The following is a 1153433-nucleotide window of genomic DNA, read 5'->3' on the forward strand; positions in this document are numbered from 1 at the left end:
GAAACACACCTAACTCAAAAAGAAATACATAGACTGAAAGTAAAACGATGGAAAACAGTTCTCCACACCACAGAAACCCAGAAAAAAGCAAGGGTAGCAATTTTATTTGCAGACAAAGTAGATTTCAAACCAAACCTTAAGAGAGACAAAGATAGTCACTACATTCTTGTGAAGGGAACAGTCCAAGAGGAAGAGATAACAATCATAAATATATATGCACCAAATACAAATGCCCCCAACTATACAAAACAAATAATAATGGATATGAAAAACCAAATAAGCTCTAATACAATTGTAGTGGGGGATCTCAATACTCCATTATCACAATTAGACAGATCATCTAGACAAAAAATTAATGAAATTCTAGAACTGAACCAAGCTATTGAACAAATGGACTTAATGTTTACAGAGTGTTCCACCCCACAAAATCAGAATACACATTCTTTTCAGGTGCACATGGGTCATTCTTGAAAATAGACTGCATGCTACCTAGCTCATAGGACATGTCTAAGTAAATGTAAAAGAATTGAAGTTACCCCCTATATATTATTAGACCATAGTGCAATAAAATTGGAGATCAATAACATAAGAAACTCCAAAACTCCTACAAATACATGGAAATTAAATAACACCCTCCTGAACAACCAATGGGTCACATAGGAAATTAAAGAAGAAATTAGACCGTTTCTACAAGTAAATGATAATGCCAGTACAACATACAGGAATCTATGGGACACAATGAAAACAGTTCTACGTGGGAAATCCATAGCAGCCAATGCCCATATTAGGAAAACAGTGAGAACTCAAATAAATAACCTAATGCAGAGCCTTAAGCTCCTAGAAAAAGAAGAGCATAGCAAACCCAAAGCTCGTACAGAGTGGAAATTATAAAGATCAGAGCAGAAATCAATGCAATGGGGACTAAGAGAACGATACAAAAAAATGAATGAATCAAAGAGTTGGGGTTTTTTTTGTATTAAATTCTTTTATTGGTACATTGTAGGTATACAACACAATTACATTTCTCAGTGGGAATTGTACCTTTACATAATGCATCTTGGTTCTTATTTTTTCCCCATTCCTAGCCCTCCCTTCATGCCCTCCACCCTTCCCTATTTACAAAGACTTTATTTCCAGTTTTTCCATTTCTCATCATTTTTCCTTTCCCTTCTTTCCTTTCCCCTGCCCCTCCCACTACCCCTACCCCTTTGGACCTTTTCTTCCTATTTTACATTATCGATTATTCATTCTAATCATTGGTACATTTTAGGTATACAATATAATGACATTCATCATTGGAAATTTGCACCTTTACATCTTCTCTCTTGGTTCTTATTTTTCACCCTTGCCCAGCCCTCCCTTCAACCCCTCCAGTCCTCCCTATTTACAAAGATTTTGTTCCTTTCCATTTTCTCATATTAATCCCATTCCCTTCTGTACTTTCCCCTAGCCCTCCCACTTCCTTCCCCTTTGCCCCTTTTCTTCCTATTTCACATGACCTATTATACATTTAGTCCTTATTTACACTTTCAGTTTCTCACACCAGAGAAACTATTCGGTATTTACACATGTGTGTCCTATTTATTTCAAAAGAGTTGGGTTTTTGAAAGAATAAATAAAATTGATAAATCTTTAGCCAACCTTATCAAAAAAAGGAAAGAAAAGGCTCAAATCCATACAATCAAGAATGAAAAAGGTGAAGTCACAACAGATCCAGCAGAAATCCAAAGCATCATCAATACCTACTTCAAGAAGCTGTACTCTAATAAAATGGAAAACACAGAAAAAATGGACAGGTTCCTAGATACATATGAATTACCAAAGTTAGATGAAGAAGATATAGAAATTCTAAACACCCCAATTACAATAAGTGAAAATGAAAATAATAAAAAATTTACCAACAAGGAAAAGCCCAGGTCCTGATGGCTTCACTGCTGAATTCTGCAAGACATTTAAAGAAGAACTATTGCCATTACTCTTTAAACTCATCAAGGAAATTGAAAGGGAAGCAAAGCTTCCAAACTCATTCCTGGAAGCAATTATTACTTTGATTCCAAAACCAGGGAAAGACACAACCCAAAAGGAGAACTACAGGCCAATCTCCCTAATGAATACTGATGCAAAATTTTCAACAAGATACTGGCAAACAGAACACAAAGGGTCATCAAGAAGATCAAACACCCTGACCAAGTCAGATTTATCCTAGGGATGCAAGGATGGTTCAACATTCGTAAATCAATAAATGTAATACACTATATTAACAGAGTCAAGGACAAAAACCATATGATCATCTCAATAGATGCAGAAAAGACATTCGACAAAATCCATTTATGATAAAAACCCTACAGAAAATTGGAATAGAAGGTCTTTATCTTAACTTGATTAAGGCTATCTATGAAAAACCAACAGCCAACATCACATTAAATGGTCAAAAACTGGAAACTTTCATGCTAAAATCAGGAACAAGACAAGGATGCCCACTATCACCACTCTTGTTTAATATTGTTCTCAAAACATTAGCCACAGCAGTTAGAAAAGAGAAAGAAATAAAAGGAATAAAAATAGGAAAGGAAGAAGAACTGTCATTATTTGCTGATGATATGATACTTTACATAGAAGACCCAAAATACCCTGCCAAAAGACTTCTAGACTTAATTGACAGATTGAGTAGAGTAGCGGGATATAAGGTCAACACTCAAAAAAAATAGCCTTTTTATATACAAATAATAGACTCACTGAGAGAGAAATTAGAGAAACAATTCCTTTTACAATAGCATGCAAAAAAATGAAATATCTAGGAGTCAATCTAACAAAGGAAGCAAAAGACCTCTACACTGAAAACTATAGCACTTTGAAAAAGGAGTAGAAGGATATAAGAAAATGGAAAGACATCCCTTGTTCCGGGATAGGAAGAACCAATATAGTGAAAATGGCCATACTTCCAAACTATTATATAGGTTTAATGCAATGCCAATTGAAATTCCAACAATGTATTTCACAGAACTAGAGAAAACAATCCAAAAATTCATTTGGAACCAGAAGAGACCTAGAATTGCAAAAGAAAATTTAGGCAACAGAGATATGGCAGGGTATTACAGTCCCCAAGTTGAAACTATACTACAAAGCTACTGAGATAAAAACAGCATGGTACTGGCAAAGAAACAGACCCAAGAATCAGTGGAATAGATTAGAAGATGCAGAAACAACTACACATATGCTCAGCCACCTCATCTTTGACAAAGGAGTCAACCATCCTCATTGGAGGAAAGATAGCCTATTTAATAAATAGTGTTGGAAAAACGATTTCAACCTGCCAAGGATTAAAACTACACCCATACCTATCACCATGCACTAAACTAAGATCTAAGTGGATTCACGATTTAAATATTAAGACAGAAACACTAAATTTGCTGGAAGATATGTTAGGTAGATCTCTTGAAGACATTGGTATAGGTAAAGACTTTATAAACAAAACCTCAGTGGCACAGGAACTTGCACAAAGAATCAACAACTGGGATCTTATTGAAAAGCTTCTGCACCACAAGAGAAACCACCAACAGAGCTAAGAGACAACCTACAATGTGGGAAAAAATTTTCAGCACCTGTACCTTAGACAAAGGACTACTATCTAGAATATATAAAGAACTGAAAAAAATCAGACCCCCCAAATTCAAAAACCCAATTTAAAAATGGGCGTCTGAAATGAACAGACATTTCTCAGACAAAGAAGTAAAAGCAGCAAATAAATATGTGAAAAAAATGTTCATCATCACTGGTCATTTGGGAGATGCAGATGAAAACAACACTGAGATTCCACCTCACCCCAGAAAAAATGGCTGCTATCAAGAAATCATCCAATAACAAATGCTGGTGGGGGTGTGGGGAGAAAGGAACCCTGCTCCACTGCTGGTGGGAGTGCAAACTGGTGCGACCACTGTGGAAATCAGTATGGAGATACCTCAAAGAACTAGGACTAGAGGTCCCAATTGACCCTGCTATTCCACTGCTGGGGATCTTCCCCAAAGAATTAAAAGAATCATACCACAGCGATATATGTGCACCCATGTTTATAGCAGCACAGTTTGTAATAGCTAAAGCTTGGGAACAGCCCAAGTGCCCATCAATTGGAAACTGGATAAAGAAGATGTGGTTTTGTTTATAAAATGGAGTACTACTCAGTCATAAAGAGACATTTATAGCTAAATGGATGCATATTGAGGCCATCCTCTTAAGTGAAATAAATAGGACACACGTGTAAATACCGAATAGTTTCTCTAGTGTGAGAAACTGAGAGTGTAATTAAGGATACACACGGATGAAATGGCCTAATAACATATTTCTCGGATTGTGTTTCCATCGCGTGTCTTATGACTGAGTGTATCAAAATTTAAATTAGGGAGAAGGGCCAGGGATTTAGCTCAGTGGTTTCGCTGCCTGCTGCACAAATGGAAGGACCTGAGTCCCTGGTAACCCCCCAAAAAAATTAAATTAGAGAGAAGCTTGGCTTATGTGGAGTCACTAACTAACTGGAGTTTTTTTCCAGACCACTATTTGTTCAGTGCTGGTTTGGGGGATCTTTCTGAAACAAATCACATCCTCTGGTGTCTTGTTGGTGCTTGAGATGGTTTTTTAAGTTATATGGAAAAAATTTTAAGTGCTTTTCAGTTTTGTTTTGGTTGAGTTCTACTATATTTGAATATTATTGTAGTTTTTTTCCCCTTGCATTGTTCTTTGAATGGTTTTAATTTTTGTGTGTGTTTGATAATAAAGTTATTTTAAAAAGTTATCTCTTAAAATGTTAAATACCCTTTTATATGATTATGCATGTTACAAGGTGCAGATCCAAAACAGTTATGGTGCCTGTGAATATGCGTAGTTAAAAATACGTCATGTCCAGAGATGTAGGGTGATTATGAAAGGGAACAGTTCTCCTAGAGTGTGACCAGGTTATGTTCATTGGAACTCTGGCACTGCCCTGCAGTCACTAAGATCATCTTAATACATTAGGAGCAGCAGTGCAGGGAGTGTAAGTGCTGGACACATCAGTACTAAGTCAGAGCACTTCCTCCTGCTGAGCCTGAACTTGACCGCATAGCTCTTTCAGCAGAACTTTCCAGGTGGCTAGAAATAAGCTAGTGTTACAGCTCACCAACCAACACTGCCTTCAGACAGCAGTGTGGAGCTGGCGCCAACAGCTGCAATAGCAACACTGCTGTGGTCAGAATGTTTTGTATCCCCCAGCCCCCACTTATATGTTGAAACCGAATCACCAGTGTGATTATGTGGCCACTAGGAGGTGCTGCATGGGATGAGTGTCTACAAAAGGAGCTCGCAGTGCTGCCTGGCCCCTGCCACCATACCATGTGAGGACACAGGGAGAGGGCACCATCCATGAGCGAGGAGCCCCTCACTGACCCCAACCTTGGGCTTCCTCGTCCCCAGAACTGCGATAGGGAAATCTGTTGTATGATCCATCTGCCTGTGGAATTCTGTTAGGACAACTGAAACGGATGATTCCCCCCATGTGCGGACTCGGGAGCCCAAAAGTTTCTCTTGTGAGAGCTCAGAGCTGATGGCTTTGGTTCATACTCCTAGGCTGGCCTCCTGGCTGGTGTCAAATCGGAGATGTACACAAACTGAACACAGCAGCTATGCAGGATGAGTCACTACCTGGAAATGTGCAAGTGAAGCCAGGTTTCAGGGGCAGAGCACAAGACAGTTTGATTATAGCTCTATCACACCATTCAGGAACAAATTTGGAAGACAATTTGGAAATAGCTGAAACTTTTTCTAAAGCTCTTACAATTTGTGGATACATAAAAACGTACTTATAAATAAATTGGTACATAAAAAATTTAAATATTATTCTATTCTTAGCTACACAGAAACATCAAATACTGTGGACCCTTCCACATGAACTTGATCAATTCCCAAGGGCTTGCTGTAACGCAAGTTGATTGTAAGTCAATACAGCTGAGATCTGGATGTCTCCCTGGGTACATGCTATAGATAACAAGAGGCAGATGAATCTTCCATTAACCTAATTAACCCAAGTTGTCTGTATGCCAGGCCAGTTGTAACTTGAGGGTCCACTGTATCTAGAATGAGATGTTCATGAGAGCCCTCTCTGAAGTATGGTTTAGTATCTTCAGTGTAAAGGTTACTTAGTAAACAACAGAACTGAATAACTAAACGTGGAAGTCTCAAAGAAATACAGTGTTGAGAGCTGGGTGTGTGGTAGTGAATGTCTATAATCCCAGCACTCAAGAGGCTGAGGCAGGAAGATTGTATAAGTTTGAGGCCAGATCTTGTTAGAAAGAAAGAGGGAGAGAGGGAGGGAAGGAAGGAAGGAAAATACAGGAGCACTACTCTGCCACAGGGAAGGATAAACTTGAGTCATTTGTAGGAAATGGATGCACCTTGAGACCGTAATATTAAGTGAAATAAATCAGACACACAAGTGCAAGTATCACATGATTTCTCCTAATTGAGAAACCCGAAATATAAACAAAGAGCAAAATAAAGATAGACAATAGAAAACAGGTAGATATTTTGCAAACGGAGCGAGGTGAGGGAGGGGATGGAAAGAGCATTGAGAGGTGTTGTGCGGGGCAGCTCCTCGTGATGGATGTGCGCATTGAGTACTGCAAACGCCTACTAATACAAATGGAAGAAATACAGTGTTGAATAAAACTGCAAGTCGTAGAAAGATATATATATGTATTTATCATATACATTTAAAAACTTACCAAGGTAGGCAATGTATTATTTAGACACATACATATATAATAAAACTATACTGAAAGTCAAAGGAAGTTTTTAAAACTTCAGATGTATGATTCTCCTGGGCGACAGTAGTATATCCACAGACACGTGCAACCTACCATGTCCATCTTGGAGCATTTTCACCGTCCCCAAAAGAAGACGCGCTGTACTGTTGAGCTACCCCCTCCCTAAACTCCCAAGAATCTACTTTCTTTTCCCTTCTTTGAGGTACTGGGGGTGGGAACCCCTCACAGGCTAAGCAAGAGCTCTAACACCTTTCTGGAGATTCCATATCAAAGTGGGGTAGGGGACGAGACCTCGGCCACGTGGCTGGGCAGTTGGCCACCCCCTGCCCGCTGCAGGGACTTGCTAACCACGGGCACCGAGCGGCCGCCCTCGAGCCTGCCACCTGATGGCAATCTCTGACTCGAGAACAAGCCGAGCCCTGGCCTGAGCCAGTCTTCCCACACCTGAGCCCAATCCAGCAGGCGCTAAGGAGGAAGGCCTGGAGCCAACATCAGGAAGAACCTATAAATACGCCCCAGCCCGCCTGCAGGCCCCTGCTGCCGTCTTGTTTCTGGAGAGAGTCAGTCTGCTCTTTTTCCTTCAAAGCACCCTTTCTCCTTGAGCGCTTTTGTGCTTTTTCCTTTGATCTTCCTTTTTTTGCTCTAAGTATCTTTCATATTCGCCACTGCAAGTCGTAGAAAGATTCACATTTTCTTTAAATCCCTATGTTGTGTGCTGGTGCTTGAGGAAACAAACAGAAGGCAGGGAGGGAGACAAAGTCCTCCGGAGGCCCTGCAGCACCTTCCCGTGTCCCAGGCTCTCTGGGTGTGATGCCCGCTGACTCTAGGCTCAGTGTGGCTGACTTTCTCAAGCTAGGCCGCTGAGCCGTGGGGTGGGTTTTTGGTTCCCCGGGAATGGGAGTGGGGCGGGGAGTGGGAGAAGTGGGATGAAGAGGGAAAGAAAGGGAGGGGTTGGAGCAGCGAAAGTACGCACGCTGGGGGAGGAGGAGGAAACGGAGCAGCCGGTCACACCTTCCAGAGCTCCCGGGTCCTGGCCCGGGCTCCCCTGGTAGCCAGAGCTGGGGCTCAGGCAAGGAGTCGGGCACAGGTGGTATCGGTATGTTCCGAGAAGTCCACAGCACAAAAGACGGAGCTTTAGGGGGAAGCTGCGTTTCTCTTTCCTGCTTTTGGGAAAGGTTCGGTTAATCAACAGCCGTGGCGTCGAGTGCCTGCCACGTGCAGACGCCGCGAGGCACGAAGCTGCGGTGCCACCCTGTCCCGGCCTCTGGGGCACTCAGCACCCCCCGGGGACGGCGTTGGTTATTTTCCATCTCCTATGCTTCCTAGAAGTGTATTCTGCACTGAACGGGCAGACCAGCTATCGCTGATGAACATTTGAAGAAATGAAGCTACTTACATTGAGATTTTTTTAAACAAAAATGCAGATTTGAATAGTTAACATTTTAGTTTCGCAAATGAGAAAGTTTTGGAGATTAGGGTCAAAAAATGCGAATGTCCTTAAACTCCTGAACTGTACACTTAAAAAGTGGCTAAGGTGGTGGGTGAGTTTTAGGTTACAGTATATGCATCTTACTAGAGTGAAAAAATTTAAGTGGAATACTAGAAATATAGGACGACTGTGGCTTTTGAAACGTTAAAACAAGGTGGAAAACTAATTTTCCAATATTAGTGTTCTTATTGATGTCGGTAAGAGGTGTTTTTTGTTTTTATATCTTGTAGCAAAGTAGAGGCGTTCTATTTTACCCATTAACGTGAGTGCTGGGGACTTAGCTCAGTGGTTCCACCGCCTGCCTCGCAAGCACAAAGTCCCGAGTTCGATCCCTGGTACCAAAAAAGTATTAAAATGACCCACAGGCTGGGGGTGCAGCTCAGTGACAGCGCAGGCCTAGCAAGCACAGGGGCCTGGGGTCCATCTCCAGTACCATAAAAACGAGTTACTACAAACCTAGGGACTATAGAGAGCATAGGGGAAGGCGTGAAATACACGTAAGTGGCAAATGTCTTACGATGGCCTTGCATTTTAAACTACTTGATTGATACGTGAAAAATTTTTGACTGCTACACTTGTTAAAATATGGATTTCATAAGGACTGATATGTACAGTGGATGTTGGGAAGTGAGAAGGGAGTAAGGGATGAGAAAAATGAAAATGGAAAAAATAGAAACTTGTACATAGGGAGAGGAGGGGGCTGGGGGATGGGGTAAGATAAAATTTATTTTTAAAAATTTCAAAAATTTCAGTTCTTTTCTCAAATTTAGCCATGTTCCAGAGTAACTGTCAAAGCAATTTCATATCCAAGCTGGGCCCCTCTCCTTCAGGGTGCTTTTAACCAGAAAAGAAAAAGCAGGCAGTTGCCGGAGTGAGCTGACCTTGGCCCTCAAGGCTGCTCTCGCTGCTCTTACTCATTTGCTGTGCCTGGGAAGCTTTGCTCCCTTCAGAACATCTTAGCGCCTGTCAGCTCTGAATGCAGCAAATGCAGTTCATTGCAACCCGAGCGACACCCAGTATTGTCCGTGTGACAGTGGTCGACCTGCCGTAGACTAAGTGTACCAGGAAATAACTGAACTGTTGAGATTATGCCGCTCTTAATAATGAGCAAACCCACATGGGTATAAGGTACAATCTGACTCCAGGCTCAGCTCATCGCATGCTTGCTCTCAGCTGTGTCCTGTAATTGGTGTTTCTGATGTTAGGAACTAAAAATACTGATACCCCAGGGAAAGAAAATCCTGTGGTCCAAGAGCTTCACACTTAACTTAGCTTTTCCCCTGATTACAGGGAAGAGCATCTTGAAACTGCAGACCTGCAGCCAATCCTTGAGAAGCTCGCTAAATCGTACATGTCTTTGATGGCGCTGGGCTTGGTGCTTGTTGGCTATTAGGTGTTTGTAGAGTAATTTTAATAGGACATCCTCATAGCTATTTTAAAAGTTACCCTATCTGCTCATTGATTTCTCAAATTAATGTACATATTCTACAGTGTTTTTAAAAGATATTCTGTTTATAGATGGAATTTTTCATATTAAATGATCAAGTTTTTAAAAGTAAGTCTTACGGAAAAGGACAGTGTCTTTTCATTGATTCTGCCACCCTGGTGCAAAATGTCAAGTCCTGGCATGATATAAAAATGAACGTATGGTATTTCATGTTGAACTTTAAACTTAGCGGTGTTTGTCCCCCAAAGGCTCATATGCTTAAAGGCCTGGTTGCCAGCCAGTGGTGCTGTTGAGAGGTGGTGGAAACTAGGAGGGGCGAGGTGGGAGAAAGTGATGTCACTGGGGAGGACACATGCCCCCTCCCCTCTACTTCCCAGCAGCCTTCCAGTACACACTCCCACTTCACCCCAGGCCCCAGACAGCAGGTATTACCCAGTACACTTAGTCTATATCAGCTGGACTGTTGTAACGCTGTGGCAAACATCACATGTCACTGGGGTTGGAACGGAACTGCTGAAACCATGGACTGAAACCTCTGAAGGTGTGAGCCAAAATAAGCCTTTCTTCCTTTCAGGTTGCTTATTTCTGGTATTAGAGAAGGCAAGTTGGTTAACAGTTGTTATATCAGGCTTAAACTCTTCACTACCAGTTATTCACGAACAGAAACAATACAATGGCAGGGTTTTTTACTACATGATTGCAGTGCATAATTATATGCATCACGGAGTTCATACCTGTATGTAACACATCTTAATTTTTACTTCCCCTTCCCCTTTCTGTCCTCCCTCTTCCCTAAAATAACAGGTTGTAAATTTCAGATTTTCAAAACTCCTCGCCTCTTTTTGAGGAGGCAGCCTGAGCTTTGAAAAAGGTGGGAGTCCACCCCAGCAAAGTGTAAATGAAGTCATGAGCTACACCTGTAACTTCGAATTTTTCTAGTAGCCATGCTGAAAACAGCTGAAATTGATTTGGGTTAAACTTATTACAAAGTATTTTAAGGCATAATCAGTGAAATATTAACATCTTTCAGGGGTGCTAAATCTTTGAAACTGACTGTATTTGTTTCCAGTACATCTCAGCCACTGTGTTGTATGTGCCCAGTAGCCACATCAGCCAAGGGGCTGCCACGCTGAAAGAGTTCTGAGCTGCAACTCCCTTGGCTCGAAGTGAGGGGCCTGACCACCCTGCCCCAGCCCCCGTCCCTGCCAGAGGCAAGGGAACATTGCTTGCTACCAGCATCTCTGCTCCGCCCATAAGAGAAGATGCAAGCCTCCCTGAGAAACTGAGCAGGAGGCTGTGAGGGGGGGAAGTCTCCAAGGGTGGACCACGGCCTTCCACCTGCTATGCTTGTGTGGTGGCTCTGGTTTGGGTCTGGACGTCCCCCCAAAACCTCATGCAGTCACAGGTGGCTTTTTCACAGGTGGCTGAATCTAGGGGGTGTGATTATTAAATCGGAACAGTGACTGGCTGGGCACCACTCTAATCCCAGTAGTCTGGGTAAGATGAAAGGGGTAGAAGCTGTTAAGGTTCTTTTGTTGCTTTTGTGACCATGTGAGTGCCATGAACTGTTCTCCCCTGCAACGTCCCTCTGAATGTGCCACTCTGCCTTGGAGCCAGCTGATTATGGACCGAAGCTTTCCACTTTGACTTTGGGTGTCAGTTTTTTGTCTCAGCAATGAGAAGACAGAGGTCCATTCCCAAAGATGAGGCAGGGAGTACAGGACAGTAGGACCCTACCAGGCAGGAACGTCGCTTTGGATCAGCCTTAACATCCAGTTTTTAGGTTTGGAGAGAATAAATTAAAAGCTACTTTTTATTTTGCTATTTGGCTTTGGGCCCTTCATGGTCAGGGTGTGTTTCTGTTCCTCCCATGGTGTTGGGATATGGTTTGAGCACCACTCACAAGCATGCTTGTATATGTGCATTACTTAACCGATAAACTTTAAATGATTAGAAAAGAAAACCAGTACCTGTAGGGTATGTTTGCCAGGTAACTCGTAATCAGTATGTCATCAGATCCCAGGGTCCTTTCTGCAATGGGTGTTAGGAGCATTATGTAGTAGCTACTACAGTATAACAAATCATCCCCAAATTTACTTCATATTTTGGTTGGGCTCAGCTGGGGCCATTCATGTCTTATCTCTGGGCTCCTTTGCATGTGTGTGTGTCTCTGGCCAGCGTTGGTTGCCTAGGTGGCTCTGCTTCTGAAGGTGAGCTGGCTGTCAAATGGGATGCCTTGATTCTCCTCACTGGGATTTCTCATGCTCTAGGAGCCTAGGATGGGTTTGTTGTCGCAAATGGCAAGGTTCTGGGAGACACAAGCTTTCAAGACCATTTGACACACTCATCTCCACTGCATTCTCTTGGCCAAAGCAAAATAAGTCCTGCCCAGATTCCGTTTGGGGGAAAACAGATTCTACTTGTTGATAGGAGCAGCTGTCAAATCCATTCCAAAGAGCATGGATCAGAAAGGATGAGGAATTGCTATTCCGGCAGTCAATATCGTCATGCCTTTTCCTGTAGATGAGGCTTCTGTTACTGTTCCCAGTCACATCTGAAGCCCCACAGCTACTTAAGTGTGTGGGGGCTCAGTAGTGTCACCTCTCCCTGACCCCAGTGCTCTCCACCCCCATTAGAGCACACTACACATGCCCAGTCCTTTTAGCTTTTGGAGCATGACACATCTGGAGTTGAGCAGGATTTTTATAAGGTTCATGTCCATCTAGTACATATCCCTGTGAGAAAATAGTCTTGGAAGAACTTGGAATAATTTAGGGAAATGGCTGAGTTTAGGAATCAAGGCCCTAGCAATATATTTTCCATTTCTAATCATAGGGAAAATTTGAAAACATGTATAATGCACTCCATATGTTTGTAAATTCTTTTCATCCTTTCTTGGTATTTGTAGGCTATTTGTGTTTTTTCAACACAAACTAAATCACACTGCCTGAAACAACCTCTTACTCTGAAAGCAAGTGACATGAAAATAGAACTGCTGAGAAGACATTTCCTCCTGCTGCAATTTCGCCAAACAGCTGAGTACGACTGGGAAGAATCCTTAGATTTTAACCAGGCACAGCTATTTCCTAGGATCCCAAATTGAAATGCTGCGGTGGGGCAATTCCCCATAGCACACAGGGAAGCCACGTACTGCTGATACATCTGAGCCCTGACTGCGTGTTAGAATCACCTGAATGCCTTTAAAATTCCCCAGACCTCGAGCTGCAACAGACCAATTAGAATCCCTGGAATGGGACCTGGGCATCAGTATTTTTTAAAGCTTTCCAAATGATTACAGTGTGCAGCCAGTGCCAAAAGCCACAGCTTTAAACCAACATTTCTTGGTGGACTAGTTGCAAATGATTTTGCAAACATGAATGTTTGCTGTTGAGTTTTGTAGCCTTTTGGTCTCTGCAGCACCTGTGACTCTCCGCGCACACCACCTCTGCTGCTCACTTTTGTTCCTGATTTCCAGTGTCACAAGCACTGTGAAGGCTGAGTGCTGAGCAGTGTGCTCAGCTCCCTGGACTTGTGGACCCTCATTGTCAGGGGGGAGCTTTGCTGGGGGAAACTACATCACATCACAAAACCCCAAATCGAGGCCACTTTCCAAAATCCAGCAAGAAAGTTTAAAACCAAAGTTAGAACCAAAACATGATGTGAGGGCCGGGGATTTTAAGCTCAGTGGTTTGGCACCTTCGTTGGATGGGCAAGGTCCCGAGTTCGATCCCCGCTACAAAAAAAACCCCAAAATAGATACTGTGGAATATTAAAACAGATCTGATGATTCCATGAATGAATGTTTCCCATTATAAAATAGTGCTATTCTGAGATAAGATTTTTGTGCAACCATGTAGTAATTAACTTTTTTGATATATAACATGCTATATGGTTTAGATCTAAAATTCTCTGCCAGATTCTCAGTGTTCAGAGGTGGGTCTTATAGAATGTCTGAGTTCATCCATTCCTGAATGAATAGCTGAGTGCAGGTAGGAGATCTTGAAGGGTGATGTTCTTGTGCTTGCTCCTCTCTTCTCTCCTGCTTGCTGACTGCCATGGGATTGAGCAACTGTCCTCTTTTAGTATATGTGCCGCCGACATCAGCACTGAGCAACTGTCCTTTGCCATGCTCTTCCCACCATGGCACTTCTGCCTTGGAGCCAGCCCAACCATGGACTGAACCCACTGAAAACCAATCCATGTCAATGCAATTAGAAATGAAAAAGACAAAATCACAATGGGACAGTACTAAAAATCCAGGAGATTACTAGTAATTTAAAAACATGTTCTCTAATAAATTGGAGAATCTAGAAATGGGACAGATTCCTACATACATGAATTACCAAAACTAAAATGTAAAAAGCCTGAAGAGTTAAAAACAGGCAAAAACTGCTGCTGTAATAACCTAAGAAAGGCCAGGACCCAGTGGATTTACCAGTGAGTTTTATAAGAACTTTGGGGAAGATCTAATGCTAAGTCCTCAAACCCTTTAATGAAATTGAAAGAGTACTGCCAAACTCATTCCTGGAAGTCAGCATTTCTAAAGCCAGACAAGGACCACGGGGGAAAAACGTACAGGCCAATCTCTTCAATGAACACATAGACACAAAGTCTCCAAGATACTAACAGATTGCAAAAAACACATTAAAATGATCATATATCATGACCAAGTGACTTCATCTCAGGGATGCAGGGATGGTCCAACATACACAAATCAACTACCATAACATCGCAAACAGAAGCAAGGAAAAAATCACATACTCAGATCAGTGCAGCAGAGGTGTTTGACAAAATTCAATATTTATATTAACCCTAAAGATATAGAAGGACCCTATCTAAACCTGATAGAAATCATTTCACAAACCTACTGCCAACATATTAAATGGGAAAAAGCTAAAAGCTTTCCCTCTAAAATCAGAAACAAGACAAGGATGTCCACTATCGCCGCTCCTGATCCAATATAGTGCTCAAAACAATTAGAGCAATTAGGCAAGAGGAAAAAAAGGAGAGGAAGTCAATTACCGTTACTTGCAGATGACATGATTCTTTACATAGACCCAAAAATTCCACCAAAAGGCTCCTAGAATTAATAATGAAATTCAGTGTATATCAGGATACAAAATCACACAAAAATCAATACCAAGAATACATTCTTTTCAGCTACACATGGTTTGTACTCCAAAATGGACCACATACTTGCTCATAGAACATATTTAATTGCAAAGGAATTGAAGTTATCCCCTGTATATTAGATCATAGTGTGATGAAATTGGTCAATAGCAAAAGAAACTGCAAGAATTTCATAAACACATGGAAATTGAACACACTTCTGAATAACCAATGGGTCAGAGGAAATTAAAGAAACAAGACAGTCTCTACAATTAAATGACAATGGCAGTACAACATATCGGAATCTATGGGACACAATAAAAGCAGTCTTACGAGGGAAATTCATAGCAGTGAATACTCACATTAGGAAAACAGAGCAAGCTCAAATAACCTAATGCTGTGAACCTCAATCTTCTAGGAAAAAAGCAGGAAAAACCCAAAGCGTCATACAAGGGAGGAAATTATAAAGATCAGAGCAGAAATCAGTGCAATGGAGACTAAGAGAATCATAGAACAAAAAATCAGTGAAGCCAAGAGTTGGTTCTTCAAAAAGAATAAAATTGAAAAACCCTTAGCCAACCTTATCAAAAAAGGAAAGAAATGACCCAAATCCATGCAATTAGGACTGAAAAGTGTGAAATTACAATGGACCCAGTGGAAAGCCAGAGGATCATCAATACCTACTTTGAGAAGCTGTACACCGATGAGATGGAAAACACAGAAGAAATGGACAGATTCCTAGATACGTATGAATTACCAAAGTTGGACGAAGATCTAAAAATTCTAAACAACCCAATATCAATGAAATTGAAAATGTAATTAAAAACTTACCAACGAAGAGCCCAGGTCCTGATGGCTTCACTGCTGAATTCTACAAGACATTTACAGAAAAGCTATTGCCACTACTGTTTAAATTCTTCAATGAAATTGAAAGGGAAGCAATACTCCTGAATTCATTTCTGGAAGCAAGTATCACTTTGTTCCCAAAAGCAAAGACCCAACCAAAAGAGAGAACTATAGGCCAATCTTACCAATGCACATACATGTAAAAATCCTCAATACGGTACTGGCAAATAGAATGCAGAAGATCATCAAGAAGATCATGTACCCTGACCAAGTGGAATTCATTTTAGGAATGCCAGGGATGCACGTCAATCAAGGGTAATACACTAATATCAATAGAGCCAAGGACAAAAACCATATGATCATCTCAATAGATGCAGAAAAAGCATTTGACAAAATCCAACACCCGTTCATGATAAAAACCCTACAGAAAACTGGAATAGAATGTCTTTATCTTAACCTGATAAAGCCATCTGAGAAACCAACATCATACTAAATGGTCAAAAACTGAAATCCTTCACACTAGAATCGGGAACAAGACAAGGATGTCCACTTATCACCACTCCTGTTCAATATAGTTTGGGAAACAGCCACAGCAATTAGACAAGAGAAATAAAAGTACTAGATAAGGAAACAAGTTAAATTTTCATTATTTGCAGATGACGTGATACTCTATATGGAAGACCCCAAGAACTCCACCAAAAGTCTTCTAGATTTAAATTCAGTAGAGTATCTGGATACAAGTTCACACAAAAATCAGTAGCTTCCCTGTACATGAACAGAGGAACTGGATAAATAACTCCTTTCACAATAGCATCCAAAATATGAAATACCTAGGAATCAGCCTAATGAAAGAAATCAAAGACCTCTACTCTGAAAACTATAGCACTCTGAAAAAAGAGATTGAAGATATCAGAAAATGGAAAGACATCCCTTGCTCCTGGGTAGGAAGAATCAACATAGTGAAAAATGGCCATACTTCCAAAACTGCTATATATAGATTCAATGCAATCCCAATTGAAATTCCAGAAGCATACTTCACAGATCTTGAGAAAACAATCCAAAAATTCAAAAACAATCCAAAAATTCATTTGGAACAAGAAACCTAGAATAGCAAAAGCAATTCTAGGCAACAAAGACAAGGTACTACAAAGCCACTGTGATTAAAAACAGCGTGGTTACTGGCAAAGAAACAGACCTGACGACCAGTGGAACAGATTAGAAGATGCAGAAACAACTCCAGACACACTCAGCCACCCCTTTGTCAAAGGAGCCAAACACCCTCACTGGAGGAAAGATAGCCTCTTTAATAAACGGTGCTGGAAAAATTGGGCTTCAACTTGCCAAAGATTCAGCCTATACCTTTATTTCTCGCCATGCACTAAACTAAAATCAAAATGGATTAAAGATCTAAATATGAAAACAAACACTAAACTTGCTGTAAGCAAGGTTAGGGTAGAACTCTTGACATTGGTGTAGGAAAAAATGTCATGAACAAAACCTCAGCACGGAATCAAGAGAGGGATTTCTTATTAAAAAGCTGCACAGCAAAAGAAACCCGAATGAACAGACAATCCAAAATGTGGGAAAAATTTAGCTGTTCCTCAAAGGTCTATTTAGAACTTTAAAAAAATCAAACCTCCCAAATTTAAAGACCCAGTCCATAAATGGGCATCTGAAATGAACAAACATTTCTCAAAGAAGTAGAAATAGCAAATATATGGAAAAAAAAATGTTCAACATCCCTGGTCATTTGAGAGATGCAAATGAAAACACCTGAGATTCTGCCTCACCCCAGAAAGAATGGCTGCTATCAAATCAACCAGTAACAAATGCTGGCAGGGCTGTTGGGAAAGATAAACCCTTTTCCATTGTTGGTGGGAGTGTAAACTGGTGCAGCCACTGTGGAAATCAGTACAGAGATACCTCAAAAAACTAGGATTGACCCATTTGACCCAGCTATTCCTTGCTGGGTATCTTCCCCAAAGAATTAAAAGAATCATACCACAGCAATATTTGTCCACCCATGTTTATAGTGGCAGAGTTTGTAATACCTAAAACTTGGAAACAGCACAATTGCTCATCAACTGGAAACTGAATAAATTTTTTTATAGAATCGAGTACTAAGCCATAAAGGACACTAGAGACATAACTAAATGAATGCACATTGAAGCGATACTCAAGTGAAATAGGACACACGTGTAAACACTGAATAGTTTCTGTGAGAAACTGAAAGTGTAAATAAGGATCAAACTGTATGATGTGAAATAGGAAGAAAAGGGGCGAAGGAGAAGTATAAGGGGTGGGGGAAAGGAAAGAAGTCTTTGTAAATAGGGAAAGGTGGAGGGATTTTGAAGGGAGGCCAGGGGAATGGGGAAAAAATAACCAAGGTATATTATGTAAAGGTACAAATTCCCTATAATGAATGTGCCAGCAAATTGTTATACCTAAACTGTACCAATAAAATTAATGAAAAAAATCAACATTCTTCAGTAAACTAATTGTGACAGAAACTGGGAAAATACCATTTACAACAGCATCAAGCAAAACTGAACACTTGGGAATTAACCTAACCAAAGAAGTGAAAGACCTCTGAAATAGTACAGTATTCTGAAAAAGGATCAAAGTACCACATCAGAAAATGGAAAGAGATCCCCTGTTCCCGTACAGGCAAAACCAATGTTGAAGTGGCCATAGTACCAAAACTGATATACAGATTTAACACAATCTTAAAATACCAACACTTTTTTCACAGAACTAGAAAAAAGCAGTCCTGATATCCCATATGCAACAAGAGAAGACCTAGACTAACAGAAGGAATCCCGGGGAATAAGAGCGAAGTGGGAGCATCACAATCCCGGATTTCAAGTTAGAGGATGCAGGTGTACAACCCAAGGCAAGTTTAGCCATCTGCTCTTTCACGAAGAGCCCAAAAACATTCACTGGAGGAAAAGAGCCTCTTTAATGTTGCTGGGGAAACTGCCAACCACATGCAGAAGATTGAATCTAGACCCACATCTCTCACCATATACTAATCTAAAATCAGAAATAGAAATGTTAAAAACAAGTCTGCTGAAAGATAAAATAGGTAAACCTCTCGGACAGGCATATAGGCAAGAACTTTCTGAACAGAACCCTAATTGCACAAAAAATAAAGTCAACAATCAACAAACGAGATCATATCAAATTTTAAAAAGCTTCTGCACAGCAAAGGAAACAGAGTGAAGAGACAGCCTCTACAGCATGGGAAAAATATTTCACCAGCTGCACCTGAGACAGGATTAATATGCAGACCAGTGATGGGGGGAACCTTTTCCAGCTTTCAATGATACAGCCTGCTATGGCACGTGCTATAGGTTCACCACTGATCTTGAATAGATCTCAGAATGAGAAGTACAAATGGCCAACAAAATACATGAAATACTTCACATCACTGCCCTTCAGAGAAATGGAAAGTGAAACAACCCTGAGATTCCATCTTTCTCCAGAAAGAATGGCTACACGGCTGGCGGGAGTGTAAGCCAGTTGTAACTACTATGGAAACTATGGAAGTTCCTTTAAAAACTAAAACTAGAAATTCCATTAAACAGAAACAAAATTTAAAGGATACATTCAGTTATCAGAATTTTAAGATGACCTTCAAAGAGTAGCATGCATTTCAAGCGCTTTTCTATCATTTCCCGAAGGCTGCTGCCAGTCAGCTGTACACAGGGCGCTCAGCATTTCCCTTCAGTGATCCCAATGGACCCTGTAAAAGGATCGGCGCAAGGCAAATGGCAGTGAGGTCTCGCTGCCTCTTCCCCATATTTTCTCATAAGTGAGGCGGAGTGAGCTCTGTTCACTCCAGAATAAAAGCAAGAAAGACAATCCTCAGAGCTGTGTGGTTACAGGGGTCATGCACTGCAAACCCTAAAGGCAACCCTACAACATGCCCTTCCCTCTCTGACCTCTTTATTAGCCAGCAACTGTGTATATTTATCACTAAACTGAATGGGGAATAGTGTGCTAACATTAGCACAGTGTCTATACAATGGAAGGTAGTAAATGCTACTTTGTTTTCCTTTTTTGTGGGGCGTGAGGGTGAGAGTTAACTCAGCTGTTACAAAGCCACAGTTCTCGAAGTGGCTGGGTATCGCTCTAGCATAAGGATTTAGGGGTAAAGAGCAGTTATTTCCAGCTGCCTGGTCCAAGCTGATCTACAATAACATGACTATTACTTTATTAATCTGTTCACTATTTCACGAGTGTAATGCCCATAACGCCAGGTTGGGTTACCAGTGTAGTTAGCTGCACTAATTAGTTGAACCTCATAGACGAGTACTTGGAGTTTTCACAAGGTGACATGTAAGTTAATGTGCAGTGTCTACAAATTCCAAATGCTGCCTCTTGCAAATCTACAACATAACTTTGTGCTTTCCAAATGACCATCTGGAGACACTTGCACGAGGAGACACCGCGAGTCCGACAGCACCAGCCCTGGTGTTCGCTGGGCACTCGAGGCCCCAGGTGGACCCCGGGCTGCAGGCCCAAGCTCTAGAGGGAAGGAGGGCCGAGGCTGGCCTTCCTGGGACCCGGAAGCTTCCGTGAATGCGGTGGGAGGCAAACGAAGGAGTCCCGGGCCTGCCTGGTCCCTGTGCCTGCTGGTGCTAGGCGGGGTGACAGAGCCCACCCTGAGGGCCGCCCGGGGTCACACAGCGCACCCCTGGGGGGCTGCGTCCGGAGTGGCCGCGGGGGCCGTGGCTAGACGGGAACGATTCGCTGGAGGATGAGACGCGTCCTCCGCCCCCGACCCGTGTGGTCACCGGACCCCGAGCGGAAGTGGCGTCCTTGCAGTCACTCGCGGACCGACAGAGAACTGAACGATGCGGCCCGGAACAGCCCGGCCGCTCTCCTGCGCGGTTTGTCCCGCTGTTAGGATGAGTCAGCGGGCGGGCAGCGTCCCAAGCTGTGGGGGCCCACGGCCAGCAGCCCGGCGGGGCACCGCCCTGGGCGCCCCGGCCAACGGCCTGCGGGAGGCGCTGTCCCAGAGCCTCTCCCGTGCGGGGAATTTTGAGTTTTCTTGTCCCAAGCTGATGCTGAAAAAAGTATGCTTTCATATTTCTTCTACTATCAAGTGGTGTTTAAAGTTTTTTCATGTTTTCATTAGATGTCTGTTTTTTTAAACTACTCATCTTTTGACATTTTACTAAGATGTTTTCTTACCAATCTGTTCATAATATATATCTGCAAATGTTTGGCCATTTGTATTTCATCTTTCCTTATGGTGTTTAATAATTAAGAGCAATCATTAGAATTTATCAAAAAGCACAAAGCATGACTTCCTTAACAAGTGAACCATGTTTTCCCAGGGCGAACTCGGTAAGCACACTGCACAGTGCTCGCTGATACCTGTGAGGAGCCTGCTGCCGAGCTTAGGAAGAGCCTGTGCCCACAGGAAGCACCGGAGACGCTGGGCTCCCGCTCTGCAGGGGCTGAGGGGTCACTGGATCGCGCAGCACGGAGGCTGCCCGCGGCTGAAGGGTCCCGCACGGGGGCGCCCAGGCAGGCTCAGCAGCGGAGGCCAGGCCTTCCCTTTGCACCGCGGCCCGAAGGGACAGGGCGGGGCGGCACCGTGCTGGGTGCGCTCAGCGTGGAGAAGATGAACCCTGCGGCGCCCCCAGTTCCTCGTCTGCGCCCGCACGCGGGGAACAGATCTGCCCCAAGGCCTCGGGCCGCGGTGTGCAGCACGCCCTCCCCGCCCGATGGAGGAGGAGGAAAGAGACTTGAGAAGCTTCCACCAGGGCTGGCGTTTACACTGGGGTGAGAACCGAAAGGGGGCTGCCGTGCTGTGGATCTGTGCAGGAGCCCAGCAAGGCTAAACACTGCTTTTCTACCAAAAGGACTGGACTGAAACAAGGAACATTTCAAAGTGAAAGTCTTTTTTGATAAATGCTCACATTTCTTAGATCTGCCAACTGCGAGGGCCGCAGGAAGTACAAGGAAGCAGCTGTGTGCCGGCGCTTGCGAACAAACTCCTTCCTGCAGCCAGGGTAGTGTGTGCCCGGGTGATGGTCTCTGCAGGGCAGTCCCTCTGTGTGACGGTCTCGGGAGGCAGGGAGGTGACAAAGGCGGTGGGCGACAGGAACCTCAGGGCGCGCCTTCGGAAGGAGGCTGCGGCTCAAGGCTGTTGGTCAGGTGGGAGAAGCCAGGAAAAGGCCCAAGTCCGTGGTTCATGGGTTCATGGGTTCATGTTATCAAATTGAGGCTAAACCGGACTTCCCCGACGCTGCTGTACGCAAGCCGTGTCTGGAGTTCCAGGACGCGCACTTTTCACATATTGGTAAATGGAAATTGATTTCATCAAAACGGCTTAACTGAGCCTCCCCTGCCACGTTCAGAAAGCGTGCAGGGAGTTTGAATAAAAACTGAGAAACCGGAAGGGCCATGGCTGAGAGGCGAGGGGATTCATGTTTCACACTGTAGCGGGAATCCGTGAGAGCCGAGGACCGCAACCCCCAGATAGCCAGGAAGCCCAAAACGGAGGCTGCTGAGTCACAACCCTCCAGGGGTCTTACAGCAAACCTGCCAAGTCTCCCCGGCTGCCCGGGAGCTCTGAGAGCATGACTGCAGGCCATGGGCTCCTGCAGGGGCCCCACATGGGCGCTAGGTGAGCACTGCACAGGCTGGACCTTAAAAGAGTAGTCGACTCCTCTAGGGTAGAGGTTGTATTGCCTACACAGTGGCCCAAGCTCCCTTCTAAGCCCCTCAAAAACCCCTAGCTAAAGAACCCTTGTGGCTACCCTACTCTGCACCCCCAGTAAAGCTAGCCAGGAGCTTTAGTTTCTTCCCTTTATATCTTTTAAGTAAATTTGTACCCTTACCCCTTCTGTCTGCACTTCCATTTTTCGTCACCGTTGGACACAATCCCTGCGTTCTGCATACCTCATAGTAGAGGAGAACTGTAACAAATGCTTTGGTACAAAGTCGGTCTCTTCCCTGCAGTTACCTCTAAGGAAGGAGAAAAAAATTCCCAGGCCATTTCAGCAGGTAAAATGCATCTTCTGAGGAATGTCACACCGTGCCGAGGGGCTGTCCCCGGGAACCAGCCAGGGCTCTGAGAAGTCCGGGAGACCCAGCCTCCTGCTCCTCTTCCCCCGGCCCAGCAGTGACGAGTCCTCCCCAGAGCACCGGTCATCTGCTCCGTCCTCTCGGGTGGCCGGCAGGAGACCCTGGGTGGCGGCCGCTTTCTGCCCTGGAAATCTGTATCTAACAAACCCAGGATGAACGTCTCCGAGACTCAAGCGCAGCCTGGACTGTGTGGTGGGGAGAGACGCTCGTGCAAGGCGAGCAGCAGGAGGTCTCCAGGCTTCTCTAAATCTCGCGAGGAAACAGCCCATCTGCCTGAGGCCCGTGGCGCGCTCTGCTGTGTCGTGGGGGGGGGGGGGGCATGAAACGGGGTGCACGCAGCACTGGCCTCGGGCTCTAGAGCTGTCTTCACTTTGAATGGCCCCGTGGGCTTTAAATTTATAAAACACGATAAACTCTCGAGAGGGGAAATTTCACATAAAACCTAGACTTTTCATATTACAAACTATATGCCCCATTCTATTCTTACTTTTTATGCAGTCACTAATGATATACCAGTATTTTGAAATTTTAGCTGGAATATAGCTCTCTGCTTCAAAATGAAACAAACCTGGAACCAGAATTTAAGCTGATGAAAGTAATGGTCCATCAGCTGGAAGCACTGGAATCTGCCTGTAGTCCGGTTTGTCGGGAGGCTGAGACAGGAGCAGCCCTTGAGCCTTAGGAGTTCAAGGCCAGCCTGGGCAACATGGAATTGGGGGAGGGTTGTCAATCAGCCCAGGGCTTTTTGCTCAGTTCGGATGGAAATCGTGAATTGAGAAAAGTAGCTTGGCTAGCAGCCCTGATGTCACCAGATGACACCAGGTAGTGCTAAGTGACAACAGTGGATAATAGTTGGCAACTGTATTTCATGAGATTTTTTTCAAGTTTTTTTTTTCCCCCCCTATGCCTAATAATGCTACCTCCGTTCAGGTACATGTCTTTTGATGTACCTGTGCTCTCCTAGAATATGCTCATCTTTAGAGCTGGAGTACAATGAAAGCACAATATTCTCCCAGCTGGAAGTAAAGAGTTCTCACTGCTCCATATCCTTGCCAACACTTGAAATTGTCAGTCTTTAACTCTGGCGATTCAGGAGGGTAGTATCTTATTGTGAGCTGAATCTGGATTTACATGCTTAAGATGCCATTTGGGTACCTTTTGCAAATCAAGAGTTCAGGTTCTAGACTCACTTTTTATTAGATTTTCAGTCTCTTACTGATCTATAGGACTACTTTACATATTTTGGATGAGACTCTTGTGCCAGTTATGTGTGTTATATATATCTACTCTGACTGGCCTCTTCACTTTAATGGTTTCTTTTGATAAATTGAACTAATTTAAATTAAGAATTTATTAGTATCTTCCTTTGTAGTTGCTGCTTTTTGCCATCTGCTTAAATCTTTCCCTACTCAAGGTCATAAATATCACTTATAAAAGTATTTAACATTCCTATTTAAAGCTACATTCTTAAATTGTTTTTGTGGCTAGTATAAGGTATGCTTCAATGTATCGAAATATGACACAATCCTATTAATATTTACTTAAAAGCACTGAAAATGTCTTCAAATAAAAAATTGCCAATTTAAAATTTCTTTCACATGGCTACCACAATGACCTAGTGCCATTTACTTTTAAATGTTGTTTGCTCCTTTTTCTGTGCTGGGCGTTGAATCCAGGGCTTTCATACTGAGCTACACCTCCAGTCCTTATTATTATTATTTTTTTTTTACTTTGAGACAGATCTGAAGTCATTAATTTTCCCAGGCTAGGCTTGAACTTGCAGTCCTTTGGGAAGGTGAGGTGTAAGAGTGCTGAGATTCCAGGGTTGTGCCACCGTGCCTGGCTCTACCCGTATACTTAACATTACGTTCTTTGCCAGAGAGCACACGCCCACACAGGAGGCTCCAGACTGGGACTCTGATCTTTTCCACTGGTCTGTCTGCTGTTCCGGGCTCAGTAGTACTGCCTTAATTCCGTCACTTTAGGGTGAGCCTCTATATTCAAAGTATAGCTTCTCTTATTATTTTGTTCTTTAACAACGTCTTGGCTTTTCTTGGCCTTTCCTATCTCTCATAAATTTAGAATCATATATTGTCAATTTCTTTTTGAAACCCTGAGGGGACTTTTACTCAGTTGGATGTATTTTAGTATTAGTTTTCAATTGGCTTTTATTTATCTTCCCAGCCTGTTTGATTTCTATTTTGATAAGGCATTATAATAGTTTTATTATGGATGACAATAGCAGGATTGCTAACTATCAGAAAGCAGGGACAGTATTTTATATACTTTTAAAATGTTAAACATGTCCTGCAAAATGGATCTTTCAGATAAGGTTTGTAACTAGTAATTGCAACAGATATGTTAGCATGACCATGCCATCAAGATTTGGGGGATCAATCTGGTGTTTTATGGGAACATCCATGTCCCGGGAGAAACAGATGGAACTTTGTCTCTGCAGAAACAATACTGGCAGCCTTTTCAAATTGCAATGAGCCCAGATTTCTTAAAAATATTTTTGAATGTTTTAGATGACAATCTCTAAAACTGAGACAAGCGATAAGCATTTTTTGTTGTTGGTACAGGGGGTTGAACTCGGAACCTTGCACTTTTGCAAGGCAGGCGCTGGAACCACTGAGCTAAATCCACGGCCCATATTCTACATTTTAAATGTTGTATTTTGGATGACAGTCTTTAAAACTGAGATAAGCATATCCTAAATCTCCTAGATGACCTTTTAAAAAATAACCAAGCCATGTAATTTCTATGCCCAGAATTGCAATAAGCCAGTGATGCATAAATGTCTCTGTTTCCAAAGCAGATGCCACTGATTCCTCAGGTCCCTGTGGGCCTTGCATCACCTGGCAAACGTGAAACAGCTGGCTGAGGGCTTTCCATGGTCTCGTGTGATAGGTCGGAAAGTACGGAGTCGCCCACTCACGTCTGATAATTAACGTTATTATTACTTGAAACCCGTGGATTACCACACTAAAGTAAAGATGCCTTCATAAAAATCTATACTAATATCGCAAATTTATTAGTATAAAAAAATTCAATTTCATCTTATGAGTGTGCTACCTTAGTTCAACAACCAGTCTCCAACGTGAGAGGCAGCTGCCTGGCACCGCCTTTCTGTGTGTCTAGACCACTGGCCACGGAGGTGGCGTCTCGTGGAACCTGACTGCTGGCTCATCATCCGGAGCGACAGAGGCGCCGAAGCCTGTTCCTCCGGCGAAGCCGCCCCGCACCCAACATGAAGGGCCTGTGCTCGGCCTGTGCTCGGCCTGTGCTCGGCCTGTGCTCGGCCTGTGCTCGGCCTGTGCTCGGCCTGTGCTCGGCCTGTGCTCAGCCGCTCTGGGAGCGGAGGGGAATCTGCTGCAGCAGGGGGCGCCTTTCCTTGTCCAGAGGCTGACGGGCCGGATGGACACGGCCAAGGCTGCCGCCAGCCTTCTGCGATGGAAACCCATGGCCCTGGATTTGTGAGAACTGTAAGGCCACCTGATGGTTATGATGTCAACTGCTAGTTCTTCGTCAGATTTGTCCTTTTTAGTCGGGGAAAGTGAAGAGGAGGAAAAGGAAGCAATCCTCATCGGTATCAAGAGCATTATTAAAAATAGCATCAGGGCGCTGTCCGGGTGCACAGCTGGCTGTAAATTGGAGTTCAGTTACCATCCTCAGCGTTCAAACTGCTAGTTGGCTGTGTAAGCTCTCTCTCAGACTTAAGTAGCAAAATCGGTGTAGGACCTTCAGGCTTGCTTTTGACTGTCTACTCCTACAAGTACAAATGGTCAATAAACACATGAAAAGTTTTAACAGTGCGGGCTATTAGAGAAATGCAAATTAAAACGACACTGAGATTCCATCTTATCCCAGAAAGAATGGCCATCATAACAAATTAGCAGAGCCAGGGATTTAACTCGGTGCTTCCATCACCTGCCTCGAAAGGGTAAGGTCCTGTGTTCGATTCCTGGTACCAAAAAAACCCCCAAAATAACAAATGTCGAGAGACTGTGGAGAAAAAAAAACTTTATTTTGATGGGAATGTAAACTAGTACAACCACTATGTAAATCAGTATGGAGATTCTTCAAATTCAAAAAGCTAAAAATAGAAATTCATTCAAGCCAGCTATTCACCTGGTGGGTTATCTTCTAGAAAGAGTTAAGATATATTACAGTGATAATGTACACCCATGTTTTCATGGCAGTACAACTAATAGCTAAATTTTGGAAACATCCTATGTTCATCAACATTTGGATAAAAAAATGGTATTTACACAAAATTGAGCCCTATTGAGCCATAAATATAAACTTAAGTTATTTGTAGGAAATAGAGGCACCTAGAGACCATAATAAATCAGATACACAAGTTTAAATATTGCAAGATTTCTCTTACATGAGAAACATATAAACAAATTATAAAGAGCAAAATGAAAGATAATAGGAAGTAGAAGATAGATTTTTCTCAATTAGGAAAGGGCTCAAATGGGAAGAGATGGAGGGAGAGGGAAAGATGCAAAGGGAATTAAGATGTGATTACCTGTACCAGTGCCACACAATATCATCGTGTACTGCAAACATGCTCTAATACAAATTTTAAAATTTTTTAATAGGGAAAAAAAGAGTATATGCTATTTAAGTTCCACAAGAGCAAGGGGTACATCTGCCATAGTCTGGATCTAGAATGTTTTCTGTAGACCCCTTTGTAAAAGGCTGAGTCCCCTGATTGGTGCTGCTAGGGCCTTTGAGGGGAGGCTTTGGAAGTTTCCCTCATTGCCCTGGACCCAGGGACATCAGGTCCCCAGCTCCTCCAGCCACCATGAGGTGAGCAGCTTCCTCCACCGTATGCTGCTGGCACGCTGCACTGAGCTGCCACAGCCCACAGCAACAGGCCGCGTGGCCGTGGACCAACACCTCTGAAACCAGGACGCTGATGAACACACGATCTCTTCACTGCTAGGGTTCTAGGGCTTAAGCACACCTGGTTCTCAATATCAATTAGCAAACACTATACTTGCTTTACACCTCTAAGATAAAAATAACAGCTTCTAATGAATATTAACTCCTTGTAGGCTCTGACAGTTTCCTTTTCAGTGTTCGTTTATGCCAGAGAACACCGAGCTATATCCACAGCCCTTTTGATTTTATTTTGAAACATTCTCACTAAGTTGCCCAGGATTGCCCTTGTACTTTGAATCCTCCTGCCTCAGCCTCCTTTGTAGCTGAAATTACAGACATGAGCCACTGTACCCAGCCACACAGTATTTTACATTAAAGAAAACAAACTTTAAAAAATAGTTATATAGATCCACTTATTCAGTGTTACCCTCTTCCAAGAGCCTCATGTGCTCATAGGTGGGGTTCTGGAAGAGGAATAGAGCATGGAGGTGCTGTTAGCTGGCTTGCTGTTAGAGGGTGGGGTCTGGTCAGCAGAGGCAGTCGCTGGGTGTGTGGCCTAGAAGGGTTTATGCCCCTCCCCAGCTCCTCCCTTCCCTCTCTGCTTCCTGGTAACCTGAGATGACCAGCTGTCCCCCACCAGACCCTTCTACCGTGCCCTTCCTGCCTTGGAACCAGCCAACCATGGACCGAATCCTCTAAAACCTGTGAGCCAAACTAAACCTTTCCTCCTTTAAATTGTGGGTGTTGGATATTGTGGCTAAGACAGAGTTCTAGCAATATCAGACAATCTTAAATTTTGACCATGAGTGTAAATAAGCACTTTTAGGAAGAATACTTGCCTAGCATGTGTGACTTCCTGACTTGATCTCCGGCACTGAAAAACAAAACACAGGCAAAATGCAGTGTCTGTGTGCTGTTTGTCTTTTGTCCCACAGACCAGGTGGGTCTGCTAATCCAAGCTTAGCAGGCTTAGCCCAAATGTGTGGAACAGATAAAAGAAGCAAAGTAGTGAGACAAATCTTCCTGATCCTGGGAGACACTACACTTAAAGACAGAGCATCGTGGTCTTTGGCACCTCCTAGGCAAGATCCACCTGACTTCTCAGGCACTAGTTTTTGCTCGTTGCTTTAGAGGAGCTTCCAACGATGTGGTTTGACCCTATCACAAGGTTCTTTAGGGTGGACAATGTCCTCTCAGCATCCTGGCCCAGGGATGAGGTGTTGCCCCAGGGAAGCTCATTTATAGGCGGGCAGGAGACTGTGTGTCATGGCTTGTCTGGATGTCACCCCAAAGCCTCATGCAGTCATAGGTGGGGAGTTTGGAAGGTGGCTGAATTAAAGGGTGTGTGATACTGGAATTAAGGGTGTCCCACCCTGGTTGTGGCTGGCATCAATCAATAGGCTTATAGCCTGGATGGAATATAAAGGAAGAGAGGGGAAAGCTATTACTGCTGCTGGTGTTGCTTGCTGCCTGCTGCCTTCTGCCTACCCTGCCATGGACTGTTTCTCTACTCTGTGATACCCCTCAGCTATGCTACCCTGCCTTGGAGACAACTATGAACTAGAACCTCTCCAAAGGGAACTAAATAAACCTTTCCTCCCTTGTTGGCTATTTGTCTTAGCAACAAGAAGTGTAAGGCACAGTGTGAAATTCTCTGCTCAGTGGGAAGGAGAGTAACAATCTGGAGAAAGGGGACCATTTCCTTGTGGGGATCTGAATCTGTGGTCTACCTTGGTCATTTTCTTCATCACTGGGACACAGTACCCAGCTTCCACAACTTAAAGGAGCAGAGGTTTTATTTGGCTCGAGTTTTAGAGGATACGTTCCATGGTCTTCTGGCTCCAAGTCAGGAAGGGATCTGATCAGGAAGCTGGGAGGGAGATACAGTAAACCTTTCCAGTGACCTGCCACCTCTTAGCAGACTCCACCTGCTAACAGTGCATTCAGCTCTTCTGTGAATGGATCCACTGCTGAATATGGCCCCCCATGATCCAGTCACCTTCCACATCCCAGCCTCCAGACACATGAGCCTGATGGGGGACATTGTAGAACTAAAGGATAACCCCTGTAGAGACCAACAGCACTTAGTGTAGTCCACACAGAAGCCTGAGACAGAGTAGTGGTAGAGGTAATGAGTGAGGACAGCCACATCCCAGCGGAGACAGGCGAGGCTGGGTCTCTCCAGCAGGCCCAGCTCTGTGAGCAGCATGTGGTGGTTCAGAGGAGGCAGAGGTTGCTGAATCCCAGAGTTGCTGTTAGAGAGCAGACCCTGTGCTGTCTGAGTGACAGCCTGTTGAGCCTCCTGTTCTTTCCCTCCCACCACCTTAGCTGACCCAGAAGAGCCCCATTAACATGTGTGTAAATTAAGTCGTCTCTGGCTCTAACATCTCATAATTATGAGCCCAGAAAACTGATTAATTCAGACCACTTCCTCAAAATTTCTAATTATTTCATTTAGACTCCACTGACGTTTTACTCAGCAAAATTTTATTACGGGTGGCTCACATTAAAAAGGGGAATCAGAAGTATCTCAAATATTTAACAAAATGTTAATTTAATAACTATTTTATCTATTAAGTTTATGAACCAGGGGGCCGGGGATTTAACTCAGTGGTGCTGCACCTGCCTCACAAGCACGAGGATCTGAGTTTGATCCCTGGTACCACAAAAAAAAAGTTTATGGACCAAGGAAATTCAATGAGATAAAATGAATAAATAGTGTTAAACGTTCTGATTTTTTTTCAACAAATGTTTACTGATCTTTTCTATGGACCAGGCTTTGTGCTAAGTACCAGAACATAGCCCCGCAAGCATAGTTCTGTATGATAGTTCTTATGTTGTACTTTATTTTTTCCTGAATTATCTTAGTGATAGCTTGTCTTTTTTTTTTTTTGCCACCCCATCAAATACGTCTACGCGTGGGCTGGCCATTTAGCTCACCAAAAAAGTCTTACATGTACACATCTATACAAACACAAATATGTACATCTGTTTGAAGGTAAATATAAAGAAATAGAATAGGTGTAGGGAACAAGGAAAGGGGGGGACGTTACTAGAACCTCTGCAGTAAGTCCTAGTCTTCTGCGAGCCATGATGGCACAAGACAAATTAACTTATTATACAGGAAAGATAGAAAAAATGACTAAGAAGAAGCTAAGCTTTGGGCCTGATCAGTGCTGCTCTGGGTGGCAAAGAGGAAAGCCCTTGAATCTGCCACACCTTTTCTCAGTACATTGTCCTGAGTCCTGTGTTCCATTTGTTTCTGGCAGAGTTCAGAACATCAGGAGAAACAAATGTAACAGGTGACTGGGGGCAGGGGCAGCAGGAAATCCCGGATCAAGGAGGATCTATGCAGATGAAGATTTTGTTCCTCCCAGGATGTCTTTGACTGGTGTAATCTTGTCCTGGAGCATCACAGCATCACCAGATCATTGAGGTCGTAGCTGTGACCAGAGGCCAGAATGGAGTTATGTCTGAACATGCCATAGCTGGCCCCGTAGGCAGGAGAACTAGGGCCTAATCAAATGATTTTTTCCCCAAAATTATGTAGAATTATTCCCGACAAATAGGTACACAGGTAAGTGGGAGGAAGGGGAGGGGTCTTTCCCTGTAGCAGCTCTGAGACTGAGGGAGGCAGACAAACATCTGAATGGCAGGGCCCGGGGATTTAGCTCAGTGGCACTGTGCCTGCCTCAAGCACAAGGTCCTGAGTTCGATCCCCGGTACTGCAAAAAACAAACTCCAAATAGCTGAATGACTACACTGCCATGATAAACACTGAGCCAGAGGTTGTGCACAGCATGTTAGCAAGCAGAGGAGACTCTCAGCCAACCCAGGGTGGGGTCCAGAGAAACTTCCCAGGTGTGACTGGCTGGGGTCTGAAGGATGACCTAGTGCGTCGATGGAACAGAGAGGGCTGCCCAGGGAAAGTGTCTCTGGGCAACTACAGTGTCCTGTGGGACCAGAACCCACCCACTGGGAACAGCAGGAAGCACTGTTGATGCTTAGCATGCACCACAGGTGTGTGTTCTATCACCTTGCCTCAACTCTTGTACCAGTGAACATGGAACTATTTCTCCTAGGAAAAATATAGGATTATGTTCCTATTTGTAGTACATAGGTTTATTTGCAAAACTTGCTAGTCTCAAAGTGTAAAAGCAACTCTTTCACATAACCCGTTACATGTAGAACACATGGCAGGTGTTTCTAAAGTCTTCTACAGCCGCCTGCTCTGCAGAGCTTGCCTTGCTTGTAGGTTTAATATTTTTCATATTGTATCACTTTGGCCACCCAAGCCAGCCAGTACAAAGAGAAAGGGGTCCTGACCATAAATCTATAGCTTTCAGCCTCACAATACTGCCCCTGCACTTCCTGTTAGACATCATCTCATGGATCCCCAAGTTTAGTCAGCTTTCCATCTTTTCCATAGTTTCGTGGACAGTAGATGTTACTTCAGCACTTTCTGTACACAGGTGAATTTCCTCTTTTTCCAGATACTGATTTGTTAACATCAAACTCACCAGCCTTGAGTCTTGTGCCTGGAAGAAGCTGGTCTAAACACACGTCTTCTGTAGACACAGGGATGCGAGACAGAACTTCAGCACTACATATGGGGACCATTTTCAACATCAGAGTCAGCAGAAAAAAGAAAGATACTGAAAACACGGCAGTAAGTAGGTCAGGAAAAAGGATACTTGTTTAAAGAATGAGACTTGGAATAAGAAGGCAAACTGCTATACAACCTCATCTGGGAATGCATGTGTGGGTGCCTCAAAATTCTTCCCCTTTGTTCTGGTTCCCGTCATGCTCACAGGCAGGGTTTCATGGGGCCAGGTTAGAGGATGGTCACACGGGGGCATGGCCTGGTCAGGCGCCTCTCTCCTGGGTTCCTTCCTTCCCTCCGGTCTTCCCCTGCTGGTTCCTAGCTGCCATGACGTGAGCAGCCGCCCTCCACCAGCCCCTTCTCCCACCATGCCTAAATACACAAAAACAGACCTCTCCTCCCTTAAGCTATGGGTACCAGGTGTGGTGTCCCTCTGATAAAGTGACTGCGACACTCCTGCCTGGCGCCTGCCTGTGACTGAAAGTACTGAGCACTGACTCGTGGGCACCCTCGTGTGTTAGTGGGACCTCAGACAAGGCAGGCGCATGTTCGCTGCTGTAAGGGCAGCTCTGTGCTGCGCTGCATGGAGGAAGTGCGGCTTGCAGAGGTGGGGGAGGAGCGAGCTGGGGTCCTGGCAGCAGGGTGGGCTTGAGCAGTGAGAGGGCACAGAGGACAGCTGAGGCCCAGGCACCACAGTGGGTCCAAGTGCCAGGCCGGGGGCTGGGGACCGGGGACCTGGGCCCTGTGTCCGACTCCTCCACTGAGTGGCCTTAGACGCGTTCCTCACCTCCTCTTTAAAGGCTGGTCTCTAACACCCCAATCCCACATAATGGGAATGGCGCGCAGTTGTGTTGGAGGAGTGGGGGGTGTCTTTCACCTAAGTTGGGGAAGGAGGCAGAGACGCCACGGGTGGGAAGGGAGGGTGCAGCCCTGGGTCTGGCTGTGCAGCGGGCACTGAGGCCTGTGGTCTGGGCCTGGGCATCAGGAGCCAGGGGGGTGGCCGCCCAGGCCCTGGACAAGGTAGTCCTGGGATTTAGCGGCCTGGGGATCAGAAGAAGGCAGCAGGAGGAAGGCGGCGGGGGGGGCGGGCCTGCAACCCAGGGGGACCCGGGAGACTTCCCCCTGGACAGGAGCTGTGCCACTGCCAAGCAGGGTCCTCTAATTCCTGCTGAGTAACAGAATTCAAAGTTGTTCCACTCTGACGGGTTCCTCCCAAGCTGACGAGATTGTGCTGCTGTATCCCAGCCCTCCTTCCCCTTCCCCAGCACGAAGTCCCAAGTCGGCAGGCTGTGGCACTCACGTCCGGGCCCCAAGTGCCAACCTCGACTCCTCCTCCTGGCACCCCTGTTTCTGTCCCCCTTCTCTAGAAGTTCTAGAACCTGCTGCAGCCCAGACCACCTCATCCTGGTTCCCACCATCTCTTCGTTTTGGGTTGTTTAATGGAGATACAATCCTCACTGTTGGAAGGGTGCAGTCAGTGGTTTGTCTTGTCACAAGCTTGTGCAGTGATATTGCTACCCTGTTCCAGAACATTCCATCCCAAAAGGAAGCCCCGCATTCACCAACGAGACCCCCCACTTCTGCCCGTCCCCCGAAACCACTGACTTTCTGCCGCAACTGAGTTCTCTGTTCTGAGTGTTTGCTATAAACAGAATCGTACAATGTGTGCTCTCATACTTAGCTTCTTTCGTTCAGCATATTTGAGTTTCACTGGTGTTACTGTCTGTCAGCTCTTTTATGGCTGAATAATAGTCTATTATGAGTTTGCCACTTTATGCATTTGTCTCCTAATGGACATTTAGACCATTTTCACTTTGGGGCTATTACAAACAGTACAACACTGAATAGTCTTGTCTTAATCTCTTTGGGCTTTTATAACAAAATTCCACAAACAGCAATTTATTTCTCACAGTTCTGGAGGAATTTATTTCTCTCTTGGAATCTGGAAATCCAAGATCAAGGCGGTAGCAGATCTGGCGGCTGGTGAGGCCCATTTCCTGTTCACAGTGGCACCTCCTTGCCGGGCTGTCCTGGTGACGCACACAGATCCCGTGCATGAGGGACCCGCCCTTCTGCGTAATCACCTCGCAAGTTTCCCACTGTGGAATACTGTGCATCACCCTGAGGTTTCAATGCATGAATTTAGGTGGCGCCTCCAACATCCAGTCTGTAGCAATTCCTGTCCAGATGCTGTGTTGGACCTATGGCTTCAGATTGCTGAATAAACACCTCCATTTCCCCTGCTTCCAGGCCAACTCTAACCTGATTCTACACTTGCACGTTTGAAACACATGTAAATTTTTTTTTTTGTAGTGCTGTGTTCAAACCTGGGCCCCATGCATGCTAGTTAAATGCTCTCCCACTGAGCTACACACCCAGCCCTTAAACACGAGCACCTTTTAACTGTGTAAATCACACCGTGCTGAGCCTAAATTTAAAAGCTTTCAATAACTTCCACTGCATTGAGGGGGAGTGCAAAAGCCTAGGTGACCAACGGGCCCTGCCTTGCTCTTCAGCCACGTCTTCGGGGGGCTCCCCAGGTTTGCTTGGAGGCAAGGTGCTGCTGGCCGGCACTGCAGTGTGACACGGGCCATTGGAGGGGACCCCTGCTGTGCTGTCCCCAGCCACCCACCCCAGCCACTTAACACAGAGGAACAGGGTGGCAGGGTCTCCATTCTCTCCCTGCAAACCGAGTCACAGGATCCTAGGCTGTTAGGACTGACGGGGCCTTGGGGGACCCCTACCCCGGCCCGGTGACTTTGTGGTGTGCTCTGTGGCACCAGCAGACCTGGAGAGGGGGAGGACAGAGCAGTGGGCAGAGGCTGGGTGTGTCTCCCTTGCTCCATTTGAATGGACTTTATCAGCAGAAGGAAAAGAGCCACAGGAGCTAGGCGCTGAGTTCATTGGGCCGTGTCCATTTATAGAAGGAAAACCGAGGCTGAAGCCAGCACACCTCCCCGTTTTAGCCCTGAGTTGGGCTTGCTCTCCCTGTGGCGCCGGGCAGGGTGGGATCTGCTGGCTGAGAGGCATCAAGGGGACAGGCGGGCAAATGTTAGGGAAAAGCTCAAACCCTCAACCGCAGGTGAAAAGCCAGAGGGGTCGGGCGTGGTTTGGTGCAAACCTGTAATCCAGCTCTGTCCCGGCCCGCGGGTAAGTCAACGGAGACCCTAGAGGGGGAGCGAGGATGAGAGGGGACAGGGGACACGAGAGATGGAGACAAGACAGGTTTCTGATCAAGTCTCGTTTATTGCAGAAGCTGTTACAACATATATACCGTAGGGCTAGAGGGGAGGAGCAAGAGGAGGGTACTGGGGCTACTTCCTTGTTGCCGGGTAGATTTGCAGCAGGCCCGGATATGTCCGTAAAAGGCACTCAAGAGTTCTAGCGGGGGGGCAAGGCCCCCCACAGGTCCTCCCTTTAAAATTATAATTTTAGAAAGGCGTCAGGAGAGCCAAGCCTGCGGGGGCTGAGCCTGTCTTGGGTCAGAGCAACATACGTGTCTGCACCGTGCACCTTACCCGTCATCGGTTAACCAGAGAATCAAGGCTCTGGCACCTGTCTTAGGCGGCACACGAGGGCTCTCTCATTGCATGGCACGCTTGCTCAGTTGCCCGTCATTGGCTTGCCAGCCCACTCACCAGGTGGGGCGAGAACACTTCGCCACGGCAAGGACCTAATCGATGGTCCGACATTCGTCCTGGTCAGCCATTGCCAATCTATTATAGTAGACCTGTATGGGCGCTGTTTTTATTGCCTCTATCTGGGCTCTAAGAAAGGCCATGATTTTGTTATAAAGTACGGGCCCTAAAGAAATGAGCAAGAGTAGACCCAATAAGGGTCCCAGCAAAGGGAGGAGATAAGGGAGGAAACCATTGAGGCCAGTCCAGAGGGGATTTTGAGTGAATTTTTGTCGTCATCTATTGAAATCTTCCTGAAGTTCGTGAATTTTTCCCCTGACGATCCCAGATTTGTTGGCATAAAAACAGCAATGTTCATTTAAGGCTAGACTGTGAATAAGAGAGTTAAGCTACCCTGATTAAGCTTTTGAAGATAACCAATGTGGACATGCTACAATAACATATTCAGAACTTAACCAATATGAACGTTTTGTAACAACATATTTAGTGCTTAAATATCAAGGACAACCAATACAATCAATTTATAACATATTTAGATAATATTCATTGTGATATGTCTCCCATAAGATTATATAATATAAAATTTACTAGGGGGTCCCTTTAATGAATTAAGACCAGAATAATCATTTTCTGGGTGGCCACTTCTATATTCATCAAAGGGAGTTCCCATCTATAATCGTTTTGACAAACAATTAAGAATATATATCTTTTTATTTTATAACTGTTAATTGTAATTTGATTGTTGCGTGTGGGTAACAATGCACGTCACTTTCATAAAATAAATTTCAGTGGTACTTTGATCAATTAACAACCTGGGAAGAAAAGCATGTCTTTAGTTTAATAATATTATCTATAAGTCAATTTAACAATAGGCGAATATCCTTTGAAGAGGAAGGAACATATTGAGCTCAACTGTACAAACACAAACAACAGACAATAGACAAACATATAAGACAGTGTGTAAAATTAGGGTGCACCCAAATATAACTAGCCAAATTGAATTATACTATACTCTTGATGATTATTAGATTGTAATTGTAGGTGCCATTGTTAACTGGTTAAGATTGGACAACGTCAGGTCATCGGCATCATCAGCACACCTATCAACTTGTTTTACTAGGCGTTCTGGGAGCCACCTGGCTGACTTCATTTCCTTGGAGTAAATACACACCGATCCTCAGCCCCAGATAAGTACAGGATCCGGCCCGTGCCATGAGTGGTCCAGGGGGTCTTTCCACATCACCGAGGCAAATTGTCGTTGCGTCTCTGGTTGCCAGAAACGATTGGCTGCAGATAAACCTTTGGCATCCAAATTTAAGAAGTTAAGAATAAATAGTGCATGTGATATCAGATTTCTAGGAGACCCCTTAGTAGGATACCATTCCCCCTTTTTTATTTTGTCTAAAGTAATTTTAAGTGTGAGATTAGCCCTTTCTATAATGCCTTGTCCCTGTGGATTATATGGGATTCCCGTTATATGTGTTATTGTAAATTGTTTGTAAAATTTGGAGAAGCCAGAGCTGATATAGCCAGGACCATTATCTGTTTTAATTTGTTGTGGGCAGCCAAGCACTGAGAAGGCAGTGAGGAGATGAGCAATGACGTGTTTAGTAGCTTCCCCAGATTGCAGGGTGGCAAATATGAATCCACTATATGTATTAATGTTGACATGTATATATTTAAGATTTCCAAATTTAGGGTAATGTGTGATGTCCATTTGCCATAGGGCATTTGGAATCAAGCCACGAGGATTAACTCCCAGATGAGGTGTAGGAAGGTGCAGAGTGCACGTAGGGCAGGCCTTAACAATTTGTCTAGCTTGTTCTCTAGTAAGCTTATACATAAGGCGAAGCGTGTGAGCATTAAGATGATGGAATTGGTGTGCCTTCTGTGCTTGGTCAATCGGACTGGGGGCATCAGTATTTATTGAATAGGCAAAAGCCTGAGGTCTTGTGGCTAGGTCTGCTAAGCGGTTGCCCTCTGCAAGTGGGCCGGGTAGGTTAGAGTGGGCGCGAAGGTGCCCAATGAAAAAGGATTTGGATCGTTTTCTGATTAGATCTTGTAATTGGAGGAAAAGACCACCAGTCTGAGAGGCAAGTTTGATCAGTCCACATGTTTCTAATAAGGGAACAGATTGGGCAATGTAAGCACTGTCAGTAAAGAGATTAAAAGCTCGGGCAGGAAATGCGGTAAAGACCGCTATGACTGCCTGGAGCTCGGTTAACTGGGCCGAAGAGTGGGCGGTTTGGAACTGGACAATGTTATCATCCCACACATAGGCAGCCATTCCAGTGGAAGAACCGTCTGTAAAAACGGGTAGAGCCTCTGGCAGAGGAAAGCAAGAAGTGATCTTCGGGAAAATGAAGTCATGTCTGTTGGCAAAGTCAATAAGTTTGCTGGGAGGATAGTGGTTGTCCAATAACCCTGAATAAGAAGCAAGAGCAATTGGGCAGGAATCGGTGGTTTGTATAAGCCAATCGACCTGGTCCTTAGGGTAGGGTTGGATAATGACATCAGGTTCTTTTCCAAAGTACATCTTTCCATGGTCTCTGCCCAAGATAACTAGGTCTGCAACTGCAACATAATAGGGGTAAAAGACCCGCTTAGGGGAAACTGGGAGATGAACCCACAAAAGGGGAGCGGTTTGCCAAAAGACAGCAGTGGGAGAGAGGGAGGTTTTGCAGATGATATACTGTAAAGGAGAGTTATAATCCATAAAAGTAATTGTTTGATTTTGAATGGCTTGTTCCACTGTACTGATGGCTTTGCGCCCCTCGGCAGTGAGCTGTCGAGGTGAAGTAGGGTGGTTATCACCTTGTAGGGTATCATAGAGAGGCTTCAGGTCATGTTTAGTGAGCTTTAAATAGGGCATAAGCCAATTAATGTCTCCTAGCAATTTTTGGAAGTCATTTAAAGTCTTAAGACCGTCCAGCCGCAAGGTAAGCTTTTGGGAGGAAATGTGACGTCCCTTCATCTGAAATCCAAGGTAGTTATAAGGGTCTTTTAGTTGAACCTTATGAGGGGCAATCTGGAGGCCATGAGATTCAAGTGCCCGTCGAAGGTCAGCATAACAAGCTAAAACCTCACTTCCTAATTGCCCCGCTACAAGGATATCATCCATGTAATGGATAATATACATTTGAGGCCAATTGTCTCGGGTGGATTGGAGTGCCGCGGCTACAAATGACTGGCACAGGGTGGGACTATTGGCCATGCCTTGGGGCAGAACCAGCCACTGAAAGCGCTGCATTGGGGTACAGAAATTGGTCGCTGGAAGGCTAAATGCGAAGCGTTTTTGATCAGCAGGATGTAAGGGGATGGTGAAAAAGCAATCCTTTAAATCAATAATAATCTTGTAATACCCAAGGGGAATGGCTACCGGCGAAGGGAGACCAGGTTGTAAAGCTCCCATGAGTACCATGGTTTTATTAACTGCTCTAAGATCTTGTAAGAGTCTCCATTTTTCCGACTGTTTTTTAATGACAAAAATGGGAGTATTCCAAGGGGAGTGGCTAGGAATAATATGGCCAGCATGAAGCTGTTCCTGCACCAACTGTTGAGCTGCTGACAATTTCTCCTTAGAGAGGGGCCACTGATCGACCCACACTGGATCATCTGAGAGCCAGGTAATCTTTTCAGCATGGGCCGCAGGAGTGTCAATGGCCCCTATGGAAAATGGCCTAGCCCTGCCCGAGGGGGCCGAGGGACAGGCTCAATGGGGTGAGTAAGGTTTGTAGGGTGTTTCCCCAGTCCCGTTCCTGGAATGTACCCATTTTTAAACATCTGCATAGTGACAATTTCATTGGGGCTGGAAATAATTATCCCCATTTGTGATAGTAAGTCTCTTCCCCATAGATTAATAGGTAACCCTGAAATGATATAAGGTTGAATGGTGCCCTGATTACCATCTTGGTCTCTCCAGGTCAGATCTTTGGCACTTTGTTTAGGATTTTCACTCTGACCTATACCCCCGAGATGGGTGAGGGTGTCTTTTAATGGCCATGCCTGAGGCCAATCCTCTCCCTTTATGATAGTTACATCGGCACCAGTGTCAACCAGCCCAGAAAATTGTCTCCCATCTAACCACAAGGTCACGAGAGGCTTTTGTGCTGAAAGTATCTCTGACCAGTAAACATCAGATGAGCCGAATCCCTGGCTGCCTCGGGCGTTGTTTAGAGCCTTATTAGAGGTAGAGAGAAGGGGAAGGAGTAGCAATTGAGCAAATCTTTGGCCTGATTGAATGGTATTAATAACTTTGGGAGAAGAAACCATAACTTTAATTTCCCCAGAGTAGTCATTATCTATCACTCCTGGGTAAACCAACAGCCCATTTATGGTACTACTGCTTCGGCCTATTACGAGGCCAAAAGTCTCTCTAGGTAAGGGTCCAAAGACTCCTGTGGCGAGGGCCTGGACTCCCATTTCTGGGGTCAATACTGTGTGGGTGGTGGCACTGAGGTCCAATCCGGCACTTCCTTTTGTGGCTCTGATGAGGTCTGAAATGGATTGCTGTTTATTGGAGCAAAATTGAGCGCCCCGTAAATTTGTTTGGAGTTGGGGGCCTGGGGCTGGCCCCCTTTCCCGTTTCCCGAATTCGAATCCTTAAGAGGGGGAAGGGGTCGGCCCTGGGCATCAGTTTTGGATCGGCACTCACTCGCCCAATGCCTCCCCCGATTACATCGGGGGCAGGGCCCGGGGGGCGGAGCATTGGGGCCCTGCATTTTAGTGGTCGGGCATTCTCTAGCAAAATGGCCGGTGGCCCCACACCGGAAACACTTATTGCCGACGTGGCGTTGCAAAAATTGTTTGACTGTGAAGCCTTGCATGGCGGCCGCCATGGCAAGGCCCTGTTGGTAGGCGGCCCCAATCTCAGAACAAAGGCGAATGTAGCCAGAAAGGTCAGTTTTCTTTTTATAGGGGCGGATAGCGGCCTGACAGGCGGCATTGGCGTTCTCAAAAGCAAGCTGTTTAACAAAATCTGTCCCTGTCTCCGCGCTCCCAAAAATCCGGCCTGCCGCCGTGAGAAGGCGGTGGACAAAGTCCGCAAATGGCTCGTCTGGGCCCTGCCGAATGTTAGTGAGGGAGGCACTCACGTCTCCTTTGGAGGGGAGCTTTTTCCAGGCCCTAGTGGCGGCGGTCTGAATCTGGGCATATAACCCCGCATCAAATTGTATTTGTTGGTCGTTGGCGGCGTAGGCCCCCTCCCCAAGGAGCATGTCAAGCACCCATCCATTCCCCGCCTGAGCATTGCGCCTAGCAGTTTCTCGGCAATTTTTAACATATTTAGATTTCCATAATAAATAATCACCTCCTGTAAGGGTGGCGCGGGCCAGAGTCTGCCAATCAATTGGGGTGAGCCAATTTTCTGCCACCGATTCTAAAATAGCCATGGTGTAAGGTGCAGTGGCCCCATATTGAGCTGCAGCCGTTTTAAATTTTTTAATGACCTTAAAATCAAAACCACTGTGGTGTCTTCACGCCTGTCTCTGTGCGTCAGTAGTTTTAGTTACGGGAAAGGCTTCCGCATTTTTAAGTTTCAGGGATACTCCCGACCCGGATGGCACCCTAGGGGCCGCCCCTCTAACGGGGGGTCGTGGCTTAAGTTTGTCTTCTCTACGGACATTTTTATGGGCTTTGCCTGTTCTTAAGCCTTCAAGCTGGGTAATAAGTTCTTGGTGTTCCTTTTCTAACCTTATCTGTTCTTTTAGAAATTCTATTTTGTCCCGGAGTTCCTTTTGGGGATCAACAACAGGACATGCCAGAGTGGGAGTGTCGGGGCCTGAAGAGATATAAGGAGGGGGATATCCGGAGTCGCCCCACAATGCTCCCCCCGCGGGCTCCTCCGACCCGGAGCCCTCTTGGGGCGGATCTGGGGGCGGAGGCGGGCCACGATAGGCTTGAAGGGAGGGATATAGGGGCGGAACCTTCCGCGAGGGTGGGGCTGTCCTAGAGGCGGTGGCGGAAAGCAAGGAAGCAGGGGTTCGGCGAGGCCCTGCCCTACAGGGCTTGGCAGGGTTCGTGGCCGTTTGGGGTTGGTCCGAAGGGACGTCATGTCCGTCGGGGGCGGGATCGTCGTCACTGTCAAAGGACATCAAGTCCTCTTCTTTGTCTGACAAAGAAGTCGTGGTCTCAACGGGCCTGGGCCCCGGCGCCATATTGGCCCGGGAGACTGCGTCAGAATCACTGGCGGGTGTCAGCCCCTTACCATCTCGGAGAGCTACCTCCCCAGCCTGTATAGCCTGCGCCACCAGTGGATCCCTCGCTTTATGAGAAATAATATCATTAATCAAATTCCAATATGAGAACGCCGCAATAGGGACCTTCCCGGGTCCGCAAGTGGCATAATAATCCTGGAGAGCTTCCCCCACCTTTTTCCATCTCTGTTCGTCAATGGTTCCCTCAGCAGGGAACCAGGGACAGAGATCTTTAATATAATCAAAAAATCTTAACAACTGTTTGACTGTAACCTTTACCCCTCGTGCCTGTAATGTCTTCTTGAGACCTTGCACAAACAATTCGTGCTGACTAATGCCCTGTCCCATAATCGCTGCTCAACTTACCGAGGTGCAAAAAGACGGCAGGTCCACGTCAATTGCAAGCCTCTCCCGTGTCGAGTGTGCTCTTTGTTCCTCAATCTTAATCTTAGGGCCCCTGAGCAGCGTCCTTCACTGGATCCCCCGTTCTCTGGCCGCACGTTGGGCGCCACTTGTCCCGGCCCGCGGGTAAGTCAACGGAGACCCTAGAGGGGGAGCGAGGATGAGAGGGGACAGGGGACACGAGAGATGGAGACAAGACAGGTTTCTGATCAAGTCTCGTTTATTGCAGAAGCTGTTACAACATATATACCGTAGGGCTAGAGGGGAGGAGCAAGAGGAGGGTACTGGGGCTACTTCCTTGTTGCCGGGTAGATTTGCAGCAGGCCCGGATATGTCCGTAAAAGGCACTCAAGAGTTCTAGCGGGGGGGGGCAAGGCCCCCCACACAGCTCCATGAGAGGCGGAGGCAGGATCCTAAATTCAAGCCCAGCCTGGGCAACTTAGCAAGACCCAGTCTCAAAAAATGAAAAGGCCGGGGAGGAGCTCCTTGGCCGAGCAGTCGCCTGACCAGTGAGGCCCTGGGCGCCGTCCCCAGGGCACAGCATGGCCTGGAGTTAGAGGGCCAGGGGATGGAGCTCTGGTGACGGCCAGGCCCGGCAGGACGGTGCTGCTCCTTCAAGGGTCCCAAGGGGGGAGCAGGGCAGAGCCTCAGAAAAGGCCATGATGGGAAGGGGTCCCAGGAACAAGGGAAGGGGGCAGAAAAGCGAGGTGAGTGGAAGCAGGACAGGTTTGGAAGGCCAGCGCCCGAGAGCAGCTCTGGGATCAGCTGCAGTTTTTCAACCCTACTAAAGAGCTGTGTTGTGGTCGAAGGGGGAGGGTGCTGACCACGTGCTGCCCACCCGAGTCCCCGGGGCTGCACCAGGTCCTTGGGGACCCCGTCCTCGGCTTCTTTGACTTGATCTGCTGAAGGGGCTGTGAAAGCCCAACCTCCTCCAAGCTGGAGACCTGAACTGCAAGGCCTGGCTTCCGGCTAGGGAGGGCGTGGGGTGGATTCGCAGGCAGAGCTGCTGTCCCAGCAGCCACGCCCAGCTTCTTCCCAAACAGCAATCGGGGCACTTTTCCTGCTCTTCTGTAAAGGTCGGGCGGCAGTGAAAGTGTTCCTAGCTAACACCTGTAGAAGCGTGAACTTGAGATGGCGTCGGGCATATAAACAGACCCAAGGTGGCCCAGCCTTGTCATGGAGGCGCCTTGCCAGGAAATCATAGCCCGACACAGGGTAGGACTGGAGGCCGTCCAAGGGGCACATGATCTTTTTTTTTAATGTACTGGGGATCAAACTCGGGACATTGTGCTTGCAAGGCGGGCGCCGGAACCACTGAGCTAAATCCCCAGCCCCCTGGGGCACATGTTCTTAACACATTGCAGAAAGTCTGTTTTAAAAACTTTTGTTTTTGAGAACAAGGTCTTACTAAGCTGCCCAAGCTGGGCTTGAACTTGCAAACCTCCTGACCCAGGAACTGAGCTGGAGACAAAGTGAGAGAGAGGGGAGGAGGGAAGCGGTGATGGTCGCAGGACCATCTGAATGTGGTCAGTGCCACTGAGCTACACCCTGGAGATGGTCGGGAGAGTTAACTTTGTTACATATCTTTGACAATTTTCAAAAGTGTTTCTTATAAAATTTTAATGTAAAAGCCAACATCTGAATTTAATGTATGGAGTAGATCTTTAAAGACAGCTTCTAAGGCGGCACTGCATGCTCTCTGAGGAGTCTCCCACCCGCCTGTCTCCTGCGCCTCCAGACGCCTCCCGGCTGCTTCCCCTTACTAAGAGGGAGTGCACCTCCCCGCTCTGTCTCTCGCCCCCTGAAGACGGGCACAGTCTCCCTGCGATTCTGCATCGTGCAGACCGGCAGGCCAGTTCTCCTTACTCGCGCTTCCGAAATGGTGAAGCTCCCCCGCCGGGTTTTCTGCCCGAGGCGGGACAGGAGGAGACGAAAGGCCTTAAACCGGAAATGACGTCACCCTCTGGCTCCAACAGACTGGGTTCCCAGGGTCGGCTCCGAACTCAGGAAGTGGCTTTTCACTAGGGAGTGAGCTAGAAAAGCCCTCCTTCCCTTCCGGCACAGGCCCTGACCGTCCGCAGAGCCCAGCGCCCGGAGGATTCGAGTGGGGGTGGCCGGGCCTTGAATGCAGGGGCAAGGGGTGGGGAGGGCTAAGGGAGAAGAGAGCTGCGGAGTGAAAGGCATGTGGAAGTGGACTGGCGTTTGGAGGCGTGGCTTAGGTGATCCTGTGAAGGCGGACGCCTCCGGAAGAGGACTGATGTCCGCCGCACAAAGGGCCCGAGAGCTGCCAGGAAAGCGCCGTCTGGGAACCAGCGACTGCGACCTTTGCTGGCACCGGACTGTGGACGTGCAGAGCCGGAACTGAGCCTTCTGCCCTTTATAAGCCACTCGGTCTTCGGTGCTTTGCTACAGTAGCCCAGCCAGACCCACACTGAGCCCAAGAGAACCATTCCCTGCGAAATGGGTAGCAGCAGGCCTTTGGCAGAGACGGGAGAAGCAGGTTTCTCCAGAACGCTGCAGGTGAGGGTGCGGTTTAAATTTGAGAAGACCTTCAAGAAGAAAGCTGCTTGCAATAAGTGCTCGATTAAACAGTATTCATGAAGACCTTCCTCTCTGTATAACCTAGTCTTAGATCTTCTGCTACAGCAACAGAAAATGAAGTTGCAACCCTCCTGCCTCAGCCTCCCAGAGTGCTGGGATTACAGGCATGCGCCATGCACGGCTAACATTTTTCTTTAATATGACATCGAAACAGTTTTATTTTTTTTTCTTTTTTTGGTACCGGGGATCAAACTCGGGACCTTGGCGCTTGCGAGGTAGGCGGCAGAACCACTGAGCTAAATCCTTGGCACCAAAACAGTTTCTTTGAGAGTTCCACAGTGGACTCTGAAGCCTTATCAATGAACGGCCCATCCTCTGGTACAGCTGGTTTTTCTCACGTTTTGCATGGATTCTTCTCCCATGCATGATTTTGTCACGTCTTGATAGCCTGGAAAATGTGGTTCGCTGAGAAATGTAGATCTTCCAACCATTATCACATTTGGGTTGCTGGGGATTTAGCTCAGTGGTGCTGCTGCCTGCCTCGCAAGCAGAAGGTCCTGAGTTCGATCCCTGGTACCAAAAAAACCCCCACATTGCCTTCACCATTGTCAACAACAGGAAAGTCTTTAAATACTGGTGTGGTGCCTACAAGTTCAGATTTTAACTTCAGCACATTTTTTCACTTGTTTTCATAGAAGTCAGAGGCTCCTTTGGATTATTTTCAAGAAAGTGTCGACCAAATGGCCAATTTGGAATAATCATAGTTTATCTGCAGCTCCTTTAAGTGAAATTGGGGTTTCATGAAAAAAGCCAGTAAACCCACGACTCCCTATTTTGTCACACATACAAAAAAGTATTAAAAATGTAGGCTCGGGTTGAGATTTAATAAAATCAGTAATTGGTTTAGCCTAGGATAAGCGACGCTGGCATAGTTTTATCTTGCCCCCCCCCCCACTGCTTTCGCAGCACCGGTGTACATGCCCACAAGTGAGAGCGGCAGGAATGAATTGGCACTGTTAGGAGAATACTTCCCGCCTCAGGGGCTGCCCCTCCCTCGCCAAAGGGTCCCCAGGATCCCTCGGGGGGTCGGTGGATCCCACGCTAAGAACCACCACGTTCTAACTGCTAGCGCTGTACACACTTCGGCCTGAAGGGGGCACTCGGGGCCGCCTCCCCTCCCTTACTCCAACCTGAAGCCTAAGAGGCCAGTATGGAAAATGAAAGGGGGGACCCTGGCTTTGGGGTCAAACTCCCCTGCACCTGAAGATACACTCACTCCTGCTTGTTTCGTTATTTATACGACCCGTTCCTCACATCCGGTGTTAGTCCAGCCACCTCTCCCCCACTCCCCGTGGTTAGGGTTGCTTCTGCCTGGGCGGAGGTGACGGGGCCCCAGGGACCGGGCCAGCCGCCACTGCTCCCCTCGGCCACACGGGGGCGCCAGTGCGCAGAGGCCCGCACGGTGCTGCGGTCCAGGGCTGAGCCCACCGTCACGCCCGCAGCCGCGGGACTCACCGGGGTCACCGCTTTAACGCCGTCCCGCTCAGCCGGGGGTCTGCAGGCTACAGCCCGAGGGCGTCGGCCGCGCGGGTCCCCGGCAGCCCCGGCCGGGCCTCCCAGGGCTAGGCCCACGCGCCGCCCTCTTCCCCTGATTTTATTTCCCTTGATTTATCAGCGCTTTTCACAGCCCTGTGTCTCCATCCCGTTCAACCATATCAAATCGCTCGAATGCCTGCTTATTTTCCATTTTTTCTTTTCTCTCTACTTCTTGTCCTTTAGATAAAAACTTCTTGCTTCCCAGGTTTTCCCTGCCTTTAAAAACTGCTCATTGAAAAGTAGTAAAAGCAAGTAGTGGTCCAGAGTGAAAATGACGGAAAGCACGCAGTGGCTGGCAAGACCCGGTCCCCTGAGCTCCGTCTCCAGAGCCGGCGGGACCCTGGCTTTTGCGTTTCCTTTCAGAAGCTCACTGCGCCTCCTGTTGCCCGGCAGGAGCTGCCGTTCGCACAATCTGGACCTTTGATTTTCGTCTTGGCCGAGTCCTGGGGTTGTCTCAGCAGCGCAGGAGGCGCCCCCAGGCGGCCGCACCCGGACCCCCGTGAGCGAGCGTCCGGCCTCCCATCCTCAGTCTGCGCTCGGCTTTCGGGGCGTTTTCACCATACGTGCTGCAAGGGACCCGGGTTTTAAATATTCCTTATCCCAACGTCAGGGGTTTTGAACTTCTATCCTGAATTTCAGCTGGGGAAAAACCTGGCAGAAATCTGACAAATGAATCCATTTCCCCACTTTGCTCAGGGAAATTGTTCCACCCGGCCCTGCTTTGCCTCCCTGGAAAATTAGTGAAATCTGTTTGTATATGAGTCTTGATTCATCTTTTAAGATTTAAAAAGAAATGGACTATTTTTAGTGGGTTAGTGGAGTTGGGGTTTACAGAAAGTCGAGTGGAAAGGACAGAGGCCCACTTGGCTTCACCTCTACCCTCCCACACTCGTTTCTTCTGTTAGCAGCTTGTGTTAAGTGGTGCATTTGTTACAGCCGCTGGGGGAGCGGATACACCATTACCACTCGGGCAGCGTTTACACTGGGATGCACTCTCGGTACTGCACATTCTACGGCTCTGAACAAGTGTATGACGACAGGCATCCACCGTCATGGCGGCCACACAATAATCTCTCTGCCCAGAGTAACCTATTTCTCCCTCCCTCCAACTCCTTAGAGAGCCCTCCGTCGGTTGCCTTTCCCGGAGGGTCATGGAGTTGGAACCATAGTATGCAAGCTTTTCAGATTCGCTTCTTCACTTAGTAATATGCATCTCGGTGGTTTCTTCGTGTTTTTTCATGGCTCAATGGCTCATTTCTTTGCTAAGTTCAGGCTTTATTTTTTAGTTTCATCTTTGAAGCATACTGTCTGTCACTTTCTTGTCACTAGGATAATAAGATACCTGATAACCATATTAAAGGAGGAAAGGTTTATTTGGGTCTCAGTTTTAGAAATTCAAGTCCACGGTTGGCTGGCTCAAGTGCAGAGGCGGCAGGGAGAAAGGGCCGTTGTGGGGCAGACAGGTCAAGGCAGGGCGGCCCGGAAGCAGAGAGGGAGGAGCCAAGGGTGATGGGCCCTTCCGGGCCACGCCCTAGTGACTCCTCTTCCTGAGTGCGTTCAGCTTCCTTCCTAATAGCGCCCTGGTCATCCAGTTGCCTTCCAAACACGTGAGGCTTTGGGGCCCGTTAGATCTAAGCCATAGCACATACCTGTCTATATCTGGAAGAAAAAGCAATACGCATAAAATTAACTCCCTTGCTACTACTCCGCCTCCTGCAAGGTCACATCCCCCACCTACGTTTTTCTTCCCATTTCCTAAGAATTTATAGACTAAAGACCCGAGGGCATAAACTATCTCTTGTTGCATAACAATTATCTCCAACTTAATGGCATAAAGCAGTAATAACTATAGTTGCCGAAGGGTGGGAAGGTTGAATGGGCTTCCGATCGCTCCTGGGCGGATGGATGGGTGCTGGTGCTGAGTACTCTCACGGCGGCAGCTGGGACCCACAAAGCAGGACACAGTTGGCGAATCCTTGGTGTCTTTTATGACGTAGCCTTGGAGGAACACACAGTCACTTCTGTAGTCTCCAGGTTTCGCGGGACACGGGAGCAGTGTGAACATCAGGCACTGAGGATCACGGGGCAGTACTGGACACTGACAGGGAAATTCGTAGGTTTAGTTATTTCTTTGTGGAAAACTTTACATTGGAAATTGTTCTGGGCACGGGGATTGAACCCAGGGCCTTATGTGTGCTGGACAAGGAACTCTGAGCTACTTGGCAGCCACAATCATTCTAAGCTTTACTTACACATACAAAGCAAGCAGTGCTTAGACATCCCAGTTTGTAGCAAATCATGTTGAAGAATTGTAGCCATCATAATAGTGAAATTAGTAAATACCGAGATGGTATGAGTTTTTAAACTTTATGCGAACTACTTGTTAACACTTGGATATGGGAAGACTGCAGGAATCAATTCACTTTCATATATTTAAAATTTTCACAGGAACATAAATGTAGGCATTTATCACAGTGCCGGATGTGTGACAGAACACATCTGCTTGTGGAAAAATGGCTCCGTTTTATTTTTCCCTCTAGCAGGTCGATACCCGACTTGCCCACATTCTGACTCAACTGAGGCTCACACAGGAGCCCTGGGCTTCTGCTTATTTACAAACACACAGATGTCTGCCTCTTCACCCACACACCGGGAGCTCAAAGGTGAGGCTGCAGTCTGTTTTGAAATGTGAGGAACACATTAAAACACTGTCCCCAGAGCGTAGAGAGGTAAACACCGCGAAATGTTCCCATAGGTAGACTTGCCAGACAGACCTGGGCCCGGAGACTCTCCCGGATGGGATCGTAAACACCCACACCCACTCCTTACGCGCACTGTTGACTGTCCTGGCTTCACAGGGCCGCCGCTATAGACTATCGATCTGGCCGAGAACTGCAGAGAACAGCGGGATCACCCGGAGAAGACGCACGTCAGAACACCAGCCGTGTCTCCCAGGTCGCGCCGCGGGAGTCCTGTGGCTGCTGGGCTTGACCCTCTGCCTCTGGTGTCTCACACCCGGGATGATGGCAGGACATTATTTAATCACATTGGAAAGGGGATCTGGGGAAGAAGACATGAGCAGGGAAAGCTGCTCGGGCAACACTGGCCTCTTGTGTACCTACTATGCACAGGGCTTTCTGTCATCCACAACATACACCGGATCAGCTGTGTGCTCTGTGTACTTCCACTTTGTGACGTGAGCTCCCTAAGGCAGGGATCTGCGCGTATTTTACTGACGGCGCTGTTTGCAGCACCTTGAAGAGTGTCTGACAGTAGTAAGCATGCAGTAAATCGGAGCTGAATTAATGAGCATAGGTATTGTGTTAGCAGCAAGTAATTACTGTGCAGTACACGTGCTGAGCTCTGAAAAGCCGTCTCCACAGATTTGTCTGTTGTAATGTTCCCAGCAATCCCATAAAGCAGGCACTGACATTGCCCCAATTTCCAGGTGAGGAAAATGTGGCTTGGAGCTCACATGACCTGCAGAAATGGCAGTGTGGGGCGTAAGCTCAGGTATTTGGTCTGCCACGCTCTGGGAGGTGAATCAGACACAGCCCCTGCTCTGCCAGCGAATACATGCGGATTGGAGATGAGACTGGGAGACATCCCACAGCTCACAGCGCCATGGCTGCAAACCACCTGTGTTCCCCATGCCTCCCGCTGCACCTCACCTGGATACCAAAAATGCCACTGGCCACTCCAGCTCGCATGAATGGTCTTAATTGATTGCCGTGAAAATACTCTTGCAAATTTTACAAAAGCATTACTGTGTAAATACATAGGAAGGGACGAAATAATGCCTGACCTTCAGTGGTTTTACCATAAACCTGCTTCTAAGCAGAGGCGCCCATCACTGATTAGGTTGACCCAGGGAGATGCGCAAAGGAAGTAAAATTAGTAAATTGCCCTGATAACTGGGACAGAATGAGAACTGGAGGTGGGTGGAGGACATTCTAGGCAGGGAAGAAGAGCAAAAGAACCTTCAAGGCCTGTGACTTTAAACCTTTTCTCCAGGGCACTGGTTTTCGCTATGATGCTGGTGAGGGACTGGTGCTACTGATGTGTGACCACGGCGATCCGTTGTGAAGTCTTTGCTCAAAGAACTCCACAGTAAAATAGTTTAAAAAGTGCAGTTTCTTGGACTTGGGTCAGAGTTCTTAAAGCTCTTGTTGTCTCAGCTCCCATCAGCCCAGAGCCTTCTAGGAGAGATCTGTAGAAGGTGACTTCTAAGGCAGAGAGGATGGAAATGTGGTTGGGATCAGATCACACGGAAGTAAGTTTGTAAGTTTGGACCGTGTCTGGTAAGTATATGAGGTTGGCACTGAAGCAGGGGCTGGGCAAGAGCCCTCTGTCAGGCTGTCCCAGAGGACTGGCAGTCACACCAGCTGGGCTCCCACCAGCACAAGCAAGATGGAGACAGCTGGGGTCTATTGTGAATAGCTGGCTGCTTGTGATTGGCTGAGACACAGCTAATATCAAGTGAGGTTGCAGTTCACTGTGTACACACTTAAAATATGTATGGAGGCAGTTTTAGGCCAAGCCTAATTCACTTTCAGTTCCTAGTCGAGGACACAAAGTATCATCTAGTGAGAACGGGAGGCAGGAGGGTTCCCTGTCTTTCTTCAAAGAGACAACAGACCTGGTCATTTTCCTACCGTTCGTTTCTTACTGTCTCACACAGAAGAGGCCTGGGTCTGTGGATGTGGAGACTGGGGAGGCCAACGGGATCCCTCTCCCAGAAGCTGGAGGAGGCTGGGAAAGCAGCTGCCCCCTGTGGCCATGCAGAAGCAGTCAGTTGTTATGAGGCCTGGACTCCTGAGGTTTCCTACCAGTCACGGATTAAGATCATGTCACACTTGTCAAGAACTCACATTTCTACATATTTCTGATCATGATATAAGATGTCCAAAGTTGAATCAGAAAAATTAAAATATAAGTGGGATTATATTTAAAAGGGGCATAAAACCTGTATGAGAATAAAAACATCGCCGTTTGAAGCATTAACAGGAAAGTCAATTAGATTTTAGTTGTCCCTTCTAGATTTAAAGTTCAGACAACTATTTTTTTTGGTAGGTACTGGGGGTTTGAACTTGAGACCTTGTGGTTTCGAGGTAGGCACTGGAACCACTGAACTAAATCCCCGGCCCAGTTCAGATGACTGCTTAATTTCAGAAAAAGTTTGATCCTTAGGCCAGTCTGGGGAAACTCCTACATTACTCTGAGCAGCGACTGGGAAACATGGTAAATCCTTGATTAGAACGATGAATAAAGCATATTGAAAAGGAGATGCCAAAGGTAAAGGATAAAAAATATTTAAAAAACCCCAAATCTTCTCTCCTTGTACTTTTGGTTGTAGGGAGGTGATGAGGCGGCTCCTCCTAACACCACTTATGCCATCCTAGGGGCTCTGCATCGTGACCTCATTTAGCTCTAAGTGCCTCCCCAAAGCTCCACCTCCAACCACTGTTAACCTATGAAATTGGGGACTAAGTTTCCAACGTAAAGCTTTTGGGGTACACATTCAGACCATAGCAGTGAGTAATTCATTTCCCCACTGTAAGCCTCTGTCTTACTTTTTCTCTCATTGCTGAGACAAAATACCCAACACAAGTTAGGGAGGAAAGGTTTAATCTAGCTTACGGTGTGTAGAGGTTTCAGTCCATAGGCTGCTGGTTCCAAGGAGGGGTGGCATGGCAGGCATCACAGGAGAAACAGTCCATGGTGGGCAGCAGGTAGCCCACAGATCTTTTTGTCCGTTATGTCTTATCCAGGCTACTTAGGGTGGGCAGCACTCACACCCTTAATCCTAATGCCCTTCATTCTAGCATTGCACCATGAATCAATCCCAGAATCAATCCCAGAATCAATCCCAGCATGACGTACTCTAGATCCAGCCACCTCTGATAAAGCCCACCTATGACCTCTTGAGGCTTTGTGGGACATCTGGACTCGGCCTCCAAGACCCATTATTGGGTATGGAAAATAACAATCAGCCACAGGGCTCCGAGAGGATGGTGGGAAATGCCACAGTCCTGTGCTGGGTTTCTGTCCAGTCCCGGCCCTTCTGGGTTGGCTGGATGCCTTGGCTAGAGAAATCATCTGAATCTCTTCTAGCATTGCGCTCTGAGCTCTTCAAAGTCCCTCTATTCTGTTAAGATGCATTTATGTGAGAGAAAAATGATGCAGGCAAGCAGGGTCATGTTTTTTTCAAATTCATTGCAAGTTTATTCTTCGGCCCAGCTTCAGTTGTGTTGATAAAATGGGGCCTATGGAGCTACAGAACTCGATCCCCTCAAGTTATGAGGCATTTTTCTCAAATTACCATTGCCGCATTTTTAAGCCCCTGAAAAATTAATTTGACCTTAATTTAAGGTAATCTGTTTCCAAAAGCTAAAGAGATAGAGGAACTGTTTCTAAAATGATTCTGATTAAATATTTAAAATTTTTATGTGGTATAGACAAAGATTTTTCCTTTGGATTCTATGAATTATATTTATAAAAATGCCAATTAATGAGAAAAGCATAAATTTTATTTCATGTGAATATTTTTGTGTATACTCAAAGGCTTTATTATGTAAGAAATGACCCAGAGAAATAGGCTTGAGAGGTCATGTTCCATCTAAACAACAAATGCCTATTATAATGAGTAACGAAGTTGGGTGTGGTGATGCACACCTATAATCCGAGCTCTCAAGAGGCTGAGGCAGGAGGATTGCCATGAGTTGAAGGCCAGTCTGGGCTACATAGTTCAAGTCCAGCCACAAATAGTGAGATCTTGTTTTAAAAAATCAATGACAAAAACAACGAATATATACACACAAAATAAGTATTATAGCTAATTTGGGGGTTGGTCAGCCTAATCAGAGGAGCCACTAAAGTATTCCAGGTTGCACAAGCATGGCCTGTGGCCCATCTGGAACGTGGTCCCTTGGCAAGTGTCTCTGCTAGACCTGCTTATGACTTCCAAGGGAATCTGAGGTCATCACCTCTGTAATCAGACCATCGAATTGGACTGCATGGTCACCTTGCTGTGTTCTAGGAAGGGCCCAGTGCCTTCCGTTCTTAATGCAAAGCAGAAAGCTCCTTTCCAAAGACTTTACCTGCACTGTTCAAGACGTCCCAGCCCAGGTCTCTGGCCTGGCAACCAGATGATCCCAGCACTGGCCTTTGAGCCACTGCAGATAGGAAAGAGCTGCTGTCCTGGAGGGATTCCCGCTTACCTTGGGAATCGTGAAGAAAAATGCTGTGATTTCAGTTAGTAGACATGCTGAGGATAGTTCCTGTGTAGCTGGAACAAATGGTAAACTAAGAACGTACAGATGGCTGGAATAAATACTTCAGCAGAGGCACACGATGTTTGAGAGAGGACTAAACACATTTCTAGGAGCTGGAATTCATAGTTTCAGCTTCAAAGTTATTTGCGTGTTGCATCTTTTAACTGCAATGTGCTTTGACTTACAGTGGGGTTGAAGTCCCAGTGAAGCCACTGTGGGTGAAAAACATCCACAGTGGGAAATGCACTTAGTCCACCCACCCTGCACAGCCTCGTGTAGCAGCACAGTGCCGTAGGCAGGGCATGGATTGCTTCTCACACTCTTCGGAAAGATCCAAATTCAAGAAGGTGAAGCGTGGTTTCTACCAAGTGCATATCGCTTTCACACACTGTGAAGCCTAGAACTCAAACTTGGAACCATCCCTAGGTCAAGGGATCAAGCACCTGGATTCACTTTAGGGATCCTGTCTCTGGGTTTCCACCTGGGACAGAAGTTATGTGTCCCCCAGGTGTGCCAGAGCAGGTCTCTGCAACGGGTCAGAGACCAGCTGTGTCCCAGAGGCCAAGGGAGGGCATCCCGAGAGCTGTAGGGCCCAAGTGGGCTTCTTGCCATGCCTGCCTTTGAAGTCTTCCCTCAGCTTCTGAGGAACGACACTTCCTAGTCTCCTCTGACCCTTGGGGCTGCTCATTCCCCATCTCCCTTTGCCAGGTCATCTTCCTCCTGGCCTTGAAATATCAGAGTTGCCCTAAGGTCAGTCCCAAGCCCTCTCCTCTTAACCCTGAAACTACTGTAGTGAAGAAAAAGGAACCCGTCCTCTCTCTGCACTTCTGCTTATGTGATTTTAGTGACTTCCTAAGCACTGATCTTGGAGGTCAGGCAGTTGAGCTGTGTCACTGGTCTTCCACTAGCTTGCTGTGGACGACACCTCCCACTCCTGGGTGGTGATAGTAAGGGTTGCCCGGGGGACTTCTGAGGGATCTGAAGGCCTCTTTGGTTGATACCATTGACTCTTCCCTAGGGCCTGGGCGGGTGTCCAGGGGTTGAATTGTGACACCAGAGGGCCAAACACTCCATTCTTCCTTCATGCCAATGGCACCAGTGACTGAATGTGTGTCCCCCAAAGAAACATGATGTTTGCTCACACATGCGTAGGCCACTGATTGTTTCAACTCCAGTCAGCTTTCCCCATGCTCTGAGTCCTCCTGCTTCTGCATCCCATAAATAAACCTAAACCCCATCCTTGAGGCAGATTCGACACCCGGTGTCCCCCTCCCTGCTCAGCTATCTCGGGAATAAGCTCCTACTCTTCTGCAAACTGGTCATTTCAGTGACGGGCACAGTGGACACAATGTGCTTCATTCAGTAAGATACCTATTTGGCCTTTGTTGTGGTTTAAACATCAAATGTCACCTAAAGACTCACGCATTTCGGGGCTTGATCTCCAACACAGCAACGTTCAGAGGTTGGGCCTAGGGAGATGACCTTATCACGAGGGTGCTGACTCCATGAATGGATTCATCCACTGGTGAGGTCACAGATGAATGGGCTTTCAGGAGCTGGGGCCCTGTCAGAGGAAGTAGGTCACCAGCAGTGAGCCTTTGAAGGGTGTATCTTACCCCGGACCCTTCCCCTCTGGTTCTTCCCCTCTGGTTCTTCCCCTCCCCCTCTGCTTTCTGGCTCTCCTGAGGTGAGAGGCTTCCCTCCACCAGGCCCTTCCGCCATGATGTTCTCCCTCACCTCGGGCCGACAGCAATGGAACAGCCAACCCTGGACTGAAACCTCTGAAACTATGATCCCAAATAAACCTTTCTTCCTTTACATTGAATGTATCGGGTATTTTGTGACAGTGCCAGAAAACTGACTAATATAGTCTGTCCCTAGTTCTGATATAGAACTTCTAAGACTCTGGGAATCTCTGATGGGAAGTTGGTCATTTGTGCATTGCTATTTTTGTAATCAAATCTTGTTAAATAACAAAGAGCCCCCTTTGATAATACCCAAGTTTATGATAATGTGATTTTGACCAAGACCCCCAGATAGCCCCAGGATGGGCTGGTTACCAGGAAGAACCACTGAGAGAACTTTCAACCCATCTCCTGACCTCCAGGAAGAAGGGAGAGCATGCCCACGACCTCAGGGGTGGTGCTCCTTAGATTCTGTTAGGGGGTTAGGGGTGTGTCTTTGCCTGCAAGGAGAGTTGTGGCCCAAAGGGTTCCCCCAACACCAAGCCTCTTTGACATCCAATTTTACCTTTCAGCTAGTTTGTGAATTTTGTATTTAACCTCATAATCTGTCAATGCTTATTGAAATATAAAAGCAATGGTTTCTTTCCCAAATTTCGAAGAGCTCCATGCGGGGCACATAATAACCACCAAGATCTCAGCAGCAGGACCAGCCGAGAGCATTTGCAGTGGGAGAGATCTTCCGGAAAGTGGCCTGGGTGCCAGTTGCACCACAGCCTAGTTTAGGGGTCCAGGCAGGCCGATGAGAAGTCGTTCTAGGCCTTTATATTCCCTGTGTAGAGCAGGGTAATGTAATTCCTACTTTGTAGAGTTGTTCTATAAGTAAGACCGCGCGGGAAGAAGTGGATGCAGTATCCAGTAGGTGCTCAATTGGTATTAGCTATTAATAGGAACCTTACCCTCATCTTCCTTTACGCGATTCTTTTTGGGAAGTGCTTTCAAGCCCCGCCGGGGTGGGGGGCGGCGGTTTGTTGCCACTCCCCTACCCTGTGCTGACAGGCGCTCAAATTTCATCAGTGAAGTGGGTTTTGAATCAAAAAATAAAAACTTCTGGAAGTCTTGCAGTCCCCAAATACGGTGAAGTTCCCGGCGTCCGCGATCTCCTTCGGCGCAGCCCCGGGTTGGCCTCGGCCCCTTGCACGGCCCGAGCTTGCCGCGTGCCGGGCCGAGGAGGGTTCAGTGGGCCTGCAGGGCCGTCCTCCCCGCCCCGCCCCGCCCCGCCCCGCCCCGCCCCGCTCAGCCCGGCCCAGCCCAGCCCAGTGGAGCCGAGCCCAGCCGAGACGAGGGCGGGACGTGCACGCGGGCCGGGCGCGAATGGCTCCGCAGCTCTGGGCTGCGTTGGTGTCGGTCCGTACTGCAGGGTCCGCGACCTAAGCCTACCTGCGCCTCCAGGGCAGGTAGGTGGGGACCTCGGGGCTGCCAGCCGGAGCTCGGGGAGGGAAGCCCGCGGATCGGAGCCCAAGTTCGGGGAAGGCGGGTGCCGGAGGAGAGGGTGCTCCCCGCGCCTTCGGCCTCGCAGGACCCACCGCACGCCCGCACCCGGGACTCCCAGGTCTGTGACAGGCGGGGACGGGGGCGGGGGGAGCTGGCTTCGGGAGACCCCCTGCTCCGGAAGGGAGAGCCCTTGGGCCACCCTTGGGGCGGGACGATCAGGAGGGGCACAGCCGTGAGCCTCGGGAGGGCTAGGGGCAGGGAGCCCGCGACCTTCAGAGTCTCCTCGCTCGGGGACTGGTTTCCAGGTGTCCGCCCCGCGCCTCCCCGCGCCTCCCCGCGCCTCCCCGCCCCCGACCCTGACCCTGACCCTGACCCTGACCCTGACCCTGACCCTGACCCTGACCCTGACCCTGACCCTGACCCTGACCCTCCCCCGCCGGGCAGGCCCACAGGGCCCAGCCCGCGTTCTCCTCCCACTCAGTCCGAGCAGCGCAGCTAAAAGCTGACGGCTCCACGGGAACCTTGCACGTCCTGGCCGGCGGCCTCCGTCTCCCCTAGGACATGAGTTCCCCGGGGAGTGTGGAGGCGGCGCCCGCAGCCGGACAAGGCCGGGGGGAGGACGGTGCCGCGGAGTCCCGCGGGGCGCAGCTGCTGGGCTCCGGCTATGAGGAGCTTCCCGCTGCAGAGGCCCCGGGTGTGGAGGGCGGGTCCCTAGCCTCAGAGGAGGTCAGCCCCTCGGGCGCGGAGGATCTGCCGGGACCTCGCCGCCCGCGCGTCCGCTCCTTCTCGCTGCCCGCCGACCCCATTCTGCAGGCGGCACAGCTCCTGCGGCCGGGCGCGGAGGGCGGGGAGCGAGCCGGGAACTGCTGTGCCAAGTGCAAGAAGCGGGTGCAGTTCGCCGACTCTCTGGGGCTGAGCCTGGCCAGCGTGAAGCACTTCAGCGAGGCTGAGGAGCCGCGGGTGCCGCCCGCCGTGCTCTCCCGCCTGCACAGCTTCCCCATGCGAGCCGAGGACCTGGAGCAGCTCGGGGGGCTGTGGGCCTCGGGCGCGGTGCGGGCCCCCCGCCCCGCGCCGCCACCTGGGCCCCGGCTCCCGCTCCGGCCGCTCTTCCAGCTCCCGGGGCCGAGCGCCGCGGCCGAGCGCCTGCGGCGACAGCGCGTGTGCCTGGAGCAGGTGCAGTGCCCCGCGCCGACGGGCGCTGAGGTGACCGGCTCCGGGCGGGTGCTGCGCTGCCCAGGGCCCAGCGCCGTGCTGGTGCGCTACACCTTCACCGAGTGGCGCACCTTCCTGGACGTGCCCGCCGAGCTGCAGCCCGAGCCACCGCCGTCGGGGGACGCGGAGGGGGACCCGGCGGCCGAGCGCTTCCGCTTCTCGCTGTGCCTGCCCCCTGGCCTGCAGCCCCGGGAAGGCGAGGCCGGGCGTGTGCAGGACGCCGCCGCCGTCCACTTTGCTGTCTGCTACCGCTGTGCGCAGGGCGAGTTCTGGGACAACAACGCGGGCGCCAACTACACGCTGCGCTACGTGAGTTCCACGGACCCGCTCTGAGCCCGGCCGCCGCCGGGTACCATGGGAACGCTTTGCGGAGGCAGCGGAGGACACCGCCGAGGCCCCCAGCCCAGGCAGATCCTTGAGCGACGCGCGTGGGCCTGGTCCCAAGTCTTCTCCACCCTCCCAGATGGGCTCTGGACGCCCAGCCTTCCTCAGAAGGGAAGAAACCCCCAAGGCCCCGAGGAAAAAGCCTCCCAGATCCTGGGCTCTATGACCATGGATTTTGTTTTTAACTCAGACTCAGTATTTTCGCCTTTGCAACTTGACCGAGCCCGGTAGGGGAGGACAAAGCGCTCTGCCACCGCGCATGTCGGCGACGGCGTAGGAACTGGCACACCCTTTCTCCCAGAAAACTGGCCGGGGGCTGGGTCGCGCTGTCCTTTTAACTGGGACCTGGAGAATGTTTGCTCAGATGCTATTTACTCGTGCAAATTGTGGTCAACTATCCCTTTAAAAAGTAAAGGTCACTCGCACACCTGTTTGCACTGCGTCTTCGCTCTGGAGCGTTTTGGGAGGCCAGGCCGTCTGCTGATGACACAGTGCACTTTAATCGTCAACAGCAGCATTTACAAGTTTCCCTTCTTCGGTCTCCTGCGTGGTGTGGAGGGGTCCAGGTTTCCCCACTGTTGGAGAAAGTGTGCCATCCCGGCTGGGATGAGACGTTTGGTGAAGTGGGATGGCAGAGTAACACAGCACAGCTGGCCTTGGTGGTGAGCCGCAAGCAGCCTCACACATGCCCCAGCCCCCGCGCAGACCAAGCAGAGAATATCTGTGCTGGGCCTTCAACAGGTCTGGATGCCAAGCACAAGGGACTGGCTGGAAGCGTGGCTTTTTATCCCTCAAAGCCACAGCAAGGCCTGGTGACTTCGTGGCTCATGAAGGCACAGAATCAGGGCCTGAGTCTTTCTTGCCCACTGCTGGGGCCTTCGAGTGCCAGCGTGAGGTGGCCCTGCCGAGCCAGCAGCTAGGGGTCCTAGCAAGGACCTGGTTCCATCACACCTCGGTCATCCCTTCCTTGGGTAATTTACATTTTTGAAAGACATGTCCTGTTTTCTAGCACAGGGCTAGTATCATTTATTGGTTTGGAGCTGGGGGCCTTGAAGGAGGGAGGTATTCATGGTTGCCCTGATGAACAGGGTGGTCAGCGGACTAAAGACCATGAGCCACATCGGCCAGAGCCTCTCTTGGTAGGTGGGCCTAAGAATGGCTTGTAAATAGTGGAAAACACCCCAAAGAAGAATACTGCTTTGCAATGTGAGAACATTACGTGAAATTTAGATTTGGTATCCATAAATAAAATTTTACTGGAACACAGCCATGTGTATTTGTGTATTTCCTATGGTGGCTGTTGTGCTACCATGGCAGAGTTGGGTAGATGCAACAGAGACCATATGGAAAGTGAAATATTTACTGTCTGGCCCTTTATAGCACACAGGCCAACCCCTGCTTTGTATTTTTAACACTGCTGAGAATTGTAGTTAACAAGGCAGTTAACCTTTTAGTGAATTTACCACTTGAAATAAACCTCTGAGAAAAGGCAAAACTGTTTACACTACTCTCAGCAATCTTGGTTAGAATAAACACTGAGGCAAAAAGAGCAGTTATTACTGAGTAGGGAGGGAAAATCCACCTGCTGCTTTTTCACTTAGAAGATAATACCAGACACTGAAATATGGGCACAGTCTCTGCCTTTATTTGGTGTGTGTGTGCACGTGTGCGCACACATGCACGCCTGCTGGGGAGTGAGCCCAGGCCCTCCGACATGCTAAGCATGCACTCTGCTCTCAGCTACATCTCTGGCTGCCTTTGCCTTTAAGTGGAGTATCTTTAGCTCTGCAAATATTTAGTTTGAACTTTGAAGTGGAGACTTCTCTTTGAATATGGCAGTGTTACCAAAGGTTAACCATGGGGAAATTTTAAAATAATTGTCGATGGAGACCATCACAAGGTAGCCAGCTGTCATTTATAGTTGGAATAAGCACTATATAATTTATATAAACGTTAAAAAACGTATAACATGGGCCGGGGATTTAGCTCAGTGGTTTTGCCACCTGCTATGCAAGTGCAGGGACCCAAGTTCGATCCCCGGTACCAAAAAAAAAAAAAAAATAGAAAAAATGTATAACAATAAAAATAATCACTATTGCAGTATGTGTTACAAATTTAAACTTTTATAACAATAAAATAACCAGTTATTAAAGTGATGTCTTTTTTTCTCAATTATAAAAGCAATCAGAGCCGGGGATTTAGCTCAGGGGTGCTGCTGCCTGCCTCACAAGTGCAAGGTCCTGAGTTCAATCCCCGGTACCAAAACAGAACACCAATCAGTGCCTTTCATGCAATGTGCAGGTACTTTTGCATCTGGTAATAACATTCTTAAAAGTGCATTCTTGCAGCTAGATGTGCACGCCTGTAATCCCAGCTACTCGGGAGGCTGACAAGCTCAAGGCCAGGCTCGGGCAGCTAAACCCTGCCTCAAAAATTGGGAGAAAGGGCTGGGCATAGAGCAGAGGTACAGTGCTCACACAGCAAGCTCAGAGCCCTGGGTTCAATCCCCAGCACCACAGAAAAAAAAATACATTATTGCACAGTAATGCCTAGCACCTCTGTAAATATATTTTATATTTTTCTTACGTATTTGTAAGTAGTACATTTTAGCTAAAAAATAGCTATAGTCAGCATATATATAGGCTATATATGCTGATTTATATCATAATGCATTATTTTTGTTTTTTATTTAAAATTGTATTAGGGGCTAGAACTGCACCTCAGTGGTTAAGCATGTGTGTGGTGTGTGCAAAGCCCTGGGTTTGCTCTCCATTATCAGACTGAAAATTTAAATTAGGAGGCCAATATAATGTAAAAATCGAGAGTGTGTTATCTAGTACCCTTTAAAATAGACTGTTACATCTACAGTACAATAGATAAGACAGATTTTTAAAAAGTACAGTACACACAACAGATTTTCTAAATTGATTTCTAAAAATATAATTTTGAATTCAATTATTTTGCAAAGACTTGTTTCATAAGCTAATGAACATCCAACATGGTTCTAAGGCAGGAGATGCAGCTTTGCCATTGTCTAAATCTTGGAGGCTAGCTTTTCAGATTTGTTAAAATATTTTGAGCAGCCCAGTGTTTCTGCAAACACTTTATTAGCATGGTGGTAATCTCTCTCTAGGGCCTTCACACTGAGGCACTTCCCTAGCCCCTTCATATTGTTTTATTCATTCATTCTGAGACAGCATCTCACTAAGACATGAAGTTGTCCAGGCTGGACTCGGACTTGTGATTCTCCTTAGCTTCCCAGAGTGCTGGGATTAGAGGCGTGCACCACCACACCCACCTGGCAGTCTTTTAAATGATGATTTTATGACGTGCTAACTTCTCTTCATAGATTAATAACAAACTTTTCCTGTTGTTGCTGGTGATTGAACCCAGAATCCTGGGCAAATGCTCTACTGCTGAGCTATATTCACAGGCCGTAGCAAAAATTTTGAAATAATTATGAAGTAAAAATGCTTTTTGTTTTTTTAAAGTTTAAAGTTATTTCAAAGGAAAGGGAACTATCTTTTTTTTTTCCAGCAATGTTTACCTCACCTTGAGTAAGTTTAGGGTCATTCTGCTTATGTAATAAAATCTTACCTAGCTCTAGTAAATACTGAGTAGTAAATAGTAAATAAAAAGTTTTTTCCAGAGATCTAATGGTGCTGTTCTTCACTAAGGAGATTCTAGTTGCTTCCCTATGGCCGAGTGTTTCTGTGGATCGCTGCATCAGGGGTACTGGATGAGATGTGGGTTCTTCTCTCTAGGGCTTCAGAAGCAGCACCTGGCAATGTGGCAGCAGGTACAGAACAAAGCCCTGGTCTGTGAGGGAAGGTGGATGACCTATTCTTAGACCTAAGTAGGGAGCCCTTGGAGCTCGAGGGGGGCACCAGCATCTCTGGCCACCAGCAGCAAGAGCTGTGGCTGTCGGGCTTGATCTGGTCATGAAATAGTTAATGAATATGCTGCTTAATTCCCAGCTAGTTTAACAGATACAAAGAACTGAAGCCCTCGGCGGCGAGACGTGCCACTGTCCCAGACCAGATGCAGGCTGTGCTGTCTCCAAGCAGACAGAACACAGAACGAGATGTTATAGAAGAGATCACAGAAGTACAGCACTGCATCTTCCCTTCCCTTCCCTTCCGCTGCATAGGCCCCAGCCACACACATTTATGTGCCAGACCCCTCTCCCAATCTCCTATAAAAACTCCCGCCTTTTGTCTTTGGGCACATCATGATGGGCCTCTCATTGCCCTCAGTCCACCTCCACCCAGGTGGATAAAGCCTGACCAGTCTGCTCCGCCGCCTTCCCCAATTCCCAAAGCAGCTGGGAGGGAGACAGCTGTTAACCATGGACACCCCTGGAGGGCTGAGTATTTTCTCCCACTGTAGATGTGGAGGGCCTTCTATCATGGCTGTCCCTCCACTTGCTGTCCTCTTCTGGGGCCCTGACCCAGGGATGAGGGCCTCCTTGGAGCACAGTGGCTCTTGAGATGTCCACACGGTGAATTGGGGCCATCTTATTTCATCTTTGGAAGGTTTCTGCTGGGCTCTCTGGAAGCCATTTCTCAGGTTTGCGGTATTTCAGTAAGGGTTTGGTGTATTTTAGTGAGCTAAGAGTTTTCATTCCCTGATGCAGTTATGTATGGACATGCGATGTTTTGCTTTTGTGGCATCATGGAGCTGAAGGCAGTGTATTTCCTGCTCATACCTTCAGAGCTGGGTTTGTAGGTTAAAAGAGAGCACTGTGGTCCTAGTAACTTAACAAACAACAGGGACAATTTCTAAGCTGTCTGCAGTCTGGCCTCTGCCCAGCCAAGTCCCCGTGAGCCCAGGGCTATGGCTCCCAGGATAGGATGGAGAATGCGCTGCTTGAAGTCATTAGGGCCAAGGGGCTGGGAGCAGGGAGCTGGCTACCTGGGCTAACCCCAGTGACCTGGCTTTCTGCTCCTGGCCATCTTGTAGGTAAGCGGCTTGTGCCCGGAAGCTGACCCTGGTTTCTCTTCTGGACATGACAGACTCTTTACCTATGTGGCCCAGGGTGTCTTCCTGTTCTTTTCTGGACTTCCTGTAGCTGAAAGAGTGGAGGGAGGCAGCCTGAATTGACCTGCACACCCTCAAAGCGCTGGTTGTTGCAGCACTAAATACTATTACTTTAGGCTCATTCAGATTTAAACTCCTTTGTGTCTTTCCAGTAGACCTTGGATTTGCATTTCCTGGAGTTTAGTTCTTTGACCTTGACTTTATTTGAGCAGGAAAATTTTGGAAAGGAAACAGCCTCACTTCAGCCTGAATATAGATTCTGACATGGCAAAGATCAATCAGGAGGATCCTTTTTAAAGGTGACGTGAGATTTTCCCAGTGCATCTCATAGAGGAAGAGAAGCCTGTTTGTCACAAGTTGAGAGCCAGTTCCACCAGAAAGTCTACATTTATACAAACTACTCACCTGTACGTATGTCTTTCTGGTAGAGCAAAGCTATTTGAGGGGGAGGACCTGGATTTTGTATACTCCCTGACTGTGGTCATTCAGTCCAGTCACACCGGCACTGCTCTGGTCCTGTCCAGCAGACTTGTTACCTGACGTTAACAGTATCCTAATGATATAAGGCATATGATATATGGACCTCCAAATAATATAAGGGAAATACTATAACTCCGAACCTGCTAGATGTCCAATATGCCAAATTTATGTTCTCTAAAATTGAAGAATGAACTCTAGGAAGAATTTGAGAAAGAGATGGCTTCTGAGAGAGGGGCCTGGGAAGTGGTTGCCCTTCAACCCTGCTTCTCAGAGGTGTTTTATGGAGCAAAGTCACGAGGTGAGGTGGGTTCAAGTTGGGATAAAACTACAGTCAATAAGATTACAAGTATAGTTGCTTTGGCAATATTGATCCAATGGGAAATCACGAGGTGGGTATTGAGGGTGGGGCAAATAGAGTATAGATTATAACAAGTGTAGTTGCTTAGGTAATATTGATTAAATGGGGGAACTAACAGGGAAGCAGGTCACATAGCAAGCATACAGGGTCCAAAGAAGGATTTCCAGGAAGAAATGGGCTAAAGATGTTTTGACTTCCACCCAGGTGATTGATGCCTTTTAGACCGTCAATCACTGCTGTTCATCTCCAGGGGAAGTGTGAGTGCAGTTCCTCTTTTTCTTGAAGCCTGGCTTTCTGTGAATGTGCTTCCGGCCACTATTGTCTTGCGTTTTGAGGTCCCAGCCCTACCTAACTGCCTGTAATACTTGTAAGTAACTTAGCTGTCTGCAGTACTAACACAGGCTGAATGGGAAATTCACTGTGAAAATCTGAACTGAATAAGGAGAAAGGGGGGGGATTTCATAAACTCAGAATGAAACATTTAATATCCATGTTGAGAGCTTCCCGAGCACATCCTGCAGATGACTTCTGTAAGTAGCTACAGGAGTGTGCTATGGAAGCATCCACTAACGGGAAGAGGATGGTATCTAAAAAGTCTCTCAGGGAACGCTTTGCTGTGCTCTCTGAGGATATGTGGGTTTTAAAAAAAATCTCCTTCCTTATCCATGACTGTCACAAATTCCTAAGATAGTCAGCTTATAAAGAGGAAAGGTTTGCTTTGGCTCATAGTTCTGGAGGTTTCAGCCATAGCCCTGTGACAACATAGCTTATGATGGCAAGGAGTACACGGCTGAGCATGGTCTGGATGCAGGAGAGACAGAAAGAGACCAGGATCTCACAATCTCCTTCCGGGTCATGCTCCCAGTGACCTAGGGCCTCCCACTAGGGCCCACCTCTTAAAGGTTCCATCACTTCCCAGTAGTACTAAGCCAAGGACCAAGCCTTTAATGCACAGCCTTTTGGGGACATTTCTGATCCAAACTCTAGCAATGGCTTCTTGTTACAGGAAGCTGTTGAGCAGTTGAATTGGCATATTTGTGTCTTGGTAGGTGAGAAGGGCCAGTATTTCCTAGAGAGCGCTGGGCTCGTCCCTAGGTCTTACACTATTTAAAAATAAATGCTTAGAGTCCTTTAAATAGTCCAGCACATTCCTTTGTGGCCTTTCAGTCACCTTAGAAGCAGTTGTGTACAGGAGCACAGACTTCAGGCTTGTTGTTTCTGATAATGCATTTCCTGGCCAGCAAATCCAAAATCCCCCCCAGGTCACTGTTAGAGGCAGAATTGGGTTTGGTGTGTCAGCATTGTAAGTCGGCAGGTCCAGCTGAGTTTGAAGGTCCCTGGGCTATCTACATATATTTACATATTAAATGGCAGACCATGCTTAGTAAGGAAATATACAATATTTTAGGGAAAATAACCTACTACACATTTAGACAGGTCTGCGGGTCTTGCACCCCAGCGGGAGCAGCAATAAGAAGTCTGAGCTTCTGTTTGCAGGATCCTGAGTTCTCTTGGATTTTGCTGTTGGCAGAGCCCTTAAAGATGGATTTATGTGTTGCTGCAACATGCCCTGAGTGCCGGGTTTTTCTGGTGGAGGGAACAATGTCTTCAGGATGGATTGTGAAGACTTTGAGTTCTGAGCCACACATCCCTGCCCTGCCTCACACAAGCCGCCGCTCTTCAGAGTCCTGAGCAGGTGGGCTGGGACGCATGGCCTGGGCTCCCTGTCCCGCAGGCACTGGCCTGGGCATACATACTGTGCTGATGGACACCCTGAGCCCTAAGGCATAGGGTTTGCTTTTGGACAAATTTTAATTTTGAAAAAATTTAACTTGAAATTAGTTTTACAAAATAAACATTTTTGGTACTACATTATAAAAATGTATATAATTTCACAGACCTATCACCCATTAAAGGGTTCACCGGTGAAATACAGCGTCAAAAGAGAACACACCAGTGCACTGGTATGCAAAGCTGCCTTAACTCTTTTGTTGATTTACTTTTAATTGGCACGTAATTGTACATATTTATGAAGCACGTTGTTATAATTTAATTCATGTGTACAATGCATAATGATCAAGTGAGGATAAGCAGCATCTCCATCTCCTCAGACGTGGCTCATTTCTTTGGTCCATGAGCGCCTGTCTTCTAGCTCTTCATAAAGTATGTAAGAAGCTGCTGCAGATTGTTCTTCCCAGTGTGCTGTAGAACAGTCTGAGCTTTTTGACCCTCGGCTTTGACAATGTCACTTGGCTCAGAAGAGCTTAGGCAGGGAGTCTGTAATACACAGCTTTGATTTGTCAATTTATAGTGAAGTGTTTAAAAAAGGAGCCTGTGCTATCTGTGTAAACTTGCTGGAGTCACGGTTTCTATAGCAACACATCTGTTGCCTTGTAGCACAGGCGTGACCATGGCCATGCCTGGGTCACTTAAGTCTCCACTATTTGATAGAAGAGGTTGGGGACCATAAGGCGAGGGATGCCCAGTGTAACGTACAGTGTCCTCCACTGCAGTGGTCGAGGTGATGTCACTGAAGTCACCACAGCAGTGTCTCTGAAATATCCACATGACTCCTTCAGGTCTGACAGGCAGCTTAGCCTGCCCAGGTGCATGTCCGGAAGCCCTGATTTCTAGGGTGCTGCCTAGAACTGGGGACTCTGATCTGCTGGATTTGCCATCCATCGGCAAGCAACCAAGTTTCTAAGTTGCCCAGGCTGGACTTGAACTCGAAGCCCTCCTGCCTCAGCCTCTTGAAGTGCATGATTCCAGGGAGCCACTGCCACATCCTTCTTACCAGTTTATTCTTTTGGAATCACATGGAATTTTATACAGTGCCTTCTAATGTGGGAGAAAAGACCCTCATGAACCTCTGTTTCAAGATTTGTTTGAGAAATGTGCCCAGTGGAACATTAGGCTTGAGTAACAGATTTCTGTGAGTATGGGTTTTGACAGCGTTTATTTAAACTGAGAACTACTGTAGTCAAAACCCAGCCCTCATGTTTCTCCTTGATTTTTAACAGTAGTTTTGGCCTTGTTGGAAAATGTCTTTCCAATTCTGAAGATTTGCATGTTATTTTTGTACTTGCTGTTTGTGGCACGGTTATATGGCTACTTCTGTGTCGCACCTACAAATCGCTCTGATTTGATAAAGAATATGAAGCAACTTGGTACTATAGAAGCAATCACTGAGTCTGGAAACATTTTGGAGCTCACACCTGCGGAGAGGGTGTGAGATACGGTCGGCTACCCCTAGTCTGAAAGTCTGAAATGCTCTGAAGGTGGAGACATTTGAGCAGTTAGTGGGCAGAGCCCATGGGTGCTGCTAGACCTTGTGCCGTGCACAAGGCAGCTCCTCAAAATGAACAGTTACTGGGCTTAAGACCTCAGCGCTGAGGGCGAACACCATGAGCTTCATAGTGTTGTCCTTGTGCTGATTTCCTGGTTTTGACAGAGTCCTGTGCTTATGGAAGACGTTACAGAAGGGGGAGAATTGTGGGAGGGCTGCATGGGAACTCTCGACGCCCTTTCTGCAGTGTCTTGTGATTTAAAAACCATTTCAAAATAGGTCATAACAATAACTGAAATTAATCCTTACAAATTACCGTGCAGCTGAGGAGTCCGAAGCTTGCTGGTCACTGCTGGGGAGGGGTGGCCCCGTGGAGGACCAGGCCCGCAGGTGACACTAGCACAGCCCCTTACCCCAGTGAGCACGCGTTTGCACCCTGGCAAATCGGGAGCAGTGATTCCCACCCGACTGAGATTGCTGGGGGCGGGGGAGGCCATGGGGGAGGGGAGCCAGGTGCAGTTGGTCTCCGGGTCTTTCCCTTGCCCTCCGGTGGTGCTGCGTGTTGCTTTTTACTGCTTCCGTTCCAAGAGTAAACACAGCCTGACTTCTTCGGGGTGTAAGAAGCATTCACGCATTTTCCAATTTGGGGGACAGATGACAGTGGCCCCCACGTGCTGACCAAAGTTCTTGTTACCTGGGTGGAAAATGAGCCCTTTGCTTCTTGTTGGAATGATGGATTGTGTCACGCACACGCGTTTCTATGACAGCGTGCATTCGTCTGTATTGTTAGCGCCCCGCCCCGCAAGCCCATGCTGACCTGCCTGAGAGCCTTTGTGTTCCTTTACAGAAGCCTCTCAAGGATTTTCTGCCCTGTCTTGGGCAGCCATCCTGGCGCCTCCTGTTCAGCATCTGTTCTTGGCGACGCTGCCTTGGGTTCTGAAGCTGCCCTCCCCCGATCCCTCCTCCCTCCCTCCCTCCAAGCTGCTCCTTGTTGCGCTCCACTGGGGCTGATTTTCTGTCTGCCATCCTGTCCTCTGAAAACCCTTTAACTTTTGGCTCTTCTAAAGAAGGCTGCCAAGTCTGTGCACATTCTTCCGTGGCTTCCCGCAGAGGCCAGTTTGTCAGCTCGCTCCACTCCTCAGGAATCTGTTCGTTCTTGCTGCGAAGCATAGGACAGGTGCAGTGTGGCCCTGGGAAGGCGTCTCCAGTCGGGCAGGGGTGTCGTTCGGGATGCTGCCCTGTGTCTGCAGCCGCTTTCTCTGCGTGCCCCGCCCCCGCTGGCTCCCCGTGCGCAGGGATCGCCAGTTTCCTCCTAAAACTCACCCTCAGGGTCCCCAGGGTTGGCACCGTGAGGGTCTCTGGTGGGCCACGTGGTTCTGCCTGTTTCCCTTCAGTGGGCTTTGCTTGTGGAGGGCAGGTGTTTCTCTGGACGCGGGCTTCCCGCAGCCCACCTCTCCTCTCCACGTCATGGGACTATCGCGGGAAACCGTTACCTGTTGGCACAGCAGGGTAGGTGTGTGCACCGCGGCACACGTACAGCGTACAGCAGTGTTTCCTGTGGTAGTTAAAAACCAGAAATGACGCCTCCTGCAGTCACAGGCAGCATGCAGAGATGTTCACATCCCAAGGTGGGGTGGACAGGACAGAGTGAGGAGGCACAGATTTCTGACACACAGGCTTGTCAGAGCCGGGGTGGGAGAGCACTGTGTCCTAGTGCACAGGTGCGTCTCCTTCCAGGGGAGTGGCTGATGACCCCCCCAGGATGGGATGCCTCTCACCTGGACAGTTCCCTCCACCTTTACTGCTGGCTGTTGGGTGGGCAGGGAAATGCCTGTCCACTGCTCTTGGCTGTCTCTTGCCCACTCCTTCCTGCTGCCCAGTGACCTGCCGGGAGGGCGCACACCATGTCCAGGTGGGTGGTGTGACCCATCTGTCACAGGTTGTGAGTGGGTCGTGCCTTTCTTCCCTCTGCTCTTGGACCCATGGGAGCCGCAGCCTGGCACTGCATGGGCTTGGTGGGCTTGTGCTTCTCCTCGGATGCTGCTCCAACTCGACGGTGGTTTGTCCCTCTGAAATTTCACCCCATCCGGAGATACTAAGAGGTGGGGCCAGGTCCTTAACAATTTAGGCTCTGCCCTCCTGACTGAGTTCATGCAACTAATGGTTTAATGGAACTGTAAGTTACCTTGAAAATAGGTCTACTATGAAAGGTTGGCCAGGTCCCTGTGTGCCCATTTTCTCACCATGCAATGCCCTGTGCAGGCCCCAGGACTCTGCCAGCAAGAAGCCATAACCATCATTACGTGGGCCCTCAGCCTTGGGCCAGAACCATGAGCCCAAATAAGCCTCTGTTCCTTATAACTTGGTCACTGGGGGTACTGTTATTAGCCAAAAAAAGTGGACCAAGACAGATGTGACAGGTTGGCAGTATTGAAATATTTACCCCCCTCTTGAGTCTCACACTCAGCAATCAACATGAAGTAGTAAAGAGTTGTCACTTACTTGCTCTGTATCAAAGCTGCTGGAAGGACCGGGCCCTATATTTAAAAATCCTTACAGCAACCTTGGATTATGGACAAAGGAGCAGAAGTTTAGAGATGTGACTCACCTGGGATGTTGCTGCCAAGCAGAGGCAGGGGTGGAAGGTGAAGTGGGGAACTTGTAGGCCATGCGTGGCTGGGGGTGGCTCGTCCACCTGCCCGGATTTCCTCAGCAGGAGCCGCTGAGAACCAGGACGTGGGACACACACTGTTCCAGCCACTTGCCCGCGTACCTGCTCGCATTGGTGTGACCTCCCTGCGCGAATGCTTAACTTCCCCCGAGGTTTATTCAAACACAAAGATCCCCGAGTTCTCTGGAACCCAGGCCTTTCCCTTGCTCTTGTAGCCATCTAGCACTTGGTCATTTTCCTGCTGTCCCCCTGGTCTCCTGGACTGCGAGGTACGACTCAGGCAGAGACCCCTGGCTCACGCCGGCCCTCTCCAAAACACATTCGGATGTTTTTCTTTTAAGCCATATTCTTGTTGGTAGAAGTGCTAGTGAGGTTCCTCCTGGGTAAGCGTGACATATAGGTGTCCCCGCCCCCCCTTCTAGCTGGGTCAAAATCTGCATTAGTAAAGGCAGAGGCTAGAGGGAGATGGAGACAAATTTTCAGCTCAGAATAAACTGGAAACTTGCCGGCTCAGGGCACAGGCCCCAAGTCTTCTGTCGTTTAGCCCCAGGTGCAGATGCTAAGGGAGCACAGGTGCACTGAAAGCCTGCATCTGCTGAACAGAATCAAATTCCAGAAGACAAGACTACCAGGGCTGGTCCTGAGGATTTCCTGCTCTTTCTTCAGCCATGCCTTCCTTGCTTTGGATTTAGTTGGGAGTCACAGACTCTGGGAGCTAGAAAGGTTATGGTTCTTGAGATGTGTCCATCCCAGCTTCCCATAGAAGAGCAGAGGCCCAAGTTAAGGGAAGTACCAGCGCAGCCTGCCCTGTCCTGGTGAGCTTCTCCATCCTTTTCATACCTCCCAGCCTATGTGGCCAGTGTGCCCGACACTGATTTTAAAAAAAGAAATGTTTTATTTTTAGTAGTCTGAGCTACTGAGATAGATATCCTTTCTATGCTTTGGATGAGCTTCTATTTATAGAATGCCACAAGGAAGTCTAGCCTCTGCTTTTAAATATTTTAATGGCTGCTAAAACTTGACACATTAATATTGAATATATTACACGCCTGAATAAGTGGGAGTGTATTTATTTGGCCACCCTTGGCCAGACTCTTAGCTGCAGCATTATAATCCTTAATCACATATCCCACATGCGCTGTGTATGTCACAGAGGAACACAAATGAAACCCTCCTTTAAAGAATAAAGACCCATCAGAGCCTACCTATAATCCCAGCACTTGGGAGGCTGAGGCAGGAGGATCATGTGAGACCAGCCAGGGTAACATATTGAGACCCTGTCTCCAAAAATAATTATATCATCTTTGAACTGTCTTGAAGACAGGTGAAGTTACATGAAGTCACTAGGTAGCCTTAAGGGAGTTCTAGTGAAATGCTTTAACAATATGTAAATGAGACATTTGAGAAACACCCACAAAGCAAGAACTTTCTTGCCGATGTGAGACCAGATTTCTCTTTAGTCCCATTGACATTTCTAAGCTTATTACTCTGCAGAAAAATAACATAGATGGTTTCTAAGGAGCTGGGTTCCAGGGAGGCAGCTTCTCAGACACTCTGCTCCAGGGAGGTGTGTAGACACCTGGCCCTTCACATGGACCATAGACCGTGTTGTGGTCAGGACAGACGGGGCCAGCCTGTGACCAGTGGGGCACAGATGCCAGCAATGCAATTCCGGTCCTTTGGAGTCCATAATTCTTGTCACCTAATTTCAAGAAGCAAGACATCAACTGTGTTTGGTGTCGCTGCTATGGTGGTGATGGTCCCCAGGTAAAGGACAGTCAGATTCACTGCGGAGAGTTCTCCTTCTGCTCTCTTCAGTGTCTTTGGACTTGAAACTGCCCCGGGGCAAAAACAACATCCTTCCTGCTCCCTACAAGGATGTCAACACGAAAAGCAATTTTCATGAATGGCTCCCTGACGTATTAATAAGGCTGCAGAAAAATGGAAAAGTAGAGTTCTTGCTTTTGAAGAGGTGAGGCACTGTCCATACAGATTCTGGATAAACTGAGGAAAAAAAGGCTACTACATTCCTCATTGCTTTTACCAAGTTCCAGTTTTGCTCCAAATCCTTTGCTAAAAGTCAACAAATGTTAGATTAATGGCAAGGTACTCATTGTCTCAGAGTGTGTGGAAGTTATTTCTGGCTGTTATTTCTGTTCTGTTTGTTTGTAATCAGGAAAATCCTCATCAGCTTGGCCAACTTCTTCATTGATGTGGTCACATCAAATATGGTTATTCCTGTGACCAGGACATTGTGGGCACTCTGTGGCTTCCGAATCACACCCTGGGCCAGTGGCATGTTTCTAAATGCTCCTCAAACACACAACGTGGTGGTCCTGTGCAGATGGTGTCATCGGGGCTCAGGCTGGGCTCAAGGGACTTCCCGTCTTCTGCCTCTTGAGCCCTGTCTTGGCCTTCAGCAGCTGCTGTATTTATAGCATGGCCTCAGCATCTCGAATGTCCTTTAGTCTAGAAAGCAAGTAGTGATTTGCATAAAATATAGGTATCCATGGAGGATTGGATTCAGGATCCTTGTGGCCACCAAAATCTGAGGACGCTTAAGTCCCTCAGAAAATAGAATACTTGAACAAATCCAACACACATCTTCCTGTCTACTTTAACCTGCCAGTTGATTACTTATACCAACCGCTGCAGTGTAAGTGCCATGGAGGAAACTGCGATTATGCTGCTGTTCAGGGAATAATGACAAGAAAAAGTCTGTTCAGAAAAGATGTCTTTTTTTTCTGCATATTTTAAATCTGTGGTTGGTTGAATCTACTAATGTGGAACTTGCGGAGATGGAGGGCAGGCTATTTAACAACAACAACAAAGGGGTTCATTTGATGCAGAATTTATTTTTGTATTTTATATAAATGTGACTTTTATTGTATATTTTATTTTCATTCTTAGACCCATCAGGCCAACATGTAGATCAAGTAGATCAACCTTCCTTTGCCTCTAAAAAAGATTCCATGGCCCCTGTTGAATATAGAATAATTTTTCTCCACCCCCAGTCCAAGTCAATGTTACATGTAAGTTTTACCTATAGGAGGATATTTGCTACTACTGAGAGCTACAGGTAAAAATCTCTAAGGGTATTTCAGTCACAGTGATCCATGCATACTCATGTTTTTAGCAGCACAATTCATAGTAGCTAAATCTTGGAAGTAGCCTATATGCCCATCCACAGATAAATGGATAAAGAAAATGTGGAATTTACACACAATGGAGCACCACTCTGCCATAGAGAAGAATACACTCTAGTCATTTGTGGGAAAATGTGGATGTACCTGGAGACAGTAATGTTAAGTGAAATAAATCGGACACAAGCATAAATATTACATGGTTTTCCCTTATATGAGAAACCTAAATTATAAAGAACAAAATAAAAGATAGAAAACAGGCAGTAGGGAGATAGATCTTTCTCAAATGGGAATGGGATCAAGAGATAGAGGGGGAGAGGGAGAGGAGGGAAGGGAGGAAAAGAGAATGAAGATGTGCTGTGCACAGAACCAACTCCATGAGCATAATCATTATGTACTGCAAGCATATACCAATAGAGTATCTCACACTGCTTTATCCCAGTGGATATTTCACAGTATAAAATGTGAGGCTGTAACTCGGTGGCAGAGCAGTAACCTGGCAAATGTGAGGCCTTGGGTTCCACCCCTAGCACCAAAACAAATTTCCAAAAAGAATTATAAGATGGATGAACAGAACTACTTCCGGCCTCTGGAAATGTAAGATAAACTTCAGGGCCAGAGCTGTGTGGGGCTCTGGATGGAAGAGGAGCAAGGTGGAGTGTACATAAAGCAGTCTGTCCACGATGATCCTCTCAGCCCCAGAACCGAGAACAGGGGCCATCAGAGCATCACACCCATGCACCCTGGCCAGTGTCCTGAGTACTGCTGGGTGTGGGTACGTGCCTGTGATCCTAGGATTTGGAGAGGCTGAAGCAGGAGGATTTCAAGTTCAAGCCTAGCTTGAGGAACTTAATGACTTGCTGAGACCCCATCTCAAAATAAGGTAAGATTAAAAAAAAATTAAAATAAAATAGGGCTGGGGATGTTGTTTCAGTGTGAAGGCCCAGGGTTCACTCCCCAGTATTGGAGGAGAAAAACAACGGTTTCCCAGTGCTAAAGCATTATGGCTCAGTTACTGTCCACTCTGAAGGTCTAGAAAGCAGCTGTGCTTGGCTTAGGGTTTTTGCCTCAGAAGAGGCAAGCTGCTTCTGGCATCTGTCATGTGCTAGCTGCTGACACCCCTCGTGACCTCTGGGTCCATGCATGCCACAGTCCCACCTGGCCTCGTCCAGGCCTTGCAGCAGGCTGGCCGGGCAGGTGCCGTTCACTGTGTAGACATGCTGGGCACACCCCTGTCCAGAGCTCTAGAACCCTGCTGGGCCAGAGTATGGGGACCACCTAACGCTCTGCCTGGCAGACCTGCCCGAGCCAGGTGAGGACTAAGGCTCTTGGTTTTCTGCCCCAGAATTCTCCATCTCTTTCTGCAGATCCCAAGTGCATAGTTAATTTTATCTGAGTGATGAAAATTAGCTGTGCCTCAGCCAGGCTTTGGGCATGTTCAAACCCATTCATGTAGTTTAATCCACATGCAAACAGCCCACTGTCTCAGGGCTGCCGAACAAGTTCAGTTTGCTCTGCCGGGGCCTCTGGGGGGAACTTGGAGGTGCCTCCCCCAGAGCTCTTATCCTGCTCGGCTGGATACTTTGAGGGAGAGCTTCGAATGCTGGGTTTCCAAGTAGCAGCTCAAGCTGTCTAGCCCATGCACAACACAGGAGCACTGTTCTATGTGGCTGTCAACGACCACTTACGTGACACATGACCCGTGTGTAACAGTGTGCCAGGCCCATCCCCCCAGGGCTGGGTGACTCTGCCACGCGACGGGCAGCTGAAGGGAAGATCATGCCCTTCATCCTGCGTCCACCCCAGCTATCCTAACACTGCAGCTGCCGGGGTGGACTGTAAAGAGTTACAGGTCTGGGACCCACTAGGAGCTCGATCCTGATGTCAGAAGATGCACTGCCAACTAGGATGGCCACACAGTCCATCTGTTCTGAATGCACCAACAGGACACTGCAGTCTACAGGTGCCATGGGACCTGCAGGTGAGCGGGGAAGGTGTGAACTCACATGACTGGGAACTACAGTGAGGGCCACACTGTCACTGCCACTGTAGGACCTGCAATACTGACGAGCCTGTTCAAACCCTAACATGGGAATCCTGCGTCCAGTTAGCACTGCACAGCAAGGGAAACAACTCGTGACACCGTGATGGTCCAGGTCCCTTGTACATCCCCAGAAATCAAGCAAGTTCCTTCCTGTGCCTTCTCCATGTTTGGAGGGAACGTGCCTTCCAGGCAAGGGTGGGCAGATATCCTGCTACCCTGCAGCAATCAGGCACCGCCCACTCTTCCGCCCTCAGCCCCACCACCCCCTTCCCTAGAGCCCCTCTATTGCCTGTAACTCCAGGAGGCAGCTCCCAGAACTGGCTGAACGCTGAAACGCCGAGAACCTCTGGGACACGCAGCCTATCTCATCAGCTCTCCTCCTTCACGGAGCCAGGATCCACAGGCCCGGAAGCACTCAGAGGGCTGTTTGCAAACACTCCGTTCTCCAGGGGACTCTGACCAGCAGCCAGGTGGGGGTCCCAGGGCAGCTCGGAGGGCTCAGGAGTCTGGGGCTTCAGATCCTTGCAGCTCGCCCAGCGGCCCCGCTGCTCACACTGCCAGCCTGGCTGTGCAGCCACATGCCTGGCACCTTTCTTGTGGCCCCGGCCCAGGTTACATAGCACACTCTGTACCCCTTCTGGCCTGACCTTCCCGCTGCCCCCCCCAAATCTCACCTGCGGCTTGCCCTTGCCTTACCCAAGGGGTCCTCAGCTCCAGATGGGACCCTTCTCACGAGCTGCCTCCTCTGCAGGAAGTGAACACGCACTACCGCAATGGGTTTATTGGTGTGGAAAGAGGGAGACAACTGTTTATTGCCAAGGATGGAGAACCAGTCTGCATGTGCAGTGAACACATGTGGAGCAGCAACAGGGTGCGCTGGGGCCGAGAGGGGACACAGCAACACACAGTGTCCCCAAGCTGTCTCTGGCTCCGCCCTGACACCTGAACTGAAGGAGGGCAGCCGTCCTTCCACCCCAAGGCTGAAACAAGATGCAAACATGACTCAGTTTATCAGCTCCTGCAGCGCAAGCGGGCTGAGAGCCCCTGGCCCGCACAGGAAGCTGCTGCAGGAGGCCTTCATCCTTCACTGGTGCCTGGACCCAGCTCCTAAGTCCTGGGCTTCTCTTGGTTCTCAATGACCAGCTTGTCCGTTGAGTAGAGGTGGCTAATATGGACCTGAGGGAGAAGAGGAGGCAGTTAGGACCTGTGGACTCCATCAGCTGTAGGAGCAGGAGTGGTGGTAGCACTTAAATGCAAATCCTGTCCGGGGCAGGGCAGCCCCCTCGACCCTTGCACGACCCACAGCCATCCCTGCTCTGACACAGCGCAGGATGCCTGGCTGCTGGCTGGAGGCAGAGAACTCTGCACTGTATGCTACCTCCTTTCTTTAGAACTGCTTCTCCCGTCAGGGATGGCTTTCAGCAGAAAGCAAAGATGTTTTGAAAATGAGGCAGGAAAGGCATTGCATTGAGGGCAACAGAGACAATGCTCAGGGGCTGTCCCCTGAGCGGGGAGGGCAGCAGGCTCCGCACCTCCTGCTTTAGCGTCCTTCTCAGCTAAGCATCTCTGCTTCACTGTCTCAGATGGATGCTGAACCCCTAACCTGAGGCCATGGCCCCCCTGCTTTGGAACAAAGTCTTTGTCACAACTTCTCTTTAAAGGGACTTCCTGAGTAAAACTTTTAAAGGAACAAATAGAATAGTAGAGAAACGGGTGAGCTTTAGGAAATCTGTCTGGATTTCAGAGATGTTGGCTGCTCTCTTTGAACAATCTGGGGCAAGTAATTGCTCTTGAAAAGGGGAAATGTGAGAAAATTCCCAGAGGCCAGTACTGCTACCCAGAGTGGCTTAGGGACAGCCAGGCGCCCTGATGGCTGACTAGTAACTAGCAAGTTGTGGTGTCGGGTGAGAGAGCTACATTGCCTAAAAAGACAGAAGCAGTAGGGAATGACTTTGTGGGGAAATGAGTGATCATGCAGGTGTTTCTAATTGAGTGAATTCGCTATTAAGAAAAAAGTGCCGTGTTGCCAGTGGGAATAAGCACTCCAGCACAACTGCCAGCAGAAACCACAGCGAGGGCCAGCTCTGGTGTCCTGTCAAGGCTGATGCCCGTGCGGCTGGAGCGGGATGTCCAGAGGGCTGGGCTTCAGGGGACAGGGTTTTTGTTGTTTTCTATTCATTCATCTGGGTTTATAAGGGATGTAGGACAATCCTGATGAGGGACTGCTTAGGTTTCCTTTCTTGAACCTAAATTAGCCACTGGGTGAGCTGAAACCAGGCGTCCCTACAGGAGGAGAGGGGACCACAGTGGGTTATATGGCTTCCCCTCCACACAGTGTGGATTACGTACCTTTATTTTCACTTGCAAACTTCAACAGACCTATGGGCCTGCTCGCCAATGATTTTGAGAGAGGAAAGGATAAAACAGCAATGATTCTTTAAGCAGAAACCTGAGAATTCAGTTTTGGAGAGAGGTCCCCACTTAAAGGAGGTTGAGTACCAGTCACTCTGAGATGTGTGAGGAAGAACTCGGCAGTCGTTCATCTGGGATGCAGTAAATTCTCTGTCCTGGTGAGGAGCAGGAAGTGAGAATGGAGAAGGAACTGACGTGCTGGATGGGGCTGCTTCTGTGCTAAGGGTGCCTGGCCCTCTCCAGGGTCACCTCGGCAGTGGGAGCCACGTGGCCTCTGAGCGGCCCTGTCAGCCGCATGTTCTGCTTCTCATACTGGAAGGACGGAGCCCCAGGGAGCCCCAGGGAGCCCCGGCTGTGGGTTAGGACCCCTGGGCTGCTGCCCCGGCTCTGTCACTCGCCAGCACCACACTCCATGTCCTCCCCTGGGCTCGGCACCCTCGTCTGCAGAATGCGAGGCTGGAACTCCTAGTTCTCCACTGCCCTTGGGGCTCCAGCAGTCACAGGACTCTGGAGTTGGCAGCTGGCAGGAGGCGAATGGCGTTAACTTCACTGAAAGGCTCTTTCCTAATAGTATTGTGATAGTATCTCATTGTGAACATGTAAAGAATTCAATCCTTCCTACCTGGTGAACATTTACATCGCTTCCACTTACGGCTAGGATTACCACTCATATAGAATTCTTAGCACATCTGATGTTTGCCTGATGTTCTGAAAGAATTGTTGAAGTGGAATTACTAGGGAAACAGGTGTGAATATTGGTTCCTAGTAGATGTTGCAAATTCCTTTCTGGCATGGTTTGCTCTTTTGTCCTCCGGATGCTCCCTCTGGTGGCCGACTGGAGGGCTTCCGAGGCACAGGGTCCCCGCACAGCACACGGTGGCCCTGGGGATGCTGAGGCCCCTGTGTGTGGTGGGAACAGGAATGCAGGACTGGCTTGCTGCGTCACCTGGCATGTTCCTAACAAAAGCCTTCAGCTGACAGTGGACCCGAGTTCTCTTCTCCAGGCTGAGGGACGAGACCTCTGGGGGAAGTGCTGTCCTGCAGGGCACGGCCATGGGAATGGTGCAGGGGAATCTGCAGAACGCAGGATGGAGTGGGGAGCAGCCCAGAGCCGCGCTCTAGGTGACCTGGCATCAAACAACTTACAGTGCACTCTCACTGAAGTATGAACCCGGTTAAACATTTTTTGGTATCGGGGATTGAACTTGGGGTTATCACGTTAGGTAAGTTTCTACCACAGAGTTACACCTCTTGCTCTTAAAATACTTCTCTCAGGTACTGTAATTTTACAGGTTTGGGGGAAAAAGGAAACGACACTGGCTGTTGATAACGCTATTGGTGCAAGAGGGTTTAGGGAAATGCCTTTCCGTCCAGGGCCCTTGGCCTGCGATTCCATCTTCCCCGTGGGAGGCTGCCTGCCCTCCTCCACACCCCTCAGCCTCTGCTCCACCGCCAACTTCTGTCTTTGCCTAGGCTGCTCTGCCAAGAAGCAGCTTCCTGTGCTCGCCAGGAAGGGCTCCCTGCCCTGGGAACGGTTATAGCACACAGGGGCCCTGTACTGTGACCAGCAGTGAGAGCCTGCTCAGCTCCCTGCATGACAGCCAGTGACCAAGGGAGCAGGGGAGGGAGGGGACTGTGTGCCTGGCTGTGTTCAGGGCCAGCATGGAGCAGGGGCTCAGGAAGCAGTCATGGCTGCACGATGACGCTCTGGTCAGAGTGACTGCATGTTTATGACTATCACCCAGTGACATTATAGCTGTTCTAGTGTGTGTAAGTATTTTTATCAGGCTCCTGTTGGAACTGGCCAATGACATTTCTCAGGGCAGACTTGTCCCCATGATTCAGTGATGCACAACTGTGCCTGTCAACTAAAGATACCAGTCCCTTGTACTCTGGCTCCAAGGCTCCATGCCCACTATCACCAGGACCTAGACCTGTCAGTGACTGCAGAATGCTTCAGTGGAAACACAGGAGTGAGGAGGGCGAGTTGATGAAACAATACTGCTGCAAGAATGTTCACTGACTACTAAACAAAGTTGGCTGCGCACAAGGTTTACGGCATAATCCAGGGCTATAGCGGATTGATGCAGAACAATTACAGAAGAGCGAGGGGAAGCTCAGGGAAGAAACAAGACAAAGTCCCCTCGATGAGGACTGTGGAGTAAAGCTATGAATGTTTGTGTAGCAGCTCTGGCCCACTTATTGGGCTGCAAATGCGGGCCACGCATCAGGAGGCTGTGGGGATCGAGGCTGCCGGGGAGAAGCCTGCTCAATGGAAGGGAGCTGGGCCATGAACAGCACTGACTCCCAGACCCCCGGATCCCAGATGGACCCACGTGGCCACGGCAGACCTGATCATGCTTTCAATCTTCACCTCACAGTGCGTCTGTGTGGATCAGATGACATCAGGAAGCAAATCCACCAACCGCACCAGTTAGGTCCCAGGACCCCGGTACGAAGTCTTCATGCTGGTGGGAAGATGAGGCAAGTGCCAGGCACATGGCCAGGACAGGATAAGCGTCACTGCTGTGCATGGCCTGTCAGGGTGCGTATCATGAAGCCAGGTGTGGTGGCACACACCTGTGATCCCAGCACTCTGGGAGGCTGAGTGGGAGGATCACAGTTCAAGTCCTGCCTGGGCAACTTAGTAAAACCCTGTCTCAAAGAAATAATAATGATAATAATAATAGAAAATGGCTGTGGATATAGCATGGTGCACAAGTAATGGGTTTAATCCTCAATTATACCCCCCATGCAATCCTGGGGCCTCAGACCCCGACCACAGGTTCACTCAGGCCCCTCACCCAGTAGGTGTCGACCCGTGGGTATGTCATCATTAACCCCCACTGTGATGCCAGAGACTGCTGCTGGGCTTTGAGGCCGGGCTTTCTGGGCTGGGCTTGAGCACTGACTGCAGTCGGCTCTGTCCTCGTCTCTGCCCGGGGCCCTGATCATCTACCCAGGGAGGGCCAGGCGCCTCCAGCTGGCAGAGCAGCCTGGCGAGAGGAGGTTCGCTGGCACTGAGGGTGCAGGAGAGAGGAGGGCCCCTGGCTCTGCTGGAAAAGGTGGGACGTGGACTGTTGCTGTATTCTTCCCCCGGGGGCTGGTAAAGACACCCGGGTGGGGACCGTCCTTAGCCAACCGGGGCAGCCCCAGATGCTGCTGCTGGCCTTGTGGTGGTGATACTTTCATCGTCATTCATAACAGTGACATTTAATGAGCATTTAGTATGTAGCTACTATGTACTGTTCTAAGTGCTTAAGCATTTCTTCTAGACTCAATAACTATGAAGTACTACTATCAATTTATGGGCTTGCACAGGCAAATTCTATTTTGCTTTAATGTCCATTTTTGGTCCAGCATTTGAGCGAACTGACTGGAAACAGTGAAAAAAGATAGCAGCGGCAGTCACAGCAGTAAAACGTGCACCTGGAGGGAACCCTACAAGAAATACAAGTGATCCCACAGACATCAGTAGAGATGAAAGGAAACGAGAGAGAAGCCATGTTCACGGAGAGGCCGAATCACATAAAATGTCAGCATTTGCAGGTGTTTTGCCACAAGTTACACCCCCAGCCCTCACTTTACTTTTAATAAAAGCCCAACAGAACTTTTTAAAGTACTTGACAAAATGACTTTAAAGCTTGTTTGAATGAAAAGCCAAGAATACGGGGATCGAACTCAGGACCTTGTGCTTGTGGAGCAGGTGGTGGAACCACTGAGCTAAATCCGCGGACCCCTTAAAAAGCATTTTTGAGATAAAATTACAACAGAATGCCTGTTTTGTTCCAAAGAGAGGGAAGTCGGCAGAACAGAGGAAGAGGTTTAAACACACCTTCTCACACAGGAAACACAGCGCTGTGCTCCTGGTCTAAATGGGCTGCAATAGTTAAGTCCTCTCTGGATCTTCAATATAGTGTGTTCTGCTCCCATGATATATTTGTGTTTATTTAGGAGAAAAATATTCTCCCCTAGTTAATAAGTAAACCCTGATTCTCTAAGAAGATGGCCTGTATTGATCCCGTGCCTCCGTGTGCCTTGTTTTCAGAAGCTTTTTTAAAGATCTCTCACTTTCCCATATAGCGACACTTGAATAGGGGCTTGGAGGAAAAAAGAGTGGGATGAACTCCACCCACGAGTCTTCTGGATCCCAGCTGTGGCCTCTTGTCAGTGCGCATGCTCACCGCCTGCTGACGAGGGAGGTGAGCAGTCTGCCTTCCACGGCCGGGACGGTGTTGGGGCTGGTTTTCAGCTGGCCAAAGTTCACAGCCATTCTCGCTGTTGAGGCCCCAGCACTGACAGCCACCATCAAGGGCCTGTCACTGGCAACTAAAGCTTGTTTTCCAAACAGATTAGTTGTTTTTTTTCTTTTTTTTTTTGGTACCGGGGATTGAACTCAGGACCTTGTGCTCGAAAGGCAGGCGCTGGAACCACTGAGTTAAATCCCCGGCCCTAGTTCTTAAAAATCACATTTTAAACTTCCTACTCATTTCCTAGTGAAGCAAAACGAACTAGGCATGCATGAAATGATACATATTTTTCCAATCTGTTCTGCACAGCAAGAGGTATGAAAGAAACATGGCTATAGATCACATGGTGTTCCTTTAAAAACAGCTCTTGGGCCATGTGACCTTTTCTTTGTAGAATCCAGGAGCCTTGTTTATCAAGATACTTACATATATAGGACTACTGTTTTTAATTTTGCCACCATCATTGCATGACTATTTGAAGGGAACAAGCTGGACCCTTGAAAATCCATTCACCAGTTACAAGCACCAGGTGTGAAGCTTTTGTGCCCTCCCTGAATGCACTCCAGCTCCGTTCTGCAAGTCCCTGTGGATGGGGTGGTGGAAGACCCACCATTTATCTCCTGAAGAGTGCTATTGTAAGGGGGCTGGGCTGAGCGCTTAGTATTTGCAGCTGTTATCCTCATCGTTATTTTTCTCCCAATGAGTGAATATGGTGGAGAAACCAGGGCAGTTAGGCACAGTCCTCACAGAAGGTAGCTCGGGCAACTGAGGCAGATGGAGACTGGACCTGTGTTTGCTCCTCACAGTGCTGCTGTCAGATGCTTGTGCCAAGCTCTCTTGTCAGCAGAAGCGGGGGGTGCGCTTCAGTCATCCACACAGCCTGGTCTTTACCGGCTGCTCGGCGTGGGAGACAGTTCCCAAGCAAGACTGAGGCCCTGCTCTCCCAGCATCCTCTGCACTTGACTGGGGCAGGGCAGAGCTGGTCACGTTGGGAGAATGGACACAACAGTGCCAGCCGCTGGCCAGAAGTCCCCGGAGCTGTGTGGCAATGTTGCATAACCAGGGCTCCTGAGACGACAGCACCCGAACACCAGGCGCGGTGATGCGTGTCAGCTGCTGTCATTCAGTCACCTGGCCCTCTTGGAAGCATCCAGAACCCGGGGCCCACACGTCATGTTCAGAGTAAACCTGGCGCTTCCCCGATGGTGACCACAGAGCCCAGGCAAACTGCCTGAGACAACGCCCACCAGAGGTCACGCTCCTGCCACAGGCAAAGGCCCAAGCCCGGCTGTACGCCAGCCCCTGGGCTCGGTGCTTCAGGTCACCAACGCCACCCGCTATAATTAGTGACAGGTGATGCAAACGTCAGCCCATCTTTCCTGGGAAGTGTGTCTGAGTCAGCGGGTCCGGGGTGCGTGCTTGTCCCTTGCTCCAGGAGCATCTTTTTCAAGTTCATTACTTGAGACATCACTGCTGTAAGAATCATACTTTCCAGAGCAGCAAACACAGCAGAACCCCATCAAGGCCACAGCCCAAAGAACTGACATTCAGTGCTGAAAGGTGTTGGCAGAGAAGGAAGCACAGGTCACCCTTGGATTTTGTTGTTGTATTTTAAGTTCAGGCTGGTGAAATGTGCTTACTCACCAGCCTCTGATAAATTATGTGAATGAGTTTGGTCTTCAGGAGAGAACCAGCTCCCCACGAGACAAGTGCCCTCTTCCTGTGGAGCCAGTGTTTTCCAGAAGCTTCTCTCAGTCCACACCCAGGTATTTTCCGACTGGACGGCACAGCTGGTGGAGGCTGCCCCACCTCTGCCCTCAGGGTCCGATAGTCCACTACGTGGAAGAGTCGGTGGAAAACCCCACCCCACACGTAAGAATTCACTGCACTTTCTACCACTTGCTCTCCTGCTCAGCATCTTGAGCTTCCCGCATCACAGGCACAGGCATTGCCCCGCCCCTGCCCACGAGGCACAAGGCCCTCAGGACTTTAGAACAGGCGTCAGCAGCACCCTCTCCTCTCCCAGGGCTTGGGACCCTGCAAGACAGCACCACATAGGAAATACTGGGGTCACACATGCACCAACACAGCTGATTACCTGGCCCCTCCTGCCTCTCCCTCCAGCAGCCAGGCTGAAGAGAGCCCCAAGATGGTCACCGAGAGAAAAATAACATTGTGAGACACATCGCCAGGCAGGGCCTTGGAGGGAGCCCCCGGCCTGGCACACACCTCACCCCAGCCACGAGGACACAGAGCCTTGCTCCTGGAAGCCCAAGGAAACAGCTGTCACACAAAGTGCAGAGCAGGGACACGGACACCAGCAGTGACGGAGAAGAGGAGGGCCAGAGCTTCTAGTTACACGACTCCTGCCTCCAGTGTCCTTTCTCAGATGCCCAAATCCTAGGGCACAGTGAGGCTCCTCAGAAACATCCCCTGCCCAGGGCAGGGCAAGGTTCTAATGCAGATCTACTTCCTACCCGGGGTGAACACGTGGCCTCAAAATCTCCTGGTTTCAAACACTGATCCCACTGTTCTCACCGCTTTCTGAAGCAGTTCTGGAAGTCCCCTTTCATGAGTGTCTTTAGTTGCACTGTCATGGCTGCCTATAACTGACTGAAAATGGGGAAGAGCCAGATGTCGCACGGTGTCAGATCTGGTGATCACAGTGGAGGAGGTCACACTTTTCCTTTGGACAGCAGCAGTACTCACTGTATTTTTTTTTTTTTGGTACCGGAGATCGAACTCAGGTCTTTGTGCTTTTGAGGCAGGCAGCGGAACCACTGAGCTAAATCCCCGGCCCTGTATTTTTGATCACACCTCAAAAAGACCCAGGAAGTGCAAGGACCCGAGTTTGAACTCCGGTGCCAAAAAAAGACACCCAGGAAGAAGGACTTCTAGAAGGTAGAAAGAATAAGTGCATTTGAAGCATGGGGGAGTATCTGGAGAGGAATTAATGGCAATGTCTTTTACTGTAATACATGTACAAAGTTTAAACATTGGCTATTTTGACCACATTTTGTAGAACGTGAATGAACTTTGATGACACTGCTACATGAAAGACATCAGACATACAAGGTCATGCTGTGAGTCCGCTTATATGAAGCGTCCACAGCAGGCAAATCCACAGAAATAGGATGCAGACGAGTTCGTGATAGGTGGGCGAGAATGAGGAGCTGCCCTAAGTGGGTACGGGGTTCCTTCTGGGGTGCTAAAAATGCTTTAAAATTAATCCTGGTGATGTCTCACAACTCTTGTATACTAAAACCACTGGCTGTATTTTATGGTTTGTGAATTTCAACAGAGATGCAGTACAGCATGTGCTTAGCATGCACGAGGCCCCCAGCACTTATCCAATCTGAGATGTTGTGTATGTATAAAGTATGTAGAGGAGGGCCGGGGATTTAGCTCGGTGGTCCTGCCGCCTGCCTCGCAAGCGCAAGGTCCTGAGTTTGATCCTTGGTACCAAAAAAAAAAAAAAAAAAAAGTATACACAGGGTTTCAAAGACAGGAAAAAAGAATGTAAAATACCTTAAGTTTTGGTACTGATTATGTGTTGAGGATATCAATATTTAGATATAATGGGTTAAAGATAACGTTATTAGAATTAAATTTGCCTATTTCATGTTAATTAAAAAATCTGACTACCAGGCAATTTAAAATTTGCCATCAAGTACTTTAAAATTTGCTGTCTTACACTTATAGCTCGTATTATATTTCTTTTCTTTTTTGGGGGTATAATAACTTTATCCTCTGTCAGAACACAATCCAACATGCTGTGGGAGGGAAAGGGAGGCAGCAGTCCAGTCTGGGGCTCACATACAAGGAAGGAGGGTGGGATTCAAGGGCCTCACCCTGCTGCTTGCCCCACTGGGATAGAGTCACAACCCTAACACCACATATAAATATCTTGTTATATTAAAAAAAAAAATCTCCAGGGCCTACCTGGCTCTGCTCCTGCTGTGACATCACAGATCACAAAGAGGGGGTGGTAGGAAGAGGCAGATATTGGGGGGCAGGAAATGGGACAAGTCAATGTGTAATTAGGGCCCCCAAAATATCCAGCAGAGTGGGGGGACCTGGGTGTTGTTCACTCCTGTCCCCATCCCTGATGTGCTGCCGGCCTCCCTTCTTGCTAGGGGACAGTCCCTGTCCTCAGGTCTCTGAGGTTAGCCCCTTCCACCACAGCCTCTGCCCCAGATGAGAAACTCGGGGAGCTGCAGGGTCCTCCTGTGCGGAGGACGTTCCGGGGACAGGCCAGTTGTTGGGTCGCCCTTCAGTCCCTGACCAGGCGGTAAACATGGTGCTGGGCCCCACGCTCACTGGTGGAGGCCTCGAAGATGTAGGCGGTGCACAGCAGCAGTTCCTGGCTGTCTCTGTTCGTCACCACCTGCAGGATGGTGAAGTTCTCCAGGACGCTGTTCATCATGTAGTGCTCGGGCAGCTACCGAAGCTTGTGCAGGAAATTCACCAGGCACTCGCACATGGGCGAATGCAGCAGGTGGTACTTGAACCGTCCGTCCTCTAGCTGGGCCTGCTCCATCTCCACCTTCTCCACCACCTGCTTGCCGAAGGAGCAGACTTTGGAGGAGCAGGTGAGGGTCATGTGCTCCAGACTCTCATACTGGCTGCTCACTCATAGAAGCCACCATTGCCACTGCCAGCACCTGCCTCCTCACAGCTTGGGCCCCAGGTCAGGCCAGCCCAGAACTTGACCAGGAAAAAGGGGTGGGGGGCCCTCGACCTAAAGCTCCCACAGACTGCCCTTTTTCTCGGGGGATTTGTCGTAGATCTGCCGGACGTCCTTGCTCTCCAGGCGGGGTGCGCCAGGGCTGGGACAGTGCTGGCTGATGTGGATGAACAGGTGCCTCTGCTAAGAGTCAACTGCATCTGCCGGCTCCACAAAGGCTGAGAATTCCACCTGCTGCAAACGGGCAGTGCCCAGGGCCCGACTCTGCCACGCTGGCCGTGAAGGGGCAGGGGAGAGAGGGCTCGTACCCTGGGAGGTCAGTAGATGGGGGTGTCAGTGACAAGGAGAACTGTGTCTGTGAGAACGGCTTCACATCTGGCACATTCCAGGGGGGTCCAGAGCCCCCTGACCAAAACTGGAACGGCTCAGTGGCCTGAGGACCGGCAGGACCCAGTTTGGCCTGCAAGGAAGGTGCGGAGATGAGCTGGGTGGAGGACACAGTAGCCATCGTCTGGAAAGCCTTGTCCTTGGAAACCTGGTCCACATTCAGGGCCTTCAGCTTGGACTGGATTTCTCTTGATTTCCTCTGAGCCAAAACCTGGATGTGACTAGAGACCTGTTTCCGAGTCTGGGTCTTCCCAGTTCTGAGCTTGATGTAGCGGGCAATCAGTTCATTCCGACCATACATCTTGCCTTCATCAGACAGGATGATTTTTCGGCGGCCGCAGGGCGGGTAAGATGGCCAGTGCCTCCTGGAAGCTCTGCTCCATGTCAGGGCTCCAGACGCCCTTTGCATCTGGGCCGCCATCGCCCCCGGCCCCCTTGCTGCCACCCATGCCCTCCTCACTGCCTTCCTTGCTGCCAGTCCAGCCTCTGCCATCCTCCAGGGGGACCCCAGCCTGGGGTTCCCCCATCTGGGCCTCCTGGCCTGGGCCTGGGGAGCCCTTGTATTATATTTCTAATGAATAGTGCTGACCTAACACCATCCTTTAATCTAAATTTTGATTTTTTAGAGGGTTTAAAAATGTGATGAAATATAAGTATCTTTAAACCTTTGATTTTCATTTTTGTTTTTTTGGTACCGGAGATCGAACTCACAACCTTGCGCTTGTGAGGCAGGCAGCGGAACCACTGAGCTACATCCCTGGCCCTTGATTTTCCTTTTAAAGTAAATGCACATTCACAGAAGCTGGAAAAAGCAGTACGGATTGGTCCTGTGTACCCTTCACACTGTTTCCCCAAAGGCACCGTCCTGCAGAACTATGGAAGAGGATTAACACAATCCTTTTAAACTTTTCTGTGGAACACTACTCAACCCTGGTGAGGAAGAATCTGAGGCTGTAACGGGAAATGGTGTCTCAAAACTGTTTCTCTTAAATATTGCTCCTCTTGGAACGATAACAAGTGGAAATCCAACTGTAGGTTTCTCCACAGAACCTGTCCGTGTGCGGAGCTGCAGTGACTACACCCATCCTGGGTGCGGCACCTACCGCGGCCCGCACCCCACTGCCAGTTGACGGGTGTGGGGGGCTACAGAATAAGCGCCCTGGGCCCCCGCAGATCCCACTCAGCTCCAGTGCACCGATCGCCAGGGCCGACAGGCTGAGCAGTGTCCTTGGGGGAAGTCACAGCCTCGGCAGACGGCAGGAGCCACCTTCCACTGTTCTTTGCAGGGAGAGCAACTGCACCTGAAGCTTCAGGGGCCGCTTTTAACACGCTTGCCAATCCCGAGCGAGTGGGTTTGGAGGTTACGCCTCCCTCTTCTTTTCTCTCAGGCAACCATTTTGGGACTGTGTCTGTTCTCTGCCCACAACTCCGAAGTTCTCGGATGACCTTGGCATGGAGCATGCAGGAAACGATCATGTCCACGGATCCTCCACCCTCCCGGCTGTGAGGAGAGGGAGGCCGATCTCACCTGGGGGACGGCGCCATGCTGCCCCCGAGATGGGGTGGTGGGCGTCTCTGGCACAGTTAGAGCCTCGGACGGGCTGCTCACGTAGGAACTGCTACACTGTCCCCTCCCCTCAGCCGTCACTTGGAGACGACCTCCACGTGAGTGCCTTCTCTGGGGCGGGCGTTAGGGGCAGCAGGCGACCACACCCTTGCCCACCCCCGGGACGACCCAGGGCAATCTGCCCACCTCAGGGTCCTTAACCTGGCCCGTTTGCAAAGTCCCCCCGAAAGGCCAAGTCAGAGATGAGGCACTGTGGAGAACGTGGGGCAGGGACAGGGTGGAGGGCAGTGATGCCGAAGGTCTTTCTTCTAATCTGGGTAAGTCTTGGATTATGCTTTTCTTATAGATTAGGGTTATACATGAGGATTAGGCCCCCAGCTCTAACCATACAAACGAATTAAATATTGAGAAATACTGGAGTGAAGGATTCTGGGAATATGCTCCTCTCCCACCCACCTCTGCCTCCCTGAAGCAGGGAGGGGCTTGGGCCTGGGATGAGTGTGGCTGGCAGGGACCTGGCTGGCACTGGCCTCTCTTCAGTGAGCACTGCTAGCCAGAGGGGCCGCAGAATGGGACCACTGCTTCCCACTGCTGTCCACTGCGCTCAGAGCGGGGCACCCTCCACCCTGATCACCTTTGGAACTGCAGCTCCAAGAGCCAGACCCGAGCCCAGGATGGTGGAGGGAAAACAGCGGTGTGCCTGAGGGGAATCGGGGAGCCAGGGGAAAGAACTGATCCAGCCCAGCTGCTCATAGACTCCTGCTTCTGGGGGTGGCTGACACCGCAAGAGCACTCGAAAGGAACGACCAGGAAATGCTGCAGAAGATGGCCCCGAAGGCACGGGAGAGCAGAACGGGATTTCCAAGCCGCTGAAAGAGACCAAAAGGAAGGAGCAGGTGCTGAACAAAGGCAACAAAAACAGGGAAGGAAGATAAAACAACTAAACGAGTATGCTGGAAAGAGTAAAATCAGCTCTCTCTGCTACTGAGCTGACTAATTGGGGTGGGTAACAAAACAAAAACACCTGAAACAAGTGATGCAGATTGAAAGTAGAGACGAGGTAAGGCTCACCAGGTACAGCTGGGGGAGAACAAGTCAGTTCATATCAGATGAGGCAGATCTGAAAAGCACCAACATGATGAGCACCATTTATAAAAATGATGCAGCATTCACAAACTTACCTAAATTTACACTATATAGGACTGCAGCTCAGTACAGTTTCTGTCAGTGAGCGCGCACACACTGGTGTGTGCCACCTAGCCCCGTGTGCACCGACTCTACCATCCAGGTGTGTGAGTGCACTCCAGTGTCCCGACAACAGCACAACCAACTCAGCACGGAGTTCTCTGGACACAGGACTGTAAATAAAGCCTACTGGAAGTGAAAGGTTACACCTGCATCTTCTCCAAAGCTTCTCTATAAAATATTTGCAACCAGTAACCATTACAAAAACCAATCAAGGACTTGGCCAGAAGAAAGTATTAAAAAATTAACCGGAAGAGTACAGCTCCAGAGCCTGAGTTCCATCCTCCGCATGGGGTGGGGGAGGCTCGAACCAGGAGATCATCTAGTCTCTCGTACGATGACCGATCTAGTGCTTTCCACTTCTTAGGTTATTTTTAAGATTTTTCAAATTAGCTGCCAGAGCTGTGTGTTGCTTTCTCTCTTATAGTACACCCTTACTATGTACCCATTAAAAATGACATTCTAGAGCAATATATTTTTGTGAAAAGAGCAGGAAACAAGTATAATTGAGGGCAACCGTTGTATTCCTTAGCTTCATAGCTGTATCTCTGGTTTATACCTTTATCTCATGCTACTAACCAGCCCCAGTTGATTGATTGAGATCTATCAGTGTAACCTAAAACGAGCTCCCCTGGTCACACCCGCTCCTTGAGGCTTTCAGGACATACCTACAGGAAAGGAGGACAGTGTGTCTGTACCTACCCTTAACCTCCCTGCCTCCTAGGGATTAAGTTTTCAGTCTACCTGCTTTACCTACACAGCAATACGTACTTGCGGAACTAACGTTTATGAGGCATGTGCTATGCTTAGATGTTTTACTTAGTTTCTCACAATTTTTACACCTGCCCAGTTCAATGTATATATACTTTATAAACAAATAAATGGATTCAGAGGGATTTAGTGACTTGTCTACATTTGCACCACTGGTAAATGAATTACGGAGCTGAGATATACCTTCCAGGTCTCCAGACTTAGAAATCCGTGACTCGTTTTGACTAAACACACTTCCTCTGAAAGAGTATCTGCTTGTTGTTGCTGGTCAGAATTTGCAATGGAGACCTTACCTTATTCAGAAGGCTGTTTGACCTGGGGGAGAACATCTCAGCCACTGGTGCCTTCAGAAGTGGGGGTCTGGGATAATAATCAAGTGAACCTGTGCAAGGAAATCACATGCCATCCGCTCCATGGGGAGGAGCAAGGCACTTGCCTAGTCTTTTTCAAGTTGACTCAGATTTGGCCCAAAAAGAAAGTTGGCGGAAGCAAAGGAGAACTAGAAGTCCTGTTCACATTGAACCTCTCTGCAAGTCTGCCAAAGCCACAAAGCCGGCTGCCACTGTGCCCTCACCCGTGCTCCCAGGAAGCAAGCCTCGCTACGGAAATGGCGTTTGCTTTCTAGGGCAGGCAAACCTGCCTGCTGTGATTCACTGCCGTCCTGGACAGAAGCGGTGACAAGGTGACGAGAATGTGCAGCTGTCTCCCTGAGGAATTGGCAGCAGTTCCTTTGCCTCCTAGTTTTCGTGAGAAGTGGCCAGGATAGAACTGGGGTCTGCATGTGGCAGGATGTGTGCACACACGTGTGCAGGAAGCCTGAGGGCCACTTGTCTCAGAGCCCTTTCTCGGGCTATGTTACATGGGGCACTAGTATACATTTACATGGCAGCAAGAAAGGGGGACCCTCTCACATTAAAGAAAAAATCAGGGCAGTATAAGATGATCAATCTTTTCAGGTTTTCTAACATTTCATTTTCAAAAAAGAGCACATTTTGCCTGACTCTGGAGAGCAGATTTCTGATAGAGCCTGTTGTCTGCTAGGAGCTGAAACATGGGGCTGCCTTCTACATTCAGTAAGCACGCAGACCTGCACAGAGCTGTCTCCTAGGAAGAGGCCTTGAGGGAGGTGACCCTGACCAGTCTGGCCTCTGTCAGTGACTCCAAACTTCAGCATCCCTGGGAGGGCTTTGGAACATTCTGATGCATGGGCCACACTTGGTTAAGTTATGGCTGATTTTGTCTGGGTTGTCTGGGGTGTTGCTTATAGACCAAAATTTTTAGCAACTGTGGTGTACACACATAACCACTAATCCACTTTCTATGTCTACAGTTTCCCTACTCTGGAAATTTCACAGGAATGGATCATCTAGTAAGTGGCACAAGGTTTTATGGCGTGAACATACCACTAGGGGATCTGGGCCGCTTCCCCTTCTTTGGCCACTGTAAATAATAATGCTGCTATGAGTATCTGCCTAGAAGTTTGGTTTTTGGAGACAGGGTCTCCCTATGTGGTTCAGGCTGCCCTTGAACTCATGGTGATCCTCCTGCTTCAGCCTCTTCAGTGCTGGGATTACAGGCATGCACCACCATGCCTGGCCATGAGGATTTGTTTGAACATGTTTCAATTCTTTTGGGGTGGGACTGCTGGTCATACAGTAATTGCATGTTTAACTTACTTACAAAGCAACAAGTGGTATGAGTGGGAAACAAAGATTTGAAATGCTCAGGTGAGTGCAGTGTCCGGGCAGGGCTGAGAACCAGGTTGGTTAAGATTCAGCTTTGTATAGATCATGATGAAAAAACACACATGAAATCAGCAAAATCCAAACATGAGACTGACTGCTTCAGCAAAGAAATTACAAGGAAAGAGTAGGGGTGGGGGACGGGTGGAGTCTGGATGCCTCTTGAAGGTGTTTAGGATTTAGGAGAGCCATCAGCCAGAGCCTTCCCTGACTCCACTCCAACACTCACACAGGGCTTGTGTGGAGCCAAGCCGCAGACGCCTGCTCAGCAGTGAGGCCCTCCCTGGGTGCCACCAAGAAATAAAGTGTAGAATAGCCGGGGGTGTAGCTAGGGGCACCGCGCCTGCCTGGCAAGTGCAAAGTCCTGAGTTCGATCCCTGGCATCAAAAACCCCCAAAGAAATGCTGTCCAATAAAAATAAATGTGAGCCTTAAATGCAATTTAGAAAAAATTAAAAAACAACAGAGCCATGCATACTTGGAAAAACTGCATCTGTGAGACAAACCTAAATGCTTTGATAATATTAAGGAATTATGTTATAATGGGGTGCAGTTATGGTTTAAAAAGTCAATCTTTGCAGATACAAACATAGTTTTATACGAAATTATATAAATTTCCTCAGAATAATACGAGAAGGTGCGAGAGTGCACACAGATGAAAAAAACTAACAATCATGGCCGTGAGCACTTACTTGTTAAAAGTGGGGGTGAGTGCGGTGGCCATTATACTGTTCTGTTTTTGTATTGTTCCAATCTTTTTGTAATCAAGAAAGACAAAGTCTCGGCTGCTGCCAACAAACGGGGAGACAGCGGTGCCAGTTGTGCATTTAAGAAGATGCGGCCTCCTTGTCCCTTCCTCTGAAACCAACTGCATCCCCTGGACAGGGAGCCCTGAGGGTGGCTTCCCGGGGCCCAGGTGTGGCTCTCAAAGACAAGAATTCTCTTTTAAATTTTCCTGTTGAATCTACTCAAACATTTCTAGTTCTAGAAGCTGCAGTGAACTCCATTACGCGCGCGCGCGTGTGTGTGTGTGTGTGTGTGTGTATGCGTATGCACAATGTTAAATCCACCATCTCAACCATCTTCTGGGCAGACACTTTGGTGTCATTAAGTGCAATCACGCTGTTTGCAGCCACTATCACCACCACCGTCCCCACAGCTTTGTCGTCGTCCTCCACTGAAATGCTGCCCCATTAGGCAACTGCCCACTCCCTGCTCAGCCCCGGCATCCACTGTTCAACTCTGTCTCCCTATGACTCTGGCCTAGATGTGACACTAGGTCCCCACTGTGAATTCTGAGGGGCCTAGACCTGGAAACGGAATTGGTGGATCATATGATAATTCTACCCCATACTTTTCAACCAAGCCAGGGGTCTTCTAAATGATAAATTTGCCCACAGTTTCCTGCTGCCTTCTTGAATGGGGCTAGGCTCGGGGTTGAGAAGGGAAGGTAGGATAACCCAGTAGTTAACAGCCTGGGCTTTGAAAGCTGACTCTAATGCTGTCTAGAACACTGGCTCTGAAACTGGTTTACCACTTAGCCCTGAAGGCTTAGTTTCCTCGCCTGAGGGCTAATACCAATCTTACACAAATTAGATGGTGGGTGTTTGTATAACGTACAGTATATGGCACACAGCACTCACTGAGTGGCTTCTAGCTCACAGGTTACTTCTATTGCAACAGCCCTGGGCATTGGCGGGAAAGGTGGCCCTTCCTTCCAGGTGGGCGCACAGGCTCCCACCAGCCTCTCCTAGCAGTGAGCTGACCTGCTCCAAGGAACATGCCTGGGGGCAGACCAGGCTGCTGACCCTTGCTGGCCTCAGTGTTCTGCAGGAAAAAACTGTTCTCGTTCTCGTGTCTCTTCTATCAATTTAAAATGTACAGCTCAGTGGTTTTGGTACATTCACCATTGTGCATATATCACTATCACCGATTTTAAGGCATCTTCATTACCTCAGAAGAATCACCACACTCAGTGGTTGTCACTCACTATGGTTTGAATAGGGTTTGCCTTCCCAAATGCATGCAGGAGTTTAATCTTCAGTCTTCTGCTAATGGTGATAAAAGGGCAGAAACAATCTGATGGTGATGTTTAAGGGAGGGTCATTTGAAAAGTGATTAGACTGGGTCATTAGGGTGGCAGCCCATGACCAAATCCTGGCAGCTTTATATGGAGAGGGAGAAAACCCAACAGATAAGATACAGATACACATTAGGGAGGCAGCATGGTGGGCACAGGGCTGGGTGGGAAGAGCTTCCCCAGAGCCCATGCCATGCTTCTGGACCCTGCATCTCCAGAACCCTGAGCCAAAACAGACCTTTTTTCTTTGCTTTTTAAAAAATAAAGTAGCCTGTCTCGGGTACTTAGTTACAGTAACGAAAAGCTGACTAATACAACATCCCTCAGATCTTTCCTTTTCCCTAGCCACTGCCAATCAGTAACCATTAATCTACTGACTCTGGATTTGCCTATTCTGTCCATAAAATAAAATCATACAGTACGTGGTCTGTTATGTTCTTTCAAACATTAGCATCATGTTCCCAAGGGTCATCTACCCTGTAGCATATAGTAGTACTTTCTTTTTACTGCCAAATAATGTTTCATTGTATGTATTTGTATAAAGAATACATATGAAAGTAAATAATTTTCCTCACTTAAAAATCAGCAGCCAGTTAGAATAAAGTATTAAAATTCATGATTTCCAAACTGTGACCAAAACCCTTATACAGCGCATGGCGAGAGCTGTGTATTGCATAAGGGACCCTAACATGTTCCCCTCTGAAAACCAAGGAAAGCACAGGATGTCACAGGAACCAACCCTGGTGCCAGATGTGATAAGGGGCTGACGGGTGCAAAGAGAAGAAGTAAATAAAAGCTAGGAGTTAACAGGGAGGAAGAGTTCTTTGGGATTTCAAGTACAAGTGGGTTCTAGAGATATTGAATAATAGTTAAAAGTTAGAAATGAGATTGATCATTTAGACACAGAAATTTTTTTTTTTTTTTTTGTGGTACCGGGGATCAAACTCAGGTCCTTGCGCTTGGGCAGCAGGCAGCGAAACCACTGAACTAAATCCCCGGCCTAGACACAGAAATTTTGCTCTCCAAAATCACACTAGTACTAAAGTCTTAAAGAATAGTTATTGCAGTATTCACAAAAAGATTTCAAAGTAGTTGCTATAGATAATGAGTTTAATCTTGAAAGGAGAACAATATTAATGCTCATTGAGTACTTATTATGTTTCAGGCACTTATTCTAGGTTCTTCATATATATAGTTGAATGGTTACCCTTATCAACAGTCCCAGGAAGTAAGGAGTAAAATCTCTGGTGTATGTATACCACATTTTCTTCATCTATTCATCTGCTGACAGACACCTACCTGGGTTTGTTCCAAGCCTTGGTTACTGTGATCAGTGCTGCAGTAAACATGGGGACATACGGATCTTTTTGAAATACTGACTTCATTTCTCTTAGTATGAGTGCTGAATCCTAGGTTTTTTTCTTCAGCACTGGGGATTGAAGAGGGGCACTTAACACTGAGCTACATCTGCAGCCCTTTGTAGTTATTTATTTGGTAGTTTTGAGATAGGACAGGGTCTTGCTCAGTTGCCAAAGCAGGACTCAAATTTGTGATTTCTACTTTTTTTTTTTTTCGGTACTGGAGATTGAACTCAGGACCTTGTGCTTGCGAAGCAGGCGGAGGCACCACTGAGCCAAATCCCCAGGCCTTTATTTCTACTTTTTGAGGGACCTTCGTACTGTTTCCTGTAATAGCTATCTTACTTTACATTCTTCCCATTCTCTGCAACCTTGCTAGGGTTTGTTATTTTTTCTTTTTGATACTGACCATCCTCACTGTGGTTTTGCTCTTCATATTTCCTGATGTTATTGTTGCTGAATATTTTTCATATATGTGCTGGACCTGTGTAAGTACGCAATGGAATATTAAGTGAAATAAGCCAGACACAGACAAACACTGCATGTTCCACTTCTATGTAGTGGCCAGAAAGAGCTGACCTCAGAGAGACGCTGCTGAGTGGGTGTCAAAGTACAGTTAGATAGGGATAAGCTCTAGTGCTGTAAATAGTTTGCAACTTATTAGAATCTGCGAATACAGAGAAGTTGGGGTCTGAAGGCTCTCAACACAAAGAAATGTTAACTGCTCTGATTTGATCCTTACACAAACTACAGTGGTATCCACAGCTCACGAATACTTCTGTTTGTCAACAATTTGGTTTGCCAACAGAAGCACTTGGCAAAGTTTTGTTTTTGTTCGCAAGTTCTGCATTAGGTGACAAACACGATGGTGGCCATCTTTCCAGCTCGAACATGAGTGTGGCTATTTTCCTCAGAATTATGGAAGTTTGAAACAAGGCACTGCTGTACACATGTATGAAAGTATGACACTGAACCCCATAAATATGTACAATTGTGTGCTGATCAAACATAAAAACAAAGAATCAACTCCGAAACCAGAGTTTCCATGGAGAGCAAAATCAAAGATAACAAGAAGTAGAGGAGATAGTTCTCAAAGGGAAAGGGACCAAGAGGTGGAGAGAAGAGGATGAAAGAAGGAACGCAGATGTCTTCTGTCCAGGGACCAACTCCACACGAGGAATGCAAACATTATGTACCGCAAACAGTGATACAAAATAAACTGAAAGAAAGCAACCACTCCATTGTAGCGTCAAGGAGATCAAGGCCTCGGAGGGTAAACAGCCTGTTCCAACTGACAGCAGCCAGGGACCCATGCAGCGGGCTCGGCCCCTCCTGCCAACCCAGTGTTCAGGACCTTTCAAACACCACGCTGCACTTTCACCTCATTTAATGGAGAAACAGTCAAAGTTCAAACGATCCTGTCACTGGCGATTCCAGAAACACGGCCATGTTTCCCATCTGAAACGCTGACCAACAGTGGAACACACTCCAAAGTTAGACAACAGAATACCGAGGTCTGTTCATGGCACAGGTCACACTGCATTCCTACACAATACACACTGAAGCAGGAAGCTGGGGAGTATTAGGTAAACGTAAATATTGGGCTGGTGTAAAACGTGGAGCTTTGACGCTTTTGCTATAATTGTGTCTAATATTACAGTTTTTTAAAAAATAAAGCTTAACTAAATTTTGTAAGATTTACAAAATACATTTGGAGGAAGAGGAATTTAAGCATACGCAATGCACAGATCCAAACTACTTAGGCCTTAGCATCAGAGCAACATGCAGGTTTAGACAAACTAGACAATCTAAGCACCTGACAACTCAGAAGTCTCAGTGTTGTGCCAGTGTTCAGTGTGGCTGAGGGCGGACCCCACGTTGGGAGCATGGAGTTGGGCCCTGAAAAGCCACCGTGTGCTTCGTGTTGATTTGCCCTTGTGTGTATGTGAGGCCTAACATTTCACGGTAACACTGTAACACACACACTCAAAGCCGGCCAGTGCAGCAGTTTTACATCACCTGTATTTTACCACGATTACAAAGAAAAGGTAACACAAATTGAAACCACAGTGTAGACCCGTTTCTTTTCCTTGTGCCACCGTTCACCTCCTGCACAACTCGCCTGATGGATTACCAAGCCTGTCCATGTCTTTTAAATATGCAGTCCTGCAGGGATTCACATTGCCGCTCTCCAGGGACTGGGCTGGGAGCCTCCCCGTGTGGTCACAAGTACCCCTGGATACTTGCAGTTTTTAAATGTAGATTTGAAAGATCTACATGTCCATTAGAAAGAGCATTTATGACATTGTGGAATTACAGTGCAGACAGAGGCAGCGTGGTGGTGTGACTCCCATGTTTACGTATCCTCTTATTTTTTTTTGGTACCATGGATCAAATTTGGGTCCTTGCGCTTGTGCAGCAGGTGGCAAAACCACTGAGCTAAATCCCTGGCCCTACGTATCCTCTATTAAAAGGACTGGGCCGCGGATTTAGCTCAGTGGTTCCATTGCCTGCCTTACAGGTGCAAGGTCCCAAGTTCGATCCCTGGTACCAAGGAAAAAAAAAAAAAGGACAACGTCACGCAAACAGGGAAGGACACTGCCCAGGGCAATGGACTTCAGCCTGATTTGCTTTGAACATCTGTGCCTCAGTTTTCTCATCTGTAGAACAGAGTGTGGTGATTCCCAAGGCCCTTTCTGACTACAAAAGTTTCCGCCGTTCTACAGAAAGAACATCTCCGACAGCCTTGGTAGGTGCTTATCAACACAGGGCTGCTTCTGCAGTCTCACGGGTCCACTGTAGCAAAACAATATTAGTGTGGAGAAAGGAACCTCATTATGTCAAAATATACGCTAACATTCAACATATGAGGGCTGGGGAAAGGTTTACTGGCAATTTAGAAAGTCCTTCATTTTACAGGGCAAGTAACTGAAGCTCAAAAAGGCCCAGGATTATCAAGGGAGGGATTTTAAGAGATCATCTAATTTGGGGTCCTCACGGTGGGGAGGGGAATTAGAATTCAAGGGAGGCTTTTCTCAATTTTCCAAACTTTCACCACCCCAGCCCCCACCCCCCACCCCCTTCACTACACTGGGGCACACGCATCAGTGTGTAACAAAAGGCTAATCATAGATTCCTGATGGGTTCTGTTGATGGGTGTTGGGGATGGAACCCAGGTCCTCGTGCATGCCGGGCACAAGCACTGCTCTAAGCCATACCCTCAGCCTGAGCTCAGTCTTTTTGTTTCTGGGAAGAAGAAACAGACCCCGAGAGGCTAAGACTAAAGTACAGACTGGAGGTCAGCTTCTGCACAGCTGCCACACTGGCCTAAACTGCCACCTTCGCCAACCCGTCTGGTGGCCACTGAGGGTTCATGACACGAATGAGCTGAGCATGGTAAATGGCATTTTCTGCATTCATTGTTGTGTTGTGGTGTGACTTGATCCCCCTCTGCTGAGAGAAGGGGTTCATGCTTGCCCTTGGGCCCAGGCAGGCCCTGTGACCTTTACCAACATACTGCGAGGCTATGTTCTGAAGGCAGTGTGGCTCTGCCTGGCTTTCTCTGGGGACTCTTGCTCTGGGAGCCTGGCCACCGTGTTGTGAGGAAGCCTGGGCTCTGTGGAGAGGGTGCTGGGTGCATGTTCTGGCTGAACCCTGGCCAGGTCCCTGCGGCCAGCTAGCACCAATCACCAGACAAGTAATGAATGAGATGACTACAGCCACCAACTCAAAAGGTTGAGACCTGGTCACTGTGGACAAAGCAGAGCACCCTCACCGTGCCTTGTCTGATTCTGCTCTCAGATGCAGCATGTGGCAATTAATGAAAACCATTGCTTTAATATACTAAGTTTTGGGAAGTGACTTACTGTGCAGGAGGAATGATACTGTGGTCTTTGAGTTGTCAGATTCTTGATTTTCATTTCTGCTATTCTGATTCCACAACCCTTCCATATCTGTTTTACTTTGTTCCTTTAAATCTGAAACACAATTGTCCTCTTCCCCTGACTTAGCCTTTGTATCAGGAGACCATGTTAATGTCTCCTTGGGGCTCGCAGCCATGCCCAGATTTGAGGAGCCCACTGTGCTTTTGTAACTCCGCCACCTAACTTCAGTGTTTGGATGCTTTTACCCAGAAAGAGCTCAGTCATCTCCAGTTGTGACTTCTTGTCCATGTGTCTCACTGAAGGGCACAGTGCAGGTATGGGCAGTGTCTCACATTTCTTCAGCACTGCGGAGTCCCTGACTACCCTGACTCACCCCGTGGCTGCACTGTGGATATGCTCCGTCCAGCTTCTCATGAACCTTCAAGGTGCCACGATGCTGTGTGTCCTGGTTCAGAGCTGGTGGGACCTCGAGGCAGGCTCCTCCTGTTCAGCACGGCTCCAGCGTGATGCTGATAATTCACGTGAGTGTTCCCCAGCCTGTGGCCGTATCAAAGAGGCCAAGGATGCAAAGCGAGTGGATCTTCAATTAGAGCTGAGGCTGACGCCTTGTTGGCAGGGCACTCTCACCGGGATATGATGGCTGTTTTCATGCAGGGGACCAAATGTGCCTGCTGGTTCTATGGATTAACGGAAACCTCTGGGCAAGGTTTTGGGCTCCGTGCCCATCACTGCCTGAACCCATGCCTCTTCACAGGCAGGGATACTGGTCATGTTACTTCAGAATGCCTATGTCTTCGACAGATAGGTTGAAAACAAAGACACTGAAAGGTTGAGAGTTACAGGGACAGAATCCATTATAAGACAAACCGAGTACTTGGCTCTGAGGTGCAGGCTGACAAGAAGGCCACATTCAGAGGTCCACAAAGTGCACAGAGCTAGTATAAAACCAAGGGGAAAACTGGCTTGCCATCTTTTTCTATCCTGTTTTGTCTCTTCTGCCAGAAACTGAAAGAGTGCTAAAGGTCTCCTCTCTGACCCTCAAATCACAAGGCAATTCAGCTTCAGTTGGGGCAAATTTTGTCCTATAAAAACCTGACAACCAAGGAACTACAATGAAGTCAGGGGTTATGGGGAACAAAAAACATGAATTTACCAGCGTAAAATACACATGGCCAGCAGATGGCAATAGAGGACTTTGCAAGCAATTCTGGCAGCAGAGTCTGAAAATGCTGGAGGGTAGCTCTTAACAGCTATTGTATAAGTGATTTATGTATTTGGATTCTGCTCAATGTTATATATGCATTGCTGAATAAAACATTCACAGTGTATTTTCCACCAGCAGCTGAGCTCCAATTCCAAGCTTCTGAGGCCTAATTCCCAAGGCTCAAAGGAGCCCCTGACATCAAATTGCTTTCTTCCCCAAAGAGCTGCTTCATACCCCAGAAAAGAAGTGCTTAGAGAAGGGGAGAGCTGATGTGACCCATCATCAGAATGCCATTCCGAGTGTGCGTGAGGAAAAGCAAATGGGTGGCAGCTGGTCTCAGGGCTGAGCCACTGGGAGGCTCCCCATGGTCTGACTGATGGCCCTGGTTTCCTCCTGTAGCACGGCATGCAGGCTGGGCTTGGGGACAGAGGCCTCACCCCAGCTCAGATGAGGAGAGGAATGGCTCATGTGTGAGAAATCTGTCCAGCGAAATCCTCACAAGGGATACGAAGCCACAGGGTTTTCTTCCCCCCTTTTCACAGCATCCCAGTGAGCTGTTGTCCTGGAAGCTGGTAAATCTCCTTAGCATTCCGAATCCCTGTCTGGAAGTGGGGCCGGTGTGTCTGGGAGCTGGCCTCCCCACCAGGTCCTGCAATCCCCCAGCTGAGTCTCAGCAAGGCGGAGCAGGACTCTGCTCAGGCTCTTGGTTCTCATGGTGGGATGTTTGAAGTTCCACAGGAAGAGAGTGCAGGCCACAGTTCCTAGCATAAGCTGAACGTGTGACGTGGCCAGATGGGGGGGCTCCCAGGGAAGAAGCGCTCCTCATAGAGAACACGCTGGTGAGGCAGAAAGGTGCCCCATCGTCCAGCCGGAAATGGAAGTTGGCTTCTAAAGAGCGCTGTAAGACCTGTGATAAATATCCACACCCCATTAAACGTACAACCAGAGTGTTACTGTTTGGTTGTATGAGATGAAGCATGAGGCAAGCCTTCCTGCTTTCTTGGAGTTTGTTTCTGTCTGAACAGAGAAGAAAATGGTGTCAGAAGCTGACATCTACTGGCCGTTTCCTCTGGGGCAGGTAAAGTGCATCGTATCCTGCACACTGTACCTAGTTTTCTTAGGTAAGAGCCATTATTCTTATTTTGCAGAAGAACAGGTTTATAAAGATTTGAGAGATGCTTCACCGCACATAACTAATATGCGGCAGGGCCAGGACTGAAATAGAGTGAGAACCAAGATGAAGCAGTGCCTTATTCCTAAGTCAACTTCCTTCACCGCTGAACGGTGAGGGCGATGGCTGTGGCAATTCTGACAGCCACAGACCTTCTGTTCACAATGTAGAAAAGCTTAATCTAAAGGCAGAGCAACAGGATCCTAGCCATTATAAGGAAGAAAAGAAAAATCACAGGACAGATGGTTGCCAAAGAGCAGAAACATAATTTCTTCATTCCTTATGGATGTTGATATGAAATGATATAAAACTTCAGAAGGCCACCGATGCATCTTTTTTTTGTTTTTTGGTACCAGGGATCAAACTCGGGTCCTTGCACTTGCGCAGCAGGCAATGAAACCACTGAGCTAAATCCCTGGCAACTGATGCATCTTTAATAAATACCTACTGCCTGGGGTCTCACTTAGACCCTTGGCCTTATCACCAGTGCTACAGTAACACAGGCTGTTACATCTGTAGTTCTAGACCAGGCCCATGTCCTGAGCCCCAAGCCCGCATACTCAGCCTGTGCATTATCTCCGGAGTTCACACATCCTTCCTGTTCCCATTGTTAGCACTCATGACCCCTTCCGTGAGCTGTGACGTCTACCTGGACGCTGTGCCCCAAGACGAGCTCTGTACGATTGCTTTTTCTCATTCCTGCAATTCCTCTGGCACATGCATTCTACATCCTCACTTCACTGCTTTGAATATTCTAATCTTCTGTCGCCACACATGGTGGTTACAACACCGCATCCAGCCCTGCCTGCCTCACTGGACGGCAGGCTGCTGGAGCACAGGGCATCACACCCACCACACATCACTAGCCTGAGAGCTTAGTGGAGCCGCACCATTGCCCTCCTCAGTCCTGCACAGGGGAGGCCTGTGGGTGGCAGGAACTGCATGCAACGCGGAGGGTTCCTCGTGGCTGGAGAGGCCTGTGGCAGGCACTTGTCTCCATCTTTCTCTCAGGCCATCTTCTGAGGGAGATGTTATCTTCAGTTTTCAGCAGTGAGAACTGAAGTGCCCAGAAGGTAAATACAGAAGCTTATCCAGGGTCCCAGGGCTGGGGGAGCCAGGATTCAAACTCCAGTGTGTGCTTCCCCAGTACCATGGTGACAGCTGCATACCTGCAGGGCCAGGCCCTTCACAGTGGACCCACCATGCCTGACACTGTCAGTGACCCATTCCTCAGCTGTCCCTCTTTAACCCCGGCCTCCCCAACAAAGCTCCACGTTGTTCTGCCCCCACTCTGCCCAGGGGAGGCCAGTTTCTCTGTAGCCCCTGGGCAGCCAGCTTGATGGCTCTAAGGCAACCGGGGAGGCCTTGGTCTGCCTGCCCAGTGCATGGCCTGGACGTGATCACACAAGCAACTCTGCCAGTGTGACTGTGGGGACAACAGCTGCAGCCTTTGGGGAAAGGTTTCTTGCTCTTAACAGAAGACACAAGCCTGATCTGGTCATTATACATAGTACACAGGTGCAGAAATGTCACAGTGTACCCATAAATTAGAACTATTATGTCAATTAAAAATAAATTACAAAAAAGGAAAAAAAAAAGACCTGAGTCAGGGACTCTCCTTTTTGGACAGATGGACAATGGGAAGTTAAAGCCAGGAGATTTCTGGGCCACTGAATTAACCAATGTGGGACTTGGTACAGAAAGTAATTCTGATATTCCCACACTGGGCTCTGAGAGCAGGGAGGGGACCCGGGACACCAAAGATGGTTCTTTTGGACCCAATCACAGCAAAGCAGAGGAGCACGTGAGGACACAGCACTGAGATGACAGCATCTCCCCCATCTGTCCTACGGGAGGCAGGGACTTTCCCTTGTCGGGATACTGACCCCAGTGGAAGCAGGAAGTCATGGCCACTAGGATCATCTGAGTAGATCTGTAATTTTACACTTTCAGGATGTGCCTATTAGGTGACAGGTAAGCTAAGCTTTGCTGTGATATTTGTGTCTGAGCTAAAAAAAAAAAAGTTTCCTAGCAATTTAGAAGCATATTTATGTTCTATGTAAACTCATTACCTTACCAAAACAAGGGAGCGCTGCAGATATTTTTTCTCTAACCAGGTTAATGACTGCAAACACAGCAAATGTGTGGGCATCGATGTCATAACATTTTAACCTGGATTTAGAGACAGATTGAAATACCTAATTAGGTTACCAAGAAACAGTCACTTCAGGGCTTCATCTAAAATGCTGTGGCCAGAATGCCTCCTTTGGCTGAAAATCACCATGAGGCTGATGGTGTGGGTTACTCGTGACTAGAAAACATATTGCCCCAGGTTAAGCAAAACACGCCTGGGAATTACTTAACCAAATTTTACACAGGCTCACATTGTTTTCCGCACGGATTGCTTTCAGTCTGTTTGAAGGAAGGCAGGAAGCAGGTAGAAAAGCTCTCGGTCATGTGTATTTGGGTGCTGAGAAGCCTGTCCTGTTCCCCTCGCTCCCTGTGCCCAACTCCCCTGTGCTGCTGGCCCAGGCAGGCGCTGGGAGATGAGGATCAAGGCTCGCCCTCCTGCCTCACCTCCTCTGCTCTTATCTGCCCAGAGAAGTACCAGCGTGGCATTTTGTTAAACCTAATTTTCCTGGAAGCTCCAGGTCTCATTAGTGGCTGCACTGATGAAAGATTAGTGTTCACTTTGCTTCTGTGAATTAGTTGGCAGCAGAGGCTGAGCTGAGACTCCCTGCCATGTGCAGCAGGAAAAGGACCCCTGTTGCCTGAAGCTCTGCAGCACTCAAGGTCCCCCATGGCCGTTCGGTTTCTCCCCGGGGTACCTGACCTTCCCACTCTCTCCTTTACCCACCTCTGCTCTCACCAGGCCCCAGACGCAGGTCCCCTGCTCAGAGAGGACACCCTTGTCAGGCAGCCCTACCGGCCTCCGGGAGAGCCCTCCTCACCAGCACTTGGGACGACGGCTGCTGGTGGCGTGGCCGCCTGTGTGCCTGGGGGTCCGACGTCTGCAGTGGTTGCCATCCCGCGCCCCAACATCTACTGTCCCAGCAAGAAACCCGTGGAGAAGCACAGGCCTCGGGGAGCCCCAGCTGTCAGATCCCTGCAGCTTCAGTGTGTGGGTCCGGGGAGGGGTGCCGGAGGGAGGGCGGGGCTCTGGGCTCCAGTTCTGACCTGGCTGGGCAGGCCCAAGCCTGAAATCATGCTTGAATGAGGCTTGCGTCTTCTAAAAACAAAATTCAGATGAAAAAATAAGAAAAGTCATGCAAGTTTTTTAGTGAAAGAAAAATTTTCAGATGAGTGACAGGTAATAGCCTCTGTTCAGTAAGGACACACACATTATAGCAGCAAAGAACCAACTCTCCCCAAAGAACACCAATGTTTACTCTAGAACAGAATGGCCTCTTACCTGAAGTCATTTGTCATCTATATTTACAAAAAATATATAATGAAACACATGGTAAACACACAGGGGCGCCTTGGCTCACGAACTTAGTTCGTTCTACGATCTGGAAAAGAAGGCCATGTTTGTTTTTGTGTGGGAAAGATGGCCGCTGTCGTGTTTGTCACCCAGTATACAGTTTGCAGACAAAAGCGTTCATGAACTGAGGTATATGTGTATGTGTATGCATATATACAGTCTGCAAAAAATGTACACACCAGGAAAAGAAAAACAGTATGATTTTTTTCAACAGATGGTGTTACTCTCTTATGGGGGGCCATAAAAGATGTCGTACATTGCAGAAAAACCACTACACTGCCGGGCCTTAGGGAAGAAATGGAACATGCATGTGCAGAAATCTCAGTGACCAAGGTCACCCAAGCAGCAGTTCGCTGTGCTAAAAATAAATGTCTGGAAGCCAGTGGTCACCACTTTGAGCAGCTCTTATAATTGTAGAGGCCAAAGGTAACTTGTATTGATCTCATGATGTCTCAGTATATTTAGTATTAAAATATTTATGTTTTTCTTTTCCTGATGTATAGACTTTTTTGGCGGACCCTGTATATCTAGATATCTATATATACTGTATTTGCTGTTTTGTTTTTTTGAGACAGGGTCTTGCTATGTGGCTCGGGCTGGCCTTGAACTCATTATGTAGCCTAGGCTGGGCTCAAATGTGAAATGATCCTATTTCAGCCTCCTCAGTGCTGGGATTACAGGTGTGTGCCACTACATCTAGCTTATTTTGTCATTTATAATGCACTTCCAAGCATCAAATTATATGTGGGTTTTGGATTTTTTTCAGAATCAAAGTTTTCATTTCTTAACTGCTTAGAATAGCTCCTTTAACAAAATTTCATTTTTTGGAAATGATGTTTGATATTTCTAAACTGTACTTTAACTGAAATTTCCCATTAATTGCATTTTTAGGGTGGAGAATAACACCATAGTGCAATAACTGGGTAATATTTAACCAATTTAGCTTTCTGTTGAAGGTACAGTTCTGAGTGTTCATTAATTCAAGAAACTTCTACTAATATGTGTAGTATTTTCAGGTTTTCCAAAGCAGAGGTGAAATAGGTAGCAATGTAGTGATGATCATAAAGTAAGGACCCACAGGAAGCCATGCTGCATGGGAAAAGCACACCAAGGGAAGCCCTGCAACAGCAAGGCTTCCAGGAGAGGCTCTTCCACCCAAGACTCGCGAGTATTCCGTGGCCTTGGCTCTTAATTCTTACAGGTCCTAAGGACTCAGGTATCAAGGGTGGTGCCTGGCTCGTTACCTTGGACACTAGACTGAGGCAAGGGCGACTTCAGGGTTAGCCAAGGTCAGACAGCAGGCTGTAAGGCTAGAGTCCAAATCCTCCTCAGGTGTCTACTTTTAGTCACAGCATAAACTTCTGGTCCTTACGGCAAACCTCCAGATTTGCTTCTCCAAATTACACTAAAATGCGAGGGGATCGAAATACCTTGGAATGTCTTCAGAAGGAAAAATGTAGGCTTAAAATCCTGATGGTTGTGGAGATCCAGATATCACAGGGGCTTTGTAGATCTTAAAACAATTTGGGGTGAGTGAGTGGTCAGGGCTTCAAATAAACCTGCCCCTGAGCTATGATTAGAATAAAACGAGATAGTGGAAAACCCAGAGCAATTTATATATGGCATATATAAATTTTATATATGTAAAAATCAGGTATGCAATCCCATTCAAAATCATACACACACACCCCACTCATGGACGGGCGCGCTCAAAATAGGCAAGCAGAAGCCAGTCCAAGGATATGTGAGCTCACTAGCTCATCACAGCAGTAAGTTTGTCACCATGCGAATGTCCTGTATGATCTCCTGCAAGTACATTTGTCTCTGAAAAATAATGTCAAGAAAGTCTAGGATAAATGTGGAAAAGGTATCACTGAGCATTCAGTCTTTATGTAGAGGCAGAGAAGCGGCGTCGCAGGCCTCCAGCATCCCCAGTCCACGCTGACATTCCGGATGTCACCCTAGTTCGGGCTAAGCAACTGGGGCATTAAGAGGCCGCCTGTCCCACAAACGCTCGCTGTGTGAGGCTTGTGGAAGGCAGGTGACTACTGACAGAGGACAAGGCACGCATCATTCAGAGGAACACCATCATCAATCTTCACTCAAGAGTTTTGAATGGCAAACTAATAAATGGACGGATCAGCCCTTGCTCTCTGCAATGCTTTCTTCTTCCAAAGCGACTGTCTCCTATTGTGAGACCCCATTTCCTTCTCCGTGTAACCAGGCCTGGGGACCCAAAGGCCTTGGGACCTGAAGGCCTTAAAACCTGGGTTCACAGTTGGAACAGAGGTTAGGTAAAACCCTTGAAGACATCGGTGTAGGAAAAGATTTTATGAACAAAACCTCAGCTGCCCGTGAACTAGCACAAACAATCAACAAATGGGATCTCTTCTTATTAAAAGGCTTCTGCACAGCAAGAGAAACCACCAGCAGTGTGAAGAGACAACCCACAATGTGGGAAAAAATCTTCACCTGCTCTTCCTCAGACAAAGGTTTACTATCTCAAATCTATAAAGAACTTAAAAAGATCAGACCTCCCAAATTTAAAGACCCAATCCAAAAGTGGGCATCTGAAATGAACAGACATTTCTCAGATAAAGAAGTAGAAATAGCAAATAAATACATGAAAAAATGTTCAACATCACTGGTCATTTGAGAGATGCAAATGAAAACAACGCTGAGATTCCACTTCACTCCAGAAAGAATGGCTGCTATCATGAAATCAACCAATAACAAATGCTGGCGGGGCTGTGGGGAAAGAGGAACCCTGCTCCACTGCTGGTGGGAGTGTAGACTGGTGCAACCACTGTGGAAATCAGTATGGAGATACCTCAAAGAACTAGGACTGGAAGTCCCATTTGACCCCACTATTCCACTGCTGGGGATCTTCCCTAAAGAATTAAAAGAATCATACCACAGTGATATATGTGCACCCATGTTCATAGCAACGCAGTTTGTAATAGCTAAAACTTGGAAACAGCCCAAATGCCCATCAACTGGAGACTGGATCAAGAAAATGTGGTTTTTTTAATAAAATGGAGTACTACTCAGCCATAAAAAATGAGAAATTAGAGACATTCATAGCTAAGTGGATGCACATTGAGGCAATACTCTTAAGTGAAATGAATAGGACACACGTGTAAATACTGAAGTTTCTCTGGTGTGAGAAACTGAAAGTGTAAATAAGGACTAAATGTATAATAGGTCATGTGAAATAGGAAGAAAAGAGGCAAAGGGGAAGGAAGTGGGAGGGCTAGGGGAAAGGATAGAAGGGAATGGGATTAATATGAGAAAATGGAAAAATAGGAACAAAATCTTTGTAAATAGGAATGGAGGGGTTGAAGGGAGGGCTGGGCAAGGGTGAAAAATAAGAACCAAGACAGAATATGTAAAGGTGCAAATTTCCAATGATGAATGTCATTATATTGTATATCTAAAATGTACCAATGATTAGAATGAATAATCGATAATGTAAAATAGGAAGAAAAGGTGCAAAGGGGTAGGGGTAGTGGGAGGGGCAGGGGAAAGGAAAGAAGGGAAAGGAAAAATGATGAGAAATGGAAAAAATGGAAATAAAGTCTTTGTAAATAGGGAAGGGTGGAGGGCGTGAAGGGAGGGGCTAGGAATGGGGAAAAAATAAGAACCAAGATGCATTATGTAAAGGTACAATTCCCAATGAGAAATGTAACTGTGCTGTATACCTACAACGTACCAATGAGAGAATTTAAAACAAAAAAACAAACAAAAAAAAAGACCTGGGTTCAAAGGCAGCTTTGGCATTTCCTACTTGTGTGACCTTGGTTAAGTTATTTAACATTGTGTCAGCGCCTTCATTGGTAAAATGGAGGAAACTGGGTCTGTGGCACGTCAGACCTGGAGCCCAGGAGGCCCTCGCTGTCAGCTGTTAGCATAACTGTCCTTTCTTGTGGGCTCTGTACAGAGCCACCAACCGTGCATGTGCTCTGGGAACAGCCGCCGCCAGACACGGATGAAGTCACCTCAGCTCCCAGCCTCAGGGCTCCCTCCAAGCCATGACCCCTGCATGCTCAGGCCCGGCACTTTCGAGAGTTACAGAATTACAGCTAAAGCCACATCTTCCACCCCAGATTCACTAAGGGTGGAGTCTTCACTGCCTGTCTCTCAGCTCTGTTCCTGGGCATGGGTTTGGCTTTTTTTAGGACAGACATTTATGGGCACTGTATGTCTTTATTCTCCATGTCACTTCCTCATGACTCTCCCTTTTAAACACAAGCCCCGATCGGGCCCCCAGTCAATCCCTGCTGTGCTAGGACTTTCAAGGCATGGCTAGCTGTGACTGCTACTTAGTCAGCCTTCTACCCTAATGCTCAGGGGCTTTGACCTCTGCTCGCAGCCCACCCTTTTCCGCCTGGCTCCTGCTGCCCTCTGTGTCCTCTGCCCAAGGCCCCACTGGGAATGTTCTCTCCCCAGCCCATGAATCTTCCACTCGGTTTTAGGTCCTTGCACAAATGGCTGATCCATCAAAAGGCTGTTTCTTGCCCCAAATGACACGTAATTACCGCTTGTTATAAAATTTCTGCACATTTTATCAGGAGGCAGAATAGAAAAAGCAAAGGCTTTAAAATTGGAAAGGCTTGTTTCCAAATCCTGGTGCAACTCACAGCTTCATGACTAGGGCAGATTATTTATTCTCTCAATGTTTGACTCTTTGCCTATAAAATGGGACAATAACACTCATCTTCCAGGGTTACAGTGATAATTAAATTATATGTACACAAAGTTGTCGGGTAGAGTTCCTCAGGCACACAGAGAGACTTAACAGGTTTATTTTTCCATGTCCTTCTCAACTGGTATTTTTCACTTCCCACTTTCTGGGAGAATGACTTGTGCCTTCTTCATCTCCCTGGCTGGATGGCTGGCTCCAGGAGGGCAGGATTTTTGTGGGATTTTAATGAGTGAATGAAAGGACAGTTACTATATTAATACAAACACAAACCTCTGGATCCACTAAGTATGAAAGCTTGAAAGGCTCTCAGAGAGAAATCACACAGATGGTGTGTTAGTCAGCTTTCCATCACTGTGACAAATACCCCAGAAAATCACCTGAGAGCAGGAGAGGTTTATTTTGGCTCACAGTAAGTTTTGGTGCATGGTCACTGGGCCCTGTCCCCTTGGGCCTGCGGCAGCAAAGGAAGGGGCTGAGGTTCCAGTGTCCCCTCCAAGGACACAGCCCTGTGACCTTCCTCCCAGCAGGCCACCTCCTAAGGGTCCCATCACCTCCCAACAGGGCCAGAGGCTGGGGACCAAGCGTGGAACACATGGCAAGCAAGGAGTGGCAGACAGTGACCGGGCTGCACTTCTGTTCTCCCGTAGCGCTTCCCTCAGCAGTGGGAAGTGCTGGCAGGCCCGTGGGACCAGAAGCATGCCTCGGTGAAGGTTAGCTCCATGGGACACAGGCCCCTCAGCGAGCCTCCACAGGCAGCACCGGACCTGCAATCTGACAACGCACCTGCAGGACCTCCCAGGCTCGACACACACACAGATGAGGTAAGGAAAGAGCTGGCTTTTCATAATCTGCCTTCCTTCTAGCAGGAACAAAGTCCATCCTGTTGTTGTTCTTGGTAAAAAGATGCAGTGAGACGGCATCACACACAGGGGTCCATGAAGACGTGGCGACTGCACACAGCTGCCCCTGCACTGGCTCCACCTCCCGGGGGCCTCATCCCTTGACCTCCCATGACACAGGTCCTGCCTCCTTGCTGTCCGAGAGGATGACTAGCTAATCTCATGACTGGCTCAGGTGAACAGCGAGTGGGAGCGGTTCCCAGGGGTGAGACTGTCTTTCTGCAGAAAGCTCTCCTCAGCGCCGACCCTGAGGAGGGCTGGGAGACTTCTGGCGGGTCAGAAGGGCCACACAGGCATGTGGCAGAGGGCTGTCATGATGACTGTGATGGCAGGCAGAGGAAGGCATCAAGAGCTGATAATGTCAACATCTAGTATTTTATTTATCAACAGGCCATGCGAGTGACAACTAGTGGTGTGTCCTTCACAGGCTGTGTAAGGCCTCTCCAGTTCCTTACAGGGAGTACTCACTTAACTCCGCCTCTTGGTGGTCCCACGATCGGACCTGTCCTATAAGTGAGAATTATGTTTTCAGTTCTGTTTTTCTTGATGATCCTAAATATAACAGAGACCCTAGGGCACAAGGCGGTGTGAGCCTTGTGCCTGCCCATCCTGGTGGAGGAGCTGGAGATCTTGAAGTATGGCCATGCAGTGTGACCTTTGTTGACCCGTCCAACCTCCCAAAGACTGCTTCCTTTCCTGTGAAAGAGGGATGAAGCAGCAACATGCACAGTACTTTCATCATGATGGTGACCCAAATGGGACGCTCTTATTGGAACCTCTGGTTTTCAGCGGGGTTGGGGGGTTTCATCAAAATCATTTAAGTCACAAATATATTCTGCTGTGTAGCCAGAACTAGGGGCCACAGTTGAATCATACTCAACAAGTGTAGGGAATTATTTCTAGAGCTATTCTCGAACACATGAATGAACTGAACATATATTCAGAAAGATACAAAGGCAGGTTCAAAGAAATCCAAAACAGAAAGCTTGTCCCTTTGCACCAGAACATTCCCGATAAAAGTGCTAAATAGCAGCAATAGAAGCTGAGGACACTCTCACCAGGGATAGCCAGAATCCTTTGATTTCAAATTACTGGTTCCTCCCTGTATCTAGTAAAAGTATCTGCTGAATGTTATCATAAATGCTGGGGCAACAATTTTAATCTAAGCTATAGAATAAACCAAGAGGAAAAAAAAACCCTTGCAAATTAGATATTCTCAATCTTCAAGTCACTAATTTTAATCAATATCAGTCTGGAAGTTTTAAATGACTTTCTAGCAAACCTCCCCACCCCCATCAAGTAATTATCAGAAATATTGATTTCATTCCTTATATTCAATCTTACAAGTTCATAAAATATTAGCCTATTACGTTAACATAAAAATGTAATTTAGTGGATTAAACAGCAGTGGGAATTCCATATGAGACCTGCAAATTGGGTCTATATAAGGTTGATTTTTAATACATCACTGACACTCCCTTCTCCAGCCCCCCAGCCTCAGGGTGGGTGAGGAAGGTGGTGACCGAGGAGGCTAACAGGCTAGCAAGAGAATGACACGTAGGAACTTCGATCACGAAGGACAAAGATGAAGCAGCACAAAGCAGAACTCATCTCATTTTATGGATTAAAAAAAGGGCAAATTCACAAAGGTACAGTAGCTTAGCCCAAACTATATTGTGTTGGCGGCGGCGGCGGCGACAGGGGGCACTTGTAAGAATTCAGGTTTCCTCAGGCCAGGTCTGTGACATTCTATAAATGATGCCATCCACACAGAACAGTGGGTAGAATGTGTGGATAGAGGGGAGAAGGATGAAACCTGGCTTTGTTTCCGCACAGGATTCCTTACCCTGGCTTTCCCTGGACTGATTACTGAGAAATACTGCTCAGAAACATAGGACAGGTGTTCAGGCTCCATATTTACTAGGGTAATAATTACTCGGCCACCATGATCACACGCACAGAATAGAACTTATTAATACTGGGAAATTCTGTCATTTTAAAAAATAACTCGGGTGTGTGTGTGTGTGTGTGTGTGGGCGCGCGGGCACAAGAATGCAGCAGGTAGGCAGGCAAATGCTCACAAATCTTGTAAAGAGCATACAGTTTTGTATCAGGATGCCAGGGAACCTATCAGGAAATGGCTTCAGGGGTTCTGGCATTGCTTTGTTGTACAATGCTGACCCGTTTTCTCAGCAGCAAAAGGTAATAACCACCTCTCTCAGCGACTCTGAAGGCTGAAATGATAATGAATGGGAGCACACTTGGGAAGGCACAGGCTACGAAGCAACACAAATGCTTAATTGGTATTTTATAGCTCTCAGAATTGCCCGTGTGTGATCTAAGGTGTCATACACGATCCAATTGCTGTAAACACATCAGCTGATTTCTACGGCAAAGAAAAAAGGCAGAGAGAAGCCTTGAGAAGTGTCTGGAGGCAGGCGGGACACACTCTCCGTTCTCATTTACACACAGTTCTCCACAAATCATCGTGTAGTTTATATGCTTGGTGATTTGATGGTGAACTTTTCAATGGGAGGGATCATCCATCTTCTGCAGCATCTGCCACAGCAGGAGGCAAAGGTAAAGAAAGAGGCCCTCATCATGAGACAACAGGACTCTGCTGTGAGCTCTGGAGAAGGTGACTTGCCCCAAGCACACAGGCTGAGCTCCAGACAGAAGGCAGCTTTTGAGGGCAGAGGCTCTGGTTCCTCTCTGCAGATGGAGGGGAGGTGGCCACTCCCATACGAGGCCTGAGCTTCAGGGAGAGGGCGCCTCGTCCCTGCAAGGGGTGCTGGGACCACAGGCACCTGCTAACAGTCCAGGTCTCGGCAGCGGGTGCAGGTGCTCTATCCGTGTGTACGTGTTGCCCATACAGAATGCACTGGAGCTGTCATTTGAAACCGAATGGAAGCCAGTGCACTGGTTGCAGGAAGAATAAGCTAGGGACAGAAAGCAAGATGGAGGAGCAACGGATGGAAAGGTGTGCATGGGGATGGCAGGAGCAGCTATGTCTTGAGGGACTTCAGTCTGGGTGGGTGACCTTTTGAGCCTCTCTGCTAAGCTGCTTTATGCTCTAGGTACCTACAACACAGCCCTAACCCATAAATATGCAAATTACGTCAGTCAAAAAGATTTTAATACCTAGTAAAAGAGAAAAAATCCTAACCCACACCTGTTTCATGCAACCTGAACCTGAACCTCCTATTCCCTGTCTTGAGCTAACATAAGGGATATCTGGGTCCCTTTGGGTGGGTGGGGGTCCTGAATTTCCAGAGAAAGCCTCAAACTGTCCCTAGACCTACAGGGTCTACACTACACCCCAACACAGGCCTCCTCCTAACCTCCTGCTTCAGCCCAATTCCTTTTGAAAGAAAATAAACACATACCTCCTTCAGCATTCTGAATCTTGGCTGGGGAACAAGGGTAAAGCAAGGCCAAGCCCACCTCCATGAATTTCCCCCTTAAACTCAGAAACAGGAATGAGCAACATGGTCAGAGAATTTGTGAACCTTCCAAAAGACAAAACAAAAAAACAACTAGAACAGAAAAAGACAAAAAAAAAGGAGCATTGTTCTATTTTTTTAAAATCACAGGGATTTTTGCTCATTTATAAACAGATATTGAGTGAAAGCTCTCAACAAAGAACAGTCCCCAGATCATCAAGAATGACCTAGTGCGGCAAAGATCACCATTTAATGCCTGAATTTTATCTTACTACTGATAACTTCACTTGAAATACACACATGAATAAGCACTTAGGTATCTGTACTCTGATAATTGGTTCGTTATTGCCAGGTTCAGACTGTGGTTTCTTCAATCTGTGAAGGTAGATCCACAAAAGTTAGATATTCCCAGCCAGTTAACATTATTAAATAGTCTTTGTATGAGCTTTGCAAAAAGCAACGAAATGGTGCCTGAAGCTAAAAAGAAAACTGAAATTTTGTATTTTCTACAGTATGCCTTAACTATAGACGAATCCGTGCAGGTAACTTTAAAATAGAAACAACACAGTGAAATTCCCAGAGGTGGCATTTAGAGGTGAGATTTGGTTTTCATTTCACCTGGCTTAATAATGAAAACATGAAAGACAGCTCCCAATTTCTCCAAGATCAACATATTAGTCCATTTAAAGAAATGCCACAGGAGGCTGTTCCTGCTTTTCTTCAGAAGACAGATTTCGTTTGTTCTTGCTTAAAATTAAATGTACCTCTCAGTTTCAGCAGTGCCTGAGCCACATCAGGGTAACATGAGTTGGATTTAAATGAATGCTGGAGGCAGACTGCAGTGGGAGCAGCCCAGCCTGCCAGCTGCAGCCAGCATTCGGCACCGTGGGCTCTGTGGCTGCCGCCCTGGGTGGATCGGGAAGACACTGGCCTTTGAGGGATGGCACCAAATGTCACAGCATGGCCCGCTCTGCTGCTGGGACAGAACCAGACAGGGAAACTGAACCCAACAGTAAGCAAAAGAATAGCCCCACCCCCAAAAGTGATAATGTATTTCTATGCCTGCCTATGTGTGCACACACAGGTGTATTTACGTATGCATATACTTAGGTACATGTGTGCACGGCTGTAAGAGTAATCTGTGTTTTTGTCAAGAAGCCTTAGCCAATATGAACAAAAATCCTTGGCAATGGATTCCACAGTGATGAAAGTTGCACTGAACCCACAGTGCCGGGGGCCAGCCTTAAGAACCGTATCCTTTTTCAAAGCACTTGCTGAACAGTAAGATAAGCAGGCTGCTTGGCAGGTTTGCTCCTCTGGCCTGCAGGTCTTAGGGTCATGCCTTCAAGAGGAAGTCTGCAGGGTGATTGCCAAAGTGCGTGCTATGGTGGGAGAGGGACAAATCCAGAAGGAACAAAGACTTCTAAAGACAACATGCTCATCAGAATTTAAAAAAACTAATTTTGCAAGAAGCCCTTGGCCCCTCCATCATGCAGGCAGGCTCAGAACGTGGACCTCAGGTGGGCCACATTGGGAAACTTGGAGCAGAGATCCCAAGGCATGGGGAAGTCACAGAAGGGCTCAGCTCGACAGGGCGTGACTGGCCATGTCTGGGCCAGAACTGGGCTAGCGTGGGCCAGATGGACAGTAGATGCTGGCTGTCAGGTTGTTCAGCACGCGGTCTGGGCCCATGGCACACATTCCCACTACTTGAGTGGCCTCTGAAGAAGATGCAGGTGAGTGGGAGGGGACAGGCCAGATGGATGGTGGACATCAGGAACAAAGGGGCCCGCAGAGGAGACGGTGATGGTGCGGGGACCAGGATCGGCGTGTTTCACAAACCAGGCAGGAGGGTTTCCAAGAGACACTGGTCAACACAGCGTCAAAAGCCCAGAGACCGTGTAAGATAAAGGATAGACTGGAGTTATGAGTTTTGAGTCTTCCCGACTCCATTCTCAGTTCAAGCGTTTTCTTTACAGTTCATATCTTCAGCATCTATTTCAAATCACACTTCTGCGGGGAAGCTTTACAGGACTTCCCAAGTGCAGAGTTCTCAGCACTTCCTCCGATTTCAAAAGGCAGTGATGGAAATACCTGGCATGGCCCACATCCAGCAACCGCGCCTGTCCACACATGTGCGCTGACTTGGACTCTGCTTTATTTCTGCAGATCCTCATTCCTCCTGCTCTGTGTTTGTCTCATTTGAAGCAATCATCTTCTCCCCTGAATGTCTCCCTGTCTTGTCTTCCTGACCCCTCCTCAATCATTTAAACCTCAGCTTGTGGTGGATCTTTTCAACACAGAAGCAGTTTCACAGACACCCATCCTAGCTTCCTGAGAGCTGTTTCGCAACTCATAACAGTAAACGGGCCCTTTTCAGATGTGTCTTTTTGTGTATCTGCTTTCTCCCACTGCATGCTCTGCTCCTGGAGAAGTACCAAAGGGAAGGAATGTCACAGTCCGGGGGACCTGCTGCCCAGTCCCTGGCTACAGCTTGTCTGAGCCCCGTGGGATCAGCTGAGATCGGAGGGCAGAATGCTAATGGCACAGGGGTGTGGCATTCCTGGTCCAGGGCACCCCAATGACCACTTCCCTTCCCTCTGCCTCCTCCACCCTCACCTCTGCATCAGTGGGCCCACGTACAGCTGGCCTTCTGTATCTGTGGATTCCATAGCTCTAGATTCAACCAAGTGAAAATGTTCTATAAAAAAAATCATGTCTGCACTGAACATACATAGACTTTCCCTTGGCATTATTCCCTAAATAATATAGCAAGTGTAACAACGATTCACATAGCGTTTCGACTGCATCAGGTTAGGCGTGATCTAGAGATGAGAAGTACACATCTCTATAGTATACGAGTATAAGTATACAAGGATGTGTGTAGACAGCTTCTGTGCACACACTAAGCCTCTTCACGCCTGGGACTTGAGCAGATTTTGAACAGCTTTTTTTATCTGTGGGGAGGGGAAGTCCGGGAATGATTGTATGTATGACTGTATGAAGATGCTCCAAAATGCTGTAGGGCAAATGATTTAGGTTAGAAAGATGGAATTCCAGAACAGCTGTGTTAACAATACTGAATGTTATTGTCTAACCTGTTGCAACTCTGATTTTCCTTTTCCCACCAGACAGAAGAATGATACTGATTTTGTCCCAAAATTGAGACCTTACTTTGATGATATGTAATGTCTAAAACTAGAAGCTGATAAATTATTGAACTCTCAAGATATTCCAAATTATGGTTTAATGGTATATTAATTTATATAATTCTTGTATTAAATAATGACATCCTCTGGTCGTGAGTGAAAAACTATGTTAAGAATAAACAGCAGAAAAAAGCTAGATGACGGGCAGGCAACAGGAGAGAAAGGGATCCTGGGGGTGGAGGGGAAGCAGAAAGGACTAAGGTGTGGCTTGTGTCGGTATCAACTCCCCATGATGAATATACTCACTGAGTATTGCAAACAGGTACTATATATTAAACAAAAGAATTGGAACCAGGTTAGAGGTCGTAGCTTAAAATCTTATTTCCTGTTTGCTCTTTGGCTGACAGAAATGATAGGTAAAGGAGCAGAAACATGTTAGATATGAAAAAAACCCCTAAGAGCCAAATGATAAATGAGGAGGTTTTACCTTTAGGAGTTTTCCTTTATTTGCTTTTATCTACTTTTCTATTGCATTGTCTTCTAATGGTCCTATATCACCTATCATAACCTTAGATCCTTAGATGAATATAAAACTGCCTTAGTGGTTAGCATTCAGAATAACTTATGACATCTGTTGAAGCAGTGTAGTAAAAAAAAATATACTATTTTTGTTAATAAAGAGGAAAGTAACACTTTAACCACTGAAGAAAGCAGTTACATGAAGCTGTATGAAATATATAAATATTTTAGTGATGTATTTTCATTACAATCTGTATTCAAACAGCATTTAAAATGTAAAAATCAAGACAGTGACTGCCGCCATGTTCTCACTGGAAGGGGTGTCATAGCATTGTGTTCTCCTGGTATTGACACACCTGAATTACAGTCACGGATTTTTTTCTTTTTTCCCTGTGCTGGGGACTGAACAGAGCACCTCATGCATGCTAGGCAAGTACTCTACTTCCGAGCTACATCCCTAGCCCTTTTATTTTGCTTTGTTGAGATAGGATATCACTACATTGTCCAGGCTAGCCTTGAACTTACATTCCTCCCTTCTCAGAGTCACTGAGCTTACAGCCTGTGCCACCACACCTGGCTACAGTCTTTAGTTCCTTACCAGCCTGGGAGCCGGAGGAGCAGGCAAGAAGGGAGGGAACACCCCAGGCCCTTCTGAAGAGCTCCCTGGGGAGAGAGCAGTGGGTGTCTGCTCCTTCAGTGAGGTGCTCACAGGGTTAAATTAGGGAGGCAAAACTTTCTCTTCATTGAATCCGTGAGTGTATGCCTGAAAAGACAGTTTTATCACTTCCTGTTAGTCACTCCCAGGATTTAGCATCTCTGGAGAGGAACCCTTCAGAGAACAAGGACCCCTGCTCTCCAACCATGCCAAACACTAATCAGGTGGCTGCACATGGTCCCTCTGCAGGGCAGTCCTGGTACCTGCCACACACCACAGTTCCCTGGCTTCCGTGGGCCCAGGCATCCCAAAGGAGTTTCTAAAACTCCCGGCAGTTCCTGCTGATCAGCAGGTATCACATGAGAGGCTGCCACATGAATGTCCTTCATTATGCCCTGGTGACCTGCACCAGCGAGTTTGCTGAGCTGTGGGCCACGATGAGATATCCACAGCTCAGAGGGGAGAGCGGGGTGGGAGGAGAACGCAGGAGGAAGGAGGGAGTGCAGGTGGTAGGGAGATCTGTTTGCTCACATTTCACAGTAATGGAACAGCTAAAATTTTTTTAGGGTTATAAGTATCTGTGGAACCATCTGGTGTGTCCTGCTGTTGCATCCCTTAGATTCTGTATGTTTATTTGTCTATGGCATCAAAACATCATGAGCCTAAAACAGCAATATGTAAAGGACATTGTATTTTAATGGAAACATACATAATACTGATGCTTCACAGACATACTATTTTAGGGCCTCAGTAGTTGAAAATTTCAATTATATACATACTCTTCCTACAAGTAAAAACAACAAAAAAGGAATCTTTATACATCTTTTGGATATCACCTTTGATAAAATGGTGAATCTTTTACCCATTCTTATTTTTTAAAAAATGACCTATTTTTAAAAGTTGGCTTTCAATCTTTAAAAAAATATGTTGTGAATATGAATCATTTTTCATATATTTTCTTCTATTTATCCTTCTCTCGAAAAGTGGATTTGACACCAAAATTTTAATTTTTTCCTTTTATGGTGCATAGTTTCTGTGTTCTGTTTGAGAAACCCTTGCCTATTGCAAGGTAATGACAACATTCTTTGTTTTTCTTCAAGAGTTATTTTCTTTCCCATTTAATGTATAAATGATTTCATGTACAGTATGAGGAAGGAGTCAAGAAACTTCTGCTCCAAACTGTTATCCAACTGGCTGAACTGCTGCGCCGAGTGATCATGCCTTTCTCCCTGCACGGCCTGCTGCTGTTAGGGGATTTGCAAGCAAGTACTTTTCCTTCTGCTCCTTTCTGTCCCCCTGAGCAGTGTGCCTAGCCTGGTGCCAATGGCACACTAGCTTAATCACCAGAGCTTTAGAGCAGTTTTGACATCTGGTAGTGGAATGATTCCAGCTTGCTTCTTTTTCTTTAAGAATGGCTTGGCTACATGGACCTCTGCTTTTTCATGGGAATTTTTGAATGGGGATCTCAGATTCTACGAGAGAGGATTTGCTAGTAATTTGACAGGGGTTGGTTAGATCTCTACAGTAACATGGGGAACATTAACAACTTTATATTATTGAGTATGCCAATCTGCCAAGAAGGTACATCCCTCCATCCTCAAACACATGAAAGGGGAGGTGCTCATCTCCATGGCAGAAAATCCCACATATTGGAAAGGATGTGGAAACCTCTACTACACCTTGCTGACAGGAATGCAAACTGGGCATACACTTTGTAAACCTGCTTGGCAGTATCTTCCAGAGCTGAATGTATACAAATCCTGTGACCCAGCAATCCTATTCCTACCATCACAGCTCTCTACAAGACCGGTACACGATGATCTACAGTAGGACCGATGAAAACAGCCCCCAGCTGGGAATGACCCAAATGATGGTCACGACTAGGAAGGGTAAGCAAAGCCTGGTTCATCCTCACAGTGAACAAGGGCGTGGCTCTGAGGCTGAACCTTCCCCAGCTGCATGTCCATATGGAGGAATCTCTAACTCTGGAGCGCTAGGAGCCAGGCCCCACTTACACAATGTGCAAAAGAGCTCGTACTATGAGGCTCCATTTACAGGAACAAAAGCAGGAAAGCCAGTGTGTGAGGTCATGGTCTGTGGTTGTTCTTGGGGCACAGTGGCGGCAAGGAAATGTGAGGGTTTCCTTGGGTGCTGAGGTCGCCAGCATACAGGAACACACGGAGCTGCGCTCTGATGATGGCGCACAGTTCCGTTTGTGTGTATATTTTAACAAGAGTCTCCAAAGGAGACATAATTTGGTTTTTCATTTAAAAATGGATTTACTTTTAAACAATTCCCCCTCCTTGGCTCCTCCCTTCTCCAGAGCATTTGTATAACCAATTATCTAAAGAGAATTTTTAAAGAAAGGATACTTGTAACTAAAAAAGGTCAGCAGGAGTTTTGGACACTGGAAATCAGTTTTAAAGATTTTAATGCAGTAACTTCTGAGTATTACATTTTTTATTCTAGCATGCCGCACTCTTCAGAGGCACTTAATTAGAAACATTTTCTTTTCCTACTTGGATGAGAATGGAGAAAAGTTATAAGCATTCAATGAATTTGTCTTAATTTCTCATTTAAATTATCACATATTCCTAGTACAGTGATTTATCAATAACTCTAAAATGGACACGAGTGTGCATCTGTGTTCATTTCTCAAAGAAATGTCCTTTTATGAAAAAGACAACATCTGTAAGAGTCTTCTCAGTACTGCCTTTGCAGTTCAGTTACAGCAGAATCCTTTGTTTTTCTCTAGTTTTGAGTCTATGTAAAAGTAATCAATGAATGCAATTACAGCATTCTAGGAGATTAGTTCTAGATACAATACAACCTAGTTTCCCAATGAACTTGTAACAAATGATAGCTGATTTCCTTTCAGTCTCTTTCTAGGAAATATGCTATTGTGGTTGAGCTTCATGTTTCTATAATCTACTGAATAAAAATTGGAAACAAAGGATTATGGAAAAGGCTAAAATTGTGAAGCAAAAGCAGTCTGCTGTGTTTTTTTAATAATACAATTATACAATTACGACTCAACTTTCAATAAAAATAACAAAAATCCTAACACTGGAAAATAGATTTTCATTCAAAAAATAGGAAGTGCTATGAAAGTGTTATCTGAGGAATACTTTGTGGTTATTAAGCCTGGATAATGAACTAAAAGAACTTGTCACAGTAGCCATCACTACAGAGACCCGCAGTTCTGAGTCAGTCATGAAAGAACTTTTTAAAGCCACATTAAATAGAGGTTTAAGACACAAGTTACCTAATAAGATCACATTATGATCTAAATAGTACAGAGCTCAGAGAATCCTGATAGTTGTTTTAAAAAGTCTTATATGATATTCTTGCTTGCTTATCTTTAACATTTGAGCTACAATTTTATTAATTTTTTTGGGGTACTGGGGATCGAACTCGGGCCCTTGCACTTCCAAAGCAGGCGGCATAACCACTGAGCTAAATCCCCAGCCCTAATTTTATTAATTTTTACTAGTGTTCAGATCGAGACAAAGCCAGCAGTATAGATGATCAACAGGTGGATCCTTTACTGGATCCTAGTGGGTTGTAGAGAGAAACCTGGATTGGATTTGATTTTATAGCAAGGCATAGTATCACAGCACTGATGTTCTGGTCTGGATACTGCTACTGTGATTGGGTGAACATACTTGGTTTTAGGAGATATGCATTGAAGAATTCATGGGTGTCATTTGTTTGTGTTTTTTTGTTTTTGGTACCGGGGATTGAACTTGGGTCCTTGCGCTTGCACAGCAGGCGGTGAAACCACTGAGCTAAATCCCCGACCCTAAAGTGTCATTTGTATGCATCGTATTTTCAGATGGTTCAGGAAAAACTATGCAAAGGGGGTGACAGTGAGAGAGAAGGAGGGAGGAGAGCTAACCAAGCGTGGGCAGATGTGGGAAACCAGGTATCAACCAGTGAATCATGGAAGTGCATGAGGCTTTTTATTACTTTTTTTTTTTTCCCGGTACTGGGGATTGAACTAGGGACCTTGTGCTTGCCAAGCAGGTGCAGTGCCACTGACCTACGTCCCCGGTCCTTTTTACTATATTATTTTTTCCCTTTTTTTGTATTCTTGAAATTTTTGAAGGTAAAAATTTAGAGGGGGGAAAAAACATCCCAACATGGTTTGGCTCTCTTGCTTGAACTTTAATGTTTCCCTTATAGGACAGTGCACATGCATGCACACACACACACTTTTCCTTTTTGGTGCTAAGGGTGGAATCAGGCCCTCATGAATGCTAAGCATACACTGAACTATACCCCTAGGTCCTCACTAGAGATTTCAAGCCTAGAGTAGTACAGGCCTTTTAACTCTTTACAGAATGATATCATTCTCAGTATTTTTATAACAGTCTAATGTAGACTATAAAAAAGGGAGTAAAAAATATGTGGGAACAGAAACAATGAATAACTTTATCCTTAACTAGTATGAAGGTAATGGTAACTGAAAATAAAACACTCGTTAGGAAGACCCTGTAGCTAAAGACTTCACTGGAGTCCAAGGATTAGGTTCAGCAGTTAGTGATCTATTGCTTAGTCACATTTACAAAAGGTCTGTGATTAAAATATAATTAGGTATAAAGTGCCTTTTCTTGCTCTTTCTTTTTAAACATGGCCATGTGAATACAGGATTTCATCCAGTTTCATACCACAGGATCAAAGCAGAAGGCAAAAATAAAATATATTCTTTTCTTTCAAATTAGGCATGCATAGCTGGGTATAAATCTTGAACCATCAATTCTATTTCCAGCAATCTAACCTAAACAGCCAGCTAAGTGACAGTAGTATATTCCTCACAAAGATGTTCATCAAGACATTGTTTATGGTAGGAAGTGACCTAATGAAGGTCCACAGCAGGAGACTGGCTACATAAATACTGGTTAGTGCACTTAGTAGTACCCTATATGTTCACTTTAAAATGATAATCCAGGCATATTTTTTACTGACTTGGAAGATGCTAATTTTAAATTAGGAGCTCATAAGTTATGAAAAATTAGTAGAGCTCCATCTGATGAAAAAATATACATTCATTTGCATCTGTTTGCAGAAGTAGCATGCTGGAAGGGAAGAGAGGAAAATCATGGAAAATATTATCCATGATAGGTTAGGAATAATTTTTTCTTATCCTCAAATATTACAAAGGTTATGGATTATCTGTGTAATAAAAATGGCAACATTCCCTTAAACAGGCCTTCTTGATGCCCAGAAAATCCCTCACTATCCATCAATATTATATCTCTTTCTAGTGTCTACCCTAACTCTTATAGTGAACAGGATTTGGCAAGAGAATACATTTACTCTAGAACACATAGTTTATATAATTATTTTATTTTATGATAACTACCCAAAAAGTCAAATGCAGAGGAGCGCAAGAGATTAACCACACTCTAGGGGCCGACAGAATCTAGCTGAGGGTCTGGATCCCAGCAATGCCCCACACAAGTCCAGCTAAAGGCTCTAAGTCCAAAGGAATGTCCTCCACGAGTCTAGCCAGTGGCGCAGAGCTCATGACAAGGTCTCATGCTTGTCCGTATTGAGGATCTGCACCTGGAAGGCCCAAAGGCTGGTGGTGGAAGCCAGAAAACCTACGCCGGTGGGATGAAGGATTTGTGCCACCAGGCTGAGGAATCCTCACTGGAGCCAGGAAGTGATGCTTAGGGTGAAGATCAGAGCTTCCCTGAGAAAAGAGTAGCCATTCCCAGCGATAGTGAGGCCCTGAGCTCCTCCTCTGGATGAGAACAGCCAAGTTTGCATCAGGAAAACCATCTGCAGGGAGCTTCTCCTAGAAAATCAACAGGCCACGATCTTCCTCTCCAGTTCTCTCTTTATGGTGATTGGCAACAATCCTCATGTGGATCCTCCAGCCCACACCATGCTGATTCAGTTCAGCTGGGTGTTACAAACTGAACAATAGTTACTCCACTACAACTCTCCTTTCCTGTCAAGCAAAACCCTAAAACACTGTTTCTTGAGTGTCCTCCATCCCTTCAATTTCTACACTAATGAGCATGAATCACTAAAGCTACTCTGTATCTAGTTACTTTGAAGATCTATTCCAGTTCACAGTTTATCCCTCTTGCCTGAGAAAGACACACCAGTGTCAAATAAAACGTCAATGATTGGTGGTGGGGGAGGGAGGAAGAGTGAAGGCTAAACAGAGCCAGGAGATATTTTTATAATAAGAAATCAACAAGTTTAAACTTTCCACAATCTTGATACAAGAATCAATAAGCATTTGTTATTGTTTTTGAGGTGCCTGTTAACCAACCATATAAACATTTCAAGAGTCCAGAGTGATGACAAAGCATCGCTCTCTGTGGCAACTCATGGAGCAAAATGTGTGAACGAGGCTTTTAGGCCACTGTTGTTGGGTGCTGAGCTCAAACACGGCAGATTTACACAGCATTTTAAAATTGATTTTTATTATTATTTTTAGGTGGAAAGGATAAAGGAAGAATTATGAACGGGCAGAAACCTACTCAGAGCTCATCAGTTTCCAGTACAGACCTCTGTAAATCACTACCTCCAGGGAACACAGACCATAAACCGAACAATGACACCCACACCGGCCACACAGGGACACGGACAGGCCTGCTGACTCCATGTGTTACTCTGGACACATCCCCTAGGGAAAGCACTTCTGGCTGCAAAAATGTACAGTCCAAATACCATAAGGATCCTAGGCTGTGTGCATGAGCCTTATTCATAGCCAAGAGGCCCTCTGGAGACTCAGGGGTGACAGGCCTATCTGGAAGCCATAGGTTGGCAGCTGATCTGAAAGGTTGCAAGTGGAAATATGCTGCACACCCCTGTGCTCCAAGACGCTGGGAAAGCATGCAGTGACATGGCTGCTAATGTGTGGAGGAACATCACCTCCACAGCAACAATTCCTGCAAAGCCCAGAAAAAGAAAGAGCACAGCAAAGAGGATTTGTTGGTGCGTTGGGAATACTTCTGAGGCATAGGAAGCCCTGGTTTGTCCAAGAAAGACGAGCACAGTTCCATGAACACCTCCCTCCCTTCTGCTTAGATGCTAGAGTCACTAAACTGCCCCGCTCCTACCCTGTTTTGCAATGTGAGACATCCCAAGGAAAGCCATTCTTCCCAAGGACTCAGCAGCTCCGGATTCTGACCTCTGGGACCTGCAAGGTTGAAAGCTCCCTCTGTGCGGTCAGACTGCTGTGTTGGCCCAAAGGGCTCTCCAACATTCCACAGACACTGCGCTGCAGAGGCACCAAACATGACGTTGCGGGGCAGCCTAACAAGTCTGTTGGATTCACTTGCTTCATTGCTGATTTCAGAAGGTGCTTGGCTACGTCATAAAGTAACAGAGCCCACTAGCTTTGCTACACATGACACCTCTGACGAGTGGGCTCTGTGGTTTTCAGGAATTTAGAAGGAGTCTTGAGTAGCTCAAAATGGTTGAGGCCAGTGGTCCTTCCCTTGGATCCACGAGGCTGTCATCTGGGTGACCTTTTGATGTCAGAGGGACAAAAACTCCACCCTCAGATCACGCTAATGACCCAAACATGTCTCCCGTGGACAGCCACGAAGGTGGGCTACACAGGTGCAGACTGCATTGCTGCACTTCCCCTTACTGCCAGTCTCCTTCCTCATATCTCAGAGCCATACACACCTGAGCCCTCTCCTCAGGAAGGTGGCTTTGCGGCGGGGGCTCCCACCTTGTTTGGCTTCTGTGAGAATAAACTTTCTCTTTTGTAAAATGCACTGCTTTAATGATAGGCAGGGCCTTGCTCAATGAGATGCAGAGAAAGTCATTCTCAGGCTCACAGTTAAAATCCTGTTATTTGCGTTAATTCTAAAAAGACAAGTTGACGCACTTGGGGGATTAAAATTATGCCTGTATAGTTCATAGCTGATTATTCATGGCTATATAAAAATGGACTTTTAATGATTTTATAATTCTATCCCTCTCCCATATCCCCCAAATCTACCAATATTATAAGGCAATACTGCCTCATTTCAGTGCACTCACACCATTATGTTTTACTTTTTGGTGGCACATGATAAAAACAGTAAGTTCCAAAAATGATCTGGAATCAAGCTGGACAGCAGTTTCTTCACTGTCAATAAATCCATTTTTTAATTATGGAGAAAGACATGTTTGTCTTTGGCCCTGATTACATTACAAATACCAGAAGTATTATTGCTCTAATGGGCATTATAGAAACATGACTCCCCCAGCAAATCTGATCCATTAATAACATCTCTGTAACTGCTGTCTAATGATTTCTGCAGACATGTAATAGAATATTTTATGGCTGTTTTCAGCCATCTGTCCTTCTTTCTTTTAATGCAAATTTGCCAGAGATTTAATGAAATTTCCTGTGCTTTGTGCCATTACACGTTTGTTAACACTGACATGTCAATTAGACATCTCAACACTGTCGCACATACTGTCTATGATCTATTCTCTGGGCCAAGGAAATAGAACCTTCTATTTCCAAGCTTTTCTCTTGAGCAAGCCATAGGTTCTAACCTGGGATAGCACATTCAGGGATGTTCCCAAGATGTGTAGGGCTAATAAGCTGTGCGGACTGAATCAGTTGCTAAGAACAATGAGCTCTGTTAAAGATACCATGATCTGAAGAATTAAACATAATGTGTAAAGTCACAGTGCTGGTCTTTACAATGAATCACCTACATTAATGCACTTGAAACTCAACTGAAGAGAACGGTTAATGTGCAGAGACTGATCAAAAATACATGATTTCCTATATTCAGCTTTTTTCCATTTAGAAATTTACTACTTAATACTATGTACTAATCACTTTTATAGTCAATTTTGCTCACGTTTAAATATATATGCAAGAAGTGAATGTTTGATCAGGAGGTGTATCTTAAAGTGATGCACTAGCTTTCAAAATACAACTGTGGGGCCGGTGATTTAGCTCAGTGGTTTCGCCACCTGCTGAGCAAGTGCAAGGACCAGAGTTCGATCCCCGGTACCTAAAACAAAAAACATCCCAAAAAAACAACTGTGACCAGCTTTCAGGCAGGTAAGACAGAGACTTGCTTCAGTAGGAAGCTGTCTGACAGGAAAATGCAGGTTCCTGCAGTACTGACTGCTGGGAAAGAAGCAGAGATGGGAAGTGAAACTGGAAGCTACAAACAGGGCACCTGTGACAGTCAGCATCCCTTCTGGTCCTGAGCTCAAGGGTTCCATGAGAAGAGAAGTGTGGCCCAGTACACAAACTTCAGAGATACTAGTTTGCCACTGTTGTTGGGCCTGACATGTTCCCTAGCAGGTTCTCTGGAAACACTTCCACTTCCTTTTTCTTTTCTTTGCTTCCCTCCCCTTCCTTCCTTCCTTCCTTCCTTCCTTCCTTCCTTCCTTCCTTCCTTCGGGCAAAAGAGGAATAAAGAGGTTTCAACAAGCAGCTCCCTAGGGTTAGATACTACAGTGCATTTTGTAGTTAGCACCTACATAATATTGAAAAATCATTAATTTTACCTCCACAGAGAAGAATAACTAATTTTAACCCTACAGGACATCAGACACGTTACTAAGGATAGTGTGACCTTTAAAATCAATTATCGTAGTTAAAATGGGGACTATATTCATCTCTCTTCACTCCTGGCTTCACCCAGAAGTGAGAATGAACGAAACGGGAGGGATGTACATTGACAGGCACATTTTCACAAAAGACTCAAGTTTCCAAAATGAAAATGAAGACCATTCAGTGTGTTTTGCCCTGTCTGGTGTCACTAGGACATTTCTTCTTAGAGGGATGGGACTATTTGTACACTTAATGATTTAAGGAGGACAGAAAGTAAATCTTAAATACTTAAAAAAATCTTGTCTTGCCCACTATTCACAATGTCTATTTTTTCTATAATTTTAATTTTGCCCTTACAGTTATAATTGGTAATAGGAAGGTCCCAAATTAAGGGATAAATATAAATTTATTATCTTCTTCCTCTTTTAAACAGAAGCTGTCATTCTTAAGTGTGAATTGTAACACATACTGAAGTGCTGAGACTATAAAATGTAAGCCAGCCTTTGCTTCAGAAGGAAAGCTCTCCTTCAGTTTCATGCAGCTAATCATTAAAAATCTGCTCCTTCGCCAACTGAGCTTAGAGACATCACACACATAACTGTGCACGAAAGTGCAGCCATTCAAGTGCAGATGAGGAAAGGGTGCCTTCCACTTACTCAGAACTCACGTTCTCAGAGAGGTTCTTTGCAAATATTAAAGTAAGCCACAACTAGAGGAGAAGGGGCATTCCAGATAACAGCGCACAGGTTTCTGTGGACACATCTGAGATCTGCAGACACTGCATTCCCGGTGCTCAGCATGGTGGTGCACTCCTGAAATCCCGGTTCCTTGGGGAGGAAGCAGGAGGATTAGAAATCCCAAGCCAGCCTGGACAGTTTATGGAGACCCTGTCTCAAACAATAAAAAGGGCTGGGGTATAGTTCTGTGGAACAGCACCCCAGGGTTGAATCCCCAGTCCTGGGGTGAAAAGACTGCCTTTTGCTTTGAGTTCTGGGCCTACAAGATGGGCTCAGAGTCAGTGCAGGGAAAACAGCACAAACTTAGACCTCAGGAGGGTCCAAATGTCTATGGCTGCCTCACAGTGTGCCAACATTTAGAAATCCAGTTTCACAGTAGGACATGGTGATGCATGTTGGTAATTCAGGCACTCTGCGAGGATGAGGCAGGAAGACCGAAAGTTCCAGTCCATTCTGGGCAGTTTCGCCTTAGGAAGACCTTGGGTCCGATCTCTAGTAACATAGAAAGAATCAAGTTTCCCACTAAACAGGGAGAGCCTGTTAACACAGAGCCCAGCCTCCTGTCTCCAGCTGGAACTACCAGCTGGCCCTGCCCAGTGTGCCACCGTCTGGTCTGCTTGCGTCCTTCATGTGTGCCACTTCAATCCTTCCCTTCCTGCCTACTCCATGGATCCAAGAGGTACTGGGATGCAGGTGCAGCCCCTAGGCTCCTATCCCTGATCTGGTGGGTGGGAAAGGAAAAGATTTATGAAAAACCATCTTGTGAGGATCCCAGGGCACAGGCTGTTGCAACACTTGTAAGAAGGGACTTGTGATGGCTGGTTTGGAAACCTGGCCACAGATTGTGTGCCACTGCTCCCACTGAAGACCGAGAGTGCGCGCCTGCATGCTACTTCTGCTTCTCAGCCTGCGGCCACCTAGACCAGCAGGGCTCAGCAGAAATGCTACGTGAATTCCATGGCGAAATTATAAAAGGCATCCAGCTCTGTCTTGTCCGCAGGACATTTCCCTCGGAGCTCTGACCACCACAGCTTCTCTGAGGATGCCATGACGTGGGCAAGTCGAAGCCACATGGAGAGACCACATGCAGAGGTCTGTCCAACAGTCGCGGTCAACCCTCCCCAGGCACTGGGCTCCTGTGGAGTCTCTCGGCGAGACCCAAACTCAGTCACCTGAGGCTGAGCCAGAGTGCTTATGCTGTGAGGTGACAGACTTGCCTCTGAAAACAGTTCCTGTCCTCATCATGGAAAAAAGGATACAGACGACCGATTACCGATGTCTTTCACAGTAGTTAAAAGTTCTGGGGAAGGTGAACCTCAAAATTTCCAAAGTGGGAGATGATTTTATCTCCACAGCATGGAAGCAGAGATGTTGACTGCAAAAGCTCCTGGATATTTCACCAGCTGCCTAATGGACAATTACACAGGAGCAGAGCTGCACAGAGGAACATGTTTCTCAATACCAAATAGCTTACTTTGGTAGCACTTATTCTGTTTTGGGTCGTTGGCCCTTGGAAAACATCTCAGTGGGGCCTCTAATGTGTAAATGTCATAGATGTGCATGAAACATAAAAATGGCCATATGAAGGGAAAACATGGAAAGGTGTCAGTACAGTTGTTCTACTAAGAACAGGAGAATGTCACAGGCCTCCCGGCTCTTTCTTTTGTTTGGAAGAGAATGCAGCTCTTCGCAGGTTTAACCACCACCGAAGTCACAGATGAGTTTGCAAATTTCTCAACCTTACATTTCCGTGCTCTGTAGTATCTTTTTTTTTTTTCTTCATTGCTGGGGATTAACCAGGGCCTCCTGCTAGCCAAGAGTACTATTACCAAGTGACACCCCTAACCCTTAAAATCTTAGGTCTTTCTTCAAGTGACATACTTGATGTGCTCTTAAGGATCAAAGACAGATGTTTTCCTATATGCAGTGCCAGACAGGAATAATCATGACCTCAAAGAAGGAATCCTGCATCCAAACCTTTCAGTTGCTTAGAACTAAGTCACAGGACCAGAAATCCCACCCTGGCCCTACAGGATGATCCCTTTCCAAGCGCTGACCACCCATAAGAGCATGGCTCAGCGCCACACAAGCTTTGAGGCCTACACAATGCTCCTTCGAGAGAAGGCCACCTGTTTAACTGAGTTCTAGACCCACTCTCCCCAGATGCTTGTCCAGGTTTTGCTGTTTCTGTCCTGCTGCTCTAGCCCTTTCTTGAATCATTTTAGCTACAGCTGTCACACATGTTCTATGGCACTAGGTGACTTCAGTGACAAATATACAATCCACCAAGAATCACATGCTAGCCTGGTTATTTTCTCTGAACAGTCTAAGGGGCTAACGGACAGGCAATTGCAAACAAGTCAGGCTGAATGCATTTATAGAGATGAAAAGTGGTCATGGGGGGAAGGTAGAATTTTCTCGGTACTAGGCCCCACGCATTCTTTCTCCAAGCTCTCAAGATAATACCTTTCAGGGTTGGTGTCTTTGTTTAAAACACTCAAGCCAGTCCTGGCTTGGGGCTCCCACTGCACCTACCCACCATACCCCTGCTTTGTACTATGCAGTTCACTGCTTGTGAATATGTCCGTCTTCCCCCAAGACTGCCAGCAGCTTAAGAGCAAGGACTGAAACTGTCTTTTCATCTCATCTCCCTGGGGTCTAGCAGAACACTTGGCAACTTGGCAATATTTATTGAATGAATAACTCACACATTCTTTTGCATACTGCTGATAGTTTCATCCTTTGAGGGTAGATTTTTTTTTGGAAACAGTCAAAACTTATTTCGAGTCAAGTATGAAGAAAGAGACCTTAACACTACTCAATTTTCTCTGTCTTAAACTACACCTGAAGGCCATTCTGAAAAGCAAGTTTACTGTAGTAAAGAGGCAGGTTCTCCAGGCAAACAGCCTGAAGGGTAATGCAAGGATGCAATGTGAAGGGTAAAGCATGATTTCTCATTTGGTTTTTAAAAATAACTGTTCAGGGGTTCCTAATCATAACTTTTTCAAAGCTACAGCTTCTAAGAGTAAAATGTTTTCTGCATTACTGTTTGTGGGGGAATAAAAACAGAAATAATTTATATAGGCTGTTTCTTGAATGGACATTTAAGTATACGTGGACTTCACATCCTGGCAGTTGTGACAGTGTAAAATGACTGAAAAACATTCAACCCTTCTGTCTTGGCGACCTGTTCTGCATGCTTCCCACTTCTCTACCTCTCAGCATGAAGCAGAGTCTAGAAGAGTTGGAAACACCGGGCCTTGTTCCTCCTCTGGCTCACGTTTGCCTGCGGCAGGGGTTATGGTACTGACATGACCTTTCCCCATGTGCGTGGAAGACAGGTCTATGAAGAAATGGAGTAAGAACAGTGACAAGGGACAGTGTGGACTCACTAAGAGAAGAGTAACACCAGCACCAGGTCAGAGGCAGGACATGCTGAGGACAAGCACTGCTGTCAATCAAGTGGAGCCGAGTCCAAGACCCAGGGTAATGGGCAACCCCATTCAGGGCGGAAGCTCTGCCTCCCTCTATGTCCAGCATCCTCTACTGAGTGTGCTGTCTTTAATGTACATAAATGCCAACTTTCAGATCAAAAGGACACATATGAAAAGCCGATCTATCTCAGCTTTCTCCCCTTTTATTTTGGTGGTGCTGGAATAGAGCTCAGGGCCTTGCACATGCTAAGAAGCACTCTACCACCAAGCTACAATGCCAAGCCCCCTTCTATAAAACACGGAGGTACAGTTAATACACAGTGAAGCACAGATATCATCAGCAAACCTAACGATCTTTCTATGCCTCAGAGTAATTCCCTCCTCTTATAACTCTCAAAAGGAAAACAATTAATGTACTTTGAGTAGAGAACATGTTACCACCATTCGAGTGCCTTTTGTTTACAGAATTTCAGTTTTGAAAGACTTTGTACGTAATTACTTTTTCTGACCCAGATAGAAATAGAAGAAATGATTCAAATGGGTGGTTTAAAGCATTTCTTCTGGTTGTATTTCTGTTACAAAAGGGTAAAATGAAGTGAGTTCTTTCTTTATTGATAGTTTAAACTTGCTGTTGCCGTTTCAAAGCTATATAAAACACACATTTGTACCCACACACATGTGTGCATGACCTTGTAAGAAATGAAAATGACACACCACTCATGCCCTGAGATTCTTTTCACTGTGATATAAACATACACTTGGAAGGAGAGCAAACGCCTCTCAAAAATATAGTCAGGGCTCATTATTTTTGGGGCACTGGGAATTGAACCCTGGCTCCTGCATCAATCGATCTCCAACCCGTTTTTTGTTTTCTATTTTGAGACAGGGTCTTGTTAAGTTGCTCACGCTCGGCTTGGACTTGCAATCCTCCCGCCTCAGCCTCCCACAGTGATGGAATCACAGGTGTGCACCGCCATGCCCAGCTGTGCTTTTCATTATTACAATATCCATACAGAATTTACCACTGAAGAACTTTTAAAGAACTTCATGTAATTTTCTTAAAATGTAGTCAATTATATATAACAAAATTTACCATTTAAATTGTTTTTAGGTTTACAGTTCAGTGGCACTGAGTACACTCACATTTTCCTGCTGCAATCACCGCCTCCATTTCCAGAACTTTTTCAGCATGGAAAACTGAAAGTCTCCACCTATTAAAGACCAACTCTTTGCCCCCTTCTCCCTGCATCCCCTGGCGACCATCATTCTACTGCCTGTCCCTCTGGATACGAGGAACCCTACCGTGACGGTGAACCTCTTAGAGCTTCAACAATACAAGGAGCCCACTGTGGCATGTGTGCCATGGATTCACCACCACTGACCTTGGAGCCTCATAGTAGTGGAACAGTACAGTGTTTGTCCTTTGTGCCTGGCTTTTGCCAATAGGCATAATGTTATCAAGGTTCATTCATGTTGCAGCCTATGCCAGAATTTTCTTCCTTTTTAAGGCTGAATAATATTTCATTGTACTCATCGTCACATTCTGTTTATTCATTCACTGATGGAATTTTGTAGTGCTTCTATCTTCTGGTGAATGCAAAACGTGCTGCTATGCATGTAGCTGTAAAAATCTCTATTCCCAATCCTGCTTTCAGTTCCTACGGGTACAGACCCAGAAGTGGGCCTGCCGGATCTTGGGGAGTTCTAAGCTTAATGCTGTGAGAAAAGCCTGAGTTGAGTTTTCTAATAACCTGTACTACGCTTTAGGCGCGGCTCTGCTTACCAATAATTTCCTACAGATTTTAGTCACAGGAGACGAGACGAGACGAGACGAGACGAGACTCTGGCAGAAAGAGTCCTGTCATGCCAGCCACACCCGTAGTTCCTTAGGCGGAATAAAAAAGGCCAAGTCTCAACACAGACCACCAAGTATGATTCAGCTAGATGAGCATATGTGCTCATGGGGCTAACCAAGGGCATCCGAGGACCTGGCCACCTGTGCTCCTCCGTGTACAGCAGCATCTCCCTGGGGCTGCGTGTTGAGCAGTGAAGGTGTGCACTGTGAAGGTCCCAACTCTTCCCAAACACGGGGCTGCTAGCCACTCATTTTCTTCCTGTCCTGACTCAGCACCTGGCTCTGTTTTCTGTGCACTCTGCTCTTCAGCATCTAGGCTGATCTGCTCAATACCTGGGTCTCACATGCTTGAACCCAACACGCCGCCTGCCTCTGTAACATCATCTGCCCTTAGGCAGGCTGCAGCACGGAGCTCACTACCACTCACAACTTGTCCAAACCCAAGCTCTCTATTCAACCTCCTCTCCTGCTCTGACCAGTCCGTCACCCTTGCGCATGCTCTTCCTTCGAAGGGCGACTTCTGGGTCACTGCTCCTTTCTACTGTCCTAGCCGACCAGTCCCTGCTGGGCTTCTGGCCAGCTGCTCTGCCAGCGTGGGGCTGGTGACCTGCCCTGTATTGATGGATGCTCTCGAGGAGACCCCTGCTTCAGCTGACTCTGCTGCATCACCTGACTCCTGGTGTGGGGCAGATGACACTGGAATGATGCTGAAGTCATCACTCAGCGTGAGTGTTACATCCGTGCTGCACAGCCAGCATTTCACACCCTCTGGATTGAATCCAGGGGCTCACACATGCTAGGCACACTCTCACTTAGCTGCACGCCCAGCCTTCGTACCCATTCTTATGAGAGCTTCTCACAAACTTCTTTCTCATATTTTAAGCAACATAACTCAATCTTACAACCCAGAATTTATGCAGAGCTTTGTTCTCTGGACTCTTTGATCAATTTTCATGAGAAGGAACAAAAAGCATAAAAGAGAGACTAATCTATTTGATGACATAATTACAAGTTTTTTCCCCTTCCTTTGTGGTTCTGGGGATTGAAGACAGGGACTTCACACCGAGCTATACCTGCAGGCCTATTTAAAAATTTTAAATTTTGAGGTAGGGTCTGGATAAGTTGCCCAGGCTGGGCTGAGACTTGTGATCCTCCTGCCTCAGCCTCCCAGATGCTGGGATTATGAGTATGTACCACCAAGCCTGGCTCACAATTACAAGTTAAAAAATTTATTTTCTAGCCGAAAATCCAAAGGTTAAAAGATGAAATGAGAAGAGAGGAGAAAGGAACTGTTAGTGTTTCTGACTTCTCAGATTTGTCTTCTGTATCTTTTTACCTATCCTCTCCCCTTTCCCTTCTCTGACATTCTTTAACACTGGTTTAGAAATCATGCTTTCCTTTGGGAGCTCTAGGACCACATGCTGTTAATTATTTTCCATTCTTTACTGTGCCTTCAGTGCTTTCTTCTGCATGGGCTCCTTCTTACTCCTTATACATCATAAAATCTTCACACCCTTAAAAAATGGAGAAAAAAAGAAACCCTTCCAGTTGGACCCATCTACCCATTTCCTAGATTCTCTAACACTTGCTCTTCCTTCCTGCTCCAGTTCGTCCCTGCCAAGCTGCTCTTCCCACTGCTACCTCTGGGCGCTGAGCAGAGTGTGTGCCCTGTGCCAGGGGACTGCACTACAGCTGGCCTCCCAGGGCCTTTCCCCGCTGACTTCTCTTCAGCAGCAGACACCGCGGCTTGCTGCTCTTCTTGGCCTCTTCCCTTTGCTCACTCCCTCGGGCCTCAGAGCCAATTTGCCTCTTATCAGATGGCCCAGCAGCCTCTGTGCTCCAGGCGGGCGTATTCAACGGTCTGCTGGGTGCACCTAGGAGCCGCAGCACTGGCATCTTGGCCTGTGTCCTCACGAGCCTTTTCCCTTCCTTCCTGCAGGACTTCTCTGTGCTTTATTCTGCACTGCTGCACCAGCTTCCCCTGAACTGAGCGTTAAGAACAGGCAAAGTTGCACTGAGGGAACAGGTGAGTTCTGCCTCCAGGTCCCGTTTTTGAGGACGACTGAGCCCCACAGATATGAATCACTGACACATTTCTGAAGCCCACCACATTGAGCAGGTACAATCAACAGCATTAATACTGCAGAGTAAGATTAAGCACACAGGGAGTAATTGGTTTTGTAGTGACTACTTCTGTATTCTTTTAGCTATTTCTTATGGTGTCAGACGAGTTTAAAAGAACAAGGTGTCTTAGATTGATAACTGATTTTAAACTGGTTAAGGAAATATAAATTAGCATTTAATCAATGTTTAAATGCTTACCAAAGATCCACTTCAAAAGTTTCATTTATTGGATATGTAAAATGAATAAATTGATCACTAAATTGAGAATAAACTTATCGACTGTCATAAACTCTCTGGATAATAATATATGTTAGATGTATGTCATGCATGTGTCTTTTTGTCTGAATAACAGTTTACAGACATGGCTTTAAAGAAGTGAGTCTAGGCTTAGAAAATGAGATTGAATGTGAGTTTTATAAAAGGCAGCTGTGATATACAAACCACTGCTTAGGTTCATCTTCTAATCAGTACAGAGAGTATAACAACCAGTGTCTGTGTATAATAATTAAATTACTAGTTGAATATCTCATTCTACCTGGTATTGACAGACCTTCTGTGTTTTTACTTGAAATGGATCAATTTTCAAGGAGGCTCGAGCTTCTGAGAATGAGGAATATTTTATGTTGCAGAGAGATTTTTATTGTGAAAAGATTAAATATGCACACATGCTTTATTTTTATAATCTATCATTTACTAGAAATAGTGGTAAAAAGTATAATGAAAGACTTAGACTTTAAGTGAAAGTACTTGGGATTCTTATATTACTTCATTACAAAACACTTTTCTTCCCTTTTGCCACCTTACCCCCGCCAAGGGCTTTAGCCTCTGTTTGGAGAAACAAGCAGAGATTAACCTACAGCCCATGTGCATTTACTTAGAAAGGCTTTCAGGGATTGAGTCTCTAGATGGCTAATCCAGCGCTTATGGGCAAATGGCTGCAGGAAAGAAAGAGAAAATAAAAAGTGCTATGTTGGAATTTGTGTTTTCCTATGCTGTAGAAAAGAAAAGCTCCCTGTGCCATCTACCCTGCACAGCTTTCTCCATCTGGGGCAGGGAAATAACCTTAGATCCTTAAATGTGCAGTTCTGCAGCTTGGAGAGGCATGGGTTGCTCTTTTTCACCTCAGTAAAACCAGGCTATGGGGTGGGTGTCTGGTAACACAATAAATGATAGTTATTATATTCATTCTGCTATATACTGGAGCAAGAGATGTTCTTCCAAAAAGCACTGACATGCATGCAACCCTGAAATAATTCTTTTTTTTTTTGTACCAGGGATCGAACTCAGGTCCTTGCGCTTGGAGGGCAGGTGGCAGAACCACTGAGCTAAATCCCTGGCCCTACCCCTGAAATAATTCTGAGACCCCAGTCAGTAGTGGATTTCCCGAGAGTGAGCTGCTGGCTGCATTACTCTGCGGGGCCCGTATGCGCACCTCTCCCTTGGGGCCCTCATGAGCAGCAGACCTGGTTTCTCTCTATCCCATACCCCCCTCTCCTCCTTCACACTCGTGAAATCAAGCACATGCCACATTTCTCATTTTTGGCTAAGTAGAAATAAATAAAATGGTGGGGGGGGGAGTGCAACAGTTACATGAGAAACCTTGGACTTTAAAGCTCTGCTGGAGTTGTGAAGAATAAGAACTGTTGGAGATCCACTGTACGACATGGTGACTTTTGTTACTAATAATGTACTAGGTACTTGGAAACTGTCAGAAGAGATCTCACACGTCCTTACCACAAGAGCTCGACTAAGTCATTTCACAATGTATACACATATCAAAGCGTCACATTGTACACTGTGGTGTATACAACTTATATTTGTCAATTAAAAATGAAGAAACAGCCCCAGCACTTGGGAGGCTGAGGCAGGAGGGTCAACAGTTCGAGATCAGCCTGTTGCAAACACACACACGCACAAAGAAACAAAAGCTGTATTTTTCTTATCCCTGAAAGCTTTCATGTAAGTAACTAGGGCAATGTGTACCATGTCCTTACCTTCAGATTAGCCTTCACTGAAGATGAATGATCTTTCTAGTACACATTCTCTTTCTGTTTTGTGGTGGTGAGGATTGAAGCCAGGGCCTTGTGCATGCTAGCAACGTGCTCTACCCTTGAAGATAACAGTGCGAAAAGCCCACAGTGTAGGCATTAAATGTTACAAGAAACCACAGAAACCCAAAACAGTACATGAAAGGGGAGTGGCAGTGGCAGATGTGATGGTAGGGAAAGGGACTGGCCAGTGATGAAAGCTAGGGGCACGCCTAGGCGTCACAGGACAGGGAAGAGGGCCAGTAAAGGTGGCCAGGCTGGGAGTGGCAGGAGGGGAGGCAGCAGAGAGGCACAGCTAGGAGTGCCCGGTCAGAACGTGAGACCTGGGGACAGAACAAATGGCATGAGTGCAGGCACTCATCCTCGGCAGCCACTACGCCAACTTCCTGTGCAGGAGCTGCTTCAGTGCAGCAGATGGGGTACAGTCGGGTGACAGCAGGCTGGGGCTGGGGCTTCTGCCAAGAAGTGGAGTTGTGGTGCAGATGGAGGCAAGGGACAAAGAGCTGGGTGGGGATGCACACGGAAACAAAGGAGCTAAAGTGCTGTTTCTGGATTTGGGACAAAGAAGGCAAATTTAGGAGCGGGAAGAACCAAAGAAGTGGTGTGAACAGCGTTACTGAGGAGGGAAGTGTGGTACCTGACAGGTGGAACTGGTAACCCTGGTAACAGATGGATGCTTCTTCAAGTAAAATGCAGGGGACTGGGGATTTGATGGTCTTGGCATATCTGACTAAGGTGAAGATGTCTATTCATTCAATGAGTAGTAGCTAGAAAAGAGATTGATTTTGGAGGAGGCTAAGCGAAAGAAATTCTAAATGAATCAAAACTTAAAACATTGAAAATGCTACAAAAGCACTGTAAGAGGCCCTGTGTGGTGGTGCATACCTGTACACCCAGCACACGGGAGGCAGAGGCAGGAGGACTGGGGTGAGTTCGAGGCCAGCCTCAGATACATATCACTATGTATCTATGTTCAAGGCCAGGCTGAACTATATGGCAAGATCGGGTCTCCAAAAAAAAAAAAGCACTATAATAACATTTCTAAAACATGGTGTGACCTTAGAGTGAGGATTTAGCATGAGCATGACACAAAATTCAAAGGTAAACTATAATTACATAAAACTTAGTCTATAAAAATAAATGACAAGTAAAAAAGACAAAGGAGAAAAATATATTTGCAGGAAGTATCATGAAAATAAAACTAATGAATTATATAGAAAAGAAACACATATGGTTTATACATATACACAATATCCTTATCATGACCCAAACCTACAGAGATATTGTCTTAAACACAATGGATTAATAAAGATGAAAATGTGTGTTCTTTTCAGGGCTGAAGACAGAGGTGGCCAGAATGGTAAACTGTTCAGCCTACAACCATTTATCCATTCATCATTCATTAATTTTACTGGGGACTGAACTCAGTGCTTTGCACTGAACTATATATGTCCAGCACTTTTCTTTTCTTTGTTTTTTTTTCTTGTGACAGAGTCTTGGAAAGTTGCCCTGGTGGGACTCGAACTCCAACTTGCAAGCCCCTCACCCCAGCCTCTTCTCTCAGTGCTGGAATTATAGGTTTGTGCATCTTGCATGGCTACTGGTCTATATTTTTTTAATTTTAATTTTTATTTAGTTCATGTTTGCAGTACATAATGATTACATTCATCATGGGGCATGGGTTCATGTGCCTAACACATCTTCGGTCTACATCTTTAAAACCTAGTACAGTTTGGACCTAGAATGTTCCTGATTTAATGGAGTGGCTGCCAGCCTATGGTGCTACTGGGAGGTGGAACTTCTGGGAGGTGGGGTTTAGAGGAAGGAAGATAGGTCATTAGAGAGGTGCTCTTGAAGGGATACTGGGACGTGGCTCCTCTTTGCTTCTGGTTGCCATGAAGTGAGCAGTGTCCTCTGCCACTGCTCCCATGATGATAAACTGTATATAGACCCAAAGAACAGGGCCAACCAACCACAGACTGCAACTTCTCAAACCCTGAGCCAAATGAAACCTTTCTTCCTTGTTAACTGACAATCGATTGTATTTTGTCACAGTGACAGAAAGCTCGTAAACACAATGCCCATAGCATATGGCATAGTTTTCCTACCTGCAGGCCTCTATCCTTCACAAAGACACAGGTCCAGGTTGTTCACTACAGTCATAGTGACTACTGGTGACCCCAGAGTCCTCCACAGGGAACCACACAACTGGAACAGAGCAGTGGATGCATCGGAGTGCAGTGGCTGGTGAGTTATCTTGGTTCAGACCTCCCTCACCCAGGAGAGGGTGATTGGCTGGTAGCCATCTTGCAGAGGGGCCAACTGAGCTTGGAACTGAGAACAGCTGCAGGTGGACTCGATCTAGTGGCTCCTGGTGGCTTGGTGTGGGTGCCGAGTTCAAGTTGGCAGGAGACACATAGACTGTTGCAGGCTCAAGGAATCTGGTTTCAACCTCATAGCTAAAAACCAGCTTGAACTTCAGGGGAACTAAAGGGGCAGGCTGGCTGGGATTATCCACTACCCTACCCTGATGCTGCAGCTAGCTTGCTGTGATTAATCAGTTCAGCTCTGGACTCTTGTTTTCCACGCTATCAGTGACAGCAGAGACACACCTTGAATTAGATATTTTTGAGTTTTTTTTCCTGTTTTCTTCCTTTCTAGTTTTTTTGTTCTTTCTTGATTGTTTAAACACGGTTTATAGATTTTTGTTATTCTGTTCTTGTTTTTATTTTTTCCTTTTCTCTTTCCCACCTGTCTTCACCAGTTTCCTAAAGTTTGTCCTCTATCCTTGCTGCTGATCTCTTCCTCTTCTTCTATTTCTTTTTTCTTTTCAGTTTTTTTTTTTTTTTTTTTTAACCTCCTAACCCCTTTTAAATCTTTTCCCTTAAGGGTAAAATTGCCATACTAACGCCTTTTTTACTGCATACAATATTTCAAATTTGTTCTAGATTTCATTATATAACCACAAATCTAATTCATATGCTTATAGGTAGCAAATTAATAGTTACCATAGTCTGTCATTTTTTAGGCTGTATTTGATGCTATTGTTATTACTGACTGTTCTACTTTAACCATGGTAACATAATTGTGCCAATCAGTTGTTCCTTCTGGTATACCAAGGCTGAGATTGCCTAAGGGTCTTAAAAAAAAGCCTATAGGCCAGTGCCAAGGAACTGGAAGCTGGATTAAGTGTGTTTCTTGTATGCAGTGTATTGTTGGATCTTGCTTCTTGACCCATTCTGCCAGTCTATTTCTTTTTTTTTTTTTTTTGGTAGCAGGGATCGAACTCGGTTCCTTGCACTTCCAAGGCAGGCCACAGAACCACTGAGCTAAATCCCCGGCTGACAGTCTATTTCTTTTGATTGGTGAGTTGAGACCATTAAAATTGATGGTTATAACTGATACGTATTGACTTATCATTGTCATGACTTTTTCTTTTTGGTTGATCCTCCTCCTTTGCTTTTAATTTCTTGTCATGCCCAGTGGATTCATTCTGCTGGGCTTCCTCGTGTTCTGATCCTTGTTGTCTTTTCCTAGGATTTTGTCTAAAATTTTTTGGAGTGCTGGATTGGTATTCATGAAATTCCTAAGGTGCTCTTTGTCATGAAATATCTTATTTCTCCATCAATTTTGAAAGATAGTTTTGCAGGGTACATCAATCTGGGTTGGAGGTTGTTTTCCTTTAGAGTTTGAAACACATCACTCCAAGCTCTTCTTGCCTTAAAGGGTTTGCACTGAGAAGTCCGCTGTGATTCTTATGGGCTTTCCTTTGTATATGATTTGTTTCTTTTCTCTCACTGATTGTAGAATTTTGTTCTTCTGTTGGGTTTCTGGAATCCTAACTATTACATGCCTATGTGCAGGTGTTTTTTGATCAAGGCTAGTCGGAGTCCCACATGCCTCGCTTATCTGTATGTCAAATTCTTTTCACCTGCTCGAGAAGTTTTCTGCCATCATTTCTGAGAAGTTTTTTTATGTCATCTGCACTCTCTCCTGTTTCTTCATTGACTCCGATCAGTCTTATGTTATTTTTCTTTGCATCATCTAGCAGCTGCTGGATTGATTTCTTGTGGTCACTTACAATTTTAAAGCAATTTTTCTTTTCCTGGTCACTAATTGCAATCTTATCTTCTATATCTGAAATTCTGTCTTCACATTGGCTCATTCTGCTGCATAGACTTTCAATGGAGTTTTTAATCTCCTGGAAATCTGTTTGCATCTGTTTTATGGATTCAATTTGTTTCCTATGTTGGGATTCCATCATGTTCCTCAGCTCCTCTATTTTTTTTTTATCTGTATCCTCTCTAGATTAATCATGAAGAAACGCAAAGACTGAAAGTTAAAGGGTGGAAAACAATATTCTATGTGACAGGAACCCGAAAAAAAGCAGGAGTAGCTATCCTCTTTGCAGACCAAGTGGATTTCAAACCCACACTGATTAAGAGAGACAAAGAAGGACACTATATCCTTATAAAGGAACAATCCAAGAGGAAGAGATGACAATCATAAATATCTATGCACCAAACACTAGTGCACCCAACTATATAAAACAAATAGTAATGGACATGAAAAACCATATAAGCACTAATACAATAGTACTAGGGGACCTCAATACCCCATTGTCACAAATAGATAGATCAACTAGACAAAAAACAACCAATGAAATACTGGAACTCAATGAAACCCTTGAACATAAGAACTTAACAGATGTTTACAGAGTGGTTCACCCCACAAAATCAGAATACACATTCTTTTCAGCTGCACACGGGTCATTCTCCAAAATAGACCACATACTAGCTCATAGAACATATTTAGGTAAGTTCAAAGAAACTGAAGTTATCCTCTGTATATTAGCAGAACACAGTGCGAAGAAATTGGAGATGAACAGCAAAAGAAACTGCAAAAACTTTATAAACACATGGAAATGAACAACACACTTCTGAATAACCAATGGGTCACAGAGGAAATTAAGAAATCAAGACAGTGTCTTCAATTAAATGACAATGACAATACAACATATCAGAATCTATGGGACAAAACGAAAGCAGTCTTACGAGGGAAACTCATAGCAGTGAACAGTCCTATTAGGAAAATAGAGCGAGCCCAATTAAACAACCTGATGCTGAACTTCAAGCTCCTAGAAAGAGAAGAGCAGGACAAACCCAAAGCTCATACAAGGGAGGAAATTGTACAGATCAGAGCAGAAATCAATGCAATGGAACTAAGGAAACAATACAAAAAATTAATGAAGCCAAGAGTTGGTTCTTTGAAAGAATAAACAAAATTGAGAAGCCCTTAGCCTACCTTATCAGAAAAAGGAAAGAAAAGGCCTAAATCCATGCAATTAGGAATGAAAAGGGTGAAATTACAACAGACCCAGCAGAAATCCAGAGAATCATCAATACCTACTTCCAGAACCTATATGCCAATAAGATGGACAACACAGAAGAAATGGACAGATTCCTAGACACGTATGAATTACCAAAGTTGAACGAAGAAGACCTAAAAATTCTAAAGAACCTGATATCAATCAATGAAATAGAAAACATAATTAAAAACTTACCAACTAAGAAAAGCCCAGGTCCTGATGGCTTCACCACTGAATTCTATAAGACATTTAGAGAGGAACTGCTGCCACTACTGTTTAAATTCTGCAATGAAATTGAAAGGGAAGCAGTACCCCCGAAATCATTCCTGGAAGCAAGTATCACCTTGATCCCTAAAGCAGAGAAAGACCCAACCAAAGAAGAGAACTATAGGCCAATCTCACTAATGAACATAGATACAAAAATCCTTAATAAGATACTGGCAAGGAGAATGCAGAAGATCATCAAGAAGATCATATAACCAGACCAAGTGGGATTCATCCCAGGGATGCAGGGATGGTTCAACATATGCAAATCAATCAATGTAATACACTAGATCAATAGAGCCAAGGACAAGAACCATATGATCATCTCAATAATTGCAGAAAAAGCATTTGACAAAGTCTAACACGCATTTATGATAAAAACCCTACAAAAAACTGGAATAGATGGTCTCTACCTCAATCTGGTAAAAGCCATCTATGAAAAACCAACAGCCAATATCATACTAAATGGTCAAAAACTGAAATCCTTCACACTAAAATCAGGAACAAGACAAGGATGTCCACTATCACCACTCCTGTTCAATATAGTTTTGGAAACATTAGCCATGGCAATTAGACAAGAGAAAGAAATAAAAGAAATAAAGATAGGAAATGAAGAAGTCCAATTGTCATTATTTGCAGATGACATGATACTCTACATAGAAGACACCAAGAACTCCACCAAAGGTCTTCTAGACTTAATAACCAAATTCAGTAAAGTAGCTGGATTCAAGGTCACACAAAAATCAACAGCTTTTCTGTACATGAACAACAGACTCACTGAGAGAGAAATAGGGCAAACAATTCTTATCCCAATAGCACCCAAAAAACTGAAATACCTAGGAATCAACCTAACAAAAGAAATCAAAGACCTCTTCTCTGAAAACTATAGCACTTTGAAAAAAGATATTGAAGATGATATCAGAAAATGGAAAGACATCCCTTGCTCCTAGATAGGAAGAATCAACATAGTGAAAATGGCTATACTTCCAAAATTGCTATATAGATTCAATGCAATCCCAATTGAAATCCCAGCAGCATACTTCATCGACCTTGAGAAAACAATCCAAAAATTCATTTGGAACAAGAAGAGATGCAGAATAGCAAAAGCAATTCTACGTAACAGAGACATGGCAGGGGGTATCACAATCCCCAACTTGAAACTGTACTATAAAGCTACTGTTATAAAAACAGCATGGTACTCTCAAAGAAACAGATCTGAAGACCAGTGGAACAGATTAGAAGATGCAGAAACAATGCCAGACACACTCAGCCACCTCATTTTTGACAAAGGAGCCAAAAACCCTCGCTGGAGGAAAGATAGTCTCTTTAATAAATGGTGCTAGAGAAATTGGGTTTCAACTTGCCAAAGACTAAAACTAGACCTATATATCTCACCATGCACTAAACTAAAATCAAAATGGATTAAAGATCTAAATATAAAAACAGAAACGCTGAACCGGCTGGAACAGAGGTTAGGTAGAACTCTTGAAGACACTGGGGTAGGGAAAGACTTTATGAACAAAACCTCAGTTGCCTGTGAACTGGCACAAACAATCAACAAGTGGGATCTCTTTTTACAAAAAAGCTTCCGCACAGCAAGACAAAACCACCAACAGTGTGAAGAGAACCCACAATGTGGGAAAAAATCTTCACCTGCTATTCCTCAGACAAAGGTCTATTATCTCAAATCTGTAATAAACTTAAAAAAATTAGACCTCCCAAATTTAAAGACCCAATCCAAAAATGGGCATCTGAAATGAACAGCCATTTCTCACACAAAGTAGAAATAGCAAATAAACATATGAATAAATGTTCAACATCACTGGTCATTCGAGAGATGCAAATGAAAACAAGGCTGAGATTCCACCTCACTCCAGAAAGAATGGCTGCTATCATGAAATCAACCAATAACAAATGCTGGTGGGGCTGTGAGGAAAGAGGAACACTGCTCCAGTGCTGGTGGAAGTGTAGACTAGTGCAACCACTACGGAAATCAGTATGGAGATACCTCAAGGAACTAGGACTAGAAGTCCCATTTGACCCAGTTATTCCACTGCTGGGTATCTTCCCCAAAGAATTAAAAGAATCATACCACAGTGATGTATGTGCACCCATGTTCATAGCAGCACAATTTGTAATAGCTACAACTTGGAAGCACCCCAAATGCCCATCAACTGGAGACTGGATAAAGAAAATGTGTGGTTTTTAAAAAAATAAAATGGAGTACTACTCAGCCATAAAAAATGAGAAATTAGAGACATTTATAGCTAAAGGGATGCACGTTGAGGCAATACTCTTAAGTGAAATAAACAGGACACACGTGTAAATACTGAATAGTTTCTCTAGTGTGAGAAACTGAAAGTGTAAATAAGGACTAAAAGGTATAACAGATAATGTGAAATAGGAAGAAAAGGGCCAAAGGGGAAGAGGAAGTGGCAGGGGTAGGGAAAAGGAAAGAAGGGAATGGAATTAATATGAGAAAATGTAAAAATGGAAACAAAGTCTTTGTAAATAGGGAGGGATGGAGGGGTTCAAGGGAGAGCAGGGGAAAGGGGAAAAATAAGAACAAAGCGAGATTATGTAAAGATGCAAATTTCCAATGATGGATGTCATTATATTGTATACCTAAAATGTACCAATGATTAAAATGAATAATTGATAATGCAAAATAGGATGAAAAGGTCCAAAAGGGTAGGGGAAGTGGGAGGGGTCGGGGAGAGGAAAGAAGGGAAAGGAAAAATTATGAGAAATGGAAAAATGGAAACAAAGTCTTTGAAAATAGGGAAGGGTATAGGGGGTGGAGGGAGGGCAGGGAATAGGGAAAAAATAAGAACCAAGATGCATCATGTGAAGGTACAAGTTCCCAATGATAAACGTAAATGTACTGTATAACTAAAATGTACCAATAGAAGAATTTAAAAAAAAAAGGCATTCCAGGAAAACCTTGTCTTATAACACACACACACAGACACACAGACACACACCCAGTCATTTTAATGATATGAATGTCCTTTTTTTTCTTGATATGAATGTCATTAAGCCCTACCGAGGCATACATAAAAAGATCTATGGAACACTGCAATAGAAATGAAAAAAAGAGAAACCCAGTACATACTCAATATTTGGGGGGGTTGAATAAAGAAATCATGGTGAGTTATAAAACGTAATGCTGGAAGCCATTAAAAATACAGGTGAAAAGGAAATTAAATCATATGAGAAATGTTCATTATACAAAGGTAAAAAGCAGTTATAAACCCAGGGTGCAAGTTATGATTCCAAAGGGACTAGAGGCAGAAGAGAACCTGGGTCTCTTTATTCACATGATTTGTGTAAGCAGGTTGAATGGCTGTCCCAGGCAGCTTAGGGAAGTGACCTGAACACCTTCGGATGCCAGAGCGACCCAAGCATCTGAGGGCAAATAATGGAGCACCACAGCATCTGGAAAACTGTCACTCCAGGATGAGACCGAAGAATGGGTGACAGAGGAATATTTATCTCAGTCTTGGCTAATGTCATGAATGTGTTCAACTAGGAATGAGAAACAAGATAGTGAGAGATTGTACCTGACTATAATTTAGGATTTACTCTATTCGAAGGGGGCCCCATGGCGTTACACAGAAGTTAGCTAGGGAGAAGACAATGACAAAATCACCATTTCCAACCACTAATGTGAGTATTGATTCAGGTAATGTACACTAATGGGTCTGAAAGCCACCGGGTGAAAGGCTGTTGGGGACAGATTAGTACAAAGAGAAATAGGATGTTTATAATGGAAACATCTGTCAGTTCTACTCTAACAAGCAACCAAAGGTAGCATGAACAAGTAACGATACAACTTGAAATTCTGGGCCTCTTCGTGTTAACTAGGTACCACCTAAGCAATTTTTCTGCCAAGTGTTCACTCTGTGTGCAACAACAGAGGGACAATCTGATAAATTTGGACTGGGGAACATTATGGACTAAATGTCAATGCTGTGAAAGTTAAAAAAGCTGAAGGGGAACTCTTCTGTGTGAAAGAAGACTACAGAGAGATGGCTATAATGCTGCGGTTGATCCATACATGGATTAGGAAAAGAAGGAAGCAGAACAAGTCAAATACGCTAGGACCTTCATCTGCTTGACAGACTGCTTTTCTGTCACCTAGGTGTCTTTCTCCTTTGGCTTTGGTTTCGTTTGTCCCTAAGAGGTCCTGAGTTGGAGACCCAGGCCTGCAGGGTCACAGTTTGACTCCGGGGAAGTCACTTCAGCTTACAAAGTTTCCTCTTCTGAAAAACAAGAGTCCCTCCTCCTGAGACTGCCCACTGTGCTCCTGTCCAAATTTCCTTCCTCAGGTGCCTTGGCTCAGTGCACTGCTCTCAAGGGAAACATATTTGCGTTAATCTGGATGGTGACACTGAACTTTATGGGAACGTACTGTACTGCCTTCGGAAATAGCTTTCTTCTATTTCATTTCCCTTAGCCCTCACACTTCCTTCCCCTTTGCCCCTTTTCTTCCTATTTCACATGACCTATTATACATTTAGTCCTTATTTACACTTTCAGTTTCTCACACCAGAGAAACTATTCGGTATTTACACATCTGTGTGCTATTTATTTCACTTAAGAGTATTGCCTCAATGTGCATCCACTTAGCTATAAATGTCTCTAATTTCTCATTTTTTATGGCTGAGTAGTACTCCATTTTATAAAAAAACCACATTTTCTATTTCCATTAAGATGATCTAGCTCTTTAACTTAATTTTATAGGGCGACACTGACTACTTTCTTGGTTTCTTCCTGAACAGTTTCTTTCTCATAGGAAAAAAATTCCTCATAAAAGCAATTTACAACATATCAAAATATTGACAGGAATCTTAAACCCTAATGCCTGAAGTTATCTGTGGGTATGATTTATTTCAGAAGTTCCACTGTTATAACTTGGCAATTAGGAAATATTGATAAATGCCAACATATTATTGATGTCAATTAAAAAAGCACAAGATTGATGAGCTTTCCAAAATGCTCTGACACAAGCAGTTAGAAAGTAATGCCCATCAATACACATCTAGCCATTATGATGGAGAGAGAAATTAGGCTGCCAGGAAACAAAGGGTGCTTTCACATTTAAGTGAGATCATTTAAACAGAGGAGCAGGGCGTCAACAGGGCTATCTAACAGAACCCCAAGTGAAATCCTACAGAGGGACCAGAATGATCATTGGTGATTCATCGTTAAGGTAGGCAAGGAAAGTGTCTAAGAACTTAACACTGACTTAACTAATGGGTGCGTTAAGGGCTTGAGCAAGTGGTACCTGATTAAGTGAAAAGCACATGCCAACCAGAACCCAAAGAAAATGGCAGGTTTTGGGGTAACATCTTAGAATACTCTTTAATATTCACAAGCACCTTGCATTCTGTAGAAACCAAACAGATTCTTGGATCTATTTGACCTACCTAACACAACTAGAGTTCCATTCCCTATGTACAGGGCAGGGGGAGGACGTGAGTCTCGGCTCTTGAGAAAATGGAGGTATTACCATGTTCAAGATGGGGCCGTAATTCATGTGTCTTGGTGCCAGGTGGCTCTGATTTGAATGTGTTATGTTCTCGCTGGTTTGAACCGCTGGTGGTACGTGCATGACTGTCCCACCAGGTGACTTGTACCACCGAATGGGACTGTCCCAGGCTGCCTGATGTGACAGTCATGCCACGTACCATCAGTGGTTCAAGCTGCTAGGAACCTGTTAAGAATTTGGAAGAAAAATGTGTTGAAAAAGAAAGGAAGATAACAATTTGGTTTTGGTTATGGTAGGTTTCAAATGCTAGTAAAACACTCATGTACAAATACTTCCTAGACAGAGAGGCCAACATTTTCCAAAAAGATCAAAGATGATGTTTCAAAGAGGAAGCATTATAAATGACATCAGAGTTGTAAATAAGAATCAGGATCCAAAAACTCTGACTGGCTTAGGGATAAAAAGGTCTATACTTTAATATCCACTGCTGCATTTGGGTAGGGGAGAGGCTTCCTCTATGAGGCAGTAGGGAAAGCTAGGCACATGACCCTTGTCCTTGGGAAGGGCTACACACAACAGTGACAAAGTGGATTCTCACGGAGAGCTCCAGATGGAATCAATCCCTGACTAGCCCAACATTCATCTTTTATAAACACTGTCAAGTCATCAGGGGGTTAAACTGGTTCTCAATCTACAGAGTAGAGTTTAGATCACTAACAAAGAATGAGTGGCCTAAGGTTCATGTGCTTCCCACCTGCTCCCAAATTTTAATCTTCCTCACAATCCCTCAAGGGTAATTAAGTCAAAGTCTGTCCGCCTTTTAATCTTAATCTGCTTGTTTTTATATAACAGAAGCACACATTATGCCATACATTATACTACTACAATCTAGCAGGATTATTCTCAAAACTATAGATATTAGCAAGTGTTTATGAGAATGTGGCAAAATTGGAATCTTTAATGCTGCTGGTGGTGATATGAAATGGTGCAGCCATTTTGACCAAGTCTAGCAGCCCCTCAAAAATAAGTCATCACATGACTGAGCAATTGCATTCCTAAATTTATACTCAAGAAGAACGAGAACATAAGCCCAAAAACTTGTTTACAGCAGCATCATTCATGAAAGCAAAAGAGTGGGAGCTACTCAGTTGTTCATCAACTGATGAATGGCTAAATAAAATGTAGTACATCCATACAGTGCAACGTGATTTGACATTAAACAGAAATAAATGTACATGCCTGTAATTCCAGCACCCTGGGAGGCTGGGGTAAGAGGACTGCAAGTTTGAGCCCAGTTTGGGCGACTTAGTGAGACCCTATCTCAAAAATGGCAGTGAGGGAGAATGAGGATGTAGCTCCATGTGAAAAGCCCTGGGTTCAATCCTCCATATCATTAAAAAAAAAAAAAAAAGGAATGCAGTACTGACACATGCTACATGGATGAACCTTGAAAACACTTTGGTAAGTAAAAGAAAACAGGCACAAACAAATTCCATTTACATACAATGTCCAAAACAGGTAAATCCATAGATAGAGAGAAAGCTGGTTAAGACTAGCAGGGAGTGGATTTATGGACTTATGGATGGCAGGGGGAGAAATGGTAAGTCACTACTATGAATATGGAACTTCCTTTTTTTTTTTTTTTGGTACCGGGGATCGAACTCGGATCCTTGCGCTTGCGAGGCAGGTGTCGGAACCACTGAGCTAAATCCCCGGCCCTGGAATTTCCTTTTTTAAAGATAGTACTGGGGATTGAACCCAGAACCTTCACACTGAGCTTCATACTCAGCCCTTTTCTATATATATATATTTTGTTGTTGTGGTTGCTGTGAAACAGAGTTTTGCTAAGTTGTTAAACTTTCCAGGCCAGGCTGGAACTAGCTATCTTCCTGCCTCGGTCTCCCAGAATGCTGGGATTACCATGCCTGGCTTGGTTTCCTTTTAGGGTAGTGAAAACAGTCTGAAACTGATTGTGGTAGTAGACTCTACGTCTATACTGACTATACACTTTAAATGTGTCAGTTTTTTGGTATGTGAATTTTATTCCAATAGAGCTGTTATTAAGAAATGTTCTAGTTAGTTGTGAAACACATATTCTTCTGGAATAAAATGCAGTATTGTTCTCCCATCCCCGGACCGACGCTGTCACAGAGATTTCATCAATGCACTAGACGCTGAGTGGTCCTGGGGTCGCAGAGAATCAGGTGAGAGACTTGTCAGGCTGTTTCACACTGGGCTGGCCCACCTCAAGCTAAGCCCTGACCTTAGTTTCTTTGAGTGCCAGGACGTTTGCCCTGTGCTTTCGTGTTTGTCCAAGGGTTGGCACCCATGAGCAAATGCCCTTTTCTGCTTCTACAGGTCTCCTTGCTGCAACCAATGTGATCTGAGCTTTGGTGTTGAGCTCAAGAACTGCAGCTGCAGATAGTTCCAAGACAGACCTGAGTACTGAGCATATGCATAATGATAAACTTTTAAAAAAATCTACAAGTATCTTTCCTAGTATGCAGCTAATATCAATCTTTTCTTCCCACATTACCCCAGACAGGGTAGAATGCACAGGACTTTAATACCTGCAAAAGAATCCTTTTTGGCAGTACTGGGGACCAGAACCTAGGGCCTCCACACTGAGCTACATTCCTAGCCCTCTTTTTCTTCTGAGACAGGATCTCCCTAAGTCACTCAGCTGACCAGGCTGGGCTCAACTTTGTGATCCTACTGCCTCGGGTTCCCCGAGTGCTGGGATTACGGAAGTGTGCCACCACACCCGGAAAGTCTCTATTCTTAAGGACATGTCTCTGCTACTCTTTGAGAATAAATCTTGTTACCCTACTTGCTTGCACGACCATTTTTCAGTATCAGCTGAAACCCCTGAAGAGCATCATCAGGAGTATGTGCTCTGTCCTACTGAGTGGAAGTACATGGAATTTTTAGTTCCAAACAGAGTTTGTTGAATTTATAAGAGAACTCTGAGTCTGAATCTCTAAGTAAGTACAACAGAATTAAAAATAATCACTGGCGTGACGTGCAGCTGGAGTCATCTACGTGGGAGACTGAGGCAGGAGGACTGTAAGTTGCAGGGCTGGCTTGGCAACTTTGCAAGACTCTGCTATGAACGGGGTGGGGTGGGGGATGGGAATGTAAGTCAGTGGCAGAGCACTCAGTGAGGCCCTGGGTTCAAAACTCAATACTGGGAAATAACAAGGGTTACCTTGGAAAGGTACAGAGGTCAGGAAGGCCAACACAACCACCCAAGATATCTGCCCAGACTGGCCTGGACAGCATGTCCTGGCGTGGGGCTGTCAGGCTGAGTGGCCAGGGCAGGGTCCCTTCCCAGCTCAGTAAGCTACTGGGTCTCAGCTCTGGCCGCTTTCTGTCAGAAACTGAGGTCTGAATCCCATGCCCAGAGATTCAGATCCAACTGGTCTGCTGTGGCCGGGTCACCGGGGCTTGTAAAAGCATTCCCAGTGGTTCTAGGGTACTTTTGAAGCTGAGAACTGTGAAGATGAGGTGAGAAGTGTGGTCTTTGAAGAGCTCATTAAAGGCCTGATAGCCTTCGGTCTTCATTCTAAGTATAAATAGAAAGTGGAACTAAATGTCAACTATACTGTAACAAACAGACATAAAACATTTTAGAGTTCAGATGGGTTCTTTCCCCTTTTTTTGGGGGAAATGCATCATGGTTGTTTGCAGATTGGTTATGGTTTTTCTTTCCTTATGTTATAAACTGTTTAGATCTGGAAACTCCATTGTGGGGATCTATGTGACAGGGGTGAAGGAGCTGAACACAGGTTTCCGACACGGAATGCACCAGTCTTCCCTTAGTTTCCTCTTCCCATTGAGGAGGAGGAGCAACCGGGCAGCCCTGTGGGTCCTGGTGAGTACAAATGTGGGTGGCACACGTGTTCTTTCCTGTCCAGACCGATTCAGATCCCTGACAATGGGCAGCGAACACACTGGCGCCTCAGCTGACATCAGCTGGGCTCTCTGCTGTTGCTACAAACCCTCTTTGTCGCTCTGAGCGGGTCGTTTTGCCGTCAGACATCATCTCTTTGCAGCCTTCTGCTCGACACCAGGGCTGGTGCTCTGGCCCAGCTCCAGTATCTGCCTGCTGCTCCATAGTGAAATCTCTTCCTGATCCCACTGGCAGTAACCCTGAGGTTCTGCGGGCTGGGCAGCGGGGGTGGACCTTGTCTCTTCCGGTGCTCCTGCGGACCCAGGACACAGGGAAGGGCCGGCGGGAGTCAGGGCAGTGGGAACCTTCTTCTTCCTCAGAGACCCACTCTAGCACTGGTTCTCAGTGGACACAAAGTACACCTAATTCCAGTTTTAATACAACTCTTTCTATGAAAGGCAATAAAGGATCCTATTGTGAGGCAATATGGTAGTGCAAGGAAGATCAGCTCAAGGCCTTGGCTTTGACCTTTACCAGCAGGCAATTTCCAGCTTAGTCTCTGCAAGCTGATTCTGAGCTTCCCTCCGCCTCAGTTGGTCCCCTCTAAAATGGGGAGGTCCTGCAGGGTCACTGTACACGGTTATGTCCCATAACAGTGGCAGCTGGCACACAGAGGCGATCAATAAAAAGCAAATCCCCTCTGCCACCACAGTAGCCTCAAGCAGAACCCATTTTTATAGGCTTTCAATAAACCTCTAATGATATCTGCACGGTAAAGCTGAATTGCTGTAATGAGTCTGTGGTATGCAAAGCATTCTGCCAAACATTACTGCATCAGATCTTCCTGTACTGCCAGGCATGTCTGAATTCAGAGAGTTCCCCCCAGGCGAAGGTGGGGAAGTTACACTGTGCTGAGGATCCGTGTTCATGGCACCTGTGTCCCATGAAGCCCCAAAGACAAGAACTGACAGGCGAGGGAAGCCTGGCTCAGCTGCAGCATGTGGCCTTGGACTTGCCCCTGCAGCTCCACCTACTGTGGGAAGGCTGGTTGTACGATTTCCAACCTCTTCCTGTACAAACAGGAGGAACACAGACTTTAGAAGGTGTCCCATGAGGATGCTGGAGGATGAGGCGGGCACTAGTGGACCACGCAGTTTGACTCAGCAAACTGTCTTTTCATAGCGTTTTGGGTGAGAATGACGCATCTCACCAGGCCATTCCAAACGGTCTAGGACACCCTACCTTCCTAATTTCTCTTCAGTTCTCCCAAGAAAATATGAATAAATTATGTTAGTAAGCTTTCTGTTACTGTGATAATACCTGAGATAATCAGCTTATAAAGAGTAAAGGTTTGTTTTGGTTCACAATTTTGGAGGTTTCAGTCCCTGATTGGTTGGTCCGCTGCTTCCAGTCCTGTGAGTAGGATCACTTCAGGGAAGAGTGTGTGGTGGAACAAAACCACTCACTTCATGGGGGCCAGGAAGAGACACAGAGAGAAGGGGTCACAATGTTCCTGGAAGGCATGCACCCAGTGGCCATACCTCCTCCCATGAGGCTTCACTCTTAAAGGTGCCACTGTCTCCCAACACAGCCAAGTGAGGCCTAACCGTTCCACATATAGGGTGGGGACTGGATCCAAAGTACTGTAGATTGCTGTACATTTGTATGCAGTCCCTGGCTGCAAACTGCCTCCACATTTAGTTGTGGGTCTCATTAGTGCTCCAGGGTATGGAGAAATGTTATTGGCTTAACATTTTTTGCTCTGCTGAGAAAAGGTTTTTGCAAAAGTTCAAGTATGTATAATTCAGTCCTTTGAAATTACAGCATGCAATTAATTCACTTGCCAATATTTTCTAAGCACCATCAATGTATAAGGACCCTGTGATGAGTGTGAAGACAGGAAGGACAGTGCCCTTCCCCAAGGGGTTAAAGGCACCCAACCCTAATAAACCAAGAGGTCACATGAGCACTATGATTTGTTTACCTCTACGGACTCATGTGTTCAACAAGAATACATGAAACTTGTCCTACTTGTGCCTTTAGAAAACAGGTTCCTTGCCAGGTACAGTGGTAATACCAGCTACCAGGGAAGCTGAGGCAGGAGAATTTCAAGTTTGAGGATAGCATGGGTAATTATGTCTCAGATAGTTAAAAAAAAAATAGGTAGGGATGTGGCTCAGCAGTAGGAAGCTTGCCTAGCACACACGAGGCCCTGGGTTTGATCTCCAGCACCAGAAACAAACAAATAGGTTTCTCAAATACATACATCTTTAGCTGCCTCCCTTCGGTCCCTGTGCAGTCTACCCTAGGATCCACAGGCTCTCCACATGTGGGTTCAAGTGACCAAACCATCAGCCACACACAGCAGTGCACAACTGTAGTCCCCAGGACTTAGCAGGATGAGGAAGGAGGATCACTTGAGTCCAGGAGTCTGAAGCTAGCCTGGGTAACAGGCCGAGACCCTGTCTCAAAATCAAAAACAGCCCAAACAAAACTGCATCTGCACTGAATATGAAGGACTTTTTCTCCTGTTACTACTCCCTAACCAACACAGTAGGACTACTAACATAGCATTTACACTGAATTAGGTTCTGGAAGTCAACTAGAGATGATTTAAAGTATACAGGAGGACGACTATAGGTTCTGTGTGAATACTGCACAATTTACACAAGGGACTCTAGCACTTGCAGGTTTGGTATCCCCGGGTGGAGGGTATCTGGAAACCAGTCCACTGCGGAAGCCGAGAGATGACTATACCCTGGTAATCACTGCCAGGGGACAGAGTGTGATGCTTAGGAACAGACTCTGAGACAAGTATCACAGATATCTAGAGACACTGTGGAATCAAGCCTTCCACCTACACAGCCTCCATCTGGAAGAGCTGCCTGATAGGACCGTTCATGGCTGCTTGTTCTGGCTCCGTCTTCTGAATGCGGGACACCTTTGTTGAAATAAAGGCATGCCCAGGTCTTACTTCCAAATGCCAACTTGCCCTATCTGCTACTGTAATTTTCCTGTGGCCTGTCTTTCACTCCATTGCCTAGTGGTCTGCAGTGTGATGGGAACATTGCAAATAATAAAGATTGCGTAGTCTGGACTTCTGTTCAACCTTCCTGATTCTATTCAGTGGAAACACTTATCAGCAGGCAATAAATATTTCAGAGTGAAACTGCCACTTGGAATTTAGTCTTCAAAGCTCCCCCTAAAGCACTGTGAAGCATTTGGGGGAGTCTGACCTATATTATAACACGTGCCCTGTGCAGAGAGCCTGCAGATTAGCAGGGCCTCCAGTGGGGTCAGCTCAGGTGCAGCCACAGGGCAGAATGGCCTGAAAGACAAGCAGGCAGCTGCTCCCTGCCTGCAGCTTAGAGGTCTCACAGGTGGCGGGAACATCTTCACTGAAATGGATTTTAGCACTCGGGCTTGTAAAAGTACAGAAATAACAAATCCGAGGCACTGACGATGCTACAACTGTCTCCCACTTATGGAACTTTTACCTCGGGCCATGCACTGTGCTGTGTGCTTCACAAACACACAAAGCGTGGACAATCATAGCCATTTTACAGAACAGGAAACTGAGGCCCATATAAAGTCAACTGCTTGAGCTCATAAAGCCATGGAGTGACAACCAGCACTGAAGCCACTCCTGTTCAACCCTGTCCTGCCTTCCAGCGGTGTCCAAGACAAAAACCTCAAGGGTTTGGCAGGTTGCTCTCTTCCCACTGGAGTTCACTGCACCTCAGCTCTGCTTCTCAGCCCATATGGGTGTGTGCGGGGCATACTCTATCCTCTAGAGGAGGGGCCCGCTTCCCTCCTGTATTCACAGGAGAGGGCCGTTTCCTCAGCCAAAGGAGGTTTTTTTTTTTTTGGGTACAGGAGATTGAACTCGGGACCCTGAGCCTTCGAGGCAGGCTGCGGCACCACTGAGCTAAATCCCTGGCCTTGAAAGGAGGGTTTTTAATGGAGGTGTCGGTTAGAGGGTACCGGTACATATTATCTCATTTTGTTTCCACAAAAACATACCACATGGCGCGCAGGGCGGGCACAATTAGAAGAGCAGTGTCAGCCAGGCTGAGTACTCTGTTTACCCACTGAGCCAGGGCCTGGACTAGGCCGGCCAGGAGTTCTGGGGGAGCACTCTTCCTTCCTTCCGGGCCTCCCCACCCAGCCAGCTCGCCTGCAGGGACCGTACTGAAGTGCTTACCACACCTATGATGGGTAATCAGGAAACAGTCCTGCCTTCCCAGAGCTAACAGGCTACAGGTAAGGATCACTTAGCAAAACGCCACTGAAAACAACGTGGTAAGTGTCACATGGTGCTGTCACACCGGAGTGTGGTGGTGGTCCAGAGGATGATGAGATTTCATGGGGCAAGAGGGGGAGGCAGGGCACATAGGGCTTCTGCAGGGGAGCTGCCGAATGCAGACGGGGGCCACTGGGTGTGCACCTCTGGTGCTGTGTCTGATGAATACGAAGGCCCGGCCTGCAGGCCTCCTGCATCCGCCAGAGACAGACTCATGCCACGAGGCAGCTGTCAAAGGCCAGAGCACGGCTGTAATGTGATAAAGAACAGATAGGAGCAAGCGTTTTCTGAATGCTTCCCTAACCTGCACCCAAGAGAGAAAGTGCTGGAAAAAATCAAATGGGCCAAGTTCCAAAAATTACTTCCAGTAAGAAAAATAATATTATGAAAACCACGGACAGCTACACAGATAGCTGTAAACTTTAAATAGTGAAGAATTATTTAAAAACGAAGCACCTAGTGTGGCTCTGCTAATAGGGCCCCAGTTCAGAGAAAGAGGAAACTGTTTTTTCCCTTTCTTCCCCACCCAGAGGTTCTAGAAGCCCTGCCGAGTCCCAGGAAGGAAAGCTCATAGTAAACAGGGGATCCACACCCTGTCACCCCTGGGAGAGGGGAGCTTCTGCTTCACAGCTCAGGCCCCCTGAAGTCCCCACCATCCATGTAACACTCCTGCCAGCACTGGGTGTTAAAAGCTTTCAGGAAGTGTAGCCAAAGGCTTTTCTCATCTCGGTGCTACTGCCAGGCAGTGAAGAACCTCATTACATAACTCAGCGTTACATAACCCAGCGACTCCCCCTCACCGCCCAGCAGTGCCTGCCCACACCGGGTGGCCAGTGACAGGGCTGCACCCAGATCCAGCATCCCCAGGATGCTTCTGGAGCTTGAGGAGCATCATCATTCATCCTCAGAATCAGAAAATGCCAGGCATGATGGGACCTTCGAGGTCCAGGGCCAGCCCTCTTCCATAACTACAGGAGGGAGCTGGCATGAGGGCCAGGGCGAGGGGCAGCAGGACTCGGTGCCCTGGCTCCCATGTCCCCAGGTGGTGAGCCACTGTTTACCGAGCTATATGGTACCTCTGAATCTGAGCAGGGGACTCAGGACTGCACTCACTTATTAGGGAAATGGAGCAACCTGTGGGGAGAAATCCATCTCATCTCAACTGGGCAGTTCCACTGAAGGTGTCCCATACAGCCAATTTGTGAAAAAGCCTCGTGGTATCAGGAGTCTTAGAAACCAGCGTGCCCCATTCCTTAGTTTTTACTGGTGAGGCTCAGAGGGTCACAGACTTCCTGCTGATTACTTTGTGCTAGGCTGTGAAGGGGAATCTTTGTGATCTTTGGGTTGCTGCTATTTTCACTCCATTGAGCTGAGATGGGGAGAGAAGTATTTCTGAGGCTGTACAAAGTGAAAATGCTTGGAGAAGAGGAAGATACTTAAATTACCGATTTAATTATTTACTAGCATTATTTGATAAAACTACGATCATCATGGTACATGTTAAGACAATTCTTTAGAACTCTTATTATTTGTAACTGACCAAGTCATGAAACGATTGGCCTTATTACCAGATATTTTAGCAAAAAAGCTGGATGTTGACAATGTTTTCAGAGAGATTAAATATCATAATCAAGGACAGGAAGCTATTGAATAAGTGCTTAAATTGAGGTTTATCTTTTGAAAAACCTCTTCTCTTACCACTCCTTTTACGTCTGGGTGAGGGATCTCAAAATGGTTTTCTGGACTGAGAAATATATAATTTGGATAAATCCCTCCCACAGCATCAAGCAAACTATCTTCACATATACTCAGGTAAAATCCATTCAAACTGCAGAGAAAATTCAACTGCTGATATCCAGTGCTTTAGAAGTGAGCACACCTCCCCAGATGCACTCTGGACAGGGAGGTCACCTCTGGGGATGTGGTACAAAGACACAATTAACATGCGCAAGGGGAGCCCCTTTTGTTGCCCTTCCTAGAAGATGTGACACCCTTCCTTCGTCATCTTGCAGGAAGATCTGCATAAGCGTGACTGCAGTCAGGGCAAGCCACGCAGCCAGGCCCCAAAAGGTGTCCGCAAAGGGCACTTTGGTCAGAGCTCATCAGGGAAAGCGCAACTGGAGCCAAAACCTTCAGATCTGTGGCAGATTCTAAGCAAAGACTAAAATAAGCCGGCTGAACTTTCACATTTCAGAGTGTGGTTTTTGCCTTCTTTCTATGGCAGAGAGGTTTTTTGAGAAAGGATAAAGGAGCTTGGCTTCTAGAAATCAAACTATTCATGTGCCTACTGAGGGTAAGCTGCTACCTTACACTAAGAGTGTTAAGTGAATGCTCAGAGAAAGGAAACACAAGTCTCCCGCCATCTGCCTTCTCTCGTCTGCACTGGAAATCACTCGTGCCTCCCACACCGGAAATCCCCTTCTGAGAGTGGCTCACGGGAGAATAGATGCGGCTTGCCATGCTCACAACTGTGTGTCCTTGGAGAATTACTCAAACACGCTAAATCTGAAGTTCCTCACTTGAAAAATGAGTGTCATAGTGTCTTCCCCACAAGGCTGCTGTTAGGAGAAACTGAGACAATGGGCTCCAAGCATATGGTGCACACAGAACGACGAGGAAGCAGCGGTGATACACATCACCACCGCCGCCATGCCTTTCTCCTCCTCTCCAAGACACCGTCTGCATCCACAAGGTGTGGTGAGTCAGGTGCATCGGCAGCTACCCAGATCAGGAGGTAAGCAACTGTCTGCACTGAGGTGAGTGCTGCTACAGCTCGCCTCTCTGCATCACATAGGTAATAATCCCTGCCTGCAGGTGCCTGAGCAAGGTGGTTCCTCAGGACATCCTGGGGTGAAGGACTGTGGCCACTAAGTGGGAGACGGCTGGACCCCATGTGAAAATTCCCCAGAGAAACTCCTGCCAACATTTTCTATAAAACAGCATTCTTTGTGGCTCTTCTACAGTTTGGAATATATGAAACAACCTCTTTTGTATACAAATGATGCAGAAGACAGGAGCCTTCTAGAAAGGAGATGGATTTTTGCTTTACACAAGTCAACCCGGGGCATGCAAATTTAATGGGCAACTCCAACCAGAGAAGCGGCCCTTGTATAGTAAGGCCAGCGGCGGGAACACTACTGCCTCAGGCTTGAACACTTACTGGAATTTCTACAAAAATCAGAAAGGGAAAAATTTAGTGGGCATTCTTGTATGAACAGTCTGACTGAAAAAATGAATGCCACATACAGGTACAGCTATAAAACTAAACAGCTCCTCTTACTGTTCCACTTTCTTAAACTTTGATGGGGGTAGTGGTGAATTTTCATTCATAATGAAAACCTCCATTTTTGTAAAAGACACAAGGTTCATTTGGGGGCAATTCTGGTCACTATATAAATTCAGACTGCTTTCCTTAGGATTTTATGGAAGTCCAAGACAAAGTACTTAACATCTCCCCTGCTTCTGACTGCTTGATACAAATATGTAGATTGTCCCTTTGATCTAATCTTAGTTGACCTACACAGGCACAGAAGAAGGTGCTGTTGAGATACACTTTTAAACTCTATTTCTCTATTAAATGAGACAACAGATGTGATCTAGAACTGTTGAACAAAGCGATAATGAGAAAGAACTTGCGAGAGGCAACCTGACTCCATCTTGAGCCTCACCACCATTTTGTGCCGGACAAAGCACCCAAAACCCACACCCTGTTTGGCAGAGAACTTGCTGCAGCTGCAAGATAATGTTTTCACAGCTCGCCCAGTCTGTGAAACTTTCTCTTGCCCCCCGCACTAACCTGGCATGGTTCTGCTTCTGTAAAGTTTCGCTTGCTTTCTTTTTGAGCCCTCCCCAACTGAAAGCATGGTTTAAGAAGAGAAACCAAACTACTTCTTGGGGCCAGAATTCTTTCTGGGCGCTAGCCCCCTCTCGGCCACTGGCTTTAAATAAACAGACTCAAATCTGACTCAGAGTGTGGCGCATCTCTATAGTTTCAACTCACTTGGTTACAACAAACTGAAATTTTCTGATGGACCTCATAATTTCTTCCTAGTTCTGCCTCCAAAAAGCCTGTCAAATCAATTCATCATTACATGGCATAGAATAAGCACTCACTAAATATGTAGGGAAAGAAACTATGAGCTTGGAATTGCAAAATATATATTGCCTTTGGCTGATGCAGGGAGGCAGTGTTTAAGGTAGCTGAGAAGCCAGCCAGGGGACAGCGGTCCAACCAAGAAGAAACGAGTACTGTAGTGACATTTGGGTGGGACTGGCGGAGGCATCTGCAACATCCTCTGGCCTGTAAGTTATCACATTATTGCTCTTCAACTACTACTTCATTTTCCTGGAAGAAAACGGTCTTATCAGAGGACTGCTGGAGTACTGATAACATCCACCAGGGGAGAAGGTTCCTGGCAGAGGTGCCAATGAAATGAACGGGAGTAAGTCAACCTCTGGCAGCAGAAGCATCACACTAAGGAAGTTTCAGGGATTTATGATGGTATAAATACTTGCATGTAACTGGACTCATCCACAGCCGAAGCTCTATAGAGTTCAAATTTTGGTGAAATACGGGCAAGGAAAACTGGGCTTAGAGTAATCTACTCAACAATGTCTTGGTAGTTTCTGCAAACAGAGAAAGGGATAGATATTTATTTATGAGAGTGTTGAGCCACAGGACTTTAGAACTGGAAGTAGCTTTAGCAATCAGAGTATAATCCTTCGATTTTATAGATAAGAAAACCAAAGACTCACAGATGCAAAGTAAAGGCTTACAGATATAAATTTCCTACATCAAGCTTCAAATGACTTAAGGCTCCTACCCTTTATAAGTAGTTAGTAGTATATGAAACATTTCATTTTATTCCTCTCAAAAAGAATCCACGATTAGCTGTAATTCATTGGGGAATTTTTTTTTAATTGTGGAAAAACCCCAAAATTTACCACCTTAACTATGTTTAAGTATATAATTCAACAGTGTTAAGTATATTCACATTTTGGTGAAACAGATCTTTAGAAGTTTTTCATTTTCCTAAAGTGAAACTCTATAGCCAATGAACAATTTGCCTTTCTCTCTGGCCCTTGGTAGCCATCATTTTATTTTCTGGTTCTGAATCTGACTTTAGATATCTCATGTAAGTGGAATCACATGGTATTTGTCCCTTAGTGTCTGGCTTATCTCACTGACCATAACCAAAGTTTGTCCATGTTTAGCATATAACAGGATTTCCTTACTTTTTAAGGCTGAGTAATATTCCATTGTAAATACAGACCACATTTTAACTACTCATCTGTCAAAAGCCATTTGGGTTACTTTGGTGATTAGTGTATAATTTTTGTGTTTAAAAGCCCCTAACACAGAGACTGATTTTCCCCTATTCCATCAAAATAACAGCCAAGTACATTTTAGAAATTCCCCTGAACCAGTGGTGGCGAACTTATGGCACGTGTGCCACGGTGGGCTATTCATCATCATTGAAAGCTCTAAAAGGTTTGCCACCACTGTCCTAAACTATCTAAACGACATGTAATTTAAATACATGCCTGTGGACAGATAACACGTAAAGACAAGCCCACTTCTTAACAAGCTGTGTTGAGAGGCGGAGAACTGTGGAGAAAACATCACCTTTACTCGGGTTCTGCCGCAGTCTGGGCACAGGAGGGGATGTGCAGTGCCTGGCAGGAGACAAAGTGGCGCCTCCGCAGCTTCTCCTTCCACAGCTGCACATGCAGAGTTCAGTTGTTTTGGATGGTCATTTAAGCACTGATTATAAAACAGTAAATGCAGGTAAAAATAAATACGGTTTCAGAGACTCTCACTATCTAGGACAAAGGTCAGTAAGTTGGGCAAATTATTTTGTTTTCAGAAATCTACAAAAGTAAAGTGTAGGTTAAGAAACATAAAAATGTTTCATGTCACACGTACGGTCACATTAACAAGAAGCCATGCTACATGTAACAGTATCAACCTTTTCCTCTTAGTTTTTTTTTTTTTTTTTTTGAAGAAGGGTCTTGCTATGTAACCCAGGATAGCTGCCTCGGACTCCACGTGCAGCCGCACCTGGCTCTGAACCCTCAATTCCCTTGTTTGTCTCCCAGGTGCTGGGATTGCAGGTGTGTGCGACACACCTGGCTTCCCCCTTCTCTTTAATACCTGTACATGCTGCCTGTTCTTTTTTGTGGTACTGGGGATGGAACCTAAGGGGACTCGACCACTGAACTACATCCCTGGTCCTTTTTTTAAAAAATTATCTTTTATTTTGAGACAGGGTCTCTCTAAGTAACCCAAGTGGGATTTGAATTTGTGATACTCTTGCTTCAGCCTCCTAAGTGCTGGGATTGCAGGTATGCAGCACCATGGCCAGCCTCTGCATGTCCTTATGGTTCTTATTGCTTAGAACTACAGGTTCATGGAATCTGAGCCACCGAGGGAGAAAACAGTGATCGCTGAAAAGCTGATGGCCACATCTATACTCCTGAACCCTGATATTACTGAGATTAGGCTATGTCCAGTGCATTTTCTTCCTGTACAATTATATATTATACAAACACTTGTGTAAAAGAAAAACTTTGTGTTGTTAGATGTAATCTTAGTTCTATTAATGCATATTTTAGTAGCTTCTTGTCCTTGGTAATCAAAGATGACCTGAATGCAAACTTAGGGTTAAATCCACTAGCTTACTTAATCAGTAGCTGGGAGCCTCTTAATACAAAACAGCAGTTCCCCATCCTAGAGCTCACAGATTCACCTGGTGACCCACACTATGAAAGAGGTCTATGAAATACACCTCTCACGTTCTCTAGACAACTTCTGTTCCCCAGGTTTGCTGTGACATGAGAACCTAGATGAATGGAGAGATGACCCTTCATAGACCATGTGGCTGTAAATGCACCAGCGCTTTGCACAGATGTTTGTTTTCACAGGTTTCAAGACAAGAGTTGCTATGCATTTAGGATTTAGGATTTATCTAAATATTCCTGAAATGATCTTAATTCATGCGTTCCAGGGACTCATGAAACAGACATCACAGGCAGGTGCTTGTGCCACTGCTGCGTTTCCAATTCCAACAGGTCTTCGACTCTTTTCCCTCCCACAGACATGTGACGACTAAGCCAGACAGGGGACTAAGATTACAGCCCCTTTTCAGAAGGTTTTGGAAGTATTTTTCTTTGCTAAACACAAAATCTCTGTGAACTGCACAGGGAGGGAAGGCTCCCAAGGGCTGCTGAGGCTGCAGATGTGTAGAAGACACTTGGAGGAGCAAGGTGCTAGTGTGTAAGAAGCAGTGACACAAAACAAGGTACACTGTGGCTGTTGAAGAATCCAAAGTGTAGGCTGGAGAGGCAGCCGAGGGGCAGAGCACTTGCCTAGCATGCCATGGCCCTGTGTTCCATCATCAGCTCTGGGGGAAAAAAATCAAAGGGCCACAGCAATCTGCCATGCTCTACTAAACCGGGCTGATTAACTGATAGTGATTCTAACTAATGCCTTATAAACAGGAATATTAAGAATATCCTTGAGGGGAAAAAAGAAAGAAAAGAAAAACAAAGCAAATCTTGCTTTCTTGCTCATCTTTCTGATGTAAAAGACCTAAGAAGCCGGTTTCTGGTCAGAGGCGCTGTCCAGACTGTTAGAGAGCTATTCACCCAACGCTACACACGGCCCAGCTATGCCCACCAGTCTGGCTCCATGTGGCCCCCCCACAGAAGTCTTCTACAACCTTTGTGATGCCTCCTGCAGAGCAGACAGAGAAGAGGTTCAGTGGGGGTCAGTCCAGAACCTGCTCGTAGCAGAGAGGATCTCCTGAGAGCTCAAGGCTCAGCTTGTCTTTCCAGAACTGTCTTTATGGAAATAATGGCAGCTTATGAGAAGGCAGAAGAATGTCTCCACTAGTTCTGGGATCTGATAAGGTGAATGTACAATAGTTGGGGAGATTTGAGATTAGTGGACCAGACTGTAATTTCAGGGACAGAGCTGGTGTAAGAATGTCAAAGACAGAGCAGGTACATGTTTGGCCATAATCATAGAGAATGAAGAAAAGGAGGTGGACTTGTTCACCATGATAGAAAAACAACGTGCCACTCCTAGAAATGAGATTAATCCGTAGGAGCTCTGTAAAGGCTAACAGGAAATCCTGATGCTATCTCAAAGCCCTCAGGGTGGTCAGTGCAGACTAAACAGTGTGCACATCAGGCCATGAAGGAAGAATGAAAGAACTGAGTGGAGAGGCCGAGCCAGCTCATTGAGGTCTTTAAACACCTCGGGAATAAAATGGCAGGGTGGCCTGAGAAGATTGTTTTCTTCTAGTTTCTGTTAAAGCAGGAGCTCACATCCTTAAACTTCAGTTTACTCTCTGGACTTGGTCAAGGCATCCATTTTCCTTTACAGTTTCTCCAGGCAGGGATGCAGAGGAACATTCTGTTCAGAAACTTTTAAAAACTGCAAAATCTTACCAGGCTTGTGATGCCTGGTAGCATCAGCAAGGAGCTGCACTCTGGAGAGAGCCAGAAAGCTGGGACACAGGTTACTGTGTTGCGGGTGGAGATGAGCATGTCTGGCAGCTGGGACGTGGCTATGGGCTTCCTGTCTTGGGGACATGAAGCTGTGCTCCGAAGGACAGCACAGCTCATGAAGGTGACAGGTCAAGATCCTCAAGATCTGTTTTCCTTTCACAGTTCACTCCTTCAGGAAAAGTGTTCTGGGTGGCCAATAAGACACCGGGATTTGGGCAGCACAGGCCCCTTCAGCGAGGTGTACATTTGGGACAAAGCCTGCATGCCTTCACTTAGTCAACAGACACTTACTGAGCATCCAGCTCACACAGCACTGTTCCAGAGACTGTGGGTGATAACAGAAAGCGCTGTGGGGGGCCGACTATGTGCCACCACTCCAGGGGCTTCTTGTATGTTAGCTGGGTCCTATTACAAGGCCGCTATCCTCATGTGCATCTTCCACTGGCACTGAGGTTAAATATCCTGCTCAAGGTCCCAAAGGTGGTTGGTCAAGTCAGGCCTGGAACACAGGCAGGCTAATCCCAGAACCCTGCTTTTGCCCACCAGATAGCGGTGACCATGACAAGTCAGGTCCCTGTCTGAACAGTCCTGTGGCCTTGAAGGGATGGCGGGAAATAAGGCAGGCAAGGGGTGATACCACAGTAGGTACTGACGAGAGCTGGACAGAGACTGCTCACATTTATCAGGCTCCTGGAGGAGGGGATGACAGCCTGGCCTGCGAAGGAGGCAGCCGGCAGCCCCACCAGGAGGTGCAGTTGTGCAGCCGTCCTGGTGGGGGCACCCTCGGCCCACTCGCTGTCCTCCTCTAGGGACACTTGCCTCTGTGTTCAGCGTGGATTCCCTGTGGACAGCGATGAGGTCCTGTGTGCGTGGTGCTGGGGATGGGACCCAGGCCAGTGCTCTACCACCGAGCTGGCCCTCAGCAGTGGTCTTCATTTCAAACCAAGAACGGACACAGACAATTGGCAGTTGATATTCTGAACACTTTAAGTGAAAGATAAAACCAGCCTGTTTTGGAAATGCTTGCCAATTTCTACACACAGAGAAAACTCCATGGAATTGAATCTATCTGAGTTTATATACAAGATGAATTCAGGTTTCTTGTTTCTCTAACGTTCTGAAGATCCCATGAACTCCAACTGCGGGTGAATGGAAAATGTTAATCTAATTTCTGCCACCTCATAGTACATGCAAATGTGTAGAGCAGTCCTTCCCTGAACTCCCCTATTATCTTTCACTAATAACCATTCCCCAGACCTGTTTGAATGTGATAGTTATTCTATTGTTAGATAACTGCAGACCTCAAGTAGGATTATGAGAATTTGAAATAGTATTGTGGAAGGGATTGTTCTATTAAGTTCACAATAGAACCAGACATATTCTTCACATAAAATACACATTACAGTTTTTAATATTGCTTTTTGTTTAAATTCTGTTTAGAGTCAAGCATGAAGAAGGGTCAGGCAAAGATGAGCCTAAGGGAATGATAGCCAAGCAGGGATCCTCCTGAGGCTGTCAAAGAAATATACTAGCAGAACTTATGAAATGGTAAGGGGTTTCCCCGCTGCACTTTATAAACAAATCACTGCCAAGTAAAATAAAGAAATAAATGAAAGTAGAAACAGAGCTTATGGTGTACCTGAGAAAAACAGTGAAAGGGGCAATTTTCTTATAGGGTGAGAAAACTGATCGATGCAGGGCTCCTTTAGCCTTTGACATTCTCATTAGTCCTGCAGGAGTCAGACAGATCACACTTCCCAGGAGACCAGGCTGTCAGATGCTCCACCTACCTTATAAGTGACAAAGGCCAGCCCAGGTCAAGGTGACCCCTGGCACTTATATAGAATGGGAAAAAACACCCTGTACGGTCCTTTATGGGGTCAGTACCCAAGCAGCTGTGCTTGGTGCCGCCTGCGCTGCAGACACCTTGCATGTGAAACCTAACAGGTTCATCCCCCACTCTACTCATCTTGCATTAGGATGGAAAATACTAGGAAGAGGAAGGTATATTTATTCCGTGACATATTTCTACATATACATGTGTAGGACACTTTACAAAGATGTGGATTTTATTTATTTATTTTGTACCGGGGATCAAACTCGGGACCTTTCGCTTTCAAGGTAGGCGGCAGAACCACCGAGCTAAATCCCAGGTCAATGTGGATTTTAAAAAGTTATTGTACTGAAGTTTTTCACACTTAACACATCAACATTTAGCAAGCTATGAAAGCTCAGATTCCCAGAAGGATGCAGTCCCTGGAAATTCTGGGAAGCTGATACTTTTTCCTTCATGTTGTCCTTGAATTCGATAATATAATTCATTTTTCTATGTTTATATTAGAAAAGAAGACAGAGTTTCATGGTCCTGTGGTATAAATCAGAAACAGCAAAAGCAGTGATGTCCAATCAAGGGGGAAATGTCAGTGCTGAAGGCTCCTAATGAAAAACAGTGTATCACTGAACCGTCTTACCTGTCGGCGGATTATCCCAAGGTCTCTTCTGGCTTTATTCACTAGGGTTTGAATTTCTACCGGATCCTTTACATTTTTATTTTCTCTGAAGGCGTCTCTTATCCTCCTGATAGCATACGTTCTAAATGAATTCAGAGAAAAAAGAAAACGGTGTCAGAATGTCTGAGGCTATGCTTTTCAATGAATTTAAAAGCTTTTCCTCTAAAATTAACTGTGGAGTATTCTCCAGTGTATAATCCACTTTGATCTTTGCTTGTGGGACAGGCCAATCCACTGCTATTTTTGGATGACTAAGCAAACAGATTTAGGAAAATAAACCTATTCCAAACAAGTCAATACAAACAGCAAACAGCTCCTGAAATACTCCTTAGATTACTGGCTCTTTAGAGTTATTCACATCTGGCCTCCCTCCATTAGCATGGGTAATTGAACTGTTATTGTATGAGCCAAGAATTCAGAGGTTTAATAATGATGCCTCGCAAATGCACATACTGAGTGAGATAGTGACCAGCTTTCCAATCTCTGTCCCATCTTTTGGATCTCACTTCTCTTTCCTTATCATAAAACGTAAGGCTCTTGGCTTTGTAAGGAAGTGTGGGATTATTCCAAAATGCTTTCTTCATCTTGAAAGTGCCTACATCTGTACATGAGTGCATGCATGTGCACACGCGCGTGTGTGCAAGCACACACACACCCCAGCCAGACAAAGGGCACTTGTAGTCCAGGCGAGCATTCAAGTGAAGGCTTTCAGATCAGACAGGCTCAGTCGGCTTCTTAACATAAGGCCATGTTTCCTCGTCTGTCACAGATGCGCAATACTGCTCAGAGCAGCTGGGAGGGTGAGGCTTCATTATGTGAGTCTGGATGTTGGCATGAAGCCTGGTACTTGGACAGACTCAATAAATACAGGTTATTCTTACTATCCTTGCTATCTCTTAATGCAATTATTCCCCTCTCTTTGTGTCACGGCCTCACCTTTACCCCACATCCTCGGGGGCACACCAGTGTGTACGCAGCGCAGCGGATGGAGCAGTCTGGGTAATTATCCACACAGAAGCGACAAGGGCTCTTAAATGGACATGCTCCCACACTCAGAGTCATGGCCTTCAACCCGAGCCTCCCCATCTACTCTGTATTCAGAGACGAGAGACTGAGGAAAAGCAGCCTGAGTCGGATGGTTAAACCCCATTTTCTCTAATCTTTATAGTGATCTCAGATCACTGCTTTTCACTTTAAATACCAGCTAAGTAATCCATGCAATACTCATAGTAACATTTACCAGCAGCAGAATAGAAATAGAGGCAAAGAAAGGAGAAAAAGGGGAGGTCAGTGTTCTCAGGGATAAGGGTGGGGTGCTGTTAGAGGCCCAGAGACTGGGAAATCTGGAGTGCAAATTTCGTTCTAGATAAATTTTTCTAAAGCAAAAAGAAATTTTACATTAAAAATGTGAATGGCAGGTCTTTTTGCATTTAAAAGCAGGAGTAAAACTCAATCTAGTAATCATAAAGGAGAAAGAATTGAGGAATTCAGGAATGCAAGACACTGTTGAGATTCGGATCTTAACCCTAAGATAACCAGCTGGGGAATTTGCAGAGGAAACTGAGTGCTCAGTATCAACCCTAAATGCTACAGCTACTGGAAAGGCAGTAGCCCGCGTACTTGCAGCTGCAAGACAACTTACGTGGGGCTCATTCAGTTATAAAGGGATATGGGAAAATTTTACTAATAGAATCTATCAGATACAGATTTTACTCACGGGGACCTGCTAACTACCAACACTTTAGATCAGTAGGTAAGTAGCTAACAACAATTTCTGGAGCACTTTCCTGTACAGCATAATGGTTATTTATAACACAGTATCTTTGTTCTTCCTCACACCCACGTACGTCTCCAAAGCAGTTTTCTTTTTTCATGGCGTTTGGAACAGTGAAATGACAAAATAATTTAATTGTAATATTTTGATCCATATGCAAAATCATTTTTATAACATAAATTTACCACTCTATCACTGGGCTACAGCCCAGACCCCTCATCTATTGTTTTAATTTTTCACCCAGGATGCTGCATGGGCTTTTGGAAAAACAACATGGGTAGTAGTGGTTATCACCATACTCTGTTTTTAGAAGCTAGTGACCACTTCAGAATAGTTATAAGAAAAGAACTATTGCATGAAATGGAAAAAAACCTAAGTTCTTCCAAAGTTTAAGAATCAGAAAATTGCTTTAGACTCTCAATAATTTATATTGAATAAGCTCAAGGCTCAGAGTACAAAATATTCTGCTGTATATTATCTGTCTTCCAATTCTCCAAAGTCCTCACCTGAAGGAATGCAGTTCTAGATCTTGCAACCAAATGTGCCCAAGCAATCAAGAGTCATGGTTCAAATTCTGGATGCACTTCTGAAAGGATGAAATGGTTTCTTCCTCCATCCCTCAGGTGTCCCCTCCTCTCCATTTTGTTTCTCTTCCTGCAGCATTTAATGCTTAGGGTGCTATTCTTTCCCCTAAGCAAACACATTTCAGTGGCTCAGAACCACAAAGGTGCTGTTGCACGAACAATTCATTCCTCAGTTACATGAATTTATTTTAAATGACCAAAATTTTGTGAAGATAGACACACAGATTTGGGTGAGCCCTTACATTTTGTGGGAGAGGGGCAACCAGTGGTTATTTCAACCCTGCCTCTACTCTGGTTTTTATCATTTGCATTCTTTTTTGCCCACTGTGAAGCAAAAATCATCTGTCCTTGAACACATTCTGGCTACCAGCATCTCCACTAGCACTGAGCAAGAACCTTTCAAAGAAAATGTGCAGATGCTGTAACAATAGAAAGTGCAGCTGCTACACAATGCCTTACATTACATCAAGATGATCCTTTTAGAAGTCAGAAGCTGTTTGCAATAAAGGATCAAACATGGCACAGTGAATACATGCACAGAGTCCCCTGAGGGGTGGTGTACCTTATAATCCCAGGACTCGGGAGGCAGAGACAGGAGGATTCAGAATTCCAGGCCTGCCTTGGCTATGTGGCAAAACCCTATCTCAAAAAAAAAATACAAAATTCCACGCACACAGTGGAGTCCCGCTGCGTGTTAAAGGTCATCCATTATAAGGTGCATAAGGCTGGTTGAAATACCCAGCACAGCAAAAAAGAAAGGAAAAAAAGGAATAAGGAAGGCGTGGAAAATGAGCACAGAAAAAGGAAGGAGACTGCATCCACAGACTCGGTAAAGCGTCCGCTCAGGCCGGCACTGCCCTCCCTCTGCCTCCTGAAGCTCGCCATCTTCTTAGTGCTTCTCTTAGCCGGAGATCCCATTGGGCTTTCCTTGTCCACCCCAGCCTTTGCCCTTTGGTCTACCGGCGGATCTCGGGTGTCCACAGGCTCTTCTAACTGGCTGTCTTTTTGCCTCTGCAAGGACCAAACTGCTTTCTGAGGTCCCCGCTCACTCCACTTTCCCAGCAGCACAGCAGAAGTAAGGAAAGCTCTTTGGTGCCTGAGGTCATGCTTCACTTTCTCTCCTGCGGAACCACTGTGGGCCAAAAGCACTTGGCTGCTCACATCTGCTTTGGAATCGTAGTGAGGCCGATCAGTTAGTGCAAGACCTCTCTCTGTCATTCATCATCATCCTAGATGCTGGTGTCTCTGCTTATGCAGCCCATGAACTCATCTGTGCCTCTTCTTGTTTTTCTCCAGCCCCTAGGCAAATGCCCCAGTAATAAGGCAGTTCCACCCTTTTTATTCTTCACAGCAAACTTCCATTCATCCTTGCCTGCTTGGAAGGACAGGTCTGCCTACCTTCTTTCACTAAAATGTGCTTTGCTCCTGAGGACAGTGCTTCCTTTACTGTCATTAAGAGGAAGCTGCTGAATTCTAGCATATTTCCATACTCCAGGGGGCAGAGGAGATGCTAGTGAGATCCCAGTCTTGCTGTCACTTCCCAGTGGGGTCACCCTTAAACATCTTTGAGGCCAGGACACCTGGCTACTTCTCCATCATGTGCCTCTGTGACTGTGATCTGTTTGCAAGTGTCAAGATCCATCAAACCTTTATAGCCAAAGGGCACTCACTGTATACACAGATCACCAAATTTAGGTAATTAAAAAATCAGCACAAGGTTTAATAAAAGTAAGAGCTTTTAAAATCACAATTTTCACGAGACAAGTGACAAGCAATCTTTTACTGGGTATCATTTGCAATTTTTTTTTTTCTTCTTCCTTTTTTTGGTGCTGGAGATTGGATCTCGGGCCTTCTGTGTGCTACGCCTGTCCTCCACCACTGAGCTACACTCCCTGGCCTATCACGTGCAGTCTTCTCCACTGCTGTATCGCTACTTGCTGGACAGAGGATTCCATTTTCAGTTGTTTCTTTTCCTGGTCTTTTGATCTACTAGTTACCCCTTCCCAGTCTTCTCTGCAGGCTTGCTGTATTCTGCTGCCTTACATGTTGCGTTCTTGAGCACTGGTATGTGAACCTCTTTTTAATAAAGTCTCTGTCTAAGATCTCAACTATGACATATATGCCACTGGCTTCAATTATTTCTCTCACCCAGACCTCCCTTCTGGTTTAAATCCATATTACTCAATTGCTTTATGGATTTTGAACAAAAATACAGATTATTCCAGTTAACACACTATGAATTGAGGCCATCCACCTTTCTTTCCTTTTGGCACCAATGACCAGGATTTCCTTCCAAAGGCAGGAGGGTTTTTATGCAGTCAACAGCCTCAGTCAGACAACTTAAGAGATGCATCCTCAATTCCTTTTTTTCCTAAAACTCCCTATATTTAATTACAAAAATCTTACTATTTCAATCTTTGACACCTCTTCTACTTCTAAGCTCTCAGCCCTGATCTGGGTTCAGGTTCTTCAATGCCATGCTAATGCAAAAGCCTTGGTATTATGCGAGCTGTGTGTGTGTGCGTGTGTAGTGTAAGCAGCACTCTGGGTAGGTAACAGAGTGAAGAGCAGAGCAGAAAACTTCTTTCTTATAAGTGTGAGTTCCTACTAGACAATAACCCTCACACACTGGGGCCTCAGATCTTTCTTGCTCACTACTGTGTCTCACAGGTCTAGATCAGGGAAGGTGCTTGAGAACCATTTACTGAATACATGAACTCAAAAATACTATGGACAGGGCCGGGGAGTTAGCTCAGTGGTTCTGCCGCCTGCCTCGCAAGCACAACGACCTGAGTTTGATCCCAGGTACCAAAACCCCCCCTCAAAAAACAAAACACTATGGACAGTATCCAAAAGACCTTCAAGAAAAATACCAATGATGGAAAAGGAAAATACAGCAAACAAGCCACAACGAAAGAAACACAATGAAAAAAAGGGTTTGGAGCACACAGTTTGGGTAAGTTATGAAAGACAACGATTACAGAATCCACAGTTAGAATTAATCCAAGAAACACATACTAAATGCTGATGCTGCCACGCCCTATCAGATGCTGGGGGACACAGAGCTCAAGAACAAGAGTCTCAGGCTGGAGGGGAGCACTGAGATCTGATAGGAAGAGATCAAAGTAGCAAACCAGAGCCATTCAAAGAGCACAGAGGGAAATGGAGTGGTTCTTCCTTGATGGGGTAGCATTTCTGCAGGCCTGTGTGTCAAAACAATGAACGTGCACTTCAAATGGATACATTTTATTGTATATAAACTATTCTTTGAGAAGTCGACTTGACTTTTAAGGTAAACTAAAAGTTAACAACAAATTACATCACATTTACCCATTTTTAAGTACAGGAAAAGAAAGCACAAAAGATGGCAATGCTAGAGAATATGTATATAGCTGAAAAAGGAAAAATTAGCACTGAATTATGGAAAGCAAAATAGAAATAGTGAAAATTCAAATCTAAAACAAAAAATAAAATCGGTTGGTGAGATATATGTAAGAAAAAAATTAACCTTCATAGCAAGGTAAAGGTATATAACCTCTAAATAATAAGTGTGAACAAACTGAATTATATGAGTAAAGTTATCATGGAAGAAAATGTCATAGAAATGATTATAAAAAATTAAGATGACTTATTGAGATTTAACAACCAGAGGACAATGCCAAAATATTTACTTACAGAACCCTGAATTCCAAGCCATGAAAAAAATACTTTTACCCTAGAAGGGAAAATAAAGAATTTTAAACTGGGCATGGTAGTTTACACCTGTAACCTCAGCATTTGGGAGGCTGAGGCAGGAGGACTACTGCAAGTTCCAGGCCAGCCTGTGTTACACAGTGAGTTCAATGTCAGTCTGAACTACACAAAACAAACAAACAAACTCTCTAAGTAGATAATATGAATGGAATATACATAAGTATATCCTCGGATTTGTATTTTCCTCAACGAAAAGGGCTGCTTTCAGCCCTTGGGGTGCTGAGGCAGGAAGACTACACATTTCAGCACTGCTTGGGCTGTAGAGTGAGACTCTGTCTCAAACACCAACCAACCAACCAACCAACCAACCAACCAACTAACCAAACACAGGGCTGCTTTCACGGTCATTTGAAATACTGTTTTGAGGGTCCAACAGGATAATGAAATAATAGCAATACTTTTTGGTGCAGATACTACGTATGGAGTATTCTAAGTATCTGATATATATTATTGCTCTTAATCCCACACTCTGAATCAGACTACAAAATGTAGGCCAAGGTCACGTTTCCTAATCACAGAGCTAGGTTCCCAACCCAAGTGACTTGGGCCTGTGCTTCCCAACCCGAGCTACTCCTCCCCCAGGCATCTGCAAAACTATCCAGTCTTTGATAAGCACTCCACTGAGCCAAGCTGTTACCACAAAGCCTAAAAAGGTCTCTCTCTCTCACCACTGCTTCAAGTGTTTCTACAAATACTTTAAGTGCCAAGCCTGTCTTAAGAAGAGTAGCTGACAGCCAAACATGGGAAAGAGCTATTGATACAAGCACCAAGAACACACGAAATAATTGGGCTAAACTGTTCACAAAAGAAAGACAGTGACCAATGAAGGGTTGTGGATTCAGGAGGTGAAATTACCTTGAGAAAATCCATTTTGGGGGTGAAAGCTTTGGCTTTGTGAGGAGCTGTAAATAATACCCACTGTGCACTTAAGTTCCCTATGGTTTTCCCCTGACTTAAGATACAGTACACACATTAGTGGTGTTGGAATACAGGACGTCCATTCACCTCTCCCACTCCAGGGAGGCCGGGCCACATCAGCCCAGGGGAGGCCTGCAGCCCCTCCATCTTCTCTGTGAGATTTGCTGCCTTCTTGTCACAAATGGAGCATCCTCCTCCAACTGCATTTCTGAAGTCCCCCTAGCTCTTAAAGACCTAACCCAGTTAGAAACAAATACGACAAAAGATTAATATGCTCAGCATATAAATAGACCATATAAATCAAACAGAAAGACATTAAGACCACAATAAATAAATGAGCAAGAGGCATTAAACAATAATTCACATGACAGCACAAAGAATGAGTAAATTTAGAAAGACAGACATAGATATATGAATGTTCAGCTTCAGCCACAATGAAAGAAGTACAAATAAATTTAAACAAGGTAATATTCTCTGTCCAACCCATTAACAGAGTATTCTGGTGGACACATGAACTGGGGCGCCCTGTGGGAAAATCAGTACGATGGGTAACAATATTCGTAATAGTTTTTTGGGAGGGGGTTGAGACAGGGTCTCGCTATGTAGTTCAGCCTGGCTCTGAACTCATACACAGCCCAGGCTGACCTCCAGCTCATGGCAATCCTCCTGCCTCAGTCCCCCAAGTGCTGAGATTATAGGCATTCGCTACCATGCCTGACCAATGTTCACAATCTTATTGACTAACTTCACTTTTAGTGACTGATCCTGCAGAAATAATTTGAAATATGTTCAAAGATGCATGCAGGATAATGTTCATTACACAGAATACTTATAAGATTAAAAACAAACATCCTAAATGTTCAATTCTGGACAAGTAGCTATATAAACTATGATATCATGTAGTTTTAAGATTAATGTTTGCAAAAATATTTAGAAGTTACAGGTTCAAAAGTCCACAAAAAGCTGTAAGGTGAAAAAAATGTGTCCCCTTGCTTGTCCATTAGCCCAGCAGTTTCCAATCTTTTTGGCACCAGGGAATGGCTTCATGGAAGACAACTTTTCCATGTGGGCAGGTAGTTTCTGGGTGACTCAAAGGAGCTCACAAACCCAGACCCCTTGCATCCAGTTGTTCACAGTACCCCACGCGCAGCTATGAGAGTCTATGCGCCTGGATTCCTCAGGCCACAATCGCTGCAGACATGGACGCAGCCTCGCTTCCCGCCCCAGGTGCTCACCTCCTGCTTGCGCCTGGCTCCTAACAGGCACAGTCAATATATCCAGGATTTAGACAAGCAGTTCTCTAACGCAAGCACAGTCAACGGTTTCCCAGAGTTATGAAAACTTCTGGGGCTGGGTGTGATGCAGCAGGCCTGGAATGCCAGCACTCTTGGAGGCTCAGGCAGGAGGATCTCAAGTTCAAGGCAGCTTGGGCAATTTAGCAACTCGGCAAGACCTGGGCTCAAAATTACAAAATTAAGAGGGCTGGGGATGTGGCTCGGTGAGGAGGCTCTATCTGTGGAAGAGGAGACTGGGGAAGGGTACACGTTAGACAATACATACAGCCAGGTGAGAACATGACAGGGAATTAAGTAAGACTGAAGCAAGGCCATGGGGACAGGAAAGAGTGGATTAACAAGTATTCAGCAGACACAGCAACAGGGCACCAGGTGCACATAGACAGCAGGCTACCAGAAATACGGGTGTGGAGCTTGGATGAGTGGATTCAGGCAGGCAACAACTGTGAACAGCACCCAGGGAGTGGGAAGCATCGCTGGCAAGGGTGTGGTACTGGTGGCAGGAGTTCGTTCCCATGAAAGCAGCAGGTGGGGAGGGAGCCAGCCTTGGACAGAGCCCTGGAGGAACCCTGGGAATATTTAAAAGCAGGCAGGGGTGGCAGGGAAGGGAAAAGATGGGTCAAAGTGGAGCAGAACAACCAGATGTAATCACTGGGGACAAAAAAGGCAAACTTCACAGAGTGGACACAACTGTCAGGATGCCTCAAGGGACTTCAAAAAGGAAAACATCGGCGTGTACCTACTGACCACAACGTAGTAAATGTGGTAGGAAAAAGACCCAAGTTCTTGGAAATAACCCCATTAATAATAATTGGACCTAAGTGGAAATTCATAACCTAGTAAGAAAAGTTCTTTAAAATGAAGAAGCCATGCTTAAAATCTTTGGAATCTAGTCAAACCCAGAGTTAGCTGAAAATTAATGGCTTAAATATCTTTCTTAGGAATAAACAAGAGCTAAACTTAATTGTGTTTTCCTTCCTGTCCAGAAAAGTATACCATAGTCTTCATGAAAAATCAGAAACAAAGTAGTTAGAATATTTGATAAATTAAAAATGAGAAAAGATCAGTGGAACTGGCCATGGCAGTGAAGTTCTTCTCAACAGTACAGCATGTGGCTTATAAATTAGAAATAAAATCACAAGGAAGAGTGGTTAGGAAGTTTGAAAAGGGGGTGGGGTGAAAACAATCATTTCAGAAACAGCCTGAACAGACCCCTGAACTTGCCTGGGGCGAGAGGGGGCCAGATGAATTGGTAACACCCAGCACAGTGCAGCCAATCTGCCAGATGGTGGTTTTTTCCATGTTCAGCTGCCAGGGGTAGTTATGGAAAAGGCAGGTGTGTGTGTGGATCCACAGCTGCAGCTTTGACAGATAGGTGTAAGAGAATTGCAATGAGGGTGAGAACTCTTTGCAGGGCTCAAAGGGGCAATGGTACAGGTTTTTCACACCAGAGCCACAAATGTTCATGGGACCTATGGTTTCCTCCAACTCAAGATTCAAGTCCTAATCTAAATGTCAGTGCAAGTGAATGAATTAGGGCTGGAGATGTAGCTCAGCAGTAGACACATTGTCTTAGCATGCACAAGGCCCTGGGTTTGATCCTCAGTATCAAACAGAGACCACAAAACAAACAAAAACCCCCCCAACAAACTCCAGAAATTATGGTGAATTAATGAAATACATGTTAAAACAATAAATATGAAAATTATGTACAAATAAAAAAGTATATTCAGAAAAATATGACATAAAATCAACTTCAAATACTTACAGGTTTTAGGTTTGGTTCCACATGAGGATTGTTTAAAGTAACATTTTTTTTTTTTTGGTACCGGGGATCGAACTTGGGACCTTGAGCTTGCGAGGCAGGTGCCGGAACCACTGAGCTAAATCCCTGGCCCTAAGGTAACATTTTCTTAAAAAATAAAAGTGGGAGAAAAAGCACAGTATCCTGAAGCAGACACTGCTGTCTACTCCTAGGGGAATGGCTTAGGAGCATTTCTGCATAGGTGTCCTCTGTGGTGCTTAAAGGCATTTAAGATCTTTAACCTACAATTCATCACAATTAAAGTCATTATCACTTGAATCTATCTTCATAGCCACTGACATTCTGTTGCCAACAAGATTTTTCAAAATGTAAACCAAGTGATCAAAGCAAAGGGCACCAATAAAACATCTTAGTGAGGGATACATATCAGGCAGTGCTGAGGTGGGTGCTCCTTCTCACTTGGTTTTACGTTTTTTTTGGTACTGGTGATCAAACTCAAGACCTTTCACTTGTGAGGCAGGTGCAGCCCCACTGAGCTAAATACTCAGCCAGCACTTGGTTTTAGATAGTGGCCACTGAGACAGAACAAGGTCCTGGAAGATGGAATTCCAGAGCTGTGGCTAAAATCCATGTTCCCTCCTGGTAACTGTTAATCTTGAGATGTCAACTTGGTTAGCTTTAGAAACACTCAGGGTATTAAAGGACATTTCTAGGTGTGTCTGGGAGGGTCATGGAGATGCAATTTTGGGTACCTATGTGGCTCCTGGTATCCCCCTCTCCGGGGCTGCTCTCCTGCTTTGCCTCCCGAAGTAAGCAACTAGGCAGCTTTGTTCCACCATACTCTTCTGCCATGGTATTCCTTCCTTGGAGCCTGTAGACGATGGACTGAATCCCTTGAGACTGTGAGCCAAATTAAACCTCTCCTTTATATTGTGGATGTTGGGCATTATGTTCCAGCAATAGGAGCTAATTAATACACTCTTCAAGTTTTTTCAGGGTAAAAGATGAACACATATCTCATTTGTAGAATCCCACTAAGGTAGGACAGAAAAAATAAAGATAGCATGAAAGAGACAAGAAAGATCATAATCTTAACATTGTGCTTAGAAGAAAAAAAAAACCCCAGAAGCTTTAGACACAAGGTCACTGTTATGTTTTGGGTCTAGATGTCCCCTCAAAGCCTCATGTGGTTATAGGCTGGATCTAGACTGTGTGACGCTGGGATTGATTCATGGTGCAGTGCTAAACTCAAGGGCACTAGGATTAAGGGTGTCAGCGCTGCCCACCCTAAGTAGTCTGAATGAGATAAAAGGGGCAGGGAGATGCTGTTAAACTCCCTTGTTACCCTTGCTGCCTTGTGCATGCCATGTTGTTCCTGCTCTGCCATGCCTGTCTGTCATCCTTGCCTTGCAGTCGGCCGATTATAAACTGAAACTTCTACGAAATGTAAGCCAATTAAACCCCGTCCCCTTTAACTTTTGGTGCTGGGTATTTTATCTCAGCAAAGAGAGAAAAGTAACTAACACAGTTACTGAAGGCTACAGTTTTTTTTTTCCTTCTAGACTACTCACCCCCAAATTCCTGTGTCTTAAAAATACAGCATACAATAAATCTGGCCTATTCCTTGTCATGTCAAATGGGCCTTTCACCTGTAAATGGGTTCTCGCCTTTCCCTGGTAACTGAGCCTGTGCTTTTCTCTCTTGACTACAGATTCACAGATCTCCCCACACAGATGTCCCCAGCCCCAGACCGTAATGTGTCTGTCTCTCTTTGGACTACATTTATTATTTTATTTTCTCAAAGTGCGTACTTCTTTAACTCCGCCTAATAAAGTATGTCTATGTCTTTGCCTCTCACTGAAATACTTTTCCATGACAAATCAAGAACCTCCACTGTTTGCGGGTTGAGCTGAGGTCCCTGTCCACCTCTTTGGATGTTGTCTGGTGACAGCAAATTACCCTTGTGAAGGGAGGAACAAAGATAATATTCAAGTATTAACTCTTCTCACATCTACATATTAACTTTTCTCACATCCTTTTTCTATGGAATTGGCCATATTTCTTTTAAAAGTACTGTGACACAGAACTAGAGAAACAATCCAAAAATTCATCTGGAACCAGAAGAGACCTAGAATAGCAAAAACAATTCTAAGCAACAGAGACATGGCTGGGGGTATCACAATTCCCACCTTGAAACTATACTACAAAGCTACTGTGATAAAAACAGTATGGTACTGGCAAAAGAACAGACCTGAGGATCAATGGAATAGATCAGAAAATGCAGAAGCAACTCCAGACATACTCAGCCACTTCATCTTTGACAAAGGAGCCAACTGCCATCATTGGAGGAAAGATAGCCTATTTAATAAATGGTGTTGGAAAAACTGGATTTCAATCTGCCAAACATTAAAACTAAACCCATAACTGTCATCATGCACGAAACTAAGATCGAAGTGGATTAAGGATCTAAATATTAAAACAGAACCACTAAACTTGCTGGAAGATAAGTTAAGTAGAACTCTTGAAGACATTGACATAGGGAAAGACTTCATGAACAAAACCTCAGTAGCACGGGAGCTAGCACAAAGAATCAACAACTGGGATCTCATCTTATTAAAATGCTTCTGCACTGCAAAAAAAGCCACCAACAGAGCTGCCAATCTACAATATGGGAAAAAATTTTTAGCAGCTGTACTTCAAAGGACTATCTAGAATTTATAAAGAATTGAAAAAAAACAGACCCCCCCAAATTCAAAGACCCAATTCAAAAATGGGCATCTGAAATGAACAGACATTTCTCAGACAAAGAAGTAAAAGCAGCAAACAAATATGTGAAAAAATGTTCAACATCACTGGTCATTCGAGAGATGCAGATGAAAACAACACTGAGATTCCACCTCACCCCAGAAAGAATGGCTGCTATCAAGAAATCAACAAATAACAAATGCTGGCGGGGGTGTGGGGAGAAAGGTATTCACGAAGTTCCTAAGGTGCTCTTTGTCATGAAAGTATCTTATTTCTCCATCAATTTTGAAAGATAGCTTTGCAGGGTACATCAATCTGGGTTGGAGGCTGTTTTCTTTTAGGGCTTGGAATATATCACTCCAAGCTCTTCTTGCCTTGATGGTTTGTGTGGAGAAGTCTGCTGTGATTCTGGTGGGCTTTCCCTTGTATGTGATTTGTTTCTTTTCTCTAACTGCTTGTAGAACTTTGTTCTTCTGTTGAGTTTCTGGAATCTTAATTATATGCCTATGTGTAGATTGTTTTTGATCAAGGCTATGTGGAGTCCTATATGCCTCACTTATCTGTACGTCAAGTTCTTTTCCCCTGCTTGGGAAGTTTGCTGCATTCATTTCTGTGAAGAGATCTTTTACATCATCTGCACTCTCTCCTGTTTCTTCATTGACTCCAATTAGTCTTATGTTATTCTTCTTTGCATCATCTAGAAGCTGCTGGATTGATTTCTCATGTTCCCTTATAATTTTGAAGCAATTTTTCTTTTCCTGGTCACTAATTGCAGTCTTACCTTCTACATCTGAAATTCTGTCCTCACATTGGCTCATTCTGCTGTGTAGACTTTCAATGGAGTTTTTCATGTCCTGGAAACCTATTTACATCTGTTTTATGGATTCCATTTGTTTCCTATGTTGGGATTCCATCATGCTCCTGAGCTCCTCTCTAGATTAATCATATCTTGTACTAGGAGCACAATTTCTGCTGTTATCTGAGAAGTTATTTCTGATTTCATTTTTTCCAGATCCCCTTTTGTTGCCAGTTCAGTGGGTCCAGGTGGTTGAGTATTAGAGTGTTCCATCTCATTTCCCTTTGGGGTTGCTGTAGGTGATCTGGGAGTCTGGTTTTGAGACTTATTTACGTGTTTTCTCATTTCAACTGGGGAGGGGGGCTGTTGGTGCCTGCACGGATTTACGTCCTCTGAGCTGGGAGAGGTGGGACAGGGGCTGGGAGCAGTGGGAGGGATGGTGGCGAGGAAGCCCCTTCCTCTGGGCCAGTAGCAGTGGGATGGTGGCTCAGAAGCCCCTACCGCTGGGCCGGGAGCGGTGGGAGGGATGATGGCCCGGAAGCCCTTTCCTCTGGGCCAGGAGCGGCGATGCAGAAGGTGGCCCAAAAGCCCTTTCCTCTGGGCTGGGAGCAGCGGGAGGGATGGTGGCCGGGAAGCCCCTTCCTCTGGACCAGGAGCAGTGGGACAGCGGCTCAGGAGCCCCTACCTCTGGGCTGGGAGCAGTGGGACTCAGTACCGTGGTCTAGTGGTCTGGTGTTCTCTGTGTCTTTGTAGTGTGGAACCAGGTGGCTGTACAGAGGAGTTGGGGGTAGGGGGTCCAGTGGATTGTTGCCAGGGTGTGGGCTGATTTGGCGTCTTCCCTGGGACTTGGAACCTCGGTAGGGCATGCACAGACCTAACTGTCTGCAGCGGGCTGATTCGGTGTCTTCCCTGTGACTCGGAACCTCGGTAGGGCATGCACAGACCTGCCTGTCTGCAGTGGGCTGATTCGGCGTCTTCCCTGCAACTCAGAACCTCGGTAGGCATGCACAGACCTGCCTGTCTGCAGCGGGCTGATTTGGCGTCTTCCCTGCGACTCGGAACCTGGGTAGGGCATGCACAGACCTGCCTGTCTGCAGCAGGCTGATTTGGTGTCTTCCGCGTGACTTGAGACCTGGGCAGGGCATGCACAGACCTGCCTGTCTGCAGCGGGCTGATTCGGTGTCTTCCGCGTCAGGAGAAAGGAACCCTTCTCCATTGCTGGTGGGAGTATAGACTGGTGCAACCACTGTGGAAATCAGTATGGAGATACCTCAAAAAACCAGGACTAGAGGTCCCATTTGACCCAGCTATTCCCCTGCTGGTTATCTTCCCAAAAGAATTAAAAGAATCATACCACAGTGATATATGTGCACTCATGTTCATAGCGGCACAGTTTGTAATAGCTAAAGCTTGGAAGCAGCCCAAGTGCCCATCAATTGGAAACTGGATAAAGAAGATGTGGCTTTTTTATAAAATGGAGTACTACTCAGCCATAAAGAATGAGAAACTAGTCATTTATAGCTAAATGGATGCACATTGAAGCCATACTCTTAAGCGAAATAAATAGGACACACATGTGTAAATACTGAATAGTTTCTCTAGTGTGAGAAACTGATAGTGTAAACAAGGGTTAAAATGATTAAAATGAATAACTGACAATATGAAATAGGAAAAAAGGTCCAAAGACGAAGGGGTGAAGGGAGCGGAAGGGGAAAGGAAAGGAGGGAAAGGAAAAACTATGAGAAAAGAAAAAAAAGGGAAATGAAGTCTATGTAAATAGGGAAGGGTGGAGGGAGTGAAGGGCACACAGGTAATGGGGAAAAAATAAGAACCAAGATATATCATGTACAGGTACAAGCACCCAATGATAAATGCAAATGAACTGTATACCTAAAATGTACCAATAAAAGAACTTAATAATAATAATAATAAAAAACGTACTGTAACATAAAGGATCCATATGCAGGGATGAGATTCTTACCCCTGTCCTCTATCAGAAGAGCCTGACCTAGTATGAGAAAGGAAAGCTCAAGTGCTCATTATATAATGGGATTACACAGAATAGTTTTCTCAATTTCACTTTAAAATTTTAGTGTGAAGTAGCCCATCTATGCCATGATCTTTAAATTACTTGAAATTTATAAAAAATATGTATCTATAGTAGAATATTCAATGAGTTCTGGATTTTCCACTTTATTGGGGAAAATAAAGCATGAACAATGAAAATTCCTTCTGGTCAATGAACTCTAACCTACTCATTAAAGTTTTCTATCAATACTTCAAAAAAGGAGCCAAATAAAATGTCTTTTTTAAAATTCTTTCCTACTGCCATTAGTCACTAGTGACAATTACTGAGCAAGGAAGAAAGGGACATAGTCTTGACATAGAGATCACCATGGAGACAAAGGATAAACAAACTCCTGGGACCTGAAACTTGTTACTCATCAAAAGCATGTTTTATGTTTTCTTCTGAGGCAGTCAGGGACTTACAGGTATTTTTTTCCTAAAACACTGTGACTCTTCACTTGGGCCTACAGACACTCAATAGGTAACTAAAAGTAGAAGAAAGCTTGACTTCCGTTTTGAAAAACTCTGGATCACATCCTTCTCAGCTCTGCATGTAGACATGTTTGGCATTTAGGGAGAATGTGTCTAAAAGCTGGCAGAACAAAGTTGATTAGTTTACCTAGCCTAGCTCATCTTCCTTCAAGACAGGGGGCATCAGATTAAGGTATTCATAGGGACAATCAACTATCAATCTCCACTGCTCTAAACCTGTGGTCACCATGAATTCCAGCACAGCCTCACATGACTGACATTGTCCTTTAAGCCATGAGGATTCTTCCCATGGGAACTAACTGTCCCTCAAGTTACAAGGATTCACTGAAATCAAGATTGAGATAATAATCAACTGAACCCTGGGGCACCTCAGCGAATCCATAAAAAACTGGACTCCTGCTTTCTTGTGTGCGCCAGTCAGGTCTTCTTCAGAGAAAGCCCCTCCAGCTACTACTCAAGCTGAAGTCTTTTCCTTATCTTCTCTTACCTTTGAATTAAAGTTTTTGCCCATAAGTTCATACAGTCACTTAATTTTCATTCCCATTTTCACCAACAGAAGGACCCATGTTAGCTTGCTTAAGCTCAACATATCATCAAGGATAACTGGGAAATAAAAACAGAACAATTCTCCTCTTTCTTCCCAGAATATGTAAGTAGCAGGATATTTATTGGGCTATTCAGAAAGAGGGAGAAGGCCTGTAGAAATGGAATTTATGGAGGCTAGACTATAGTCAAAATCTAGGTGTGCTTCCCCTGAGTGTCCTGGCTTTGAAAGGGCAGCTGGGGACAAGCTACATGGTCATTCCCTCTGCCCTTGAATACTGCTGGCTGGGGGCAAAGCCCAGTGGTAGATCAAGGCCCCAGGTTCAATCCCTAGCACAAATTTTCCTACTTGGAGTCAAGGGGCTCTGAATTCTATAGGTAGATTTATGCATATACGCACATTAATCATATCACTAGATTTACTTTTCTTCCTTTAGAGAGCTGTAATTTTACCTCTCGTAGAGATGAGAGATCTCTAGAGTACTGTCCAGTCTAAAATCTCATGAATTAAAAAATATAATTGGTCTTTCCAGCTCTTGGGGTGCCACTAGCAGTATAGGATGTGGAATTCAATATGGTGCACTATTAACATAGGGCTGGTTATTTTGAACTGGGTGCTGTATTACCTTGAAACTGCTTGGTTGCTTGGCTATTTATAATACAAACAACTTGTTACTATGTTCTCCTCACAAGTAGATTAAAATATTTCATGCACTATATAATTTATTTCCACAGCATCCCTGTGAATCATCTAGTTGGGTGTTTTTGTGTTAGGATTTAACTTTATTTTAAATAACTTGAACATCTGGAAAAAACTGAGCAAACATTTGCATTTTAACAATTCTTTTACTGTTTAGCATATCACTTTTTTCTCATAGTAATAATGACTAAAGAATACTGAATGGCATCTGGCATTTATCTGCCAAAACACACACACACACAGCGTGTAAGGCAGTTCCAACAAAAAAATGCAACCTTAGACTCTGATGATTGGTACAGACCTAAACACCTCATCCTGCCACAGGATCAGCAAAAGGATTCTTTACCAGTGGAATATGGCATTTTCCTTCAGAGCGCATCCAGCCTGAAGGCACCTGGCTGCAGGCGGTCCCTGCAACTTTCCTTAGTCTTCCGTAGTCACTGCACATAACTCCAAGCGCAAACTGTCTGCCTAGCTGGGCAGCCCAGTTCTTGGCAATTCCCTTGGGCTATGGATGACTCCCAAAGGTGATGCCACTTTCTGAGCACTTAGGAGGATGCCTTATTTAGAAGAGATGGACTTGAGAGATAACTGACTGTCAGTCATCACATGGGAGGGAACCAGTGTACGCTACAGAAGTGTGAGCAAGTATAAGGAGGAATTCACTGCATTGTAAATAAAGCCCTTTACATTTTTTGCTAGATTGCTTTTTTCTTTTAAAAATTTGTATTCTTCCTCTAAGTGCTTAGGTCCAGAGATCCAGCAGCTGATGTATCTGGATGCTGACTTCACTGTGCAGATACCAAGTTAAATATGGTAAAATATGAAGGGGTTTACTCCTCACTTCCCACTTATATTTTAGCATTAAAAACCTCAGGGATCAGAGATCTGAAATACGCTTTCATTTTGAGTTGCATGCAACTTTTATTACTTGGCCTAAATCCAAGGCTGGCTTTTCAATATACATAAATGCTCAGAGCAAGAAGGTATTTGGCCTCAACATTGCTTGTAATTCCATGAACCAATAAGCCCTGTCCAGAATCAACAAACAGCAGGTTTGCAGTGGGTGTTCAGCAATCATTTTAATGTAGGGCAGACTAACTTTTTTAGGCTCACTCTTAACTAACTACCAAAAATTTAAAATTACCTTGCATTACAAGACCCACAAATGCAATAACCTATCAAAATACCAAAGCAGATCTGACATATCAGCCGGCATTTCCCAGAATGTTACGTGAAAATACTGGTCCTGAAGGAAGAGGAAGAAACAGCATCCTGCCCTCCTGGGAAGAGTCTCAAAGAAGTTACATATCCGAGCAGTGGAGAAGCTTGGGAGCAGAAGACAAAGTAGGGTACCCGGATTCATTCCCAGAACCTCTCCCCACCTGCTGTCACACCCATTTTGGGAAATGCTGATCGGGACACAACTTCCGCACAGGTGGCAACCTTCAAGGGTCAGAGGCTCGAGGCTGACCTTGTGGGCCCAAAGGCTCGTAGCGATGGCTCGTATAGGCAAGTCCTGCTTGTTCACGAAAGGCTATAGTGCATGGTGACTAGCCTCAAACCTTCTCTCTACACAGCAGCCAAGGGATCCAGCAGGCTGACTGAGCGCCAGCCGTACCTTCATCCACTTCCCCTGTGTGTCCTCATGGATCCTTTGGCCCAAGATGTGCATCAGATGATCTTAGATATATGTGCCAGTTCCATTAGGAACAGCAGAGGTCTTTGAAATATTATTTCCTACCTTTTTCCACAAGAGGTGCCTACCAGACCCCAAAGCTGGGCTGCTCAGAAATAAGGGCAGCCCTGGCGTTGAGAAGATACTGATTCTGAAGTGTAAAGCCTGGTCTTGCCCAGGTACACTTATCCCAGGGCTGTTTTGAGTCTTGCCCGCTCACTCGTCACTGGAACCTATCATTTCACTTTGCTCAACAATGACCAAAAACAACTAATTCCAAGCCATAGTTCTTAAAGCACTCAATACCAAATATTCACTATCATACTGTTAAAACAAAGAACAAGATTAAAGTCTCAGTTATTTAAATTTATCATTCCTTTAGATTTGAAATATTCTTTTTGGGGGAATTATTGTCATCATTACTTGATAACATTTACTCTGTTCTAGCTAAAATCCTTGAGAAATAGAGAAAACAAGGTTTTGCAAAAGGGACCAAGGGACCCCTGACATGCTCATCACTGAGGTCCCAGGTGCTGATAGGTACTGATAGGTACTACAGAGAGGTTGGATGAAAACTGGACAAGGCATTGCAAATCTCCTGTACTGGGCCATATTATAAATTGCTCTGTTTTATAACAGGAATATATATATTACATATATATGTATTTTAAAGTCTACACTCTACTCTCTATGAGAATAGAGAGAAAGGAGGGAGTAACTCATCCTGGGAGTCTAGGTCTCTCCTGTGAGGCTGATACCTCTGAAAGAAGACAACAATTCATTGGAGAGAAGCCATTCTGCAAAGGGAGGTCAATGACACATTTAGAATTCAAAATGCCAATTTCTTCACAAATGAGAAAATGCACAGACAAGGAAAATGAATATGGGAAAGGAACAGGAAGTTTTGAGGAAAGGACAGAGGGACTGTTTAGGAAAAGTGAAAAATTATTTGTTTTTTAATGTGTGGCTCTGAACATGGAATAGATTTCTGCAGTAAAATTTCTAGACTGAGGGAGGACAATGCCAGTCCAGCTGTAGTTTAGTATCATAGTTCCTACAGCAATGAGAATGGTCCACTCCTGGGGCACAGCCTGGCTCTGCACTTAGTGGAAGGTTGTTCCTGGAGTCACTACCCTGCCGTGGTAAGCTCCTGAAGGTAAGGGAAAAGGGAGGCTTTTGACTCAGTCTAGATGTTGTCTGGGAATTTAATTTCACACTGACTGTTATTTATTGCATATCAAAACTTGGACTGAAATAAATACTATTTATGGGTACCTAAAAGGCACGTCCTCTGTTCATCCCTCCACCTACTGAATGTATCTTGGTTCCTTTTGGATTGGCCTAATGCCATTACAGAATGCCAGAAGATGCCCCATGAAACTACTATGGAGTCTTGTGCCAAGTAACACTTTAGTCAATGAGGCACTGCGAATGACCGTAGTCCCATTAGATTATATCACCTTGTGATGTTGCAGCATCTGAGTTTGTGAAAGCATGGCATGTTCATAAAGCAATAAAAGTGTCTAATGACCCATTTCTTAGAAAATATCTCTAAACAATGCTTGAAAATGTTGATGCTAAGGGGCCTGACCTTCACAGAAAGAGCCAAAAGAGACATTTCTCGGGTTCTAGTGCCAGAGAGGGTTGCAGCTCTCCTACGCAGCTCGCTGCTGCCATGTCACACCACTCACTTTCCCATAAGTAACCTTGGTTACTGCCCAGGCTGCGGAAGGCTCAGAGCCCAGTCAGGCTGTGACCTCAGCTGCCAAGCACCTGCCTGCCACACATCCAGCTTGGTTGCAAAACTCATCCCAGGCCTTATTTTGGTTTTCCCATTCTTTTTTCCCTGATTTTCTTGCTTAAAGCACCCACAATCGTGGTTGGTTAAAAGAAGGCACATTAAAGTACATTAAAAGCCAATAAAATACTGCTTGCTTTATACAAGACAAGACAGGATTTCAAAATTCCCTCTTTCCTTCCTTTCTAACCTGCCTCCTCTCATCTTTCTTGTGCTGGTGACTGAGCCCAGGGCTTCACCAATGCTAGGCAAGTGCGCTCTCACTGACTTGTACTCCCAGCCCCAAATTTTCAGTATTAAGAATTTGGAACAACACTAAGGTAGTAAGGTTACCAGACCAGTGCAAGGAAATTACTTTCACCACAATATTGCAAAATGAGAGGCGGGGAAGAGGAAGTGAGAAGCATTAGGGTGTGTTATGTGCACGTACCAACTCCCCACGAGGAATGTAATCATTATGAGCTGTGAACGCGTACCAATTAAAAAATTTCAAAAAGCACAAAATGACAGTGTTAGGAGAAGCCAATGTCATTTAAGGTATGTTCTTCAGGGGATTCTAGATTCACAGTAAAAAAAGAAATCTTTCTTATTAGAGAATCTATGTTTAAAAAGAAATCAATGATTATCCAAACTCATACACACAAAATACATAAGTTAAATCAACTAACGCATTCATAAGTATTTAAATAAGAGAAAGTTCCGGGGCCTTGCAAATAATCCATATTCTATTCAGTCAGTTGACTTGCTCTCTTTTCCTTATATAAACAAGTAAATTAAGTAATTTAATTCAGTGAGAGCAGTAAAGTGAATACTGATGTTTGAAGAACAATAAAATGTTAATTTTATGATGTTATTTATTTTGCTATAGCTTCTACGTGATAGGAAAGAAATTCAAATTTTGACCTGGGGTCAATCCTTAATATTTCCAGCAGTAGGAAACTAATCTATGAGAATACCTGAATTTTACAAGGAAATTCAACATAGCTCCTATACAGAGAAATGTAATAATGCCCTGGATGCCATTATTCATAGTCTTTGGTTATTTACTGGCTTGCCTTCAGCATTTATTTATCTGAATCCCACCTAGCTCAATTTTCCTGACAAATGTTAGCTTCCAAAGGAAGAACCGTGCTTCTGTTAAGCATGTGAGTTTAGCAAGTGGCCCGGTTAGACTGGGTGGACGGGACATTGGTGACAGCAGGAAGGGGCCTGGCACCGGGAGAGCTGGGGGCAGAGACCAGCAGCAGGGGCTCCTCAAATCCAGGTAATGAGGGAGCCAACAAAGGCCATCCCTGTGGGGACACGTGCCAGACAACCCTCGGGCCATAACGCCAGATGGACCATGGGGAACCTAAAGGCACAAAGTGAGGACACTGCTGGCTGAACTAACCAAGCACATGCAGGACGAGAGGCTATGTGGGAGGCTATATTCCTGGAAAGGCAGGCATGGGTTAGGGATGGACACGGAGGTGGAGTTCAGACGTAGTTGAAGAGTTGGTAGCACACCCAGAAAGTGTCCAGGATGCCCTTGGAAAGAGGGGACCGTGGACCAGGGGACAGGGATAAACAGAGGGCGAGTCATCAGAATACATGAGACTGAAGCCACAATTAGTGAAAGCGTGGGGAGGGTCGGACATATTCTTGATAAGACACAAGGGGCCTCCAGTGTCACAGAAGAGACTGGGGAGAGGGGCCAGCAAACCAGGAAGACTAGGAGATGGGGGCTGCTGCACATGAGGCAAGGAAGGAGGTAGCCAAAGTTGCAGACAGACCAAACTGGCCGATGAGCAAAGGTAACAGGCCCAGTGGGCATGGTGGAGCATGCCTGTAATCCCAGCACTCTAGAAGGATGAGGGAGGAGGATTGCAAATCTGAGCCCAGCCTGGGTGAGAGTGACTTAGAGAGACCTTGTCTCAAAAGAAAAGAGAGAAAGGGCCAGGGATAATAGCTAGTGCCAAGGCCCGGGGGCCAATCCCCAGTATCCACTGGCGCCCATCCCTGCAACAGGAGGAGGACAGAGCGCAGGGGGCCGTGCTGTGAGGAGGAAGTGTGTGTGGGCTGTGCACCATCCCGCTGCAGTCTGTCAGGGCCGCTCGCTGACAGCCCGGACAACACAGCCCGAAGAGCCTTCTTCACAGGCTCTTTCAGGGTAACAACAGAGCCGGTCTTCCACTCACTTCTGTTCCTCGACCCCTCTGGAACTCTCAGCATCCCAAGGGCAGCACCCAGGCACGGGACATGGGCCTACACAGTGGCGGCAGACAGAAGCGCTGGAGGGGGAACGACTGCCCTTCTGTGGAAAAGAGGGCGACAGCCGCTTAAAGCACCCCAGGCCCAGGCACGGTAACTCAGTACTCCAGCAGCCCTGCCAAGGCAGCCCCCGGCACGCCACCGCTGAACTCCCCTCAGGCGGCGCGAACCTTTCAGTCTGCAGGTCACTAGTTTTTCTCCTCTTTTCAGGAGGAGAGGTTTATTTTGGCTCACAGAGGTAGACAGTTTCTTGAGCACACATATGCTCTTGAACTGTTTCTCAGATAAAATTTTGCCTATCCCCCTCTCTCCATGTTTTTTGGTCTCCCACTTCTATTACTTTGCGAAAACATTATTTTTCATTAACACTGCTCCTCCCCTCTGCTGGTATTTTGGAAAATGGCATATACTCAAGTTAATTTATTTCCAATTTATAGACGTGCACCCTTTGCGATAATATCGCCTTAGGGATACACATGCAATACAAAACATTTACTTAGGAACTTTAAAACAGCATAGCAGCTGGGAGCAATATCTATTAAAATATCAACTATGAAATGACAGGCTTTAATTATCTGTTTTACCCTCTGTCTTAAAAAGGTGAATGCAGGAAGGACTATGCCAATCCAGGGGAGAAGAAGGGCTCAAAAGGGATGTGTGTGGGCGCAGTGCTCAGTCTGACCCCGCAGGCTGGACTGAGAACCCGCAGCAGTAGGACTGTAGTCAATGTGGGTTTTGGTTTTGTGAGCAAGGCCAGTGAAAGAAAGAATTTTTGGCAAAAAAACCAAACAAACAACAAATTCAGGACTAATAACTCAGAGTCTAAATTTGGACCTGCACTTTGAAGCTGAGGAGTGGTAAGGATATCTGAAGTATATCTTCCATATGTGAAGATCTACAGATTCAATCGTTGACTGAAAATACTTGAAAAATAAAATTGCATCTGTACTAAATGTGCAGACGTTTTTCGTCATTCTCTAAACAACACAGTAGAACAACTGTTAATGTAGCACTTGCATCGTGCTAGGTACTGTAAGTGACCTAGAGAGGGCCTGAAGTACAAGGGAGGAGGCGGGTAGGTCCTATCGGATACCCTGCCACATTGGGGACTTGAGCTTCTGTGGGGTTTGGTGTCCAAGGCAGGTCCTGGAACCAAGCACCCAGGGACAACTGTGCAACAAGACTCACTGTGATGCTAGCAGCTCAACAGCAGGGATTTTCACAAATGTCCGTCATGGACCCATTTGGCAGGATGCAGGATACACCAATCTATCTCCTGTGCAGGGAAGCAAACCAAAATGCAAGGGGGGGGGAGGGGGAGGGGGAGGGGGGGAGGGGGAGAGGGAGAGCAGGCCGCGTGCTACATCCAGGGGAACTTGGGCTCCACATCAGTGGTGCCATTTCAGGTTGGCTACTTCCATTCCAGGAGGGACAGCTTCCTCACTGGCAAAGTGGGGAGAATTAAAGAATTAAAGGTGCCCACTTCATCAAGTTTTCATGATGATCAAGTGAGATAATGCAAGGAGGGCCAGGGAGGTAAAATGCCACGCGTGAGAAATACCTAAGTTAAAAAAAGAGAGCTGTTATTACAAGTTCTGTACTTGTAAACTGGACTAACCCCTATTTTGTAACGATGCAGTGCTGGACACAGAGCAGGTGTGCAGTGTTAATGCAGTCTGCTGCCCTCTGCCCTCTCCCTCCAGCAAACACCGAGGGGTCTATACGAGTATGGAAACGAAATCCCCAAAGTGGAAGACTGCATCTCTGGCAGGTACTGAATAGCTAACTGTAATAGTCTTGATCAGAGTTTGAGTGAAACCAGTTCTCTTCTTATGTTCCTGATCTCTGGAATCAAGCTGTACTACAGCCTCAGCAGGGGACAGAATTCCATATAGCAAAGGCGTTTATGAGACTACTACCTCCAGGGGGTCTAATATTCAAGAGAACTGGAAGCCTCTGTTACAACACAATCTTATTAGAATGCAAGCTTCATGCAAGCAGGAAATGGGTAAATTTTATTCCCTGCTGTATTTCAGTGGAAGCTCAGTAAGTATTTGTTAATGAAAGAATGTGACTCACGGGTATGTGTTGTATATTAATGTCTTGATATGTAACAGTTGCTGCCCACAAGAATTAGAAGGAAATAATAAGATCACCGGAAGCCACTGTGTCGGTTACAGACAGGTGACACGCCAGAAAACTAATGGTGCAAGGCACTGGTCTGACTTTGGAGTGTTGTGGATTCTAACAGGGGGCTTCATCTTCCTTAGCAAAGCCATGAGATAAAATCACTTCAACCTACATAAGCACTTCCCAAACACGCCCACCCTTATCACTAACTTCATGTGTAAGTGCTTCACAGAGTACAAAGCTTCACAGACAAATTTGCCAGCTTGCTGACGTGTTTTTTACAAGGATTCCTACTATATGCAAAGCCAGTGAAAAGTTAAAAAAACAAAGAATATGACAGGATTTCTGCTCTGCCGGAAATGAAAGTATGGCAGGGCCCAGTGACTCCTAGAGCAAATTCTGAGCCCTTGGACATGACCCGGAGTGCACTCTTTTCCTGCGCTGACTCCCACGGACCCCACTCCGGCTGGTCCCCAAGCCAGTCACGTCTGCAGGGCAGCAGTGATGAGGGGCACAGCACGGTGCTGTCCGAGCTCTCCCCTGTGGCAGCCACCGCCTTGCACACGTTAAAGACTAAGCACAGGAGGGCCAGGGATTTAGCTCAGTGGTTCTGGTGCCTGCCTCGAAAGCGTAAGGTCCCGAGTTCAATCCCTGGTATCAAAAAAAAAAAGACTAAGCACAGGAAATAAGTCAGATTCCACTGTTATGGACACAGTTTTCTCTAGGCTGGTAAATGAAAATATACAGGAACTGCAAAATGAAAACAGGCTGTACTGAGTGGCAGTAACTCTTTCCTCCATTCTTAAAGAAGGAAAAATTGGAGAGAATGGCAAAAATAAACACTACATTCTCTCTTGTTCCCCAGGGTTGGGAGGATGCAGGCAAACAATTCCCCATGGTAGTCATCACATGCCTAAGTACAGGAAGCTGTTCAATAGACTGTGGGTTAAAGTTAATTACTATGGAAATATTATTGCCAGATGACTGTATGTGGTAGTAGGACAGGTTACAAGTCCTCTTTGCATTTCCATTATTTTTAATGAAACACAACAAAGAGGCTTATTTTTCATGCATTATCTTACATAGTGGTGCTGCTGACCTTTGCGAGTGGACAGTGAAACAGACGGTGGTACCTTGGTACAGCACACCCACCATCTTGACAGGAACAGGCAAGTCCAAGGACACGGGCCTCTCTAGAACAGATTTTGCTCGGCATCTGTGATGTCTCCATATTTGGGTGTTTCTTTGTGCATGTTTTTGTTTTAAAAGGGAAAGAAAGTTTAATTTATTTTCTTGGTGCTGGGGATTGACTCTAGGGTTTCATACATGCTAAGCATGTGCTCCACCGCTGAGCAATATTCTCCACCCAAGCACATGACTTTTAGGAAACTATTTCCACCACATCTTGCTTCCTAAATTTAGTCTATTTCTTTAAAAAAATGTGGGTTCTCCATCTCTGTAGAAATGCTCCTCTCCCGCATCCCTGCCCTCTTTTTAGGGGACGGGCTGGGAAGGGTGCAGAGACACCCATACGGGGTGTTGGGTGAATTCAGACAGGAAGACACAGCCCCAGACCCGAGATGGCCGCTCTAGGGTGAGAAGCGGTTACCCCAGCTCGGGACAAAGGGGTGGGACCTGCAGTCTCTTCATCCACTCAGCACGAGGCACCCAGAGAGTCACAGTGAGTGTGGCACCATGCAGGGGAAGGTCAGCAGTGGCCGTCTGTGCACATGGACAGACAGAACACGGGACAGCCTCAGGGCACTCAGCATAGCCACCTGAGAATGTGGCCTCAGAGTACTGGCTGAGGGGCAGCAGGATGGGAACGGCGAGAGCACTGTTCTCCTGGATCCTGGTGCTGATGCCCGTGGCAGGCTCGTGTCCTCCCCAGGGGAGTGGCTTGGGAAACTGTCCTATTACTACTGTGTGGTTACGCATTAGCTCGTTGCCTGCCCACACACACATTATTCAAATCCCGATGACAAAGAAATCATGCTGATGTCATTTGCAGGAAGATCTTTCTTAAAAATAATATATGGCTCACTGGGGATTTAGCTCAGTGGTGCCACGCCTGCCTTGGAAACCCAAGGTCCTGAGTTCAGTCCCCGGTACCAAAAAAACAAAAACAACATGGATATCTGGGAAAGAAAAATGATGGATATAAATTTGACATGAGGAAACTAAATAACATCTTAAAATTCTGTGAAATCCCCCTGAACTCAGATGTGTGATGAGGAAGGAAGAAAAGCAGAGTGATGTGATGAGCTCTAGCCATGGCCACCTGGTAGTTCATCCAAATCTCTCCCCTCCCATCTGATGGTGAGCTGTCACCCCACACACTGTGTCCACTCACCCAGGGCTCCCTATGCATCTAATGTGCTACCGCCACAGACACGCAGTTGACTCCAACACTGTCCCTACAGTCTGAAAGAATACGTGTCTGTGAAAGGAAAGATGGCAAGTGTGACAGGGAAATGTTACAGTAGGGTTTTTGAAGATGGAAGGAATGCCCTAAATGTGACCCACAAGATTGCCACCTCCTTGTGCCTGTTCCCCAACTTCTCACCTGACACTGACGCTGATGCTGAGTGTGGACAAAAGCGCACACGGTCCTCAACCTGCTGGAGCCTGCACACTAGCAAAACGTCAGACTACAAATGGTGTGTCATTAGGAAGCTGTACACAGGGCCAGGGCCACCTTGGCTGGGGTCCCGGCAGGAGGCCAGTGAGAGGAATGGCCGGGGGGGGGGGTAAGAGCACCCGAGATGGAGGCGTGTGTGGGGGGGGGCAGGAGGTCAGAGGGGTGGACTTCATGGAGGTTAGGGTGTGGGATTGTAACATGAGAAGGAACTATGGTTTCTGCTTTTTTCTTCTTCCTTCTTTTAAACAATTTTAAATAGCAAAGCAGAGGGGGTTGAATTTACAGAAAGCCTACCCAGAGATGGCGTTTGAACTGAATTCTGAAGGACAAGCAGAAATTTACTGTAGGAAGAAACAAGCTCGTGCCAGACACAGAGATCAAACTGTGATCACACGAACACACGAAGTCAAAAAGAAAAGCCACAAGCCACCATTAGGAAAATGCAAGGAGTTTGTTTTGGTAGAACTGATAGGCCGAAAGAGGGCACAACAAAGTTATAATGTGAAGCTATAATTTTATTCCAAAAGCCACGCAGAAACAGTGGGACAGCTGAACAAGGATTACAGGGGCTGTGAGAGAGAGGAGCTTCTGGAGTCAAAGTCTCAGGTTTGAGTTTGAATCTCTGTTCTGCTCCTTACGAGGCCTCTGCTTTGGAGAAATGATTGAATTTCCTACCACAGAAATCGCCTGGGTGGTAGGGTATGGATGCAGCCATCTAGGGAGAAGCTGCCATGGCTTGGGCTGAGGTAGGGAGGATGAGGAGGATGGGAAGGGGTTGGGGAGAAGGGATGGTCAGTGCCCAGTCCCCAGCTTAGCCGTGGAGGCCTGGACAGGTGTGGGTGCCTCTGCATCTCTGGGGCCTCCTGGGCGGAACTGGTGCTATGGATGAGGGATGGGGCTGGAACAGGCCTGGGTGTCCACACTGGAGTGGCAACTGAAGTCATGCAGTGACTAAAGTTACAGGGAGAGTAGGAAGAGAGAAAGGAGCGATGGACAGGAACAGAAACCTGGGGAGTGTGGTTACAGCTTCTGGGATGTCACAGCCTCAGAGAAAAGAAAGGCTTCAGGCACAGGAAAGCACAAGGGTCTAAGACAAGTGCTCCACTGACTGTAGCAGGTGGAACTCTGCACCCAGCGCCCATGAGCAGCACCCCCACAGAAGGCTGTCTGATCCGGGTACGCTGGAGTCTGGATATGCACCCACAGGGGGCTTTTCTTCATTTAGGGTTGTAAGTTCGGGGCTATAGCCTCACGCTGCCAGTGAAAATGCACTTACTATTTCAGCATTTGTGCAAGTCCAGAGGCCAGCAGGGCTCTTGTACAAGATGGATCCCTCCTCCTAAGACACCTGATGTTGCATTTGGAATGACTTTTCTTCCTCCGATTCTATCTCTTCAGCCAGTTCAAGTACTTCGGACTACTAATAAACATCCGCTACCAACTGTGGTTCAACAGAAAGTTAAAGGGCTGCTAGCTATGATGAACTTGAAAGACTTGGGAGTCAGACTATCACTGTAAGGGATGACTGGTAACTAATCTGCTTCTACAGTCAGTCTTTGTGTCTTCAGGGGTTTGATTCAGGACATGCCCCAGGACACCAGAGTGCACGCACACTTAAGTCCCTTACAGAGAACACCCTAGAACTGATATACACCGGTGATGAGCTTCCCATATACTTTGATCTCTACATTATTTATGATACCTAACGGTGTAACTCTATGTAGTTACTAGTTAGAATGTATTATTTAGGAAAAAATGACAAGAAAATGTCTACACTGTTCAATACACATGTGACCACTGGAGGTCTAATTAAACAGTACTCAGCAGCAGCAATGTAGCTTTTCCTCAAAGAATTCCATTCCTAGTTGGCTGAATCTTCCGATGCGGAATCTATAGAAGTGATTTTGGGGCACCAACTAGAATAGCACGTATTCTGCTAAAAAGTTTTACAATTCTAGTATTCTCAGTTTATAGATGACATGCACAGAGAGTAAATGATTTATACCACAGTCACAAAACAAAAAGTAGTTGGCCTAAAATCTGAACCAGCATTAAACACTTTCCAGGATGTCCCTCGGAACTGGGTCACAGTAGGCTGGCTGCAACTCTTCAAGGTTCAGCTCCTCAACCCTGCCTCACTGGGACCAGGCATCCAGCAATTAACCTTCAAGGGACACAATCAATCTATGTGGAAACCACATCACAGGAAAAAGAGGGGGAAAGGAACATAAGGGGGAATTCTGGAATCAAGTCATCGTAGCTTTCATTTCTCTCGTCATAAAAGACCATTTCTGTGAGCTGTTTTTGCTTCACCTCAAAATATGAGTTAGAAGAATAATTACATTGTCAGAGTTCTAGTAATGAGTACCTATAAAGCCATACAGATGATTAAGATGTCACTGCCATACATTACTATGGCATAACCTTGGCAACTTTTGATCTCCCTCCTAAAAGGAGAACTGGGTTAGCTGAGAGGAGCCTATTCCAGGCATGCCTGTCACTGATCCAAGTGAAGCCAGGAGGACTCGTCTTAACTAGCTAAACCTTGCTACATCTAGAAACTATGTCTTGATTCAAGCAACTTACCTTGTTTTGTTCATTTGGTGTTTTTTTTTGGTACTGGGGATCAAACTCGGGACCTTGCACTTACAAGGCAGGTGCTGCAACCACTGAGCTAAATCCCCGGCCCACCTTGTTTTGTTAATTTGGCTTCTAAAGGTTAGAATTTTATTAAACTAACAAGGTAGCATTTAAATGAGGAAATAAATGCTAAGACAAATGTAAAAAAAACTATTACCTGATGAAATGCAATTCAGTGTCAGGAAAGAGGTCACAGAGAAGAAATATGTCACAAAACACCTTTTATCCACAGAAAAGTCTGCATATGCTTCAGGTGCAAATCATTAAGACGCAGTTGATTTTTTTATTATGCTCACTGCAGCCATTTTCAAAAAGAATGTTGTATAATTACACTTTGCATAAAAAATAGTGTTATCCTACTGCAATGCAGAATAATTTAAAGATACTTCAGGTTAAGAACATTCTATTTACTTATAATTCAATTTTTTTTGCCTAACTTTACTTTTTATTCTTTCTTATATCCTTTACCTTAATTTTCTGTTTTGATTTCCTTATTTATTATTTTTAATCACAAAAATTATTGTATTTTATTATATATATGTTTATAAGTTTTAAAGCTGTTTTAAGGGTCAAGGTAAAGAATAAGTACAATTTGGAAACTCTTGTAAGCTAAAGTAAAAAAAAAAAAAAATCAGCAATGACACACAGACCTAATAATCTTTAAATACTTCCCTCTATCACGTAGAGTAAAAATAAATGTTATTTTCACCCCCAAACTTAGGCTGCTGAATATAATTTTCCTAATTTGAATATCTTAACATGTTTTCTTCTCTAAGTTAACTGCACATTTTTTTGTATTTTTCAGAATCATTATTATTTAACATGGCAGAACTTAGCAACCGTAAAAGTTTTTAGAAATTCCAGTTGCACACACACACACACACACACACACACACACACGCACATATTTTGGGGTGGGTACTACTGGGGATTGAACCCACAGACTCTTGGGTGCTAGGTAAGTGCTTTACCACTACGCTGCATGCCTCGTCCTTTTATTTTTTTACACTTTGACACAGTCTCAGTAATTTGCCCAAGTTTTCCTTGAGTTTGATATCCCCAGGCCTCAGCCTCCTGGGATTACAGATGTGGGCCACAAGCCCAGCCAGGAACTTCAAGCATATTTAATGATAACGAATAATCAACGTTTCAACAGTTTAAGGAACTATCTTAGGCACAGATGAATTGCCTCTAGTTGCCTGCAGGGCATGGTAAAAGGGGTCAGGTACAATGGCTCTTTCTAACACAGTGCCATGGGCTACATGTGAGCCCACAGCGTAAATTCAGAAAAAAATGTTAGGACTTAATTTAGAAAGAACTTAGGAAATTACACAAAGCGGTCGTTTTCGCTTTTTTCTCTTTCTTTACTGTGTTCTTAGATATCTTGCAATAGGGGTTAATGCAGCTTTCAAGATGTGACTTCTTCACTATTCTATAATGAGCAAAACTATTTGGCTGCTTTAAATAGAATTGTTTTTTCCAGCAATATACTTTCGTATTTTTGTAGTATGTACATGCATTAAAAGCATTATTTCTTTACCTTTTTTTACAGTATGGAGAGAAACCAGGACTTCTGCTTAAACTGCATCCAGAGCCCTTTCGATTTTTAAAATATAAATTTTATTTTATTTTATCCCATTCCCCCATGTACAAAGCTTTGTTTCCATTTTTTCCCTCTATTTCACTTTTTTCTTGTCCCCTCCTTCCTCTCTCCCTCCCTCCTCCCTGTTCCTCTTCCCATTTGAACACTTTCTTCCCATTTCCCAACTCCATTACACATCTCAGTCCTTATTTCCACTTTTGGTTTCTCACACCAGAGAAACGATGCAGTTTTTAAACATGTGTGTCTGATTTATTTCACTTAAGAGTATGGTCTCAAGGTCCATCCATTTAGCTATAAATGTCTGAAGCTCATCTTCGTTTATGGCAGAGTAGTACTCCATTGTATAAAAATACATCTTTATCCACTCATCAGTTGATGAGCCCTTTCAATTTTTTAAAAAAAATATTGTGAGCTATGTCCTTGCTAAGGCTAGGCTGGAAAACTCAAGATCTTCCTGCTTCAGCCTATCAAAAGCATGCAAAATGCACCAGGTGATGCTCTCTAACTCACCAATGGCTGTCGCACGGGTATCTGGGCAGGTCTAACTCAAGTCAAGGGCTAAAACGAGAAACAGGACGGGAGGATGGAGTTGCCCACACCTCGGCAACTAATGAAGTTAACAGGTTTTACACTGAGAACAGATCAGAGTTTCCAGGGAAAAGGATGAAATTACAATTATTGAAATGAAGGATATGTGTAAGGATTTCAAGTTTCTAAATGAGACGCTATATGTGGAATTAAAACTGGTGGGGGCCGGGGATTTAGCTCAGGGGTTCCGGCGCCTGCCTCACAAGTGCAAGGTGCCCAGTTTGATCCCCGGTACCAAAAAAAAAAAAAAAAAAAAAAAAATTGAAATGGAAGGTAGGCCTAGAAGACTGACATAATCGCTCCAATGTTATTTAGAAACATTTTTCGAAAAGGTAACCAAAATCTCATTAAGAAGAATGTCTCTTGAAATCCCCTCGGTCCTGAAATCTCCAGGGTTCGGGCACTGTTTCAATCTGTCTGTTTTCTGTGGAGTTTCTTGTGCTATCCTTATGCCCAGTCTTAGAATAGCAGGACCATCTTGTGTTTGTACTGTGTTTCCTCTCAGGCCCTGGTGTAGTTATATACACACATACAAATACGTACACATGCATACACACGCACACTGGCTTTTCAGGAAATACGGGGAACAAACTCATCTGTCCATTTGTTTCACGGGGGAAGAACACGTGGCCTTAAGGCCTTTGCTGTAGCTGCCTTGCTTGAGAAAGTGAAGAGGTGGTGTTAACGCTACACGAGCGGTGACGCCGTCCACGTTAGCGTTCTTGACAACCAGAGGTCCACAGGGCGGAAGAGGCCGTGAATTACCATTCCCCTTTCACAGGTGAGAAACTGCAGGGCAGAGCGTGGAGCGGACCTGCGTGGGGTCAGCCGGCCACAGGGTGCTCAGTACTCCAGCACTGCAGCTCCTCTGCGCCTCCTGGCCTGGACCAGCCACTTCTGCTGCGTGTCCCAGTGCCATTCATTCCCACCACGCCCTAAACGCGAGCAAGAACCTTCACTCCACGAGACCACTAGCTGTTTTTTCTATGCCAGTTAACGACGCAGCTTCCGTATTTATCTACTGCCTCTGTGCCTTGGCTCAACCTGGGTAGCCTTCTAGACTCTGCTTTCCTGTACTGCATCCTATCCCGAGAGTTCCAAAAATTCTTCCCTGTACTAGCTTACCAAACATGTCTGTTTTCCACAACTGCTGTCTGTTAGGGTCCTAGTTTCTCCTCAGCACGGCTATCCTTGACTCCCTTTGGCGACCTTCCTTGTGCTCCTTCAGAAATCTTCGAGTAACCTCTTCCAAAACACACATCTGACCACCCACCTCACAGCTTAAAGCTCATTTGTGGCTGCCTGTTACCTGAGAATAGAGCCTCAGCTCCTCAGCGTGGCCTTTTCCAACCCGAGTCTCATCTGTCACCCCCAGAACCACAGCCAACTCTCCAGCAGCCACTGTCACTGGCACCTGTGCACATGAGGCAGCCCACATCTTGGAGCCAATGGAGCCTTCGGAGAGGACGTCTTGACTACATGCCGGGCCTGCTCTGGTCACACCACTTCCACGCCATGCAGAATTCTGTCCACCTGTGTCCCACAGGGCTCTGTGAAGCCATGGATGGCGGTGCCTTGCTGGGCCCAATGCCATCACGCTTCTGCCTCTAGGGTGGGGCACAGCCATGGATAAAGGAGGCTGCAGAAGTCTGCTGGAAGTACTGAGTTATGAGAACCCTATGAACTGGGCCTGTCTGGGTGGGAAATGGACAGGGTTGAGGGCAGCGGAAGGAAGAGAATGAGAACAACTTTGTTGAGAGGCCAGAGTTGAGCTGAATCTTAACGAGGAGGAGATGTGGACGAGGGTGGTAAAGGGCAAGCCAGACTGAACAGTACTTGTAAAGGCCTGGAGGCCCATTTGCCTTCAGTGCCTACTCTTCCATTTCTGGAATGTCCACAACAGAAGAGCTTTAATTTTTTTTCCTTCAAATTCTTGTTCCTTGAATTTTCTAGGTAACATAAATGAATTTCATGCAAAAATTCAAAAAAACTGCAACCTTTGGTATAAATGAGTTAAGAAACTGTAAATGGCCGAGTCCCGTGGCACATGCCTGTCATTCCAGCTACTCAGGAGGTGAGGCACAAGTGGAAGGTTGAGGCCAGCTTGGGAAACTTAGTAAGACTCTGTCTCAAAACAAAAAAAAACATGCAAAAGAGCTGAGGATATAGCTCAGTGCAAGGCCCTGGGTTCAATCCCCAGGACTAAAGACAAAACTGCCACCCCACCCCCAAGCTGTAACTAAGGACAGGCAGGGTGCACATGAGGCGCACTGGAGAATGGAGCAGGGCAGAGAGGCTCTGTGCTAGTAAGTGTAGCACAGATGTTTAAGGCTGAGAGGAGAACTGCAAATTATGTCATTGCTGTGATTACTTTAGGCCTCACAATTTTCACAGTTTCAGTTTGCTTTTGTCTGCTTTTTATGGCTTATCCAACACTAGCTGAGTGTGATGGCTTCAGTAATCTGTATGCCTTGGGTTCCTTACTAGGTTTTAAGAGTAGAACCTACCTCAGAGGGTTGTTGTCAAGACTAAATGTTAATCAATGAAATGAACATCAAAGAATAGTGGGACACAGAAGTCATCGATGGATGTGGCTATTATTGATTTGCCATCAGTTCAAATAACTGCTGTGACTGGAGAGCAGGGAAGGGTCTATTCTTGAAATCCAAAGGACACAGCCTTTTGACACAGTAAAAGGCCATAGAAGGAGCAGGTTATCTGGATAACAGATTTAGCTTGAAGGTACATACTCAGTTACCCAACCAGTTACTTTTTTGTGATACTGGGGATCCAACCCAGGGCACTCTACCACTGAGGTACAGCCCTCTGTCCTTCACAGTTTTTATTTTGAGACAAAGTATTGCTAAGGTGCCCAGGTGGGCCTTGAACTTGCAATCCTCCTGTCTCAGTCTCCCTCAGTGCTAGGATTACAGGGGTGTGCCACTATACCTGGCCTGACCAATTATTTTCTAAATCTAAGTTACCTTATTGTTACTTACCCTGAAACTACTAAGTACAACCTTGAAAAATATTTTATGCAGTTTACTCCTGTTGATTTATTTACTTGAAAAAACTCTGCCTTACTGGCTTATGAATTACTTCTCAAAGAAACTTTACAAATGAAAGGGGCCCTGGAGATTGTCTAAGTGCAATGGTCCCATTTTGCAGACAGGAAAACTCTCAGAGGCTTTCAGAGGTCAAGTGACTTATCCAAGGTTACACTCTGAGGGCAGTGACTGGTCCTTCCCACACTGCTCTCACCTGTACCCTCTCTTTGTCACTGTGTCTACAGTGTGCGAATTGCCTGCTGATCTGTGGCCTGTTTATTCTGACTGAATTAAAAGTGACAAAATATCCTCCAGACTGGTGAATACATTGGCTTCCTTTTCTTTTTTACTTGAACATTTTGTGTGCTTCCTCAATAATTTGAACTTGTTATTAGGTGTTAGTTATTGCTAAAATTTTACGGATATGCCTAGTGTTTATACCCTTATTCTTCCAAAGCCAGTCATTAAGTAAAATCTTGCTTTCCCATGAAATGCTTCTTTTAACCATCTGCCTATATGTTGTCACTGGTATGCCCTAGGTGCTGTTGTAAAATTTGTAGGGTGGGTACATTTTCTGGGAGGGTCTCTAAAAATTTTTGGCTGTCACTGTATTTTCTCAGCACAGACCGTCTGCTCTGCTCCATTCTGCAGCACGCCTCACACGTGCACCCTGCCTGTCATTTTTTACAGCTGGGTTGTTTTGGGGGTTGGGGGGGCGTTTTGTCTTTAGAATTGGAGATTGAACCCAGGATGGACAGGCTTCATGTTCCAGTCCCCTGAGGTCATACTGGGTCAGCACAGGGCCTGCCAGATCACACAGCTAGGGGAGAGCAGCGTGTCTAACCAGCTGTGTTTCCAGGGGTAGGCGCTGGGTCTGGGATAACCATCCATGGCCTCAACAGTCACCTAGGGTGAAGCCTGGTGTTAAGAGATGAGCTGCTCCACCAAGTTCTTCCTTTTGGGATTACGGCTCAAACTCAAAGCATTCAGGTAGTTAGTATAGACACCAAATCTGAAAAATGCATATATAAAATCCATAAGATACATGTAGAAATGATGGGTCAGAAGTTATATGGAAGCAGAAAGTATGAGAAAGCAGAGGCTGCCTAGAGACAAGGCATATACAAAGCAGGAATAAACGCAACGGGGTGCCCAAGGAAAAAGTGGGCTGTATTTAAAGTGCAAGTTTACTTCACGAAGGAGTTACACCAGTACATGTGTCAAAACCTCATGTAGTTCTTCATTACAAAAATTTTTTTACTTTGTTGTCAGTTAAAAAGGTTATTAAAAAAACCCGCTTAGACTCATTCTCCTGTTTAGGTCCTATGGCAGGCTCCCTGTCTTGTGCCTCAGGATAAGTGAAATTCAGCTCCAGGAAACTTGTGAAACCCTTTCTCCTTCACCACTACTTGTGTATGCACCTGGGACCCCGTCCCCAAAGTGGAATGGAGTTTTGCAATCAAAATGGTTAATTAAAATACCTGGGGAAGAAAGGGCGCGGTAGAGCATGCGCAGCTTTGTGGTCTGGGCTACCGACTGGCCACTACCACTCCAAACTCTTGCAATTGTCAAGGAAGTTGTCTATGAAACACACCGGGGGTCCTATCTTAAACATCTGCAGCTTTCACTCCCCCCCCCCCCCCCGCCGCAGCAACGACGCTGATCAATGCTCCCACAGCATGACCCAAGTATCCACGTGGGTGGAACGCGGCCCAAGAGTCCAACCGCTTCCTCAGTAATCCGAAGGGCAGGACTCCGGCTCCTACCCCTCAGGAGTCAGAGGGCCACAACGGTGTGCACGGCACGCTTTGGGGCCCGGAGTCACTGTCCCCAGCCCACCGGCGCGGGCCAGCGGCTCCCCGCCTCGGGGACATCCCGGGCCGTCCGCGGCCCCGCCCTCCCAGCCGGCCCCCCGCCGCCCGCCCGGTCACCTGTAGTTGTAGGAGCTGAAACGCTTGCTCTCTCTCAGCATCGCCCGGTACAGATCTAGCACTTGTGCGCGGCTGGAGGCTGCCATTTTGGGAAACAAAATAAAACAAGCCAGAAAAACAACCCAAAAAGGTCCTCTTCGCGGAGATTCCGAGTCTGACGCAACCCAAATTTCAGCCTCTGCAAAAATCACGAATGAAATAACACGCGGCGGCTCAGCCTCGCTGGCGGGCAGCCCTCGCGCTGGTGCGCGCCGCCTCGGAAGGCGCTCGGCCTCCCGCTCCTGGGGAGGCGGCGCCGGGGACCGCGGGCCACTGAGGGGCGGCGCGCGGGAAGGTGCCCCGCTCCCCACAGGGACGGCCGGCTGGGTTGCGCCGAGGGGCTCGAGGCCTGGGGCCGCCTCCGCCCCGGAGCCACGCTCCTGGAGAGTGGGTAGGGGTGAAGGAGGCGGGAGCTCCGAAGGTGAGCAGCAGGGTCACCCGGCGGCCAGGAGGACCGCCCAGGGGCGTGGCGGAGACCCTAAGGTCAGAGGTGAGGCTCCAGGTTGCACTGGTCGGGGCCCGCGTTGCCCGGGTTACCGAGCGCGCTGCTCCCGGCGCCCCGCCCCCGACTCCCCGCCCCCGACGGCTTTGGCTGCCCTTGGCATTGCCTGAGAGAGAGGCTGCGCGCAATGTGGAGGACAATTACTTTGGCAGAGCCGCGTAAGCGGGTTTTGGTTTTGAGAACATTCTCTATGCTAGGGAATACGGCGCCCCGGGCAGTGAGGTGACAGACAGTGGCCTCCTGGCGCTCAGGCTTTGCTCAGGGCGACCGGCGGAGGGATCTCCGCGGCGGGTCCTGCTGGCTGTCAAAATGGCAGCGCCCAGCAGGTACGGGTCCTGCTGAAGTGGGAGATTGAGTTCCTTTCCTTTAAGTGAGCAAGCTTGTTGCACTTTTGATTTTGAAAATCCTGAGTCTAGGTTTCTCGGGAGACTGGCGGGTGAGTGGTGGCCTTGCTGCAATGTGAGGGTGTGACGTACATTATTGGTGTGGTAGCAAGTTTGCACTTGGCTGTGAATTTTTCCCATTTCCGCGTTATTTCTTGAGGCTTTTGAGATTTTACCTCTGAGTCAAGAGTCTCCAGAGTTTTGTAGTCTAGTAAGTGCGCAAAAAAGGCAGAAGCCTGGGCTGGGCTGTAGACGTCGTGATTAACTGAGGGGATGTTTAGGGCTTTAGGGACCTTGGGATCCTTTCAAACCGAAGAGAAGCTCTCCTATGCCTTTTCTCGGAAGACTTTAACTTTTCTGAATCGGCGTATGAAAGTAGTGGAAAAGTTCCCCATTCTGGACTTTGAGGGTGGGAGTGGGCTCAGGGAAGCCTCAGCAGGTTCTGGTTACTGTGTTTTAAAAGCATGTCTTGTTACTTTTGGAATCTATATAAGCGACGTTGGGAAGAGCCACAGCTTTCTGCCCCAAAACACAGCGAGGAGTAACTTTATGCGTCAAAACCAAGTTTGCCTTAACATGTATTCTCATCTCTCAGTATATTGGTTTTGAAACCGCATTTCCTCTATGTTGAAGCAACTGGCTATCATGAGAACTTTAAGGTTGGGAAACACTTCTCTGACCTCACCATGCTTTAGTGTACTTATAACCCCATATCTTTGCATCCAAATGTACTTACTAGTCAACATGCAATGGCATTAAGACAAAGGTATCGAAGAGAAAATGCTTTCATAAAAATCCTTTTAGGCCTTTTCCCTGTTGCCTATCTTTAAGATCTCCTACATCTGTGACTCTCAAAAAAAAAATATATATATATATATATTTAAAAACAGGGTATCAGGACGTCTGACATTGTTGCTGGTTGTACAGGTCATTGCTTCAGGTTTCTTGGAAGGGCTTTTTTTTTTTTTTTTTTTTTGGTACCGGGGATTGAACTCGGGTCCTTGCGCTTTCGAGGCAGGCGGCGGAACCACTGAGCTAAATCCCTGGCCCTCTTGGAAGGGCTTTTAATATTTTGAGTTTTCCTTTTGGATTTTTTAAAAGATCCATGATTAAGGGAATTGAATTGCACATTGCTATGGAGTAAGTTCCAGAGCTCTTTTTTTCTTAATATGATACACTATAAAATCACATGTGACGTGGGAAAACTACAATGTTAGTGCAAGTTAAGGGAGAGAAAACTATCAAAGTGAGAAACAAAAAAAAATGAAAATGATTTTGCCTTGTTTAAAAACAGTTGGAGCTGGGTGTGGTGCTGCATGGCATGATCTCAGGGAGTTCGAGGCCATTTTGGGCTACATAGTGAATTCAAGGCCAGCCTGAACTTAATATAGTGAGATCCTGGCTCAAAAACCAAAACAAAAACAGTAGGGGTAACTTTTCTTTCTTTTCTTGGCTTTAGTTTACATTTTGAAAGTAAAATTGGTGTAATTACTATATGCAATTGTTTATGCCTAATTAAGATATTTAATCATTAGTCTATGTTGTGTATCTTAATAACTTTATTGTAATCAAATAAAACTTTCTAAATAAACATGCAAAGTTTAAATTATTTGCTATTATGTTTTTTAGTATGCATTCTATGCCGCATCAAGGTTTTTCTTAAGTAATAGTGATAAATTAAGTGTCTCTAGCTACTGGGATTTAGGTCTTAAAATGTAAAAGTTTTCTTACTCACTTACCTGTAGCTCAACTGTCTATAGTTCTTTACCTATTTAAAAGCATGTATTACTTTGTTTTGTTTTGTTTTTTTTGGTACTGGAGATCGAACTCGGGTCCTTGCGCTTGCGAGGCAGGCGGAACCACTGAGCTAAATCCCCGGCCCAGCATGTATTACTTTGTATTAAAAGTAGGGATGTGAATAAGCACTTAATACTTTTTAAAAGAAATTTCTCTTACCGTAATAAGCAGTGTAACAATGTACTCTCCTTAAGCTTAAATATCAAAGTAATATGTCAGGGAAATCTTTTGTAGCAGAAGGAATTCATTATGTAGAATGTGAATCTAAATCCTTTTTTTCTTCAATACTGGGATTTGAACTCAGGGGTTCACACTGAGCTACATACCCCTTCCTTTTGGTTTTATTTTGCTTTGAGACAGAGTTCCGCTAAGTTGCTAAGTTGCCTATGCTAGGCTTGAACTTTCTATTCTGTTGCCTCAGCCTCCTGGAGGGCTGGGATTAAAGGCATGTACTACCAAGGCTGGGTGGATCTAAACCTTGATTATACATTTCATTTGTTTTTATTGACCCTTTATTCAAATAGAAAATGAAGATGGAAGAGACCATAGCATCAACTAAATGATTTCTATGATGAACAAATTGAATCTCTTTTCTTCATTCATTCCTTTTCCTATGTGCCACACAGTATATAAAATGATACTGGCTACAGTGATGAGTCCCCTCCCTCTCAAAAAACCTATAGGGGAGTACATAAAGCCATACTTTATTTTTTTAAATTTTTTAATTTTTTGGTACTGGAGGTTGAACTCGGGTCCTTGCACTTGTGCAGCAGACGGCGAAACCACTGAGCTAAATCCCTGGCTCCATACTTTATTTTTGATAGGTGCTGTGATTAACAGTTTTATCAAATGCTAGGTATTGGATACCCCTGCAGAGGATCTCAATCTTCTGCTCAATGCTATGATGCAAAGCTAGAAGGAAGACTCAGAGACAGAATGAGAGAGAGAGAGAGAGACAGAGATAGAGAGAGAACTGGGATGGTCAATGCTTGGGCAAACAAAAACCCTGAACAGCCAGAACTGCTGATATTTATTGGTTACACAATCATTCATTAAGTTGGGGTGAGGGGACCACGTGTGGTTGCTAGGGATAAGTTGCTGATGCAGGCAAGGCTTGTAAAAGAAGAGGCAAAGCATTCTTGTGTTGGGAGCAATTAACCTTGTCTTTTCAGTTAAGAAGCTTTCATATCTGGGAATGGAATTTGGGTAAGAGTTACTCTGACCTCGGCTGTTGTGTTACCTCATATCCTTGTTCCACCACAGTGCTCCTATGAGTCACATGGGCTTCTGTTGGACTCACTTTTTAAAACAAGCCAATTGTGGGATTAACTCTTTTCAGCCTGCACTGCTTACAGCCTGCTTTGGGCATAATCAACAGGGTGGTCTCCCGCAGCTAGAGGAGCACAGAGAGGGATATTCACCTAAGACTTTGACCTCAGGGAAGACTTTCCATCATAGAAGATAATTCCAGAATGAGTAGTAAGATCCAGATGAGTGGGGTAAGGTAGAGATTGCAGTGTGTATTTAAGGAATAGAAGCATGTATAGCAGTCTGTGTAGACAGCTCGGAGTGGTTTAGAGTGGTGGGAGGTAGGGAGGGAGGGACCATCTATCAGACTATGAAGTGGTAAGTAAGTACCAGCTTCTTTTAGCGATGCTTCCTTTCTGTTTGGAATAAGTTATCTCCTCCCCTGTGTATGGCTGAGTTCTAAGTCAAGTAGACCTTACAGATGAGCTGTTGAAATGGAGGTTAGTTTACCAGGTGTCGATAGGCTTTTGTTTTAGACCATGATTTCAAATTTTGTACTCCAGAACACTAAAATTTTATTTCTTTATCTGTGCATTCAACATGTGGCTGAGAGGCCTGGTACTTCAAGTCACAATTCTTGGGGTAACTTAGGGCTCTAAAGCAAGCACAGATCCTGTTTTCCAGGACTTTGTAGTTCACATGCATTTGTTCATAATTACAGTATGGGATGGGAAGTACAGAGTGCTACAGAGAAGGGCTGGTCCAGGGACGCAGGGCTCAGTGCAGGGAGAGCTCGTGTCCATCCCTGATGCCCAGGTCACACTTCAGACCAAGTCAGCAAGTATGCTTTAAACTCCCTGGTGAGTGTGTATGCTAGGGTTGAGAAATGTTGATCTCAGTGTCTTAAGGGCTTTAGGAGGACATAGTGTTGGTGTGTGAACAGTTACAGGGTTTGGCTATGTGGGGTGACGGTGAAAGGGCTGCTTCAGGAGGAAGGTTTATCCTTTCCCTTGGATAGGGAAGAAGAGTGGCCCTGAGTGAGGGTTAGGGAGCAAATAGTCATGGCTTGGAGAACAGCCAGGCAGGGCTCTGTCTAGGGCTGGAAAGTAGAAGAGCATGTGAAGGTGACCTGGGGAGAGGTACGAGTTTAGCCGTCCAGGCGCACAGAGCACAGCACTCGTGCCATCTCACTTCATCCTTCTATGACCTGATAGGTGAGCTGGTCCTTCTGCTTAAGCAAAGGGGCTGTGAGAGGTTAGGTCATTTTGCCCCCGTCAGAGAGCTAGGCGACGCCAGGGGTGGCTATGGCCCGAGATGCAATGTGCTTCACTGTGTCGCCACACTATTTTGCAGATGGTCTTTAGTGCCAGCTTCAGGATTTGAGATACATTAACTTTTCTTGGATAACGTGGGTAAATTTTAGTCACATTTGAATTTTAATTTAGTTGGCTTCTCACTTATTTGTAAAACTCACTGGTGTGTATAAATATGCAGACACTCTCATGTTGATTTTTATACTTGCTTTTTAGTCTTTTAAGATGAATTTAAATTTTCTTCTATTAACCTCTCTTTGAAAAGCCTTTTTTAGGTGGTCTATTTATGTGTGTGAGAAACATTTCCTCTTGGGATTTCTGAGACTCATATTTCTGTAGAAACTGTTCAAATAGATTCAAGAAAATCTATTCTGTTTTCAGTAATTGAGAAAGCCATGATGTGTCACAGCTAGGTGTTCTAGCTCCATTGATTGAGCTCCCTTACTTGTGGGAAACAAAAGTGAAATTGACCATTGATTTGGGGAAATTACGCCATGTCACTTCCGGAGGAATCTTTTTTTTGAAGAGTAATTTTTTTCCTTTTAAGGAAAGAAACCATCATTTCCTACCACAAACCTCCACCAACATGAGGACTCTTTGCACTGTGTTTATTCTGTTACAGTTCACTCTCATCCTTTTCTTACTCCTATGGGTGATAACTATTGGATTACTTTCTATATAATCCAGTATTTTAGAATGATTTGTGAATGAAACTAACTGTGATAATATGAAATTCTTTGTATGTAGAGTTTATTTTTCGGGAGCTCTGCTGTGCACTTCGCTACCACTTTATTGTTTGTAAAGATCAGTTTGGAGTTGGTCACTTCTTTGGTGTTCCCTAAAGACTCCTGTGTTGAGGGCTTGGTCCCCAGTGCAGGGATGTTCAGAGAGGGGGCCTAATTGGGTGAGGCAGGGCCAGGGGCAGGGCTTTGAATGGTTAGGGATCCTGTCTCCTGCCCCTTCCTGTCTGGCTCTTTCCCTTTTGCTTGGGTTCCTGGATGTCACGAGGTGAGCCACTTTCCTCTGCCATGTCTTTCCACCATAACACTCTGCCTTGGAGCCAGCGACCGACCATGAACTGAAACATCTGAAAACAGACAAAATAGACCTTTTCTCTTTTAAGTAGTGATATCAGGGATTTGTCCCAGCAATGAAAAGGTGACTAATACAAATGGGGAGGAGGGTGCCATCTCTTGTTCCTTCAGATAAGTTGGCTGTTTATAGAAAACACTCAGGGTTTACAGTATTGACTCTTTGTTTAGATTTTACTAATCACTGTAGAAATACCAGGTCAGTATTTTAAGATATGCAATACTTAGCTCTCTGACATTAATTGATTTCTTGGAAGTAGATACATCTTTGAAACTATACTTAGGAGACTAGCCAGGCATAGTGGTGCAGGTTTGTAATACCAGCACTCTGGAGGCTGAGGCAGGATTGCTGTGAGTTTGAGGCCAGCCTGAACTACATAGTTCAAGGCCAGCCTGGACTACATAGTGAGACCCTGTGTTCAGGAACAAAGAAAGTAAGAAAGAAAGAAAGAAAAGATGGATACTGGAGACTATTAACAGTAGAAGCTGTCCATAGAACTTATGATGTCTTTGCCATTACAGTGAGTACTTTTATATGATTTAATATTTTATAACTTTTTAATCTAAAAATTTATTTGCTGAGCACAGTGGAAGCAATTCAGTTTGGCAGACTTGGAATCTTTAAGTATAATTGTGAGCTTGCATTAACTAATAACATTCAAGGGTAATAAGAGCCTGGTTGTGTGAAATGATTACAGTAATATTGGCAGACAGTGAAACAGAATTAGCTTCACTTAATGCTGATAAGAGTATTGGGAGGATTATCTTCATAAAAATTCCTGGAATTCTGGAGTCCAGAGGAGAGTGAAATGGTGAAGTCATGAAATAGAGGAAAGCATAGCAGGCAGATTGACATTTTTGATATAAGGACATTGTATTAGTCAGTTTTCTGTTACTGTAACAAAAGATCTACAATGATATAGTTGCAAAGAGGAAAGGTTTATTTTGGCTCATAACTCTGGAGTTTCACTTCCTGTCTGGCCCCGATCCATTGCTTTGGGCTTGTGGAGCACACCAGGGAAGGTGTGTGTGGTAGAGCATAGTCATTCACTTCATGACTGGAACTTGAAAAGATGGGAGTCTCTCCAATGACTAACGCCACCTACCAGGCCCTGCCTTTCAAGAGGGTTCCACTCTCAGTAGCTCTAAGTAAGTGAGGGGCCCAGGGCCCTTTGAGGCACACTCCAGTTCCAAACTGTCACAGACATGCTGGTGCATTTCAGGTCTCTGAGAACTTCGAAAGCATGTTCTTGCATCTGAGCATTTTGACTCTAACCATTATGGTCCCATTTGCACCTTTGGCTTCTGGGTGCTGTGAGAAATGGCAATGATGATGTTCACAGAATAGTTCTTGGCTAAGCCCCAGTCTTCAAAGAATCTCCTTAAGTCCCTCCCTACTTTTTAAAGCCTCCAAGTAAACTATCCCAGATTGATTCATTTCGGGACTTGAATGGGGTTCATAAGAACTAGCAAAATGGAATCTTTTTTTTGAGACAGGGTCCCACTATGCAACTTAGGAAGGCCTTGAACTCACTATATAGTCCAAGCTTGCCTTCACGTTTCGGCGATCCTCCTGCCTCATCCTCCTAAGTGCCAGGATTACAGGCATGTGGCACCACATGTGGGCTCCAAGCTGAATCTTGATGACCCTATGCTAAGAATTTTACAGAGGAGATTCCATGGGTGTCCAATTGCAGTGTTTCCTAAATGTTCTTTTCTGTGCTTTTGAAAGAGATTTGAAAATAAATGTTCATGAGATCACTGGTCCATGATTTATTCTTTAGACATACGTTAATTATTGTCATCACATGTTAGAGCATGACTCCTGTGTTGTACTTCCTCCTCAAAACTTGTAGCACTTTTAGGACAGAGTTTAAACTTCCTAGCACAGCTGTGAGACCCTGAGCGTGGGCTCTGTCTGTTCTGCAGCCCCATCGGGTACCTTCTTCTTTTTCACTTGGAGTTTTTCAGTTCAGTAGTTCATCTTTCTCCTCTACCCTGGGAACCTGTGCAAATGCTAATCCAGCTGCCTGGAGTGCTCTTTCCTCCCCTCCTAATTATTCTTGATGTCTCAGTTTAAGAGATACTTACTGGAAGATAACTTATTTTTAACTTGACCAGTCTTCCTCTTTTGCACTCATTAGTTTTGTGAGCAGCTCTTAAATGGAGATTGAAGTTGTAAGTTACAGGAGTCGCAGGCGAAATGGAATTAAGCCATCAGAATGGCTTCTTTACAGCCGCTCTCGTGTCAGGTGAGTGTAGAAACTAGATGGGCTTCAGTGTTGGTTGCGTTGAGTGATAGCAGCGAAGACCTGGTTTTCTTCTTTTCTCTACCTTGTTTTCTCCAATGTCAGCTTCCTCCTTAGGCTGGTGTCCTCTCTCGATGTGGAAGGTCGTCAACAATTCTGGGATGCTTGTTTCCAGAGCCGCAGAAGAATGAGAGTACTTCTGCACCCAGCGTGCCCCCAGTTCTTTCGTTTATCTCACTGGCCCTCACTGAGTTGCATGTTCCTCCATCTCTGAGCCAGTGTCTGTGGCCACGGGGACAGCGTGGTGATTGTGGCTTGAGTCATGTGCCTACCTCCTAGAGGAAGAGCGTAGACTGGGAAAGCTGGGGGTGAGCATGGAGACCTGGGGTACACAAGTCAGCCAGAGGGGGAATTGGTTCTTGGGAGAGGCACTAGGACACTCTTGCCAGTTACACATTTCCTTGTGAGATTATTTGATTAATATTTTTCTCTGATATCAGGCTGTATATGAGAACAAGGATTGACTCTGTTTGATTAGTGTTTCTCTAGCACTTGGCACATAGCGGAGAATCAGTGAATGCAATTGTTGAGTGAATCAGGTAATCACATATATTCTGTGTAACTCACTTGTAAAGATTAGTGGATGATTTTGGCAGATAGTGTTAATTGGCTACTCATCAACCCTTGTTTTGTTTGAGTGGCCCTGTCTGGTTCCTGAAAATGAATTTTTATGGTCTTGGGCAAATTTGGTGATTCAATTCCTTCTTTATCAGATACTTGTTCTAATAACTAGGGGTAGCCACAAGGCACAAATCTGCCAAATGAGACAAAGAGGAGTTGGCTGGGAGGTTGCTGGGAAAGATTTTTCTTTCTTTTAAAACATGCAGCCAGGCATGGTCCTGCATGCCTATAATCTCAGTACTTTGGGAGGCCAGGGAAGGAAGATCATATGTTCAAGTCCTGCCAGGACAACTTAGTGAGACCCTTTCTCAAAATAAAAAAAATTAAAAAGGAATAGGGATGTAGCTTAGCGGTAGAAACCTCCTGCGTTTGATCCCCAGTTTGATCCCCAAATGTTGGATACTGATAGAAGAGTTTGTTTATGCCACCTCTTCTCCTGCTTGGGGTACTGGTGTGGCCACTGCTTGGTGTTCAGCTGCCTGTCGCAGTCATGTGGGGAAAAGCTTGAGGGAAAGGACAAGGCCATGCAGAAGATTCCAACCTAGCCTGGCTTCCCTGAGCCTTGAGCGAACCCTGGGGCTGAGTACTGAACCTCTGAATTTCTCATGTGGACAAGACATGTCATTCTGATTTCAGCTACAATTAGTGGGTCTTTTCTGCTGCTTGCAGCTCAACAAAAAAATAAAATAGAACCTCTCCACTTTAGACTTAACAGTTTTTATTTGACATCATCTCCTGCATAATTTAAGATTGTTGCCAGGTGTGGTAGTGCATGCCTGTAATCCCAGCACTCTGGGAGACTGAGGCAGGAGGATAGAAAGAAGGCGGCCAGCCTGGGCAATTTAGGGACTTCATTAGACCTTGTCTCAAAATTCAAATAAATAAAAAAGGCCTAGGAATGTAGCTCAGTGTGAAGAGTTTGTGTTCAATTCCTGGTACCATGGGGAAAAGAACCCATTTTCTTCGCTAATTATGATGCTTTGGGATATTTTCATGTATTTATTTACAGAAATTTGTTCTGTGCCCACATGGATCAAGCTGACTTTTATTTCAAGATGTTTGCACTCAAAGACCCCACTCTTGAATAATCAGTCCACCTCATTCAATGCATGATCACTCAGCCTAAATGTCACTTTTCAGAGAAATGTTCCCTGACAGCAGCTTAAATTACAGCCTCCTGATTTTATTATTTCTTATAACATTTTATTCTTTACTTTCACCTTTTATAATTTAAAATTGTATATCTGCATAATGATGGGCTATTGGTAGCAACCTTTAAATAATGAAGAGTAATGGTATTTATTTGGGAATAAGCAGCCAGCATTTCAGTGCAGAACATGTGTGCCATAGAAAGCAGGAATATATTTGCAGGAGAGGAGAGTGAGAAAGTTAAAGGCAAAATGAAAATTGCAGAAGTTATTTTGAAACAGGAATCCTTGGCTCCAGCAGTTTATGACAAGGGTGGGACCAGGGCAAGGTCGGACAGAACAGGCAGTATCTGGACGGACGTCCTTATGGAGTCGTCTTTGTACAAGTGTATGGATCTGGCAGGGTCTTGTGATAATTCTTGGACGTGTGCGTATGAAACCCTCTCCTTTATAACTTCTGGCTCTCTGAATTTTATTTTATTTTGTTTGAGCTTGATACAAGCAATTCTATTTTGATTCTGTTGAGCTTCACATTGGTTTAACGTTCATTTCTCCCACCAGAGTGCCGCAAGAGGGCAGGACTGGACCTGTTTTATTCATCATTGTAGGCATAAAGCCTAGTAAGTGCTCAGGAAACATTTGCTGACTGAGTGAGTGAAAGAAAACAGTGTAAGCCTGAAATCTTTAGATTTCTGCATCTTTCATCCTCTTTCCCCATCACCATTAGTAATTTTAGGTAACACAAGATACTTTGCCACAGTATAGATTTTGTTGCATTTGTTCGGATTACACTGCTCCCTGTTGGTCAGGGTTTAAGTTTAGATTTTATACTCCTAGACCTTAATTTTCTTTGCCTCAGGGGAAAATCTAATGGAACAGCAGAGTCACTTAGAATATTAATTTAGCAAGCATCATTTCAGTTTCTTTAGAAGAGTGATACATATTTTAAACACTCTTATGATTTATTCTCCTAGAATTTTGCCTTAAAACTTGCTTTATTGACACTATTTTTATAATTGGAAGTGAAAGAGCCTCTAGTAGTGAATAAAGTTATGTTATGCTTTTGGGTAATGCTCGAAGCATGAAAATGATTATTATAGCAGATTATTGTGTTTGGTTACTAGGCACATTATTTAGAATTGCATTTGGAATCTGTATTTTCTCTGTAAAAAAGTAATCTCCGGAGGGTTAGTATGAATTATTGACAGAAGTTACTGACTTATAGTGGAGATACTTTTAAACACATTTTTTAGTTTCAATAGCTAAGCTATACTTCTAGATTGTTGATATTAGTTTTACTGTGTCTAGGGAGATTTATTTATGCATTTTTGAAATAATTGTTAACATTGGATGAATGTGATAGTAAGGGAGAAAACTGGACTAGGATTTTGTTGATTTGGTTGCATTCTCAGATGTATCATAGATTTTTCCATATCATTTTAGGTAAGTCACTTAACATTCACATGATCATAAATTCATTTCCTATGTTAGGACACTATTGAGATGATTGAAATTGAGCACTATTTAATAATTATGTTGGGACAAGAGGCATAAAACTGAACTGTCTCAGGGGTACTGAAACGTCTGGTCACCTTATTTGATACCCTGATCTGTAATGACTGTTAGTGTGCATACCCTTGTGCCTTACAAAATGAGGAAGACTTTTGCTTTCATGACAAGACCATGGCCAGGGATTTAGCTCAGTGGCACTGTGCTGGCCTCTGGAATGGCTGCATCCTTGCCATCCTCTGCCCATAGGTGTGATTCTCCAGAGTTCCAGATTGCTTTGGATCCCCAGACTGCTGTGGCTCCATGGGCAGCCAGAGCATGGGGGGAGTGGTGACCAAAAGGGTATTCATTGGGGTGAATCCCTAAGTGTTCTACCTCATTTATCACAGCACCAAATACAGAAATGTGGCTGCATGTTTCTGTTTGATTATAGTCTTATTTTATATTGTTTAGGAGTCTAAAAAGAAAGCTTCTGAATATTAATAGGAACATAGAGACTTTCAGTACTGGTGCGCTTCAGGTGGGAAATTGCAGACTTTTCAGGTCTTCTTTCCCTGTGGCTCTGCAGCCTGTGTTTTGGAAGAGGCATCTGGTTTTACCTTCCTTAGGTTAAGACAGCTATTGTCTGTTAACTCCTTCTGCCTCCCACGGAAAGGAAACATGCTCAGTGTTAGCATGATATGGCTTTGAGCCTCATGTAGGAATTTTCTTGATGATCAAAGATAATACATGTTCAGTTCCCTGTCTTCCCAAACAATTTTTAATTGATTGCCAGGCAAGGGCACCAGACAAACATTTGTACTTGAATGTCATACTAATTGAATAAAGTAGACATTGTCCATATTTTATCAAAAAAAAAAAATCCAATGAAAACAGAATCTCTCTCCACCCCTTCACTTAGAGAATTTAAATAGGAGCCACAGTTCACATGGCAGATTTGAAATTTGAACCAAAGACTTTTTGATTCTAAAATCTTTGCTTGCTGTATGAAGCCTAAAAAGAGCCTTAATAATAATATTAGTGGATATCCATAATATCTATTTAGTTCTAATTTTCTATAATTTGCATCCTTCTAGAGTGGCTAAGCATTTTTACCTCTGTGTATACATTCATTTTATACATTCATTTTCAAGCACTTGGTTGTCCAAGAGTTGGGTTGTTCTGCATTTTCTTTGGGTCTGTGCTTGAAAAAATACAATTTGTACACAGGTGCTTAATATGATTGTAGCAAAATGCATTCACAGAATATTGACTACTTGATCAATAATTGGATAAAACTTCAGCTTTAGTTTTTATTTTTGTTAAATCCCCTCCCCTAACCGTTTTCAACTTCTGATTTATTGTGGGTTTTTTTGTTTTGCTTTGGTTTTTTTGCTGTCCTATAGGTTTTGCAATTTTAGATGGAGGAGTCTGAATTTTAAAAGGATGTTCATTGTCCTGGCAACTCAATCGGTTACAGCTGTGGTTTTCAAGCTGCATGCTACACAGCTATAGACGTCACAGAAAGAAGGGCTTGTGAATCCCTCTGTGTCTCCAATGTCATCTGTAGATTAAACACTGTTTCCAGAATGTGTATGTCCTCCCACTTGTCAAACACATTCAGGTGTCATAGTGATGGTAAAATATGCAGTGATTAAATGCTTCTGTGATTCATTAATGCTTTCAGGTAACTTTGAATTACACAGTGGATATTGAAAGTACATATTTGATTTTGGTGGAAGGGTTGGATAATTTTTCAAAGTTAAAACTTATTCTCACAGTAAAATAGCTTGGGAACTCCTGGTGAGGTCATAATCAGTCCAGGATATTTCTCCCTTGGTCCCCATATACTTCCTGTCTCTCCCACGACAACAGAGCTTATGCTAACCCCTGTCTTTCCCCACATGGTAAAAGCATGTCCTTGTCAATCTATGCAAGATCTCCTGGTCAAGTCCTCTTTGGCTCCCACCCCTCTTTGTAAGTACACGCAATCAAAGTTTATTTCACCTCTGATGTAGCTCCAGTGTCGTTCATATGCTGAGTAACATTATTAGTAGCTAGGTGCTGAAATACAGTGTTAAAGTGACTACACTTTGCATTGGGCTCAATAAATACTTGCTAATTGGCCAGTAGTCAATGGAATATTCCACTAAGGGCCATGATTTCATGATTTACTCATGTGCTTTGGTTTTCTTATTTCTTTTCCCTTCACAATTGGATTGGTTTCATGCTGCAGGATTCTCATCTTTGAAGCTGAGTAATGAGGTATTTGAAATGCTTCTGCTCTGATAGCTCAGCCATGTTCCTGCTTCACCCCCCTCTGAATTCTTGGTTCCAGCACTCGTCAGTGCCATCTGCATGAATAGGACCACTCTGCTTGTTATATGCTAGATGTTGGGTAGCTTTCTGCATCCCCTTATTTAATACTCAACAGTCTGCTAGAGTGAGGAAACAGTTGCCTGTCTGGAATTTACAGTCAAACCTTTTATTGACTAACTTCCTCCAAAGTCTTAATTTTGAGGATTTTTTCATTTTTTCAGCTGACTTCCTCTGTTCCTACCACTCTGCAGTTCTTTGAACATTTTAATAACTGTTTCTTCATTCTTCAGCAAGCTTCACACATGCATCCTGACCTCTGTCATAGTTAGTTACAGTTTCTTCTTTTTTAATTTTTGATGCTGGGTATTTAACTCAGGGCCTCGCGCATGCCAGGCAGGTGGTGTCCCACTGAGGTTCTTCTACAGATAGTTATTGTTATCCTCTCACCTGCCCAGGTGCTGCCTTGGGAAGACATCCAGTGGCTCAGGGCAGGTGCTGTCCCAAACAGCCCTCCCCTGCTCCTTGAGACAGTGGCAATGTCTGCTGGTCATGGGCACAGGGACTTTCCCAGAAGCCCTCTGCCCATCCCGTCAGCCCTGCCTCGTGTTTGCAGTGGTTTCCGGTGCCAACTGGGTGTGTATTCGTGGTCTACCTCACTACAGGAGCATGCGTCAGCCCTCTACCTAGGAGTCAGTGAAGTTGCCCCTCCTGAGGCACCTCCTGCCCTGGAAGGAGGGAAGTAAGAGGCTCCCACACACATCTCCTGCAGGATCTGTGTAAAGTCACTCTCCTCTTCCCACTCTGATCCTCATTTGTACCTCTGGACTGGCCATTGTCTTCCAGAAATGATTTTTACCCATTTCCCTTGAAAGTTGTGTATTTTGCTATGGGGTATTTATTTATTCATTTTTGCTTCATTCAGAACTTCAGTTTAATGATCTGTTATACAGGCTTTCTGAAAATGATATATGTTCTATACATCATATAAATACCATATATTTATCATATATTACATATATATCATATTGTATTTCAGATATATATCTATAAAATGATATATATATTCTAATATGTTGGGATTATTTAAAAATCCCAACATCCTAGAAAAGGAGAAAGAGACAAATAAGCTACTTCTATAATCTAGAGGTAATAGTGGTTAATATTTGATAAACATCATTCTGATCCCTTCTGTAAATTTTTATATCAGTAGTTGGATGGATGGCTAAAAAGATCACACCACAAGTGGTATTTTAAAAATTTAAAAACATTTAATTTTATTTAGCTGTAATAGAAGAAAGAGAAATGAAACTGAAGAGGTTGTTCATAACTTCAGGCCAGGTGTGGAATAATGATGCTTCGGTCATGAATTTCTGACATTTTCAGTTTTTCTGGTCATATGGTTGCTTTGAAAGATGGGTGAAAAGGGGCACATCTGTGTTTCCCCTAGTGTCCCTCCCTCTTCTGCCCTTTGATTCGTTGTGTTTTATTTTTTATGTTGTTAAGATGTTTAACTTGAACATTTTATTAGCAGTAACTAGTGGTTGATTAGCCGTACTGTTTTAGATGGTTTCAGTACTTAACACTTTTTTGTTTCTTGGATTTTTTTGGGGGGGTGGTGGTACCGAGAATTGAACCTGGGGCCTTACGCATGCTAGGCAAGCACTGTGTCACTGACCTATACCCTCACTCTTGGCCATGTATTTTACCAACCTTCTTGTTTGTTTTTTGAAGCAGAGTTTATAAGTATTTTGTCCTTGAGTTCTTGCATGTTTATGCAAGAATGTGTTATGTTTGGATTGAAAGAAACCTTGGCCTTCCTTAAAACTGATCTTTCTCTCTCCTTGGTGCTTGGCTCTTTCTGCTTAACAATATGGAATCTATTTCTGTACTTTGAACAGTTCTACTGCCTTTCAGAGCTTGTGTGATGATTGCTTTTCTCTGTAGCTCAGTGACTTCACCCCAGAACCAATGTTGATCATTACGTATTAATTTTTCCTAAGGGATGGTCTGTTCTTTTGATTTGCAGATGCAAGTAGAACTTAAATTTAAGAGAGGTCTCTTTTCTGTGATGTCTCTGAATATTTTTGTTTGATTTTTATTCTTGAAGAGCATCGATGATATGAAGGTAGATTTTTGAGATATGTATTTAGCGTCTAATACGTTTAAAAGCACCTGCTTTTTGGTTACTTTTGCCTGGTTTGTACTTTTTCATCTCTTGTACCTTTTCTCAGGCCTGTCCTCCATGCTCCTGCCTGGGATTTTCTATTAGTTTTATTTTTCTCTTTTATTTCTTGAGTTATACAAAGTCATGCTTTGGGAAAAATCTTTTTTTCCATTATAATCTTTTTGTGTTGCTTAGAATGGAACCCAGAGCCTTGCCCACTCTCCCTCTGAGCTATACTTCTGCCCATCCTATAATTTATTTTTCATCTCATATATTGTCTTTGTCTTGCTTTTCCCCAATACTGCTGTTCCTTTGCCTATTCCTCCCCCCCGTAGGTGTGTGATACTGGGGGTTGAACCCTGTAACACTCTACCACTGAGCTACATTCCCAGCCTCTATTTTTCTTTTTCTTTTTTGGTACTGGGGATTGAACTCAGGACCTTGCCCTTGCGAAGGCAGGCGCTGGAACCACTGAGCTCAGTCCCTGGCCCCCCAGCCTCTATTTTTGATCCGAGGTCTTTATAAGTTGCCCAGGCTGACCTGGAACTTGTGATCTTCCTGCCTCAGCCTTCCCATTAGCGGGATTACAGGCTTGTGTAACCAATGCCCAGCTTGCGAGTTGTTTGATTCATGAAGAGGAGACTGGAAATCAAAATGTAGGTAGAGCCAGGGAAATAAAGTGAGACTTCCTTAACATGCATCTTGTGGTGCATACTTTACTACATTCCTACTGTTAGTTTTTAATGGGAAATCTGAAAAAGATGGCATTATCCCTGCCTAACAGATGAATGAGTTTTAGCTTACAGGGTGTGTGAATCACTGAGGTGTTCAAACTGGACTTTGAAACCAAGGCTCCAGGACCCTAAAACGATAGGTCTATTGTTATTGTTAAGATCTAAAATGTCCCTCAGAAGTCCCCTGTGTTCACAGGTGGAGCTTTTGGAAGGTGATTGGATCATGAAGGCACCATACTTGTCGGTGGATTAATCTATTGATGAGTTCTTAGCTGAATGTGCTGTTAGGAGGCAAAGCCTGGTAGATCCAGGTGAGTCACTGGGGATGTGACCTGGAAGAGTACATTCTTGTCCCTGGCTCTTCCTCTTTTTCACTCTCCTTCCTGGATACCATGAGTTGAGCAGCTGTCCTCTGCCATGCCTTTCCACCATGCTGTTTCTTCCTTGGAGCCAGCTAATTATGGACTGAACCCACTGAAAACGAGCCAAAATAAACCCTTTCCACCATTAAGTTGTGAGTGTCAGGTGATTTGTCTCAGTGATGGAAAAACTGATTAATATAGGTATGTTTGTTCTAGGATTCAGATTCCTTCCTTGCCTCTCAGCTAAGTATTCCTTTCTTCTCTAGAAATAGGATGACTGGCGCGCATAAGCTTTTCTCCTTGTTCTGAGGTTCAGATTCATCTCAAATCTTTAGAAAGAATCACTGGGATGGAGCCATGCAATAATGTCTTCTAAAAGCTTCAGGGGCTTCTGTGTACCTGCAGGATGCAGGATCACTTTCAGCAGGCTCAAGGGAGACCGCTGGGTGAGAAAACACAAGGCTCCCATCTGTGTTCCTTGTCCCCATTGAGCTAGCTATGTCCTTACCATTCTCATCAGCACTGTAGATGGGGACTAATCCACGAATTCAGCACCATGAGGAATAAGAATTGTCACCTCCATCTCCTCATCAGAGTGCTCCAGGAACAACTCAGATGGTGCGGCTTGCTGTGCTCAAAGGTTCCTTGGTAAGGCCCTTTGGTCTGAGAGAAGCTACTCCTAAGGTGAAGAAGTCCTTCACTTGAACTTTCCCTTTCTGAAGCAATTCTTAGAATCGATCCTGTCTATAATCTTCAAATATGTGACAGTTAACATCATACCAAGTTTTTTTTACTCCATTTAACTAGTCTTCTCATAATGGATGTGCCTTATTCTTTCAGATTCTAACAGCAGATCTATAAAGCAAATCTAATGTTGCATATGCAACAGCCAGAACTTACGTCTTCACTTGATTCCGAACTAGTTGTCAGCAAATCTTTCTCCAGAAGATATGAAGATGATTTCAGGAACTTTTTGAAAATGTGCAGTACTTCTTGCCTTTCACTTTTCTGCACAGTATTTTTATTTGTATCCAGTAATATTTGGACTTGTTTTAGTAATTTATTCAAAATGAAATTTTCATATGAACAATATTTGTGATATTGGGAAATCTAAAAAATTTAACAAATGATTAATGGTGCATATAACCTCCTAAGTTATGATTACATACTATCTGCAGTTCATATTGCAGAAATAGATTTTTTGGGGGAACATAAAGCAGAAAAAGAGAAACTGGGTATTTCATGAAATTCAAGACTGAAGTGACGAACCCTGGAGAGTTTGAGAACCAGTTTGAGCTCTCCTGGGCCTTAACGGTGTTGGGCATTTGTGCATTGCCAGTCTGCGGCAGTGGTTCTCAGTTCTGGCTGCGCAGAAGAATCTTTGCTAGCTTATGAAATTACTCACGTTATTTTGCTGTCCCTTCCCCCATCCAACAGCAGTCTCTGGAGCTGGTGCCTTGGCGAAGATGTTTGTGAATATCTTCCCAGGTAATTCTGTTCAGCCAGAATTGAGAACTGCTGGTCCTGCTGCTGCCTCACTGATATGTGACTGGTAAAAATCACAGTAATTGCCCATAACTAGTTTTGCAATCTTGCAAGGCTGGCCTTATTCAGCCTTTGGGGGCAAACGGTTTTCCTAAGTTTTTTTTGTTTTTTTGTTTGTTTGTTTGTTTGTTTTACCAATAGATGATAGCTGAGCACCTTTTTAAGTGCACAGTAAATATTTTTGCAAATCACTTTCTTTTGAAGTGCAAAAGATTCTGGAATTAACGGTGGTTTGATTTATGATTTTTTGGCTTTATGATGGTACAGATGTAGTAGTCATTGAGAGGAAATTGAGCCTTGAGCTTTGAGTTGCGATTTCTTCCCAGGCTAGGGGTATGTTCCCATCCTCTCTGGAGGTGCTGGGCAGCGACACTTCGTAATCATGAGGGCAACGAGTGACACTGTCTGGTGATGGCCATTGCTAAGCCACGATGTTTGTGAGATTAGATAGAGTCTCAGGTTTCCATGTTTTGATGGCTTCATTAGACTGTAACCCCATTGTGAGACAAGAATACTCCAGAGTTTTTCTAGTTCAATAAAAAATAAGATGAAAATCCAAAGCAGGCTGATTTCCTTTTTCAGTTAAGTGTATTGGTACATTTTAGGTATACATAGTGATCACATTCATCATAGGGAATTTGTACCGTACATGATATATGAAGTAGGCTGATTTTAGATGGTACATAGCAGGCCAAGGAGGCCTGTGCAGGGGTAGGGGATCCAGAGGGAGGGGGTGCTGGCAGTCTTGACATGCTGCAGGTTGCAGAGGACCCGGATGGCTTCTCCAGGCCACTGTTTCCTCATTTCTGTAAATCAGGCAGCGCAGGGACCTCTACACATGACTCATTCTTTGAAATAAAGTCACCTGTGCCTCCTCAAGCAGGCGCAGTGTCCTACTGAGCCAACCTCAGAACATTGCCTGTAAGGAGAAGTAATTTTTTCTCTTGTAGTGTTTAAGCCTCATTCAAGTAGATGCTGCCCTATAACCAGCTTTCCCTTTCTGTCATTCCTGGATCAGATACGATTGAAGAGCAGGATAAAGTCACTAGTACGAAGTGCAGTTTAGTGTTACTCAGAGCTTTTGCCTTTTAGACAGGCAGCCACAGCATTTTCTTCAGATTAATTGGTGCTTGTTATGTGTAGGTATTTAGTTTGTGAAAAACTAAAAACACTAAAACATAAAATAGAGTGGCAACTCAGAGAATTGCAAAAATAGTTTGCTTTTAAAACAAACTAAATTGATCCAAGAAGTTTTTGAATGACTGTATTTTTTAGTTACCTTTTTTGAGGAAAGAAAGTAGATATCAATTCCAAATGGGTAGTTGTAGAGTTTTTTTTAAAAGTTACAATAATATAAATTTATTTACATGAGAGGTACATGTTCAGAAACAAAAAAAGTCAAACCTGTCAAAGTTAAGGAACACCAGCTTCCAAATGCTTTATACATTTGTTCTTAAAAAAAGAGATTATTTCCTCAATCTCTGCAGGGTATAAGATACTGAAAATATTGAACCTAAAATCTATTCTTATGTAATAGCATATTATCATATATACCAGATTTAGAGTGAATATAGTTAATATTTGAAAGATATTTGTGGAATTTGGTTTTTTATTGAATCTTTATTGTAATTCATTTATAACATGGAATAACATTGACTTTTTTACTTGCTCAACATTCTTCAGGTTTTTTTCAATAAAAGCCTACCGCCATAGTCTCAATTTCCATGCCCCTCATTTTAAAGACTTGTTATTCTACCCAAGTTATTTTGGATATCCCAACTTAATAAATGAGGAAAGTATTGAACAGGAGTTCTTACGAGTTGGTATCTTATATCTTGCTGTTTGCTGTAGAGCTCTAATCTTTAAAATTTTTTTCCCTTAAAATTGTGCTTTATCTGTAGTTAATCTGAATCCTAACCTCAAAGAGGTCCACTGTTTTTCAGTTGAAGTTTTAGCTTTACAATGTGATCCTGAGGTGTGGAAGGACTGCACACATTCCTGAAAGATGAGCGATTAGCCTGGGCCCTACTTCAGCTTGTCTCATCTGCAACCAGATAATCTCTTCCTGCTTTACCTTCTTCAGTCTAACATGGAACTGAAATAATGAGTTCCACCTTTATCTCTAGGGACATTGTAAAGGTCAAGAACTTATTCTCCTTACTCTGATTTTCTGAAATAAATTTAAGGTGTGGGGAGGAAGGGGTTGATATTATTGCTGTAGTGCTGTAGTCTGATATTTTACTCAGAATGTTTATGTTAATGACTTTTTTTTTTTTTGGTACTGGGGATCGAACTCGGGTCCTTGTGCTTGTGAGGCAGGCGGCAGAACTACTGAGCTAAATCCCTGGCCCTGTTAATGACATTTTATTTGTAAGAAGCTTAATTTTACTTACTGAAATATGTTTGGGCAGAATGTCTTTACCCAGTGGATGAGCCAATGTGTGGATTTAAAGTATATCACATAGCATTAGCTTCTGTAATTGTTTAACTTCAGTGGGTTTTTCTGTTTTAGCTATCATTGGTCTTTTTTTCATTAAGGCTAAAAAAACAAAATCTGCCTGATATAAATAGCATAATTTTCACATTTAACTCTTGTTTCTACTAGGCCCTCTGTGAGTTAGGCGAGGAACACCACATCAGGAAGGGCAATCTGCTTTATTCAATACACTGTACTGATTTGAATGCTGATCAGGAGCACCTTCATAATCACACTCAAGTAATGTTTGGCCAAATGTCTGGGTACCCCTGGTGCAGTTCCTGACAGGTAAACTTAGCCATGATACTGGACAGGTGTGTGAAATGCCTGGGTTGCAGAGGCACTGGGAGGGTTCACTGCTTGGTGTCTCTTCTCTGGCTCCCTTTGAAAGCTGGAAGTGTTGTTGGTCCCCCACCTGGGAGCTGTCTGTAGGCTGTGACAATGTGTGGGGTTGTCCACGTGGCAGTCAACCACGTTTCCTGGGAAGGGATCATCCACCCAGTTTGGTGCCAGTCCCAGAGCTGGATTTTGTGCTTGAAGTCTGTGTAGGTTGTTTGCCCTTGGCATAAATGAAGACAGTGCCCTCAAATGGAAACTGCTCAACCTGTGATGAAAATATCTCACTTACCAACCTTGTTAACAGCAGCATGGAAGAATACAGCTGGTTAAAATGCACAGTAATTCAGAAACTCATTTAAACATATCTTTTCTCTGCTAAGAAGTGACAAAATTAATAGCTCTTGCTGTACTTACATTCTCTGAAGTTGGTGCTTCAAGAAATGAAATGATAAAAAAGGCAGGTGATTTAGAGAAAGAAGGGAACTGGATTGGGTAATATATGGACAATTGTCCATCTTCCCCATCGGAATAGATTTGGGCGTCAGTTAAATACTTCACTTGGTGTTTCGTTTAATGAGACAGCTATAATAGGTACTAAAATCAGTTTCCAGTACATGCTTAGCCTCTCCCATCTGAGTAAATTGGTACTTCTTCTTTAGCTGGAGACTCTGTTTCTGTCTTTGAATGACTTATCCTTTTAATCTTGGCTTAAACATTACTTCCCCAGACAGGCATCCCTGGTCATATTTCTTTATCTAAAACTAAGGTCCCAGTACCTATTTTTAAGGTTTCTAATGATCTCATATTGATTTATTAGTTTCCTTTGTTCTCCTATGTCTGCAACTAGCATAACCCATCACATAATAGCTCAGCAGATACTTGAGTGACAGTGCTGTGAATACTTCCAAAAGACAGTATGGAAAGCATCTCTGAATAGTGGATAGTCTGGTGATGGAAGCATTTTAGATCTGCACCATCCAGTATGGCAGCCCACATTCGGCTCTTGGGCACTTGAAATGTGGCTAGTGCAGCTGAGGAACTGAGTTTTACATTTAGTTTAAATTTAAGGAGCCACATGTGGCCAGTGGCCTACCATTTAGAACAGAGCTTGAGAATGTGATTTTATTAATTTGTGATGAATAAATTATCTTCTGTGCCCTGAAGCATAGGTAACTTCTGAAGCTGAAAAAGGTCATCAGAATGTAGTACTACATGTATAATTTCATTTTGCAATACATAGTAGGTGTGCTTTATGGTTTATCTGAGAATTATGTAGGGCTAGAAAATCTTATGTTTTAAGTGATATCTGTGATTTAGTGTGGTCATTGCATTTTCCTTCCATTCTTTATTATTTTAAAATTGCAATATGTCAATTTGGCTAGAGTCATCCTGGGCTTAAGTTTTAGGGATGGCTCATTAGGCAGTAAGAGTTGGGTTAACTTTACATTGAAGCCTTCCACAGGTTCCTTTGCATGGCTCATTGTTGTCAGCAGGTATTTACATAGTGCAAGCTACCTTGTGACTACCTAGCATGGCTTGGTCCTGGAGCATAGGATTTTAAAAAAGAACTGTCAGTTTAAACTTGGATAATGTATTAGCACTTCCCGAGTGCAGGTTAAGATTTTATAAAGAATTTACAGAGTAAACTTAAAAATTAATATGTGAGAATCATCAAAATTAAACTGCTGATGTTTTATGTTATATTACTGAAGACTTGAAATTAGAAATAAAAAGAGCCTGCAGTTGTGCCTTTTACTGTATTAAATATAAAATGCTTCAAAGGCATGCTTTATAGTGCATTTTTTTATTGTGGTGAAATATATAACATTAAGTTAACTACTTTTATATGTAGAGTTCAGTAACATTATGTATATTCATGTGGTTGTACTATTACTGCTATTCATTCTCCAGAATTTTATCATGTCCATCTGAAACTCTTTACCTATGGCATTAAACAGTTTCCATCTTCCCTCCTGGATAACCGCTGTTCCTTTTCCAGTCTGAATTTGATGATGGATTGATAAATTCCTGTCCATAGTCACTGTCCAAGACAATATATAGTACTGTATATATAGTACTAGTATATTAGTACTATAGTACTAGTACTAGTATATTAGTACTATAGTACTAATATATAGTACCTGTGTGTCCACAGGGATCACCTCTTTTAAAATGTCTGTAAATAGCTAATGCGTAATTGCCTTATACTGGGAAATGGTCACTGCTCATAGCCATCACTAACCTTCCATACTCACCCCGAGTCTCATTTCTCTCATTAAAAAAACAATAATTCTAGAAAATTGCCTGTAAGTGACAGGTGCTAAGATTGACTTTCTTGTATATGTGCTTAGTATGCTGAAAAGCAAAAAGAATCAGTAATTGTTTTTAATATGCCCTAACTAATCAGTATAATGTCCCTGTGGATACTGGGCAACCATGCAAAGTAAGTATATTTAAACTAATAAATTCAAGGTGGCTTTTTAAACATTTGAAGCACAATAGGAATTTTGGGAATTTGAAAGGAAATGTTCCTGTCACTGGATGACTTGTTCTGGATTGCTGTCCTGTGCTCAGCTGCTGAGGGAGCAGAGCAGGAGATGCAGGACCCAGGTGAGAGGCTTACTAAGCCCTTGGCATGGGTGGGCAGGTAAGGCAGCCGTGCTAAGGACTACAGGAGCACGCAGTCCATGATACGGAGGAGGGCGCAGTCAGTGCTGGCTGCGTATTAGGGGAAAGTTCCTGAGGAAGGTGGATTTGCAGTGGGTGCTGAAGGCTTCTGACCATTTTAGCTAGTTCACATGTGAAGGGAGGGGTGCCCGGTGCCTGAAACAGCACAGTCTTGATGGAGGAGACCACTGGAATTTGGGCTTAGGGCTGGGGAAGAAGTTCCGGCTTGTTCCCTGCAGGTGGAGTTGAGATGCTGTCCAGGGAGAAAAGGGGGCTGGGGCCTGTGTGGAGCACTTTGTGAGGCCACATGGAACTATGGCCTTTGGAAATGTAATGGCCTTGTGCTTTCTGAATGTTGGTCTAGGCACACCCATGCGAATCAGAGGAAGTCATTATTTTAAAGGAAAGTGGTTAATCACTCTTTATTTAGGAGCAAGATGTTGAATGTCTCCACATTGTATCAATTGCAGTGAATGGAACAGAGGGCCAAAATGACTGGGGAATCATAAAGATGGCGGCCTTACCAAGTGACCCACATAGGGGATGAGAAAGGATGCTCATGAAGCATGCAGCATCCCACCCAAAGTACACATGTGCATAAGCTGCGTGCCAAGTACAGTGCTGGTCTGCAGTGTCCTCCAAGCGTGGCTGTCCATCAGGCTCCTGTCATGCTTTCTATTCCTTTTCGTCTTCTTTCTTCCCTCACCCTCCTTTGTTTCCAGAGCTGTCCTTACAGTTATCAGGGAACGTCCCTGTGTCCGAGATACTCCTTCCCATGGCTCCTTGGCAATGCCACAGTTAGGACTGGAGATGAAGATTGTTTCCTCTGGGGCTTGCTTCCCATCTGTGCTGATCCCGTTGCTTGTCTGTCGTATCTTGTCAACCATCTGTCCTGAGTGTTTGCTTTTGTCTTCTTGTGATATTCTTAGTCATTCGGAGCAGCTTCTTCTGCTGCCATACCATAAGTTCAGGGTTGCCTTCCTCTTATGCTCCATATCCTTGACACTACGGAATTTCCTGATTATGGAATTTGAGGACAGTTCATCGAGGACACTGTGGTGGCCTGTGATTTTGAATACATACAGCTGGGTTCTCCCATTTGTTTAATAAATGCACAGGCAGTGCCAGGCAGTGTTCTAGGCCCTGGTCATGTTGGGGGGCCAGAGAGCCACCAGTCTCAGATCTCAAGCAGCTTGCATTCTCCTTCAGGGAGGTTAAGATCATACGTGTAAAACATGTATGGTAGGTGGGAGAAAGCAGTTACGGTCTCTGCCGTTACCTCACTGACTCTGAATTTAACTAATGGTTATCAAGTCTTTTTTTCCATCATCAAAATGGTGCTGATTTCAGGCCTTTTGCAAGACATATAGAAACACACACACACACGCACACACACACACACACACACACACACGTATGTATGTTGGTAATTCTTTGAGCTGTTTACAGGAATAGTTCCAGATGAATTCAAGGTATTTCTTTTACAGATTTAAATATTGTATTTGCTCTCTTCCACTGTAATTTAAATTATTCAGTATTTTAAAGTTGTCCACTTTCATTTATCTGTATGGTTCCCATATATAATAATACTGCATTCCCCTATATTATAGTAAGTAACTTTTCTGAATGACAATAAGTACTCCATTTACAAGAACAAAATTTGACAGCTGTGTTATGTATAGACCCTGAAAAGATGTAACTGATACATGAAAATCAGTCTTAAGCTCTGTGAAGGTAGAAAAAGCACAAGTCATTTATTTAAAGTTGAACATCTGAGGTGTTCAACTCTGCACATTAATTTTGTAAAGAGTGTGTTTCCCTCATTTGCTAGATTTTCTCCAAAATTGCCATGCTCTTATAGTAGGAGGATTTTAATGGTTGCTTTGATTTAGTAAAAATAACTGAAGTAGTTTTAAAAATGCAACAAAAAGTTATGATGACACTTTTAACATATACATGAATCCGATTCCAGATTTAAGCTGGATGTTGTGGTACACACTGTGATATCTATCAGCTGCTCAGGAGGCTGAGGCAGGAGGATTACAAATTTGAGGACAGCCTAGGCAGCTTAGTGAGATTTTGTCTCAGTAGAGTGCTTGCCTTTCATGCATGAGGCCCTGGGTCCAATGCCCACTACTTGGGGGAGGGGGGATGTTTCTAGATTTAAACCAAAACTAAAGAAATTCTGTTACTTTGAAATTTGCATATTCTGTCATTTCTAGCATTGCCTTAAAGACCAGAATCAGTAGAACTGCTTAGATATTTAACAAGTCAAATACTTGTTTGAATTCTTGCATCAAAGAAAATTCAAAATAGAAGTACTGCCACTCTTTTGTTGGCAGGGTCTTTTTAGAAAATAGTCAGAAAGTATAACATTTTCAAGATTGCTATTAAATATTAGTAGTTTTATGTGTGAAATTGTTTTTTGTTTGAAATTGTTTTGAAAAGAATAAGAAATAGATTGTTGCTTATTACATTTCCTGAAACTCCTATAAAGTTGGCCTTGGGTAAATTTTTTATTATACTTTGGAATCTGGAACGGTCCATAGAAATCGTAGAGTCAGCTTTTCTTCTTTTAACCTCCATTTATCTACTTGATTTACTGACTGTTATGGTATGTTTGGGGGTGAGCATTAATACTTGAGCTTATGTTTTCTCATTCAGAGATTTCTCTGGTTAAGTAGAGCACACTCTGTACAATGCTGTGGACGTAAACTGCCGATTCCCTGCTGATTCCCTTTACCTGACCACTGGGATTGCAAATTCTCTGAGACAAAAGGTCATCAAGTAATTTGAATGTTTATATTGATAATTTAAAATGTATAATATGTTTACTTGTGAATTTTTAAGATTTAAAACCAAGGCAGCCTAGGTGAAAGACTACAGGAGCTTTTCAACTACCAAGTGCCTATGTGGAATGTAGCTCAGTTTTTCTACTTGAACTACTGAAATTCTAGATTAACCCTCCTGTTTTGATGACTTATGATTGGTTGATGTCAATGAGATCTATCTTAGTTGATAATATCCTCCTTTTAATTCACTAGATGTAGCTTTACACGATTGCAGGATAGAGGTTCTACTCATTTTACATTTCTCGGATGCCCCCTTTAAATATTTACAGCATGTAAGAATCTACTTTCTTCCTTTTGACTTTCATATGTTTCAGAAGTAGGTATATAATTTCAGATAGTATGATGTGTGCTCACTATTAGGAAAAAGTCTTTGCCTGCCAAGTGCCTAGTTAGTTTGATTAGTTCACTCTTGCTGATGTGACCTAATACAAGAAACTTGGTTTGATTGGGCCAGGAGTCTGCTGTCTCTCCTGAGTCTTTCATTTATTAGGGTTTTAGTAAGATGCTGCTTTTGAATAAGTGGAACAACTTCTAATGTTTGTTCCCAAATCCAGAGACATGCCAAAGGGCTGGGCATGAGGCAAATGCCGAGACCTAAGACACTGGGTGATTCCAACTCCCTAAGCTGTTTAATTTGAGAGGAAAAGAAAATCTCCGTCTTTTATAATTTCCAGGAAAATGAAGTTGGAGGTGTGTCTTATAAAAAAACCCATTTATTCTTTCTGGTACTACTAATGAGGCACAGATTTATCATTTTTACTTTTAGAATTAAATGTTTGTTGTGTGTGAAAATGAGTTTTCATATGAATATTCATTTATTTTACAAATATATAGTTGTTATATATACAACGTCTAAAAAAAAGATACATGTCTTTTCTCCATAGAATAAACAGTCTAGTTGGAGACATTTGTAAGCAACAATTACAAAAAACCTGTAGTGTGGATGATCAGTACTAGAGAGCCAACTCCCAGGAACTGTGAGAGCAGACGGGTAAGTCAAAAACGGGGCCGTCGCGATGGCAGCAGCTAACCAGAAGAAAAGGTTGAGAGGGCTTTTCTTGGCTGAGGAAGCTGCAGTGTATTAGCACAGGCAAGTGCTTCTGCATGGCTGATGTTTGGGGAGAGGTGTTTCTGGCAAGGTAGAGATTTGTCAGATATTCAGGAAATAAGTTATGAAAGCAAAACACTTCAGAATTTTCTGGTGAGTTTTTAGCAGAAAAGTGACTTATAAAACATCATTTTGACAGCCTGCATTGCTGTTTAAAGGTACATATGTTGAATGGCAGCAGAGAACTGGATTTGTGGTGTGTACTGGTAATGCAGGTAAGAAATGATGTAGGCTTGAATTAGTGGCAGTGGAGGAGATGAAAAGATGGACAGATCCCAGAGAGCTGTGGAGTAAGAAGCAGTAAGGCCTAGTGACTGCTGATGTGAGGGATAAAAGAGAGGGAAGACTAAAGATGCCGCCTAGCTTTCTGGGTGGGGTAATCGGGTGGTGGTTGGTAACCTTGGCTCAGACAGTAAATGCACATGGTGGTAGTAGATTTTTGATGTTAGGATGCCTGAGGGACACTCATGTGGAGAAGTCTTGCAAACACAGATGTGTGTGTAGCCTGGAGCACCTGAGGGACACTAGAATAGGAAGGACAGAGAAGTCACGCTGACATATAATTACAGCTGAAGCCAATTGTGTTTGTCGATGGGCCCAGAAAGGGTATGAGAAGAGGGAGAAGAGAGAACAGGCAAAGATGGAACTCTGAGGTTATTGACTGATAGGCTGGTCATGGATTTGAGTCCTGGAAGGAGACAGTTGGAATGTCAGAGAGGTGGGAGGAATACAGGAAGAGAGACCATTAAAAACTGAGGGAAGGCACAGTTTCCAAGGGGTGTGACCAATAGCGCCAAATGCTGCAGTGTGTTCAGGTAAGTGGCTGTGGGACTGAGACCACAGAGGGCGCCTCTAGTGATTTTACTGGAAAGAGCTCCAGTGGCTAAGCGGCCCAGAACCTAGCGTTCATTGGGCTGAGAGGTAGATGGCTCAGAAGTCAAAGGCAAGAAATGTCTAAGGTTTAAATCTCTGCCCTCTTGGAACGAGTGCTAAGGCCATGAAAGAGCCACTGTGGCTGGATGGGGTGGTGAAGGAAGGGGTGTTTTGGTGAGAGAAAGTTGGGTGTGTTCCTGTGCACATTCACTGAACGTTGAGGCTTTGGCCTAGGCAAGAAGGAATCTTCTACTTCATTGACATAGGAGAGAGCAGGAAAGGTGATGGCATTGTGGTTAAGATTGGAGAGGAAGAGGCAGGGATGGGAAAAGTCACTTGGCTGTTCTTTATCTTTGTGTAAAGAAAGGTACGTTATTTAAACCCCAAACTGGGCCATGTGGTAGAGAAACTAGATTCACTGTATGGAAGCTTGGATTGTTTATGTCTTCAGAACCCAGGAGAGGGAAAGCTTTTACTTAATGATATCATGGGTATTCACTTTTATTTAAAGAATCTTGGTAGAAGATGAATTAGAAACTCCGTGTACTATGTTTTTATCCATCAGAGGATTTCCTCAAATTATATTCCTATCACTGGTGTTTTGGAGCTTGAGGACAACAGAGCTGTTGCAACATGAATATTTAGTGCCAATTTTGACCATAGTGAAGTGGCTGTTAGGGCTGAAGGTCAAGTTTGATTGATTGGGTGATTAAAATTCCTTTTAAAACAAATTAGAGGTGGCAGGTTTGTCACAGGTGAGAAGTACTACAAGGAAATGAATCTCATTAGCATATAAAACTTGCCGGACCATCAGAAAAGTTTAATGCGCACACACATACACACACACGCACACACACACACACACGCACACAGAGCAATGACCTGCATAGGAATTCTGGTTTCATATCTTAGCATCTGGCATCCAGCATGATATTTCTGTACATTTACAAATAGTGCACAGGCACTAGATTAAGCATGGTTTTAATTTTCAGTTTAGGGACTGGTACTCTTGAGAGCGTCAGTTTATTATGTTTGCCTGGGTTCTTGAGGGGTCTTCTAGGTGATTAGATTTGAGAATAGGCATCTGAACTTGGGAGCCCTGACTTAGCTGCTGGAAGGGGCAGGAAGGGGCCGGTCCAGTGCTTAGGAGGGAAAGGAGGAGCAAGGACAAGAATGGAGGACAGGTGCTTGTGTCTCAGTTTTGTTGGGTTGAGCCAGGCAGTGGTGCGTAAAGAAGAAATATTTCTCAGGAACTTAATGCTGCCTGCAGACCCCAATCTGGGTACTCAATGTATATCACATCCTTACAATGACCTTGGCAAGGCAGACAGGGGAACTATTTGTAGTTTCAAAACAAGAGATGAAAGGAGGTAAGAAGATATCTGAAAAGGACCTATAAAAGTAAAGAAAAATTGTGATGATGCTCGTGATGACTATTATATATGAAAATTGCTTCAATCTAACTTATGTTTTCTAATTTTTAAATTTTATTTTTAGGGTTCATAGTCTTCAATAACTTAAATTTGTTGTGAAGTTGTTACATAGGGGCTAGTTGAACCCTACTTTTATGTATGCTTGGAAATTGTATAACAAAATGTTTTAAGAAAGTATCAAAGAGGGCTGGGGATTTAGCTCAGTGGTTCCGGGACCCGAATTCGATCCCTGGTACCAAAAAAAAAAAAAAAAGAAAGTATCAAAGAGAAGTAAAATAGTCTTGCTTGTGATAAAAAGTGGAGAAATATTCACGAATGGCAGAGTGACTTTCTTTTCTTCTCTCTACTATCAATTCTATACAATACGCTTAACTTATGAACCTAATTTGGAGTCACAATTATGAATAAACCATTTGGGAGGTAGAGACAATCGAGGCAGTTGTTTTCTATGTGGTCACCTCAGCTTTATGTAATGTGTGAAAGTTCACTTCAAAAATTAGATGACATCTTCTTATGATTTCAATGGATAGTTTTTTAAAATGAGGGAGAATTTGTGCTACAAAAAGATTCAAGTCTGGAAATTTTTCCTTGCAAAAAAGCATACATCTCCAAGGGTGGAGGACGCCTTTTCCCTGAGGGTCCGTGGTCTCTGCATTACAGGGCGCCACAGAGGCAGGGAAATAAGGCAGAGCTGACATTTACCTTCTGTGTGCCAGGCATGCCCTACACACTTCCCATGTGGCTCAACCCTTACCACTCTAGGGGTTAAGTGCTGTTCTTTTCTACTTTTAAATCAAATTATATTAAATGCTCTTATTGTGGTAAAATGTACATGATGTAAAAATTACCGTATTAATGACTTGTGAATGTGTAGTTTAAGGGCATGAAGCCATCACCACCCTCCTCTTTAGAATGTCCTCATCTTTCCAAGCTGAGACTCTGCCCCTATTAAACACCAGCTCTCCATTCTTTCCACCCTCCACCCCTAGCAGGCCCCATTCTTCTTTCTTTTTTTTTTTTTATAAAAAAGTATCAAATTTATTTCATACCTAGTTTCATTTTTAAATTAGAGCTGTTGGACAATCATAGTAACTTAAAATTCACATTAATAAGCTATTAAATACTGCAGTAAATAAAATTACTGGACCATGCATTTAGAAAAGCCATGTTTAATAGTGCAAAGTTCTGGTTATACAACTTAATTGAAACATCTTTTAGCTCTGGACCTAACTGTAGCACATCCTTATTTTGAACTAATTTATCCTGTTGTGCAATTACTACTATGCTCAACCAAATTTTTCAAAATTTTGGGCCTTTACCACTTATGAAGTATGACCTAAATGTTAACTCTTTAAGAGCTCCTTAAAAAAAAAAACTGAAGTTTTAATTTTCACCTCAAATTGTTTGAACAAAAAGTACAGGACATCATTACCATGTAAGTTAAAACAAATGGAATAAAAACAGTGTTGCCTATATAATGAGCAAATTACATGATAAGATATTTTTAACTATTTCACAGTTTTAGCACAAGAAAAACTGCTTCCAAGGTACTGCAAAGTTTTAAATCAGAGTGTTACTCAACAACTCATCGCTAAGAAAGTAGCAGTGTTTCTAGGTACAAAAATCATTATATCTAGTAGGTGGTACTGTACATAGTCAAAATAAGATAATCTTTTAAAAATTAGGTTTTTAAAAATGCAGACTGGCTTGATGCATTACCAGTTGTCTCAAAGGCTAAAATCAGAAAAATACAGAATAGATGCACTTGTTAATATTATTTCTCTTTGAAAAAGCCAGAAATGATTCCGAGAAATAAGCAATAATGATAAAAGGTGTGATTAATATATCTTTTTTAAGCCCAAGCAAACTTTCACCTCAAAGAGGACAAGCTTGACTTTTAACATTCTTTTTTTTTGGTACCAGGGATCAAACTCGGGACCCTGCGCTTGTGAGGCAGGTGGTGGAATCACTGAGCTAAATTCCTGGCCCGACTTTAACATTCTTAATATCCTTTGTTGAGAATAGGACCCTGTTTCAGATCACTGTTTGAACAGAGTTCATAATGTAAAGTCATTTTTTTCCACAGGATGTTTTTATTTCAGAACATAGCTACAAAATGGCCAATGACTAAGTCAGTGATAAAGAATTTGTACTATAGGTTGAATGTTCCTTCTTTGAAATGCCTGGAACCAGACATGTTTTAGATGTTTTCAGATTTTGGAATACTTGCATATACATAATGAGACATCTTCAGGAAATTCATTTGTTTCATACAGACTAGAAGAAATTTTATACATTTTTTTAGTGCATCTGTATTTTGACTGAGACCCACGAGAGGTCAGCTGGGAAATTTTGTACTTGTGGCATCACATCTGTGCATATAAAGTTTTGGATTTTGGAGTATTCTGGGTTAGGCATCAGTGATACTCAACCAATATAATCAAATACTAATTTATAGTAACTGCCAGTGGTCACCAACAAACATCTGTGCCCAGGCCTCAAAGTTAGTACAGTATTGAGGTCACATTCCAGAATGATTCTTCTATATGGACAATAATAACTTCCATGAAATGCAAAGAAACCTCATGGGGTCCTTCCAAGCTGCCTAATTTTCCAAATGACTTTTTTATGTTTGTAGAGTCTGTTCATCCCTTCAATCTTTTTTCAGTTGTTTAGCTTTTTTTTTTTGGTACCGGCGATCAAACTCGAGACCTTGTGCTTGCAAGGCAGGCGCCAGAACCATTGGGCTAAATCCCCAGCCCATCAGTCGTTTAGCTTTTGCAATATTTTCTTGACGTTTTTGTTTCTTCTTTTCCTCCGTCTCCCGGGCTTCAATCATCTTGGCCAATTTCCAGGACAGGATGGCGCTTGCTAGGAACAGTGGAGTAAGAGCCAAAATAACTGTCGTAAGCAAACCATATGGCCCTTTGCAGCCCACTCCACAACATTCAGCCCAAGCCTTTACATCAGACATCTCTGATGCAGTCTTAGGAAAACTTATGCTTGAGCAGTGATCTCCAACTTTGTCCTGGGGGCCAGTAAACTTCAGATGACCCCTATTTGTTGTCTTCTTTAGTTCTAAAACACTCTTGAGAAGTTCAAATTCACACACCAGAAGCAAGAAAGTGGAAGTCCACCACTCTTCTTTCTATCTCTATGAATTTAACTACTGTGAATACCTTATATAAATGGCATCATGCAGTATTTGTCTTTTGTGGACTGGCATATTTCACTTGACATCATATCCTCAAGATTCATCCATGTTGTAGCATGTGTTGAAGTTTCCTTTATTTTTAAGGCTAAAGAGCATTCCATTGTGTACATTTACCACGTGTTGTTTATTCATGACTCAGGGGACTTGGGTTATTTCTACCTTTTCACTGTTCTAGGTAATGCTGCAGTGAGCATGGGTATATGGATATCTGTTCATTCCTTGTAGTCGTAAACCCATTTGTGGAACTGCTGGATCATACGATAATTCTGTGTTTACATTTTTAGGAACCTCCACACTGTTTCCACAGCAGCTGCATCATTTTTCATTCCCACCAGCAGTGCTTCGGGTTCCAATTTCACCACCTAAGAGGTAGGTACTCTTCATCTTTCAGTGTTAGAGAGGAGAGTAGGCACAGAGGGAGGTTAAGTGTACTTCACATAGGTTCAGCAAGCTCACATGTGTAGGTCCAAATTGGAATTTACCACCCCGACTCCAGTACTTACCTCTAATGACATATGAGGCACACAGAGCAGAGTCTGCCTTTAGAATTCATGTTGGAAAGGGCTATTAAAGTTAGCCTGCTTTTTAAATTAAATATGCACTCTTTAAAAATATTACTCTTTAAATATCTCTATACAGCTTTTTCCTGCCTTTCCAAATTCACACTTCAAATATTCCCATTATTTAAAACAGAATTTTGAAAACATGTCTGCAGTATTTTTTTTTTTTTTTTTTTTGGTACTGGGGATCGAACTCGGGTCCTTGTGCTTGCGAGGCAGGTGGCAGAACCACTGAGCTAAATCCCCGGCCCCTGCAGTATGTTTGATTTTCTTTTTAACTTTCTTGGGTAAAATTTTGCTTTTAAACTTTTTGTTTCAACTTTAAACAACTGTGCATTGATTCTAGTGGAGTTTTTAAATGCAGTTCTGCTCTAACCATCACCGTCAGAAATCTGCTTTCAAAGAAAATCAAGCAAAAGTATCTAAAGCCAGATTTAAGTTAGGGAAACCTGGAGCATAGCAGTGGTAAACATTAAAGGCTTCTTTTTATTCAGATAAAGTGAATTTCCCAGCTTTTATCAACAGGGGAGGAATAGCCAGGAAGCTTACTCATTCATTTCTTTGCATCTATTTTGTTGAGAGAGAACTCTCCTGGACTCTGTGTCATCAGAGCTATATTTTAAGTGGGAGAGCCTTGGTGTGCGTGCTCCTCAGCCTCTCTACAAGGTCTGAAGAAGACAAAAACTTCTTTCCCTGGCGTCTCAAGGGCCCTCAGCATGCTAAAATGAACTCTCTGCTGTGGAAGAAAGCTCGAAAATAATCTGTAGCTCAGTGGTGGACAATTATGACTGTACACTGTAGTCTACTTATAGCTTAAAAAAATGATGCCAGGGTCCTATTTTTGGAGAGTCCGAAGTGACTGATTTGATGTGTACTGGACCTCTGAGATTTTACAAAGCTTCTGAGATGTTTGGTTAAGGTGTGGAATCACTGCTCTAGTTTCTCTCTAATAGGTTATTTGGGCCATAATTAAGATTTTTACTATGGTAAAGATGTAAACAATGTCTTTGCTTTGGTATCCTTATTAGCTGAGACTGCTGGAATGTATTCCTTACAAACAAAGGAACTCTCTTCTATTTTCTTTATTTGTGTTGGGAAATTATTTTCCTATCATGCAGTATGTCTTTATAGTCATGATTTAGTGCTGGTTGTTGTGGAAGACAGATGTAGTTTACTCTGCATATAGGAATATAGAAGAAGATAGCAATTTGCTCGCCTAGATTTCAGTGCAAGCTGCAGGTCACCTTTGGATTTTTTGGGGATTTTTTAGTACTGGGGATCAAACTTGGGTCCTTGCGCTTGCGCAGCAGGAGGTGAAACCACTGAGCTAAATCCCTGGGCCACCTTTGGGGTTTTGATGGCTGTTTCATTTTATAAACTGAAGACCGATGACATTTGTGCTGATATTTCTGATAGTTCCTGAAGGTTTCTTGTATTAGTTAGGGTTCACTAGAGAAACAAAATCAATATAAAATGTAATTATAGGAGGGATTTATTAGGTAGGCTTACAGGATCAGAAGGAGAGGAGTCCCAGTGGCTGTCTGCGGAATCACAGGCGGTGGAATCTGAAATGCCTGTCTACATGCTGGAGAGCCAGAGGATCCTGGAGCAGCCAAAGGCCTGGAGCTGCCAAAGGCTTGGAGCTCAGTGCAGAGTCTGCCACCTGCCTGTGGTGGAAACTGGGAGGGTCTACATTGGAAGCCTGGAGAGCCTGCCCTAGAAGACTGAAGGAACTGGAGATGGTGTCCCAAGGCAGTGGTGAAGACCAGAGCTCTTTGAAGAAAAAGGGCAGCCTTCCTTCTGCTTTCCCGTTTTATTCCATCCAGGGTACAAGCCTGTGGGTTGGTGCCACCCACAGCTGGGGTGGGGGTTCCCTCCTCAGTTTGCAGCCTGCATGTCAATCAGGCACACCTAGAGCGGTACTGATCTGCTAGGCCTCAAGTCAGGCTCACAATCACAATTAATGATCACACTTCTCATTAAAACCTTTACCTCCTGTGTGAACAGTTACAGTGCTTTTTACCCTCTTGTGAATGTAAACACCTGGCCATATAATTAAGCCAGAAAATCTAGGTGCATGTTTGCGTGATCACATAGTCAATTTGTAGCTTCTTTGGATTGGAGGAGTGCTTTGTCTAAGTCCAACCTGGTCCCCGGAGTTGGTTTAAAAAGACTGATCTTGAGGTGGATCTTGTAGCTCAGTGGCAGAGCATATTATTAACATGCACAAGGCCTCGGGTTTCATCCCCAGCACCAAAATGAAACAAAACAAAAAGACAGTGATGTATGTGGTACTGTCTTCTTTCTCTAAGGGCAGTGGCTATGCTGGACTTTGACTTAAGGTTATTTGGTAGAAAGTACAAGGTTTGGAGATGTAACGTTCTTCTTGCTTTGATTTCTTTAAAAAAATGATTGGTTAGATGTAACATTTCAAAAATTGTCATTATTTTGTTTTTCGAGAGCCCTCTGTGTAGTTGGAGCAGAAAAGATGTGTGATCCATGGTGGCCTTCCTCCTGTGTGTTAGGGAGACCTTACTTGATGGTAGAAGTAATGGGGTTACTTCGCTGGCCAAGGATGAGGACTTACCTGCCTAACCCCAAACCAGTTTTGTTATAGCTAGAGCAGAGATACATTCCCCCAAATACCAGAATCGGTGGATGCTTAACTCCCTTGTATGAGAATGACATAGTATTTGTCTAGAATCTACACACATCCTCACATATGCTTTAAATTATCTCTAGATGATTTAAAATCCTTAATACAATGTAGTGTGTTGCAAGTCATTGCTATACTGTATTGATTAAAGAATGAAGATAAAAGATCTGTACATGTGTAGTGCAGATGCAATTTTTCCCTCCTGAATACTTTGGATATTTGATATTTGACCCAGGTGGTTCAATCTGTGAATGTAGAACCCACAGATATGGAGGGCCAATTGCATGTGTGTACATATCAGTATGTATACTATAAGCAAATGTAAATATATTCCTTCATAGCTGCTAATTCAGAGTAGCATAGTGGAAATTCTCACCTTTGACTTACAAGAAAGACTTAGAAGGGACATCTGCTGCTGATCCTCCTTGACCTGTTCAAAGACAGGCTCACTGGGTTTGACGTGACACTCCCATTTAGATAATTTCTTCACAGCTGTGGGCACCTGGAGGCTATCTCTCTGCTCACCTTTGTGCACACTGCTTCCCTTAATCACTGATGTGACAGGTGTGTGGAGGTGGGAGGCACTGTTGGCTGAGAGAGACAGATTACTTACTTAACAGGCAGGGCACCTGGTCACTTCTGAAGTCCCCGGAAATGAGACTATGCGCCTCAGGTGGGTGCTTGTAGGGGCCCTTGGCTCAGCTGGCCTGCTTTTCTAGTTTACTCATTCGTTTTCCTCACCTCCTTCTCTGCAGCTGTTCCCAGGTTGGTGACCTCCTGGGGCTAATTAGTTACCTATGTCACCAAGAAAAAGGCAAAGGTGATAGAAACAAGGCACCTCATTTTCTGGTGTCTTCACTTAGTTTTTAGCATCCTAGGAGTTTGAAATCAAAATGGCAGCAAGGTAACAAGTCCTCCTTCAAAAAAAGAAGAAAACTTACCCAGTTGATTTCTGATGTTCTGCCAGCCTCTGCTGTCCCCAGCCACCCTACCTCCTGACTCTTCAAAGCCAGTGTCAGCCACTTTCATTTTAGAAGTCATCACTGTCTCTCATGGATCGTTTGCTTCATCTTCCTGTAGGAAGCATGGAGTCAAATGTTACACAAGCTGAGTATCACTTAGTGGAAATGCCTGGTACCAGACTAGTTTGGTTGCAGACTTTTTCAGGTTTTGGAAAGATTCACACATCCATAATGAGACATTTTGGGGATGGGACTCAAATATAAATACGAAATCCATTTATGTTTCATATACGTCTTACATGTAGCCTGGAGGTAATTGTATACACAGTTTCTAGTGTACCTTTGTATTGAGTGTCACCTGTTCCACGAAGTCACATGTACAATTTTCCACTTGTGTCATGGTCACATTCAAAAAGTTTCAGATTTTGGAGCATTTTGGATTTTCAGATTTAGGAATGCTCAACCTGTAATAGGATGGAATAGGGAGAGCCAACGGAATAGGGAGGGCCAACAAGTATGAAACAAATTTCTCTGTAAAGCTAAGGAACATGATTTCGGCGTTTTGAAATTAGGGATAAATTGATGGACCCTACCAAAGGAAAAGGCAGTGTCAGGTGCTTTCGGTGAACCCTGTCCTCTGCGTCAGCCATTCAGCTGAGGAAACAAAGCTGCAGTGTGAGGCGGGTCTCCCTCTGGGATTTCACCAAGCAGCCTCTGCGCCTCTGCTGCCTGCTGTTTATCTTCTCAGCCAGGCATTTCCACAGCACCAGCCAGGCGCCATCCTCTCCGTGTCCCCTGCAGACCCCAGGCCACGGTCTTCCACCTCTTGGCCCACATCCTTGGAGCTTTCCAGCTGGGTGCCTCCAGCGGTGGTCTGGGAACAGCAGTATCTTAGCACCCGACCTGTGCTGCTTAGTGAGAGCCCTAGGCAACTGAGCCTTCAGACTGCATCAAGATGCAGCTCCTGTGGTAGGGCCGGTGGGGCCTGGGACTCTGCACTTCTCCGCGCCGACAATGGTCGGATCTGAGGCAGTGCCTAGAGTGAGTGCCTGCGCTACACTGATGCCGGGGTCAGCAAAGCGTCTGGGTTTTCTCACCGCATGGCACGACACTGGCTCTCCAGGCCTCTGGGCTCAGTATTCATGTGGGGAGTCCACGTGAAAGTACAAACGTGCTGTGCCCGGAAGGCCTTGGTGTTAAGGGTGGGGCTGGTGCAGGGGAAGACAGGCTGTGCACAGCTGAGCATTTCCGTCACTTTACATTTATTTTATTCACACCTCACAACGATCCTGTGGCACAGATACTGATTTGACAGAGGAGGAAACAGGTTCAGGGAGGCTGCGTAGAGGAGAGTGAAGCGGCCTGAGTGTGAAGTCAGACCTATCTGATGTCAGAACCTGTGTCTGCATGCCGTTTCTTTGCCTGCTCCCGGCGCTTGGTCAGAGAGGAAGTTAGGGAAAGAGGAGACATAAGGCCTTGGTCACACATGCTGGCGAATAGAGGTTCTTGGGCACAGGGATGAGGGTGAGAATGCACAAGTGGCTCCCGGCTCTCATACAGCAGGCCCAGAGCTCCCTAGCTCCCTGGGAGGATCTGGCCCCCGGCTGTGCACAGGGCTGAGCCTGCGGGAGGGGTACAGCGCTCGGAGTTGAAGTCCATTTCCACGGCCAGTTGTTCAGATTGGTGACGCCCCTGACCTGCCGACCTGGGAGAGGCCCATCCTGCCTCCCTCGACTCGTGCATCTGGGACCCGTGTGTGGCAACACCCTGTGCCGAGCCCTCTGCCTCACTGGAGGGGTGCGTGGCTGGTTCCTCTCTCTCTCTCTCTGCAGCTATTGCCTTTGTTGCCACACATACTCCTCGTTGCTCCACACGTGAAAATTTGAGCTTGGTACTTTCACCGAATGATTGTACAGCCCTGCGTGACCCCGTATAAATTTTTAAAATGGATTACTAAACTGCCATTGCTGAGGTGCGCCTGGGGAAATCTCTGCCTCAGGATGCTCATAATGAAAGGAATCGACCAGGCTGAGCAGATGGACACTGCTCATCTTTTGGCAATCATTTGACAAGGACGCAGCGCCTCCAGGTGCCCTGCATGAAGCTGCTCTGTGCGGCAGAGCCCTACACCCTGCGGCTCCGTGGAATGCAGCCCCCACTCTTTAGGCAAGAGAGCAGGCTGCACGGTAGCCCTTGGCTCTTTATCCTTGAGACCAGAGGTGTGCATTGCATTTAATTACAAGTGATTATTTTAATTATAGGCGCACCATAACAATATTACAAAAAGCTTAGGATCCGGAAGAAACAGCCACATTTGCTACCTCAAAACAATCATTATCGGTTTTTAAAGTTTTTTCAATGATTGTTCACAGGCATCTCTTGTTTTGTATCTCTGTTTTCCTTCATTGCTGCAGAATCTCCATAGGTACTATCTTAATGATTGCGTAGTATTCTGTTGAGATGCTACACTCTTAATTATTTAACCCTATTGTTGACATGCACATCTCTTTTGTCTTTTCACAAGTATTAATAATGCTGTGAGGTATACCATTGTGCATGTAGCTGTTTCCATATTTTGAATTAGTTTCCTATGATAGAGCCCTAGATGTGGCATTCTTGGGTCAAAGAATTGGAAGATTTTTATGGCTTCTCAAACATAATTGCCAGATTGCTTTCCTGCAGAGTGGAGACAATTTACGATGCCTTCAACAGGGCATTTGTTTCCCAAATGGCTGCCAAGGGTTAGGGGTGAAGCCTCCCGTGGTGGGAGAGGGATGTGTGTGTGTGTGTGTGTGTGTGTGTGTGTGAAGCTTCTTAGTTCATGCCTATGTTGATTAAGCCCTTGTAAGAGCGCTCATTGTCCTTGTTAGTAGGAATATTCTAGGTGTCACTGTCAATATAACAATTATCCAGTTCAGGGTTTAGTTGAACAGTGTGTTGGCCATGGGATAAAGCAAGCTGCATGTGACTTGTTTGAATTTGTACAATGGACAAGACCATTCAGAGATTGTGACTAAGTTCCTCATGGTACCCTGGTTTTTGGGAAAGCCTAAAGATGGAGTGAAGGTGGCCACGCAGGAGGCTGGTACTGTAGAACCCACAGTGGAGGGCACTGGAAGTACTGGTAATGTGCCCAGGGGCCACGTGTGCCTAATGTGCCTACTCTGGGCTGGGCAGAGCACCTTGCCTCACCTTACCAGGTCAGTGTTTTCTTTATTCGTTAAGTTTATTGGTGCATTTTAGATATGCATAATGATCACGTTCATTGTAGGGTATTTGTGCATGTACACAATAGATCTTAATTCCTCTTTTTTTCCCAATCCTCTACCTGCCCTTCAACCTCTCTTCCCCCCTTGTTTATAAAAGCATTGTTTCCATTTTTCCTTTTTTCTCATTTTTTTGTTTTCCTTCTTTCCTTTCCCCTCCTCCCTCCCTAGTTCCCCTTTCCATTTGAGCATTTTTTTTTCCTGTTTCATAATATCTAGAATACATTTTGGTCCTTATTTACACTTTTGGTTTCTCACACCAGAGAAACAAGGTGATATTTACACATGTGTGTTTGATTTATTTCACTTAAGAGTATGTGGTCTCAAGGTGCATCCATTTACCTAGAAATGGCTCAAGTTTTTCCTTCTTTATGGCTGAGTAGTACTCCATTGTTTATAAAAATCTCACTTCTTCTTTATCCATTCTTCAATTGGTGGACATTTGGGCTGTTTCCAAGATTTAGCTATTGCAAATTGTGCTGCTACAAACATGGGTGTGCATATATCGCTGTGGTATGATCTTTTATGTTAGAATCTGTTTTTTGTGGTATGATGTTTTTAATTCTTTCAGGGGTAGATACCAAGAAAGGGAATAGCTGGGTCAAATAGAATCTCTAGTTTTAGTGTTTTGAGGAATCTGCTCACTGATTTCCACAGTGGTTGCACCAGTCTACTGCATTCCCACCAGCAGTGGAGCAGGGTTCCTTTTCCCCCACAGCCTCACCAGCATTTGTTAATGGTTGATTTCTTGATCATAGCCATTCTTTCTAGAGTGAGATGGAATGTCAGCGTTGTTTTATTTTTATTATTATTACTTTTTTGGTACTGGGGATTGAACTCAGGACCTTGTGCTTGCAAGTCAGGTGCAACGCCACTGAGCTAAATCCCCAGCCCTCAGCGTTGTTTTAATTTACATTTCTCGAATGATCAGTGATGTTGAACATTTTTTCATATATTTATTTGCCTTTTGTACTTAATCTGAGAAGTGTGTATTCATTTCAGATGCCTATTTTTGGAGTGGGTCTTTTATATTTGTGTGGTCTGTTTTTTTTGAGTTCTTTATATATTCTAAATAATAGTCCTTTGTCTGAGGAAAAGCTGGCAAAAAGTTTTTCCAACTCTGTTGGTAATTTCTTTTGCTGTACAAAAGCATTTGACCAAGTCCAACACCTGTTCATAATAAAAACCCTACAGAAAATTGGAATAGATGGTCTTTATCTCAATCTGATAAAAGCTACCTGTAAGAAACCAATAGCCAACATCATACTAAATGGTCAAAAACTGAAAGCTTTTACTGTGAAATCAGGAAGAAGACAAGGTTGTCCACTATTACCACTCCTATTCAGTATAGTTCTGGAAACATTAGCCAGAGCAATTAGACAAGAGAAAGAAATAAAAGGAATAAAGATATGAAAGGAAGAAGTTAAATTATCATTATTTGCAGATGTCATGATACTCTACATAGAAGACCCCAAAAACTCCACCAAAAGACTTCTAGATTTAGTAACCAAATTCAGTAGCATCTCTGGATACAAAGTCAACACTCAAAAATCAATAGCATTGTTGTACACAAACAACAAACTCAGAGAGAAATTAAGGAAACCACACCTTTCATAATAGCATTGAAAAAATGAAATACTTAGGAATCAATGTAACAAAGGAAGTAAAAGATCTTTAGATTGAAAGCTACTCTGAAAAAGGAGATCAAAGAGGATATCAAGAAATGGAAAGATTTACCTTGCTCTTGGGTAGAAAGAACCAACATAGTGAAAATGGTCATACTCCTAAAATTGTTATACAGATTTAATGCAATCCTGATCAAAATACCAATAGCGTACCTCACAGAATTAGAGAAAACAATTCTAAAATTTATCTGGAACCAAAAGAGACACAATAGCAAAAGCAATTCTGGCCAACAAAGATAAGGCAGGAAGCATCACAGTCCCTGATTTTATACTACAAAGCTACTGTGATAAAAGTAGCAGGGTACTGGCAAAAAAACAGACCCCAGAATCAGTGGAACAGATTGGAAGATTCAGAAACAACACTAAACACACTCAATCACCTTATCTTCTACAAAAGAGCTAAATACCACTGGAAGAAAGATAGCCTCTTTGTAGTGGATTAACTAATGGTCAACTTGTAATGCCCGGCTGAACTGAATCAGTGTGGTTGGGTGTGGAAGAATTGGTTTTTTTTTTTTTGGTACCAGGAATAGAACTCGGGATCTTGTGCTTGCGAGGCAGGCGCCGGAACCACTGAGCTAAATCCCCGGCCCTGGATGGTTGCCAATCGCCATAAAGAGAGAACTGGAGAGGACGATCGTGGCCTATTGATTTTCTAGGAGAAGCTTGCTGCAGATGGTTTTCCTGATGTGAACTAGGCTGTTCTCATCTGAGGAGCTTGGGGCCTCGCTGTCGCTGGGAATGGCTGCTGTTCTCGTCAGGGAAGCTCTGATCTTCACCGTGAGCATCACTTCCTGGCTCCAATGTGGATCCCTCAGCCTGTGGCACAAATCCTTCATCCCACCGGCCTAGGTTTTCTGGCTCCCACCACTGGCCTTTGGGCCTTCCAGGTGCAGATCCTCAATACAGACAAGCATGAGACATTGCCTTGGGTTCTAGGCCTCTGGCTGGATTCATGGAGGACTTTGCCTTGGACTCGAAGCCTTCAGCTGGACTTGTGTGGGACATTTCAGGACCTGGGCTTGATTCTTTGGGCCCGTAGTGTGTGGTTAATCTCTTACACTTCTTTGCATTTGACTTTTTGAGTAATTATCATAAAACAATCCTATAAATTATATGTCCTGTGTTTAATTGTTTTGCCAAAACCTGACTACAATGCTCTTTAACAAATGGTGCTGGAAAAACTGGCTTTCCATATGCTGGAGACTAAAACTAGACCTATATTTCTCACCATGCACTAAACTAAAATCAAAATGGATCAAAGATCTAAATATTAAAACAGAAACACTAAACTACTGAAAGAGAATAGGTAGAATTTTTGGAGACATAGGTGTAGGCAGATTTTATGAATAAAATCCCGATTGCAAGCGGAATATTACAAAGAATCAACAACTGGGATCTCATCTTCTTAAAAAGCTTTTGCAGAGCAAGGGGTCAGTGTTTTGAGTGCTGAATGGGGGTGCTGAGGTTTACAAGGATTTTGGGTGTACTATGATGAGCAGTTTGTTTTGATTTTCATCACTGCAATCTTTTTCAATTTGTTAACTTTTCAATTGCATCATAAATAATAAATACCTGAAAGTAGGGATGGTATTAAAATTTACAGTAAGTGTTCTCTAAAATGTCCAGTGCACCGTTTCATAGTTGTGGTTGTTTTGTATCTCTCAAATGAATGAGGGAAATTAGTACCTTATCCTCATGGTCCCAAATATTTTGGCGACATTAAGTAATAGGATCCCATAATTCTTGTGCTCACATGCAAAACATCCAGCTGACTCCTCAGGGGTAAAGGAAGAGGAAATTTCAGTGGAGGAATTTTTCAGTGTCGATGTCTAAGCAGAACTCTGATTCTTGTATATAACCTACCACACCAACCTTTGGGATCTCTTCGTTTTACAGTTGAGGAAATTGAACCCATTTAGGATAAAGTGTCTTCCCTGAGATCACACAGATGGGGTGACACTGGCAACCTCCTGCAGGGTGTCCCGGGACCCTTTCCTCTGTGCTCTGCTAGAGGAGGAGCCTGGGCTGCTTGTTGCACACCCCTCCCCCTGCCCTCCACAGAGATGTGTTGGAAATTTTTTTGTTCTGAGGCTATACTTATTTGTCTTCTCTTGCAGCCGAATAGGGATGTGTTTTGAGATTGTGGCTCCAGTACATTAAGTCAGGTCAAGTGCAGAGCCTTACAGGTCTGGAAATTTTTATGGAATGCCAAGGGACTGTGTGGAATCAAATTTCATTGATATACAAAATTACAGCTTTGCATTATTTCTGGGTCTCAATAGCAATTTTATAAAAATTTTAAAGGTATAATGTGTTAGATGTGGTACATAATTTGAGTGTGTATTTGCCACAATTGTGATTTTAGTAAAACTGTCAGTATGATCCATATGCCCAGAGTAGAGATTTAAGATTGTCCAAGGAGCATTAACTTTGAGCTTGATTTCTCTCGTGTGACTGAAATCTAAACTCCGTCTTTGCATCCACTGTGTGATTGTTTTTCCTCCTTCCTCACCATAACCTCTTGCCCACCCCCAATATGATGTGCACATTTGGTTGTGCATTTGAGATTCTGAAGCTAAACGCATTAGTGGTGAGGGCAGTATTCGTGGTGAATGGCAAATGAAATGAGCATGGAGACAAAGCGAGAAGGGGAATTAACAGTCTGCTGGTTTCTGAACAGCCCCTGTGATAACTGTCCTGGGATTCGAATGATTTGTAGGTAACTGGAACCTGCTTGTTCCATGGTGGCTCAAGGCCCCCTGAAATTGATGGTAAGCGGTCAGTGGTTACAGCCACTGGGTAATCAGGACCTGAATTTATGGGTATTTACATTTCAGGGGGCTTTGACTGTGTGTCTGAAATTTATAGGGTTAGAGGGGTTCGGCCTTGGTTGGACTGGATGGCTCACTTGATGCATGGTGCTGGAGCGTCAGCCCTGCTTCATTCGTGTGTCCCAGTGCAGGGGCGCTTTCTTCCTGGTGAGGACAAAGATGGCCTGGATAATCCACAGAGGGCACGCAATGGTCTGCTCTGCTTCCCTCACAGTCTCGCTGCACGCTGTCTCCTGTGCAGGACCAGGCTATGCACACCCGCAGTAGAAGGAGGACAGAGGCCCTCCTGGCCTCCCGCCAACGGTGCCTGTGTGGGGAGGCACCTTGCGACCTTGTCGGTCTTGAAGGGATTGTGTTGCCTTTCATGATAAAATATCTTGCTCTCAAAATAGGGAAAAATTAGAAGAACAAAACTTACCCAAGTGCCCTCTACCTGAATGGAAATCACTTATTTATTTTCCTTCATTTTTCTGCAGATAATTTTTATGGAGTTGCAGTCAAAATTTTAGGAAATTTTTACATTTTAGGAAAATGCTACGTTTTCAAAATGAATACCTGCACTGTTCTTTCTTATGTAATTCCCTTTATAGGGACTTCCTATTCACTGAGGGGCGTTTATGGAAATATTTCTCTTTAAACACTTGGATGAGTGGACCCGTCCTTTTTCCCTCAGTGAGCTGTCCATAGGCTGTGGGCCTCCCACCTTCAATCCTCCCTGCCCATGGCAGGCTAGCGGGCCAAGCACCCCCTTTCATTTGAGAGGCATTGATTGGAAAGCTCCTCTATCAGGGATGGCAAACCTTTCAGAGCTTTCAGTGATAACAGACAGCCCACTGCAGCATACCTGCCATAGGTTCACCACCGCTGTTTATCTTCCTGATTGTGAACAATTGCATAGAGAGCCTTTTTTCCCCTCAAGTATAGGAGATTGAACCCAGGGCCTGCCACCGAGCCACCCCCCACCTCCCTTTTTAAATTTTGAGACAGTCTCACTGAGTCGCTAAGTTGCCCAACCAGGCTGGCCTTGAACGTGTGACCCTCCTGCCTCAGCCTCCCAAGATGCTGCGATTACAAGCATGTGCCACCGTGCCTGTCTAGTGGCCTTTCCTGCATAAAGATTTGTGTGTTTAGGATTAGTTCTTTTGGGTATTTTCCTAGACTGGAATTGGTGGCCAAACAAAGGATAAAGGTTTAAATTCTACAAATGCCCACACACATTTATGTTGTATTATATTGATACATTGTTTTCTGTAACTTGAAACGAGTGATGTCAAATGTATGAGTGAACCATTTACAACACATAGTGTTTGGTATTATTGCTGTTTAGCTTTGTTAACTTCCTAGACAAAAAAATGGCATTAAGCTTTGAATTTCTTAAGTAGTAAGTTAGAACATTATAGGGCACATTTATTAGCTAATTGATTTCCTTTTTTTTTTGGATTAAAAGCATTAAGAACTTTTTAATTGGTTTGCATATGTAGTGATTCCATTCTACATTGGGAGTTGGTATCCGTATGGCACATTTTAATTCCTGATTTCTTGACTCAGGGTCACCTCCTCTTGGTCTCCAGATTGTAGTGGGTAGGAGGGGTGAGGTGTCCCAGTGAGGGTGCAAAACCACCCAGCAGTCCTGATCCTGACGGGAGCTGACGGGGGTGCCCACGCTGCTCCGCCTGGCTTCCGGAGGTGAGCATCTTCTAAGACGGCAGCACACGTTTGCTTCTGTTTGTTTCTGACCTTAACTGTTGCTTCAGTTTGGGTTTGTAGGTATTTGCCATTTATGTGGGAGTTTCTAGTGAGAGTAGGGAGCACGTTTGATTTTTGTTTATCCCAAACCAAACCTACACCAAAACCAAAAACCATGGGTGAGGATAATTCTGTCCTCAGTGTGCAGCGCGTCGGCTCCGGCCCGGACAGTGCCCCGGGCAGAGGTTGGCAGAAGGCGTGGTGCGTCCTGGGAAGAGAGGGGCAGTGAGGGCGGCTGGCTGCTGCTGAGGAAGATCGGGCGGAAGTCCAGAGGCAGGAAGGAGCCGGCACCGGAAGAGTCGCAGGTCGCGGCAACGGCTGTGGCAAAGCACCAAGGGCTCCGTGCCGCACGAGTGCGGTTCCGTGTGGCTGTGTGGAGAAAGCACTCGGCACGGCTTGGCAGGCCAGGAGAGGAAGCAGCTGTGTCCGGTGGATGCCTTCTAGAGCTGGGGGACCGCGTTTGCGTTCTACTCTAGTAGACCGATAGTTCATAGAGTGTAAGAAACACGGGTGACCGGAAGGACGATCTCGCACGCGCTAGTAATGTCACCTCGCTGCAAAGGCTTCCATGTACTTACTCTTTCTGTCTGTCCTTATCTTACCACGGGCTGGCATCAGACAGACCACGCTTTGATTAGCCCTGAGACTGTAGTTCTCGCGTCTGATAAAGTCTTGAGTACTTTCTGGGCACCGTGCAGTGGTGCGTTATTAACAGTTGTCTTAGGCCATTTGGGTTGCTGTCACAAAGCACCATAAACTGGATAGTTTATATACAACAGACATTTATTTCTCACGGTTCCAGATGCTGAGAAGTCTATGATGAAGGTGCTGGCAGGCTTGGTAGCTGATTGAGGGCTCCCTGGATTGTAGGTGACTACACAGCCTTCCTGCTGTGCCCTCACACAGGAAGGGACACAGGTTCTCAAGCCTCTTTTCTAAGGGCAGTGAGCCCATTCGTGAGGGGTCCACACCTGTGACCTGGTCACCTCCCAGAGGTCCCACTCCAGATAGCACCTGAATGGGAAGAATCCAACCCATGAAACCTGGGAGGACACATTCGGTCTGTACCAGACACTGCGTAATATGTGGAGTAAATAGTGGGGTGTGGAATAAGCGTGGTTTCTGGTGCTCAGATTCTCTCCCTGGGAGAGCAATGGAGGCCGTGGAGGCCCGCACCACAGGGAGGGCTCTGAGGACTTACAGCAAGTTGCCTGTGGGAGAGCAAAGGACAAGCCGGGCTCACGGCTGCCAGGCAAGGGAGCGGTTGCTGTTCACCGAGGGGAGAAAGCCTCGACCTTTACACTTGGCTGCCTGTGTTTTAGCCTTGAACGTTATGTTTTAGAGATGAAACACTGATTTCTTAAACGCAGAAGTATTGATGTTTTGATGCCAATTCAAAGTCAATTTCCTTGGTAGAGATCCCAACTCTGGGGAAGAAATCTGGAGCCTAAGGATGAGAGTGGAACAGAATTTATGTTTTGTGCTGGGCTCATGTTTTACCCAGCCAGCAAAATATCTTTTGAGTAAGTTTCTTACAATAGTCAAAATGGCAAAATAGCTATGAACAAACTTGCCATAAGAAATGTGGAAGGCATATATGATGAAGACTTTAAAACCCTAATAGAAGAGTCAAGAAATGGAGAGAGAAAGGTTTAAGAGTATTGAAAGGCATTCATTCTTTATACATTAATCTGTGGGATCTGTGCAGTTCCAAGTCAAAGAGCAGCAGGATTCCCCCTGCTGCTGTTACGGAGAGACTGGCGAAAGGAATCAGGACCCAGCTCCCCGCTACACTTGTCAGAGCACCGGGAACTTTAAGAGATGGGTCACGAGGGGCAGCTCGACGTGCCATGTGTTAGGTGTCTTATGAGGCTATGCCGGCTTGAATGTTGGCTCTGGACAGTGTAAACTTCTTGCTACAGAAGGATAAATAGGCAACAGATAAATGGAACTGTTCAGAAATCAACTGGATGGTTCTCAAATCTCTGCTGGAAGAATCCATTTCCCCCAAATTAAATGTTTAGGGAAATGAGTAATAATCCAAATGCATTATGTCCATTTCATATTTTATGCGCAAGAAAATTTCATATAGATAAAAGATTTAAGCATGGAATAATGTCAGGTAAAATGTCTTTAAGAAAACATGGGTGTATTTATTCATGATGTTGAAGTGAAGATCTTTCTCTAAGTAGGACGTTAGTCTCAAAGATCGTAATGTAATGATTGATAAATTTTATGATATGAACTTTAGGTTTGATTAAGAAAAGAAAAAACAAAACCCTGCAAAGGTAGTCAAACTGCCCCATAAAGTTGTTACAAGTTGCCAATTATTTGTAACATACATGACCAAGAACTGCTGATAACAATTTTTTAAAAATCCATAGAAATAATGAGAAAGCTAACAATCCAATATATTTGTGTGTGTGTGTGTGCATGTATGAATTAGTAGTTTATGAAAAACACATGTAAATGTGCACCCTCCCTGATAATCAGTGGAAGGCAAGTCAGTGAGACAGCGTTTTTGATCAGCTTGGTGAAAAAAAATCTCAGAGTGCTCATGAATGTTTGGGCAAACAAACTCCTTGCTGGAATGCAGATTCCACAGACAGAGGCTTTAAAAAACAAAACAACATAGCCTAATTTACTGCTGTCTTGAAAGTACCATACAAAAATGTCAGGGCTCGGTAAATGTGTTGAGTGAGGGAATGAAGATGTTGTCCTTGGTACAGTAACTTGAGAAATCTCTCTTGAGTGGAGTTTGACAATCTCCAAACAAAATGTGTGTGCCCATTCCCAGCAATCCTACCATTACACAGTTGCCCTTTGTCTGCACGTGAAAAGGTCTGCTAAGACACATGGGCAAGGATATTTATTTCATCACCATTGTTATAGCAAAACCGTGGAAATGGTCAGTGTATCAGTGAGGGGCACTGGTTAAATGAGTCATGACACATCTGCTTGATGGTGTCATCTACAGATGTTCAGAGTGAGGAAGGAGGACTTAAAATGTGCTGTCAGAGAAGGAGTTCCAAGGCATGTTGTAAAGAAAATCCATCTGTGGTTCCTGACTCTGTGTGTCTATGATCTGAAGGAGTTAGGTATGGTAGCTCACACTTGTAGGCTCATCTGTTCAGGAGGTTGAAGCAGGAGGATACCAACTTTTAGGCTAGCCTTGGCAACCTAGCTCTCAAAATAAAAGCACAAAAGAGCTTGGATAAAGCTCAGTGTTATCTGGGTATTTCAATCTCCATTATGGGTTTGGGGAAGATCAGATTTAATATGTTTCATTGATAGATTTAACAGATATTGCAGGAGTTCCCTCCTCCCAGTTAAGAAGGATCACAGGAAACTGTTTTAGGAAAAGTGACAAAAGTGACTCTCGAGGTGTAGATCAAGGAAGGGATCCTGTTGAAGTGTATGTGTGTGTGTGTGTGCGTGTGTACAGTCTGTTTTAATCTTAATTTTTTATTTTATGGTGCTAGGGATCAAACCCAGGGTGCATGCTTTTGTGCATGCTGGGTATGTGCTCTACTCCTGAGCACCACCCTCAGCCTTTTACTGTTTTTTAGCTCAACAGGGATGAACTGAGCATGAGCTTACAGGACCTTTTCTTGCTTTTTATTTCGCAACCCTAAGAAATATTAACTGGCAAAGTATTCCTCCAAAATTTTCGTTGCCAATTGTGATATTGGACTGAGATGAGCTTTATTTGTCTTGTCCTGTTTAGATATATGAAAATGTTCTAAGATAATAGACTTTCTCTGTTTTTTACCTCAGTGGTTTAGTTATCTAAGAAGGCTATGCACCTCTTTTAACATTTAATTTAATTTTATGCTTTTTTTCCCCCAGTACTGGGGATTAAACCCAGGGCTCCATATTTGCTAGGCAAGTGCTCTACCACTGAGCTCCATCCCTTCACCTTTTCATTTTATTTTTAGCTCAGTTGCCCAGGATGGTCTCAGCCTTGCGAGCCCCAGGCTCCTGGGTGTCTGAGATGATAGGTATGCACCACTGTGCTGGATTTATGCGCTCTGGGCTTTAACACGGGTGAGATCATAATGGTATGTAAGAGGTGGAAATAAGGAACTTGGGTTTGGATTTAGCTGTCAAAAACGGAGACAAAAAATCCACCCACGGGTTACTTTGTTTCACAATGGTTATGTATTTCTGATTCCTATTGATATATTTATTGTGGTTCCATATGAATTGATCCACATATGGGTATAATATGTGCATAAGTTAATTTAAATTACTTTCCATGCAAGGGGGTCACAGAATCTTTTGAATGTTTATGGGTGGTTTTACAACCATACTCATCCACAATCCAAATTAGGTACATGAAGCTCCTTGACTTCTCATGAATTTTTTAGCTGTGTACAATGTCTGAAACTTGTAGATAATTTAGAGAAAGCAAATAACTTGGGGCTGTCTTCTGGAAGCAATTCAGATCATGAATGAAGCTGGCGTCTTTTTGAATGCACTTTTAATTCAAAAGGGTACCAGTTTCATTCATAGTATTTATCCCAAAAAATTAAAGTAGAAAAATTTCAATGAGAATTTCTTCTAGGCTTTGCTATTAATCTGTCATAGGCTTCATAACTTACATTTATGTAGGGTTTTTTTTTTTCCTTTTGGTGTGTGTATTTGAGAAGGCTTTTTTCATATACTTCTCACTTAAGTTTCATGACAACACTGAGAAGTAGACTGGGATTTATCTTTGTTATCTGAGGACTTATTGTTTGATATTTGAAGACAATATTGCCAACCTAAAAAAGATGTTAACAATGCTGCAGAATATTAGAGCAGAGAAAAACAAGGGGCTATCAAAGCTTCCAAGATTCAGCTTGTCTTGTAGCCTCTGGGAATGTGCTCATTTGAGGAGGTTTTTGAAAAATTGGGCCATTCTCAGGGTGTGCTAGCAAATGTGGGACTCCATTCTTGCTTTCTGTTCTTTGCTTATGCTCCTTAAAGACTCATCTCTTAGAATTTCAAAATCACAGATACAGATATCAATGTCAAGGGGTCCAGTTTGTGCTCAAGTAAAAATGAGAGCACCTGCTCTATGTAGAAGATTCTGGAGTGCTGGAGACTGGCTCCTGAACAGCAGAGGCATGGTCCCTTTCCTTAGGGACTTGCATCTGGTGCTTTCTCCTGGGGATTCCTGGTACTGAGGTGGGCATGTCCCCATTCCCAGCAAACCTAGTGTTTCAGGAGACTATCATCAGGTCAGTAGAGTCCTGACACTTGTGTTAGTGGTATAACAGGGCAAGTGCACTTTCCCAGAAAGAACACAGTTTGTTAGCGTTCTCTTCATTGAGACACAGTAAACACAATCCACAGCTTAAAGGAGGGGAGGATTTTTGGTTCATTTTCCAGTGGGTTCAGTCCCTGGTCAGCTGGCTCCAAGACAGAAGCAGCATGCTGGAAGGGCTTGGTGGAAGACAACCACTCAGCCCGTGGCAGCCAGGGAGCAGAGAGAAGGGAGGAGCCAGGGACAGGAATGTACCCTTCTAGGTCGTGTTTCCAGTGACCACCTCCACCTAGGCCCCACCTCCTAAGAGCTACGAATTCATCCATGATGAATCCACTGATGAGTATAGTGCCCTATGATCCAGTGACCTTCTAAACACGAGACTTCTGGGGACATTTTCCACCTACACCACAACTCGTTGTGTGGCAAATAACCCAGATTAGAGGATTCCGGGATGGATGGGTGTGTGCATTTGACCAACAGAATACAAATAACAAACCTCATAAAGTGAACTTCAGTGGTATTAAACATCACGGTTTATTAATATATTGTGTCAGTCTCACTTGTCCCTTGTCACCAGGCTGGGATGTGCCACAAAATCCTTCATGTGGATCCAGATTGCCTGTCTGCTGGGAGCTACACACACCCCGAGAGGCTATGACCGGCTAGATCTCATTTCTTGGACATTTCCAAACTTACTGCAGTTTTATACTTTGTTCTTTAATTCATCCATGGACACTTACTGGATAAAAGGCCAATTGGTGTAGGACTATACTTAATCATTTTATCTGATTCTCAGCTGTATTCACAAATTATACACCATAGCTTTTACAACACAAATCTGCAAGTATTGCCATTTCATATGGTTTTTCCTTGTTGGTAACTTGTTGAGTTTCCCCCAGCTGGCACTTTCCATTAGGAAATTTTTTCAGGACTCTGCTGTAGATTGAATTGAACTCTTCTGGGAGTTAGATTTTCACAAGGCTTAATGGAGTGGAGGGTTCCAGAGGGAGGGAACAGCTACACAAAGTCTTGCACACAAGAAACCATTTTAAAAAAGGAAACTAATTCTGATGAAGTGGATTATGTGCTAGGGGAGTGGTGATAGGAGAACCCAGAAAGGTAACCAGTGTTTGGTTCAGTGATTTCCAAATTTTGATGCATATTGAAGTCATCTGGGATTTAAAAGGGTTTTAAAATACTGCTGTCTCATTTCCCCCAGACACCTTGATTTAACTGGTGAGGAGTGTGTCTGAGGCATTGTGAATTGTAGAAGCTTCACAGATTTCAGTGCATAGAAAACTGGGAACCTCTGAGCTAGTTTATGAAGGCCTGATAAATTATGCAGAGGCATTTGGACTTTGTCCATGTAGAAATACATAGCAGTGAAGAATGCTGAAAGATTTTAGCCAGTGAATCTATAAAGTAGAAATTGTTTTGATTGCTTTGGGAAAAATGGACCGGGGAGGTGAAGATTAGAGGCAGTGAAACCAGTTAAGGGTTCCTGCAGGAAAAGGCGGCCAGGTGCAGGGATGGCCATGGAGGTGGAAGGAGAGAACTGGAGCCCTGAAGTGCTGAACAGAGGGAGTCAGCAGAACTTGTGATGAATGAGATTAGTGTGGGGGTGAAGGAGAGGGAGGGGCTGAGTCTGGAGAAGTGGGGCAGGAGGGGGACGATTTGGGGATCCTTTCCTTGCTTTGGCAAGGGTGACCCTGCCTGCCCCGCTGGGCCACAAGGACCGCTGAGCTGGTTTTTCCTTCTGTGAGCTGGCTGAGCACTAGCTCTGAGCTCGCTGCCTGGAGTCCCGTTCTCCTCTGCAGGGTGGCGCCTCCTCCCCCTCAGCGTTCTGTGTGGTATTTCTCCAGTGTCCAACTGCGGTCCTATATTTATTTAAAGGAAGTTCTTCTCATTCTTGTGGTCCACAGTGATCCCGGAGGCCATGAGATGACCCTGGCCTAGCACCACCTAAGGAGCTCCAGTTGCTTTGCAAAAGCGGAGGGTGGTGAAGGAGATAACAGATTTCCTCACTCTTGCATAGACTGGAATTGAAAATTTAGATCCTTTCATTGGAAAAGTGTGTGGAGAATCGTGAGGCAAATCTTACACAGCAATCTGGAGTCTTCTGAGCACAAAATACAATTTCTAGCCAGTGTTTAGTTGTGTTCCATTTTAAGAAAATCCAATGTATAAAAATCTGAATTTACCAACCAGACACATAATGGGTGCAGGTAATATTACTCACTGATGATTCTGCCAGTAGATTCTTAGCTTTGTGAAAAGATGTCCTGAGGATCTTCTTGTACAGTAAGATTTCTGTTCTTTGAATGACTTGAATTTTAAGCTATTCTTTATTCCAAAATATAATTTCTAGCTGGGTATTATATCTTCTATGTATTGTTATAAGAATCCTGGACAAGCAGTAGTCAAGACTAAAACCACTTTGTCCCCATATCAAGTTGGAAATTTGAAAGAGTTTTAATTTTTGTTTTTTGTTTTTGGCAGTACTGGGGATTGAACATATGGTCTTTGCACTGAGCTATATTCTCAGCCCTTTAAAAAAAACTTATTTTTTTATTTTGAGACAAGGTCTTGCTATGTTGTGCAAACTTGGCATCCTCCTACCTCAGCTTCCCAAAGTCCTAGGTTTATAGGTGTGTACCACCAGGCCTGGCTGAGAATATCCCTTTATATAGACATTGTCTGACCTTTCCAAATTACTGTGGAAAGACTTTGATATAAAGATTTTCCACCCCCTTCCTTTCATGGAGCGCCTGCAGAACCCCATGGTAAAATCTTAACCCTCTGTGTAACAGTTTGGGCTGTTGCCATGGATGTGATTCAAAGAGACATGCATTATAGTTAATTAAATACACTATCAGTTTACCAAGGGGAAAGAGTAAGTTTTAAAGCCAGAAATCTCAGGGATAAATTTGAAATGAATATCATTTGATGGTGTGAAAAAAACAGAAATTATCGAAACACAATCTGACCAATAAAATAAACCCCAAAACTACACCAAAACCAAAAGCACATTCCATCACAATCTGAAAAAAAAGCACAGCCTTAGTATTAAATATTGGCAATGAATATCTCTCCCCCACCTTTCAAAGAAAGAATGAGATAGATATCAGCAGACCTTTGGTTGCCACATAGTACTTAGAGAAGTTTTTCCTTTGCTTATTTGTATGTATGTATGTATTTATAGAAGAGCAGAACAGAGGGGCAGGAACACCTAGCCATCTGTGATGGGCTGGTTATAAATGCATGTTCAGGGGCAAATGACCATGATAAACCACCATCTAGGAAACGCTTCATTTAAATGAAGTAATTTCCCTCCTGCTACCTCACAGAACAATCCCCAAATAAGTCGTTCCAGAGAGGGAGGGAGGGAGGGAGGGAGAGAGAGACAGACAGACCGACCTACCTACCTGGCTGGTTTTCAGTGTCATCCTGCAAAGTGCTCATTATGGAGAGGGGCCCGGATAGTATCCAGACGCTCAGTGAAGGAGCCATACTCTTGTTGGCTGGCATCTGGTTTTAGAAGTTATTTATAAAGCTGAACAAATTGAAAATGAATGACTCTGCTTAGATCCATCAGAGAGCTGCAGCGACTGGGTTAACCACTGCCTGGGAAGTGGAGAGGAGCGGGCTGCCTGGAATTATAGCTTCTCAGGAACAATTAGACTGTAATTGGTGGTCACTGAGGCTCAGCCTGCTCCTCCTTTGAGAGCCACAGACATTAAGCCCAGTCCTAGGGGAGTGTCTATACTTCTAGGAATCTGCTTCTGGGAACCCCACTAGAGTCTCACAGAAATCACCTCCAGTTGCTCACAGTAGGAGAGGAAAGGAACCATTGTGAAATAAATATGCCAAGAGAATCAACTCTCTTCTTAGCAGAAGCTTGCCCTCAAAAGAAACTGTTTTACGCTAAGTAACCCGAAGGATGGAAAATAGTCAACGCCATCTGCCTCTACTTTTCTGTCTTGCCCAAGGTGCAAAAAGAAAGCAGATATCCGGTTGTGAAGGTCACATTCCAGGGGAACAGGCTCACCAAAGACTGGGACCTAGTGGCAGAACTGAAAGACAGCTTCCCCAGAGTTCTCATTGTACCATCCGCCAGGCTCCTGGAGGGTAGAGGCTAAAGCCCAAGAAGTCCCAGGCTTGTGCCTTCAGGGAAACTCAGAGGCAGCAGGGGAGACAACAAAGACAGTGTGGGAGATTTTAGCCTTGACAGTAAACAGTCCAACTCCCAGCCAGGAAAACACAAACCCTTACTCTAAAAGCCTCTATCTTAGTTCCTTTCACAGCGCATTGCACCCTGCTTTCAAGGAAGAGTTAAAGGACATGCTAAAGGGCAAAAAGTAACTGAAGAGAAAGAGAAAACAGCCAACTCAGACTCAGATATGGAAGTGATGTTTGAATTATCAGACCGAAAATTTAAAGTACCCAGGATTAATATGCTAAAGACATGGACAAAAACCTGAATTTGATTCCCCAGCACTGAAAAATCAAAAGGAGGAAAGAAAGAAAGAAAAAAGCTAATGACTCCAGTGGATAAGTGGGTAGCATGTAAGCGTAGACAGGTAATATAAGAAGAGAGATTGGAGACTCTAGAAGGAATCAAAAGCTAATGCTGGAACTCAAAAAATCACTGTAACAGCCAAGTGTGATGGCGCACACCCGTAATCCTAGTACTCAGAGGCTCACGAGTTCTATCTTAGCCTGGGCAACATAGAGAAGTAGAGGGACCCTGTCTCAAAATATAAAATAAGAGGGCCAGGGATTTAGCTCAGTGGTTCCACTGCCTGCCCTGCAAGCTCAAGGACCCAAGTTTGACCCCCGGTACCAAAAGAAAAGAGAACTATTCAAAATATAAAATAAGAAAGGGATGTCGATCAGTGACAAGTCCCTGGGATCAATATCCAGCACCTCAAATAAACAGACAAAAAGTCACAACTGTGTAACAAAAATAAAGAATGCCCCTGAATGAATCAGCATACTGGACACAGCTAAGGAAAGAGTCAGTGGGCTTGAAGATACAGAAATAAGAATTTTCTAAACTGAAATATGAGGAGAAAAGACAGTGAAAAAACTGAAAAAATCTTCAAGAACTACAGAACAATTGTAAAGGGTATGACATATGTGTAATGAGTATTATAAGGAAAAGAAAAGACAAAAAAATATTTGAAGTTATAATGGCTGAGAATTTTTCAAAACTAATGATAGATACCAAACCACAGATCCAGGAAACTCATAGGAAAATACAGGCAAATACCAAAAATACCTTTGCTTAGACATACAATATTAAGAAAAATCAAAGACAGAGAAAATCATGACAGAAGCCAGAAGAAAAGCACATGTAAATATGGTACATTGGCACAAAGACAATAATTATATCAGACTTCTCTTCAGAAACTATACAAGTGAGAAAGAACAAAACCACCAACCCAGAATTCTGTCTTTGGGAGAAATTATCTTTTGAAAGCTAAGTAAAAATTTTCTCTGACAAACACTGAGGAAATTTGTTGCCAGTAGATCTGCCTGTCAAGAAATATTTTTTTAAAAAACATTCTTTTATTGGTACATTTTAGGTATACAATATGTTTACATTTATCATTGGGTGCTTGTACCTGTTCCTGATGTATCTTGGTTCTTATTTTTTCCCCATTACCTGTGCGTCCTTCACCCCCTCCACCCTTTCCTATTTATATAGATTTCATTTCCATTTTTTTTTCTTTTCTCATAATTTTTCCTTTCCCTTTTTTCCTTTCCCCTTCCCCTCCCACCACCCCTACACCTTTGGACCTTTTAATATTTCAAATTATCAATTATTCATTTTAATCTGTCAAGAAATATTTAGAGAACATTTAGAGAGAAGGAAAAGAGGGGCTAGCAACTCAGTTCTGCATAAGGAAGGGAAGAGTGTTAGGGAAAGAAAGACAGAGGGGCCTGTTGGTGGCCTCTGCTGAGGTCCTGTACCACTGTGGACATAGGGGCCACTGTGCATTGTGACCTTTGGCAGCCAACACATTTAAACATGATGGGCATAGTGAGTTCATAGTGAGTGCTCTGGCCCACGGTAAGAAGGAATCCACTCTGAAGAAACTGGGCAAACTCTGAATAAGAAATGAAAATATGATGAAAGCCATCTTCCCCTTATCTTTAAAAATAATAATTTATTTTCTCTTGTGCAAAGGAAACACTTTCATTATAGAATCATCATGCCAGTTCTGGCATCATTTTGAGGCTAATTCAGAGTGTTTAAGCGTAGACATTATAAACTCCTAGAAAGCCAAAACTTATTATAGCTTTTCAAATTAGAAATGAAAACACTTCTGAAGCATCCTGTCGGTTTTATTTTCTAAGAAGATAAATGTTGATTGCTATAACCCAAAGAAACTAAAAGACCTTGAGCATCTCTCCCATTCATTCATTCATTCATTCATTGAAAGAGAAAAGAGTTCTTTGAGACCAAAAGTTAGGAATCCAGTGTGGATTATCTCTTACTTTGGCCCATTTCTTGCTAGGACCTCAAGTGGAATCGCTGCTCTGAATTTTCCCTTCTGGGCCTAGGTATTTGGTCCTTTTAACCCAGGAACCTGAATTTTTTTAAATTGGTGGTTAAAACTGAAGCTTCTTATATTTATCAAATATTGGTTTCTTTACTGATAAGTGTAGAGGTAGCTATCACGCTTATAATAAAAGGTTTATAAACACTGAGAAGTGAGGCTGGAATCATGAATCGGGGCAGCACATGAGGTTATGTCACTTGTTGGGCCACAGCACTGCCATTCCAGTCTTGATTTGTCATTTCTGTGTTACCACAATTACTTCTGTTTTTCCCCTCATGATTTAACATTCAAACTGGGGGTGTGGGGGTCTAGATGGAGCTTGGGTTTAGAATGCATGAGGCCCTGGGTTCAATCCCCAGCACCAGAAATAAGTATTTGCCGATATACCTACATAACTAGATAACTAAAAAAAAATAAATAAAAACAAATGTATGCACTCTGGAATCAATAGGTAAATTGAATACAGTTATATTTGTTTATTGGCTCAAAGGGCAACTTTGTCTGTAATCTGATCATTTTCTTAGCAACTACACTATAATTTAAAAAAATAGCTCAAAGGTTATATCGTTAGCAATATGAACAGCAAGTGTATCCTCCAAAATCCTGTAGGAAAGGAAAGCCACGCTTTTATGAACTGGAGACCAAGGGGAACAAAGGTAGCAACATAGAAAGCAGGAACATAGCTTCTAATCTGTGTGTGTCCTCAGGTGCTTGGCGAGGTCTGGCTTTCAGCTAACGCCTCCCACACTCCCTGAAAACGCAGGGCTTCTCCCCTGGGGCTGACCTGTGGGCAACCTTGACACTTGACTTCTCATGGATGCCTTGTTCACGCTCCATTCTTGACACATGCAGTTGTCACGTGTTCTTCCCCCATGCAAAATTTGCTTGTGCCTCTGGCTCCACTTCCTGGCCCCTTCTAAGCTCTTCACCCGTCACTCCCTCACCTCCCCATCCCCTGCTTGACCTCTGGGTGAGCTAGAAAAGGCCTTGGAAGTCTCCCTTGCTTCTGTGTGTTTCTGTGCCTCTTTGTGCCTTCCTTGAAACTCCTGACCCCCTCTTTGTCATTCCAGCCATGTGGATCAGAATGTTCTTGCCACTGAAGCTGATGCACTGGACAGTGACCCCCTGGCTTGTGGGCTTGGAGATGTTCCTGGGCAGATCTGAGAGTAGTGACTGTGTTCGACATGTTGCCTGAGGAAATTCCTACTGGAGAAGGGCAGAGTGCACCAGGCGCAGGAATGGATTTCTGGCTTTGTATCTGCTCTTCCTGCTGTGTACTGGTTCTTCTGCTTGCTGCCATGTTTGATGCCCAGCTTCTGGGCACACACTCGATCAGCAACTCACAGCCCAGCCTAATGACCTTGTGGTGTGGTGGAACATCTGCCCATGGTGTTGAAAGACCACCAGTTTTTGCTCCTCCGAATTCCAGGCACAGTGTACATACCTCATCCAGTTAGCCTGGGATTTGTTCTTTCCATCCACCTATTCATGGCTGTTTCTTCCTTTGGTGATCATCCAGGAGTATTCACTCTTGGCTGTCTCATAGGGGTCAAAGTGCAGACCCAGCAGCAGCTCGATGTCTCATTCTACACTCCAAGACCAGGCTGAAGGTTGCTGGACTCAGCCCATGGGTAGCCTGAGGTCTGAGCGGTTGGGATGCCCCTTGTGTATACCGTAGTATCCTTTAAAAGCTCAGGGGACCCACGAGCAGCACAACTGTTGATGAAGGAGTCCTGGAATTTCTTACAATAGAGGTGGTCATCCTGGGGCTTGCTGACGTCTTCATATGCATTTTCTCCCAGGATATACACATCTTCAATCTCAGTCCTCCTGGGTCCTAAGATGGAGAACAGTAGAGTGAAGGTGAGAATCAGGAGCCTTTCTCCCTGTTTCTTCAGAACTAGAGCAGGGAGGGATCGGAGGGAATGGGATGGGGTCACGGCCCTCCAGGCTGGTGTTGCTATCCCGTGCCTGGACCCCAGAGGTGGCTGGGATGCTAGTGCAGCTGGAGGATCCCTGAGCCCAGGATGGGTCAGAGGCCAGCAGCTGGCACAGGGAGCATCCTGTGGACACTCGACGTCCCAGGAGCCTCTGCCTAGGAACCCAGAGGTCAGTGGGCAGCATGGGGCCTCGGGCAGCTGTGTCCGGGCTGAGTAGCTGGTCTCCCAGATACCAGCCCAGGGAGGAACGGTGTTTCCATGGTAAGAGTCTTCAGAGACCCTTGGGCTGAGGGAATTGGTTTTCTCAGGTGGGGAATATTTGAGGTCCTTTGGGGCAAGGGAATTTGGGTTTCTCGGGTGGGGAGTATTTGGAGTACCTCAGGTTGAGGGAACTGGGTTTTGGGGTGATGGGTATTTACAGAGACTTAGGTTTGAGGGAACAGACATTTCTTGGGTGGAGAATATTTGCATCCCTTGTGCTGAGGGAATTGAGGTTTCTCCCATGGGGGATATTTGGGGTCACTTAAGGTAAAGAAATGGGTTTCTTGGGTGGAGATACTTGGAGATTGTCAGAATGAGAGAACTGGGTTTTCCCCCGTGGTGGGTTCTCGCAGATTGAGAAAACTTGGGTTCTTTCAGACTGAAGAAATTTAGGGTGCTCAGAGAAGAGTTGGGATTCATGGGGCAAAATGTCTTTGGGGCCCCTTGAGATGCATGCATTTGGGATTTGAAGAAGGAATCTTGGGGTCCTAGGACATGGAGAGGACTCTTAGGGGACTCTGGGACTGAGGCATTGGTCTCCGGGAGAAAGAGTCCAGGCCTCTCATTTGGGACACTTGGCCTCTCTATGCTGACTATTCAGGGTTCTCAAGTGGAGGGGGGTTGGGCTCATAGCCTCCAGTGTTTGGGGCTGAGCCTGTGGGGATTTAGTGTTCCTCTGGTTGAAGCCCTGGAAGCTGACAGCTTTGTGGTCTCATGCTGGAAGGATTTGAGTTGCTCCAGGTGAGCTGATTTGGGGTCCCTCAAGGTGCAGGGTTTGGGTGTGTCTTGGGGCTGAGGGAACTGGGAGCTTTCCAGGGGGAAGGGACCTAGCGGCTTTTAGGCTAAAACTGAAAGGTCTCGGGCTGGGGATTTAGCTCAGTGGTTCTGCCGCCTGCCTCGAAAGCGCAAGGTCCTGAGTTTGATCCCTAGTACCAAAAAAAAAAACAACCAAAAAACCCCCCAAAATTGAAAGATCTCACTGAAGGTTATGAGGGCTTCATAAGCCTGGCACAGGTTCCAGACCTGTCAGTGTTTGGCCTCCTGGAGCTGCCCTCCTGAACAGGAAAGCTGAATGTTGCTGAGCACAGTTACTCTTTTTTTTCTCTACTTGTGTTTTTTAAAAAAAATTTTATTTTCCCCCATTATTTTTTGTTTTCTTATTTTTTATTTTCTTTCTATATTTTGGGTTTTTTTTTATTGCTCTGAAAGTTTTTCATCTCAGTTCACTTTTTCTTTTTTTTTTTCAACTTGTTAAGATCAAAGTGAAATAAAAATACAGACTAGTCTCCAATAAAATAATTTGGGAATAACCTAGAATCTGCATGCATAGTTCATGGAAGCCTCTGGTGTGTCCAGAAAAGAGAGACTAGGCTAGGCTTTTATCAGGACAGAGAAATCTGTGTAAGTTATTTAGAACAAAAGTTCACTGACACATTTGGTGCTTGTGGGAGCTGACCAGGTCCAAGCGGCCAGGTGGCAGCTACTGTGATGAGCTGGTCTTCAGGTCACAGCTGGCAGTTCTACCGGCAGTTGCTACATGAGAACAGTCTTGAAGATAGGTCAGACTCTTTTGATGCTTTGGTTTTGTGAGTTAGTTCCTGGAGCAGGTGTCCTCCACCTGTTTCCCGTACTTTCCCATTGTCCCCCACTCTGTTTGAGTGGGACATGACAGTGCTATCTCCATTCTGAATACTGAATTTTCACAGTATATCCAGTAGGGCACCTGCAGCATGGCCTCATACCCATCTCTGGTTGGGAGGAGACCCATATGGACAGTTACTGACCCCTGGAGACCGTTGGCAGCCATCAAGGTGAGGCAGGCCTGGCACGTCCTACCTGGGACTGAGGTAACATTTAACACAGCTTCTCCAACCTCCAGAGACCACACCTGAAGTCCAGATCACAGGAGTCTTGAGTCACCCGGACTTTGGGAAGCTGTTTGAGACCCAGAAAAGACTCTACCTGGTTGGAGATTGCACTAGTAGAGTGAGATGTTTGATTTCTTAGCTGGCTGCATGAGAAAGAGGCTCAGAAAAGACTCTCCCAGTCGGTGCTGCTGTGCAGGGCCACTGTCAGGAGGGTGTTTGTCCATGGAGACCTCAGGCCAGAGAACTTGCTTTTGGCTGCTGACCTGAACATCAGGGTTGCAGACTTTGGCTTCAGGAAGGAGTTCACCTTTGGCAAACAAGCCGGATACTTTCTGGCGCAGTTCCCCTCATGCTGCCCCAGAACTCAGGGTCAGACCCGTGATGGCCCAGGGGTGGATATGGGGTGCCTGGGAGTCAGTCTATACCATGGTCACCAGCTCCCTGCCTTTCCTTAGAGAGAAATTCTGGAAGCTGTGCTTATAGGTGCTGAACAAAACATACAGTATTCCTTTCTTTATATCCAAAGGGCATGAAAGCCCTATTGATTCATGGTCCTCATTCCCAGTGAGAAAGGGATTTTAGAGGAAGTCCTTGGGTACCCATGGGTAAATGTGAGCCATGTGAGGCCTTACTTCAACCCACTCCCTGATTGTCATGCCTTTCCAGTCTGAGTTGATGCCATGCATGGGCTATGAATGGGGCCACATTCATGACTCATTAGCAGGCAGGAGTAGGAAGAAGCAGTGGCCAGCTCTCTGCTTCTGGGCTGTAAAACACCCCAGCTGGAGGGCCACACCATCACCAAGAAGCCCCTGCCTTCAGCTGACTCCTCCAGCTGCTGCAGTTCTTTCTCATCTGTGAGACAGAGTCTAGAGTTGCTGTCAGCTCAAACCAGCACATCTGCCATTCCCTCCTTACTGGGTTCTCTAACCAGGAACTCAGCATCTTAAGGAGGACCAGGAGTCCCAGGAGAACAGCTGAAGTGCCTGTTAGTTCCTTCCCTGGGCTGGAGATGAAGACCGCCTTTCCCTAGCACAGCCTTCCAGCATAGTACTGTGATCTCCTCTTCTACCCGTAGCACCCGCATCAGCAGTGGAGTCTCAAACAGAACCAGTTGCTCTTATGCATCCTTCAGAAGAAACTCTCTCTATGTCAGGCAGCTATGGTTGAGACCAAAAGAATTTTCTGGAAGGGGTGAGCTAGACTTACCCTCCGGCAGTAGCCAGGACCAATGGGGCCACTGGGAAGTTCTACACCTTCCTCTGTAAGCACCTGAGTTGTCTGGGTTGCCTCCGGCATGTAGCTGCAGCGTGGAGCCATCAAGTGTTTCTTGGTGGGCTGCCAAGGCAGGGGCGAATATGGGGAGGTCAGGCTGGGTTTCCTGCACCTCACAAGGAAAGCTCCTGAGCTCATGCACTCAAAGGACATGATGCAGAAGGTGGCCATGTGCCGACAGCTGTGAGTAGGAGTCCTGCAACAGGTCAGGTCCACGTTGTGTCCCTGTGTGCATGTGTGTGCCATACCCAGCCCGGAGGACTTGGTTCAGGGTTGGACGGCAGCATGCACACCGCCCTGGTTCTCGCCATCGATTCATTTTAACAGGCTGCCTTGCTCCTCCATTGCATTCAAAAGCATCATGGCCAGAACAGCTGGTAGACATCAGTGTAAAGCACTGCCAGGAGCTGCCCGGGACCTAGAAGAGATCTCAGGTCCTTTCCCCAGACAAGTCCCTCCACCCTCTCCTGGGGGAAACTCCAGAGACTGTGCTCCTCTTCCCAGGCTCTTCCTCTTCTGTCTTTGTGGGGGAGAGGAAGTGGTTTTGTAGAAATAAACACAATAAAAACCTTAATTGGTGAACAGTTACAGCTTATTTTCTGAGTTGCTTTTAATGATGACTTGTAGGAAGCAATTACTGACTTAGTGGTTTTGGTTTATGTTTGTGTTAGAGAACATAGGGTTGTTACTTCCTTGACTAGTTTGCTAATAATGACATTAATGCCAGCAAATAACAATAGGATTTACTATTGGCCAAAGACTTTCTATACTAATCCAATTCATCTGAGCCACAAGTCTGCATTTAACAGATTAAGAAACATAGGCAGCAGTAGTTTCTTGAAAATCAGAGAGCTTTGGAGTGGCAGATCTCATGTCATGTGAGCTTGTACTGTCGCCTCAGTAATGTTCAGCCCCCCTCAGCTAAAGCCTGTAGAGCTCCAGTTCTGACATCCTTTTGAGGTCGGTTATACAGCTGGCTACTTTTTATTTGTGGGTTCTGGATCCATGGATTCTGTCAACCTCAGATCAAATATATTTAAAAAACATTGTGTCTACATTGAAGTATAGATTTCCTTTGTCATTGATCCCTAAACAATACAACAATTGACATAACAGTTACAATGTATTAGGTATTATAAGTGATTTGAGGTATGGTCCTGTGTTGCTCAATGACAGGGATGAGTTGTGTGAAATGCTTCCTATGTGATTTGTCACTGTGGAAACAGCATAGAGCACTCTTACACAAACTAAGATAGCTACAATGTCACCACTTGATAAAATCTATGGGACTGCCATCAAATGTTGACCAAAACATTATGCCAGTCATGACTATGTGGGAAGATATGAGTAGGTTGCATGAAAACACTGCATGGTTTTATATAAAGGTCTTGCGAATTTGTGCCTTTTGACATCCTCAGGGCGTCCTGGAACTAATTCCCTGTGAATATCAAGGGCTGACTGTACTGTTTCTTTAGTGGTAACTCAAAATCGTGAGGCATGAGACAACCTACCACTTTCTGTGTCCATTTTCAGTGCTCTGTGTAACTTAATTTTTCCTGTTTCCCTAAGTCCTTTTCTGCTTGAACAGGGTACAGTCCTTGGTTACAGATTCTACCATGGACATGTGAGCAAAACCTGAAGGTGTCTAGGCCTCTGGAAATACTAAGCGTGTGTGGGACCCGATGTTTCCCGGTGCATGGTGCCTTGCAGGTCTTTGGTGCACACCTTGGCCCCTGGTGTTGCACCTGTAGGAGGAGCCCGATCAGATCTGAAGCAGGGTGTTGGCAGGAAGTGGTCTCCATGTCCATCCTGTCCCCAAGTTTTATGAGGTAGATGACAAATGTGGAGTGATGCCTTTAGGAGGAACATCTCTTGTATATTTCAAATCCCTTTATTACACTAGAAGAGTCCAGATGATTTAAGAATGTGAAAATTAATTTATCCAAGTGATTAATATTTTGACATTCAAGAAGGTCTTAGGAACTGGATGTGTCTATAACATGTATAAGAAGTATTCGCCAAAGAAGTGCATTTATTGGGAAGGTACTATATACACTTTCATGGTGCTAGAGCTAGCAAGATTGAGTAAAATATACTACTTGTCCTTAAGGATCAAATATATTTGCAGATTCATTCAGAAGCATTTATTCAGCATCTTTATATGCCCAGCGTCAAACAAATAATAAAGAATTATCTCTCTACTTTGGTTTGTTGAGTGGTGAAGATAAGTATTCAGAGGGGGCACTTAACCCAGCCTGTGGTGTAAAGTGTCTTAGTTCATTGGAGATGCTGTACTAAGACCATAAACTGGGGTTGGCTTGTGAGCTGTAGAAGTTTACTTGTCAGACCCTTAGAGGCTAGGAAGTTTAAGAGCAAGGTGACAGTAGATTAGGTATCTGGTGAAGAACCGTTTCTCATTGATGCCACATTCTAGCTTTGCCTTCACCTGGTATAAAAGGCAAGTTAGAGCTGTGGTTTCTCTTTTATAAGAGCTTTAATCCCCTTCACCTATTTACCTCCCAGAAAACCTAGTTGCTCATGCTAGCACCTTGGGAATATGGATTTCAGCATATGAGTTTTAGAGGACACACACATTCACACCACAACAGGAAGTAGCTAAGTTTTTAAAGCCAAAGCTACATAAGAGTTAATTCTTATTGGGCCACGGTTTTAGCTCAGTGGCACTTCATCTGCCTCATAAGTACAAGGTCCTGAGTTCAATCCCTGGTACCAAAAAGTCAGTTCTTACCTATGTTGGAAACGCAAGGGTTACCACAGACAGCATATGTCTTGGACATCAAAGAAATAAAAAGCAACGGGCTTTTCCTGATTGCACAGAGCTTCTGTTCTTAGGTCTCCTGTACAGATGGTCATTGTTACAATTCCTCCTGTTGTTACTACGTATCTCCCAAATGTTAGGTCCCATAAGCGGATTGATCTGCATTTTTCTTGCTGCTCCTAAGGTTTTAAGATCCTGTATGTAAAAAGATGAGATTACAGCTCATTTCAGATAGTACTTTGGGCTTCAAGTGTTCTTGCACTGTTCGTACACATAGCCATTATGACGTGTGTAGGATGGACAATATGTGGACGAGAGAAGAGGGCGGGAAACAGATGGAGCTGGGGTGTGGGACGTGTTGAGGAGGGGAAGTTCTTGTGTTGTCCTTCCTTACAGTAACTAATTATGGACTCTAGTTCTTTTAGGAGACAAAGTTAAGATTCTGCAAGGGTGAAGAGGGGAGGGCATTCACATAGGGACATACAAAGATTGAGTTCTGTACTGTGCTTTATGGTATCTACTTCATCCCCACTGAATACGGGATTTCTATGTTCAGGAATCATTTTTATATCCATAAAGAAATCTGTTATGTAATTTGCTTAACTTTGAGGAGTTTATCTTGTCTCCAAAATAAAATCTGATTGGACATTTGAACCTCCAGGGACCATGTTCTTGGAAGATGCAGAGTAAGGTTACCAAGTGCAGTTGAGAGAATCAGATGGCTCTTTACTGAGAACAAATCACACATTGCCTTTGTCACCTCCCTGCCTCCCGAGACCGTCACACAGAGGGACTGCCCTGCAGAGACCATCACCCGGGCACACACTACCCTGCTGCAGGAAGGAGTTTGTTCGCAAGCGCTGGCACACAGCTGCTTCCTTGTACTTCCTGCGGCCCTCGCAGTTGGCAGATCTAAGAAATGTGAGCATTTATCAAAAAACACTTTCACTTTGAAATGTTCCTTGTTTCAGTCCAGTCCTTTTGGTAGAAAAGCAGTGTTTAGCCTTGCTGGGCTCCTGTACAGATCCACAGCACGGCAGCCCCCTTTCGGTTCTCACCCCAGTGTAAACGCCAGCCCTGGTGGAAGCTTCTCAAGTCTCTTTCCTCCTCCTCCATCAGGCGGGGAGGGCGTGCTGCACACCGCGGCCCGAGGCTTTGGGGCGGATCTGTTCCCCGCGTGCGGGCGCAGACGAAGAACTGGGGGCGCCGCAGGGTTCATCTTCTCCACGCTGAGCGCACCCAGCACGGTGCCGCCCCGCCCTGTCCCTTCGGGCCGCGGTGCAAAGGGAAGGCCTGGCCTCCGCTGCTGAGCCTGCCTGGGCGCCTGGGCGCCCCCGTGCGGGACCCTTCAGCCGCGGGCAGCCTCCGCGCTGCGCGATCCAGTGACCCCTCAGCCCCTGCAGAGCGGGAGCCCAGCGTCTCCGGTGCTTCCTGTGGGCACAGGCTCTTCCTAAGCTCGGCAGCAGGCTCCTCACAGGTATCAGCGAGCACTGTGCGGTGTGCTTACCGAGTTCACCCTGGGAAAACATGGTTCACTTGTTTAGGAAAGGGCCATAATTTATGCTCTTTGATTTAAAATTTCAGTGAATAGTTTTCTTAATTATTGTATACCTAAAGAAGGATGAAACACAAATGATCAGTGTTTGGAATATATGCAGTGCATATGATGGATAAATTAGTAAGCAAATAACACTCTAGAAGTAAAATCTCAGTAGTAAAAAGGAAGTACTGAAGATTAATAAGAATATAAAAAGCATTTAAACATCACTAAGATTACGAATGAATATGAAAGCATATATTTTTAAGCACCAGACTGGCAGAGATGGAAAGACTGGCAGAACCCGTGTGGGAGAGGCTTGGGACCACAGCTTGGGACGCTGCCCACCCGCTGACTCACCCTAACAGCTGGACAAACCCCGTTGGAGAGCGGCCGGGATGTTCTGGGCTCCATAGTTCAGCTCTCCTGGCTGTGCGCGGGGAGCCGCTCCCCACCCCCCAGCTCTACTGTGCAACTCCCTGGAGTCACTGAGGCCTGGCCCCGAAGCAGGCAGGTCCCCAGTGACTGCAAAGATGCTGCTTTAGGACAGAGGACGCGACGCGTCTCATCCTCCTGAAGCGAGTCGTTACCGTCTCGCCACGGCCCCGCGGCCACTCCGGACGCAGCCCCCCAGGGGTGCGCTGTGTGACCCTGGGCGGCCCTCGGGGTGGGCTCTGTCACCCTGCCTGGCACCAGCAGGCACAGGGACCGGGCGGGCCCGGGGCGCCTTCGTTTGCCTCTCACTGCATTCACGGAAGCTTCTGGGTCCCAGGAAGGCCACCCTCGGCCCTCCTTCCCTTTAGAGCTTGGGCCTGCAGCCCGGGGTCCACCTGGTGCTTCGAGTGCCGAGTGAACACCAGGGCTGGTGCTGTCAAACTCGCGGTGTTTCCTCGTGCAAGTGTCGCCAGATGGTCATTTGGGAAGCACAAAGTAATTGTGTTGTGGATTTTATTCCTGGAGGTTACATCTAGAATTAGAAACCTATTTACATAAACTGTACATTAATTTCCATATTATCCTGTGATAACTTCTATGAGAACTTAGAATACTCTTCTATGACTTCAAGCAGTTAGTGCAGCTAGACACTTTTGTAGCCAAACCTGGCATTAAGAGCATTACATACATTAATCATGAAATAGATTTGTAAAAATACCTTGATGATGGTAAATCAGCTTAGGTTGTTCAGAAAATGCAGCTGGCAGTAGCGGCTCCTCAAGTGTAATTCTTTAGGCTGGAGTGGCGTCTCGATTATCAAGCTGCAGGGGAAGAGTACCTTTATAACTTTTAGTGGAATTAACTAAGGAAGGAAGAGCATCTAACAGTAATTATCTTTTATTGTACAGTCACTGTGCTAATGCTGGCAAGGTTCTTTGTAGCCAATCCTGGTCTGAGTCCCTGATCGAATGCCAACTGCAGCCAACTCACCTGGCCAGCCTTCCCTGCTGGCCCAGGTCTCTCCTGTCCCAGTGGCCTCCCTTGGGGAGCCAGCCCACTCTGCTGAGCTTTTTCTAACCAGGCGCCACTTGTGGGGGACCTAGACCTCTTACTTTGTTCTCCCTGAGCCATGGGTGAACGAGGATGAGTCACAGACACGGAGTCAGCTCAGCATGTGGGCAGCCAGGGGTGCTCACCTCTAGCAGGCGGAGAAGCCTGAGGCCCTCCCTCACCTCGCTTTCATTCATCCGCTCAAGTGCGAGCAATCAGAGTAACACAAGAGTCACCTGCTTTCCAGTACCCGCTAGCACATTCTCAGGTAAACAACCTAACCTCAGCTGTCTTAACCTTTCCCTAACGTGCACTATGCGGTCCCCCAAGTGCAGCCTTCCTCCTTTGTGCTCACACAGGAGGCCAGTGAGGCCGCACTTCTCCTCTGGTCTCCCACAGTTGTAGTTCTACATTTATTCTATTATTTAATAAGAAATAGCCATTGTCTGGCAGTTTCATTTATGCAGAGATGAAACACACAGGAAACTTAGCATTGTGGATTTTATAGATGTGAAGATTTCCCTCAGAGTTTGCCATGGACATCACCTATGTAAGTGCGGGCCAGTTCTGATCTCCTTGCTCACTCCTCTTGAGTGAGTCTGCTAAATAGCCTGCCTCACTTGAAAGCAGAAAGCCAGGGGAATGGTGCCTAAACCCTCACTGTCATTCTCCTTGCATTGATTCCTACTCTGTAGGTTCCAGCGGGCGTTGATGCTGACCTGGGCTTTACTGAAATGATTAGCTTAGAAGAGGATACCAGATTTTTGGTTTTATTTCATGGTCGTGGGATATGTTTTAATTTCACCCAGAGACTACTCAGTCTTGCTCCCCCTCACTTGTGGATCATGTCATTTGAGGATGTTGTTGCAGGTAGTTTGTTAGAGAATGGTCTTTCAGAGCAGTCCTGTTGTCCCGGCAGTTTTGAGTATGAGTGATAGAAGGACAGGAGATACTGTTTTTTATATTTTCTATTTTTTCTCCTAAAAAACATTGTCTTTTCTCGCTGAATTGTCCTCTTCATTCACAGTATTGGGTCAGGGAAGACGAATAGTGTGAGATTCAGGAGACCCAGGTTCTGACTGAGCTCTGTTCTACAGACTTCCCTTCAGACTATGGACAGTCTCTGCCTTCATTCGCTAAGCTGATCTCCATGGTCCATGATGCCTCTGAAGTATATCAAGTCTATCTCTTTTCAGTTATAAAAGGGATACTTCATAATTGGAACCCAAAATGATGTAAGTATATTTATAGAGTCCTGGTGCCTATTTTCTCTTCTGGCTTTCAAGATATGGCACATCAAGTTAGGAATCCATTTCTAATTTGGACACTTTGTGGATCATACTCCTCTTGAATACATGTTCTGTTGTATCCCAAGGGCCTGGAATCTCCAGCTGTGAACCTGACTACCAGTAATAAACTTGTACCTATTGCAGATTTCCCCTAGAGTGTGCTTTCCCCTTTCCTGACCCAAGACATGACCTGTCCACCTTCACCAGCCAACCTTGGCTGTGGCCAGGAGCCATGGTGAAATTCACTACTCTTGGATGTGAACAGAGCGAGTGTTGAGGTTGAGAAGTTTGAGGGAGGTCTCTTGTCTCTGTTCCTTTCCAAAATGAACTTATCCTATGTGGGTTCAACAGTAAGAGTGCTTGTTTTAGGACACTGTGGGGTCTTATCTCCCTTGAAGTATAGTACAATTTATGAGGAGAGTTGTAACACATCTTCATTGAGTTTTGATTTCACTCAAACTTTGGAGTAATTTTTTATATTAAAATGATAAGAATATTATGGAAATTAAATAATTCACAAACAAGTGACATTGACGAAATTTCTTGCTCATACTTTTGGATTATGCCTCCAGGTTTCACCAGGGATATATTCATTCACTTAACTGGTGGGGGGAAGTTAGATTTGAGTACTCAGAATATGTATGTATTTGAGTGTACTTGGTATATTCTAAAGGACCGTCACTGTAGGAGACACTAGGTCAATAATTCTTGATTGATAAAATTCCAGAAATATGTGGAAGATTATTTTTCATGGGCTCTGAAATTTTCAGCTGAGCTTTGGTTAAAAGAGTTTGTATTTTTTTGGGTGGCTCAATCATGGCCTTTCTTATTTTAAGATCACTTCTTTCAAAGTGTTTTTACCCCACCAACGAATGGTAGTTTCAAAGTACAGAATATTTGGGTACTCATACTGAGAGATTAACCAGAGCTGGGGGACACATCTCCAGGAGCATTCGAATGTCCCTGCACGCCCCCATGTCCAGTACCAATTAGGATTCCCTGGCCACAGTGTTCTGTGGGTGACTGGGATTTTCACCGATTTGGCCATGTAAATCATCATACCTGACATCTTCCCCTGCTCATCTTCAGTTCCCTTTGTAATTTTAGGGCCAATAGGAAGTAGGTTGTATACTAGGAAGATCATGGGTGAGGGGGAACTGGGACGAGCTGGCCTAGGACTCACCTCAGCGGGGATTGTGACTGGCTCATTTAGGGTTGAGTCCAAATGGCAGAATGAGATCAACATTGACAGTGTTGGACCAATATCAAGGGGCGAGAAGTATTCCAGTATGGCCAAGGAAAATTCCAGAGCGTCTCCTGTTTCATAGCCTAGGGCCACCCCTCCAGAGTCACTGGTCTCAAACAGGGCACTATTTTAAGCTCATTGCCTGACATCACCCAGGTCATGGATGATTTCTAAGAGAATCTGAATGAAAATAGGTGCTTGGTTTGGGGAAAATCAGCCACACTTTGCTATCCATTGTAAATATATTATTTCATTTTGTTTTTATAGAAACACTGTGGAGGTTCTTTGTGTTTGTTTGCTTTTTTAAAGACAGGATCTCACTGTGTTGTTCACGGTGGCCTCGGACTCTGAAATTGATATTCCTGATCCCTAATATATCAGAGAAGAAACTACTACAGTCTTGAGAAGTAATGAGATTTGCTCAGCCTTCAAGTTAGACTTCGGAAATATCAAAACTGCAAATTCAATCCCAAGACCATGTGACTTTTTTTTTTTCCCATTAAGTTTATTGGTACATTTTAGGTATAAAATACAGTTACATTCATCATTGGGATCTTGTACCTTTACATGATGTATCTTGGTTCTTATTTTTTTCCCCTTCCCCTGCCCTGCCTTCACCCCCTCCACTCTTCCCTATTTGCAAAGACTTTGTTTCCATTTTTTTCTTTTCTTATATTTTTTCTTTTCCCTTCTTTCCTTTCCCCTACCCCTCCCACTTCCCCTACTCCTTTAGACCTTTTCTTCCTACTACACAATATCAATTATACATTTTAAAATTACAATATCAAGATCTAGGAGACATTACCACAGATTTTACAGAATTTAAAAGGATATAGAAAGCATATTACAAAAATCTTTTTTGAAATAAATTTGACAACTTCTAAGAAGTACCTTGGAAGACAAATTAATGAAACTGACTCTGGAGGAAATATAAAATTTGAATAGCACCTATTAAAGAAAGTACATTCCTAGCTTGAAAACCCACCTGTATGACAACAGGCTTGTATACATTTTAACTGATGAATTATATCAAACATTTAAAGCAGAAGAAAGAAGGAACACTTCTCCCCTCATTTTAGGAAATCAACATTGTGCTAATACTAAAACTGGATACAGATAATAGAAGAAAAAAAGTATGAACATAGACAAAAATTAGTTTAACAAAAAAAACTATTAGAAGTCAGATCTGGCAGTAGGTAGAAAGTGTTTTTAGTATAGGGATGGCACTGTTGGTTCAGCATTGGAAGATCCACCCCCATAAGTCATCATTTTAACAGAGGAAAGGAAAAAGCATATGATCCTGTCAGTAGCTGCAGAAAAAGTATCGGACTAAATTCTACAGCTTTTCATGGTAAAAGCTATCAGGAGACCAGCAGTAGAACAGAACCTTCTCAACAGATAAGCCATGTACTTCATACTTCCAGCATACTTCCAGCACACTTCCAGCGTTGTATGAATGGAAAAGATACAATGCTTCCTCCCTGTGGTGGGGAACAAGGGCAGATATGCCTACTCTTCATCTGTCCATTAAACTTTGAAACATAGGCCCAAACCAAAATAGTCTGGCAATAAAGAGACACAATTAGCATAGGATTGGCAAGGTAGAAGTAAAATCTTTATACGTAGATGAAATGAGCATCTACAGAGAAAATACTAAGGAATCTCTAGGAACCCCTAGAACTTGTATTTGAATTTAGCAGGATTAGAAAACACAAGGTATATATAAAAATTCAGGTCTGTGTATACTTGCTATAAATGCATTGGCTATTGAAATTTAAAAGTTATGTAGGAGTACAAAGGACCTAGAAAAGTAAAAAGAAAAAAAAACAGTGTTGGAAGACATTTATTACCTAATTCTGAGACTTCTTCTAAAGCTACAGTAATCAAGGCAGTATTGGCGTAAGGAAAGACATATAGATCAATGGAATAAAACAGAGAATCTAGAAATAGAACCACACATATATGGTCCACTGAGTCTTGGAAGATTATTTAACATTAACATTTTATAGAACATAAACTCAGTTCAAGAGCAGAGGAAAAGGTAGTGTTTTCAACAAATGGTACTAGAACACTTGGTATCCGTATGTAAAAAATTAACCTCAACCCTGTATTTCCATACATAAAAATAACTTGAAAGGATCTATGAACCTAAATATGAAAGACTAAAACTGTAAACCTTTAAGAAGAAATTATAAGGGAAAATGTTGATGAATTTAGGGTAGGCAAGAATTTCCTAGGATACAAAAAACATGATGTATAAAAGAAAGAAATTGATAAATGAGATTCCATCAAAATTTAGAACTTTAAATGAATGACATCATTAAGAAAATGAAAGGTAGTCTTTAAACAGACCATATTTATAATGCATATAACCTATGACCAGAATATATAAGGAACTCTGACAGCTCATTATTAGACAACCTGGGCCAGGGATTTATCTTAGTGGTTTTTGCCGCCTGCTGCGCAAGCGCAAGGACCTGAGTTTGATCCCCTGTACCAAAAGAAAAAAATACCCCAATTAAAAAGTAGACACAAGAAGATGATAAATAGCCAGTACAGATATGTATTGACTTATCATTGTCATGATTTTTTCTTTTTGTTGGATCCTCCCTCTTTGCGTTTAATTTCTTGTTGCACCCAACGGATTCATTCTGCTGGGGTTCCTGGGGTTGTGATCCTCATTGTCTTTTCCTAGGATATTGTCTAAAATTTTCTGGTGTGCTGGTTTGGTATTCATGAAGTTCCTAAGGTGCTCTTTGTCATGAAAGTATCTTTTTTCACCATCAATTCTGAAAGATAGTTTTGCAAGGTATGTCAATCTGTGTTGGAGGCTGTTTTCCTTTAGGGCTTGAAATCTGTCACTCCAAGCTCTTCTTGCCTTGAGGGTTTGGGTTGAGAAGTCTACTGTGATTCTGATGGACTTTCCTTTGTATGTGATTTGTTTCTTTTCTCTAACAGCTTGTAGAATTTTGTTCTGTTGGGTTTCTGGAATCTTACCAATTATATGCCTGTGTGTAGATGTTTTTTGATCAAGGCTAGTTGGAGTCCTATATGCCTCACTTATCTCACGTCAATTTTTTCCCCTGCTTGGGAAGTTTTCTGCCATCACTTCTGTGAAGAGTTTTTTTTATGTCATCTGCACTCTCTCCTGTTTCTTCATTGACTCCGATCAGTCTTATGTTATTCTTCTTTGCATTGTCTAGCAGCTGCTGCATTGATTTCTCGTGGTCCCTTACTATTTTAAAGCAATTTTTCTTTTCCTGGTCACTAATTGCAACCTTATCTTCTATATCTGAAATTCTGTCCTCACACTGCTGTGTAAGCTTTCATTGGAGTTTTTAATCTTCTGGAAATCTGTTTTATGGATTCCATTTGTTTCCTGTGTTGGGATTCCATCATGTTTTTCAGTTCCTCTATTTTTTTTTCTGTGTCTTCTCTAGATTTATTAATCATGTCTTGCACTATGGACGCAATCTCTACTGTTATCTGAGAAATTATTTTTTATTTTATTTTTTTCCAGATCCTCTTTTGTTACCAGTTCAGGGAGTCGAGGTGGTTGAGTATCAGAGTGTTCCATCTCGTTTCCCTTTGGGGTTGCTTTAGGTGATCTGGAAGTTTTGTTTTGAGACTTGTTTACATGTCTTCTCATTTTGATGGGGAGGCGGGGGAGGGTGGTGTTGCTGGCCCCTGTGTGGCTCACCTCCTGTGCTGAGGGGGGTGGTATGGTGGCCCGGAAGGCTTCTCTTGGGCACTGGGAGCAGCTCACCTTCTGTGTGCTGGGGCAGAGGGTGGTGCTGCGGCCCAGAAGCCTCCTCTTGGGCATTGGGAGAGGCTTGCCTCCTCTACACTGAGAGGGTTGGTACAGCAGCCCGGAAGCCTTCTCCTGGGTGCTGGGAGCCTCAAATTCTCCACAAGATATGTGTTGATAAGGAAGCAGGCAGATGACTGAAAAGCAAGACCATGTGGCTTTAGAGTAGTGTTCTCATTCCAGTGACAGATACTGAGTGCCTAGTGTAACATGGGCTAGGCTGGGTGGGGGAAATACAAAGAGACTTAAGCCACCCACGTTCCAGTAGTATTGCACATCCTCTTCATCCGAATGCTAAGGAGCTTCCAAAATGACTTCATTGGAAGCACTGCATAAATGCATGACATTATATTAGGCTGGCAATGGTTTCCTGCCAATATATGAAGTGCTAAGAATCAATAGGAAGAAGTATATGGTTATAAAAAAGAAATGAGCAGAGCCATAGAAAGGCTAATTGAAAGCATAGAATGTTAAGAAACTAGCAGATTTATTTATGTGCTTTTTGGAAGATGCTTCTCTAGCAGTTTTTGGCTGATTTTAATGATTGATGGGATACCTAAAGTAGCTGAGCTATTCAGATTAACATCAGATGCTTTATTTAAATCCATGGCTGTCAGAGAATCTTTTTTTTTTTTTGAGAATCTTATTTTTAATGCACCTGAAGATGAGAACCTATGTTGTGTTGGACATAAGGTGTTAATGAGTCAGAGAGGAAACGAATAAAGCAAGGGCAGCAGTGTGTAAACTGCAGCCTCACTTGTCAGTAGGTTGCACATTCTGTTGCATCTGCGAGGCTACTGGTAACCCTTGAAGGCAGGAACAGCTGCTGTTCTGCTGGAGGGTGGTTCGAAACCAGACAAGGGGTGAGCTGCATTCAGGCACTGTAGCTAAGGAATGGAGAGGTACAGATACTATAATTTTATTTTGACCAAAATGGATTATTCGTAGATGACTGAGTTCTTAGGTTTATAGGCTAAATGAAGAATTTTATACTAATATTTTCCTGTCTCAGAATGTTTCTGACTTTTCTTTCTTTTGCCATACTGGGGATTGAATGCAGTGTCTTTGCACTGAGCTACATCTCCAGCTATGTTATTTTTCATTTTTTGACAAGGTCTCACCAAGTCACTCAGTTTTCCAGCTGGGCTCCAACTCACTCTCCTCCTGCCTGAGTCCCCAGAGTGCTGGGGTTACAAACATGTACCACCATGCCCGGCTCTACTGTTTATTTTCTCATGTAATCTTTTGACTTGAATCCAAATATTTTTTCTTGGATGGATAAACTCTGAAGCAGTGGTGGTGCATCTATGGCACGCGTACTGCAGCTGGCCACTTGTTGTCACTGAAATTTCTAAAAGAAGGTCCCATCCTCGCTGTCCTGGGAATGGCTTCGGTTCCCCTCAGGCGATCTCTGGTCTGAAGGCAGCCTTGAGAATGAAACAGGTCCTGGCCTGGAGAAGGGGATAGGGAAGCTGGAACAAGGAGTGAGTGCAAAGGAAAGAAGGCCCATGGTTTACTGTGCTTTATGTTGATGTTCTTCAGAGTGTTGAAAGTTTTCTGGGCGGATAGACCATATCATGAGAAGCTATTAATGGATGTGTTTTTATTCTGTGTCTTGCACTTACGTATTGATGTTATTTTTTGCCAAGTATTGAAATGTAGAATTGATTTAATTAAATGCACAGATGTCATTGAGATAAAACTGTTTTAGAGTTTGCTTCTTCTGAACAAATATTCTTAGGTAAAAATTAACATGTTATTGAGCAGCTGGTAACTGCTTCTAATATGAACTGTTTTCTGTGATACGTTTTGTCACTGCTATCAGGTGAAATCAAATTATATTGTGTGACTCAGCATACAGAAGTGTCATTGGAATGGTGAGCCCCGGTTGATCTCTACTTTTAAAGGCCAGTGATTCAAGGACAAGTTCTTGGGACAAGGGAAAAGATTATTTGTAAAGCTAGCAAAACAAAAAGATGGAGTCTATTGCCTACAGGGACCTTCTGGCTTAGGGTCTGGGCACCAGCTCACACAGGTGGTTGTGGGAGCTGGAAATGTTAAGTGGGTACCAGGGTAGTTCCAGATTCCAGGTGTTTACACGTGTTGTTGGTCTGCTTTTCTGACACATGGGCTACTGTTATCTGTAGGTCACAGGAGGGTTCTATGAATCTAAGGAAAAGTTACTGCTTAGAAGTTCTATAACTTCTGTCTTTTTAGTTCCTTTTCCCAAGAATAGTCAATTCTGTAGGCAATTAGTATACAAAGGTGTCTTTTCTCTAGAGTACAGGGAAAGACACCGAAAAAGGCTCCTTTTCCCCAGAGTACTGGCACAGGTAGGAAAAGCAAGATTTTCCCGGAGGACAAGGGAAGGTTTAAGGTTTGCTGGAGAATGGTTTTTAACCAATTAGGTGGCCTCAGTCAGAGGTGTCATCTGCAGCAGAGCCAGTGGGAGACTAATACTGTATTCCCTGGCTCTGTGGCTTCCAAAAATTAGTGATTTGTTTTTGAAGTCAACTAAGAGCAAGTAAAGCTACAGGATTTAAGGCTTTCCTTGGTAATATCATGAGTAACTTTTTCATTATTATTTCTGGAGATTTAAGTTTTTGGAGAAATTTTGTGACCAGTAATTAAAGGGCATGTAACATTTAATAAAGGAGAAAACAAATGTTTTTAACATTTGCTATGGAAACATAGACCTCATCTTAATTTTGTCGTATTGTCAAATTCTAGAGGTAGTACTTACATGCTTTTTTATTAGTCCATGTTTGTAGTATGTAGTGTGCACATTGCTTGTGTGGAGTTGGTACGTGTGTATAATGCATTTAATTCCCTTTTTCATTTTCTTCTCCTCCATTCTCTTCCCCCTACCTCTATTTCTTGATCCCCTTCAATCTATCTCCCTACTTCTTATTCTCTTTTATTTTGCTCTTTATTTATATTTTGAGTTTCTCATATAAGAGAAACCATGTGATATTTAAGTTTTTGTGTCTAATTTATTTTCATTTAACATTTTGGTCTCAAAATGCATGCATTTTCCTACAAATGATTCAAGTTCATCTTTGTTTTTATACTTCTTGGGCAACTGTTTTGCTTTTTAGAGAAAAGAGAGGAAGAGGAAGAGACTTTATTGTTGGGGCTGGTGACCTCAGAGGTGCTGGCCTCACTTGATGTCTTTTCAGTTTAGACTTGGGGAGCTGTGGAGCTGTTTCTGTGGCCCAGAGCTCTCGTAAGACCTCATGTGAAAAATTGCAGAGGCACACGTAGTCGAACCATTAACTTTCAACTGCTTTTTTCTTTCATGTCCTATTTTTTGGGGGGATTAAAACAACCCAAAAAGTAAGATTGTTTTTAGGTAAATAGCTTGGAGAGGAGGCAACATTCTTAGTTATAAATATATCAAGTCAGAGATGTAAAATAGGGGGCTTTTTCTCTGCAAGAACAAAGAGGTGGCACAGTAGGCTCACTTTGAAAGTCTCAGGGCCTTTTCATGGCCCCATAAGTGGAAGCGCTGAGTTTTTGTCAACGTGTTTCCAAAACCAAAGATATTTCTTCACATATGTGGGATCTCATGAATCGATGGGCAAATAAAGGTATTTTCAAAAGCCTAGATTTGTTTTTGAAATGAAGTGTATGTGTTTCCTAGATCTGTAAGGAAAATGCAGCAAAGAACTTGGTGTGGTGTAAGATGTTGAAGAGGCCATCAGCATTTCAAAACATACGTTCTGTCTCGAAGCTCAGCAAGCAGGCTCTGGCTCTTTTTCCACCACAGATATTTTCCTCAATTTCCTTTGAACCCATTTTCTGTTTTTTGATGTTTATAAATAGCAAAAGTTTTAAAATTTTCAAATGGTCAAATTTATGGATCTTTCATTTGATTTCATTTAACCTTTTTCTATTTCTTTTCTGGAATGGTCATTCCCAACCCAAAATCAGTTGAAAAATTACCAATATGTTTTGTTTTATTTTAAATTTATAATTCTTTGCAGTCTGTTTTGACATATGACGTGAAGTAAAGGTCGCCTCATTTTTCACTGAAATTAACTAACAGTTTCTCAACATTGTTTCTTATCTAATCTATTCTACAAGTCTACTGGTTTATGAAATAAACTGGTTTATGTTCATATATAATACTGGTTATTATTATATAATAATACTGGTTTATGTGCATATATATTTAAAATTTATCTGATTTTATTTACTGTCTAATTCTGTTTGCTGTGTTAGTTTCTGTGCCAGTTTTCATTATTGTTGCTTTTAAAATATTCTTTAAAATTTGTTTTAGCTCCTGTCACTTGTTTGAGTTTTCACATGAACCTTAGGATCATTTTTACAGAGTTCTTGCCCTTGCCTCTTTTCTCTGTAGAAATATCCACTGGGAATTACATGAAATCAATTTGGGTAGAGCTAGCATTTTATATTATTTGGTTTTCCCATTCAAAGGATATCTTTTGGTATTTATTCAGCTTTCAAGGTTTTTCATAAAGTTTTATGATTTGCTTCACATAAGTCCCTTTATATATCTGTTATTATAAAGGATATTTTAAAATTATACTTATAGCTATTGCTTGGATTTAAGGCTACTATTGAGTTTTCAAAAATTTAAATTCATTCCTTTTACCAAGCAATTCATTTATTCTTATTTATTTTTATTTTTTTTATTTTTGGTACCTGGGATAGAACTCGGGTCCTTGCACTTGCGAGGCAGGCGGTGGAACCACTGAGCTAAATTCCCGGCCCTATTTATTCTAATAGTTTGTCAGCCCACCCCCTTGAGCTCTCTAGGTACACAATTCTGTCGTGGCCAATAACAATACTTTGGTGTTTTCCTTCTGGTAGATATGTTTCATTGCTTGGCTAAAGTCTTAAGAAACGGTTAACTGCAATGTCTGCTTTTGTAGGAATGGTTTTGTAACTTGCCTAGTGACCACTGGTTACTTGGAAGAAAGGTTTCTGGGAAATGGTTACATTTGTTTGGTAAATCAATTAGAATTTTAGGGAAAAATTGTCATGATAGTAACATTGAAAATTTATTTAAAGGAAATCTTAAAATTATTATAATTTTGCCTTTTCATATTTCTATATGAAAACTTGGTGATACTGAAAAAGTTTAAAAATAATGCATTCAGCCGGGCATAGTGGAGCATGCCTGTAATCCCAGCACTGGGGAGGCTGAAGCAGGAAATTTCCCATGAGTTTGAGGCCAGCCTGGGTTTCATAGTGAGTTCAAGGTGAGCCTGAACTACATGGTGAGGCCCTGTCTCAAAAAAATAACATAAAATAAAATAAATACAAAGCAGCATTTGCAAAGTAAAATTCAACTTTTATAGAAGATTGGTTTAATAGTCCTATTGTCATAGAACACAAATGAGGAAGTTCTCTGTTGTGATTGACCGCTGTAAACCAATATATATATTTTTTTTTTAGGGCAAGTAGAGCTGTTTCATCTTATTTGTCTATAACAGATTGGTTCAATTCTATAACACTGCAAAAGTGGAAAGCCTAAGTTTCATGGCTAGCCAGGGATAGCATTTCAGGGAAATGAGAATAGCTTAAGGGTTATGCAACTATAGTTGCTTGGTCCAAGGATTTACCCCTACTGTGGCCTCCATTTTATTTTTCTTTAAGAGTAATGACTAGTAATTGCAATACTTGCCTTTCACATCTACTCACTGCAGTAACCCAGGATTTTTGTTGAATCTACTTTGCTGTTTAATGACGAGGCCACATTTTGTGAGAAGGTCTTTTGCCCTGGTAACAAGTAGTCCCTGAATTATTTTTTTCTCATGGCCTCTATAAAACACCCCAAGTGTCCAGGAAGCACGCTTGGGGTATGAGCATGTGTTTTCAGGTGATGAGTAAAACAGAGCATTTTTTATTAGTTCTATTAGAAAATCCTGACTAAGGTCTGTTCCTGGGGAAAGATTAATCCTACTATGTTTTTATTCCTAAGGCTTCAGAATCCTTTTCCTGTATTTCTCACCTTTCCCTCTCATTCCCATGATTTTCATGAAAATAAGTTAACCTATTTGGTATGAAAGAATTTTTCTTAAAATGCAAAATCAAAATGTTCTGTCTTGACCATTTTTAGCCTACATTTTCCCAATGTTAGGGACTTCAGAGAACTAACACTGTCATATCCTTACCAGAAAGATGGAAGTGAACAGGAAGTGGGTACATCAGACCTCAGCGATTCATTCAGTAGAAACCCTGGGCTAAGGTCACGGGCACTGGGGTCACTGCCCGAGTGCTCCCTGTGTGTAAAGTCAAGTCTAAGCCATTGTCCACCTTTCCTGTCCGGGTGATGCTGTGACTGACTGACAGTCAGTGGACATTCAGTGAAGAGGAGCTGCCTGCTTGGGGGGTTGGGAGGAAAAAGAGGACACAAAATGGAGGAGGAAATATTTTTGTCATCTCACTTTCCTATGTGCACATCGCATCTCTTTCATTTGCTTGCTCTGTTGCCAGGGGGAGCTTTTCATCCTGTGAAGGAAGCTGTTTTGAGGGGAGCCGAGAGAAGCTTTTCTTGGGAGAGAGTGGGCAGTGTCGGGCCTGCTGTTGGAGTGGTGTTCCCACAGCTGAAGGGGACTGTGGTGGCGTCCCTCTTGTTTTGCATATTCCTGACTTGGGCATCTTCCACAGTGGCTTCCCAAATTCATTTGTGTCTTTCTTGTGGAGTCTCCCACTGTCTTCTTCTCTGTGACCTCCACCTAGCATTGCATTTTAAGTACTCCAGGTGAAAGGGTTACTTGGACAAAGGCGCACTAATTTTAAAGTCTCTAAAAATGCAGCACAGAAGCTTTGTTCCCTTATCACGTCACATCTTCAGACTGACAAAGTTCTCAATAGTGATTTTTTTCCCTTTTAAAAATACAGATTTGGTGCTATACATAATGAAGTTGTTTATTTAGAGTATGCCTCTTTAGAACATTGTGAGACTATGACAGAAGAGAAAAAGAAAAGAGCCCCTAATTGTCCTTTTATTTTCTTTGGAAATTTGATTTTTCACTATCATGTGCTATTTTATTGAAATTATTATGCTCTGTTTTTCATGCTTTATTTTTTGGCATGCCATGTCTTATGAATTGGAGATAAAGTAACCTTGTAGCTGGAATCAGGAATTTCAGTTGTGTTTGGGAACCTTGATATTTGTAGCTTTTATTATCCAAAGCATCTAAAATGAATGGGAAACCATTTTCTCAGTGGTACTGACTATATACCCTGCTGCTGTGCAGTAATTAACACAAACTTAGCAGCTTAACACAGCATCCATTTATTGTCTGCAGTTTATGTAGGTGACTAGCCACAGGGTCTTATGAGGTGGACATCAGGGTGTGAATTGGCCTGCATTGTTTGTGGAACTCATAATCCTTATTCAAACTCACATGAGAGTTGGCAGAACTGAATTCTTTGGAATTACAGGATGATGGCCTTCAGCTCCTAGAGGATTCCCATGGCCCCTTGCCACATGGGCTGTCTTCACATCATAGCTTTTTGCTTTTTCAAGGCCAGCAGGAGAATCATTGAGAATCATTCAGTTTCTGGGCCTGGAGCAACAGGACTGATTCAAACCCACTTCCTTTTGATCTATTCATAGTCAAATGATGAGAGACCTTAAATGCACCTGCAAAAGCCTCTCACCTCTGACATGCAGGAGTGGCAGCCATCATATTTACACTCAAGGGTGGGGATTATATAAGGATGTGGTTCACTGAGGATCCATATACAATTCTGACCCTGCAGTGCATTAGAGAACTAATTGGGAGCTGAAGATATTTAGTAGGTTTTTGAAGAGTCGTGCTTGAAACTATAAGCAAAATAGAGCATGGAGGAGTAAGAATGGAAACAGAGACACCTTAGGAGGCAGTGTAAGAACTGGGCTGAGAAACAGGGGTGTTTTAGATGAGGGTAGTTTTGGTAGAGATAAAGAGGGTAGGAATCAAGATGTGTTTTGATAAAATTTGCTGATAGATTCAAGAGAGAGTTTGAGCAGAAGAGGAGCCAGCAGTGATTCCCAGGTTTCTGACTTGATTGCTGGAAGACTAAGATGGGGAAGAGTGAGCTGGACAAGAGCTTAATGGTGGGCGTGAGAGGGTTGAAGTGCTTATTAGATCCCCACTAGAGATGTGGCTGCTGGTTCAAGGAAGATGAGCACGACCTACCATTGGGGTTACACCTGTGGACGTCATTGATGATCTAGACAGGAGCTGCTTTCTTGTTGTGATGGGGGAAAAAATGTCTCACTGGAATGAGCCTGAGCAGGAACAGAATTGGAGACTTCAGTGTCGACTCCTAGGGGAGATTGGTGCCGAAAGGGTGGAGAACACAGCATTAGGGCAGTTGCTGAAGATGAGGTGAATCAAGAGAGGATTTTTTAAGATAGAAAATATTATAGAAATTTGTGTGACTGTGTCAATGATCAGCAATAAGGCTTAAGTAGCTCTTAGAAAAATATAGTAGAAATGTCCATGTCTAGTTCCCCAGACCAAGAGAAAGAAGAGGGTGATGAAAGTTTGTTTTTACCTTTTATTTGTAATCCTTCCTGTGAGTTGGTGACATTACTGGTTGTATTTATTTAACTAAATCATTTCATTTGAATATAAGTCTCAGTCATTCTCTGGCTTTTATGCAGATCCCAGTAATTCTGTGTGTCCTTTCTTGGAGGAAAATTCCATCTTCCTCCTTCTGATTTGCCTTCTGTCTCACAGTTAGGAGCTGGGAAGAACTGTGACCCAAATCAAGTTTTTGTCTTTATACAGTTACTGAGTCTCAGTAACTGGCATTGGCAATTATTGCTTATGATCTGATTTGTTTCCTTGTCCACCCTTTGAGTTTTTGTTTATGAGTCAAAATTACTTTCGTTGGATTTACATTAGTTAAAAAGTAATTAAAAATGGAATGTGAATGGCCTTCGACCACATTTTCTCATGGTCTGGGGATGGAATGGAAGAAAGTCGAATCCATCCTTGGGGATCCAGGAATTTGTGCCAATAACTGTGAGCCATTAAAAATAGCTCTCAAGTACCCAGAGTGGGCGTCACAAAGCCCATAAAGTCCACTTGGAAGAGTCAGCCTTGCAGAAGAAATGTGAGCCATGTACTTGTTTCTAGATATTTGTCTGCACCAGACACGGTCCTCCACTTTTATTCACTACACTTTCCTGAAAAGGTGATAAAAATGTAATGTATAGAAGTTATATTTGTTCCTGGAGAACTAAAAAGGTGTAAAATTTCTCATTACAAATGTTTATTTTATGTCAGACTGTTATGCATTGTACATATATTTTTAAAAACATTAAAAATATGTCAAACTGAAAAGTAGAGCATTTTACAAACCAGTCATCTTATAGCTCAAATTTTGCTTCTGTCAGCAGTAGTACAGTCAAATCAGTAAAATACATTGTCAGTATTGTCATTAGGTCGGAATTATTGGTGGTGATTTTTAAGAGGTAGAATAGAAATGCATACAGTACATTTTGATGATATCTGGGTTTTTCTGTTTTCCTTGTAAGGCATTAGCTACATTTACCTCTTGATAAGTGAGTCTGGAGCAAGCCATATACCTCGTGAGTAGTCTCACAAATGCCTGTGCATTTGAGTTAATGGAATGTTCCAATGCTAGTTTTCATTTTCTATGTTAGTAATTTTTTCCCTAAACTTTCATTTCTTTTCACTGCCTAGATAATCTCCAGACATCACAGTCTTGGTATTTGAGAAATGTTTGCTCTTCCTTCTCTCCTTTGCCCTCTGATCAGCTTATGTCCTATAACTGTCGGTTGACTGTGAGGCTCCATGTTTGTACCCTTAGTTATGTCCACTTGTTTCTGGTTGCATTGTTAGCATCAGCACTTATATTTTTTCATTTCCACTCATTTTAAAGAAACTAATGTACATAAATGTGGCCCATTATTCAAATCAGCGTGCAGAAAAACATCGCTTGGCAAGGTAGAACTGCCGAGTACTGCACTCCACTGTGATGGGTGGTGGGATGTGTTTATCCATCAGTCAATGTGTGGTGGTCCCAGCTAGGCTTAGGAGGGCACTTTGAGGACCCCCCCTTTTAATGTTCGCGAGGGCCAGCTGCACGAAAGGCATGCTGTGGAGTTGTGGAGTGTCAGAAGTTCCTGTCGTCCTGTTAGAAACTGCAGGTTAAGTCCTCTCTGGCTTTCACTTCCCTTTACAAGGTGACCAGGTTGGTCTTAGGATCTTTGAGTTGCTTTCCACTGCACTGTGATTCCATGTGGGCTGCTTAGACCTGTTCACTGAAACTAAGCATTCTTTGAAGAAGATTATTTAATTTATCTAAAATTTTCCATCCCAGTTTAGATAAGAAGGTAGAATTCTTGTTTCTATTTACTTTCCCTTTACCTCAAATCAAGGCAGTGTGTATCAGGATATAATATTGTGATGCAGTTTGAACATACAGTCCCAAGTAGGGAAATGGAAAAGAAAAGAAAAATAAGAAGCGTCAGAAGTGACGCAGAACTGTGAAGATTTGGTGGCCGGCAGCTGTGGGCGGGCAGGGGGTGGTGCGAAGGAAGGAGGGGAGGAAGGACAGGGCTCTGTGAGGAGCTAGTGTTTGGAGGCCCTGTACGGGGCATGCGCCGTGGGGGAGAAGGCCTTTCTGCCCTGCAGGTCCTTATGCCCCTCTGCTTAAGTCGGTGACATCTGTTTCACCCCTTAAAATTTTAAAAAATGAAACTTACCTCCCAAGTTCCCTTAAAAGAATAAAAAGTAATTTACCTGCTCAGATACTAGGTGCACGCACAGTGGTCCTCCCGCGTGGTGACAGCCAACCGCACACCATGCTGTTCGGAAGCGAGCACCTTTTGTTTCTTCGCCATGCGCCGTTCCAGCTGTGCCTTCCGTGCCTTGAGACCACACCGCGCATTTGGGGTGCGAAGTCACCCAGATGAGTGCAACTGCGTCAGCTCATCACTGCGTTTGATGTGGTGGCTTCAGAGCAAGCAGCTTGTCGATCCAGTTTATCTAAGACCCAAGTCATGATTCAGGAAGGCCCCCACAGTGCTCCCTAGAGAAGGGCTGGGGGCTGTTGTGGGCGATTAGATAACGGCACCAGAGTGGAGCCCTCACGAGTGATGACGGGTGACTTGTTAAGAAGAGAGAGACCAGAAGACACGTACACACAGACGCACACTTTCTGTCTCCTGCCATGTGATGCCATGTTATCTCGGAACACTGCCAACAAGATGCGTTCCCTCCAGTGTCTAGAACTGTGACCCAAATCAAGTTTTTGTCTTTATACAGTTACTGAGTCTCAGGTATTTTGTTTTAGTGAATTAATAATACTTAGCTTCCCAGAGTATATTTGATGGGGTGTCACCGCATTCCCAGGTAAATTGAATTAAGAGAGTTATGTTGGTTACAAGGATAGATCAACTCTAGGGCGTCTTTAGGTAGCAGTTTACCGGCATCTTCTCACACACGTGTACAACAAGGTCCCTGTTTCCTTTGTTCGGAACAGGTAAGAGAAATCTGGTGAGGAGAGTAGTTTCAGCTTATTGTTGGAATTCTGTGTCGGAGAATAAGAGACAATTAAATGCCATAAAGTGGCACGGGGAAGTGGCCTGAACTTTAAGAATGTTCCCTGTCTCCTTTATTCTCTCCCTTTACCCTGAGATTTTCACATTTATATTAATTATCTCCACAGCTCATATTAGGTTATACCATAGAATCTGAATTTCAGATAAATGTCCAAATCAGAAAATAGGCTTCTAATCTTTCTTAGGCTGTTAGAAAAAAAAATGTACTTTCTGTTTCTGAATCATTTTGTTCGGTGAAGAACAGACCTTATTTTTCAAATATCTCCTCGCCAAAATAACTGGAAAAATCTCACTGAAAGACTGCTCAGGGATGCTGGAGAGAGCTGCAGGTCGCAGTGTGGAGGGACAGCAGGCCTGGGACCAGCAGGGATTCCTGGGCCCGAGCCTCTGCCTTTGTTTTGATACCTGGGACGGGCAGTTGCCTGGAGGTCTCTTCCCTCGCCAGAGCCAACATTTCCATCTGGAAAGCCAAGATACTAAAGCAGTTGATCTTTAATGTCCTCACTTTCGTTCTGCGATATATGTATGAGGTGCTATTCTTGAGAAAGACACACCTGTCCTGTCACTTACTGAGGCCCATGGTATTCATGTGGATAAAATCCACTGTTCTTCCAGCAGCGGTGGCTCTTGTCCTGTCTCGATCCTGTCTCATCCTCTACTGTGCCTGCTTTTCCCAGCAACATCTTATGATGAAAATACTCCAGCATACAGAACAAGCTGAAACAATTGTCCGGTAAGCCTTCACATAGGTACCACCTGGGTTTGACAATTAACATAGTGCTATACTTGCTTCGCCACTTACTCACATATCCTCCGTCTGTCCTTTTAGCTCTCTACAAATCCATCTGTTTTTTGTGGGAGGGGGCAGAGATTTCAAAGTAAGACTTCCACCTAAATGTGGGGAACCATCTAGTGCTCAGTATTTGTATACAACTATTTTGAAGGTGAATGTCCCATCCAATGAAATGCACTGATATTAAATAGATCATTGAGTTCTGACAAATGGGTACACCTGTGTAATTCAAACTGTGTTCCTTTGACCTTTTTTCCAGTCTATCTTCAATACCTGTCTGAGGAATGTATTGTTCTGATTATTTTTCCAATGAGGATTAGTTCTGCCCATATATTACTTTATGTAGAGAGAATCATGCAGTGTATACTTTCTGTGATTGTATGCTTGCACAGAATAGCACATTTTCCTAATGTGAGAAAATTTTAAGCTATGTTTATAGTTTCTGATTAATGGGTATAGTATCATTTCAGTGTATTGCTATGTAGTGATTTCCAAACCTTAGCTGCCATCTGGAAGGTTGTTAGGGCACAGACTGGCCTCCCCAGAGTTCTTATTTCTTGGGTCTAAGTTGAAGCCCATCCAGCAGCGCCTGGTGATGTCGATATTGCTGGTTTTGGAACCATACTTAGAGAACCATTGTCTTATATAGGGTCTTTTGTCTGTTTGTTTGTTTGTTTGTTTTTGAGGCAGGGCCTCACTATGTACAGTAGTCTGCTGGCCTTGAACTTACTATGTAGCCCAGGCTGGCCTCAGACTCAAGGCAGTCCTTCTGCCTCAGCCTCCCAAGTGCTAGGATTAAAGGTGGGCATCACTGCATCTGGACTTATATAGAATCATTTTAAGTGTTTTTTAAATGAAGTTTAAATTTCCTGGGAAAAATGGCTCATGTATGAAACTGTTCTTCGTATAAAGTTATTTTTTAGAGTCTTCCTATTTTATTTTGTATCAGACTTCTTTGACTCCCTCCTATGGTGGGAATTGAGAGCTCACTCATGGTCATGGGGTTCTTCGCTTTTGATTTATTTTCTGTGCCATCCCCCCCGGCCATGAGAATTGGCTCACAGTTTCCTAACATAGAGGGCCCAAGTAGTTTTGAATTTTCCATTATGAGTTCATTTCTATTTTTATTTTTCCTTATACTTAGTTTTATTTTGTCTTTTATTATTTTAATATGAAGGTGAATTTTAATATTTTAAGATTATTAATGTGTTTTTAAATGCAGTTTTCCCTAAGTATAAATCAGAAAATTCATACACAAGTACACAAATACATACACACACAGACCCCCCCCCCGAATGAAAGAATAAAAAGATAAAAGATCATATAGGAAAGCAGATTTCTCTCCCAGCCACCTATTTCTCTTCCTTGGAGGCATCTGCTGTTTCTAGCTCTTGATATATACTCAGTCCTCATTATTCAGAGAGTCTGTATTTGTGAATTTGCCACTCATTAAATTTTATTTTTAATAAAATCAGTACTTGAGGCTCTTCCGTGGTCGTGTGCATGGGACAGAGGAGAGCTCCTGGCTTCACTAACAGTGGCCACCCCTCCCCCCTTGGTGCCACCGAGTCCCCTGAGGATGGACTGGGACAGTGTGCCTCGGTGTCCTCTACCACCCTATGGTTACCTTCTGGCAGCTCTCAAGGCTGCTTTGCAATCACTATTGGTTCCTGTCTCCCAGTCCTCTGTTCCACACATTCCTGCTGCTGCTGCTGCCTACCTGAAGAAGCAGCTAGAAACCGCACCTCATGTGGAAGACATCAGGGAGGGGTCCGGGTCCATTATCCTCAAACTCCTAGAAGCTGAGACCAACACATCAAGCCCTCTTGGAGATTCCCCAGTTTTAGTTCTACCATTTTTGCGAAGATGGGGCAGCTGTCTTGATTGCAGGCCTGTCTCCCAGTGTTCTGCAAAACTGCCTCCATGATGGCTGTGACTACCTTGAAGGCCCTACACCTGCCCTGGGAGAGGTTGTCCCTGACCACAGCAGATTTGAATTTGAACTCAGCAGAACTGAATTTTCACCAATCAGTAGATTCACATCAGAAGCTTGATTTAGATTAGTTTGGACTAATTGGTAGGCTCAAATTCAGACCCATCAGCAGGCTAGAGTTTGGACCAGTCACAGGCCTGCAGCTGCTACGTAAACAGCAGTCCTCCCCCTCCTTGAGTTGCTGTAGGAGAGGTTTCTCTCTGTATTCTCTGTGCTGCAGCACCACCTTGTCTAAATAAATCCTCTTTTTGGTGGTCCTATAAATCTACTTGTGATTTATTTCTCGGGTATCATGGTCTTGGAAGGTCCTGTAAATCTACTCCAGCAACTGGCAGTTGTAACCTATGGCACCTGGGAGCCACTAGCAGAGCTGCACTTTTGCAATATGTGATTTTGTGATATCTGTCTTAATTGAGCAAAGAAACACTGGACTAACTGGCAACATGCTGATGAGTAGATGAGGGAGTTGCCTGATTGGTGAATTCTCAGTTTAGGGTGAATAAAGTGACCTTCTGCCTTTACATCTCAGCTCTGTGCTATAACTAAGTGTCCTTTTGATGCAGTGTTTAGTCTCACATTTCACACGTTCTTGTGCTTTTTGTCTGGATTCTGTTTTATCAGTACATGTTTGCAGCGCACAGGGATTGCACTCCTCATGGGAAGCTGATACATGGACGGAACATGTCTTCTCTTTTCATCCCCTTCTCCCCCTCCATCTCTCAGTCCGCTTCCCATTTCCAAAAGATCTGTCTGCCTACTTCCTATTATCTGTCTTTTATTCTCTTGATTTATATTTTCTCATATAAGGGAAACTGCAGAATTTAAGCTTATGAGTCTGATTTATTTCACTTGACATTATGATCTCAGGGTGCATCCATTTTCCTACAAATGACTCGAGTTTATTCTTTTTAGAGGCAGAGTACTACCTGATGGTGTATAATACATTTTCTTTATCCAGTCATATGTTGATGGACGTAGGGTTTGCTTCCAGGATTTAGCCATTATGAGTTGTGCTGCAGTAAACAGGGGTGTGAGTGGATCACCGTAATACAATGACTTTAACTCTTTTGGGGAGAGACCCAAGAGAGGAATAGCTGGGTCAAGTGGAATTTCTATTTTTAGTGTTTTGAGAACTCTCCATACTGATTTCCATAGTGGTTGTAGTTTATATTCCCAGCTTTTGCTGTTTAAAATGGCCCACAAATGTAGGGCTGCAGTGTTGTGTGAGTGTCCAAGCACAGGAACGCTGTGAGGTGCCAACAGAGAAACGCGTGTGTCAGAAGTTCATTCAAGCTTGATAGTGCTGTAGTCATGAGCTCAGTCTCAATGCATTAGCGGCATATACTAAACAAGACGTTTTCAGACAGAAGCACACATATGACAAGGTTATGTACTGATCAGCTGGCAAAGGGTCCATCGCTTCCTAGGAAACTAACCCTGTATTTCCTCTATCACCATTGCTTTAGAATTTGCTAATTCAGTTTTTACAGCTACTTTGAAGATCATAACTGCAAGAAATGAGAATCTATTCTATATGTATTATTTTTCTATACCTTCCAATTTTAGTTCCATGATTTCATGTATTAGCCAAGACTTCTGAGGTTACAGAGTACAGTCAGTCCCTGACTTAGGAACATGTTCTGTTCTGGGAGAAGGATTGTAAGTTGGATTCATTCTTAACCCAGTAAAGTGAGTCTTAGTCGGTACACCAGTGAAAGTTCACAGCTTGAATGTTCCTAAGTTGCCGACTTACAGTGTAGACGTCCTCCCTGTCGGGGCGGAGTTTGGCAGAGAGCACAGTGGTGTGCTGGGGCTGGCCGGTGTGATGTAATTCTGTTCTGCCCTCTTGCTACTCTGTTCAGAATATAATTTACCTTGCATAGACCAACCTTCTTGGAATTATGAATTCAAAGAGTGTTGCTTGATTTTCACTTTTGTCAGTGGCTTGCTAAATGAACTGTGGTTTGCTTTTCCAACCACTTTAGCATTGGATCTTCTATGGAGAATAGATGGAGCTGTGGAAATGCACCTGTGAGTTGAACGGATGGTATCTTTGCTCAGATAAACAGTGTTATTTGCAAATGTATCACCTTAAATGTTCATAATGGCTGTACCCTTTCTGACTTGGAAAAGCATTGCCCTTGTTGGCAAGTAGCTTAAGATCTACTAGATTAGCACAGTCAACGGATGAGTTCAGTGCCTGTGTTATGTGCCTTTCGAGATGTGTGAATAGGAAGCAGGTGAGGAGGAAGAGGAGCTGGCTGAGTTCTTCCTGGGGAGAATATGAGGGATAGACATGGGTTTTGTAGAGATAAAACTGTCTGGAATTGGGAGTCATATCAATAGGGAGATAGATTCAGTTTGGAAAGACATTTCACAGAGAGCTCGCTGGGATTGTATCCACTGTAGAAAGCAGGGTCAGCTGGTATTGGTCAGGCGTTAGGCAGTGTTTTGAAATAGCTGGGTGAACAGGAACCAAGGAGGTGTCATGACCTGGTTGCAGCCAGATCTGACCTTTCTGCCAGTAGACATGACTGAGTAAATTGTGTGTCTTTCATTGTGTTGTTTTAAGGATTAAATGAAAGGGTTAAAAAGAAGAAGAAAGGCTCCAAGAGAAGATGATGTTACATTACCATTTGTAGGTGGGAACTATTTTAGAACTTAATTATTATGGACCTAAGGACTGGCAAAGCCTTTGTGTACTGTGATTTACTCTCTCTTCCACTATAGTGCAGACTCCAGGATTTTATGGTTTTATTTGGAAAATCTTAGATAAAATCAGTTTATATAGAACACTTAGAAGAAAAGACATTTTAACTTTGAGGCTATTTTTTTTGTGTATAACAGTAACATTTCTAATTGCTTAAAATAGTATTTAATATGCAGTTACTGGGTTGATTTAAAACAATTTTTAATTTTACTTGCTATTACCATTCTGCTTGCTGAATTATTTCAGGGTTAAAACCTTATTATTTTTCATTACTGGAATGTTTTTATTTTAAAACTGTTATGTGCATGTATGTTAGTGACATATTAAAATTATTTTAAATGCTGTATTTCATGAATAATTAATTACAATCTCCAAATATTGAATATATAGAGCTACTGTTCAGTTAATACTTTTTGTTGAAAACAAAAATTAATGATTGGTAGTAGGCTGATCTAACTAGCATTTTTGATGTCTCACTTAACTTTTTTGAGTTGCTAAAGAACATGAGGGATGATTTTAGTATTTTTGATTTACATAGTGTACATGTATATTACACTTTTTTCATGTACTCTATTGAGAAGAATTTTTCCCTTGGCATATTTAGGAGAGCAGTCATACTCATGGACATTGATAGCATAAACTTAGTTTTTTGTTGTTGTCATTTTTTTTTTTTGGTACCGGGGATTAAACTCAGGTCCTTTTGCTTGCGGGACAGGTGGCAGAACCACAGAGCTAAATCCCTGGGCCTGTTGTTATCATTTTTTGAGATAAGGTCTTGCTTGTTTCAGGCTAGCCTTGAACCCTCAAACTTGTAGTCTTCCTTCCTCAACCTCCTAGAGTCCTGGGATTATGGGCAGGAGCCACCATACCTGGCTTAACATGGATTTAATTTTATGTAGTGATACTTTTTAGAATGAAAGATAGTAAATGATTGATTGGGAATACTTCAATTCCAAATATGTTGATATCTTTGGACATTTATTAATAAATCTGTAATTTTGTAAGTCCTTGGTCTGTAGTCATTCTCTCATGTGTTTCTTTAATTATAGATTTTAATCTTTTGACTTAGTAATAGCAAAACTGATTTCTCTTGGAAATGAGTACTGTGGTTTGTGTTCAAAAAAAACTTTTGAAAGTTTTCTTTTCATTTATTTTTGCATTCATTACGAGATACCTTTCTCATAAGTACCCCTCTATTATTGAATAAGTTTTCAGTGTGACAGAATACCTTCAATTCTCTAATTATTGAAAACATACTTGCAAAGAATTATATTGATATTCATTTCTCCACTGAATTATAGGGATGAAAAGACTCTTAAATGGGAATGTAGTGTTGTATATTCAGATAATAACTGTGTTAAAAATTGTGTCTCCCACTACCTTTTATCCCCTTAGACTTAATTTTTTAAAGAAGACACTATCTACACAAAAGTAGCTATTACGGAAGACTCCAGTGTCAAGGGATTTCCTCGGCTCTCTGATCCGTGTGTCCTGGAACTGTCTTTCGTAAGGCTTGTCTGCTTTGTGCAGCTGCCAAGTTCATGTGTAACCTTTTCTTGGCAAATGGCATAGTCAATACTGGAATGGGCCCTTGCCAAATGGTAGAAGCCTTGTGCCCCAGGCAACAAACCCTGTGTCAATTTCTTGTTGATGGCTGTAAACCATGGCTTAAGTACATTGTCGAGACCAGTGATGGGTAAAGAAATTACCAGTTGAGCTAAAAATTACTTACACATACATTTATCTGTGCAAGCCAAGCGCACTTGGGAATGGTAAGGGGCTGCAGGTATTTCTCAGTTGTCGTCCTTCTTGGAAATTGCAGTTTCCTGTGCTGGCAGCTCCTTTTTGGTCACCTACATGCTCTGGAATCAACCAGAAAAAACACGTTGTGATAAACAGACAAAAGAGTTTTCTCTTCATGTTCTTCAAAGGCCCAGGGTGGAAGCAAAGTTGTTGCTACTCAGAACTTGCAGCCATTCCTAGGAATTAGGTACAATGAATTCTGTGAAAAATAATAACAGTCTACCTGGACAAAACTCAAGGAAAGGGTATGGAATGCTGTCAGTACAGTTGGTGTCCATATGTTCTTCCAGAGATTACATGCAAATACATGTTAATGCCTTCCAAACACATTGTCCTTTTGGTCTGATAATGTTTAAATGGTCCCACTTTGCAAATTGTTTTATCTTGAACTCACTAGAAACAATTGGATGAGAGCCATTCATTCATTTATTGGTATGTTCATGGAACAAGCAATTCTTTTGTGCAGGTACTTTGTATGCCTCATCTTGCACAGAAACAATAAAATGAATGAGTCCTACCCTCAGAGTTCTTTTTCTAGTGGAGATATATTCATGTTCATAGGTAATTACTTCCTGGGTCAGCTGACATGAAAAGAATGAATATCTTAAATATGCAACTAATTTTCTTGTTTTCAATCAAGCCAGCAGGAAGTAAGTGTTCCTGGTGCTCAGTCAGTTCGATTTCATAGAACCAGCATGTTCTGACTTCTGCACATTCAAGCTAGCCTCTTGGCGGTCTTATTCTGTGTGCATTGCACAAGGCTCCTCCCAGAAGAACCCCAGACTAATTCTCCAGGACAGATGTCGAGAAATCAGTGCATGATCTCATCACTCACTGATGATGGCCTTCCTTTGCCTGTGACTTTTTATCTGTTACAGCCTCCCTCTCAGAAGGAAGCTCTGGCCAGGGTAACCGGGAGCAGGAGCTGGGCGTGTGCAGTTTAATCTTTAAGACCTTTATTCTGTTTGACCAAGTTTGAACTCTGCTGTTGGCTTCTCTGACTCCTTTGGCTCCGGTAATGAAGGCATTCTGCAGCCCGATCTTGTCAATTCCTCTAAAAATAAAAATAGCAGCTTTGTTTCTCCTGAATTGAGAACATGCTCCTTCTAACATTTTTCTCTGTTATATTCCTTTAAGGTCATCTATCACTTTGATATTTGTTACTATTTTGCCACATAATTAAAATTCAAAGAGAGCGGTTTACATATCTTTGTTGATACATCAGAATTAGAGAAAATGCGGTTCATTGAAGGATTTGAAATCCTGGGATTGTTCCCCAACACATAGGTGCTAAGTGTGAAATGGGATGTGTTGCAAGAAGAGTTCAGAAGCAAGGACAGGTCATTTGGGTTGGACTCTCGAGGACTCTATTTAATATTGGGAGCTGTTAAGGGTTTCCCAGCATAGTAGTGAAATGGTCACATGTGTGTTTTAGAAGAGCCTCCTGGCTGCCATTGTGAGGTGGAAATGCAGGTAGAAAAGCTGAGGGAAGAAGCCAGATAAGGGGCCAGCTGAGAATCTGTCTGCAGCTCTAAAATCAAACAAAAACCAAAAAACAAAAAGGCTGAAAACAAAGTTTTCTTTTTTCATTAATGTAGGCCCATACTTACTTGGTTATGGAAACTGAACTGATTGGACCTGTGAATTGTTTCAGTTCTCGTACTGTTACTGCTATTTCTGTTATTTTTGTTGCTGCTGGTGCTGTTGTTGTTGTTGTTGTTCTTGTTGTGTGTGTGACTTCAAATATAATTACACTATCAAAACCTAAAAAAAGACACAACCTGTGGATAACAGCCAAAATGAGGACTAGAAAGATCTATTATCATTAGTACTGAAATACTTTTTAAAAAAACATTTATATAAGTATATTAGAACACATAAGAAAGGTAGCAATAAAGTCATGTCTTGAAATCAGCAGTCTCCTCAGCGTGGCACCACAGGATAAGTCAGAAGTGTTCTGGAGGGGCAGACCTGTCACCGGAAGTGGAGGGAAGTGACCTGGTGATGGCATGTCTCCTGTGGGGCAAGGGGTCAAGAAGATCAAAGGCCAGTGGCTTTGAGTCTGGGCCCGGGGTGGGTTGGTGGCTGGGCAAGGGACCCTTAGGTGCCAAGACTGCAGGCAGCTGGCTGTGCTCAGGGACTGCAGGGCCCCCGGGAAGGGGGAAGTCCTGAGCCCCCAGAGGAGGCTGTCCCATGGTGTCCCGGCCTGTCATGGCTCCTGCACGGGTACGGCAGGCACATGGACAACTAGGGAAGGCTGGATGGCTGCCCCACGTTCATCTTCCTCCACCCAGAGCTGCATTCCCCTCAGTGCAGCTTCTGCTCAACGACCTGGGCCTGGGCACGAAGCACCGGGTCACTCCATCTGTGGTTACCGGCCGGAAGGCAGATGGCCTGGGCTCTGGGTCTGGCCTCCTTGTCTTGGGCTCCAGGACCTCGAACCAGAGCGGCCCGTCGAACTTTCTCTTTCCTTTCGTGCTCTGGGCTAGGGCCTGCAGGACCGTCTCCTTGTTGCAGGGGTCTGGGCGCGCTTCGGGCCGCGGGCACTGGTACGGGCTCTCCGGGCGCAGAGAGGCGTTGACCCGGACTCGCACGAGGTCCTGAAGCCCCGGGCCCCTGTCTGCCCACAGCCTGCGCTTCTTGTAGTTAAGGCGAGCGTAGGAAAGCTCCTGCCTGAGGAGCAGCCCAGAGGGCAGCCTGCAGGGAGCAGGGCTCCTGGCCAGGGCAGCCAAGGCCGCCTGGGCCCCGGCGTCGTCCCAGTCCGGCTGCGTCGTGTGGAGAGCAGGGGCCTTGGGCCTGGGCCTCCGGTGCTCGAACTGCTGGGCGGGAAGTGGCAGCGCGGCCTTGGGCTCGGCCAGGTCCCCGCTCAGGTACCTGCTCAGGTAAAGGCCCATGAGGGCTGAGCTGCCGCGGGGAGGTGGAGGAAGCGAAGCTCACAGGCCCAGCGCAGAGGCTGACTGCGACCGCTGACCCTTGGCCTGGAACGCAACGGTAGCTGCCAAGTTGCCAGGCGGGGCGCAGGCCCTCAGGAACCTCTGTCTGGCTCCAGGCAGGCACTTCAGCGCCCCGGGACCCAAGGGCCTCACGGTGTCGCAGTGCAGGCTGCAGGGCACGGAAGTTCCAGCCTCTGCTTTTCTGCTCTTCCAGCAGAAGCACTTAGCACAAGCCTCGACCCTTGTCCCTGGCATTGCGAGGGAGGAAACGGGGATTTCTGCAGACGCTGTTGACAGAAGGCTGCACTCCGTCATCCCCGGAAAAATGAATGTAATACGCTCGGATTTTCTTTTAAGGAAAAACAAATAATTTGCTTTGTTTAGTGAAGATGACTCGTATATCTTTTATTTTAAAAATTAATGCATGTTTTTAATATAGAATAGTGACACTGGTTTTGGGGAATTGGTTCATGCATGTAGCATATCTTGATTATCATCAATCCCTTTACCTCTCCTCTCTCCTTTTGCCCCCCTCTCCCCAACCCCTTCCCCATCGCCAGATGTCCACCTTCTGGTTTCCTATCATCTCTCCTTATTTGATTCATTTATTCATTTACAGTGTAGGTTAATAATATAAGAGAATACATGTGATATTTAACTTGTGAATCTGGCTTATTTTGCTGAGCATTCTGGTCTTAAGTTCCATCTGTATTCCTAAAAAGATATGATATCTATTTGGAATGATATTCCATTGTGAATGTATACATTTTTAAATACATTTATCTGTTGATGGGGACCTAGGCAGTTTCTAAAGCTTAGCTATTGTGAATTGTGTTACTGTAAACATGCGTGTGTATATTATACCCATGAAAATCTCCAGTTCGATTCCCATACTGGTCCTTCTAGTTTACTTTTTTTTTCCCCCATTATGTTTATTGGTGCATTTTAGGTACAAAATACAGTTACATTCATCATTGGGAACTTGTACCTTTACATGATGTATCTTGGTTCTTATTTTTTCCTCTTCCCCTGCCCTCCCTTTACCCCTCCACCCTTCCCTGTTTGTTTCCATTTTTTTCCTTTTCTCATATTTTTTCTTTTCTCTTCTTTCCTTTCCCTTACCCCTCCCAATTCCCCTACCCCTTTAGACCTTTTCTTCCTATTACACAATATCAATTATACATTTTTAAAATTACAATATCAAAATTAGAGGACATTACCACAGATTTTACAGAATTTAAAAGGATATAGAGAGCATATTACAAAAATCTTTTTTGAAATAAATTTGACAACTTCTAAGAAGTACCTTGGAAGACAAATTAATGAAACTGACTCTGGAGGAAATATAAAATTTGAATAGCACCTATTAAAGAAAGTATATTACAAGCTTGAAAACCTACCTATATGGCAACAACAGGCTTGTATAAATTTTAACTGATGAATTATATCAGACATTTAAAGCAGAAGAAAGAAGGAACACTTCTCCCCTCATTTTAGGAAATCAACATTGTGCTAATACTAAAACTGGATACAGATAATAGAAGAAAAAAAGTATGAACATAGACAAAAATTAGTTTAACAAAAAAACTATTAGAAGTCAGATCTGGCAGTAGGTAGAAAGTGTTTTTAGTATAGGGATGGCACTGTTGGTTCAGCATTGGAAGATCCACCCCCATAAGTCATCATTTTAACAGAGGAAAGGAAAAAGCATATGATCCTGTCAGTAGCTGCAGAAAAAGTTTCGGACTAAATTCTACAGCTTTTCATGGTAAAAGCTATCAGGAGACCAGCAGTAGAACAGAACCTTCTCAACAGATAAGCCATGTACTTCATACTTCCAGCATACTTCCAGCACACTTCCAGCGTTGTATGAATGGAAAAGATAAAATGCTTCCTCCCTGTGGTGGGGAACAAGGGCAGATATGCCCACTCTTCATCTGTCCATTAAACTTTGAAACATAGGCCCAAACCAAAATAGTCTGGCAATAAAGAGACACAATTAGCATAGGATTGGCAAGGTAGAAGTAAAATCTTTATACGTAGATGAAATGAGCATCTACAGAGAAAATACTAAGAAATCTCTAGGAACCCCTAGAACTTGTATTTGAATTTAGCAGGATTAGAAAACACAAGGTATATATAAAAATTCAGGTCTGTGTATACTTGCTATAAATGCATTGGCTATTGAAATTTAAAAGTTATGTAGGAGTACAAAGGACCTAGAAAAGTAAAAAGAAAAAAAAACAGTGTTGGAAGACATTTATTACCTAATTCTGAGACTTCTTCTAAAGCTACAGTAATCAAGGCAGTATTGGCGTAAGGAAAGACATATAGATCAATGGAATAAAACAGAGAATCTAGAAATAGAACCACACATATATGGTCCACTGAGTCTTGGAAGATTATTTAACATTAACATTTTATAGAACATAAACTCAGTTCAAGAGCAGAGGAAAAGGTAGTGTTTTCAGCAAATGGTACTAGAACACTTGGTATCCGTATGTAAAAAATTAACCTCAACCCTGTATTTCCATACATAAAAATAACTTGAAAGGATCTATGAACCTAAATATGAAAGACTAAAACTGTAAACCTTTAAGAAGAAATTATAAGGGAAAATGTTGATGAATTTAGGGTAGGCAAGAATTTCCTAGGATACAAAAAACATGATGTATAAAAGAAAGAAATTGATAAATGAGATTCCATCAAAATTTAGAACTTTAAATGAATGACATCATTAAGAAAATGAAAAGTAGTCCTTAAACAGACCATATTTATAATGCATATAACCTATGACCAGAATATATAAGGAACTCTTACAGCTCATTAATAGACATCCCAATTAAAAAGTAGATATAAGATGATAAATAGCCAGTACAGCACAAGGAAAGGTGTGCAACAGTAGAATCAGAAAAATACTAATCAGTACAATAACAAGATCATATTATACACTTATTAGGGAGATGAAGTTAAAAGTTTTACAAGAACAAATGTCAGCTTAGGTGTGAACCAGTTAGAACTGTCTAATACTGCTAATGTGAATGTAAAATGACAGAACCATTTTAGAAAACAATATAGAAATTTTTTGTATTACTGTGAAGAACCAACAGTTCTGTTCTTAAGTTTTTACTTAAGAGGAATGAAAACACATGTTGACAATAGATTTGTACATACAGGTTGACTGTTGCTTATTTGCAATTCTTGGGACCAGAAGTGTTTCAGACTTTGGTTTAGAATCCACTTGATCTGCAAAGAGGATAACTACTCCTGCTTTTTTCAGGTTCCTGCCACATGGAGTATTGTTTTCCACCCTTTAACTTTCAATCTATGAGTTTCTTTTTGAATTAAGTGTGTTTCCTATATGCAGCATATTTTTGAATCTTGCTTCTTGACCCATTCTGCCAGTCTATTTCTTTTGATTGGTGAATTGAGACCATTAACATTGATTATAACTAATACATATTGACTTATCATTGTCATGAACTTTTCTTTTTGTTGGATCCCTCCCCCCTTTGCATTTAATTTCTTGTCACACACAATGGATTCATTCTACTGGGCTTCCTGGGGTTGTGATCCTCATTGTCTTTTCCTAGGATATTGTCTAAAATTTTTTGGAGTGTTGGTTTGATATTCATGAAGTTCCTAAGGTACTCTTTTTCATGAAAGTATTTTATTTTACTATCAATTCTGAAAGATAGTTTTGCAGGGTACATCAATCTGGGTTGGATGCTCTTTTCCTTTAGGGCTTGGAATACATCACTGTGAGCTCTTCTAGCCTTGAGGGTTTGCATTGCGAAGCCTGCTGTGATTCTGATGGGCTTTCCCTTGTATGTGATTTGTTTCTTTTCTCTAACTGCTTGTAGAATTTTGTTCTTCTGTTGGGTTTCTGGAATCTTACCACTTATATGCCTGTGTGTATATGTTTTTTGATCAAGGCTAGTTGGAGTCCTATATGCCTCACTTATCTTATGTCAAGTTCTTTTCCCCTGCTTGGGAAGTTTTCTGCCATCACTTCTGTGAACAGCTTTTTTTATGTCACCTGTACTGTCCCCTGTTTTTTCATTGACTCTGATCAGTCTTATGTTATTCTTCTTTGCATTGTCTAGCAGCTGCTGGATTGATTTCTCGTTGTCCCTTACTATTTTAAAGCAATTTTTCTTTTCCTGGTCACTAATTGCAATCTTATCTTCTATATCTGAGATTCTGTCCTCACATTGGCTCATTCTGCTGCGTAAACTTTCCATGGAGTTTTTAAAATCTCCTGGAAGTCTGTTTTCACCTGTTTTATGGATTCCATTTGTTTCCTATGTTGAGATTCCATCATGTTCCTCAGCTCCTCTATTTTTTTATCTGTGTCCTCTCTAGGTTTTTTATTCATGTCTTGCACTATGTGCACAATCTCTACTGTTGTCTTAGAAATTATTTCTGATTTTATTTTTTCCAGATCCTCTTTTGTTGCCAGTTCAGGAAGTCCAGGTGGTTGAGTACCAGAGTATTCTATGTCGTTTCCCTTTGGGGTTGCTTTAGGTGATCTGGAAGTGTGGTTTTGAGACTTGTTTATGTGTCTTCTCATTTTGATCTGGGGGGAAGTGTGCTGTCTCCTCCTCTGCACTGTGGGGGGTGTTGGTAAGGGGGCCGGAAGCCTCCTCCTGGGTGCTTGGAGTGGCTCACCTGCTCTGTCCTGTGTGTGGGGGTGATACTGCCTAGTTTACTTTCACCAACAAATCTAGAGGTGTATTTTTTTTTTCTTCACATGCTCACTAGCATTCACAGTTTATTGTGTTCTTGATGATAGCCATTCTGACTGGGAGGAAATGGTTCTTTTCTTTTCTGTTTTTTTTGTTTTTTTTTTTGGTACCAGGGATCAAACTCGGGACCTTGCACTTGCAAGGCTGCGGAACCACTGAGCTAAATCCCCGGCCCGAAATGGTTCTTAACGTTATTTTGATTTGCATTTTGCAAATAGTTAAAAATGTGGAACATTTTTTCATGTGCTTATTGGCTTTTGTGCTTTTGTTGAAAGGAGTCTTTTCAGTTTATTTGCTCATTGTTTTATTGGGTCATTTGTTTTTTGGAAGTAAGATTTTTTTTGAGTTCTTTATAAATTCTTTATATTAGTCCCCAATAGAAAAAGTAATTAGGAAAAATTTTCCCTCGTTTTATCATTTTACCCTTTGATTGTTTTCTTTGCAATGCAGGTGCTTTTTAATTTGGTTTAATACCAGTTGTTGCTCCTGGATAGCAGTTCTTGTGCTATTGGAGCTCTTCAGGAAGTGTTTGTGCTTATGGCTTCACTTATTTTCCTGTGTGATCTTTCAGTAGTTTCAGAATTTTTATAAATAGGTCTTTGATCCATTTTGACTTGATTTTAGTACAGCCTAACACACAGTTATGTAGTTTCCATCTTCTATAAGTACATTTGTAGTTTCCCAGCATTGTTTTTAAAGAGGCTTTCTTTTCTTTTGGCAACTTTTTCAAAGATCTGATGGCTATAGGTGAATGGGGTTGTTTCTGTTTCTTTTGTTTTATTGTATTGGTCTGCATATCTGCTTTTGTGCCAGTATACTGTGGTATCATTATTATTATTTTTTTGGTACCAGGGATTGAACTTGCGACTTTGCACTTGTGAGGCAGGCAGCAGAACCACTGACCTATATTCCTGGCCCAACTGTGGTATTGTTAATACAGCTTTGTCGTACAACCTGAACTTCAATATTATGATATCTATTGCTTTGCTGTTTGTACAGGATTCCTTTAGAAATGGAGTTGTTATCAACCCAATTGTGATGTGTCTATGAGGTTCCGTGTATATGCGGGAACTCTAGCATATAGGTTCTGTTTTCATAGAGAAACAGAAGATAAGTTGTGAAATTTTTACAGTGTCAGTGATGACCAAGTACTACTGAATAATAAGAAAACATTACATAGCCAAAAAAGGAAAGATGTTGACTTTACATTAACAAATCAGAAATCATTCGTTAGTGAAGAACTGAAAATGTGCCGATGAATAGCTTCTTGGTCATGAAATAGCTTAGAATATGCCATATAGAACTCATCTCCAGACATATAAGAAGCTTCATGGAATGAGGCATCTAAAAGTCCATGCTCATCAGAAGCTAAATAAGATCTCCTAGATGGGGCCGGAGATTTAGCTCAGTGATTTCGCCGCCTGCTACGCAAGCGCAGGGACCCGAGTTTGATCCCCGGTACCAAAAAAAAAAAAAAAGAAAAAAAAGATCCCCTAGATAAATTTGCTATGAAAATATTCATTAAAACTTTAGTCCTGAATACATTTTTGTGTTAATGAAATAGGATTGTACTGACACTACTGGGTTTTTTGAAAATATTCTTAGTGACTGATTAAAAGGTACCAATTAGTTTTCAGGATGCTAAGCATAGAGTTATTATTCTTAGATATGTTAGTGTTGTAAGCATGCTGAAGATAAATCTAATAGAGAATGTCCCCATCCCCCCAAAACCCAATAAACCCTATTTCAAGATATTTAAAAGGAGTATACCATTTATTTAGGCTTCATCATTTATATAACAAAGGATAGATTCCCGATTGTCTTAGTTACTTTCTTGTTGCTAGACAGAATACCCTGTACCCATAAATTAAAGGAGGAGAGGTTTATCTTGGCTCACAGTAGATGTTTCAGTCCATAGTTGGCAGGGTGGCATGGCAGAGGGGCATGGCAAAGAACAAAGTAGAAGGCAGGGCAGGCAGGAGGTAGCTGAGCCTTCCTTCTTTCCCATCAAGGCTGCAAGCCTATTGGTTGGTGCCACCCCCACCCAGGGTGGGTCTTCCCTCATCAGTAAATCTATCACCCACTCCAAGAACTGTAGTAATCAGTACACTAATCCAGTATCAAATACTCACAATCCAGTCACTCTCCAAAGCCCCAACTATTAGTGCATGAGCCTTTGGGAAGACATCTAGATACAAACCATAACACCAACCAGTTCAACATTACTTTGTACCAGCAATGCATGCTGGCTGAAGATAAGCTGGACTAGAAGAAATATAAAATTCGTTATTCTTAGGGAACTGTTCCCCTAGGCATCTTAATTATTTGGTTTTGCAACATTGTTTTTTTTTTTTTTGTACCGGCAATTGAACTCAGGACCTTGGGCTTGCGAGGCTGGTGGTAAACCACTGAGCTAAATCCCCAGCCCACAACATTGGTTTTTTAATGCTCCTGGTGGCCAAGGAATTTCATGGCCCTCAACACATTAGAAATAACAAAACTATATACTTCCTATAGTTAATAGTTAATAGATTTGCAGAGTTCTAAGGCCTTTGGAAAGAACTCAGCCTTTAAAATACTGTTTATGCACTTACTGATACTTGAAATGAGGCTGGTAAATCAACATTAATAAGTGTTTAATACTGACATTGGTCTAGGGTGGTGTTTGACTGTGAACCTAAAAATAGACACTGAAGTGGTTCCTGTCACTTATGAAAAGATATTACACTTCTCTTTATGTGCCAAAAGTTGATAAGCCAAAATAATAAGTTGGATAAATGCTAAACTTTATGAAGGATGGGGAAACTGCTGGAATGGTATTAAATTAAAAACTTTGAAGGGATTGATGATGATGATGATCACATCATGAGCACAGGAGAAAAACACCTCCAAGCTATATAGTGAGAAATGTGCCGTCATTTAAGACTGATCCTGAACTTCGTGCAGGGGTGACAGTGAGGAAGAGGCTACCCACTTCAGGAGAGGCTGCTTGGATAGAAACCAGTGTTCAGGGAGGCAGGATAAGCCTTTCAAAAGGCCATCCGTCATCGGCCTGGCCCATCACGTGGGGTGACGTACTGGGCCCGTGATCCCACTTCTGGATAGAGGTGGTGATTACCACTGTGATGGCAGCACCGAGGCACCTGCCTCTTTAAGGTCCTTGAGCAACTCCTGTCATGAACTGCGTGCATAGCACAGGTATTAGCTTAATGTGAACTAAACTTTAATGAGTAATTTCCTTAGAAATAAGGAATATTTTCTTCTGACTAAAATGCAGCCTAACATTTTAGCTCTAACATGTGTTTAAGATTTCTTTCATGGATACAACTCAGAGCTATATAATTGATATGGGGTCAGGTATTACCAATTTCCTAAATGTGTCAATATCTCAGGAAAACAGCACTGAGTTATTGACATTGTGCTTTTGACAGTTGATGTATAGCAAGGGAAACAAAATTGGAAAGGCAAAGAAATTTTGTATGCCAAGCATTCTACCTGCATTCTTATCACAAATAATTGCTTAGCTGGTCATGGAATACAATTAATTAAACTACCTTTGGCAGCATTATATTTACCCTGGCATTTATTCTTGATATAATTATAACTGGGTTTAATACAGGTCATTAAAATGTCTTGAATGCATGTAAACAGATATTTTAAAATAACTTTCTTAGAATGACATTTCCATTTTTTCAAAATAAAAAGTTAAATTTGAATAATATCTATTTAGAAAATTTAGATAAAAGTAGAAAAATACCAAGGTTGGGGCATGGATTTAGCTCAGTGGTTCCGCTGCTTGCCTTGAAAGCTCAAGGACCCGAGTTTGATCCCCAGTACAAAAAAAAAAAAGAAATATACCAAGGTTAGTTGTTACTAAATCTTTTGCATAGTTCTTCCCATGGTTTTTATATAGCATACATGTTTGTATATATATTTATAGCAATTATATAATTTTACATCTTATTTATCACATATGTAGATAGTTATATTGATGTATCATATTATAGGTATGTAGTTACAGGATTAAAACTCTTTACAACCTTCATATTCAATGACTGCATAAGATTTTATCATATGGTTCTGATTTGCTTAATTATTCTCTTGTTTTGGGACATTCTCTTATCTCTACTGTTTTTCTTTTGTAAATAATGCTGAAATGAAACTGCTTTATATTTTACTTGTGTTAGCTTTCCACTGCTGTGACAAATACCTAATATAAACAACTTAAAGGAGGAAAGATTTATTTTTCTCATGGTTTCAAGACTTCAGTCCATGGCAGCTGGCTCCAAGGCAGAAACGTTATGGTGGAAAGATGCTCACCTAATGGCAGCCTTGTGGAAGCAGAGTGAGTGAGAAAGATCCAGAGAGGGAGGGGCCTAGAACCAGATGCACTGCCAGTGACCTACTTCCTTCAGCTGGGCTCTGCCTTTCAATGGCTCATTCAGCTATGCCCTTGTCAGTGGATTAATCTCATGATCCAGTCATTTTGCTAAGCTCCACCTCAGACTGTTGCTTGTTGGGCATTAAGCTGTCAAGACATGTATCTTTGGTTTCACTTCAATTTAAACCATAACAATTTCTGTCTTCATGTACATTCTTTCTTTGTTATAAGTTCTAAGAAGGATCATTGTCCTGTCAAGGCATATGAACAATTTTAAGTGTTTTGATAGTTCTGAATCGCTTCCTAGGAAACACTATCACCAGTAATATGGGAAATTGCGTGCTTATTGACATTTACTTTGTTTTCATGCTGTCAGAAGGAACAAAAACATATTCTGGATTTGCCCCTTTATGAGTAAAAGTTAATGAGAGTTGGCCATTTCCTCACCATTATTTTGTTGAGTAAAATACATGTGTGTGTTGACTGAGCCAAATTTTATATTTTCTCAGTAGATGCCTTTAAGTACTGTATCTGGGGTTATCATGTTCTTGGTCATTGTTGTGTGGTGTTGACCATATATGGGTCATGGTCACTTACCATTGGCCTTTTTCAGTAAGCTAACTGGCCCTTAGAGAAACTTTTGGTCCATTGGTGTTCGTGGACTACCTAGTGTTTCCTTTACATGGAAGAATGAGGGAGGTTGAGAGGATTGTTGAAACTGCAATGAAATTCCTTCATTCTACAACAAACATTTATAAACTGTTTTATTACTTCTAGTCACTGTATTAGATTTATAGTGGTAAAGAAAGTTGATAGCATTCTCAATGTGGCCAAACCCCAAAACCACAAAAAAATCAAGCATCATATACCTTGATTTATTTTTTTCAATTAACAACATATTTATCCACACTATTTCTTAATATACACAGTGAGACAACCCTGGACATATTAGACATAGCATCTCATATTGCTGTTATATTGACTAGCTTTGCTAGTAACTATATGTAGAAAGAAAAAGGAATCATTGTCCTTCTACTTGTTGTCCAGACCCAACTCTTTTAGCTCGCAGCACAACAGGCTAATTAAGTTGAAAGACAAGGTGTTGAGTCAAGGAAGGCAAGTTTATTTGAAAGGGCAGTGATTGAAAAGAGGGAAGACTATTGTTTAAAGTGTATCTTGCTGGGAAAGTGGTACAGAAATGGCTTAGGTAGCCAAGTAATAGGTATTTTTAGCTGGTAGCCACCTTCTCTCAAGGGCTGGAGGTTCTAAATTTGTGATCAGATGATCCGCACATGATTGTAATTGCCTAATCACAAGATGTTTTTCAGTTCTGCAAATTTCAAGAAAATTAGTGTTTTTTAATCATTAAGTTGATTGGTACCAACAAAGAAAAGTGCAGATTCTGATGGATTCACTGCTGAATTCTACAAGAAATTTAGAGAAGATCTAATGCCACTACTCCTCAAACTCTTTAATGAAATTAAAAGGGAAGAAGTACTCCCAAAGTCATTCTTAGAAGCAAGTATTACCCTGATACCAAAACCAGAGAAGGATCCAACCAAAAAAGAGAGGTACAGACCAGACTCCCTAATGAACATAAACGCAGAAATCCTCAATGAGTTACTGGCAAGGAGAATGTAGCAAAAAGTCAAGAAGATTATACATCATGACCAAGTAGGATTCATCCCAGGATGCAGGGATGGTTCAACACACTCAAATCAATAAATGTAATACACCATATTAATAAAGTCAATGACAAAAGTCACATGGTCATCTCGATAGACTCGGAAAAAGCATATGACAAGGTCCAACACCCATTTGTGTTAAAAACCCTAGATAAAATTGGAACTGATAAAAGTCTTCTATGACAAACCAACAGCCAAGATCATACTAAATGGTCAAAACCCGAAAGCTTTCACTCTAAAATCAGGAACAAGACAAGGACATCCATGCTCACTACTCCTACCCAACATAGTTCTGGAAACATTAGCCAGGTACCTTTGAAGATGTTACTTCCTAAGGCAGCCTTGCAGAGAAGTGGGCTTAACTACCACACCCACTATTTGCACATCTCAGCAGCTGACTCCCAGTAGCAACGATTAATAATAAATAATTGCTGTCATTTACCCAGTCCCCCTTTTGTTCCTTTAAGGTACTGTATTATGTCCTTTATGGTCATTTTGAAATATTCCTTTCACCAGTACAAGATGCATGTTTTTATTTTGATGGATGCATCTCTGGGAACCTACAAGTGGGTTGTGTGTTTGAGGAACTAGAAATTGAGAAGAAGCAGAGTCGGTAACCATGAGTAACTGCCTAAAAGCACCTATTCCAGAACAATCCTCAATTTTGTATAACAGCACATGTCTTTGGAAGGAAGAAATACTTTCTTGTGTCTTGCCATGGATGCTGAATTGGGTAACAACCTAGCAGCATGGCTTTGTACTAAGATGTGTAAGCCTGCATATGCATATTTAAAATTCGCATCCACCGCAGTGACAAGTTGCTGAATAATGTGGATGGGAAGACAGATTTCAGGTGAAACTTAGTCAAAGCCTCTTTTGATGCAACTCTGACAAAATAATACCATGAATGAATAAATCTAGAGTTCCTGAGTATCAGAGAATTTTTCCCGTGATAGTCTTAGGTGAAGGACTAGTGTTCAGGCTTTTAATAAGCAATATTCCCCCAAGCACAGCATTTAATTTGAAGTTAAGGTTCTCCTTTCCCTTTTTGAGTCCAGAGAATTGTGCTGCCCACTTACATGCTAATATGTGTTATTTGGAGCAATATGATTCTCTCCCAGTGCAGCTTCATACCGTGAAATTGTATGTTTTCTTGATATGATTGTATGGTCCTTGAAGTAAAATAGCCATATAGTTGTATGTTTTAAAGTAGCTCAATGCCTTCATATTCCAAATTTTAGAATGTTTGAGTGATTCAAGTTTATGAACTGAAATTATTTATGAACATTGAGATTTGACTCTCTCGTTACTGAGACCCCTGAGGGAATTTCAAACTGCCTTCTGTGGGACTGGGGAAAGAACACTGTATGAGTGCTCCAGCATTTGTTGCTGTTGCCTTACTTTTGCTGCTGGCAGGTACAGATTGTGTTCAGGGGTTTCTGCATCTTTATCACCTCATCTCAGTGGGGAATAGCTGACTGCTGAGGTGACTTTCAGCTGGGAAACTTGGTGATATCATTAGACTCAAGGCATTTTTCTTTCCCTCTCCCCCTCCTACTCTTTCCTCTCCCTCTGTGTCCTCCTCTTCTCTTTTGTTCCCCTTTCCTCTTCCTCCTTGTCCTCTTTCTTCATTTTAATCTGAGTCAGTACTCTGTCTTCTGGCAGCTCTGTGTCTCTTCTCCAGTAAATTCAGTCCTATTCCTGTTTTATTGTGGGTGTGAGGTAGAAATATGTTCTTTTACAGAACAAAAATGTATTTGATGGGATTCTACAAAGGTATCACATTTAAATGACATGACCAGATGTCAGGATGGGAGAGATTAGCATTTATAAAAATAGTTTCAGCTGTCCATTAGTTTAGTCTATCACTTTGTATAACATTTCCTTAATTTTTCCATTTATTTTTAAATATTATTAAGTATAGATCATCACCATGTAAAGTAGTGTCCTTTATTCAAAACATTTAAAAAGGATGGTTAATGTTTTTTTGTCATCTTATGAAATAATTCAGAAGCCAGGGTATGCTCTGTCCGAGGTAAGCTGAACTTTGTAGTATCAGGATGGAAGGCAGAGATGGCAACATGGCCCTTTAATGTATTTTTCTTCTATCCTCAGAGGCTTGTGTGTGATCATAGACTTTGTCTCATTTTTGAGACCCTGATTAGGGTCCAACTAAGTGGACCTAAGCTTTCAAGTGATCCTTACAAAGTTTTTTGGTCCCAACACTTCTAATTGATCAATGTACTCTGTATGCACATATGAAATAGCAACAGCGAAACCCATTAATTTGCTTGATTAACACGTGTAAACAAAAAAGTGTTAATTTTTGTTTTAGAAAGTAGTAAAACTAAAAGAAGTTATCACCTTAAAGTTTTATCCCACCCGAGGAGTTTAGAACCTAGTGGCATATAGTGAAGGAAATTTCTACAAAGCTAGGCATCTAAATGATGAGAGAAGTGCAACTAGAGATTAGGAATCTTAAGTGTAACTTTCAAGATACTTTTGATTTTGCACATTAAACATTGAACCTCTTAGTCTGTTTTCTGTTGCTGTAACAGAATAGCATTGACTGGGTGATTTATAAAGAAGACAGTTCACTTCTCACAGCTCTAATTCTGGGAAGGCTAAGGTCCAGGTCGGGTGCTGGCGTCTGGCATTGGTCTTCCTTCTGCGCCAGGCCATGGTGGATGGAGAGGATGGGGCGGACCCAAGGTCATCCCTTTATCAGGAGGCCACGCTCCCACAATGGGATTAGTCAGCTCTTGAGGCAGGTAGATCCCTCAGGAGCTACTCACCTCTTTAAAGTTCTACCTTCTTATTGTTGCGATGGAAATTCCATTGCAGCATGAGTTCTGGAGGGTGCATTTCAGCTGTGGCAGCCTCTGTTAGCAGATTTTCTTAACCGATCTTCCTGCTGTGTGGAGGTGATGGTAGGGACACATGGGAGTCTGTAGGAAAGGGCGGAGCTGGTGGGAGACAAGAAGACTTGCTTGCTGTCCCACAGAGTGAAGCCTGATATGTACTTTGCATGTGTGTTCTTTCCAGCATCTGCAAGCAGAAGTTTCGCGATGGTTTGTTCAGCGCTCAGCAGAGTTGCTCATGCACACATCTGCCTGGTGAGGAGGGCCAGTCATGTCTGCAGAGGGCACCAGCATCGGGCGTGGGGCTCAAGGCCGATTACATCAGACTTTGCTGCTTCTGGAGCTCCGGGCAGTGTTCTAGAGCTGCTGGGCAAATCCTACCCTCAGGACGACCACACCAACCTCACCCGGAAAGTCCTGTCCAAAGTAGGCAGGAATCTGTACAACCAGCACCATCACCCTCTGTGGCTGATCAAGGAGAGGGTGAAGGAGCATTTCTACAAGCAGTATGTGGGCCGCTTTGGGACCCCGCTGTTCTCGGTCTATGATGACCTTTCTCCCGTGGTCACGACCTGGCAGAACTTTGATAGCCTGCTCATCCCAGCGGACCACCCCAGCAGGAAGAAGGGGGACAACTATTACCTGAACCGGACTCATATGCTGAGAGCGCACACGTCGGCGCACCAGTGGGACCTGCTGCACGCGGGGCTGGACGCCTTCCTGGTGGTGGGGGACGTCTACCGGCGTGACCAGATCGACACCCAGCACTACCCAGTGTTCCACCAGCTTGAGGGGGTCAGGCTCTTCTCCAAGCATGAGGTGAGTTTTGACACATTTCTTGTTATTGCGGGACATCATGGACATTTTGTTTCCATTTCACCAGAACCAGTGGAGTTGTCCTTGATCCGATTTTGATTTAGCGAGTAATCGCTCTCTGTTGATGGCTTTGTACAGCCTTTCTCCTCAGTATATTTGACTGATTGTGTTAGTAACTACACACATCGGTAGATGTTTGTGTTTACTTATCAGTTCTCATCCTTTCTGTCAGTACTGACCAGCCTTTTTCTGAATCTCTTGTGAATGGGTTGTTCATGGATCAGCTTCACCCTTCCTCTGTGATGACAAAAGTACAACACGGAACGTGTGGTCAGGTTATTCCAGTTCTCAGTTAGTGGAAGTTAATTACGTTTTCATGCTGTTAGAGATCAGTGAACCTCTTCTATACCTTAGGGGACTGGAGGTGTATGGGTTTGGACTTTACCCTGTATTCTTTTCCCTGAGTTCTCTCTTATCCTCTCCAGCTTTGTACTATGATGTGAAATGTCTTAATGCTGCATTTCTTGAAATGTGTGTTTGGCTGGGCTTAAATGTGCAAGCCTCCTGCCTCAGCATGCAGAGCGCTGGGGTGACAGGCATGCATCGCCACACCTGGCAGACCTTGTGTTTGGATGCCTGGAGTCTTCTTGGTCAGAAGGTCTGATACTCTGGTCAGTATTAAAAGCACCCAACTCCTTCCATTTGTTAAGTGTTATCTTAATACATTACATACATTTTTTTTGTGTGCAAACTGTGAAAATCCCTAAAGAGCTTGAGTCCATCTTCTAAAAAATTTCTAACACCACTTTCTTATCAGTCATATACTGTATTGTAAAAACCATCTCCAAATTTTTTTTTTTTGGTACCGGAGATCGAGCTTGGGACTTTGCGCTTGTGAGACGGCACCACTGAGCGAGATCCTGACCTTCCATCTCCATTTTTATTGCAAAAATAAATGGAATTAAAATACTCTCAGCAAGTGTTTCACTCATTCCTGTAGCAATTCTCCTTCTAAACTTTGTTCCTTGGAACAGGAGGAATAATTGTGGTCACAAAACTCCCTCCTGTAAACACAAGATAAACGGGCTGATAATATGAAAACAAATAGTATAGGATCCTTAGGGTAAGAAATAACCATTGTTATGTTCTATTAAATAAGTCACTTAGTAGGTGGCAACTGAGTGAGACTGCCCTTTGTGCTCTCCTTTTCCTTCCGTTTTCCTCAGGATGTGTTATTATTCTGTGATTCTATGGTGATGCAAGCATAGGTTAGCCTTCCACAAAATGGTTGCCCTGAGGTGGATCTCAGGGGAGATTAGGTGTTCATTCTTACTGCTTGAAATAGCTGATTGCTTTCTAAGTGCGGAATAATAACCGTTGATAAGGATCCGGATGTATTAGGAAACTGAAAGGGAACGAACAGACAGGTTGGAGTCTGGGAAATGCAGCCAAGTGTGGGAATGCCACGTACACTTAATCTGCAAGCAGAGCTGTGAGGCCAGCAATGGGACGTCCGGGTCATGGGACTGGACAGGTACTCAGTCCAGCCTTCCTCATTAAAGAAATAGAAAGGGAAGCCCACACTGATGTGTACAGCACATGCCATGAGGGAGGCGATGAAGGATATGAGATCTGCAGCATTGTAATGGAGGCAAACTCCGGGCTACCGCAGAAGGTGGAAAGAGCAAGTGTGCAGAGAAGTAGCCCTTACCTTGGGTCATGTCTGTTTAGGGTCATATCTGTTTTGCAGTTTAGTGCATAGCACACCAGGCTGAGCTAGTCTGATGATGTTTTGCTTTATAGTTAAACATGTATGTACACACATGTATGAAACAGATCTCTTATAGATTGATAAGATGCACCCACATATATTATTTCATTTATTTCTCTTAATAAAAACTTGTGAGATAGATTATTTCCACTTAAACTGAAGGTCTGGAAAGGTTCAGTGATCTGCCCGAGGTCACCCAATCGGTCCATGAACTGGAACCCAGGTCTGAGTTTGTTGCTAAATGTATTGCATTCTGCAGACTTCCATGATCCTGGAAAGGGGCAAATGGCACCTGCTGCTGACCCAAGGGAAGCTTTTGCTTCAAGAATGGTGAGTGGGAGGGAAAATAAAGATGATGGATTCTGAATTCTTGCTCTCAGTTGGAGTGGAAATCTGATCTAATCTTAACCCACCAGAATACAATTTTTCCTTGCATGTGTGTGTGTGTGTGTGAGAGAGAGAGAGAGAGAGAGAGAGAGAGAGAGAGAGAGAGAAAGAGAGAGAGAGAATGTGTGCATGCACGCGTGGGACCTGGGACTCCACCTGTGGCCTTTATACTGAGGCACATCCCCAGAGCCTTTTATTACTTTGAGGCAGGGTCTCATTAAGTTGTTAAGTTGCCCAAGCTGGGCTTGAATTTGGCAATCCTCTAGCCTCAGCCCCGTAGAGTGCTGGAATTAAAGGTGTATGCCCTCATGTCTGGCTCCTTCTTTCTGTTGATTTTTATATGAATAGGATTTTTTGGGTAGAGGTAATCATGCTGCATACGTAATTTGTAGAAGGTTAATAAAAAGACAAAAGGAAATCATTAGGATGAGTCAGCCAAAAAACTTTTGGCATGTACTGTATGATAATAGTGAGACAGTCCCTGTCTTCATGGGGAAGATAACTATTAGGATTTTTTAAAAAGGCAGGCCATATTAGCAATAAGAGGGTAAATTTGCATGTAATAGAAAACTGAAAGCAGCTAAATTTACAATTAATAACTTCTCCATCAGTTGCAGATATTACACGTGTTTTTACCAAATTGTGAAAGATTTGTTGTCTGTTTTATACAATAAAAAACAAGATGTCTGTCAAGATCATTTTATAATAGGTCTATTGATATCAAAATAGATAAAAAGATATTAGAAGTTTCATCTTTGTGAATATCAGTAATTTTCCTTTTAAATGAACAGATGGTTATGAAATAAAATATTGGCAGATGTAATTCACTGTTATAGTGTGTCCTACTCAATTATTATGTATTTATTACATTTTACTCTATTAACTGATACAAGAGACTATATGATTTAGTAATTGTAAAAAAGAATTTGTTGATGTTTAAATATCTCATGACGTTAAAAAAGCATTTGATATTTCATGATCAAAAACTGTAGCAAACTAGGAGTAGAATGGATCTTACTGAACTTTGTAAAAGATACCTGTCAAGAATTTACAAGGCTGGGGATTTAGCTAAGTGGTGCCCCTGCCTGCCTCACAAGCACAAGGTCCTGACTTCAATTCTCAGTACTCCCCCCGCCCACAAAAAAAAAAAGAAAAAAAATTTACAGTCATCATAATTAATGATAAATCTTAAACATTTATATAAAATTAGCCTGCAGAATCAACTCTTTTTTATACAATAAAATAAAAAGTGAAATTGAAGGCATGATAAGCATTGGAGAACATGAACTAAATCTACTTTATGTGTATATGATATAATTTACCAAGAAGATTAAAATAATATTTATACCAATTATTATAAGTGATAAGATAATTCAGCAAAGTTATTGGGTACAAGGTCACTATTAGAAAAATTAATGTTTCTTATCCACATGTGATAACTAGTTAAGAAATATAATAGAATGCAGATTTCATTTTCTCTTTCGTACTATCAACTAAAACTTTGACATATGCAGGTATAAATCTTGCATACAATGCTCAAAATATTTATGTTTACTTATAATATGTAGTTAAAAAGAGAAAAAAATGAGATATACCAGCCTGGCATAGTGGCACACACTGTAATCCCAGGAAGGAGGATTATGAGTTTGAACCCAGTGTGGGCAATTTAGCAATTTTTGAGACCTTGTCTCAAAATAAAAAGTGGACTGGAGATGTAGCTCAGTGTGGGTTCAATATCCACTGTCACAACTGAGAAATAAAAAGAATAGAGAAAGAGGTATGCCATGTTCATAGTTTTATAAGTAGGAAAAAAATATTATAAAGATGACAATTTTCCCAAAATTATAAATTTAGAGTAAATCTGATCAAAATATCTGCTGGGTATTTTCGAAAAGCCTGAAGACTGATCTTAATATTTGAAGGCACTGCGTAAGTATAAGGATATATACCTTAGTAGATATTAAGATTTACAATTCTGTAGTTATTAAGATGGTTTACCAGTGGCAGAAGTAGAGAAGTTTGAAACAATTCTACTCATATTTGGGAACTTACTATAAAACAGAAGTGATAGTAAATAAATCGAGGAGACAATGGATTCTACATTAATTGTTCTGTGACAATTATCAAGGAAAAATAGATCTGTTTCCCACACCAAATACAAAATTTATTTCTGAATGAGTTAATAGTCCATTCATCAAAAATACATTCTTAAAATTTTGGAAGAAAATATAGGAGATTATAATTATTACCTTGGTAAATTGTGCCATCTGAAATATGAGAATTCTTAAGGAAAATCCTTAAGGGTAAAAAAAAAAAAATGTTACAGTTGACCATATTAAAGTAAAACTGTTGCCTGGTAGAAGACTCCATAAATGAAATTGAGAGACAAGCTAAAATAAACAAATAAGTGAGTAAATAAAAACAGAGGTGCTACATGTTGTATGGAGGTATTTTCTATTTGTATAATTGATAGAAGATGGATGTCAATCATATTAAAAGGTCTCAGTAGGAAAAAAGAAGCCAGTAGGAGAAAGTATGGCAACACGAAGTTGGAATATCTGTGGAGTCATGGATTGCTCTGGGAAGGACTAAGTCCTGCACCTGTAATTCTGCTCTCACCTACAGACACTGGAGACATCAGTCAGGGTGTTGATGAGAATGTTCGTAACATTATTATTATTAGCCCCAAAGTGGAACGACACAGATTTCTCCTGAGAATATATATATATGTATTTTTTTTTTTTGGAAGGTCTGGGTGTCGTTTATTGACAGTGGTTTACACACATTTATTTTCTTCCCATGATTGATTCCTCCGGGGCCCAGGCGCAGCCCCGGGGGGGGCGGTCTAGTGAGGAGCAGGAACGTGGGATGCACGTCTTTGGCTGGCCCAGTGGCCGGCAGGATGTGATCCTTCAAGCTGGAATTCCGCCGGGCATTGGAGCCGGAAGTCTCCAGCAGGACGCGCCTGGGGCCAGGTCTCCTCTTGGCTCCCTATCCAAGTCCGTCCTAGTTTTAGGACCTTGAGGGACAGCAGAGCCAGGCCCACCCACCTCAAAAGGGGCAGAGTCCTTTGCCGTGCAGGAATTGCCCACCCTCTCGGCCACTGTCCTGGAATCTTCATTGACAGGATGGAGGCCAGCAGTGCGGCCCCGCTGGTCACCACTGCCCTGCCCTTCTGCCAGCTGCCGGGGCCCAGGCTGGGGCACCCACAAGCCCTGAGCCGCTCTGCACAGGCACTTGGCAGTTTCTGGTAGGGAGGTGGATACGAAGGTGGATACGGGAGGAACAAAAGACCTTCCTTGGATAATCAGCGGGCTAAAGTGATTTTAGCTTTATTTCCGTCACTTCAGGTCAATCATGAAGTATCACAGTGATTCATCTTGCGGGTGGGGCGGAAGGAAGGCGCCTTCGGGCCGGCTCACTGGGGCAGCAGCAGGAGCACTGACTGCCCGGCCGGCAGGTAGGTGATGTTGCGAGAGCGAGACACCTGGTAGGCGATGTCCTCAGCGGCCTCCAGCTTGCGCAGCTCGATCAGACCATCGCCCGAGGAGGCCAGCGAGTTGGCTATCAGCTCAGCCGCCTTGGAGTCACCCTCGGCGGAGATGTTGGCTGCCTTCTTCTGCTGCTCAGCCTTCTCCACGACGAATCTGGCCCTCTCTGCTTCCTGCTGGGCCACCTGTTTGGCTCCCACGGCTTCTGTGAACTCCTTCCCGAAGGTCAGATGTGTCAAGGACACGTCGTCCAGGATGAGCCTGAAGGTCGCTGCTCGCTCGGTGAGGTCATCGCTCACCTGCCTGGAGACCAGCTCTCTCTGGGTGATCAGCTCCCCGGCATCGAAGCGGGCCACCGCGGACTTGAGGATCTCCGTGGTGATGGATGGCAGCACGCGCTCGTCGTAGACCTCCCTGATGCTGGTGAAGATGCGAGGGAGCTGGCTGGTTTCAGGCCGGAAGAGGATTCACAGGGTGATGTTGACGTTCTGCAAATCTTTGCTGCCGGTGATGACTGGCACATTACGGGGCTGGGAGCGGCAGTCAAAGATAATTGGTTTCTGTACCCAAGGGATGAGAAAGTGAGTCCCTTCTCTTACCACGATGTCCTGTACTCCATGGAACCGGTCAAAGATGACAGCTCTGTGCCCAGCATCCACGTTATATAAGGCAGAGTTCACCACGCCTCCTGCAACAGCTAAGGCCAGGCCACATTTGCCGATGGACTCAAACACTTTTGCAGCCATGTTTCCTTCTGCTGGCCCCACTCACACCTGCTTCCACCCTGACCTCCACATGAATTGCCCACTGTCCCAAGAATATTAACAGAGAGGTAAATTGTGATGTGTTTATATTGTGGCATGTTAGTGTCATGTATCTCTGCAAGCAAATAAATCACAACCTATGCATCAGCGAATGAATATGGTAAGTCACATTGAACAATAAAACAAAACTGTAGAAGCTTCATTATGTGATTTAAATGTGTGCAAACTTGAAAGAAAAGGGCAGAATTAGCTAATATTATTATTTAAGGGTTCATGTGTGAGCAATGGAATAATGAAGCAAAAATTTAGTTCAGTTCTTACCTCTGTGAGGATTGACCTGATGTCGTCAGGTAAGGGCATGAGGGGCTTTCAAGCTTTTGTTACTTTTCTCCTTTCTGAAACTGGATATAGGTAATGAGCACACAAGTTCGTGCTTTTGTTATTCCTTAAGCATAACATAATTATACACTCAAAATATGCCCAAGACATGTCCAACAGCGCTTGCTCTTATAAACTTTCTTATGCTCTCTCTTTTTACATGCACAATTTTTCAATGAGATAAATAGATAGGTATGAAAAAATACATTGGAGTGCTAAACACCCAAAAATGCAGTGGGATAGTGTGTGACATAAAGCATCATATTCTTTGCAAATTATACAAAATGTTATGATTGTGAGGAGTATAGAAGGATTTTGAATATAAAATGTTTGAGAACCCATTTACAGCTTCAAAACTAAATTTTAGAAGACATTTATCGAGTCATTTATTTTGCAACGAATGGCAGATTTCAAACAGATTTCATGTACTGGGCAGATTCACCAGGGGGAGCCCATATAAACCCTGTGTCTATTTAATCTGATTAAAATATTAATTAAAAAGGGCACACCTGGACCAGAGCTGAAAGAAACTCTTGCCTCCTGTTGTGCCTCACTCAGTCTCGCCAGTTGCGTGCACACATGGTCTCTGCGGGTGAAGTGTGGAATTGTACAAGAGAAAGACACTTGGGGTTTATCCTTCTGTCCTTGCTTTGTTAGTTGGTCTGCAGGAGAACTGGAAGCTTGAGCTCGGCCTGGACAATTTAGCAACTTAGTGAGACCCTATCCCAAAATAAAAATTGAAAAAGGGGCTGGGGATGTAGCTTGGTCCAAAGGCCTTGGATTCACTTCCCAGTACTATAAAAAAAGAGAAGGAAGGTTTATATCTGTTTTGTTTCTCATCCTCCTGACTAGATGGTCTCAAACTTGAGTGTTTTACCTATCTGGTCCATCACTGAGTTTTTATTGATCTTACAGGAAAACTGAAAACAGAAGTGTATTGTAGCAAGTTTTATAAAGGTACATTAATTCCTTTTAAAGGCCCCTTTTATCTTGAGAAGATTTCCTTGCTTCTTGGGTGTTAGAATACATTTTCTTTCATGAAGGGATGGAGATAGTAATTTTAAGCACATTACTTGCACTTGCAAAGCAAAGCATTGCATGCTTCTTCATAAGAATGTGTTTATCTTTGTCCCTAGATTTTTTCTTTTTCGAAAATTTTAGTGGTCTGTGAAATGCAAGACTCAGTGTTTATAAATGGAGAGGTAGTTAGGGAGAAATTATAAATATTATATGGTAAATACAACTTTTAAATATTCACACAAACAAATGTTTTTAAAGAAGACATGAGTGAAGATATAGAGACAAGGTTTTGGTCTAATTTTGACCACAGACCATTGCTGAGCTGGCCCTGCATCGTGATGTCTGTGGACAGCTCACATGGTACTCCTCCTTCCACCTCCACCCTCCTGGAGTAATCCTGGCCCTTCACCGTTTCTTCATGGAGGAGTGTGGGCAATCCCCTCCTACCCCCGGCACACACGTACCAGCAAAGCTCCTTGCCTGGAATGAGAGTAGAGTGGGCATCCTTCATTTTGAACAAGCCCTTTGGCATCCTTTGTGGTTTCTTTGTCAGAAACCACTCTCATTTATCACTAGAGATTTCTCTTCTCTTTTGCTGCCTTTGATATTCGTTCCCTCTTTGATGATGCATTAGAATTCTCCTTTTCTTGGTTTTCTCTTTCAGAGCTTTCCTACTGCTACTCTTGTGGTGAGCCAAAGGTAGTCTCTTTATTCCTGCTTTCAGCCCCAAATCTCTTTTCTGTCTTTTACTGAATGAGAGGGTTTTATTCTTCACCATGTGGTTATTGGGTTTCCTTAATAGCTTCATGTGGAGGGGCTTTATTGAGGGCATTTTAATTTGGACTTGATAGATTGTAGTCACCATGTTTCCTTAATCTCTTCTTTAAAAATCTTTCAGGCAGGACTCCTCCTGTCAAAGACACACTTAAATTGAAACAGCATTTCTTTCACTTTTTTCCTCTGTCCAAATGTTTACTTATATCTCTTGACAGTGAAGTAAAAGGGAACTGGTCACAGTCAGGAGTCCATGGTCCACTGGAGTTGAGTAACTCTCCATTACTGGAGGATGAAGGAGGTTTGGAGGAGCATTTGAAGAGAGAGAACTCCCCCGCTCCCCATGGTACAGGGATTTTGCAGATAATTAGTTCTTGCTTACAGTAAGATAGAACTATCAGGCTCTTAGTCCGAGACCCATCACTGCCCTATAGCATTATTCTCTATGCCCCTGCCCTGTTGCTTTCAGCAACTCAGTGCTTTGAGAGGTTAGTTTGTATATCTCTGGCATCTCCATCTAGTTATCAACCCCTTGAGGATGCCGTGCCATCTTCTTTGTGTCTTCTCTATCTAAGTGGATCCTCTACAGAGCAGCAGATAGCAAATGTGGCACTAGGATGTCTCCTTCGTTCTGGACTGCCAACTTAGGCTCTGGAAAAGATGGCAGCCACCACACTTAACTGCACGGCGTTTCATCTCTCTGCTTTTCTGGCTGGACATTCTCAGCTATTTCTCATACTCCAGACTTCCAGGGGAAGTGCACTATTAACAATATTAACTCTAACACAGCATTGAGATAATGAGGAATTGGCTCATAAGAAGTAAAGAGAACTCTAAACAGTACAGGACTAGCAATTACAAGGACCAGCTGGTACCTCAGGCATCATACTGAGCAGGCAAGAAAGAGTCCTTTTCTTGTTCCCCAGTTCTGGCTCACTGATGGCTCAGAAGTGGTCTCGATGTCATGGCACTGGAATTGCTGGATACGCACACCCTGGGATTGGCCAAGATGCCTTCCACGGTACCAGTAAAGGCCACTTTTGGACAGAAGGTCTGCAGGAAGCACTGTGCTGTGAAGATGACCAAGGGGTACTGGAGAAGCAGCTGGCCACGGTGCAAGCCTCTGGGGGCTGAGTGCCGCTGTCTGCACTGCAAGGCTGTCTGGAGCCCAGGAGACCACATGGGTTCTTCCCATTGCAGTGTCTGTCTGGCGCCTCTACTGACATTTAACATTGCAGCAGCTGGCAAAGGAAAGTATCCACAGGGGCCAGCTCAGTCTTCACAGAGCAGGCAATGAAGGATTGGTTTGAGAAGCAATAAGTTGAGTACTGGAACAGTCAGCTTGCTCCCTTTTGTGATGGTCCAGAAGCCTTTAGGGAGATAGGGTGTTGCTGGTTCTTAGTACATGGAATGCATAGAAGATACAGGCTGTTCTTACGGGTAAAAGCCTGTGGTCTCGAGTCAGTATCAGCATCCATTCATCCAACAGATGAATGTTTTTTATATCGTATTCCTCCAAGAGTTTCCTCAAGGAAATTATTGCCACTTACATTCTACATTTGCTGTTGATGCCTTAGAGTAAAACCTCACTAGGTTTTACTGAATTCACATAATTACAGTAACAATGTCTTTTCTACTAGCCTAATTGATGTGTGAATGTAGCAAAAATATTTTCACAGTGATATGCTCTTTTACTGTAGCCGTCACACCATGTAGGGACCGCATTTCTTTCCATAGTGCACATTCCTGAGTGTTACCCGCATGGATGGAATAGCACAATTTCACGGTTTCAGTTTGGTAGGTGCTTGCGGTTGGTAGATGAGGAGCTTGGTAAGGCTCCTGAGCCAGCCAGCAGCCTTTGGCACTCACATCCCTTTGACTGTTTAGATCCCCGAGTTAATTCACAGGTGTCAAATGCTGCAAAGGGGTGAACTCTGCTATCTGGCTGGTAATGTGCTGCTAAGCAGGAACTTTCCATGTCCTCTTTCTGAGTTCTTGTTCTAGAACCTACTTTCTAATGTCAACTTCCTGGCTCATCCTGGGATAGGTCCCTGTGAAATTGCAAACTTTTGTTCATTCAAATGAATTTGAGGGATAAAATTTTTTAAATTAATTATATCATCTCAACAAATTATTTTTCAGTTATAGAATTTATATAATTTTTAAATGAGTGATAGCTTTTCATAATCTCAATGATTTCTAATCTGAATTTCTCATCATCTCAGAATCTAATGAGAGATTTTGACCCCCCCCCCAACATATACATCCAGAGTTTTGTGTATAGTGTAAGGGGTTTCACAGGCTCTTTGATGAGGTTGGATAATTTGTATTCAGTATTGAGGAGATGGTTGTAGTCTCTATTTGGATAATTTTCATACCCAGTCTGTAATGAGAAAGGCAATTCTTTCTCTTCCTATTTGTGGAGTGGCAGAGAAGGGTACCCAACTCAAGAATGTCCAGGTGTCACCTGTGGAGGTGATTTCAGGATCGGGAGGTGGTAGGTCAGGAAGCTGTGGAGATTTAGGGACTGGGGAGGAACAAAGGGGTGAACTGAATATGTTTGGGGAAGTCAAAGGAACAATTCTGTTTAAGTCTGAAAGTCTCATCCCTAGGGTAGGATCATTCCTAAGTAATGGCCATTTCAGAATAAAGAAATAGAAATTGTTGTCCTATATTTAGAAAGTTGGTAAGACAGAGGTACCATGAGATCAGTGTCAGGTATGGAGTTGGGTAACATTGATCATGCTACCAGTAAAAGTTGACCATTGGAGTCCTGTTATGTTTGGTGAGTTTGGGTGATTTGCTGTATATATTGTTTAAGGTTTGTGTGTTAAGCTTAAATCAAAGCAGAAGACGTTATGTTAAAGAAATAGAATAACTTTTGTAACATAATGATTCCAAGTGGAAGAATGAACTTTAAGGGAACTTGTGTTTACCTTCCCCATGTTGATGATGGTTCACAATTCTCAATATTTTTAGGCTATGGGATCCTAGATAAGATAAAAAGACCCCTCAGTTTGATCGTTGTGATTCTTCTTTCAGTGCAAAAGAAACTCAGTGATAGCAATGCTGGGTCATTTTATAGGGAATTTTGTGGTGGGCCTATGCAGAATATGTATCTGCTTTGGCAATAGTGGTAGAAATGATTCTTATTTCAACTATGGTGGCTTAAGTATAGTTATAAAATTAATTGTTAGATACTGATTCCATAATTATTATATGCTATTGAATTTATCAATTAATCCACAATAAATTTATCCATCATTGTGCAGCTAGACTAAAAATGATGTATTTATAAAAAGCTCTACCAGCATTTGAAATCTACAAGCAATTCAGGATATCAGTGAAGATCTACTAATAGCTTCCTTCTTAAGAGCTGTGGTGACTCCAAGTCATCAAATATGTTTCAGGGCTTAGGAGGATTTTGGTGGTGTTGTTAGCCAGGGTTCTCCAGAGCATCAGAGTCAATATGATGTATGAGAGATCAAGAAAACGGCTCATGTGATTATGGAGGCAGTGGTTCCAGCTCAGTTTTGAAGGCTGGAGAAACAAAAGCCAATCGTGTGAGTTCTAGTCTGAGTCTGAGAACCAGGAGAGCCTGTGGTATAAGGTCAAGTCTGCAGCCAGGAAAAGACCAGGCAGGAAAAATAAAAAAATAAAAAGACCAGGCAGAGTGTGTCAGGCAGAGAGAAAATTTTTTTCTTCCTCTACTTTTATTCGTGTGTTCAGTAGATTAGATGAAGTCCACTACCTTGGGAAAGGTAATCTGTTTCACTCAGTCTGGTTACTCAGGTCTTAATGTCTTCCAGAGTGCGCTCAGCAGATTCACCTAGAATAATATCTGACCAATATCTGGGCATCCTGAGGCCCAGTCAAGTTATTCCCAGTCAAGAATTAGCTATTGTGCCATTCTTGGGCATCTAGATTTCATAGTGCCACACTGAGAGTTTCCAGTCAATTCTAATTAAGGCTTAATTTTGTTTTGTAAATGCTACATTTTAGGAGCACCTGGTATGCCCTTTGGTCAGTACTAGCAGATAGCCTTTTTTATACAAAGAAGTGTAAAAATATGAAATTGACCTTCTTAAATCTTTCCCCTTTTCAAGTCTACCTAAAAGGCTTAAATTCTTCATTGCTGGCTCTTGGAGTGTCTCTGGGGGCCTTGGCATCATGTCTTAAAATATTTCTAGCAACAGTGGTTGTTATTCTTGAAAAAAATGCCAATTTTTGACCTGGCAAGAGGGCAATCAAGTCGTGGCCCTGCAGCTCACTGCTGTGACCTTAGATAAGATAATTAGCCACTTGAGCCTCACTGTGCTTAAATGAGGACATCTCTGAACTGGTGGAAAAAGGGCTTAGTGCTGCCCAATGAGTGGGAGGTGCCCAGGAAATGGTAGGTGCTCTCCCTGTCCCCTTCTGCTTATCTTAAAAACAGCCAACTTCTTTTTTCTGTGTTAAGTGTAGTTCTGTCAGTCAGCTATCTGGTTGTTTTTACTTCTGATCTACTTTTGATTCTTGCAATTTATTGCTGTCTTTCTTCTTCCCATGGTTGACAGATCATTGTCTCTTCCGTTGTCTTCTTGTAGAGTGTGAGAAAAAAGTTGATGGGGCCTTGGTCCTGTAATATTTCACCCACTGGCACCATGAATGAGCTGTTTAGCCACCCGAAGAAGAAAGAACAATCTTGTTCTTTCTGTTGTATCTGTCATCATGGCCTGGGAAGAAAATGATGAGAGATCATAATTTTAAACAGACAGTAGAATGGGTGACATTTTCTCCTCTTTTAAATGGTGATTGTCGTGAGAACCAGTTCACACTACGGCAGAGTTTTCTGTTGTTGCTATTGGCAGCCTTTGCCTCACTGTGTTTGGATATTTAATCTCCCATGACTTTATGTGCAGCTCCGTGCACCTTCTTTGCTTTGATGGATTGAAGTTTCTCATGTTCTATCTGTACAGGCCAGAGCTTGGCAGAATATTAATCTACTTCCATCCTCTGTTGTTATCCCTAGGAGAACCCCTAAGAGAAGAAAAGTGCTGAAAAGTACACTTGTCATGATATGCCAGGGTTAATAGAAGCAGGCAGAGTGACTCACTGTACTTCTGAAGTACCCAGAAACATTTGGCTGTGTCTTTGGGGAGCCCAAGGATTCAGCTGGCTGCTGCTGATCCTTCAGTTTCAGTACCCTAGAGTGTGGCCTTGGCCCACACCAGGGTCACAGCTGTGTGGAGTCATCATGAATGGAACTGCCTCCCTGTGGGCTTGGTTGGCTGTGGTCTCTTAGGAACTAAGCAAGGGACTGAAGAGCCTCTCTACTATATTCTACTGGAGTTTTCTGTCTTAGAGACTAGGAGGCCATGGCAGGCCATGGGGTCTAGAGAAGACCATTTGAATTTGAAATTGAAGGTCATTTTCAATGAAGGCAGGTTCCCTGAGAAAGCTTAGACTAAAACCAGAGCAATGTGTCCACTGGAAACTCGGGCATCTCAACTAGTACAGTACCCTGACAGCCAGTATTTTTGTTTAGCTTCTTGGTAGAAGTTGCATCTCAGCTACCAATGTATTTTTGTAGCATCTTTCATGAACATTGACTGTTTCAAATTTCTTCCCATTATTCCAGTGGCACAAAGTCTCATTGCAAGCGAAGGAAATGACACAAGCAGCGGGGAGAAAATAAAGTCTGTTTTTTGCAGAACGCAGTTGTAATACATTCCCTCCCCTGTGCTAATCTCTGTAACTTGATTAATTGGCATGTGGTGTGTTACAGAAAATCCAGGGAATGACAAAGCTGGTTCAATATCAATTAGCTAAAATAGGAGTGGACTTCCCACAGAGACCCTAGGACAGAGTTGTATTTAACTGGGCCCTTTCAAACACAAGTCTTCCCAGATGATAGGCTAGAAGATCCCACTTAGGGCCCAGTTGTTTAAAGAAATTAAAAACTGTGGAAATTAGCAGCTGAAATCCACTTGGATGAGTATGCTATCCCTTTAATATGTCAATCTATTCATCTCACTAAGACATTCCAATCCCTCCTCCAAAGTGATTTGAATGCTTAATATTTGCTGAAATGCTTTAGTTGGATTTGAATAACATAATTGAATTTGCTTGTTGCATTCATGGGAAATGAAGCCTTGGGAGTCCCTCCAATAAGATACGTGAATGTGCTTATGCTTCAAAGGGATTTTTTACTTGCTTCTCTGTGAACCAAGCATTAAAAAGTGGGGCTGCCACATATATGAGGCAGTATTCACTGGAGTTACAGGCTGTGCCTGGCACTCTCCAGATGATTGGCATGTCTCTGGGGCTCAGAGGTTGTGTGGTTAGAGAAGGCTTTGGTTGAGCGCAGCTGGATGGAGATTGCCTCTGGATGCCACGTGTTCTTGGGAACCTCATCCCAAACAGCGTGGGTGTAAAAGCAGATCTGGACCAAGTGCTTTCCTTCTGTTTGCAGCCTTGTGAGAGGGATGAATCAGCTATAAACTCTGCAAAACACAGTCCGGCTAGCGGGACATGACCAATGCACAGAAAAGGGAAATCTACATTCCTAGGTGGTATCAGAAGGTGTCCCAAAGAATCTTGAGCAAAGCATTATGATTACACTGGCAGAGAAAAAGGCACTGCATTTCAGGTAGTGGGCACCAAGATATGAAAGAATGTGACAAGTCCCTGAACATGTGTGTGGAGTCACTGACAGGTGTGGATGTGCTAGGAGATGAGGGTAGAGAGGGAGGCACGAACTGCTTCGTGAAGGTCATCCTTTGTATGTTATTTGGTGTTTGAACCTTAGTTTGAAAAGAATGAAGCGTCTTTAATAATTTGTAAGTATGCAAATGATGAGATCAAGTGGGCATTTTTTTAGTATCAGGAATCGAACTCGGGACCTTGAGCTTTTGAGGCAGGCAGTGCTGAGCTAAATCCCTGGCCCAAATTGGCATTTGAACAATAATTCTGCAAAGTAGCCTGCAGTTGGAGCTGGAAAGACTAATCAGGAGATGATTATGATCATCCAAGAGTGAACAATGCAGGCCAGGTGAAGGAGATGGCAGGTGACCAAAGCCTGTGAAGGAGAGAGAAATTCCTGCTCTTTGTCACTGCATGTGTTGAAGTAAGGGAAAGGAAAAGCAGTTGCAATGGTCTGGTGGCTTTCCTGGCACCACTCAGAAGAATGTTTTGTGGAGGGGGCAGGAGACAGATTTGACTCTGGGTTGGATCTAGGCGCAGGATTTCTACTTGGATTTGTCTACTTGGCAGCTGCTTGCAAGTGTCTGGGCCCCAGACTGTGCCCCCAGCCGTCAGGGTGGGGGAAGGGACTTATGCTGCATCAGCACATATGCAGTAGTTGGAGCTGTGAGTTTGGCTGCATTCACCTGGGGGACAGTATGCAGAGTTAGAAGTGTAGAACGCTGAAAATGAAGCTTGTGGATGATAAATAGGTAGTGACAGTGGAAAGAAAGGAAGCTGTGAAGAAGATCAAAAAGGATTGGCCATCTTTACTGAGAACAGGAGACAGGGTTATTACAGCATGCTCTGGGATTAGAGGAGTTTTGTTTGTTGGGCTGTTTGTCTAAAGTGAAGACTTGAATGTGTTCACAGAGGAGAAGGAGCCAGAGGGGCGATCACAGATGCAGGAGAGGTGAGATGATTTCCACGTAAGACCTTTGAATATGGAAGTGATGGGACAGGATGTATCCAAGAGCAGTGAGAAGGGTAGTAAAGCCTGGTACCTGACTGAGGAACATCCGCTCTTTTCTTTTCTTTGTTTTAATTCTCTTTTCCAAGTGGGGAGTGAAGTAATGAAGCCTGGTGGCAGCAGAGACAAACATGATTATGAAAGGGAATGGAGAACTAGACTTTGGGAAGGTTTCTTATCTCATGGCCTCTGGTCTCGGGGAAAAAGGCAAAGCCAATATTCTCCCCCAATGAAAGTAGTGTGGGTGGGAATAGATATTTTAAGGAATAAGATACATGAGTAGTGTAGTCTCTGAAGTTAATTGGAGAGAACAGTTACTACTTCCTACTTTTTGTTTCCAGACTCAGCATGTGCTTATCGAGGTGGTTCTAAATTAATCAATTGATTAAGGAGGATGTCATGAAGCCTCGTACCATTCAAGGCACTGTGATAATGAGTCTTCCTGTGAAGGTCACCCGGTACCCAGGGCCCTTTGCCAGTGCTCTTAAATTGGGTAAAAGTCATGAGCATCTATCTTCCCTCACAATCAGACTCTCACGTTGCTCTCAGGGCTTTGGTCTTTCTATCTATAGCATACTGACCTCAGTCAGGGGTGTAAAAAGTCCCTATATTCAATTTTGTAATAATCCCTTTATTTTAGAATAGTTTCAGCTTTACAGAAAAATTACAAAGATGGTAGAGAGAGTCCTCGAATACTCCCACCCCCACTTTCCCTGTGCTAGCATCTTAGGTTAGTTTGGTACATTTGCCAGAGTTAGTTAAGGTGATAGTGAGCTTTCCATTACTACACCAAGTCCCTGAGGCAGATCAGCTTTTGAGGAAAGGTTAATTTTGGCTCACAGGCTTGGAGGTTTCAGTCCCTAGTCACTTGGCCCTGTTGCCTTGGGCCTGTAGTGAGGTCATGGTAACCAGGAGGCAAAGACACAGAAAAGGGTCAAGGCCTGATATTCCTTTCAGCTCACACTCCCAATGCAGCCAGACGCACACCTTCTGCGGGTTGCACCACTGCCTCGTAGTGCTGTAGGCTCTCAACCAAGCCTTCAGCATGTGGGTCTTTGGAAGACATCTGAGATCCAAAGCACAGCCATGGGTTTGCTTGTTTGATTGAGATGTGTTCTCGTCTGCTCTAGCACTCCTAGGCCGAAGAGATGCTCCTACTTCAGCCTCCAGAGTGGCTGAGTGGCTGGCACCACAGCCAGGAGCCACCATGCCTGCCCTGAACCGATTTTTACATTATTAACTGTATTCATTATTTTAATTTCCAAACTTTTCTATGGTCCTTTCAGTTGCTATTTATTTATTTATTTATTTATTTATTTATTTTTATGGTATCCGGAATCAAACTCGGGACCTTGCGCTTGCGAGGCAGGTGATGGAACCACTGAGCTAAATCCTGGGCCCCAGTGATTTTTGGCAGCGCATCGAGCTGATAATTTCAGAATCCAGAGATAAGCCAATCTTTTGGATGGTCTCCCTTCCTGTGTCTTTGTGATTGTTTTTCTTGAAGTCTTTTTCCAAACTCATACAGATGGAGAGAGGAAAAGTGCACAAAAAATAAATATCAACTAGGATTTGGTCAAGTTAATACAACCCTGTGTCAGTTATGTGTGTCTTTTAATTTAAGAGGTACTATCTAGTAAATGCAGTTTCCTGTACATTCATCTTTTTTTTTTTTTTTACTGGTGCGGGGATCAACTCAGGACCTTACACTTGCCAGGCAGGCATGGTGCCAGTGAGCTACACCCCCGGCTGTACATAAATCTTTTAAAAAGTGGGCTTAAGGGACAAATAATGAAAAAGGTGGATGTTTGTTCATTTGTTTGTTTCCGTGAGGAGATCGTATGCCATGACCATTGACAATGCAGGTCCTTAGCTTCTTTGCCTCTAGATGGCATTGATTTTATACCGGCCTGTAATGTCGAAGCTACACTGTTTGGAATAAAGAAGTCTTTTTCTGGTTAACATCCTATCTGCTTTCTTGGGTACTCTTGTTTTTACTTCTCTCTCAGAATATAGAACAAGGGTCTTCTCTCAACAATTGTTACGTGTCTGGTGATTACAAATCTTGAGTGAGCAACACAGAATTTGGTGGGCTTTCGTAAGATGGACATTTGTATCCGATAAGCTGCAGTGCGGTCATTCTGGGGATTCAGTAATGGACCTGCCTGTTCTCTCCCCGTCTCTGTGTGCAGCTGTGAAGGAAGCCTTGCTCTGAGCTATTCTTCGGTTAGAACTCAGGTCTCTTCTCACTTTCCAGGCCTAGGGAATTTCAAAATCCTTAAAGAAAAACTTCTTATGCAGAACAGTTTAGCCACTGTCTTACGTTCCACAGGTGCCTGCCTCTCGGGCTTCACTTCCAAACACCTCCATTGTGGTCCCCTCCACAGTATGACCTTATACCTCCATTTGCCGGAGAGCTGTATTGTTACTCAGAGAGGAACTGTTTCTTTCTACCTATTTAAGCTGCTGTTATTTTGTTAGATATTTTCTATTAAAATCGTAGCTAAATTGGCTATTTGAACAAAAGATGCAGAATGTTCTATGATGTGGACCAAATCCATTTGCCAACCAAAATGGCGCATGAGTCCTGTTGTCATTTTGGAGCAGGCCCTTCTCTCCCTCCTCGCCGTCCTCCTTTCCCAGCTTGCTGCTCCTTTATTACAGTGCTGGTTTGCACATCCTGAATTTATAGTTTTGACCTCATTTCCTTCATGTGCCCCGTGGGGTTACTTACACTTTTTGTTTGGCTGCATTACCCAGTGGTATTTGTCCATTAACACTATCTTGGGTCACCTGTTCATTACTGATGTCACCTTTACTTGCATTTGATACTGTACAGAGCAAGAATGTCATTCAGTCTGTCCCTGAGGTCTTTAGCCTTTTTCCTCTCTCACCTCAGCTACAGCTTACTTATGAACCTCACATCAACTAAACTGATGACGAAAAAGTGATTGGCTGGGTCACCAACTGCTTACAATTTTCAAATGTGACTGATGTGATTTTTATTATGTTCGTCTTAATGGTTTAGTGCAGAAAAATGCCTTGTCGTTTGAAAGTGCTGTGCCCGTTTCTTATTTTTCTGTCCCACACATGGTCTTAGCTCTGCTGTGCCCCCGTTTTCTGCTCCGGTGTCTGCGGGGCTTGTGTTGGTTACGATAGTGGGAACAGGAGCACTGGCGCTGGCTTCCCCGGGGAGGCCGCCCCCACAGTGTGCCTGGGCCCAGCTCAGCAGGCAGGAGAGCCCGGTGTGTTTCGTCCTCACCCTGGCGCTGACTCAGAGGCAGCGGCTGTGCGTACCTGTGCGGCTCACCTGTGCAGACTCCCCGGGGACCCTGGCCTCACGAGTCGCATCAACTCAGGGACCACCTGTGTTGATTTTGAATATTTTCTATGACATGTCATCATCTAGGATTTTATAAACCCAACAGCAGTGTCACAAACCGGTGCTTCTGGAGGGTTTCTCCTGAACAGTCCTTGGGTTTGAGAAATACTTCTTGTCCCTTGTCATCTGTGTGAGGATTATTTGCTGAACTCCCAACTATTTTCTTTCCTCCATTTCTCCCTCTGTTTTCCTTTGGTTTTCTATTTCCTTAGGAGGAGAGGCCTCAGATAATTGGTGTTGGAATTTGGGATCAGAGTAGGTACCTCAGGTTACCCACTTTGCCTCGGAAGGTCACAGGGCTTTCGTGTGAATGAGGAGTGAGGGACAGTGTTATCCTACTCACCGTTGTGTTTAAAGCACTCCTGCATGAATAACCCAGGAAGCTCTTTGCACCAATGCAAGTGTACAGGAGTTTAATGCACTTGAAAGCAAACCTTAACGTATCATTTTTCCCAGGAATTTAGTGGTCCTCGTGTAATAAACGTGATTTACTTAAGGTGAACTGTCATTGTTTCATGCAGGGCGCCTGAAGCACTGTAAGTGTGGAGCTACTGCAGCTCAGCTCTGTTCAGGTTTCACATGCAGCTCTTAATCCCATCCATGGGCTCTTGCTTATGCTGAAGCCAGAGATACAGTGTAATCAGGCAGGTCCAACCCGCAGCCTGTGGGCCTCATGCAGCCCCCAACAGCTCATAATGTGGCCTGCAGGATCATAAACTTTAACACGATTACGTGGTTTTTAAGCAACATTTTTCACGACTCCATTGCGTGATGCTCAAGCATCCATAGGCAACCACAGAATGCCTTGTATGGGAAGGTGCCATGCAGCGCTGACTCCATCTGCTGAGTCATATGCACCCTAACTGAAAGCCACGCCTGTCAGCCTCTGCGTGGTCTGGTGCAGGCTGGCTCCGAAGGCACAGAGGCCATTGCTAACGCGGTTTAGCCATTTCTTCATGCCATGTGCCTGTGAAGACACATGCTTATTGTTCCTAAGCAGACATATAAGTCATCTTATTTAACTATGAAACTTGGAATTTCTGTGCTATTTTGTAAAATAATCAATGCGTTAAAATACTTTTCTTGCAACCGTGGTACAAGAAAGTTTGAAAATGTAACTGGATGCAGTGGTACATGCCTGTAGTCTCAGCATTCTGGGAGGCTGAAGCAGGTGGATTACAATTTCAACTCTTACCTGGGTAACTTAGTGATACCTTTCCTCAAAATAACAAACAAACAAACAGGCTGGAGTTGTAGCTCGAATGTCCTGGGTTCACTCCCTAGTACCAAAAAAAGTACAAGGATATGTCAAATAGATTTTGCTTATATATTATTATAATAATTACACATACAACATTGCTATTAGAAATTTTTTCTTTTTGGTACTGGGGATCGAACTTGGGACCTTGTGCTTGTGAGGCAGGCGGCGGAACCACTGAGCTAAATCCCAGGCCCTGCTATTAGAAAGTTTGTAATAAAAATATTAAAACATCAAGGAAATTTTGTTTCTTATATACACTAGCTGTATATATATATATATATATATATAAATAAAATGTACACATATATATCATAGCCAAAAATGTATACATCAGAAAAAGGAAAAGGTTGTATAAATATTTTAATATTAAATTTATCGAGACAGCATGAGATTAATACAAGTTACCTTTGGCCTCTACAATTGCAAGAGGTGCTCAGAGGGGTGGCCATCAGCTTCCAGACGTTTACCATTAGTATGGCGAACTGCTGAAGTGTGTATGTATTTTTTTGGGTGTCTCTCTCTCTCTCTCTCTGTGTATATATATATATATATGGATACACATATGTATGCGATATCTCTATCTATCTACATATATAGTAGATATATATCTACGTACATATATATCTACACGTGTCTACATATATATGTACACATACATATGTGTATGTGTGTATGTGTGTGTATTTTTTAAGGTTTTTGAGGTAGGGTCTCACTATGTAGCCTTGAACTCACTATGTAGCCCAGGCTGGCCTCAAACTTGTGGCAGTCTTGCCTCAGCCTCCTGAGAGCTGGGATTACAGGCATGTGTCACCACGCCTGACTCTAACCTGCATCATATATTTTATATGTGGCCCAAGATAATTTCTTTCAGTGCAGGCCAGGCAAGCAATAAGGTTGAACACCTGGACACCTGTGATGTGTCTGCCACTGTGGAGTCCCGAAGTTAGATTTGCAAGCCTGAGATTTGGTTTGAATTCAGATTCTACCACTTACAATGTTGTAGTGTACTTTACGTAACCTTTTTAACCCTCAGGGTTCTTTTTTGGGAAATGGAGAAATGGTAAAAATTGTGAAGATGAAATGAAGCTACATAATAGATAAGAAAAGCACTTAGGAAGGTGGCAAAGCTCTGTTACTGTTAGCCAGTACTAGTGTAAGCAGCTGCAGAGTTTGAGATACGGTCCTTTTATCTATGGCAGGAGCTCAGGGACGGCCAGGATGGTAGTTAGCAATAATGTGGAAGGCACATTGTATAGATGAAACCAGTGATCAGTGGATCTTTTTAAATGGTTGGTAGAAAAAAAATGACTTCTTTAGGACCTGCACACCAGGCCTAAATAACTCCTTGAAATTCTAAGCCTTGTTTTCCTAAGGCCATGTATACGATTTTGCATTGATGTATGTTATTCTTCTCACCATTTGCTTTATCATCTGCATTTTAAATATATCTTTAAAATCTGCTCCTTTTTGGAAAATCCTTTTGGCTTTCTAAATTTTAAATTTAATTGACTTTTGCAGTCCACTTTTATTCTTACACCTGACGAGAACTAATTTCTTACATCTCTTTCTTTCTCATTTCTGAACTATTTCCCTGGTTTCTACAGTCAGGGTAGAATTTTGGGTCATTTGGGTTTGTACAAGAATACTTAAGAAAATGTCAGGAAAGGAAGAAATTCTAGTGGGAAAACAGGTGGCACAGCCTATTGTATGCAGTTAATGGAAATCTAATTTGATTTCCTCAGCACTGTGATGTCTCTCAATCATAAAGCTAAATGAGAAACAGACATTATGAAGTCCCTGGCTAGACTCAGGGGTAAGATCATTGTTTTGGTCCTGGCTTGACATGCAGTTGGCTAAGTGATGTTACCCTCTCTGGACCTTTACCTCTCTGGATTTTATGTTTCTCTCTAGGATTGGCTTAGTTGATCTTTAAAGTCCCTTCTAGGTCCAGTACTGTGTTTCCGTTAGAATTAATAGCTGACTTTGATTAGTTGGTGTTATTCTTCTGTGTTGTATTATGCAGGTGACCTGACAAATTCCTACTTTTCCTTTATCAGTTTTGCAGTTGTTAGTGGTTAGTGTATGTTGCAGATATGTTTTGGTCATGCCGATATACTACACATATTAGTAGATCATGATAGTTTTAAAAAATAGCCTTAAAATAAGTGCTTTTTCTTAGCATTGTCCTGAACTGTTGTATCTATGAAATTATGGGTTTGATATGGGGTTTATATGTTTTTGTGGTACACATTGAAAATCATACTTTTAACATAAAGCACTTACCTCTCTCTACCTCTAAATCTTAATGGAATGGTTCATTTTGAGAAACACTGGTGGGTTTGGGATTTATTGTTTCGACCATCTGCCATGCACTATATTTCTGATGTGTTTAATGCACCTATGTGGATGTATCAGTGCTTACGATCTGTTGAAATTAGCCTGGCTGTGGTTCATATTCACTTCTGAGGTGCACAAGTTGGGAAGGCACACTCCTCGGAGATGTGGACTCCATCTGTGTGTATGGTGGGTGGTGTCTCAGCAGTGAGCTCTGCTCTCCCCTTTTCTCCCCTCCCCGTCCTTCTGTTTCTTTTTTGAAAACTAGATTCATATAATTAAAACACTATTACTATCTTTCAACTAATTTGCCCAAGATATTAACTCCAGCAATACTAACATTGATCAGAATAGTTCTAGGGTCTTCAGTTCCATCACTATATATTGTCAGTGACACAGACCTAGAATTTTGAATGATTAAGCTGGGTAATAATATTTTCAAAATTAAGAACGAGGTGCAGCATGTGCAAGGCCCTTAGGTTCATTCTTCAACACAGACACACACACACACACACACACACGGATGTGTAAAAGTGTAAAAGATTTCTCACCCCTGGGGGATTTATAATCTGATTCTGAAAGCACTTTATAGAGTCAGAGTCAGGTTCGAGAAACTTCTACCCATATCTCAGGCTAAATATGTTGGCTGAAAAAGAAAATAACCCTAGATAACATATGCAATAATTTTGGTGCAAGTTTTAGGCTTAAAGAAAGTGAGAGAATTCTCAGGGAGAGGACGGAGTGGAGTGGATGGAGAGCCTGGGGCAGGAAGCAAGGTGCCAGGCTTTGTGGCAGTGGCCAGATCGAATGTCACACGGAGACGCTCATCTATGCCTGGGGAAGAGAGCAGATTCGTCCTAGGGCTGCTGGGGCTCTGGCTACCCATAGTCTTTGAGGAAAAGTGTCCTCGTCCAAGGCCTTTGGGCTTTCCACTGATCAATACCAACTGATCCAAGCTCACTGAACAGGAGGAAGCGAGGGGCGACAGGTACGATGCTCAATTGCCTCAACTCTTGGACTTCCTGGGCCTAGATTATGAAATAACCACAATCAATGTCTAAGGAAGGAAAAGCTGAAATCTCAAAACTGTATGAATAGTAAAAATACTTTATTCATAAAAGGCCTTATGTGAGCTTTTAAACTATGAAGAGACACATAGGAAATTTACATGCACTCCGGTAAGTTAAAGAGGCCCATTGGAAAAAAGTTTTCAAATTTACTTATGTTAACTTTGACTCTCTTCAGTGTGGCAGTGTCATTTATTTATTTATTTTTGTTTGTTTTTTTGGTACCAAGGATTGAACTCAGGACCGTGCACTTGTGAGTCAGGCGGTGGAAACACTGAGCTAAATCCCCAGCCTGAGTGTCATTTATTTTTAATAAAATCTGCCCATTGTTTCTGTTGGTGTTTCATTTTGGGTTCTCTCCTATCTCTGGGTGGATTTTATTCATTCATTCATTTATTCATTCTGTGGTACACTAGTTTGAAACCAGGACCTTCACACTGAGCTACACCTCATCCTTTTAATTTTTTAATTTTGAGACAAGATCTCACTAAATTGCCCTGGTGAGACTTGAACTTTTAGTCCTTCTGTCTCAGACTCCCAACATGCTAGGATGATGGGCATATGCTCCTGTGCTTGGCTTATTTTTAATTATTTTGAGTGAAGAAAATGATTCCAAAAGTCAGAACTATACACAAAGTTATATTTAAAGAATTGTCACTCCTCGGCCTTTATCATCTTTCACCCATTTTTTTATCCTGTTTCCACCAACCTTCTCGTAGGTAATTAATTTTCTTAATTTCTGATTTATCCTACGGTTTGTTTCTATTTTGCATAAATGAGAAGGCTGTTTTTTTTATTATGTTCCCTTCTTTTGTGAAAAGTAGTATATAACATATGCTCTTTTGCACTTTGCTTTTTTCCTTTAACCAGTATATCTTGGAAATCATTCCATATCAGTTCAGAGAACTCTTCCTTTTTTTCTTTTGGTACCGGGCATCGAACTCGGGTCCTTGCGCTTGCGAGGCAGGCAGCAGAACCACTGAGCTAAATCCTCAGCCCTTCTTGCTTATTTTTTACCTGTACAATGCTCTGTATACAGATGAACCATTGTTTATTCCACATTTCTGCAAAGTAAGACATTTCTCCATTTCTAGTATTTTGCAGTTTAAAAAAATAATACAACAGTTTCATGTTATTGTCAGAGGAATACCTTGAGGGTAAATAGCTGGAAATGGGAAGACTGGGTCAGGATACAAACACAAATACAGTTTTGTTGTATATTGCCAAATTTACCTCCAAAAGAGCTCTACAAGTTTATGTTTCTACCAGCAATATATAAAGGTACATTCTCCAGTCTCACCAACAGAATATGTTGTCGAGGTTCTTAATATTTGCTAATGTAATAGATTAGAAATAATGTATCAGTGTTGTTTTAATTTGGATTTTTCCAAACCTAAATACCTTTTTGTATATTTAAGAGTCATTTTCATATCTCAGGGTGTGTGTGTGTGTGTGTGTGTGTGTGTGTGTGTGTGGTATATATTCATATATTTTTCCTATTTTTCTGTTGAGCTTTTGACTCTTTGTCAACTTATAAAAGTTCCTTACATGTTAGGAATACTATCTCTTTATGGTGTATGGTGCTTGAAATATTTTTTCCTTTTCCTTTTTGTTTTTTTTCATTTTTCAGATGGAAGAGTCTTTGCTTTGTTTATTGCTTTTTAAAAAATTCTACTTTGATTTCAAAACTTCTATGCTTTCTTTTTTACTTGCTTGTTCTACTCTCTCAATTCCTTTTTTTTAACATTGCTTTTATTTAACACTTAATTTAGCCTAAATATTGTGTATCATTAGTTCATGTTTTGTGCTCAATTTAATGTATATTTTTTTCTTTTAGGTGGTGAATTAAGCCCATTCACATTTATTGACTTGACTAATAATTTGATCTCAACTTTGTCATGATATTTTGTGGTTATATGTTATAAAACTTGTATTTTTTATGAGATAAGGATTGTTTCACTCATATATTTAATTTTTGTTGCTATTTAGCAAGGTTAGTTATTTTGTGATTTTAATGACTGCTTATATATTTATGTCTTTTAAATAGCCTTATCTCACTGGTTTTTTACATAACTTTTCACTATCTAGAGTTTGTCTTAAAAATATCCTTGGGGGCTGGGGATTTAGCTCAATGGTTCTGCTTGATCCCTGGTATGCCCCCCCCCCCCCAAAGACTCAAGCAGAAAAAAAAATTAAAAATATTCTTTATCTATTGCCTATGCAATAATTAGTGAGTGTATTTTACTTTCTGATTTTTAGTTATATAATTTCTATTTTATGAGGACATGTAACAGTTGTTTGCTAGTCTCCCAACTTAACCCCCAGCTTTATTTTAGTCAAATCTACTGTGCTCTTCATTGTTGTTTTTACTGAAATTTTTCCAGTTTCTTGTTGCTTTTGTAAAGCAATAAAGATCTTGCTTTTGTAAATTTTGCAGAAAGAGTTCATTAATGTGACATTCTCTGTGTTCAAGGCTTTTTCCATAGGTTGGGTACTTAAAGGATAGCACTGATGGGTATAAATTCTCGATCCACACTTTTCTAAACTGAGTTGTTTTAAAGTCTGCTCATTGTTTTTGTTTTGTAAGTTGCTTTTGAAGAACCTTATGCCACTCTGGTTGCTTTGCCCTTTTAAGTTGTTTGATCTTTTTGTTTGTTTGTTTGTTTGTTTTTGGTAGTGGGGATCCAACTTGGGACTTTGCACTTGTGAGGCAGGCTGCGGAACCACTGAGAGCTAAATCCCCGGCCCTGTTTGATCTTTTTGCCTAGAGACCCTGAGGAGTTCTTTTTCTGTCATTTTTTAAGTTTAGTAATTTTATTAGAATATGTCTTGCTTTTGGTCCTTTAACATTCTTTTTCTCAGGTACCCATTTTATTTGGTGACCATTAATTTCAGTCCATTATTTTGTTCTTCTTTTTTGGGTACTCCAATTATAAAAATGTTATTCCTTTTTTGCTTGTCTTCCATTTCTGCCACGTTCTCTCCTTCCCTTCCCTTTTCCTCCTCTCCTCTTTCTTCTTCTATTTCATTTTTCTGGTTTTTGCTTTTCTTCAATACCTCTCATTAAATTTTCCTTGATCTCTTTCATACTTTGTAATTTAAACTTCAATTTTGAGATTTTATTTCTTCTGTTTTTTTCCAGAGATCAATCCTCTTTTTTATTTTTTTCATGCATATTTGTTCTAAATTTTTGAGTTTCTAACTCAAGAAATTATTTATACTCCCACATGCCTACTTGAACTTATTTTAATTTTGAAATTAAAGGAGGAGGGGGTGGATTTTCATCAGCTAAGCCATTTCGAATTGCCTTACTGAGTTTGGGCAATCCTCTGTACTTTTATTGCCTTTTCTTCTGTTTATTTTTGTTGATTTTTAGTTGCAGTTGATGTCCTACTTTTCTGGTGCCCTCTTTTGTTAGTGTAGCAAAGCACAGATCTGGTGGAGTTTGTGTATGAGTGGGTTGGGGGTATTTTTATAAGTCTGCTAATGTTTTTTAGGTGTGTTTTATCTTGTACAATCCTGAGTATTTTTATTTCTTCCCACCTAGCTGCAAAGGTTGTCTTTCATTATTTTCCACCCTTGTCTCTTGATTGCAGTTATGCCTGTGAAGGTTGCCACTTTGAACTGGGCATACTCTTCCATTCCTTTTCTCTAGTTCCTATGCTAGTCTAATGGGACACATTTTTCCAATTTTTACACTTAGGGTAAAGAGTAAAAGGTTTTACTCTTGGGGGTGATTTTAGATCAGTCTTATCATCTCACTCATTTACCGCTTGTCTTTTTCCTTCTTATTTTCTCAGCTTGCTCCTTTACCTCAAAGTAAGAGTTAGAATGGGAGTTAAAGCTCTCTCCCTGGGATGCTGTCTGCCTGCCTGCTTTTTATGTATAGTCTTACATTATTTTTAAGGACTGTAGGACAGCAGGATCTTTTTCTGAAGAGACCGCTTTGTTTGCTGGGCATTTAGAGCAGCTGTCTGGGATTTCCTGAGTCCATTGTCAGAGCCAAAGGGTCTCTGAACTGCCTGGGAGACGTGACCCTTGACTGCAGGTCTACACAGGGCGGGTGTGTGTCCATGATCTCCCGTGTCATGAAGGCGCATCCTTTAGGACTGTTTACCCGACACTCCAAGTTGGCCACTTTCCCTTGTGCCTCACTCGTTGCTGTGGTAAGTTGTCACAACCAATGATCGTTTTCCACTGCTGTATTGGCGAGGCTGATACTCTCCGTGGCTTTGTGCCAGGCATCTTGCTGGCTTCATGCTTCATTGTAGAGTTTGCTTGAGTAATTCCTTTCTATTTTGTTACTTCTTCAGTGCTTTTAACAATTTAAAAAAGTTTTTAGTACTATTTATTGGGAGGTTTGTCTAGCCTCATACTACTAGAAATGGCAGTTGGTTCATTCTTTTATTAAAACACTTTATTTTTTACTTAATGGAACTTAAGATAGGAAGAATGATAGATTCATTTGCTCAGTTCTCTTTGGAGTTCTCCTTGGAGTCTTAGAGCTGAAGATCTCCCGTGTTGCCCCAAATGGGGATGCATTGTTTCATTTGTAAAGCAGTTTATGACTAACAGCTCTAGTTCATAGTGATGATGATGATGATGATGATAAGCAAAATTTCTTTACCACTTCATTGTGCCAAGTGCTCTATATTTTCCATGTATTATTTTATCCAAAAATAGTATATAGTATATATAGTATCATTCCATTCTATATATCATTACCTGAGGCTCAGCCGCCATGTCACTTGGCTAACATTTCATGGGTAGTAAATCCCACAAATATGTGTCAGACCCATCCCGGGCTTTGGAAGTAGTGGGCTAGCAAATTCCAGCATGCCTCCCGTCTTCATGGACTTTATAGGGTTTACTTCCTAGATGACACTTGCCTAGCTAGTCTCAGGTTACACTGGTTACACTGTCAGGACACTGACAGATGGACAGATACCATTTTAGGTCTGAAAGCTTGATTCACTGGTATTTCCACTAGAATTGAGGGTAGTTTCTCATGTTAGGAAATGATTATGAGTTCATGCAAATGAAAAACAGAGATCAGCGAAGTTCAGAATACTGCCTTAATTCCTTAGAGATGCTCCCCATGGTAGCAGTGAGCTTTGCTTTGTTGGTTTTGTCAGTGTTAATTTCAGTATGTTTGTTGACTGTAAGACATAATTCTTATTCCCACACATCTTAGAGTAGAATTTGCTTTTAGCAGAATTTCTATGTTGTTTCATATAGACTTTTTTGAGGATTATTTTGTGTATTTTTTCTCTTGATTTACAGCTATTTGCTGGCATAAAGGATGGAGAAAGCTTGCGGCTCTTTGAACACGGTTCTCGGTCTGCACATAAACAAGAGACACACAGCATGGAGGCCCTGAAGCTCATAGAATTTGACCTTAAGCAAACACTTAGCAGACTTGTGGCGCATCTTTTTGGAGATGGTAGGTACTCAGTATCTTTCTCTGGAGGCTTAGATGTCCAACATTTATCATTTTCCAAGTCATTGAGATTAGCATATCTAGATTATTTTCATCTAAGTTATGGTTTAACGATTCAGTTCTTTGTGAAATAAAACCTATACATTTATTGGTTCATTCTATTTGAGGAATAGAAGGATATGAAAATGGAATTGGCTGGAGAAAGAATAATGATAACAACCTTGTTAAGAATGATAATGGAGTAGGATCACTAATATCAGTGGGGAGAAAAGTGTATTTAGGCTGATTACTGTTATTCTATTATTATATTATCATTAGACCAGACTTGATGGGTGGGCTACTTTCCTAACCATGTGAATGAGCCCAGTAGACTGTTTTATATATTGACATACTGATTACTGCTATCAACAGTAAAAATATTAACAGTTAATTTCCTGTAGGGAGAACAATATTGTTCAGATCTGGATTCTCAGTTTAGTTACTTGCCTTCAATTATTCCCCTAAGAAAATTTTTTTGTGGTAAGGTCACCTCCTCCTTCAGCTATTTCAGACTTAACTTATTTTGTTTGATTTTCGAAAGATGCCAAGATAAGGTCAGGGGATTTTCTGAGTTGTGACCTATACTTAAATGCTCAGGGACTGGGAGTGTAGCTCAGTGGTAGAGGACTTGTTTAGCCTGTGCAAGGCCCTGAGTTCCATCCCCAGTGCCAGGGGAAGAAAAGAAGGAGGGAAGGAAGGAAGGGAGGAAAGGAAGAAAGGAGATAAAGAAGGAAGGGGACAAATACTTGAAAGATGGAAGCCTAGCAGGGTTAGAATTCTTGATTCTTTTATGAGATTAAAAACCAGCTTAATTGAGGTGTAACTGACATTAAATTATGCATATTTAAAGTATACATACAATCTGATAAATTGCTATACAATAAGCTTATATTTTTACAGTTCTCCAAGTTTGCCATAATGTACACACTTTAGACACCACCATAAGTATCAAGATAATATATACGTCCATTCTGTCCAGAAGCTTCCCCCTGCCTTTACTGTGTCTCACTTAGGCAACCAGTTATCTGCTTTCTGTAGCTATTAAGTACTGTGCATTTTCTGCATTTATATGAGTGGAATCTTAGAGTATGCATTCTTTTTTATAGTATGCCTGCATAGTTTTACTTAGTGTAATTATTGTGAGATTCATCCCTGTTGTGTGTTTATCAGTAGTTCTTTCTTTTTTTACTGCTAAGCAGTATTCCCTCCCACACTGTATCCATTCACCCACTGGGAGACATCTAGGTTGCTTTCAGTTTTTTTGCTGTTAAAAGTAAAACTCCTATGAACATTCATGTCTGAATCTTTTTGGGAACATATGATTTTACTTCTCTCGAGTAAATCCCCAGGAGTGAAATGACTAGATCGTTCTGTTTAATTTGTGAAGAAATTAATAAACCATCTTCTGAAGTGGTTGTACCATTTTCTGTTCCTGCCAGTGGTACATGAAAATTCCAGATGCTTTACATCTTCAGCACCACTTTGTATGGTTAGTCATTGTCATTTTTAGCATTCTGAAAGGAGTGCGGTGATCTATCAAATGAATTTCAGCATAAAGAGCTCTTCCAATAAGCAAGCCAGAAGAGAGAAATGGTCCAACATGGTAATCTGTGATGCATCCAGAATGATGACTAAATATATGAAAAGATGTTTATTCTTTTTTTTTTTTTTGTACCAGGGATTGAACTCAAGGCAGGTGCCAGCACCACTGAGCTAAATCCCTGGCCCCACCCCCTACATTCTTTATATATGTACATTTTAAAAAAGAGCATTTGAACTTCAGGATAATGCCTTTCCTAAGGGATAGGGGATAGTATTAGGGTTGGGCCAGAACCCAGGCTGTATGTGTTTTTATAATGTTTTATTTTTTTAAAAAAATATAAAGTTGAATATGGCAAAATGTTATGACTTGATTAAATTGAATAATGGGTTTATGGATGGTTGCTATTTTTACTCCTGTTCTAGATTTAAAATATTTCATATTAAAATGGTATAATATGATAGTGAAGCAAGCTTCATGTAGAGATTGCTGATGTGAAAATCCTGTTACAGCCACCTTCTCTTTATTTTCATAATGAAAGAATGGAATTGTGATATTTTTAACAGTAATATAATCCATTTAACACTGAAATCTAGGGAGGTGGACTGTGTTGCTCAGACCATTTTATAGCAGGGTAGGATAGAAAGAAGCCTTGCATTTCAAGGGGATATTGTTCTGCGTCAAGTACCTTTATAGGAAAATTCAGATGAGCCTGAAACTTGTCCAACTATGGAGAGAATCTTTTCAGAGCCATCCTTAATTACATCTTCTTGCACACTTCTATAATCAAATGACATGCTACTTGTGTGATTTAGAAACTGGATTTCTACAGGATTGCAGGCATCGTGCTATGGAACAAGCTGGACATAATTGCAGTCTTCAAGGAGCTATGGAGAGCACAGGAGGGGACTGAGCATGGACCCCAGGCTGGGTCCTGGTGCAGCGCAGCCTGTCCTACAGGATCAGTGAGAATGAGCCAGTGAGAGGGCCAGAGATGAAACAAGGGGAGCTAGGGAAAGAAAGGAACAACACAGGTGAGACACAAATGCCAGCCCTTGAAAACAAGCATAACACGGTGCGCAGCTTTAAGGAGAAAAAAAGAACAGGCAAAGGAAGGGAAAATGATTAACAGCCAGTCTTATGCCCACTGAGAATGGTAGTGTGGAACCAGAAGGATTAAAATGAAGTTGCTCTAAAACATTGAACGGGTCACTTGGTGTTCTAGCCCTCAGTTTTTAACTTTTCAAAGTTTAGACAGTACTTGTTTTACGGGTGAATCAAGTGAAGTAACACTGAAAGGTGCCTTATAAGTTAAGCACTTTAAATGGGTGAAGAAAGGAAGGGAAATTAAGGCAGTCAAAACAGTACCTTCGAGAGGAAGAAATAGTCACGGCATGGCGGCTCTGCTTGTCATCTGCGTTCAGTCGAGAGGAATGAGCTGCCCCTTTGTACCCGCCTGGTGAGGGTGGCATTAGTGCCCTCCTCGCTGTGCTAGGCCCTGTGTGGACTGAGGGTATCTGATTCTCTGAATGTCCTTCTGGGCTTTCCTTTGGGTTGTATTTTCAATAGTTGTATTTGGCATTCAAAGCCAAGCATTGAGGTGAACATTTCCAGGTAGTGGATTTCTTTTAAAAAAAATTTCTGTGATACCTGATTTTTCTGATTATTATGCCTGTTGAATGCGCATGGCTAGGAATTAAAATTCTTATATTTTGAAACAGTCATGAAGTTTGATTGTGCTTTTGTTATTGCTACTGCTTTGCTTGTTTTCTTGTTTGCTTAGCAAATTTCTGAAAATGTCTTGGAAAACTTAACTCTGCACTGTCAATCTGAATGCCATTTAGATTAATAAAAATAACAATAATGCTGATGATGACCGCTGTAGAGATAATGGTTAGCAGTTTCTAAATCGGTGTGAGCCGCACATTTTTTCTTTTGGCCAGTTCTGAGATGTAGGTATTGTGGTCTCCATTTTCAGATAAGAAGTCTGGCACAGAGAAATTAAGTTGTGAAGATCACAACTCTATGAAGTATCCGAGCTCTGTTTTAGCCCATGCAGTCTGACTTCTGAGCCACGGTCGAGGTTAGCTTTTTTGAAAGGATAGGAAGAAACCATTTTAATAATATTTCTGAGTTGTGAGGCCTGTGGAAACCATGATGTTCAAACAGATGATAAAAATTGGGCTCCTTACAGCCGTTGCAGTCCATTGAGCGCCAGAGAGACAGCGCCAGGGCAAGTGAGAGCCAGACGGACGCTGGGCGGCTCTGTGCCTCGCTGAGGAAAACAAGTGAACATGGGCAAAGGGGCTCCAAAGAAGCCGGGAGGCAGGACGTCATCGTGGCAGTCTGTGTGCAGACTTGCCGAGAGGAGAGCAAGAAGAAGCACCCAGATCTTCCGTTCACTTCTCAGAGCTTTCCAAGAAGTGCTCAGAGAGGCAGAGACATGTCTGCTAAAGAGAAAGGGACATTTGAAGACATGGCAAAGGCGGACAAGGCCCGCTATGAAAGAGAGATGAAAACCTATATCCCTCCTAGAGGAAAAACAAGACAGAGTTCAAGGATCCCAGCGCGCCCACGAGGCCGCCTTCGGCCTTCTTCTTGTTCTGCTCTGAGTATTGCCCAAAAGTCAGAGGAGAACGTCTGGCCTCTCCACCGGTGATGCTGCAAAGAAACTGGGAGAAATGTGGGCTAACACTGCAGCAGACGACAGCAGCCTTATGAGAGCAGGGCTGCCGAGCGGAAGGAAAAGGACGAAGAGGGCATTGCTGCCTACCGAGCTAAAGGAAAACCCAATGCAGCAAAAAAGGGAGCTTTCAAGGCTGGAAAAAGCAAGAAAAAGAAGGAAGAGGAGGAAGATGAGGAAGATGAAGAGGAGGAGGAGGAGGAGGACGATGAAGGGATGAAGATGATGATGATGAATAAGTTGGTTCCAGCGCAGTTTTTTTTCTTGTCTATAAAGCATTTAACGCCCCTGTACACAACTCACTCCTTTTAAAGAAAAGAATTGAAATGTAAGGCTGTGTAAGGTTTGTTTTTAGACTGTACAGTGTCTTTTTTTTGTAGAGTTAACACGCTACCGAATGTGTCTTTCGATAGCCCTGTCCTGGTGGTACTTCACATAGTCACTAACCTTGCCTGGTACACTATGGGGGTTGTAAATGGGCGTGGAAATTTAAAGCAGGTTCTGGTTGGTGCACAGCACAAATTAGTTATCTATGGGGATGGTAGTTTTTCATCTTCAGTTGTCTCTGATGCAGCTTATACGAAGTGTTGTTCTGTTAACTGAATACCACTCTGTAATTGGAAAAAAAAATGTTGCAGCTGTTTTGTTGACATTCTGAATGCTTCTAAGTAAATACAATTTTTTTAATTAAAAAAAAAAATTGGGCTCCTTGCGTGGTACTACCTCTGACAATCTCCTGCTCTCAGATTCCTGGCAGCCAGCTTCTGGTAAATTCTCTATTTGCTGCACCACATCTGGTTACAGTCTGGGTACCAAGGATCACTTAAAATCTTTCAGATTCACTCTTTTTCTACTTAGTTAGCAAATAGATAGTGCTTCTTAGGTCTCAGGAATATTCAGTGACTCTTTTTATATTTGTTTTTGTAGTCTAGGCTTTTCACTTTTTATTACTGTTGGATTCCTTTGTTCTTGAAAAGTAAAATTAAAAATTAGAACACATTATTTCCTTGTGGCAATTTGTTGTTATTATAGCTGCTTTAGTTTCAGTTTTCTTTCTTCCCTCCAATGTGGTTTATTATTTTCTGCTAACATTTCAATTGTACCAGCATCCTAGGGCTATTATAAGAAAGGTTATCATTTTAGAATTAGAAAGAAAATCACCCTTTGGACTGTTTTTATGCTTGTGAAATTCATTGTCATTTTTCACATTTCTCAATTGTTTTCTGTATAGCTTGTGCTGTGTTTGGCAGATCATTTCTTTCAGAGCAACGCAAGGAGAGATTTAGGATTTTTAAGATTTTAATTTCTCTTTCTCTCCTTCAGGGTTTATAGCCTTTCTGAGGCCCAGTCTCTTTCTTAGACATCGGGCTCCCTTTATGCATTGGCCCGTCGCACAGTGTAGACCGACTAATGAGAGGCGAGATGGACTGTGTGTGGGGGCCAGTGTCACCGCGCCTCCCATTTGTTTAAAAGCAAAAAGCCCAACTGTGCTCACTTAAGTGTACCCTACAGCTTCCGCTCCAAAGGTCCTGGCTGACGGGGGTGCACCGTCCTTGGCGACAGCCCCAGCTGCTGGCTCCCTCCTTGCCCTTGGTCGTGCCCTTCCCAGGGCGGCCCACATCCAGAGACTGAAGGCAGCAGGAGCAACAGGTTTTGCACAGGGCAGATCTGATGGGCTGTCTTGTCCAAATCCTTGGCGAGGAGAAGAGGAGAAAGAGGGCTTTGTTGGGCCTCCTTGCTGTTACTTGATGGCTTCCTCTGCCCAACCTACAGCCCCTGTCTTCCTTCCGGGGATGTCGATCCTCCAACAACCTGCTCACCAACACATCCTACTTAGTGGCCTTGGGGGAGTTTGTCCTTCTTTTGACTTTGACTATGCCTCTTTTCCTTTTCCTGTTTGGATACTGTGTGTTCCTGTCGTGTGAGAGTAAGGAGTCTGACCATGCCACCTGGGCCTTGCGGATGTACTTGGTGTGGAACTGTAGCCAGTGTTTTCTCACCGCGTGCTCTGTGGGCAGGGCAGTGAGGGCCTCTGCGGCTAGACACTCTGGGTTCTGATCTTGGCATTTACTAACTTGAGTAGAAACTTAGATTAGATACAGAAGCAGTCTGAGCCACATTTCCTTCGTTGGTAAACTGCACAGCGTGATGCCAGTCTTGAATTAGGGTAAGCATTAAGTGACAGAAGGCTTTTGAAGTATTTTAGTGCAGTACCTAGCACATAGTAAATGAACAATCAATGTTAGTTACTTTATAAGTTAGAAACTTTTTTATGTTTTATAAAAAGCTGAGGGTTTTTAAAAGGACTAACGACTAATTTTCATAACCTTCAATTAAAACATCACCCATTGAGTGTTTATTAGGTGCCAGGCATTGTACCACATTCTTTGCATACGTTTCCATGCTAAGTTGTTATCAAAACTCTGTGTGAAGTATTATTTTTAGCTTAAGATTGAGACAGTGAGATGTGAATTTGTCTGAGGTCACTGGGCTCAAAGTGGTAGACTTGACATTTGGTTCTGATCTATGAAGGTTCTTTGCACACCTGCTGCCATGGCCATCCAAGTCTCTGTGGCTGGATTGGTGGGGTCTGGAGTGTGAAGTCTACAAGGCTTCTCTGTGTAGCTGGTAGGGATCTGAAGAAGGTTTCCTATGAGCAGGCATTGAGGAAGATGATTGAACCAGAGGCCATGCACTGTGAGTGACCCCCAAACTGGGATGCTCCGAGGCTGTCTCCTGTCCTGCTTGGTAAGTAGCAGGGGAGTGCCACTTATCCCAGTGCCTCTGACTCCATATCTGCCTTATGGAATGAGGGGCCCACGGAATTGGGTTGTACTTTATCTCTAACCCCATTTTGAGAAAGAGAAATGATAATACCATCTTAATATCCAAGCCCTAATCCAAAAGATTTCTACGTAGAAGGGTTGTAGGGAAATTGCCTTAAGCATTTTGACATGCTGGTCTTTTCCTCAGTCACACAGGAGACGGACAGCTGTGGGATCAGTTACACCATCACCAGGGGGTGAGGATTGCTAGCCTTGTTCTTTCTCCCATAACTTTGTAGATGTCTTAGCACAGGGAGTCATTGTGACTGAAACAGTACCAACATTTTCTACTCCAAGCTTGGCAAACCCCACGCTGAGGATTTTATTACTCTCTGTGAGAGGAGAAAAGTGGTGTTTAGCGTTAACTTGTAGCTCAGATGCTTTCATTCCACTTAACAGTCTGAAGCACTGGACTTCAGGGTACATGGCTGAGTGTTGAAGTACCAGATATATATGCTGCACTAAAAAGTCACAGTGGTGACATTGCCAGGTTTGTAAGGCCCTAGATGGGGGCAAAGTGGAAATCGTGAATGATTTCATGCTTCTTGTAAGGCGGGCCTTGGGAATGGAATAAGTGTTTACATACCCACATGGATGCTTCATGTCTTAAATGTGCCTCCTTTTCCTCTTGACTGCCTTTCACATAGTTGCAAGGCCCAAAAACCATTCTTTTCCCTTGCCGGAGGAGAGACAAGAGATACAGACAAGACAGACAGCAGAGGGTAAGGAAGGCAGCAGGACCTCGGGAGTCTCGTGCATGGGGACTCATGAGTCACTACGTGGGAGCTACCTTGGGTCAGGCTGGTGGGTTTTTCTCAGCACAGCCCTGCTTCTCTACCTGGGACCTGAGCGCTGGTCTGGCTCCTGCACTAGTGAGTTGTGTACCTTGTCCTCTGTGAGTTCAAAATGTTAGGTGGCGCCTACAGAGGATGACTTGGCAATGTGTGTCACAGTACTAGAAGCATTTACTCTTTAACCCAGCAGGGTATCTTGCTGCACCGTTGCTTTCAGTAACAAAGTATTGGATATGGTCCAAGTACGCATCACTCGGGGAGTTCTTATATCTGAATGTGGGCCAGGCACATGGTGGACCACACTGCAGGAGTGTGAAGAAGTGTGAGGAAGCACTCTGTGTATTCGCTTAATGGGAGACCGTTAAGTGAAAACAGCATGGTGGAGACATCGTGTTCTGTTTTTAAGGAAGAAAAGAGGGAAACAGAAGTGGAAATTCATGTTTGCTTGCATCTGGCAATAAAAAGGAAACCTTGTAAATGCACTCCCAGGGTTCAAGAGAGTGGGAAGAGATAAGGTCAGGGATGCAGGTGAAATTTCTCTCTGTGCCCTGTTGCATGGAGAGAAGTATCCAGTCAGAGTGTTTTGAGTTTGAACCATGTGAACATATTACCTGTTCAAAAAATTCGTGTAAGAAAGCAATTAGAATTGAACAATATTCAGAAATCAGAAAAAGAAAGATCTGGCTTATATGGTATTTACCACATATTAGGTTTAAAAGGTTGTGGGTTTAACAGAAGCAGAAGAGATGGAATTGTCAGGTCCCCGAGACTGTGGCTGCTGGGTAATTCCCATTTATATCGTGATCTCGATGACACCAGTTTTTCAAAATGTGTTTCCAGCCTGTGAAAACCCCCCTTCCCTTCTCTTTCCACCTTCCTTTCCTTCCTTGGATACATGCTGTATGCTGTCAGGAAAGCATAGGAACTTCCCTGGCTTCAGATTTCTATAGCCTACTGTTCCTCTGGTACCAACTGAGGGGAAAACTATTGAAAAATTAATGCCAAGCAGCAGCGGTTAATTGCATATCTGTGTAGTCAGTTTTCAAAATTATTTGCTGAAGTGGAGGGTAGCCTTGGTAGGATATAGAAAAATTGCTGGTGTGTCCTCTAGTTGGAGCCATCAACTGCTCTAAAGTTTAGATACTACTGCCCATGGAAGATGGTTCTGATCGCAAATTCCCATCTTTAATATAAGGGGATTGAGAACATGGGAAGAATCTCCTTCATGAGCCTTAAGTCAGGGAAATTGAATGTTGTAGTGTGTTCATTAAGTGTGAGATCTATTATAAAGTTGCAAGTAGAGTGAAGTGAAGTCTAGTTGATGTTTACAGGTATGAGACAGACTGCTCAGGTACTGTAACATTGCGCAGGAGGCAGAGTGACAGACGTGATGTTGCTCCCACGTCCATTCTACCCTGCGTTCCCATTTGGTCTTCCCAAAGGTGTACAGATTAGAAACTGTGCATGGAGTGGGTGAGGTGGGACACTCTTCCTGGGCCCCCGTCTCAGTGTCAGGTAGCAGCCTCCACCAGAGTTGAGAAAGAATTGGATTTCTCGCTTCGTGACTTCCATGTGGGGTCACATCACTATGGTGAAAGGAACTTCCGCTTACCATTTTGGAGGTCACCTTTGAGAAATTGCCTCTAGACTTTGGGCTCTCTTAATCCTTGAACCAACTCAGCATTCCCATTCAGAAGAGAAAGCGGTCAGTGCTGTAATCTCACAGACTTCTGAAGCCATTTAAAAAAGCTCTGAACTTCTTGTGTAAATGTGGATAAGGAAGTTATTATCCCTCCAAATAAAAAGAAAAATACCTTGACATTGCATTCCATTAGATATATAATACATAAGGTTTAAATTCCCTCTCTAACCCCAGTAAGAGGTTATTCTAGTGAATAATGGATCCATATGTCTTGGACATAGTTATTAAAAATTTCACTCCGTTAATGTGTAATACAAAATGTGTAGTTTTTAGTGGATATTTTTACTGAGTCCTGTTGTTTGAGATGTGAAATATGTCATCATTTTGAACCAGTTATATAGTGTCTTTTTTTAATTATGAAGAGGATGTCAAGATGAGTTTTCAACCAGATATAATAGTACAGTAATTTTGAGGTCATGGGGCAAAAAACCAGAATAAGTGTATTTTCAGGCTAATATCAAAATATCAAATAAATAATTTTAATACCAGTGATTTAAAAGAAAACACTGTTCATTTGTCAATGTAATTAAAATTTAAGTTGTTAGAATATATAAAAGAATATGGTACTTTGGTAATACACATTAGCTAATATACTTTGCCTTCAGAGAATTACTGTCTCTGTTTGAAGTAGAGCCAGAGACTGCTCAAAAATAGGTTTGGCGGATTTGGCTTTTTGTCTCTTTATGTAAAGGAGGAAAAACCGATAATCGAAGAACGTAGAGGAGCAGGGGAAATGAATGGTGTCGATCTGGCCTTCTTTCCAAGGTCGTATTGATTTTAAAAAGAAACTTAGTGAAGGCTCTGAGAGAGTGAAAGGATTGAAATTGGCTCATTCGCATTAGACACGACATTTGCCAATCTGTGTTCCGTGTCAGTTCTTATATTATCAATGGGCCCTGCTGTTCAGGTCATTCATGTTTACCACCTCCTTGGCTTCTGGGAAACTTTGGCCAGCTGCCTTGCCTTCTCATGCTTAGCTGGGGGCAGTTTTCAGCAGGAGCAGGGACTTTCATTGCCATCCAATGACAGCTGTAGGGTGACTTGAGTCGGAAGGAACTGAGGGCCATGGTGGCCAAGGTCTTCTGCCCCAAAGAGCCAGGGTCAGTGCAACGTATGGGACATTTTATTTTCAGAATTTGTTCCGCATTACAGAACAAATCAAAGTTATCTATTTCTAATTATGGAAGCAATGAACCGGAAGCCTTTAGTAAAAGGTTACCGGAGAGAAGAGACCTTATGCCATTGCGTTGTTCCGTTCTTGTGCCAGGCTGGCATCATCAGCACCAACCCCATGGGTGCCAGTAAACAGGGGCCTCTGTCTGGAGCCTTGGCCTCCTGTGGGGGGCATGCAGGGGCCACTTACTTAGGGCTGGTGGACATCCATCATGGGATGGCTTTAACCAACAGATGATTCTTTTGAGGTTATGGGACAAAAATTCCTTGACTCACATTAGGGAAATCTAAGATATTATAGGTGTGAGATATAAAACTATATGAACTAAACTCTGTAGTCAGTCCAGAAGAGTTTTTAAAAAGGTTCACTTAGGAAATTAGCTTGTGCAGACTTCGCCTTACATGTTCCAAGCACTTGGGTAATATTTAATTGTATGAGATGAAATTGTGATGTTAGCCCTGACTCTATTGCTGTTTTTGGTAAGATTCAAGCCAAGCATAAAAAAGCCAGGCACACAAGATTTATTTTTCTAAACTGTTTTCCTAAAATGAGTTGTACTTTACTAGTAGAAGTTAAAAAATGACAAAGGTGATTTTGTCTGTAAGTCTGCCTGGGTTCAGTCTTAAGTCCCAAGGCTTCACACACTTTTGTTTGCCAGTAGGATCATCTTTGCTGCTTTTTATAAAAATGTTGAGAGGGAATTGTAGGTCCCAAAGAAGGGCATGTACACAGGTATACAAATACCATCTCCTCAGATACTGCTGCAAGTAAGCGACTACCCTGCTCATGTGAGCTTCACACAGACAAGTCTGGATTACTAGGGCAACTTGGGGACATTTCCCTAATGGCCCCCAAGAGGACCGCTCCCCTCTCCCCACCCGGAGGGAAAAAGCATCGGTGAGATCTACTCAGCACTAAGGATTAAGCTATTGCTATGTGTAATAACAGGGATGAATCTTAAAGCAATTATGCTGAGTGAAAGAAGCCAGACGAGCATGCATTCTGGGTGATTCCATCTTTATAATATCCTAGGGCATCCGAACTCAGCTGTAACATCAGATCTGTGGGTGCTTGGGAATGTGGAGGGCCAGGGGAAAAGGGTGGGACTATCGGCAGTGGGGGCAGAGAGGCACAAGGAAGTTGTAGGGTGACGGATATGTTCATTATCATGATCGGGGTGAGGTTTCATGGGTCCATTTGTCCCCATTTGTCAGATTGCGCACTTCCCCATGTGCAGCTTCGTGTCTGTCTTCTATGCCACATATAAAATAGGGGAGATACTGTATTACAACAGTCACTTGACCCTTGCTGTAGACAATGGGTAACCAGGAAAATAAATGCAGCAAAAACAGAACAGAGAAAGAGCTAGGCTCTTCTTTGGAATTTGGGGCACAGGGAAGGTCCCATGTCTCATAATTTTGTTCTCATCTGATTTTTGATGGATGGGCAAGGTATTGTTATCATTATCCCGCTACTGGGGATTGAACCCAAGGCCTTTGCACTGAACAACGTGCCCTGCCCTTTTTGTCTTTTATTTTGAAACAAAGACTCCCTAAGTTGCCAAGTTGCCCATTCTGCGGTTGAATTTGTGATCCTCCTGCCTCAGCCTCTCAGAGTGCTGGGATTACAGGTGTGTGCTACCACACTGGGCTAGGGGATTATGTTTTAATTGTGAAGGTTGGGGTTTTAGGGTTGAGCAGACCAGAGTTTCTTCCGGCTATCTGCTGGTTGTGTGACTTGGGGCAAGACGCTTGACTTTCCCAGCAAGTTTTTCCTATTTCTCTGAATGGGCTTATAGAGACACAGTAAGTGCTCGAGAGATGAAAGCAATTTTCTTTTTTTTAACTTTAAAACTTTTTTATTAGTGCATTTTTAAAGTACATAATGTTTCCATTCCTTGTGTGGATCTGGTAACTGGACATAACACATCTCAGTTCCTTTTTCATCCCCTTCCCCTGTTCTGTCTCTTGATCCCTTTACCATTGGAGGAAGATGCCTCACCCTACTTCCTGTTATCTTCTATTTTACTCTTTATTTCTAATTTGTGTTTTGTTATTTTTATTCATTTCACATTCCGATTTTCAGAAGATTTAAAATACAGACAGTCTTGAGTGAACACGTAAAGGGGTTTAAATTCACAAGGGGGCATTTTGGCCCCGGTAACCAGGTCTAGACTGCCCGGAAGAAGAGCCCAACCATGCCCCTGAGGGAGAAGCACGAGGTGATGCATCGGATACGTGTGCTCTGCCTTTCCGACAGTCGGCCTAGCTCAGGGCCACTCAACTCGTTCCCCTCTGTCAGGGACCCCTGCCCAGTGTGGGCTTTCCCTGCTTAGGGTTCACCCGTCTTTTTCTTTGTTAATAATAATATCATTGGTCAAAAGTGCCATGTTTCCAATTGCTTATTAAAAATCTGTTCTGGCATTTAGTGTGACTTTTTGTGTTTGTTTAGACCTAAGTGTATTTGTCATTCATCTGTAGGAAAAATGTTTTACTTTTTAAATGTTTTCCTTAAGTCTGGCAAATAGATCTTACTGTACTAATAATATAATAATTTTTTCGTCTCTTATAAGCAGTTTTTAAAAAATTAAAACATATTCACCTGAGTGAATGTTGATCAGTTTTTCTTAAACTAGTCGTATGGTTGTAAAGCCAAAACTCTTGAGACTGAGGGATCTCTGAGTCAAAAGGGTTTACCGAGCCATTGTAGGTGCTGGCCAGCAAAGGACGGCGTCGGGACGAGTTCTGAAAACTACCAGCAGCAGTGCTAGGTAGCAGTTGGAAATAGGCCTACACGACTGGAGTGAAGACTGTCTTTGAAATAATAAAGATTTGGGCTAGAAGGCACAGATCTGTGTAGCTGTAGATAAGAGAGGCAGGGTTACACCAAGCAGGGAATGCTTTGGGACAGCAGAACAGCTCATAGGAGAAACGCTGTACTTGCTGCTTGGGACCTGTTGGGAGTTAACCTTCCAGAAAGTTCGTAGGCCTACAGGTCGCCTGGGAAACCCCAGGGGTGGGCTGTGGTGGCTTTGAGTGAAGGTTTCAACACATGTTTAGAAAGGTCAATGTCTTTTTCTTTTTCCTGCATCTGTTAATTAACTAACTTCTTTTATCTCTTCCCTGTTGATCCTTTGGCTCTTATAATTAAACCCAAAAATCTCAGAGATTTTTCTTTTATAAGCTGATATGCAAATTTGGTATAGGAAAATACAGATTTTTTTTTTTGAAACTGAAATGATGCCATTGCCATTTACAGAAACTAACAGAATTACCTCCCTTCACCGGATCTTGGCCTAATTTTCCCGCTGTCAAGTGCTTCCGGGGAATTGACAGGTGATTGATTTGGTTTCAGAGGGTCCTGGAAATACACAGAGTGTTTTTCAAATTGGGAAAGACATGCCTAGTTTTTCACAAGTTTTAAGATTTATTGCCTCACCCTAACATGTTGCAAATTAGTTTGTTTGCTATTTATTTTACTCAGATTGTAGTAATTGGTGTCATTAGCCAAAGGGCAAACTTGGTCACAAGGAAGGGTAGACTTTTAATGCTTTGTTTTTTCCTGGCACCTCTGCAGGGCTGGAGACTCGATGGGTGGACTGCTACTTTCCTTTCACTCATCCTTCCTTCGAGATGGAGATCAACTTCCGTGGAGAATGGCTGGAAGTTCTTGGCTGTGGAGTCATGGAACAGCAGCTGGTCAATTCAGGTAGAAACAAGTCCTGGGTTTTATTTACAGGTGTCTAAAGGGACCCTGCCTTGCCGTGCAGCCTCATTGACAGGGCCCACTCCTCCAGGGGCAGCGGTGCTGTCCTGTCTCCTCCATGGCCCCCAGACCCCTCTCTGGCCCTGGGCTCTGGAAGGCCTCGCTTCTCACCTCTCATGTTGCACAGGAGTCCCATCCCTGCAGGTCAGCTCTTGGCTGCTGCTTGTTGACATGTCACTTTCTCTCTGCCCCAGAGGCATCTGGTACAGTCACATGAGTGCAGTGAGTCTTCTAAGCTATTCAAGAACAGAGCTACTGTGTAATCCTTTTTTGTTCTTATTGCACTCAGCATAATGTCCCAAATTCAGCAGATATTTCATAAATACACAAAATATAATATAAAACCACGAAGGCCCAAAACACTTAGTCCTTTCCTTTGTGGCACTTTCCACTTAGTGCCATTAACTGAGAGAAAGTGGAAAGATAAGGTCATCGATTAAATGCTACCCTTATCTCTGTGTACTTGGGAAAGGCTTTTCCTGCTGTTTTCTGCAGGACCATTGCTTTAAAAAAATGATTGCTTCTAAGCTTAATTTCATAGTTTTGAGGTTTTTTTAAAAAAAATCTCTATCTGGATTTAATTTTTAAATTTTTAGAGTAGAAGTTCTCCAGGAAAAGTAAAGGGCTGGGCATTTGACCTCAGTGCATACACAGTAAACACTAAGTGGACAGCAACTGGCGGGTTGTCCTGGGGGCCCTCCGCCCTGCTCCTGTAGAAGGGCATTCACTGCATAGCCTAGAGGGCAGCTCTGCCTCCTGGTCCGAACAGACGAGAGGTGGTTCTTGGTAGACCATAGGTCTGTGACGTCAGCTCATGGGGCTGGAGAACAGAGGCGAAGTGGAACTGAAGAGGCAGAGTGGCAGGAAGTGCGGGATCTTGTGTTGCGGGAAGATGGGCCGCCAGGCTTTCCCTTCTCTCTCTTGTCACCCAGCAAGGCCCGTTTTGCTACTGCACGGGATGCTCAGCACTGAACAGTGAATTTTGCAAAAAGGTTTATTCACGAGATGGGGAGTGAAGAAGTGGGATCCCCAAATCCCACTTTTAGGATGTGGTTTATGGTTTATGCATGGTTTATGTTTAGGTTTATGTTATGTGTGGGATGAAGAAACAGGGTGGTTTGAGGCATGGGGCAAGTTTGTTGGAGGCAAGGCGAAGTTAAGCAATGAATAGCCTGCATATCCATAGTCAGACTTTGGGGCTCCTCGTTGGATGCATGGTAGCACGATCTGATGATGGAGTCTTTGGGCCTCTAGGGTCAAGAGGTCATGCATCTGACAGCTGCCCAGGTCCCAGATGAAGCGTTGGTGGTATTAACCAGCTTGAGATAGGCAGTAGCAGTTTCCACATGCCTAAAAACTGCCAGAACAGTTTTTACCATTGTGACCATACAGCAGAACTGAGAGCATACTGATTAGGCATGTGACTTCTAAAACTGATGATCAAAACAAGAAGCTGAAAGCAAGTGTAGCTACAGGGTTTATTCCAGTTTTCCCTTGGTTTTACTCGTATGCCCCTCCATCTGTAGGAATCTGGGCTTAAAAAGTTCACAGACTCCTCTCCATTATGCCGAGGAAGGTAGGGGAAAGCTCAGCATAGTGCCAAATGTTGCATGGATGGTTTCCAGATATTTGAAGAGCTGTCATAGTGGCAGGGGTCAACAGAGATTGAAATTAGGGCCTGTGAAAGAGGCCTGGGAGACTTGCATTTGGATGCCTGAGACCGGGGGTGGGGGTGGGGTGGGGGGTTGTTACAACTCCATCAATTAACAGCTGTGTGTCTTCAGGCAAGTTGCTTATTTCTTGTGATCCTTGGTTTTCCACAGTAAAATGGACACAATGATGTTATCCTAATAGTTTCAGTGTGAAGATTAATTGAGGTGCTACATATAAAGTGCTTGGCAAAGGGTCTGTTCACAGTGAACATTCAGAGGAAATCAATTGTTGATGTTGTGATACTTAAATTTTTTCTGATGATTACAGACATTGATCAACAGAGAGTCCTCTTTATAGGAAATATTTAAACAATGGCCATACTGCATATCACAGGACCAACTTCTAAGTACGTGTAACCAGTTACTACTTTGATCTATAGTCATCTCTGTATCCATCATTCTAGATTGAGTGATTGAATTTAGAGGGAAAACAAAAAGTAATTAGAAACTTAAAAAAAAAGAAAAATCAGCCAATAAATGTCTATAGTTTGAATAGAAAGAAGTGAATTCAAAATAGTAGGGGCAAGTATGTCAGATTTCGTATCCTCTTGGGTAGGAGCTGATTCAAATACTTCCATGCTATTTTTTTTAAAGAAAAGAGTTAAATGAATCCCAGGCTTCCTCTCGAGGCACCTAGTGTCAGGGGTCCAAAGCAAATATGGGGTGACCGACTGATATTACCCGTTGTCCCTTGAAATTGTGTGTTCTTGTACATTTTCTAGAATCTTCTAGGGGTCCTTACGAGGTTTATTTATGCAGTAATTTGACTAAATAGTTACCAGGAAAAAAGTTTCCAAGTCGTTATTGTACATTAATGAGACTGCTGTTCTACAATTAGATCAGCTGTGTCAGGTGTTCTTGAAGGGAATGGGGAAAGTAAAGTGCACACATGTGCACACGCACACAGCCCTAAGATGCAAACGTGTTTTGGTGATTCATGGTGATGGTAGGTTGTGCTTCAAGTTGCTGGGAAATTGTTCCTGTAAAATTTAAATTACATATCTTCTGAGAGAGAGGGACTAGAGAAACAGAAGATGAGCCAATTTTTAAAAGAAATTCTGTGTAGATTTTGCTCTTTGAACTTGAGGTTGTTATAACAAAGTTTTGCTCTTGTTCTTGGAGATGAATGTGTTTTGACGTCTACAGATAAAATTTTAAATTCTGTGCCTGGCAGACCCTATCCACAGACAGTATTTGCAAATACAACTGACTTTCTGTTTTCTGAGTTCCTGCTGTCTCTAGAGAGAAAGACTGGCGATGCCATCCTCCTATTTCGGTTTTCCCCCTTTCTGCCTTTTCTCCTACATGTTCTTCTTTCCCCTCTCTTGCTCTATCCTTCTCTTCATTCCTTTCCCTCCCCTCCTCCTCCTCATTCCCTGTCTTTAAAGAGAACTTCCAGAAAAATCAGTGTAACGGCTGGTTTGGAGTCTCCATTAAGGTTCTTACACAGGGCCGGGGAAGTGCTGTATTAACTAGAAACTGAACAGCTGAGGTCAGAGCAGTGGCAGACATCATTTACGCTCTACTGTATGCCACCATGGCTTTCTGTGCTCTCTTCCATGTAACCTTGATAAGCAGGCTCTGAGACAGATTCTGTCAGTCTCCCTACTTTATGGAGCCCGAGAAAGGTGATCCACATCAAATAGCTAGATCATGCCAGTAACTGACCCAAGTCTCTCTAGAGCAGTTAACCAGTCTGCAACAGTACCTGAGTGGTAAATGACATGACTTTGAAGTGCCTAAAGATTGATTTCAGGTAGATCGTTCCACCTAACGTAAAATGTAGAAGGCAAACTAAATGTGGACTTGGTGGTGCACACCTGTAATCCAAGTGGCTTGGGAGGCTGAGGCAGGAGAATTCTAAGTTCGAAGCCAGCCTGGGCAACTCAGAGGCTGACTGAGACCCTGCCTCAAAACAAAAACAACAAAACCAAAAACAGAAACCAAAACATCATGTAGCTCAGTGTGAAGGCCCTAGGTTCCATTTCTAGTACCAAATCAATGAATTGAATCCTCAAATAAAATATACAGCTAACAGAACATCACTTGTTCTGTAATTAGATACCTCTTAACAAGGGCTACGCCGCCTGGTGTCTTATCTTCTATGATAGAGTGCCTTTAGTCAAAACGTGAGATGAGATTTCTAATTTAAGCAGTGGATGAAAACATTTCACACACTGAAGTGGATTATGGCACATGTGTGTTTGGGGACATGGGGTAGGCTCTTCCCCACGGCTTATGGAAGTTTACTTTATTTCTTCTTCCTTCGGTGTAGCATCTTCACCATTTCTCTCAGGCTCCGTAGCCTTGGTAATTGTGCTGTGATTGGTGACCATTTTCATGATAAGTTTTTTTTTCTTGAGAAGGTGTTTTGAGGACAGAACCGAGTCATGTCCCCAAATGCTGTTTCCCACTGGGCTGAGTCAGGCTGCTTATGTCTTTTTGTATGGAACATGGAGCTCAGGCATCAGAAGCATCGCCAGGGATGACTGTGGGCTGTGATGGAGCCAGGAAGGAATTTACCCTCAATTGAGCCCCTGCGAAGTGCAGAAGATCGTACATAGGCCAAGGGGGAGGAAGAGGATCTGCAGTGGAAAATAACTTCAAAAACAGAATCTACTTCCTTGTTAAAACTTAAGTGGACTCTTTTGGGAAACCTTTGTAAATACATACCTGGACAGTTTCCAGCTTTAAAAAAAAAAATCACTGTTTACTCATTTGTTTCTCCAGTGTTTCTTGAAGTCCCACTAAGGTTATAGAAGACTGAGTGGGTATTGTGCCTGCCTGTGAGAATGTCACAGTACATCCAGGCATGAGAGCAGTGATTCCAGCACTGTGTGTAAGTGTTTGTAGCAGAGGCACAGGGTGCAGAGTGAGAAGAGAGGACAGGGCTTGGAGAAGATTGTGCCAGAGTCTTGTGCTGATCACCTCCAAGATGGAATACTGATGATGTAGGTGTGTGGAATGTACATTTCCAAATCAGTTATGTTCGTGTTTTGAAGGAGTTGAGCACTTTGTCTTTGCTTGTTGCCCACTTGGCATACTCAGTGGTTCTTTTTCAGTCTGAGTGGGAATCTGTTTCCAGACTATTCTTCCTTTTGATAGCTGATCTCTGAACTATGTGCAGTTAATATGGATTAGTGTTACTGACCTAGAGTGGGGGACATTTAGATTGCAGAGCCCAAGCTTTACCCAGCCACGGTGTTAGATACAAGTAGACATGCTGCTTATATACTTAGCATCTTTTGTGTGCTCAGCAGGATGCTAGACAAAAAGAGGAAGCTACAAAAATGGATGAGATTTGCCTTCTCCATCTGAAAACTTAGAAAGACAGCAGGGCTGTGCGTAGCTCAGATATAAAATGATGCAGTGTTAGCCCATGTTTTAAGCTTGGGCCGCAGCTTGGCGCTATCAGAAGGTGGTGGAATCTTTAAGGGCTGGGGCCCAGTAGAAGGAAGTTAGGCCACTGGGGTTGTCCCCTTAGGGGATATTGGGACCTCAACCCTTTCCTGCCTCTCTCTTTGTTCCCTGCCCCCCCCCCCAGTGGGGGGCGATGAGGAGTCTTCTTTGTCATGCACTGCTGATGTGATGATGCCACAGGTTCCAAATGGCCCTGGACTGAAACCTCCAAAACTGTGAGATGAAACAAACCTTTCCTTTTTATAATAGATTATGTCAGGTGTTTTGTGATAGTAATGGAAAACTGACTAGCACAGGTAGCTAGGACTCCCACTAAAGGATGGCCCTACATACTGTACAAGTACCATTTTTGAGAGCAAGCTTTGTGAGATGAGAAGAAGGAGTTGTGTTTACCAGTTGGGTCAGTGAAGGCCTCACAGAGAAGGTGGCCTTTGAGTGGGGTCTTAGACAGTGATTCTCAGATGTGTGATTTGCAGTCTTTTGGACACCATGGGTAACATGCCTACTACCCATAGAGTATCAGAGTCTGTAGGTGCATGAAGACTGGGAGGTGTGCTTTAAACAAACACCCTAGATAATTTTGTGAAGGACTCACACTAAGAACATGCTTTGAACACCCTGTCTTTAGGATAGACTCAATATGTCCCCAGTTTTACTGGGGTATAATTAAAGTGTAATGAACTTTAAATAGCATTTAAAGTATGCGATTTGTCAGTTCTTGACATTTCTATACACCCAAGAAGCCATTGCTATAATCAGAGTAATAAACATTTTCATCACCAGCCAAGTTTCTTTGTGTCCTTTCACAGTCAGCCCTCCTTCCAGCCTTGTCTTCAGGTAACCTCCGATCTGCTGTATTTCAGTTGCTCTGCCTTTCTACCATATTAGATACATGGAATTATAGAGTATGTGTTCTTTATGCCTGGCTTCTTTCCCTAATGCACTTGAGATCCTTTCTCTTTTTTTTTGTTACTGGGGATCGAACTCGGAACCTTGTGCTTGCGAGGCAGGCACCAGAACCACTGAGCTAAATCCCTGGCCCCCCAAGATCCTTTCTTATTTTTATGCATATCAGTCAGGGTTGTATCAGTTCATTACTCTTTATTTGTAGTACTGTTTCATTGTATAAACCTACCCCAGTTTGTTTATCCATTTATTTATTGATGGACATTTGCGTTCTTTCCAGTATTGGCTATTAAACATGAGGCTGCCGAAAGTATTTTTATAAAAGCCCTTGCATAGCCACATTGCCATTTTTCTTGAGAAGAAATCTATGGTAGAATGTCCTATAAATGTCAATTACATCAAAGCAATTGCTTAGTAGTATTCAGCTCTTCTATGCCTAGTGATTTTTTTAGTTTCAGTATTCTATCAATTGCAGAAAGGTGTTTTCTGCTATGATTATGGAGTTGTCAATTTTGGCCTTTCATTCTATCAAATTTTCTTCATAATTTCTTGAGGCTATATTATTAGGTGCATACATTTTTATTGCTGTTACAGTTTCTCAAGGAATTGCTCCTTTTATCATTATGAAATATCCACCTTTATGTCTGATGATTCCTTTTTTTGAGGTCTGTTTTATTGATATTGAAATATCCATTCCAGCATTCTATCACCCTCTCTAGTTACCTTTATATTGTTATACTTACATATATTTTGTCTATATGCATTGAAAATGTTAATGTTACACTTTTTCCTTTAAACAGTCATATGCATTTTAAATAACTTAAGACTAAAATGGCAGTCTTTTATATTTATCTAGGTACTTACCATTTTTCTGACTCTTCTTCACTTTTGAAGATACATGTTTCCTTCTAGGATTTCTTGCTTTCAGTATGTAAATTTTCACATGGCATTTCTTACAGATCATGTCTGCTAGGGATACAGAAAAGATTTAAATAACTTAATAGATTGAATATTAAGGTAGTTGTAGAAGTAAAATAAGTAATGTGTTTTTTTAAGATTTGCTTTTCCTGTAACTCCTTGTTTAAGGTGAGGATTATCTGACTCTAAGGGGTAACTTCATTAACCTAACAAAGTTACCCTGCCAGGGTGAATTTACAATGTATATGGCCTATCTTGTGTCTGTGACTTGTAAATGGGAACTGGAATTGTATTTACACATCAAAGACCACTAGGGATGAGATAATGGCTAAAAGGATATAAAAAGGGAAACGAAGAACAAAGGGGGCACAGATATGGACCAGACTGGTTTCTGGCTTTCCGCCCACTCGTGAGAAGAAATTTTATTATTTTATCCAAATTCTGTGTCTCTGTGTATTTCTTTCCGAGATTTCTGTAACACTAGGAATATATTCTTTCATTTCCTCATTATCATGAAAGATATTTTTATTGACTGTAGAATTATGGATTGATGGCTCTTGTTCTCAGTAATTTAAAGATGTTGTTTTGTTGTCTTCTACTACCCTGCTTTCTCAAGAAAAAATTCATAATCATTTTAGGTATTGTTCATCTATATATACTATATTTTCTGTTTCTAGCAGCTTTCAAAATGTTTTCTCCTTGGTATTCAACAGTGTGATTTCGATGTCTGAAGTACACTCTTCTTTGAGTTTGTCTAATACTCATGTTGGGTCTTTTGATTTCTCATCTAGGAATCCCTGAGATTCTGCTCATCGCCCCTGCTTCTTTTACTCTCTTTTAGGCCGATTTGTTTCTGTTGCTCTGTCTTCACGGTCATTGATTCTGTTATCTATTATCTCCATTCTGCTGTCTTGCTCATCAAACAAAATTTCTATTTCAGAGCTTTTTTTTTTCTTTCAGTCTTGGGGATCGAACTCAGGACCTTGCAAGTGCAAGGCAGGCACCGCCATGCCACTGAGCTAAATCCCCAGCCTGGAGCTTTTTTGTTTTAAAAATGGAATTTGTTTGTGTTTTCTAGTTTCCTCTTTTTTTTTTTCCTGCTGAGAATGCCTATATTTTCATTCCTATGAAGTATTTTTCTTTATTTGGAACAGAGTTGCAATTGTTGCTTTAAGGTATCTGCCTGATAGTTTCAATATCTAGGTCATATTAGATTGACTTCTATAGAGAAATATTCGTATTCTCTCTCTCTCTCTCTCTCTCTCTCTCTCTCTCTTTCTTTTGGCAGTACTGGGAACTGAACCCAGGGCCTTTGTGATCTCCTGAGCCTTGTTTGTTTTGTTTTGTTTTGTTTTGTTTTGAGACAGAATCTGACTAAGTTGCCCATGCTGGGCTCAAATTTGGGATTCTCCTGCCTCAGCCTCTCAGAGTGCGGGGACTACTGAAGTCTACCACCACTCCCAGCTATTCCTGGTTCTTTGTCAAACAGTTTTGCATTGTGTGCTAGGCCTTGTGAGCCATGAGTGTGCACTTGGGTCTGTCATCGTCCTGTGGTGGCGGTTGGTGTTTGAGGAGGTGAGCAACCTGGTGGAGTCTTGGGTGCGACTTGCTTCCCATGGGCAGCGACTGAGAGCTCAGCGAGTATTCGCTAGGTGCTCATCTTGCGCCCGTGGACCTTGCGGTCAGTCGGTAACCTTGGGACCCTCACATCTCAGTTTAGTTCTCTCAACTTTCACTGGGCTGGTTGGAAGCAGAGTTGTGCGTGCCAGGCCGACACCTGGATACCCGGAGGGGTCACACATAGGTGCAAGCACCTCTTTCTGTCCACCAGGGTCACCCCCTCCCTCTCAGGCTTGCAGACGCCCTGTGCCCTGCGTATGGAGAGATAGACTTCTCCCTGAGAGCTGGCTGCCTGTGAGGCTGTGCGTCATCCCCGCTGCAGCTGGGATGTATTTTGGGGAAAAATCACGAGAGGGAAAACACAAGCCAGCAGTTTTGCCCTTTGGATGATCCCTCCAACGTTTGTCTTTCCTTCATAGTTCTCCTATTTGCTTGCTTTCCAGTGTTTTGTATACTTGCCCAGATATTTCAGAGGGACGGACAGACGGCCCATGCCCCCGCAGTGGAACCAAGCTTTGAGGGGGATCGTGTCGTCACTCCGGGTGAAGGCCTAAGTGCATGGCACAAACACGTGCAGCCGGAGACTTACGCTTCTGTTGCTTCCACTTGTCTCGTAGTTGCAGCAGCTTTGTTAGTAAAATTATGCAGAGTGCACTTCTGAGGCCAGAGGTCAAGTTGAAAATGAAAGGAGTGAGGTCTGTCAGACCCTGGCTCTTTCCCTTCCTTCCTTCCTCTCTCTTTTCTTCCTCTAAGTCACTGTTGGCCCCTTCCAAAAGCAATCCTATGTACCAGCCCTGTCTGCAGGTTTTTACCTTGAGGTCCTCCTTGTGACATGTACTGAAACTGTCCCAAGAGAGATCTTTGTTCAGATACTGACTTAGTGTTTGTCCCTTTTCCCTTTTCAAAGTAGATAAGATGGTAACACTTTTTTCTGATATAAAAGTAATCTGTAAGAATAGAAAGTAAGACAATAAAGTATAAAAAAGAAAATGAAAAGTAATTCCATGGTCATGTGTATTGAGCTTTAAAGATATTGCAAGGACCCGAGTTCGATTTCCAGTACCAAAAAATACAACAACAACAACAACAAAAAAGATCTTGGACATTTATGTAATTCTCATATATACTTGTATGCATCTTGGACATTTGATTTTGTTCAGCCATTTTTGCCAGTTTTACAATAGTAACAAACTGTGCTTTTCATTTGTATTTACCTGATTACTATTAAGGCTGAACACACTTTTATGTATTTTTTTGACATGTATAATTTTTCTTTTGTTCATTTTTGGACTGGGGCTCATTTTTCCATTTGTCTCTTTTTAACTGACTGATAGGAATTCTACATTTTTGTTGGATATTAATCATTTGTCATTTCTATGTATTGTTATATTCTCCAGGTTTGTAGTTTTTCCATTTTTTCTTTTTTTTTTACATTGCTCTTTTAAAAACGAGAGTAGGTTTAGGTTTCTTCATATCACATCATTCTTCAAAAAGAATATGAGTTCTTTAGGAAATGTGAGTGGGTGTAAGTTGACACTTTCTGTAAAATAACCTTTCTACTTGTCATACTTGATTCTGGTAGTTTACGTCTCTGATGTTATTGCTATATTCTTATTTTCAGCATTGGGGTTCTAAATGGTTGATGATGTTCAGGCATCTACCCTCTCTCTCCTTTTCTTCTGTCAGATTTGGTCCCCTCTGTGACAGTTTCCCTCGGCTGGGAAGGTGTGTTCTAGGGTGTGCTTGTTTGACTAGGAAATGTAGCTTAGAGCTTGCCTCAGGACCCAATTATACCATTTACACAGAATTGGACTTATTTCCTAGTGCATTTTTTTTCAGTTCTTCCTAATCCTGCCTTTAATTCATGCTACTCCTCCTAAATTTCCCTTCCTGTAAGCAAAGTAAAGATTTTAGCAATAAGATCTAGGTTGTGGTATGCGTCTCCTCTCCTGATAGTTTTGCAGCTGTTAGGATATATGTTGCATGCTGTCGGCAGCATGTTTTCTATACATAGATACATACGTGTTGTATGCTGTCAGCAGTGTAGTTTCTGTGTAAAGGAAACTTTGGGAAAGCAGGAAGATTCTATCCTTTTAAGAATGTCCTAGCAAAATCTATATAATGTAATGGCCATTTAATTGCACAGTCCACGTGAAGTCCATGTGGACTTCATTTTATATTTCCAGCTGCTTTCCTTTTTCCTATTTTCTCCCTTAAACCTGAAACTATAACTGAATGTCACACTCTACCCATTGGCTTTCGACATTTCAAAGCTGGTGTGGGAGACAGTGAGTACCCTAATTAAAGGTGTGCACATTTACCCAGTCTGGAATGCTGAGAATGATCATCTTTTCCTCAGTTGACCTTACTACTCCCAGTTCCTTACTCTTCTGTGTGTCATGCTCTTTGCCCCGTGACACTGAAGCACTGTCACCTGTGGGGTGACTGCGTCTCTGCCCTGTTGCTTTGGGACTTGGCCCTGTGATTGAGTTGACTAAAGGAATCTTAGCAGATGTGATATGAAGCAGGGCTTGAAAGGTACTCGGCAGCTTGCTTATCCCCTTCCCTCTCTTCCTACGAGGTGAATATGCCCCGTGTATCCTGCTGATCCTCTAACAGTGGGCAGCAGTCAGGTCAGGGGAGTGGACTGGAGCCAACCACAGACTGCAAGTGCAGCCAGCCTGGACTAGCTGGGTCCCAGCCTCTCGATGCCTGGTGGTGGTAACTTGCCACTGGGAGTTTGGAGTGATTTGTTGATCAGCTGTGGCGGACTGGTAAAATGTCCTTTGCAGTTGTCTCTCTCAGTTTAGCAAGGGCTCATAGTGTCCAGGAGAGTCTCTCCCCCAGTACCATTTCACAGACAGTTAAAGTGAATGTGCTTACTTCTTTCAACACTTCCTCTCCACCTCCCTCCTAAGCTTAGCAGGAAAGGTGGTTGGAAAGAGCTTGACTTTTTTTCCTTTCCTCCCTCCACAGCAAAGCCATTGGGATTGCTTATCAGTGTTTTAGTGTGATACTGTGGTAATTCCTTAAGCCAGGCAGGGTTTAGGGTTGAGGTTTATAATCCCCCTGTGGGGTTTTTGAAATGGAAGACCCTGTGAGTGTGTGGATGCATCTACACTGGTATCTTGACACTAGTCATCAATTAGTCCCAGGAAGTGCGACCAATACCCAAAACAGTGACACTTAACAAACAAATTGTATTGACCAGAAAGGGTAGCAACTCACGAGGCAGTCCACACTGACCAGATCTGGCTTGCTTGAGCATTGAATGACAAACAAATAACAAGCACCAGAATAAAATCTTCACATCAGAAAGGCTTCGAGAACCAAATTCAGTGACTTTCAAAGCAGATGAGTACCATGGTGTGATTGTAGGTGTACAGGCATGCACGTGTGTGGTCCCAGCTTAATCTTTTTAAAGTTTTAGTGCCAAGTATCTGAATTTTACAAGTCTCCGGATACTCTTGAACCACTAGAATGTAAGCTTCACAGGGTCGGGAATTTTGGTCACTGTTGTGTTGCCGATTCCTTGAACAAAGCCTAGCACACAGGAGGCACTGAATATGCATATGTAAAACAGAGTGGTTGGGTATGTGAGTGGGGCCCCTCCACTCTCATTTCCGTGCTCATCCAAACAGAGGTGTGGAGGGGCACTGAGTAGCGCCCAGGCCTGGCCTTGCTCTTTCGGCCCTCAGCTGCTCAGCAGTGCAGTTCCCAGTCGTCAAGGATGGCACAGTGGGAGGCACAGGGACCTCCATGCTAAGATCCGGCTCCAGTCAGCCTGCTGCCAGCTGGGCTGGAGATCTTGGACAAGTCCTGTGGCTCTCAGTCTCCTCGTCAGTAATGAGTGGCCCAAAACACAATTTTCAGATTTCCCTTTAACTCCCCAACCCTAGGATGTTGCCTCCTAAACAATGCAGAGATTTTAAATATTAATCAGACCCACTGGGGATTGCGTTTTATTTTATAGCACCACATGGAAAATTGAGTACCAGCAGGGCTTGGGTGTATAGATGGTTGGTTCATGATGTTTTTCCCCCTTAAAGAAATTCTTTCCCCTTTAAAGAAATTAGAGCAAAAAAAGATGCTCGTATAATTGAATTTTATTTAAACTATTTATGAAACTCTTGCTTTATGGGATCACTGTAGCTTTGTAGACAGGTAGTGATGTGCTCCCAATGGCTCTATTTTATTTTCTCCCTTGCAAAAAGGCAATTTAAAAGTTTACAAATTATTTATGGTACTGTGGGGATAAACACAATCTGCTAAGTTATTTTTCTTGTGTCATTATTTTCAAGGTTCATTTCTGTATTTTAGGCTGGAAGCAATGTCTTCATGAAATGGCCATATCCTTATGCTCGCGGAAAACAATGAAGTCACGCCATTAGGTGTAATTTCTACCCGACTTTTAAACTTCGACTTTGAGTTGATATAATTCAGGAGTTGGATGTTATTCATTAAAAAAAGAAAAGAAGATCTGATGGTTCCAGAAGTGTGGAAAGTGAAGGCTTGAAATAGTTGGGCAGCCACTTTGCTGTGGAGCATCTGAGTTAGGAAGAACTCCCTCCTCGTGAAAGGTGGAGTATGCAGCAGGTCCCAGATTTATCTGACCACAGAATGCTGTGGTCAAATCCTTTCTGTGGAACATGTCCCAAGAAGACTTAGGGAAATACTCATCCTTTAGCTGTTGAGGTTGACTGTAAGTAGGAAGCTAATAGAAGTATATTTGGGGAAAGCGGTGGCAAACAAACTATGGTGAGATATTCTTTTAGAAATTTACCTTGAGATGTGTCTTCAGCATGAAGGGAGCCCAGTGACATCAGCATGTTAAGTTTGAACACATTTTGGTATTTTAGACCATGTCTATAAAGCTTGGGTAATTGTGGATTTGTGGGATATGAAGGCATTAGGAGGGAAAAGCTCTTAAGATTCCTTATGTCTGTTTGAAACTTCTATTAATTAGAATCAGCCTACCTTCTTACCTTCCCTCCCTTTGGTAGTTCTTTTATTACATATCTGTGTGCTGGCATCCATCCTGGGTCCTGCGGATGCAGAGGTAGTTTCTGCCTGGGGGAACTCACAGAACAGCAATGGGGACTGAAAGCCAGGCTGCTGTGGCTGAGGTTGTGTGATAACAGGTAAAGGAGGGAGCAGTCCTCAGAGACTGTGGTGGGTTCCCTCCTGGGTGGAATGCCTGAGCTGAGCAATAAGGGCGAGAAGGTCACGTGACAGCTAGAGGGAAGAGTTCTTTTGCTTGTGCACAGAGCACAGTGGGTGGGAGGCAGCTCACAGTGCTGCAGGAAGACTGACTCTTCCGGACTGGTGCAGTGCACCGGGAGGCATGGGACTTGGTCAGCAAGGGCAGAGTCTGAACAGCGCAGCTTGTGAAGGCCTCGGAATGCAAAATTTAAAAACTTCATGCTTCCGATATCGTGAAGCCTATAGCAGATTCTGAGCAGGAAAACAATGGGGTCAGACTGATAGAAGCTCAGGAGTGGCATTACTGTGGAGGGAACGGAGGAGCAGGTGACCAGTCAGGAGTCTACATCAGAGCAGGAGTTGAAGCACTGCGGATGGGGAGGGACAACCCAGAAGCTGGCCTCCGCAACGGCTCGTCACTGGGCTTTGCGTGCAAGGCGGCCACGTCCAGGGCTTGATGGGAGATGGTTTGGGGAGCGCGTAGCTCTGACTGCAGCCCCCCATACGGCTAATACACAGAGCCTTTGGGCTAGGCAGCCACCGGTAAACCCTCTAGAACTCTGTCTGTGGATTCCATGTCCCCTCTCCCTCTTTCTGTACTTCGAATTGCTTCAACGTAAGTAAGTAGCACAACCTCCTCCTCATGATGGAGGCTTTCTTTTTTAAGTGAAAGAAAACGTTTGGAACCAAATCTTCTGTGTATTTCGTGAAGTAACATTTGATTCCTGTTTTTAAAAGAAAGCCCCACGAAACCTGGCTTCATTTCTGGATGAAATGTAAAATTAACTGCTCTCTTCCACACAGTTGCTCTGGTTCTCCGTGAATGGGCTTTTCTTGGATCTACTCTGAGGCAAATGTGTGTGGCTCCCAGAGTAACTGCCTGCTGAGTACTCTATACCAGTTGGATGGCACCGAGACAGGTCACTAAGTAGGCCAGCCTGAAAAGGTCTCTGTGTAGATTCTTTTCCTTGAGTGTGGGATTTTTAATCAGTTATTTCAATTATAGGTAATCTTCTTGCCCATGGCTGGTTGTTTCTCTGCTAGCCATTGAAGGGCTGGGTGTTGGCTCCTCATTAGCACTTAAATCTTTATTGGTGCCTTGGTGGGGCATGGAACAGCTGGAAGGGAGCTTTTTACAGGGCTTGCTTATTCTGAATTGCTGACTGCTTTCCTGGGTGGGTGGGTGGGAGAGCGCTTATCTCTGCAGAAAATATTGGGAGCTTAGATGAGAAAGATACACCATCTCTAGCACATATTTTTGGTGTTTAATATCCCTGAGTTCCAGTAACTCATCTCTACAATGGGAATAATAATCTGCACCTCTTTGGTTTATATGAAGATTAAATGAGCTATTGTAGGTAAATATTCTTAGCAGAGTATAAGTATTAGATCCTTTCTCCCTTCACCCCCAACTCTTCCATCCTATGGAGGGTGCAAGTTAGATATAATTTCAGATTTCACCAACTCTGTGCATTTCCGTACATTACATGTCAACTTTTGTAGCTTTTGTGTAGGGATGTCCTTTGTTTTCTTTTGGGAGGGTTGAATGAAGAGGAAAGTAGTTGTAATCTGCATTTGTTTTTCAAAGAGTCCACTGGCTTAAGAAAGCCAAGGACGACCTTTCTAGTCTCATCCTTATTTTGGCCATGGGGACTTAGAATTGTCTCAGGGGGCAATTTTAGGTGTATCTCTTCTTTCTTTCTTTCTTTCTTTCTTTCTTTCTTTCTTTCTTTTTTTGGAGGATTTAAAATTTGTTTTTACTTTTGTCAGTACGTATTTGCAATGCATAATGATTGCATTCACTGTAGGGAATTAGTACACATACTTAACGTATTTCTTTATTTTCCCCCTCCTTCTTTCCACAACCCACCTAGTTCATATTTTAGCCTTAAAGATCCATGTAGTTTTTTTTTTTTTTTTAAGGATAATGTACACTTCTTTCTTCAAAATTCCAGGTAATGTCCCAATGATAGGAACCAGTTCTGTTTTTTTCTTTTCTTTTTTCAGTTCTATTTCTTGAACCTTCTTTTTTGTTTTTTTTTGTTTTTTTGAGACAGGGTCTTGCTATGTAGTCCAGGCTGGCCTTGAACTTGAGGTGATCTTCTCTGTTCTATAACCAAGTGCAGGATGGGATGTGAGAGTCAGAATAATTCTGACTAGTGGGGCCATGTGCCGTAAGGACCTCATTTAGGCAAGTGTCATCTGTTAGGTACATGTGCTTGTTTCATAGGACAAAGCATTCACCAGAAGTTTATTGAGGAAAGGGTGGGGAGGGCAGTAGCATTTGTTGGCAATGTGCATGATTGACAAATGTTTTAGTTGGTTTGTGCTGCAGTAGTAGAGTATCTGACCCTGGGTAATGTATAAGAAGATAGGTTTATTTGGCTTCCATCTGGTGGCTGGAAAGTCTAAACAGCATGGTGCTGTGTCTTACCGTGCCACCAGGTGGAGGAAAGGCAGAAAGGGCAATGGCTCTGTGCAGAAAGCAGCAGAACCCACTTTCACAGGACCCTTGAGACCATTCCCTCTAGACCCAACCCATTCCATCCAAACAGTGTTAGTCTGCTCAGGGGGTTTGTAAGTACTTTCTTTTTCCTAGGCTCTACCTGTTGGAAGATTCCCTCACTTCTATACCACCACACTGGGGACTGAGGTTCTATCACATTAGCCTTAGGGGACAAACCATACCCAGACCAAAGCTGCCAGTCGGGGAGCTAAGCCAGAGCCCTTACCCTCAAGGAGAGACTGATCAGATGAAGGACCCAGGAAGGTAAGTGGCCACATAGCGGACCAGTCAGCCTACTAGCTGACAAGTGAGCAGATGCAAGGCAGGGAGGTCGCACCCAAGTTACCCTGAAGAGATGTCTTTTACCTTCATCTTGAACACTGCATGGGACTTTGCCAGGTCTAGAGGAGGGTAGCGATTCTGGGAAGAGAGCACAGCACCTTCAAGGATCTAGATTTTTGAGGACAGAAAGCAGGTATGTGGTTGGGGTAGTGGAGGAGGCAGTTAGACTGATGGTGGGAGGCTTCCCAGGAAGCTGACAGAGCTTTGTACACAGAGCTAGGGGGTGAGGACGAGGTGCTGTGGTCAGTGCAGCCAGTGAGACTGATTTGAGAGGGTAAGGGGATGACAGAGCAGGAGCAGGGTGGTATCTGTTTTTATTTTCTAGGTACTATATAACATAAATACTTATTTTCTAGGTAATATATTCATTTATGTGTGTGCCTCTGTGTGTATACACTGTCCCTTCTGCTTTATTTGGGGTTTAAATATTTTTGTATCTTTCAAATTATTAATGCAAATATAAATATCCTTTGTTTTTTTTTTTAAAGGTGTCATACCGTAGTCTTCTACATGCACACTCTCCTCAACTTTTCATGTATTTTAGAGAGGTTTGACTATTAGAACGTCTTGTACCCAGTGAGAAAGAACCAACCAGAGACCGATATTAAATCCGCACAGGAGTTTATTACCAGCCGGGACCCGAGCCGAGCATCGGACTCGAGCCCCAACTGGGGGTTGACAAACATGTTTTATACACCTTTGAGGCCAGCAGTTTCTAGGCCCCACTAGGGGATAGATCTAGCAAAGCAAGCGAAAGGTACAGAAGCAGAATGTCCTGCTGTTAGAACATTTGTAAAACAATAGTTGATTGTTATTTTTAAAGAGACTTTCTAAGGGGAGGAGGTTTTTAAGCTTCCTCCTTCTGAGTTCATCCAAAGGACAGGCAGGTGGGTCAAGCAGCAATATGGAGTCTGTCTTGCTAACTAGGGTCCTTCAGAAGGCACAGCAAATTCATTCCTACTCACAGCGCATGGTTCTCCATTGTGTGAATTTTGTGTTGTTTCCAAACTTTTGCAATTAAAAATAATGTTTCCACAAATACTTCTTTACATATGTCACATTTCACACACATTCATTTCTTGAAGTAAAATTGCTAGGTCCTACAGCATTTGCATGTACGAATTATTTGACATCATCCCTATTAAGTAGATATGAGATGAAGCAACCGTATTTGATATGTGAGCTGAGTGGGGTGACCACAGGGAGATGCTGAAGAAGGACCCAAGTGTAGCCTCAGCAAGTCAGGATGCCATTCCACAAGATGGAGACAGGAAATATGTAGGCTGTCTCTCGGCTCTGGACTTGAGAAGTCTAAGACACCTAGGTAGAAATGACTAGGTGATAGTTGATGAGACTGGGTTATCAATGTATTTATAGGTCATGAAGTTAAGATAAGGAAAAAGGGGTCAATGAGTATCTTGTTTCAGAAAAGAAACATTCTCTGGGGCTCTTTTCTCTACTGAATTCCCTAGAATGCATTGGCATAAGGAGAGAGTTCTGCGTGGTTCAGGTCTGTGCCTCGTTGCTCATGCAGTTCCTCATTGAATATTTTCAGAACACCTGATACTGCTTCTCCGTAGAGACACCAGACTAGCGGCTTTCCAGGAGCTCTCGGTTGGTCCGGTGAGAATGCAGACAGCGCCTGTGTAGTGACAGTATGGGGTGGCGCTGGCTGCGAGGAGGGGCAGCACACGGTGCCGGTGCCATGGGGACAGCAGGAGGTGGCATCCGGTGCGGCTTGGCCGGAGTCTTCAGAAAGGCCCCTAGTCTGCGACCTGAAGAATTAGTGCAGGGACAGAGAAGGGGATGTGTGTGCTGGTTCAGCTGTCGTCGGCAGACCCCTCCTTGGTAAGGGCCCGGTGGGCAGTCATGGACGCTGGGCTGGCCTTGGGCCTCCATCCCAGGGATTCTGTCCTTGGAGTGCAGGAGCTGCGGAGACACAAGTGGCCAGGCGAGTGTGACTGGTTTCCAGTAACCATTTGTGGACCTGAAAGCTCCACACAGTTTCCATATGTCTTGAAATACTATTCTTTCCGTATTTTTTAGCTATTAAAAACTGGAAGAGGGCCGGGGATTTAGCTCAGTGGTGCCACCACCTGCCTTGCAAGCACAAGGTCCTGAGTTCGATCCCTGCTACCAAAGAAGAAAAAAAAACAAACTGGAAGATTCATTCGTAGCTTGTAAGCCATGCATAAAAGACCGGTCGGGGCCGGATTAGGCCTGTGGACTGTGTGTGCTCAATCTTCTTCTACCCCGGAGGAGCAGCAGGTCCAGGCGGAGAGGAGAGAGGAAGCACACGGGGCTTCTGTAGCCCCTTTTTCTTAGGGCTCTCCTTGCCTCCAGGTCTCCCTACTCCAACCCATACGAAATCCCGGGTACATCTTTCCCAGCCGCTTTTGCCATGTTTTTTGAAAATCCTTCAGGGGTTCCCTATGAAGATATTCGAAGTCATTCCCATTTTTGTTTTTTTTTGCCTCAACTTCCCCTCAGGAAGGATTTGAAAACCTTCTGATCCCCTAAAGAGGACCCAGTGTTTCAATGTGGTTGGAGGAGTTGTACACACTTCGGGGCTTTCTAGGCCACTGCTGGTTGCCATGTATACGTATGTAGTTTGCTTTCATTTTGAGCTTTTTGTATATTTCCTGGAAGAGTTACTTCTGGATTAATTTACATATAAAAGTCCTATATTTTCATCTCATTTTTATCCTGCCACTTTAGGTACAGGGAAATAAATGAAAAAGTCGTCAAATGTTGGCTTCCAAGACTTTATTACCTCAGACAGCTTCATTATGTTTGTGGAAATCTAGTGTGCTTTGAAGGAATTAATCTAGCCTTACTTGCAATCTGTGTATGTTTACATAGAATGAACAAACATTGCATTACTTTTCATGAAAATTCAATTATTCCTGTCTCTAGGAAACATGTTGTGCTTAGTATTTAATTCTCGAATAAGTCAGTGTGATGCTTCTTGTGCTGTCATACGAATTGGGGATTTTGAGCTCATTGCATACTTTTATAATTACTGGAGAAGTGGCCAGTGGGATTTTTCATCACGAAGGCCCTGACCCTGTATTTGGGTTACAGGAGACCTCTGTCTCAGTGGCTTTGAGCTGATAGACAATCCTCTTCAGACTTTTCTTAGAATTAAGAGACATAATATCAAAGATGATGTTCTACAAGATTAATATTTTATTTTAGAATTTATTGTGCTGAGATGTGGCTTACTCTGCAGACATTGTTCAAGTTTCTACAGTGAACAAGGTACACTAAGAGTTGGAAATGGTGACGCTTTGGGCTGGTATTTGTTGTCTGTTCTGATCAGCTGGATCCTACTTCACCAGTGAGGATTATTTAAGTACTGTCCTTCCTTTGAACACTTCCCAGCTCTGTACCCAACTCTGACCATTGATCCCCCACCATGTGTTGTTACTGCAGCTGAGTGATCATTTTATAGGAATGTCTATCACATTTTACTACCACGTCTTCTACAGCGGTGTGATGGTTACTCATCCTCACCCTTTTTTCCCACAGGGCTCTAACCTCTTATGACAGGAGCTGCATTTAATTCATACTTAGTGGTTGTGATATTGAAATTTATTGGCGAAAGTAGGGTTTAGCATTTAGGGTTTAGAAACGTGGGTGGGAAGGGAGGGATCGGATGGGATGGGGCACCCAGTGGCACAGGGGACCAGTTCAGGCTGAGGACACAGTTGCTTGGTCTTTGAGGCTCGGGCACAGCTGGGTGTGGCATGTACTAGAAGCTGACAGTGGACAGAAAGACAGGGAGGGCTGGGTCAGGAGACGCAGGAGCCACATGGAAGGATTGGGCACGGCACCACCGAAGGCTTAAACAGAAACCACACGATGGGGTCAGCACGGCCTGTCCCACCCTGCCTGCTCTCCCTGTGCATCTCTCTCGCTTTCCTCTTCTTTCTTGGCTGTAGTTACTTCATGCTCCGAGGAGCTCTTGAAAGTGCACACACTGTGTTCAGCGCTTCCCACTGGGACCTTGTGCATTCCTAGCACTCATTTGTCCAACTGTGCTGTGGCTTGTTGCTTTGCTTTTGCATGATTCACAGGCTATTTAAGGGAAGAGATGAGGTGCCTTTATTTCTTTGTCACCAGCGCTTCAAACATACCTAACCTTTAGTAGGCACTCAGGAGAAATTTATTGAATGTATGGATAGATGGATGCATCTTGACAGAAAATCTCCACTTCTGTATGAAAGACAGATCTGATGGAGCAGGACTGGGAGACAGAGAGATTAGCTAGCAGTGTCCTACAATAGTGGAGGAGAGAGACGATGAGAGCTTGAATTATAGTCGTGGCAGTAGACAGTCAAAGGAGGAGATAGATTCTGGACAGCTGGGGAGTAGAACTGTCAGGACCAAGTGATCAACAGATAAAATGCCTGCTGTGAAGGCCACAGGAAGCAGAAAAGTGGAAGGTCGGCGCCCAGAGCCTCCCAGCAATGTCGCCTGGAGCTTGGATGGGGCTGGTGCAGCCCTTCCTGGTAGGTCTGACTGAAAATCAGCTCAACTGGGCATTCACTGCCTTGGTTTGAAAACTCTACTAACAAGGGCCACACACCTGAGTCAACTCGGACACTCCAAAACAACCTTTGCTTAATTGTTAATTAATGTAAAGATTTATTTATATCACTTTGACAAAGGCTATGAGTGACATCTATTGATGTAGATATATCTAGATAAAATGAGGGGTAAAAGATAAAATATGAAGATAAACTAACAATAGGAAGATAATAAAGCTCAGTTAAGTTTGCAGCAAAGAAATGTACATTTCTCTCACTTGCTACAAAGCGTAGTAGATTTGACTCTCAGCTCCCTAACGTTGAAAGGAAAGAGGGAAAGATAACTAATTCTATGTACAGAGTCTGCAAGATGGAAACACACTCACTTCTTTAAGGGAAAACACAATGTTCTTGACACAGAAATAAGAGAAAAAATTCCTCCGCAACTATGAGGCAGAGCATCTTTAAAAAAATTGAATTTTAATTATTTTTGCACATATACCCAAGAGTAGGATAGTTGGATCAAACTGTATATCTATTTTTAGTTTTTTAAGGAATTTCTATGCTGATTTTCTAGCAGGTGTACTAGTTTACATTCCTACCAACAATGTAGGAGGGTTTTTTAACCCCATACATTCTTGCCAGCATTTATTGTTTTCTTGTGTTCTTGATGGTATAGTGATACATACATACCGATGTTTATAGTGGCACAATTCACAATAGCTAAGCTGTGGCAACAGGCTAGAAGCTTGTCAACAGATGAATGGATAAAGAAAATGGTATATATACACAATGGAACATTATCCTGCCATAAAGAAGAATGAAATTGTGTCATTTGTAGGAAAATGGATGAAACTGGAGACCATTGTGTTAAGCAAAATAAGCCAGACTCAGAAGGTTCGATATCACATTTTCTCTTGTATGAGACTAAACTATACTATAAATGCATAAATGAATAAAAGAAAGCAGAGATGATAGAAAACTGGAAGAGCATGACAGGGGAGGAAAGAGAGGTGGTAAAGGGATTGAAAATGATCAAGATATGTTATGTTCATTACCAGTTCCCCGAAATACACATTACTATTCTGCATTAGCAAGCACTAATTATAAAGAGAATTGAAATTTAAAATTTTCTTTCTAGTATACTTTCATCTCTTCTTACTAGGGTGAGAGGGTTTGATTTGCCCTGCTTGACACACGACAAAGCTGATTGTGAAACATCTCTGTACCCCAGACCTACAAATTACTTTGAAGCCCTGTTGTTCATTTCTTACCACTTGCTCCCTTGGGGAGTCAGTTCTCGATGAGTCCTTGGCACATGGCAGGTTTCCACCTGTCCGGGAGGGTACCGAGGTGCACAGGAATTTCCAGAGGAGTCCTTGGCTCTGGTGAGCATTCTCAGCATAAACACGAGGAAAGTGTGTCAACGGCAAGGGCTGAATAAGAGCCTGACGGGAAAGCTGGAGAGGCGCCCAGTTCACTGCTGCGTGCTTAGATGTTAGGTAGCGTCTGCATCCAGGGGATGGTGAGAGGGCGGTTTTAGAAGGAGGAGCTCTCTCATATATATACATATGTGTATATATATATCTTCAATATTTTTATTTTTATTTTTTTTTGATACCGGGGATCGAACTCAAGGCCTTGCGCTTACGAGGCACGCGATGGAACCACTGAGCTAAATCCCCGGCCCTCTTCAATATTTTTATTGTATACTTTATATACCAAATGCACCTTTTCCCCCCAGGAGTGTGCCCAGTAATTTTGTCAGTACCATTTGGGGTTACTCAATATGCCCTTTATTCCTTGGACCCATAGATCTGCTTTTCTGCTGCCACTTCCAGTGCTGAAGTATCAAATAATCCTTACACCCCAATTACTTTTCTGTTTCAAGCTGTCTGTACTGCTTCAAAACATAAATACTTAGTTTTCAAGGAAGGGTTTTTTAAGTGTCACCTGTCATGGGAAGCTCTGTGTCATCCTTGGCTTTCACTGCTCTGCGAGGAAGTCGCAATCCTTACTTGATGTGCCCATGAGGCCACGCCTGTCATGCTCTGCCCTGACCACATGTGCAGCAGCTGAAGCCCACCTCTCCCTGGCACTTGTGTTCCCAGTGCACAAGACTTTCTGTTCCTCCTTCCTCCGGGACTGCCTGGCTGGTCACCTGACCCTGGGGTCACTTTCCTGTACCTCCATAGCTCAGTTTCTTGTGATTATGTCTTCATTGAATGGCTCTGATTTTAGCCTTCCTTTCTGAAGACTGTGCTATGGTTTGTATCTTGCTGTTACCCCGAAGTCTCATGTGCTCTAGGTGGGGCTTTGGAAGGTGATGAATCGTGGTGGCACGAAAGCTAACTGTGACATTGCGGGGGGCTGGTTGGAAAGGCTGGTCAGTGGGGTGTGACTTGGTGGGTGGATCTTGCTCCCTGATTTCTCCCTTTGCTCTTTGCTTCCTGGTCACAGAAGCAATGTTTTCTCCACGCTCTGCCATGCTGTTTCTTCTTTGGAGCTGGCCAACCATGACTGAGACGTTAACTAAAATTAACCTTTGTTTGTGGATGTCCAGTGTTTTCCCTCAGTGATAAGAAAAGTGACTAAGACAGATTTTGATACCAGTGAAGTGAGGTTGTTGCTGTGACAATACCTGATTGTGGCTCAGAGGCCTCTGGAACTGTTTTGTGGGAGGAATGTGGAAAGGTTTGGAGAGGCTGGAGAAGCAGCCCTTAGAATGCTGTGAGCCCAGCCAGATAGGAGAGTCTGGTCTGAGCTCAGAAGACCAGAAGGCCGATAGAAATGCAAGATGGAAAGGCCAGGCTCAGGACGTGTCAGCTGGGAATAAGGACCCCGTTGGCCGTTAGACTCGAGACCATGTGTGTTGTGCCATGGGGCGACTCTTGTTGGCTTCGTGTGGTCTGAACCATGCATGAGGCAGAATAAACCTCTCTTCCTTTAAGTGGTGGGTATTGGGTATCATGTCTCAGCAACAGACTGTAAGGGCCATGAGGTCCTTGGATTGTTGGAAGGATTTCATAGTGTTAGGGAGTACAGTTTAGTAAAGTACCTGGTTAGTCATTCACCCGACCTCGGAAGCTCTCAGGGTACTGGCACAGAGTCGGCGATCAAAAGTACTTGGTTTTGAACAGCAGTGTCATTGTGAGGGGTTTCTCCTTTCTGGTCTTCATTCAAAACTGCCTTGGTTATGCTTTATTTATTATTTGTTTCTAACCCTGTAGATAGTTACCAAGCAGCTTTTTGATTTTTAAATCTTTGCAGAAGATTCCAAAAAGCCATTCCAAAGATGACACAAACCTCTATTTATTGCCTTTCAAAATATATACACTTTTTGTGTCAAGGAAAGATTTTTGAAGCTTGGTTATGTGTTAGTCTCCAGGGAGCCAGCAGGGAAAGCTAGACTGTGAGCGTGGTAGGCAAGCAATGTTTGATGCAGTTTACCAAGCAGTTTCAAAGCAGAGTAATGGAGGTAATCTCAGAAATTCTGAGCAGTGGTGTTGTAAAAGTGCAGGGAGAGTGCGGCTTTCATTTCATTGACCTGAAATCAGGTTGTTCCCTCATCCTTCTCCCACTTTGTTTTTATTACCCTAATATTCTATGTCATGGAGTTTATAAACATTTTTAGAGTAAAATTCTTTGGAGATTTATGACCTTCTGCTTTCTAATTTCATTGCTTTTAATTAAAGGGCATTGAAAATGCAAAAGAAAAAAAACAAAACTAGAGGGAATGTGGGACATTTGAAACAGCTGTATGTGTGGCACCAGGAGACCTGGACAGTAGTTAGTTTTTCAACTAACTGATGAACTCCTTGCCTACCTGTGTGACCCTAGAGGAATCCTTTGACATCTCCAGCCTCAGTTTCTCAGTTCGAAAAGCAAACAATTAGAGATGGAACTTAGGGTTGTTCATAGGCTTGGTTTCCACAGACCTCTGTGCATCAAGCTTTGTGCATTTAACAAGTATTTATTGCACACCTGGTAAGCGCTGTGTCCTGTCTGAGATGCAGTAGAGTACAGGCACATGAATGCTCTTGTCCTTTCAGCTTTTGTTCATGGATCAGTGGAAGGGCTTAGCAGCCTTAGGCATACCAGTTTAGTAGGGAGCGTGGCTAGAGCCAAAGATGAATGCACAGATGGGGAAGAAGATTACCATGTGAGATTAAAATTCCCAAATTCATTCCTGGAAGCAAGCATCACCTTAATCCCCAAAGCAGAGAAAAACCCAACCAAAAAAGAGAACTATAGGCCAATCTCACTAATGAACATAGATGCAAAAATCCTTAATCCGATACTGGTAAATAGGATGCAGAAGATCATCAAGAAGATCATAAACCCTGATCAAGTGGGATTCATCCCAGGGATGCAGGGATAGTTCAACATATGCAAATCAATCAATGTAATACACTCTATCAATACAGCCAAGGACAAAAACCATATGATTATCTCTGTAGACACAGGAAAAAGCATTTGACAAAATCCAACAGGCATTTATGATTAAAACCCTACAAAAAATTGGAATAGATGGTCTCTACCTCAAACTGATAAAAGCCATCTATGAAAAACCAACAGCCAATATCATACTAAATGGTCAAAAACTGAAATCCTTCATACTAAAGTCAGGAACAAGACAAGGATGTCCACTATCACCACTCTTGTTCAATATAGTTTTGGAAACATTAACCACTGAAATTAGACAAGAGAAAGAAATAAAAGGAATAAAGATAGGAAATGAAGAAGTCAAATTGTCATTATTTGCAGATGACATGATACTCTATATCAAAGATCCCAAGAATTCTACCAAAAATCTTCTAGACTTAATAACCAAATTCAGTGGAGTAGCTGGTTACAAGGTCAACACACAAAAATCAATAGCTTTCCTCTACATGAACAACAGACTCACTGAGAGAGAAATAGGGCAAATAATTCCTTTCACAATAGCATCCAAAAAACTGAAATACCTAGGAATCAACCTAACAAAAGAAATCAAAGACCTCTTCTCTGAAAACTATAGCACTCTGAAAAGAGAGATTGAAGATGATATCAGAAAATGGACACACATCCCTGCTCCTGGGTAGGAAGGATCAATATAGTGAAAATGGCCATACTTCCAAAACTGCTATATAGATTTAATGCAATTCCAATTGAGATCCCAGGAGCATACTTCACAGACCTTCAGAATACAATCCAAAAATTCATGTGGAAGAAGAAGAGACCTAGAATAGCAAAAGCAATTCTACGTAACAGAGACATGGCAGGGGGTATCACAATCCCCAACTTGAAACTGTACTACAAAGCTACTGTGATAAAAACAGCATGGTACTGGCAAAGAAAAAGACTTAAGGACCAGTGGAACAGATTAGAAGATACAGAAACAACACCAGACACACTCAGCCATCTCATCTTCGATAAAGGAGCCAAACACCCTCACTGGAGGAAAGATAGCCTCTTTAATAAATGGTGCTGGAAAAATTGGGTTTCAACTTGCCAAAGATTAAAACTAGACCTATATCTCTTGCCATGCACTAAACTAAAATCAGAATGGATTAAAGATCTAAATATTAAAATAGAAACGCTGAACCAGTTGGAACACAGTTTAGGTAGAACTCTTGCAGACATTGGTGTAGGAAAAGATTTTATGAACAAAACCTCAGTTGCCCTTGAATTAGCACAGACAATCAACAAGTGGGATCTCTTCTTATTCAAAAGCTTCTGCACAGCAAGAGAAACTCCCAGCAGTGTGAAGAGACAACCCACAATGTGGGAAAAAATCTTCACCTGCTTTTCCTCAGACAAAGATCTACTATCTCTAATCTATAAAGAACTTAAAAAGATCAGACCTCCCAAATTTAAAGACCCAATCCGAAAATGGGCATCTGAAATGAACAGACATTTCTCACACAAAGAAGTAGAAATAGCAAATAAATACATGAAAAAATGTTCAACATCACTGGTCATTCAAGAGATGCAAATGAAAACAACACTGAGATTCCACCTCACTCCAGAAAGAATGGCTGCTATCATGAAATCAACCAATAACAAATGCTGGCAGGGCTGAGGGGAAAGAGGAACCCTGCTCCACTGCTGGTGGGAGTGTAGACTGGTGCAACCACTGTGCAAATCTGTATGGAGATACCTCAAAGAACTAGGACTGGAAATCCCATTTGACCCAGCTATTCCTCTGCTGGATATCTTCCCCAAAGAATTAAAAGAATCATACCACAGTTATATATGTGTACCCATGTTCATAGCAGCACAATTTGTAATAGCTAAAACTTGGAAACAGCTCAAATGCCCATCAATGGAGCCTGGATAAAGAAAATGTGGTTTTTTTTTTTTTTATAAAATGGAGTACTACTCAGCCATAAAAAATGAGAAATTGGAGACGTTTATAGCTAAAATGGATGCTCATTGAGGCGATACTCTTAAGTGAAATAAATAGGACACACGTGTAAATACTGAATAGTTTCTCTAGTGTGAGAAACTGAAAGTGTAAATAAGGACTAAAAGGTATAATAGATAATGTGAAATAGGAAGAAAAGGGCCAAAGGGGAAGTGGGAGGGGTAGGGGAAAGGAAAGAAGGGAATGGAATTAATATGAGAAAATGGAAAAAAGGAAACAATGTCTTTGTAAATAGGGAGGGATGGAGGGGTTGAATGGAGGGCAGGGGAAGGGGGAAAAATAAGAACCAATGGAGATTTTGTAAAGGTGCTAATTTCCAATGATGAATGTCATTATACTGTATACCTCAAATGTACCAATGATTAGAAAGAATAATTGATAATGCAAAATAGGAAGAAAAGGTCCAAAGGGGTAGGGGAAGTGGGAGGGGTAGGGGAAAGGAAAGAAGGGAAAGGAAGAATTATGAGAAGTGGAAAAAATGGAAACAAAGTCTTTGTAAATAGGGAAGGGTGGAGGGGGTGAAGGGAGGGCAGGGAATGGGGAAAAAATAAGAACCAAGATGCATCATGTAAAGGTACAATTCCCAGTGAGATATGTAAATGTGTTGTATACCTAAAATGTACCAATGAAAGAATTAAAAAAAAAAAATAGTGGCTTGTTGGACCACCCCTCCCCAGGGCATTTCTCATGACTCCTGAAGGGCCAGCCAGAAAGGTAGGATGATCCTTGTCCTTATTCTATTCCTGACTGTCTTCACTTCCAGGTAGATTTGCTACAAAGCACAAAAGCTAAGAGAGGCTGAAGGTAGCCCACCTACTTGGCCTTGGGAGAGTCCTCCCTGTTATTGGATTTAGCTTCCAGTTGTGAGGTTCCAAAAGCTCTTGGTCCTCTCTGTCAAACACCTGCTTTTCCAGCGAGGCTCTGGACCACCCTCCCCTTCCTCTGTGTGTCCATAGCAGACACTGGCTGGCTCCCAGTGTCCTCAGCACCCGGTAAATGCCCTCTGCATCCGGGTCTTTGCGTGTGCTTGTCTCAGAGATGGCTCCTCACCTGCCCACATTCTTCCCTCATCTTCCCACAGCCCTCGTGGGTACTTCATGACAGGGCCACAGAGAACGTGGGCTCCTCTCACCTACATTTGACCGCCTGGAGGAGAGATTCTCTCCTTGCTGGCCCCCCATATCCACTACTGAACCGTTCCCACATGGAGAGGAAGCAGCAACTCACTTGCTGATCTTCTCTTTCATTCCTAGCATGATGCCCTGCGCGCACCAGATCTGTGGGAATAGTTTGTTGGGCAGACTATTACCATAATAAATATCTGGCGTTGGCTCTATTTTACCTTTTGGTTAGATTATTTGAGGAATTTTTTTTTTTTTGGTACCGGGTATCAAATTCAGGACCTTGCGCTTGCGAGGCAGGTGGCGGAACCACTGAGCATCCATCCCCGGCCCTATTTGAAGATTTTTAAAACTTTGTAAAGTGGGACTTCTTGACCAGAGGCCCAAGTATTCTTTATTTTTTCACTTCCCGGAGCATCTGCTTCCTGGACTTTTAAAATATGTAATGGCCAGGAAAAGAATCATGTGTTTGAACTGTTGAATTCGAGAGACAGGAATAAACATATTTTGGGGGGGGCGGGTGGCTGAGTCAATGAAAAACAAAGAACTCATGAACTGACGTCTCACACGAGGCTAAAAATTCAGGGGCCTAGCTGAGAGATCAGAGCACATAGCAGTAAAAGAGCATCATCATTTCTAAAAGCTCCCAAGCCTCTCCCTATATTCAGAAATGTTTTCTACTCGTCACAGGCAGATCTGTTGTACAAACTGTGCTTTGCTTGCCAGGCAGCCTCCCGAGGCTGGACAGGTTTCTCTGGCGTGAGCAGAGCCTCACTGAGGGTGGAGGTGGGACTGGTGTCGAGCTCCCCTGGCTTCCCATGGATGTGCTGGTTCCTCAGCCTGGCCACTCCTGTGCAGCGCGAGCAGCTCCAGGGCACAGCGTGTGTGTCTGCTCCCATGGCCAAGTCCTCTGGCTCCATCCCCTTGGCTCTGATCAGCCTGAATGCCTTTTGCTCCGAGGTCTTGTCCTTCATAACCATTGAGAATGTGGCCTGCCATGGCTGGTGCGAAGTGCGGTTGGGGAAGAACTGGCTGTACTGTGCCTGCCACCCCTGAGGCCGTGCCAAGGTGGGGCTAGCAGGAGTCTGGCTGGGTGAAGTCGGCCTTTGTGCCCAGGGATGTGGTCCAGGCGGGTGGGACTCTGGCCCCGTGGCCAGCCACACCAAGGGGCTCTGTTGTCTAAAACAGAGCACTGATTCACCAATGGAAAGAACAGCAGGCGATCTGTCCTGTAAATGCTGATAACAGTGAATTATCAAGACATGAAATCAGAACCTGATTTTCCACGCAGAGATCGGATCCATGGGCCCTGGATGGTTACATACTGTTCAGGTTGGCACTGCCTGCTAAGCGTGGATATTTTTGCTGCTTGTTCTCTAGTCAAAATATCTGTTGTTTCTTATTCCCGAGAATGACAGGGAGTAAAGGACTATTTATTTCCCTTGATATTTTTCATTTCGGGAATCAACATGGGCAGATTTATAGTGTTCACTAAACGTGTTGATAGCAGTTTGATTGCAGGAAGAATGAAATTTTGCTCAGGCAAGTGCAGATTTACCTGTTGTGGTGTGAGGGGCCAGGCCTGTATAACCATTCTACCCTCAAGATAAATTTTAACATGGATGTGGCTGTAGGAGCTTTTATTCTCCTTTTGTTCTCTCAGATGCATTTGATTAAAAATTAAAAGGAGAAGTCTATTAATTTGACTACATGCGGTCTGTTTCCACATGATGTGCTGTTCTGTAAACTGCTCACGTGGGGGCATCACGCATGGTGTTTGGCAGAACTGCTGGTGCTCGGCCCTGTGGACAGTGTGGAGGGAAGTCGATTCCTCCCAGAGCAGTCAGTGGATCTGATTCTTTGACCCACAGTACTTTCAAGAGGAAACAAATTAGTTTCATCGATTTCTGGAAATGGCGACTCTTGGATGCTTAAGAAACGAATGTGAGTCCAGGTAGTCTAACCTTAGCTCAAAATGTTGGTGTTTTCACAACTCTTTCAGAAAGAGACAGTTGGTGGTAATTGCCTTACACTTATTTCAGGCCCTTTATCTCTGAAAACCAATTTATGATTTTTTCCTTGGCCTCCCCCTTTTAGTATACTAGCATGTTGCTTTTACATCTGATCTTCTTGGGTCACGTTAGCCACAGGTTTTATTTTAATCATTTGTGTTACCAGAGATTGAACCCAGGGAGGCTGAGCTATACGCCAACCTCTTATTACTTTATTTTGAGCCAGGTGTTGGTAAGTCCCCCAGGAGACCCTTGAACTTGATCGAGACCCTCCCGCCTCAGCCTCCTGAGTAGCAAGGATTGTTGATGGTGGCAAGCCTGTTTTCTGGAGCTACCTATCTCTGGTGTGCCCCAGGCTCACAGTGATCTGGCCGCTGTCCCTGCTGCGAGGGGATGCACAGGCTTGTGTGCTTGCTGCCTGCGCTGCAGCTTCCAGGGCAGGAGGAGCGGCTGGGGCCTGAGCACCCTGGCCTCACAGTGGTCCTGACCGTTCACCTCCCTGCCTTGTTTTAGTTCTCTCCTTGTTTCTCGAAGAAGTTTTTCCTCTTGTTAAAGTTTATTGACCTCTAAAGAGTCAAACAGTTGGAGCCAGGTTAGTACCAACCTCAGAACCCTCTGTGGCTTCTCCATCCCTGCCTTCCCGTTCCCACCTCCTAGCGGCCACCAGAACCAGAACCGGTCCTCCTGGCCCTTGCTTCGACATTGCTCTTTGCGTCTAAGCAATGTGCTCGGATTGCTGCCTCCCAGTCTCTTTCCATTTTAAATATCCTGTTTTGAATGTGCAATATGAAATATGAAGATGTAGCCATTTTTCTCTCCCTTCACATCAAAACTCCCCAAGGGCCTTTTCATCCTCCTAACTTCCCTCGGGTAATTTGGGGTAGAGGAGTATCGGGGTGAGATTATTTTGACTGACTGCTGTCCACAGGTAACATATCTAATAAACTCTATCTTTTCTCTCCTGTGTAGCTTTTTAATCTTTTTTGTTTGCTTTACTTTCTGTATGCTTTTCGCTAACTCCGTACCACACTCTTGGAATTGTCTGCTCCTACCCACACAGTACATTTGTGTACATCATTCTATCCGTGTGATTGTTTTTGGAGACGTCTCCCCAGAGCCTTCTGAGCTGCTCCCGCCTGGGCAGGTTCATCACTGCATCTGGTACTCAGCTGGTATCCTGGCGTGTCTCTCTGGCATACTCTTAGAAATCCCTTTATTGCCCTTTCCTGTGGGCCATCCTGCTTCTTGTGTCTTCCTGTGTAGTATATTATTCAGTTGGAGGAGACAGAAATTGCATTGGCTATTTTAGGTAGAAAGGGACTTAAAACAGAGTGCAGCTGCCTTTCAAATGCTTGAGAGGGCTGTAAGAGTGGGCTTTTGGCTAGGTTTCCAGGAGCGCCCAGAACCCAGAGCTGCCCAACCTGCCAGGGCTACTGCTTCCTCCTCCTCACGAGGACAAGATGAACTCAGGAGGTCACCCCTGCCCGCTGGCTTCGAGAGTGCTCTGCTGTGGCTCCATGATGAGGAATGGGATGTGTCGTCTCCAGTGTCTCTCGACACCTGTGTGTCTGGTGCCTGGAACACTTGTAGAAAAACCCTGTCCTCCATGCTGAGCAGCAGAGGCAAAGCTGCTGGAGGACGGCCTCCATCCTCTCTTCCCAAGTCTGCTCTTGAGTGCATCAAACTGGAGGAGCCTGACTGCCTCAGGACCCCATTTGTCAGGAAGGCTGGGAGGTAGAGTGTTTAGCTTTCCAGGCTCTGCAGCACAGAAAGGCAGGAGGGAGTGGAAAGGAATGGTGGAGTGCCGTTCCACCCTGCACACCACACCAGGGCTGCACATGTGTTTCTCCTTTCAAGGGACCTTACCCTCCAGTGCCTCTCTGAGAATGGTTACACCCGGTTTCCTTGTGTGAAAGTAATTCACTCTGTCCTGACATCCGCACAGTAATTTGTCAGTGTATAACTGTTTTTGTGAAAATCCTTTTCTTTTAGGATGTTGAACATTGTTGTGTGGATGGTAGTGTTCTTGTTTAGAATTCTGAAGATGTCTTTAACTTGTTATCATTCATTTGTGTCCAGTTTTTCTTGTGTGGACTTAAATTCTTTAATAGCTATATTGAGGAATAATTTCCACAACATAGAATTTACCCACTATATGTATACACTTCTAGGATTATTTGGTAACTTTGTAGAGCTTTTCAGTCTTCACTGTAATTCACATTTACAACATTCCCATTGCCCCAAAATCTCCTTGTGCCCATTTGCAGCAGTCATTTCTCTTTCCCCAGCGCCTCTAGGCCCAGGGAGCACTATTTTCCTTTCTGTCTCTATAGAGTTGACATTTCTAGACATCTTACACAAATAGTTTGCATGTGACTCTTTTTCACTCAGCTGTTTTGCAGTTCATCACATTAGCACGTGTGGGCAGTTTGTTCCTTATCATTGGTAATACTACCATATATGTTTATTTATCTTTTCACCAGTTGAAAGGCATTTGGATTGCTTTCTGTTTTGGTCTATTATAAACCATGTTGTTATGGATGTTCACTTGCAAGTCTTGGTGTGGACATGTGACTTCAGTTGTCTTGGGTAGATAACCTGCAGTAGAAAGCCGAGTTGCATGTTAGGCTTATGATGGAATTTTTTGTTTTTGGTACCGGGGATCGAACTCAGGTCCTTGCTCTTGTGCAGCAGGCGGCAAAACCGCTGAGCTAAATCCCTGGCCCTTATGATTGAATTTTAAGGAACTGCCACCCTGTTTTCTACAGTGACCACACCTCTTAACATACCCACCAGCAAAGTGGGAGGGCTGTAGTTTCTCCACAACTCGCCAACACTTTGCTTTGACTTTTTGATGTTATCCATTCCACTAAGTGTGTACAGGTCAATCTGATAGTTTTTGTATTTTCCTTATGAAAAATGGCATTAAGCGTCTTTTCAGGTATTTATTAGCCATTTGTTACTCTTCTTTGGTAAAATGTCTATTTAAATATTTTGCTCATCTTTAATTCACTTGTTTGTCCTGTGATTTAGTTGTATGGCTTCTTCATGTGTTCTGAATATGAGATCTTTATTAGATACAGTGGGACTTTGGTTCACAAACTTAACTCTTTCCATGATTCTGGTTGCAAACCAAATTGGACAAGAACTGAATCAAATTCAGTGGTTAGGTTCAACATTTTCTCCTAGTCTATGGCTTTTGTTTATTTACTTAATGATGTCTGTTGAGGTATAATAGGTTTTAATTTTGATGAAATCAAATTCATCAACTTTTTCTTTTATAGATCATGTTTGTGGTGTTGTGGCTAAGAACTCTTTTACTCACCTAAGTCACAATGATTTTCCCCAATATGTTATTTTAAAAGTTTATTGTTTTATCTCTTGCATTTAGGTATATGATCCATTTTGATTTAAATTTTGTGCTTGGCATGAGGAAAGGTTCTAAACTCACCGTTTTAAATGTGTACATCCACTTGTTCCAGAGATACTTATTGCCAAGACTGTTTGTTCCCCAGTGAATGCTTGGGTCTTTGTGGAAAACCTGCGCAGTGTGTTGGACAGTCTTTATTATGGCTTCATAGCATATTTTTTTCTGATACTGAGGATCGAACTCAGGACCTTGCACTTGCCAAGCAGGCGCGGTGCCATTGAGCTAAATCCCTGGCAATAGCATATTTAAAAATTGGGTAGGGTAGGTTCTCATTTTTGTTCTTTATTTTATTTTTTTGAATTGGCTATTCTAGCTCCTTTGTGTGTCAGTACAAATTTTAGGATCAGCTTGTCCATTTTGTAACAAAAATCCTGTTGGATTTTGATAAGAAATGTACTGACTAGATCACTTTGGGGGAAATTGCCATCTTAATAGTATTGAGTAGTGGCATTTATTTATACCAGAGGTTGGCTCATCTTTCCTTAAAAGGCTAAGTAGGAAATGCTTTCTTCTCTTGTGCTGTATAGCCCTGTCACAGCTCCTTGGCCCTGCAGTTGTGGTGGGAAAGTAGCATGGAGTCTGAGCAAGGCTGTATCCCGGTGAAGGTTTATTCACAAGAATGGGGTAGGGCAGCTCTGTTGACTTGATTCTCTTTCATTTGTCTGCACAGTGTTTTGTGGTTTTCAGTGTGCGAGTCTTACTCTTATTTTATGAAACTTGTTTCTAAATATTTCATTCTGTGAGTGGAGTTGGTTTTTGAATTTCACTTTCAGGTTTTCATTAGTGGGACATGGAAATGTGATTGAGTTTCATATATCGATCTTATATCTTGTGACTGTGCTCAACTCATTTGTTAGTCACAGAAGATCTTGTGGATCCTGGGACTATCAAGGAACCTTGTTTTGCCCCTGAGTCCCTGAAACCTAACATTATGTTCCTTTCTGTGAGCCCACCTTCAGTGGTTGTGTTGGGTTGACTTGCTTGTGAACTGTGCAAAACTAACAGAGAAATTCCTGTTTGGGGGATTCAGGGGTTGGTTTTGATGCTTTGCTTTGGTAAGGAAAAAGACGAGTGCTCTCATGTTATTATTCCTCTGCTGAAAACATTACAGGAAAAATTTACAACAATAGGTGTGATAAAATTTTAATAACACAGATTATCTGTAGATTTCATTTCTTGTGCCTGTGGCATAGATCCATAAACAGTGTTTGCGGAGGTGACGTAGTGTGTGCTAGTTATGAGCAGATTTGTTTTCCAAAAACGTGCTGATTTAAGACATCTCACACGTGCCATTTTTCTGTCGCTTCTGTGTGTCAAAACTGCATTTCAGATTCTGCATGGTAGAATTCCTTAACAGCATGTTTCTACCCTAGATTTCTTTCATTTTCCTTTTGGTTTATATTACTGACCCCCCCCCCATAATAGCAATTTGAGAAAGGTATTTTATTTATTTATTTCTTGGTATCAGGGATCGAACTCAGGACCTCGCACTTGCCATGGGAAAGGTATTTTTAAAGGGAAGAGATGGAAAGGTCTTTACTTCTGTACTGCAGACAGGCCAGAGCTTCAGGCACAAGCTTTTCTAGTGCAGGGAACTCCTGCCAGGCACCATACAGCGCACCAGGATCAGCCTCTGACCCAAGCATGCACATCTGCTCGCTGTTCTCCATCTCTCTATGAAGAAGTGTGATAGTAAACCAGGTTGGATAGATTTCTTGGAAGTTTAGTGATTGTTTTAATGATTGCTGTTCATTTCTTCATTGATCAATTTATTAACCAATTTATTCATTTGTTCAGCAACCTTTATTGAGCACCTGCTATGTGCGGTTTTCTAGAAATACAAGGGGGAGGTAGCCCTGTTAAGGGGCCTGGGTTCCACTTGGGATAGACGGAAATCGTTTCTTATGCTGCTGCTACCCTATTGCGCTTGAGGTCCACAGTGTGACTGCACAGAGCAGCTGGCTTGGCAGCAGCTGGCTCCACCATGTGTGCGGGGCTCTCCCTGCCCTGCATGGACAGTCATGACCTTGACCCACTCTCAGCCCAGTGCCTTCGTATCCAGCAGTGCAGTCTGGGTGGAGCTGTAGCGAGTTCTGTCCCTCCTTGATTCTGCATACTTTCCCTGCCTTTATTTAATTGCCATAGATGAGAACATTCCATGGTATGTTTAATATTTTCTTATCCTAAAAGATATCTGTTACCTTCTTTCATTGATGAGCTCTTATGATACTGGAACTGTATAAATTATTATTGCATAACTATGAAATCAGCAGCAGGAAGAGCATCCTTTACCTTTGTATAATACTAGGAAAATTTCAAAATGCTCGGGAACCCCAAAACCAACAGCAAAATCTCTGTAGATAGAAAGTAAATAAAAATAACCGTGTTTCCTGTTGATCTGTGACTTACTCATGTATTTACATGATTTAGCCTGGACATGCTGAAAATAACAAAATGGCTATCTTTCTAAACAGGACATCTCCTCTTGAGTGTCCTTGAATTGACAGCTGGAAGTTTCATGCATGCTGCATTGTGAGGGTTTAGCTTAGATACACAGAGTTGAGGGATTAGGGAAACTGAACTGAGGTTCTAAGAGTGGGTTGAACTTTATGCATTTAGTGAGTGCATTTTCCTCTCTTGGTAGTAATTTTAAATCTAGTCCTTTCAAAAGGAGTAGACTGATGGAACATCCTTGGACGAGTCCATTTGAATCTCAGTGTCTTAGCTACTTTCTCCTTGCTGAGACTATATACCTGACACCCACAAGTTAAACAAGGAAAAGTTTATTTTAGCTCAGGGTTTATAGGGTTTATAGAGGTTTGGTCCACATTCGGCTGGTTCCAAGGCAGGACAGCATGACAGAGAAGGAACAGATCCTGGCTTGGTAAGCAGGAAGCAACAGTCAGTGAGCTTTTCTTCTTTTTCCTATTTATTTTTCTCCCATCCAGGCTACAAGCTTATTGATTGGTGCCCCCACATGCAGGGTGGGCCTTCCATTATCCACACCCAGAACTATGCTAAGCCAGTCAGTGGACTATCCAGTTATCACACTCCCATGATCCAGGCACCTCCCAGCAGCCCCACCTATGAGCCCATCAGGCTTTGAGGTGATGTCTATGTATAAACTATAACACCTTGCTGTCCTGCAAATCAATTTATTTAAAAGCAAAAGTAAAAAATTAAATCTTCACTTCATTTATTTTTGTGGTTGCCGTAGGCTGCAGATTGAACATGTGATTTTTATCTCAAGTGACTATCACAGTTAAGCCTCTGCCATTTGAAAAATCGGCAGTAAGGGAAAGAATTCTGAAAGTTAGCTAGGTGGGTGGTGACGGTATATGTGTCCTTTTTTTCTTTGTTTATGTTAACTAACATTCATTTAAAGTTAACTTGGTCTGGATACCTACAGATCAGTTTACTTATAGTTTTGCTCCTTGGCTTCGGACTAAAACTAGATCAGCTCAGCACTTGCCACCCTAGCAGGGCCCTCATGGTAGCTTCAGAAACAGCCCAGGTAAGTATTTCCACTTCTGTGTTTTATTCCCACTAACTCTACATAGATAGACCCAGCTCTAGTTTTCCTGCAGGGACCACTGCTCCAGCCACGTCAGTATAAGCTCTCCTGGAAAACTAGCCCTTAGCCTGTTGTGTTTTTCAGAAAACATTTGACAAACACGAGGAGGAGATAGCTTTCTTTCCTCTTGTAGGTCTAAAATGTACATTTACTGGAAGTTTTAAGGTAAGTGCCATTAGCTTTTTAATTCTTCTATTATTAATTTGTCGTAAGGGCCTCTTCATAGCCATAGTCTTTTAAAAAATTGGCTCTTGTCCTAATTCTTACCATATCTATAATGTTTCCATTTTAGAATAATAAATTTTATCTTATTTTTAGCATATCTCAAGAACCCTGAGACTAGTAACCCCCTGCAGGATATACCTCTCTCTTTTTTCAAATCTACTCATACATATTCTTTCCCCAACCCTCAAAGAGACAAGCTCCTGCTGTGTTGCCCAGGGTGGCCCCGAACTCCTGGCTCAGTCTTTCCTTCTGCCTCAGCCTCCCAGGGATTGAGACTAAGAGTGCATCCAGTGCTGGCTCTCACTTGCTTCTCAAGTCTCCTTTCTCAGGACTCCCACGCTGTCACTGTTTCCTTCCTAGGATGGCAGATAATGGCCAGCTCCCTGCCCGCCCCTCTCCCTTCACCTGCACCTTCATTCAGCCCATTTTTTGCCTGTGCTCCCCTCTCCCCTTCCTCCTTAATTTTTACTCATCCTTGAAGTGTTCATCTGCTCCTCCCCTGCAGACTCTTCACACTTTCTGTTTCTGTCCCTCTGTTTCCATTCCTGTCCCTGCCCCAGGCTAATGGGGCCTTTCTTTGTATTTCTCAGGGGCTCCTTTTACATCTCTCCTGTGTGACTGCTGATTTTCTCTCCTATTCCCCCACCTCTAGATTTGAACTTCTTAAAGACAAGAACTGCGTCTTGGTCAACTCTGTTCCCCTAAAGCTCAGTCCTGAAAACAGCTAACACACGTTTGGTAGGAGATAGGCAAGTAGTGTGCTCTACATCTCAGGGGAAGTTTGGGTTTTTGTCAGCTCTCTGTGTTTCTTTCACTTTCGAATCAACCCAGCTGACCTGCAACTTGCTAATGGCCCCATGGCAAGCACCCACCCGCCTTCTCAGGCCTGCTGCAGAGCGACTCAGCCCTTAGTGCAGTCATTTTCAGAGCTGGGGAGTTGGGTCAAGGTGCGGTTTCCCCAGAGATTCCATCAGGCTATGTGTGGGGCGTGGGATCTGCACTTGGAAGCAGCGCCCCTGGTGGTTTTGGCTCAGGAAATTGTTAGGCCCCCTGGGGAAAGCGCAGGGTTTGGGGAAGGCAGCCACGTGGCATCAGCTGCTGGTCCTGGCTCCTCTCTGGCTTCTGTGAGCCCTGAGCACATGGACACCCAGCCAGAGCTGCAGCCACCTCTTCCCCAGCACAGCCTGCGACCTCTGTGGGATGAGTGGCGGGAGGCCAAGCGACATTTTCTCCCAAACTCTCTTGCAAGAGGATAGTGATGGCTGGTAGGGCGAGGATAGGCTGAATGGGGCTGGCATTTCTGATCTGTAGTTTTCAAGGCTGATTTCAAGCTAGGTCTTATTTTCGGGGCAAGGGAGTGTCTTCCTGAAAAGTTGACTACAAGTGAAAGTTTTACAAAGGGACAGTGAGCTACTGGTGATGGGTTCTTGTACAAGTTGAGTAGTGACTCCCTAATTTATTGGTTAGGGCCTGCATTTTAAATCATTAGTTTGAATTAGCCTTAGTTTCAGTGTTTTTGTATGTGGTCTAAGCTTTTTGACTGTGTGAATCTTTTCTCCAGGTAGTCATGCATTATCAGCCAGTCCCTAAGAAGATATCTTAAGCTTTAAGCAACAGTATTTCACTGCACTTGAAGACTCTCTTGTGAAGCTTTGGAAGCCCTTTGGAAATCCATTTCAGAGATGTTCTTTATAATCATTATCCAAGTGGTTTCTTAATGTAGTATCTGCAAGTCTTGCATGCTTGTGAGTTAATACTTGCCCACGAAGGAGTTTTAGATGCTGAAGTAAGACAAAAATAGTTAGGAGATGTTAATCATGAGATATTAATAAAATATTCCTCAGAATTGGGTCTGGTGGCACACACGTACTGTCCTAGCTACTCAAGCTGCTCCAGAGGCTGAGGCAGGAGGATCACAAGTTTGAAGCCAGCCTGGATAACTTGGCAAGGTCTCGTGTCAAAGAAAAATAAAATCTTAGTGATCTACTTCTTCAGGTGTTTTTGCTCGAGCCTCTTCCTATGCGAATTCCTCAAAACTGAAGTTTGCTCACATGCTGCATCCTATAAACACTACAGTTTTCCCTAGTAGCCTCCTCCCTCCCTTGTGGAAGCACCTGGAAAATCTTTTAACCTTTCCTGGCCAGATTTCCTCTGGATAAGATAGGGAGAATACAAATTGCCATGTACTTTTATTTTGGAGGCTATACATATTCACACAGTACGGTGGACTCCATGAAGAGAATACAAGAAAAAATAGTGTCACCATTGTATGTGAAATAGTAGGTACCGAATAAACATGTGTTTCTTCTTCCTCCCTTTCCGCCTTCTGCCCAGAGAGCACCAGATACCCCTGTGGACGACTTGCTTTGTAAGTGTGATGGCTCTTAGGGCCTTGCTTCTGCCTAGTGTCCAGGGTGTGCTTCTCAGTGTGGGATTCTGTCCATGCTCTGCGGAACTTCCTGTCTGCATCTTTTTCTGGACTGTCACGGTCCTTGGATGGGTTTCATCTTCTCAAGGCCAGTGTGCCGGTTTCGACCTCTAGGTACCTGTAGGACATGGCACATAGGAGGTACTGGAAATACAGGTCTGGCGACCCTGAAATAAATAGACTTACATGAGTTAATAATCTGTACCGACTTGGTCAGCTTGTGTGGAAAGATGGTTTCTTGTTTCATGTGGAGCTGTGGAGTCAAACTGCTGGTTCCCAGTGCTTGCCATCTAGATAAAGTTGGATAAGCTGCTTCACCTTCCTATTGCCTCAGTTTCCTTATCTGGTACATGAGGATGCTAATACAATGTTTTTTTCTTAGCGTTCTGAGATTAAAGATTATATATGAAAAATACTTATCATAGTTTTGGGCACAAAATTACATTTTTGGTAAATGATATTTCAATAATTATAATTTCACTGTTATTATTTTTTCTCTGGACCTCTGGGTTTTCTCACCAGTAAAATGAATGGAATTGGACTGAAGATTTATTTTGCAAATACCTAAAGCCTTTGCTATTTCATGGTTCTGTGATTTTAGGTATGTACTTTAATGAGTAGGTGTTCATTGCCTTAAGAAAGTGATCAGAAGGGAATGGTGAGCCATGTTTTAAAGCATTTACTTTCTTAGTAATATGGTCATCTTCAGAGTGGTTATATTAAATATAACATGTTTGAGCACAGTGTTATCCATTTTCCTGCTTGAGAAATTGAGGGGAGTAGTAGAAACTTTCAGCCCCCAAATATCAGAGCCAAAAGGGAGCTCAGAATGCATTTTCTCTGTTCCCAGCAGAAGGTTTGTGATATTCTCAACCTGCTTGTTCTGGTCTGTGTTGTGCACACCCGGATGAACTCTTTGAAGCCCATCAGTGTGTGGAAACCCTTTGGGTCAGTGGTATCAGCTTGTGATTTTCTAAGTGACGTTTCTTATATTGCAGTGCACGCAAAATAGTATCCCTAAACTGAGAGAAGTGCACGTCTGCAGTACCAGGGTTAGCTTAAGATCACAGAGCATGCCAGTTAGATTCTTTTCTCTTGACTGCAGCAGAGAAAAAACTTAGCCATACAATGAAATCACAGGAGGATTTGTGCGATGGTGGAGTAATAGTTATTTTATTAGAATAATTGAATTCCCTTTCATCAGGGCTTCATGTGTAATGAGAGAACTACTTAAAGAGAATCTGTGATATCATAGAAGGAACACTTCTTTTGTAAAATACAGTCTGACTGGAAATGTGTGGAGCTGTTTCAGAGAGGCCCACTCGCTCGTGCAATGTGACAGCACCATGGTGGGTGGTGGTGGTTGGCCTGCCATCTTTTTCCTGTGGCTGTGGTTCTCAGCCACAGATTCTCTGAGTAACTGGCAACTCATTTCATTTCCTAATAATTAGCCAGTTACGCACACTTCCTACAAGAATAGGATGCCTGGGATACTGCAGTCAGTTCCTGATCTCCTGTAGGAAAATGATGGGAAGGGTGAGAGTGAAAAGATGACTTCATATCTGTAGGGTCATATGTGGGAGAAGTACCTATCAGAATGATGAAAGTCAAGGATTTCTGTATCTGGAATTTGCACCAGTAAAATGCAGATATGTGTATGACTTGGCATCCTGAAGGCTCCTTTGCAGCTATTGTGTGATCTAAAAAATTGGAGGATCTGCCTTCTTGACAGTCTCAGTTCATTGGATTCTAGTCACATCGAGCCAAATGACATCTGGGTCCTTGAAAAGGGCCCCAGATGGTCATGAGCCTCTTACACCAACGCCTTGTCTGACACCCATCTTGAACCATTGCCACTTTCACTCTGACCATTTCTCGGAGGCCATCGGGGGCTGGTTCGTGGCCAGTGGCCCAGTTGGCATCCTTTTGTTTTCTGTCACATGGTCATCACCACCTGTTGCCTGCGAAAGCTCCTGCCCTGTGCGGAGGGGTGCTGCCCCAAGCCCACTCTGGCCCCACCAGCTCCTGGTGCCACTGCTTCTTCCATTGAGGAAGCCCACATGGTGTGCAGACCCTGCTGGCGTGGGTGAGCAGACCCTGAGTGGGATGACAGCGGCTTCTCCCTGCACTGGAGGCTTTCTTGGCCTTTTTACCCGGCAGTCACTCAGAGCCCAGCAAACCCCTTCTTGTCATCCCAGCAAGTCAGAATCCAGCCCCTGGCTGCTGATGCCAACATAACACCTCACAGACAGATTCCTGACAGGCTCTGGACCCCGTCTTGTGGGGTATTGTCTACACTGGCCCTGGAGTACCTGCCTGGAGCCCCTACCTGGAGCTGTGTCTGTCAGTGATGCTGACTTAGTGCAAAGAGAAACTGATGATACCCCATGAAAAAATTAAAGATGATGGAAAAATACATGGTCTTTGTTGCTGAAAAGATCAGGTTTGGAGGAGGGAATATGAAATGAACAGGGCTTTCTGAATTTTTTGTTTGTCCTTTAAAGGGACTGGACACCATAATGTGCTTCTTTGAGTCAGGGCTCCTTGGGATTTGACTCTCCTCAGTGGCGCTAACTTGTGGGCTGAGGATGTGGGTGGCCTCCATTTGGTTCTGGTCTTGTCCTGTGTCAGTTGTGTGACTTGACCCCAGATACTAGGCTCTCAGAGTTTCATTCTTCTTAACCCAAAATGGGGGCTAATGTTAATACTGAGCTTGAAGAGGTGCAAAAATTTTAAAAACCTACATCTGCAGGAAAATGGATGGAACTGGAGATCATCATGTAAAGGGAAATAAGCCAGACTCAGAACACCAAACATCACATGTATTCTCCCATTTCTGAAATGTTTTATTTTATAAAGGCAACATGAAAGTAGAAGGGAAACTATTAGTAAAGAGGAAAAGAGGGGCAGTAGGATAAATGGGAGTGGAAATGATCCAAGTATGTTATATGCACGCATCCATATTCTTTAAAGCTAATAAACACTAATTAAAAAAAGAAAGATACAGACTTGGGAGACAATTAAAGAGGGGTGCCTGTAATGCTTAGAACAGTTTCTGATACAGATTAAGACTTCAGTTTAGACTTTGATATATTATATAGAATATTACTATTATTAATACCTTTCCAAAAGGAATTAATTTTTAGTGAAGAAGCAGAATTTCTTCAGACTACTGCCCAATTTCAGCTGTAAGATGAACTTGAATTTGCAGTTGTTTGAATGCTGCCTGTCATCATTTACATAATGGAGAAAAAGATAAAAGTAATGTTCAGATTGTTATGTTTTTCTCCAGTGTGTAATTTCTTGTTTACTATGAAAACAAATAAATATAAGTTCACAAGTGGATTTTTTTCTGTGTAGTTTGTTTTGTATAATTCTGTGCAGAACATGGATCAGGGTTTATTCTAACTAAACTGAAACAAAATTGGGAACTAAGTAGTGCTGTGATTGTTAATAGTGCTAGGGAAAACACAGCAGTTTTAAAAATATCCACTTATCTTTTCTGGAAGACAGACTACTCAGTAAGTTCTTGTAGGTATCCTGTCCTGGAAGAATATGAATGTGCCCATGATGTGTGTCTATGATGTAAAATTAAGTGCTCTGAATTTCCCCTGACCTCTCCACTTTGCCACAAATAATCTCAGGTACCTTTGAGTAGGGTTGGTACAGGGCAATGCTGTTTTGGACAGCCAGTCTATTGTTACCTGATTCTCTTTGACTTCCCTTGCTCCTTTCTTCCTGAAGAGTAAACTTGTCCAGGCCAGAGTATGAGGGCCCATGGTAACAATATGAATCCCAGCCGGGGGCTCCAAGCACTGAGAGATGACCCAGAAGCAGCAGTAGAGGGCGCTCGGTCCCTCATTTCAGAAGAGTGGAGCCTGCACCAAACGTCTTTCATTTGAGGAACTAAAAATGAATTGCACATATTAATTAAGTCTTGCCAAGGCCTTGTTCAGTGATCCAGTGCTAAGTGCCTAAAATAAGTAGATCTTATTTTAATTGTTGGGAAACTGGGTAAAAGAGGGAATTTCCCAAGACTCCATAGGCAGAGTCGTAATTTCAGTAAAAACCCGAGGATCCTTCTCTTACCTTTCCGTCCTCTGGCTAATATCCCAAATGTCCTTTCACTTAGGATGAACCAGAAGGAAACCTCAGGAGTTTCAATTTCCTCTTGCATAGTTCCTTTAATGAAAGGTGTATGTGATGTATGCTTTCAATAAATTGATTACTTGCAGTACTATTCCACCTATTTTAAAATTAATCCCTTTTGTGATCTACCTATTCTAGTGGTGCTTTTCTTTTAACCAACAAAGGCCCTTAAGAAAAGGATAATGCAAAATAAATAACATTCCCGAAATCCTATTGCTAGTGCCGGCAGATCATATTCTGTCTGATCTTGTTCGCTCACATTATTTGGTAATTAGAGCTGGGCTTCAGTCAGCCAGAGGATTCCCTAAGGCAGGGTCTCGTCCCACCAGTGCACGTGGTGCGCCCCGTCTGACACCAGGGCGACTTGAGAATTGAGCCAGGGAAGCTGCAGTGTGGTGCAGCAGATGTGCACTGGTGGTTGCCATGGAGATCGCTAATACTGCTGAAAAGCAAAGAAAAGGGCACTTGCCTCAGCACAGGAGCCTGCCTGAAAACGAATGAGAAAGAAGCGGAATTGAGAATAGGCCCTCAGCTACTTGTCCCACATGGAGTTTTAATTTCCTTTCCTTTCCCCCTTCTTCTGCTTCCTTTTTTTGAAGACTAGATGAAAAACAAGGCAATGTTATAAAGCACACGCAGGCCCCTCCAACCTCCCCGCAGCCTGCCGTGTCCCTGGGACAGTTGTGTATTAATGATGATGCATGACTAACAGGATTGGGTAGGGGGCTGGGGTGGGGCGTGTGGCGGCCCTTCTGGAGCCTGTGGGCTGCTTGTCACTGGGGTTTAGTAGGCACCTTGGGATTTGTCTGCAGCATATGCGCTGCTGTTAATGATTGAAAAATTACCACAACAATTAGTCATGGATCGCTGAAGGCAGGGCCCCCAAATGTGATGGACAATGTGATTAAACCCATGTATGTGACAATTAACTCTCCTGCAGGTTTATGCACCGAGGAGAGTGCCCTAGGGGTGAGAGCCAAGGGGAATGAGAAGAAGGAAACACAGCAGAACAAAAAGGAGCAGGAGAGAATAATGCTGCAGGATGGATCTGATACAGCTGGCACTATTGGTTTTAATCTGATCCTGAATTAATCACGGTTTGATTAATCCTGAGTTTTGCACCTTTCTATTGCCCATTTATTTATATCTTCCTTAATTTTGTGGAGGCATGACTGATTAAATTCTGCCCATTCCATGTTTTTGAAATTTTACAATCAGTTTTCTCCATCTAATGTGATGTTCTAGGTGCAATTATCTTGTAAAAGCTGAGCAGGCACCAGACATAGCATGTCATGAATCCCCTTATGTGTCACAGCTGAGTAACCCAGAATAAATATTTGTTTGCTCAGTATTCTGCCTAACAAAAAGAAGCCTCGTGATGTGATGTCAATCTGCTTGTTTATTTGGGCGGAAGAAATAAGAATACACACACCCAACTTTGTTAAGTAGGAGGGGCACAATTTCAGTTTCAGCACATAGAAAAGTTGGCAAAGGAAAAAGGTGTTAACATTTGGACGAACTATAGTAGATATATTGTATTTCATAGCATAGAAAGGTAATGTTTACAGTCCACAGATATGTTCACATGTGGAAACATTTTTAACCAGTGTGCCCTGGTTTTGTTTAGTTCTTATAGTAGATGTTACTTTTGGTGTTATCCACATTTGCATGCAAAACACCGCATTTAAATAACGTCAAGGAGGTTGTGACCCAAAGCAGTGCAACAAAACCTCAGGCACCTTGGTGTACTATGTGAGTGAAGAAATCACTGCTAATTCATTAGAGCGCACCATAAGCTCCAGGAAACATGGGAATACTCACACGTGTGCACACACACAATTTTTCTTCTGTCAGCATTTCTTATGATCATTCTATTGCACTTATTTAAACTCAGTTGGATTGAAGTCTCAGTTTTTTTATTTGTTGACTAAATTGGATTATTTTTCTTACTTGCATTTTAACTTAATCTACCCAGGCAAATAAAAATAGAGAGAGAGAGAGAGAGAGAGAGAGAGAGAGAGAGAGAGAGAGAGAGAGTGTCATGTGGGTAGCAGTGTCATTCAACACAGTAGAAAAGCAAAGAATCAGCACAAGCAGAGACCCCACTGCATAGGTGGCCCTGAGCAGATGCTGCCTTGTTAGGTCTCTCTAGAGACTTGCATCCCTAACCAAACACGTCTACTCTCTCCCATGCTGACTTCTGCTGCAGGATTAATGAGCAGTACCAGCCAGCACTCTGTTCCTTTGTTTGTTTGTGAATACATTATTTAATTAATTTAGTATTTCTTGAACAAGTGACATGTCAGGAAATACGTTTGGTATATAGGGTGGAGGTGAGGGTAGGAGGCGGAGATTCACAAAAAGTTTTATGTTATGCTGAGGCCATACAGTAGGGTTAAGATGAAGGCAAAGAGAGCCATAGATAAGGTAGAAGTTGGCAAGTGGACAAGTGGGAGTCTAGATGAAAGGGTGCGATTGTTTGCAGACAGGAACATGACTGTTCTGAGGACAGTGGGGAAGCTTTCGTGGTATTTGCCTTAGTGTTTGAGGAGTTTCCTAATTCACTCACTGCCCATTATTGAAAGACTATAATTTCTTGGACAGTTCTTGGAAAGTGTTGAGTGGAACACGCAGGATGGAAGAAGAGTATATTCTAGGCAAGTGCAAGGGTGGGGGTGTACTACTCCTGTAGATGTAACGAGGGAAAAGGGTTTGATTCGAGCGGTGTGATGGAGAAACAGTTTTGGAGCCAGCTCATGGAGAACCCGAAGTGCTCAGACAGAGTTTGGACGGCGTTTTTTAGTCCAGTGAGTTGAGACACACAATAAGAGGATGGAAGGGATGATGTATCATAAGGCGTGCGTTTCAGACCTGGTCATTCCCTAGAGGGAAGATCCTCCATGAAGCTTCGGTACGATCCCACCTCTAGCCCAATGGGCCTGGAGGCCTTGCGTGGCTTCTCTGCTCTTAGGGCACTGGCTACCTTTAGTCACCTCCCCTCACTCCCAGAGCTCACACTGTTTTCTCTGTCCTAAACAGGCTGACCTTCTTTTGGCTGGGCTCTCTGATCTTCACTGATTTCTATCGCTCAGACTCCTTCCCTGAGGCTTTGCACAAACACTTCTTCCTCATCACTCAGCTGCAGCTCAGAGAGCTCCTCTTCCATTGACTGCTTCCAGTTCACCCCTGTGTGCCTGAGCCCTGGATGGTATGCTGTTCTGGGCATTGGTAGTTGCACCCTTGGTTCTCTTTTCTTCTCTCATATTGCTCAGATTGCAGCTCTGAACCCTGGTAGCTCAGGGGAAGATCTCCTATCTCTTGTCCAGGGCAGAGCAGATGAGTCTAATCCAACGATAGTAATTCTCTTCTTATCAGTGATTGGTTCCATCATGGGCATGTGATCCAGCACTCAACCAATGGGACACAGGAGGCAATCAGTCATCCAGGGGCATCTGGGAGAAGTGTCCTCATTTCTGAGAAGTGCACAGGGAGAGGTGGTCTCATCATCCCCTGGAAGGTTAACCTTTGGTTCTACTGCCTAAGGAGAAAGCCAACACCTAGCAGAAGCACAGCCAGGAGAACCACAGAGAGCCGGAGTCCTGCTGGGAACTGCCCCAAACCAACCCTGTCTACTTGTTTTTGAGACTTTTTTCCCCTCTCAAATCCATTGAGTCTGGTCTTCTCTTACTTGAGTTGAAAGCATTCTAATACATTTAAAAAAAATCACCCTGCTTTATTTTCTCTATGATAATTATCAATCTGCATTATCCCATTTATTTATTTTCATATTTACTGTCTGCCTTACTTACTAGAATTTAAGCTTCACTCGGACAAGAAGTTGTCTGTCTTGTTGACTACTAAACCCACAGCTACTAACACAATGTGAAGTATTAGTGGGTGATCAGTAAATTTTTGTTGGATGAATGAGTGAAAGAATGGAGTGAAGGAAGGAGGTGAATGTGACCTTTTATAAAATATCTTGGAGAAGACTGATGGAAGGCTGTTGCTATTGCAGAATCCATAAGGAGGCAGTGAGAGCTTGTCCCGTGGTGGTGGCATTAGAGTGGGGTAGGGCCAGACGAGAGGGTTGGGACTTGGCAACTAAGGGAAAGAACTGCAGCCTGCAGGGAAACTGGAAGATCTACAGGTACTCCCAAGGCTAGTACCTGGGGTTATTGGGAGGAATGAGGGCTGTAGGAGGAAGAGCACTTGGGGTTCTGGAAAGGGAGGAAGTGAATTTTTGAAATATTGCCAGTTAGGCGTCTGCATGCAGCTCTAGCAGGTAGTTGAAAATGTAGGAATGAAGTACACTACTTTCATAATCAGAAGAAGAGATGATCAGCCTCGTAGCCTATCCTTTGCTTTCCTGCTTATGATGCATGACTCACAAGCAAGGTCCATGTCCAATTCAGTGTTATGTGTCCAAACCTCTGTTGTATGTGCCTTTCTTAATACTTTGTGTATATAATTTCTTAATTCAAGCAATGAGAAAAAATGAAGATGCTGACTGCCCTTGATTCTTCCAGGGCTGAGCAGAACTTAAATGGCTAAGAACAGTGAGGTGGTCCTAAATTCTCGAGGAACTGGCTTCCCAGCAGAGTATCAGCCTGTAACAGACTCCTTCAGATGCCCCCACCCCCAGACTCATTGCCTATCTTATTTTCTTCCTGAAACTTCCCACTTTCCTGAAATACCATTTTTATTTGTGTGATCTGTGAAAACAAGTCACTTGTCTTGTCTTGCTGCAGCATTTCAGGACTTACAACCTAGTGATGGAGAACACAGGCTCTGGAGCCAGACTGCTTGAATTGATTCTCTTCTTACTAGCCGGATGCCTGTAGGAACATTACTTAAATTTTCTGAGCCTCAGTTTACTAAAAATTTAAATTATTTTCTAGTTTGCGTGTGTGGAAATTAACTGACTCTTTTGTATAAAATTCCTACGCTTGGCACATATAAAGCACAAAGTCAGCATTAATGCGGCACGTGAGGGCACTCAATAAATATGTGTGGAATCCAGATGAAGGACACAAATTAAGATGGTCACAACAGAGTCTCGGGTAAAATCATTTACCTGATCCGTGACTGGACATCGTTCAACATGTCTGTCCACAGGTAGCTGTTTTCAATTCTAGATAAAGTATGTTAGAGATTGAAATAATTCTCTAGATGACAATAAGATATCTCTCAACTGTATGGTGCTTTTACAGATTATTTTCTCACTTTCTGATCTCAGTCCAACAGCCAATCTTGGGAATACACAGGAAATGTCATTTCTATTTCATGATGCAGGAAGCTTAGGTACAAAAGGGTAAATATCCTTAATATCAGGCAGGCATGTGATTAGAACATGCCTAGACCCCATTAATCTGGCTGTTAGTCCCAAGCTGTGTACTGGTGAAAGGCGAAAGTGGAGTAAGTGCTGAGCACCCTCATCAAGATAAAAGTGTTCAAATGACCAGAGCTCTCTCACATTGACTGAGGCCCCAACCTGCAAGTGGAAAACAACCAACACCACCAGTAATGGTTGGATTTGGTGGTAGAATAAAGACGATCGTCCAGGAGGACTTCACTAGAGTCTCTGAAATCAGTGTTGGTCCGGGCTATCTTGTGTCCTAGCCTGAGTAGCTATGAGTGGCTAGGCGGTTGTGACACTCCTTGCCTGTGGGTGGCCACATGACCATGCTAGCCAGCATTGCCTCCTTTCTTCCCTGACTGGGGAGAGGGTGCTGAGGTCCATGTGTGGTTAGGACTAACCCCTTAATGCTTGCTGCAAGTGCAAATATTTTGGGAAGCCTCCTGTATTTTTTTGACTATAAAAATGTACAAATTATTGACTCCATCCTATGTTTAATATATAAAAGCACTTAAATTATTTGTCATGTAGAAAAATTAATAACTTTCAAGAATTCTGTCATGCTCAGCGTGCACATTTGCTTCATGCTTGTGCAGCCTGGAATGCCTTGGACCCAGGTCAGGGTCTGGTCCTCTGAGGCATGCGTGGGTTTTTGGGTGCAGTCTTTTCATTTGTGATCCTTTGTTTGGAAACCCTTGCTGGGGTTAGAGCACTCAGTATGCCTACAGAATGCATTAGCCTTGTCAGCCCTGTCTTGATGACATGTTTACGTTCCACTTGTTCTATTAGAAATTGGTTAAATGCTCTTCCAGGTACCACCACGAGCAAGGCAGTGTGACCTAGAATATGTTTTAGGGATCTAGAGCAGGAATGGAGTGCAGTTTTCCCCTGGAGTCCTTATGTCTTTTCTGAAAAACCCAAATAGTCATCTGGTTTTGTCTCTTAGCAGGATAAAACCATTTCTAATATATAGTTGTTTATCTTTTAAATTTTATCACCTTTCAGACTCCCAATTGCTACTTGTATATAATATATCTACAGAAGTTGTGGCTGCTTATAACAAATACTGTTACTGCTCACATCTGTGCATATTAAACAGTTGCCAACACCTTGTGCAATGACCCAGTCCAGGTGGTATTGTATATATAAATCCAAAAGAGATATAGAAAAATCATCCTGGTTGGAACTGCAGTATCGGCTACATTTCAACTTAATTCTTAAGGTTAAGGAACAACTTTAAAGCAGCTCAGGAAAACCTGCCAGCCACAGCTACAGGTCCCAGTGTAGGTGGACACCAGCCCCCCGAATCGATGCACCGCAGGCTCCTGCAAGGGCTTTGCTGCTCCGAGTGGGAAAGGGCAAGGCAAGGGAGCAGCAATCCTGTCCTCAGCCTGCATCTGTGGACCCTCCACCTCTCCACTGTCGTACGAACACGGTGGCATAAAACACTCATACACACACATGCACACACACACACACACACACACACACACACACACACACACTGCTGAAGTTTCTTTGCCCTTGCAGACCAAGCCTCCACTTTCAAACCTAAAAGAAAAAAACGAAGGCCGTGTTAAGGCCAGGCATGGTTTATGCAGAATTCAGGACCGCCTGTCCCTGGGCCTCCCAGCAGCAGCAGCTCCTTCGTCCTACAGATAAGGCAACTGGAACCCTAGAAAAGACAAACTCCGTGCGCAAAGACCAGCAGCTCCCCCACGCGTCCTCTTCCTTCCGGGACGGCATCTCAAACACACAGAGAAAAAGACTTTGCCAAAGGTTCAGGACTTGTGCTTTCACTGCTAGAGGAAGATTTTCTAAAGATGATGTCAGGTTTTGCATTTGGCTTAATTCTGAAGATAAAATCTCAGCTTTTTAACCCACCAGTGTGCAGACTTCCGGCAGGCAGTGTGTAGCTGTGTGGCTGTCATCCCCCCCCCCCCCCCCGTAGCACAGGTGAAGCCCTACCTGAGAGGGAGGTGTGCTTATGAACCACGGGAGTCCTCCTTACACGGCTTTGTTCTCCAGTTACCGATTGGCAGCCATGGAGGAACAATATTGAATGGAAAATTCCAGAAACATAAAATTCATAAATTGTAAACTGCATTGTATGCTGGGTGCTACCTGGGTGTAAATTCTTCCTTTTAAAAAAATTTTTGTTAGTACATATTTGCCAAATATAATCATCTCATTCGTCATAAGGAATTTGTACCTGTACATAATATGTCTTAATTCTTCTTTTTCTCTTTTCTCTGCCCTCCCTTCAACCCTTCTTTCCCTCTCAATTTACAAAAGCATAGTTTCCATCGTTCTCCTTGTATTCTTTTTTTAAAAGACCTTTTAAAAAAACCCTTTCCCTTCCTTCTCCTCACCCTCTCCCTCTCTAGTTTGCCTTCCCATTTGAACATGTTCTTCCTACTTCCCAATAGCTATCCTCCGTTTTGTTTATTTACCCTTTGGGTTTCTCACATAAGAGAAACAATTTGATATTTAAACGTGTGTTTGCTGTACTTTACTTAAAATTATGGTCTCAACCATACTCTTAAGTGAAATAAATCAGCCACATATGTGCAAATATCATATTGTTTATCGGGTAGGAGAAACTTAAAGTGTAAATATGGACCAAAATGTATACTAGATATTGTGAAATAGGAAGAGAATGTTCAAATGGTAAGAGGAACAAGGGAGAGCAGAGGAGGAAGGAAGGGAAAAGAACTAAAATGAGAAAAGAAGGAAAAAAATGGAAACAAAGCTTCTATAAATAAGGAGGGGAAGAAGAGTTGAAGGGAGATTAGGGGAATGGAGAAAAAAAAGATCAAAATGTATCATATACAGGTACAAATTCCCTATGATGAATGTGATCTTTACGTATACCTAAAATGTACCAATAAACTTAATTTTAAAAAATTCTCTATTATGAAAGATTTTCTTTACAATGGAATAAAGTGGGGCAGTAGAAAAAATTATGGTATTAAGGTGCATCCATTTACCTACAAATGACTCAAGTTTGTCCTTCTTTACAGCAGAGTACTACTCCATTGAATATAAACACCATATTTTCATTCATCCATTGATGGGCAAATGGGCTGTTTCCAAGATTTAGCTATTATGAATTGTGCTGCTATAAACATGGGTATGCATGTTTCACTGACATGATGCTTTTAACTCTTCTGGAAAGATACCTAGAAGGGGAAGAGATAGGTCAACTGGAACCTCTAGTTTTAGTTGTTTTGGGTATCTCCATTCTGATTGAATTCTTCCTTTGTCCATTGTGTCCACACTATATATGCTACCAGCCCATTAGTCATCAGTAGCCATGTCATTAGGTCAGCCTTCACACTGACCTACACCCCCAGCCTTCTTTTACTTTACATTTTGAGACAGGGTCTCACTAAGTGGCTAGATTGCCAGGCTGAGCTCGAACTTGCAACCCTCCTGCCTCAGCCTCCCAGAGTGCTAGAATAACAGGCTTGCACCACCACATCTAGCTTATACGTATTCTATTTAATTATTGTTATTAATCTTTTGGTGTGCCTAATTTATAAATTAGGTTTTATCATCGATACTAGTGTATTGGCAAACCTTGGTGTGTCACAGGGTCCAGTCCCGTCCAGGGTTCCAGTCTTTCACTCAGAATGTGTCTCCCATGGAAAAGGGGGAACAACTGTGCCCCCTTGGGACTGGGTTGTCATAGTCATAGTACTCTCTGTCCGCCACCCTCTGGCAGAGCAAGAGCATGTTGTGCATGTGGGTGTCCACCAGGTGTCTGATAAAGTCACCCCAGAGGCCCTGTGAGCAGCACAGAGAAATGCGGGCTGGGTCAAAAAGCAGTGGATTCAGTTGTATTTGTCTTTACTTGAACAGATCTTCCCCAAGATTACTGGCTTAATGTTAACCCAAAGGAACGTTTCCAGTGGAGTGATACAGAGCCCTGTCCTCAGATTTTTGTTCACAATTTCATCAGTGAGCTTGATGAAGACATGTTTATCACATTGGCAGTTGACACTAGGCTGGGAGGGATGACTAATATGATTAGTGTCTTTTGTCCTGAGTCAGGAAAATCTTGATAGTCTAAAATGATGCACCCGAAATAACCTGGTGACAAATAGTAAAGTTAAATATAAGGTCCTCAAATTAGGTTTAAAAATATTAATCTCCCAACTCCAGAGTAGGGAGAGTAGAGGATGTAATTTGTCACATGTCAATTTAGATTAACTTAACAATAAAGGCATTGAAAATGTAGATAATATTGTAGAAGTACATACACAGTTCAAGAAAAGTAATAGTATAAAGCAGACCACATCTTTATTAATATATTGAAAGTTTCTTTCTCTCTTACCCAAGATACTCCTAAAATCAAGATTTCCAGCAGACATACTTATTTAATGAGTTAAGTGAAAATATCCTAACTGCAATTCGAGATGTAAAATTTAAGGCTAAATTCCATGAAGGGGAAATGGCTGCAGGTCTGGAGCAAGCCCTACTCTTGTTGCCTCTTCCTGGCTTTCTGTCTCTCTAGGCCCCACCTCCCTGCATCTACTACCTATATCAAAGCTACCAAATGGACATTTTTTGTCAATGCTGACTAAAATCTTTTTCTCTCCTCCTTCCTCCTGCCTTGAAATGCATGGTGAATTTAAAGTGTTTTAATAGTTTGCTCTGTAAGACAGGATTCTACACAATGTCTAGAAGACATTAACTATGAAAACAACATTGTGTGGTTACGTGTGTTAGTCTATGGGTCTAATCCATTTTGCAAAATTAGAAATGAAAGTGCTGGGTAAGCTTCTTTTTGCATTTAGTCTGAAGCACAGTATTTACTGGCAGCAGGAAAAGATAGTCAGTCCTTCATGCATGTCTTACACCTCCCTTTCAATTCTCCATCACTTTCCCCTGGAGAGAGAAATATTCTGGCAGCAGCATCTTTTTGTCTGAGTTCAGAATGGGTGCCACCTGCCTCCAGAGCCCATGGCAGCCCTCCATGTGTTCCTCCCAGGCATGCCACATGGAAACATGGCCACAGCGCCAGGCTGACATGCTAAGAGGCAGGGAGCGGGGGAGGAGCCGCCGGAGCACTGCAAGGCCTTCAGCCACCGCCACCTATTTATTAGCCGGTTAAGGCTGCCTGCGGCATTGTGAAGGGGAATAAAAGGCATGGGGCATGTTGCAAGCTGTCAGCTGGACGCAGAGCAAGTTGTAATTACTAATGCGGTTTCTTTTCCTTCTTCCTCTTGTTTGGGTTCCCTCAGGTTCATTATTCTTTGGCTTGAGAAGGGGAGGTGCTATCTCCAGCCATTTGTCACAGTAGTCTAGGGTCTGTACCCATTAGGTTGGTTCTTCCAAAGAAAATAAATGTGATGTGATTTCTCATCACCCAATCCATTGTCTCTAAGAATCACAGCCTTACTTGTTGTCTTGCTTTTGCTGTGCACAGCATCAGAGGAACTTCCTTTTAGGTTTCTCCCTGGCCCTTTGAGCATTCTAAGCATTCTTCCTTGGGAATTTGGATGCTGATTCATGCCTACTCTGTCAGGGCTGTTTAGGCAGGGCTGACATGCAGCTCAGTTGCAAAGACTCCCCTGCTTCCAGATGCCCGCTCCGGGTCCTCTCCACAAAGCCTGCATCTTTTCCACAGGGATGCGGCCCGAAGTGATAGCTCCTTGCTCCTTTGTGCCCTTGGAAGCTCCTTCTCAGCATGAAGGGGTCTGTAAGAGACCTTCTTGAGGGGAGGTCCTGCCATGGTAGTGACTGACCCTCATGAGGTGAAGGAGGAAAGCCGAGGAAACATGACATCTTTCTCACAAATCTCCTTCTTATGGGGAAAGTGAGTAGTCATGTTGGTCTCATAGGACTGCCATTTATGTGTGTGTGTTTGGGGAGGTTTCTTTTTTAAACCAAATGGGAGAGATCAGATTCCAAAAATTCTAGGAAGTACAAGCCCTCATTTTTGTATTTCTGAAATCAGTATTTGTCTTATAATCCAAATAATTATTCTGCTAATTATTTTGGCAGAATTTTTTCCTTCCTAATAGTAAATAAGATAATGCAGCATCTTTTAGTCAGTGACATCTCAGATTTGATAAAATATGACTCTATGGACCAGGGCCTTTGCTGGATTAAATGACGTAAGATAAATCAGGCATTATTCTCCAATGCCCATTTGATTGGTTGACACTGGGCCTGTGTCCTGTGAGTCTTTATGGAGAGTGTAAGCGTGGGCAGAGCTTTGGATTCCTACTGAGTTGATGTCTAGGGACACTCACATCCTTCTTTCCTTTCTTACTCCACCTGCTAAACAGGCACTGAGCATGTGTGGTGCTCAGCAGTATTCTCAGAGCTGAGTTCCTGGAGGTGAAGCAGTCCTTGTCCCCAGGGACTTCGGTGGTGCCTGGGGAGAGACAGAAGAGTGCACACACATACTCATCGCTGTGGGGAGCCTTGAAGGTGCTGGGGTGTGGTGACTGGAAACAGCCAGTTGGGTGGTGGTGGGGTGGAGGGGAAAGCTGAAGGCAGGAGAATGCAGGTGAGTACCAAAGGACGCGGATGGGTTAGGTGGGAGTGTTCAGAGTTGGTACCTCGATGAAATCAGTCAGGAAAGTCAGCGTGTGCTCCTGTGTGGAGAAGCTTCTGTATGTACCTGGGTTGCCTCTTCTCAAGCCAGCTCTGGTTTCTGCCATGGCTGGAACAGCTCAGATTCAGCTTTCCTGCCCGAGTCCAGCTCCAGTCATTGTCACACCTTCCCACCTTCTTCCTGAGGACTCTCCATCTCTGTGTGCATACTCTAGGCCCACATATGATAGCATCTTGAAGGGCAGCCCCTAACTAAGGAGAGTTGGGTGCTGGTGGATAGATATCCTAAAACCCCATTTTCTTTTGTACTGACATTTCCTAAACATACTCAGTGGGATGGATTTGAAACTATACTCCTCAGAGTCTCAATCACTAAACTCCCCCTTTATTCATTTTCTTTTTCTCCTTCTTTTATCACTCCTCCTGCTCCTTCACTCTGTCCTTCTGGGATCAGCTCTCCAAGAGGCTCACCTGAAACAGAGTCTCTGTTTTTGGGCTTTGGTTTTGGAGTAACCCAAAACTACTATTCACTACTGAATTTTTCCTGTAGTAATTCCTCAAAGCTTGTATTAAGAAGTTTCAGAATATGCTGTAAAACTGGCTCGGCAAAGTGGATGCAGGAGATGGGAAGAAGGGGATGGTAGGCCAAGGAAAGTGTAAAGACAGAGACAATCAAGACCTAACTAGACCGAAGGTAAAATCTGTAGATGCATTTCTAAGCTTTTATTGGTTCATACAGTAATATGCAGCTGGAATAAATCTAACACAAGGCACCAAAAGCCAGGATGCTCCATGTGAGATAGGGATTTGGAAGTGTAAAGGGATGAGTAAAACTTCCAGACAGACACATGCACAAATGACTCAGTTGTTGGATGGGCAAAGGGGAACATGTAGATAATTAGGATAGTGAGTTGAGTTTGTAATGCTGTAAGAGAATTATATTAGCCATTAACAGTAATAATTTGGCAGTGGTTATGTGGTATTGGTGCACTACCAGTCAGAAGTCAGAAGAAAAGCATGAGTTTCCTCATCATGTATTGGCATCTAATCAGAATGGTGTGAATATTAGATTTTGGATTGCGACACAAGTCCCATACATCTTGTGGCAAGGATGGAAATGTTCTGTATGTGTGCAGTCCAATATGGCGGCCACCGACCACATGTAGCTGTTGAGCTTCATATTAATTAGTTTAAAACAGCTACATAAGCTGGCTACCTTATTGGACTGTGCAGTTTAGAGCATAAGAAAGTAATACAAAATCCCAAGGCCTTCTATGTGACCTCTAGGAAAACTTGTGGTCAGTGAGTGCTCCTAGGGCACTAAAGGGTTGTTTGCTTCACACTAATTCCTAGAGGGTCCTCACAATCCTGAAATTGTAGGAGTGACCCAGAGGGGATCAAAGAGAAGACTACTAGCTCTTTTGAATGGTAGAGTGAGTTTGCAAGGGAATTCTGTTTTTGCTGAGAGAGAGGTGTCATTCTCAACTTGTGCACTCACTGGTGGGGCTGGTGGAAGGGCACAGTGCTGGACTCCTGGGAGCAGATCCTTTCATTTGGAGATTGCAGGTCTTCTGGGAGCAGGAGTGGCTCTACTTCTCTCCCTCTGCACCCACTTACTTACTGGAGACTACAGAGGGTTTTTTTTCCTACCAAGGGAGGAAACTCCTGGGTTTAGCTTGAACCAATCAGACTTCTTAGGTTCATCATGTGACCATGGTACTTGCATGGTATTCTTCAGCTTAAGCAGAAATCTTGTTTCATGGAGTGGCAGTGAAGTTGGACTTGCTCCTCTTTGAGTACTGCCTTGAATTTTGTACTGTGCTTTTCTCCTTTTGAAATGGGCCTTCTTGCTCATGAGTTTCTTTTAAATAAAACAGGAGATAATGAATGCAAAAGCAGTTTGTAATTGTGAAATGTTATTTTAGTGGCTGGCTACACAGAACTTAATTAGGGCATATCTTAGTGTTTTTTTGCCTGTGCCCAGGTTTGGATCATTTAAATACACTATGTAATGGAGAATAGGGAAATGCATCACCATAGTTCTTGTCATCCTCATATGTTTAGATTTGAGAGGGAACTAGATTAAAAAAGCCCTTTTCCTGGGAGCCATGTTTATGGTTGTTAAAACCATAGCCCTTGGGCAGGGCTGAGCAGATTTTCTGGGTGCAGGACCTAGCATTAAATATTTTTGGCTTTGTAGGCTATCTGCTATCTGTCTTGTGGTTGCTGCTGCAGCAGCTGCTTCTGAGGCTATGGCTTCTTCCTTCCTGTTTCCTCCTCCCATTCTCTTCCCTCTTTCTCCTCCCTTGTAATATAGAAAGCAGGCTGGGGGTATAACTCAGTGATAGAGCACTTGCCTAGCATGCTTGAGGCCCTGGGTTCCATAGCCAGCAGCTCAAAATAAATAAAATTTTATATATTATAGATAGATATATAAAATAATAAAATTTTATTGATATATCTGTGTTTATCTAGCTGTATAATTTTTAGCTCATGCCCATATAAAAACAGACTGCTGGCCAGATTTGGCTTGCGCTCTATACTTTGCCAACAACTACTCTACAGAGCTGTGCTGTCCAGGGTAGTAGTCACTGGCCACATGTGGCTGTGTAAATTTAAACTAGGTAGAATTAAATAGAAATGAAAATTCAGCTCTTTAGTCACATTAACCATATTTCAAATGCCTATTAGCTATGTGTGGCTGGTGGCCACCCAGTTGGACAGCATAGATAAAGGATATTTACACATCACACTACATTCTACTGGATGACCCTCCTCAAGACTTGGGTGGAATCTTTTACTTTTTCCACTAACTAGCCTTGTGGACCTAGATTGGCTGTTTATTCTTTCTGAGCCTTTGTTCCCTCAATTATAAAATGGAAATTATTACATTACCTCTCTTAAGAATCTGGCCAGGATTTACTGAGTATCAATTACTTAACACAGGGCCACTTATACTCAGTAAATGTTAGCTATTAATATTACAAAAGCAGACACAGTTTGGTTACTTCTTAGAAAGCTCAACTTTTAAAAATGTTATATTTGGATAAAGGGACCCTCATCCCTTTAAACGGAACATTTGTGAAGTAAGAGGTTATGCTTTGTTTTTGGCTTTTAGTAGTTGACTGGTGAATAGAATATTCTTCCAAGCCCTTCCCTACACTAACACTCAGAATAGTTACATTCTTATTGTCTGTCATTTCTCTAACTTCTTATCCTTTTAAACTTCTATTCAGGTGAGTTCTCACCTCATGGTAATTTTGTGAAAAATCCTTGATAAATATTTGTCCAGCTTAGTTGTGGAATGGAGATAAAGGTTATCTCACAAGGGAGAGTGCTCCGTAATTAGAGTTTCAGAGTAAATTATTGTTTTACTTTTGCTTATGAAGGAATTGCAGCCAACACTGTATTGACTGGCTCCGCCTTCAGTGCTAGTGTATTACTCATTGCTGAGCAACAAGACTTCTTTTCTATGTATAATGAGCCAGATGAGATGTCGGTTGGCCACCTGTGGGGTCGTGGACTTGGCATGACTTTCCTCCATTGCCCTGGGGGCAGCCATCATGTGAATGCATGAGCAAGTCCCTAAGAGCCAACATTTTTGCCTTTTATGCAAGGTGACTTGCATCCTCATCCAGGATAGCCACCAGTCTCTAACTGCTAATACTGTCAGCTAATAATGGCAGTTTGATTAGCCATCCCAAAGGAACCTTTGGCCATTGGATTTTATGATTTATATACTCAAGTCATGTGTTTTCTCATGGCATGTATAGTGAACACTCAGAATCCCATTAGGTTCCCATTGTTGACAGAAAAGAAGTTGTTAGATGTTGGTGCTCCTGTCCAGGGTATGGTGATTATGTTAAGGAAGCTACAAAGCAAGGTGTATTTAGGAAGACCAAGCTGTATTTAAGCTTGGGATGAAGCTCAGTGGTAGAGTGCTTGCCTAGCATGAATGAAGCCCTGGATTTGATCCCTGTATGGCCAAAAAACCAAAACCAGCAAGAACAACAGAAAGACAATACTCAGTGCTGGGGATGTAGCTTCCTTGGTAGAGCACTAGTTCAGCATGCATAAGGTCTCCAGTTTGATCCCTAGTACCACATTAAAAATGCACAGTATTCAGCACAAATAACACTGCTTACACAGACAAGATCTTCTGTTTGTTTGTTGTTCAGCTTGCACATGTAGCTGTTTGGGTATTTCCCCGAGATGCGCCTGGGCCTCCCACACATCCCATGCGACGGATTTCTTGTCATCCTGAGCTGGTGGGACTGATGGGGTCCCACCATAGACTTTCTGGCCTGAGGACCAGCAGGTGGTGCAGTCTGCCCAGGCCAAGGGCTGGGGCAGCACCGAGTGCTGGCAGGTGAGAGCAAGCAGACAGACTGCAGAGGTGGGCACTGTACAGGGCCGGAAGCTTTAGGACCAAGGTGTCAGGATTGACAGACTCATGAACGTGGGTTCAACAAAGGAACTCAGTGACTCTGTCCCGGAATAGAACGAGAACCAGTCTCTGATAGCCATAGAAACAGAATCAGTGGTAGCAGGAACAGCTGACACTGCAGTTACCCGGCCACCATGTGCCAGGTTCCAAGGCAAAATGCAGACCTCCATGATCTCCTTTCATACTGACAACAACTACGTATACGTATATTGGGTGCTATTCTTATTTTACTAATGATGGAGTGCAGACATAGGAAAGGTAACTTGCCTGCAGTCACATGGTTGAATTGCTGGCAGAGCTGGATTTTACTCCAGGAGGTCCAGCGACAGGTCCCAGACCCACTCACACACGTGTTCTCTCCTGCCTCTGCCACTCACTCACTCACTGATGACACCGGCATGTGGCTTTACTACTCAGAGCCCCGTGGGTGGTTTGATTAAATTTCTCCAAAGTGCCTTCAGTCATTGATGTGCTGTGATTTTTTTTAGGGTCCCAGAACCATCACTGTCCCCTCAGCACTGTTACTCATTTCTAACAGTTGAGGTCTCTCAGGGCCCATGTGATGTGGTTAACACTCCATAAATACCAGATGAGCAATCTCAACTCTCTATAATCCCACCTTGGCAGGGGCATGGAGCCCGCCTCTGGGGACCCTGCTCATCCTGCAGATTCTTCTCTCCTAGGAGTGCCCTCTGTTTGAGGATAATTTCTGTAGGATTTTATTCTTCAGCAGAAAGTAGGGCTTATGGTCAGCTATATCTTTTGACCACTGTGTTCTTCCTGTGTCCTAGAGTCAATCTTTTGCATTAACCTGAGCCCTTCTTTACTTCTGTCTCTCTGAATCTTTTCCCCAAATTCCCTGAGCAACAGTGATAGGAAGACTGAGCTTCAGGGAGGAAAGTGCAAGCATCCATCTGTGAGAATGTTGCACAGGCCGCACCCTCTGGCTGCCATTCTGTTCCTTCTGTATAGATTAAGTCCCCTGGCTCCTGCTGATGCCATCGGGTTTGAGGGTTTAGTAGGGTTGATATCTCTGCCTGAATATTCCTAACCTGATACGCTTAAATTTGATTCCTTGACGGAACTGTTTGCTCTGGAGTGAGGTTTGGCAGTACACAGAGTCATCGTTATAACACGTTCATACTCACCTGCTCCATGAAGTAACATACTGAGCAAAGTGTGGTAGATGTTTGTTTGCCTGTGATCCCTTTATTGAAAGAGCAGGTTTATGGTACATAGGAGTTCACTTATGGGCTTGTTGAATTGCAGGTGCTTCTTGGAGATCTCTTAGCTGTGCACTTGCAGCCATTCTCTTTGGGAAAACCACCAACCCAAGCTTCTTTGGTAGCCTCTGGATTTCCTTTAGCTGTGAAATTCCTCACTGCGAGTATCTTAATCTGAACCCACCATTTCTTCCTCTTCTCCTCACACCTATACAGCCTTTCTTATTTCGATATTATGATTTCTTTTAATGTTTCCATTGGATTCATTTAGTAAACATTTATTGAGCTCTTTCTGTTTACCAGGTACATTTTGAGCACTGAGTATTCAGCAGTGAATTAAACTGGACAAAGCTATACCTTTCTGGGATTCATTGTCTGATCAACAAGTCAAATGAGTGAGTTATATTATCCAGTGTCATAAGATCAGAAGTGCTATGGGGGAAAATGAAGGAGGGAGGGACCATCAGAAGTTCTGAATATGGGCTGGTGGTGGGTGGGGTGTTTCAGTTTAAGATAGGGCAGTCAGCAGATGGCTCTGGGGGAAGCTGCTGTGTGATGTGTCAGTGGTATCATGATACTGAATGTCTCCTTTGGTTCTTTTCATCTCCAATCAGTTGACAATTCAGTCAGCTCACCCATGTAAAATGGGGTTTCTCCATTCCCCTCTGTTCATGGTGCTATTACTTCTCATCTGAGGCTCTATCATTCTTCCTTGTGCAGGTGTATTAGTCTCCAGATAGGGCTACCAGTAACTAGTCTTTTGAAAATTTGATTATTTTGATTATTCATTGCTATCACATAGAAATGGTTTTATATTTTATGTAAAATAAATTTATATCTGAGTAAATACATCATGAAAGTTTTATAAATTTTAATAGTTTTTCAACATTTTCTTTGAAGCTGAGAAGTGTACAGTAATGTTATATACGTAATGTAGTTTTTAAATTAAGGTATCACTTACTAAAATAAAATTCTAAGCCAGGCTCAATGACACAGACCTATACTGTCAGCACTTTGGGAGGCTGAAACTGGGGGATAGCAAGTTCAAGTCCTGCTTGGGCGACTTAGGCGAGTCTCGAAATAAAAATGTTAAAAAGGGGCTGAGGATGTAGTTCAGTGGTAACAAGTCTCTGAGTCCGATCTCCAATACCATACAAAATTTCATTTTGAGTGTGCAGCTTGGTGAATTTTCATAACTATACGCAACCACATAGCTGGAACAGTTAAGGTATGGAAAATGCTCTCATATTAAAAAGCATCATCAGGGCCTGGGATTGAGCTCAGTGCTTTCGGCTCTGGCCTCACAAGTGCAAGGTCCCAAGTTCGATCCCCGGTACCCCCCTCTCCCCAAAACATTGTCACAGCCCTTGGATTGCCTCCCCTTCCCACCTCAGCCCTGGGTAGTCATCAGTCAGCTTTCTCTTACCACAGTTATTCACATTTTCTAGAATAATGTATAAATGGACTCATATAGAATAGACTTTTGTTTGTTTCCTTTTACTTAAAAAGTATTTCTGAGATTAACTTATGTTGTGCGCATTGGTATTTTGTTCTTTATAATTGCTGATTAGTATTTCATGGTGTGAATGTGTCATAATTTGTTTATCTATTCATCAGCTGATGAGCACCTGGCTCACTTACAGTTTGGTCATATTGTGTACATGCTGCTATATACACTTAGGAGTGGGAGTGAAGGGACATTTTGGAGTTGCTAAGGTTTGAAAATGGTTTGTTCTATCCAAAACTTGTGTTGGAATTTACCTCCCACTGGAGGTGTTCAGAGGGTAGAGACTAATCTGACAGTGGTGTGTATAGGGGGGGCCCTTGGAGGGTGGATTGAGATTACATGAGGCACCAAAGAGTCTTTATAAGTGAAGACTGGTGGCTGTCTAAGGACAAAGGAAAGTGAGACAGTGCATGAGAAAGCTCACACAGGGGATGCAAACATGTGTATGCACCGTTTCTCACCATGTGATGTCCTATGCCATCTCGGGACCCTGCCAAATTACCAAGTGTGGTCCCTCGGCTTTGAGCTACAACTGTGAACCAAGAAGAACCTGTTTTCTTTAGAATTTACCCAGGGTTATTAGCAATAGAAACTGGGCTAAGACATGGCTGTATGTTTAATTTTATAAATTATTGTTACATTGTTTTTCAAAGTGATAGCACCATTTTGCATTTCCACCAGCAGTGAATGAGAGTGGAAGCAAGGCCAAAGATGGCTTCCAGTGGTCCCAGCTTCCCAGGATTCATACCTGTGCGTGTGTGTGTGTGTGTGTGTGTGTGTGTGGTCTCCTACCATATTGTATTTAGGTTGGATGGTGTGCACAAGCAATAGTGTGTTACTTCTGAGCTTAGGTTGTACAGCATCCAGAAACTTTCATCATGGTTGGTTGCTTCATCTCTCCTGAACCATTTGCTTTGGGGGAAGTGAGCTGCCATGTTGTAGCAGCCTCATGCAGAGACCCACATGGTTAGGAACTGAGGCCTCTGGCCAACAGCCACCAAGAAACCCATCTCTCCTACCAATGGCTTTGTGAGTGAGTGTGAAAGCAGCAGTCCAGTTGTGCCTGCAGGTGACTGCAGCACGGGGACATCTTGACTGTAACCTCAGGAGACACCTGGTGTCAGAACTACAGATAAGCTGCTCTTCAAATCCTAACTATCAAACTAGGTGGGATAATTAATTCCTTTTTAAGCTGCAAAGTTTTTAATATAATTTGTTTACATATCAATCAGTAACTAATAATCAATAATTAATAATTAGCTATTGATTGATAATTGAGGGTTCCTTTCTATTCTTATCCTTGGTAATATTTGATATCATTGATTCTTTTAAGTTTAGTGATTCTAATAGAAATGTAGTGGTATCTCATTGCTTTTAATTTGCATTTCTCTGTTGACTAGAGATGTTGAGCCTATTTTCATATTTTTAGTGGCCATCTGTATATCTTCTCTTGTGAACTCTCTTGTTCTAATCTTTGACCTATATCAAAAATTGGATCGTTGTGTTTTTCTTCACCAAAAATCTGTGCCACTGTGTACTCAGGAGATGAGGATTCTTCCAAACACATCTCCGTAATTGTTGCTGTGCACAGTTAAGGAAGCCTGGCAGTGACTTTTTTAGCAGCATTTTGATAGCTTTTCAGCTTAAATTCTCAACCCTCTTCCTTTTCTTGTAGTGACATGTTGTTAACAGTGATACAAAATTGATGCTGCCACTCCAGCCATCACAGCAAAGCTTCCACTTGTCACTTCTCCTTGACTCTTGCCTGTTTTGGAGAGTTGTGTAACCACAGTTCATTCCCATGTTGTGTGATTCCTTCTCTGTCCTAGAACATTTCCTCATAGCTCCTTTTCCAGGCACACTTGCAATTCATTTCCGTACTTGTGCTATGTATTAGCATCATCTGTACTTTTTGTTTCCTTCATACTGTTACTGTCTCTTTACTAATTCCTTCAACACCCATTGCTTTTTGTGTTTACCAGATGCCACGGAACTAACATTCTTATAGCATCTCAAAATTATAAAGTATAAGTCACAAAGATTCTGTTAGAGCGATGTTCAGTCAGATTAGCAGCACTTTTAAAACATCCACCTCATAGGGTTAGTGTAAAGATTTAGTGAGGGAGTAGATATTTGGACTTTCCTAGCTCTAGAGATGAGTTAAAGGACAGACTCTGAAAAAGTAGAATGTATTATGTAAATATCCATCTATTACTATTTACTGTTGGTTTTGTTAGAATGGGCACATCCATAGCTGTATTTTAAGCACAGATTCTAAATTCTACTGGCAATATAATCATATCTGCAATTATTTATTGAGTGTCTGCTATGTGTTAAGCATTATGCTAGGTCTACAAATGCTGCTGTTGGCAGTTGGCATATTTTCTATGAATTGCAATGTATTTTCTATTAGACAAGTATTTATCAAGCTTCTACTGTATTCAGGGTCTAGTAGCCCAGAGAGGATCTGTAAAACTGTCAGCCAAGTATCTTCCAGGCCTGAGCCCCCTTAGGGAGGTGGATGTGCAGGCCGGTGCCACTCACATGGCAGCATTGGGTGCAGCAGGAGCTGTCCATGAAGACACGGGAGGCTTTCGCGGCACAGGGCTGGTTCTGCCTGCCTGGGAGCGTACCACTGTGCAGAGTTTTAAAGGCCTAGCAGTTAGTCAGATGTCAAGAGTGTGGAAAGGATGTGTTCCAGTACGAAGAATAAGGCAGCTGTCAGGTGTTTTTGAGAACCAGAGTACAAAGCGTTCTGCATGCTCTTGTATCCATATCGTGGAAGGCAGAGTGCTGCTGGAAACAAAGTCTGGCAGATGTTTGAGGGAGGATTATATCTGATGTCATCCAATTTTATTTCTGCAGTTCCTCCTTTCTTTAGCTCAGGTTATTTATGTTAACTTTATTAGTGCATTTGCTTCTTTAGGGGGGGTTATCAAATGTGTTTGTCACCAGGTAATGTGATTATTTCAGTGACTTTGTTATTTAATTAGAATTAATGTAGCCTAAAAAGATACTTTAATTTGATAAGTTGTGTTGCTAAGCCGATTTGTCCTTTTCCCCTGCAACCTTTTGCCTATGAACTTTGCTTCGCGACTGCAGCCAAGTGTGCTCGACCTTGCTGCTGCCCAGCTACCTACACTTGACACTTCCAACCTCCAGAGTATACTGTCATGGCGTGGCTCCAGTGCCTGGCTGGCGTCCTCCTGTAACATGGTCCAAGTGGCCCACAAAGGCACCTCCAGGTTGCTCTTTGGACTTTTCTCCTGTGGGCTTTAAATACTTCTTCTTATTTAGAAACAAGGCGTCCGTTATACCACCACAGGCACCCTTCTTCTGTGGCTCTGCTCTCTGCAGTTTCCGTTACCCACAGCCAGCTATGGTGCACACAGTTCTTAAATTACACTCTGTTCTGAGCAGCGCGATGAAATCTCTTTATTATAGTACACTGTTATAAAGTTCTATTGTACTAGTAGTTGTTAATTGCTAATCTCTTACTTATAAGTTAAATTTACAAATTAAATTTGATCACAGGTGTGTATAGGAAAAGTAAGGGAGTTTGGCTTTCAGTACTATCTGAAGCTTCGGACACCCCCAGGGTCTTGGAATGCATCCCCAAGAGTAAGGGGTAGCTACTGTGTGTCGCCCTCTGGTTGGATAACTGTTGGGTTATTGTTCTTAATTCTCATTTGTTTCTTATCTCTCCAGTTAGGTGTTCACATTTTGAAAGTAGGGATTGCTATTCTTATCTTAGAACAAACTTTAAGAAATTTTGTTCTAGGGCTGGGGATTTAGCTCAGTGGTTTCGCCACCTGCTGTGCAAGCCCAAGGACCCGAGTTCGATCCCCGGTACCAAAAAAAGAAATTTTGTTTTAAATGAAATAAAAGCCTGACAAGATGTTGGTAGAACAAGGCTTTTGTTGTGTGGCTAGAGGGAGATTGCAGTGGATTGACCTGTGAAGGGCATGGATCCTCCAGTTCAGAGTCTCCATAGGGACCTTGTGTCCTGCCCGACCGCCAAGCCATGACTTGAGGTCCGACTTAGAGCTTTCTTGCTAACTAGCTCTGCAACCCGGGACAGGTCACGTTTTAACATTTCCAACAGTTTTGTTTTTTTTATCTAATCCAAAAAATACCTAGAGTGTTTCCCCGATGTCCAATAGTTTTTGTTATAGAGCACTAAATAGGTAATGACAGTTAAATTACTTTATAAACTATGAAGTTTTGCACAAATATTTTACTGTAATCTGCTATTATTATGTCTCTTCCGCTAATGGCATCCTATTTACATTGTGACAGTACTATTTCACTTCGAAGATGGAGTGGCCATTGTCATCTGACACCATGAGCGTGGGAGTGACTGGAATGTGGCCCAGGTCAGTGGTGGCGAACATGGCACTGCCACAGGCACGCAGTGGGCATGCAGAACCCTCTCTGTCAACACATGAGCCAAGTCGTCCCAGCCTTGCCCCCGCAGCAGAGCATTCAGGTTTAATTGCAGCATTAGCACTTTGAGATAAATAAGTAGGTTTTGGGTTGCAGTTTGGGCACTCAGTCTCTGAAAGGTTCGCCATCACTGCCCTGGGCACAGGGCACTATTGGAAATGGAACTCTCATTTGCCTCCAGCACTACTGTGGTGCACAGGGGAAGGGAGGATTCAGATGATCCTTTCATTGCTTGTTTGTCTCTAATTGGTGATGACTGTTTCTCTCTTTTCTTTATCTGTGGTGTGGCAGCCTTTGTGGGATAGTTTGGGGTATATACTCAAAGCTTAATGACATAACATTATAGTTTGAGGCAGGTTTCGATTTTACAAAGCAAACCCTAGACTTTGATACTACGGTGTTTTCAAAGAAAGAAGAAGTCTTGGTGATCCTACTGTGCAGCCACTCTGAATTTGACTGATGGGCTCAGCACAGCTGCAGGCCTGGGGCCCAGTCTGTGTTGTCTGATGCTGCATGCCACCTCGCTTCTAGGGGAGCTTTACAGACCACCACCCCTCCTGAACTTAGGTGTTGTTGGCTGCTCTTTGTGTCTTCCCAGTGATTCAATGACCGGTGTCCTCTGGCTTGCACCATGGAGACTTCCTTTATTGTTTGGGAAGCGCGGTCCCCTAGAGATTGGCCAAGCCCCATCATTAGATCTATGCCTGCTCAACTTCTTCTCCCTCACCCCTATGTATCTGTGCTGGTTGAGCCTAACTATCAACTTGACTGGATTAAGAGACTCCTGGAAAGGTGATTGGGCCAAGAGGCACCATACTCATCAGTGGGTTAACTCACTCATCACCGTAGCTGAATGTGCTATTAGGAGGTGGGGCCTGGTTGGAGGTGGATCCCTGAGGTTGTGCCTTTGGAGACTAGATCTCTAATTGGCCCTCTTCTCCAATGCTCTGCTTTCTGGCTGTCATGAACTAAGCAGCTTTGCTCTGCTGTGCCTTTCCTCCATGATGTTCTGCATAAAGGCAGCCAAGCATGTACTGAAACCTCTGAACCATGAGCCAGATTACCCTCTTCCATAAGTTTTGGGTATCAGGTATTTTTTCCCAGCAATGGGAAAGCTGACCAATATACCACCCTTCCTGCCTTTCCCACTTGATGTCTTCTACTCTGTTGTACTCTTTTTCATTTTATCCTTTATCTTTTCTGTATCTCCATCTCCCTTTCCATATTACCTGCATGAGTTAGTGTTCTTGGTGAGTGGAATTTCAAACATAGTGTGTACTAGGAGGGTTTATTGCTTTCCTTTTTTCTCTCCTTTTTCTCCTAGAACAAGTTCAAGGTGTCCTAACAGTCTGAAATGTCAGAACAAAAGTAGATGAGGAACAAGCAATGGAAAATAACTTATTATAAGCTTCCTTGTAGTTCAGATTATTCTCTTTCTTTTTTGACCCTTTTAAACAAATGTACATGTTGGCCAGCCTGAGGGGTAATTGCTCTTCTCTTTGGAACACACTCTGAAATGACTGGCAGCACAGGGTGGTGTATTCTGGGTGAGGAAGGTCGACCAGAGCAGGGGACTTGGTCATTTTCCCTCCTTACCTCTCATGGCTTTCATTTTCCACCCACTCAAATAATAAAATGCTTTGTCAACTATGGAAACTGTAGAGGTCAGCAGTATGACTTGGGTTAAACCCAGTGGAAGTTATAACCACCTTAAATTAGAATACATATTTTTATTCTTGGACCAAGGTCTCAAGCCAGCTGGAAGATGTAAATTTGTCATTGTTCTCCACCTTTGTTTCATCTCTTCTTTCCTTTTGTGCATTGTCATAGCTCTCAACTTTATTGTTTTTCTCCGTTATTCTTTCCCTTGGTAGACCCCTATACTCCCAGTGGAACCAGAAGAAATTGTACATGGGGCTTTGATATTTTGCCAACTGTTTTCTATAATTAAAAGTGAATTGGAAATGGGAACACTGCCTCTGTTCTGCTGATGCTTCTGGGGTTGAGTCTAATAGAAACACAGAATGGTGCAGAAAACGAATTGGGAGGGAAGCAGGGAGAACGGAAGCAGGCTCTTCAGGGTAAAGGGTTCCTAATGGAGCATAAATTCTTCAGCCTTTGTGTTGTCTCTTCCAAATTTGCTCTTTTATTTAGGTCAGAAGATCATCAGTTAAGTTTTATCCAAAACTAAACCGGTAATTCTGAGGTGGTAGTTCATGATTGGCTTGATCCTCACTAATTATCTTCCCAGTTGAAGTAATCCAGAGCAGAGACCATAATAGAGCAATTTAGAATCTGAGAGTGACTTTTATTTAAGTTCTCATGCGCCTAGCAGGAATAATAAGTAGATTACAATTGGTGGATGAGCCCTAATTGACGGGTTGGCCAGAGTGCAAGGCTGAGCGATGTGAGGACTAGACACTGGGAGTCCTATCAAAGCACTGCAGCACAGTGAGGCTGTCAGAGGGGCCAGCCCGCCCTTCTGTCTGCTCCGGGCGAAAATCCTGTCTCCTTAAAAACCACTCCGCCCCCAACTACTTCTGCTAACTTCCTTCCCAACTGCTTTGTTCACATAAAACTTATTTCCTTTCCTTCTTATCTTTTTACCCTTTTGGGGGAGGAGTTCAGATCTCCTCTTCTTATAAGGGCACCAGCTACATTGGGTTAGTACCCAAGCTAATGGCCTCATTTTATCTAGTCACTTCTTCAAAGGCCCTGGCTCCAGATACACTTAGATCCTGAGGTTCTGGGAGTTAGGGCTTCAATATATGAGTTTTGAGGGGGCACAATTGAACTTGTAACAGGAAGTGAGTAAACTCTGATCCTATGACTGTAAACAGCATTCAACTGAAAAAGACTCACTTCCTTATAGGATGGAACCAGGACGTAAGCCTTGTGTGTAAAGATTTTGAGAAAACTAGCGTCCAGAGAACGGGCCCACACAGGGAGGACGTCAGTGCTGGGACCTGGCAGGAGTCAGCATTGCTCCACCTGTGCTGAGGATGGAGTCTTCTTAGAGAGCGGATCTTTTCGCCAGCCTGTTAAGAAAGAAAGGTTTATGTGGGATGTAGGACAAGTGGAAGAGTATCTGAAATGATTGGCTGTCATGGTTTAAATGTCAGAAAAATGAGTAGAAAGAACATTGTGTTTATTTTGATAATAGTAGAAATCAAAGTATTTCACCAAGTATCATTTCACACTTTTAGCTAAAAGCCTGTGTTAACTGTTATTTTGATTAAAAATATTAACATGGAAAATGAATGCCAGTAGTATCATTCAGACTTCTTCCAGTTCCCTAAATATATTTTAAACATTTTCCTCAGTGTTCTGATTGAGAGCTTGAGATGTGGGTCATTTTATTAATCATGGTTTCATTTTAAGCAGAACTTTTCCCATGCCTATTTTAAAAATGTAGACCCTGAATTTATTCTCCTCTAACCTAAATTAGTAATTCATTAACCTTTCTTGGTAACAGGAGCTAGAGCATCTGAAGGCAATTAAGTGTTTTATATTATTGGTCATTGTTCATTGTGTGTAAACAAATAGTTTCCAGTCCTCTTTCCCAGACTGCTACAATTTAGCAATTGCAGCTAATTATGCAGCTCTAGAGCCAGTCCTGGGAGGGCTAAATATCACCTCCAAGCAGCTCTGCTTTACTCCCTGTGCTGGAGGCTCGGGGAGACATGGGCCTCTCTGGGGGCGTTCAGAAGTCACGTATTTGTTGAGTTAGGCAATTTGACGCTGCTTGCAGTTTCACTAAATGGAAACTAGGACAAATCTTTAAAAAATAGGAAATGATTAATTTTTTTGCTATTTCAGCGTTTTAAATTAGAAACACAGCCTCCTCTAATGTTTAAATAGTCCATTTTAGATTACTTAGATATGATCGTTTAGAAGATGGAATTTTGAAACTCTTTATTTTTCTTCTTGTCTTTGTTACCAGGCCTTTCTTTGGCTGCTTCATTTTTTAGAGTCATTGTTCAAAAGCGTCAGCAGGGGAAAAGAAATGCCAAGGTGAATGAGATCAGCCAAGTTGACTGTTTGACAGTGAGAAGTCTGATGGAGCTTATTTTACTTATCACAAAGCTAAAAGTGTTTAGCTCTTTTCCTCTTAGTGTTTCTTCTCTAGTTTCTGGGTTGCTTGTGGGAGGAATCTGTTCACTGCTGTGTCTTTAACACCAGCAGAGTGACTACACACCAGGCACTCAGTGGATGTTGGCTATGTTCAATCGCTGCATCTGATTTATGATTCGTATTCTTTTTCCTTTTTAGTTCTGCAAAGAGTAGAGTTGACTTTATCTTGCATTCGATCAACTCCTCCAAGCCTCCAAAAAGCAGCTGTCATTTAGCGTTTACTCATTTTTCAGATTGAACCCCTGCCTCTTCAAGCAGGATAGCAGTGTGAAGAGAAGGTCAAGATTGCTGAGTTGAGGGGGCCTTCCTGACACTGAGAGAACCACAACCTAAGTGAGCCAGGATGCTAGGAACTGCAGCATGGCAGTTGCCTTTCCATTGAAGCAAGCAGTGCTTTTCCTTAAGGAAGGAGTCTTGGCCAAGGCATGCATGGACTACGATGGCATCCCTCTTCTCAGTGGCAGTTTTCTAACCTGGTTCTGCTGAAGTGTTACCCTAAGGAACCTAAGAGACTGCAGCAAACACCTTTCATCAGAATGCAGTTCCTTGGAGTAGAAGCGAGAGAGGCAAGGCAGACAGTGTGGTACTTGCCTGGTGGTTTCATTAGGGGGTCACTCACATCTTGACTTCATGAGAGGAAGACTGCACATTAGTGTCCTTTGGCCCAAGAACATGGCTAAATTAGCGTAACATGGAGACAAGGAGAAAAGGTGAGGCTGGAGTCTTTCTAACCTTGGCTCTACCACTAATGGATCTGTGGCTTTGGTGCAAGTCATTTCATCTCTCTGGACATCACCATGCTCATCCATGAAATAGTGAGTTAAATGGATTGATAGCTAAGAATTGCAGTTCTACATTTATGCATTTAAAAATGCAGAGTTCTCCTAAGTTTCCCAGAGAGTTCTTAGGGTTTGCTGTAGTTCAGACTTTGGGATCATTTTTCTCCCAGTTTGCTTCCCTTCGTCTTGTTGATGTCATTGCATGCAGAAATAGAAAACTGGTGCAAAGCCATTTATCCAGTTCTGGGTGCCAGAATATCTTTGATGAGATCATATGTTGCTCTTTTGCTTTTAAAACTAAATCTGACTCAAATAGTAGTCACTAACTACTTAAACTTTTTGTACAGCAGTGGCCTACATTTCCTGTTCCTTTTGCGTTATTTCTCAACTTTCCCTGTGTGATTGCTTCCTTTTCAGGGCCTTCTCTTTTCCCACGGCGTAAATTAATATAAGGGACAGCCAAAGTTTTGGCAGAAGCAAATGCCAGTGGGTACCAAGCTGAGGTAGCAGTTCTAGGGGCACTGTTCTTTGCAAATGTGTTGTTTTGTGAAGACATAACTTTTACATGGTTCTTTGCATCAGCAGTTTTGCCTCTCGACATCGTTTGAAAAGCTCATTGAGTGTCTGATCCAGTTCCCTATTGCACCATTGTGCTCTCTCCCCAGGAATTGTTGTATCCTCTAGCTTGGAAAAGTGTATGTGATACATCAAGAAATTGTGGTACCTCTGGCTCTGCATTTTTTCACCATCCTGAGAAAAGGTCTGATGTGAAGCCCAAGCATGTATTCATAGAAATGCTGCTTTTCTCAAGGCTGCTGACAGTGGCCTGTGATTCTGTTAAAGCAAAATGTAGACTGAAGAAGACTTGAGAAGGAAGAGAATGTCTCTCTGAGGTATAGCAAGGGGCATCAAGGCCAGAAGAACCCGAAGGGGCTGGGGCAAAGGCATGTGGGTCCCACGGAGGCTCGTGGAGAAGTCTGTGCTGTGTTCTGCCAGGGTTTTCCCACTGGGACAGGCAAAGCGCAGGCCTGTCTGGCACTAGGGCTTCGCTACGGAAGACACCAGCCGCCAAGGTGAGCGGCACAGACTTGAGTCAGACAGGCCTGGGATTCCGAGGAAGCTGGGTGCCTTGGTTGTAAGCCATGGAAATCACTTCAGGCAGACTTAAACTGGAAAAAAATATAGTGAGAGGAGCAGATTGAAAGGACACTGATTAATTTGCAGAGCTAGTGAAGGTGTTGAACCATGAGGTCTCAGAAGGATCGCGAAGCAGGGCAGCTGTGCTCTCTAAGACAGTGACTTCGAGGTGGTGCCCTGGGGATGACCTGGAACAGAAGGTCTTCAGCACTTGTTACCTTTCATCCAAGATCCAAAGTCCAGGGAGAAATGATTGGTTTGGCCTTGGTCTTTTTGAGGAAGCTAGGGGTCAGAAGAGAGGAATATGATGTTTAAAGATATAATGTTATTTCACCCAAAGAAAACTGGGCTCCTTTTATGGAAAGACGGAGTGAAAGTTGCTAGGCTGACCAAACCAACAGATGACTGTGGCATAAACACTTCAGATACCTCAGCTTTGTACCAAGGAAACCAAAGGACTATGTAAGTCCGCTGTAGAAATAATACCCATTTTATAGATCTGGTTGTGGGGGAGACATTTAGAAAGATAGAACTGCAAGCCCTTAGCCTGTGCCTTGTAGCTGGTAGGCACTCAGTGATCTTTAACTATGTTAACTATGCTGTCTTAGTGGAGTCTTTGACAGACAAAATGAGTGCCACACATCTCAGTTTGCCCGAGACAGTCCCAGTTAATGCCTTTTTTCCTTCCATCCTGGATTGTCTTGCTTTTCCCATTCTTAAAAAGAAGGTATCATTATTACCGATTGCATTACAATAAATCAAGATGGGCTTGCTGGGCCTTGCTTTGTGCATCCAGCTCTGGCAGGTGTCCAGAAGCACGTGAGATGCATGTGCCTGAACATAAATTCCCCCATCAATAACCATCTTCTCTGTCACCAAGGCTGTTCTGGTGCAGTTGAACCAGCACCTCCGTGAATGACAATGCACAGGCGCCCTTGCTGGAGCACAGCGTCCCGAAACACAAGGGCTGGGCAATCAGTGCCCTCAGTCCAGCCTGGAGTGGGAGGAGGCTTTGATAGCCCTTCCAGCTCCTTACCTCCCAGGGTGCTAAGCTACTGGCCTTGAGTTGGGGACGTGGACTTGTAACAAATTCCAGGTTGAAATATGTGTGGGGTAGAGGCTGAGCAGTTCTGCAGCAGAACCTCCTCAGTTCAGAGGACAGTCTGTGTGCTCTCGCCGTGCCGGCTTGGCACAGTGTACCCGGCAGTGATGGCGAACCTTTTAGAGATGGGTGCCCAAGCTGCATACCAAAGCCCAACACTGCAACTAAACCTGAATAATGAGGTTTTAGTTTGGAAAAAACAACTGTATATTAACATCTTTTGTCTTAAAAGAAAAATACAAAACATACGTGTCATAGGTTTGCCACTACTTGTATAGGGTCTACTGAAGCTATTCATTTGTTTTACTTTTTGATAAAGTCTGTTTTATTTCTCAATAAACTCTTTTGGTAATAATTACTCTCCCCAAGAGTATCTTTCTAAGGAAAAATGAATTACTGGATTTTTCCAGAAAGTTGATGGTGCATGTGTAACCTTTCCATTACCACTTACGTGAAGGCCCTAATGTCCACTGATTAGATTTCCAAAGGAAATAAATCTGCTGAAGAAATGTTAATACAGATCTTAAAATTTATAACAAAGAGTTTTTCACATGCACATTTCTAAGTATTGTTCATTACTTTTCATTTAGACCAAATAACTGTCATTGTAAATTAATTTCATTCTTTTAGGAGTTCAGATTTTCTTGTATACATGTAAAAAGTGTAGTTTAGCTGTTAATATCTTGAGTCCATAAACAGAGGAACTTTACAAAGTTAAGCAATCCTGTGAATTTTCTACCAGTCATCTTATCAGGCACTTTCAAATAGAAAATTATTTAAATCAATTCCAATATTTTTCAAGGTTTTTTCCATCCAATTTATGGCATCAAAGGCAAACCGTTATAGAAGTCTCCCAAGAGCATCTTGCACTCAGAGGTGGGGCCTGTGGAGCTGACTGGATTATGAGGCCCCAGCTGACTTGCTGTTAGGAGGTGGCCTGGCTAAAGGGAGTCCCCGTGGGTGGAACCTGGAAGGGTTTGTCTCCCTCCAGGGTGTCCTGCCTCCTGGCTGCCCTGACCTGAGCAGTTTCCTCTGTGCCGTGCCACTTCTCTGGCACGGAAGCCTGGTCACCCTGGACTGGAACTTCTGAACCGTGAGCTCAAATAAACCTTTCCTCTTGTAAGTTTTGGGTGTGAGGTATTTTGTCCCGGCAACAGGGAAAGTGACTTAAGACACAAGCTTTTGGAAGTCGATTCTATTAAAAATAATGCACTCAATATTATTGTATTCATGATTATAAACAATTAAGAAGGTCAGCATTTCTGCTTAAACTATTTTTTCAGTAATGTATTAGAAATATTTTGTGGAGTCAAGTGTTTTAATGAAAACAATATTCTTTCTAAATTAAAAAAAGAATAACAGAAATATACTTGGAATTGTTGATTGTGACATTTAAATGGTATTTTAAAAATATACTTTAATACAAAATTAAATGACAATTTAAATGATCAATCACATCAATCAAGTATAGTAATGAAAGAAAATATATAAAGATGTATTTTTTGTAATTCATAATATGTTATATACACATAATTCATAGTTGTATCCAAACAAGCTGTGTGATATTCACACTGTAGAATTAGAAGCAGTAGCTGTGAGAATTTACACATTTATACTGTGTAATTGAACTACAAAAGTTTTGTGACAAGCCTGGAGTTAAATTCAAAACAGGACCTCAGCGTGGCAAGAACACACCCCCTTTCCCAGCCACCAGTGGAGTTTGAGAAATGTGTCAGCCTTTGAAAATCCCCTTGCGGTTCACCTTAACTATGCTAATGTTACTGGAGATGTGAGCCTGTTGAATTTGGGCTGTAATTTTTTTCCTAGAGTCCATTAGAAATCTTAAATCAACATATTTAATTAATGAAGTAGTACCCGAAGCTTCAGCATATGAAGCTGTTAGAGAATTGCAATGATGAGAAACAAGGCCTGTAAGCCAGAAGGTATTTAATGTGTCCTCAGAAGCATCAGATAGTATGGAGGACACATCAAATTTAATGCCAAAATTCTGTAATTCTGCCTTGGAATAGCTGAAGAGAGAATTTTTTGTTGGAGCTTCTCTACTTAATTGGGAAAATTCTTCTTTGAGGGAAAGTGGAATGAAACTGAGACAGCTTGTATTTTGTGCCATCCACATTTGGTAAAACATTCAAAAGGATCATAAATAAAGCCAATTTATATGAAGAGCTTAGTCTTGTTAAAGTATTTGTTTAACACCTATACTCTGAATGGAAGAAAAAAAACAATTCCTTTAAAAATATGGGGGCTCAAATAGGCATTTTAATAGAAAATAGAATATTGAATATTTCTCATGTGGTAGGACTTCTCTGAGCATATCAACACCCTTAGGTATTTTCAAAAATCAAAATAATGTGGTTTTCTCAGAAAATTGAAAGGTATCAACATGAAAGGTATCAATAATCTTAAGTTGTACAATATGCAAGTTCATTAAAGATTGAAAACAATTTCATGACAAAATTAAAAACATCAAGATCATATTAAAAACATCGACATTTAGGAAGAGGCCAGAGACAGAAATAGAAGGAGACAGTTACAAAAGTGATCAAAATTAATTAATGCCAAGACCAATTATTCTTTGTATTACTTTAAAATGTGATTTTAAGTAATGTAAAGAAGCTTCTTTATTTTGTTTTAATGTAGGTAGAGATTTTTCTTTTTCCTGTAGGATTTGGGTTTGAAAAAAATTTTTGGTTGTGTGTGTTTTCTTTTCCTTTCTCACATTTCCATTGTAGTCTATTCTTTTGGAGTTTGTTGAGTTCATATGAAAGTCGGGTAAATTAACCAGTTTTTACAAGCTTCCTTCCAGACTGTGTGTGAAACTGACACTTGCACACACTGGCATGTAGATTTGAAAATGCTTTCTGAATCAAATGATTCTTTAAATTTAATGTAAATTAATATAAAAAACAAGTTTGTGAGCCAATAAGTAAATTTTTTTAAAGAATCAGTATAATTTCCATTATTTGTAGCACTCACTTTCACACTCCAAGGTGTCTTATTTTGAACAATAAATTATATGGATATTTTAATCATTAATTGTAGTGAATCTTTAGGGTCGAAACATGGCAGAATTAAAATGCTGAGGTCAGATTATAAAGGGTTTGGTAGCCTGGAAGTTCATTCCCTTGGGAGTTCCTGCATCCATCCAGCTTGATATTCAAAGTCTGGTGGTACCACAGCTGTTTGGCTCCATGGCTGTACTGGACATTTCTCTACAGGTGGAAAGACAAGGCCAGCAGAAAAAGAGGACACCCCACCACAAGTCCTGTTGCATATGTAAATCTAGATTCTGAAGACTGTAAATTGTCCCTTTGTCGATCCAATATACAATATTCAGATGGACAGCTAGAGAGTGGGCCAGGGGGTTCTAGGGCCAGCTGGTCCAGCCAAGCCCTAGGGTGCTGATATTTTAACAGTCTTGCTGGATCCTGGTTACTGTTATGCCAACTCCGTCTCCATGTTTTGGGCGGTGGTCAGTCAATAAGCTTCCTTGTTTTGTTGCTAGCACCTCCCACCACTGACTAAGATTCCAGTGTGCATCAGCCTATCGCAGACTGGCATTTACCAATAATAGTGCTACTAATGGTGGTTTGGATGGGCAGAGTGAGCTAACAGTGCAGCGACTGGTGAGAGGAGTCTTGTGCTACAGTGGCTGATCATTTTAGACAGTCCTGAAAACAGCAAGATGGAAAGTCTCCCTCTGAAAGTTTGTGAACAATAAGATAGCAGGGGAAATCAGACTATAACAGTAAATCTTCAGTGTTGTTCTTGGCAATGAAGAGTTTTCCACAGAGCGAGGCTAAAAGGCTAACTGTATATTTAAAAACTGCCCCCTTTCCTTGATGTGTGTGCACACGGTAAATGGCTCCCCCACCCTCGAGCTTTCTACATTTGAGTGCATGCCCACTGCTGTCTGTAGTTTCAGATCTTTCTAAAAACTGACTCCTACAGACACCTCACCTTTCCAACCCCTTTCTGCCACCTGCCTTCCCCATGAATACAGTGCTCGCAGCCTTTCTGTGACAGAGGTTTCAGAATCCAGAAGCAGAAAATGGATAGTCCTGACACATTAAACCTGCTATCAACAATAGCAGTTGCTTCCCTCTGCCATGTCTGACTTCCCTGTCATTACCTGTGGACATGCAGGCTAACATTTACTTAGGGATGGGGCAGACAACTACAATTTTTATGCTCACAACCCATCTGGGGTTTAAGGTATTATCTCCTACGTATGTTGTACCTGTGCATAAAAAGGAAGCTGTATGTTTTTAAAGTCTGGCATTTAGCATCTCTTGACTTGTAATGGGCTAAAAATGAGTTTGAAGCATATTCTCTTTCATTTTCTTTCAGCCATTAATTTTCAGGACTTTAATGTATGTTTGAAAAAGCAGTTAAAAGTGAAAGTTCACAGATGAGAGTGAGTAATTGGGCTGGGGTAGAAGGGTGGGATCATGATGGTCTTCAGAGAATCTGAAGGGGAGGCAGAGATGTTAATTTTTCAGTGCTGAGAGCTTTCAAGAGAGGCAGAGATCATAATGTGAGCTTAGTGTCTAAACGAGGCTCGGCTTTGGTGGCCAAGCCAGCAGTCGGCGACCTCAGGGACAGCAGGTCTCATTCTGCAGGGCGAGGCTGCTGCATCATGGTGGCACATGGGGAGGAGACCAAAGGCAGAGCAGGGGAACAAAGGACAAGGGGAAAGCAGGGCCCAATTCCCACCTCTCTTTCTTAGGAACTTTACAGCAAGGTGTTTTGTTTAAATTTGTTAGAAGTACAGAAGTTTATTTTTAAATGTTCAGACTGTTAAAGACCTGTGCGTCCAAATGGGTGTCTGGGGCCAGAGCATATGCCCTGCTGGAAGTCTTTTCTTTTACGTCCCAAGTTCAGAGAGTCTGGTAATCAAGTGATTAGGAGTTCTGGATTTCCACATGCAGGTATGCAAACTCAACAAGCGACTAGCTTTTATTAAAGCAAGGTAGATGTTTGTGTCATGTAATCAGCTTTTCTTTGCAGTTCTTCTAATTATCTAGCACTTCAATATATTCACGTATCCTAATAGCTTTGTTAACTCTTTGAGGAGACAGAAGACAAAAATGTGAAATCTTTTTGACATAGTTGCATCTGGAATATAAACCATAAGCACAGAATGTATTGAGTCAGAATTTTTGCCTGGAACGTATGTGGTCCACAGGTTGTGATCCAATATAGTTTTGGATCCTGCACCTAAAAGGCATTGCCAAAATGAATTCCTCTTAGCAGAATCTGTCTTGTAGTCTTGGCCTTAATTGTTTGTCACCATTGGAATCTGTTGGGTGAGCAGCTGATCTAGCAAGGAGTGACTGGTGAGTGGGTGGCTGTTTGGCAGCAAGGACGGAGCCAAAGGGCAGAGTGTGGATAGGCCAGTAGGGAGTCAGAGCAGTGGCAGGAGCAGTTGCCACAGATGACAAGGGAGCGGGGCTGGGCTGGGGCTGGAGCAGAGGAGAAGGCAGCGTGGCGGTGGGGAAACTGGTGTGTGAGTGATGTGCGGGCGCCCCCTGCACAGTGGGGTAGAGGATGGAAGTAAGACAGGATTCTGGGTCTTGGGCCTTGAATCTGAACGTTGGCTTTGGTGGCAACCAGGCATGTAAGCTCTCAGGTATGGATTTAAAATTTGGTTAAGTCAGGAAGATAGCCGGTCAATGAGACACAGGGTGGGTTGGGCTGGGAGGATCCTCCGTGCAGTGAGGTGGAGAATTTTGAACAATAAATGAATGGAAACCAGGAAGGGGGCATCGAGAATTTGAGAAGCCCTTTGGAGGAACAAATGATTGTATTTAGCGATAATGAGACAGGAGTCAGCAAGCATTTTCCAAAGAGGACTAGATAGTCTATATTTTCAACTTTGCGGGCTGGTCTCAGCTGGTCCTTGTCACTGCTCAGTTCTCCTATTGCAGATAAAAGCAGCCCCAGAGAAACTGATCACACAGTGCGCCCAGTCACACTTGACGTGGGAGTCATCATTTGCCAACTTTTTTTTGGGTACCGGGGATCCAACTAGGGTCCTTGCGCTTGCGCAACAGGCGGCGAAACCACTGAGCTAAATCCCGGGCCCCGTTTGCCAACTTTTGGCAGAAGGGTTGGGAAAAGCACTTTCAACCTTCAGGAATAGCTGTGGAGATTAGGTATATGTTGGTAACTTAGTAACAAGATTCCATTTCACCTAGTGGAAACTGCCATGAACGCTTTGTTCTTGAGGTAATAAACAGCCAGCATTGCTGGCTCTAGCCTTCCTCGGTGGGGAACTCCGTGATGTTCCTCGGCTGGACCTCTCTCTGCTAAATGGCCCTTCGTGTACAGTATACGACTGAGAACAGTGTCACACTGAAACCTCCGTGACCACACTGAGGGAATGTTCTGACCAGGGAAGGGCCCAGGTCCAGGCTTTTTCCATCCCGCTGAAGATCAGGAAAGGAGGGAAGGACCCCACGGATGCACATGCAAGGAAGATGGAGCCTTAAGGATAAGGCACAGTGTCCCAGTCTCTTGTGAATGGTTTTCTTTTTCAGGGTGTAGATGGGAAATGAGAACAGTGTGTCAAGAGACAAGTCAAGCTGGATGCTGCCTGGGAGAGCCATAGGATATCAGGACATAAAACATCAGGACTGTGGTCTCCTCAGAGAGGGGTGGTTTCTGTCTGTGGATACTTGACGGAGTGTGTTGTCTTTAAAACCAAGCTATTGGGGAGAGTGCTATCCATAATACAACATTTATAAATACCAACACATAGCATATGTGTATTCCTCTATGTGTTTATATATACACATCATTTCTGCTGTGTTTTTCTTTTACTCAAAACACATTATGTCACCCAATTTTGTTTTCTGATTTAACGTGCAGTCCTGAATGGTGGTGGTGACTGTAGTTCTGGCTTCACATGCAGTGAGGCCTGCCAGTCTTGGGGAGTGGGAGGATTAAGCAGGTTGTCACCTCGATAAGACAGCACGAAGAGCAAGAGTCACAAGATTTTTACAGGGGAGGCAAAGGACGGATTTGAGGGGTTTTTGTTTGAGTTACTTTTGTTATTGTTTTTCGGTTTTGTTTTTTATTGTTTTGCCTTTACAAAGCTATCATATATATATATATATATATATATTTTTTTTGGTACTGAGGATCAAACACGGGTCCTTGCACTTGCCCAGCAGGGGGCGAAACCACTGAGCTAAATCCCTGGCCCAATCACATATATTTTAAAACGTGTTATGGAAATGGAATGATGAAGAAAGAAAATATCAAAAACAAGAAATTTGGATATACATGTTCAGAAGACGATACTGAGGTTGAAGAGTGTGTGCCTCCAGCCTCATTACAGCATTGTTTCCCTTCCTTGCGTTGGGGAAGTTCTGGACCCCGATACCCACTTTTTCTTTGGTAGCTGGATCAAGGTCATCTGGAAAGTTTTTCAGTTTTTTTTTTTTCTCTAAATGGGAATCCTGATCCATCAAAGCAGCCATCTGGTAACTTTGGCTTCTTAAGGGACTGTTTGACACGTTCAGATTTTCCTCCTTGAGAAGAACTCATTTTCCCCAAGAGTGGTCCAGAAGGGCTGATCTTGCCATTCCCTACACCATGGCCAGGCTGAGGCCAAGCAACCTTGCAAGCCTAGGTATAGTCATGGCCTTCGTTCCTGCAGCACCCACTATGCCCTTTCATTTGAAAGACTCGACCTCATTTCAGAAATATTTTTAGAACTTGGGAAATCTATGGCTTGGTAACCGGCTAAGATAGAATGAAACATTATCATTTCACTTTCAAAGGTGGCAGGTGAGTGTTAGGTGGTCACTTAGTGGAGGCTCCACTTGGTTCCTTTGCCTTTTCGCTGCAGGAAACCATCTTGTCTAAGGATTTGGGGAAATCCTGTCAGAGCTGTGGATCTTGAGCAATAGCTCCCCTTACCCCCCTCAAAGAACACTTTCTCTGAGTCTGTCTTGTGCTAAGGCATGACCTTTCCTCCTAAACTTTGAGTTTCTTAGGGTCCTCAAAGCAACATGAGGGGGGCCTTGTACATTCTGGGCATGCAGTACACTCTGTAATGACTGAAAAGATTTCTACTGCAATGGAGATCCTGTGTCTTGTCTGTCTTTGTAATCCTTGTGCCGAGCAGAGGGCTAGCATACTAGTCAGGACTTGCTGAATGAGGAGCTTGACCACATGTGTAGCACAGTGGTTCCAATAATTGTTCCCAAGCTCCACCACCATCTTCTTATCCTGTAGGGAATTTACTGCCGTAGGAGATGAACTTATAAAAATAGCAGACAAATGAGAAATAAGCTACTGTTTATTAACAGCTGGTCTTGGCAAGTATCTGGTAGCCTTTCTGTCCATGTAGGGCTTTTTTGATACACAGAGAAGGAGCCCACCCTTGAGGGTGTACTCTGAAGTTACTTTTCTTCTTCCTCCCTTCATCAGAGCCTCTGAGGGCATAAGAATCAGAGCCAGTTAATCCATGGGCACAGAGGGGACTGAGCCCCTCAGTGTAAGGCTGTGGTAGGAAATCAGAAGCCAGGTGGTGTGAGTGACACACAAACTGGCTGGCTTTTTGGTGACATCACCAAATAAGAGAGGAGGTAAAGAAGCAGAAGCAATGAAAAGAATAAATACCCGATGCCAAGGTGAAGATTTTGGCCATGAGAAGAGAGTTGAAAAATATTGAAATTTCCCTGAAGGTGAATGAGGAGAATGAAAGTTGTACAGTTGCGCAGGTGAGGAGGAACCTATAAATTATACTTATATAACTACCCAAATAAATATAAATCATGCAGTTACATAAAATCATTTTGATTTCATTATGTTAATGTTAATAAATTTTAATTTCCAGGTGTACATGCCTAAAGGCCTCAAGGCTCTTAAACACACAATAATCAAAAAGCTAATTAATCACAAATGGACAACTTTTCCAAATAACTGTAGGAACAGTTACAATTAAGAAATAATACCCCATCCACAAAGTAGATTAAAAATACAACCATAGTCAAGAAACTTCATTATGACCCTAAAAACCAAAACGAAAAACAGAAGAGTCTCATCTCCTAAGCTAGATAATGTTTCCTAATGTATTTTCTGGAAAGGGCCTGTGCCTCTCTGTGGGCCTTTTCTCTGTCTTCCTTATCAAACTGTCCTCTTCAGTCTAGTCAGAACATTGAGTCTTGACTCACGTTATCTGTCCTATCAACTTTTTCTTCAGCTTTTAGAGATCTAGATAGCTGATACGCACACATTTATTTCTTCCTTCACATGCTGCTGAGAACCCTAAGTAGGATAGGAACAGGATAAGGGACAGAAAGGGTATTACAAGAGACCCGTATCCATGCATGTCTGGTCATTAATCAGACCTGGTGTGGATGTTGGCTCAAGCTGAAGATGCGTCTAAGTGAACAATTGAGTTTTTTCTCTTTTGTAAGAGTGTCCTAAGAAACTTCAGCCAAGTTCTTTGCTGTAATTGAAATAATGCTTGATGGCATTTTTTGGGCTTACCCAGATGAGGGCAACCAGAAGAGATGGTGAGAATAGGATGTTAGGACTCTTAGGTTCAAAAGTCAGAAAGCTAACAAAAGCCAAAAAAATGTGCCTTCAGTTGCTCACATAAACGGGAGCTCTATGGAGTGGGCTGGCTTCTGATGCAGCTGGATCCAGGTCACACAGCTAATTAGAGACCAGTACTAGAATTTACTTCAGGTCCTCACACTCCCAGGGCAATACTTTCCCATTACACTGTGCTACCTTCATGGTTCCTCGATCAGTATCAGCTGCATTAAAAGTAAAATGAAACAAGAAGGGCATGTCTCTTTCTTGGGATACGGTGGTAATTTATTCTGATTTTAGCTCTCAAGACTTGTGCAGTCCATGTTCCTGAAAGAAATTAGCAAATACTCCTGGGCTGCTTTATGAAGGAGCAAACCATTGCTTTCTACCCACTTGTATTCTCTTCTGTGTCCTCAACTAAGGTAGGTGATTGTTCATCAATCATTTGCCCATTTATTCTGAAAGCATTATTTAGCATTTCTGGGTTACACAAGCTTTGCTAGGCATTTGGGATGCAAATATGATGAAGACACTGACAACTGCAGTAAAGGTCAGTTCAAGCAGAAGGCTTAGGAGATGTAAAAGCGCCAAGAACCGTAATTCATCCGTTTCAGCAATAAATAAATATGAAGGTATTAGAGACCTTGGCAGTTATCACCGTGGAACGTGAAAAAGTAGAACATATATGGGGTAGGAAAATAGGTAGAAAATAGTTTGGTATGGCCAAAGCACAGAGTTGTGTGGGAGGACATGGGAGCTACCGGCCAGGGTCTGCTCGTCAGACAGAGGGGAGGGGCCTTTGATTTGCGATCGCTTTTTACTCAGAGATGTGGTGTAGGTATGTAGATTAGGATGTAGAATGAGGACTGGAGACTGGAGAATCAGATTAAGGTTATGGAACTATTTCCTGGGGAAAAGATGGGCAGTACTAGCTAGGGGATATTAGGGTCAGGAGAAGCTAGATTAAAGAGAATCCAGAGGTCAGAATAAGCAAGACTTAGTGACTCGTTGAATGTGAGGATTGAGGGGAAAGCCAGTCCAGAAAGATCCTGGGCATCTGGGTGAACCATAGCTGAGATCAGAACTCTGGGGAAAGAAGCAGCATTTTGTTTGTGTTGTGCTCACGTTATTTACCTGGCGTGGTGCCTACCATGATGGGGTGGGGGTGGGGTCAATAAATATTGTTGAGTGATTAACTGAATATTATAAAACAAACAGTCCCTGATTTGAGGAAATACTGGCCAGATAAGTCATTTCAATGCAGAAGGTCACAGAAGGCCTTCCTGAGGAGGTGACTGTTAGCTGACGCCTGAAGAATGATTTGGAGTAGAAGCCTGTCTGTCACATGCTTCGCTGTGACTGAAACTCCATGTCTTCTTTGGAAGGCGCTGCCTCCACTCTGTCTTCTCCTGGCTTTGCCTCTTGGCCCTCTGTTCTAGTGCCTCTTCTGCCTATCTGGGGATGCAGTGGGTTGAGATTGTCATAGTAACTACTGTGCCTTAAGCAGTTTTGTTTACTGGTCCCTTTAGCAGCCCTCGCCTATAGAAAATGAACACTCAGTCCCTGAGGCTTGTTGCTGTTTAAGTCTGCACTTAGGGCCTGCTAGGGTCCTCCCCGGCTTCCTGGCTAGGGAAGGCATTATACACCATTACACAGTCCGAGAGTTCAAGAAATATTGATTTTGTGAGGTACATTTTAAGTTTTTAAAGAATCTAGTGATTGGATCACAGGTGTTGTTTACGCCTTCATTTGGCTATGGTCTCCTCTGGTACACAAAATTTGAGAATGCTTATAGGAGAAAATACCCAGTATAGTAAGGTAGGAAAGAAGTAGAATGTTAATGTAAAAATCAGAACAGGAAAAATATAAGATAAATGTATCTAGGATATCTCAGGTATGCTATGATTTAAAAAAGAAATTCTGAGAATTGCAAATTCAGAAATATTCTGGCAAACTCTTAAATGAAGCACAAGTAATCTGCCAGCCTTCTAATTAAAACAAGTTGTGTGAATTATGGGGAAATTTTTTTCCAACCAAGTACACATTTTTAATGGAAGGAAATGTACTTTAGACGAACATTAAAAAGACAAAATTCTTGATTTTGGCAGAGATGCGGGTAGCCTCGTCTTGCATGTTCTGTAATAGTTATTGGGAATTGTGTTGTTCAATCCATTATCTAGAGGAGTTTGACCACATTGGAAAGTCTAAACATGTTTGATCATTTATTCTAAAGGTCTAAAAGTTTTTCAGTATGAATTTAGAATTTGAACATTCAGGGCTCAGGGAATTCACTCCGTAGTTGGCTGAGACACAAAGTAATTATGCTTTCAGTTTGCAAAACCATTATTGCTGTGAGCAACTTTACCTAGCAAAGAGTATTTTCTCCTAAAATGGCACCAACTCTAACTCTTCCCAAATGTTCCAGTGCAGTCTTATCCTGACATCCCTATGTGTACATTCATGAGATTCCAGTTGTACATTGTTAATCCTCTCTAATGACATTGGTGAATTCTAATTAAGGACATATTCTAATATGTGTGTAGTAGGAAAATAATTTTCAAATAGGAAAGTTTAAAGAGGTACATCTGACAGTAAAGGTAGAAATTTTAGCATCACAAATAAAGCATTGCAGCAGGGCTACTCATGATGATGAATGAGGCCTGCTTAGAGTCCATGACACCTTTAGCAATAGAAATTCTCATGCAGGCAAATCTCCATGTGGAAAGAAAACTCTAGGTCTTACACTCAGATAACGATGGTGGTGTATATTGTATACTCATTGCTTACAGATATTTCCAGTTTTACAAAAAGTAGTTGGTGCTAGAAACTGACTCAGCTTTTGACTTTGTATGTTTTCTACATTTACAATGTTATGACTTTCTCTAGCTTTTACACCTGGAACATCTTAAATTTAATGTGTAGTTTAGCATGCCTTTTAAAAATAAAAATAGTAGCACTGAAATATTTTAAAGTGGATGTGTATTTAGTAATATGAGTTGTATTAATTACACTTGCCACGCTGCTCCACTTGGAGATGCAAAGCCTTATGTATGTAATTTAGTTTGCTGCCTGTGTTCACCTGGAAAATTAAACATGAGCTGCTGCAACAGTAAGAAACCAAAACTCAAAATCTCAGTTACTCAGCAAAATAGAAGTTTATGTCATGCTCTTTCAAGTTCAAGGTGAGTCAGTGGGGCTAACCCCTCTGTTTGCTAACACGGTATCTCAGGCTCCTGCCATCCCAGGGAAGAGAACCATAGAGGTATCATCACACTAGCTCCTAAGTGCCTCGTCCCAGAAGTAACAAATGTCACTTTCTCATGTTTTTGGGGCTAGAACTAGTCACATGGATAGAATATGTTAAGAACCCAAAAGTTAAGCTCGGAACTCTGATTTCAGTGGTGCACATGCTACTCTGAATCTATTAAATTGAGCAAAGATGGATTTGTCTGCTGCTACTCAAAAGATTTTGCAGGATGTTTAGGGTACAAAAACAAATAGATCTGGTATGACTTTTGTTCTGGACAAACTAGAATTCTAGCATGAAAGACAGAAATGTGGATGGACACATTCATTTTGTTCTGGGAGACACTGTAAGGGGGTGTGTGCAAGGAGGCATGGAACACATCTGTGCTTAGTTCAAAAAGGAGTGTGAGCTAACTCATTTATCCTGTATGAGTGCCACATAATCTCTTAAATGTGACATTTCTGCCTAAAAAAAATGTTACTCTTCATATCTGTGAACTAAAGAGTTTCTGTTACATTTAAACCCCTTTAACCTTTGTTTTATACAAATGTGAGTATCTCAAATAAGAGACTGATTTTTTTTTTTTTTAATTTCCATCTCCTTGACTTTTCTTTTTTTTTTTGGTACCAGGGACCGAACTCGGGTCCTTGTGCTTGCCCAGCAGGCGGCAAAACCACTGAGCTAAATCCCGGCCCTAGACTGACTGACTTTTTTTTTTTCACTCAATTAGGATCTTATTAATTGAGAATTTAACCAGTTTGTGAGTATTATTCACCTCTATCTTTGTCAATACCGTTTATGCAAATTTTAATGGTTCTTTGATATTTTTCTTTTGCTTCTTTTTCTTGAGGTTTATTTGTTTTCCATTCAAGAAACTTGGAATGTATACAGTCTATTTTTGTCCACAACTTAATGACAAATTGACTTATACAAACTACCATCTGATGCAGTAATTACTGGTTTTCCAATCAGTACTTAAAACATATTCACTCCTATCCAACCAGTGCCTTAGAAATTTTCTCCTTATTAATATTATGAACTTGTTAGTTCTTTAAAGGAATTAATTCAGATGAACTTTTAGAATGTCTTTTCTGTATTTGACCTGTCCATAGTGACAAAGCAGCTTTATTTAACATACATTTGGTTTAACACATCCATTTTTCTATTACATGGCAAAAATAAACAGTATTTATTTGTATTCAATATTTGGTATGCAATTTGACAGTTTAAAAGTACGTAAACTGAAAAATTTAGATCCAGCTTACAAATCTATATTGTATTTAGATCTATTACCCTGTATGTGACAATTTTAGACTTCATGTTTCTTAACTGTCAAATCTTCCACACAACTATCGCCTTACTCTAATTTTTCTACTCTGAGTTTGTCTGCAGTAAATCATTCAGCAAAATTTTCAGAGAAGGTTCTTGGTCAATATACAGTACTTTCTCAGGTCAGGGATTTAGCTCTGTGGTTCTGCCGCCTGCCTCACAAGTGCAAGGACCGGAGTTGGATCCCCAGTACCAAAAAATATATATATATATATGGTACTTTAAATAAAAAAATATATATATATGGTACATATAAATATATATATGGTACTTTCTTAACTCTGGGTATCGGATAATGTCATCCAGTTGCATTCATACACAAATGCTAACTTGGCAGGATATATAATTCTTAGTTCAAAATTATTTTCTTTTAAATCCCTGTAGATGTTGTTCCATTGTCTTCTGTCATTTAGAATTGTAACAGAAAAATCTGAGGTCAGTCTGACTTTTGCCCCTTTATAGATAACCTGCTTTCTAGGTACTTGCAATTTTTTTCCTTTATCCCTGAAATTAAAAAAATTCACAAGGATATATCGAGGTATTTCTTTCTTCTCATCGAATTTGAAAGACCCTGTGAGTCTTCTTCATTTTCAAGCATATTTCATTCTTCAACTCTGGCAAGTTTTCTTCAGTTAGTTTCACAATTGTTTCAGCTGCTTTAGCTTTGTCCCCTGTTTCAGGAACCTATTATACATAGGTTGTATCTCTTGGACAGGCCCTCTGCATCTCTTTTTTCCATCTAAGTTTCTTTGGTCTTTACCTCTGCATTCTGTGAGAATTTCTCTTGCAGGAATTTTATTTTATAACCCTTCTTATGTGCTTCCTTTAAATGGAAGGCCTCGATCTCTTCCATGTGGTTCCATACCACCTGCTTTACAGTTAAGCCCACATGAGTAATGAGCTCTCTCATAATATGATCAATAATATCTAGAAGATTGGTGTAAACTAGTAGATAGCTGTAGTCTGGTACATCAATATCAAGGGGGGGCATTTTCTCGAATACTTTGCTCTCTTCTTTTCTTTTGAACTTTGGTCTCATGACCTTTTGGATGGCTCTTTGCAATGGAGTCCAGAAATGTGATATTCCCAAGCACAGAAGTTGAAGAACAATCAAAAGGTTGCCCTTAGATCCTCTTCATGCCTCAGGGCCAATAGCATAGCACACTTAGTCACTGGAGTATAGACTACTCTTTCAGGAAGCTTGTTTAGAAAGGAAGAAGTAAAATAAGAAATTAAATAAGGGCCTGGAGGAATATCTCAGTGGCAGAATGCTTGCCTGGCATGTGTAATACCCTGGGTTCTATTTTTGGCACTGAAAAAAAAAAAAGAAAGAAATATTGCATAAGTGCTAGATGGAGCACAGGTTAAGGATTCTTTTGGTGATGATAGATCTTTAGATATGTTAATTGCTTAAAGAAAAAGGTCATGATTTTAAAGTCTGCTGAGTGAGGCATGGGTGTGGATCAAAAATTAATGCTGTTAAATTCTCCATCAATCTCATACTTCCAAGAAGGCAAAGGAAAAACCTATATGTATCTAGTAAAAGAGCAACACTATATTCCAAGTACGCACTTTTTTTCATTGTACTCTTAAAAGACAGTATGGGTCCAGAGCCCAGTATCTCAGATACTATGCCATTGTGTCTCACTGGATAGATCCAGCTGTGATCTTAGTATTGAGCTATATTGAGAAAGTGGTTGGAGCATCTTTTTCATAATGTAACTTTCAATAGGCAAATGAGAGAGAGTACAAGAGGTAATTAAGGCTCAGAAGTTTGAGCCATGACCTTTGGTAACTTCTTTAAAGTTGCTGAACTGTCCTGGCCAGTTCCCCACAATGCCCAACTATTAGCAGCTTTCAGGAGAGGTAGACAATAGTACTCCCTGTTTGACCAAAGCAAAACTGTGTTGGAAGTTACAAGGATCATAAATTTAGTTCAAAGCTGGATCATCATGTTGGGTTAATTTTGTTTTAATTTTAATTTTTTATATTGTTATTTTTGGGGGCACTGGAGATTGAACTCAAGGTCTTTGCAATAAGCTACATCTTCAGCCCTTTTTATTTTTAATTTCGAGACAGGGTCTCGAACGTCACTAAGTTCAGTCTGGGCTAAACTCATGCTCCTCCTGACACAGGGTCTCATAGTGCTGGGTTTACAGGCATGTACCACCATACCTAGCTAGTTGTTAATGAAAGTTATTAATTCTGGGTTCCTTTAAGATACACTGGTTATAGCTGGTGTTCAGACAGTCACATGTGCTGTCTTGATTCCGGTGCTTGCTGGAAATAGCCACATATACTTCAAGGTTGCTCCATAAGGAAAGTGCTAAGGTCTTGCTTTCTTAGCCTGAACTTGCACAATTATTTCTTTGTATTTGGCATCCTGTGAAGGAGGTGACCTGCCCTGCCCCTGCCCTTGCAGGGCACATTTTAAAAATTATTGTTTAGAAAAATGTGAGGCATTCCACAAAGAACGAGAATAATATAATAGACGCAAATGTCAAGCATTCCACAAAGTACAGAGAATAATATAAAAGACACTCAGTCCACACCCTCAGCTTCCAAAAGAAGATGTTACCAGCTGGGCGTGGTGGCACACACCTGGAATTTTAGCAGTCTGGAGGCTGAGGCTTGAAGGATTCCAAGTTCAAACCCACCCTGGGCAATTTAGCAAGTTCCTGTCTCCAAATAAAAAATTTAAAAGGACTGAGGATGTGGCTCAGTGTGAAGGCCCTGGGTTCAATCTCCAGTGCTCAAAAAAAAAAAAAAAAAAAAAAAAAAGTTATAGAAAAAGCCGCAGCCTGCTGCGCACCCCCTCCCTGCCCCTGGTAGCAATTTATATGAAAGTCCTGTTTGTCTGCCTAGTTCCCAACATTTTTCATTGTCAGAGTGAAATGTTTGCCAATCTTATGAGTGAAAAATGATGGAGCTCTATTTCTTCAAATTACCCTTGGAGTTTCTGAGAACAAAATAACACGGGGAGGATAAGTTCTCAGAGAAATACAGTCCCCAAATGAAGTGCAATATTGATTAAAATTTACGGTTAATTTATTAAAGTGGAAATGAGAGGATATTGACATGTACATATGTCAGTGAGTCAGAATACCTTGAATATCCTGTTGGATTTGGACTGGTTGCTGAATGATGGATTTGGCTGCCATCCCCAGGCGAATCAGGTAGGCTTCTTGTGACAGGTGTTATTTAGCAGCAAGAGCAATGGCCCTGTACCTGCCTCTTCACTGATAAAAACCACTCCAGTGATGAGCTCTGGTTTTTAGAAGCTTCGTCACATGCTTGTAAAGATTTCTTAGAAATCTTTCCCTTCCTTTGATAATTACTTTTGTTTTTCTATTGTGGTTGTGTCTCTCTTTTCTATTTTTAAGATATTAATTTCTGAAATGACTGTGCCCTAGAGCTTCTTCTGAGCATTTATCTAAGATTTGGATGCTGGTGCTGACAGGCAATGGGAAGTCGGCCATGCACTGACATTTGGTAGCATTTGGTATTCAGAGGAGGAGTGACAGTTGGCAATTGACACTGACGTTGGGCAGCTGTGTTCAATACATGGGTCTCGCCTACCAAAAAAAGACAAAGGTGGGGCTATCTTTTGAAGTCATTTAAGTGTGAATTTATGAATGTGAGACAGGGTGGCTTTAGTCCCTGTGGTACCCCTGCCCCTCGGCAGTGCTGCTGTAGATGGTGCTCACCGAGGAGCTGGTGGGTGAATGCACACAGAGCTCCCTTTATTTTCTTCCCACTGCTTGACCAAAGAATTATCAAGCCAGAAAAGCTCATTCATGATTCCCTAAGTGATGTAATTCATTGAAAGTCCATTTCTCAGCCAGGGGGAGACCAGTGTTGAGTTCTTTGCCCACAACTATGAGGTCTGTAGCATGTGGCCATCAAGGTCCAGCAGCAAGGAAAGAGCTTGGAGGGACTCCAAGGGCCAGACTGGAAGGGCTCTTGTCTTTTCTGATCAGATGCTAATAACAAGAGCACATTTGCGCGGCCTCAGTCTGTCTGTGAGGGGTTTGAGACATACAGCTGCCTTTGTGACCAGGAAGGAGAGAATCAAGCAGGGCATGGTTTCCACATACCATGCACTCTCAGTAGGTCATTCTTACTTGCATGGGTGTGACTTGACAGTTTGTTGATGAAAGGGACAATCTGCATCATTGTTTCACAGATTAAATTCTAACAATCTGGTCTGCCTGATTAACACATTTTGTTAGAGAAGTTTCATGCACTCAGACTGGCGGAAGTATGTTTTTGCCTTTGCCAATTGATATCTTATTTTTATCCAACTTTATTCCAATGTCCTTTCATGTTCTCTCTCCATCTGTTTTCCTTCTTATATTCTATATCCATGGCTGAAAGATGCACTGGACTTATTTGGGAAGAATGAACTATTTTCTTGACTAAATGGATGAATTTTTGGCAAGAGTGAAGACTGGAAAAAATAAGAGAGGCAGCACAAACTGAATGAGGCTGTTTAGATGAGCTGTTGGGAGAAGGGAGGTTAGAGTGAGACATATTTATAACCACTGCACTCAGTGAGCTGGACTGAGTAGAGATAGGCTGCTAGAACACTTCTATATTTTACACTACTGCCTTCAACAAGTTCCATCAAATTCCTCCTCATCTGCAATGAAATTGTAAGGGATCCCATACTTTCCTGGTCATTTTAAAGTACAGTCCAGTATACTAGCAAAGTCCCTATCTTCTGTCTAATGTAAAGCGCTTGGCCTGCTGCAGCTCAGTCCAGGGGCACAGGTCTGGAAGCTGAAGCATAGCGATGGTGGAGCAAGCAGCAAGGGTTGCAGAGGTTGAGCCTGGAGAGAGGTGGGAAGCAAGGGGCACCCAAGATCTGTTTCACTGATAAAGTTAGACTCTGACTTTAATGACTCCAATGAATGACCAATATCCAGGGGCCAAGTGGTTTCTCTCGAGGGGGTGGTTTTCTAGATTTTTGGTGGTTTCCCACTAGTGCCTTCAAGGCTGAGCAGTGAGTGATGTCATATCTGCCAGTGCTGGGTCCCAGCCAGGTTCTCTGTGTGCATCGCTGTGCTAGGCCTGTGTGCTGTAGGGTGCCTCTTGAATGGGGTACTTTTCATTGCAGTTCACAGTGAGCTTTTTCTGTGCAGGTGCTCATCCAGGTTGCAACAAACTCATAACCCTTCTTGTCACACAGTGCAGACAACCCCTGCCCTGCCCTGCCCCACCCCACCTTACTGTGACATCTATTTCCACTGCACTGTTGGCTTTTAGAATTTTTCAAGTGTGCTTGAGAGTAGTCTTTAGGTCTCCAAATCCAAGAAGACATGCCAAGTTTTCCAGATGGTCCTCTAAATCCCCTTCCTCGTTCCTGGCACAGCTACTTCCTCTCTTTCCTAAGGGAGAGAAGAGTTGTTATCTAATGACAACTCTCCAAAGGGGTCCTTTCTGCAAGGCCATAAAGAACTTTTGGCTTTTACTCGTATGGCATGGAGTGAGTAAAAAGCAACCTATCTGGCCATCTCATAGTGTATCATTGTAGTTTGGATCCTGAGTCTTCCCAGAAGCCCATGTGTTAAGAGGTTGGCTCCAGAGTGGTGGTATTGGAAATTGGAAGGTGGTGGGACCTTTAAGAGGCAGGGGTCTTGTGAGAGGTCTTTAGGTCATTGGGGCTGTACCACTAAAGGAATTGTGGGGTCCAGCCCCTTTCTCTCTCTCAGTTTTGCCTCTCAGCCAGTAGGTGAATGGTTTTGCCTTGCCATGTGCTGCCAGTGTGATGTGCTACCTTGCCACTGACCCAAAGCAACAGGACTAGTTGATCATGGATGGAAACCCAAACCTATGAGCCAAAACGAAAGTTTTCTCTTTATAAGTTAGTTATCTCAGGTATTTTGTTATGGTGGTAGAAAGCTAATATATATCCAGCATCATTTTTCCCCCCATGAGGTCTCCACTGCCAATAGAATGTATTCCATTCAACACTTCACATCATATTCAGTAATATGTAACATAACACTACCTGTAGAAGGAAAACATTCAGGTGGGGAGCCCAGAACACACAGAGCAGTGAGACCCATAGGAGAGGAGGGAGTTGGAAGAGGATGTGCACCAGATTTCAAGGACAAAGGCCACGTGCTGGAGAGAGGTGTTGGGAGGGCACTGAGTGCCAGAGCACAGAGCAGGCTAGTAGTTAGGGGCCCTTTGTTTTACAGGATGAGGGAGCCACAGAGGAGCCTAAATCCCTGCAGCTGAATACAGGGTGAGTTGTGAACATAAGAGCGTTTACTAGTATATGATATTTATTAGTATATGTTCTCATGAAGACTCAGGGTCAAACTGCAGTTAAAAGTGGAGCATGTTCCTTTCTATCTCCCCAGAACTGTGCATGCTAGTTATCAGCACCTCTGTAGTCTTTCCTTTGTTCCAGGCCTTCTCCTGAGTCCTTTCCCTATAATGACTCATTTAAACTTCACAGTCACTGTATGAAATAGGCCCTGTGAATTATTCTCACTTTACAGATGGGCAAGTTGAGTCGGAGAGAGGTTGACCACTCGTCCAAGGTTACCAGTGAGTAAATGATGAGTCAGGCTTAGTCTGGCTCCGAGTCTGGCTGTTATCCTTCCTGCTCTTTAGACAGGTTAATAGCTTATAATGAAACTAGCTGTGTACTTACACCTAGAGGATGGAAAAAGGCAGTGACTTACTTAGACCTGATGCTGCTTCTTGTCTTGCGCACCCTCTTCCTGGGAATTTCTGCCAGGAATCCTGCTCACCTTGGGCCTCTGATTACCAGGAGCCTTGGCTGCACCCAGCTTACACCTTCTTCCCAGCGAGCAGAGCCCCCGTGGGAGGATTGTCTTGGTTTCTGGGACAGAGATGCTGCCCTGATCTGGAAAATGGATGTGCAGTGCCTCTTCTCAGTCCACTGCTGAGAGCCCAAAAACATCTGGAGAAGGCAAAGGCAGGGGTAGGGGGAGCTTTGGTTTACAGTGGAAAAAAAGAATGAAAATCTCTTCATTCAGAGGGGCAGCCAATCCCACGTATCAAATTAAAAACAACCCAGTTGTTAATAATACCTCCTCCTGCTGGAGAAGTAGCTCGATGTTACCTGAATGCCGTGTAGAAGGAAAGAGCCTGGATGAAAGGATGAGAATAGAAGGAAGTTACTCGGCATCAGCATCAAAATGCAAAACAGCTCTGTCCCCACAAGGCTCTCTCTTGGCCTTTTGTAACCGTGGCCGCCCCTCATCTCCACCTGTTCCATCTAATCTCTCACAGGTGCTAGTCTCTTACCCATCTCTCCAGTTTTGGTATTTTGTAGTATCATAGAAATAGAGCCATACAGTATGGGGATCGGCTTTTTTCACTCAGGATAATCTCCCGGAGACTCCATCATTTTTACTGCCGAGCGTCAGTCAGTGGTGCATATATCTGGCAGTCCTTGCAACCTTTGTCTTGTAAAGCATCTGATACACTTGCTTTTGACGTGTTGGGTCATAGATGGATTGGCTTTCTAGTGGGTGGTTAACTTTAACTCATCTTCTACCAAAGCTGTGGAATAACAAGTCCAGATTGATGTGGACAAAATGCCAATATAACAGTTCATCTGGTATGTTTTAATATTTTTAGTTACTTATTGTTGTTATGGTTAAATTTCCATTACATCTTTGGCCTTCCTATAGTAGGAAACCAGCACAGTAGCTGATGATTCATAATGTAGCCCACTTGTGCGTACACATTTCAGGACAGAGTGAATGGAAAATGCCCCTTTAGGACCATCAGGCCATGATCCTTGTATTTTCAGATTTTGTTGTAAATGGTTGCACACCACTGAGCAGCTCAGTCCCTGTAGCGTTACAGGTGAGGTTTCCCCCAGTCGCCCACTGGTACTCTGGCTTGAGAAGCAATAATGCACCTCTACTAGCAAACAGTCGGGTGGAGTTAAGTCCCATAAAGAAAACTGGGTAAGTGTCGATGAGGGGAACAGAAGCCAGTGGGTTAAGGGAAAAGACGGTCGTGGAGTTTTCCAAGAAAGTTTTGGTTACTTGTCCTTAAGATAATTTGGAAATAGATTGTATTGAGCTGTTTAGCTTTTGCTCAGAAATTGAGTATTGATAATTAACTTCACTTTGGCCAGGGCGTTATAGAGACCTCATGCTTTAATGTTTGGGCCAACATTAAAGGATGCCTTTTTTCTTGTTGTAGGTAGTTGCTGAAGCAGATGTCTCACAGGGAGGGCCACAAATAGGCAGCTCAATAAATTTTAGAGTACTGGAGCAAACCGAGGGAGGAAACAAAAGTCTTTACAAGATACTCCCATTGATTTGTTTTCTTTTTGGAAAGGTCAAAAAATATCTCTACCACAGTGAAACAACACAATTAGAATCTATTCAGTAACAGTCAGTGATGGTATGATCCTGTATTGACAAGGCAGATTGATGCTCCAGGCCTACAGCTGCGGCTCAGGAGTTAGGAGTCAGGGAGGAGCTTTTCTCTGAAGCTCCTCTCGGCACTCAGGGGAAGGCAAGTGTTGCTTCTCAGTTACTTTTCCTTTGGGAGTGGGTTGCAGTTTGATTTCTTTTAGGTTTGTTTTTAAATGTCATCTTTTAATTATATTTTGGATAATGATGAAGAGAGCTGCAATTTGGTTACGAGAATAAATCTTAAAAGGCTCAGTGACTCCTTTATCTCCTGCTTACAACTCCCACTAGAGAAGAGTGTTTCATGAATTGTCATTACTTGGGAATTATGGAATTAGAATAGCTGACATCCCTTTTATCATTCATATATTTAAGCGACAGTGAATTACTTATTCTAAGTTAAGTTCCTTTCTTGGTTAAAAAATTACAAAAATGTAAGAAATAGAGCACTATTAACTTTTATTTTGGAAAGCAACTTTTCTAATGGAAATGTGTAAGCAGCTCTTGTTCCCGGTTTTTTAACAGAAAGAAACAGATTAAGTGCATCAAGCTTAATATTTCAAGAATTTTAGCGATGAGTTAAAATTTTTAAAAGGTACAGTAGCAGGTTATGATGTACTCCACACTCAGGAATACGGCATTTTTCCTAACGGGTACAGCTACACACACACACACCCCTTATTCAGATACATCATCCACTGTGTTTTTCCTCTGACAACTCTTGGGCTTTGTCTTTATTAGTCAACAAGGTGCTGGGCCAAGTTACTTTCTCAGGTGCGAGCTGCCCCGATTAATCAGTATTTCATGGTTGGTGGAATCAGAACAATGAAGTGCCGTGGGTCTGCTATACAAAGGCATGTCTCCTGGGGTCAGGGGCCCTGTGGAGTGGGCTCAGGGGATTTACTGACTCTGCTCCGTTCTTCCCGGAAGACCTGCTTTCACCAGAGTAAACTCACTGAATTCTAGGCAGCTCCTTGTGGCCCACTTTTGATAACTCATGGTGATAAGGAAAGCTAGTGATACGTATGAGTAAATGAAAACATGTTCCGGCATGGACCACTGTATACACTGTGGGACAGTGTTTTCTCAGACACTGGTTCTGGGAAGGACTCACCGCCTGAAAACCCCGTAAAGAATGCACATTTAGTTGGTAGCGATTATTTAATGAATAGTAATCTTACTGCACTTACAGTACAATTCCTGTTTTTAAAGTCTCCCCTGCAATTTTGGGGAGTGTATTAAAACTCAAAGCTCTGTATGCAATTCAAGGAATGAAAAAAATAACAGATAAGCAATCAAATCATAATAACTTTCCCAAAATGGACAATGTCAAAGCTATTGGAGTATTAGCAACACTTACTTTTTTCTGAATGAAAACTGCTATTTGCAATGAGTTGCTTAACAGTATTTAATTTCTCTTGAGTTCAAGGATCTTAGATTGAAATTGAGAGAAAAATGTGAAAAATAGTAATACTACATTTGGAGGCTAATCAAAGGGAGATATAAGAAGTAGGATATATATCCTTTATTTCTTTTTTTGTTTTATTTTGTTTTGTTTTGTTTTTTGGTACCGGGGATTGAACTCGGGTCCTTGCGCTTGCACAGCAGGCGGCGAAACCATTGAGCTAAATCCCCGGCCGTATCCTTTATTTCTTAATAAATAATATATATCCTTTATTTCTTAATAAATTCTAACCAAGGCATACTGTTCCCTTTATACTTTTGAAAGGTTCTGAATTACCCTGTACAAAAGTCAATTTGGTTAGCTTAACTTCTTTTTTCTGCCTCTTTGTGTTTGGTTTTACTTTTCCCTCTTGTTGGAAGATCTTTTCTTTTTGAAATCCTACATGTCACTTAAGATCATACCTAACTTTCCTGTCAAACATCCGTGTCGACCTACTTCAAAGTGAGCCCTTCTTCCTTCCAGCCTCATTATACCTCATTTCTAGCACTCAGCGGCACTCACCACATAGGCATGTATATAGGACTTTGTCGAAAGTATATGCATCCTTGAGGGTAAGGACTAGGCACCAGCCCACGCCCGGGTTTACATCCCCAATCCAGCCATTATTAGCGGGTGGCTGGCTGACCCACTGCCATTCCTACCTCAGCAGGCTTTGGATATTTTTCCCCTTTAGTAGTTGAGAAGTCAGGTAGCCATGTTCCTCCAGTCCCTTAAATGCGGGTGACCAAGAAATCCCATTCTGGGCAATGAAACCTAGCAGGTTTGGGGACCTTTGGGAAATCTATCGAGTCCTTAAATGCATCAGGTATGAAAATCATGCTCACTGAAACCATTCCTGCATTCCTTCTGCCGTGTATATGATGACTGGACACCAGCCAGCTGTTTTGATTTATGAGATCACTCTAATAGTGAGATGGGAAGTAACCTGACAAAGAAGATGGGGCAGGAAGATACAAAGGGCAGGGATCCTTGATGGGATCCTTGAGTTCTTGGACCAAACTTAAGAATGCCCACTTCTGGAACCTTTGTTATGGAAATTTTGTCTGTGATTTTGGCCACATTTAGTGGGATTTTCTACTATATGGAGCCAAAAGCATTTATAGATGGTTGTGTGACCTTGGATAAATCAGTTAAATTCTCTCAACTTTATTATCTATAAAATGGAGCTGGCAATAGTGACTGAACAGTTTTGATGGAAGGATTAATGCGATCAGTCATATTTTGTGATTCATAGTAAGAAAGTGTTTCTTCCACTCCCTTTTCTTTATATGATATTGTTAGTCTGAAGACATCTGCCACATTGTTTTGACAGAACAAGTCCTGATACATAGCTGTTGAATGAGTGAGTGAATATTAGTATAAGGGAATTGGGAAGACTTCATAAGATAAGCTGCTAGAGGAGCTTCCCACAGACCTGTTAATGGCTGGTTAGACAGTCTTTCCCCTTCCCTAAATTTGTCTTGGCCTGATGACCTTTGGCCAATCAAGGAAGCAGCAAATATGAGCAGACACTTGCAAAGTATTTGCGTACTGGGACTTACCCTCTGGGTGCGCTTAGAACCCTGTCAGCACCATGGAAATGAGCACAGGGATCGCTTGGTATGAGAGAACCAGATCGGCCCCTGCCCTCTGCACAGCCAGCCAATAGCAGACATACGAATGAGTCCAGCTGTTCATCATGTGCATGAGGGAACTCAGTTGAGAACTGAAGTACCTTCTACTGGAGCCCCGCGTGCCAACTGATATTGAGCTAAATGAATAGATATTTCCAATCACTAAGTTTTAAGGTGACGTTTTTGTGCAGTGAAAAAATGAATGACATGAATGATGGTCCAGAAGAACCTTGAAACAGTGGCAAATGAGCATGAGGATTCTTAGCTGTGATAGCTGGGCAGGACACCACATCACCTTTCTGGTATTCTAGCTGAGTTCTGGAACCTGAATCCGATCATGAAGAACACCAGACACTCTCAGGTGTGGAGCATTCTGCCAAGTAACTGGCCTGGATTCTCTAAAATGCCAGTGTCACGTAAGGCAAGGGAAGGCTAAGCAGAGGCTCTTAGGTTAATAGAGGCTAGAGAGACACGCTATCCAAATTCAATATACATTCTCAACTGAATCTTGAACTGGAAGGAAAAAATGCTACAAAGACATGACTGAGTCACTTGACAAAATTTGAGTATGGATTACAGATTAAGTGGGTATATTGCATCAGTATGAGATTCTTCAGTTTGATAACTGTGCTGTGAATACAGTGGAAATTATTTTTGCTCTGGATGGGACCATTGGGCATTGCTTCATATACTGTGGACTAGCATTTGGTTCCAAAACTGCTATTTCCTTAAACTCCAGAAACCCAAACTGCAGCACAAAGGGAGGAAGGGGATGGGGAAAGTGTGCTTTTCAAGATAAGTGTTAAAATGGTTTTTTTCCCTCCCTCTATGATTACATTAGAACACAGTCTAGCTCTGATTGTATTAAGCTTCACTGTTGTGATAGCCTGCATAATCTAATCCACAGTCGGCTCCATACCATAGAAAACTACTTTTAAAAGACCAATCTGCCTTTGGATCATGTGAAGGACTTATTGATGGAGTGTATGGGGCCAAAGATACATGCAGCTAGAGAAATGTTTCAGGCAGGAGATCAGTCTTCTGGCTCAGCTTGTCAAGTCAATCATCCAGTGGCAAGTCTCAGAGGGAACAATTCAAGAGCTGTAGCTGGAAAGTCAAGAATCCAGGCCTGTGTCCATAGTAGATGAGAAATCAGAATTCACGTAGCTATGCTGGCCTTGTTAGGCCTGCCTCGATGTACAATGTCTCACTGGGATACTGTGCTTTATTCCTGTGTGATTGTCATCGCGACTGATGACCGAGAGAAGAGGGGGCTTTTGTCCAATACTGTTGTTAAATTCCAGTCCCATCAGTCCACTCAGTAGGTCTGGGTATATGCTTCTGTCAAGTCAAGTGTGGAAGATGTTTTGGAGTAACCAAAGCCAACATTCAGAAATGACTCCTGATATATTTGGGTACTTCCGTATGCAAGCCATTGTACTAGTCTTCATGGAATATGATAACTAATCTGGAAGTTAGCACTTACATAGTAGAAAATGCACAATTAAAGGTGGAACTTCCCCATGTTTTGCAATTCTTTAGTGGTAGCCCCTGTAAGTTCCTGTTTCAACATGGATCTGGGGAAGCAGTCATTGGGTATGTATGTGAAATCAAATGGCATAGATTTGAGTTCTGATGTCTATCAGACATAGATGATCCCAGTCTGACATTCCCCGCAGGCCAGTTATGAGGATCAAAATAAGGATAATACAGTCAAGTGCCTGTGACTGATAAATCTCCACAAATTATATGAATGTTAATTGCTAGCTTGTTTTAGCATTACAAGTAGCAATTATTTTGGGAACAAGGCAATTTATTATTAAGTTGAATTCCTAGAAATCAGCCTTTTTTGACAAGGAAAAATATGCTTAATGTAATCCAAAAGCAAAATTTCCCCCAATATGTAATAGCTTTGGCCTTATATGGAAACAGTCTGGAGGAGGCACCTCAGAATACATGGGCTGATTACATTTCCACGATCTAGTCACTTGGGAAGAAATTAAAGTAGAAAGAATATTAAAGCAGAAGGAGAGACAAGATCCTAGGCTTCTGGGAGCTTGTGAACCCACACCCGGCATGGCAGTGTACACGGTAGAGATCACTGAAGGGTGGATGATCAGGATATTCACATTTTCCTCTTGTTCCTTTTTGCATTTCACATCTCTCCTTGCTGAGGTGCCTTTCAGGAAATGGCATCTCTGAAATCACCTGTGTCTGTAGTGGTGCTTGCCTGGAGTCCCTGCACCCTGAAAAGACTGAGGCAGAAGATTTACTTGAGCCCTGAAATTCAAGACCAGTCTGGAAAACATAGTGAGACTCCATCTCGAAGAAAAAAAAATTAATTAATCAAAATAAATTATCTCTGTTAAAATAACACCTATTATAGTATGACAGATAAAATTTCTCACCAATACAAAGTTAAAGTCACAGCTTATAGTGTGCAATTCTTCATAATAGTATCCATTTAAATGAAGCAAGTGGACAAAAAGTAGAAAAATCTTCAAACTTTTTCTTCCATACCATTCAGTTGTTTCTTTGCAGATACCTACTGAGCACTGTGATACTGGGGATGCATCTGAGATTAAAACAAGGATGCTGCCCTCAGGTGTCCAGGCTAGCAGGGGAGTCTGATGATAAAAAATAAAGTAAACATGGATGTTTGTTTCAGATGGTATTTTTCTGAAGAGGGCAGAATGAGGGGAGTATTAGCTAATGGAGAGGTTTATATCTCCATTATATAATGGAGCTTGGGGAGGCCTTCCTGAGAAGGGGACATTCAAACAGACACCTAGAGCAGTGACCATTGGACACCACTGTCCCAGCAGGTGGTGTGAAGGTGAGTGCATCTGCCTGTCTCAGGCTCCCTGGAGACCAGGGGCCAAAGCATGGAAAGCACCTGGCAGATATCTTTCGTCATTCTGCTCAAGATTAAAATAATTCTGCAGCAGTCTGTAAATCCCTGAGAGCTTGTGTGGAGCAGAACCTTAGATAGCTCCTTCTAAAGTGAGTAGAACGGCAGACTGCTAAGAGCTGGGAGGAGCTTGAGAAACCTTGTTGTCACCCTTCTTTCCTGCTATGGAAGAAGAACCTGAGCTGTCTACAACAGCTGGTAGCATGATGGCCTCACTCAAGAGCTCAGTATTTTCAGAGGTGGATGTGATAGTGAAGAAAAAAATGCTGTTTTCTGGTAGACATGAGGAACACAGAGAAAATTTCATGAAACCTTATAAATGTTTAGCCCCTGTGAAATTTTTATGGGATAAAAAGTTATATAAAACAATACAAATTTTAAAATTATATAGAAATTTTAATAAAATTTATATTCAGTTTAGTGGTATAAAATTTATTTCTGTATAGAAAAGTGGTGTATATTATAAAATTTCCAATTTTAACTACTTTAAGTACACAATTTAGTGACAGTAATTACATTTTTTTTTGGTACTGGTGATTGAACCTGGGTACTTGCACTTGTGGGGCAGGTAGTGGAACCACTGAGCTAAATCCCAGCCCCAGTAATTACATTTTCAATGTTGTATAACCATTACCACTATTTCCAAAATATTTTTATCACCTCAAACAGACTCTGAATCAAAGAAGCAGTAACTCCATTCTTTCACCATCCAGCTCTTGATAACTTCTAATCTATTTGTTTTTGTGAATTTGTCTATTGGACATATTTAAGGGAATCTATATGTTTTGCACCTTGCTTATATCACTTAACATATTGTTTCCCAAAGTTCATTTGTGCTGTAGGATGTATCAGAACTTCATTCTTTATTAGGGCTGAATAGTGTTCTATTTATGTAAATAATGCATTTTGTTTATCCACTTATCTTTGACATACACTTGAGTTGTTTCATTACTTGGGTAATGTGAGCAATGCTATTATGAACATTGATGTATATTTGTCTCCTGGTATGTGCACGTGTGCACATGTGTGTGTGTGTGAATGCATGTGTGGATGGGAGAGGGAAGAAGAGAGACAGAGATAGAATGAATTGCTGGGTCATAATAGTAAATCTATCATTTTTTGAGGAATTACCAACCTGTTTTCCACAGCAGCTACATTGTTATACATTCAAACAGCAATGCACAAGGTTTTCAGTTTCTCTACATCCTTCTCAATATTCCTTCTTATTATTATTATCATCATCATGCTAACTATTGCATATGTCAACTAATGTCTCATTGTTGTGTTGGTTTGCATTTTCCTAATGACTAATGATGCCAAACATCTTCTCATATGCTTGTTAGCAATTTGTATATCTTTGGAGAAATACCTGTTCGAAAATTTCCCCTATTATAGATTGGGTTGTTTGTCAGTTGTTGAGTTGTAGTAGTTCTTTATATAGCTTGAATAGTAAACCCATAAGAGATTTGAGATTTCCAATTATTTCTTTCTTTCTATAGATTGTATTTTTACTCTGATAAAGTAGTTATGTTAAATAGAAATTTTGAATTCAATCGAGTCTAATTCATCCTTTTTTTTCTTCAGTTGTCTATACCTTTTGTGTCATATGAAGATTGTTCCTTTTGTCTTCTAAGAGTTTTATAGTTTTAAGTCTTAAATTTAGTTGTTTGATCCAGTTTGAGTTAATTTCCATGTATTGTGTAAGATAAGGGTCTAATTTGATTGTTTTGTGCCAGGGCCTGTAGGACAAGGGTCTGGGATCTGAGTAGGGCAAGGGAAGATTTAGAAAACAAAAGAGAATTAAAGTGGGACCAGGTGGGGCCTCCCACCTGCTGAGTGGAGAAGACCCCTGTGGCCTGCGTGTCACTTTATTTAAGGCATAAGGAGGGAAAGTACAAACAAGCAGATGGGGCAATTTATTGTTCTAATACATTCTGAGACTAGCTGACTGATAAGGCTGGTAGGAACAGGGACATGCAAGCTTGCTGTTTGTAGGACCATATCAACTAGTACTACAATAAACAGAGTACAAGGAACATTTCCTTGCACTCTGGGCTATTTTAGCAGGGTAAATTGGGGCACAAAGGGAGGGAAGTCATGGAGTGCAGGAGGTGGGCAGGATGCCTCCTGATCATGATGGCTCCCAACAGTTTTGGATGTGAATATTAGTATTCCTAGCACCATTTGTTGAAGAAACTTCTTTTTCCACAAACGTGTTTGTCAAAAGTTAATTCACACTGATGTGGGAATTTATTTCTGGATTCTGTATTTTACTATTTCTCTGTATGTCTTTTCTTATGGTCATACCACACTGTTTTGATTACTATGACTTTGTAGTAGGTTTAGAAATTGGGAGATATGATTCCTCCATCTTTGATCTTCATTTTCAAATTTTTTTTTTTTTTGAGAATTTGGGTTCTCTTGAAATTCCATATTAGTTTTAGGATGGATTTTTCTATTTTTGTAAAAAACTTGTTTTTTTGATAGAGATTCCATTGAATCTGTATATTGCTTTGAGTAGCATTGTCATTTTAATATTAAATCTTACAATCTATGAACATGGGCTGTCTTTCCATTTATTAGTGTTGTCTTCACTTTGTTTTCAAGGACATTGTGTAGTTTTTAGGGTATGTCTTTTGCCTCTTTGGCCTATTCCTAAGTACTTTATTCTACCTCATGCTTTTGTAAATGGAATTGTCTTCTTAATTTCTTTCTCAGATTGCTCATTGCTAGTGTACAGAAATGGAACTCTTTTTTTTTTCTTTTGGTACCAGGGATTGAACTCAGGACCTTGTGCTTTTTGTTACCGGGGATTGAACTTGAGTCCTTATGCTTGCACAGCAGGGGGCGAAACCACTGAGCTAAATCCCCGCCATGGACCTTGTGCTTTTGAGGCAGGCGCCGGAACCACTGAGCTAAATCCCTGGCCCTGGAATTCATTTTTATCATGCAACTTTGCTAAATTTATAAGTTCAGTTTTTCATGGATTTGTTAAAGTTTTCTGCACATAAGATTATGTCATCCACAAATAGAGATAACTTTATTTTTTCTTTTCCAATTGGATGTCTTTTATCTTTGTTTTACTGTCTAATTTCTGTGGTCAAAACTTTCAGTACTGTGTTGAATATAAGTGGTGATAATCCGCAACATTCTCTTGTTCCTGATCTTAGAGGTAAAGCTTTCAGTTTTTCACCATTGAGTGTGTTGTTAACTGTAGGTTTTTCTTACATGATCTTTGAGGGTGTTCTATTGTGTTCCTAGTTAATGAGTATTTTTTATTATGAAAGCATATTATATATTGTCAAATGCTTTTACTGACTTAATTAATCATGTGGTGTTTTCTCACTTTAATCTATTAATATTAGCATGTTACATTGGATATTACATGGATTAATTCTCATATTTTAAACTAATTTTGCTTGTTGTCTTAGTTACTTTCCCATTGCTGCAACAAAATGGCCAATACCTTCAATTCAAAGAGTGGTTTATTTAGTCTCATTCTTTTTAGAGGATTCCCTCTGCTGGCTCCAAGGTAGAAATGGCCTGGTGGAATGGTATGTTGGAGGAAAGCTATTCAAGAAGCCAAAAGAGAGAAGGAGGACCTGGGGGGAGGTATATATTCATTGAGCCCCCTCCTGTTCTGACTAGGCCCTACCTCCTAACATTACATTTACCTATGGGTTCTTCAGTGGATTAATCTACTGATGACTATAATACCCCTTGATTTGGTCACCTTTCAAAAGCCCAACCTCCAAGTACATGAGGCTTTTGGGGCACATTTTAGATCTAAATGATGACACTTGTTTTCCTGGAATAAATCCCATTTGCTCATGGTGTGTAGTCCTTTCAAGATCCCGCTGAATTTGCTTTGCTAGTAATTTGTTTAGAATGTTTGGATCTACATACACAAAGGATATTGGTCCATGGTTTTCTTCTGTTGAGTTCATCTGAAATTACATTTTATTATATTTTAAAACTATTGTTTTATTAATCTTTCTTTATTGTCGTGTTATAGCCTCAGGAAAAAATAAAAATGTGTACTTAGAATTCCCTTTCTTTTGATATGTGAAGTAAGAATACACTCTGCTGTTCATTAGTACCATGAGAGTTAAGAAGGCAGAACTATCGATGTAAGGAGACCAAGAAAGCAGAACATCAGCACGGCAATATTCTAACATCCATCTCTGAAAAATTAATGTGTGAGTGCCTACATGTAGTGTGGTTTAAATTATGTTCTGAACATAGATTTCACTCAGTCTCCAAAAGGTTAATAAGTCATTGGTTAAGAATTGTAGATAAAAGAGTAGATTTTCTTCCTGGCCTGTCAGAAAGCATGGGAGTGACCATTTCCCTGTAATAGAGCTGTTGAAAAGGCACTAGAAGTTACTTCTGACTTCTCTTAAACTCTACTCACTTTCCAATTTCATTATTCTAAATCTTCAGAAAGAATTAGTCTGAAAAGCTTTATTTTCTTATAAGCTGAGGGATAATCACTTTAACACAAGACATTATTTGAAATTGAATTATTTCCCTTGGATGATTCTCCTTCTAGCACAAAACATAAAGCATTATCTGAAATTTAGTTCTTTTCCCTAAGATACTCTCCTTTTAACACTGACTGACAACAGCAGAGTGGTAGAATGAACCCATGTTTCTTTGCCTTGGGCTCTCCAGACACCTGGGGGAAGGTATTCAGGGGCACTTGCCTTGTGGTCCATGTACCTGTTTCGTGCTCATCACCTGGCCACCCTCAGCCTTTGCTCAGGTTGGTGATATGCACACGTTGGTGGACCAGCGGGACAGTGCAGGAGTGTACATCATAACGAGCAGGTTTAGATGAGATCAATACAAAATGTTTCAAAGGTAAAACCTGGTACAACTCAGTATCTAGGTCATGTTCTTTCTTGAAATCTCCCATTGTTAGTGATTGATTATCACAAGCCATCTTTTTGATCAGACTGGTTGTGAGAACAAAAGGTGGTCCATGGTGGCAGGAAGCTGGCTTCCAGGTGCTGCCTATTCTGAATGAAGGTCTGGCTCATAGTTGGGACATGAAAGACGGTTGGGATTTGGGGCTTGATGGAATGGGCTTCTCGTTCACCTTATAACTGGGTCTTCTCAGGAGGGCCACGATTCTGTCCTCAGAAGAGCGTCTCAGCTGGTTGCTGCTGATGCCCGGGTGGGACCAGCCCTGAGCCATGCATGCCCCTAGTACCACCTTAAGCATTTCCACATGGTCATGCCAGTTATCTATGGAAGCCACTGAACTTTTGCAATAAAACAGGCCTAAGGTATCTCACTTTCAGTAGACTAGGTTCCTAGTGAGCCTCCTTTTTGATTCTAATTTTTATTAATACGTGTTTGCAGTACACAGTGATTACATTCATTGTGAGGAGTGGGTACATGTACACAGCGCATCTTCATTCTTTTTCCATTCCCTTCCTTTCTTTCCTCCCCCCCACCCCCCTCCATCCTTGGTCCGCTTCACTAGCGAGCCTCCGGGGAAAAGTAATTGGAAATTGTATGTGCAAGCAACTGGGTTTTGTTGTTGTGGTTGAATTGTTGATTCTTAGCCAGTCTGAATAATGACTTTAATTTTAGACTAATTGATGTTAAGTCATTGTAGCCATCCAGGTGCAAGAAACTAAAATGCATTTTTCCTGGTGTGAACTTCATCTCCTTGAACAGCCTGGCCCCGCTTCCCCTTGTGATCTGTTGCAGCTGTGGTTCCCAGCTACGAATACCCTTCTGCTGTCCCTGTCCCTGACTGCTACAGCCCGTCTCCTTCAGCTTTGGGATATAGGAGGCCGAGCCAGGCTGGCGCCTCGGGAGAAGCCGCCGTGCCCGTCTGAGGCTGGTTGCTGGAGGCAGCTCCTGACTGCATGTAACCTGGCTTCTAGCACCATTGTGCTCACAGCTCCTGGCTCAGCTTGGGGGGAGGGTGGCAAATGGGGAACTGGACTGACTTTTTTCCCCCCTATACCTTTGGATCCTTTGATTTAGACTCGTATTTTTAATTACTTTTTTCCTAGTATTTCTTCCGAAAAGCATCGTGGTATTTAGACTTAACTTTCAAATAATATTTTCCTTTTAGTTGTGTTCTTGAGTGTAGATGGGAGAGAGACTCATCAGTGTGGTGGTTGCTCCTAGAAGTACATGCAGTGTGTTTGTGAGAAGAGAGATGAAGGCAAACTTAATCTATCCTTGAGGGCCAGAGGGAGAATCTCACAGCAGGAATATTTTAGTCAAGCTTTAAGGGATGATAGGAAGAGAGACAAGTATGGGCTTTAGGAAGCAGGAAGAGTGGTAAGAAAGACAAATATATTATGTCAAGGAGGTATTATGGTTAGAGGACAAGGAATAATCCAGGGTGAATGGGACAGAAGGCCTTAGTGTTATGCTGTGCTGTGCTGTTCTGTGCTGTACTGTGCTGGGCTACGCTATGCTGTGCTTATATTTTGTCCTCCAGTCTCATGATTCTCAGCCTTCAGAGTCTGTAAGAGTTTGCAATGGAACTTCTTAAATTTGAATGTCTCGAATTTTAGGCATATTCTACATCATTCATGTCATTGCTACTCAGAGTGTCCTCAGAAAGGTGCTGCTCCCACTTGTTTCAAGTTCATGATGAAACATTCGTAGAAGTTGACAGTAAGCATTAAGTAATTTGTTTGATATTCAAGTGTAGGGGTTTTATAGATCAGTTTATGGAAGTCGTACTTATACATGATGAAATCCACAAGTTTAAAGAGGAGTTAGGTGAGTTTTGAGGGATACACAGTCATATTAACTCGCCCTCAGCCAAGTTGGAAAATTCCTGTCACACCAGAATGTTCCCTCTTCCCTTGCCCTACCCCAGCCACTGATATGTTGTTATATTTTGTTAACTCCCTAATTTCACATTCTGTCATATAAATAAAATAATATTGTATATTCTTCGTTACTAGAATTTTTTCTTTCATTAAGCATAATGCTTTTGGTATTCATTTATGTTATCATATATATGAGTCACTTATTTTTTTGCTAGGTAATATTCCATAATATGGATACACCACAGTATTTCCCATCGTCTAGTTGATAGAAGTAGAGTTGTTTCTGCTTTGAGGCTCTTTGGGGTTTTTTTTTTGTTTTTTCTCTTCTAGGGATCAAACTCAGGACCTTGTAGCTTTGGAGGTAGGCGTGGTGCTGCTGAGCTAAATCTCCGGCCCACTGCTTTGAGGCTCTTATGAACAAAACTCTTAAGAGTATTTGCATATTGATGCTTCAGTGCACCTGTATTTCCATGTCTTGGGTTCTGGGTACCCTAGGATTAGGATGGTTTGGTTTATTTCTAGGAGGAGCAGTGTTGTAACACTGGGTGGCATGGGCTTTGGGGAGAGGAATGGATATTATGGCATATGTGAGGTACTACAATAGAGTAGATTCATCTTATTTTAAGCTTTTAACCTTATTTTAACCAGACCTCCTGATCTCTCCTATTTCAAACTTTACCTAGTTTTTATGTACATCACTCTTATATACAGAAAATTAGAATATGAGGCAGCAGTTTAGTTAGTTTTAGCTTTACCATGCTGGGACCTGTTGGCAATAGAGCAAAATGCACATGACTTAGCAAGATCTCTTGTTGGATAACAAACCACTCCAAACTTAATGGGAGAGCTGTCATTTATTATTCTGTGGTCCTAAGTGCAGACAGGACACAGTGGAAGGCATCTGGTATTGCCCATAGTGATGGGCGCCTCATCCAGGAAGATTTAAACAGCCTGGGTGATGCTGAGCTGGAGCTGGAATCTTCTGGGTCTTTTTCCCTTACATGCCTGCTGACAGGGATGGGGTCCCTGAGGGCTTGGTGCAGTCGGAATTCAATTGCAGCAACTACACAAGACCTCTCCTGTTACTGAGCCTTCTCAGAGCCCAGCAGTGGAGTTCCAAGAGGGAACTGTCTGGAAGGGAGACCCTGAGATCAAACATCAGAAGAACAAGATTTCAAGAAAAGCAAGAAGTTTTCTAATGTGACCTCCAAAGTCACATAACGTCAGTCCCAGATACTCTATTGGTCCAAATATCTGAACCCACCAAGACTCAAGATAAGAAGCATTAAGGAATTTGCAGAGTTTTTTTGAAATCCCCCAAAGACATCCTTGGAATTATAATATCTCTTAGAGCAAGGCCAGAACAGGCTAGGGGCGGCATGGGGGGGGAGAATCTATTTGTACTAATCATAAATTTCCTAAGAGCTTGGTACCAGTGTGACAAAAGGGGAATACTTTGTTGTTCTTATATGGCTTTCTTGGAAGACTGAGGTAGGAAGATTACAAGTTTGAGGCCAGTCCAGGCAACTTAGCAAGACCTTGTGTTAAAATTTACAAAGACTGATGATACATAGCTCAGTGGGAGACCGTGGACCGTGTGCAAGGACTTGGATTCAGTCCCTAGTATCCCACCCCTATAATGAATAAACAGAACAGAAACTATTGCATTTTGTGTAGTCATGGAATTTTCTATTGCAGGTTTAGTCTCCCTAATCAGAAATCCAAAATACTGCAATCCAAAACACTTTTGGTCCAAAGCGTTTAGGATAATGGAGATTCAACTTGTATCTGAAACATTTCTCATCACTTTTATATCTGAAGGCACGTGTTATAAAGCCTCCCCACCCTGTCCTCATTTTCCCTGCCCCCCCCACCAGACAGTTGCCACTTTTAATTTTTGAATCAGTCAGAGGTTGTTATAATCTGTTGTAATAAAATCCTATTGTATGGTCCTAGTGTAGCATATTTATCCAATTCTTTATGGACAAATATGTTACTTGTATACAATATTTAGCAATTTTTATACTAATAACAAACAGTACTGTGTATAATAAAGAATATTTCAATAAAAATCTTATAAATTTATAATTTTCCATGAGCAGCACACATCCTGAAAGTTAAAGCGGATGGTCTATACTTGTAATTTTGATAACTACTGCAATATCATATTCCTTAGTTTGTCAAAAGGTTAAAAGCTTACATGCATGCTGCCAGCAATGTGTGAAAGTGTTTGTCTCCCCTCAGCTTTGCTGCCAACTGTGTTATCAGATGTTTTTATTTTTGTCCTTCTGGGTAAATAAAAGACAGTAACCTGATTCAGTTTTGTCTTGCATTTTTCTTAAGTAAACTTTTCATGTGCTTAAGGACCATTTTTCTTTCCTTATACGTGACTGTTGTTTGCCTATTTTAAAAATTAAATTATTGCTCTTTTTTCTTACCTACATTTAGGGCCTCTCTTACTTTTTTTTTGGACCAGGGATTGAACTTGGGACCTTGCACTTGCGAGGCAGGCAGCAGAACCACGGAGCTAAACCCCTGGCCCCAAGGGTCTTACTTTTATTTTTTTCCTTGGAAAGTGTTTTGTGGAATGGGGAAATAAATGAGAGGTGATAGATGAAAGAACAAAATAAAAACCAAGTAAACATTGAATAAAATCAAGCATGCTAAATCTGCTTAGTTACAGATACTGGTTCCTGTATAGTTGGTTTTATCTGACACTGGATGATAAAATATATAAGATTAAATGATAAAGGAAAATCCTGAGACACAAAGCAACAGTTACACTCCTACTTACCTTTATTTATTTACATTGTTATTTACTTGAAAAAACTATAAATACTACTGAAAAATGTTTAGTGCTGTTGGTTAAGGATACAAAATTTCAGTTAAACAAAATGGATAAACTCTGGAGAGCTGCTGGACACTATGGTGAGTATATTAATAACAATAAATTGTTTACTTAAAAATTGCTAAAAGAACAGATATTCAGTGTTTTCTTCACGAAAAGTTTAGGTGTATGAGGCAGTGATTCATATACACATATCAAAGGTCATGCTGTACAATATAAACAAATAGTTTTTGTCAGTTTAAAAATGAAATTATTTTTGAACTATCACTCATTGTAATCCTTAAGTATCACATTCTATTTTTAATGTTTTTACACTGTGACTCTCATGTATACCATATTAAGTAGTAACATCATAGGACATATTAATTTTATCATAGGTGTTTTTGTATTACAGTTTACTGTATAATAGACATTTATATAATTATGATTTTTAGTGCTGCCATTAAAATATACTAGAATATCTAAGCAGTTTTCTAATTTTGGATATTGAAGTTGTTAGAATGTTTTTGTTATTGTAAGTACTACTGCTCCAAATATTTTTCTTTATTTATCATTTTGCATTTGTTTAATTATTTCCTTAGGATAAATTTTCCATTGAAATCACACAATAAAGCATGAGTATTTTTTTATCAATCTTTGCATATATTGACACATTGTTTTTCAAACTGTTATAAAAATATAAAGCGTAACCAGCAATAAATGAGAATACTGGACCTAACCACATTGCCAGGATTGGGCATAACATTGTTTCTCCCAAATAAAGATCTTTTAGTGGCTTAAAACGTGACATCATTGCTTTGTTGGTTTTCACGTCTCCAGTTGCTCACTGGGCGCTTTCAGGGTTGTGTACGTCACCATGAAATATTCTGACCCCCCCCCCCCAGGTCGGCTGCTCTCCGACCGCGGCCACCTGGTCAGGAGTCGTGTCCACTGCCCCCGCCGCTCGGCACCCGTCTGGCTGTTCGCCTACTGGGAGGCGCTCAGCCGGGCACCAGCTTTCCTGCCTGCCCCTGCCTGCCCACGGAGCGAGCCCTCAGCCCTCTCACTGTCATTTTCTTGTCTTGGTGGCACTTCGAACACTGTTTATTTCTTCATCCCTCGAACAGATCTTCTGTCGAGGCTCACATTTCTTTGCCTTCGTAGCCTTGTCCTTTCGGTTGTACAGGACAGTGGCGGTGGCGGTGTCCACAGCAGAGCCCCTCTCCGCTCCGCCCCAGCCTCGCCCATCTGCTCCGGGGCCGCCCCTCAGCCTCCCTGTGCTGCACCTGCTCCTGTGCCTTTAGAGAGGCCTCCGCGTGGGATTTCCTGTCGCCTTTCTCCACACTTCCTACCTGCATCGGTCACCTCCACCCCCAGTAACACATTATCACGGCTCCCTTGCACCAGGAGGGTGGGTACGGATTGGCTTAGGGCCTCGCCACGTTGAAATTTCTTCTTGAGCTCAGCCCAGCAGGCAGCTGGGAGGATTTGTTCCCGGTGATGACAGGGGTGAGGTTCCCGTGTTCCGTTCTCTCCGCTGCTGGGGTCCCTCTTGCACTGGCCACAGGGCCGTGCACCGCTTCACGGCAGGCAGCAGGGCTCCCGCCCACCCACGTGGAGTGTCGCGGAAATCCGTGCTTTTCATACGTTCCAGGTGGAAGGGTGGGATTTCCACAGCTCGTCCTCTGGCGGTTTGGAATTTCAGCAACTATCTCCGCCCATCTCCGGATCCTTCTCATCTTTTCGTGTTTATTGGGAATTACATTCATCTCAGGGGCCCTTTCATCAGCTTTCCCAGCAGTGTGACCCGCCTCGGCTTCATATATGTGAAATACACCCTTAGAGTTCGTGGCATGGACGTAACCGAGCAGGACGCTTCTCCTCTGGAATAGCCGGGGCTGGGCATGCGTTTCACGGCCCGTGTCGTTGGGGTGGCTCCTACCGAGGATAATCGTGACGGTGTTTCAGGGAAGGTGAGGCTCCGAAAGACAGGACACACGTTCTGCATGTTAACAGGCACCGTGGCACGTTTTGAACAGAGGTCCCTGCATAGTGAGCCCCTCAAGCACAGAAGCCTGCCTTCCTTTCTCTTCTGTAACCTGTACGAAGTAGGGTGAATATTTAATCAAAGCAAGAAAAGATTCCAGAAAAAAGGAAAGTAGAGGCACAGAGAAAGGGAACCTGGGTGGCTGCCCCCAAGCCTTGCAACTCGGCTCTCAGGGTTACTGGTGCGCAGCGTGGAGGGGTCAGTGCCTGGGTAGTCTTTATAGTTTCCTACACAGTTGTCTTGTTTTCTGTTTGTAGCTGGAGCACAAGATCGCATCGGCTGGGCTTTTGGCCTAGGCTTAGAAAGACTGGCCATGATCCTCTACGACATCCCGGACATCCGCCTCTTCTGGAGTGAGGACGAGCGCTTCCTGAAACAGTTCCGCCTGTCAGACATCAATCAGAAGGTGTCGTTCCAGGTAAGATGACTTTCCAAGAACTGAGTAAGTATCATAAAAACGGTCGTTGAGGATTAGGAGGACTGCATAGGATACTCAAAAACCATGGAGTTTTAAAATAATATAAATTTGAAAAGAACCTTTTATTTCTATTATTATTGTTATTATTTTTTTGGTACCGGGGATCAAACTCGGGTCCTTGTGCTTTCGAGGCAGGCAGCAGAACCACTGAGCTAAATCCCCACCCAAAAAGAAGCTTTTAAATGGAGGCCTATAACCACTCCAGGGGCTCATAAACTTCAGAAATGGTATGCAGAAGTAAAGGGATTTAGCAGTCTTAGTAGAAGCAGGGAACCAACCTTGAGCTTTGTTAAGTGAAATTCTCATCTTGATCACTGGCGATATGTTTCTCATGAAGTTTATCTTTTCTCATAATAATATAGACATACTGGCTTATGATTAGTGTTTGCAAAGTAGTAAATACCATTTTTATCATTTTACTTTCAGTGTCCCGATAAAAATGGATCATTTATAAAAAGCACAGACTTGGGTCTATTTTTTAACCCAGATTTAAAGTCTCTATCTTCTAACTGGAGTATTAAATTCACTTCCAGTTAATATAATTACCTATATGACTGGTCTTAATGCTGTCATCTTTTTTATTTCTCCCCTAATTTCACCACCTATTCTTTATTCTATTATTTTAAAAGTGAGGTTTATTGCTTTCATTTTTGCCTTCCATTTTCTTTCCTCCATAGCTGTTTAGTTTTACTTTATATGAATTTTAAGTGGTGACCCTAGATTATAATATGCATAATTAATCACACATCACCATGAAAAAATCTTATACAATTTTGTGAAATATTTAACAACCTTATATTACTACAATTCTATTTGCCTCTCCATTGTATTGTCATATTTTATAATTCCATAATATATTGCAGTATTTACTTCCAATATTCAATTTTCTTTTGAAGAAATGAAAACTGTATTGCTTCCTTTTTCTCTTGATGTTTCCTTGCTGATACTGACTCCTCGCTGTGCATCTTGGTTTTTCTCTGTGGTCTTGTCCCTTTAGTCTAAAGAACTTTTGTTGTAGTGCAAGCTGCATTTTCTCAACCTTTTTTATCTGGAAATGCCTGTGTTTTGCCTTCATTTTTTAGGGATGTTTTGCATTACTACAGGTGTCTGCATTGCCAAATTTTGGGGGGGGGGGGTTGCAGCTTTTTTTTTTTTTTTTTGATACTGGGGATTGAACTCGGGGCCTTGCGCTTGTGAGGCAGGCGGCGGAACCACTGAGCTAAATCCCCAGCCCTTTTGCAGCTTTTTAAACGCGTTGTTTCACTGCTTTTATTTTTTACTTTTGTCTTCACCAGTTTGACTTATGTATAATTTTCTGTTTGTTATCCTGCTTGTGTTGGGTTAATGTCTTTTGAACATTTTGGAAAATTCTCGAGTAGTTTCTCTTCTAACAGTCTGCATCATGTAACAAGGGTCCCCTTCTCTCCAGTTGCCATTACCATGCTCCTGGTTTCCTCCAAAGCTTTCCTGAACAGGGCTCTTGACATTCATATCTCTACCATCCACTGCGGTGTGATAAATTAGATATTCTCTATAGGTTTTCTCTTTCATGCTCCTCACTTCCCTCTTAGAGCACCAGAGTCTTTAGCATCCATATTCCTTCAACACTACGTTCTAGGCAGCTAGCCTTTTTATATTACAGCGCTCAAAATTCTCTACACACTGACCAATTCCAAGGCCATGTCCACATTCTTAGGTGTTGGTAACAAGCAGCACCTTACTTCCAGACTCCTAGATATGTATTACTTTCCTGTGGGGCTATGACAAATTCCCACAGATGCAGTGACTTAAAATGGCATAGATGGATTATCTTATACTTGTAAAGGGCAGAAATCCCGAATCAGACTGCCTGAAAATGAGTGTCAGCAGGGCTGGTTCCTTCCAGAGGCTCCAGGGAGAATCCGTCCGCTTGTCACAGACTCCAGAGACTGTCCTGTCCCTTGGCTCCTGACTACATGTCAGGGCCTTCCCCTCTGCTTCCACTGGGTCTCATCACTCCTCTCTGCATTTTCAGCCCCTCGTCCTGCTGGAGGGAGTGAGGCCTTACCCTTGTAGCTAGTCTATTGAACTCCTCAGAAGCCATTGTTGAGGTCTCCTAAGTAGGAAACTCAGCTTCCGTGATTTTAATTCTGGGTTTCCATTTCACACTTTCTGAGTTACAAGCATTGCCTGTTAGGTGTCTAACTCCCTGGTCAGGGCTTGACACGCGGGGGGACCTGTGTGGTGCTCGGCGGCCCCAGTGTCACCCCACTCTGCTCTCACTGCCCACACTCGCACTTCTGTGCGGCCTTCGTCCCGGTGTTCGTGCTCCCTGTGTGTGCTCCTGCTGACTGCCCTAAAGAACTGACTGTTCTTTTGGTGCCCTGAACTGAATAGTCAGCCATCCAACCTTTATTCATTCTTTAAATGTTTATAACCAGTCCAGAATTATGAATTCAGTACGTAGTCATACATGGAGTAATGCTTGTTACTGAAAATTACTCAGCACTGCATTTTATTTACACAGTCTGCTTACAAGTCATTAGCCACACGTCTGACCCCAGAGGCTTTCTAATAACTCAGAAGTATTGGCTGATTTCCGCCCCCCGTTGAGGGTTTCCCCAGCCCCTCTCTGCAACCAGAGATACTCAGGCACTCCTTACTGCAGCAGGTGGTTGAGGATGAGCGGGCAGTGCCTGTGAGCCTCGCCCCCACAGTCAGTCATGCTGGGTAGTTGACGCTCACCTTGGCCTTGCTCCATGGCAAGCACTGTCCTAGAAGCGCTGTGAGCCTTCATTTCGTCTTTCAGAAAGCTCTGCGTTTCAGTGTCACCGATAGTCATCTCAATAAGCAGCATAAGCACAGTCTTGTTCATTCAAGGCTTCAAGGAGGCAGCAACCTGACTTCAAATTCATAGGTGAATTTTTTAGAGCCAAGAGATTTAAATTTTTCTAACAAATCAATAATTAGTTGTACAACTTGCAGAAAAATAAAGTTTTGATTTTAAATGACCTACTTTGTGAATTTATTAGCAGCAAACTGCACATGTTAACTTTTCTCAGAATTTAATATGCAGATGAATCGGCTGTGGATTTGATCAAACAGGGATTCTAATTCAGTAGGTTTGGCATAGGGGCTGAGATTCTGCATTTCTACCCTACTCTTGGGTGCTGGTTGACTGTGAGCAATGCTTTGAATGGAAGCAGTGATGAACAAAATTATTTACTTTGTCAGGGCCTCAGCTCTCTCGACCGTAGAATGTGGTCAGATCTTCTGACCAGGTGGTTAAGCTTACTTTCCCTCCTGCTGTCTTCCCATTTTAGGGTTAGTATAGCTGTTCCCTTAGCAGATCTATAATTTATGATGGCTTTTGCAATTAACCTTGAAAGTCTTTTCTTTACTCTTGCCCTAAATCTTTTTACCAGCATTGTAATATTTTTAGTTTTAAAGAGCTACCTAAGATTTCCTCCACACCTCCCCTTTCTCCCTCCTTTCTTCCTTCCTAATTTGTATTTGTCCAGATGAGAGGATTGTGTGAATAAATTCATACAGTTTAGATGCACATTTAAAAAGTATGTGTAAGTCAGAGATGTACATGTGCTGTTTAATTTGTGAAAGTATTACTATTTAAATCAGAACAGAAGTGGAACTAGGTTTGATGAAATAAGAACCTGGAAGGGGAAAGAATCCGGTAGGCTTCAGCAGGACAGTGACTGTGAAAGGGCCTCGAATCCCCTCAGCTATCACTGGGAGCAGCAGTGCCCAGAGCCAGGGGACTGGCAGGGCCCATCTGCGCCCTGGGGCTGGCACCAGTCATCAGCATTGGGTGCCGGTTGAGGATGGGAGCTTCTCAAGGGCAGCCTTGGCTTTTCCCCTACTTGCACTCTCTGGCAATTACAGCCCAACACACCAGCCATCTGAACATTAATTTACTGAGATGGTATAATACTTGCTACTGTAGGATGCTATGTGCAACCCACTGAACTATATCTTTTGCCTATTGTTACAGCTTTTATGTGCCACAGTGGAGGAGTAGATGCTACACATCCATTTTACCAGTAATGAAACTGAGGCTTGGCAGCACCAAGTAACTCAGTCACCATGATTCTACTAGTAAATGGCAGAGCCAGGACTTTAAGCAAAGGCAACTCCAGAGAGCTCTCATGTAGAGCTAGTGAGCTTCATTGCTACCTCCACCAAGGTGCTATGCTGGATGCTGGAGTCAGGAAGGAGAAATTGATAGTTCCTGACTTCTAGTTATTTCCAAATAGGAAGAAGAGACAGACCTATCAAGAGACATAACAATAACTTGGAACAGTCGTGGATGTAGAATTTCAGTCATAGTGACCAGTGAATGTGAGGTCAAAATTTTCTTCTTTTCTTTAATCCTTTTTTGGGTAGTTAATTCTTTAAATCTTTCCATGTTTCTCCAGAATTGTATGAGGGTTTTTGCCTGTGATCGCTTGCTAATCTTGCTAGCTCCTAAATCTGCTTTCATTGTCATTATCATAAACAGTGTCTGACAGACTTAAAGTAGGATTTGGTAGTGTTTCCTCATTCTATTCCTAAATAAACCCAGCTGAGAGAATCCCATGAGCTTCATTGTGCTGTGATGAAATTAATGGCTCTGAAACTTTTTTAAAATTTATTTTCATGTGCATTTTCCCTGCCTCACCAAAATTCAAAGTATTTTGCATATTTTTTTTTTTGCTGCAAGAGATGTTTAGCCCAGAAGAAAGTAATAGCAAGGGAAGAAGGAGCAATGGGAAGATGACCAACAATGGCAGGTGTTCAGGGAGCATTGGTGACTGGCAAATGAGGAGAGGTGGGGTGATAAAGAAATAGACACATATGTGTTGGGAATAACTACAGTACTTACATAGAGAGCATTTATAGCAGAGACTGTCACATGGTGCCTAAAATCCATGTTAACTGCTACTCGTATTTCTCCAGCACCAGTATTACATCACTGTTGCTACCACCATCACCACAACTGCTGCAAAACTTGCCCTGTTTGAGGGCAGCAGCCTAGATCATGTGGCTCTTGGTCCTTCATGCCCTCAGTTTCTGTTTTCGGATTGCTTTGCTGGCATGGGTGTTAGCTAACCCCAGCCTTGGGACACTAGGGCATTTCATTGACCCATAGCTTATCAAACCCTATGGATTAAAGCTCTATGTTTAATTGGAGCCACCGTCCTCAGAGGCTTGAGGATTTATGACTGCTTTTTATTTCTGTGAGAATAGATCTTGTTATATGTTTTATATATTTAGAGAATAGCAACTACCAGTACTTTCTTGTTTATTAAGGTATTTAACAGAAAGTCTTCAGCACCTTCTTGCACAATTGCCTTGTACTGTAGTTCACAAAAGTGTGGGTATTGTGAACTTTATGGGCACGCACATTTAATATCCTATTATATTTTCTTAGCTATTAACCTAATGTAAATGTACAAAAACTTTCTGTTGATAGATAACACATTAACCTTAAATCTTGCCAACATTTATAAAATTTGATAAATTATAGGTAATATGTTTTAAGAATCATCTATATGTCTAGATGGTATTTCTGTCACTGGAATCAGAGGATACTTCTGTGCTGTACAGAATCATCTAAACTGGTTGCTAAAGGTTGATGGAACATAAAATTACAGAGTTTTAGAAAGAGATCATCAGAACATGGACTGGGTGCAAGTACAGGTTTGAAGGAACTGGCGTAGAAAGCAAGAACATGTCACCTCAGTGGTGATGGGCAAGTCAGTGTTTTTCTAGGTGTGAATACGAAAAGAACTTGTTACAGCTAGTGCTAAGGGTACCAAGAGAAGGTGCCATGGTACCAGGGCTCTAGAACCCCAGGAGGTTTCCCAGGCCTCCCCCCTCAGGAAGCACCAAGATTACTTCACACAACAAGGTCCAGAGGCAGGACATCACGGGAGGAAGAGCGAGAGAACATTTCCAGAAGTCCTTTCAGCTTCCCTCACATCTCCTCTTCAGGGTAGTTGGAATGTCCTGTAAAGCTCACCCGCTATTTTCTGATATTTTTGAAAATGTCAGGCTATCTAAGCTCTTGTCAATAACCTTTCTGCTTTTGCATTATTCCACAACCAACCAGCACCACTAGATGTGTACAATCAAGCCCCATCTACAGGTATCTTTTATACTGCAGCCATTTAAAAAAATTGTCTCTTACGAAATGGAATGATGAGGGCTATTGGAAAATGACTCCAGGCCAAAATCTTTTATCTTCTGCTGACTAATGGTTGCAATCTCCTTTTAGTTTCATACTTTGATCCTTAGTTAAACATAAAATGTTCCTTTTGCCCAGAACTGGCTATGCCTACTTTCGTAAAAACAATGGATAAGATTAATTGGCAGTATGTGACTATGAAACACTTTTTATTTCTGTTCAAAATCTAGTACAGAAACTAGTTGCAGTGACAGATGCCTGTAATCTTAGCAACTCAGGAGAGTAAGGTAGGAAGATCATAAGGTTGTGTCCAGTCTGGGTGACTTAGAGACACCATCTTAAAACGAAAAACTCAAAAGGGCTGGGTTTTGTAACTTACTGGTAGAGCACCCCGGGTTCATCCCCAGTACAAAAACAAACAAAAAAGAAATCTAATATGGGAAGCAGGGTCACCATGGAACATTCACCTAAACTAACTCTGTTGACCAAAAGGAAAAAGAGCTGAAATATTAACTTCAAGGTCACTCAGCCTAGGAATGAGACCTCAGTTATCAAAGAGGTAACAAATGTGGATCACAGTCAATTCAAGTGGAAAATTCAAAGTTCATATTAATGTTCTGGGACCAAATGAAATCAAAGTAGTTTACCTCACTAAGAGTAGTCAAGACAGGTAGGTGTAATTATTAAAGCCTTTACTTCTTCCTGTGCAAAAGAACAAACAGATCTCTTCACTGTTTCAATTAGAGCCATGCCTGCCTCTTTACTTAGAGGATGAGAGGAGGATTTGGGTTCATCTGAGACGTTAGGATTAAAGACTGCCCATGTTTAGACAGAGAGATGAGGATAGCTTTACAATTACATTCTGGCCCAGCTTTTCAACCCGTGTGCATTTATTTTGGCATTTTTTAATGTGTAATCTTGTGGTTTCAAAAATGAAGAATGGTTAAAAAGGTAATTTATATAGCACATAGCTTTATTATTTCTATCACTTGGCTAGGTAATGAATAAAATGTTTTCTTTTAGTGTGAGAGAATAATTTATATCTAAAGGGCCTCCCTATGAGATATATAAATTGTAATCATAAGATATAACTATCAAGGATATTGAATTATAAATAGGTGACCCTTGTAAGAATCCATTTGGCAGAGTTTGAACTGCAGGTTAACTGCTGATTGAGAAGCAATTTTGTATTCCTTTTCATTCATTTTTAAAATGATGAAAGATCCTAAACATGTCTGTGGATTTGATTGCAAGCAGCAATGTAGAACGATGAGCCCACGACCCTGCTATCTACCTCCCTTGAACCCTTAGATTTGAGCCACAAATTCTTTTTAAGTGTAAAAACTTTAGAAATGCAGTTGAAACACCTTGGTTTCCTTGGGGTGCCATCCCCCTCCCTGTTGTGTCCCCTGGAGGTCACCACTCACTTCAGTTCCATGTCTGCCATTCTTCCTTTATCACTACATTTGCACATGCCCAAAAGCAATTTGTAAGATTGCTTCAAAATTATTATCACATGGCCAGAATTGTTAAAAAATAGAAATCCAGAGATGTTTTCTGAGGGATTTTATAAGCAAGTTCTAAAGTTTGTATGGAAATGTAGTGGGCCAATAATACTCAAATAACCAAGTTAAAGAATTCATTTCATCTGATATCAAGCCTTTGGGAAAATCTGCAGTAAGCGTTAAGAACATGATCTGAATACAAGGATAAACACCTATGCCCAAGGAATGCAGTAAGAGGCCAGAAACCCACCTGTAAGCACGATGCTAGATTTCGACAGCTCTGAGCAGTGGCAAGAGGAAACTTCTCCATGGCAATGGAGCAGGGATAATCGGGGGTCTGTATGGTAAGAATGAAACGTGACCTCACGGTCCTCATTATTCAAAAATGAATTCCAAGAGGTTTGTAGATCTAAATGCAAAAGAGAATTTATTAGCTTGCTGCCTTTGAGAAACTCATTTTAGCACGAGTGATTCTTTGATTCTTATTGGAGTAAATTGAATTGAAGAGATTGAGCTAAATGAACTATGGTAATGTAAAATTAAAACATAATTAAATATATGATCTTGAAAGTTTTGAATGAGTATCTAAAGTGGTTGCTATAATTTTTTTGTAAAGCATTTTAGCAAATTAGCGATGTTTCCTTCTAGTTTGCTAAGAGTTTTTATCATTAACGGATGTTAAAACTTATCAGACCCTTTCATTTATTGTGGGGTGATCTCACGATTTTTGGGCATGATTGTATAATTGTAGTGAAATTTGATGATTGTTTTTTGAATGTTAAACCAGTAGCCTATTCCTGTTTTTATATTTTTATATCATTGAGGATTTTATTTGCTATTATTTGTTTAGTGTTTCTAAATGTGTGTTTAGGGATGAGATTGGCCTGTAGTTTTCTGTTTGTTGTATTCTTCTCAGGTTTTGGCATTAAGATGATGCTACCCTAGTAACACTCATTTAGAAGTATTTTCTTTTTGTACATTTTGGAAGAGTATTTTGAAGGTTGATGTTTTTCTTTCTTGAATGTTTGATCACACTGAACTAGTGAAATCATCATCATCTAGGAGTGGAATTTTCTTTCTGAAAAGCTTTTAATCAAAAACTGTATTTCCTAATAACTTTCACGTTATTCAAATTTTCCATTTTATTTTGGGGCAGTTTTGATAAATTATATTTTTCTAGGAAGTTGTTTATTTCAACAAATTTTCACATGTATTATCAGAAAAGTTCTTATGCTCTTATTCTTCTCTTATTATGCTGACATTAAAAACCACAACTTGCCGGGGGTTTAGCACAGTGGTGCTGCTGCCTGCCTTGCAAGCGCAAGGTCCTGAGTTCGCCCCGGTACCCAAAACAAAATTCCATTTAAAAAAACCCCACAACTTCCTTTTAATTTGTCATTAATTAAGCACCTTTTCTAGCATTTATCAAATGTTGTGCTCACTGCTTTTGCGTAGTAAATTTTCTCTTAAGAGTTTTCATTTCTACTTTATGAAGTATATAATTTGAGTATTTTTTTGTGAGGGGTTATACTCTTTGTTTTGTTTTTTGGTTTTGTTTTATTTTGTTTATGGGGGATTATTGATTGTTTTTTGATTCTGCTCATTGAACCCAGGGCCTCAGTCTTGCTGAGGACTTGGTCTGCTGATGGACTACACATCCAGCCCTGGTGCCTGCATTCTTGAATGGTAATTTAACAGTGTATAAAACTCTTAAAGAACAGCCACTTTTTAGCATTTTGGAGGTACCACTTAGGCATTTATTCTACAGACATCTTCTGATCTCAATGAAATTGTCATTTCTTTGTAGTCAATAGTGCCTTTTGTCTTAGATAATGTTTAAGTCTTTCTCTTTGCATTTAATGTCCTTTAATTTTAATATGATGCACCTCAGTGTAGACTTCTTTATCCCACTGAGTACTAGAATAGTACTTTTGTTCTTTGTATTCTAAAATGAACTCATACTCTGGTTGTTGATTTAGTTGGTTGTGTTTTTCATAAAATTTTTCTGGGCTTGGAAATCTTGTTTTTCACGATCATTAGAACACATTTCTTTTGACCTCGTGTTTTTTGCTAGTCCCCATCCATCTTGTCTGCCAGCTTTGTATGCCCTCTGCTTACTCCTTAGTGTGCCCTCCTTGAGAACTGGTTTTGAATGACATTTTATAGTGCCTACCTCTTCATTACATTGTTACCAAATCAGTAGAGTTTTGGCTCAAAGAGTATTGAGTATTTCTTTTACCCTTGACTCACAGATTCCTCTAAGGAAGGGAGGAGGTGACTCAAAGCATGAATGCATGGCAGCATCATGACAGGACTTGAAATGAGACCCCCAAAGAAGGAATCTGCTTCACATTCAACTTTTGGGCTAAGGTGCTCCTTGCTCACCAGGACCCAGTCTTGCAGTGGTGTCCCTGTGTGTCGCAGTCAGCCCTTTTCTGCCCCGACAGCCATGGCACTCTGTTCTCATGGACACACCCACACTTAGGAAGCGTGAGCAACTCCATTCTTTCTCCTCTCAAACACAAAAGTAGGCTTTGATGTGTGAGACAAATGGATATTCTTAAAGTGCTAATCTTGATTCTGTATATTTTAAATGTGTCAACTATACAAAATGTAAAATGTATCACGTAACCATTTTATATTTAGTTGGACATTAACTACATTTACATTGTATAACCATTACCCAAAGCCAGTGATGGTGAACCTATGGCATGCATGCCACAGCCAGCTGTTTGTCATTATTGAAAGCTCTAAAAGGTGCAGCATCACTGCCCAAAGCCATCTCCTGAACACTTTTCACCTTGCAAAACTGAAACTGTGTTTGTTGTATAATTGCTCCCCATCCCCACCTTAGCCCCTGAAAACTACCATTCCACATTCTGTCTGCATGAATTTAACTCCTCTGGATACCTCGTATAAGTGAAATCTTGCAGTATTTGACTTTTTGTGACTAGTTCATTCATGTTGTAGCCTGTGTCAGAATTTTCCTCCTTTTTAAGGCTGAATAGTATTCCATTTTATACCACATTTTGTTTATTCATTTATCTGTCAATGATTACTATACACATGGGTATACAAATAACTTCTTTTCATTCTTAATTGATGTATAACAATTGCACATACTTATGGGGCACCATGTGATGGTTATACATGTATGAGTTATATTCAAATTAGGGGAACGTTCTCAACAAACTTCATTTCATTGTGGTGAAATACAGATAGCTCATTTAGCCTCTACTTTATGGTTTTTTAGTTATATATTTAGAAGTAGAATTTCCAGGGCATATGGAAAGTCTATTTTAAACTACCATACTATTTTTCATAGTGACCACACTATTTTATATCCTTACCAATGATACAGAAGAGCTTCTCCACATGCTTGCCAAACTTATTTTCTGGCTTGTTTGTTTGTTTGGTGTGTGTGTGTGTGTGTGTGTGTGTGTGTGTGTGTGTGAATAGCCATCCTAGTGGGTGTGAATTAAGATCTCATTGTGCTTTTGATTTGCAGCTCTCTAATAATTAGCAATATCAATGATCTTTTCATCTATTTGTTGGCCATTTGTATATCTTCTTTAGAAAAATGTCTGTTCAAATCCTTCACCCATTTTTAATTGGGTTGTTACTTTTTGTTCTTTTTATGTACTTATTAAGGAAATCATTTGAAAATTTTGCCACTTACTTGCTAGAAATGAATCACTGACGATACAGATCACAGTGGCAGGCATCTGGTAGAAAGCTCTGTGTACTGTGCATTTTAAAAGACCATACTGGCTACAGAGTAGGTACTGTTACTCCATGTGATGTGTGGGGGCCATTTCCTGCTATCTCCCTTACCCGGATACATATGTAATTGTTGAACACATCCTGGTGTCATCACCCTACATCATGTGTTGAGGTTTCCGAGGTGAGATGGTGGATGGAGGAGAAAGAGTCGCTCTAGCAACCTTTAACACTGATGCCTGTGTCTGTGCATGCACGTGACCGCCTGCCAGGTCCTCCCCTTCATGACCCTGGAGAGTGTGTGTGTGTGTGTGTGTGTGTGTGTGTGTGTGTGTGAGAGAGAGAGAGAGAAAGGGTTGATCTGGGATTTGGGAGCTTTGCACAAAGGCCTATTTAATTAGCTTGTCACTACTACTTTGCCCTGGGCCACTCCCCTAAAACTGTCACTGGTAAAGTAAGTTCAGTCAGATTCTACCAAGGCCATTTTATATTCTGTGATATTGTGAAAGAGAGTAGGATTTCCTCATCTTCTGTACACTCTGCCTCAGATTTCAGTTTCTCTTGACATTCACTTTGATTTCATCTTTTCAGCTTAAAAAAAAAGAAGCATTGGTTAGGAAAATGATTTCTGCTGTTCCTGGATTCTTCTCCTTCAGGAAAATCCCGACCAGATGGAGAAATACCTCCAACAAATTGTGGATTTTAGCTCAAGAAGTCCAAAAAGGAGACAGTGATATGGCAACAGGGAAGGGAGACCAGAGACTTTCCAACCCCCCACCCCCACCCCTGTGCTGCCTCGCCCAGCAGTGTGGCCCTCCTGCCTGCAGCTCCCGGGGGGGTGGGGGGTGGGAAATGGGTCATTTTCCACCCTGCTGTTTGCAAGGGTTGCTTTCCCTTCCACAGGATTGCTGGGTGTCCATAAAGGCAGGGATGTTAAGAATGGCTCCTTCCGAGGGCTCATGATTACCTATGCAGCCATGCACAGTCACCCTCTCTTCTTTCTGTGCCTGTCTGTGTCCCTCTCTCCCTCCCTCCCTCCCTCTCTCTCTCTCCCTCCCTCTCCCTCCCTCCCTCCTGTCTTTTTCTATGTGACAATTTCTGCCACTCTGTCTCTGTCACTCTTTTAATACGTGGTTCAAATTCAAGTTAGAATGTCGGCCTAGCAAGGAAGAAATGGTCTCAGGCTGCATGAAATCCTCAAAGGGAGTTATTTTCCTGCTGTTTATTGAGATGTTAGTTGATGTGTGTGAAATTTGACAGGATTTATCCCAAACACAGAGCATTATCAATTATTCATTCAGAAAATAATTCTAAGCCTCTACTCTTGTGCCAGACCTGTGCTTGACACTGGGGATGCAGAGAATATAGCTCGCTGCTCTGGGCTCGGTCACATCTGGGGCTAGGGGCAGAGCAAAGGGGATGGGGCAGCAATGTGAGGGGTCAGGGCACCAACAGAGTGAAGGGAAGCAGGAGGAAAGCTGAGTCCGTGGTTCATGTAGGGTTTTATGGGGAGTGCTTTGAGATAGTGTGGGAAATGTGGATCAGGCAAACTTTGCACACTGTAGCCTTGGCTTTGAATTTTCTCTGGAAAGCTACTTATTAACAAGGCATCAAATTTCATCCTCATGTTAGATACCCATGTTAGAGCCCAGTGCTGGTACTGTGGTGGGTGGATCAGGGCTGTGAGGGTAGGCTAGGAGTCCACTCATGATCCAACACTCAGGAAGTAATGTGAGATCAAACAGGGCAGAAACAAAGAGAAGAGAGAGGTTTGGGTTTTCAAAGTCTTTGGAGCCCGATGTGAAGTAGAAGTACAGTGACCATCGTGCTGTCGACTGAAACCTGGCTGCCTTTCAGGTTAACTGTTGGTGATTGTGCTGCGCCTACAGGGGCAAAGCAGGACACCCCCTGCCCCCGGCAAACTGGGTGTTTCATTACTGCTAAGTAAAGATAAGCAAGAAACAGGTGAGTGAGACACAGGAGAAAAAGTAGATTTGGAGATGATGAGTCCAGTTTTATTCAAGAGAGTGCATGCACGTAAAAATGTGTACTTTGTTATTCCTGTCATTGTCTGTTTCCGGCGGCATAGCCAGCCTTCAGTTGAGCATGTGGCGGCAGGTGAGGCTGGGCCAGCATGAGCGATCAGGCCAAGGCAGATGGGGCGCTGGAGCAGGGTGTTTCTTGTGACTCCAGGCTGAGCCCCGTGGGAGGACGGTCCAGGGTGGGGCAGGTCTGGGCAAGTGTGTGGTTGTTGCCAAGGTGATGTAGTTGATAAGCACCTAAGGACAAGCTGAGGAGTGCTGTAAAGAGATCAAAGACCAGGACCAAGAATAAGAGAGAAGCACCTTCCAGAAAGGACTTCAGGAAGAGGTGGTGGTGCGGGGGGGCATATTGCAGGGCAGATGCCCGTTCCCATCACTGCCCACAAAGTTCGCTGGGCTGAATGCTGTGACTCCCTGAAGATGCTTCAGCCTCATGGACTTGGCTTAAGGACAGTTACATAATTTGTAATCATTGTGGAAGGCCAGCTTCACGCTATTAAAAAATTAAACACGCCAAGTGTGGTGGTGCTTGCCTGTAATCCCAGCACTTGGGAGGCTGAGGCATGAAGATTGCCTTGAGTTTGTGGCCAGCCTGGGCTGTTCCATAGTGAATTCAAAGCCAGCCTGAACTACAAAGTGAGACCCTGTCTCAAAAAAAAAATCACAGTTCTTTTAAGCTTTTGGTAATCTCTTCTCCTAAATGTTTCTGTATGTTAAATAAACAAATTTCTTCCTTGACGAACAGCTCAAAAGTAAAAGAAAACAAATTAGAATAAAACACTCTAGTAAATGCCATCCATATTTGAATATTTGTGAGCTCTTCCTGATGTGTTTATTTTAGTGGAAATACGAGGAAAGGATGATACTGAGATTTGACTTGCATTATTTATTGAAAGTTTGACAATCTTGAATATCACAGTACGCCCTCTGCATTCCAGTGCAATGATAAAAACCTTCACATCTTCTCTTTCACTCTTCTGGACTCAAATTTGCATCTTTAACACTGTGTTCCCATAACATTTGCATTTTCTAAAGGAAATTCAGTTGCCCTCTTGCCACAATTCTGATTTCTAGTTTTCTGAGGGCTTTTTTTTTTTCCCTTCTCAGTCTCCCAATTAGCACCTTGTTAACTACACACCTGCTGAACAGAAATTGGATACTGCTGTTTAGCCTTTTTAAAGACTCAAGAGAGAATGGAAAACACATTCTTGCTAACAGATTAATTCAGCCTCAGAACGTGGTGCCTGGAGCTCACAGGGAAAACCTGGCTGCCTAAGAGATTCCCAAGAATGAGAAGGATCCTTGGCCGGCCCCGGGAGGTGGGGCCAGCGTCTGTTGGTTTGAGCTGTTCAGCATTTCTAGCTCCAAGTCCCATGGGCCTGGCCAACTGAGCAAACGTTTTCTCCATCACCTTCTACCCTTTTCTTCATGGTGGAGCATGCAGCCACTTTACTGATGAGCTACTCCAAAATCATTCTCATTTATCTTCCCATCCTGGAATTCACTTTATTTCCTAGTACAGGAGAAAAAAACACTCAGTGGCTGTTCCATTTTCAAATGTTTCATAGAAGACATGATAACTTTACAGTCAAATGTTTATTCATCTACTACACTTACTTTCCCATACTATATCCATTAAAGGCAAATATGCAACTTTTAGTATGTAAATTGACCTTGGGTGCTGAAAAAATGAAGAACGGCCTCAAACAGTATTTGTTAACTAATTAGTTTTGTTGTAATCAGAGGGCCCTGAGAAAGGTATAAGACTGCATGGTGGGCCTGCATGGATATAAGCAGATGTCAGTTTCATTTTGGTCTGATTTAATCCATGCCTCGTTAGTGACTTAATGAGTAGAATATCTTCATTTCAAAATGATTTAGGTGCATACTTATCCATTAAATAACAGCAAATAATGTAATGGAAAAGATTGCTGAATCATATAGAAGAAAGAATCTCACACAAGCATATATAGAATTCTACTCTAACAGTGTACATGTGTGCATCAAAACATGACATGGAGCCACAATACCTGTATCAGTTAAAAAGTAAAGGGATTGGGTTTGCATCTCATTGCTAGAGCACACGCTCAGCATGCACAGGCCCTAGGGTCAAATCTTAGCACTAATTGATTAATTAAAGTTAAAAATAAAGAATCAGCAGAAGAAACAGAAAAGTCTCTAAAACATCAGAACTGAGACGGGGCGTGTAGCTCTCTGATAGAGTACTTGCTTACCATGCATGGGGCCTTGAGTTCCTTCCCAGCCCCACAAACAAATAATAATAATATTAGTAAATAAAATAAAAGCAGAAGCTGAAAGAAAGCCACAGGGCCCTTAATAGAACTCTCCAAGTTAGGTATTTCAGAAATGCCACTCTTTCTCACCAGCCCTCAGGCTGTAACACCCGCTGCCTACTGTCCTCAACTTCATCTGTTCCCTCCTAAGTGGCCTAGTGGCTCTGCTCTCCGGTGAGGTCTTTCTCCTCACCAGCCTGGCAGTGTCTGGGACCACAGTTCTTTGACCTTCTGTCAGCAAACACAAAAGGACTTTCACTGGCTTCAAAGCCACAGCTGGATCAACCAGCCACCTTGTTTGGTTACAGATCCCTTCTCATACCATGATCCTTCATCCCTGCCGTCTTCCACACCATGTCCACCAGGTCCTTTTAGGGGGGATTCCTCCTAAGCCTCTATCTCTTGACAAGTCTTCCTGAGTTCCCCATGCCTTAGCTCTTGCCCTGTTAGGAGCAGACTGATCCTATCCTCAGCTGCTTCTATCTTTCTCTCCACCAGCACTCTCTGCTTCTTCACTTGTTCTTTTTTTCTTTTATTATTAGTGACCATTAATTTTGAGTTTCAATGCAAATATCTTGATAATATCCATCCCATCTGTTAATGGCTTATGTCTAGATGTCCACCCAAAACTTCATACACTCATAGGTGGGGGTTCTGTGAATGACTAGATCATGGGTGTGTGATAAAAAATCATGGGTCTGTGATACTGGATTAATCCACTGATTGGTTTAACATAGTTCTGAGTGTGTATGATGGACTTGCTGAAAAAGGAAGACCCACCCTAGGTGTGTGTGTGTGTGGGGGGCAACCAATAGGCTTATAGTTTAGATAGAGTAAAAGAGGAAAGAAGGAGGTTCATGGCCTCCTCTCTGCTATGCCATGGACTGTTTCTCCTCTGTGATGCTCCTCTGCCATGGTGTCCTGCCTTGGAGCCAGCCGACTATGGACTGAAACCTTTACAAACTGTGAGCTACAATAAAACTTTTCTCCTTTTACTTATGGGTGTTGGATATTTTGTCCCAGCAATGAGAAAGTGACTAAGGCACCCCCATTACCCTACTTTATAACCCTCCTTATTCCCTTCCTGTCTAATAATAGTCTCCTATTTTTATGTCATCTTTTTTAGATTGCACATATTAGGGAGAATGTGTGTATTTGTCTTTCTAAGTCTGGCTTATTTTACTAATATAATGATTTCCAATTCCATCCATTTTCCTACACATGATAAATTTTGTTCTTCTTTATGGCTAAATAATACTCTGTTGTGTACATATACCACATTTTCTTATCCATTCATCTGTTGATGGGCACGTAGGCTGGTTCCATATCATGGCTATTGTGAGTTGTGGCACAATAAACACAAGCATGCAGGTATCCCTGTGGTACGCTGACTTTAATTTCTTTGGGCATGTACCAAGGAGTGCTGCTGCTGAATCGAAAGGCAGGTTGAGTTGTAGATTTTTGAGGGTCCTCTGTACTGATCTCTGTGGTGGCCATCCTAATTTACATTCCTACTAGCAGCAGAAGGGACCCCTGCCGATCCTCACTATTACAGCAGTGCCTTGTGTTCATTATTATTGGTTCTAGGAGGTGCAATGAGTACCAAAAACCCTGAGCACTGAACAAATTGTTCTGAATGGAAAGAGTAGCGAGTTGTGAGGTGATTGACACTGATAAGTTCTAGCTTACGAGTCAAGTATCAAACAAACAATACCAGGAAAAAATTCGCATTTTAAGCGTTCATCAAGTACTAAATGCAATGAGTTTCAAAGTAGTTGGTTTGGTACTAAAGTATGACTATACTTATTGTTTTTTATATTCTTAATATTCCCAGTCTGACTGGTATGAGGTAGAATCTCAATGCAGTTTTGATTTTTATTTCCCTAACAGCTGAAGATGTTAAACATTTTTTCATGTACTTGTCAGCCATTTGTACACTTCTTTGGAGAAGTGTCGGTTCAGTTCATTTGCCCATTCATTGATTGGGCTATTTGATTTTTTGTTAAGTTTTTTGAGTTCTTTGTATATTCTAGATATTAATCTTCTTTTGAAAGAGCCGATGTCAAAGGTTTTCTCCCATTCTGTAGGCTCTTTCTTGACTCTGTGAGTTGTTTCCTTGCTGTACAGAGCTTCTTAATTTGATGTTGATTCTTGCTGTTATTTCCTATGGTATTGGAGTCCTATTCAGTAACTCTTTGCCTATGCCTATGGCTTCAAGTGTTTCCTCTGTGTTTTATTCCTGACATGTTTCAGAGTTTCAGGTCTTAAACCTAGGTCTTTGACCCTTTTGTATTGATTTGCACAGGGTGAGGAATAAGGATCTAGTTTCAGTCTTCCAAATTGGCTATCCAGTTTTTCCTGCACCATCTGTTATTTTTGGCTCCTTTGTCCAGAATCAGATGGTCGTGGTTGTGTGGGTTTGTTTCTGCATCCCCTGTTCTGTTCCATTGGTCTATGTGTCTATTTTTTGTGCCAGTACCATGGTGGTTTGGTTACTATGGCTTTGCAGTATCATTTGAAATCAGGCATTGTGATGCCTCCAGCCTTGATCATTTGGCTTAGGCTATTCTAAGTCTTTTGTGTTTGCGTATGAATTTTAAGATTTTTATTTAGTTCTATAAAGAATGGAAATTGGTATTTTAATGCACCTGTAAACTCAGGCTTTGATTTCTGCCAGTTTAGTCAGGTCCCTCTCTCATGTTGTGGGGGGCCTTGCCCCCCCCCCCCCGCTGGAATTCTTGAGTGCCTATTACGGACATGCCCGGGCTTGTTGCAGATCTACCCGGCAACAAGGAAGTAGCCCCAGTACACTCCTCTTGCTCCTCCCCTCTCGCCCTACGGTATATATGTTGTAGCAGCTTCCGCAATAAACGAGACTTGATCAGAAACCTGTCTTGTCTCCATCTCTCGTGTCCCCTGTCCCCTCTCATCCTCGCTCCCCCTCTAGGGTCTCCGTTGACTTACCCGCGGGCTGGGACATCATGTCAACCCCCAATTAATCTTAGCCTGAAATCCATCCCTTCTCTTCCACCTTCTCCTCTTCTGACTTTTCTGTGTGCCTCTATTCAACCTCGATGTGCCCAGTCAGAACCTTTGGAAATGGGTACCCAGAAACCTGCTTCCTAATGTGCTGTGGTGATTCTTAGCTGCCTTAATGCGTAGAACCCCGAGCCACACTGCTGCGGTCACCACTGAGTGGGTTCCCGGGAGCCTGCTTCTCCCACTGGCACTCCGCATCCTTGTCATCCTGATTCCTCTGTCTTGTGTTGACCTTTGTAATAGTTGCCCATTGCTTAGAAAGTGGATCGTCACCTCCTTAGCATTTTATCCAAGCTATTTGTTCACCCAGTATTCGCCTACTCAGCCTCTCTCGTTCCTGCTCCCCTTCTGCCCACTTTTTGACAGTCACATAGGACTTCACTTGTCTGAAGTGAATTATTTATTGATTCATTGATTCGACATCTCTCTATTTAGAGTGACTATTGTGATCCCATCTGTGCTCAGCTGTCTCCTATGTCTTTTTGACATGTTTCCATGATTCTCAGACAGATTTTGTATCTTCTGAGATCATCGGTTATACTCTACAGCTTGTCAGGAGGCTGGGTTCTAAGTGTATATATGTGTGTAAAACCCATGGAACGACATGATTTCTAACCCCCCCAATAAAACCCCACAAAAGATTGTAGAAAGTCACAAGGGTGTCTCTCTCTCTCTCTCTTTCTCTGTGGTGTGGGTGTGCAGCACTGAAATGACCTATATTTTCTAGCTTGAGCAAAGGCATAAATATATTGAGGGTAATGGGAGTGAGGTTTCTCATTGTTTGAAAAAAGAATTATAGATATAGAAAAAAATAAAGGCAAGAATAAGTCCTGGCTATTAGATTAGAGTCATAGGTGTTGATAAAAACGCATGGTTTGTTGTTGTTGTTGTTTAAGGTAGCAAACATAAATGTGTGAGTGTGTGTGTGTGCGTGTGTGTGTGTGGTTTCCCCCTTCCTTAGTTCTACCACTTTGAGGGCCTACAAACCACAGTAGCAGTGCGTGACTCTGGTACCATACCTTTGTTTCTAAACACCATTTTCCATTAAGAAGTAACTATGGACTGAATCTTCGGCAAGGGCAGAAATAATATAAAACGATCAGCCAGGAATATCCTATTGAACTTGATGTGATTTTTATGATCTTTTTCTATTTCTCCTTTTATAATCATTTTTGAAAAATTTAATTACATTCACTTTTTCTTTTAAGCTGTTCATTAAAACTATGGTGGAGCAAGAACACAGTGTCTCTGGTAAACATGGATCCAGAAAGTAGGATATATCAATATCTAGCAGTAGCTTGGGTCAAAAAACTTGATTGCCTTTTACCTTTCATAATGTCCACTTGCAACATTACTCTTAGTTGATATTTCCTGAAATTTGGTAATATTTCCATTCCATTTGGATAAAGATGAATAGTAGTTAAATTTTCTGTTGTCTGCCCCAGCAGCTTCTCTCCATACCTGTTTTGTGCTAGTGTCTAACTGCAAGTTCTCAGCCAGAGTCCTGACCCCTGCTGCCTAACACACATGGCCTATTCCCATGAGCAGAAGTGGAGCTCTGGACTGCTATGAGGTTGTGCTCAACTAAACTCACTTTCAGAGGCCCCAACCCCAGTGTCACTCCGCATTTAAGTGGCCATAAAGAAGCCTGGGTGTGTGGGGGTGGACACACTAAAGCCTTTTCAGTTTAAAAGCCCTAGTTATTTAAAAGAGGAGTGCAAAGATAAGTAAGCAAAAGCAAAATGATGGTAGGACATGGACCTGAATTCAAGTCCCAACTCTTAGCACCTTAGTGAGTTTAAGATTCCTTGGAGTCTGTCTTCTCACCTACAAAATGGGAATAATATTAATTCCTGCCTGGAGGAAAAGATTGTTGAGAGGATTAAGGAATTTACATACAATTGAAATCCTTAGCACAGTGCCAAACAAATAGAAAATGTTAAATAACTTTTAAATATTATAGCTATAAATATTTATGTTAATGTATTAAAAACTTAACACATTTAAAAAAATATAGTAAGGGCTCCTTTTACCCTATAAAAGTTACCATTTAACTGTAAGATCATCAAAACACTTTTTTGACATCTTTTTTCACCAGAATGAATTTGCCCACGGTATAAGATTTTTGTACTATTCTTTGGGCTTAGCAGAAGGGCCAAGTTATTTTTTCCACAAACCAGTGTTTTATTTTGAGCATTAGGAAATACTTTACAGGCCCAGGGATGTAGCTCAGTGGCACAGAGCCTGACTGGAAAATGTGAGGTCATGAGTTCAATTCCCAGTACCAAAAGAAGAAAAAAGAAAAAAGAAGATACTTTACATTATATGTGGATTGTGTGTACCTGACCATATGCATCTAGCACTTCCTATCCTGTTGAGTCACCAGTGATCTCTGTTAATTTCTTCTCTCAAACACCTAAGTAATCACCATGGCAACATTGTCACTCATTTAGAATGTAAATAAGACATGCCATCCCTGCAAATCTACCTAAAAGTAGCTTTTTTTCTAATGTTGCCCTCCTTTTCTGGATCAAGTACTCATCCAATCCTGTTTTGTTATTCCTGTTGATTTTTCTTCCTTCAGTTTCATCTGCTTTTTCTGTGTCAGAACCTAGGGCCCATAGAAAGAAAATAGAGTTTAAGATGTTTTGGTTCTCTGGATGGTGTTAGCATTTTCATTTGAAGAAACCAAGATTGCACCATGGATTTATTGGACTGGAGCCCAGCCAACCAAAAAAGACAGCCACCCCAAAACAAGCACCCATCCCAATAGCTTCACCCCCCTAAGCCCGGATCCATGCATGCCCCACAGATTGTGTGCCATGTTGCTCTGCAGTCACTTGAGCCTTGGTTTCTCCCTTAGTGGGCACAGTACCTCCCCTGCTTGCATCACTGGAGTGATGTAAGGTTGCCTTATGCACGGGGGAAGTGTGGATGGTTGCTCTCAAGGTGTGGATGTCATTATGCTTCTGCAGACCCACATTCATGATGCAGAAGTGGGAAATCCATTTCGAAGGAGAGCCTCACGTTCCCATCCAGGAAGCCTTTTTACATGCACGTAAGGATGTTGCTCTCTACCTCAGTTTTGGGCTTAGATACAGAAATAGCCATCAGTATGTGTAATTCGTGGAAACAGAGGTTACCAAAACCACATTTGTTTGAGGGATAACCAGAACAATTGGAGAAGTTGTCTACACGTTGATTCTGGAAAGTTATCTTTTGGTGCATAAAATTAAATCCAGGATTTGGAATTCACAGAGCATAGCGGTTACTCAGAAGGTCTGTACCCTGACAGGTGTGCAGAGCACCAGAGTACAGTGAGCCATGTTCACACCCGGGCTTGCTGTGTCTACCATTCACCGCCTGCTTCACAGGAGCCTGGTCTGTGTGTGTGAGCCCAGCGCTGGGGCTGGGAGATAAAACCAAGGAACAAGAAGCAGCTTCTGAATATTCAGTGCTCTAGGCTAGGGTTGCAAAAGGAAGTTAGAAACAAAAGCAAACTGCACACAGGGAGAAATGAGAGGAGGCCATGGTGGGCAGAAAGTAGATTTTAGAAAAGCCTTTAAATAGTTATATTTTGCTTTTTGTTAAAGACCCAAATCAGCCCTATATCTAGGCTGCAAGTACTGCTACTGCAGCAGCTGCTGGGCGTGGCCCCAGACGCCATGTTTCTGGGCACCAATCACAGGCCATGTCCAGCCAGGTGTTTGCGGGCTGTTGGGCAGGTTTATTATTTGCTCTGAACTCAGAAACTGTCCTCCGACTGATGACTGCTGGTCGTGCTAAAGAGGGAGAGAGAAGAAAGAAGAGCACAATGTGAAGTCCTGCCCATCACATGGGGGCACAGAGTGGTTTCTCCTGAAGGAGTCAAGCTATTTCCCCTGGTGCTTTTAAAAATGGTCACAGTGAGTTACTCCCGGCTCCCATTTACTCAACAAGTTAGCCTCAGAAGCAGATGCTGATATTACTACTGTGAGAACTGACTCACCACCATTAAGCACTTATGTAGCCGTAGTGACTGTGCTAAGTATTTTTCATTTATCTTCTGTAATCTGTACAATTATGCCATAAGAAAGCACTAAGAGCATTCCCATTTTGCACGTGAGGAAACAGATGATCCATTTACAAATTTGTGCTAAGTTACTCCACTAGCAGGTAAAACCATTTGAAATTGTTTTTTGGAAGAACAAAAAACACTCATTAGCAATTTCATGTGGCTCAATCTGACCGTTTGTGAGAGACTTTGCCTGCTGGATAACCAAGTTTTTTGTATACTGACTTAAAACTCCACAACTGGGCTAACTTTTAATGAGACTTCACCAGGTGAAAAAACCATTACCTCTTTTCAAAATCAAAAAAAAAACCTTTTTGCATTATCTCTTAGCAAAATAGTATAGTCTTTTTCCCTTGGTTAAAAGCATGGAACACAAAATAATAAAGTTTTTCGTTTCACTCTAGATACTAAAACATTGACAACTTGGAGCATTTTGACAACTTGAGCATGTTGAAAGTGTAGTAAGCTACGACGCTCTCATGGAGCCATTTGAGGGAATTAAATGAGGGCTCAGCCAGGGACCCAGGGGCTCTACAGAATAACTGTATCACAGCATCTGGTGTTTCCAGCCCTCATCCATTCATCATTAGGCCAGCAACACTCTTCAGACAAATATTGCACCAGCAGAGGAGTGTTCTCATGCTTTTCAGAAAAGTCATTGTCAAAGCAAACGATTCAGTGTAAAACTGTTTTTCCTTAGCATCTATAACATGAATGAAAGTAGAATAAAGAAAAGCACTTCTTCCTCAGATCTCAGGTCAGCAGGGTTGGTTGAGCCCCTGCTGTGGGTACAGCCAGGTGAGTGGCATTTTGCAGGACTTATGGAAGAATGATACCCGTTTAAGTCTGCCCTCTTACTGCCTCAGTTTCCCTGATTGTGAAGTGAATAAAGATGGCTCTACTTCCAAGTAATTTCATGTATGTGGCAGCTTAAATTCTTCCAGGAAAATATGGGTGCCTGTTTAAATCAGTAATAAATCAAATGGTTCAGTAACAGAAACCAGCTCACTCAGGTCTCTGTGCGTGTACTTACAGTTGGGGTGCTTTGCTTAACAGACATCTGCATCTTGCTTCCAGTCAAGTAGTTTCCCTAACCATCCTGTTGCCTAGATACTGTTGTCCTAGATACTGTGCCCACTTTGCAGATGAGGAACCTGAGCAGGAAGGTTATGTAGCAGCCCGAGGCCACAGGCCTGTGACAGCAGGTGGCAGAGCTGGGCTGGTGTGCGGGCAGTCTTGTTCCTTCTCTTCGCCCATGCACAGGACAGCCATGCAGTCCTTGGGTCCCGGACACTGGCCAGGGCTGATGCCACGGGGCGGTAGCCTATGTTACAAGGTTCTCTTTTGCATCCCAAATGCTGCAGTGCTTTGCAGTTTCTGGAGAAAATACTGCTGCTGCATTAAATAGTTTTTTCATCCATTTTGTACTGGAATTCAAAGGCAAAAGGGATTTTTTTCCAGGAGGCATCTCTTTCAGTTCTGGAACAGTCACTAGCTTTAATTTTCACTCTCACTTTTAAAAAACTTTTTGGTAGAGGGGATCGAACTCGGGACCTTGCACTTGTGAGGCCGGCGGTGGCACCACTGAGCTAAATCCCTGGCCATCACGCTCACTTTTTCACACACACAGATGCGCACACACACACACGCGCGCGCGCGCACACACACACACACAGACATGCACGCAGTAGCCTTGAGTGTACAGGAAGGCCCTGCCGGCCCTGAGCTCTTCTTGATGAGAGGAGAAGTTACGAAAGAGGCAGACCCTCCACTCTGCCTGTGAACCCCACTCGTCAGAACCCTGCGTTCCCACTTCCTTCACCTTGGTACGCCCCTGCCCGAGCAAGCTGGGCAGCAGAATTCACCAGGCTCTGGAGGAACTCAGTATGGCTTGCAACACCATCAATGTGGCCTCCCCACTGCATCAAAACAAACAAGCCAACAAGCAAACCTCTTGGTTTGACTTTTCAACAAACCTTAGCCACCCATTTTCCAAATGATGGTAACTTGAATAGGAATTTCACGTACTTAGGGTGGTTTTAAAGGCCTTTCTGCAATAAGCCCTTCCTCCCCTGACTCCTCCCTTCCCCCCTCTCCTTTCCCTCCCTCCCATGTGTGTCTGTTCATGTACGTTGGGTGCATGCGTGCGTGCGTGTGTGTATTTTAGACATATCCTCTGGAGGAAGACCATGTTAGGGCCCGTCACTGGTATACTTCCTTGATGGTTATTTTATCATCATTTTCTTTTCTTTTTTCAACCTTCCGTGGATATACATCTGTCCTCACATAGCATTTAATGAAGAGGTCTTTGATGTAAATCTCTGAAAACCAAAGCTACTTTATACATCATGTGCACGGAGAGCAGCCAGGCAAGCTCATCTGTGAGATGCGTGATTAGAAACCAGAGTGCTGTGTTTGTGCGTGTGCCTGAGAGTGGGGAGGTAGCGATGGTGTCGATAAAACCCTGATTCTCAGTTCCTTCCTCTCTGACCAGAATGAGAATTAGGTTGTGTGAAAACTGACAAGAGCAGCACAGGGAAGAAAAATGCTTTATTTTTATTACTGTAATATCCTCCTTCCTATATTCTTTTTCATTCTAAAACGCAGTGCTAGCAATGTTTCGGAACAACTGATTTCAAAAAGAAAGCAGAATTGTGTGAGGCAAATAAATATTTACTTTTCATAGACTAAAACTTAAAACCTTCCATATTTCTGTTTTATATTATTTTAATTTGATTAAAAAATATGCAATTGAAATTAGAACATATGTATTAAAGGTACAGAATGTAGTAATTTGATACATGTATGCTTTGCATAATGATTACCACAACCCAATTAATTAACACTTCCACCACCACTCAAGTTTACCATTTTGACAGAGAGCAATGAGCACCCTTAGAGTCTGCTTTTTAAAAAATCAAATTTCAGGTAAACAATGAAGTGTTATTACTAATGTTCACCATGCTACACATTAGATCCCCAAAACTTGATTCATCTTATAACTGAAAGTTTGTACCCTTTGGCCAACATCTTTCCTAATTCCTCTTCACCTCATTCATACCCTGGCAACTACCTTTCTACTTTCTGTTTTATGAGTGCAGCTATCTTCAGGTTCCACCTATGAGGAAGATCTCACAATATTTGCCCTTCTGTATCTGGCTTATTTCACTTTGCATAATTTTATTCAGTTTCATTCCTATTAACCACAACTAGTAGGATCTGGATTTCCCTCTTTTGTGGCTAAAGAATATTCCATATTATATAAATTCCATATTATTTGCATACACACACAGCTTCCCTTCAGTCTTTCATCCACTGATGATATTTAAGTTGTTTTTGTACCCTGGATACTGTGGATCATAGGTAGTTCTTTTTACAAACTTTTGAGGAGCCTGCATTCTGTTTTCCACAATGTTCATGCCAGCTTACAGGTCTTCCAGCAGTGAACAAGGCTTCCCTTTCTCTACACCATCACCAGCGCTTATCATCTCTTCTGTTTTTGATAATGATCATCCATATATATCTTTGGTGTGCAGGTAATGCTGGCCTTTTAACGTGATTGTGAAAATATTCCTTCCTCTTCAATTATTTTGGAAGAGTTTGGGGAACAGTGTGAATTCTTCTTTAATGACTTGTTAGCTCTATTTTCTGTTTTAATGATTACTGGTTGTTAGGATTGGCTCTTCAATAAAGTCCTATTAATTCCAATATATGTAAGCTACATTGTGTAGAAGCCTTGTTTTAATGTATTTGCTATAAACTACCGTGATTAAGAAATGGGATTACTCAAAATGTGCGTCTAATTGGTACCTATGTGATTTAACCACATGAATAATCTTCAAATGATTAATGAATACAAAAGAAAATGCTTTTACTACTAAAATATATGTAACTGATATATAATCAGTATATCAATGTCTGGCCACACTTCAGAATGTGTTTCAGAGGCAAGAATGGATTAATGTGCCATGTATTACTTGGAAATTTGTTTTTACCTTTATAAATTCTTTTAACTTTTTGGACCTCATTTTCTTCATTTGGAAAATGGGTACACAGTGATGATTCTCCACAGAGATTGTATTGAGGAATATGTAAAACAGTCAACATCAAAATGTTATATATCTGTAGGGTTATTTGTATTGTCTTGCTATTGTAAAAGTACTAGAACTACAGTTAATACAATTTCAGATTAAGAGAATCATAACACAAGATTTGTTTTAATTGAAGACCTTTAAGGTTAGTGAGGAGAAGGTGGGATCATGAGGTAGTAGATTTTTATAAATGAAATACGATTTACAACCATTTGATTTGTTTTAGAAAATCTGTATTACTCACCCATAATTAGAAACATTCTTTCTCGTTGCACTGAATCTCATCCTTTCCACAATAATATATTCCATGCAGAAGATTTATTGGCTGAATCTGGGGATGTGGCTGCATTTACTGGGAGATTCGTAAAGCTCCTTAGTATTTTAAAGATTTTGAGAAACTTACCCTAAAAAGCCTAAACTAATGTTTTCCGGACTTATTTGACTGTGAAAACCTCTTTTCAAAAGGCTGTCTAGTATTTTAAATGTTCCATGCTGCCCCCAGTTCATTGGGTCTGGGTGTGGACTAGTCGGTGGTATGACCTTGAGCTCATGACTTCACTCCCTAAACCTCAGTATTCTCATTTATAAAAAGAGGAGGATGATATTTATCTCATAGCATTGTCAAATGGGCGTGTTGTTAAATGATGTACTGCGTAGAAATTGTGAGGTGACATGTAAAACTGTGATTTGGGGGGGTGGGAAGGGACAAGAGGGCAGGCTAGAAGTACGTGAGGACAGTGGTTGACATTGGCCTTCTACTCCCTGATGAAGAGGACAGTGACCCTCTGCAGGGTGGGCTTTCCCCTTACTGTGAGGCACAGTCCCTGGATTCTTCCCCGAGCAGCCTCATTCCCCAGTGTCCCAGGACCTGAGCCCAGGGCTGCCAATCTATGTGCATGGGCCAGGGAGTGGATGTGAAGGAGTGCGGAGCCCAGTGTAAAGGGCATGGGGATGCCACAGGGCCATGGCCAGTGGGGTGTTACCTGCTTCTTTAAATGGAGCACTACTGTACACCTGCAGGTCCAAGCCTGGTGCTACCCCATCTTCTACTTCCAAAAGACAAGTTAGAAATCCAGATTATGTTAAATTTCCTGGTTTTTAAGTGTAAGTGGTCATTCATGTTAAAACACAAAACTGCACACTGGCCCATGAGCCGTCGTTAGTTTTGCAACTTGGCATTATAAGCAAGTTACAGGCACATCTGCTGATGATAGTGTGGCACTACCTTCTCCCTCCCCTGCTGCCTTGCCCACTTTTTGACATCGCTGTGATGTCTACCCTTTCCCCTAGCTGAGAAGTTAGATAACTCATATCTTCTGTTGAACTAATGCTTTCTACTGCTCCTACCTACTGGATCTCTCCTCTCATCACAGGAGTCTTTCCTCTGAGAACTTCCTGCCCAGCAATCACCACGTACTTCTTTGCTAGCTGGGTCCTTTTACAGGTAATTCCTTGTGGGGGGCAGCTGTAATACTGTAATCCCTGGGCAACCTTCGTGGTCCTCAGAGGTCATGGAGTGATGGCTCGGACTGAGTTCGTACCATCAGCACAGGGACCAGCTCTGCAGGAAATGCCTTCCCAGAATTAATATTGTATCAGACGAAACCTTTCTTGTGAGTATCTCATGACATTTTTAGGCTAGTGTTTACTGTGCTGCTCCTTCAGACTTACACAGAAAAACTCATGCTCACTGTTCAGTCTCTGTAGGGAAGGCTGTTTCTCAGCCTCTTGGAGGCTCTAATTTATCTAATTGCTGTGCCTGAAACTGTTCCTAATCTGTGGTCTTCGGACTTTACTGTGATGCAATAGCAATATGCATTCAGTGGAAACAGTACTTAGAGAGTGTGGTGTATACACACATGTGTGCATGTGTGTTTAATTTTTTTCAGAGCTTTGCACATGCTAAGCAAGTGCTGTAGCACTGAGCTAGATCAGTTTCCAGGCTATCAATATGCAATACAATGCTACCTCCTGATGCTAAGCCATGGGGTGAGCTTCTTGGTCATGGGGAAACCATGTACTGTACAGCAGACTGTGCAACATTTCTTGGATTGTATTTTGTTTTTATAACCCAGCCTGTGTGCCAAACACCTGTGTGTGTGTGTGTGTGTGTGTGTGTGTGTGTTTGTGTAATATTCAACACTGTATTCTAAACAGGGTAAACGGGGTTTATCGCAGGTGGATTTGGGCCCCTGTGGGCTAATGTAAGCGTTGTGAACACGCTGCAGATAGGCAAGGCCATACTCTGTGATGCCATGTGGGCTGGTGTAGTAAGTGCACTTTCAACTCACAGTGTTCCCAACTTCTGATGAGTCTAGCAGGACGGAAACCCATTAAGGGAGGTAAAGACCCAGGAATGGGAGCCAAGCTGGCCAGTGCCTGCCCAGCTGTGCCACTGCCGACCGTAATCCTGCAGGTTTCCTGACCCTCTGTGCCTGCACCTGTACTGAGGAGCTGGCGTGAGGATTAGGGGAAGGCACTTGGGCAGCGTTGGGCACATAGTAAGAGCTCCGTGAGTCTTAACTCCTATTAGTTGCAGGATTAGTATTCATATGGCAGGAGCACAGTACGTATTTAGCAGAGGGCCAAACTCAGAAAACTAATTTGTCTTTGACAATGTTTTCTCAATAAGAGTCAGCTTTTATTTTGAAAACAGCAAAACTCCTGTCGCTTTGCCCAGCAGGGTCGGGCTTTTCAGAGCCAGCTGAATTTGTAGGCTGACTGCGGTCACCTCTGCGGATGTGCTGGTCTACAGCAGTCACCTTGTGGTGACACCTTAAGTATTAGCTGAAGTGCGAGGGCTCATGCTGTGTCTAGGAATGCAGTGGGATCCAGGTGAGTCTGGATGCTGAGATTGGACACTCACAACCAGCGAAATGTTTTATGAAAATATATGCTGAATATATACCCTTCTGACAAATCACTTCTGAGCAGATTTTTATTTTTCTCCATTTTATGATAAATATGTACCAAATAGCTTTTTGTGCACAGATGCAGAACACATTTGAAAAATTGAATATTCCATACACATAAATGAGCTGTTGAAGCTTAGCAATTAGAAGCCCAGACTCTGAAGCCAAGCAGGCAGTGTTCGCATCCCAGTTCCAACCTGGGGAGCTGTGTGGCTCAGGGCAGGTCACTTACCTTCCTCGGGCTGCTGTTTCTCCTTGGTAAACTGGGAAAGCAGCAGCACTTACCCTAAGTTTGTTTTGCAGATCACCTTCACATGGGCAAAAGCTCAGCTCAGCTACTGGCACAGTAAGGACACAGTAAGTGACAGCCCACATGTCTAATGTCATCAGGACTCCCAGACTGGACCTTGCAGCAGCAGTGTTAGTGTAGAAGGGTGCATGCGGCACCAGCGGCCTGTTACAGAGTGACACAGACATGCTGCATCAGCTTGAGGGTGGTTCTCAGTGGTTCCCAGTATGGGGATTCCCCGAGGGACTATTAGAAGAGACCTTTCCCACAGATGTGGGTGCAGTAGTTGGGTGTGCAGGCTTCCAGACAGCCTGGATGAGAACTCCCTGCCCAGTGCATGCTCTGTAGTTCGTGGGGTCCCATGAACCCTGGTGTCGTCCAGCATAGAGATTGGTGCCATTGACGGGGAAGGGTGCGAATATTCATTCAGATCTGTCTCCACCCCCAAGAAAAGTATTCCCAGCCTCTAATCTGCTTACAAGAGATGGGACTAACACACTTCACATTCATCCTTTACCCCTAAACACCATTTATGTAGCAATCATTCTGTGAGATTCTGTGTTTACATACAGTCGGTCATATTTTATGTTCCGAGCATGTCTAGGATGACCTTTCTGTTTCACTGAGTTTTAAGGTCTTATTGTATTCATTAAAATTTCTTAATCTCTACCTCTGAACATCTAATAGCCTTGTACATTATAAGCACAAAGTGAAAATGGGGAAATTTTGGATTAATTGTGGGAAATTACTAACCCAGTCATCAGGATCAGCTGTGAAGATTTATTCTAATGTCTTTAAGTCTTACATATCAACTGCATATTTAGAAAAAAACCATGGATGTGAGAGATCATGTACAAATACAGTAATTCACTGTGACAATACACCCAGAGTTGTTTCCCTCGATTTGGGAAAGAATGAGGGAATTCTGTGGTGTTAGTGCCATTAAAGCTTGGATTAAAACCTTCCGTCCTTTCAGCTTTGTTCACGGAATTATAAATTAACTTTGTGGGACCTGGGAAGATGAACACCGTAGCTAACGTGTGGCCACCTTAAAGTCACATCGAGAGACCCAAGGCCTTGCAGCAGTAGGAAGGGAAGACTCTGGAACTGACTGGCCCTGGACTACATGGTCAGTTTCTTGTATCTAGGAGCTGGCTGCCGATGACCAGAAACCTTACGTTGTAGCTATACAGTACCTAACTGCCTGGGAGGCCACAGGGATGAGATCTGACTTCTGCACTGGTTCCCGCCAGCTGTGCCCACTTGGCTGTTTAAATTGCGTTTTAAGCTCAGCATACTAAACGTGGCTCATCTGTGTCATAACATGTGGAGCTTGAAGGAACCTCACGTCGGATTTCTGGGTTTTGCAGATGAAATGTCTTTGCTGGATACAGTTTTTCCCTAGCACTAAAAACTCTCTCCTCTCTCCCACACATACTGTTATGCAGTCGTCAGAGCCACACAGACCCTGCCTTCGCCAACATCCCAACTGCTCATGTTGCTCTCTGAATCCCCTAGCACTGTTTGTACTTCATTCCTGAAATGACTTTACTAATGTTTACATATTTGTTTTAGCCAATGCTTACTTCTCCTATTAGTTTGTAAATTTCTTGTGGAAAAGAATTCTAATCTTAATGTCCCTCATGTGCCTTTCATGTTTCATTGCACATACTGTTGAATAGATATTCATTGAATGCGTGAATGAATGAATGAATGAATGAATGAAGAAAAAATAATATGGGCTGACTGATGCTAATGTGTTTGTAGACAATACATTTTGTAGATGTTTCTATGTTATGTCCCTGTTCAAGCCTTTTACAGTGTGGCATTTTTGTTCTGATTGGCTCAATCTTTAAGAGATCCAACCTCTACTATCACTTGGAATATTTTAAATCCACTGAAAATAGTAGTGAGACCTAACAGTGGAAGATTTACCAGTGTGCTAATCCTAAAACAGACTGAGCCTCCCTTCCAGACCCTTCTGTGTTTGCTGGCTGTGTCTTGTGCCTTTTCTCTAGGGCTGAAGGCCCTTGGCCGCCACCTGAGGGAATCTGCGGTTCAGCTACTCCTGTCCAACAGCCCACAGGGATGTGGGGGCAGAGCGGGCAGTGTCTGGTGCTCACTCATGTGTCCTTCCTGCCTGTGTTTTTGTCACTTCCCCTTGGCAAAGAAACGGCTCCTATTCACAGCACGGTCAGCAGCCCTGGCTAGGGTCAGCAGGCCCAGGTGGGAGACACTCAGACGGAGGTGTGCAGGTAGCCGAGGCCCACTGACCATGCTGGCCCCAAGCTCCGCTCACAGCCCAGCCCCTTTATGCAGTCAGTGGCTCTTCCTCAGCTCTCACATGTCCCTCAGGCCCTTTCCCTCCTCCTGTCTGTTTTCGCCTCTCATCTCTGTCACAACCCAAGAAACGTTGAGCTGACCAAAGCCTTCCTAAGCACAGCTGTGGTTCCGGTTCATTAATGGCCCACAGAACAGGCAGGGTGAGGCAGGCAGTGCAGGCAGGACCCGCCTGCCAGGGAACGAGTGACAAGCTCAGCAACTCAAGGGAAGCTCCAGGCCCTGCAGCGAGCTCGGAGCCAGTTTTCCCAGAAGGGTTGCCTCTGTGCACCTCCATGCGGACCCCTCCTCACCAGCAGCGTAGTCATCTTCTAATTCAGCGACCAGGAAGTAACAGGTAAGACTCAGATGCAGCAAAGAAGGCTAAAGAAAACTGCGGATCCAGCCCTCCAGCTGAAATGAGGAGGCCTTTCTCTGCCTTTTCCCTCCCTGTTCAGTCTCCGTCTCACAAAAAGAAAAGAGAAGGAGGGAAGGAAGGAAGAAATAAAAGACATTCAGAACGTTGGAAAGCTCTGCGGAGAGAAATGCTATCGTCTGCGGCTCGTCAGAGTCAGGTCTCACACTTCCCTTAGGAGCAAAGGCTGTATATTACCCATCAAGCGAGGATAACAGCGAGGCGTCCGTCATGCACCATTTTGAATCCTCAGGCTTTTGGGGAGGAAGTTATTGAAAAATAGCCTATAGGAAAGTGTTTGATTCCATTTTACTCAGGCTCAGGCTAAATCTCTCATGACCTGAGTGGGCAGCAGAGAGCAGTGGGGACGGGAGACCGTGGAGGAACCCCCCCACTGGTGACAGTGCAGAGCTGTGCGTCCCTCTCAGCGCTGTCCATCTGACGCCATTAATGACGGCCCTGAGCAGGGCAGGAGGCTGGACTCAGACTGCCCGCGCCCCTGCCAGGCTGTGCAGGGTATTGCTGCCCCGTGGCAGGCAGGTGTAAGCACCGCGCCCCTCCAGCACCCTGAAGCTCCGCCCTCCTGGTGCTCAGTCCTGCACCCCGTCTTCTCGCACCTTCAGGTTCACTTGAGACAGGCTTGGTGGGAACTTCGAAGGCCCCTGGGTCCGGCAGCTTGTCCTTTGCAGGACGGGGTTCTCAGTGCAGGGTTAGTGCCTAGAAAGTGTTGGATACTGAGGGAAAGGTGATGCAGGTGCCTCTGAAGTTTCCCTGAACCAGCAGAGGGTCTGTACCACTGGCCACCACGTGGTCATTCCCTGAGGGTTTATCGACACCGTCTTTCTTTATTTCCTCCTTTAGCTTTGAGCTGTGAGTTGGGTTTTGTGGATCTCATTTCTGTAGTTGATTAGAAGCTGGAGCGGCACAAATTCTTCCTGGTTGGTCTTTTTCTACCTTCCTTCCTAAGGTGTCAGTTGGGGTCCAGGCAAGAGAGAGAAACCATACCTGTGTGCGGGTGTGCATGCGTGCATGCGTGCGTGTGTGTGCGCCTTGAACACGCATCAATACAGAGAACTGAATCTAAGGAAACATCAGCCTTTAAGGGAGAGAACTCAAGAGTCAAAAGGGCGACACAGAGGAACCATGGAGGTGGCAACTACAGAAGGCTGCTCCCCCTCCATGGCAGAGGAAACCCAGCAAGAGGTTGGAATTAATACACCTGAACCCTGGCTCGGGGCAGGGTCTCTGCCCTGAGGCCCAGACCTCTGGAGAGGAGAAAGAGCAGGCGACTCCGATCTCAGATGAGGGACCTGTTGGTGCCAGGACCCACCTTGGAGGAGAGGTGTCAGGAGCCGCGCTGGCATTTCTGGGGAGGGATATGATGAGCCTGTTTCAGAGGTGTCTTCAAAACTGCACCACGGAGCCAGCTGCTGCTGCTGGTTAGTGACCTGTTGACATGCAGATGTGGTACTGTCCGGATGCTGAGGGTCAGGGAGTGTGGGCCCTTCTGCCTCCTCCCATCTCAGCTTCCCTCTAGGGCCAATGAGCAAAGCCCAGCAGGAGCCTCAGTAAAGCAGAAAAGTGGCTCACAGAGCCCAACGCAGTAGCAGGAGGAAGGGGGCTTAGAGCAGAGCTCAGGGGCGCTGTAACTTGGGCATGAGGTGAGCCACTTCCTCAGCCTCAGAGTGCATCCCACCCTGGCTCCCTCACTACTCCGAACCTGGAGCTTCCTGTTCGGTTTCTTCCCCTCTGGCTCCATGTCTCACCCTACATTTCTCCAGCGCAGGTTGAGAAGACCCTCAGCAGTTCCAGGTTTCTGTTGTATAATCCCTTTGTCCCCTGCCAGAAGAGATCCAGCCCTCTGTCCTCTGATGGGTGGACTGAAGGTCCCAGCTCCACCCGTACTCCTGCTCCTCCCAGGTTTTCTCTGCTGCCGCCTCTGCTGCCCTGCACCAAACCCTGGCTTGCTTGGTACAGCGGCCAGCAGGGTCACAGCTGGTGGAGTCGGGAAGGATTAGGAAGAGAGCCCCAGGGCCTCTCACTCCCCAGATGCTGTTATTTCAGTTGCATGCCTGTCACCCTCACCTTCCCGAGGAGGCAGAGGGATGGAACATGGTCTGTGCTGTGGAACACGGAAACAGGTATGCCGGCACTTCGTAGATTACAGACTGTAATGAGAGGGGGCACAGCAGGAGGGGAGAAGCGGCTGGACCCGAGTCCAGTTCTAGTTCAGCCTCATGTGAGAAACAAAGTAGTATCACGACACATGAGCCTGCTATGTGGTTTGCATGCGTTAATGCCTCCTGGCAGCCCTCGTGAGGAGTCCTGGCATGAACCCCCTTTTGGAGATGGGGGTCTGAGCTATTAAGGAACTGCCCAAGGACACAAAACTGGCAGGTTGCAATGGCTGAGTGGCCTGGCTGGTGGCTGCCTGTGAAGATGAAGGAGGCAAGTGTTTCAGGCATGGGAAGCATGAAGTGGCCCCTAGTATGATGTTGCTGATCTGATGAATCCCTTCTCAGGCGCATAAAACAAAGTGGTAAGAGGAGTTATCATACCTTACCTTGTATGACATTTTCTGATTCATAAGGATTTTTAATACATACTGTCCTCATCTAAGTGAAAGTGGTTGCACTTAGGATTTTTTTTTTACTTTTTGGAATCCGTATCTCTTCCCGGGCTAGCAACGCAGAGTCCTCCCAGCCATGCCCATGATCACTGGGAAAAGCACTGATGCTCTGTAGGTTAGGTGTATCAGACACACTCTCTGCTTATGATAGTTTCAGTGTACAGTGGGTTTAGCCGCTTAAAATCCCATCACCAGGAGAGCAGCATCTGTACCTAATATCAGTTTAATTTTCACAATAATCCTGTGAAGTAAGGACACCACTCCTCACAGAGAAGTTTACTGCATCTAAGGAAATGCCTTGTCCACAGCCCGGCCCAGATGTGCTGGGGCAGCAGAGTAGGTGCTGAGAGACCAGGGCAATACCTGAAGAGAGCTGTGATAGATAGGTAAGGTGTATTAAGATATTAACAGAGAAGTGTAGGGTTGAGACTGTAGAGCAGAAAAGGCCAGAGTTCAGTGGCAGCAGGACAGGAAGTCAGCAGAGCCCTCAAGTGTCCAGGACAGGAAGTCAGCAGAGCCCTCAAGTGTCCAGGACAGGAAGTCAGCAGAGCCCTCAAGTGTCCAGGACAGGAAGTCAGCAGAGCCCTCAAGTGTCCAGGACAGGAAGTCACCAGAGCCCTCAGGTGTCCAGGACAGGAAGTCACCAGAGCCCTCAAGTGTCCAGGACAGGAAGTCACCAGAGCCCTCAAGTGTCCAGGACAGGAAGTCAGCAGAGCCCTCACAGCACTCTGTTCCTCACTTAGCTTTCACAGGAAGGGGGTTTTCTAGCATAAACAGCACAGCACACCAGTAGCTTTCTCTGTTCCGTGCTTGACCAGCATTCCAAGGAATTGCTGGCTTAGCACACAGACAGGAAGGCAGTTTTTCAGATGGCACCAGTATGGGCACTGTCTGCTTAAATGTCTCCTTGATTTGGCAAGAGTCTTGGGACCATAAAAGGGACCTTTCAGGGACATGGTGCCAAATGCTCTAGCTTTTCTGAAGGACAATACAGGAATAGAGGGGTCGAGAGAGACACGGAGGTGACACAGCTGCTGTAGTTTGGCATATTCAGGGAGGGCTTCAGGAAGAGGGCGATCTGTGGATGCGGGAGATGGGCGTCACATGCATCGGTGCTCCATCCTTCTCCTCTCACGGTTTCTCCCCCTGTGCCCTCGAGTGCGGCAGCCTCCACACTTCCTCCCCTCGTTTTCAGGATCTGTGAGCACCATCTGCCTTGCTGCCTGTGCAGTTAGGAAGTGAGAGTTGTAAAACCTTCCTGTCATACACAGGTAACCGGCAGATATGACAGATTTTGGAGAAAAGAGGAAAAATGAAAATTAGGCTTCATGGTTGGTCCTGTACACAGAGCACCATATACAGGACAATGTACGCAAGCATTATTATTCATCTTGGAGAAAAGAAATTAATCATTAACGGTCTCGCCACGTTACCCTTGATTGAGGAGTTGCCTGCTGGTAGCCTCAGTGTGTTTGACGGAACTCTGCCTCCAAGTAGTTAAGATTCTTAGACTGACAAGAAGCCCAGGGTCATGTGAAGGAGGAGCTCTTGTGACTGGGTGGACCCCGGCAGCCCAGAAATCAGGACATGGAAGAGTTCACTGATTGCCCCATGGAGGTCTCTTCTGGCTTCCTGGAAGCAGGCCTGGGGTAACCAGGGAATGCAAAATGTGAGGTCTACCTCATTTAACTCTCCTTCAGGAAGGACGGACCCCACTCATAGCCTTTTCCAGGCATCCCCTGCCTAACTAGGTTGGCCAGGAGTTTCTCAGGTGTACCTGACAGGGACTGAGGCCCCTCAGGAAACCTGTGGGACAGGTGCTGGGCCCAAATGCTTGCGGATGAGGAATCCTGCCTGGGTGCACTGAGCTGGCGGTTGGTGCCTGACCGGAGGGTGGTAAGCTGGCCCTGTGCTGCTGCTCGACATGAGGCCCTTGGAAGACACCCTGGGCTGGCTTCCTCTCACGGGGAGAGGGCAGCCTCACCCTTTACCACACGGATGGCCAGAAATTTTTCCTTCAGTGCTTGGGATTGAACGCAGGGCCTTCACACTAAACCACATCCCCAGGCCTTTGTATTTACCTGTTTATTTTTATTTTGAAGCAGGGCCTCACTCCGTCTCCGAGTTGCCCAGGCTGGACTAGAACTTGCAGTCTTCCCTGTCTCAGTCTCTCAAAGTGCTGGGTTTTGTTATCTGAATGAACTCACCTCATGAAGACTTGTCTCTGGGAAGCAGAATCGCCTCAGTACTGAACAGGGGTTTTAAGCCAGGTCAACAAACAGGACTGAGCCTGCCTCTGCCCCGGGCATAGACCCAGTTTATACCTTTCACACGTTGCACCCACCGTTTCCTCTGGTCTCCTTCACTTGGCTCTGTGCTCTGGGGAAGCAAGGGAGAAGTCTGCATGGCAGGAGCAGCCGGAGCAGCCGGAGCCGGCCACACATGGCGCAGGAGCCTGGCGGGTGCCGCTTGTGTGGCTCTCAGGCTGCGATGGGCACAGGTTCTTGTGCTGCCCGTCCCCTGTGCCCGGGGGTGGCCTTTCCCCCTCAGAGCCCGTATTCACCTTTTCCTAAGTTGCTGTGTCTCTCTGGGAACTCTGAAAGGTTTTCTTGGACTTGTTGGAATTGTGAAGCATTATTTGTATGAAAGTGAAGAAGTTCAACCTGTCATATTTGTTGAAGTATACTCTAATATTTAAAGCTAGAAGTTGATTTTAAATAGAAAAAAATACTTTAAAGAAAAACACAGTTGCAAAGACTGTAGCTAATTATTTCCTGCCATTACATAATTTCTCTAAGCAATGACTAAATATTGGTATTCTTTTTCCATTAATTTTCTTATTTATGCAATATTGTTATTTAAGAAATATGTAATAGCTGGTTGAGGAGGCGCATGCACGCAATGCCAGCACCCTCGGGTGGGGCTAAAGCGGGAAAGGTGCCAGTTCGAGCCCAGCCTGGACAATTTAGCAACTTGGCAAGATCCTGTCTAAGACAGTCTGGAGATGTAGATCAGTGTGAAGGTTGTGTGTTTGACCCTCAGTACTGGGGGAAAAGTAGTGTTTCAGCTACAGTATGTGGGTAGAAGTACAATGGATGCCAACAAAGCCACCAGCCAGCCTAAGGTGGACGTCACCAGTTCCTTGCCTCTGTGTTTTCCTCACCAGCCCAGCCCCTTTCCATCCTCCTGAACCCATTTCCTTACCCAAAGCAATGAAGATGTTTTCTGTTAAAGATGTGGGCAGTCATATTCAGTGTTTCTATTCACTCTCCATTTCTACACTACCTACTCTCAAGGAGAGTGGATATTACTCTCTTTGTGGAAATATCAAATCAGTGAATGTTTTCAGAAATGATTAATTCAGCCTAGTCCACTTTCTTGGGTATTTCCCATCACCCAATGGGACAGACGACAAACCTTCCCACGTAGACACAGAGTGACATCTGTCCACTGTGGGAAGGGGTCACGGTGAGACAGTGTCCATTCTTTGGCACAGAATGTCACCAGATGGGAATACATGTGACAGAAGTTAAGTGGACACATGCAGAAGAGACTAAATGACACGGTGGCCCCGCTTTATAACTCACTCTCTTGATGACTAATCCAGTCCATGGGACCTAAGCCACTCCCATGAGATAGGCATTAGTCTCTTTTGAGGATGCTGTCTCCACGACAGGCCCAAATTCTTAATGGTTCTATTGCCTCTCAATACTGTTACTTTGGAGGATGAAGCTCATGAGTTTTAATAAGAACAAATCACCTCCAAACCACAGCAGGGGTTCACAGATCTAGCTTCCCCTACGGTGGCTTGGTTTGCTTATCTGTTTTTTACCCAGGACTTCCACGCAGATTAAACAAAGGAAACAGAAGGGACGTAGTAAGCATGATTACTTGGGAAAAATTACAGTCATAAAGCCACATGTGAGTTCACCCAGAGTGTAAGGATGGCATGGGACCATGAAGATACACACAGTAAACTCAGTGGAAGACTTAAACAACTGGGCAAACCTTCTACAAATACTTTACCTCTGTGGGGGAAAAGAAGGCAAAAATAATGTGGTCTCTTGAAAGACTAAATTATTTAATCTAAAGAGAGGGAGAGATGAAGTCTTTGAGAAGTGCTGAGGATGAGACGAATAGACAGAATAGAAAAGAGGAGTTCTCCATTTGAGGGGACACCAGTCTCTTCCATGAATATATTTAATTATTCATTTACTGCTTTCCTAAGAATTCCACTGGTATATGGTCAATATACTATACAATCCACCTGCTTAAAGTCTGCCATTCAGTGGGTTTTTCATGTATTCACAGAGATGTGCAACCATCTCCAGAAACAGTTTTAGCAACACTTTTGTTGCTCCAGAAGATATTAATAAAGTGTTTGGGATTTTCATCCTGTCTGAGATACTAGGCCAGATGCCATGAGGCAGTGAGACAGAACCCTGGGTTCAGTCTCTCCAGTCCCTTCAGTTCCTTCGTTATCCAGGGGCACATTTAATCCTTTCTTTCTCTTCTACCTTTTTGCTTAAGTTAGAATGCACTACATTCATCCGGCCCTGGCATCCTCCAGACAAGGGGGAGCCACTCCACCCCATGTAACAGGCGTGGTGCAATGTGTCTTCCTTTCTCAAATGTGTGGTGGTGTAGGATTTATTCTAAATGCAGAGCTTTAATGTAATTTTGAGAGGCCTCCGATTTGAAATTCCTCAGGGAATGCATTAGACATTTTGGGACCTTGATATGATAACAATAACAGTTAATTGAGTACAAGGCTCCAGAATGATTGTTCCACATAATTCCATTATGAAAACATCTTGGTTTTTTGTGTCTCTTCAAAAAGAACTGAAATTCTTATTTAGATAACTCCCTGAGTCTCCTATTTCTTGGTGAAGAAACAAAATGCAAGTTGCCTAGATAGGAACTGTGCCTACCCCTGACCAACACAGGATGTGCCTGGCATGCATTGAAATTAAGAATAAAAACAAAGTATTGGAATAAAATGAAAAATCTGTACAGATCAAGGCAACATGGAATCATGAGCTAAAACAATTCAAATTCATAATGTACCAAACCCACAAGCCAAATTTGATAAGTAGTTTTTTATTACCAAATGAATAGATGGAATTAAAGTAAGAGGTGTTGAACATTTGGATATGAAACCAAGTAATCAATAGTGCGTTCTATTTTTGTGGGTAAAAGTGATTCTTGAGCTAATGTAGATAAGAACACAACCACATACACTGTAAATAGACTGGAAATGCTTATATTTCAAGATAATTAGTCTAAAAGTTAAATGAATCATTGGAAAAGGAAATGTCATGGAAGGCACCATAGGGATAAATGTTAGGTTCGGTCTTATTTATGTAATTGTTAATTAGGATGAATAGACTACTTCTGGAAATAGTGGTAGACAGCAGGCCACTTCCTGTGAGCCTGTGATGGATTAAAGTTCTATGCACCCCAAATTCATGGGTTGAAATCCTACCTGAGTAATATGGAGCTCAGAGGAGGTGTCTTTGGGAAGAGATTCAGCCAGAGGACGGAGACTTCAGGAACGAAAGTGGTGCCCGTGTAAGAAGCCATGCGAGCTGGCTTGTCCACGTCCACGCTGTGCGCACCCGCTCCTTCCTCTCTGCCTCTGTCTGTCTGCCTCTCCCGCCCCACTCAGCCCTGTTGTCCTGTTAGGAAACAGCCAGATAGCAGCTCTCCGCAGACCACGAGGAGGGCCTTCCAGCAACAGCCCGCGCTGGCACCCAGAGCTGTGGAAGATAAATGTTTGTTGTTTAGCCGGAACTAAGACAGAGGTCTTAGTTTTAAATGAGAGCCCTTCTAGCACAGGGCTTAACTGCTTCTCTCGTCCTTAGGAGACATGTGTGATCTTGACTCTGCCACTTACTGGCTGTTTGACCTTGGGCCAATGAGTTAAGTTTCAGCCTCCTCTGGGACACAGTGGGACTAGCAGTGCTGACTGTCTTTCAGGACTGCAGCATGCGTCAGTGAGACGATGCTTGCTATAAAGTGCCTGGCACGGTTCCTGGTACACAGCACCCTGCTACTGTTAATAGTATAACCACAGCAAAAATCAACGGTGTATGTGTTCTGAGCCAGGAAAGTAGCAGTGCCTATAGGAGCTGTAAAGTCAGTTCTTGGTGAAATTTGCCAAGGTTAAAAGCTGACTGAAAGTCACCTTGACATTTTCGGAATCTGTGGAGAACTTGTAGAAAAAACAGAGACCCTTCTCTGTTTGAAATAGTCCATACCTAAAACTAAACACAGTAGGAACAGTAAGCACAGTAATAACTCAGCCTAAAGGGAAGAGAACCAGAGAGATTTAATAATGGTCGGCTAGCACCAAAACATTTGCATAGTAGGTAATACATTATCCTATCTCACAACATTAAAAAAGAGAAGGGAGTTAGGGGAAGACTTTGATATAGAAATAAACTCCATTAGAACCAAGTTGGGCCGAACTAGGCTGTGCTACCAACTGACCATGTATGGTGATCTTTCTTGGGAATACTGAAGACAGATCATGGGGGCTAGGGAATTTCTGTTTTCTTGTGGGATGATAAGAGTCTGAGGATTCTGACCTCCAAAGGTCCATGGAGACACCTGTATTTCAGACACAGGGCAGTCAGGCTGGAGCAGGAACCATGTCAGATGGTGCAGTGTTATTAAGCCACAGTCCCACTGTGAGCCTTCTTCTCCCCAGTCCTGTCTGTGGGCAAGCCTGTAATTCATACTGGGTCATGGACGCTGTCCAATTTCTATGTCTGCTCAAGTGTCCGAATCAACATTTTGAGCAAGAACTACTGCAAATTTTGTTTACGAATGTCACTTTGGGTTACAGCATACGATGATGTGCTGAGGGAGGTGTTAGCTCCGTTTCGTGCATGAAGAAACTGAGGAAGGATGGCCTTGTCCTGTGTCGAGCCCTGGACACGCCAGGCAAGATCAAGGCCTGACTGATTTGGCTGCTAAAGATACAATACACCATATTTAGATTTACACGGTTCATTACTTACACAGATGCAGAAAAAAGAGAAGCCAAAGGTTCTAGCTCCCCACACTGAAAAGGGGAGGCACAGAAACAAAAGGAGTTGATGTTGTGGTGCAGCCATACCCAGGTACCATGAGCAGGATGGCTTATACCTCTGTCATGTACTGTCACCCAGCTCTGAAGGCTATGAGTCTAAAATCAGTTAGCACCAGCAGGTTGCTAACTTTGGGTATCTGTTTCACGTCTCTCTTGTAGTTTCTGGGGGTATCTTGGCAGCCATCGGTGCTCCTTTGATTCTAGATGCATCATCCCAATCTCCAGCTTCTTCACATCCTCTCTGACTGTCTCCCTGAATGCATGGCTGCTGTGTCCACATCTCTGGGGCCCACTCCAGTGACTTCATTTTAACTCGATCAGCTCTGTAAAGAGCCTCTCTTCAAATAAGGTCACATTCTAGTGTATTGCCTCTTCAGACCCAGAGGGGATGAGGAGCTGTCTCATCACAGCATCCCAGGGAAACAGGGAGGTGAGCAGGAGGTGGGCTGTAGGTCCTCTCAGCTCATAACAGGAGAGAATCACAGGCCTCCACATGGTGAAGCCTTTGCCCCTGTCAAGCAGCTGGCGTTATGGACCACAGATTCCAGGTGAGGTGTGCCCACTTTAGTCCTGGGACCCACACGTGTGGCAGGGAAAGGACGGCGTAGGATTATGCAGCTGGAGGAGTTGGGTGGGGACACATCCAGACCAAAGCTGACCCATGGGGAAGTCTGTGGCCTGGTAGCCTTCAGAGTTGTCCAGGCTCAGGAAGGGGATTTTAAGCCCATTGTGTAAAAGGCAGGCTTTCAAATTTAAATAAATTTAACTGCATAATAAATGACAGTGCTCTCCTGTACGGTTTTATCATCATAAAGTACATTCTTCACAATGTGAATATATGTAAAATATATACACACACATGGATAGGCCGCTGGTTAATAAAGTCTGTTATTTCCTATTTTTAGGAATTCCTATTCCCTATTTTTAACTATTTTTAACCTATTTCCTATTTTTAGGAATTCCTATTCCCTATTTTTAACTCTGAGTACAGTCATGGAAACTGTCTGATTTTGAACTGTATGACACAACTTTAAGCATGGCTTGAGTTGGAGTCTTTATTCTGACTCGATGAGTGACTTTTAATGGGTTTGTGAGTCCCAGAAGTTCTATACAAAAATCTGTATTTTTGAAAATATGTACTTTTCTGGAAAAGATTTGAAAGTCTTTCATTATCTTCTCAGAGAGGTCTGTATCCTCCTCCCTCCCCGACAAAGTTCAGAGCCATTATGTAAATAAAGTCAAGTTGATATCACTTTGTAGGCTGGATTTTTCTTCTCCAAACACACAGGAATGAGAGATAAAAATCTGAAAGGACAAAATGAAAATTTTGTAAGCACACCCACCTCCTCTGGTAAAAGTCATGTATTACTGTGGGCGACTGACAAACACAAAGCAGAGCATGAGCCTGCAAATCCAGTGGGCTCAGGATGGTAAGAGCAGGGGAGAAAGAGGCTGGCCCCCAATGAAGCATCAGGACCAAAAGGCCCAGAGCCCAAGCTCTGCTGGAAGTTAGGGCATTGTGGTGGTAGTGACCCCTGATCCAGAAGGGAGGCCTGGACCATTACCTGCTGTCACTTCCAGCTTGTAGGATCCTCTGATCCTAGGAAGTGAGCTAGACAGAGACAAGGGCCCCTTCTCGATTAGAGGACCTGAGCCTAATGGAGATTAGGGAACTGGATGAGCCCTCGTCCCAGCTGCAACATCAGCAACCTCTGGACAGGAACTCAGACCCCTTCAGTCACCTTCATTAGGGCTGGGGGTTCCCGTGGAGGGACCACACAAACCTCTAGGCCAGGAAGGGTGAGAACATTCTCGTACAAGGAGAGTCTGTGTGCACCAATGCCAAACCACAGCAAGGACACTGACCTTAGAGCTTCAGCCCCCCTCCCCTGATGAACAGTCAGAAGCTGAATGTACTGGAGGTTCAAGTAAAATCATAAGCGATCTTTAAAAAAATGCCTTATGTCCTCAGAGAGATTGTTGAAAGAATAATAACTTTGACACAGACCCACAAGAAATTCTGAGTAAGGGGCAAAAACAAGTGAAAGGAAGTAAAAGTAGATACGCAAAGAAAACAATCAGAATCTCAGAACTGAGTCGTACATTAAAATAAAGAAGAAAAAATTCAACGAATGAATCTCAGTTGAGGGAGAATTAGCAGATAAGAAGCTATTTCCAGGGAGTTTACCCAGAATGCAGCAGGAACGCAAAAACAAAAACCTAAACTAGGTCAGTGAACAGAAATGGAAGACAGATTCAGAAGCGCCACAATATGTATTGTTACACTTCCAGAAAAGAATGAAATCAGTGGCAGGGAAGTAGTGGCTGGAATTTTTCAGACTTGGAACAAGACCTGAGCCCTCTGATTGAAAGCACACTCCGCATACTGAGCAGAATAAATAAAGATAAATGTACACCCGGCCTCATCAGAGTCAGACTGCAGAGCCTTGGGGATAAAGACACAAGGCTTCCAAACTGCCAGGGAGAAAAGACAGATCACCTGTGAAGAACAGCCCTGACTGACAGCGGCCTTGTCATCATTACTAACAGGTGCCTGGGAAGTAGTTTCAAAGTGCTGAGGTGAAACAGCCATAAACCCACAATTTTGTGCACTGCCAGACTTTTGAAATGTGAGGGGTTTATACTTGGAAATGCTAATAGAGCTCACCTCCCACAGAATTTCACTGGGAACGAAACTATTAAGGATATTCATCAGAGAGAGTGAGAGCGAAAGGAAGGTGCTATCATTTGGAGCCTGAAGGTCGCCCATGTGTTAAGGGGCTGCCCTTGTGGGGACATTGGGAACCCAACCCCTTCCTCTGCTTGTGGCTGCTATGAGGTGAAGAGCTTTCCTTTGCCACTTTCTCCCACCATGATGGACTGCAGCGCCATAGACCCAGAGGCGCTGAGCCAGAATAACCGCCCCCCCCCCCATCTTGGGGCTTGAACCCAGGGCTTTCACTAACCTATGTTCCCAGGCGCTTTTGTTTTTATATTCAGACAAGGTCTGCCTAAGTTGCTAAGTTACCAGAGCAGGGCCGGATTTATGATCATTCTCCCTCAGTCTCCCAGAGAGCTGGGATTATAGGTGCGTGCCACCATGGCAAGCTGCCTTTCCACTTTTTAAGTTTATTGTCTCAGGCATTTTGTCACACAGTAAGAGAAAGATAACATGGGAAGGAGGGATGTTGGGCCTGGGAAAGGCTTAAGATTCTACCTAACCTGTTGGCTGCCTAGGAAGCCTCTGACCCTCAAGGATGTGGGCAGAATGACAGGAGACTCCTGGTCAATCTAACAGAAGGCAGCAAAGAAGAATCAGGGAAAGAAAAAGAACTGGTTATTAGGAATACAAATGAGGGTGGTAGGAAAAAAGTATATATATATATATATATATATATATATATATATACACACACACTATATATATTTAATCATGTATATTTATTTTGTATGTAATACATATGTAATCACAGTAAAAGTAAATAGATTAAACTGACCTACCTAACACATGGAGCTACTCTGATGATCATGACCTTGTTGCAGCACCTTAAATAGGAAGAAAAGTTCAAAGACAAATGCTACTCTCAACAAAGACTAACTTTTTAATTCTAGCACAATTGTGACTACATTTCATTGATGACACGGAAGATTCTGCCCACACCTGGACTGGCTATGGGCGTAAATAACCTTGCCTCTTAAAGTGGTGTTTAACTTTTACCTGTCCCATAGTAATGGTGCATATTTATGAGGTACAGTGTGGTATTTCAATCACTGACTTTTTTTGCCAGTCTTGATAACCAGTCTTGACTTCTACTGCTTGGCACCTAGAAATCTACAGTGCCTATGATTAAGGGGCCACACCTGCTTCCTCAACCAAATCCAGGGCTCTTTCAGTGAGGAAAAGCAGATGTGAGGAAACACCAGTCTCTACTACAATACTCCCTCCCAGTCTCTACTATAGTACTCCCTCTCCTCTCACCATGAAAAGAAGTGGAAGAGTATACACAGGAAAACTGCGAATTTACTTAGCCCATATATCTAAAGTCAAGAAGAGAGAAGAGTAGTAGACTCACTCCTGTTTTCCAACAATTTCTGAAGCAAAGATTACGTAATTCCTGTCAGGAACATCTTGCTGAGACTGCTGATCTTAATTCGTGGAATATTCTTTTTTCCCTATTTGAGTTCTTGAAATTTTATTTAAAATATTGACATATGTGGTTTGCCTTGTTTAGCAAAGTTTTTTGAAACATTTTTTTTTTAAAGAAAAGGTCATCAAGGGTTGGAGGAATGGGGTTGGAGTAGTGTAGTTCAGTGGTAGAGTTTGTGCTTAGCATGCATGAGGCTCTGAGTTTGAACTTCAGCAAAACACATACACACGCAAGTATGCACTCATGCATGCACACGTGCACACATACAAATGTGATTCAATAAATGTTACATTTGTTGCACTATACAAACAGTATAAGAAGAAAAATATCCAAATTTATTGGTCTTTAAATGAAATTCATCTTGTTTAAGAAAAAAATCTTTAGGGCCAGGGATTTAGCTCAGTGGTGCTGTGCCTGACTCGAAAATGCAAGGTCCTGAGTTCGATCCCTGATGCTACCAAAGAAAAAAAAAAAGCTTTAATAAAAACATAGAAAAATTGAAATAAATAATTGGAAAAAATGTACCAAGCAAGTACTTAACCAAAAGGAGAAATAAGAAATTCTAATTTTAGGTAAAAACCATTAACAGAGATTAGAAAGTACATAAATTCAACTAACAGGTAAAATTTACCAAAAAGATCTAATAAACTTGTTTAGCTTCAAAATAAGTGAAATAAGGGCCGGGGATTTGGCTCAGGGGCACTGTGTCTGCCTTGCAAGTGGAAGGTCCTGAGTTTGATCCCTGATACTGGGACAAAAAAAAGTGAAATAAAACAGAGTCACTGGGAGAAATTTATAAAGTGACAGTAGTAGGAGATTTTTATTATTTTTATTAGAAACTGATAGGTCAGGAAGAGCAAGCAAATAGACTATTAGAAAAGATACAGAAGATTTGTGCATGTGTGTGTGCATGTGTGTGTGTCTCTGTTTTACTGGAGTTTGAACTCAGAGCCTCATGCATGCTAAGCACACACTCTACCACTGAACTACACTACTCCAACCCCATTCCTCCAGCACTTGATACCTTTTCTTAAGTGGAGAAGTGTGGTGTGTATGTGTGTGTGTGTATGTGTGTGTGTGTGTGTATAGGATTGCACACCAAAATGAGAGCACATACAACTTTCCCAGCACTCTGAAAGAATTTGCAAAAGTGACCATATTCTATGTAACAAAGCAAGTTTCAACAAAGCCAGGAGTGACTATTTCTGATGTCGCTGCAATTAACTTTGAAACTGGAAATAAAAACATATTTTATAAGCCACAAAACTCACGTGTTTCAAAACTAAAAAATTCATTGTCAAATAAAAAGTAGCAATAGGAAATATATTTGAAATTGAACAATGAAATACTGCACATTAAACCTGTGAGATACATCTGAAAGGTGTTTAGGGAGACATCTGTTGCCTTACATGCTTTTATTTTAAAAGCAAGAAAGCCTGCAAAGATTTGAGTTAATCTTTCACACAAATAAGAGAAAAAGAGCACAGGTAAATTAATCAAACAAGAAGTGAGTGATAATGACGAAGTTAACTGGGGAGGACACAGAGGCTTCAGGGTTGTCCTCACCTCTTTATACCTTGTCTCTGCTGCTTCAGGCCCCACGTTGCCCAAGTGCAAGTCCAGGGGCTGGGTGTGAATGGTGCAGTGAGCCCCTTAAAGGATGGAAAGGGGGCATAGTGAGGGATTCAAAGGACACGGAGGAAAACTTAGCGAGAAGCAAGTTTTGAAGAATCCTTACCCTTTCAGCAAAAGGAAAAAGAAATAACATCTGCAAAAACCAAATCATGGGGCCCACGAGACGTGGAGCATTGCCCTTTTTGAAAACACAAGGATTACTGTATGGTAAAATCCAAACTGTTGGAAAACTTGGGAGGTGTGGGCCTGGGCACCTTCCTGTGGTCAGGTCAAGCTGAGTTCAGTGGGTGCCTCCTAGAGGGTGCCGGTGCGCACATGAGCTAGACTTCCGCCGAGAGCATAGCCTGCGTCATCATGGAACCCAGAGTAGCGGGAACCACAGTGGCAGGTTGGGGTGGGCCCGGACCCGGAAAGCGCACACTACCATCTTCTCTCCGCCCCGCACCAAGCAAGGAGGACAGCTCTCCGGGATAGAAGTGTTAGTCATTGTACAGGTGGGGTTTCCTGAAGGGCAAAGGGGAAGACATTGCAGGTCTCCAGGGTTAGCCCCAACTAGTAAAATGCGGACGCTGTGTCACAGGAGAAGTACTTGTAGCCACAGTGCAACAAGCGTAAGGATGAGAGGAAAGCGTGACCAGAGTATTTAGTATCAGTCTGCATGTCAAAGCCACTCTAAAAGTCAAATTTCAAATCATAAATTTTTGCCTATTTTATTCCAGTCATTTAATTCATAGCTTTTACTTGGTTAGATCTGTCTCATGACAGAGCAGTGGTGAGAATAGGTTATCTTTATCTTACTGTTTTAACTCTATTAGTGCAGGTTCACAGTACATGATATCTGCACTTATTTTGGGGAGTAGGTACATGCACATAATGCAGCTTGTTTCTTTTTTAAATCTTCTTCCCACTCACCTCCCTCCATCTAAATCCCCTTTCTTCATGTTTATTCTTGTTATTATTCTTCTTGGCCCATGACATATAATGTTTACATTCATTGTGGGTGTTTGGTACCTGCACATGGCATATCTTAAGTCTTCATGCTTCCCCTCTCCTTCTTCCCTGGCCCTCAGTCTCTGGACCCCTTTCCATTTGCAAGAGAACTATCTCCTTGTTTCCTTCTATCCATCTTTTATTTTACTCTTTGTTTGTACTTTGCCTTACTCAAATGACACATGGCATATGGCATTTAAGCTTATGTGTCCGATGTGTTTCACTCAACATTACATTTTCTGGCATCCATTTTCCTACAAATGCTTCAAATTTATCTTTGTTTATAGCTGAGTAGTATTCCATTATATAGAGATACCACATTTTCTTTATCTGTTTGTCTGTTGAAGGCCACACAGGCTGCTTATGTATTGCTGTAATATGATGTCTTTAGCTCTTTTGGGAAGATACCTAAAAGGGGAATAGCTGAATCATTTGGAATTTCTAATTGGAGACTTTTGGGAAATTTCTATACTGATTTCCATAGTGGTTTATGGGCCCACAAAATCAAATCAATGCATGTGGAAAGAGGGCTTTTGACAAAATCCAACACTTCTCCTGAAGAAAATAGGTATACAAGGACCGTACCTGAATTTGATAAAAATTATAACAAACCAACAGCTAACATCATATTAAAACTGAATGCTTTCCCTCTAAAATCAGGAACAAGAGAAGAATGCCCGCTATCACCACTTCTTTTTTTCTCTTTTACCACTTCTATTCAATATAGTACTTGAACTATTATCCAGAGCAATCAGGCAAGAGAAGGAAATAAAAGGGATACATATAGGAAAGGAAGAATCCAAAGTATCATTATTATTATTATTATTTTTTGGTACCAGGACCTTGCACTTGCAAGGCAGGCACCGGAACCAATGAGCTAAATCCCCAGCCCCAAATTATCATTATTTGCAGATGAGGTGATACTCCACAGAGAAAACCCAAAGATTTCCACCAAAAAACACTTGGAATTAATAATCAATTTCAACAATGTGGTAGGATACAAAAACCTGCAAAAATCAATAGTATTTGTGTACACCAATATGGACTCAGTGAGAAAAACATTGTGAAAACAATACTATTCAGATTAATATCAAGAAAAATTAAATACCTAGGAATTAACCTAACCAAGGAAGTGAAAGATCTCTGCAACAAAAACTAAAGTATTCTGAAAAAGGAGATTGAAGAGGACATCAGAAAATGGAAAGATGTCCCCTACTCCTGGACAGGCAGAACCAGTATTATTAAATTGGGTGTACTCCTATAGCTGTTATACAGATTCAGTGGAATCCCAATCAAAATACTAACAGCCTTCTTCATAAAACTAGAGAAAACATTCCTAAAATTCATATGGAACCAGAAGAGACACAGACTAGCAAAAGCAGTTGCGGGCAACAAGAGCAAAGCAGGAGGCATCACAATACTTGACTTCCAAGTTATACAACAAAGCAACAGTGATAAAAATGGCATGGTACTGGCACAAAACCAGACATATGAATCAATGGAACAGAATAGAGGATACGGAAACACTTCTCATATTTCAAAGTTATGTAATAGCACATTTTATCTTGTGGCAATACTCTATAGATGAAGGCTTTTTGCATATTTATTGGTCAGCTTTTTCATCACAAGGACAAAATATGTGATATACACAACTTAAAGGAGCAGAGGTGTATTTGGCTCATGGTTTCAAGAGGGCTCAGTCCATGGTCAACTGGCTCTAAGTCAGAAATGCCATGGCAGAAGGGCCTGGCAGAGGTCAGCTGCTCAATCCATGGCAACCAGGAAACAGAGTCAGAAGAGCTAGAGAGATGGGGGAGGGAGGGTGACACCAGTGCCTACCTCTTCCTCCATTCAAGCCCTACCTTCATATTCACCTATGAACTCATCAAATGACTAATCCAGTAATAATGTAGCGCACCCATGACCAATCACCTTGCTAAAAGTCTCACCTGTGACACATGAGACTTTTGGGGACATTTTAGATGTAAACCATAATATGAATGTATATTTATATTCATATATATTCATATATATGGATATAATATTGTCATTTTATATATATATATAGTCATGATATGCATATGCATAGGGATGTATACAAATGTGGTAACTTCTAAACATATCTGATTTTATTTTATTTTATTTATTTATTTTTGTTTGTTTGTTTGGTACTGGGGATCAAACTCAAGTCCTTGCGCTTGTGAGGCAGGCAGCGGAACCACTGAGCTAAATCCGTGGCCCTAAACATATCTGATTTTAAATATCTATCCAATATAATGATGAACTAATGAGCTAATAAACCAGGAAAAAGTGAGATAAAATGGGGAAAGTGGTTATGTTCATGTTTATCACATCTTTAAAGGCATAATTTGAAAAATAAGTGACTGATATCAATATAGTCCTTTATTTTAATAATTAGAAATACTAGCAAATAATGACATTACTAATTGAAATACCAGTTTTGACAAGCCCTTACTTATTTCTCTATTAAGATAGCTTCCTGAAAGTATCTCAAGAAGTTAATGAATTGCATATTAATTAAATTTGAACTTTTCTCCTCTAGTATTCAAATGGGAAAAAACAAAATATGATGTATTCAAATTGCTGTATACTAGATTGGGCATTAATTGCAGCATAAATATAATATATGGTAATGTTATACATGAATGTTGTAAGAAATGTGTAGCATTTGGAATGAAATTTGCTAATTTTGAATATTGATTTATCTTTTAAGTTCATTTCGTTCCTGAAAATTAAAATGCTAAAATAATGTTTTGCCGGCATTTCCTAATTAACCAAGTTAAACTTTCTATGAAAAATTAATTCTCATCCAACTAAAAAATGCATCCTATTTCTCTCTTCTCTTGTGCTGTTAGCCTCTTAGCAAATATCCTGCGATGACAAATGACATTTCCTTCTGGTTGCCCTCTGAGAATTACGCAGAGATTGATTTCTATGACTTAGTCCGAAACATCGGAGGAGACCTGGTAGAGAAGGTTGATCTCATAGACAAGTTTGAACATCCCAAGTAAGTGAAGAGCTTTCTGATTTTGTCCTCTGCTATTGCTGTGTGACAAATAGCATTTGGAAACATATAGTAGAACTAGGCTGCAACCCATTGCACCTGAGATAGCATGGCTTCTAAATGTATAATGAATGGATGGCTTGTGAGAAAACTCTTAATCAGTGCTCTCTGAAAATCTTTCTAATGTGCATTTTTATTCTTTCCTGCCTTCTTAGTAAAGGAACTGTATGAAACTGAATGTTTTAAAGATCTTTCCATTTTTCATTACTGCCTTAGGAAGTGATATCTTACCGATTGCATTGTGGGTACAAAGGAGATGAGACAGAGAAAGCGTGGTTTGTGGAGGAAATGCTGTTTTGTTCGTCTCGCAATACACATTCATTAAGCACTTCCCACACGCCAAGATCTGTGTTCGGTCTCAGAACTTCAGTGGGCTCCTAGTGGACTTCACTCTGCCTTCTTGGAGCTCACAGTCTCACGGGAGAGGCAGATATTAAATAAATCATTACATGCGTATTATGAGGGGAAATGGATTGGCTGTAACCAAGAACTCACTTCCGTTGGGAGTCAGGGCAGGCCTCTTTGGAGCACTGAAATGGAGGGCAGAAGCACGACGGGCTGTGAAAAAACATTGCAGAAAGCAGATATGAATCTTGGGGGACAATCGCACATGCAAATATGGGCACAGGTGGCAGTGACATGGCTCAAGGAGTGAGGGAGGTGGGAGGAAAGAGATGACTGTTTGGGAGAGATTTGTCTGCAGGGTCAGGCAGGGCCAGAACATGCAAGGTCTGGCATCTGGGATTTGTCCAGACTGCAGTTGGATATCCGGGAAGTAATCCAGTTACCCCTCTAACTTATGCCCTTTAAATGAGCTGTGTAGCTCCGCACTGTTAGGGAAGGAGAAGAGCAGTCACCACATCTTGTCTCGCTCTCATCTTCATTCTCCTCTGGCCTCCTGACTTGACACTGTGTCCTATCTACATGGCCAGGGCATCTACATGTCTGGGATACAGTATGGGCTTCCATATTCAATCCTGTCCTGCTTCTTTGTTTTATTAATTCTTTCCTTAGATAAAGATGTTTAGGGTCCACTGCCAGGTCCTTGCCTCAGTTTTCTCACTTACCTAGGTGGCTGAATATCATCTAGAACTTTGCTCAACGACTTGTGGAAATAATATCCCATCTTAGTCACTTTCTCTTCACTGGGACAAAAGTACCTGACACCCACAACTTAAAGGAGGAGGGGTTTATTTTGGCCACATTTTCAGTCCATGGTCGGCTGGCTGCAGGGCAGGAAAGCTGCTCACCTCAGGGTGGCCAAGAAGCAGAGAGAGTAAAGGAGGAGACAGGGAGGGAGATAAACCCTTCCGGGTCACAGCCACAGTTGACTCTCCTCTTCCGTCCAGGCCCCACCTCCTACCAGCAAGCCAGCTGTAAGGCTCCTAATCCAGTCACCTTCCAAACATGTTTCACAGGCTTGATCTTTTTACTTTTCATCCTGAAAGACTCTTTTCTCATCTTTAAAGTTGAATAACTTCATCAGGATACTCTTCAATGTTGATCTGTTCCCCTTGCCATATTGCTGTCTCTCACAAATCAGATTTGATTCTGCATTGTTTTGGGAAAGTTTTCTCGAATCCTATTTTAAGAGTGTATTCTGGTCCATTTCATCCTTTGGGGATCCCAGTAATCTTTGTCTGACTCTGTACCTATGACTGCTCTCTAAAGTTTTAAATCTCTTTATTTTTACTCCAGTTGATGTGCTTTCCTCCCTGTTAGCTTTTCTGTCTCTTGCATTTTCTCCTGGTTCTCCATTCCTCTTCAGACACTGTTTTTTCCTGCTTTTCTAAGTTCTGCACGCTCACATTCCAGCTCCTCCTATTTTCTTGCCATCTTTTCTCTGAGTTATTTCTGGTTTTTGATCTTCCTTCATCAAGAAATTGTTTCCCTTAGCTTTAAAATTTATTGCAAAATATTTAGCTAAAATTTCATGTGCTCCAATGGTAGCATTTTTCCACAACTTTCATAGTAGTAAGTTTTCTACCACTGTCCTCACTTTTTCCTTGATTCTTAATTGATAGATAAGTCTTAGATGTGTGACTGCCTTTCTGATGCCCATGTTGAATGCTCTGGGTTTCGTGGACCCACCCTGGGCCCAAGGTTTGGAGGTGAGGCTGGGGTTGGCATGGCAGGGAGAGTCTGGGGCCCTGCAATAGCCAGCTTGTTTTTGTAGCCTTATGGCTCTCCTTTTCTCTACTGCCAAGAAAATAAGTCCTTAAATTTGGCCCATCTTTTTGATTCTTTGTGGGGGTCTGCCTCCTGCCCCACATCTGCACTTGCTAAGAAACAAGGATTTTTCCTTATTCTCTCAGTGTCAGCACTTAGAAGAGGGCTGTCTTTGTACTTCATGCTGTAACTTCCGACTCCGGAAGCAGTGTGTTTTGCTGAAAGCGCCGCTGTTTCCCCCTTCACTTTCTCCCACTTGGCCACTCCTTTCTTTCAGTTGCTTTGGGCAGCCTTTAAATATATTTAGGAACTTGCACATGGGCTCTATATCCTGATGCCATAGGAAGTGGAACATAAGGGGTAGCCTGGCTGCTGATACTGTGAAGTGCCAGTCCAACCCTGGACATTTCCGGGAGTTCCCACGTGGATACTAAAGTCTAACTTTAATTTTCATAGAGGAGGAAAAAGATTGGAACAAAACTAATTGCTGAGTACTCACCAAGATGCCAGAGGCCTAGGACTTGTCATTTTCTCCACCCTTGTTAGTAGAAGCAAGGATTCAGAGCACATTCTTGGGGCCGGGGATTTAGCCCAGTGGTTCCGGTGCCTGCCTCGCAAGCTCAAGGTCCCGAGTTCGATCCCCGGTACCAAAAAAAAGCACACAAAAAAACCATACAGAGCACATCCTTGATCTCTGGCTCCACAGCCCTTTGGAGGGTGTGGAGGGAAGTCCCCGTGGAGCTGGCTGTTGGGGTCAATGTGGCTGGGGCAGAGTGGATGCCAAGACTCTGCTGCCATGGGCGATGCAGCTGTGAAGGCAAATGCTGAGTGCCTCGGTAAGTAGAGAGCTCGGCGTGGGAGTGGTGTTGGGGGGCTGTGAACCCAGGCAGAGCAAACAGTTAGAGAGTCCATAAAAGTAAAAAATAAAACAACAAATAGACAGGGAAACTCTCGCTGGAGTGCATTAGAAATACTCCATTCATGCAAGTCTGCTCATACAGCTCCATGCCGATTGGTGACCTTCTGAAGGAGATAGTACTTAGGGTGACAATTTGAAAATAATCAGCCCAAAATCACCTCTTGTTGGCATTGATCTCAGCACCCGTTAAATAGTCATTTTACAGATTTCAAAGGCTCTCATTTTGGAGCCGTGCCAAATGATTATCCTGCCCGGCTGGGTCATGCATCTGTCTTAATAGGGGGCTTGGTGCCTACAGTAAGCTTCCCATGGGAGAGGTTGCTTATTGTCTTTCAATAGTATACACTATGGGCCGGGGATTTAGCTCAGTGGTTCCACTGCCTGCCTGGCAAGCACAAGGATCCAAGTTTGATCCCCGGTGCCAAAAACAAACAAACAAACAAAAAACTGGATGTCAGTAGTATACACTACCAGCACTCAGTTATAAAATAAAATAACTCAGCGTTTTAGCTGAGCAACTTTCTACCCACATAAAGACTATCCTTCTGAACCCCCACTGCAGCAAGGTAGCTAATTTGACCAGTGATTACTAAGTAGACATACTTAGTGGTATTTCTAGAAGTTTCCTTAAAAACTGAGTTCAAAAGGACACATTATTTAGTAATGGCGGCTCTCTCTGTACTGATTCCCAAGAAGTGTCCGGGGCAAGGCATGGCAGACCTTTTCTCTTGCAGGCCGTGTTGTTATCAGGCTCTACGCTCTCTCAGCTCCACTCAGCTCTGCCCCTTCAGAGCAGCCATACTGAGCCAGGCTGCATTCAGGCAAAGCATTCAAGTTGGATGGGGCCCATTGGCTACAAAGTTTGTGGACCCTGATCTAGGGGAGAGGAAGGTATAATTGTTTAAGGACCCCCCCCCCACACACAGATACACACACAGATCCCAGAATCCTCTGCTGGGAGTTGTCCCTTCCTGAGCATCCTGCCCCCACCCAGGTGGTAGCCCCTGAGCAGTCACCTGAGCTTGCTTGTGTCAGTTATGTGCTGACCTCAATTTATTTAAAATAAAAGAAAAATTGCTAGACGGTTCCAAAGAGTTCTGGCCCTTTCTTTGCCTAACAGGAAAATTGTGATTGAGCCAAGTGTGGTGGTGCACACACTAATCTCAGTGCTTTGGGAGGTTGAGGCAGGAGGATCACAAGGCAATTTAGCAACTCTGCAAGACCCTGACTCAAAATAAAAAATGAAAAAGTCCTGGGGATGCAGCTCAGTGCAAAGGCCCTTGACCAAAGGCCCGTCACAACAACTGTGACCAATGCCCGGACTGAGTGAAACAGAGGGGACTCCCTGAGGTAAACGAGGTGGCAGACAAACTGAGTGTCATTCTCTGAACAAGGAAAGATCCCAAGGTATTTCAGGGAATCATAAAAGGCTGAGCAGTAGCCTGACTTGCTGACGTCAGACAAGCGAAGAGATCTGGACTGGATCGCACAGAAGAGCTTGTCCCCTAGGAGCACGGATTCTGAGGTCAGCAGAAAAGGGCGTTTTGCTCCAGCCACCCGTCAGGCTGTTCCCCAGGGTCTCTGCTCTCAGTCTGTGGCCGCCGACCTTGCAGAGGGCTTCCCACTGCTCAGGGACGTAACTCGGGACAGATGTGAGGGACGCCCTGCGGGGTGGGGCCGCCGGCTATGCCTGGTGCTCTGCGTGTGTGGACTGGCGAGGAAGCGCGATGAATTGCGCACCTGCTTGGATGCGACTCCTCCTGCTCGCCCTCCGCACTCACTGGTCCCCTGCAGTCTCTGGCTTCGCGTGGCTGGAGGAAGACGGTGTGGAAGGCCGCCTCCTCTGAGCCGTGGCTCGCAGCGTTTCCCAGCGGGCATCGGGAGTAAAGCTGTCTCCACGGCCCCGTGCACATGGAGGCGCAGCGGGAGAGTGTACCAGTGAGTTCTGGAGTAGAGTGTAAAATACAGGGGGCTGAAGTAGGACAGGCCAGGTTTAGGGTTAAGACAGGCCCTACTGAGAGTTCCATCTGAATTGAGTTTTTTCGAAGTATTTCGAAGTATTTGATTCGGCTCCACAAGGGTGGCGGTGAGAACTCTCCCAAGTGTCCTCAGCAGGGCTGGCTTCTGAGGAGCCGCAGCGAGGTCCCCACTGCTCTGCTCCTCGACTCCCGTTGCTCGTGGGACTGCAGTGGGCTGGTCCTTGTGGTCGCAGGCAGCTCCCCGAATCCCTGGGCTGTGGGCCAGGGCCTGGGCACTAGACTCAAGCGCCCAGATCTACAGGTCGCTAAGGTGAGGGCCACCTCTCTTCTCTACCCCATCTTCCTACTGGTTGTGTTCTCTTTTGTGACCTATCACTTACAGTTTTAAAAAATGAGGCACAAATGGGTATGGGCAAACACTGGTAATCATGCATCCTCGAATTCTGAAGGGAGTCTTTCCAATGGAGGCCCCTTCTCAGCATGGCCTACCCAGCTGTCCTAGGTCAGAGAGGACTTATTTAGGGGTGCACTGGAGTCTCTGCAAACTGCTCTGAAAGTGAGGCAGGGCTAAGGGCCAGCGACCTTTGCTTCTGGTACCTCTGGCTCCTCCCCTCCCTGTCCTCCTCCCACCCAGCCTGTGCCCTCCCCTCCCCAGCACACACACACACACACACACACACACACACACACACACACACACACACACACCCCTCTGCCTCATTCTAAATGGCCTGCAGTCTTTCTGGGCTAGTCTTCTCCATTATCCCAGGACAAATCCAGGAAGGAGCCAGTCTAATCAGTGGCATTACCTGCATCACCTCTTTGGAGAGTCCTTTGCACTAGGCTGCCTTGTGGGGTTCTGGGGAGTCTGGATGGACCACTCTGGGGTCAGGAACCCACTGTGGGCCTGTCAGGGACCACTGATAAAACAGCCCAGCCCCACTGTCTGCAGCAACTTCAACCAGAAGGAGGGACATTTATTCCCAATCATCACCCAAAGGCGCCTTCCTCTTTCCCAGTTACTCACCACCTGCTCCCAGTACAGAAGTCTGTGTGGCAGCTCCTGGTGGGTTCATTTGTATCTTTTATTCTTTGCTTGCATTTAAATTTTCCTAGGCTGTTCCACTTAACAGGAACCCCTTAGGGGCCCCTGGCGGAGTAGTCACTATGGCTTGAGCATTTGTGTCTCTCCCAGGTTCATGCTGGGGCCTAACACCTGTCATGGGGTAGTAAGAGGAGAGGCGGGGGGCCATTGGCTAAGTTTCCAGAGCTCTTCCCTGTGTGTGAAGTGAATGCCATGGGAAGGGGGCTCCAGAGAGCTACCTGGCCTTGGTCCTCTGCATGCATGCAAGGAAGCAGCTGCCATTCCTTCCCCCTTTCATCCCTTTGCTGTGTGAAGATGCAAAACAGGAGCCACCTACGAAGCACAGAGTAGACTCTCACCATGTGCAGACTCTGCTGGCATCTTGATCCTGGACTTCCAGCCCCCAGAACCAAGAAATTAATTTCTATTGTTTATAAATTACCCTGTTTCAAGTTACTTTGTTTTAGTAGCAGACATGGACTAAGGCGGTAGCTCATGTCCATCTTGCCTTGATGTATACTATGGTGGAGGGAGTCTCACCCATAGTGTTTGGTGGGTGATTGATTAATCCTGCCTTCCTTCCTCAGAGGAGCACCTGTCAAAGTTGAAATGGCTTGTGATACAGTCAGTAGGGGCAATGCAATTATTTAGTGGAAAGAGCTTAGATAGATACTTGGAAGCCGTGGATTGAATCTTTTATCTCCTATTACAGGAGATTGAACCCAGAACCTTCACACTGTGCTATATCCCCAGCCCTTTTATTTTTTATTTTGAGACTGGATCTCACTAAGCTGCCCAGATTGCGCTTGAGCTTGGAGTCCTCCTGCCTCGGCCTGACGGAGAACTGGGATTACAGACATGTTCCACCATGCCTGGCTCCATCCTGACTATTCATACACGAGATATTGAGTTCTCTGAGTCTCATTTTCCTCCTGTACCACCAGAAATAATAATACTTAAGTGGTAGCTATGAAAATTAGATGAAGCTTCCTATGTGAAATGCTTTGAAGATTGCACAGGTTTTTTAAGAAAAATGGTTAGGTATTAGAGTAACAAATAATAACTTCTACAATCTGTCTGACTTGATCTTTAAAATAAAGAATAACCTCAGTAGAGCCAGAAGCCTTGGATTTGTTAGCCAAATACATCTGACTGGGGAGTTGTGGTAATGAAGGGAAGCGGACTGTGGCTTTGAATAAAAGTGTCACTCTGAAACGATACATGTTCTTCCTGCAACTTGAGGAAATTTTTCTTTCTTTCTTTCTTTCTTTTTTTGTGGTACTGGGGATCGAACTCAGGACCTTGCGCTTTCCAGGCAGGCTTGTTGCCCCTGAGCTAAATCCCCAGGCCCTAGGAGTAAATTTTTAATCAGAAAAAGTAGAAATACTTTGTAAAGTAGCAGAAGTGCTGGCCCGAGAGCTCTGCAGCCAGTGTGGCTGTCTCAGGGTCCCGCGCTGGGAAGGTGCTGTTTACGGTGCCACATGGGTTGGCATCTCTGCTTTGCAGACCATTCCCGGCCTTGTTTCTTTTGACAGAGCAAAATAAGTGCACTTACTTGACCTCAAGATTGCCTGGCAATGGAAAACCAAGAGCAGCTAATCTCAGGAGAGCCCTGGTCGCAGGGAGCTAGTCGGAAGTTCTGTTCCCGTGAAACTGACAGTTGTACCAGGCAGATGCTCAGAGCCAGCCAGGTCTGCTGTAGAACTCTCCTGGCTCCTGGCTCCTTCCCTCTACCAGCTTGATGGCAAGGCTGGTGGGCTGGGTAGAACTTCTGTTGTGCTTCAGAAAGCCTAGAAAACAATGCTCAAAACTATTTTTAGCCTAGATGTTTGTTTTTCCCTCCCTTTCCCTTTCCACCAGCCTTCTTTTTCCAGCTTTCCAGAAGGGGTGCATGTCTATACCGTCACACACATGGCAGCCCTGTTTGCTACCAGTGTTAGATGAAAGCACAATTGATTCAGTCCCTGAACACCTTGTCTGCCTGGTCCCCAGTGCATCACGGTTTGTTGAAGGATTCTTTGGCATCGCCTTCGGGGCTGCCCCGGCCAGGCCCCAGGAGAAGCCAGGAGAGAGGCCGGCACCTTGCCCCTCATCTTCGGAGACCTGCTCCGATACACAGCTCCGCGAGGGGTGACACAGAAGCTACCCGCTCCTCTGGGAGTTCTCTGGATATCACCTTCACTCGACATCCAGGATGCTTTTCTGTAGTGTGCAGATGAAATCCCTTCTTTCCAAGGTGCAGGATGCTATGGTTTGATTGCCTTTGTCCCCGACAAACCTCTGGTGGAGGCTACTTCCTGCAGCAGTACCGAGAGGGGTGTGGGTCCCAGAGGCATGGCCTGTGGCCTGTCTGGGTGGATGAGCGCCGTCTTCCAGGGCTGAGCTCTGCTCTGTGGGCCTGAGCACCTCGCCGGAAGGGTGGCTTGTCACAGGGCAAGCCCTGCCTCCCCAGCCTCCCCCTCGCCTTTCTGGTCTCTCTGTCTCCTCTGCCCAGCCTCCTTCCCCTCTCTTTCTACCATGCCTGGAGAAGCGGTTGCCCTCACCAGATGTGGTTGCCAGGCCATGAACTTCCCAGCCTGCAGAAATGTGAACCAAAATAAACCTCCTTTTTAAATAAATGCCCCAGCCTGGGATATTCTGTTAGAGCAACAGGAAACAGACTAGAATTCAGGATGAGTAACTGCCATCCCGGGATGGTTCCCTCTTCCTCCCTGACAGCTGATCAGAATACAGCAAGCTTAGGTGCACACCAAGAGCCCCCTGAGAGAGGAAAATAAGCCGCAGAGTCCCTGACAGAAAGGGGAGGAGGAGGACGAGTCCCACCCCAGCATGGGGGGCAATTAAAAGCAAGATGCTAAATTGTTTTGGGGTCTTTCACTTTGTTACCCCAGTTCACAAGACCATGTCTTCCTCCTGCTACCACCTGGATTCGATGTCTAGAGCCACTGTGGGAGGCTTCCCCGATTCCCTGTCCGCCCCAGGACTACTTGTGTCATGTGCATCACCCTTTGCGCCCCACAGTAGGCTCGGCCATGAATGTGCCTCAGAGACAATGTGGATGTTGTCTTAGGAACCAAGAGATGTGTGAATTCACATGCAGCCTGATTGCACCGCCTCAGAGGAACAGGTGTCTGAGTTACAGAGCTTCGAGTTAAATCTCTAAAGAGGAGCCTGTGATTTGTAAGGAATTCTCAAGGATCTACAGGTGCGGTCTAGCGAAGGCACTCTTGAGAAATTCACACTTCTGCACAGCAAAGGTGGGCCTGGCAGATGGGGCCCCCCCTTGCTGATCTTCTGAAAGACAAATGGGCTGGGCTCCTGCACCAAAGAAAGTCAGGGCACGACTCACTCACCGTCGTCTGCCTGGGGAGCTGGACCCATTACTTCAAGGGAAGTAACTTGGTGTAGCTGAGGCTGAGGTGGCAGCTGGGAGGGCGCACCAACAAGGCAGCAGAGATGGCAGCAGGGTCAGCTCCAGGACTGCTAGTGCACAGAGATATTGGCTGGTGGCACAAACAGCACCCAGGGCACAGCAGTCTGGTCCCCAGGGGAGAGGAGTCTCTAGGGAAGGCTTAGTACTGAGGAATGTGGAGACTGCTTCCGTGGGGTGTGAGACGCGATGTCACAGGAGAGCGGGCAGAGACCGCCTAAATACTCCGTTGCCAGCTGCTGGCCCCAGGCCCGCGATCATCTTGTCCTGAGAGCTGAGATTGGACTTGGAGTCCAAAATGAGACTGAATCTAAGAGGAGAGGGAGGTGAGGGCGGTGAAGTTAGAAACTCTCCGGACCAGACCAGCGTATCTTTTCAGCAGCCTGTCTACGGCCATACCACCCTGAACATGCCCAGTCTCGTCTTTTCAGCAGCTTCCGCTTGTTTTTTGTTTTGCTTTGTTTCACTTAATAGTCTGTGGCTTCACGACGACCTGTTCACATGAAGTTTGGAGCCAGGGAAAGTGCTGGTATGATGAGAATTTAAATGGGCATCTAGTAAGGAAAATCAAGGATGTTCCATGAGACTTACAGGGAGAGGGGAAGGGCAACTGAGGGGGTGCACCCGCGAGGTGTAGGGTACAAATGCGGGCTCCTTCTGTTCATGCTCAGATAGCCCCTTGCGTCACATTGCCCACTCACAAGAGTCCTAGCCTCCTGCAAGCCCCCCTTTAGGTATTTCCAGAAGCCCCACAGGCTGCACAACCAACACTCCCCCAGTGTGTTCCTGTGTTCAGTGACACCCTCTTGGCCCCTGGGGCGCACCCTCGGGCTGTGGAGCCCTCCCAGTGTCCTGTGGTGTTCCAGTCTTGCAGAGAGCTGTGCCTGTCCCCTGGTGTTACCCTGTCCCCTGGGACTCATGCAATAAAGATGGCTTTGGCCTGTCTTCCTGCCTACCTGGCAGAGCCCCTCAAGTCTTCCCCTAGGCTTTCCCCACCTGGGAAAGCCATGCAGATAAGGGCTAGAGATTTCACTACAGAACAGACTCAATCTTGGTTAGACCAAATCTTTTCCATGGGGGTGCATTCAGAAATGAATAAAATGCCAGGTTGCCTTATAATCTTTTGTGAACATAATATTTTACAAGGTGAGTCTTAATGAGTTATTTCTCAGGGGAGAAAGAAAACCCCACAGTAGTTTCTGGATTCTGTGTTTGACAGATATGGATGGCTATTTTCTTTCCTTTTACTTCCTCTCAAAGGAACCTGACAATAGTAAGACAAGGAATAAGGAAACCAACAGTGAAAATTAAGCAGGTAAAATATTTTTACAAGAGATTGTAGCTGTGGTCTAGACGATTGCAGAGAATTTTACCAGAATAATTGCTTATTCCAACATTCATTAAATATGGTAATTTCTTACAGTAAATTGTCAAAAACACACACGGTACACATTTTTTGAAATTCTGCAGTGATAGTGGGATAAGTATTTCTAACACATTCTTCTGTTGCAGTGATTGACTCATTGCATTGTATTTATACCTCTTTCTACTATTGCACTGCAAATTACAATCAACTTTGAAGTCTCTAGATTTCTACTATATTTAGGATGTATAATATCTTAAGCACACAGTACTCATTTTTGATGAATGAATGATAAAGAGAAATTCCAGCAACAGCATACATTATGTCATGACCTAACTTCTTGTACAGTCCAAGAGCTACCTCATTTGGCAACATTTTCCAGTTGGATGAGAACTCCTTACTATCAGTTATCCTGATTACCTCTAAGGGGAAGCAGAGTGGAGTGGGTAGTATTCCTTAAACACAGGACTTGTTATGGGGTAAGTTGAGTTCCAAGTAAAACGCTGGTTTAAAAATAATTTGGTTCAGGCCAAATGTTCAGATAGGGAAAGGGAAATAAATGAGACAAAGAAAAAATGATTTTGAGAAGGTTGATCATCTCCTATACAAAATATAGTTTAAGGCTGAGGATGCATCTCAGTAATAGAGCACTTGCCTGGCATGCATAAGGCCTTGGGTTCCAGCATCACCAGAAGACAAAACAAACCAAACCCAAAACAAAACAAAAAAGTTTATGGTTCCATATTTTTAGGTTGGGAAAACTGGAGGATGTATGAAATCATTCATGGTTATCTGAGAAAACCTTTTCTGATTAGAAGAGGGAAGAGAGTTGCATAGAAATTGAAAGGGTCAAGTTATAATGTGTTTGTGTATATGTTTGTTTGTCACAGAGGAGAAACAAGGAGAAATTTTGAAGGAAGTATCTTAGTTACTTTTCTCGTTCCTGGAACAAAACACTGACACTCAAAGTTAAGGGAGGCTTAACTTTTAAGCTGTAAGTTTCAGCTTACAGTTTGTATAGGTTTTATTCCGTAGCTAGCTGGCTCTAAAGCAGGGTGGCACAGCAGAGTGGCATCACAGAGGAGAAACAGTCCATGGCAGAGCAGGCAAGAGGCAGCAAGCAGCAGCAGAAGCAGACACAGCAGGCCTCTCTTCTGTCCCTTTATATTTCATCCAGGCTATGTGCCTATTGGTTAGTTCCACACACACCCAGGATGGGCCTTCTATTATCCACATCCAGAACTATGATAAATCAATTAATGGCCTAATCCAGTACAACATGCTCTTAATTCCAGTGTCCCTAAATCCAGCTACCTGAAAAGTGCCCCCATGAGAGCATGAGGCTTTTGGTGGGGGACATCTAGATATAAGCCATGACAGGAAGGAAACAGGGAAGTAAGAAAAAAAGGTCTGTTTGTACAGGGAAGACAGAGAAACTTTGAGTCTCTTAAACATTGAGTTTCCAAACCACTTTGTGCCCAGACCTTCCTGTTTAGAGGAATGGAGCCCTGGTATGGCCTGCTAGGATCCTCTTCTGAAGCAGCTGCTTTCCCATACGCATGGCTAACAGGGATGGGATGCGTCCATACTGTTAGAGTGGGACTCTGCCCCTTGGTCCAGTTGATTGGTCCAAGGCTGGGCACCTAGCAGAGCTGGACACATAAGACCTCCTCTCTGAAATGTTTGGATGGAAAAGCAAAGAGAGCTTGGGTCATTCCTCTGGTGGCTGAAGCCAAAAGAACCTAGAAACTATCTCTCTTTGTTTATTGGAGGGGAGAAGTGGTGAGCAGGGGAACAGAGAGAGGGGTAGACAGAAAGTGCCACCATGTTGGAGTCCCTGCCTCCATGGAGTTCTGGGGCCCAGCTGCACATCTTGGTTGCCTAACTCTTCCTCCAGTCCCATGACCCAGTGATGATCCCCCATTATGAAAGCTGGTTTGTTTTAATTTGCATCTCTCAGATGATCAATGACCCATGAATGGATAAAAAAGATGTGTTTTTTTTATACAATGGAGTACTACTTATCCATAAAGAAAGATAAGCTCGAGAAATTTATAGCTAAATGGATGCAACTTGAGACTAAACTCTTAAGTGAAATAAATTGGACATGTGTGTAAATATTGCGCTATCTCTCTAGTGTGAGAAACTGAAAGGGTAAATAAGGACCAAAATGTATAATAGATAATATGAAATATAAAGAAACTGTTCAAAAGCAAAGGGAAACTGTGAAAGGAGGAAAGAGGAAAAGGGGAAAAAAATCAATAAAAGAAGGAAAAAATAGAAATAAAGCTTTTGTTAATAAGGGGGGAGGGGCAGTTGAAGGGAGGGAAGGAGAATGGGAGAAAAAGAGGAATCAAGTTATTTCATGTACAAATAATAACCTCCTTTGATGAATGTGATTATTATGTATATTTAAATTATACCAATAGATTAATTAATTTAAAGAGAAGGAAACAACAACAACAACAAAAAGCAGATTTGATGTGGGTCTCCATCACTTGAGGCCAAGTGAGTTCTAAGACAGACACATACAGTTGCATGCTCTTGGAGTGCAAGTGCACAGGACAGAAGAGCTAGCAGGCTGCGGGGTTCAGTTTCCACATCAGAGAATTGCAGCACAGCAGAAGGCTGAGGTTGAGTTGGCCCTCGGTGCCAGATGTTATTCAGGGTGAACTAAAATTGGGTCCTCCCCTCTTAGCTGGAATAGCTAAAAATCCACATCACATCAGGTTGTAGCTGACCACTTACCACTTACCATGGGCGAGGCACTGTGTTACCTATCTGTGATGTTTATAGTCAGGAGATACAAAAATGCTTCTCTAAAACAATGAGCACTTGTTCTCAGGGTGCTTACAGTCTGATAGGAGGTAGAGACACCAATATTTCCAATCCATTGTGGAAAGTCTCTGAATTGAGAAATATTCTGCCATTATTTCAAACAGGAGCAGCACCTTACTTTGCCTTAAATACTCAAGTAACTTAGAGCTGGTTCCACTGAATCTTGAAAAAACAAATAGGACTCAAATGTGGGAGGGCCAGTGAGTTCCAGGCAGATGGGAAGCATGCACAAGATAGAAGGATAGAGGTGTCCATGCCAGTTGGTGCGGCTGGTGCACAGCAAGCATGAAGAGGGGAGAGATGTAGCTGGAGAGTTCAGAAAGGGCTGGGGGCTGGCTTAGTGCATTTCCTGCATCTATAACAGAACACCCAAGACTGGGAAGTCTGTAATGAACAGAGATTTATTCATACTGCTGCAGAGGCTGGGAAGTCTGTGAGCAGGGGCCCAGCATTGTGCAGGAGTGTCTTCTTGCATTGTTACATGGCAGAGAGCATTGCATGGCATGGTACTGGAGCATGTTGGTTCCAGGTCTCCCTCCCTCTAATACATTACAAGGGCCTCTCCTCTGTAACCTCATCTAATCTTAATGACCTTCCCAAGCCCCACCTCCACATGAATTTGGGAATTAAGTTTCTAGCACTTGAACTTTTGGATGACACATTCGAACCATAGCAGAGGACCTGTATTCCTCTCCAAAATGTAAGCTTGTCCAGTAGAAAATGTGGAGGGTCACGGAACTAATCCAACTATTTGCAGCTTTTAAGCAATGACCTGTCTTCCCTACAGTGATTATTGTCACCCAAGGTGAAGATTGGAGGCTGGGAGACAAGTCAGGGTGTCTTAATGGTCTGAGTGAGGAATGAGGATCTGAACTGAGAGCGTGCCAGGGCCTCATGGGAAGAAGCTGGCCTATGGAGGTGTTTAGGAGTTACCCCATAGGAAAGTTGGCCCATTCAGGGAAGAGATTGTTGGGAGTCATTCTACATAATTTTGGGGAAAATCATTTCACAATTAAATTATGAATAGGCCTAGTTTTCTTGCCTACAGGCAGGCTATGAGGTGCTGAAATGTAACTCCATTTTTGCCTTCAGTCACAGCTGAGAACTCGATGGTGGAGTGATGCTGTGATGCTCAAGGGCAAGATTACATCAGCTAAAGACATCCTGGTTCCTTGAGAACCAAGTAGTAAGAGAAAGCTTTCACCTGGGGAGGGACAAATTCCTTATCAGTTTAACTCATCCCACCTACTGTTGTAAGATTGTCTGCTTATCTTACTGTCCTCATCAACATAAGATCCTCATGGCCATAGGATTACTGCCATCCTCCCAGAAATCTAATACTTCCTCCGATTATAAGATCCTTGTCAATTTAGTAGTATTGCTGCCCTTGGAGTCATTTGTTACTCCCTATGAACCCAATAAATAGTGGCAAGCTTGGGGTGTCTTTGTCGTTGCTGCCCAGAGCAACACTGATCAGGCCTAGAACCCAGAATCTTCTCTAAGTTTCATTTCCTGTCTTTATTCTTTAATTTGCCTTGTGCTGTTGTGGCTCACAGAAGACCAGGACTCACTGCAAGGGTTCTGATAACGTCCCCTTTCCCTGTTCCCCAGAAGATCTCAGCATGGCTGATGCCTGTGTGTCCAGGAGGGTGGTGTCTGAAGTTGAGGTGGGGTGAAGTAGGTGGAGGGATGCCCTAGTGGAGAAGATTAGAAGATTATTGGGTCACTTCTGGATTTGGGAGTCTGAGGTGGAACACAGGAGTGTTGCCCTGAGGGCTCAAGGGAGAGGCCAGAGTGAAGGCTGAAATCTAGTGCAGGGAGGGGTACGATGAGGACAGAGCCCAGGTAGCACCAAGGTTTAAGGCTTGGTGGAGAGAAGGAGTCATTGTCTTGTACAGTAAACAGAACTTGTGCCTTTTCATAGTTAGGTGTCCACTCATTATCATCTGGAATCATGCTGTAGGAAATTTTCACTTTCCTGTCATTTTCCTGTTTTTATTTTCCATCCTTATATAGCTCATTTAAAGGGTGGAATAAAACAGCTGACACATGTTCCCTAGGTCTACTCGAGGAGGAAGTAGTCTGATGTGTGATTAGAGATCAGAGTTCCCCAGCACTGGGGTTTCCACTCAGGACCAGCCTCATTAAATCCACCTCATAAAGCATAGCCAAAGTATCTAATTTAAGAAAGGATAAGGCATGCAAATTAAGGCCTGAAATGTGAATGGAATTTGAACCATACTCTAATCAGTGTCTCTTAAAATGGCACGAGGGAGGAAGAAGCTTGCGTGTACTTCCCCTCTGCTTTGTATGGTAGGGGCATCTGTTCTCCTGTCGTGTGGAATTGTCACCTCCAGAGGATGAATCCACTCCTTGGGAGCTAAAGTGCAATACAATATGAAGTACACACGGTTCTCATGATCAGACCTGACCTCAGCTCCCCTCTCAAGCCAGAAACAGCCTCCCAGAATGAGAGCAAGCGGGCCAGGAAAGGAAGGTGTAAGGAATATATTTCAGGGGAAGTGGAAGAGTTGATTATATTTAGAATTGGTGAGGGTTTTTTTGACCTATATTGAATCAGTGAATATTTGTCCATTGAATGTCTTAGTTTCGGGATTCCTACTGCTTAGAGAACCTATTTAAATATGAATCCCAAATAATGTTATGCCATGTCTGCTGCAGGAACATAATATATCTGGCAATATTAAACAGATCAAATTCTGAGGAGACAAGTCTGAATCGGAGCTATTCTTAGCATGCTTTAAGTAAAGGAGATCAATATAGATATTCAAGATGGAAAAATTCTAATAGTTAATAGAAAACCAAAATTCAAGGTCTCGGTAACCTTCAAAGGAAAGCTGATTCAGATGCTTCCTGAGAAACCAGCGGCTCAGGGATTGTAGTCAGGGCCGCCAAGGCCGGCCTTCTGTGTCCTCTAGGGTGGAAACCTTCCTCCTCGACCGAAAAGCATCCTGGGTCTTGGGTACCACCTTGTCCCGTAGACGACTTCATCTGACCCTATAGCCTGTGACCAGATTTATAAAGTACCGTTATACTCTGGTGATAAAGGGATAATTTTTCCCCCTTCTACTTTATGCTGTAATTTAAAAATGGCAAGGCACTCATTGTACTCACAGTTGTAAATTTGTTTAATTAAGATTAGGTTCAACCATTCTGAACTTTTAAAGATACATTTTGTGTGTGTATTTAAGATATACAACATGATGTCGTAAAATGCATGTATAATAAAATGGTTACTGCAGTGAAACAAATGAACATATCCATCATCGAAGTTGGCCATTTTCTCCCCGTGGCAAAAGCACTTGTAATCTACTCATTAGCAAAACTCCTGAATTCATCATCCTATTATTAACCATGGTCCTCATAATGTGAATTAGGTCTTTCCAGTTGTTTATGCTACATATTTGCTATTTTGTGTCTCCCCCAGTAATTTCAAAACTTTGTTTGTCAGTTGGGCCCTTGTGTTGTTTTTAAAGCCAGCGTCCCACCTCCCAATAAAAAAATGAGGAATCTATATAGTTTATCAAAATATCACATGAGGATATTCTGAACGGTCCATCACGGGTGTCCTCAGAATATCTGTGCACACAGAGCTGGTCTAGCCCATCACCCCTGACCAAGTCGCGGATTCAGTGATGCACTACAAACCTATTTAAAGTGTTCTTCATTCAGATGCTGTTTCCATGGACGGGCTATTCCAAATGTTTTCATTCTTTTTTTTTTTTTAAAGAAATTCACATGACAAAAAATTAACCACTTGGGGTAATCAAGTTGGTGGGATTCAGTACATCCTCAGAGTTGTGCAGGGACCGGCACTCTCTAGCTGTGAGATGCTTTAAGACACCCCAAAGCAGAAGCAATGCAGTAAGCAATTGCTCCCCATTCCCAGGTCCTGGAGACCACCAGCCTGTGCTCTGTTTCTATGGATTTACTTTTTCTAGACACTTTATATAAAACAGAATCATATGATAGATGACCCTTTGTTTGCAGCTTCTCTCACTTAACGTAATGTTTTCAGGGTTCATCCACTTCATATGTCATATAGATTAGAACTTGAAGCTTTCCTTTTCATGACAGAATAGCTTTCCACTCTATGTATACACAATTTGTTCATCCGTTCAGTGACCCATGGAGATCTGGGTTCTTTCTACTTTAGGGCTACTGTGAAGAATGCTGTTAGGAACAAGTGTGTGTTTGAGTATTTGTTTTAGATTCTTTTATGTGTCTACCTAAAAGTGAAATTACTAAGAATAATTTTTTGTATAACTTTCTGAGGAAGTGCCAAACTTTTTTTTCAAAATAGCTGAATCATTTTACATTTCCATCTGCAATTTAAGAGAGTTCCATTTTTTTCATATTTTCATCAGCTCTTGTTTTTCTCTGTGTCTCTTTCTCTCTGCTTCTTCCCTCCTTTCTTTCCTTCAAGCCTTTTTTGTCTTCTTGTCTTTCTCCCTGTTTTATCTCTTTGCTTTTCCTTCTTTTTTCCTTCCTTCCCACTCTCCCTGCCTTCCTCCATTAGACCCTTGTGGATGTAAAGTTTCTCTTTGCATTACCCTAGTAACAAAATGTTCTTGAATATTTCTTCATGTACTTCTTAGTCATGTATGTGTCTTCTTTGGGGAAATAGCTGTTCCAATCTTTTGCCCACTTTTTAATTAAATTGTATATTTTTGTTGAGCTATGAGAGTTCTTTATATACAGTGGTATCTTGGTTCATGAATGCTTTTGTGTGCAAATGGTTTGGTTTGCACAGAAAAGCATTTACCAGCTTTTGAACATGGGGATGGGGGTTGAGGGGGTAATGAGATAAAATAAAAAATAAATAAATAAAAAATTTAAAAAATCATTTGCCAAAATTTTGTTTTTGTTTGTAAACTCTACATCAGGTGACAAACATTACCAAGGACATTTTTCCCACATAAACACAAACGTGGCCATCTTTTCCAAAACCGTGGAACAAACTAAGTTCATGAAGCGAGGTATCCCTGTATGCTGGACAGTAGCCTTTTATCACTGCAAATTTTATTGCCTCCTAGCCTACTGAAAATGAAAAATTCTTTCTTTTTTCTTTCCTTCCTCCTTTTCTTTCTTACATACTGCAAGTATTGGATTTTTGTTATTAGAAGATAATATATCTTTACTTTAGAAAAGAAAGATATAAGGGATATAGTTTAAATTTTCTGTAATTCTACCATCCAGAGACAAGCACTATTCACATTTTATATTCTCCTTCTAGTCATTTTTTAAAAATATGTAGAATAAATATGTGTGTATATATATTAAAAGAATTTTATGTGATATACTATTTTAAGATTTTAATGCTTTTTCTGATGTGGAGAAGTTATATTTATTTGCATGTATTTAATCGAATTATTTTAAAATGACTAGTAAAAGAATCTTTCCACATGTTTATTAATTGTGAATATTCCTCTTAATGTTTCAAGTCTTCTGTGTCTATTTTTTTCGGTTGGGATTTTATAAATAGTATTTCATATCAATTACTATAAGGTATATATGTTATATATCAAGAATACTTGTCCATTTACTCTCATTTTTATAAATCTTTTTCAGATTTCTATTAGCTTTTATTATTCATTATAGTATTTGAGACCTAGAAATAGTTTGTTTTTTGAATTGTCATATCTAACTTTAAATTGATTTCTTCCATTGCTTTTACATGTAAAAGGTCTTTATCCACCAAAAAGTCAAATAAGTATTTACTTATATTTCCTTTTGTTTATTATTAAAATTTTTATTTCTAGATTCACGTGGAATTTACTATGGTATTGCAAACTGAGAGGATCAAACTTTTATTTTTCTAAACATTTAACCAACTTTCCTGATACCATTACTGAGATGAATCATTTATAATGAATGGATGTACTATAAAAGCAATCATTTTGCATGATTCTTTTCTCCACCTTCCCTTTGGCACTGGAAATTGAACCCAGTGAACCCAGGGTGTGCTCCATCGCCAGCTTCTGTGTGTGCGTTTGAATGTGAGTCTCACTAAGCTGCCCAAGCTGTCCTTGAATTTGTAATCTTCCTGCCTCAGCCTTGTGAGTAGCTGGGGTTACAGGCATGTGCGCCACTGTATCCAGCTTTTGCGTGATTTTGAAGGATACATGAAATATCCGCTTGTGTAGAAAGCAGATCATCTTAGCTTGGTTTACTTGTGTTCTTAGCAGAAGACACCTTCGCTTTCCTTCCTTCCTGAATGGCCACATGACAGTCCCCTCATCCGGGGATGGTGAAGCTTTTAGAGCTTTCAGTGACACAAAAGCCTGCTGTGGCCCATGTGCCATAGTTCGGAAGGCTCTTTGTTGAGATGACAGTCCAGCCAGAAACTGTGTGCAGCGGAGCCCTTGCCTGCCTGTTGCCCACGTGCATCCCTCCCTGGTCAGATTGATAAGTGCCTGAGATTTTGCCGTAGTTCCTGGACCTCAGAGCTCTGCCACGATAGCTGCACAGTGTGTTTTTTTGTCATATTCTGTCTGGCAAGGAGAGGAATGTGTCATTGCCCAGGACTGTGGACCCTTGGCAGAGTGCCGGCTGCAGCTTGGGCTTTGGAATCCACCAAGTTCAGGGCCTGGTTTTGTCACTTGCTGGCTCTGGGACTTTGAGCAAGTTGCTCCCTAAGCTTCATTTTTCAATCATTAAAATGGGTTTGGCCATGAACCTGCCTTGTAAAGTTGTTTTGCACTGACTGGCACAGAGTAAGTACAGTAAGGGTACACTGTCACTGATGGTAGTGATAATATCCTAGTAGGTGAGTTTCTTCTGGGAAAATTAATCATAATAAAGGGCAACATTAAACACCCACCAAGAACAGCCAAGTTTTTGTGGGGAAGCTTTGCTTTTGTGTTGACTGTAGTAAAGCTCATACTCAAAACAGCCATCCAGGCAGCAATTTATTCCAAACATTGAAATCACTTCGTCAAGGTCCAATTGTTGTGGAAAGAAAGAGGAAAAAAGAACAAAGTGAATTGAAGGTGTGACATGGGAGCAAATGGGCGATAGGTTTAAGATCTGTGGACAGAATTTTTTCAATCCTTTAAGGAAAGGATTGCAGTGTTACGCCGGCTTCTTCTCTGAAGCAGGGCAAGTGCCCTAGGATGTAGGTAACAGGTGTGCTGCAGGTGGAAGAGTACAGAGGAAGGGGTGCAAAGGGTGCTGCTAGGAAGGAATGGCAGGAGTGGGATTTGTGGCGGGCACGTCTGTGTGCAGGGCAGGATTTGATGGACTTGTGGCTAGGTAGGCCCTGCGTCTCTTTCTTAGGGTTTCAGTGTGGGCCCCAAGTCCACCTCATGGAGTCCAAGTGGCAGAGGGGTCCTGCAGGAGACACACGGTGCTTTGTGTTCCAGTTGGGAGCTCAGCAGGCAGCTCCCTTGATGATGTCAGTGAATGGCAAGTAGTTGCTGTCAGTGTTCATGAGAGAAGGGCTATCAGTCACTTTTAGGAGATGACAGTATTTTGCCATCACCTATTGCATTTTAAAATCAATCTCATGGTAAAATAATTTCTCAAACACATCAACCACTAGACATCTGTTTTAAAATAGCAGTGCTGTACTAATTTGGAGGAGGCAGCAGTGTTTCTTGTGGGGTAGAGTTTTAAAGAAGTGTGATGGGGGTTACTTTGTTGAATCAACATTTCTGTTTGGAGATGTCTAATGAGTATTTCAAGATTCCAAATCATATACGGACTTATGATACTGAATGTCACCAAGAAAACTGCAGCACTCCAAAGGAAGCCCGAAAGCAAGTCCTCCGTGAGAAAGTGCCTCCCATAGGCTAGTAGCTCAGTAGGACCCTGAGCATGGCCTCCTAGGGCTGACAGAATTGTGGTCACCATGTGGGACATTCACCCGGCTCGTGGTGATTTCTCCTTCTCTGGGAAGTGCTTCTCCCTCCCAGTCCAGAGCATGTGTCCTGGCAGCGATTTGGGGCAGTGAGGCTTCCTCTGCAGCCTTGCCTTTCAGCTGATCGGACCCAGACCTCCAACTCACAAGAGAATTTACAATTGCAGATGCCAGAGACGCATCCTCCTTTTGACAGAGGCACTTGTCCATCATCTGCCTTGAGAAGCAGTGAGGCAAAGACTGGCAGTTTACCGAGAAGGGAGCCAGCAGACGCGTGTCGGGGAGTGAAAGGGGAGACCAGTGCTCCAGTCCCCACCGGAGCCTTCACAGTGCTGGAAGCCAGGCCTAGCCTTGCCCCCTTCCCAGACAAACCAGCAGCAGATTTCCATCTCACCCCTGAAGCCCAGCAGAGGAATCCTGGATTTGCTCTGTCCCTGAGTGCCAGCTTCAAGCAGTGGGGTCCTCTTCCCAATCTCTGAGTGGCAGAAGCAACTGGTACACTGGAGAGACTCAGGCAAGAAGCACACAGGACCATGAGGCCTGGAACATGGAGAGAGGACACTTCAGTCACTTCGTGGTGAAGAGAACACACGCTCAGCTAACGGGCCCTTCAGCAAAAGAGACTGAGAACTTGCAGAGTAATAGATGCTCATACAGTTACAGTCAGCTAGGGCTGCATAACAAATACTGCAGGCTGGGCAGCTTAAACAACAGAGTGTTTCCTCACACGGGGAGCTAGAAGCCCCAGATGAAGGTGTCAGCATATAAGGGGTAGCTTCTCCTGTGGCTGTTCTCTTAGGCTTGTAAATGGCCATCTTTCCCCCATGTCCTCATATGGTCATTTCTCTGTGCCTATTCCTAATTTCTTCTTGTAAAGATACGGGGTTGGATTAGAGCCCACCCTAATGGCCCTATTTTAACATAATTACCTCTTCAGAGCCTTGTCTGCCGCCCAGTACATGCACCTCCAAGGAAACATAGATTGAAGGGTCACAATTCAGCCATCGTGGCTCAGGAACGTTCATGGAGAGGCCTTGGTTTCAGCCCAAGTCTCACGTCCCTGGTGGGCAGCGAAAGTGAGGAGAGCAGTGATTTCCTCCCAGAGATGCTTGGCGCAGCCCCAGAATCCAGGCTGACCTTAGGTTGAAGGCAAGGACTGGAGGAGACTTCTGACCGCCTATCAGTTGTTAGTAGTTGAGGTCTCTGTGAATCTCTTGGTGTCTTCAGTTTTGAAGGAGGCCGAGATGGGTTATGTAATGTAGGGCAAACAGCTTTCCCTTGACAGCTTGTAGATTCCTAAATGACTTAGCTGGGCTCTCTGCAGAGCTGGGCTCTGTGGCAGAGTAGACCTGGCCGGGCCACTGAACAAACACCTTTGGACCCAAAGTCAAAGATAATAAAGGAGATGGTACAAGACGAAGGTTCTGCTGTTAGTGGCCCAGTGAGCATCCACAGTCTTGGTATTTTTGTTTTTGTTTTTGCAAAAGCAGCTTTCAAGTCCCTGACTGCCTCAGAGCTGGGAGTTTGTTCTCTATCCCTATGGAGATTTCTGACTGTGTCACTTCCAAATACTTTAAAACAGGTCATTGGATTTTTCATTTTGATGTGTTTCCTCAGCCTTCTTTTGGCTGTTAGTGTATTCCCAGTGTCCTTATACTTCATGTCCTGTCTTGGGAATTATATTTAACCAGAAGGCCTATCGTTGTCAGCGATCATTTTAAATTTGCATGTGAGATGTTATAATGGTAACTCCCTATACTTAAAGAACTCCTCAGGATAGGCACTCACCTGGCAATCACATCAGACAGATTCAGGAAACCCTTGGGAATCTCGGAAGTGAGAGTAGATCCCTCTTACCTCAACAGAGCGAGATGGTTTCCATGGGCTTCTCTTCCTTAACCCACAGTTGCTCTGTTTACAAAGAGGTCAGATGAGGACAGTCCCCATAAGACTCCTGGCTTCGGAGTCTTGGGCAAGCATTGCATGGTGCCCATGAGGGCCACTGCCCAGCCAGAAGGTCCCCTGCAGGACCAGCTGTCGAAGCCCACTTGGGGGGGTGGCCAGCTCCCTGTCTCTGGGTGTGCACTGGTGACTGTCCACCTCTTCAGGTCCCGGGCCTCAGCCCAGACCAGCGGTGGCGAAGGTATGGCACGCGTGCCACGGCTGGTTGTTTGTTACCACTGAAAGCTCTAACCGGTTTGCCGTCCCTGGCAAGACCCTTTGAGGGGCCCCTGCTCCATCCCCGGAGTGTTAGTGCCCTAAGTGGGTCTCAGGCTTTCCTGAAGATAAGTTGCTTCTTTAATAAATTCTCAGTTCGTCTGGTGGGCTTTTAAATAATTTTAAAATTCTGCCTCCATTTTGCTTTATCTACTCAATTACTGGACTAAGCTTTTGTGCTCGTTTTTGTGTCCTCGAAACGAGCACCCACTATGTTGCACGCTGATCTCAACTGATCCCTCCGCATCAGCCTCCGAGAGCTGGGACAGCTTCCCGAGAGCTGGACATCACTGCACTCTGCCGAGTTTTTAAAGACTGTATTCGCATGACCGTGGTTAACTTTGCGTGAGTGTCGCTCACTTCTCCCTGGTGCATGCGTGTGCACTCTCGGAGCCCGTTCTGTGTGAAGTAGGTGCTGGCCTCTATTCGCCGGTTACTGAGTAGTTACAACAGGACGTAAAGGCGGCCTGATTTTCTTCCCATTGCACAGAGCAGCCGAGCTGTATCTGAGGTTTGGCGGTGCAGCCCATTTCTTCTGGGTCAGCGTGACAGACCCGAGGCCAGGGTGCCCGCAGCCCTTGTGCCACCAGCAGAGGTTTCATGACGAAGCCCCACTGCCGCCCGCGCAGTGCATGTTGGGAAGGAGTTCTCTCCTGGAAGACTGTCTTTATTTTCAAAACACCTCCGTTTCCTGGGTGCTGTCTCTCACAGTGCATCGGAGAACCAGGGGCGGAAAGGCGCAGGGACCTGTTCTGCACAGCAGGCGGCTCTGCTTTTGGCCTCTGTGCTCAGGGCTGCCCTTCTCAGTTTGCTCCTCAGCACTTCTGATGGAAGCACCCTCCCCTGTGTCCCACGATGCCTATGCCGGGTGCAGGTAGTGAAACAGGATCCGCGTTAGCCCAGCGAGTAACAGATGAGTGCTTGCCAGAAGTGGTTTCTGTGGGTTGTCACACACTCCAAGCCTGAGGCGTCAGAGACCTCACAAACACAGGCCACCGGACAAACACCTGCGAAGCGCAGCTCAAAGCTACTCTTTTTAGAAAAACTTTCCTCATGCCCTGTCCTCCAGAGAGAGCTGCTCATCTTTGGGGTTCCCTGTACATATGTGTAGGCCCATCAAAAAGCCACAGGCTATTAGGATATTACTGTTTTCATGATTTTCCCATGAGACCATAAGCCCCTTGAAGACAGGAAGTCTGTCTTTGCCGTTTATCACAATGATCGGACAGTTAGCAAATGTTCATTGAATGAATGAAACCCCCACACTTACACTAACATTACATGCGTACACACATCCATCCATCATGCATACATAGATATGTGCATGCATGTGCTATGCGCTTATGTATTCTGTACCATTGCAGAAACACAGTACATATTTTAGGCACCTGTAATTTATTATGGGCAGGTAAGGTCATCACAGTAGCGCACTATAGATGTAGAAACTTTACTTGAGCTCCATTGATCCAGGACAATCCATGAGAAGTGCTCTTCTGAACACTGTAAATCCCTGATATGACTTTTTAAAAAGTTACTTGTCCATTGCTTAAGCTCTCTGATTGCTTGGATTAAGGACTAATGATAGCTTCCCCCCGGGGTAAAACTGATACTCTGAAAAAGAAAAATTCCCAACTGGAAAGTCCTTTGCAGTGTCTTAAGTTATTCTTTCCCATCTAAAGCAGTGGCTTGGGAGCTAATGAGGCAGCGTGTCCTGTCTTTCCTCCTACCTTTCCTCCTACCCCAGCACCTCAGGAAGAAGAATGGGAGATGAGCTTTTAAATGTCAAAAAACCCCCAAAAAACAAACTTCCTTCTGTGCGCCTCACTCCCGCTTTTGTCTCAGTCCTTAGATGCCATCGATCAGGCAAAATGCACACAGCTGGAAGCTCCTTAAGAGGAGGCCAAGTCTGCAGTGCCTTGTGCCAGGTCTGTGAGCATCATCGAGCAGCCAGTCTGCTCTCAGAGCCAGTGCCAGTAGAGGGGCCTGTGAGTCTGCAAAGGCCCCGCTGGGTCCTGGCACCCCAGTGCCTGACAGCCTTGGTGAGGGAGGCGTGTGTGTTCCCAGCAGCTGTGGTTCGGGCGCCTTGATGTGGACACAGCCACAGCCCAGGGGATGAGACTGTAGAAAGTGCCATCAAGGGTGCAGAGTCTGAGTGGCAGAAGCTTCTTAGGAATTTTTTCCAGAAATATTTACTTGAGATTAATTAGGGAAATAAACAGCTCCATTCTAAACTTTAAAGAAAAAGACACCGCTTCTCTATGATCTACACACACACACACACACACACACACACACACACACACACACACACACAAACAGTTTCCTTCCAGGTGGAGGGAGCAAGTGTGCCTGGGCAAGACAAAGAGCTGCGGTACTAATCAGCTTTGATCAGAGCTCCTTGTTATGGTGTTCCCTCGAAAATGATTTCTAACCAATGAGCGCTGCCACAGTGCACCAAGGAATAATTACCTTACACGTGTTTCACTCAGAGCTGTGATTAGAAACAAGATATGAGATCAGAGGGGCATCAAATGAATACAAGAAGGAAAAATCTCAAATAGCAGCCACAGCGTGCAGGCCGTGGGATATTTAGGCAGCACAGAGGCTTGTTGCAGTAGTGGTGTCGGAATTCATTCATTCACTTGGCCAACATGCACTCCATACCTGGGCATCCATCGTCCATGGGATTAGCATGGATGTTAAGGAAACTTATCACATGATGCCCTTACATCCAGAGATGGGCAAGAATGTAGAGGTGCTGTGGTGCAGAGGTGGATTGGAGAGCCTTACTTTGTCACCACAAGTTGCTGTTCCTAGTTTTTAAGTGCAGACTGCCTGATGAAATGTACCAGCCCGAGCAGTAGCTGAGGGCTTCATTATCCCAAGGTAGACACCAAGATCCTGGAAAAGGGAATAAAAGATGTAGAGTAATATTACCAAAGGCAGAAAAACTTGAGGGCAGGCTAGGTCGGGTGGATGGCAGTGAAGACTGCTCGGTCTCTGTAGAAGAGAGGAATGTTTGCAGGGGATTTACTGCACCCGGGCAAAAGAGTTTCCAGACTCTTGTGACTACTGCAGGAGCGTGTTAACAGGAACATCTGCACACTGAGAGGCAGAAACATTTGCGTGATGCTCACCCTGCTAGACCAGCCAGGAGAGACGGTTGCCTCCATTTGTCATTGCCACAAAGGGTTCCTCCACAATGCCACCGCCACCTGGCACACAGGGGACAGCCACCCTTGGAAGTGCCCCTTCCTTCCCTTGGGAGCAACCTTGGGAGCAACCTTGGGAGCTTCCCTTGGGTGCATAGGGTTCTGTTTTGACTTGTTTTCGATGCTGGCCATGGAACCCAGGGCCTCATGCAAGCCATGCGAGTGCTCTACCCCTGAGCTATGCCACCAGCCCTTTTAATCCCTTGTCGGCAGATAGCTGAAAGCCAGCCAGCTAGATCTGTTCATGTACCCTAAAGGTTCACTCAGCACCTTCAGCCATGTGATTCCCTGGAAGCATTCTTGCCAGGTGATCCCCCTGCCTCCCCGCTACTCCCACCCAAGGCCAGGCTCAGGCTGGAGGCTCCAGGTTTCATCTGCCTGTTCTAAATTCAGCTTCGCTGGCTGCTTGCTTATCTTCAAATGTGTCTACAGCTTCAGTCTTTCTTCCTAGTCCCAGTAGGTAGGATACAGATTTAAAAATCCTTATCCTCTGCAAAAGAATTGAGAGGAGCTAGAATGAACAGTATGTTATTGCAGCAGTCATTCTCTGACTATGTTTATAGAGGGGAATGGCCGCACACTCGGGATCATTGAGGAGTCATCTAAATGTGATCTAGAAAACAGACTAAGCAGACGCATAGGAGACTCAGCTCTGGTGATGAAGAAGATGTTTAGGCACAAAATTGTACCTTTTTGAACATCTTCGCATTACAAGCAGAGTAACCAGCATGGATAAGAATATTCTCCCTTCCTTCAAGGATGCATAAATTCTTCTTAGACTCTGTCTGGCAGTAAGTATTAGCTGCCCCTGAAGCAGCAAATGACAGGCATTCTGCCTCGGGAATTAGGGCCCAAACAGAAGGCATTTACCTGCACACAGGCAGAATTAGAGCAGCCAGAATGTGTTCTGAGTGTCCAAGGAGGAATTTGGCCAAGGCTTTGCGACAGTGCGTCTGTTGTTACTTTAGATTTGTTTGACTAGAGTCACAAGCAGAGCAAATTGAGTTGTGTGGTTCATTTGAATATTACCTTGGACGAGAGTAAAGAGATGAACAAAGCCTAAGGTATGAGGGCGGGCGCCCAGCCCCTCCTCTGTCCCCACACTCAGACTGGGTCTTCCAGATTCACTTAGGAATGACTAGAACAGAAGGTGGAGAGTGGGTTCACCTCTTGTTCACTGCCACATAGCCGTTTTCCTGCCTCACCATCCTTCCTCTGGCATTTCCGGGGTGTGAGCTGCAGCAGCAATAAAGGCTGCTGAGTACAGAAGGGGCCTGCCTGAGAACTGGGCGTTGGTCCACTGGATCCCTACTTTTGTCTTGACAAATGTGTTGCCTGGCACAGTCAATTGGCTGCATTCAGTTGACCTGGTGCTTCACTAAACTGGCACAGGCAACAAATTAAAATTAACTGCACAGGCCTCGTGTGTTCCCAGAAGCCATAGGATTAATAAGCCAGAGGCTTTTCAACAAAGAACCCCTCAGCGCTGCCATTTCAGTGCCTTGTGGTGATTGGCTGTCTCACACACACCCCAGTTGGAGTGAGGCATTTTCACAGGTTGTTGGGATTTTTTTCCCCCCTGACAGTTTCATGGAAGTAGGGGACAGGGACAATGCCAGGGACTGCCCTGTTTTCAGGATCCAGCCAGTATTTTTCAGTGTAAATTTCTGGTGGTTTGGCTGATTAGGATGGTGAGTTTTCCAGTAAAATAAGAAGCTGGAACTGATCAGACAGAGAGAGCAGGGAGATACAAGGCAAAAATTGTAAGGTTTTCTTGGAGTCCCTGTGTGTCCTTATGACTTCTTAATGACATCCTTATTCCTGTAGCCTCTCGCTGTTTTGAAAGTTGTCTCGCTTCCCCTAATACCCAGACTACAAGACTGCAGTGAGAACTAGAGAGGACCATGCCCAGCTGCAGTGGCTGTGTCACCAACCAGCCGGGGGACCTTGGGCAGGTCACTTCAACTCTGAGGACCCTTCTCCCCCTGTCCCGGAGGAGGAGGCTGGGGCCACAGAGCCTCACAGACCTCTCCACCATGGCTAGGCTACGCTGCATGCCTCACAAACCTGGGCTTCAGTTAGAGACCACTCTGCGCCAGAGCAGTGCGGGTGTCCAGAGGATCCCCAGCAGGCTTTGGAGTGTGAATCTGCTCCCTGTAGCTATCAGGTTCTTCCTCGTTGCTCATAAGTAATTGCAGCTGAGTATGGAGGGAGGCAAGAGGAACCCCTCCGTGTCTCCTCTGCTGGTTTTCGGCCCTGACTAGTTTGAACTTAGAAGCAGGGGAGTCAGAACAGTGGCCGATGTAGTTTTGGCTTCCTCTTGTTCGCCGTATTCTTCAGCCATGGTCAGGAAGGGTCGAGCTGTTCGCTCTTCCCGGACGACTCTTACTGGGAAGATAGATCCGTCACCTTCCTCCCAGGTCAGGCGCTAAGACTGACTTTAGGGCTCTTCCTGCCTCCTGTCTCCTCCCTTCCTGATAGGGACTGATGTCTTACTCATCTCCATCCCTCTAGCGCAGTGTTAAGACACATAGCGGGTAATCAAAACATACTTATTGACTGCTTTCATCCAAAAGTTAGACTGCCAAGATGAGACGGAAGACATGGAATTAAAACTAGAATTCGGACCAGGGATTTAGCTCAGCAGCCACGGGCCTGCCTTGCAAGTGCAAGATCCTGAGTTCGATCCCCAGTACTGGGAATAAATAAACAAACAAATAAATAAATAAATTTTAAAAACTAGAATTCAGCATCATCAACCATGTTCTCAAAATACAGTGGAAGCTAATATTCTCAGCTGGAAAGTTCTGGTGATTGATCACTTCTGACTTCCGGAGACTGCGTAACTTATTTCAAACTCTCCCAAATCACTGCTTTCTTCATTCAGAAAGTGAGAAAAGTTTGTCCTTTGTACTTCACGCAGCACACCTTCAGTGCAACAGAACAAATCCAGGTGCAAATGGAAGCATCCTGTTTACTGAAGGTCAGTCAGGGAAGGACGAGGATCAGACACAGGTGAAGTGCAAACATGGGCCTCAAGTTCTCTGGAATAGTCAGTGAATGACACCACACACCCATGGCCCAAACAGACTTCTAGACTCCCCCTTCCGCTCTTTCAGTCAGCACGGAACACGAGGTGAGACTGCGGTGTCTGGGGCCGAGCTACCTGGCTCTGGACCACAGCTCTACGCTCCTGTGCTATTGTCTCAGCCTCTCTGTGCCTTAATCTCCTGATCTGCAGAGTGGTGATGATAACATTCTCTGTGGTATCCAGGTGGTCGTCAGAGTTAAATGAATTAAGATGCATCAAGTAGCGGGCCCACTGCCTTCTGGGCTCAACGATAGTAACATTTCTCACTGCAAACAAATACACTTTTGTCTGGTTTGTAGGGAGTCTGGGAGCCCTAGGGTAATGTCAGGTTCCCTTCGAGAACATCACGAACTCTAATCGGGAGTGAATCCCCCAGGTCAAGCGCCATCCCCGAGGTCCCTTAGCAGCCACCCAGCCTCCTCTGCCCATGCAGACTTCAGAGACAGGGTGGGCCTTGGAGCAGAGCCCTCAGTCCCTGCTCCTCTTGGCAGGAAGACTCCCCTCCCCGGCCCTCTGTGCCCACTGTGCCCCAGGCCTGTTGGGCTCCCCAGGAGCAGCTCTTCCTTTCCCTGCCTGGCGTGCTGCAGGTCCAGCTCTAGGTGTCCTGGATGAGACCCAGAGGTACCACCCTCTCCCTGTGCTTCCGGATGCACTCACTACAGGGTGAGGGGTTTGGACCCAGGGTGTCTGGGGGAGTGCCCTCCCGTGGGTCCTGCTTTATGAGCCCCGGGCTCCTTCATCTCTTTTCTGGTGCCTCCTTATCTTTTGCCCTCTCCTTTTCTTTCTGTCCTCTACCCTTCAAAGAATTCACATCCAAAGGCTAGATTATTTTTCCCTTTTTTACTGAACCCTCTTTATTTGAAGTACTGCATCATTCAAGTCCACTACTCTTTTCAAAATTTCCTTTATAGAAACTTTTAGTTATATAAAAATATTTAAGAGCATGTTCAGTGTCCACCCTTCCTCACTAGCAGATGCACTCCGTGGAGATGGGAATTTTGTCCCTGTTGCTTGTGCGCTGCCCCTAGAGCAAAGATGGTACTTGTCGCTTAGTAAATATTTGTTGAATGAGTAACTGCTCTATAAAACAACATTGTCCCATGTATTTATAGTGTCTGTGGATAAATAGTTAAGACTAGGATTTAGGAGCTCCTTGCTGTTCTCTTTTGACAGACTTATTGCAAAAAAAATTTTTTTTTAAAGAAATCACTGAAGCACACTGTGCCTAGCTTGCTGGAGGGTTAATTTTTATAATTATGACAGGGCCTGATAGATGTCCTTGAGTTAACGAGTCTTGCAGAGTTATGGCTGCTGCAAGAAGGTACATAGTTAGCATCTGTTTGTTCTCTGCATCTCCCTCATCCGTGCTGTACATATATTTCAAGGAACATTTCTTTGGGTGCTGTGTTTTTTTCTATTTATGTCTTCACCATAAAAATATAAATAGATCATTTATCTCCGGTATCCTTAAAGTGGCTTGCATCATTTCACTCTTTTGAAGTTTTACATAACCAAAATTTCCATCCCTGGTATACACTGTTTGGAAGCTGAGTGGTTGGGAGGACTGGTCACTTTGAGACCCCCTTCCTGTGGCCCCAGGGGCCTGTGCGCAGGGCCAGGAGCCATGTGTGCTGGCCATGGGGCTCCAGTCCCAGTCATGCCATACCATATGAGTTACCTGTGCTGCTAGTCCTGCTTGACACCAGACCAGGTATTTATGCTTAATGCTTAACATACAATAGCTCCCTTAAAGAGATGCCAACTCCTGGAGTGAATGCCATACTTATTATTATCTTATAGATGAGAAAACAATGCCTAGAGAACTGGGGTAACTTGCCCAAAGTCCATTCCAGTAGTACATGACAAAGCTGAGATTCAAACCCAAGCCCCGTGGTTCTTAGCCTGTAGTCTAATCCACTGGGCTCTAGAGGACAGATCTGTCCTGATGGGGACCCACAGGATCTATTGGGCAGGCGCTGTCTGAGTCACTCCTGAAATGAGTGTATGACTATTGGTGAGTGAAGCCTAAATGATCCCTTCCATTGTCTTTTTGGTGAAAAAAAAAAAAAAGACCCCAGACTTCTGTGAAGGGCCTTCTTAGATCTCTCACAAGTGTTCTGATTATTGGGCATGGTTAGAGTTGACAGTCATATTATCGGGCAAGCAAGAGAAAGCGCCCCACTGTGGAGCCCCTTCCCGTCCCTGTTAAGAACCCTTCCAAACTAGGGCCAGGGGGCTGAGTAAAGTCCTGGACACTTGGGACATGATACAGAATGGGGAAGGCAGCAGTGGTCACCGGAGAGACACACACCACCCGTGTTGTGAGGTCCGCCGGCATTTACTCAGGTTCCAACCTCAAAGTGGACCACACCTCTAATAGGCAGCTCCCCCAAAGACACCCTGTGCCCCCAGAGAGGAACTGCACTCCAGTGGAAAGGGTTGGGACTGAGGGTCAGGTCTCGCGAGCTTCAACCAATTTCTTACACTCCCCTGATTACCCCAATTTCCTCACCAATGGGAAGTTAGGTTAATAGACTTTTGATTGACGATGGAAGATTGAACATAAGGATTAACCTCAGTTGGCTTTGAGACCCTATTACAGTCATTGTGAAATTTTCATGCATGAGTTAAGGACTAAGTGAAAATGAGAGGAGACATCAGCAACACCATTTTGGAAGCCAGAAGCTGTTGGAGAAGTAGTAGGTACCTTGAGCAAGCTCTAGAAAACTGAAATCAAGGTTGTTGGAGGGGAAAAGCAAGAAGCAACCCAACTTTAACATGCAGGCCCCCATACACTGCAATGTTTGAGGAATGAGTAGTACCAGTTTCCTCTGAAAGTTGGAGTAAAGATAGGACTAACGCAGGACGGTCAGTTGAAAATTCATTTGAGAAGCAGAAGCCCAGATGGTCTCCCCATTCTGGGTAGGCAAAGGGCCACTTTGGCCAATAAGTGTTACACTCTTATCTTCTTGGGAGTCTGAGATGTACCCTTCAGAGAGGGTAAAGCAGGGTAGAGAGAAAGGCAAAGGCCATCCCAGAGCAACAGTGGAACCATTGGAGGGTGCTCTGTGCCAGCTGGAGCAGATCGGAAAGTGCCAGCTGCAACTCCAGGAGGTACAATAAACTGCACACTGAGCAGCTGTCCTTACCACCTCCATTTACTGAATATTCGCCGTGTGTGGGACATGTCTGTAAGCATACATGTGTCAATGATTCAAGCCTAATAGTAGCCCAGTTAGGAAGATAATCAGCAACCTCCATTTGCAGATGAAGGGATTGATGCACTTAGTGGTTAATGATTTGCCCAAAATTACGTAGCTACAGTGGCAAAACTGAGATTTGAACCCAGGTGATTTGTACCCAGAACCCCTGACGTGTCTTCCACCTCCCTCTCAGTAGGAGAAACAAAGCCGATGACAGATCAATACAGTGGTGACAGCTGGGAAAACAAGAGGCTGTCGGGGCGGAAAAGCATGCCTGTGTGCTATGAGGCTCAGCAGTGAGCTGGCATCTGTGCGCCATGATCCGAAAAGACTCTTTCATCCCTACACCGGAAACCAGGACCCAGCGTGGGCTGGTCAGGGCTGGGGCGGGAGGCAGGAAGGTCCAGGTGTATTTCTTCTGTTGAGAAGTGCTGTAATACACACAGTACGGGGCTGTCGCAAGAGTCCAGCCAACGCCAGTCTGCTTGAGGGTGGTGGTCCCGGGATGTGACATTGCCTGGTGTGGTCACAGCCGTCTGGATTTGTGCAAGTGGACTTGACAGTGATTGTACAGTAACAAAATCACTAATGACACATTTTTCAGAACTGCCCCTGTCATACCATGCACACTCGAGTGCCTAAAATGAAAAAAAGAACCAAGAAGTAGTGAAAATATCTTATGTAATGACACAGTCATACCTCCTGTAGAATCCTCGAGAAGAACTGAAGACAGATCACCTCGAGAGAGCTGAGTGTGGTGAAGAGGGCATGGGGCTGCTGTCTTTCAGAGTAAGTTCCTTAGGCTTATTTCACGCTTCGAATGTGTATAAGTACAGCCTTGATACAAGCAAAGGCTACGTCTTAGGAATAAATACCTCGCAGTACTGTTATAAAATAAACCGTTTTATCTTCTCGGGAACTCAGTAAATATTAGTTTTCCTCCTTCCCCTTTCTTTCAAGGACAAGTTCATATCCTTGCAGATATTAAACCCTGGTGTCAGCTGTGCTGCGTGACTGCCCACCACTCAGAGTGGCCCCAGCCCTTCAGCGCTTGGATTTGTCAGTTGCTAAGGTCCGTGGGAGGAGAGAAAGAAGGGAACTCTGTTGACGGAGAGCTTTGGCTGGGTGTGTTAGTGTCTGTGGGCCCTACTAGATGTGCAGTACTGACGCAGAAGGTTGGGGAAGACCTCTGGTGTGATGGGCTAGGGCAGTAAGGGCACCTGACCACATCCTGAGGATGGAGCAGGTAGCGCCCCCGGTCGGGGGGTGATGGGTGAGCTCCCCCAGACTGTAAGGAAGGTGTCCAGGACCCTAGCGCTGTCTGTTTAGCACCTCAGACTAGGGCAAGAGACCAGTGTCTCAAAAGGTAGATTTGGGGGTTTGTGTATAAAATGGGGAGGGAAGGGAGAGAGAGAGCACACATATTTATAAAGTATGCCATATGCCACTTGTTCAGTGCAATATGCCACTTTATTTTTATCTCTTCTTACTTCAAAGACAGGGAAAGCCTATTAGTAAATCTAGTCATAGATGTGTATTCATCTACACATACATATTTACATCAAGTGTCTATGTATTGATAAATCGATGTTAAAATGCTTTTCATTTCTGGCAGAACCTTACACCTTAGTGAACTTGGATCCTTTTATTGAAGCATGCCTTATCATTTTACAATACATGCTGAGTTCTCTTATCTGAAATGCTCAGAACCAGAAATATTTTGGACTTTTGGATTTTGGAATATTTGCATAGAGAGAGAGAGAGAGAGAATGAGACTTGAGTCTAAACACAATTTTTTGTGTCATTTACACCTTATGCACAAAGCCTGAAAGTAATTTTATCCATTTTTAAAATTTCATTTGTGTTTTAACTGTAATTCGTCACATGTTGTCAAATGTGGAAATTTCCACTTGTGGCATCGTGTTTATTCAAAGAGTTTCGGATTTTGGAGCATTTTAGATTTTTTAATTAAGGATGTTCAGCCTGTACTTCTTCCTATTGTAGGGTAATTGTGAGTTTGGTTTTTTAAAAGAATACATGATATACTGTAATCTGCTTGGTAGTACAAATGATCTTTATTTTGCAGACCCTACCGTCCTCTTAAAGTTGGAGAAAGGGTCCTTTACTGATTCACACCGACTGGTATTTATTGAACGCCTGCTACATGGAAGGCTTTAGGATTTGCTGGATACAGTGAAGAGTATGGCAGACAGCCCTTAGCCTTTATTATTTATTTATTTATTTATTTATTTATTTATTTATTTATTTTGGTACCGGGGATCAAACTCAGGTCCTTGTGCTTGCACAGCAGGCGGTGAAACCACTGAGCTAAATCCCTGGCCCAATAATTTATTTTAGAAAGGAAGACCATAAGAACTTGGTGACAGCAGTGTGAATCTGACAAGAATCATATGAGAGAGACAAGCAGGCTCCTGCTGGGCCCAGGGGTGGCGAGAACACATCTCATTCCAGGGCTCAGGAAGAAAGGGAAATGAGCTGCATCCTAGGGGTTTGCGCTATTGTAACCCTAAGTAAGCACATCCCCGGCCTCCTTCCATGCACCCTTTTGCTCGTCAATAGCTGTGAGTGCTTAGGATATGCCACAGTCCCTGTGCCACTGGGGGTCCAGCAGGGAACAGAGACAGCCCCCGTGTGGAGGGTGCAAAGGAAGACAAGTGGACAGATGGGCTCCAGCCCTCTTCTGGGACTCTGCCTTGCTTTCTGTGACCCTCGGGCATTTCCTCTGTAAGGCACATGCGCCGTTAATCTCACTCAGCAAGGCCGGGCATTTCCGGGCTGTCTTCGGGTTGGGCTGGTTGGGTGTTGTGTTGTTAGTGCAGCAGCTTTGGTGCCCCAGGATTCTGAAAGCATTCAGGCATCACTAATGGAGCAAAGAGCATCACTGAGCAGCAGAGGCTCCCACTCCAAGCCTTGGGCTGTGGAATCTGAGTCAGGTGCAGGCCCCTGGGTCCTAGGGGAGCAGCAGTGCAGGCCCCCAGCCCGACTGGGGCGTGGACAGAGGTAGAGGGGGTCCTGCCTTAGTGGCCATGGTGTCCTTGCCTGGACCACCCTGTCGCCCCTGCCCACGTGCTCCCTCCCGGCCCGGCCGATGTGGGCACAGACGCCCCTTTTCCAGCCTCTCCATTACAGCGTTAGCCAGCAACAGATTTAGAGACATTAAAGGAGAATTCTATAATGTTCTCCTGGAAATGATGTTAGAAATATTTATCGTGGAAGGAAAGATGTTATCAGACTGGTACATCCTTGGCAAATAATGGCTCTGACTACATTAGTTGCCCTGAAGGTTACAGTACTTCCTTCCCCTCAGCACTGACAGTGTTTGGTAGGAAAAGCAAAACACCCAAAAGCTTTTAACTCATTTATGCTGGAGATCACAGTTTTTTTGAGTTTTTGCATGAAATTCATGTGTGTCACCTAGAAAAATTCAAGGAGCTAGAATCTGATGAGAAAAAATTTGTTATGTTTCCTTGTTATGGGCATTCCAAAAATGGAACACCAGGCATGAAAGGGTTAAGACATAAAGACCTGGAGCTCTACAAGGGTGGGATTCCAGGTAGTACTGTGGAAGGTGCAGAAGGCATTTACCTGCTTCCCATGCCTGAGACCAGCCTGTGGGTAAGTGTCAGCACCTGTCCTTTCCGGAAGTGGCATTCTCTCCATTATATGCTATTCTCTTGCTGTGTCTTCTTAGCCAAATTTTGTTTTCCTTAGCCTCAGTAGAGTTGTGTTCCCGGAGTGCGATCTGAAAAAGCCGTCTTTCTTAGTGTTTGAGTAATAATCCTCTACAACTTGATTCATTTTATTCATTCATTTTTATGTCCAGAATCCCACCTTTCACTGTAGCGGGTAGGTGTATTAGTTTCCTATAGCTGCTCCAACAAATTACCTCCAACTCACTGGCTCACCGCAACACACATTCATTATCTTACAGCTGTGGGGGTTAGAAGTCAGAAGTCTGCCTCACTGTGCTGAAGTCAGTGAAGTCTGGAGGGCCACCTTCCTCCGGAGGCTGGCGGGAGAATCCGTGTCCTAACTTGCCAGGGGACCCAGAATCACCTGCCCGCCTTAACTTGTGGCCTCTGCCTCATATCACACCAACATCACCTCTGGCTCTGACCCTCCTGCCTCCCTCTTATGAGGATGCTTGTGATTATATTGTGGCCACTCACAAATAACCCACATCTGCCCACCTTAAGATATTTAGTTGGACACAGTTGCAGAAGTATTCATGCCTTGTGGGGATTCAGCTATAGATGTCTTTAGGGGACCATTCTTTGCCTATCACTGGAGCTGGCTGAACATTTTTAAAAGTCAGCCACCGTTTTTTTTGTTTTCTCTTTCTCTGTCTCTAGGTATTTGTGGACCAGATTTTCTAAATGTTTAGCCTATCTGTCATACATTAAGAAATTTTAGAAAATTTCTACTGGTTCTTTAAGATAGTGAAGAAACGATCAAGTTATCTCTGCCAGGGTGGTGGGTTATCGCTGAAAACTGAGCTTGAATTCCAGGTTGATTGGATAAAATTGTAGGGAGGCATTAACAGCACCGTAGAAAAGCCAGCATCTCTATTTTTCTACGAAATTCTCCTTTTATCCCCCAGTCAAGTGAAAGACGAGGAAGAGGCCAGTGCTTTTGTCGTTGAAATCACTGTGGATCCTTGCCTTCCGCGTGCCGTGCGATGGCGTCACTGCCTCACTATGGGCACCTGGACTCTGTGCCACACACACCCTCCCTCTCTGGCTGCAGTCTCAGTGGCTGCACAGTCACAATCCGTAGCTGTTCTTCTGGAGGCGTTTGTAGATCAGAGGAAGGAAGCTGGGCGAGCAGGTGCTGGAGCCTTCATCTACTTTTTCTTACATCCTAATGCTTGCCCGCTCCCAGAGCAGTGGCATCTTCAAACAAACCCTAGACTAGAGTCAAGCTTTGCCTTAACCTTGTTCTCTGATACCCATGTGGTAGGTTTCCAGTCAAAATGAGAAACCCAAGAGTGAATGGCCAGCCAAATTGTGTATATCTTGGTGGTCCAGTGAGTGTTACATGCTACTTTAACATTACATAGACATCTTGCAGATACTAAATGTTCCATATGCTTATAAATTACACATATCTGTATATATCACATGTGTATATCCATATAACATAGTGTTTATATGCATATGCATATAAAGTGTGCAATGACATGTAAAATTATGGAGGTAATATGTAAAAATCTGGAGATTTCTTTTCAGATGTCATCCCTTTGCCTGCTTCTGCTAGGGTGCACACTTTTTTAAAACAGGAAGTACCATTTATTCTTGTTTGGCCATAAGCTCCCTCACAGCTCAGAAGACTGCTTCCTGTGACCTTTCAGGTGGAAGGAAGCCTTTTCTCAGTGAGGGCCTGAGAGCTGAAATCCGTCTGGATGAACACAGACTAAGGGTCACTTGGTGCAGTGAAAGCATCTCTCTCTTCCGCTCTGCTGTGCTGATCAGATTGCCCAATCAAACGTAGAACAGGAAGTGGCATGAAAGATCAGATGCAGAAAACCTTTTAAATAATTGTCCCCCTGTTCTGAGATCACTGACTTCCGCCTCGTCCAGGACTCAGAGATTTCCACCACTGGGATTCAGGAAGGTGCAACTCTGTAACTGGACCATTGACTCTGATAGTAAAAATATTTGATATATGCTCATATCCAATTTCAGATTTTGCTTATATTTTATGGAATCACTTCCTCCTTAGCTGCCAGGTTCCCCACATCTGATGTCCATCCACCCCACGTTTCACAATTGCTCTCTCTAGGGCACTGTAAGCTGTTAGAAGGCTCCTGTGCAATGCCCACATTAGACAGTTGTCACTTTTCTGTCGTCCTTCTTAGCAATGCCTGAAATGATTAGCGATTTGGAAACTGTTTCTGGGCTCATCTGTGACCCACTGTGGTCAGTACGATTCTGTAGGCCCTGGCTGTCTCCACCTTTTTCCTGCTTGTTCAGATGATTAATCATGGATTCATTGCTTGTTTCAGCTGAGAGAAAGATCTGGAGATCTTCTGGTCCTACAGCTTCATTTTCAGTCCAGAGAGAAGACTTTTCCAGCCAGGAGTAACTCAATTAGGTAGTGTAAGAGCTAGGATCAGACTTTGATTCATTTGGGTGCCTAAGGAGGAAAAGAAGAGCACTCGAATTTTCTCTCCACAAGGACAGATTAGATAAAGCCCTGTCATCACTTGAGGAACTCACAGCTTAGTAAAATGATGGTCAGGTAAGCAGATAATTGCAAATGGTCTGCCTGTTCCCAGCCCGTTGCTCATGCTCCTCCACTGGAGGAGTGGGTGATGGAAGTACCTGGTAGATACTGACTGTTTCAGTTCGGCCATCTGCACAGGTGTAAAGGAACCAGTTTTGGTTTTGATACTCTTCCTTCCTTTAGTCCTTCATCTGTTTCTATGCTTGATGCATTCATGAGAAAGCAGGTATGAGTAGCTGAGCTATGCTGGACGCCAGAATCATTTAAATGCCACATACCAGAGGGGCAGATTACGGCCCTTACCTTCAGGTGATTTATAGTCCAGCGGAAGGAGACAGGTGCAGGAAAAATGAGGTACAAAGGTGTGTTAAAGCAACTGTGATATAAATATGACCAGGGATGTGGAAGACTCGGTTTCATTCCTGCAGAATCCCCATGGGGTTGTCACAGGGATTTCACATGTGAATTAATGGAGTGAACTATGTGAGGCACCACATCTGGCATTTCCATTTCAAGCTGGCTGGAAACCTGGCTGTGCTACCTTCTTCGCCTGCCCTCTTCTACTTTCTCCCCTGGGAGGGGAGACCACGTGTCTTGCATGTGTCACCTCTGGAAGCGGTCCTGCTGCTGGACCTAGTTCGTCTCGGGATACAGCGCAGTGTGTGCTCTCCCTGGTCCAGTTGGTCCCTTCATCCATCCGTTCATTCACTCGTTCATATTTATTCAGCTGAATGTGCACGGGGTGCTGGGCATGGCAGACAGAGAGGAAGGCAAAGATAGACGTGGTTGACCTTCCCCACACTTTTAACCTATGCCAGTGGGAGAACTGACCTTGGTGAAATAACATGCAAAACTGAAATGACAACTGGGAAAAGCGTGGTCACCATGGTGCTTTGAGAACAGGGAGCTGTGGCGTCAAGGCCATGTGAGGTTGTGGGGAGAACATTCAGAGCTGACAGCTGCCCAAGCCAGGCTCCCTTTCTGGAAGAAACTTGGTGCATCAGAGGCCCGGAAAGCAGGGCAGTGGGGCGGGAAGAAGGGGAGTATGGCCATGGGGCCAAAGCCGTGGGCGTGGCCAGGCCAGGCTGGGCCCTGCAGGCCGGGGAAGGGTGTCTCCTTTCACCCAGCCAGTAGGCGGCCCCTGGAATGTTGGCAGCAAGGGTCATGTGTCTCCCGTCTTCCTGTAGCTGTGACCTAATACCCAAGAGAACCCGCTTGTGAGGAGGAAAGGCTTGTTTGGGGTCATGGCTCGGAGGTGTAGTCTGGGCCCCTGCCGTGTTGCCTCTGGGTCTGCGTTGAGGCAGCAGATCACAGTGGGCCACAAGAGGTGGAAGAAGCAGCTCCTCTCATGGGAAGCAAGGGGAGAGTTGGAGGAAGAGACTCAAGACCCACAGCTCCCTCCAAGGGCGTCCCAGCGACCTGGCTTCCTCCCCCGAGGACCTCCTGGAGTGGCCACACCCTCCCAGCAGCACTGGAGCTGGGGACCACATTGGGACTCAGCACTGGGGCTTTGGGGACACTTCCCAAACTCCCGCAGACGTGCTCTGTGGAGAGTGGACTGGCAGGAAAGCAGACCTGGGACGAGGAGGAGGAGGCCGTGCAGTGACCCACTGGCTGACGGCGGCTCGGACTGGGCTTGCAGTGGGGGAATGCAGCCACACAGCAAATCCCAAGGTGAAGAAGACCTGGAACTTCCAGAAGTTGCTCCTTATCCGAATGTGAGGGCCGAGGGGGAGCTCCTGAGTGATGGAACTGAGAGTGCCGCACTGCCGCTTGCTGATGAGAAGGATGCACTTGGCTGCGCGCAGACGCTGAGGACTGGTGGGGATGCTGGATTCCACTCGTGACACGGGCTGTGGGAGACCACTCCGGGCTGCAGGAGACATGGGGCCCGGCGCGGAGATCCAGGGATGCTCATCATTGCAGTGCGTCCAAAGCCAAGGGTGTGGAAAAGATGGAGTGGGAAGTGGGAGCGGGAAGAGCACGGTGAGGCTTGAGGAGCCTGCGCGTGTAGTGGCAGGTAGAGGACAGTCACTCTGGGCATGGGAGGGCCAGGGGGGCGAGGGGCCGGGGATCTAGGCTGCCCCGGGATTCTCACTTGTGTGGGAGGTGACGGGACCCGGGGTGCTGTGCCCATCGGCGGGCTCCTCCCTGGATGAGCTCGGTGGCCGAGTGTGCTGCTCCCAGGTGGGGCCTGGGTGGAGGTGGTCGCTGGGCCGTGACCTGGCAGGGTGCACCTGTCCCTGGCTCCTGCGTTCTCTCTGTCCTTCCTGGCTGCCATGTGAGCAGCCCTCCTCTATCTCGCTTTTCCACTGTGCTCTCTGCCTTGGTGCCCACTCACGGGGACTGAAACCGTGAGCCAATAAGCTGTGGATATTGGGATTTTGTCCCAACCACGAGAAGGTGACTAAGACACCAGGGCAGGCAAGTTCTGCAAGCCAGGGGAAGCAGGCTTCGGGAAAGCTATCGCAGCCAACATACCCAAAACTACCAGGAGACGGATGAAACGACTGACAGCCATGTCGGTGGTAACTGTGATGAAAACATGATCATTCCTGGGGTACCAGGTTGGCATGGGTTAAGGAAAAGGTGGGAGGAGAGGAAATGGAAATAGTGGATAGAATCAGCTCAGGAGAAGGAGAGAAACCGGGCACAGCAGCGCACACCTACAATCCCAGCTGCTGTGGAGGCTGAGGCAGGAGGATCCTGAGTGTGAGGCCAGCCTGGGCAACTAGCGAGACCCCACGGAGAAGAAGCGGGGGGGGGGGGGGAGAACCATGAGGTCATTGTGGCGAGGATGGGTGAGTCAAGAGAAGTTTTATAAGAACATGATAAGCTTCAGCGTGTGTGGCAGTGGGTGGGAGGATTCAGAAGAGCAGGAGAGGCTGACTGCGTGAGAGGAGCAAGGGCACCTGTGGGAATGGCCAGTCCTCCCGGGAAGGTGGCATCTCTTGGTCCAGAGCCGGAGGAGGAGGAGCAGGGGCCCCGGAAGGGACGAGAGGCCGAGCCTGCTGGGCACCAGGGCTGCAGGCTTCCCTGCGGGGTCACTGCTGCTTCTCTGAGGAGCTCGCTGTCCCACATGTGGCCGCAGGGAGGTGGGGACAGGGCGGGGTCTTCTCCGGGATGTCCAGAGTGTCTGCCCCCACCGGTCCCGTCTTTTTCCTTCACTTGGAAAGCATCTGGTAAACTCTCCTGTCTAGGAGTCAGCGTGTTCCACTGGAAACATGTTTTCTGTGGAACGAAAAGGAGAGGAAAAATGCTTTTTTTGTCCTGCTTAGGCTGATGTCCCCAGCTTACCTTTGACATGGTGTTGCCACTGCAGCTCTGTCGGCTTCGTACCATGAGTAGTGTACCTAACGTATTTTTACATTTACAAAGTTGTTATTGTTGTTTTCAATCTTCTTTTCATCTCTGTCAGCTCTTTTATTGCAGACCATACTTTTTATCTGTTATATTCCCCCCATCCTTATGATACATTGCCAACAATATTGTTTTTGCTGTTCTATATGCATATTATTGTTTTAGCTTTGCAGGGACTTCCCTGTGAGCAGCAGAATGCTGTTTATGAAACCTGACAATCATCCTCCTAGTACCCCTGTGCGTCTGCTGAACCACCCTGACAGCGGCGTGGACGGGCAGAGTCACGCGCACGGCCAGCTTCCGGAGCTCCGTGTCGCCCTTGTGCTTGGAAGGTGCATCTCTGTCCTCCTGGTCAGCACCCTGGAGGAGGCTTGCCCACCCGGCTCCTCCCATGGCTGCTTCTATGTTTGGAGTAAAACCAGAAGAGGTGTCTTGGAATGCGCACAGGTGTATGTAAGCATGGCCGTTAAGACTCCAGGCATCTAAAGAGGTGATTCTGAACAGTCGTTTTGCAGTCTTTCGGGAGAAGCTAGGAGTGTGAACCGGCATGTGTCATGGTCAGGAGGGTAGAAACTCCGGCCACAGCTCCTGGATTTGAATACTGGGCCTGTCACTGGCTGCCCCTTTGTGATCCAAAGCGGTTGCTAACTTCTTTGTGCCACAGTTAATTTCTTTATAGAATGGACGTAATATTCCTCCTATGCTGTGTTGATTATAAGGACCAAATGAGTGGATTCACATCAAACTCTCAGCACTACACCTGCTGCATAGTAAACACTTACATCCTGTTAGGCCAGCGTAGATCTGGGATTAGTGTCTTAGAAGTCTGTCACCTTTTGCTGCCTGCACTCCTTGGCTGCCTCATTTAGGGAACTTCGTTTTAATCACATATAATTGAAAAAGTAAGTTGTTCTAAGTCTAGTTGTTCACAGTGTCTAAATGAATATGGTCCACAATAATAAAACCTTCTAGTGTGTGAGTTTCTATATTACATGCCAGACTGTAATAACCAGTATCTGTCCCCTTTGGATTGAAAACTTGCACCCTTGGACACTGACTGGAACTTTGAATTAGGGAGGATCTTTAGCCAGGTTGGCACACATAGAAACACTGAGGTTTTCAGCTGTTTTAAACCATTAACAGTGGGATCAGGTGGTGAAGCCTGTTTGGATGGAATCACTGGATGTAAGGACCAGCATTATTCCCAGCCTGGGACTGAGAAGCCTGCCCTTGGCCCTGGGGGGCCTTACCTTTGGGCTCTGCACACCCCCCTTCAGTGCCAGCTGTCACTAATGACTCTGGGAATGTTTTCCCAGGAGATCAGAAGCCGCTTACTGGAGGAAAAGTGGAGAGAAACTGGACAGCTTAAAAGCGAGGAGAGCGGGGATGTGTGAAAACCTAAAAAAAGATAAAAGTTGGTGTCGTGGAAGGGGATCACCTTCCTCCCAGCCCAGCCACGTTGAAGCTTCTTTCCACTGGCCAGAGGGTGGAGGGAAGTCCTGGCAAAAGAGCAATGAAGATGTCTTTGAGATGGTATGAGGAGGGCCAAAGACAGGCACGGAGTTGAGTTGGACGAGGTCCTGCCCATTAAATCTCCAGGAATGGTTTCTCCGGCTGTAGCTCTGCACCTACACCACGTGGTCACTGCAGCTACGGAGGGTGGACGTCAGCGTGCTGCCCCTAACACCTTAACACGTCGGTGGGCCCAGAGTCCAGTCCCACTGCCACACACACACACACATAGCCCCTTCCAAATAAGACTATCAAATACCAAATGCAGAGCCACCCAGCTAAATACCTAGAGACATAGTCCGCCAGAACTAGACAAGTCCTTTAGAACGATCTAGCCACATCTTGTTCTACTGGTGGAGAAACAGAGATCCAAAGAGGTAAAGGGACTGGCAATGTTTAATTAACATTTCTTCTTGGTATTGTGTCCAGGGGTCACCTTGACCATAGTAAGTTGAGAAAGACAGCTGCTGTTCATCTAGAAATACTTTGGCTGCTGGTGCCTGACTCTGTTTAGCACTGATGCAGACTGATGACTGCAGTGTGTGGGTTTCTTGAGCAGCCGGACTTTCCCACAGTTGCCTGCCTGGTTGTTCTGTAGCCCACGCTCCTTTAAAGCCCAGCGTCAGAGCCGCTTGCCTCTCTCTCCCTGCCTGGCTTCTTCAGAAGTCTGTGCACGTCGACAGCAAATAGCAGGCCTGCAAACAGATGAGAGGTTTGTAAATTTGCCTTTATCTTTCATAGCTTCAGTTCTGTTGAATTTTACTTCTGAATCATGATGACTTGCTTATAATGTGAGGCTTATTTTCTGTTTTATGCATTTTATAGGCAGCTGCATAAGCAAATATTTAGTTTATTTTCACTCTTGTAGTATGGGTCAGCAGCAGGTGACATAAGTGACACATACCAGTTCTTACTGCCTTTTCAGAAGTTTGGCAGGCACCCACACCCCAGTGGGTCATCCAGATGTCCAGGGGACACTGAAGGAGCCAACAGTTGGTCATTTCAGTCAAACAGCCGAGAAACCAGAGGGAAAAGGAATTTGATTTGAATTTGAATTGACTTTTAGATGTTTCTCACTGCTCGATTAAAAAAAAGCACATTTATTCTATTAGTCCTTATATAGAGACAGCCAAGGCACAAATAGGTGGCTGTGAAGTCATATCCCAGCTTTTTTGTTGTTGTTTGTGGTGCTGGGGACCCAGAGTTTCATGCATGCTAGGCAGGTACTCACCACTGAGCTGCACCTGCAGCCCCAGCTTCTTCTAGCATGATTCCTGGTTTTGCCTCTTCATTGCTGTGTAATCTTGAGCAGGCTCCTTAACTTCTCTGGGCCTCAAGCATCTTCACTGGTAATGATTTGATACTAACTGCAGAGTATGTTCAAGAAGATTACAATATAATAGTCAATATATGGCATCTTAGCACAGTACCTGGAAAAACAAATGTTAATTCCCTTCCTCCTAAGAAAGAACAGCCCTGCGATGAAAATATGGGAGTCATTTCGTAGCAGTGAGCAGGCCGAGTTACTGTGCATCCTGCAGCAGCGCCTTCACTGCTTGGGACCGGAACAGTATGTCCTTGGCTTTTCCCATCAGCCCATCCTGCAGGGAACAGCACGGGAGGAGGTTGCTGTGCAAACATCCTGCTTTCTGAGGCTTCTGCACACTCTCTCGCTCAGTCCCTGTGCTATAAAACCTTTGAAATTGCACTTTGACTTAGCACAATTGTCTTACATGTTTGATATGTTCTTTGGCCTGTTAGTCTGGTTTTCAATCTGTGTATGTGGTAATTAACTTTATAAGGTCTTATAAGTAAAAGAATCTGATACTGGAAAAATAAAAGGTGGGTGGAAGGAGTGGGGAAAAGAAGGGAACTGAAGTGTGTTATGCATGTGTACCAGTTCCCTACAGTGAATGTGATCACTTGGCACTGCAAACATGTGCCAATAAAAGCTTAAAAAAAAGAAGAAAGAAAGAAAACCTTTGAGAAATCCCCTACAAATGTGATGCAGAGAGAAAGTTGACTTGCGTCAAGGTCCAGGTGAATTCATCTTGAGGATCTTCCAGCTGATCCTTTCCGTTTCCCTTTCCATTTCCATTTCCATTTCCTCTGCCCTCGGGGCAGCCTCAAGGCTGCTGTCAGTTGCTCCTCTCCTTGGTCTCACAGGAGCCACACCCGCCAGTGCTGACCCCCACACATTGCTGTGCTAGGAGAGAGGTTCTGAGGCTGCTACGTGGGGCTCGGAATAGGGTTAAGGGTCCCAAGCCTCCAGTCACCCGGCTCCAACCCACAGTGAAACTGAGCGGCCGCCACGGAAAGCACCCCGAACCCCAGGCCATGGCTGGACAAAGGATTGGCATGGGAGTCGGTGAAGGAGAGGAAGAGACTGCATTGGCTTGGGACACCTCCTGTCTCATTGTACACCCCACCTTCAGAGCTCTTCGCGTGCCGGTTTGGCTCATGGCTCTGGAAGAGGATGGGGAAGTCGTAGCTCTGGCTGCAGAAAAGCGTCAGGGACATCTCATCCCTGTTGATTGTGTGTTTGCATTCGTACCCAAACATTATCTTGTTGATTTTTTTTCCTTTTAAAGCTTCTTTAAATCTGAGGTAGAATGAGACAAGATATAAACACCTCTGTACAAACTAAATGCAGCTTTTAATAATATATGCACCCAAACATGGGGGATTATGTCCCAAATGTGCAAGTATAGAGGGGCATTCAGTGCCCTACTGCTGGCCTAGATGGCTTGGTCACTGGCTGAGGCCAGCTTGGGTTTTTCCATGCTCCATACCCACCCAGGTAGACAGATGGGGGGATCAGGCATATAGCCCCACTAAACACTGCAGATCATCATAGTGTTACAGTTCAGGAGCCCAGTTATCGTTACTCACAGGCCTAAGTCCCCTTCTAAACTTTTAGCTTCCAGAGAGCAGAGAGCGGGTCTCACTGTTCTTTAGACTTGTAGTACGTGGCCTACCAGGGATGTACAAGAAATGTGTAAGGGGTGACAGGATAAATGAAAATCTTTAATGGGCAGATTATTCAGAATAAATGAAATGTTAAAATATCATAATATTTTATAAGAATGGCATTTTTAGACAAGTTGTTATTGCTTAGAGTTACTTTCAGAAACCATTCCCCTAGCCAGATGCTTCTGAGCAAGATCCTGCTTTCCTGGAGAGGTAAACGAGATTCCTCATCAGCATGCACGACATTGAAGTCTAATTACATTTGTGTAATAAATACATGTTTTAAGTGTTTCCATTTGGCTTATTTTCTCAAGAAGTCTTATCATCTGATTTACATTATTTGTTTTCTTAGTAGACCCTGTTCTACTCAGGGTGTAAGGCTTCAACTGGGACTTTTCATAATTACCACTAATTCTTAATAAAGACTGAAATCAGGTAGCCTTACTGAATTCATAGGTACATGGAACATCTTTATTTTTAGTGTCCTTATTATGCCCACCCAAGACTATATATTCATGTCTGCAGTCTCTGGCGGACTATGTAAAAGATTGGAGTGTTCACACATTATAATAAATAATGAGTGTCAGTGAACTCATTATGGTGAATCCTTAGGCAATTACTCTCTGCCTTGGCGAGGAGACTTATGGTAGCATAAGCTAAAATTATTCCATCTCAAGACAAACCCTGAGGTGGCTGTTAGAGTTAAATGTAATTCATTTGCCACATGTTTATTATAGTTAAATTTAACTAATTTAGGGCTTGTTGCTGGCCGACAGCTGAGGAGGAGGAAGTTTCAGCACCCATGAGTCCCTCAGAAAGAAAATGAGGCTCTGTGGCCGAATTCTCTGACACAAGAGTGATTCCCGCTCAGGCTGTCCCTCTTGTCCCAAGTTAGATGCGTTTGCTGCAGAGGGTGGCTGGTTAATGAGCTACTGAGGCAGTGGATCAATGTGCTGTAGCAAGAGGAACTCACAGTATTAACGTGGAGCTCTGCTGCCCTTCGCCTGTTCCTCCTCAGAAACAGAGGAGAGTTTCTCAGCAGTTTCTGTTGGAACTTCCCACAGTCACAGCCAGAACTGCTATCCCCAAGGTCCTGGTGAAGTGGATGATTTCTCAGCAGAGTCTAATGCACCCGCCTTTCGTATCCCCTTCCTTTCCACATCACAGGGTGGAGTGGAGTGTTAGTTCTTCCTAAACCTTCCAGCTTCAAAGAGGCTTTGCTCATGGAAAGAACGTGAAAGAAGCACTTCCTCAAAGATCCAAATATGTGCTCCATCTTTAAAAGCTGTTTCCACTGAGTGAACACTTGTTAGGGCAGGTTTTGCCTGGCAAGAGCTCTTCTGAGCTGGATGGTTTGTTCTCCCAAAGACATTGCAGGGACGCCCAAGGGAGACATCACAGCACACTGAGAAGTGATGGCTTCTGAGCCGTCAGCGTTTGTCCACAAACAAAAGCCACAGGGCACTGCGGGCGGGTGGATCGTTCCCATGCCAGGAGAGGAAACACAGTTCTGAGCATCAAGAGGGATGTGGATCGGAGGTGTCCTACTTTTCTACCCTAGAGCTGTGCACGCTGTTCTAGTTGCTCGAGAGGAGGTAACAGTTGGAAAAAGTTCTAAGGAGGCTGAGTAAGTGAACCCAGGAGTCAGGAGGCCGCTGTGTACGGTGGAGGTGGAAGCGGGTGGCTCCCTCGGTGGGAGGAAAAGAGCACAAAGAAGACAGCACTGGGGTCTGGGATCTGAAGCGGGTTCATGGTTTCCCTTTCCAAGTCCTAAGTGCAAAGGCAGCAGCATGGACAGAGCCATGTGTCCAGCGGGCACCCTGCTGCCTGCTAGGACAGGTGCCTCAGCACCCGATGGCCACACGCCGGCCATTCAGTCTCAAGGCGGCACAGCCTACAGAGGGCGGAGCTTGTGGCTCTCAAACCGCAGCTGCTTCCCCTTGACCGAGACTCTTCCAAAACCTCCCCTCTTCCATTTTGCTCAAGCTAATTTTGGCCCTAGGAACGGCTTGTGACTTTAATGGGCAAGCTGTGAAACCAGTATTATACTGTATAGGTGACATAATTTCAGAGACAGGTTAACTTTTCCAGAATTCTGGTCTCAAAGTGAAGATTTAGTTGAGGCTGTGAAAATTCAGGAGAAAGCTTTCTTCCTCCTCTCCCTGCAGCCCCCTGCCCTTAGAACGGTTTCTGTGTAGCTGAATTTGCTTGGTGTGATCCAGGACTCGGCTGCAACTGGACCTGTCAGAATGAGGCCACAGTGATTCATGACGGAAGCTAAGTTTGGTCCCACTGACGACATGTGCTCCTCTCAGTCTTGCCCTGGAATTTGTAGATTCCATATTTTGCCTTTGGAATAGTGATAGTAGTGGGCTAAGTAGTGGGATCAATCAGTGTGTCCCTCTGAATTCTCCTGCTGTGACACAGAATTCCTAGTCACTTATTAGGGGAAAGGGTGAGTATTTAGCATAGCCAAAGACCTATGGAGCCTGTAGCTGTGAAGGAAATTTATCTCCTCTTCCTTGCAGCTTAGCATTAAGTCGGTCTACCATCCAAGTGCCCGCAGCTTTGCAAGGCCTCAAACTGTGTGTCCCATGAAGGGAAGCAAGTGATTGAACAGATCCTAAAGGAGTGCAGAGGAAACACAAACCAATTGAAGAAGCACCCTGTAGTTCCCATATTGATTATCAATGTGTATATTTCTGTTTCCAAACCAGTTTATACCATGAGGACAGAACCCTTGTCTCTGCTTGCAGTGTGCATGGTGCCAGGCGGATATCTGCAGGATCAGCCATGATTGTGGAACTGAGATGGACATGCCCTGTGCCAGCCCCTCCTTCCCCATTTCTGCCGTCAGAATTATCCAGTCAAGGGCAGCATTCTTTGTTCCTGTCCCAGGGCAGCTCTGTAACAAGGACGCGCAGGTTTAGGCCTGTCCACCTGTCTCAGATGTGCAGAAGAGCCATGGGAGCTCTGCGTTAGCAAGAATGTAGTTGCAATGGGTTTATTTTTAAAATGGGACTGGGTAGCAAAACTTATCTGCTCCCTGGCATTTGTCAGAATTCAGCTAAACTTATGCTAGTTGAACTTGTGCCAGCTCCATGCAATGAGGGACAGACAGGAGAAACACAGGGACTTTCCAAGAAATGAAGCCGCTTCGCTGCCATGCTGACGATATTTGTTTCTGGGAAACTCAGGCTCAGAAGCAGGGTAGAGCAGGGCTCCTCAGACTAGGCACCTTAGCCCACAGATGCACACGCACAGGTGTGCACCCGGATGGCCTGCCTCACTTTTGAACACCTAGGTGAGTCTGGAGGACGGGACGGGCTTTAGATACAGATATAGTTGTGTTTCTATGTAAAATGTCTACATACTGCCCAGGAAACTACGTTACACAAGATGGTAACTCTGCTCATCTCTGGGTAGTAGGAATATGGTCTCCTTTAATTATTTTTCATGTATTTTAACTTAAATCTTCTATGTGAATTAATCATGTAATTTAATTTTCAGCTCAATCAAATACCAACCAAAATGTTGAAAAGAGACCAAGGTTTGGAGAACCAATCAATGATTTCTGTGTCTCTTATCTACAAACACTGACTTAGAAACCATTCGCCCAAAAGATATGTCCTCTTTTTTTTTTGTCAGTTTAAAAATGACAGTGCACTGTCATCCAAAAAGAAAAAAATAGGAAACCACATGTCACAAATCAGAGAAATTATTGCATCTCCATAGGGTCACATCATTTATTTTCCTTGCCTCTAAACTTAATAATGATAACACCCTAAATAGCTAACTTCCTTCATTTCTAGATATTCTCATAAAGTTAACTTCCTGTAAAGGGTGCATTTGATGAAAATATTAAGAGGAAAACCTACTGTTTAGTTATTAGCTCTTATTTATTTATTTAGTTAGTTATTTTTAGTTATTAGCTCTCATTGACCAACTGTAAAGGAACTGAGGGCTGGGCCCTTGGAGGAGATGGGTCACACTAATGCAGTAGACTCAAAATTGAGAATTCTTGTTTCCCAGCAGCTAGAGATAAGTGCCTCCTATGTTTGCAGAATGTTTATGGTCATTCAGACATTTTTTGCATCAGTTCTGTGAATGCCTAATTTCTTTTGCCTGGGCCCCTGTTCTTGAAGGGGTAAATGTGGGCGGGGAGCAATATTTACTGCCTTCTCACCTAGGACTGCCTGCAACCTACATGAGGTTGATATTGTTTAGTTCTTCTGGGAGAAGTACTATTTTTGCCAGTTCCCAAGATTATAAAACACTTCCATATTTGAAACTGTGGCATTTTGTACTCAGAAAGATTTTTTTTAAAGAAATTATCTGATCTAGTTCCTTCATTATGCAAATGAAAAAACACAGGCAAGGGAAGGGCCTGGCCTCACAAGGAGGCATTAGCTGCAGGACTGGGCAGAGCCCACTTCTCTCTGTGTTACTTGTAAAGCTGTATGGGTTTTACCTAAAGTCCTGCAATCATTTTGAGTAATTTAAAAAATATTTTTAGGATTAGCAAGGTTCACACTGTGGTACAGGGTACTTGCCTAGAATGCTCAAGGCCTTGGTTTCAGTTTCCAGCAGCACAACATGCACACAAAAATATTTTCTAGTCTGCATTTTAGGGGGAAAGAAATAAAAATTGCATGCCTGTCACAATGTAGATGATCAAAAAATACTTTATGAGGAAGATAATTGATAAACCTGCCTATATTCACCTATTGTATCAATGAATACATCGGATAGATATGTGCATACAAACATACATACATACACATGCATACTATGAATAGCAATAGCATATAGGTTAACACTCAGCCTAACAGCTGGATTATCATGTGTCCCCAGTCTGTATGATTCTGTTCAAAAGAAGCTCCTACAGGAGCGACAGAATTTTAGGAGACAGGTTTGGTCAATGAAAACTTTCCAGAATTGTTGTGGTAAGAAAGTCACACACATCTGTATCCATGTGTTTTGATATTGATTTAGTATCATCTTCAGTAACTGTTTAATGATGAAATACTTGTGCATTATTTGCCATTCCATGAGTGCCAAAGATAGTGCTAAAAAGAGTCCTGTTAAATTAGGATAAATCAATGTAGCAAGAGCGTCACCTAGTAATAATACAGTATGTCCTAGTTTTAGATTCATATTTCCAAGCTTCATTTCATTTTGAGAGAGTAACTTAGAAAATATTAAGAGAAATACAGGACAAGTACCTGGGGGAGCTGACGTTACCAAAAGAGAGTAAAAGGTTCACAGATAAGTAAAATAAACATGGACTAGTTCATCAGTTACCTATAGAAAGCACATTGCTTCCATCATATTTTCCAATGGTTAACATATTCAATAGGAAATTAAATTTCATTTTGCATGACATACTGAATAACATCTTACTCATAATTGTGGCATATGTTGCATTGAACCTATGGTGAGAATCATTCTTTTTTCCCACCCCAGGGAAATTTTACTTTTTTACTGAATGAAGAAAACATTTAAAATATAAATTAAAATAAAGGTGACTGCTATTAAATTTGGTTAGACTCATATGAAAAATAATAAAATAGCAGTCAACACAAACTGCCTCAAGTTGGTGACAGTTTTAATCTAACATGAGGTATGATAAAAAATACAGTATTTAAATTTCTAAAAAAATTATTACAGTAAAAGATGTGTCACCATCAATCTGTCTCCAAATACCCCCCACTTTGATGGACATTCTGATGCCATCGTGCTTGCCACTTCCTGAAGCAGCTCCGGAAGTCCTTCTGTGTGAGTGTCTTTAGCTGTGCTTGTGATGGCCTCCATGTCCTCAATCTATTCGAAATGTTTGGCTTTTGTGGCCGTTGTGACTTTGGGGAAGAGCCAGAAGCCACGTGGTGCCAGATATGGTGAAGAAGGCAAGTGAGGATACACCTCTCCTTCGGATGGCACTCACACCTCAGAAAGCCAGTCACAAAAGAGGACTTCCGGAGCTGCTTCAGGAAGTGGCAAGAACTATGGCATAAGTGTGTTCCAGGCAAGGGGGAAGTATTGCGAGGGTGATTAATGGCAGTGTCTTTTACTGTAACACTTTTTATATTTAGACACTCACCGGACTGTTTGATCACACCTTGTACAATCCATTTATGTTTGCAAGAAACTTTTCTTTTCTTTTTGGTACCGGGGATCGAACTCGGTTCCTTGCGCTTGCAAGGCAAGCTGCGGAACCACTGAGCTAAATCCCTGGCCCAAGAACCTTTTCTTAATGGCACTTAAAGATGTCAACTTCAACTATCAAAGAAAATCCCTTGATTGGAGCATTAGATGAACAAGGGTTTCTGCCCTTGTATTGCTGCTTTTATTCATTTGATTCTTCTTTTTCTCTTCTACATCCTCACATTAGGCCCTAGCCTTCAATTGGATTTTGTATTTGCTAAATATGAGCAATATACATATTAGGCCGGATATATATTCAAAAATTCAGATTTATGTAATTTTCCATTTTTAAATGGTGAGACTAGTAATGTATTTTATTGCACACTCCTGTGGTGTCCTAGTTTGGAACTTGGCTTAATTTCCAAGAACATTCAATAAGGTGCAAAAGAGAGAGGAGAGCCAGCAATAAAGACATCTGCAATGTCATATTAAGGTAGAGTATATGCTGTTTACCCTGCGATAATACATTAAATGATTTCCAATAGGGTTTTATATAGAAAAGCCTCAAAGCAGTTTAAAAATCCTACAGAGTCATATTTCTGAATGTGAAAGTTTCATTTGGTTCAATTATCCATTAAATGCTCCTAAACTTGATAGGGCTTAGTCTTTTATCCTGTATATAAAGAGAAAATCTTAGTAGTCAATTGCAAATGTATGCCCGTCTTATGACCACAAGAGTCCCTCCCATGTTCTGAAAATGTCCTGTGATACTTGCTGCTTCCTGCAGTCAATATGGACTGACTTGACCCAATTTAAATGTTGTCTCCGTATTTACTTTCATCAAAGAAAGCTCCATTTGAGAAAACCACAGGGTATATAGTCATTCTTGAAACAACCAAGACATAGCTATTACTGTTGGAAAGAATTATTTTAGAAATCTACCTCAAATTCAAGTATGTGTGTACATATTTAAAGGGCTCACACATCTCAAGATTGTTCTCAATTTCACAAAATGTTATTTTTTTCATTAGCAACATTTTAAATATTCTAACTTTTAAATAAGCCAAAGATGGTTAATTTGTGTATATGCAAAGATGATTAACTTTTCTATGAATTTGTGAATCAGAACAAATTCTTCAGCGTGGAAACCATGTGTCTGGTTTTCTTTTTGCACAGGCAAGTGCTATACATGCTGTGAGTCAAACAAGTCACAATTGAAAAGGACCGGTCCATAGGGAATTGTGAAGCAGGTGACACTTGTGTTCTGCTTCTTTTCATTTCCTCCTGCCTGCCTTTCCAATGAGTTCTTTCTTCCTGCCTCTTTGGCCTGCAAGGCACAAATGCCACCTCTGCCTTGCCCTTTGTACCATCATAGCTGTTCAGAACTTGGCAATGGACCAGCATAACCAAATGCTACTAGGCAGGCTTCTCTGAAAGGGGAGCACTGAGGCACTCGGTTCCTTTCTACTAGAACCCTGGCATGAAGCAAGTCCCACAGGAACTGGGCAGGTCCCTATTAGTGAGCTTGCAGTGTTGCTTTCAGAAAATAACTTAGCTTCAGTGAGCCGGAGTGGGTCCCCAACTTGGGGGAACCAGGTGAGGGGCTATTGCCAAAGTCTGTGTCACCGTTCTTCTGTGAGCTTGTGACTGATGTGATGTGTGCCTTTCTCATGCAGTAGTTTTGTCTTGTGGCTACTTGAAGTCTGTTTCACCCACTCGATTGAGCATCCTTGAGAGTGGAAGTGATGACTTAGGCCTGGGGCAAAGGAGACAGGCGTGAAATAGGCATGGAAAGAATTCGTGAATGAATCCATCAGGCATCGATTAATCCAAGGTCCACAATGAGAGTATGGGTCCAAATGGTGACACTGAAATTGCAAGAAGCAGATGAGCGTGGAAAGCAGAAAGGTAAAGCTAAGAGAAAAGGAGTTGAGGGGGAACCGAGGAATTGGTGTGTCCAAGGTTTTGAGTGAGGAAAAGGGACCCAAGCGGCAGTGGTAGAAATGAAGAATTCCAGGGAAATGTAAAGAAGTTTACATATCTACTTGTACATGAGTTGAAGAAAAGTTTAAGAGAAGTTTGTTCAGATCTTTTCTCAAAGAAGCCAGTATCTACAATTTGGTTTGTGTCCAGTTTGTCGCATCCTTCCCCTTACCCAGACACATTGAACTTCCTGGAGATCTCATTCTAGATGAGTTGCTGTCTATGAGAAAAATGATTTTACAGGGCCAACAGATGTACTTGTTTTTTGTTTGTTTGGTTGTTTGGTTGGTTGGCTTTTGTTATATTTTGTGGTACTAGGCCTTGAACCACAGCCTTCATAATGAGCTACATCCCTGCCCCCCCCCACACTTTTTGTTTGTTTGAAACATGGTCTCACAAGTTGCCCAGGATGGGCTTCAATTTACAGGCATACACCACCATGCCTGGCTAAATGTGCCTGTTTTAGTGAACATTTCCATTATGCCTTAAAGGTCAGCATCTTTTGCAGCCTTGAGAGAAGGGTGGGAGGGAAATATGAAATCTGACAGGTGGCTCCTGCCTTCTGTAGGAGGGAGTCTGTTGCAAGGATCAGCCCCTCAGGCCATGGCAGCTCTCAGAGGCACTGAGATCACATCCGAGAAGGCCCTGCGTAGTCAGTTCTGCACCCTGTGCTGCTGTCAGAGGAAGCTTCTCAGTTACTAAGTGGTGCCCAAGAGGGAGGTGACCCACCACCACCCTTTGCAGCACACCTCTACTTGTATCAAAAGGAAAAGGACAGAACGTGGGAAATGAAAATTAATTGGGTGGCAGATGAAGAATATGTTTTAAATTCCACCATAAATACTGAGCACTCATCTTATGCCAGACATGGTGTTAGACCTGTACGTTTTTTTTTAACACGGGTGTGTAATGGAGTAATTGTTTCCAGAGGTGCTTGCGAGACAGCACCCACTGTCTGAAGGGACAAGTAATACGCTTTTCTTTCTTCTCCACTCCACAAGCCAGGCTGGACTCGGGTGGCCAAGTGTGTCTCAGCGAGCCACGTGCACTCTGCTTCCCCGGCCTTGCTGGATACCCTTTCGTCCCTGCCTGAGACAAAGGCTGAGCCCTGCTGCATGCTGGTTCCATTGGCGGGGGGGAGGGGAGCAGCACAGGGGCCAGGACACACTGTCCCATGGAGCTCCTGGCATGTGGGGGGAAGCCAGGCAACAAATAAGTAGATGAGCTCATTTGCTGTAGCTGCAAGCAGTGCTACCCACAGTGAAGAGAAGTAATGAAGAGCACAGGGTGGAAAATGTATTGAAAAGCAGTAGCTTGTTTTAAGGAGTCAGGGAGGACTCCTCTTGAAACCAGCGACGTGAAGGGAGGAGCAAGCTGTGTAAAGTCCAGAGAGCTGCAGGAGCAGCATGTGCAAAGGCACTGGGCAGGAACAAGTGTGGCACATTTACAGGAGGACTTGAGAGAGGCGAGCAGGGGCTGGGAAGTGCAGGGCTCTGGGTTGCACAGTAAGGGAAGTGCAAAGGCACTTTGCAGCTCAGGGAGCAGGTTTACTCAGGCAGGAAGTGAGAGAACAGAATGCACTGCAGAGACAGGGAGCCGAGGGCCAGCTAGGGATGTTCCCCTGTTCCTCAGTGCAGGTGAAAGGTAACTACCAGGGCTTGGACTGGGGCAGGCGGCGGGGGGGCGGGGGGGGGGGGGAATCAGGATCTGTTTGGGGTGGAGCACAGGAAAGCTGTTGCTGTTGGGGGTGGTGAGGAACAGCACAGTGGGGACAAGGTGGGTCCTAGGCTTGGGACCCAGGGACCAGGAGATGGCACTGTCGTTTTCCAGGGTGGGGTAGGAGCAGGTTGTGGCATGTGCTGGGGGAATGGTGCCTAGCCTGGTGTGCTGGCTTAGTCTGGAAGCTGCTACATCCCAGGACTCCCTGTCTGTGTCTGCAGGTAGGAAGACGGCCTCTCGAGATCGTGGAGAGACCGTGGGGCCTGGGAGCCGGCACTCATGTCCACCCACCTGTTCTGCCATGGCACTTGGGGAACACAGTGCCCTGGGTACCTGCCTGGCCTGCTTTGTGGAGCTTTTCGAACCATTCACAGACATGCGATGGTGACTCTGGGCACAGAATGGTGGCGTCATGGTCTCCTGCGCTCCTGTGCGGTGAGCATCACATGTGGAATCGTAACCCAGAGCCCCCAAGGCTCTCCGTCCATTTGCCCGGCCCTGTGCCAGCTGCACACCCTTCCCCAACAAGCACTGTGTGCAAGCATACAAGGGTGCAGACAGGGTTCTGCCCCAGGGAATCCGGGCCACGCCCTGACTAGGCCCTGGGTAGCCAGGAAACTAAACTCCTCGCCTGGCACTCTCAGGGGATGCTTGCCTCTGAGCTGCTGAGTCTGTGTCCTCGTCCCCACCTTCCTGTGTAAGCGAGTGTGGCTTTGTGTCCAAGGGCCATTCCCTTTGCACTACCCTAGACTGAGCCAACTGTGTAAATGAGAAGCCACAACCAGAAGCCCACTTCTCCCTCCCGCACTGCTCAGCACTTCCAGGCCTCAGACCTCATCTCTTCCCTCTGAAGAGTCCCGGGCCCCTAGCAGTGGAAGGAGTTGGAGGGGTGGGATGGATTTTGAAAGGTCAATTTAGGGAGCCAATCTGAGCCATTGGATATTTTTCTTGCTAACAAGACCTTAATTCTGTTCTACCTGTGAAAGGACTCTATTAAGACAAGCTTCTCTGACTCCCAGTACTCTATTTAAACTTCTGAAGTCATTCAAGTTGCCATTTACCAACTAGGGGGGAATAGTATGTCTTTCTTCATGGCAATTAAAACAAAAATTAAGTGGAGCCAGAGAACCATTTCCACTTAGAATTTCTCTTCTTGAAGTGAAGAGACTCAGAACCCTCGACTCCAAACACTGTGACCCATGGAGGCTCCTGGCTTCTGACAGCAGCAGCTGGCAGGGTGACAGTGTGCAGTGGGCCCATGGAGGCTGCGAGCCGCAGTGTGGCCAGCAGGAGGTGCTGCCCCGCCCGCGGGAGGGAGACAGATCCAGTCTGCGTGCCGGCTGAAAGCCAAGGGGAGCAGGGACAAACCTGTTTGGGGCAAACCAATCAATAGTTTCTTCATTTCTGCCATTTTCCGGAAGGATATGTCCCCCTTGTGGGTATAATTGCTTTTGCCTAAAATATTCATGACTGGCCTGGCGAGCTGGTTAGGGGAGCCAGCCGAGACCCCCTCCATGTCCCAGGAGCCTCTCCTCTCTTCTTTCCAGGCCGAAGTATCGGGGCGGTTTGGGTTTAGATGTCCAGTGGCTGGCTTCAAGCCTGCCCTGCCCGACCCTCCCACCCAGCCTGAAGTGGCGCCACTGAGAGGAGCAGCTGGACCTGTTTGGGACGACCTCCTCCCGCTCTCTGTGGCAGTGCAGTGGGGCAGCTCCGCACAGAGGTGATGGGCAGTGTTGTGTGATGGCTGTGTAAAAAAGTGACGCTTCCTGGAGCCTGACCCACTCTGCCTGACGGGCGAGGATGAGCTCGCTCCAAAGAGCAGTGTAACCCCAGCAACTCTGAGGCCGAGGAGGGGTTTCCACTTCCCCTAAGGTGGGCACAGCTGTGGGGGTAGAAGCCAAAGCTGAGGGAGAGAGGAGCAGGTGCGTCCTCCCTGCCTGGCCTCTCCAGCCCTCACCAGGACCAGGACCAGGACCAGGACCAGGACCAGGCCACAGTCTAAGGCTTCGTGGAAGAGCCTCTGTTGGACGTCGTCCTGCTCGATTCTGCTTGCCTGACAATCTTAGGCGAGAAAACCCTCCATGCCTTAGCAGGAAGGAAGGAGACGGTCGCTGCCAAGGCTGTTGTTCAGATGCAGAACTCAGGACACACTGTGGAATATCCCGGTCACCTTCTGTGGCCTTGGGACCCTGTGTGAACTGGTGACAGGGACGTCCGGGCCAAGGGACACTGGTGGGTGGCGAGAGGGCCTGTGATACTTGCTCCTTCCCGGCAGGCCCCGGGCCTGTGGGGTCACCCTCGGTGTCCAGAGGTCACACGGGCAACCTCCTAGGCCGTGTCAAACTGGTCCCAGCCTCAGCTTCCAGAATCAGAACCAGCTGTGCTGTGTGGGCCAGCAAGCAGCGCGCTCTTCTGCCTGCGCTCCCTCTCCTGCCCACAGAATATTGGGAAGCCCTCACCTGCACCCACACCAGGGCAGGCGCTGCAAAGTAGGTGCACAGCTGACTTTGAGAATGGGATTTTACAAACATTAGATTGAAATAAAATAGACAGGAGCTGATGGACTTAAGAATGCACTGATCCGTGATTAGAAAATTGAATGTTCATTTCTAACATTAGCGGAGGAATGGTGAATTATTTTTATAAAATACAAAAAGCTATAGCAGATACTGACATAAAATATATTATTTTCATGATACATTGTGTATACTAATACAGTGGGTTTATGTCCTGTAAACATGTAGGTCACGATGCGTGCTTTACACTCATATTCTGGTATCCTGATCCTGTATTTCAGACCCGTCCTAGGCCAAATCAGTGAGACTGTTTCCACACCACCAGATTGCTGTCAGCCCTCCCAAGCCTCATGGCCCCTACTGCCCCATCCCCCAGCTCTTTATTTGCTGTCCTTCCCCTTTTTTGCCATGAAAATGATGATTCTTACAGGCTCTGGTTAGTGGATACCACATTTCTCCTTTCCCATCCTAGTGTGAGACCCTGGATCAGGGAATTCATATTCCTTCTGCTCTGCAGAATTAGTATGAAGAACAAGTTATTTCTGTGCTCTTTTGACACACTAACATCCCATCCGTTTACTTTTACACATAGTGAATCCAGTCTGCCATTCATCTTTAATGATCTCAGGAAAGATGGTTTTAAACTTAAACAGCCACAGAGACCAACTGTCAAATGCTGTCAGCTGGAGCCGATGAGAGAGAGAAATGTGGTATCTGAAAAGCCACTTGCAAGATGATCTAAATATTTTCTTTGCTTTACAGAAAAACCTCACTAGACCTGCCCTTTTACCACTAATCCTGGAGCAACTTAGTGATTTATGGGGAAGCCATTGCTTAGCTTTTATGCAGGGAGGGAGAGATGAATGACTGCCCGCACAGTGTGGCTGTTGAGCAGGTTATTAATGAGCAAGGTGGCTAATGTGCTTACATTGTTCCTGCAGAAGTTTTGCGGTGCTTTGGGGAGTCATTTATCCTCAGCAGTTGCAAGGTAGCCTGGTTTCAAATAAACCTAGAGTGAAAATCTAGTTATCTATTGCTGTGCAACAAACCACCCCAAAACTGTATGATGTTAAGTACTGATTTTATTTTGTCCCCGCATCCTTGTCTCTGTCCTATGGTGTTGGCGTCTTGTCCAGGAAGACTCAAAGATGGAGTTACGCGTGGCCTGGGCTGCAATGAGGACCGTCACTCACATGGCTGACAGTGGACACTAGCTGTCTCCTGGGACTGGGACTGGGACTGGGTTGGGCTAGGATTTGGGCTGAAGAACCCATAGCCTCTCCATGAGGCCTAGGGTGTCTCAGTACAGTGGCTCTGGGTTGTTAAACCCCTTATATGTGATGACCCATGGTTTCAAGGGCAAGTGTTTGGAACCCATGCTGTTTTTATCATCGAGCTTCAGAAGTCACATAGCAGCTCTCCCACAGCCCTTGGTGGGAGCAGTTATACAATTCCATCCATTCTCAGGAGGAGGGTATAGCCTGCACCTCTCAAGCGCGGATTGTCCAAGATGTCAGAAGGAGGTCAGGTTAGAATGGAAGACACCATGGCCGCCATGTTTCAGAAAGAGATTTTTCCACACTCCATGTGGTTTTCTCCAGGAAGTAAACAAGGCAGCTTCTCCACCTGACACATATGAAAATGTGTTCCTAGGTCTACAGCTAAGCCTGTAGTTTCACTTCTGATAACTAAGGTCAAAGCACACCAGGGCTGGCACCTGTGCAATAGCCCGGGATGATGAGTTAACAATTCATAATCAACAGCAGTGTTTTCTAGCGACTTGAAAATTGAAACTCACTCCAAAAGCTACTATCACTCTGAGTCAGTTATATCATCCCATCTTAGATGTGGGCTGACTTTTTTCCTAAATACCAGAGATGCTACAGTGCTAAAAAGTTATGGGAAAAGTAGACTCCTGCATAGAAAAAAATACTTAAATTTTGACTCTATGTTCCATTAAAGTAAGAAGTTTTTAAAGTAACTGAGTTCTTTACAATAATTTTTATTTTTCATTTTCTTGATCTAATTATCCATGATAAATAAAATTATATCAGAGGCTGGTTGTAAATACTTTAATATGGCTTCAACTAAGTGTACATGTGTATTAGTTCCTGCATCCTAAAGGAATCGCCAATGTGTGAGTTCTCAATAAACAGAACTCTTGTGTGAGAAGCAATGTCACGTTTTGTACTTTTACATCTTGTTTCAATTCCATTTTTTGCTCCTGAACTGATTCTTCTTTTCATTCTCACAAAAATTAAGGTAAAGACACTGCATTGACACAAAAGCCGTGTGTCCATGTAGCCATCACTGGCATCTGCCAGGAGCCTTTCTGGTTAGATCAGTCCTCCAAATAATTTTTAAAAACCTCTCTTAGGTGCCAAAGTGACCCAAGAACTATGCTAGGAAGGCCTCTTGCATCATGGGAAGCCAATGGCCCAGGAGCTTGCAGCAGCTCCTCAGCCAGCCAGGTCTGGGCCAGGGCTGAGTGCTGTCGTTCCCTGCCTCATTGCTGCCTTCCAGGGAACCAGGGTTCACCACAGGTCCATCGCTTCCACTGGAGCTGTTAAGTGAAGATGGTGTTTAAACTCTGGGGAAGCAAAGCCCTCATTCATGGAACACATCTGACCTGCTGTGCGCTGAGTAGTAACTGTATGATCTTATTTGGTCTTCATGATAATCCTTTAAGGTAGCTTTCATTATTACAGTTTTACAGATGAGGAAATTGAACTTGTGGGGAGATGAGTATGTTGCAGAAGAGCATCCCATCCCTTATGTAAGTAATACAGCCAGTCTTTCCAACTTCTCTCAGCCATTTATAGACATTAAATTAGAAGTTTTTCTTCTTTTCTTGGAAAAATAAACCTAACAGGAAACTCAGAAGCTATAAAGGAAAGAGTGATGAATTTATCCACATAAAAATTTAAGGCTTCTGCTCAACAAAGCATACTAAAAGATTGGATCAAGGATGGATGTGTAACAAACTAATGGGAGGGAGAAGAGGAATTACCACGCTGTGACAAAGGCTAATTTTCTTAATAAAATCAAGAACTCATCAGATTCCTAATAAACATAGGAGAGATTCTTCAGTGTCAATCATAATTAAAGAAATACGAATTAATACACAAGGTATATGCTTTTGGCTGTTAGATTGGCAAAGGTTTAAGGTTGGTAATGCAGCTGACCTTCCAAGTCTATGGTTTCCACATCTGTGATAAACATATAGGAGAACCAGTACTATTCATCTACCTGTGGAAGTGCAAATTAGCACACGGCTTCTGGAGAGCAGTTTCATGTGATGTATCAGAATGAAAATACACATACTTTGACTCCAAATTTACTTATCCCACAAATGTCTCAGTATAGGCATTCAAAGATATATGTACTGGTATATTCATTGTGCTGGTACATATAATACCAGAAACTGCTTAGTAGAGGACTAATGAAATAAATTATAGAATGCTTACACAATAGAAAGTTACTAGTCAGTATGAAGCATTATATATACCAATACATAGCCAAAGACAAATTGAAAGAATCAAGCTGTACAACATTCTGTAGACTATTATCCTATTTTGTGTTGATAGAAGCATAAGTTTTTTGTGCATAGAAAATATTTTTAAAGATACAAAGGAAATTGTCAATAATTATCTCTGCAGCTGGGAACTGGAATTGAGGGTATCTTTTACTTTTCAGTTCATATCCATATAATTTTTTAAAATTTACTATGAGCATATATTATTTTTATAACAGAATGCTAATTTTTAAAAATCCAGTGAGAAGGACATTTATTGGGGCCCACTTTGTAAGCAGCAGCCTGTATAAATGGATTGTCCTGTGCTGACAGATAGAACCTGCTCAACTGTAGAGAACAGATATCAATGATTTAATGAATAATAAAGAATAAACATTTTAGCAAAACTACCTAAGGTTTCTTGGAACTGAGCCTATCTGCAAGATGAGTTTTTCAGCCTCACAGAAATAGAAGGAGATTTGGTTTTTTGTTTTCTGAGATCTTGTCCATTTGTGTAATGTTAATCTTTTTTTTCCTGTTTACCAAAGTGACATATTCCTTGTCAAAATTTAGAAAATACAATAAGCTCATTTGAGCCTTCTTTCTAATGGCCTGAAAATTTAGACACACATAACAATCCCGAGATTATGTCTAAGCAAAGAAAGCAGATTGATGGCTGACTTGATGATGGATTACAATACATTTTGAAAAAGACTTAAATTGAGTTATATAGAGGTAAAGAACTGATGGCTGGAGAATTGGAAGTGTTATGAGAGCTGAGAGAAGAGGGCAAACTATTCCTTGAAAAGTGTGTAAATTCCAGCTAAGACACAGTTGTGTCCCTCAAACCAGCACTGTATAAAACTTCAGAGCTGAAAAGATTTCCAACTCCTTCATTTTACCAGTGAGAAAACTGAGTCCAGTTTATTCATTAGTTCGATTTTAAAATATCAATTATTCAGTATAGTACTTTTTTACTTCCTGATACTGTACAATACAAGAATACTTACCCAGGACATTGCTCATTATTCACTAGGGAAACAAGGATGACTTTCAACAAACTAAGACAAGTCATGAGATAAAACTAGAACAGAAGATTGGCCTTTGAAGTGGCTTCAGGTCATTATTTTAATACTGTGTTCTCATAGAACCTGTTTTATATTCATTTACAGCCTTCAAATATCCAATTTCAGGGTGAAATTCAGCTGAGTGACATTAGGGCCCTCTGAACTGTCTTCAGTTTGGTACAAAGTGAGAAGTCTGAAAAGGATATCAAGCTGAATCCTCAACTTAGAAGCAACACTTTTTTTTTTAATTAAGAAATCATCTGATATTATTAGAATGGTAACAGATTTGTGCCATGCCCCTTGGGTAGAACTGAAGATGTAGAAAACAGTCTGGATCAGGGCAGAGAGCAGAAACGAAAGCCAAATAGTAATGGAATCGTAGCTATGAGTCTCCATAGCAGTCAGGATGCAGGGGAACCGGGGAAGGAAAGACAAGGGCAGGTGCTTTGGAAGTGCTCATTGACAAGGAGTCTCAGGAGCTTAGGAAACCTTCAGAAATGTGGGCCTTGCCAAGTTTCCCTGGCCATCTGAGGAATTAAGGGATCAAAAGGATCAGACTCTCCAAGCAGCACCCTCCTATAAAAGGGGTTCAGGTGCTAGGAGCCTCAGTCACATCTGCTGGGGTTCTGGGTCTGGCCACAGGTTAGTGTGATTGGTCAGATTGGCCCTCTTATATTCCAGTCGCAAGTTCCCTGGAAATCTCCATGATTTAACCCATTGCTCACTGTGGTCCCCTGTGGGAGGCGCCTTCATGTCACCCTTACACACGGAGCTGGGCTGAGAGGCTCCACTCTCCATCATTCCTGGCACGGAAGGAAGGCATACCAGCTGGTCAGAACCAGTCAGGAGCTTCCCAGCTGCCGAGGGCAGGGCGTGGGCAGTGCCCCATGGGCCCACAGGAGAGGGGAAGAGACCCAAGGGGTAGAGCAATCTTTTCCACAAGGACTAGCAGTCCCGGCACTGGAGGTAACCACACACTGCACTCAGGTGGCTGGGACGCACCATGTAGCTATGTACACTGTATGTGTGTAGTTTTATAGAGTCTTTGGGGTCCAGGAGAGTCTTCTGCAAGCCCACCCCATAGCTCCTTGTGGGGTGGCACTGAATATTGGGCTGCTCCTTCTCAGGGAGCACTCCGACTGGTCTCCTGCCTCATTCTCTCTCCCTATGTCTGCTCACGCTAGAGGATGCTTGGTTGATCTTGGGAACGCTCAGCTTTGGTTACATCACTTCTTCATGCAGAAATTTTGGAGTTTCCCATTGTCTAAGGTTTTGCTACTGTGACTGGTGCAAGGACTGGGTCCTGTGAAAATGCAGCCTCTCGGACCTACACAAGTGTACATCGAAGATTGAAAAGGACACACCCAGAGCACTGGCTCTTAAATTTGGCCGCACTTTGAAGTACCTGGGAAGCTGTAAAAATTGCTAATAGCTGGTTCTTAGATCTGGACTTGGGCTTTGCATCCAGACCTCTTTTCTTTTGTTCTCTCCTCTTTTCTGCATTACAGATCAAAGCCAGAGTCTTACTCATGCTAAGCACAACTCTGACACTGAGCTACCCCATGGCCTCACTGTGTGTGTCTTCCAATGACTGGAAAGGACTTAGCACAACCATCTCTAAACTGCCATGAAGATGCCATGTGTGCAAGTCACAGAGCTCAAGGCTGTCCGCTTTCTAAACTGCACTTGGTGTTTGCCTGATTCATCAAATTTAGGTCTTGCTTCCCCCAGATGGCAGCCCAAGGATACCTGGCATCTTACCATGGTTCCCTTTTTGTTTCATTCTTTACTGAACATCAAAAATATGGCAAATAATGGGAAAATTGTGCTTGGTTTTAGGTAGTTAACTTTGAGGAATGTGTATCAAAATAGCAGTGGTCACCTCGCCGTGGCAGTTCAACTTGGGATCAGTGACACACATTTGAGAGACATGCATATTTCAGGAGGACAGAAAGATCTTTGCCCCCTTTGAAGCTCTCCCTCCTGGAATGAGGCTGTCAAGCGCCCTCTGGGCCAGCAGAGCCCCATCTTTGTGGAGAGGCCTCTGGGTCACCACAGGATCCATTGTACTAGGACCTTGGCCTCAGGGATATTGCTTTCTTCCCCACTGACCCCAGAAAAGGATAAATACTTTCCTTCACGATTTTATTCAAGCAAACTATTAGTTTTCAACGAGACTTTTAGGACCCCAACAAGCAGCGCTGCCTTTCCACGGGAACTTTAAGCAAGAGTTGGGTATGAAGAGCTTACCTCGAGGAGCCCAGAAGGATCCGTGGGATTTGGTGGGCTGCAGCAGACAGCCTGCCAGTCCGTGACGGGCACCAGCTCCGGGAGCCACAGACCCACCAGCTCTTCGAGATTACCCAGCTCTGCCCTGCAGCCCCCCAGAGTTAGGGCCCTGCGCTTCTCACTGAGAGCGCTGTTGGTCAAATACCACAAGTCGCTGCTCCCTCAGGGCTGCCACTGAGAGCTGCTTCTGCGCGTGTCACTGCGGGAAGCACGCAGGGCAGGAGTCGTGCTGCATGCACACGAGTGTGAATAAGGCGTGCACCAGCCCCTGTGCTGGGCTGAAGCAGGTGGCAGTACCCGCGGACAGGGGCAGAGGGGGGACTAAGGAAGTGGGCAGGCTGGGGCCGGTTCTCTTTGCTACTCACTCACCTGGTTTCAGTGCTGGTGTCGGGACGGATGATTTCAGCGCTGGCAGGACTTGGCATTTTCATCATCTCCAGCTTCATCCCTAAAAGAACAATGCAGAGAGAGAGATAGTCATTAAAATGAAGTAAATTAAAAGTGGGGAGTACTTAACTTTGTCAACTCTAAGATAACATAAGAGAATAAAAAGGCTAATTGAAATTTTCTGTGTTCCAATAGGAACTTGTATTATATTGTGTTTTAATGGGTTATTCATGGCATGTGTCTGAGCTGTGGTTTTTCCTCATTACCCATTTTTATTGACACATATGATAAATATTAAAACGGAATTCAGAAGCAATAATATAGGTGGAAAATAGATGGTGAATTGTCGAGTACCAAGCATAGCCATCTGAGTATGTATGTGTTTCTATGCCTTTTCCAAGTTTATAGTGGCTGTTTTTTAACCTAATCTAAGCTTTCTCTGATTTTTAAAATTGTGTTGTTATTCTTTTTTTTCTTTTTGGTAGTGGGGATTAAACTCAGGACCTTGTGCCTGAGAGGCAGGCGGTGGAACCACCAAGCTAAATTCCCGGTCCTGTGCTGTTATTGTTGATATCACCCCAGATTGGAACTTTGGCATAACTCCCAAAAAGTATCCTAAAAACTAAAAGTTTGAAAATAAATGGGATATATCATTTTAAAAAAATGTTTCATTAAGGGTAAATGAACAAAAGCAAAGTAAAAATAATACCTTTGCACTTTTCTGTGTTAGAAATGATTTTGTGCTTTTTAACAAGAACACCAGAAAGTGAAGTATTTCAAAATATCCACTTAGCAAAGTATACACTCAGTCATATTTCTAGTAACATTTTTCTTCAATGTTTAAAAAAAAACTGTCGGGGGGAGATAGGAACAGCTATTGCATAGATAATGAAGTCCATTTTCATCACCTCCATTAATTGGAGTGCTCTGTGAGATATATGCTCTGACTAGTTCAATATTTTATTAACAAGAATACAGAGAACCCTTCTATTCTTATTATTTATCTTTCTGAAGTGATATATGTACTTTCTGCTTTGGTAAGTACAGTGGATAAAATGCAACTTTAATCTTTCTTTGCTAGTAGAAATGTTTTTCTAATGGGCTATAATCACAAACATTCTAGATTCAGATGGAAAAGCAAGTCACTAGGGTAATGAAATAGTGTAGGTTGATATTAAGGTAATGCTGTCGAAGGTGCAGGAGTTCTGGACTACAATCGGACTGTCCCCAAGGCATTCATATTTAGGAAGTTTTGTTTTATTTAAAAATGCTTGCTCTGATGATATCTCCTTTAAATTCAATATAAAGCAACAGCATAAAGCTTATCTGAGTATACTGGTTTACTTATGTTTTATAGTTAAGATTTTTGATGAATTTATTTTGGATTTCCCTTCCGCACTGTGCACTGCTGTGTTCCCAGTCATTTTGGACTTGCGGTAAGAAGCCCAGGCTGGGTGGCTCAGTTCAGAGTGGACCAGCCCGACCCATCTCTTCTGTACCCTCTGGCAGTCACTGTCCTTGGGGCACCAGAAATTTCACACAAAGGGACGTGTGGAGCAGAACTCCCACACACCCTGGTTTGGTTTATAGAGACTGGCTTTCAGGGTTTATTAGATCCTTCTGCCTCAGAGTCAAATGAGCTTGAAAACTTCTACAGGCAAAATTTTTCATGGAAATAAATTATTTTCTTTTAAATTCTCATTAAGTAAAATTCAGATGGTTGTCAAAAGCCAACAAAGCCGTGGAGCCTTGTTGGTTGTGTGTTATGGTTCTAGAGAATGGCAGATGTCTCTTAGTCCCTGGGATGGGAGATTTCCATCCTGTATTATGATTCTGAATTCGAGTCGAATATCATCACTCTGTTTCACACATTTCTGTTGTATGCTAACTATCTGTTAGGAGATGAAAGGTTCCTGCCCTTATGTTGCTTAAGATTCAGTACATTATTGTGTAAAGCAAGGTTCATCGCCCCGGCAGTCCCTGGTGGGCTAACTAGTGGGTCTGTTGGCTGTTTGATAATTTTAGAGGAAATGTGAAATATGATATCAGTTGCGATTTTTGCAGCTATCCCATTGTGTTCTTAGTAACAGGTTTATAGCTGATGTATGTATTTTGTCATAATTCTGGATATGAGAACTTTGGGACATTTGGAATGGCTCTCTCATCTTTACCACCTGGTCGTTTATGTCCAGCCCCAGGTCTGAGAGTCCCTTGAAGGCAGACAGCTCCTCTGCTTCCTTTCAAAGCGGCCACAGCAGGCTTCAGGATCTTCAGCTCTTAATGCTCCATTCATCATTTGTCCCATAGCTTTCCAGAGTTCCTGACGCTGTCAGGAGACAATGTGGAGACAGTGGCTCCCAGTCCTTCCCTCTCAGATCCTCAAAACCTGGCTTGCCTCCTGGCTGTGCACCCAGCCTTCTTCTAATCCATGGGTCCATGGAGCCCTTTTCCTCCCCTGCTTTCCTTCCCTGGGGGTCCTCCCTCTGGTGGGCCTTGAAGCACAATGTGGGGTCCCCCTTTCTGTGGATGGTGGGGAGGGAGTGACATAGTAACATGGTCAGATTGTTTCCACGATGAATATCTTTGTCTGTTCTGGCTGCTATAAAAAAAATGTCATCAACTGACTGGCTTGTAAATAACAGAAATTTATTTCTCACAGTTCTAGAGGCTGGGAAGTCCAAAATGGAGGTGCTAGTAGCTTAAGTGTCTGGTGAGGGCCCACTTTCTGATTCATAGATGGCTGTCATTTTGCTGTGTCCTAAAGGGCAGAAGGAGCAAGAAGGATCTTTCAGGGGTCTCTTCTAAGGGCACAGTCCCATCCATAGTGGCCCTACTCCCATGACCTAATCACCCCTCAAAGCCCACCTCCTCGTATCATGGGGCTAGGATTTCAACATATGAATGAGGAGGGCACACAAAAACATTCAGTCCATTGCAGGGATAAAGGGTATGAAGTGTCACACATATACTGTAAGGACTGTCTTCGTCACTATTCAGCTAACAGGTAAAAGGCTATAATTCTCTATAAATGTATTTTGTCTCATTTACATGTAGTTAAATTGCTAAATTGGCCTTTTTTCACCAGTGATTGGATCTTGGGTTCAGAATTGTTTATTGAAGTCCAAAAAAGGGAAAAAACCTAGCACTCAAATCAACATGCAAGTGGTAATAGTTAACAGGCTTCTAATGTGACTGTAAATTATAAGTCTGCAAGTGTGATGATTTTTCAAAAGCAACAGAAAAAGAAAAATATAAATAGAAGGTGTGGAACATCTGAAAATTTGATCTTATTTACACTGGGAAGCCATTCAGTCCTAGCCCTTGATAATTGTCTGTTAAGGAATTCTGTTAAATAGTTTTCTCATTGTAAGTGGAGATAATAATAGAATTTGCCCTCAGAGCTGTTGTGAGGCGTAAATAAGTTAAATGTGCATCGAATGTTTATGTACACATTTATGTGCTTCTGTGTTGTTGCAATTATCATCATTATTAACATAAAGCACAGTAAATCTCACTATAAACCTATTGGGTTTTCTAGAACAAATTAAAATAGCAGTGCTTTTGATACAAAAGTGATAAATTTTGTCATTAATGGTGGAGAGATGAATAAAACTGCTGCTGTATTTCTCATAGTTTGAAAAGTTGGTCTAAGTTACAGTCCAGCTAAAACAGTAAATAGCAAATACCATCTAAAACATGAGATTGCCATTTTTTAAAGATTCAAGATGGTTAATTATTAGGAAATCCATATGTTTCAACTTAATATTATGCTCAGAGTAAAAGCAGAGTAAACTGCTGGCAGAATTCTTCTGCTAAGTGACAGTCTAGGAGGCCACACAGTGTGGGTTTCCTACCCTATAAACAACAACTCCGATTGGTAGTGTGTTGGCGGCTACTCTGCCAAAGCACACAGCACATGCTTTCACGTGGGTGGGGTAGATGTCTGGGAAGGCACTGGATAACCCCAAACCCGAGCGATTGGGTGGCTTCCATCATTGAAGTCATGATTATTACCAGGAGTGGGGTGGATGAGAAGGTGACCAGAGTCATTGCCAACAGTTCCACTGTGTAGCCATGAGAAAGAAGAGACTGTGCTCAATGCCAGGCTATACTCTGGCAGTGGCTAGAGGCGGGTCAACCAAATGTTCCCTCATACCACTGAGGTGCTGAAAAGAAGGTACCACGGTGATGCGTGCCTTCCCATGCCCTGTGCGGAGGGGACAGTGGGTGCCACACTTCCCTGTCCTAATACACAAGGTTCATAGCTGTGGAAGGAAGGGGCTCACATGAAGACTGTTCGTGAGGGACAAGGCAGTACTTCCTGTGACAGTGACCATGCCAGTAGAAAGCCTCTTCGTGAGTCAAGGACAGAGACGTACTCTGTGTTTTCAGTAGTCTGAGTCTGTCCCTTCAGTACCACATTTTTAACATTGAAGGGACAGTGACAGAATTTCAGCCAGACAATCCAGCTGAACCGCAGTACAATACAAATAGCTTGATCTCTGAAAGTGCATCTTTCCCCATGTTTCTCTCTTTGAACTTTAGTGCAAATCAGGAAGCATTAAAGGTCAAAGTTGCTAATTGCAACCAAATGCTACTATAGAATGTGAAGAAACATGATGTAGAAACAAAGGCAATCAAGGGCACAATTAGGAATCTACCCACTGCCATCTTCCTCCTGGTTCTTGCTGTGGAGTGGGCTGATTTCTGCTCGGGACTTAAGATGTGACCGACTCCAGGCATAATTCCCAGTGAAGAACCTGCTGTGACCTGTGTATTGATCCTCACACCTATGCTGTCTAACAAAGCCACTAAACACTTGTCCTTGGGCCAAATGATGGTAATCGCTTTCTGTGGCCCAAGTGGACTGTGTCTAACGTGGGGTTGCCATGGTTGACACAGATGAGGCTGGCTCCATGCCGCATACCAGAGAGTCACTGTGCACCTACGCCCTCCTGTGACACTCTGGGAAGCCCCATGCCAACCCCAACATACACGGAGGAAAGAGAGGCAAGGAGATCTCAGGGATCTGCCCACGCTACCACAGTCATGATGTGCACCAGGCCAGGGACTCTGGGGCCAGTGGCTGGGTCTTAACCCTCTCATAAGTATGGAAACTGGAAGTGAGCCACGGAGCGAGCACTCATCCCTGAGCAGCACAGACATCTTGCTGCAAGCTTCTTACTAATGGCAGCCACAAGTAGAGTAGCAGGAACTTTACAGGTGGCTTCATTTTTGCTCTCCAGTATTTCCTCAACCTTTAAAAAACCACCAAATAATATCAGTGCACATGTATAACAGATGGCCTTAAAGTGGTCCTTAGAAGCCAAGAAATGCTAGTCTAACTAAAAAGTCATGAACTGGTTTAGCTGGGGCTGGCAAATGGTAAGTTCAGAAGAAAATATTTTCCTCCTATTAAAACGGAAGTGCCAAGGACCTCTATCTGAATCAGCTGGGACTTGACTCCCCTTCCCCCTCTGCTGTCCTCCTCCCTCCCCTCCTCCCTCCCCTCCATGCTTATAGACTCCCCACCTGTAGCTGCAGGAGTCACTGAGACTTGGCATTGGAAGGGCCTGGCTGAGGATCCTCTGCTCACTGGTGGACGTGTGTGCCTGGCTCCCTCGTGGCCCTCTGTGGTGCTCCTGCCTCACCTAGGGCTCCATCATCCCTGAATGCAGCCTTCCTAAGGGGCTTGCCTTGATTGTTCTTCCCTCCTTGCTCCTCCTTACCCACAAGGACCTTCTGGCTGTGTTTCTGAAGCCAACTTCTTTTGTCCTGGGGGTCTATGTCCGCAGCTGCCTGCTGGCTACCCTGGCCTGGATCAAATATGGATCAAATGGGGCTCATTGCGTTCATCCAACTGTTCTCTAAACCCGGGCACAGGCCCTTGCCATCACCTTCCCACTCCCTCCTGCACTGCCCATGTTTATCCACCTTTTCCTCCTTCACCTGATGGTCAGCCTAAGGCAAGTTCTTATTACCCCCTGTTTAAGCTACTACTTCCTCCATCTCCAACTAGTTTCCCTGTGCCTATGTCTCCAGCTAGTCCCCCTAGAGGGAAGGCCTTATACCTCCCTGCAAGAAAGCAGAATACTTCCCCATTTGTCCTACTAAACCAAACGTCTTGGTCCAGTGTTCCAGGCACTGTTGGTCCCATCATTTTCTCAAAGTTATTTCCTCCTGTTGCCCTATTTACACAGTCTCAGCTTGACCCATTCATAATGTTCCTGCTTCCTGAATGCCGTCCATGCACCCTAACCCTAAGCTCGCACTCATCCCCCAGTACCTCCCCAACATCTCTGCTTTTTGAGCTCTTTTCCAACTTTCATTGCCCATCTCCAGTGCCGCTACCAAAGCCACCTTTTATTTCTGTCTTTGTTTAGCACTTTCTCCTCCTCTGAACCTGAACTGTATATTGCAGTTTGCCCCTCACTGACAATTATTATCTTCGTCTTTTCTGTTCAGCTCTGACACATCTGTCTTCCTCTCTCCACCAGATGACAGTTCTCTGAGCTAAGTGCTGTGTCTTGGTGGCCTTTATATCCCTCCCACATAGTAGGACAGTGGTCAGTAGTTCATGAAATAGCCTGGCCAGTGCTGTCTCCATTGCATCAGGTCTCCTCCCATCCCACTGTGGTGACACTGGCTTCTTAGGGACTTGAAGGCCACTGGGCCTGGCTGCCAGCCTGTACCACTCACCTCGCTAGAAGTCCTGACAGCAGCCCAAGAAGGTTCTTTAAAACCCAGCTGTACATCATCTGTTGGGTTTTCCAACCAGGAAGACTGTATTAGCTTGCCTTTGATTGAGGCCTTGGGTTGCTAACCAGAATGATCTAGTTACTAATCATGAGCCCTATTTTAACTTTCTGTATTGTTCCTCTTTGTTTATGGAAAAGAAATGCATTCAGCAACTCCATCTATTAATTCTATTACTACATCTCAGGCCTTAAGATTTACTAAATGTTGCTGATTGAAATAACCAGAGAAATATTTAGATAAGGCTTTTTGTATGTGCTGTTGGAAGTTCCAGTCTTTCCATCCATTCATGAAGCCCCTGTTGTTCCCATGACTGTCAGGAAAGCTGTAATAAAGACTGAGCAGATACAATTCAGCCTTCTCTAATGTACCTTGATGAGCCAAAATGTCTTGTTTTTATTTTAGCAGAGGCACAATCAGCCCAGCACTTGCATGTGCTTGCTTGTTCTTGCCCACTCCTATTCTCTTCTGTGTTCCTTTCCTGCTTTCTTTTATTAGAGACCTGCTGGACATCATCACCTTGTTGCAATGTTTGCTGAAAGAAATGAATGTGCTCATGTGGTTTCCTATTGGTTCCTATCTGGTGTTAGCAGCATGGGCCGGTCCCAAGTCATGCTGGCCATGCAGTGTCACTCATAAAAGCGGCTTCTCATTACCAGTTGAGGAACAGCTAATATTGCAAATAGTACATGGATTTGAAAAGCAAATTTGGCATCTGAGAATGAAGTGGCCTCAGAGCCTCCAGCAGGCATCTAAGCATCAGAAAACTTTGATGTTATTCAGGCCTCACTACTTATGAACACCTACCCTAAAGGGAGGCATAGATGAGTACAACCAGAGTGGAGATAATTTAGGCGATTCTTACAGCCAAGTCCCACACACTGCTCAGAGCCACCCAGAATACTTGGTGAGAAAGCCAGCAGCAGACCCCAGGTCTCCTTGGGTGCAGTCCAGGGCTGTGGACAGCGACCATCCCCTGTCACTCAACACTGCCAAACACTGGTGTCCTTGTGTGTGGACTATGAGCCATGACTTCGCTGCCCCCTGAGTAAAGTGAAAGCACGTGAGAGATCATATGCTAGCCTACTGTGAAGCTCTTCCTACTAATGGAGAGCGGCCAGTTCTCCATCCTTCCATGTGTCCATTGCAATGCACATCTCATGGAGGCCCCACCATGCCCTCTTCTAGGCTCCGGGGTCCAGAGATGAATGGAGCACAGTCCCTTCCCCAAGGTCCTCACGTTCCGAAACAGAAGGGAAGCAGTTAGTAGATATTAGGGTGCAGCTGTGGGGCCCAGGGACGAAAGATACTGGCTGTTAATTCCATACTGCCACAATAAGTGTGATGGTGTAGTAGGAGCACCTCACAGGGAGGGTGACATCCCTTAAGGAATGGACAAGAGGTCCCCAGGTGGGACATGTGGAGAGCAGGTTGTGAGGAGAGTGCAGACGTGCAGGCCTGTGTGTGAGGTGTGCTTGTAGGGTAGCCAGCAGTCTGATGTGCTGGTAAAATGCCCACGTAGAGGGCCTTGTACCTTGTGCTGCTGGTGAATGAACACTCTGTGTTAGTCACTTTCCTGCCATTAGGACAAAATACTTGACACCCGAAATGTAAAGGAAGAGAGGTTTATTTGGCTTATGGTTTCAGAGGATTGTCTGTGCGTGGTGGGCTGACTCCAAGGCAGAAACAGCATGGAGGAAGGGCCTGGTGGAAGGAAGTTGCTCGAGCCTTGGCAGCTGGGGAACTGAGAGAAAGAAGGGAGGAGCCAGAGACAGGAATGCACCTTTCCAGGCCACACCCCCGGGACCACCTCCCAACAGGCCCCGCCTCCTGCAGCACATTCAGCTGTGAACTCACCTAGGGATTAGTCCACTGATGATTGCTGTGGCTCCTTGTCTAATCACTTTCCCAAAGCCCACCTCTGACCACAGGAGACTTTCGGGGGTGTTTTAGATCTAAACCATAACACAGTCAGTGGAAGTAATAATAGATTAATTTTGTTAGAAACTCTCCCCTTTTGATTTGCCCAGGATATAGGATTTCCCTGTAGTTTGGGCCTAGATCTATATGTGCATTGGAATGATTTTTGTACTTGTTCTTGTTTCCGGCCTGATTTCATTCTATCAGGATGTGGAGTCAAGAGGGCCTGTCACAGGGCAGCTAACAGTCCTTTATCAGTAGGTCCTAAGTGGGCCAGTGAGCTTTACCTTGTCCTGTGGTCTCCTAGAGTGTGGGAGTCCATAGTGCCAACCCCAGCAATTGTCTTGAAGGGAATGGAGAAAAGAGGTAGGTGGGCCTGGAGTTTGCAGTGCACACCCACCAAGATCTCGCTGATCAGCCCATGCCACCACATGTGTTCTCCACCTCGGTGAGGCAGCTGCCCCTGGGCTGACCAACTGTACCCCACCCTGCTCTGCCTGCCTGGCCTCCCCATGCTCTGAATGTGGGGTCTGCGATCAGCATCTCTGGCCTCACCCCCAATTCTGTTCAATTCCACTACCCACATCTTTCAGCCTAACCAGAGCAAACACTTAGAGAGGTGTACCTGTTTCTCTTGAGATAGTAGAGACTCTGAATGAACGAAGCAACCCTAAAAGACCATAGAATTCTTTGCTTCTGACATGGAGCTACTGAGTTGTGATTTTTTAAACCTTTTATTGTCTTTAACTTTACCTGGGAATGAATCCACTAGACGGGGAAGAAGGCAGGCTGTGCTGCAGTGTAGGAGGGTATGAGAGGGTGCGTCAGCATCAGCAGAGGAGAAGCCAAGGAGACTAGCGAGTGAACTGGAGGACACTGTTGGTCTTGGCAAGTGACAAAGATGTGTACCTTCTAGATATAGCAGTAAAATAAACTTTATTATTTGCTTCATTCTTTTGTCGGACATACTTGCTCCCCTGACAAATCTGATGGAGGTCTGGAGACGTCAGCCATTAGGAAAACAAATTTAATTAGTATCACAGTTCTTTTTCACCAAGTGGTAGTCATTCCACCCCGCTCACATGTCAGATGCACGCACCACAGCAGGCCGGTGTGGCCCACGCCGCGTCAGCAGACTTGGTGTATCGTGTGAGGTCTTGTGTCCGAGTGAGCACTTTTCAAGGTGGGAAGAACACCACTGCATAGCACTGCTCTGAGACAGCTTTCACGGAAAATCTTTGGGTTTGTTTTGTTTTGCTTTCCTTTTTGCTGGGGATCAAACCCAGGGCCTTGCACATGCCAGCATGCTGTCTTCCACTGAGCCGCAGTCCCGGCCCACAGGCCCTTCTCATGTTTGTACAGACTATTACAGGCAAGTGGGTGGCACTTTGAGCCTGTGGCTCTGGGGCAAATTTGGCCCAGGTGTGGCATGGCCCCACCCACTGAGTGGCAGTCCCAGAGACCAGAGCTGAAGAGCATATGGCCATCATGTTTTCCAAAGCTGTGAAATTCAGTGCATATGCTTACACCTCTCCTTGGCTGATTGCCTTGTGCAGTTGACACAGTACAACAAAATAAAAAATTTTTTTTAAAATCTGTTTTGAAGCAAACTTAAATGGGAAAAATAGTGCAATTCCGTGTTGAGAACATATGTGAGTACATAAACCCTGTTTTGTGTGTGAATGCGTATGTATGTGTCAGAGCTGTGGATTCAGAATGCCATTTATGAAATATTTATCTTCGTTTCACTGATTAGGTTCGTGGAGAGCCTTTGTTATCTGAGGCTTCCACAGCACTTGGCTAATTTAGGAGTGAGGACTGAGGCAGATGGCGATGCAGCCATCTCTGGGCTGAGCTGGTCTTCTTCCAGAGCCTCCACTGGATGGAGGGTCTGGAAGGGTCATCTGTGGCACTTGTCCTTTGCTGTCCCTGCACTGGTGGCCACTGGGTGGCCTTGATTACTGTGGCTCCTGTGCAGCTCCTTACCTCTCCAGCTGCTCTTCCTAAATCTTCATCTGTAGCCTAAAACCTCAAAGAAAACTACTAAGTTGCCAAAAACAGAACCTGTTGAGAATTCCTTGGTAGGGAGCATCATAAAAATTAACAAGGACAAAGCTTAGAGAAAAAAAAAATCAAGAAAACTCAGGCATTGTGTGAGCCTCTGTTGGTGAGCATGGCCGTGGTGAGGGTGCTGAGCAGGCGGTGCCTGTGGGAGCCGGCGAGGGCGACATTTAGGGTGCATGGAGCACCGCATGCCAGCCACATGCCGTGCTCAGCGTTCTCAACGTGCCAGGCTCACTTACCCCACACAAGCCTTATCATTCCCCCATTTTACACTTAAGGAAACTGAGGTTCAAAGTGCTTCAATATTTTGCCCAAGCTCACGCAGCTAGTAATGGTCAGAGCCAGGAGCTGACCATAGAGTCTCCATGTTTAAAGTTTTCACACATGATCTGGCGTGTTTCACCAGTGTTGTACCCTACTTATTCCCTAACATTTTTTCTTGTTTTAGACAAGTGTGCCATAGAGGCATTTCTAGAATACTCCCTGAGTTGTGCACCCAGCACTGCAGGCAATTCAAGAACACTTGCATTACCTCCCAGCAACCCAGGCATCCTTAGCCATCTCCTCCCCTTCCTCTCTTCTCCCCAGCCCCTCATCCCTAAGCAACCACTGGTCTGCTTTCTGTTTCATATAATCATGTAATATGTGGTCCCTTGTGACTGACTTTTACTTAGCATGATGCTTTCCAGGTTCATCCATGTTGTGGCATGTATCCGTCTTCATTTTTCACGACTGAATAATATTTCATTGTATGTAGCGATCACATGTTATTTACCCATTCCATTTGGTGGATATTTGAGTTGTTTCTACATTTCACCTGTCATAAATAATGCTGCTATGAACTTTTGTATAAAAATATTTCTGTAGATACTTTTTTTTCATTTCTCTTGGGCATATACGTAGGAATTGAATTTCTGAGTCATCACATGGTAACTCTGTGTTTAACCATTTGAGAAACTACTAAACCATTTTCCAAAGTGGATGTACCACTGTATGTCCCACCAGAGTATGAAGGTTCAAATTTCTCCACATCTTCAACAACACTTGTTATTATCCACCTTTTTAGCATGGCCATCCTAGTGAGTGTCAAGTGTCATCCATTCTGACTTCTACATATCTGTGGTGACTAATAATAGTGAACATGTTTCATGTGCTTGTTTTCCCAACTCTTCTTCTGGAATTATCCCAAATTTCACTTCACCCATAAATATTTTTGTCCCTATACCATAAAAAAACAGTTTAGTGACTTCCCAGCTTTTGAATGATGCCACTGTCAGCAGTAATCCAAGTAAAAGGGGCTGGCTCTGGCAGATACACAGAGAAGACATTTGGGATATCAGATTCCAGAATGACAATTCAGAATGCAAGACTCCTTTCTTCTCCTTAACCAAAACCTCTTTAATCTAATTCAACCAGAAAATATGTGCTTTTTACCGCCCCAGTTCATAGCCTGAGTAGCCAAAGGAAAGTTACACCTGTTCCTACTCAGCCTGTGAAATCGTAGCTCACGTCTGTGTGGCTTTCTATTTTGGAGGTTAAAAAAAAAATCTTTATTAAGTTCTGGATTTATTAAATTCAGGTGAAGATATTTCCCAAACAGGGAAATTTTATCGAATTTCCCTGCTAAGGCCTGGAGATGTGGTTATCATTAGTTTGTCACTGATGTGACCCTAACCGAGAGTTACCTTTCCAAGGCAAGATAATTCCAAGTTCAGCTTCTGCAGGCTCATGGAACGCATCTAAAAACTTGCAGTTGATGCACTGCAGCTCATTCAAAAATAGTCTTGTAAAGGCACGATGTGTTTGCTTTTACACAAGACAACTTCTAAATGTGGCTTCCCTTTAGTGGGACACAAAGCCATGGTGGCCTCTGTCATACCAGAGAAATTGTCCTAACCACAATGTCTCTTGCCTCCCAGAAAGAAGCTTAAGAGTCATTTTTAAAACTTGGCATTTCCTCCTGCTTTTCTATTAAAACCTGATGTCTAAATGGTAGTTCAGCCTCTATTTAGCATGCAATGCACCTAGGCCACCTGACATTTGCCATGCACCCAGTAAAAAATAACACTACTGTAATATCAGTGACTCAAATTAAAGTAGTCACATTGAATGCATTTAAAACTAGCTTTGAAATTTTTATCTTGATGTATACACTTAAGAAAAAGGTAAGGATAAAAAAAAAAGATAGTGGCAGACTTGCATGGTGATTCTGAGGGAGACATCTGAGTTCTGGGCTTAAGTATTCTTGCCACTGGATCCCCGCCACATGACCATGACTCTCAGCATTTACGAGTCACTGTTGAGGCTCTGTGGGGAGCCAGAAAATGTGCAAACACACAAACAAATAGGTTTCCCAGGTATTAGTGGAGATGTTTTGAAAGAGACAAGTTTCAGGAGGGAAAGAAAGATGAAAGAGAATGTATCTTCAGTATGTTCATTCAACATTGATCAAGCACCTGGCAACTGCCAGTACAGTAAAATTCCCCAGCCACTGTTTTCTAGTCCCTTTTGCATTTCTAGTTGTCTCGAGACTATCACATTTACAGTGTCAAGATCTCCTTTGCATTCCTAAAAATTACTGAGGACCCCAGAGGGGTCATGTTTATGTGGATTTATATCTACTTATACTGACCATATGAAAAATTAAAACAATAACATTTTGAAAATATTTTAATTCATTTATAAACATAACAGTGCTGAAGCCATATATATTAACATAGATAACAATGTTACAGAAAATAACTATAACAATTTTCATGAAGAGTGGCATTGATTTATACTTTTGCAAATCTCTTTAGTGTCTTCCTTCACAGAAGACAGACAGCTGGCTGCCCATAGCTGCTTCAGTATCCAGTCTGGTGCTCCAGGTTGCTTTGGTTGAAGTATGTAAAGAAAATCCAACCTTGGCACAGAAATGTTGTTGAAAAGGGTAGAAATGACTTAATTTTTTTTAAATTGTGGCTATTTGTCCTTGATAGTACTCTAAAACTGGACAAATAGTTTTTAAATTGTTATACTGGGAAATAAGAAACAATAAATTTTTTGTCTTATCACATTAAAATCTACTAATCCTTCTCTACAATAGACCTTTTACTTGTGCGTGATCTTGTGACATCATGCATCTGTCACTTGGGACAATTGATTCAGTGAATTATGAATCTGTTCTAAATATTGATGCATTTTCATTCTTCAGAATCAAAAAATTACATTCATATCACCACCAGTCTCATCAGGAATGTCTTCAGTACTGAGAAGTATTGGTGGGTTCATATTTTCCAAAATTCACATTTTCTCTTACAAGCTTGAATTTTGTCACTGGCCAAAAGTATTGTCATTTCCTGAGGTGGACAGTTCACTGCATTCAGTATTAGAAAATTCACCATCATGGGTGTTGGGACCCTTGGGTGTAGCGATGGTGCTCCGTGGAGAAGGTTAGTAGCTCAGGAGCACTTACAGCTGTGCTTTCCTTGAAACAACTTCACATTTCAGTGTGTAGAACTGCTCTGTGTGTATTTCCGACATAGTCACACACAGCATACAAAAAGGCAGTGCCCAAGGGCTACAGTTTAATAAAGGTATTTTTACTGCTCTTAAAAGAACTCTAAAAATATTCTTTTTTCCCAAGATTTATTGGGTGAAGTTGAAGTTACTGTGGTTTTTTTCTCTTGCATGTGTGAGGTGGCTAAAAACATTCGGTGACTGCTAGGATGGACCATGTCCCCATGACCTTGAGCTGAGCTGAGCCGCCCTGCGTGGCATCTGCCTGTTTTCTTTGCGCCAACAGCACAGCAGTCACCGTGAAGCAGACAGACAACATCTGATTATCATGGGAATGTTTTGCCCTCATGAACCCCTGAAGGGGTCTTGGGGCTCCTTGGAGTTGTGCGGAGTACTCTTTGGAACTGTGCACCAGACACACACTGTGACAGCCGCAGACTTTCTTCTCGTAGAGCAGAAGACAGATAATAAACCAAAAATGCGAGGGATGTTATAACCCAAAACAAGCTAGGTAATGTGAAGGAGGCACAGAAATCATGGGGTGGGCGGGAAGGCTCTGCAGGGGCAGTGACCTGTGAGCTGCAGCTTAGAAGCAGGTTGCATGAGACAGCCAGGCTCAGGCCTGGTCATAAAATTGTAAATATAAGTGAAAAGGAAATCCCCAAAGATATGTATGTACAGCATGATCTGCATGTTACAAAATAAAGAGCAACTTATAAAAATATCATAGTTGTGATAAAGCCACAGGAAAAGGAAAGTCAAGGGAACAATAGATTAACATTCAGAGTAATGATCACCTGGACTGAGCGTGGTGGTGCACATCTGTAACCCCAGCACTCTGGGAGGCTGAGACAGGAGGATTCTGAGGTCAAGCCCAGCCTGGGCAACTTAACAAGACCCTACCTCAAAATAAAAAAGGGTTGAGGATGTAGCTCAGTGTGAAGACATTGGGTTCAATCCTCGTCACTACTGAGATAGGAGAGAGAGAGAGAGAGAGAGAGAGAGAGAGAGAGAGAGGAGAGAGAGGTGGGTGATATTACCTCAGAGAGGGAAACCTGGAGGATGGCTGGGGTGAGACTCTTCAAAGTGATGCAGATCTTTGCGAACGTTCCAGTTGCGGTGTCCAGTGATGTTACATGAGTGTGTGGTAGCTTATGAGGAATGAATGAATGAATAAGTGAGAGCAAGCAGGCCCTGAATGAGTGATTATGAGGATATGTAGTGAGCCACTGATCATGACCGGTTGTGTGTGCGCTCGCAGGGTTTGAAGAGAGGAAAGAGAGGGGGCGATGCAGATGGAGAGGGAGGGAGAGCAGAGGGAAAATTAATCACTGTGATATTTGTACCTGTTTCATTTTTTCATGCACCAAATGTTAACTTCCTAGCTTGTTGAGAGCGCAGCTGTATGTGAAGTGTAGTGTTGGGATAAGGACACAGGTACTGGGGAATCCTGCTTGAGACTTCCTGTGGGACCATGGCACAGTCCTGGATGCCTCCCCAGCCCCTCCCGGCCTCAGTGTCCCCATCTGCCGTGTGGAGTAGAGCAGCACCCAGTAGGGCTAGGAGAACGCCTGTGATCAGTCCCTAAGCTTCTCCGTCCCATTTGCCACCATGCAGGTGGAAATCCTGTCTCCCAGGTATACTCCCTGCTTCTAGCCATTTTTTTCTTTCATTATATAACCAGGGAAAACCAAGAATGAAGCAGGTTTGTTTTTGTTTTGCTTGTGAAGAAAAGGTTGTTGAAGTTGTTCTTAAGGATGTTTGAATTAAATTCTCTTTGCCCGAGGATGATATTTTTATCTTCGATGATTGTTCTTTGAACAAGCAGTAAGAAAACAAAATGAAATTGGGAGGCTCCATGCTTTCTTCCTGAAAAGAGGCTTCGAGCCCTTGGGCCAAAATGTGGCTTGAAATGAATTTTAGAAGCAGCCACAGCAGGTGGCTTCTGTTGTGAGGGCCTGCAGGCCACACGCACATTCCCAGGACAGTGAGACACCTGCAGAGCGGTGGCCATGCTGAGCCGCCCACTGCGCAGGGGCCTGTGGGAGAAAGAGGACGCAGTGGGAATGAAGGTCAGCCCCAGGGCTACGTGAGAGGCTGCGCCCAGCCTGGGCTTTACCTTTTAGTGCACTCTTCTTCACGCTGCATGGTTTCATTCTCTCCAGCAGGTTCAGAAGCCGCCCGACTAGGCAGCTTCCACAGTTTAGACTCTTTTCTAAGGAAGGGGTTGCCACAGGGCTAGCAACTGGCAGAGACCAGAGGTGGAAGCCATCTGCACCTTCCAAACTCAATAGTGATCCTATGTCCCATGATGAAGAGAGGCTGGAGGGACAGGAGCAAACAGAACATTTACATGCAGAAAGTGATAGGGGGAGCACATTGCTGCAGCCATCCCTGGCCTCTCTGGTCACTGAGAAGAAGCCATGAGAGAGAAAAAGGCACAAGCCACGGAGAGGGAGGATGGGGAATCCTCCAGTACTGTGTCTGGTGGGAACACAGCTCATCCTGCAATGTACTCCTCAGGGCAGCCTAGATGAAAGGAGCCTGACGCCCTCAGGGCCCCCACACATGCCTGACTAACCCTGTGAGCCCGTGTAGGGATTCAGAGAGCCATCACACTACCTTCCCAGAGCAGCCCCAGTGATCTAAGGCCCTCCCCACAGGACCTGCCCTTTCAAAGTTCCTTTGGGCTTTGGGAGACTTCATACTACACTTCAGTATAGCAGTGGGTGTTCTGTACTGTGGCTTCGAAGGCTTGGCACTATACTACATTCAGCACTGCCCTATCAACACTGGAGAGGTGAGGTTGGCTTCTGCATGCTCCCGGGCAGAGTACCTGTACTCAGAGAGGCAGAACCTCGGTGCAGTGGAGACTCAGAGGTAGGAGTGGTGAGTCAGGTTGTATGTCAGCCTCAAGGGAATGGGCAGAGTTTAGGGGGCTGGAGAGGAAAAGATGGTTTGAGAACAAGCATCACATTGAGAAATTCACCGTGTGTGAATGGACAAAACAGAAGGAACTGGTCCCAGGAACTTGCACAGAGAGCTGTAAATTAGGACTGGGGTGACTGGAAGAAAGCATAGTACTCTAAAATGACAGAGTGCCCCAAGATAGAGTGTTCTTTTTTCTCAGATTTCCAGTAAATTTAAATTCTTCTCAAACTCTTTTATTATTGTCCATATTTTAATTAAGGTATATTTAGTACAGTAAAAACCAACCTTTTGTAGAAAGTCCTTGAGTTTGGATAAGCATACATAGTGGCATAATCACTACACAATGACATCACCTAGCCATGATAAAAAGCAGCCACCCTCCTCAAAAAAATTAACCCATAGTCAACCCTGCCTCCTACTTTCTGCCTGTAACATCTATTGATCAATTTTCTGACCCTATACTTTTGCTCTTACCAGACTGTCATGTAAACAGAATCCTATGCTATGTGCCTTTTTCAGCCTGGTTTCTTTCATGTAGCATGAGCCTTTAGAGATTCACCCATGTCATTTTGTCTTCAGTAGTTCATTCCTTTTTCCATTGTGTGAATGAACCCATTTCTTTATCCATTTCCCAGTTGGAGGTAGTTAGATTGTTATAAGTTTTGGGCAAATGTGAATAAGGCTGCTATAAACTTTCCCAGGCAGGTGTTTGTGAAGACAGATTTTCATTGCGCTTTGGATGAATACTCAAGAATGGACTAAATGTCTGGGTGTGGGGTTGCTGGAGACAGAGGGTAAATGTATATTTGACTTTTTAAAGAAAACAAACTTTTCCCAAAGGTCCTGTACCACTTTACACTACCCTAGCAATGTTTGAGAGTCTCCTTGCTCAGCTGCCACCCTTTAGTTTTGTCAGAGTTTTTGTTGTTTCTTTGCTTGCCTATTGATTTTTACCTAGCATAATAGGTACAGTGATAAATTATTGTGGTTTTAATTTGCATTGTACTAATATTAAATGATGTTTAGAATCTCTTTGTGTTCTTTTTTTGCAATCTTTAGTGAGTTGTCTGTCCTTTTGTCCTTTTTTTAAATTGAGTTTTTTTGTTTATTTTTCATTGAATTCTGAGTTCTTTATACCCCTAGATATGAGTTCATCTGGGATATATGACTTGCATATATCTCATCCTGTCTGTGGCTTGTCTTTTATCTAAACAGCATCTCTCAACAAGCAGAATTTATCAACTTCAGTGAAGTCCACTGTTCAGTCTTATATCCGGGAAATCTTTTCCTAACCCAAGATCAGATTTTCTTCTTGACATTTTCAGTTGTAAGTTTTTCACTTGAGTCCAGTTTAAGAAAATTCTTGCTGAGGTACAAGATATAATTAGGGGGTAGCTTGTTTGCTTTTCTATATAAATATTCAGTTCTAGCATGGCATTGAAAAAAACCCTTCTTTCTCCATTCAGTTGCCTTTTCACAGGTGTCACCTGTCATTGCCATATATGTGTGAATCTGTTTCTGGATTTTCCATTTTTTTTTTTTTTTTTTTTTGGTACCGGGGATTGAACTCAGGTCCTTGCGCTGCGAAGCAGGTGCCAGAACCACTGAGCTAAATCCCCATTCCCTCCATTCTACTTATTTTATCTATGTGCCTCTCTTTTTTCAGTGCTACACTGGCTTGATACCGTTGCTTTATAGTAAATCTCTGGATCAGGTAGTAAAAGCCCTCCGACTAGGCTCTTTTTCAAAATTGTTTCAAGCATTCTAGTTCCTTTACCTTGGCATGTAAATTTTAGAATCATTTTACTGGTTTCTACAAAGATTCCTGCTTGGATTTTTATTGAAATTGTGTTGAGTCTGTATATCTATATATCTTAGACTGATGTCTGGGAAGAATTGACATCATAATACTGAGACTTTCAGTCCATGTCCCTAATATAGCTCACCATTTGTTTATCTCTTCTTTGATTTGTTTCATCAGTGGTTGTACTTTCCAGCAAATAAGTATTGTATTTATTTTCCAAGATTTATATTTGACATATTTCATGTGTTGATGCTATTGTGAGTATCTCTGTTTTATTGTTTCCAGTTGTTTAGTGCTATTTTACAGTTGAATTTTGAATATTGACCTTATATTTTGCAATCTTACTAACTTCTAGTAGCTTTTTATAAATCCATTAGAGTTTTCTGTATTTTCTTAGTTCTTTTTCTTGACTTATTACATTGGCTAGTACCTCCAATATTATGTTTATTATCATTTTTAAATAATTCTGCATGGATTTATAATATTGACCATGTTGAGGAAAATCATTCATCAAACATTGTCTGAATAGCTACCTAGCGGCAGGTCTTCTTCAAGGCACTGTGTGGGGTATAAAGAAAAACAGAATGTTAAACCCATCTCTGAGAATCTTCAGGTCATGTGGGGAAGTTAAGATATGCTTCCAAATGAGAACAGTATCTGGTGGAAAGTACAGGTTGTGCTTCAGTGCCTTTCAGGTCGGGCCTAAGTGGGTACATCCCTAGGTGGGCCTGAGAGGGAAGCTGACAGCTCTGCTGCCCCTACTCAAGGCCCTGTCAGAGCTTCAGGCAGAGTAGAGACAGCTTCTGAGCTGTTCCCAGTGGTGGCTGGTGGTTACATGCTAGCCCAGGATGTGTGTGGGTTCAATAATAAATGAAGCCAGACCAGCCTATGGGAGGTAGAAAAACTGTTGGTTAGGTTTCTGTTTAGAGGAACGGTTAGTAACAAGCAGCACCCAAGAGAAAATGCTCAGCCAACATACTTCCCTTCCCTTCAAGACTCAGTGAGCCCAGAAGGAAGCTGAAGCAGGCGGAACCTCCTCCCGTGCTGCTCCTCAAGGACTTCAGGCTCAGTCAGAGATATGGTATGGGCAGAGCTCCAGACAAGGCAGGGAAGTGTACGATGGCGGGGAGGCAAGAGCAGAGACCCTGATGAACAGAAGAATGAGGTTTAGCTGTGTGGAGTAAAGTCCTCCTCTCCTTCCCTGCATGAGATGTGACCATCAAGGGCGAAGGGAGGCATCACAGGCTGTTGATTTCAGGGTTCGGAAAAGGGGCAGCGAGCTGTAGGGGAAGAGGAAGCCCTGGGAGCAGAAAAGTCAGTAGGACTTGGCTATGGTGAAGTAGAGGACAGTCCAGGCCAGTGTAAGAGACCAAGGTTTTGAGGGTTCCTATTCAGCGATTCTGAGCAAGGCCTGTAGCCTGGCTCCCTGGGTTCAAATCCTGGCCACTACCTGCCGGAAGAGCGACATGGTTTCTCTGTGCCTCAGTCTCCACATGTGTAGGACAGGAATTAGTGGTGATATATTTTGCAAGAATTAAATTAGCTGATCCACATGAAGTCTTCGAACTGTGCCTGGCAGGTGGAACGTGCCATGAACGTGTTCGCTGGTATCAGTGACTGCTATGACCATCATGATCACTATTTTAGGAACATTAATTGGAAGGAAGGAGGTGAATTCCAGCAGTTGGGCACAGCAGCCTCTGGAGGCTGACTTGGAAAGACGAGGAGCACCGCAGCTCCCCACCTCTGTGGCACCTGCTCTGTGCTCTCTCACACAAATAGAAACTCTGCTCTTTTTCTCTCTCTTTAGAACCAGTTTTTAATCCTCCTTTGGGATTGATCACACCCTGGAGCCCTTCATTAGGGTCCCATGTACATGAGCACCTTCAGGGCTAACTTCCCATGTGCAGACTCGGGAGGAATTTCAAGCAGCAGCAGACTCCAGGGCCAGAGGTCAGAGCCACCACCATGGTGACCATTTTGAAGACTGCAGCCCCTGGGGAGATATTTAGTTCATAATATGGTTATAGTCGAAATCACACCTACCTGACAGTCATAGCAGAATGATAACGTGGATTCCTAGGAAGAAGGACCGTAAAGAAATGCAGACAGGTGACACCACCTCTGTCAGGGTGGTGAATTTATCAGTGCATTGGTTGATTTTCCCTTAGTGTTTTGGCTGTTGCTTTAACAAAATGTAAAAAAGAGAAAGGACACAGGAGGGACCATGCCAAGAAGGCCTCAGCACCCCTGCCCCAGAGCAGCTGTGGTTTCAGCAATGCTGGGGCTCCGTGAGTGGGGAGCAGGAGCACCAGTAGTTCCAGGACCAGCATGGTCGGCAGAGCCAGGTCCCTCTGCCCTCGATAGGCTGAGAATACCATCTTCCTTACAGTTAGCAATTCCTGCCAGTGGCTCCCAGAGACAGCAGGCTCCTCTGGACCCAGGGAACCTGGGGTGAAGTCAGTCCTTACACCCTCGCATTCACAGTCTCCCTTGGACCCAGACCCACTAAATCTCCCTACAACAACATGGTCATTTCCAGTCTCGCCACTGTCAAGGGCAAATGGTGCGACCTCAGGGATAACCCTTGACTTTGTCAGCACCTCTCTCACCGTCTGCAAACTGGAGTAATAATGTCCCCTTTGCTGGGCAGGGACTTGTGGAAGAAGCACCAGGAGGCTGCAGCTGCTGTTGTAGCCTGGGTGGAGGCGGTGGTATCGGCATTCCAGAGTTCTCGGTAGGTCCAGCGTGCCGTGGCCAGCTCCAGTGCGGCCTCCTCAATAGGGTCGGACCTGCTCCTCTGCCAGTGCCTGCTCCCCCTCCTGGTCTCCTGAAACGCTGTGTTCCTGCCTATTCCCCAGCATCTGCTACTTTCTCCCTGACAGCAGTGTCATTTATATTTGTCATCATTTTTCAGAGGCAAGGGCAGGATGCTGAGTGGCCAGAATGTAGGCAAAGCCAGTCAGGGGCCCCCAGTTAATTAGGTTCAAATTGAGTGCGTCTGAGGAGCCCACAGACTGAGGGACTGCGGGATCTTATTTTCAGGTACATTTCCCTCCAGTGTATTGCGACAGCCCAGGAAGATACCGCACGCTTCTTTCACATCCTGCTCATGGCCTTGTGTCCTCGGCACTTGGAAGTATAATGCACAGGATGCCGACAGAGAGTGACTGCTGAATGAGCTTCCTCTCTGAAGGCAAAAGTCAATTTGCCCGTGCGGCTTGGAGGGCTGAGAGGTGAATGAAGCTGTTAGAGGGGATGCGATGGGGGTGAGAGGTGGCTCGGAGCTCAGCTCACCATGGGCACTTGATGGATGCTAAATAATTGAAGGAATAAAGAGAGAGGGAGGAATGCTCCACTGATGAACCTGAGACAAACCGAGGGGGTCTGGGGGCAACTGCAGATTGGCCATTAATGTTTCATCCACAGGGTTGCCTTCTTTGTTCATCTCGAATGGTGGCAGGAGTTTCCGATTCACAGGAATATGGTTTCATGTGAAACTTCAGTGGAGGAATTAGGCCGGGCCTGCAATTCCATCCCGTGATTTCAGGGTATTTCAAAATAATCTAACAGCTAGGAATGGCCTGGTGTGGCTTGCAAATGCTCTTAAAAGGGACTCGGTGCCTTTGCTTGGTGACATTTGGAGGGAAACTATGGATTTTGGAGCATTACAGCTTTATTGGCTTTTTTGTTAGTATATTTTCGTTTTTGCTTTGGCTTCATCCGTTTTTGAACTGAGGTCTGCTAAAGTCAAAATGACTGTATTCATGACGCGGAAGGGGCGAGGAGATACAGGGAATAATCCTCCTTGTCTAGAAAGAATGCCTTCTTCAAGATGATTTTTGCTGTTGCCAAAGCTGAGAACACACTCGCATGATTCTCTGCCTGCCATGACAGGAAAACACATTGTGTGCCATGGCTAGCTATAACTGGCAACGGATTGGTTTAAATCACAGAGAGAGGCTCTCTGTGCGCAGCTCACTGTACGTGAGGAGAGCCTTACTGGGGGAAGAACTGGAGGCTGGGTTCAGAGGACTGGAAACGGCAGGCCCAGGGTTGGGTTTCCCCAGAAAATCTCCGGGACAGGCCTCCGGTGAGCTGTGCTTTCCGGGAGGTTTTCTGCCATTGCCCTGGGCCTCGCTCTGGTCTTCCTGCCCTTAGGGATTGCCGCACTGCTGTGCTGAGGCTGCCCCCACCAGACCCCTGCCCCAGCTCACCGCTTCTTCTTCCGGTGACTCTGAAGGAGGCGGAGCTGCCACTCCTGTGACGCTGGCGTGCCCGGCAGCCTGCCAGGCCACTGTGCTACCCGGCAAGCTGGTGTTCAGCTCCACTGGCTCTGGGCAGCGTGGTGCTCACTCCTGCTGCAGACTGCTGTTACTTCCCTTTTTCACAACTCAACTGCAAAGGGCACTTAAGCAAAGTGGGCATTTAGTCCCAGGCAGCATCAGACCGCCTGCTGTAGGAAAGGACCCAGAGCGGGACCACTGGCCCTTGGCGCTGGTCTGAGTGTGTGCTGACACCTTCTCTGGAGGTGCACTCTGAGTCCTGTGTGCTAACGGATGAGCCCTTGGTCTCCAGCAGTGCCCCAGCAGGCTACGGACTGTCCCAGCCCTGCTGGGGACAGGGCACCTGAGCAGCCGCCCCAGGGCCGGGGCAGGACCTCCCCAGGAGGGTGGCTGAGGACAGGGCTGGGCAGAGGGGGCAGACAGAGCCTCAGAAGTTGGGAGCTCGTTCAGGAGGGCACCGTGTAGCCGGCAGGATGTATTTTTCAAAGGTGAAGTTTGTGCTCAGATTATTTTTCTCTTGGGGAGTTTTCAGGCTGTTTCATAATGCTTTGTGCTCCTCTGTGCTCAGAATTCTGCTTTTCTTGGGCTTTCTTTCTTTCCTCGTGAGGGCTGGACAAACCACTTACCCACAAGCGCCTGTGCCCTCATTTTCCGTAAGGCACAGACTTCCTTGATTTGCTTTTGGTTTAGTTTGCCTCTGTTTGACGCGCACGTTCTCAAATATAAAGTGGCTCCCTGGATTCCTCCACTCTCCCTCCCAGGACTAGCCTGTTTCCTGAGGGGGACTTCTGGGTCCCTCTAAATCAGGGGTTCTGAACCTCAGCACAACCGACAGGTTGGACCAGGTCATCCTTTACGTGGGACTCTGCTGTGCACTGTAGGATGTTCAGCAGCACCTCTGACTTCCACCCACAGATGCCAGGAACAGCACTCTTTTCTCTCCAGTTATGACAGCCTAAGACACCTCCAGACCACCAGGTATCCCCTGGAGACCCCAAACTTTCCTCTGATTAAAAGCCACTGGCCTACCATGCCAAGGCAGCCCAACCTGTTTAAACATATGCCAACCTACATGGCAGTGAGGACCATTCTTAATCATCAGACTATTATGCATTGATTTTCTGTCACTGTGACAACATATCTGAACTTAAAATTTTTGCTCAAGGTTTTAGTCCATGGTCACTTCACCCCATTACTTTAGGCTTGTGGTGGTGCAGTGCATCCTGGAAGCAGAGGGCATGGTAGGGGAGAATGCTCATCTCATGGTAGCCAGGAAGCAAAGAAAGAGGATGGAATGGGGATCCCAATGTCTCCTCCAAGGGCATGCTCCTAATGACTTAACCTTATCCAAGTAGACCCCATCTCTTAAAGCTTCTACCACCTTCCAACAGAGCCGTGGGCTGTACACCAAGGCTCCAACACAAGGACTTTTGAGTTGACATTCTAATTGTTACCTGTACCATGTTATTTCTTCATCTATTTATTTACTCACTGATTTATCCATCTTTTTATGCAGCCAACTAGCCAACCAAAGAATAATAAATGTGCCTTGGAGCTAGACATACTCAAATGTAAAGTCTGGCTCCATGAGTAACTGTAGGACCTTACTTTCCCATCCATACAAGAGAAAGCAGTGCTGACCTAGTGGGAAGTAGAGCAGGGCTGTGATTGCATTTGGCTCTGTGGAAGTAATGGTGGTTGGAGAGGGGAAAGACAGACAGCACAGATTCCAAATAGAAGGTAAAGATCAGGAGCTGAAGCAGAGGCTGAATTGTGATAGGTTTAGGAGGACTAGGAGGTATAGGAGGACTAGGCAAGGTGAGGTGGAAGTTTGAGAGAGCTGACTTGATAAGAATCAGATACAGAGGCCAGAGAGGGCAAAGAGTCTGAGATGACCCCAAGGCTTTGAGGGTATCCACGTTACTGGGAAAAGACATTTGGTGACCAAGTATTGGAACCTGGGAGAAGAGCAGGTAGAGAGGAGAGAACCCAGTTTGCACCAGGTGAGGTCTGAGCCCTGTGGACTGGGGTTCCCTGGGGAGCTCAGAGCCATGGAAGGGGAGAGAAAGGAGGTCCAGGAGGAAGTGGGCTCAGCTTCCCTCAAAGGTCTGTGTGGGTGGAAAGAGGGAAATCACTCTTATGAGTGACTGGCAGCTTTTAAATTCATAGTTACAGGGAAATGGCAGCAATGGAGCACCATGTCCCAGGGATTGAGGGGAGAGGGGAGAGGCAAGAAGTACCCTTGCAAGAAGTTTCAACACAGATAGAGATGTAGGACACTACCCTCTGTGTACGCGCACACACACCCATGTGTGTGTGTGTGTGTGTGTTAGGGAAAGGCGAGCTTTTTTCAGAGGGGGAAGAGAGATTGAAGAAAGGAGTTAACTACTGAGGAAATGGGATGAGCTCCAAGGCACTCAATGTTGTGGGGGAAGATACTTGGAAGGAAGATGGATGGTGCCTCTTTTGAGACCAGAGGGAAGGAAGAAAGGAAGGAAAAGGAGGGGAGGAACTGCTTTGGTGGGAAGGAAGGTGACTTCTCTTAACTCCAGTCCTGGAGCTGTATATGCCCAAAGGAGGTTACAATGAGGACTTTGTTCAACTAGAACTGGAGATTTGGGGGGATTTATTTTCTAAAAAATATGTCATAGGGCAGTAATTTGTTAGCATCAGTAAATATGTCTGAGCACAGGGACAGGAAAAGAATTAAGCTTCCTTCTAAAAGCTTCCATTCGAAGTGACAAAAATATTCATCACAAAGGACAGATTATACAAGAGTTGGCAGTCTTTCAGAGGACATGAGCTAAGTCTTCACTTACTCACTCTTATTTAATGGCCCCCTTGTTAGCAGTAATCTTACCTCCTCTAATCGTGAATCAGTAACGATAATTGCATGCTCCATCATGTGCTTATCATGATCAGGCTCTGTTCTAAGAGGTTTAGAGGGATTGACTCTGTTAATCCTCTTAGCCCTATACGGTCATTTAACGATGAGGAGAGAGAAGCACAGCAAGGTTAAGTAACGTGGCCAGCACCACACAGATGTGAAGTGATACACGTGGGATAAAACCACGGGGCACTGGCTCTGAAAACTTCAGCACTAAGGACAGCGCCCTCGCGTGTGCATACAGACATCAGAGAGCGAGAGACCGTGCCACCCAAATGGGCTGATGATTCTCAGAAATGAGCTTGTCTGTGGTGTGATAGCTGAGAAGGTGGATTTTTAAAAGTTCGTGGAGAAACTGGGCAAATGAGGCTGGTTTTATGGGATCAACCTCAGGGGCTACCACCCAAGCGAAGATAAACTTCCTTCTTCTGTCCTGCCTTCCTCTCTCTCTCTGTCTCTCTCTCTCTCTCTCTCTCTCTCTCTCTCTCTCTCTCTCTCTCTCTCTCTCTCTCTCTCTCTCTCTCTATCCCTGTCTCCCCGTAGAGCCCTCAAGATTCACTGCCTCTCTAGGGTGGTGTCCTGGTCCCTTCTGCTCTCAGGCTAGGAGCTCCTGGCCCTTCCATTAGGAACCACCAGCCCTGAACATCACACATTAGCACGAGCAGGAATGTGCTTTTAATGATCGGTTTCGCTCTCTTACCTCTGATCTCCCAAGCATCCCTCAGCAAGGTTGTCCTTATGTCATGGGGCAGAAACTGGGGCGGATTGTGTACTTGGAGCTCAAAGTCCTTTTGCAGTGAAATTCTGTCCTCAGCCTGTGGAGGATTCAGGTGCTCACATACCATTTGATCTCTGTCTGTCTTTTCCCATTAAAAATTAAAGAGCATAAAAATAGGGCCCTCAGTCCTTCTGAGGACCACAGCACTTGTTAGCTGAGGCCGGGACACCTTCCCCCATCAGAGCCCCAGTGTGCTTTATCCCACCCTGTCTCACCCGAGCCTTTATCCCCAGGCCCATGTCGGAGCCTCAGACCCAGCCTGGCCACCACAGCCTTTGCCTCCTTATCTGCTCACCAGCTCTGAGATTCCATCAACCCCATCCAGGAGACAGGGTTACAAAGCTGCCCTTGCCCCTCGGGTTCCAGTGTCTCTGTCTGATTCTGTCCTCTGCCCTGAGCTCTCTTCTCTCGCACCCCTTGGGCTTGAGTTTTGTTTTGCTCCTTCCCATTGGATCTCAAGTCACTTAACACAACAGACATTGCTCAGCCCCCGTGATGTGCCACCGCCATGCTGGATGCTGGGGACACAAAATCCAGCCAGCTGTGTCAGCCAGGAGCAGGAGATGTCTTGAAAGGAGAAGGATTCGTGCCGGGCGGCACAGGGCGTAAGGATCCAGGGCTTGAGGCTTGGGAGAAGCCTGCGGTGAGCTGGCACAGTGTTTGCTGTCCTTGCTCTCATCGTCCTCCACATCAGGCTGTGCACATGGTGTTCGGAAATGCTTCGTAATTAAAGTGCAAGAGAGTAAATGACTGTGGGGTCGCCGAGAGACACAGAGAAGCTGGAGAGAAGAGCGGGCATTCTTGGCGAGGAGGCGGGAAAGTGGCCCGGTTGGGAAGCGCACGAGGGTGGAGGAGACCGGGCACCCTGCGCACTGAGCCTCCTGCCCACGCACGGGCTCCTCCACCCCTCACCAGCCTCTCAGGGGCCTCCTCATTGCTTCTCCTTCTTTTCTTCAGAAATAGGGCTGTTTCATACATTTAAGTTTTTAGTTTAATCAAGAATGTTTCAAAGCCTATCTTCCATCCGCTTTCCCTTTGATTTACTTCGTGGCCATGAGTTCCCAAGTTCTTTGCTTGTGCCAGGTACTGTGCTGGGCTCTGAAAAATGCCAGCACCACCAAGACAGCCCTGGCATTCCCTACCCACCCTGCAGGAAGAGGAGAGATTCAGGGGTACCAGGTGCACAACCTGAGCCCCCTTCCACACCACCACCGATAGCAAGACAGTAACATGAAGGTAAGGCTCGGCTTCTCTTTTCCCAGGATGAGGTTTTCTGTGATTTTAACTTATTTGCAGATAATTAACCTTAGGGTCAAAAAATCCTACCCTTCTCCCTCTGCAGAGATTGAAACAGGAGTTTTGAAGAGAGGCGATTGCTGTGTAGAATTAAAAGCTTCTTGATGAATGCTGCCATCATGACATGGGGAGGAAATTACAGTCGCACTTTCTGCTATGTAATTAAAAAACCAGAAAAGCAAAGACAAATGAAATACCACAAGTGAAAATAGGATTTGGTTTTCAACAGAGGAAATTGGAGTTCTGTTGGTCACTCATTGAGTGGGTCCTGAATCATTTCCATGTTTACAGGGGACCACAATACCATGGCCCAAGAAAGGGAATTTTTTACTCTAAAAAGTTGTGAATGACTCTTTCCAAAGTACCTAAAGTATTTCCTTTACCCAAGTGGGCTCTTATCTGCCTTGTTTCCCTCCTCCCCACTGCCATGCCCTACATTGGCGGTCACAATTAGCCCAGAGCTGGGCTTGTTGTCAAGACCGTGGTGTCTGTGCTGTATGCCCCATCTCATTTTTGTTCAGTTATGAACTCAAACGAGAGCATCCCCTGCTGCTCTACACCAATGGCATGAAGACAGGAGGGCTGCTGGCTGTGAAGCCCGAGCTCTGACTGCTGATCACAGCTACTCTTTGCTGGCTAACCCTATGACATGGGCCTCTCTGAGCTTCATTTTCTACACGTACTGAATAGGGATTGGAGTAGCCTCGCCACTGGACTTACTGTAAGAAGTAAGTGAATGTCCACAAGAAATGCCAGCTGTTATTTATAATCACCATGCTGTCATAGAACAATCACTGCATTTAAGAGAGCTAAATGGGTATGACCACTAAGGGACCTGGGGTCACCAAAACCCATTGTGAACAATGGCCACCACTCCTTGGCAAGTTCCAGTGCAGATTTGTAGGTAATGAGTAACACGAAGTGTAGGCCCACATCATTTGCCCTAGGATTCCGGAAAGGTGGCCTGCAGCAGGTGTGTCCTGGAGGCCTGCCAGACCTCTGTCACCTCAGCCCAGCCCTCAGCATCCTCCCACTAAAGGACATGAGCCTGAGGCTCTGGAATACCCGAGCCTCCCATAGATGGAGCTTCAAACATCCTCTTAAAGGGGTCCAGGTGGGCCTGGGATTTAGCTCAGTGGTTTCGCCACCTGCTGCGCAAGCGCAAGGACCCGAGTTCAATCCCTGGTACCAAAAAAAAAAAACTAAATAAAGGGGTCCAGGTACAGGGATGAGGGAAGCAGGCCTGGGGCTGTTTTCTGCTTTGCCCTGAGTTATAAAGGAAGGAGGGTGTCATGGAAAGCCATGCCTCTGTGGGTGCCATCTTCAGTGCCCTGGAATCTGACCCACGTGATTAAATCCCTCTCCTTGGAGGGGCAGTGAGCAGGTGGTGGAGAAAATAACAGTGATGGTTTCTGCAGCACTTCATAGGACTGGGGGTTCAACTCAGGGTGGAGCCTGAGATAACACACACAGGCCCTGGGCTCCACCCACAGCACTGAAAACAAAAACATAGCACATGGTGTGTCCAGAGAATATTGTTACTGCGTTTAGAAATTATCTGATTTACTCTTCATAATAACCCTTCAACATTGAAATTATATGAAGTGCATCTTCTATATAGGGAACTAATATAACTGAGGATGGGTCACCAGAGCTAGGAGGGTCTTCTATATATGAGAGGGAAAAATAGGTGATAGACATATGTACATCGTACAGACAGACAGACCAGAAACTACACCGATCCATAATTTAGTATACTTTGTCTAAGTGTAGATAATTCTCCAGTTGTTGCCTGTAAAAAGACCAACTCAATAAACTAAGCAGGCTTCTAGAAGATATAGGCCACATCATCCTAAGATACATCATCTGGTTATTTTGCAGATCGTATTAAAAAGTTAGAATGTCTATTTTCAGGGTCGCCTCAAGGGATGTTTTACCGTATTGGCCTGACTGTTTATGATAGAATTACTAGCTATCTGTCTGTGAGTGGTTCAGAGAGGTTAACTAACTTACTCAAAGTCACAGTGGAATCCGACTCCAGATTCTCTGACTCTGTCACCTGATGTCTCCACGAGTTCTTCCCTCGATCCTGCGCTTCCTGGGGGGAAGTTCCCTGGCTCCTATCCGTGCACCCAACCAAGGGGCTTCCGATTAGACAGCTCCAGGCCCGAGTCCTGGCTGCATGAGCTCCACTGCTTCTTGCTCTCAGATTCCCAACCTCACAGGGCCCTGTTGCCCCATTTACGAAGATGTAAAGCAAAGCATCGCCTGTAATTGGTCTTGTGGCTGAGAGGATGGTAACAGTAGCTGCACACCCCAGCCCTTGCTTCCAGGAACCATTCTTTTTACCTACCACAGTTTTAGCATCCCTTAGCCAAAACGCTTGAGACTAGATGTGTTTTTGGATTTTTTTTTTTTTTTTGGAATATTGATGTACACTTACTGAATCATCTTGGGGATAGGACCCAAATCTGAACCCAAAATTCATTTCTGTTTTGTGTGTACTTCCTCTGATTTGTGTGCCTTCCTGAAGGTCATTTTATACAGTATCCTTAGTAATTTTGTGCATGAAACACAGTTTGTATACACTGAATCATCATACTTGTGATATCTTGTCAACACTCAAAACCCCCAGATTTTGGAGCATTTTGGATCTCAGTGTTTTGCACTGAGATCCCAACCTGCAGGGTAGTCTGAAAGCCCGTCATAAAGCTCTGTCACTGCCACTATTCGTGAAGGCAATGAGGAGTGGCGGCTTCCTAAACCTTCACATGCACTGTTTGGCTTTCCTCTCCACCCCGCCCGTGGAACACACCCCCTGGGCCCGGCCTGCGCCTGACGCTGTGCACCTTGTGCTCTCCTCCTTCTTGTCGGAAACTATTCTTGAGAAAGTTGGGAAGCTCGCCTGGCCCCGTAGGAAGGGGAGGAGGGTGCCTCTGTTGCTGCTACTGAACTACCTCAGAGTGGCTCGCTCAGCACACACATCTCCTCCACAGACCATGCCAGGGATCGAGGCCAACAGACTGATAGACTGGTTGCCCTCTGGCCTCTCACAAGGTCACGTCAAGGTGTCAGCTGGGGCACTGGCCATCTGAGGACCCCCAAGGGCTGAGCACTCCCCTGTGAGGCCACCCACTGGCTGGCAGGGAGGGCTCCGCTCTTCACCATCTGCCCTCCTTGCAGGGCAGGATAGCAGCTGACCTCTGAGGGCGGGCGAGGGGCCCCCAAGAGAGAGGGCAAGGCAGAGCCCACATTGCCTTTTGTGGTCTAGCTTGGAGCTCACACACCATCCCTTCTGCTGTATCTGTGGACCACAGTCCAGTCCTGGTGCAGTGCAGGGTGAGGGGAACACACAAGGCAGGAACTGAGGTGGGTGAGGCTTTGAGGCCTCATCCGAGGCTGGTTAGCACAGCTGGGGCCTTCCATCTCCAGGGTCCGCCTGGCTGTTGACACAGTTCTCCTCCTTGCCCTCTTTCTTCTCTTACGTCTCCTTCCTCTCCTCCTCTGCCTCCCTCCTCCTGACTTGTTGCCTCTGAGAAGACCCGACAGGGTCCACTGCTTTTTATAGGATGCAGCCCACATCAACCGAATGTCCACCTGGTTATCTTGTGGATTAAATACAAAAAGCCCTACTGATAATATTAGTTGTTGAAAAAAAAAAACCTGGGATCTTATGTCCCCAGCTTAATATCAAGGAATTTTTAGAAAGTTATTTGTACCCCTGCTATTTATTGTGGAAATGGCTACAGATCTTTAAATAGAGCAGCATGAATTCAACTCATTTATAAATTTAAAACCATCTTAGGTGCTAGAGCACTTCTTTTTTTAATCCAGAAGGGTGAGGTATCTAAGAGAGATGGTTAAATACCTAGCAGACCAATTTACTGCTTCAGCTGCTGCATATGGGAGCGTTTGCATTCCATCTCCTGGGCCATTCCTGTCCCTACCTTCCCATTAGCATAAGAGGCTCTGCCCACCCTCCCCCCACACTAAGCCAGACGATTTTGCATGAAGACACTGACTTAAACTTGTTCTACTTTCACTTTGCCTGATGAATGAAAGTAAGGAAAGGAAATCAAATGTCACAGGTAACAGACATAAGCAGCTACACAGTTGAGCTCACATGAAGGGAGATCGGACAATTACTTGTCACAGAAGTAAAATTGAGCAGTGAACACTTCACACATATATGCAAAACCACTCAAAGAGATCCTGAAGGCAGCGGAGGAAATGAGAAATAGAATATGCACCAGAAGTGAGATCCCATGGGAAGGCAAGTGAGCCCTCTCCGCATTCTGGAACAGAGTGAATGGAGGACAGCATCAGTTAGCTGACCTAACTGTCAGCTGTCACCTCCTCCTCCCTGGCGGAGAGGTGGCCAGGAGACCAGGGTTATGCAGTAAGACTGAGCAGAAGTTTCTGGGTGAGGTTTCCTGAAGGCTTTTTGTTTTGCATGCCCCTTTGCCCTTCCCGCAGTGCTGCCATGGGGCCTGAGCAGCCGTCCTGCAGCCAAAGGGACAGTGGGACAGAAGGGACATGGGTCATGTCCTCAAGTCCCCACTGACAGCTGTCCACGTGCTTCCAGGAGTTACGAATGTGTTTGAGCCAGGTCTCTTTTTATTTTTGACAGCAGCTGAACTTGTCAGAACTGACACCGTGTGCCAGAGTTCTGAAGAGAGAGAATATGTTGTTCTATTGCAAACTGTAAAATAAGTGGGATCCTATGAATAGAGCAGACTCCATGAATGCACATGACTACGCTCTAAAGCGAGGTCGCTGAATGAGAGGATCAGAACATGCCCACAGGTGAATGACACACAGAATGCATCATTATTTCTTAGAAGTAGAACAGCAAGGAGAGCAGAATTTTTCCTGTTTACCAGACACACAGCGATCCACATGATGATAAGCGGTGTTTTTATTGCCAGGAACTTCTAACTTTTATAAAAGCTTAAAGTAATTTTTTATCATTATTTCTGCAAAATGTTTTTATTAAAGGAAACACCATATGGTAACAGCAAGAAGAGTTGGTTACAAGTCACGAAGCTAGCCACAGATTTCTTTCCAACAGTTAAATTCAAAATACTTATTGCAGACCCTACATTTAGGAAAAAAAAAAAAAAAAAGATGTTAACTTTCAGGACTCCTGAAAGCATAGATGTTTCATCAAAGAGTTGTGCACTTGCCATTGTTATTGTTGTTGCTTTCACTTCATGGAACACAAAACAAAATCTTGCAAGACTAAGAGTTATATTCAAAATATTTCACAATCGCAGGGCCTGGGTGCCAGTCGTCAGAACAGCTGTTTGCCAACCCTAGCGGCCTTTCCTGGGAAGGGCTCGCTCGTGCCACCTCTGAGGTCCCCACTCTTCCCCTGCCCCAGCCTCTGGCAACCCTTACTCTGCCTTGCATCTGGATGATTTTGTGGTTTTAAATTCAAGGACTCGCACTGCAGGTGACTTTTGGAGATGCATTTCTTGGACTCAGCATAAGGCCCTTGAGCCCCACTGAAGATGTTGCGTGCATCAGAAACATGAGAATTCTAACTCTCAGCTTGGCTATTTCCAACTTTGATAAAGTAAAGTTCTTCTGGAGGAAGATTATCATTAAAACCAAATAAATGAAAAATTGCTCGGGAGTGAGAGGAAACCCAGACTGCCCTGTTGGGGAAGATACACAGTATCCCTAACAACAGCTCTGTGCAATCTCACTGAGGCGTAATGGTCCTGGAAGTTGCCCCCAGTGTGCTGCTCCCTTAACCGCTGCTCTCTTATGTAGCTTCTGCTGTTTCCCCTCCAATTAGAAAAAGCGCCCCCGTAAGCCAAAAGGAAAAAAATGAAAGTAAACTGCTATTTGGGGCTCTTCAGGCAGTAGAAGTCCCTTGCTGAGCTGCCCACAATAAAATCTCTTTTGCTCCTAATTTGGTCTGTCCAGTACCCCACATTTTCATGTTTCAGGAGAAGGAACTGCATCCTCGGGCCTTGGGGCCCCAGCTCAGTAGGAAATGCCTACTAGACACACAGGCCTGTCTTGGCTGATGCTGACCGCCTCACCTCTTATCGAAGACTCTGGAGCATTTACTCAAAGGGAATGTCCCTCTTAGATCTTCTGTAGATCATAGGTGGTCTTCGCTCTGGACCTAGAAGGGTAGTTAGTTCCCCTGTCCAGTACTGTGGGTCCAGGCAGGAGCTCCCCAGCATGGCCACCTGTTCACATAGTATTCCCAAGCAGGGGCAGGAGAGATGAGCTCCATCTGGATTTCTCTCTCTCTGTCTGTCTGTCTCACTGTCTCTCCTTCTCCTTGGGGCCTGTGTCTCAGCCCTCTGATAAATGGATTACTTGCTTCCTTTTATTTGCTCCTATCAACAGCTCCACCAGTAGATACTGTTAGTGACCCCAGTTCACTGGAGAAGCACTTACGACTGAGAAGAATTAACTCCTCCAAGGTCAGATACCAAAGCCAGGACTGAATCTAAGGCTTCAAGGCTCCCAGAGTCTATGCTCATAACCACCACATTATTTGGGTCCAAAGTGGAAACGGGCCAAAGCGCCTGGATACATATGCATGGGTGCCCTGTGTATTGGTAGAGAGCATGTTCTGGGGTCCTGGAAGTCGGGAGCATCCCCAGGTCTTGAGTAAGGGCCCTTCAAAACCTTTTAATGTAAGGCAGCATGAAATATATATGTGAACATTTAAGCTATTGCTTACAAGTGAGGGAGCTGGGGCTGGGTGTGTAGAGCATTTGCCCAGCATGCACAGGCCCTGGACTCAGCCCCCAGCACTGAAAGGATAGGGAGAAGAAGGAGGAGGAAAAGAAGGGGGAAGAGGAGGAGGAGGAGAAGGAGGAAGAAAAGAAGGAAGAGGAGAAGGAGGAAGAGGAGGAGGAGGAGGAGGAAAAAATGTTAGAGATAAGATTTTTAGAATCCTTACTAGTTTTTTTAAGTACCTGTGACCTTGGAGGCCTCTTGAATTCTTCCCCAGGAGATAAGTGGTGGAGATCTTGTACGACTGTGGCAGCAGAAGACTGCGGGCATCTTGGGCATCTTTATCCAGAATAAAGGACCGAGTGAGTGAGTTACATGGCCACAGGATGAATCAAAGCATCATCATCATCATTATTAGTATCATCATTTATTATTTCTTCTCCCCTACTTCTTATCCATTGGTGTTTCTGAAATAGCGAAATCCTTCTGCTTGGATGAAGCAAGCCTGCTGAGATGTTTACAAACCTCCCACCTGAGAGGGTGGTAGAGCCCCCAGGAGAGGTGCCATGTGGCCCGGCTTCTCATGCTGCCCCAGTAGGAGCGAGCGGCATGGTGGCCAGGCTCCACATGGACAGAGAGGGCTGCTCTTGGTGAGCTGCCTGCTATCCCAGTAAGCGAAGGACATGTCACCTAAGAAAGGAAAGGTGAGAATAGAACCCATTAGTCTCTGATCCCACGAGAAACCTTCCGAGAGAGATGTTGACTCTCTTAGATCCAGGCTGTGTTTCCTTTCTGGCCTTGGTCTTTCCTAGGCAGTGAGTGCCCTTGAGAACATCAGAGGTGGAGCACTCAGCCCTGCATGGCACCTGCTCCTTATCTGAGCCCTACTGAGATGTGCATTCACCACTGGGTTAAGAAAAAGGAAAACTCACTGGCTTCTTCCCATCTAGCTTTTTAGCCAGGTCCTCCAGGGACACTCAGGAAGTGGCTGTCCTCCCTCCCTATGCACCTCCTCATTCTGTTCTGATCCAAAATCAGTGTAAGTTTGAGAAGGAGGAGTTTAACCAAATACTAACAAAACCAGATCTCGCTTGCAACTTGTGTTCTTCCTCCAGGCTCTGTGAGCTGGGCCCAGGACTGTGCAGTGACCACGGCTGACTATGCAGTGGCCTCGGCTCCTGGATGCTGTGGTAACAGCAAGCATTCCTGATGCAGCTGTTTCAGCTCCAGCACTGCACCTGTCCACACCGTTCCACATGTTCTGCTTGTGTTCCCAGGTCTCCTGTTGATTCTCCCACGCTAGGTACAGGATCGGGGCCCCAGACAGCTGGGCGGCGGGGAGTGTCTATCCAAGATCATGGTTAAGCTCACATCACCAGCACCTGAACTGTACCTTTGCCACAATGAGCATGCCCAGTCTGTGACCCTGTGGCTACCCGCTAACAGCCAGGGCCTTTCAGCAGCCTCCTGCCAGGCCTGCTGAGCAGCTGCTATCTTATTTCCAGCATCTCCATGTTCAACAGGTGTCTTGGATGTTTCCTAGTTCTCTGGTTCTGAATTCAGCCACGATTACCATCTATTTATCTTGTGTAAGACAGAAAGTATCTGTGCAGGTCCAAGTCTTGCAATTCTGAGATGAGTGGTTATCTTGCTGTCAGTCTTTCATACAAAGTTTCCTTGAAATTCTTCTCCAGCTTTGGTTGCTCGCAAATCCTTCCCTCGTGTTGTTACCTAGAGGCTCACATGCGGTGGGGCTTGGAACGGGTGTCTCATCTTCCCCAGATCCAGTTTAGGGGGCAGTTTTCACCCTCCCATAACTGATTAAGTGTCACCTTTTCCTCACATCTCGCATTCTGTCATTTTTGTCCTTTCTTGCTCTTCTTCAAAGATTATGCTTGTCCCTTTGGTTTTAAGCAAAGTTCCTTTTTAAACCCCGACGCTTTGCTAAACTTAGTTCTAAGAGTCTTCTGGTGATTTTTTGGACCTTCTATGTAAAAAGTCACAGAATGAGAAAAAAAACTTCCAGCTACTTCTTTGAGTGAGGACTAATATCTGGAATATATGAAGACCCCAAAAATTAGATCCCCTAAAATAAAAGCCCCAATCAAAAATGGGCAGTTGAGATGAATAGACACTTTAAAGAAGAAGCACAGATGGCCAATAAGTACATGAAAAAAAAATGTTCATCATCTTTGGCCATTAGAGAAATGCAAATTAGAACAACAGTGAGATTCCATCTTACTCCAGAAAGAATGGCCATGATCGAGGACTCAAAAAACAACAAATACTGGTGAGGATGTGGGGGAAAAGGAACCTGCTACATTGCTGGTGGAAATTTAAACTAGCACAACCACTATGAAAATCAGTGTGGAGATTTCTCAAAAAACTAAAAATAGAACTTCCACTTGCCCCAGCTATACCTCTTCTGGGATTCTCCCCAAAACAGTTAAAGACATCATATTACAGTGGTGCATGCATGCCCATGTTTACTGCAGCCCAACTCATACTAGCTGAATCATGGAAGCAGCCTACATGTCCATCAACAAGTGAATCAAAAAAATATTATATATATATATATATATATATATATATTATTTGTAGGAAAATGGATGGATCTGGAGATTATAATACTAAGTAAAATTTTTCAGATACCAATGGTAAATATCACATGTTTTCTCTAGTATGAAACATCCAAAACATAAATTAAGAGCAAAATAAAAAAGAGATGAAAGAAAAAAAAGAGAAAATGGAAGGAAAAAATGGAAATAAAGCTTTTGTAAATAAAGAGGGGAAGAGGGCTAAGGGGGGATGGGAAAAAGGGAGAAACAGGAGCCAGAGGCCCACCATTCCACCGATAAGTGCACACAGATCCTGGAGAGCAGCTGTGAGGCCTAGACCAGCATGGATCTTCCCTGACCCCAGAAATTTCTGCACACCCACTCAAGCCAAAGGCCCGCCCAGAAAAGAGCTGCACAGGCACACAAGCTTCAGCCAGAGGCCTGCCATTCCATCAGCCACAGCCAAGGACCCACCTGGAAAAGAGCTACACAGGCACACAAGCAATACCCAGAGGCTCACCCTGATACCATTGATAAGTGCATGGAGACCCTAGCCAAAGCCTGTGCAGAGAACAGAAACTGGGGTGCACAGCCCCCAGCCAAAGGCCCTCCCAGACAACAGCTACATAGGGGCCCCAGCAAGAGGCACACCTAGATACCATCCCAAATGTGCACAGGCCCCAGCCAGAAGCCCACCCAGACAACAGGTCAGCTCAGGGATCCAGAAGGCCACCACACTGAACCCAGAAATTGGTGTACTGGTGAACAGCAGAGTAAAGACTGCTCGGTGGCTTGCCAAGAATTCAAGACCACTGGGTGAGCAAAAAGTCCCCTCAACAAAGACACAGCAGGCTGCATCTGTTGAAATGAAAAGACACGTAAATTAGTCTCAAAACCAGACTTACAGATCACCTAAGGCAACCCCAAAGGGTAATGAGATGGAACAATCTGATACTCAACCACTTGGACTCCCCGAACTGGCAATGAAAGATGACCTGGAAAAAATGAAATCAGAAATGATTTCTCAGATAACAGCAGAAATTGTGCCTATAGTACAAGACATGATTAATAAATCTAGAGTGGACACATATAAAAAAATAGAGGAGCTGAGGAACATGAGATGCAAATTAAAACAATGCTGAGCTTCCACTTCACCCCAGAAAGAATGGACGCTATCATGAAATCAACCAATAACAAATGCTGGCGGGGCTGTGGGGAAAGAGGAACCCTGCTCCACTGCTGGTCGAAGTGCAGATAGGTGCAACCACTATGGAAATCAGTATGGAGATACCTCAAAGAACTAGGACTGGAAGTCTCATTTGACCCAGCTATTCCCCTGCTGGGTATCTTCCCCCCAAACTTAAAAGAATCATACTACAGTGATATATGTGCACCCATGTTCATAGCAGTACAATTTGTAAGAGCTAAAACTTGGAAACAGCCCAAGTGCCCATCAACTGGAGACTGGATAAAGAAAATGCAGCTTTTTTATAAAATGGAGTACTACTCAGCCATAAAGAACGAGAAACTAGAGATATTTATAGCTAAATAGATGCATATTGAGACCATCCTCTTAAGTGAAATAAATAGGATACACATGTGTAAATACCGAATAGTTTCTCTAGTGTGAGAAACTGAAAGTGTAAATAAGAACTTAAAGGTATAACAGATAATGTGAAATAGGAAGAAAAGGGACAAAGGGGAAGGGGGGGTGGGAGGGGGAGGGGAAAAGAAAGAAGGGAATGGAATTAATATGAGAAAAGTAAAAATGGAAACAAAGTCCTTGTAGATAGGGAGGGATGGAGGGGTTGAAGGGAGGGCAGGGGAATGGGGGAAAAAAAAGAACCAAGATGGATTATGTAAAGGTGTAAATTTCCAATGATGAATGTCATTATACTGTATACCTTAAATGTACCAATAAAATTAATTTTAAGAAAAGGAGAAGCAGGATAATTATGTACAGGTACAAAATCACTATGATGAATGTTATCCTTATGTATATTTAAAATGAACCAATAAATGTTTTACTTCATAAAAAGACAGAGACAGAGAGAAGCTGAGCCAGTCCCAGCACCCGGAAGGAAGCTCCCCCGCCCCCATCCCATGCTCCTAGGGCAGAGAAGCTGAGCCGCATGGGTGCCAGAAGCACCCCCCCGCCCCGTGGAAATGAGAAGACATCTAAACAAGCCTCAAAAACAGACTTCTGGATCACCTCCAGCAACCTCAAAAGGAAACAAGATGGAACAATCTGATACTCAACCACCTGGACTCTCTGAACTGGCAACAAAAGAGGATCTGGGAAAAATTAAATCAGAAATAATCACTCAGATAACAGCAAAGATTGTGTTCATGGTGCAAGACATGATTAATAGATCTAGAGAGGGCACAGATAAAAAAATAGAGGATCTGAGGAACATGATGGAATCCCAACATAGGAAACAAATGGAATCCATAAAACAGATGCAAACAGGTTTCCAGGAGATTAAAAACTCCATTGAAAGTCTGTGCAGCAGAATGAACCAATGTGAGGATAGAATTTCAGATATAGAAAATAAGATTGCAATGAGTGACCAGGAAAAGAAAAATTGCTTTAAAATTGTAAGGGACCACGAGAAATCAATCCAGCAGCTGCTAGATGATGCAAAGAAGAATAACATAAGACTGATTGGAATCAATGAAGAAAGAGGAGAGAGTGCAGATGACATAAAAAAACTGTTCACAGAAGTGATGGCAGAAAACTTCCCAAGGAGCAGAAAAGAACTTGACATACAGATAAGTGAGGCATATAGGACTCCAGCTAGCCTTGATCAAAAAAAATCTACACATAGAAATATGATAGTTAGGATTCCAGAAATCCAACAGAAGAACAAAATTCTACAAGCAGTTAGAGAAAAGAAACAAATCACATACAAAGAAAAGCCCATCAGAATCACAGCAGACTTCTCAATGCAAACCCTCAAGGCAAGAAGAGCTTGAGTGATGTATTTCAAGCCCTAAAGGAAAACAGCCTCCAACCCAGATTGATGTACCCTGCAAAACTATCTTTCAAAATTGATGGAGAAATAAGATACTTTCATGATAAAGAGCACCCCAGGAACTTCATGAATACCAAACCGGCACTCCAAAAAATTTTAGACAATACCCTAGGAAAAGACAATGAGGATCACAACCCCAGGAAACCCAGCAGAGTGAATCCATTGGGCGTGACAAATTAAACGCAAAGGGGGAGAATCCAACAAAAAAGAAAAAGTCAGGACAAGGCTTTTAAAACTTTTGACTTCATCTCCCTAATGAGTGTATAATTCAATCTTGTTATTGTACTGATTAGTATTTTTCTGATTCTAGAGTAGCACACCTTTCATTGTGCTATACTGGCTATTTATCATTTTCTTATGTCTACTTTTTAATTGGGTTGTCTATTAATGAGCTGTAAGAGTTCTTTATATATTCTGGTCATAGGTTATATGCATTGTAAATATGGTCTGTTTAAGGACTACTTTTCATTTTAATGATGTCATTTAAAGTTCTAAATTTTGATGGAATCTCATTTATCATTTTTTTTCTTTTATACATCATGTTTTTTGTATCCTAGGTAGTTCTTGCCTACCCTAAATTCATAAACATTTTCCCTTATAATTTCTTCTTAAAGTTTTATACTTTTCAGCTTTCATATTTAGGTTCATAGATCCCTTCAAGTTATTTTCAGGTATGGAAAAAAAGGGTTGATGTTAAATTTTTATATATGGATACTAGGTATTCTAGTGCCATTTGCTGAAGACACTATCTCTTCCTTGGCTCTTGAATTGAGTTTATATTCTATAAAATGCTAATGTTAAATAATCTTTCAAAACTCAGTGGACCATATATGTGTGGTTCTATTTCTAGATTCTCTGTTTTATTCCAATGATCTATATGTCTTTCCTTGCACCAACACTGCCTTGATTACTGTAGCTTTAGAAGAAGTCTTAAAATTAGGTACTAAATGTCTTCCAACACTATTTTTTGTCTTTTTTTAAACTTTTCTAGGTCCTTTGTACTCCTACATAACTTTTAAATTTCAATATCCAATTCTTCATTTATAGCACGTATACACAGACCTGAATTTTTATATATACCTTATGTTTTCTAATCCTGTTAAATTCAATTACAAGTTCTAGGGGCTCCTAGAGATTTCTTAGTATTTTCTCTGTAGATGATCATTTCATCTACATATAAAGATTTTGCTTCTACCTTGCCAATCCTATCCTAATTGTGTTGTTTTATTGCCAGACTATTTAGTGGGGCCTAGGTTTCAAAGTTTAATGGACAGATAAAGAGTAAGCATATCTGCCCTTGTTCCCCACCTTAAGGAGAAAGCATTGTATCTTCTCCATTCATATAAGGCATTCTTGCTGGAAGTATGGAGTACATGTCTTTAATCTGTTGAGAAGGTTCTCTTCTACTTCTAGTCTCCTGATAGTTTTTAATGTGAACAGCTCTAGAATTTAGTCCAATACTTTTTCTCCAACTAGTGACAGGATCATATGGCTTTTTCCTTTCCTCTGTTAAAATGATGACTTTTGGGGGTGGATCTTCCAGTGCTGAACCAACACTGCCATCCCTACAACAAAACCACTTTCTACATCCTGCCAGATCTGACTTCTAATAGTTTGTTTTGTTAAACAAATTTCTATCTATGTTCATACTTTTTTCTTTTATTATCTTTATCCAGTTTTAGGATTAGCACAATGTTTATTTCCTAAAATGAGGGGAGAAGTGTTCCTTCTTTTTTCTGCTTTAATTGTTTAATATAATTTACCAGTTAAAATGTATATGAGCCTGCTGTTGTCATATAGGTAGGTTTTCAAGCTAGGGATATACTTTCTTTGGTAGGTGCTATTCAAATTTTATATTTCCTCCAGAGTTAGTTTCATTAATTGTCTTCCAAGGTACTTCTTAGAAGCTGTCAAATTTATTTCAAAAAAAGATTTTTGTAATATGCTTTCTATATCCTTTTAAATTCTGTGGTAATGTCTCCTAGATCTTGATACTGTAAAGAAGGTATAATTTATATTGTGTAATAGGAAGAAAAGGTCTAAAGGAGCAGGGGAAGTGGGAGGGGTAGGGGAAAGGAAAAAAGGGAAAAGAAAAAATATGAGAAAAGGAAAAAATGGAAACAAAGTCTTTTCAAATAGATAGGGTGGAGGGGGTGAAGGGAGGGCCAGGGAAGGGGAAAAAAATGAGAACCAAGATACTCATGTAATGGTACAAGATCCCAATGATGAATGCAACTGTATTTTATACCTAAAATGTACCAATACACTGAATAGAAAAAAAAATTTTTTTTAAAAGTCAGAGATGATTAGAAACAGGGAGATAGACTCGAGATGGGAAGGGGACCAAAGGAAGGAGGGAGGAAGTTGGGGAATGAAAATGATCAAGATGCAATATGTATATGACCAATTCCCCAAGGAAAACGTAATTACCATATATATCACACACACTAGTATGTTTTTTTCTGAAAAATAAATAATCATAGTTTCTACAGAAGAACAGAGTTTAGTCTAAAGGATGAGGTAGGGGAAGGGATGACAATTCTCAGAAACTCCAGTAGGTTGTAGTAAGTACATTTTATTTGTTTCCATTGTGTGTAGCATGTTCTAAGTGCTGACTTCCATGAGGATTTTACTAATGAAGTTTTCTTTTCCTCTTACTCTTTCTCTGGTAGAATTTTTTCACTCTTTGTTTGGTTAGTTGGTTGATCTTTCTTATCCTACAATACCTCTTCCCCTCCCCTACTTCCCCTGCTTTTCTGAGTGTCTGCAAAGAGCAGGATGTGTCTTAGGGTATTGGACTTCAGAAACAGGAGTCAGATGACACTGTCCTAAACAGGTAAACTTCCTATCCCATAAGAGTTACTTAAAATAGAAAGAAAAGTCTTTGAAGGAATATAAAAAGAAAGGCAAGTGTGCACAGCCCTGCTGAGAAATGGGGTCACAGTGCTTCAGAGAATTGATGCTTTTGCCTCCCAGCCAGGTGCATATGTACTGAGGTGAGGAAGGGGGTGTACACAGTAGACCCCCTTTGTCTGAGGGCCATGCGTTTGCAGATGTTCCTAAAATCATGCAGAGCAAACCCTTGTATATAGCTACTATTTGTTCCCATACATGCATATCAATGACAAAGTTTAATTTATAAATCAATCAGCCACAGTAATATATAAACAATAATAAAATAGAACCATCATAGCAATATATGCAGTAAGATTTGTCTATAATTATGAATTGTTTATTTCTGGAATTTTCCATTTACCATTTTCAGACCTCCATTGAAAATTTCAGGAAGTGGGTAAGGGGAGACTACTATGTAAAGATCAGGGGCCAGGGCAGAATCTGTGGATCTAAAACATCAATATCAGCATCAGTTTTCACTGCCTGATAGTTGCATCTACTTATTTGAGTTTTGAAAATTTCTTCCAACTATAATATTAAGCCTTCTTGAGAACCTTGAGGCAAATCTGTTAGAGATTCAATATCTTATTAGATAACAACTTGAGCCCCATTTAAGCCTTTCACCATTCTTATCTCTAAAATTCCCTTGATGGATCGGGGCTTGGTGGTACACAACTATACTTCCTGCACTATGGGAGGCTGAGGCAGGAGAATCATGTGTAAGCCCTGCCTGGGCCATTTAGCAACTTAGCAAGAGCTTGTCTATAAATAAAAAATAAAAAGGTTCTGGGATTTAGTTCAGCGTGGCCTGGGTTACTCTCCAGTACTGCAAATAAATAAATTGATTGATTGATTTTTAAAAATGAAATAATGCTCCTTTGATGGATTTAAAGGGTGGCTTTTGTCTCTCAAATTGTCACAGTAGAAACCATGGAGACCTTCCTTCCTCTACCTTAGCCCTAAGACTGGGACCCATAGCCCTCTGTGTTGTGGGGACATGGGCTACAAGCCCTGGAGGGCAGCTGATCTGGCCAAGGTCTTAGATCCCCTCTCTCTGGGCAGCTGAAAGGCCACAGCGTTTGTACTCATCTATAGAAGCACTTCATCATCAGTGTTCTGAGTTCTGCTGTCTCTTTGCAACTGTACAAAGCAGCTCAAGTATGAGAAGGGGAAAGCCCTGCTCTGTAGCAGCCTCATGAGGTTTCATGCTAGCATGTGATCAGGAACGAGCCTGGCTGAGAAAAAGACCTTGCTCCTCCTAATGCAATTGTTGAAGGCTCACAAGGCACCAAAGGTGTTTCCATGTTAAGGCCGCTTCATATGAGAGATGGTTGCGCATAGAGACCATAGAGACCTGGAAAGCACAGTCACTGAAAACATGCTGAGTTTAAAGGTAGCTATGTCACTCCATATTAGCTTTCAGGCACTATAACAAAATGCCCAAGATGATCCACTTAGAAGGACAGAAGGTGTATTTTGGCTCACAGTTCTGGAAGTTCCAGTCCATGGCTGTTGGCTTCTTGCATTTAGGTTTATAAAAGATAGTGTGTCATGGTGGGGAGCCCATGATGAGGTGGAACTCTTCTTTCACCTTATGTCTGAACCAAAAGAGAAGAGACTCGCGTCCCACAATCCCCTTGAAGGGCACCCCCATGACTGGACACCTCTCTCTACACCCCACCTCTCAGAGTTCCCACAGTCCCCCCAATAGGGCACCAAAGCTGGCCATCAAGACTGCCCCTGTGGATCTTTAGGAGACTTTAAAATCCAAACTATTGCAGTTCTCCTTAGAGGACTTGAACCACAGAGGTATTTATTTTGTCAACGGGTGTTTAATTAATGTTAGTTATTTACACTTATACACAGTAATAGTCTCCATTTATTGATTGCTAATTGTTGGGGAAATGCTACATAGATGTAATACTTGCTGGGCATCCCCTCAGCGTCCTTCCACCCTAGCCTAGTGATCAGTGGCCCAACACCCTGGGGCCCTGGCCCGCTTTTCTCCCAGGCCTAAGCCAGTCAGTGCACTGCACTTCCCATGTGACAGGAGTTGGTTTAGGGTGAGTGAGAAGGTCCTACAAGTGTTTCCATTCGAGAGCACTCAGGGAGGGTGCTTTCCCCTATGGGGAGACCTGTGGCTAGAGAGCTGGAGGCAGCACTGCCGTCTGCTGAGAGCAGAGAGGGAAAAGATGCAGAGCATGGAGCCAGGGGCACTGCTGTGGGGCAGCTCCTGCCTGCCCTGAACTTGTAGGAGCAGGTCTGAGCCAACACCATTTTGGGTTCTCTGAGGCTCCTAGGAGTGGGAACCTGCTGCCCCAGCTGACAGTGCATTAGCCCTGATTCCCATCAGCCTGCTAGCAAACTGTGATTGTCTCCACCCACAGATGGGGGAGCAGAGGCTCTGGCACCCATAACACCCCCGGGTGTTGGGATTTGGAAGGTGCAGAGCTGGGATGCAAGAGCGATTTCTGCACCTGTCTCCTGCCCAGGGGCTTCCATCCACTCCCAAATCCTGCCCAGCCCACCAGGGGGAAGGCAGTCATGGTCCAGGGAGGCAGGAGGAAGCACGTGGATGCTTTGCCTTCGAGTCCAAGTGCCTGAAGGCCAGAGTACAGGGCAGGTGCTCAGGGCCTCTCCTATGTGCCCCTGAGCTCCAAGGTAGCCCTATGGTTGGCACACAGCCATGGAAACTGCAAGAGAGATGGCACATTTAGTCCACAGGGCGTGGTGATACATAGCTGTAATTCTGATACTCAGGAGGCTGAGACAGGAGGATGGCGTTTGAGACCAGCCTGGATTATATACCAAGACCCTGTCTCAAAAATAGATAGGATGAGGGGCTGGGGATGTAGCTCAGTGACACCTTACCTGCTTGCAAGCACAAGGTCCTGAGTTCAATCCCCGTTCCAGGAAAAAAAAAAACACCTTAATTTCAAAAAATAGGATGAAATGAAATAAGATAGAAGTTTTAGTCCTTTTTGTTGCCAAATATAACACACACAGAGAAATGTGTACAATATAAATATGCAATATAATGAACAATTGTAAGGGTAATGGCCCAGTGGAGATCCGTTTGGATTTGGCAGTTTTGGGTTGTGGCAGAGGAAGTGGTGATGAGCACCCCTGCGGTTCTCCCCAGCTGGTCACGCACTTACCAGGGTCAGCAGATCTGGACATCAGGCCAGCACGAACATTCCCAGGTACCCATACAGCGATGTCCTAGAAAAGTGCCATAAAACTGCCTCTGAGTCAGGGCGGTGGCAGCGACACAGGGAGGCTATTATTAGTCCTGCTCTACTTTCCAGCTCTTTCGATGCCAGCTTCTCAGGGAAAGTGGGCTCTGAAGAGGTTTCCTGGAAGTGCAGACTCACAGGGTGGATTTGGAGCCCTGGGGCCGAAGGGGCCACTGGCCTCCCCAGCACTGCCTCTCTCTCCCTCAGCCCTGCTCCTGCCACTCGCCCCGGCTTTCAGAAGCCGGGCAGAATCGGCCTCGCTCCCCATCTGTGCCTGTGCCTTCAGCCTCTTATTTTTCACAGATATCTCCCCTGGGTAAATACCAATTTCTGCCTGTGTCTGTCTCCTCTCCTTGACCATTAGCGCTTTTCAAAGGCAGGAGAATGAAAAGGTCTGTTTGAAGAAGGCGCAGGATGTCCGTTTGTGTCAAAGACCCGGGTAAATGAATCCCTGGATCTTTAGAGCCACATCGCAGACTGGAGCGAGGACTCTGGGGCCCTGTGGGCCTTCAGAGCCCTGGGGAAAGCGCGTTGAATAGAGCTCCAGGCCTGTGATGGGGAGGAGCCCCGCCTGGCACACTGTCCTTATGAGAAGGATCTCTCAGATGGCCCGCTCCAATTCGTGCCTTATCCCTTCTTTAGGGTCTTCAGTTTAAAAGACAAAAAGTATCTTCCAGCCCAGATGACTCTGTTCATTATTTTAATTACTAAAGTAATCTGTTTGATACCTTACATTCCCAGGCAGCCGGCACATAATTATCTTTTTACACTGCTGAGACCGGCCCAAAGCCAGGCAGCTTTCTGGTGGAGCAGTCAGAGCCTGCCCCTGAGAACAAAGACTGGGACGTGATGGCCATGTAGGCTTTAGATGGTTCCTGGAAGAGGAGACTTAAAAGTGTGTGTGTGTGTGTGTGTGTTCAGTGTTGATGGTATCCAGTTTGTGTGCTTGGCACTGACAGATTCTCATCTACTTGCCAACTTTTATGTGCATGCTGAGTGTAATACACATGTGGCTTTCTCTCCCCCTAGTCACTGAGGTCCTGTCACTCAGGATCCCCAGCCAAGTAGCTTGGCAGAGTGCTTAGTGCTCCAAGACTTCTTCGAAAGCAGCCTCTCCTTAGGTCTGGGCTTCAGTGAGGGCAGCCTAGCCTGTGGCAGCAGCAGGACTGAGTAGGGAGACCAGAAACTGGATCAGGAGAAGCTGGACAAATAGTAGGGTCAAGGATGGAGATATCAAATCTTATGCATCCTGTGCCCTCAGTCCTCGAAAGAGTGGCTGTCACTTAGGTGGGACCAGTGTAAATATCGGTTTGTATTTACTAACCCCATTTTCCACACTGAGAGATGGCAGTGGTGTATAAAACTAGAGAGAAAACACTGTGCCCATTTTACCAGTTTTTGATTCCAAACTGGGTCCTTTTCTGTCTGGGAATTGTGGAACCAGTAACAAGACCAAGCACCAGCTTAGCAGCACAAGACCTTTATTGTTGGCCAACTGGGAGTTGGACTCACAAATGAAATTCTTGACCCACTGGGATTCCAGGGGCTGTAAATATAGGGTGAAAGGAAGGAGGGGGGTGAATCACCTAATCAGGCAGAGGAATATTCACATATTTTCTGGGAACAGGTAGAGATTTTCTGGGAATTTGGGTGCCACCTCTTTTTGCCCCTTCTGTGGTTCTTTCTGGTGATTGTCATGTAGTGGTCTTTGACTACATCCAAAAGAAGTGGTCAGATTTAGAATGTTTTTGAAGTCAGAGCCTGTGGGAATAGACATGGATTGAGAATAACCTACTGTCACATACGTCATATGCCATCAGCACACAGGCCAGCCTTGGCACCAAGTGGGGGGGAATAACACAAGGGCATGAATACCGGTGGCAGGGATCATGGGCACCATCTTAGAGACCGGATGCCATCACGGGTGGGGTCACCCACCAGGGTCCCCTGCAGCAAGACTCAGAGGAGCTACACCTCTGGCCACCACCACACGCATAGTCTCAAGACAGGACGGAGTCAGCAGATGGCTGTCTATCGGCCTTCTCATTGTTACTAAATAACCCTTTCTCATGGCTGCCAAACCACATCAACCCTTGTATAGATTCCCAAGATGCCTCTCTTTTAATTATTGGATTTAGAGATCAGTTGGTTTTCAAATCTATATCCAAAGCCCCATTTTCTCTACTTCCTGCCTTAAATTTTCTATGCTTCATCCTGGACCAGTTCTTAAGATTAAGAGCTTATCTAAAGTGGCTCTAACATCCACCGCCTGCCTCACAAGCACAAGGTCCTGAGTTCGATCCCTGGTACCAAAAAAAAAGTAAAATGGTTCTAACAAATAATGTTCAAATCTGCTTTTGAGCCAATTCACCCCTGGCCTCAGGAATTCTCCCATCGCCGCCCTGGATCTTCCCTGGTCTTCCTGCCCCATCCCTGCTGGGAGACCCAGAGTCTTTGCCTCCTGAAACTCTGCCCCTTCTCTCCCATCCTTTCCTGTAGACATCTGGACCGCTCTCTTTTGTAGTTGGCTGAGAAATAAAACACCCCCCATTTTGAGCAAAGGCTACAAATAAGTGTCTCGGGGACCCATATCTAGTGGAAAAGCTTTATTTCTGACATAGCGAAATGAGAGGTTATGGCTCAATTACAGCCTGTACCTGTTTGGTACAAAGGGCACAGCCAGCGTCAGTGTAGAAAATGTAAAGAGAAAATAAAGACCATTTCCTCATCAAGAATGGGCATTGGTTCCCAGTGCAGGCTAAACACTACACTGTATCACTTTGTCCTAATACTGTGCCTGAGGCCCAGACAGCATGAGCAAGGTGTTCAGGGACACCACTAGTCCTCGACAGAGTCTGGGACAGTAACCAAAAATAAGTCACCTCTCACCAGCCAGTCCTGGATGCTTTCCCTTCCCTCACTCAGCAAACACAAGTGAAGTGCTGCCTGTGGGCAAACACTAGGATCCTCCACGCTTTGCTTTCTGATGATCTACATATGCTTACCCTGGAACAGTGACAGATTGAGTTCGTTGATGTTTTGAGGTCGACAGTAACTGGCATCCAATACATGGCATCCCTCTTCCTCCACCCGTGTGGATGTAATTGAGAAATAGACATTGGATGCTGACAGGTGAAGATCAGGACACAGCTTTATTTCTGGCATGGGCAAATGAGAGGATATGGCTCAATTTACAGCCAGCCGAGCTCCTAACTTGCCCTCCCTAGAGTCTGCTCCCTTCCTCGATACAGGGACGGACATGCATCCGGAGAGCTGTCCTGGCCGCAGGAAGGGCCCCAGCTCTTCCTTTCCTTCAGGCTAACTGTGGTCCAAGAAGAGTCCAGGCAGGGGAGCAGCGCATGGGAATGGCTGGCAGCGCCTATGCCAAGCCTGTCACTGCAACTGAGGAGCCAGAGGAGGGGCAGTGAGAGGGACACAACATTGTCTTTATCCCAAGATCACGTCTGCTACAGAGGGAGACTGGGTTGGAGGAGGATGGGGCAGGGGGACAAAACAGGGAGGCCACAGTGGCTCACCAAGCTAGGTGCCCACCCAGATGGTGGTGGTGGTGGAGGCCAGCGAGGGGATCTCTGCATTGCCTCCTGCTCTTGGCTCTTCCTGGGGACAGGTGCTGAACAGATAAAGCTGCCGATGGGAATGACATGAACAAGGAAGTTCTCTGGGCCACATGACATCTTTGATAAACCTGGCCAGGCTGTCCCAGGCCTCTGACCCTGGCATAAGCCTTATAAACTGAAGGCCCCTTTGAGAGCAAGCAGACTTCTTCCCTCTGGCACTTTTATAGTTTGCAAAGCAAGAAGGCCATAAAATATTTATCCTCCCCATCCCAAAGCTATAACCTGAGTGCAGCTACTGACAGGCTGCAGGCTGCCCCCTCCCCTGCATTGGGGAAGATGTGAGAGTTGTTGAGAGGACAATACCTAGGAGCACCACCACGTGACCCAACCAGCTGAGCACATCAGCTCTTGGGAGGCTGAGGGTCCTGGGCCTGTGGTGAGTGTGTACTTTGCAGACTTCCACAGGGTGAGGAAGTCTGTCCATTTGCCATGGCCGAACTTTGGGTCTCACAGTGAGCAAAAGGAGTATAATCCCTGCTTTTGAGAATTGGTAGGGCTGGGAGTTGGAGGCACAGACCAGTGAGTGACTGTCACAAACCAGTGTCTTGGCAGTGTTAGCAGAAAGCATTGAGAGGGGGCAAGGGACTCTCATTCTCAACCAGAAAAGACAGAGTGAGCAGGAATTAGTGACATGGAGTGGGGTGGCAGGAAGGAAGAATGGTGTCCCCAGCAACCCTGAACATGCCCCGTAAGAGTGATGACCAGGAGACCCTCTCTCAGGATGCAGACCCAGCCCCATGCCAGACACACAGCTTCGTAAGCACCGCACAAACTGGACTTCAGCCCCTGCTTGGTATCTCAGTCAGACAGGACTGCAGTGGGCCAGAAAGTGGGAGGCAGTGGAGACAGTGAAATGGATGTTCAGGAAGATTGGAAAGTCAGAGTTCATGGTGATTCCTAGAGATGGGGCCTGTGGAGAGCAAGCTGCTTTAAGGTGGGATTGACTTAGGCTTGTCTAAGGCTGTTGGGAGGGAAGGGTGGGTCCCAGGAGAGAGAAGGGCTGCAGATACAGGGAAAGAAAGGATTGTGGGTAAACAGGTCCTCAAGGATTTGAAAGCAGTAGAAGGCATATTGTCATGATGGGATTTGTTAGCCTTAGGTGGGATAAGGGGCAGAAGGGAAAGAAAAAGATTGCTACAGATGTGGGGCAAGTTGTGTGTTTAGTGGGAGCAATTGAGGAAGTTTCTTGATGACTTCCTTTTTCTATCTGGGAAGGATGTCTAGGTCATATTAAAAAGCCAAACCTCTCTTAATTACTTTCTTGTTTCTGGGACAAAATACCCAACACCCACAAGTTAAACAAGGAAAGGTTTATTTTAGCTCACAGTTTATAGGTTTCAGTCCATGGTTGGCTGGCTCCAAGGCAGTGTGGCATGGCAGAGGGGCATCACAGAGGAGAAACAGTCCATGGCAGGGTATGCAGGAAGCAGCAGCCTCCCTTTCCCATTATATTCCATCCAGGCTACAAACCTATTGGTTGGTGCCACTCACACTAAAGATGGGGCTTCTGTGTTCAGTAAATCCCTTCAGCCACACTCAGAACTATGCTGAACCAATCAGTGGACTAATCCAGTATCACTCACTCTTAATCCAGCATCACACACCCATAATCCAGGTACCTCTCAAAAGCTCCAGCTATGAGCCCATGGGGCTTTGGGAGGACATCTAGATACAAGTTATAACAATGACTATTAATAGATTGTCTTTTCAATCCTTCACCTCATCTCAAGGCATATTTTTTGGTGAACCCATTCTTTTTAGGATTTCTAGGTCTTTACTCACCACCACTTTGGATATTGCTTTACTAGGCCCCCAGGTAACTCAACCTGGAATGTTTTGACTCATTTCCCTCGCATAGGGGAGCTTCCTACACATAAGTTATTACATACTTTGAGAAATCATAGAAATTGAACCTTCTGTTGTCACTCTAGGGACGAAAGCCAACAAGGCCAGTCAGTTGATTCAGGCCAATGGACTTGGACTTCCTGTCCAACTTCTAATTTATGAGGCAAATAGTGCTTGCCAGCTTGGGGGTCAGATGCTGCTCTCCTGCCCAATTGATGATTGATAAAATAATGAAAATTATAGTAAATTCCCAGCAAGCAATAGACAACTTTTTCTTACCGAGCAAAAAGCAAGCTCAACAGTGAGCTGTTACATCAACTGCCTTTAATTCAGTCCTCACCAGCACTCATTCTGGTGAGAAATCCTTTAAAAATAGTAAGTCATGGATCCTTCCTAAGTTTCTAGAGTTGGGTATTTCCCCCTACATCCAACTCCAGATAGTGAGGCAGATGAATGAACGCTTGTCCTCTGCCCACCTCCAGCTCCATGGCAGGCCTAGTGGCAGCACCCCAGCTTGAACAGCATGGCAGGGCCTCCCCGAAGACTCTTGCTCCCCACACCATGTTCTATGGCTCTGATTCCAGTGACCTTGGCCATGACACACACTGTCATTGCTCATTTGTGATAAGCCATTGATAGCATGAGAAAGAACTCTGAATTTCTTCCATTTAGGAAATATTTCTTGCACCCTGATTTGTGCTAAAGTACTCACGAAACAGTTCTTTTTTAATGACATAATGATCCATTTCTCCACTTGCCACCTTGGCATTCTTCAGTCAGCTCTGTCCTGCTCTCTTCGGAGCTCCCCTGGATTCATTGAGTGCCCAGCGGTACCCAGGGTTGGGGTGGGAGGACCCAGCCTCTCTCAACATTGCCCTTGTGATGTCGGAAGATCCAGAGAAGGGAAAGATCAGTGATTTATGCACAACACTTAAGCTTCTTCTCTCTGCTCTCCTCCTCCAAGATGTCATAACCAATACATCAGGGCACCCAGTTCTCTGTGCAGAGTTAGAGCTAAATCACGGGACGTATTTAATTAAAAGACAAATGGCAAAATAAGGTTGTGGTGGATGCTTTCTAATTGTAGCCTGTTAGATTTTAATTACTCATCATAAATTGTGAAAGCCGATCTGCGGTGTGTCTCTGCACACCCCTGTCTTCTTAATCACAAAGAAACGTTCTCAGCCGCTGACAGGATGGGCCTCGCCATCAGCACAGAGCGACTTGATCTTACACGACAGTGACTCAGCAGCTTGCTGAATCCAATTAGCAGCTTTGCAGCTGCTTATTCAAAACCAGCTACAGCAGAGCCGGCTTGGGATACCTCAAACAGCCTTGCCTCCCAGGCCATGATCTGCTTGTTTGCTATCAGTAATGATCGTGGCCAGGGACAAACAGAGCGGACGTTAAGTTCCACGGTGAGTTAGAAAGCTGTTCTTCCCCAGATGCCAGCTTTTTTGTCTCTCCTTACCAGAAATTGACACATAAGCACTTAGGGACTCGCAGGACTAAGAAGGCAGAGAGCTTAGCTCTTGATGAAGGAATGAGACCCAGTGATGTGAGGCACCTGCTCAGGGTGACACAGGTGGTTAGAGAGAAGGCCCAGCCATGGGAGTCCCAGCCCTCCTGATGCCCAGACATTGCTGTTTCCTGTGCCCCTGTGTCTCACCCAGAGCCATTAGAGGCAGGGAGAGCATGGCGTCGTGCAGAGGCCCTGCAGACCTGCCCCACCCAGCAGGGAGAGGCGGGCAAGACACAAGACTTCTGGGGCTGTTTCCTGACTGTTACTAATGCAAAATGCTTTAGATCTAAAATGTCCCCCAAAAGTCTCATGTGTTCAAGGTGGGGCTTTCAGAAGACAATGGGATCACGAGGGTGCTAACCTCATCAGTGGGCCAATCGAGTGGGGTCTGCGGTTGGAGGAGGCCTGTCTCCCTCCCCCTCTCACCCTCCTTCCTTCTCACTCGCTTCTTGGCTGCCATGGGCTGAGCAGTTTTCCTCCATCAGGCACTGCCACAATGCCCTTTCGTCCTTGGAGCCAGCCAAACGTGGATGAAACCTGTGAATTCATGAGCCAAAATAAACCTCTCCTCCTTTAAGGTGTGTACACCAGGAATTTGGTCCCCGCGATGAGGAGCTGACTGATAGAGCTTGAGAAGCCCATGAGATAGCCATGTGAAGTGCACCAGACTCTGGTCTGACGTACCTGAAAGCCCTTCAGTCTTGATTTGGGCAAGGAGGTAGAAGAAAAGAGAAGAAAACAGGATGTTGGATGAAAATGTTATGAATCAAATCATTTCTGCAAACTTTGAAAAGAGGTGATGGCCAGAAGGGACTCTACTTTGGACTCTACTTTCTATCAGTTTATTTGGTTGATAACAAAGAGAAAGGCTGCCTCTTTGACATTTTTGCTGAAGTGTCCAGAATGTATATATAAACCTCCACTCTAGCTGTGGCGCTCTGCTTAGTGTCTGGCCAAAAGATATTAAATTCTGCTATGGCAGCTTTCTTCTTAGACACTCAATGTGTATTGAGAGTTGGTGTCTTTGTTATCAGAATAGACCTTTGCCATACCTAGAGGCTAAGGTGAGTGAGTGTCTTTTACGGAGCTGTAGAAGTGATTGGCTGTGGCTCAGAGCTGTCAGTAATCCAGCCTTTCTTTTGCCACCCAGCACCTCTCCGTGCCACATGCATCTGCATTTCACGGCTGTGTCCTCTGCTGAAGAAGGAGCAACAGACAGACTGTGTCCTATCTGTCATCTCTCTCTGCTCTGTGGCCATGGTACTGACTGGGAACTTGCTTAGGTGCCCTGAGCTTGGAGGTATTTGCAGCTGGGACAGTGGGAAGGGCTGTACAGAGTTTGGCACATGGTTCCCAAATTTTAGGTAGCAAATCCAGAGCTACTTAACTTTTTATTAATGGAAAGTCATGCATTGTTCATTGTTAGCATTCCATCCCTGTGACAAAATACGAGGAAAAAACTACATAAAAGAAGAAAGCTCTATTCTGGTTCATGGTTTGGAGGGGTCAGTTTTGTTGTTTCTGGGTCTGTGGCGAGGTGGCATGGTGGGCAGCATGTGGTGGAGCACAGTGACTGAGCTCATGGTGGCCAGGAAACAAAGGGAGATGGAGGATTTGTTATTGGTTGATTTCTTGATAGCAGCCATTCTTTCTGGGGTGAGGTGGAATCTCAGTGTTGTTTTCATTTGCATCTCTCGAATGACCAGTGATGTTGAACATTTTTTCATATGTTTATTTGCTGCTTTTACTTCTTTGTCTGAGAAATGTCTGTTCATTTCAGATGCCCATTTTTGAATTGGGTCCTTATAATTTGGAGGGTCTGATGTTTTTTGTTTTTTTTTTTGGTACCGGAGATCGAACTTGGGTCCTTGAACTTTCGAGGCAGGCAACGGAACCACTGAGCTAAATCCCCGGCCCAGGGGTCTGATTTTTTTTAGTTCTTTATATATTCTAGATAGTAGACCTTTGTCTGAGGAACAGCTGGTAAAAATTTTTCCCACATTGTAGGTTGTCTGTTAGCTCCATTGGTGGTTTCTCTTGCAGTGCAGAAGCTTTTTAATAAGATGAGATCCCAGTTGTTGATTCTTTGTGCTAGTTCCCGTGCTACTGAGGTTTTGTTCATAAAATCTTTTCCTATGCCAATGTCTTCAAGAGTTCTACCTAACTTATCTTCTAGTAAGTTTAGTGTTTCTGTCTTAATATTTAGCTCTTTAATCCACTTCTATTTTAGTTTAGTGCATGGTGAAAGATAAATCAACCAGTAACAAATGCTGGCGGGGGTGTGGGCAGAAAGGAACCCTTCTCCATTGCTGGTGAGAGTGCAGACTGGTGCAACCACTGTGGAAATCAGTATGGAGATACCTCAAAAAACTAGGATTAGAAGTCCCATTTGACCCAGCTATTCCTCTTCTAGGTATCTTTCCCCAAAGAGAATTAAAATAATCATATCACAGTGATATATGCGCTCCCATGCTTATAGCGGCACAGTTTGTGATAGCTAAAACTTGGAAACAGCCCAAGTGGCCATCAACTGGAGACTGGATAAAGAACATGCGGGGTTTTTTTAAGAAAGTGGTGTACTACTCAGCCATAAAGAACAAGAAACTAGAGACATTTATAGCTAAGTGGGTGCACATTGAGGCTATACTCTTAAGTGAAATAAATAGGACACACGTGTAAATACCAAATAGTTTCTCTGTTGTAAAAAACAAAGTGTAAATAAGGATCAAAATGTATAACTGATATTGTGAAATAGGAAGAAAAGGTCTAGAGGAGTAGGGGAAGTGGGAGGGGTAGGGGAAAGGAAAGAAGGGAAAAGAAAAAGTATGAGAAAGGGAAAAAAATGGAAACAAAGTCTTTGTAAATAGGGAAGGGTGGAGGGGGTGAAGGGAGGGCAGGGCAAGGGGAAAAAATAAGAACCAAGACACATCATGTACAGGTACAAGATCCCAATGATGAATGTAACTGTATTGTATACCTAAAATGCACCAATAAACTTGATGGGAAAAAGAGAGAGAGATGGAGGAAGGGGTCCCCTCAGGGGACAACCTCTAGTGACCTACTTCCACCCATAGGCCCTATTTCCTAAAGTATCCACTCTTTCCTCAATAGCCCGTTGGGCTATGAATCTGTCAGTGGATTAATCCATTGATCAGGTCAGAGCCCTTGCGGTCCAGTCACCCCTAAAGGCCTCGACTCTGAACCATGCTGCTTTGGGGACAACCTTCAATACATGAGCTTTCGAGGGACATTTCAGAGCCAACCTGAAATGCTTGTTAAATGAATGAATTAGCAAAGTTTATAATGCTGATAATTATTTTATTAACTGTTCCCTTTGAGTATTTCATAGCAGGTGCTGTTTTAGGATCTTTACGCATACAACCTTGTGCTCTATAATGATGTCTTGGTCAATGATGGGCCAATATTTAAAGGTGGTCCCATAAAATTATATCACCCAGTGACTCTGTCACCGTCCTATTTTGTGTAAGTGCACTCTGATGACAACACTGCCTAAGGACATGTTTCTCAGGATGTATCCCCATATTAAGCAATGTATGACTTTATTACATATGTTTTATTAGTTCTCTTTAAAGGTATCGAAGCTGAGGCTTACAGGATCCATTAACCTGCCTTAGCAATGTCCTCTGGTGTGGCTGAGAGCAGGTCTGGGTGGCCCAAGGCTGCATCACTCCACAGGGTGCTCTGGGAGCATCGGGTTCTGTGGGAAGCTGGGGACTGATGGTAACGACAAGGATGGGAAGTGGCTTTCCTGAGCTGTTTACACCAACTTAGAGCAATGCTGGCAACACTGCCTAACGTGGAGATTAGTCCTGGAAAGCTGGACACCTGAAACGGAAGCATCAGGACAGTCTTGTGGGAGAGCAAGCGAGCTCCCACTGGCATGTGCTGTCCACCATGATGTTACTGTTGCCGACTTCTCAGCTCCACTCCTTTTGTAAAATTAGTTTTCTTCTTCCGGAAACACACTTTTCATAAATCTCCCACTGAAAGTGTGTCAGTCATAAAGTCTCATTTGATCTCACTTTGTCTGAAATTATTTTAGTTTCACCAGTATTCCAGAAGGACAGCTAAATTGGATGTAATCTACCCTGATTTGGGGGTATCATACCATTACTATGTAGCCTTTTTGTAACTTGTGTAAACCCTGTATTTTTGTCTTTGCTCTGTAGGTTCTGGTTTTGCTCTCTAGTTATGCACAGGTCATCTCTTCCCCTTAGGAGTTCTGCAGTTTTATTACCATGCGTCTAATGCAGCTTTTTTTTTTTTTTAAACATTCAGGGTTTATTGTCCTTCCTTATCCAAACAACTTCATTAATCCTAGAAACTTCTCAGCTCTTATCTCTTCAGATATTACCACCTTTCATGCTCTCTATATTTTTTTAATACTCATATTCTATCTTTTTATTTCTTAACCCCTCAATTTCTCAATTCTGTGGTTTTTTTCTCCTGCCTTCTGAACACTCTCCAGATCTGCCTTCCAGTTTACTAATCTTCCATTCAGCTGTGTCTTCTGTTAGTTAACCCTCCCACTCATTTTTAAATCATAACTATAGTTTTATTACTGCACATTTTTACATAGGTCTTTTATAGACTGGCTGTTCTTTTTCCATAATGTCCTTTCATGTGGTTGTTTGATGTCTTTAAGCATTTTAAACGTATTTGAATGCTTAACTTTTCAATGTTTTCTTTTTTTTTTTTTTTTTTAGATTATTCCAATATCTGAAGTCCTTGGAGCACTAGTCTTTCTGTCTCTCATGTCTAATGACTCCAGCATTTAATGGGTTGTGTTCCGTGTGGGTTCTGTAATTCAGAGCCTTGAGGTTGTGTTGTTGGGAGCATTTCTGAGATGAGACCCGGGAACCAGCCTCTCCCTCGGCTATTTCTGCACTTTCTTCTGCCAGCCATCCAGGGTTAGCACCTCCCCAGGACCAACTTCATCACTCTGCACACTTGGTTTGATTTTCAGAATAGGCTCCTTCTTTGGGCTCTCAGAATCCAGACAGAGGCAAGGTTCCTTTCACCAGTCTGTGCTGTGGGTGGTTTTTGTTTTGGTTTTTGTTTTTTCTTCTAATCCAAGGACAAGGACACAGCTCTGGAGGTTTCTGCTTTGGGCAGAAAGTTCAGCTCCAGCCTCTTGTCCCAGGTGGGCAAAGCCTCCTCCTCTTCTGGGGTAGGCGCTAGTATCTGAGCTCCAGGTTGCAATGACTGGCATGGCTCTCCCCTCTGGGCAGCTGAAGCATGGGGTGCTTACTACTGTGCTTTGTGCTCTTCCCTTCTGTACCTGGAGACGTTCCCCTAGCTGACTCCTTGTCTCCTTTGCTACCTACTTTTTAGAAAGTCATTGTTCTTGTATGTTACTCTGTACATTTAGGTTTGTGTAGTGGTCAGACCTTTAGTTTGTCTTATTCTGCTATCATTCTAGAACCTTCCTTCCTCTCATGTTATGAACTAGTTGTCAAGCCTGGGACAGATTGTGGCAGGCAGAGACAGAAGTACTTTCTGATCACCTGTGCCAGCAGTCTGTCCGAAACACAGTCTGCCCAGCCCACACCCATTCCTCCACCCAGGAGAAATTCAGCATGAATTGAAGTATCTACAAGACCAGGACCACGGCAATAGTTTCTTCACCTGTAACAGTGTGTCACAGTGCCCATGTGCCCACCACAGAGGTCTCTGGACACTTGGCCTCTGAGAGTAACCCACAGGCATTGTTATTGACTTTCACCAAAACGTTTATAATGGACAAAGCTCAACTGGAGAAAATTGATTATGTTTCTCTCCAGTGTACCAGAAATGTAAGCCTGAAATCTTTTTTTTCTTGAAGTAAGAAAACACTACTTGTTTTCACTGACTCTGAAAATGGACAACTGCGACTCAATCATATTTTGACATGATTTATTGACCCTGACTTTTACTTTATTAGTGCTTTGTTCTAAGTTGCTGACAATGCTTCCCTCATATGACTTCAATTTTTCCTGACTGAGGGAGTAGTTAGGAACAAATAGTATTACTTCTGTTTTATTGAGACCTAGAGAGGTCCATAGATTTTCCAAGTAGCAAAGATACCCAGACCACCAAAAGACCCATCCCAGCCCCTCTTGCCCCAAACAAAATTGGTTTTTTTTTTTATAGAATCACATTTTAAAACTATTTCCTCAAGTTTCATCAAGGGAACAGTCCTATAGAACCTAGTAGTGCTTTGAAAAGGGACAGACTTGAGACATTGGCCACCAACATCAGACAGCATCCCCAACCCAGAATTAAGCACATAGCTGTAGAGGCCACTGCACTCCAGTTGGAATCCTGCCTCTGTCACGCAGTGCGCAGGTGACTTGGGAAAGTCACTTTTGACCTCTGTGAGTGATAATGTTCTCAGCTGAAAAATAGGGCAAATAATTCCCAGTATGATAGAATTAAAGTAAGAATTCAGTGAAACAGTGCCTGCGGATTCGGCGTGGTGCCTCAGTAAGCGATCTATAAATCCCAGCCATCCTGAGCCACCACGTTCTCTGGGTGAAGCCTGACCCAAGAAACTCTTAGAATGCCGTGCTGGGCAAGTGTTGGTTCTATGAGGTATTATGGTTTTTTTTCCTTTTTGGTCATTTGAACCCTGGAATTGATCACCATTCCTTCTGCTTTGGTCATGGTTCTAAACCAAGTTGGTATTTTCAACATTTAAGCTCACAACCCACAGATCTGTATCCTGTGTTTTCTAGTTCTGGCCTCCTGGCTTTGTCGACCTTGTATTTCCCTCCTTCTGCCTTTTTTCTTCTTTATATTTTCTATTATTTATAAGGATAAAGTGAGATAAGTGAAAATACCTAGCACTTAATACATAGTAGTTCATTGTTCTTTTTTAAATATTTTTAAATTTTCTTTCATTTGCTCCCTGTACTCTCTCTGCTAAGTAATGTTTCTTACTGAATGTCCCCTTTTATGATAAAACCATAGTTGCATTCTAGGAGCATCCTGGAGTCTAATTGGTGAATAGCTGTTGCTGCGCTCACCCTGTTGTAGGGAGTTGATGGTGACTGTAGCGGACATGAACAAGCTAAGCAGAGAGGGTGAGGCAGACTGGTCACTCATCTCACCAGGCCTGTTCTTTGCTCTGGAAAAGGAAGTGACAGGCTGTCCTCCCCTCAGGAAAGAAAAGCAACCCCATCAGAAATGTGCTTCAAGCTGGAATATGGCTATGAGATAATGAGCATAGACATTCCAGAAACTTCTGAACTCAGTTAAATTCCTCTCCTCCGGATGGTATACGCTCAAGGCCACCTAAGTGTGTCCAGTTCTCAAAAGCTGTTTGGAACTCTTTTTTTGTTTTTTTCAAGAATTTTTATAGGGCCAATAATATGCCAGGTTAGGAAATATATCTTACAACTTTACAGTTATGCTTGTTTAACACGTATGCAATATCATACAGCTAGGTTATTCTTCCTTACCAATTTTAGCACGAAATGTTGTTTGGCCATTTACAAAAACAAAGGTTGCCTTTCTTCATAATAAACTTGAGTAGTCATTTATAATTATAAAGTGCTTTAAAAACCTATTAAGTCTCAGTAGCACTGAGACAGTTGTGGTCCCCACTGCCTATGAAACAGGAAAACTGAGGCTTCGAGTCATCAAGGTACTTGCACTAAGCCCCTTCCTCAGACACGCTCTAGACAAGGTGCAGGGGTCTGGCCTCCCCTACCCACCCTCTCTGTGTGTCTGGCCGCCTCTTCACCCTACAAGAGCAAAGATTTCTCCTTCTTTAGAAGGACTGTTGCCCCAAATGAACTCCAATCATATCTTAAGCCCCTTGTGCTTGAATTTGTAAAGCCTAAGATGAGTTCAAGTGAATCGATGCCTCCATGAGCTTGGCTTTCTTCCATGGTGGGAGTTGGATTGGTGTCTAAATTGCCCACCTCTGAGCTTAAGAGATTCTGATGAGCTGCTGGGGAGGAAGCTGCCATGGGTGGAGGCTGCAGACAGGTGGTGGGACCCCGATGCCTGCTTAACTAGAACAGCTTTGCTTTGAGCTCTGCAATACTCCTTGTGTAGTTAGGAGGTGTGCCTTGGAAGGATGTTGTGTGGAAGACACATTGGCATTCTATCACTTTACTAAGACAAAAAGATCTAACCCAGCAGACCCTCAATCAGTATTGCTTAGAGTAGCAAACCTAGATGTAGTTTCACGCCAGCTTCCCCTCTGTGACATGCAGAGCTGTTCCCTGGGGACAAGAAAAGCAAGACCTAGTGAGGGGAAGGGATCTGACTGAGACCCTATAGCTCAGCGGAGCAATTAGATCCCAGGCCCATTGTTGTTGTGTGTCTTGTGCAAGCAACACAGCCTGCCTCCCCCTCACCTTCTGTCACCCGCTTGGTGCCTGTTCTCCTTCAGGTCTCAGCTCACTGACACTTTCATAAGAAACCTTCTCTGACCTTTAAGTTAATGACCCTCTTATGTAGCCTCGTAGCACCATGTACCTCTTCTCCATAACCTTTAGCACAGTTGTAACTTACATTTCTTTCTAATTCTTTGATTAATGCATACCTCCTGTTTTAGACTATGATCTCCGCAAGGGCCAGGTCATGTCTAGTTTGTTTTGATTTATTTTGCTCCACTTTTAGGTTCCCAGTAGCTAGCAGAATAGATAATTTAGAGTGAGTATTTACTATTCATTTGGTGAATGAATTTATTAATGAATTGGATGGATGGATGGATGGATGGATGACTCTGGAAACAGTGATGTTGAACATGACATGTGCTACCTCCGTGGTCCCTTCCCATTCTAACCACCATTGGTCCTGGCATTTCCTATCCAAGGCCATCGTGCTATTCTGCTGCTGATAGAGAATTGAGGAGGTGTTTGAAAGACTGTCATAGAGGAGAGAGAGAGAGAGAGAGAGAGAGAGGGAGAGGGAGAGGGAGAGGGAGAGGGAGAGAGAGACAGGAGTGAATGCAGGTCTGACAAAGAGAAACGCAGGACACATTTGTCATCTCAGTGTAGAATGGAACCCCTTCTCTGTCCACACTGTAGAAGCCTGGAATGGGTCACCCCAGAAGTAATCTAGCACAGGGTTTTGTAAAAGAACTCAAGTATGGATTAGAAGATCTCTAGGGCCCTTATTTTAGATTCGACGATTTCATAAAATGTATTACCTATGTAATAGTACTTGTCAAGACATCACTCCTGTATTCTAGCTGAGAATATTACAGATAGAGGAAGAGCACCCTGCCAACCACATTCCTATTGTGGCCCCGCCCCCTCTCCCATTCACTGTTTGTCAAGAGATGACACTATTAACAAGACCCAGAGTGTCAGTTAAGGGATTTGCCAAATACCAATGTCATTGGTATGTATATAAATTTCTCTTTGCTAATGTGAAATTCTTGCAAAATAAACTGACCTCGAGTCTTAGCCTATTCCACCCACTAGTCACTACAGAAATAAAAGCTATCCAGCCTAACACAGTCATGGGTAATTCTGCTCCTGAATAATGGAGCTGAGGAGAGATTATAATGCACTTTCTGGACGGGCAGCTGCTAGCACCAGATGGGCGACATGGTAGAGTGGAACATCTTCATAGTCCTCTGTTGTTTGGGGAGATGAGATCTCAGGATAGCGAGGGCTGGCCTCTTTATACAGTGAAACTGCTTGGAGTAAGGTCATTTACTTTTCAAAGGATTCCTATAGGGACCTGGTCCTCGACCCAATTGTTTGCAGCTGGTTGTTTAATAATGGATTTTTTTGGCTGAGGTTTCTTATCCAAAAATATCAGGCAGTCCTCTGTGACACCCCACACACACACCAGGCCACCTCCTGGCCACCATATCTGTACCCTCTGAACACGCGGACTGCTGGTGTGAACCAGCCACCTCTCCTTGGACTTGTCCAAGCTTGCTCACAGTTCCTTCTGTGCCCTTTGCAGAAATAGTCTTTCCTCTTTTCCATGTATCCACGTACCAAATTCATGCCTGGTCCTTGCAGCCCCAGTCCAAGTGGCATCCACTTGTGAAACTCTTCTGATCTGTCAAGAGCAGGGCAACCAACCCCTGCACGTGCCATGGGGAAGCCAGCTTGGTCCTGTGTGTGAGACACCTTCCCTCCCCTGCTGGGTCAGGCGACCTGAAAACAGGTCCCCAGGGCCTTCAGACCTGGAATGTGCATCCAGCAACTCTTTGTTTACATGAAAGGGAGAAGTCCAGGGGCTGCTCCTACTACCTGTATCAGTTGGGTTTTTTGGCAGCAAGAATGTGTACTTTGCCCTTCGCCTGTCAAAACCCTATTTGTACTGTAATATCTAGATATAATCTCATCTCCTCTGCAGTCTGTTCTGACCTCTGAGTTGCTTTGGGTTTTTGCCATTTATATAACATTCAGCATTAATAGCTTCTTCCTGTTAGCTATCTTTTCATGTAAGAATGTCTTAAAACCCAAGTAGACATTGATAGTCTTGTGTCACTTAATCACAGGGGCACATTCTGAGAAGTACATTGTCAGGAAACTTTGTTATTGTGCACACACTATAGAGTATGATTACACAAACCACGACGGCCTGATGTCAGCCGGTGAGATTATCTTCTGGGACCACTCTTGTGTTGTAGCCCATCACTGACTGAGCCATCGTCAGAGTAATCATCCTTTCTGTTACTTTTTCTCACTCGACCACAGTGTCATGCACAGGCCAGCCACTCCATGAATATTCATGTATTGATAAAGCGATTCGTATACCTGAGTGTATCCCCCGCAGTGTGTACCTCAGCAGAGAATAAGTAATTGCTGATCAGTTGGCTGCCCAGAATAGATGATGGCTGATCAGTTGACCACATTGGGAAGATAATACTTCACCTGCCACACATCTGCCATTCTGTAACCTGACTCATCCACCAAAGTGTCAACAGACTTGGGAAGCTGCCTCCTAACACAGTTAAAGTTAGCTCTGTTGACTTTGGCTCTGCAACTCTGAGCCAGAGAGAAAAATAAAATCTCTTCCAAATTTTCCACACAACTGAAAAGCACAGAGCTTTGGAAATCTGTGCAAAAATGAAACATTACTTCAAGTTTATTAGAAATGTAAGAGAATCATTTGGAAGGCAGCAGAACAATTGAAAAGAATTTGTTGACTATGACCAAACCCTACCATTGCAGTCTAGGGATGGGGTGGGGGTAAAAATCATTTGTATGAAACTCACGGCACCTTGGTTTCCCAGAGAATGGAACCGTGGGGCTGTTTCACTGGGGAGGACGGAAACCAACCATGCCACCCACTGTCCGCAGCCTGCCTGTGCACGTCATGATCTGGTGTTTGCTTTGTCTCCAGTTTTTAATACAATGTGAGTTCCTAACTTCTATTCCATTAATAGTCCACTATGTTACTTGGGCCAACCCTCCCCTTCATTTCCTATGTGTGGCAAAATATAAACACCATGAAGTTTGCCACATCCGCCCATTTTAAACATTTTAAGCATCAGTGGCACTGAGTTCTTTCACTTTGTTGTCCAGCCATCCCCACCACCCGTCTCCAGAGCTGTCTCATCTCCCCAAATGAAATCTCTGTCCCACTGAGCAATTCCCCATCCCTCACCCCCACCCCAGCCCAACCCATGGCATTCCCCCTTCTACTTCCTGTCTCTGTGAGACTGACTACCTCTAGGCACACCATGTGAGTGGCACCGTTGAGTATTTGTCCTCAAGTTTCATCCACATTGTTGCATGTGCTGTCATGAATGATTTGTCTCTAGAGACCCGGAAGTTGAAGTTCAGATCATTGTCTCCAGCCACTCAGCTCTTTCTGTGTGGGCCAAAGTGGAGGCATTTAGCACCTTTAGCTACATAAATAATACTACCAGCTATTAACTAAGTGCCAGAACTACATGAAAACTTTACATATTCTTTTCATTCAGTCTTTTCCAAAGCCCTCTCCGTTTATTACCTGTATTGTGGAGTGAGCACCTGGATCAGAGACTACGAACCAGCTCAGATCCTGTGGCTGAGGAGTAGTACTCAGCGAAACTGAGCGACGCCATCAGAGTTTCCCCCCGCAGCTAGTTCCGTGCACCCACACACAGAAGGCCCAGGATGAAGTCCACCCTGCAGGGGGCGGGACAGGAGCTCCCTCCTCCTGCAGAGCTTGGCAGGAGATACGCTCTCAGAGAGCCAGAAGTGCCAGGGAGAGCTGGCAGTGAAACCTGGGGTGCTTTGAAACCCCCAGAGGACTTGGCGAGCGCTTGAAGTTAGAACGCTCTTCTGGTCTGCAGAGCATGTGTCTCTGAGGAACGCTCCTGTGATGTGGAGCCTGCGCGGCCTGGAGTGGTCCAGCTACACGCTCTCTCCCCACCTGGCCTGCCTCTTGGGAGGCCTGCACCCGAGTCGTCTTTCCCAAGGCGCTCACTGTCAGAGGAGCCATCTGGCCTGGTTTCTTGTGACTGACTCCAAGGAACAGAATCCCTCTAGGAGGAAGTTGCAGTGGTGAAAAGCAGCTGCCAGGCTCGCTCTCTGTGAAGGCAGGAGATGAGCTCAGCACAGCCCCTGGGAGGGCGGGTCATAGACACAGCGTCCTGAGCTCCGGAGCGGAGAGGGAGACAGAGCCTCACAGTTGGGTGCTGTGTGGATGGGTGGGAAGGAAGGGAGCCGCTGGAGGGGCCAGGCCTGTGCAGTGTCTGCTGAGCCCTGGAGAGCCGCCGGCTGGGCTGCGGGGTGGCCCCCTTGATCCACCAGCCACGCCCCACTCCGCCTGCCAAGCAGCTGGCTTCTTTGCTCCCTCGCCCCAAGACAGCACCTTGGGCTCGGCCCCAGCCCCTCCCCTGCATCCAGCAGGCTCACCCCTGGCCTCTGAGCCCATTCTTGGGATGCTGGGGCCGGAAGGAGCCGAGGAGCCGGTGTGGTCCGGACTCAGCCAGGCGTCACCGGGGCCTGGACCGGACCCTGGACCGGACCCTGGATCCCTGCACCCACACCAGCTCCTTCCTCTTGTGCACCCACGCTGCCTCTTTCTCAGGAAACAGCACCAAGCGTCTCCACCTCCTCACCAGCACTCGCTTAGGGCTTTCTGATAACCACCATCTTAACTGGGGTGAGATGGAACCTCATTGTAGTTTTGAGTTGCCTTTCCTGGGTGGCTAATGATTTTGAGCATTTTTTAATGTTAATCCAAAGGAAAATAAAACACTTACTTAAAGAAAGAAGAAAATCCCAGAGCAGTTCACTAGGAAAAGTGAAAAAGAGTTATCAGACCCTAAGTGTTATCCAAATTTCATTTTCTTCTCTTCCCTTTTGGCTTTTTAAAATTGGGAAACTAAAGGGGGAGAAAATAATTTACTTAGTTTCCAGATCACTTATTAAATTGTTCCCAACTCTGAGCAATAATTCATTACTCTCCTGGTGTTTGCAGCAAAAGTTAACAGTTCATGTTCCATAGGAAGGAAGCTCCAGTTATACTTGGACCGAGGTTAGGGTCTAAACCTGGAAAAACAGGCTAAAAGAAAAAATTAAACTAAACAGCTGGGGATGTAGCTGGGTACAAAGGCCCTGAGTTCAATTTCTAGTAGCACAAAAATTAATAAATTAAAGGAAAAAAAGCACAAAAAATATAACCCCTTTACCCGCAAAGTTTTATTCTTTTCTCCAGAAAGCCTCAGGGGTAAAGAAGGAAGACGGGCAAACTAGCAGGTACCGTGGCTCCTTCTTATCCATGGTTTTGCTTTTCTTGGTTTTAGTTATATGAGGTCAACCACTGCCCAAAAATATTAAGTGGGAAATTCCAGAAATGAACAATTTACAAGTTTTAAATTACACATGATTCTGACTAGTGTGATGAGATCTCAAGCCACCCTGGTGTGTCATAGCCAGGTGTGAATTATCCTTTGTCCAGTGTATCCATGGTATGGATGCTACCCCTCAATTTATCACTTAGTAGCCTTCTAAATCATCTGGTTGCCTCTATGGTACCGCAGTGCTTATGTTCAGGTAATGCTTATTTTATTCTTAATGGCACCAAGCTCAAGATTTTAATTGTTTATTGTTATAATTGTCCTATTTATTATCGTTAATCTCTCACTGTGCCTAATTTATAAATGAGACTTCATCATAGGTATGAATGTGTAGGGAAAAGTATAGAATCTATAAGATTTGCCGCTGTCCATTGTGGCATCCACTGGGGGGGTCTTGGATTGTGTCTCCCACAGAGAAGAGGGGATGACTGTCTGGAGCATGTACTTGGGCACCCCAGTGCCCCTCAACCTCCCTTACCCAGTCTTCACAAACCCTGGGAACCCTGGGAAGTTGTTGGCCTCTGCTACAGGTGAGGCCACTGAGGCACAAAAGGTTACATGAACTGCTCCACAACTGACAGGCAGCAAAGCACAGAGTGGGAGCTGGAACCAGGTCTCTACCTGCACAGTCAGGCTCTTCTCCCTGCACCGCGCTCTGTCAGCTGTGTTCTGAGGAGGGGGCACAGCATCACGGCCTCTCTACCCCATGCCTCTGGTGCCGCTGGTGGCCCCGCCACCCCTGAATGGACCCCCGGCCCTGCCTCATGGTGTCCGCTGCAGGCTCCAGACCATAGGCCAGAGGCACTCAGACGAGAGGGAGCTGGGGAGCTCAGCTCTGGCACCCCGCAAATGGGACCTCCCCCTCACAGCCCCTTCCCCCCACTGAGTAATCCCCGCGAGAACAGGGCTGTGTGCAGCGACTCTGGTCGTGCGTGGTCTATTCTGGGAGGTGTCAAACACGCCATCCAAGAACACGAAGTAGCTGCTCTGCCACAGATGGAGAAGCAGACTATTGTGGGTGCTGTAGGAGCTGGGTTGGGGCTGGATCGAGAAGAAGGGTTTTATTTCCAGTTCAGAGCCTGTCTGGTTGCCAGGGTGAGCCGAGTGGTTGTGTAAGGGAGGCGTCCCTCCCTTGCTAGCACTCTGCCCCAGGCTCCTTCCACCCCATGGGCTCAGGGGCCTCGATCCTCACAGAGAGCCCCTCGCCGGCACTTCGCCCCAGGGACGGTGAGTCTGCGTGGTACTTTTGGTAATTGTTCGTTTTGTCTCTTAGCAAGAAAAACAAGAAAGAATTGGGAAGGGATCGCTTTTATTTTTGTTTTGTTTCAAAATGTTTATCGCTCAGCTTTTTAAAATGTAAACGGAAATTTTTATTGGCACTCAAATGTACATGTTCTGGGGTCCAGCATGGGGTTGAATACCTGGGTACTCACATCATGATAAGAGCAGGGCACCAAGCACATCCATTACCTCAAACATCTGTCATTCAAAACCTTCTCTGAGCAGTGCTAAAACAGTCAGTTCATTGTTTTGGACCGTAATCACCCTGCTGTGCAACAAGTCCCCCGAACTCCTTCCTCCTGTCTGACTGTAACTCTGTACTGGTGACAAGTTCCACCTCCATATGATATGTTTTCCTGTGCCTGGCTTATTTCATTTAACATATGTCCTCCATATTCATCAGTGAACAATGACAGAATTTATCTTTTTCAAGGCTGAATAATATTCCTGTGTGTGTGTGTGTGTGTGTGTGTGTGTGTAAATAGATACATCCTGTTGTCCTCATTCATCCACTAATGGGAACTCAGGTGACTCTGTATGTTGGCTGCTGTGAACGGTGAATGGGAGTGCAGGTGTCTCTTCGACACCCTGATATCATTTCCTTGGACATATACCCAGGAGCGAGATTGCTGGACCCCGTTTAAGCAGTAATAATTTTGACAGTCCTTGCTGGTGCAGACCGGACCAATCTCAGCGCCCCTGTGTCCTGTGTTTGGTCTAAAGTTCTAGTTTGGGAGGAGGATGCACCCCAGAGGCCTCCTGCTGGCTCCCTTTGCTGTCTCTGCCACACGGGCAGCCTCCGTCACCCTGCTGCCAGTCTCTGCCACTCGGGTTGTGTCTGTTTCCCAAGCCAGGCCTCCTCTCGAGGGAAACAGGGGAAACAGTTCCCCAGCACAGCACTCCGGGCTCGTTCAGAGCCAGCATGGATGGGTGTGGCCATCCCAGGCCGGCATTCTCCTGGAAGGGAGCCCCCTTCACAAGCAGGATGACCTGAGTTCCTCCTTTGGCTCCTGTAGTGCCTGGCACCATACTGGGCACACAGCACTGTGTCAGTGCCCGTGACAAGCATCCGGGGGAGAGCAGGTCTCAGGCACCACTGTCCACCCTCCGCCAGCCCCAACAGTGAGACAGAAGGTGAGAGGGGACCCCAGAGAGCACCGTGGCCAACTGCCAGGGGCCCCCAAACTCTGGGGACAGTCAGGTCTTCCCATAGGTGTGAGTGGTGGCCCGGGCCAGCCACACCTGCAGCCCACTTGTTCAAGGCTGTGGCATGACTACAGGCCAGGTTTTGTCTGACCTGCCCAAGACCACGTGGCCTGTCCTGGCCAGCTCAGAAGTGGGTGATGTCCCTGAGGGGATCTGCCTGGGTTCCACTTGCTTTGCCCCATCTCTGAGAGGAGAAAGGAAGGTCTGGGGTTAGTATTACAGCCACAGAAAAATCCCTGTGGCTGTGAAGTTGAGCAGGCCTCTCACGACACAAGAAAAATAAGCGCTGGAGAGGGCGTGTCGGGTCCTTGACCACTCAGCCATAAGAGGCAGCTTGGGGAGGGGCTGGGCTTGCTGGCTGGCTCTGGCGCCCTGGTCTTTCTGATTAGATCAGCAACTGCCTGGTGGGTAGTAGGCCCTGCTGCTGTCTCCACACTTCTCAGAACGACCCAGATCTTCCCTGGGAGCTGAGTCACTACTGTTAAGCTGAGGCTGAAGTCACTGTCGGCACAGCACGCGTGTGACATGCATGGTCTGTGTGGCATGATCATCCGTGTGCTTCCCACGGCCTGCAGGGGTGCCAAGTGTGTCCCTTACGAACACGGGTATTTTCTGTGCCCTGGACAAGGTGGAGGCAGGCTGGCATTGTCACCTGGGAGCCCGGGAAAGCCCTGAGCTCCATCATACCTCCTGCCTGCTAAATCAGACCCTCTAGGGCTTGGCCAGGAAATCAGGTCTGTGGAAAGTGTGCTTCCCAGGGGACTTGGAGGCACCGAGCCCAGCAGGAACCAGCAGTCTTGATTATTCAAGCTAACAAGTCGTCACTGTCACCTGAAGCATTGCAGGGCACTCTGTAATGAGATGGGGGGAAGCCTGGCTCCCGGCTTGGTGCTCCGCTGTGGTTGATCCCAGGAGGCATTCCAGCTCCCATGAGTGCAGACACGCCTGTCACTCACCCACCTGCGTTCTGTCTCCTCTCCAGGACACACAGGACCAGCCACTGTTATCGCATCACCTACCGCCACATGGAGCGGACGCTGTCCCAGAGGGAGGTCAGCCACGTCCACCGGGACATCCAGGCCGCCGCGGTGCAGCAGCTGGGGGTGGAGGGCCGCTTTTGACGTCACCACGCTGGACCCCAGGGTCTTTGGAAAGAGGAAAAGATGCTCTTTGAAAGCTGGAGCATCAAGCATCTTCTGCTAGATGGGAACTTGTAGAAAATAAAGGGTTACTCCTGAGAAAGTGTCACATGCATTCACCTTACTCTGGGGGAGGGAAAGGAGAAAAGAACAAATGCCCCCTTTCTTCCCTGCTAGACATGCTTTGGCCCTTGGCTCTCAGCATGGTTAATTGGTCCTGGGATCTATTAAGCACCAGCCTGGTTTTGTACCTGACAGGCTCTCCCCTCGGTAACAAGCACAGCTGCACGGAGGGACGCTGAGATGCAGCTCTGGTGGCCGAGGTGTGACTCACGGGCACCGTGTTTACACAGACACAGGGTTTGTGGCAGCCCTGGTAGAGCAGGTCTACTGGCACCCTCTCCTCGGCAGCTCAGGTGATCATTAGTATTTTTTTGGCAGTATTTTTTTTTAAACTGCAGTGCGTACATAATTTTTTAAACATTTTTTAAATGCTGATACAACTTAATCGACTGCAGTGTGGCATAAATATGTACACTAGGAGACCACAGTCTTCACAGGGCTTGCTTCATGGCACCATTCACTGTACTGCAGTAGCCTGGAACCGAACTTGTGGTATCTCCACACTGTGCCTGTGCAGGGAGCCTTGGGAATCAGCTCTGTGTCTTCTGGCCTTCTCTTCTTTGTTCTGCAAAGAGCAGGCTTCAAAGAGGACACCCAGACTTCCCTTGAATGTGAAGGGAGCCACACCCCTGAGCCAGGCTAGACATCTATTAGCTGTGGATGAACTGTGGCTGGGAATCAGGTCCGGCCTCAGGGTGTGACCCAGCTGCTTCTGCCCTGCCACAGAGGAAAAGTGTGAGGGCTGCCAGTCCGGGAGGTTCCAGACGGCCAGGTCCTCCGTGTCCTTCCTGTTCTGCTCCCAGCAGGAGGCCTCTGCATGGGAAGGCGACCTTTAAGGAAGAATATGGGGCTTTGATGTTCCCCTTTTCCATCCGGCACTTTGTAGTCTGCCTGCTTCACTCATGACCAGTTTTAATAATCAGGTTTGCTCCCTGGTAAGATGCTGGAAGCTGATGGGGGCTTGTGAATGCTGGGATAAATATTTGATGAGCAGTGGCCATTATCAGCGAGCACTTGGGGTTGAGCAGTGCTTTTCAGAGGGAAGGAATGGCTTTAATAGCATCTTATCATGTCGTTAATGTGGTCCTTGCCCTTGGATTTCCAAGGGAATTCAGGAGGCCGCACACCAAGCCGGGAACCAAAGCCCTGTCCAGGGTCCTGGGACCCTGGCTCGATCCCTCCAGCAGGTGGATCTGTGTGGGACACGGGATGAGACCAGTCATTGCTTCCCCAGTGTCCTTCATCAGCATCCACACCATTCATGCCCAGCCCCAGGCTGCAATTTTGGATGACAACTTCATCCCCATGGCCAGTTAGGCATTTATTATTTTTCTGTCATGCAACAAACCAGGTGGGCACCGTGGGAAAACCCTGGCACCACCCAAGGCCCCCAGCTTGAGCAAATATCTGTCAGATACAGGACTCCTGCCCAGCCTGATCATGGGGTCTTTAACAGGCTGACACTCAGGAGGGTCCCCAGAGGCCTTTCTCAACCCCCCCCAATATCTGTGAGAGCCAATCGACTGTTACCCAAATTTCCCCAGTAAGGGAACAGAGGTCTAAAGAAATCCCGGGACTTGGTGTTGTATATAACCAGGAGGCGACGGGCTCAAGCCTGTGACCTCCAAATTAGTAGTGTCTGCCTGAGCAGAAGCTAGCTGGATGCGGGTCTGGGCCCCCCGGCTGCTTGCCAGGCCTCTGCATGTGTCCATGAGAACCCAGCCCCTGAGGGTCCCAGCCTGCCCCTGGCATCTGTGGTGGGAATGGACCTGTCCCACCACCTGGGAGCTGGGGATCGTCCAGCTCTCCATGTTTTCATTGATTTTCACAGGGAATAAACAGTAAGGAGGAAAAGGAGAGGTGAGGTGATCCCTCGTATGAACAAACAGTCACTTGCAGCTCAAGACAGCAGCTCAGTCCTGGAGCCTCCATGCCCTCCTTGTCAATGGGGTGAGACAGTCAGTCCTGATGACCAACCGGACTGGCCCGAGAGCTGCCCAGGGATTGGTATAGTGGGGTGCCTCTGGGTGCATCGTGGGGCAGAACCTAGGGACTATATTGTAGCCCCAGGCCCCTCTTCTCTGGCTCTTCCCCCATGCTCTGCCTCCCAGCCACCATGAGGTGAGCAACTTTGCTCCGCCACACCCTTCCACTGTGGTGTCTGCCTCGCAGCCAACCAGGGACTGAAACTGTGAGCTGGATCAAACCTCTGCACCTTTCACTCGGGGGTGTCTGGTATTTTGTCCCAGCAGTGGGAGAGCTGCCTGCACCAGGGATTCTGACTGCCTGCTTCGGAGGCTTGTGAGGACTGTGGGGCACAGACCTGGCACCCAAGGAGCCACTGGTAAGGGGTTGGCTCTGAGCTCTGAGGTCACTGGTTATTACTGAGGGAGAGAATGAGGAACCCCTGATCTGTGAGGACCAGAACAGATCTCGGGGGCACCCACACCTCCTCCTAACCTGTACGGCCTACCAGGGACACGGTCAGGTAGGATTGTAGAGCCAGGCTGAGAAGTGGGGTTTCCAGAGTGCTTTCCTAGCTCCACATGGCGCCACACATCCTGAACATGTCCCTGTGTGGACAGCCACCTACAGCTGCACCACACAAAGGGGCAGGAACACTCCACGAGGTGCTGGCCCCTCTGGGAAAGCTGGCCAGGCTGTGCCAGGGGCCCTTGAGTGTGATGCAGAGAAGTGTCCCAGCGCCCCATCACCTGGTTCCTCAGGATGTAGTGGCCCATGAGGGTTTTCCTCCACGCAAAGGTGGTCTACAAGCCCACATCCTGAGCTGGACACCCTGCACATGCCCCTGTCCCTGTGCAGGCCTGTCCACAGGTCATGAGAGAGGTCAGGGCTTCTGGTGACACCTGCGACAAGAGGAAGAGCAGTTCTCGAACACTCACATGCACGCCTACACCCTCCGAGGGCAGCCTCTGTGCTCCCCAAAGATCCCGCACTGGGGGACCAAAGGAATGGAAAGAATGGAAGGGGCAAGAGCCACTGTGGGTTCCTGCTCTGCTGTGGGCAGGAGGCTGCCTGTGGCTCTGTGAACGGCATCGCTGAGGCCCTTAGCTGTCCTGAGTCATCGTGTCGCAGGTGGACCCAGAGAAAGGAAGCCTGACGGTCTCAGGAAATTCAGGGTGACCCGAGTCACACCTTCAGTCACTTCCTGTCACTTCCGCAGCCAGACAGGACTGTCCCCTCCTGCCTGCTCTCATCCCTCCCCTGTCCACCTGCCTCCTGCCCAGCCCCTGGAAGAGACAGCCTGACCTGCCCTAATTCCCACCTGGGCGATGGACTTAGGCCTGGTCACTGGCTCACCTCGCCGGATGAGGGAAGCAGTAGCCGGCAGAGGACTGTCCCTGGCTGGGGCGGCAGGCCAGGTCCTGTCAGCAAGCACCAATCCCCCCAGGACCTGGTGGGCACAGGCCGCAGGGCCTGCTAATAGCACAGGAGGAGCAGCTCCAGGAGTCGGACGCAGAGACCCCCAGGGGAAGCAGAGCGCCATGGGCTCCCTGCCTCACGCCCTCGGCTGGTCTCGCCAGCCCTACTGTGCGCTGGCTGTGCTTCGGTGGCCTGGTGGCCTCGCCTATGCCAGGATCTCCACGAACTGACCCCAGGCTGGGCCAGGGGCTGTGGACACCCGCGGTTCTGCCCTCCGTGGGACTGGGGCTTAACAGGATCACATGAGCATGTTTGCAGGAGGAGAGCGGGCAGCCTCTGAGCTGTGGAGATCTCGTGGGCTTTGGAGCTGGGCAGACACAGGTTCAGTTGGGGTGCTGGGCGCCACCACATCTGCAGGGAGTGGGGCCGGATGGGCATAAGGGCAGCTGACATTGCGTGTGCCGAAGCTGCCAGCACTGGGCCTGGTGAGGGGATAGTGGAGGAGAAAGGAAATCTAGGTGTGCTTTCCCAGAGGGCCACGCTCTCCATGGAGCGCACTGCAAGCCAGGAAGCTTCTGGAAAACTGTGGCACCCCAGGTACCCCAGAAAATCTGACCTGGAAGGACCTAAGAGGTCACTTCGTCCTGCAGCCCCATTTTAGAGATGAATTGCTGAGGCACACTGAAGGGAAATTGCTTGCTAATGTTGGGATGATTTCATCGAAACAGTCCAGGCTAGCTTAAGCAATTATCTCATAGAATCAGAAGCCTAGAGGAGCCAGGGCTGGCTTTGGGGTCCCAACCTGTCACTGTGACCCCAGGCTCTTCCCGTTTTTCTGTTCTGTTACCTCTATGTTGGATCTGGCTTCTCCCCTTGGTTGGAAAAGGGCTGCAGCATCAAGCTATATATTCTCAGGCCACAACCTTCAAAACCTGGAAAGAAAAAAAGCAGGAAGTTGTAGTTTCTCTTCACAAATTTACCCTGGGGAAAACATTTCTCATCCTTCCCTTTCAGTCCCCTTGGCAGTATTGGACCCCATTCCAGGTCTGGTACCTTTCCTAAATGACGAGCTCCGCCATGTGCCACCTTCTCACAGAACAAGGCCTTACAGGCAGAGTGCAGTGAGGGCAGGGGTAGTGGGCTGGGTCAGCCAAAGCTTGGGGTCCAGCTGAGCAGTGTGTGCAGAGGCCGGGACAGCTGGACGAGCTTTCTTTGGCTTCTGTTTCTTGGAGAGATGGAGCCAGGCTGGGGCCAGTGGAGCAGCTCAGGAATGTGAAGGAGCCCTCCCCATCCCCAAGACCTTCCCACCTGGGCCCGGCAGAGAGGGCAGTGACCTAGGGATGAAAGAGCCCAATGATGCGCCCTGCAGAGCTGCACTTCCGGAAGCATGTTTACTCACTGCCAGGGCTTTCCTTCAAGTGTTTTAAGCTCTTTACAAACATTAATTTATTTACAGCCATAACTCATAGTGAGGTAGATGGCAAATATGCTTTCCAGGCCCCGGTGAGGCGGAGGGGCTGGTTCACATGCATACACAAACCTGCAGGGCCTTACTCTGCTGGGACCTGGAACCAAAATGCTAAGCCCTTTGCCACTTTCCCAAGCTAAATGTCAAGGCAGCAATTACAGTTGACCTGAAGGCTCGGAGGCCTGGGCCAGCCAGGCCTCAGGATGCCTCGGTGGCTCTGCATGCCAGGCCCAGGTGTTAGGAAGAGACAGTGAGATATGGACTGGGGAGAGGAGGAGCCAGGCAGGACTTGTCCCCGGCTTCCTGATCCTCTGATCACCAAGGAGTTCCATGGGATTTCTCTCCCCAAGGACCTCGTGTTTTAAGGCATTTTCATCTCCCAGACAGCTGCATTTGTTGCAGAATAACTTATCCACTTTCCCATCTTAAAAATTGTTCACAGATATGTGTAGCTGCCACCTGAGTCTCTGATCAGCAGGGATAGTCCTTTTTACCACCCAGGGACAGGGACAGGGGGTTTAATCCTTGCCCAAAGCAAAGAAACCTGACACTGAGTAGCCTGAGCAGCTTCTCAGTGGGAAGGTGGAGGTTTTCATTACATTTTGTGAAATGGTCAAAATAGCTCTCAGGCCCTGTCACCAGTCCATGGGGTCCCCTGGCTCCAGGGACCCATTTTGGGAACCACCACCACTCTGCGTCATGCAGGACTTTGATGCAGAGGGAATCTGTGTCCTGGAGTCTTGCCAAACTGTTAAAGGTTTACAGCTGGGATGGGCCCCATGGCAACCAGGAGCCTTGGCAAACCATTTGATCACCAGTGCCTCAGTTTCCCCAGCAGTAAAAGAAGACTGAGATATTAGGGTCCTTCACTGGAAAGAGCAGAAACAAACTCTGTTCACATCAAGCAGAAAATAATGTATTAGAAGGATGCTGGGGAAAACAGTGCAGCATTTCTTCAGTAAGTTAAACACAGAATGACTCCAAGGCCAGCAATTCCACTCCTCGGTGTGTCTGTCTCCCCAGTGAACAGGGTCCAAACAAGAACCAGTACATGAGTGTTCCAATCAGGTCTCTTCACGGGTGACAAAAGCAAGCAATCCACAGATGAATGGACTAACAGAGTATGGTCTGGACCCACAATGGGCTGATGTGCAGCCATAAACACAGCAGAGCACAGGCTTCCCCTACAAAACGAATGAACGTCATGCTAAGTGAGGAGGACAGATGAGAGTGATGGCTCCATTCATATGAAATCTGCAAAACAGGCACAGTGATAAGATATCGATCTGCACTTGCCAAGGACTGTGGGGGAAGGGAGGAATGGAAAGGGACTCCACGGGCACCAGGATAGAGGAAACACCAAACACCACTGGATGGTGCATTTGAGAATAGCTAGAAGGATCAATTTTATGTTGTGCATCTTTTACATGGTCATTTAAAAAGAAAAAACATAGTTGAGGCTGCTAATAGCAAAAAGGGCCTCCGAAGAGGGCTGGATGCAGCCCCCATGCTGACCCCAGGGGCTCTGTTGCCTTCTTCGGCCACCACAGGTCCTGGGGCTGCAGGAGCTCATGGAAGATGCATCCCAGTGGGGAGGCCAGGCCACATCCTGCCCCACGATGCCAGGCAGGGGGAGCAGGGCGTCCCTGGTGTCCGATCTTTCACTGCGGGACTGAGGCTCTGCCTACTGCTAGGAGCGGAGGGAGGGAGGCAGTACAGAGAGACCAAGCCTAAACTGCCTGGCACTCTGCCCCTGCTGTGCACTGCAGCATTGAGAGTCAGGGCTGCTCTTTAGGGTCCTAGTCCAAGGCCTCTTTTCCCTTATCTGTGACCCTGACACCCCCACCACAGGAGCCCATTATTCAAACACAATTGCTCTCTCATTTTCCCAATCTGGAGGTTTTGAAACTTTGAACAAGAGGACAATAGCAGCTGGTCATTCATCTGGCAGACACTAATCCTTGCCTCCGGCTCCATTCTCAGTGATCGGTTTTGCAGCTCAAGGTGAGGGCCTGGTTGGCATCCCGTGGAAGTCAATCACAGTGAGAAGGTGACCAGGTGGGGCGGCGCTGTGGGGACCCGGTCCGCTCTCCAGGCTGGGTGACTGAGCCTTGTCCCAAAGGCAAGAAATACCACATGGTCTGGAATATCACAGCCCTGTGAAATATCACAGCCCTGACCTCCAAAGCAGCACTTCTAGAAGGAAATGGAAGTGAAAGGAATGGATAAGGTCAGAGTTAGGGTTTCTCTTTTTAAAGTTCAATGTTGAAGTAAAGTTTAACAGTCAGAAAAGCTGAAAAACAGCACAAGACTCTCCCGTTCACCTTTACTCAAACTCATCAGTTGTTTACCATTTTATCCCATTTAATTCGCCATTCTCTCCCCCTCCCTCGTTTGTCTCTCTCTGTGCTATTTTACCTCTAAAGTCTCTCGAGTTTATTCCCTAAGAAGAAGAAAAATCTTGTAGATAACCTCAGTGTATTTATTAAAATTTAATACTGATAGAAAATGATTGTCTAATCCTCAGTCCCCATTTAAAGTTCATCCCGGGTCCCGATAATGTCCATGAAGGCTACTTGTGGTTTTCAAGACGCCAATGGATCTCTAGTTTAATTCTGCTCGATGTCACCTTCTGCAAAGTCCTGCCTCTGTTTCTGGTCCCCTGCTCCATCCCCTCGGCGCTTTGGTCGCCCCTTCCCGCAGGTTCCCTGGACCGGACCGGCCCTGTGCGGGGCAGCTCGGTGTGTGCAGGGCCTTAGACCTGAAGGGCAGGGCCGCCTTCCCGCCTGCCCGTCCGGTCCCTTTTCAGGCCAACGGGGAATCCCTCCTCATCTCCTCCAAGCCCTCAAGGCAGTGAGACGTCCTACATCCCTTTCCACACTAGGCCGGCGGAAGCAGGACAAGATCCCTTCCACAAGGACCTCACGCTCCTCCAGCTTCCGCCTTCGCTTCTCCACTTCCGGTGCCCTCAAAGAATCCTTTAAAAAGTGTTGTTTTGTTTTTAGTCAGGCAGGTAGCATTCACCTGTAATCGCAGCACTGGAGAGACTGAGGCAGAAGATGCATAATTTGAGCCCAACCTGGGCAACTTAGCAAGACTTTGCCTCAAAAAAGTATCTAATTTTTGGTCCACACGCACACATAATCGTATTTATCCCCCATTCCGTAGTCTGTACTATCAGTCTAAATAGAACAAACGACCCCAATCATGAGCTTTATTTTCAGTTAGATACATCTGACTCAATTATTTGTTTATCTGATTTAATCATTTCATGATCTCTTCTTTGAGGTTCTTTTGGGACTTAATAGAAATAATAAAAAGTTCGCTGAGACTAAACACATATCTGAAATGAACCAACCACCATATGCTTAAACCTATGCATATGTCAGCGAGTGATTCACTAGCGCACAGATATACACACGAGGGAACCTTGTGGAAACACGTCAGCTCATATTTTCTAAAACAATGTTTCAATATTTGACATTGTTCGGTAATGTTCCAGAAGAGCAGCCTACCTGCTTCGGTTGATGTGTTGCTTTGCTGGGGTGACGGTGAGGCAGCATCACAGCCCCAGATTCATTTCCTCCCAGCCTGGGCGACAGTAAGTCCGAGACCAAGGCGTGCACAGGTTGGGTTCTTCTGAGCCTTGGTCCACGTCCGGGAGGTGGCTGTCCTCGTTCTGTGTCCTCCCTGTTGCCCTTCCTGTTGTCGGTGCCCTATGCTCCTGTTCGTAGCTGGACCCCAGTCATCTTGGGTTAGGGTCCACCTTCCATGGCTTCATTTTTGTCTCTGAATATGGTCTCTTTCTGGGGTACCTGGGCGAGGGCTTCCCCGCGTGAGACCCAGGGAAGGGAGTTCAGCCCAGGGTGAACAGACGGCCCCATCAGCCCTCTGAGCTTAGTGCATGTTACGGTATAATCTGCATGTTCCCTGGAAGTCTCAGGCATCATAGGTGGGACCTCTGAGGTTTTGGTTTTGTTTTGTTTTGTTTTGTTTGATTGCTTTGAGTTTTTTCTTACGACTTTTAGATTCATTTCTTTTTCTGTCTTTTTTTAATTAGTGCACGTTTGCAGTACATGATGTTTACACTCCGCATACGGAGTTGGTACATGGACAGAGCACACCTCAATTCCTTCTGTCACCCCTTCCCTTCCCCCTCTCCCTCTCTCTCCATCTTTTCATCCCTTCTCATATGAGAAAAATTTCTCTCCCTCCTTCCTGTCATCCATCTTTTATTTTGTTTCATATTTATATTTTGGGTTTCTCATATACGAGAAACCATGTGATATTTAAACTTGTGGTTTATCATTTAACATCGTGATCGCAAGGTGCATCCAATCTCCTACAAATTACTCCAGTTTGTCCTTCTTTATGGCAGAGTAGTATTCCGCTGTGTGGAATATGCTACCACATTTTCTTTATTCATTCATCTGTTGATAAATAGGCCACTTCCAAGATTTAACAATTATGAATTGCACTGCTATAAACATGAGTATGCATGTATCACTGTAGTATGATGTCTTTAACTCCTTTGGGAAGATACCTAGAAGGGGAATATTTGATTAATAGAATTTCTAGTTTTAGTTTTCTGAGGACTCTCCGTGCTGATTTCCATAGTGGCTGTACTAGCTTACACTGATCATCTGTGGTACTTTTGGGAGGTGATTGGATCACTGGGGCCTACAGCTCACTTGCTGTGGGAAGTGGAGTTTGGCTGACGGGAAGAGGTGGGTCCTTGGGGGCGTGGCCTAGAAGGACTTATCTCCCTGCCCAGCTCCTCCCTTGGCGCTCTCCCCGCCTCCTGCATGCCACATGAGCAGCTCTCCTCAGCCAACCCCCTGTGCCGGGCCACCCTGCGGTGCAGCCAGCTAACTGTGGACCGAAATCTCTACAAACTGAGCCGCAATCAGTCTTTCTTCTCTGGAGTTGTGGGTGTCAGGTACTGTGTCTCGGCGACCGGAAAGTGACCGAGACAGTAAAGTCATGGACACTTCACCTAACAAGAGCAGACCTGTCTCCATTTTAACCCAGCCCCAACAGCGGCGTAGACTCTGACCAGGAGACCTTTTCAGGGTGCTGGAGGGCCACGGGGAGACCTCATCCCGATGACCCGTGATGCCCTGGCGGTGCCCGACAAGCACCAGGGTGAAGGTGCACCTGTGGCTCAGCACCGCTGACCAACACCCACTGTGCCCGCTTCCTTAGTGAAAATCTTAGCAATCGGGGACACAGCAACCAGCCAAATGGCACAAATAGCCAGATGATGAAAAGACCCCTTATTCCATCATTTTAAAAAAGTGAGGTTTATTTACTGTAGCATTTGAATTAATTATTTTCCCCACTGGCTTTATTAATATGTAATTGATGAATACAAATTGTATATATTTGCAGTGAACAATGTGGTATTCTGATGTGTGTGAACACTGTGAAATGACTTCATTCACATTAATTAGCACATCCCTCCCTTCTCAGTTATCGTGTGTGTGTGTGTGTGCGTGCGTGTGTGTGTGCATGTGCTCGCGTGTGTGTAGGGAGAACGTTTAAAATCAATAGTCCCTTAGCAGTTTTCAAGTATTGGATATATTATTATTAGCCACGGCATTGTGATGTGTAATAAATCTCTCTAACTTACACCTCCTGTGTGACTGGAATTTTGCACCTTCTGGATCACATCTCCCCATTTCTCCATCTCCTCTCTGGTCTCTGACAACCACCACCCTAGCTCTATTTCTATAAATTCAACTTTTTAGATCCCACTAAGTGAGCTCATGGAGCCTTTGTCAGTGTCTGGCTTACTTCACCTAGCATAATGTCCTCCTGCTTCATCCCTAGTCTCACAATTGACAGAACTTCCTTCTCTTTAGGGCTGAATAGTATTCCATCAGGGACTGTCTGTCATTCACATTTTCTTTACCCATTCACCTGTCAGCAAGCCCTTAGACTGACTCCATGTTTCCACATCTTGGCTATTGTGAAGGACACTGTAGCCAGCAGGAGAGTGCAGACATCCTTTCAATATATCTATATCTGTATCTCCCAAAGAGGAACTGCTGGATCACGTGGCAGTCTGAGTTTTACTTTTTCCATGAGGGTCCATACTATTTTCCACACTGGCTGTACTAATTTACACCCCTCCAACAGTGTACAAGGACCCTCTTGCTCCCCATCTTTGCTAATACTTGCTATCTCTTGTCTGTTTGATGTTGGCCACTCTAACAGATGTGAAGTGATAGATCATTTCTGTTTTAATTTGCATATTCTTGCAGACTAGTGATTCATATACCTGTTGGTTACTTGTACATCTTTTTTGGGAAAATGTCCATTCAGAGTTTTTGTCTATTTTTAAACTGGGTTTTCCCTATTTTATTACTTGAATTTATTTCATATTTTGGATATTAATCCCTTACTGGATATATAGTTTGCAGATGTTTTCTTCTGCTCAGCAGTGTCTCTTGGCACATGTTCTGGTCAAAAAAGTGTCTCTTCAGTTGATACTGAAACTGAGACCCAGGAGAAAGCTCCAGAGGAATGGAAGATAGGATGTAGACCAAGGGCATGAAGATGAAGAAGAGAAGGGACGTCGCTGAAATTCAGTCAGTGTTGACCCCAGAAGAAAGGAGCCCAGGAGTGACAGCACCACGAGGCCAAAGACGAGGGTTTGGGCCGACTGTCTGTAGCCTTTTCACAGGCGAGGAGTCTGAACTTCAATCTCAGAGATGGGAAGCCCCTGAGAGATTCACTCCTGCTGCCCGGGTGGAGTGGGATAAAGGGTAGGGGCGGTGGCGGAGTGGGATCCTGTGGAGGGGGCTGCAGTCCTGGACGTCAGAGGTCGTGATGATCAGGACTGGGGAAGTGACGGAGGGAGGGAGAAGTGGGAAGAGTCGAGATGGGTCAGTTGAGTGCAAAGAACAAAGAGGGGTGGGGTCAAGGAGGACACGTGGGTTTTGTGGTGTGAGCAGGTAGAGTAACTGGAAGTATATAACCTTGGGGTGAGAGTACATGAAGGGCGACATCAAGAAACTTATTGGACAGAGTTAAACAGGCCAGAGAGACTTTAAACAAGACTATTCCGGCAAGGGAGAGAGATTGAGCTCAACTCCAAATACCACAGGGGTAGCTGGGGCTTTGCAGGTAGGATGACGTGGAAAATTGCTAAGAGGGACTTGGCTAGGTGTCAAGGAAAGGGAGATTTTGCTAAAGTGGCTTGGCAGTATTCTCGGGCACCTGAGCTCAGGGGCCAAAGATGAGAAATCATCCAGAAGAGGCCTCAGAAAGGCTACACTGCTTTGGTCAAGTTTGCTCTGGAAAGGAGAGGACTGAGGCTCTGCCATGGCTTTGTTAGGATGGAGATATCTAAGAGGGAGGGTGATACGAATAGCAACCTGCACACTGGAGCTCAGTGGAGAGCTCTGGGCTGCATAGAAACACATGGGTATCAGGGTAATGATGGCTTTGGGAAGCCAGGGCCACCCTCACACTGACGGTGATGTTGAGTCTGACAGGGCACTTCTGAATGCTCCTTGGAAGACTCCAGCACAATGAGCAAGGAGACAGGTGGAAACTTAATCAGGACAAATGCCTTGAAAAGAAATGAAACTCTCGTCTTCCTCTACTGTTGACTTCTAGTGTAATAGTACTTAAATATGATTATAGAACTAGGTATATGGGCTAGGGATGTAGCTCAGTGGTATAGAATGTACTTAGTATGTGTGAGGCCCTGGGTTCAAATACCAGCATCAAAAACAACAACAAAAAAGAGCTAAGTATAAATGCTGACTTAGTTCAAGCTGCTGTAACAAGTGGCTGTGGACTAGGTGGCTCATAAGCAGCATAAAGTTATTTCTAATAACCTTGAAGTCGCAGCAAGGATAAGAGGGTCTCCAGGAAATGAGAAAGAGGTTGCATGGGAGGCAGCATTCAAAATAAAAATAAATAATTAGCATTTTGCCTAAGGAAACAAAAACAAAATGGGTGTAGAAAGAAGAGTAGGTTTACAGCTCTGGTAAAAAGAGATACTTTTTCAAATTTGAAAAAGTTCAACTTCTAATCTTTGTTGACTCACTTGACCCTAATCCCACCCCTAACAGGTCAAGCACAACAAATGAACAAGTGAACAAACACCTAGGGAAGAGAACTTTTGAATACAAAGCTGCACCGAGTAATGATGTTTTGGCCAGTGATGGATCATGTAACGAAGTTGGTCCTATAAAATTGCAATGGAGTTGAAAAATTTTTATCACTTAGTATTTCTACTATATCTTTTCTGTGTTTAGATATGATGAGATACACAAATAGTGTTGTGTTCCAGTATGCAGTAGAGTCACAAGCTGTACAGGTTGGTAGATTAGGAGCAGCAGGCTCTACCATACAATCTAGACATGTGGTTGGCTCTCCCATCTCAGTCTGCATAAGTACCCTCTGTGGTGTTCACATAGCACGAAATTGCCAAACAATGTGGTTGTCAGGAAGTGTCGCTGAAGTGATGCATGGCTGTGGTTATGATGTTGGTTTGTATTTGAAGAAGCTAAGGATATTAGTCATTTTGTTAGTTAACAAAGCAGAAAGGTACTGGCCTAACACAATGGCTACTACTACTTTGTTCATTCCCTTTTAGCTCTTTGTCCTATAGCTATCTTTTTTACTTACTACGTGTGTTGGTCTACTTTCCATTACTGTGACAAATAGCTCAGAAAAATCAATGTAATAATAGAAAATATTTATTTTATTTCACAGTTTTGGAGGTGTCAGTCCATGGTTGGTTAGCCCATTGCTTCTGGACTGGTGGTAAGGCAGAACATCATGGCGAAAGCATGAAGTAGAGTAAACTGCTTATCCCATAGTGGCCAGGAAGCAAAGAGAGAGAGGAAGGGATTGGGATCCTAATACTGTACTCCATCAAGGCCATGCCCCCAGTGACTTCACTTCCTCCTAGTAGGTCCCACCCCCCTAAAGTCTCTACTATCCCCCAGCAGCACCCAGGGCTGGGGACCAAACCTGTAACACATGAACCTCAGGGGACAATTACCTAACCCACAGCACTGTTTGTATAATTCTGTATTCTTTTAAAACTTAAGACTGCAAGATGTGGCCACCTATTGTTAGTTACAATTGTTGACTGCATAATAATCTATTGCCTGAACATACCACAACTTACATAATCATCCTATTATTTTATATGTAAGTTGCTGTCAGTAGAATAAAAAACCCCTGCATAAAGTGAACATCCTCATGCATACATCTTTTCTTATCTTGTGGATTAGTTTGCTTGGGCTAGATTCCCAGGTGGAAATTTCAGAGTCAAGGGTGCTGTTTTATTTTATTTTTAAAAAATGTTTATGATGATCTAAGCAGAGATTTGAGCATAAAATAGGACGAAAAGAGGCAGCTGTGCAACAGACACTAATGAGCTAATTTAAAAATCCTGAGGGAGAACCAGAGACTGTCTCCCCAGCCCGTGTTGCCTTCGGAACACAGGGTGTTGGTGCTTGTCTTTTGGACCCTTTCTTGATGCCTCCAAGCAAAGCTTCGGAGAACTGAGAACCAGCAGAAGTGCTGGGCTCAGATCCGGGGGCTGCAGCAGCTGCCGCCCCTGACAGACAAGAGTCACCAAGGAAGGCTCTGAGTCTGAGTCTGGCCTCTGCCCCAGGTTAACAGTCCTGGAGCTGAGGACATCAGGACGGCTGGCTCGATAGAATTAGTGCAAAACAGGGAGAAGAGAGACAGTGACTTTAAAAGACAGTCTCACTGTTAACCTCAGGAATCAGCACAACCCAGAGAACATTCTGGTCCTTTCCTTTTCCCATATGACTCCGTGGTTTGATCTTTTCTCTGAGGTGCATTTATTTTCATTTTTACTTTAATAAAATAGAACCACCCATGTGTGCCATTGCATCTAATTACATGCAGGCTGTGGGCATCCAGAGCCTCTGTCGACTGAGCTCACGGCCCCTGCTCGGTGCCTCACTGAGGCGTCACAGGGCAATTATCAGGTTGTGTAGAGACTGGGAACAGGGCGCTCACACTCACCACTGACTCCGGGCCCGACTGTATCGCTGCCAGGCGCATTGCAGTGCGACTTCCAGGACCTAGGAACATCTCCCAGCTGCTCACAGAAGGCTTGCTCTGGAGCTTCAGTCACCTTCCTGTACTGCTTTCCACACCTCTGCTGGCTTTTCTCAGCCTTCAAGGCCAGCCTCAGGAAGCCTGGGAACTGGACTCCTAGCTGGGTCACTGCCATTTGCTGGGACCTTACAAGACCACACTTTCGGGTGCTACTGTTTCCTGCCAGGCACATTGTCTCTTTGCAGCCACAAACCAGTAGTAGCCTTCTCACAGCTCTGGGCTCACCAGACAGGACAGCAGAACTTAGCAATTAATGTTAGGTAGCAAGTGTGACTCACAGCCCACGAACTGGTCATACAGAACTATGGACCTTTTCATGTTTTCTAGAACGCATTTTCCAACTTTGAACTTCCATTCAACATAGTGTTGTGTCTGGGATTTCTCCCTTTCCCCAGGGTTGGCCTAGAAGTACTGGATTGAACAAAGCACTATTGTTCTTTGGTTATTAGTACAGCTAGAATGCTTCTGAGGTGCCCATGGTGGGTGCCTGGCCATTTTTGTGCACACTGTGGACAAAAAAAAATTCAATGTGTCTGCCTGTGATCCAGTCAGCCTGGGCACTTCATATGGCTTTTTCCTATCTGGAGTTAATCACTTCTTTAAGAGACATGCCTGAGTTTGGGGATGCCAGAAATGGTAGGGGCTTTTCTTTGAAACCTTTTGTGTTAATCAGCTTTCTGTAACTGTGACAAACACCTAAGATAAATAGACGTAAAGATGGGAAAGGTTCTTTGCTCAAAGTTTTGGTAGTTTCAGCCCATGGTCAGTTGGCCCATTGGTTTAGGGTTGGTAAGAAGGCAGCACATCACGGTGAAGGTATATGAAGGAGGAAGCTGCTCACCTTATGGTGTCCAGGGATGGAAAGAGAGAAAGGAGACACAGGAAGGGGCTAGGGTCCAAAACCCCCTGGAAGGACGTGCTTCCAAAGACCCAGTTTCCTTTCACTAGGGCCACCTCTTAACGGTTCCTCCACTTGCCAATAGCTCCACAGGCTGGGAACCAAGCCTTTAGACATGGGCCTTGGGGGACACTCATCCAAACCACAGTACCTATGCAATTCCTTCTTCTTTTTTGTTTCTGCAAGGTGCTCTGTAAATTCCCCCTTTCTCAGGGTTTAGAGTTTCTTAGAAAATAAAGAAGTCAGAAGTGAGTTACATAGTTACTTGGTTTGCAGACTTCAACACACACCTGCTCTCATTTTCCCTCCCTCCCTTTCTTCTTCTTCCTCCTCCTCCTCCTCTTTCTTCCCCTTCTCCTCCTCCTTCTTCCCCTTCTTCCCCCATTAATATCTTAAAACAGCACCCTGTCAAATTGCCCCCTTGCAAATCCTCTCTCCCCATAAAGAAAAGGTTTCTCTCAACCATCATCTCAGTAAGATAGAGCCTGTGTCTGCCCCAAGCTGAATTCCCCGGTGTTAACAATCTCTACCCGTAGAGCAGCACCTGGCCCTGTTGGTGACGTGTTCTGCAGCTCTCCTGGGAGTGGAGAAGCAGACATGCACACCGGGTGGACTGTGGTTACCCAGCAGATAAGGGACGGGGGCAGGTCTGGCTACATGGCCCTGACCTAGATGAGGGAAAGGCCGGCCTCCTTCACACAATTCCCTCTTCCTGTGTTCTCTATGTGAACAAAAGTAAACTGAGGCACGGAGATGGGCCTAGAGGGTGTCTCTGAAGGGACCTCAAGGAAGACTGGGGTTGGGGCATGGAACAGGCGGTTGGGGTTGGTTAGGCTGCCCATCCCTAACGTGATATGAGGCACATCAAAGATTTTCCTGGCTCTTGGAGAAGCCACCTGGCATTGTGATGGCAGATCTCTATGCTAAAGTTTCAATGGAATCCAGCAGTGCATAGGTATTACAGCACGTTGTGGCCAGGTTTAGCTTATCCCAGGAAGGCAGAGGTGGTTTAGGAGGAGAAATCAGTAAGACAGAACCATGTTGAAAGGTAAAAAGCAGCACCTGGGGTATTCACAGCAGCGTTCCTTCAGGCAAACAAACTGCAAACATTTTAAATGTTCATTAGTAGAACAATGGATACAGGAGACTTCGTACAGTCTTATGAGGGAGTACTGTGCACCAGCAACAACGCATGCATGTCCTATGTCATATTTTCATTAACATGCATGACTCTCAAAAATGCAATGGATGAAGTAAGAAAAGCAAGTTGTGAGAGAGTGCATATGTCAAGATTCAATGCTAACAAGTATAAAACATGAAAAACCATATTACATATCGTGTAGAGCTGCAAACTTATGTATAATGCTATAGTGAAGAGCGTGGTGATTACAACCTAATTGCACCGTTGTGTTGATGTGTTTGTTGGGACTGACACCCAGAGAGTGTCACACGTACTGGTGATGTTTTATTTCTTCCATTAGGTGGTGGATGTGTGGTAGTTCATTGAGTTATTCTATACATATAGTGCACACCTTAAATATTTCACAATACTTTCAAATAAATAGAGAGTTAGCTGTGGAAGGAAAAACAAAAAGAAGAGGCAATAAGGGAAACTATTATCTGGATTTATTTTTGATCTATGAAGATGAATGAGGTAAGAATCTTGGTAGAATGGAAAATGTCATTTTAGGATTCATAGTGCTGGGAATATAAACACATTTCGGGAACAAACTTTTTAAAAGCAAAAAAATATATAGAAAGAGTTACATTCACAGAGGATCTCATTTATATTCTTAATATTCAAGTCCAAGGGAAGTAAAATCCAGGCAGCCAGCACCACTGAGGTGTCATCTGAAGATGTCCCTACCAGGGCCTTAAGCCAGGCTCAATTTTTACCAGGCCCCCTTTAGAAAATGAAAGTGGGTGCTATGGCTTGGGTGTGATTTGTCCCCAAGGTTCGTGTGCAGAGCTTGGTCCTCAGTAAACAGTGCTGAGAGAGAGCTGGGGCCTCCTGGGGGTAGTGTGGTCGTTGGTGGTTAGTTCCCGGGTGCTTCCCATGCAAGGGGCGCCTCTCCTCTCAGAGGAGTGGGTGCAGGGCCAGGAGTCCTGCTGGAGAGGCTGGAGGGGACGCAGAGGTGGTTCTTCGCTGTGCCTCACTTTGGGCAGGACAAATCAGGTCACCCTCAGCCATGAGGGCCAGTCCAGGCAAGATGCTGCTGGAGCCCCCTCGAGAGCGCTTTAACGCCCTTGTTCTGGGATCGGGTTAGTTACTGCAGGAGTGGGCTGCGGATCGAAGGATGAGCTGGCAAAGTCCTCTGACTCGTGTGCTCTCTTGCATCAATGATGGCACCACGAAAGCCCTCACCAAGTGCCAGAGCCCTGCTTTCAGACCTCCCAGCCTCAGGAATCATGAGCTAAATAAACATGTATTGTTTATAAACTACCCAGTCTGGGGCATTCTGTTAGAGCAGAGGGTAACTAAGGTGATTTCCTGTGTCCTTGGGGATGCTGCAGCATCCAAGATGCCTCCACTCTAGCTCTAGGTCCCTGTAAGGCTGGGCTTGTACTGTGAAGCCACAGGAGAGGGAGGAGGCACCCCTCATTCTAGTGCCTGCTGAGCTCCCACCCTGCACCTGGAGGCCTGGCCCTCACCTGGGCACAGGGAGTGGGGCACCTGCCTTCCTGACAAATCCAGACTCCCGTCATGCTTGCCTCTTGTCTTCAGACAGACAGACAGATCAAATGAATGAGTGGGCAAACAGAGTTCCATTCGCTCTTTCTTTCCACATATTCATTTATAATCAATATAGTAACAGTCAAGGGAAAAATACACAGAGCCTCTACCACTCCTGCTACCTCAGGAAATTTTCTTAACTTTCTAGCTTTTCCCTCTCACTTGATTAAAAATATATATTTTAACCCACTAGATGATGTATGTAAAGTGTCCAACATATAGTAGATTCCTCTAAATGATACTTAATGACATTGTTACTACTTCTATGCCCACCCCAGGAATAAATAGACGGATCATCCCAAATTGCTCTAAGGAAACTGTGTTAGTCAGCTCTCCATGGCTGGGACAAAATACCCAAGAATAACAGCTTAAAGGAGAAAGGTTTATTTTGGCTCATGGTTTAAGAGAATTCAGTCCATGGTTAACTGATGCCATTATTGTCATTATTGTGGTCCAGCGAACATCATGGTGGTAGGAATGCTCACCTTATAGTGGCCAGGGAACAGCGTGCATGCACATGAGAGAGAGAGAGAGAGAGAGAGAGAGAGAGAGAGAGAGACAGGCTTACTTCCTCCAACTAGGTCCTACCTCCTACACCTGGCAACTATCCATTCAATTATGAATCTATCAACAGATTAAACCACAGACGAGGATCCAATCACCTTTCCTAAGACCCCACCTCTGAATATTGCTGCATTAGGAACTAAGCCTTCAGTATGTGAGCTTTTGGGGGACATTCCATATGCAAACCCTAATTGAAACAAACATTCCACTAAGTCTGTGCCTTTCGCTTCCAGATGTCCCAGGAACAGGTGTGTCTTGGGGAGATGTGTGGAGCTGTCCATGTTCAGGCACTCCAGGAGCTGCCATGGACTTGCCCTACAGTGCAGTAATGTTCTGAAACCTCTCAACCCAGGGTGGGTGCTGGGATGACCTTGCTCCAGGAGTGGCTAGGCTTCTCTTCCACCCAGTTCAGCACAATCGATGTGGAGACCTCTAGCTTCTCAGTGGTATCCCCTACTCTTCCCACCCATGGAGACCTGGCAGGCATGGAAAGATGGGAGAAGAGCAGAGCAAGGGGCCATGGTCGTGCACTCCCAGACAGCGAGTGATGGTGGCATCTGTTGTAGAAAGAGGAGATGAGCATGTCAGGGAGATGCTTGAACTGTGCTTGGAAGCCCATGGCACAGAGATGGAAGGCAGCGAGGACTCCAAATGAGCAAATGTTTGGGAGTGAGGGTGCCAGAACAAAACTGCCTGCGCGGTTGTCCCGGTCCCTGTTCCACTCAAGTCACACATGTGCTAAGAGGCTTTTGGCTCCATGCGACTGGTAGACATTGGCTGACAGATTTGGGATCTGATAAGAGGCTGTTGATTTCATTCGTATGTGCAGTGTCGGAGATGAATTTTAACAGTTAAAATTGAGAAGGAAAAAATATAAAAATGAAAGCCCCAGAACTTTGCCAATATTGCAACACTGGCTGTTTCTTGTAAGGGATTTCTTGAAACTGTCAAGTGCCAGAGCCAGGGGAGCATATTTATAAGGGGCTTTGCCGTCAGGTGCCTTCTAGGGGAGCCAAGAGGTGCACGCAGAGCAGAAACAAAGGGAGGTGTCCATGGGGGTGGCTGGCCCTTGGGAGCTATGAGCGTCACTCTCCTTGAGGTCCTGCTTTCCTCCTGTGTGCAGAGTCATCCTCCTGGGAAGGCTGGGAGCTACCCCTTTTGTAGCCTCCATCCTGAGGGCACCATGGATCTGCCCACAAAACCGAGAGCGATGATGATGATGGTTAATAATTGTCCTCCACAAAAAGGGTGTGTTAGTTTGGAAGTCACGCAAGCCAAAAGGGTGACAGCGTCTGTGAAGTGAGGCAGAGGCCCAGGCAGCCTCTATGAGCCAGCCTGCTGCCCCGGGTCTTGCTTTCTCTAGGTGTCAGTCGCCTTTCCATTGCTGTGACAAGATGTGTAAGGTAATCAGCCGAAAAGATGAAAGGTTTGTTTTGGTGTGTGGCTTCAGAGGTTTCGGTCCATAGTCGCATGGCCTTGTTGCTTTGGACCTGTTGCGGCCCAGTGCATCATGGTGCGAGTGTGTGGTAGAGAAAGCTGTTCACCTGGTGGCAGCCAGGAAGCAGGAAGACTGACAAGAAGGGGCCAGGTTGACCAGCTCCCCTCAAGGCCACACCCCAGTGACCTCACTTCCTTCCACTAGGCTGGGAATGGAACTTTCAACATATGGGCCCCTGGAGGATGCTCCAGATCCAAACTATATCACTCTCCAAGTTGCATTTGGTTCAACACAGATTCTATTTCCCTCCTAGGAGCCACTAGGAGATAAGATAGGAAACACAATCCCTTATATTCAGAAAGTTTATACATTTTTTTATAGTGCAGAAGCCTATTTTTCTTTATTAAAATCATGAATGCACCACATCTGATTCCCTGCCATTTCCATTTTTTTTGTTCAGTGTCTCTTTTCTCGATTTGAGAGTCTGCATATTCCTCCTCTTCCTTCTTGCTCAGATGACGAAGAACACACATTAAAGCTCTTCCTCCTTTAACAGCCTGTGGTCTGGATAAGAAGGTGGCTACTCTAGGCATTGTTTGAAGTATTTGATGAAATATTTCCTCTGTTTTATTTTCTGGCTCATCTGCATTTTTCCCCTTCTTTATGGTAATTTGAACCTGGTATTTTTTCTCAATCCAATGCTGAATCTGTTTACTCTTTGTGTCCAAGTCACGTTGTCCAATATTTGAAGAAAAGGTCAGTTACTTTGTCACGGTTGGTCCAGTTTTGGGTTTGGCCTTTTCCTGCTCCCTGAGTTTTAGGCGCTCCTGGTGGCTCTGCATGCCCGTCATGAGCCGGTACTCTGGGGGCTCTGCACGGGCGCTCACTAGGTGTATTAGAAGATGTTTTGGTAAATACATGGTTCAAAAGACAGTGCCAGCACCATTGTCCCTGGCTGCTTCTGCCCCAAGGCTGACCTCTTTACTTCATGCAAAGTGTTTTAGTGCTGTTGAAGACACCCAGGATGGCAGGAAGAAGAAACCAAATGATAGGACTTTGACTAACACTGGAAGGAAAATCCATGCTCCAATTATTCGAGTCTTTGATGAGAAGGGCAGTGATTTGGGAAACATGCACCGGGCAGATGTGATTCGACTCATGGATGAGCTTTATACATTTTCAAGGTGTTTCCGAAGCATCCTGTCTGGCCTTCATTCCCTTCCAGGATGGTAGCCAGCCCGGGATGTTTGGACTAACTGGGAGATGAAGTGAAGACCATAGGGTTGTTAGTAGAAGGTTTCTGACTTTGGAGCTGAAGCCTTTCCATTGTACCCCAGTGGTCTCCCTCTAAGTGAGAAGAAGCCCAGGTTCCCTGCCAAGAATGAGAATCACTCCCAGCCCAAGTTACGCCCAGTGTACTCGCCAGCGCTGGTGACATCTCAGGATGTGAGAGCTCCCTGCATCATGAGACCCCTCACTGCTCTGTGAACTCAGTGCCTGGCCCCTTGAATCCTATATGCAGACCACTTTATAGAATGGACAGGTCACAGTGACCAGTCCCCTCTCATCCTTGCAGGAGGACCCTCCCCTTCTAACGCTGCTACTAGAATGAGCACTTGGTGCTTTTTAGGAACAGTTTGGGCCTAAGAAATGCATGACCTCATTCTTAGGAGACACATGAAGTCTTGAAATTGTAACCCAAAGTATGTTTTTTCCAAGAACTAAAGCTCCCTAAACTGTGTCGAGGAGGGCAGCCTTAAGGTGGAGGCTTTAGTATGGGCTTTTCATGGATTCTTGTCCTTTGTTCTTAGGGACCACCAAGAGCTTGGTGACTGTGGCTGGTGGGGCCCCCACACACCCAGCCTCTGTCCCAGGCAGTGTGCAGACTGGCTTGGGTTGGTTGCAAGAGTAAGGACCCGGCCACCGTCCTGCACTCTGGTGGAGAGCAAGGCTGCAGCAAGCCCCCTGCAGAGCCCCTCTAAAAACACCTGTGTAGGAAGTGTCCCTCTTCTCAGCCCTGTGCCCCATGCCACCCTTTGCTCTGCTGTGTCCTGCCAAACTTGCTCCCAGGAAGAGGCACAGCGAAGCTCTTCTGGGTGCATAGCTCCTCACACTGCATATGATCACTCCCAGGAACATCAGCCACCTAACACCAAGGAAGAGATGGCAAGGGAGAAGACTTCTAGGTCACATGGAGCTGTGGAGTGCTCTTGGCATTGGGGGATTCCCAACAATTTAGGGGTCCTGTTCATTGCAAAAGTCCCCTCTAGAGCTGGTCAGTATGGACCTGGAAGTGAAGGTTGACTAGAGGGAGAAGTTTATGCCAACATTTCCCTCAATGACACTGTTGCCACCATGCCAACCAGTAACAGACTTCATTATTTCATGTTTATCAAGATAGACATGATTAGAATCTTTAGAAGATGTATCTCTCCAGTTTTACGAATTGAAAGCTCAATACTCTGAATCATGTGGAAGGACCCTTAATCATGTTAAATTATGCAACTACTTGGGGAGGGGGACTGGGTATAATATGTGCCTGTAGTTTATTTATATTGTGGGTTTCTCATAAGACAAACCATGTGATATTTAAGCTTGTGTCTGATTTATTTCACTTAACATTGTGGTCTCAAGGTGCATCCAAATTCCTACAAATGACTCAAGTTTATCCTTCTTTTTGGCAGAATGGTACTCTACTGTGTATACATACTGCATTTTCTTTAGCCATTCCTCTGCTTATGGACATCTAGGCCACTTCCAAGATTTAGCTATTATGAATTGTGCTGCTATAAACATGGGTATGCATGGATCACTGTAATATGATGTCTTTAACTCTTTTGGGAAGATACCTAGAAGGGGAACAGCTGGGTCAAACAGAATTGAAATTTGTGGGGTTCCGAAGGCCACATGCTGAGCCACTGCTTTCTGTAGATGAGATGGGATGATATGTGGATGTCTGGTGTGATGAGCATTCATTAGGGGTGTCTTGTAAGGGAAGCGCTGTGCTGGCTTCTCTTCAGATGGCATTAGGCGTTTCCTACTCCCCATCTCTCCCCTCCATTGTGGCCTCCCCCACCCCTCTGTTTAGCTCCCTGATCTCCCTGGCTCTGCGTACCCCATTTCCACCTGCCCCTCCCCCCACCCCAGGCTACCTCTGAAGGACAGGTGTCTTCACCAGGAAGCAGTTGCTCTCAGATGGCAGGAATCACCTCCAAATACATCAGATGTCCCCAGGGTTAAGGCAGACATCTTCTTTGGTCAGTCCCTGTGCGTGTGGCTTCACCACCATTTCCCCTGCCTGGGAGCATCTTGGATCCACCAAATTCAAACCCAAAAGAAAAGCAAGTGGCAGAGTGCAGAGTAGTCAATGTCTTGCATGCAGAAGGCTGTGGGGTGGGGGCAGATGACAGAGGGAAGTGTGAGTAGAAGAGACCCTTTCTCCTACATGTCCTCCTCCCCTTGTCTGGCCTTCTCTTTTCTCAGCCTCTCATTGATTGGAAATCTGGAGAGGGTCCTTGCAGTGGGTACTAAGTACATTGACATGGCAAAGCAATCTCCAGAACTCCTTCATCTTCAGAAATGGAAATTCTGCATCCATCCAACCATAACTCCCCATGGTTCCCTCCTCCAGCTCCTGGGAACCACCAGTATTTTCAGTATATGACCACTCTCAGTATCTCATATAAATGGAATCATACACATTGGTCTTTTTTTTACCGGATGATTTCACCTTCCTAATGCCCTCAAGTTTCATCCTTGTAACATGTGTCACACGTTCCTTCCTTTTACAAGCTGAATAATATCCATATATCATCTGATCTATCATCTATTTATCATCACACACACAGACACACACACACACACACACACTTTGTTCATCCATTCATCCTTCAGTGGCCATTGAGTGGCTTCCATATTTTGACTATTGTGAATAATGCTGGGTTATTCACCCACTACAACTGGATATACAGCCAAAGTAATTGAACTTAGTATGTTGAAGATATATTTGCCCACCATGTTTACTGCAGCACTATTCACAACAGCCAAGATATGGAATCAACATAAATGCCTATCGATCAGTGAGTGGATAAAGCAAATGATAAATGTATAAGTTTTTTTTCTGTGTGTGTATGTAAAATGGGTGTCTCAGTCACCTTCCTTATTACTGGAACAAAATATTCAACACCTGCCACTTAAAGAAGGCCCAGAACAGGTCCCCAGATGGCCCTTTTTCAGCAGGGTGCCCTGGGGCTCTCTTCTCAAAGCAAAGTCTTTCATTCTTCATATTTGGATTCTTGAGCCAACAAAGGATGAGGCCTTGCTGATTCTTCTGATGCCCTCAAGACATCTTTTCTATGATCCTAATACAAAGCACTTGGCATCTTTTTAATACTAATCTTTTCAGCAACCAAGGTTTCCTGATCTAAAATTTTACAGTTCCCAACTTTACATTAATTTCCTTTCTAGGGAAGCTGAAAACTTCTAAAATTACTTGCTAGTGCCATTTGTTCCTGATTCTCAACATAGAAGTGGCTGAAAGGCTGCAATAGTACCCAGGCCACAGCCTGAAAGTTGGGCTGCTTTGAAATTTCCTGTGCAATATTAGTTAGTCGGCCATCCTTAGTCTATGTCTCCTACAAAGTCTCAGAACATAAGCAAATGATAGACAAATTCTCTGCCACAGCATAACACACATGGCCTGGAATCCAATGGCCAATGAAGTACTTGCTTTTAACTGAATCCTCCTGAACCTGATCCTTAGTGTTTGGCCTTTTATCAGGTTCTGGTCTTCTGAGCTCTGACCAGAATTTTCCATCAAGCTTGGCTTATAGCATTCTAGGGCTGCTTCAGCTGACATCTCAAAACCTTTCTAAACTCCTCCCACAAACCAGTTCCAAAGGCCTCTAAATCACATGGTCAAGTATAGTCATGGCAAAGACTCTATTCCAGGTAACATAATTCAATCACCTCCCCCAAACCCCACCTGTGAACACATGTGGCTCCTAGAGGACATCTACATACAAATCATAATAATGGAATACTATTTGGTCCTATAAAGAAGGAAATCCTGTCATTTGTGACAATGTGAATGAGCCTGGAGGGCATTTGCTAAGTGACATAAGCCAGGTCAAAAAAAAAAAAAAAAAAAAAGACATGCCACATCCTCTCATTTATATGTAGAACACAGAAACTCAAACTCATAGAAACAGATACTAGAGTGGTGGTACAAGGATCACCGAGTAGGAGTAAGGAAGATGTTGATCAGAAGATAAAGCTTTTGTTGGGAGCAGTAAGTCCAAGAGAGGTACTGTGCAACGTGACAACTAGAGTTAATAACAATATACTGTGTACTTGAAAATTGTTCAGTCAATTTTAAGTGTTCTCACCACAGAAATAAAGTGTGTGCAGTAACGCAGATGTTGATTAGCTTGATTTAGCCATTCCATAATGTATATATATCAAAACATTATGCTATGCACCATAAATATATACAAATTTTATTTGCTGATTTTTTAAAAATGCAAAATGCAAATGTTATTTCATCTAGACAAAAACAAGAAATCTGAGAGAATGAACTAGCACCAGGACCACCACCACCACCATCTGTGCCCAAGCATGGTGGGCAATGCTGGACCTGTGTGCATGCGTGTGTGTGTGTGTGTGTGTGTGTGTGTGTGCACGCGTGTGTAGCTCCTGGCTCAGCCTCCCTCCTGCCAAGCAGAGAGACAGTGACTCCATTTAATGATCAAGGATCCAGGCTCAGAAGCAGACTCCCAAAGCCCAGTATCCTCAAAGGACTCCATCAAAGGGTACCCAGCAAGGGCAGGAGGCCTGAGCAGAGCCAACATCCCTGGGGAAGGCCTGCTCCACCTTCAGGAAAACAAGACAGGGCCTGGAAGAGATGTCCCCTGGGAAAACAAACTACAGAGGAAGCCACCCTTCTTGGTTTGGGACTGCAAAGAACTTCAAACCAGAGAAATGAAGCCTTGAGTAGAAAGCAGGAGAACCAGAAGCTACTCTCTGACAGGACAACATGAATTTGGCAAGGGGTGGATTAGGCCGAGTGTTATCTGCGGTGATGGAACACAGCAGCCAGTGGTCATGAAATATTTATGAATGGAGAGTGGATGCTGTGTTCTGCAGTGCAGCACAGGGGAAAGCAAAGTTTCAGGAACACTGTGATAGTGAAACCCTCCATTAATTATCGGAAGCAAGCTGGAACGCCAGTTCCTATGGCAACGGGGTCCCCAGTGGATTTTGTGCTTTTTTTTAAGCTGCTCCCATTTACCGTGGTACACTGCATTTGTTTTCCACTGGAGGTTTTGTGCTTATCCTTTGCAAATGAATTCATCCTGTCCTCACAGTGGCTGGAGCTGGGGTGCAGGCACTAGGCCAGGGGCGCCTGGGAAAACTCACAGGTTATGCAACCTGGAGCTAAATGCTCTGTAAGGACATTGGTGGCTGCTGGAACACCTCCACTGGGGCAGGCGTGGAGGGCTGCGCAGGAGGGCTGAAGGGACAGCTAGAAAGCGTGGGTAATGGAGGGCCTATTTCAGCCCCCCATCCGTGGCCCTTGTCATCCAGGCTTGCCCTGGGGAAGAGTCCTTGGGCCAGGTCCGGCCCTTGGGTATTGAGCCCTCTGCAGCCACAGAGGAGTCTAGCTCTTGCACCGGAAGCTCAGGCTGAGTCCTCTGGGGCAGACATGTGGGGAAGAGCAGCAGCCTGGCTTCCTGGGAGCAGCACAGGCTCCTGCACTGTGAGCTGATTCTCCGCCATTAGCTGTCACTCCCTCCCTGCAGAGGGGAGCTCTGTCTGGTGGCTTTAGATGCAGTAGTTGTCCCAGGACTGTCTGGCTGCTCGGACTGCTATTCCCAGGAACGCGTCCGAGCCCCTTTGGGCACAGTGCGGGGAGGTGGGCAGCGGAGTCCTCTGTCTTGCCCTGGTGATGACAAACGGCTCTGGTGACTCAGGGCCCACAGCCTGCTGCCCACACGGGAGAAGGAGAGCCCACGTGTCCTCTCTCAGGCTGCGGCCTGGGGCTGAGGGTGCCCTGCCTCCTCGGTGGCCTCGCAAGGAATGTGCTAGATAGCACAAGATGGAGTCAGTCTTGGGGGGCAGACAGGGCTGGGCTAGCCCCCATAAAGTCCTGCTGCTTTGGAAGTGCTTTTCTGGCTGTGCTGAGCTTTCGGAGTTGTCAGGGGCTCACAAGCAGCATTTGTGTGTAGGACTGGGAGGATGCCCGAGAAGGATTAAGCAGAATTGTGTGTGCATTTCTGTGCGTGCAGTTCCACCCACAGTGGCAGGAACACAGCTCCTCCGTGCGGAACCCATCCGACTCCGAGGAGAGGACGTGTCCTGGAGCATTTAGACTTCATCCTCAGGGCAGACCTCCAAACCCCAAGCCACTTCCTCACTGACATGGTGCCTGGTGCAGGGAGGACAGAGGACGCAGACAACCAGGCGCAGTGACCAGATACGGCCTTTGTGCCATGCACTGCCACACCTTTGTGGTCATCGCCTCTTCCGGCCTGTGCGGGAGGATCAGCTCCTTCACTTCACTGTGAGGAAGCAGAGGTTAGGAGAGGAAGTCACTTCCTAGGCTGCATGGCTTCTGAGAGGCAGGGCTGGGCCCGGAACCTGCTGTCCCTGTCCCCAAAGCCTGTGCCAGCCCCTCACTCACTGCCTGTGCAGGCCTGGGCACTGGGCCAGGCCCCCTTGAGCTCAGCATGAATGTCCAGATGCCGGCGGCGGAGGAACGGCGTGACCTGTGGGTGCACAGGAAGTGTCAGAACTGCCAGGCGGGGCTGCTGGCGTGGGAGTGTGTCCTGCACAGGTTCCTGTGATAGGATGTGGGCCTTGGGAAGGCGATGACGGTCAGGTGGGCTCCTCTCCACGGTCGCACTCCACGTAGCCATGGAGCCCAGCTTCCCTAGCTGGCTGCCCTCCTGCGCTAACCATGGGGCCCATGTGGGGGCCCAACAGGGACCAGGCAGTTATAGCATGGGTTCTCCATGGGGTTCTCTGGCTGCTTTGGGCCGCACACACTGTCCTACTGTGACCCTCAGTCCCGCAAACCCTGACCACACCTGGGGCACAGGGAGAAGAGTGACCCCGCCTTGGGGTTTTCTTTTCTGTTGTTTTTTGAGACAAGGTCTCACTGTGTACTTTGAGCTGATCTGGAGCCCACTGTGTAGCCCAGGCTGGCCTTGAACTCACAGCGACCTTCCTGTCTTGGTCCCCTGCTGGCTGGGATTACAGGTGTGTGCATCACACCTGGCTTGGCCTCTGGGTCTTAACTGGGCTTTGATTTTCTGGCCTGAAGGAAAGCTGAGACCTCAGCAGGGGTCCCAGTGAGCAGCTGTGGGCTCCTTGGGCCACCCCTGCTGCTAGGTGGGAAGGTGCCCTGGGCGTCTCTGGTCACCCCATGTCCGCCTCTGTGGGGGAGCCTGGTTCTCCTCTCTGACTGTAACAACTGTGACCTGGGTACCCCATCAACCTCCCACCCCTCCCCTCCTCTCCGTGCCTCTCCCACTGTCCACCGCCGCTGGAGCCCAGCATGACATTTTCAACTTCTGTTGGATCAATTTTGTTTTTCAGTCCTGGGGATTGAACCCAGGGCCTTTGCACTGAGCTACACCCCCTCTTGGAGTTGTGGTTCCTATGGGAAGAGGCTTTGAGCCCCCCTTTCTAGCCCGTGACCAGGTGGATCCCCAAGTTTCATGGCTGGAAAGTTCTCTGAGCTGAGATGCATGCCTTGCTTCATTTGAAGCTTGGAAATATTCATATTTGTTTCCTTTTGTGTGTGTGTGTGTGTGTGTGTGTGGTGCTGGGGTTGGGATAGAGTCACTCTACCACAAGCCACACCCACAGCTCCTTTCATTTTTTATTTAGAGACATGGTCTTGCTAAATTGCCCATGTGGGATTGAAACTCAAGATCCTCCTGCCTCAGCCTCCCCAAGTGCTGGGTCATGGGCACGTATCACCCTACTCGGCCTCCTGTTTGGTTCCCTAAACACTGGAGTTGAGCCCCTGCATCCCCTGGACATTGTCAAAGTGACCTCCGACCCAGCTGCCCTGAATTTTCACCCCCTGTAAGATCGCAGCTTCTCCACCACCTCGCCCCAGGGCGGGGCACGGGATGAGCAGTTGGGGTTGGCTTTCACGAGGGTCAGCCTGGCTCCCTGGGAGCGAGAACCAGTCCCCAGCCCGACTGCACCCTTGGGCACGGTGCCATCCTGAGGCGGGGACCGACTGTGGGCTGCCTTGCGACCCAGGCCTGTCACCCCACTGTCTGCCCTGCTTCTTCCCCACACTCATCAGAGCGGCGAGGGCAGGCGAGGCCTGCAGAGCGCAGGGCAGGGCTCTGGCCCTCCGAGGGGCGCCGCGGGCGCTGACACCCGACTTACGGAGCCTGAGAAGGTTCGGCCTGGCGAAGCCCCCGGGGTCCCCCTGTCCCTGTGGCCTCACAGAGCGTCCGTGGAGGGCTCTCTCCTCAGCGGGCGTGATGGGCACTGCGCGGAGGGGCAGCCGTGTGCTTGCCCGAGAGGGTCGCAGTGCGAGGCTCCGGCCTGCAGTGAAGACGCCGCGCAGGGGCTGTGGGCCCCCTGGGAAGGGAACGTGGAGGGTGCGGGGAGCCGCTCGGGTGGGACAGGAGCCGGGTGGGACCACTCCGAACCCTGCAAGTGGCCACAGAGGCGGGCCGGGGGTCTCCGGCGTCCACCGAGAGGACGGGCGATCCCAGCTCCAGGAGCACAGGGGGCGCGGCGTGGCCATTGCGTGACCAGCACCGCTGCCATCGAGCGGCTGGGCGAGGCCAGCAACTGCCACAGCCCTCCGAGGAGCCGGGGCCACCTGGCGCCCAGGGCGGCCAGCCGAGCACCTCAGCGTGCTCCTCAGCACCAGGGTGCTGACCCGGTGGTCACTCCGTCCTTTAGGGTGCTCGTCCTTGTGGTCCTTCCCTCGTGTGCGCGCCTGTCCAGGCACTCCTGAAACCAAAATCTGAAATCGCCCGGGGCTTCCTGAATCCTCTAACTCCAAGGAAGCTGGCCTGCAGTGGCGTGTGTGTGACAGAGACAGAGAATCGAGAGGCCTGACTTGCTCAGCTGAGTGACTTTGGGCAAGTCACTTACCCTCTCTGGGCTTGATTCATTGGTAATAAGAGCATTCCAGTTGCTCCACACTCTTGTCAACACTTACTATTTTATGTGGATTTAAATGTACAATTCTGATGGGAATTTATTGGTGTTAGATTACAGTTTTAACTTGCATTTGCCTGATGACTAATAAAATTGAGCACAGGGCCAGGGATGTAGCTCAGTGGCACCGAGCCTACCTTGCAAGCTCAAGGTCCTGAGTTTGATCCCCGGTACCAAAAAAACCCCCAAAAAACAAAATGAGTACGGCCAGTTAGATAACCTTATAAAAGAAGTATATGTTCAAAATTTTGTCCATTTTTTTCTACTTGGTTACACCTGTCTTCCTCTTGTTGATTTGTCAGGGTCCTAGGAGGCCAATGTCTTGGAAAGCAGGAGACCCTTTTGCGGTGTGAATAATGTCTCTGCGTTGAGAACACCGACTCGGGTTTTCTTATGAGCGAGGCACCAAGTGCGTGCAAGTAGCAGCAGTGGAGTAAACCACCGAGTTTCCCAGATGCAAAAGCACCTCTCGGAAGACCCGGAGCTGACGGCTCCTCCCTCTGGTCCATTTCAGGCTGGTTTCATTAGGGGATGGGCAGGAGGCCGAGGAATAAAACGCCCCGTGGACAGAGAGGGAGAAAGAGGGGTTCACGAGCTGCCCCGGGCCGTGTTGGGCGAGAGGAGAGGGGAGGTCATGAGAGGAGGTGATCGGGGACGCCACGAGGGTGAGTCTGCAGAATCAGTGCCAACCCTGCTCAGGAAAATGCTTTTGCGTCATTCGGGGACGGTCTGAAAAGACCAAAACGTGAGGCAGAAGCATCTCAGGCAGCCACCCGGACCAGCACAGATGTGCCCTGGCGTGCGTCCAGACTCTGGACTTGCCTGCTATCTTAGGCGTGAAGCGCAAGGGCTCCTCCTGCATCTGCACTTCCGAGGGTGGACCCTTCTGCCACTGCGGAAAGACTCTTCCCCTTTGATTTCCATCCTCCACAGTTAATATAGCAATACAGACACACTTATCCTTGGTGAATTAAAATGAAAGCCAGGAAAATTCTTCTTGGCTTTTATTTATTCAGTAGTTTTTTATCAAGTACCTGCTGCCTGCTAGATATCATGCTAGAAGGGAAAGAAATACATAACACACTGTTTTTCCCTCAGAAAGTTCACAATATTGTGGGGGAAATACAGAGTAAATAGTGAATTTCAAGATAATATGGTGTTTGCGAGCCAGAGGATCACAGAGTGTTGACAGAAAAGGGGAATCTGGCTGGTGGCTGGGGAGAGGGACAACCAGGAGTGAGAAGTCCTCAAAGTTGGTGACTTTTTATTTCTAGGTTTGAGTAAAGTTGGGATTTATAAAATGCCACCATGCATCAGAGCAGAAGGAAAAGATTTCCAATTTTCTCTCCTGTATACTTAGGGCCTCCTTGCCTCATGGTTTACGTCAATGAACATTTCTTTCATTTCCATTTTGAACATGAACTCAATGCAAATGAATTAAGATGATGTAAAATGTGACCTTGTGTGAACTAATTAATGTTAATGCAATGAGCTTCTTTTCTTCCCCATTCTTCACCTATAGAAACCCAAAAAATCAGCTGCCATCTTTACAAAGGAAGCACTGTCAGGGCTCATGGTTTTCAACAGCTTGCTCCTGCTGGAACCCATAGGAATGGGCAGATATACAAATGGAGGTGGGGAAAAACCTGAGGATTGGTTACACAGGAATTCAGTGGAGGTTCCTCTAATAGATAGAAGGCTAAGAGGAGTGGGGTCATAAGGGAAGTGGGAAAGAGGGAGAGGTGTAACCTGAGTCTACCTAAAAAGCTGGAAGCCACTATGTAAGAAGTTTTAGAGTTAGAAGCTCTGTGCAGTTCTTGAGGAGCATGTGAAGAAATATCAGTTGAATTTGTCTACATTTTGTCTATTTCCTGAGAATTTACAGAAGGCTGAGATTAAAGGCAGTGGACTATTTGATCTGGCAGAGGAAATTTCAAGGCAGCCCAACATTCAGGTTGTGGTATGAGAACTTCTAACTGCTTTTAGTCAGGTTTACAGTGAGAATCCAGAGCAAAAATCTCATTCAAAAAGTTTGGAGTTTCATCAGAAAGGAAGGGCTTGCAAATTTGGAGCAAAGGAGAGCATAGTTCTTGAAATGATTACCACTGAAAATAAGCCAATAGCAAAGATGGCTTGAAGACATCTGAGCAATCAGCAAGACCTCACATTTCTCTGGCTCAAGTATGAGAAAGGGTAAATGCAAGCTCCTTTTTAAACAGTTTGCTTTGAAAAGAGAGCCCCAGGGCACCCTGATCAAGAAGGGCCACCTAAGGAATTGATTGAATCCACCTAGGGATTTTGTTCACAGTGCCAGCCATCCAACCACTTGGAGGTTTCTGCTGCCATGATCTACAGGGGTCTAGCTACTGCTCAAGCTGTTGGCAGGTCTTGGCATCATCCCTGTAGAGCTGGTTTCATGCATATGCAGAATGCAATAGTTGTGGCATCAAGAAAGCTTCCACCAAGATTTCAGAAGAAACCCAGGAAAGTCAGGCAATGTGCCCTTGATGAGGAAGTGCATGAAGCTGTGTGAGTGAAGCTAAAAGTGCAGTGGAGACCTCAGGAAGTTGGCGATGACAGGAATGTGGATTGTCTACTGAGAAAAGCCACATGCAGTGAGCAAAGTCACCCCAAGAGAGAGACCATGAGGGCTGCAACAAGGAAATGTCAGATGGGCAGGGTTTCCCTAGTCCTTTGGCGGTCACATCTCACCATAGCTTGTCCCGGGTGGTGGACACAGAACTACATAAATTAATGTCTGCCCTGCTGGGTTTTGGTCTTGCTTTGGCCCCATTCCTTTCTATCCCCTTTTCCTCCTTTGTGGAATAGGAATGTTTGTCATGTGTCATTGTACGCCAGCAATGTTTAACTTTCTTTTTGATTTTTATAGGGGCTCCCAGCTGAGTTCACTGTGAGTCTCCCAAGAGACTTTGGACTCAGACTTTTCACTAATACTGGAACTGTTAAAACTTTAGTAACTCCTAAAGATGGCCTAAATGCATCTTGCATAAAGAGATAGACATGAATCTTTTAGGGGGCCAGGGGAAGAATATTATGGCTTAGACCTGAGATGTTTCCCCAAAAGCCACATGTGTTTGGAAGGCGATTGGATCATGTGCTCTATACTCATCAGTGGTTTAGGCTACTGATGAATTCATAGCTGACTCGCTGTTAGTGAATGGGGGCCTGGTTAGGGGCAGGTCACTGGGGCTGTCACCTGGAAGGGTATCTCTCTCCCCTCCTCCTCCCTTTGCTTTCTGCTTCCTGACCATCCTGCCATATGCAGCCTTTTGTCCACTGAGCTCCTCTGCCATGACTTTTCTGCCTTGGAGCAAGCTAACCATGGACTAAAATATGTAAAAGCTGAGCCAAATGAAACCTCTCCTGCTTTAAATTGGGGAAGGCAAGTGACTAAAACACTAGCCAATAAGTTGTTGCTGCTGTGGTTATTGCTTTTTATTACACTAGAACAAGTTAACTTCAAGTTTAAAATCTTAGCGGATTAATAAAAGTTGATCTCTCATTAACAGGGTTGAGTGTAGATGACTCTGACCAGGTGATTCTCTTAATGACCAAAGGACCCAAGGAGCCTACCCTTCCGTTTTGTGGTGCCATTGTCTTCAACAGATGGTCTTTAAGGTTTCTGAAGGAAAGTTATGGCTGCCTTAACTTGGCTTGGAAGCAGTTCTTTGTTAAGAACTATACTCAACCTAGATAGATCCAAAGGGGCTGGAATAGACAAATTTGCCTTCTGCCCAGCTAGAGATGTGGTGAGCATACTAGTCTTTGCCACATGATTACTGTTTTGTTGCTATTATCATTAATATTATGTGTTGCAAAGGCAATCATTTTTCTAGATGAACTATGGCCCTTAACAGTTCATTGATGCTTACTGCCATAACCCCAAGAAATTGTTTCTTGGATATAATAAATCTTAAATGATGGTTTGAGCTGTTTCAGGGACAGACAATATCTACCATTAATGAGCATGGTGAATTCTGGTGACTTCTGACTTTTCCACATTCTTTAGCTTGGTGTTGGACACAGCAGGGGCTGGATCAGAAACTGGAAGTTGCTCATAGCAGATGCTCTATTTGATCTCCTTGGGCCCCTTTCCTATCTTCATGCCCCTTGGCTCCCAGTTTGCTTGTTCTGCTAGTATCCAGAATTCATGCCTCTTTGGTACAGGGCTGCCTTGATGCCTCTGGAAGCTGCTTTGCTTATGTACACAGACAGTAGTAAGTACATGGAAAAATACATTCCACTGAGACAGCCCTTGTAGCCTGTTTATTACTGTAACAATATACCTGACACAGGTATTTATGAAGAAAGAAGGTTTATTCAGGTTGCAATTCGGAGCTGCAAGGCCATAGCACCAGTAATAGCTGAGCTCTGGTGAGGACTTCATGGAAGATGGCAGGAACACAGGACAGAGGGAGGAATCACATTGCCACCGAGAAGCCAGAGGGCCTGGGTTCCTACAATTCCTTCTGAAGCCACATCTCCAATTGCCCTACATACCTCCTACCAGGCTCTGCCTCTCAGAGGTCCTCGCCCTGCACTGACACACCGAGAACCAAGCCTTCAACACATGAACCTTTGAGGGACAAACTCAAGCCATACACAGCCATAGCAGCCGTAACTAATGGCAATGCTTAGCCAGTGGGTGAAGGGCTCTCAGTCTCCCCACTCCCCTGTGCCACGAGGCAGTGCCCCTGCCGACATGGGGCTTTTCTCGACTCTGCACGCTTCCTTGGCTTCCTTCTCCCTCGGTCCTGCTTCCTTACTCCCCTTCAGGGGACACTGCCCAGTAACCCACCTTCTCATGAATCCCCACCTCAGAGTCACCTCTTGAAAAACCCTGAGATGGGAATTATATAGAAGAATCAGAATTTCAAAGCCCCCAGTCCCTGTTGAACCAAACAGCTGAGAGGGGTCTTTGGGTCCGTTTATTATTCGCCTTTCACCCTCCTTATTACATTCACACATCAAAAAGCCACGAAGGCAGCCTTTGGTACTGTGTGGAGTCCCTGAGCAGCAAAGGGACGGAAAGGGGTCCCCGGGAGCTCATCAGCCCACATCCAGTGATCAAAGAGTTCTGAGAGCCTGGCTCAGCCTGGTCACTGGAAACTGAATTTAAATCTGCAGAGAGGGTCACAGCTTTCAACTGGGCGGGACTTGCTTTTCTCAGCAGGATATTCCTAATGTGAACTCGGGGAATTTGGGTTGCAGAAAACAAATTTCTGAAGATTCTCGCTGAGATCACACACTGTCCCGGGGAGGGTCGCTCAGCTGTATGAGGACCACGTGGAAAGCCATTCCTTTCTCTTTCACCCCAATATATAGTTGGCTTTGTTTAGTTCTGGCCTGGCCTGGAAACTTCTGATCTCAGGGAAAGACTGGCAGGGTAAGCGCAGGAGTGACCTCAGACTAGGTACGTAGGAAGTGCAGTGAGGTCTGTACCAGGCTGAGTCTCAAGCCACTTTGGGGTGACTGCAGCCTTAATCACTGTGGCGAACCCATAAGGTGCTAGCCAGATCCCCATCCGCAAGGACTTGCTGTCCCGGCAGTGAGAAGGGCCGCTAGCACCTGGCGTTGGAATGGGCCACCGAGGGAGGGGCCTTACCAATGTCACTCGTTTTCCAGGGAGCTCGAGCCTAGTCACTGGTCAGCCTGCGGGCAGGGAGATGCAGCCACCTCAGCCAGCGTGGAGCCACTCTGAGGACCCCCCGAGCTCCCAAGCCCCATCACCGTGGGGCTGGTCAAGAGGATCTTGAGCCTGGGCTTAGTTTCCTTTTCTGCCAAACTTCTCCCCTCACACAGGTTTTAACTCCTTAGTCAACATCCTCCACTCCGAGAAACCCACTTCAGAATGTGCTATCAAGGGCAGCCAATAGGCCACCACCATATTTCCTCCCTCGACAGCTATAACTCTTCCTGAAGGCAGCAGGGCTGAACGCAGAGTGGCCACTGCCGTGCTGGACTCCCCTCCCCTCCTGTTTTCAAGCCCTCTGGGGAAATGTCTGGTCCGGGACAGGGAGAAGAGAAAGCCTCCATCCGAGGATGATGCAGTGGGCAGGGCGACTTCATTTTGAGGCACACAAGGGACAGAGGCCTTTGCTGTCAGTTCAGGCATCCAGCCTCAGTGCCACCCCACGGTGCCCAGGTTCTAGTGATTGCTCCTTCTGCTTCCCCCTCCCATCGAGACGCTTAGTAAGTCCTAGACTCAGCGTTCAAAGTAATTTGTCATCCATCTACTCCCCTTCCTTTCCTCTGCCTCCGCCCTAGGCAAAACCACAGCTGTCTCTTTCCTGGGCTACATGCACTTGCCTCTTTGCAATTCATCCTCCACACCATGGCCAGAGTGACTCTTCACATAATGGCATTTCTCACCACTAGATCTCTCACAGGTTCTTTTCATAATTACTAGTTTTTGATTCACAACCGCCTTTGCTCATGTGATGTATAGATACCTCCCTTATCTCTCCAAGATATTGAACATAGGGATTTTTAGTTTCTTTTCTGATTAGGCTATTAGCTCAGTTTCCTCAGTAGTAAGTTCTTATTTTTATTGAGTGTGTTGAGACTCTTTTCCCAGATTGAGCAGCCCCAGATGTTGGATGAATTTAGGTTGTGTGTAAAACTCTGTATTTGCTATTTGTTGTGAAATTACAGCTGGGTTTCAGGACAGTTCTTAGGGTTGGGCAGAAGCTTTGGCCTCCGCAACACCTGCCAGCAGGAAGAGGGCTCGCTGTCCTGTCTTCCGTGCAGACTGCCCACTCCTCCTGAGTGTTGTCAGCCAGCCAGGCCCCTGATCTGACCCTGTTCCAGCTTTGACACTGCCAGGCCCCATCGAGAGGCTGGAGCATCCCTGCCTGACCCAGAAGTCCTTACAGATGGTGCAAACTGTGGACCATTCCTCATCGCACTCCTCACAAGAGTAGTAAATGTTTATTTCTTTATGGTTGACCTTGCCTGCTAACCCAAGCTCTAAGAAGTAGAGGCCAGGTCTGTCTGGGCCACCACGGGGTACCCAATTCTCGATGCTGCACTTGATAGATGCTTATTTCAAGAAATACTTATTGAATAATGTTGCTCTTGTTTCCACGTCAGACTGCATCGAAAGAAAGAATTCTTAGCTAAACACAGTTGGAAAACAGCTTCGAGAGAGGAGGACACTAGCAAATGAGCAGAGGGCCTTATGCTTCCCCTTAGGCCTATGGGGTGAAGGTGTGTGTAGAGTTTTCTGTGCAAGGTCCCTCTGCTGAGGTGGCTGCAGCGTTGCAGCCTCTGGAGCCTGACTTCCCCTCCTGAGAGCCGGAGCTCATTTCCCCCTGAACTGTTGCCAGCTGCCTGCTGCCGGCAGAGAGGTGGCACCTGTGGAAGCTGCTGCAGGATGATTACAGGGCTTTGGAGGAGCCTCACATCAGTACGCAGGTCCTGAGGGGGCTCTGCAGCGGGCACTTTTGAGTCATCCCTGGTGCCCGTTAACATGACTGGGCCATATGCACCTGTCTGGCAACAGCTGCAGTAGGTAAGGGCCCTATCAGAAAAGAGGATCCTGCAGCTCTAGGGGAGGAGAGGGCTTTAGAGATCACAGGTGACCCCTCCTTCTCACAGGTAAGGGAACTGGGCCAGAGCAGAGAGCATGGGCCACTGACAAGGGCAGCAAAGGCTTCCCAGGGCACTGGGGTGCACCAACCCTTCCTCATCTCTGTTTACCTTGCTCTGCTCCATCTGGTCCTCAAGCCTCTTCTTATGGTGCCAGCCATGTGCCAGAGCCCAAAGGACACCTGTGGGTGTGCCAACCTTCACCCCTGCCCTCCACCACGGGGTCTGCACAGCCTGCTTGGGGCCAAGGTCTCGCTGGCCTCTGCTCATGTGGCCGTCACCTGACCCATGTTCCCTCCGTGGCATCAAGCAGAGTTGAGCTGCAGCGTGGACACCAGGAACGGCCTATGGCCAGGGTGGGCCCCGCCGGCCGGCTCTCCTGGTCTCTCCGGGGGCACCGGGCCTTCACTGAGCTCCTGGGAGCACAAAGGCCTCATTCCCAGACCCCAGGCTGTGTCCTGGGGCGGGAGCCTGTGGCTTCCCCTTGGCAGGCTTTGCCTCTGCCCTTCCCTGGCCCCTCCTCCGTGGTGCTATATCCCCGCCCTTTTCACCCCCGAAGCTAGACCGTCACCCTACCTGGAGTGCCTGCACTCTGCGGTCCCCTACCCGGAACACCTGGGACAGACTGTCTCCAGTACCCGCCAGCAGGGCGCCAGGAAGTCTCCATACTTGCTGGCTGTCAGGATCTGACCCCCGGGGTCCCGACTAGGTGCAAAGGGGACGGTGAGAGGCACAGCTGTCTCCCCCAGCCCAAGCTGCTCAAGCTTCGCCCCAGCGCCCAGCCCTGTTTGGCCCCAAGGGTGACCCCCTCTCCCAGTAGCCAGAGCCTGGCAGGGGGAGACCCCAAGGTGCGTGTGTGCGAGGGGAGGCGGCCTTCGGAGCTTTGCTGCCCGGCTGGGGACCCCAGGGTGACCTGTCCTGTACAGTGTGGTCCTGGACTCATGTGTGGAGATGAGGCAAGTTTGGGAGACGCCCCCTCCTGCAAACAGCCCAGCACTCTGGCGAGCTAGGGGCTCTGGGCGACCCTGGAGCAAGAGACAAGAACCGGAAAACGGTAAAATCAAAGCATCCACAGCCAGGAGCTGCCTGGGCGGAAGGGGGTGGGGGTGTCCCCGTCTGCCCCGGCTTCAGGGCTGTCGCCCTCCGGGCCTCACCGCAGGCTCCTTGCTCCCGCGCCGCGCCTCGGACCGCGCTCTCCCGCCCATCCGGACCCCCAACCCTCCCTCTCTGGATTTTATTTACGTCTGCTTGCAGTTTCTAAAAAACTAATTAATAGTTGGGGCCGGAGCGCGAGCTGACCAATGGGGCGGCGGGCTGGAGCATTACAGCATCGGCGAGGCCGCCCATTGGCTGCTTGGCCCTGAGGAGATGCGGCGCCCCCTCCCCGCGCTCCTGCCTGCGCCGCGGACGCTCTTGGCCCTGGCCGCGCTCACCCGCAACCCTGCGGCCCGGCCTTGCAGCTGCCGCTGCAGCCTGCTGCGGGCGCGCCCGGGAGCCACCGTGGGCGAGGGTGGCGGCTGCTGTGCTGAGAGGATTGACCCGAGCGTCCGCGTCAGCCTGGTCCCTTACACGGTGGCGCCTTCCCTCCGCACGTCTGAGCTGCTTTTCGGACCCTCGCTTGGTACCCGGAGTAGATGCTGTGTGGTGCCACCTCCACGCCCCTTTCTCCTGTTGCATAAAACCTGATTTAGCTGGGCATGTTTCCAGTTCCCTCTCCAAGGGAAGTCCATGTTCAACTTCCAGAAAGTGGCTTAAAAAACTGGAGGGCAGGCGGATGTGTGCGTGCTCCTTCACGTCCTTTCTGCCTCCTGCTGTCTAGAATGGAGACATTGATATCTGGAGCTCGAGCAGCCAGACTGGTCTTTGAGGTAGCACACTAAGGATTGTGGGGCAGAGAGCGGAGGAAGGGGCCTGGGTCCCTGATGATTTTGAAGGCATTATCCTGGGCAGGGTTGCCCGCCTCTGCATCGACGTTCTCTCCCTGTGTGTCATCAGGTACCATTCTCAGTGTTACAAGGTATCTTTTACGGATCATCCAGTTGTATTCAGTGGGGTTTTCCAGAAAGCTGAACCAATGGGGTATGGGCATGTGTGGGGAGGGGTTGGTTTTACTGCATTGGCTTTTGCACGATGGAGCTGGCAGGTCTGCAGTCTGCAAACTCAGGGAAGGCTTGGTGCTGCAGCAGAGTCTGAAGGCAGAAGCCCCTCCCCGGGAGGAGCACGGTCCTATCTCATCAGGCCATCAGCTGATCGGACCAGGCCCACTCACTTCCAAGTCTGCTGACCTATACACACCTTCATAGTGACATCTAGGCTGGCGTCTGACAGACAGCCCTGGGTGCCGTGGCTGCTGTGGGCTGAATTTTGTGCCTCCCCTGTCCCACTTAAATATTGAAGCCCTAATGCCCAGTGCTGTCTTGGCCTTGGAGACAGGGCCTTTAAAGACAGTGAAGCTAAAATGAGGCCGTTAGGGTGCCCTGATCCAATCTGACCAGTGTCCTTTTTAAGGAGAAGGGTTAGGACACACGCAGACTCCTGGGGCGATGGGCACAAACGGACCACTGTGCAGAGACCACACAGAGGGATGAGCCAGTGAGAGGGACTTCTGGAGACACCAACCCCTCAGCACCGTGGTCCCTCACTTCTGGCCTCCAGAGCTGTGAAGAAATTAAGCTACCCACTCCGTGGTCTTCTGTATGGCATCCTTAGAAAGCAAATGGACACAGTCCACCCAAGTTGACTCGGACCTTTAGCCAGCACAACAGTGCTGACTTACTTGACTGCACATTTTCAGCCAGTGTCATCTTTCCCACATCTTCGGTGGGTTTTCCTACCATGCCATGGAGCCTGGCCTTTCGAACCACGGATGGTCAAAGACGCTAAGTAGAGGAGGGTCATGGCCGCGCTGGAGTTTAGGAAGATGTGTCTGGGATCAGTGATGTGTAAAGGACAGCACGATTCCAATCGGGAGGCCACAGGGCTCATGCAAAAGAACAGAAGGGGACGCCAAGGGGCCGTGGTGGTGACACATGGGGAAGGCAATGGGCTAAGGAAGGAGGAAAGGGTCTGCATCCACGCAGCGGTTACATCCTAGGAGCTGGGCATCGTCCCATCTTACTGTGCGTCTCAGTCCCAGGTTTGCCAAACATGCATGGCTGCGCCTTGCCCCTCCCTCCATCCCTTCTTTCTTAATCACAGTAGGATAAATTTCAGGAAGGACACGGACACTATCGAGGCTCTTCCTCAACAGGAGGAACGCCGATTGTAATTCACAGCAGACATAACTCATATTCTGCTGCCTTGGGTTTTTCTATTTTTCTTCTCATTGGGAATCTTTGAATGTCTGAGAAGAGCTTGTGTGTTCACAGGACCTTTGAGTCACGTGGAGCGGTCCACCTACTCTTCTGAGGGTAGTTCTGCCTGGGGAGAAGCCCCCCTCACTCCCTTCCTTCCCTAAGCCACACCCATTTCCAATCAGGGACTGCTAGTCTCCTGCCCAGAGCCAGCAGGTAGGGGAGATCAGAGGGCTGGGTCAGCAGTGGTCTGGATCTTTAGGGCCTCCATTTGAATCTCGTCTCTTGATTTGTGATTCTGGGCAAGTCTCTCCCAGCATCTCATCATTGACCACCTGCCCCATGCCCGGTCCCGGGGCCTCCTGGTTCTGCCCGAGTCTCAGCACCCTCTTTTGACCACAGGGTCCCTAGACCTGCCATGCTGAGTTATTATGACAAATAAAGTGCAATCACAAATGTGGAAGGGCCTCCCACAGGGCTTGCCTCAGAGTGGGGAGTCAATAAATATTAGGGCGTTCTGCGTCTGAAAACCTCACCTCTAATTACTCTCTGTCCCTGCCCAATTAGATAAAACAGCAGCAGCAGTAACAGCGACCACAAAACACTCCTCAAAGCACTTTTACCATTTTTCTGCCCCTGGAACATCTGTATCTGTTAGTCAAAAACGTCACACTCCCCCCGTGTCGCTCCTGGATCTTTGGGAAAGCTGTGTACACCTTGATTAGTGTGTTTCTGTCCCTCAGTGTCTTGTTCTGAAGGGCTTTGCTGCTGCTTTCATCTTGGGGAATCCACAGACTGAGGCAGTGACATCTCACCATGATCTATTAGGTGTGACAGCTGCACGCAAGAGATAGAGTTGTGTTTAACTCCTTATGGCCTGGCGGGGGCCTCTGACACCCAGAGAACAGCTCTCTGTCTATAAAGCTGTGATCTCCCGTATAAGCAAGAGAGCTCCTTTCTGAAGAAGTCTGTGTTTTTTCTGGCTTCCCAGAGAAATGCTCACATCTCAGGGAGTCACACACTGCGGCCTGGGAATGACCCTCCACGCAGTGGCCAAGTACCCGCTGTCTGATGAGGAAATACAGGCCGAATATTTCTTTTTTGCAAACATTGGTGGCATCCAGTGAGCATCTCTGCTTTGTGAACCTTCATGAGCCAGAGGCTGAAGGTTCTCGTCCTGCATGGCTAGAACCAGATGGGCTGGTTTCTGTCCACCGATAGAGTCCTGAGCTGTTTTCTGTGTGAACCGCACCACGGCAGTGGCAATGATGATGATGCTAATGATGATTGTAAAATGCACAGTAGCTCCCATTTTTATTGCCCTATTTGGCTTGCAGGATTACCAACACCTCTCTTTCGCTCTCTTTACACTTACTTAGTGCCAGGGACCAAGGCAAAGAGCTTGGCATGCATTGTCACACTTCATTTCCCCAGCAGTCTCCCAGACAGGCACTACTGCCATCCCCACTTTATAAGTAGGAAGCTAGAGTTCAAGGTCTTGAAAGACTTGCCAAGACTGCACCACCTGCAGCGGCAGAACCAGACCTTGTACTGAAGTCATCTGCACAAAGCTGGCTTTTCCAACACACTTGCTGCAATGTCTTCCCGGTGCCCATGACTCTGCAGGAGGGACCAACTTTGTCAGCTTCTCCCTGCCGCATCTGGTCTCAGTGGGCTGCCTAGGGTTCTGCCCTGCAACGGCATCCTTGGCAGTGCCTGGGCAGTGGGCAGAAGATGGGGAGGCTGGCTCTGCAGCTCTGCACAGCTGTGAGGACCGTGCTGGGAGCAGGGATGTCTATTGATTGATTGAAATTGGATTTGTTGACACAAACTGCCAGCATTTCACAGTGATGAAAGAATTGCCCACCGGCCTCATAACAAGCAAAGATTTCCCTGAGGGCCACCAGAGCCGCCGGTGTGGTTCTTTTGTGAAGAGAAGAAAGCAATTAGGAGAACTAGCGAGGTTATTAGGTCTTATTGCTTCCCTCAGCTCCTGTGCACACCGCGTGCTGCATGGCATGGGATTTCGGGCTCTCAGTCCTACGTGCTGTGGATTTTGTTTGTGCCACTTTCACTGTGTAGAGGCAGTTGGGGGACCAACACAGCTCATGTACACCAGCTCCAAAGCATATGGCGAATGCACACACAGATTTGGGTCACCAAAAAGAGACAGCAGGTGGAACCAGCTTTAGCAGACTTTAAAAATAACAACATCATTGGGGTATAAATACGAATTCACAAATGCACAAATACGCATCTCTCCCCCACCCCTGAGCTTTCTCCATTCTTTCTCACATTTTGTCACATTAAAAATATTCCAACCACTGTGGTTTAAAAGAGATTCAAGTAAGACAGCTGGCTCTCCGCATCTGCAGACAGGGGAGAGAGAGGAGCAGGAACTTGCTTTGCTGGTATGCATTGCTCAGCAGTAGCGTACTGCAACGTGGAATATGGGCAGAGTGGGGCCAGGTGTGTGACAGGATATCAGGAATAATGCCACCGGATGTTGTACAAATGTTATCATTTTGTTGTGTTAAAATAAACACAATACGGAATGTACATGGTAACCATTTTTACCTGCACTGTTCAGGGACATTGAGTATTTGTTGTGCCAGTGTCATTACCATCTCTAGGAGTTTTCATCTTCTCCACTGAGGCACTAACACCACATTTTCCCCTTCTCCAGCCCCCAGCAAGCACCATGCTACTTTCTGTGTCTATAGATTTGACTCTGCTAGGTACCTCATATGAGGTGAATTACACAATATTTGTCCTTTTGTGACTAGCTTATTTCACTTAGCATAATCTCCTCAAAATGCACCTGTGCTGTAGTGTGTGTGTCAGATTTTCCTTTCTTTTGAAGTTTGAATATTTCATAGTGCATACACACATTTTGTTTATCTATCATCCATCAATGGATTGTTTCTGTCTTTTTGCTATTGTGACTCATGACACCATGAACCTGAATGTATAATCAGTATTTGAGAACCTCCTTACAATTCTTTTGAGTATATACCCAGAAGCAGGATTGCTGGCCATGTGGGAATTCTAGGTTTGATTGTTGTGAGGATCCACCATATCCATTTCAACAGCAGCTAAATCACATTGCCGTTTTATATTCCCCCTAGCAATGCGCAAGTGTTCCACTTTTTCTACATCCTCTTCTGTACTTGTTATTTTCTGCATGTATCTATATACCTATATTTATATCTCTTTAAAATTTCTATTTTATTAGTACGTGTTTGCAGTATATGAAGTTTACATTCATCTTAGGGACTAGGCACATGTACATAACACATCTTGATTCTTTTTTATCCCCATTCCCTTTCCCCTCCCCACCCACGTCCCTCCTCTGTCTCTTGATGCCTATCCTAGCTTTTGGTATTATTATTATCTTTTTTAGTTCATGTTTATGACATATAATCTTTACATTCATTGTGGGTACTTGGTACATGTACATGATGCATTTTAATTCCTTTTTACTTCCCCTGTCCATCCCCATCAGAAAGAATGGCAGTTATTAAGAAATCAAATAATAACAAATGCTGGTATGACTGCAGTGAAAAGGAACCCTTCTACATTGTTGGTGGGAATGTAAACTAGTACAACCACTATGGAAATCAGTATGGAGATTTCTCAAAGAATTAAAGATGGGAATTCCATTTGACCTGGCTATTTCCCTTCTACATATCTTCCCAGAAGAGCTAAAGACATCATATTACAGGAATACATGCACACCAATATTTATAGCAGCACAATTCATAATAGCTAAATCTTAGAAGTGGCCTATATGGCCATCAGCAGATAAATGGATAAAGAAAATATGATATCTACACACAATTGAGCACTACTCTGGTATAAAGAAGGATAAATGTGAGACATTTGTAGAAAAATGGATATACCTGGAAAATATAATGTTAAGTGAAAGAAATCATATACACAAGCCTAAATGCCATATGCTATCTCTCACCTGAGTGAAGCTAAGTATCCCAATAGGTGTGAAGCGGTATCTCATTTTAGCTTCGATTTTCATTTTCCTCATTATAAATGATGTTGACCATCCTTTCATTTGCTGTTGCTCACTTATATATTTTCTTTGGAGAACTATAATCAAGTTCTTTGTCTATTTTTAACTGAGTTATTTGTTGTTGTGCTACTTTATTTTCATTTTTATAATGAATGGGGCTAGAGTTATGGATATACCCCTGGTTATAGAAACAATGGTTAGAAATGTTTGGGAACCTGCTCCCATTTCCTGTGTGTGTGTGTGTGTGTGTGTGTGTGTGTGTGTGTGTGTGTGTATCTGCTTGGAGTACCATTTAGAGAAGTGAACAAGGGAAAGTCCACTCTCCCATGGAGCTTCTACTTACATTGTCCAAGATGATAGACCCTAACACATGTATGTGGCTAACAAGCTCTTGAAATGTGGCCAGTCTGGGTGAGAAGTGCCTAATGTAATATACATACCTGATTTTAAAATTTAAAGCAAGAAGTAAGGTATTTCAGTAATGATTTTTCAAAATGGATTATATGTTAAAATCATAGTATTCTAGATATCTTGGGTTAAGTAAAATACATTCTTGAATTTAATTTCACCTGGTTTTTTTAGCTCTTAAAAATGTAAAATTATATACATGGAACCAATTATATTTCTACTGAATAGCTTTGTTCTAGAGGGAGACACAGACAACAGATCAATAAGCAAATAAATAGGCATGGTGCTCTCATGATCTATAGGATGTTCTCTGAGAAGTGGCTCTTGCAGACTTTGGAGGAGCGGCAGGACAGTGGCTGAGGTGGCTGAGCAGGGGACGGTGGCTGAGGGAGGCTGGAGGCAGCAGAGTTGGTCTCTGAGCACCTTGCAGGCCATGATTCCCGAGAGTCTGCAGGCATTGGCCACTGACTGGACATAGGGAATGAATGAGTGAGAAAGCAGGCACAGAGGTCTCCCAAGGTCCTGAGCCAGTGTGGCTTGGTGAGTTGTTAGGTGCTCTTAAACTGTCCAGTTTGGAATGGAGATGGGAACTGTGATGAATTCCAAATTCTTGCTCTGCTAAACTAAGTTGTTACCAGGAAATTCAAATGGAGACATGTAGTCATTTACCCAAAAGTGTCATGCTGTGATGACGTAGTTCACCTTTGGAAGTATAGCTCTGGATCTCAGGAGCAAGGCTGGGGCTGAAAACACAGAGGTTAAGGGCATCTTAGAGGGGACCCTGAAACTCATACACACAGTCGCAGATCTGAGGTAATGAGAAGTAGGAAGGGAATGACAATTGATGGGCTCTGGCACAAGTCCCGGCTCTGCCACTCCCTACCTTCCTGAACTTCATCACCTGTGTGATGCATTGGCGATGGCCATGGAGTCTTTGAGGTTGCTCTCATTCCCTTTCCTTAATGTCCTATGACTACTTCGACCAGGGGAGTAGAGAGGAAGTGATACTTTTCCAGTTTCTGACTTAGACCTAAGAGGAGTGGCAGCTTCCGTCTCATTCTTGGAGCCCTGAGCCACTGTGTATGTGTGATCTCCTGTCCTGCATCTGCCATATTGTGAGGAAGCCCACACATAGAGTGGCTGCATGGGGAAAGAGAGTTACCTAAATGGCCTCCAGCCATTCAAGTCTTTCCAGCTCAGGTCCCAGGATGTCTCGGGACAGAGACAGCTGTTTTCCCTCATCCAGGCCCACAAGATGGTGAAGTATAAGAATAACAAATTGTTTTCAGCTACTAATTCTTGTAGCAGTGTGTTATTCAGCAATAGAAAAATTATTGCTGATAGGATGACATGGAATGCCTAGCCCAGTTTCTGGCCCTGGCTAAGTTCTAACTCAGTATTCTGTTTCATTCCCTTCGGATGACTTATACTGTAAAGTCAAAACCTGTGTCTTGTCTTAGTTCAGTCTGTGAGATGATATAGAATAAGCTGAAGTCCTATTTCATATCTATTCTTTTCAGTGTACAGAAATGACTACCACAAGATCGTAGGCTATAATTCCTGTTAAGGTGCATATTGTTCTGTGAGTTACATCCAGTCAAGTCACATCGTCCTGGTCACTGTTCCCAGAAGAACTCTGTCTAAGTTCTCTTTTGGATGTGTTGCTCACTGAGCGCCACCACAGACGTGGTAAGCACCACACTGGTCATGACAAGTACATCTCTGCCCTTCGTCTGGACACAACACCACTGACCACACTGGCCTCGGGGACACACACTGCAGGCTTCCAGGCTTCTGCTTCTGTTATCTGGTGACTTGCTATCCTTCCCAATATAATGATATCATAGATTTCATCAGTTATCTTGTCCTTCTTCTTACCCAAACCATTTATCAACATGCTGGAGAAGGCCGCAGTGAAGATAGAACCGATAGAGAGCTCACTGTATGTTGACATTTGCTCATTAATAGGCCCTGCTGGGTATGTTTGTTCAACCAGTTATGTGTGAATCACACAACACTCTGTCATCAGCCCACAGTTTTTTTCCATCTGTTTATGGGAATATTCAATTTAGTCCTTTAGCACATGTTAACTGCTTTGTTCTGTTATCATAGCTGGTGTGTTTGCCTGTGTCAGGTGCCACTGTGGGCAGGGGTCAGGGGCCACTGTCCTGCTGACCTTCACACTGAACATGTGGGGAACACTCACTGAGGAGCTCTTCTGGCCACAACACTCAGTCTGTGTGTCTATTTCCTGGTTCACACCTGTTCTGACCCTGTAGCATATTTTTGTTCATAATTATTGGATATGTAGGGTATGTGGGAAAAAGTTAAATTTACATCCTTATTTTAAATGAATTAACTATATTTAATCTAGCTTGAATGCTTAACAGTTGGACTATGGAAAAACTATATAAGGCAGGTAAGAGCAGCTGAGAAGGTTTCCCTCAGGCTCTTCCAAAAGTGAGTGGTACTAGTGGGACAGAGGAAGATTCAGCTTGTGCTGCTGAAATCAAGCTGCTGTGCTGAGAAATAAGGAGCAATGTGTTGGCCAGGGCTCAGAAGTTGGGACTCTTCCACGTGGCGAGGGGATGTAAAATGGTCTAGTCACTATGGAAGATGCTACGGAGGCTCCTCACGAAGTTAAACAGAGAACCGCCCCATAGCCCAGCCTCCAGGTCTGAGTGTACATCCCAAGAAACCGAAATCCGTGTGTTGAGGGAACATCGACACTCCCGAGCCCATTGTGGCGCCATTGACAAGAGCCATGCTGCAGAGCCAACCCACTGGACCATGGACAGGCGAATGGATAAAGAAAATGTGATTCCTTTTTCAAAGCTGTCCCATCAATCAAATGAAATATTGACAAATTGGTATCACTTAAAAATGTTTTATTAGTACCTGTTTGTGATACACAGTGGATGCATTCATCGAGAGGAGTTGATATGTATACACATCACATTTAGGAAATCTTACCACTGAGAGGAGATGCTGCCCCCGAGGACATTAAGCTGTGTGAAGTAAGCTGACACACAAGAGCAACTACTGCATGATTCCACTCATATGAGGCACCTAGAAGAGTGAAGGTCACAGAAGCAGAGAATGGAACTGGGGGAGGGGAAACCGGAGATGTTCAGTTGGTGTGAAGCTTCAATCACGCAAGAGGAATTGGTGTAGACAGCTCATAGTCAAGAATACTGTATCATGCACTTAAAAAGTTAAGGGGTTAAATTTCATGTCAAGTGTCCTTAGAATAAACAAACAAACGAAACCAAACTCAAGGAAACTCAGCAAACTAAAACAAAACTCAAGGATACCTTCAGAAGAGATGGATGTCTAGTACCTTGGCATCGTGGTATGGTTTCATGGGTGTATGCTATATCCAAGCTGTACCATCAGCCTGTATTCGTTAAACCCATGCAGCTTATTGAATAACAATTATTCCTCAGTAAAGCTGTTTCCTAAAAGTGAAAAAGTAACGATCAGACCAGGTGAACTTGGTAAGTCCACAGGAGCTCAGCAGGCAACGTTTGTTAACATGCTGTTTGGCCTCCTAGACAGGACAGCCACAAAAGATTTATTTGGGCCAAATTTCAGAACACATCATTTTAGAGGATATAAATCTGTGTATGTTTAGTTTGGCTCTATTTCAATTGCTTGACTTATTTATGATCAATTAAGTGAATTTTCAAATTTATGTTTTGTCTGATCAAATCAATTTTCACTGAGGCAGTATTCCCACAGTGACTGAGATTCTGGGTGGGACTTCTTACATTCAAACCTTCGCTACTCCATTCGTTAGCTGGGGAGGGTTATTTAACAGCATGCTGCCTTATTTTCATAATACACAACATGAACATTTGTTGTTTGTTGGAAGGCATACATTAGTGAGACTTGTCGCATGCTCATAGTAGCACCTGGCTTTAGGCCTTGCCAGACAGCTATTACTGCTTCTTTTAAATATTCAGGTAATATTTTCTTGGGGCTCTAAATATTCAAATTCTGAAATTGTTCATTCTTAAATTGAAATAGCTGTTATGGAACTTTAAGAAATACATATAGAAACAAATAGATTGACCAAAAAACTCAATTTGAAGAAAAAAATTTAGACTCTTTCAGGACATGCCTCAAACCTTCAACTAACAAGGCAAAGTCACTAAAAGTCATAGATTTGAGTGCCTGTATTATTTATGCAAGTAACTCTTAAATTTTAAAATACCATCTGGAGTGAAAGTTAAATGCATGGAAGACTTCTCTACTTCTCTCCCCACCAATGAGGTTCAGAAACTATAGAGGTTTTTTTTGTTGTTCCTTTTCTTTTATTGGTACATTTTAAAAAAACTTTAACTGATACATTAAATTATGTATATTCATAGGATACCATGTGCTGCTTTATTACATGTATACATTATGTAATGTTTAAAACAGGGTAAATTTATTTCTTCATAGTTATCATTTCTTTATGTAAAAGACATTCAAAAATCATCTTTCTAGCTTTAAAAGATATATATAGTATGTTATCATTATCTGCAGCCAGGTACAGTGTAATAGTGTGCCAGAATCGTCTATGGCTTAGTAATTGTTACTTAACCTTCTCCCATCTCTCCCTCTCCCAATCTCCCTACCTTCTCATCACTACCATTCTACTCTCCACTACAATGAGACTGACATTTCTAGATTCCACATATGAGTGAGAATATGGTGCAGTGCTTGTCCTTCTGTGCCTGGCTTATTTTGCTTAACACAATGGTGTCCAGTTCCATCCCTGTTGGTGCAAATGGTAGGATTTCATCCTTTTTTGTGGTTGAATAGTATCCCACTGTGTTGATGTTCCACCTTTTCTTTATCCATTCATAAGTTGACGAATGTGTGGGTTGATTCCATTTCTTGCCATAGTGCTGAAATGGACGTGGGAATGTGGATGTCTCTTCAACCGACTGACTTCCTTTCCTTTGGATATGCATTCAGGAGTGGGCTTGCTGGATCGTGTGGTGTGGTAGGTTCTGTTTCCATTTTCCAATGGATTGCTGTTCTGTTTTCCCTGATGGGTGCACTAATTTTCATTCTCACCAGTGGTGTGCAAGTGTTCCCTTGCTCCACATCCTGACCAGCATTTTGCTTTCTGCTAACAGTCAGTCTTACGAGAATGAGGTGATAGCTCATGTTGTTTTGATTTATATTTTCCTGATGATTAATGATTTTAAGCATGTTTTTCACATACTTGTGGTCACTGTATGTATAACATGGAAAATGTCTATTTAGATGTACTGCCCATTTTAAAATTGGATTATCTGTGAGATTTTCACCACTGAGTAATCTGAACTCCTTCTTTGTTTTGGTTATTAACCCCCTGTCCAATGTTTAGTGTGCACAGATTTTCTTGTATTCTATAAGTCGCCTTTTTGCTCTGTTGTTTGCTCCCTTTGCTGTACAGAAGCTTTTTAGTTAATCCCACTTGTTTTGCTTTTGTTTTATGTGCTTTTGGCATCTTATCCAAAACTCCTTGCCCATGTCAATGTTTGGAAGCATTTCCCTTTTGTTTTCTTCTAGTAGTTTCATAAGTTTAGGCCTTACATTTAATCGATTTTCAATCAATTTGGGGGTGTTTTTTTGACCGGTGAGAGATAGGGGTCTAGTTTCATTTTTTTGTACATGGACACCCAATTTTCCCAGCATTGTTTATTGAAGAGTCTGTCCTTCCCCCAATGCATGTTCTTAACATCATTGTCAATTATCTCTGGATGTCTTTATCTTTAGAACCTCAAACCCGTTCCATTCATATATGGTGTTTATATGCCAATACCATGCTGTTTTAGTTACTATAGCTTTGAAGTATGCTCAAAGGAACAAAAACTGTATTCTTAATGAGCAATGCAGATAAATTTTAGCCCCTTTTCCCTTACCACTTTCTCTCTATCCTTCTTTCATTCACTGTCTTTTTTCCCATCCATCCATCCCCTCATCTGTATTATCTATCATTTTAATTCCCTTCCTAAGTTTATGAAATCCAGAAGCTAAGCAGACCAGATATTTGCTCATCCTTAACATTGGCAAGAAGATGTAGACATGTGATTTAAACATGCTCACTGGATCCTCACTCCAAACACTTGAAATTTGGAGTTAAAATAATGAGGATACAGGGGAAATTTACAGTTTAGAGCTGTGGTGCCAGAAGCAGTAATAGAGGGGCCCTAAGTGGCCAATTGCTGGACATGAGCTACATAAGCTTCCATCAGTCATGCCTAGTTTTCAACTCCAGCGTTCCAATCTTTGCTTCACCCAGTTCTCTCTTCTCACAAAAATGAGAGTCTTGAGTTTTGTTATAATCAACTTATGCTTTTGGTTAGAGTTTTATCATATACACATCTTCAAATAACAAATAGTCTACTTTTTTGTGTCTGTATACATTATTTAGTCCTTTGCTTCTTTCATTCCACATTTTACTTTGGAAATTAGTCTAGTGTGTGTGCTCTAGTTTATATATTTTCATGGCTGTATAGTATTTCATAGATATATGCCACATATGTATCTACTTGACCACTGTGTTGAGGGATGATTGACATATAAAAAGTTGTACTTATGTAATGATCACAACTTGATGGGTTTGGAGATAATTATATATGAAACCATCACCACTATCAAGGCTGTTAACTCTCAAAATTTCTTGTCACTTTCTGTATTTTTATTATGCTATTGTATATCACAATATGTTTATCCATTTTTTCTTGGTGGACATTTGATGTTGATGATATTTACTGTTGATGGACATTATATTTATGTTTTGCTATTATAATTCCTCTGCAAAGATTTCTATATGTATGTTTGGTGCAAATTAAAAAGATGTTTATACTATATTCCTGAGAATGACATGGCTGAGCCACAGAGTAAGTGTATGTTTAACTGTATTGGAGAATGCTGTTTTCTAAAGTCTTTACGACATTCATACGACTACCAGAAGTGACTGAGAAAGTTTAAAAATATTAACGTGACAGTTTTTTAATCTTTGTCATGTTTATTCCTAGAAACTTTATTTTTCATGTTGCTTTTATGAATTATAATTTTAAATTTGGCATTGCTTTAATCATTAATTGCTGGTATATAGATATGCAATTGACTTGTGTATATTTACTAAATTCAGATTCATTTCAGTTTTCTGAGGTAAACATTATCTGAAAATATGCAGCATTGTTTTATAATTTGTAGTGCTCATACCTTTTATTTCTTTTTCTTATCTTATTACATAACATAGCTACATATTTTATCTTCAGTAAAATTTTCACTGATGATGGCACTGATGAGTAATTTTGTTTTATTTTATTTTAAAGAAATTGTGTTTAATATTTCACCATTTAATATGATACATGCTATATGTTTTTATGCATTTAAAAATAAGTTCAAGAAAATATTCTATTTCCACTTTGCTAAGAGTACTTTTAAGAATCGTGAATAATGGCTTGCTAATTAACTTCTAACTGCCCTAGAAGGTTCAAAGAATATTCTGGATTCTGTCCTTTCTCCTTTCTTCTTGAAGCCTGGAATATAAATTCCAGAATTAGCTGTTAAGCTAATATTCACACTCTTGTGCTGAGTCATTCAGGTCATGAAGTTCACCTATCAAGACCTCAGTGAGCACTACAGAGTGTGATGTACTCAGGAGGCACAAAAGTCTACTGAGTGAGCTAAGAAGAATACCAGCAGGTAATAGAGATTTCCCCTCAGCACTTCACATTTCCTACAGTGCTTGACATCACTCTTCAGAGGCAAGGAGCCAGAGTAGAAGGAGCCAGCCAAGGACATGATACTCTACAGTGGCCCTGAGATCCCAGGAAATGGGAAGAATCACTGCCCTGTGGAGATTATTCCAAAGAATAGGTTATTCCAAAGATTCCAATAGATTATTCCAAAGAATAATCCTAGTAGACCAGGAGTCCAAGTAGAACTTAAAAACACCAGCAGTTAAGGCCAGAAAATTCACAGGACCATTCAGTTGAAACTCACATGCTGCTTTTTTATGGCCATCTAGTCGTTGCTTGCATACTTCCCACCAAGAGTGGAAAGTTCCTCAGAACACCCTGACCACCATTTGTTGTTTTAATTGTTAGAAGTCTGTTTCTGAAGTGAGGGTGAACTTTCTTTTCTGGTGGTCTTTTCCCAATAATGTCACTGTGCCCAGTGCAGCCACCAAAGACCCTATCCCACTCTCTCTGGTGCTGGCTCTCCACTGACAAAAGGCAGATGTTTGGTCTCCCTGCCCTGGCTCCACCCAGACTAAATGCTCCCTGTTCCTTCAACATCTCCTTGTGAAAATTCCTGTCCCACTGCTCAGCATTCTCTCTCCTGCACACACTGCATTCATTCCCTTCTCTTCTCAAAGTTAGTGCTAAAGTCATGAAGTCTCATGAGTGAGCCCATCAGTGGTCAGTGTCTGGGGAAAAAGCCTTTCTATCCTTCTCACTGTTGCCCATTCCCCCTGCCTTTCTCATCTTCATTTGCTGAAACAATTCCCACGTTCCTCTTTCAAAACCTGGGCATCTTGGAGAGATGTGTAGGCATCATTACGAGGGGAGGTGGCCCAGAACACTCATCCGCTTTCCTGGGCAAGTGCCCCAGTGCTCAGGATAGCAGTTCTGTATGGGGCTAAGACATTTAGAAGGCTCTCTCAATAATTCAGAAAAAAGACACTGTTGACAAGATAACTTTTTACAGTCAGTACTACAATGGGTTTCTTTTTGTTGTAGCATTCATTACTGCTTATGAAATGCAAATGTCAAATATGCATAATGTCAATGTGTGGTGCTGCAGCAGCTGTGGGGCCTTGGATGAATGGATTCTCCAATCCTCCAGTTCTTCTTCAAGTCACCCAGTTTGCTCTTCAACTCTGAAATGGGCATAACAGGAATAATCACCCGCAAATCTACCTCATGATGGGTCTGTTGGGCCTTCATCATGTGACCTGTTATACAAATAAATGCAGGGCATTGTTCCAGATGTTTTACCTGAAATTTTTAGATCCAGGAGGCTCTAGAAATCATTAAGACTCTAGGAACGACATGTTTAAGAATGCCACGGCTGTTTGTCAAATATGGTCACATTATTTCCTACATGGAGCACATATATAATTTCCTTTTTGGAAAGAAACATTGTTTTCACCAATTATTCTATTAGTTGTTAGCCCCTGTGTTAGTCTGTTTTTTGTTACCATAACAGAATACCTGAGACAGGGTCCTTTGTAAAGGGAGTTATTTAACGCATAGTTCTGAGTCCTGAAAATCAAAGATTGGGCTGGTATCTCTGCCAGCTCCAGGCGAAGCTTCATGCTGCATAAGACATGGTGGACAATGAAAAGGGCCATGTCTGCAGGTGGAAGGGGCAATGCATGAGGGGTGACCTCACTTGCTAGGAACCCACTGTTGCAGTGACCAGACCAGTCATGTGTGAGAACTCATTCACTATTGCAAGAATGGACTTGGTACTACACAAAAGGCATTATTAATCCCCAAGGATTCTTAAAGGTCCCACCCCCAACACCCACCTCCATAATAGCGATAAAATTTCAACATGAGCTTTGGAGGAAATAATGCATAATAAAACCTACTGTTCCCTAGATGAGGACAGCAAGAGGTGACAGCCCAGCCAAGCTGACTCTACAGACAACCAGCCCCTTCTCCCCTGTCCCCACCCCATGAAGCCCAGGCTCTGCTTCTCAGTCCCAGACCCTACTCAATTGATTTCTGGTCCCTGCCACCTCTCCTGTGGGGTCTCTGCCTCAACCTACTTCCTTCTGTCTGCACGAGAAGAAGAAACAGTGCAAATATAGCCAAGAAAGGTGATTAATTACTAAGATGGGCCAGTCCAAAAGGGACTTTCAAAGGAACATCCAAATCCTTTGAGAGTCATAAATAATGTAAATAATCCCCTCATATTTTATGCAAAGAGGATTTTTAGTGGTAAACAATGAGACTACATATATATGTTTTTCATCCAAACCTGTATGCAACTAGCATTTGGAAGAGTGTAATTATAGCCTGGTTGGGCTTTTTTGTAGGTGCTAAAATTGACTTCTTGGCTGAATTATTTTGCAATAGACTGAAACCACTAATTGTACACCTCAATGAAATTGAGTGTGAACAAATCGAATAACTTTTATTTTACCTTGGATAATAATTTATTGATGCAGATAAAACTTCTTAATTAAATCTGGCATAGCCAGGCCTGTGGAGGCCCCACATAAAGGCATTCTATAACCCAGCTTTAGTGATTATTTTAATTTTAGAAGAATGCTCTGCTATTCTTAGAGAGAACTGTCTATCTATTAAGGGCTGTGGAGGTAGTGAGTTGTTTCAGTTCAGCGGCTCTTTAAATCCCAAGTGGATTAAGGATAGATCATTTTGTAAGGAGTGCTTCTCATTTATAAATTATAATTAAATACATGCAAAATGGAAACTTGCATTAGTATTCCTGAAAATAGCTTCTTAATTGAGAAACTTCCAAAGTCCCTCAAAGAGAAGAAATGGATGAAAAAAGGTGACACACTTTGATCGTGATCAATATATCATTTTTATCTTGATCTGTACTTGATAAAAAATAAACCATTTACATAAGTGTATTGGTTTCTTTCTTTTTTTTTCCTTAAACTCTTTTATGGGTACATTTTAGGTATACAACACAATTGCATTGCTCATGGGGAACTTGTACCTTTACATGATGCATCTTGGTTCTTATTTTGTCCCCATTCCTAGCCCTCCCTTCACCCCCTCCACCCTTCCCTATTTAGAAAGACTTTATTTCCATTTTTTCCATTTCTCAGCATTTTTCCTTTCCCTTCTTTCCTTTCCCCTGCCCCTCCCACTACCCCTACCCCTTTGGAAATTTCATTCCTATTTTGCATTATCGATTATTCATTCTAATCATTGGTACATTTTAGGTATACAATATAATGACATTCATCATTGGAAATTTGCACCTTTACATGATCTCTCTTGGTTCTTATTTTTCACCCTTGCCCAGCCCTCCCTTCAACCCCTCCATTCCTCCCTATTTACAAAGATTTTGTTCCTATTTTTCCATTTTCTCATATTAATTCCATTCCCTTCTTTCCTTTCCCATAGCCCTCCCACTTCCTTCCCCTTTGCTCCTTTTCTTCCTATTTCACATTACCTATTATACATTTTAGTCCTTATTTACGCTTTCAGCTTTGTACACCAGAGAAACTATTCAGTATTTATACATGTGTGTCCTATTTATTTCACTTAAGATTATCGCCTCAATGTGCATCCATTTAGCATAAATGTCTCTAATTTCTCATTTTTATGGGTGAATAGTGCTCCATTTTATAAAAATACCACATTTTCTTGATCCAGTCTCCAGTTGATGGGCATTTGGGCTGTTTCCAAGTTTTAGCTATCACAAACTGTGCTGCTATGAACATGGGTGCACATATATCACTGTGGTATGATTCTTTGAATTCTTTGGGGAAGATCCCCAGCAGGGGAATAGCAGGATCAAATGGGACTTCCAGTTCTAGTTCTCTGAGGTATCTCCATACTGATTTCCCTAGTGGTTGCACCAGTCTGCACTCCCACCAGCAGTGGAGCAGGGTTCCTCTTTCCCCACAGTCCCACCAGCATTTGTTATTGGTTGATTTCATGATAGCAGCCTTTCTTTATGGTATGAGGTGGAATCTCAGGATTGTTTTCATTTGCATCTCTCGAATGACCAGTGATGTTGAACATTTTTTCATGTATTTATTTGCTATTTCTACTTCTTTGTCTGAGAAATGTCTGTTCATTTCAGATGTCCATTTTTGGATTGGGTCTTTAAATTTGGGAGGTCTGATCTTTTTAAGTTCTTTATAGATTCGAAATAGTACACCTTTGTCTGAGGGACCGCTGGTGAAAATTTTTTCCCACATTGTGGGTTGTCTCTTCACATTGCTGGTGGTTTCTCTTGCTATGCAGAAGCTTTTTAATAAGAAGAGATCCCACTTGATTGTTGATTGTTTGTGCTAGTTCATGGGCAACTGAGGTTTTGTTCATAAAATCTTTTCCTACACTGATGTCTTCAAGAGTTCTGCCTAATCTCTGTTCCAACTGGTTCAGAGTTTCTATTTTAATATTTAGATCTTTAATCCATTTTGATTTTAGTTTAGTGCATGGTGAGAGATATAGGTCTAGTTTTAATCTTTGGCAAGTTGAAACCCAATTTTTCCAGCACCATTTATTAAAGAGACTATCTTTCCCCCAGTGAGGGTGTTTGGCTCCTTTATCAAAGATGAGATGGCTGAGTGTGTCTGGCATTGTTTCTGCATCTTCTAATCTGTTTCACTGGTCCTCAGGCCTGTTTCTCTGCCAGTACCATGCTGTTTTTATCACAGTAGCTTTGTAGTATAGTTGCAGGTTGGGGATTGTGATACCCCCTGCCATGTCTCTGTTACCTAGAATTGCTTTTGCTATTCTGGGTCTCTTCTTGTTCCAAATGAATTTTTGGATTGTTTTCTCAAGGTCTATGAAGTATGCTGCTGGGATCTCAACTGGAATTGCATTGAATCTATATAGCAGTTTTGGAAGTATGGCCATTTTCACTATATTAATCCTTCCTACCCAGGAGCAGGAGATGTCTGTCCATTTTCTGATACCATCTTCAATCTCTCTTTTCAGAGTGCTATAGTTTTCAGGGAAAAGGTCTTTAATTTCTTTCATTAGGTTGATTCCTAGGTATTTCAGTTTTTTGGATGCTATTGTGAAAGGAATTGTTTGCCCTATTTCTTTCTCAGTAAGTCTGTTATTGGTGCAGAGGAAAGCTATTGATTTTTGTGCATTGACCTTGTATCCAGCTACACTACTGAATTTGGTTATTAAGTCTAGAAGACTTTTGGTGGAGTTCTTGGGGTCTTCTATATAGAGTACCATGTCATCTGCAAATAATGACAATTCGACTTCTTCATTTCCTATCTTCATTCCTTTTATTTCTTTCTCTTGTCTAATTGCCATGGCTAATGTTCCCAAAACTATATTGAACAAGAGTTGTGATAGTGGACATCCTTGTCTTGTTCCTGATTTTAGTGTGAAGGATTTCAGTTTTTGACCATTTAGTATGATATTGGCTGTTGGTTTTTCATAGATGGCTTTTATCAGTTTGAGGTAGAGACCATCTATTCCAATTTTTTGTAGGGTTTCTATCATAAATGCCTGTTGGATTTTGTCAAATGCTTTTTCTGCATCTATGGAGATAACCACATGGTTTTTGTCCTTGGCTCTATTGATACAGTGTATTACAGTGATTGATTTGCATATGTTGAACCATCCGTACATCCTTGGGATGAATCCCACTTGATCAGGGTGTATGATCTCCTTGATGATCTTCTGCATTCTATTTGCCAGTGTCTTATTAAGGATTTTTGCATCTATGTTCATTAGTGAGATTGGCCTATAGTTCTCCTTTTCAGTTGGGTCTTTCTCTGCTTTGGGGATCAAGGTGATGCTTGCTTCCAGGAATGAATTTGAGAGTATTGTTTCCCTTTCAATTTCATTGAAGAGTTTAAACAGTAGTCGCAGTAGTTCCTCTCTAAATATCTTGTAGAATTCAGCAGTGAAGCCATCAGGGCCCAGGCTTTTCTTAGTTGTTAAGTTTTTAATTATGTTTTCAATTTTATTGGTTGATATTGGGTTGTTCAGAATTTTTAGGTCTTCTTCATTCAACTTTGGTAATTCATATGTATCTAGGAATCTGTCCATTTCTTTTGTGTTTTTCATCTTATTGGTGTATAGGTTCTGGAAGTAGGTGTTGATGATCCCCTGGATTTCTGCTGGGTCTGTTGTCATTTCACCCTTTTCATTCCTAATTGCACGGACTTGGGCCTTTTCTTTCCTTTTTCTGATAAGGTTGGCTAAGGGTTTGTTAATTTTGTTGATTCTTTCAAAGAACCAACTCTTGGCTTCATTGATTTTTTTTGTATCATTCTCTTAGTCTCCATTGCATTGATTTCTGCTCTGATCTTTATAATTTCCTCCCTTGTATGAGCTCTGGGGTTGTCCTGGTCTTCTTTTTCTAGAAGATTGAGGTTCAGCATCAGGTTGTTTAATTGGGCTCATTCTGTTTTCCTAATATGTGTATTCACTGCTATGAATTTCCCTCGTAAGACTGCTTTCATTGTGTCCCATAGATTCCGATATGTTGTACTGTCATTGTCATTTAATTGAAGGAACCATCTGATTTCTTCTTTAATTTCCTCTATGACCCATTGGTTATTCAGAAGTGTGTTGTGCAATTTCCACGTGTTTATGAAATTTTTCCAGTTTCTTTTGCTATGGATCTCCAATTTCATCACACTATGGCCTGATAATATGCAGGAGATAACTTCAATTCCTTTGCACTTACTTAAACATGTTCTATGTGTGAGTATGTGGTCTATTTTGGAGAATGACCCATGTGCAGCTGAAAAGCATGTGTGTTCTGATTTTGTGGGGTGGAAGACTCTGTAAACATCTGTTAAGTTCATTTGTTCAAGAGTTTGATTGAGTTCTAGTATTTCATTACTTATTTTTTTTGTCTAGGTGATCTATCTATTTGTGACAGTGGGGTGTTGAGGTCCCCCACTACAATTGTATTAGTGCATATATGACTTTTCATGTCCGTTAGTATTTGTTTTATATAGTTGGGTGCACTAGTGTTTGGTGCATAGATATTTATGATTGTCATCTCTTCCTCTTGGATTGTTCCCTTTACAAGGGTGTAGTGTCCTTCTTTGTCTCTCTTAATCAGTGTTGGTTTGAAATCTACTTGATCTGCAAAGAGGATAGCTACTCCTGCCTTTTATCGGGTTCCCGTTGCATGGAGTATTGTTTTCCACCCTTTAACTTTCAGTCTATGAGTTTCCTTTTGAATTAATTGTGTTTCTTGTATGCAGCCTATTGTTGAATTTTGCTTCTTGACTCATTGTGGCAGTCTATTTCTTTTGATTGGTGAATTGAGACCATTAACATTGATGGTTGTAACTGAAACATATTGACTTGTCATTGCCATGACTTTTTCTTTTTGTTGGGTTCTCCCCCTTTAAATTTACTTTCTTGTCATGCCAGATAGGTTCATTCTGCTTTGCTTCCAGGGGTTGTGATCCTAAATGTCTGTTCTTAGGATATTGTGTAAAATTCTTTGGAGTGCTGGTTTGGCATTCACGAAATTCCTAAGGTGCTCTTTGTCATGAAAGTATCTTATTTCTCCATCAATTTTGAATGATAGTTTTGCAGGTTATATCAATCTGGCCGGAGGCTGTTTTCTTTTAGGGCTTGGAATATGTCACTCCAAGCTCTTCTTTCCTTGATGGTTTGTGTTGAGAAGTCTGCTGTGATTCTGATGGGCTTTCCTTTGTATGTGATTTGTTTCTTTTCTCTCACTGCTTGTAGAACTTTGTTCTTCTGTTGAGCTTCTGGAATCTTAACAATTATATGCCTGTGTGTAGATTTTTTTTGATCAAGACTATTTGGAGTCCTATATGCCTCACTTATCTGTATGTCAAGTTCTTTCCCCCTGCTTGGGAAGTTTTCTGCCATTACTTCTGTGAAGAGTTTTTTTATGTCATCTGCACTCTCCTGTTTCTTCATTGACTCTGATCAGTTTTATGTTATTCTTCTTTGCATTGTCTAGCAGCTGCTGGATTGATTTCTCATGTTCCCTTATAATTTTGAAACAATTTTTCTTTTCCTGGTCATTAATTGCAATCTTATCTTCTATATCTGAAATTCTGTCCTCACATTGGCTCATTCTGCTATGTAGACTGTCAATGGAGTTTTTCATCTCCTGGAAATCTATTTGCATGTGTTTTATGGATTCCATTTGTTTCTTATGTTGGGATTCCATCATGTTCCTCAGCTCCTCTCTAGATTTATTAATCATGTCCTGCTTTAGTAGCACAATTTCTCCTGTTATCTGAGAAATTATTTCTGATTTCATTTTTTCCAGATGCCCTTTTGTTGCCAGTTCAGTGGGTCCAAGTGGTTGAGTATCAGAGTGTTCCATCTCATTTCCCTTTTGGGTTGCTGTAGGTGATCTGGAAGTCTGGTTTTGAGACTTATTTACATGTTTTCTCATTTTAACTGGGGGGGGGGGTAGGGGGGTGCTGTTGAGGCCTGCGCTGCTCACCTCCTCTGAGCTGGGAGCGGTGGGCCAAGGCCCAGGAACAGTGGTAGGGATGGTGTCCAGAAAGCCCCTTCCTCTGGGCCGGGAGCAGCAGGACATTTGGTGGCCTGGAAACCCCTTCCTCTGGACCAGGAGCAGTGGGACAGTGGCTCAGAAGCCTCTACCTCTGGGCCAGGAGTGGCAGGTCAGATGGCAGCCCAAAAGCCCTTTCCTTTGGGCTGGGAGCAACTGGAGGGATGGTGCCTGGGCAGCCCCTTCCTCTGGACCAGGAGCAGTGTGAAGGAGGGTCAGAAGCCCCTACCTCTGGGGAGGAATTCTTTAAATGCTGAGAACTTGATTAGCTCCAGTACAGTGGTCTGGTGGTCTGGTGTCCTCTGCGTCTTTGTAGTGTGGAACCAGGTGGCAGTACAGAGAAGAGGCCAAAGGAGCGGGAGGGGGGCAGTGGATTGCTGCCAGAGAGTGGGCTGATTTGTTGTTTTCAGCGCAACTGGCAACCTCCGGACCGTGTCCGCAGACCTGCCTGTCTGCAGCGGGCTGATTCCTTGTTTTCATCACGACTGGAGATCTCCGGACCTCGTCCGCAGACCTGCCTGTCTCTAAGTGTATTGGTTTCTTAGGCTTCTATTACCAAAGTATCATAAACCAGGTGGCTTAGACTGCAGATGATGTGTTGTCTCATTGTTCTGGAAGCTGAATGTTCAAGATCAAGATATTGACAGTGGCACGCTCACTCTGATCTGTAGGGTCCTCCCTTGCCCCTCTGTCTCCTTGGCTTGCAGCTGCATAACTCCAGCCTCTGCCTCTGTTGTCACTTGGCATTTTCCCTGTGTGTCTCTTGTCTTCACACAGCTATCTTAAGGGACATCAGTCATATATTAGGGCCCACCCTATTCTAGCAGGGCTCATCTTAATTTAATTATATATTTGCAATAAGCCTGTCTCCAAATAAAGTCAAATTATGAAGCAGTGGTGATTATGACTTCAGCACACAATATTTGGGGGTTGGGAGATACACAATTCAGCCCCCAACAATAAAAAAATTACTGTAGCAGACAAATTTAATTCACAGCTTGCTGCAAATCAGAATCACTTCATATCTCCTCAGTACCCTTTAATTCCTATTCATCATGGGCCTGATCCAATATAAAACTATTAACAACCTAAGCGATTTAAAAGGATGGCACCAGGGCTGGGGATTTAGCTCAGTGCTTTTGCTACTTGCTGCGCAAGCGCAAGGACCCAAGTTCGATCCCCAGCACCAAAAGAAAAAAATAATAATAATAAAAGGATGGCACCACTGTGGCATCTCCACTGTAGCATGAGGACCAAGCTGCCATTGAGTGGAATCGAGCAATGTTTGCTGTGTCAAAGTGGTGCAGTGTCAAATGTCTTCTGCTCTGATGTCCTTCTTGGGGGTGATTTAGTGAAGTGGACGGGTCCTCTCTGCTAGTGACACTGAGTGGAGACATTTCTAGGACAAAGAGGATGGCTTATCACAGGTTTTCAAACTACAGTTCATGGAACCCTTGAAGTCACCTGCAGTGGTAGCCTCTTGTCCATGGGGGAGAAGGGCTCCTCATCTCCCAGTGGATTACTGTAACCAAGCACAGTACTGGACCCTTGTGTACCATGTTTTTTCCAATACATACATGCCTATAATAAAACTTACCTACATGTAGTAAAAGATTAGCAATAATAGATAATAATAAAATAGAACAATTTAAACAATACACTGTAATACAAGCTTAATGTTCTCTCTCTTAAAATATTTTACTGTATTGTACTCATCTTTCTTCTTGTAATGGTGTGAGTTGGATGCAATGAAGTGAGGTAATTGATGATGTCGAGGTAAATGCTGTGTCACAGTGACACAGCCTTTAACTATTGGAGAACCATGACAGTTGATCTAGTAACCAGGACAACTACTAAGTGACTAACAGTCAGGTAGTATATACAACATGGAAACACTGGACAAAGGAGCAATTCCCATCCTTAGCACAAAATTTTATCACACTGCTCAAAATGGCATAAAATTTAAAATTACAAGTTGTTTATTTCTGGAATTTTCCAATTAATATTTTTGGACCATAATTTACCATGGATAATTGAAGCTACAGACAGTGAAACTGCAGACTAGGCAGGGGACTACTGTGTGTGTGTGTGTGTGTGTGTGTGTGTGTGTGTCTTTTGAAAGTGTGGGCAGCAGCAGATATGATTAATATGTGCAAGTTCCTTTCCTCTAAATGTGAAAAAGTACATATTCTGTTCTTTGTTTCTGCAGTACCAGATGTTTATTAGGCTATTTATTCACTCCTTCTCTTGATTCTTTGCCTTATGACTAGAATATCTTCCACTAGAGATTGCCTTCAGAATATTTTTGTGACTCAGTTATCTCTTCCTATGTGGGTACATGATTCCTTATAGTGTGTGTGCATGTATGTGTGCATTGCTCTCTTAAAACCCTCTCGTGGCTTCACATCTGCCCTAGGATAAAAGCCAATGTCCTTGCAGGGTTGACTCTATGCTGCAGGATTGGTCTCATATCTTACTGTGTTAGTCAGCTTTCTGTTACCGAAAGAAAATATCTGGGATAATAAACTTATAAAACAGAAGGGTTTATTTTGGCTCAGTTTCAGAGGCTCCAGTCCATGGTCATGTGGCACCATTGTTGTTGGTCCTGTGGCAGCACAGCATCGTGGTGGGAGCACAGAGAAGAGGCGGCTCCTCACCTCCGAGCAGCTGGGAAGTAGAAGAGAGGAGGGGAGCCTAGTCCCTTGGATGGCACACTCTCAGAGACCTAACTTCCTTCCACCAAGCCTCACCTCTTCAGAGTTCCACTACCTCCCGACAGTGTGCTAGGCTTGCAACCAAGGCTTTAGCACAAGGGCCTCGGGGGACCCTTACCCAAGCCACAGCACTGACCTGGCTTCTTAATTCCATGTCATTGTTCACCCTGTTGCAGCCATACTGCCTCCTATCATTCTTAAACATGACAGGCACACTGCTCTGTGAAGCCTGTGCCCTGGTCATTCCTTCTGCCTGGAAGTCCCCTGTGTGGCTCATTTTGCACATCTTTTGAATCCTAGTCTGGAGTCTCCTCCTTTACTCTTCTGGGAACTCTTTTTTTTTTTTTTTTTTTTGGTACCAGGGATCAAACTTGGGACCTTGCACTTTCGAGGCAGGTGGTGGCACCACTGAGTTAAATCCCCAGCCCTGCTTCTGGTCACTCTTGGTTCCTCTTACCTCGCTCAGCTCCCCAGGAGATCCATAGTACTTACCAGGTCACAACATAACATATAATGTGCTTAATTCTTACATATATCGCTTACTCTTACATTCCTCTGCAAGATTATAAACTCCATGGAGACAGGATCGTTTCTTGTTCACTGATGTGCAGAGCTTGACCACAATCCATACTCAATAAATACTTAATACATTTTGATGATGCGGAAGCAATGGGAGGGTGAACAGGTAACTACAAAAGAGAACCTGGACCAAATCTTAGACTCTTTTTCCTCTAGGCTATTAATGTTTACAAGCTGTAATTAAATGTATATGTGAATATCAATAAATCTATGCATTCTCAATGGCTCTCTTTCCAAATTACACATTAAACATTTCTGTTTAGCTTTGCCTAATTGTGAGAGTGTTGGCACTAGATGGAAGTAGCTTTGCCTCCTCTTTCCACATTACCTGCTCATGTGATTCTAAACAAGGTCCTGCACCTCTTTGAGCCTCAGCTTCCTCTTTATAAGTTTGGGTTAATAATGCCTATCATATAGAATTAAATGAAATAAGATGTGTAAACTCTTATGCATTCAGCAATTATTTATTGAGTCTATACAGCACTGTGGGTGCTGTCATGGATATTGGGGACAATTCACTTTCATCAGGATTTACTGAGTGATAGACAGTGCACTGGTGAGAGGAGATGGGAGACCATACCATATAAAACCATCAAAAGTCACTGCTTTCCTAGAGCTTGCATATTAAAGGAGGGGGATAGGCTGATGGTAAGCAAGATAAGATAAGTAAATATTGAGTGAGTTAGATGGAGGGATTGTTAGTGTTCTGAGTCAACTTTACTGGGCTAAGGGATTCCCAGATAGCTAAGATAACATCATATCTGGTGTGTCTCTGAAGATGTTTCTGGAAGAGATTTGCATTTGAATTGGTAAGCTGAGTAAAGATCTATCTTCACCAATGTGGGTGGATACTGCCTAATTCACTGAGTGCCTGGTAGGAAGAGAGGCAGAGAATGAGGACACTTTCTACCTGCTCTTGAGCTGGGACACCCATCTTCTCCCCTTGGACATATTTACGAGCTTCTGGGTCCTGGACCTTGGGATTCTGGGACTTACTTTCCCCATCAGGCCTTGGCCTGAGACTGGGACTCTGTGCACTTCCCTGGTTCTCAGGCCTTGAGACTTAGACTGAATTCCACTGCCAGTTTTCCTGCCTCTCAAGCTTGCAGATGGCAGAGCCTAGGACTTCCCGGTCTCTATGACTGCATGAGCCAGTTCCCATAATAGTTCTCCTCTTTCTTAGTATGCTTTGATAGATCCTATTGATTCTGTTTCTCTGGAGAAACATGATTAATAGTAATGGTGATAGGTACTTTGGGAACAATCCAGAGCAGGAAGGAGGCTGGAAGAGACAGGGCTCCACCTTTTCACCACGTGTGCCTTGACATTGCTGACTGAGTTACTTCGTGCCCTCGGTGAATACACACGCCAGCCGCTTCTCCACTGTGCAGTAGATCCCACTTGGCTCTCGGTGGATTTTGAATACTGTTGTCATTGATGCTGCTGCCGCTGAGAGAGAAATATCTGGACCTGATGCTACTGTCAGCCTGCTTTTCATCTGTCAAGTCTCTGGACACTGTCTCAGTTTACCCCACTGACTCACACTTCACACTTCCATGCAGATGGGCAGGGGTTCCAGTTAGTCTTTTTACACAGCAGCTATTTTTATTCTATTCTACAGGCAGTGATAAAGGCTGGATATTTACAGAGTGGCAGAAAATTGTTCTCGTGCTTATTTTTAAACCTGCACAATTTGGAACTTGGGTAGACCCGGTTCCAGAGTGTACAAAATGCTCATTTTATGACTGCTGTAGGACTACAAACTTCCTAGAAAAGGAAAGAAACCCATTATCTTCCCTAATGGATGTTATAGAAAGTTTCTACTAAATATTGCATAAAATAAACTTAAAACAATTCTCTGTGCTGAGTTTAGGATTCAGTCTATGACTCCCATAAGAGAAAAAATGATAATGGAGAGAGAAATATTTACCAAATCCAAAAGCAGTAGTCATTTATTTACTCATTACCTCCAAAACTGGTAATGTAAGAATTGTGCCGAAGAAATTCGTTTTGTAAACATGTAAATATCATGCATATAATTTAAAGTTTTCATCTTAACTGTTCATTAAAAAAAAGAGAAGGATTAAATAATCCTAACTCTAATAGACTTTCAGGTAAGTGGGAAAATTTTCATGAGCAAAAAGAACAGGGCAAATAGCCTCTTTGGGCTAGAAGTATGGGAGCCTCAAACCGAAAGGAAGGTTGAATGTTCCCAAGAGGACGTCTCCAAAGAGCTGTCATCGGAAACCTCCTCTCACTTCCCGGTGGGAACCTTTGTCCCTCTCTTCCCTTCTTTTAGGGTTGAGGTCAGCTGTCACAGCCTCCAGATTTGGCAGTGGCCCTGAATTATCCTGGCACACTCTACCTGCCTTGAACACTGGCAGCGTGACTACACAACACCTTCTCACTTTCCCACGTATGTGTCTTGCCTCCCCTACCAAAGCAAAGAGCAGTCCTCAACAGCAAGGTGGAGCTGGGTTTCCGCTTGGTGTCCACAGTCATTCTCGGTACCACGTTGGGCACTGTATTAGTCTGGTCTAATAATCTGGTGTGAATCTAAAACTCAAATATAATCCTAGAATATTTTACCGCTACAATATTTCCATGCATATAACATGCATTCTCAGATGTTCTAACACCTAACATGTGTTCTTGAGGCAAAGCCCCCCGCCCCACGTTCTTGGAAATATAATGAGGGCTTCTAAATGTTTATGATCTTTTCTCTAAAGCTGTAAGTTGTTAAGTAGCTGTAATCATCATCAATAAAACAGAGAAGGCCATGAAAAAGGGAAATTTAGGAGAAGATCCTATACTGACACACAGGGTTGGGATGATGGTGAGGGAAATCAAGTTTAAATGATTTGTTTCATTTTGCTTAACTATAAAGCAATGCAGGTGGGCATAGTTGTATATGCCTGGATCCAAGCTACTCAAGAAACTGAGGTAGTATGATCCCTTGAGCACAATAGTTCAAAGCCAGCCTGGGGAGTATAGTGAGGCCTCATCCTCTCCACCCTAAAAAGCATTGCAAATTCATGTTGGGGAAAATAGAAATTAAATACAGTTAGGCATTGCTGAATGATGATGCCAGATGTTCTGAATCATCTGGCAAATATCACAGAGGATACTTACACAAAAGAAGATGACATCTCCAGGCAAGTTGATCTTGTGGAACCACTGCCACGTACACAGCCCATCACTGACCAGCACACTGTTATGTAGGGCATGACGGCACAGGCAAAAGAGAATAAAAATCATTAATAACCCTATTTCAGAGGTAAGCACTATTTGCAGTTCAGGATTTTTTGTATGTGTTTATTTACATATATATTTTCCTTTCCCAAAATAGACTCATTTGAACACATTGTTTGATAAGGTTATTTTTCCTTAGAAATACATTCTGAAGACTTTCTCAGACCATCGCACTTCCTCCTGCCTGACCGTCAGAATGGCTGAGTCTTCTTGACGTCTGTCACTTCATCACATCATGTATTCACCAAGGTGGCAAATCCTTGGGCCTTCACAGTACAGCTAGAAGTTGGCCGCCCTGGCTAAGGTACTGCTACCCCAAGCGTGGAATCCTGCAGGAACTTCCTAATGAGTGTCCTTTCTGACCTTTCCCTTTAAAATTGTCCTCAGCACCGTAGCCAGCGAGCCTCTGAATGCCCGAGGTAGACCATGTTCATCTCAGCCTCTGGTGTCGCTCCACGTGGAGTCCCCTCCCTCAGAGTAAATCCTGAAATCTTTGCTCTACAAGCCACAAGGCCCTAAGGGATCGATCTGGCTGCCCCTTGCCTACTTTCCTTCTGCCTGGCTCACTCTGTGTCCCTGGCAGTGACTTCCTTGCTGTCCCTTCAAGCTGTCCCAGCCATGCAGTCTCTTTCCTCTAGAACAGTCTCCCCAGGTAGCTGCAGTTTGCTCCCTTCAGATTTTTATGACATCTTTTGTCAAAAATAAAACTGAGACCAGTTAAATCTGATGAGTTTACTTGAAGAAGAAAAAGGTTCTCAAACTGGGGCAGACTGATGATGGTTCCAAGTGCTCCCACTCCGCCACACATACGGGATGTATTTATAGCCAGAGAAAAGGGAGCAAAGTATAGAAGCAACCTGACTGGCTGCAGTCAGCATTTGTGTTACATGGATGTGGTCTGATCTCTTGCCTGTGATTGGCTGAAGCCTGACTACTGTGATTGGCTAATACTCAGTTTCTTGGTTACAATATTATACCCTTACATTACAATTTGTTTACATGTCAAGCGAAAGTACTATTCACTGTGCACGGAAGCTTCTTTGGACCAAACTTTATCATCCAAGTACAAAGAAAGGTTTAGGCCAAACCTATTTTACTTTTTTTTTTTTTGGTACCGGGGATTGAACTCAGGACCTTGTGCTTGCAAGGCAGGCGGTGGAACCACTGAGCTAAATCCCCAGCCCCTTTATTTTACTTTTAATACTTCTCAATAAGCCCTTACCCAAATATCCTATCTAGTATTTTCCACTCCTCCCCACACCCCTTTCTCTCACATTTTCCATCTTTCTGCCCTGCTTTTTCTCTGTAGTCCAGTATCTCCTTCCAATGGACCACAGGTTGTACTTTTATGAAAAATGTATTGTGTTCATTGCCTTTACTCCCCAAAGTCAGTGAGCCTCATAGGGCAGGATTTCTGTCTGTTTAGTCCACTGCATTTCTTTCATTTCTGGAACAATGCCCAGCACAGAGCAGGCTCTTGATAATATTTGTTAAATGAAGGAATAGAATGCCACTTCTGGATGGATCATGGTATATTTCACTGCCTCCATGGCTCTATCTAACTTTCCTTTGCTTTTACAGATCATGCTGTAGTGAACTCCCCTCTGTCCACTCAGACTTTTTGCTCCTGCACGATTTATTTCTTTAGAACAAATTCTCAGAATAGGGTATGCATTTTTAAGCCTTTCAATACATATTGCCAATTTACTTTCCAAAATGCTTGCATCAAGATATTCCTCACACCAGGAGTGTAAGGCAGAAACCATTTCCCCCTGCCCATGTCAATGTTGAGTAATGCCAGAAATTTCTGCAAGTGTGGATTGCCTGTCTAAATAGCTATTTACCAGGAAATACAATTAGGAGTTTAAGTACTCTTGACACTGAGGGTGAAAGGAGCTCATCAAACTAAATCCTTCCAAGGAGACTGGAACACCAGAGAGTAAATGAACAGCTTACTAGGAAAGGTGAGCTATCAGGGAAAGGGGTGATCTTGGGGCCCCCACACCTGGGATGGAGCGTAACTGAGCACCGAGACAACCATGACCTTGTCATTACATAATCTTTTTCTTATTCAACGTAGGTTCTTTTTTATGCAAATCTCTGTGCTTACCCTTGTTTGGACCAGATGTGTGCTGACTCCTGCCTTCAAGACACCAGCAACCCTGCTCTGCAGAGAAAGGAGATAAGCCAAGACTTGTCCAGGGGCGGAGATGAGCAGTGCCATGAAAGGGGTCAAATGGGAAGAGCTGCCATGGGCTGGTGTGTCCGGAGTGTTTGGGATGGGAATAGCCGCTGCGCACGGGGCGTCTCCTGGGTACCATGTGATGCTCTGAGCTCTCTAAGCTGCTTACTGTTCACAGTAACCCTAGTTAGGCAGGTCACATAGTATCCGCAATTTCAAAATAAGAAAAACAAGCCACAAGGAGATGAAGTAGCTCTCCCAAGGCCACAGAGGTGGTAAGTGGGGGACTCAGGTGGACAGGCTCTGGAGCACCCCATTAATCACTCTTTTGTGTATCCTTTATGTTTAACATATCTTTACTGTATAACAAGTGACCCCAACTCTAGTGGTATAAAATGGCCATTTCCTTAGGCTCATGGTCTCTGAGCCATGAAGTTTTGGCCTGGACACAGCAGGACTGCTCTCTCTGCTCTGTCATGGCTGCTTTCACTGGAATCATTCTGAGGCTTCCGTGCTCCTGTATGGAGAGGTGGTGATCGCTGCCACTGGGGTCTCAGCCGGGGCTGAGGCTGGGAAGCCCACAGGTGGCACCTTCAGGTGGCCCGGGAAGCATGGAGATCTGCACGCACAGCAAGGCAGCTCAGGGAAGGGGGATCCTACATGGTGGCGTAAGGTCCAATTCTGAGAGAGTCGGCAAACAAAGTGGATGGAAGCAGTGCCCCTTTCCTGAGCCAGCCTTGGAAGCCACACAGTCCCAGGCGCACCTGGATTTAATGGGAGGGGACATAGAATGACCTGCCTCTCCACGGGAAGAGTATCAAAGAATCTGCAGCCTTTCTTTGTCATAAACTTGATTTTTTGGAGCAGTTTCTGGTTCACAGTGAGATTGAATAGAAGGTACAGCAATGTGCGCTCTATCCCCTGGGCCCACACATGCCCTGCCTGCCCCACTGTCAGCTCCTGCACCAGAGTGGTCCACTTGCTATGCCTGATGCACCCTCCTGGATTCATCAGTGCCACCTGGAGTCTGTGGTTTACATTTGGGTTCGCTTTCGGTATGGCACATTCTGTGGTTTAGGTGAATGTATAAAGACTTGTGTCCAACAGCAAGGTTTCACACAGAGCAGCTTCACTGCCCTCAAAATCCTCTGTCCACCTATTCATTCCTCTCTCCTCCACTCCCGATCTTTTCACTGCCTCCAAAGTTTTGTCTTTACCAGAATGTCATGTACCTGGAATCATACAGCATGCAGCCTTTCCCTATTGGCTCCATTACCTAGTAACAGAAATTTAAGATTCTTCCACGTCTTTTCATAGACTGAAAGCTGTTTTCTCTCTGGTACTGAGTAATCTTACACTATTTGGCTGTCCCAGTTTATCCATTACCTCCTGAAGGACGTCTTGGTTTCTTCCAAGTTTTGGCAATTATCAATGAAGCTGCTGTAAACACTCATGTGTAGATTTCTGTGTTGACCTAAGTTTCCAACTTCTGTTTGGGTTAATACCGATGATCATGATTGCCGGATTGTGTAATAAGATGTTTCATTTTTTAAAAAACCGTACTGCTGTCTTCCAAAGCGGAATAACAGTTTGCATTCCCAACAGCAAGGAGAGGTGGTTTCAATTATGTTTTAAAACTGTCACACTTCACGGAGAATTTGCAGCTTGAAAGGAGCCTTGAACAGACAAGCGAGCTTCATAAGAGGAAGAGAAGAGGGGAGTGGTCAAGGCCTAGAATCCTGTTCTGGAAATGATGCATCCAGGGTGGACTGGGGCACAAGGAGCGATGCCCAGGGGCCCAGTGACCGGAACATGAGGGCTCCTCTTGGGCACCACGGCTTGGAAATGGCCCCAAGCAGAGCTCTCGGAGGGTTCTTCCTTCTTCTCCCTGGGGAATGGCCTGTGTCCCGAGGTGTGGGTGTTGCCCCTTGCTCCTGGAGGTGGCCTCTAAACGTGAGAATTTCCTGAGAACTGAGTGATGGGAGCGTCTTTGCTGTCCTTGGTGAGCACACCTGACCCTCTGGGCTACTGGGGTCCCTCCTGGGGGCTCTCAGGATGAGAGGGGTGTTGCAGGTAAAGTTCTCCACATGGCCAGTCACTCAGTACATTCTGCATATGTAACGAGGCCCCAGGAAAAACCCTGGACAGAGAAGCGGCTTTCCTGGTTGGCAATATTCTCTGTGTATTGGGGGGGGGGCAGGTTACTGGGGATTGAATCCAGGGCTTTGGCCAAGGCCCCTTTTTAAAAGAATTTTCATACAGATTCTTGTTAAGTCACTATGTTACCCAGGCTGTGTTCAAACTTGTGAGCCTCCTGCCTCAGCCTCCAGAGTGCTGGGATTACAAGCATGCACCACTACACCTGGTGTGCACTGTCCTGTGTGGATGCTGGGAGAGGACATCAGAAGCTTCATGTAACCCTAACCCTCCTAGACCCGGCTCAATGTGCGCCTTCCCCTCCTGCCTGGTTCTAATCCTTTCCTTATAATAAACTGTAGTCGTGGGTATATGAGTGGGTAGTGAGTTCTGTAAGTCCTTCCAGCTTGTGGTCAAAGCTGGAGGTGGCTTTTGAGACCCCCTGGACTTATAGGTAGCATCAGAAACAAGGGTGGCCTTGGGACTGCTCCTTCGGACCTTGCAATGTGACTAGCTCCAGGAGCCTCCTCTAAACAACAGAAAAATGGCTCTTTATTTCAGTTGTTCCACTGTAATCCCAAGTAATAGCTATGTGTTGTCATGGTTTATTGCAGATTCCAAAGATGTTTCTTGGAGGAAGTAGCAGAGTTCATCTCCCCAGTTATACCTAAAAGTTCACACCACATCATAATGTAAATTGCAGATATATCAAGTATCTGGACGCATGCAAGCAAGTGTGTAACCTGCCTTCCTTTTATAGGAAAGGGTCATTTCCACACCACATGGCAAGGTCATTTTGCTTGTCATCAGACAGAGCGTTTATAAAACAAAGTCGAAGTCCTCTATTTGTGGTTACTCTGCCCTTTCAGATTAAACAAATCCTTAACATTGGCAAAGGGCCTGACAAGCATTTAGTATTAATTAATTCCTGGAGGTCTCTGGGGAGAAGGTCAGTGTTCTTGGGAACTGACAAATGGATCGTGTCATTAAGCAGGTACCATGCCATTCAGAAGCTCCCTGGGGACTGGGCTGGCCTGGGCTTTCGTGCTGGGCCAAGGTTTGAACACAAATTTGGATGTGGGCATGAGATCTCATGTGTGTTTGCCTCTCTCCCTTACAGTGCCAGTTTCACTCTAGGTTTTTCAAATTCTAGGGTTTTTCATACATGGGGAATGAATTTGTGCAGACTTTTCCTCCCAAAGTTACACTGGGCTGTCCAGTGTGAGGACCGCTGGTATCTCTTGGTGATTTAGTAAGGAATCTGCTTCAGCTGGAAATGCATCCTTGTTAGCTTTCTATCATTTTCCTTATAATTATTTTATGTTTTACATGTACATCATTACTTTGCCCATTGGAGGGCTGAGTTTGATTTCTTCTCTCTGCTCCTTCCCATTCCATCCCATATTCCTCTAAGGAGATGTAAGGCTGGAGGTGTAGACAGGGCATCAGGAAGCATCTTTTGCCAGGTCACAAGGCATCTTAATTTGCAATGCCCATTGGGCATGAAAAGAATTAATGTTCTTCACCGCTATCCTTACCCTGTGTTGTGTTCTTACCTTTATTAATATGCTTAGAATTGGCTATAGAGTTTAAACCCTAATCCCTGTTGCCTTGCAGTAGCTCTTTCTACAGGGATGTCTGTCTCTTCCACTAGGTTGGGCAGGGGTCTCCTTTTAGCCATTTTCTTCTTGGCTCTGACTAATGTCTAATGTGGTGCATATTGTTATGTTTCACTAACATTTAGCTCTCTTCTAATTTCATATTACAGTTTTCCATGGCCTTGAATTTAGGCATGGTTAGGGGAGGAGTTCTGAACAACATGAGAGTAAAAGTCATGTGTGCCCTTTCTAGGACAAGAACTTGACTCAGTGACCTTCCCCAATCCCACAACAAGGACCCTGAAGCCTCATATAGAAATGGCACTGTCATAAAATGTAATAGAGTAGCCTTGTGGAGTAAAGCTTCTCACTCCCTCCATCTTGGGCGTATTGCATAAGGGAGAAATATCCTTCCAGTGTGTTTTGTTAGTGTTTGCTACTAGATATCATTACCTAGCTTGTGAGTTGGCAAACTATGGCCCATGTGCTAGATCTGGCCCTCCACTTGCTTTTGTAAATAAAGTTTTATTGGAATACAGCCATGCCCAGTCACTCATATTTTGTCTACAACGGCTTTCACACTGCAGTGACAGCAATGAATAGTTGTGACAGATGCCAGATGGCCTGAAAAGCAGAAAATTGTACTATTTGGCCCTGTGGAGAGAAGATTTGCTGGTGTCTGCCTATCCTAATACACTCAAGGAAAGTTTTCTGAATGATTAAACTGATACTATAGGAGGTAGAAGGCCAAAGCTGATTCTAAAATAATGTCAGGGTATTTTGCTGATGATCGGTGAAGCTTAATTGGCAAGCATGAGTGCCAGTTATGTGTCAGACTCAGGGGACGATGCATTTTCCCTCTAGGCCCTAAGGACTCTGGGATGGAGAAGATGCTGCTGTCCTTTGTAAGCTTGGGAAGTAAGGATCTAAGGTGGGAAAGAGGCTGTGATAAGAGATTCTGTGCACTAACAGAGGGATTTCTTGCCACTATCTCTGTTAGAATTCACTTATCAAGCACATTCTGCACTACTGTCGTTAAACACACTAGAGCGGAGTAGAGGCACAGGAAAATTACTAGGCAGTAACAACACAGCATGGATGGCAGTTGTTAGAGTTATAGTGGTGCTGGGTGCCAGGGAAGTTCTTTCCAATATCTGCCCTGCCCTTCACGGATCCAAGTGCTAAGCGGTATAATTCTCTGAGACAAAAGCCAGGGACAGACTAAGCATTGCTGATTGACCTGCTGGAGGACTGGGAATTTTCTTGCCTAGGTAGAAAACCATGGAACAATCTCTCCCGGCCCCAGGTTTGCACAGCAGATCTCAGATCCTTGCTTCAGGCAATGTCGCTGCTTCGTCTCCTAAGCCCAGAAGCGCTGTACACATCTTCCTCTGGCTCTTTCCATCTGATCCTCCTCTGATGGGCAGCCTGGAAGGAAGCATCCCATCTATCACAACAGCCCAACTAGAGCTCCTGAATCTCTTCTGGGCTCTGGGGTCAAGAGGAAGGGGCAGGTGGCACTGGGGATGATAACACACAAATGGGTACACCCTCGTGGAAATGATGTGAAGGAGGACGCTGTAGCCTGCACATTTATGTTGTCTGCCTTCCTCACATTAGTACTTCCAACAAATTGACTGGGTACCCAGTTTGAGCCATCATCTGATTTCAAGTTTGGTTACCTAGGAAACAGAGGGCACACTGCTGGGACAGGCAGCCCATGTTCTGTGCCGACCAAAGCTATTAAAGCCCATCAACTTGGCCTCGGAGAAGCATTGAACATGGACAGTTTCAACTTCTAGCCAGGTGCTTATTTATTTATTTCAGTGCCTCGGCAGCAAAATGAGTTATTGAACCATTCACACGATCAATTGAGGTGGCTTTTCCCCTGTGTCTCTTGGAAGCTTGAACCCCTGCAGAGCTGGTGGCTGCCCAGAGGTCCTTTGTTGATGGTGTGTGCACACTACCAGGAAAGCCAGGCAGCATTAGCCCTCCATCCTGCAGGCCTGGGGCCCAGGCTGTGGTCAGACACAGCATCCCGTGGTGCTTCTTACTAAGTCTTTGAACAAGTAAAGAGATATATGTGGGCCTTCTCACAGAAACAGCCACGTGTGCACAGAACTCTGTGTGCAATTTACTGGAGGAGCGAGATGCCCAAACTACATACATTTGCCCTAAGTTAATTGTGCTTGGAATAAATCCCTTCATTTTGAAAAAATGTGATTGAACTTCAGATACGTCCAAGGCTCCCACTGACCCAAAGGACCAAAGGAAATGGCTTTCCACTTGTGCCTCCTGGAGGCCTTCACAGACCTCTGGGCATCCAAAGTCAGCTCAAAAAGTCCTGTCACACCCCCCGCGTTTCTGTCTGGTGGTAGCCATCAGGGAAGCCAAGGAGGGGGCCTACAAGTACATCTGGGAGCCAGGGAGGAAGAAGCAGTCCAGTGTGATGTGCTTTCTTCCGAGGGTCCACTCCACAGGGCAGCCTGCCCCACCTCGCCAGAGAAAGCGTGCAGACTGGGACACAAGGCCAAGTGACGTTGTGTCACGTATGGGACTCGTGTGCATCATGGTGGCCGCAAATGCCCAGCTTCTACAGGTGTGACTTACGGCAGGCCTGTCCGCCCTGGTGTTAACCAGACGAGGTTTGCAGAAGCCTTCAGTCTGTGGCTGAGGAGCGAGCTGGGTGCCACTGTGGGGTTCTGAGAGTTCTGAGTTCTTACTGGGTTGGCGAAGATTCCACAGACAGATTCTTGGAGGTTATCATCATCGATCCATTCCACAAACCCATTAGAAGAAATCCTGACACCCAGTGGGCCCCCAATCCAGTCCATAAGCACAGGGAGACGCGTGAGCCAACACCTGCAGGCCACAAGAGTTGTGGCCTTAGAAAGGGCCTCAGGTTCCACCCTAATTATGCATTCAGGGACCAGGGTTATGTGTTTGCAAGCACTGTGAGCCGGCCGATGCTACCACTCCGTGCATTACCTGCCCCCATGTATTCCTAATGCAAGTGGGGGCGTGGCACTGCTTACTGCATCCAGATGTCAGGCTGGACCCTGTATCCAGTTGTCCTCAAAACGTTTAGGCATTTGCCTTTCCCCAGTGTTCGGTTATCCAAGTAAATGTTCCTGTGGGGAAGACTGGGAGAATCCTGACCATGCACACCGACCACTGTGTGGTAGGACGTCCCATCCTCGTCCTCTCTCCTTCCCTCCCTCCCTCCAGCTCCTCCTTCTTCCCTCCTTTCCTCCTTCCCTCCCCCCTAGGAACTCAGACTCCTTCAATAAGTGGATTCTAGATCCAAAATACGGATCCGTTCTGGAAACTGAGCAAAGCACTGCTGGTCGGGGTACTGCTCTCAGCCTTTGGCTCCTCCAGGTTGGATTTCTTGCATAGATGGGATGATATCCTTCCTGGTTGCCCATCTTTGTGCCCCTATAGGCACCATACTTTCAGAATTCCTCCCCAGGCTGGGTCCCTCTGGGCCAGGCTGGGTCAGGCTGTCCCTCTGACCTTGACACTCTTGTAATAATTGATTTCACTGGGTTTCGGAGGGTGCTGGGGAGTGGGATCTGTTACTGTGGGGTCCTCTCATCCCTGTCTTGAGCTGCGTTCTGTGGAAGCATCTGCAAAGCCACCCCTGAGGTCCCCAGTGACACTGGTGCCTCTTTCACTGTCTCATTCTTTGATGCTTGGAAAACAGCGTATCCCCTGGGTCTTCCTGGAGACCACATTCTTCTGCTGGGATTCCCCACCCCCTCAATTGTATCTACCTGAGGGCACACATTCCTCTGAGCCTTCCTTCCTTCCTCCCACCAGAAGCCACTGAGACTCTGGCATCTCTGCCTGGCTCAGAACAGTTATCATTTCCGCGTGTTATTTGGGGCCATCCTGGCAGCGTGTTCACACCACCTTAAGGGGCTCTCACTTGGTGGGGTGTTCCATCCTGGACTCCTTTACTTCGCCTCACATTCTGTCTCCCAGTCTAGCCCCGAAACCCATCCCCTGCATGCTTTTCCCATCTTGTGGCTCCAGTTGGCAGAATCCTGTGACCTCTTTGGGGTGCAGTTCCTTTCCTCCTTCTCAGGCCCAGTGTATCCCTGGATGGGTTATGTCATGAGTTATCCTCAGTTATGAGACTTACACCCAGAGGCAGAGGGGTTGGATCCCTGCTGGGGTGCTTTGTCTGTGGGAGGCCTCTGCACCATCTTCAAGTAAGAGGGCTGAGGGACTGTCTGCTTCCCAGCATCCACCTGGTGTTACCATGGCCTATGTCAGAGTCCTGTACTTCCCCAAGCTGGGCCTTGGTCTTCCTGCAGCAGGCTTGCTGAGTTAAAAGTGTAACCACTTCTAAAACTTGGCTGGTCCCGGGATTAAATTCTTTGCCTGACTTTGAACCTTCTCTGCCCTCCTGTTGCAGGAGCTATAAATCTCATAGGCTTCTAAGAAGGACTTCTGGCTTTCTAGAACTTGCTGGTTTTAATCACTGGTTGATCACAAGCAGCTTTTCATTATCTTTTTTTCAGAAGTCAATCAACATCAGAAGTTGTTACCCAATTCTCTTGTCCTTATGATAATGATTTCCCTTAAATTTCTCAAATGTCTGACAAATTGCACAGCCAATGCATTCCCTATCAATGATATGCCATCCTCTCCTGCCAGTGGAAGTTCTAACAACTGCACTTCTATCTTCTTCCGGAGGCTGTCTGGACTCCACTTCTCAGCAGAGATGAGTCCTCATCAGTCTGGTGGCAGGTGATCCAACTCCAGTGTCCCATATTAGCTTTCTTGAACCATGCCCACCACATGTTGGGTTCCCTGGGAAGCAGAGCCTGAGATGGAGATAATTGTACAGGATGCTTATGAGGGAGAATTCTGGGGAGCTACACACGAGGAAGAAAAAAGAAAGAAACAGAACAACGCAGAGGAAGAAATTGACTATGATATAACCCAGCCAAGGCTTAGGGGATTCCTCAGTGAGCAGCAAGACTAAATCTCCAAATATCTATTCTCTTCATTTTTCTCCCAGATATTTGTAGATCTCAGAGTTGCAAACCAATTTAGTCTCTTACTGAGGCACAAAAGAAATGGTGTTTACCTGGCGCCATTGTACCATGGAAGCTTGTAACTTGCTCTTTTTATTTTTTTTTTATAGAGACTTACAGCTAAGACTGCCTTGAGTCTCAGAAAAGACTTTAAACTTAAACTCTTGAGCAATACCGAACCTGTTAAGACTTTGGGAACTGTTGGAGATGGAGTAAATGCATTTTACATTGTGAGATGGGCATGAGCCTTCTGGACCCAGAGACAGAATGCTGTAATTTGGATTTTTAATCTTTCCCAAAGACTCATAGGTTGAAGGCTTCATCACTAGCCTGTAGTGTTACTTGGAGGTGGTAGAACCTTTAAGAGGTGGAACCTAGTGACAGGAAGTTAGGCTTTTGGGGTGTAACCTTGAAGGGAATATTGGGAGACTGGGCCCTTCCTGTTTCTCTCTGGCCTGGCTGCTGCAAGGCGAGCAGCCTACTCTACCATGTGCTTCTTCATGATGTGCTGCCTTGCTACAGGTCCAAAAGCAATAGGGCCAACTGACCGTTGACTGAAACATTGGTCACCATGAGCCAAAATGAACCTTTTTCTCCTTTTAAATTAATTATATTAGGTATTGTGTCATAGCAATGGGAAACTAACACACAAAAGAACCCCACTTAGACATAAGCATTGGCCTGACTCTGCTTGGAATACCATTTCCCTATCACAGTTCCTAAGTGACATTTTCCTGTCATCAAATAGTTTCTAAAATTTTACCAGTTAAATGACTTCTCTGGCTGCAATGGAGCAGAGGTGAGCAGATAACTTCCCTATATGTACATGTACATAGATGTCAGTGTCTGTGCCTGCTGTGGTTTGGAGTAGTTTGTCCTCAGGGCTCATGTGCTCAAGGCTGGGTCCCAGTGTGGAGGTGCTGATAGGTGGTGGGTGCTTAGGAGGTGGGGCCTACTGGGAAGTGATTTAGCCATAGGAACACCATATCTTATGAGTGGATTAATACTGTCTCCAGGGAGCTCTAGCTCTTATCGGACTAGACTAGAACTGGGAGAATGGGTTGTTAGGTAGCAAGGCCACTCATCCCGCTGACGTCTTTCCTGCTGCATGTGGCCAGTTCTGCTTTTTCACACATGTTGTGACACAGTCAGATCTATGATGTTTGGATCCTCTAGCCACCAGAATCATGAACCAAGTAAATCTTTTTCATTACAAAAATGCCTAGTCTCTGGTGTTTTGTCACAGATACAGAAAATATACCAAGACAATGCCCATGTCTACATCTACATTGATAAGTGTGTATATTATTAAAGTATATTTTAAATGAGAGAGGGGACAGGCTTCTAAGTCTATTGGAAGTCCCTTCTAACTTATAATATTAATCTTAAAATTAATAAGTTATTAATTATTAATTTCAGAAGGACACACCTCTGAAAAGGACCAGAAGAGTGTGATTTATCCTAGGGCAGTGAATAAACCAACACCAGGGAGTCGTCTGTGTATGTTGATCTGTGGTATTTATATATAACACAGTCCTGTAGTTCTCTGAAAGTCTAGCAATTCTATACTTTGTAAATCATGTTTCTTTCCCAGAAATCAAAAGACTATAAATTCTCCAGCCATACTTGCTTTATACACCATCATTTAATATATTCTCCAGTGCTTTATTTTGAGTTCAAATTGAGTACAGGATCATATAAATCAGGCTAAGTACAATGGGTTCTGATTGAAGATTAAGATTCACTACTATTGTGTTACACAGCAATTTTATCTTCCTTAAATATATTAAGGTTAGGAAGCTAACAATTAAATTTTTCTATATTCCACCAGGTTTAGAACAGAATGGAGTCTGCTCTAAACACTTAATAAGTCCACTTAATAAACCATTTGTTGCTCAGAACTCTTGCTACTGAGCAGCATCTACTCTGGAATATTTTCATAGCCTCTTGTCCACTGTTTAGGCCTCTTCAAATACCTCATAGAATGGAACTACTGTCTGTCCTCTATCTGTGGGTTCTATATCCACAAATTCAACCAACAATGGATGGAAAATATTGACAAAAAATTGTGTCTGCACTGAACATGTACAGACTTTCTTCTTGCCATTTTCCCTAAATGGCACAGTATAACAACTATTTACAGAGCATCTGCATTGTCTTGGGTATTATAAGTCATCTAGAGATGATTGAAAGTACGTGGGAGGATGGTAATAGGTTCTATACAGATACGGTGCCATTTTACAGAAGGGACTTGAGCAGCCACAGATTTGGTTTCCATGGTGGTCTTGGAACCAGTTGCCAAAGGACAGCTGTCTTCATCCACACTTTCCTGACATCTTCTAAGAACTGCTCACCTTACTTCTTCTATGCAGAGCCTCTCTTTGCCACCCAAGCAACAGTGTTGATCCTAGTGTACCACTTTTCTGTTGAATGAGCCTGTGGCTTCTGGAAAATAAAAACATGTTGCTACAAGCAGCACCTGCCTCCCTTAGTTCTTCTCAGTGTAGGACCCTTCATAGACAGTGCCCTGGTGTTTAGAAAGCACTGAGCCTTCTCCTTCACACATTCTTGAGAGTCACCAAGGAAAACAACTTCCACTTTGAATATGGCAGCACGGATCACCTCTAGCTCCAAAGGATGGACTTTACCGTAGGTTGGAGACAGGCAGTGCTGGCAGAGGGTGATTCAAACTGCCCATCATGGATTAACAACCACCAAGGTGGGTCCACTCCAAGGTCTGCTGCTGGTCTCCATGCAGGGATTCTTGCCTGTTGTTCTTGGGTTCCTTTACATTGTCCCAGTATTTTGATTTGTTTTGAGAGCCCCTAGAGAAATGGGTTCCTCTTTGTGAAGCATCCTGAGGGATTCTCAGTAAAAGCTGTATGTCATATAGAAAGAGTTCTGTACAAAGCACAAACGGTTTCTATTGGTGGATGACAACAATCACAATAAATAATGGGTTTGGTTCGTGATGGTGCATAAAGTGAGCAAGAGTCTAAAACATGGAATTCCATGAAATCCGCTTACCAAATCCCTTGCTCCTAAGAAGTGCCATCACTTGGCACCCTGGGTATAAAATAAAGAGCTTTGTTCTGCAGATGGGACCAAGTCCCCTCCTCACAGCCCTTTCTGCACTTCCGAGCTGGACACCTAAGAGCTGTGCCGCATCCTCCCACTGCATGGGCCTGGGGTGCAAATTAAATTCTCCCAGTTAGACGCTGTGTTACTTGTCTATTGCTGCTTAACAGAGCCCTCCAAAACTCAGCAGCTTAATACAGAAAGCATTTATTTTCCCTTCAAGTTCTGGGGTCAGCTCAGCTGGAGGCTCTCACTTAGGGCCTCCCCAGAGGCTGCAGCCAGCTGCCAGCTGCAGGGGCCGCCTCATTACTCGAGGCTGTTGGCAGGAAGCCTCAGCTCCTCACCCTGTGGGCTTCTTCACAGGGCCACCTGAATGTCCTCAAGTTGGGGCCACTGGGTTCTCCAAACAAAAGGCCTGAGAGAGAAAGGGAAGGAAGGTATACAGCAAGGGTGAAGTCACAATGTCTTCCAGACCCAATTGTATGTGACAAGCATTTCTGCTGTGTCCTATTGCTCACGTGGGGCATGCCTAGAGCCATGCAGGAAGAGGATATGCAAAGGTGTAGACAGCAGGAGGCAGGAGCCAGTGAGGGCTGTCCTGGAGGCAGCCTGCCCCTCATACACACAGGCACACATGCACACAAGCACACATGCATGCGCGCACACACGAGGAACCATTTTCTTGCTTGCATGGCAACTTCTGCTAATAAGCTGCCAATTCCTGCTGCAGCTTGTCTGGGCTGTCTTCACAGTATTCAGAGGCATTCTAGGGGCTGTGGTGGCTCAGCTCAGCACTGTCTGGTTCCCATGTCTGCTAGGAACAGTGCTACCTTCCTGATTTTTGCACCTTGGCTCAATGGCTTCTGAACTTGGCACTTCCAGACACTGGCACCCTTCCTTCAGCCCTCTGTGGGCTCTGCGTCTGTGGATTGAACCAATTGCAGATTAAAAATAGTTTTTAAAAAATTGGATCTGCACTGAACATGTAGAAACCCTTCTCTTGTCATTACCCCTAAACCATGTAACAGTGATTGACACAGCCTTAGCATCGTATTAAGTGTGACAAGTAGTTTAGACGTGATTTGAAGTACACAGGAGGATGCGTGCAGGTTGTGTGCAAACACTATGCCACTGTAGATACGGGACTTTCCAGGCTTAGGGTCCATACTCCTAACACATGGCACATTGGGACCACTCAGAAGGTCGTATCTTGTGTGATCTTTGCTTGTAAGAATGGCATTGGATAAAAGGACTTTGATGCCTGTCCAAAAGGCTGATGAAGTCTTGGATTTCTGCATATCATCATTTTTTATTTTTAAAAAACATTTGACAGCTAACAATTCACTATCAAAGGCCTCTAGCTCCAGGAAAAATTCAGCACCAGGGTAACAACCAAGACCAGTGAGTAGGGCCAACAAAACATCCTCTCTAATTTCCCCTACTGTTACTTGAATGAGTGCGCCAATATCAGAGAATGTTTTTACTATTTATTGAAAAATTTACCCAAGACCCAGTTTTGTTCAGACATTAACAAGACTGGTTCCTTCTCCATAGCAAATATTACTATCATAGCTATAGAGTGATGACAGTAAAGGCCTGATGAAGCCCACTTGTTTACTTTCTCTAGATTCAAGGTTTGAGCTATGAATTCACTGAGTTTTACTTGAGCATATATTATGCTCTACACACTCAGCATAGCAAACTGTAGTAAGAGAGGTCTCTGATGCAGCCACCAGCAGGCCGTGGGCCCTGAGTGCAGCAGTGGGGGAAGGAAAGGGTTATCAGTTGCAGATATCAGCTGGGTCAAGGTCCAAGTATAAGGGTCACTTCCCAGGAATGGAATACAGGATTTATTATGGGAATGTTGAATGGATTTTGAGAAATCTCAATGGAAAAAAGAATTCCTGTAATGACTGTTTGTTTGTTTATTTGGTACTGGGGATTGAACTCAGGACCTTGTGCTTGCAAGGCAGGTGGTGGAACCACTGAGCTAAATCCCCAGCCCATGTTTGTTTGTTTTTTTACAAAGTTGAGTACGTCAGTAAGACAAAGAAGAGAAAGAAGATAACTCTGTTAACCAAGCTGACCATCTGTGGAAGGCTTCCTACATATCAGGAATAAATGCTTTGCAGAAAAGATATTCCATTACTGTCCTTATCTTGGAGATGGAGACACAGGCTGAGAGCGTCAGTCATGTATTGAAGGGGATATATCTGGTTGATCATGAGACCAGAATTTAAATCAGACTCTACAGCTCTTGATGGAAGGAGGTTCAGTCATCCTTTTTTGTCTGTAGGTTCTATATGTCGGGACACAACCAGTTAAAGATTGGGAATATTTGAAAAAATATTGCATCTGTACCAAGCATGTGAAGACTTTTTTCTTGTCATCTTTCCCTAAGCCATACAGTACAATGATGATTTATATAGTATTTGCATTGAATTAGGAATTATCTAGAGATGATATAAAGCACATAGGAAGATGTGTGTAGGTTATACACAGATATGATGCCATTTTAATGGGAGACTTTAGCATGTGCAGATTTTGGTAACTGAGTGTCCTGGAACAAATCTCTGATGGGCACAAGAGACAACTCTCCTGGCTGGTTGGTACAGATCACCGAAGGTAATTGTTCACACCATGGATCATCCCTGTGCTTGCCCTAACTTGAATTGATACATGCATTTGCTGTTGGTCCTAGCCCAAGCCTCAGCTTCAAGGAGCTTGAGAAAGCTAAGATTTCTTTTAGCTTCTGCTATTACATTTTTCCTAGATAAAAGATATGATGATAATTTTTCTCTATTTAGCTTTTCCCATAATAATGCAGTTTAATTAAGCCGGCTACCCACAGAATTCATTCAGCTGAGACTGATAACTGAGACTGATGTTTCTAGTCTTGAATTTCTCTACATCAAGCTAATTTATGCCCACCTACAAGGTACTGCTTCCACTTGTGAAACTGGATTAAAAAGAAATTCCATTCTATTCCTTACCCCTTATATGGATTTTCAAACTATCTGAATCTTTGGTAGCTGTCCAGTCACTGAGACACAATACGTGGCACCCACCCCTGAAAGGAGGAATGGCTTCATTTATCTAATAGTTTCAAGAGATTCAGTACTTGGTCTGCTGGCTCCAAGGCAGAAAAATCATGGCGGAAGGGCATGGCAGAGCAAAGCCGATCAGTTCATGGTGGCCAGGAAGTAGAACAAAGTAGCAGAACTAGAGAGAAAGGGGAAACATCACATCTCCATCATCCATTCAGATATACCCCTAGCATGTCTTAGCAGTCTAATAGGTGCTTCTTAATCCCATGAAGTTGACAAATCAGGATTAATGCCTACAATCTTCAAGGGAGATTCCTGGGCTCCAGGACAGCACTACTGAGTCGGTGTTTTTGAGAAAGTCACACAGTGAATGTCCCCCAAAGGCTGATGTGTGAAGGGGTGGTCCCCAGAGAGGTGCTACTGAGAGATGGAGGAACCTTAGGAGATGAGGCACAGTGTAAGGCAGTCAGGTCATTAGGGGTGTGCTCTTAATGGGATACTGAAACTCTGCTACTCCTCTTCCTCTCTTTGCTTCCTAGCACTAGAAGGTGAATAGGTCTGACCATGGAATGACACCTCTGCAACCATGAGCTGAAATAAACCTGTCTTCATTTTATGTTATTTTTCTCATGCATTTTATCACAGTAATGGAAAGATGACTATCACTAATAGAAAAATAAGATATCAACTGTCTTTGCTGGATCATACATGCTCAGCAAATAGTAGTCATTATGAAACAGCCCATGAAAAAAAGAAGTGCAATTTGTGTTCTGCCCACTGCACCAGAATAGGAAGTTTTCTTCCATACATCCTCTCAGGCAGCTATTTTATGGCCAGTTCCAGGGAACTGAGTCTCAGAAATGCTAAGTGAAACTCAGGTAAGGACACATTACCAGTAACTGCTCTTCAGTATGATAATAAATCAAGTAGGAGAGCTACACAATTTTACCAGCATTTAAGCTCTCAACCACTAGTATCCCCTTAACTCTCAGTAGCTCACTGTTTTGTGCTCAAACCTACTTATTTGTTTCAATTGCTTTGAAGTTACAGATCAAAAAATAGCACAATGCTTCCTGGGTAACAATTGGTTTACTCTATATAGCTGCAACCCAATACTCTTTGGGTTTAGTGAAGTAAATGAATGTTTCAACCAAGATTTCCTCCAAGATCTGTTTTGTTTTTTAAGAAATCCCATTTTGGGACTGACACCTCAGTCTGATTCTGGAATGTCATTATAGTGTGAGGCAGAATGAGCTCTTGCTATAACTAAGGTTATACGTTGCCTGCGCGTGAGCAGAATATCTTGATCCTTATTGTATCTCTCTTCTAAAGTAGCTCAGGTTTTCACTCCCATACCTGTTTAAATTGGTAACAAAAGACTCCTATGTCAGGTTGATTTTCAAGATTTTAAAAGCTTTTATTACTTTTCTATCTAGTTTTCACCAAAAAACAATTAAATTAGGGAAATTATTGTTATGAATCCTTAAAGTATGATGTAGCTTCTGTTTCCCCTGTCCTCTTAAACTAAGTCAGATTATGTCCTATCTTCTCCTGGCATTCTACAATTATTCCTTTAAATTGCTTATTTCTTTCTTGTAGCACTTAGCACAAACCCAATATTTTTCTTGAGAATGAGAAGAAAACTAAAACAATTCTTCATGAAATAAAATATTTTATTTATTGATCAAACTTTGAATTTTAATTATTTGAAATCATAATATTTTGTTAGCTAAAATTCAAAGGTGCATAGACAAAATTGTGATAATATAGTACATATTGATTGAAATTAAGATAATTAGGCTTCTTAAGCTTTGTTATGACTAAAAGTATTTGATAATTAAACAAAAGTTTTATTTAGCTTTGATTCCATAGCGCCTGATTTTCCTTTCCATTAAAAGTTCAGACACAAATAAAGACTAAAATTAAAGTGTCTGACAGTGATACAATGAATCTATAAAGAACCCCTATAATCTCAGTCCCTATCAACTGCATGAATATGGAAAAGCAGATATAATTATTAAAGTGAAACAGAATGTCCTAGTTCTCAGCAATTTGCCATACAGTAAGCATGCTGCCACTGTTAGCTATAATCACCACCATGACCACCACCACCATCACCACCATTACAATACCATCACTAATACCACCATCACCACCACCATCATCACTGCCACCACCCCACTGCCACCATTACACTACCATCACCACCACCATTACACTATCATCACTACCACTATCACCACCACCATCATCACTATCACAGCCACCACTACCACCATCACCTTTATTGCCACCACCACCATGACCGTCATCACTACTATTGCCATCAATAGCACCAGCATCACTATTACCACTTTTACCAACACCATTACCACCTCTACATCATGTTTCCAGAATCTTGGTCCCTAAAACAGTGTTACAAGCCATCATGGTAAAGTGACTTTATTTATGTTAGGTCCCTATTACTTGAGAAAAGAGGATGTCTATCATTAAGAACGAAAGTGGGCTCATGGTGAAATAGTGCAACCTAAGAATGTGAATTTATCTGTTTTTGTAAATGAACCGTTAAGATTAATGGGAATGGAAATCCTATGTAAATGAGGATCTGAATTTCACATATCTCTTGGAAATGTTGCTGACGTTATCCTTATAGACAGGAAGGAAAATATATGTCAGCTATTATAGTTGCAAGTTTGTCTCCAGTGCTGTGCTTTGGAGTTGTGTCCTTTGAAATGTTTTCTCAAGCTTTGAATCAATATGGTTACCAATTGTACAGGTAAAATCAGATATGGTGGATGAGAAGAGTTAGTTATTAAAGATCTCAAAACCTTGAATATTGAGATGAAATTCATGAAATAGTACTTGAGGGAGACAAATATTATATTTTGCCTCCTGGGTACAGATCCCAAAATGCACAAACATAAACACATTCACGAAATATTTTATGGTTTCAGAGTAGGGTTTACCAGGCTTAATTATAGGATCTTGGTGAAAAGTAAATAGAAATCATTCTGGAAAACAGTTTGAAAATTTTCTTAAAAATTAAACATGCAACTACCATATTACCCAGTAATTGCACATGTAGGCTTTCTCTTTTTCTTTTTTTTTTTTTTGTATATCCTTTTATTGGTACATTTTAAGTGTACAATATAATGACATTCATCATTGGAAATATGCACCTTACATACTCTCTTAGTTCTTATTCCCTGCCCTCCCTTCAACCCCTCCATCCCTCCCTATTTACAAAGACTTTGTTTCCATTTTCTCACTTTCTCATATTAATTCCATTCCCTTCTTTCCTTTCGCCTACCCCTCCCACTTCCCCTTCCCCTTTGCCCCTTTTCTTCCTATTTCACATTATTTATTATACCTTTCAGTTTCTCACACTAGAGAAGCTATTCGATGTTTACACATGTGTCCTGTTTATTTCACTTAAGAGTGTCACCTCAATGTGCATCCATTAAGCAAGAAATGTCTCTAATTTCTCATTTTTGATGGCTGAGTAGTACTCCATTTTATTTTTAAAAACCACATTTTCTTGATCCAGTCTCCAGTTTATGGGCATTTGGGCTATTTCCAAGTTTTAGCTATCACAAACTGTGCTGCTATGAACATGGGTGCACATATATCAATGTGGTATGATTCTTTTAATTCTTTGGGGAAGATCCCCAGCAGGGGAATAGCAGGGTCAAATGGGACTTCCAGTCCTAGTTCTTTGAGGTATCTCCATAATGATTTCCACAGTGCTTGCACCAGTCTGCACTCCCACCAGCAGTGGAGCAGAGTTCCTCTTTCCCCACAGCCCCACCAGCATTTGTTATTGGTTGATTTTGTGATAGCAGCCATTCTTTCTGGAGTGAGGTGGAATCTCAGCGTTGTTTTCATTTGTATCACTCGAATGACCAGTGATGTTGAACATTTTTTCATATGTTTATTTGCCCTATCTACTTTGTGTCAGAAATGTCTGTTCACTTCAGATGCCCAATTTTGGATTGGGTCTTTAAATTTGGGAGGTCTATTTTTTTAAGTTCTTTATAGATTCGAAATAGTAGACCTTTGTCTGAGGGACCGCTGGTGAAAATTTTTTCCCACATTGTGGGTTGTCTCTTCACACTGCCGGTGGTTTCTCTTGCTGTGCAGAAGCTTTTTAGTAAAAAGAGATCCCACTTGTTGATAGTTTGTGCTAGTTCATGGGCAATTGAGGTTTTGTTCATAAAGTCTTTTCCTACCCCAATTCTTCAAGGGTTCTACCTAACCTCTGTTCCAGCCAGTTCAATGTTTCTGTTTTTATATTTAGATCTTTAATCCATTTTGATTTTAGTTTAGTGCATGGTGAGAGATATAGGTCTAGGTTTAGTCTTTGGCAAGTTGAAATCCAATTTTTCCAGCACCACTTATTAAAGAGGCTATCTTTCCTCCAGTGAGGGTGTTTGGCTCCTTTGTCAAAGATGAGATGGCTGAGTGTGTCTGGGGTTTTTTCTGCATCTTCTAATCTGTTCCACTGGTCTTCAGGTCTGTTTCTTTGCCAGTACCATGCTGTTTTTATCACAGTAGCTTTTAGGCTTTCATCCTAGAGAAACAGATACATGTTTACTAGTCACCAAAACTAGAAGCAACCCAGATATCTTTCAAAAGGTAGTTGGTTGAATAAACTGATACATCTATCCCATGGACTATTGCTCAGCAATAAAAAGAAACAACTTGGATGAAGCTCTTGAGAATTATGATGAGTGAAAAAGTCTGTCAGAAAGGTTACCTACTATATAATTCCATTTACATAACATTCTTGAAATGACAAAATTATATTTAAAACAGATGATTGGTTACTAGAAATGGAGGAAGATGACTCGGTGGGAAGAAAATAGAATCATAAAAGGGCGACACGAGGTATCCTTGTGTCAATAGAAAAGTCCCGTTTGTTGATTGCATCAATGTTAATATCCTGGTTGTGATATTGTACTATAGTTTTGCAAGTTGATATTCCTGGAAAAAACTGAGTTAAGAACACATAGGATCTCCTTGTATTATTGCAATTGCATATGAATCTATAATTATTTCAAAATAGAGAACCGAATTGATACATATACACACAAATAGAAGGAGTTATTATTTAACATGCTGATTTCCACAAGTCATGTAGACGTGGACTACCTTGGTTGGTCAGTGAAGAAAAGATGAGATTATCTTACATTCTGTGCTGGACAGACAACATCTGAATATCATGTCTAATTCTGAGAATCACATTTATAGACAGACATTGAGACATGCAGCGAATCTGGAAAAGGCTTGATAGCAAGCAAAAACAGCTGAAAATTCTATCAAATGAAAAAAATTGAGGGAGTTGTGCTATTTAGGTTGGAGGCAAAATAACTTAGGTGGCCCACAAGAAGAATTGGCTGCAAAACCTGAAGGACTGTTATTCTGATGACTGATTTGACTGTTTCTTTCAGGAGGTAGAAACAATAACGTATAGAAGTTGTGCCATATCAGAAAAGTGGCTTCACACAAGATGGGACAGCACACGGGTTTCCTGTTACTGGTAAGATGAACCATCTCCTATGAATCAAGAATCATTTTGGTTTATATTTTTGTTTTTCATAAGTTTGGCTTATGTGAGGCAGGTCCCTTGAGCCCATTCAGCTCAAATACAGTGAGCAGAGTGAAATTGGGGACCTGTTGAGTTGGGAGTCAGTTCTTGAACAATGGAGAGCTCACAATGTCATTGATACCCCAGGAATCCTATCTTGGTGTTAAGAATCTACCTCTAACAACTGCATCTCATTTGCCAAACATTGCTTCAGACATATCAGTGGATCCTCTCAGGACTAGAAAGTTAGGTTGAATCAGCATAATTTTTTGTTGAATAAGACCACCTTCTAAAACTCACCCAAGAAGAAATCTGAGTTGTTAGAAGCCATGTTTAGCATCAAGTACCCTCAGTGAAGGGGAGGAAGCCATCTTGTGTTCCTAAGAGGCTTTCTACCAGCTCATGAGCTGCACCTGTCTGTCTGTTTATTCATCTCCCATTATCTGTATTTAAGTTGAACTAGCCCAAAGCTATCCTCTCCCACATGAGATGCAAACAATTTTCAGCACTCAAGTTCTGGAGCTGCAGGAGTTTCGTTTCGCTCCAGGCAGACCTGAAAATTCAGGATCAGGCTTCTCTCCTGTGAGGTCTTCTGTGACACATGATGACACCCTTTTCCTCTTTGGCCCACAAGGACCCTTTGTTGTGGAGGGAAGATAAGTAGGTAAGTCCTCACCCTCCTGGCAGACTGACTGACAGTGAGATATGTAAATAAACAGGCATATAGTTGCCTTCCTGTCTTGAAACAGTTCCCTCCCCTTTGTTGTCAGTGAAACAGCCGGGACTGGCTCCCACATCAGAATGCCACGGCTGATAACTCTCACTGAGCATTCGGGGTTCCTGTGGGTTCTGTTTTGCACCTTTTCATCCGTTTTTATATTCTCTCTTCTCTGTTTCCATTAAAACTAAAAGCTTGTAAATGCAACTTTCATACTAAAATTTTTAATAGAAGTGAATTTATGTAGTCTAGGGAAGATTTCCCTTTTCCAAACTCTCTTGCCATTTTCCCTTGACAAGGCACACTTTTCCGGTAACTTTTACAGGCAGTCAAACTTGGCCATTATTTTCCCTGACAGTCTGGTCACTGAGGAGGTTAGAAACTCAGCTGATGATTCAGACTGGAGACACCAACAGTTTCCAAGCAGCATAAAGCACAGCTTTGATCTCAACACGTTTTATTTAACAGGCATTTGTGGAGCCCAAGTACAAGCAGAAGTGTGCTGATTCCCACGCAGTTGCAATTTCTGTCGTTAGCCACAGATTTAGGTAAGTATTTTCCTCTAATGCTATGGAGGCCCTGAATTACCTTGGCTGGCTTTGCAAATGTCAGAAAGCCAAATAGAATACAGGGAAGGTAAGCACATTTTGTAGTTATAATTTAGGTCCCAAATGTGTTGCTTTTCAGTTCATCAGAAAGGTGAGGCTGAATTTGTCAGCTGAATATCCTGGAAAAAGAGACGGACTTCCTGGAAGTGAGGGGCTCTCCTTGCTGGCTGATGAAGTAGGGGCTGTATTGAGAAGTCCACACAACCAGGAACTCTGGGAGACCTCTAGGAGTGGTGGGTGCCCCATTGGACATGAGGGTGGCTTCCACGTGAACGCCAGCCAAAAAGCCAGGGTGTCAGTCATGCAGCCACAAGGAAACTAGTTCTGCTCCCACCCTCAGTGATCTGGAAGTGGATTGTTCACCAAATGAGCTCCAGATGAAACTGCTGCTCACTGACCCTTTGATCACAGCCCTGCAGGAACCTGAGCAGAGAACCCACCTGAGCTAGGCCCAGGCTGCTACCCAATGAATGCTGTGTGATAGTCAATGTGTGTTCTATGAAGCTTGCAAGACAGCAGCGATTCGTGATGTATTGGTAGAGAATTCTCATGAGAACTGTGACTTTCAATTCCCAGCTCCTGTCATGTAGGTGGCTGGTCCCTCTTGGGAACTGTCTTCAACCAAAGTTGGCCACCCCACCCCCCATTTGTGCCTCCTCCTTAGGGACACCCAGAGAAAACGACTGGACAGTGAGTGGCCCTGGGGGACAGGCAGGGGTGGAAGGCATGGCCTGTGTGCTTTAGCAGGGACAGGTCTGTAAGACCTGGCTAGAGTTGTCCATGGAATTGGCTGTGGCTTTTTTGTGACTGGGAGGAGTTCGGCTCCTTCTGCCTAACTCTGCTTTCTTTATTTGCCTTTGTTTTGATCTTGAGACCACAACATACTTTCTGCGTGTAAACTTCTACCCCAGATACGTTCCCAGGGACACTCACCTAAAATACCCGCAACTATTTCCATCAATACATCACACGTTGTCAGGTGGAGCCCTCTAAAGCCTGAGCCTAAAGGAAAAGACAACCAAGAGAGCAATAGGTGCTGGTGACCTTCTTTTAAGTTGCTATTGTTTTATAAGCACAGATTTCTCCATTATTTTTCAATAACCTTTCAGGGAATCCTTTAAAATTTAGCATGAATCACTGAGATGATCAAAGTTCATGCCTTTCATTTTACAGAATGGAAAATAGAGTCCTGCTCTGTATGTGCATGTGTGCGGGTATGGGTGCCTGCTTGCGTGAGTGTGTGTGTGTGTGTGTTTGTTTGTGTATGTGTGTGTGTTCTGGGCGGTTGTCCTGCCAATTCATTCATGCCATCAACAGCTGTTTTTCAGCACTGGAGCTGGCCTCTTTGTGGGCTGTGTAAAATGTGCTGGCAGATGCCTGGAGGGTCATCTCACAGCCATGTGGCTTCCTGATGTGACATCATTAAAGGCTGGACAGGGCTGCTTGGCAGACCATCAGGACAGAGGACCACTCACTGCCTCTCACCCTGGTGCTGTGCCATGTCCACAGGGAACTGACTCCCTTAGTTCCTTTTGCTCCTATCCTGCGGAAGTTGCATAACCCTAACTCAGACTCACCAAATCCTTCCTTAAGCTCTGTAGTGTCATGAAAAATCCAGGTAGAAGTGATGATGGAAATGCGCTTTCTGGGCTCAGGGAAAGAGAATCAGAAATCTGGCTATAGAAAAAAGACAATGATTTTCTTACCAACAACAAAAGCAGAACCTTGGTGTTCAGGAAATGCTAAATGTCAAAGTGCAGTTCGTTACATTTCAAGAAAAAATGGGGACACACGAGGACACATTCCAAAGTATTGTATTGACACAGAAAGTTGGACAACTCCAGGGTGAGAACAGGAAGACTAAGAAAAGAACAAGGACCATTTTGTGCTGTTGCTCTCAGAGGTGAGATGCATTCTGAAACAAATCTCTATACTTTTTTTTTTTTGGTACCGGGGATTGAACTCAGGACCTTGCACTTTTGAGGCAGGCACCGGAAAATCTCTAGACTTTCAGCTGATGATGTATCAGGCCTGGAATCTCTGACTTTTTCCTTTGAATGATTAATTACCAAGTTTTTGTATTGGCTTGGGCTTTTTATTGATTGAAGCTTAATCATTATTTTGACAAAGTGCTTTGCCCCCAACAAATTTATTAAAAACAAACAATAGAAAACAAGTTCAAAAACTGCAAAAACCAAGCCCAATTGTTGGAAGTTGGCAAAGACTACGGAGGTGAGGAAGAAGGGTCCCTGCAGAGACCCCGACTTTTGGCTGTGCACCTGGTTAACCGGGGGGGAGTAATGCTGCCCGCAGAAATAGACGAACTCTGCACTGATGGAAAGAACTACGTCCCATTTTCCTTATCCAAGTTCTAAGTAAGACGATTGACTTTGATTTCACCGAAAGGATCGGTGTGACCTGTACCCTACTTGCAATGGGCCTGGACCACCCTAAACACTTTACAAACACTAATTCAGTTCATCTTTCCAGTGCTTCTATGTGGTAGCACTGTTAAAATTATTGACGGAGAAATGACTGTAAGTGTGTTTGAGTTGTACACAGCTTGTACTTAACTGAAAGGATCTGGACTTCTAAACTGGTGCGTGGGAAAGACAAGTGATTTTTTTTTACAAGTTATCTTTGACATCCTGCATTTGCTAATAATTCTTTCTTCCTTTGGAAAGTAATCCCTTTTAGATGTGGGTATTATATAAAATACATGCCTATTCTTGACCATTCAGAGACCAATTACCAAAGGTTTAAAATAGCCCAGGCTCATCACCTCTCTTCTTCCTCTCTCTCTCCTCTCTCTCTTTCTCTCTCACTCTATGCTGTCCCTCTGTTCCCAGACATGTCTCCTTGCCAGACATGGTTAGCTGTTCCTGCTCTGCTGCAGACCAAGTGGACGAGGAGCTGGAAACTGATGAGTGGCCTCACCAAGGGCATCTCCTGTCCTAACCCTGTCCCTGTGCCACAGAGACCTGGATGCTGCCTTCGAGATCCGGGAACCCCAAACTTCTGGGTGACAGGAGAACCTTGTTTATGTGACCATTTTATTTTCAATTGCTAGCTCTCCCTTTAATTTATCACCAAGAAGTTCCTGGCAAAACACCAATTCGGTGTGATTAGATCGAGCAATGTGGCATATTTGTTGTCATGCAGTGTGTATTTTTACCCTATTGTTGTTTCCAGCCACTTGTCACTGTGCGGTATCGTTCTGTGTTGAACCCTGAAATAACCTAAGCCCCAACCTCTGCCAGGGAGGAATGGTTGGGCAGAAAAAATGAACACAACTGGACAAAATAAGAACAATAAGTGTTTTCATTCTATCTTTTGAGTTTCCCATGGCCGCTATTATAAATTACCCTAAATTTAGTGCCTTGAAACAATATAGATTTATTATCTTAAAGTTTTAGAAGTCAGAAGTCCAAAGATCTCTCAATGGACTCAAACCAGTGCGTTGTAGCCACTTTCCCATCACAGAAGCAAGACGTCCAACGCCCAGAACTTACAGGAGGAAAAGTTTATTTTGGCTCACAGTTTCAGCCCATGGTTGGCTGGCTCCAAGGTAGAAAAGGATGGCAAAGGGGCCTGGCAAAGGAAAAGGAGCTCACCCCATGGCAGCCAGGAAGCAGAGAGAAGCAGAAAGCTGGGGACAAGAATACACCCCTGCAGGTGACATTCCTAGTGACCTTCCTCCAACCAGCCCCACCTTCTAACAGCACATCAAGTTATGAACTCATCAATGAATTCACTGATGAGTATAGCGCCCCCATGATTTGACACAGAATCCAACACAGGAGAATTGGGGGAACACTTTGGATCTAGCCCATAACAGCAGAGCAGCATTCTCGCTGGAGGCGCTACAGGAATGCTCTTTTCTTGCCCTTTCCGGTCACTACAGCTGCCCATGTCCCATGGCTTGTGGTTCCTCTTCCTTCTGCAAATGTGGCGTCACTGAGACGCAGCCACTTCTGCTTCCTCTTCCACATTTAAGACACCTTGTTATGAGCTCAATCCCACCAGATAATCCAGAATAATCTCCTCATTTGTGGTTATCTGATTAGCAGTGTTCATCCTATCCACAACTTAATTCCCACATGTCATGTAACAACATTCACAGGTTTGAGGGATTAGGACACTGATACTTTTTTTTTTTTTGCTTAAATTCTTTTATGGGTACATTTTAGGTAGACAACACAATTACATTTCTCATTGGGAATTGTACCTTTACATAATGCATCTTGGTTCTTATTTTTTCCCCATTCCTAGCCCTCCCTTCACGCCTTCCACCCTTCCCTATTTAGAAAGACTTTATTTCCACTTTTTCCATTTCTCACCATTTTTCCTTTCCCTTCTTTCCTTTCCCCTGCCCCTCCCACTACCCCTACCCCTTTGCACCTTTTCTTCCTATTTTACATTATCAATTATTCATTCTAATCATTGGTACATTTTAGGTACACAATATAATGACATTCATCATTAGAAATTTGTACCTTTACATAATCTCTCTTGGTTCTTATTTTTCACCCTTGCCCAGCCCTCCCTTCAACCCCTCCATTCCTCCCTATTTACAAAGATTTTGTTCTTATTTTTCCATTTTCTCATATTAATTCCATACCCTTCTTTTCTTTCCCCTCCCCCTCCCACTTTCCCTTCCCCTTTGCCCCTTTTCTTCCTATTTCACATTATCTGTTATACATTTTAGTCCTTATTTACACTTTCAGTTTCTCACACCAGAGAAACTATTCGGTATTTACACATATGTGTCCTATTTATTTCACTTAAGCGTATCGCCTCGATGTGCATCCATTTAGCTATAAATGTCTCTAATTTCTCATTTTTATGGCTGAGTGGTACTCCATTTTATAAAAATACCACATTTTCTTTATCTAGTCTCCAGTTGATGGGCATTTGGGCTATTTTCAAGTTTTAGCTATCACAAACTGTGCTGCTATGAACATGGGTGCACATATGTCACTGTGGTATGATTCTTTTTAATTCTTTGGGGAAGATCCCCAGCAGTGGAATAGCGGGGTCAAATGGGACTTCCAGTCCTAGTTCTTTGAGGTATCTCCATACTGATTTCCACAGTGCTTGCACCAGTCTACACTCCCACCAGCAGTGGAGCAGAGTTCCTCTTTCCCCACAGCCCCACCAGCATTTGTTATTGGTTGATTTTGTGATAGCAGCCATTCTTTCTGGAGTGAGGTGGAATCTCAGCGTTGTTTTCATTTGTATCACTCGAATGACCAGTGATGTTGAACATTTTTTCATATGTTTATTTGCCATGTCTACTTTGTGTGAAAAATGTCTGTTCACTTCAGATGCCCATTTTTGGATTGGGTCTTTAAATTTGGGAGGTCTATTTTTTTAAGTTCTTTATAGATTCGAAATAGTAGACCTTTGTCTGAGGGACTGCTGGTGAAAATTTTTTCCCACATTGTGGGTTGTCTCTTCACACTGCTGGTGGTTTCTCTTGCTGTGCAGAAGCTTTTTAATAAGAAGAGATTCCACTTGTTGATTGTCTGTGCTAGTTCACGAGCAACTGAGGTTTTGTTCATAAAATCTTTTCCTACACTGATGTCTTCAAGAGTTCTGCCTAATCTCTGTCCCAACTGCTTCAGAGTTTCTATTTTAATATTTAGATCTTTAATCCATTTTGATTTTAGTTTAGTGTATGGTGGGAGATATAGGTCTAGTTTTAATCTTTGGCAAGTTGAAACCCAATTTTTCCAGCACCATTTATTAAAGAGGCTATCTTTCCCCCAGTGAGGGTGTTTGGCTCCTTTATCAAAGATGAGATGGCTGAGTGTGTCTGGTATTGTTTCTGCATCTTCTAATCTGTTCCACTGGTCCTCAGGTCTGTTTCTCTGCCAGTACCATGCTGTTTTTATCACAGTAGCTTTGTAGTATAGTTGCAGGTTGGGGATTGTGATACCCCCTGCCATGTCTCTGTTACCTAGAATTGCTTTTGCTATTCTGGGTCTCTTCTTGTTCCAAATGAATTTTTGGATTGTTTTCTCAAGGTCCATGAAGTATGCTGCTGGGATCTCAATTGGAATTGCATTGAATCTAAGTATGTCCATTTTCACTATATTAATCCTTCATACCCAGGAGCAGGGGATGTCTGTCCATTTGCTGATATCATCTTTAATCTCTCTTTTCAGAGTGCTATAGTTTTCAGAGAAGAGGTCTTCGATTTTTTTCATTAGGTTGATTCCTAGGTATTTCAGTTTTTTGGATGCTATTGTGAAAGGACTTGTTTGCCCTATTTCTCTCTCAGTGAGTCTGTCATTCATGTACAGGAAAGCTATTGATTTTTGTGTGTTGACCTTGTAACCAGCTACTTCATTGAATTTGGTTATTAAGTCTAGAAGACTTTTGGTGGAGTTCTTGGGGTCTTCTATATACAGTATCATGTCATCTGGAAATAATGACAATTTGACTTCTTCATTCCCTATCTTTATTCTTTTTATTTCTTTCTCTTGTCTAATTGCCATGGCTAATGTTCCCAAAACTATATTCAACAAGAGTGGTGACAGTGGACATCCTTGTGTTGTTCCTGATTTTAGTGTGAAGGATTTCAGTTTTTGACCATTTAGTATGATATTGGCTGTTGGCTTTTCATAGATGCCTTTTATTAGTTTGAGGCAGAGACTATCTATTCCAATTCTGTGTAGGGTTTTTATCATAAATGCATGTTGGATTTTGTCAAATGCTTTTTCTGCATCTATGGAGATAATCATATGGTTTTTGTCCTTGGCTCTATTGATATAGTGTATTACATTGATGGATTTGCATATGTTGAACCATCCCTGCATCCCTGGGATAAATCCCACTTGATCAGGGTGTATGATCTTCTTGATGATCTTCTGCATTCTATTTGCCAGTATCTTATTAAGGATTTTTGCATCTATGTTCATTAGTGAGATTGGCCTATAGTTCTCCTTTTCGGTTGAGTCTTTCTCTGCTTTAGGGATCAAGGTGATGCTTGCTTCCAGGAATGAATTTGGGAGTATTGCTTCCCTTTCAATTTCATTGAAGAGTTTAAACAGTAGTTGCAGTAGTTCCTCTCTAAATGTCTTGTAGAATTCAGCAGTGAAGCCATCAAGGCCCGGGCTTTTCTTAGTTGTAAAGTTTTTAATTACTTTTTCAATTTCATTGGTTGATATTGGGTTGTTTAGAATTTTTAGATCTTCGTCATTCAACTTTGGTAATTCATATGTATCTAGGAATCTGTCCATTTCTTCTATGTTTTCCATCTTATTGGCGTATAGGTTCTGGAAGTAGGTATTGATGATCCTCTGGATTTCTGCTGGGTCTGTTGTCATTTCACCCTTTTCATTCTTAATTGCATGGATTTGGGCCTTTTCTTTCCTTTTTCTGATAAGGTTGGTTACTAAGGGTTTGCCAATTTTGTTGATTCTTTCAAAGAACCAACTCTTGGCTTCATTGGTTTTTTGTATCATTCTCTTAGTCTCCTTTGAATTGACTTCTCCTCTGATCTTTATAATTTCCTCCCTTGTATGAGCTCTGGGGTTGTCCTGGTCTTCTTTTTCTAGAAGTTTGAGGTTCAGCATCAGGTTGTTTAATTGGGCTCATTCTGTTTTCCTAATATGTGTATTCACTGCTATGAATTTCCCTCGTAAGACTGCTTTCATTGTGTCCCATAGATTCCGATATGTTGCACTGTCATTGTCATTTAATTGAAGGAACTGTCTGATTTCTTCTTTAATTTCCTCTATGACCCATTGGTTATTCAGAAGTGTGTTGTTCAATTTCCACGTGTTTATGAAATTTTTCCAGTTTCTTTTGCTATGGATCTCCAATTTCATCACACTTTGGTTTGATAATATACAGGGGATAACTTCAATTCCTTTGCACTTACTTAAAGATGTTCTATGTGTGAGTATGTAGTCTATTTTGGAGAATGACCCATGTGCAGCTGAGAGGAATGTGTATTCTGATTTTGTGGGGTGGAAGACTCTGTAAACATCTGTTAAGTTCATTTGTTCAAGAGTTCAATTGAGTTCTAGTATTTCATTACTTATTTTTTGTCTAGTTGATCTATCTATTTGTGACAGTGGGGTGTTGAGGTCCCCCACTACAATTGTATTAGTGCATATATGACTTTTCATGTCTGTTAGTATTTGTTTTATATAGTTGGGTGCACTAGTGTTTGGTGGATAGATACTTACGATCGTCATCTCTTCCTCTTGGATTCTTCCCTTTACAAGGATATAGTGTACTTCTTCATCTCTCTTAATCAGTGTTGGTTTGAAATCTACTTGATCTGCAAAGAGGATAGCTATTCCTGCTTTTTTTCAGGTTCCCGTTGCATGGAGTATTGTTTTTCACCCTTTAACTTTCAGTCTATGAGTTTCCTTTTGAATTAAGTGTGTTTCTTGTATGCAGCATATTGTTGGACTTTGCTTCTTGACCCATTCTGCCAGTCTGTTTCTTTTGATTGGTGAATTGACACCATTAACATTGATGGTTATAACTGAACCATATTGACTTATCATTGCCATGACTTTTTCTTTTTGTTGGGTTCTCCCCCTTTACATTTAATTTCTTGTTGTGCCAGATGGGTTCATTCTGCTTTGCTTCCAGGGGTTGTGATCCTAAATGTCTGTTCCTAGGATATTGTGTAAAATTCTTTGGAGTGCTGGTTTGGTATTCACGTAGTTCCTAAGGTGTTCTTTGTCACAAAAGTATCTTATTTCACCATCATTTTTGAAAGATAGTTTTGCAGGTACATCAATCTGGGTTGGAGGCTGTTTTCTTTTTGGGCTTGGAATATGTCACTCCAAGCTCTTCTTGCCTTGATGGTTTGTGTTGAGAAGTCTGCTGTGATTCTGATGGGCTTTCCTTTGTATGTGATTTGTTTCTTTTCTCTCACTGCTTGTAGAACTTTGTTCTTCTGTTGAGTTTCTGGAATCTTAACAATTATATGCCTATATGAAGATTTGTTTTTTGATCTAGGCTATTTGGAGTCCTATATGCCTCACTTATCTGTATGTCAAGTTCTTTTCCCCTGCTTGGGAAGTTTTCTGCCATTACTTCTGTGAAGAGTTTTTTTTATGTCATCTGCACTCTCCTGTTTCTTCATTGACTCCAGTCAGTCTTATGTTATTCTTCTTTGCATCATTTAGCAGCTGCTGGATTGATTTCTCATGTTCCCTTATAATTTTGAAGCAATTTTTCCTTTTCTGGTCATTAATTGCAATCTTATCTTCTATATCTGAAATTCTGTCCTCACATTGGCTCATTCTGCTATGTTGACTTTCAGTGGAGTTTTTCATCTCCTGGAAATCTATTTGCATCTGTTTTTTGGATTCCATTTGTTTCCTATGTTGGGATTCCATCATGCTCCTCAGCTCCTCTCTAGATTTATTAATCATGTCTTGCACTAGGAGCACAATTTCTCCTGTTATCTGAGAAATTATTTCTGATTTCATTTTTTTCAGATCCCCTTTTGTTGCCAGTTCAGTGGGTCCAGGTGGTTGAGTATCAGAGTGTTCCACCTCATTTCCCTTTGGGGTTGCTGTAGGTGATCTGGAAGCCTGGTTTTGAGACTTATTTACGTGTTTTCCCATTTCAACTGAGGGGGCAGGGGGGGTGCTGTTGACGTCTGCATGGCTCACCTCCTCTGAGCTGGGAGCGGTGGGCCAAGGCCCAGGAGTGGCAGTAGGGATGGTGGCCTGAAAGCCCCTTTCTCTGGGCTGGGAGTGGCAGGGTGTTTGGCAGCCCGGAAGCCCCTTCCTCTGGACCAGGAGCAGTGGGACCGTGGCTCAGAAGCCCCTACCTCTGGGCTGGGAGTGGCGGGATGGACAGCAGCCCAAAAGCCCTTTCCTCTGGGCTGGGAGTGGCAGGAGGGATGGTGGCTGGGCAGCCCCTTCCTCTGGACCAGGAGCAGTCTGACGGCGGCTCAGAAGCCCCTACCTCTGGGGAGGAATTCTTTAAATGCTGAGAACTTGATTAGCTCCAGTATAGTGGTCTGGTGGTGCAATGTTCTCTGTGTCTTTTTAGTGTGGAACCAGGTGGCTGTACAGAGAAGAGGCCAAAGGAGTGGGGTGGGGCAGTGGATTGCTGCCGGGGTGCAGGCTGATTCAGTGTCTTCAACGCGACTGGTGACTTTGGGACTGCGTCTGCAGACCTGCCTGTCTGCAGCTGGCTGATTTGGTCAGGACACTGATACTTTTGGTGAATGGGGTGGGTATTCTACCTATCATACTTAGCATCTACAGGCTGGGGATTTAGCTCAGTGTTTCTGCTGCCTGACTCACAAGTGCAAGGTCCTGAGTTCAATCCCCGGTACCAAAAAAAATCCCCAAAACTTAGCATTTATATTTTCACAGAGTGCCATGTAGACTAAGTGTCACATAGATCAGTGGATATTGCAATTTTAAAAAGAATACAAGAGAAAGAAAACAAGAATGCTGCCACATCTCAATGCTCATTAATACAAAACCCTGATTATGTGCTCTGCGCCTAGGGAGAGGCTGCCGTTTGTAATCACGAGCCTCCTCCATAAGTCAATTGAGTTAGAAATGTGATTTCTGAAACCTAGACACAGAATCCTGCTCACTCTTTGTACTGTCAAAGTGAGCATCAAACCTACCTAATCGCTAAATCATGCAGAGTAGACAGTCTAGCACGTGAATGCATTTCTTTTCCTTGCCACTCTTTCTGATGATTCACATTTACTTGGGGTGCTAAGGACCCAAAATGCATCCAGTTTTTCATAGCCATCAGTTTGTACAGTAGATAATTTTATGTGTCTGGCAAATGTCAGGCACTGTATCAGATGCTGGGAAAACCACTGAGAACAAACTCACTGTGTTCTTGGAGATTTCAGTTTACTGAGTTGTATTCTTGGAAATTGCAACTTACTGAGGGTCTGTGTTTGAAATTTTATAAGCTGTATTTTTAAAGAAATTAGTGAAGCAGGCTTTACAATATTAGGAGGATTTGGAAACGTTGAGAAGCATGAAGAAGACTTTTCAGGGATAGGAAGAAAAGTTGAATAAAGCCACTGAGGCAGAAATACATTGAAGACTGTCTCCATATTTCTATCTTTCTGACTTCTATTTCTCTGTTGGTTTCTATGAGGTGATTTTTCACTCAAAAATCAAAATGAAAGTGGTGAGAGATTTATCAGAAATCTGGCTTTAGGAAAAAGACCATGGTTGTGTTATTATGAAGAAAGGCAGAGGTTTGGTGCCAAGTTTGGAAAATGCAGAATGTCAGAGGGTAGCTCATGACATTTCATGAGAAAAAAATGGGGACACTTGGGGACACATATTCCAAAGAATTGATACAGAATGTTGGGCAGTTCCAGGGCGATAACAGAAAGATGCAGAAGAAAACTAGGAGCATTTTCTGCTGTTGCTCTAAGATGTTAGCTGACATTTTGAAATAAATCTCTATAATTTTAGGTGGATAGCACTTTAGGCCTGCACTTTGGGCTTTTTATTTTCATTTTTATTATGATAATTATCAAGTCATTCTATTGGTTTAGGCTTTAAAAAAAATTTATTGACCTTTCATAATTATTTTGACAAAATGCTTTGTCCCTGACAAATTCATCAACACTGGAAAGACCAGGAACAGCAACAAAAACCAAGCTTGACCTTTGCACAACTGTTAGAGACCTCAGGAGGTGAGGAAGAAGGAGGCTCCCACAGGGACCGTGATGTTGCCCGTGCATCTGTGCCAGTTGGGACTGATGCGGACCTCAGAAGTAGATTTGGCACAATATTAGTTCATTACTGACTTTTGTCCCAGTGGGATGCGGTGAGGGGGCCCTGTTCCACAGAGCCATTCAGGGATTCAATCTTCATCTATGATGAGGCACCACCACCTTTAATATTGGCCTCGCTGTAACTTGACATTGGCCAGGAGATCAGGGCCAGGGCAGAGAGAGGTTGGGAAGATGCATCTGCTCTGAAGTGGCCTAGACTGGAAGGAACATAGGACCTCTGCTCCCTTCCCCGTGGTAAGAATACACCAGTTGGCTCCATCCAGCTCTAAGAGGGCTGTGCAACATGGGAGGACTGTGATCTCAGGAAGAGAAACCGGCTTAGTAACCATGGGGTTATCCCGTGCTTCAGTACACTCTCCAGATCTCCAAGCTTTTGACAAAAAGAAAACACAGTCATAATCATTTGGTTGCAAATCCCATCTGGTGGGTCAGTAGGTTCTTCTCTTTACTTACACTTTTTGGTGCTTACACAGAGATTTATTGAAAGGAGAGCAGAAGGCTCCTTGGAATCGCCCAGGCAGATAAATGCATTTCAGGTAATACCCACTTTGGGGTAACCGTACACCTTAACCCTACTCCCTCACTCACATCTGGAAAGTTTTATCCAAAGGGGGCTTCATTGAACATGAACAAAAGGGATGTTCAATATGTCACAGTTTGTCATATCATTCCCCTTCACTACGTGGTGCCACTGTGCCACATCTAAAAGCATGCTTTTGGAGACTGGCAGCATGTTGCCCACTGTGTTCCTGCAGAGCAAAGCTCACATGTCACTGCTGGTGTCTTTGAACGTCAAGGTGACTCTCCTGGTAACAAATACCTGCATGGAAAAGCAGCCTAGCAGAGCAACCACCACCGGCAGACGTGGTCAAAGCTATTGCCTGTCTTGCTTTAGAAGCAGCCCTGTGGATCACAGCCACTTTCTCTGCTCACACTTTGCCGCCCTGTCTGGTGGGTCAAAGAGGCTGCAATCAGCATCAGAGGGCTATTTTTAGGAATGTTTGTTATTTGTTAATTTTCAGACTTTTAGCTGGAAGCAGCACTTCCTCCAGGCAGCAGAGACAGAGGTCCCAGCTCCTCAGGTCTCCAGTCGGCCCCTCCTCCTTCCTCTCACTCTATCTGAGGGACTGTAATGAGAAATATGAGGACCCTGGTTATCCTGGAGGGAATCTGGGCCACATTAGGCAGCAGTTTCCTACTGAGCCGAGAGGAGCTAACAAGTGAGGCAGAGAAATAAATAGGCCTGTCCTTGCTCACTCCACCAGGCAGTGTTCCCATTAACACAGGCCTATCAGAGGAGATTTCTCACTTGTAATTGCCACCGACATATCTATCACACCACAGATATTTCTATGAAAACCTGACCCACCAATATAATTAAAGAAGCAAAAGGGAGTGCATCTATTCATGGAGGTCACCCATCAGGGTCACGTTTAGTCTTCCATTGGCAACCATCACTGCTTGTTATAATGGTTGGAATCTTCCTCCACGACAGCCCTTTTGCCTCAAGTGGATGTGTTTGCCTCTCACAGGCACATGTGAGCGCCTTGCAAGGCTCTAGCCCTACAGGTCGGTAGATATAACTGTATCCATAGCATCCTATCTGTGTGACTTTGTCTTAATTACTGAACCTCTCTGAGCCCACTGCCCCTCTATAAAATGGGAACAATAGTCCTCAATGGCTCTGCATTGCATGGAACAGATGAATAAGAAATGGAGCAGAGGAGGTGTTCAATGAACACACACTCCTTTTTGTCCTTTACATGGTTCCCTTCTCCTTCTTGCTTCTTTCTCTCTTCTCAGGAGCACTGAATAGTTTTATAAATAGAACTCTAAAGACTGAACTTGCTGACAGCTGGGTTAAAGCTGCCCAAAGGGAGAGGGTATGAATAGCCATATATTGTATGTAAAAGCAAAGAGATTTGCTTTGCTACAAGGCTCGATTTTGCGTTAGGGATGAGACAAAAGATATAGTGGAACTATGAAAGAAGGAACATCCGGAAGGAGGTCTCAGAGGTCCTGAGTTCTAAGGGCCCCAGGGACATCTCAGCCAGTGCCCACTCCTTGATCTCCAGCACACGCTCTGTTGGCTTCTCTCACTGTTGCTGCTTCTTTCAGTTCCTTTGACAGCTCAGCATCCTCACCAACTTCAAATGCTGCAGCTCTGCAATGGCAGCCTCGGGCCCTCTGTGTGTCTCACTCTACATACACATCTTCCATTACCAAACACATTCTGATCACTCCCAGATTTACCTCTCCAGCCCAGACCTCTGCTCTGAGCTCTAGACAGTCCATGCATCTCCCAGATGCACCTTGGCGGAAATGAACCACTGCTATTCCAACACCAAACCTGGTCCTGCTGCAGCTTCTGCTGCCTTGGTCCCTAGTGCCTGATCCAAGACATTGCCTCAGAATCGTCATCCACTCCTGCTATCCTCTATCAATCAATCACCAATCCAGCCTCAAATTCCAGTTGCAAAGCTGCTCACCCCTGGGGCTGCCATGACTTTGACCTTCCACCAGGCATTTGAGCTCCTCAGACTCTCACTGAGTTCTCCTTTCACCTTTCCCTCGTCACTTCCCACTGGAAAGGGATTCTCATTGCTTTGGGGATGAAATTCCATTCCATGTCCATAACACGACTTACAAGGATGTGCATGAGCTTGAGTCCTCCTTCTCAGCTAGCTTCAACCCTAGTTGTCTCTCCTCTATTCCTGGTAATGGACAACTGACATTTGTTGTTGCTACTGGTTATTTATGTATTTATTTATTTGCAGTACTAGGAATCAAACGCAAGGGGTGCTTTATCTCTGAACTACATCCCTAGACATTTTAAATTTTATTTTATTTTTTATTTTGAGACAAGTTCTCACTAAGTTGCCCAGGCTGGCCTCAAATGTGTGATCCTCCTGTCTCAGCCTTTCAAGTAGCTGAGATTACAGGCCACCATGCCTGGCCAATTGCTGTTGTTTTTAATTGTCACACAATAACTGTTCATGTTTACAGGGTACAACATGATGTTGCAATAAAAGTATACATTGTACAATAACCAAATCAAGGTGTTTCCCATAGCCACTGCCTCAAACACCAATTTTTTGTGTTGAGACCACCCAGAATCCTCTGTTCTATCACCAGTATTTCTAATCTCCTGAAAGTCGTCATGCTTTCCCTCACCTCTGAGCCTTGGCAAGGATTGTCCCCATTATGGTTTACAGCTAGGTGTCCCCGAGAGCCTCGTAGGTGGGGTTTGGGAAGGTGACTGAACTGTTGGGGTGGTACAGGTGCCTTGCTGTTAGGAATCAGAGCGGGTCAGAAATACTGGTCCCTGGGCCACGACCAGGAAAGGCATACCTCCCTCCCAGGCCTCTCTTTCTGGTCCTTCGCTATCGTGACGTGAGCAGCTTTCCTCAGCCCAGGCCCTTCCGTCATGACTTTCTGCCTCGGAGCCAGGCAACTATGGACTGAAAATGTGAGTCAAAATAAAATCTCTCCTCCTTTAACCTGTGAGTGTCAAGTATTTTGTCCCAGGGACAGAAAAAAAAAAATGACAAAGACAGTCCCTCTCTTCAAAACCCTCTTTATGCTTTGATAGTCCTTGCTCATCTGCAAAATCTCAGAAACTGCCATGTTTTCTTGTTTTCAAACCTGTTTCCCATATTTCCACATCTCTGAAGTTGGGGTGCCTCAAATTGGGGCGCACCCACTGGAATGGGATGTTGGCCGGTAGCTGTTGGAGTGTAGATGTTCGTCTGTGTCTGAGAACACATCAACAGCGCCAGTGTCAGAGTGCGCAAGATGCAGTTGGCGGGTTAGCAGCAAGTTCTGGAGACAGCGTGGGGGCCCCTGTGACCCCCAGGAAGCAGATGGCTGCGGTGTGGGTGTGGGGGAGGCAGCAGATCAGATCTGCTGAGCAATATTCCCTTCCCCAAGCACGGGTCAAGGAGAGGTTAGCTCCACAAAATTGCACATTTGGCTAAGAGCACGGTGCCAATTGCTTTTACCTCTTTTATGGGTTCTTTTAAGAAATACCATATCATCGATGCTGTTAATGGTGCAGAGAATGATACTATGTGGAAAAGCCAGGGCACCCACAACTCTGCCTTGAAAGCGATCAGACTGGCTCAATATAAAGAAATTCTAGAAATTCCTTAGAAATGTATCCATTGTGTTCATATTTTCTCTCTTAGCTATGTACAAAATAATACTTAACCAGAATCTATGCCAAATGAAATGTGAACTGAATACTCTAAGTCCTAAGAAAGCCTCCTCTCACATTTAATTGGAAGCATTTTTTCTTTCTTGATGGTGCCTACAATAATAGCAGGTGTTACAACTGGTGACATCTTCAGCTTAATGAAGCACAGTAGTTCCTAAGAGCATCCTTCAAAGACACCCTAAATTAGGCCTGGCCATCATTTAATAGGCTTCCTCATATCCCAGTAGCTCCTTACATCACTAGTAATAACGGTACTAAATAGTAAAGTGTCTAATTAGCCATTTAATGTCCATGAGGCTGTAAGCTCAATATGAAAAGGGGCTGTGTCTCTTGTATTCACTGCTTTTTTGTAGAGGATGCTCGAGAGAGTGCAGGTCAGTGGTAGAGAGAGCACTTGATGGCATGCATCAGGCCCCCTGTTCCATCCCCAGCACTGCTGTTTGAATGAATGCACGTTTGATCAGGACTTTCCTCACACACTTTGGAAGGCATAGAAGTAGACAGCTGTGCTCCAATGTCCCATGAAATAACCCAGGCCACACAGTGAGGGAATTGTCCGATGGGGAAGGATCGGAGTGTGTCAGGAGAAGGTTTTAGCTTCTGGGAGGCAGGGAAAATGCCTGCAGGAGCAGCGAGCCTCTGTACTACCAACCCATTGCAGCATGATGGCAGGTTACCGCTGCCTGCTGGGTCTCACAGGTCTGGTCTGCTTGCACCTCAGGACACACTCAGGATTCATCTGGAATCACCCTGTTCCTGTCCTTGGGGGCTGGAGCTTAAGAATGGCAGAAGTCAGTGTGTGAAAATGTGCTATAAACAATACAGCAAACACACAGGCACACACACACCACTAACCTCTTCCCCCTTGAAAACATTTTTGTGTTTAGAAAGGCCTTTCAGCTGATGTTTCTCCAGGTGAGTCAGAGAAATAAGGAAGGGTAAGGAAAGACAGCTGCACATGGTGACTCTTGAACACAGACTCCCTGGCAGGCTGCTCCGGAGCTCCTCCTTGGCTGCTGGGCAGGACCTGGTGGCCTCCACTGGCCTCCTGTCAGCTCTGAGCACCCCTGAGAAGGAAGGTCTGCAATGAATGCCCAGCTCTGGCTGCTGGGAGCTTTCCTTCATGACGCTGCTAAGAAAACCAAGCAGTAAGACTCTTACCATTTTGCGTCTGAGGTAGAGGAGGAGTTCTCCTAAGTGGGCTTTAGAATGGAAGCCGATGGAAGAACACAAGACCATGCTCCGATGTGGAGTCTGTCCTCTGAGATTTGAACCAAACAGGCTCCAGGCCTACCCACCTGTAGAGGGCACCCTGTGCTCTGCCCAGACTCCCTGGGGACAGGAGAATAGGGGATAGGGTGGCCTCACCCTTTTCTCTCACCCTGCCTGGTCCTGTTCCTCCCAGTGGGTCCCGTTTGTGAGTTGCCTCCTGACTTGAGATAACAGCAACTTTTTAGTCCACCTTCTGTATCTGTTAGTTCTGCATCTATGGATGCAACCAAATGTCAACAAAGAAATTCTTTTAAGTTCCAGAAAATTCCAAAAGGCAGAGCTTGCATTTACCACATGCTAGGTACTATGCTGCATACACACTGTTTACCACATCTCAGGCTTCAGTCTTGCTCCAGCATTCATTATTATTTGAGCAGTTTTCACATATCTGTTCATGTACCATGTGGTTATGTTAAGATAGTTGTGTCTGTAATGAACATGCAAAGACATTTTTCTTGTCATTATTCTCTGAACGATACAGTGCAACAACTGTTTACATCGCATTTGCATTGCATGAGTATTATGAGCAATCCAGAGATGATTTAAAGTACATGAGAGGATGGGTGTGAATTAGATGTAAATACTGTGCCTTTCTATATAAGGAACTTGGGCATCTGCAGGATTTGATAACTCCAGGGGGGTCCAGGACCCACTCCCTCTTGGCACAGAAAGAGGCCATGTATTGCACTAGGAGAAGCCAAGAATCCCAAAGATCTCAAATCCTTCTTCAGTTTCCTGCATATCTTCTTCCCACTTCCATAACCTTTGCTACAGTGCAGGGAGCTGGAAGGCATGTGCTCCCAACCCACAGACAAAAATTGAGAACTGAACATTGGACACTCATTTTGCTGAAATCTTCAGCCAGTTCTGCAAATTCATTTTCTCTTTTTTTAAAAATTCAGATGAGTTCTACTCTCTCTAATCCCTAGACCCCAGCTGAGCTCTAACCTCTTTTCCATAGCCAGTGGGTCCATGGCTTTACTGCCCACTTATGATCATATTGGTAACCTTCCTACTCAGTTCCCTTAGAAAGCAAATGCAGCCTGAATTCACTTGGGTTTTAAACAATAGTTTCTCCTTCTGGTTATATGCAAGGATGCCAGTCATAATCACTAGAGCTAGAACTGGCCTTAGAGTTTTTCTCTACAGTTCTCCCATTTCCTTGATAAAAAAAAACACCTGAGGCTCACAGATAGATCTCACGGGATCACAAGATAGGAAGTGGCTAAGCTAGGATTCGACTTTGGCCAATAGGCATTCGATTTTCCCATGTTATAAAGCATAGGTCTCAACCTGAGTGTTTACCTGGAGCAGCAGGTGGCACCCCTGACTGTAGTGGACCAGGTGTGAGCACAATGACATACGTCATGTACATCGTGGGGCTGTGTGAAGCTGGATCCCTCGCTGGCATGAGTGGAGGGAGAGGGAGAGGGAGTGAGAACACATGTGAGTGAGAACATGTGGTATTTGTCTTTCTGTGCCTGGCTTATTTCACTTAACAATATCATCTCCAGGTTCATCCATGTTGCCACAAAGGACAGGATTCCCTTCATCTTAATGACTAAATAGTATTCCATTATGTACCATGTTTTCTTTATTCATTTGCAATGTCTGATATAAAGAAATACTGTCACAAAAGTCACCTCCTAGGGCCACTCCCCTGACTGGTTCTGTACTTTTCTTCTTGCCCCCTCCCCTGCCTTCTCATTCTCTTCTCCACAGCCCCCTAGACTTACCTATCTAAGCCCTCAGGAAAGGACCTCTGGACCCCCTGAGCTGCTGAGCTCCTGCTGCCAGGTCGCTATGATCCTGCCTGCTTTGTTTTCCTTCCAACTCACCTTCACCCAGCAGGTGAGGTCCTTTACCCCCAAGCCTGCTACTGTTCTCATGTTTCTGTTTCAATTTTGACATCACCATCCGGTTAATTACGCATTAAGCCCCATACCTAAATTCACTGGGGTTCAGAGCAGAGCCAACCACAGTCAGCCAAGTGCCTTGGAACAGAGGTATTACCTCAAATAGAATCCATGGCAATGATTTATGCTTTATGTTACTGGGGATGGGAGCAGCCATTTCTTCTGTTGGTCTCAGGAGGACAAAGCAGTCGAGGAGAACATAGTGAAGAGGACATGCCTCTGGTAGCAAGAGAGGAGCTCTGCTTTTCTCTCAGCAAAATTTGGTTGAATTGAACAGTATTAATTGTGTGCTGCATGTCAGGAACTCACCATTACTCACTGACTGTCACATTCTTGAATTTAGACTTGGGGGTAGACTTATTTGTCATGTTTCTCCTGAGTGATGGAAATGATGCCCTTCATAGAGAAGGAACAATTAGGCCCCAAATGGAAGGTGAGAAAGTAAGAGTTTGTAGGGAAAATAATCAGTTTCTTTTGAACACTTTCATTTTGTTAAGGCAAAGTCTTCATAAAGTTCCAGTACTCCCTGAGCCCATTCCTGGGTATTGGTGGGAAGTCCATGCTTCATGTAAGTCAAGGGTGAGCAGAGTTTCCCCAAGGCTGTGACGGTTATGGTGTCAGTACCACGGAGAGTTCCAAAAGCAAAGGGATTTTAAGAATTAAGACTAAGTCTTTGGAATCCACCTTTCATTCTGTGGATAGATTTTTGCTCTAGTTAACGCTCTTAGAGGATGCAAGGTTTATATTTTATTAAGTAAGTTGGAAATTTCCTATGCAGTGATGAATCACGCTTGTAGGAAATATCAAAGGTCCATTCTTCTTTTCAGCATCTGTATTTTCATGGCCCAAAGTGAATTTCTCATCTTTCCCTCCAAGCCTGCTACTCTTCTCATGTTCTTATCTCAGTTTTGAAATCACCATCCAGTTAATTACCCAGGACAAAAGCCTCAGAGTGTGGTCAACACTTTCTTCTCTCTCTTATCCCCCCATCTCCCCAGCTCCTTATACTGTATTCAGGTGTTTGCAGTTTTTCTGAGCTGTATTTCCCAAACTGATGCCTTATTAAATGCAGAAGATATTAATGGAGGCATTATAAGAACAGTAATTTGGGTCAATAAGTTTGGGACTGCATATTATATCCCCCTTACAGAGGTGCTCGAGTATATTAGCATATTAAAGATTCTGAGAAGTTCTGCAATTTAGAAACCTGTTTAACTTTGCCAAAGGCAAAATTTTCCATATATTCTCAACCATATCACATTTCTCAGTATTCCTGTTAGTATTTTGCATAGTAGTAGTTCATTGCTAATTTGAAAAATTCTGTTAAGACTACCCCTGCAGTGTCTCCCAGTCTTAGGTAGTGCCCATGTCTCCTATGATTTTACTCTCACCCAGGCCATTGTGTTAAGACCAGTGTCTGAATTCTCTTGGCTTTTAGTATCTGCCAATTTTAGCCCATTCTTTTCTCTGCATTCTGAGTTATATCCTCTCAAAATACAATTGTGACTAAGTTTTTCCCCTACTCAAAAGTCTTACGTGGTTCTTATACTGTCAGCAAAATAAAGTGTATCTGCTTCCTCTTTGAGTGTTCAAGTCAATGAGAACTGAAAACTGACTTCATTTGTCAACTCCTGAAGAAAGGCCAGGTATCAAATAACTTACAGCAGCTGGAGTGAGAGATATTTCCATAGGATAAACAAGGAGAAAAGACAAGGGCATTCTTGATGTCCAACACAAAAGCATTGGGTTCTTGAAGATTTTCCAATACTGATGAAGGACAACAAACCACAGATTCATGAAGCTCAGAAGATGCCACACTGCTAGGCATATCAGATTCAATAACTGAACACATAACAAAAAAGGGAAATCTTGGGAACAGAAAGAGAACAAAAAGAAACCACCTCTAGCAGAACAAAGGTAAGTATGTTAGTCTTCTGGGAGGAAACCATGAAAGCTGGAGTCAACGGAATGACACTACCTTTCCATACCTAGGAAAAATATCTTTCAAATGTGGAAGAGAAACAAAGAAAGCCAAAACTGACACAATTCATTGCCAGAGGATCTACTTCACAAATGTTAAAGAATGCTCTCAAGGCAAGGGAAATATGACAGCAACTTTCATTTATATGAACAATAATGAGTGCTGTAAATGGAATAATCCAAGGTTAAGCCATTTTATTATTATTTTTAATTGCTTTAAAATAAAGCTGTCTGGCTTACTTTTCTCATTGCTGAGACAAAATACCTCACACCCAAAGTTAAAGGAGGAAAGGTTTGTTTTGGCTCATGGTTTGTATAGGTTTCAGCTCATAGTTGGCTTGCTCCAAGGCAGAGGGGCATCATAGAGGAGAAACAGTTCATGGTGGGCAGGAAACAGAAAGGCAGCAAAGTAGCAAGGAAGCATTTAACAATAGCATCCCTTGTTTGGTCCCTTGTATTCTTTTTTTTTTTATGGTGAAAATAATGTGTATTTAGAATTAGCCAGCTGGACTCAGTTTAGATGATCCCAATTTTGTTGGCAACATCCAAAGCATCATCATCAGGAGCCAGTTGAACGTATGCCTTCTTCTCTCCATCAGGCCTGATTAGGGTATTGACCTTGGCCACACAATGTCACAGAGCTTCTTCACAGCTTGTTTGATCTGGTGCTTGTTGGCCTTGACATCCACAATGAACACCAGTGTGTTGTCCTCTGTCTTCTTCATGGCTGACTCTGTGGTCAGGGGGACTTGATGATTGGCATAGTGGTCAAACTTGTTTCTCCTGGGGGTGCTTTTCTGAGGGTATTTCAGCTGCCGCCGGAGCTGCAGTGTCTTGGGATGCTGGAAGGTGGGTGATGTGTGGATTTTCTTCTTTTTGTGGCTGTGGATGACTTTCAGCACTGCTTTCTTGGCTTTCAAAGCTTTTGCTTTGGCTTCAGCTTTGGGAGGGGCAGGAGCTTCCTTCTTTGCCTTCAGTGCCATCTTGGTCTGTTCCCTTATATTCTACACAAGCCACCTGTCCTTAGAGCAGGATAGTACTCATACCCAGGGTGGCTTTCCCATTATCCACACCCAGAACTATGTCAAATCAATCAGTGGACTAATTTAGTCATCACGCACCCTTATCCAGCATCGCACACTGTAGATCCAGCCTCCTCTGAAAAGTTCCACCTATGGCTGCATGAGGCTCTGGGGGGACATCTAGACACAGCCATAACACTGTCTAAAAATGTTGGTAGAGAATTAGGGAAGGACCATGTGGATCTTATTCTTGCATAAGGCAAAAAATGAGGCAGTAGAGAGATTAAAACTAGATTAAGAAGATAAGTATAGACATGGGACAGTTCCAAGGTCAGAACTTAAGCCTTGAATAATGCAGGGAGCTGGGAGCTCCTAGGACAAGGTCATTTGTGTGAGGACAGGTAGGCTGGTTTGTGGCCAGATGGCCCTGTCCTCCACAGGATTCTCTACTTTTGGACTCCAACCTTTCTGTGTAGCCTTGTTTCTCACTACTTCTCTTCCTTTATCAGCCCAAGGTTTTAGACATGAGGATCCCTTGTTGACCACATGCCTGGCCCATTTTGGGCCCCATGTGTGACTTATATGATTCCCTTCACTTTCATCTCTATCTGTTACATTCCCTTCATCTTTCAATATCCAATCAAAATGATACCTTTTCTAAGAAGTATTCTCAATAGAGTGGATGCATCTGATGTATACAGGCTCAGCAAAGTGTTGTTGAATGCAGCTAAGACAAAGGACCTTTAGTTCATGTGGTACTTATGTTCTCTGCAGTACAGTAAAGACTGAGACTGACTGGATGCAGACACAAGAACTTTTTCTCTGGGGTGTGACTTAAGCACTATCTGCTTTCCAAAAGTCTTTTAGAACCACCAGGAATGTTGTGACCACTCCAGAAAGGGTGTTGGAGTGTGAATCAGGAACCTAGGGAGGTCCCACATGGAGAGAGAGATGGAAAAGGCCGTGGCTGGGCCTCCCCTTCCAACTGCCCGTCTTCTGCACATATGGCCATAGTGGACCTGTGTGTGCTCCTTCCTAGGATGGTGTGAGCTCAGTTGGGCAAGATGAAACCTAGTGAGAATGGCTTGTATTCAGAAAATTTCACTCCACAACAGAAAAACAAGACAAGATGAAGCTACAGTTAACAAAAGTGGCATCTTGGCTTGCTTCCTGTTGCTGTAACAAAATACCTCAGGCTGGGTAAAGAAGACAGATTTGATTTGGCTCTTGGTTTTAGAGGTTGGGAAGCTCCAGGTCATGGTGCTGGCATCTGCTGACTTCTGGTGAGGATGCTTCATTGTGGCACAGAAGCGGAAGGGGAGGTGGTGCATACGTAGGGAGCGTGCGAGAGAGATGCGAAGGTGCCAAGCTTGCTTTATCACAGCTCACTCTCTTGGTAACTAATCCAGCACATGAGACCTAACTCTCCCCTGCTAGGTCTCATCTCTCGAAAGTCCCATGCCATTATATTGGGAACCAATTTCTAGCATACGATCCTTAGGAAGAGAAACCATATCCAAACTATACCGAGAAGGAAACTCCAGTGAAGGCAAGAGCAGTGGCAGGAAAGATTGAGGGCGCAGAATGGATCTTAGTCCTCAGGGATGAATGGGACCCAGTGTAGGCAGAAAACGTGTGTTCCAGGAGCAGGAACCAAGTTTAATGAGCCTGCTGTGTGGAGAGGCCAGAACGACAGGAGAAGCTGTTCTGTGCTGCAGTCACTAGAAAAATCATGCTCCTTTGATGTGGCGGTGCTGGTACTTGGATTAGAGTTTTCCATGGAGTATCAAGAGGGCTTCAAGCATTGGATGGATTTTACTATGTGACTTGGACACTGGACGACAGGTGGAAAAATCTATGGTATTTAGGCCCTTATTAGCATGGCCCCGTGATTGCCATATGCTTGGAACCCACCTTCATGACCACAGAAATCCTCAGCCACTTGATGCTGAAGCACAAAGTAATTTTTTGTCAGTCTTTGAAAAAAGAAAAACATTATTTTCTACTCCTGAATTTTTCTAGAGGATTTTAATATAAGCAGAATCTAAATGTTTCCATCAATGTCACTCTCTTTCTCCCACAATAATATAGTTTAAATAATCCCTGTTTTAAAGAGGACTTTTAGAGTAATTATGGGAGTATGTGCCCAACTAATCTTTTTCCTTGCTTCTTTGGTGAGGAGCTGAGTTATCATTGTTTGAATTCAGTTCAGTGGTGGAAACTTCTGGCCTTAGCTTGGACCCTAGAGAGGTGGAACCTCACTGAGGCTGCCTCCTCCACTTCCTGAAAAGATCCAATAAGTCAACTTTTACAGAATGCTAGGTGAGCCAAAGGGTTTATTTGGGCTATAAATGTGCCAGGAAAAATTCCTTGGATATTCATTACTAGTGTAGTGGCCCAAAGTACACCCCATTTTCTACCTTGATCCCATTATTAAAAAGTTGGAAAATCTCTATCAGAGGGAGAAAGACAACTTTTACTTGTTCAGTGGGTGGTTTTTAAAAGCCTTGGAGATTCATTTCTAACACGGGTCTATTCAAACTTGTCAAAGGCATTTACTGTCCAACCACACTTGCAGGGAAGTCAGGAGACAGAACATAGAAGAAATAAGAGCCTTGGGGATGAAAGAAGTAGTTTTTCTCTTTTGGCATAAGGGAACCCTTCACACACAGCGCCTAGGGGTGATGTAGAAGGAAAACCGTACAAAGCGTCTCTCTACACCCACTCAGTGGGGGAAGAGTAAGATACTGCCCAAGGTTTTCAGACATCCAAGCTTTTACCGTAAATCTTTCATAATTCAAAACAATCATCATTACTAACTATTTGAATCCTGTCTTGTAGAGAATTCAAAAATTGCCATCCAAAATCAAAAAGACAAGGCAGGTGAATAACTAGACAATGCTGCAGAAGGTCAGTTGTCACCAAACGTCCGCTCTGAGTTGGGACTCCTGGGACAGATGAGATGTCTAGGTCCCACCAGCAACATGGCTTCCAGGCCCACACATTTCCAGCCATGGAAATTGGTCTTTGAAATAATTGCTTTAGTTTTTTATAGTCTCCTCATTGCTGTTGTCCTGCTGGAAAGAGCGCTCAAGGTCTGCACCTACTGACAGGCTGAAGTGGTGGCCAAAGATGGTCCTTCCCACCAGCAACACTTTACCCTTCGGGACTTCTTTCTAGTTTCATTTCCAAAAATCTCAATTCTTGACTCCAGGCTCCCCACCTTGGTCCCTTTTGGGTGTCAGTATTTGAGCTCAACTTTTCTTCCTGCACACTTTCACTTAGTTAATGGCCCTGAGCAACCCTGTGAGAGCAGAGAGTCCCCCGCACTAACTCTGACCTTCCAGGACGTGACCTTGGGCCTTAGCTGCCCAAGCCCTTGGGAGCAGAGGACAGGGACTCTGCACACCAGGATAGCTTCTAATCCCCTTTTCCTTGGACCCCTTCCCTCTGTTTCCACCCACTACTAGAGGGATCATAAAGCTAACCATGAGGCTGCAAATGCTGAGACCACCCAAAAAGAAGGTCCTGCCTGGACATAGGTAATGACCTCCACCCAAATGTAAGTCATCATTTGCTTCCCTACGCTGGTGCTGCAGCCCACCAAAAAGAAAGACAACCTGGATTTTTCAGGCTTTCTACACCAATTTACCTTGAGGCCAAGGAGAAATTTCATCCCCAAAGGGTAATTTATTCAGAAAACTGTAAGTGTCTAGCAAGAGGAACTTATAATGAAAGTGCCGTTTTAACCATAACTATATCATGTCCTGACATTTATAATGAAGCTGAGAGGCAGAAATAGATTCTTCAGGAGCATGGGGTGTGTCTAAACAACTACATTAAGTCTGCTCTGCTAAAACTGTGCCCCTGCCTAGAGGGGTCTGGGGGTCTCCTGTCAGGTGACTGGGATTCTGGAATTGCCTCTAGTTTGCTCAGGGCACTCTTCTGCGTGGCAAAGCCACAGGCAAGTGGAGGCCACAGACACATGTGCATTCTTTCACAGATTAAAAATAGTTGCCTCCATTTGCAAGCAAGGCAGAATGCTAACCTTTTGCTATCTGTTTCAACCTTTCCTAAAATCATATTGATCTGGTCTTTCACTTTGTGATTAAGAGAGAATTTAGTTAGCAGCTGAGATGTGCTGCTCCTATAGTTGGCACTGCTCTTGAATCCACCTTGAAATCCTTGGGTATTCAGTTGGAACATTTTGGGACATTAATTAGAAGAAGACTGTTGTTACAGCTTGAAGAAAGCACGAAGGGTCACAAGAGGAGGATTGTGGGCCCTCCCTTAGTCAGTAGGGAACTTTTTAGACATCTTCAGAGGAGAAAACAACTTGTGAAGTAGGTATGAAAAAAAAGTCATTGCATAATTTTACTTAAAAATTGTGATTTTCCAAACTCCTAAAGAAAACACTCCACCTTACGAAATTGCTTAATGTAAATTGGAGGCGAGAAGGTAAAGAATCATGTTGAGAGATGAGTGTCTAACTTGAAACGCACTGAGATTTAGTCTGCAGAGACGGGTGTGTGGCAGGGTGGCTGGATCATGGCCAGGGCGATGTTTTTCTGGGTGAAAAGCGGCCACCACTGGATTTTATGCTGATACAGGGAACAGTCATCTCACCTACGAGGATAGATGGGAGAGGGATAAGTTCACACAGAGATGGAGAGGAGAGAGAGATCAATTCCACTTCTCTTGGTGGAGAGGAAGTGGTGCACAGAGAAAAACCACATGGTTAGAGACAGGTCGTCATTCAGGCAGAGATGGTACAAAGACAGAAGCAGCTGGAGTGCTGAGGTCCCTCTGGGGTGAGGCCAGCTCTGTAAACGAGGAATCCTGGGCAGGGGACACGGATGTGCCCAGCCCATGGAGTGGGGTGTGCTGAGGGGCAGCGTGACTGGGCCCCAGAAAGGTGCCAGATCCACAAACACAGGTCCAGAGTAGCCAGATCTTCTGATATTTCAAGATGAGCCAGAAAGGTGGATTTTGATTTGAAATCACCTACTTCCAAAAGTCAACAAGCTATCTAAAATATTTTGAAACTGTTGTTCTGAGGGCATCTCTGAGATAAATACTGTGCAGTCACATAGAAATTTGGATGAAAGTGATGGAGAAAGGGGAAAATGTTATTAGCAAGTGCAAATCACTGGCTTTTATGAGAAAACTTCTCTAAAGCTTAGCACTGGGGCCTAATACTGAGAGTCATGAATACCTTTTAGAAGGTTTCTAACCTCCAGTCTGGCAGCTAAAACCACAGCTATATAAAATAGTGATTAATAACAGTTGAAGCTGAATAAAGAATCACTTCTACATAGCAGGAAGTTAAATATTTATGCTGTTATCTGTATCAGAAGTTACACTCTGGTAGAAAATTCATGAATGACTGAATTATGTGTTTTATGCATGATCTTTATGTGATTTGCATGCTTAACCACAGGATCCACATTATCATAAATCAGGTACTAAGGCTCACCTAGTAGTCGCTTATAAACACTCTGGATATAACATCTAGAAAGAAATAATGAACCCTTTTAGGTCAAGCCTTGCAACCTCTAACTTCTGTGATGAGAATTTTCAGTGGCATTGGAATCTCTTGCCACACTCTGTTGAGTCTGAATATTGTTTCATTCCATAGCAATCTTGCTGTAGTAGTAAGTGTATCCCCTCCTCATCTAGCTTTAGAGCCTAATATAATGTACCCTGTAGAGTTACACAGGGGGAGAACACACTTCTGTTATGTCTTTGTGATAGATAAGATAATTGTCCATAAATATTCATTTCCACTCCACCTTCACCTTCACTGGCAAAATACACTTTCCTGTCCCTTGCCTTCAGGCATGGCCATGGGAGTTGCTTTAGCCAATACAGTGGTAATGAAATGGTGTGATCAAGGGCTTGAAAGATGCTTGTGTGGTCAGGCATGTTCTCCTGGCTCTGCTGTCTCGATGCGATGCACCTCCTCTAGGTAACCTCTGCCTCTTCAACCCTGCAGGACCACAATGGAGCACAGCGCCCAGCACACACAGCGAGGTGAAGCAATATGCCCAGTAGATCCCAGTGGAGATGACTGCCCCAGCAACTCGTAATCCCGAGGGACTGAGCTCTGGGCGGGCTATGGTTTGGGCACTGGGTGTCCTCCAGCTCCATATGTAAAGGCTTGGTCCCCAGGGCGGCAGTACGGGGAAGTTCTGTGGACCTTTAAGAGGTGGGACTTAGTGGGAGGTGCTTATGTCGTCAGGATTCTTAAGTGCTTAGGCCACTTGGAGGGAATTGTGGGGCCCTAGTCTTTCTCGTTACTCATTTTGAGATGTGGCCATTTTGCTCCTGCATGTGCTCCTGCCATAATGTGTGGCTCTCTACTTTCCTCTTTTTATTCAACATTTTTCTAGCACTAGCTCATTGATCTGACCCTTGTCTTTAGTCACTTTTCTGTCACTGGGACAAGAATATCCAACACCCCCAACTGAAAGGAGGAGAGATTTATTTTGCCTCACAGTTTCAGTCCATGATCAGCTGGATCCAAGGCAGAAGCAGGATGGCAGAGGTGTGTGGTCGAGGAGAAGACGCTCCAGCCAGGGCAGCCTGGAAGTAGAGTGAGGGGAGGATCTGGGGAGAGACTCACCCTTCCAGGCCACATCCCAGTGACCACCTCCATCCCAGGCCCCACCTCCTAACTGCACACTCAGCTGCTGAACTTATCAATAGAGGGATCTGCTGGTGAATATAGGACCCTCATGATCCCATCACCTCCCACACACAACGGGAATTTGGGGTGACATTTTAGATCTAAGCCCTAACAACCCCCTCTCAGTAAATTAGGCTTCTGGGCCTAGAATTGGGCCCTCAAACTAGCTTGCTTAGTTGGTGTTTGACTATTCTGCTCAAGTCTGTGAGTAGTAGATATCTAAAAGTCTTAGGAGAACTAAATACTCAATCATTGAAGTTAAGAAAGTGGCCTGCTTTTAGGCCCAAAGGTCCACCTGCACCATCAATTAAAAATTAGATAAAGGAGAATCTGAGTGTCCTTCTCTCCTTAGTCTTCTAGTCCATCTGTCCTGCCACCTACACAACCATTCACTATGTCCCGGTCACTCTGTTTCTTATGTATCTCTCAAATCTTTCCAGTGCTTTTTATTTTCATTGCCAACCAGACTGGGCCAGTTCTCCTTCATCTTCATCATCATGGTCGTCGTCGTCATCATCATCACCACCACCTTCATTTTGCCCCTTTCCAACTTGTGTCTCATCTTGCTTTTCCCACCACCCAGCTTTGCAACATGCCCACGGTTTCCCATTTTTGAGGGTAGTGTCCAATATGGCTCCTATGGTGTGGAAGGCCATTTAGGATCTGGTCCCTGCCTAACTTGCAGAAATCTCTCCCTTAACAGCCCAATCCCTCATATCCTACTCTTCAGTCTTCTTCCACTCCTACAGAGCTTCTTTCTGCCCCGGGTTGCCACAATCTCTTGGGCCTTCCTAGGGTAGATGCTACTTTCATGACACCTTTTTCTCTTTCTGTCTTTGCGATTCTCACACTCACTGTGGGTTTATGAAGCAGTCTGAACTCAGAAAGGTAAAAGCACAGATGAATTACTGTTTCTATCTCTTCTCCAATGAAGCTATGCTAAATCTCCCTTCCCTACTCTACATTGACAATGTGGGCAGGTTCCCTAACTACTTAATTAAATTCTGTTTTCAGAAACTTCATCCAGGTGAAAACTCCAATAGAAACTCTAATTCTCCTTCCCTTCCCCTCACCCACAGCAATGCTTTGGCATAAAAGTCTTGGGATATGGAAAAGCCACTGTCTTGCCTTGGCATAACAAGAAGGAATTGTCTGATGCTAGGAGACTTGCTTTTCTGGGTTTCTGGATTGTCCAGAGTATTATGTTGGGAATGATGGAAACAAGGAAAGAGACAAGTGTCTCTTACTTAAATGTCATTTCAGCCTATGCTTTTGGCATAGCAAACATCCAAATGCTGATTTTTTGGGTGGTACATAATGTAGCTTGCTGGGAGGCTCCTATAGGTGAAATATCTACCATGCATCTTCTTGGTAGGATCCATGTCTGATTATTCCCATTGCTTTCCACTCCTTCCCCTCCCTCACAGTATCTGTGGCAGTCAGCCTTCTAATACTGGAGCCAAATACCTGAGATAATCAACTTAAAAGGAGGAAAGGTGGAGGTGTTTTGGGCTCATAGTTTTGGAGTTTTCAGTCCATGGTTGGCTGTGTGCTTTTGGGCCTGTGGAGAGGCAGCACATCATGGCAGGGAATTTATGGTGTGGGAAGCTGCTTACCTCATGGCAGCTAGGAAGCAAAGAGAGAGAAGAAGAGGGATTGGGGTCCTAATACCCCTTGAAGGCATGACCTTAATGACTGAACTTCCTTTTGATCTTAAAGGTTCCCCCAGCTGCCAGTGGTACAATGCAGGTCGGGATCAAACCTTTGGCACACGAGCCTGTGGGGGTCAGTCAAGATTCAAGCCATTGTTGGACCTCAGGAGGGTAAATCAGCTACTTTTCAGCCTGCCCTTCTGAGTGGGAGCACTGATAATTTTAGCCAAGTATTCTATTTAAGCAGTGCTACCTAAGTTGCAAGTTTAAATGAAACTAGGCTATGTCTTTGAAACAAAAACAACCTATCTTTGAAGAGTGAATTCTGATTTTTAAAAGTTTGCTGAAAAAATTTGTTTTCTGCCTAATCTGGACTATTCTAACCATCCAATCATTAGCGATATACTTGCTCTGGTTGTGTTACAAAACTGTAGAATGATTTAGTTAATCATTTCTTTCCTCCCACTCTAAAAGTCTTCCTGACTTAAATGAAGAAGGATGAGATTTTGGGTTGTCTGTTGTCAAGCTCCTTTAAAAGGCCTGGAGTAGATGAGTCCTCGTCCTAGCAGCCACTCTGGTCTCCAAGACCCTGTAAGTAGGACAGGGTGTTTGAGCAGCCATGCGGGGGGTGGCCACCTCAGCGACAAGATCCCTGGCAGGGAGAACAATGCCTGGATCTTTCCCACCAGGTGCTGGTGGATGACACAGGATACAGCAACTTTCTGGTGTTTTGTTCCATGCATAATTGGAATTAAACCAGTACAAACTGCCAGCCCAAGAGACAAGACCTCTCTCTTGCAGTTGGAGTTCAGGTTCATGCAAACCTGTGCAGAAGAGGGCATCCAGATACATACATCTGCCAAGTCATTCCTTTCTTCTTCCTACTTCTAGTGCCCACAGGCTGAGGTGGATCCCTACCTAAGCAGGAAACATACCCAAAGTCCTCCCCCCACAATGTGTTACCTTTATTCTTTGTTTGTTGGTTCTGCCAGAGCAGCAAACTCTGGGAGTCAAATCTGAGCTCTGCCACTCACCACTTGAGCCTTCTTGTTGAGCCTCAGCTTCCTGATCAGTAAAAGGAGCGAAATAATTGTACCCACTTTTAGGGGTGTTGTGAGGGTTAAGTGAAATAGCGCAAGAAAATCACCTGGCTCAAAGAGCGCACCACAGATAGCAGCTGTCATGATGGTTTCTGCTGCCCCTGGACTTAACTACCTTCCATTGCTGGCCCTGGCCTGTGTTCTCCTGGCTCTTGGCCACCGGTCAAGGACTGAGGGTCGCACAAGTTCCTACTGACGAACTGCACTGAAGCTGGGGGAAGCGGGAATCCTCTGATGTGTCGATTGCCAGGTGAACCTGAAGCACAGAAAGATGAAGCAATCTGCCCAAGCCCAGGAAGTGGCAGAGCCGAGGGAGGCCTCTGCTAGGCGTCCAGCAGCACTACCTCAATGGGGTCTGTGACATCCAAATCCGTCCCAGCATCTGCTCCCCTTCTCTTTTAGAGGCTGAAATAAATGAAATTCCTAAATATATCTCATCTTTAAAACTGAGCTATGGCTTGCGGGTTGGAGTATAAATTTATACACTCAATGAGAGCAATTTAGGCACGTCTACTGAAAGTCAAAAGCATGAAGTTTTTAAAATAGTTTTTTAAATTTTAAAATATTTAATTGACAAAGATTTAAATAGTTGAGACCTACAGTGTGATGATTTGAAATATGTACATATTGGGTAATAATTATCATAATCAAATTAAAAAGCACATCCATCATCACCTAGATTTACATTATCGCCCCAGAACTTGTTCATTTTACAACTTAAAACATGTGCCCTTTGATCTACACCTCCCTACTTCGCTGCCTTGGGTGGAACAGAAGTGGTGAGAGTAAGGACCCTTGTCTTGTTCCTCAGCTTAGGGAAAAGCTCTGCATATTTCACCCTCAAGTCTGACATTTGCTGTAGGGTTTACATATGTGGCTTTTAAAACATCAAGGCAGTTTCCTCCTATTCCTCATTTATTGAATATTTTTTATCATGAAATGGTGTCAAATTTTGCCAAATTCTTTTTCTGCATCTGTTGAGATGATCATATGATTTTTATGATCAATACCAGGAATTATCCTATGTATATTCTTGAAAATGAGAAATGATCTGGGTATAAAATTATTTACTATTAGAGGATTGTTTGAAACAGCAAGAGATTGGAAAAACCTATATGTCTATCCACAGGGAAGAATTTAAATAAATTATGGTACACCCATGCAACTGAATTGAAGACATTAAGGAGAATGAAACATCTTTTTTTACTGATACGGATTTATCTTCAAGATGTATTAAGAAAATAAATTTTATATATATATAAATATATATTGCTTATATTTTCATAGTATGCCTCTGGCAGGACACTGATCAATTATAACCATTGACTATGGGGAGAGGAATTAGGGTACAGGATGAGAAGGAAAGTTTTTACAATATGCTTTTTACCTTTCAGCGTTTGAATGCAGTACATGAAATGTGTTCCTTACTGAAGTAAACAAGCAAATAAACAAGTTGTTCTTGGAGCCAAGCAAGAACCCATCTATAACCTTAGTCCAGTATTCTTCAGTGGTTCGCTCAACAGGCATTGGATGGCAGGAGAGCATAAGAAAATAATAGGGAGATGCAAGCCACTAATGAAGGACCTAAGACTGTCCACATCCTGCCGATGGCCCTTGGGAGAATCTGCCCTTCACCTCACCCAGAGAACAACCAGTTTGAGACAAGAAACATGGAGTGATTTCTTACCCAGTTGGGCTTTTCACTTACCGGGGTCTGGCTGGGCTTCCTTGTGTGTGCAGCAGATGCTTATTAACCAGGAAATCGATCGATTCCTGCTGCTGGTCCCCAAGGGCAGCACAGAGCTCCTCAGGTGAGAAGGCGCCAGCTGCAAATTAGCCTCAGCAACTGGGTGCATCTGTTCTATTGATTTTTGATTCGGGGCTTATCTCTGCAATCACTGCTTTTCTGCTGTTCTGGTTGGGTTCATCCTAACATGTGCAGCATACCACTTCTGAGGGTTGGCCCCAGGGTCCTCTAACTTGACCTGTTTCTAATGCTTAGGAGGATGTCCAACTGTCGGTATCAGTGGCTCCTAAATGTCCAAAAGGAAATTTGTCTGTGCCATACAGTCAGTATTTTGAATCACATTGTCTGAAAAATACCCTCTACTGTTGGTGAAAATCCATCCAGTTGTTTTCCTGTGGTGGATTCGCAGGCAAACTTTAAACACATCTGTCTATAGATGTCTACTATTCACTGGGCAATTAATTATTTGTGAAGAAGACCTTATGAACAGTCATCTATAGCTCTTTCTCTTTCTTGTCATTTGGAAACAGATCAGTGAAATGATATAAGTAAATCCATTGTGTCTACTGTAATGGTATCATGCGTAAATCCAAGCTGTGTAAATACATACTCAGTCCAGAAATAAACACACCGCAGATCATTTTATAATATTTTTTAAACAAATAATTGTGTAACCCAGTTAAAGAAGAAAGCATGGAAAGTTACTTATTACAGGAAGAGAGGATATTCTAAAGGTCATAGCTAAACTCATGATGTATGGTTCACTTACAAAATATCTTTAGCTTAAAATCGTTTAATATATTATCCTATGAAAAAATGACTAAATAACGTTAAAATTCTGAAAAGATGTTTTCTTGAGATTTTATTTTTTCTCTAAAATGAATTTGTGAATCAGAAATTGAAGTGCATGGGGAAAGTTGCCTCCCAAAGGAATCAAAGAGACCGTGCAGATTGGTGGCCCTTGGCGACATTCCGTTCCCTACTCAGGGCCACCAAAATGCTTCCCGAAGTAGATATTTTAAGTTCAGTTCTCATTCATCCTGGCCACTTGTCAGTGAAATGGCAAGTATTATTAAGCATGCGCTGTGTTAAGCCACTCAGTACTTGAGCAATACCGTAGTGTAAATGACAGCGGTCACTGCCTCTGACCTTTAACCGCCCCTCTGTTAAATACATTCACGGGACAATGTGGTAGTTCATGAGGGGAAAGCAGAACTTGGGGTGAAAATGAGTCGCTGCCCACTCCAAGGCAGGAGGCTGGCAGGTGGCCTGGGCCCTTTGTCACCCTAGCTGGAGACCCTCACTCAGCACACTCATCTCTGAGCCTGGCTACATCTCCCTTTCTGGCCTCGCTCTTACTAGAACCTTTTCATGAATAGGTGCACCATCTTTTGGATAAGGTTTCTCTCCACCAAAACCTGTGCTGCAGTTGGATTCCCAGTGTTGTGGTGTTGGGAGGTGGTGGGACTTTAAGAGATAATTAAGTCATGGGGGCTCCATCCTCATGAATGGGCTAATGCTCTTCTCTAAGGACTGGATTGGATCTCTTGGTATTTGTTACCATTTTGGAAGATGATTACCATGAAAGCAGGAAGAATAAAAGGAAAGTTGCCCCGGGTGATTTGGCCTCTTCCATGCCTGCCTGCTCGATACTCTTCCGAGTACTTCTGTCATGTGACACTATCTGCCATGTTAAGGAGCAGCACAAGGTCCATGGCAGGTGCAGTTGACTCGCCTTGAAGTTCCCATCTTGCAGAACTGTGAGCTAAAACATTCTTCTTCATAGCTTGTCCAGCCTCGTGTATTTTGTTATAGCAACAGAAGCAAAGAGGTGTTACACAAATGCCAAGCACTACTTTGTAGAAGCATAGATTTGAACTCTTAACTAGAAATCTGATTTATTTTCAGTCTCCCAACTTCAGTGTCAGTTTTTAGAGAGCCACATTTCTCAAGATTTGTTAGAGGGCAGATTTGTTCCTGTGCTCTCAGGGAAAGGGGACCCTGTTCTCATCCTCCCTGGGGTTCATGAACTCCCAAGAGCAGGGACTGTGGTCCTGGGTGGGGGGACTGGAAGGGGACATGAGAAGAATGAAGATGTGTCAGGTACAGGTACCACTCCCCACATTGAATGAAATCATTATCCATCGCAAACATGCACTAATAAAAATGTAAAGAAAATAAAAACAAGTTAGTTGCTGCTGTTTCTGGGGAAAAGGGATCCGGGAGTAGAAACTATGTTTTGCAAGTTAAAGCAAAACCAAACCAAAAAAACAAAACTTAAAGCCTTTTTTTAGGACTGGTTTCTTGCTAAATTAATTATTTAAGTGTGTGTACAGGCACAGAACAAAGGGGAGTTGTAAGCTCGGTGTTTGGAATTATTAGTCTGATTTCTAAACACTTTGAAACAGCCCTGTTTACTTTGAGCTATTTTCTCTGTGAGTACATAGGTCCCCAAACCAAACTCTGCCAAATGTATTGAGGATCCTGGATAAGACTCAGGTACAGGAAGTGAAAAAAAGAAAAGAAAAGAAAAGAAAAGCCTATATAGGAGGGAAAACTAGAGAAATTCAAATAAATCTCAGAGTTTAGTGAGTAGTAATGTACCAGTGTACCATGATAATATAAGATGTTAACGTGAAGGGGAAGCCGGAAAGATATACAGGGAAACTCCTTGTACTATCTTGGCAAGTTTTTTTTTTGGTACCGGAGATCGAACTTGGGACCTTGCACTTGCGAGGCAGGCGCCGGAACCACTGAGCTAAATCTCCAGCCCTATCTTTGCAACTTTTATGGAAATATAAAAGTATTCCAAAATTGAAAGTTTTTTTAAAAAACAAAACAAAACTAAGTAAATCTGGGCACAGTGCTATGTGCCTATAGTTCCAGATGAGGACCTTCTGAGGCACGAAGACTTAAGGCCAGTAGTTCAAGAACAGCCTGGGAAATATAACCAAAAAAATAAAAAATAAAATTTTTAAATGAGGAGAAAACCCCTAATTCCAGAAGCTGCTTCCCCACCGGAAGTGCCTGGAGAGGTGATCGCCTCACTCTTCATAGGGAGGGGGTGAAGCATCCTGAGACCCTCAGGAAAGGGAAGGAACTTGGGGGCCACTGAGCAGAGTTCACTGGCATGAACAACAGCCACCAGATGCCCCGGTTTGGCACTTGGGGATTGGTATTTAAGAGCTTCTTTGCCCTCGGTGACAGGACCTGAGTTAGTGTGGTTGTGCAGGGGACAGCAATCCTAGGTCACTTAGGCATGTCAATGGGCACAGTGACAGGACAGCAGGCTACCAGTGGGTATTTGCTGAATGCACGAACAGCAGAGCACATGAATTGATTAATTTCCCCTGATAGATGCTTTTGATCTATCCCCGGCACATACGTCTGCCAGCCTTCTCTGCCTCCACTTTCTCCATCCTTTCTTTCTTCTGTCCTTTTTCTCTCTGGGAGCATAGTCTGCATTGCTTCCTTGTGGCCCTGCTGTGCTTTCAAAAAGGCTTCTTTGAGGAAAGAAACGGCTCTGCAGCACTGGCACCCAGGCTGTGCAGGCCTGAGGCGACTCTGAGATGCGCCGTGAAAGTGGATGTCCCCCTCCACCACTAAAGAGACATTGTGAAAAAGACTAGAGACCAAAGCAGAGAACCAACCCCACACAGAGACAAGACGACTAAGAGGTACGAATTCAGCCATGGTGGGAAAGGAAACTGAGTCACCTGAGGGGGTGACAGTGTCTGCCTGTACCTCGCTAGGAAGATCCAAACACTTCCCTCCAGGCTACTCCCTAATCCCAGGTGGGGAGCTGGGGACCCAGAAGGTGAGCTCATGAGTTAGTCTTACTGCTTAGGAGGGTGTTCTGCTAGCAGGGGATCCACCCCAGGAGGACAGCATAAGTGTGAGACCCTGCTGGATAAGTGTGAGACCTCGAAGCTTGGGGCGGGGTGGGGGGAGGCTGGGAAGTGTCCATGGGGCCATAAAACCCAGGCCCAGATCTCCACCCAGCAAATGCTTCACCAAGCTTCCTCCCAACATGAGGCTGCCCAGGTGGCTGTAGAGGTTTGTACCCTGGGCAAACAAAGCGGTGCTGCTAAGCACTTGTAACCAGCAGGAGAGCTGCTTTTGCTATGGTTATAGAGGTAAGCCTTTGTTAGAAACAGAGGATAAGCCACGTTAGTGAGTTTCGTTTTATACGTGAGGAATCTGAACCTCCTCAAGAAGGAAGAAAGGCTGCAGTCTTAAAGTTCTCAGTGCCAGAGTTGCCAATGCCACCCTGAATTGAGAACACCAAACGTCTAACCAGGGTTCCCAGAATCCGCTACACATCTTACAAATGACCATTTTGGATTGGACTAGAAATTAAGTGATTTAGGTCTGTATTTGAGTTTCCCTATTAACATGAGCAAGATATTTTACTCTCCTACTTAACTTTTCCTTAGATAAAAATGAAGTTGAAGTTTTAATTTAAAAAAAGATGATTTTTAAGTTGATTTATTTTGATTTTCTTTGTATATCCTTTTATTGGTACATTTTAGGTATACAATATAATGACATTCATCATTGAAAATTTGCGCCTTTACATACTCTCTTGGTTCTTATTTTTTTCCCCTTCCCCCACCCTCCCTTCAACCCCTCCATCCCTCCCTACTTACAAAGACTTTGTTTCCATTTTTCCATTTTCTCATATTAATTCCATTCCCTTCTTTCCTTTCCCCTACCCCTCCCACTTCCCCTTCCCCTTTGCCCCTTTTCTTCCTATTTCACATTATCTATTATGCTTTTTTGTCCTTATTTACACTTTCACTTTCTCACACTAGAGAAACTATTCGGTATTTACACATGTGTGTCCTGTTTATTTCACTTAAGAGTATCACCTCAATGTGCATCCATTTAGCAATAAATGTTGCTAATTTCTCATTTTTGATGGCTGAGTAGGACTCTATTGTATGAAAACCCCACATTTTCTTGATCCAGTCTCCAGTTGATGGGCATTTGGGGTGTTTCCAAGTTTTAGCTATTACAAACTGTGCTGCTATGAACATGGGTGCACATATATCAATGTGGTATGATTCTTTTAATTCTTTGGAGAAGATCCCCAGCAGGGGAATAGCGGGGTCAAATGGGACTTCCAGTCCTAGATCTTTGAGGTATCTCCATACTGATTTCCACAGTGGTTGCACCAGTCTACACTCTCATCAGCAGTGGAGCAGGGTTCCTCTTTCCCCACAGCCCCGCCAGCATTTGTTATTGGTTGATTTCATGATAGCAGCCATTCTTTCTGGAGTGAAGTGGAATCTCAGCGTTGTTTTCATTTGCATCTCTTGAATGACCAGTGATATTGAACATTTTTTCATGTGTTTATTTGCCATGTCTACTTCTTTATGTGAGAAATGTCTGTTCATTTCAGCTGTCCATTTTTGGATTGAGTCTTTAAATTTGGGAGGTCTGATTTTTTTTAAGTTCTTCATAGGTTCGAGATAGTAGACCTTTGTCTGAGGGACCACTGGTGAAAATTTTTTCCCACATTGTGGGTTGTCTCTTCACACTGCTGGTGGTTTCTCTTGCTGTGCAGAAGCTTTTTAATAAGAAGAGATCCCACTTGTTGATTGTCTGTGCTAGTTCACGGGCAACTGAGGTTTTGTTCATAAAGTCTTTTCCCACCCCAATTCTTCAAGGGTTCTACCTAACCTCTGTTCCAGCCAGTTCAATATTTCTGTTTTTATATTTACATCTTTAATCCATTTTGATTTTAGATTAGTGCATGGTGAGAGATATAGGTCTAGTTTTAGTCTTTGGCAAGTTGAAACCCAATTTTTCCAGCACCATTTATTAAAGAGACTCACTCCTCCAGTGAGGGTGTTTGGCTCCTTTGTCAAAGATGAGGTGGCTGAGTGTGTCTGGAGTTGTTTCTGCTTCTTCTAATCTGTTCCACTGGTCCTCAGGTCTGTTTCTTTGCCAGTACCATGCTGTTTTTATCACAGTAGCTTTGTAGTATAGTTGCAGGTTGGGGATTGTGATACCCCCTGCCATGTCTCTGTTACCTAGAATTGCTTTTGCTATTCTGGGTCTCTTCTTGTTCCAAATGAATTTTTGGATTGTTTTCTCAAGGTCTATGAAGTATGCTGCTGGGATTTCAATTGGGATTGCAAAGAATCTATATAGCAATTTTGGTAGTATAGCCATTTTCACTATGTTGATCCTCCCTACCCAGGAGCAAGGGATGTCTTTCCATTTTCTGATATCCCCTTCAATATCTTTTTTCAAAGTACTATAGTTTTCGGAGAAGAGGTCTTTGATTTCTTTTGTTAGGTTGATTCCTAGGTATTTCAATTTTTTCAATGCTATTGTGAAAGGAATTGTTTGCCCTATTTCTCTCTCAGTGAATCTGTTGTTCATTTAGAGGAAAGCTATTGATTTTTGGGTGTGGACCTTGTATCCAGCTACTTTACTGCATTTGGTTATTAAGTCTAAAAGACTTTTGATGGAGTTCTTGGGATCTTCTATATAGAGTATAATGTCATCTTCAAATAATTACCATTTGGATTCTTCATTTCCTATCTTTATTTCTTTTATTTCTTTCTCTTGTCTAATTGCTGTAGCTAATGTTTCCAAAACTGCATTGAACAGGAGTGGTGATAGTGGACATCCTTGTCTTGTTCCTGATTTTAGTGGGAAGGATTTCAGTTTTTGACCATTTAGTATGATATTGGCTGTTGGTTTTTCATAGATGGCTTTTATCAGATTGAGGTAGAGACCATCTATTCCAATTTTTTGTAGGGTTTTTATCATAAATGCCTGTTGGATTTTGTCAAATGCTTTTTCTGCAACTATTGAGATGATCATATGGTTTTTGTCCCTGGCTCTATTGATATAGTGTATTACACTGATTTGCATATGTCGAACTATCCCTGCATCCCTGGGATGAATTCCACTTGGTCAGGGTGCATGATCTTCTTGATGATCTTCTGCATTCTGTTTGCCAGTATCGGATTAAGGATTTTTGCATCTATGTTCATTAGTGAGATTGGCCTATAGTTCTCTTTTTTCGGTTGGGTCTTTCCCTGCTTTGGGGATCAAGGTGATGTCTGCTTCCAGGAATGATTTTGGGAGGACTGCTTTCCTTTCAATTTCATTGAAGAGTTTAAACAGTAGTAGCAGTAGTTCCTCTCTAATTGTCCTATAGAATTCAACAGTGAAGCCATCAGGATCTGGGCTTTTCTTGGTTGGTAGGTTTTTAATTACATTTTCAATTTCATTGATTGATATTGGGTTGTTTAGAATTTTTAGGTCTTCTTCATTCAACTTTGGTAATTCATATGTATCTAGGAATCTGTCCATTTCTTCTGTGTTTTCCATCTTATTGGCGTATAGGTTCTGGAAGTAGGTATTGATGATCCTCTGGATTTCTGCTGGGTCTGTTGTCATTTCACCCTTTTCATTCTTAATTGCATGGATTTGGGCCTTTTCTTTCCTTTTTCTGATAAGGTTGGCTAAGGGTTTGTCACTTTTGTTGATTCTTTTGAAGAACCAACTCTTGGCTTCATTGATTTTTTTGTATTGTTTTCTTAGTCTCCATTGCATTGATTTCTGCCCTGATCTTTATCATTTCCTCCTTTCTATGGGCTTTGTGTTTGTCCTGCTCTTCTTTTTCTAGCAGCTTGAGTTTCAGCATCAGGTTGTTTAATTGGGCATGCTCTGTTTTCCTAATATGATTATTCACTGCTATGAATTTCCCTCATAAGACTGCTTTCACTGTGTCCCATAGATTCTGATATGTTGTATTTTCATTGCATTTATTTGAAGGAACTGTCTGATTTCTTCTTTAATTTCATCTGTGACCCATTGGTTATTCAGAAGTGTGTTGTTCAATTTCCACGTGTTTATGAAATTTTTTGAGTTTCTTTTGCTATGGATCTCCGATTTCATTGCACTATGGTCTGATAATATACAGGGGATAACTTCAATTCTTTTGCACTTACCTAAATATGTTCTATGAGCAAGTATGTGGTCTATTTTGGAGAATGACCCATGTGCAGCAGAAAAGAATGTCTATTCTGATTTTGTGGAGTGAAACACTCTGTAAACATCTGTTAGCTTCATACCTTCAATAGTTTGATTGAGTTCTAGTATTTCATTGCTTGTTCTTTGTCTAGTTGATCTATCTATTTGTGACAGTGGGGTATTGAGGTCCCCCACTACTATTGTATTAGTGCTTATATTGTTTTTCATGTTCATTAGTATTTGTTTTATATAGTTGGGTGCACTAGATATTGGTGCATAGATATTTATGATTTTCATCTCTTCCTCTTGGATTGTTCCCTTTACAAGGATTGAGTGTCCTTCTTTGTCTCTCTTAATCAGTGTGGGTTTGAAATCCACTTGATCTGCAAACAGGATAGCTACTCCTGCTTTTTTTCAGGTTCCTGTCACATGGAGTATTGTTTTCCACCATTTAATTTTCAGTCTATGAGTTTCTTTTTGAATTAGGTGTTTCTTGTATGCAACATATTGTTAGATCTTGCTTCTTGACCCATTCTGCCAGTCTATTTCTTTTTATTGGTGAGTTGAGACCATTAACATTGATGGTTATAACTGATATGTACTGAGTTATCATTGTCATGACTATTTCTTTTTGTTTGATCCTCCCCCTTTGCTTTTAATTTCTTGTTGTACCCAGAAGATTCATTCTGCTGAGCTTCCTGGGGTTATGATCCTTGTTGTCTTTTCCTAGGATTTTGTCTAAAATTTTTTGGAGTGCTGGCTTGGTATTCATGAAGTTCCTAAGGTGCTCTTTGTCATGAAAGTATCTTATTTCACCATCAATTTTGAAAGATAGTTTTGCAGGGTACATCAATCTAGGTTGGAGGTTGTTTTCCTTTAGGGCTTGAAACACATCACTCCAAGCTCTTCTTCCCTTGAGGGTTTGCACTGAGATGTCTGCTGTGATTCTGATGGGCTTTCCTTTGTATGTGATTTGTTTCTTTTCTTTTACTGCTTGTAGAATTTTATTCTTCTGTTGGGTTTCTGGAATCTTAACAATTATATGCCTATTTGTAGATCTTTTTTTCAAGGCTAGTTGGAGTCCTATATGCCTCGCTAATCTGTATGTGAAATTCTTTTCCCCTGCTTGGGAAGTTTTCTGCCATTACTTCTGTGAAGAGTTTTTTTTATGTCATCTGCACTCTCCTGTTTTTTCATTGACTCCGATCAGTCTTATGTTATTCTTCTTTGCATCATCTAGCAGCTGCTGGATTGATTTCTCATGTTCCCTTATAATTTTGATGCAATTTTTCTTTTCCTGGTCATTAATTCTAATCTTATCTTCTATATCTGAAATTCTGTCTTCACATTGGCTCATTCTGCTACATAAACTTTCTATGGAGTTTTTAATCTCCTGGAAATCTGTTTGCATTATGGATTCCATTTGCTTCCTATGTTGGGATTCCATCATGTTCCTCAGATCCTCTATTTTTTTATCTGTGTCCTCTCTAGATTTATTAATCATGTCTTGCACTATAGGCACAATCTTTGCTGTTATGTGAGAAATTATTTCTGATTTCATTTTTTCCAGATCCTCTTTTGTTGCCAGTTCAGGGAGACCAGGTGGTTGAGTATCAGAGTGTTCCATCTTGTTTCCCTTTGGGGTTGCTGTAGGTGATCTGGCAGTTTGGTTCTGTGGCTTGTTTACCTGTCTTCTCATTTTGATGTGGCAGGGGTGGTGGTGGTGGTGGTGGTGGTGGTAAGGTGGGTTTGTGTTCCTGGTGCCCATGCAGCTCACCTCCTCTGGGCTCAGAGCTGTAGCACACCTACCTGGAAGCTTCCTCTATGCTGGGAGCTGCAGCACGCCTACCCAGAAGCCTCATCCTGCCTGGGAGCCATGGTGTACTGATCTGAAGCTCTCCTCTGGGCTCGGAACTGTGGAACACTTACCTGGAAGCTTCCTCCTATTTTGATTTTTCTTCTAAGGCAGCAAAATGATTAATCTTGAAGGAAGGTGTACTTCCAATTTTTCCCCACTCTTCTTTTTTCTCTCTGAAATTTCCATATGAAATTGGGGCATCTGACTAGTTTTAAAAGTGTGTGTTGAAGATACTATAAAGAAGAATAATTCTGAAAGTTTCTCTAAATGCACTGTTCTGAGAATCTGAACTTCTTCACTATTTTGCCCTTACCAGCCTTTTAAATGATTTTTTCTTCACAAGCTACATCCAGCCACAATGGAAAATCCACGGGGATGTGTGTCATTCCTGTCCTCTCCTTACTCTGACTTTCTTTGCTCTTATATCAGGTGGAAATATCTTTCTACTGCCCCTCCTTGCTCTTTCTTTTCTCTATGTAGGGACTCCTTTCTAGAACCTTCTCACATGTCAGTTCCTGAGATAACCCTTCCTTGCCCACCAGTGCATTAGGAAGAGTCAGAGGCATCCTCATCTGACCTCCCTTCCCAGTCCATCACTGCCTCATGGTAGGCACCATGCAGCATCACAACTCGTCTTTCCTGGCAGTCCCTCTGGTAGACTTGCCAGCTCATTGGTACTAGACTATGTGTCCCAGCGTTGATCACGATACCACCAGCCCTTTGTGTCCCTGGGTCGCCATCAGAGAGTTCACCCAACCAAGCGTGGAAAACATCAGGGAAAAATCTGAACATGTACAGACTTTCCCCTTGTTGTTTTTTCCTGACATCACCACAACTACTGACATAGCATTTACATTGTGTTAGGGATTGAAAGTCACCTAGAGATGATTTTAAATGTATAGGAGGATGCGCGTAGGTTCTATGTAAATCCTATACCATTTTAGAGAAGGGACTGAGAATCTGTGGATCTTGGCTATTTGTGGGTGGAGCATCCTGAGACCAAACCTCTACACATACCGAGGGACAGCCATACCTACCTGTGCACTGAGTGTGAAGGGATTAGTGAACAGAACTTGAAGGTCAGTCTGTGAAAGTGAAGAGCTGGGAGCCAGCCTCCCCTGAGTGAAGAGGGCTCCTGTAGTGAGATTTCCAAAGAATGCTGTGAGAGAGCTGGCCCCAGGAAGAGTCCTTGCCGCGATTTACCAGAGGAGCTGGGAGACCTCAGAGCAGTGCATTTTGGATTAGATCTGTTTCCCAGTGTCAGGAACTAAAAAGCAGGGGCAGGTGCCAGACACATCACAGAAATGAGAGGCATGTCATGCACATGCTTCTCTGTGTGGTACCTCCCAGAGGCGGTGTCACAGCGTGGCTCATGGATGACATGGCCCTGCCTGTCATTGCAGCCCCAAATGGCATGTACCCGATGACAGGCATGTGTGTCAAACCACAAAAGACAGCAGCCTGAGGGAGCTTGGGGCAGCTTCAGTGGATCTGAAATAAGATGTCAGACTCAGCCTCCATGAGCTGGGCATGTGTCCTGCCTGCAGGACTCAGTTTCTAGCAGGCACATGTGACCTTGGAGGCCCACCCCGTGCACAACAGTGCTGTGACCTGCCAGTCCCGATGAGTGTGTAGAGATCCCATGGGAGCCTGGTGGGGCAGAGGATGTTGGACACCACAGCCTCCCACACGGGGCCATCTTGTCTGGAACTTTTGAAGGTCAATAAAAACATAAGGTGGCAGGTGTCCTAGTTACTCCCCTTCTTACTGGGACACAATACCTGGCACCTGCAATTTAAAAGAGAAGTTTACTTTGGCTCTTGTTTCAGTCCATAGTCACCTGGCTCCTAGGCATGATGGCAGGACACAGGGACATGAAGGAGGATAGTTTCGCATGGCATGGGGACCGGAAGCAGAGAGACTGAAGGGAGGAACAGAAAATGGGGAGAAGCCCTTCCAGGCCACACCCCCAGAATCCACCTCCTCTGACCAGGCTCCACTTCCCAGCATCACATTTGTCTATAAGCTCATCAGTGGACCAATCCACGGGTGAGGACCACACCTCATGATCCCATCACCTCCCAAAAGCCCCACCTCTGAGCCCATGTGGCTTTGGGGGGACATTCAGATGTAAACCCTAACAGTGGGAGTGGAACTCTGTTTTGTTGTCACTGTGTCCCACGGTCCATAGGAAGAGCATGACTAAGCATCTTCTCTTCATGACAGCAATTATCATTTCTATTACAGTGGCTAATGTGAGCTGAGAATGTGTTATGAGCCGGGAACTGTGCTAGGCTCTTCATAGGATTCTCTGATGTAATTCTCATAATAATCTCACAGAGTAGGTATTATTATTGTCTGCTATTACAGGTGAGATGATTAGGCCTAAGTTAGTTGAGCAATCTACCCATGTTCACTCAACTCTGTGCTTTCGATGTGGTTGTCCCCCAAAGGTTCATATGCAGGAAATTTGGTCACCTGTGTAGTGTATGCTGGGAAGGGCATCTTTAAGGATTAATGTTTTTCTCCTGGGAGGCAATTCTTGCTCTTTCAGGACTGGACTGGTTACCAGGGCAGTGGGTTGTTATGACGGAGCTCAGCTCTTTCGCCTTGTTCTCTTACTCCCCTCTTCCATGTGACTTCTCTCTCCAGCTCCCTCTATGTGACGCTATCCAGCATGAGGCCTTCACTAGAAGCTGATGCTGGACTCCCAGAATTGAGAGATAAATAAACCTCTGTGTAAAGTTGTTTTAATAAGGTAATCAGTCTCAGGTATTTTGTGATAGCAACAAAAAAACAGACCAAGATATTAAATTAATAAACAAGGAAGCAGGGACTGAAAGTCATGCTGTCCTGTGCTTTTTACCACATTATCCTGCATCTACAGAAGATAATGGGCTGCAGGGACAAGTATAGACAAGTGGAGCCAGGGGACACAGGGCACCCACGGGAGCCAGGTCAGAGGTGACCCATGTTCCTCCTCAACCCAGGCAGTGAGAAGCAGCTGGGAGACTTCTCAATCTACTCTTCCAGACTGAGGAAGGCATTCTCTGAACTCAAGGAAGGAGCAGGTAACCATGGCAACCAAGATCTACCCTAATCCTCACTCCCGTAGAAGAAAGAAGAGCATTTTTCCTTAAAAACTACTTCCAAGATAACTGACCACTGACATTCAACTTGAGCAGCAAGAAGCCAGTGGAGAAATGTTACTGATTGAAATGTTAGTGATTGAGTTACTGCCCTGTGACCATCCAGCTTCCAGGCATTTGTAGGTAGAGTGGTTGCAGAGGGTCAGTTGGGTCAGGCCTCCTACTGAGGAGCCACAGTGCTGAGGGCAGCAGGTTTGACACCTGCCAGCCTCACCCCAGTCATTAAACCCTCAGGAGATGTGCCTGTCACAGCCCACTGGGAGCTACAATTCCCTCTTTCCAGCTGCCTCACTTATGTTAGTAAGTAATATAAGAAGCGAATTATACTAATTTTGCTTATTCCTGAAGTGTGAAATCTTGGAAGATGGTGCCAAATGAATGATCATCTGTATTTCTCAGTTTGTTCATGCCTTTTTTTCCCCAGTGTGTTTATACTTAAGGATGTATCTCTGCTGTATAAATTTCACAGAGAAATGAAAACAATTATAAATTATCTAGAATTGCTGGTTGCAGATGCTGATAATAAGAAGAAAGAATTTCTATGGAGTTTTAACTATAGATTTTTTTTGTTCACTTAAATTCTTGTCCTATAACTCATTACCTAAATGATAAAGAAGCCAGCTAGGATAATTGCTGGACAAATTGACACAACTTGTATTTATGAAACAAAACTGAAACAAAGGTGTCATTGAAGGTAGGGGAGAATTTCATCTTACATATAAACTTGAGACTAAAGTCAATGCATTGGTTGTAATAATGTGGTCAAAATAATTCTTGAAAATCATTTACTTATGTCATAAAGAACAACATCTATGATAAGAAATACACAAACTGTATTAGGCAGCTATTGCTATGATCTCACTGTGTAACAAACAACTTCAAAAATCTCAATAGAAAATAGTAAGGATTTATTTACCACTCTTCTGCCTATGGATTCGTAGGCCTTTGTCCCATGTGCTCATTCTAGGCCCCTGGCTAGAGGGGAATTGGCTACGTGGATGTTTTCTTCCCATGGGGACAGCAGATGCATAGAGAAGGAGTCCAGCTGTAAGTATATTTTAAAACTCTCCTAGTATCAATATTGCTGACACTGCTTTGGCTAAAGCAAGCCACATGCTCAAGTCCAAAATCAAGGGGCTGTGAAGTACAGGTCTTACACCATGAGGCCATATCCCAATTTGGTTGTCAGGCACTTCTCCAAAAAATGAACACATTGTCAGTGTTCCTCAAATCCTTATGGTATTTTTAGTTATATTAAAGACATGGTCCTAATTCATTCAGTTCAAGTTAGATCTGTTTCTGATGCTGTTTTCTCCATAAAATAATGTATTTGCTCAGTCTTTGGGTCCGTGTGTTTATCACACATGCCTTCTACTGGCCAGAGAAATGTCTTTAAGAACTGACCTGACAGCCAACCTTCCCATCCCGAGGCCCTGTAAAAGATCCTGTTCCCTTCCAGACATTGTTTGATGAACCTTCTGGTACTACACATTGACTCTTCTCCTTCCTACCAATCCCACCTTGTTTCCTTCACCATTTCCTCAGGCCCCTTATTGTGGTGCAGCCCAGAGTAAGGTTCTAGAACTAGAGTGAGAACCAGACAGCTTCCTTGTCCCTCCCCCAAGTCGCTGTGAGACTGACAGAACCTTGGACTCAGGGACTTTGGAGTGAGTTTGGTGAAGATGATGAATGATCAGGACTCATTCAAAGGAAAAAAAGAGACACGGAATTTTTTCAGACAGATTAATCCAAGGAAGGGTATAGCACTGAGCAGGACTAAAGAAGTCAAGGACAGAAAATCTGCTTTCAGGAGACCTGAAATTAGAGAAGTGAAATCAGGAACTAGAGGGAAACTGTCACCAAGACTCCAGCTGCCTTGGAGACCAAAAAGGGAGATCATCGGAAGGGCTTCCCAAAGTCAAGGCAGAAGCCACCAATGAATCCAGTTGCCGGCCTGCAGCGCATGGTTCTTGGGGGACCTCCTCCAAAAAGCAGCAGCAAATTAGCTGCCCGGCAGAGTTCTGTTTCTCTGCTTTTCGTTGGAAAATCATAACGCAGTCATACTTGGGACAAATTGCAGACATTTCACCAGCAATGCAGAATACAGTGTAGAAGAGGTCAGGGCAAGTGCTGAGTTGACACAGACAGTGCAGAAATCCATCACACCTTCTTCCCATATCTAAACTTCCTAACAACAACCGTCACCACACCATGATCTGGTGACAGTCGTGAGTCATGCTTATCAAAATGTACTCATCTTGCTCACCCAATGGAGAGACACAAAGTCCTGTAGGACTCTGTCTTGACCAAGACAGGGTGACTTTTAAAAAATCATCCAGGGGCTGGGGATTTAGATCAGTGGTTTCACCGCCTGCTACACAAGCACAAGGACTCAAGTTTGTTACCTGGTACCAAATAATCATCATCATCATCATCATCATCATCATCATCATCATCATCATCATCCAGGGGCTGGGGATTTAGCTCAGTGGTTCGCTGCCTGCCTCACAAGCTCAAACTCCTGAGTTTGATCCCCGGTACAAAAAAAAAATCATCCAGATAATGTTAATTGTAGAACCTGCTTAGCCTCAGTAGATCTGTTTTCATACAGTCGTGTGCACATAATGGTGGTTAGTTGGTGATGGACCACAGATCTCATAAGATTATAATGGAGCTGAAAAAGCCTACCTCCTAGTGACATCATAGCCATCATAAGATTGTAGTGGATTGTATTATTCATGTGTTTGTGGTGACACTGGTGTCAATAAACCTACTGCAGTGCCCATCATGAAAAAATATAGCAAATACAACTACATACAGTACTTAATTCTTGATAATGACTGTGATATTTATCTATATGTCCCCCAAGACCTCATGTACTCATAAGGAGCTTTTGGAAGAGGACTGGACCATGGAGGGATACAGCTGACTTGCCGTTAGGAGGTGGGGTCTGGTGGGAAGAGGCGGTCACTAGGAGTGTGACCCGGAAGGGTGTAACCTCCCTCCCTGGCCCCTCTCTTCTCTCTGCGTCCTGGCCACCATGCCATGAACAGTTTCTTCTGACCCGGCCTTTCCATGGAGTTTCTCTGTTTGAGCCTGCTGCACAGAGACTGAAACTTCTGAAGCATGAGCCAAAATAAACCTGTCCTACTTTAAGTTGCAGGTGTCAGGTATTGTGTCAAAGGACAAGAAAGTGACTAAGAGAATGACAATCAATGACTGATACTACTGGTTTATGTCTTTACTGCGCTATACTTTCTATCATCCATTTACAGTATACTCCTTCTCCTTGTAAAAAGATGTTTATGGTGAAACAATCTGCCCTGTGACACTGGTGACAACGTCAGGCATCTTGAGTTGACTGCATCTCTAGACTGAATTGAGGGGCCACATCAGGAGATTAGTGTGAGTGCATCCTGTGATGTCCAGGTGATGACAAAATTGCCTAATGATGATGCTCTTCTCAGAACTTGTCTTTGTTGTTAAATGGCACATGGCTGCATCCATTTATCCAAATGAAGAACCATATTCATAGTTAATGGATTATTTCACTTGAATTGTATATAGTTTTAAAATTTTGCTGGGGTTAATTTATTTCAATAGAAAACAATAGGCTATCACATTGAAGTTTTTGCAAGTCTTTCATTTATGATAAAATCTGAAAAAACCCTCCTCTTTCAGTTCTATGTAAATGATGAGGAAAATGATTCTGATTTATTTCACTACTTTATGTTTTCCTATCTTTGATCACATGCCACTTTATGCCAAAGAAAATCAAGCCCTCTACCCATAAGTCCTACTGAAAAAAAATCAATAATCATGAACAATTATTTTCACCCCAACCCAGGGGGCTCCTGGTAAAGTAGAGGAGCTTACTTTTCTATTACCAAAATCTTAGAACTGCTGCATTCAAATAACATCTTGTATGCAAAATTCTCCCTGAGTTGAGGAATTTATGGGTATCATCAAAGAGTTCTTAGCTTTCCTAAAAGAATCACCAAAAAACTCTTTCCAACACATAATGAGATGGAATTCCCCAAATTAGAGATCCACTCACCAACTCCAGGAGGCCGATGCTGCCTGCAGGTGGCCCTGGAAAAGCCATCTGAGGGGAGGGAGAGGCAGGTGGTAGCAGTTCAGGACCAATGCCCTTCAGGCCTCCTCCAAGTTGCCTGGCTTTTCAAGGTGATTGGTAAAGACCAACTACTGGATGTCCTATTCTGTGGTGGACATAAATTCCTGGGGTCTAATTATTTCATTTTTTGAGACCCCTTTCATGGAATCAATTGTTACTCCATTTTTATTAAGAAGAGCTTGATGTTAATTAATGTCATAGCCTGGGAAATGTTAGCTCTGCAAAATATAGCTGGGTTTCTATTTTTTAAAAGAGGACAGATAATATATCCAACAATAAAGCTGTAAACTCACGGAGCCAGAGGACTCTTCAGAAAGCCAATACTGCAGCACCAGCAGCTGGCCAAAGAGTGTCTTAAAGCAGGAAGCCGAAGCTGGGAGGGAGGACATCTACCCTGGTCACACTGGGTGGGAGGCTGAGTGAACCCTTGTTTGGTGACAAGGTCCCCAGGGGACTTCAACCCTGATGCACCACATGACAAGGGAAAACCTAGCTGGTGCTTAGAGATCTTGAGAAGAAATGACACTCTGATCATTACTGGTTTGCTTATTAACAATCACTGATTGCACATCTATTTAAAACACATCAGTGATGTCATTTTAAAAAGAATAAAGTTACCTATGTGGAATATAGAATTTTAAAAAGGATGACCTGAAAATAGTAGAAAAACTAAATAGTAAAAAGACCACAAGGGGAGGATAAGGAGACTGGGTCAATGGGGGTAGTTGGGAGGGCGGATGTGATCAACCTATAACACATGCATGTATGGAAGTGTCACAGTGAAGCTCGTTAACATGGACAATCGATACGTAGTAACAATTATAATTTTAAAATGAAAGGATGGAATTACATAGAATTTTTACAATACTACCTATAGGAAGAACGACATTATGAATTTTGAAAACAAAGCTCAGTGAAATTGCTAATAGATGTGATGTATAAAACATTGCCTTAAACCACAAATTCAGCTCTAAGTTTTTACTGTTGTGAGTCCTGACAACTTAGATAATGGTTATGAATGTGGAGTTTGGTTTAGACAGGTGTAGTTTCATGTACAGTTTCTATTTCATACCACCTTAGAAAGCCAGGCATGTTACTTAATCTCTCTGAGCCTCAGTTTCCCCTGCAGTGTAACGGCACTGTCAGAATGAGAGATAACCTTGGCAAAGTACTTAGCACAGCACTGAAATAAGTTATGTGCTTCCTAACTCTTCATCATACCCACAAAATACGGGACAGAGCTTAAGTGAATGCCACGGTTGGGAACCGACAGAGCCTTCCTTCTTAAGAAGTTAGTTCCAGTGACTGTGGGCAGAATTCCAGGCAGCCTTTCTAACAGTGTTGACACAAAAGCTCTTAAAATGTCAGCCTTCTGCCCTCTGGATTTCTCTAGGCAACCTGGGAACGAAGTCTTAACTAGAAACTTCTGACAGTTCACAAAGGTTAAGTTCATTACCCGTATCATTTTCTAATTTTATATTCCAAAAAGGAAAATGGTGGAATTATGGAGCTTCAATACTTTAGCAAGCAGAAAACTTAAAGGGCTAGAGGATGTTTTTAGTTATGAGGATGTACAGGTGTGACCAACAAATATGGTGAATGTTTAAATTTAAAAAATATTACTACACTAAAAGACACATTGCCCTAGTTCCCCTTCCCATCAAATGCACGGATCCCACCATTTTCACCACTTTCTGAAGCAGCTCTGGAGGTCCTCTTTCCTGAGTGTCTTTAGTTGTGCTGTTGTGGCTGTCTCAGTGTTCTGAATTGATTTAAAATGTTCCCCTTTCACGGTCATTTTGACTTTGGGGAAGGGCCAGATGTTACATGGTGCCAGATCCAGTGAAGGAAGAGCACGAGGACACACTGTAACGTTTTTATTTGACAAAAATTGCTGCAAACCTTTTGAATCTATTCAGGACATGGAGGCAGCCACAGAAAGGCATGAGAGAGGACTTCTGGAACTGCTTCAGAAAGTGACAAAAGTGCGTTCGTGTTACAGGGGAGATTTGGAGGAGGAGGAGTAATGGCAGTATATCTTTTACTGTAAGAAACATAGAATTTAAATATTCACCGTAGGTTTGGATCACACCTTGTAGATTAGAATTATCTCAAGAAGGTTGGTCCCTCTAACCAGTACAACCACAAGTGGGGGCCTGTTGTTCATGTAGACAGTAGGACTCCGAAGTCAGGATGGAAAATAAGGGGCAGCCTGTGGCTGCTGCAGGTTCTGAGGCTCAGTTCAAAAGTAGACGCTGTAGCCACGAGGAGGGCCCGAGGAGGGCCCAAGCACGGAAGGAGGCACAGAAATGGTTACATCAGAAACTGCGCCTGTGCCCAGCTCTACTTCCTACTGGCTGTGTGGCCTTGGATAAGCCACTCAGCCTCTGTGAGCTTCAGCTTCTTAGCCACATGCCTGGCCCACAGCAAAAGCGTAACAAATACAAGTCATTACTACGATTAAAGGAAAACTCAGTGAAGACATTGAGGCCTCCAAACAAAAGCTTCAACAAACCAAGACACAACAAACAGGTCAGGCGGGCACAGCACAGAGAGGCCAGGGGAGGCAGTGGAGCCCCCCTTTCTTGGTTCCCATGTGCTGGTCACTTGCCATCCTCCTGGCGGATTTCCGGCTCTCCCGTCTCACTCAGTCTCTGGGTCTTCTCCAGTCCCCCACACCCATCCTTCCCTCCCCACGCTGCTGGGGCGCCTTCCTCACGTGCAGCCCTGCCCCAGCTGCCAACCTGCCGCATACCTTTGACAAGGACTTCATTGGAACGTGGCCCAGACCCCTCAGCCGGGCCCGCAAGCCCTGTGAGACTGCAAGTGCCTCTTCCGCCCCCACAGACTCTCCACACAGGAGAGTCCTGGAAGTCAGAGAAGGGCCAGCTTTATTGTGACTTTGTAGCTCTCCAGCCACTGAGACTCCTGCCTGGGGACAGAGAAGCAACACTACCTAAATATTTACTTCCTGCTATTCCTCGCCTTTCTCTGTGGGTGAGAATCACTGAGAGCATTTATAAACTGATGCCCGGTGCACACCCCAGACCATCGGTATTTTTACTGACATGAGTATTTTTAAGTTCTTCCGGTCATTCTGGGATGCAGCCAAGATGGCAGATTATAGCCATATACCGATTGCTATTTTTTTAAAGGAAAAATAACAAGAACAAAAGCAGAGAATCTCATCTCGTTTGACGTTCTAACATCAACCATGTGCTGATCATTGCTGATCTGGAAAAGAAGACTGATCAGTTTCAGGAAGAAGATGTCAGAGATGCGAAAGGTGTGATCCATTCAGGGAGCAGGAGGTGGCCCAGCCTCCCAGTGATTTTAGGAAAATCCTCGTGAATGTCATTGAGCAAGATCCTGGTGGCATGGGCAGCTCTCGGGGAGTAGCCTGGCTCCTGGCCAGCCCAGCACAGAAGGAGCAGCCCAGGGAGGGAGGAAGTGACTCAGGGCTGCCCTGTCCCCGGCAACAGGACAGGGTTGTAACCTTTTGTGAAAGGACAGGTAAAAATAGCTGGAGTACTTTAGGGAGAACTCAGAATTTTTAGATTCAGAACCATCTGATTATATAACAGAGGGTAAATGACCCAGGGAAGGGCAGGGGAGTATTCTTTACTATCTTTAATGTTCTGGGCTCCAGGCTGGCGTGAATGGCTTGTGTCCTGTTGACAGCAAGGGTTGGTGAAAATTCTTTAACAGTGGGGAAGATTCTCCTGGCAATGCTACTTGTAGTGGATCCACAAGGAAGATAAAGAACCTGGAAAACAAGTTTGGGAGGCTCAACACTACGGTTGGAAAACTCTCAATCTGCAGATTGTGGTCTCTATAAATACTTTTCACTGCTAAAAGGAATTGGGCCTCCTTAGAAAAGTGACCATTTCTAGGTCTGGAGCAAAAACTGTACAAAGTGTGACAGAAAGAAAAGAAACAATTGAAGTACAAATTACTGGAGTGGCATCAAAAAGACATAGACATCAACTTGAAAGGACATCCACTTCCAAAGACGAGACCACTTGGATAAAAAGCAGTGATCACTAAACTGGAAAGAAACATGACAAGTGTAGAAAAATCCACATACTCACAATAATATGCTGCCCTCTCCCCAACAAAACAAAACAACAAAATTCTATATAACTCATTGGTTAACTACCTTTAGAAATTCTCAGGGTACCAACTCGTTATGCTAGAGTTTGAGAAATAAAAGAGAAGAATGAAGTATTTATCCTGTTTTTTTCCTTTTTCTTTTTATTGGTACATTTTAGATTTACATAATGATCACATTCATCTTAGGGAATTTGTACCTTTACATAATGTATTTTGATTCCATTTTCCCCCATTCTCTTTCTCTTCAGCCGCTTTTCCCCTTCTTTATTTACAAAAGCCCTGTTTCTATTTTTCCTTCTTTTTTCATTTTGTCTTTTTCCTTTCTTCCTTTCTCCCTCCTCTTTCCCACTGAACGATTTTTTCTTCTTTCACATTGTCTGTTATGCCTTTTGTCCCTGTTTACATTTTCAATTCCTTACACCAGAAAGACAGTGTGATATTTACATATGTGTGTCCAGTTTATTTCACTCAAGAGTATAGCTTCAAGGGCCAAGGATCTGGCTCAGTGGCACTGCGCCTGCCTCTCAAGCCTAAGGTCATGAGTTTGATCCTTGATACCAAAAAAAAAAAAAAAAAGTATAGCTTCAAGGTGCATCCATTTAGCTACAAATGTCTCAGGTTTATCCTTCTTTATGGCTGAGTAGTACTCGGTGGTGTAGAAAAGCCACATCTTCTTTATCCATTAAATAGTTGATGGGCATTTGAGTTGTTTCCAAGATTTAGCTATTACACAAAGTATCTATCCTACTTTACATATGCTAACTTTTTCAGAACAACCATCAAGATGGACCGGAATCTAATCAAGCAGCAGATCTTAGTCTCATCCACAGGAAGTGCAGGGTGGGGAGAAACTTGAAATGGTAGTGAGTCTTCTCTCTTTCCTGGTGCAGGGGAATGAGATAGGTAGGCTGGGGGAGGAATTCTGGCCCATGCCCTGACAGTGGATGTAGTTGTACTCCAGGGTCGGGTTGAAACCCTCTCTGCCTTCCAGTTCATTTCATCAGCATCCGTGGCTTCAGTTGACATTCTTTGTCTATGGTCCTCAAACTTGTATTTTCTCTGTGCTTGGGACTCAGCCCCAGCTGCCCTGTTGGCATTTCCACAGCAGCCACATGTGACCACACATCTCGTCCCCGTGTCCTCTCGAGTAAGGTCCCACTGCCCATCCTGTGCTCAGGACATGGGGGGTCTCAACACACACCTTCCCCCGCTCCCCATTTCTACTTCAGTGGGCCATCGTCTCTCACCTAATCCACGCTGGCTTCCCAAATCTATTATTTAAAATTCTTCAATATCTTCTTTTGCATTTTGGATCAAGCTTAAACCCTCTGGCAGGGCCTGTGAGGCATGTGGACTTGGATCTTAACCACTTGCACCCTTGCCTGCACACCAGCCACTTCTCCCCTCAGCCCTGCTGACCAGGACCCTCCGAGAGCTTCAGATGTTTCCTGCCTTGTCAGGCCTTCCGCATGGGGTGTTCTTGCCTAGCTGCCTCTTTGCATCCTTCACAGTGTAGCTTAGGAGTTGCATCATTAGGGAGTCTCCTTCCACCAGCAGAGTTGCTCCTGGCCCCCGGCTGTATTTTCTACTTAACCACTTTTATTTCAGTGTATGTTGGCACTGCTATTTAATCTTTTGATTGACTTCTTAGCTTCTAAACCCTGTTAGGACACGAACATGTCTTGCTAATCATTGAATTTCTAGCACTAATATTGTTTGTAACACAATGGGGACTAAATATCTGATAAATAAAGAAAAAGAATGAGAAGAGCAGGTGTGAAGGAAGAAGCTGATAATCTCCACCAAGTCCACTTCCTATGGTGAGTCCCTGGAGGCATGGGAAGGGTTTGTTATACCAAATCTTCCCTGCACACAATTATCTTCCTAAAGCTGAGTGGCAACTGCAGAAATGACCAGTGCTCTAGAATGAGGTCTGCATGTACAGCAGAGGTACAATTTAAGCATGGATTTGTATTTTTTAAAATTGAAACATTGAATTTGGAAACTAGTTCTATCCTGACCAGGCCTAAGGAATGTGCTAATCAAAATATCCACAAATGCAGCCACAAACTGCTAAACTTAGATGATTTAATAGCCCCTAGTTTGGGAGAGGCAAAACACTCAGGAATACGAGAAAAGCTCAGCAGTCAAGAAAAATAAAATTGAGTTTTCTGGGATTTGTGTTCTTCCTTGAGTCCAACAAAACAAAATGGGTAGACATTTTAGCCAGGAAGGATGTTGAAGAACACTTGGGCTTTGTCATGGTGCCTAACCTCCAGACCAAATGTGACTGTGTGGTCAGCAGCACTTCCATCTAAAAATTAGTATCCCTACAAAAAGAAGTGGAATGTGACCTTTGTGTGGGGAGGAAACAAGGTGCAGAAACATCTGGTGGCAGAACACTGAGGTACAAGGTTGCTGCAAGGACAAGGGACAGAGATGTCCTTGTTTGTGACGCAGCAGGGGGAGACAGCAGGCCCAGCATTTGCCTCTACTTTGGCTTTGATTCTTGACCCTTATGAAGGGCAATGGCCCGTGAATTTCTGCAGTTTTAAAGAATGCCTTTTACTGCCAAGTAGACATATCTGAATGTGGAATCTCCATGCTTCAAATACATGCTTTTATCTGGGCCTTCTAGGTTGAGAATAGCTGCCAAAAGTTTCATTTGCTTTCTTTTGCTACCATAAAAAATTATGACAATGTTAGTGGCTTCAGCAGCACCAGTGTACTCTCTCACAGGTCTGTAAATCAGAGGATCAACATGAGTCTCCCCGGGGTTAAAACCAAGGCAACAGCAGGCTGCACTCCTCTTGGGAGACCTCAAAGGGAAATCTGGTCCCTGGTCATTGGAGTTGCGGGCAGAATTCACTTCCTTGCCATTGTTAGCTGAGGGCTGTTCCCAGCACTGGTGGGTTATGACTCCTTACTCCGTCTTCAAATCCTGCAGTGATGGGTCGAGCGCCTCTCATGCCTTGAGTCTCCCCTCGTCTCTTACCTCTGTGACTGAAGCTGGGAAAGATTCTCCACCATTAAGGACTCTAGGAGGAGGTTGGGCCCACCCAGGAATCCAGAACAATGTCTCCATCTCAAGGCTCTCAACCCTAACACATCTACAAAGTCCCTTTAGCCACCGGTTATTATTCTGCTACCCTAAATGTTTTCACCTGATTTAGGTAGAATGAGTCCTAAAAGATCTTTAGAACAGGAGTAAGGTTCTCTGTGAACCAAAAAGATATGGTCATTTAGTCTCTGACACTCCCTTCTGTATGTAAGGGCTTCAGCTATTGGGCTTTCTTGAGGAACTCTGTTATATTTTAGCAAACTCTCAGAGAACATTCTTGCTCTCCACTGAGTTTTATGCAGAACCTCAATATTATTATTTTATTTCTCAAGCTCTCCTTTGTTCTCAGAATCCTCAACTATTGTGTAAGTTTCTTTTCCTTCTCGCGCACATGCATTTTCTTTCTACTTGGTCTTTTGGAGAAGGCTTAGATCATAAATTTTCTGTTTTTCAGAGAGCAAAACATCTCCAGAGAAGAAAAAGAGTTTTCTTACTCACCTCCTATTTCATTTCCCTAGGACTTTCAAATTCATATACAATTTTTTTTTGAAAAACAGAGATGTCAGAGCAGTTTCCTTGCATCTTCATTTCATGTGTCTAGATAATAGCTTTTAAAATCTGAATTTTTGTTTGTTTGTTTGTTTTGGTTTTTTTGAGACAGTCTTGCTGTGTAGTTCAGGGTGGGCTTGAACTCACTGTGTAGCCCAGGCTGGCCTCAAACTCATGGTGATCCTCCTGCGTCAGCCTCCCAAGTGCTGAGTTTACAGGTGTGCACCTATGCCTGGCTGTCTGAATGTACTTTTTAAATACTCAATTAGAATGAGTGTTTGCTTTTATATCACTGGATTCTCCCACAGTTGATACAATTTGGCCATTAAAAAAACTGAAACAATAGGACTTCATAACAGCTGCATTAACAAATACCTAGATAATTGAATCCATTTTTTTTGGTTAAGTAAGATCCACATGTCTTAAGGTCTGACATTAAAGAAAGAAAAAGAATACATGATGCATTTGTTAATTTAGTTAATTGCAGACCTTGAAGTTCAGTTTCCTATTTCTGGTCACCTGTTAAATTCACCCATGATGTTGTCCTTTACATCTGAGAAAAATTCAATGAAATTTTTCTATTGTGAAGTGTTTTAAGTATAATTTCAAGTGAAAAAGCGATGACACAGTAACACATACAGCATGATTTATACATATACTTTTTCTATAGTGACTATCAAATGGAAAACAGAGGTATGTACACCTGTGTACCGTGCACAAATGACGGGCCTGGGTCGGGTGACGCACTGAACACTATCTGTCACTTCCCTCTAATTCTGAATCTATCAACATAAAAGGCTATATTTTTTTAAATAATAAATTTACAACAACCAAAGAAAATGTGAATTAAGCCGTCATCAAAAGGCTGAAAATACTGAGACATTCCCAGAAAGAACACAGAGAGCGGGGTGGGTTGGATGTGTAAAGACACGAACAGGGAACCGCAGCTCCAGGCGCGCCCAGCGGAGGAGCCAGCCTGGGAAATTCCGCGCTCGGAGAGGAGAGGCGAAGCTGTGAAATAATCCCCGTAATTCACAGAGCCCCACCGGGGCAGCAAGCGCAGTCCGGCACCGGCATTGTCCAGGCTCCAGGTTTATGCTTCCTTCTGCTGAAATCTGAGACGCACACTTTGAAGTGAGTTTACTCACTTTCTTTCTTGGAGACACTTCCTGATTTAAGAACCCAGGAAATAGGAAAGCTGAGCTGCAGAGAACTCCAGACCCTGACAACAACGGAAACACTGGACTACCCACAAGGTGAAACCATTGCCGTGCTGCCTTGGTGTCGCCTTGTAAAATGCGGGGACAATTGCTTTTTGTTTCTTTTTGGTACTGGGGATTGACCTCAGGACCTTGTGCTTGTCAGGCAGGTGCGGTGCCACTGAGGTACATCCTGGCCCAGAATTGCTTTTATTGTACACAAGTGACTTGATTCTTTTCTTTCCCTCTCCATTCTCTTCCTCTTCCTTTCCCTCCCATCCCTTTCTTCCCCCCCCCTTTCCTATCTTTTACTTTCCTTTTTGTTTTCTTTCTTTCTTTCTTTCTTTCTTTCTTTCTTTCTTTCTTTCTTTCTTTCTTTCTTTCTTTCTTTCTTTCCTTCCTTCCTTCCTTCCTTCCTTCCTTCCTTCCTTCCTTCCTTCCTTCCTCCTCCCTGGACCCTTGCAAGGGTGAGCTCTTCATGTGATCTGTTATGAACCGGATGTTTGTGTCCTCTCAAATTCACACCCTGAACCAATGTCCAATGTGATGGTTGTGGGAGTGGGCCTGGAGAGGTGACCAGGCCATGAGAGTGGAGCCCTCATGAATGGCATCCGTGCCCTCATGAAAGAGGCCCCAGAGGGCTCACTCTCCCTTCCCTTCTACCATGGGAGGACACAATTGGAAGAGGCTGTCTGTGAATGTGAAAGAGACTTTCACCAGAACCCAACCATGCGGGCACCCTCATCTCAGATTTCCCACCTCTGAAACTGCACAGAATAAATTTCTGTTGTGTATAAGCCACACAGACTATGGTATATTTGTTACTGCAGCCCAAGCAAATTAAGATGATACCTTTGTGAGCAAATGCGTCTCACTGATGCCAGGATTGTTTGAGGAAACATGTGGAATGTGTGCCAGCATTGCCCACCCAAAGCGGAGAAGAGGAGAGCATTTACTCACCAGCGTCCCTTCTTCCATTGGTCAACACTTGTTCACAGAGCTGGTTCTGGAACTTCCAGGCTGCACACGAGTACTGACTGAGCCAGCTTCTAGAAAGCATCCCTCCCTTTGGGATAACCAACCCGGCTCCATCTTGAGTTGGGAATGTGATAGCCAACCCAACTCCATGTTGAGCCTTACACTAACCTGGCACGGTTCTGCTTCTGTAAAATTCCACTTGCTCTCCCCTTGAGCCCTCCCCAACTGAAAGGATGGTTTAAAAGGAGAAATCAAACCTCTTCTCAGTGCCAAGAGAACTTTATGGGGACTAGCCCCCTTTCTGTCACCATCTGTAAATAAAATGGACTCAAAATCGGGCTCAGAGTGTGGTGCATCTCTATAGTTCTAACTCACTCACCTGTAACACCTTTTGAGGCAGAGAAGCCCTGGGGTGGAAGAAGATTTGTAGTTTGGTGGCAGCTGTTCTATCTGTATGAAGGTGACCATGGGTGCATTGCAGAAACAAAAATGGGCTTAAATGTGGGGCAAGCATGGGAGGAGTGCAGTGTTTTAGAAGAGCACACTCCTAATTAAGGTCCCTCCAAGCCAGCACCTAGCTAGGGTGCAGGTTAAATTCCTAGAGCTTCACAGTAAACCTACCTGTGACTGACACATCACAGCTGTGAAAGCATCAGCTACAATCTCAGTCTTCACCAAAACCTGTTCTTTGGCTCTAGTCTTGGCCTTTAGAAGGCAAAATAATTGAATGTCTATCTTGGTGTTCTTGTGTATGATCAATAAGCATGTGAGAACTTGCATTATTCCAATGAATCAGAATAACAGTGCAAGTAATGGGGATAAGACACCATCTGGTTACACTGTCAAATCTGAATAGTCACTTTCAAACACAGGTAAGCATGTAACTTGGGGTGAAAATGTCCTTATGTGTTTCACATGTCGAAATTCCATCATCAGTTGATGTATAAACATTCATTATTATGAGTAAAATATTGCATTATCTATGATTCTCATGGAAATTTAATTTTCTGTACCAAAATGATTATTGAAAGCTTTCTAATTAACCACACAGATGTGACCAGAGAGTGCAGGTACTGTTTAACTGGAACCTGTTGCCAAGATCCTTCTGTCAACTGCTCTAGATTACAGGGCACCAAAGGGACCCACAACTATGTGGAGTCCGTGATTCTACCCTGGCTCCTGGACAGGGGAAAAAATTACTGGGATGTTTGAGAAATTGTTTTGTCTCTTGTGTTTAGTCTCCTAACCAGCAGTTTTTGGCTGCTTCTTTGCTGGGACCTCCACAGTGACTGTCATCCCTAATTAGAGACTTGCTAATCATGCAAATGTTTATTGCAGAGAAAAAAATAAGGCTAAATTACTGCCCACCAGAGAGGAATTTGGGAACTACAGGATGGTAGTAATGGTTGACACTGATAAATCACTCTAGAAAGGGAGTTTATAAAATCTAACAGTTCTTAATAATCAACACTTTATGCATAAAAAGAATAGGAAGGAGAGCTATGTAACAATGACTTTTTCTGCCTTCCCTAAGCCACTGAGTGATCAGATTCCCCATATTACTAACTTACACCATGGGAGGCATTCATCCCTCGATGGAGAACACCAAAACATTGTTATAAAGTGGTTGGGAGGGAGAAGTGTCATCACATCCTATTTAGATTCAGACTCCCGCTAGGAGCCACTGTCCCTAGCACTCAATCTATAGTTGTTCTTAGTATCTGTGTGGGGTTGACACCAGGATCCTCTTCAAATACCAGCAGCCATAGATGCTCAGGTCCCTTCTATAAAATCCTGTAGTATTTACAAGAACCAACACACAGCCTCCCTATAGTACTTAACAGGATGTAAGTGCTACATAGACATTTGCTACACTATATTTTTAGGTGAATAATGACAAGGGGAAAAGTTTGTGCACATTTAGTACAGGTGCAGAGTCTGTATTTGTTGAATATTTTCACTCTGAGATGTTTTAATCTTCAGGTGTTGAGCATACTGATGTGGAGGGCCAACTGTGTACTCTTCCCCCATTTCCAGCGAGGAGATAGTTATGAAGCAGGAAACTGTGAGGACTCTGGACAGACCACTCTTAACATGAAGATAGGAGCAAAAAGTGGCTTTTAATACCGGCGGCTCAGCGAGTGACTCTTGTCAGTCTCAAAAGCCTCGAATAGAAGTTTGCACTTCCTTATGTACCTCTTTTTACATCTATGAAGCTTAATTCCATTGGAGTTTCCCTGGGAATATAGCAAGCAGGATTTACACAAAGCAGAGCAGTGAAGAGGGAGAGAGCAAAGAGTTCTGACAAGACTCTCCGAATCCATTATGCTCCTTTGGTGACAGATTACAGAAGTTATCATAGTTACTCAGGTACATTCTATGGAGAGCATAGTTACCAAGTTAACCTATAGTTGCCTAATAACACAATAACCCATAGTTGCCCAATTCCATATGGAGAGGTGGTCTCCTCTCTCAGTTCTAGAGAGGAGAATCTGCAGAGAGGAGTAACAAAGGCTCCAATGTCACTATATGTTGTTAAACATCTTCCACACTAGCACACATGTTTGTTCACTTTTCACAACAGGACACAGAGGAATTTAATCTGCTTGTTCATTCATTGGTCTCTCATGCACCTTGTGTACCTGCTATGTGAGCCATGGAGTTGCTATTATTCCACCAAGTAAAGTTTAAAGTGGATTGTCTCCCAAAGATGCATAGCAAGGTAGTAAAATTAACATTCAAAACCTACTAAAGCCACCGTGTTCCTGGTTATTGTAATGACCAGTGGCAGCGATCCTTTCCTGGCCCTTACTGTCCCATTCAAAGAATGAATGTGGAAGTTTAATGTTTATGTAGGGTGAAAGAAGAATAAAAAGAAGCACAGAAAAAGTGCTCTGAAAAGAAGTGCTCTGCAGCTTGGAAACAGCCCAAGTGCCCATCAACTGGAAACTGGATAAAGAAGATGTGTGTTTTTTTTTTTTATAAAATGGAGTACTACTCAGCCATAAAGAATGAGAAACTAGAGTCATTTATAGCTAAATGGATGCATATTGAGGCCATACTCTTAAGTGAAATAAATAAGACACACATGTGTAAATACTGAATAATTTCTCTAGTGTGAGAAACTAAGAGTGTAAATAAGGACTAAAAGGATTAATAACTAATAATTGATACTTTGAAATAGGAAAAGGTCCAAAGGGGTAGGGGTGGTCGGGGGAGATGGAGAGGGAAAGGAATGCAAAGGAAAAATTATGAGAAAAGAAAAAAAATGGAAATGAAGTATGTAAATAGGGAAGGATGCACAGGTAATGCATTAAAAGTAAGAACCAAGATACATCATGTACAGGTACAAGCACCCAATGATAAATGTAAATGTATTGTATACTTAAAATGTACCAATAAAAGAATTTAAGCAAAAAAAAAAAAATGAAGTGCTCTGCAGAATGAATGTGAGGCAGTTAAAATAGGAAAAGAGAGTGAGAATGAGCTGGTGAAAAGGCTCACAACAGCCACAACTTAAAGGCCACTCTTTAAATCCTGTCTGATGTCAGTTCTGAGCTGTCCCATCTTAAACCCACTTGATCTCGTGCCAGAAGAATTGAAGACAGCATTGTCCAGTTGGTATTGAGTGCAGGGCTAGGCTCAGTCCCATGTCAGAAGCATTGAAATGAGCATTCTCTATAATTGATAGATCTCCGAGATTGACAGGTCACGCCCAGTTGCCCAGCCCATTTGCCATGCCCTAATCTCCTGCCTCAACCATAGCTGAGTTATTGAATCAAATTTTCAAATGTATTGTTGATCTATGGCAAAGTTTCTCCAATCTTGTCACTGTTTTTTCCATTAAGTTTATTGGTACATTTTAGGTATACAATACAGTTACATTCATCATTGGGATCTTGTAGCTTTACATGACATATCTTGGTTCTTATTTTTAATTTTTTTTTGTATCTTTTTCTTATTTTTTGAGTTATTAAAGCAGATCATTTTTGTGGGACTCCCTGTGCACTGTGGGATGTTTAGTGGCATCCCTGGCCTCTACCTGCCTCCCCAGAGGTAATGTCAAAACTGTCTCCAGATGTTACCACATGTTTTCAAGGGGAACATTATCCATGGTTGAGAAATGCCTCTCTACGGGAGGAAATGTTCCAAATTTCAACCAGAGACCCTGGAAGCATACTCCCTCTGTCCCCAATATCCTCACCCATACTCTCAGGGAAGTTCTTTTTATTCCCTGTTTTATTTTACTTTATTTATTTATTTACAGTACTGGAGAGAAAACCCAGGAGCACTCTGCCATCAAGGTATATCCTCAGTCCTTCCCTGCCTTCCTCCTCTCTCTCTCTCTCTTTCTTTCTTTCTTTCTTTCTTTCTTTCTTTCTTTCTTTCTTTCTTTCTTTCTTTCTTTCTATCTATCTTTCTTTCTTTCTTTCTTTCTTTCTTTCCATCCTTCTTCCTTCCTTCCTTCCCTTCTTTCTTCTTCCTTCCTTCCTTCCTTTTCTCCTTTCCTTCTTTTCTTTAATTTTTAAGACAGGGTCTCACCAAGCCACCAGGTTAGAGAGGCTAGGTTCAAACTTATGAACCTTCTGCCTTAGCCTCCCAGAGTGCTGGGATTACACACTTGAGCCACCATACCCAGCCCCTTTTCCCTGTTCTTAGCTTTGTGCTTCTCTAGTCTTAGCCCTGCATCATGAATTTCATTTCTGTCTGGGGGTGAAGGCAGGCACAGAACCCAGAGGTGCTGTGATCCAACAAGCCCAAATCAATCCCTTCATGGCAGAAGGGGGCATGTAAAGGTGCTGAGGTGAGAACTTTTGTCTCCTACTCCATGTTGCCAGGAATCTGGACAACCTGCAGGCACATGCTCCGCATAGACTGGCACCTACTGTTACTTGTGCAGTTATGACCACAGGAGCCCACTGCAGGCCACAAGAAGGTGGCATAGGTTTGGATCACTTACTTCTTGCTCTTCTGGATGGACAACTGACTGCATTCTGGAGACAAAAACCTCCTTGCTACTGTATCATGTGTATCCTCTCTTAAAGAGAACTGAATTTTATTAACAGTAGTCTTTCAATATCCACAGGGAGTTTGCTCCAGCCCCCTCTGGTTACCAAACCCATGATTACCTTTTTAAAAAAGTAATTTCCAGACAAGTTCTCTAAATCTTTAAATTGCCCAGGTGGACTTGAACTTGCGATCCTCTTGCACAGCCCCTAAGATTGCAGGCGTGTGCCATCACACTCTTGTCCCTTCGATAAAATGATGTGGTATTTTCACAGAGCCTATGCATAGCCTTCTGCATACTTTAATACCTTGCATTACATAATACTTATAGTATCTAATACTGTGTAAATGCTATGCCAACAGTCGTTATACTATATTATTCAGGAAAAATGACAAGAAAAATGCCTGTGCATGTTCAGTGCAGATGGAGTTTTTTCTTCCAAATATTTCAGTCTTAGTGGGCTGAACCCAAGGATGTGGAACCTGTGGATATAAAGGGCCAATGGCATGGAGCTGTGATATGCCTGCATTTAGGGGCACACATATTTGGCAGTGCTGAGGATTGAGCTCAGGACCTAACACATGCTAGGCAAGTGCCCCACCTTGAGCTACACCTCCAGCCTAAGGGTGTGTCCTAGTCACTTTCCTCATTGCTGGAATAAAACACCCAATACCCACAACTTAGAGGAGGAGAGGTTTATTTTGGTTCACGTTTTTCGTCCATAGTTGGCTGGCTCCAAGGAAAGAACACATGGTGGAAGGACCTGGTGGAAGAAAGCTGCTCACATCATGGCAGGAAGCAGAGGCTGAAGGGAGGAGCCAGAAAGGGAGATAAATCCTTCCAGATCACACCCTGAGTGACCCGCCTCTTCTGACCAGACCCCACTTCCTAAGGGCAAGTCAGCTGTAAGCCTCTGGAATCTGGTCACCTCCCAAAAGCCCTGCCTGTGAGGGCATGACAGTCTTGAGGGACGTCTAGGTATGAACCATAACAAGGTGGGATTTTCATCAAAGGAGAATAATCAGTCCAAGGAGGAGGCTACCTTGGTAACAGAACTCTAGCAGGGCTGAGTGGATGGGGAGAGAGACCAGTAGCTCCCAGAGCCTCAGCTGTGGGCTTTGAAAAAACCTTGAAGTGCTTTAGAATGTCTGGTTGTAGGGTTTCTGCAGTGGTGTACATGTAGGAGACTACTGGTTAAACAGATCTCAACAAGGCTTTTCTAGAAAAATGTGCAGTGTACATGGTGACTGACAAGACTGGGAGCAAGTGCTGTAAGTCATGTGTTCCAAACTTACCATGGAAACTTCTCTTGTTAACAATTTCTAGGTTACGGTTCCTTTCCAACTGGTGCTGTCAGGGACCTCGGAGCAGAAAGTTGTAATCTGGCTCATTGATTTGGCTGTTCCTCTCTGTATTCAGACACCTCTCCCCAGGTGTTCCGTAACATCTTTTGAAAATGTTCTTGTCTGGTCCATGCTGTTTAATTCGGAACTAAGGGATGAGTTAGTGGGTTGTAACTGCACATTTTAGTGAGAATCAACTTTGGTTCTGGCCCAGAATCATTTGTGGAGTTTCCTAAACTACATTTTCTTCACTTGACTTTGGATCCAGTAGGATAGGGTGGCCATGCTAACCTGTGTTGGAAAAAAAATCAAAGCATTCTCCCAAGACACTGAGGGGGTAGCCAGAGTTGACAGCCTTAGCAGCGCCCCCCTAAGGCCAGGCTGGGTAGTGATGGAGGTGCTTCCCAGATCTTTAAGGGAGTGATGGATCTCTTGGAAGAGCAGGGGTAGAAATGGGGGTGGGGGTGGGGTTGACAGCTCCCTCCCATGGAAATTTCCCCTCCATTCCCAACTTTGAAGGGCCAAGGTTTGATTTTACTTAGCAAAGTGCCCGTTTTTTACCTACATTGTGTCATATCACAAAGAGAATGAGATCTCTCAAGAAAATGACTTTTGTTTACAACTAGCTGCCTGAGTTCTTTCTAAGATGGCAGGGTTTCCTACAAAGTGAATATTAATACAGATATAAATATCACTTTATCCTCGACCTCTCTCTGTACTGAGGCAGACAGCTGAACTGGGGCTTCGGACCAGGGGTGGCTTGCACTGAAGATTGTTGTAAGGATAAATGGACATGAATGTCTGAGGGGTGTTGGCTGCAGCTGGGGTGCAGTCAACAGACTTGTGGGGTGACAGACCCCCCACCTTTGCCCCAGCACCATTCTTCCCCTTGGCCTCACCGTACCTGTCAGAGGCTGTCCTGTAAATCAAGGGCAGGCCACACAGGATTCTCTGAGAGATCAGAGGAACCCATTATTTGACATAGTAATTTCCCTTATCCTTGGTTTTGCTTTCCATGTTTTCAGTTACCAGCGGCCAACCACAGTTCAAAAATATCAAATGGAAAGTTCCAGGAATGAAGCATTCAGATTTTTAAATCACATGCCATTCTGAGTAGCATGATGAAATATCTCTTCATCCCACTCCATTCCAAATCATTCCTCTGTCCAGTGTATCCACATGTTATGTGCTACCCACCCTTTAGTCACTTACTGACCATCTTGGTTATCATTTTGCCTAGCATAGTATCACAGTGCTTGTGTCCAAGTAATACTTATTTTACATAATAGTGGCCAAAAATGCAAGAGTTGTGATGTTGGCAATTTGGATATGCCAAGGAGAACAGGAAAAATGTCTACTTTACATTAAAAGGTGAAAGTCCTTGACTTTATCATAGGTATATTTGCATGAAGAAATATATATGATTGGTTGCTATTTGTGCCTTCAGGAATCCATTAGGAGTCTTGAAATGTATCCACCATGGATAAGGGAAACTACAGGTACACTGAGATCTGTTTACAGTTAAATCCAAGAGAGAACATAATGTGAGGTGGATGATGGAGATAAAATCTGGATGTTGAATTGCAGAAGTACAAATTCAGGGCTGGGAGCAGAGGAGAGACCCAGAGAGTGCTCAAGGACTTTAGGAGACAGAGAACTACACAGAAAATGTCTGTTCATCCATAGCTTTGCCCAGGGCACCAAATCTTACAGAATGCAACAATATTTAAGTGTGATTTTTTTTTTTACAATTGTGCAAATGTGAAGTGCTATGAATGAGACAAAGCCGGGCGTTGTGATAGTGCCTTTCTGCTGGGGAACACTTGGGGAGAGGCTATCACTTTACACTGGAAGGTCAGAAAGGCTATCTCTTGGAGACGATATTGAAATTAGAGCTAAATGACAAGAGGGGCTTCCATGCAGAAATTTTGAGGGGAGGCCTAGGAAATCATGAGCACCGAGGCACTGAGGCTGAGTAAGCTTGGGAAATCCGAGACAGAGGAAGAGCTGGTTGGTGGCGAGATAAGAGAACAAGGCAGGGCAGATGGACTGTGGTCACAGACATCCCAGAGCAGCACGTGAATACGCATGCCCAGGTGGGCTTGCTCCTCATTGCTCTCCCTCTCTGGCAGACGCACCTTAGTGACTGGGCCTCGTACCCTGTTCAGAAAACTGCACCCACTCGGGAAGCACTGTAGGTATCAGCCAGCCCTTGGGGTGCACCAGTGCAGTGCAGTGCTGATTTCTTTCTCCATGTATTGACATCTGTGTTATAAAAAGGCCGTGAAGAGACAGGGGCTAAACCCAAAACAGTGAGCTTTGGAGTTACATCCCCCTGAGCTGGGCGCCGGAGGGACCAGTTTCCAGCTGGCCTATCCTTTGAGGAAGAGAAGGTGGCTTATTCCTCTAGGCAGGCAAGGTGTAGGCAGAAAGGCTTGTTTTTAGGAGCTCTGCATTTGCAAAGAAAGAAATTCTTGTTTTCTAAGACAAGCCATTCATTTTGAGAAAGGTATTGTGTATTCATTTTCTCTCCTTGTCCCTGCATCTGTAACTACACATAGACACAGGCCTGTGTAAGCTTCGAAATAAAAAATCTTTTTCTGACTTGGGGTACCCAAATTTTTCTCCTCTGGCCATGAGTGAGACTAAATGTAGCAAAGGGAAACCTGATTGATCTGTTAGGAAAGTCTGTAAATGGGATGATTATAAAATATGAACATTATTTCCGTAGGCTATACAGCAACCATTGTCTCTCATTATAGTTACACCTTTGTAATTCTTTTTTGTGGCAGTGTTCATTCTCAGATGCCCCTGTTGGAGGACAGGAATTGAATCCATTTTGGTCAGCCCTGGACTCTACAACCTAACACACAAAAATGCCCTGATGTGCCTGGTAACAGCTTTGGACCCAGGGGAACATAGCCCTTCAAACCTCCAATGGCTATTTGTATTAGCACATAAGAAGCACACATACTTCTGGTCTTAGAATCAGCAAGACTGAGCTCTAGTGTTTAAAATGATGGCTCATCCTCCATATTTGTGGGTTCTGCATCCATGGATTCAACCAGCCTCAACCTGAAATTAGTCAGAAAAAATTTTCTGTAGTGAACGTGTACAAACTTTTTTCTTGTCATCAATATACAACAAATCAAATAGCATTTATACTGTATTAGATAGTATAAATAATCTAGAGATGATTTACAATGTATGGAAGGATTGTGTAGGTTCTATGTAAATGCTGTTATTTTTGTAGAAGAGGCTTGAACATCTACGGAGTTTGATATCTACAAGGTCCTGGAGCTGACCCTCCACGGTTGCCAGGGAGAAACTGTATTTGAAACTTCATGCATTTCACTACTGCCCTTCTGCTTCTTTGAAAATCTTACGGCAGGGCTAATGTGCAGTCTCCAAGAACAAAAGAGCATCTTCAGGAAACGAAGACAGTTGATAGAAGGGTTTGGTACTGTAACATGGTGTGTTCTACCTTCTTGCTCTCCTCTCCTGTCCTCCCTGCCTTTCCCTTCCCTCCCCCTCCCCTCTCTGTTTCTCTCCGCCTCCGCTCTCCCTCTCCCTCACCCTCTCTCTATCTCTTTAGCCTCATGTCTCAAGTTATGATGAGAAAGGCACTGATTATTTCAAAATAATACAAATCATCTTTTGTTTGTGAACCAAGATAAATCCCCCAAATATGAAAAATACAGTTGTCAGAGAGGCTGGAATGAAATTTCTGAAGATCATCTTTTCCTCCTCTCCGCTTTTCTATCCAAGGGAAGGAACTTAAGCTTACCATACTCACTAGCTTCTGGTTTGGGCATGGGTACAGGCTGGCAGGAAGCAGCACCCCAAGTTTAGTGCTCTCAATGGGGTTTCATCTCTGCCCAAGCATATGGCTTGCCCTTTCAGGTCCACCCCCACTTGGCTTGGCAGGGGTATTTCCAGCCAAGAAGACCAATTCAGAGCATCAGATAGGAGCCCCCAGGGATTTCAATAACCATAACCTTTCTACAGGAATTAATGGATTGTGCTATGGTAGAGCCAACATTTGGACAAAGTCAATGGTTGATCCTGTAGCTCAAGGGTTGTTTCTATAAGCCCTATTCTTTTTATATTATTAATCTCTTCATGAGTCAGGCATAAGTGTAACCAGTGATAAGCAGCTACCACATTTCAGGTGAAGTGATAGGAGGCTGAGAGGCAAAATAACAGAAGAGTTCGATACATAGCCTCAAAAGGAGAGGGCCATGTTAGCACCTTGCCTCTGCCTCTCACTGGCTGTGTGACTTAACTTCCCTGGGTCTGGATTTGCTCATGTGTAAAGTGGAACACAGTAGGTTTGGTTTCATGGAGATGTTGTGGGAGGTGAATGAGTTCACAGCTGAAAAGTAGGGAGAACAGAGTCTGCTCTGTGGCATGTGGTCAGGGGCTTACTCTTCTTATCCAGAGTGTTCTACAGTTACCGTAGAGGGTTTTGTTGGGGCAGCCACTTTGGAGAATTTAGAGGTCTGAACATCTGGTGAGGTCCCCATCTTTTGATGGGCTAGGGAATATATCTTAGAAGATAAATGGGGAGCATTGGAATATCTTGAATCCCCTAAAAGTACCAAGTGTTGGATATTTCATGTTTTAGTACACCTTTATTTTCATTATCTCTGTTCCTGTTCCTGGTGATAAATAAGGTCTATTAACTCTCAGCTTTTCAATTGCCTTGTTCTTTCTTTTCTTTATCTCAAGGGCAGGAATCCTACAAACTGCATTTCCCAGAATCCTCTGCCTACTGCCCCTGTCAATGTAGGCCAAGGGCCGACTCTAACAGGAGATTGGAAAATAGGAGAAAAGTTAAAATAAGTTTTCTCCCTCCAACTTCTGGGAATATCTCTGACTGTGCTGCTGCAGCAGTTCAGTGAGGGTCATGAGCTCTGGTTAATGTCATTTTTCTCATTTGCTCTTTCAGATCTAAGTCTTCATGGTAATTTGGGGTAACATTACTATTTTTTTACGCTTCCAATCTTTCTAACTCATTGTAACTAGTACTTTGTATAGTTACCTCTGCTTGAAATGTCTAGACTGTTTTCTGTTTTCCTCTCTCTCTCTCTCTCTCTCTCTCTCTATATATATATATATATATATACATACTTACTGATATGTCCCCAAGCTTAGATACTCAAGGTATTTTGTTATTCACTATATAAAGTGAGTTAAATTTATGAGGTTCTCTTTTTTCCTTTGATTAACAAACAAAACCTATCCAAATTCATGTGAACATATGCAGACAAATGAACAAACAATAAAGAATAAAATAAAAGAATATACCCAGGGCATTTTATTGTTTATATATTGCTGTATAACAAAGCATCCTCAAACAGTAGCTTAAACAACAATAATCATTTATTATTTCTTATGGTTCCTGTGGGTAAAGTATGAAAGCAACTTGTCTGCATGGTCCTGTCTTAGGGTCTTTGTGAAATTGCAGTCAGATGTCAGCTGGGGATGCAGGTATCTGAAGTTTTGACTGCTTTTTTTTTTGGTACCGGGGATTGAACTCGGGACCTCATGCTTGGCAGGCAGGCAGTGGAAGCACTGAGCTAAATCCCTGGCCCTTGACTGCTTTTTAAAATGGCACACTCATGGCTCTGAAAAAGAAGTAGCAAGCGGTCTCTGTTTCTTTCTGTGTGGACTTTTTCACAGGGCTTCCTAAGAGTCCTCATTACATGGCAACTGGCTTCCCCAAAGAAAGCAATCCAGGAGGACGTGGAGGGAGCTGCAATACATTTCATGACCTAGTTTTGGAAGTCACATGTCATTACTTACTTTGTATTCTATTGGTCACTTGGGTGCAGTCCTGAATTATGGTGCAATATGGCCACACAGAGGCATAAATGCCAGGAGTCAAAGATCAATGGAGGCCATTTTGGAGGTTGGCTACCACATGCTTCATCGTCGTGTATACATTAGGTGATATATTCATAATCTGAGTGAGGTTAAAACATGGAAAAGACTGTTCTTCAAACAAGGGAGCAGTAAAGTCAAAGATTTCAAGAGTTCCTTGAACCAGAGGGAGAGAATGAACGGAGGAACATGAATCTTTCAGGTTTCCCTGTAGTCTGTCAGAAAATATAACAAGCTAGTGAATGTTGACTGAGCGAGTTGTTCTGAAAGTCATGGAAGAATATACCAAGTATGTGTTAGACAGCTTTCTGTCACTGTGACAAAATACCTGAGATAAATCAACTTAAAGGAAGAAAGGCTTCTTGTGGCCTAGTTTCAGAGGTTTCGACCCATGCTCACTTGGCCCTGTTGCTTTGGGCCTGTGGTGAGGCAGCACATTCGGCAGGGAGGAGAGCAGTGGAGGGGTGAGTGAGGACTGTGGTCCCGATCTCTCCTTCAAGGGCTTGTCCCCAGTGACCTACCTTCCTCCAACTAGACCTTACCTCCTAAAGAGTCCACCACCTCTTAATAGCACCGGTAGTTGGGAACCAAGCCTTCAGCACGTGAACTTCCAGGAGGATATTTAAGATCCAAGCCACATAAAGTGGAAAATGCTTCTTTTTTCTTTCCACTCTCATGGTTTAGCCATCAGCTGTTCCTCTTCTCTTACCTGCACTGCTGTGGCTACATCTATCCTTTTGTTTCTAACCACTGTTTGGACTCCACACAATACACATCCCAAAACTTTATGCCTCTACTCTTCCAAGGGTACACGTCCAGGCTGCCAAGGAAGAGCTTCTGAGGAAGAAAAGGCATCAGCAAGGAGAAGACCAGAGAAGAGTTGGCATCAGCAATCCTCTTATTTACCTTTTCAAAATTAGAATGTGTAACTACATATGTGTGAGGCAAAATTAGAGTGTGCTACTTACTACATATGTGTGAGGCAGTAGGGACCAGGAATGTTCTTTGTTCAGTGAACATCTGTGCCAGGCACAGTGCTAACTATTGTGGGGGATTCAAGGATGAGAGAGACACAGTCCTTGGCTTCAGGGACCTTATGATTTAAAGACAAAATATAGCAGCAAATACTAATTGCTATTCAAAATTAAGACCAAGGGCCAATAGAGGGGCAACCCAATAATTCTAGCTAGGGGATGAGAGGAGGAACCTGAGCGACCTTTGAGGGAGTAGCGTTTCCGTAGAAGGAGAGGAGTGAATAGGTGAGGGTGCAGTGTGTTTTTCTCTGGAAGAACGAAATGGGCAAAGGCATGGAGTAAGGGTGTCAGTCAAGGAGGATCAAAAGATTCAATATGGCGGTAGTGTAGGGTTGGGGTGCAGAAGGCATGGACGGGGCGGAGGCTGGAAAGACGAGATGAAACTAGATCTGGCGAATCTTCAGTGCAGTGCAGGGAGCCGGAACCACTCCACCGTGATTCCTCAATGGGAAGGAAGTAAAGAATTCTGAGGAGAGAGACAATGTCATCACACCCCAGGCAGAGAGAAGACGGTGAGCACAAGGGGGCCCAAGACCAAAATGCTTACCTTTGGTTGAAGAATTCATGACTATTTTAATTTTTCATTTTTTAGCTCACTCCAAGTTTCTAATTTTCCTGCAGTGAGTGTGGACTCTTGGTAATTTTTTTAAAAAGTAGAATACATCAAATAGTTTTCAAAGGGTAAGATACAAATGGGAAGGAAGGAGGCGGCCAATAAGAATGCAATGTGTACAGTTGGTAGGGAAGATCCTGGCTCAGGAGGCCATGAGCAGCTGCCAGCAAAGAAGTACTGTGGTCTGAACATGTTTGGACTCCCACAAAACTTGTGTTGGAATTTAATCCCCTTACTGTGACACTAAGAGGCAGGGCTGTAGAGGTGATCAGGGCTCTGCCCTCAGGAATGCATTTATCTACCCATTTGATGAATGGAAAATGGGTTTGCTCGGGAGTAAGCCTTTTATAAGGCCAGCTTGGTCAGGTCTCACCCGATCCCTGTCTTTCATGTGGTTCTCAGCACCACCTTGGGACTCTACCAGGAAGAAGAGCCAGCACTAGATGCAGCTCCTTGACACTGGACCAGAACTGTGAGTCAAAATTTCTCTGATTTATTCAGTATGTGGAATTGTGTTACTAGCCACAGAAATGGACTAAGACAAAAGGGAAAGAGAAAATTTCATTCATGTATTTTTCATATAGATTATATATTCACGCGTGTGTATATTCAACACATGTATGACATATATGTGTATCTATCTATATATGTATATATAAGTTCATGAAGTTAGGAACTATGTCTCATTTATCTTTGAATCTCCCACAATACTTAGCACTGTGCCTGGCACAGATGTTAACTGAACAAAGATCATTTCCAGTCCCTATGCCTCACATATAGGTAGTTGTACTCTAATATTCCCATTTATGCATTTACACACACACACACATTTTTTTTTGGTGCTTGGGATTGGACCCAGTGCCTTGTGCATACCCCTGAGCCACACCCCTGCCCCTAATCTTCCCATGCTTACTGAGTATCACCTCAGGCTGGGCACTTGGAGCACTATGAGGAAATGGATGAGCTTGGAGTAGGATGGACAGTGCTCTGGTTTGTTATGTTAAGTGTCACCCAAAAGGCCCATAGGCTAAAAGCTTGGTCCCCAACTGATAGCACTGTCTGGAGATGATGGAACCTTTAGCAGGCTAGGGCTAGTGGGAGGAAGTTAGCTCCTTGAGGATGTGCCCTGGAAGGAGATATGGGGACCAGAAAGTCTGTTCCTCTCTCTCCCTTTTCCTTCCTGGCTTCCAGGAGGTGAACAGAGCTCTGCTGTGTGCTTCACCCTGATGTGCTGAGCTACCACAGGTCCAAAGCGATGGGCCAAGTGACTATGGACCAGGACCTCTGAAATTGTGAACCAAAGTAAACCTTTCCTTCATTTAAGTTGTCTATCTCCGTATTTTGTCACAGTAAGGGAAATATGACTTAACACTGCCGAGAAGGGGAATTTTCCCTTAGCCTCCAAGAGTCTCAAGTGTGTTTGTAAGCTGAATGGAAGAAGCGTGTGGAGAATGAACACCATGTGTTAAAGACAGTTTAGAAGACAAGCGGTACCATCCAAGAGCCAGTCAGGCAACAAGTTAAGGTCAAGGTACTGTGTGTGTGCATGCGCGTGTGTTCGCGCACAGGAGTCTGTGTGAATCTCTGTGTACTGAAAGGTGTATCCACTAGGCATAGTGGCTCATGCCTATAACCCCAGCACTTGGGAGACTGAGGCAGGAAAATTGGCATGAGTTTGAAGTCAGCCTGGGCTGCATAGTGAGTTCAAGGCCAGCCTGAACTACACAGTGAGACCCTGCCTCAAACAAACAAACAAACAAATGACATATTCATTAAAGGCTTTCTTTCCTTTTTTTTTTTTTTTTCCTGGTATGGGGATCTAACTCAGGACCTTGGGCTTGCAAGGCAGGTGTGGTGCCACTGAGCTACATCCCAGGCCCCAGTTAAAGACTTTCTAATTGTGAGCATCCGAGTAGGTTGGACATATACCTTTTGAAATTAAATGCATGGCAAGTCCTGAAGACAAAAATTTGGGCAGAGACTGAGTCATCTTTCTTTGCTGTCTGTGAACGTATCCAAGGGCTTTTCAGAAATAAGAAAAATTACAACAAACATTGTAAACAAAGTGATTGAGGAAATGGAGTTTGCCCCCTATTCTGTTCAAAAGAGCAGAAATCAGGGTAAAAACTAAGGGAAACACACTGCTCAAAGCCTATTGTGCAGACGTTGGAAGGTGCCTTGGTGCCAGTCCCAGTCCCAGGCTTGGAAGTAGACAAACTTCAGGAGCCCTGGCTGGCTCTTGGGCCTGCTCCTCACAGCCCTAGACTGGGCTCCATGGGTGCGGCTCCGAATGAGCATGCTTTTTGTCCTCTTCAGAGTTGCCTGTTTTGAAGAATTTGTGTTTGGCCAAAGTTAAATAAGCCACTTTGCCTGGGATTTCTTTCTGTGCTTAAGGGAGATACCCTGTCCCCGCTGGATATCATGTATTCCCTCAACTGAGCAGTGTGCTTCAGGTGACAGCCAGACAAGGTGACAGGAGGACTGGGAGGGTCCCAGAGCCATTTTTCACAGTCTCCCACCAAAGCTCACTGAGCTCTCCAAGAAGGCAGTGAGTCTGGCAGGCGGGTGTAGGAACCAGCAGGCAGGGAGTTAATTACCCCTGCCTGGCACCCCCAGCTGGCCTGGTTGGTCTTATTTCTGGGTCAAGAGGCCACTCCTGGTGGTACCTTAATGTAAACAAAGCACTTTGTGACTTAATTAACTCAGGGTGGACAGAAGTGCCCTTACCCCCTTCTGTTTACTGGGTTTGGGCTGTTTAAGGAGTTTCAGTGTGGAAGGTGGTAGCTGCTGGAGGTCTGTGTGGCTCTGCTTTTTCCTGTCATCCCTGCATCTCAGGGCATCCCTAGTAAGTGGTTCACTCCAGGTACCACCTCCACCTCCTCCTGTGCTCTGGGTAATGTGCAAAATTAGAAATGCCACCACCACCAAAATCAATCCAAAGTGTGATTTTTCCAGGTGATGAGGTATGCAGCTAATATTAGTCACCATGACTTATCGAGGGAATAACTAACAGGTGATGTATTTCATGACTGTATCACCCACCATCTATCACTGAGATGATGAACTTTTCACATCTGGGTAGGTAGGGCTGTGACTATTACAGAGCCAGGCATATCTATTAAATTACTGTAGAGAAAGGAAGTAAAAAGGAGGTTCTTGCAGCTGAAAGGGGAGAAAAAAGGACAGAAAAATAATGAAAAAGTTTCTATGCCAAGACACTGTAAACATCAACACATCTTTTTGCTTGCTTCCATGCCCTCTTATTCTGTGTAACACATTGCCCCAGGCAGACAAAGCAGGGCCCTGAGAAATCCCCAGCTCAGGTCCTCTGTACACTGTCCCTGCTGGATATCATGCATTCCCTCAACTGAGCAGGCACAATGCAAATTAGGACTTTACTTCTTTTCTATTTGCAGCTGTAACAAATTACCATAAGCTTGGTGGTTTGAATAATACCTTGTATTATCTTACAGTTATTCTGTGGGTCTGAAGTCTGACTGTGGGCATCACTGGGCTCAAATCATCATCAGCATTCCTTTCTGCAGGGTCTGGGAAAGGTTCACTTGCCTGACTGAGTTTCTGGAGGCCTCCCAAATTTCTTGGCTTGGTGTCTGCTTTGCTCCAACTTTAAAGCCAACAGTGATGGCTTGAGTCCTCCTTCCACCATGTGACTCTGACCCTTTCGGTCACCCTTTTCCACTTTTAAAAAACCATTGTTATTACATTGTAAACACTGTGACCCTGGGGACAATCCAAGGTCATTCCCTATCTTTAAGTCAGCTGATCAGCAATCTAATTCCAACTGCAACTTTAATTCTCTTTTGCCATACAACTAACATAGGTTCTGGAGATTAATTAGCACTTTGTTAGGTCATTATTCTGCCTACTAGAAAATTAAATTTCTTTGTCACTGTTGTCTGTTTACTTGTCTTAGTTTTCTTTTGGCTGAAAATATTAACAGAATAAGCAAAGTGAGGTGATGTTTTAAAACAGATTTGTGCTCCAGTTTCAGTTCCTTCTGTGGGTACCTACTGACCTTGGGCAAGCTACTAACCTGTCTTTAAAACTCAGTTTCTCATCTGTAAAATGGGAATGTACAACCCTCCTAGAGAAGTTGCCAGGGAAACGGTATGATGTTTGCGAAGTTTTAGCATGATGCCTAGCATGTAGTAAGTACTCAGTGTAAGTTAATTTTTAAAAAGTTAGGCAGAATGGCTGGGGATTTAGCTCAGTGGTTTCGCTGCCTGCTTTGCAAGCACAAGGACCCAAGTTCGATCCCCAGTACCAAAAAAAAAAAAGTTAGGCAGAATAAATACAGAAGGGAGGAGAAGTGGTGAGAGAGAGGGAGCAGAGCAGGATCCTGATCCTGTGCATGCCGAATCCCCTCCACATGGCTCAGTCCACATTCTTCTTGCCTTGGTGGGATCCCACCTATGGAAGCCTGTGGTCTCACTGGGCAGGGAAAAGAAAATTTCAGCTGTCATGTTTGCTGCCCTTGCTCCCGGGTGGTGTCTTTTTTTCTTTTTCCTGTGCTGTCTCCTTTCTTTGCATGCCTTGCCCTGCAGACAGCCCAGGAGGTTGCAGCCTCAGTAGAGACAACTGCTCTGCCGGAAGTGGCAGGTGCCACTAGGGAACTCAAGTGGGGCCCCATCTTCACCTGCCCACCTCCACCATCAGTCCAGCCCCAAGCTGTTAACTTCCTGAGGCATGTTGATTAGGTTAGCAATGGAGAGCCAGGGTGTTCCTAAACTAACTACTCCTAGCTTTGAATGAAAGTCATTGATTGTGGGGCCCACACCACTCTCTTGGGGAGGGAGAACCAAACCCTAGGAAGACCTTTCCCACCCGTGACATGTGTGCTGTGGTGGCTATCAGGGTCTGACAGGGATCCAGATCTTGGAAAGCCCAGCCTTCCAGAAAACCCAAGGCTACCTGCTAGGTTGACAAAGACTTTTAAAAAGTGTCAACGTACAACACTGAGGTGGATGCAGAGAAACTGGCATTCCAAATCCTTTGGGAGAGTAATCCAACATCTTTTTATATTAAAAGCACACATACACACCTTTCTGTCCAGCAACCCAACTTTGGGGGAATCTATTTTATTGAAGAAATAAAAATAATTGTACAGAATGCTGTTGGATCAGGAATATTAATGACAGTATTTGTAGAGCATAAATAAAGAAGAACCCTGGAAAAACCTGTATAGCTATCAAGAGGTGAGAAATTAAATAAGTTGTGGCATAGCCACTCTATGAAATATTGGAAGAACGGGCTATGTGTTTAGCTCTTGATCCTGAATTTGGCCATAAAGAAATACATATCCTAATGAACAAACCAAACCAGCCTCCCATGGGCATCTGTCAGTATATGTTTACAGGCCCATGGGGAAAGGCACGAAACACTCACCAGTCTATTAACATTTATTAGTGGAGGAAAGATTAATTTTTTCCTTCTGTGTATTTTTGAATTGCTTCATTGATTACAATAACTACTTGTTTTTTCACTTTTAACGTTGGAAGAGGAATTTAATATGAATGAAGACAGTGAGGAGGCACGGAAAGGGAGCCAGCAGAAGCTGGAGAAGGAATCCAGTGCTGGAAGAACCCAGAGACCCGGCTGGAGAAGTGCATGGCCTGGGTCTGGGCCGGGGGTCCCAGGGGCGTCCTTCTAGGGGCATCCTTGTCTGGAGGCTCACTTAGTTCAAGGAGCTTATCCTCAGAGAAGGCCATGGACAGGCATGGAGCCCGAATAACGCATAGTGGGTGGGATTTACACTGCTGGATTAAAAGGAAAAGCTTTCCTCAGAGACAGAATGAGGTTCTCTACTCAAGGTTATTTTGAAGACTTCAGTGAGATCCCCTGGTTTAAGCCTAGTTTCAAACAGGAAGAAAGCAAATTAATAATACCTAGCACTAGCGAACTGGCATATTGTGAGAAAGCAATTTGCTTTTACGCTATCTCGCTGGAATCTCGCTGGATACAAAGTACAAACCTATGGGGCAGGTATGGTCACCCGCGTGTTACCAGGGCTCTGTAACCCTCCCCTGGTTGCATGGCTGCTAAGAGAGCTCTCTGGGCTTGGGCCCTGCTCCTGGAAGCTACACCAGAGGCCCAATCCTGGAAAGGCTGGAGCTGGACCTGAAGGTTACCCTCTTCTCTCACCAGTCCAGTAGGGTGCAGAGGGACAAAGAGCTCTCTCCCCCGGGCGCAGAGCAGGATCACCAGAGTAAGTGGGCCCTGCTGGTTTCCTTAATTGAGCCTTGGGGTTTGAGGCTGAAGCTGCCCAGGCTTTGACCTCAGGGAAGGGTCCCTGGGGGTTCCTCGCGGTTCTTTTCTTTGAGAGGCTGGGTGCAGGCTCCGGGCACTAGGTTTGCAGCGACAGGGAATGAGGACAGAGAGTAAATTCGGGGTCTCCTCCAGCCTCTACACCTCTCTCTTGCGCTCACTGCTCCTTACCAGCCTGCCCTCATTTCGTTTTTATGCCAGGGGCAGAGGATGAAGGGCAGAGGGAAGAGCCACACCCCGGTTTCCCTTGGTAGGCGTTCTGCGGAAAGCGAAGGTGGCCCTGACCCTTCCCCGGTGCCGGGGCTGGGACCTGACACCAGCCAGACCCCGGCCCGATGCCAGGCCGCTGGAGGAGAGAGGGGAACCCCGGGCCTCTGTGGGATTTGAGGGAAACTTGGGAAGGGGCCCGGCCCATTCCACTTCCGGGGCGGCCAGGGCAAGGGGCCCAGGCTGCCTCGGCCCACCCAGTACCAGGCGCTGCGACCTCTGCGGCCCTGGCCTGGGGCGCGGTGGGGTCAGGCCAGGACGAAAGGGTCTCAGGATGCACAGGAAGAAACTGGGGGCTCTCTGAGCCCCGAATGAGAAGAAGTCCCGATTTCGATTTCCTCGTGAGCTCTAAGTTCTCCTACTTCCTGCTGTTTCACAGGATCGCCTCCCTCCCTCCCCGGCTAAATCTACCTGGGGACCAGCTTTTCCGCCTCTCTCTGCCCCGCCCCATTTGCACGCCCCTCCCATTGCTCTTCGGCTCCCTTCTCTCAGCTGCCCTGGGTCGCTCCCTTGAGACCTGGCCTCTGACAGTTTTCACGAGGGGGAGCATTAGACCTTGGACTCAAGTGGCCATCGTTGCAGAAGCGACTCGGGCTGGGTCTGGGGGGGCGTGAAGGAGGGAGGGAGTCTCCCGCCGTCCCCACCGCTCCTCGTGGGGAGCCGTGGGCGGTGCGCAGGGGCGAGAGAGCCCACCCGTGGGGCCGGGGCGGGGTGGTGTCGCCCTCCGCTCCGGACACCCACTCCTCTGCCTCCCTCACCCCGTTAACGTCACCTCCCAGAACTGGCAGCGGTAACACTCATGAACATATGGAGACGTCATCATGATTAAACAGCAAATTATAGTCGAAGATGGAGCGATAATAATCTAAACAATCACCCCAAGAATGAGCCAGACACTGGAGCCTGCGTTTCCGAAACTCGCCCTGCGATCCACGGGAATCTCTCCAAGTGCGCGCGTGGCCCCGGGCCTCAGAGCGGTCCAGGGGGCACCGAACCCGGCACCACGCTTTGGAGACTCCTCGGACGGCCCGGGACCAGGCGGGGTGGGGGCCTGGAAGGAGGCAGCCCCTGGGCGCCCGCTTCGGAGGGCGGTCCCACCCGCCAAGCAGTTGGAACCGCAGGAGGAACAAGGGTCCCGGAAAGCAACCCAGTGGGCACCACAAAGGAGCGTGCGCTCCGATCCCCCGCCCTCTGGTCCCTCTGTCCCCTCCCTCAGCCTGGCCTCCTCCTAAATCTCCCAGGAAGCTGATTTCTGGGTGGTTGCCCGCCTGCGAGGGAGGGGCGTCTTTCGTCTCCCAAACCCGGAGATCGCGCCCGGCGTTTTATTCCGGCAAGGAAGGGGCTCAGCGGTGCGCACGGTTCGCCCCCAATCTGCAGACTCGAAGATGCCCGTGGGAGGCAGCGCCCTCCTGCAAAAAGACCCGAAAGGACCCTCCCTTCTCATTTCCCTCCTCCTAGCTAACACATTCGTAGCCGCAAGAGGCTCAGGCTTTTAAATTTGAATTCCAAGGGTTGGGCTCAGGTTAGCAGCATCCTATTTTATGTAAACGCAGACTGAAAATAATCATTGAAACGAAACTAACAAAATCCAACTCTTTTCTGAAATAACGATCATTCTGGGGTGTGGGACCGCCGGGGCAGCAGCCCGCACCCCTTTGGTAGAGCCGGGATCCAGGGAGGCGGGGCGGCTGGGAAGGCAGCGCGTGACCCGGTGCGGGCCCGCGCGTGCGTGGCGCGGGGCGGTGATCAACGCTGCCGTTGAGAATCCGTGAGTTTCCAGCGCTCGGGGCGCAGGGACGCATGTGTTGCTGGAATTCAATCCGTGGGGGGAATGCAGATTGGGCTGCGACCCACTGGGGTTGATTTATGAACTGTTACTCTAGCGATTGTTTACACATTGCATTTCAGAGCCCCGCGCACCCTCCCCGCGGCGGGCTGCAGCTCCGCAGTGCGGGGACCCAGGCCAGCCGCCCGCGGCCCCCTTTAGTCCTCTCCCTCCCCCAGAGACCCCGGGGCTCTGCAGTTCCTCCCACCCCAATAACAACGAGAAATCAGATTTCGATTTCATTGAATCCACGAACCCGGAGGCCTCCCTGCCCCAGCCCATGGCTCTCCTGCACGCCGTCCCGGGTCGCCTCTGCGCCACTTTACTCTGCAATGTTTACTTCTCCTAAGGCCATGCGGGGCCTGTAAATAGGAGAGGTGGAAGCAGCTCGGCTGCCAGATCAATAGGGCCTTGTCTCCTGGCCTTCTCAGCTGAGCTGCCTTATTAATTATGAAAGGATTCACCTGATCCCTACCCGGAGCGCAGCCTCTGGCCCCTCCGCTGGAGCCTTAATGGTGGTTCCCCGCACGCCGCCTGGGCCACCGAGCGGGAAGAGGCGAATGGTGGTCGCGCCGGACCCACCTGGGGCGGGGGCGCGGGGGGGGGGGGCTGGCCGTGCCCTGCCGCCGCCTGTGCGCCCTCAGCTGCCCCCAAGCCCCTTCCCTCCAACCCGCACCTAGAAAGGACCTCTGGGTTTTAACTACGTAACTTCAAAACGACGTCCCTGTTCCTCCCCGGGTGAGAAGGGTTTGGGAGACGCAAAGCGTCCTAGGTGGGAGCGGCGTGAAGACCACAGCTTCTCCGGCGGCGGCGGCTTTGGGAAGCGTCGCCCCTCGAGAGACCCCGAGAACTTGGATCCGGATCGGAAAGAAAAGGACACCCCCGTTTCAAACAATAACTTTTATTTTATACTTCTCTATACTTTGTAGCAAATCTTTTTTTGCTGGATTTAATTTATAATAAACTTTTTAAATTACATCTCTCTCTTTAAAATCAAGGCTCTTTTATGTCAAAATCTTTTGAACTATATTTTAGACTAACATTTAACATCCCCCCCTTGTGAGCTATACCGTTGGATACTCGGGCATTACTGTATGTGTAACATCTAAAACAGAGAGAGGAGGGAAAATAAAGGCAGTGGATTTGAAAGATGCATCGACAAGAGCGGGGAAAGCTAACCCCTCAGTGACTTCGCAGCATTTCCTCCACTGGCCTCCAGCCAGTCCTCCAAGCCCTCTTCCCTCTTCATCCTGTCCTTCACTCGCAAAGCCAGCACTGTGTGCTTTCGCTTTTCTCCGGGAGAAATGTGCAGTGGAAATGGTCAAAGCAAGGAACTGTGGAGGAAAGACTGGAGCGTGAGCTGTGGACTATCACCGGGTGCTTCCCGCGCGGACATGTCTCTCCTTTCACCCCCTGGCCTTGTCCTGTCCTCGCTTTCCTGTTAGGAGGAGCTCAGCATTTTTCATGTTACCAACGTGATTACTAGAGTAGGTGGCCCAGGGCCGTTCCTGAGATTCGTTTGCCAAAATAAAAACCAAAAATGAAAAAAAAATGGGGGTGAAGTTTGCCGTTTTCTCATTTTCGCGTGAAGACGGACTAAAGCTGAGGTCCGATTTTGGCTGTGCTTGCTCGATCACTGATTGGTAACCTTTGGCAAATAAAACACACCAAAAAAATCAAACAAAAAATGTTTTCTTTTAAAAAAAAAGGAGAACCAGGATTTCCCACAATCCTATATGAGTGTTTTCAGCATCACAGAGAATCACAACGTCCTCAAAGAACGAATGGATGTCCCTCTGGGTTCCGGGAGGGAGCGTGGAGTGGGGCGGGTGCGCGGGGGAGCGGCCGCGCTCAGAAGGGCAGCCAGGCCGCCAGAGCTGCCCAGAGAGCCGCCAGGAGCAGCGGCAGCGCCGGGACCAGCGGCCCCGCAGCCCCGTTACCACCGCCGCAGAGTTCGAATAAGCTGCCTTGGATGTTGAGGCTTTTGGATTCTTTTCTCAGTTTATCCCACACATCTTTCGCCCCTTCTTGGCAATCCGTAAGGGCTGTGACCGTGCAGCTGTGGAAATCCTCCCAGTATCTGGCGAGGGACAGAACAAAACACAAGAAGCCTGTTCATTGGGCGCGGGGAGCACCCGGCCTGCGCCCTCGCGGCCTCGCCCCTCCTCCTCCCAGCAGCGCCGTCCAGGGCCCGGGCCACCCGCACCTTTCCCGGCCTGGTTTCCCCTCTCCGGGGCCAGGAGGCGACTCCGAAGCCGCCAGCCGGGTTGCGCCCGCAGCGTCGCGCTGGCACCTCGGCCTGCGCAAACAGATTGCTCGCCCTCCTCAGGGAAAGCTAGGAAAACAGTGCTAAGCCTCGCAAGCTGCCGCCCATGAATGCCTCTGAGCTTGCAAGGTGGGTAGCTCGCTCCGAGGGCGGCCCCCCCTCTAGGCTCCGCACATTCTCCTCCCCCGTCCCTTCCGTCTCCTCCTCGCCCGCCGGGGCGATCTCGCCTCCGCCCTCCTCCTCTCCCTCCACCCACCCTCGCCTCTTCCTTTTGTTTCCCATTTCTCCTCACTTCCCGTTGTTTCCCTTCCCCTTCCCTTCGTTGACCTCTCTTCCGTTCCCCACTTCCTCTTTCTCCGCCTCTCCACTGGCTGGGGTCCTCGGAGGCCCTCCTCCCTCGCGCTCCGAGGAGGTCGCCGCTCAGATTGCGTCCCGCCTGAAACTGCCGCCTGCCTCTGCCCTTCCCGGGTCGGTGAGTTGTCAGTGTCGGGACACCTGGGACCTGCCCTGCAGCCTTCTCGGCTTCCGGCTTCCGTAAACCTCGGGGCTGCAGCCCTCCTCCCTGGCTTTTCTTCGGCCTTGCACCGCGGGGGTCCTATTCCGCCGGGCCTTGGGGTGTGGCGCCCATGGCCCCAGGCCAGGACTCCTGGGCAGGCGCGGTGTCCACCGTTGTCCGTCCTCCCAGTCAGCCCCGGAGCCCCGGATTATTCTCCCACTTCCTCCTCAAAGCTTAGTTTTGGCCCCGCCCCCACAACCTTTATTCAGCCTGTCCATGTTTTAAAAATTGTCCCCCTTTCTTCTGAGAATCACCAGAAATAGATCCCAAGACTAAATATAATCCCAAATGGTGATTGATGCCCTGGCTCTGTCTCCTTTCCGAGCTGGGTCGATCTGCAAGTCTCCAGCCTAACTGGGCCTGAGCACGGGCGTGCAGGGCTGTAAGCATGTTGAAGGCAGGCACCATGCTTGACGTCTACCTCTTCCCACTCCTGCCCCATCTCTGGCGAGCAGTGAAGTTATAAGTGCTTGTTGGACTGCCTTGAACTCAGGTTGTCTTCTAAAAACTTCTAATTAATGTGCTCTGGGGGGCTGGAGCACAGGAATTTCAGGATCCCAATTTATAGTAAATAGCAAGGTGTACAGGCACCAGAGGCCCAGGGGACTGTACCCCAGGAGCTCCTGTCCAACTGCACCTCAGAAGGGTGTCCAAGTTGCTTTCTTTGAGTTCCCCTAGATGAGGAGCAAGACCTCCAGGAAGAGGTCTTCGTGAAGAAATTGTCTGGGGCTGAGAGAGGCGGGCTACATCCCGGTGCTGAGCAACCAGCACCACTGAGCACCAAGCTTGGGGCCTGGATCCTGCCATGGCCTAAAACCCCAGGAAAGGGGCCATCCCCATCCCCCAGTTTTCCAAGGCCAAATCCTGCTAAAAAATAATGAAAATCACCTTGTTCCAGTAAATGATGGCGGAGGTGGGAGCTGCTCTATTTGTAACCCTGTCATGCTTTGTAGATTTAATCTTAACTATTATCAGACACTCGGAACTAAATGCCTTTTGTCCCTTGCGTGGTAGAAGAGTACTAGCCTGCTATCTGCTGTGGTTCCTAGCGGCACTGTGGTATTTGGGAGCGTGCCAGCAAGGTGGGTCCCTAGTCAGTCATAATTTAAATGAACACCCTTCCCTCGACTAGGGAGAGAAGAACCTCACAGTATAAAAGAAATGCCATAGAGACATTTCGACCTCTGGGAACAAGGGACACTTCTTGCTCTGACTTTACTGAAAGGGGCATTGGGGTGGGGAAATAGAACTGTTTTTGAAAGATAAAAGACTGTCTCAGAGGAGGGGGGTCCTGCTGAGGTCTATAGCAGGGGTCCTGTCAGAGGTCCACCTCATCCGCTGGCTGGAAGAGGCTTCCTTTCCAGCTCATCTCTGAGAAAACAGCCCTGGGCCTGCCATCAAGTCCTGATCTTCTTTGGGCCTGCAGCTGCCCCATCAGGGGAGACCGCGGAGAAACCGGAAAGAAAGGGGAGGGGATGAGGGGTGCGGCTGCCCCAACCTGTGTGTGCAGCCCTGGTTAGCCAGACTCCGTGGCTCTCCTTGGGCAAGGTCCTGGGCACACAGTAAAGCACTGGCTTGTCCTTTCTCCCAGGGCCCAGAGGGATGCTCACGCCCCTGCCTGTTCCTGCTGTGTAGCAGAGGGCACTGTATTCCCGGAAATAGGCGGAACAGACAGGGGACTTTTCCTCCAAGCAAAGACAACTGCTCCGAGATCACTGGTAGGTCACTGGTGCACAGAGGGCAGAGTGGAGACTGCCTCAAGGCAGGGATTTGGCAGGACCAAGAACTGGCAGCCAGGTTCCCTGCCCAGAGCAGTGGCTCGGAGGCCTGGGGGGGGGGGGCTGGGCTGAGACCCCCACGGGAGGAAGGCCCCTTAGACAGCGCTGGTGGTGAGGTGGCCCTGGGGGTGGGAGGCAGAAGGCGAGTTCCGGATTTGCGGGAGGGAGACAGGCTGGTGCTCACTGACCTCGCAGGCAGCCCGGTCTCCCCAGAGAAACCCAGCGCCCTAGCTGACGCACTTACGTGCACACGGTCTTGATGTTCGTCTTGTCGTCCAGGCCCTGTGGGTAGTTGGCCATGCTGTCGCCCAGCTTGAGCAAACAGTCCGAAAAGCCCTTAAAGACTGCATCGCACTTGCCCGCTGCTCTCACGGCCTGCACCAGGTACGCTGCGGGAGGAGGGGACAGCGGTCAGCAGCGCCCGGACGCCCTGCCCTGGCCCTGGGCCTCCCGCCCCGCTCGGCTCGGCCGGCCCGGCCGGCCTGGAAAAGTGGAGGAAGCTGTGGCCTAAGAATGACCCTGAGAGGACGCGGGCGGGCGGGCGGAGGGAGTCAAGGCCAGTCCTCGCCCAGTGTCAGCTCCCTCCGGAAGCGAGCCGTATCTTTCTGTTTCCAAAGCCCCCCCTTCTCTCTTCCCTCATCCCCTTCACTTCTTTGCCCTCACTCCCGCTTCACCTCCCAGCACTTCCCCAGCAAGCCCGGTCACTCCTCTCGCGGTGCAGTCTTCCATTTCTGAGGTGACTGGGGGGGCCCTCAAGGACAGCGTGGAGGCACAGCGGCGTGGGGTCGCTCAGCGGATCCCAACCCCCCACGCGATAGCCCTCAAGCCCGCCCGTGGCGGGGCGCAGCAATCGCTGCCCAGTGAATAAAGACTCCGTGGAAACCCGAAACCTGCTGTGTGCGCCAGGAGTCTGTCCGAGGGAGCCGGGGACGCGTGCTCCCGAGTCCCGCTAGAGCGGGCCGCTTAGACTCCGGAGACCTGGGGGTGGGGGTGTGTGGATCGGTCCCGGAAGGTCAGGGGACAACAGGCGGGCGGGCGAGGTCACAGATGTGCCCGCGCGGGTGACGCCGGGTCAGCTCCAGAGCCGCGGTTCCCCTGCTTTCTCCTGCCCCTCTCCGGGCCTTACTGTCCTCGGAAAGGCCGCTGCTACTCGGCACGGATGCGGTGCGGCCCAGACCCTTCCTCTCCAAGCCCCAGCCGGGCTGCAGAACGCAGTGCGCAGAACTGGCGGCCGCCTGGGGCTGCAGGCTCCAGCTCTGAGCTCCCTCCAGAAGATGGGGTGCTGGCAGACGCTGGGGGGGGGGGGAGGACAAGACCCAGGCCGCACTGAGGTCCTGAAGTCTGCCAAACCCCGGGGCTCCGGACTGAGAATGGTCCAGGCCCAGGGCGCACTGTGGGGCCCATTTCTGTCCACCCGAGGCCAACGAACTGGGCAGAAGCTGGGTACCTGGTGGCCAAAAGCACCTCGGGCACGGGGGGGGGGGGGTTGCCCAGGGAAGCGCACAGTTGCGCGGTTGGGGCCGGAGAGGTGAGGAGTGAATCTCGGAATCAGTCGGAATCCGGATCGGCCTCCAACTCCCAAGCCTGGAGCGCAGGCCTCTCCCCGGACAGCGTTCTGGCGTTCTGGCCGCCGCCGCTGCCGCCGGTGTGTGAAAGGACCCGGGGGCACCTGGCACCTTACCCCCAGACCCAGCAGCCACCCGGGCGGGCACAGGGCCGCTCGCAGGCCGGCGGGAAGGTGACCGAGCTGCAGCAGCCTCGGGCCGAGAGCGCGCCGCTCGAAGGTTGCTGCAGGAAGAGCCGGGCGGGCCTTGCGCTTTCTACTCCGGAACGGGAAGCGCTGGGAGAGGGACCGAGGTTAACTTCGACCTGGGCCGGGGCAGGGACCTTCCTAAACCTCCTGGTTTCTCTTACCCCTCAGAATAAGTACCCATGCTACTACAATAACAGCAGATCGAACCCTGACCTGGAATCTCATGGATAAATGCATCTTTGTTCTAACGGAACTCCGTCAGAATGAAATGAACCCTGCACACCTTCCTCGATAATGCATGTTACAAATGCACCTTTGCAGGAGAGACAAAACACACGCCACGCTCCCATTCCTGGTCTCTCCTCACCCTTTACTTCCACTCCCCAAACTCCGTGTTGGAAAGGAAGCCCCTGAGAAGAGCTGGTAATTTTTTTTAAAAGAGGAAGCGGGGCTCTCCGTGATCAGGAAGCGCGCCTGTCACGTTATCTTTCCAGGCGCTGCACCGCGCATGTGTGAGTGTGTGCGTGTGTAAAATAAGAAGTCGTGAAAATATCTGTGTTTTGCAACTGTGACTCCTTGGGGTGCAGCCTGCCTGCTGGGAGGCCGGAGCCTTGGCGGGATGGATTTTGCAGGTGCGCCCGACCGGGCAGGTCGTAGCCTGTGTGCCCCGCACAGTTTTTCCTGCCCTGGGTTTCCACAGGGCTCTGCGGACGACCAGAGGCTCCTTCACAGTCCTCTCTGTGCGGTTTCCATTCGTTCATTCATTCGTTCGACCTCTCATTCACTCCAAACTTCCACCCACCACATCTTCATTCGTTCACCACTCTCTACTTCCCCGCCCCTCCCCAGCCCCCACTTTTCTTGCCAAATGTCAGTGATTTGGGACAGCTCCCAGTCATGAATTAATAAAGACTGAGGCTCTGGTGCAGGAAAGGGCAGACATTCGGGAACAAATATACTCAATTTCAATGCCACAGCCAACAAACGGTCATTTTCCGGCTGAGGCTGATATGTTCAAAAACGCGTCCCTCAAGCACCCCCCCCCCCCAGTAAGGTTGTTTCCCACCAGGACAACACAATCCTAAACCTCCGATTAAAAATCCTATGTCAAAGACAATTGCTGTTTCTTGCTCTCAAAAATTTGCAGGCTAATTGCAAAAGGCCACATTCACTTATTTTCAACATTAAAGGGTTTTGCTGTCATTAGAGATGTTCTTTCTTCATTGCAGCTCTTTGAACTAATGTCAAAGATGCAAAAACAACTAGATTGAAAGTCATTTCTTAGAATTAAAGGAAAAACACTAACATATTTGTGGTTCCCCACACATCTTGAAACCATATGCTCTAAAATCCCTATAATATTTCTGCAAAAATACCCCACCTTCAAAACCTTTTGTAATGCATAAAACCCTCCTGCAAAGAATCCATTTTAATGTCCAGAGAACCCAACCTTGTTTCCTTCACATTTCTCAGGAAAGAAAATTGTTCTGCATTTTGTCTCTTGCCCAAAACCAATTCTCTAAAGCAACCCCCCCCTCCAATACTGCAAGCCTCTGTCTGCAAAGAAAGCTATAGTAGATGCTAGCAGGTAACAATTCCCTCCATCTCTAGAAAATCTTTGAAGAGTTTCTATTTTCTCTTGTCCATTCTATTAATAACCTGCTTCCCTTTCACTTTTAGGCCATGTTAATTAATGTTCTGACCCGCCATCAGAGAAGAGGATTTTTCTAGTGCATAGAAACCACAACGTTTTCTGCATGCTGGATAGGGGGAAAACCCTGTGAACTTTAAAAATCCCCCTGACAGTGTAACTAGGACTCCACATTCCTTAACAGAACATACGGACTATAAACATCTGTCCATAATTGACCCCAAACAAACAAAAACAACAGCACCTGATATGATACTGCAAACACTTCTTAACACTTTTCTCATTATAAAATACAGACACTGATGTGTAAAGTACCGTAATAGGCAAATGCGCTTAAGAGGGTGTATGCATGCAAGTGGCTAAGCGCATCCTCCTCAATTGTAAGCACAATAAAATATGCAGTCCGGGGCTCCCCACTCTTCTCCATTTGCCCCTCCGGCCGGGTCTGCGCTCCAGAGCCAACACTGCAGCTCGGCTATGGGGAGGGGGGGGAATGACAAAGTTCTACATGCAGCAGTTCGAGCAGAGCCCCGGGATGTCTTTTCCGTCTGCACATAAACTTTGGAGAGCCCTGCCTGCCTGGCCATCTTGTTCCCGCATTCGCCTTTCGACCCTTCCAAATAAGATCTTGCAGGATCGCAGGGCCCAGAGATTGCCCCTGAGCGCACCGAGCCTGGTCTAAGCCCAGAAAGGAAACCAAAAAATGGAGGTGCACTTTGGGAAAAAAGGGCAGGGGGAAACCCCTTTCTGGGAAACGGCCGGTTGTACACACTCCCTGGAGAACGTTTGAAGTCTTTCTCTTTTTGAAAAGAAAAACCGAACCGGGACGCCCGAGTCCCCAGGCGGCGGTGCCCCAACCCTAGGGGGTTTGCGGGGCTCCGCACCCCGGGGCGGCCGCTGGCCAGCCGGTCCCCTCCGCACCTCGTGCCAGCGCGGGCTGTCTGCAGAGCCCCTCCGGGAGGCCACTTACCTATTTGCACCGCGAGGATCAGCGAAATATATCTGCCGTTCAACTTAAGTCCCATCCTACGTTTAGTCAAACCATTTGCGACCGCAGACCTTTAAATAGTTAGTTTAGAGAACGCGGGGGAAAGCTGAAAAATAGGCATTGCCAACAAGTTCCGGAGCGGCCGAGACTTTATGCACGGGGAAGGCAGAGGGAGGAGAGAAAGAGAGGGACCGAGGAAGAGACAGAAAGAGAGAAAGAGAGAGGGAGGGAGGGAGGGAGGGAGGGAGGCTGAGAGGGGGGAAGAGCTGGGAATGGTTCACTCCATTAGGAGGGGGCGGAGGAAGTACAGCCTCACGCCCACGAGCAGGCCTGACGTGGGGGATGACACGGAATGCTTCTTTTTTTTAATGTTAATAGAGACACCTTGGTAGAGGATCGCCATTTATAGTCATCAGAAGCTGGAATTAATCAGATAGCTCCAATTAATGTGTGATTCGAAGGAAACCTCGCCTCCGGGGGTGACCACTTCCCAATCCCCGCGGCCACCCCCGCCTCCTCCACGCTCCCGGGGGCTCCCGACCCCGCCCCTCCGCGCGCAGAGCGGGGCTCCCTCCCGTCCCCGCCGGCAGCGCGGGAGTCCTGGCGCGCCCGCTTGGTAGTTTCGACCTGCTCCCCTCCTCCGGTCGCAGCGCGCGAATCCCGGCCCCGCTCCTACGCTGCAGCGGGGTGGAAGGAGCCGGAGCCCTCGCCGCCCGCCCTCGCTCTGGCCTGCCCTCTTTCGCGCGCCTGGCAGCTGGGCTCTGGGCGCCCCGGGAGCGCGTGAGCCCCGGCCGGGCCCGCCCTGAGCTCACACCCACGCCGGGCCGGGGGCTGCGTCCGCGCCCGCGGGGCCCGGGCTCCCAGGCTCCCAGCGCGGCCCACGGTGAAGTCCAGCCCGCGGGCGGCCCCGCCGGCCAGAGGCGGGTTCCCAGGGCGCAGAGACTTATTTGGGAAGGTGTGGGGGTCACGGAGAGGGGGCCCCGCAGTCTTCAGAGCAGGGCTTTACAGACTCCGCGGTGGGGACGCGGCCCGGCAGGCGCAGTGCGGGCTTCGTGCCGATCCTGACGCCCCTCTCGGGGTTGTGCGGCTGTGCACACGCGCGCACACGCACACACTGCACACACTCTACACACTGCACACGCGCACACGCGCCCAGTGTCTTCTGACGACAGGGCACAGAACCGGGCCTCCGCGCTGCCTCTGGGAAAGGTGCGAGGGGCCAGGAGCGCTTCGTTCGGAACGAGACGCCCGCCGGCTCGGGTCCGTTCCTGCCTGAGCCTCGGCCCCGCCTCCCGAATCCTAGGTTCTAGCGTCTTTACTCGAATTCGAAGTGGGCTCTGGACAAGTTTATTCCTGGAGTGCGGGAGGAGAAGACGAAATACAAACAGACAGCGACCCCCTCGCAGCTCCAGGACTGCGCGAGGGGCTGCCAGGGTGTCGGGGGCAAACAGCGGCCACGCAGACGCGGTGGGCGAGGGTCTGGCCCGAAGTCGGCCCTCCGGGCAGCGACGTCTCCAGCAGCAGGCCTGAGGAGTGGCAGGCACCGAGCGAAGGAGAGCGCGGGGCAAAGCGGGCCGGGGCAGGCGGCAGGGTGAGGGTCGGGTGCCTGCCGGGCTCTGGCCCAGGCCGCCCCTGCTCGGGGTACCGCAGCCGCAGAGCCCCAGGTGACCGCTTGGACCGGGGGGCCGAGCCTCGTCGCCCCGCCTCCGGTGACGTCACCGCCGGCGTCCTGGGGCCCCGCGGAGGCTCCGGTGTTTCCGACCCGGGCGCTCCGAGACTCCGGGAAAGGAAGGGCGGGCAGGGGGCGGGGCGGGGACCAGTGGCGCGAGGGGGGCGGCCCTGGGACCCGCCCCCGGCGCCCTCCAATGGCAGCGCGTGAGCTTGGTCCGAGGGGTGGGGCCTCGCGGGCTGTCGCACCCCGGCCTCGCCCACGGCTCCGCCCCGCCGCTCGGGGCCCCCACTTTTCCCTCGCGGGCTGTGCTCTGAGTCCCGCGCCACCCGCGCTCGCGGCTCCAAATTGTTTTGCTCTCCACTTCCTTGCCTTCCTCCTGCGCGCCCACCCAGTGTCTTCCTAAACGTTTTCCGAGGGTACCCTGGAGTCCTCCCCACCCCATCCTCTGTCACCACCAACTCCAGGCTTTAGGGGCGCAGGCGGAGACCGGACTGAAAGGCTAAATAAAGCCGAGCGAAGCCGGGCGCGGGAGAGCAGCTGCCTGCGGCCCCGCGCACGCCGGCCGGGTCCCCGTGGGGAGGCAGCGGTCTCGACCGCCCCTGGGTCCCCGCTGGCCTCTTCCCTCCGCCTCCCCCTCTGCGTCCAGCGCCCCTCGCCGGCCCGGGTCCGTGTAAAAGTGAAGAAGTAAGAGGCGAGCAGAGTTGGTGCTACCCAAGATGAAATTTGGGGAGAAGAGTTGACAGCAGATGCTGATATGTTTTTAAAATTTCTTACCTTTTAAATTACAGGTCGTTCTGCAGCAGAGGCTTCAAGCAGAGTTGATTCTTCCTAGTCCTTTAATTAAGTTAATGCAGTACGCTGTTTGTGGACACTGGGTAACATCCATGGTGGCCGCTGGCCTCGGAGAACGTTTCCTCTTTCTTTTGAATAATTTGGAAATCCGTCCCTTGCCATACTTGAAGCGAGGGATCCTTGGGAGAGAAGTGAAGGAGGGCAGACAAACTCGGGCCCAACTCCCTGCACATCTACCTGGACTCAGATCATCTTTGCGGGCCCCCACGCCTCTGAGTTACAGTTTCTTAATCTGAAAAATAGAGAGAAGGGGACTGCGATGTATCCCCAAGGCTGTTTTCAACTTCGAAATTTTGTGAACTGGGCTTTTCTAAGATACTGTGGATGGGTTTAGAAATGGGAAGGTACAGCCCAAAGAATAAAGTCCATGCAGGAATGGTAGCCATAGGCCAACTTCTTACAGAGAGTTTATTCCTTTTTGTTAAGCAATTTTATTTAAAGTTAAACGAAGTACAATTCTAGGGGAGAAAAAAGCCATTGGTAATGCTTGGGTCTGAATATTCAACTGAGCCAAAGGAACCCCTAAAGCAGATTTGCATGATCAGGGCAAAACTCTTTAGTTAACTCCACCTTAGTTAAGCCTGGTAGGCACCAACTTCCCTTCTCAGTTCAGTTTCCCGCAGGCAGTTCCAGTTTGGCCAATGATTTCCCAATTCCCTCCATCAATCCATCATAAGTGGACTTTCCTGAAACTGTCATCTCAGAAACCACCTTGTAATTATTTGCAAGAGCAGTTGCCAGGGCCACTGGGAAATTCCATCTCTGTCTTCTAGGTCAGAGAAAAATCCACTTCTATATTAAAATGGATTGGTCTAGCAGTACTTCTGTCATAATCCAGTATGTCATTTTTTACCTTCAACTAAAACCTTTAATCAAAATATGACTGTGAGCATGTGTAGCTTCTTTGTTGCAATAAAGGTACCATAGTTAAACAGTCATAAACAGTAAGAGAGGGATGAACTTTTTATAGAAATCCCTGGGTAGCAGTCACAATAAAAATCCATGTTGAGAGGCCTGTGTTTACCTTTGCATCTGTGATTTTTTCACTCTCTGGTCATGAGACTCTTTCCAAAGTTAGGTGAAACCTCTAGGCTGGAAATCTATGGCTGGCTGAAGAAATGATTTTAATGGAAAAATTTGAATTCTGGAAACAAATGCTATATTTGAAATACATGAGCGTGATTAGCTTTCTTTTTAACAAGTAAACGTTTTTATTACAGAACACACACACAGGATGTGCTGCTTGTGGATTTATCGCGAAGTGGGCATCTATTTTAAGACAGATGTAAGAGATGTACCAACTGATGTTCCTTCCCAGAGGAGATCCCAGAGGGGAAGGGGCAGGGTGTTTGTTGGGACTGTGAGGAAAACCTGAATGAGGTCTGTGGATTCCGGCTGAGTTTGTTCCAGTAGTGACTTCCAAGAGCCCTGTGCTGTCTTGTGTAGCTTGCTCTAAAGGGTTCAGAACAGGTATAGCTATAATGATAAATAGCAATGGAACAAATACAGTAAAATGTTCATAGTTGGGGAATATCTAAGTGAAGGTGTACATGAGTTCTTTGTATTATTCTGGCACCTTTTCCTTCAAGTTTTAAGCTACTTTTAAGTCAGTTATTTAAAAAATCAACTACAGGTGGGTTAGGGATGTTGCTATGGCTTAGATATGCTTTGAGTGTGTAAATGTAATCTTTTGTGAAGTACTAAAACAGTGGTAACTTAATTCAACTCTGGTGGTTAGAGGCAGGGCCTTTGGGGTGATTAGTATTAGATAAGTCTATCAGAGTGTACCTGAATGATTGAATACTGGTGAGTATGTAAGAAGAGCCAGACAGAGAGAGGATTTAGACATGTGTGCCTTTCTCTTGCCGTGTGATGCCCTGCACCCCGTCAAGTGTCTCCCAGCAAGACCACCACCAGATGCAGCCTCCTGACTTTGGACCTGCAGAACTGTGTGCTAAAAGGACAATCTTCTCCTAGGAAATTACCCCAGCCTCAGGTATTTTGGCAAAATGAACTACAGAGACCTAATTGTCCAACACAAACCTTTAAAATACTAAGTGAAGCATACAGATGAAGGTTTTAAAACTTTAAATAAGCACAAAGTGTGTGGACTGAAAAAGATTGATACATTTGGCTATGACAAATGGCAAGCTGCTTCTTTGTCAAGTAACATGGTAAGGAAAATGAAAGAGCAAATTATGGACTGTCATGCAACCTGCTTTTATCATTATTTTGATGCTCACATACTTCTGTTTAGCCAGTGAGAGCCCCTTCAAGCTGATTTTAGTGTCCTTTTGGTGTATTCTGAATTATTCTTTGAGGATTCTCACTTTCTGATACAAAAATGCTTATCTTATCTTGACTCAGCCCTAGAATCATCAGTCTTTCTCCAACAGCTCTGGTTCGTTTTAGTTTCAAAATTAAGATCCATGGCCCGGTAGTGCCCACTGCTACTACTGTGCCGTTGCTTCTCAGTGCTCTCGGAAGACAGAGGTAGGAAATATGTACAGGTATACATGTGCACACACCCCATCAATTCACACACACGCCTCTGAGTCTATATCTGTATCATCTGTATAAATATGTTATGGAACTATGAATTTATTATTTACACCTTCAGCATCAATCCAATAACTCAGAGTTCTTTCTAGCCTTCCTTCTCCTATGTGCAGATATATTGAAAATCTTGACTCTCATTATCCTCAGCATATTGTTTATTTGCTCAAACAATTTTTTCTTTTTTTGGTACCAGGGATCGACCTCAGGTCCTTGTGCTTGCAAGGCGGGTGATGGAACCACTGAGCTAAATCCCCGGCCCTTGCTCAAACAATTTATTTGCTCAGTGTAACCAATCTTTAACCATACTGGCTGTCTCCTTCCCCCATTGGATTACCCATGAGTTTTGGACTCATATTGACTTCTGATTTGTCCCGAGTCCTTGGTCCCCAGGGTTAGGACTGGCCTTGTCACTGTGTACCTTCTTACCACTCTTCCCTGGTCTGCATTCTCGGCTGCAAGGCCTGGCATACACGCCCCGTGCCCTGCACGTTCACAACCCTGCAGTCTCTACCCTCATCTTCTGGGCCGCAGACCTACAGCTTCATCTGGTCCCTCTGCTCCATCTTATTGTCCCCTGGCCTCAGCCGCCATGCCATTCCTCCAAGCTGGGAAACAAAGTGGAGACCAAAGGAAGGGCAAAGAGGAAGGAAGATGGCCTGGGTCAGTTTGACATGTGGCTTCAGGAAGGGACCCAGTTCCACCTATTTCTATCACGGGTCAGTTTTCCCTTGATTCCACATGCCAGGCAGCCCCTCTTTTCCTAGGTAACATTGCTCATGCTCCCTGCAGACAGCTGAGCTCCACACCCAAAGGACTTCTGGAATCGGCCACTGGTCAGTGTGCTTGTCCCCGTGCCAGTGCCCCGAAGTCTTGTATGCCTTCGTAATAAGTTCTGCCATGGGAGAGGGCCAGCTTTCCTTCCCTACCCATCCCTGTCCCCAGAAACATCCTGGTTCTCTAGACTACTTAACTAGAGGCCGTAATTACATGGAGCCTGCTTAGAATTACTATCCATTTTTGGTGAAAGGACCGTCTATCATTAAGTAACAGCCTTCTCCATATCTGATAATGTTTTTACTAAAGTCTATTTCATATAGTATTAATATAATTAGGCCACCCTTAAAAATTTTTCTTTGAAGCTTATAATTTTTCTTTTTTATGTTTTTATTTGTTTATATTTTAAACTTTGTCCTGTCTTAACTTTCTCGACATAGCTCTTGTAAGTAGCATATAAACAGGTTTTTTCAATATTTATCCACCTTTGATTGATATTTAATCCATTTACATTAATTGCAATTATCAATTAATTACAATTATTTAGGAGTGTTTCTACTCTCTTGTTTATATTGCAGTTCATCCCATCTTTAAGCTACATTTGAGAAATCATTTAAAAATATTTGGAATTGATAAATTTAACACATTCTCCTCTTCCTGGTTCCTCCTACTGCCAATGCTACTACATTAATCTTACGTAAGCTTTTAAAAATGTTTTATTTTTGAAATAATTTTAGACTCATAAGAAGTTGCAAAGAGGTCCCATATACTATCACCCACGTTTGCCCACTGTGACATCTTATATAATCACAGCACATTATCAAACCAGGAAATTAATTGTCATAATGAAATCTTATGGAGATTTCAACAGTTTTTTGTATGCACTCATTTTTTGGAGTTGCATGTGTATATAATTCTACAAATGTTTTATTACATGTATAGACTCAAACAAACTCCCGCAGTCCAGATAAAGAAGTGTTTTGTCACCAAGGGAATTCCTTTGGCTTTTCTCTGTGTAGTCACCTTTTGTCTTCCCTCCCCTAACCTTTGGCAATCAGTTGTCTGCTTTCCATCTTTATAATTTTCTTGTTTTGAGGATGCTATCTACAAGGAAGCATACAGTGTGCAACCTATAAGATTGGCTGTTTTCACTGTGCATAATGTTCTTAAGTGCCATCAAGTTGTACGAATTAGTAGATCATTTGCTTTTTTATTGCTGAGTAATATTCCCTGGATGGGGTATGCCAGAGTTTAAGTGTTCACTTCTTGAAGGAAATTTGGGCTACTTACAATTTTGGCTACTGTAAGTAAAACTGTTATGAACATCTATGTACAGATTTCCAAGTGGATATAATTTTTAATTTCTGTAGGTTAAAGGCCCAGGTATGTGATTGTTGGGTGTTATGGAAGGTCTAGGTTTCATTGCTTAAGATACGGCCAGACTGACCTCCAGGGTGGCTGTACCCTTTGACATTCTCACCAGCAATGTGTGAGAGATCCGGCTGCCTTGCACCCCCATTGGCATTTGCCATATCAGTGTCATTTTCCAGTTTTTATTCTTCTTACTCCGTGTTTGAGTACGTAATTATTACACTCCTTGTGGGGAGTTGGCGCATGCATGTAGCACATTTTAATTCTTTTTCATCCCCTCCTCCTTCACTCTCTCCACCTCCCTCCATCGCTTGATCCATTTCCCATTTGAAAAATGTCTCTCCCTATTTCTATTATCCATCTGTAGTGATAGCTCCCCAAGTTTTCATGAGCTTTTTCCTAATGTCTAGAGATGTTGAACATGTTTTCATGTGTTTACTGCTTAACCTATATCTTCTCTGTTGTAATGCATGTCTAAGTAATTTTTTTTTCATTTTGTAATTACATTGTTCCCCTACTGTTGAGTTTAGAAATTGTTTGTATATTTCACAGATGAATCTTTCCTTGAATATGTAATGGGTAGATGTTTTCTTGCAGTTGGTGGCTTGTCTTTTCATTTTCTGAATAGTTTTTTGCAGAATAAAAGTTTTAATTTTCATGAATGAAATTTATCAAATTTTTTGCTTCTATGGATCGTTCTTCTGAAATTTTGTCCACGAACTCTTCACCTAATCCTAGGTCAAAATAATTTTTTTCTGTCTTTTCTTCTGAAAACTTTATAGTTTTACATTTAAATATTATATAGGGTTTTAAGGTTTAGAATTTTAATTTTGGTGGTAATAGTTATATTATTTTCTTTTATTTGGTCTTAGTTATTATTTTTATTAGCTTATTTTAAAGTAGCTCACATGAGGTACTTAATCACCTCTAATTTACCTTTGTCTTGACCATTTATTCAATGACTAGTAGAGATAGGAAAAGCAAAATTGTTCCTACTCTCTCTGAGAGTCACTCAACACAACATTTCTGACCAGAGGTGTGACGCATTTTTCCTACACACACCCAAGCAGTTTTCCAGTGGATGTCAGCTGGGTGCCCTATAATTCAATTCTACTCTGATGCTATCTATCTCGAGGTAGTATCAGGTCCCACAATTCAGGGCTCAGTCCCACAAGGCCACTCCCACTTCAGGTGCCAGTAGCAAGGGGTAAATTATCACCTGTACTTCTGACCAATGGGTATAAATCTGAAGTTCTTCTGATCTCCTACATGGTTCGATTAATTTGTGAAATGGCTCATAGAACTCAGGGAACCACTTTCTTTTGCTTATCTCTTTATTATAAAGGATATTACAAAGGATACATGGGGCTGGCGATTTAGCTCAGTGGTTCTGCCACCCGCTTCACAAGCACAAGGTCCTGAGTTCGATCCCCAGTACAAAAAAAAAAAAGGGAGATACAGATGAACAGCCAAATGGAAGAGATGCATAGGGCAAGGTATATGGGGAGAGATGAGGACCTTCTACCCCTCCTTTGGTGCCAAACTCCAGTCACCTCCATGTATTTAGCATCAATAAACTCTCCAAACTCTTTCTAGGTGTGTTATGAAGACTTATTATATAGGAATGAACAGTGACCATTACAGTCAACTCAACGCAATTTAACCTGTCTTTCTATTCCCCTCCCTGGAGGTTGGAGAATGGAGTTGAAAGTGCCAGTCTCTAATTATGCTTTGATCTTTCCCATTACCAGTTCCCATCATGAAGCTACCTAGGTGCTTCTGGCCACCAGTCATCTCATTTGCATAGAAAGACATTTTTATTGCTCTGGAGACCTCAAGGGTTTAGGGAGCTTTTATGCCAGGAACTGAAGGCAAAGACCAAAAGTACATTTGTTATCACACCATGACTATCTTTTCACCGAATTATCCATCTAAGACTCTTTTCATTGTGTATTTTAATGAGAAAAGCTTGTGACATCTTGTTTGTCTTGGCATATTTGTACAGCATTGAAATGATAGGTTGGCTTTTACTTCAATATTTTACAAATGTTACTCCGTGGTCTTCTTGTATCCAGTATTGTCAGAAAATCTGATGTCAATCACCCTCCTGTTCCTTTGTAGATAATTGTCTGTCATCTATATAAACTTTTAGAATTTTTTCTCTGTCCTTTAATTTCACAAAAATGTGTTTAATTGGTGATTTTATTTATTGCGTCTCTCTGAAATGCTATCACATTTTCAATTTGAGACTTTCTTTTCCATTTTTTTTTTATTTTGGGAAATTTATTCACATTTTCTCCTCTCCATTAAAGTAGCTCTTTTCTTTTACTTTAGAACTTTTATTATCAGGATGACGAAGAGATTATTTTTAGATTTTTAATTTATCATTGAGAATTTGGAAGCAGGGGATGAGAAAATGGATAGCCTAGGTTAATGAGTCCCCACATGTTTTTGTTAGCTCCTCACTAGCACTGCTTCTGTTTTGCCTTTATTTAACTTCAGTTGACAACTGGACCAGAAGGCTGAATCACAGCAGGTGAGGGGGGTGGGGTGTGCTTGTTCAAGGAAAGAGAAAGAGAGAAGCAAGAACAAAACTTTTCAATTTCACCGTCCAGAGTTTTCAGCATTTTTTTGTCCACTGGCCCAAGCTACTACCCAATAACTACACATTAAAACAACTCCTATCACCTCAAAAATTTTCATAGTTTATTTTCCCTCCAGTTGCTTCAGGAGTGGCCTTGGGGTTGGGAGCCAGCAGCCTTGCTTATTCAGAACCAGAATATTTTGGTTGTCTTTTGATGTTTATTTAGGGCAGGACTGTAATATATTTAGAAACCATATGTTATACCATTTGAACTTCTTTGGAAAAATTTCTGTGTTTACTTTAAAAGAATATATATTCTATAATTTTTGCTTTTAGTATTTTATGAATATCTACTAGGTCAACTTTTCTCATTGTATTGCTCAAATATTTCATATCTGTACTGATTTTCTTATTTATTCATTTTATCAGTTGTTGAAAATATATTATGAAGGTTTTAGATTTCTCTTTTTCTTCTACTTAGTCAGCTTTTGCTTTGCATAATTGTTAGATTCTAATGAGTGAAGTGTGAGATAATATCTCACTGTGGCTTTGTTCACATTTCTCTAATTATTAGTGATGTTGAACATTCTTTCATGTATCTGTTAGGCATTTGTATGTCTTCTTTTGAGAAATGTGTATTAGGCCTTTTCTCATTTTAAAAATTTATTTATTTTTTACTATTGAGTGTTTGGGTTACTTATGTATTTTTTATCAAATGAACGTCATGCAAATATTTTTTCCCATGCTATAGACCATTTCTGTATTTTATGTTACATTGCTATGTAGAAATTTGTTAATTTGATGCCCATTTGTCTATTTTAAGGTTTGTTTCCTGTGTTTTGGGGAATCATATGCAAAATATCATAGTCTCGACCAATGTTGAGAAGCTTTATCTTTTTGTCTAGTAGTTTTACTGTTTTACATCATATATTTAAATATTTAATCCATTTTAAGTTGATTTTTATATATGGTGTGAAAAAAGGGTTGATAAAAGGGACTGCCTTTTCCCCTTTATTTCCTCTGTTTTCATTACTTTATTTGTGTGTTCTTGGTACTTTGTCCAAGATCAATTGATAGTAAATGCATGGATTTATTTTGGTGTACAGTTTTAACTTAATTCATGAGCTTAATTTTTTCCACAATTCTGGTTGCAAACTGAATTGAATGAGAACAGAATCAAATTTCCCCATAAGTTCAACATTGAACCTAATTATTGAATTTCATTTGGTTTTCATCCAATTCAGTTTGTGGCCAGAATTGGGGAAAGAATTACATTCATGAATTGAGGTACCACTGTATATGTCTTTTCAATGCCAGTACCATATTTTTTTAGTTACTATAGCTTTTTGGTATATTTAGAAATCAGGTAGGGTGATGTCTTCAGTTTTATTCTTGTTCAAGTTTATTTTGGGCATTGTGGGCCTTTTTTTTTTTTTCTCATTGTATCTTATGTATGTTGTAATCTGTCTTTTATATTTCTCCCCTTGGTTTTTACCATGTTTCAGTTTGGATTTTTTTTCAGTCAGGTTTCCATTTCATAAATTCTCTCTTAATTTGTGCCTATACTACAATGAATGAATCCATTCAATTTTAATTTCACTCCTTGTTTTGGAAGACAATTACAGAAAAATTTCTAGGGTTTCTATTTTTGTCTTTTTTTTTTTTTTTTTGGTACCAGGGATCGAACTTGGGTCCTTGCACTTGTGCAGCAGGTGGCGAAACCACTGAGCTAAATCCCTAGCCTATTTTTGTCTTTTTTAAAAAAGATAAACATTTTATTTTAGAATGGCTTCAGTTTTGCACAGATTTACAGAAAAGTAGTGAAGTTAATACAGAGCATTCTCATGTGCCCCATAATGTTTCTCCTCTTGGTAACATCATATTAACAGCAGTTGTGTTATAATTACCAAAGTTTATACTTCATCCAGATTTCCTTAGTTTTTACCTCATGTCCTTTCCCTGTTTTGCATTCTCACCGGGATATCACATTATACTTAGTTGTCATGTTCTTTAGGATCCTCTTGGCTGTGGCTAGTTTTCCAGACTTGTTTTTATGATTTACTTGGATTTTGGAGAGCAATGGTTGGGTATTTTGTAAAGGTCCTTCAATTGAGATTTGTCTTATATTTTTTCTCAGAAGTGTTGCTATGAGTTTGGAGAAGTAGACTATGCAGGTCGTGCCATTCTTATCCCAGCACATCAAGAGCATTCTATCAATACCACCATTACGGACTGAGCACTCAGCTAACCTGTAGGTTACGTGAGGTCAGGACGGTGAATCCCTCATGGTGGAATTAATGCCCTTTACATCCCCTTATGAGAAGCTCCCTTACTCTCCCCCCCTGTGTATACAGAAAGAACAGGGCGCATGGGCACACAGGGAGATGGCAGCTGCATGCTAGGCAAGAGAAGAGGCCTCAGAATGAAACCTACTTCACTGGCATCTTGATCTTGTACTTCTCACATGACATACGTCTTCCAGTTATAAATAAATTTATGTTGCTGAAGCCACCCTGTCTATGCTATTTTGTTATTGCAGCCTGGGCTGACAAAGAAATGATTTATTACTGCTCATGTTAACTTTGATTATCTGGTTAGGTAGTGTTTGTTAGGTTTCTGCATTGTAAAGTTCCTTTTTTTGGGTAAGTTTCTCTTTCTTGGGTCTTTCTTCCTATCCTGTGTGATTTGGAAAGAAGTCATTTTGCACAGCCCACACTTAATGGAGTGGGGAGCTGTGCTTCACATCCTGAGAATAACTACTTAATTTTGGGGTGTTTCTTCTGGACAGGGTGTCTCTTTTCTTTCATTTATTTATCCAATCATTTATTCATATGGACTCAGTATTCACTTTATGATATGGGTTATAACCCAATACTACTTTATTTTATTGCCCAAATTGTTCCAGCTTTGATCATTGGGAGCTCTTTCAGCTGACTCATGTCCTTGTGTCTCCCATTCATGTATCACATAATTGTGACTTATTTTCTCTTTCATTAGAGCATTTTCTTGCATTTTGGCACACAGAACTGGCCAAGCTCATCTTATATATCCACTCCAGTCCTAGAATCAAGGGTTCCTGTTCTCTCCACTGGAGAATGTTACAAGAAACCAAAATCTGAGCAGCAGGTGTTTTTGTTGCCACAGAGGTCAATCATTGCTTTCTGTCACTCTCAGATAACTGGGCAAGGAAATGTATGTACAAAGTGTGGATCTAAACACATCTGTAGATAGTTGGCTCTGTAGCCATCTCCAGCCGTACTAAGTTAAACATGAGTTGGGATAAATGCTTTCAACTCCACTCTATACCACATGGGTTCTTCTAGCTTCCTCCCCCGTGTCTCTGTCACCTCCCACTCCAACAGCAAGACATTTGACACCAACTATCTGCCACCATTTACCTAATTGTTCATTTCTCAGTGTGCACAGAGTGGTTTCAACACTGGTGACCTGAACCCCCGAGAAACAGCCTCACCTGAAAGATGTTGCTTACTTCCAGTTTCTCTTGCTGCTTGTCACATGGAAGCCACTGAGGTCAGCATCTTTTCTCCTTACCCCTTTCACTGAATTGTTTATACATTTGTAATATAATTAGTCTTTTGTCATATTCTGCACCCTATCCCGGGATTCTTTGACCTCCTAAATGACTTTTTAAGAACTTGCATATATTAAGGTGCACTGTTTGTGTTATACAATTCTGTGCATTTTGACAAATGCAAATTGGAATTTACTGCCTTGTGCAGCACCAGAATCCTTAAGAAAAGAGAAAAACGACCTCGATTTAGCTAACCCTCAACCTGAGGCACACTGTCAAAGCCTGAAATCCGTTATGGAAGCAATTAAAGCAGTGCTGTTTCATGGAAAAATAATGAAATACATAAATGGAATTATACATGTTCTAGTAGTCACCAATTAAAAAGTAAAGATACAGGTGAAATTAACGTTAATAATGTATTTTATTTTACAGAATATATCCAGAATATCATTTCAATATGTAACACATATAAAAATTACTAATAAGCTATATTACTCTGTACTGAGTTTTCAAAACCAATGTGTATTTTGCATGACTAGCTTAGCTCAGTCTGGAATAGCCACAGTTCAAGTTCTCATTAGACACATCGCTGAGTGGCTAGCACATTGCACAGTTAGTTAAAGATTTAAGAGACCCTTAGGTTCACTAGATGTATCTCAGATTATGCTGAAAATAAGGCCCAAGGGTTAACATTAAGGAATTAGAGCTAGCAGACTGAGTGCAGTGACTTCACTGGTTTCTTAAGTGAAATTTAGGGCCCTGGTCAGGAAAGGGATGAAGGAATTGGAGTGGAGGAGCCCATCATAGTCACCCCAAGAGGACCCTAAATTCTTCAATCCAGGAGAAGGATCTACCTACCCCACACCTCCCTTCAAAAACTTTGCAGACCCTGCAGAGTCTTCATCCACTGCAGGTGTATTTTGCCACTATTTTTATTCTCAGCCAAAAGACCCTTGTAGCTTGCTCAGCTCAGCATTTTCTGCCATCTTGTTGCAGGTTGCTGAGCCCACACCAGGCCCTTTCGTGTGTACAGATGAGAGCCTGAGGGCTCAGCATTCATCTTCCTCTGTTACTTTACCCGCTGAATAACCTTATTAACTTTTTCAGGGAATTCATTAAATTTGGCAAGACTTCCTTATTTATCTCAATGGAATAGAGTTTGATCCCATCATTTTTTACACCTAGAGGAAGGCTTAAGAATGGCATTTATAATGTCACTAGAGCCTGAAAGCTTCACCTGCCCGTGGAGACCCTGTCACCACCCAGGGGAAAGAGGGGCCACTTCTAACAGACCTGGCCTGGTGTCATCTTTCCTGCTGTGTAGTCTGCGATTTAATAAAATAAGTTCAACTGGTTCATCTGTTGGAAGTGTGTTTTATCAGATAAATATCTTCTCCGTACCATAATCTGAAAAGCATGATCATGTTTTCTGGAGCCAGTGCTGCTCAGACACAGAGACAAGCTTGGTACCGAGGCTAGCATGGCCATGGGTGCCAACAATTGTTTTGTGAAGAAGCTGCAGAAAGAGCTCAGCTGGCAGCCTGGCAGCCACCACGAAGGTGCCCTGGCTGCCTTCTCTGTCCTTGAAGTGAGGCTGGGCTCCGGTACAATCTTTATGAAAACTTTTTAGAGGAATTTCCTTTCAGTTTGTGGGTAGAAAGCTGTTCCTAGGAATACCTTTTTGGAAGGGAGTCTGTCTAGCCCTGGGAAGACAGTACGTGCAGCCCCACCAGTCACAGCCAGTACGGCCCTGCTCATCATGAATCACTCATTCACACATGATGGAAACAGACCAGCGTCCAGGCCACAGTTTGGAGTCAGATGGACTGACATGGAATGCAGTTCTGGCTTCCTCTTTCAATATACCAGCTCTGAAAATACGGCCCAGTTATTCGCTGTCCTTAGATTTCAGTTTCCTTCCCTCCAAAATAGGGATGAAGATACTCTGTGAGGGTTGTTGAAAAGGAAAAATATGATGCTGGATTTATGAGGTCACTGTAGGATGTGGAATTGAGAAGAAATCCTTGCTTCCTCCGGCTTCATTTTCAGGCCAGGATGAGTTCCCTTGACTCCGGGAGCTACAGCAGACCAGAAGTTCGTACTCTTTGTCCCTCACTCCCCCGCTCCTTTCTTGGAGCCTGGTATTTTCAAGTTCCCTCTCCCAAGGGGGCCAGTTCTCATGCTGGGGGATGGTCTGTTTTTGTGTTTCCAAGAACCTCTGAGTTTGGCTCGAATTCCATCTGTGGAAGAGGGAATGTGCTTTACAGACAGTCATGTGACAGGGAGCAAAATTGGAGCAGTGCATTTATAAGCCAAGGAATGCCACAGTCTTCTGGCAAACCACCAGCGTCTAGAACTCATGCCTGGAACAGACTTTCCTACAGCTCTCAGAAGGAACCAACCCTGCCGTGAGCTCCATCTTGGACTTCCAGCCTCCTGGATGGTGCGATAACATATTTCTCCTTGTCAAACCATCCCGTTTGTGGACTTTGCTGTGGCAGCCCTGAGAAACTGTGACTGAGATAAGTGGGCTATCCTTAAAGGGAACAGTGTTCCTGGGCACATTAGTTCTAGAGCAGAAATGGAGGCCGAACTTAGGCTAAGCTGTAGGAAGGTCTGCCTTCTTGCTGTAGGATCTGAGCCCTGGGGAAGCCTGAAACACTTCCACTTGGGAGGAGACCACAAGCTTCTCCCATCACAGGAAGGAAGGCTGGGGCCATACAGAGCCTTGGGTGTTCAATGGTGGGGACAATGACCTATACAGACACCCCTCTATTTACAATGGGGTTACATTCAGTAAACTCATTTTAGGTTGACACCATCATTAAGCTGAGAAAACATTTACTGCAACTAACCTATTAAAAACCCTAGCTTAACCTTGACTATCTTACAGCTGTCTTTGATTGTGTTGTCATGGCTGCCTCTCAGTTCTGAATCTGTTCAAAATGTTTAACTTTCATGGTCACTTTGACTTCGGAGGAAGTCGCATGATGCCAGATCTGGTGAATACGGTGCATGAGGGAACATCAAAACATTTTTTTTAACCCATCTTTCCATTGCTTGATGCTAGGCAGCAGTCTTCACTGTATTTTTGATCATACATTGGAACGACACTCACAAAAGAGGACTTCAGAACTGCTTCAGAAAGAGGCAAGAATGATGGGATAAGTGTGTTTGAAATGAAGGGGAATATTTTGAGGGGAATTAAGGGCAATGTGTCTTTTATTGTAATAAATATTTTTAAATTTAAGCCTTAACTCTATATTTTGATCACACCTTGTGCATTAGCTCATGTTTGGACACTGAAAGAGAGTATCTTGCCAACATATTGCTAGCCTGGGAAGAGATCAAAACTGAAAATTGAAAGTATGGTTGCTACTGCATGCTTGTCAGTTTCACGCCATGGTAAAGGTGAAAACGCCTACTCAAACCAACATAGTTGGGGACCACTGTATCATTTTCTGTGTTGTGTTTTGCTTCCTATCATTGGCGAGCCTTCAGGCAAGTCCCTCTGAAAGTTTACAGCTCTGTGTCTGCTGTACTGTGAGGAATGAAGCCCACATTTGAGATGAAGTAGACAAGAAGTCAGCAGAAGGAAGCAGACATGGCACAAGGACAGGCTGTGCTGGGGCTGTCACAGGCTCAGCCAGCCCCAGGTTTGTACTGAGCAGAGGAATCTGAGGGGCAGGTTTCCAGCTCTTTGGAGGTGGGCCTTAGGGAAATGCTCAGAAATATCTGGAGCACGCCTTGGAGGTGGTTAATTGGGTGATTCGCAGCAATCAATCTTGCTACATTTAAAGTGTACATAACTTGAAACTTTTCTTACTCAATTAAATGAGAAGATGAGGTTGCTCAGATGATGTTTAAGGACTCTTCCAGGCTTAAAATTCTATTATTCTAATTAAACAAAAATGCCACTGAGCAGTGAATAGCTGTCAAAGTCATGTGCCTCTGTCTTCAGGGAGGAAAAGCTGCCTCTGGACCCTCAGGCTAGGCAGCCGTAGCCAATATAGGGCTGGTATTCAGAAGGAGGATTATACTGACAGCTGTAGGAAGTGACAGCTGGTAGTGTATGGAGAAGGCACAATTTTCTTACCTGAAAAACCAGTAGGGACTGATAGCACAGAGCTAGGTGATTTCCAAGATTCTCTCCAGCACTGTAATTCCATGATGCTAGGAGGTCTGAGGAACCAGTAGGTATCAGGCCAGGAATCTGGGTCGGTCAATTTTAGGAATACTACCTAATAAATATCAGGAGCCTGAAGCAGTACAAATAACGCACAATACATAAGACTAAAACAGCTTTTATGAAGGGTTTCTGACATTCCTCAGTTTAAGCTGCATCACTCCTCTTTCTGCCTGTCTTCACATGGTCATCTTCCTTCTCTATGTGTCCATAGATCTTCAGATCTCTTTCTCCTTATAAGGACATGAGCCATTGGATCTAGGACACAGTCTGTTCCAGCTTGACTTCTGAGTTCAATTACATCTGCAAAGACCATATTTCCAAACAAAGTTATATTCACAGGTACTTGGGTGTTAGGACTTCCACATGTCCTTTGGGGGATGCAATTCAACCATTAGAGGGGATATTTAAATTGAAGCCTGAAGGCAGATGAGGGAAGGTTGGCCAAAGAGCCAGGGGAAGAACATCCCAGGAAAAAATGAAACCTGGAAGAGGGACAGTGGTGGGAAGGAGCCTGAAGGTCTGAGAGTCTAAAGGAGCCCCATGAGTGAAAGCAGAATGAAGCAGAGGAGAGAGGGACACAGGCAGTCTTGCAGGCTACCTTAAGGAGTTTAGCGTTTATTGCAAGAGGATGAGAAGCCATGACAGGATTTAAGAGAAGGCAGGGTCCTGTGAGCGCAGCCATGTGTCTGCAGCAAAGATGTGTCTGTGGATCATGACTGAGTGGGGTCATGTGTTTGGGGGTGAGGAAACAGAACGTCCGCGCACCTCTATAGAGGTGGCAGGTGAAAAGTGATGGTAGTGGCTAAGAATATGGAGATATTAGGAGGGTGAATCAGCAGGGCTCCTTTGGGTTGACTTATTCCTAATACAGGTTGGTGTGAAGTCAGTAGTGTACAAATAAGACTGCAGTCTAATGTCTTTTACTCGTATTGACAAGAGATGGCCCTCAGCTCCCCCTTTGACTTGGTGGGGACAGTATTTTCCTATCAGGAGCAAATCACATAAAACTTAGATTCTTAACTGCTCTTGCAAACTTGGAAAAGCTGGCAATGGCAAGGACTGCAATTCTGCCTGGCACCAATTAGCTGGAATTGAGTGATAGTTTCCCCCTTTCCTAAGACAACACATCATGCCCCTGGTCACAGCCTGCACCCCACCCTCTTGTTCTGTACCCAAGCACATGCCTCATTTTTTGTACCTGCCTGGTTCTTCTATGGGCTTGGGTGTGTTCCTTTGGCCTACTTACGATAGGCATGGTGATTTTCCTTTGTGTGAATTCTTTGCAAGCTTGTGTGCCAATAGATGGGTGCTTGGGTATTTGTCTTTCTCTCCTGAGGCTTTGTAAACTTGAGTCAGAAGAAGCATGACAAATCTGGAAAGCGATCTGTGTGATTCCCGCAGAAGGGTCGGATATTGAATGTACTGTACTAGGTCTCTTGCCTCCTTTTAGTCTTTCTCCCGGAACTAACTACAGCAATCTTGGCAGCCCTTCCAATAATCAAGGACAGTATTATATGCACATTATAGGCTGTTTAAGAAAGCAGGCAAATATCTAATATATTTCTGGGGATTTCTCAACAAACATGATGACATCCTAAAAAATAAGCTTAATATTAAATTCACTGTTTGGGGAAAGTTAATCTTTGTAGGAAACTAGGCATTTCCTAGCATTGTTAGAAAGACAAGGCATTTCAGTAATTAGAAGTGCCTTAAAATTGATTTGAATATTTTCTCTGAAGCCTAATCTCTAAATTATATAACTATGAGGAGCTGTAAATTGCAGAAAACTTCAGCTATGGGAATAACTATCTTCTCAGCAAGGACCACCCAAAGTCTAAGCCCTACTGTATATCTTTAGATATATGAATAAGCTAAAGTACAATAATCCCCTACCCAGTTTCTAGATGCATACAGGTGCCACATGTAAGTGAGGGATTATTTACAGGCAAAGCAGCTAAACAGACATTCTTTATTTCTGCTCATGAAGAATTTACTACCATTACTGGGATAGTCACAGGAAGGACATTGCTATTTTCACTTACACATTCTCTGAATAACAATAAAATATTTGTTGGCAGCAAAGTAAAAGGATAGATTATTGTTTATACTTGGAAAAGTCTAAACAAAGTTTTATTCCCTGTTACTTTTGGCCTAATCATTTGTTGTTAAACCACAAAGCAGGTCAAAATGTACCAACATTTGTGCCAGATTGTTTCTAATGAACTGAGCCTGATTTTGAGGTTCTGTCCCCTCTAATTAGTCCCCTTTTGTGGTAGTGACAATGGTGTTTTTTCCCCACTCTTTTAAAATTGGTTATGTGGATTAATGGGCTTCATTTTGGGTGATTCATACATGCACATAGCACACTTTGATCATTTTAATCCCCCCACATCTCATGCCACTGTCTCCTCCCAGTTTCATATTTTGGGGGAGGATTTCAATGCATATAATATATTTTTGGAAAAGCAGGAAGGTACTTTTATTAATGTATGTGTTTCATTTTCCTTTAAAATTGAGCTCAATAATATCGGTGCTGGAAAGTAGGATGTGTCTTATGAGAGTTCCTTGTGTTTCTCAAGGAATAATGTGGAGAGAGAAGGTGGTGATGATATGATTTGCCCAACAGTTTATTCAAGTTTCTGACCTTCTATGGAATGCAACCAATTGTTGCCAGTGCTCTTTTAGCCTGAACTTGGTCATAAGGAAACTAACTTCCTTTCTTTTATATAATGCTTGGGTTTTATTATATTAAATAAATATATACATATTTAAATAAATGAATATCAACTCTCAGGAAAACTAGTTGCATCCCAGAAATACATCTTAAGCAATATTTCATCCCATTTTCTGTGACTATAACAGAATACCACAGACATGGAAATTTATAAAGAATAGATGCTTATTTGGCCACCAGTGCTAGAGCTCAGGCATCCAAGGTCTAAGGATTGTACCTGGTGTAACTCTCTGCAGAGCCCCGAGGTGGTCTGGGGCAGCATATGGACAAAAGGGCACACAGAGGAGACAGAGCCAAACTGACTTTTATAACAGACCCATCCTCAAAGCCAGTAAGCCATGAACCCATTAATCCACTCATGAGAGCACAGCCCTCATGACTGTATCAGCTCCTAAAGGTCCAACCCGATCCCCCCTTTCCATACTTCACCATGGGGAGTGTATTTCAACATGAGTCTGGATGGAGACATTTATGCCATAGTAGGCGATATGTCATAAAATCGCCCAAGAAATCATTTTATCATAGAGCCAACCCAGTCAGTAGAGGTTCCACCTCAGATTTGGCAGGGTGAGAGAATATTCTTGTCCTCATTAGCAAGAAGTCAGGGTTAACTCGACATCTAAATCAAAAGGCCTATTTTAGGGTCATGCTGGTTTCCCTGCTCATGGCACTCCTATCTGAAGTCTGGGCATTTACTGCAGCACATTTCATTGGTCTTCCCAATTTTTACCACTCCATTTGTGCTCCGGAGGGTCCAGAGAGGTGATTTTTACAGCAAGATGCTTCCTTCTGCCTGAGAGTTGCTACCCCAAGCGAGCTGCTAGGCATGGCTGAAGGATGGATTTCTTTCTGTCTGCAGTTCGACATCGCTATGAACTTAATTGAGCAGGCAGCATCATTGATTTTCCCTTGGACCCTCCCCACTGGTTACAGAATCACGTTGGAAATTCCTTCCTCAGGCTAACTGGTATAATGTTGGAGCGGCAGACGGGGTGGGGAGGAAAGTGGTGATCAGTGAAATGAGGATTTTTATTTTTCACAGCTGAAGACAAATAGCATTTACCTTCATGTGGCAATGTAGGTGTATAAATGTGTTGGATTGTTAAGTGACATTTAGGGATATTGGGAAAGACTGCTAAATGAGCCTCTAGTTCATTTTCCTCTCCATTAATCAAAAATAGAAATGCTTGCCTGCCTGCTAGAGGGTATTGGCATTATACCATTGGCCCACTATTGAGCATTGCTCAAACAACATTACAGAATAATTGGAAAATGCCTGCTCATCCCCATCTAAGAGAACAAGATTGCTCAAAGATGTGTATTTCTTTTTTTTAAGTAATTTTTATATATATTTATTGGTACATTTTAGGTATACAATACATTTACATTTATCACTGGGTGTTTGTACCAGAACATGATGCATCTTAGTTTTCATTTTTTCTCCCATTACCTGTGCACCCTTTACCCCCTCCACTCTTCCCTATTTACAGAGTTTGATTCCATTTTTTTCTTTCTCATTATTTTTCCTTTCCCTTCTTCCCTTTCCCCTTCCCCTCCCACCATCCCCTAACCCTTGGACCTTTTCTTATTTCAAATTATCAATTATTCATTTTAATCATTTTAATCCTTATTTACACTTTCAATTTCTCACACTAGTGAAACTATTCGGTATTTACACATGTGTCCTATTTATTTCACTTAAGAGTATGGCCTCAACATGCATCCATTTAGCTATAAATGTCTCTAGTTTCTCATTCTTTATGGCTGAGTAGTACTCCATTTTATAAAAAAACCACATCTTCTTTATCCAGTTTCCAGTCGATGGGCACTTGGGCTGTTTCCAAGCTTTAGCTATTACAAACTGTGTTGCTATAAACATAGGTGCACATATATTGCTGTGGTATGATTCTTTTAATTCTTTGGGGAAGATTCCCAGCAGAGGAATAGGTGGGTCAAATGGGACCTGTAGTCCTAGTTCTTTGAGGTATCTCCATACTGATTTCCCCAGTGGTTGCACCAGTCTACATTCCCACCAACAATGGAGAAGGGCTCCTTTCTCTCTGCAACCCCAACAGCATTTGTTATTGGTTGATTTCTTGATAGCAGCCATTCTATCTGGGGTGAGGTGGAATCTCAGTGTTGTTTTCATCTGCATCTCTCGAATGACCAGTGATGTTGAACATTTTTTCATATATTTAATTGCTGTTTTTACTTCTTTGTCTGAGAAATGTCTGTTCATTTCAGATGCGCATTTTTGAATTGGGTCTTTGAATTTGGGGGGTCTGACTTTTTTCAGTTCTTTGTATATTCTCGATGGTAGACCTTTGTCTGAGGTACAGCTGCTAAATATTTCTTCCTACATTGTAGCTTGTCTCTTAGCTCTGTTGATAGTTTCTCTTGCAGTGCAGAAACTTTTTAATAAGATTAGATCCCAGTTATTGATTCTTTGTGCTAGTTCCCGTGCTGCTGAAGATTTGTTCATAGTCTTTTCCTATGCCAATGTTACCAAGAGTTCTACCTAACTTATCTTCCAGCAAGTTTAGTGTTTCTGGCTTAATATTTAGATCTTTAATCCACTTTGATCTTAGTTTAGTGTGTGCTGATAGGTATCGGTCTAGTTTTAATTTTTGGCAGGTTGAAATCCAGTTTTCCCAACAACATTTATTAAATAGGCTCTCTTTCCTCCAATGAGGGTGGTTGGCTCCTTTGTCAAAGATGAGGTGGCTGAATATGTCTGGAGTTGTTTCTGCATCTTCTAATCTATTCCACTGATCTTTGGGTCTGTTTCTTTGCCAGTACCTTGCTGTTTTTATCACAGTAGCTTTGTAGTATAGTTTCAAGTTGGGGATTGTGATACCCACAGCCATGTCTCTGTTGCCTAAATTGCTTTTGCTATTCTAGGTTTCTTCTACTTCCAAATGAATTTTTGGATTGTGTTCTCTAGTTCTGTGAAGTATATTGTTGGAATTTCAATCTGCATTGCATTGAATCTATATAGTAGTTTTGGAAGTATGACCATTTTCACTCTATTGGTTCTTCCTACCCAGGAGCAAGGGATATCTTTCCATTTTCTTATATCCTCTTCAATCTCCTTTTTCAGAGAGCTGTAGTTTTCAGTGTAGAGGTCTTTTGCTTCCTTTGTTAGGTTGATTCCTAGATATTTCATTTGTTTGGATGCTATTTTAAAAGGAATTATTTCCTGAATTTCTCTTTCAATGGGTCTGCTATTTGAGTATAAGAAAACTATTGTTTTTTGAGTGTTGACCTTTTATCCAGCTACTCTACTGAACCTGTCAGTTAGGTCTAGCAGACTTTTGACTCAGTTTTTTGGATCTTCTATGTAAAGTATCATATCATCAGCAAATAATGACAGTTTCACTTCTTCCTTTCCTATCGTTATTCCGTTTATTTCTTTCTCTTTTCTAATTGCTATGGCTAAGGTATCCAGAACTATATTGAACAGGAGTGGTGATAGTGGGCATCCTTGTCTTGTTCCTGATTTTAGGGTGAAAGTTTTCAGTTTTTGACCATTTAGTATGATGTTGGCTGTTGGTTTTTCATAGATAGCCTCAATCAGGTTGAGATAAAGCCCTTCTATTCCAATTTTCTGTAGCGTTTTTATCATGTATGGGTGTTGGATTTTGTTCAATGCCTTTTCTGCACCTATTGAGATGATCATGTGGTTTTTGTCCTTGACTCTGTTAATATAGTGTATTACATTTATTGATTTATGAATGTTGAACCATCCTTGCATCCCTAGGATAAATCTGACTTGGTCAGGGTGTACGATCTTCTTGATGACCCTCTGTATTCTGTTTGCCAGTATCTTGTTGAGGATTTTTGCATCTATGTTCATTAGGGAGATTGGCCTGTAGTTCTCTTTTTGGGTTGAGTCTTTCCCTGGTTTTGGAATCAAAGTAACACTTGCTTCCAGGAATGAATTTAGAAGGCTTGTTTCTCTTTCAATTTCCTTGATGAGTTTAAAGAGCAATGGCAATAGTTCTTCTTTAAATGTCTTGTAGAATTCATCAGTGAAGCCATCAGAACTTGGGCTTTTCTTTGTTGGTAAGTTTTTTTATTACATTTTCAATTTCACTCATTGTTATTGGGGTGTTTAGAATTTCTATATCTTCTTCATTTAACTTTGACAATTCGTATATATCTAGGAATCTGTCCATTTCTTCTGTGTTTTCCATTTTATTAGAGTACAGGTTCTCAAAGTAGGTATTGATGATTCTCTGAATTTCTGCTGGATTTGTTGTGGCTTCACCTTTTTCATTCTTAATTGCATGGATTTGAGCCTTTCTTTCCTTTTTTGATAAGGTTGTCTAAAGGTTTATCAATTTTATTTATTCTTTCAAAAAACCAACTCTTTGATTCATCAATTTTTTTTTGTATCATTCTCTTAGTCTCCATTGCATTGATTTCTGCTCTGATCTTTATAATTTCCTTTCTTGTATGAGCTTTGAGTTTGTTATGCTCTTCTTTTTCTGGGAGCTTGAGGTTCTGCATTAGGTTATTTAACTGAGTTTTCTCTGTTGTCCTAATATGGGCATTCACTGCTATGAATTTCCCTCATAGAACCGCTTTCTTTCTTTCTTCTTCTTCTTTTTTTTTTTTTGGTACCAGGGATCGAACTCGGGTCCTTGCGTTTGCAAGGCAGGCGCTAGAACCACTGGGCTAAATCTCTGGCCCTAGAACTGCTTTCATTGTGTCCCACAGATTTCTGTATGTTGTACTGGCATTATCATTTACTTGTAGAAACTGTCTAATTTCTTCTTTAATTTCCTCTGTGATCCATTGGTTGTTCAGGAGGGTGTTGTTCAATTTCCATGTATTTGTGGGAGTTTTGTGGTTTCTTATGTTATTGATCTCCAATTGTATTGCACTATGGTCTGATAATATACAGGGGATAATTTTGATTCTTTTACATTTACTTATATGTCCTATGAGCTAGCTAGCATGTGATCTATTTTGGAGAATGACACCTGTGCAGCTGAAAAGAATGTGTATTCTGATTTTGTGGGGTGGAATACTCTGTAAACATCTATTAAGTCCATTTGTTCAATAGCTTGGTTCAGTTCTAGAATTTCATTGTTAATTTTTTTTCTAGTTGATCTGTCTATTTGTGATAGAGGGGTGTTGAGGTCCCCCACTACAATTGTATTAGTGCTTATTTGTTTTTTCATGTCCATTAATATTTGTTTTGTGTAGTTGGGGGCATTTGTATTTGGTGCATATATATTTAGGATTCTCATGTCTTCTTCTCGGATTGTTCCTTTCACAAGGATGTAGTGACCATCTTTGTCTCTCTCTTAATTAGTTTTGGTTTGAAATCTACTTTGTCTGCAAATAAGATTGCTATGCCTGCTTTTTTCTGGGTTCCTGTCGTGTGCAGAACTGTTTTCCATCCTTTTACTTTCAGTCTATGGATTGCCTTTTGAGTTAGGTGTGTTTCTTGTATACAGCATATTGCTGGGTTTTGCTTCCTAATCCATTCTGCCAGCCTATTTCTTTTGATTGGTGAATTGAGGCCATTAACATTGATAGTTATAATTGACAGATATTGACTCATCCTTGTCATGATGTTTTACTGTTGTTGGCTCTTTTATTTCTTATTTTCCCCCCTTTCACTTTAGTGTCTTACCTTGTGTGGTGCCTTCTCTCTGCTGGGCCTCATGGAATTGTGACTTTCATTGTCTTTTTGTAGGATATTGCTTAAAATTGTTTGGAGTGCTGGTTTGGTGCTCATGAAGTTTCTCAAGTGTTCTTTGTCGTGAAAGTATCTAATTTCCCCATCGATTTTGAAAGATAATTGTGCCAGATACAACAGTCTAGGTTGGAAGTTATTTTCTTTTAGGGCTTGAAATACTTCACTCCAGGCTTTCCTTGATTTGAGGGCTTGTATTGAGAAATCTTCCATGATTCTGATGGGCTTTCCTTTGTAGGTGATTTGTTTCTTTTCTCTAACTGCTTGTAGGATTTTGTTCTTCTGTTGGGTTTCTGGGATCTTGACTATTATATGTCTAGGTGTAGATTTTTTTTGGTCATGGCTAGTTGGAGTTCTATATGCCTCACTTATCTGTATGTCCAATTCTCCACCTCTGTCTGGGAAGTTTTCTACTATTACTTCCGTGAACAGTTTTTTAATGTCAATTATACTTTCTCCTGTTTTTTCGTGGACTCCTATCAGTCTTATGTTATTCTTCTTTGCATCATCTAGCAGCTGTTGGATTGATTTCTCATGGCCCCTTACTATTTTGAAGAGATCTCTGTTTTCATAGTCCTTAACTGCAATCCTGTCTTCTATATCTGATATCCTGTCTTCAGATTCTGTTAGTCTGCTCTGCATGCTTTCAATGGGGTTTTTAATGTCTTGAATATCTGTTTGAATCTGTTTCGTGGATTCCATTTCTTTCTTATGTTGGGAGATCATGTTTTCCATTTCTTTCTTATGCTGGGCATTCATGGCTTCCAGCATGTTTCTGATCTCATCTATTTTCTTATCTGTTTCTGCTCTAGAGCTTCTAATCAGGTCTTTCATTCTTCTCACCATGTCTGTATTTATCTGGGAGATTATTTCTGCTTTGTATTTTTCTAGAGCCTCATACATCTGCTTTGTTACTTCCTACGCTATCAGTTCAGGGTGTCCAAGTGGTTGCTTGTCAGACTTTTCCACCTCATTTCCCCCAGAATTTCCTTTTTGTGGTGTGGAAGCCTACGTTTGTGCCTTGCTTAAGTGTCTTCTCATTTTTGTTGTTGGTACTGCCCTTGGTTTAATTCCTGGGTTGATATTTCAAAATTGCTTAATGTAGGTATCTTTATTGCTTGTGTTTAGAACCCTTGTGGAACGATTGTTTTTCAGAGGTGTCTTCTAGATATAACTTGTGTTTGGCTATTTTATTTTCCTTATACCAGGAAGGAAAACTAATTAAATCAATCACAACATGTTAGCCCAAAAGACATAGTCAGCAATACCATAGCATCAAGCATAGCTTAGAAAATGACAATTTGTGGTAGTTGTTAGTCTATCAATTTTAACTATGTGTTTTAAATTAAAACTGAGGACCAACCTAACATAAGTTTATAATGAATACGCTCTTCAATATAGCATCTTTCCCCTTCAGGTGGGGAGTTGAAAGGAGTTGGGGAGGGAAGGACATGTAGAAAGAACAGGTAAGATTAGCAGTGAGGCCCAAAGACACAGAAAGATCACACAAACTCTAAGAAGTTGTTAAAGGCAAGAGAAAATGGCAGAATGAAAGAACAAAGATGTGAATAGAATCACCTAACAGCAACAGGGAGGCTAGATACCAAATTTACTTTCCTTTAAACCTAATGATCATCAAGAGAAGGAAAAAGAGAAGAAAACAGTAAGAGAGAAATCCAAATTCAGTGCAGAAAGGAACAAATGAGGAGATGAGGAGCAATATGGGACAGCGAGAGAATGAGTGAGAGAGAGGGAAAAAAATATAAAAGAAAGAAAAGAAAGAAAAGTAAAACTTTGAAGAGCAGAGAGAAAGTAAAAATTAAGAACTGAAAATAGGAGAAAATTTTTTTTTTCTTTTTTGCAAATAGCCCTAGAAATTATGGGCCTCCTTCAGGGTATGTCTCTGCTGTTACAATAGGCAACGTAGGAATCCCTGTGCATATACGAGTCAATCAGTCTCAGCAAGCCAGCAGCAGACCAAATACAGTGGTCTGATGGGCCTTTATTGTGGAGATTCTCTTTACTTTTCCACTGAGCTTCAGTTTTCATCGAGGAGCCTGAGAAGCCCTCTTTCTGTTACTAACTTCTGCTCTATCTTGTGGCGGTCAGGACAAGGGTCTTTGTAATCTCCTGCGCCTCTGTAGTGTAGGACCAGGTAGCAGAAGAGCCAGAAGGCCAGAGGTGCACGGTGTGTGTGTGGGGGATTGGGCCTTGAAAGGTGCCCACGCGGCTAAGAAGACCTCACTGTGGCGTGGGCGGGGTCCGGGACGACCACGTAGCTTCAAGCTGCTCCTCTCACCTAGCCGGTTCAGCTTAGAGCAGATGTGTATTTCTTGTGCTCCTTTTTTCTTAATCTCTCACACTGACCAGCATTGTAAGAGTAAAAAGGAAAAATATTCTTTTCTTTTGATGATATAAAAGATTGGTTTCCAAATGTTTTACTCTTTGTCAACATTCTGGAAGGAAATATCAAATAACACGAGATAGGATATACCTTACTATTTAACAGGTGATATAGGTTGTTTAATTTAGAAAACAGAAAGTTCACTGAAGGTCTGGATACTTGGAAAGACATTTTTCTCTAGAATTTCCCCCCCTCTTTGCCACCTGCTGGATAAGATGCTCACTCTCTGGCTTCCAGTGACATGTTGGGCACATTTCATCCATTCACTTGCCACATTTTATTGTAACTATAACTCTTGTTACTGAGTGACCTGGTTTATAGTTGTTACCCCAGCATCATTACTGATAATTCCTCTTTGTAATCTCAAAATATCCCTGAAGAGATAATAAATATAATTATAATATAAGCAGAGGCCCAAATAGCCCAGGTTTCCTATGTTGCTGAACTCAAATAAGTGCAATCTGGTAACCAAAAGTAAGTAAGACTATTTCATGTGGCTCAAGAAGCACATTAAAGGTGGCTTAATTTCTGAGCTCCAATAGCAGCCTCCAGAAGTTTGTTCTTCAAGTGCCCCTGAGAGCTGTGGCTACTGAAAAAACTTTCAAATATAACACCCATCACTTCCCTGACCCCTTCCCACATCCTTGTTTTGTCTCATTTGCTTCTTTTAACTCTTCGTTGTCAATTGGCTCCTCTTTCCTCTATTCATTCTTGTGCATCTGCTTTACAAACCAGCCTGGCTTTGGAGGGTAAGGAAAGAAGAGTATTTGGTGGCCAGATAAAGTTATTCTGAAGGAGTTGGGAATGGGATGAGGAAAGGCTGAGAAGTCTCAGTGGGGACTGAATCTCGTCTGTGTCACGAATTAGCTGGGAGGAGGGCTGGGAGTGTGCATCTCAGTGTGCGGCCCAGCACTTCGCACAAAGAGGTACCCAACAATGTGAGTGAAAAGAAACGAATGAAGGAATATTTTGACCTGGCTTTCAAGAAAGAATAAGATTTGGGCGTGTTAGAGGGAGTTGGTGGGCATCTGGGGAAAGGAGGATCAAAGCCTGAAAGAGGATTGTACAGTGGAGAGGCAAGGTAGATTTGTGAAGTAGAGAGAAACTGAGGGAAGTGATATTTTAGGTGGAGTAAGTTGCCAACTTTGTTTGGGGTAGTTAGAATACTTGATACATTGGGTAGCATTGTGATGGATAATGAAACACATAGCAGTTAGGAGGAACTCCATAAATGGTGGCTAACACATCACTACCATGAGGACTGCTGCTACCACCACCACTACCACCATCATGGTCATCACCACTGTCGCCACCACCATCATCACCACCATCATTAACATCACCACCACTGTCATCCCCATCATTACCATTATAACCACAAGCATCATTATCACCATTGTTACCACCATCATGGTCATCACCATCATCATCATTCCCACCATGATTAGCACCACCAGCATCATGACTATCATCATCCTCAGTATAATCATCATTTTCATTATTGAGGAAGTCCTGAGACAGACATAAAGTGGTGGGTTGCTTAAGGGAGGTACTGTGGATGGAAACTGAGAAGCTTCTCTGGGAACAAAGTAAATATTAGAAGGGCTTTGTGGTAGAAGATAGAGGAGACATCTTCTACAGCGCTCCCTTGGGAAGTTAGGATGAGATTGGGAATCACAAAGGAGCTCATTTCAACTCAGCATCAATAAACTTTCTCATAATCAAAATTTCTAACCATGAAACATATTATCTCATGAGGAAGTGAGCTCCCCTATATGGGAAAGTCAAACAGAATCTGGATGATCACCTGCCAGGGGTGTTAGAGATGCTTAAAGAAACACATAGAAGAGCACAGTACAATTTTTCCTTTGGATCCCTTCTAGCAGAGTGAATCGAGGACCTATAGACCTTCTGGACAGGGGCTAAGTTGGTAGTGGTTGAAATAGTAAAAATGTTCATGGTCTATACCAGTGGTTCTCAATTGAGAGTGTTTTGGTATCCCAGGGAATGTCTGAAGACATTTTTCATTGTTACAACTTGGGGAGGGTGCTATTGATCTGCAGTGGGTAGGAGCCAAGGATGTGTTAAATGTCTTACACTACAATCTCCATTGTTGGTGGGAGTGCAGACTGGTGCAACCTCTGTGGAAATCAGTATGGAGATAACCTCAAAGAACTAGGGCTGGAGGTCCCATTTGACTCAGCTATTCCCCTGCTGGTTATTTTTCCAAAAGAATTAAAAGAATCGTACCACAGTGATATATGTTCAACCATGTTATAGCGGCACAGTTTGTAATACCTAAAGCTTGGAAACAGCCCAAGTGCCCGTCAACTGGAAACTGGATAAAGAAGATGTGTTTTTATTTTTAATAAAATGGAGTACTACTTAGCCATAAAGAATGAGAAACTAGAAACATTTATAGCTATAAATGGATGCATATTGAAGCCATACTCTTAAGTGAAATAAATAGAACACACGTGTAAATACCAAAATAATTTCTCTACTATGAGAAACTGAAAGTGTAAATAAGGATTAAAATGATTAAAATGAATAATTGATAATTTGAAATATTAAAAGGTCCAAAGGTGTAGGGTTGGTGGGAGGGTAAGGGGAAAGGAAAGAAGGGAAAGGAAAAATTATGAGAAAAGAAAACAAATGGAAATGAAATCTATGTAAATAGGGAAGGATGGAGGGAGTGAAGGGCACACAGGTAATGGGGAAAAAAATAGGAACCAAGATCCATCATGTACGGGTACAAGCACCCAATGATAAATGTAAATGTATTGTATACCTAAAATGTACCAATAAAATAATTTTTTTAAAAAACATTTTCCTAAGCAGTGAGCCAGAAATCCTGCCAAATATGCCCTTTGCAATGTAGTTTCACACACATCTTAAAAATTCTTCTTCTTTCTTCAAAGCTTCTTTGAAGTCAGTAAAACTGGGGAAGAAATACAGTAAGTGATAAGGACAAACTTGCTTTTCAAGCTTGTTCAAAACCCAATTCTGTTTGCCCCCAGCAGGTGCTGTTGAATGAGGTCTTATATTCATCCCACTTCCAGGAGGGTAACAGACTTCTTGATGGCTGAGGATGGATGAAGAGGATTCATTTCATGAATTTTTCTTGGTAACCTGGTTGATTTCCTCATTTTGGATGGGACTTATGAATAGTCAGGGCACATACATGTCCAGGTTTGCCTAAGACAGTCACGATTGTGACATATTGTGTTTAAGTGATTGATAATAGTACCTTTTATAAAACATAAAAATGTCTTGGTTTAGACAATAGATCAGATGGCCATGTTGCTCTAAGTCAGAACCTAGGTATCTTGATGACACTGTCACACCATTTTAAAGAATATTTATGAGGTCACGGTGAAAGGATCACTTGAGCCCAGGAGTTCAAGACCACCTTGGGCAACATAGCAAGACCCTGTCTCAAAAAAAAATTCATTACCTAAGAGGTGTCAGTTTACCAAGAAATCCTGACTAGTTGCTAATTTGGTTGATCTCTGTACCATAATCATGAAATCATGTTGAATAACACATCCACAATAGAGAACTTCTGTCCTTTGGGTCATGTATTGGCCCATTTCTTCTTAATATACAAAAGCCACATTTCTGACTTTCTTAGGTAGACTCTGGTGATTGATCTGTGGCTACAGATAAAAGTAAATAATTTGTTGATCTTATTCTGGTCCATCATTCAACCCAGTCAGATTTTTGCAAGATACATATTATATACAAAGCTAATCATTCATGCAAATGCTTCCAAAATCATGACCATTTCTACATTAATTTTTCATCTCATTTTGTCTTTTCTATCCACCTTTCACCTTCGTTTCCTAATCCACTGCCCTTTCTTCAACTTTGACTCCCAAAGAGATGTTTTTGCGGCACATTTTCATTGGTTTTCTGAAGGACATAAAAGCAACAGATATTATTAGGTGAATCCATATTTTACAAATACAGTATATAGTATACAGTGTCTCATCACTGAATACATTTATGAAGCTTTCTGGTCATGAACACCACAAACCATCTTATATTTGTCTAGAGGATGGTTTTCCCCTGCATTGTATTGTTCTATGTTGTACTTTTCTCAGCTCTTTGGGGGAGCTGTTTATTCAGCAGGTGCTATATATAGTAAATTGCCATATGCATTTATGTTCCTATATAAATAATGAACAATCCTGTATTCTCAGGCACTTTGATAGCCGCAGTGACAATTTATAGCCCTTATTTTAGAGGAAAAATGTACACAAGAATTTACCTTGTTTCAGCAGATAAGACATATCAGGTTGGCACATGACCTCGTTTTTCTTCTTCTTTGAAATTGTAGTGTAGCAGTTCATGACATTGCTTGTAAAAATATGCCAGTTGCTTAGAATGCAAAAAAAAACCAAAAACCAACCCACACAATATTCACTACGCTCAGTCCTAAAAATCATTCCAATTTCTTTTCACCAGTTAACATCCCAAATGTGGGATTTATAGATTAAACAATTAGGAGATTCTTTTCCATTTTTTCTTTCTGCTCTCCAAGCTTAATATGCAACAGCACACGTGCAGTCAAGCATATGCCTGGATGTCAGTCATAAGTTAGAAAATAGGACCTATCACCTACCAGGTGAGTGACCCTAAGGTTAACCGGTCTTTCTGGGACTCATTTGCCTCATATGATTTACGGGGGTAATAGAGTTTGTTTAATAAGGCTATTGGGACAATAAAATGAGATAGTGTATTTACATTTCTAGCACCTGAAATACAGTAATCCAAAATGAGGCAGCAATCTTCCTTTGTAGGTATTTCCATATCTCTATCATAGCACATCTCCTAACTCCCAGACATCTGTTCAGGTGTCTGTCCTCATCACTAGATCATGAGCAACTTAGCGGCAGATGCAAGGTGTATTTATCTAAGTAGCTCCACAGTTGAGCTCAGCAAATATTAGGCACCCAATACATATTTTCTGAATCAATAAACCAATGGATAAACTTGGCAGTTTCCAAGGGCGGCAATTTATTGTCACTTCCTCTCCCTACATTTAAAAAGTGGCCTCGAAAAGATCCAAAATAGGAAGTGCTCAAGGCCTCCCACTGGCTTGAGTACAAATGCTTGATTTGGCTTTGGGGATAAGTGTCTCTCTATTCCTGCAGGACCAGAGGTGGTCTACAGCTGTGGAGAAGACGCTGTTGGTGCTCCTCACCTCACTATTACAGAATGGTGGCTCCAGCTGCTGTCAGTGTTGGCTAACTAGATGCTCATAGCCACAGATTTCCAGAGATTCCCCCCGCCCCATTAACAGGCGCTTCTTGTCTGCAGGCTTTGGGAGATTGTATCCCCTCTCTGCCAGGTAATCTGCCCATGACAAGTAGCCAGTGGTTAACTGATACATGAGTACCAAAGCCTAACTCCTTTGAGACCATGGTGGCACTTAAACCAAATCTCTTGGCTACTAGTGTGGACCTGGTCCATTACAAGGTGTCAATAATGGGGCCGTGTAACTTAGTACACAATCAACACACAAAGAGGGCACAAGCAGGCTTTTCTACAGGCCGAGTGAGGGCCGAGTGAGTCTTCAGACCCTTTGCCACCTTTGGCAGTTTTCCCACCTTTTTTGTACTTTGTTCACATTTGGAAAATACAGGTCATATTTTAGTATTTGAGACTTGAAGGTTATAGGATTTATCTGGATTTAACACTTTATAGCCAAGGATCAAGATGAGTTTCTTATGAATGTTTAATAATTCTTGACATTTGACTAAGGAAGAGAATAGTAACAAAATGTAATCTTAAAAACATAAGGCCAGGTGCCAGGATGTTCTAACTGTATTTCAGATAGAAATAGAGGTTAACTTACTTGTGGTGAACTGTTTTCCAGAATGACTGGCATATAATGTTCTTACAAGACAGGAAGAGAGATGGCAGAATCAATCTTTTGAAGACTTATCTTCAAGTTGATCAAACTAGGCTAAATGTATTCTCCCCACCACCTACATCAAAATTTTGCAAAGCTTCAAGTTGGAAACTATGAATATCAGAGATACGTAACAAAACATTTTCTAGTAGTAGAGATTGTTCACTGTTATAGAGTGCTATAACAAGGAGTTTGGACTGAATTCATGACCTGAGTTTCCAGAAACAGATCTTGTTACCACACCCAGCATTTCCACCAAGATTGTGTCTCTATGGTGCTGGGAATTGATATCAAAGACGACTTATTCTAATTCTTCCACTTTATTCCTCTGATGGGGAAACCAAGGACTGGAAGATGGAATGGACTAAAACACACATTTTAAAAAATGTGTGAGCATCCCCTTTTACCATGTCCTTGAACCATGTGGTTTTTGCTGAAATCATCCAGTATGGCCAGAATATGGAGGGGCTCAGTGTAGGGAGGAGATGGGTGAAAGGTGCTTTCTGTCGTCTTGTTCAAGGGGACAAATCGCTCTGTATTCCTATGGCCCTAGAGATGAGAAGGAAGCTCATGGTGACTTGATCCACTAGACAAACTAGTACCCTCACCTGTACCCCATAATTTGAGCTGGTTCTAAGTATTCTGGGATCACCTACACTAATCCTGGTGCTGGTAGGAGTCCATCCAATCAGCCAAAGCTGAAAGTAGCGTGGGATACAGTTGTACTCTGGTGAACACCTGTGTAGTGGAAGGTGTTGATGGTAGATTTTTCTCTTCCTTTTAGTCCAAGGGGAGGCTTGATGTATTTTAGAGGTAAGAGAATGTGGAGATGGTTCAGAGTTTAGGTTTTTATTGGTCCATCCATGTGAAGAATGGATATATTAGTGTGATTGAAGAGACTATTTGGAAGATGTGGGGCTGAAGCTGGCTGGGATTCATTGGACCCTGGAGAGGATCCAGAGCACAGCTGGGGGCTGGACTTGTGCTACCTGGTGCCGCAGTGGCCATGACTGAGAAGCCACCTCTGACCTGCTCACTTCCAGCCCACATCACCAACCAAAATCTTCTGAGACCTTTAGGCTCCATTAAGACAGAGCTGATCCAGGCAAGGGAGTGAAAAATAAGGCAGATAAAATTGAAGTCTGAGATGGTTCTAAATTCGGAGATCCTTCATTTGTGGGCTCTGCTGATGGGAGTCCATGAAGCAGTAGAACTGAACTCACCACAGAGGAATAATTTCAGTACAAGACAAACTCGTCTATCCAAGGACAGAGTCGAGGTAACCAGTGAATAAATAACCCCAAAGTCTCCTACCATCACCACTTAAATTATTTCTTAAAAAACACAAACACAGAACTAAAACACAAAACAATATATTATCCCTGCACCCTGTGCCATTCTCTCTCAGGAATTACAAGCAGCTGGAGGAAGTAGCAAATAGATTGCAATTGTAACAAAACAATTGCCTATAACGTTTTCAGGAGGAATGGACAATGATACACCTGTGAGAAAACATATCTAACACTTGACGTTTACCTCATGAACTTAATTTTAGTATTAGCAGGCAGAGATTTGAAAAATGACTGTGCTCATCCTAAACTCTGGAGTCACATTACTTAATTACTTATGGTAATTACCAATCAGGATGATGATTGACATCACTGTAGGTATTCAGACAGGTGGTAAATGGCCTCAGATTGGAGAATGACATTCATAGTGTCTTTCTTTCCCACCATACCTGCAGGGAGCTGATTCTTCACCAGATTCCTGACAAAGGTCAGGGCAAGGACATGGTCTGCCTATTTCTTGCAAGTTATATACCGTGTCTTCTGTTTGAGGACGTTTGAATTCAATCTTGCAGTGTTGCAGTGTTGGTATTATAACTGTGTTCTGATTATGGGAAAGGACCTGGGGACTTTTGGCTTTGCTGAGCTCAGCTATGGAATGGGTACTAAGGCTGAGATGCCAGCTGTCTGGCTCTGGTCTCTGCTCGTCAGATCAGCTATAGTTCTCAACTTTTCTCTCTCTTCTGCTTCTGGCCACATGATGTTGACATTCACATGTACCGCATATTGCCATGTATATTTCTGAATTTTTATGAACCCCCACAAAATTTTGTAGAGAAGTAAAGCAAATAAGATCGCAACTTTTACGGTGTTCATAAAATACATTTTATAGGGATGTGAATAATGAATCAGCCTTTTAGTGATCTCAAAACTTGTTCTTTTAGCAAGAAAACATAGCTTCTCCAATTTTGAAAAAATGATTGAACTTTTAAAGAGACTTGATGCTTCTCGACTGTCACTCTTAAGTGCTATTAACATACTAGAAAGTATGTGCTGTTAAGGAATAAACACAAAGTTACTTCATCTTAAAATTGCACCCTGCTGAAGTATCGATTTGTAGTTATTATGAGTAATATTGCCAGTTTCACATGCATATCATTTTGTCTGGCTCAGAGCAGTGCAGCTGTGGCTGTTACTGCAAAGCTGCGGTCCGCGTGGGCCAGGAGCTGCTCTGCATGGTGCGGTGGTCTCAGCTTTTGGATCCTCCTGGAGGAGATGTGGGGGAAGCTCCACAGAGAGGACTGAGGCAGGAAATAGTTTCTAGCAAGCATGTTTCCTGAGGGATAAGCCCCTTATCCTCTGAACAAAGCTTGCTTTTAAAAGCCAGGATAATACACGGGGGAGCATTTTAATTGGTCAGAGCCAGTCCAATTTTTTTGTACTGTATATGTTACCATGAAAATATTTTAATTTTTAAATAAATATATTTCTCTAATTTTCACAATGCATAATACACTCACATAGTTAGAAAATAAAGAATAAAGCAAAGTTTTAGAGTGAAAAATTTTTCCTATTCCCGTGACCATATTCATGTTGTTCCTGTACTCCCCAGCCCACTAGGACAGGTACTGAGTGTTAGTGTCTAACTAATGCATATTTTTCTGGAATTTATCTTTGTGTATAGAAGAAAATACAAATATACATGTCTATTTCTCCTCCTTTTATATCCATAAAATGTAGGAAATTGTACATGTGCACTGCACCTTGTTTTAAAAAAATGTAACAGTACATTTTGAATTCTTTCCATAGGAGCACTTGATAAGATTTACTCCTCTCTTTAAAGCTCTCAAGGGTCTGGACAAAAAAACCTTTCACATTTTAAAATTATAAAAATAATTTCTTATATTTCTGATATTTCAATGGCTTTACTTTTGCACTGATATATTTAATCAGTATGGAAAGCATTTTCACGAGGCTTGAGTCTAGCATTTTTTTTCATGTGCAGAGCCAGTTGTCCCAACAGTATTTATTGAATAATCCATCTTTTTCCCATTTACTTGAAATGTCATGTTATCCATTAATAAATTATTGTAAACATCTATGTTTTAAAATCCCTATTCTATTTCCTTGATTGATTTGTCTGGGCCAGAACAGTACTGTACTATTTTAATTTTTCCAGGATTGTATTTTGTCAGTTGGTGAGGAAAATCTCCTTTGTTTTTAATTATTTTCAAAATGTCTTCATTATTTTCTTATCTTTTATTTTATGGATACTTTATAATTAACTAGTTAAATTGAAAAATCTTTTGCTAAAATGTTGTAGTCACATTAAATTCACAGATAAACTTGTAGATAGATGACATCTTCTAATGTTTGCCTTCCATTTGGAGCATATAATGTCTCTTCACTGATAAAACTCTTCTAGTCTTCTATGCCCTTCAGTCAAATTTTATAATTCCTTTATTCTTCTCACAGGTTTTTTCCATTTCTTAAGTTAATATCTAGTTATTTCATGTTGATATTAAGAATGATGGCTCCCTCTCTCCTTGTTATATTTCTTAACTGGGTATTTGTTGAATAGTTTGCTGCTGATATTTTAAAATAAATGTATCTATTTTGTTTTAGTTTTATTAGAGCAAAGGAAAACCATATCTAACTAAAACAAACATCCAGCAAACCCTGTGTTACCACCCATCCAGAAGCCCCCACCCAAGCCAATTGCATATCATCTATACCTGCATCTTCCTCACCAACTCTGGCTTATTTTGAAGCCATTCCAGATATTATATTTCAGTATACATTTCTGAAAGACATGGAATCTATCTTTAAAAGCATAACTACTATACCATTATGACCTTTATGTAATAGTTACAACAATGTCTTAAAATCATTCAACACATTCAAGGTTCATATTTTTCCAACTATCTTTTAATAGTTCTTTTGAGTCAGGATATAAATACATTCCATACATTATAATTATTTGATGTTTCACAAATATATTTTAATCTATAGGTTAAGGCCTCTCTGCCTCTAATTTCTAATTTTTTAAAAAAAATTCAGGTGTTTTTTTTCCTCTAATGTCCCTCACAGTCTGATTTTTTTCTGTTTGAAGGCAGTGGTATCATTTCACATGTTTCTGTTTCCTACGTTCCTTCCAATCCTGTCATCGATGTCTGTCTAGTCCTGTTGTTAGTGCAGCTCATTTTCCCAGGGATTTCCAGGAAGAGACTGCAGAGCAATTCCTTGACTTCCTGCTTGCCCATAGGGGCTTCCCGTGCTTGCCATGTTGAGGTCTGTTCGGCTGAGGCTTTTGTTCTCCAGGCCACACACATCCTCCGCCTCCCTGTGCCCGCTTCGTGCTCATTCCACAAGGGTCTGAGGGTGTTTCTCTCTGTCCCTCCTTCTTCCCTTTAAGGTCCTCGGGAATCTCAACTCATCTCATTTTGCTGTAGATGTTATCCATGTTTTAAAAAAATTTATATTCTGTTTCTATAAGGGGATTCAGGAAGATTAAAAAACTCTATAAGCGTCCCTTAACACCTCACCAGAATGTATGATTTAAAATTTTTTTCAGTTAATCCTGGCGGAAAGATCATACTGTCTGGTTTTTATTTATCTAATTTTTTTTTTCCCAAGAGATCCTTCTTGTTTTCTTTCGTCATTTTGCTGACCGTATCTCATTCTCTCAAACTTCTCCAGTCTCACTGAGCGTTCCACCTGGACTATTCCAGAATTTGTTTTAACTCGGTTTTGGTGGGAATTAATTATTTAGATTACTCGGAATCTTTTTTTTTTGTTCTCATCCAAATTTGCTTTTGACCAGAATTGTGGAAAGAATTGAGTTCTTGAAGGAAAGTACCATTTCTTTCTTTCTTTCTTTTTTTTTTTGGTATCTGGGATCAAACTCCGGTCATCGAGCTTGCGAGGCAGGCGCCGGAACCACTGAGCTAAATCCCTGGCCAAAGTACCATTTCGTTTTTTAAAAATTTAATTTTATTGGCACACTTTTGATACACATAATAATCACATTTATCAGAGAGGATTTGTACCTGTATGTAATATGTCTCGATTCTTCTTTTTCCCCATTCCCCTCCCCTCCCTTCAACCCTCTTCCCCTCCTTATTTACAAAAGCATTGTTTCCATTTTTCCTTCTGTTCTCTTTTTTCCTTTTCCCTTCCTTCCCCTCTCTCCCCTCCCTTGTTTTCCTTCTCATTTGAACATTTTCTTCCTACTTTCCAATATCTATCATCCGTTTTGGTCCTTATTTGCCCTTTGGGTTTATCACACAAAAGAAATAATGTGATATTTAGACATGCATGTCCAATTTATTTCACTTGAGAGTGTGGTCTCAAGGTGCATCCATTTACCTAAAAATGTCTCAAGTTTATCATTCCTTATGGCAGAGTAGTACTCCATTGTATATAAAAAAACCCCACATTTTCTTTATCCATTCATCCATTGATGGAAATCTGAGCTATTTCCAAAGATTTAGCTATTACAAATTGTGCTTCTATAAACATCATACCCATGTGGTATGATACTTTTAACTCTTTGGGAAGATACCAAGAAGGGGGATAGATGGGTCAAATGGAACATCTAGTTTTAGTTTTTTGAGGAATTTCCATACTGATTTCCATATTGGTTGTACCAATTTACATTCCCACCAACAGTAGAGAATGGTTCCTTTTCTCCCACAGCCCCTGCAGCATTTGTTATTGGTTAATTTCTTGATGATAGCCATTCTTTCTGGAGCTAGATGGTATTCTAGTGTTGTTTTGATTTGCATTTCTCTAATGACCAGTGATGTTGAACATTTTTTCATATTTATTTGCTGTTTGTACTTCTTCATCTGAGAAGTGTATATTGATCTCAGATATTTTATTTCATGTTTGTATTCATAAAATTAATATCTATATCTGTCAGTTTTGGAAGATGATGAATTTCTGCCAATAATTATGTGGACTGCTGGCTGACTTCCTGGCAGGCTTCTCTCTCTTCCATCTGCTCAGCAGCAACAGTAGTCGCTAGAGACATGGTCTGTCTTTTCCTCAGATGGGTGGGCTGTAAGAACAGCTGTGCAGCTAGCTTTCTGTTGAATCACCAGCTAGAGATGTAGCAGATCCCACTGTGCATGGAATGCTAAGTCAGTAGAGCTCAGTGAAACATAGTTGTTCAAGGCATTTATGATGGCTGCTAATGAACAGCTTTGACTCAGTAGTTATTTCTCTACTTTCACCTTCCTACCCAAGACATAATTTAGGCCGAGTGAGAGTAGTTGGTGTGTTAGGGATATCTTTGAATCTCCTTTAAAACATACAGGGGCACACACATGGGAATTTATATTTCAGTATCAAAGGCACACACATCGGAATTTATATTTCGGTATCAAAGACAAGTTATTTTGTTAAAAAGCCCAAGTTCTTTAATAATTAGATGTAACAGTTACCTGTAACACACCACATAATTGATATTGATAGGCAGGGTGTCTCAAAATCACAGCACCTTAGTTGAAAATCAATGATTTTATGTTATGTAATCTGTTGGACATTGCACATTTTATGTTGTGCATCTTAGTGCCAAGAATGCTGTCAATTAAAGAAGCTTTGAGGTTCTTCTGTTGAAGATTAAGTAAAATGTAAGCTACAGTTTTTTTGTTGACTTATTTAACTAAAATAGGTGCTTTACTTTGAGTAAATCATCACATTCTCTTCTCTAGTTGTCCTATGCACATAAAGCTAAACTATGAGAAAACAGCTTCATTCACCTCATTTAATCATTTGTAGGATGAGGATTTTTTTAGGATAGAGATGGTTTAAGTGAATATGTCATCATTAGTGATAATCAGGTTTGCTCATGAAGGAAGGTCTTAGGTAAGGCTACTGGTTATAAAATAATTTCAGTTTTGGCTTATGATCCATATTATTTAGCATATTTAGACACTTTGGCCAAAGTGACATCTAAAAATATCTCAGTGGATGTTCTCAAGGTAAAGCAGGAAATTATGCACAGGCAAAGATAGAGGAGAGGAGTGTGCGTGTGGCCCTCCCAGGTAGCAGACTGATATTCAGTGGTACATATTTTGACCATTATTCTTTCTCTCCTGTTTTTTCAAATTCTCCTTGTCTGGGAAGGCTGATAAAATGAGCACATTTTATTTGCCTTTAAATCAGACAGCACGCCAAGTGTCGTTAAAGATGGCTCTGCTCCTGAATCATTAAAGGCCAGAGAAGGAGCTGCAATGGAATACACTGTTTTTTGACATTCCGTAACATTGCCCTTTGCTGCAGCTGCCAAAAGTGAGCAGCTGCTTCCTAAGTTCCCTGCCACTTCCTAGCTTTGCTGAAAGAGGTCAGCTCTGTTTTCTCATTACTGATCTTTCTACAGGCTGGGCATCTGGATTTGCTGTTCTCTTTTATCCCAATTCAGTATTTTCTTTACCTCATAAATGACACGATGGACAGTATAGGCAACCGATGGCAACAGACATTTTTTATGTGCCCCCTGTGATTTGGCCCCAGAGGTTTAACCCCAGAAATCTAGCTCACCTACCTGAAAATCATGGTAATTTTCCACTGAGATATGACATAGGAGGGCTCTTTTATTATTGGTATACGTTTGTGATCCATGATAGTGACATTCATCTCGGGGAATTGGTACATACGCACATTGCATCTTGATCATTTTTACTCCCACGCCCCAATTTCCTCCCCTCTCTCCCCTACCCCAGGCTCCCTTCTCATCTCTGAGCAGGCACTCCCCAAAAGAAGTACAAATGACCAATGAGTACATGAAAAAATGTTCAGCATCTTTGGCCATTAAAGAAATATAAATCAAAATGGCAACGAGATGGCATCTTCCTCTTGTAAGATTGGCTTTCATCAAGGATGGCAAAAGCAGCAAATGCTGGTGAAGTTGCAGGGGAAAAGGAGCCCTTCTCTGTTGTTGCTGAGGACAACATTATGGAAACCAGTGTGGAGATTCCTCAGTAAAGTCAAAACAGAAATCCCATTTGACCCAGCTATTCCTCTTTTTAAAAATTAGTATTATTTTTTTCTTTTCTTTTTTGTTTTTTTGAGGCAAGGTCTCCCTTTGTAGTTCAGGCTGGCCCTGAACTCACTATGTAGCTCAGGCTGGCCTTGAACTTGTGGCGATCCTCCCACCTCAGCCTCCCGAGTGCTGGGATTACACGTGTGCACCACCACACCCGGCCCAGCTATACGTCTTCTGGGAACCTTCCTGAAAGAGCTAAAGTCATCATAGTACAGTGATATTCCTGTCCTCATGTTCATAGCAGCAAAATTCATAATAGCTAAGATATGGAAGTGGCATAAAAGGTCTCTTAAGGACACAGAGGGGAGAGAGCTGAGGAGACAGAGGTCACCATGTTTCCCTGCTTTGGCAGCTCTCTGACATTTTAAAGAAGGAATGCACTTGCAGATGAATATGTTCTTTTGCCTTTAGTTATAGCAAAATATGGTGCTCCAGAGTGGTTAGAGGATCTTCTCAGAGGGCCTTTCTAGCACCATGCATGGCATCTGTAAGCCTAACTAAGTCAATTTGAGATTGGAAGCTTCCACTGAGATGGCTTGAGTTAAAGGACAGGAATGTAATGCAGTCGGGTGTCAGATGTCTTCGTAAACCAGGCTGGGGTCTGCTTGGGCTATGGCACCTTCAGGTCTGGTTCCTGGACCACTGTGGGGAGAGAGGCTTCTTCTGGAATAGATGTGAGTGAGCCACAGCCACAGGAGGGCCCAGAAATAGACTCAAGTATGCAGTATGGATCTGTACCATTTCTGGGAAGGGCTCCACTCTCCCAAATGTTTTCTTGCCATTGCTTATTGTTTCGAATTCTACTAGCAGAGAGTCCTTCTTTCAGTTCAGGCTAACACTTCCTGAGCTGTGACAAGTTACAATCAAATGAATGGGTCAGAGTTTCCTCCTGCGGGGATGTTTCTGTGGCAAGGGGATTAGGGAATAGGATTGAGAAGGACTTGATCTGGTGGAGGAGGGCAATGGAGCTGGGGGAGGGGATGGTGAAGAGAAAGAATAAAGGGCACCGAGAAATGGGCAAAGTGCACAGAATATGTGCAAGTATAACATCAAAGATAACCCCTGTGTTACCAGTTTGCTTTTGAGTAGCCCTGGTGAGGATGCAAGATAAGGCTTTTCTCAAATGATTATATAAGATATTGTGGTATTTTGTCACCACATATGGTTCTAAAAGACACTGGGTACAGAGAGACAGAATCACAAATCTCAGATATTCTGGAGCAGTTGAACATCTTAATTTTTCTGACTTGATACCTCTGTTACCGTTGAAATACTCCAGAAACATTGACATCTTAGATTCTGATTATGTTCTAGATCCTTGGGACTCAGGATATGGGCTGGGGACCTGCAACATCAGGGTTACCTAGATGCTTGTTGGACATACAGCAGGACCCACCCAGAGTTACTCGATGCAAATGAACAAATCTCCGGTTTGCAAACCATGGTTCTAGACCACTTCTTATAATTGGCTGCACAAAGAGTGTTTGTCAGAGTGGAACAAAGTGACTTTTGTGGAGAAATCCAATGGAGGCTGCATTTTCTCATTACTGGAGCAGAACTCCCTGGCATAGCCCTGAGTGGGACCAGGCTAATGTTCATTTAGTGTGCATCTGGCCTCACTGGTAAAAAGGATTAAGAGCTTCGAAAGAGAAACAATATCACAATATGTCTGCTACTGAGACTCTTTAGTTCTTGAATAAAGATATTTCATTCTAAGCCCTGGAGCAATACCAAACACTTGTTTAATTTGTGATTTTCTTCATGAGCAGAAAAACGACAAAGCCCATGAGGCAGCTGGAAGGTCACACCCGCTTTCCCAGCCCCAGGATGATGTACAGAGCCCTTCAGTTCTCCAGCCAGTGGATCAGAGCCAGGGACTGATCCATCCCTCTTACTGGCGCCTTAAATTAATTTAGGAGTCAGACTCTTGGGATGATAGCGATGTTAGGTGAGGGCCATTAGATCCCCAAGACAATATGTAATGTGGAGATCTGATTTCAAACAAAAGCCAGATATGTTTTGAAAGCATTCGAGGTATTATGTGTACTTAAGAATCACACACTGTGTGTACAATCATTTAGGAAATCAACCCTCCCTATTGTTTACTACTGAAGAATTGAGACAAATAAGGATGGTTGAAGTCAGACACAACGTAGTCGGTACCATCACCTGTATATTGAAAGATGCCATCCTTCTTTTTAAGAAATTAGTTAATTTTTTTATCAAGAATATGACTAGATCTGGGGCTTTAGCAGCAGAGGGGCTCTCCTGGTGTGCACGAAGCTCTAGGCTCAGTCTTCTGCACTGCAAAAGAAACACCAGGAGAGCTTGAAACCCAGTCATCAAATGGCCACTTCCTTTTTCCTAAAGACTATTCAAGCTGTTTTAGAGGACACAGGCACAGAACCCTGGGATAGGACCTGAAATGCCCTTGAAAGTTGGGAGGAACAAAAAGTCTCCCAGGAGGAAAGGAGAGACAGAACAGATGAGAAGTGACTGTTGCTGTCACCAGTCACAGGATGGACCCGAAATGCCCCAGTTACAAAGTATCCTTAAGCTCCAGTAGCACGGGGGAGGTTCAGACTATTCCACTAAGAGTCCTGATGACAACCAATCAGACTTCTGCATCTATCCCATTACCCAGAAGCCTAGATTCCTCCCTACTGATTGAGGAGACAGATTTGAATGTCTCTTCTGTCGCCTTGTTTGCCTACAATAAAGCTTTTTCTTTTACAAAACTCAGTGCCATTGTATTTGCTTCTATGGATTTTGGGCTGGGAGCTCAGTATGAAATTTTCTTAGAAAAGAAAATCTATACATCAAAGTATCCAGGTTTTGTCATGAAATATTTGCACTTATGATATTTAGCTATTAAAGTGGGTGAGATCTATAAGATGAAGACATTTTCACCAAGAGGAGGAAGACAAGAGCCCAGGGTCTTCATTACCTAGTGTTGATATCCTATGGCTAGAGGGGTCATTTGTTTGCCCCAGACAGCCGAGGCTTATGGCTCCTGTCTTGGAATAATTACTGTTAGCGCCGCCTCCTCCTCTCTGTCTCTTCCCTACATGATTTGGACTAAATCATTTGATTTATAAAATTGCCAACTTTGCAGGTTATAAAAAGTCATGAAACATGACTACTGATGGTACATAAGATGGTGAACATGTGACCTTGTCTACCATTCCAGTCCAATTTCCAACATTTGCCAATGTACTCTGATTCCATCTCCACTGAGCTACTGGGTTCCCAGAACACGATATGTTGTTTGACTTTTCTGTGGGTTTGCAGGGGCTGTTCTTTCTGCAGAAGGGATTTATTTTCTCCACAATCTGCACAGTCAACTCCCCTCTCCCCAGACTCCTCTCATACCTGCCCTTGTTGAATCCTCAGGTAGAAACTTCCATTCTTTGGTCTTCATAGCTCTTGGATGCTCTGTTGAATGTATGTGGTGTCTGTCATCAATCCTGGAATGTGACACACTGTGGACAGTCAATGCAAGTGTGTGCAAAGGAGGAAGAGAGGAAGGAAAAAGAGAAGAATAGAGAGAAGGAAGGAAACAAGAGAAAAAGAATAGAACAGGTATTTTCACTGTAGAGTCAATAGCTGCTAAAAGGAAAACTGGATTTGGGGAGCAACTTTTGTATGAGATTCTGAGGTTGCTCTCTAGTTCTATGTCCGTATTTATTTTCCTCTTGTCTTGTTTTCATTGCTTGTAATAAAGCCTCAAGGAAAAACTAAAATATCTCATGCACTTTTGGAGACAGCATAGGTGGGTAAGAGCAATGAGGTTGTTTATTCTTCAATGCTGCAGGGAGAAGATTCTGGTCAGAAAGCAGAGGTGAAGGTAATTTTAAGAAAGGAGCAGAATATTTGTTTCCTGGAGCTGATGGGTAAAATTAAAAAAAATATGGCAAGAAGTCTGCCTGGGACCATGAACTGTCTCAGGAGTGTCCATACTGGTGGAAAGTCCTGCAAACCATCATCTCGTTGAATTTCAAAGTCGTAGCTACATTTATTATAATACTATTTGCGTGAGGACAGAGTCAGTACAAAGGAGTTTTTATTCCATGAGGATCTCATTAAAAGATGGATGCTCATAAAAAGAAGGCTTGAAGATGTCAGTGCATTTGGCTAAATATATGTTTCTTCACTTCCTCACACAGTGTTTCTTAGGTATTGTCCAGAGACAAGCTGCACCGGGGTCACCCGAGTGGCTCCTTAGGATGCAGATTCCTGGGCCCTTTCCCAGAACACTAGAGTTCTGATTTTCTACCACCCACATGACATTCCTACAGTCACTGCAGTGGGAGAGCCAGCGGTGAGGTAGGGCTTTGTGGCCTTTCCTCACTGTCTTCTACTTGCACAGGACTGAACTTTGTAGTGGAGTCGACACTCACAGGATAATTGAACTGTGGAGCCACAGTACCCACAAACCTGGGCAGAGCAGTGACCTTTACCCCCAGCCATGCTTCCTCTGCCAGAAATGAGCCCCAAGGCTCTCTGTTCCTGACAAGGATGACTTCGAGAGTCTACAGTCTAGAAAACTGCAGCAGAGGTTGGAATGATGCAACAGTCAGCCTGAAACCTTCTCTTTGAATTTCCTGCACTAGGGAAACAGGCATCCAATTTCCTATCTAGCTTCCTTTATCTGTGTGGTGAACTTCCACAGCAAGCTCTCTCCAGCTGCGGAAGGTTAACTGAGTGGATCTTTGCACCTAGTGGCCAAGAGATGAAATGCAAATGAAGAAAAAGGGAAGACAAAGTTTCTCAGGCACTGGAAATGCTGACATTTTCAGTGTTGTAGTAGGGAAGACTCTTCCGCAGCAATGGGGACCCCGGAACTTTCCAGCTATCCAGTTGTCCGTCAATATTGGATGTGCATTAAGTTGTAGGATATGGAGTTTTAGGAAATGATTCCTATTTTCAAATTGACTTTTCTGTCATATTAAAATTAATGTTTGATACCACAGGATACCTACATCCATAACTACTTCAAAATTTTAAGAATCCACATAAGAGCTTTTATTACCAGTTTCTTTGGGAGCAGATGTATATCTCCATAGAGTCATTGCATTACTTAGGACAAATTATTCAGGATGATGATTTCTGCATTATGTAAATCATCTCTGTAATATTGCTTTAAGAGCAGCACTTCGCAACTTGCATAATATTTTGAATTGTCCAAACTTTTTGAACATAGGTATTGTCTGGTTTTAAGAATCACATCAGATTAGTTCAATAGAAACACATTAAAAGAAGTTTTTTTTTTTTTTCTGAGTGGTAATTGCAGAGCCTGGATTATTGCTTACATGGCTCAAATCAATCAATCAGCCAGAAATCCCTGTACTTTCTGTTGTGCAGGGTCCTCTAAAGACAGAGAGCAATACAAGTGCTTTAGGGAGGAACTCTGAAGAACTCTTTTGAACATGAATAATTGGAAAACAAGGCATAGTGAACAAGCAGCATCAAGAGCAATTATTGCACAAGGGTGTTTTGATTATTACTATTACGAACCAGAGAAGAGTCAGCTGGCACCAAGCATCTCCTGAGACTATGCCTTGTGTTCTGCCCTTGAAGGAAAGTTGAATTAACTATTTCAAGTAAGAGGTTAATCTCATTCAACGAGATCCAGTAGAGGGCACTGTACATCTGTCCTTATATGTATATTTATCTATGTATTATATACCACTAAATATGTCCTATATCATATATTACTATAATGCAGAATAGTACATTTGTACGTTTAACATTCTTTTGAAAATTTGCCTTTCTCCTTTCCAAAGGATGGCTAATTGTTTATGTGTGAAAACAGGGCAATTGCAGAAGAAAAATACACGGTAATGCTTTTACATGAGAGTCAAGTAGGTATTTTTGAACTTTTACCCATACACACCCGCACACGTGTGAAATGAGAAAAGGAAGGACTTAAAAAACAAAAACAAACAACAACATACTCTTTTCCTGATTCTGTTTTTTACGGGTAGGGATTCCGGCATTTATTATGTATTTATTTATTCATTCATTCATTCATTTATTTTTCCGCTCCAGGGAGACTATAAATTTCTTGAAAACGACTTTGACAGCTCACACCCCTTACAAGGTCCCTGGTTCTGGGCGGTTCTCCGGGTCCCTGTGCGCACTGCGGCGCGGCGCGGCGCGGCGACTCCTCAGCCCCCGACTGTTCCGCGTGTTTTAGGGCCCCTCATCCCCTCATCCTCCTCAGCTGTGGTGGGCAGAAGGCTTCCGCCTGCCTGCTGGGGCTCACCGTCTTGGTGCTGACTGCGCTTGATTCCTCCCCTCCAATCACCCCCCTCCAAGTGCACTGGCAAGGGGAGCAGCCAGAGCATTCACCCGCGCAAGCCGTTCCTCAGGGTCAGGAAATTCGGCTTTTAAGCCCAACGCAGAGCCATGAGCTTTGCCATGCAGGATCATTTAGCTGCAGCGGCTACGGAGAGGCGCCATCCTTTCTCTCCAGTTAACCTGCGCGGCGCCGGCGCCGTTCTCCTCCCGGTAAACACTGACTCCTGGGGAACGGGATGGAATTAGAGCGCTCTTCGGAATTCCAGCCCCACCGGAGAGTGGATGGGTCTTACTCGGTCTGTATTAAAGGAGAGCTAGCTTTTTAAATCTTCAGGCAGAGTTTATTAATTCCTGTTAGAGAATCTATTGCTGTGACACTTTCTGAAACCGTAGCAAGATAAAGGGGAAGGTTGGCCGCCACTGGTCTCCAAGTAGTTGGAACAGTTTAGCGATCGCAGTGCCGGGGAAGGAGGGCGGACGCAGGCCGGCCTCCGTGAGATTGCCGCTGTCCCGGACAGTCTGCAGCGTGATCATTTTCACACCTCTGAAACATTTTTTAAAAATGACTCTTCTTCATTTCTTTTCCCTTTACCGGGGGGTTGGGGGGCGGGGAGATGGAGTTGGTTGCTAATATCTGCAACTGTGAACACTATTAATAACCATTTGAATATAGAAGCTCTGGTCAAATAAATATTTACTAAATGAGCACATTCCGGTAACACAGCCAAAGCAACCAGGTACCAGGAATGTCCTTTCCCTCCGCCAGACCGAGTTAAGCCCTACCTGTCTCTCTGCACCACACTTACAAGACGCCTTCGAAAAACGGAAAGTCAGTGAGGTGAAAGGGCACCTCGTGCTGGTTGGAACATACCTGCTTTTATCTTTTTACAAAGCAGGCGATATGACTCAGGAATTACCTTCCAATAAACTTCTCATGCTATGAAAAGTGAGCAAGGGTTTAGGTACACAGTGTGCTCACTGAAATGCTCTTTTTGTAGTGGGTCTTGGCTGGGCCAGATCGAGACTAAGAAATGGAAGGAATTTAGGATTAGGTAAATTAATAATCTCTGTCATGATACCAGTTAACTGTTGCTTACATGGAAACTGAGATGCTTCTTGAAGCGGCAGGGAGTGCAGTTTTAAAAATTATAAGAAAAATTTTAAACACACAAAGAAATAGGGTAATAAAATAAGCCTTTCTGTATCTACCATTCAGACTTACCACACTTTCCCAATATTTGTTTCTTTCTCTTTATTTTCTTTGCTGAAATTTTAACGCAAATCTAATTCGTTATGCCAAGTCATGCCTACATGTTTCCGTATACTTCTTTAAAGATATTAATGCGTCTTACCTTCACAACGCCATTATTCACACCTGACAAAATTAATGCTGTCTTGTCATCTACTAGCCAGTTTTTAATTTTTTAAGGGGTGTTCAGAACCCAAACTAGGCCCACCTTTTACATTTCTTTAAGAGATGAAGTTTTAATAGCAGCTTTAGTACAGACTTTTCGGCTAAGCAAAGTGGGTGGAGGGTAATAGAAATAAGGTTGAGGAGAAGGATGGTGGAGACACTGAGAGACCTGAAAGATTACAGCGGTGTGTGAGAGCTATGAGTGTGAGAGGTGGCCTGGAGACAGAATGCTAGCTTTCTCCGCAGCTCTTTGGGACTTAAGCAGCTCTGACACAGGATGCCTTCTTCCTCCCTCCCACTCAGTCTCTCAATTGGGCACAAGGAAGGGTGTTTTTTGGTTTATTCTTTGGGACGCCAAAGTCCTACCTGTCAGTAGTGGGAGTGTGGCAGACTCCCTAGCACGATACAAGATGGCGGTGGGCAGAACTCAGAGAGGTTAGGCCAGGCAGGCAGTGAGGCCAGGGGGCTTGTTTCTAGGAGAAAGTCTTATTTTTTATTTCCTTTTCAAAAGATACTCAATAATTAGTTTATTTTGAATGTTACAGGAGGCAGGCCAACTTACCAAAAGCAGTAGAAAATGACCAAAGCACCCTACAACTAAATGCCACCTGCTCTGTGCTGCAATGCATCCCTTCCGTGACCTCTTACTTATTTTCATATTTTTGTTAGCAGGTAAGTTCCTTTTTCAGTAGAAATTTTTATTTTTTGATAATTGTTGATTGTCATACTGTTTTTAAGAAATAGTCTAGAAAAATCCCATTTACATTTTACCCAGTTTCCACAATGGAATCAGCTTGCAAAATAATGGCGATACTAAAACCAAGATACTGACTTTAATAAAATCAAAACATGGAGCATTGCCATCACCGTATGAACTACTCATTTGGCCTTTAAAAAATCCATAGGATTTCCCTCCCTCTTTCACCCTATGTAAGTCCTGGAAAACATCAGTTGTTCATTGTGTAATTTTTCATTTTAAGACTACTACATAAATGGAATCACGCAGTGTGTAATATTTGGAGATTGGCCTTTTTCACTCAGCAGTTGTTTGGTGATACATCCAGATTACTGGGTGTATCAATACTTTGCTTCTTTGTACTGTTTACTTTTGAAAGATAGTTTCACCAGGCACAGACTTGCTCATTGGTGGCTTTTCCCTAAACACTGTAAAATGTTTCCCTCCCCTCCTGTCTTGCATGCATGGTTTCTGAACAGAAGTCTGTTGTAATTTTTATCTTCATCCATCGCTGAAATTCTCTGTACTTACCCATCTCTGGTTGCTCCAGAACCTCAGTTCTCTGACTGATCTACGAAGAGTTGCTTGCGGTGGAACACCCCTGTAATCCCAGTACTCTGGGAGGCTGAGGCAGGAGAATGGCAAGACTGAGGTCAGCCGGGACAACTTCGTGGGACCCTGTCTTAAAATAAACAGTAAGTGAGGATGGGACTGCAGCTCAGTGTGGAGGCTCTGGGTTCAATTCCCAGCTCAGAAGAAGGAGAAGATAAAGAAGAAGGAGACGGAGAAGGGGAAGGGGAGAGGGGAGAGGAGGAGGAGGAAAACAGAGAGTAGTTACTGATTTTTCTGCTTGTTTAGCTCTTTTCTTGTTGTCAGGGTGGAAGTAATGACTTCCAAGCTCTTCCTTCATATGTTGGGTTAGTGAGGTCAGTGGGTTTGACATGGAAGAGTTTGGACTGGTAGGCACTCAGGAAAACAGGATATAAGATATTTTTGGTGTCACTTGTGGATCTTTCCTGAATGAAGAAGGAATTATTCTGAGCTTTGAGCAGGTGTGGATGGAAAGAGATGGAAATTATTATCTTCCTCATCACAACAAATATTTATTAAATGCTAAATTGAGATAATTAAAGGTAATCAGGAATGAGCCTTGCATTCAGTGAGCTTAGAGTCTAGGTGGGGATAAAAGATTAATGAATAGGAAAAATAACTCCATAAAGGATATATAAAAATATAAGGTTTAAATTTAAAAAAATATTACACTAAAAAGACATTGCCATAAGTCTCCCCCCCGAATACTCTCTCTCTCAATTCAAACACATTTATTCCATTGTTCTTTCCACTTTCTGAAGCAGTTCTGGAAATCCCCTTTCATGAGTGTCTTTACAAGGTGTGATACATATGGTGCATGATGTGGCTGAATGCCATTCAATAGAAAGGCAGGCTTGTGAAAACATCATAGTGTTTACTCCCTTTATTCACTGGATCTGGCACTGTGTGACTTCTGGCTGTTCCTCAAAGTCAAAATGACCACTAAAGGTAAACATTTTGTATCAATCCAAGACAACAAGGCAGCCACAACAGCGCAGCTAAAGACACCCAGGAAAGAGGACTCCAGAACTGCTTCAGAAAGGGGCAAGGACACGGGGAAAGTGTGAGTTCTTTGAAAGGGACTAATGGCGATGTGTCTTGTATGGTAGCGCATTTAAAGAAAATTTAAATAGTCATCATAGCCAGGAAGGAGGGAGCAAAGGAGGGAGCTGGGAGCAAGAATGGAGCGTACCAGGCGCTGATCCCAGTGACCACCCCCAACCAGGCCGACCTCCTAGCAGAACATTCAGCTATGAAGCCACTGATGGGTAAATCCACCGATGAGTATTACTCAGCCAAGATCCCATCACCCTCCACCCAGATGAGAATTTTGGGGGACATTTTCCATCTAAATCACAACAATATTTCTAAGCTTTCACACTGAATTTTAGGTTGGGTCATTGAAGATACTATTTCCCTGTGTTCTATCATTCATTAATTTATTTGTCTGTCTTTATAGGTACCTGTATTTTTCCTCTGGCTGCTTCTAAGATCTTGTCTTTGACTTTGTCTTGGATATTCTGCATTTTCTCAACAATGTGCTGAGGTGTTTGTTTCTTTATCCTGCTTAAGATTCTCCAATCATTCTAGATGTGAAATTTGCAATCTTTCAACAATTCTGGAAAATTCTCAGTCATAATCTCTGTAAATATTGGTTTTCTAAGTAACATCAATCTATTTTCTAGGATTTTACTTGAATACGGAATAGATTATTTTATTCTCCACATCTCCACGTCTCTATCATATTTTTCTTCTTTTAGTCTTCAGAGAGTACATTCTAGATCCATTGCTAATTTACTAGTTCAATTTTCAGCTATTTCAATTTTCTCTGCTTCAATAATCTTTGAGTTTTATATTGCTAATGGTTCTGTTGCATCCTTTTTCAAGGCTTTTGGTTGTTTTTAGGATCTTACGGGTTTTTTAAAATCATGTTTTAAGTCTTCATTTCTTATTACATAGTGAACATAATTATTTTAAATTCAGAACTGTTTGTGTTTCTGAGCTTGTTGTTTATTTTTTGTTTTCCTTAGTGGCTCTCACTCAAAATATTTATTCTTCGTGTATATTTTTGATGAGTGGTTTTAAACTTCAGACTAATTTCCATGCAATTTTAATCTTGGAAATGTTTTGAGGGCTTTGTTATCATTACATTCCTTCCTGCTAGTTCTCTGGGGACATTCATTATCCTACATTACAGTAAATTAGATTATCCATTGGAGACATTTTTGGATTGCATAGTTAGCATGAACTTGGGCCCAAATCACACATGAGGTCCAGTTGGTTGTTACAAATTCTCAGGGTGATTTGTTTTGTCTTCTACCAAGTACAAGAGTCATGAGAAGGAAGTTTCCAACTGAAAGTTTTAGCTCTTCTTTGCCTTGATAATAAACCTTTTACAAAGGTCTCAGCTTTACATCTGGATTTTCTATATGATTCCTAATTTCATGGGATTCAAGTTTTATTGCCTATTGTCCGTGATCCATGTTGCTCTAAAAATGAGATACACAATCACTGTAGTTTGACAGTCAATATCAGAGAAAAAATCAGTTTGGATGATTTTTTAATCTTAAATTTTCACTTTCACAGTTTTTTCCCCTTTGGAGACTCTTCATTTTTTGAGACCTGGCTTAGTAACAAATTGAAGAAGATATTTCTTGCATTTTACTAAATTTTCATAGTATTTACCTTTATATAGCCTTATTCTAAGTCATTTGGCAGTATCTATCAAAACTAAAATTCATGCATCATTTGAATCAAGAAGTCTACTTCTAGAAGTTTCTTGTGCAAGAATACCTACACATGTGCAGAAATATATGCAAATCCTGTTTTGTTCACTGGAGAATTATCTGTCACAGTGAAAAACTAGAAGCATTTATTAATGACCACTCCATGCAGTGGAGTGACACAGAGCAGTCATGAGAAAGAGTAGATCTACATGTGCTGGAATAGGGTGATTTCCAAGATTCATAGGTGGAAAAAAGCAAAGAAGAAAGAACTTAGCTTTTGAGTGAATATCTCTATTTTTAAATTCAAAACATTTCTAGCAGAAGTGGTAATAGCAGCATTATATGCAAAAAAAGTTAATAAAATTTTCACTGCTGAATGTCTTTCACCTCTAGATTTCAAAGTGCATATATAATCATAACTTTGAAGCATTAATAGACTAAGCATTTATTATATGTCTAAAAGATAAGATCATTAAAAAAATTTCAAGGTAGGACATTAATTTCATAAAGGGCTTTTGAAGTAAAAGCAATCTAATCTCTTAGGATTTTTTGAGGGGTAGGTAATTTTATCCATGATGATATTTCCCCTTCTAATACTCAATCACAATGTACCTTTTAGAAAAGACTTTCATTCTGTCTAACATCATGAATGACTTTGCAGTGACTGGACTGGAATTGTTTCTAATGATAGACACTTTAGGATTATCACAGTGAAGTACTGAAGCCGTGTTCCACTCAGGAGGGGTAAATGACATTCGAAGTAGACAAATAATAGCAGAGAAGAGGATAAACAATCTGTCCTCTACTGTCACAACACTGAAGTAAGCTGTTGCATAATACGTAGGAAATTTTATAAAGCAATTTGATTTTAAAAAGAGAAAGAAATGAAAAAAGACTATAATTCTGACTAATCATCCTTGAATAGATCAAACTAAATATTTCAACTAGCTACCCAAAACTTTTGAAAAGATAAAGGAAAAAAAGTCACTGTTTTTCTATAATACTGGGAGAAAAGTCCGAAATTTTTTAATATAGAGATAAATTTTCAGCAATTTATCTTTCAATAAATGAAATTCACACTTTACTATCTTGATTTTCCTCAGTGTCCTGTGTCACAAGGTGTCAGCTCATGAAGAGTGGAATCTATTTCAAAGCCAATCTTTTTTTTTCTTAGAAATTGAATGCTAAGCCTTCCTTCTACCACCAGACCACACCCCCAGCACCAAGACAAGTTTTTATGTATTTCTCTGTCCTCAAAAGAGAGGGCCAGGCTATTAGAAAGCTTAAAACTCACAACCTGCTAGATAAAATAGGATCTTGAGGGCTGGGGATTTAGCTCAGTGGTTCCGTTGCCTGCTTCACAAGCACAAGGTCCTGAGTTTGATCCCCGGTACCAAAAAAAATAAAAAAATAAAAAATTGGATCTTGAGAGAATAAATCTGTGACATCTTTGACAGCACATAAACAGGGGGATCAAATGTACAGTAAATATTTAAATTAAAATATTTATTACAGTAAATGACATATTGCTATTAATCTCCCTCAAAATACTCTTTCTTGCTTCAAACAAGTAGAAATTTCAGAAAGTAGCTTCAGAAAGCAGCAAGAACAATGGGACAAGTTAGAAGCAAGTGGAATATTTTGAGAGGAATTAATGTATCTCTTAGTGTAACAAAAATGTTTAAATTGAAACATTCACTATATGTTTCAATCACACCTTATAGATAGGAGGGTAATAATGAAATAGTCTATGTTGAAACTTTATTCGTTACAGCTCCTCGAGTCTCTTGCTTTTGGAGCCATTTGGATTATTTCCTCCTTTCTTTTTTTAGGTTTTAAAACTATTTTAGAAGTTGGGAATTCTGGACATTTCCTTGAAGTTTGAGGAACTTACTTGTAAAACATTTTAAACCCAGAGTCTTCTGGGGAGATACATTTGTTTCCCCTAAAGTTATTAATCCATGCTAGCTTCTACTTGGCTAGAAATTTTGGCAACTTTTACTTTTGCATAAAACAGTCTATTTTGTTGCCATTTTAATTTTTTAAACTGATATTACACACTATGTTCTATTATGATTTTTACTTTCTCCCATACCTATATTTTTGCCTTTACTTGTAATTCTGTGTATTTTTGATAGTATGGTAACATTTTTATTTAAATATAAATAAGGGATAAAATATAAATCTGAAAAGACAGAAACTTAAATATTAACAGCAAATACTCCTGGCTTTTTAAATTATAAATGATTTAATCTTTGTTAATATTTTCAACGGATTCTAATGTGCTGGTTTTTACTTAGGGAAAACATAATTTTAACATAATAAAACCTGGCTATAAAACTGTTTTCCAATGGTACTTTAGCTGCATATTGTCTTGTATCCCGATTAAAGGGAGATAAGACAGTCATTGCTGTGAAAGTTAATTAACACAAATTTTTAGGGGCCAACTAGGCAATGAAGTACAAATATGTATTTGGATACTCCATGTCCAGAAATTGCACTTCTAGAAATTTTTTCTAATGAAATCATCATCACTTGCACAAAAATATATTTGTAAAAAACCTGTGTACACATGGTATTTAGAACTGCTTTTTTAATGGTACCTGGGATTTGTTTTAATCAACTTTGAAAAGACATACAGACAAGAACATGATTGCCATGAGGGACAGCTGTGTACGGTACTTAACACTTAGTACTTCATGCCTTGCTTAATGAGAGGGCAACACAGAAATGTGACACTAGAGGATCCTGTGTGAACATCAGAGAGGATACTTATACAAACTGAGATAGTCTAGGCCAGGGATGTGACTTGCACTCTTGACTCAATCAAGAGAGGTGGTAAATGGGAAATGCTGTGTACAGACTGTTGCCGATACAACACAGTATACTTTTTAACTGCAAAATGATGGCTATGGTATCAGTAGGTAATAGAAAATTTTCAGCTCTATTATAATCTTATGGGATTATCCTGGTGTACATAGCTTATTGTTGACCCAAATGTTGTTATACAGCAAATGATTGTGCACACATAACAAAATAAAAGAAGAGATGGTCCCATTGACTGTGTTTTAACAGAGAAAGGTAAATTTTCATCTGTCCAATCATTTTTAACATCTCCCTGTCAGAGTGACATGCCATTCTTTCTCATTCTGTCTTGCAATTACCAAAACTGTTGCCACAAACTTCTAGATGTGTACCACCAATTTCTTTCTGGCATTGTGGACATTGTATTCTCCGAAGCTGTTTTTATTCATTTTACTTCTTTCTTAGGAACATTGTTTGGAAAGTTTGCCTGAACTGATCGCTGCTAACTGTAGCCCTAAAGGCTCTCCATCAATTTGGAATCCATTTGTCAGTATGGAACGCACCTGCTGGGTCCCTCGAAAAGTCTGTGTGATTTGATTGAAAATAAACAAGGATTGGTAGGGAGCTATGAGTGAAAACTTCCGTTAGCATGGTATTTCTCTGAGTTATTCTCAATTTTCCCATGATATTGAATTTGGAGATGATTAAATCTAAGCAGACATGCAAGAGAATCTTCTGTCTTTGTCAGTGTGATGAATCAGGGCAACCTGAAGCCTTTCTGTTGCAAGTGTTTAGAAGAAGATAAAAAAAAGTAGTACCCCCCCACCCCACCCCTCCCAAAACCCACACCAATCTTGTGTAAAAAAAGAAATAGAAAGCTCCAGGGTCAGAAGAGAGAAGACTTGAAAACTCAGAGTGTTTCCGGTGTGAACAGATGCTAGGATGTCCTAGGGAGGGACAGGGTACATTGGCTGTGTTAACTTGAGATCTCGAGGGTTATTACCAATATAGAAACACAGCTTGAGCACTTGTTTCTGTATGAGGCACAGATTTGCAATTGAAAAGCCCAGATTCAGTGGTAGAATCTTTGAGGAGCTGTAATCTATGGAAAAAGTGAATCAGAACCAGAAAATAAAGTTTGATTGTATGTACTAAGTTCTGAGTGGAAAAGACAGGTATCTTCTGAGGTTTCTAAAACCCAAACTTGAACATCACAGAAGAAATTTGGAATTTCACTTTCACCACTACTGTGGCCAAACCAAGAAATATCAATGTGATATTTGGCCTGGGATGTAGACGTCCCTACGGCTGTATTAGCGCCAAACCATTAGTCACTGTGGAGTGGTGCACCTGTAATCCAGGCCACAGAGCAGTCACACAGAAAACAAAAAGCCCAAATTAGAATGAACCCATGTAAAATAAAAAAAGTGATGGGGAAATAATTCGCCATAGATCAGAGTCAAGAGACACCCACAGAAGTGTTAGAACCTTCCCAACTAATTAAAAATAGTGGATCACTTGAGAGACAATACAAATTGTGTTTGAAATAGTAAAAGACTTGAAAAGCAACCAGTGTTCTAAGAACAGGCAGATTCGAAAAGGTACAAATTTAAGTTAATTCAATGGAAAAAATACCATTATTTAATACAGAGCTCTTTGTATATGTTAAGTAATGATATAACGAGAGCATTGATGAAATGAGTGATATTGCTATAAATTACTCAGGAAGCAACAAAAAGAAATGAAAAATTGAAAGACATAAAGGGGCAGTTAATAGTATTGAGAGTAAAATACCATGGTATAGCATATCTGATGGCAATTTTAGAAGAAAAGAAGTACTACATAAGTTATACACTATAACAATGGCAGAAGATTTGATCAGAATTCAAGGCCAATGAACCTCAGATTGAGGGAATTCAGAGCCTCATAAGGAAAGGCTAAGTAAAGATGAAACCACCCAGCGCAACACTGTAATGAAATTATGCTGTAGTACTAAAATCAAAGAGAAAATCTTAAAGCATCAGAGGAAGTTACCTACAAAATACAATTCAGGGCTGGGGATTTAGCTCAGTGGTCCCGCCCCTGCCTTGCAAGCACAAGGCCCCAAGTTTGATCCCCAGTACCAAAAAAAGAAAAATACAATGCAGAATTTCAACAGAATAATAGAAGCTTGAAGTGAATGGAATATAATGTTCAAAGGACCAAGGGAAAATAAAGATTAACCCAGAACTCTACACACAGAAAACCAGCCACTAAAGCATGTGGATAAAATGAAGATATTTTCAGACTGAAACCCAGAGATGGCCCTCATCCACACCCCAGGTATGTTGGGGCAGTGGAGTAGGCTGCCACAAAACTGAAGAAAAGTACTTGTGATGACTTGTGAGACAAGGATTATTAAGATTTATTAACAATTCTGAAGCAAAAGATTAACTGCACCTTTTTCTGGCAAGGGAGGGGCCACAACAAGTGGTTAAGGGTCAGACAGCACTTCTTGGCAGGTCCACAAGAGGTCTGCACTCTTCAGCAGCACCACCCAACAAATCCCATGGAAAAAGGATGAGCAACAGCATAACCTGGCAAAACCCATGAGGAACATCTACCTGGCCATGGTGTCACCCAGCAGGTCCAGGGATGGAACATCAGATGTATTACTCAGCCATCAGATCAATGCAGGAAGGGTTCTTACAGAGTAAACTTCACAGCAGTGACAACATTAGCTTCCTTTGTCTCACTGTATGACCAGACTTCCTAGGAACAGCTGACTTAGCCTATCGGCAGGAAGGCAGTGCCTACAGAAAATACAAGTTTGCTCAGTTCCCAGGGCTCTTCAGATAGTATTTATCCAGATGTTCTGGTCCCTGTACTCTTACACTGACCCTTTGGCTTGGCAAGAGTCATAGGATCATAAAAGGGTCATTTCAGGAACATGGTACTAAATGCCCCAGTTTTTATTGGGATGATTCAGAGATTTATAACCATAGATTTTCACAAAATGAACATATTCAGGGGAAAAATTGAAACCAAGAGTAAAGAAATTGAAAAATGTAAGGCTAAATATAAGTCATCATGATGCAAAAGTAGTGTGATGATTTAGAGAAAAGGTATAGATTGGATCAAAAATACCCCCCAAAGACCCATGTGTCAAAGGCATTGTTGGGAAGTTGTGGAATTCTTAGGTGACGGGGGCCTAGTGGGAAGAAATTTGGTCACTGGGGGCATGACCTTGAGGGAGATATTGGGACTTCAAGCTTTTCCTTTCTCTCTTTTTCTTCCCAGCTGTAATGAGGTGAGGAGATCTCCTCTATCATGTGCTCCACTCTGATTTATTCCCTTGCTACAGGCCTAAAGTGATGGAGCTAAGAGACCATGAACTGATATCTAGGAAACTGTGAGCCAAGAAAAACTTTTGTTTTACTTTATTAAAATACTGAGTTTATTTCACATGTATATTTTTTCTCCCCACCATCTCCATGTCTGACCACCACTACTACTATGTCCTATCATAACATTCCATACATACTTAAAATCAAGCAAAGGGTGGAATTCCATCTTTAAAGACTAAACAGGCATTTTGGACAACACATTCTTGGCAATGGAACCTGGACAACATTTATCAAACATGGTAGGGAAAGTTCTCACTTTGCATTATAAAAAGGATAGCCAGATATCAACTGTTACAGAAATGAAATAAGACACAAAATCTTAAGAAACTGTTTAAATTGTTTTCTTAAAGACACTTCCTCCATTGCCAGAGATCTTGAATAGCCCCCCGGTCAGTTATCCGGAAGCAATTCTTCACATAATTGATGAACTTGGCTTCCACTTTGGGAAGAAAACCACCCTTTTCTATACTTGCTTGCATTTTTGCTTTACTATCTTCTACAGAACTAGGTCCTTTGGGTGTTTTAGGAGTCTTTTCTTGTTTTTTGAAGGATTCTTCACCTTTTGATCTTGGTGTTGATGGTTTTGAGTCTTTTCCATTCTAGTTTGATTTTTGTGCATTTTTGGCTGGAGTATTTCGTATCGATGTCTTCACTGATGCTTTCTCTTCAGCTTCCTCATCATCTTCATCGTCATCGTCATCATCATCATCATCTTCATCAGGTGCTAGTTTTACTGTTTTCTGTGGAACCTTGCTACCACTTCCAGGGGCAGATCGCTTTCCAGATATACTTAGGAGTTTTACATCTCTTCCTCCTCCTCATCTGATTCTGAATCTGCCTCCAGAGCTACTAAATGCTGTCCACTAATATGCACAGGCCCTTAACCACATTTCAACCTTAAGACAACAGGTGGTGTAATTTCAAAGCCCCCAAGGGGCTTTACAGTTGGCTGTACAGACATTTTCAAAGTTGCTAGTGTTACTTTAATTGGACTGCCTTTGTAATTCATTGCCTCTGCTTCCACAATGTGCAATTCATCCTTTGCATCAGCCCCTAAACTGACCGTTCTTAATGACAACTGGTGCTCATTTTCATCATTATCCACCTTAAAGTGATAATCTTTGTCGGCCTTTAGTTCACAACTGAAAAGATAGCTCTGGAGCTTCAGGGGGCTCATGTCCATATCCATCGAATCTTCCACGGAGTGGTGGCATGCAGTTAGGTGGGAGAGAATGCGGACGGAAATAAACAGCTACTGCTCCCAGAGAACAGATGTGCAGGATGGAATCACGCCAGGACTAAACTTTTATTCTTTAAGTTTATTCTGTCAGGTATCTTGTCACAGTGATGGAAATCTAGAACAAGAATTACAAAGTGAAAGTAAAAATATCAATGATAATTACAAGGAAGATGGAGGGAATGGGATAATCACAATCAGAGTTAAAATGGTCAAGATCCTTACATGGTTCATGAGAGGAGAAATATTAATCTTAGGTAGCCCTGTTAAAACAACTACACATTTAAAATAAACCACTAAAATAATTCATGTAATATGAATAGAATTCATAACTCTCAATTTGATAAAGGGAAAAAATAGGCAATTAAAAAATATAATCGATAATGAAAAAGAATAGAAGAGGAAAAAATAAGATAAAAAGCATATTTAATTAGAAGCAAGTAAGGTAACAGGAATAAATTAAAACTATAAAAACAGAAACATTGAATCTAGTGAAAGAAAAAATAGGTAAAACTCTTGAAGTTGTAGGCATAGGCCAGGACTTCCTGAATAAAACTCCAGTTGCATAAGAGGTAATATCAAGAACAAACAGATGGAATTACGTCAAATTCAAAAGCTTATGCACAGCAAAAGAAACAACCAACAGAGGGAAGAGACAACCTACAGAATGAGAAAAAATTATTTGCCAGCTATTCCTTGGATAGAGGACTAATATCTAGAATACATGAAAAACTAAACAAATTAGATTCCCCCAAATAAAAGAACTAACCAAAAAAACATGAAAAATTGAAGTGATTAGAAACTTCTCAGAAGTATAAATGTCTCAAAATTAAAAACAATAAAAAGGGATGAGTATATAGCTCTGTGTGAAGCCCATAGGTTGAATCCCTGGTACAGAAAAAGAAAGAGAGAGAGAGAGAGAGAGAGAGCAGTTTTGTGAGAGAGTGGCATGGCACAGGCATGGACAAATGACCTGACAGAGTCAACGATCCAGAAACTGGCCCACAAATACCTGGGAATTTAAAGGTCAAAGGAACATTGTGAATTTTGGAGAAGAACAATGTACTACTTCATCAATGATACTGCTACAACTGGTTATTTATATGCAAAAGGTGCAATTAGAACCCTACCTTCTATTAGCTATAAAAGCAAATTCCTGGTGGGTTAAAGTTCTATTTGTTACTTTTGATTAGGTTTCAGTCTTTTTGTTTTGTTTTTTTTGTTTTTTGGTACCAGAGAGATTGAACTCAAGACTTACCTTGAGGCAGGCAGTGGAACCACTGAGCTAAATCCCTGGCCCCAGTTAAAGTTCTCTTTGTAAAAAACAAACTAAAAATACTGCAGGAATAAACCCAAGATGTCTGGTTTTTTAATACTTTTCTGTGTTTAAAATATTTCATAATTATTTAAGAAAAAAATAAGCTACATATTTAGAGGGAGTCCTAGTATTTCAGGAGGGCAAGTTTCAGAAAATCTGAGGGGCAAAATATTTATGACAATTACAAATTTGTGTTGGTATTTTCCACTTTCCTATGAGTTAAAATAACATTGAGGGTTAAAAGCAATATATTAGACTGCTAAAGAATATTAATTTGGCTTCACTGACTCACTATAAAAATAAGGAAATTGAAATCTACTTCATACGGTTGTGTCTTTTTTTAGGATTTTTTTTTGTCTAAGTCTTTATGGAAAGCACACAGAATACCATCTCTAGTTTGCTTCAACAGACAGGATGTTCAGCTCTGTGCCTGGGAAGCTGAGAGGCAATGGTAATCAACATGTATCCCATGCCAGGCATCAGCCTGAGCACATTAGAGTTACACCTATCCACTCTTCTAGTCCTCACAATCACCCTGACTAGGTGGGTTCTGTTATTATTTTCATCTTGCCAATGAACAGACACACAGGGGTAAACTGAGCAACAAGAGACAGGCAACATGCTTGAGGTCATCTGCACATAAGTGGCCAAACTAAGATTGGGACCCTTCTAAGGTGGCCCATGAGTCCACACTCATAACCACTATACACTGCTGCTGTCATGGAGCCACACTGGCCTGTGTAACCCTTCAAGGAGGGGATACTAGCCCAGAGAGTTGAGTGTTAGCTGGGGAAAGGGTCAGGTAGAGGGAAAAGCCATGCAAGATCTTATGGCTCCATGGCTAAGGAAGGACTCAGGAGACGGATGTCTGGTGTAGATCTCCACTGTGTGCAGTGTGAACTGGTCCATATGGCCTATGGCATTCCCAAGGTCTGAGATGCTCACCAACAAGTCACAATGTTTTGTATGTTTGGTATATTTGGGGTTGGGCTCTTTATCCAGTTTATTGTGGGGCAAAAATAAAGACAGATTATGGAAGGGAAAACCCAAGAAGAAAGGATCAGTTGGCTTCTAAATTAGTATAACCTGTTTGAAACTTGCCTTGTGAGATGAGGGAGCCCTACATAAGATTTTAAAATCCAATGCGAAGTACTTTTGTGGGGATTTAAATGGATATAAACTTAAAATGAATGGTGAATTATTAGTAGAACAGTATGGAAGTTCCTCAAAAAACTAAAAATAGATCTACCATGTGATCCACCTATCCCACTTTAGGGTATAAATCCAAAGGAAATGAAGCAGCATACCAGAGTGATGCCTGTATGCCCATGCTTGCTGATACACTATCCCAAACAGCTGAGCTGTGGAATCAAACTAGGTGCCCAGCAACAGATGAATAGGTAAGAATATGTGATATATACATCATGGAGGATTCCATAGCCATAAAGAAGAATGAATCCTGTAATTTGCCGCAAAATAATAGTTACATTGAAACTGAAGGACATTACATTAAATTAATAAACCAGAAACAGAAAGATAAATACTGCATGTTCTCTTTCCTATATGGAAGCCAAAGATAGTTGACCCAAATGTAGAACAGTAATTACTAGGGATTGGGAAATATCATGGTTGGGATCCAAAATGTCACCCTGAAGGCATATTGTGTTGATGGTTGGTTGCCATCTGATGGGCTTTTGAGAAGCGATTGGACCATGAAGGCTTTGTAGTCATCAAGAGGATTAATCATTGGCAAGTCCTTAGCTAAGTGGGCTTAGTAGGAGCTGGGGCCACATCCTCTCAACTGGGTGTTCCTGCCTCATCACAGGCCTCAAGCAATGGAGTCAGCCAGCTGTGACCTGGAACTTCTGAAGTTGTAAGGCAAAGTAAATCTTGCCTCCTCTAAGTTGATTTTCGCAGGTATTTGTTCACAGAAACACAAAGCTGAGGATGTAGAAGAGTTGGGAAAAGGGAGATTGGATTTGATCTGTGCATGATGTATGCAGGTATGGAAATAATCAAGTTGAACCCCATTATTATGTACAATTAGTACATGTTAAGAAGAAAAGGAAGGCAGAAGACTTGAAGGCAGGGAGACCAGATAGAATACAGTTTCCTGCATAGTATAATGCTAGATAAAATTAGAAAAAATTAGAAGACAAAACAAAGAGCTGAATGAGTATGGTATTATCATAGCATCTGCTGAGTGAACTGATGTTTGGGGAAAGAGAGTCAGGAAAGTTAAATATCTCTGAAATTACAGTCTGGGAGAGTAGAAGAATGATGTCATTAGAAAAAAAAAACCTTTACAATAAATAACAGGTTTTAGAGAGAAGACAGAATTCAATTTTAGACAAGTTGAATTTGAGATGATGAAACTGTGTAAGTTAAAATTCTTAATTGGAAGTAAATGAAAACAACTCTGATTTAAGAGGCAAAGGGACTTTTGAAAGGAGATGGAGTCAATTATGAAGCCTTTGGGTTGTCTCCAGAGCCAGGCTCAGACTCCCCGCTGGAAGCGCAGCCCACGCTGAGGTCACCCAGGTGCCACCTCTAAGCCCTGGACACTGTGGCTTGCACTTGGGGCTCCTGACACTCACAGTCACTTCTGCAGTCACCACCACCACCAGGGCTCTGGGTCTTTGCTTCCTTAGATCATGGTTGGGGCACCTGCCACATAGAAGGGCAGCTGGGAAAGCAAGTTCAGCTGTCCCCTGCTCTGTGGTTTTCCTTTCTGCAATTTCAGTCACCCATGGTCAACCACAGACCAGAAATAACAATGGAAGAGTCCAGAAATAAACAATTCATGCGTTTTTCAATTGCCACTCTGAGTAGTATGATGAAATCCTGCATCATCCAGCTCTGTCCTACCTGAGACATCGTGGGACATGATTCATCCCTTTCTGCACCACATCTGTGCTGTATTTGCTCATCACCCTGTAGTGGTAGTGGGGGGATAAATATTCATTTTTATTATAGTTTATTGCTGTAATTGGTCTATTTTTGGTTATTGTTATTAATGTCTTATTGTAGCCAGTTTATAAATTATGCTTTATCATAGGTATGTTTGCACAGGAAAGAATGCAGTAACTATAGCATTTACACTAGTGATGGATTCAGGCAACCACTGAGGTCTTGGAATAAGTCCTGGAGGATAAGATAGGACCACTGTACCTGGCTCTTTCAACTTACAGTGGGGTACGTTCTATCTGCCACCAGAATGATTCGATTTCAGAAGTCTCTCAAAAAAAAGACCAGCAGCCAAAACAGCATTCAAGTACCAAATGGGGTTTAGTAAGTTTGGATGAGAACTCAGGTGAGAGGTGGGACTGGGGACGGCCTGGAAGGAGATGTGGCCCACGCAGAGGGTCTAGGAAAGGCAGAGAAGATACTAGCAAGAAAATTTGGAGAAAAGGGTGTTTATGTGGCTGAAGGAGTGAAAGAAAGGGCATCAGAGATGTTGTCAGGAGAAGAGAGCTCTCGTGGAGTGCAGAGGGCCAGGGAGTGTGAGGAGAATGGAATTCTAGGAGGACACTGATCTCTTTGGAATTCCGAGATCAAGGTTGGCCTCAGGGCATTCCAGGCAGTTACAGGGCTGCAGTGTTAGGGTGGTGAGGAAGGAAATGTAGCCAAGTCACTTATTAGCATTGTGGAGAATACATGCTATAGAATCGGAGGCAATTTTCTTTGTGCTATAAAATTACTCACATGCTCCATTTACTGGCCCCTCACGGAGAGTCCAGCAACAGAGTGCTGTTTAGCAATTAGCTATATGCATTTTCCTGAATGTTTAATGTTTTCTGGCCAGGGCCTGGGCAGTGAGGGGCAAGCTTTATCAATATTGAAAGTCTCTGCATTAGTTTCTGCAGATGTGTGCTGGATGGTAGATTACAGAATCAAGGCACGTTGGAGTTGGGTTTACAGGTGAGACACGTGCTGTGTAGGAGGGCAGATGAATGCCGCAACATCACAGAACCACTTCTTAATCCTGGCGGAGTCATATTATTACTACTACTACTACTACTACTTGGTATTAGAGTCTTTACCAAGGACTTTTTTGCACTGAGCTGCACCTTGAGCCCATTTAAAAATTTTATTTTGAGGCAAGGCCTTTCTAAGTCACTGAATTTTCCAGGTTGGGCTTGAACTTGCAATCCTTTTGCTTCAGCCTCCCAGAGTGCTGAGATTACAGGCACATGGTACCATGCTTGGCTAACTCAAAAATTTTATTTGAACTTAATTTGAGGAGGGAATTAGCAGGGCTCTCTGGAACGGGATGGAGAAGAGCTGAGGTCTTGGGATCAGATTTATATTCCTGAGTGTCTTAGTCCATTAGTGTTGGTATAATAAAATCTGTAGAGTGTGAAATTTATTTATTTAATTAACTTTATTGGTACAATTTAGATATGCATAGTGGTCGCATTCATCAAAGGGAATTTGTACTTGTACATGGTGTATCTCGATTTCTCTTTTTCTCCTGGTCCTCTCCCCTCCTTTCCACCTCTTCTCCTGTCCCTATTTATAAAACCTTTGTTTCCATTTTTTTCCTTCTTTGCTCTTTTTTCTTTTCCCTTCCTTTTTTACTCTCTCCCCCTTCACAATTTTCATTTCCTTTTGAACAATTTCTTCCCATTTCCCAATAGCTATTATACATTTTAATCCTCATTTACTCTTTCAGTTTTTCACACCACAGAGACAATGTGATACTTACACACGTGTGCCCAACTTATTTCACTTAAGAGTATAATCTCGAGGCCATCTATTTAGCTATAAATGCCTCAAGTTTGTCTTTCTTTATAGCTGAGATGTACTCCATTGTATAAAAAACCCTGCATCTTTTTTATGTGTTCATCGGTTGATGGGCACTTGGGCTGTTTCCAAGATTTAGCTATTACAGACTGTGTTGCTATAAACATGGGTGAGCATATATCACTGTGGTATGTTGCTTTTAATTCTTTCTGGAAGATACCCAGCAGGGGAATAGCTGGGTCAAAAATCGTAATTTTTTGAGGACTCTCCACACTGATTTCCACAGTGGTTGCACCAGTCAGTCAGAATGTGAAATTTATAAAGAACAGAAATTTATTTCTCACCGTTCTGGAATGTGGGAAGTCCAAGATGAAAACACTATGAGGTCTGTGTCTGGTCTTTGGTTCCAAGAGAGTGTCTTGAGCACTGTGTCCTCAGGATGGCAGGAACAAGGAACACTGCGTCCTCAAGTGGAGGAAGGCAGAAGGACAAAGGGTAGAACTCTGATGGTTGATTGTGATACGTCAACGTGAACAGCTTAAGGAACGCCTAGTCAATTAGTGGGGTGCAGTTATGCGTGTGTCTGTGGACGATTGCCACGAAGGCCACCAACTGAGGTGGAAGCCCCACCCCAACAGGCTTTGAGCCTGGACAGAATAAAAAGGGAAAGAAGAAGGAAGTCTCTCCCTTTGCTTCTTCAGAGGAGTATTGATTGGTCTTTGCCGAGGCCTTTGGATGTTAGTCTCTAGTCCTTCGGGCTCCCAGCACAGACTTTTCAGCATTCCAACGCAAACCCTTCGGCTTTTCTACATGGACTTTCACCAGACTCTGCAGTGAGCTCCAGGCCTTCAACCTTTGACTGGATTCTCCAACTCTTCAGCACTCCAGTGGCCATTTTACATTCTTTCACCTTGATTCCACAGGCACCCATTGCAGTCTTACTTAGTAAATCCTTCATATATGTGTGCATTTTATAGTAAATCTTATATTATTTTACATTAAATCTTTTTTTAGTAAACCCTAACTGAGACGATTCCCTTTTTCAAACCTTGTTACGAGGGAAGCCCTTTTATAATCCCACTCAAGAAGGCTCCACCTCACGATCTAATCATTTCTTGAAAGACCCATCTCGTAATATTTTTACACAGGCCATTGCATTTTAATATGAGTTTTGGCAAGGACACAAGCATTCAAACCTAAACATTGGAGATTTTGTATTCCATGGGCATCTGGGTGTAGCTGTACCTATGGTTTGGTCAGGGTTAAAGGTCAGAAGGTGATGCTGTGCCCACAAGTCACATATAGCCGTGCCCCAGGGATACCATGATGTGGCTTCATTACTTACATATTCCTCTGTTCCTCACAGTGGAAAATCAGGCTGTGGCACACTGAGACTTAGGTCTGAGAGACCACTGTTTAACTCTCAGTATGGATCCCCAGAGTGATGGTATGGCAGCTGGTGTTCATTTTTACAGTCTCAAACAAGACAGGGTAAATTATAAGTTTTGGGAAGTATTAAAGGGGAGGTGAAAAGTGGGTACAGGAGTATGAGAAAAATTGGGAGAGGCCAGGGTGAGGCTGAGAGGAGAGCTAGAAGTGGCCTGAGTGGCTGAGTATCCTGAAAACTTACTTGTGGAAGATGTGAGGAGAGAACATTTCTTGATGAATTTGAATAAATCCTGCAGTACTTTGTTAACAGTGACACAAGCCTCCAATGAAAAGATCTTTCTTTCTTTTAGAATTCTAAACTCTAAACACATCCCTTTGTTTCATATGGATCTTATTGATTTCCATTGAAGCCATTATGTATCTTATCACTTGAGGGGTTATTTGATTAAACTGGGGAGCACCATGTAAATATTAGTTATTTATATGTACAATATACAAGGATGTTAAAATGGATCAGGCTCAATTTGAGAATCCAGAGGGCTGGATGCCAGCCAACTGCACATTTCAGAGTGAACCAGGAGAATATCTGCTATTGACTGAATGCTTGTGTTCTTTCAAACTCACGTGTTGAAACCCTATCCCACTGTGTGATGGCATTAGAAAGTAAGGGTTCAGGAGGTGTGTTAGGGTTCTCCAGAGAAGCAGGAATCTATCATCTATCTATCTATCTATCTATCTATCTATTTATCTATCTATCTATCTATCATTGGGTCACATGATCACTGCTCTGATTTGGATAAGCTTTTCTTGAAGGTTTGTGTGTTAAAGACTCTGTCACCAGCTTGGACAATTTCAGGGAGATAGAGGATCTTTTAGTGGGGTGAGACCTGGTGGAAATTTGGTCATTGAGGTTATGACCTTAAGGGGAAATCGGGACCCTTGCCACTTCCTCTGTCTTTGCTTCCTAGCTTCCATGAGGTGAGCAATTTTTCTCTCCTATGTGCCCCCACCATGAGGTCCTGCCCCACCACAGGCCCCAGAGCCACAGGGACAACTGATCATGAACTGAAAACTTTGAAATCGTGAGCCAGAATAATACTCTCTTATTTTTAAGTTGATTATCTCAGGTATTTTGTTATAATGAAATAGAGCTAACCAATACAATCAGAGACTGGAAGTTCCATGTTAGCCATGAAGGTGAAGAGTAAGAGAAGTTGGTAGTGTGACTTTCTCTAAGAAACTAGAAGCCTCAGAACCAAGTGGAGAATGGTAAAACTCCCAGCCAGTCCATGTTTGATGTTTTGAGAGCTTTAAGAGAATAGCTGGTGCAAGTTGAATGAGGGAGAGAGAGGGAGGAAAGGAGGGAGGGAGTGAGTGAGAGAGAGAGTGAGAGAGAGAGAGAGAGTGAGAGAGAGAGTGAGCACAAGAGAATTTCTTCTCTTCTGTTTTATTCTTATTGGCTCCTAGCTGATTGAGTAACGCTAGCCACTTAGTTTGCTGGCCCACACATCAATCTTCTCTGAAAAACATGTTGAAAATGTCACCCAAAGAAATGCTTTCCCGGCTCCCTAAGCATACCTTAATCCAGTCAAATTGACCCTCAAAATAAACCATCACAGAAGTGATTAGGATTAGATGAAGACAAAATGGTACAGTCTTCAGGAGTGGAATTAATGATAGAAGTCCTAGAGAGCTTGCTTCCTGACTCAGCCATGGAGGCCTCACCAGACCTCACCAGACTCTGAATCTTCTTGTGTTAGTCAGCTTTTCATTGCTGTGAAAAAAGACCTGAGATAAACAACTGAAAGGAAGAAAGATTTATTTTGGCTTATAGGTTTAGAGATTTTAGTCATGGTTGACTGGCTCCATTGTTTCTGCGCCAATAGTGTCTCAGAACATCATCCAGAACACGGTAGAAGAAAGGCACTCGCCTCAGGAATACAGGAAGTTAGGCAGCCAGGAAGTGAACAGAGAGAGAGAGAGCCAGAAAAGAAGGGGAAAGGAACAAGATACAATCTTTAAGCCATGCCCCCAGTGATCTGCTTCATCCAATTAGGCTCTAGCTCCTACGTTTCCATCATCTTCCAATAATGCCATCAAATTATGAATCCACTGATGAAATTAGAAGCATCATGATCCAATCCTCTTCCAAAAGCCCATTCCTGGCAACCATGTTCCCAGCACATGGCTTTTGGGAGACATTTTACATCCAATTTACGTTCTGCCCCTGGCCCCCAAGGTTCATGTCCTCCTTATAATGCAAAATAATTTCAGTCCATTTGCAAAGATCACCAAAGATTTAACCGTTCCAGCATTGCTCAAAAGCCCAAGTCTAAGTCTCTGTGAGACTCAAGGCAAACTTTTAGCTATGAATACCTGTAAAATTCAAAAAGCAAATTATATATTTCCAATATACAACTGTAGAACAAGAACAGGGTAAATATTTCCATTCTGTACAGCAGGTACAGGAAAATATAAAAAGAGAATTAGACCAAAGTAAGACTGAAACCCACCAGGACAATGTTATGTAACTCTGTGTCTAATGTCTGAGACATGGGGTGGGGAGATGTGAGTTCCAAAAAGCTTGTGCAGTCCTACCCCATAGCCTTACTGGATATAGCCCACTGGGCCTCTCTCTTGGAATGACTCTGCTCACTGCCTACTTCCTCAGAAGATGCTCCATGTTCCTGGGATCTCTAACTTCCTGGGGTCTCCACTCCAGCTTCAGCTTCACTCTCACAGCTTCATGCATCACCCTATCTGTCCCTGCACACAGGAACTCTGATCCTATTATACATTTCCTGACCTTCCAGGCCTTTGTTTGAAATCTAGATGGAAGCCTCTATGACCCCACAACTCTTATATTTTGCTGAAAACCCAGCATGATGTGGACAATGCCAGAGTCTGCTGCCAGAGTAAGCAGGCCTACTGGGACCAGAATTCTCCTGCTTCCTTGATCTTGGACTTTCTAGTTTCCATGACTATGACAGTTCAATTTCTATTGTTTAAACTACACAGTCTGTGATATTTTGTTAGAGCGACTAATGGTAATTAAGATACCATTCTTGTGGGTATAACCAAGGAGATTTCTGAGGGAGTTTTATCACTGTTCAGCCACTATCTACCTTTCAGAATGGATAACTGAAGGCCAAGCATTTAGGGAAGGAGATTAGAAATTAGCAAGACAGCACCTTCAGGAAGAAGGGTGGAGGATTGTGGCTGAACCAAGAGAAGCTGGTATTTGTTTCCTGGGTCACACAGAATCCAGGGGTTGATGTCTGTTTCTACCTCTGCAAGATGAAAGACTGTGCAGAGTGCCATCTTCCAGGTTTATAAATAAAGAAAGGGGAATAATTTGAATGTCATTATTCCTTAGCCAAAACATAATAACACCTATTACATAACATTTACATTGTATTAACTAAGTAATATAGAGGTGGTTTAGTGTATGGAGGTATGTGCAAGTGGAGGTTCTATGGAAATATAATGCCATTTATATAAAGGACTTGAGCATCCTTTAATTTGTTTGTCCAAATGGGATCTAGGAACCTGTCTTCCATAGGTACCATGGGAGGTACTTATCCAAGGGAGGTACACACATCCTTCTGGTTTTGTTTTTCTGAAGGACCTGGATTAATACAAAGATCAAGGTTACATGAAGACACCAATCAGATCAAATCCTCAGGTGGTAGTAGAGGGAAGGGTGATGTAGGGAGAGTTGTTGAGAAGGGTCATGAAGTGTGGGTAGAATATCTACCTGTGATATGAAGGAGAAGAGTTCAACCTGAACAGAGTATAGCTTCTTATCAGGGAATGACAGAGTCTAGCTGCCCAAAGGACCAGACATAGCAAATATAGCAATGGCTGGGGGTAGGGAAGAAGGTAGGAAGGGAAGATGCAAATAAAATTAGAACGAACTGTGGAGAATGTTAAGGAACATAGGTTTTATCCTGTATGCTAAAAGTGTGAACAAAGAATAGAAAGAGAAAGAGGACAGTTCTATTTAGGAAGAGGATTCCCATAGCATTTGTATCAAACAGCAGGAGGGGACAATTGATGAGCAATTAGAAATGCTAACAAACATAATAGTTACCTAAGAACTCAGAGAAGTGGAAGGAACGTATTCCTGGCCATGTAGAAGGAGGGGAGACCCAGGCTACACAGAGTGAAGGAAAGGAGTGGCAGACACAGAAGCTGTGACTGGAGAAGCCAGCCAGCATTCTGCCACCAGACTAGATTCCTTGTGCAGGATTGCCTTTGCTTTTAAGCTCCCTCCTGTCTCTGCATCATGCTTGCCTAGTAGTATGCATTTTTTAAAAAAAACTCAAAATACTTACCTCTATCCCAACTCTTCTTGTTACTAGGGAAAAAGTCAAACCACAACTCGGGGGATCAGAACGGCCAGATAGGCCCTTTGTCAGGCAAGTCCACGGATACTAAAGAGAGAGCCACGAAAAAGAGGTCTATCTTGAGGCCTAGGAGCTTCTCGAGGGCTGAGTACACCCCTTGTCTCCCCTAATGGAGCAGAGGAGGCCCAGGACAGCACACAAATGGTTATGTCTATGTATGGAGATACAGGAAGAGAGGAACAAGGAAACAGGGGCCCCACCCCATCACATTCCAGCACTTGGGTCTGCAGGGCAAAGCTGAACAGACCGTCAGCTGGCTGCTAGAAACCTCTGGGGGATCACAGCTAGGAGAGGCAGAAAAACAAACCCTGCCAGGCTTCTCCATCCACAGAGGCTCCTTACTGGAAAAGATTGCATTCGGAGAGGCTCATTTCCTCTTTTCTTTCTCTTCCACTAAGACCTATATGGTTTCATAATGGCATTTTAAGTTAGCTGTTAATGTGGGTAATGTAGTTTGGGAAAAAGCAAAAAGGTCCAATTATAATGATCAATACACTGTGTGAAGGGAGAACAAAGCCTCTATTAAATATGAAGCAGGGCTTCCATTCCAACCAGAACTAGGCCAAACAAGGAAACCAAAACCATCACAGGAGATGGATATGTGAGAGGAGGGAGCTTTTTTTGGCTCAGTCATACTTTCTTCCTGTTGAAAATGCTGAAGCATCCTTGGGCAAACTGTATTAGCTAAGAAATCCTGGGTCCAATCAGCACAGGGTGCATGATGGTAACTTAGCAAATATTTGTTGATTAATGAATGGACAAATGAATGAATGATTAGTTGATACCCTACTTTATCTATTTCACTACAGGGATAAAAAGTGAATCTGACATATCGCCTTCCCTCAAGGGGTCTTTTGCAACCATTTCTCTAAACTAAAGGCAATTACAAGGTACAGTCATTCTTCCCTATTCTGTCCCATTAATGACAGTACAAACCCTACTGTAGGGTAGGGACTTTCTGGGTCCTGCTTGAAATATCCTTGGGATTCACCATTTCTCCCAGCCACTCTCAGATAATAACAACAATGGGGTCCATTTAAGATGGAGAAATAGTCTCCATTCATAAATTCAAATATCTAATTGACTCTCAAAATCATGGAACACTGAATTTATATTCTTTCTTTCTCTCTGGCTATTTGCTTCAAAGAGGAAGCCAGTAAGGCATGGTAGGGACAGCTACCTTCTTCTTTGTCTGCCAGCCCAGTTCTTCTAGCTCTCTTCATCTAATTACTAAACTCTCTCTGGTTTGTCCAAGGTGAAAAGGTTGGGTGGGGAGCAGATCACTGGGGAGGGAAAAGAAGAAGTAAGAGAGGTCTTACTGGACTGTGGTAGATATGATGGGCACCCCTGTAGGATCCTCCAAATTTGGCCCAGATTATATAAATTAGGACTGGCACCTTGTGATTCTTCACTCCGGCCCTAGTACCTACCAGTATATCCTTCTTTGGGGGTCATATCACCCCTGCTGGAAATTCTCTTGAATGGAGCCACAGAACAACCCAGAGACTGGCACCATCTTCCATGAGTTGCTGGAATGATCATGGACTTTGACTCCCCAGAACCTGTTCTGTGGCATGACAAGGAGGAATTGGGTCGCAGAGGGAATTTAGGTTGCTAATCTGCTGATCTCATGTAAAGAGATTATTTGGATTATCTTGGTGGCCCTGATATCATCACAAGGGACCATAAATGTGAAAGGGGAGCAGAGGAGGCAGTGTCAAAGGGTTGGGATGTGAGACCCTATGCCATTGCTGGCTTTGGTGGGGGAAGAGAGGCCACAAGCCAAGGAGTGTGGGCAGCTCTACAGGCTGGATATTTTCCAGAAAGGAAGGTAATCCCACTAACACTTAGCTTAGCCCAGTGAGACCCATTTCAGACTTCTGACCTCCAGATAATATAATTCTCTTGTTTCAATCCACTAAGTTGGTGATAACTTGTTAAAGAAGTCATAGGAAAGAAATCCATTATTTTACATATTGAAATAGTACTAGTTTAGATTGCATAAAATGAGACATTAATAGAACAATTTTCATTGGTTTCATTATATGTATATGCTTTGAACACTAGGCTATGTGAGACAAGCTACAACGTCTATGGGAATTTCTAGGCTAAGTGAAATAGCTGATACTCTCAGCCCCTTCTCCCTTACTGGTATAAGGGGAGCAATTGTGTCTCATGCCTGCCTGTCCAAGAATAAATGGTCAGAGATTGCTTTGAGTGACAGCTTTCCAGATTGGCAGAAACTCTAACACTGGCCCAGTCAAATCGGTCGTTGGAGACTGAGGTCAGTCGTGTCTCTTCACCAGGGAACATGATCCCTGGAGTTCCCTCAACAACATTGCAACTATGACAGTCATTGCCGATGGCCAAGATCATCACAGGCCTTGGTGATAAGCTCTATTTTTATAACTAGTGTCTTTATTTGGTTACAAGTAACAAATTTCATGTTTGGACAGTTAAGATTGATCACTTTTGCTTTCAGCAAATCCATGAGATGAAAAGTCTGCCTACAGGTGACTGTCTGGAGGGGAGAAAATAGAAGTAAAATCAGAGACTTAAGTTCTTAGTACCCTTTCTTGGAAAGAAATGAGTAAAGGGCTGTGTATTTTCTTCTCATTGCCCTGAGGTCTTTGTCTGGAGAGGGGCTATAAACTCTAGCTCTGCCCTGATGGGCTTGGCCATGGAGTTTACAATGAGCCTGGCATGGGATGCTTCATCCCAGAAGACAGACTCATTTCTGAGTGTCTGACCCTGACAGGTGTCCTCACAGGAAACTTGTTTATGCTGGCAGATGCCCTTGTGGCTCTTGTCTGAACAGCATCTAGTTGATTCCTGTCAGACAGCCACTTTCTAGGGGAGCCCTGCCCTGGATAGAGGTCAGTTCAGGTACGTCTGTCAGGTGACCCAGAGGAGGGAGCTCAGCACAATGAATGAGATAACAGAAGCAGTTTATTAAGTGCAGACCCCAGAGAGAAGAAGGTGGCACAGGTGGCATGTCTGCATCAATTAGCAGATAGGCAGAAGTGGGAGAGGGGGAATGAGGGGGAGAGAGGGGGCTGGCCAAAGCCTTTGGTTACTCTAACAAGCTTCCGAAGAGGAGTCCTGACTGCTGAACTCAGAGGACACAGGCAGGAGTCCCATGGTCACACTGTGACTGAGAGCCGTCACTGTGGTGCATCAAGCGGTCTGGGTGGGTGTGAGGGTCCGTGGGCTGATTCAGGAGGCTGATTGCAGCTGTCCACAGGGAGGTGGTCACCGGGAGGCAGTTGATCAGGCAGATACTGCGATCAAACACAGTAGAGTTTGCAGAGCTGAGAGAGAAGGGTTGGAGCCTGCATCAAGGGCTGCGGAGACCTGTTCCTGCTTTGAAAACCTATATTCAAAATAGATAACAAGGAAACATAAAAATGCAGAGATTCACTATGGGATATGGGGATTTGTGTGTGTGTGTGTGTGTGTGTGTGTGTGAATACACCTTTTTTTGAGGTACTGGGTATTGAATCCAGGGCCTTCACACTGAGCTATGATCCCAGCCCCCTTTTAATTTTGCAACAGGGTCTCACTAAATCACTGAGTTACCCACGCTGGACTTGAACTGCAATCCTCTTGTCTCAGCCTTCCAGCATGCTGGGGTTACAGGTGTGCACCACACCCAGAGATAGCTATTTCCTGAGGGTCTGTATAGGGTGGAAATTGCCAGCCTTTTCTGCACTAAGATATGGATAATTTATTACCTTCAAACACACCAGTGAATACTTGGAAAGAAAACTGGGAGAAAACACATGGAGGAAAGACACTCAAAATATATGCATGTTGCCTTTTTTTTTTTGCCATGAAAGAATGCTTTCTTCCAAAGAGACAAACCTAGAGTACTACAGAGATACTCATAACTGCACTAAACATCTAACCTTCAAAATCAACATTAATGACTCTGGATTTGAAGTACTGGAAGTGTTTTGAGAGTCTGATAGCAACATTTGGAGCCATCTTGTGAGTCAAAGGACATTTGTTCTACAAAAAAATTCCCAACAGTGTGTAATGTTCATGGCACAAAATGACCAGACAGGGGTGCTCAGATGAGGGGGCTCAACTTTGCCTGGTTCAGCTTTTGGGGACCACTTAAATTGACCACTGGACCCTGCAGCTGGATGGAATCCAGGACAAGAGGAACCTCTTTTCTTACGGTGTGAGCGTTTTCCCCCTCTGATCCTGCTTATTGTGGGAGAAACAGTGTAGGGAATTGAGAATATTTCTGCATTTTTTTTCACAGCATCATGCCAGAATCTAATAGACTTAATGCTACTTTATATTTCTAGCCAACTCCCATAACCCACTTACAATGGATTTTGAAATGCTATTGGTGCAGACAGCCTGCTGTAAGCACCAGTTATGACAGACATGCACTTCATGGTCAATAAAAGTAAGAAATCAGGCCAGGTCTGGTGATGCATGCCTGTAATCCGAGCCCTCTGGGAGACAGAGGTAGGAGGATCACAAGTTCAAACCTAGCCTGGGGAACATGGAGACATCCTGTCTCAAAATAAAATAAGGGCTGGGGATGTGGCTTAGTGTGAAGGCCCTGGATTCACTCTGCAGTACTGAAAAAAAACATCAAGAAAGTTATTAGGATCTCTTTTTAGAAGCTTATTTTTAAAAAAATATCATCATCAATCTTTATTTTTATTTTTTTGCTTTTTATTAGTGTGTGTTTGTGATACATGATAGTCACTTTTGTTGTGGAAACTGGCACATATATGTATCAAATCTTTTTTCCCCAATGTTATTTTTTTATTCTCTTTGCAGTGCATAGTGACCACAGCCTTCGTGGGGACAGTCATTGTTGGGCAGCAGAAAGGTTCACAAAACAAGAGCAGGAATTAAAGCATGTCGGTAGTGATCACTAGTCAGGAGAAATACGGAAGTAGCTCATTAATTCACAGGAAATAAAAGTGTAGGAATGTCCGCACCAACATTTCTGTGGTAAGACCGTCTTTGAGAAGTTTTCATTCTGTGTGTATTTTACATATTTCCATTTTGCACCTGATCAGGCCCTACAAAGAGGTCAAGGGGAATTTTCACATAGATTCTTTTACCTCATTCACTTGTTTGGAGGAAAATTCTGCACTAGCACCAGGCCTGGTCTGTCCTTAAGTATCATGTACTAATGTGTTGTACTCTCTGCTTTCACCAAGGGTGGTGTGAGTTTGTTTAATAGGCGAGGCTTGTTTTGTTTTTGAGAGATTAGCTCACAAAGTGGTCAAACTAGCCATGCAGCCTTGTCCCATCCTTGGATATTAGTGGAGAAGTGACTTGGGTGGAGAACCTCACATCTGTGTAACTCACACCCCAATGATTGTTTGCTCATCATTGAAAATCCTTCATTCCCTTTTAAAGTAATCTTTGCCTATAACTGTATGGTCAAGAAGCAACCATTTTAATGATCTCTATCAACAGACTGATTTTGCCTCTTCTTGAATTTCATTTAAATGGAATCATATAGTGTGCCCAGATTTTTTTCAGCAGTATGATTTTATGATTCATTCATGTGATTGCATTGTATGTAGTTTGCTCCTTTTCATTGCTAAGGAATATTCTTTGCATGAATGTAACTACAATTTTTTTTATCTTTTATCCTATTGAAGATATTTTCCCCAGGTTTTTTTTTTTTTTGGCTCTTATGAAGAAAGCAGCTATTGACATTCATGTATATCTCTTTTTATGTACATATATTTTCATATCTCTTGGGTATATTCTTAGAAGAAGAGTTGCTAGTTCATGAGATATATGTGTGTTGAACACTGAACATTACCAGACATTTCCAAATATTATTTTTTCCTAGAAGCTTTATCATTTTTGGGTTTACATTTAAATCTCTGATTCATCCCAAATTGATTTTTATAAATGTTATGAGATATGAGGCAAGTTTCATTTTATTCCACACGTGGATATCCAATTGTTCCAGCGCCATTTCTTAAAAAGGCTTTCTTTCTCTATGGAACTGCTATGGTATCTAGGTCAAAATTGAATTTATCATATTAGTGTGGGTCTATTTCTGGACTCAATTATTTTATCACATTGAACTAGAGGGTCATGTGTAAACCAATATCTTGACCATTGTAGCTGTATAGTAAGCCTTGACATCAGGTTATTTGGGTATAGCTCACTTTTATGTATTTGTTTATTATTTATTTATTTAATTTACCCTTTGTAATATTTTATGGTTTTCAGTATGCTGCTCTTTTGATATTTTATTAAATCTATATTTAATTATCTTATGCTTAAAACTGTAAATAGAATTTTGGAGTATTCTTCCAAATTTTTATGCTAATATATAGAAATACATTTGCTTTTTATATAATGATCCTGTATCCCATGACCTTATTAAATTATTTATTGGATCTAAGGTTAGTCTTTTTTTTTTTTTTAGAATCCCTGGGATTTCGTAAGCAGAAATTATGAATCTCTGAATAAAGACATTTTTACTTCTTTTCTAATTTATATGTCTGTATTATTATTGTCCCAGAGAAGATGCTAATTTACAGTGTTGGCTAAAAGCATTGAAAAAGGATGTGCTTCTTTGTTTCCTGTTATCGTAAGGGAGAGTCCAGCCACTCACTATAAATCATCTGTTCAATATAAGCTTTATGAAGTCAAAGGAAGCTCTAGTCTTACTTGGCAAAATTTGTTGTTAATCATTAATAGGTGCTTAGTTTTGTCAAGGGACTTTTCTGTCTTTACTGAGATATGGTCTTGTAATTTTCTTCTTAATTTTGTTAATATGCAGACTTACACATTGATTGGTTTTTCCAACATCAAATGACTTTGCATTCCTTAGATAAAACTCACTTGGTTATGATACATTAAGTTTTTTGCGTATTCCTGGATTTGATTTATTGATATTTCATTAAGGATTTTTTATATCTGTAGTTATGAGAGATATTAGTGTACAATTTTATTTTCTTAAAATTCGTTGGGGTTTGTTATCAGGATATTGCTGGCATTATAAAATAAGTTGAGAAGTCTTTCTTTTTCTTGTATTTTCTAAAAAAACTTGCATTGAAATCTCCAAATATAATTGTGACTTTGTCTATTTGTTCTTATTAACACAACCACCCCAGCTTTTTTACGATTATGGTTTCTATGTTTATATTTTTGAACCATTTTTACTTTTATTCTATCTATGCCTTTATATTAATGTGTTAATATGTATCTCTTGCAACTAACATTTTTTTTCAGTACTGGGGAATTAGACCCAATGCCTTTGCTCTTAGTTACATCCCTGGCACTCTAAAAATTTCTTTCATTTTGGAACAGGGTCTTTCTAAGTCTCCAAGTTGCCTGCGTTGGGCTCAAACTTGTGATTCTCCCACCTTAGAGGGCATTCTGGGGTTACAGTCATGCACCGCCACCCTGGCGGGATCTTCTTTTTCATTCATTCTGACCATCTCTTTTAATTGGAATATTTAGCCCAGTTACAATTTTATTCAATTGGATATAAGATCACCACCTTGCTAATCATTCTTCTTTTCTTCATTTCAAATTAGGGCCTTAATAAATAGGGCTATTAACTTTAACACCGAGTGATAATCGATTATACTTTATTTTGCTGCGGAAATTGTGCTGGCTGTGGTCAGCAGTTATCAACCTGGCTTCGGTGTCCCTTTCACATGCCTTTATCATTCTTTGAATATGTCTTCGTTTTCTGCCATGAAATCAACTAGGCTTATCTTGTATTTTCACCATCCCCATACTGGAATTAACCTTTCTCCAAAGAGTCCTGGCTTCTTTCTGTGGGAAATGGTATGCAGGAACAAGAACACAAGTTGGAATTGTGCCTATAGCTGCTGGGTGCCAATAACAGTGGCTATTGTGAGGTATGCTGGTAGGTGTCACATGCACAAATACACGTTTATATTTACCTCTGCCTGTGTCTGTATGTGAAAAGCTGTGAGCTCATGTTAATACTTCCAATTCCAATTCAATACGCAGAGATCAGTTTTGTTTTTATTTTGTTATTATTATTATCTGTAGCTCTCTGTAGTCTACTCACTTGCGAGCCTCCTGTCACCAGCGTTGACCCTGTCGCTTGCCTTTCCTACCATGGCTTGCGGGGGCGGCCATCACCACTCTCTGCCATGCAGACCTTGCTCACTGGTCTCGGGGCTTTCGTCACCACCTGGTGCCGCCTTCCACCTGGCACGGCTCCCCTGGCTGTGCCCATGTCGCAGATCCGCAGCGCTCCCAGTTCGTGGACACCTACATCACCCTTTCTGTCCCAGCACCCTGTGTTGGGCTGGCGCCCCTCCCCTTTGAGGAGCTTCTTCATTCTGCTCGGGTTCTGCCCGCTCGTTCAGAGCTGCTGCCATCACCTCGCCCTGGAGCCCTTCTTCCCGGGCCCAGTGTGCTCAGACTCTGCCAGTGCACACCGCGCTGCCCGTCCCTCACCCGGGAACCCTGCATCCCGCCTGGGCTCCGAGGCCCCACCCTGGGTGCTGTCCCCACGTGCCCACTCTTTCTGTACCCCTTCTTGGTATTTTGCCTGAATTTCTCCAGAATAAAAGTCAATTTGAAGTAAAAGATAAATAGCAAGGCAAGAAGAAATACTTGTAGGAGGTTATACATTTTTAAGCTCGTATAATTCTTTCTTTGAGATTAAATTTTGTCCTCTATAGAGATTCTTTCTTTGAGTCACATTTAAGTCTTAGTATGATTGAGAATTTTGAAAATCTCTGAGAATTTATCTGGTTTTAAAGCATGGGCAAGAGCAATTCAAAGGCATTTTAAATTCTTGCTATGTTATATTTAATTGTATAATTGTGTAATCAAATGACTACTATACTACACATTTGGCTTATTGATGAATATGTGTAGGAATTTGCTACTAGAATACTGAAGTTTTTAGCCCTTTCCCTGTATCAATGGGAATTTTCATGATATTTCACTTGGAAATTCTGGCTTTATTAGCATTAAGGAGATTTAACTGCTCACATGTGATCCACTGCTTTGGGATGTATAAACCATGGGAATTCACAAGTAGATGCAATTGCTTGTGTGCTTAAACTCAAGAATTTTCATAACTGTAATTTACATTATTTCCATAAATCAGCTAAGTGGTATGTTTAGAACCATACATGGTATCTCAGTATATATCTGACAGAAGAGGTATTTCATTTTGAGGGTTCATCTGAACTGAACCTTTAGCTGCCAAGTTTACAAACAAGCTCCCAACTCTATTTTCTTTTTTTTTGCTTTAATTCTTTTACTGGTACATTTTAGGTATACAATACATTTACATTTATCATTGGGTGCTTGTACCTGTACATGATGTATCTTGGTTCTTATTTTTTCCCCATTCCCTGTCCTCCCTTCACCTGCTCTGCTTTTCACTATTTGATACTACACTTGATCTTAGCCAAAAGGCTGAGAAGTGATAACTCTTCCCTATTTGAAAAGACTTTGTATCCATTTTTTCCCTTTCTCATAATTTCTCCTTTACCTTCTTTCCTTTCCCCTTCCCCTCCCACTTCCCCTACCCCTTTGGACCTTTTCTTCCAATTTCAAATTATCAATTATTCATTTTAATCCTTATTTACACTTTCAGTTTCTCACACTAGAGAAACTATTTGGTATTTACTTCACTATTATTTACTTCACTCCTATTTATTTCACTTGAAGTATGTCCTCAATATGGATCCATTTGACTATAAATGTCTCTAGTTTCTCATTCTTTATTGCTGAGTGGTACTCCATTTTATTAAAAAACCACATCTTCTTTATCCAGTTTCCAGCTGATGGGCACTTGGGCTATTTCCAAGCTTTAGCTATTACAAACTGTGCCGCTATAAACATTGGTGCACATGTATCACTGTGGTACGATTCTTTTAATTCTTTTGGGAAAATACCCAACAGGGGAATAGCTGGGTCAAATGGGACTTCCAGTCCTAGTTCTTTGAGGTATCTCCATACTGATTTCCACAGTGGTTGCACCAGTCTGCACTCCCACCAACAATGGAGAAGGGTTCTTTTCTCCCCACACCCCGATAGGATTTGTTATTGGTTGATTTCTTAGTAGTAGCCATTCTTTTTGGGGTGAGGTGGAATCTTAGTGTTGTTTTCATCTGCATTTCTCCAATGACCAGTGATGTTGAACATTGTTTCATATATTTATTTGCTGCTTTTACTTCTTTGTCTGAGAAATGTCTGTTCATTTCAGATCACCATTTTTGAATTGGGTCTTTGAATTTGGGGGGCCTGATTTTTTTTCAATTCTTTATATATTCTAGATAGTATTCCTTTGTGTGAGGAACAGCTACTGAAAATTTTTTCCCACATTGTAGATTATATCTTAGCTCTATTTGTAGTTTCTCTTGCAGTGCAGAAGCTTTTTAATAAGATGAGATCCCAGTTGTTGATTCTTTCTGCTAGTTCCCGTGCCACTGAGGTTTAGTTCATAAAGTCTTTTCCTATGCCAATGTATTCAAGAGTTCTACCTAACTTATCTTCCAGCAAGTTTAGTGGTTCTGGCTTAATATTTAGATCTTTAATCCACTTCAATCTTAGTTTTGTGCATGGTGATAAGTATGGGTCTAGTTTTAATGTTTGGCAGGTTAAAATCCAGTTTTTCCAACACCATTTATTAAATAGGTTATCTTTCCTCCAATGAGGATGGTTGGCTCCTTTGTCAAAGATGAGATGGCTGAGTATGTCTGGAGTAGTTTTTGCATCTTCTAATCTATTCCACTGATCCTCGGGTCTGTTTCTTTGCCAGTACCTTGCTGTTTTTATCACAGTAGCTTTGTAGTATAGTTTCAAGTTGGGTATTATGATACCCCCAGCCATGTCTCTGTTGCCTAGAATTACTTTTGCTATTCTATGTCTCTTCTGGTTCCAAATGAATTTTTTGAATTGTTTTCTCTAGTTCCATGAAATATATTGTTGGAATTTCAATTTAATGCAGTATTGCATTAAATCTATATAGCAGTTTTAGAAATGTGGCCATTTCCACTATATTGGTTCTTCCTACCCAGGAACAAGGGATGTCTTTCCATTTTCTTATATCCTCCTCAATCTCGTTTTTCAGAGTGCTGTAGTTTTCAGTGTAGAGGTCTTTTGCTTCCTTTGTTAGATTGAGTCCTAGATATTTCATTTTTTTGGATGCTATTGTAAAAGGAATTATTTCCCTAATTTCTCTCTCAGTGAGTCTGTTATTTGTGTACAAGAAGGCTATTGTTTTTTGAGTGTTGACCTTGTATCCAGCTACTCTACTGAATCTGTCAATTAAATCTAGAAGTCTGTTGGCAGAGTTTTTTGGGTCTTTTATGTAAAGTATTGTATCATCAGCAAATAATGGCAGTTTTAACTTCTTCATTTCCCATCTTTATAGCGTTTATTTCTTTCTCTTTTCTAATTTCTTTTCTTTTTTTCTCTTTTCTAATTACTGTGGCTAATGTTTCCAGAACTATATTGAACAGGAGTGGTGATAGTGGGCATCCTTGTCTTGTTTCTGATTTTAGCACGAAAGTTTTCAGTTTTTGACCATTTAGTATGATGTTGGCTGTTGGTTTTTCATAGATAGCCTTAATCAGGTTGAGATAAAGACCTTCTATTCCAATTTTCTGTAGGCCTTTTTTTTTTTTTATCATGAATGAGTGTTGGATTTTGTCCAGTGCCTTTTCTGAGATGATCATATGGTTTTTGTCCTTGACTCTGTTAATATAGTGTATTACATTTATTGGTTTATGAATGTTGAACCATCCTTGCATCCCTGGGATAAATCTCCCTTGGTCAGGGTGTATGATCTTCTTGATGACCCTCTGTATTCTGTTTGCCAGTATCTTGTTGAGGATTTTTGCATCTATGTTCATTAGGAAGATTGGTCTGTAGTTCTCTTTTTGGGTTGGGTCTTTCCCTGGTTTAGGAATCAAAGTAACACTTGCTTCCAGGAATGAATTTGAAAGCCTTGCTTCCCTTTCAATTTCCTTGATGAGTTTAAAGAGTAATGGCCATAGTTCTTCTTTTAATGTCTTGTAGAATTCAGCAGTGAAGACATCAGGACCTGGACTTTTCTTTGTTGGTAAGTTTTTTTATTACATTTTCAATTTCACTCATTGTTATTGAGGTGTTTAGAATTTCTATATCTTCTTCATTTAACTTTGGCAATTTGTATGTATCTAGGAATCTGTCCATTTCTTCTGTGTTTTCCATCTTATTATAGTATAGATTCTTGAAGTAGGTATTGATGATCCTCTGGATTTCTCCTGAGTCTGTTGTGACTTCATCTTTTTCATTCCTAATTGCATGGATTTGAGCCTTTCCTTTCCTTTTTTTTGATAAGGTTGGGTAAAGGTTTATCGATTTTATTTATTCTTTCAAAAAACAAACTCTTTGATTCATTGATTTTTTGTATCATTCTCTTAGTCTTTGTTGCACTGACTTTTGTTCTGATCTTTACAATTTCCTCTCTTGTATGAGCTTTGGGTTTGTCATGCTCTTCTTTTTCTAGGAGCTTGAGGTTCAGCATTAGGTTATTTATTTGAGCTCTCTCTGTTTTCCTAATATGGGCATTCACTGCTATGAATTTCCCGTGTAGAACTGCTTTCATTTTGTCCCATAGATTTCTGTATGTTGTACTGGCATTATCGTTTACTTGTAGAAACTGTCTAATTTATTCTTTAATTTCCTCTGTGACCCATTGGTTGTTCAGGAGGGTGTTATTCAATTTCCATGTGTTTGTTTGGGTTTTGCAGTTTCTTATGCTATTTATCTCCAATTTTGTTGCACTATGGCCTGATAATATACAGGGGGTAACTTCAATTCTTTTATATTTACTTAGACATGTCCTATGAGCTAGCAGTTGGTCTATTTTGGAGAATGACTCATGTGCAGCTGAAAAGAATGTGTATTCTGATTTTGTGGGGTGGAACACTGTGTAAACATCTATTAAGTCCTTTGTTCAATAGCTTGGTTCAGTTCTAAAATTTCGTTGTGAATTTTTTGTCTAGATGATCTGTCTAATTGTGATAATGGGGTATTGAGATTCCCCACTACAATTGTATTAGTGCTTATTTGGTTTTTCATGTCCATTAATATTTGTTTTGTATAGTTGGGGGCATTCATATTTGGTGCATATATATTTATAATTGTCATCTCTTCCTCTTGGATTGTTCCCTTCACAAGGATGTAGTGACCATATTTGTCTCTCTTAATTAATTTTGATTTGAAATCTACTTTGTCTGCAAATAAGATTGCTAACCCTGTTTTTTTTTTTCCGGGTTCCTGTTGTGTCGAGAACTGTTTTCCATCCTTTTACTTTCAATCTATGAATTTCTTTTTGAGTTAGGTGTGTTTCTTGTACTGAGCATATTGTTGGATTTTGCTTCTTAATCCATTCTGCCAGTCTATTTCTTTTTCTTTCTTTTTTTTTTTTTGCTGTTTTGTTTGGTCCTGGGGATCAAACTCAGGTCCTTGCGCTTGTGAGGCAGGTGGCAAAACCACTGAGCTAAATCCCTGGCCTACTCTATTTCTTTTGATTGGTGAATTGAGGCCATTAACATTGATGGTTATAATTGATAGATATTGATTCCTCCTTGTCATGATATTTTACTATTTTTGGCTCTTTTATTTTTAATTTTCCCACCTTTCCCTTTAGTTTCTTGCCTTGCCTGGTGGCTTCGCTCTGTTGGGCCTCATGGAGTTCTGACCATCATTTTCTTATTCTAGGATATTGTTTAGAATTGTTTGGAGTGCTGGTTTGGTGTTCATGAAATTTCTCAGGTGTTCTTTGTTGTGGAAGTATCTATTTTCCTCATCAGTTTTGAAAGATAATTTTGCAGGATACAACAGTTTAGGTTGGAAGTTATTTTCTTTTAGGGCTTGAAATACTTCACTCCAGGCTCTCCTTGACTTGAGGGTTTGTGTTGAGAAGTCTGCTGTGATTCTGATGGGCTTTCCTTTGTAGGTGATTTGTTTCTTTTCTCTAACTGCTTGTAGAATTTTTTTCTTCTGTTGGGTTCCTGGGATCTTGACTTTATATGTCTAGGTATAGATTTTTTTTGATTGTGGATAGTTGGAGTTCTATATGCCTCACTTATCTGTACATCCAATTCTCTACCTCTGTCTGGGAAGTTTTCAACTATTACTTCTGTGAACAGTTTTTTTTAATGTCAATTGTACTTTATCCTGTGTTTTCATGGACTTCTATCAGTCTTATGCTATTCTTCTTATCATCTAGCATCTGCTGGATTGATTTCTTGTGGTCCCTTACGATTTTTCAGAAATCTGTTTTCATGCTCACTAACCACAATCCTGTCTTCTATATCTGATATTCTATCTTCACATTCCTTTAATCTGCTGTGAATACTTTAAATGGAATTTTTAATCTCCTTAATATCTGTTTGAATTTGTTTCATGGATTTCATTTCTTTCTTATTCTGGACATTCATGGCTTCCAGCATGGTTCTGCGCTCATCTATTTTTTTTTTATCTGTTTCTGTTCTACAGCCTCTAATCATGTCTTTCACTCTGTTCACCAAATCTATAGTTATTTGGGAAATTATTTCTGTTTTGCATTTTTTCTAGAGCCTCATTCATTTGTTTTGTTACTTCCTGTGCTATCAGTTCAGGGTGTCCAGGTGATTATCAGACTTTTCCATCTTGTTTCCCCCAGAATTTGCCTTTGGTGGGGTGGAATTCTGAGTTTGTGCCTTGCTTAAATGTCTTCTAATTTTTTTTTTGGTACTTTCCTTGGTTTAATTCCTGGGTTGATACTTTGAAGTTGTTTATTGTAAGTATCTTTGTTGATGTATTTAGAACCCTTATGGAATGATTGCTTCTCAGAGGTGTCTTCCAGATATAGCCGGTCTTTAGGTTTTGAATCTCTAATGACTCTGAGGCTATCTCATTTTCATTACACCAGGAAGGACAACTGATTAGATCAATCACAACACCTTAGCCAAAGTGATGCTATCAGCAACACCATAGCATCAAACACAGCTTAGACAATGCCAATTTGTGGTAGTTATTAATCTATTACCTTTAAATGTGTGAATTAAATCAAAATCGAGGACTAGCCCAACATATGTTTATAGTGAATAAACTCTTCAATATAGCAACTTTGCCCTTCAGGATGGGGAGTTAGAAGGAGTTGGGGAGGGAGGGATAGATAGGTAGAAGGATAGGGGAGGTTAGCAGTGAGGCCAGAGGACACAGGAAGATCACGCAAACACTAAGAAACTTGAAGACAAGAGGAAAAGACAGAATGAAGAACAAAGATGAGAACAGAACAACATAACAGCAATAGGGAGGCTAGAAACTCTATTTACTTTCCTTTAAAACTAATGACAATGGAGAGAAGGAAAAGGAGAAGAAAAGAAAAATAATGAAGAAATCCAAATTAGGGCTAGAACAGGAACAAAAAGGGAGATGAGAACAATGTGGGACAGCAAGAGAATGAGTGAGAGAGAGATAGAGAAAAGAAAGAAGATGAGAAAAATAAAAATTTGAAAAGATTAGAAAAAAATAAAAATTAAAAATTAAAAATAAGAGCAAAAAAATTTTTGAAAATAACAAATATAAGATAAAAATGAAGGGCCTCCTTCAGGGTTTGTCTCTGCTGTCACAATAGACAATGTGGGCAGCAGTGTGAAGATATAAGTCAATGAGTCTCAGCAAGCCAGTAATAGACCCATGAAATTCAGGCAGATTTTTGGCTGCAAGTCCCAAGTTGAGCTCCCTGTCCTCCTGCTGGGTTGAAGTCTGCAAATTTCTACTGCAGGTTCCAGCTGTCCTTCCCCTGAAGATAGTCCAGGTTCTGATGGAAGGTGGTGATCCCTCCAACTTACCAAGTACTGTGGTCTGGTGTGCCTTTATTGCAGAGATTTTCTTCACTTTTCCAGTGGGGTTCAGTTTTCATCAGGGAGCCTGAGAGAGGCCTTATTTCTGTTGTTCACTTCTGCTTTATCTTGTGGAGCTCAGGACAATGGCCTTTATGACCCGCTGGGCCTCTGTAGTGTAGAACCAGGTAGTGGCACAGCCAGGAGGCCAGAGGCCAGGGTGTTGAGGGCTGGGGGTGGGGTTGGGGGTAGTTGGGGTAGGGCCCTGCAGGCTCAGGCGGCTAAGCTGGTTGCTGTGGAATGGGGCGCTGGGACAGAGCTGGGCTCCCTGCAGCCGAGGTCCTCACTGTCTGTAGGCTGGTTGCTGGGAAGCTAACTCTTTTAAAACTCCTCTCTCCCACATACTTCCCATATGGGGCATCAGGGGGTCACACTTACCGTACAGTGGGGCTTTCACCTTGTACTGGACATTACAAGGAAGAGATGGCAGTACTCCTGGAAGTTGCTCCTGGGTTGGGATCACTAGCAATAACTTCACTATACACAAAAGGAACAATAAACTGCGCCCATGTGTCCAATAAATGCAAAATAAATCTTTTCTCAATTCATCCTTCCTATATCTGGAGCTCCCAAATGCCTGTGGAGAGTCTAATGCCACCTAGCAGAAAGGGAAGGGAGTGGTGAAGGGGACACTCACTGATCATTTAACTAATTATGGTTAAGCAACCTTCTTTTGCAAATTTTGCAAATATTTATGACTGAGAACAATGCCAGGGTCCCCTTAGGCCTTCAAAAGGCCCCTTTGTAATGAGGGGTCTGGAGCATGAACTTGGTAGTTTCAGTGCTCAGCTTTTTAGTATTGGCCTCAGTGGGTTTCCCATTGCCACCCGTGCCCTTGGGGCCCCTGGGTGCCTCTGACTCTGGAGATGTATTTGCTGGTTCTGTTCTTCTATGACTCCATGAAAATCTGACCTTATATATATTTCATTCTCAGTACATCCATGGCCTTTGGGAAAAATTCAAAAAAATAGTAAGAACTGAAAAGGCATGGTATTATTTTAGTTTAAAGAGGAGAGTTTAAGCTGTCTTTTCCACGTGGATTATACATCTGTCCAATAAATAGAAATAGAATTAAATTCAACTTGGTTTTAATTGAGAACACACATTATGCAAAGCATGTGCAGTGTGGAAAACAGTGTGGCTAGACAAATTTTGGGGATTCACTAATCTTGGAATGGCACAAAATGATTAGGTAAACCTGCCTTAGTGACCCAATAGACAAGAATACTTTGCAAATCAGGAAGTCTAATGTAGAATTTGTAAACATGAGTATCTAGTAGCTGTCTATCTTCTTGAGATGGGTCCTGATTAAAGAGTACATAGGGAACCGATATTTTCATACTGAAATGATACTGTGTTGCAATAGCATATAATGAAATCATCAGTGTTGGCTTAGATTACTTAGACCATCAAAAGATCATGGATCATTAAAAAGCAGGTGGTTGTCATTTAACTCTGAAAAAGCCATTCATTCACATTTTCTGTGTCTTTCTATTTTCTGCATATGTAACAAATAGAATCAAATGTAATAGAATCAAAAGGAAATTGTCATAGAAGTGAATAAAAATGACCACATTTTCAGAATGATCACATCTTCAGAGGGAAAGTTATCGTCTTCATTTTAAGCTTTCTTAATATCCAAATCTACAATCCTTTTGATGAACTTTGTAGTTGGTGATCACTTTTGCTCTCAACACTGTCCAGATTTTAAGAGAATCATCTGCTCTCATTGTCCTTCTCTTGAGTTCCAAAATCTAACTCTCTACACGAATATGGAGATGAACCAAAGCAGAGATGTGCAGGGGAGGCAGAGAACCCCGCTGAGGGCCAGGAGAAGGCGCAGGAGGGAGCTGCTGACCATGCAGGGGTCAGTGGGATCACAGGCAGCCATGTGTCAGGGCAGCGGGCCCGTAGAAAGCCCTTTCCCCCCTCAATTCCAAGCCCCAGCTCCTCCCCGTCCTCAGGGCTCAGTGCCAGTGCCCTAAGTCACAAGTGGTGGGGTGTCAGCCCTAGTCTTTTGAGACATAAAACTTTTCCTTTTTGTCATAGCATTATTTCTCTTTAATTTAGATTTCTTTGAGACCAGAGTTCTTTTACATTTAAAGTCTCAGGAACTTGGAAAGAATGGGCATCTATATTTCATTTTAAACGAGACTTCTGTACCTCCGGAATGACAGGCTTTCTCTTTCCCTGAAAACTGCTTCTCAGGGAGCAAAGGAGCGGAGGCAAACATGAAGGCTGAAAATGCCTCATTCTGTGAGGGCCTGGTGTTTCCTGTGCTCCGTGAAGATAAAGGACAGTGACACGAGTGCTTATGTCACCAGCCTCCAATGTCTCTCTCTTTTATTTTTTAACAGAACAACAATCTCAATTTCTATGACCTTTATTAGATCTGTAAACTAGGCCAAAACAGGTCAGCCCTGCACCTCCAAGCACTCTTTACTGTCCCCTGGTGGCTAAAGTGAGAGAAACGTGTTCTTTAAGGACCAAAGCCAAAGAACCAGCAGATTGGTTCAATAATTCTTCCAGCGGGGAGAGAAAAGTTGGCATAATATTAACTGAATGTTGAGGACAATTTCGTTCCTCCCTTTTTCTAATCTTCTGTTTCTATTTTATAGCTCCCCCTGTTGGGCCCAGGTATTTCACTGCTGTCCACCTTTCTTCCCTCCCTCCATGGTTCCTAACACATTCCATACTGAAAGGAGGAGTTCTTCTCTCAGCTACCTAAGGTACATTTGGTACTGTAAGACCGTGGGCCTTACCAAACGCTCCGAGGAGCTGGCTACAGCGGCAATCACCCGGGGAGGAACACACCGGACAGTGGGAAGAAAAAAACAGACCTTTATTAGTCTGGCCAGACGGCACTCCCAAAGCAAGGTAGCTGAGAGAGGCAGCAGGCACAGAATCCAAAGCTATTTTTATAGGAGACTGAAGGGGGGGTTAACAGGCAGGAACGGGAACAAAGGTTTGTGACTCATTATTACATGCTGATGGTCAGCAGGCACACAGTAAGACCTTGTGACCACAGGGTCACGGCCGTCACGTACTGATAGTCAGCACGTCTGGTGACGGTTGTTCTACTGATAGTGAGTCCGGGAATTTTCCAAGTTCCGGGCAAACAAGAGGGTGGATGATTTAACTAAGAACTCTTAGTTACAGATTTTATCTGCTTAGCAAGCACATTTCTGACCACTAACTCTAAACAGAACAGAGGCAAGGGGAATAAATGAATTTTGAATCACACAGTCCCACATTCCCCACTGATTTTCTATAACCTAAGTAATCTTACGCATAAACATAGGCATCCACTGTATACAACAGCATGATACTAATAAGCAAATACATATGACTATAAAGACAAGGAATAATTGTTTTAACCATTGTAGGTTGGGCAGCCATGAGGTTAATCATTTAAACAGGTCTCCACCATCTTTGTTGTGTACTTTATTTGCCAGGTCCTCTAATTGTTCTATCTCCTCTTTGATTTTTTTTTTTTTTTTTTATTATTGGTCAAATTGAAACAACACATGTTTTTTATCTTTTCACAACCTTGGTGGTGGAAGAGCAACAGGTAATCTATTGTTGCTCTATTGTCTAAGATTGCCTGCCTTTGTTCTTGTAATTCTTGGTTGATCAGCGCCAAGGCTGATGAAGTGGCATTTAATCCTTTTACTACTTTACAAGCTAATTTTCGTACTGCTTTTTCAGCATGTACTCCTATAGACGGCATGGCAACCAGAGATCCTATCATGGTTAGTACTTCTGCATCTGTTAGCAGACCCACATCATCATCGCATCCTGGTGCAGTACAAGTTGACCACCGTTTAACTCTGTTAGGCACAATCAAATCAGTTCTATCTGGTAATACTATAGTTAATCGATTTAAACAGCAACGGGTTTTGGTCAAATTGGCTGGAATGTAGTTGAAAGTTTCTCCTTCACAGGTATAAAACCATCCCATTGGCAGGGAAACATGGCAGTTGCCATATACAATCTTTTGTTCTATTCGGCAGGCCATTTCTTTTAACCGTTTGATCTTCAAACATTTAGTTGTACAATTTTCATACACAGCACATTTAGTCTTATTTGACATGATCACTTTAGATGTATATAATTTGACAGCATTTTTAGGCTTATAACATGTGACAGGTCCCCAATTATAACTATCTACATAAGTAAGGTTCTTTCCTGGAATATCTTTAAATAAAGTATAAGGCCGTATTGACTCTAAAGGGGTGCATACCGGGATAAGACAATTTCCTAATACATAATGAAAATTTACATCAACACTTAAACAGAATTCAGATAGATTAAGTGAGTTTGCCAATTGAATCCATATATTTTTTGTGTGATCTAACTCCCCTGAGGGTAACACTGTCAATATCCTGGTAAATATCATCATGAGGGCGAAACGTTTCCAATTCGCTCCAATCTTAGCTTTGGGTCGCCCGGTTGGCTGGTTATTTTCCATTTATCCTTTTTGATGTCCGTGGGGGGTCCTGGCTTTAGATGGTTACGATGTATCCAGGCAGAATGTCCAGCCATTTTCATCGCCAAGGGAGTTGACAGGACAACAGGAACCGGTCCCTTCCAACGGGGTTCCAGGGTTTTGGAATCAAACCTGCGAATAAAAACCAAATCTCCCGGCTTATAGGGTAAAGGCTGTAACGGTTTTTCATTTGGACTAGTCATTTTCCTTCGTAATGTCTCATGTAATTCTGATTGAAGCTGATGTACTGCCTTTAAGGATTTAAGGAGCCGAAGGTGGGAAAACTTTTTCTTTAGCTCTACATCTATTAATGGAATGATTGGGGGAGATTGCCCATAAATAATTTGGAAGGGGGACAAATTGAGGGGAGGCTTGGGAGTACATCTTACCCGGAGGAGGGCAAAGGGGAGAAGCTCTACCCAACCTAGTTCAGTCTCCAAGCATAATTTAGTCAAAATTTCCTTTAAAGTTCTATTTGTTCTTTCTACCTGTCTCGAACTTTGAGGCCTATAGGCACAATGTAGGCTCCATTTTCATCAAGTGGGCCCTCTGATCCTCCCAACACCGACTTTATGGCCTGTCCTCGAATTCTCTCTCTCTCCTCAGAGGTAAAGAGGGCTTGGAGAAGTTGCTGGCAATTATCCCAGGTTGGGTCATGGGTATTAAAAACAGATTCTAGGAGGGAAATCAAAGCCTGGGGTTTTTCTGAAAAAAGGGGGATTTTGATGTTTCCAATTATACAAGTCACTAGTAGAGAAAGGGATATAGACATAATGACCCTGTTCTATTTCCCTAAGAGGCAGAAGAGGAGCTGAATTAGTCCCTTCAGTGGGAGCCCTGCTGGGACCATAAGCAGCTCCTGTTCGCGTGTGGGAAGGGGAGGTTACAGAATCAGGGGATTCTTTTTCTTCTGAAAGAGGAGGAAGAAAAGGATTCCGAGATCTAGGGTGGACTTTATCTGATGAGGATGACGGCCCCACATAAGGTGGAGGGCTTATTTCAAGATCCAAGGGGTCAGGATCTTGCGAGAGCACCGGCTTGGGAACTTGAGCCCGTTTCTCTTGAGGCTTACTGGGGGTCATAACCAAAAGGCGAGAGTCTGTTCGTAAGGAACAACGTTGCAACCAAGCCGGGGGCTCCTGACAAGCTTGGACCCAGATATTTATATATGGAAACTGATCAGGATGGCTAGGGTGCCCAGTGACCTTTTTCCATACCGCTCGGCAGAGACTTAGATCAAAAGAGCCCTCTGCTGGCCATCCTACTTCAAAGGCCGGCCACTCCAATTGGCATAGGGAGCGAAGTTTTCCACGAGAAAATTTAATCTTATATTCGTCCTCCTGCTCGGGGGAAAAAGCCAATTTAAAATTAGTGAGAAAACAATCTAACGGAGTACTCTTGGAGCCAGATCCTCCCATCTCTGCCTTTGATGGTTAAAAAAAGAAATTAACATAGAACGGACAGGACGTTAACATATAACGAATAAGACAGACGGGCGCCACAACACAATCGAAACTAAAAACCTTCCCTTGTTCCTCGTCAGGAACCTTGGGGTTAGGGGAGGCTTTCCGGCTCGTCAGCCACCTCACTCCTAACAACAAACGGTTGCAACCGGCCAAAAACTTACCTCCGGAGGTTTTAAGGTCTGCGCCTGAGTCTCCTGCTGGATCCCGCCACAGAGTCCCGGCCGAACTGGGGTTCCTTACCCGGGAATCTCGCTGGGGCCTCCAAAATGTAAGACCGTGGGCCTTACCAAACGCTCCGAGGAGCTGGCTACAGCGGCAATCACCCGGGGAGGAACACACCGGACAAGTGGGAAGAAAAAAACAGACCTTTATTAGTCTGGCCAGACGGCACTCCCAAAGCAAGGTAGCTGAGAGAGGCAGCAGGCACAGAATCCAAAGCTATTTTTATAGGAGACTGAAGGGGGGGTTAACAGGCAGGAACGGGAACAAAGGTTTGTGACTCATTATTACATGCTGATGGTCAGCAGGCACACAGTAAGACCTTGTGACCACAGGGTCACGGCCGTCACGTACTGATAGTCAGCACGTCTGGTGACGGTTGTTCTACTGATAGTGAGTCCAGGAATTTTCCAAGTTCCGGGCAAACAAGAGGGTGGATGATTTAACTAAGAACTCTTAGTTACAGATTTTATCTGCTTAGCAAGCACATTTCTGACCACTAACTCTAAATAGAACAGAGGCAAGGGGAATAAATGAATTTTGAATCACACAGTCCCACAGTACCTGCCCTATCTTTTTATTCCTACCCATCTCAATGCTCAACCATGTTCTGGATGGTGGCTGCCTAGGGTGAGTCTGTATGATCCAGAATGCCACATGTTTGTTTTCCAGTGAATTTATTTATGCCTCTCCTACATATGCAGTAGTTCTTGAAAATTCAACCTCCTCCAACCAGCTAAGATGATTAACAATCCTATTTGGAGCCCGGAGTGTTATTAGTTGCCTTGTCTCCAACATGTCTTTCCTTCCAGGCCTTCATTTTCCCTTCTACCAGCATCTCATGGTTGCTAATTGGAAGGCAATTGTCATTAAAAATTAGGCCTCAGGTGCTATGGGAAAAGTCTGGGAATCCAGATAGTAAATTGAGGAGTCTGTCTACTTGTGTTACTTTTTCCATCTTTTATTTCTGATGCTCCAAGAGCATATTTATAAATTTATAAAAATTATATTAAAATTTATAAATTTATAAAAACATATTTATAAAACCAGTTGGCTAGAAAGCCACACTGATGACACTCAAGTTATGGATTAAATTCTCACCTGAGTAAGGAAGCAACGTTCTTATTTATAGACACACACTGAAAACACAATCCATGAAAGACATTGAGGTCATAGGAAAGACTGAATGGTAAGGCAAATATTACAACTCAGAGCATTGATGGGGAAAGATTAGGTGTTATATCAAATGTGGAATCTTGTAATGATAGAGTTGTAGACTTGGAAGTGATTTGAGAAATAACTTTTTCCATTCTTTTGCCTAGCTTGGTAACACCACTTAACCGTTCTGACAGACGGTTGGGGATGTCCAGAGTTGAGAAACTTACTACCTGGTGTGGTAGTTTGGTCCACGACCAGAAACTGCATGTGTGGGAAGGTCAGGGGGCAGGTCTGAGGTGAAAGCTCAACTTCTTCATCTCTAATGTCTCTAAACCTAGCCTGATCTTAAACTTTGATCCCAGAAACCCAAGGAGCACTATATGACTGTTTCCTGCAGAGTTGTTTAAGGCTACGGTGGCAGTAACATGAGGAGAGAAAAAGACTGCATCTGATTTTCCAGTGATTGCCTTGTGCACAGGAAAATGGGAGATAATCATTGGGAAAACATGGTAAGGACAATTTAGAAGATCAGGTTGTTTTAGGGTGCCTCATCTCCAGGCAAAGCAGGGAGAAAATGGGATACATTCAGACAAGCTGTGTTCAGTAGTGAAGCTCTGATTCTCAATCCATTCGCCCCTTATTCCCTTTGATATTATTTGGGCTTTGAAGCTTAGGTCAACTCTAGAAGGTAGAACTGTCAAAAAGAAATGTGCAAAGGGCTTTGGGGTTTGGGTGGCATGGAGAATACTTGAATGGGAGTAACGAAGATGAAAGAAGCAGCCTGAGCTAGGGAACACCAGGGGGAATAACACCCCTCCCCTGCTCCCCTGGGTGGCCATTAAGATAATGCATTCATTTAACAAATGCTCATTCTGCACTAGGTACATTGCCTCGTGTGCACCCAAACCACAGACATTGCACAGTAGATGGGTGTTGTTTTAGTCATTTGGGACTGTTGGTCAATTTTGGAAAGGAAATCATTGTGATGGTTTAGCCAGGTGCTACAAGTTCTTTTAACATTTGGTAGAAATTGTCAAAGAACCCATGTGAAGGGACAACAGAAATGGAAGAGAAAACTCTCTTTAAGTGCAAAGGATGTTGTCTTCTTATGTGTTGCCACATGGTTTGCTATTTGTTCTTTGCTGTACTTATTTTCTCTTATGTACATTGATGTAAATCCCAGTTGAGGTGGTCCAAACATTAATAGTGAAGGCTACTGTTTTCTGGGTATTTTCTCAAGCTGTGTCTATAATTTGGTACTTTAGTGAGATCAGAACCCCTCCTCTCCCTGGGATCCAGACATTGCCAGCTTAGCCAGAGAATTTAGCCCTTGACTAGCAGGTCAGGGAGTTTCATTTGAGTCTGGTCAGATGATGTCAAGCAGTAAGTCCCGACGCTGTGTCTTCTGCTAAGGAGAAAAATACCCCAAAAATCCGAATTGGAGCTCAATAAATATTCATGGACAGCTTCTTAAAACAAGGAAGAAGGGCGATATAAAAACCAAAAAATTTGTGTAGCCAGACCCCGTGACAATTCCTAAGGATACTTTTTTTCCTATCAATCTTATCCAAGCATAACTAAGTCTCCAATAGTCCCTGCTTTCTGATTTTCAAGGGCTTGTATAGTTTTCTCCCCTTGACTGTGGTCTGCACTCAGTGGCTCACTTTTCATAGTTAATTTGTGAACCAGATGGAGTGGGGACACCTGTAATTTCAGTAGTGTGGGAGGTTGAGACAAGAGGACTACAAATTCAAACCCAGCTTGTGCAACTTCATGAGACTGTGTCTCAAAATTAAAAAGTCAAAGAAAAGGACCAAGGATGCAGCTCAGCATGAAGACCCTGGGTTTAATCACAAGCACTGAAAAACCACCCTAGACCCTGGAGTGTGACAATAGTAACAGGGCATCACTTCCAAAATTAGGTTACAAAAAGATTTTGGCTTCTATTTTGCTTCTCTTATCTCACTCTGTAGCTTTCTCCTTGTGCTGAAAGGCAGACGCCAAGCTGTGAGTTGGCTGGTGGACAAATCTGCATGACAAGCTACCAAAGAGGCCCCCAGCCAACAGCCATCTGGGATCTGAGGACCTCAGTCCACCGGCCTTGGAGGACCCATGGGTGAACCTGACAGCAGACCACCTCCCTGCGGAGCCTGCAGATGAGAGCACAGCCCTGGCCAGCCTTGATGGCAGCCTCTTGGGAACCCTGGAGCCAGCAGACCCTGCTAAGCCACATTTGCAGTCCTGACCACAATTATCAATGATGAAAATGACCATAGATGCGGATTTCGATGAAGTTTCATGACACCTGGATCCAAAAACAGAACAGTGCCAGTATCCTAGGAGCTCTCTGACGTCTCTCCTCCAGGTGTAACCACCATCCTGACTTTGAATTTTGTAGATCAGCTTTGCCTATTTTGGTCACTAAATGAATAGAACCATGTTACAGTATGTACTTTTTAATGTCTGGCTTCCTTTTCTATATTAGGTGGCAGTTCTTTTGTATTATAATATTTTATACCATATGTATTTTATAAATACGTATTTATTTTATTGTGCATATTTATTTTAATCTCCACATGTTAATTGTACAAATATGCCACATTTTATTTGTCCATTCTATTATAGCATATTTTAAAACATATTCCTAGGAGTGGAATGAGTAGTTTATTCTGTGCATTCTTACTTAGTAGATAATGCTAAATAGTTTTCCAAAGGGATTTCCACCTTACCAGTCATGCCCAAGGTCAATCTTATATTGCATTATTTCAGCAGGATTCTTTGTCAATTCTCAGTTCAGCACAGGACCAAGGATGCCATGGTATTTTAATGGCATACTTTATTGCTAATTCTACTAGCAATAAGAAGAATAAGGTGATCTTTTGAATACTTACTTGTTTGGAGTACTAGTTTTCAGAATGCAAGATAGAGCCAGCACTTCATTGAGTGTGATTACTTTACATATACTGAGCATTAACAGGATGAAACATTAGCAGCTAGTTAGAATACATAGAATCCATGTTGTCCTTAAATTAGACTTTTTAAAAAATAGCCAGGATTAAGGAAAAAAATCAAAGTCTAAAGCTTTTATCTTATGTTTCCAATATGGAGGTTATTTAAGTGAGCCTGGATTTTTTAAAGCTTAAATTTCATGGATAATGGCCTTTATTTTCTGGATAACATTGCTAGCAAAGGTACCACTGAAGCCTATTGCTTTCCACAATAGAGAAAGCTTTTATTGTATTATACCTATTATTCAATTTCATGTCATAATAATATTTTGTTGATCTACATGGGTTTTTAGCTTTGTGCACTTGATAAAGTTAATCGGAATATTACCAAAGATACCCAGCATTTCTTTGTAATGATCAGCACAAAAGGGGGATTCCTTTATTGGAGCTATAATTTTTGAATTCATGGTTATAGCTAAGACAAAAGAACAATTTTTATGAGCTCAGCCTGTTTCTATAATAATAGTAAAGTAGCAAGAAGCAAGTTTGGCAATAATAGGACTACACCCTGGGCACTTCTGCTTCAATGGGCTGCGTGTGGGTGGAAAATGCATGGTGGGGCGTGTCCTTGTCATCTGAAAGTCCCAGTGAGGTACGGATGTCCAAATATGAAGTATGGATACTGTCAACCACGGGGTTGTGCCAGCAACAGCAAAAGATAAGTGAATGAGAATTTTCTATTTGTACACTGAATGTCCCTGTAACTCAAAGAGAATTCTTTTCTCTCTGATTTGAGCAAATTTAGACAGTGGGCAAGAATAGCATGAAAAAATTACAATCAGACTGAGAATCTTAATGAGGCAGATTTTAAATGATTATAAAATTATCGCTCTTTCCACTGACAGATGAGCTCACATTCCCTTTCCTCTTCAATATACCGAGTCTTCCGTGGTCCCTGCCCACAGTGATTTCTTGACTGCCCAAAGTTTAGCTGTTAGGAGCTTGTGTGTCACATACTTCCATCAGTGTCTCGCTGGGACAGCCTCCACTTCTACTTTTCCCACTTGGGCCCTGGATCATCTCATTTCCATTATGAACCCCGCTGTGGCTGCACCCCAAGTCTCACACTGTCCTCACTTGTCTTGAGTTAGGCCTTCCACTCCATCTCTTTAGGCCCTGCTCTCCTTGACCCACTCATAGTCTTTCGTTCTCTATCCAGTTCCTTGCTTAGACCTTCTAACAGCTGTACTTCGCAATGCAGCTCGGAAATAACAAATTGCAACTCTGAGACATTTGCAACTCTAGCCGGTGCCTTTGTTTCCGGCCCTCCCTCTGCTTGCTGGCCTCTCACCTTCTCCTCACCAAGCTAATCGGGCCCAGACTTCCTCTTCCCTTTAGGTTGTTACACAAATTCTTCTCTGTCGCTCTCGAGCTCATCCTCTATTCTTAACTCAAGATTCAATCTAGCTCTTTCCTCTTTTGTTCTTGGAGACACAGGAGAAGACTTTTCTAGGCATCCTTGATGCTCTGGGCATGTCTCTGTTATTATGCCCATCGTAATGTACTTTGTCTGCTTCTACATTTTCATTCTTCTCTGCCTCTGGGAAGGGACAATGGACTTTTCACGATAGAATCCATAGCCTCAAGAATGACGCCTGAAGCATGCATGGATGGATAGTTGGAAAAAAGGATGGATAGACAACTGGAACACTGGGTGTTTGGTTGAAGAGTAGGGGGTATGGCTGAATGGTAGGAAAATGAATTGATGAATGCTTTATAATAACTGTAGATGAATGTTCATTAAAAAATGACCTTCTGCCTGGGGTTTTGTAATTTTTAATTGCCAATGAGTCTAGCATGAAGTCTGTTTCCCTACATCCCTTTTATAAACCAGTACACATTTTTATTTGTTATTATTCTGCAGCTCTTCAAAGAGTCTTGAGTTGGTCTTAAGTCAGCGTTCCTAAAACTTCAAGGAGACAAGAGATTAAAGAACATATGACAAATGTTATTCTAAAACCAGAGTTTGTTTTTATGCTCATTCCCATCCTGGCTTGACTTCCAATGATATGCAGTTTCCTAGCCCTTATTAGGTTCTTCATTAAGCACTTACAGGTACTTCTTTCATAAAGTTGATGAGGTGAGGTTATTTGAAAAAAATACAATGTCTGTCTATCTATGTCTCTATCTGTTTGTCAGGTGTTGTTTTTAAGGTTGGTTTTATATATTTCCTGGAATGAGCTTGTAGAAACAAGTGTTGTTATCTATCTTTTTTCTTGAAGCTCCAAGCACAAATAAGGATGTGTTCAAAAACCACTTAGCAGAGGCAGACACTAGAACTCACAGTCTCTGTTGCTAACTGGGGCATACTTCTTAGCACCCTTGTAAAATATGATTTTTAAGCCACCACATTTGTGCTGGTCAGCATTCTGTTACTGCAACAAATACCTGAGATAATCAATTTGTAAAGAGAAAAGGTTTGTTTTGGGTCATGTTTTGGAGGTTTCAGCCCACGGTTGACTGAACTTACTACTTCTGAGCCTGTGGCAGTGCAGTACATCATGTAGGGCACATGACCTAGTGAGGCCATTCTCCTCATGGTCAGAAAGTGAAAGACCATCTTCTTCAAGGGCATCTCTCCAGTGACCTGATGACCAGCTGCTGGGCCACCTCCTCCTAAGGTTCTGCCACCTCCCGGCAGTGACACGCAGGGGACTAAACCTTAACACATGAGACCTTAGGGGGACACTCCGGACCCAGACTGCAGCAGCATCAATATACAGTGCAGAATCACAGCTGTTGCAGGGGAAGGGCTGGTTCTAAGGCAAGTGACAAACTGGTTTCATCAGGTGTGCCAAGTCAGTTAACAGCCAGTGTTCACTCCTGTGCAGATGCAAACATAATCAGATTAACTTTATTTTAAGCATCTATTATATTGTCATTAACATGAATGTACCTGTTCTAAGTTAAGTGCCGAATCAACTCCAAGTCAGTTGGTGGTTGCTACACGGAGCGGGGAAGGACTCTGAGGCTCTGTCTGAGTTGTAATTATTCAGCGAGGTCCACCATGGACATAGGGTCTCCTGTATACACTTGCTACATGTTTTCCCTCCCTGCTGGAAGTCCACACCAGGTATTCATTGTGATCAGTCCCCCTGCTGGCTCTCCACTGATTTACTCCGACAGTTGACAAGGTCGTTTATGGGAAAATGTTCATGGAGATTTTTCTGTTTCTGGAAGCTGGTTTTTAAACTAAATATGCAAACTTCTTCCTTCAGTAAATGTGGTGAATAAAATGCAGAGAGGAGGTGAAGAAAGCTAACAGTGACATCAGTACTTATCAGTAGTCTTTTTTCTTAAAGGACAAATGTCTATTTTCCTGTCCAGGGTGGGTTGTTCACTGCAAAGGGAGGATGGCTTCTCAAGCATTGTGGTTAGTTGTGTGAAGCACTGAAAATTAACAGCATTCACTTCTGTGCAGATTCAAATGTAATCAGATTAACTTTATTTTAAGCGTTTATCACATTGTCATTAATAACATATTAAGGTAAGCAGTTTAACAATCTAGCAAAATACATCTCATTTTAAAATGTGGTATTGAAAAGCTTGGCACATGGAGAGAGATCTGTATGACTGGGATGTGCTGGTAGAGGGGACTCATTAGCTCTCATGGGTTAGCACCGAAGGCTCAGGAAAAGTCTCAGAGGCTTAGAAATGCAGCTACATAGACTGGAACATTCATTCTGACTCCCCACCCTCTTTCCCACAGTGTTTTTGTCAGTCATAGTCTACTGACTAAATCACACCTAGGCATTTCAATGGAGATTCTGACCATACATCCACCTTACACATAGACATCAGTAGCTTTGCCTGTTGGAGCCTTGGAGCTCAGGGCATCATTTGTCATTGGGTCAGAACTAGCACTGGTTGTTGGCAAGGCTGGGTTCATAGTACCTTTTGGCACCTGCAGGTTGAGGTGCAGTCTCAATGTAGACAATATGAAGGCACAGAGGGAATCAATAGCTGCTTCTCTGTCTACAAGTCTGGTCACTAAATCTGCCAGCTTCTCCAACCTGTTTGGCTTATTCTAGCTTAACAAAGACCAGCACCTGTGTCACTGAGCAAAGGAGATGATTCCAGAGACACAGGGGCAGGGTACCCACTAATTAAGGTGACTAATTTCTCATTCCCCCAGTCCCGAATAAGCTTCATTACTTTCTACTTCTGCACCCTAGAAAGGGTTAAAGTCAGGGATATTGATATTGATTCCTGCTGATCAAGACACTGTATGACACCTATAAAATGCGCCCTAAAGCTACATTATTTAATAGATCCGAGTATTGCACCTGCTTTCTTTTCTTCTCCTAAGTGATTAAGTTTCTCACAAATGCAATTTGTTCCTATGAGGCTGCATCTTCTTACAAGGTGAAGCTGTGAAATTTGGCAGGAAGCTGCTTGGCTGCAGGTGCAAGATGAACAACCTTTCCCCGGCTTTGCCAAGAAGAAAAATGATGTGTTCAATTCCTGGGACAAATATTCTAGCATGGGGAGTAGAACCTGATTCCAAGAGAGGGGAATAGAATTCTAAAGACCAAATCATATGCTCTGGTCCCTTCAGGGGCATATGTTACCCCCAAAAGGCTGAGCGGGGAATCAGAAGTTTTACATAAGGCCAAGTATTGAGCATATCCCCTCCCTACCCCACCCCACGAAGGGAAGCTCTCATATTTGGAGCTGCAGCCATTTGCAATGATAAATGATGACTTTTACTCTTATGAGCTATGAGAGCTTAATTAGAGCTTAATTAAAGCTAATTGTCGGAATCCTTTGGAAGGTAGAGTGATGCAAAACTAACTAACTTCCACACTGGATAGTCTGGATTTGGGAAAGTGTTTCAGAAATGCATGGCATTCATGCTCTGGGGCCCTCCCCACTCTGTCTGGATCTTCATGCCTGTTAGAGCAACAGCTAACAATTTTTACATTAGAATTTCCTCAGCCAACACTGCGAGAGGCCAAGTGCCTGGGTCCATCTCAGCCTCCTGTGCATTTATGCAGAAGGTCGTCTTTGAATCTCCAAGTCCAGCTCACCATACACATGTCTCAGGGAATCACTGGTCATGCTGGCTATCAACTTCCGAGGGCCAGAGACCCAAGGCCGACACACTTCTTCCCATTGCACGGTGGAGTTGGGATGAATTTCACTGAAAGGATGGAAAAGAGAGGAGAGGTTGGAAAATTCCACTTCTCACTGCATCAAGAAGCATGGAAGACCCCTGCCTGGGCTACCTTTTTCTCTTGGTCTACGATGGTCAGAGGACTGGAGAGCTTTGTTGGCTTATTCAGCAATTAGTAACCAAAAGAGGGCCCTGTAGGAGGCGCTGCAGAGCTAGTCAGTAACAGTCTCACTGGGCCATGGTGCTTTCTACCTGGATGCATCTGCTGCCTTTCCAGTAGATCTGAAGAGCTGGGCTGAGTCCCATCCAGCTATGAGTCAAACAAAGTCTAGTTTTACCCCAATCCCTCTGCAGTAGCCTTTTCTATGTGAATGATCTTTTACCTCTAGCTCCCTCCTGGCATTTGAGTCTGATCTGAGTCCTCCGCTGTGTTTGCTGAGGCCCTGAAGTCTAAGTAGTTGTTACCAACCCCCACTGACCTTGTTTCTAGCTCCAACATCTAGACCATGCCCCTGCCTACTACTATCTGACTTTGAGTATCTTCATGCTTTGTACTTCATAGTCCTGTTTTAAGCGCCAAACTGGGTTCCTTTTATCAATGCACATTTCTGCTACTTGTTTACTGCCAAGGCTCTATTTTGTCTCTACCATGGGTGTCTCTTTCGTGGTTCTTGACTCGCCTCTTCCTCAGTGCATGCTCAGATTATCCTAAGTCTCATGGATAAACCTTCTCATGGAAGACTGAGATCAATTAGGGCTGGGGAGATTCAGGTTTCTCTGGGGTACCTCTCACTCATCCTCCCATATAAGCTTGTGAGGAGATATTGTGCAAGATTTGTACATGTGACACTGTCCTGAGTAGATATTCTGTGACACATGGAGACTTCTATCGTGAAGTCACTTTTCCAAGATCATGTATTTGGTAAATGGGCCGAGAGTTGGTAAATGGGCTTTGATCTCAGGTTTATCTGAGCTTCAAATTCCTGCCCTTTTTCTAACATTGTCTACAAAAGATGTCTTTTCTGATCATTGTGGTTACTTTCTCACAGGTTTCATATTTCAAGCAAGACGATGCCTTTTGTTTTAGTAATGAGAGCTTCCTGCAAGTGTTGTGCCTGAAAGATTCCTGGTCTCTGCTCTCCGATCTTAGGCCAAGTCTTGTTCTGGATAGCCTGGCATGGAACCCTAGGCCAGCGTTTTTCAGGGAGTGTGGAAGGGGGATGAATAAAGACTACCATGAAGGTCTTGAAAAGGCAAAAAAGACTTGACTCTTCGTGGGGCTACTGAAGCATAGCTGGTCAGAATCAGAAAGGGCTTTAGAAATGACTTAGTCCAACTGTCACATTTTACTGGTGAGTGGACCAAAGTCCAAGCCAACAGAATCTCAAAGGTCACAGATCCAAATGGCCAGGACAATAGAAGAACTGTAATTGGAGCCAGCTGCAGAGTATTTCTAGATTCCTGTTAATAGAGTTCATGAAGACCTGAATATCAGAATGCAAAAAACAAATGATGGTAAGAAAGGCTTGTGTCATAGCAAAAGAACAGGCTGCTTCCCCCTTGATATTGACACAGTCAAATCTGCTCCATGTGTCTTTGGAAAATGTAGAGCTTGCTCCAAACATGACTCGTTCAAATGTAATCTCGGCACTTTCACAGTTCCTTTATGGTCACTGAAACGGGCACCTGCTGGATTTGAATTCCAGTGAGTTTGGAGGCCTAAACCCTCAGTAAACACTTTTGGATGCTTAGAAGTTATGAAGATAAAGATGATACATAATGAAGACTTTAAAGCGGGAAATGTTTTTGTAAATAGTATGGTTCTCTAATGAATACGATTACGTATAGGGTTTATTTAATGATTATAGCTTCCTGTCAGATGGAGCTATAGAGAAAAAAAGCAAATTTGAATGAATGTATCCATTTTAAAAATCAGACATTGCTGTCTAAACAGTGTAAAATGACTAGTGTTCATATAATGAAATTTTGCCCAGTAGCTACAGTCCCCTGGACTTGGGTCAGGAGATTTGAGCGCAAAGCCTGACTCTCCCACTTATTAGCTGTGTGAGCTCAGGCAACTGATAGTCCTTCTCTAAGCCTCAATTTTCTCATCTGCAAAATGAGGAGGATTCAATGCTTGCTGCAGCACCGATGTGAAAATGAAATGAAATGATTCAAGCAAAGAGCACAGGACAGGTCTGGTATGGACTGAACTTTCAGAAAATACTAGCTGTTGTCATGTCAGTCATGCCAGCTTCTTTGTTTCAATGATTCCAGAGAGAGTGATTCAGCTGCTTCTTCATCTACAATCCTTACCAGATGAATTTATTATGCGACAACATTTTACCTAACCATTATGTTCTGGTGACATTGAGGCAAGGTCAATCCTTTGGCTCTGACTTCTGCATTGAGGATGAAGTGGAAGGAGTGTTACCTCATGGCTGCTTTAGTCGGTAGCTATAGATGGATGAATCTGCTAAGGAGACCATAAAGCAGTGTTGGTGACATTAGTGAGTGGGCTGAGTTCTACGCCAAGGTCTTTTAGTGAGTAGGCTGAAGTCTGTGGCAAGCTTGGGTCTCCCGGGACGTGTGGACTTAGAGGATGGCTGGATCTGCACACACACGGCTGACTGTACGTGAGTGTCTGTCTTGGCACACAAGAGACCATGTCCCTCTGAAAAGCCTGTGTTCAGGTGAATGGAAAGGTGCAGAGTGAGGATCGAGGGGGAAGGAGAGATAGGAGGCAAGGTACTGCACTGCATTTCTTACCCACCCATGAGGAAGGTATCCTTACCCCTCTGGTTATAGGTGAGAAAATTACATTTCAGAGACATCAAGAGGCTTCTTTCCCATTGCACAGCGGGTATATGGCTGAGCCAGACAAGGACCTCACTGTTCATGTCAGTGAACTATGAAGCTATGAAGGGAGCAGGGGCTGTGGGAAGGACGGGTCAGAACGGGGTAATGGAGATTTCTCCAAGACATCTGGGCTCAGGCTGGGTAAGGCTTTTCCTCTTTGACTCCATGGAAGGAACTGGTGGACAACACCAGCTTTGCACTGGGGTTGTGGTGGCAGGAGCTGCTAAGAAGGGAGGGCTATCAAAGTCAGGAGTGGCTCAAGGGTTTCAGCCCCCGAGCCCTCTTTTGCCTTGGGGGACTGGGGCCACACAGGATCGCTTTAAACAGAGGTAAAGGGTGGGGGGAAATACAAGGTCACAGGCCTGCAGTTGATCTCTCCTATGTCAAGTTAGAATCCCAAGATTACTTCTAATGTCAAAAAAATAATATTCTTTCTAGCTGCAGTGGGATTAAAAAGGGAAAGGCCGCAAATCATAGAAATCTATCCACTAAATAAGAATTTCCCTTCCTTTCCTATCTGTGGCCAGTGAATTGGAAACAGAATCTGTGGCCTTGCAGAACTCTCTCCATGGCATTAACATTGATATTTTAAAATGTCTAAATTAATTTGATATTTGTTAGTGGCTTTTCTTAGCTTTGGTTCTTTATAAATGTGGTTTTATAAATTATTTTAGCCTGTTAAATAAAAACCACATTACATGAAAATGCACATGTACATAACTTATATATGTGCATATTTTTTCAAACCATGTAAATTCACTTTGTGACTCAAAGTTGGAAAAACACTAACCTTGCCATTGTTTTTCTCAGCTATAAAAGGAGGGCACTACTGGACAGGGTGATGAGAAGGTAGGATGAGTTAATATTTGTACTTCACTTAGGACCATGGCAAGTGCCAAGAAATGTGAAAACCCTGTTATTGTTCTCATTATTACCACTTTCACTTCCACCTTTGTGGTTATTGCTTGCTCTGCCTAAACTCTCAGCAAAATAATTTAGAAAGTTTCCTCCTGCCCTTATGTAGAAAGACAATTCTTTGTCCTTAATTTACAGTGATCAATTTGATATGAATATCAGTTTAAGATGCTTATTTCTCAAGAAACGTGCTCCTTTCAGCCAGATGCATTCATTCTCTCCCTCTGTTTTCCCATGTGATCAATCAGACACACCTTGAAACAGTTCTTCTGCTCAGGGATCTGCCCTGAGAAGAAGTGTAATACAGGTGACTACCTCAAATAGAAACGCAGTCTTAGGCTTTACCTCATCATTAGTTCTTGCTTATGAAGCCAGGTGCATAATGGTGTGAACATGAGAAAATACGCAGACACGAAGATATACATGCTTTCTGTTTTACCTACAGATAAATATATACTAGAAACCTATTTCCTGGGAATGGATGTTGTGATGAATGATCTTCAGTAATGTGCTGAGCCATCAGGACACACTGGCCATTTATCATCTTGAATGCAAGCAGGCAAATGGGATTATTATTATAATAAACTGCAGCTACCCATGGCTTTTCCTCTCTGTGTCTAGCTTTTAGTTTCTGCCCTACTTGAGAAACTTAAAGTTTAAACCCAAACCTCAAAGTTGGGGAAATTTATTCTTGAAAGAACTCCCAGAACCTGATCCTTTTTTAAAAAGAAAATTGAATCTGGAAGACGAATTATTTGATGTTCTGGAAATATCAACTGCAGAAAGCTAAAAGCCAAGAGTCTGTGGGAACAGAAACTCTGAGCATCTGAGGCAGGTGGGAGGCCGTGGGGAAGGAGCAGGAAGGTAAACCACACCGGGGTAGAGCTAGCTGGTTGGCATCCTGAGCGGAGATTGAAACACAGAATTTCCTTCTTTGTTCCTATTTCCAATTTCTTGCTCACCAGCTCCTGACTTCAGGTCCTCTACTTTAGGCTTGAGACCCCTTACCTTCTAGATTTCACTCCAGCAAAAGGCATGAGTGGAAGGATGGGGTTGGTAATTCCCTGGCCATTTAAGATCTGTGTTCTACAGTCTCATAAAGGATTTTGGTTCTATGCAATTGCACTTTCTAGAAGCCCACGTTATTACACGGATCTGGCACTCTCAGATCAGATCTCAGCAACCCAGAATACAGTGAAGTGCTTCCAATTACCTGACTATATGAGAGAGGGCTCTGGCTGGCTCAGGTCTTGGTTGTAAAGGTGTGTGCCAGAGTCAGGAGGAAACAGAGAAAGGAGTGTTTGCTGCAAAGCCCCAAGCCCGTCCAGATAACAAATGTTTTCCATGTCATGCTCCCCCCACCTCACCTCCAATTTCAGATTATATCTGAAAAATACAGCTTCCCTTGCCTGGGGGAGATTCCACCCTGGATCTGAGTTCCCACAAGAAATTGAGGACTATTGTCGATTGAACATTTGTGTCTTCCCAAAATACTACATTGTTTCTCTGATGTGAAACCAAAAGTGGAAATAAGGACTAAAATGTATAATAGATAGTGGGAAATGGGAAGAAAAAAGTCCAGATGGGAAGGGGAACAAAGGAGGAGGGAGGGAGAAAGGAAGGAAGGAGCAAGAAAACAAAGTGAAAATAGAAGAAAAAAATGGAAGCAGAGCTTCTGTACATAGGGAGGGGAGAGGGCTTGAGGGGAGGGGAGATGGGAAAAGAGGCGGGATGTACCATGTACAGGTGCAAATTCCCCACGATGAGTGTATCATAACGTATGTCTAAAATGTAAATGTTTTGCTATTAAAAAAAATCCTGTGTTGAATCCCTGCCCTGTAATGTGATGGTGTCTAGAGATGGAGTTTTGAGAGTTCATTAAATTAGATGATGTCATGAGGGTGGGGTCTTTGTGAGGTGATTAGTGTCCTAAGAAGAAGAGACATCAGAAAGCTTGCGCTCCATCTCACTCCATGTGAGCACGGTGAGGAGATGACAGTCTCTAAGCCATGAAGAGAGTCCTCATGAGGAACCAGTTGGCTGGGTCCTTCACCTTGGGCTTCCCAAGCTCCAGAACTGTGAGTAATAAAGGTCTGTTGTTTAAGCTACCCCATCTATGGTATTTCCACTGTAGCAGCCCAAAATGATGAAGGCAGAGCACCTAGCTTCCTGTCTATGCACCTAACTGCTATAAACCTGTGTGTTGGCAGAAAGTACTAGTGGCTCTCTATGTCAGCAAGTGGGAAGGATGTGTTCTTTGTGTCCATGTAGGGACTGGCCTCATCCATTCTCTCCCAGTTTCACTCTGCTTTGACCACCCGATGTCAGACATTAACAATGAGCAAAACAGCCTGAGATTGATCCTAAGTGAGTCCTACACTGAGGGTGGGGAGAGGGAGAGAGAGAGTGCCATAATTCCCTTCGAGCGGACATTCACAGGACACAGCATCTCCCACTGTCGCCAAGCTTCCACATACAGACCTGTGGGGACACTCATCCAAACCTCAGCAGGTGTGCTGGCCTCAATCAAGGTGGGATTCTTGGCACAGCCAATGTACAAAGGCAGCATGAGGCCCTGGTACCCTCAGAGGGAGCTTGTGGGACTACTGTTTCAGAAGGATAAATTGGATCCTGCAGGGGCTGTTTGGGAGAAGCGTGTTTCACTTCGCCTTAGCATTCCTTGCATCTGATTTGAGTGGGAGGCTGTGAGAACGGGTGAGTGAGGCTGTCGTTTCTGACAAAAGCCAGGCTATTGTTACTGACCTCTTTCTCTAGCTGGGGTGGATTTCTAATTCAATTCTTATTTTTCTGCAACATTCCTATTAGCATAGGAAAGCCTTGTGCATGCATTTTAAGAAAAACACTCAAATTATTTTCTCTGCTGCATATTTCATCTGCAATAAGGCGTCTCCTAAATGACAGGACACAGAAGTTGTGAGTCCTATAGTTTGGAAGAAATGCAGATTCCTTTGTGGGAATAGAGCTGACCTAGAGAGGGTGAGGTCTTACACTTTTTCTACAGCTTACAGAGGGGGGTCATTTCCATGACGGGCACTGGAGAAATTCCTGACATGTCTGGCCATAAGGCAGTTTCCAAAGCCCTCCACTTCCTTTTCTGTCCCATAGAAGGTCACCCCACAGGAAATGAGCTGGGTTGATTGATGCTCACAGGGACTTATTTGTGGTAGAAATGAAAGTAATAAGCCTCAAAGATTGGGACCCATTCTGGATGTCACACTTTAAGCAGGGCTCTGACAAACTGGAGTGTGCGGAAGAGAGAGGGAGTGACATCGCATTAGAGGCAAGAAAGAGGAAGCATGGGCAGGAATTTGGTCCCAAGTAGAGAAGACTCAAGGAAGATGAGACAGCTGTTTGCAAACATTTTCAAGGCATCAGGCTGAAGACAGATGGGCTCTATTTTGTGCCAGTCCAGACAACAGAATTAGGATCACTGCTAGGACAAAAATATAAACAAGATCTGTTTTCCCACAGTTACAGCTACCTGACCATGGATTTGGTCTCTTCTGTTGGACAATAGTTTTTATCAACAGAAGCCACAGAAATAGACCTGGAGGGCATAATCTGATGGTGCTAGGTTTGGAAGAGGCTGAGTACATTCCTAATATTACAAGGCTCTGATGGAGGCAAGTTCTAGAACCCTCAGGCTCAACTAAAAGAATAGAAAAATAAAAGCAAAAAATAAAAGCAACCGTTACCGACAGTGATTGGTTGGCAAAATCCAAGAGGTAGACTGGGGAGAAAGAGCCCATTAAAAGGGCATCTTTCAGCATCATATCTAATACTCTGTACAAGCATGGTGATATTGAGGACACTGGAGGGTTGATATATGGGGAGGTCTTGTGTGAAAGTGATTGAAACTTGGACTGAGGAATCAGCAGCCTTGAGTTTGAATTTTAGTTCTACCTTTATAAACTGTGTAACATGGAGACCCCATCAACTGCCCCCTGAAATTCTAAATTTGTCAGCTATAGAAAAGAGATGCTAATGGTTATCTGTCTCCCAGGGGTGGGTTTAAAGATTCAAGTGCTGGTTGAACCAACCCTATTTTTTCTCCCATGCCCCACATAAATGGTCCATAAGAAATTGCAGCTTCTGAGACACTGTTCCTGGGGATTTCATTTCACTTACCGGAACATTTTCCTTTTGGGTTTTAATAAACCAGGACCATCTAGGTATATCCAGACGTTTTGTAGAGTTTCTTTTAAAGGATTGGTAAATTCTACAGTGACAACCATGTCAGAACCAACCATTGCGGCTCCTCGGACCTAAGAAACAGACAAGGGAGCAAATAACAGCACATTAGCACCAAATAAAACCTTGTTCAGCTTCCCTGGCTCCTTAACCATTTTCATTTTTGCTGAAGTTCCATATTGCATTTATGTTTTGGCAATGTGACCAGTGTTAGAGGAGAGCATATTGCTTTGACTAAGGAATACCTACTGAGGAAAAGATGGAAAATTACTAATTAGAATCACAGTCTTTTCCTCATTATGAAACCACCCTAATTAGAGCTCAGGTTAATAGCCATAGCCACTGGCTGCTCTCTGTCTGCAGGAGGTGGATTTGGTGTAGCAACAGACTTCCTCGGTAAAAGTAGCCAAGTGAACTCTGCTTCTGGAAAGGATGCAAATTTCCTACCATAGTGTGAGGGATTCCCGAGGTCAAGAGGCAGAAGACACTCCTGGGAGGTTTGCTGTCTTACTTCTAGACATGTTGGAAAGATATTGAAGGAAGGAGAGCATCCTAGTGTTGAGCTGGAAGATGAGGACAGGAGACTTTTCATCTGCAGCCACAACATCTAGGTTCAGGAGGGTAGGAGTCTAGGAGGATACACGGCTACTGTGCGTGAGTTCACCCATCATAGTTCTCAAGTGTCAGGTATTTGGAGAGCATCACGTAGGAGAATCAGAGGTTGATGTCAACTTTGACACTGGCAGTGGAGTCTTGGGCGACTCATTCAAACTGTCCGAGACTCAGTTTTCTTCTTTCTAAAACTGGACTGCTATTCACATGGAGCAACCTTGTAGAACGCTATTATTATTATGACTATTACTGTTATTATTATTATTGTTATTGCTTGTCGTGTGTAGACTCTGTGCCACACAGTTGGAGCTTTATGCTTCCCCAGCACAAATTCAATGTGCCGGAAAACAGCCAGGGAGCTGTAGGACTTGTTTGTTTCTTGGTCTGTTTGTGTCAAATGGCTGGATCTGTATATGTCACTTGAGAACATGATAATAATAATGATGACACTATTTCTTCCCTCCTAAGAAAGGGGTGAAATAAGAATGCACATAAAGCAGCCTTCAGGTGCAATGCAAAGGCTCAGTACATCATAGCACATGATCGTTTTTAAAGTAGCAGTGCTCTTGGCAGTTTTGGTTTATTTACCTTATATTTCAGTCCACTTTTAACTCCAATAGCAACCCAGTGCCCAATAAATATTTAAGTTAGATGAACTGTTTAAAATGGGATTTACTGGTTGCTTGAGTGTTCTATGTAACAACACAGCCATTATTAAACCTTATTTCTTTAGCCAGTGTGGAGTAGAGAAGGATCCACATGACAATGAGATTTTCTTATGAATGGAGATAAAGAGGAAGGGCATTTACCAGAGAAGAGCACTTTTTCTTACAAACTCTACAGTCAAGAATGAAATCTTATGGCTTTACTCTTCAAGTCATAGTTTGTGATTAATTTGTGTCAATGGGGAAAGTGAAAATTTCCACCATTTCCTCATGTTTATTCCATTCATGTCCCCTTCCCCTGGGGGCAGTGGGTGGGGAGCTGGGGTCAGAGGCAATATCCATGGGGCAGACAGTGATTATATTGGTGGCAACAGCAGACACATCTGGAGAGCATGGATTACGTGTTAGACAGGGCAGTCAGGGAGGGCTGCAAGCAGTGGAAACTTTCAAATACAGAAGTCTCCAACCACCTCAGACCATTAAATTAGAATCTTGGGGGATGGAGCCTGTAATTTGTTTATTTTAATAGGAGATCGTGGCTAATTTGAAAGATACAACATCTTTTCTTAAATATTTTACGTATAATAGGTGCATAGGTTCAAGGTGGTGAGAAACTTAACATTTGTACATGACTAATGTCCAGCCATGAAGTTTAAGCTTGGTTACAACATGTGGTTCGTAAGGGTATGCGCTATTAGGTGGTATATCGTCTGTGAGAGATACCTTGAACTCTGGTAAACATTTGTGATGTTTCTTTGATAATTTCTAGATTGTAACTGAAAATAAAAGATTGTGTATTTTATTTTATAACTATAATAAATCCAATTTTCAAGTGTTTTAAACTTTTTCTCATTTCAGCACATACTATTACTGAATGCATCACTTGGGTACATGTGACTTCCCCTGTCATCGTTTGCCCTGTGACCTCCTTTAAGCACCCTGTTGATTACTAAGGACCAGTTGAGAATGTATGGTGACATATGTTCTCATGTAAGCCTTACAACATGAGGGCAGGATGTGCACCAGTTACTAGGGACTTAGGACCAAGATAATAATACAATGATAGCTATTCCCTTAAGGAGGAGAAGGAGTTTTGGGGCAGGATTATGGAGGCTGGCACTCCTTTTCATGGAAAAGAAAACTATGGTTCAGAGAAATAAATATCTTGCCTGAGAATCGGCAGCTACTGATTAGAATGGGTCTCAAGTGTAAGTCTGTCTAAGTAGAGAGCCTGGACTTGGAGGCCAGGACCCTGAGCCCAGAGGAGCTGGAAAAAGCTAGTGACTCAGCAATAACAAGACAACCCGAACCTTTTGTTGGGAGATCCAGAATGCCAGTTGAGAGTAAGGGAGCTTTTCAAAAAGTGGGTGAAGTGTTGGGTTTGGAGCCACAGTGGCAAGATAGAGAATAATAAGGCTCACCAGGGGAGGAGGCAGGTTAACTAACGAACATGGCAGAACATAAACCAGAAGTTACTTTTATGCTGTTGGGGACATTGACTGTGGATGGATTAGCCTGACTTGAAGGTGGTGATAGAGACAGTAGTCAAGGTCTAGACCGGGGTTTCTCAACCTCCACATGATTGACATGTAGGGCTGGACACATCTTTATTGTGAGAGCGTGTCGTGTGCAGTGTAGAATGTTTAGAAGCATCCTTGGCTGATAGCACCCGCCCCCCCCCATACCAAACAGGACAACCGTAAGTATCTCCAACAACTGACAAATATCTCTTGGGCAGCAAAATTGCCCCCTAGTTAAAAAACAGTGCTGGAGCTGGGAATTTAGCTCAGTGGTTCCGGAGCCTGCCTCGCAAGCGCAAGGTCCTGAGTTCGATCCCCAGTACCAAAAAAAAAAAAAAAACAACCCAAAAAACAGTGCTGGAGATAAAAAACAAGGATGACAGTGTGAATTTGTCACTTTCAACCTGGAGATCTGGACTAGATTAATTTAAATGTTGGAGGTGTAGAAGTGCATCGGAATACTGTAAGTTACACAGTGCCTTTGTTTTAATTTTCTAGTGTGTCCAGTACAGTTTTCCACATTAAAAGTTTTTCAAAAACGTTTTGAATTTCAAAAAAATGTACAAAATAAAAGTAACATTTGCAAAAGCTGTCTAGTTTAGAGAAAATGAGGTTGCTTCAGAGACGCTGCTGGCAAAAATGCTTTGTATGATGACTTTGATACTTTCCAGAGAAGGTACTATTTCAGAGCTGTCTGCCTTCTCCATGGCATGCTATACAAGTGTGCACACAGACCCCTTAAAAATAAATTGATAACCTCTGCTAAGCCTTTCTCCACACAGACATACACAGCAGCACACAAAAGATGGGTATGCTATGGGCATGGACTTTAGGGAATTTACTGCAGATCCATGAAGGTTATCCAAGGTGTCCTGGGGCCCAGGAACTCCTGACGAGGACCCTTCCCATGCCAGTAGACCTGCTCTACAGGCAGATTTCTATGCTACAGAAAGCAAAGTCTACCCTTTAAGGTCACTGATGAATGTGACAGGGGACATTTAGTGTGGGCGGAGTATCCCATACCTGAAATGCTTGCGACCAGAAGTTTAGATTTTAGAGTTTTTCAGATTTTAGGATATTTCCAAAGATTTTATGAGTTAAATATTCCTCACGTGAACTATTTGAACATCCAAGACTTTTTCAGCAACTCAGAAAGTTTGGCTTTTGGAGTTTTGGGTTAGGGAGGCCCAAACTGCATTTGAAAGGCCCTTGCGTTTGGGCCTTCATGGTAGGCGCCAGGTGTGACTATGATCAGACTACACCTTCTTGTACAATTTCATGGGTTATCCCTATTCGGCTTGTTTTCAGGTGTACTTGGCTGAGGGCTTAGGTGTGTCAGTGCTGCTCGGACTTCCCGTGGAGCCAGGTGGAGGTGGGGAGAGATGCAGGGAGGAGAAGAGGGTCCCTTCCCTGGTTGTGTGGTGTTTCTTCAGCAGCTAACAAATACTTGGTGTCCCTTTTCTGACATTTGTCTCCTGCACCTGTGATAGTGAATCCTAGAAACTCAAACCAACTCAAACATAAAAGCCTGCCCAATATCACCATTTCTGCTGGGGATTTCTTTTAGCACTGGGGATTAAATCTGTGGCCTTCACACTGAGCCACATCCCCAATCCTTCACTTTTTATCTTAAAACAGGGTCTTGCTAAGTTATGCAGGTTGGGCTTGAACTTGCAACTTCCTGTCTAAGCCTCTCAGAGTGCTGGAATTACAGGTGTGTGCCATCACTCCTGGCTTTGCTTGGGAAATTTAAGTGGAGGTATTTCTCCCACTGCCTTTGAGGAAAATGGAGCCTTCACACACAGTTTTCATTTCATATGTTGATGTAGGTGACATGCCATGCTATGAGAACAATGGCTATGGTGAGAGACAAGGCCTGTTTTCCTTGAATTCTCCCAGGAATCTACAGAGCTCCCCCTTTTTAGTGCTGTGAAAAACGCTTGCCTATTAGTTTAGCTGTATATCTGATTTTCTTTCTCTCATAAAACCTTAAATAAAGAAAGATTTTAGGCAATCCAGAGAAGGTAAGGTCAAGAAGAAACCTTCATGTGTATCGACTTTACAGAAGCAGGTCTGTTATGTGGACTGGAGAAAAGAACAAAGCATGTGTCATACTTGGTGATACTGACTGCTTTTTCTGTACATTTGATGGCTCTGAATTTTTAAATATACCGTTTAAATATATGGCTTTAAAAATCAACCAGGCATATGATACTTTTCCAAGTTCAAGGTCATTCACCAATACTGACGTATAGAATTCTTGTCCTTTATGCTATTTCAGGATAATGAACAGAGACTCTGATTCTTGGCTTAACAAGAAAGTCACTAACGTGCACACATATGCACACACATACACAACAGATATACATACACTTTTTGGAGAAGGAATTACTTTTTAGGAAATTACAAGCTATCTTCCATTGAGAATATGCTTTGTGAAATACATAACTGTATTTAAAGCCAAAACTGGAGTGAAGAAAAAAGTTTGAGAAAGACTAAGAATGAATTCAGTTGGCGATTGGAGTCACACAATTTATTAGATTCACCTACTGGTCCTTATTTCAAGAACTCTCAATCATGTCTTCCACACATGACTAGAAATTGAATTTTTTCCCTCCTACTCATCCTGTGGTCACTGCTGCTAATAAACAATTACTCATCTGTTAACCGTGCTCACCAACTCCTGCACCTGCGCTGCTTCTAGCTAACACCTGGGCCAGCCTTTCCTAAAGGATGTGAAGTTTTCTACAGTCAGGACGCTTTCAAGCCTCTGCTGGCCAACGTGGCAGCCACTATCACATCCGGTTATTTAAATTTAGAATTAAAATTGAATAAAACTTTGAAGTTCAGTTCTTCAGTGTCACTAGTCATATCTCAAGGGCTCAAGAGACTCATGGGGCTGATGGATAGAGTATTGGATAGTGGAGATTTAGAATACTGCCAGCATTGTAGAAATATCTCTTAACTCGTTTAATCCTCACAACCCTAAGAAGTAGATACTATGGGTCTTCATTTTGCAGATGAGGAAGCTGAGGTCCAGAGAAGCTAAGCAACTGGCTTGAGTTCACGCAGCACTATGGTTTAGATCTAGAATGTCTCCCCCCAGAGACTCCTGTGCTCAGAAGTGCTGCTACTGGAAGGTGATTGGATCATAGGGCTGCTGTGGGCATCAGTGGGTTCACCCACTGATGCATTCACAGCTGATGTGCTGTGAGGAGGTGGGATCAAGTAGAAGAGGTGGCTCCCTGGGGTTGTGACCTGGCAGGGTTTCCACATCTGTCCTACAGCCCTCCCTTTTCTCTCTGCTTCCTGGCCACCATGCAGTGAACGGCTTTACTCTGTTACAGTGTCTCTGCCTTGGAGCCAGATGAGCACGGACTGAAACATGAGCCAAAATAGACCTCTCCTCTTTAAGTTGTGGGTGTTGGCTATTTGGCCCAGTAACAAGGAAAGTGACTAAGACTCACAGTTAGTAAAAGGGTGAATGGGACTTAACACAATTCAGTACCAGGTCACTGTATAAACACACCCTATACTGACTCTGCTTAATAATAATAATAACTTGGCTTTAGTGAGTGTTTACTTAGCAATGCAGACCTTCTGTTCATCATTTTACTTATATTATCTTATTTAATTCAGACGCTCTGGGGGCTTAAGGCACACATTATTACCACAACCCCCGCCCCCGCCCCGTTCTGTTGGTATGAAAGTGAAACTTAGAAGATAAATAAAATGCTTTCAGAGCCAGGAAGCTGGCAGAACCAACCTGCATATAAATCTAGGTCTTTCTGACTCTAAAACATTTATCTTTAAACTTTACCTGTACTGTGATCTCTGACAGATGAGAGATAAAAATAGTAACTTCCTTTTTTTGCGGGAATAGCTTCTATATTTTCTGAAACCCACTGGAGAATCATTTGCAGTGTTACCTTTTCATGTTATCGCTAAACCATCCATGGAGGGCAATGATTATAAGTTGACCCTGAACTAAATTTGAAAACACATACACCACCCACTTCTTTCTTTTTGACTTTATGGGGGAAAGAATTAGATTCCTCTGCCACAGTGAAACGTGACAAGGTGGCCTTGGGACCTTGATATGTATTATGTGATGATAATAGGATTTTCTATTTAGGGTAAAGATAGAGATTTCATTTTAAAAAGATATTCAGTGGCCCAAACATAGTGGAACTACATGACAGGTAGATGGGATTGGTTGTTCTAGGTGTTTTTCTTTGTGTGTATTTTCTTTAAGATTAAAAAACCCAGTAAACTAGAAATTCATAGAGCAAATTATGCCTTAGATACCCCAATTACCAATGAGGTCTCATTTTCCTTCTCAAAGGCATGAGGTCACAGAGCTGTGCTGAGGGGATGAACAGAAATGCACATATCAGAGTGGCAGAGGTGCTACGCACAGATGGGCTGACTGTGCCCTCCTGGCTGACCAAGCACACTGTGGCCAGAACAGCCCACAGATGGGCAGAGTCAGCTCCCTGAGCACTTAAACCTGTGACTGCTGGTGTCTCGCCTGGGTTCCCAGGGTAATCGGGATTTGCCTGCTCAGTGTCCCTTGTGGCAGGACCTCACAATCAGACCTCTTATTTCCTCTGCAGATGGCCTGGGACAACATTGGGAATACAGATGTCGGGACACGTGCGCGCACAAAGCAATGTTCTTCCAGGTGTGGCCAAGGAGAAATCAAGCTGGACTCAGGTTCTGAACAGGGGCAAGTGGCTTGATCTCTTTGGGCCTCAGTTTCTTGTGAGGTTTTGGGATGATTTAATGTAATATTTAGGTGGCAGAGTACCTGAACTTACTAGCACTTCTTGAATCTGAGGTTTAAAGGGAGAAAATATTGCTTGGATGACCATGAGAATCTCCTCACCCCTGAGTACCCCTATGGGAGTGATGAGCATTTCATTTTCCAGGCATGGAGAAGAGAGCCACAGAGGAGTGGAGAAGCTGACCTCCTTCGCAGGTCCCCTGCTCCTGGCTCCTGCTGCAGGCCAGGGCAGGGTTGAGCCCTAGTTATTGAGGCAAAGTTGCTGAGAGCACAGGGAAGCTGAGAGAGAGTGTGCTTGTCTGCACACATGGACAGTGTTGTGATTTAAGTCTTAAATATTCCTTAAATGCCTCCAACTAAAGGCTTGGTGTACAGCCTGTGGTGCTACTGGGAGGTGGTGGAGTATTTAGGGGTGGGACCTGGTAGGAGGAAGTGAGTTCACTGGGGGTGTGGCCTTGAAGGGGACAGTGGCACCCAGCTTCCTGTCTTCTGTCTTTGCTTCCCTGCTACCATGAGGTGAGCAGCTTCTTCTGCCATGTGCTCCTGCCATGAGGCACTGCACTGCCATGGGGCCAAAGCAATAGGGCCAAGCATGCAAACATGGACTGAAATCTCTGAAATCATGAGCTAAAATAAATCTTTCCTCCTTTAATTTGATTATCTTAGGTATTTGTCACAGCAATGGGAAGCTAACTAAGACAAAAAGAAAATAGTCAGGGCTTAGTGATGATTAGAACACAGTCTTTGTTTTAATATTCTACTTTGATGAAAAGCTTGGGATATTTAGGTTCCTACAGAGCAAAACAAAATTTTCCTTACATGTCACAATTTACCTAGTTGCTGTCCAGTCCTATAGGACACTGACTGCATCCCAAATGGTTCTCTGATTTTAATTTGCCCCCTAGATGAAAGTGTATGAATTGGGATGCTGGAGGAGCAGGGTATCAGGACCTAACTCAGCAACACCCCCCACTGCCGCCTTGCTCTGGGGACATGCATAGTAGGGAAACTAAGAGGATTCCATGCTTAACCTTAATAAAAATCATGGGCATCTAATGGAAGGCTCCAATTGGAGCTGTGGCAAACTGTCCTATGTCTACAGTCAGGAGAGATCTAGATGTTGGGCTGAGCCATGGTATACTTGGGCCAGGTAGAAAAGGGAGCCCCTCTTATACTGCAATGGCGGACCCCACCAGGCTACAGGGCTTGAGGAGCGGTGATGGTTGATGTGGTCCCCTATCTTCCTCCCTGCCCAGATGGGCACAGTCTTCTCAGTTGTCAGTGGTGGCCTGGAGGGGAGCCTGCCCAGAAAACATTCCTTGTGCCCTCTTTGGGGGTGTGGGGTGGACAGTGACACTTCCTGTGTAACCTATTTTACTGGCCCCATTTCACATATTAAGTGGTTAAGTTGTGAGCCCAAAGCTGTGCAGCTAGGACCAGAAATAGGCCTGACGCTTGCTTGTCCCTCATTGCCTGGGCTTTCTGCTTCTGGTAACAGGGCCTGCTGGTGAGCATCCTGGGTCTCCTGCTGTAGTTGATTTTCATGAGGACATTGAAGCCACAAAACCTTCACAACTAGCCGGGACTGGGAGAAACCTATCAGATTGCTGTTCCTACATCATGGGCCACAGAGCCCAGGCAAACCAGTCTACAGTATAGAGACCAGCTGGATTCCTCTGTGGCCCCCATCCTCTCCAAAAGAACAATTGTTCATGGAAATTAAAGCGGTGATGAGGCTTCTCCTGACTTAAAGCGATCAACACATGGGAAGGCAGAGAAAATTCCATGTCTGCTTTTAATAAAATATACTTTTCTCATCAAAATATTTTGATAGCACAGGAAAAGAGATGTGTGCTCATTAAATTTTAATGAATGTCTATCCCTGCCATTTTCCATATGAGGATCACACACCATGACTCATTCCTGGTAGGTGCTGGGAATAGTTAATTGGGAACAAATTTAACCCAAACACAATCTTCATTGCCATAGGGATGAATGGAAGCCAAATGGAGTCCATCAGGAGGTAAGAACAGGTAGCCACAGGCCTGGGGGCTTTGGTTGACATGACATGGATTCAGATAGGTGGGCCAATACTGTTCTAGTTCAGCCTATATTTGCTTGGGGAAAAAAAGGGAGTTAGAAAAGAAGGGCTGGATTCTAGCCTCCAGGGATCTCCAGTTCCAAGACTGAGCTGGTGACTCCAGAGGACAATACTTTGGGCAAAGACTTTGAAGAGAAAGAAGGGAGAACTCTTGGGAGGGCAGAATTGATGATAATTTCATGGTAACTCTCCATAATTGCCACAGAAGCCTCTTTGTCCACAGAGTCAATTACAAAGCTCTCATCCATGAAGTTTAGACCCACTTCAAAGTGGCCCTAAGCCACCTTGCTGAGGTTATCCCTCACTCATGCCCAGCTACCAACCTCTACTCCTGCCAAGGTGGACTTCCTGCTACTCCCTACACCTGCTGTCTACTTCGCTGGCCCTTGCTTGATTTTCTCTAGCATCTGTCATGGTCTCTCCACCTATATCTACTGGCTGAATGTTTTCTACTCATTGAGGATCATGTCTCCTTTGATATCCTTAATTCTTGATGCTCCATTCCACTTGAGCTCATATGACCTCTCCACCCTTGCAACACTCAAGCCCTTTTGTTACAAGTCACCACCTCTGCTTTCTGTGAGGCCTGCAGCATGACAGCAGTGCAGCCTCATGGTCACCTGAGCATTCTTCTGAGTCAGAATGAGCTGCTTTGGAAGCTTCCCCCTTCCCTTATGAGGTGCGTAATTATGGGCCAGTCCCTTACGAACAGAAGTAATTGTAGTAATAACATCAGCCAACATACACTGGTGTTACTGTGACTCAGGCATTAGACATCCGTGGGCTCACTTAATGCCACAAGAACTCTATAAAGTGAGTATTTCCATCCCCTGTTTCATACAGATGGGGAACAGGATCTAAGGGGGGGGGGCAGTGATTTGGCCAGGGTTCCACAGGTATTATGTTGAGAAAGCAGGCTTTGTATTTAGACAGTTGGGGTCCAGAGCCCATGCTTTGACCACTGTGCAACATAGCACTACACTTTCTAGGCCTCTTGAAGACAAAGGTCAGCTCATATGATGGTAATGAATTTTAATTCATAGAAGAGAGATGCTCAATAAGACTGCTTAATGAATCATAGTTGCTGTGATTGTCATTGCTGCATGCTGGCCTCTACCCTCCGCCTGCCTCTAAGCTGAGGACAGAAAGCCACATCTTCTTAACTTGTTTTCCCTCATGTGGTTTCACCCTGCATCTGGCTCATTCATCCAAAGCAACCTTGACAGGCTCAGTCAGCTGCGAACCCATCCCAGCTCAGAGACTGAGAAAGGATTCTCGCATTTTCCTGGAGCTGGTGGACATGTGCTCTAGATAACTGTGGACCTCTGAGCCATTGTGGGTTTTGGATTTTCAGTGCATTAACCCCTCTCCAGCTCCTGTTTTATACCATTTATTTATTTTCCCCAAGGTCTCCTGTGTAACACTTCAACTTGATGTTTTCCTGACAGTTCTCTCCTTCACCTCCTCAACTCCCCTTCTTTTCCCATCCCTTGCTTCTCTCGGGTCCTCTCTGCCTCCCTCAGTCCCTTCAGGATTAGGGCCTCTGTCTGCGGACCACAGCTCTGCACTTCACTCCCCAGGAGGTTATACAGCATCCCAGGCCCCGGTCTCTCAGCCACAGGGTCCTGAAGATTTATATCACGATGTCTTGTCCCCCTTCCCTGAATAAATCCAGCAGTGGACAAAATCCAAAATTCCCTTCTCTCCCAGGCTTCAGGCTTTGTGAAATGGCCCTGCCTCTCAATAAGCTTCCTCCACAATCAGGATCCCTGATTCCTTCAAGGGAACCAAACCAAACCAAACCAAACCAGACTGAGCCAAAGCAAAGCAAAGCAGGCCAGACCAGACCAGACCAGACCAAGCCAAACCAAGCCAGACCAAACCAAACCAAACCAAAGCAGACCAAGCCAAAGCAAAACAAAGCAAAGCAGACGAGACCAGATCAGACCAGACTAAGCCAAATCAAGCCAAACTAAACCAGACCAAACCAGACCAAACCAGACCAAGCCAACTCTTTTTAGAGTACATCCTCCCTGCCCAGGCCCACTAACTTATGGGATAATGCATTTCTGACTCTGCCCCTGGAGAATTTAACAGTTCTTTAAGTAAAGCCAGGAGACAGAGTACAAATAATCTTTCAAATTAATAATGCCCAAAAGATCAAAGCTATCAGTTTCCTTCATATCCCCAGTTTATTATCCGTGGTGCAATTAAATTCTAGTGCTTGCTGTGGCTGGGGCACTTCACAGCTTGGAAGGCTTCTCCAGAGACCTCTACAGGGGCAAGCCAGGGCTCCGTAATGAGATGAGCATTCCGGTCGGGCTTCTGCAGGCACAGGCACAGGGCTGTGAGCGCGTACTCAGGGCCCATGCAACTTCCCCACATGAGCAGCAAACGTGCTTCCCCTTTGTAGCTGGAAGAGGGCTGCAGGGCAGAGTCAGCGTGAGGGCCGTCCTGCCATTCAAGCATGGGGGCCGCCTGCCCTGTTAGGACCCCTGGGCCTCATAGTGTTGAATTGACGTTCGCACAGCACAGTGACAATCTGGGGCAACCCCCAAAACCTCTTGTTTTATTTCTTCCTGATTCTGCCTGCAACCTGTGCATCCTGGCTCTTAAAGGCTGTCCAGATAGTACCACAATGGGTCTATGTGTGGTGACCAGAGTGAAGGAACCACGTACCTGTGACGACACAGACCTGTCTGGACATATTCCTCAAAGGACATTTTCTGTCCTTAAATTTGGACGAGCTTCGTCTTGGGGTGGCTCAGGTGCAGAAGCAATGGAGTGAGTTGATTCCCAGACTGCCAGGATTGGAGGCCCAGCTCTACTGCTCACTGGCTATGTGACCCTGGAAGAGTGATTCAACCCCTCTGGTCTTTAGTTATCTTATGGGTAAAGTGGAGGTGTTAGTACTTCCTATCTTGTAGGGCTATTGGGTATTTAAAATGCAATAGTGCATGTAAAATGCTTGCACTGCAGAGCCTAGAACCCAGTAAGTACCCAGGAAGGCTGCCATCTTGGGTATTACACAGCAGAAATTAGCTTTACAAAGGATTCACACCAAATGAGTCATAAGAAACAAGGCTCATCCCTCACCACTGCCCATTGTTCCCTGTGACTAGGGCCACTCAAAATGTAATATATTTTATAAAACTGATTTATTTATCACTTTAGTGGAATGCAGCTCAGCACAATCTATGCTTATTACTCTTAATCACTTCAAAAATGTTCTCCAGACACTAGGAAGGCCCCTAGACGCTGGGTAAAGTGGCCTAAGATGCCACTTCCCAGTGTCCCTACTGGCTGCCTGGGACAACCCTGTTACTCAGGGTTGTGGCTGGCTACAGGTGCACCAGAAGCTGTGATGTGCCCTGAGAAGTCAGAGAAACAGGCTTCCGAATTTCCTTCCATTTTCACATCAGCCCTCCCCTACTAAGTCCTTTGAGCTATCTGAGCAGAAACTTCTGGTGGTACTGGAAAGACAAGTGAGAAAAACAAACTCTATGGTGACAGAAGTCAGAAAAGTGGCTATTACGGTGATGGAGGGGGTAGTTTTGGACAGGAAGAAGTATGATGAAACTTTCCAGGGTGTTGGAAAGGCTCTATTTCTTCATCTAGCTGGTGGCTGCAAGACATTGTCATTAAGCTGTATCCTTCAATTTGTGCAGTCTGCTACACGCAAGACTGCCCCCGTGAATAGTGTCAGTGCCCAAAGGGCAGGGGGCGATGCTGCGGCAGTTCCCGTGTCACATGGCTGCCTGACCCACTTTCTTCTGGAGACAGTGAAAGTTCTAAGTCTCTGTATCCATTACACATCTTTGTCTTCCTCCACAAGTGTGTTTATATCCACAGGTCTTATTTATATCTGCAGTCACATCTATATATTTAAATCTGGAGAGAAGAGGAGTGTTATATGTGCGTGACTATATATAGGGTGGTTTACTTCTTTCAAAGAACAGGAAGATCTTAGCTCCATTATGTTTCTGGAGCAGGACACACACACACGCTCGCGCGCGCGCGCGCGCGCACACACACACACACACATTAAGCCTGGGTTCCCAATCAACAACCTTACCTTTCCCTCTTGTCTGAGATTAGATGCTAAAACTGACCTTGATGATGACCTTGGGGATGATCAGGACGGTGGACTTCTGCTTAGCCAGGACATCCTTGGACTCATTGATGCGAGCTGTGACGAAGAAGTGCAGGAAGGCCTGCTCCAACAGCTGCCCCATGTACTCACCTGCTCTGACCAGCACCTCCTTTTGCTTGACTGGCAGGAGCAAACACAAACAGGCTGGCATCAAGACTTGAAGCAGGATCTGTTTTACTTTTCCCCTCATTTCTCCACCCTTCCCATGTGAGCCCATAAGTCTAGATTTTCTCTCCAGCTTTTTCTGCACCAATCCAATTTTTCTATTTAAGAGAAACAAGCTGTTGAAAGCAATGTCCGTTCAACTAGCCCCCATCCTATTTGTCATTTGGAAGGACTCTGTACCAAATGCTCCCTTCCTCAGGTCATTGCTGTTAGCTGTTGAGTGCTGGGGACCAGACATGAAGGATGGCATCTGGAGGATATGGAGTGGCTCTGGCCCCCTGCCAATCCCTGTTGAGGCTGAGGATGGTGAATTCTGTCTTGTGGCACTGGCCCACTTCCTGTATCAGTCCCATTTCCCCATCTTGGGACTCTAGAGAGTGAAGCACAGCTCTTCCATAGGCTGAGCCCAGGTGTGGCACCTGCCCTCCCTCTTCAAAGCCAGGCATCTGTGCTGTACCATCAGCTAGCAGCCCAGCAGGTAGACGGATGACTCAGGCCTCCATCCCCACCCACAGGGCACAGATTCCATCAGCATCCTCAAGACTGAACATCTCCACCATCCCTCTGTCTAGTGTCTGGCATTTGCCAGATTCTTCCTTCCTGCAGAAGCTGTTGAAGGAAACAGTTCCCATGGCTGATAGTTTAAGTGCAGGGGGCAGTTTAGTTTTGCCTATCATTCTGAGCCACAGTCTCATAGGAGGATGGAATGATAACTGTTGGGTTGAGGATGCACTTGGCCATGCTTGCCATCCCTAGGTGGGACTCACACCTGGGTTGGATCTGCAGATGAGCAACACCATCATGGGAGCTGGTTAGAGATGCAGGTTCTCTCATCTCACTGCATTTCAGTCAGATCCCAGGTGATGCCTAGTTGAGTGTGAGAATCTCTGAGAGACAGCAGGCTCAAACAAGAGGTGGAATTAGGGCAAATGTAGAATGCTCCTAAATTTCACATCCCAAGAACTTCATTAAATCTCAGCACACTGGAATGACTGGCCATTCTAGATAGACTGTTGTTAACAGGGTAGGGTGTCCTCCACTGGGGACACTTGACCATGACTAGAGACCTTTATGCTTGTCACTACTGGGCTCAGAAGCAGCTTGCTACTGGTACCTCATGGGTAGAAGCCAAGGATGCTGCTAAACATCCTACAATGCACAAGTCAGCCCCATAATAAAGGAGGATGCAGCCCCTGCCAACAATGCCACAGCAGGGAAACCTTGCCCTAACTAGTGATGGCAAAACTTTTAGAGATCAAGTGTCAAGCTACAGCCCCAAATCACATTTTTTTAATCACAAAGTGTTAACAATGCAATTAAACTTGAATACTGAGGTTTTAACTTAGAAAAAACAACTCTACATTAACATCTTTTGTCTTAAAAGAAAAACACAATAATATGTATGCCACAGGTTCACCACTACTTCCCTAGACTGTGCAGATTATTTGAACACATTCGTCCATCCAAGACAAGCACTCAACAACTGGCTTAGTTGGCTTGATTCCCAGGTCAGTACTACTCCATTTAGAGCCCATTCTTGGAAGCTGTGACCATGCCTTTGGTCTTTGGCTCTTGAATTCTGCCTTTTGGAATGACTCCTCCTATTGCTTTCTTTGGCTCTGACCCTGGACCCTGCCTCCTCCATGGCTCTCCTAGCAGTGAGCTGTCCAGATGCGTGAGGTGCCAGCCTTCCTGGATTGGATATCACCTCCGATGGGCACATGTGCTGCTTGTCACAGCCCATGACTGATGCAGGCCTTGAAGAACATGCATTTCGCCCCAGCTGCCTCTGGAGGCTGTGTTTGACCTCTAGGCTTCTTCAGGCTAGTGGGATATGCCTGCCTTCTTTCGACCTATCTTACAGAGGCTCTTGCTACCCTTACAATCTCAGCATCAGGATGCCTTTCTTCTTGGAGGTAGGACATTCCCTAAATCACAGCACTAAAGAAACTGGGCTGTCCCTCCGAGCCCCAGAGAACAGAGCTCCTGAAATAGTCCATTATGTAAGCTCTGTGTTTTGCCACTGCACAAGAAATTGTTCTAGATAAAGTTTATTAAGCATGGCAAGAGAAGGAGGAATAGATTTTCACTCTATGAGCAGCAGAGCTGGGATGCTGCCAATATCATTTACAGTGTCTGGGGAAATCCAAGGGAGACACAGACTGGAGCTGCCTCATCGCTTTTCCAAAAAGCAAAGAAAACTAAATATAGCCAAGTGGTAATGATAGCACCTTTGAAGGTATTGAGAGGTTTAAGTTATTCAAATCTCCCAAACTGATTCTAGCCCACACACTCCCTTTTATCATCATCTGGAAAGTCTGTCTCCCATTCTACTTGGAAAACTTTCTCTGCAACAGAGGATGGCTTAGATCGAGTTCTAGAACCGTAAGGCTTTTTGTGATATAAGGCAGTTTATTTTGGATCGCAGTCTGCAATTTATTGCATGTAATTAATGCCAACTACCTGCAGAGTTAAAGAAGAAAGAGTTTCCAGTTCCCTTCAAGTAATTCAGGACAAGCCCTGGGGTGGCTGAGTGGGTGGGAACTATGTTACTGTTGACTCAGGCTCATGTTTGGTCAGCTGTCCCTAGGTCAGTGACTAAGAGGATAACATAACCTGCCAGCACAATAGGTGCTATGAGCTCATTCTTTAATTGGGTCAGAGAGAGAAGGGGAAGGAGACTGACATACACGGTACTGTTGAGGTGGGAAAAGGTGAATGTTTAGTTCACTGTCTACAGATCCATGCTGGACACCAGGTCACGGAGGCACGAGTAAGGGAGCCAACCCACTGGGGCCCGAGTTTACACCTAACTGCCTGAATGGGACCTGAGTTCTGTCACCTGCTCTGCCATGAATTTCTGGGTGTGGCCTTGAACACATCAACTCATCTTTCTAGCTTCAGTTTCCCCAAATGTTGCAAGTTACCATGTGTAAAGCATTTCACGTGTATTCTCTCATTTCATTTCTTTCTCACTTTCCTCTTCTCACACATATCCAAGCCGTGAGCCCATCGGGTGAACTCTACCTTCAGAGAAGCCACATCTGCCTGGTCCTCACTACTTCCACTGCTGCACCACATCCCTCAGCTGGATGATGCGCTGGCATCCTAACTGGTCTCCGAGCTTCAGCCCTTCTTCCTCTACAGTGTCTTCTCAATGCGGTGGTGAAAGTGAGCTTTCAAAACCTGAGTTAGATCATGTCAGATGCTTGGTGTCTTCTCATCTCACTGGAAATAAAAGCCCAGGTTCTTACAAGGGCAGAAAGTTCTCTTGATGGTCTGCACCTGCTATGTCTCCCTCTTTTCACTTTTGCTCCTGTTTTAGCCTGTTTACTATTATTATAACAAACTACCTGAGGTTGGGTACTTTATAAAGAAAAGAGGTTATTTGGCTCACAATTCTGGTGGCTGAATGATTCAAGCAGCATGGTGCTGGGATCCTGGCTGTATTATTCCATGCTGGAGAGACAGAGAGCTGGCTTTGTGCAGAGCAGCCAAGCTTACAGAGCACCTTTGGTTTGCGTCAAGCACTCTCCTAGGAACACATTCACTCTCTGAGAATAGCATCGGTCCCTTCAGAGGGGAATGTTCCCATTGCTTCATAGTCTTCCTCTGTGCTCCAACTCTCAAAGGTTTCACTACCTCCCAATATCAGCACCCCAAGAATCACACTTCCAATCACAGCAGCTCCCATTCTAGTCCTTGCTGCTCACGGAATGTATCAGATATGCTCTGGCCCCAGGGCCTCTGCACAGTTTCTTCTGGCTGCAATGCTCATTCTTGCCCTTTTGTCAGGTCTCTGATCAATGTTACCCTACAAGGTAGGTTTTCTTTGGCCACTCCACCCCCAGGAACAGCATTCGCTGTCACTCTTCGCCTGCTTTATATTTTCCTATTGCACGTGTAATCACACTATGGAGTCATTTGTTTAATTGCTTATTGTCTGTTTTCTCTACAAGACCAGAAACTTCCTGAGGGTGGGGACTGCTGTGTCCCCAGTGCACAGCAGAGCCTTCTATCCACACACTAACTCCACGCTCAGGGAGGAAAGGAACTGTCCTATGGTATGAGCAGTGCTGCTCCTGCATGCAGATGAGGAGAGATACCAGTGTGTCCAGGGACACACAGCTCATAGGCGACAGACTCACACCTCATTTCCAGATCTGTCTAATTCCAAGTCTCAGGCTCTCTTAAAGTGAATGTGTCTGCCTGTTCTAAAAAATTAGGTGACTATCCTCTTCTTCAGTCCTTTAGGCTGACTTTTCTTTCCTACGAAGATCTATTCCTCCCACTTGAGATTTTTAAAAAGTGTTAAATCTCCTAGTTTCCAAAGAAAATACCATGGTGATTTCTTAACTGTGAGCTATATTTCCAAAGCTACAGATAGTCACTTCCTTTGAGTTCTTGGAATTAGAATTGTAAAGAATAGCTTCCCACGTTTCTGGGAAATGTCCTCACGAGGGGTGTTGTGATGAGGGACAGCCACCAAATCTTGCAAACCGGAGAAGAATTGAGACATGTGATTTCATCATCCCAGAGGGGCACACAGTCTTACCTGCCTTTGCTTTGTAAAAATTAGTACATGTATATCTCTTTTTCCCTTTTCAGTGCCACATGTCAGATGAACAGAAAGCCAGTACCCTTCATAGTCAGTCAGGTCCTTCCTCTCCCATCTGTCTGACTCGACTCACTGCCTGCACACCAGTTTCTTCTGGTTGACACAGCCTGCCAGTTCTGTGGCAGACTGTTGTGCCCACTGAATACAAGCACCCCAGGAAAGACGAGATCAGTCAAACTTGTAATCCTCAGTGCAAGCTACAGTGTATCAGTCCCACCCTGCTTAGGGTATTCTGAGTTTTTAGAGTGATAAAAATGCTTGTTGAAAGATATGTGTGCAAGGAAGGATGGAAGAGATGAAGGATCTGAAAGAGGCCCCTGAGGGATGCCAGAGAGCTTGAAGCTCTTCAGCAGCTCCCGGATTGCACGGTCTAGGTCAGCAGCCAGCTCTGCCAGGGAAGGGCAGAGTTAACACCAGGGTTCTCTTTTCTGAGATGAGTGCTTTACATACTTTCCTGTGTACTCCACTGGTTAAAATGCAAATTCTGATTCAGGAGTGCTGGGAGATGCTGCCAACCCATGGACTGTACATTGAGTAGTCAGAAGTGAGGTAACATTTAATTCTCATGATTTTGGGGGCTCTAAGCTTTGGAAGGCTGATGTTTGAGATTGGGTGTGAGATACAAAGATGGAAGTTGAGGGTCTTCTAGAAGAGGTGAATTCTCGCTGTGTGGTTTACACCCCCAGCTCTGGGGAGAACCTTACTTGAGAGCTATGAGTGGATAGTGTCACTGATGGAGACAGAGAGCCAGGTAATAACAAGTCATGAGGGACCACACCCCGGTTAGCTTACAAGAAAAAGGCTCCAGCACCACATCAAATGTCTCGTTCTTGAATTCTGTCTTGGAGACCCCGGTGTAGAAGGTGATGTTGCCCGAGAGATAGGCTGTGACGTTGTAACGGTTGGGACTGTTGTTCTGGAAAGTGATGGTGACCTTGAAGTCCTTCCCCAGAACAGCATTTTCCACTTGAAAATCCATGTTCACATTTGACCTTGATTTGACCACACCTTCTGTTTTCATGTCCTTTCTTGCTCCGTACATGAGGGCAGTTTCTAGGGCCAGTCTCTCTTCTTCCTGACCTAGGAGAGACCCAGGGAAAATGATAGGAAAAAAGAAACACAACACCAAAGAGAACAGTATCTTCCTAAGCACACCCTGGCTGTTCTTGCTGGACGGCCTCTGTAAGCTCACACCCTCCCGTACAAGCAGGCGCCAACATACTTGCTATCAGTTCTGCAAAACCAGGGTTACAGAGTCAGTGACCTGTGCTAGCTGCCCAGTCAGTAGGTGGCTGTGCCAGTCTATCAGGGAAGAGGATTACTGAAGGGGTAGGTCTGAGGGTTGTTTCTCCAGAGCAATTATTCCAGTAAAATTATTCCAATCTAACTCTTCTCAAACTATGTTCTCAATTTGCTCCCCTTTCCAAGTCCAAGCCACACAGCTAGGATTTGTGGTCCTCTAAACAAAGATGTTGGAAATAGCTGTTTCCTGCCACTCTATCTCCTGCAATGTTAGTTTTCTCTGACTCGTGAGTCCTTTCCCCCACCCCCAGACAAAACCTGCCCTCCTCCTCCCTCCTTCCTGGACAGTGCCCACTTGTCCCTTCCTGTGCTGACCCTGGAGAACTCCTGCCCTGAGCTTCTACACCTTCCACAGTGGCCACCGGTTCCCGGTAGAATGCAGAGAATGCTTGTCCCCAAATTGTCGGCTGCCCTAGAACACTGGGCTCTGGTGAGATGTTAGCCAGCTTTCCTCATGCTGTCTAGAGCCTCCTGTGGATTCACATCCTTCTTTAGCCTATCAGAGGTTCTGAGACAAAACCCTCCAACAGCAGGGCTCACAGGATCTCCCAGATGCATTTGACAATGAACATTTTGTTTTTATTTTTTGGTGGTACTGGAGGTTGAACAGGCCCTTCACACTGAGCTACATCCTCAGCCCAGTTTTTATTTTGAGGCAGGGTCTTGTTAAGTTGCTAAATTGCCCAGGCTGGGATCAAATTTGTGATCCTCCTGCCTAGTCTTCCAGAGTGCTGGGATCACAGGCATATGACATCATGCTGGGCCTGAAGAGTTTTTGAGGGGTCCCTATTAGCATGTGGCAGTGCACTGAAGTTCAACACAAATGTAGGCATGGACGCTATTTTGAGGAAAATGTCTCATGGGAAGTTTCTAAGGCTGTCATGGTGGAGATGAAGGGAGCTAGAGATGAAGGACAGCTTGCTGTGGAAGAACAAAAAGATAGCTTTGTGCAGGTATGGAAGCAAGAAATGAGGATCTTCGTTGGGGCCTGAAGGGCGCTTCTGCCTCAGGTGCTGACATACCAGGTTAGTGGTGCTTAGCATTATGGATGCAGTGCCTGGCTTTGCGGAGGCCACAGGGAGGTGCAGAGGGATGGTCGCCTTTTTTTTTCCTACATAAATATTTTTGGGTGCACCCTCATGCACTGTGGAGAGCGGAGATGAGAAGATGAAAGCAAATTCCTTAGCTTGTAAAAAATGCTAATGAGAAAGGCTAGTGGGAAAAAATCAGTTCAAAATAAGAAAGCTAGCTTTTATAATTATGTTAATTTAAAGATATTATCTTCTACTTTACCGTTAATAATTGAATGCAGTAATGGTGAAAAGGCCAATTAATCATAACAGCTACCATTTAGCACTAATTATGCGCCAGGCACTGGGATCAATGCTTGTGCATTATTTCATCAAATCCTCATAACAATCTACCAGCCAGGCTGTGAAAATACCACCTGTAAAGTAAGCAGAGCGACTGCATGGCGTCCTTAGGTGGACTGGAGGGAGAAGATGAGTAGATGAGCAGATGTGTAATAAGCCCAAAGTACTCTGGAAGGTCAGAGAAAATGCCAGCTGGCATTGCCTACAAACGAGTTTGTGTGTGTATTAACAATTTCCCTGGTTGTCGAGACTGTAAGAATGTGCCAGAAACAATTGGTCCAGGGCAAGCATGGGCTAGAGCACGTGTTTGCAGATCGATAGGAGGGAGATGGGATGAAGGCGCCGAGGGCTGAGGAGCCTGAACGTTCGGGAGGTATTTTAGCAGAAATCATCTGGCAGACAAGTCCAGGAGAAAGAGGGCATTAATGATTATCACTTTGGATGGGGGCCAAATATGCATTTAGGCAAAATGCAGGAGGCAAATTCGAGCCGCAGGAAGTTGTCCAGAGAGGAGCTGCCTGTGGGAGAGGCGCTGAGCTGCCTCAGGAGAAGGGAACGGTGGAGAAAGGTGGAGAAAGGCTCCTGCGGCTGGGGCTTCCTGGCGGGGAAGCATCTGCCTTGGGCCCTTGCAGGAAGCGCAGGCTCAGTGGAGAGGGCTGCAAGGGTCATCCTGCCTGTCTGCGCTTGAGCTCTGAGCACTGCTGTCTTACATAACTCAGGGCTGTGAGCAACACTGGGATTCTCTAACGCCAGACTGTTTTCTGAGATTCCTCAGTAGCCTCCAGGAACAAGGTTGAAAACATCTTCCTGTTAATTAGGGTGTAACAGCAAAGCGTTTTCATGGTTCGCCTTTCCATTGTCCGAGTCTAAGCGCCAACATCCACCGGCGTCTGAGCCCCGCCCCACTGCCTGTGTAGCCTGTCTGCACACCCCAGTCCTCCCATCTCCCACTCCCGTGTACCTGGTTTCCTTTCCTTCTCCTTGTCACAGCGCTTGTCCCCGTGAGACATGACCTCCCCAGCTGGAACACAAGGCCCTGAGAGCGGGGATGGGGTCTGCCGTCTCTACCTCTCTGTCTCCAGCCCTGGGACTTGGCTGGCCCAGAGGTTCTGAGGGACCCCTACAGCTCCAGGCACTGAACTAGGTGTGGGTGCGAAACAGGCCTTTCCTGTGGGTACAGAGGGCAGGTGAAGAATGATCTTGGCACTGAGGTGAGCCTCACAGATGCCGGGACAGATGAGGGCACAGGGTGCGGTGCCTGGGAACAGGCGGGAGGGACCCCAAACCTGCTGCCTGACTGATTCCCCAGTTGCTGAATTTGGGTAAGGGTGGTTGTCTTCACTAGGACAGGGGGTGCAGGAGGAACTGTATTGGATGCAGAGGGATGAGAGAAAGTGGACTCTGGGAGGATCCACTTTCAGGCTTCCATGGGACCCTTGGGTCCAGTCTGGGTTGGCACAGACCTGGGAGTCATCTGCATGTTCATATATTAGCGAGCATTAGCAGCAGCTATGGAGGGAGTCATATAGAAGGTGTGAATGAAGCCCAAGGAATGAAGGGTGGAGCCAAGCAGCATTCAGAAAGGAGTAAAGAAAGCAAGCTGAGAGTTTCAAAAGGAGATGGGAAACACAAAGGGAGGAATGGAGGGGGCTATGGCACCAGGAGGAATCATGTTACAGAAACAGAGAATTTCAAGAAAGGGATGTGAATAACATAATCAGAAAGTACGGGTGGGTCAAACAAGGTGGGGTCTGAAAAACTTTTATTCCACACACAAAAGGTGGTCTTGTCCCTGTTGAAGAAAAGTATCAAGGATTTGCTGGTAGCAGAAATCAGGGTACCAAGGGCAAGGAATGATCAGGAAAGGAGCAGACAAATGCTACTCCAGGCAGCTCCTTCGGGAGGAACACAGCAGGGCATGTCTGCTAGGGAGTACAGTGCTGAATGTGATTGTAAAATTTTTAATGCAGGAGACACTGAACTGTTAATTGGAAAGAGAAAATAGCAAGGAGGGATAAAAATACAAGTAATAGAGGGAATAATTGTTGGGGCAAAGAAGGGATTGGATGGAGACCCCATCATAAAAGAAGATCTATTGCCACAATAGATCTTACAGTTTGAAAAAATTTATAAAATTGATAATAAGCTTTAGTTAGTAGAAGTGAAAAATGATCCTCCAACCATTTAAATAGTTAACAGAGTTCTCTCCTAAATCTGGTCATAATTTTTTTTCTGCATTGCTACTCATCTCCATACTTTAGAGTCTACACTTAGCCTCTGGAGATTCAGAGACATTGTAGGAGAGGGTCACTGTGAGAACCAGGGTGCGGCAAACACACAGCCAGGGATGCTGCCAGCCCCCTGCCTGGGGCAGACATCTTGCCACCATACTGAGATGGAATCCCTACCCCTTTCTCAAAACAGCATTCCCTGGGGTCATTTCCAAAGTCTGAATTACAGATGCATATGTTCTCCTTGATTAAAAACTATGCACCTGAAATCAGTCTCCCAAAGCAGGATGGGGAGTGTCTTACTGTATGAATCTAGGGGTTCATCTAGATGGGTCCCTGCGAGCCTGGCCCCCTTGCCAAATTCTGGAGCAGTGGACCTCAGCAGGCTTTCTCATGGAGAGCTGGAGCGTTTTCTTTGTTTTAATCTTTGTCCATCCCCAGCCGACCTCCGAACTCCTCTTTTGCACACTGATTTCGGATCTGTCCTCTCTTGGCATCTGATCTTGTCTCGTTGCTGATTTATTGTCCACTGTCATGTGCCAGAGTGACAGTTAATGGCAGCTGTGCCCTGCTGCATGTTTTTGATAAGATATCTGGGCACACACATCACTGACTGCTGCTCCTGGCCTCCTCTTTCTTTCCCTCCCCTGTCTGATCAGGACTCATGTCTTCCAAGGAAGGAGAATTCACATTGCAGTACCTCCCTTGGGTCTTTTCTTGGAGACTCTTTTCCCCAGCTTCTCTTGCTAATTTTGATTTATTCTTCAGACTCAGTGCTCTACCTACTGCTCTGTGAGTGGTGCCCATTCAGTGTTAAACAAGTGAGCAAATCACATGACCTCTTTTGGGGATGAGACAAACTATGAGATGGGAACAGATGAACTGCCCTCTCCGTTCCACTCTGACAGTGGTGACATCTTGTGTAGGCACCGCAGCACTGCAGGGACCATGGGCCCCTCTATGACCAGTGTCTGGGTTGGGAGTCCTTCCCTGAGCCCCACAGCATCTGCCTGGCCCTTGTTGAAGAGATCCTCAGCCAGGATGACAAGGGCTTGGTTCTGATTTTCTCCACAGCTACAGGGGAAGGCCAGGTTGTGTGTCTCCACCCCCACACGGCACTTAGAACACAGCAGGTGGTTAAGAGCAAGCTGCTGAATGGATACACGTATGAACGGATAAATGGAAGACTGTTGCAGCTAGTTCCTCTCACATTTTCTATGGGGTTTCTGCTTTCCCTTTCCAAATCCTTTTGTTGGAAACTCCATAGCAAGGGGGCACTGCTTATTTTGTTTTTATTTTGCTCTATTGTCTTTAAATTTTCTTTTGGGAAAATGCCAAAAAGAAAGAAAAGAAAAACAAAACCCTTCCGTTGTGCAGCAGATAATAACCAAATGAAGGAAAGTATAAACTTTTTCAAAGATATAGTAGTTTTACAAAGATACACTAGTTTAGATGATAAAAATATGAATTTCTAGCACCACGTATATGCATTTTCTATTCAACAAGCTTTTTCTTTATAGTGCAAATTGCTTTTGTAAATAAGAGCAGGGAGACTGTCTAAAATGCTTAAAACAAATCCTGTGCTTCTTAGCATTCTAGGAATACTGATGAATGTTTAGATATATGCTAATTACTCATCATTTTTATCCATTCACTAAAATAAATGCAGCTCTTCTAAGAACTTCTAGAGGCAAATGATTTGCGAAATATATTCCACATTTCCCATCAAGGAACCCAGTATCTTCATTTCCTGGTTGATGTTGACCTTGGGCAGCTTTGAATCCAGCCACTGGGGATTCTGAGCTTGATGCCTTATATAATCTAAATACATGGGACTGTTTCACACCTCTTATGCTCAGCTGTACAGAAACTCCTGTTCCGTTTTCTTTAACTGAGGTCTGTGTCTTTTCCTTCCTGTGCTTTGCTTTTCTGAATCTCTTGGTTGGACTGAATGTCTCTCTTCTTTGTTCCCAAAGTTCTTTCTGGATAATTATCCTATCAACCACAACCTGCTCACACCAGGATCCCCTGCACCAAATGAATTACAGGTATGGAGTGGACACTCAATATTGATAGAAATGCAACTGAACTCAGGAGAAGCATTTGAAACAGTCTCTAAAATAAAAGTTAACAAACCATCATAATATTATTTTATAATTGAAACTGGCCTTCAACCTAATTGGACTGAGTTAGTGAGATTACACTCTATTAATACTGCATTATCAATGTCACAAAGTTTCCATGATAATTTAATGGAACAATGTATAAATATAATTTGTAAAGTACTAAACAAATGTGAAGTGTTTAAGTTTGCATTACTGAACTAAAATTATGCTAGTTGTGCAATGTTTTCTAATAGGATTACTTAAAATTAAGTTTCTTGAGAGCAAGAATATAGTCTACATTTTGTTTAAATAGATTAGACTTTAAACAAACTCACTTCATGAACCACAAGAAAAGGAATTCTGCTCAAAGCACTGAAACAAACAAAACTACATGGAAAATTGTGCTTGTGATGTTTCTTTCACTTACAGAAGTTAGTACTTTTGCAGTAACAGACTAGGTAGGGCATAATGCTGGAAGCATTATTGATTCTCTGGAACCCACACAAGGTGACAGTATGAAATAGAGTTAGGTTAAAAAAGTACATTCGTTTGTAGTAAATTACCTTCTTGGAACTTGTAAGTATCAGTAATATCCTGTATGCCATCTCCTCCAATTTGTTTGGTCACAATCAATTTCCCAATGTGGGTGGCATCCACACTTTCTACCATATGTGTGCCATCCTTCTTAGCTGTAATGTAAATAAGATCACTGTTGACCTGCAAACAGGAAAGCAGAGCCTTAGCCATCATCAAATCCACCAAATGTCATGGTTGCCAACTGCAGCATTATTCATAGTAGCTAAAATATGGAATCAACCCAGAGGTCCATCAGTGGATGAATGGATAAAGGAAATAATATATATATAATTATAATACATAGTTTATATTTATATATATTTTATATTTATATATTATTCAGTCATAAACAGGAAATCCTGCCCTTTGACACAACACATATGGAACTGGAGGTCATTGTGTTGAGTGAAACAGGACAGATACAAATAGACAGATACAAGAAGTTCTCACTGGTTGATGGAAGCTAAAGTCTATCTTGTAAGGAAAGGAATGGAATAGTGATCACTAGAGACTGGGAAGGGCATGGAAAATGTTTAATAAAGAAAGATAACCAGAACACAGACAGGAGGAATTGGTCTGGTTTCCTATAGCACAGCAGGGTATCAGGTAAAACAATCTATAATATATTTCAAAAGGACCAGAACAGAAAAGTACGAAGTTCCTAACATATAAAAATGGCTAACATTTGATGAGATGGAAGGGCTTATTAACCTGGTTTGATTATTACAAATTGTATACACAAATCAAATTATCTTAGTGTACCCATAAAATCCAAATATGTCTCAATAAACAATGAAAGAAATTCCTTGTTGCTACAATCTTTAACTTCCCATGGGGTAGACATGTAGAAGCCCTAGAGTTGGCATGTGCCTTTCTTCAACAGCACTGGATTCATAGGGCCAAGCTTGCTTTAACAGTACCGAAAGTTAAATATTGCATAATTTCTCTTCCATGTGAAACTCAAAACATGAATAAATTAAAGAGTAAAATAAAGGAGAAATGGTAGGAAACATAGAGGTAGACTTTAGAGATGGAGAAGGAGATCAGGGAAAGGGAGATAGTGGGTTATGGGAAGGGGACTACATGTGATCAGATGATCAGATATGTATATATATATTCCTCATATATATATATTCCTCATATATATATATTCCATTATATATATTCCATATATATATATTCCATTATATATATTCCATATATATATATATATATATCCCTCAAAGTGAATGTAAACTTTATGTATTGCAAATACCAATAAAAACATAATATAGAATTCACAAAAAATTTCCAAAGGGAAAATCCACTTTAGATTGATCATGAGGATTTTAAGTAGAGAACATACAGGGACTGGGGTTAGCAGATGTCTAAGTAGCAACCATTTATTTCTCTCCTTTTTCTTCCTGATAATTCCACCTCCCGGAAACACATGCCCATTTCTTGCCTTCCCAGATCTCTTTTAACCCAGCAGAGGCCATGAGACTTACTTCCAGAAAGGAGAGGCTTTTCAGAAAGCACTCTCTCCTTTATGAAAGCAGAGAATTGCACAGGAGATCTGTCCTTCCCTTCTGGATTGCAGATGTTTGCATGGGAGGTGGAGCGACACTGGAACTGCTGTGACCACTGGGATGGTGAAGAGCAGCTCTGCCCACCATAGAGGCTGGCTGATGGGGAAGGGGAGGGGCATTTGCAGGCTCAATGAAGTGAGTCAATGCTAAGCCAGCCTTGGGACCACCTGGTTTAAGATTTCTTCTTTATGAAAAATAAGCCCTCAATGGTTTCAGTCATATTAATTCTATTACTTGCAGCCAAAAAGCATTTAATTGAAATATAAGGTTAGCCAATCCAGGAGGAATTCAGGCAATTTTTTGGTGGCTCAGCAACTAAAAAATGCTATTTGTAAGACTTGGAAATAGCATCTTGGGACTATGGTGGCTGATCTCCAAGCTCCCCCAATGTTCGGTTTTCCCACATTATTTTGTAGAGATACTGTCTAAACCTGTGCATGAATGTGATGTGAATATCCCAAGATTCCTCAGAATGTCTCTGATATAATATCTATCTATCTGTATAGATATACATATATATATTCTAGATTTGCAATGTTGTGGACCCAAACACAAGGCTTTGGGGATGGTAGGTAAAGCTCTACCACTAAGCTACACTTCAGTTCTCCAATTGTATTCTTTAAGATCATTTTTTGCAGTGTCCCATTTATTAACATGGTAGCAGATAGAAATGTGATTAGCACTGCCAACAATCACAGACGTATTTACTACCTATTTTCCAAGTTCCTTTCCCAGCTCCAGTCCCCTTCTTTTAAGCAGTGCAATAATTGCTCTTCCTTACAGGATGACTGGCAGAATGAACTGAAAGAAATGCACATAAACTACTTATCATAGTGCCTGGCAGAGAGCTAACTCTCAGCAAATGTTATCAATAGTTATCTATTATTTAATAGTATTCTCAGATATCATTCAAGGTGCTAGAGCACTAATAATGAACAAAATAGATTTGATCCTTCCATTATAGGGCTTACATGGTAGTAAGGGAGATTCCATTTGTCAGAATTACCTGGGGGCTTTCAAAAGTAGGTGCCTGATTCAGGAGGCCTTGGGTGGGCCTTAGATCTGTTGTATTTTTAAAGAGGTTTCAGACAATTCTAATGAACACCAAGGCCTTGGAATCCCTGAAGTACAAGGCAGTGAGTACCCTTAGAGGATAAGCCCAAGATACTCTGGGAGCAGTGGGATGGGGCTGGGCAGCTGGCTAAACAGTAATAGCCAAGTGGAAAGTGCAGGACACGCAGGAGTTGTGACCTAAAGATTAGAGGGAAGGAATGGCTGGAATGTGAAATCAGCGATCAGGACAGGAGAGAACACAGCAGCTAACCAAGAAATATTTGTCATTTTGGGAAAAAAGAAGTTAAGGAAATGTTAGATGAGGTCCCTGGGAATTTCAGCAACCCCTGGAGGAGACCACGTAGGCACAAACAGCTACCCTCTGGACTGACTTGCAAATTACAGCAAGGACAATGACAAATGTCCTCTTAATAACAGCTCTTACAATGGCCTGCAGTTTTCCTGGGAGAAAAGGCTAAATAGGAAAGTGGCTAAATCTTGAGCTTCCCTTGAGCATGGCTTAAGAAATTTGTGGACAAGGCTAGAGATTCAGTGGTTCCACTGCCTTCCTCATAGGCTCAAGGTCCTGAGTTCGATCCCTAGTACCAAAAAAAAAAAAAAGTAATAATAATAAAAAGAAAAGAAAAAAGAAATTTGTGGAGGCTAAAACTGTAGGGCATCCTACCAACACGGTCCCTTATGGGGAGCAGACGGGAGAAACATGAGGGTGAGATGCTTTTCTTGCACGTTGAGGTAGGAGGTAGAGAGAAAGGTTTTTTTCAAGTGATATACACAAGCTCTCTTTTTCATTTCCAGCCACTGGTGTACTTGTTCTCCATTCAGCTACACCAAAGAATAACTGAGGGAGCTGAGAAAAATAGTAGTGAAAGGGTCCACAGAAGACCAATGGACCAGTGGTCAAGGGTAGGGTATAAGGCAAGGCATGTGGGACTTTGGCTGTGTGATTCTTGGTGAGTTAATGAATCTCTCTGAATCTTTCTTCAAAGGGGTGGTAGGTAGATTGGTGTGGCTGGTGAAGACTCTACGTACAAGGCTAACTTCTTTTCCTGCTTTTGGATGGAAAGGATTCTCAGTAACCATCTAGTTCTGGTCCTACACTTGGGGAAGTGATGGCCACATGGAGCTGGGCATACTGTTGTGAAATCTTGTGCTCTGCTCATGATGCTGCACCCTTGCTTCATCATCAGACACAGGCACTTCTTGTGCAGCCTCTGCCATGGCTTGGGGCCTGGGGCCTCAGAAAAGGTGGGCTGTAACCTCAGCAGGCTAGAAGGCCCGCTCTGTAAACTTCCACTTGTACCCATAGAAGGTAAATGCATATGCAGGGCTAGCAAATGCCTTACTTGTTACTGGAGTCGGAAATCCGCCCTTGTTTTCAGCACCACGTGCAGAGCCCCCGTTGATTTCCCAACAGAGATGAAGGGTTGCTTCTCCAGGGCATATTGAGGCAGTAGACGGTTGCCTGGGCCCGGGGCATTCCTGGTACAATCTGTCAAACATCCACCCTGTACGTGCCAGAGACTGCGCCAGCGACTGCGCCAGCCCTGTGTGTGCCCCCTGCTGCTTCATACACGTGCCTTGTCTCCCACTAGGACTGCCAGAGCTAGAAAATGCAGCTTGGTCCCTATTTCCAGGATGCAGTTCCTAGCCACTTATTCTGCACCAGCTCTTGTTTATTTGATTCATTCATTCATTTATTCATTCAACAAATATTTAGTGCCAGCTGCTCTGCATGAACTTTGCTCTCAGCAATGAGACTGCAATAGACCCTAGCTCCATGGTGCTACTATTCTAGAAGGGAGAGAATAAACTCTGAGGCAGAGTAGAAGGATGAAACAGGGGACATAGACACAGTTTATGTAGGCTGAGTGGCCGTTTTGAAGAGGTGACCCAACTGAGGCCTGCCTGCAGGGAGGGAACAGGACATGCAGAGTATTCTTCCAACATAGGAAGACAGGGTGTTGGCAGAGTAGGAAGCATGGGTAACTATGAGTAAAAACTCTGACACAAGAGCATGGTTGGGTGTTTCCAGAAGAGCAAGAAGGTCAGTAGGGCCATAGAGAAATGAGCTGGAAAGAAAGGGAAGCCAGGGACCAGAATATGTAGAATTCTATAAAGATTCACATTCAATCTAATAGTAAGCATGAGAGGAAACCACTGGAAGATTCAGGACAGGAGTGTAACATATTTTAATTTACATTTTGAGGGATAATTCTGGCTGATGTGTGGAGAATAAACAGAAGAAGGGGAAGAGAGGCAGGAGAGTTAGGAGGCAAGTTGGTGGAGTTGAGTGCTGTGTTGAGCTCAGAGGGGAACAGTGGAGATCTTGGAAGTGGCTGATTCAGGATATTTTTGAAAAAATTCTGGCAAGATGCATAAGGAAGATTAAGAAGAAAAGCCAAAATAAATCTCTCATTTTATATAGGATTTGAAGGAATAGGTGAATTATTTTAGATCAGAAAATGAGATGCTTAAAAATGAGCTGCATCTACCAAGGGAAACAAAACAAAGAAGTTTGAATCGAGAGCAAAGAATCTGCAGAGAAGCACTGTGCAGGTTAGATATGGAGAACTGCTGGCCTGGCCGAGGGATGCAGCTTTAGGAGCAAGGGGTGGCAGTGTGGCCCTGGGAGCCAGTCACTGACATCCCAGTGCCTTTCAGGTGTGTGTGCATGTGATCATGCACATGTGCGTGAGCACACACAGGGGTGTGTGGTGTACGTACCTGTGTGTGGCATGCTGGGGTGTGGTGGTGTAAAGATGGCAATGAAGCAATAAGCAGTTAAGACAGCAGAGAACTGTCTTTACCAAGAAGAGACTTCTTTGCAGAGAACCCCGAGCTCTTGGTGACCAGGGGACTCAGAGGACATGACACTTACTGGCACCCTACTCTCATCTGGTCTCTTTAGAACCCCGGGGGCCACTGTGATTTGGAAGGAGAAGAGAAATGGGTCTCCAGGACTGGAGGAACTCACCATGGCAAAGAGGGCAGGAGGAGGAGGAGGCGAGAGAATCAGAGGGTGGTCATGAAAGCTCTTCCTCCTGTCCCTTTGCGTCCACAAAGAAGGGTAGGTAAAGGACCCCAGGGACAATGCAGTCCTTGCAATACCCCTCTTCTTTCTGGTTCTGTTTTCACCCAAAAGAGACCAAAGCCTAGGAAAACTAAAAAAGTCAATGTCCATGATGCTTGGCCTGGTCCAGAAATGACTAAGGAATGGCTAAGGAAGTCTGCACGCTGAGGAGCAAGAACAGGCAAGTGGCTGCTGACGCAGGAGGGGTAGTAAGAGGCAGGATGACTGCAGCAAGGAGGAGGGAAAGGAAGGAGCCAGGGCTTCAAACCTGAGTCACACAAAGACTCATTTCAGTTCCTTACGATGCCCCTCATGGTGGCCCCCCCAGGCACCCTTGAGATAAGATGCCTCATAACCATTCAGCAGCTGCAATTCTCTTATAAATGGCTCAGACCTGGAGCTGAGCCCTAGCCAAAGCAGCACACTGTACCCTCTGCCAGACAAGCCTCTGCAGTGGCTGAGAGAGCAGTAATTATAAACTGCAAATCCTGATGACATTCCTAACACCCCGATCTATATTTAATAGCAGCGAAGAGCGCTAGCATTAACAGCTATTAGCCCATTCGTTTGTGCAGGGAGGTCTTGCCTCTTTCTTTACAGCAATAAAACATCATAAAAATATAAAAAGAAGGCTTTGTGGATTTTAGAGTGATTTCCCATTAAGAGGTTCTTGGGGCATCATAAACTACCAGGTGGCAGCTGGGAAGGTTTGTACAAATCTTCAAATCCCAAAGTGAAATCAAACAGATAAAACTCCAAGTACAGTAAGCCTGGCCTCCTGAGGTTTCTCGAAATAGCAGCAGCAGCAGGTATGGTGGAAGAAACAGGGTACCTCTTGTGTGTTCTGAATCTCTGATTTTGCTGTCTGAATATCAACACTCACTTTATTTCCTGCCCAGTCCTCAATCCCGACAGCTCCTTTCCTGACTGCTCCCATTTGTCTAGTTCAGGCCCTTCCATCTCTCCTGAAGGGGTGACGACCCCCTCGTTGGCTCTCACCTCCATCCATGCTGCCCAAGGCCACCAGTGCCTGGCTCACTCCAGACCCCTCCTGGTGAAGGGCTAATTGCTCAGGATAGGAGCCCCTAGGTGGGCTTCCTTGAGCCTTCAAGTCTCCAAACCCTGATGAATCACTGTATGCTAGAAAGTCTGCAGAGCTTTGAGCTGCCCACATATCATGCAGATGCCCAAGTCAACTCTTTCTCCCAAAACCCTTCCCTCCCCTGGCTTCTCTCTAAGCCCCTTTGCTGGAATAAGTGCTGATCATCTCTCCTCCCCACAAGACTATACATCATTCTGCTTGTATCACATGGCTATACGGATACCCATTGACTTGTGACAGGGTTACCATCTGATAAACGATTGTAAGCTAAAGATGCTGTAAGCTGAAAATGCATTGGATGCACCCAGCCTACTGCAACACCCTAAAGTTAGAAAATCACAGGGGAGTCGTGTTAGGTCACTGACCATCTACTCACACAGGGTCTCACAGTCTGATCTCAGGCTGCCCTCCTTGCTTAAACAGTTTCTTGCGGACTTTGCTGTCCTACTTCAGTTCCTGGCCTTATTTCCCCATTATCCCATGTCTGCGTACAGCTGCAGGTTGTGTGCTGTCTCTATTGCTCATCTGACGATTGGTTCCCTGGTGTCTCTCTCTTTTCTTTATTCATTGAGTTTATTGGTCCATTTTAGGTGTGCAATATGATGACACTCATCATTAGGAACTTGTACCTTTATATGATGCATCTTGGTTCTTATTTTTCCCCCTTCCCCTGCCCTCCCTTCAATCCCCCACCCCCCCTATTTACAGAAACTTTATTTCCGTTTTTTCCTTTTTTCATATTTTTCCCTTTCCCTTCTTTCCTTTCCCCTATGCTCCCTCCCCACAAATTCCCCTTCCCCTTCCCCTTTAGAACTTTTCTCCCTATTTCACTTTATCTATCATACATTTTGGTCCTCATTTACATTTTCAGTTTCTCACACCAGAGAAACTAACTATTCGGTATTTGGCATCTCTTACATTGTTGTTGTTCACTTTTGATGTGTGGAGGGCACTGTCACCCCCCCACCCCGAGAATTATCTCCCCAAGGACAGGGGAAGTCTCTGACATCTTTACAGCACAGTGCTTAGCGCATACTTATAACAGATATTTCTCCTTCTAGAGTAGTTGCATAGAATGGTCTCTAGCCTGAGCACAGGCACCTACCTAGCTTCACATCTTACCATTTGTTAAATAGAATAGATGAATACATAAAGGTGATTTAACTGCTGTTTGCTACATTTTTCTTCTTGGTGGGATGGGGAGAATTCTAACGCCCATTTTAAAGGGTGTCCAAGAGCCTCAGATGGTAGGTAAAGTGATTACATAGCAAGAACTCAGTACGAGAGAAAGATTATTGCAGTATATTAATTGATGCAAATGCACTCTGGGAAAGCCATACTTCTCAGCTTTCTGAATACTCCCCAGTCCTCAGCAGCCTCCCAGCCTTCCTCACCTGCACATCCTATTGTTGATTTCCTCTTCAGCACTCTCTTTGGAGCATACTTTAAGTGCTTCCTCTGGTTCCAGTCCCTTCCCAGTTATTCTGAACCTTCAGACCCTTCACCAAGTGTCCCTACTGACCCATTAAGTGGGCTGCATTCCTCTATTGGAATGGAATTTTGTATCCCTCCTTCTCCTGCCCAGTGGCAGGACATGGACTGCAGTATTCAAGCTAAGACCGCACTTGGGTGTGTATGGATTTTGTGTTATGTGGATTGCTGGGCTTGTCTTAGAGGGAAGTCCTGTATTCTGAATTTTCACTCACAAACTCTCTCTGCCATGTTTTACCTGAATGGTCTGGTTCCTTAATTTCTCTGGAGCAGTTAGCTCATTGGTCAGGAAATCATTCGCTTTTAGGGGTAAAAAATCTGAAAGCATGAGTAAGGAAAACTAGTAAGAATCCCATTTAGCACTAAGAAGTTGTGGTTGGAAAGAGTGTAGTCAAATTTGTAAACAGGAAACATACATCATGTACCTGGGAAATGGAGAAGGGGCAACCCTGCATCTTATTCTCTCAGGTGTTAAGAGGTTGGGGAGTGAGAGCGCTTTCCTCCAGTTTCCACTTACCTCTGCAAAGACAAAGGGTGCGTCAAACTGGAAACACACATGGCCGTGCTTGACAGCTTGGACAGAGGCAGGGCCACACCGGTACATGCCTGTGTTGTACAGAGGGAGGCAGAGTGAGTTCGTTGTCTCCACTTTTGATCAGAAAGATGGTTCATAGCCCTGTGTGTGGCTCTACAGAGACCAGTTTGGACATCATTGCTGATTTCGCCCACATATTTCCTGCAGCTGGAGAGGGCAGATGGCCATGTGGATAACCAAAAGGCCTGGGTTAGAGATGGTTACTTACACCAAAATTTGAAGTCGGGAAAGAATATGGGACTACACTGTTCCTGCACCTATTCTGCCACCTACAAACACCCTCACGTTTGTCTCTGCCAGGCTGTTGGCTCACATGCCCTCTCCCTCTGCTATCCGAGATGTAGGAAATGTTGATGTGTTCATGTTTCTGCTGTTTGTTTTGATTTCTGTTTTTGCACATCAGGGGCATATGCCCAGATTAGAATCTGGACATTAACCACACATACTGGCCAATGCCCAACACATTCAGGAAGTCGGCAGGCTCATGTTGACTTTTCTAATAGTTTGAATTTTAACCATCCATCCATACTTCATAAAAGATTAGCTGCCATTAGAGCTCTTTGAAATTGCCTCAGATATTCAATCCAGAACACCACAAAGTGTTCAAATTTCTTCCTTAAAATCCAGTTTTGTAATGTGGTTCCATTATGAATATGTACTGAATATTTATGCATCTATGTGTAGGTATACACATCACTATCACATACAAACACCTGAGGAAATAGACATAAATAAACATAATTCCCCAGCCCACTGATTTTCTATATCATCATCTTAGAGAGAAATGGAGGCTTAGGATATGATTCTATAAAAACCTGAGATGGGTCATAGCTGCCACTGCTTAGTGGAATTGGCAAGTTAGAAGACAAATACTCACATATTTAAGTTTTGAAAGAAGTCACACAACATAAAAAGAAATCAGGTTCTGGAAGAACAACAATTTAAAGGATGATCTGTAATTATTTTTCAAGTTTTTTATTTTCTCTCTTGCCTTATATCTTATCACTGTGGATCAGGGAGGGCTGGTTATATTTTATAGCTTAGTAAAAATGCTTACACAGATATTTTTTTCCTTGTCTTCAAAACTGCTTATCAAAGCAAGAGTAGATGAATTATATATGTGAAGTTTTATATTCTTTTTCTAAAAGTTGTAAAATAAGCAGGTTAAAGCTGATTATGGAAATGAAATTATACTTGATTGACAGGTGGTTAATCTATACACATGCCCAGAAAGGGCAAAATAAAGGTCAGCTGTGAAACAATTTCCCCAAGGAATGATGCCATTTACCATCGCTATTTTCCTGGGGGGTACTGTCCACAGCTTGCCATCCTCCAAATCCAACAGGAAGATCCGGCCTTGTCATCCAAGCTTCATTCCAGCAGTGGTAGTTCCTTAGCAAACACAACCCCGAACAGGTTAAACTTCACATCACATTCAGTTCTCTAGGATGTAGAAGGGGGATCCAGAATCCTCCGCTAGTAAGCTTTCAATTATTGGAATGGATTAAGCTAGGTCTGGGGGTCCTGAGGATCATCTGGGACTCCAGACCTGAGTGTTGAGCTGGCCCATTCCCATGGGCACGCCCGGGGGCCTGCATGTTGCTCCCTCTCTGCCAAGATCAATTTCAAGGTCACCCAGACATATTTTATTCAGTGTGCTAAATAGTTTTGATTTTAACCAATTTCTGCTGCCTAAACAAATAGAATTTACTGCGTGCTCAAAGAGTAGGGAAGAAAAATTATTTGAAATCAAAATATTTCTCTCTGAATTTCTTTTACACAGTTCTGATTTATAAAATCATATCCCTTTGGAACAATTAAGAGGCACATACTTGAGTTTATGGTCTTAGGCCGTTGCCATAGAAACTATAATATTAACTCCCCCTGATTATAATTCTGTATAATTTGTGACTATTCCATCTGGTGTTTAACAAGAAGAAAAGGTCGCCAGAGTGTGTATCTCTTTACCTTTCATCAAAGGCGGGCAACCCATGAGGTAAGGGCCATGTAAAACTTCTGGAACTTTGCATGTGACCCTTGAATCAAGACTGAGGAATAAAATGTCATCATGAATTGGATTATTATGTCCTTGGAAAGACTTGAAATTATGTGGCAGTGCAGAATCAAATGAGAACACATTAACCCTTCCACCCTATAGAAAATGTTCATATAGTAATAACCACTTAACGATGGGGTGAGGTAGTTACAGCAGTCTTTGTTTATAGCACCGATGAATTTCAGATATAACTGCTATCCATCCTTTCCCTAAATGTCCCTCAGTGTCAGTAATTTGTGCATGTTCCCATCCCTCTCTGAGTGTAGTCCATTTCTCATTGGTGTACTTACAAGATAGTAACTTAACTATGTACTCACTATGCACTGGGCATCTCACTGGGTGCCAGAGATTCAAAGACAATCAGGACATAGTCCCTGCCCGTAAAGAGTCTCATAACCTAGGAGGGATGACAAACACGCTCACCACTGATTAATACAGGTGGAGGGCTGCCCGTGAGGCTTGCATAAGAGAATACATGTAGTGATTGGAACAGGGCTGGCATGCGCTAAGTGTTCACAAGGGCCACTCTGAGATTTAGGAAAATAGCTAATTGAAGTGAAGGATGCTAAAATGCTGTTCATGGGGTGCCACGGCGTCTCAGTGGGGGGCCATCTCAGGGTCTCAGGGAAGACTTTTCGCAAAAGCTGCAGTTGTACTGGGAAATGAAGAAGATTTAAGCATACTGATAAAGGAGGTTAAGCAGCTGATAAATAGCGCAGACTGAAATTACCACCATGGTGTGTTTGGGGAATTGTATGCTGTTGGCTGTGGTGAAGGCAGCATGTTCACATATTTGCATGCATGAGAAAAAGAGGGACCAAAGGTGAGGGCGGGGACTCAATGTACACAGCTGACTTAACATTAAATGCACTTAGCATTCTCCCGTGCCAGGTGCTGCTCTAAAACATCTAGGGATATTAACACATCGGATGTTCCCCTCACCCCATGAATTCTATTACAATTATCCCCAGTTCACAAGGAAGGGAGCCAAAGCACAGGGAGGTTAAGAACGTTCCTTGGGTCCCACAGTTAGCTCGTGGTGGAGCTCTGTGGTCCATGCTCTTCAACACTGAGCTATCATAGAAGTGAGGCTAAGACTGTGAGATGCTTTTATGTCATATTAATATGTCATATTAATATTTGCGCTTCATTCTGAGGCATCAAGAAACTATTGAAATTATTCAAGCAGGAGAGAGTTAGATTTGCAAATCTGGGTTTGTGGAAAATGGGTGGAGAGGACAGACTGGAGATGGAGCTGAAGTCCTTCCTCCTGAGTCCATCCACTCTATCCCACTCTAAAACACTGCAATGAAACAATGGACCAAAAAGCGTTCACTAAAGAGGTGACTGACACCATGGACAGGGAAAAGAGCCATTGGAAGGAAAAACCAGAGGGTCTGTGGGGTCTGAAGAATCTGGATGAGGCAAAGAAAACTTTTATGTCTGCAGGGAGTATAACGGTTTTGTCATCAAGACTCTGGACAAAGCAGAAGAAAGTTTGTCCTGGGCGTGGTGGGAATGGAGGGGCGACCAGCTCAATTTTGGACATGGTGGATTTGTGTGCCTGTGGGAAATCCAAGAGATGAGACCCAAGAGACAGTCAGGTAGATATATGTGGTACTCTGGATTTAACAAGGCAGTCCCTGGAGTCTTTATGGGTGGTGGAGTGTGGGGCAAAACCTGTTGTGTTGGGAAGGGGAGAGAGGTGGTACAGACTGTCTGTAAGGGAGATTTAAATTGTGAAGGGGAGAAGAAAGGTGGGTGGTGGCTAGCACATGAGGAAATGCAAGGAAGACTGTTTGGATTCTTTGAATGAGGGGAGATTGAGACATACTCGTAGAGGCAAGGAAGTGGGAATAAAAAGGGGCTTACCTAGGCAGGAAGAAAGAGGATGAGGCCAGAAGCAGTCCCGTGGTAGGTGTGGGAAGTGGAGTAGGTTTGCAGGGTGAGGAGGGGATGTTCAGGCACTCAGTGTGGTCAGGGTCCAGGGGTGGAGGTCTCTGAGGAGAGCGGGAGACCAGTTCCCACAGAGGGCTGTGCTTCTGTCTCTGCTCCGAAGCTGGAGGGAGGGTCCTGTGGGTGTTCACACCCTTGCCAGCCCCCTTCAGAATGGCAAAGGGTGACCCAGCAGACAGACGGATGCAGAGGAGACAGCACTCAAACATCTGCATCCTAAGTGGGCACCATCTTCTTCCTGAACAACCCTGATGCTTAGCAACCCTGGCTTTCTCTGCTACCCCATCACCTTAGATTAATAGGCTCCAGAGCATCCGTATTTAAATTCTAATCTCCTTGGCAAGGTTAGCTTGCAACAAGAGAAATACGTTTTGCACTTCAGACACCAGTAAGGCCTTTCCTTTGAAGATACTATTTCTTTTCAAATGACCAGGAACTGTGGGAAGTTTCTCTGCTCTCCCTCTGACACTTAGTTAAGCAAGATCTCACTCCCAGTTGCACACATGACTGTGGTGATTCCTGTGTGGTGATGGCAGGAGGGTCGCACACAGGGTCAAGAACTCTCAGGCAGTGGCCAAAGTGGAGTGGAAGTGACAGGTCCCAGTGGGCTGGGTCCTTCAGGATGGGCAGGGAAATACCCTGAGGACTTGTTTCCAGTGGACACAACTCTGTGTATACAGATTGGTCTGTTATAGCCAAAGTTCCCCATGGGAAGGGCTGTTGCTATAGATACTTATACTATTTTGTTTATGTAAAAATATTTATATGGTTTACAGAGATATTTGGTGGAAAGGGAAGAATTATCTCTGGTCATTATCAAATATTTAACATTTTTGAAGCAATTTCCATACATTTCAGAGGATCTGTGTTTTCATATAGTATGATTTCCCTTTGGCTTAAGAAATTTCCTTAACATTTCATTAAAAAATTTTAAATTGGCAACTAATAATAAAAGTAATAAATACAAAAGTAATATATATATATATATATAAAATTTTAGAATACAATTACCTATTTTTGATATTTGTACCCATCATGGAAAGATTATAACAAGCCAATTAATATATCTATCACCACTTTTGTGGTAAGTACATTTGAAGTTTACTGTCACAGCAATTTTGAAATGTATAATGCATTATTTTTAATAGTAGTCACCATGCTGTGTGTTAGATCTGAAATATTTATTCTTCTTGTGCATTATATTTCTTAGTCTTTTTACCAACTCTCCAGGTTGGGAAATATATACTGATTCCTGAAATGCTACTTCTTTTTTTTAAAGCTTCTTTACCTACAACCGTAATAGTCTTTCTGTTTTAATCTTGTAATTTTTTCATGCATTTAGAGGGCATGAATCTACTTTTGAGCCTCTGTTTGTCTTATTCACTCTCATATTTCTTGCACTGGAATTGGGCCAGCCCTGAGGAGGTGCTAAGTACAGGACCCCCATACCCACAAGGCATACACTCCAAGGCCACAGTGGTTGCCTGAAACCTCAGATAATGGCAAAGCCTAAAGTTACTATGTTTATTATTGTGCACACTTACCTATAATAAGGTTTAATTTATTGATTGGGTATAGTTGATTAACAATAACTAATATCAAAATAGAACATTTATAATAATATAGTGCAATAAAAATTGTGTGCATATGGTCGTGCTCCTTCCCCAACCCAGGTTACTTGAACACAACCTTGTGATACTATCACCATAGTCATTGTGTTAATTAACCAAGCCAGTTATTAAGTGACTAGAGGGCAGGTAGCATATACAGTGTGGACACGCTGGAAAACGACATGATTCAATTCTGGGTAAGATGTATCAAGATAGCATGAGATTTTGTCCTGCTATCAAAGCAATGTGCAATTTTAAAAAAATATGACTTGCTTATTCATAGAATTTTCCATTTAATATTTTTATACTATGGTAACTGAAAGCATGAGAAGTGAACTACAGATAAGGAGGACTACTGAATTGGTTGGAAGAACTAGAGGACATCTCCTAACAAGGCAGATGTTATTAAATATTGGTTTTCTTGCTTGTTTTTTGAGTCAGAGCTTTATATTTTCTCAGCACAATCATTTGTAACTTGAGTTCCTATTATAGTATTAAAATGTTCAATGTTCCTCTAATATTAAAAAATTATAAACCTCCAAAGTGATCTAGTTTCCTTGTTGCCTGTTTGTAAATGAGTGCAGGAATTAAAATAAGGATCCTGTTTTATTGAGTGTTTTTTACTCAATATGAAAAAAGTGGGGGAGGGAAGAAAAGGACAGAGTTAAGACTACATTTCTGCTTTATGTTATTCCTGTATGTTTCATCAGTGGCAGTTAGTAATTTTTAGGACTCTCTTCAAGAATGAAAATAAATCAGTGGTCTTGGTACAAAGGACCCAGAGAACTTTTCATTAGAGTCAAGTGCTGCTAGGGGCCCCTAAATGGGCTGTCATTGCAGTACTTTTAGTTTATCTTTTGTTTCAGTAAACCCATCTGCGTTGTATTTGCACACAGAAAATTACTGCACAAACCAAAGACAAGTGGCCAAGAATGTTCATTCTAGCATAAATTATAGGAAAGAAATATTGGGAACAACTGAACTGTCCAATATGTGATTAAGTACTTCAAAACACAAAACAGAATAGTATTCAGCCATAAAAATGTAGATTTGTGGGCCGGGGATTTAGCTCAGTGGTTTTGCAGCCTGCTGCACAAGTGCAAGGACCCAAGTTTGATCCCAGGTACCAAAAAAAAAATGTAGATTTGTATTCACTAGGCTGGAAAGATGTCCATGGCACATTCATTTAAAAAAGTCACACTACAGAACACAGTGTACAGTGTGTGTGCTATTGCATATACATGGAAAACACAACTTTCAGTAAACCCTGTTACCCTGTCCCTTGTAAAATTCCATCCCTTTTAGTGCAAGCAAAATCCATGAATAGGATGTCATATATCTCTTGTGATTATGTTATTTTACATGCCTTGGAGAATTTTGTAATTAAGGTTACCAATCTGTTGACTTTGAGTTAATTAAAAAGATTATCAGGGTGAGCCTTGCCTGATCAGATGATCCCCCTTATCTGGTGGTAGAGTGAGAAACAAAGTAAATCAAGCAATAGAAGCACCACAGACACTCAATCCTCCAGGAAGACAGGGGCTTTCATGATGCAAAGAACTCACTTCCTCCTAAAACCTGAATGAACTTGGAAAAGGACCCTAAGCATTGGCAGGGACAGCAGTGCCAGCCAGCACCATGTACCATTTGAGAACCTGAGCAAAGACCCAGTCAAACTGTGCCCATATTGAAAGGAACTGCTTGATAGCAAGTTTCTATTGACTTAGGCTTCTAAGTTGGTGGTATTCTGCTGTGTAGTAATAAAAATGTACACAATATGCAAAAACTTCTATCAAAGTATTACAAATATTCTAGATAAGTAGAAGGCAGATATTACTTTCCTATCTTTTTTTTTTGCAATGTTTGAAATTGTGAAATAATAAACATGGAGTAGCCTCCAAACATTAAGAGAATTATTATTTTTTAAATCAAAGGAAGGTAAAGCACAGTTCCAGGTTGGCCCTGGACCTCGCAGCTGGCCTGGTCCCCTCCAGAGGTGCAGGAGCCCATGAGAGGGAGGAGAAAAGGACTGAGAATGCAGCTGGGACTGAGACAGACCGTGGATCTCTGTGCACAGAGACAATGAAGTAGTTAATTTAAGCAAGGATTCCTGTACTGCTTTTAACTTGGTCAGCCACTTAATCACTCCACAATGTCATCTCATATACAACCTGTCCAGAAAGGTTTCAGAGAAAGACTCCTTAAAAGAGGAGAAAGAGACATAGCCTTGTAATTTCATTTGTGCAGCTTTATATAGGCTCAGAGGAGAGCACAAATAAGGTGCAGAGAAAGCCCCAGAGAAGTTTTGGACCAGCTTCAAATGTAGGCCAAATGTTTGAATCCTTTCATCTGCAAAAGTGGTAGGGCCCGGGAGACAGGATATCTTTCAAATTATTTGTGTGTTGGTGGCAGATGAACATAGCCCTGACTCTCAGGTTCTGCTGATAAACTCCTAATCCAGACAGTGGTAATGGTGACAAGAATGACTGCATACCCTGGGATTATCAAACTCTGGCCATTCTAAAGGCAGTGAGGATGGAGTAGGGTGATAGTTGAGTCATTGGAAGGAAGTGGAAATAATTTGGTGGATTCTGAAGCTTGTCTAACAAGATATTTCAAAGTGGCAATGAAAGCTGAGATTGAGAAAAAACTTGCCTGGAAAATATAACAAAGCAAGATGAAGAAAGGAATTATTCAGTGGTAGGCTGGATGAATGTTGTATGAGACTGTGAGCCAGGAGCACCACATTGCTTCCGAATGCCGCTGCTCATTGGTAGGAGCTGTTGCAATGCTGAAGCCAGGAAGGGGCATTTGACTTGGATGCTGCCTGGGGACATGTCAGTCAAAACCCAGAGACTCAATCAGGTGAAGCCAAAGCCAGTCGCCCCTCCTCTTGAAGGCTCAGATTTATAGTTCCCTACAGTTGGGAGCTACCTGAGGAAGCCCTGGGTAATCAGTCCTGATGGACGATGCCATGAAATGGAACATTCCATCTCAACAAATGATGCTGTTGTAGGAGCCAACTGCCCACCAGGTAAAAAGAGAAGTAATGGAGGTGTTTATTATTGCTTATCCTATGAATGTAAGGGACTCTATGATGTTCATTTAGAAGTTGCAGTTTAAGCACCATCTACTGCAGCACAAGAGACACCAAAGGAGTTGCAGACGGGCACAGACCTGGGAAGTGTGCTGCAACTCCCAACACAAAATTGTCAGTGTATCTATAGTTGGGGTGACCATCAGAGTCATTAATGCCTGATCAGACACAGGCTTGAACCATCAACTGGATGCTGGAATCAATTAGAAAGGACAATGGCTCTAAATACTATCACGGTCCTACCAAGTATACTGGCCAAATACCATCCCCCAAGCATTCAACTTCAGGTGCAGTACAGCGGTACTAACAAGTTACCATTTATGAAGTCTAGTGGGAGTACAGAGGTTCTACTCTTAGACTTTCAGGTGCAGGTGACAAATATTTAATAAGATAACTTTACAACAGCTTTCATAAGAGCAGTTTTTTGAAAATTAGGGGATAGTCATGCAGGTTTATTTTCCCCCTTATTTGACTTTTTGAATATTTTGTTTTAATGTGGTGCCAGTAAATGGATGAAACTAAATTTGGCAGAAACAAGACACAAAGAAACATAAAACCCACAGAGCAATGGAAAACAAAAATCCCAACCACAACACAAACTAAAAATACTCAAAAGCAAAATGCTACACATCCACATGAACCACAGTCTCCACCACTAGTGAGTAGAAAGCCCCTCTGAGCTCAGAAGGGCCCCCTGCTAAATTCACTGTCGAACTGGGGCCCCATTTACTTTACCACTCTCCACAGTATAGCAAGTTAGGAATTGATATCTTAGCTGAAAATGAAGAAAAGATCAGGTTTTGAAGTTATTTCTCTGTACAAGTCTAAAAAATTTTCTGTCATAAATTCTGACCAAGTTTCTCCAAAAATTCTTAGGATTAAAAAAAAAAAATCCAGCCAATAGGCTCATTAGGTACCCAAATCATTGTTTGCATTATAAAGCTACTTATGAATATGATATTCTAAAGGTGATAGCTCTTACTTTTATAAAGTTTTAAAGATGTTTTATTAAATCATCAAAATAAATTGGCATAGGTGGTACATATTTTATCAGCCTCTAATTTTTTTCTAGCAACCTATGAATGATATATAAGATAATTATCCAAGGCAGAATTTGAGATTAACTAAAATAGGACATTTTCTCATTATGAAAAATACCCTAGTGTTTTCTGTATGACTTATTTCCACTTCCTTTCCCAGCCCTCCTAATTTCCTGAGAAGTACTTGCAATGATCTGTGACAATTTACCACCCAAATTCAGGGTCCATTGTCAAGTGAAACTTGAGTAGAACACGGGTTACAGGTTTACTTTGGAGATATTCTAGCAGGATAAGTAGGGCAGGTGGGTAACAGGAACAGGAGAGTCCAGTGCAGTGCTGGGGAACCTATGGCATGCATGCCACAGTGGGCTGTTTGTATCATTGGAAGATCTAAAAGGTTCACCATCATTGGTCTAATGTAGTGATTTTCAACCTTCAGAGAAGAAAATCCCCCTTTCTAGTTTTTAAACATTTTTGTAACATCCCGTTATTACACTAAAATGAAATCTATGAAGAGCTTTCTGCATATGTAATTTCTAAAAGATGAATATAATGTCCCATAATATACAAGAGAAATAAAAGCATATACACCATCATATGGCATATAATGTTATTTTGGTCAATGCACATAAGATTATAATGGAACAGAAAAAGTTTCATTGGCTAGGATGTCTTAGCTGTCCTCACATCATAATCTAGTGCATTACTCACATGTTTATGGGATGCTGAATAAGCAAATTTACTGAGCTGACAATGTTATAAAAGCACAATACATACAGTTATGTACAGAGCATAATCCTTAGTAATGATAGAAAACTGTTACTCGTTTATGTATTTACTACACTATACTTTTCATCATTTGAGAATGCACTCCTACTTAATAAAAAAGATTAAAAAGATTACTATAGAATGCTATATTGTGTGTGTCAACTTCACTGTATTAAGAGTCTCCTGGAAAAGTGATTGGATGGTGAGAGCACTAACCTCATCAATGGGTTAACCAATTGATGGGTTCATAGCTGAATGGGCTATTCTTTGGAGGAAGCAGGTCATGAAACATGAAATTGGGGACTGCACAGTGGTACCTCGCTTTACAAACTTAACTTGTTTTATGATTTGGGGGAAGGTGGCTGTGTTTGTGTTCATGTGGGGAAGATGCCCATGTTGGTGTTTGTCACCTGATGTGGAGTTTGTGAATGGAAGCAAAATTTTGCCAAACATTTTTGTTTGCAAACAGACAGAAGCATTCATGAATCAAAGTATTACTGTATTCCTGAAGCTCTTCTCCTGCTCTCTGCTTCCCAGATGCCATGACTTGAGCAGCTTTCCTCCACTATACCTTTCCACCATGATGTTTCTACCTTAGAGCCAATAACCATGGGCTGAAACCTCTAACACCATGAGCCAAAATAAACCTCTTCTAAATTGCAGGTATCAGGTATTTTGCTCTAGCAATCGGAAAGCTGACAAGTTAGTTGTTACACCAACAGCATACATTTTGTGTTTACACCATGTCTTGGTACTAGATCAAGAGGCCATGTTGAGTGATTGACTTAGACTATCTATGTGTGTGGAAGTGCTCTCTATGACATTCAAACAACAGTGAAATCACCTATTGATACATTTCACAGGACATTTCTCTATCATTAAGAGAGTCATTACTGTACATAAAATTATATGTATTTCAATAGATAGATACCAAGAAGACTATGACAGATCCAAAGTATTCTGACAAAATATAAAACCCCTGAAGGGTGTGGTAGGTCTCATTTTGGAGTCATGTACATATTGATGATGAATGGGCTTTGGGAAACACTTCTACAATGGCAGAGTAGCAATGAAAATACTAGTAACAATGACCAAAGCAAGCTTTTCTAGAAAATGAGCAAAAGACTGTGAACAACCAAAGGAGAATTTATTTCAGAAAAACAGATAAATCTTAGAACAGTGAGCTTTGTAAGGTTCTAATTTACTTTATTCCCACTCCTATGTCCATAGCTCCATAGCAGTCTTGAAATACAACAGCCTCAGTAGCTATAAAAACTTACAGCTTAAGACAATTGGGTGTTCTGCACACCTGGAATCCCAGTACTGTGGCGGCTAATGCAGGAGGATTATAAATTCGAGCCCAGCCTGGGCACTTAGTAACTTGGTGTTTTAGAGAGACCCTGTCTCAAAAAAAGGTTAGAGATATAGCTCAGAGCAAAGGCCTTGTGTTCAATCAATACAAAACAATGAAAGGAAGGAAGGAAGGAAGGAAGGAAGGAAGGAAGGAAGAAAGAAAGAAAGAAAGAAAGAAAGAAAGAAAGAAAGAAAGAAAGAAAGAAAGAACAAACCAGAAAACTTGCCACTTAGGAATAGCTGGATGGGAGGAAATGGGGTTGGAAGTCCTCAAAAGCTTCTACCCAAACTGTCATTGTTAAACTTCTCTAACATGTTGCCAAAGAGCTCTGTTCTTGGGGCTTGTTTTGACTTAACTAAATGATTTGAAGCTCACTCTGAGAAAATAGACCTAGCCATAGAGTAATTTTCAAAATCAAATAAAAGCATTTGTTTAGCATCTCAGCTGCCTAAGAGTGATATTCACTCCTTATATCAAGTGATATTTCACTTGAGAATAATAAAAGATAACTGAAATAACCTAAAAAGAAAAGGTGAGGCGTGAGATGACTGCAGAGGGCCTTGAAAGCTCCAGCTTGTTCCTGAGACCTACTTGTAGATGGTCTTACATGTGGGAGGTTGTATGAAACTTCAGGAAACCCCAAGGAAGTCCTTATCCCTCATTTCTGGCTAAGCTTGAGGCTCAGTTCAAACAGAAGATGCAGGATCCTGCTGAATTGCAAACTGCTTGTTGGAGCATTACTTTTTTCACCCCACACAGGGGAGAAGCTCCTGGACTAAGTTTGGGGAATTGTTGGCTCAGGGTACTTATGGAAATTCTGTCCAATTATTTTTTGATCACCAAACTAACTCAGCATGGACTTCAGTGGCCATAAATGAAAAGGAACACAGATTTTAAAGAATTAGTCTAGGAAAGTCACTAAATAAACAAATGAACAGTAATAACTACAAAAACAACATGTATCAACAAAAATGCTGGAAACAGTAAAATTGTTTTGAAGAGTTGACACATTGCTTTATTTAAAATGCCCAATTTTCAACAAAAATTATAAAGTACAAGTGCACATGGGCACACACAGACACAGACACAGACACACACACACACATGTGCACATGCAACTGAAAAGTATACCCCATATACAAAATAGAAAAAGTCATCAAAATAATTGGAACAAAAGAAGCCAAGATTTTGGCCTTACTGGGCAATGATTGTAAATCAAATTTTATAAACATGTTCAAAGAACTAAGGGAAGACATCAGAATGATATCTCACCAAATTCAGATTATCAGTGAAAATGGAAATTTGAAAAGGAATGAAACAGAAATATGGAGCTAAAAAGTACCATAACTAAAATAAAAAATACAATAGTGTTTCAAAAATAGATTTGAGCAGATAGAAGAAAAAAATTAGTGAACTTGAAGCTAGATCAATTGAAATTATTGTTTGAATATGAGAAGAAAATAAAGGAAGGAAAATGAGCAAACCCACAAAAACACGTGAAAAATGTCAAATATATTAATATACTCATAATAAGAGTTCCTGAAGGAGAGAAAAATTGTAGGAAGAATATTTGAAGAAATAGTAGCCAGAAACTTTTCAAATCCAATGAAAGGCATTATTGTATACATTGAAGAAGTTCAGAAACTCTAAATAAGACTGAGATAGACCTGAACCTATACACTGTAGCCAAACTGTTGAAAGCTGAAGACATAGAGAGTATTTAAAAGAGCAAGAGCAAACAATTCATCTCCTCCAGGAATCATCAATGAGATGAGTTTAGTCTTTCTGTTTGCTTGCTTGCTTTTCTTTCTTTCTTTCCTTCATGGTCTATATAAAAGCTAATGCAAAATGGATCCTAGATCTAGACATAAGATCTAAAACTTGGCAAAGCTTAGAAGAAAAGAGAGGAGCAAATATTGACCTTGGATTATGTCATGGTTTCTTATTTATAACACAAAAAGTATAAGAAACCAAAAGAAAAGATAAAAAATGAATTTTATAAACATGAATATTTTTAGTATTTTAAGGACACCATCAAAAAGGTAAAAAGACAGCCCACAGATGGGAGAAAATATTTATGAATCACATATGGATTTATATCCAGCATGTGTAAAGAACAGCTACAATGCAACAATAAAAAACAAATAATCTAATTTAAAATGGGACAAGAAGCTGGGCATGGTGGCCCATACCTGTAATCCCAGCACTCTGACAAGTTGAGGGAGGAGAATTGCAAGTTTAAGCCTGGATAATGTAGCAATTTAGTACAACCTAGTCTTAAAACTATTTTTAAAAGGCTGAGAATGTAGCTCAGTGCAAAGGCTCTGGGTTCAATCACCACACTTAAAAAAAAAGGAGGGGGGGGCCAAGGATTTGAATAGCCATTTTGCTCAAATCATAAACAAATGTTCAAAAGGCCTATGAAAAGATGTTTGACATCATGAATCATGAGGACAATTTAGATTAAACTCACAATGGAATACCATGTCATATCCACTTAGTTATAATTTTAGAAATGGGAAATAATGACTGTCAGCAAGAATATAAAGAAGGTGAAACTCTCATATACTATTGGTAGAAATGTAAAATAGCTGTTTTGGAAAATAGTTTGGCAGTTCCTTAAAAAATTAAACACAGAGTTAACATATGACTGAGTAATTTTACTCCTATGTATATCCCAGGAGAACCAAAAACATACATCCACATAAAAACTTTTATATGATTCTTCACAGCATCATTATTCTTAATAGACAAGAAATAAAAATGATACAAATGTACAACTGATGAATGGATAAATAAAATGGGTTTTACCCATACAACAAATTATTATCCCTAATAAAAAGGAATAAAATACTGACACATGGTATTACCTGGATAATCCATGTAGTATTATGCAAAGGGAGGAAGCCAGACACAAAAGGTCGCATACATAGAGTTCCATTTATGTGAAATATCCATCATAGGTGATGAAGAGTGGGTGGTGGTGGTTGTCAGCAGCTAGAGGAGTGGTGAATCCTGTAATAGGCATGGGGCTACTTTTGGGATGATTGAAATGTTCCGGAATTAATGATGGTTGCACAACATTGAGAACATACCAAAAGCTGCTGAGTTTTATGCACTTTAAAGGTGTGAATTTTGTGGTTTGAGGTTATTTTTCAATAAAAATCTTGTATTAAAAAAAGAATGGGCTTTGGGATCAGTCCCCTGGTTTTGTAATTCAGCATCTACCACTTACTGGTTGGAATCTTGGTTAAGTTCTGTGCCTCAGTTTCCTCATCTGTAAATGAGGATAGTAAGAGTAATTGCCTGAACAGACTGTCACAAGGGTTAAATATGTCAAACACATCACTATTTAGATTGGGGCCTGATGCAAAGAAAGTAATCCATAAATGAGTTATTTTTATTTTTGGAGGTGGCAAATAACTTTTGGACTCCCCTTTCAACAGGGTGTTCTGTTTTCAATGTAAATTCCTAGTCTTCAGATAATAGATCTCATCGTCTACTCCTGATGATTTTCATAAAAATGATTTGGCCAAAAATGTGATTAACAAGGTAATGTTTGAAAATAAATATCTTGGATAACACTTTAGAATTAGTAACATGGATGCATTGTGGGATCATTTTACAAATTCCTGAGCATCTTTGAGCAATTTGGTCTATATTCAGAACTTTTCTTCTATACTATTTTTAAATTAGTTTATTTAAAAAATTAAATAGAAAAGGCCACTTTATCTGAACCTATTTCATTTTAAATGAAAAGGCAATGTAGGAAATGAAGATGCTTTTTAATTCTTTTGCACTCACAGTTCTTATAATATCTTATAATATCTTTACTGTCATACATGAGGTATGCAACCTCCCATTTAGGAGTTTCTCTGTTTGCTACTTGACTAGTTAGTTGGACTTTGGGAAGCGGATGAGGCCAGCATGAACCTTAGGACCTCTGTGTGTACCCTGCCTCTTTCTTTTCACGTTCATGGGTATGGATGATCCTAATTCCACCCACCTCATTTGGAACTCGGTTTTCCTGAGTGGAAAATATATGCTCCTTGACTCATAGTGGATAAACTCATTGTAATGTGATAGGATAAAAGAAATAATAGGTAGAAAGGAAACAAAGTCATAACTAAAGATTGTACTTTAAAGAAAACTGCAACTATGGGCCTGAGTCGAAGTCACCCACGGTGACTCATATCAAGTACACTCTTGGTTAGACTTAGGTTCTTCTCTACCAGACCCATCACAGCCCAAATTCCTTAGGAACAGTGTAAGCCCATAAATTGATTTAATTGAGAGAGTAAACAGCAGGAACCTGATCCTAAGATAGAGGAGCAGGGTGACTGAACCCAAAGAATGTTTACATTACCTATTTTGAAAAACAAAACAAAAACTTCCCGTACCTCCTGGGGGTGAGCACCTTCTCCAGGCTTTCCACCCTCCAAGTGTTCCCAGTTCCACACTGTGATGTGCATCATTTTTCTGCTCTTGAGTGCACCCCAAATCTCTAATAAATCCTCCTTACGCCTCTTACTGATGTGTCCCGAAGATTCTTTTTCTTAGATAGGAGTCAGCAAACCTGCTACAAAAGGGTGGGTTATACTCCTTACTTCGGCTTGGGGAATCTCTCAGACCCAGCCCAGTGACAATAGGTCGGCAACATCCTGAGTGGAAAATGCCTTGGCCCCCCTTGAGTACAGCACACCCCAGCTCGGTGGCCTGGCACACCGTACAGCGTTGGCTGATCCCTTGTGACAGCAGCTCACGGCCTGCTGCCCAGCACTATCACCAGCCTCTCAAAGTGGAACTTACAAGTTACATTTCTTTTCTTCCTTTTAGAGACAAGCAACTTCTCCAAACTTCTTCCTGCTGGAGCACACAACCAATGCCACCTCCCTTTCCTCAGCCCCACAGCAGGGACAGAATGTGCAAATGCTGAGCCCTCAGAGGCCAGGACCCACCTTCCTTCCCACAGAAAGAGGAGAAAGACCCCAAGGAGGTCGGAATCTCTGCAGCAAGTGTGGAGGTCTGCCCCGTCTCTTCCCCACAGTTCCTTGAGATAAAGACCTTGTCTCATCTGTACACAGGGAGTTGAGCTATGAGGCAAATGGGCCCCTCCCTCTTCTTGGAGCTAGCTTTGACTAAATCCCTTTTCCTTTTTACCAAAATAAATGGCCCTGTTTGATTTGGTCTACAGCAAGCAAACAAACCTAGAGTATAACCCTAAGCGGCCAGGAACAATACCTCCCATGCCCCAGAAGAGACCCAAATTCAAAATTGGAAGTGTAGCTTCTACAGCATGCATATTGCTTTTGTACTCTTATGAGGTAAGAGATAATTAGTGGAACCAACCCAGGTCCAGGAGGCACTGAACTTCCTTTGGCAATGTACGCAGGGTAAAGGGGGGCTGGCAGGTGGGCCTGGAAGCTGGACAGAAAGAGCCAGTGGGCTAGTGGGCTATGAGGTGGTCTCTTCCAAGAAGCTCCGGGAAGGCTGTGGATGGATAGGTCCTCTAACACAAAGAGAGCCAGGCGGGTTTGTCTTAGAGAGGCACCACCCAGGGTAGGTTAGTACCTGAGGGTGGGGAAGAGGGACAGGTGGTGATGTTTGGATGGTAGCAACCCATTCCCAAGTGGTTAGAGCTCCATCGGGTCCTGGTGGGTGCACAGCCTGGGGAACTGGCCTTTCCAGGACAGCAGAGCAAAGAGTAGAGGGTTCCTGCTTCACATAGGAAGGAGCTACATAGGCCAGGAGAGTGAGAATGAGTGTCAGTACCAGCAACTGTTGTCACAATAACGTGTGATAACCCTGAAGCAATTATGCCTGCCTCTAGCTCCTTGATGCAGACCAGTCTGGCTGTCTCATGTCAGCCCTTGGACCTTTCCTGACACACCCCTGGGTCTCATCTTCGGGCCAGAGAAATTTCTCGGACCTTCCGTCTTTGGACAGCACAGCCAAAAGACTGCAGCAGGATAATGGCTTTGGCTCCATGGCCACTTCCCGGGGGAGCCCCTTCCCCCGGTATCTCTGATTCCCAGCTCATATCATAGCCTTGCTTAGAGCTTTTAGAGGGTTCTACATGCAGTGTCTTCCCATAAACACTGGACGGAGCTCCTTAGGGCAGCGACCTGCTGAATTTCTCTCGGAATCCTTAGCATCTGGTGCTAGTATGTGGCACTGCACAATCAGGGCTTGTTGGGTGATGAAATGATATTGGTTAAGTCTGGTGAGCATTTAAAAATTCCCCAACCAGGACCATTTATTCCCTACTTGCTCTGTGCCCCTGAGTGCTATTCCATGCTGGCAAAACAAACAAAAATAAGAGAGATTCGACACTGCTCCCTGCTGGGGGTGGCATTCTAGTGAGAACAAGTCAAGAGGAGGGCAATGTTCAAGCCAGGAGAGGCTGGCACAGCCGAAAGACAAGGTAAAGCTGACACAGAGCAGGAGCAAAGCCTTTCGTGGAAATAAATTTCCTGACCCCAGTAAGTGCCACTGTCTCTGTCCTTTTGAATCATTTCCATTTCCACTGTGACCTTCTACAATGAGGTGGTCAAACTGAGCTCTTTGCAGGTGAGGCACCACTCACTGGCCCCCGGCTGTCTGTTTGACCCCGTGTCTCCTCCTCAGTGAGCCTCCCTATCCCTGTGCACCGTGTGGACTGCAGCAGTGCACTGCGCAGCCACCTTCATTAAACTGTCCGCTGTGATGCATGGACACCTCCCCCAGAGGTTACACATAACTCAGAAGCCAGCAGCACGCCCGGGGACAGGCAGCTTCAATTGCTCCTCCCGGGATACGTGGCCTTGCATTTGCCCACATGGAAATTCATTGGCTACCTTGGTGTCCCAGGGCTCCCCCGGCCGTGGCCTGTACAGATTCCTTTGCTCCCAGCTTGCTGTGGAGCCCGATTGTGCTCCCTAGAGGTGATGAGAGAGAAGAGAGAGGACCAGACACAGGGAGCAAGCAGCACACAATGCCTGGCTGGGGGCTTTGCTTGACTGAAGCTCACCGAGGGAGGTTAAGTCCAGTGGAGGTGGTGCTGGGTCCATTGAACCTGTGACTCTTGCTAGGAAGTGTCAGGCTGAGTGTGGCCGGTTTACAATGTGCTGATCTCAGCGTGGTCAGCCAGTGTCCAGCAAGTCATCCCTGCTCCACCTCAGCTTCAGCTGAGCTTCCCTGTCTGGCCCCCTCTCTTGTTGGCTGCCCCCACAGCTCTGGTAACCCTAGTTCTCACCGCACTGACACTAATCTAACGAGTACAGGGCTGCCACCATGGCGGGCGCGAGTCAGTGTGCTTTCTCCGACATGCTAGGGACCAAAAGCGTTGGGGGCGTGTTTCCAGTTTGGGAATATTTGCAATATATGATGAAATACGTCAGGGCTAGGACTCAAGTCTAAAGACAGAATTCATTTATGTTTCCTATACACCTTATACTTATAGCCAGAAAGTCATTTTGTACAACATTTTTAGTGCTCCTGTGTTTTGACCAATGAGGTCAGTTGTTGAGTTTTCCACTTACAGTGCCATGTTGTACTCACAACGTTTTAGATTTTGGATCTTACATTCTTGGACTAGAGATGCTTAATCAAATTACCAGTATTTTACCTCAATAACCTCACTGTGTCAGACCATCAGGAAATGGTATTTGCTGAGATTTCCCTCAGTTTACTTATGAGGAATCTGAAGCCCAGAGAGGCGAAATCATTTTCCCAAAGCCACACAACCAGCCAGAGCTTGACATGGGAACGGGGCTGCAATATCATGTACAGGTGGTTGTGTTCAGGGAGAGCCCCCACCAGCCTCCTTAACAAAGGAGAGTCCTTCCCAGGCCCTTGGGTTCCTGGAATATTCTGGCCTTTAACATGCATTAGAGTTTGCTCTGGGGAGGTAGAAGCTTCTTTTTCTTTAAAAATACCCAACCCCCTCCCCGCAAATGACGGAAAGAGGAGTCATCTTAGAACACCGGGCACATCTCTTTTGACTACTTGAAGGTTCTTAGGTTGATGGCAACATATTGCTTCCAAAATATTCTAGCTGTGGGACTAATAACAAATGCAATCACAGCAGCTAACATTCATTAGACACCTGTTAGACTCAGCTCTGTGCGGAGTGAAGTACGAAATTTTGTCATCTCCACTTTGGAGAGGTCAACAGGCACAGAGAGCTTGTGCCTTGCTCAAGGACACACAGCTGGTCAATGGCAGAGCCATGCCATTGATTGAACTCTTTAATCCCTGTGTCCCGTAATCCCCTTCATCAGTGTGTCCTGCTTAAATGTTTCTTTAAATTGCTGCCCAATTTACCGAGGAGAGCCTTCATCCCATATCCCCATGCTTACAAACCTCAGCTCCTTCTCTTCAAATGCTCTGCACTATTTTTTATTCACTGTGGCGAATTGCGACCACTCCAGGAATTTTCCTTCTTTCAACATTCTCAGATGAGTGTTTCCAGGGCCTGGTGAGCTACCACTGCTCCCGAAACCATGATCCATGCCTGTAACTGGGGGAGCTCGGACACTTCCAACTTCCTACATCCCCATTTGGATGACTTTACAACTCACAGTGCTTTAGTTTTATTACTTATAAAGAACAACTATGTGAGACATATTTTTGGCTTGGAAGTTCCATCCTGTTCAATGCCTGGTGACAGCTCAATTTTCCCCCATATAGACCTTCCTAAATATCCGTTTTTTCCCCCTTAAATTCTTTTATTGGTATATTTTAGGTAACAATACGTTTATTTGGACACAAGATCCCCGCCCCCCTTTTCAGTGCACTGATTTGGTCTGAGGGGATCCCAAGGAAAAATGACATTTCTTTGAGATTTTAGCCTCCTTGTGGGATAATCATCTGGTGATACAGCTGTTCAAGGCCATGAAAGATGTATGTCATTGGTTTTCACTGAACCAAGCTGAATCAATTTCAGCTTTCCTCCTATTTCTATATTTAAGTAAAGGCAAGGGTACAGTCAAGGGGAACTTTTATATTCAAAGAGTTGCCCTGCATTGCAGAGATAAGACTAGGTCGGGGTTCAGGGTCCAAGACACTTGAAGCTTATTCCCAGCTTACTAGATGTATGACCAGCCTGGGCCTCAGTTTCCTAATCTGTAAATGGAAATATTATTAACACTTTTCTGATAAAACTGTTAAAATAATTAGATAAGGCCATATACATACAAGAGATTTGTACACAGTAGGTGCTGAGTAAATGTTAGCTATATTACTTTTAGACACTGCCTGCAGAATGCTCAGCTTCAGTCTCTCCACTATCAACCATGATATTAACACACAAAAGTAGAGATGAATCAGTACAGGCACACAGAGTAGCTAAAACCATGACCTTTTTTGTTGGTTGCTGTAAAATGGATGCTCGATTTTTATTACTAGGAACCCAAACTGCCTGTTCAATAACATTTCTGATTCATTAGCTAAGAAAATCTTTGACAATCAGACATTTCTGCCCATGGTATCAAATGGTCCCTAAAATAGAAGAGAGAGAAACATCAGACAGAACCTGTCTTGTGCTAAGTGTGTACTCTTCCCTCTAATCTGATATTGGCCAGTGCCCTTGTAAATCATACTCACCACACTGAGTCCTTGGTGAGTTTGGAACTCACATTCCCATCTTCTTCCAGGAAGATATCCATTTGCAAATTGGCATCATTATCATGGGCTGAGAAGTAATTGGTAATGACTCTTGCTGGAATTCCAAGGCATCGCAGAACTACAGGGAAGAAACATCACTACATTTGAGACACATCACCACAATTTAAGAAACGCACAGTGAAAAATCCCTTTCCATACAAGACTTCTCTCCCAACATCCAAAGCCCTGTGGACATGTTCTTGAATGTTCCATACAGAAGAAGGGTGACTTGTGCATGCCCTGGGAGCTGCAGAGAGACATCTTGCTGTGTGATGCTGCAGAACTTTCATTGGTGCCAAATAAAGGCAGCTAGAATAGAATCCAAGCTTCACTTTCTAATCATAGGGTCATCAAAGTAGTATTATTTTAATCTACTTAATGGAACCATGTTCCTGAAAATAAATTTTTAAAAATCTAGTAGGAAGTTAGGGATTTACAGAGCAGATCCTCAGTGGGGCTGGAATTTACTCTCGTGGCACGAAGTGCACAGTGACACCACAGATTCATTTTAATTGTTAGATAATAAATTACTTGGATGCATCTCTTGCCATATGTACCTATTGATTAAACTCAATCCAAATGCCCTCACTGGCTCCCAGGATGCCAGACATCAGGATTCATTGAAAATAATTCACCTGACAATTTTAAGATTAATGACTTGGCTTGCTATTTTTTTCCCCCCCCTCAGAATAGTTTAGCATTTTTTAAAAAAAAAGACTCTCCACTTCCTTCAAATAGAACAACCTTGGAAGTCTGAACCTGAGACTTATAGAGACTCAACTGTTCTCTTCCTTAAGGACTTAATCTCATCACCCCCAAAATCATCGGTGACGGGCATCACTGGCTTTTCACTCCCATCTTCCTATCAATCTGGTGTTCCTATTCCCCCACAGTCTTACCCATAAGAGGGTTGGCACTCTTGTTCTATTTTTAGTGAATTTTAGTACTTTGTTTTGTGTGTGTGCTTGGGGTTGAGCCCAGGACCTCCTGTGGGCTGAATGTGTGCTCTACCACTGAGCTATGCCCCCAGCCCTCTAGTGTGAATTTATGAACACTGATTCACGTGATCACAGAATAGAACTTGTTCTGGAGTCTGCTGTACTAATAATTTTAAGAAGGCGAAGCTCGCCTTTGGGGCACTGCTCCTCTTTCTCTCCAATTTCCCCCTTCGGGTTTATTCTCACTGTGAGTTCCCCACAGTGTGTTCCTGTCTTTTCTTGGCTTAATTTCTTTTTTTTCGGTACCGGGGATCGAACTCCGGACCTTGCACTTGCAAAGCAGGCAGCAGAACCACTGAGCTAAATCCCCAGCCCTTTCCTGCCTTTTCTTAATTCACCATCAAAGCCCATTTATAGGCACAGACCCAACAGCCCTTTCATACATAAAGGGCACAAGTGGGTGTAAGGTGCTCACCATGTTATCTGGTTCTGAGCCTAAAGGATTTGAGCTAGGATAGTGAAGCTATAGGTGTAGGGAGGCTGAGTCCTTTCTCTTTTCCCAGAGTCACTTCTCCAGAGCAGTTGCCTTGCCTGGGGAGCCTCTCACCAACCAGGCTTGAGGGAGGGCGATCTCTCCAACATTTAGCCCATCAGGAAGCTCAGGTGTCTGGGACTTCTGGGAGACCGATACTTTGGGCCTCACAGCTCCCAGGAAGCAATATTCCTTTAGCTCTTGGGTATATTGAAAACGCTAAGAATTTTTTTTTCCAGCTGATGCCAGAGAGAAATGAAACAAACAAAACAGAATTTACATTTTATTTCTACTTAGATCATCGACTACGTCCTAGGCTATCACAAGTTGGAGCAAAAACTGGTGGGTTTCATAATCATTTTTCAAAATAGCCTTGCTCCAGCCTCTCCTTGTTTTTTTTTTATTTAAACAATGCTAACTAGGTAAAACATTCTTTATTAATGAGCAGGTTGGAAGGACACTGTGACTTGAGGTTAATGTTTCTCCAAGGCTGGAGAAGTGGGGTATAAATAAAAACCATTACCAGTGTATACTTTAATAAATGAATTTTAAAAAATATTCACTGAATTAACTGTAATGTTATCTGGGTCGAGAGAGGCAAAAGCCAGTTTGAAAAATGATGCACAGAGCTAAGAAGAGAATAAATCTGCTCCCGTCTGTCTGCTGTGTTCTGCAGACTGGATGTTGGGTAGATGAAATATCAGTGGGGCAACTGGGAGGAAAGATTGCTCATTACATTCCGATATCTAATTGCTCAGGGGCATTGAGACTCACATGTAAAGATGGAGACAAGACTGCCTGCCACAGTCCCTTTCAGAATTGGGATCGAAATTAAGTGGATATATTTACAACAATAAATAAACATATTTATATAATGTTTCAATAATAGGTAAGCAGTATATCTTTCCTTATTCTTTTTTTAGTGGTAACTTTTTTAATGTTTAAAAAATGAGCTTACTGAGAAGAAAATGGTTCATCTTTTTCCCCTTCATCCTTACTTGGCCCTGCGACCCTTCATTGCTCTGGGTATTAAATGATGAATTAAGAAGGAAACAGTACATCATTCTTTTCATAAAGATTCTTCAGTCAGAGAGACTATGAGCATATTTGACCCAGTACAATTTAATTATGCATTGACTGCATCCCAGAATACTCACCCATATATTCTGTAGAGCCAACAGGGACTGCTAAGTCTCTTTGCCAGGTTACAGATAAAATGTCTTGAAGTGAAATTTCTTTATATTAAAAAATATTACTTAGTTGGCTACTTACATGTGTTAAAGACACCAGCAAAAACCCAGCACTGGCCATACTGGACTGGATTCTCAGAGCTCCTGTATTCCAATAGGATGTCAACGCTTCCAGTCCAGGCTGATGGGGGGACGCCATAGGCATAGACATTGTCCCAGGATCCCACGATGACACCTTGGTCATCTTTGGCATTAATCTAAATGAAGCCACAAGAGGTGAGAAGGAAGAAAGGTCATTCAGGCATGTCCTCTCCAGACTTCGACAGTGAGCCAGGTAAGGCTTCTAGCGCCTTCCCTATGTCCTGTAGGTGAAAACAGCTCCACTCTGTTCAAATCACCATTATGTTGGCAGAAACTAGCTGTTCAAAGGGAAAACCAAATTGCCAAGATTGCCTGCTGAATAGTGTTGTGTTATAGTCAAGTGAGCTCAACAGCAGATAGGAGGCACTTTTTCTTACACATAAGGCACTTGGTTTGGGCTGAGTGGTGCTAGCGTAGGAAGTAAGGAAGAAAGGAAGAAGATCTGCCAAAGAACAAGAGCAAGAAGAGACCTTGCATTGGTGGAAGGTGAACTTGGAGCTGACAAAGGAGAGAAAAGGGGTGAAATAGACTTTCACTTCTATGATGGGTGGTGGATATCATGAATTGGAAAAGTTAACATGTTTCCATAGGAACCATTACAGGTAAATAAGAAAATGGATTTACATAGGTAATTCACAAAATTTACTCTTTAAAATTTTGTTAAAGGAACATTCCCTTTATGATTATTTAAAGTGATTAAAGTCTCATACTGTTAAAAGGAATTTCTATTTCCATAAAGGGCCTGGAATGTTATAGTTTCATTATCGAGGAACCTTAGCCAGCAAGTGCCTTTGCTGAATGTTTGGGAAAAGCTTGCTACACATCCAAACTGTAATCATCTAGGAACAACAGATCTGAAGTGCAAGGGCAAAGACTTTTCACATTTACACAATACAAGGAAACCTGAGAAGTAACAGTTTTGAGGCACCCTGACAGTTTTTCTGTGCACTGCTGAATCTGATGTGAACTTCATGCTGAATTATAGGCAGAAGTGTCCAGGTTGGGGTCAGTGGGAGTTTTCAAAAATGAGTGCCACTTCAACAATTTTTATAACTGACATGACAGTTGTTTAGAACCTTATGACACAAAGTGTGGTCTGTGGACTGGCCATTTAGACATTTCCAGGGAGCTCTTCAGAAATGCAGAATCTCTTTCCACAGACTTACGAAAAAAGAATATGCATTGTAACCAGATGCCCAGGTAATCTGTGTGCAAATCAGTTTGAGAAGCAAGTCTGGATTACAATGAAAAGACATCATTAAGCAATTTGAAATATGATCTGAATCATGTGCATTTGGATTATGAAAACCATAGGAGAGATTTTGAAATATGGTGACTTTTTATGTGTTGCTGCCTTGCCAACCGATAGGGCAGCCTCAGCACCTGCCCAGAGCCCTCTCTTTGGCTTGTTGCATTTAGTAGTAGAGGAGTCTGACTTCCCAACTGGTTCATGACTGCATGGAGAGCAGAGACCAAATCTATGTCTTTCTGAATTCTAGCAAGTATGAACAAAGAGTCGCTGCTTCATAGTTGTTCAATAATCACTTGTATATTCCATAAACATGTAGGCATTGTATTTTGAACAAGAATAAGGCCTTTTCCCTGGGAAGATGTGAGGAAGGAGCTTTGCAAGTGGAAGCAAAGATTAATAATATGAAGACAGATAGGGATACAGGAAAGAAAGTCAGCTGGGTAGGAGGGTGGCGGTGGTTTGGGAGCTTCATGGAACACATGGCACACAAGTTGGCAAAAACGTCCATCCACAAAGTAGAAAGAGTTGGTGTCCTGGAACAGAATGGCAGGGTTAGGGACCTCTGCACAGGTTCCACGTACATAGGCAATGTTGGATGAAATCAAAAGTTCTAACAGAAGACACTTAAAATGGCCAAGTGTCTTCTACTGTGAAGGACAACCTTCCACTGAAACGTGAGATTCATGCTACCACGGAGGGACTTTTTCCAGAGAGAGTCCCACAGAGTGCTGTCTTGCCGATGACTCTTCCATTTGATTTTTCTATTTTCCCACTTTGACTCTATGTGGAGTCAGAAAGTGAAGAGTGTTAGTAACTTCCAAGTTACTGTGTCTGATGTAGAAAATAGTTCTTTGGAGGTTTCTGAATGATCCTGCTCAGCCAGTTGCACATTCATTCCTCTGGTATGAACTTTGAATTTAGGCTATAGATTACAAAATTCTTAGGGTTCAGTAGGGGTTAGACAACCATCTGATCCTATTCATGATCAATACTTCTTTTTATTGATTTGATTATTTAAAAACTCGTATCTTTTGTGAGGCTGGAAAAGTATCTTGGTAAACTATGATGTAGGTTGGTCTCTGTGTGTAGATTCAACTTTTAATTCACATTACCATTCCTCTATCATTGAATAGTAGAATAGGATCTATGAATCCCACAGGTAAAGGTTCCTAAACTGTAGTTCTGATGACTGATTTTCAGATAAATAACCATTAATTAAAAGAGCTATTTTTAGCATAAGGCTGAACCCAAGTAACTAAAGGAAAGAGTCAGGGAAAAAAAGCTCTCTTCCTTATAAACCTTTTAATTGTTAATGCTAAGCTGTTCTCCTGTTGCTAGATACATCGCAACTCTCATTTATTAGCATTTGACCAGATTAGCTGCTGTTTTCTAATTAGAACATTGATTTCTATGGATCTCAGACACTGAAAGAGGTAAGTCTTTAGTGAGAGATGTAGAGTTAAAGTAATATCTCCCTCCCTAGACAACAAGATATCTGTGGGAGGGGAGACATTTCAAGGTCAGACTGGTCCTTTTGTGTGCCGCAACTGGTTGTTGTAAGACACTGTCGTGAAGTTGGGATTTGACTAGTGGCAGACTAACATGACTTGGTCTTGGTTACTAGAGGTCAAGAAGAGGAGGTCAGGCCTATGGGCAGGTAGCGTTATATAAATTCAAAATGGCAGCAATAAAGTGCTCTCCCCAAATGCTTACAGAATTGAAAAATGAAGAAAACAGCCTTCAAAAGTTATTCCCAGCAGCCTCAGTGTGTAACATAATGCAGTAAGCTTCAAGAAGTGGTGACAGTGAAGATGAAGGCCATGGAGTGCAGCAGACGGGCAGCAGCCACAGACTCTGCATGTAACCACCCCGTTCTTCAGATGCCTTATTGCTGAAGTAACAAAACACTGAGTTTTAAAAATTTATCTTTCAAAATCAGGAAAGAAACAAACTGAACTAAAATGCAATTGTTTCTCTTGTGCTGACCAAAATTGTGGAAGCAACTTTTGTGGAGAAATAGGTGAGAAATGGTCTGCACATCAAAAGAGATAGACGCTCTGGGACTGAGAGTGGGAAAGGACACGAAGCCCGGGAGCGCCCTGGTTAATCTACTTTCCTTGCTCTAGTTTTTCTGTGGGTACTGATGAGTAGACGGAGGGAAGTACACTAGCTAGCTTCATACTGAATTCAGAGCAGAAACCAAACCCACCTTAGACCGAGAAGAGAGTTGAAATTTCATCCACTGCAGCAAACAGCCTACCTGGAGATGAACTACGCAAGCATGAACATGGACAAAAGAAAAAGATGTTAGGAGGAATGGGGAGGAGAGAGATGGCATGAAAAAAAATCATACATGGATGAAAACAATTAAGAAACACAAGAAATGTTCTCACAATTTCTCAGATCATGGACCCAAGGGAACAAACTGAGGGCCAAATTATACCATTACGGAACTAATAATAATTACTAATTACAGGAAAGAGAACAGACACTGTTAAAAATAAAACTAATGACATAGAAGAGAAGTTTGAGATAATTAAAGTAATGCTAATAAAAGATAAGCAGGTGATGTTATTTATAGGGAAGCTAACAGTTATTGAAGATGGTATAACATAAGGATAATGAGTGTTCTCAGAGAAGAAAACCCAACAAATGAAATAAAAGCTATATTCACAACAAAATAACATTTTACTTAATTGAGGTAAAATTTAATCTATACAATGAAACAATAATCTGTACTCTATGGTGACTTTATGTAGATTTTTAATCAGTTCACACTTTAGGAATAAAACGTAATTGGTCATCTAGACAAAAATGCAAATTAGTAATAAGTGAGGGAATCAGCTGCCTGCAAAGTTCTTCATAGTACCATTCAGGAAAACACGGACAATATCTAGAGAACCCGAGAGAAAAATGACCCAAGAACATTACACACAACCAAGATGCTATGCAAGTGTGCAAGAGTCACACATTTTCAAACAAGAAGGGTCTCAGGGAGTTTGACAGCTATTGTAAACTCCTCGCAAAGTAAAACCAAGGTAATTAAGGACTGAATCAAAGAGTCCAGAAACAGAAACCCTACGATAAAAGACTCACTGGTAGGAAAAACCCGTATAATTTAAGTGTCTTTGGGAATTGTAGTTATAGGATAAATTTGAAAATTTAATATTGTAGAAACAATAATCACTGTAAGAAAAAATTAGACATGGAGGAGGGGGAAGGTATGAAAATGCTAATGTTTTAATGTGTTTGTCTGTCATAGTTAATTGATGACATCTAAAATTAAAATGTAATTTTAAAGTATGTAATTACTTTATTCTTTTAATGGTTTTCATAATTTTTAAATAACTTTAGAGGGATTTGTTAAGAATTCATGTACTTATCAGGAAAGAAACATTGAAGTTTAAAAATTTCTTTTATTGTTACTCAGTTTTTTCTTGTGTTAAAGTAAAATTTAATAGAACAAAGTTTTTGCAAATCATATATTTGGTAAGGGGATAATATTGAAAATATATAAGGAACTCATATATAGAAAACATCCTTATCAATAAATGGCCAAAAGATCAGATCAGACATTTCTCAAAAGAAGGCATAAGAGTGGTCAATAGATATATGAAAAAAAAATGTTCTAATCCCCATGGAAATGCAACTTAAAATCACAGAGAAATATAATCTTACTCTTGTTAGAATGGCTATTATGTAAAAGATGAAGATAAATGTTGGTGAGGATGTGAGGAAAAAGGGATCCTTGCATATTACTGGTGTGGAAGTAAATTAGTACAGCCATTCTAGAAAATACTATGTAGGTTTCGCAAAAAATGTAAAATAGAATTACCATATGATGTAGCAACCCAGTTCTGGGTATATAAACAAAGGGATTGAAATCAGTATTCAAAGAGATGTTTGTCATCCATGTTCACTGCAGCATTACTCACAATAGCCAAGATAGAGAAGCAGCTTAAGGGTCCAGAGATGGATGAATGGATAAAGAAAATGTGGAATATTAATGTATAAGAAAATTATGGGAAGTTTTGAAACTTTAACTTTTAAGTTTTTCTGGATTGCTTAAATCCTTTTTAGAAGGAACTATTTTCTTTTTCACTAGAAGGGGGAAAAAGGATGATTCACAAAAGATACTGGCAGTAGATATGTCAAGATGCCAACTGCGTTTAATTTTTTCAATGAGAATATATATATAATTATTGTTATAGTTTTGTACTTTCTGAATGTTTAAAAATTTTCTCAAATATTTACTGGAAGGGAAAGAATAGTTACAACTCTCTTTGTGTGTCTGGTTCCACTTTTGGTCATGAGGAATAGAGCAGGTTTTAACTGGATACTGACAAATAAAGAAATGTGACATTTCTTGATTTGCCTACTTCCTGTTGCACAGATGTTTACATTTTGTGTACCTGTAATCCGTTTTCTGCTTCTCTTTAAATATGTAAAGGTATTTTTCTTCCCTTGCATGCATATTTTATATGGCTCTGATGAAGTGACTTTTCTCTATTGAAAACCTACTTTATCCTGTTAATTTTCACTGTTAAAAGTTATGTTCACATAAAGCCTAGGATTTCTGTAATTATTTTAGAAAACAGTTTTATACTTCATCTTGTCTATACTAGTTTCCCAAAGACTATAGGAGATAAATTTTGGTTAACATAAATTAGCATCAAAGGCATATAATTAAATTTGGAAAGAAGAATTATTCCTTGAAAAAATATTTCCCAGCTTTGGGGAACCACAAATGTGCAACTATGGTCTAGTGCTGACTGGTTTTAATCATACTCAGAGGGGCAGGTGTATGTGTGACTGTGCCCTATGACACTTGAGGGTTTGAGAAACAAACCTCAGTAGTTACTGCTGAGGACTGAGTACTGGTGGTGGGAGCTATAGTTACCTTCTCTCCTCTGTAACTGCTGTCCCACTTTTTATATATTTGGGTTCAATTTATACTTTAAAAAGTAGTTCTAGAAAATAAATTTGGAAAAAGCATTGGTTTGGGGATGTAATGATCTGGTTTTTGTGCTGCTCTGCTTCTCTACCAAGTTGTGTGGTAAGAATAGGGAGATGGGCTGCTGCTGAAGTGCTCTTCAGCCAAGGTCACACATTTGATCCAAAGGACAAGAAAGCCATGCATAATCTCTTTGGCTTTTCATAGTGGTGGGCTTAACGGGCTGTTTTCTTCCTTGGTGCTACTGGACTTGCTCTCCTGTCTCCCTAGAAGGCTTTTCCATACTCAAACCTGTTCTTTACTTGGTGAATGCCCTAGTGATTGTCTAAAACTCAATTGGTTTCACTCTGGAGTTTTTAATCCATCATTGTGATATCTTTACTCTTTGCTCACTTGATACCCTTTGGTTAATATTATCTTCCTATTTACCACACTATATTGTGTCATTAGTTTCACTGCCTTGGTTTCCATGACAAGATTGTGTGTTCTTGAAAGGAAAGAAGGAATAAGGAAGAAGGAAAAAAAGAAGGAAGGAAGGAAGGAAGGAAGGAAGGAATTTGCTCTTTTGACTGTATTTCCAGGGCTAGCACAGAGTAGGCTCAGTAAGCTCTGCTGAATGGATGTGAAGTCACTGGAAAATGGGTGTAGACCATTTTTAATATATTTTCTACTAGATCCAAGCAATATGTTAGCATACCAACAGACATCTTTGAAATTGATGTTTCTAAAACTTATACAGAAATACAAAGGATATAGAAAAAACAAAACAATACTGAAAAAAACCCAAAGTTGGAAGACTACTTGATTTGAAGATTTATAGTAGCAATACAGTAATCAATGCTGTTGTTATAGCTTATATCTAGATGTCCCCCCAAAGCCTCACTTGCTCATAGGTGAGGCTCTTGGGAGGTGGCTAGATCATGAGTGTATGATGGTGGATTAGAGTGTGCAGTAATAAAATTGGTTTAGCACAGTTATGGGTGGGGATAGTGGAAGCCCCACCCTGGGTGTGGGTGGCACCAACCAATAGGCTTGTAGCCTGGATGGAACATAATGGGACAGAAAGAAGGAAGGCTTGTTGCAGCTTCACCTCTTCCTGCCTCCTGCCTGCTCTGCCATAGGCTGTTTCTCCTTTGCCATACCACCCTGCCGTGGAGCCAGCCAATTATGGACCGAAATCTCTACAAGTTGTGAGCTAAAATAAACCTTTCCTCCTTTAACTTGTGGGTGTCAGGTATTTTGTGTCAGCAATTAGAAAAGTAACTAAGACAACTGTGTTGTCACAAACTCTAAAGGAAAGCAAAATCCAAAGATACCTGGTTATTCAGAGTGTTGCAACCAATAAGAAAAGCTATTCTCTTGGTTTTCTGTCACTTGGGGTTGGATGGCATTGATTAATTGGTTAATTCATTCAACAGATATTTCCTATATGACTTAGCTATTTTAACACTGGTTATGTGGTGGTGAGTGGACTCTACACCTGAGGTTAGCAAACTGCAACTCACGGGCGAAATGCTTTTGCTCATCCTACAAACTAAGTATAAGTTTCCATTTTTAAATGGTTGAAAAAAATCAGTGATTTGTAGACATATGAAAGTTGTACAGGATTTGAATTTGTATCCACAAGTAGAATTTGACTGGACCACAGAGACTCCTGAATTGTACTGGTATAAGGATACACAAACGAGACAGACTAGAGAGTCAAGAGTAGATCCATACTCGTGTAGATTTGATGTTCAACAAAATCACCTAAGTAATTCAATGGGGCAAATGAAAGTTTTTTCAACAAATAAAAGCCTTTCTAACAATGTCTTCAACAAATGGTGCTGGAACAAATAGATAGGTTGGGAAAAACAAACCTTAACCATCTACTTCACACCACACAAATTAAAATAGATCACAGACCAAAATATAAAAGCTCAAATTATACAACTTTGAAAGGAAAAAGGTAAAGATACTGACATTATTTCCCGAGGAAGAGTCTTTTTAAAGTACAGTTGATAGTTAGAAGTAGGTTGGTCCATGGTAGAACATATTTAAGGTCTAGCATGTACAAGGCCCTAGATTTGATCACCAGCACTACAAAAACACAGACAGGAAAACATAAAAAATAATAGAAACAAGAAATTAGGTTTCATAAAATTTTTAAAGTATTATTTGTAAAAGATGCCATTTAGAAAATGCAATTGCAAACCATAATCTGACAGATATATCCTCTATACATATCTGACAAGGACATGGACTCAGACTATGCATCAAGCAATTACAACTCAATAATAAAAGTGCAAACAATTCAATAACAAAACGGGCAAAGACTTAAAAGACACATACCAAAAATATATGAATGAAAAATAAATATATGAAAAACTGTTCTACATCATTACTCACTGGAGAAAAGGAAATAAAAATAAAAATTGAGTATCACTATACATCTACCAGATTGGTTAAAATAATAAAGGCTAAAAACAGAGAACCTGTGGAAAGATTGTATCTTAGACCTGGCCAGCAAGAATGTAAAATGGTGCAGGAATGCAACATGATGCAAACATTTTGAAAACTGGCAGACCACTACAAAAATTAATATATATTAATATATAGTATATCTTATTATCTAGACCTGCCATCTTTAGGTTTTTACTCCAAACATGTGAAAATATGTACGCAAAACTCTTGTCCAAGAATGTTCCTAGTAGTTTTATCTGTAATGTCTCCAAAGTGGAAACCTCTCAGATGTCCATCAATAGGTGAATGATGACAAATTGAGATACTCAAAACAAGGAAACACAGCTCAGTAATAGTAAGGATAAAATTGAAGACACGTGCTGCGGTAGAGTGAAAGAAGCCAGTTCCGTGAAGCCATTTATGTGAAGTTTAAAAATAGGTAAATCTAGCTAATAGGAAGTAGTTAGGTAGGTCCTTCTCAAATGGGAAAGGAATGAAGAGATAGATGGAGGTGGAAGAAGGGGAGGGGAGGATGAAAAACTTGAGATGTGTTATGCATATGCACCAACTTCACACAAGAAATACAATCTTTATGTGCTGCAAACATGGACTAATAAAAATAAAAACAAAAACAGAATAAGTAAATCTAATCTATTATAAAAGGTCAGAATATAGTGTTTGTTTGGGGGGGGTTGGGTGGACTGGAAGGAACACAAAAGATGTTTCTGAGCAGATGAAAATGTTTATATAGTTTAATTGGGGTGGTGATTATGCCCATTAAAAGCTATTGAATTGTGCATTTTCTATTCATGCTTTTTATTGTATGTAAATTTTACTTCAACTTAAAAAAACCATGAAGATGTACTAATTTATATTTTGGAGCATGTAACTACTGTTATGCAATTATCCTTTAGTATATATACATCACCAAGCTCTGACATCAGTGGTAATTAGGTTCATTTATTATGATAACTATTACAAGACATTATTAACTGTGCTTCCCTCAGGAACTGAGGATTCTTATTTGGCCACAACATACTTTAGCAATTGGTAATCATAAGAGAAACAGCCAGTGTGGACCAAGGCAAAGAGAAACTGAGAGTTCCAGGTCTCCACTGTGGTCTTTCCTCATTGCCATGCCATGGTTGCATGGTGTCAGGCTGGTTGGTACAGAACAGGATTCCAGGAATGTTTGAATGAAAAGATGGATGGGAAAGGGAAAACTACAGGGGAAAGGGAAAACTACAGAGCAAAGGGTGGAAAGACAGAAAAGGAGGTCAAGGAAAGAGAGAGAAAAAAACAGAATGAGGAAGAAACTCGAAGTGCACAAAGGTCATCTCCACAAGGGCCTCACTGGCTTTCTGTATTCCACCCATCTGTCCTGGGGAAGTTTGCCCAGGAGACACGGCAGCTCTGACTGCACAGCTTGGAGGGAGTGCAGAGCAGCCTGCACCCCCGTGTTTCAGAAATAGCCTGGGTGATTACAAAATAGATGCTGCATTGAAACCTCATTCCAGGAAGCAATTCAGGGAAAGCAGACATTTAGATTGACTATGATTATCACATTCGAGAGCTAGCTTGTAATAAATGTCTGTTTTTCTCCAAAAATATGAGAAGAATAGACATAAGAAATGTAACCTTAATAATTGAGAAACCAAGCTGTTTGCCCACAAATGGAAACTTCATTACTTTGCTGGCTTTTACCATATGAGAAAAAAAATGATGTCTGAACAGTTCACTGTCCCTCCTTCCCCCACCTAAAGGAGAAGGGTTGAATCAGATAGAGCTGGTAAAAGATATTATATTTGCACCCACAGGGTACATGTGATATGGAGAGAGGACAAGTCCAGGGGAAATTAACATTTTGTGTGGAACGGTGGGGTCAGCTGAGCAGAGATCTATCTCCAGCACTACTGGTGACCATGGGTGAAGTTATTCAGCTTTCTGAAACCTCAGTCTCTCCATCTGCACATTGGCTGTTTATGAAATGGACATCATTTTTTAAAAGTGGGAATGAAGATACTCTGTTGGGTAAATTCTGTTTTCCAACCAGCTTTCAACAGAGTTGTGAATTGTTCAAACATCTTCAGTAAACAGGAATGAAAGTCCCTGGTTAATAAGATAACTTCATGGTGTTATGTTTGGTTGGAAATGAGTTATACAGCTTTTTTGACCTCCCCTCATCAGTGGATTCCCTCGTTATTCCAGAATCACAGCAATGTCTACCAGTCTTAGGAATACTTTGACTTCAACTTTATGGGTTTAAAAACCCTTTTAGAATTGGAAATTTATTAATTTACCATGTTGGACTGTCATAAAAGGTTTCATTAATACTAATTGGTAAAGTCTCCAAAAGTTGCCACTTGGGACAGCCCCCTTTGAGTGGTGTTGGCATTGGAAAGCTTGCGAGGAGCCCCAGAGGCCTCTTGCCTTTTTCTGCCGTCACAAATTGAGAAATGCCTGCCCTGACGTCATGCTCAGGACACACGGGGCCAGACAGTAACAATCTAAAACAAAATCTGGTAAATTTGAAGACACACAAGCTCTGTAAGAGGGGTCAACTCCATCATGGATCCTATGACTGGCGTTTATCTGGTGTGATAATAACCACCACTACCGCCATTAGAAGTTCAGATGAAAGCCAGGCATAGTGGCGCACGCCTGTAGTCCCAGCACTCAGGAGGCTGAGGCAGGAGGATTGCCGAGAGTTGGAGGGCAGCCTGGGCTACAGTAGCAAGTTCAGGGCCAGCCTGAACTACAAAAAGAGACCCTGCCTCCAAAAAAAAAAGAAGTTAAGAAGTTCAGATTGACCAAACCAGATACAAGAATTGGGAAATAAATTATTATTACATAATCTTGCTTTTTGGGAAGATGAAGCTTTGCAAGGACTAAGATCCATATGGGGAAACGTGACAATGTTGTTTGGTGTTGAAAAGGCAGGGACAGTGGCCATCGAGTACTGCCGTCCCCAGATTCCTCCGTGACGCTTCACTCCAAGAAAAGGGCTCTGGTTGCTTTATAAACCAAAGGAGCAGTCAGGTATTGCTTTGTACATTCGAAAATTTTTAAAAATAAAACTCAGTGACGTACACTGAGTTGGCTCTATGATCAGTGAATAGACTTTATGCATTTATTTCTCACTTTAAAGTTCATATGGGATCACTCAAGTGTGGGATTTCTAACTTAAGAAAATTTGTAAATGTAATCTGAATATTTGTAATTAAAGTTGTTACATGAAGTTTGCTGAATGTGTAGCACCTTGTTCAAAATGAGCAAGTAAACAACTGGAGGAAAAATTTTAGGAACATGGTTTTATAGTGAATCCCCTATGGAGTTGCTTGGCAACCTATCAAAGTAGGGATGTCATGGCTGTTTTCTGTTTTCCTGCGTGGAAAGAAAAACAAACTTTGTAAAAGAGGAGGAAAAATGACCAAAAGAAAATAGCTTTATTTTCAGGTTATGTGATCACAGATGCTTGAAAATTGGGAGTTTTGAAGCCCGTTTTGTCTCAAAGGTCATTCATCTTGCACCGAGGCTCTACAAGAATGCAGGACACCCCCAGCGGTGGTCAGTTTGATGTACTAGTTGGAATTCAAGGCTTTTTTTTTTTTTAAAAAAAAAACAACAACACTCAAGAGCACATAGAACATCAATTGGTTTCTAGTTCGTTCTTGAGTTAATTCCCTAAAGGCACAGTCAGAGCATTAATGGGGATTAATGATGGCATCATGGTTCAATATTAGCAAAAGACCAGGGATAAAAATAAACATGTACTCCTCTGGGGACACTGGACAGTCCAGGATGGCGATGGTGTAAAGCATTAGAATTTTAAAACATGTAACTATATTTATAATTTTCTCCTCTCCCATCTTCCAAAAGTTTCCCTAATATTAGTTTTTCTTATTATCATTGAATCAAAATATAGTACCATGAGATTAAGTAACTCTTAAGTGTTGGGATTCCATGGGACAAATTTTAGTTATGGGAAGCTTATGTTTTCTGAATTTTGAGACAAATAAGCCCCCTGAGGAACGAATCATGATATCTCCTACTACATTTTCTTCCAGTGCTTTTGATAACTGCTATTTGAATATAATTTCCACCATAGAGAAAGGGTTTCTATGACTCATAGCATGGCTTATTATTGCTATGAACGTTTGTCTGCCATTCTTCTTTCTTTTGATCCAATATCCCAATGCTCATTAGGGCAGTGTTTAGTCCTGGGGAAACTTTGAGCTAAATTTTAGAGATTTGCTTTCCTATACAATTCTATGCTTATTTCTTCTTCTTCTTTTTTTTTTTTTTTGGTACCGGGGATCGAACTCAGGTCCTTGCACTTGCATGGCAGGCGGCGAAACCACTGAGCTAAATCCCCGGCCCATCCATGTTTATTTCTATCAACTAATTTGCCATATTGAAAATTTCTATCTACTTGTCTGTCTCCTTGATTAGACTATGAGCTCCGGGAAGGCAGAAACTATATTCTGTTCACAGTTGTACTCCAGTGCCTAGATTGGTAGATTCCAGATAAATACCTGTTGACTGAATAAGTGGGTACTGAATGTTACACTGCCATCAGCATCACCACCACCACAACCACCATCATCATCGTGGTCATTACCACTACGGGATCACCATTATCACCATTATCACCATCACCACCACTCAGACCACCACCACTCCTGTCATCACCATTGTTATCACCAACTCAACATCCTAACCACTACCATCAGACCACGTGTGGCTCCGAATCCTGTTGGGACCTCTTTCCCAGGAAGACAGGGCCTCTGGCTGTTGAGACTCCTGTGCTTTACATCTTTCTTTCTTCACTTGTTGCCCCTCTTCAGAATTCACCTACTCTGGGCTCCATTCCTTGAAGACTTGCTCTTTTCTGGGAGACAGCTATTCCATTTGACATGGTAATTGTGTTACTGGTAGTAATGCTTTGGCAGTGGCCCTCTAAAGCAATATGGCCTGAGAGTACGGACAATATCCACTTCCAGCTTAGCTACTTATTTGCTATGTGACTTCAAGCCAATGACATCACCCAGAAGAACCCTAGAGATCTCATGTGCTAGTTTCAGTACAGATCTTGTATTGATCAAATCTTAATCTACAAGAGCAACTCTACACTCAGGTGAGACATCCAGGGATTTCAAGGTGACTAAGCAGGCAGTTAACTGCAGTAACCGAGGACACAGATGTAGCAGCTGCATGGCTCTGGGAAAGTCACGTGGCATGTCCTATCGTCACTGCCAGATCCAATCAGTCCCGGGGCAGAAGCAGGCACAGGTAACCATCTAGCAGTAATGACAGGCAATTGCCACTGTCGTCCGATCTCCCCAGGACCATGCTGCTCTTGTCACAAAATGCCATAGCACAACTGCTCTGATAGTCTGGCTGGGAGCTCAGAGTCCATGTCTGGCTGCTTCATAGCAATTTAGGGGTGGAAATGGAATGCTTTACTAATGCCATGTGACTGAAGCAAGTTTTCAGATGACACAAAGCATCCTTCTTCCCTTTTTCTGGCACATTTCCTGGCCGTTTTCTTGATGGGGACTGTCACATTAGAAATGAGATAGAAAGAAAACAGCAATTGAGGGATATAATTTAGGGGATGAAGTATAACTTTGGGTAAGTGTCTTCTTTTTTCTAATTTCCTCTTTCTTTTCTCTCTTAAATAAATCTTTAGTGTAGCATTGGTAAAACGCACCACTCAGTGCCTAGAAGAAGCCAAATACAAGTCAGCTTATGTGAGGTTGTAACATCTCAAGCCCGCTCCTTAGACCATGGGATTACAGGATTCCGCACTTTTTCTCCTGGGAAAGTCCAGTAGCCCAAGTCTGTCCAGATTGTCAACAGTTTTCCCCACCTTCATATCAAAGCAAAACAACAGCAACCTCAAGTAACAAGAGGAGATACTGAATTTATAAAGAAAAAAATAGAAGCAAAGAGAGTCTTGAGATTGTTGCTATCTAAGGGAATTACAAATGTAGTTTGAGTACAGAGACAAATTTCGTTTTGAAGATGAAGTGAGCGCTGGAGTTGAAGGGTTTGCCCTGGGTTACACAGTACATGTTTAGCAGAAGAAACAAAGCCAAGGCCCATTCTTCTGACCCAGGCCAGCCCCTCTCAGTGTGATGGTGCCTGTACTTTCTCTTCACTAGAGAAATGAAAACCAGCAGGTTCTGAGCAAGTCAAGACTGATTTTCTAGTCAGGCAAAAAGGCAGTATTATATTCATTCCACAGACAGGAAACTGAGCAGCAGAGGGTTTGATTCTGTAGTCTTCCTAGAGGGTGATTTTCCGTCCAAGGGGACATTTGGAAATACCTGGAGACATTTTGGATGTCACAACTAGTGTGTTTGTGTGTGTGTGGGGGGGTGTACTAAAGACATCTCTTGGGTAGAATCCATGGATGCTGCTGAACATTCTGCCATGCACAAGACAGCTCCCTGCAATGGACGCACATCCAAGGCTAGAGTGCCATATAGACTATGAAGGTTTTATCTGTGGATTGCGCACTTCAAATCCAAGTTCGTATTAATATCATCATTAGAAAGTTTGCATGATTTGAGTCATTTTCTGTGCTCTTTTGGTGATATGCAGAGCCTCTTTCCTGCAAATCCTTGGCAGCTGCCATTGCTAAACTTGGTCATGACCACAGTAGGCAAATTTGTCTGTCGATCCCGTCACATGCTCCTGTGTCATGTGATCACTGAACTCCACTTTTTTTGAGGGACCTAACCAGGGATGAGCAGCCCATCCTCACTCTTTCTCACACCTGCTCTCAGGAACATTCTGCCTACCATCATTCTTATTTTTGCATTCCTTGAAGTCGATGTGCTACTCTTCCAAGAGGATTTGTATGTCACATGTGTCTCTCTTCTGGCATTCGTGCTCTGTGAGAAGAACTCCCAGCCTCAGTGGCCAGGCTGAGAAGCATTTCAGAGGGATTCAGTACACACCTGTGAAGCTGGCTCATTGTCACCTAGGCCTGAGCCCCATCCCCAGAGAACACAAACACAGGTCCATGGACGTGGCAATCTGGACTCTGGGTCGACTCTCCCAACTTCAAACATCTTGCTGGGCTCTCTAAATAAATTTCTTTATATTTTGAAGTAAATCTTTAATTAAGTAATTTGAAGGATTTTTTTTTCTTTGTACTTTAACTGCATTTGGAAATTTCATGAAAAATTTCTAGGATTTGGGAACAGGAGGAGAACTGCCATAATGATCAGAAATAGTTGATATTTTTTTCTGAGTGTCATCTTTTCATTGATTTTTTTTGGAGGCTCCATATTTTAGTTTTAAAAACCATTATAAGTGAGTGGATTTTGGAAAGACTCACAGAGCTATTCTAAGGATGAAAGGAGATAATAGATGTCAAAGGGTTTGGTAAACTATCAGACTTCCTGTACATATAAACAATGGTGTGGTGTAAATGGAGATATGGCTTAAAATTGCTCAAGGTAAGGCCTTGCCCTCTTAATACACAAAGTGTCCCCTTCCCCAAACTCAATCCAACCGAACCGAATTATTCCCCAAACAAATTATTTTTCTCTACTTTCAAACTTTGCAATTGGGATATATATTTTTCAAAATTAGAACTTCATAGGATTTCTATCATTAATGAAATTGCAAGGCAATTGGTATTTAGCATTCTATGCTTAATTCTGCATTTAACAGCTTCCACTTGGCCAGGTGTCACTGTGGATGGTATTAGGTTAGATGTTCCTTTTTTCCTTCCTTTTTACATTGGTTTGTGTCAGGAGCTGATTTCTGGGTTCATAAAAATATAACATGTGAGTGACTTAGGCGGAGAAGCAGCCATTTTAGAATGTTAAGAAGGAATCAATTTTATATTTAACTATTCCTAGCTAACACTCCCTTTCTCATAGCAAACTCAGAACGGTTACTTCCAAGGGGGAGAAAAGAGGGAAATTTTGTGTTCAAAGTAGAAAAAATAGGGATTGAGTGAGAGATCTAATATATATTCTTATAAATGATGTTACACAGAGCCCAAGTCTTTAGAACTCACTGCCTTTTCATTATGCAGCATTATTGACCAACAGAAAACAACACTGCCTGTGTATTTAGTTTGGTGCCATGATTGAAACCAGCATCTCCCTCATGTTGGGCATGTGTTCTACCCCTGAGCTGCACTTCCATCCTAAAATGCTTTTAGATGCTTGGTTCTACTTTCACTTTTAAAGCTCTATTGTGTCTTAAATTTACATGTAGCTTAGTTCTTGATAAAATAAAAGTCACCACTCTTAACAGCTAACCAAAACTCATGCTCAGACTAATGTTTGTGAGCAGTATTGATATTTTTTAACTCAAAAGAATATATAAAACCAAACTCAAAGATACATTTTTGCAGGAAATTTTTTTTAGAAAACTGAAGAACATTAGTAATGTAAGGGTTTTTGAAAAATTTCCACAGTTTTGTGAAATACAGCCTAACAACATTTTTCCAGGCATACTCTGCTCCTGAAACAGATGTGAGATACTTTCATGCACCACAGGCTGACTCTACGTGATGGGTGTATCAGCATAGTCCAGGACTACACCGGCATCACATTTAATTTGCTTCTACTCTTGACCCCAGTTCTATCTCCATTTTTAACTGCTACCCTTCTTGAACATGTTTCAAGATCTCACACAGACAGCAGTGTGAAAAGTAGAACAGGTCTAGATTTGGAATCAGTAGGGCTGGGTTCTAGTGGAAACGTTGTCACTGACAAACTATCATTCCTTACTTATAAAATGGCATGAATAATGACCACCCTGCTTACTTCCTGGGATTACTTGGAGAATCAATACTCAATTCATAAGTGATAAATTCCTCTAGTGAGGTATCGTTGGAATAGATGCTAGGATTACATATAGCTTATATACTCTAACTCTCACTAGATACAAATATGCTATAACCTGCATATCTTCATGCTTCTTGATGTCTGATAGATTGATCATTTGATTATAGTCATTGATATTTTTGTCATTATCACTTTTCAGTCCCCGGGCAAGAGGTTTTTCAGAATAACTGTTCAGCAGTATCATGATATCCATCATCATTTGTCTGAAGTCAAAGAAGTACAGTATTGAGATAAAAATTTTTGTTTCATAGCACAAGACAAGCTCAGAGAATTCAAGAGCTGTTCTGGGCGTCATAACTTACATTCTTACAAATAAAAGTTTATTAAGTGAAGTCACTATTTCAATACCTCTTAATGAACTGACATCTATACTGAGGCGTATGGTGTGTGTAATTGTGCTCAGCCATCAGTAGCTACCACTTACCATTGCAGACCCAACACGGCTGACTTTGATGGGATTTCCTCTACCAGAAAGATCCATTTGTGCTTTGTCCATCACATATAAGCAAGCATCGAGAATGCCATCTTCAAACTGGGGAAAAATGAGAAAATACTTAATGGTCATTATACAAATAGAACATTCTCTGCAGAAAACCAAAATGAAGCTACAACCTAATGGATACAAATATGTATTTCCTTTATAATGATTTTCTATAATTTTTACTATGAACTGAAAGTGGAAGGAAGGAGATATTCTATTTTGTACTTCAGTAAAGCAAAGAAGAGCATAACAAGAGGCCAGAAATACAAACAGAACTACTAGAGAGCTGATGCACTCAAGGATCACAAGGGGACTTAAAAGTTCTTCAGAAAAGTATATAAGTTAATTTATAAAATCTCTTCAATATATTGGGGCCAGTGTCCAAGGCAAGGAATGAACGACCTATTAAAGTCAGTGCCATGTCTTACAACCTCAGAAGTAACACGAGTCCTTGGGTGTCTTGAAAAGAAACAGTTCTGAAGTGTATGACAGGAAGCTACTTTGGGTCCATTTAATTGCACCCAACCTCAAAGGAGGCCTCATGTAGCGAGTGGCCTCTATAACTTCCATTTTTTTGAGAAAGGTGGACCCTAAGGGTAATGACAGAAAGGCTTGGAATACATAGATTGCCCTATCATAGGAAGAGCCAGTTCAATTTACTGGCTACAAACAGTAGCAGAATTTTCTTAGAAAGGAGTAAACACCAAGATGTGGTAAAAATAACAAGATGGGGTGATTTTACCTATACTGTACTATACTGTAATAGGAAATTTCTTCAAATATGGAAGCCAGGCATATTATCTGCCTAAATGTTTGATGGAGACTTCAATCTTAATAGCTAATTACCATGTAATTACTTATCAAATCTGCTTACAACACCAGCTCTTGGTGTACTCCAAACTGAGGGGATAGTTGGAATAATCTGTAAACTCGCTAGTTTTTCAGGGATATAAATCATTCTGCTCCTCATTAAGCAGTAAGTCTCAGTCATATTTGTAGAACATGAGAGCAACTAAACATAGAGTTAAAGACATAGTCACAGAATTCATTCTTTTCCTGCATCAGTGCAAACAATGGGCCTATTATTTTGGCAGAAGGACCCATGTCAGGGTGACTGACTGATGGTAAAAACAGGGCTCCTGCACAAAGGCCCTCCCTGAAGGCTCGCCGGCCAGGACCTCCCTGGACACTGTCCTAATTCTTCTTGCTACCTGCTTTGATGCTTTCCTTTCACCAGCTCTCTGTAGAGTGGCACATTGCAGCCATAAACAGAGTCGCACCTCCATGGCTTGGATATGGATTGGATGTATCCCTCCCAGCTTCCTGTGCCACATTTGTGGTCGACAGAGTGATGGTATTAAGATGGTGGCTACTTCAAGAGGTCAAGCCTAATGCAAGGTAATTAGATCATGGCCCTCAGAAAGGATTGGTACCGGTTTCCAAGGGGGAGCGAGTTCTCAGGAGAGTATGGTGTTATAAAGTGATGCCACCCCATGTGCTTGGTCTCTTCTGTTTCTCCACTTGGTTTCTCCATTGTGTTGTGCTGTAGCCAGGCCCTCATAAGGGTCTGATCAGGTGGGCTTCCTGGTCTGGGGCATGTAGACTATCAGCTTCCAAAACTATGAGCTAAATAAACCTATTTCCCTTATAAAATATCCAGCCTCAGTTATTCTGTTACAGCAAAAGGAAAAAGACTAAGACAGCAGCCAAAGGCTAGGAAATGGGGACCCAAGGCAAGGGCAGCAGATGACAGGTAGTAGTCACCGAGGAAAGGAAGGCTTCCTCGGGAAGCCAGGCAAAAATCTAAAAGCAGGGCAAGTAAGCATAGATCACACCCTGTCAGGACCTCAGAAATGCAGGTGGGCAAGCCTAAATACTGAGTGTTTAATTCTCAAGAGTCAGGGGAAGCTGGTCACAAAGCTGAGAAGATGTGGAGAGGGAAAGGAGCTCATGACGATGTGGGTACCAGTGCTCAGGCTGGAGCTGTGGCCCAGGGACCCAGGGAGACCCCATACGGAAGTCAAAGCAAGGCTCCAGGAGCCAAGGAAGTAACATGAGGCAGTGTGGCCAGGTCCTACCAAATCCTTCCCTGGATACCCAGAACAGTAATCCACAAGCCCTGTTATCTCAGCCCGAATGTTCTGAGAAATGACACACTCACCTCCTCTTACTTTGGTAATAAAATATCATTTTTGAATCATAAAACATGCATTCATTTATGGAAATATGCAAAAATGTCACTTATTTGCACCATTATTAAGGACACTAAATTGAAACAGTTTGAATCATGTAATGTTGAAAAGAAAAAAATAGTTGCTATTTTAAATCTATCCAGTAACTTAGAGACGCAGTTGATAAAATATCTCTCTATAAAAAGCCCAGTGAACTCTCCTTTGAAAAAATAATAACACACTTTTCTAATCAATAGTATTCTAGACTAATACTTTTTTTTCAAACAAAAAACAAGGATTGGACACACTTTGCAGCATTCATTGCATCATTATGAAAGTATTTCATAACAAAAGAAGAATTTCAGTCCATTTCAGATTGAATCAATAAGGTTTCATGTACTAAGATCCGAACATGTTTCTCAACAGAATGTCACGTTATCCATAGAAGCTCTGGTCTCTTCAACACTGTAATAAGTGGAAGATACATGGTTTCAGCTGATAAATTATGCAATTGTCTTTAGAAATCTACTCCTGTGCTCTCTCTCTGAAGTTTTAGATCCTGAAAAGCAGGAAATTGTGCTTGTCTAACACCAATATATGGCATCCTGCAGTAATATATGTGACAAAAAATATTAAGTAAAAATGTCCTTGACAATGACGAATTTTAAACGGCTCACCTGACCATAGCTCCAGCTTCTACTCTTGATGTCATTAAAGTCTCCATAAAAAATCACCCCGATATCGTTCAGGACATACTCTTCTCTTTCTTTCTCATCGTCCAGATACACAGCATCCTCTGCATCAGGATTTGAATATAACGACCATTACCAAACCAGACTGTTTCCAAATATTACAAGTTTATTTGTGACCAAACTTCAATTTAACCTACCAAGTGAAAACAAAATAAGTCTTTTGTTTCACTAAGCATAGCTCATTTCCCAATCTTTTTAGCCATGATGAACCTAATCAGTAACAAAGATCAGTCTACTAATGATGACATTTGTCAGCAAAATGCTGACAAACTCAGGCTCTGGAAGTTCCAAGCAGCACAATTAAATTGGCATGTCTCATTAGATATTTTATGATTCTGGTGCATCAGTAGTTTCAGGATCAAAATTCTGTGATGCTCTTGCAAATCTGCAAGACAGATCAAAAAATAATTTGCAACCTACTAACAGTAATAGAAAAGTAACTGAATTGAAAATGATTTTTCAAAATAAATCTGGGACACATCAGAAGACAGCAGCATCATTTGTCATGCCTGGTTTGTCGTCCCTTGGGTTGGTTGAGGAAGGAGGCTGTAGGTTGCCTTCTCTTAATGAAAACTCCCTGTGGATGTGTTGGTAGATGTGCATACGCAGCCAGCTTCTTGGTCAGCTTTGTCCACTGCAAAGCCCTTTCTTCCTGGTGGCTATAATCCCAGGGAAGGCCTTATTTTCCACCTGTCTGCTTAGTCATCAATTTGGTACTTAACCCCAGGCCTAGCGTGAGTTTGACAAAGCATCTTTAACGCAGGTAAGACCACACAGGTATAAGTCACCCCTAAGTAAATTTACATATTTGGAACAAGGTCAGCCTTGGCTGCTGGGGGTATGGTTTATTTCATTATATTTATTGGGCCCTAGTCATCCGCCACCCCATTCCCTCTTTTTTGGGGGGTGGGGGGTTGGTCCTCCTCATTCTCTGACACGGTTTTGTTTGTTTTTTATCACTCTTGAGTAGTGGTTCTCAGTGGTGGCTACACATTAGAATTATCCAGGAGATCTAAAAATTCCCAAATGCCAGTGTTGTGATTTGGATCTTAAATATCCCTCAAAGACCCACGTGTGAAAGGCTTGGTTCCTAGCCCATGGTGGCATCAGGAGGTGATGAAACCTGTAGGAGGTGAGGCCTAGAGGGAGGAGATTAAGAAGTTAAGTATTCTTGAAGGGGACTGGGGTTCAGGCCCCTTCCCCACTGAGTCAGGGTCTGCATGCTAAGAAGATACTCAGGGGATTTATGTACACAGTCAATTCTTAGAAGCTTAGACCTCCACTTAGAGCTGATTTGTGGTCATGGAATCCTTTAGTAATTACTTAGTCTAATCCAGTTTCCTGCACTTTCTTGTAGTGTTTTAGTTGTATTCTCTGCCTCTTGCCTATCATTTGCCTGGTTTCATGCAACTCTATGAGCACGTGTGTGTGCACACACACACATGCGCATGCGCGTGCACGCACACACACACACACACACACACACGGTGGATCCTTCATATCCTCCTGTATTGAAATTACAGATTCAACCACTCTCAGTTTGAAAATATTTGCAAAAATACAGTATTGCAACTGTTGACATAGCATTAATATTGTATTAAGTAGAATAAGTCATCCAGAGATAATTTATACGGGAGTGAGGTGCATAGGTCCTGTGCAAATACTACATTGTTTAATAGAAAGGATTTGAGCATCTGTGGGTTTTGTCATCCTCAGGAGGGTACCTGGAACCAACCCCTGTAGATACCAAGGGATGGCTGTATATTTCAGTGTTCAATAAACTGCACACCATTAAAGTATAAAATTTCATCATCAGGATAGTAAGCATGTCCATCACCCTAAACGTTTCCTTTGCCTCTCTGTGGTCACTTTCTCTCCATTCTGCACCCCATCTTAGAAGTAGGGTACCATTATTCATCTTTCTGTCACTGTAAACTGTCCAGAATTTTGTATAAACAGAATCATACGCTATGTACTTTTTTTTTTAAGTCGGTATTCTTTTATCCAAGCTCCATTATTTTGCATGTTGTTGTACCAATAGTTCATTCTTCTCAGAGCCATTTCATCTTTCCAGAAGATTCCAGAATTCCATAACAAGTGTGCCGCCATCTTCCCCCAGCTCTTGGAAGTATGAGCTATGATGCTGGCTCGGGGCTGAGTTCTTAGGGCAGAAAGCTGTTAAAAGCAACCTCTGTATAGACTGAGGGCCTCCAAACTAGAACCACAGCTTCCTTTCCAAATGGAACTGACCAGAGATAACACATAAAGAAGTAACAGCTGAGTTTGAAAATTTGAGACTAATATTCCCAAGACAATGCATGAAACAATACTTTTATTTTAACATGTGAGAGTATATATGAAGGGCTTTGAATATGCATATGTACACAGCTGTCTACCAGATGCTAACAAATTTCCAGAAAATGAAGGTCTACTCATATATTTTTATTTTTTTATAATAGTGGTTTAACTGTTGTGAGAACTGCAATAATAGCTATTTTAGCTAAATAAATTTAAATGCTTATTATAGGGCTAGAATCCCCTCTTAAGTCTTGTGAGGTTTGGAAGTGCCATTTAGGAATCATTTTGCCTGATGATGCTGTGATGTTTTCCTTTAATATGAAATGTTCATGGACTTGTCCTGTAAGATAGTAGAGTATACTATAAAGCTACAATAATGTAAAAATTGGTAGGAAATATATTAATGGATCAAAATAGTCCAGAAATAGATGTGAATATATGCACCTATCTTTCTCTGAAATTAATATATAAATAAAAGAAAAATCAAAGGCAATGGTTAGAGTATTCATTAATTGAATTTAGAAATTAGGGAAAAGTATATTTTATGTACATTAAAATAAACTGAATATTAGTTTAGAATCTCAGTTTAAAACATGAAAGCACAGAAAATCTAGAATAAGATAAAAGTGAATATTTGATCTTTTTATGAGAAAAAAATTTTTTGAGACAGGGTCCTGCTATGTAGTGCAGGCTGGCCTTGAACTCACTATGTACCATGGGCTGGCCTTGAACTCACAATGATCCTCCTGCCTCAGCTACCTGAGTGCTGGAATTAAAGGTGTGTACCACCATGCCCAGGGAGAAATTTTTATCCAAACAAAAACAATAGAAAAGCTATCAAAGGAAATAATCAATGCATTTTAATTTAATATAAATGTCAAAATTTGAATTTCAGATACAATAAAATTTAAAGCATATGAAAAATGAGGAAAATATTTCCAACAGTTTTTGCAATTTACTTACAAACACTGACAACTTTTCCTTATGTATAAAAAATTCCAACAAATTGAAAAGAAAAACATAAAGTATGTAAAGAAAGTCAGCTCAGGAAAGCCAGTTCATAAATGAAATTTAACTGGAAAGTAAATATGTAAAAGCTATAAGTGTAAAATGAAATACATATTTTACCTATAAGTGTACATACATTTAAAATATATACGTATGTATGTGTGAGTTTAAACTTATAATACTCAATTCCAGCTAATGTACGATAAATTGCCAATCTACTGCTAGGACTATAATTGCTACAATATTTTGAAAAGCAACTTGGCAATTGTGTAATTCATCATTAAAATATCCATGGTCTTTGCTGTACAGTATAAATATACATATCCAAGGGAGATAATTCAGGGATGCATCAAAAATATATGTTCACTGTTTGTTCATATTATTTACATTGAAAAGAGGGAAAAAATGAAATGTTCCCCCATTTTTTCACATGATGTAATAGTCATGTAGTCATTAATATATTCTTTGGAGAATTTTTTAATAATATTAGAGTATACTAAAATGAAAACCTAAAATGTGAAATATATATCCTATATCAAATATGTTCAATTATGTTAAAAAAGAAAAAAACCACAAGATCATTTGATCAAGATAACTGTGACATTTGATATTCACCTACCTCCCTTATTACTACAGAGTACTTGAAATGAATGAATTCAGAATACTACTAGTGGGGTCAGCATCTCTAGAAGAATAAAGGATTTCTTGGCACAAAAAGTGCAAGGATAGGAAAACTATGAGAAGAGGCATGGAAGATATTCAGAAAGTCCAACATCTGCATTTTGTTGTTTAAAAAAGTCAAAAAAATAAAAGGAAAAACATTGTCAAAGATATGAGAAAAACAATTCATGGAGCTAAAGGAAGTCTTTCCAAAAACAAAACAAAAGAAAACAAAAACCACTCAGATGCAAACTGTTCATATGTTAAAACTTCAAAGAAAAAAGCAGAAATTTTAAAGGCTTTAAACCTTGTATTCTAAATGAAATTGAAAATACCAGTAATGACCTATTTGGATCTAATTTTCTCTTTAAAAATTTCAATTTCTCTACTTACAAATTTGTGGAGGTCTTAAGTTAATTTTTAAATTGTTACATACATACATGCATATATACAAACATACAACTACAGGGAATATTTGGAGGTGGTAGACATGTTTATAGCATAGATTTGTTGATAGTTTTATGGTTGTATAATTAGCTCCAAACTTATCAAGTTGCTCATTTGAAATATGTGTAGCTTTTTGTATGTAATCATACCTCAGTAAAGTGGTTTTTACAAATTTTGTCTTACTTGCACAAAATACATAAATGAGTAAAGAAAGAAAGATGCATTTGCTAGCTCTATCCAACAAAAAAATCTAGAAAATAAAGCAACTAATGTTTTTGCAATGCATGTCTTGAAGCCTGGGTTATGGTTTCTATGCTGGTCAGCTCTCAGATACCATGAGAAACTACCTGAGATAATCAGTTGATAAAGAGGAAAGGCCTATTTTGGCTCACAGTGTAGAAGTTTCAATCCATGTTCATTTCTTCCTATTGCTATTGAGCCTGTGACAAGCTAGTATCTCATGATGGGACAGTGTGGCAGAAAAAGCTGCTCACCTCATGGCAGCCAGGAAACAAAAAGAGAGACAGGAAGGGAAGGTTTCCCAGTATCCCCCAGCAAGGACATGTTCCCATGACCTAACTTCCTGCCATTAAGCTCCACCTCCTAAAGTGTCCACTACCTCTTAATAGCACCACAGGCTAGCAAGCAAGCCTCCTTGTGTGGGCCTTTGGGGAACCTTTCAGATCCAAACAACAGCAGTCTTCTATCACACTGCCCCTCCCTTCCCTGACCTGAAAGGTATCTGGGCTTCTTAAGAGAATTAATTCATCACAGTTTCAGGTCACCAAATACACAAGACTACCTGAAAAATCACTTCCTGACAGAAAATACAGAAATAATTACAGATTCTAAGAGGTGTGATAAAGAACTTGGAAGCCAACCTAAAGTGGATGTCACTTGCTAATGTTGGAAACATTCAAATATCAGAATAATGGTTCCTGCAGAGGATTAGAGCACATTGACTATTTCAGTATTTGCAAATTCATGACGACTTTCCAAATGTATTGATCATTTTTGTACAGTGCTACGAGTTAGACACTTGAGATATAAGGAAAGAGCATCTGAGTTTTACCTCAAGATAACAAACTGCTGCTAATGTTGAAGTAACAGTAGAATTAGAATATTGACATTTTGAAATTTCTAATGGAATACTGAGTCTATGCTGAAATCTGTAGTTAAAGGAGAACTTCATAATGGATGGATGAGACTAATAAAATTTGTTTCTATTGATAAATCTAAACATATGTATGTCTTGGTTGGATAAATGCCCTAGGAAGCACATAGCATATGTATAAAGTGCTTTTGCCACCTCTCCCTTTCAAAAAAAACAAAAACAATTTGAAGATGAATGTGATCTAATCACTAGATCTAACTAACTCCTAAACAGAAACTACCACAGGGTTTACAGAGACATATTTCATGATGCCAGGATATAGAATCAGCCAAATTAAGAGTATGGCAAGTTCTCCATGACAAACAACCCAGTTTCAGTAACCAATTTGTGGTAGGAAACAAATAAAACAGATGAAGAGGATTGCTTTGGAGTAAAAGATTTAAGAAATATACTAACCAAGTTTAATTTACAGACCTCGATTTGAGCAAAGAAACTAAAGAGATATCCTTTAGATGGTGGGGAAATTTGATTAGAGACTAGTCATTAGATAATACCAAATAACTCTTGCTGACTATATTAGTTCTAATCATTACATAGTTACGCATCACTTAACACTGGGGATGCATTCTGAGAGATGTGTCATTAGGAAATTTCATTATTGTTTGAATTATCATGAAATATATAGACTGAGGAAGCTATGATGTTACTAGGTGAAGGAATCTTATGGGGCCATCATCCAATCTGTCATTGGCAGAAATATCGTCAATCAACCCACGGTTGTGTGTGTGTGTGTGTGTGTGTGTCTGTGTACACATACAAAGACATGCACATATATAAAACATGCATATTTATATAATACACTCATACACACATATGTGAACACAAACAGACATACATTAGTATTTATGTATATATTTTTAAAAGATGTGTGCTATATTATATGGCGTAAAGTAACATGCTGACTGGGGTTTGTTTGAAAACACTAAGGCAAAGCATAAGGGAAAAAGGATAAAGCAATTGTGGCAAAATCTGCTAACTGTTGAGTCTGCAGGATAAGTAAATAGGTATTCTACTACTTTTTCTACTTTTGAGTCAGTTGAAAAATTTTTAATAAAAATAAACTTTGCCAAAGGCACAAGAGAAAATTGAATAAACAGAAACTTCCCACGCATTTCTACTTGGATGTGAAGAGTCAATAATATAAAGATATAAATTCTATCCAAGTCAGCTTGTAGTCAATGTGAACTGAACCAAAATGCCATTTGGATTCTTTAGAACTCTGGAGGTTGGTTCAAAAGCTTGTGTGGAAGAAAACAAGTGAAAAAAGAGCCAAAACCAAATATTCAAAAGGAAGGAAAATGGAGAACTTGTGCAATGGCAATGGCCTTTGGCTGCTGCTCATATGTCCTTGCCCCCGTGGCTTTGCCAGGTGACCATCAGTCCTTTCCTGCAGAGGTGGACTCTTCCTCCTGGCTTTGGGCTTGGCTTGGTGAACGCCATGTTTGTGGACATGACCTTCTCACAGCTCTGCTGCTGCCACCGGGAAAGCACACCTGGCTAGCCAACTGATCAAAGGACAGCTAGCATCCCTGCAGCGGGACAAGGACAGGACAAGCCTCTCAGCTCAAGTAGAGCCGGTTGACAAGACCCATCTGTGTCAACCCAGATACAGACTCCCAAGAACACAGGCTAATCAGGGTGCACCAATAAGATTTTCTGTCTTATGGTCTGCACTGTGACTATAGCTACTGAAGTGCAGCTGTAACTAAAACTGATATTGTCAGGGCAGTAATATACTAATACATGGGCAGAGCCAGATGTGCATTCTGTAGATATAGTATGTAGACACATGTATGTATGCACATATGTATGTGTGTTATGTAGATGTGTATTATCTTGATATATGATAAAGATGGCATGTAAAACCAATGGATCATGATGGGCCTGATCAATGCATGGTGTTGTGGCCACTGACTTTTGTGGGACAAAAGTTCAGTAAGCTCTCTGTCTCTTATCACATAACACATTTATCAATAGATTTAAGAGTTGCATTTGTGTCTCTTCCTGGCAATTCTTACCTCTTCTAACTGGTTCTAGACAAGATCAAGTACAGAAACAAACATTCAATAAACAGATAAAATGATGCTCAACTCCACTAATAATTACAGACAGACAAACTAAGATAGCCATGAAATAACCATGATACTGGCAAATAGTAAAAATGAATGGTGACATCTAGTGCCAGGGAGGGAGTGTGTGAAGACATGGATATCTTTATGTATTGTGGCTGCATTATACAGCAGTAAAGCCTTTTTTTTTGGTACCGGGGATCAAACTGGGGTCCTTGCACTTGTGCAGCAGGTGGCAAAACCACTGAGCTAAATCCCTGGCCCAGTAAAGCCTTTTTAAAGGGTAATTTGGCAGTATCTATGCAAATTTAAGATGTGAACTCATTTTGGTCAAGAAACGCTATTTCTAAATGTCTACAGAATTATGCTTGTAAAAAATGCATGTACAACATTTAGTACAGCACGGTAGTGTATGGTGAAAATGGTTGTAAATAAAAATCACTGTAAATCTAAAGAGTTGTAACTAAAAGACCAAACCAATTATGGCACAACTGTACCAAGCAGCCATTGAAAAGAATATGTATGTACTGGTATAGTAAATTCTTCAAGACACATTGTATGGGAAAATAAGGCAAAAGGAAATATGTGTAATGCAATTTCATTTTTGATTAAAAGTTCTAAACTTTAAGGGCCAGGGATTTAGCTCAGTGGTGCTGCCACTTGTCTCAAATGCACAAGGTCCCGAGTTTGATCCCTGGTACCAAAAGAAAAAAAAAATCCAAACTTTATAAATACACGTATGGAAACTAATTTGTAAAGTCACAGTGGAACATACATACAAAATTGTTTTCCCTGGGGATTCTCTAGGATTGGAAATTTAGTGAAAGTGAAAGTACATTTTTATTATATATATTCACACGTATATTTGAAAAGAACAATGAATTCAATTAATTGTTAATTAAAAGTAAAAACCATTCATAATGCATAAGTGGAGGGGAATACACCAAAATGTTAATAGTGGTGTCTCTAATTTGTAGGACTCTGAGTTCTTTCTATGCTTTCATTAGCTTTGGTTTCTATAGTACAACTTTCATCATGAGAAAAAGTTATTTCAAAAATATGTTTGCATTTACATGAAGCTACCTACTTAAGAGGTTAACAAGTCCAATTTTCATGTATTAATTTTTCTTGAAAAGCATTAGGGTTGAGCTTTTATTACCAACAGGCTTATTAATATCTTCATATCACCATTACCTTTTTCCTTTGTTAAGTATTCCTGTACTTTCCCCGGCACTGTCTGAATTCAGCCTTGTGCCCTTATTGTCCCAGAGGTGCTGGGATAACATTTATTCCACTGCATGGAGATGGTCACTTAATTTCATTATTTATTGGACATGCGTGTGTTTAGTATTCACTACGTACCAGATATTTATTATATAAAAACAAATTAACTAATTAGAGCTCATAATGTCCGTACAAGAAAGGTATCACATTATCCTCATTTTATAGATGAGGAGACCAAGACAGGTCAAGTGAGCAAGGCCCCACTTCCAGTGAGATAGGAAGCTAGGATTTGAAAGTTAGCTTCCGCCCAAGTAGACCATGACTCCTCCTTCCCAGGAACCATGCCCTGGCATCCGCAGCACCCAGCACAATGGTGGGATCAGCACCAGGAACATGGTAGGAAGTCAACAAATGTCTCCTTCAAGAATGCGTGATGGAGCTATGATGGAAGGTTAGAGAATGAAAGAGAAGTCCAAGAAAATGAAGGATTTACTTTGGGCTCTGGTTATTACTGATGGGAAATGATACATTTGAAAATTATGATTAAGAGGAGTCCTGGGGCTCCACACCAGGCCACCCTTTTCCTTCCAGCAGCTGAATTAAATTTTCCCTCAAACCAGGCAGGCATCATCATGAATCCTCAGAAAGGCAAGAAAGTCAAATGGGAAGGCTTGATTTTAATTTTAAATTTATTTATGGTTTTAAAAGAAGATTGAGGGTGGAAAGCAGTGCTTTATTTCCCCCGTTTTTATTCAGATCTGTCACTTTAAAATATAGTTGTCCAAGGCTGGATGAAAAAACAATTTACATCACTATGGAAACTCCAAAAACACCCGAGGTTTGAAAGGCTAATAAAAATAAGAAAATTTAGTAATTTACCTCCAGATATTTATGTTATTTTTTTGGTGTTGTTTTTGTTTGTTTTAAAATATTAGTTTTGTTTCAGAAGAGTACTGGGCTTTCAGCACTTGCAAGGGGTAAGCTGTTTCCCCACATAGTTAAGCAAGAACTCCAATAACAGGAAAAACAAACTAACACATAACTCACTGATCTAGAAACCCAACAATTTGCCCTGCTTGGTGGGGGAGGGAGAGGAGAGCGAGAGAGAGAGAGAGAGAGAGAGAAAGAGCGAGAGAGCGAGCTTTTGTGTAAGTCTGGGAGCTTCACTTCTCAATTACATAAAGACTGAGAGGCGCCATGGCTCACAGAGTGGGAGATGGTAGCACCAAGGGTTGCCCAGGTAACCTTTGGCAAACAACCATCACTACAATAAAACACAAGGGGAAAACATGACACACAGCATCATGGGCAGAGGTGGCACAGCACCTCCAGCTGCTTGCCCCCAGCCTCTCTATCACCAGAGTCGACCCTCCAAACACCTTGTGCATAACTGCCCTTCCAGGGTGACTAACAGTTTACACCAGTCAAATAGTAAAGAATGATGATCTCATTTATTTTAGTGTTCCTCTGGTGGGAATAGTGGGGTAGCTAAAAAAAAAAGAGAATTGTGAGCTGCAAAATTTTAGGACTCACTTATACGTCTGATTTCTGGCACCTCTGGAGATGATTACTGGCCTCCCCACCCGGAGAAAGTAAGAATTTATAGCAAACATGTGAAGATGAATGCGGAGCCTATTGATTTTAGTATCTGAACAGCCTCTTTGGGAGAAGGAGGGCCATTCATCATTGCATGGGCTCAAAAATTCCTTTTGCTATTTACATGTTATTTTAAAGTTAAAGAAAGTCTTATTTCCGATGTTTAGAGCTCAGGGATTAGAAAAAAAAAAAGCTATAGTGCTAGGAAGGCCATTACACAAGGTACTTCTGAGAGGCTTTCAGTTTCCTTCGGGGCTTGGTTTTGCTTCTACTCCGTTAGAAGGAATAATGATTCAGCCCTTTCAAAAAGGCAAAAGGTGTTGAATTTTAGTGAAGGGAGGGATTTAGAGCCAGGGGATTAGGAATCACTTCTACTTTCCTCCTCTTTATATGAAAACTAGGTATCACTAATGAAAGAGGAAAGACTTCTGCTGGCAACAAGTAATCATTCTTAGGGGGAGTGGCTTCATCTGCAGGGCAAATATAACTCCAGATTGGTGTCACCATGATATGTTTTTCACCTCCAAGGAAATCAGAAGGGGCGGCAAGCTCCTGCTGGCTGTGTGTGCTGTGGGGATATTAGGACAGGCTTCCTGTCTGTGAGGGCTGTGAAATGCTGGACCCTATTAAGGAATGGAATTTCCAGAGTCTGCAGTTTTTATTCTGGAAGGTTCCAAAGCATTGATTTCCCCACATGGTTTAATACAGCTACTCCAGGGGTCTGGCCTTTGCGCCTATTGGCTCCAGTATGGAATGGGTTCCTGAAATAGGGGAGCTCTCTCCCAATGGCCGGGGCTGTTTACCTTCCTACAAACATAAAGCGTGATGTTTTGGTGCACACCAGTTGGGGAAGTTTAGTAGATATGTGCTAACTTGCTAGTTTTGCTGGTTAAGGACTTTTTAGTTTAGATATCCTCAAAAGCTAGACTATTATTTATGAAGCAATTCTACAAAGAAAATGTCAGAGCTTCTTTACTTAGCACATATTCTCTAAGGGTGCCTGTGCCCTTGCTGGCATGCTTTAATTTCTTTCTTTTTTTCCCAGCGAAAATTTTCCTTTGATCACATAGCTCTCATCTTGGTTTTATACTTATTTATTTTTTATTTCTAAGGGCAAGACTTTCAGCATTGACAGACTGTCACAGAAAGCTTTCTGGCTGGCCATCTACTTCTTGTTTCTCTTGGTCCACAAGCCCAGATACTGATGACTTTTGTTTTAAAAACAAAAGATCTTTCTCCAATTAGTTAAGTTCTGTCCCCAGTCTGTTTTCTAATTTTCTGTACCTTGAAAAATTTATATGGCACCAAAGAGTCTGTTTTCTGTCTTGGAATATGGGCCAAATAATCCACTCCTGACCTCTGAAAGTGGTGGTTATCAATTCGGTTCAGCCAACATTCAGTGAGCAGCAACTCTGTGCCAGGTACTGTACAAGGCTGAATGAGATAAGGGTCAGTTTCCCGAACACAGGAGAGAGTATAAAAAATTCCCCACAGAAGGAATCATAAGCCACATGAATTGATAGATGAATGTGATTCTGCATTAGACCCTTGCAACCCTGCTCCTTCCAGAAACATCTCATGAACAGCTTTTGCCCTTGATCCTGGGGTCACCTATATGTCACAAAAATGAATATTTATTGTGAGTTGTCTGAGGTTCATTTTGGTGACAGTGCCTTCTTAGTCACTCCCCTTGTTGCGGAAACAAAATACCTGACACCTAGAACTTAAAGAAGGAGAGGTCTATTTTGGCTCCCTAGTGGGCTGGCTCCAAGGCAAGATGTCATGGCTGAAGGGCATGGGGAAGCAGAGCTGCTCACCTCATGGTGGACAGGAAGCAGAGAAGGTCCAGGGAGGAGCCAGAGAGGGAGATAAGCCTTCCGGGTCACACTCATGCTGAGCTGCCTCTTCCCACCAGCCCCATTCCTAAAGCAAGTCAGCTGTGAGCCCCTATAATCCAATTACCTTCTACAGGTCCTGCCTACGATCACATGAAGCTTTAGGGGGACATCTAAGTCACACTGAGTGATACTTGGTACAAAAAGGATAAATAAGGCTGTCAGCAATTCAGACCCTGGGAAGAGTGGTATAATAGTCTTCCCTTCTGTATGGAGGATACCTTGCAAGAGCCCCAGTACAGGTCTGAAAGCATGGATGGTCCTGAAGCCTATACATATTATATGCTTGCTATATGCCCTACAGCACTGCACGCTGTAGCAGAGTTAATGTGTCCTTTCTCGTGTTATTCTGTATTTCTGGAATATTCCATTTGTTGTTTCTGGAATATGGTTGACCTCGGGTAACTGAAAGCTTAGCATGCAAATACAGATAAGGAGAGACTGCTGTATAAACCATTTTATTAAACAGAAGGCTTGAATAAAGGATTACATTTTTCACATAAGCTTTATTGAAACTTCATGATGCAATTAACCAACATTTCTGTTCTTGTGTTCACATGCACTGTTCTACAGGGGCTGGAGAAGGTATATGCGGATGTCACTGACTCATCTTTCCTTGCCTCTCCCCACCGAGCTCAGAGGTCCTTGTTTGGTGTTTTTATTGTGCTTTGATTTGTTTTAGTACTTTTCACTATTCTAATTAGATTTTATTAGTAGTTCAGTTGTAAAATCCTCGTTAGCAGCTCTGTGAGGGCAAAAATTGCATCTTTGTTTTCACTGCCACATCCCCAGTGCAAAACACAGCACAGGCTCTTAATATTTATGAATGAATAGTAATATTGTTATATGGTGCATGGCTAATTGTGTTGTCATGGCCACGGGGGAGCCAGACCATCAATATTTGTAACTGGTGGATGAATGGCTGCAGTCTGAGGGTATAAAATCTGTTCTTATCTCTAGGGCCTTCAAGAGAACAGTGTCCACGTTGTTCTTTTGAGAAAGACAGACCCGGGTAATGACTCCATTCTGTACAGAAAGGTCTAAATGATCATGCATACTTACAAAGCAAATAATCTAAGCATAAATTTAATAAAAAAACAAGCCAGTCATGTGTTTTTTTTCACTCTCAGTTAAAAATATCCAAGATATTGGAAACATATTGGGTTCTTTACATTAAATTAAATTGATTTCATTGCCTAAAAGAAAATGCAAAATCACACTGCATAAACAAATTAGAGATACAAAATACTAGCTTGGTGTAAGATGCTAGAGAGAGAACTCTTCACACACATCACTCACAAACATGCTCCTCCCAAACACACCATATGTTTTCGACTCTCTCAGGATGATAAGGTCTGAGATTACATCTACCATTTATCTATGATGTTAGGGTACAGTGAACCCAAGGAATATCTACTTAGAAATAGTAAATCAATGCAGCATACATTAATTAAACCCCACATATGTGCCAGGCGCTGGGCTAGAGCCTAGAAATATGGGGTTAAATGAGGTATGGGAAGGTCAGTGATGGAGGATGTAGCTGGAGAAGAAATTGTCAAGAGAAGGAAGACCCCTTGAAAATAATGGATGGCTAATCAGACATAACAAATAACACCCCAGAGTGCTAGGCAAACTGTCAGAAATCTAAATATTTCAGAACTTACTATCTAGCACTAATGCCAGACTACCAAACCAGAACATTTGACATTTATATTGTAAAATACATTCAATAATTCAGAGCTCCTGAGTGGTCAGAAAAAGAAGATGAATTCACAAGAAATGTCCAACTTACTTCAGCTCTCTCTGTTGGTACAGTTCTGTCCTCAGAGCCCTGGAGAAGGGCTCCCTCATAGAATGGATGTGAAGCCTGGTTAGCACTATTAACTTCAAAACTAAGCAATAATTCTCCTTGCAGCCTCCCATGCCCTCACTAGCGTGGTCCTGCTATTGATCTCCACTAATGATTTAGTGATTAAGGAGGATAAATTGCCTATGAATGCAAAGCAGGCTGAAGAGTTCCAGGAACACAGCTGAACATTCTCCTATCAATAAGTGTGGTACATGCTGGTGTGACTTTCAGCCCAAGGTCCACTGCCACCTTGGAACTCACCTCCATATCTGGTGTGTGATATTTCCATCACCTCACTTGAGCCTGACTTTCTTTGGGTAACTTGTAAGGGCTGTCCTTTTGTTCTTTGTTATCTTTCCACTCTACTCGGGCAGTGGTTACACCTCTGCTTTGACCTCGTTTCTAGTTGCTCATTGACTCCCTTGTTATACAGTAGCATACACAAGCATAAAACTGTGGGGATTGTAGGGCTGAGGTATATAGGGCAATCATTATATAGTCCTCTTTTTTGGGTTATGCCTTGGACACTCAGCGAAAAATTCACACAGTGAGAAATGAGATGATCTTGTTCCCCCGATTTATAAACACCCCCTTGAACCTCAGTGTGTATTAAGAGAGGGAGGTTAACAGGTATTTTCTTAAAAGCTAGCACCAGACATTTTCTGGAAGAAATGGTCTGCAAAAAGTGTACAGTCCTCAAAACCACTGCTATTGGAGGAGTCCAAACAACAGAATCAGAAAGCTTGCATGAGCAAGGAAAGAATTTGCTCCTGGGAAAGAATGAAAGAGAAGAGTTTGGAGAACAAGGCAAATCAATAGAGGGAGAGAGAAGAGGTGGAAGATGGAGAGAGACTGGAAGCAGTTGCAGGGAAGAACTAGTCAAATTTTAAGAAGGGTAAATGTTATAGTTTGTATCTAGATGTCATTGCCCCCCCACACCCCCAAGCCTCATGTGCTCATCGGTGGGAATTTTGGGAGGTGGCTGGATCTAAGACAAGTGAATGTAGGTTGAGGATTGCGTGAATGTGGATTAAGGGTATGATAACTAAATTAGTCCACTGATTGGTTATTGTGGTTCTGGGTATAGATAATGGGAAGCCCCACCCTGGTGTGGGTGGCACCACCCAAAAGGCTTATAGCCTGCATGGGATAAAAGAGAAAGGAAAGCTTGCTTCTGCTTCTTCACTGCTTGCTGCCTCCTGCCTGCTCTGCCATGGGCCATTTCTCCTCTGTGATGCCCCTCTGCCATGCCACCCTGCCTTGGAGCCAGTCAACTATCAACTGAAACCTCTACAAACTGAGCCAAAATAAACCTTTCCTCCTTTCACTTGTGGGTGTCAAGTATTTTGTCTCAGCAATGAGAAAAATAACTAAGACAATAAATTATACCCTTCTGCTTTATTATTATTGCTTTGAGATTATTATGTAAACCAATGTTTTGCTAAGTGTGGTCCTACCTAGTAGCATCAGCATAGCCTGGGAACAGGTTAGACATGCAGATTCTCATGTCTGACCCCAGACATGCTCACACAAATCTGTCTTAACAAGCCCTACAGGTCATTCTGAAGTCCTCCAGGTTTGAGAACCATAGAGACAATCCTCCCACCTCCTACTGTCCATACCAAATTATAATAAAGTCTAGAGACATTCACAGATGTTTCTGTGTAACTGTCTTTTGCTCTTGTTGAAGATGCTATTGAAATTGAAGAAGGGTTGAATTTCTCATTTGGGGTGTCACAAGGGTAAGTAGTGGGGGAAATAAAAGTCCTATAGTTACAGAGACAGAGTACCCCAGAAAGTTGTAGAAAGGCTCAGACTTCCACAGGCCAAGGGACTGAGGGCATTTGGCCACTTTCCCTGTGTTCTGGAGAGCTGAGAAGGACCTGCCGTGTTCTGTAAGAAGCTCGCCTTGCACTCCCCACATTACTATTTCATATCTTCCCCATCAAGCCCCCACACTGCCTCCTTTCTGCTTGCTCTCAACACAAGACTTTGCTTTATTCTTCACAGAGAGAAAGACAAATCACAAAACAGCAACAATCTCATCCTCCTTCCACCAAATCTAGAAAATCTTCACCACCTTTTCTACTGTGTCTCTTTCCCAGCTCAAGTGGGTAGTCCATCTCTCATGGGCCCTTCACCTGTTCCTGGGGCCCCATTCACTCTCAGATTTCATTTCTCAACCCAGATTCAAGAATCACTCACAGAGCTTTGGAAAAAATCTGAAACCAGGGCTGTACTCTAGACCAATTACATCAAAACATCTGCATGCGGGGACAGCATCACTGGTGGAGTATAAAGCTCCCTAAATGATCACAATTTAAAGCCAAGGCTGTGAGCCGCTGTCCTTTCTCTGGGTGGTAAATTTCTGCTTCCTGGTTCATTTCTATCACTATAAAATCACATCCACACTCTCCTGTTTTAAAAAAATTCTCCTTTGATCTTCACATCAACACTGACACATTCTGTTTTCTTAAGGAAACTGGTGATACCTGCCATGTACACTGTCCAGTCATTTACACTATAGCCCATGCCCATCTCCCTGGCTTCTGCCCCATTATTTTGGTGAAATAGTTCCTTTCAAGATTGCCAGTGATGCCCATGTTTCCACAAGGCGTGATCACTTTCTTTCCTATCCAATTCAACTAACCAGCAACATTTAATACAATTATCACTGTCTTCTGGAGTCAATGCACATGGCTCTATGATTTGATTTCCTTGTACCCACTAATTGCTCCTCCTCAGTCTTCTTTGCTGACTTCGCCTTGTCTCTACTGTAATTGCTGATGGTCTTGAATCCATTTTTGCTCCTTCTTGCTCTTGATGGTGCCCATGTTTACAGCTGTAGCTCAGCCATCTCCTTTGAGCTTTACATTCACTTATACAAACGTCTTTTTGGCATCTTCACTTGGATGTCTCACAGATATCATAAAATTAGCAATTCTCTGTGTATTTCTTAGTTTTATCCCTGGGTTATCCCTTCCATCTCCTGTTTTCTCAGGTCTGAAAATGGCACCACCATCAACTCGATTGGCCAAACCAGACATCTAGAGTTATCCTTAACTCCTCCCTCTTCTTTACCTTTCATCTTTAGTCCTTCTGCAATTTCTCTTCTGCAAAATAGCTCTACCATCCATCCCCTCCTCAGCTCGTGGCCCACTCCATAGTCCAGGCTGTCATGGTCTTTATGTTGGATCATGGCTTCCAACCTGGTCTCTTTGGTTTTTGTCTCACTTTCCTTCAGTCCTTTCTCTGCACAGCAATGCATAGGAGAGGCCCCTCTAGTGTAACATAGCCTCTGGAGCAGAGATCACATTATCTCCAGCTCCAGGCAACTTTCTGAACAGAAGTTCTGGAAGCTGCTTACCATGGGTGCCACCCAAGGCCAAAGCAGCAATTAGGTGGCCAGACCTTATTAGAACACTTGCCTCCTGAGCAATTCTTCTGTGTGGTCAGTATGCGAAGAAACATCCCTCACAAGAGGAATGGCCACATAAGTTGAAATGCATGTGGAGATGCAACTCATTTTAGGCAAATGATGTAATACAGAAAAGCTGTGAAGGAAATCTGGGATAGATCGTATCGTTGCTTAAACACCCCAGAGTGCTAGTTGGTTATACGAGGTCTGTAACTTTCATTTTGTGAGTCAAGAACGAACTCCTGATGTATCTATTTTATAAGTTTGGATTCTTTTAAAAGTACAATTTTTCTAGAATGGCCCACCTCTACCTTCTTTTCCATCTCAGCCTCTGATATAGGTGACATTGAGAATGACCCTAAGGGCCTCACATGCTCATAGGCAGGGCTTTTGCAGAGGGTTGGACAATGGAATGCTGTGACTGATTAATCAGGAGGCAGGTTCTGATCAGAAGAGCCGAGCCAGGGGAGTGTGCCCTGGAGCATGCATCTGCCTCCCAGCTCCTCCTTCTCTGCCTGATTCCTGGCTGCCATGATGTAAGCAGCTCTCCTGCACCAGTCCCTTCCGCTGTGCCTTTCTGCCTTTGACCTAGCCAACCACGGACTAAAAACGTGAACCCAAATAAACCTCTCCTTTAAGTTGTGGGTGTCAGGTATTTTGGCCCAGTGATGAGAAAAGTGATTAAGATAATCTCCTTTTCCAGTTCCTCTACCAGACTCCTAAATGCTGGTGTTCTTAAGGCTTTGACTTTGTGTCTTAGTTTCTCTCTTATCTGTACCTCTTCCCCAGATAGAGCTAATTCCCAAACTCACATCTCTGATTCATATACCTAGTTTGCATTTCTTCTTGGATAGCAGGAATTAGTTCTAGCCAGCTCTGTACATAGCCCCATAAACCAGCTACAAAATGTTTAATGTCTGATTGATGAGATTACTATAAGTAGGAGTTCACTTTTGAACAGTACATGGCCCAGGTGGCATCTCCTGTTAGCATCATCCTTGAACTTCAGTCTTATAAGTAGATTGAAGTGTTCAGAAACTGCCAGGCATGGTGACACATGTCTGTAATCCCAGCACTGGAAAAAGTGAGGCAGGAAGATTGCCACAAGTTTGAAACCAGCTTGAGCTATGTAATGAATTCAAGGCCAGCCTGAACTACATGGTGTGACCTTGTCTCAAAAAAACAAAACAAAACAGATCAAAACAAAATGAAGTGTTCAGAAGGAGACAACAAAAATGGGTGGGTGAGGAATATAGGATTAGCTTGGTACCACAATGTTGGAACAGTTAACTCAAAGAAAAGGGCAGTAGGACTTAGGTTTATGTTCTATGTTAGTGGAAAACATTGTTGCCCTCTTATAATCTATATCTAGTTCAGATCAATCTCCTGATCCAAATGTAATTTTCTCAAATAAGAGCCATTCAACATTAGCAACAACAGACCCATTACGTGAGACATCTCCTACTCTCAACTTGCAGCAAGGTATTGTTTTAGTACCAAAAACCAGAAAGTGGTCCCTTCCGATCAATGCCACCTATGCCTCTATCATTCCCTTACCATGTGCCGGGAGCAGACAGAGGGGAGGCAAGGAAGGGCAGAAATGGGGAAGGAGGAGGAGAAGCCTGTGTGTTACTGAATGCTGAAGTTGAGTTGATAGAGAAATGGTTGAACTTGACTGGTTCTATTTGAATATAACTAGGTTGAGCTTCTGCTGCAGGCAGAGGAAGCCCAAACTAGCGTTAGAGATTAAGCTGTACTATATTAAAACATAGTCATCTGTTTGTATATTAGGGTTAGGGTTTGAGAAGTGTGCACACGCAGTGCATATAAACAAGTCTATGTGATACTTGAGACTTTCTGTTTGTTTGGTTTTTTTTTTTTGGTACCGGGGATTGAACTCTGGTCCTTGCGCTTGCGCAGCAGGCGGCGACACCGCTGAGCTAAATCCTCAGCCCGAGACTTTCTGTTTTTGAATTAAGGAGATGGAGAAAATCCACTATGGACATGGTTGATTTTCTCTTTTTTTGGAGTCAGTAGTGGATTCTATTGTTTTAAAAGTCAAATTTAATAAGCCCATTTTGTTTCCAGGGCAGCAGTATACAAAGGCAGCGCTATTAACATATGGTTCCTCAATTCATTAACTGTGTAACTTGAAGCAATCGTCAATTGATTAGTGGAATGAATGTGTAGCAGCATTAAGTTCACATAGACAGGCTTCATCCCCTCATACATTCAGGACAAGTTTGGTGTCTTCCTCTCTATTAATCATAAAAACTGGCTAAGAAGGAAAGGGCCATGTCCTGGATAATCCTGCTAACCCTAAAGAAGAGATGCACTGGAATATGTGAATATTTCTCATGAGAAAACTAAGTGCTTGCCCTTACCTTCACACCAAGGATTGAAGAGGATGTATGTGTCTGTCTCGGGGTTCCTGCGTGTGCGGAGTATGCCGTAGGGGGTCCAGACAGCCACGTACATTCGGAATTTCCCCACAATGCATTCGGGGGAAGGCTGGACGGACAGCCGGACAGACCTGTCCTCATTCATGATAACTTCGGCCCCCCACTTCCCACTCTGCAGCTTGGAGACAATGGGTACTGGAATGTATGTCCCCTTGTTCTCCTGAGGGTAGCGACCTAGGAGAGGAAAGAAGAAACAGTGCTGAGTAGATTTCATAAACCACCTTTGTTCTCACTGTTATTTTGTGGCTGAAGTCATTAGGCTTGAAGTCACAAAACTAAAGTTTGAATTTCATTGCTGCTACCAACAACATGATAGTAGTTGAATTTTTTAATTTCGTTCAGGCTCAGATTTGTCATTCAACAAAAAGAAAAAAGAATAACAAAACAGACATTTTCATTGGTTAGTATCTTTGTCTGTTTTCTGTTGCTAATAATGTGTACCACAGACTAGGTAATTTATAAAAGAAACCAGGTTTATTTTGGGTCATGGCTCTGATCCAAAATACAGGGTCTGCATCTGGCAGTGACCTTTCTGCTGGCGGAGTCCGGAGGCAGCTCAGGGCCTCACAAGACTAGAGACAGGATGGGTGTGTCTGGTCTCTCACTTCTTATAAAGCCATCTTGACTAAATCACAGAGGTCCGACCTTGGCGATCCTCTCTACTCTTGATCTTCTTCCAAAGGCCCCACCTCTAAAACGCCAAGATCAGATTCAACTTCTACCTTCTACCTCACAAACGGGATTAAATTTCAATGTGCATTTTGGAGGAGACAAACTGAAGGTAAACCACAGCAGTTAGTCAGACAATGATTCCAAACAAGATGCTGATTTGAATAGAAAGTTAATAGGGTACCTTGGGGTATCAGTTCCTGAAACTTTACCCTCTAAAACATTAAAGTTGTTTTATTAGTTAGAAGTACTACAGTATTTAGAACTGTAAGGCAAATGCTTTTCATTTATTTTAAATACATTTTCTGGGCCAGGGCTTTAGCTCAGTGGCACTGCGCCTGCCTTGCAAGTGCAAGGTCCTGAGTTTGATCCCTGGTACCAAAATAAATAAATAAATAAATAAATTAGGTGTCATTATTTGTTTTAATAATAGCATTTTCTTTTTATGATAATAATGATATTTTATAAGGTTATAATAATAGGTTGCCTATATACAACCATTTTTATATTCAATTTGAACATGTGTTTGTTTTCAATCCTTTTATGATTTAGACTTATGTCATAGGCAATAGTTAAGACTTCAGGATCTACTGGCAAATGACCTGGTTTGAATCTTGGCTTTCCTCCATTTTACCTTTGCAATTTCTAGCAAATTACCTGATCTTTATGAATCCCTATTTATTTCTTTTTTTCTTCACCAATAAGGATAATAATGCTATGTATGTCATAGAAAGATAAAATAACAAGTGTCAATGCTGTGAATGTAATTTCTCATGCATAGTACTTGAAAATTTTTAGCTAATATTGTAATAAAAGTTTTTAATCATACTTTCAGGCTCATATAAGCTATCTCCAGATGAATCTTATTTTTTTTTATTGGTGCCATTTTGGACCAAATTCTTATTTCATGGTTTTAACTTCAAAACTATATTCTATCATTGGTTTTCCAATTGTTATGTAGAATGGCAATCTCACAGTGTTCTTTAACTTTGCAGCATATTGTTTCATTTAATAGTTTACTTTGTAGGAAAGACCAAATTCATAGTTATTTAAACTTCAGCAAATCTTTCATTAACAAAATTTTCCAAACTATAATAGAGTAATGCCTCCTGACTTGAAGAAAGACAAATCAGATATGGGTATAAGACATTTTGATTGTAAGCAAAAGAACCTTCAAAAGTAAAGCTTATTTGTTTCAGTTGTTTTATACAAAACATATATATAGCTTTCCACAAACAAACAATGCTACATTTTAGCCTTCTTATTATGGAGGTCTTTGAAAAAAATCCCATGATGAGCATAATGCCAGAAACAGAACTTTCAAAGGAAGAAACTGTGTGAGTTACTTCTGTGTAATTTGGAAAGGATGCATACTTTTAATGGAAACAATGATTTACACAGTGCAAACCAGGGAGATAGGTTGGAACCCAGTGCTTTGCTATGTGGGAAGGGTATCAGTTAATCACTTTCAGGATGAATATCATACATACTCATCACAAATCCAATGAAAACTTGGCCACGGTTTTCCACCAATGTGGCACATTAGCTAAGCAGTACTCTTGGAAATATATGGGGGTTGGCTTCCAAGAAGTCCCTACCTAAGTCCAACCTACAAGACCTCCAGAGGCTCCTCTGTCTGCCCTTTCCCTGTTCAGGCTTCCTCTCTGCACGTGCTCTGACCCAAGAAGACCTTGCCCTCTTCCCCAGAGGCCATGCTGCTCTCAGGAGCCCACTGCTGTTGAAGAGTAGGCATTAAATGCGATCTTGTTGGATGAATGGGACCCATAATTCAATTACCACAGTGCCCCCTTCAGCTGATGCCGCTAAATACTGACCTGCATTTGGAACATACAATATGAAAGACAAAAACACATTTAGTAAGATAAACTTGAAGAAAGAAAAATCTATGTAGTGATAGATTTTTTTAAAGAAAAAGATGAAAGGAAGTGTAAAATGCATTAGCTTTGAGACTAGCAAAGAACTAGGAGAGTATGTCTGAATGTTGTTTTCATGGCCACTGAGCTTTTCTCCATTGTACACTTTGGTTGGGAACATCAAAAGAACCAACACAACCACCAGTTTCTCATACAGTTTGGGTGTTCTTTATCTGAAATGCTTGGGACTAGAAGTGCAGTGTATTTCAGATTTATTCAGATTTTGAAATATTTCCATATTTACAATGAGATACCTTGGGGACGAGACCCAGTTTAAACACTGTTTCCTGTACTGTGTGTGCCCATGACCTGAAAGTAACTCTTTACCATGTTTTTAATAGTTTGGCACATGCAAGAAAGTTGCATGATGTGGAATTTTTCATCTGTGGAGGAATGTTGGCACTGGAATAGTTTTGGATTTTAGAGCATTTTAGCCTTTAGATTAAGGATGCTCAACCTAGATTACCCTTTAAATTATGGCTTAAAAGACTCACTCAATTTTACCTGTGAAATGTATGTTATACAAAAGTAGTAAAGAAAGAGAGTCAGGTCTTCTCATGCTGGCATTGAATCTAGTATTACCTAATCTAAAGATTTTAGTTTGAACATTTTCCATGCAACAGTGTTTCCTCCTACATGCTAGATATTATTCCAGTGCTAAAGACACAAGAGTGATCAAAACAGTCAATAACCCCTGTGCTCATACAGTTTATGGTCTCTGGAAAAAGCAATATCTGTGGTGTTATTATGTTCCTGTTACTCTTTTATTCCTTATAAGCCACCATGAGAAGGAAACCATTATTGTGGTCCTAATTTGGCAAATCAGGAAACTAAGACACAAAATCATTAAGGAATTTGGCCAGGATGAAGCAACTGGTGGGTAGTGAAGTTCACAGTGGGACCCGGGCTGTCTGGGTTGGGAGTCTGTGGACTTTACCACAAAGCTCTGAAAGCATCGTGGAGTTTGTAAGAACTAGGTCAAGTTCTGGTACACAATGAACTATTAGTGCCACTTGGGGCAAATCACTTAATTGTCTGAACTTCTATTTCCTTGACTCTGACATCTAGAAAGGGAAAGAAAATAGATTTATAATAAAATAACAGCTTTATGCCTGCCACATGGTAAGGACTGTCTTGGGGACATCCATCTTTTTGTACTTTAAACATGACTGCTCCTGGAAAAGAGAGGCAGGAAGGAGTATTTTTGTCTGTCTGTTGCTGAAACAGACGAAGGTGGGGATGTCTCTGGGAAAGTTGCTTACTTTTGTTGACAGAAGCATTGTGGCCAAGGGGAAAATGATTCAGCTTTCTGACACTTCCTGTGTCATGCCCTGCAAAGCACTTATCCCTTGTCAACAAGAACTTCATTTATTGTGTAAAATGGAGATAACAGTGGCCACAATTTATGATTGGGATGGCACCTAGAAAGGCGAGTTATTGTCATTTCCACATTTGTCTAGGCTTTCTCATTGCTCCAAGTCACTCTTTATCTGCTGCAGCTGTGGGGAGTAAGAATGGGCTCATCCATTGCCAACAAACCCACAGAGGCCAAATCTATTCCCAAAGGCCAGTTTATCCCAGACTCAAAACTCTTGATTTCATTGATTTTTTTTTTTTTATAGCAGGAGAACTTGTACAGGTAAAAAATGATGTCATTCTAGAATCCATGGTAATTCCAGAATCATCATGGAAGGAAAGTCATCTGTGCTCTGCCATCCAATTGCAATTTCTGGTTTTCAGAGTCATTCATGGTTTCCTTAATCTCTGTTCATCCCGTAGAGCACGAATTATGACCCAGGTGCCAAATGTAGCTTTCTACCTGCTTGTATAAATAAAGATTTATTGGAACACTGCTGCGCTCATTTGTTTGTGAATTATTGCACTACAATAGCAGAGTTGAGGAATTGGGACACAGATCACATGGTCTGCAATGCCTAAAATATTTACTCTCTGGTCCTCACAGTAAAAGTTTGCTAACTTCCACTTTAGAGGATATTACATTTTATTAATTTAAGGGGTGATTTATTATAGATACTTAGTGTCTAAAACATGGGCCCAAGGAGAAAATACCAAAACTTCGCTTTTCTTTCCAAAGAGAAATATGTTACTAAACTAATAAATATCTGCATCATTATTAGGTCAACATTTAGTTTCTTTAAAGTCTACTAAATTCCTCACAATCCCAGAGATTGCTGAAACCTAGGAAATTGGTTGTAGCTTTTTACTGATTTAGCTACTCATAGCTAAAATACTCAATCTTAAAACCCTAAAAGCTGTTTAGGTTCACCAAGGCAACTCACACAGAGAGGGAAATAAAGTGACAAGAATGAAGGTCTGTCTCCCGGGCCCCTGACCCAGGCCCTGTGATGGAAGTTTTATAGACAGAACCCTTACGCTGGGGGAGGGTGACACACGCACGATGTCGCATCATTAGGTAAAGGTGGAGGCAGGGCTGGGACCACGATCTCTGTACTCTTTACATCTTGCTGCCCTTGTAAGCCAGGTGGAAGATTCTTGAAAGGGTTAGGGAAGGTGCTAAAAGCCAAGAGAAGAAGAAATCGAGAAAATCAAACAATGTGACCAAGGACAATGAGGTGATTCCTGATGGTGGATAACAGACATGTGAGCCGGAAGTCTGAATCAGTGGGGTTCTGTGCTCTGCAGTGAGAAAGGAGAGCAGGAAGGAAGAATTTGCATGAGGGTGCCCAGGCCAAGACGGATTTAAATTGGAGGGTTCTGAAGTCATCCAGCCCCTGGAGGGCAAAGGGAGACAGCTGAGCAACCTTGCTTATATGGGCAGGCCATGTGGATGGAAGCAAATCAGGAACAGGTAGTGATTTCCTGTTCCTGATTTTCATATTCACCATATGGAAAAGCTGATTATTAATGTGAGACCTGACGTGTCAATTGGACCTCAGGGACTTAGCTTACATCATGTTTCATTCTGAGTGTAATGACATCAATGACGGCACTGGGGAAGAATTTCCTTTGATTGAACTGCGGGGGAGGAAGTTGTGACAGAATAGCATTTCATTTTGCTAAATAGCTCTTCTCACCCTCAGGAGTTAGCACATTCTAGAGACCACAGTCAGGCTGCACTTGCACTTCCTGTCCGCCAGCACCCATGACTGTCCATTGGCCTATGTCCTCAGCCAATGTCCTCGGCCAACTCTGACAACCATAAACACACGTGCTGAGTGCATGTTAACACCGAGACAGATTTTCCCCTAAACTCCCCAACTTTTGCACTAAGAAAAATCAGAGCATGAAAAAGAGGAGCAGGAAATATAATATCCCAGAAAGGACCCTCATTTTGTTTTTTAGCAATGTAGTCTTTGCAAGTGGACTACTAAACGTGAAAAGAGGTTATGATTACTGATTGTATTCTTTCACACTTGATTAAAATTGGTGCGATTTTCTCAAGTGATATAGTGATTAACATATGCTCTTGGTTTAAATGCTGGTTTTAATTTTTAACTCGTTTTTGAAGCCATAAAACTGCTTTTAAGGCAAAATCCATTCAAGCCATACCTCTATATTCAGATTGATCACAGATTGTCTCTTTTGTGTGAGTCTCACTCTGCTTGCACACACCTGGGTGAAAATAGTCACACCCATCTTTATCCCCCAGCCTGAAACTGGAGGAAGAGGGCAGAAATATTTAATTGCACTAGAGTGTTACTCCTTTCCAGCAGTGGCTAATGGGGCTGAGCTTTGTGCATGGCTTCTTCATATTAGTGTCAGTCACAAGGTGGACAGTAGAGAGCTAGCTACAGCTCACATTCAGTTTGGATGACTCTGGGGAAAATTTACTCCAAATGATTCATTTCATAGATGGGAGACCCCACTGCATACAAAGCCTTGCATACATAGTGTCCAGTGAAGGAATTCTCTGTCTTTTTAAAAATTAATGGTTTTTGTCAGGTGATGGCTTTGGCATATTTTTACACTAAAAACACAAAATCCTAGGTGGTGCCTGATGTAGGGAAGGTTGCATACAGCATGGACAGTAAAGTTTAGTATTGCTGCTAACAGAACTGTTCTGACTCCCCTTTGCTTTTCACTGGACCCTGGAAGGACACACGGATCATCAAGGAGGAGTTAGTGTCAGGGGCTGAGAAAATGGGCCTGTCAATCACTGGCCCCTGGGGTGCTCTGAAATGAAAAAGTTGTAACCCAGAACATACACACTTCCCTTATCTCTTGGACGTCTGTTCTTGTCTGCTGTACTTGATTATAGTAAAACTTCTGGCTACTTGAGCCTTAAGTAATTGCCGGAAAATCCCAAGCAAAACTTTTTCTCCTTAGTTATCCATTTAAATAATTATTTCTCTTATTAAACTGAACTGAAGACCTCTTCTTATATATCTGTTTAGCTCCCAGAGAAGGTCACTGCTTGCACTGAGAAGCAACCCAGAACGTGTCAGTGGGACCAAACTGAGCTCTTTGCACACATTACGCCCCCTTCAGAACATCACAGGGACTTCAGAAACCCTGAGGGGAGATGCCTGCTGCAAGGCAGTTGTCCATTCCAAACACTCTTTATAAGGAGTAAAATTTCTTGTTTTAAACTTCTTCAATTTTTTTCCTTCAGGATGAGTCTTCAATGTATATGTAAACACTTTTGTTTCGATTTGTTTTGTTTGTTTTGTTGCTCTACTGGAGATTGAACCCAGGACTTTTGCACTGAACTACATCCTAAGCCCTTTTCTAAGTTATTTATTTTGAGCAAGGTCTTGCTAAGTCACTAAATTGCCCAGGCTGGCCTCACACTTGTGATCCCCCTGCCTTAGAGTGCTGATAATAAAGGCATACACCACCACACCTGGTTTATAAATTCATTTTAAGCTGAGCTCTGACTCCACCTAATTGCAACCTTCCTTCAATAGTGCATTTTTGTAAGAGGATCATCTCTAAGGCACTCAGGAATATATCATGTCTCCAGCTGGAAAGATAAATTTCATGATATTAATTCATTTTCCCATTTGCTTTGTTTGTTTTTCCTAAGACGCACCTTTCATGTTCAAAATAATCAATCTGTTTCCAAATGTGCCCAGGAAGTATTTTGATGACAGCATGACACATGTGTGGAGGTGGTAGCCTTGGTCAAGGGAAGCAAACTTTGTTATAGGTTTTAGAGTGGGATGGAGTAAATTTCTGAGTAACTTTTAGAAATATCAGGCTACCAACCCCCAAACAAAACAGCACTGCCACTACCAAAGAGAAATAATCAACAAGGTACACAAGTCATGGATGATGACAACTAAGAGGAAAGAACCATAAATGTTCATAAGGACATCAAGAGCCCACCCTTTTCATTGACATTATCCCATATATATGTGGAATGTATACGGTATATATAGTGTAAGTATATATATATATATATATATGGACATTATAATGTGTATAGGGTACGATTGAAAAAACAGTGTGTGTTTAAATGAAAATTTGTTACAGTAAAAGACACACTGCCACGAAACCCCCTCAAAATACTCTCCCTCACTTCAAACACTGTTCTTGCCACGTTTCCTGAAGCTGTTCTGGAAGTCCTCTTTCATCACTATCTTTAGTTTTGCTGTTGTGGCTGCCTTGATATCCTGAATCCATCAAAACATTTATCTTTCATGGTCATTTTGACTTTGGGGAAGAGCCGGAAGTAGTGTGGTGCCAGGTGTGGCAAACAGGGTGAATGAGGATGCAGCGGAATATTCTGAAAAGCCGGTCTTTCTGCGAGATGGCTCTTGGCAGCAGCCTTCACTGTATTTTTCAGCACACTTTGTGAAGACATTCACAAAAGGAAGATTCACTTCAGAAAGTGGCAAGACTGAGGGAGAAAGTGAGTTGAGAGTGAGGGGAAGCATTTTGAAGGGGGGAATGGCAATGCGTCCTTTATTATAATACAGTAAGTCAGTCCTCAACTTATGAACATTTGAGTTGCGAACTTTCACAGGTGTACTGTGTGAGACACTTTGTCAGATTACAGATGAACCTGACTTGTGAACATTCTCCCTGAATGGAATTCATTTGTAACTTGGGGAGTTACTGTACATTTTTAAAAATTGAAACAATCTCTTTATTTTTAGACAGATTGAGGTTTTTAAAATTTTGTATGACCAGGAGGTTGCATGAGGTTTGGAACATAGTAGGTGCTCAATACATTTTTGACACATTGAAGCTAAGTACTCATTGTTGGTGTTAACACATATGAATTGTATATCTGAACGGGATTCACCGTGATATTTCCATGCATGCATCCAGCATGCACTGATCATATCCAACCACCTTCCCAACACCCTTGTCTCATGCCTGCCCGGGCACCCTCCCTGCCCCTAATAATCACTATTCTACTTTCAGACCAATTTAAAAAATTTCCATATATGAAAGAAAATGTATGACACTTGTCTTCCTGTGTCTGGCTTATATAGTTTAACACATTGTTCTACAGATCCATCTAGTTTGCTGCAAATGACAGCATTTCATTCTGAAATTTCTATTTTGAGCATAGATACATGGGAAGCAAAAAGGAGGCTACAAATCTAGCATGATTCAGGGACTTGCTCAGTCAAAAAGCTACTTACTGAATATCATGTACCTGTGCACTGTTGGAGGCACTAAGAATTCATGGTATCAACACAGATAAGGTTTATATGGTATGCAGTGACAAAAGGTATGCTGTGACAAAAGGAGATGGAGCATCATGAAAAATGAATAAAGTGGCTTAATGGGTTCGAGGGGATGGGAATGTTGGTGTTAATTTGGCCAGAAGAGGACCATCTCAGTGAGAGTATGGACCACTGGAGGATGCAGCATTGCCATAAGTGCAAAGGGACCAAGGGAAGTAGAGCTTGACACACTCTGCTCCAAGTGCCTGGAGCAGCAGGAACTATGGGAGATGAGGTCTGAGAAAAGCAGGAGATCAGGCATTACTTTGCAGGCCATTGCATCCACTTTGGATTTTATTCTGATTCAGAAATCACTGGAAGAGAGACGTGGTCTGCCTTTATTTCTTCAAAATGAGCATTTGGTTGCTAGGTGAGTGATCGAGGTTTCTGTGAACATCATTTAACCTCCCATAATAGTCCCACTTTGCATGTTGGTAATGATCATCTTGCCAGCAGAGGAGAAATGAGAACTCTTTATATCCATCAGAAAGGCAATATGTTTGCTGAAATTTGTAACACTGTGATATAAAATCTGATTTACTGTAATTCTCCTAAAAGCTGGTTTCACAGATAGGAGGGAACTGGACATTGGAAATAGGGAAATTTGCTAGGGAAGATGGTATTCAAAAGGTGGCCACCGGAAGTACGAGGCTCACCTCCATCAGCATTGTTTGTAAGGCAGTCTACAGCCCTTCCTTTGGCATGACAGGGAAGTTCTACCAGTTTGTGGAGGATAAGCTTCCTGGGACGTGAGAGAAAGTGATAGAATGTGGGTGTCACAAGGTCTAATTTGTAGTAGTTTGCTGGATTTTATTATTATAAACCAAACTGCATACCTAGCTTTTTGCTCCATCTCACTCTGTCATGCAACTCTTTGAACCAACAAAGAATTTTTCCATATTTCTGTGCTTTCTTCCCCTTCACAATGGACTCTGGAAACCCAAACGGGACTCTGAAGGGTATACACACTTTGGATTGAATATCAAGACCCCTGAGCAGATGCATGGTAGCTGCAGCTTTAGGTTCCACCTCCCTTGTTTTCCATGAGGAATTCTCTCCTGGAATAATGGAGTTGCCAACAAATGGCAATGCTGTGAAGCCAAACCTCTGTTTGTTCATGTGGATGTGAATATGTTCCATGCATCATTTGAGCAGAATGTGATTCTAAGTCTTATGAGAAAGACCCATAAAAATCATGTTAAAATCATGGCAACTGAGGTAAAAAACAAAGTGGCATTAGCCAACAAAATCAAAAGTTTAGCAAATAAACTTTTTCAAGGAAAACAGGCCAACAGATGACATTTTAGCTCAAGCAGTCAATTCCAGTTAATAATTTCATGGCAATAATAATGGGAATAAGAACAAATCACTGGTAATTCTGACAAATTCTTTGGAGTGCAATATATATGAGTGCAATATATAACAGCAAGTGTTAAATGAGTTTGCATTGCCAGCAATTCTACCAGCTACTGGTAGAGCAAAAATCAACAGAACCATTCTAAGGAGTAAGATGCAGTCCAGCTGATATTAATCTACAAATGGATATTTGTAGTAGATGTCCATAAACATTTATTTAAGCAGATATTTACTAGTGATTACTATGAGCAAAGTAATACCCTTTAATCTGGAGGACATAGGGAGGTGGATTTGCTGAGATATGTAGGATATATATCCGGTGCTCAGTGGGTTTAAAATTCAATATAAACGCTTAGGGTATAATTCAAGCCAGAAACTAGTGCCACTTGAGAATAACAGACTAAGTGCAGTGGATTGTGAAGAGTCGATAACTACAGTACCATGGCAGTGACATAACAGCAAATATGGACCGTGAAGGATAGGCAGAAAGACACACGTTTGTATTTCATTTGTACATCGGATGCTCCTGTGTGGGTGTTAATTTGCTTACTATAGTTGTTCATTGTTCCTTCATCAGTTGATCATTGCTTGCATTTAAAGCCACCATAAAAATAACTGCATTTAACCTCTGTCTTTGTAAGTGACATAAAATACACAAGAAATCATGAATGAAACTGAAACCCAGGATGTAGATTGGAAGGTGGTATTGTATAGGGACTGTTTTGTGGAAGGCTCCAGTCTTCCTTATCTTCTCTGTCATTTACTTCTTACTGATTTGCCTAAGATCTGTAATGAAGGTCATGGCTGGGTACCTTTTTATGTGTGGGTGGAAGGGAACAATTTGGCCTTTCCTGAATGACAGGGAAGTCCACTGATTTGGAAAGTAGCAGAGTGAGGGAATTTTGTCGAAAACACCTGTCACTGTTTTTTGTTTTTTCTTTTTACATAATTCAACTTTTCCTTTATTGTGACATAAAAAGATTTATTTAATCTTTTTCATCTTTATAAACAATGCTTCAGTGAACATTCTTTATTGAATGCTTTTTTTTCTTGTTTCATTTTTATTTTTGATCCTCACTTCCTAGAAACTCTAAATAACTCGGAGCACATATTCCATTTTCCCACCGTCCGCTGAGTAGAGAGTCATCCCTTTGGCACTCACCTAGACCAGCCATCCCTGGCAGTATTTGGTCACTAAATGTCTTTGTGCTCCACCCTACAAAACCAGCCATTTGCCAGCTCATTCTAAGGCAACTGGTCCCAGCTAACAGATAGCTGCAAGAGTCTGATACATTCACTCTTGCAAAAATTTTAATACCTGTGAAAACTAATTATCCCAAATCTTACCTCCATCCGCACACTTTGTAGCAAATACATTAATGCCTTAATATTCGTAAAGAAAAGAAACTCTGGAGTAGAATTCTACTCACTGCATGCATTGCGTACGTTGCTGGTCACTTCACATTCATTCCATGAGCACTGCCTTCCAATTCCTCTCCAAATCCTTAATCTAGGACTTCTAGGGCTAGCCAACCATCAGGATCTAAATTCTACTGATTCGTTTTTGAGGGGAGAGACCAAATATAAGGGTCTCAGTTAAGGTTTCATTATACGTATATATAGAGTATCATTAAACCTCACATGAAAACAATACATTTTTGTTGTTTTAAGCCCTAAGATTGTCACAATTTGTTCCAGCAGCAATAGAAAACTAACTGAATACAAAGCACACTGTGGGCACCCTGTGAAGACACAGTAAATACTATCTGATATTATTATTGCCCTATACCCATGTTCACTCAAGTCTCCTTAGGTATGAATTAGAAGAAGCTTCAAGATGACAAACATGGAGGTCAGAGGGTGAGGGGTTGGAGGTCACCATAAGCATGACACAGTGATAAAAACAAATGGAGGTCTAAGGTTAGATTGGAAAGTATCGAAAGCAAGCACACGAGAACACAGCTCTTGATGTCTAAATACCACTTTCCATTGAAAGAAAGCAGAGCTCCTTGGAGAAGTGCTTTTTTCCAGAGCTTGGACAGGGAAAACACAAAATGAGCCTGCCATGTCTTCTTGTGCCAGACACAAGGAAGTAAGGATACTGAAGCCAGTTGGATCCATTTCTAACTGGCAAAATCTAGGGCTATTTGAACATCAGTTTAATTAATGATAATAGCCAGTTTCAGTAACCTGTTTAATTAAAAGAGAAAAATCATAAATTCATACTGATACCAATCAATCATTCTATCAGTAAATTTTGGTGATGAATGGAATAATTTCATAGTCTCAAGGTACTTTCCTGGGAAGTACTTAGTAACTACAAAGAGAAGAAAGAGTCACTTTCTCCTGGGAGGTGCTGCCCAGTGTCACCTGCAACAATGTCAGAGACTTGTCCCCAGTTGCTGGGAGCAATGCCAGAAAGTGGCCTGTGGTGGATCAATTTTGGGGGCCTGTGAAAAAATTATGTGCAAGCAGGTAGGGTGCTGCTGTGGTTTAAATGAATAAGACCCAGGTTCAAATTTAACCTTTATTGTATGGCATTGAGAGGTGAGACCAGATGGAACTCTAAAACAGTGATTAGATAATGAATGAATGGATCCATTCATGGATGAATGGGTCAATGGATTATCTCAAGGGAGGCTGTGTTATAAAAGCCAGTTTGGCCCTGTCTCTTGTATGCACCCCTCTTGCAATGTGGGTTGGCCTCAGGACTCTGCAGAATCTCCACCAGCAGAACTGACCTCACCACATGCAACTGCCCAATCATCAGCTTTCAGAACCATAAGCTAAACAAACTTTTTTTCTTAAATTACCCAGTCTCAGGCATTATTTTATAGCAACAGAAAATAGACTGACAGATGTCTTGGGAGGAACATAGCTCCACTTCTGTGATATTTCTGTGAAAGATGTATGACCTGATTTTAGTCATGAGGAAACATCAGACAAAATTCAAATCGAGGGGCATTCAATAAAATTACTCTTTTGTAATCTTCAAATGTGTCAAGTCATAAAAGTCAAAGAAAGGCTATGAAACTGTGCCAAAAGTGTTCCAGATTGAAGAAAACCAGAGAAGAGACATGAGACCTGACAATGAAATACAACAGGTGACTTTGGACTAGATTGTCTTGCTGTGAAGAACATCATTGAAACAACTGGGAAAACTGAAATGGTTTCTGAAGAGTACCTGATCATAAAGTGCCAATGTTCTTGTCCTGAGTTTCATGGTTATATAGGAAAATATCTTTGGTTATAGGGAATATAGTCTAAAGTATTCAGGGACGATGAGACATAAGGTTGGTACTTGTCATGATTCCAGAATTCTTTGTATTTTTCTTGGAAAGTGGAGTTTGTTTCATAACTAAACATAAAAACTTAACAAAACAATATATACGTATCTATCCACTGTTTGCACAATTACTTTGAATGTCCATGTTCTCCTTTTTTTAGCCATCAGTGATATATGTCTTTAGGATTCTTAAGATAAGTAAGTTTTTTATTTTATTTGGAACATCAATCTTTTTTTTAAGTATTATTAATTTTATTGGTACATTTAAGGTATACAGTATAATGACATTCATCATTGGAAATTTGCACCTTTATGTAATCCATCTTGGTTCTTATTTTTCCCCTTTCCCCAGTACTCCCTTCAACCCCTCCATCCCTCCCTATTTACAAAGACTTTGTTTCCATTTTTTCATTTTCTCATATAAATTCCATTCCCTTCTTTCCTTTACCCTACCCCTCCCACTTCCCCTTCCCCTTTGCCCCTTTTCTTCCTATTTCACATTATCTATTATAACGTATTTAGTTAGTCCTTATTTACACTTTCAGTTTCTCACACTAGAGAAACTATTTGGCATTTACACAAGTGTGTCCTATTTATTTCACTTAAAAGTATTGCCTCAATGTGCATCCATTTAACTATAAATGTCTCTAGTTTCTCATTCTTTATGGCTGAGTAATACTCCATTTTATAAAAAAACACACATTTTCTTTATCCAGTCTCCAGTTGATGGGTAATTGGGTTGCTTCCAAGGTTTAGCTATCACGAATTGTGCTGCTATGAACAAGGGTGTACATATATCACTGTGGTATGATTCTTTTAATTTTTTGGGAAAGATTAGACAAGAGAAAGAAATAAAAGGTATAAAGATAGGAAATGAAGAAGTCAAACTGTCATTATTTTCAGATGACATGATACTCTGTATAGAAGACTCTAAGAACTCCACCAAAAGTCTTCTAGACTTAATAACCAAATTCAGTCAAGTAGCTGGTTACAAGGTCAACACACAAAAATCAATAGATTTCCACTACACAAACAACAGACTCACTGAGAGAGAAATAGGGCAAACAATTCCTTTCACAATAGCATCCAAAAAACTGAAATACCTAGGAATCAACCTAACAAAAGAAATAAAAGACCTCTACTCTGAAAACTATAGCACTTTGAAAAAAGAGATTGAAGAGGATATCAGAAAATGGAAAGACATCCCTTGCTCCTGGGTAGGAAGAATCGACATAGTGAAAATGGCCATACTTCCAAAACTGCTATAGAGATTCAATGCAATCCCAATTGAAATCCCAGCAGCATATTTCACAGACCTGGAGAAAACAACCCAAAAATTCATTTGGAACAAGAAGAGACCTAGAATAGCAAAAACAATACTAGGCAATAAAGACAAGGTAGGAGGTATCACAGTCCTCAACTTGAAACTATACTACAAAGCTACTGTGATAAAACAGCATGGTACTGGCAAAGAAACAGACCTGAGGACCAGTGGAACAGATTAGAAGATACAGAAACAACACCAGACACACTCAGCCACCTCATCTTTAACAAAGGAGCCAAACACCTTCACTGGGGAAAAGATAGCCTCTTTAATAAATGGTGCTGGAAAAATTGAGTTTCAACTTGTCAAAGATTAAAACTAGACCTGTATCTCTCACCATGAACTACACTAAAATTGAAATGGATTAAAGATCTAAATATTAAAACATCAATCTTGATTCTTCAAAAGAATATGTTGAAGGAATATCCTTCTAGTTGGCCTTCACTAGGCAACATCCTATCTCTAAGAAGAGATATGAGATGAGGTAGCCTTTCCCTCAAGAAGCATCAAGTCTAAGAGAACAGATTAACTGGTAAGAACAGAACACCAATGCAGTGCTCAACCTATTGCATAATAACGCAAACCAAACCTAGAGGCTGAAGAAACCAATAAGTGAGTGTTACTTAGTAAATTATTAAAACAGAGACGATTGAGTGTCTGTAGGGCCAAGATCTTCCATAAATCCAGGATAAATAAAACAGAGAGCGAAGAGATTCTTCTAAGTTCACAAGATGATTACCTTAAGCTTGTGTCCTAAATAATCAGGGTTGCAATTTTTTTCCACTGAAATTTTATCTTGATGGCTATAAACACAAGTGCTGTCTTTATGAATCATCTTTATTTTTAAAATTTGGCTAACACCCCACTCGACTGTCTTTGACATGTTTAAAGCAATTTGTTTCACAAATATGAAAGTTAGAAAAGATTGAAATGATGGAAATGAAATAATGGAAACAGTGTGTCATTTCCTATCACTTAGGAAAATGTTGCACAAATAAAAAAAATGTTGTTTGATGGAAAATGCCACCCGAGCTGTCTCCACTCCTTCATTTCAATCACTTGGTCATAAAAACATTCCTTTGTCTCTTTTTGTGAAATTAATTGCTTCAGAATATGAATGGCTCTTGTCTACCCTGGGCACTAATTTTCTGTTGAATTTGTAGATAGATAACTGCAACTTGATTTTAATATGTGGAGTGTCAAACATGGTCTTTACCTTTGGGAGCCAGTTATGAGGCTATGAGGGAAAGATATTTTATCTTTGCTTTTTTTTCCACACAAGAAAATTGGACTCGAATTATCATTAATTCTTGTAAGTCCAAATAGCATGATGCATTTATTGGAAGAGTTAATAATATTGTAAAGACAAAAGGTTTTCCCCTAAAAAAACTGGGCTCATGTATTCCCACAGGTAACCCCCATAGTGTGGAGTGTTGTAGAAGGTTAGTTTAGCTTCTAGACTGCAGGGAGTTTCAGGCTGCACAGACCTACATTCCTTGGTATCTGTCTTAGTGTGGGCTGAAGTAACTAAATACCATGAGCTGGAAAGCTTAAACTACAGATAATGAGTTTTTATAACTCCAGAGGCTGGGACATCTAAGATCAAGGTATTGGAAGATTGGGTTCTTGGTGAGGATTGGCTTGCTGGCTTTTAGATGGTGCCCTCTCTCTGTGTCCTCATATAGTAAGGACAGAGACATGGCTCTCTGGTTTCTTCATCTTCTTAGAAGGCTACTGGCCTCATTCACGACATAGTTACCCAGTCTTATGACACAATTCTCTCCCAAAGGAAATACAGGTCTGAGAGGAATATAAATATTTAATCCATAGCAATGTCTCATTCTTCTTGTCCAAGTCTTTTCTCTCTCCCCTACTAAAGGTCTCAGGACTGTTCTGCCTGGGCTATACTTCAACTGAGCTCCACATATCCAGTCTCTTCCCTTAAAGAGGAATCAGCTGAGTTGAGATTCTTATTACTGGCTACTCTTAGTACCCCTGGCCTGACACTGAGTCTAGGATCTGCAAAGCTCTTGGATTAAAGCAGGGTCCGCAGAAATGAAGGACAGGAATCCAGTACTTTCTACAAACTTATGCAGTGAAGGAAATTCTAATACAATGGTTTATTCCTTTTGACTATGAGGATTATTTCCTAGAAATCATAAGCATGGAGGTAAGAGTTAGGATAACTAGTTTTCACAGGTATTAAAATTTTAGCAAGAATGAGTGCATTAGGGTCTTGCTGCTAGCATTTAGCTGAGATCAGTTCCATTAGAATGAGCTGCCAAATGGCTGATTTCATGGTGTGAAGTGAGGAAGTACTAAGTGAAAGGCACTTCCAGGGAAGGCTGGCCCAGGTGCAGTGCAGGGACTTCTGGGACACTCAGTGCAGTGCAAAATTCTTGATATAAAAGGAAGATCTGTGCCTCAGTTTCCTGATATCCAAATGTAATAAGTACCTACTATAGCTAGACTCCCACACAGTGAGGGCCAGGAACCTAGGTTTCACACTGGTTGAGCCACAGAGTTATGTGATTAACCCACTTAGTGGGTTAATGTGTTAACCCATTTATTCTCCCATTGCTCCACGTGTCTGTTAGTGACCTCACTGCCTAGTTATAGTTCTCCCCTGGTGATCTGATTGAGCATCCGGCTAGTTCCAGCCTGCTGCCCTCCACCCAGAGCCTTGAGAAGTGATAGGAGTGCCTGGCAGCCCTCTAAGTGGAGAGAGGCTCATATATTGACTACTGGAAAGCAGAAGTGGTGCCTTCTTACTTAGCTTCCCAAGCAGCTCAGGCCTCCTCTGTCTTACAGTGAGGAGGTGGGAATGAGCCCTATTCTACGCCTCAGAGAGCTCACTGAGCTAGATTCCAGCTCTGAGACTGTTCAGTCCATTTCCTGAGGCCAGGAAATGTGGCCTCCCCTAGCTTGTCTTGAGTGAATATCCTTGCTTGGCCTGACCTATGTCGAATGAGCTCAGCACTCCCACTCTGTACTTCCAGAGCCCAATCTATGCTACACCCCTGCAATTGGCTCTTGATGTCTTCCCTCATTAAAACAGACTTTCAATGCCCTCTTCAGACATGAATCCTAGATGCTTAACACCACGAGCTCACTCCTTTCCCCCACTGCATTCCTCTAGATTTCTAGAAAGTTCCCCTGGCCTCAGAACTGACTTGGTACCTCTATCTCCAAGGTTTGCTAAGGAAAGTCCCACCTTGTGCCTGCCTTCCTAGCATACCTTGCAGTTAGTCACCCTTTCACTCTCAAGCATCCTGGTTTGAAGGATAAATTACAAGGTAATCTCAGTTGAGGCCCACAGAGCTCCATCAGGCTCCATGCTGACCTTCTGCATAATGTACCCAAATCGCCTTTTTGAGTACAGATAGTATCCAGACATCTAAATTAAATGAGTTTGGCCAAAGTGGTAGATATGATTCCTTCTAGCAGTAACATATGTGATTCTGTGATTTTATGACATGTACAAAGCTTTGGACAACATCACTTTTACTATTGAGCATTTGAGAGGCGTGCTTACTGGAACAGTCAGTCTTAATGGCAAGCTGGGCCATTACCCTGGGACACGTCTCCTCCTTCTGCTCCCCTTTCTGCCTTGACTACCAGTTCACCTCAGCATCTTCATTCTTCCTACCACTGACTCATGAAAACCAACTCTCTTCTCTCTGTGCTTGCCTGGCTCTCTATGCTTTGTTTTTTCTCTCAGAATTTACTTTTGGAATATCTTATTTCCTTGGAACGCTGCTCTCTGCTCAGGGTACAGCAAGTCATTCTGCAAAGCAACTTAGTGTAAATTTATGAATGGAGGCTGGTTGGAAAATATTATCTACTCACATGGAACATTTTCACCTGATTAGAGGAACTTGCGATGCTGTGTCTCCGTTCAAAGGCATAAGTACAGTGAAGGAACTCAATATACTATCCCTGGGACACCTTTCCTGTCTTATTGTACAGAGAGCTGCTTCTCTACTGAACCAGACTACACAGGTGGAAAAAGGTGTGCAACCTATGACTAGTGGACATAAATGATCAAATGAATGAATGAATGAGGTTAAATATTTTTATTATAACATATCTTATTGTCATCTACACATTCATCTCAAGAAGCCTTTATCTTTTAAAGTATATTGAGTTTCACAGCTCAAAGTGTGAGAATTTGACAATCTCTTGACTAACTGGATAGCATGGATTATCAATCTGTCCCTCCTAGATCTTCCCTATGGAGATATTTGGTGAATAAGTACAGGGGATTGAAAGCACTTAAGTCTTTTTGAGCTCCCACATGCGCAGAGACCAATGCAGTTCCTTGAGCCACTTGGAAACTATTCTTGGAAACTCATGGTGACAAAATTGTATTTGATCATTTTAAGTAAGATTCTGATTGTTGATAACAGATAGTTTTTGTGGAAACTTGCTTTTGACTCTGGCACGATGAAATGGATTGTTTGGGAACAAGTGGATTGTTTGTGTCACTAATTCAAATGTTTTGGCTCACCTCTCTGTAAGCAGGAAACACCGGCTGTGAATTCTGCTATGCCAAAGGGCAAAGATTCTCCAGCCAGGCAGTAACTACAGACTGATCCTGTAAGGGGTGCACATTTCTCCTGGACCTGCCAGAATGGCCCTCCCAATCACTGCAGGCTCTGCACTACTTTCGGCACCTCAGAGGGAGTGGTGCCCAAGTCCCAAATACAACTAGGAAACGTGACTGAATGAAATAGTTGGTTTTCATTAGAAGCTTGTGTCCCGAAACAGGACAATAAGATCTTGCCCTTCCCAGGATGCCCTCCTCCCAGAGAGCCTGGAAAATACACATTTCCTATTCCTTTTGAAAAACTCTCAGTTCCTCCAGCCCCATCTCAAAATGAGTGTCTTATCCTGAGACTTTACCTTTCAGTTCTAGCCTGTTCTCTCCCTCCTGATCGCTCCTGATCCCCCAGAGTAATTCCTGCCTGCCTGTAGCACACATTCATGATAGAGAATTGTATCTGCAGCACTGGATTGTATACACCATGGTTATATTAAGATATGCACCAGTATTTTAAAAAGTCATTTGCACTTCCATAGTCATTTCAACACTATTTTGTAATAGCCAAGGCAACAGAGGAATAGAAAAAGGAAATGGTTCATATATGCAACGGAATATTATTCAGTCATAAAAGTAATGAAATCCTATCATTTGTGGAAAGATGGATAGGCTTGGAGATCATAATTGTAAGTGAAATAAGCCAGGCACAGAAAGACAAACAGTGTATAATTCCACATATATATGGAAGCTAAACAAGCTAAGCTCATAGAAGTAGAGAGTGGTAACCAGGCTGGGGAGGATAAGGAGATGAAGGGGTAGGGAAATTGGTTAATGGGTACAAATATACAGTTAGTTAAGAAGAATAAGTTCCTTGTACTATTGCAAAGAAAGATTATAACAGGTAACAATATCATAGTGTAGAAATCAAAATAGCTAGAAGAAAGGATTTTGAATATTTTCATCACAAAGAATGACAAACATTCAAGCTGATAGATGATGTAAAGATCCTGAGTTGATCACTGTATAATGTTTACATGTACAGAAATATCATACTGTAGCCTATAAAGATGTGCAACTGGTATCTGTCAATTAAAGCAAACAAATGCATTTAAATAGAAATAAATCAGTAGTGACACAGTTGGGGTCCTGAATTGCTCTTAAATGTCCCCCATAGGTGTCACAAAATGCTGAACGTCGCAAAGGTCCTACATCAGAAATTCACTGAACCTAACATGAAACATGATGTTACAAAGGCTTTTAAACCAAAATAGGAAACCAAAGAGGCCACACAAGACTTTCACCATTGCAGCAGAGGGACATCCAAAAGGCTAAGTGAGGGGCAGTCAGGGATGTGGCAGCACATTGACAGCCTCTGACTCGGCTTCCTGGAGGCTGCAGAAATTCGAGCAGACACCAAAAGTGTCTCCCACATCTCCTGAAGGGAGCTCACATTGTCCCCTAACTGGGCATTTGTGCATAACACAGTGAGTATTGTGAATGAAAGAAAAAGAAGTGACAGCAAGGGAGAAAGAGACAGTGATGGAGAATAATAGAAACTGCAGAGAGAAGAGAACAGAACAGAAAAGGGCTGGATATTGAGAAGAAAGAGAAGGTGAAGAGAATAGCAAAAGAGAGGTGCAGTTATTTATAGTTCACCTGATGGTCATCTAACGCCTGTCCGGCTGCTGTTATAGTAACATTTTATGTAGGTTATACTTCCTTAAGGAATATTAGAAGGCTTCAGCTTTCCTATATAGCTGCAATATTCAAAATGAGCCTGGCAAGTGGGTTATCTTATTAGCAAGCAACTATCGCTAAGCAGTTCAAAGAGCTCACAGTTATTCCCTCATCAATGTTTCCAACATGCTCATGGAGTAACCAGGGGCACAGATGATGAATAATTAGTCCATGTGCAGCCTTATCTTTGGTGAGTTTTAGTTCCACTTACATGCTGTCTCTTTGCACACTGGAGATGTAAGAGCAAGGCGTAATGGGTGGCACATTAGTTTTCATTAAGTCTCTTTTCCCTGCCTTTCTCACCCCTTGCTCCATAACTGCAAGATTTCTTAGGATGCATGGGGGGCATCCAGGAATGTCTGCACTGCGTCACACCTGAGTTCAGACCGCAGCTTTCTGGAAGCAGACAGTTTCAATTACATGGGTGCTAATGAGGCAAGCTGATGAACTCTCAGAAGTGAAAGAGGTCAGTGTAAGACACCAGCATGAAGACAGAAACTGAGAGAGGTTTAAGGGTGCAGGCAAATTAGGGGACTAGGAAGGAGAGGGGAGAAGGAGGAGGGAGGAGGTGAAGCATTTGTGTGTGATCTCACTCCAGTACCCATGGTCCTTGTCAAGGCTTCCGTGCAACACACTGGATCTCCAAGGACACATGGGTGAGTCTGTGAGCCTAACAACCCTAAGCTTTTCTCAGAAACCCATGTGTTTTCTCTGCAAGCCATGTCTCTGCAGGCCGAGACATGATCGCAGGCAGAGACGTACAGTGAGGTCTCTGCATTGGAATGGGGTGGCGAGCCCTCTTACGCTGAGAGGAAAGCAGAACTGAGGGCAGATAATCCCAGGCAGAGCTTGGCCTGTGGGATATCAGGGCTCCCATTTGAACTAGTTCAGCTTTCGGTATGTATGCTGCAAGGACCCTGGGTGTTACTGTTTGGAGGTGCAGTGATTGTCGTCTTTGTCACCAGGAGAGAAAAGACAAGGGGACAGTGGCCTCCTACCTGCTTTAAGTTTCTCTCCCTCTCTCCCTCCTTGCCTCCCTCCCAGCTTTTCTTTCTGTGCTCCTTTCTTCCTGTCTGTCTGTCTGTCTCCCCCACCCCTTGGCCTTCCCTTTTCTCAACATCCCCAACATTGCCATTCGTCTGTAATAACAGCCATTCTAACGGGTATGAGGTGGAATTTCATTGTGATTTTCATGTGTATTTCAGTGGCAATGAGAGATGTTGAACACCCTTACATATAGACACTGGTTATTTGTATTTCTTCTTTTGAGAAATGGGCTGTTCAGAACCTTTGCCTACAGACGTGGATAGGTCATTTAATCCTTGAGACTTTTAATTTCTAGATTTTAATGAGATTTATTCCTACCCTTCATGATTCCTAGTTTTCTTTAGAGAAAAAGAAGTGCTTTCATCTACATTATCTTCTTCAATTCATAACGGCTAGTATTTGCTTCACATTACCACAAAAAAAAATCTGATGGAATTAACTTGTAAAGACAAAACTTTGATTTTGGCAGTTCCAGCTCACAATCAGTCAGACCTATCGCTTTCAGCCTTTGGTAAGCAAGGGTGAGGCGTCATGGTAAAGGTGGGGAGTATGTGGTGGAGCAAAACTGCTCGCTTCATCAGCCAGGAAGCAGAGGGAAACAGAGGCAGAGACTGAGCCCCCATGATCCCTTGTGTGGGCATGTCCCAATCACCTAAAGACCTCTCTCTAAGCCCTGCCTACAGGTTCTACAGTCTCTGGATAGCAATGGGAGGGTATCCAAGCCTTTAACACGTGGGTCGTGGGGATACTCATCCAGACCATAGCATGTGTCCTAGTTACTCCCCTCATTACTCATACAAAAATCCCTGACACCTACAATTTTAAGGGGGAAAGGTTTCTTTTGGCTCATGTTTCAGTCCATAGTCACCTGGCTCCAAGGCAGGAGTACATGGCAGAGGGATATGGTGGAAGACAGCTCCTTATGGCATGGCTGATAGGAAGTGGAGAGCTAAGGGAGAAGACTGGGAGGAAGATACTGTACATCCCTCCCTTCCAGGGCACTCCATTAGTGGCTCATTTCTTCCAACCAGACCCCACCTCCTAACAGAAAGACAGCTGTAACACCCTCATAATCCAATTATCTTTCATAAGCCCTGCCCAAGAGAACATGAGGCTTTGGGGAGACATCTAGATATAAACATAACAGTGTGAATGTTTAAAGTAAATATTACAATCGCTATTTATAAGTGAGAAAACAGTAATATAGAAGGCTGAGTGATTCTATTGTTGGTCTCAGTGTCTGACTGGGATCTGTCTGAGTCCAACTCCTCTTCTCCCCTGTGCTGCCCCCAGCCCTTCTGTCCAATGGGGTGTCATCCCTGAAATGACTCCACAACCAGAAGAGGGCCAGCCACTGGGGCACAATTATTCCTCCAACCACAGAGCACTACCTTATTATAGGGGAACCTTATTTCACTATGCAAAGCGAAAAGTATCTATTTTACTGTCTTGTTACAGACAAGATATACAGAACATAGATTCTTCTGGAGAAATAAGGAAGAAAAATCACACAGAATTATGGAGCATACATTTACGTAATTATTTGTTAGGATGATCTATCCCCCAAGCCTCTAACTAAAATCCCAGACAGCGATCTTCCATATTGTTGCCACAGTAATCCAAAAAGTGAGAAAAACCAACTCTTCTAATTTTCTCCTTAAAACTCTTCTATAGAGGCTTCTGGCTGTTTATAGAACAACATTTAAACTTCTTATCAAGCTGTACAAAGTCATCAATTGTTTTCAGGTTTGCTCCTCTGAACTTCTCTCTTTTTCCTCTAGGATATGTGCATTTTTCACTCCACTGGATCAACTCCTATTCAACCTGTGAGACATAACTCAAATAGCCCTTCCTTGGAGATTCCTCCAACTATCCTCATAGTTAGTGGCTCTCTCCAAGGTGTCTTGTAGGCATTTTGGCCAAGGCGCAATGAACTGAATCTCCCTAGCTCAGACCACCCCTGCTGACAGTGAACCCTCTGAGGGCAGGGGTTAAACACATCCTGATAAAGTGCTTTGCACATGCAAGGTGTTCAGTAAGAATACAATAGATACTTTCAAAAGGAAAATAAATGAGCTTAATAGTAAAATAATGATAAAAAACAAATATCCAAATTTAAAATGTCACTTTTGAAAAGTTACTAAATATGAATGCCAACCCCACTAGTTATTTTAATGTTTGTATAAAATCTTAAGTGTCAAAACAAAAACGTGGGTATTACGTTAAGGTACTATAACACATAGACTACAAATCCACACAAATTCCACCATCCACTCTCCTTGGCATTTAAATTAGTCACTTTTCTGTTGCTGGCACAAAACACCTGACACTTGCAAGTTAAGGAGGGGAGGCTTATTTTGGCTCATGGTTTCAGGGGCTTCAGTCCAAGGCAGACATGATGGAGAAAAGATGCTCAATCTGTGGTAGCCAGGAAGCAGAGAGAGAATGGAGGACCCAGGGATAAGAAGATATCCTTGCCAGTCACACTCCCAGTGACCCACATCTTCTGACCAGTTTCCACCTCTGAACACATGAGACTTTGGGGGGATATTTTATATCTAAACCATAAGAGTATGCTACAGAACAAAGGTAATAGGCAACTGTAGTTTGGAATTTCCTAGGATGAGTTCTGTATTTCATTAGGGCATTACAAAAATAAAAATGTAGTAGTGTAGTGTTTGTAGTAAAACAATTTTAGGAAATGTTGGGCTAAACAAAATTTGTTTTATTGACTGTGTACTTACTCAGAGCTTTCAATATACTGATGTATGTTGGAACTCTGAGAAGAGACACAAAACACAGCATGATCCAAAGTATCTGAGGCAACTTCTTCTTTTCCCAAGGAACATCTCATGACAGGTGTTCACAGGGAAAACACTCTGGGAAACACTGTCCTAGTTTCTTAGATGCCATTATTAGTCACTTGACAGAGATGCTTGAAAATGAACACATTTATCATCAATGCAGCAACTCACAGGAGCAAAAATTGGAAATGACATTTTATAGAAGCGTTCCTTCAAAATTCTGAATTAGCCTTTTCCCAATGAAATGCAGCATAAAATGGTAGATACAGCAGAGTCTAACACATATTTCTTTACATATTACCAGCTGCATGATTTGGGAAAGGAAATTTCTCAATGGAGAAACCATGCTATGCATGTGAAAAACACACATCAGTATGGTAATTTTATCCAGACTTTTTGAAACACAGATTGATGGGGAGACATTGTCTTAAAGACTTGGCTTTCAAGCTGCTTTGAGAGTGTTCCCCAAAGGTTCATGTGCTGAAAGTCTGGTTCCATTGTGGTGGTGTTGGGATGTGGTAGAATCTTTAAAAGGTGGGGCCCAGTAAGAAGTAAGTAGGTCATTGGGGGAATTGCCTTTGGACAAGATTAATGCTGGTCTTGCAAACTTAGTTCCCCATAATGGGTTGTTGTAGAAGGAGTGAGCCTGACCCTTGACCCTCTCTGGCTTCTGTTCTCTCCATGTGATCTCTCCCTTCTGCGTGTGTACCGCTGTGACGTTATCTGTCATGTTGTGATGTGGCCATGGAGTCGCTCACCAGAGCCTAAACCAATGAAGCAACTTGATCTTAGGCTTTCAGCCTCTAAAACAGTGAGCGAAATAAACCTCATTTCTTTTTAAATTCCAAGCCTCGGGTAGTTTGTTACAGACACAGATAATGACTGATATATAGATATAAGAATGGCCCTTTGCTGCCCTAAGCTCCTGCAGCATCAACTCACCTCCTATGGCACTGAATAACTTGAGGTTCTCAGGCACAATGCTCAGCTTCCCATCTCTCCACTTAAAGCATTCAGACTCTTCCTCACTCATGTCCTAATACACCTGATGACAAGGAATTCTTCTTCCTATTCCATCCCTCACTCATGCTGCAGCACCCTATTCCTCTACCATGTCTGGGATTCTCCTTCAGTCACCCAATGCTTCTCCCAAATCTTTAGAGTTCTTCCTTGACTGATTCCTTCTCCTTGCCTACATGTGCTTTCAAATCCCTCCAACCCCCAAACAAACACCAACCTCAAAACACTCCTTCCTAACCCACATTCTTCTCTAGTAACGATCCAAATTTTCTTTTCTTTTCCTTCAAGTTTCTTGAAAAACTAATACACATTTGCTAATCCACATATTCACATCTCATTTTCTTTCAGATCATTACAATTTAGTTTCTCCCTGAGTAACCAGGGTCCCCTGACTACTGAGTCCAAAATTTACCTCACTGCACATCTTATCAGAGTTGATAAACTTGGTTGCTCTGACCTCTTTAAACTCCCAGCATGCTTAGATTTAGTGACACTGCACTCCTCTGATTTCCCTTTTACTTATTTGGCCATTTAGTGTTTGACTCCTTCAGGGGCTCCAGTTCCTGGATTTAGCTCTTTACGAGTTGCTTCTCCCAAGGTTTTGAGTGTCAATCCACTGCTTACTTGATTTACTTGTTCCTGCTGAGCTTGCCTATCTATACATGTATATGATATTCAAATTTCCTTCTGTTCAACCCAGACACTATCCTAGACCTTCAGACTCACACTGTCTTTTGGACATATTGCACCAGATGTCCACGTGGACCTCACATTCACCAGCTTCATGCAGGACTCATCTGTACTATTCCTGCTTCCTTGGAAGAGGCAGCACACATTGTGGTTGGGAAAAGCTGCCTGGGTTTGAATAGCAGCCCCATAGCTTTCAAAGCATGACCTGGGATATGTTCCTTAATCACTCCTACCTTTATTTCATCTGAAATATGATGACTAGTGCTGAGAAAGATGCTTGAAGAATTAAGTGGGAAACACACAGCACTCTATGCAGTATGTACCCAGTGCCCATAAGTTATCAGTGGGAGGTTTTACTCATCTTGCCTCTCAAATCCCCTGAATGCTTATTTAATTTGTCATCATAGCTCATACAAGCCACCACCTGGATCTGCCCTTGACTCTCCCCTCCCTCACCTCACACAGACTACCAATCACAAATTCTGACTACCAATCACTTAGCTTTTACCTCCTATGAATTTCTCAAAGCCCATCAGCCCTTTCCATTTCTACAATCGCAGCCCTCACCTTGGCATTCTCTCTCCTCTCTGAATCTCTCCTCTAGTCTTGATTACTCCCAAACCCACAAACGAGAATCCTCCATGTTATTCCCATCCTTAAAACCCCTCAATCTGACCCCCTACTTGGCTTTTGAGAAATACTACTAAATAAATCAGTGAAATAAAAATATTTAAGTATTGATAAAATATTTTGATGTTGTACAGGGCTAAGGATAGAACATACATAATGGATCCAGGCCCAGAAATGCTTGCTAACATGATGACTGGGTCCATGAATGAGGTTCCTCAATGCTGCTGTCATGAAGGACTGTGCCTACGCACTTATGTGATGGCAAATCAGGAAGGGATGTCTAACATACAACATCGGTATATTCCAGCATCTGTCCTTGGCTCTCCCTCACCCCTACCCTTTGAAGTAACTAAAAAAGGAAATAGTTTTACAGCTTCCTTTACAGATAAACATAGCAAATGAGACGTTTATAGTTTCCTGGAAGCTTCTTGCAAATCTTTTTTTCCCTGATGAGAGTGACAGAAGTTTCGGTTACCATCCTTCCTCTTCTTTCTGTTGTGACCAGCGGTATGAAGCGTAGAGCTGTGGAGCCGTCATGGGACTAAGGAAAAGGTCAAGGGAATCTCTGAAGTCCTTGATACCCTTGGGCTTCTGTGACTGAACACCAGGGAGAAAGGAACTTGCTCATGAACCCTGTGATTACTCTGGAGGGCTGACCAGGGAAAGTAACCTCTCTTGTCTAGGGAAAGCTAGCAAGGAAGACAGCTAAGATTTTTTTTCCTTACAAAGACTCTCTCTGTCTCAGCTGAGTATCAAAGAAATAGGGGGGCCATGTTAAGGTAACAGTGAATTAACACCACAAGCTGTTCCTAAGCTTTCACAACTCCAGCCACAGGTTAGCAAACCTATAATTACCGTTCTGTTCCAAGGCTTTCATGATTTGTCATGGCTGCAGGCTCAGAGGTAGAAAGAGAAAAGACTACTGGGCACATATTCCATCCACACCCACCTCTTCAAGTTCACTAACACCTCCAGCTGTAATGCTCAGAGATAGCTATGCTCTGCCAGGTACTAATGAATCCAGTTATCAAACACAAGCTCATAAAGCTCAGGCAGAGGGGATACTCTAACTCTCCTGTTGATCTTATCTACTCAGAGAACTCAGCACACATGGGTTATTCGGGACCATCTTGCTTAAATATTTAAAAAGTAAAGGGCTCAAACATTAAAATTGTATTTACTTAAATACCAGAATAGGAAGAAGGGAGGGAAAGAAGAAGAAAAGGAAGAAGGAAAAGAAGGAACAAAAGGAAAGAAGGAACAGTGACATTACAGCAATTGCATGTAAAATCTAATTTTCGTGGCTTTATTTGGCCCTATTGAGACTAGTACTGCCTTTTAAGAGAGTTATTTCTGAGTGCCACGAGTGCTTAACGATGTTCTCCCCCACCCCTGTCTTAGCACCGGTGCAGTGAGGAAGCTGAGATTGTCCTGTAACTTCCTGAATCACATGAGATACAGAAATGACACCTATCAAGACAAATCCCTCATTACTGGTCCTTTAATTCCCTCCCAAAGACCACTTCATTTCTCATATAGTAAATAACAGAATATGGAACCCTGTCAATTTTCTTTTCTTGTATGTACAACAAATTTGGAAGTAGAACTTTCTGCAGTGTAATAATGCTATAAGGTCCGTACATACCAGAGTACAGCTTTCCTGTGGGAGTACACACTATGGCCCTAAGAATTAATAAAATGCATGCTGATTTAAGAAATATGTAGGTTTTCATCTTACAAGTAAGATTTAGTGTACTTTGTCTTCCTTCTTATTGATGAGTAAAATTTACACTATTTCTTTTATTTAAAAAAAATGCAGGCATTCACTGTAGTGGATGCTGTAGTATGCTGCCCAGATGGCTCCTCATGCTGTGAATGTTGGAGGTTAACAGTTCTCATTCACTGCCTTGAAATGGGGCAACTCTACAAATATGGTCCAGCTCCAGACTTCACACTGGAGTCCACCGAGACCCTGTTTCCTTGGTATTCAATTCCTCCTTCCTTCTTTCCTAGATATGGATCCTGAGAACACTCTTCAATAAAATCACACAAATATCCTTCTCAAAGTTTGTTATCTAGAAACTCAACCTAAGACGTTCATCATTCTTCCTAAGATTTCCATGGTGGAGGTAAAAAAAAAAAATCCATGGACAGAATTTCAAATGGGTGTCAGCTGATATGCATGGAGTCTAGGGTATTCATCACATTATAAACAGAACAAGGGCCTTTAAATCAAGTCTGGTCCTTGTGCTGCAACACACATGCACACACACATTGTGTGCTTTTCTCTTATACACATCAGCAAAAGGTAGAATTTTCCCCAAATTTTTGACAGTCTGAGACATATTAGTTTGATTTGCTTCTTTTTGATTTGCTTGATCATGTTTTCATATACTTATAAGCTATTTGCATTTTTCTTTTGCTATTTATGTCCTCACATTCTTTGCATATTTTTGCCAATCTGTATGTGTGTACATGAGTACACTTTCTACATTAACTCTTCAACTGTGACCTAGGTTTTGATTAATTTTACAGATCTAACTTTTGCTCATTGAATTCTTTAAGGAATATATTTTGTCATATACTCATATTTGGTCATTTGGGTATATATATGGCCTTTTGTGCCATTTTGATATATTTATATAGTTTTCTTTATAGCTTCAGAGTCTACAAATTTAGTTAACTCTGTTTAATTTTCTCACAAATTGTTTTGTAAAACTTTTATGCTTTATATTAATATTTATTCTGTCCAAAAATTTTTATTATATATGGATAAGATGGAAGTCAATTTTTAAATTTTCCTCCAGTTGGAGAATCAGTTGTTTTCGAATCATTTATTTTTTTTAAGTGCAAACAAGCAAAACATCCCACATACTTTATGCAATCTACAACTGCACGAACTTCTCTTACATTCTGAAATCTATTTCTGGATTCTCTATTGTGCCTCTTATGGTTCAGATGCCCCAAAAGCCTCCTGTGCTCAAAGGTAGGGGTTTTTAAAAAGATACTTTGATGATGGCAGCACTATACTCATCAGTGAATCAATTCATCGATAAGTTCATAAAAAATGTGTTGTTAAGAGGAAGAGTTTTATTGGAGGGGACAGGACATTGAATGGAAGAGTTTATTCTTGTCCCTCTTCCCTTTTGTGGCTGCCATGGGTTAAGCAGTTTTCCTCTCCTAGCCTCTTCCCCACACAGTTTCTGCCTTGGAGGTAGCTAACCATGGACTAAACCCTCTAAAACCATGAGCCAAAATAAACATTTCCTTTAAGTTGCTGGGGTCAGGTATTTTACCCTAGTGATGGAAAATCAACTAATACAATACCCTATTAAATATGTTTATAGTGTCCTGATAGCTGCTATTGACAAAATACTCCTATTATTTATTATTTTTGTATAGTTTTTTTGTTATTGTCAGATAATTATTCTTTCAAATGGAGTTAAGGTTTTTTTTCAATCCAAGTCTAAAACTAAAAACCAAAAAATCCCTCAAAACTCCATTGTGATTCTAATTGTAAATATATTAAATTTACATATTAATACTGGAAGAATTTTATATTGATAAATAATGATTATATATATTTATCAGGAAAATGTGATTTTTATATGTGTACACATTGTGAAATTACTAAATCAAGCCTGTTAGTATAAACTATCTCACATGCTTATCATTTCTTTGTGGTGAGAATATTTAAAATTTGCTCTTTTAGAAGTTTTGAATAGTTTTAGCATTCCTATTAACTATAGCCATGATGCTGTGTACAAAACTTACTTAAAACTTCACTGAAATTTTGTACTCATTGTTCAACCTCTTGAGTGTCTCAAAAAATATTGAAACTTCCCACCTAAGAACATGTTTACAGTTTCATTGATTTCTCAGGACTTCTGTAGAGATTGAATAACTGCTTCATATAGGTTTTGTGTCTTATTTTTGAATATTTAGTCTGGCCTTTTTCAGTTTGGTCAATATTATATATGATATGTTTTTTTTCTTTTGTATTTGTAAGTTGTTAATTTTTATGTTTTTATTTTCCATCTGGCCATCCTACAAAGTTTTATTGATTTTGTGCTTTCTCCCCTTGAATCTGGTAAGTTTTCTACAAATACAATCATAATGTTAGCAAAATATGTTGTTTTATCTCATATTTTTCAGTATTCATAAGAGCTATTTCTCTTATATTGTTCATTTTCTCAAAGTGTTAAAGCAATGTATTAAAAAGGTACTGATGACAGGTTTTCTTGCCTAATTTCTGATTATAATTAAATTTGTTAACTTTTTCCCACTGAAGTAGTTGTTTGGGGAGCAAATAATCTTTGTTATTATAATGGAAGAACTTCTTTCTACTTTTGTCTTATTTAAACTCTTTGTAAAATTTTATCATGTCCTTTTTGATGATCATCAATAAGATTGCCTAAGTTTTAAAAATTTCCTTTAAGTTATAGGATGATGTGCACAGCTTTCCTTATATTGAGCCACCCTTGCTTTTCTGTGCACTTCTTCCTTGATACTCTTGAAAATTCCTAGTGAAATGGAGACCAAAATGTCTCAAATGTTAGTATCAGTAACTCAATAGAAGGGATCCATGATCAAATTAATTTGAGAATTATTGGGCCAAACGAAGTTAAATGATACTTCCCAGAACATTTGAAACTAATGTGAATTGCCAATTGTTAAGAGGAGATTAGAAAACAAAGTGTCTACTGAACTTTGTCGGACCATCCATTTTTCATGGACAATGCCCTGGGTCTACATTAAAGCAGAACACACTTGATATATTCATAAGTGGCGATGTATGCTCCAATTTGCAAATATTTTCAGCATGCAAAAGCAATTAAGTCATGGTGACAAATTATAAATCTTAACTATAGGATACCAAAAACATTGGCTTGGAGAAAACTAACTTAAACTAATATTTCTTACCAATTCTGCTTATTTTTATTATAGTAGATTTTGCACTAGAGTAAGCCCAAGTTATTGATATTTGGCATGATGCAGACCCATCTTAGAACACAGAGTGATCCAGGAGCTAGATGTAATCCCACATCCAGCCACAGTTAAATATGATGCTAAGAAATAATGCAACCATACCTGTGCCCACCCCACTCTGAAGCAACCCATGTTCTCAGGACTAGGGTTTGCCCCTGGCACTCACCAATGACATATTCCACCCTGAAGAAGTCCTTCTTTGGGTCATAGGGACGATTGAAGTCAATCTGGATGTAGAAAGACTGTCCTCTCCGCACAATCAACTTGCTGTTGTCATATTTGTCAGTGTGGTGATCGATCTTGTTGGAGTCCCATTTCTCTTTGAATAGATGAACATCTGTGACAGTAAGGTAGTCTGTACATAGAGAAAATTGAAGGAAACCATAAAGCAACTTTGGTTTAAACACAAGCTCAAAAATCAAAAGATTATTTTTCCTGAAGGTAGAAGGGGGCAATGTCTGCTGAATGGAACTGTATACAGGGAGGGAGGAGACAGATGATTTGAGAGTCGGCCTCTTGTGACACTATTGCTTTGGGAGAGAGCTTTTTAAAAAGCTTTTTCATGCCATAATCTCATTTCAGATCGCAGGACACTCGCTCTGGGAGAGATAGATGCCTGTCTTACAGATCTAGGCACAGAGAGGCAAGAGCCAGAGTTCAAGTCTTCAGATGCTCAGTCTCATGCTGGTTTTTGTTATGTTAGTCTCTTCCCATCATGCCTGTACCTCCCTATGGGACATAATCACTGTCAGTTTTCAGCGTGACAAAGCCTCAAAGGGTTCCTCTCAGGACACACTTGGGCATTAATCCAAAATCCTTCTCTTTAGGAAGGGTCAGATGCTCCCTCCTATAATTCTAAAAGTAGATCTGGTCCCTCAAAGGCAGGAAAGAGCAGGAACAGGTCTGGAGAGAGGAAACTAACATTTCTATGCGATAAGTATGATTTGCAAAGTCAGAAAGCAGCCTTGCTTTCCCTTAGCTACTCCATGACCCATCTGGATGTCAAATTCTGGCCTTTTTGATGCCATGATTTATAGCTTTTCCTCCTTCTTTTGGAATCAGAAGTGTACATTCAGTTATGCATCTACTAGATATTTCATTTCAAATATTTTGCTTAGATTCACTTCCTCATCATGAGTACTCCAACATTTATTTTACAGACTAACATGTTCTGTGACAGCACCATGCAGGAGATAACAAGGAGGAAGGTGACATGAGATGATATGTATGAAAGCAGCTAGAAAGAGTCAGATCCATGATAGCCCTGAGTAGACTTTAGCTTCTGTCCTACTCTTTCCCACTCTCTTCTGCAAATGACCGCTTCACAGGAGGATAACATTACCACCCACCTCCTGAGACTAGTTCAGCAATAGTCTCTGGAGGCTGATTCCTGTATGTGCATTTGGAGTTCTACAGGAGCACTGTGGAGAGAAAGATGGATGGGTGCGATGGGGAAACCTAGTCTCCTGCTCTCCTTCCCTCCCCGTGCCCCTGCCCCTGCCCGCTGCACAGTTAGCCCTGAACACTGCCGACACAGTGCTCCTCTTGGACCTGCTCCCCTTGGACCCATTTTTCCTCATAGGGAAAACCACAACATCAGGCTATTTAAGATCCTCTCAAGTCTAGGAAATGCTGACACAGTCTTGATGAATTCACAATTCAGTCAATACCGAGTTTGAATGTCAGGTCTCCAAGTGACCTAAGTAAGGTACTTCAGCTCTCAGACTGAGTTTTCTCTCTGTTAAAGTAAGGATGCTAAACCCTTAAGAAAACCTATGAAGACTCAATGACACACAGCGCCATGGGTCTGGCACATAGTGGGGCCATGGGTGTACTATGGCTCATGAAGCCTCAGCTCTGATGGAGCCACCTCACCTGGCGTGGTGCTCCATGGTTATTGTGCTTGGGCACTACAGACAGCAGAAAGTGCAAGACACAGCTTTATTTGTACCTCATCTCAGAACTCTGTCGTGGCACATGGCCCCCTGAAGGACACTTGCTTTCCATTATGCTGCAGGCTGAAGATGTTTAATTTTTCTAGACCTCTCTTTTCCAAGTTGCCTCCATCCTAAGTTGTCCGGTTTTATTAAGGTCACAATCCCCAGCATTATACAAGCCTAAGAAACAGCTGGAGAACCATAAACATCCCAGGTGAAAATGGCTTTGATGATCAGCTCCTCTGATCCTTCTTAGCACAGGAGCTTTTAATAATTTCTTTTTTAATATCTAAAGTCCTAAGTCCTCATACATGGATTTAATTAGTTCCCCATTCACCCACACCAGTAGAGGAAACATCCTCATTTTGCAGCCTCATGGACTCTCAGGGGCAAAGGTACCTTTGGGCCATCTGGTAGATTTGCTATGTGCCGAGTGAGACCTCTTCATGTAAGCTTAGTACTTGGGCTGCCAGCCCCTGACTGAATGAGAACCTCACTATCTCAGGGGACAGATGGTGCATTTTTACACAACTCCAGTCCTCTTAAGATGAACATCTGCTTCCTGGTAATTTTTCTAACCATCAGTCTTGGTCATGAATTCTGCATAAATATAGAATGAGCCTTCTACTCATTTCATCTGGGTCTCTTTCAATATTTAAATGTGGCTCTTAGGTGTCTTCTCAGTAAAACAGTCTCCATTTCTTCAATGATGATTTAAGAAATTGTTTCCAAAACTTTTACCTATCAATGTACTTTGGAGTATATTTCATTTGTTAATTTCTCTCTTGAAGTCTTTTCCCTAGAATTAAGTACATTACTCCTGTTGTGGTTTCACCAGTAAAGTTACAAGGAAATCATTATATGTTTTAAAATAAATCATTTATTTCAGCTCAAGATATCACTAGTGTCTTGAACACTCATATTTTACTGTGCATTTATATTGTGTCTAGTGAAGCAAAACCCTTAAAAATACATTCTGAAGTCATTTCTCTCGATAGTGGATTGAAATTCAGTTCAGGCCCCTACAAGTCGCTCACTGTGTTTCTATTTGGTCATATTTGCTTTTGCAATTGTTTCCTTCTTTTCAGTTCAATTTTAAGGCTTTACCTGTATTCATTTTAAATTTTACTTGTTGAACTGGTTCATTGTTCCATGATTTTAAAGTAATTTTAGACCCTAAATGTGTTTTCAGTACAGTTAATATTCTCTCCAGCTTCCTCCTCTAAGACTTCTATAGTTTGCTATTGTATCTTGCCATCTGAAACAGAAATACAAATATTAAATAGGCAACTGGCTAATAACTGCAAGCTAGGTAAACACACAGTGGTAGATATTAAAAAATGAAGGGATGATTATGATATGGTGTAATGAGTCTACAAATAGAGGAGCTGGAAGGTTCTGGATAGGGTGTAACTGAAACAATTAGGTGGGGTCAGATTAGGTGGAGAAAGAATGGTATGAGCAGTGATCACTGAGGAGTCCAACTGGAAGGAAGATGGGGAACAATTCTTTACACAGAGAAGAGGATGTGTGAGGGTCAGGCAACAGTTCATGGTTCCTTGAGAAACTGGAAGGTGACTGGCTGGCTAGAGTGTAGCCGGTGAAGCCACAGTGGAATATGGTAATAGGCAGGAGCTTGCTCTTTCAAGCCTGTAGACCAAGTGAAGGGGTTTGGACTTTAATTGCACCGGAGACTGAAGGGTCTGAAACAGCATGAGTCATTTTCACCATTAGGTTCATAAACAGGAATCTTAACAGCCTCTAGTGACAAGCAGGAAAGGAGCTGGATGGTGTCAGTGCTGCAGGCCAGAAGGCCAGCTAGGAGGCGGTTGCTGTATTCTGGCTGAGGATGGCGGTGAGTTTAGTCTGTGGGTGGGGAATGAATGGGCTGGGCCTGGAGCACTCCTAGGATTTGCCTGCTTTTACTCCTACCTCTCACATGATCATGTACCCAAAAAAATGTGTATATTAGTTTTGTGTCTTGGTTTCCTAAGTAGCTCAACCTACTGGGAATGATAAAGCTGGAGGGGAAAACTCAAGTATTTGGTATCTGGTTCTCATCAGTCTGGTACAAGCAGAAACCTAGTTTTCCAGTTTTATTCCCCAACCTTGTGAGCCTGGGTAATATCCAGTGAATCTGATTAAATTCAGCTCATTGTTGCAGAATGCAGTGCCCGTTCTGTGCAATTTTGGTAGGGACTAGAATTAAGCGCCATAGTTGAGGCAGTTTGGGAATGCTGACACAAGCGAAGTTAACTAGATGCCAGACTGCAGCCTGGAAGGGAGATTTTAATATCACGACATGCACTGCAAAGCTCCTAGAGGTACGAAGGTTTCCACACTTAAATGACCTTGGCGAATCTCTTCTTTGGAGATCAGTATTTTGCAGACTAAACTTTGGGAGCAGCCTCAGGACAGTTATTTAATCTCTCTGAGCTACTGTTTCTTTTTTATCTTTAATATGGGAACAAAATACCTACCTCATAGAGTACCCACATTCTAATAAATTCTCAACAAATTATTTTTATTATTATTGTCATTGTTGTTATTTTTATTGTAATTAGTCATAGAGATGGAATAGTACAGGGAATAAGCTCGTACATAGGTTTTAGAGCCAGATTGCCTGGACTCCAGACTGCCTGCCTCTTACTCTATATGTGACCTTGGACAAATTATATCAAGTTCTCATCTGCTAAATGGAATTGGTGTGCTGATTCCGTGGGAAAACCCACTGAGTGCACGGTAAGTGCTGAAGAATTGAGAGCAATGATAATAACACTAAGCGTCCAGAAGATCCTCCTCAGAGCCGATGAGTTGGAAAAGCAGGTATCTGAAAGGGCATGGTGGAAGGCTGGAACCTGACCAGGAGAAGTCACCCTGGGGAGCTTTCTGGAAGCAGCCCTTTCAACCCTCTCTGCAAGCACGGCCAGTTATGCTCCCTGTCTTCTGAGCAGGCATGCATGCCTTTCCTTTCCAGTACTTCTAGAGGTAAATGGAATATCTCTCTCCTCCTCAATCTTAGATACATTTCTCTCTTCTCAAAGGATGCATGTATCTCATTAACGACTTTGTATTACCTTTGCACCAGCAGTGCCAGCCATTGGACTATAAGCCTCTTGAGGACTAGAACATGTCTCAGTCATCCTGTCACTAGATCCAGGGCAATGTATAATAGTGTCTTAGTGGATGTGCCAGTTTTCACTTGATGGAATGTAAAATCTGAAAATCTTCATTCTAAAATGGATTATTCCATTTACCATAGGATTAACCACAGTAGTTCTTAAATATCACTTATCAGACAATTCCATTCTCTGTAAATTTCAGGACCATTATTATTGTTGGCAATGGTGATAGGAGATGTTAAATCAAGAAAATCCTAGAAAAAAAGTTTTGTTTCACACTACAACAAAAATGCCATGTCTTCAGAGTGCTTTCAACAAAGGGTAAGTAAGAGGGTGCTAATGAATTCCTTTGGGTGTATAAAACCTAATTTTAAAATTCCTAATAGGTTGTTTTCACAGTAAAATAAATATATATGTAGAGAATTTGTTTTAAAAAATATAGTCTGTATTGTTATGCCTTTGACAAGGAAAGAAAGAAAATATTTGCAGGAAATCAGCAAAGTATTCCAAATGACCAAAATTTAATGCAGTAATAAGTAAAAATTTCCCGTATTATCTCTTAGAAGTCCATTAAAAAACAATCTAAGAAAAACAGTGCATTTTAAAAACTGAAGCTTGGGGGAAAAGACATAAGTGAAACTTTAACTAAGATATGGAAGATTACAGGCTAGAATGAGAGGCCAGAGTTTTAAAGAAATAATATTCTAGATAGTAGGTAAGCATATAAGACATAGAAAAGGGCATCATGGGGTACCTCACTGTTTAGAAAGAGAAGAAAATAGCAGCCATGTTGCCCTTTCTTCCATGTAATCTCCTATCAGGTCAGAGGATTTACTAAGATTAGTCTGTTTTTCATTACTGTAAGGAAATACTTGAGCCTGGGTGTTGATAAAGAGAAGAGGTATTTAGAATGAAAAAAGAAACTTAAACTCACAGTTTGGGAACCTAAAAGTCCAAACCACCTGGTGCTGGCTCTGACAAGGTCCCCTGGTTGCATCCCCTCATGGCACATGCCTCCATGATGCCAGGAACCAGTGTGAAAGGGAAAGATCACATCACCAGTCAGGAAGCCAGAGACCCATTCAGGCATCTGGCTCAAGATTTTATAACAGCTCACTCTTGTGAGAGCTAACACAAGAATCCACAAGAACTATTCTAACTATCAAGGGTACAACCCTACTGAGCTGAGGACCTTCCACTAGGTTCTGCCTCTTTAAAGTTTCACCATTTTGCATATTTCCACATGGGGATCAAGCCAAGAAGCATATTTGGTTCATATGAAAACAGATAGTAATAAGGACTCTGCAGATGGTTGTCATAAAATAGGAACACATAAAAATATCATAGTGTAATCTGTGGTTCACTTTGTCCAATAGTGCCCCTTTCCAGCCAGTGGGTGTTCAGGAGACATATCTTAGGATGGTGTACTGACTTTTGCCTTGCTTATTAGCCTAATAAAAAATAGCCCAGATTGGAAGAGGCTTCTCATCTCATCATTCAGGGTCCATTCACCATCCATTCAGGAAATGAATTTGCATTCCCCTTTTCAAGCCCAGGTCCTGGCTAAATGGGCCAGCTCAATGCTAAGTCTCTCTTTTCTTCTTTCTTTAAAAGATATTGTGGCTAGAAACTTGGCAGCTTGCTCTTTCAAAGCGACAGCTTTCAAAAACTCTACCTAACGCAATTTAGCCTAATTCCAAATACATCAGAAAATAGATTGTTAAAGAAAAAAGTCTCTCCTCAGGAGCCAGCTGCCTATCGGTCCTCCTACTTTCTCTAATATGAAAAAAAGTGGATTATCATTTCCTTAGGTTGTAAAAAATATTCTTCTGAGAATGATTATACCTGTCACAGATGGAATCTTGAAATAAGTTAAATGTGTAGGTTCATATTCCAGGAATTCCCTGGTGAGCTGAATTCTCCATGCAATCTTCGGTAATGTGGTTACTAAACTATGAGTATCAATGCCATTGAGGTAGGAGGTCCATTTGTGGTGAGAAGAACAATAGGAAGAGTGGCTTTCTCACATTTCCTCTGGACACTTGAATTTTAAAGTATCACAACTAGAATGAAGATATTTTCTTCAGCAGCTAATTTTTTTTAACTATTGCTCTTGAGATGTCCCAAACCCTAAAATGTTTAAGAATTTCTCTTCTCAGAGGGAGGCAGCCCAAGAGAAATGAGACCCATGCCTCCATGAAGGGCAAAAATCCCTTTGGTCTACTTCTCCTCCAGCACTGAGTATCTCCTTTTCTTCATGGTCTCCTCATCACTAGAATTACTTCCGTACCACGTAATTCTGCTGTTTAGAGTCCTGCATGAGTCTCTGTTGTGTATAAGATGAAAGTTATGTCTTCAGTGCCCATTACAGTGTCATCCCTGCCATATTTACTAAGCTTCTCCTCTTCCCTGTCCATCAGTCACTCTTCCACATCTGACGTATACTGTCGTTCTGCTGAAAATTCTCTTCCACGCATTGGCCTGTCTGAAACATCCTATTTATCTTCTTAGACCCAGCTCAATATCCTTTCATCATTAAGTGTTCCTCATTCTCTTCTGCACTCCATACTGCCAGACGTTCCTTTCTATTATTTAGCTAAAATTTGCATAAATCTTGATTATGGTATTTACTGCACTGAATTACAATGATCTTTTCTTGGTTTATTTTCTCTACTGGACAGAGCTGCTTCAAGTCAGGGACTGACTGACCTTGGAAATCCCCAGAGAGAGCCTGGAACAGCTGTGACACATGGGTGAGAGCCAGTCTGTTACTCAGGAAGGGAATGGAACAGTGAACTGGCACTTACCAACATCATCTCTTACTCATGCACTGAATGCAGCTCCTGTTCTTTCAATAACTTTGACTCCTCTGCACCAAGGAGAGGTTGATCCCTAACTGGTTAATTTGTTCATTTAGTTCTAACAAAGAGTGGTGGGAGGGAGACTATTCTGAGAAGGGTAAAAGATCCCCTTAGCCTGAAAACTAGTAGATCCTACTATCTTTGATTTTTTTTTTTACACAGCCAGGCTTGCTTTCTTGTTTGAATTCAAGGCATTAGACCTGCCAAATAAATACCCAAGTACTGCTGCAAATGATCACTTATTGTTAATATCAGAGAGTCAAACTAGCCCAAGAATATAAAGTTATCCCCTGGAGCATTACATTTCCAGCCACACAAAACTTGAGACCAGGGAGGCTGGTGAAGGATTTTTAGAAACACCAGCTGAATCCATAGAAAAATCTATTAGAAATTGATACAAATCCAAACAAGCTGAGGTGATATCACAGTACTTTTCCTGGCTACAGTTGAGCATCCAGAGGGACATTAAGATCAGTAAGATCATGTGAGGACATCAGACACACCATACCTGGCTGACATCAGCCCATCACCTCAAAGATTTCAATTTTTCTTAAGTATCATGGTGTGTAGAGGAGGAACTTTAGGTGAGTTTATGCATTTTGATATAGATTTTTCTTCAATAACAAAATTCTTAAGCATAGATTTCAAAAAGCCTTGATATAAGTACATTATACACATCAGTCTGTGTTATGTGCATCATACACAGTGATGGTCAAGACTTCTTGCTACAGAACTAACCAAAATGAAAACCTTGACATTTCCCTCCCTCCTCTTCTTGTCTCTCTGGATTTCTCAGGCAGTTTCACAAGAGTGGCTTTTGAAAGGGACGAACAACCACCCAAGAACATTGAAGACAGCATTTGATTTAGTTAGGGCTTGTTTACCTGGAATCAAAGGCAGCCTTGGATGGGTGACCCTGGAAGATATAAGTGCTCTTGGAAGCCACTAGTGGCCACTGGGTGAACTCCAAAATGATGGCTTGAAAACAAAATAAAACAACAAAACAAAACAAGAAAACAAAAGGAGGGACTATGCCTTCTTAACCTTAGTCCTTTAGCAGGGGCAACTTAAGGAGCACTTGATACACTCAGTGCCAGATAACCTGGTTTTTGGACAATTAAACAAATTTTAAGTGTACAGAGTAATCTTATTCAGACATTCTGTACTCTGGTATTTTTCCTATCCTATCCACTTGAGACTTTACAGCTATGATTCCTACGTCCCATGCTCACAGCCTGTAGCACTTGGCAGATCTGTGTGAAAAATATTAAATGGATGTGTATTGTTGAAATCTGGAACTTGTTATTAATAATAAGATTATAAGGATGTTAGGGATGATGAGTCATCCAATTTGCAAGTGACTGTGTTCATTCATTCAAATCATTCTACAGATGGTCATGGAAGCCTTGAATTCTTGTCCCATGAATACCCTGGAGCATCATTTGCATTGTGGACACATGACCACCTTGTCAATAATGACTGATTCCTTGAAATAATTCAGTTAAGTTATTCTCCACTCCTGCCCCCCAAATAAACAAAGAACCAGTTACCTCAGGTTTTTAAAAATGATTGGCTTGCTTAAGTTCCCTGACAACTTTGATGTCTTATTGGCTCATTTTGTTTAAATTTCAGATGTGTGAGGCTGACAGGTTGCACATACTCCCTATAGAGTTGAGTATTGGCTGCATTTTTGATCAGGGAAATCCCGATGTTACTGAGCTATGCTCATTTGCACACTGCTAATTGGTGATTATCGGTCATGTGCTATGGGCTTGAAGTGATCACAGGCACTATTCCTCGGATGCTCAGGAGAACCCGTAATATAGCTTTGCTTCCATTTTGCTGATGGGAAAACTGAGGCTTGAAGCACTCTGATCACTTCTCCTGGGTTCTGGAGCAGGAAGCTGATTCTTCTTCCTCTTGGAGGAACAAAGGGGTTCTTTGCCCCCTTTCCTCATCTGTGTGGAGCTTCACATTTTTCCTTATCCTTCCTGGCAAGGATGGCTGTGCTCCTCACTCTTTCTGTTCCTACTGCCCACTTCTTCTAGTACCTGGGGCTATAGGGGAATTTTGGTAGAAAATGGAATACTCCAAAGTGACCTGCTTGATAGTTTGATGTCTGAAAACTTTCCCATTTAATTTGCATTCTTAAAAATATCAAAAGATTTTTCCTCTGGGGGGCGAAGGGGTGAACATGTACTCCTGGCTTGGGGCCTCTGCTTCCCAATCTAAAGCAGAGAGTTTGGAGTCCTTGATTAGTATGTCCCTTTTTGACTCAGTTTAATGACTCTAATGCAGAACATTTAGAGTGTGGCACCCACCTGGGAAAGAGTTGGTTCAGAATGAATTTGTCTTGATCCCCCTAGAACTGTTCTATGTACACAACTGAAGATGCCCTTCTGATTTGTGAACCCGACCTCCAAACTTGGGTGAAACCTGCTGGCGACCTGGCTTCACAGTACGATATCAAACCGTCTAGATGTGATAGTGTCAAAATCAAACTCACCTGCAAAGTCTGTGCAGTTCTTGGCTTGCTGGATTGCCTGGTAATCAACAAGCACTATCTTCTTCCTTTGCTACTGGGAGCCCAGCATCCACCTGGGGCTTTCAGCACTGCACTCATTCTGACGTGATTTAACTGCACAGCTGCAGGGAACCATCCTCACCTACCCCAGCATGTGGGTATTTATCCCTCAGTGACAGTACGGAGAACCCTCAGGCCCAAACTTGGATCCTAGTGCATAAATCCTCTAACCAAAAGTACTTCCAGCTAGATGCCATTCAGGGACAGGAGCCTGAGCGTCCCTGCCATGGCCCAAGGGGATGGCGGCTGTTTCACCAAGCCAGCACTGGCACCTGGGCCCTGTCACAGCTGACAGGGCTCAGAGGAGGTCAGCTGGTGGCTGCTGCACCCAGAGCAGGTCCCTCAGGATCAGGCAGAGGCGAGAGGCAGGGGAAGCAACTCATGTCACCTGCTCCCCAGGCTGTTCTGGAGACAAATAGAGGACTTCCATCTCTATTACTGTCAGAATCTGGCACTTCTCTCCAGCTCTGAAATTCACAGCCCTGGATAGAGGAGGGAGGGGAGAGAAGGAAGGAGATGCAAGCCAGACAAAAGAAAAAGAAAAAAAAACCAGCCACAATATTTTGGAAGTAGAATCTTCCAGCTAGAGAACATTGTTAAAAGCACAGAACAGTAGGGCTGGAAGAGGCCTCAGTGAATCCAGCATCTTTGTTGTATAGAGGAAGTAGCTGAGAGGCAGAAAGACAAAATGATTTCCCTGAGGTTACAAGATCGGAAAGTGGCAGAACTGGGACAAGGATCCAGCCCCTGGTGCTTTTACAAAAGGAGTCTGGTCTCCTTCCTTTAAAACCAGACTGGCAGAGGCATCCTTCTCACCTAGCACCTGCCTGGGAGGAGGTGGCAGGGCTGAGCTCTGCCCCATGCCCTGATGCTCCTACCTTCCAGGTTGACGCCCCGCGGCACCAGCCCCAGCAGCTCCTCAGTGGGGAGTTCATCTTCTGCTGCATTGGAGTTGTTGGGGGGCATTGCTCTCCTGCCCGCAAAGGTGGTCCTGGCAGTGTCCGACATTCTCAGCTTTCCAAGGTCCTTGGGGGAAGCCACGGAAAAGGAACGGGAACTGAGCTCCATTTGAGACCAGCATTCAAACAGAGAAGCAGACATACCCGTGTGTGGTAGTACTTGGACAACACACTCGGAGCTCACATAAATAATAGCCGAGAAGTGGCAGGAAGGGTTAGCCTAACGATGGGGCACAGCTCCCATGGGTCTCGAGGAGATTTGGTGTTTGTCAAAACATACGGGGAGCAGCAAAATGGGGGGTTATTTGAAGAAGTGAGCCATTGCGTGGATTTTTAGAGAGCAAGTTTTTCCCTTCTCCGATACCCCCGAAAGAAAACATCTTATTAAGAGATGTTTATTGCCATACCCATGTACCTATGCCCATTTCATAGTGATTTATGGGGCCGAAGTCATTTTTGAGATTAGATTCACAGGACCACGCCCAGATAACTGTTGTCCTCCATTTGCATTGGCAATTTAATTCAACTGATATTTTTGAGGTCTACTCTGTGCCAGCTGGGGCCCAGTACTTGGATTTCTGCTAAGACAGCTGACGAACTAGAGGAGTTAGGGAGGAGCATGACAAGGGTCCTAGGTAAATCCAACTGGGTGTGAGGAGGTGGGAGACTGAGCCTCATGGAGGAGGAGCTGGAGCTAGAGATTAGGCGTGGGGTGGAGGCTACTGCAACCCTAAGTGGGCCTGTAACAGCCTGTTAGCTTGCTTGGTTAGGGAGCCAACAGGGCCTGTGCCACGCTGCTCCTTCCATGGGCGTCAGTGCAGGCCAAGGGCCAGGAAAAACACCACACACCTCACAGGCATGCACAGTGAGTACTTGTTGACCAACTGACCAGGAGAAGGGGGCCGTGTTTGCTTCTGGGCCGTGAGCACCTGGATCGGCCAATCACAATTCCTGGCAGCATGGAACCAGGCACACCTTCCGAAGACCGAGTCATCCTGATAGAGTCAGTTAGGCCAGACTGTTCTGAAAGCCGCGGGGCAATGGCAATGAGGCTGAGCACCAGAGAACTCGCCCAGGTGAATACTTTATTTCACCTACAGTAAAACCACATGGTCTTGGAAGGAGCCAGGAGTGCTGGGAAGGTTAAGGGCCAACAGGTCTCTATGAACACCTGCCAGTGTGCTTACAGACAGTCTCCTCCGGGCAGCTGAGGGCTGAAGGGTAAGAAAACGATTTAAGGATGGGCAGAAGGCAGGAAAAGGAAGCCCTGGAAAAACAGCAAAGGTGGGGTTGGAGGGGTGGACACGGGAGAAGAGGGCAGGCAGCACAGCACTGGAAAAGGAGCAGGTAAAGGGGTCACCTGGGGGTGTCAGGTGGCAACCAGGTGCAGACCTGCCCTGGGGGAGTGCTGGTGGGCAGCGGGCACCCAATCTCCAGGTCGGGGTCAGGGATGGGGGCGGAGCTTAAGTTCAGCTCCTGCTTTGGAGCGGGGGAGGGCGAAGCACAGTGGGGAGGGCCAAGCCTTCTCTGCTCCAGGCTAGCAAGCTTCCTACCTGGCCCTCCCCTCTCCCCCAAACCTTTGTATCCCCGAAGAAAAAGGCCCTGTCTTTTGGGGGACTCCCCCATTCCCCTCCCATGGCCTTCTCAGCCAGCAGCGCCCTCCGGGTGGCTTCCCGGAGCAGTGAGCAGGTCTGCTCAGAAGTGGGCCTTCGCGGTGCAAAGTTAGGGGCCAAGAACTGGGGTCAGAAGAGTGGGGCTGCCTCTGCCCCCTTCCCTGGCCCTGTAGCAGTCACCTGAGGCTCCCTAGGGATCCCAGGTGCAGGGCTGCGGTGGCCTGGGACACGGAGTCCTGGGGCGTGCAGTGCTACCGGGCAGCTGCTTACCTGTAACCTCCAGCCAGGCGGCTTGGGCTGCTCTGTGCGTCTGGGAACTTCCTCAAAAGGACACAGGACAAGCGACCAGAAAGTTGGCTCTTAAATAACTTGCGAACAGCTCCCACCCTCTTTCCGGTCCCCCGCGGTTTTCTCCTCCCCCTTCTTGACAGCTGCAATGAGCAGAGGCTTCTAGGACTTTCCATTTATTTCTGCCATCCCCTGCTACTCCAGTGTGGGCCCTTCCTTTTCCCTCACCTGTCTACTCTCAGTTTCCTATTCTCGCATCGCCTCCACCCCCAGATCTGCCTCTCTCCCATTCCTTGAATGCTGGGAGTAACAGGAGAATGACCCAAGTGCGGACAGAGCCTGCTCCTCGTTGGCCCCAATGGCTAGACAGCTCTTTCACAAAGGAATGCTTCTGCCATGCAGGTTGGTTGGTGTGGCTGGGCGGAGGGGAGGGTCTGCCTTCTGCAGACAGGTCACAGACAGGTGTCACCGTGCATTAGGCAAGAGCAGTGTGTCCCTCCTGTGTAAATAAGGCTGGGCGCTTGAATCATCCAGGAAGCCACCTAAGTACCACCTAACCACAGGGCTTCCTGCGGCACAGCCACGCCCAGCTCCGGGGCGGGGGGGTAAACTTGCATGGCCCCACACAGATCAGAAAATGACACGAGTTCTCCCTGGAAACCATTTAGGTGCATCTTCACGAGTTAGAGAGAAAGAAACGAAATTCTTCCTCCTAAAACTTTCCATAGTTTTGTTTCTGAGTATATCTCCAAATATTCCTGTTTTCAATTGTGGCTATTTCTAGCCTTCTTTACTGTCTTCAGATATCTGACCTTGCCATAGAAAAGCATCTATATCTATATTTATCTATGTCTAGCTCCCTATATAGATAATACGCCTTGGGTTAGGAATCCTCTCAATTTTTTTTTAACCAAATGTATGAAATTGACTGCAGCTATAGCTAATGTTTCCCACTTTTTTCCGCTACTAAACTGGGAAATGTATCACCTCATTTCCTGTTTGCCCAAACTAAGTGCTCTGTATCCCCTTCATTTTGTTCCACTTCACATTCTTCTTGAGGGCTTTGCTCGGCCTCTTAGCCACTCTTCCTCCTGTATCCTGGACCACTTGCTCTCTCACAGCTGCTTCTCATCAGCATGGATACAATTTCAAGTCAAGTCTCTTCAGTATCTTTCAGAGCCTCCCCTCAAACCATGGTCCCTCTTTGTTATTATTCATTCTCTCCCCTCCATTTCCCTCTATTACTAAGCCATCCTATAATCAGGATTTTAGCCCCCCACCCCACATCATTCTGCTGAAACCGTCTCAGTCTATTTTGTTGCCAAAACAAAATACCCAAGACTAGGACGTTTATAAAGAGATTTATTTAGCTGTGGAAAATGGGAATTCCAAAAGCATGGCGTTAGCACCTTCGTAGCTTGTGACAAGAGCCTTGTGCTGTGGGTTAATATGTCAGAAAGGAAGAAGAGCAAGTGGGCGTGGTCTACAAAGAATAAACAAGAGGCACAGCTGTTCATGGTAATTAACCCAGTCCACTAAGAACTATACAAATCCCTTTAACGACCTAATCAGGTCTTAAAGTTCCCATCATTTCTCAACACTGTTACATCAAAGACCAAATTTTAGCATGAGTTTTGGAAGGGAGAAACCAGATCCAAACCACAGCAGCCTCCAGTGGTCTACGTGCAGACCAGAGAGCAAGACTCAGTTCTCAAGTGCTCAAACTTTTGGACGTGTGGACTATGTCCCACTCTTCTCTTGAAGGGCTTTTCCCTTATCCTCTGGACCATGGCACACTCTGCTTTTCCCTCCAGTGCAGCACTGCGCCTTGATTATCTCAGCAGCTCTGATGGCTTTCAATTTCCATCTCTCTGCTGACACCTCCCAAACCTAGGTTGCTAGCCTCGGTCTTCTCCAGAGCTGTAGGCTCCCCCACCTACCTCCCAGCCACCTTCCTATGGCCTATCCTGTGACAGTCCACACTCATCACCCCTATAATGAGACAGAAAGCTCTCCCAGGAGACCTTGTCCCCCTCAGGAGTGTGGTATTTCAGTGAACATCACCACTTCACATTCATTTGCCAACTCAGACTCGAAGGCGTCATTCTTGACATTTCTTCCTGTCAATTCACAAATCCAATCCCTTATCAAATATGCTCAGTTCTATCTCTTAGATAGATCTTGAATCTATCCATTTATCCTTTTCCAATTCGCTCTTCACAATGCAATCAAAATGAGCTCTGCATAGCTCAAGTCTGAAATCAAATTCTTTGCCCAAATTCTTCTATGGCTACTTAACTTTGGTTTTAGGATAAATTCCAACCATCAATTAACAAGACCCTGTGCAAAGTAGTCCCTTTTTTCTCTCCAACCATAACTCCTTCCACACTCCAGTCATACTGCTTCACCCCACACCCCACCTTGTACCTGCTTCAGCCACAGTGAACATCTTATTCTGTGTCTCTTGCCAGAAACACACTCCTCTCCCCATCCTTCTCTGCCTCAAGATCATGTTTTGTTTACTATCCAGATCATGGCATAAATTGCTCAATTCTCTGGGGAGCCTCTTGTTTCAAGATTATGGTTTAAGAATTCATAAATATTTTCCCTTATAATTTCTTCTTAAAGTTCCATACTTTTAGGCTTTCTAATTTAGGTTCATAGATCCCTTCAAGATACTTTCATGTATGGAAAAAAAGGGTTGAGGTTAATTTTTTATATACGGATACCAGGTGTTCTAGTGCCGTTTGCTGAAAACACTCTCTTCCTTGGCTCTTGAATTGAATTTTTATTCTATAAAATGCTAATGTTTATTTTTTTATTATTAAATTCTTTTATTGGTACATTGTAGATATACAACACAATTACATTTCTCATTGGGAATTGTACCTTTACATGATGCATCTTGGTTCTTATTTTTCCCCATTCCTAGCCCTCCCTTCACACCCTCCACCCTTCCCTATTTACAAAGACTTTATTTCCATTTTTTCCATTTCTCAGCATTTTTCCTTTTCCTTCTTTCCTTTCCTCTGCCCCTCCCAATACCCCTACCCCTTTGGACCTTTTCTTCCTACTTTGCATTATCGATTATTCATTCTAATCATTCATACATTTTAGGTATACAATATAATGACATTCATCATTGGAAATTTGTACCTTTACATAGTCTCTCTTGGTTCTTATTTTTCACCCTTGCCCAGCCCTCCCTTCAACCCCTCCATTCCTCCCTATTTACAAAGCTTTTGTTCCTATTTTTCCATTTTCCCATTCTATCCTTTCCCCTATCCCTCCCACTTCCTTCCCCTTTGCCCCTTTTCTTCCTATTTCACATTACCTATTATACATTTTAGTCCTTATTTACACTTTCAGTTTCTCACACCAGAGAAACTATTCTGTATTTATACATGTGTGTCCTATTTATTTCACTTAAGAGTATCGCCTCAGTGTGCATCCACTTAGCTATAAATGTCTCTAATTTCTCATTTTTTATGGCTTAGTACTCCATTTTATAAAATACCCCACATTTTCTTTATCCAGTCTCCAGTTGATGGGCATTTGGGCTGTTTCCAAGTTTTAGCTATTACAAACTGTGCTGCTATGAACATGGGCACACATATATCACTGTGGTATGATTCTTTTAATTCTTTGGGGAAGATCCCCAGCAGTGGAATAGCGGGGTCAAATGGGACTTCCAGTCCTAGTTCTTTGAGGTATCTCCATACTGATTTCCACAGTGCTTTCACCAGTCTACACTTCCACCAGCAGTGGAGCAGGGTTCCTCTTTCCCCACAGCCCCACCAGCATTTGTTATTGGTGGATTTCATGACAGCAGCCATTCTTTCTGGAGTGAAGTGGAATCTCAGCATTGTTTTCACTTGCATCTCTCGAATGACCAGTGATGTTGAACATTCTTTCATGTATTTATTTGCTATTTCTACTTCCTTGTCTGAGAAATGTCTGTTCATTTCAGATGCCCATTTTCGGATTGGGTCTTTAAATTTGGGAGGTCTGATCTTTTTAAGTTCTTTATAGATTCGAGATAGTAGATCTTTGTCTGAGGAAAAGGAGGTGAAGATTTTTTCCCACATTTTGGGTTGTCTCTTCACACTGCTGGTGGTTTTGCTTGCTGTGCAGAAGCTTTTTAATAAGAAGAGATCCCACTTGTTGATTGTTTGTGCTAGTTCATGGGCAACTGAGGTTTTGTTCATAAAATCTTTTCCTACACCGATGTCTTCAAGGGTTCTACCTAACCTCTGTTCCAACTGGTTCAGAGTTTATATTTTAATATTTAGATCTTTAATCCATTTTAATTTTAGTTTAGTGCATGGTGAGTGATATAGGTATAGTTTTAATCTTTGGCAAGTTGAAGCCCAATTTTTCCAGCACCATTTATTAAAGAAGCTATCTTTCCTCCAGTGAGGGTGTTTGGCTCCTTTATCAAAGATGAGATGGCTGAGTGTGTCTGGCATTGTTTCTGCATCTTCTAATCTGTTCCACTGGTCCTTGGGTCTGTTTCTTTGCCAGTACCATGCTGTTTTTATCACAGTAGCTTTGTAGTATAGCTGCAGGTTGGGGGTTGTGATATCCCCTGCCATGTCTCTGTTACCTAGAATTGCTTTTGCTATTCTGGGTCTCTTCTTGTTCCAAATGAATTTTTGGATTGTTTTCTCAAGGTCCATGAAGTATGCTGCTGGGATCTCAATTGGAATTGCATTAAATCTATATAGCAGTTTTGGAAGTATGGTCATAAAATGCTAATGTTAAATAATCTTTCAAAATTCAATGGACCATATATATGTGGTTCTATTTCTAGATTCTCTGTTTTATTCAATCTATATGTCTTTCCTTACACCAACACTGCCTTGATTACTGTAGCTTTGGAAGTAGTCTTAAAATTAGGTACTAAACATCTTCCAACACTGTTTTTGTTTTTGTTTTTAGCTTTTCTAGGTCCTTTGTACTCCTACATAACTTTTAAATTTCAATATCCAATTCTTCATTTATAGCAAGTACACACAGACCTGAATTTTTATATATACCTTGTGTTTTCTAATCCTGCTAAATTCAAGTATAAGTTCTAGGGGCTCCTAGAGATTTCTTAGTATTTTCTCTGTTGATGATCATTTCATCTACATATAAAGATTTTGCTTCTCCCATGCCAATCCTATCCTAGTTGTGTCATTTTATTGCCTGAGTATTTTGGTGGGGCCTAGGTTTCAAAGTTTAATAGACAGATAAAGAGTAAGTATATCTGTCCTTGTTCCCACCTTAAGGAGAAAGCATTGTATCTTCTCCATTCGTATAAGGTGTTCTCACTGAAAGTATGGAGTACATGTCTTTAATCTGTTGAGAAGTTTCTGCTCTACTTCTAGTCTCCTGATAACTTTTACCATGAACAGCTGTAGAATTTAGTCCAATACTTTTTCTCCAACTACTGACAGGATCATATGACTTTTTTCTTTCCTCTGTTAAAATGATGACTTTTGGGGGTGGATCTTCCCAGCTGAACCAACACTGCCATCCCTATAACAAAACCACTTTCTACATCTTGCCAGATCTGACTTCTGATAGTTTGTTTTGCTAAACAAATTTCTATCTATGTTCATACTTTTTTCTTCTATTGTCTTTATCCAGTTTTAGGATTAGCACAATGTTGAGTTCCTAAAATGAGGGGAGAAGTGTTCCTTCTTTTTTCTGCTTTAATTGTTTGATATAACTTATCAGTTAAAATGTTTATGAGCCTGCTGTTGTCACATAGGTAGGTTTTCAAGCTAGGAATATACTTTCTTTAATAGGTACTATTCAAATTTTATATTTCCTCCAGAGTTAGTTTCATTAATTTGTCTTCCAAGGTACTTCTTAGAAGTTGTCAAATTTATTTCAAAAAAGATTTTTGTAATATGCTTTCTATATCATTTTAATTCTGTAAAATCTGTGGTAATGTCTCCTAGATCTTAATATTGTAATTTTAAAAATGTGTAACTGATATTGTGTAACAGGAAGAAAAGGTCTAAAAGAGCAGGGGAATTGGGAGGTGTAGGGGAAGGGAAAAATGGGAAAGGAAAATATATGAGAAGAGAGAAAAATGGAAACAAGGTCTTTGCAAATAGGGAAGGGTGGAGGGGGTGAAGGGAGGGCAAGGGAAGGGGAAAAAAAAAAAGAACCAAGAAATTCATGTAATGGTACAAGATCCCAATGATGAATGTAACTGTATTTTATACCTAAAATGTACCAATAAAGTTAATGGGGGGGGGAAGATTATGGTTTAAGGATATATGTTTGGATATGAAGCTGACAAGGGATGGAATGTGGCAGTAAAGATAGAGTGTCGACTTGACTGGCTTTGCTATCTGTCCCTGGGACTGGTGGAGCACATTTTTGGATATGTCTGGGTGGCTCATGTAGGCATAGTATTGGGGTCTATATCTGGTCCCTCACCCCTTTCTTACTAGACTGCTTCCCTTCTCTGCTCCCTGATCATTATGACCTAAGCAGCTTTACTCTGCTATGTTCTTCCACCTTGATGTTCCTGCCTTGGAACCTAACATCTATGTACTAAACACCCTGAAACCATTAACTAAATTAAATCTTTCACACTTTAAGTTTTGGGTATCTGGTATTGTGTTCCAGTGATGGGAGAGCTGACTAATATAGAAAATTGGCACCAGAGAAGTGGGAAAATTGCTGTGACTATGCCTGACCATGTGGTTCAGAAGGCTTTGGAACTAGTTTATGGGAGGAATAGAAAGGTTTGGAGATACAAGCTCAATAAGGGTTAAAACACTGTAAGCAGAACCTAATGGGTAATTCTGGTTGAAGCTTAGAAGATCTGAATTCAGATAGGAATGTGGACAGTAAAGGCTAGGCTCAAGAGGTTTCAGTTGGGAACAAGGACTCCACTGGCATTTGGACTACAAGCCACGAGTGTCACACTCTGACAGAAAAATTGTCTCTACTTTGCCAATGTCCTGAGATATTGCAAGAGACTGAGATTAAGGGTGGTGGTCTAATTGATTTGGTAGAGGAAATTGGAAAGCAGCCCAACATTCAGGCTGTGGTGTGGGCATTTCTGGCTGCTTTTAACCAGTTTTGTAATGAGAATCAATGGTAAAAAGCCAAAGCAGAAATATTTGAAAAGTTTAAATTTTGGCGCAGAAAGTACTACATGCAAAGTTGGGGCCAAAAGAAGTATGGCTGCTGAAGAGATTAGCATCAATTAAAAGGAACCAAGTACTTTTCACTGGAACAAGAAGAAAGATACCTTGAGGGAATCTCAGAAATCAGTAAGACCTCACTCATCCTAGACTCAAAATGCAAAAGGGTAAACTTTTCATTTCAGAAGACAGCTTTTGACCACCCTGCTCAAAAAGAGCTGCCTAGAAAGTTGGTTTCACAGGATTCATTTCACTGTGCTCAGCTATCCAGGCATTCAGAGGCTGCTGTTGCTGTGTTCCAGGGTGCCTGGCTACTGCCCATGCTAGTGAGAAGACCTTGCTGTCATCCACATGGTACTTGTTTGACTGACATGTAGAATACAAGAGTTACGGGGTCAGTGAGGCTTTCACCTAGATGTCAAAGGAAGATCTGGGAGGCCAGACAAGGAGCCCCTCCAAGGGCAGTATGTAAAGCTGTGGGAACAAAGCCAAGGTAGAGTGGAAACCCCAAGAAGTCACAGGTATCAAGAATATTGAAGTCTGCCAGGGAAATCCATAGGCTAGGAGTAGAGCTTGCCCAAGTGAAAGGCCATGTAGGCTGCACCCAGCAAGACTGTAGAGGTGGGATCACTCAAGCCTCTGGAACTCACGTTTCACCACCAGTTGCTTGGGACCCAGGAAATGGACCCAGAGGACATAATGTTTGTCCTGTTGGATTTTGGTCTTGTTTTTGTCCAATGCCTTTCTATTCTCCTCTTCCTCCCTTTTGGAATGAAGATGTTTACACTGTGCCATTGTACCTTGGGATTATGAAATGTGATTTTCATTTTTTCAGAGGTTTACTACAAAGACTTTTGCTTGACTCTCAGAAGAGACTTGGATTTGAACTTTTGAAAAATGTTGACATTATTGAGACTTTGGGGAAGGGATTATTGTGTTTTTTGGTTGTATGCATGATAGTTGTATTATGTTAGGTAGAATTATGAACTTGCTGTTGTTAATTTTTGGAGATTAAGTATGGTTTAAAGAGATGTGTTTGGGTATGAAGTCGATAAGGTGGGATGTGGTAGTTATGGTAGAATGTCAACTTGATTGGCTTTGAGATCCACCCCAGGGATAGTGGAGCACACTTCTGAGTATATCTCAGTGAGTCCTAGAGTCATAGCCTTGGTGGGGTCTATGTCTGGTCCCTCACCCATTTATCTTTGAGACTGCTCTCCACTCTGCTTCCTGGACACCCTTAGCTAAGCAGCTCTGTTCTTCTATTCCCTTCCACCAGGATGTCCCTCCCTGGGAGCCTGCCAACCATGTACTGAATCCCCTGAAACCATGAGGTAAATTAACTTATGGGTGTTGTGCATTATGTCCCACTGACTGGATAGATGATATAATACTTTGCAAGGAGTTTACCTTGTCTGTTATGCTGTGTGAAAACTTTGTTTACTTGGCTGTATCTCCACTAGATACCACAGGTGTAAGAACTCCAACCAGAATTCCCCAGAGAGGCAGCTGATCATTAAACTACCCAAATCCCATCCTTCCAATAATGTTCTCTGAGGACTAGAGAAAGACACTGGTGAAGATGTCATCATATTCTGGTAGTTCCCCTGCTATTGGAGACCCCTGCAGTGGGTCCTCATCTCCTGCTTGGTGCTATGACACAAGGTGAGAAAAAAGACTTAGAGACAGAACTAAGGAACTGGAATGGCCAGTGCTTGAGTAATCAAACACCCTGAAGAGTTAGAGCTACTGATATTTATTGGTTATGCAATCATTTGCTAAGTTGGGGTAAGGGGGCTATGTGTGGTTTCTATGGATACGTTGCTAACACAGGAAGGCTTGTAAAAGAAGAGACAAAGCATTCTTGTGTTAGAAACAGAACAGAGCAGATATAGGTTGTAGTTAACAATCAACCTTGTGTTTTTTAATTAAGAGGGTTTTAATTCTGGGAACAGAATCTGGATGTGAGTCCTCTGACCTCAACTGCTATGCTATCCCAGAGTAAGTCCCACAGTTTTATCAGCCATTTCTCTGGCTTCTGCTGTGGCCATTGGAGGGGCGGGTGGTACTGACCCACATGCCATCTGCAATGCTCCTATGAGTCACGTAGGCTTTAGCCAGACTCACTTCTTTAAACAAGCCAATTGTGGGGCTAACACCTTACAGCCTGCACTTCTTATAGCCTGCTTTGGGGATAATGGACAGGCCATGCTCCCACACCCTACCAACACAAAGCTTGGATGTCCAGGACTCCTATAATCGCTTATTCAGGTAGGGTTTGGGAAATGTGACTACCTTTGCACTCTTCCAGTTAGTCCATACAGATACAATACCCCTGGCTGAATTATGCATTAGGAACAGACTTATCACACACACAACCAGCACTATGGTATTACTTTTGGTCTAAGACTCACTGGTGGCTGTGTGAACACTCATACATTTAGCTTTCCATGACCTCAAACCACCCACTCAGTAGCATTATAAATACAAAGGGCTTCCTTGTGCTTAACCGAGTCCATCAAACAGTGTCAGAGGCATCAAACCCTAATTGTATACTGAACCCTGTCTCATGGTCTTATGACTGAGAGGTCACAACAAAAGTTTCTGGTCATGCAATGAACCTTCAGCTGTGCAAAACAATGTGATTTCCACAGAAGCAGCCTGCATGCATAGACCTAAGAATGAGTCCCTGAAGCTGCAGCCTGTCTTTATATTTAACAGCCCTTGCCTAGCATGCAAGTGACACAGTACAGGTAGTTTTAAAATGTAGCAGGTAGAGTCAAGCCAGAAAAATAAAAACAAAAACTTCTTCAGTGTATTTATTTTGAGAGAGAGAGAAAATTTACCTCAGGAATTGATTGCACAAGTGATAGAAGAGAAAAGAAAACAAACAGGGGAAGGTAAGTCAACCCTTCAGTTAGAAATAGCAGAGAGGAATTGGTGTCACCACAGGCCAAGGGCTGAGTTTATGTGGCAGGCACTGGAGCCCCATGAGCTTGTCTGGTGGGAGCTTGAGATTTAGTCATTACCAGAAATGCAGTCTGAGGTCAAGAGGGAGCGAAGCACAGCCTAGCTTGTTTTTCTCTTCTATGTCAGTCTGCTGTTTTCCCATTGTCTCCTATTTGCTAAACTCAGGGAAAATCAATTGACAAAGGGGTCTGAGAAACACAGTCTGCAGAGCTAGCACCACTTTCCCGTGTTGTGTTGGTGTCCTTAAGACCACCCCCAGGACGCATGCCTCACAGCTGTCCTCATGGCTGTGACTTACTACAGCAAAAGCTACAAACTGAAATCAGCAAACAGGAAAAGCACAGTGCATGGAAAAACAGGCAGCTGCTCCGGAGGGTCCTCTGTCAGTCAAGTCACACAGGATGCATTTATCTCCCCCAGCAATGAGTTGTAATCTCTTGTGTGTCATGTTGTCTCCCAGGGAATCTCCATAGAGACTCCGTACCTGGAGTTTTTACTGGGGACATTTAAACGCCCTCTAATTGCATGAGCCCTAGCCTATTGCTCTTCTGCAGCTGAAAGAGTCATCATCCTAATATCCTCATACCTAGCTTCCAAAGAGAAACAAGCATTATTCAGTAAGAACCACAATTTCTTTATTAGTGTGTGTCTGTAATACGTAATTTTGAAGAAAAAGTACATATATAAATCATACACTGGTCATTTTAGGGTCCCTTCACGCCCCTTGCAAACCCCTTCCCTTCTCTCACCCTGGACTCCTTTCCCAGTCTGCGAAAGTCTGCCAAACCACAACTTTTTGGAGAGTTTAGGCCCAGGGAGCCACATTTGTCAATTAGGGAAAGATGGGAAGATTACTGAAACTCAAGTTCCCAGACACCAGCCAAAGGCCAGCCTTACAAGCAGGCCATTCGGAGGCCAGTTTCAGTTTTGCCACAGTGACTCTTCTTCACTCCCTCCCTCCTGATTGCCCAAGAAAGCAGGAAAACGGAGGAGAGCAGACAGTTCCAGGACAGCATGGAGGATACGGTGACTTGCATCATGGCATGGCTAACTTCTCACTGTCCTTTCAGGACATGCTGTTGAGACCTCAGCCATGGTGTGGAGCAAGAGGAAACTCTTGGAAAGGTCACTAGGGTCATTAGGTTCTGCCTCCATTTTCCTGCCCTCACTGGCTCAAGATGGGACCTCTGAGCAGATGTGCCTCCCTCTGACTGCATGAGCCCTGGTCATCATCCCAATATCCTGTTGAGTGAGCTTTGAAGTAAGCTGTCATTTGCACCTCATTGCCTACTCAAGGGGCAGGGCAAGATGCCCATCACCAAGGATCCTGGCTTCCATGAGAAATGTGTCGTGACCTTTGGGAGTTGTGAGCAAAAAGAAGATGAACAAGAAGAGGAATTTCAGGCTTGATCCTTTAATTCTGAGTTTTTATTTCAGTGGTATTGACTCTCTTCTCTCTAGACAAGCCACCATCTTTTCCTTACTTGGCAGTACACAAGAAGTAGACTGTATTTGCCTAGGCAATGAACGTTTCAGTACTCTCTATTTGGTTTACATGTACAATCTCACATTTCAAACAAAGGACCCAGTTATAACTGGATGCTACTGTGCTTTTCCAGGTGAAAAAGACCTGGATTTTATTGGCCACAGCTGTAGTTCCAGAGGGAAGTCAATGGATATAAATAACAACTGTCCTTGTAAAAAGATGCCCAACCCTCTGACACGAATGTTCAGATTCCATCTCTGGGGATGGCCTTTCTCCTCCATTGCCCTTGACACTGGAAGAGTTAGAGAGAAATTTTCTACTCTAGAAGGAGGTGTCATGGGGAAGGAAGGGAAGGGAGGCTGGGTGAAGAATTTACAGTCATGCCCCAGCTACAGTAGTGAGCAGTGGGCAAAAATGAGTGGCCCTCTCTTCCCACTCCTATCTATATGTAAACCTCAGGAGAGTTTTTACAAAGAATGGTCATGACATTTAAAGCCACAAGAAGGAATTTATAAAGTGCCTCTGAAATAAAGCTTGGAGTCTAAGTCAGGACCATTATTCTGACTTTTTTGGTACACTGCCCTTTCTCAACTTACTTTTCTTTCTTTCTGGAAAGATGTCAAACCACACCATGGACAGTTCCAGAATGGAGGATGTTTTCTTTTTGCTTAACCTGCCCTAGGCACATCGTATTGCCAATGGTCTGAGATCACCCTCAATCTACTTTCCGGCAGAGCCACAGGTGATCATTGGAGGGCCATCCAGGAGGCCAGGTGGAGGAAAGCTGCCTTCTCCTTAGGAACAAAAGATGTAACCAATCCCCCCCCCCCCACATACACACACAGTGAATATCACTGTCTTCTTTTTATAAGTTTTTAGATTGTGGCAAAATACACATAACATAAAATTTACAATCTTAACCATTTTTAAATGTTCCGTTCAGTAATGTGAAAGATATTTAAATTATTGTGCAGTCAATCTCCAGAATGTCTCCATCTTCCAAAACCAAAACTAGGCGCCCAGTAAACAATTGCATGTAAGTGCATGTGTCCAGCTGCATCGGTGAACGTGCATTTCTATATGTAAGGGTGTACACATCTGTGTGAGTGTGTGATACGTGTGATGAGTAGGCAGGGGTGTGGGAAGGACAGAAGCTCAGAGGATAAGAGTGTCAAGCAAATGAATCAGCTTCCACAGTTGCCTGTTCTCCCTGGAAACCCATGCCCAAGTAGGCTTCCTCGGCGGACCTGCCCCACAGGCATCTTGCCACGTTCTTCTAAGGAGGCTCACAGAAGCAGGTGGAGGGCGCCTCAGTTTAGGGCAGTCCTTTCTCCAAGGGCTCTTCTGCTCCCTGTGGGGTTGCACAGTGGTACCTTCCTGTTGATGAGGAGAAGCACCAACCCCAAGCCTACAGAGCTCTTCTGGAGGGAGCAGGAGTAGAGACAAAGGCTGAAACTTAGAAGGTGCCAGAGGAGCCTGTTGTGAGGCCAGGCCAGAAGTAGAAGGGATGCGATGTTCTGCAGGATCTTTTTAACAGCAAAACTTCTGGGTAATGTTTTGTAAATTTCCAAAGTGAGCCCAAGGCTATTGCATAATAGCATATGTGGGCACTGAGATATGGCCAAAGAACAGGGCAAGGTCTCTTCTGCGATGCTCATTCAGCAATCTCTGCAGTGAGGTTTTGCACAATTGTGCGGGAGCCCTTCCTGTGAAAGCATTAGTACATCTCTCCCCTCACGATGTTAACTATAAGATGCTAAAATTGCATCTGACATACCAGCTATACCATATGGACATATACCATGATCTACTGAAATATTTTTCACACTTTAACTTATATAAAAATAGTCATTATAACATATTAATAAATTCAGATATTGTGACTTACCTAGAAGAATCTCATGTGCCTATTTTTTAAAAGAGAAAGCAAGGATACAAGAATTTATATTATAGGATTTGAGTGGTCCATCCTACTCCTGTGTTCTATGTGTGATGGTCTAGTACCAATTCCAGAAAGAAGTCCTCTAATAACCATGACTTTAGTCCATTGTCCTTGGTTATTCAAATTCCTTCTTCATCGTAAATCTATTAAAATATTTTTGTTTGGGAGAACGCAGCTAATAGCATTTCATAAGCTTAGCAGTGTGACATCATGTAACATTGCACTTTATGGAACTGGACCTCACATGTTTCCATGTATTTCTCTACTATATTTCACCTGTCACCTCCCAGGGCACCATGCTCTCTCTTTATATAGATATATGGCTTTGTGTAGTACTTTCTTTCACTTGTCTTTCGATTTCTTTCTTTCTTCAAACCTGAAGGGTTCTTCAATGACTATGTTCGTGCATTCAAGAGATATTAGTTTCTAAAGATGGATCAGTTACTCATGCCACTGCTACCCATGCCCTTGTGTGGTCCTCTCCCACCCTGAGTCTGTGGAGTGCAGCAGAACAGACTCCATTCTGAGTCACAGTCTAAACTGCACCAGGTTTTATCAGTTTCCCTTTGGCATTTTTCTAACATGAGCATGTCTAGCTGCTCCCCTGGAGATGTGTGACATGTGGCAGGACCATGTAGAGAGAAAATGTGGAAAAGTAGAAGCCCTGAGATGACATGGAGAAGAAGCAGACCCCCACTGTCCCAGCATCCTTTCTGAGCCTGACTTTTCCCATCCCTGACAACTTGCAGAGACAGGTGAGCCATGGGAATGAGCCACCTTGGAAGTGGATCCTCTGGGCCTAGGCAAGGAGTTGCAGGTGAGGGTACATGGAGCAGAAATGAACTGCCTGGCAAAAAAACCTGCAAAGAATAAAATCCAGAGGCTGTTATTTTACTCCACTAAGCTTTAGGATACTTTGTTACACAGCAATAGATAACAGAGACACATTAATCCAATAAATATGTATCTAACACCTATTATTGATGTGATGAAGAAGACATGATATTTATCTTTAAGGCACACAGTCCAGAGGGGGAAATTATATGCAAAGCTAGTCATTTGGAATTTAATCAAATCTGTTTCCATGATTTTACAGGTTTTAAAATATTTTATTTTCAGTCCCATGACAAATATCTTTTTATAGACTTAACTGGCAAAAAATATGGTGCAGAAATACATGTAGATTAATGAATAAATTAAAGCCATTGAAATCTCTCACAACAGTGAAAGAAAAATGGGCTGCTGATCAAAAACAGGAAGTAAAGGGCTTCAGTGGATTATGTGTGGAGTTCTGGCTTTTGTTTTGTCTCTTGCCTTAAAGGGCTAGCTATTCACTTTATTTAAACTTGGGTTTCCAAGGCTGAGGGTCGCATAAAAGGGAGCACAAAAAATTGCAAGTGCAAATAATGATTTCTTTTCCCTAAAATGGTGCATTTATACATAGTAATTCTTAAGTAAGATGTGTCCAATCCTACCCACCTGCCCAAGTACTAACCAGTTACCCATTTGCATTCCAGTTCACAGTGATCTTTTCTCCACAGTTCTATGAGCTGTTTATCTCGTGACTTCTAGGCCCATCAGCTCAGCCTTGCATTGAGCCTGGCATACGTAGAGAGCAAGTGCCACCCAATCTGGGAACCCATTCCGTACCCTTTGCTGACCACAGCCCTCCCAATCTGAGGCTGTGTATGGAGAGATCCCTGGAAAGTGTCTCTCGGGGGCTGAGCTTGCAGACCCTGCACAAAAGTGGGTGCCATGAACAGTGCCAAACCTGCTCAGTTACCTTAGGCACTTCCACCAACCTCTTGTCTCTCCACTTGTGTCTTCTTCAACCACATCAAATTGGAAACTTGAACCAAGATCTCAGTTTGAGGGAGAATACTAAGGGAGAGAAAAATAGAGTATGTCAGAGATGGACAAAATCATGCAAATTAAATCAATCTAAGACTCAGTGTGCCATGATTTCTCCCAGTACCCGTTTAGAATTAATTTCTGTAGCTATCAATCTATTCAATATTATATTACATATTTTAAGATATAAACTACAGTATATTTTAGGATATAAGTAGTATTACATCAGATATTTTAATTGTGTAGACAACAATTCTTTTAACATGTAGGGATTCTATAAGATACATATAAATATATGTAAATTTATGTGTAGATATATCTAGGAAAAAGATGATAATGATAATGACGACGACGATGATGATGATGATGATGATGATGATGATGATGATGATATTGATATTGATTTGTGGTGCTGAGGATGGTATCCAGGGCCTTGAACTCACTAGGGAAGTGCTCTATCACTAAGCTACACCCCCAGCTGCATATAATGTCTATATTTTTACAAATACATTAAGCATATGTATGTTTATATACACATGTATATATACTGTAGTTCTTTTTTTAACATTTACATATTTTATTGCATTCAACATTATTTCTTCAGAGTAAAACTCTGAAAATATATGTAAATCTTGTTTGATACGTATTTATAAACTTTTAAAACTGTATATCCTTTTATTGGTACATTTTGGGAATACAATATAATGACATTCATCATTGGAAATTTGCACCTTTACATACTCTTAGTTCTTTTTTTTTTGCCTTCCCCTGCCCTCCCTACAACCCTCCATCCCTCCCTATTTACAAAGACTTTGTTTACTTTTTTCATTTTCTCATATTAATTCCATTCCCTTCTTTCCTTTCCCCTACCCCTTCCACTTCCCCTTCCCCTTTGCCCCTTTTCTTCCTATTTCACATTATCTATTATAACGTATTTAGTTAGTCTTTATTTACACTTTCAGTTTCTCACACTAGAGAAACTATTCAGTATTTACACATGTGTGTCCTATTTCACTTAAGAGTATCTTCTCAATGTGCATCCATTTAGCTATAAATGTCTCTAATTTCTCATTTCTTATGGCTGAGTAGTACTCCATTTTATTTAAAAAATCACATTTTCTTCATCCAGTCTCCAGTTGATGGGCATTTGGACTGTTTCCAAGTTTTAGCTTTTACAAACTGTGCGGCTATGAACATTCTTTGGGGAAGATCCCCAGCAGGGGAATAGTGAGGTCAAATGGGACTTCCAGTCCTAGATCTTTGAGGTATCTCCATACTGATTTCCACAGTGGTTGCACCAGTCTACACTCCCACCAGCAGTGGAGCAGTGTTCCTCTTTCCCCACAGCCCCGCCAGCATTTGTTATTGGTTGATTTCTTGATAGCAGCCATTCTTTCTGGGGTGAGGTGTAATCTCAGTATTGTTTTCATTTGCATCTCTTGAATGACCAGTGATGTTGAACATTTTTTCATATGTTTATTTGCCATTTCTACTTCTTTGTGTGAGAAATGTCTGTTCATTTCAGATGCCCAGTTTTGGATTGGGTCTTTAAAATTGGGAGGCCTGATTTTTTTTAGTACTTTATAGATTCAAGATAGTAGACCTTTGAGGGACCGCGGGTGAAAATTTTTTTGTCTCTTCACACTGCTGGTGGTTTCTCTTGCTGTGCAGAAGCTTTTTAGTAAAAAGAGATCCCACTTGTTGATTGATTGTTCTAGTTCAGGGCAACTGCAGTTTTGTTCATAAAATCTTTTCCTACACCAATGTCTTCAAGAGTTCTACCTAATATCTGTTCCAGCCAAATCAGTGTTTCTGTTTTAATATTTAGATCTTTAATCCATTTCAATTTTAGTTTAGTGCATGGTGACAGATATAGGTCAAGTTTTAGTGTTTGGCAAGTTGAAACCCAATTTCTTGAGCACCATTTATTAAAGAGGCTACCTTTCCTCCAGTGAGGATGTTTGGCTTCTTTGTCAAAGATGAGTGGCTGTGTCTGGAGTTGTTTCTGCATCTTCTAACCTGTTCCACTGGTCCTCAGGTCTGTTTCTTTGTCAGTACCATGCTATTTTTATCACAGTAGCTCTGTAGTATAGTTTCAAGTTGGAGGTTGTGATACCTTCTGCCATGTATCTGTTACCTGGAATTACTTTTGCTATTCTGGGTCTCTTCTTGTTCCAAATGAATTTTTGTATTGTTTTCTCAAGGTCCATGAAGAATGTTGCTGGGATTTCAATTGGGATTGCATAGAATCTATACAGTAGTTTTGGAAGTATAGCCATTTTCACTATGTTGATCCTTCCTACCCAGGAAAAAGGGATGGCTTTCAATTTTCTGATATCATCTTCAATCTCTCTTTTCAGAGTGTTATAGTTTTCAGAGAAGAGGTCTTTGATTTCTTTTGTTAGGTTGATTCCTAGGTATTTCAGTTTTTTGGATGCTATTGTGAAAAGAATTGTTTGCCCTATTTCTCTCTCAGTGAGTCTGTTGTTTGTGTAGAGGAAGGCTATTGATTTTTGTGTGTTTACCTTGTATCCAGCTACTTGACTGAATTTGGTTATTAAGTCTAGAAGACTTTTGGTGGAGTTCTTGGGGTCTTCTATATACAGTATCATGTCATCTGCAAATAATGACAATTGGACTTCTTCATTTCCTATCTTTATTCCTTTTATTTCTTTCTCTTGTCTAATTGCCATGGCTAATGTTCCCAAAACTATATTGAACAAGAGTGGTGATAGTGGACATCCTTGTCTTGTTCCTGATTTGAGTGTGAAGGATTTCAGTGTTTGACCATTTAGTATGATATTGGCTGTTGGTTTTTCATAGATGGCTTTTATCAGATTGAGGTAGAGATCATCTATTCTAATTTTTTGTAGGGTTTTTATCATAAATGCCTGTTGGATTTTGTCAAATGCTTTTTCTGCATCTATTGAGATGATGATATGGTTTTTGTCCTTGGCTCTATTGATATAGTGTATTACATTTATTGATTTGCATATGTTGAACCATCCCTGGGATGAATCCCACTTGGTCAGGGTGTATGATCTTCTTGATGATCTTCTGCATTCTATTTGCCAGTATCTTATTAAGGATTTTTGCATCTATGTTCATTAGTGAGATTGGCCCATTGTTCTCTTTTTCATTTGGGTCTTTCTCTGCTTCAGAGATCAAGGTGATGCTTGCTTCCAGGAATGCATTCGGGAGTATTGCTTCCCTTTCAATTTCATTGAAGAGTTTAAACAGTAGTAGCAGTAGTTCCTCTCTAAATGTCTTATAGAATTCAGTGGTGAAGCCGTCAGGACCCAGGCTTTTCTTAGTTGGTAAGTTTTTCATTACATTTTCAATTTCATTGATTGATATTCGATTGTTTAGAATTTTTAAGTCTTCTTCATTCAAGTTTGGTAATTCATATGTATCTAGGAATCTGTCCATTTCTTCTGTGTTTTCCATCTTATTGGTGTATAGGTTCTGGAAGTAGGTATTGATGATCCTCTGGATTTCTGCTGGGTCTGTTGTCATTTCACCCTTTTCATTCTTAATTGCATGGATTTGGGCCTTTTCTTTCCTTTTTCTGATAAGGTTGGCTAAGGGTTTGTCAATTTTGTTTATTCTTTTGAAGAAAGAACTCTTGGTTTCATTAATTTTTTGTATTGTTCTCTTAGTCTCCATTGCATTGATTTCTGCCCCGATCTTTATAATTTCCTCCTTTCTATAGGCTTTGTGTTTGTTCTGCTCTTCTTTTTCTAGAAGCTTGAGGTTCAGCATCAGGTTGTTTAATTGGGCTCACTCTGTTTTCCTAATATGAGTATTCACCTCTGTGAATTTCCCTTATATGAGTACTTTCATTGTGTCCCATATGTTGTATTGTCATTGTCATTTAATTGAAGGAGCTGTCTGATTTCTTCTTTAATTTCCTCTGTGACCCACTGGTTATTCAGAAGTGTGTTGTTAAATTTCCACATGTTTATGAAATTCTTTTGGTTTCTTTTGCTTTTGATCTCCAATTTTATCACACTATGGTCTGATAATATACAGGGGATAACTTCAATTCCTTTACACTTAACTAAATATGTTCTATGAGCTAGTATGTGGTCTATTTTGGAGAATGACCCGTGTGCAGCTAAAAAGAATGTGTATTCTGATTTTGTGGGGTGAAACACTCTGTAAACATCTGTTAAGTTTATTTGTTCAAGAGTTTGATTGAGTTCTAGTATTTCTTTGCTTGTTTTTTGTCTAGTTTATCTATCTATTTGTGACAGTGGGGTATTGAGGTCCCCCACTACTATTCTATTAGTGCTTTTATGATTTTTCATGTCCATTAGTATTTGTTTTATATACTTGGCCACACTAGTGTTTGGTGCATAGATATTAATGATTGTCATCTCTTTCTCTTGGATTGTTCCCTTTACAAGGATGTAGTGTCCTTCTTTGTCTCTCTTAATCAGTGTGGGTTTGAAATCCACTTGATCTGCAAAGAGGATAGCTACTCCTGTTTTTTTTCTGGGTTCCCGTCCCATGGAGTATTGTTTTCCACCCTTTAACTTTCAGTCTAATGAGTTTATTTTTGAATTAAGTGTGTTTCTTGTATGCAGCATATTGTTGGATCTTGCTTCTTGACTCATTCTACCAGTCTATTTCTTTTCATTGGTGAATTGAGACCATTAACTTTGATGGTTACAAGTGATACATATTGAGTTATCATTGTCATGACTTGTTCTTTTTGTTGGATTCTCCCCCTTTGATTTTAATTTCTTGTCATGCCCAGTGAATTCATTCTGCTGGGCTTCCTGGGATTGTGATCCTTGTTGTCTTTTCCTAGGATTTTGTCTACAATTTTTTGGATTGCTGGTTTGGTATTCATGAAGTTCCTAAGGTGCTCTTTGTCATGAAAGGATCTTATTTCACCATCAATTTTGAAAGGGTACATCAGTCTGAGTTGGAGGTTGTTTTCCTTTAGGGCTTGAAATACATCACTCCAAGCTCTTCTTGCATAGAAGGTTTGCACTGAGAAGTCTGCTGTGATTCTGATAGGGTTTCCTTTGTATGTGATTTGTTTCTTTTCTCCATTTGTAGAATTTTGTTCTTCTGTTGAGTTTCTGGAATCTTAATAATTATATGCCTATGTGTGCATATTTTTTGAACAAGGCTAGTTGGAGTCCTAAATGCCTCACTTATCTGTATGTCAAGTTCTTTTCCCCTGTTTGGGAGGTTTTCTGCCATCACTTCTGTGAACAGTTTTTTTTATGTCATCTGCACTCTCTCCCGTTTCTTCTTTGACTCCAATCAGTCTTATGTTATTCTTCTTTGCATCATCTAGCAGCTGCTGGATTGATTTCTCATGGTCCCTTATAATTTTGAAGCAATTTTTCTTTTCTGCTCACTAATTGCAATCTTATCTTCTATATCTGCAATTCTGTCTTCACATTGGCTCATTCTTCTGCAGACTTTCAATGGAGTTTTTAATCTGGAAATCTGTTTGCATCTGTTTTATGGATTCCATTTGTTTCCTATGTTGGGATTCTATCATGTTCCTTAGCTCCTGTATTTTTTTTTCTGTGTCCTCTCTAGATTTATTAATCATGTCTTGCACTATGGGCACAACCTCTGCTGTTATCTGAGAAATTATTTCTGATTTAATTTTTCCAGATCCTCTTTTGTTGCTATTTCAGGGAGTCCAGGTGTTAGAGTTGATCAGAGTGTTCCATCACATTTCCCTTTGGGGTTGCTGTAGGTGATCTGGAAGTCTGCTTTTGAGGTTTCTTTACATGTCTTCTCATTTCCACGGTGGGGAGGAGGTGCTGCTGGTGCCTATGCAGCTTACCTCTTCTATGCTGGGAGCAGTGGTATGTTAGCCTGGAAGCCTCCTACTCTATACTGGGAGCTGTGGCACATTGACCCAGAAGCCTCCTCTGCACTGGGAGCGGTCTATACTGTAGTTCTTTGGTATCCACAGAGGCTAGGTTCCCGGACTCCCCCAACCCATACCAAAATCCATGGATACTCAAGGTCCTTATAGAACATGTGCTCTATTTATATAGAATCTATGCACATCCTCTTATATGCTTTAAATTAACTCTAGGTTACTTATAATGCTTAATACTATGAAATGGCATGCAAATAGTTATAACTTTATATCTTTAAGGGATAATAACAAGGGACAAATCTATACACTTTCAGTACACACACTTTACAATATTTTTGATCAGAGGTTGGTTGAATCTACAGACGAGCAACCCACAAATAAGGAAGCCTGACTGTGAGTAAAATGGATATCACTGAATTAAACAGCCTGGAAAAAGTATAGAAATCAGAAGTATTTTGGTTTGATATTTTAGCCTTTTCTAATACTTTTCACTTGTAAATGGATCTGTACTTTCTATTGCTCTTTAAATTGAGATAGACTCAAAAAACATAGGCATGATTATTGTACAATATTAATACCTTGCATTTACCCAGTGCCTTGTGTATTGCAAAGCATTTTTGTGAGTTCTGTTTAATTCTCACAGTGGTTCTCTCGCATCCCTCCAGTACACAAGTGAGGAGTTGTAGTTTGGATCTTAAGTATCTCCCATGGCCCATACGCTGCAGACTTGGTCCCTGGCTATGGCACTGCTGGAAGGTGGTGGAACCTTTAGAAAGTAGGTCCCAGGGGGAGAAAGTGAGATTGTGGAGGGAGTGCCCTTGGAGGGGATGTGGAGTTCCAGCCTTTCTTCCATCTTTCTCTGTTTTCTGACTGCCATGTGGTGAGTAGCTTTGCACCACCATGTGGTCCACACCATGATGTTCTGCTTCAACCCAGGTCCAAAATGATGGGGCCAAGTGACCATGGACTGAAACCTCTGAAACTGTGAGCTCAAATAAACCTTTCCTCCCTTTAACTTATCTATCTCAGGTATTTTGTCACAGTGATGGAAATGTGACACATGAGGCCTCAAGAGGGAAAGGGACTTGCTTATAATTACACAGTGGATGCATTACAGATCTGGGACTTAAAGTTTTAAAAATCAAACCCAATGTCTCAGCTAAAATATACCCTCACCAAGCCACTATGTCTGTCTTGTTGAAAATTTCCCTTCACAGCTACACATCTTTAGATCTCTCCAGAGCTGGCCTTATGTTCCTCCTAGGAGGTCATAAATAGATTTGTCCACATCCTCTGAGCAGTGAAACCTCTTTCTAAGCACAATAAGCAGGAGATGATGAAGAGGTCCTGAGGTTGAACCTAATGGAAGCCATTAATGGAAGTCTGTGGATGACACCTTTGTCAGTCAATAAATCAGCTCTTCTTAGACCCTTGGATGGGTCAGGAACTGTGTTTTGTGCCCCAGAAGGTTGACTGAAAAAGAGAGAGGTGATCTTCTTGTTTATAGTCGGTCACTAAGTTTAGCAATGAAGGGGAAAAATAGCATCTACTATCCATCCTGGACTCCCCAACCTTTGATACTTGCACCCCCAAGAGTGTTTTCCAAGGGCTTGGCCTTCAGAAATTTTGTTCATGTCTCTTAGACTAACTTAGTCACCCAGAAAACATTAGAACCACCATTTATTCTAAATACAATGACCAACTGTCATCCTACTTCCAATCCTCACTTTTCTATGCCTTCTTCTCTAATATAAAATTGCTTTTCAGTACAAGCAGGAAATAAGACAGAACTCTGCTGCCTAACAAACGATAACAGAAAATGCTCTTAGTTGCTGGGCCTTGACGATCAAAGTACATCCCACATGGTCACCAGCTGTACTTCAGATGGTTTCTATTTCACTCAGCATTAATTTTTTATGAAATCTCTCTAGGGCCCAGGGGACCAGTAATTGGCTTTTAGTTCTTTATTCTGCACTGTCCTGGCTAATTGCTGAGATGGTTCTGTGAAAATACTCACATTTGAAGGTGGAATTAATGTATTTACCAGCCTTCCCATCTGCAGGTAGGTTCACATCTTGGTGCAGGATTTTAGTCATATATTTCCTGTGGAAGGTAGATGGAGGCATTATTGAACTAAATATGCTTGCTTTGTTTGGGTTTTATGGTCAGTATTTCACATCAGTGGCATTGCACACAGAGCACCGTCAGTTACAAACAGCAGGCTCTATTTTCTAATTCTAGTTTGATTTTTAAGAAGAATTTGGGATCTGTACAGCAGAAGTAGAGGCTGAGGGAAGGAAGCCCTTTCTCTGAAATGTGCTTCTTCAGTTTTGCAGGATATGAGGCCTGTTGGACCTAAGAGAACTGTCCCTTTTGCTCAGCAGCCACAGCCTGGATTTTCTCTCAGTCCTTGGGTGCTTTAGTGAAGCCAGTGAGTGGATCTCACCAGATTCCAAGTCCTCTCTGCAACCCCTATTACCAATGGTCACTGTGGACTATTCAGATCATACTGTGATATAAATACGACAGTGTACAGAGTTGCTAGTCACCAGGAGTCTCAATTCCTAGCAGGCCACTGCTTTCACTTACCTCTTTCACTAATTTCATATGTCGTTTTTCTTGCCATCTTTACTTGTTTTCTGAAAAATAAGAATAAGAGTAAGAAAAAGCCTGGCCATGTGGACTTACTTCCTTAACATGAAGCTAATAGAGGTACACAGGATCTGCAAAGGGCAGCTGATTCTCTTTCAGTAGTGATTGTAGCTCTACACCTTGCACAAACCAGGCAGAAGATTTCCCTGAAATACAATTTTACATTCTTCATTTCTTCAATTTCTTGCAACTATTAAGAAAGCCCAGGTTTTGCATACATAGCTATGTTTGGGGAGAAAGAATTTGCTTTCTACAGTGTTCTGTTTCCTGACTGGTTCATATGACCACTGTACCTTTGATTGGTTGGAGATATTGCCTTGGCTCAGGCTACCAGAGCCTTCTTCACTCACTCTAGTCTGGCTTTTGATGCAGTCCTGCTTAGGACTCAACTCTTTCTGTGGTCATTAGCTTCTTTTATTCTGCAAGACTTCCCCTCTAGTAGTTGGCTTTGCACTATTGTTAAGTCTATGAATTTGCTAGTATTTAACTCAATCTTCACAGACCATAAAAATCTCTGTTCCTTGAAGTCTCTAAGTATGAGAAGGCTGACTGTGCAGGGAGGAACTGCTTTTCAGTGTATTTTTTATCCTGTGTTCTCAGGCTAAAGAAATATTCATTCCGTTGTGTTTGTTCAGTCCTTGAAGATGAAAGGCAGTGCCTTCATTTGAATCTTTGGTTCATTCAAAGGGAAGCAATCAATTCTATTCTGCAAATATCCATTGAACACTTCCTAGGACAGAGGCTGGAAGGCAGTGCAAATTGCACTGTGCCCAATGATGAGAGAGTCTGGAGTCCCAACCCAGTTCCTTTGCATTTCTGCATGTTCCCAAGGGAACCCTGATGTTGCACACATGGATCCACTTTGAGTAGCAATGCTGTGAGAGACTCCTTAAAAATTCTCAGAGCTTTGTTCAAAGACATTGAAATACATTTAAGTTTAAGTTAGACAACAAGTCAACTAATACAACAAGACCAAATGTTCCAAGTTCCCAAATGTACTCTAGAGATATAAAATGCCAGTAACATTTAGCAGATAATGGGGACACTGCAGCCTGAACATATCAGTTGAGTTGCCACCATCTGGAAAAGGGTTTAGACAGTGTTGGAGTTTGGGAGAACTGACATGAAATAGATGAGTGGAGAAGAGAAGGAAAGGCTTTCTGGAAGAGGAGAATAAAGGTGACAAATACTAGAGCATTTGGAATGGGAGCTGATGGGATTAGCTTTTCAGGGAACATAGTTTCCGTGGAAATAAATGCAGACCAATCAAATGAGAGCAAGCAGTCTATTTATTTGGAGTTTACAATAGCAAGTGAGTCAGCCACCATTACTAGCATCTTGGCAGAGGCTCAAAGGTAGGCAGAGGAGCGAGAAAACTTTATAATGGATAAAAGGGATGGATGGCTGCAGGTGTGCCTGAATCCAAAGCTGTTTTGTGAGGAGGCTGGAGGCAGCTAAGCAGGACCACGTCTTCCTGTGGAACCGATTAGGAGTGCATATATGGCTCTCTCTGGTTGGTCTTAAATTAGAGGCAGGAACACAGATTAAGGGACTTGTTAGCATTTAAGGCCTAAGCATTTTGCACCAATTGTTACCAAAGCTTGTGTTTGGTTCTCTGAGTTGTTAAGAGAGGTAGCAATCTGATTTCTCCCAAGTTTGACCTATAAAAAGGGTGCTGGCTTCTTGGCTGGTTACATAGATAGTGAGCTGGATTTCTGGGCAGGTTATTTCAGCTTGTGGGATAGAGTTTCTATCTACTTATGGTCTATCTATTGTCATTTACATACTGTAGTGCCCCCTACCTGAGGAGAACGGATTCCAAGACCTGCAGTGAATGAGAATTGAGAATGAATTGAGCATGTATTTAACCCTATGTATACTATATTTTCCCATACATTCATCCCTAAATGAAATTTATCAGTTAGATATAGTAAGTGATTAACAACAACTAATAATAAAATAAGACAATTACAACAATATACTGTAATAAAACTGATAATATCACTACTTTTACGCCATGGGATCATTACTAAGTAAAATAAAAGTAATTTGTACATAAGTACTGCAATACCAGGACAGTTGCTCTGAAAACTAAGACAGCCACAAGTGACTCATGAGCAGGTAGCATATACAGTGTGGAAACACTGGAAAAAAGAATAATTCCCATCTCAGGCATGGTAGAACAAGACAGGGTGAGATTTTATAGTGCCATTCAGAATAGCACTCAATTTAAGGCTTGTGAATTGTTTATTTCTGGAATTTTCCATTTAATATTTTTGAACTGTGGTTGATCACAGGTAACCAAAATTGTGGAAAACAAAATCACAGATAAGGGAGGCCTATTGTATTCACTGATTTATTTCTGTTTTTTAAAAATTTCTGGGTTTTGTGCATTTGTTCTGATTTCATCTATCCTTTCATTTCCTTCTTCTCTTTCTCCCTTTCTTCTCTCTCTCTCTCTCTCTCTCTCTCTCTCTCTCTCTCTCTCTCTCTCTCTCTCTCTCATTTTCTGGGAGTGTGGGCTCATCCGCTTAACTGATGAATTTGACTGCCCTTTTCCTTTTCTCTGAGTACTCAGGAACCCATCTATATTCTGTTTTTTCTTTTATCCCTTGGACTGATGATGCATAAACTTCTTTTGAAGGAGAAGACATTGGTCCAGTTGCATTGGAGTGAAGCCCAGTCCTTGGGCTGCTCATAGTAAAAGCTATAGCTTATATCCAGATACCAAGGCACCAAGGACTAAAGGTTACAGGGTTCCCCTTTACCTCACATGGAAGGACAGCCGAGTGCTCTCTGCCAAATGCCAGGGAGAAGGAGCTGTGTGGCTTCCTGTTGGATGGAGGTAGCTGAAGGCATCAGTTCCTCTGCTGGTGCAGGGACAGTGAAGCTCTGCAAACAGGTCCTTTGCTGCCAACATTTCATCCCAAGGCCCCCAGGTCCCAGTCAGCAGAGCAAGGTCACTTCTTTTCCTGGCAAGTGCTAGCAAAGGCTGCATATCAGTGCTCCCCAGGCACCGCGCTGAGGTCATAGCACTACCCTCCCTGCCCACCATCTGTCTGCATCTGCTCTGCTCGTGGAATTGGCTGCTAGCTTATATCTTCCATCAGAGGCGTTCTGCCTTTGGCTTTCTCCATCATGGCTTTGATGGTACACAACCTTTTAGCCACCTCTCTTCTTTTGCAGGTGGCTCAGCACTGTTAATTAGCCCATTTCCCTTTGCTCTCTGAAAGTCCTGTTGGTGGGGCTCCCAGGATGTCTTTTGAGCTGTGAGCACCTAATTAAATTCTCTAATTGAAGCTCACACGTTGGGCCATCCTTTCTCATTTTCATTGAATTGCTTATTTGTTCCATGTGTATTCATTTCTCATGGAAAAAATTCAACAGGTAAATCCATGCTATGCTGGATTAATTTAGTACACTCAAATGGCCATAGGCATTTAACATTTAAATAGTGTAATCTGTTTTAGCATTTTTAAAAAATCCACAGCAAAGATTTATCATCTACAATAAGCATAGACATTATTGTAAATTATACATCTGGGAACTAGGACATTTTCACCTTTGACTTCAGCTAGGTTGAGTGCATCTATCTAGGCATTTGCATTTTTTTCTAGGAAAAAAGCAAATATCCTTGGGTTTGTTGCAGAAAAGATGAAAATCTAAGTTAATGAAATAGTAATGATTCTGTCATATATTAAAATTAAAGGCTGTTAACTTCCCCCACATCCATTCTCCATTCTTCTTTTCTTCTACAGTAATAGAACTTTCAATTTTATCTGAGCACTTATCTGCAAGGAGAATCTTATTACTTTACTTCTCTTGTAGCTTGTTACAGACAGATGACTGAACTGAGTATAGATGGAGGTGTGTGTGTGTGTGTGTGTGTGTGTGTGTGTGTGTATGTGTGTGTGTCTATGATCTCTGGTGTGAGATATAAAGGTTGCAGATGTGCCCATACTTGTCCAGTTTTCCTTCCTACTGGCTGGAATGTGAACACAATGTCTGAGCTAAAGCAGCCATATGGATCACAAGGGAGGAAAACCTTAAAGGTGGTGAACCTGTGCTCCTAGTCTAGCCCTGGACCATTTCAGCCTCTTAAGTGAGCATGCAGTCAACATGTGTCCAGTGTTGATAAAGCACTGCTATATTTGTCCTTTTAATCCATGCAACCAAACTTAATTCTAATGAAATGCTGAAACAACCAAAAAGCAAGGAATAAATTTTGCATTGCTCATTAAAAGCATGGGAAGAGCATTTATACCATGCAGTTGCCTTTGTCACTCTAAATCATCTGGAAAGCATGTTCACTGGAGTCTGAAATAGCAACTCATCATCCTCACAACCTTCAGTGCCTGGGAGCTGCTCACACACACACAAATACAATATTATACAGAGACCATTCCCATGGATATTTGCCCTTGTGTTATGGGCCAAGAATAAAATAATGTCAAATGTGTAAGCAATGATGTGATAACACCCAAAAGACTTCAGGTAGAAAGGATGAGAAATGATGGTAGAATCCATGCTGAGTGTGTGCAAGGCTGAGTTCAATTGCTTATATTGAGATACCCAACATAAAAAGAAAAAAGAGCAGAAAAGGAGGAGAAAGGGTGGGAAAGAGGGAGGGAGGAAAAAAAGAAAAAGGAAGGAAATATAAATAGTTTTCTGAAGAAGATAAAAGTTGGAACAGGATAAATCTAAAATAATTGGATGGTAAATGGCAGCCTTTACAACCTCAACATCAATTACATTAAGGGACAAGCATCTAGTTTTAATGCGGTGTGATTTAAAATTGCTACAGTGCCAGGAACTCATATTTAGTACTTGCAGGTTCATGCCCTGTCTGAACACTTTCAGATTTTTTAACACCTATTTCTGGCCAAAAAACCATGTCTGCAAGTGGGTTTCATGCCTGGGCCACCAGTTCATGCTCTTAGTAAATTTTTATCACTATTTGTATTAGATTGTATTTTTTTCCTTAAATTTTTTATTGGTACATTTTAGGTATACAATACATTTACATTTATCATTGGGTGCTTGTACCTGTACCTGATGTATCTTCTTATTTTTTTCCCCATTACCTGTGCTCCCTTCACCCCCTCCACCCTTCCCTATTTACATAGATTTTCTTTCCATTTTTTTTCTTTTCTCATAATTTTTCCTTTCCCTCTGTTCCTTTCCCCTTCCCCTCCCACCAACCCTATGCCTTTAGACCTTTTCTTCCTATTTAAAATTATCAATTATTTGTTTTAATCATTTTCATTCTTATTTACACTTTCAATTTCTCACACTAGAGAAACTATTCGGTATTTACATGTGTGTTCTATTTATTTCACTTAAGAGTATTGCCTCAATGTGTATCCATTTAGCTATAAATGTCCCTAGTTTCTTGTTCTTTATGGCTGAGAAGTACTCCATTTTATTTAAAAAACCACATCTTCTTTATCCAGTTTCCAGTTGATGGGGACTTGGGCTGTTTCCAAGCTTTAGCTATTAGATTGTAATAGATTCTGCTCTTGGGACAAGACATATCTCAAGCTACATGTAGCTTATAATTAAGGAGAAGGCAAGGTGGGTCAGTACAATTTCTGTCTGGATGATGACTCCCTGAGCCTGATATTTCTCACTAGGATGGGGGCTATAATCTTCAATGATTGTCTTTGAGCTCAACAGGAGGCATGGAGGCTAAGGGAATGACTCAGATCAGCAAATAAGAACCAAGATAGATGTAAAGGTACAAATTCCCAATGATGAATGTCATCATACTGTATACCTAAAATGTATACACAATAAACAGATAAGTGATTTTTAAAAAAACAAAGAAGTACAAAGGAAAAAAGTACACACACAGCCATGGTTGGGAACCAGAGAAGGGGTTTCAAATCTAAATGTTAAGCCATCAGTTTGGAAAGGATATGGAAAGAAATAACCTGAACAAGAAGCAAAATTTTAAAAGTTTTAAAAATAAATTTCTTGTGTGTCATTTGCCAAATCAGGCAAATTTGAAGAAGACTGATATGTAGACCATAAGGACTATCTGCTGATAGACTGGTAGTCAATCTTCTGATTGACCCATTCAGAAATAAAAGGATCAGAAGTTTTGACCTAATATCAGTCTTCACAAAAATGCTTCAACTTAATAATCTACTTGATTCAAATCCCCTCTAAGTTAAACAGGTGACATAATTCTAGAAATTATCAGGACTATATCAGTTCCCTTCAGTTCTACTTTTACCATGGGCAAATATGCAACATAATCTCACAGATTATTGTTAAAACAGGTTGGATTGGTCCAACTCTGCATATGACAAAACTGACAAAATTTAGAAAATTAAAACACATGTTCCCTCACATTCTTGTTTTTTCAATATGTACCATTGAACTCCAATTAATATTCCTTAGCTTTAAAGAGTAGATCATTTCATTTGGGATTTTAAAAAGATGAGAATATCAGAAGCTATCGAGAGAAGCCAAATACAAAAAAGAGGGGCTGGGGGTGAATCATAAATCTTAGGCATTAAAATGATACATTAAATTCTGAGTTAGCATTGTCTTAGTGAAGGGAGAAAGCATGTATAAAAACTGCTACGGAAGCCCCATTTATAGCAATCAATATATTGACATGGAATAGGAGGAAAAGCATAGCTCACTAACATCATGTCCACACCATGGGACAGATGGAGAAAGAAACTGACATCCAAAAGGTCACTGATTCTGATATTCCTAGGATAGGGATGTCTCCAGCTGAGGATAAATCCATGTCACTGAAATATGGAAAGCTAATCCACTTTACTGCCTTCATCAAATATTTAGGAATGGTACAACACTCCGTGGAAAAAACTAAGTGGATAAGAAAGGAAAGTCTATGTTCCATTATATAAAAAGTATAAAATGTACGTGCAAAATTAGATACACAATTTAGACATCAGAATTATTTTTCAATGGAAACTGAAGCCTCTTAGTGGGAAATGGATATCACAGGTTTTATATGTCTGCTCGGGGTGACACTCAAATCTCACTTAAACATACAGAATGGAAGACCTTGTGGTCATAGGTCAGAGGAAAACCCTGAGCTTGCTGACCTAGCAATGGATTTTGTACATTGAGGACTTGACAATAAAGATTTACATTAAAGATGAATTTGCTGGCCTGCAACAAAATACCAGTCACATTTCTCATGTGAATCTCTTCAATCCACAAAATCACTTCAGGGATATGAACAAAAAAGTCCACTAAAAAGTATGTGGCTTTATTTATTTATTCTTTTTCTTGGCTCATGTTTGGGGTACATAATGATTACATTCATTATGGAGAATTGGTACATAATGCGTCTTAATTCTTTTTTATTCCCTTCCTGTCTCTTACCTCCCCCTCTGGACTTTAATATGTGGAAATGATCACTAGAATAAAAATTATCCTTGGATTCATTTCAAGGACAATGACATAATGCATCAAGCAAATCTTCACAGAAGAATTGTAAAATTCTGCACAACTAAACTGGAATCAAAGAATCCATTTACAATACATCTGGCTTAATAATATGGAGCAGGTTATAATACAAAATGATAGTCCTCACAAATTAATACAGCTTTGTTCCACAAATAATATAGTTCTTATTCAGGCTATTGGACGCCACTTTAAAATTTATTGATAAAGGACAGAACAGCTTCACAAGACCAGAATGTTGAAAGGTAATCTATATCCTCAAAAGAAACTAGAGGGTACTGTAAACAAGTTATATCAAATAAATTGCACTTACCATTCTCCGCAGTACAAGTTATGGTACCCACCAGCTGCTAGAATCCCAAAGCAATGGAGAAACTATTACCATTATATGCTTTGTTTTTTCTATTTTATTAGTTAAGATGAAAAACAAAATAGGCTACTTGTGTTGAAAGCTCAATAGATATGAAATAATAATATCTAAGTCAGCCTCACAGCTGTGCCACATTTAGCTGTACAAGTTTGGGGAACTAGTAGTTTCTGAATCTTTTTAAGAGTCTTGAATTCTCTTTCTATAAACTAAGCAATTGGAAGAGACTATCTCTAAGAGATTTTCAAAGTCGGATGCTTAGGATGGAGATGCTTTCCTCCAGGGAGTTTGGGTGGCGTTGGGGGTGGTTGTCATTTTCTTAGGACACCTATTGGGAGCATGATTTGCTTTCTCATTTGGTATCTTTCCTAGGAGATCTCAAGCCTGAGGACTGTCCCTTACCTTTGCTGGTGATTGATTCAGGGATGAGCATGTGATTTAAGATAGGGACAGTAAAATCCAGAGACCTGGGAAGGTTCATTCTTGCTTTTCTAGGAAAAGTTTTGGAAGCAACTCTGCTTTTCTCCCTGAATCCAGTTGGGTATAAAACGTGAAATCTAAGCCAGGTGCGGTGCTGCAAGCCTATGAGCCCAGCATTCTGGAAAGATGAATCAGGAGGATCTTAAATTTGAGCTCAGCCTGGGCAAGTTTGCAATTTAGTAAGATTCTGCCTCAAAATGAAATGTATAAATAAAAGAGCTGGAGATGTAGCTCAGTACGAAAGCTCTGGGTTCAATTCTCACTATTGCAATCAATCACTCAAGTGAAATCTGAAAGGTTATTGAGCTCTAACACCTTAGAGGTGGTGCTGTTTTTAAAAATCCTGCACCAAGGTACCTCAGGAAAAAGGGATCCAGAACCACAGGATTAAGTCAGCACAAGGGCTCACCCTGGCCTGGACTTCCGGCATGTGCACCAGTGCATTTCCCATTGCTACCGCTGGCTGGAGGTGGTGTTTACTGTTACCTCTGGTGAAAGCCATTCGAGCTGTACTTGACGTATTCACTCATGAATACTAATTTTCTGCTTGCATTCATTCTGCATGCTGTGGAGGAAGTCGTAGGAGAGACTGGCCTCAAATCCACTTCATCCAGGATCTCTAAAGTAGAAAGAGTCTAAGCTAAGAGACTACTACCTACAGGAACAGCATTTCACTCTTTGTACCTCCACCATTTAGCCCAGGGCCCCAAAACGAGTAGACAGTAAATGTGCAATAAATAAGAGAAAATATTGTCAACTAACAGTTACAGAGTGCTTACTACTTGCTAAAACATGTGTTGGGAATTATTTCTTTAATGAGTTCACAACCTAATGAGACACTACTGTGGTTATCTCTTCTGGTCAGATAAAATGCAAGATGAAGGAATTTTCCCAGGAGCACTCACCTAAATTAGTAGCCGATCCAGGATCCCAATCTAGACTTGCCTGATGTCAGAACTCCAACTCTTTGTGCTTAATTTCAACCACTTTAGTGGTTTCCTAGTTTGGTACTACTCAAAATGTGACTCAGAAACCATCTACAAGTCTGCAAAGGAGTTCAGCAGACATTTTTTTCCCAGTTAGATTTTCCCAGGAAGGAAACACAACTTCCATCAGAATAAAGGCCAAGCTTCCTTGAGAAATATGAACGGCCAACTTCGCCCGTAATGCAGTGTTTACAACAGTGGACTAGTTCAGTTCATTACCTGAAAGCTCTCTTATTACAATGATAATCACAGATACACAGAGTTTGTATACTTGTGCAAAACTTTATTCTTGCTATTCTTTTCAAGTTACTATTTAGCCCACAAAGAAGCCCTGCCCATTTCCACTTCCCCACACACCCTCAGTCTTTCCATCCTCTGTTGACCTCCCCTAGTCCCAGCTCCCAGGTAAGCTTCATCCATTGGGCTCTGAGAGATACTCTTGGCTTCAGGACAAGGCAGGTTGTCACCATGGTAGGATGGAGGAGACCTCAGGTCCTTCAGATGGAACATCTGCAAGACAATCAAACAAACCAAATGATGTCAGCCTTCTCTGATCATACCAACCACTTCTTATGGAAATGATTCAGGAATTTTGTTGTTAATAAAGTACTGTTCTTCCTAAAGATAGAAGAAGGAAAGAAAGAAATGGGAATGAACACAAATCCTGCCTTTCCACACATACCGCCTCTGGTTATTTTCGTGTGTTCTTGGTGTGCTACACAGTCATGAATATGAGCCATTCCTTGGCATGATGGCTCTTGAAACCCTTTGGTCTTGAGGAGACATTCACCTGTCCTACAGGAATGCAAAATCTTTCTTTAACCTACTGCATATAAGGGCTAAGAAAAGAACAGAAAATTTCTTTTTAAAAAGTAAGAAAATGTATTTATTTCCTTTCTCATTAGAGTTTCTTACTCTGATGTCAGTTGCTATCTGGGGGATCCTTGAGGAGACTGAAAAATCTTGTGTGTTTGTGCATTTTTCTAGGGATGGAAGACACAAACCTGATGTATTTGCCCAATACAGGGACAGCAGTCAACTAAGTTGTTTGCATATTGTTCTCCTTCCCCTTATAGGCATATGGAGGCACATTCTATTTAATCTCATTCTTTATAAAACTACAACAAATTATCAAACTGTTGTAGCTTAATCACTACATTCTATGCAATGGCTACAGGCTGTACCCATATCTTTTCTAGTCTGCTCATAAATACTGGGGCTGCTGAGCATGAGAACCTAAGAGTAGACCTTTCACTCCCTAACAGAAAGAAAAAAGAGTAAATGTATGCTTTATTTTATGTGGGTCACAAGAAAAATGTGGCAGACTTAGCTTCTTCTGCTATGGCATAATTCATAGTTCTGTAGAGGATTTTTTTCACAGACTGAAAAATAGCACTGAATTTTTCAGTGATGATGGGCACAATGTCACATACCCATTCTTAAGACTTCCTCCTTCTTTTTTTGCTTTCCCTTGGGAATTAAGTCACTTATGAGAACATAGTAAGACGCCCTTATCTGTACTTTCCTACAATTAAGAAAATTAGTTTGCTCAGTGGTACTTTTCAAGAGAAGAGGACAGTATATAACCAACTGTAATTGAATTAAAGTCATGTCATTTTCATAGATAGGAGTTCAGCTAACTATTACTGAAGAACTTGAAAATATTCCTTTGGAAAGTCCTGCATCTTAATATAGACTTCTGCAAATGGACACATTGGGTTAGATATCAATAGATTCAGAAATGAAGCATTAAATAGTTAAAACCATCTGCCTTCTTGGCCATAAGTCTTAGATACCAAGAGCTTTATCAGGTCAACCTGAATGCCTTCAGTGGTCACCTCTGACATTTTCTGACATATTTCCCAGAATGTGGGGACAAAGAAACATCTAGCATCACATTTATGATGTATCCTTATGTAATCCAAGGATACTGAGACTGATCAAACGAATGAACCAGAATAAAAAGAAATTTAGTTTCAGGAGTAGTCACAATTTTATTTGTGCCATGAACTCTTTAAAGAATTTTCAAAAGCTAGTAAGATGAATTCACATTTACATTATATTTTACCACTTTTAGAGCCCCTTTACATCCATGATTGCATCTACATTTCATAAGAGATCTGTAAGAAAGACAAGACAGGATGTCTTACGCATATCTCTTTAGATGAAGAACCCTAGAGTCAGACAGGAAAGGGGCTGACAAGGGCTCCAGTCTAGTAAGGGTGAACCTAGAAGTTCTCTAGTCTTCTTTCCAACATCCTTGATGTCATGCCCGGTGGATGCCTCCTGTTGAGCTCAGATCTGCTCTTCACATAATTAGGGGAGATATTAAGGTGGAGATCATAACTATGTAAGTGTTATGATTAGAATGTAGCCTTGGGTTAGATTCAGCAGTTTCTTCAAAGATTCACTTCTGGGTTCCAAAGAAAAAATAGTCTACCCCATTTGAAGTCTCTGAGAACAGAATGTTTCTAGGTGCCAGGAACAAAGAAATGAAGGAAAAATTTAAGGCTGAAGAGTACAGAGAAGAAGAGCACTAAATGGCAGAGTACAAGCCAGAGCAAGGGAGGTTTAGTATCTAAAGAGCTACGTGACCTTGGCCACGTCACCAGGGATGGGTACTAACTTTGTGGACAGTGAGCCAATTACTGTGGCAGGTGCCCCAATTTCTCATATAGTTCTCTTAAAAACCTGTTTCCCAGATGAAGAAAGGTTAATTAACTTTCTCAAGGTCACATCAATGGAAGTAGAATTGGGATATTTGGCGTCAGCTGTGGCTGGATGCAGTCTGAGTGTGTTCTCTAGGGTCTCAGGTAGTGAGATTTAATCCCTGTTGTGAGGTATTGAGGAGGTGGAGATTTAATCTGACTATGGTATTTAGAGCTAGAGCTCTTGGGAGGTGTTAGGATTAGATAAAGTCACCAGGGAAGAGCCTCCATGATTGAATACTGAAACCCTGATTGCTTTATCAGAAGGAGAGAAAGAACAGAACTCTCTTCTCTCCTCTCCTATTTGATACCCTACACTATATTGGGGCTTGGCCAGCAACAGGACCTTGACCTGTACTTCTAGAACTGTCAGGAGCCAAAACAAACCTCATTGTTTCTAAAATAAGCCTTTTTTCTTTATAAAGCAACTGTCTCAGGTATTTCATTACAATTATGAAAATGCAAACGAACACAGCCCTCGAGTCATCTTCGGCCCCAACACGCTTACCAACTTTGCTGACCTCTGAGAATTTCTTTCGTCTCTCAACTTCTGGGTCTTCCTTGGATGCCTTGAAAGTTCACTATCCAGCCAAACTCTCTCATTTGGCTTTATTCTATTGTAATTCTGTTCTTTGAGGATAACTTGCACTGTAAGCCAGTAGATGTTGCCACACCCTAAAGACCCTTACAGTTTGACAATTAGAGTTTCTTCCCTCCCTACTCTCTTCTTAATTCTTTTGTTTGTTGTTTTTCTTTGATGGATTTTATTATTTTAGGATTTTCTAATTGTTTACTAATATCTGATTTAGATTTTATCTATTATATTTTGATAAACTACTACTCATTTTGCTTTTTTTTTCTAGTTCTTCAAATAAAATACCATCTGGCAATCAAAATAACAACTCTTTTTTTTCTTTCAAAGAAGCTTATCCTGAGAATTTGGAGTTTCAAATCCACTTTTTAGTTCTCTTAGGAAGCAGCTGAATATGGTCTCTAGGATGTACTTAAGCACTTTATGTTTTTCACCAAATTTGGGAAATTTATTGCCTTTATTTCTTCAAAGTTTTTTCTGCCTCATTCTTTCCTTTCATCTTCAGATTTTAATTATATGTAGGCTAGGGCTACCAATATTATTCCACCAAGGTACTGCTGATTTTTCCCCTAATTATTTTTCCTGTTTTTTAGGCTTAATCATTTCTGTTAATCTGTTTTATGTAATCCTCAGTTGGTTGTTAAACCCATCAGTGAATTTATCATATTCTATTTTTGTTGTAGAATTTTCACTAGTTTCTTTTTTATATTTTCTTTTCCTATTTATGATTTTCTTATGTGTCTGTTACATATTCATTCATTATGACTGTTCTTTCATGTGATTGAGCATGGTTACAATGAATACTTTAGAATACTTGTCTATAATTTTAATGTGTGAGTAATCTTAAAGTTGTTTTCCATTCATTTCTTTTCTTTTGATTATGGGTCATCTTTGCTTGTTTCCTTTTTTGTATCGCAATCCTGTGTTGTATACTGGACATTATGAATGATATTTTATGGAGATCATGGATTTTCTTATGTTCTACCAAATGATGTGGATTTGTTTTTCGCAGTCAATTCACTTGACAGAGCTCAAAGTCTAATTCCAATTCTACCTTCTCTGCAGTGGGCAGTCCTGAAACTGTTCAATTATTTTAGCTTCATATTAAGTATCATTGAGTATCTCTGTTTAGTTATTTTAACTTTATGTAGACTACTTGGAGTTGACATTTTATCCCATGCATGCATGTGTCAAGGCTCAGCAAAAATAGTTGGGCTGATTTTATTTGCAGAATTTTGGACTTCTGCCTGTACTGTCACTTTTGCAAGATTCCCCCCTTACTTACCAGTTGCTGTTATAGTCCAAAACTCTATGTCTTCTTCCTCAGTCATCATAGGTTTATTCCTATCTTGTTCTAGTTGAACAGTATGTCCCTGACTGGGGCCTCCCCTTAGGGAAGAAGCTGTTAAAAACAGCAAACTCCCCTCATGCCATTTCCTGTTTCCAA

The 1153433-nt window shown here is 43.5% G+C and overlaps 7 protein-coding genes, 11 long non-coding RNA genes and 6 pseudogenes across 59 annotated transcripts; 8 read left to right on the forward strand and 16 right to left on the reverse strand.

Annotated features, from left to right (window-relative positions):
- The first annotated feature begins 6904 nt into the window (after nucleotides 1-6904).
- LOC110349790 (uncharacterized) lies at nucleotides 6905-22538 on the forward strand. 2 transcript variants are annotated; one of them, XR_002396042.2, is made up of 2 exons: nucleotides 6905-7663; nucleotides 21028-22538. It is a non-coding gene; the product is annotated as an uncharacterized LOC110349790 (long non-coding RNA). The 2 variants fall into 2 exon arrangements; XR_015439073.1 differs by having other exon boundaries at nucleotides 6905-7437.
- Nucleotides 22539-35508: 12970 nt separating this feature from the next.
- Nucleotides 35509-44834, reverse strand: LOC147826165 (uncharacterized). Its single transcript, XR_015439076.1, has 2 exons — nucleotides 42481-44834; nucleotides 35509-37219 (listed from the first exon to the last, which is right to left on the reverse strand). It is a non-coding gene; the product is annotated as an uncharacterized LOC147826165 (long non-coding RNA).
- Nucleotides 44835-56935: 12101 nt separating this feature from the next.
- On the forward strand, nucleotides 56936-127076 carry LOC110349789 (uncharacterized). 3 transcript variants are annotated; one of them, XR_002396041.2, is made up of 4 exons: nucleotides 56936-57066; nucleotides 111229-111488; nucleotides 121127-121221; nucleotides 125790-127076. It is a non-coding gene; the product is annotated as an uncharacterized LOC110349789 (long non-coding RNA). The 3 variants fall into 3 exon arrangements; XR_002396040.2 differs by having other exon boundaries at nucleotides 111229-121221; XR_015439080.1 differs by lacking the exon at nucleotides 121127-121221.
- On the forward strand, nucleotides 56942-59965 carry Ppp1r3g (protein phosphatase 1 regulatory subunit 3G). The gene is made up of 2 exons (XM_087181147.1): nucleotides 56942-57221; nucleotides 57917-59965. Exon 2 carries the CDS (start codon nucleotides 58103-58105, stop codon nucleotides 58646-58648), a length of 546 nt encoding a protein of 181 aa, XP_087037273.1. The 5' UTR covers nucleotides 56942-57221; nucleotides 57917-58102; the 3' UTR covers nucleotides 58649-59965.
- Nucleotides 76500-207744, reverse strand: Lyrm4 (LYR motif containing 4). 5 transcript variants are annotated; one of them, XM_013073268.3, is made up of 4 exons: nucleotides 207155-207744; nucleotides 169378-169498; nucleotides 164019-164156; nucleotides 76500-76897 (listed from the first exon to the last, which is right to left on the reverse strand). In XM_013073268.3, exons 1-4 carry the CDS (start codon nucleotides 207238-207240, stop codon nucleotides 76829-76831), a joined length of 414 nt encoding a protein of 137 aa, XP_012928722.2. In that variant the 5' UTR covers nucleotides 207241-207744; the 3' UTR covers nucleotides 76500-76828. The 5 variants fall into 5 exon arrangements, with proteins under 5 accessions (XP_012928722.2, XP_004847808.2, XP_087037275.1 ...); XM_004847750.4 differs by lacking the exon at nucleotides 76500-76897 and adding an exon at nucleotides 141880-163018; XM_004847751.3 differs by lacking the exon at nucleotides 164019-164156 and having other exon boundaries at nucleotides 207155-207741.
- Nucleotides 76904-87984, reverse strand: LOC147826166 (transcriptional enhancer factor TEF-4 pseudogene; annotated as a pseudogene). The gene has a single exon (XR_015439075.1). The product of XR_015439075.1 is annotated as a transcriptional enhancer factor TEF-4 pseudogene (transcript).
- A 226-nt stretch (nucleotides 207745-207970) lies between the features above and the next one.
- On the forward strand, nucleotides 207971-671369 carry Fars2 (phenylalanyl-tRNA synthetase 2, mitochondrial). Of its 25 annotated transcripts, none has more exons than XM_087181133.1 (10): nucleotides 207981-208131; nucleotides 241464-241548; nucleotides 296375-296492; nucleotides 319851-320485; nucleotides 350088-350247; nucleotides 364578-364709; nucleotides 480469-480629; nucleotides 532907-533058; nucleotides 621836-621919; nucleotides 671110-671369. In XM_087181133.1, the coding sequence occupies exons 4-10, from the start codon at nucleotides 319874-319876 to the stop codon at nucleotides 671246-671248; spliced, it is 1440 nt and encodes a 479-aa protein (XP_087037259.1). In that variant the 5' UTR covers nucleotides 207981-208131; nucleotides 241464-241548; nucleotides 296375-296492; nucleotides 319851-319873; the 3' UTR covers nucleotides 671249-671369. The 25 variants fall into 25 exon arrangements, 24 of the variants coding, with proteins under 24 accessions (XP_021116366.1, XP_021116373.1, XP_021116365.1 ...); XM_021260710.2 differs by having other exon boundaries at nucleotides 296378-296492; XM_021260702.2 differs by lacking the exon at nucleotides 296375-296492 and adding an exon at nucleotides 235436-235542 and having other exon boundaries at nucleotides 207981-208061.
- LOC106009610 (small integral membrane protein 15-like) lies at nucleotides 240128-240939 on the reverse strand. Its single transcript, XM_087181150.1, has one exon. It carries the CDS (start codon nucleotides 240937-240939, stop codon nucleotides 240619-240621), a length of 321 nt encoding a protein of 106 aa, XP_087037276.1. The 3' UTR covers nucleotides 240128-240618.
- On the reverse strand, nucleotides 274185-278032 carry LOC110349787 (uncharacterized). 2 transcript variants are annotated; one of them, XR_002396034.2, is made up of 4 exons: nucleotides 277919-278032; nucleotides 277525-277627; nucleotides 274805-276351; nucleotides 274185-274501 (listed from the first exon to the last, which is right to left on the reverse strand). It is a non-coding gene; the product is annotated as an uncharacterized LOC110349787 (long non-coding RNA). The 2 variants fall into 2 exon arrangements; XR_015439077.1 differs by having other exon boundaries at nucleotides 274185-276351.
- On the reverse strand, nucleotides 302268-306565 carry LOC110349786 (POM121-like protein 12). 3 transcript variants are annotated; one of them, XM_087181145.1, is made up of 3 exons: nucleotides 305390-306565; nucleotides 304669-305074; nucleotides 302268-304112 (listed from the first exon to the last, which is right to left on the reverse strand). In XM_087181145.1, exons 1-2 carry the CDS (start codon nucleotides 305950-305952, stop codon nucleotides 305005-305007), a joined length of 633 nt encoding a protein of 210 aa, XP_087037271.1. In that variant the 5' UTR covers nucleotides 305953-306565; the 3' UTR covers nucleotides 302268-304112; nucleotides 304669-305004. The 3 variants fall into 3 exon arrangements, with proteins under 3 accessions (XP_087037271.1, XP_087037272.1, XP_021116374.1); XM_087181146.1 differs by having other exon boundaries at nucleotides 304669-306565; XM_021260715.2 differs by lacking the exon at nucleotides 302268-304112 and having other exon boundaries at nucleotides 304650-305074.
- LOC101716945 (prohibitin 1 pseudogene) lies at nucleotides 326010-326932 on the reverse strand (annotated as a pseudogene).
- Nucleotides 511054-522040, reverse strand: LOC110349788 (uncharacterized). Of its 3 annotated transcripts, none has more exons than XR_015439078.1 (3): nucleotides 521647-522040; nucleotides 515618-518540; nucleotides 511054-515371 (listed from the first exon to the last, which is right to left on the reverse strand). It is a non-coding gene; the product is annotated as an uncharacterized LOC110349788 (long non-coding RNA). The 3 variants fall into 3 exon arrangements; XR_002396037.2 differs by lacking the exon at nucleotides 521647-522040 and having other exon boundaries at nucleotides 511054-514980; nucleotides 515253-515371; nucleotides 515618-518957; XR_015439079.1 differs by lacking the exon at nucleotides 521647-522040 and having other exon boundaries at nucleotides 511054-514249; nucleotides 514863-515371; nucleotides 515618-518957.
- On the reverse strand, nucleotides 633153-666515 carry LOC106009640 (uncharacterized). Of its 2 annotated transcripts, none has more exons than XR_002396035.2 (6): nucleotides 665804-666515; nucleotides 649864-650016; nucleotides 646781-646844; nucleotides 635377-635473; nucleotides 634483-634568; nucleotides 633153-633527 (listed from the first exon to the last, which is right to left on the reverse strand). It is a non-coding gene; the product is annotated as an uncharacterized LOC106009640 (long non-coding RNA). The 2 variants fall into 2 exon arrangements; XR_002396036.2 differs by having other exon boundaries at nucleotides 646781-648619.
- Nucleotides 671370-692373: 21004 nt separating the features above from the next.
- LOC101719359 (translation initiation factor IF-3, mitochondrial-like) lies at nucleotides 692374-693058 on the reverse strand (annotated as a pseudogene).
- A 54020-nt stretch (nucleotides 693059-747078) lies between these two features.
- Nucleotides 747079-749205, forward strand: LOC147826167 (large ribosomal subunit protein eL15 pseudogene; annotated as a pseudogene).
- A 36711-nt stretch (nucleotides 749206-785916) lies between these two features.
- On the reverse strand, nucleotides 785917-786438 carry LOC147826168 (large ribosomal subunit protein uL23 pseudogene; annotated as a pseudogene).
- A 41650-nt stretch (nucleotides 786439-828088) lies between these two features.
- Nucleotides 828089-834568, reverse strand: LOC147826169 (uncharacterized). Its single transcript, XR_015439292.1, has 3 exons — nucleotides 834012-834568; nucleotides 830990-831185; nucleotides 828089-830499 (listed from the first exon to the last, which is right to left on the reverse strand). It is a non-coding gene; the product is annotated as an uncharacterized LOC147826169 (long non-coding RNA).
- Nucleotides 834569-847832: 13264 nt separating this feature from the next.
- Nucleotides 847833-856535, reverse strand: Nrn1 (neuritin 1). 2 transcript variants are annotated; one of them, XM_004847744.4, is made up of 3 exons: nucleotides 855922-856535; nucleotides 851792-851936; nucleotides 847833-849027 (listed from the first exon to the last, which is right to left on the reverse strand). In XM_004847744.4, exons 1-3 carry the CDS (start codon nucleotides 855974-855976, stop codon nucleotides 848799-848801), a joined length of 429 nt encoding a protein of 142 aa, XP_004847801.2. In that variant the 5' UTR covers nucleotides 855977-856535; the 3' UTR covers nucleotides 847833-848798. The 2 variants fall into 2 exon arrangements, with proteins under 2 accessions (XP_004847801.2, XP_087037876.1); XM_087181750.1 differs by lacking the exon at nucleotides 855922-856535 and adding an exon at nucleotides 852222-852385.
- LOC101715905 (uncharacterized) lies at nucleotides 849079-852436 on the forward strand. Its single transcript, XR_002396032.2, has 4 exons — nucleotides 849079-849685; nucleotides 851361-851487; nucleotides 851827-851931; nucleotides 852229-852436. It is a non-coding gene; the product is annotated as an uncharacterized LOC101715905 (long non-coding RNA).
- Nucleotides 856536-904735: 48200 nt separating the features above from the next.
- On the forward strand, nucleotides 904736-959217 carry LOC147826170 (uncharacterized). 3 transcript variants are annotated; one of them, XR_015439295.1, is made up of 4 exons: nucleotides 904736-905176; nucleotides 906840-906966; nucleotides 907581-907725; nucleotides 954833-959217. It is a non-coding gene; the product is annotated as an uncharacterized LOC147826170 (long non-coding RNA). The 3 variants fall into 3 exon arrangements; XR_015439294.1 differs by lacking the exon at nucleotides 954833-959217 and adding an exon at nucleotides 920369-925909; XR_015439296.1 differs by lacking the exon at nucleotides 954833-959217 and adding an exon at nucleotides 920369-925909 and having other exon boundaries at nucleotides 904736-905090.
- Nucleotides 916269-917861, reverse strand: LOC101719007 (nucleophosmin pseudogene; annotated as a pseudogene).
- On the reverse strand, nucleotides 948353-952274 carry LOC101715699 (uncharacterized). Its single transcript, XR_015439293.1, has 2 exons — nucleotides 951644-952274; nucleotides 948353-950148 (listed from the first exon to the last, which is right to left on the reverse strand). It is a non-coding gene; the product is annotated as an uncharacterized LOC101715699 (long non-coding RNA).
- A 78-nt stretch (nucleotides 959218-959295) lies between the features above and the next one.
- Nucleotides 959296-1115620, reverse strand: F13a1 (coagulation factor XIII A chain). The gene is made up of 15 exons (XM_004847742.4): nucleotides 1115472-1115620; nucleotides 1113508-1113655; nucleotides 1102292-1102480; nucleotides 1069357-1069608; nucleotides 1049260-1049378; nucleotides 1046355-1046462; nucleotides 1028345-1028519; nucleotides 1025543-1025681; nucleotides 1005365-1005468; nucleotides 1003999-1004087; nucleotides 995164-995317; nucleotides 988382-988669; nucleotides 982766-982926; nucleotides 968907-969043; nucleotides 959296-961010 (listed from the first exon to the last, which is right to left on the reverse strand). Exons 2-15 carry the CDS (start codon nucleotides 1113635-1113637, stop codon nucleotides 960857-960859), a joined length of 2199 nt encoding a protein of 732 aa, XP_004847799.2. The 5' UTR covers nucleotides 1113638-1113655; nucleotides 1115472-1115620; the 3' UTR covers nucleotides 959296-960856.
- On the forward strand, nucleotides 961009-978654 carry LOC110349785 (uncharacterized). The gene is made up of 3 exons (XR_002396031.2): nucleotides 961009-966835; nucleotides 976383-976482; nucleotides 978051-978654. It is a non-coding gene; the product is annotated as an uncharacterized LOC110349785 (long non-coding RNA).
- Nucleotides 1115621-1153433: the final 37813 nt, after the last annotated feature.

Source organism: Heterocephalus glaber, unplaced genomic scaffold (assembly GCF_053883595.1).
Source record: "Heterocephalus glaber isolate CG9 unplaced genomic scaffold, H.glaber_assembly_v1.0 deba00001472, whole genome shotgun sequence".
Lineage (NCBI taxonomy): Eukaryota > Metazoa > Chordata > Mammalia > Rodentia > Bathyergidae > Heterocephalus > Heterocephalus glaber.

Bases quoted from the DNA above. Each gene is read 5' to 3' on its own strand.
- Fars2 (XM_021260702.2), top strand. From the start codon at position 235,495: ATGATCAGTACTAGAGAGCCAACTCCCAGGAACTGTGAGAGCAGACGG. The intron at 235,543-241,463 runs GTAAGTCAAAAA...TTACATTTTTAG, and splicing joins GGAACTGTGAGAGCAGACGG to GAACCTCCACACTGTTTCCA. The intron at 364,710-480,468 runs GTAGAAACAAGT...TTCTGTTTGTAG, and splicing joins ACAGCAGCTGGTCAATTCAG to CTGGAGCACAAGATCGCATC.
- F13a1 (XM_004847742.4), bottom strand. From the start codon at position 1,113,637: ATGTCGGACACTGCCAGGACCACCTTTGCGGGCAGGAGAGCAATGCCC. The intron at 1,069,609-1,102,291 runs GTGAGTGCCAGG...TTCCTCTCCTAG, and splicing joins CAGGGTGGAATATGTCATTG to GTCGCTACCCTCAGGAGAAC. The intron at 1,028,520-1,046,354 runs GTAAGTGGTAGC...GGCTTCATTTAG, and splicing joins GCCGTGTTGGGTCTGCAATG to ATTAATGCCAAAGATGACCA.
- Nrn1 (XM_004847744.4), bottom strand. From the start codon at position 855,976: ATGGGACTTAAGTTGAACGGCAGATATATTTCGCTGATCCTCGCGGTG. The intron at 851,937-855,921 runs GTAAGTGGCCTC...CTCCTCCCGCAG, and splicing joins GATCCTCGCGGTGCAAATAG to CGTACCTGGTGCAGGCCGTG. The intron at 849,028-851,791 runs GTAAGTGCGTCA...GTCCCTCGCCAG, and splicing joins AACATCAAGACCGTGTGCAC to ATACTGGGAGGATTTCCACA.
- Ppp1r3g (XM_087181147.1), top strand. From the start codon at position 58,103: ATGCGAGCCGAGGACCTGGAGCAGCTCGGGGGGCTGTGGGCCTCGGGC.
- Lyrm4 (XM_013073268.3), bottom strand. From the start codon at position 207,240: ATGGCAGCCTCCAGCCGCGCACAAGTGCTAGATCTGTACCGGGCGATG. The intron at 169,499-207,154 runs GTGACCGGGCGG...GAATTCATTTAG, and splicing joins TTCAGCTCCTACAACTACAG to AACGTATGCTATCAGGAGGA. The intron at 76,898-164,018 runs GTGATGTTTTCT...CTTCTCCCTCAG, and splicing joins GCGGCAGAACCCGAGTAAAG to GTCCATATTAGCCACCTCTA.
- LOC106009610 (XM_087181150.1), bottom strand. From the start codon at position 240,939: ATGTCTGATGTAAAGGCTTGGGCTGAATGTTGTGGAGTGGGCTGCAAA.
- LOC110349786 (XM_087181145.1), bottom strand. From the start codon at position 305,952: ATGGGCCTTTACCTGAGCAGGTACCTGAGCGGGGACCTGGCCGAGCCC. The intron at 305,075-305,389 runs GTCGTTGAGCAG...CTTGCCCCACAG, and splicing joins TGCTTCGTGCCCAGGCCCAG to GAGACATGCCATCACCAGGT.